This window comes from Bacillus rossius, chromosome 3 (assembly GCF_032445375.1).
Source record: "Bacillus rossius redtenbacheri isolate Brsri chromosome 3, Brsri_v3, whole genome shotgun sequence".
NCBI classification, from domain to species: domain Eukaryota; kingdom Metazoa; phylum Arthropoda; class Insecta; order Phasmatodea; family Bacillidae; genus Bacillus; species Bacillus rossius.
In genome coordinates, this window is record NC_086332.1 from 82854586 (window position 1) to 83983006 (window position 1128421).

Consider the following 1128421-nt stretch of genomic DNA (forward strand, 5'->3'; position numbering starts at 1 on the left):
AATTAATTAATTTAATTCTGATAGTGCTTATGGTAAGTATTTAACTTCAGTTTGTGCTTGACAAAATTATTTTTTTCTTGTCAAAAAAATTACCGTTAGTAAATGAAAAAAACTTTTATAGAGTACGAATGATTCACAATTAATAAAATTTGAAAAAATAAATAAATTTGGCAAAATGGTCAAAAAAAGTTTGCACCAATTTTCAAAGAAATTAGAAATTAATTTGTTTCGATAATTTAAGGGGCTAATCAGGAGTATAGATAAGTATGTTACATGTAATTAAATTTAAGGGGAAATTCACAAGTCACTCCAGACTATGTTTTTAGCTGCTCTGTTTGTTGCTCAAAATGAAACAATATTTTCAAATTTAAAGCCTAAACACACCGTCACAATATTTTTTTTATTTAATTACGAAAACGTGATGTTAAAAAATTTCCTCATATGACATAATGTTGTAACCCCTCTTTGCCAGAGATGACAGGAGTGAGACACAAGGGGGTAAAATCTGGCAGAGATTACATTCGAGTGTTAAGTGATAATGAACACATGTTTATTACAAATTCCGCACAACCCTTTTAAAAACTGGCAGATCCTTGAAATATGCACACTATGATCTTGATGGTTCAGTTATTATAAGAAGTTCTTCCAACATCATAACTCCTATTTTTTTCTGCGAACATAACAATTTGCAATTAACTACCAGCCTTAATACATATGAGTAATTCGCAGAGCAAAGTGTCGTTTTAGCACGCAACTACAAGAATCAACATCGTTGTGCAGTTAGCCTGTTAACACTGTCGAAAATTATCAAGTATTAAGTGATTCCCTGAAACTCGTTATGAAAACCTTACAGCCTCCAATAAACTGAGAACTACACACAGATAATCAATACACATTCGTACGTACTTAAATCCTCCGTATAATCTAGGGACTAGAAAATGTACTATGATACGTATAAAAATATTCTGATATAAACTCTAAAACATGTCTGCAACCAACATTATAATATATTGTAGACCTCCTTAAAATAGGAATTTACAACTGAGACCGTCACGTAAATGAATGTTCATAGTTCTTAATGGCAAAATTATAATAGCAAGGTTAAATAAGCTTATGATAATATTGACTACAATTTCTTATAATTTGTAAGTACACATCTGAAGCGTGCAATAAATCCCAGCATATGTATACCAGTCTCTTGTTCCGGGACACACCGGACTTCACCACGAAGCAGCGGTGTGTGATAGTCGCCTGCTCTACGAGGCGAGATGTCCGCTGGTCGCGGGGCGCTGCCAGGCCTCAGGAGACTGGCGGCGCGCACTCGCCAGACCGGACACCGCAACTCCGAGAGGCAGAAGGCAACTGGACGCCACGCACACTCCGACCGGTGACCACTGCGGCAATCTTGTCACAGTTTCAGACCAGACAGTTATTCCTCAGTTCAATGTCACAACCACCAACTGTCGCGTCAGTACATGTCGCCAGTATGTTTGCCTCGCCAACTTATTGCTCGCACCAAATTTTGAACGCTCCCAAGTTGCGCCGGTACGACAACAGGCTATGTTCTTATAATTGCAACTCAATTCTCAGCCCGTACTACTACAGCACTTCATGTAAAATAAGGTCTGCAATCAGGTGCTCATTCGCCCAACACACTCGTTTGCTCACAACCTCGCTGTCGCCACTCGACAACCTCTGTGAGCCCTTACTCGTAACTAAGTCCAAAACGATCAATTACCACTCGCTTAGTATTCTAAGTCATCAGCACGAAGGACAAGTCCCACAGTTAATGTCGGCTACCAATGACGGAGAGGGCACCGCAGTCCAAGTCCTAGAGGCGACAGCGGACGAGCTTGTTGACTGTAGGCTGACTGCAGTTGGTGTCTCGTGCGGTCTCTCTCTCTCTCTCTCTCTCTCTCTCTCTCTCTCTCTCTCTCTCTCTCTCTCTCTCTCCACACAGCTGCTATCGAGGAGGCCAAGTATAAGTAAATGATGTCGCTCGTATGTGGTGCAAGAAAAGTGGGGAGAGGGTACGGTAGCTACGTAGCAGGCCCAGGAGGTGGCGCTATAGGTGGAGAACTGAGACACTAAAATAGCCTAAACTTGGTTACCAAAAGGTACGAGAGATGGCACACAGAGCGCTGAAGTAGACATAGGCGTGGGCAAGTAGATAATATTTCCAGCAGGTGGCGCATGGTAGCCGCGCGAGGCAGCGCGCGCAACAGTCGGGCATTTTCTTGAGGAATTTGTGGCGGAGAGGGGTGGAAAGAGCGAGAATAAGTGCCCGCTGTCGTAGTGAAAAAAAAATGGTTGATAAAAAGTGGGGAAACCAGAAACTACTGGCGCGTGGCGTGCGAGACGTAATGCCATCAGCGGGACACGGCACCGCAAAGCAAGGAAGATAAAGAAATTACTTGGCAAAATATTCTGACGGATGGTAGAAGTCATGTTTTAAATCGCTTGGCTGGATGCGTTGCGCGGACGGACAAAAAAGTGACGGACGGATAGATGACGGACGGAGGTGACGGGCTATTGTAATTCCGCCTTTAATATTTCATGAAGTTTAAATAAACAACAGTCAGTAGCAATTTCATCCGCCGAGGCATGATATGTTTCTCTCAGAAATATCTCGAGAACATAAATATTTTTAAGATTTAATGATGGAAATGGTCTTAATGGATTCATCAATGACAAATGTTGGAACAAATAATCAAGGACCAAATTACGTTGCAGAAAATTCTACTTGTCATTCGGACACGAAACACATCGGAACTAGATACTATTTCGTACTACAATCGGGTAAAAAAATAAAGAAGTAAATTTAAAATATGTACCGACGGAAATAATGCCTGCTGATGTCCTTACAAAGCCATTACCAGGACCTACAAGTCACCAAAGATATGAGAAAGGAACAGTTAAACGAATTTAAAAAAACTTTGTGATTTCTTGCTCCTTCATGTTTTGTTCTCTTTTAATTTTCTAGTGATATTTGATTTGGTATTTCACGTTGTTAGTTTGTTGTATAAAACTCGTCTCTTATTACTCGTGTATAGTTAAAATAAACTCACATTAAATTTAATCGTAATTGTATTCAGTAACTAAAATTAACTGTATGATTTCAATTGTGAACCGCTTACGCACAGTCGTGTGCACTCGCTTATGTTTTTTGATTGTGAAACCAGCCCAGTTCATTCCGGTTTCCCCTGTGGCTTATGGGCAGACTCCAATTGGGTTTTTTTTCTCAATTATTTTTCTTTACATACTTCTGTCCATTATTTCAATAATGCATTATGCAATTGTTTTAAGTGTTTATCAACAGTTTCATGTTTTTAAATAGTGTGCATTTGATGTTTTTTTTAAAAAAAACATTTTAGACTAGCTAGTTTGCTGTCCAATCATAGCATTAACGGACAACATTCAATAATTTAATATATAGTTTTGGATTAACTTTTATTTTGTATGCGTATTCTTTTCCTTACTCTTTAGTTTTAACATATGATTAATTAATCGTGGAAACCTGAGTACTTCAAGGTTCTGATAAAATCAAATTTCTAGCTATACCAACGTAATTAAAGTGTGTTGGTTCGTTCTAGGTTACAAATACATATTGGCATTTAAGTTTCTAAAAACATTTAATATGCACATTTATAAATTATTAAACTACTATAAGTAGTTAACAATAGTTATATTGTGAATTAACTCATAATTATCAAAGCAAAATAACCTCAAGGAACTTCCGTCTTAATGGCTTAGGCCTATACTTGGCGTAGCTAAGTGTTAAAATTCAGTGGCGGTTACAGATTGTTTTAGGGGGTATTTTATAAAAATATATAAATAATTAAAGTCAGAATCTGTGTAATGAAATAACTTACGTTAAAACAAGGAGCGTAGACTGTAACATTATCAGTCTCAACATGAGTCACTTCCTGTGTGAATCACACAAATAACATACCACCTTCATCGAAATACCGCAATTTTTTCATAACTTCGGGGAGGGGGAGATATACCATCCCATAACCACCCTTCTCCCTCCTTATAACAACGTTGGGATGCACGAACCAGCGTGTAGCAGCCCAGGCTCACACACTTGGCAACATGGGGTCCCGATCTGGTGTGCTCTCACGTCGCTCCGCAACAGCGACTCGCTCTCGAGAGGCACCGAGTTCAGATCCCCGATCAGCCGTCCTGAAACCCACTGCCCTTCCCCCTACCAACCCAGATGTGGCTCCAGGTGAATGCTGCGATGGCGTCTCGCTATCAGATCACGAGAGAATCGTTCGACAATCTGCCCCGTGTGTCACTGTCTCTGATGAGGTCTCTTTCGAAGCGCCTAGCTCAAAAACATCCAACCTATTAATAATGTTGCCGTCTGGTACCAGGAGAGCACACGCAGAAGAACACATCTTGGTAAACTCTCCTAACGACTCCCAAACATTAGAAGAAACAATAGCCAAACTCTGTGAAAATTGTCAATTACTGTAAGGTAAATTAAAACCGGTCTTATTGTGCCGCAAATTAGTGATTTTCTCGGCACCATCTCTTGTTTTTATTTATTTGTACTTTTGATAAGTTTTAAAAGGCTCACATATTATTTTATTTATTTTTTTAATCCAATAGGGCTCTTATTATTTAAGCATTAGTCAATCGGTCCACCCGCTGCTAGTGCTACTGTGATACGCGGCCGTTAGCGTCACGTTAGCAGCGTGTTGGATTTTATCCGCCTGTCTTCACGTACAACTTCAAGCGTCGGCGCAGGCGCTGCCTCTTTCGTTGCAGTGGCATTTCCCACCTCCCTCACCCCATGAATAATCTTTTCTCGACACGACGTCGGCATAATTTCCCTGTTCTTTCCCATCCTAGTGTCACCCAGCATTTTGTCACCAGCAAACAACCCCCCCCCCCCCCTTCTTCTTCTTTCCACAATGCCAGCGCAAGTCATGATGACCTGTGCGACACCTGTCGGACTATTCACGAACTAAATTATGGCCTCTGGTAGTGCTGGTTGATACCACCAGGGAGCACCACCTCTTGGAACCTCCTCCAACTCAACCATCCCCCCCCCCCCTAAATTATACCATCTGTATACCGTTTTGCGCCGTTCAAAAGTCCAATGCCCTCTCTATAGGCCAAAGTTGAAACTATTAAGCCCCACCCTCTTCTTGGGTCTGGGACCATATTTAACTATGCGAGCCACCATCTCCCTCCAAGGAGTCTCTCCGTAACCTCACGGAAGGTTGGACTCGCTTTTCTTGTTTGCAATTTTTTTTTTGTCAGAAGTCTCTCTGAAGAAAACCAGGGATTCAAGACGAGTGAAAAAGAGAGCTAATTTTCCTATTTATTTTATTCCATATCAACATGTAGTGTTTCAGAGTGATTTTCTGTGGTTGTGTCTTTGAACTTGTTGCCTACGATACAGTGCTTCCTCGGCCTACCTGGGATGTAGCTTCTGGATTTACCCTACAGTGGTAATTTGAACTTTACTCTTAAAGAAAAACCCTGAATTTCTCGCTTGTTCTACTCCTTTTGCCACTCCTGTTTATTCGTTAATTTCCTTGTTTTCTACCAATGCTCGGTTTGGATTTTGGAAGTGGCAACCTCCCGTTATGGGTGATGGCAGCACGTTTTCGCCTCAGCTATCTCCCCTTCTGGGCTACCTTTCCTTTGTCACCTTCGCGGTCTCCTGAGATGTGCCCCTTCTCTACTGGCCGCGATTGCCAGTACTGCCTTGAGGCACCGGCCGGCGAGCAGCAGCTAATTTCGAAAGGATTGTGATTTCCGTATAGTCTATAAAAACATTTTAATATCAATTCCGGACTCTCTTGCTTATCCAAATTTTAGGCTGAGAACATTTAGTTAGGACGTTGTTTAGTCCAATTTGAAATTTAATTTTTACTGTAACTGGTCACCGAAATACACTGTCTTTTTATGGTAATTACTTTAAAAATTGACCAAACTACAATGTGATTGTTATCCCTCAAATAAACTTGCAAAAAAATGTTTTAAAACCTTACTTATTAAAAAGTAACAGACATACCATGAGATACCGGTTTGTTATTTACTGTTGGTTCATTCCTTCTTCTAGTTTTACGATTCGCAAGTTGCTGACCTGATTAACAGTCGGTAGCTTTAAATTTTACTTTTTTTCTTTACTTCCACCTCTGAGGTGTTCTAGATAATTTATAGTTTTATTTACGGATTATAACCAGCACGTATTACCTGCGATTTTATAAAAATCATATAAATATATTTATATGGAAGTAGTGTGACATTATTAAAAGGTTTTCGTGTGCCGTTGCGAGTGTGTGGATTAGCACCGTCAGCTCTGAGTTCATCGCTCCGAAGTTTGTCTGCCGTCGTCGGGAAGTGCTGACTTGCAGCGCGCTCGAGTGTTGGGTCACTGCAGGAGTGGTTGAAGAGAGCGTCATTAACCGAGGACGGGAACAGAGGGTGATTAAGCTAGAGTAGAGTATTTACATCGGCACTGATGTATGTCTGTGACGAGACTCGTTTCAAGACTGGCTTTAGTAGAACTTTGGTAGAGTTTAACATGTAGAGAAGGTTGAATACCTAATAGTCAGGCCGTACTGCACTGAGAGGTCTCCGGTTCAGAGCTATAGAGAGTAGGAGCACCCAACAACAACAGCTGTTAAGTGCAGATCAGTGTGATAGGAACAAATAGAGGGATTAATGAAATGAACAAGCATGCAGTAGTATTTGAGTGCCCTTCACGACTTTCCTTCGCAGTTATAACTGTGCATGGCGTCCACACACACTCAGGAATTAGTACGAGACAGTCATAGAGGAATTGTTACTTTGGTCAGTTTTTGCGAAATTCATGAAAAAAAAAAAAGCAGTCTAAACATGTCAGGAAACTATTTTTCAAGTTTATACTGGCACTGACCTCTGAAAATAAACCAATTTTTCTATGTAAAATTACTTCGTATAATGCACGGTGAGTCTATAGACAGGCGCAATGACTTACTTATGGACGTCGGTACAAACAATCATTTACTACAGATAGTGAATCCGCACTATCGAACAGCAAAGTCACAGGTAGGAGAAAGTAAACTTCTGGCCATGACATGCTGACTTCAATATTAAGGTTCCTTGCAACTGGCATGAGCTTACAAGGACTGCGATTCTGTCTAAACCATAATATATTGATTCCCGAAACATGTGCAGCTATCTACAGGGTTCTACGCAAGGATTACTTGGAGTTTTCCGCACGATCTACATCCTTGTATTTCTCTAGCAATGCTTCGTACGTTTGCCATTTCATATCCCTATTACGATAATCTTCACTTCTAACTCTCCACAAACCAGGTTAAATTTTAAATAATTAGTTCAATAAATCTAACAAAAACACCTTAAAGCACTGGCGAAAGTCATATATCTTCACCATCTTCAAAAACAAAACAATTAAAAATTTGTTTATCTGGGATGAAAACTGCTGTCTAGGCGGAAGGAAGGCGGAAAGAGCGTCCACGCGCACCTACTTATCGGTGGGACGTATCGAATTTCCTGCGCAGTTATCTGAGGTTTCAATTATTTTGCTCAATTTTTCGCCTCCATGATCCTTCTTTTCACAGGACTGTGCAGTTCACGCGGTTTTCCTGTCCACGAGCTACGTCTTGCCTGCAACCACTTGATTGCGCGGGTAGAACGTTGTTCAAAACGTTGCGTGTAGACCGGTCTTAAGGCAAAGCCTAATCTATCAATTCGAAGATACATAATCCCACCCAAAACGATCCCAACCTTCCCCGTATACCTTATTCCCACTCCTCCTTCACACCCTTCCTTGCCCGTATAGGAACATATTTATTCATTTATTATTACATACAGAAAGCAGGTACGTTTTTAAGGGTCGTTGCCCAGAAGGACGAATAACAAAGCAGTGGGGGAGGCTACACTGAAACTCGTCTCCCGTGAGGGAGACAGCAGAGTGCAGCACGGGAAGGAAAATTAATCTCACTCCTCCTTATCCCCCTTCCAACCAGAGTTAAGTCTGGTGGTGCCAGAAACAAAGATCACACTCACCCAGCCAAAAGATGACCTTCACAATTCAGTTCATTACCTTGTGAAATTACTGTGTGTATCTTAATAAACAAGAGTGGGCTATACAATTATTTAAAATTTACATTTTATACTTATCGTGCCATAATACAGTTAATACAATTTGGTTTTTTAGGAGTAATGGATTCACTATAAAATAGTCTATAGAAGAACTTCTGAAAACCCCGAGAAAAAAAAGTTCCCAGGGTGTCAGTGACTAGCACTAATTTATTTTTAGTGTGACTTTGCGCTTCCATACTTAATTTAAAATGCTATTGGCCATTGAGTTATATTCGTAAAACTCACGGCTAAAACCCTATCGCTGGACTTGTGGTGGCCCTCAAGGTTTACTGTTATTAGTCTACATGACGCAACTATTTGCATCTCATACACTCTTCATTATACGAATTTGAAGGAGACTGACGAGTGCGTTCCAAGCTACATTTTCAGGTGGCGGTACTGGCTCGTCATGTATAATAACGATGAGACTTTGATATTCTGCGCTTAGGCCCATCATTTTCTTACAGATTGTTAGTATAAACGCTAATATCAGATGACACAAACTATAACATAGTCTACGTATTTGTTAACGTTAGGCAATATTCATGAAAAAATATAAAGGTTTTCTTTTCTGTGACACATACAATGCTCAGAGAGGTTCAAAATGTGTAGCGGAGGAAAGTTCTTTAACAAATAATAATTGTTTTATTACGAACAAAGTTCCAGTAATTGATATTCATAGTGCAATTTTCTAAGTTCTCGTAAATATGAACATATTTCAAAACTTCACAGCTATCTTTGAATAAAGTTTAAAAACCTTGATAAATGAGGTAGGCTATAAACATACTGTCTAAATAATTTTGAGTTCATTAGCAGGAAGGCAGAAAACTAGTAAAAGAGTTTTACTACAACTCTGATTCGTATAAATGATCATGATATTCATGTTAATGATTAATTTCGCGGTTTTGTAAGGTAAGGTAGGCTTAATTCAATTAAATGTGTAACTATAAGAATTAATTTTTTTCATCGCGTAACCAAGAAAATGCATGCAGGATATCAGATGTTATATATTTAAAAAAAATGTTTTAAATTATTATTTGATTACTTAAGAGTATTTTATTGTATTTCCGGTTGATATTTAATGTTTTTTTTAGCCATAGATATGAAAATTTTCACCATCGAATAATCCTAAAACTACAGTAGATTTCAGTCGCCATAGGAGGAATAGATGCTGCTGGGAGAAATGAAAAAATACATTTTCCAGGCGTCATTAGTACCTACTCGACGATTCAATAAGAGCCTCAGATATTTTTGAAGCATGGCAGTGAAAACAGCAAGGCAAGGGAGGTGAATGTTGGGCCTAGTCGAGGAAGCCCCTGGCATCGAAGACCCGCAGGAGCTTCTGGATCTCGGCGACGTACTCGCGGGAGTAGAAGGCCCGCGGGTCGATGTCGGGCGAATCCCCGATGACGTCCTGCATGGCTGGCGCGCGGCCCGGCCCGCTCAGCACGAAGGGCATGATGCTGCAGGCGGCGAACAGGCCGTAGAACTCCCTGCGGCGCACCTCGTGGCGGAGCTGCTGCAGCGCGGGGAGCAGCTCGGGGTGCCCCAGCACACGGAGGGTGCCCGTCAGCGAGGCGTGGTACCAGGCCAGCAGGTCGTCCCGGTGACCCGCCCGCACCTCGGGCGAGGGGCTCGTGTACAGGAAGTACAGCAGGTCGACGGCCGGTGACGTCACGTACGGCATCTGGAAGTCGACGAACCGCGCGGCCACGGGGCGCTCCTCGGTGTGCGCGAACATGACGTTGTTGACCCACAGGTCGAGGTGGTTGACGGTGTTGAAGGACGACTCGTCTCGCGACATGGCCCGGACGACCTTGTGGAAGTAGCCCGGGGAGAGCTGGCGCAGCTTGCGGCCGCACGCCTCGTGCCCGGGCCAGCCCTCGGCCGCGACGCCCAGAGCGGAGAGGGTGTTGGTGAGCAGCCGGCGCACCCCGCAGTCCGCGGCGGCCGCGAAGGGGTTGTCCCTGAAGGGCGCGACGACGTCCGGCCGGCGCGCGGCCAGCACCGCCGCCGCGCCGTGGAACCTGCCCAGGGTCTCCAGCACGAGCCGGCAGTGCGCGAGGTCCAGCCCCAGTCGCCGGGGCGCCGTCGCGAACCCCAGCGCCGCCAGGTCCTCCATGGCGAGCCGGGGCGCGGGGGCCAGCTCCCAGCACAGCCCCTGGGCGGCGACCCTGGGGCAGCCGGCGCCCAGCAGGCGGTGCAGCTCGGGCAGCAGCGACGAGTAGGCGGCCACCTCGCGCGCGAAGATCCCGCAGTCCAGCACCATCTGCCGCACCGGCCCCTCCGCCGGCAGCGCCTTCACGATGAAGGACGCGCTCTCCGGCGCCCCGCCGGCCCTCGAGAACTGCGCGCGCACGCGGTACATGAGGCTGAAGTAGTTGTCGCCGGGCGACGTGGCCATGCAGACGGTCGCGCGCCGCACCGCGATGTCCTGGTCCCGCGACCCGCTGCTCGCCGCCTGCAGCGCCTTCTTCAGGAAGCCCTCGTCCAGCCAGGACACGTCTCCCACCACGTCCTCCGCCAGGGTCACCGCGCTGTCCATCTGCAGGCTGGTGGGCACACAAGTGTCCTTCAGGCCGCCGGGTCCTGGGCCATCGTGTTTGGCAGGACCTAAGTTCGTCCTCATTTCGGCTCTCTTTTGCTTTCCGCAATCTCTCCAGGCAAAAACTAACACAGTTCCCCCTCTGTTTCTGTCTTTAACGTGTAATGGCATTGCTTTCAACCATTTTCAATTTATAATTCTTTGTTAGTTAGTATTATTAACATCTTGTAACACAAGGCACAAAACATTCATTAAAATCATTTTCTGATACTGCAAGAGAGTTAACGTCAATAGTAATATTACATTTGAAAGTTAGTCTTAAAAGCGCACGCGTCAATGATTCTTGTTGATTGCGCAGGAGAAACGATTTCTCACAGACAATCCCTAGCAGCCTAAATCCTAATAATTAATGCGCATGAAAGTATGTCCGAATGAAGAAAACTAATTATTACTATATAATAAAAATAATCTTTTTCCAAAAACCGTCAGTTTGTATCCCCATTTAATAACTTACCTGAAGAAAATTCTTGTAATTGTCTAAGAATTATGAAGCGTTCTCTTGACTCTGAGCTGTCTTATAAACGACTAAGGAAATGTGTCAGCATGATAATAAAAAACTCGTTTTACATCAGAACTGCCACTCATTCCTTTACGCCCGACATGGCTGACAGCTCGCCGACAGAATCCTATCTCCCTAAGGGCAAACAGAAATACTACACTTACTACTTATCTATTTCGCTGATAAGATACAATTATCGCCTGACCAGTAATTTCAGAGCCGATTATAATTAAAATATCTTGGTTCATTCCAACAGTTATAACTTGCAGTTACAAAATTCTTTAACTTAAACAGCAAAAGCATGAAACAAATCGTGATTTTAGCCCTGATAAATAAAAACATTTTAATTTATTATGCAAGAAACCAAATTGCCTAATTTTCGTTCTCATTATTAATTTACTACTTAAGCCAGCTTTAATTACAAATGCTACTATAAAATTTCAACAGCATCACTTTTAATAACCTTGTCTAAATTTCACACTCCAAGTCCCTTTTACAGCCGAAAGTTTTGACTTCACATCAATTTTAGATCATTCTATCTATTTTAGGTAGAAACTGTATGGTTGTTAGTTAGCCGCAGAATTAGTCCGAAGTCCGGTTTTCATTTGGTCTGGTATGTAATCCGTACATTCCAGGCTAAAGCATGGACGAGTCCAGTAGCGGGGCGGGCGTAAAGTGTGTGTGTAAGCAATGCAACAAACCATAATTATTTAAACTTCTAACGATTACATACATACATTTAAGCAAACTAATATGCATACAAAAATAGATGAATTTTAATACGAATTGTATTACCTATAACTAGAGACCTGCAAAATTCGCGGATTCATTGACCTCCAGGATATACTCTACTACACTCTACACACTCGGGCAAATGCCAACTGTTCATTGGCTGCTGACTTGTGAGACGTCTCGACCGAGTGTCTGTGATTCGACACTTCTTTGAGCGAGGGTCTCTAATTGGTCCTCATTACTCCAGATCAACAGTGAACCAATTGCAGAAGCAGCGCTAAGGTATAATAATTTGAATTGTAGCATATCACGAAATGAATCCGCGAATTTTGCAGGTCTCTACCTATAACGAAACACTTATTTACTAATTTATCACTAATGTCACTGCTGTTGTGGATGTAAACTCACCCTCAGATTTGATGAGCTGGTGGTGACTTGCTCAACCATGACGGACGCCGCTCAACAAAATAATCCGCTGCGTCTTAAAAGCTGTGTATTAATGTTTTCAGTTCTTACAATAACAAACTTTCTCAAAGTTTTTAAATCACTTACTTATACTTAAGCACAATTCGACGGTTTTTCTTCGTAAAAACGTTGGTCACATAATCGTAAAACCAAATTTTTTTTGTTAGGTCTTGCAACAATATTTTTTTCCCAATTGATAATAAAGACCATGCTAAGACCTGCGATTGCCCTTGGGAGTTACGGAAGTGTGTTTTTATTCTCTTTAGGGCAGAGAAAGATCATTCTGCAGAAGAACTAATGGTCGGAATCGTCAATACTAAACAAATAAGTTTCCATGCTCGAAAAGTGTTTCGTAAAAATCATTCAAATACATAGCCTATATTTAACTTGGCCACGCTGTTCTTTTGAAATTATGTTGAATAATACATCACGGAAAGTTTGCTTCTCAGTCTGGTAAATTCGAATAAATATCCATAAGAGCATTTCAAGGATTATTAAAGTCATTCAGGAAATAATTGTGAATAAAGCCAAAACTCTTTGAAATCGAGTAGACCAATGAAGTAGAGACTGCCAATATCACCAAATATTTAAAGTTTTTTCTCTTTAATTGCGCCCAAGATTTCAAAATATAAACGTCTGTAAAAATTCTTCTTGTCATCCTAAATGTTATCTATCCATTGTCTTTTTTCGGCTGACCAGCTTCGGTCAAGCTACCAAAACGTTCCTGAATTTGGCACCAGAAATCATCGAAACTCTCATGTAGTTTCTCAATATGTTGCTGAAATTGTTCTATCCTTTAGATGTAGTAACCAATATCAAATTATTTATTTTGTAATGTCTCAAAAAGAGAGTCAGATAATGAAAAAATCTTAGAAAAAACGTGAGCAGGAAGTTGAAATCTAAATCGTGGAATGTTGTGTGAAAGCCACGGGCACTTGAATAAGTTTGCGGGTCCCATTTTTCTAATTTTTCAATTATAATTTCCTGGGAAACTATGGCAAATAAAATTTCGCCATCCTAATTTTATTCTGCTTCCATGACTGCTGGAGCTGCATCTAATGACTCAAGCAGGGTGTCTTCTTCAAAAACTCCATCGTTGAAAGGATAAATTTTGCAAAACCAGGAACAGCTTAACTGATGCCTGCTAATTTCTCATAGGTAGTCTTTAACAATCTAGGGACGTCTTCTTTGGTAATTCTCTGAAACGTGTTTTTTTTTTTTTTTTTTAAATAAAGCACATACTCTATTGTATGCAATTGTTAGGGAGTCAAAAAATGTTAGGCTGCATTCGGTGACCAGTGTGAGGCGAGAAGGAAATAACTACTATGCCATTGTCTCTACAAAAGTGATAAGCTGAAGGTGAGGTATAGGTTGAGTGATTGTCCATAAGAAGTAGTATAGGATATTCGTTTTTTAAGACAAAGTATTGGCTATAAAGTGCTTCAATCATTCTAAAAACAGGTCTTCATTCATTTATCCTGACTCTGACATTTTGTAAATGCTTCCAACCGGACCCCCATGTTTTATTCCCGATGAAACCTGTTTACCAGGAAATATAAACATCCGTGGTACAAAAGTACCATTAGCACTCGTTGCACAACAAAGATTTACGTTTTTCCCAAGCTCTAAGCTAGTAGCACTTCCTACCTGCTTCTGACCCTTTGGACCTATGATAGAAGGTGGTTTATGAACGGTTTTTATGCCCGTCTCGTCAACGTTAAATATTCGCGATGGTGTGAAGCTGTGCTTTTCCATTACAGTCCTTAGATTGGTAAATAAATGATTTACTTCAGTCTTGTTAAAAGCCAATATTTTATTTATTTATGTTGCTTCAGGTATACTTAGACTAAGCTGAGGACTCCGTTTAAAGAAACCGAGTCCCCAGTCCATTCCAGCAAGTTTGGTTGTTCTATTATAGTTATGATTTATGTTGTTCCTGTCAGCATACTCATAAGCCAATCTTCGTAGTTTAATCAATGTGACGCCATAAAAATAAGATTTGCAAGAAGGAGTAGGTTTGAACTTATTTCCGCTACATGAATTTGGTTGAAAACTGTTTTCCTTCCCATGCATGGTCCTCTAGGTAAACATATTTTTAGTCTTTTCCTTAGAGTGTCTTCGTGAATTACGCACTTACGACTAATAGCTCTGATCTTTTCTCCATTCTGAATGCAATTAATAGCTGCTTTCAGTCATTCCTCTTTCCACGAAGCTTTCGCAGTGATTCGTTTTGGGTGTCGTCCCATCTGTAATACAAGAGGGGTAAAATGGTTAACGAACATAAAATAATTTTTCAATAAAAAAAAGCCTAACAATTTCTAAAGAAAATTACCTACAGTTTTAAATTTTGATATACTGAACTTTCAAATTTTACATAAAAATGTCACTTTAATTTGCCTTTACTGAGCTTTAAAGGGCCTACCTTATAATTATTGAATCATTCTTGAATAAAATAAATAGTATGAATTTTAATTTTAAGAAAATTTAATCCAGACAAATTTAAGTTTTATTGGAACGTTTCGTATATTTAATGAGTATACATATTTGTTCTTGTTATTTATACAATGTACAAAACCATATATATGATCTTTTTAAAAAATAACAATAAAGTACCAAATTTCTCACGGGTGAATGAAACGCAGATGGGGAACTAGTACGCATGCCTGCGTACGAATACCCCAAACGACGCCATGTCAGTTTACTGACAGTCACAGTTGAAACGATCGCAAAATACAAGTCCTTAACGCGTTACGTTATAACAAAAACACCACTTATTATTTACAAACATCTAAAATTCTACAAAAGTATACAGTTTTTTTTTCCTTACCTCGAATGCAATGAATGTAGGAACTTATTGGAAAAATCTCCGATTAAAAAAAACACGAATATCCGATACAACTTGAGCCGCACGCCATCGCTACTCGACTAGATCGAAGTTACTCCTTTCGCCGCATTGTAGCACCGGCGCTCCCGCGTGTGTCTCCTCTTCTTTAGCCAGATACTGACGTGCGTACCATTACCCACTGCGTCCTGTTACCCCGCCTTCCCTTTTTGTAAACGAAGATTTATGTGATATTTCCGTCCATGATAGCTTAGATTTCGAAAAGAATTAAATTGTCCATCACAACTTTTGCACTTAAATTTTCAACTTTTTTACCTGTATTTGAAGAAGATACGTCAACTTTCCCGGGATGTTTTGTCAGCACGTGTTGGCGAAGATTTTTCTTATGATCAAACCCTTGTTCAAATTCATCACATACAAATTTCTTACAGTTACTCATAGCTTATCACTCTCTGTAACTGAAAACAAACTAACATGATGAAACATTTAGTAAAAAGCACGCGCACTTATTCAAGAAGCAGTGAGTTTGCCTTTTTTTTTATATGGGAGAGAATACAACGTAAATATTTTTAAAAAAAAAATCCAGGGGGAAGGCGCTCACGATCGACCAACTTCGGGAAGGCTCGGAATTTTCAGCCAGTTACAGCAAGTAGCATTCCTGTCACTAGACTCTTGTGATGGTAACCGGATACCAGCTGAACGCATCTCCGCCCTCCCTCTGGCACGCGCGCTCGAAAGTGGAGGTAGGTAGCGGTCTGGCCAATAAGAGTCTACTTCTCCCTATATTCAATAGGGCAAGTGCTTGCAAAGGGGTGTCCACGACGGAGAAACTATCCTTTTTTCGCACTGTCATGCAGGGGAAAAAGGCGAGTAGGCAGCTCGGCCGGCTGCAGCCAGCCTGTAGTGATGACTTTGGTTAGAGAGGGGTGTGCACCGTCCAGAAATTCAAACAGCGCAGAGCCTGAATGGGAGGGACTATGTGCTCGCCATTCAAGCGTGTATTATTTAAACATGCCACTTAATAATGCATTAGGTTCAGCACACATGTATGAAATTTTCAAACGTTCAATGCTTACACAGAATATTCACCCCTGGTCGAGACAGATATAATAAGAGTAGTGTAATAGTATTACTCAGCCAATCAAATTTTCCTTTTTAATAAACTTTAAAGTAAATCTAAAATAGTCCATCTTTATGGGTCATGTACTTATAAAGCCTATGTAGTTGCAAGAGTACAACATGTCCTAGCAACACTAACTAGTGATACTGGCATGAATATGTGACATCAGTTGCACCATCAAGGTCAGTACTATCTCATGCGCCCATGCTTCGCTATGGGAGTCTGCAGGCAGTGGCGGCGCTATACTTTGAGAGGCGTTGGGCAACCAGGCCTGCTTTCTAGCATGTGACGTCATCAAGAGTATACCTATATCACAGAGCTGCCAAAACGTTTAGCTTTGTCTTACAATTAGCTTCATAATCGTTCTGTCTCACTAAAAAGGTATAGCACATATCACATTGCAGCAGTTTGGCAATTATAATTTAGCTAGTTAGGTAAAGAGATTTAGCAGCTTGATGACAAATGCAGTAATTTATCGAAGAGGAAATCGACACACATAATCTTATCTTGTCTGGAACAGTTTCAGATACATATCATATTATGTTTAAAATGTTTAAACAGTTTTGAAACCAGATATTTTAAGAGTTTAAAAAAAAATTTCATTAAGATAGGAAACATGAAAAATGCATGGTAGCTTTTGCTACAATGAAAGGAAATAAGGTTTTATTACCATATATCCTAAATTAATGCTTAACTTCCTATCTACTGCTCTAGTAGATTTGTAGATATGATTTTTCACTTCATTAAACTAAAATTACCCTGCTCACACCCCTTAAAGGTGGAATTACAAATAATGGTAAAATGAAGTTGGTATTTATTGTATACGGTTTTAATATTTGTAACCAATAAGTTAACATTTCTTGATTAGATTCAGGATTATAATTAACTACTGTAACAACATAATACCATTTTTCGTCATTTAAGGAGTGGAATTTCATAATCATAATATCTACTGTATGAGAAAGTGAAAGTTATTAATAACGAATAAAGTTTCTTAGAAATCCATTTACTACTCCTTAAGTAACGCTAAAAACAGATAACTTGACCAAAAAAAATTAAAATCTAATTTTTAATATATTAATACATACCCAATGTGAAATAAAAGTATTTTCCCAATTTTTTTATTCATAATTCTTATGTAATATACATACTTATTTCTCTAAACAGTTTTACTATCAGTATAGATGAGTAAAATGAAAAGCTTATTTAGAATGTAATGCCACCTCTCAGAATCTTATAATCTCCTGATATAACACTGATACAAACAGCAAGGCTTTGCTGGCAAGTTATCACTCCCAAGCATTACGGGATACTTATAAAAGCAAATACAGTTGTTTACCTGTTATTGTTCCATTGATTGATTAATAAATGTTCTCAGTGCTTAACAGTAGCGAAATTCGCTCGCTGTAAAGACATTTTTTAAGCCAGCCGTATCATATGTAAGACTAGAGAGAAAGTATTAGAATTAGAAAATTTGTCAACCAAATATTACAAGTGTCCATAAAAAATGCTTCCACTCCTTAACAGAGTAGTACCCTAAATTATTTTGCTTCTGATATTTAGGGTTTTTTCACGTGATTATATATGTAATCTTTATGTCATTACATTTCCTTATTTATAAGATTTTTTTTAATAAACAACTTAATTAATGTATTTTATGAACTAATTTAATGTCAATCTTAGTATCTACTGAGCAATTTAGATATGGTGGCACACAGTTTTAGATTAACCGTTCATGTATACACTAATTCTTAAAATTCTTTATTTTTAGTATAAAATATATTCATCAATAAAAATAATATGTTTTCCCAAAACCATAGAAACATGAATTATTCACAGTTTTGGAAAAACCTATTGTGTATGGATTTATAAATAATATTCTAAGAATAAAGAATTTTAAGTCGAAGACTACATGATTAAGTTTACGGCTACAGTTAGCCAAAACTGTATACCCCATGATTTCATGCTTGCAGTACATGCTAGGACAGACAGAAAATGTTGCCTTTATTTCTTAAAAACTATCAAAAGAGTACTGGTTCATTAGAAAGAAACCTTTTATAAATAATTAAATATTGTTATATTATGAATTTATTTTAAATTATGTACAAAAACACGAAATATTATCTGATTATTCCTGCATCATGGAAAAACTACTGAGCAAGTTTCAGCCAAAAACATTTTCAGTAAGAATTCTGGCTAACTTACACTAGGCTTTAATATGTATAAAATTAAATTCCACTCCTAAAATAGGTTGTAAAAATAAGGAAAATAGGTTTTATGAAAAAAATCATAATACAAATGTATTTTAATGAAAGTTAAGATATTAAATATAAAGAAAACCTCCAACTACCTTCTTTAATAATTCATGTAATGAGAAAAACGTTATTTCAAATATTTTTGTGTATATATGCCATTGCTGCTATACACTGTAGGTCATAGAGAAACCTCAAGAATGGACAACAAAATCAATACACACACAAAGAAAACAAGCCAAAATCAGGTGATATTAAATGTTAAATGTACATACAGAACAAAACTCCATAGGATTAACTAACTTTCTGAAATTTAACCCCTAAGAGGGGTAAAGAGAGAAATCTCAGTTTTATTAAAAATAGTTAATTTCTTTTAATCCATCCTATCTCTGAAACAAATAAAGTGGTTTGCTAGAAACTTAAGAAAAATAAGTCATATGTGTAATATAGTGAATTATTTTATTATTATCAAAGTTATGTTCATAAGAGGTTAAAAATGGGGTGAGCTTAGCAACATAAAATACATATGTGTATTTTAACGAAGCTGATGTTAAGAAATTGGGTTTATATAATAAACATACTAGATCTGCAAACATCTCCACACCATTTACTAAAATTGCACCCCTAAGAGGGTGAACATGGGATAAGTTATTTTTATAACAAAAAATCACAACTCTGCAGATAATAAAGTGAGAGGTAAGAAACTAAAGAAAAAAATAATACGAGTAACACAGTGTAATTTTATCAATTTTTAGAAATTAAATATCTAAGGAATTAAAAGGAATAAGTTTTGTTTTATAATAAAAATAATTACATTTTTCTGAAGATAATCATGTAATTTTGAATAATGGACATAGTAAAAAAATACAAAAACTAAAATTCTCTTGACCATTTTCTGAAATTCCACTTCCAAGAGAGTTAAGAAACTTGGGATGATTAACACACGCAAAATATTATCCACTAGCTATGGTACCCATTGTTGAAGTGTTTGAATTCAATTTTGTCACGAAGTTCTGAAGCTATCACCTCTGTATATATATATATCTATATAGCTACAAAAATATATAGTATTTAATGTGTCATCACTACATAACGGTATGGAAAGATTAAATAGTTAAATATATGTAGGCTATATTATCACTAACATAATAAAATGGAAACTGAATGATTATTGAAACCTTAAACATAGGCAGTAGGCTTATCCCTACTGCTATCACTTTTGTTGTCCATTTCGCCATTAGTTATCATTATAAATGGACTTTAATAATTATTCCATATGAAACTACAATAAATTTTAAACGGATAAATATACTGAGTTTTTTTATTCCAATATTGAGCTACCTCTGTCCCAGAATTCACTAAAATCACCGTAAAGAAGTAATTGAGTACCAAACATCTAGTTATTCAAACCTTCACATTTATATTGTCGTACTAGGGACTTAAGAGAACGTAACGACTGAAATGTTGGAGTGGGCACCACCACGTGATATGGGCACGTGGACCCGGCGGAGACTCCCTTCAGGGTGTGACGTGACCCGTGTAGGGCTAGGCCCGGTTCCCTTAGCAAACAATATCATACCAGTGGGCTTTCAGGAGCAGGAACACGTGGTCACCCGACTAAATACTCACAGGCTCGACGCACTCCTTTTATTCCGGCAACGTTACAAACAAGTCTCCAGTCGCGCTACATCTACATTACCACATTAAAACTGTTAATAACGCCAACGGCGGGAAAGAATCGGTTTACAGGCTGACCAGATCGCCTCGTGGCCTGGCCTCGTGAGTCTAAGACGCGGTTCGTGTTTAAACGTTCGAAATGAACTTAAATAATTATTGAAACGAGTCGGCCACCGGGAGTAGGCCTCGCAGATACGAAAAGGTTTTAGAAATTATAAAAAGTCCGGTGGATACTAAGAGATCAGTTGAATGTAAAAAGCGAAGTTGCGAGGTGCTCACCAAGCGTCCTACCCCGGGTGACGACGGAAGCGACTGAAGAGGCCAGGGCAGCATGGCGGCAGGAAAGCACTGGATTTACCATTAGTCTCTCCTGTTATTCATTACTACATATTTAACTAAAACAAACACACTAAAATTTTTATAATTAAATTATACCAAGGCTTCCTTTAATTATTTATGTTAAGTAATAATTATTTTAATTAGGATTATGGTTCAAACTGGGTTACGGGTAGTTCCATTGCCTGCCGCGTGGGGCGCTGCGTCGTCCTTACCAACTAGCACTGCAAACATAATCCTTGGGGAATATTACTTAAAGAAAAGACATGTAGCAATTACGTAAACATTAAGATTAAATAAGAAAACAAAAGGGGTCGTGGCACAGACTCTACTCTCGCCTCTTGTTGGCAGCCTCACACGCACACACACACACACACACACACACCTGCACACGGGGCGGGAGGTTTGAAATAGAGGGTTGTGGTGGGAGGAGAGGGGTGGCGACGGCGTGAGTCACATCGGGCTTAGGAAGGGCGTAGCCCCGGTCGACGTCAATATATAAGTAGGACTGCACAGATAATGTTTCTGCTCAAAAAAAATGTGAATTACATGCATGCAGTACTACTGAAAATAATAAATGATCATCACCGGTATTTTGAATTACCTTAAATATTTTACGTAGGTACTTTAACAGATTTTAAGAAGGCTTGTCCTACCCATATTGACATGATTGCAAAAGTTTTTAAATTTTTTATGTTTCTTTTTAAATCACAACCTTACTACCAAATTGATTTGTATAAAAATTAAAACAGAAATAGTCTATGTACTCGATTAATCCATAAGCTATCCATAATTATGAAAGCGGAAGAAAATGGAGTAGGTTAGTAACTATAATGTGAATTTCATAAGACCGAATATTCTAAGATTTACTTCTTATTTTTATAATGTTCTCAAAATTTGATGGTAATTTAGGTAAAACGGTTGTAATATTGTTTTTATTATCTCAAAATTATCTCTCAGAGGATAATAATTTGGTATTTAAAATTATTTGGGCATGAAAAAATATGTAAAACTACTACCAAATGTTTGTTACCACTTTCTGAAGTTCAAGTTGATTTGAAAACATATGTTATGAATGATCAACACATAAAATTAATAAATCTCCCTAACGGTTTTCTGAAATTACATTCCTAAGGATGTAAAAATGGGGAACATTTGTTTTATACAAAATTATTTTTATTGAGAAGATAATAAATTTAGCATGAATGGCATGAACAGACAGTTACTATGTATAAATCTTTACATTTTGAAAAATTCAACCATTAAGGTGGTGAAATCGTGGTAGATTAAGGCATATTATAAAATATCATACATCCAAATCTAATTAAATAGTGTACCGTAGTGTGTAATGAATTGATTTTCTTTTTTTTTTTTTACTTAATTATTTACAAACAAACCAATTTTCATATATTTATTGAATTTATGAGAAGATTCTTGGATTAAGACATAAATTGATTTTCTTTTTGTAAATAAACATTTAATTAAGAAATTGCCATTAATTCAATTTATAGATATATATTACAATGACATGGGCAGCAGTCACCAGGGTGTATGTAACCGAGAAAACTGTAAGTTTAAATGCTATTCATCTAATTTCATATAAAATTTTAGCGTTAACAAGCAAATAAAAAAAAACTAGGTCTCTTGCACCATGCATCAGTATGTTCGTGTATACTCACAGAAAGGCCGTTAGATTACCTATGTACAGTTTAAAATGTCTTCATATAATGATTGTCAATGGCATCAGGTATTTTAATAATTGTTTAATTTCTCTCAATTTCTTCTGAAATTAAATATAAAATGTTATTTTTTCAAGAAAAATATTATTTATAGTATTGAATGAGTTTATTTTTTGTTCACAAGAAGTACTGCAATCATTTTGACAGGCCATGATTAATTTTTAACACCTGTTCCAATATATATATAGTAGAATAAAATATCATTAGCATTAGTCTTAGAAAACTGTGAATAAAGACACAACTTGATTTTAAAATATATATATTTTTGGTACTTATTGCTGTATAATTTAGTGTATTTCTAATATAGTTAAAAACTAATTGGGAATCAATAAGCAGTGACGGATTTAGAGGGGGCAACAGGGTCACGTGCCCCCACCCCAAAGGGTAAAATTTGCACTGGATAATACGACTTCTGACTTAATAAACAGGTAATATACTAGATCCAGACTACCGGTGCCCGACCCAGAAACCAATCATTGATCGCCCCTTGAATCAAGCGTATTTTTCGTATATGACATAATTAACGAAACTAGTGCAAAAACTAATGCATTGGTGAAAAATCTGTAGTTTGATGTGTAAAACATAAAACAGTTTTAAATAATTGGTAAAAAAAAAGTTTTATACTGAGAACGACTGCAAATTTATTTACTGCATATCACGATAACTTGAGAAATACTGGTTTGGATTATGATTCCACTAAATTGGTAAGCTATTAATACTTTTCATAAAACAATAACTTATCCTGGAAAAATCTGATCATTCGAAAAAGGCATGAAAGATTTTGCGAAAGGATAGTCGTCCTGACTTCGTTTTTTGAAAAACCAAATAGTACCATCACTCGAGGCCCATTACCACAACTTCCGTTACATCCTGCAACTTAACCTTCCATTCAGTACGGTATATCACGAGAAAACTGACATCTGACAAGCTGCAGAAGGGAAGACACATGTGCGCGCTCCCAGCACAACATCTTACCAGCGACGGAGGCTAGGACCACACCTGCTGACGTCACATGCTTCATTTTGTTTAGAAAGCAGGCCTTGAGTCCAGAGGGTGTTGCTTCAGGTCATTTACCTTTGCGGCCATGGGCGTAGATCCCTGAGGGTCACCCTGGAATTAAGTAGCCCCTCACTGAGGGGGCCCGCTTGCGCTTGCATAAGTGTGACTGTGGAACGGGTTTGATGAATGTAAACGTCAATAATTGGTTTATTGAAAACATTCAGTATATTTTCAAGTTTTCTGTTTATTGAATGCTTGCGAATCCTACAGATTTGCACCCCTGCTTGTGGGCCCAAATAGTTTGGGAAGAAGGGCCTAACTGGTAGAGGGGGGAGGGAATGGTTATGAAAAAGAAAATGAGGGTTGAAAGATAACATCTTTAAAACAATTTGTTAAGCCAACCTCTAACAAACTTTCACGATGGTTTTGTTACTTAATATTTAGAAATATTTTTTTCTTATATAATCTGACGAAATTAAGTTCACATTGCTTAATAAACTAGGATATTTATTTGAATGACAAACATTTAACATTACAAGAGCATCAGTACTACTGTAGGGCCGCGACGTCTTGGCGTGTCGTTTTGCGGGGAAGCGGGGAAGAGTAAATGAGAGGGGAAGCAGCTGCGCGCGCACATCAGCCGCTATGCGGTTCATAGCAAAAACATCAGGCGCCACGCTCTCAGTCTGAAGTGAACAATGGAGCCCGACGCAGGACGTTCAAGATACAATAAAGTAATACATAGTGGGGAGAGGGAAATTAGAAGTAGTGTAATCCAGTGTTGTGATGAAGAAGCTGCCAACATATGTCTGCTAGTACCTCTAACAAATGCAACCGAAAGAGCTGCGCGATACACAGGTATAAGCCAAAGATCAGTTTCGCGTATCCGAAAACACAACAGAGAGACGCCAAATAAAAAACAAACAACAACATTATAAGTTTTTCAACGCATTCCCCGTAATTTCACCCGCGGTTTGTTTGTTTTGCATTTGGCAATTTTCCAAACTTTCTGCACCGCTTGTTAGAATATTTTTTATCTACAAGTGTAGCCGATATTGCTACACATTATATTGCATTATATTACATAATATTATATTACATTATATACATTATATATTGCATTATATATTGTATGATATATATGATTTTATGATATATATTAATGTATATTATATTAATACATTATTTATTTACAATTTATATGTTTATATTTACATATATATATCACTCCTTTATTTGACCGTTAAACAGCCTCTCATGTTTAATTATTCATTTCAAGCAAAAAAAAAAACTGGGAAACGTTTGTTGTCAGTTGATGACTTTGATAGAAGAGTGATCAGAGACACTAGCCACGAATTTTATGCAGTAAAAAAACGACAAGGAAACTACTGCCAGTTTTGAAAGAAAAAATTCGGATGGAGTTAGGGAAAGACATCGCTGCGTAAAATACTCAAAGAAATGGGTTTTGTGTGGAGAAGAAGCCAAAATAAGCGAATGCTTCTTCTCGAAAGATCTGACGTTGTTGCTTGGCGATAACGGTAGCTGACTCAGATGAAACAGTGCAGGGAGACTGGGAAGAATATATTTGACATGGATGAATCCTGGGTTGACACTAATTTAACCTTTCAGAAATGTTGGCAAAAGAAAGGTGACGTTGTAGGTGTAGGTAATGGCAACAGGAAATGCAGCGCACAGGCTGATAGTTTTAAGCGTTGGTTCTAGGCAGGGTTTCCTTCCTGGAGCCTCTCTTGTTTATAAAGCAAGCACAACAACAGGAGACTATAAAATACGCGAGGATGGTTTGTTATAAATATGGTTTTCGGACCCCTCGAAATTACTAAAATGGTTCTTTCAGAGTGCTGTTATGGAAAAAATACCAACCCGTGTTAAGGTTCTTGAAGTGCGTGAAAGTGTCATGTCGATCGTCTTCACATTTCAGCCAAACCAAATGGAAAAGTAAGCATCAGCGAGGGAGTTACATGCAAGTCTTAATTAATTGTGTTTCCTACAGCAACCCACAGTTACAAATTTAGTTCTTAACTTTAAAGAATTGTATAGCTATGTTTAACTATGTTTAACTAAGCTGCCCAGTCGAGCAAATGGTGCACTACCTTTAAATAATAAATTACCGTAAAGCATTATCGCATCTCTGTATCATTAAGATCTGCGCTGTGTTGCACCGTACGTGAGATTGTTCTCGACCAATGTTTTCGGAACGGCATGGAGACTTCCAGGCCGTGTCTATCAGCGGAGCAGACAAGGCGGGACGTGTCGATTACAAGGTCGCTGAGCTCTAGGGAGGCGACCCGCCAAGACGTCGCGGCCCTACTTTTTTTTTTTTATAACAGGGCCGAGGCAGGGCTCTGTTAGGCGTGGAGCTGCAATCGGTTGCCCGGCCCAGGAGCCACCCGTCTACAGGCAGAACACTCTCTCGCTGCTCATCATGCATGCCCCTCCACCAGGTACACCACTGCCATGCCTCACACAAAAAGAAAAAATTAAAGAAAATAAATCTTGAAAATCAAATCATGAAAAGAAAAATAAAAGTTTTAAGATAACCGGAAGAAATGTTAGATTCTAAGGGCCTTCAAATTACCGCTTATTTAACCAACAATACCTATCTGCAAAACCTACATTTCCTGGGTAAAAATATATTATAATCTTGAGCAGCAAAATGATCGGCAAGCCAACTTTCAGTTTGAGGCAGTGCAACGGCATTCTTGGCACATTTAATGGAATCAAAAATTTGCTAGGAGGCATCAAAAATGCAATGGCTATAAGTTTTACAGGGTTTTGAAAAAATTAATGTTTATTAATTTAATGCATGATATAACAAAAATAAAGAATCCTAACATAAAGGCTATCCATCTACAGTTTATCCTAAACTGTATGCCACACAATTTCTTGTTTTCAGTATTTTCAAAATGTCATAAAAACTTTTCTTTAAATAAAAACTATTGAATAAGGACTTGTTGAGTAAAAAAGATTTTACAAACAATTGAAAATAGTTTAATGATGAATTTATTTAAACACAAGGGTCAAAACACGAAATAATAAAAGGAAAATATTTATCTTTAAGAGCTAGCTCTGAGCCTAACACCAGAACCCACCTGTCCGTGTGAGCCACAAACGAATGAAAAACAAACCTTAATGCACTACCAGAACGAGAGCTCAACTATGTCGGTAGCCCTGTTCCAAGTTGCCCCCAAATCGAGCTAAAGAAAGTTATCAAGGGTCAAAGTGCGGTACTACATTCTTGCTTGGCCATTACAAACAACACTTTAATGAAACATATTCCCTTATGATATGCTTACTTTAATTTTGGTCAATAAATCCTATTTTTTCCAATCAGCAAATTTTTATACATCGTTATCTGAATCGAGCTTAAAGACTTATTCTGTGTGCGTTGCTACCAATACAATAAAGTTTATTTTTTTAAGTGAAACTTCTTTGGATGTGATGGGAGTAAAATTTCAAGGCCGAATTTTAATGCAACCTTTTTGTGAAACGTTGTTGTGAAATGACTTCTGATGTTAAAAGGTTGCAGAGAGTGCAGAGAACTTGTCGAGCCCCAATGCCTTGAGCTGGCTTCACGTGGTGGCGTGCGGCTCAGGTTGAACCCTGCCATGCTACAGGAATAGATGAGTCGCGGCGTTAGGGATCCGCCTGCACCTGTCGCCATCCGACGTGCTAGCATATAGTAAGGGAGTATTTGGACAGAGGGAAACACAACAGTGGAAGAGAGTGAGAAAGGGGTAGAGGGATGGAGAGGAGGAAAGGAAGGGAGAGAGATATATAGAGAGATAAAGTTAGGTATAGAGAGAGCTACACAGATAGAGATAGATAGAGATATATAGAGAGTTTAGGAGAGGTATAGAGATCGAGCAGGATAGATACACACACACTCTGTTTATGTATAGGTACCTACTTTTAAAAATTTGGAAAAAAAAATTAAAGAGACATTGCAACGCTTGCCGGGCATTAGTTAGTCTCTATGTATAAAAATCAATTGCAGTGTGTTAGTCTCGCAAAAACTTTAAAATGGATCAACCGGTTTGAATATTTTTTTTCTCGCCTCAATACGGGGATGGTTTAGGAAAAAATAACATTAGGAAAAACCCAAACGAACAGCCGAAATAATGAAAAAAATTGAAATTGGTAATTTTGTATGGGAATTGCAACTTCCTATTACATTCAATAGATGGCGTACGTGGCGGAACTTTCATTTGACCGCTGTGCAATGCATAACTGTTTTTCCTCTATGTGTTTATCATTCTGGTTTTGCGAACATTCATTTTAATCAGCCATTCTATTAAGGCAAATTGACTTTGCAGGCTTAGACATAACCAAAAATTAATTCAAATGTGTTTTAGCAAAACTCAAGGAATACGTATGAATGAGTATGAGTTTCATTTAATAACCAAACAAAACCCAAACCGTACACGTTGCGGCTAAAATTCTTGATCTCAATGAATAAGTGTTGGAAGGTTGATAAGGATTGATAAGTCGTTTATGAAGAGTTACAATCAAATTAATTTTAGGTGGTACGAAGTTCATCGGGTCATCTTGTCTTACAATAAAAATTTTTTCATATCCAAGTGTGATTCAGATTCTAAGTTACCTTGTAATTCATATAAATCTTTTTTTTTTTACATGTCTGCCTTACATTTTAATATGTTGTCTATGTTTAAGGATGACATACATTGGAGGTCCTAAAATCAAGGTCACCTTATAAAAGAGATTGTATTATGTTCATGGTTGTCTTTATGTTAGAGTTTTCTTCAATTCAACATCAATAGCTGTAAATTCCGTTTTTTATTTGAAAAAAATAATGAACTCAAAACGCTTTAGTTTATATTTGATAGACTTTGTCGACGTTAGGGCCGTTCCCGTGGTTCGGAGTCGCTGCCCAGCTGCTCCGGTAGAGAGGGTACGTGACACGTGGCAAGGGAACTACCCTAACTTGGGTGAAATAAAAGAGTTTATGACGTTAAGCTGGGTTTAATGCACACGTCACACACTGTACATGGGCTGTCACGGCTCCCCTCTGTGACAGTCCATCAGGGCGAGGCCCGGCTCCACGCACTTTGAGCGCGACACGACACTACCAGTGACCTGACTGGCGGTGACACGACAGTGACGCGACTGACAGTGGCGTGAATGACGGTGACGTGACTGGCAGTGACGCGAATGACGATGACACGAAAGACTGACGTAACTGCCGACGCGAACGACGGTGACGTGATTGACGGTGACGTGAAAGACAGTAACGTGACTGACAGTGACGCGAATGACGATGACACGAACGACTGTGACGTGACTGACGGTGACGTGACTGACAGTGACGCGTATGACGATGACACGAAAGACTATGACGTAACTGCCGACGCGAATGACGGTGACGTGACTGACAACGCAAATGACGGTGACGTGACAACTGTGACACGACTGACAGTGTCCGTTCGACTCTCACTCACAACTTCGCGACCGCACTCTCTCATGCCACTCAGGCGACTGACTCGACCCACGCTCCGCGACGTCTCAGCGGCCTCCCCCCTTGCCGCGCGCACATGAATCCCCCCTTTTCCTTTCGTGTGCGAGTGCGTGGAGCCACATGGTCACAGGCGGGGAGACGCGACTCAGTCTCCCGGGAAACACATCTACAGGTACACAACAAGACAAATAGATATTTACACCCTCATATAATTACATAAACAAAACCTTTGTTACACTTTTGCGCACGGGCGCCGGCGCACACGCAAGCCTGAAGCAGCAACGGGCAATAATGGCCTCAGCGAGCCGGAGGAGCACTTGGGACGACGTCAACTTTTTCTAAGAGAATTTCTTATCGAGACTGATAATTAATATTCTAAATGTTCTGATATAGTTTTCACTACCAACTATAAACACAATCCTAAATTTACAAATTTAAAATTCTAGTAGGTTACTATACTTTTGGATGATGTATAAATGAATGCTTTATTTCACAACAAAGAAAATCAGTACCTATATTATGTGTTTGTTTGCTTTGTGCTCGGTAACCTTACAAGTAATAACATTAAACTATTTGTGCTCTCAATGAACTCAGAATTACAGCTGGATCACATATGCATAGACATAAAAATTGTAAATATGTTGAGTAAAATTCCATACCTGGCCTGAAAACAAATTTCGTTCCTTATAACCACAAATTAGGCTATTTGGACATTGGACAAAACAATGGGACTAAACTATATTTCTATGCAAATATATCTACGGTACTTCTAGTCAAATTATTTATTTCAAAATCATGGAATGACAAAGATTATCCGCACATTGCCATCGTAGAATATTTATGAAGAGCATAAAAAGGGTTATTAAAAAGAGTTTCAAATAATATGTAGTAATGTGAGCAAGTAAGCAATGTACATTAGAAGTAACACATGAGAGATAAAAGTTGCCGGTCCTTTTACAGTACATTAAATAAATAGTCCTAGAGCTTTTCCAACATTTGTAAAGTACATAAAAATGTCTGACACATTTTAGGCTCACCCCACATTTGACAACAGTCTATGTTGGCAGTTAGTGTTTGGTGTACAATGTGTGTCATTTGCACAATGGTATGTAGGTGCAGGAAAATAATAACTGAATAGGGCAATTCATTTCACAAATCCTAGATTTGTGAATGGCCTGATTTAATCCCAAAGTGAGATTCTTAAGACAAAACCTTTAAATCACAAAACAGTTAAATAATTTATAGGTAATATTGTTTGGTTCAGTTGGTATACCAGGTAATAAAATATTCAATATTTCAACTCACAGTAACACCAGCTGCTAACCAACACAAACAGCTAGGTAAGCATTTCAATATGAGTTATCTTTAATTCAACCATTACAATCATCAACCTTCAAACATATCATAGATTTTTATCATAATAGAGTTATATTATACATGCTACAAAATATTGCATAATAAATTGGGGATAAAAATTTATGATGTTACCTACTAAAATTATGCCAAAACTATTTCTTAGAGGTCATCTAAAAAATAACACATTACTGCCAAAAAAATATATCTTTTGTTTCAAAATACAACCACTATTGCTACCCTAAAGGGTAACATAAAAAAGATGTATGCAAGGGCCATGCATGATGCCAGACTTACAGAAGAAATAAAACATTACTGTAACTAGCCTGAGCATAAACATAAGAAATTGCAACTCATTTATCAATGAGAAGCAAAATCAGACTGATGTAACACAATGGAGAAGAATGTACACACAAATGACAAAGTTTAATTTCACTGCTTGTGGACCTTTGGGAGACTGGAAACATCACTATCATGGATAAGTTGGGTTTCCTAGGTTGGCGAGGGTGAACTCGCGCAATAATGGACGACGGACACGAGGCAGTAGTGTATAATGTTTTATCTGTAACTAAGCAGTGTTTCTGATTATCCGTCTATGTAGTCGTGTATTGTTGACAACCACCTTAGTAGTTATTAAATGACTTTATGTGAAACTACATGGTGCCGAAACCCGGGACATGTGCGAACTAATTTGTGAATAAATAGCAAACAATGGCAGAATCGGTAGTCAGCTTGAAACCGCCAAAATATTTATCGGTATCAGAAGATGGAATGCCAGCACTCTGTAAATCGTGGCTGCAACAATTTAACTGGTACGCAACAGCAACCAATCTCGAGAAAAAGGCTCCTGAAATCCAAGTCGCGACATTCATGACCACGATTGGACCTGATGCAGCGAACATTTTCAACACATTTACACTAACTCAAAAGGAAAGTACGGACATTAGCGTCATCAAAACCAAATTTGATGCACACTTCACACCAAAAACGAACATTACATACGAAAGATACATCTTCAACAAAATGAAGCAAGAAGAAAGCCAACCATTTGACGAGTTCCTAACCTCAATTATCAACTAAGGAAAATGTGCGAATTTGGAGAATTATATGATAGCTTACTTCGTGACAAGTTGGTGGTAGGAATTGCCAGTGACAAAGTTCGGGAAAAACTGTTAGCAGAAGAAGATCTCACATTTAACAAAAAAGTGAAAATATGCAGGGTGTGGGAAGTAACTAAACATCAAGTATGGCTATGCAAGCTGATGCACCTTTACCAGCATTACATACTCTAAGTCGTAAAAACCCCACCCTTGCAACTAGCGATCAACAAACACACATAAAAACTAACTGTCACAGATGTGGTTATATCCATCAACAACGCCCATGCCCAGCTCTGGGAAAAGAATGCAAAAAGTGCAGGAAATTAAATAATTTTGCTCAGGTATGTAGGTCAAAACAAGTGCACACAATTACTAGCAGACCCCAGGACCAATACTTACAAAAGGAAGACGCTGCCACATTCTATTTGTCAACAATAAACATACACCAGGGTGAACTGGATTGGACAGAAAAACTGATGCTGTCCAACAACCAGAAGGTTACCATCAAGCTGGACACAGGCGCACAGTGTAAGGTTTTAAATAGTAGCGTCGCCAGTAAAAGCTCGCTATATGTGACCCCTTCCAGAACAAGAGGACTCCTGTCTTTCACCCAACACAGTGTTCCAGTATTAGGGGAGACAACAGTCAGTATGTCAACAAACAAGAAAACCAGCTCACGTTCCATGTGGTGAACGAGGGTCTACTGTGCATCTTAGGGAGGCAGGCCTATGAATCATTGGGGTTTATCAAACGAGTGGAAACAGCGGTTGCAGATGGTGAGCTCTTCGAAGGGATAGGATGTTTAAAACGGTTTGCATATGACATCGACCTGGTAGAAGAACCAAAATTCACCATCTACCCACGAAGGAAAGTACCTTACGCCATTCGAGATCAAGTTAAAGAATAATTGGATTACATGGTCACAAATGGAATCATCGAATGCGTGAACGAACCTACGCCGGCAGTATCTCCCATGGTAGAGGTGAGAAAAAATGGCAAATTTAGAATCTGTATGGATCCATCCGATGTAAACAAAAACCTAAAGAGACGATACTATCCCTTACCGACTGTAGAGGAAATAAGAGCTCGATTAAAGGGATTCAAATATTTCACACTCCTCGATTACAAAAAGGGATTCTGGTAGCTTAAAGTGACCGATAGAATGTCCCAGTACCTGACATTTGCCACACCATGGGGCAGGTACAAATGCAAAAGGATGCTGTTTGGACTAGCTTCTGCACCCGAAGTTTTTCAGCAGGTAATGAGTCACACACTGCGAGATGTACCACGTGCAGAATGTTCGATGGACGACATCCTTATATATGCAGAAAGCAAGGAATAATTAGAGGAAATGACAAACGTGGCAATCAACAAACTCAAAGAAGCAGGGCTAACGCTTAACCCAAGGAAGTGCGTGTTTTCGCAAAAACAAATAAAATTCTTAGGACACATACTGTCTGACACGGGAATCCTTTCAGATCCGGCGAAAACAGAAGCAGTTGAAAGATTGAAGGAACCATCAGCGGTCATAGAACTTCAACGATTTCTGGGATAGTGAATAACTTGTCCCAATTCATTCCTAGAGTTGCAGAACTATCAGCGCCACTTAGAAAACTACTGGGAAAAAATGTCGCATGACACTGGGACACAGAACAAAAAAACTGCATTTGCAGCACTTATGGAATCATTAAAATCTCCACCTCTTCTGAGATACTATGACTACACTACGCCGCTAACACTCTCAGTAGATGCCAGCAGCCACTCTGTAGCTTCAGTGCTCATTCAAGAGGGACAGCCTATTATTTACGTGTCTAAGGCACTCTTTAAGTCCCAACAGAACTATAGCCAAATAGAAAAAGAAGCCTATGCCATATTGTCAGCTTGCAAAAAATTTCATGAATACATCTGGGGAAACCAGCAATTGACCACAGAAACGGACCACAAGCCGTTAGAGGCAATTTTCAAGAAACCCCTCCAATACAGCCCAGCAAGACTCCACAGAATACAGTTTTAAATACTACCATACAACCTAACCATCATCTACAGGAAAGGAACGGAACTGCACATAGCAGATACATTGAGCCGAGACTGTAATAACGTGCCAGAGCCAGACCCACAGCCCATGTTTGAAGTACACGTGACCATACCGTTGTCACCAGCACGGGTACTACAACTGAAGGAATGCATCCAGGAAAGTGCAAAACTGTCGGATCTTTGTCAGATGATACTGCAAGGTTGGCCAGACACAATATGTCAAGCACCGGCCAACCTATAAAAATACTGGACTTTCTGCGAAGAATTAGCAGTGTATGAAGACATCATCTTCAAGGGCAACAAAATAGTAATACCCCCAGTTTGGAAGTCATTAGTTTTGTCACAACTCCACCTATCCAACAAAGGAACTCAAGGCTAACTGGCATTGGCACGAGAACATGTGTTCTGGCCAGGTATGCCGCAAGACATCACCAGGTACGTTCAACAATGTGCTACATGCCAAAAAATCCAAAATGATTCACCACAGGAGCTTCTTAGCAGTGAGCAAGTTCCATCCCGACCCTGGCAATATGTCGCCTCAGGCATGTTCCAGTATATAGGAAAAGAATATCTCCTTGTTGTTGACTCGTACTCTGGCTATTTTGACTTTGTGATACTGAGTTCAACCACTAGTGACGTAATCATCACGAAGTTAAAAATTTGGTTTTCTCAACATGGAATCCCAGATGAGCTTCGCACTGACGGAGGCCCGCAGAATACGTCCTATCAGTTCCAAAAATCCAAAAATTAAGCAAAGACTGGAACTTTAAACACAGACTATCAAGCCCTCACTTTCCACGCTCTAATGGACTAGCAGAAAGGCATGTGCAGGAAGCAAAAAATATTCTTGCAAAATGAGCTGAGGATGCATCAGACATATGGCTAGCATTATTGTTACATCATCGAAATACACTGACGTCGACCGGGCCTACGCCCTCCCTAAGCCCGATGTGCCTCACGCCGTCGCCACCCCTCTCCTCCCTCCCCAACCCTCTGTTTCAAAACTCCCGCCCCGTGTGCAGGTGTGTGTGTGTGTGTGCGTGTGAGGCTGCAAACAAGAAGCGAGAGTAGAGTCTGTGCCACGACCCCTTTTATTTTATTATTCAATTTTCATGTTTACGTAATTCCTACCTGTCTTTTTCTTTAAATAATATTCCCTAAGGATTATGTTTGCAGTGCTAGTTGGTAAGGACTATGCAGCGCCCCACGCGGCAGGCAATGGAACTACCCGCAACCAGTTTGAACCATATACCTAATTAAAATAATCAATACTCAACTTAAATAATTAAGGAAACCTTGGTATAATTTTATTATAGAATTTTTAGTGTATTTGTTTTAGTTAAATATGTGGTACTAGATAACAGGAGAGACTAACGGTAAATCCTGCGCTTTCCAGCCGCCATGCTGCCCTGGCCTCTTCAGTCGCTTCCGTTCATCACCCGGGGTAGGATGATTGGAGAGCACTGCGCAAATTCATATTTTTCTTAATCAACTGATCTCTTAACATCCACCAGACTTTTCATAATTCTTAAAACCTGTTAGTATCCGCGAGGCCTACTCCCGGTGGCCGACTCGTTTTAATAAACATTTAAGTTCATTTCGAACATTTAATCACGAACCGCGTCCTAAAATCACAAGGCCAGGCCACGAGGTGACCTGGTCAGCCAATAAACTGATTCTTTCCCGCCATGGCGTTATTAACAGTTTCATTGAGTGTATGTAGATGTAGCGCAATTGGAGACGTGTTGTAATGTTGCTGGAATAAAAGGAGTACGTCGAAACTTTGGTTTTTTAGTCGTGTGACCACGTGTCCCTGCTCCCGAACCTCGAGGCATGTGGGACACCTTAAGAGCCCACTGGAGCAGTATCGCGTGTTAAGGGATCCTGTCCTAGCCTTATATGGGTCACGTCACGCTCTGAAGTGAGTTTCCGCCGGGTCCACGTGCCCACATCACATGGTGGCGCCCACTCCAACATTTCATTTATTCGTTCCCTTAAATCCCTAGTACGACAAGTGGTGCCCAACGTGGGGCTAGGACACGATCTGGGAAAAACGGAATGTGTGAGTTGTGCGGTTGTGCTACAGAACGCGCGGAATAACAACCATTGTGCGCGCGGACTTCCGAACGGTATTCCGGCCGGCCGAACACGTAAATAACACGTGCATACACGGAATTCCAGACCACGCGATCGACGAGGTTCATCACAGAGGTGAGTGTGACTGTTAGAGAGTGCCTGGACATGTACGAGGACGAGTGTGTTGGATGCTATTATCCGCGACCTGAGTGGGACTCGGGCTGCAGGATATCCAAGGGGTACGAATGTGGTTGGTGCTGTGAATATCGCATGCACGGTGTGACATTCTGCGATGCAAGAGGAATATGTCCTGGACGAGATGTAACGGGTATCGCTGCCAAGAATGTGCCGGCCTATGGCATCGGGGCTCCATCGGCGACCAAGAACAAGCCATCTTGCGATGGTACCTACTTCACGTTCACGTGCCCGTCATGTGCCACCTACAGAGACGCCCGAAAGCAGCACACTACCTCGACGCCGACCACTCACTCCCTGAGCTATCCTCAGACGCTCCCCGACTCGAGAATGCATGTCTTCGCAAGACCCATCATTCCATGTCCGGAACTTCCTGTTCCCAGACCACCATCTGCACAAATCCCTCCGCCACTCATCTATGTAAGTGTTCCCGACCAGATCACCGAACAAGACCCTTCGCCACATGGCTCCCTGCCATTTGTCGACAACACTCACTGGTCCCGACGCCGCTGGTCAAGCCGATCACGTCCCCACTCGTCGACTTGACCACACACTCCCACGGCTCCCTGCGATTCGTCGACAAGACGCAATTCGTCCCGACGCCTGCGCCACCGACGCCGACCAAGAGACGCACGCCACCGACCTGCTCGGCGCAGTCAACACTGCTCCCAGCGACTCGTCGCTTGTCCACGACATCCCCCGATGGAACTACCTCGCCCCCGCCCGCCGCCACCACTCGCCGCCCGACCCAGCCCCACAAAGGTACGTTCTGACACCACCCGACTCGTCACAGACACTCGAACCGCAGCTTGCACGGCCTGACTCATCACCGACACCTTGTGACTCGTCGCCAACTTCATGCATCACAACGCTGCAGCCTCCTGATATCGACATCATCCTGCCGTTGAATCACCCTGCCACGCCCGGCATCCCGACGCCGACGCGACGCCTGATTGAAGCACCGCCACCGGGATTTGATGCCATCATGTCGCCGGACTGCCCGGCCACATCACCGCGAACCGCACCCGTAGTCGAGAAAGTGCCATGCAACGAGACACCCGGTGCTCCGACTCGGATGCGATGCCTCAGTGACGCACCGCCGCCCGGATTTGCTCCACTGTGTCCACCTGGCTGTGAGACACAGCTGGTCTGGCCTGCGAGCTTCCATCCGATGCCGACTGCGCCAATATCAGTCCATCGCGCCAAGACACCCAACACACCGAACGAGACGCCCTCCAAAACAGACCAAGCTGCCTCAGGCCTGTCCGAGGTGAACGTTGCGAGGAGACGCCGGCCTACGACCCCAATCGTACAACGGAAATTCCACCGCCTTGTCTGGCTGCCCGAAACATTTTGTGTGTGTCGCAAGACGTCTGGATCGTGACGCCCAGCAAAGAAGCCACTGCAGTCGCCGTCTCAGATAGTGTCACTGTGCCTGCTTGATGCGGTGCAGGTTGACGCCGCGACGCCCCAACAGCACACTCCACAAACCACGAGCGAGACCAAGACCCGGGCCGCACAGCCTTCGGCCCACCCAACACCGGCCGCTAAGCACCAGCCTGTCAGCGAGGCCAAGCCGGGCCGTGCCGAACACCGCCCTCGCCTGCTGTCCGCCCACAATGAGCCGCCAGACCGCAGTCACCCGACCAGGCGGCCGGCACCTTGGCCGCCGCCGATCCAGAGCCGCTACCGCCGCCCGCTGCAAGGGACAGCTGGTGGGTCGCCACCTCCAGGTTAATGTACCAACACCCTGTGTTTGTGTTCTTCGACCACAAACATAAACATTGCCACGTAAAGAGTGCGGCGGGGGAAGCGGAGGCTCCCACCCCCGCGCCATGCTACTTCCTACGACCGCGGAGAGCCGCGGCGCTGCCCCGATGCTGCAACATGTCGGACGCCGTACAATCGTCACATCGTGGTCCTTCAGGGGGGGGGGGGGGAATTGACGTCGACCGGGGCTACGCCCTCCCTAAGCCCGATGTGCCTCACGCTGTCCGCTGTCGCCACCCCTCTACTCCCACCCCAAACCATCTATTTCAAACCTCCCGCCTTCGGAGCAGGTGAGGGTGTGTGTGCGTGTGAGGCTGCCAACAAGAGGCGAGAGTAGAGTCTGTGCCACGACCCCTTTTATTTTATTATTCAATTTTCATGTTTACGTAATTACTACCTGTCTTTTCAATAATAATATTCCCTAAGGATTATGTTTGCAGTGCTAGTTGGTAAGGACGGTGCAGCGCCCCACGCGGCAAGCAATGGAACTACCCGCAACCAGTTTTAACCATATTCCTAATTAAAATAATCAATACTGAACTTAAATAATTAAGGAAACCTTGGTATAGTTTTATTATAGAATTTTTAGTGTATTTGTTTTAGTTAAATATGCGGTAATAAATAACAGGCCAGATTTACGGTAAATCCTAGGCTTTCCGGCCGCCATTCTGCCCTGGCCTCTTCAGTCGCTTCCATTCGTCACCCGGGGTAGGATGATTGGTGAGCACCGTGCAACTTCATATTTTTCTTAATCAACTGATCTTTTAACATCCACCGGACATATCATCATAATTCTTAAAACCTTTTTGTATCTGCAAGGCCTACTCCGGGTGGCCGACTCGTTTTAATAAACATTTAAGTTCATTTCGAACATTTAATCACGAACCGCGTCCTGAACTCACGAGGCCAGGCCACGAGGTGACCTGGTCAGCCTGTAAACTGATTCTTTCCCGTCATGGCGTTATTAACAGTTTCATTGAGTGTATGTAGATGTAGCGCAATTGGAGATGTGTTGTAATGTTGCTGGAATAAAAGGAGTACGTCGAACCTTTGGTTTTTTAGTCGTGTGACCACGTGTCCCTGCTCCCGAACCTCGAGGCATGTGGGACACCTTAAGAGCCCACTGGAGCAGTATCGCGTGTTAAGGGATCCTGTCCTTGCCTTATACGGGTCACGTCACGCTCTGAAGGGAGTTTCCGCCGGGTCCACGTGCCCACATCACATGGTGGCGCCCACTCCAACATTTCATTTGTTCGTTCCCTTAAATCCCTAGTACGAAAAGTGGCGCCCAACGTGGGGCTAGGACACGATCTGGGAAAAACGGAATGTGTGAGTTGTGCGGTTGTGCTACAGAACGCGCGGAATAACAACCATTGTGCGCGCGGACTTCCGAACGGTATTCCGGCCGGCCGAACACGTAAATAACACGTGCGTACATGGAATTCCAGACCATGCGATCGACGAGGTTCATCACAGAGGTGAGTGTGACTGTTAGAGAGTGCCTGGACATGTACGAGGACGAGTGTGTTGGATGCTAATATCCGCGACCTGAGTGGGACTCGGGCTGCGGGATATCCAAGGGGTACGAATGTGGTTGGTGCTGTGAATATCGCATGCACGGTGTGACATTCTGCGATGCAAGAGGAATATGTCCTGGATGAGATGTAACGGGTATCGCTGCCAAGAATGTGCCGGCCTATGGCATCGGGGCTCCATCGGCGACCAAGAACAAGCCATCTTGCGATGGTACTTCACGTTCACGTGCCCGTCATGTGCCACCTACAGAGACGCCCGAAAGCAGCACACTACCTCGACGCCGACCACTCACTCCCTGAGCTATCCTCAGACGCTCCCCGACTCGAGAATGCATGTCTTCGCAAGACCCATCATTCCATGTCCGGAACTTCCTGTTCCCAGACCACCATCTGCACAAATCCCTCCGCCACTCATCGATGTAAGTGTTCCCGACCAGATCACCGAACAAGACCCTTCGCCACATGGCTCCCTGCCATTTGTCAACAACACTCACTGGTCCCGACGCCACTGGTCAAGCCGATCACGTCCCCACTCTTCGTCTTGACCACACACTCCCACGGCTCCCTGCGATTCGTCGACAAGACGCCATTCGTCCCGACGCCTGCGCCACCGACGCCGACCAAGAGACGCACGCCACCGACCGGCTCGGCGCAGTCAGCACTGCTCCCAGCGACTCGTCGCTTGTCCACGACATCCCCCGATGGCACTACCTCGCCCCCGCCTGCCGCCACCACTCGCCGCCCGACCCTGCCCCACAAAGGTACGTTCTGACACCACCCGACTCGTCACAGACACTCGAACCGCAGCTTGCACGGCCTGACTCATCACCGACACCTTGTGACTCGTCTCCAACTTCATGCATCACGACGCTGCAGCCTCCTGGTTTCGACATCATCCTGCCGTTGAATCACCCTGCCACACCCGGCGTCCCGACGCCGACGCGACGCCTGATTGAAGCACCGCCACCGGGATTTGATGCCATCATGTCGCCGGACTGCCCGGCCACATCACCGCGAACCGCACCCGTAGTCGAGAAAGTGCCATGCAACGAGACACCCGGTGCTCCGACGCGGATGCGATGCCTCAGTGACGCACCGCCGCCCGGATTTGCTCCACTGTGTCCACCTGGCTGTGAGACACAGCTGGTCTGGCCTGCGAGCTTCCATCCGATGCCGACTGCGCCAATATCAGTCCATCGCGCCAAGACGCCCAACACACCGAACGAGACGCCCTCCAAAACAGACCAAGATACCTCAGGCCAGTCCAAGGTGAACGTTGCGAGGAGATGCCGGCCTACGACCCCAATCGTACAACGGAAATTCCACCGCCTTGTCTGGCTGCCCGAAACATTTTGTGTGTGTCGCAAGACGTCTGGATCGCGACGCCCAGCAAAGAAGCCACTGCAGTCGCCGTCTCAGATAGTGTCACTGTGCCTGCTTGATGCGGTGCAGGTTGACGCCGCGACGCCCCACTAGCACACTCCACAAACCACGAGCGAGACCAAGACCAGGGCCGCACAGCCTTCGGCCCACCCAACACCGGCCGCTAAGCACCAGCCTGTCAGCGAGGCCAAGCCGGGCCGTGCCGAACAGCGCCCGCGCCTGCTGCCCGCCCACAATGAGCCGCCAGACCGCAGTCACCCCACCAGGCGGCCGGCACCTTGGCCGCCGCCGATCCAGAGCCGCTACCGCCGCCCGCTGCAAGGGACAGATGGTGGGTCGCCACCTCCAGGTTAATGTACTGACGTCGTCCGGCCGACGACCACCCCAGAGCCCGACCTGCACCCGCCAGTATACGCTCCCGCTAACGGAACACACCCTTGGCCATGGCCCACCCGAGTCAGGCGAGCCGAACAGCGATTAACGGCAAAACCGCGAAAACCTGAGTAGACAAGAGAAGAACCATATCCATTCCTCCTGGAACATTAAATTAGGATTTTAGCGACAATAAAGTCTCTTCCAGACACACCCGTTTGGAGTCTAGAGTAATGAGGTCAAGCCTGGCGCGAGAGAGGCCGAGCCTCCCTCGGACGCCATGCCAGTTCGGCAGTTCAGCGCAGCTCACGGACCGGGGCGGACCTACGTCCCACGGAGAGGCAACATCCTTTGATTTCATCGAAAGTAACGTCCGGTAAATATAGTCACTAATTAACAGAACCCCTTTTTTTACTTAACCTCTCCGTGAGTACCCGGTCCCTCTTTTCGGTCCAGGACATAATCCGACCGCATCAAATTTAAAGACACCCCACACCACAATTGGTCAGCGGGGCTAATCTTCAGTATACGGCACGGGCCATCTCCCGCAACTTACAGAACTTTACTTAAGGTAACGCGCACGGCGCTGACCACAAACCCGCAAGGGAACTTGGACAAACTTAATTGTGGTGCGTGTTTCACCTCAGTGGGCACAACACCCGCGCAGAGACATTCGCATACGGGATTAGCCGTCTCCAAATGTCCGCCCCCTTAATTCAGTATATTTTTGTGTCCCGTATTTAGTATTACTGTAATACCTCAAGTGTCTTAAAGAATAATTAAATAATAAGGTTAAAAGATTTGGAAGCTTTGATTACTGAGGCCCTCAATTAATAACTATAAAAGTCAACAACAGAGGCGACACTAGGAGTAAACAAAGAAAATTTAGGGACTCCCTACAAATACTTGGGAGTAAAAGGATCGTTATTATATATTAAATAAATAAAAACAACTGTTACGTCTATAGACTTCCTTATTTTATTAATCATTGTTCTTTTTTTTATAGATTAAATTTTCCTTAGTAAAGACTGTTTTTCATTGATAAGTGATCTTATTTACATAACTCACAATTACACTTATTATATGATATTCCTTAACGTTATTTACGATAGGGCCGGCCCTGAATGTATAACAAAAATTAAAATATTTAAAAACAAGAATGAAATTAACATTGGTAACTTTAAAGATTGTACATTTAGTCCTTCCAAAACATAATATAACTTTCTTCTCCTCGAACTGCTTTTTACTGTCCGCTGTCTTAACTGGGTTACACTAATCTTGGGTTCGTGAATAAAAAGATAGAATTATGCGGGTATCACCCGGGGCTGTAGGTAGACGGTGATCAAGGTAGTAGGCCTAATGATGTTGGATTCTGCGCAGGAACCGACTCCAGAGGTTCTGGCAGAGGATTTTGGTTGCCCCAAACTTGGAACCCTGTCTGAAACAAAAGTCCAAATTCCAAAGAATTAGACCTGTTTCCAGACAGTATACTTAAATGGCGCAAAAGGCCAATAGAGGGAAATTAAAGGGGGGGGGGGATGACGTCAAGACTTACCAAAACAGGGTGTTGGTCCTGGCGCTCAGGAGAGGGCGTCTCGTCTCCGCAAACTCGATCCACGATTCGCGGTAGCCACGGAAGTCATCATGATTAATTTAAAAAAAAATTTATATAAAAATACTAAGTTTCTCTACTTTCAACTAAACTACTGACTGGTTAATAATTTTAGCTAGGGACTCCATCCCTTTAGTCTGAGAAGACTACATAATATACGATGTCGATGATTCGCAGAAGATCGCAGATACAAACGGTACCAGTCAGTCAGGAGGCGCGCACCGAAGTAAGTTCAGAGCGGGATATCACCAGAATATCATAAGCGCGGGGTCTCTAGAGAATGGGAGGGGGGTTAGGCTCTGAGCCGAAAATTACCGAGTCCACCCGAAGGTATCCGGCATAAAAAAAATTAGATCTTACTGGAGTGACTGCGCGACTGAGGCGCTATCTTTTGGTGGCGAGAGGAAGTACTAATAAATCGACTTGTGACCAACGAGAGTGTCAAGCTAGGGGGTTAATGGAGTAACCAGTGTTGCCACCTAGCGGCCTGAGACATAAGGAGGGGAGAGAGGTTGTCGTTACCTCCGCGCGAGCGCGGTAGTGTCGGCGCTGCCGACGCCTCACAAGTGGCATTAGTTACCACAGCCGTCGCTAGGTGTCGTTAATGTGCAGAATCGTAACTGCGGCTGTCAAGCCTGAGATGGCCTTGACTTCGGTTAACGTACCCGAGCGGTCGTCGCTCCTAGCCACTTCTGAGAAGAGAGTGTGGGTGAGCAGGCGGGGGGTGGCTTCAAAAAACGCATGGTCTGTTGGACACAAGGCCCACGGGATCCTCCTGTCATGTCTTGCTGCTAGTGAACTTTATACCGATTCATGACAGAGTTAGCAGGGCTCAGCACTGCTTCACAAGCTGCTCTTAGCAAAAGGTAGTCACGCGAAGAAATAAAGTTACCGGCTCCGACATGCCTGGAGGCGGGAGAAATATTAGCCAGAATGCTAGCCTAGCATGAGGCTGGGAAAGAAAATCAGCTCGCCTCTGAGAACAGAGGCTGAGGACCTGGCCGTAAAGAAAATAAGATGAGAGAAAAAAAAATTATATTTCCAAAATATTTCAGGTTACAAAATTTTAAATAAACGTGCCTAAATCCCTAATACACGGCACATACTCCCCCGCGTTAAAGCGGAGCTTAGGGGAAAGCAAAAACAAGAAACCAAAAACTTCAGTAGGACGAGTTACCAGGTTCGCCTGTATCCTACTACTTACATGCTAACACACAAAAAACAGATTAAACACTCTTATGAACTAATGTGCACATTCTTAATGACTAACATGATTAAATTCATTAACTTAAATAAAATTATTAACTTAAGTGGCCACTTAAACTAACACCTTATATTAAGTTTTCTTACAAACTAGTACCATGGATTTTTATTGTTACTTAATGTTACTACCTAGGTTTTTTATTCTTCAGTTAAACTCCTTATTGAGTCTTAAATATATATATCTGGCATGCCAAGGCTTAGAGAAAGTAATCGCTCCTATTTTAAATTCGGATGCGCTTTCTTAAGGTGGGAGATGTGCGCTCGTGTCACATACTCTCCGGAACTGGGGTCGGCTAGACTCACAGTCACTGGGGTTAGAAATCGTTGGATCTGTAATGGTCCAGTCCAGCGATACGATAACTTTGCCGATCGCTTATCGATGGCCTTACTCTGCGGGTGTGCTTTGCACATTACCGTGTCACCTACCCTGTAGGGGTTAGGGGAGCGGTACTTATTGTACCTTCTCTGACTTGTTTGGTGAGCCAAATTTAAATTCCTACGCGCCTTTCTCCAAATCTCCGCGATGTCCTTGGGATCATCCGGCAGTTGTTCTTCGAGAGACCAAAGATTGGAAAGGGGTGTGTTGGGCTTATAAGTAAACATTATCTCAAATGGGGTGGATTTGTGTCCTTCATGTCGGGCATAATTAAATGCCATCTGTAACCACACCAAATTACTGTCCCATTTCTCCTGCGCATTCGCGTGGAACGCTATGAGCGCCGAACGAAGATTTCTATTAAATCTCTCCGCGTGCGAGGGTTTAGGGTAGTATGGCGATGTCGTCACATGCTGTATACCATGCGAGAAACACATGTTCTTGAAAGTTCTGGATGTAAACTGTGTTCCGTTGTCGGATACAATAATGTTCGGTAATCCTGAAGTTTTAAAAATGTGATTTTGTAATGCACGCACAGTGGTGTCAGCTGTAGCCTTACGGAGTGGAATAAGCCAAACGAACTTAGAAAAGGCATCTATGCCCACAAGAAGCATAGAGTGTCCGGATTTGGATCGAGGAAATGGCCCTACAAAATCAATAAAAAGTTTTTGCATAGGTCTTTCGGCTACTTCTGAGGCAAGATAAACCGTACTGTGTATTTTGTGCAGGTTTACTTAGTGCACATAGCTTACATAACTTAACTCGCTGTGTAATGTCCCGGTGCATTCCTTCCCAAATAAAATGGCGTCGGATACCTTGAATGGTTTTATAAATACCTAAATGGGCACCGAGAGGTGAACTATGGTAATATGTGAAAATCATATCACGCAGATTTTGTGGAAGAACAATTTTAAAGTGCCTTGACTGTTGTGTACGTTTTTGTAGGAGACCTTTAGCTAACGTATAAAATTTCGGAGCTGTACCCGCTTTAACTTGTTCAATTATTTTTGCCAAATATGGGTCGGCTTGTTGATGTGTTTGTATGTCCTGAAAAGCTAAGGGGAAATCGGTTAGGAGTGCCTGACACGAAATCTGAGGTTCCTCCTGAGATATTGTTTCGGAGGGGTTCTCGAACATTCGAGAAAGTGTGTCAGCCACAATGTTTTGAGTACCGCGAATATGTTGAATATTAAATTTGAGAGAAGAAATTTTGGTGATCCACCTTCCAAGTTTTCCTAATTGTTTAGGGTGAGCTAACAGCCAAGCGAGCGCCTGATTATCAGTTTCCAATAGAAATTCCCTATGTTCCAGAAACTGTCGGAATTTATCAATACCAAAAACTACTGCTAAACATTCCAATTCATACACTGAAGATGCTTTCCTTTCCTGAAAAGTTAATGTACGTGAGGCGAAGGCAATGGGTTGCCTGGCACCATCTATTTCCTGAGACAATACCGCCCCTATAGCAACACTTGAGGCGTCTGTTTGTAAAATAAAGGGTTTACTAAAATCTGCCATGCGCAGAACAGGTGGATTCGCTATGGCTTCTTTCAAGAAATTAAATGCCTTGTCTTGTTCAGGACCCCAAATATGTTGTGTATTTTTCTTACGTAATGCATTCAAAGGTGCCGCATGCTCGGCAAAATTTGGTATGTATTTGGCATAAAAATTAGCCATGCCAATAAAACGAGCTATGCCCTTTGTGTCTGTAGGTGGTTTGAATTCCCTGATCGCCTGTGTTCGTTCTGGATCAATTGTAACACCTTTGTGTGATACCCAATGTCCAAGAAAAGATATTTCGGAAGCAGCAAATTTTACCTTTTTTGTATTTACAGTGAGGCCTGCCTTGCGCAGTCTTTCAAGGACAAGAGTCAGATGCTGGATGTGTTCCTCAAAACTTTCTGAATAAATTACAAGATCATCCAAATAATTGTAAACAAATTTAAATTTAAAATCTCCTACTACTTGTTCAAGAAGTCGTGTGAGTACTTGAGCACCTGTGGCCAAGCCAAAAGGTACCACATTATACTGGTAAAGATTCCAAGGTACGCAAAATGCGGTAATAGGTTTTGAGTCTTGCGTGAGTGGGATCTGATGGTACGCCGAATTGAGATCGAACACACTGAAATACCTGGCCTTACTAAACCAATGAAAGGCTGAGTTCAAATCTGGGAGGGGTGTTTGCGGTATTTTAATCTGTTTGTTCAGTTTTCGATAATCAGTGACGAAACGTTGTTCCGTGCCCTTGGGTACTAGAAATGCAGGTGAACTGAAAGGAGAATTAGAAGGTTCTATTACCTTATTATCTAACATTTTCTGTACGTGTTTTCTCATAATTTCCATTTTAGGACCTAAAAGTTGATAAGGGTGACTTTTGACTGGCGTGGTATCAGTCAATTCAATTTGATATTCAATTAGGTTAGTTCGACCTAATTTCTTAGTTAGCACATCTGAAAATTCATTACACAAATCTCGAATAGCAACTTGTTTACTGGGCTCGAGATGATCCAGGGACAAAGAATTTCTCTCGTCAGTGTTGGTAGAAACATTAGTAACTTGTCCTGACATTTTATTTTCAGGTTCCACGAATGATATGACAAAATTTTTATTAAATTTAAATACAAAACTTCCTGCTTGTAGATCAATTAAAATACCTGTTTTAGCGATGAAGTCGGAGCCTAGAATAAGCTGCGTGGCTAAGTTTTCTGCCACAAGAAAAGGGAAATTCCAAGTGAATAATTCTATCCTGATTTTCACTATAGCCACTTTGGATATACTAATTGGTTCGTCCGCTGCAGTAAACAGCGCACATCCGTGACTTCTTTTTTCAGAACCTGCTTGTTCTTCTGTAATTCCCTAAACAAATCGCCTGAAATAAAACTACGAGTAGCTCCTGTATCAATCAGACCAATAATTTGATTTTTGCCAAACATTGCTTTAGTGTATGGTAATACAGTTCGGACGTGACCGAAAATGTTGTGACACTTACGTTTTCCCTTGTTAGTCAGGCTAACACATGTTTTGCAAATTCTTGTGAATTTCTCAGAATTTTCTTTATGATTAATTTGCTGTGTTATAATCTTCTGTTTGTGTTTTCTGTCTTTTTCTGTGTATTTCTTTCGTTTATTTTTCTTGTGTTTTTGTTTTCCTGTGTTATGCCTTTGTTGAATTTGGTTTTGTTGTTGTGATTCGTTAGTATGCACATTATGCACTGAAAAATTCCTCTCGGATGAAGTTTTAGGTGGACCAGGTAGAAATTTGCCTGGCCACCGCCTTACGCGTTTTTTGCCTTGTTGAAATTTTTGTGGTTACATTGCTCAATGTAATGTCCTGTTTGCTTGCAATAATTACAGAAAGGTGTTTGTTGTTGTATGTTCTTGTTTGAATTATACTTATTATTTCTGTAGTAGTTTGTTTTCTGTTGTGGGTGGCTATTTTGTTGTTTCGTGTATGGAAAACTATTTGCAGTTTCTGCCTGAAAATCATGCTTATCCACGGACTTCGCTGACCTGTTTCTCTGAGTGTCTGCATATTCGTAACTCATGGCCTGTATACAGAGTTGATCTAGTTCTACAAAACTCCGTGGCCTAGCCTGGAAAACAGCGCGTGAGCGCTCTGCCTGATTTAGTCCGTCTACTATGCAACTAACTATTTCCCTCTCTGATACGCCCAATCTGAGAACCGCCGCGGCTTCTCTGATTGATGCTACATAGTGCGGCAATGCTTCATTACTTCGCTGTAGCCTGTTGTACCATTCCAAACGGTAATTTGTCAAAAGTCTGGCAGGTATAAAAAAATTCAAAATTTCTTCGTGGTATTTGTCAAAAGAGTAACTATTTTCTATTGCTTGACTCGTTCTTTCACTCAGTGGTGGTTGGGTGTAGGGAAAAACTATCTCCAACAACTGTTTGTCAGGAATGCCCCCTTTCTGTCTGATTTTAAGTAAGTGCCTTATGAATTCGATTAATTTATCTGGGTCAAGACCACTTGTTTCGGGAAAACCAACAAGTAATCTCTCGACTGGATGGGCAATTTTCCCATAACAGCTATACTCAGCCGCCCTTGGCGTAACTGGTAATGTTGTTTCTGGTTGATTCTGCGTTGATGGCGGAGGTGGGGGTGAAGGATGTGCAATTTGCGCGGTGGGGATGGTAGGGATTGGAGTTCCTTGCCCGGATGTCAATAAAGAATGAAACTGGGAATATGGATTAAAATATGGCTGGTTTGTGGCGAATGGAAAAAACAAATTTTGTTGTGTTAAAGGATGTGGATTTGCAGGCAAGTTACCGGAAAATGTGACACTGGTGATGGGAGCTGTAGAAGCATGCATGCCTGAGGGAATTTGAATGGTGGCTGCTGGGATGGGAGGGGTTGAAACCGTGATGAGTGATTGAGATGTTGATGTTGATGAAATGGGCGGAACCTGCCTTGTTTGACACAAAGATACTTGTGTGTCGGGTAGCCTTATTTCCTGAGGAAATTCCAGACTTTCACTCTCTACATTTCCTAGTGTTTCCATTCCTAGGTTTTCTGCCTGGGCATTGTTGGCCCGGAGGTCCTTTTGAGTTTCTAATTGGGCTGCCCTAGCTTTCAATTTAATTTGGAAGGCGTTTGTCTGTTGCAGACAACGATCTAGCTCTGTTCGATGAACACCATTGAGCACATCTGCGGAAAGTACCACAAGATTTTCCAGTCGTCTGGTGACATGCTCTAATCGCATAATGTGTCGCTTTACATTGGGCAAATTCTCTTCCACATCTGAATAACTTACGAAAGCAGCTATGTCGTAAAATTTGGAGCAAGCTATGTTGAATTCCTCGAGTATTTCTAAATTTAGATTATGTACTGAGGTAGGTAACTTATCACGTACTGCGGCTCGAAGCCTTTTTCGCAGCTCTTGCGCATTTCCAGAAGTTGGTAAATTACGCAACTGCAATTCGTAACTTAATTCATCTACTAGTAATAGCTCCGGAGTAATCATCCTGTCCGGATTCATAGTATTACACAAAACAAAACAATACCCTCTTAAAATTATCTCTTAAACTTTAAACTTAGGTATATACTTAAATCTAGCTTATGATTAAAACAATTGCTTTATTGCGTGGGAAGTATGTGCCTTCATAATTTATTATTATTATTACTATGCGCGTCGGGAAATGAACAAAGTACTCGGGTGTAACAAGCTGTCAGGTTAGCTTGCACAACAGGGTACCTACAAGGAACGTCACGTCAGCCGGCAGGACTGACCTTGGCGCGCAGCGCCTTTAACTAGGGGTGTGGGGGGGGGGGGAGTATCTTGTCCAGCGGACACGTCTCTGTTGATAAGCCACGCGCGCGGCCCGAGTTGCGTGGGCGGGCAGCCAGGCAGCTGCTCACAGTGCGCGCTCAAAAGTAAACACACAAAACTTATGATAATTTTAAAATTCAAGGGTCAATTTAGCTACTACATGTATCAGCGGACAGTTCACAAATTACTTACTACAAAAAAATTCTAAGTGACAAAAAAATATAAAAAAAAAAATTTTATTCAATTTTGTTTTTTTTTAAATTTTAATTTTAGGTATGACCTTTCAAATTAGGTATGCCTATAGACATAACCACGCTCTGCTACCATTTTGTAATACCCCAAGTGTCTTAAAGAATAATTAAATAATAAGGTTAAAAGATTTGGAAGCTTTGATTACTGAGGCCCTCAATTAATAACTATAAAAGTCAACAACAGAGGCGACACTAGGAGTAAACAAAGAAAATTTAGGGACTCCCTACAAATACTTGGGAGTAAAAGGATCGTTATTATATATTAAATAAATAAAAACAACTGTTACGTCTATAGACTTCCTTATTTTATTAATCATTGTTCTTTTTTTTATAGATTAAATTTTCCTTAGTAAAGACTGTTTTTCATTGATAAGTGATCTTATTTACATAACTCACAATTACACTTATTATATGATATTCCTTAACGTTATTTACGATAGGGCCGGCCCTGAATGTATAACAAAAATTAAAATATTTAAAAACAAGAATGAAATTAACATTGGTAACTTTAAAGATTGTACATATAGTCCTTCCAAAACATAATATAACTTTCTTCTCCTCGAACTGCTTTTTACTGTCCGCTGTCTTAACTGGGTTACACTAATCTTGGGTTCGTGAATAAAAAGATAGAATTATGCGGGTATCACCCGGGGCTGTAGGTAGACGGTGATCAAGGTAGTAGGCTTAATGATGTTGGATTCTGCGCAGGAACCGACTCCAGAGGTTCTGGCAGAGGATTTTGGTTGCCCCAAACTTGGAACCCTGTCTGAAACAAAACAGTATACTTAAATAGCGCAAATGGCCAATAGAGGGAAATTAAAGGGGGGGGGGGGATGACGTCAAGACTTACCAAAACAGGGTGTTGGTCCTGGCGCTCAGGAGAGGGCGTCTCGTCTCTGCAAACTCGAACCACGATTCGCGGTAGCCACGGAAGTCATCATGATTAATTAAAAAAAAAAATTTATATAAAAATACTAAGTTTCTCTACTTTCAACTAAACTACTGACTGGTTAATAATTTTAGCTAGGGACTCCATCCCTTTAGTCTGAGAAGACTACATAATATACGATGTCGATGATTCGCAGAAGATCGCAGATACAAACGGTACCAGTCAGTCAGGAGGCGCGCACCGAAGTAAGTTCAGAGCGGGATATCACCAGAATATCATAAGCGCGGGGTCTCTAGAGAATGGGAGGGGGGTTAGGCTCTGAGCCGAAAATTACCGAGTCCACCCGAAGGTGTCCGGCATAAAAAAAATTAGATCTTACTGGAGTGACTGCGCGACTGAGGCGCTATCTTTTGGTGGCGAGAGGAAGTACTAATAAATCGACTTGTGACCGACGAGAGTGTCAAGCTAGGGGGTTAATGGAGTAACCAGTGTTGCCACCTAGCGGCCTGAGACATAAGGAGGGGAGAGAGGTTGTCGTTACCTCCGCGCGAGCGCGGTAGTGTCGGCGCTGCCGACGCCTCACAAGTGGCATTAGTTACCACAGTTGTCGCTAGGTGTCGTTAAGGTGCAGAATCGTAACTGCGGCTGTCAAGCCTGAGATGGCCTTGACTTCGGTTAACGTACCCGAGCGGTCGTCGCTCCTACCCACTTCTGAGAAGAGAGTGTGGGTGAGCAGGCGGGGGGTGGCTTCAAAAAACGCATGGTCTGTGGGACACAAGGCCCACGGGATCCTCCTGTCATGTCTTGCTGCTAGTGAACTTTATACCGATTCATGACAGAGTTAGCAGGGCTCAGCACTGCTTCACAATCTGCTCTTAGCAAAAGGTAGTCACGCGAAGAAATAAAGTTACCGGCTCCGACGTGCCTGGAGGCGGGAGAAATATTAGCCAGAATGCTAGCCTAGCATGAGGCTGGGAAAGAAAATCAGCTCGCCTCTGAGAACAGAGGCTGAGGGCCTGGCCGTAAAGAAAATAAGATGAGAGAAAAAAAAAATAATATTTCCAAAATATTTCAGGTTACAAAATTTTAAATAAACGTGCCTAAATCCCTAATACACAGCACATTACTAACTTACATTACCCGAGTAACGAGTGCCATGTAACTTGTGCGCGCCCCCTTAATTCAGTGTATTTTTGTGTTTCGTATTTTGTATTACTAACTTACGTTACCCGAGTAACGAGTGCCACGTAACTTGTGCGCACCCCCTTAATTCAGTGTATTTTTGTGTCCCGTATTTTGTATTACTAACTTACGTTACCCGAGTAATGAGTGCCACGTAACTTGTGCGCGCCCCCTTAATTCAGTGTATTTTGTGTCCCGCCTTTGTGTTACGAAATTACGTTACCCGTGTAACTAGTGAGACGTATGAGACATAACAGCGTCCGAGGCCCACGTAATGTGGAACACAAACAATACGGCGCTACGGAATAACGAATTAAACCCCCCCCCCCCCCCGGGGACCTCTGTAGAGTGTTGTATTGTGTACGACTCGATCCTATGAATAAAAGGTACGACACCGCCACCTCAACTCCACGTCTCTTATTTAAACGCCGTCTCACGCAACACCGCCGCCGGCCCTTGTGGGCCACACAGGGGCACATACACCCACGACCCCAAATTCACGACTAGAACCGAGCTAGTCTGGCGCCCACCTGGACAATACATATCAAGAGCCGCCTTTTCCCACTAGGAGCCACACCGGGACTCGAGCCCGAGACCCCGGACGACGGCATTTGGCGCCCGCTGCGTGGGGCAGAAAATAACGTGAAAAATTTTTTTTCCCCCTTCTGGACATTTTCGAGATAAATTCACCAACAGGCGACAGCGGAGACACGAAACGGCCATTTTGGACACAGGAAGGGTCGAAGGCCAGACAGACCGGCGCGACGAGGCGAGCGGACAAAGGACACTCCAACCACCCCCACCCCCGCACGTCATCGCGGCGAGGCGAGCAACGGAGCGACGTCACCACCCCCCCCCCCCCCCGCGCGTACCGTTTTCGCGCCTCCTCTTTGTGCGGCTGTCCGGGCGCCTGCCCCCACCTCGTCACCCCTCTTCACGCTCTCTGCTTCGGGCAACCATCCTTATACCCCCACTCGGCACGGACTCTTCGCGCTCCCTTTTGTGCGGCTGTCCAGGCACCTGCCCGCCGCCGATATCAAACCCGCGCGCTACAACACGCACCCAGACTACAAACAGCCCGTCACAAACAGCGAACTTGAACATACAACATACGGCTCAATATGCAGGTACCACCTACAGACCTCGTGTGCCCGCGTTGCCTATTACCAAGGGAAATAGACCTATTGACGGGATCACTGCCGTGGTATAGGACATGCCAATGCGCGAACACCCGGGACAATGTCACCGACCATACCAGGGCAAGCCCTGGAGCGAGACGTTACTCGGCGAGCAGCACACCCAAGTACCGTGGTCATGGGCACCGCTCAAGACGGAGGCACCAGCTAACGTCACACTAGGAGGCATACTACCGACTACGGGCCTCACGAGTGCCCGGACCAATCTGGCACCCAAATACATCCAACCACCAATCGCAATCACCGGACCAAACACGGGGATGCATACACGCAACCCGTACTACACAGGGAAGTTAGCACTACCCGAGTTCAGCGGAATAGGGCACGAAGTACCCAGTGACTTCCTAACGCACTGCGAGGTCAGACTGGCGCGGTCCGGAATACCGACCGACGAATGGTCGGGGCGAGCGAGCGAACAGCTGAAGGGGACCGCCCGCCAATGGTGGAGCATCTGGGGATGCTTCGGCATGCCCTGGGAAGAGTTTGCAACGTCATTCAACCGCCGATTTGACACAGTCCACGGACTGGTCCAATGCACTACGCAGTTCTATGGCGAACGCCAACGTGACGGCGAACCCGTTGAACAGTTTCTGGCCAAGAAAATGCAGCTGTTCAACCGAGTAACACCCGGCGCCGCACCAACCGCCGCGCTCGCAACCATAACCACCCTCCTACACAATGAACTGCAACCGTTCATGCGGTGTTACCGCGCAGAGGAAGTCGAGGACTACGTCCGACAAGCCATAGACATGGAACGGAACATCCGGGGACTGCGGCACTACGACCCCCCGAACACCGACCAAGGCCTGGTCAGACGCCCAATGGGTCAGAGAATAGCCAGTGTCCAGAACCGGGAAGCAGGGGGCTACCCACCCGACTACCCGCGACGAGCCATCGAGGACGCACCACCACCCGGTAGGCCCGATGGGACATCGACACAACAGGAACCCCCACTACCGCGATGCCAGTTGGGCTACCCCGCAGGTACCTGCCACTGGCATGCCGACTGCCCTTCACGTCGGCAAACACCACCCGTCGCCAACACGTCGGGAAACGCCCACCCGGGGGCATGGCGGTAAAACCCGCGCCTCCGAGCAACCCGAGCCAACCCACACCCGCCGCGGAGACAGCCACACCGCAGCTAAACCAGCTAGTCCGCCCACGCGACGGCATACTCCGCATCCCAGTAAAAGTCAACGGACGACCCACGGCGGCCCTGGTAGACACGGGCGCGAGCCACGTCTTCGTGGCCCCCCACCTGGTACCTCCCGGCGCGCTGCAGCCCCACCAAGCCGAATTGCGGTTGGCAACCAGCACACAACCGGGAAAGACAGTGGGGCAAGCCGAACTCGAGGTACGCATTCGGGACGACGTCACCACAGTAACCGCCCTGGTGGTAGAGGACTTACACGAAGGGATAGTACTAGGCCAACCATGTTTAGCGAGACAAGATGCGGTGATCGAAATGAAACCCAGACGAGTTTACATTGTCACCCGCGAGCGACTCACGGTGTACGCCATAGGCACTACCCCCGAGAGTCAGGGGGAGAAGGTAACCTTAGACCAGTTCCGCCACAACGTCCCCCACGAGTACCGAACAGCAGTGGAACGCGTGTTGGCAGAAAGACAGGACGTCTTCGCGGTAGCCGACCCACTGAAGCGCACCACCATCACCGAACACCACATCCCGACCACCCACGACAACCCAGTACACGAGGCCCCGAGAGGCTACGGGTTCCGGGAGCAGAGGGCCATCCGGGAGCAGGTGGCGGACATGCTTCGCGACGGGGTAGTCGAGCCGTCCAACAGTCATTACAATGCTTGCGTCGTGTTAGCCCCAAAGAAAGACGGTTCGCTACGCTTCTGCGTCGATTTTCGGCCGTTAAACGCGATCACAATTAGCTCACCCCCACCTCAAATTAGCGTCGACGCCGCCGTAGCCGGACTCGGCCGCGCGAAAGTCTTCAGTACGCTCGACCTGAAAGCTGGGTATTGGCAAGTGCCCATACGAGCGGAAGACAGGGGAAAAACCGCGTTCACGATACCAGACGGGCAGAAGTTTCAATTTCGCGCCATGCCTTTTGGGCTAAAGTGCGCACCGGCCACGTTCCAGGGAATGATGACCCGAGTGTTGGAGGGGTACCTGGGCCGGTTCGCGATCGCGTACCTCGACGACGTGATCGTCTTCTCCGAGACGTGGGAGGACCACGCCAGACACCTGGCGCTGGTCCTAGAACGCTTGGCCACACACCATCTAACGGCCGCACACCACAAGTGTCATATAGTGACCCAGGAGGTCGAATTCCTGGGCTACCTAGTAAGCGCGGCTGGCAACCGACCCCAACCCGTTCACTTGCGCAAGATCGCTGAAGCGGCACCACCGCGGACAAGGAAGCAACTCCAACGGTTTATCGGCCTAGTGAACTGGCTCAGGGGGTACATTCCCGACTTCTCCCGTACCATCGCACCGCTGATTGACCTCCTGTCACCACGGGAACGGTACCACTGGGGCGAACACGCGCAACGCGCCTTTGAAGAAATAAAAGCCGCCTTCACTCGCTGTCACACCCTCACACGAGTAGACCCCGGACGCCGCCTCTACCTCCAGACCGACGCCAGCGCACTCGGTGTGGGCGCGGTGCTTTTCCACACGGACCCGAACGGGGACCGCGAGGTCGTCGACTACGCTAGCGCAAAGCTCGGACCGGCCGAACGCCGGTATCACAGCAACGAGCAAGAGTGCCTAGCCGTAGTCTGGGCCATGAAAAAGTACCAGCCCCACCTGGAGGGGAAGTGCTTCACACTGAGGACGGACAACAGCTGCCTCACCTGGCTGCATACGATGCAGGGGCGGAAAGGCAAACTCATACGATGGGCGCTATTCCTCCAGTCGTTCGACTTCGACGTCGAGCACGTTCCCGGCACAGAGAACCAGTTCCCCGACTTAATGTCGCGGGAACCCGACGCCCGAACAGAGCTGACGGACGAGGACGACTGGTAGAAGATTCTACCCCCGGACACACCACACGGACACGCATCGCACGACTCGGCATGCGCGCGCATCACGGCCGACGCGGACGGGGACGAAGACCCACCCAACACCGTGGCCGACGTCCAGGACCGGGTACGTCGAGCACAGGAAACGTCAATAGACGCGGCAAGACGCCGCCAGCAAGCGACCGCCGGACATGAGGCGTGGCGCGTGCGAGACGGCCTGATTCAGACTCACACGCCCGGACACCAGGAGGACTGGAGGACCTACGTCCCGACGGAAGCCCGAGAAGCGGTCCTTCGGTTCTTCCACGACCACGACCTCGCTGGACACCCGGGGACCGATCAGACACTACGAGAAGTCACCCGACACTACCACTGGCCCCGCCTCACGTACGACGTACGTACGTACGTGCGCGAATGCGAGATCTGTCAGGCAAAGAAAGCGAGGCGGCGTGACGGCGAGGAGCAACAACGACCCAGGGAACCCACCACCGCCTTCCAAACGATAGTCTTGGACGTGATGGGCCCCTATCCCCGCACACCGCGCGGCAAACGCTTCCTCCTCGTCGTGACGGACCTCTTCACGCGGTGGACGGAGGCGTATCCATGCGGGAACGTGCGCACACCTACCATCATCAGCCTGCTGACCAGGGAATTCCTGTCACGTTGGGGATACCCCCAGTCGGTGTTGACGGACAACGCCAGTCAGTTCCTGGGGCGACTTTGGAAGGGCTGGTGCGACGAACACCAGATCGAGCACCACACGACGCCCGCCTACCATCCGAGAGCGAACCCGACAGAGCGCCGGAACCAGGAACTGAAGGCACAGCTCCGGAATCGGCTGGGGGCGGACCACACGCAGTGGGACCTACACGTGGCTGACGCCCTCTTCTGTGTACGGCGCCGCAGCAACGCCGCAACCGGCCGCACACCGGCCGAAATGATACAGGGCCACAACCTGCCCTTACCGGGAGAATGGGCCACACACGGCACTCCGCACCCCGACGAGACGACGGAGGAACGCGACCAACGACGGGTGACTCTGCAAGACGAGGCAAGACGCAGACAGGAGAGATACGCCAACCGGATCACCCCAACCACAGATCATCCTCCACCCGCCGTGCAGGTCGGCGATCAGGTGTTCGCGCGACTACACCCACTTTCAGCCGCACCCCGCAACTATTGCGCGGGACTGGCCCCGCGCTGGGGCGGGCCATACACGGTACGGCGACGACTAGGCAGGACGACGTACTTAGTCCGCACGGAGGGACGGCGCCTGAAGAAAGTACACAGTGACGACATCCGACTCACCGCCATACCTGGGGAGAGGAACCCAGACGGAGACGCAGGACCCCCAACTCCAGACGAAAACAGACGTTGTACGCCGGAGAGCGACGCCGTCCAGGAAGAATACGACTTGCCAGAAGCGACCCCCGCAAGAAGCCGACCCGAACCACGCCCATACCGCACCCTGGTGTTCACGAACACCACGTCCAACAGGCCCCGAGACGAACCCGCGGACACGCCCGGGACATCACCCGCAGAGACAGCATCAGACGACGAGGCGAGGCCACGACCACGGCGGTGGCGGCGCCCACCCACGTACCTCGACGATTACGCCCTTAGCATGACCACGGGGGACACCGGGGGCGACCCCGCCCACGACGTGCCAGACGAACCGGAAGAGGTCCACGTGGATGCACCGGAGACGGCAGTGGTACCCTGGGAGGGGAGCGGGGTGTACAAGAACCCCCCACCGCAATACTACCCACGGGGCGATGAAGCAGAGGCCGTGGAGATCGCCGAGCTGTCGCACAGCATAGGTCAATCCGACGCGGGCAACGACGACGGGCCAACGCCGATCGTCACGCAACCCGGAGAGACCGACCCGGAGATCGCCGCCTCAGCATCAGCCGCCATACCCGAACGGGAACGGATCCGTACCAGTCCACGAACTGTCAACCGCCGCCGAAGGAGGACCTCCGCGGACCGGGACATCGACTGGGGACAAGCGAACCCGCCAGCGAGCCCGCAGAACGACCCCGACGGGCCCACAGACCTCCAGTTCACCTAGCCGACTTCAACCTGGGACCAGGGCGCAGAGCCTGTCAGCCGCAAGGCCACCTCGATGAGTCGACCCCCGGATGTTCGGCGTGGGACGACCCGGGACAGGTGCTCGGGCCCTACCAACTGCGGCCATCGCGAGCACCACCCGGGTGGAGCTGTTGCCGGAGCTAGGAGGCGCCACAACGCCGCCCCCGGCACGCCTGCCACGACGGCAACCGGGGCGGCGCGCACGCTGGCCCAGTCAGCCACGATCACCAGGTCCAGTGCGCTGGCCCTACCAGCCGCTGACCCCACACAGGCCCCACGACGCCGCCCCCAGCACGCCTGCCACGACGGCAACCGGGGCGGCGCGCACGCTGGCCCAGTCGGCCACGATCACCAGGTCCAGTGTGCTGGCCCTACCAGCCGCTGACCCCACACAGGCGCCACGACGCCGCCCCCGGCACGCCTGCCACGACGGCAACCGAGGCGGCGCGCCCGCTGGCCCAGTCGGCCACGATCACCAGGTCCAGTGCGCTGGCCCTACCAGCCGCTGACCCCACACAGGCGCCACGACGCCGCCCCCGGCACGCCTGCCACGACGGCAACCGGGGCGGCGCGCACGCTGGCCCAGTCGGCCACGATCACCAGGTCCAGTACGCGGAGCCGACCAGCTGCTGAGCCGCGAACCACGCCGGGATGGAGCGGCGGGAGCTAGGGGTGGCCACATGTTAGCGAGACCATAAGCGGCGCAAGGTCGGGCTTCGCAGGGGGGGGGCGTTTGACGTCGTCCGGCCGACGACCACCCCAGAGCCCGACCTGCACCCGCCAGTATACGCTCCCGCTAACGGAACACACCCCTGGCCATGGCCCACCCGAGTCAGGCGAGCCGAACAGCGATTAACGGCAAAACCGCGAAAACCTGAGTAGACAAGAGAAGAACCATACCCATTCCTCCTGGAACATTAAATTAGGATTTTAGCGACAATAAAGTCTCTTCCAGACACACCCGTTTGGAGTCTAGCGTAATGAGGTCAAGCCTGGCGCGAGAGAGGCCGAGCCTCCCTCGGACGCCATGCCAGTTCGGCAGTTCAGCGCAGCTCACGGACCGGGGCGGACCTACGTCCCACAGAGAGGCAACATCCTTTGTCTTCATCGAAAGTAACGTCCGGTAAATATAGTCACTAATTAACAGAACCCCTTTTTTTACTTAACCTCTCCGTGAGTACCCGGTCCCTCTTTTCGGTCCAGGACCTAATCCGACCGCATCAATTTAAAGACACCCCGCACCACACTTGGTCAGCGGGGCTGATCTTCAGTATACGGCACGGGCCGTCTCCCGCAACTTACAGAACTTTACTTAAGGTCACGCGCACGGCGCTGACCACAAACCCGCAAGGGAACTTGGACAAACTTAATTGCGGTGCGTGTTTCACCTCAGTAGGCACAACACCCGCGCAGAGACATTCGCATACGGGATTGGCCGTCTCCAACCGTCCGCCCCCTTAATTCAGTGTATTTTCGTGTCCCGTATTTTGTATTACTAACTTACGTTACCCGAGTAACGAGTGCCACGTAACTTGTGCGCACCCCCTTAATTCAGTGTATTTTTGTGTCCCGTATTTTGTATTACTAACTTACGTTACCCGAGTAATGAGTGCCACGTAACTTGTGCGCGCCCCCTTAATTCAGTGTATTTTGTGTCCCGCCTTTGTGTTACGAAATTACGTTACCCGTGTAACTAGTGAGACGTATGAGACGTAACAGCGTCCAAGGCCCACGTAACGCGGAACACAAACAATACGGCGCCACTGAATAACGAATAAACCCCCCCCCCCCCCCCCCGGGGACCTCTGTAGAGTGTTGTATTGTGTACGACTCGATCCTATGAATAAAAGGTACGACACCGCCACCTCAACTCCACGTCTCTTATTTAAACGCCTTCTCACGCAACACCGCCGCCGGCCCTAGTGGGCCACGCAGAGGCACATACACCGACGACCCCAAATTCACGACTAGAACCGAGCTACTCTGGTGCCCACCCGGACAATACATATCAAGAGCCGCCTTTTCCCACTAGGAGCCACACCGGGACTCGAGCCCGAGACTCCGGACGACGGCATTACCAACACCCTGTGTTTGTGTTCTTCGACCACAAACATAAACATTGCCACGTAAAGAGTGCGGCGGGGGAAGCGGAGGCTCCCACCCCCGCGCCATGCTACTTCCTACGACCGCGGAGAGCCGCGGCGCTGCCCCGATGCTGCAACATGCCGGACGCCGTACAATCGTCACATCGTGGTCCTTTGGGGGGGGGGGGGGGGGGGAATTGACGTCGACCGGGGCTACGCCCTCCCTAAGCCCGATGTGCCTCACGCTGTCCGCTGTCGCCACCCCTCTACTCCCAACCCAACCCTCTATTTCAAACCTCCCGCCTTTGGAGCAGGTGGGGGTGTGTGTGTGTGTGAGGCTGCCAACAAGATGCGAGAGTAGAGTCTGTGCCACGACCCCTTTTATTTTATTATTCAATTTTCATGTTTACGTAATTACTACCTGTCTTTTCAATAATAATATTCCCTAAGGATTATGTTTGCAGTGCTAGTTGGTAAGGACGGTGCAGCGCCCCACGCGGTAAGCAATGGAACTACCTGCAACCAGTTTTAACCATATTCCTAATTAAAATAATCAATACTGAACTTAAATAATTAAGGAAACCTTGGTATAGTTTTATTATAGAATTTTTTGTGTATTTGTTTTAGTTTTAATATGCGGTAATAAATAACAGGCCAGACTAACGGTAAATCCTAGACTTTCCGGCCGCCATGCTGCCCTGGCCTCTTCAGTCGCTTCCGTTCGTCACCCGGGGTAGGATGATTGGTGAGCACCGTGCAACTTCATATTTTTCTTAATCAACTGATCTTTTAACATCCACCGGACATATCATCATAATTCTTAAAACCTTTTTGTATCTGCGAGGCCTACTCCGGGTGGCCGACTCGTTTTAATAAACATTTAAGTTCATTTCGAACATTGAATCACGAACCGCATCCTAAACTCACAAGGCCAGGCCACGAGGTCACCTGGTCAGCCTGTTAACTGATTCTTTCCCGCCGTTGGCGTTATTAACTGTTTCATTGAGTGTATGTAGATGTAGCGCAATTGGAGACGTGTTGTAACGTTGCTGGAATAAAAGGAGTACGTCGAACGTGTGATTTTTAGGCGAGTGACCACGTGTCCCTGCTCCCGAACTTCGAGGCGTGTGTGACGCCTTAAGAGCCCACTGGAGCGGTATCGCGTGTTAAGGGAACCGGGCCTAGCCTTTCACGGGTCACATCACGCCCTGAAGGGAGTCTCCGCCGGGTCCACGTGCCCACATCACGTGGTGAGGCCCACTCCGACATTTCGTTTGTTCGTTCCCTTAAATCCCTAGTACGACAACACCAAGAGGAAAACTCGGCTCCCCTGTGCAAAGACTAATGGGAAGCAGGACAAAAACGACCTTCCCATTCTCCGAAGAACTTTTGCAGCCGGAATTAGTGGAAAAAGTTCAAGAGCATCTGACGGCGATAAGAAAAGCCCAAACGGATCAATTCAATAAAAACAAATGGTTGCCGCACCAATTCAAGGCAACAGATGAGGTCCTTTACCGTGAGGCACACAAACATTGGGTACCCGCAAAAGTATTGACACCCGTACCCAATGCGAGATCATATATAATTGATACGCCCAGGGGACAATATCGCAGGAATACTTGGTTCCTCAAGCCCAAGAAGCCTCCGATAACACAGCCCGAGCAGCCCCACACCCCGCACCAGCCAGAGCCTGTCTCGCCAACAGCTAAGCACCAAGAGGACCTACAATCAATACTTTCTACACCAGCGTCGGCGACCACTCATCACAGCGACGAATCTCCAGAGTTTCGGTGATTTGACGAGGACTTTCCAACAATGATAGAAAAACACCCAGCAACACCAGTGACAACCAAAACACGCTGTGGGATAAGAGTACTCCCACCGGAGAAACTTAATTTGTGAATTAGTTAAGTCAGGTCAGGTTAAACTCCTGATCATTATATTCGAAACCTAGGCCCAAGAAGCAGAGAGAGGGAGATGTCGTTGATAAGTTGGGTTTCCTAGGTTGGCAAGGGTGAATTCCCGCCATAATGGACGACGGACACGAGGCAGTAGCGTATAATGTTTTATCTGTAACTAAGCAGTGATTCTAATTATCCGTCTATGTAGTCGTGTATTGTTGACAACCACCTTAGTAGTTATTAAAGGACTTTATGTGAAACTACAATCACGACACCAACAATCACAAACTGTAAGAACAAATACCTTGTTTCACACGCCTGACACCACATGCGACACTATGGTGCGAGGCAGTGCAGAGTACAGAGAACCTGAGTTTGAAACCCAGTCAGGGGTCCCTGAATTTAGATTCCCAAATTCTTCACAAATCACTCCAGGAAAATTCAGTGATGAACCCTTACAAAAGGTTATGGCCAATGCATTCGTTAAGGGAAATCAGGCATTGCATTCTTGCAATTTAAAATACTTTGATACTCCTTGCAATAAAGCTCCAGTGCTAAATTTTTTGGTTTGACATGTCGTAGGACTTATCTTTAGCAACTTGTTGAAGTCAACACACTTGAACTGGTGTGATTATCATGACAGTAGTAGTCACCCGCATAACGTTATTTCCTCACAGCACTTATAGACTAGAGCCTGTTAGCACATGTGTGGTTGCAACAAGGTATAGAAGGTCTGGGAGATATGATTTAAGCCTTGATATGCCAAAAATTGAGATAAATATTTAAAGATTAGAATTATAGAAAAACAATGGAAAAATCCAAGATGGCAGGGCCTAGAGTCCTTTAAGGACCCCGCCTACCTAGGCACACATACAGTGTAAAGGGAATACGCTGACAACGAATGAGTAGTTCATTTTTGTATTTAATTTTTTAACTGTAATTTTAGTAGATTGAAAATGGTTAAAACCTAGGTTTTCAAAATAATATTTACGCATTGAAAACCTGGTACAGTTTTTTGAAAGAACTTGAGACATAATACACCTTTAGCTCCATTTCTCTACCATGAATATATAAGAGCTGTCCTATGCACGAGAGAAGACTGCGCACCAGTCCACAACCTTGAGTTTAAGAGGCGATACTAAACCAGAAGTACCAGCAAGCGTCTCATTTATCATCCCCCCTCACTTTCACACAAGGGGAAGCCCCTCTATGTGGTTGCCATCTCGAATGGCCTCAATGTCAACGAGACATTAAGATAAAAAAAACCAACATAGTTTTTATTTTCCTGTTATGTGCATTTGAAGTCAACCGTTTTTTTTTCTCCTCTGCTGTACAAAATGTCATGCCCAATTTTACACCAATGTGCGTAACAAAAAATTGTGTTTTACATAAATAAGAACATTACAAGGTGTTTTAACACTAGTATATGGTTTACAAGGGCCGATTTTCTGTAGTTATCCACACAAATTTGACATTAAGCTTAGTTTTTTTTAACATAATTTTCTCTACACTGTTATATAATTATTGTACAACTATCAATGAAAATAATTAAATTTTTAAAGCGAAATCATTTTGTATCTGCTTATTATTTCATTAACTCAAAAAAATAATTGTAAGGCAAAAACTGATAAAATTATTTTCATAAATTTTTCAAACAGCTGCCCTACAAACAGGAATCTGGAAATTTAAGAAATATTTTATTTTAGATAGTTTATTATTGATATTTTAAAATCTATCTCACACATTTGAATAACTCTTCTGAATAACACATTTTAATACCTATCACAGCATTAATTTCATAGCATGCAACAATAATCAATGGAAAAAATATAGTTTTATATTTTTTAATACTATAACATAAGCAAAAACCAGTTTAAAAAATAAGTTAAATTAAAAATCTGCATTAAATAAATTTTATAATATTTTTTTTTATATTTCATAGTAGGAACTTGGAACTAGTTTTATTTCCGCAAATTAAGATACAACAGCTGAAACATAAGAGATATGTGGAAGTTCAGACATTAGTGGCACTGTAGGTGTTGAATTACTTTCCCATTGCATTTGGGAGGAAAGAAAATAACTAAAAGAACAGGTGCGACAATACAAAAGTAATGTGTAACAATTATTCCGGACCGAAAATTGAAACCATCAGAAGTTTACAGCCCTCTGATGGTATTTCACAAGTATGAGATTTAGACTTACAAATGAACGGTGTAATACTCCAGAAACACTGTGCTCAAACCTACACATAACACAAAAATAATTTGCCCTCGTGTTATAAGCACACAAACTACTTAAGAGTGAAGCAATGGTACATAAATTGGTATAGCCAAGTGTTTAAAGAAAATAAATCTATGTAAATGAAATCAACAAATACCTTTTATGGCAGTAACAAAGCTGATGCAAACTGGACACACAAGGAAAAACATGCGTTATGATAGATAGTGCACTGTTGGTTTTCTGTAAAGATGGCATTAAAATAATGTATCTGACAACTTTCCACGAGTAAATTACTTTTCTGTGAGATTAACAAATACATTTATTTTAGGGGAAAAAATCAACCAAAAGCCAACCTTTGTGTAATTTTCACACTGGGTTATCTGGAAAATATGCTGAAATTAATATCTAAAAAAAAAATGTTAACTTTCTAATGGTTCTTCATTTTGAAACTATGAACAGTCTGTTGAACCCACTTTAAAGTTATTGATGTAGGAACATGCAATTCAATTATATCCAGCTTACAGGAGGCTTTGTGTGCATCTAGAAAATATTTGTGTATGATAAAGAGGAAAAGCTTGATATGGGGGTCGTAGTCTCTGATATTTAATAGCTGAATTTTAATGCGTGCTCGGGTTTTATGGGCGCCACCGTGCCACGTGCACGGACCGATGTGAGACTCTTTCCCAGGGTTTTGACGTCGCCCATGTGAGGCGTGATTTTAATTTCCCCCTGAATACACCTAGCACGAATCCCTGCCCGCTCTCAGCGTCGGGCACGCTATAACCTACGCAGTGGGCTCTCAGGCGTCCCAAACGCCGTCACACTCCACGTGGTCAAACAGATTTAAATAATAACATAATACATTGAAGTTACACACCTGATTTATTCAGTTACTGCAGCTTACACACGTACATGGTTGAAACTGATTAAAACGCCCGCGGCACGAATTGGTTTAGGGGTTAAAACCCACCTCGTGGTCACATCTCGAATTATGTAGTAAATAGAAGAAAAGACCGTTACTGGTCGTAATACAATTAATTATGCAGTCCCCCGACCGAGAGGAGCTCCGAAGACAAAAGAAAGCGATTTAGAAAGAATTAATTTAAACAGAATTACGTGACGGTGAAACAAGCGGTGATGTCCCCAGAGTGCTGGCGCGTCTAAGACTGGGCTGAGATCATGACTCGGCTCGACTAACATGGCGTCCTCCCGCCGAAACAATTGCCGTTAAAGATATTTGTTAATTCGTGTCACGGGAAACTAAAGTAACATGACAAGAATTATTTAATAATTACGTAACATTTTCTGAATACTGCAAAAGAATACTACCACTTACAATTATTTAAATGAACATTTTATTATTGTCTGGCTTCGGGTTTCCTCGGGAATGTTCGGAAACGCTATTATATTTTGTTACCTTATTTTAATTAAAAGTACATAAAACCCTTCCGGCCGATCTGCCGTCACATTGCACTTAGGGGACATAATAACAATTAACGCAATTTATATTTAATTACGTTTTTAGGGGTACGGCGCACTGACTCGACAGCACCCTCTTGCCGGGCGAACACACATGCACGCAAACGTACGTGCGGGTAGGCGGGAGGTTTAAATGGAGGGTGGGTGGTGTTTGGGCGGTGGCATATCGGACTTAAAAGGGGCCGCAGGCCCGGACGAAGTCAAGGTACTATAAAAAAAATAACTAATGACAATATCATGATCCACTTTGTGTAACAAATGAAACATACTGTTTGGATACCCAGTTTAATTAACAGCTTTGACTTCCAAGTGTGTTTCTTTTTACATAAAGTCTTCCCAATAGTGAAGTCATTAGAGATGGTAACACACAACGATACGCACCACAAATATAAGACACAAATCGGCCATGACCTACAGTTTGAGGAAAAATTATACAGTGAATAACGATAAAACCTAAACAACAGTGGGAATTGAAGTTAAACCAAACTGCAAGACTTAACACAAAATGCAGGAAAATTCACATCAAATTACCTCATTTATTCTATTAAAATAAATAAAGAACATATCAACTAATTTTAATAACTAATATTCGCTATTTTACAACACCATAATATCGTGGCTCTACCTTTAGTAAAAACCTTTCCTTTCTCTGGTGTGATTTCAGGATACCATGAAAAACTGAAACCAGCATAGCCAGACAGGGATTCGAACTTGGTCGCCCGGAATAATAGTCCAACGTCTTATCACTCCGTCACCTCGCTTCATTTGAAAAAAGTGTCAAAAAACCTTCAAACATGCTTACACCTACCCTAACAGGGTACTCTGAATAAACATTACTCCACTGTACTTTTAGTGGAACAACCCCTTCCTGGTGCAAGAGAATTGGAAACCTGCTTCACAAGTTTCTGAATGATTCCTGACTGCTGTTGCTGGGAAATCCGAACGTCAAGACCCATCACATGCTATCATTAGACACAAGATTTAATGGTTTTATTTTCAGGGCAAATTCATTTTTTAAAAAAAAGAGATTTTGGTGTTATTAGATTTATTTATTTTTTCAATCCGTTTATATTACACGAGATAGCAAATTACAGAAATAAAAGGTATGACACTTAAATTTTCCATGAAACTAATTTCTCCAAAACAGTGTCATTTTGACTGATACATGATGCACTTTTACAATATAATGATTTGTAATAAGCATGTCTAAATATTCGGAACAAAAAAAAATTAATCAGTTAAATAGTTTTGTGTTTGAAAAATTTACTAATGTCGTAATGTAAAAATGAGTAACTATCAACAGTGGCAAGATTAAAAAGAAGTAAACTTTTTCCAAGTTTTTTTTTTTGCATAAAATTTGGTACAAAATTTTATGCTAAATAAATTCATTTCATTGATGCAACATTTAAAAGATTACATATTTTTCATTACAGTTATGTATTGAATTAAAATACTGTTTAGTTTCATGATTGTGATTGCATTTCCATGCCATAAGGTGTACAGTAGAACCCTGTTATAATGTTTTTCAAGGGAGCACAAGAAAAAAACATTATAGGCAGGAAAACGTTATAAACAGGAAATCTCAATTTAGCACTTAACAATGTTCGAGCTTTGTACCAATGGACTCACCAAGCTATGTAAATAACTTTAATGTTAAAACCAAAGATAGTATACTTGATACATGAATTTTCTGAAACAAGCCAACAATTTTTCAACTTCGTCTTGTTCCCTGGTTAAATTTTGTTTGTCTTTAAAGATACACTGCCACATTTTTTGTAAAATTGTCTCACGATTCATGATGACGACAATAAGAGTGAGAACGTCTACAACTTCGCCACCTGAAAATGTTTAATTTTGGGATTCCTACGTATGAATGAAAAAAAAATATTTGTAAGCAATAGAAAACACTTTTAGCTATGCCCTCGCTCAATGGTTGGCAACTTAAATATTGTAGGACTATGTACGTGCATCTGAATACCCTCTGGAATGGCAAGGAACAGAAGAGTTGACTAAGGGTGCCAACTGACACGTAACTATGAACATTGTGTACCTTCAGTATATTGCATAAATTGTATTTTAACAAACTTCATGTATTGTATGGCAGTGATTGTAAACATAAACATACATAAAGGAAACTTTTTATCGTAAGTGTTGGAATAATTTGGTTTTAAAACATTTTTTCCCTATTTATTGAATGTTAAAAAACAAACATTATAAGCAGGAAATTACACTATTTATGAACGTTATATGCAGTAAATGAATACATTGTCCTTATGGGGGAAATATTGGGACTTTAAAAATATGACATTATAAGCAGGAACATTATAACAGGGTTCTACTGTATTAATTTGAATTTCTGTGTTATATGGTGTATTGACATGCTTTTCATTGTTATTTCATTTCAGCTTTATCGCAATTCACCATATAATCTTGTCTCTAGCTACCATTCATCTTCAGAGCAAATTATGAGATAATTTAAACATGCTTTTATATTATAGCAAAAATGTTAGATATAATTGCAAATTTTAGTTACAAATTGTTTATTGGTGGAATATATCCAAACACATACAATAAAATACAATTTGCATCACCATTGAACAAAGTGGCAGTAAAGTTCTCTTGATGCAGCATGTGTTGGACACAGACAACAGTATTACATACTTAGTCCAATATAAATTCATTGGAAAACCCATCAAAATTGACAAAGGCCAAGTAATTAATATAGAGGTATATATAATATAAACACATTTTAAGATTTTAAGATTTTCACACAACAAATTTATTGAGAACATTTTAGTTAGTGATGTACATACAGCTATAATAACACAAACCAATAAAAAAAAATCATTTCAAAATAAGAATTTCAGAAGAGAAATTTTTAATCTGGGTATGTCTGGCTAGAAAAACCAAACTGATCTACACTAAATAGTAGTATGCATTGAATTCTGTATGGTACAGTACCAGTAGTGTGTAGCAAATTCTATATGAACATTTTGATTGTTTCTGTTGAATAAAATTGTTCATGTGACGCCCCCGCAAGCCCCTAGGGAGCGTCGTGAACCGCGTAAAATTGCCGGGAATTACCTGGTATAGTGTATCGCCATCCGACATATCAGCAAAATAAGTTACAGCACACCATTCACCCAAACCTCTCGGCATTCAACACTGGTATAAAAAATATCAGGGCTTAATTTAAACAACAAAAGAAAGGAATTTGCTTGAGAAAGCACAACTTTTGCGGCAAGAACGACAAAACAATATTTATTAATCTGAACGTCTGACATCAAACTATTACAAGCATTAAAAGAATATAAACATTCGCCGGTACCTATTAATTAAATCGGGCCCGATGCTATAAACTATATATATATATATATATATATTCATACCCAGCACATGATAAGGAAATATAAAAATACCCTAATCTTAACATCAGTTACAAATACAACTTATACTTATTTAAAACCTCAAATAAACCAAGTTCGAGCTAGTAAACGCCTTCCTGGTTACGCGACGTGCTCAAGTGTTCGGGGGACAGGTACCCTTAAAACGTTCAACGCGAGTCTCTACCATTTGAATTTTATCAATTATTTACTTCACGTGTCCATATCCGAAAATTGTTACATGTAACTGGGGGAACCAGACCTCTGATGTAAAATGACACTCTCAGGCTTGATGTAATTATTTCTGCCACCAATCTCTTGCAGTATAACTCCGTGGCACAAGGGGAATCACAAGGGAAGTCACTCACGTATCGGCTCGGCGTCTCCGTATGATTAGCGAATCCTCGCTAAACCCCACTGGTCCTCAGGCCAGTCGGTGCTGACGGCTATACCAGCCGGAAGGAGCCTCGTTCCGCCGCGATAGAACAGCGGCTATCATCTTCACCAACTATACAGCTACTCTTCCACACACATATCAACGAGTTATTTGCTGCCCAAGCCGGCCCCACACTCGCAAAAATCATTTTTAGCGAGGCCCCTGGCGCGAACCGAATCACACTCGCCGGCCCGTCGTACATAACAGCTGATCGCCTGCCATTCCCCTCTCCTCCTTCAACCAAGGGAGGGGAAAAAGTCTGTCCCTCGCGCGCATGCGCGCCGTGCTCGTGAATTGTTTCATTTTACCCCGATCACAATTTGTCCAACTTTGCTCTGTCGCATTACTAATTAAAATACTTTTATACAAATGCAAATATATAACTACATTATAAATATAACCAATAAACACAATTATTTAATGATATTCTCACTAACTGTTACCAGGTGCTCCCAGGCGACACTAGCGCTGAAAAACGTTACCAACATTTCAAAAATACCGCCGTACGGATAACACCAATACTCAAATAAACTATACTAAAGGAAAACTATACTATAAACTTCCTTTTAATTTTCTAGTAAAACAGTACCCCGAGAAAAGGGGTACAATATCCCCCCCAAAAAAAAAACTTTCAAAGTAAAACTAAGGTAATAACAATTTCTTTGGGTAGGTACCAATAAAAACATAGAATAAAACATTTAAACACATATAGAAGGAAATAAATCACAGCCTTAGAATCACAAACAGATTGCGGAAAATTTCTCAAAAGCACGAGTCAAGAGACATGATAGAACACACACTGAATAGAGTGGTACCTCACTCCGAAAGCTAAACTAAACCTACCCCAAAATTAACGCACCAAAAAAAAAAATACAAAAAACTTATAAATAACAAAAACGTACGACGCGTACAATACAACTATTTGAGCTCTCTTTACAATCTCTAATATATAATTACTAGCAAGACTAAACCCTAATAACTTACCAAACTACTAGTTAATGACAAAAACGTACGGTAAGTACCTTACGCCTTACATTCCCGCCCCTTTTTTTCTTCCTCATCACGGGCTTTGAAACAAGACCTTTTTTCATGACCTCTCCTCCCACAGTAATCGCATACTAACCCCCTTCCCTTTTCCGGGCATTCTGCTTTAAAGTGACCCGGTTTTCCACACCTAAAACAGCTCCTAGGCCCTTTCTGCCCCTCTTCCTCCGAGCTCTTAACATATTGGTTTGGAAACCTACTACCACCCATGCGTTCAAAATCTCTCTTAGCACACCATAAATTATCAATTTCAACTGCCCACGTAAATAATTTCCCAGTGCCCTTTGGTTTTCCTACAAACGCACACTCCCTCCTCACCTCGGGGCGCATGTTTTCTACTACTATTTGCACCATATCTCCCTCGCTCAACCCGAGACCAAAAACTTTACTCATGCTACTCACATTCTGCACAAATTCTACCATGCTCTCGTGAGCTTTTTGGAACCGGTACACATGCTCTTTTTCAAGACGTAGTTTAACTCGTCGGGGGCACATATTTTCCCACAATAATTTCTTCGTTCGTTCCCAACTGCTATTTTCCACTGCACACTGACTCAAAACGTTTCGGGCCACTCCCGAGCACCTCCCTGCTAGGCGTTTTATCAAATAGCTTTGGTCTTCAAAAAGTTCGACGTCAACCATTTTATCAACCTCACTACAAAAGGGTATTAACTTACTGGGGTCCCCCTCATGTAACACTGGCAAACCTTTAATGCTGTCCAAAATCACCTTTTTTTCTATTTGACCTAACAGGTCTATTTTCCCGTGAATCCCAGCTGTAGACCTCGATATCCCTTCCGCTGAAATGACTCCTACCTCTCTTTCCTTCAAGAATTCGGAAAAAGTTTTTCGTAACTCGTCAATACCCACCTCGGCGTTTACGGCTAAGCCCGCAGCTTGAACATTGCTTAATAACTCGGGCTTAGTCAGCTTGTAGATCCAGCTAACAGGCATCATTGAAATTACGCCAATACCAACCACAACCGCTATGCTTAGCCACAAGCAAATCCCAGTAGCAGAGTTGCGCATTTGACGCCCCCGCAAGCCCCTAGGGAGCGTCGTGAACCGCGTAAAATTGCCGGGAATTACCTGGTATAGTGTATCGCCATCCGACATATCAGCAAAATAAGTTACGGCACACCATTCACCCAAACCTCTCTGCATTCAACACTGGTATAAAAAATATCAGGGCTTAATTTAAACAACAAAAGAAAGGAATTTGCTTGAGAAAGCACAACTTTTGCGGCAAGAACGACAAAACAATATTTATTAATCTGAACGTCTGACATCAAACTATTACAAGCATTAAAAGAATATAAACATTCGCCGGTACCTATTAATTAAATCGGGCCCGATGCTATAAACTATATATATATATATATTCATACCCAGCACATGATAAGGAAATATAAAAATACCCTAATCTTAACATCAGTTACAAATACAACTTATACTTATTTAAAACCTCAAATAAACCAAGTTCGAGCTAGTAAACGCCTTCCTGGTTACGCGACGTGCTCAAGTGTTCGGGGGACAGGTACCCTTAAAACGTTCAACGCGAGTCTCTACCATTTGAATTTTATCAATTATTTACTTCACGTGTCCATATCCAAAAATTGTTACATGTAACTGGGGGAACCAGACCTCCGATGTAAAATGACACTCTCAGGCTTGATGTAATTATTTCTGCCACCAATCTCTTGCAGTATAACTCCGTGGCACAAGGGGAATCACAAGGGAAGTCACTCACGTATCGGCTCGGCGTCTCCGTATGATTAGCGAATCCTCGCTAAACCCCACTGGTCCTCAGGCCAGTCGGTGCTGACGGCTATACCAGCCGGAAGGAGCCTCGTTCCGCCGCGATAGAACAGCGGCTATCATCTTCACCAGCTATACAGCTACTCTTCCACACACATATCAACGAGTTATTTGCTGCCCAAGCCGGCCCCACACTCGCAAAAATCATTTTTAGCGAGGCCCCTGGCGCGAACCGAATCACACTCGCCGGCCCGTCGTACATAACAGCTGATCGCCTGCCATTCCCCTCTCCTCCTTCAACCAAGGGAGGGGAAAAAGTCTGTCCCTCGCGCGCATGCGCGCCGTGCTCGTGAATTGTTTCATTTTACCCCGATCACAATTTGTCCAACTTTGCTCTGTCGCATTACTAATTAAAATACTTTTATACAAATGCAAATATATAACTACATTATAAATATAACCAATGAACACAATTATTTAATGATATTCTCACTAAATGTTACCAGGTGCTCCCAGGCGACACTAGCGCTGAAAAACGTTACCAACATTTCAAAAATACCGCCGTACGGATAACACCAATACTCAAATAAACTATACTAAAGGAAAACTATACTATAAACTTCCTTTTAATTTTCTAGTAAAACAGTACCCCGAGAAAAGGGGTACACATGTAACCTATATGTGTTTATAAAACAGTAGACCTTCTACTACGGTATTGCTTTCCAACTTGCTTCCATAAATACATTATTGATTAAGTATACTGATGAGTAATACTAATGAATAAACATTCTAAAAAATAGTATCTGACTAATAACTTCGTTTAGTACCCAACAATTTTAATTAACTAGTATTCTTCATTTTCCTAAAACTAACCTCTGAGCCTATATTTATAATTTTATCCCAAAGATTATTGTCAACAGTTTAAAAAATTGTTAAGGTTCCAACCATTGACCTAGAGTTTACATACTACGTATTAACATACATGTTTTGAAGCTGTATACTGCTGTCAAAGGCAACAAGATAACTGCAGTCTCTTGGGGTGAAAGAGACAGGAAGTTGAATAGTTTGGTTATTATTAGATAACTGTGATAAAAAATTTGTATATCATTACTCCATCACAATATTTATGTGATAACACCGAGTCACACATAACAGGCTCAAGTTATAGTTCACTTAGTTATAATTCTCAGCATTGGCCTATTCAGGGTGAGGGGGGGGGGGGGGAGAGAAGAGCAGCAGAAGTTGGGGGGGGGGGGGGGGGAAACTGCCTCCCTTCTTAATTGTAAAAAAATTAGATAAAACAAAGATAAAACAAGGAGTATGGTCCTGTAATTAGAGAAATTTTTTAACCAATTCCCACAAACTACTCATTAATTTTTTTTAATAAGTTTTTCCTTTTATTATTGTTTACTACTCCTCCTGAGCCTGTGAACTATCAATCTGTTTGTATAAAAAAATTTTGTCTAATATTCATATTGTAACAACCCAGATTACAGCCTTCATCATGCAATCCAGTAATAATCATTTGTTATAAATTTTGGTCATAGTTCAGGTTAGACGTAAAGTATTTCACCGGGTTTATTGTTTTTATTTTTAAAATTCATAAGTTTTTTTTTTTAAGTTTTTTTTTTTTGTTGGCTTCTTTGTGTGGGAAGGCGTGCTGACATGATTCTCCTTCTTTTTTCCACGACCGAGGCTTTGTTTCACATGCTAGGGGTGTGAGTCACAGTCACTTGAGTGCCAGAAAGAGACAAAATTGCTGCGTCATGGGAACAGAAGTAAGAATTTCGTGGAAGGTTCTGTCGCCATGCGTCGCGATTGGCTGAGAATTACGTCAGCGAGTCCAGGTTACTGCCCGCACAAAGGGAAGGAAGGCTGTAAAGTTAGTCATTGTCCGAGCACAGCCGGACGGTCATTGTTCGGGTATCGGGCCGAGCAGGCCGTGGTCGGACGATGGCTCAGTGTTTTATATATATTTTTAGGTACAGTACACTCTCGATTATCTGCAAAATTAAGTGGCAGGACCACCGCGGATAGTGAAAATCACGGATTATCCGCCATATATGCCATTCTGCAGGGATAGGCGGGTCACAGTGGTAGGGACCAGCCTGCGCCTGATGCCGCCCCGACTTGGGCTGACGACAACACAACATGGTTTGAGGTTATTGTGCAACGTGCCACTGGTCATCTTCACAAGAAAATGTTGTTCTATTAAGTACCTATTATTTTAATTACTGGTGTAACTCAGCATTGTTAAACAGTGTTATATGAGTATTGTTTTAGCTGTGTGACAATTCTTTTTTTTTACCGGTATTATGCTTTTCATGCTTTAGTTTGACAGGGTAATTATTTGTCAAATATTATTATTTGATTAACTAAATCACACACTATATTATAATTATGAGCCCATGAGTGTGTAAATATATTGAATTCAACGAAGAATAAGCTAGTTTAAAAACAGTTAAAAGAAATCCTGATTGTAGAATATTGTTTTTATTTTCACTTTGTGGCAATATGGTTATAATGTAAAAAATTACTGTAAGGTCTGTGCTGTTTAGTTTTTGCGCCACAGAGCGGTGGACATGTTACTCATTGTTCATTCTTTCAACTGCAGAACATTATCAATGCCCATGAATACATTGCATTATGTCTAAGTAGCCCATTGGCAAAATCTGTCGCACTATAAACTATAACTCAATGATAAGAACTACAAAATCAGTCTCGAAAATTGCTTTATAATATCTACTCTGTACATAATATAATATTAAATTAAAAACAAATTTACTATAATAAATTATGGCTGATATTTACTAAAAAAATTATCTTTATTGTTTCAGTATTTGAACAGTGAGTAATACGTATTTATTGTTAATTAATCAATATTGATTGAACAATAATTATTGATATCCTGACCTGTTTTTTGAGTAATAATTTTGTTAATTCATGTTTATTTATTTATTTCTATTTGAAACAAATTAATAATAATTACAAAAAGTTTGTATTCTTCAATACTTGAAAAATAAATGAAAGCCAAAATTCCTGCAATGCTGTATCTTGTTATTAAATTGTATAAGTGGTTTGTCAACTAATACTAAGTAATATTATATATGTAGTTGAAAACAAAATTGATCGAAATTGAGAAACTTTTTAGGATGTGTATAAATTGCAGTTAGAATTGTTTTCGTGCAATTGTAGGGGCCCTGAAAATCTTAATATAGAATTATATGGTGAGATTATTTCAACAGTAAGTAATTAATCATTATTGATTGATCAATAATTATTGGTATCCTGAGCAGTTATTTTGAAATTAGTAATAATTCTTTTAATTTATGTTTATTTATAAAAATGGTCTTCTTTCAATCTCTTTTTCTTCTGCTGCCATTTTCCCTCTTACATTTTACTTAAATAGTTGAGGTTTGAATTGCCAAAGAAGTTTCACTTCTATTACATGTAATTAGTTACATGCACTCTTTTTTTCCCCTTCATCGTTAAATTTTATACACAATTACATCACACTGTTTAAAAGCTTTTTAAAATTTAAAAACCCACCAAATTATTAGTCACTATCATATGGGATAAGGCTTAAAAAGAATGAAATCAACTAATGCTGTCAAGTAACAATAAAGACATTTCAACAGTCACAAGACACTGTGGACAATTACAAAATTTCATCATAAAAGTCATAGTAGTGTTGGGGAATATAGCAGTTCACCTTCTTTTTGGTATTTTACCAGATGGGTCAGCTAGCTTTTCTGGTACAGTCAGTGTTGACATTCATAGAAATTCTGGTTGTCGACTGCTTCTGGCACTTTTATAACACCTTTGAACTCGCTACACTAATAAAAAAAATGGATCTTCAATAAGCTCAAACATTGTTTTTCTGCAAGAGATTGTTTTTAGAAGTGCTTAGCATTTCTTCCTTAAGTTCCCACCTACCTGGGCACACATATGGTGTACAGAGCTTCAGAAGAAACCACACCATTTGAAAACTGCTCAAGATATCCAAATGTTTATAAAAAGCATTTAAGAATGCACTGAGGGCAGATGGGTGATTCTGTTTCCGTACTTCATTTTTAAACTGCATTTTTGGGAGCGTCAAAAGGCTTAAAATATGTTTTTTCTTAATAGTTTTTAGACATTCAACACCCGGTAAAGGTTCCTGAAAGCACCAAAGGGCCTTGCATTACACCTTTATCATCATTTTTCCAACATCTAATGTTATGGTTGCTTATCAAATTTAATAGGTAGTTATCCTATGCACGACAAGAAGATTGTGCGCCAGTTCAGAGCCTTGTGCTTAGAGGCAGTACCGCACTAGAAACACCAACGGGCATTGCACTTATCATCCTGCCACACTAACACAGATACAGCCCTGACTAAAGCAGGCCTTTTAAGTGTGTAATGTACCTAATCTTACAAATAGTAAATAAAAATAAAGGATCATAATCTTGTTAATGTTAAAAGACTTTGGTACCATCATCTTAATCTCTCTGATAATACCATGGTAACCTTTAAACATACTGAAGATAATAATTATTTTAAGCTACGCCATACATAAGCAAAAGAATGGGTTCAACCTTTAAGAATTTTTTTTTATATAATATAATGATAAATTTTAACTATAGATTGTTTTCAAGATAGTTTAAAAATTTTTTTTCTAATTATACAGTAAATAATGATAAGAATATTTTTCACTATATTAACTCATTTTATTGCTCCATCACATTACTAACATTACTAAAAATGTTTACAGTTTTGTATTAAGAAAAATGTTTACCTCCAAACATACCAGTGCCATACAACAAATTGATATGTGGTTAATATTTTTTATTTTAAGAAACGCATAATCCTGAAAAACACTGTTAAATACATACCCATCAAAACAAAATGCTGAGATGTACATTTCATTATTAATTTTCTTCTGTTACTATAAAACTACAATTATTCTATAGCATAAATACTACATTTTATTGTCTGATATTTGTTAATATTTTTAGTGGCAAAGATAATGAAATGTGTTTTATAGGACTTCATTTTTCTTAATTTTGTTTTATTCCAGTAAAACATAACAAACAAATTTAGAGGTGATTGTCAAATCACACAGTCTTGAATTATGTTAAGTTTGAAATAAAATCTCCATTCCCAATATTTCATCTCTCCAAATGCAACAATAAACTTCCAGTAATGTCAACATCTATACTAGAATAGTGGACATCTACAAATAATACAATGAACATTTTTTGCTAAATGCATTACAACTGATTGTATTTCAAATCTTGCCTTACACGTAACCTCTATGCATTAGAACAGCGGCCGCCAAACTGCAGCGCTCCTCGCCATTTTTGGCCCGCCAAGGCTTTAGGCAGTAGCCCGTCAGATTATATAAACTGGAATCAAACAACGGAACACATTCTTGCCAATATGCAATAATTTTATTAATTACTTATACTTCTTCAGTGTTAAAGATTGAAGCTAGTGACAAAATTGCATAAAATTGGGATAAAAGAGCGAGGTTTTTTTTTAATGTAGGTAGGTATGTTTAGAGGTTGGCAATCACTATATCAAAGCATAAAAAATGAGAAAACAAGTAAACCAGAAAGAGCTGTTAAGAAATGTTTATAACAGACAAATAATGCATGCTTATTTCACAGAAAACTTTTTACAAGTGAAATTAACAATATAATTATATACTTAGTGTATAATAAAGTTATCTACAGAAGATAATGTATTCATGGAATATATATTTTTTTAATTGTTCTCTTAAAAAAGGATGAACATAAAATATTTGTGTGATACAATATTAAAAAGCAGTGAAAACTTTCAAATATTTACTGTAATGCTACTTAAAATAACTATGCATAGGTACCCATGTTCCTTCATGACTTTGCAGTTGCCATTCTTGAACGCACAAGAAAACCACATCCCTTAAGTAAGCACTATCTAAACAAATGGTTAATCAGAAAAGTTATAGCTAGTGTAGTTCTTTATATGAATATGTGGATAACACAAAAAAAATATTTACAGTGGCACACAAAGCATAAGTTTATAAAGTACCAACTGTTTTTTGATAACCAGCAATGTAAATGACTGTTTTGGATAGACAAATCGCATTCTACAAAAATTAACTATCCAGCTTTTAAAATGACTAAGGACAGCAATCAGCAGACATACTATGCTTTTACAGTGAGATGGGGGGGGGGGGGGGGGGGAGAGTGTAACACAATTTTTTTTAATAAACTTCGATAGATCTACAATTATTACAAGATGTTTTCTTGGGTGAAAATTCTAGGTGTGGAGAATGTATCATTGCAAGAAACATACTTGGCTAACTTGAAACAGTCTATACATCGCTACAATCTTTCATGTCATTTTGCAGACAAACAAGAGACACCAGCCGGCAAGACGTCCGTCTCGGACAACACACATCATCAAAAACTGGTTCACACATGTAGGTACAGTAAGTCCTCTATTTACATCGTACCGATTTATGTCGTTTCAGATTAACGTCGCTAATGTTTGAGTACTCATGTTTCAATTTAAGTTGTCGCCGATTCACAAAAACGTCGTTTACAATTACCGTAAATCTTTATTTTAACCAAAACACCGTATATAATTCGTTTATAATTCTTTGCTTCCTTCGGTAGTTAATTTATGCTATGTAGCGTAAGCTACACGTTCACCGCCTTATCTTATCTTACATCATGAGGGACGCTTCCTGCTCTCCGCTGCTTTATATTTCAATCAATAAAGGTAATAAAGCAGCTGGTTAAATAACCATTCTATAAAGCTGAAAAGTACTAGTTGGACTTGTTTCCCACGCTGTCGGTTGTCATTTGCTGATAAAATTGCCCGTTGTCACGTCTGTATGCCAGCGCTTCCGGCCGACCTTGGGCCGTGGCCGGCCGGTGGCATGAAACATGGCTCATTTTGCGTCGTTTCTATTTACGTCGCGGTTTTCAGGAACGTAACCCCGACGTAAACCGAGGACTTACTGTAGTTTTCAAATAAGTATTTACTCTATTTGGGAGAAAGAAGTGAAAAATAGTCAGATGTTTCAAAGAAATGGTTGAAAACAATACAAACTTAATATAACTTCATAAAAAACTTAAAAATAAACTGTCAGATGGACAAACAATAATTCAGCATTCCAAGGACACACTTAGCTTCTCTTTCAAACTGCAGTCATTCCATATTTTCATAAAATGGTTACAATTAAACTGGTACCTAGCTAGTGCAATTCTACAATGCTAATAAACAAATTGTTTTACTTCCTAACACCACTCTATTTTGTTTCCACAACCAACCGACAATACCTATTCTAAACCAGCCAATTTTGAAATTTGCTATGACATCACTAACCTGGACGGAAACACAGTATAGGCCTCAACCGCAGGTCAGTGTGTACCTACACCACCCATCAAACGTTTTTGTGAGGTATAATACAACATTATAGTAGGGGAGCCCAATAGGAGATTTTGGGATTTACTCGAGCGCGGCAGATGAACATGAACATGAACATTTTGTTGAGTACCTCTACCATATATAAGCCCTTTATATAGGAACGTACATCTAGGGCAACCCATCAGAATAGTAAAAAAAAAATTTGGCTGTCAGAAATACTCAAGTGCATCAGATTAAGGTAAGGTGGCTTAGTTACTAGCTGAAAAGTACGCATTTCAATAATCTGATGATTTGAGCATAACGTAAGGAAGTGTGAGGGTCACAAACTTGCAAAAAAAAAGTATTGACATTCTTGAGCGTGGTTGAATTTTATTTTTATTTTGAAGAAAATAATGCAAAAATAACAAGAAAAATATAATCTGCCGATTTCCACATGCCGAAGTAACCAAAATCATCTAAAAAATTTAATGCGTGCAGCTGGGGTAAAGCATGTTTTCCCCACTCCACACCTCACTTTCACTTTCTCCCTATCTCTGACTCTCTTGCACCTGGTTCGTTGGTAATCACCTACCAGAAGCCTGTGAAGATGTCATAACACCAGTTATTCTAGGAGATACTTCTGATTTACGTATATTTCTTTTCAATACTTTAATAACACACTTATCATGGAATAAATAGAATATTGTTAAGTGTTATAACGATTTCTTGTTACAAATATGGAAACCGCAGTTAATATGGACGACCCACTTGAATCAGTAGATTTGCAGTACGATAATTCCTCGGATAAAGATGAACATTGGAAAAAATATATATATTTTTTGTTCAACAATTATATACTTTTTTTCTGAATGATATATATTTCTAAATATCTACTTAATTTTTCATGCTTTTATTTGTTACATTTCATGGCTATTTAAAAAAAAAAAATTCATTAAAAAAAAATTGTATGGCCGTCAGATTAACAATTCCCCTCCAAATAATCGTCAGAATTTAGGCTAGCACGACTGGGACCTCAAGCTGAACCATCTGTATATGAATCTGACATGCTCAAGTATTTTAATATGGCTTTAATTGTCAGTCTTTTGAATGGGAGCATTTGAAGGGTTTACTTAACATCCCCTCTCTGAATATCTGACTTGCTCGAATAATTCCACACCCCACCCATGTTTTACTCTTCTGGATGGCCACCCCCACCACGCAAGCCGGCAGATTAATATATTTTTGATATCAGAGATACGTTGGGGCACCTAAACTATCAATATCTGACACGCTCAAGTATTTCTATGTGATGGTTTATTTTTACATTTTTGAAAACCTGTAGACACTTACCCCACTGCTGAAAGAGAAAACATAATATGCCTATAAACTTTTATTCTTCCTATCACCTAATTTTCAAAATCCAAGAGGTCCCCATGACGCTTGAGCAAATCCCCTATTAGCCTCATGGGCTCCTCTACTATTACTCACTGTACCAAAAAGACAGACAAATTATTAAAAAATTTTGTGGTGTTTATACATGGCAAAAATATTAACGAAATAAGAACATGGAAATAAATGAGGTGAGTTTGAAGGAAATAGTTTACACAACTATGGGGTTTTAAACCTATAACACTATATTTATGCACAAAATAAATTTTATTTTCAAAATTACTCAATTAAAACGTAGAATCTGGGATTTATTCTACATACTTTAGTAACTTTCACTTGCAATTATTTAGGTTTAAAATAGGGTCTTTATGGAATGTTTTAAATTATTTATTCTATATATGTCTAAATCTTCTATGTTAAGTTTAATATTATCAACAACTGTTCTTTCAGTAATCATTGATGGTGCACTGTAGGTACCACATATTAATTTAAACTGTATGATGAAATAATTAATAAGAAATTGAATGATTTTAATTTTTACAATAATGGATGTAGAGTGGATTTTATAGCATATAAAAATTAAAAGAAAGTTGTGTTAGTAAACATATATGTATGTCTCATTCTGCCTGTCTCTGTGAGAGTGTATATTTGTATAAATAAAGTATATGAACAGCAATATGAATGCTACTCAATTTTATAGTGAGGTTTCATGCAACTTCATACACAGTCACAGGCAACAAGGATTAAAAATTGTTGCACCGTTAAGATTACATTGGGCTCTGAACCACTTGGTTATCAAATTGGTACTAATTAAGTAATAAGTTAAAAAATTATAGTGATCAGGTTCAAACATGTAACCCAAGCTACTTCAGAACAATGCCCCAGCAAACACAGCCCCCTGCTGTCAGATCGAAAGCTCCACTACAGGAAGTTCCCATCTCACCAAGATAAAAATAATAACAACAATAATAATAATACAGAATGGAAAAGTTAGCAGCATAAAAGCTCTGAACCTAAACCATCTGTTATCATTGGTGATTAGACAGTAGCAACTCATCTTACTTTTTATTTTCATATAAGTATGTTTGCAGTGGTTGAATAAAGGTTCAGTTCAACCAACTGCTGATTGAATCAATTAATTTCAATAAATGATGGTGATCCATGTCCTAATCTTAAGAATTCAGTCTGGCTGCATGATATTTAAACATTAGCATCTTAATACAATGCTTAATGTAATCAAATGTTCACTACAATGCCTTTAAACATTACTTGGAACTGGAACATTCACTCCGGAACTCTGCAGTGTTGTGGCCAGTCACGGACACGCAATGGTTGTTCAATCGACAGCGTCACTGCTAGCATTACACTGACTTTCGTCATTGAGTCCACAATCAGACACATCTGGCAGACACTTTGACTGTAAAAGAGAAAAGATATATTCTATTTTTTTTTAACCAAGTAGTTTGCTTGTCATGGTCAAGATTTTTTAAAGTATGGTAAAAACAAAAATACAGGAACAAATGAGATGCAATACTTGTGGGAAACAACATTTGGGATATGTATAAAAATAAAACTGACTTTCTTGTCCTACTGAAAAGCTCTAATACATCACTATGAGGTAAGTACACACACCTTGAGTTGACAATGCTACCAATATCATACATTGGCAAGTAGATATTTCTCTAGTAATTAATTCAAACCACACTGAGCCATTGGTGGTAGTGTCCCAATATGAAACAGTCAAAGGATACTAAACTTTTCATGTTTTAAGAAACACTTTGCAAAGCAAGGCTTATCTAATGCACAATAAATAAATGTTGAAACTGACATCTCAAACCTTTTTGAGAAACATTAACAAAAAAATTCAGCCATAGATGTAGTTATCATGTTACATTATACTGGCATGAAGATGAGAGACATTTAAATTTTGATTGAATGACATTAAGAAATATTACAGTCATTTGGGATAACTTTGTAACCCTCAGGGTAACATTGTACCAGTCTCTCATTTCACTTAAATTTTTTATTTTTTTTTTTTTCAAAATTACCCTTGCTGCTGATAGTAAAGGTTGCAGGAAAGTTTAATTTTGTCATGTTTTGTGCGGAAGCATTACAAGATATCCATCTTGTGTGCACAGTCTTTGGAAAGCAGTAGTAGTTATTCTATGGTGGTATAAAGTGCACCTTTTTGTAGACCGATTGCAAGTTGCAACAGTAAGTAAAATTTGTTACTATTAAGTGTAGTGATTATCCTTAAATGCTTTAGTTAGGTTATTAATTATGGTATCTGTTTATTTGAATGGTATAATGGCATATTTCATTAAAGCGGAACCATATAAAAATATCACTGCATTTTCAAACATGTTTTGGGGTAACATTGTACCGGTAAAATGTTGCCCCAAATGTGGTACAAAGTTATCTTGATATACATCACTTGTAATATAATTACATGTTTAGGAATATAATTGTTGTATATTACGATATTAAATTGAAATGACATTGTTTTTCAATACCTTTTACTGAAATCACCACAGGTTGTAAATATATACATACATGTTTAAATATTAGTAGTGAACTTGTTACATATTGAATTACATTAAAATATTTGTTTACACACAGCATTATTTGCAGATTTTAATACTATATATGTACCTAAATATTAAAAATAATATTATTACATACTCAATTGTTAACAGTTTTTTTTTGTTCATCTCAGATATGGTGCGGAAACGAGCAGTTCAGCCAGGAACGAGACAGTATGGGACAAAAACAAGGTATTCAGCAGATCTGTTAGCCAAAATTATTGAAGATGTAACTGAAGGTCGTATTATTCAGCGAGAAGCAGCTAGAGTGTATGGAGTTCCAAGATAGACAATTGTTAACAAAATTAAAAATAGACATAGGTACTCGTAAAGTCGGACGCCCTATTATATTTTCTCCAGAAGAAGAAAATATTTTTGTGTGGCACTGCATCACTGTTAGTGATATGGGTATTCCCATTTCACAATTTGATTACCAATTGATTGTTAAATCATACATAGATTCTGCAAAAAGGAAAGTACGTTGCTTTCCTGGAAATATGCCAGGATGGGAATGGGGTAAGTCATTCATTGAAAGACACAAATTTGAAATTGGTGAAAGGTTTGCCACTAACATTTCAAGAAAAAGAGCTCTCGTGAATGAGGCAACAAAAAAGAAGTTCTTTGAGCAGTTTTAAACGGAAACTGTAAATGTCCTGCCAGAAAACATGTACAATTATGATGAGTCTGGATTCCATGGCACCCCTTCAAAAGGAAAAGTATTGATCCATCGGGCGTGCAGACATCCAGAGAAAATTCTCAACACATCAAAGTCTTGTTACATTGTAATGTTCTGTGGCAATGCAGTAGGCGAATTCATACCCCCTCATATTATATTTAAGGGAAAACAGAAGTGGACAGACTGGCTGTATAATGCACCTCATGGAACAAAAATTAATTCATCTGAAAGTGGTTGGATGGATCAAAATGTGTTTGATGATTGGTTTGAGTTTCACTTTCTTCCAGTTGCCATAAGAAAAGAGGGAAAGAAAATACTGATTGGGAACAATTTGTCCTCCCATATTTCAATTAAAATTTTGAATTTATGTGAAGAAAACAATATAAGCTTCATATGCCTTCCGCCAAACTCGACACATCTCCTGCAACCACTAGACATTGCCTACTTCTCATCTTTGAAGACAAACTGGAGACAAGTCCTAGCTGAGTGGAAAAAAACACCAGAAGGAAAGAAGAAAGTGTGTCTACCCAAAGGTGTTTTAATGAACTGTTAGCCAAAGCTTTGCTTTGCGGTCAAAGCACAACATCATCAAACTTGGTTAAAGGTTTTGAGAAGAGTGGCCTTTACCCAGTGGACTGTAACAGAGTGCTTGAAGCTCTTCCAGGATATGCAAAACCAGTATCACTCATAACAGAATGTGTGGGCACTAAGTTCAAGAAATATCTTGAAGATATTAGGGAGTCAGACCTAACTGTTAAAAAGGTAAAGAAATACAGACTACCCATTGAACCAGGAAGAAGTATTTCTGTGGAGGAGGTCAAAGAATACTACATTAACAAAGAATGTGGCAACACACGTGGACAGAAAAGAACACTTGAAGTGAACAGCAGTTCTGAATAACTAGACCGGAACTGTTATACTGAAATATCAGAGAATGCATCACGACCAATATCAAGTGCCAGAACAAGAGGAGGGAGAAGATGTAAAGCTAGGTTATGGATTAGAATAATAGTGCCTACTCCAAAAGAAAACAATGATGAAGAAAGTGCTCCTATTCAACACCTCTTAGCCGAGATAGTTGTTAACAACTGTGATGTGGCCGAAACCAGTGAGCCTGCATTACTGATTGCAGATCGAGACACTGATATCTGTGAATCAGCTTTGGAATATATGCCAAAAGTTCCAAATTTTAACTTCGTGACAAATCAACTTGCTAAACCGACGTATGAATATAATATAGAGGACTTTGTGATAGTTTCATACCAAGGCGCTCATTACCCTGGAAAAGTGATCACAGTAGAACAACAAGATCAAGTGAATACTACTTTATATGAAATAAGCTGTATTACAAAAAAAGGGAAAACATGGGTGTGGCCTGAGAAGAAAGATGCCATATGGTACTAGGAAGAAGATATAATTAAAAAACTTGACGAATCTTGCATGAAACTTGTGAACAAAAGAGGAATTATACGCATAAATGATCCAATTCTGTGCTCTGATGATGATGAGTGAATTAGAAACTATGTTTTAGTGAAAAAGAAAACGAAGTAAGTGTAATGAATATTGGTGTATATAGTAAATACCTTTCTTTATATTTTGAAATACTTGTGAGGTCTAACTGAAGCATGAATGGTTGAAATTGTACATGTTTGTTTTACATTTCACTGTAGATGATCACATGTGTTTGGGTACCAAGATGTGCAGCAAGATCGAATGAAAAGAAAATATTTAACTTGCATTTGTAGTTGCACTGTTAATAACATGTCTTCGTATTATATACTGTAAAATATTGTTTTAACTCTCTGTTTGTTATATAAAATTTTTATATAAAATGGTACAAAGTTATCCAAAACATAAGTGTAACTTTGGCCCACTATTCAATCATGATTATTATTTAAATATGAAAATTTTATGAATTTTATTTGTTGGCTATATTGTAGTCTGATATCATCTTTAAATAGTTTTGGTCTTAAGAAATATGTGAATATGATTTGGTAGTGATAAATGCACATTATGTTCATTGTGTGGAACAAAGTTACCCCAAATGACTGTATGATATTATTTTTGAGTGTCTAATTTAAATTATAAAATGGCTTTGATAATTTCACCTCTAAGGAGAAGCGAGGTTAAATAATGTCACTTCCTACATAGCAACATCACATTCTAATAAAATAACCTGCACATTTCAACCAAAATACGTCAGAATTAGAACAAAAATGTACACTTCGTATTTTTTTACAAATTTTACCAGTTAATTTTGCTCTTGTTTCCAATTAAACATGTTTTGACATTCAGTAAATGTCTTCAAATTCCTAAAAGTTTCTGTGTCATCAAAATACTTATATTATTTTCAGTATAGTTACAATATACACATTTTAGATGTGTTTTCAGTTTATTTTAGTAAACTGTGTATACAAGCCATCCACTCAATCTCTTGAGAAAATTCATTACATACTGGTACATTTGTGAAATAATTTTTGAAGTAATTATTGGTGCATAACTACAAACAATATATAGGTAATAATCTAACAACTATAAATTAAGTTAATGACATTAGTTTTTTTGTTACATATAAAGTTCTAGTTTCAAATAAGAAGATCACTGTAACAATATAATTTTGAAAACAACCCTTAACAAAACCATTTCACTTTAATGCTAAGAAAATGTTCACTATCATGATATAATATGAGACATATAGTTAGTTCTCCTTAAATCAAACAAATTTCCAAAGCCATTCTTAAATCTAAATTCATTCTCTCTTCATCAGATGACAATTTCAAATAAAGTAGGCTTACAGAATTGAAGGCAAGTGTCAATTACATGAAAATGTAGAAAGTCACAAACATAGGTGTGTTACTTTCTCAACAAATATTACTTACCTACTGTTATTTTCGTAAACAAAAACAAACTTATTATTGGCAAATCATCTTTAATTTCACATATTCCATAAGATGCTAACACATAGATATAGGTAGCCTACCTTGTTTTTTATTTGCTGCTGAATTGACAAGGTTTAAAACAAAATTAATTTTTTGTTGAATTATATGCAGTTATAGGCAGTAAACCTTTCATTTTTATTTTATTTTTGCAAAATAAGACTGGGCTGTAGGAACAAACAGCATATTCACAAATCAGTGTTGTCAGTCGCTCCCAGTGCAAATAACTAATTACTGCAGCTTTGTCTACAAACGAACATAGGCCCTACCTAAAGAGTAATTTTTGATACCTAACTGCAATGTAGTATTTTAGTGTAGGAATCAAATAAGGTCATTCCATATTCCCTTCGTTTGATGGTGTGGTGCACATAGATTTTCTGAGCTTAACACTTGACTTACCCATTAAAACTAAATTACAATTTTCTCCTGTGAAAATTATGCAAAGATGCACTCAAAATGCCAGTAAGATGGTAGTCAAAGATGACTACTTTGTAAAGCTCACAACTGATTTGGTTGGTAAAGTAAACTATTATTGAAATTATTAATAGCTCCTTGACTTTATAACTCAAGATTTCCAGTCACAAAAACACTACAGCATGCTTGCCACATTTCATGTATTTTTTTACATTTGGGATGATATTACCTTATGTCTAAAATTTTAAGTATATTAATGTATAATATAGAATAATGTATATTTTATCAGTGGTATAAATAAATAAATTTAATCGCTCAAAAACATTAGTTTGCTAACTAACAGTTGTTTAGTTTAACACAAAACTTGGAATGTTGTTTATTTCTTACTGTACTTATTTCTTATTTTATTTATTATTTCTTCCTAGGGGAAGAAAGCATACTCTTCAGAGGTCCCATCCAGCTAACTGCAATGGCAATGCTGCCTTTCAAGTTCCCAATGCAAGAGGCCGTGTCGGAAGTACAAAAAGGAAAGTTGCTGACAAAGTGCCTTCTCGCTCACTCTTATAACCCACTCTTGACTCCAAAGTGAGCTATCTCGTAGTTCGAACTCGGACGAGAAAGCAAAATAAAGAGTGAGCCACTATATGTCATAAAGCATAAATGGTGCAAGGGTTGTTGTTACAGCATTGCAATGTGTTATTTCAGTCACAGTTTTGTGAAATACATTGCATAAATGCAGCATGCAATGCTGCAATTGTGACCTTAATAGTGGTGACACACAGCACTTGAATTAAATGTTAAATGGGATGTTCCAGATGGTGACACCCTGCATGTTGCATGCATGTGCATGGAAAGTTGCATCTGTGATATTTCTAGATATGTCACTTAGCACAGTAAATGAATGTTCTTCTGATATTTCAGAAATGATTTTCATGTTGGTGTCACAAAGAAAAATGATTGCACATACATTTTATGTTACAGTTGACCACTTTATCGTCATCATCTTGGCTTTGAGCAGTTATGTTTTGTTGGTTCTAAGGCTGTCTTGTTTTCATTGTAGGTAAAAAAATATTGTTTACCGAATCATATGACCAAATAATTATAAAATTTATAAAGTTACGTTTAAAAAAACACTTCTTTGATTAGGTACCTTTCTAATTTCTCCAATCAGAATACAATTTATTAGTGTGTTTGTGAGTAATCATTTCTCCTTCAACTTTACCTTCTCTCCCATAAGAATGCACTTAAGTATACGTAGGACGTAGGTACTTGACACCAAAAGAGAAATCACAAAAGCATTTAAACTTGAAGTAAAGTTTGCATGTATACATAAAAAATTAATCTGTGTAATTATCTCTTACAGGTAAAGAAACATTGCCACTTTGAAAAATGTTTCCTTGGTTGCACTAGTAATTTAAAGACTCATAGGCACCATATTAAATATGTATTTAATATATTAATTATTTAAAGTAGGTACATAGGCTACTTTAAAAAGTTTATAAATTTTTTTAAATTAATATATGCACCTATTAAATGATCACACATAAGTAATAAAGGTCATCTATCTTCGAGAGAATTGCCAAAATATTGCAGAAACATAAAAATTTTCCGTGTAAATTTTTTTGCTATGATCACATCTTTATAATTTTAAAAAATATACTTAAGTTAACAACCTGTCAAATAGGCTTACCGCATGTGTAAAGTCAAAAGTTATATGCGTCCGAACTGCTCTATTACATCGGGCAAGTGAAGTGTGCAGATCGCAAGTACATAATCTGAGTAGTTTAACTCCAACACTGCCCAAGTCGAATAAGAGATGTTTTGAAGTGTGACCAATGACTCATGAACATGAGTAGATCTTTAAAAAAATATATTTTAAAACCAATGGGCTGACAAAACTCATTTACTTGTATAGACATTGACTTAAGATTCTCTACGGAAGAATGAGATGTTAACTTAAACTAATAAATAGAACTTATTTAAAATCTATAAGGAACTAAATCAAATACCAAAGATGGACTCAGTAAATATAAATAATCAGCTGGCAAGCCTACCTGGATGTAAAAAATATATAAAGAACTACCCAAAAGCAATAGGTATTTTTATGACTTTCATACAATGGCTGGTTCAGCAAATATCAATAACATATTCTGCACAATCAGATTTAAAAGGTCTTTTTTTTTTCTTTTAACTTTCACAAAGTTTTTAACTTTACTACTACACTGATTCATGAGTCCATAAAACATGTTACACACCTTAAAACTAATGAGGCTGAATTAAGTAACAATATTAAAATGGAAAAGATATAAAAATAATTGTTATATAAACATGAACAAGTCTATTATTTTCTGGTGAAATTTCTTACCAGAAACATTTATCTTATATTGCCTTCAAATTATAAAATGCCTAATAAAGTTTTTTACCATGTCAACACTAGAATGCAGCTGGGCACATCTAACAAAACTGAACCACGTTAAAAAAAGTCTTGCCACAGCTTGGAGACCAGCCGCGCGTTACCTTACACCAGCGTCTCTCGCTCCTACCTCCCGGTCGAGCACGCTGCCTTGAGGCTCGTCCACGAGCCCCCGGCGACGTGGAACGCCAGGACGCCCGTCGCCGCGGTCACCGAGTACAGAGGCACGAGCGATGCTGCGTACAGCTGGTCCCTGTTGAACAAGGTGAAGCAGGACGCCATCATATGGCCCCCGACAACGCACGCAATCTGCACGTAGTTCCTGCGGTCGGCTGCGCTGAAGAATATCACGCCCCAGAAGGTGTGCAACAGGATGAAGCACAGCGAGGTGGCCGCCGACGTGACGAAGAAGAACTGCGAGCCCGCCTTCAGCCCCATGGTGGCAGGTCCCACCGCGTCCGCCAGCACGTTCACCAGGGAGAACGCCCCGCTGATGACGCCGAAACCCAGCCCCGCCACGTACGCGAGGATGTGCTTGTTGCTCGTGATGCGCTCCGTGTTCTCGGCCACCTTCTGCAGCCCCGTCTCCGCCCTCCGCAGCAGCTTGTAGATGAAGAAGCGGAACAGCTCTTGGAACAACACCGAGAAAACCAGTCCGAACGCCAGTTCGTGCTGTAGCGGGACGACGGCGAACCAGAACAGCGCGGACAGCAGCAACGACAGGAGCCAAAAAAACGAGCTCGCTATGAGAATTATTATCCTAATTGGATCGTTGGCGATGGTGAATGCAAACATGGCAAGGGGAGGACCGAACGCTAAAAATGCGCATCCAAAAAATTCCATCACGGTCATCTTCAAATTTTCAGTTACCAGAAGAAACTTTAGAGTTTTATGTTCACGACACCACAGCTCGCAATTACACAAAGCTTGTATTCACGATTTTTAAACCTTAGTAAGGCATTCTTTCATAACCACATCCGCAGACGACAGGTAAACACAAAACACGATACTTGATTGGGACAAAGTGTAAGCCGTCGGTTGTTTATAAGAACGAGATAGAGAAGATAGATAAATAATCAAAAATTATTATTTAGAAATAAAATCAATATCAAAAACAGATAATACTAATAGAAATCAGAAAACCCTTTCAAAAAATTAGCCAAAATCGTATTCAGACATTTTTTTGTTTTCAAAAGTTGTAACGACGTATAAAAATTACGGCAGTAAAAATAAATATAAAACTAAATGAAAATTAAGGGCCGTATTCCAAGACACAAAAATAACGGTTTAGGTGTTGAATATGTGATACCTGTACCCTAACCATATTCCAAGTGAACGATAGGAAACGGCCAGTACGTTATTTTTAGGGCACTGATTTTTGGTGTCCTATTTGTTGCCGTTTCGTTGCCAAAATCACGCGCATGCGCAGAGCTTACTTTTTCGTTGATTTCTCCCAGATGGCTGAATCGCATCTGGCGCCATTAACTCATATATAGTCATTTTAATTATAATTGGGGGATGTATAATGTGTTTTAGTGTGTCAATAAAACTTTATAATAACAAAAACTATTCTGAAATATATTTGATCACTTTAATGGTCATAAAAACAAATAATCAACAACTTTAAAATTACCTAGTGTGTCAAATAAAACTTTATAATGGCAAAAACTATTCTGGAATATATTTTAATAGTTTAATGGTCATAAAAACAAATAATCAACAACTTTAAAATTACCTGAGAAAATTAAAATTACGCCAATTAATTCGGACGATAGTGCTGCTATCTGTAGGATTTTGGCGTAGCAAATCCATCGATGGTTGCCAAACATCCGCTAGAATGCATTGAAATCAGTTTCTAGCCTCGTACATGGCACGGTTTATTAAAACAGTTGTTTTTTCGTTTCCTAAAAGGAATTGGATTGGGACGCGTTCTGGAATACAGTCTGCGAGATAGGTTACAGTTGTATCCCAACAAGGTAGTGCTTATTCGCTACCTTACCTGAATGTTTTGGAATACCGACCTAAATTGAATTTAGGCTAGCAGCTACAATTATTTACACCCATGAAATAATTTACTTTTCACTGTAATTAATAAAAAAAAAAACACAAGTATTAAATTACTCTAACTTAGTTATGTTTAATAGTCTCAAAATATTTTTAAGAGATGTTTGTGCTTCGAATCGTATGCAGAATAACGTAAAATTTAACTCTTAATACCATGGAGACCTCCATGCTTAATACGATGTATGTATGTATAAAGAGATTTATTTAAGTAAAACTTAAGAATTGAAATCTTTATATGTATAAACTCGATGTCTCTAAGTATGTTCCCTATGGACTCCAAAATGGCTGAACCGATTTTGATGAAATTTTCAAGCAATCTTCAAATAAGCGAAGCGGGTTATCCTGTGAAGTTTGGTAGCGATCGGCCCAACATATTTTTTTTTGTGTCATATTTTCAATACATGTTAGTACCAAAATATATTTTTTCAATTTTTAAAAAAAATATAATTAAAAGCGATATTAGTGTCGCTAATTTTGAATAAAAGTATAACAAGGTCGAACTTTAATCAATAGCTTCAATAGCACTCTGTCTATACCTATCTTAGAAAACATAAATGGTGCAAGGGACTTTGTTACAACCATTAAGATAGGAACTGTCTGGACACGGCATGGTGTGAATTAGTGACTTTATAACAAAAAAACTATGTTCAAAAACGGAATTTCTAATTCATAATTATTTACCACCATTATATATGTTAATTCATGGACATTTGTTTTCAAATAAATAGGCCTATAGTTAATTTAATGTTATTTTGACATAGCCACGGATATCACCCCCCGTAATTTAGCTGGTTATGTCCTGACGTCGTACCGACCATGGCCATTAAGCCCGTGCTCCGCACCGCCAGTACAGTATCCCGTTTTTGGAACGCGCCCATTGCCCAGCCGAATTGAGTCAGGCGAGCGCCTCGGGCATGAACCCAATAGACATAATATAATTTAAAGGTACGGAACCCCGGAGGCTCGAACCCATAATTCAATTAAGGGAAAAGCCATTAGTACGAAATTACTAATTACCCGACATGTAATAAGTGTATCGTAGCCACTCTGGGCGAGTACACCACGCACGGAGCAGACAAAAAACCTCATTAACAGTCACCGCGGCCACTGGCCTTAATTAAAATGCCCGTGACTATGATCAAGTCAGAATAGGAGAAATCCCTCTAAAACAATTCACAGTAGGACAATATGTTAGTAAATTTACAGTCACCAACTTGATGTCACAATTTAAATAATTAAATACAATAAAACCATTGTTAAGCCTTAAGAACCCAATTACCAGGTGCTACATTTTAATTGGGCACCTGGAACATGTTTTAACTGGTAATAGAGTAAATTCAATTAATATAAGTTTTTTGACGCCGACTCACAAAGAAGAGAAAGTTTCTCTTCCTTGCGAGGCCGCTATGTTCGGCAGTCTCCAACCACTCCGCACCGGGAACAGACGTGTGTCCGTGGGTAGCATCCAAGTTTTCTTTTTTTGATTATTTTTTTCTGTACTAAATCCTTAAATTTAAAAGCTTTTATTAATTCACCGCTGCCCACGTCGACTCGACGAGTATTTTGCGGAGCCGGGCCTATCCCGACCGTCTTCAGTGTGATACCGTGTTACGTATCGTATCACAGAACGTACGGTACTGGCCGACTCCAGCGAAAGTGTTTATACTTAAGGACACTGTGCATATGCCTGCCGGCTACACACACGTAAGTGTTTCGCCGAATTTAGGAGCCCGCTCATAGAGCCCCCCCTGCACCCGTTAACTTTCGTCGCTGGCCGTCTCCAGCGAGCATCGACCCACGTCCTTCGAGACTGCCGCGGTAACCATTGTCACGTAGTGTTGTGTTTAGTGTTGGTGAGAAATTTTGTAGCGGGACTGAACCGCGGAGCAGACTTGAAGAGTGTACCGTGTACCCACATGGACCCCCGGTGATACTCCCAAATTAAATGTATTCTCGCCAACTCGTATATCATATTCCGAAATCTCCCGTCCTCCACACGGCCGAGCGGCCTTCACAGTCAAGGTAGAACCATTCAGGTTACGTTCAAGCTGTGTACCTGGCGGGGCACGCGGGGGCAGAGTACCCACGACCCCACACCAACGGCCCAGCAGCCCGCTAGCCTGGCGCCCCTCCTGACAACAAGAGCATCGCGACGCCCGTAGTGCTCGTCAGGTCAACACCTACTAGACTTCAGGCCTGCGCGCACCCGTGTGACGTCATCAACAGTAGGCCATCCTTCCCCTGCCGAGGCCACCTTCAGACGGCAGTGCCGGCCGTTACAAGAGCTCGGCAAAGTTACACAGAAGGATTTTAGGTTTTTGTATTAAGTGTTTGCTTTTTGCAGAGTAAGAAATTAACAAAATGTTTCATCTAGAAAGTCTCACAGTTCCTATGAAAACAGTTACAGCATGAAACACCGTACAAGAAGTTTATTTTCTTTTAACACATTAACTTACTTTTGAAATACGTTTTTTGTTAATAACTTCAATTTAAACAAGGTATAAAGAATTTATTTACACAAAGAGTTTTCTTTTATGAAAGTAAATTTTATGAAATTAAAATAACAGTATCGCTCTCATACCTATACAACGTAAATACAAGTTAGAATTTTTACGTACCTATATATTCGTAAATCTAAGTATCAACACATAAATAATTACATTTATTGGCACTATGAATAAAAAGATCTTTAATTACAGTTCTTTGATGATTTAGTAATTTAATAAAAACAATGCTATTTTTAAAAATCAATCTCTATTTAATACACATTTAAACTAGTGGAACGTTCAAATAAATTTACAAAAATAATATTGCATGCCACGAAGTTAAAAAAATCTTACATTGTAATCATTTATTTTTGTTTATTAACGATCTGAAAACATATTCTTTGAACTGTTTAAGGTAATCCACAATTATTCTGACAATCTTATCCAAGTATGACATATCAAAGTAGCTAGGAATGTCCAGAAAAAAGTTATTATTAACATTAAAGTGATCTGCATTCTAATTCACCATTGAAAATGATAATTTATTCTTCTTAAGTATTTATTTAAATTTTTTAAAGAAATTTCAATATTACATTTTGCCACTTTTTGCACCATAATTTACATCAAAATTACATGATATAAACAACAAAAGCCATCTTTTAAAATAAAATCAGATTATTTTTTGACCACAATGCTTTAAGTATATGGTAGATAAGGTAAGACATCATGTCTTTTAAAATACGTAACTTTAAACTTTGACAGTTGCAACATAATCATCTGACAGTGCTAATGTGGCAAAACAAAAAGGGTTGTTAGCGACAAAAAAATACTTTGCGAAATACGTAGAGGGGTGTGAAAATACTTTAAATAGATACAACAATGCAATTGCAATTAAAACATGTTTATGGGATTACGCCATTGCTGGTTTGGCGTATGTCCATAAAAATGTTTTTAATCCATCTTCCCCATTGCAAGAATAATTCAAAGAACGAATGCAATTGCAAACTTACAAAAAATACGTTACTTTGGGTCCTTAAAATGTAATAAAATAATAAAAATATTAAATCTTGAGTTCAAATCCCTGTAACATCTAAGTATGATTTTAATAGCTTCCATTGAACTAGTATAAAACAAAATGTAGACACTAATATATCAACTGTATGGCAAGTGCGTTTATTATATTAACAATATCAATGATGATTTGACATGAAAGTCCAACTAGTGTCATGGTTATTTTTCATGTATTCATAACACAAGGAAAACATAATGCAAACACAATTTCTAAATTATCGTATGTCCTGACCAAATTTAAACCAGTGTATGTACCTGTGCCCAATTAATTTGATTTTGTTAAAATAATTTGGATGACGTTTCATATTAAAAAAAAATGTCTAGTTTGGATTATTTTATACTTTCTAAATAGTTTTAATAAACAAAATAATATTTTATAAGTTTTAAATGAGGTAAGCAATAACGCACAAAATGTGTACGTCTTCAAGAAGGTATAGGTTAGTGAAAAAAATATTGTATCTTTAATTGTTGTTGACAAACACAGCAACTTAATTCCGCATTAAATGTCTTAGTTCGCAAATATTATGGAACTAACCGTAGGCTAACATATATTTTTTCTTCTAAAAAACTTAAATTGATATTTCCCCAAATGACAGTAAACACATTTCAAACTTATATTTCTGTATTCGTATGATTATCTAAATTGAATTATTGATAACATCATTCTTTCAATGTTTGTGAATTAAAATATTTCATACTATTGCAACTATATGTCTCAGCTTTTTTTTTTAACTCGTATGAAAATGTAATTTTAGTCACCAAATTTTAACAATGAACAGTTTATATGATGTAATGCATTTCATAGCAAAAAAAAAAAAAATTTAAATATCAATTTAGTTTTAAACACAAAAGCATCCAATTGGAGAAGCAGAGACTTGAATATATTAATTTTACTTTCAATAAATTTTATCTAAATGTACATATTAATAAATGCAGACTGATTACATCTGGATTAACGGCAGTGCCTTTTCGCCATTGAAAAAAAAATACTTATTATCCTGTAGGTAGTGTAATAGTACTAGTAATTTTTAACATTATTATTATTATCAGTGCCTAACCTTAACATTTAGCAGCAAATATTTTTTAGCGCAATGTAAAATTTTTTATTACAGGTTTTCCAGGAAATATCAACATTTTAAAACTTAAAAACATGTGTGAGCTTAAAGAATTCAAAAACGAATTATTATGTTTCGGAATGCTTGTTTATGTGAATGATACGCCTTGTGTTTCTATAATATACTCGAATGTTAACGCATGATTACAGTGTATAGTAAAACTATAAATGAGAGGTACTGAAACAAACATTGGAATATTCCGCATTATACTTATATGTAGTTAGAGCTAATACTGAAAAAAAGGGAAGGGGGAAATTGAATTCTGTTATATATCTTATTTTGCACGGGCTTAAAAGTTTAAAGAACTATGTATCTACAGAATAATCAGTTATCTTTTAAAATAAAAATGGACGTTTACATAAAAGTAGTGCTTCTTTCGAAAATAAAGATAAATTCTTACTCGTGACCGTAGACTTGGTTCTAAATTTTCCCTTGGAATAGCTAAAAGCCATTTCTTGTTAGTGTCTTCATCTTGAGGAAATTTAAAAACGCGCACTGTTGGCCCGTTAGTATAATTTTCTCTGCAATTCGGAACACAGCACTTGTACATTTAAAAATATTATATCATTGCAACGTGTACGTGAAACCACCAACACTATACGCAAACTGCCGACTGCCACAGAAATCACAACACGACAATGCGTCAAGGCAGGTACAAGATGACTGACTGCCTCGCTCGTTCAGGTAGCAGGGCAAGGGACGGCCTACTGTGCGTGACGTCACGCCTTCAACATTCCCCAGCGCTCAGGCCTTGTATTCTAGTAGGTGTTGGTCAGGTGCCCCCCGGGCCTTTCACAGAGGTCGGGTGACGGCAAATGGCGCCCTTGCGTTGGGCATAACTACAGACAAACATCACGAAAAACACAGCAAGATCAGACAAAGGGGACAGAAGACGGCCATTTTGGACGGGCGCAGTGGAATTTGGCGCACAGAGGAGCAGCGACAAAGGGACCACCCGGAAGAGCGCGTCACAGCCCGCGCCGACCCTCGCCAACTTTAACTTTCACCCCCACCCCTCCTTTTTGGGCCTTCAGCGAACATCTTCACCCGCACCCCCCCCCCCACCATCAACCTTCACATCCTCGCGCTCTCCGCTTTGTGCGGCTGTCCGGGCGCTCTTGGTCGCCGCTACACACGGCTATCCGCATCCCCCCTTCGCAGTGTCCAGTCTCGGCTCTCCCTTTTGTGCGACTGTCCGGGCGCCTCTCGGCCAGCGGCCCGAATCAACGCGTGCGCCAACCCCCCTCACCCCTCTTTATTCGCCGGGAGTCTGTTTGTAAACAGAGCCACGTGCGCGCACGAAGCAACTGTCAACACCGACGCACCGCACGACGCAATGGCAGACAGACTCAAGATGAACACCTGTCGAGTCTGCTACTGGCCACAGGGCAGGGACCTGGTAATGAGCAAAGCGAACCCTCTACAGACATGTAAATGTGCACCGGATTACAACTTGCCGGAAATCAAGGTCGAAGCAATCATAGAACCGTGGCACGACAGCACGGAGACGGAATTACAGGTGCGAACACCACCAGTTGGACTACACACCTCTACCGAGCCGTACCACCCCGGCCATCACCGCCCCCCATCCAACCACGCCAGCGACTGGAGCTCGCACCCTGGCCACGCGACTCACGCGCTGGACATCACCGAGGCAAAGTGCGTGTGGTCCGGCCTGAAAGACCTGGCACGAGCCCTCCTGCCCTGCAGAGCGACTTTGCCAGAGTTCGCCGGAGCCCCGCACGAGGACCCAGGGGAATTCCTGACGCAGTGCGAGGCGCGTCTGACCGGGTGCCGGACGCACCAATCGTAGTGGACAGAGCGAGTCAGCGAGCAGCTGCGAGGGACCGCTCAGAGCTGGTGGAGCATGTGAGGCCGGTTTGCCATGCCATGGGGCGAGTTTACGGACACGTTCCGACACCGGTTCGACACAGGATCGCCCCTCGTCGAGTGTTCCGCCTCGTTCTATGGGGCTCGGCAGAAGGACAGCAAGGCAGTGGAGGCGTTCATCGCCACTAAACTCCAATTGTTTCGCCGCTTCTCGCCTGGCACCCCCCTGTCCGGGGCACTGCCCATCATCACGGGCTTAGTGAGGGATGAGCTGCAGCCCTTTTTGCATCGCTGCCACACCGGCGGTGTAGCGGAGTACGTGCAGGAAGCACGCGAGACAGAACGCAACTTCCAGAGAGCCTGCAAAGCGGCCCGACCACGAGCACCCGAGGGGGTGACAGCCCACCAGTAGCTCGGCAGAACACCGCACTACGGGACTCACCCTCACACCAACACCGAGGACTACGAGCCATCGAGGCGCCGCCAACTTGGCGAGCGGAGCGACCGCGGGACGCTGGAGCACGGGAGCAAGTCCCCCTGTGTTGCTTGGGATGCCCGCGTGGTGAACACCACTGGCACAGCGAGTGCCCGTGGGGATTCTGTGCGGCGCGACCCGCCACATCGCAGCGCCAGGAGACGCACGTGGTACCACCTCCGCCACAGTGCACCAGCCCGGCTCAGTCGGGAAACGGCCCCCGGGGGTACCAGGATTAAAGCTCCCTCCCCCCGCACAGACCATCAACGCCGCACCTGGCGGGGTGCGCGCCCTCCAGATCTTGGGACAGCTGGGCCGCCCGCGGGAAAACCTGTTCCGCATCTCCGTGGAGGTCAACGGCTGGCCAGCTGCCGCGCTCGTCGACACGGGAGCGAGCAACGTGTTCGTACGCCCCGCGTTCATGCCCGCAGGCGCGTTGCGTCTGGGCAGCGGCGAGCTGTGCCTGGCTACCACCACACACACCAGGCGGATGGATGGGCATGCTGAGATTGTGGTGAGTATGCAGGAATTAAAAAGTAGAGTGTCCGCAGTGGTCGTGCAAGACTTGTGTGAGGAGGTGGTGCTAGGACTCCCCTGGTTGGTCCAGCAAGATGCGGTCTTGGAGCTAGGACCCCCCTGCCTCAACCTGGGAAGAGCCGAGAGGTACGTGGTGTACGCACTAGGACAGACGCCCCCCGACAGGACGCGGTGCTGACCCTGGCGGACGTGCGCCACGACGTCCCCCCTCCTACCAGGCTGATGAAAACAAGGTCCTCGCCACCCAACCCAAAGTGTTTGCCGTGGACGGAACCTTGAGGCGGACTACCGTCACCGAACATTGCATCCCCACCCTGACTGATGACCCAGTGTTCGACTCGCCTCGCGGCTATGGGTTTTGCGAGCAGCGAATCATCCGGGAGCAGGTGGACGAGATGCTACACGACGGAGTCATCGAGCCATCCCACAGCCGGTACAATGCGTGCATTGTGCTGGCCAACAAGAAAGACGGGACAAGCTGATTCTGTGTGGACTTCCGGCCGTTAAATGCCGTGACCGTCAGCGCCCCGCCCCCCCCAAGATTAGCGTCGAGGCCGCCATAGCCGGCTTGGGAAGGGCCCAGATCTTCAGCACCTTGAATCTGAAGTCCGGGTACTGGCAAGTGCCCATATGACGCGGGGACCAGGAGGAGACGGCGTTCACGGTGCCAGACGGACGGAGGTTCCAGTTCAGAGCCATGCTGTTCGGCCTAAAGTGCGCCCCGTCCATTTTCCAGTGCATGATGACCCGTGTGCTGGAGGGCTACATCGGGCAGTTCGCCCTAGCATACCCGGACGACGTCATATTATACTCAGAAACCTGGGAGGACCACTGCCGCCATCTGGCCTTGGTGATGGAGCGATTGGCCACAAACCACCTGAAGGCCAACCCAGCCAAATGCCATCTCGGAGCCGCCGAGGTCGACTTCCTGGGCCACGTGGTCAACGCGGAGGGGGACGGCCCCCAACTAGTTCACCTCCAGCAGATCGCGATGGCAGAAGTCCCACGCACCCGCAAGCAACTGCAGCAATTCATCGGGATGCTGAACTGGCTCCGTAACTATATTCCGAATTTTTCACAAGTCATCGCGCCTCTGACGGACCTGTTGTCACCCCAAGTCTGCTACCACTGGGGCTCACCCACCCAGAAAGCATTCGAGGCCGTCAAGAGCGCGTTCACCCGGTGCCACACACTGGCCCGCATCGACCCCGAGCGCCCACTCGTCCTCCAGACGGACACAAGCGCCCTGGGAACCGGAGCCGTACTGTACCAGGTAAACTACCACGGAGAACGGCAGGTGGTGGACTATGCCAGCGCGAAGTTCGGCGCGGCGGAGAGGCGGTACCACAGAAACGAACAGGAGTGCTTGGCGGTGGTGTGGGTCGTGAAGAAATACCGTCCACACCTGGAGGGCAGGCATTTCACCCTCCGCACCGACAACCGCTGCCTCACCTGGCTCCACACCATGCAGGGGAGGAAGGGAAGCTGATCCACTGGGCGCTGCTCCTACAGTCGTTCGACTTTAAAGTCGAGCACGATCCAGGCGTGGAAAATCAGCTCCCCGACCTGCTATCGTGTGAGCCAGACGGCAGACGGGAGGTGCTGGACGAGGAGTGGGACGAAATCCTGCCCCCCACCCACACCAGCAAAACTGCCGATGGGCTCCCTACCTGCACCCGCCTCATGCTCGGCGTAGAAGGGACCGAAGACCCTCCCAGTACAGAGGCCGACCTGGAGTGGCGCGTCCTCATGCCCCAGCGCTGCTCGCCGGACGCCGACCGGCGCCGCGAGACAGTGTGCGGAGGAGACCACCCTGCCTTGCTGCTCCAGGATGACCGACTCATGAACAGACCGCCGGGGGAAGAGGACGAGTGGAAGACCTACGTCCCACCCGAAGCGCGCGAGGCAACACTGCGGTTCTACCACGATCATGACCTCGCTGGACACCCAGGCTCGGACCATACCCGGAAAGCCGTCTGCCGGTACTACCACTGGCCGGGGGTGAACTGGGATGTCCGGGTCTATTTCCAGGAGTGTGAGATCTGCCAGCACCGTAAGGCCCACAGAGGCGATGGCACGCAGCAACAGCAGCCTCGTAGGCCTTCAACATCGTTCCAGACGCATGCGCTGGACGTGATGGGGCTGTACCCCCGTTCGCCGCGGGATAAGCGCTTCCTAGTGGTTGTGACCGACATGTTCACCCGTTGGACAGAAGCCTACCCCTGCGGCAATGCACGGGCGGCCACCATCATCGAAGTCCTGACGCGCGAGTTCCTCACTCGGTTCGGCTACCCTGAGTCCATCTTGACGGAAAATGGCAGCCAGTTCCTAGGGGCCCGGTGGAGAGGGTGGTGCCAAGAGGCACACATCATCCACCACACCACACCCTCATACCACCCCAGGGCCAATCCGACCGAGTGCAGGAATCAGGATCTGAAAACTCAACTGCGGCTGCACCTAGGGGAGGACCACACCCAGTGGGACCGCGACGTCACCGACGCACTGTTCTGCGTCCGGCGGCGTGTGAACGTGGCCACTGGGATGACCCCCGCCGAGATGATCCAGGGGCGTAACCTGCCGCTGCCCAGCGAGCTGGCAACACACGGCGTACCACACCCAGGAGAGCAACCGGAGGAGCGTGACGAGCGATCAACTCAGGAGCACGACGCGGCACGTGCAAGACAAGCCCACTACAGTCAGGGAATCACGCCCCAGACATTACGCCCCCCGGCACAACTGTGGGCCGGCGATCGGATGTAAGCCAGAGCGTACCCCCTGTCGGCAGCGCCGCGCAATTACTGCACCGGACTCGCTCCCCGCTGGGAGGGGCCCTACACCGTGATGCGGCGCCTGGGGGCGACGTCCTACATGGTGGACTTGGGTGGCCGCCGAATGCTGAAGATCCACCGGGACCACCTGCGAGTGGCGGCGACCCCCGGGGAACCACTCCCAACCGAACCCAAACATGGGGACACGGCAGACGGACCAGACATCCCCCTTGATGCACTCCCTCCTGGAGGACTCGAGCAACAGCGAGAAGAAGCCGAGGACACCGCTCCAGACGAGCCCGAGTACCTCACCGACAGGGAACTGGACGCGGACGCACCCCACGACCACGGCGAGGCACCCTGTCCCACAGAAACCGCGTTACGAGGGGAGGCCCCCGAGAGCGAGCCGCCCCCGCGGCATGAGGAACCTACGGAGACTCACACCACGCCGCGCCGGCGGAGAAGGGGCCGGCCCCCGCCACGCTCGGTGCCGGGTGACAGAAGTTGTGGAGGACGACTCCTAAGACACCGCCAGAGTGACCCCTGACCCCGAACCCATCATATCCGACCCAGACGAGGACGAAGAGGAATCGCCCCCGAGCCCGACCAGAGGTGGTTGGAGGCACGCGGCCTCCCTTGCCGACGCAACTTTCCACGTCACCGTCACACAACCGCGCGAGGAGGGGGCTGGACGTCCCCGTCAGACACGACGCAGACCAGCGAGGCTGCAGGAGTTTGTCCTGAACACCACCTCGGGGCGGAGCTCACACAGCCCGGCGCTGATACCCGAGCGGGAACGCCAGCCCTACGGACAGCATCACCCAATGAGCCCGGAGGAAGGTGGCCCACCAGAGCGCCCCCGACGGGAGCGTCAATAACCGGCCCGCCTGGCCGAGTACGTCTTGGGCGGGCTCGTGACACCGCCTCCCCTGTCATGCGCCACGGCGCCGCCTCCCGGCCCAGCTTCCCATGCAGCGACCGAGGCGGCGTCCGCTAGCGCCGACACTTCATGCGCCGCGGCGCCGCCTCCCGGCCCAGTTACCCAGGCAGCGACCGAGGCGGCGTCCGCCTGCGCCAGCACCACATGCGCCACGGCGCCGCCTCCCGGCCCAGCTGCCCACGCAGCGACCGAGGCGGGGTCTGCCTGCGCCAGCACCTCATGTGCCACGATGCCGCCTCCCGGCCCAGCTGCCCACGCAGGGACAGAGGAGGTGTCCGCCTGCGCCAGCACCTCATGCGCTGCGGCGCCGCCTCCCAGCCCAGCTGCCCACGCAGCGACCGAGGCGGCGTCCGCCTGCGCCAGCACCACATGCGCCACTGGCGCTAAGGCACCACGCGCCATGGGATCACGTGTCGAAGGGTACCGGCTGTGCTAGGGGGTCGTCATACCGCGGGAGCGGGAACAAGGGGCAGAGACGGGCTTCCACTGGGGGGGGAGGGGGGGGCATTTGACGTCGTACCGACCATAACCGTTAAGCCCGTGCTCCGCACCGCCAGTACAGTATCCTTTTTCGGAGCGCACCCCTTGCCTAGCCGAATTGAGTCAGGCGAGCGCCTCGGGTGTGACCCCAATAGACATAATGAAATTTAAAGGTACGGAACCCCGGAGGCTCGAACCCATAATTCAATTAAGGGAAAAGCCATTAGTACGAAATTACTAATTACCCGACATGTAATAAGTGCATCGTAGCCACTCTGGGCGAGTACACCACGCACGGAGCAGACAAAAAACCTCATTAACAGTCACCGCGGCCACTGGCCTTAATTAAAATGCCCGTGACTATGATCAAGTCAGAAATGGAGAAATCCCTCTAAAACAATTCACAGTAGGACAATATGTTAGTAAATTTACAGTCACCAACTTGATGTCACAATTTAAATAATTAAATACAATAAAACCATTGTTAAGCCTTAAGAACCCAATTACCAGGTGCTACATTTTAATTGGGCACCTGGAACATTTTTTAACTGGTAATAGAGTAAATTCAATTAATATAAGTTTTTTGACGCCGACTCACAAAGAAGAGAAAGTTTCTCTTCCTTGCGAGGCCGCTATGTTCGGCAGTCTCCAACCACTCCGCGCCGGGAACAGACGTGTGTCCGTGGGTAGCATCCAAGTTTTCTTTTTTTGATTATTTTTTTCTGTACTATATCCTTAAATTTAAAAGCTTTTATTAATTCACCGCTGCCCACGTCGACTCGACGAGTATTTTGCGGAGCCGGGCCTATCCCGACCGTCTTCAGTGTGATACCGTGTTACGTATCGTATCACAGAACGTACGGTACTGGCCGACTCCAGCGAAAGTGTTTATACTTAAGGACGCTGTGCATATGCCTGCCGGCTACACACACGTAAGTGTTTCGCCGAATTTAGGAGCCCGCTCATAGAGCCCCCCTGCACCCGTTAACTTTCGTCGCTGGCCGTCTCCAGCGAGCATCGACCCACGTCCTTCGAGACTGCCGCGGTAACTATTGTCACATAGTGTTGTGTTTAGTGTTGGTGAGAATTTTTGTAGAGGGACTGAACCGCGGAGCAGACTTGAAGAGTGTACCGTGTACCCACATGGACCCCCGGTGATTCTTCCAAATTAAATGTATTCTTGCCAACTCGTATATCATTTTCCGTAATCTCCCGTCCTCCACACGGCCGAGCGGCCTTCACAGTCAAGGTAGAACAATTCAGGTTACATTCAAGCCGTGTACCTGGCGGGGCACGCGGGGGCAGAGTACCCACGACCCCACACCAACGGCCTAGCAGCCCGCTAGCCTGGCGCCCCTCCTGACAACAAGAGCATCGCGACGCCCGTAGCGCCCGTCAGGTACCCCCGGGCCTTTCACAGAGATCGGGTGACGTCAGTGTTACTCTCTGGTCGGGGTTCAGGCCTTGTCGCAGGGGGAAATTGTCACTACCCATGCTACAATGAAAGTGGGTCAGTTTGTGATAAAACATTTTACTTAGTCTTTCACACACTCCCATTACATGGGCTGCGCGCGGCTCAACACCCGTTCTCTCCGCGGAGTGAAGCTCGGCTACACATGTTTCGGTGGGCAGGCGCCGAGTTAGGGCTGCCCCCGTGGTCTCGCGATATGTGCTTTTGAAGAACTTATTATGCCCCTCTTGAATGATAGCGTAAAACTAAATCAGTCTGATTGCCAGCTCCGGAGACGAGAAGTCTGTCTCGTTGCGGTACGCCCGTGTCTGCCGATACGTGCATTGTCTGATTTCACGAAAACACGAAGAACCCTTAGATACAATTTAACTATTTACAATAACGATAAGCTGCGTAACCCGCGTGGTCGTGAAGTCTCAATCCCCCTTGACACGATCTCACCCGTCGGTGCTCTTGGCTCTGCGTCTCACCGTGCGACCACCTCGTCCAGCCGCCAGATGCCAATTGCCCCCTCCTGCATGTAGTGTATAACAGTTGGCAGCAAGGGCGGACGAAAAAGGTGGTGTATGACGGGCCAAGATGGTGGTTTTGTGATGTGTAGACGAGTGTGTGATTTCCTTTGGGAATAGTAATAAAGAACCTAACAATTGGCGACGAGGATGGGATCGGCGATGTGCGGTAATTTATGGGAGTGCATTACAACAACAGTGGGGTTTATTGTGAGTAAGGCGGGCCACATTTTGTTCACGTTCACGTACCGCACATGAAAATGTAAACATGGGGTTGCTGGGACATATTGGGGAATATAATGCGCAGACAGAGGACTTTGATTCGTACGTGGAAAGGCTAAAACAGTTTTTTGTAGTGAATGAAATCAAAGAAGATGCCAAGGTGCCACTATTTATTACCCTTATGGGGGCCAAAACGTACGCTACCCTCAAAAGCATACTGATACCAGACAATCCTACATCAAAGAAATTTGAAGAATTGTTGGAGGTGCTTTCTACACATTTTTCGCCTGCCAAGAACATCATAGTCGAAAGGTTCAGATTTCATAAATGTGATCAGCAAAGCAATGTATCGGTATCTGAATACATAATAGAACTAAAAAACCTGGCAAAATCATGTAACTTTGGTAAATTTCTACAAGAAGCATTACGGGATCGTTTGGTATGTGGCTTGCGGTCCGAAATCATACAACGTAGTCTGATCTGTGAACCTAACCTAGACTTTGACAAGGCTTGCCTTATCGCCAGCAGCATGGAACAGGCCGCACAGCAGACAAAGTTGTTCCAGCCAACATTGCCAACTTCGCCAATGGACGTAACAGAAACTGTCAACAAAGTAACAGATAAGCAACAAGGTGCAGTCCAGGAAACATACTCGCGAGGCGGGCAGCAGAGAAATAATGACTACAAGTCCACATACAGGTCTACATCCAAACACCCTAGTAGAGCAGCGGCAAGCGGAGCAGCATCATCTTGCTTCCGATGTGGACGGAGGCATGTTCATGAGACATGTCCAGCAAGGCAGTGGACCTGTTACTCATGTGGGAAGAAAGGTCACGCAGCTCGAGTATGTCGCTCTCGTATGGTGAAAGAACTGGGGGCAGAGTCTAGTGACGAGCTTCTGGAACTTAATGCATTGCATCTTAATCAAGTTAACTCTTCCGTGAACACAACAGTATATATCAATAGTGTAAATAAACCCTTGACTGCAGTGGTTTCCGTAGAAGGTCAAAGGATAAAAATGGAGATAGATAGTGGAGCTTGTGTATCTGTCATACCAGTTTCTGCTTACAAGGACCATTTTCCACGGGTAGTACTTAAACATTGTGCCTTAGAATTAAAGTCAGTCACTGGTAACCAGGTCAAAGTGTTGGGGCAAATCAGTGTAAATGTAAGAGGGCAGTCTGGGAGAGAGCATCAACTGCCCCTCGTGGTAATAGGAGGGAGAGCAAACATGTTGCCTCTGTTGGGAAGAGAATGGCTTGATTCTATTCTACCTGATTGGAGAAATAACTTGGAGGCAGTAAGTAACGTAGGTAAATTGATTGGTTGTGGTCAGGGTCCCAATGAGGTATCAAGCACATGTGTTGAAGTGGGGACACTAGGACTAAGTGAAATGAGTACAAGATTTCCTAGAGTATTTAATGCAGACACTACTGGATGCATACGTAATTTTAAGGCCCATCTGAATGTCAAAGAGGAGGCAATACCAGTGTTTCACAAAGCTTATGATGTGCCTTACGCACTTAAAGAGCAGGTAGAAAAGCAGCTACATGATTTGCAGAATGTAGGTAAAATTATTCCTGTAAGACATAGTGAGTGGGCTAGTCCCATTGTGGTGGTACCAAAAAAACAGGGGGGTGTAAGAGTATGTGTAGATTTTAAGGTGGCCTTAAACAAAGTCCTAAATGTTGATTGTTACCCGCTACCAAAATTGGAAGATATTTTTGCTGGGTTAACAGGGGGGTAAGATTTTCACTGTATTAGATTTGAGCAATGCGTATCAGCAGTTAGAAGTGGGGGAGGAATCTAGGCCTTACCTCACAATGAATACTCACCTAGGCTTGTTTCAGTGGACAAGTTTACCCTATGGCGTAGCTAGTGCTCCAGCCATATTTCAGTCCGTTATGGATAGAGTGCTGCAAGGATTACCTGGGGTGGTATGTTACATAGATGATGTTTTGATTGTGGGAACATCAATAGATGATTGCAAGCAAAAAGTATTTGCTGTACTAGAGCGGTTAAATGATCATAATATTAGAGTTAACCTGTCGAAATGCCGCTTCTATGGTGAGTCAGTAGAATATTTAGGGCATAAGATAGATGAGTATGGAGTTCATCCTACCGATGAAAAGACTGAAGCCATTACACAAGCAGCCAGACCTTTAAATGTAACACAGTTAAAATCCTTTCTGGGTCTGCTGCAGTTCTACCATAAGTTTTTACCTATGCTGTCCAGTAAGATGAAACCCCTGTATGACTTGACTAAATGTGGCAGCAAGTGGATTTGGAATGCAGAGTGCCAAACAGCCTTTGAGGCAGCGAAGCAAATGTTAACATCCAATCAGGTATTAACGCACTTTAACCCAACAGCTCAAATTGTGGTGGCATGTGATGCATCCCCATATGGAGTTGGTGCTGTGTTAAGCCATAGGATAGAGGGGAATGACAAACCTGTGCTTTTTGCATCGAGCACACTTTCAAAGGCAGAGCAAAACTATTCACAAATCGACAGGGAAGCGTTAGCCATAATGTTTGCGGTAAAACGTTTCCACAAGTACATTTATGGTCATCAGTTTGTACTGGTGACAGATCATCAACCTTTAAAGAGACTGTTGGGCCATGATCAGGCCATTCCTACCTTAGCACATGCACGGCTTCAGAGATGGGCAGTTATCTTAGCAGCTTATAATTATAAACTTGAGTACAGACAAGGATCATTAATGGCTAATGCAGACGCCTTATCTAGGTTGCCCCTGCCGGGGAGCATAGATAACTGCATTTTTGCTTTCACAAACATTCCTGATTTACCCCTCAATACAGATGATGTTTGTGAAGCTCAACGTCAGGATGTAGGAGTAGCAAAGGTAATAGAACTCACAAAACATGGATGGACAGATAGGTTATCAGATCCAAACTTGAAGCCATTCTTCATGAGGAGGCATGAACTGTCGTTACAACAAGGATGCCTTATGTGGGGAAATAGAATAATTATACCAAAACAGCTACAAGAGAAAGTCATTGAAATGCTACATGATCAACATCCAGGAATTGTGAGAATGAAACTGTTAGCACGTGGTATGGTTTGGTGGCCTGGTGTTGACCAGGACATTCAAAATAGAGTGCAGACTTGTGAAGCCTGCCAATGTACACAGAATATGCGCAAGGAGATTCCAACAATGACCTGGCCTCAAACTTATTCAGTATGGGAGCGAATTCATTTGGATTTCTTGGACCAAGGAGGAGAAAAAATACTCATTCTATGTGATCACTTTTCTAAGTGGGTGAGTGCCTGGGTCATGAGTACTACATCAGCGGGGAAGGTCATTGAAAGGTTACGTTCATGTTTTGCCATTTTTGGAATTCCAGGTGCTATTGTCTCTGACAATGGGCCTCCCTTTAACTCTGAAGACTTCATATCCTTTTGTAAAGGAAATGGCATACAGGTGTTGAAAAGCCCACCGTATCATCCCAAATCGAATGCACTAGCAGAACGGGGGGTTCAAACATTAAAACAGGCATTGAAGAAACAGGTCATTGATGGAACACTCAAAAATAAGCATGTAAACATCCACCATAGGTTAGAAGAGTTCTTGTTTGTTTACTGAAATACTCCTTGTACAGTAACGGGACAGACCCCGGCGGAAGTGATCTTTAAAACAAAACCCAGAACCAAGCTGAGCATGTTAAAACCTGATAAAAATAAAACCAAAAAGTGTGAACGAAGGCAACCAATAAAGGATGGTGTTCCTTTATATGAAGTAGGGGAAAAGGTCCTGGTGAAAACAATAGGAGATAAAGTATGGAAATGGGTTCCAAGTAGAATTGTAAAAGTCTTAAGTTCATTGACATATTTGGTGTTATGGGGAAGTAACCAAAGAAATAGGATAGTGCATGTGGATCAAATCCGGAAATCACAGTTACCAGATTGTAGACATCCAGTAGTGTCAAACAATGTGGTTAGTGACACACTGGCATGGGGGCCTAAGTTAGGAAACTGGGCAACATCAAAGCATGGTAGTGGGGAAGGAATTGATGACGAAGTGAGGGGGAGGGTTGCCACAAAGGTGGTGCCTAAGGAAGGAATACCGAAAGAGCTGTCTTCCTCAGGACTACTTAGAGAAGATAGCCATAGTCCACCCTTCAAAGGCTTTGTATCCCCCACTTCAGTGCAAGGGGAAAGCAGACCTCGATCAGACAGACGGTCAACACGATTAGTGAAACCTCCAGTAAGGTTAGATTTGTAACATTATTTGTGATTGTTGAGAAATGCAACTTGTCATGTAATATGTATTTTTAGTAGGGTAATATACAACTGTACTATGTATTTTGGAGATCATTTGATCTCAAGCTCATAAGGAAGGATGGGATTGTAGTGTATAACAGTTGGCAGCAAGGGCGGACGAAAAAGGTGGTGTATGACGGGCCAAGATGGTGGTTTTGTGATGTGTAGACGAGTGTGTGATTTCCTTTGGGAATAGTAATAAAGAACCTAACACTGCAGAGTCTCTGCCTCTCCGCCCATTCTCCTCCCCACTCCGCGACACGTGCAGCGCTCGGAGAGATTCCGGATGTTGGCCTCGGCTTCGACGCCCGGTGGCAGTTAACGTAAAATATTTACATATATTTTAGAAACACCTATAAAAATAATTACAAAAGTTTACAGAAAAAATAATACAAAAAAATAATATAAATGACACATTATTAAATATAAAATTATGTTCCTTTACACACAATCACTGCACGGGGCAGGGGAGTATCAGGGTTTGGCGCAGCATAACAGACTTTATGAGCAGGGGAGACACTTGCATCGACATCAAATGCCCCCCCTCCCTCAATGAGGCCACTATGTGCACCAATGCCCCTCTACACTGAACATATTTACAACAAATTATAATCGGGTACGTGCTGTGTGCCAGCTGGCCGCCTTAGGGACATCCTGTCCGTGTCACTCCTCTGCGCGAACCAGGGCAGCAGGTTCATCACGCTGACGCATGGCGTCTCATCACAGGTGGTTGTCTGAGTCGGTAGTGGGTGGTACTCGTAGTCCTTCAGGTAGGCCGGCGCCCTCCTCATCCGGGAAGGTCTCCCTGTCTCGTCCCCTTGTACTGCGGGTCCCAGCCCCTCCCCTGATGTCGTGGACCCCTGTACAGCTTCGTCCAATTCGTCGCACGATGTGTCTACCAAGATTCCCACCGGTACCTCCGTGTGGTCGTTAGCTTCCTCATCAGGACTCGCCGGACAACACGTCTACACAGACTCCTGTCGTTGGCGTGACGGGTTCTTCTTCCTCTGGACTGACCCACTCACGCCTGACACCTCCCCTTCCGACTCCGGCTCCGTAACGGAAACCGTAAAACTGGAGGTAGCCAGGCTGACGTCCACTGGCCAGATAGGGCTGTACCAGTCCCCTAACGACTCCTTGTCTTCGCTGTCCACTTATGGCTCCGTGGTGGTCCCCTCTTGCTCATTCCCAGCCAGCTCGTGGCGCGACGGCCACACTATTATGTCCCTCTCCACCACTTCCGTAATGTCAATCTCCTCACTTTCCTCACCTGTCAGTTTCAGTGCCCGCCCTATGTCGTGTTCCCCTTCCTGACCCTTAAGACACTACCTGCTCTGCTTTACCGTGACGCTGGGATGCCTGCCTTTGACCCCGCCCCTTTTCACACGCTACCCCTTCCCCGCTAGTCAGCGGGCTCCTGTCCGGTTCCCTCCTGGGGCTCGTGTCATCTGTCCGCACGGCAAAAGCTCGCTCTGGGCTCTCGTGTGACTCAATGTCCACATATATCTGCACCCCGCGTCTGCCCTGGCCAAAACTTCCCCGCTCATTCCTACGGGGCGTTTCCAACTCCCAGTCCATAGACCGTGTCTGCCTCCTGTTCCCCGGTGACCCCCCTTGCACCTCTGTCATCTCTGACTCTGCCTGGTACCCTCCTGCCCACCGAAGGTCGTCCCTGTGTATCTTTGCAGGTCGTCCACTTGGTGTCCGTACCAGGTACGACATGGGCCCGAACTTGCGGATGACCTGCCTTGTCTCTGACCACTTAGGAGCCAGCCCTGCATTGAAGTTCTTAGTCTTGGACGACAGGTGGTGCTCCCGCACATGCACCAAGTCAACAGGTTCCAGCGGCGGAGAAGGACGTCCCGCTACCGGCATCGTCTTTTGGACGTACGCCTCTTGGTAATGACGTGCCTGTTCCCGCATGACGGGCAAATCTGTCCTGAGGGCCTCTCCCAGCACATCCAGCTCCCCCTACATCGCCGTGGCAGCCACCCGGCACTCACCCAGCAGGGCCAGGTACTGGCCCTGGACCAGCTCCGCAGGCGAGTACCCGGTAGTGGCGTTTGTCCGATGTCTCAGACAATAAAGCAAGTTAGGGATATGCACGTCCCACTTCGGGTGATTGTTCCCCAACCGGATACGGAGTTGAGCCTTGACCTCCTGCTTCCATCTCTCGGTTGGGTAGGCATGGGGATGGTACTTGGGGGTCGTGTGGAACTTGACCCCCCACTTTCTGCATGCCTCCCACCAGCGGGTACCACTGAACTGTCCGGTTGTCACTCAACAGCACAGCCAGATAGCCAAACTAGGGGAACACCTTCCCCTCCAACAGCACCACCAGTGTACCCGATCTCATGTTGGACACTGGGTACACCTCCAAACCAGTACGTGAACAGATCGGTCACGACAACCAGGAACCGTTTCCCCTTGGCTGTCTGGGAATACGGCCCCATGATGTCCAGTGCTACTGTCTGGAACAGCTGCTGTGGGCGGCGGGGTCGCTATTGCTCCTCTTCGTCTGACCTGTGTGCTTTCCGTTGTTGACACGTCTGGGACCGGCGGACGTAATCACGGTCATCACGCGTCACCCCCGGCCAATGGAATGGCCTACGTACCCCCTCTATTGTCTGGTCAGCCCCAGGGTGTCCAGCTAAACTGTGATCGTGAAAAAACGTGAGCACAGCTGCTCGTGCCCCCTTTGGTACGTACGTGCACCAGGTCCCCATGGCCCCTGGACTCCAGGTCTGCACGACTCTGTCCATGCACCGCTGAAATGGCGAGAACTCCTCCTCACATGAATCCCTCATCATCAGTGTGTCTGCGTCCCCCACCTGGGTCTGTTTTACGGCCTGCACCAGGTCATGCAGAGTGTCCACCGGCTCTGGATTCGCCTCCAGCATGGGCAGTGCTGTAGCGTACACCACTGCAGGTGCATTGACGTCCGTGGCTGCGTGTCTCCTGCCATCTGGTGGTACAAGGTCGTCCCAACTGCCCTCGTCCTCGTATTCTACTGTTGTGTCCGGGTGTCGGGATAGCTCGTCGGCCAGCTGGTTCGCTTTTCCCGGGACATGCTCTACCTGGAAGTCGTAATTCTGCAGTGTTATGGCCCAACTCGCAAACTTGGACTTCCGCCGTTGCATGGTATTGAGCCATTTCAAGCACTGGTTGTCAGTGCGCAGGGTGAATTTACGTCCTTCCAGATGGTGCCGGTAGCGGCCAACCGCCCACACGATGGCCGAGCATTCCTGCTCATTGACATCGTACCTCTGCGCGGCCGGGCAGAACTTCGCGCTCGCGTACTCAATCACGCGCTGCTCGTTGTCGGGCTCGACTTGGTACAGTTCGGCTCCCATACCTACTTGACTTGCGTCAGTCTGCAGGTACAGGGGCTCGTCCGGGGTCAGGGTCCGCATCTGCAAACACCTGCGGCTGCTGCTCCAACACCTCCTCGGACAGGTACACGTACTCGGGCGGCACCTCGTTGCGGATCCCTGCCAGACCTATGGATGGGGGCTTCGGGGGTGGTCGTGGTTGTCCGACAGTGTACAGAGTACGTCGCCATTGCCAGCCCATTTGCAGCTTACCATCGACGATGTCGATCGCTGTGTCCTCCTGGATCAACCAGGGCAGCCCCAGGATCAGGTCCTCGCGCAATGCGGTGGTCTGGCTGAGCTTGTCTCATACGGCGATGGTTACCTGCACGCGCCCAGACGTGAGCGTGTCTACTCCCTCTGTGGCCAGCTGGATGACGTCCACCCCGGGCAGCATCTGGGCTTCTGGCACCAGACGGCCGGCGACGAACGTGTGGCTCGCCACAGTGTCCACCACCGCCCATCCAGGCAGACAGGTACCCGCAGCAGATGTGCCACGCCGTCCCCCAGCTGTCCCAGCTGGGCGGGTGCGGCGTCTGGCTCCGCGTCGGTGGTCGCGCCTCCCGTGGCGTCTGGACGTGCGATGTCTGGGGAAGCCGTCTCGATGTGGATGTGGGTTGCAGCCAGTGTTCCCCTTGGATTCGATGTTGCCGCGGGACACCTCGTGCCCCAGGTGGTGGGCGTTGCCGGTGTCCGCATCCGACATCCGTCATGGCTCCGCATCGGCCGTGGTTCCCGCCGTGCTGGTGTTGATCCGCTCGTTCTTGCTTTTGCGGCTGAGCTGGGTGGCATTGCTGCGACGTCCCTCTTTGGCGATGGTGTTCTGATTGTGTCGGAAGGTCCGGTCTCTAGGGGGCAGTGTCCGACTGAGTCACTGTCCCCTACTGTCTGTTTCCCGGCTGACGTCCTTCTCTCGCCATCTTTTCCCATAGTCTGGCCTTGGTAGGACACTCGGCGTGCCAATGATACTCTACATTGCAGCAGTTAAGGCAATGTGGTGGTATCCTGCCGTCTCCCCCTCTGTCCTGACGCCTCTACTCCTGCCTCTCCGGGATGGGCGGTGCTGGTCTGTTTTGTCGCAGCATGTCCGTTGTTGTCGGCGCGGATACATATGGCACCACTGCCAGTGCCTCTTCGGTCTCCGACCGCTCCTGTATTGTACCCCGCTGCCCCGTTCCTGCAACGCGTGCACACTTCTGAGTCTACACAGATCTTGCTCTACTCCCCAAGCTATTTCCACAAAGTCTATTAGATCCTGGTCCGTCACTCTCCTCAAAAACGGTCTCAGTTCTGGTAGCACTAATTCGCCGATGACATATATGATTTGCTTCATGGGTATCTTTGGGTTCAGTCGGCGATGCAACCGTACTTTCTTGTGTCGCGGGCCTTTCGGCGCAATGTACTGCACACGTCCTTCTTGTTGGCGCACAGTATTCTCGTCGTGGTAGGCTGACTATGAGATTTGAGTGTGGTAACTATAACTAGGGGTCGACACCACAGCAATGGGCAGTAATGGCCGAAGTGACTGGAGGGAGCCGCAACAGGTTACGTCACACTCATGTCAAGTTTATATGAAAGAAATGCTTAAAATACACGTGGACATTCCGTAATCAAATATAGACTACTTTGAAACACAATTCCTGCAGCTTTTATGTATGTGTGAGTCATGTCAGGCTATTATAGAGAGGATATACACTATTGTAGCCCACTAAAGATAAAAAAATCCTTCAAACATAATATATCTGTAACCTTGTGTAGCTAGATTATCATAATTGTGTTAATCTGCATTAGCTTTTTTTCCTGGAAGGGAGGTTTCCAGACCCCAGGAATCTCTCGGCCCCCTCCTCCAGGCTACATCTTTATCTCGATGTGTATAAGATGCTAAGTGCAGCGAACTGCGGGCTGAGACTGTAGTTTGCTGCACGCACAATGGAACATAACAGTGTCAGATGTCTGAAGGGATGAAAATGCAGCTTTTATACTGTTGTTCATTCCCAGCTAGAATTGAAGACTTCAAGTGGATTAACATTAAACCGACTGGTCATAGTTTGGGGAATTTGGGGAAACTGAGGGTCTGGACAGCTCCCCCCACCCTGGCAAATGAAAGTTAACAGTTGACGACTCCGTAAATAGAAGACGAAGACTGAGCAATGTCAGGCTGCATGGATCGTCGTACACCAGCAATTCAAGCCGTTTTACTGGTTTGGTTTCCAACCGCCAAAAGATCTTGTGATCTCGGCTCTTCTGCTGCTTTATTTATTGCTAGAGCCTAGATGAAGGTAATATCTGCAGCAGCACATTTTAATTTTACAAGCAGCTGAATGGCAGCTGGGCGGTTGACGAGTACAGTCGCCCGCCCCCAGGGGCGCATTGATTCTTGGTACTACAATCCAGGATTAACAAATTTAATGAAGACCGAAATTCCTAATTTTCCAACTTCATCCTAACAGCTTTTTCTCCCCTACCCAACTCTTCTCAAATGGACTTTACACACTTCTCCTGGAGTGAATTTGCTTGCTTAATGAATGTTAACTGATCTTTGCATGACTTTACCCAGGGGTTTCCTTGTGTCTATACATGTTTTACCTGGGCTATAGTAGCTACCTTCGGCTAGGGCGAACAAAGTGGCCTCAGCCATGGCATCACTTGCTGCCATGCCTGGCCAAATACCCCAGTAGCACAAGGTCCCAACATGATATGGCATATAGGATTAAGCTTGAGACAGGCCTACGTACTCACCTGGACTCTTCACACAAACTTTTAGATTAACTTAGGCTAAAAAAACTAATTGCATTTCACCAACAAGTTACTCGAGTTTAACATATATACCCAGAGTTTATCTATACTCGTTCAATTTTAAGCATTTAATTTTAACCAAAAGTTTTGCAGACATTTAAATGGCTACACAATTGTGTAAGCTGATATTTAATGATGAAAATAATAGATATAAATAAAATCAAAATTTTAAGCAAGAGAAACTGATATAAATATGATACTCATAATACCGATATATTTACATCAAGAGGTGCTAAAGGAAATTAAATGTCAGCTTTTCCCTACTATAATATTATAAATGCGATTGTGAGTTTGTTTGTTTGTTTGTTTGTTACTCAATCACTCAAAAATGGCTTAACGGATTTGAATGAACTTTGGCCTACAACTAGCTCATAACCTGGATTAACACATAAACCACATATTAATATGTAATAATCCCTAAGGGAGTGAAAAAGTGATGATTTCATTTTATAACAGAAACAATCATAGGTCATAGACATACAAATAGTGAGTTTCATTTCTCTGTCTGTCATGCTATCATTCACAAAGTAAGATCTGCAAATTCAAATTCTTCTCCTTGGTGAGACCAGTCCGCTTAGTGGAACTCGTAGTGGGTAGCAAAATAAAGGCGCTAATAACAGTTTAAAAGCTCTAAAGCTCCATCAGCTCCAAATGCACAACAGCTCCAAATGCTCCAAAGCTCCAACAGCTCCAAATGCTCCAACAGCTCCAAATGCTCCAAAGCTCCAACAGCTCCAAAGTTACATCAGCTACAAATGCTCCAACTGTCTATGGCTCCAACAATCAATGATGTCAAAAGTATTTGATTCCAAATAGTCTTAGGCCTTGCGCTATTTGACTACAAGACCAAGAGGCTACGAAGCTACGATACTACAGAACTGCATGTATACATGAGTACTTGACTACGAAGCCACAAGTCTACAAGGCTCCAATTGCCGAATCTGTCTACGACGGAATTTTCTCTTTGGCTCCAACTGAGCATTTGGAGCGGATGGAGCATGTGACTATTGGAGCCAATGACTTATGGAACTAAAAACTGGTGGATTCATAGACTGATGGAGACATTATATCCTAACTTATCATTGACGATCGCATCCTACCGAGTTGAATGTATGTGAGAATATACCTCCTTTTCGTTAAATGAGCTTTTGTTTTGTAGAATGTGCTTCCTTTTGATTGATGGTGCTTCCAAAATGTGCTGCCTTATTGTTGATGGTGCTTCCAAGTTGTGCTGCCTTTTTCGTTAAATGGGCTTCTATTTTTAATGCTGTTTTGACTCTTGTATTATAGTAAATGGTTCTTGATTTGACTAGCGTATTATTCCATTCGGTGCATGTATATAAGCGAGTCCTAGACAGCAGGTGGTTCAGTTTGTTACTGACGTCGACGGTGTAAGGATCACCTAGTTTGTTTCTTCTGGTGCATAAGTCGCGTAATTACCTGTTCTTGTGAACTCGATGGCATCTTTACCGTCTTGAACGACGAACTCGATGGATGTTGAACCATCATCTACGGGAACCCTGACGTCAGCGGTGATGGTTATGGAGCAGGTCCCATTGGCAACGTCAGCATTGGAGGAGACTTCAACAGTCGTGGTACTGCCAGCAGAAGAGACTTTAATGCCGGTAGTGCTGGCTGCACAGGAAAACTCGAGGAACTTCGTTTCGTCCACGATGGAGACTTCAATTGGTGATGATTCGTCAACAAACAACGAACATCGGTGCTGTTACTGCGACAAGATTTTCTCAAACAACAGCAATGCTCGACGACACGAGAAGAAATAATGTGCTTAGAACCTTTATTGCAAAATGTTTGGCTGCGAGAAATGTCACAAGCAATTTGCAAGACAAGATAATATGAAAACGCACATGAAGATATGCAAAGGTCCTGCTTTTCGGCAGAAAGTAAAGGTTTCTATTCAACAACGATGCATTGATGTTCATAAGAGTATGCCTGGATATGGTGAAACTGCTGCAACGTCAGTGTCTGGATCGGGTCTGAAAGGCTCGTCTTCATCACCCCGATATCCTTGCAGCTACTGCGATATGACGTTCGCATTTGCTCATGATTTACGGAGACATGAGAGGAGTAAATGTACAAAGAATCCATCTCGCATGAAGTTTCGCTGTGATGAGGGTCATGAATGGTTTACTCGAATTGATAATTTGCGACGACATGCGAAACACTGTAAAGGTGAAGTCCATGCGCCTACTGCTGAACTACCTGCATAAATTTCGACTCCTCGCTTTAGATTGGAGACACGAAAGTGTACAAGCAAATAAACAGATGTGCAGCAACCGATTGCTATGGCATCTGGACATGGAACTAAACCTAAGACTGTGGTCGGTGCTCTACAGGTGAAAGATAATGGCTTCTACTTGGCGCAGTCTGCATTTCGTTGAACATTGAAAGACTAGTATTATCTAAATATGCTTAGTGAGTAGAAAGACATTTGTAATTTTCTTGACGATATCAGACAGAACATAATCAATCAGCTTACTGTTGACGTAGCAACAAACGGACCTTTGAAATATAACTTGTGGTTCTATGACAAAGTGAAGAAATGTGCATTCAAGACATCGGCTGCAGTAATTTACAGTTCTGACGATGTGAAGCAAACTGTTAAACACAGTATCCATAAACTCTGTCAAGAAGAGGAGGACTATGTCAGCAAGGTTCGGGTTGGTCTCTGTCTAGTATAGACCGATTGGAGCTAAGAATTAGTCATTTCACGCCTATGCAGGGCTAAATGTTTATAAGATTAATAACTTTCGCAAGTGATCCTGTAGTAGAATATAAATTATGTAATAAATGTTACATTTGTAAAAGAACTTGCGGTGTTTATTTCCTCAAACCTGACACTTTTCTGGTCTTTTAATTACATTTATTTATAGCTTCGTTCAGAGATCGAACCAAGTATCGATTCAATATGTAAAGTATTGTGTGAATTTTTCGGTGAATTTTGGAATTTTCCTGAATTTCTAGGTCAATAAATAAATATTTCAAAGATGGTGGACATAACGGTTTTACTGGAGGCTGGTAGTAGATGATTTTAAGTCTATTTTAGGACTATGGTCATGATTTATTGAAATTATTATTTTACACATAAAATTAATTTTTTTGCATCGCCCAGGGATCTAACCAAGATAAGGAATCGATCTAATCAAACTATATTCTAATAAGTAAATTTTTTGATGAATTTTGAAAATTTTCCCGAATTTCTAGCATTGAAGTTATAGATTTTCAAGATGGCGACTGTAACAAAAAGTGCAACAGTGTTTTTAAAAATTTATATTATTTAATTCAATTGATTAATTTATTAATGATTTTTTAAAATTTTCCCTAATTTCTAACATAAAAATTACGGATTTTCAAGATGGCGGACATGATGTCATACTGTCTGATGATATATATGTGATGAAACAAGTGGTGGGGGTCAGTCTGCCCGAAGCCACTGTGAGGGAAGGACCGGTCACCATTTTTTGTTGCCCTCACCAGGTTTGAACTGAGGAATCCAAGCTCCATGACGTAAGTGTACAGTTTTAAAAATATTGTTTTATTAAATATTTATTAATTGATATCTTTTATAACTTTTTAAAAATTTTCATTAAAATCGGATAATAAATAAAGATTTTCAAGATGGCGGCCGAAACGAATATTGCAACGGTGACGTTATAATCCTAGATGACGTCAGAGGCTTATCGGAGTCTGTAGACATGGATGCTTAAGCCTCTTTTAGGATTTTGAGTTCTTTCTAAAGCAAAACGACTTTTGAGGTTTTTCGAAATCCTAATTTTTGAATTAACAAATTTTTTGAGATTTTTTGGCGGGATTTTTTTTTTCAAAAAAAATGAAAATTTTGGCGAATTTTGGGCCAATGTTGGCTAAATTTGGGAAAATTTTGGCTAATTTGAAGGTCTAAGGTTAAGGTCAAGATCAAATTCAAGGTCACGGTCATCCAAGATGGCCACCGCGACGTCACAATCCAAGATGGCGGTTGGCACCACAGGCATCACAGCCTGAAGCCTGGCGCAGTAGCTCCATTTACATATTACTACCTCTATTCCAAACATTGCAACAGCAAAAGTACCAGCGCCTGACCAAGATTGTACGATCGGTGGAAGGCCTGAAGAATTTTCCGTTTACTGATAATGCAAATGTAGGGTCTCCAAGCGAAGGAATACCCAATTCCGTGTTTGTTTACGACAATGTGTGCGAGAAGCAAGGCATAATAGAATAAAACTTTTCTACCACGAAAATGAAGCCTAAAGACATTAAGGGTGATCACTTTCTTCTAACAGTGTTTTACAACACAAAGAAGAAAGATCCACGAAAGCGTAAAGCTAACATCGGTGACATTGTGCGAATATCCAAGCAGAAAGGTGTCTTCGAGAAAGGTTTCACTGCGAATTGGAGTCCGAAGTTTTCAGTGTGACATATGTTCGTGAATCGGAGCCTAAGACCTAATACCTCGAAGATTATGACCACAATTTTATTTGTGGCGGCTTAAGTTAATTTTTTGCATTAGTAAAGGATCAAACTTATTTGATCGAATCAATTATTACGTATATTAACAAGAAAATTTTTAAATTTTGGAATATTTCCAAATTTCTTGGTCAAATATTACTAATTTACAATATGGCGGGCAATATTTCATCATTGTCTTACTGGAGGCTGATGGACTACGAATTTAAGTCACTTTTAGGATTTTGAACTATTTTTTTAATAAGTTATTTTTCTAAAATTACCTTTCTGCATCGTTCAAGGATAAAACCATGGACAGGAATCGAAAGATTATCTTAATGAGTGATTTTATTGATCAATTTCAGCATCTTTTGCGAATTTATAACTTTATAATTAAAGATTTTCAAGATGGCAGCCAAGATAATTGACAAGATGGCGGGCGCCTTGTCAATAAATAATTACTTCACTCTAGTGGGTAAAAAATAAGTTTATGCACACTGCGGAAGACGAAATCCTTCTCCTAACCAGGATCATGCCCTAACAGGATAAAATGCCTGGGGGAGTATCGATGTTAATTAGAGGTGTGAACCTATATACATGTGGAAGACGAAAACAATATGTAGGATCGAAGATGGTGGCCCCTTCATACAAAACAAGATGGTGGTCGTGAAGTCATACTACCTGCCATAATATATATTGGAATTAGTTATGGGAAGTCAGTCTGTTGGTGGCCATAGTGAAGGGAGGATCTGTCACCATTTTTATTTTGTCCTTCATGAGGTAATCTTGTTTTTAAATAAAATATTGTTAAAATTTGATTAACAATTTTTTTATAAATTTAAATTTTTTCTGTTAAAATCGGATAATAATTACTGATTTTCAAAATGGTGGCCATAACAAAAATTGCAACGATGTCATAATTCAAATTGGTGGAAAGTTCTAGAAAACAAAATGGCGGATGTGACATCATAATATAAAAATGGAGGGATCCAAGATGGCGGATTCAATATGGCGGATCCAATATGGCCACTGGGGTCAAGGTAAAGGTCAAATTCAAGGTCAATAGTCAAGGTAAAGGTCTTCCAAAATGGCTGCCGTGACAATAGAATCCCAAATGGCGGACATGCTCCTCGCTTTTCATCCAGAACCCAGGCGCAGGACCGGCTATCATATACTACTACTAATCCTTTTGTTTCTAAGCCTAATTTGCTGTACGTTTCCGTTACTGTTTCGTCAGCATGCAGATTCATTTTCTATATCTGCTTGCATTACCCTACAACCATTAAAAAAAAATAGAATCCATGAAACATTAATTTGATGACGGAAGACAATCGGTTTTAAAGTTAAACTCACTTTATACCTACTGCTGTGTAACCGTAAACTTTCACGTTTGTAAACATGGGATTTAAGTAAATTTTTAGGCAAATATTTTGGTAAATAATTTGTAACTGCCAATTTTAATGGACAAGATAACAGCTGTATTTTACAAATTAATTCCTGACTGAAACATAAAATAAAGAGATGAAAAATCTCGTTAGAGGTCGTTAATGGATAAAATCAGACCAATGAGGTAAAAATGGAGAAGGGTTTTTTGAAAAAGTATTTAAGTAATTATAATTATTCATATGAAAAAATTGCATCCATTTAGAGTTATTATACATTTGAGAGAAGTACAAAAACATTTGTTTGAATAAATTTTTTTAACACCAAAAAATAGTTCCATAGGTGGAAAAAAAGGGTTAGTTTAGTAAAATAAAATCCATAACTATCGTAGCAAAGTATCAAATCCCTCCGAAGCTATTGTTAGCCATCTTAATTAATATTTAACTAATTTTTGTGACAACCAACCCATAAAGAAAGAAGTGAAAAAAAAAGAAATATGAAGAATAAACTCCGCTAGTAGGCACCGTATAGAGATTTTTCAGAATAGTTGTAAAAATTCTAAATATTTCCAAAATCTTATGTCAGTAGCTTAATTTGATGACTGAGAATAAATTTCTTTAATGTTTCACTTTTGGGATTAAAGGTTAGTTATAATATTTTCATAGGAATTTTCACTAGTGGCATCGCACTTAGGATAACCTACGTACCTACCTGTGCCGGCCCAGTGACAAGCTGATGAAAATGCCATTCTTATCGACATTTTAGAAATTTTACCAAAACGCTGAATGCATTGAATAGAAAATATTTTTAAAAAATTATAAAAATGCAGTGTACAAAAATGTTAGATCGATCCTTTTACAATACTTTTACAATATTTAAAAACTAAGAGGATGTTTACACACCCAAAATCTTCCAGATGATTCTGGAATGTTCCAAAGAAATGTGAACTTCGAAATCTATGGACCCGCCGTGTACTGGCTGGCAACAAAAACATGCAACTTTTTTTTTCACGTGTTTACAGGGTTTTACTTTCGACCACCGTGTACTTGTCAGTGATATCAAACAGCATCATGGACCTTACCCACCATCAATACTGATTTTGTTTATAATTATTCTGGACGTGCTGTACTTACGTGCTCACATAAAAACCGAGTCTACCACTACCACTACAGATCTCACACATTGAAGTACACTGCAAGCTCAACTTTCGGCATTCACAGTAATTTTAACATTCAACTGCACACGAGTATGATACAAGCTAGAGGTTAAATGTCTTTCGTGGCTAAAATGTTTGGATCTGATGACTGGTTTTAGGGTTTATTTGAATCCTCCAATTATTTTAACAGTTTCTGCTTTCCATTTTTAATCTGTAGCTGAGTGGTCATTTCCTAGCCATCTACATGAACTTAAAGGTAAAACTTTGAAATATGTTTTTGTGAGGTTGGAAGCAAATTTGCTTAGTCAAAATTTGATCTCAGAGTAAAATATTTAGTTAAAGTTTCAAACATAAGTACTTAGATTAATTTAAATTTAGTATTTACCAAATCTGTACAATGATATTACAAATTTTTTTTGCCACTGACTAATAATTCTCCTTTAGATTGTTTTTTCATAATGGTTCGACTTAGTTCTTATAAACGCACTTCTCAATCAAATTTTCAATTCTATAAAATGCTTAATTTTATTGCATAAATAATATAGGCCTATTGATTGTTTTCATGTACGGAAACATCAATAATACAAGGTATGCGCCTATTAGACCTAAATGCAACTTTTTTGTAGAAACTAATTTGTGTCTCAAAAGCGATTCTTAAGTTTATACCATATTCTTCTGCTTCAGATGAGACCATTTCTTTCAATTCCTGTTGCAACTGATAACAATATTTTCTTGTTAATTTTATTTCCTAAAAATTCATCTGTTGCCAACAGGTATAAGTGTTAAATCCAAAAGTTATATCACATGAAGTTTTCTTTACGGACGACACATTCCTTTAGCTGCAGATTTTTGAGAGTAGCCATAAAATATATAATTGGCAGCATCAACGAAATAAAAATAACCTATACAGTAAGTTTTTGAGTTTTTTTTCCTGTTGTTCTTGCGCAGGATGTCTATGATATTTAACTGAAATTTTTGTTAAGGTTTTATTAACGAATATTTCGGTGGTTATTTTTAAGCATATAACTAACCGAAAACTACCTGCTTCATGAAACTGTTTGGAAAACACTGTATTTCTGTTTAGAATAGTAAAAACTCTAGAGACAAGTCACTATTCACTTACTGCATACCATGTGTTGTCGAGTTCTATGTCCACTGCGCGTAGAGAGCATAGTTGTGTCGTAACGAGGACAAACATAATAATTGTTCATTTCTCACGCCCCCCTTTTTGACACCTGAAAAATGAGTATTTGGTTGAAGATAATTTAATAGTTACGTTTTCAAAGCTTTTACAAGAATTCCAACTTTTATCTTAAATATATTTCTAAATCATGACGTTTCTTAAAAATACAGTAAACAAATATTACCTCTGATATAAACGGATTTTTAAAATTGTAACTAAAACTTATAGAATATTAAAAATCTTTATATAATCATTATTAAAGATAATTAAGTAAACAAGGTACAAAAATGTTTATCTTTGTAGGAAAATAATTTGTGGAGATACAGCTGAATATGAGTGGCAGTAATTCTCAAGTTTGTGGAGGTGTAGTCTTGAAGAGGGGGGGGGGGGTTACGTTTGACATAATACACAAATGTTAGTGATATAATATCTGGCCTCATAAGGTTTTTACATTATTTAATTTTACCTACATGCTCATATTAAAAACGAGTCTACGTCCTCGTTTATAAAATTTAAGTGAGTTGTTGTGTGATGTATTATATATATATATATATATATATATATATATATATATATATAAAATTGCGCCAACCAATGGTGACTAGTTACTATCCAGAATTTTCTCATTCCTTCTTGTTTAAGTATAAGTAATAGCATATAATCTTTAGCGACAAAGGATTTGTGTATTTGATTAAAAAATATCACACATTCCCATTGTTCCTACTTCATTAGGAAAACGTGTTTACTCTGTGAAAAAATATGTCAAGGCAATGGTTTCAAATCTCATATACTATTATTTTTTAAATGTTTTACCAATTTTTTTTTGTGATACACAATAAAATGCCAACATTCCTGTAATTAGCTAGAACAAAAAGTACCAGGTATCATTTCAGTCGGATAAACTTAGCGTTTTTAATTAAATTTGAAAAATATTAAAATAAATAATCGACTATCACTTACTTATTGAGGCTCTTACTGAAAAATCCAATTCGAGTATTAACTTTCTGTAAATGTTAGACAGTCTCATTGATTGCATATAGGTAGAGTTTCAAGCCATAAAAACAAATAAATATTAAAAAAATCGTTCTATTAATTCTCAAAGTGGTTGAAAAGTTTTGAGAACTATGCCTATTATATACTCTTGTAAAAAAATCATACACGTAATCTAAAGCTACGGGATATAAGTAAACTAGTATGTATAGGTTTGTCTGAATATTTAAATTGTGTGTGAATTTTCTAGGTTTAGTGATTCTAGATGCATACTCAATATTAAATACAACTGCGATTTTGAGTTGCCTTATAGGTAAGTCATTTAGCCAAAAAATCAGACATAATAAAGCTCGATGTTTCTGGAAGAACATGCATTATGTTAATATATTTTTTTTTTCAGAAAAAGGTAGCAGGAATGTATTAATTTCTTTTACAAATGTACTTAACATTGTCTCTTTTAATTTTCACATACCTACTTACGAAACACTTTTCTACAAATGTAACTCACAAACTAAATCCTAACCACAAAAACATAACATAAAAAAAAACACTTGAAACACATTCATTCATGATGTCTTATATTACACATTTTATTCATTCACATTTTACTAAAATGCATATGGATAAAATTACTGGCATTACAAGTATGGCATAATGTTTTATAAACTTTTTTAAAGACAAAATAAACATTGATATAATAAAGTACCGTTACCTATGATCACTCAACGTTATGTTTTGATTGTTTTTATTTATTTAATTTCTTAAGCATTACTAACTATTATAAAAAATAAAAATTATCAATTATTTTACAAAAGATAAACATATTTCATTACAAGCATTGAATATATATAATATATATTCAAGGATACAAGGCACATTAATGGTTTTACAACCGTTTAAAAAGAAAATTTCTCAGCACCTTAGCGGTAAAAGAAAAAAATTTAAAAATTATGAAAAAAATAAAAATGCAAAAATCAGTGAGAATAGTTACGAATCAATATATTGTCAACGCTTAAGTTTATATTGCATCGTTTAAATATCCTTTTTCTATGTTTATATTAATTCGTACTTGGGTTCCTTCGTAAATTTATCATGTTTACTTATGGTACATTCTTTCAGACAACTAACATGCCAATTGCTCAATATAATGCAAAAGAAGTTAGAAAATACTGTGGCATAAAAGTATAAAATATATGTTTTTAAACTATATATCATACATTGACTAATAACTGATCTCTTAAAATTATTTTTTACACATGACTTTACTGTTCATAGCAACAAAATTATTCACTCTAAAAAGCATCACAATTAAAACAATACATTTACTGGCTTTATTAAGTAATCTGTATTTACTAAAGACAGGCAATGAGTGTCGATTTTACAAAATAATACATTTATAGGCTACGGTTAGTATTATACAGACTAGTAACGATATGATTATTAAATGTTGGACACAGTGAGCTGAATGAACTCCACTGCATAAGATTGTATTCAACAAATTGGTTATTAAGCATTCTTTTCTTTCTTATGACACATTGTTAATGGCATTCTGTTAAATGTAAATGATATATCTACTCTGTTGTGCAGTATATTCGTAGGTTTATAAAATGGCAGTACCTACTACTTATTATCATGTAGGATATTTATATTTTAAAATCTTGAGTTTTCGATGACGGTTAGTAAGTACATACTACAGTTTGTTATTAATTACAATGGGTACAAATATTTAAATTTTAAAAATAACGCATGAATGAGTGTTAATAAAATGTATCTGGTCTGGACAAATATTAGTTTCATACATTTATAACCTACTTAACTAAACAATTCTTAATCCAAAGAATGCAAAAGTATAATGCGAATGGCGAGCCTTAACATAAATACACATAATGATTGGCACCAGAAATTAAAAAAAAAAAAAGCCACCCACGTCTTGCTGAAAAAAAAAAACAAGTTCGATGCAGCAGTTGGCAGCACCATCACGGATGTGCGGCCTAAGTTCGTGCCGCGCGCACTAGTTCCTCGAGTACTCCACAGAGCGCGGGTGCAAACGCGTTGCGCGCGCTCTCTCGTGTCCGCCGCGTCAGTTGCCTCTCTGGCGCTGGAAGTAGCGCGCCCACGCGTCTAGCTTCTCCTGTCGCTTGGGGCAGCGACCCGCGTGCAGCATGTACGAGCCGTACTCACACGACGGGGACGCGCACTCCGAGCTGCGGATGCACCTGCAACGAACGGAGCGCCCGTCAAACACTTGTCGCATCAGAAATTAAATGAAGTGTGTTGATAGGAACCGAAATACGCCATCTTAGTTTCAACTGTTTTTAGTCCATCCACGGTCATATAGATAGGTCTGGAAAAAATACTTTGATTCTCCATCCACTCAGTGAAGCTCGTGGCGGCCTGCGAATTAACGTCGCTAGTATGAGTATGCTACTGTAGTAGCAGTGCTGGATGAAGATGAAATAAGGGCACGTGATCGTTTTACAACATAATGGATTACTCACTGATGTACCTTCTATGCGACAGTATCATCGCTGGAGAGATGGGATGTGCGTGTATTACCAGGTCATGGGAGCACTCTCAGATGTATCTACTCTAACTGTAGTAGCATTGTTGTGGTAAGATGGAATAATGGCGCGTGCGTGTGTCGCTACGCAACGGGGCAGTCACAGATACATCTTCTATACGACAGTAGCAATGCTGGAGGGAAGTTGGAGGATTACCGTGTATGTGTGTAACTGTGCCGTGGGTGCACTCACTGATGTATCTACTCTTCTGTAGTAACACTGGAATAAGGGTAAGTGCGTGTGATACTACACAATGGGGCCCCTACACGGCGGCAGCAGTGCTGGATGACTGGTGGGAGATGGGCACTCGGATGTACCTGCTGTACGGCAGTAGCAGAGCCGGCGGGCGAAAGCGAGCACTCACATGCGGTCCTGGTGCGAGAAGTAGGTCTTGCCGCGCTTGGCCCGCAGGCAGTCCTTCTGCTTGTCGAAGCACTCGCAGGAGCACTTGCCGCCGCCGGCCAGGTGGCGCGCCGTGTACGCGCTGGGGCACCGGCAGCTTCCGGTCCAGCACGGCGAACACAACAGACAAACACACGCTGCAGCACCTGCGCCTTCATTTCGACGGGAACGCTAAGACGCTCACGCATCCTCGGTTGAACGCACGAATAACACCGCGTTCTTGCAGATACTTTATTTCGCTTCTGGGAGCGGTGTTGTTTTTTATTGTTCGAATATTCTTTACCAAATCCTATGAATTTGACGAAGATAGTTTTTGGTTTAGTTTCTTACAGTGTTGTTTCTTTTTTTAAATTGAAATTGAAGAGTACTTATCAAAATTTGTATGTTTATATTGTCACGTGATTAAAAATTGTTATCATGAATTTATTAATTATTTATGTAGGAAACAAAATTTAAATCTTTTCTTTTGTTCGGGACTTGGTTTCCCTCAAGCTCAGATTTTGTAACACCTTTGTTGTAATTTGGGTCTCCGCGGGGCTGGGAGAGTGCGAGCCTTGCACGTATGTATTTGTCTGGAGGCGCAGGCGTGACCGCGTTTCAGCCAGGCCAGCTGACGCGTTGTTGTGCTGCGAGTCTGGAGAAGTTCGGCGCAGACTTGTTTACCGTTCTTTCGAGGCCAGCTGAGAGCGCAGATTGTGCGCAGTCGCCGTGCGCAGGCGAGTGTCGCCATCTAGCGGCCAGTTTTCTGACTACGTGGACATCACAGGGCGTGGCCGGGCGGCCGGCTTTTTTAAATAACTTTACGTGTTATTAAAACACCGCCCATCGTGTTAAAATTCTCTAAACAGTTAATAATTGAAAGTTTCCCTTTATCGTTGTGAACTTTTGTTCCAGCCATCCGCCACAGATGACAGCACCGTGGTTACACATTTCCGTTCTATGCCAATTCCGTCCCATTCAAATGTATACCGAGAGCTACTATGTTACACATAAATTAACCACAATATGAATGTAAAAATAAATATATAATTTAATTTAAGTGTTTCACTTTATTTATGAATTATAGGAATACAAATTTCAAGAATAAAAAAACTATTCCAAATTTTCACATTTTGAGCGTGTCTCCTAAGGATGCGTGTGTATCTTAGGTAACACCTATATGGTGGGGAGGGGTGCTTTGTCCCCACCAAGAGGGCTCTGGTGGTAAATTTTTCGGGGTAAGTTTTTGGCGTACATTTTCATTGTTAATAAATGATACCATGCTGTGTCTTGTGACTTGTCTCGAATTTCACATAACTCAACTCTAGTATCAATGACACACGTATCCTTCCGTAACTACTGTTCTGTAAACAGTGTTTGTAATTAACATTGTGTTGTTGTCAATGCTGGTAAACAAATAAAACATGTGGCTTCGCGAGTATCACTGGTCTACCTGGTATAACTTCCAAGAATTTTCAAATTTGGGACAAGTCTCGTGACACAGATTATAAATAATATAAAGAACCCAAAACAAATGATAAACTATTAAATAGCTGTATGCACAAAGAGAATATTTAAAAAATATACCTTTAAATTAGTAAGCCTGGATATTATGTTTTCCAGTGGCGGACGTTGCCGTGAGCCGATGAGGTTTCCTGTGGTATTCACTTTTACCTTCTCCCTCGAACTCGTTCCGTCAACGCTTCACTCCCACCTCCACACACATTTTTACGGTATAATATTATTTAAAATGTTGTAAACTTTAACTTCTCATTTTATGTACGATCACCTAAACACGCACAACATTTCCTTATGAAATAAAAATAAACAAAAAAATATTTTTCTGAGAGCTTACATATTTAACAATAGCAAAATATATCCCAAGATGTATAAACGCTTATCATTGGGGAGTCAGTGAATAGTATGTTTCCAATAAACATATCAGTGCCATATTTATTATCATCATACTAATCCTCATCATGTCAACCATCATTATTATATTATTGATCATTATCATCATAGTCCCAGCCATCTGAGCTACGTTTTCAGGTAGGTGAGGCCAATATTGTATTTGACCACGTGTAGTAATCAGACATTTTTTATTTAGGGGCTAAGGACTGACACCTGTTAGTAAATATCAGATTGAAGAATGATGGAGGCTTTCGCAGCCATAGTCATGTACATTATCTCCCACCGTAGAATGTCTACTACTGTAGACTATCTATCACTTTGACTGGGCTCAAACTTGAAAGCCAAGATATTTTAGATATAAGATTGTTGACGTGTGTAAAATTTTTAGAGAATACATTCATTTTTTATAACCTGTTATGAAAAAAATTGCATTAATAAACCAAAATAAAATTTTCAGACTATACAAAAATTGAGAAACGAAATCAAGATGGCGAAGACTAATTCCCTTTTGAGGCTTAACAAGTGACCATAAAAATTTTCTTATTAATTTTATTTTAATCTTAGTTTTCATCTACAGGATGCAGTTAACAAGTATTAAGAATGCAGTGGAGAAATAATCGAGGACAAAATTATAAAATCATAATCATTTGTATTTCAAATAACTGAAATTTATTTTAATTTGTGTGCATTTTCAGATCATACGTAATACAAGTTTTAAATGCCTAATATTACTTAATACCCCGAGAATAAATTAAAGAACCCTTCATAAATTTCTGATGTAGGTTGTACTGTATGTCCTTATATTTTAAACAGCCAAGCGTTGTGATGATAATATCTGCTTTATAATAGCTTGATAAACATCATACTTGGAGTTAAATCTAATTAATACATTTATTTTTATGTTTATGGAAACCTAATATGTCATAATTTTTAAATATTTTCAACTAAAAAAAAGCAAGAAAAAGTTATACGTTCTAGAGTTTTAAATACTCTGAATTTAACGTAATGTAACTTAAATAAAACATTTTCTGAAATTAGTAAAAACAATCTTGCACATTATTAAAAATATCGAATTTTATTAAGCTGCACATCAGTTTTAAAAAAAGGCATCCTTAAGAAATAATTATTTTACTTTTCTGCTTAACTTCTGTACTTGCTACAAGGCTCCAGTTTCTTTACGTGTATATAAATTAAAGCCTTGCCCAAGATAGAATGCTGAGCTTTCTCGTGTATGAATTTGTTGACTTTAGACGGTGAACTCACAAGTAGAAAAATGCAGTGTTTTTTAAAACTACAAATAGGATTAAAACTTCCACATAAAAGCTAATAAAAATGAAACTAAAAATTAAAAAGAAATAAATCTAAAAAATGCTAGCGAATTCAGTAGGTAAATACTAGCGTCCCATCCTGGCTTAGCACAGTTGCGATCTACTAATGTGGCGTCATTTATATTTAACAAATACGTACTTATAAGTATAAAGTTCTCGTTAGTGTTTCGCGTTTTCAAAAATTATATACCTACTAACACGTACTGCCCACAACAAAATAATTTATTTGTACACAATGTTGATAGAGACAATACAAACCGATTTTGTTTACAAGTCGTACGAGAAAGAGCTGAATATAGCTGTAGGTACATGTGAAAAGTACTCAACGCTTAAATGTATACATTTCTAAAATTCTGTATTGGATGCATTTATTTGATGAATCAGTCATGTATAAGTCAGCGTAAGCCACGCAATCGCTTCACACGAGTTTTTTTTTACTTGATTACTAAAAATCTAGCGTTTTCTATTATATTTAAATTTAATATGAATGTATTTTACTAATAAATCTTTCGGAAGAAATTATTTAAATGATGGTGAAAACCACATCCAAATACCGGCATTTAAGAAGTAAGCGAACAAACAGACAAACGTGGATAGCGACTTCGTTTTAAACTATTTAGAGAAAATCAATAAACGTTATAAATAGGTATGGGTAATTTTGTAGTCCATAACCGACTTATGTCCCCATATTGTTGTATCAGTCTACCCTCGTCACATTTTAAACACTACGGAATATTATTGCCTTTGCTTTTTATAAAATTTTACACTTGCTAAATAAAAAAAAATAAAAAATATTATAATTTTTTGTATTTTTAATCTCATTAAGTGTGTTTTGTTATTTAATATTATTGCTTTGGATATTTAATAACCTAAGATACTTTTTACGGCCAGTAAACTTGACTTTATAAACTGTTATAATAGTTGGCAGGGATTTGTTTGGTTTCAATTAAAATCTCCCTTTTTATACTTTTAAGTGGAATGTCCTCCATATTTGAAACCATAATAGACAATATAAACTTAAACATTTCTAACTATGTATGTGATATATAAATATGATTTACATGATAATACCTTAACTGCACTCTTATAAAGATGGTTAGTGTATTAATTTGTTAGCGGTCACCCTCTGAGCATAACGGCGTAAGGCAGATAAGTTTTCATTGCAACAGGGGTGATTGCAGCTTCGTCTTCGGAGACGCCTTTCCCTGACATCATGAGCGTCTGTGCGCCTCCGGCTGAGCGGATTCGGGGACCCGCCACACAGTTTAGTGCTGCGGGTTGCGCACGGCTGGAACTCTCAGGGGCACACGTAAATTCGCGAGGGCCTGCTTTTTAGTCCAGATCACGTTATACGCCATGTTTGCGTGAAACCAAAAATATTGGTCATAATGTTTGTGTTTGCTACGCGGAAACAAATTTAAATAACTGAATTTTATTGAAGTGACAATGTTCAACGACGGAAATTCTAAGAGACAGAAGAGGAAGAGCTTGGTGGTCGCCGGGAGAGTAATGAATCACTCTACTGTTGAGAGTACTCTATGGAAAATGAGCGTGAAGTGTGAGAAGACAGAAGAAGAAGGGCCTGGTGGTCGCAGGGATGGTAACCTACAGTTCACAAATCCTTTCGCACAGGCCCAAATACTTGCTTTCGTTTAACATCGGAAAAAATTTGAACCACACATGTAATTAACCTTTTTAACGTTTGCATGTGCCGCCATGTTTAACTAATGAGAGGAAGCTATCAGTGACACGTAACAAAGAAACTCGCTGCCAGGAAAGTATGCAGAATTTCTTTCGGTTTCCTCCTGTTGTTTGCTTTCAAATACTTTTTGTTTGTTGATGGAAATTATTATATACTTATTTTAAGATTTCGGGGCGGGAAAGGAGGGATATATTCCCCATATCCCCCTATGGAGCATGTCCTTACTTGCTGCAGTATAAATATTTTTTCTCAATTTTAATGTCCTAAGACCGGGTGTAGATTTCCCATATAATTAAGAAACCACTCAATTTGGGGGCTTCTTGCGTTTGTAAATTGTGACTATGAAAAGGGTTTAAAACAATAATTTTAAAACTATATTTTACGGTCGACATTTTGTATATCATACATTATTTTTGTGGATACTGAAGGCCTATAGGTCAAAATAAGGGCAGCATGAAAAATACAAGCACCGTATCCCAAGATTACGAGTCGGTTACCTGCAGAACTCTCGGGCCGAGCGGGCTCATACCCCCGTAAATTTCCGCTGCCCCCTCCACCATTAAGATTCAAAATGCCGCGATAGGCCGGACACGCTCAGTAGCCAATGCAATACAAGGTTGCGTGACGTCATCCCGACAAAATACTCGCCCCGATGGCCCACAAGAAATATATTGTATTTATAATTTTGTCGTGTCGTGATACCCGACAGAAAGCAAAACGGAAACTGAAAGGAAAACTTACAGAACTAAACTCCAAAAAATATTTACATACTTGGTAAAACTATATGCTGAAAAATGAAATTTCGTTTTATGTGTGGGCACACTTTAACAATTGTAGTTTGCCTTCATTTATTTATATAATCGGATATCAACGTGTTTGTGGTCAAAATTGTTATTGTAGATTAGTAAAGATTTAATTTAAAAATGGACCAGATCGTGAATAACTTGTAATTAATAAAGTTCAGGCTTTTCTGTATTAAATTGGGTTGAAAAACTACAGAAATCAGCCATTAAAGAATAAGCATGGGCTGAGATAGCATATATTTTTATCTTCTACACTGTTTATAGCGCATTATATTTTCCATTTATGGAAAAAATTGGCTTGGAACGATTTGCCGACAGCCAAATCAGAAATCGTCAGTTTAATCTTGTCGTGGTATTGGGACCATACGCTATTATATCTGTCATCCTGGAGCTGCACGACAGTTTTTCGTGTCTGTCGTGTCGTATTCGTCGTGGCATTGTGACTCCAGTTTTAAACATTTTTCGCCCCCGGTCATAAGTTATCTTTATTACGTCACTGGAAATGTTTATGTCACGTTCCTAACCCGCGCGTTTCCTCAACTTTCCGAGCGTGTGCCAAAGGACTTGTGGGTCGCAGCCCGGTGAGTACCTGGGCGCGGCACATCGCCCAGGCACGGACAATAGGGTCGCTCACTTCCTGGACTTGGGCTCCGGCCTGGGCGGCTCCAGCCGCTGCCACCGGCTGGACGCGTAGGCCGCGTCCTGCGGCATCACGTTCAGGAACCTGTCCACGCAGTGGCACTCCGTGTGGTTGTAGAAGGACAGCTTCTCCACCAGGTTGCGCTGCCCGCCGTCGGGGACCAGCACCGTCGTCTGCAACACACAAGCGTGCCGTGAGCATGGCGCATGGATCATGCTGGTGTTAGTCTGTGCAGTTTGGAGGTCTGGTTAGCTATTGGCACCAGGACCCAAGCTTTGGGAAAGGGAAATGGGTGGTTGATGATGTGGGGGATATCTGCCTCCCACTTCCTCCCCGAAATCATTTCCGACAACAAATGGCTATATGGACGTTGGTATATATATATATATATATATATATATATATATATATATGTGTGTGTGTGTGTGTGTGTGTGTGTGTATATGTATATATATATATATCTGAAATCGATGAACTCCGCCACCGTTTAACTATTCATCATGAAATCTGGCACATCGAAGTGTTTTTTTTTCATGGATAAGAATGTAATGCTATCCATTTATTTATAACTCCCCACTAGATAACACTGCAGAGCATCAACCTCTATACCGTTCAACCGATCGCCATGAGTAAATTCTTTTTTTATAACAGAAAATCATAGGTCATAGACATTAAAACAGTGAGTGTGTGTCATTTATCTGTATCCGCCACACGGTCATAAAGTAAGGTCTGGCAACTTACTATTCTTCTACTTGGCGAAACTCATCCGTTTAGTAGAGCTCGTGGCTGCTAGCGAGCTAAAGGCTCTAATAACTGTTTAGTTTAGAATTTCATCAATAGAAGGCTTTGTCTTTACTTTGTAAGGCACTATCATTTGGTACGTCCGTCACGTCTTGCCTAGAGGTCACCCGGCTTCCCGCAAAATGAAGCTGAATATTTGCGTCCCGGTTTTGCTGATGCGTAGCCTTGATGCACCGAAATTTTGCAATAAATGGTACCTTAAAACATAATTTCCCGCTTTTCAAGTGTAGGTCCTAAAGACTTGAAATTCGGTAGTAATGTTCCTTATATTATGATGTGTTTATCCCGGGAAACGTCGGGTATATTTCCTCCCACCCTGACTGACACTTCTGAGCAAAACAAACCGCAACTGTAAAAAGTCTAATGCTATAAGTTTGTTTCAGATAATGAAAATAACTATCTAGAAAGAACCCCAAAAAGAATTCCTGTATGATGTTAATATGGTGTAAACAATGATATCAACATCACTTCAGCGTACAAAATTATTTGAAGAAAAGTTAACATTGGTTAACAGGGTATGTCATGCTGTGACCATATTTAAGTCACTCTTTATCTTGTTACGCGTACCCGAGTACCCTAACATAAATGGCGCTCATCGAAGGCGGCTATCAAGGCTTGTTTGGACTTTTCGACGAAGGTATCAAAATCGTCTGAAGGGATATATAAACCCCATCATCAGACGGTTTCGACGAAGGTATCTAAATCGTCTGAAGGGGTATATAAACCACGCATCAGCTCTTTCAGCGGACGACGCCGAATTTGCCACGCTGCCGGAACACCTCGCGAGCTACACCGTCAACAAGCTGTCCGCTGCCACCACCCCGCCGATGACGTCAGGAGAACTCTCTGGCGTGCCTCGTCGACTACAATTTACTTGAGTTAAAGAAATAGACTGGTCGCGGGTAGTTGCAGAAGCGACCCATGGATCTGGAGACCTTGGCAGTAAGGAGAAGCGAGTGGTAATTATTACTCGTTTACTAAATTTGAGCGCTCGAGCAACGTAGCTGAATTCACGAGGGCAGGCGGCGGTGGTGAGGTTCGCAAGGTGCAGGCAAACAAACCCTTGCAGATATTACCGGACTTAACATTATTCCCAGTGGAGTCACTGACCAACCGAAAATGCGTATTTCGTATTCAGTTACATTAACGCCTTTGTGTAGAGTCGCAGACAGCGAGTTGAAGTTGCAAGAGGTCATATCTTTTGAAGTTTTAAGACTGGTGGGCATAGCGAGTCTTGCGAAACCAAAGGGAGGTGCAGTCCTAAGGAACGAAAGTAGCAACTTGTGTGGATGGTCACCAAGCTGCTGTGTTTGCGAGTGGCGTGCAGATTCCGCTACTCGCTGGGAGCACCGCCGCGCGGCCGGGAGACGAGTTCCTGTCGCGGAAGACTTGCTGCAGAAGTGATGTCCTGCAACCGGCGAGACGTTGGACTGTGTGTGGTGCCCCGGAATAAGACGTCGACAACCCGGAGGAGCAACTCGTTGAGACTTTGCTGCAATATTTCGAGGCGAGTACGAGTGGGAGTGCATTAGCAAGCGGTGTATTACGTTGGCCACCTCGTAAAATCCTAACACGGCGGAGTTTGCGGGCGGCATTCAGTCAAACGACGTTTTGTGTTTTAAGTAACTAAATTTTTGTATGTAAATGTAAATAAACGTCTAAATTCTTAAGTAATAAGTAATGAATAATCTTTTGTATAACATGTTAAATAGTACTGTTAACTACCTAGTTTGCCAAGCTCTTAGGTTGGAGTACAATTTAATGTAAACTTTTTATTAGCCCTATGTTTTCTCAAGTAGGTTCTTTAGTGCTATAAAATAATATTTTTGGTTTATACAACTTTACATGAACATCGTTTTACTTGGGGATTTTAATTATACATGTGTTAAAGAATCATTCACTCATTAAGATTTTAAGTCATTAGTAGGACATAATAAAACGTGGAGTTTTGTTTTATGAAAAGATCGGCCACGCATTTATACAGTTTAATAGTTTTATTACAGCGTGATCGTTTATCTGTTGAGTAGAGACAGTACCATAAGGCATTTTTTATGTTTACATATCAGGTGCCGTAAGGCAGGCAAGCATATACGGAAGCCTGGAATTTCAGATTCAAATGGTGTTTGTGATGATGTTTTATTGGAATGAAAATTTTAAAATGAATTAATTATGTTTTAACGTACGTATGGATTTACTCATGCCCCTTAGTTTATGTAGTCGTGCGTCCCTCTCCTTTTAAGGGAAAAGAAACAACCTCTTCTTCATATTGCGATACCCGAAACATTGCTAAATTGTTGCTTGACTACGCTATATAATGGTTTATATGTATAAATAAAAATTTCCCTCGCTTTATAAAATCACTTCCATAAAATAAGTTTCGAAAATGGAAACACAACACTTCATATGGTGTTTTGGGTGACCCGCAAAACTGGCACCCACCACCAGAGGAACTAAACTTAACTTGGCATGGATGTCTACTATTAGTACCGTCTCCCACAGTAAACGTTTTCTACTATTGAGATTTTTGTTCTATGTCAGTTTAAGGGTCCCGCCTTATCATGTGTGTATTGGTGTTGGTGAGGTGGAATTATAAGTGCGACGCTCGATGGTGTTTCCAGCGTGGTATCGCCTCTAAGCGCATTGCTCTAACTTGGCACGCAAGTCATTTCGTCATGCATAGGGCAACTGTGAAATTTGAGCGTAAACATAACATTATATGGCGGTGAAATCAAGATAAAGTTGTAATGCAAGTTCACTGAGTGTTTTCAAGAATCTGTTAGGATGTTTCAAGCCTGAAAATTATTCTGAAAACATGCGTTAAGCAATTTTCACTGGTCTAAAAAAATCTTTAATACGAGTTTCCAGAACATAGATACTCTTACGGCCTCAGCTTATTCTTAAATGCTGTTAAAAAAACACCACTAGGATATCTTCAGCAGTTTTCAAATCACGTGGTTTTTTTCTGAAGTTCTGCACACTATATTTGTGTACGGGTAGGCGGCCCCCTCGTTAGGTCGCCACGTTAAAGCGCCATTTTTACAAAACGCTCAAGATTTATTGGAAGAGTATGATTATCGAACAGCACTCGTATACACAAGTTTCGTTTCATGGTTTCGTCTGTAACACATACTTATTTTTGGACATGGTATACGGAAGACAACGGAGACTTGATGTTTAATATTCCACCATTGATATCTTATGGCTACCCCACTTAAGTCCCATAGAGGCGGGTCACCGAAGAGAAGTCTGCACTGAAGTTCGCTGCATGGCGCGAGCAAGGGTCGCCCTTAGCGCCCCTGCGCTTTTGGAGCTCCTGCACCCGCCAGGCAAGCCCCGTTGTACATTATCGTGCCACGATGTTTATGGCACGCAAGCTTGAACAATGGCGCACGCTGGCACCACGACTGTGGCTCAGCGGCGGGCAAGTACACGCGCTCGATCGACGCGCCGATTGTGCCGTGATGGGGTGGGGGAGGGGGAGCGGTTGATTGGCGGGGGCGGGGTGAAGGAGGGAGGAGGGGGTGGGGTCGCGGCCGTGTCAAGGTCGCGCGACCAGGCCACAGCTGCGCCAGATCGCCGCGCGATGTCGGCGGAGTGACACGGCGGGAGTGGCCCTAGGAGCACTGGAGAGGAGGAGGGGCCGAGCTCCACGTGGCGGGCAGCTCGTCCCGCGCGCAAACAACAACCTTTTGTAACTATCGCCCTCACCCCTCTTCCCAACCGTTTTATTGTTTTGCTAACTATAGATTGTTTTGGAAGACATATTACGACATTCGGACTACACAACTATTTTATTTTTTCCTAATTGCCCAGCCGTGAAATTGCACAAAAGCTATTTACTAACTAGTGAACATTTTAAAACTAGTCAAACCAACAATATTTGATAATTAAAGAAAAAAAATCACCTTCTGATTATTAACACGGAGACACACACTAGTATGTGTGTATGTATGTATGTATGTATGTATGTATCTACATATATATATATATATATATATATATATATATATAAAACAAAGTTTGACAAAAAACGTGAATTCGAATGTTAATGTAAATGGATACCCGGGGAAACAGGCCCAGTGAAAGTGCAATGGCGGCCGAGGTCGTGCCCTTAGTAGCTGGTTCCTGCCAGAGCTAGGCTGGGTCGCGACAGGGTCGCGGCTTCGACCCGACCGAGCAGTCGAGTCGGGCGGCAACGCGGTTCCAATCCCGCAGTCATCCCGGAGGTCTGGACGCCTTCGTTCAGCCTCCGCCGGGTTGTATTCGCCTTACCCTCAGGGCGGGGCTGACCGCTGTGGTCTCAGCCAGTGCTGACCAGTGTGTTGAAGGTTTCGAAGTCAATTACTGGTTACCAGTACAGTGGAATTAATTGCAAATTGTTTATTGGGCTGTCCTCTTCCACAGTATACAATTTTTGTTATTTAACGTTAATATTATACTTCTTCAGGCGCCATATGGAAAAAATAAATAAATGAGAGTGAATTTTGACGATGCGCGCTCATCATGCAACAAAAAATTGACACGATGACGAAAGGCTGCATATAAATAAAAAAATTATAAATGTGCTTTTAAACCATATACTTTAGCGACTGATAATGAATAGTAATCTGTAGGATTAAAATATTTATTAATTGTGAATATTAGTAATATACATTGGGTTTATAAACTTTTTTAAGTGTATTTATATGAGTGAGCTTATGTTCCTGTGTGTATAATTAATTTTCTTTATAAATTATAAATTATTACATTAATTTTTGAATAAATAATTTAAATTATTAAATAAGAATAAATATTCAGCAAATTTATTGACAGTCAATATAAATATAAATTAATGTCCTATTTTTCTTAGTTAAATAATTAATTTTATACACATGTTAACATTAATATTGAATACGGAATATTAATTGATTTTCAATTAATTATTTTTTGTTACAGTACATTTCAAAAGACTTCATTGTCTTAAAACAAAAAGTATTACTTCTAACGCATGTACATTAAGTACACAAATCTTTTTTTCCTCCCTAAAACACTACACTGAAAAAAAAACATGTTTACTGCACTGAAAAATCAGACACCCAATATTAGAGGATCGGAAAATACGTGTTTTCATCAGCAATCTGAGCTAAAAGCAGCGTCTATCGACAGCACGCCGCGCCGGAGCAGGATGCAGAATGAGACGCTACTGCGACGTGCCTTGCAAACAACCACAGAACGCAGGGTGCCATCTTTAAACTGTCCGTAATTGTCTTCATGCAGGTGCCCTTTATGCAGGTAGGCCCATTGTGTCTCTCCCATTTACAAGGGCTATTCGTAAAGAAAAGTCCGTTTGGTCAATAAAACAAATAAAATCGCGATAAAAAGTTTTAATTGACAGTTTTAACTTACTTCATATCTACTTCACATTTTCACACAATCACCATTCACTTTCAAGTACTTTTCGCAACGTTGCACCATTTTCTTTAACAACTCTGCATAGAAGTTGGTCGCCTGGGAATGGAACAAACCCCTTGGTCATAGGCATCATGGACTTCGAATACGCAATGTGCGTAGCCTACGTACAGGTGCTTAGTAAACATCTCCGGAAAACGTTTAAGCAATAGCCGTACTCAAGTCGAAAAATGATGTCTATCTTTTTTTGACGTAAAGAGCGTCATTTTGGTTGATTCAATGAAACGTGGGTAAACAAAAATTACAACAAAAATTTCAAAAGCACGACTATCAACTGGTTTAGTTTCCAGTCAGCGAACTTTTATGCAGAGGAGTTAAAGAAACTGGTGCAGTGTTTTTCTCGCGAGTTTATTTAATTTTAATGACACAACGGAGGTTACTTTACGAATAGTCATCGTGCAAGAGACCATCGAACAGTCCGTAGAAACTTGGAGCGTAATAATCAATACGTTATCACCTGAAAGAAACGTGTAACACGAAGCAACCCAGCAATGATTTGATACTAAGCTTCTAATTATTTTTGCCTCTTCCCGTGATAGTGTAGATATTGTTTATCGCGTTATAATAACCAACATATCTTAAGTACAAGCGTTGCCCGGGATAAACACAGGGTGATATATTGTCCACGAGTTAAAGCAAAATGGAAGCGCAACATTGAGAAATGATACAAAATTATTACTGTTTGTTGTCTATGGCCTATGATTTCTGTTTCCCCATGGCAATCGGTTTAGAATTTGATGCGCTGCAGCGCCATCAAGTGAAGAGTTATAACAAAATGAATATCGCGAAAGTATTCTCCGTGATCAAATATTTATGAGGACAGATTAATTTTCTTGCTACCGAGGTTAGATTATACATTTCTGACGAGTACTGAAAGACTCGTGTACGTGTATTTTATTTGTTATGCTTTACTATTTTATTTCCTAATATGCAAATATGTTAACTACGACAGATGTAATTGTTAAAGGTGGTTAGTTGTACGAAAAGTGCGTATCGCCTTAACTCCGCCACCAATAGAGGTTGTAAATGAATAAATAAAATGTATGACGAGTTGTCGCTGATGTTGAACCAATGGTCTCGCACGTCAAGGCAGTCCAGGAGAACTGTGAGTACGGCTCATCGACACTGCCGCGACCTCGTGTTCGTCGTGCGAGTCCGCCTCGCTCGTCTTCGCTCCCGGGAATTATAGACATTAATGAAATAATTAGCTAATTCAAAATGGTCCGAAGCACGCAGGTGTAGGTTCGGCTCCCGGGAGTTCACTGCCTGTTGTGTTAGGGCTGACTCCCTATGTCCGATGGGCATGGCCCGCCTGGCAGGCTTCACCTCCAGTGCCGGTTGTGTTTCTGAAAGACATGGGATTTTGAATTGCAAGCTTGCAACAAATACCAAAATGCGAATAGGTTTTGACTTAATTCACCTGTAACTTTATACCCCGACAGTTCCTCTATATTTAACTAGTAGTATAGTAGTAGATATTAGAGATTTGTAAATTAGTAATAAGTCCTAGATACTAAGCAATAGTCATCAAAAATTTATATTTCTAAAATAATAATAAAAAACTAAAAATAAAAAATAATATTTATAATTATTATTTTAGTTTTATCTTAAGCACTGCACGTCCATCCCTGAGGTGGGTGTTTGCATATTTCGTAACGAAATGCCTAGTTTGTAAGTCATTTATCTGTTTTCTGTCTTAGTTTCTTAGTTTTTTAGGTGCTGACTGGCGGCGGAGTAAGTGGTCAGTGCAACCACTCACCACCAGGGGCGCTTGCGTCCCTGGTCACTAAATCCAGTACTGGACAAATAGCAAAGCGGACCACGAGTCCAAGTGTCCAACCCCCGCATGGTAGATTCTTTTCTACTCTGTCCAACACTTCATCCAGACCATCCTCTGTCTCCTGTAAATTCCTACACGTAATGCATGCCAATTTGCATCCCGCATGAATGTACCCAGGGTTTTCCCTGTGTCTATGCAGGTTTTACCTGGGCCCAACCTATCTCTAGTTATAGTCTAGATTTAAGAGTGAGGGGAGTTAGTCATGGCGCCAATCGCTGCCATGGCTGGCCAATCCCCTCCTAGCACATGATGCATGCGACCCTCTCCCTGCATGGCTAATCCCAGCATGACTAGGCGAATAGACTTCGGCCTGAGACGCACCTAGGTCCCTCCCTAACCCGGACCCCTCCAAAATACACTTAGTTTTAGTTGGGTTAGGGGGAAAAAAATAAAAATATCCCGGGGAGACGCGGAGAGCAGTTGGCAATAGAGGGAGGAGCCACCGAGGACTTGTCAGGACAGGTCGGCCGAGGCTGTCGCAGCTGCTGTGCGGCCCGTTCAGGAGGAAGGCCCGCGCGAGAGGCCAACGTCAACACGACCGCACACGAGGAGCTTAAAGGGCCCCGTCACACTGTCAAACATCAGTCTCCCGCCGTGTTATAGTCACACGCGGCTTCCAATTTCTATATCAAATAGAGTTGGACAGACAACCGCAAACACGTCTCAAATGCCGCTTCTTATTGGACTGGCCTAGCTGAAACTTTCCAATGAAATTTTTTTTTAAATTTTAAATATTATATCACAGTACTGGATTTGAACTTGCTATATCTTAGCATTTCCTAACCTTAGACACGCATGTACAGGTAATTTTAAATCACATTTAAACTTTTTTTGCACGATATTTAAAAGTTATAAATACGATACAACTTTTGCAGATATTATTTTACGCGAGTCATTGACATTAAAAATATTTTAATTTTTTTTTTAGCATTTATAAACTTTTTGGACACTCGTGTAATCTTTGGAACCGATGCGCAAGCACGATTATGGTTACATCCAAAATCAGAATCATTTTAAAACCAGCCACATCTTGAAAGTTGCTAATGGGAACAAACACGGCTGCGCCAGTGACACCGGTGACATCATCACGTCATTCGACCAGCATCCCTGCAGCGTGCTGCAAGCAAGTGCTTGACGGCGTGGCGGGAGTGATGTCATCGCCGGGGCATTCCCCGCCTCTTCCGGCACTTGTCGGCCGAACCATTCCCCAGTCTACCCTCCTAACCACTCTCCGCTATCCCATCATGCAGTCACCACGGCTCCGTGGACTAGACATGACAGACTGTTTCTCGCGTTCAGCGCGTGCCGCCTTGATTGCCTCGCGCTCTGCCAATAGAACATTTAGATTCAGTAAACAATGACAAGTGCTTTTTCTTAATCCCTACTTAACACAATACTATGAATACGAATGTGTATTTGTCTGTTTGCCCTTCGTTCACACAGCAACGGAACAACTGCTAGACATGATTTCTATCCATCCCTAAGGAAATGAAAGAGATGTAAATTCAGTTTATAATATAAAATCACAGGCGGTAAGTCATAGACACAAAAACAGTGAGTTTGTATCATTTCTCTATGTCCACCACATGGTCGTATAGTAAGGACTGGCAACTTCCTATCCTTCTCTTTGGTGAAACCCATATGCTTAGTGGAGCTCCTGTATGTTCTATGGTGGAGCTCGCGGCTACTAGTGAACTAACGGCGCTAATAACAGTTTAGTTTAAAACGTCATCAATTGGTGGCGTTGCCTTGAATCTGCAACGCGCTACCGTTTGGTGCGACCGTCACGTCTTGCCTAGGAGTTACCTGCCTTCCCACAAAATGAAGCTGAAGATGGTCGTCCCAGTTTTGCTTGTGCATAGCTTTGATGCACCTGAGATTGTCTAATCAATGGGACTTTAAAATCAAAATTTCCCGTTTTTAAAGTGTATGTCCTACAGACTTGAAACTCGGTACTGATGTTCCTTATATTATGATGTATTTAGCCCAAGCAACGTGGGGTACTTCAGCTAGTATACTCATAATTCAACATGCAACCGCTTTCGTTAAAATTATTGAACGTAAATCTGTACATATATTAATTAACTAGTCAGAACCGTTTTGGGGAACGGAGGGGGAGGAGGTAAAAACAAAATCTCTGGAGCTGAGCAAAATAAGGCCATTTGGGAAGGGGGGAGGAGGAATGGTAATAAAACCCCTTTTCTCACTTTTTGCTTTTAAGTTCTTTCCCTTTGTTGGTGTGAATGATTTTTATTATGTGTTTGGTGTGATCTCTCTCTCTCTTTCTCACACTGTCCTCCCTCCTTGTGTGTGCATTTGGACTTGGCACGTCCTTCGAGAGGAACAAAGGTCCCGAAGGAAAATAGTACGATTTTTCAAACCCCACAATTTAAAAATCTAAAGAATGAAAACGTTATACTGGCCATAACCGTAAACGCGACCTGTGCGTATTGTATTAACTTGCGATGGGTGTAAAAGGTAACGTTTGGAGTAAAAAAAATGCATATTTTCGAGTTTACTAGATCTAAAGGTTATAAATTGAGAATGTACAACATTCAAAAGAGTTATGAATAGTATGTTTTTCAGTTATTCCAGATTTTGCCTTTTAAGGATGGGAAAAAGGAGGAAGTAATGTTTTATCATAACAATTTCATTGCTTCATAACAAATAAAGATTGATGTAATAAACTTAGTATAATCAACGTTAACAATTATTATCGAGAGTTAATTCACCTCTTACTGATATTCGACCGTAAAGTCACGTTAGTTTTTATAGTTTTATATCCGAGCAAATTAAGACGAAGGTAAAAAAAACTGAGCAATAATATGGTAACAATTATGATTTAATATTATTTTTAACCTTTACTATTTTTCTATATTCGACGTAAAAGGGGTGAAAAGGAAGTTGATTTATTTTATTGAAAAAGTCGTATCTCTGAAGCTAATCAAGCGGGATGTCAGTTATGTGGTATTTTTTACAGACATGCCACATCTACCAATTATTTCTTACAACATGTTGAAGATCTAATTTTTAAAGGTGAAATTTTTAAAATAGTGTTTTAACATTAAAACTAATATATTATTATCAAATTAAACTTAATTTGAGAATAGGAAATGTATAATAAACATTCCTTAACCTATCTTCTCTTATATAACATTTTCCAAAATATACCCTCTTAAGTTGTAACAGGGGTTAATACTATTTTTAAAAAAGTAAAAAATATATATGCATATAATCATTTTTGGCAAAATTAATATAAACACAAAATAAAAAAAAGTTTATTATAATTATTTTAGAGTTCACATCTGTGGTTAAAAGAAAGAAAAGGACTGAGTTTGGTTTTTGTTTTGTTAATAGATATTGCCATATTTACTTAGTCCTTAATTTTTACTTTGGCATCCCTGAGGGAAAAGAGGTGAGGGGTGAAAAAAAACTGGGGATTTTGTTTAAGTAATACTTAGTAACCTAAAAGTCAACTAATATGTCGTCTAATAATTTTGATATCTTTATTTTATATTTCAAATAAAGATGTAAGTGTATTAAATATCCTTAAATAATGTGTGATAGGCTATTTGTAATAAGGGGAAATTATTGAAAAATTCTAAGAATATCTTTAACCACACTAAATGAAAGTTTCAGTGTAAGTGATGACGTAAACTTTGTTAAAATAATTTAGGTGCAAGTTTAGATATTTTTTTTTTTTTAAATTGTCCACCTCATGAAATGAAAAGGAGGTAAGTGTGATTTCATCAAGGTAAAACATATCTTCGAAAATTCTGAAACAAGTTTTAAAATGAGATACTTAAAATATACTTATAAAAAGAGCCTACAAACTACTCCAAAAATATAATTCTTAAACAGTTATGTTATGGTATAAATATGTTATGCATCTGACAATTTATTTTGTCTATTTATTCAGTAAACATGTTTGAAATATATTACATAATTTTTGTTAATGGTAAGAATTTAGCAATATTCAAAAATTGTGCGAGAGAAACCACAGGTTATTAGCTAGTACTTATATAAATAAAAGAAGCTATCCGAATCCTTACAAGTTATTTCATACATGCAGCTCTCGTTTCATATGTAATGTCTTTAAAGTTTACAGTTTTTTTAATTGTGGAGAGCTTAAAAGTTTTCACTATAGGTAATGAGAGGAGCAATTCAATAATTATTTGCCCCGGGCTCTTAGTTTCTTTCGACAGCCTTGGAACTAGTCACATATTACTAAACAGTTACTGGATTGAATCCTCAGCCGTAGATAGTGTTACGTGTTTTTATCACTACAATAATGTGTCACATGCGTCCTCCATGAGATATTTTTTGGCCGTTACAGTGGTGAACAAGCAGTTTATCGTTGGGAACAATATGCACAGTAAATTTGATGTGGTATCTATATAGCTATTGCTCTATGTCCAGCTTAATGCGAGTTGCAGCCAGATACCACTTGGTAAAAATGACAGTTGGATCTATACCAACAAATACGATAAGAACTTGAAAATAAAATGAATAAAATAATTTTAAAAATTAACTTTTAAATTGTGTATTGAATTATCTGGAAAAATTTCAGTTCCGGTTCCTCTTGACGTACTTAGAGTTAGTTTTCATCAATGTTATTTTGGAAAACATTAAAAATTTTTCAAAAGAAAAGCATATAATGTATTTACAGCTATAATAACGGTATATTATTTTTAACATAACATGGATGCTATTATTAGAATAGGCATATGAGTGACCACAGTCTCCATGTTTTTGTAGAGTCTAATTGGAGCGTCTGAGAATTGTTTATACGCAGTGTATTTCGCACAGCTCTTGAGCACAAATTTGACAGCAAGATCATTTGGAGATTAAAAGCGGAAAATCACAAAACCGAAAGACTGAGGAATGTGAGGGTAGAAATCGGAGTAGTATAGGTTAGCCGGAACTGGCACAGGCGCCAGGCGCTGGATTGAAGATTGTCGGTCCGCCATATTGGATTGTGACGTCACGGCGGCCATCTTGGAGGAGTGTAACTGGACATAGCGTAACGGGACAAGTTTGACCTTGAATTTGATCCTCAAAATTTTCCAAAATTGGGCAAAAATTGCCCAAAATTCCTCAAAAATCGCCAAAATTTCAAATTTTTTTGAAAAAAATTTCCGCCAAAAAATCTCAAATAATTCCACAATTCATAAATTCGGATTTCGAAAATCCTCAAAAGTCGCTTTGCCCTAGAAAAAACGAAAACTCCTAAAAGCGGCTTAAAACTCCTAAGAGCTAGCCGCTTATAAGCCGCCGACCTTGAAAATAAGGATGTCATGGCAGCCATATTGGATGATGACGTCACCGTTGCAATTTCCGTTACGGCCGCCATCTTTAACTTTTTTATTTATTATCTGATTTTAATGATTTTTTTTTAAAAATTATAAAAAAATTCAAGTAATAAAATTTTAATAAAAAATATTTAAAAATTGTACTTTTACGACACGGAGTTCGGAGGCCTCGGTTCGAACCCGACGAGAGCAAAAATTAAAAATAGCGACCGATCCTTCCCCTGTGGTGGATGTAGGCAGACTGACTCCCACCACATGTTTCATAGCATATATATAATCCGGCAGTATGACATCATGTCCGCCATCTTGAAATTTGGACGCCACCTTGAAAATCTTTATTTATTATCCAATTTTAATGAAAAAAAATTCCAAAATTCATCAAAAAATTAACATATTTGAATTCTGTTTGATTATATCGATGTACGTCCTTGGTTCGATTCCCGACGAGAGTAAACGGTCGATCCTTCCTCCATGAAAGCTACCTAGACTGATCTACCACCACCAGTACCAAGGTATATATCATCAACTGATATGACATCATGTCCGCCATCTTGTCTCCATCCGCTGGAGACCACCATCTTGTTTTCGTCTGCTAGAGTGTGCCGATACCATGTAGTATAATTATCTGGTCACCACACCTTTGACCTTGACCTTGAAATTTGACTTTGACCTTGAAATTTGACCTTGACCTTGAAATTTGACTTTGACCTTGCAATTTGACTTTGACCTTGAACTTTTACCTTGACCTTCAAAATTTGACTTTGTCCTTGAAATTTGACTTTTTCCTTGTCGACCATCATGGATCCAACATTTTATGTTCAGTACATGCTACCAGGAGCTACCACATGCTGGAGTACGCCATATTGTGTGTGTACCTGTATTATAGAGTAAATTTCCATCTGGATAATTTTATTCTAACCCGCTACAGCGCAGTAATCATTTATTATGGAGGTGCCCCCCGCCATCTTGAAATTCGGCCACCATCTTGAAATCATGTAATAATGTAGCTAGAAAAGCGGGAAAAAATCCAAAATTCATTAAATAAATTAGTAATCCATATAATGATTGATTGGATCGACTAAGGTCCTTGGTTCGATCCCTGGCCGATACAAAACAACTTTAATTTAAAAACAAATACTAAAAACGTGTTAGGTTTGAGAAAATAAAAACACCACAAGTCCTTTTAAAAAAAATTTATTACATAAATTCAATACACTACTACAAGTACAAAAAAACACTGACAAATTACCAAAGCCTTTTGGATTCCTCGATTCAAACAGTCTTCTTATTGTACGGACTAAGCCTTTTACATGACTTTAAATGTCTATCCGATCCGTTCATCACCACAGCCAGAGACGGACTGAAGTTCATAGCACTTATATATAGTCTCATTAGCCGGTACAACACATGAGTCAAATCAATAACCATGTTCATTATACGTCTCGGAGCATTTTATATAATGACGATGTAAGCTGTCGAGGCGTGAAATTAGTTTATTACACTTATTGCACTGAAATTGTATTGGTTTCAGTAAATTATTCGGACAACTGCTTCTTTCATGTCTGCGAGCATTTGAGGTGATAGTAAATGATGCGCCACAGTATTTGCACTGATGCGAAGTACGCTATTCATTAATTGAAGTATTCAATGCTGATGAAACTTCAGCTGATGGTGGAACAGCACATATCGAAGTCTCCTCCAGTGTTGTCAGAGGCGTTGCCAACGGGATCTGCTCCAACATCGTCGGCGTCGACGTCATGATTCCCGTAGTCGATGGTACATCCTCCTTCGAGTACGACGTTAAAGTCGGTAAAGATGCCATCGAAGTCTCAAGAACAGGCAATTACGCGACTTATGCACCAGAAGAAACAAACTAGGTGATCCGTACACCGTCGACGGCAGTAACAAACTGAGCGTCCTGCTGTCTAGGACTCGTTTATATACATTAACCGGTTTGAATAATACGCTAGTCAAATCAAGAACAATTTACTAAAATACTAGAGTCAAAACAACATTAAAAAAATAGAAGCACCATCAAAAAAAAAAGGAAGCACATTTGGAAGCACCTTCAAAAAAGGAAAAACAATAGGAAGCACCGACTACGAAAAAACAGCACATTTGGAAGCATCGTCATCGAAAAGGCAGCACATTTGGAAGCACCGACTACGAAAAGGCAGCACATTTGGCAGCACCGACAACGAAAAGACAGCACATTTGGAAGCACCGACTACGAAAAGGCAGCACATTTGGCAGCACCTTCAAAAAAGGATAAAACAATAGGAAGCACCGACTACGAAAAAACAGCACATTTGGAAGCATCGTCATCGAAAAGGCAGCACATTTGGAAGCTCCGACTACGAAAAGGCAGCACATTTGGCAGCACCGACAACGAAAAGACAGCACATTTGGAAGCACCGACTACGAAAAGGCAGCACATTTGGCAGCACCGACAACGAAAAGGCAGCACATTTGGCAGCACCGACAACGAAAAGGCAGCACATTTGGAAGCACCGACTACAAAAAGACAGCACATTTGACAGCACCGACAACGAAAAGGCAGCACATTTGGAAGCACCGACAACGAAAAGGCAGCACATTTGGAAGCACCGACTACGAAAAGGCAGCACATTTGGAAGCACCGGCAACGAAAAGGCAGCACATTTGGAAGCACCGACTACGAAAAGGCAGCACATTTGGTAGCACCGGCAACGAAAAGGCAGCACATTTGGAAGCACCGACAACGAAAAAGCAGCACATTTGGAAGCACCGATAACGAAAAGGCAGCACATTTGGAAGCACCACCATCGAAAAGGCAGCACATTTGGAAGCTCCATCAACAAAAAAAAAAAGGCAAAAAGGAAGCACAAGTTAGAAATCAGAATACACGAAATAAAAACATTAAATTCTTATAATTTAAATTATTTAATTTATTGCTTTACATTATACAAATGCAAGTAAAACAAGCCATTATTGTATGTAGCCAGCATTCCTCAGTTCCTTGAGTATGAAGGATATTTCTTTGATGCACGAATAGTTTCCTGCACAAAGCGAACCATGTAGAAGTCTTAGCCGGTCAACCAATATGTTTGGATCTTTCCATGATGTGTAATCATTATTTTCTACCACAATCTTCCTTGCACCTTTATAATAAATATTATGATCTCTGGTGTCTTCCGTTTTACCACCAACCTCAGGGTAACTTTCATGTTTGAGACGGTGATCATCACAAGCTTGATCAGATTTATTTAATATATCACGTCGTTTCCATCGTTTCGGTCTCAGGACACCGCCACATTCTTCGATCTTGGCAGCTTTAGGTGCTTCATCATAGTCTATGTCTTTGTCAACAGCCTCAGAGTCACTGTAACAATAACCGTAGAAGGAATCGTCTTCACCCAATTTACCGTAATAATTCGATGTTGATGATGTTGAAGTGTCTTCATCGTCTTCATGCTTCCTTTTTAGGAGTCCATCATTTTTACAAAGTAGGAAAGATCTACTTGAATTCGGCTGGAATATATTCTCACTTTTCACGTTAAGGATTCTTCCATTGTCTTCATTCTTCCGTAAATCATCAACCTCCTTCAATTTAAGTTCTTTGTCGAGATCGGAAGAGCCAAGAAAATTATTGTCGTAATGCAGATCACTCTTCCTTAGGCTAGTAGATTCATCGTTGTCCTCTAGCTTGTACGCAGGCTTGGCGTTACAAGTTCTGCCATGACTTTTTAGGCTCTCTCTCCGCGTAAACGACTTGCTACATCGAACACAACTTATCATATTGCGCAGTGGATTTTTAACACAGTCATTCTTCTCGTGTTGTCTTCTATTTTTTCTCAAGATAAACTCTTTACTGCAAAACTTACACCTATGTTCTTTCGATACAGCGTCAGATCCCGAATCGGAATTCATATTAGTTACTGAGACTAATGCCAGATACCAATTGAGTGTTTTAAATTAGATCCAATACTTAAATAGAAATTTTTTCATATTTCATCAGCGAGAATTAATATATCTCATGCAAAAGTACTTTATGCATGTAGTTCTGCTTTTCAACAACAGATGTCGCCACATGTTGCTTGCAGGTAAATAATATTTAGTTCTTTTATGCGGGATGCGGGATGCTCACTAACGATCGCAAAAAAAAAAAGGATGGCTTCGCTAGACTCCAAGGAAAAGGAAGTTCGTCTTGCATGTTGGTGCTCCACAGATGTCTCATGACGTAATATTAATTTGACTGAGTAATGATATTTTTTAATTCCACCTGATGAAATATGAAAAAATTTTTATTTAAGTATTGGATCTAATTTAAAACACTCAATTGGTATCTGGCATTAGTCTCAGTAACTAATATGAATTCCGATTCGGGATCTGACGCTGTATCGAAAGAACATAGGTGTAAGTTTTGCAGTAAAGAGTTTATCTTGAGAAAAAATAGAAGACAACACGAGAAGAATGACTGTGTTAAAAATCCACTGCGCAATATGATAAGTTGTGTTCGATGTAGCAAGTCGTTTACGCGGAGAGAGAGCCTAAAAAGACATGGCAGAACTTGTAACGCCAAGCCTGCGTACAAGCTAGAGGACAACGATGAATCTACTAGCCTAAGGAAGAGTGATCTGCATTACGACAATAATTTTCTTGGCTCTTCCGATCTCGACAAAGAACTTAAATTGAAGGAGGTTGATGATTTACGGAAGAATGAAGACAATGGAAGAATCCTTAACGTGAAAAGTGAGAATATATTCCAGCCGAATTCAAGTAGATCTTTCCTACTTTGTAAAAATGATGGACTCCTAAAAAGGAAGCATGAAGACGATGAAGACACTTCAACATCATCAACATCGAATTATTACGGTAAATTGGGTGAAGACGATTCCTTCTACGGTTATTGTTACAGTGACTCTGAGGCTGTTGACAAAGACATAGACTATGATGAAGCACCTAAAGCTGCCAAGATCGAAGAATGTGGCGGTGTCCTGAGACCGAAACGATGGAAACGACGTGATATATTAAATAAATCTGATCAAGCTTGTGATGATCACCGTCTCAAACATGAAAGTTACCCTGAGGTTGGTGGTAAAACGGAAGACACCAGAGATCATAATATTTATTATAAAGGTGCAAGGAAGATTGTGGTAGAAAATAATGATTACACATCATGGAAAGATCCAAACATATTGGTTGACCGGCTAAGACTTCTACATGGTTCGCTTTGTGCAGGAAACTATTCGTGCATCAAAGAAATATCCTTCATACTCAAGGAACTGAGGAATGCTGGCTACATACAATAATGGCTTGTTTTACTTGCATTTGTATAATGTAAAGCAATAAATTAAATAATTTAAATTATAAGAATTTAATGTTTTTATTTCGTGTATTCTGATTTCTAACTTGTGCTTCCTTTTTGCCTTTTTTTTTTTGTTGATGGAGCTTCCAAATGTGCTGCCTTTTCGATGGTGGTGCTTCCAAATGTGCTGCCTTTTCGTTATCGGTGCTTCCAAATGTGCTGCTTTTTCGTTGTCGGTGCTTCCAAATGTGCTGCCTTTTCGTTGCCGGTGCTACCAAATGTGCTGCCTTTTCGTAGTCGGTGCTTCCAAATGTGCTGCCTTTTCGTTGCCGGTGCTTCCAAATGTGCTGCCTTTTCGTAGTCGGTGCTTCCAAATGTGCTGCCTTTTCGTTGTCGGTGCTTCCAAATGTGCTGCCTTTTCGTTGTCGGTGCTGTCAAATGTGCTGTCTTTTTGTAGTCGGTGCTTCCAAATGTGCTGCCTTTTCGTTGTCGGTGCTGCCAAATGTGCTGCCTTTTCGTTGTCGGTGCTGCCAAATGTGCTGCCTTTTCGTAGTCGGTGCTTCCAAATGTGCTGTCTTTTCGTTGTCGGTGCTGCCAAATGTGCTGCCTTTTCGTAGTCGGAGCTTCCAAATGTGCTGCCTTTTCGATGACGATGCTTCCAAATGTGCTGTTTTTTCGTAGTCGGTGCTTCCTATTGTTTTATCCTTTTTTGAAGGTGCTGCCAAATGTGCTGCCTTTTCGTAGTCGGTGCTTCCAAATGTGCTGTCTTTTCGTTGTCGGTGCTGCCAAATGTGCTGCCTTTTCGTAGTCGGTGCTTCCAAATGTGCTGCCTTTTCGATGACGATGCTTCCAAATGTGCTGTTTTTTCGTAGTCGGTGCTTCCTATTGTTTTTCCTTTTTTGAAGGTGCTTCCAAATGTGCTTCCTTTTTTTTTGATGGTGCTTCTATTTTTTTAATGTTGTTTTGACTCTAGTATTTTAGTAAATTGTTCTTGATTTGACTAGCGTATTATTCAAACCGGTTAATGTATATAAACGAGTCCTAGACAGCAGGACGCTCAGTTTGTTACTGCCGTCGACGGTGTACGGATCACCTAGGTTGTTTCTTCTGGTGCATAAGTCGCGTAATTGCCTGTTCTTGAGACTTCGATGGCATCTTTACCGACTTTAACGTCGTACTCGAAGAAGGATGTACCATCGACTACGGGAATCATGACGTCGACGCCGACGATGTTGGAGCAGATCCCGTTGGCAACGCCTCTGACAACACTGGAGGAGACTTCGATATGTGCTGTTCCACCATCAGCTGAAGTTTCATCAGCATTGAATACTTCAATTAATGAAGAGCGTACTTCGCATCAGTGCAAATACTGTGGCGCATCATTTACTATCACCTCAAATGCTCGCAGACATGAAAGAAGCAGTTGTCCGAATAATTTACTGAAACCAATACAATTTCAGTGCAATAAGTGTAATAAACTAATTTCACGCCTCGGCAGCTTACATCGTCATTATATAAAATGCTCCGAGACATATAATGAACATGGTTATTGATTTGACTCATGTGTTGTACCGGCTAATGAGACTATATATAAGTGCTATGAACTTCAGTCCGTCTCTGGCTGTGGTGATGAACGGATCGGATAGACATTTAAAGTCATGTAAAAGGCTTAGTCCGTACAATAAGAAGACTGTTTGAATCGAGGAATCCAAAAGGCTTTGGTAATTTGTCAGTGTTTTTTTGTACTTGTAGTAGTGTATTGAATTTATGTAATAAATTTTTTTAAAAGGACTTGTGGTGTTTTTATTTTCTCAAACCTAACACGTTTTTAGTATTTTTTTTTAAATTAAAGTTGTTTTGTATCGGCCAGGGATCGAACCAAGGACCTTAGTCGATCCAATCAATCATTATATGGATTACTAATTTATTTAATGAATTTTGGATTTTTTCCCGCTTTTCTAGCTACATTATTACATGATTTCAAGATGGTGGCCGAATTTCAAGATGGCGGGGGGCACCTCCATAATAAATGATTACTGCGCTGTAGCGGGTTAGAATAAAATTATCCAGATGGAAATTTACTCTATAATACAGGTACACACACAATATGGCGTACTCCAGCATGTGGTAGCTCCTGGTAGCATGTACTGAACATAAAATGTCGGATCCATGATGGTCGACAAGGAAAAAGTCAAATTTCAAGGAAAAAGTCAAATTTTGAAGGTCAAGGTAAAAGTTCAAGGTCAAAGTCAAATTTCAAGGTCAAAGTCAAATTTCAAGGTCAAGGTCAAATTTCAAGGTCAAAGTCAAATTTCAAGGTCAAGGTCAAAGGTGTGGTGACCAGATAATTATACTACATGGTATCGGCACACTCTAGCAGACGAAAACAAGATGGTGGTCTCCAGCGGATGGAGACAAGATGGCGGACATGATGTCATATCAGTTGATGATATATACCTTGGTACTGGTGGTGGTAGATCAGTCTAGGTAGCTTTCATGGAGGAAGGATCGACCGTTTACTCTCGTCGGGAATCGAACCAAGGACGTACATCGATATAATCAAACAGAATTCAAATATGTTAATTTTTTGATGAATTTTGGAATTTTTTTTCATTAAAATCGGATAATAAATAAAGATTTTCAAGGTGGCGTCCAAATTTCAAGATGGCGGACATGATGTCATACTGCCGGATTATATATATGCTATGAAACATGTGGTGGGAGTCAGTCTGCCTACATCCACCACAGGGGAAGGATCGGTCGCTATTTTTAATTTTTTTGCTCTCGTCGGGTTCGAACCGAGGCCTCCGAACTCCGTGTCGTAAAAGTACAATTTTTAAATATTTTTTATTAAAATTTTATTACTTGAATTTTTTTATAATTTTTAAAAAAAATCATTAAAATCAGATAATAAATAAAAAAGTTAAAGATGGCGGCCGTAACGGAAATTGCAACGGTGACGTCATCATCCAATATGGCTGCCATGACATCCTTATTTTCAAGGTCGGCGGCTTATAAGCGGCTAGCTCTTAGGAGTTTTAAGCCGCTTTTAGGAGTTTTCGTTTTTTCTAGGGCAAAGCGACTTTTGAGGATTTTCGAAATCCGAATTTATGAATTGTGGAATTATTTGAGATTTTTTGGCGGAAATTTTTTTCAAAAAAATTTGAAATTTTGGCGATTTTTGAGGAATTTTGGGCAATTTTTGCCCAATTTTGGAAAATTTTGAGGATCAAATTCAAGGTCAAACTTGTCCCGTTACGCTATGTCCAGTTACACTCCTCCAAGATGGCCGCCGTGACGTCACAATCCAATATGGCGGACCGACAATCTTCAATCCAGCGCCTGGCGCCTGTGCCAGTTCCGGCTAACCTATACTACTAATCGGCAGTGGCTTGCCGGGTAAGGAACTATCCTAGCGTAAGCTAGGAGTTATTTCGGAAAATTGGAATCAGGAAAGCCGGACCAGGATTTGAGGCAGAGTCCTCTCGAAGGCGAGTCTAGTGTCGCACAACTGCACCACATCACTCTGTAGCCCACAGTCAGCGTTCTGAATGCACGTTTGACAACCCTTTTTTTAAATTTGTTGCTAGGTATATGCTGAAAAAAATCATTCTTGAGACTCAAAGTAAAACTACCTGGATTCTTACCAAATAAATATGATTTTCTTTGAAGTTATACATCTTTAGGCGCATTACGATAAAAAAAAATGAAAATGGATTTTTACGATGCGCGCGCAGCGTGTAGCAAAAATGTACATAAGAAAAAGGCTGCATACAAATATAAATTATGCAATTGCTTTTAAATTATATTCTTTAGTGATTGATATTGAATAATTGTCCAATCTATTTATTTGGAATATTCGTGATATTATTTTTTTATAAACTTTATTAAGTTGATTTTCAAGTGACTTGATGTGAGTTTTTTGACACGCCATTGCTAAGCAATGGCGTATGTCCAAAAACTCACATCAAGTCATGCACTCCCATTGCACAAATCTTTAAAAGATGATTTTCAAGTGGATTTATAAAATTGAATTTATGTTCCCGTATGTATAATATAGTTTATTATAAATAAAAATTATTACAATATTAATTAATAAATAATTAAAATTCACAAAGTAAAATAAAATAAATCATATTTTGTGATTTTCATTAATAACTAAAATTCATCTTTATTATTTAGCTAACTTAAATTATTTATTTTATATAAGTGTTTTATTAACATTTAACACTGATTATTTATTTAAATTTTTAATTTATTGAATTAATATTTTACCAAATTTATATATAATATCTACTACCCCAGACCTTTTATATTTTATTTCTATTAATTATTTTCATGCAAAATCAATGTTAGTTGTGCTAAAGTACTTTCAATTAACTCCAGTGTGATGAGTTAGTTGTTTAAAAATAATTAAAATTTACAGTGTAAAAATATTCATCTCTATTTTGAAGTATGTAAATGAGTCACCTTTAATGCATGAAAATGTCAGTTTGTACTTCCAGGAATAAAGTTATTTTCGTAAATTAAAAATAAAACGGACGGAATCTGCAAAAATTCACGTTGCGTCAATGGTGGATAAGTAACAGGAAGTCTAGTTCAATTATGCTTATCTTAATATTTATGAATTCAAACGTTGTAAAAAAAATTCAAGAGTCTACGAACTGGGAATGAATGAATGGCTTCATTGCCTGGGGAATCCTCGATAGCTCGGCAGCAATGGGTTTCCCCGGATTCAGTGTCTCATAAAAAATTCTTTTTTATATCGAGGTCCTCCGCGCATCAACTCGTCACCAGCATGGCAAAGTTGTTTATTTTTCACCAGCGGAATTGATTCTGAAAGACGATCTTTCAACAGGGCATATGAAAACACCAGTCTAAAAGCGAACTAATATAATTTTATTCCCACCGACCCTGTTTAGTGGTTGACTGCGTTTTGGGAACTCCTTGTAGAGTGCGCAAGCCATCTGCGAAGAAAAGAATCCAATTCGTGACCAAAGAGTGAACAGATTTTTTTATCATTAGAGCCGTCAAGAAAGTTTCGTGGAACTCTCAGCATCACACAAACACACAAATATGTTTTTCATGTTTAAAATATTTAGTGCACTTTATACCGCTAACTAAAGAAATGTTTTAGCAATTCATCTATTCGGATGTGAACATAAAATGTGATCAATAGAACAAGTTAATTTATGAATATATACTTTAAAACCTAAACAAAAAGCTCAGGTATTTTGTATGTAAATATAAAAATGACCAAAAAGGAATTTTTAAAAAATTTTGAGTATAATTTAATAATGAAAAAAATTCCAGAAGACCCAAATTAGTGTTTCTTATATATAAACTATCGTCATTCAACAGTGTCAATTTGAGCAGAATATGCCAGGAAACGTTCAGGTGAAACAGTTTGGTGAGAAGAATATGTACGACGAATCGCAGCTTTTATCTTCGATGTTCCCCAAGTATATATACCACTGCATCAGAGGTCACTTCATAAGCAAGGGGGTGAAATTCCCGGCCATTTAGAGGGAATGTTGAAATGCAAATAATGGATTCGATTTTGATGAAGATTGTAAGATTTATTTCAAGTTTTTAATGAATTATTAATAATTTTAAACTAGAAATTTAGTTTATTATTAAATGGTTTTGCCTTCATTTGTGTGGATAGAATCTCACATAGCTTTTTTTTTTTAAGGTGAACAATCTATAAGTTAATGTTTTTTTATTTTAAAAATTAACTTAATTAAATTATATAAAGTTTTTTATTTTGTAAGATGATTATACATCAAGTTAAAAAGGTTGCGTTTATTAGTGTACATTATGTATTGCTATGTATAATAATTCGATTAAAATTGCAACGCAAAATGTAAATACATGTTTGGGATAAAATATCATAATTTATTTGGAACCATTACAGATATTCAAAATAAAAATATTAATATTAATCTCAGAGCTACAATTAAAAATTCTTTGAATTTCAAGTTAGTAGCATTAAAGGATTTCATGTTAAATAATTTCGTTCAGACGAACAAAAAATAATTTACGGTAAATTTAATTTGTATAAAATTTTATAACAAAGATAAAATTTAGTACGTGCCAATTAAACAATTCAGACACTTCGATGTTATTAATTGTCTCAATAGAAATGCAGTCTACATTTGATAATATCTCAATTGAGCTCGAAATGATTTCACCCAGAGAGTTGCAAAAAGCACACAGTCACTCAGGACCACCAGCAGGGCACAGTTCACTTAGTTTTAAGCAACCAGGGGGAACGTTTGGATATCGCGAGAGTTTAGGGGCAGACCTATACCGCATCCAATGGAGGTAAGAAGTTCGGCGTCACATGTAGTTAAGAAGTTGGGCGTACCAATAATGTATGAAGTTCGGCTCCCCATGAAAGTAAGAAGTTCGTTGTTCTATGGACGTAAGAAATTCGTCGTCTTATGGAAGTAATAAGTTCGGCGTACCATTGATGTACGGAGTTCGGCGCCCCATGGAAGTAAGAAGTTCGTCGTTCTATGGAATTAAGAAGTTCGTCGCCCCATGGAAGTAAAAAGTTCGGCGTCATATGGAGGTCAGAATTTCGGTAGTTTTTTGCAATCTTTGCTATTTTATTTATAAAATAACTTCCCATCTGGATAGGAAATTTTTTTTGGTTATAATGAGGTATAAAAATAATTAAATTATTACATATGTGTTGTTTACGTCTTTGTTAAACATCAATCAAATCATGAGGTAATTCTGACGATTCTTCCTAGCGCGTTCCTTTCAAGCAATCGAGCATGCGTCAAGCAATTAGCCTTCATACAGCTAACCAGGGTGTCTAACTGCAGAACAGGCACTCCGCGTGTGCCGACTGAGGCGCGGGTCAGAGGTCGAAGGTCACGGCCCTCAGGAACCTGACTCCCTCCAACGTCACGTCTTCGCACGTACGCGCGTCCGCCTTGCATGCTCGCGCGCCGTTTAGGTCTCGACGCGCGTTGCTCAACTTCCTGCAGCAACGCGTCTTCCCTTTTTTTTCCCCTCTTTACCCCTTTTTTTCATTTTGATACTATGTAGTTGTTTGGCTCGTTCGTAGCTTTCATCGCCCACGAGAAGTGAAACTTCCATACAGCCGGTAGGACAAGTCATCAAAGCGTAATAAACTGTAGAGTAACAATAAAAAAAAGTAACGCTCAGAGCGTTGCTGAAAGTTTAGCGAACAGGAATCGAGCGGGGTGAATGCATTTTGTTCTCGGCGCCATGTTTGTTGCACTTGCACTTCTATGGCGACACCGAGAAAATGGCGGGCGGCGGGGCATTGCAACTGCAGATACGTCAATTGCACAATACACACATCGTCTGAAATCTCTTTACACTACTAGAAAACAAATTTTAATTTTTGTATACATTAAAAATTACATACCTAATTACACATAAACCTGTAACTGTACTATACAAGCAACAACGCCAGAGACCATCGAATCGCAAATCTATGTATCATATCTAAGATAACAAGTTAGTTGCAGAAAACAGCAGATGGCGACAGCATCGCTGCTTGTAGCACCGTTTGCGGTGTAACACACAATTACAACCAGTCTGTAAAGTTTCATTTCTAGCGCACGTGGTGGCCCAGCCACCATGAGTTTTATTATTGTCATTCATTTGTTTCATTTAACCATTTAATCAACATTGACATACCTATTTTTGAGGAGAGGTTAATTTAATTATAAAAATTTACAATTACGCCTTACATTGAAATATTTTTTTTTGTAAATTGAACAGGAATATTCATGTAAAATGACATATTTGTAAATTGGTACATATATATGAAAACAACTGTATCAGAAAAAAATTGTGTTCGCAGTAATACTGGGTTCAGGTTATTTCCCGGAAATTTATGCCTTGTTTTCCCAGTTCCTTAAAAGCTATTTGTAAACCGTTCCCTGAATAGCTTTCCAGTATTAAGTGCGCACATTAATAAGCGTAATAAAACAAAATAAATTCAAATTATTTAACATTTGTTTATTTTTTCGTGGTTTTAAAAAAATTCTTGAATAAAACATCAATTAAGCAATAAAATTATACGCTAATTTTCGTAAGAAATACTGAGTATTTTATTCTAAAAACTATTTCATGTATGCAAAAATAGCAGTAGTGTGCGATACAATATATTTCTTACAGTAATGCTTACTATTCTTGGCAACTGATATCCTAAGGAATCCTTTTTAAAAGTCCAGAAAACTTGTTTCTTTGTAATAGGGACTCCAACCCAGAACCCCTCGCAACGAAAGCCGTTTAACATCAAACTGCGATACGAAAGTTGCCACTCTGGGAGCTACACGCGAAAAGAAAAGGGTGTGTCAATAAATTAATGCATGAGTATATTGGGGATTCTCTCCGCCAAGTGTTATGCAGTGAAGGAATGATTTTTCTTTAATGTTGTTATGTATCTTGGCTCGAAGTCTCGCTGACAGCGGGGCCTCTTGAGACATGGCAACTTCTAACAACACAAGTTGGTGGAAACTGGGGAACGGCATTGGCCATGGCCTTCAGTGGAGAACCTCCCCAGCGCTGTCTCTGTCTAGGGGGGGGGGGGGGGAGGAAACGTGAAAAAAATTATAAATATTATTTCCGGCCACGGTAATTGAATCCTGGTAGTCTGGCATGCAAGTCCCAGCGCCCCTTCGCATCGCATCGAAATTTAGCAAGATATTTTCCCCAGGCCCCACATTGCCGTTTACCGGTGAAATGAGATTTCGAACTTCACCAACACACAGTTTACGAATAAGTTTCGTTGCAAGCAGGAAACATTTCACGGTAGTCCTGAAAATATGATTTTTTTTATATAGGCCTACAACGTACTATTTAGATCGTAGTCACGGAAAGAAAATTTTTAAGACTGTAGGGCTATTTATAGTAGTTTATAATTACAGATTGATTGGTAAGATTTAAATTGACGAGGGAAAGGTTAACGAACCTGAATGTTAAGCAAAAAAAAAAACACCAAGGGAAAGATTTCAGAACCGGGGGCAAGTAGCCACTCAGGCACTCAATATTTACCGAGAAAATGGCGCGGAATGCTTAGGCTGACAAAACAAGAGAACCCCGAAAAAGCCCACAGGCCATAGGAGACGTCCGTCACGTTTCCCAATCCATAAGGTACCGATCCTCGATAACAGCCGTTCTGCATTCAACCATCCACTTATTTCGAACATTTTCCATTTTTTTTCATGTCCATCTGGTGAGGGTGTCACAAGTTCGATCCCAGCTCCCCCTGTAGCTATGACTAAAATTTCTGATCACCGGGCCGGCTCCCAAGTGGTTCGAAGCCCATCGATAATCTCAGAGGTCCCGTCGCCCTAAGCCCCCGTGCCTTATAAACCGCCACCTTTCACCTTTTTTTTTAAATGGGAACCATTTATTGAGCTACTGCCGCAGTTTAAACACCAGCCTGCGTGGACTCGAAGACGTCTACATGAGCGAGCAGTGATTTACGGAAAACATTTCGAAACCAAGTGACTCCAAGTCTCCTCCCCCCCCTCTTTTTTTTTTTTTTTTTTTTTTTTTTCCCCCACCATCCAACCCTGCAATCAACTTGTCTGCTACTCTGCCCCCTCGCGGCACTCGCTCGGGCGAGTTACGTAATTTATGGACGGCCGTCGAGGAGTTTAGGTTTCCCAACGACGTACGGCGGGGCTGTTAGGTTTGTTGCTTGTGTTGTGTTGCATGCGCGGATAATGAAGTTCCTCGCCGTATGAGAGTCGTACTTGCCGTCCACCCTAACAGATGGACCCACGGTCATTTCGCGGATTCGTAAGTAGACTTGAAGAAACACATCCACCTGCTCCACGCCGCGTCGATGACCGACCGCACTGCAGAACTTTTGACAAGCCCTTAACGATCTTGAGCGAGTTATAAACAAAATGACCAAGTGGGTACCCAATCACGTGTACCGCGACGAAGGATCTAACCTTTTTATCGACCAAGGAGCATTCTAAACAGGCTTCATTATTCACAAGCAAGTTGAATCTAGCCTGGTGTGAAATGCATCCGCGAAATATTTGGCTTTACTAGTAGTGGTTTTATGTCATGAATCACGCACCTCTCAAACTGTGCCATTTTTAGGTAATTTATGACCCTTTATATTTAATTTAAAGTATTTAAGTTATTATTTTATATTTATGTAAGGGACTTTATTTTAAGTAATTTATATATTTTTCTCAAGCATTTCGGCTCGGTATCTTCAGCATCCTGTCGCCAAGCGGAAGTTTTCTTGTTTGGGTTTTTAGTGCTGTTCACAGAATTTCCTGTATCCCGTGCAAAAGCGCCTCACGCCACGCTAACACACTCTACCCACCTTCCTTCCAGCGCGGTGCTTCACTCGCGCAAAAATCTTTCCCCGTGCCCCACGCCCGAAATCCTTTTCGCAATTCGGCAGCGTCCTGGCCTGCCCACTTTTACCCTTCCGCGGACTACTTTTTGTGAAGTTGTATGTCTTCCCCCCTCTGGCCCTAATACTTCCATGTCTGACCTGCCTCGACCTCTCGCACTACTTTCGGCTCCCTGCGCTCTGTACGCCCGGCCCGACTGGAATTAGAAGCCCCTCTCTGAGGAGATCTACTTGCGCTTGCAAAATCGTGACTGTGAAACAGGGCTGATAAACGTGACCGTCAAAACTATGTTTAATGGAAAACCTTTTGTATATTTAAAATTTTTCCACCTATTGCATGCATAAAGCCATAAATATGGGCAGTATAAACATACAAGCACCTTATCCAGTGATTGTCTTGTGTTGTTTAAAAACCACGCGCAAAACTCTCGGGCTGCGCTGGACTTCCTGATAATTTCCGCGGGCCCCCCTGGAGAATCCTACAGATTTGCGTCCCCTGGTGACCATGAAAACTTTCCGTTTCTAATAAGACATTTCAAGGGCATTACAAGATAATTGTTGAGCACAAAAAATATTGTGGTATCCACATTGACAAACATATCTATTTATTTCTTGATGGTCATAAAAACTGTTTACCTATTCGTTGTAAAGGAAATGCTGCTTGTTCGCTGTAAACTCTGCACACCTTCTCCAGGCTCCAGCGCGCTTAGAACGCTTAGCTACCGACTCGGCGATGCAGGTCCATTCAAGCGTTTTTAAGCACGTGCGAATAGTGGCTGTCGTTTCTCGAGGACTTATCTCCTTTCTGGGCACTTCGCTACTGAGACGATATAACAACGTATTTTTTTAATGGAAAAGAAATATCCATGTAAACGTGCAGATATTCGTAAATTTGTACATTTACATTAAAACAAATGTACCACACAAAAAAATTACTGGGTTCGGATTCTTACCCGAGAATTTATGCCTTGTGTTATCCCAGTACCTCCAATAGTAACACCGTTCCCTGAATAGCTTTCCAGTATTAATAAGCACATAAAACGAAATGAAGTCAAAATTTTGGAATATTCGATTATATTTTCTATGGTTTGAAAAAATTATGCTTAAATAAAACATTATTTAAAAATAAAATAAAGCGCACTTTTTCTTAAGAAATACTCCGTTTTATTTCGATAAATGTATTTCACGTATGAAAAAATAACCGTAGCCAAGTGTTGTACCTTTCTTGTGGTATTGCTAACTATTTCTTGGCAACTGGTCTCCAAAGATATCTTCTGTAGAAGTACATAATGTTATTTTTCTTCTTTTTTGCGAAGGTCTCATTCTTCGTGACTCTCCGGATGACTGCCGACTGCTGCTTGGCTGGCGAAGTATCTTCCACATCCCACTCACCGCCGATGTCGCCGTTACCGTGACTGGCGAATCAGTGGCGTGCAGAACAGACCGCTGCACGTTCCTACGTGAGGTCAGGTGAACTGCATCACACCATGTATCTGCTCTCGGAGAAGATGATTCCACTAGAGCGGTTTCCAGCGGTCAGGTTTGTTGAGTTCAAATGCATTATCGTGGTCTTGAAAAAAATCTGCTGCATACATGCCTTCACATTGTGGCACGTCTTCACAATGATATTTTTCTTCACTTATAAAAACTTGTTTCTTATTTTATTTTTATTTTGAAGTGGAACTTCTCTGCTGAAGAGACTACAATTTTCGAGCGTTACAAAAATTCCGATCGCATGAGGGGAATAGTTAGGTATATAATGGGGGAACCGGTAGAGAAGCAGACGGCAGCATACTTGCACACGTGCATGCTTGCGCAATAGCATAATTTAGAGCTCGCATACTTGCATATATATAGCATATATATGCGACCTCAGCCAAAAACTCCACGCACGCCTTTTTAAATATTGTTATTCATATCATTTCTTGTACTGAGGGTTGTTGTATGTAAAGGGTTCCTCTTTTAATTTTATAATTCTTCTTGTTCCTGGGGTTGTTTGCGGGGTTTTGGTTGGCAACACTGCTTGTGGAATGTGGACTCTTGGCGACCATTACTTTTTGTTATAATGTGTTCATACGTGCCGTCGTCGTCGTGTTGTCCAGATTATCTGTTCAGTTTCATCGCTGGTTTCGTCCGTGCGCCGCTGTGTTTTCCAAACTTGATCTTTGTCTGTGTTTTATGTTATTGCTGCAACTACTTCGTAGTTTTTAGCCCACTGTGTTCGTACGTGTAGTTTTTTCATTACTTAATTCATTTCACGGAATTTCCTGTGTTGTCTAGGCACGAAACATCTCACATAAGCTAATATAGACTTCTTGCTCTCCATGTGTTTACATATTCATTCTTGTTGTACATTCTGAGGTTTTTCTATGACAAATCATGTAAACCAAGATGGCGCGAATCTGAAATTATATTAGTCGTACATTACATAACTGAGGATAACGTTAAAGAAACTAATGAACGATTTTTTTTTACTAAATATTAATGTTGCGCGGGAGAAAAAATCAAAATAACATTTAAATAATAAATGTTTCGTAGTATTAAAGGTCGCAAATTTAGGCGAATAACTTTCGGACAAGGCCTCGAATCGAAAGTCTCGCACAAAACCTATTGTTACGATTTTAATCATCGTTGAGTGGGAAGAACTGGACTCGTATAAGGATCACCCACTTATTATTTATTGCACAGTTTTATTGACTGCTAATAATTACAACACCAATACATAATCTTTCTTAAAATACCTACTAATCAATTACTCGCACTCAGTATCTCAAGTCCTTACACACCGCACACCTCGCGCAACTCTCGCCACAGCACTCCTCGTGGACCTCCGTCGCCAAACTCTCGTCGTACTCCGTCGCCACCGCCGCACTTCCCTTCGCCGAGCCAGCACCGCGGAGGCCGGCGTCCAGGCTTATATAGACCCTGGCGCCCTTCTAGAAGTGACGAGCGCGGCTGGGGCCAGTCGCATCATCCCACGCCGTCCCGACGCCCGAAGCGTCGTGAATGACATCGGCAGATCGCGTGATGGCCAGCGGAATTCCCACAGGATGTCCGGCGCCGGGCAGGGCGCCGCGCGGGGAGTGGTGGGGAGGAGGGGGGATAACGACGACCCTTGCAATCCGGGCAGGCACGCGTGGCATGTCTTACGTCAATGGGTGGCGCATGACGTCAGTGACCGTGCGGGGTCGCCAGCCAGCACCGAACCCGGCGCGCGTCACGGCCCTGCTTGCGCTTGTAGCAGTATTATAATTTATTCATAAATAGACTCAACGGTTTTGCGTTATTCAGTTTAATCATTGTTTTCATAAGAAAACAATGGTTTTTATTATATAATTTAAAAAGCATTCGTAAAATTTGTTTATATGAAAACATACATAAATAAATATTTATATAACATTATTGTAAAACAAATTATCGACAGACATAAGACCGATAGGTTTTACTTCAGGGATAAAATAATTCTCATATTTACTAACCCAGTATTCAAGAACTGAGACACGTAGAAGAATGCACCCACCAACTTGTTACCTACATGGTCTGGAATGGCAAGTGTAGGTATATATAAGAAAAAAATGTCCGAAGCACAGTTTGCCGTTTCCGAGACAGTCTAGAGGCGACTGTTGGCGACTGCACGAACTAAGTCACTTCGACAAGGGCGATGCTCGTTGTTTTGCACTCAGGCCACATGCGAGCTCCGAAATGGGCGCGTGGAAGGAAGTGGCGAGGGTTGGGGGTGGCGGTGTTGCGTCAGAGGGAACGATGATTAATCACAGCCGATCCCACGCGAGTGGGCGATGACGTTGATGCGCCGCGAAACGACAATGGCCGACGAACAATGACGCGCGGGTTCGAGTCCCCCACTCCCCCTTTTCCCACATCGCAGAGGATGGGTTCGCGCCAAGTGACGCGGCGTTATTTGTCCCGGCTAATCGGGACCGGGCCAGATCAACTGCGATAGGTCAAAACTCGGACGACCGGGAGAGCCCGGCTTTGTCATGGGCCGCCCTGGGGCAAGAGGCCGTGTGGAGGGGGGATTGCTTCGAGCGTCTTTTGTTTTTTGTTTTCGAATGTTTATACCTCGAGCTGCGCGCCGCCACGTGTCCGGCGCACACGTGGCGAAGCGAACTAACCGAGTGGGAGGAGGAGGTGGAGGGGGAGGCGGAATGTGAAAATCATCAAGACGGCTGTCTACGCAAAAATAAAAGTGCGTGTACTTATGTACGCGCATTAGAAGTTATACTTACTCGGCGTAGTAAATACAAACAAACTTTAATTTTGTATGAAAATAATAAAATGAAATAAAATAATATAGTAACTGGAGTGATATTATTGATACGGTTCGTAAAGAAGAAATTAAATCAATTTTAAAAATTTTACGAAAATACTCAGTATTGAATATTAATACAAACACGTGCACACACTTTAATTATTTAATTACTACAATAAGCGAGCTAAATTTTAATTAATAATTACAAATTAAAAATAACCTAAATGTTTACTCTTATTTATTGATTTTATTAATTTATTAAATAGTAAATTACTTAAAATATATAATGTGAATAAATTATACATTTATTCAATAACTATCACATAAAGCACATATAAAGTTTTTATTTTTCTGTAGCCTTTTTTTGGTATGTACTATTGTTTTTCATCCTGGGAAAATTTTGTTGCATGCTGGACGCGCATCGTAAGAATTCACTCTCATAATTTTTTTTATAACGCGCCTAAAGAAGTATAACTTCAAAAATAAGATTTTGCGTGAAAAAAAAAGTGAAAAGTTACAACACGGAACAGTAACGTATATGCTTGCTCCAATTCAACATAATCGTACACTCGCAAAGCATAGTGACATAAAAGATGATGACAGTGGTAGTGATGTTCATACACTGTACCAACGATACGTGTGAATAGTTTTTTTTGCACATTACGTTTCTTTATCTTGCTGCTTTTGTTGATGCAAAACCAGATTGATGCAAAAAACGTTGTGTGGAAACTTTGAAAAGTTTTCGTATTTTTTTTTTTTTTAGTTTAGATTTATTTTAAAAACTTGTGTTATGAAAATCATTCAGTTCAGTATCACGAAATAGCAAAAAAAAAAAAAAAAAAAAAAAAAAAGCCAGGTTTTTTTTTCTCGAGATAAAATTATTTTTGTTACTGTAGAATACCTATTAGGCTTACAAACAGTAAGATGCCGCTTAGCACGATGCACACTCTAACCAATTTTCACTTGAAATTTACGGAGAAACTCTGGTAAGCTTACGGATAACTTTGTAAATTCAAGCCCACTGAGAATACTTTCATTGAATACGAACTGAATAGAATCATATTTGAGTATTAACAAATCATACAGCATAAACATAAACATGTTTATCCTGTTTACAACTAACTAAACAGAGAACTCTGGAGTCTGGATATTGCTTAGTTCATCCAAAGATCCAGTTATATAAAACTACAAAGAACACTTTGTTTATTTGAGGTTCATTCTTTGTTGGTACTTCCTTAAATTCACTGTAATTGCTTACAATGTAGAGAACCTTAAAAAATAGTTATTGGTTTTGTCAAGGTCTGTGTTTCTATCAAAACTTTTTGCCGCTCTTTTGAAACTGGAAAGTTTAATGTGTACATAAAAAGATAAGTAAATAAAAGAGTCCAGTGTCATAAAACATTGTTTGGAAACCAAGTATCACATGTCTACAAGGTTTTTCTTACAGATATCTAGGTTTGATTTCGACTTTTTAAAAATTTATTACGAAATCTTGTGGCTAAAAAATATATATCCTGGCCACAAATCATTTCGTTTACTGTTATAGGGTCGTAAACTTATTGCCGGATTGTTAAACTTGTCCTCTTGTCTGAAGGAGCCGCCTAGCAGAGATCGTTTTTTCAGCTGTGCACGAACGTAATGTTAAAGTCCTTGCAAACGTGGGGAAAAAAAATTATTGATATTCATATCCATTATCACACTTCTTGAGAAGATTATTAAAAATAAGAAATACATTTTTATACCAAGAAAATGTTGACTTACTTAAGTGAATCGAGCGTAACGGAATCTAAAAATATAAACCATAGACTTTCGTGGTCATTCACTATCTAGTTCTTGGTTTCTGAAGTGATGGTGGTAGAAGATGTCTGCAACAAGGCATGCCGAAATGAAGTGTCCCTTTTTAAATATCGACCTTAATATGATTGGAAAGGTCATATTATGCAAGAATGACGAAAATATAAAAACAATAATAGAATCTGAATAACTTGACAGAATTCGATTTGATTTTTTCATCGGCTAGATATTTTCATTACAGAGACCTGAATGCACAGAAATAGTCAATACAATGTAGTGTTTGAAAATCAAACAGTTTTTTTAAATAAAATAAGGGCTTGAAATCAAAACTTAAACAAACATAACAATATTCTGGCCATGAAATTATTAAAATCACTAAATAAAAACCTTTATAGTAATCAAATCTTAGAACGGGAAATATATTAGAATTTTAAGCTATTTTAACTTATTAAAACATTATATTGTGCAATTGTAAGAGACAATCATCGAAATATATTTCGTTTAAGATTTGGTTACTAAAGGAATTTTTTTATGTGATTTCAGGAATTTTATAGCCAAATTTTTATTCCATATTTAATTATTTTTTATTTCATGCCCTTATTTTATGAACAACAGCTTGAACTTAAAAAAAAGTACACTATATTGGCGATTTCTGTACATTAGGTTCTCCGTAATGAAAATAGCTGGCCGACAAAAGTAAGCCCATCGAATTCCATCAAGTAGTTCAGATTATATTATTGATTCTTATATTCTCGTAATCCATGCACAATGCGACCGTTCCAATCCTCTTAATAGATATTATCTAATGCAGAGAACTAGATGCTCATGTAACACAAAGAAGCATTCCAGTGGTTAGAAGAAGTGAGTTTCGTCTTGCCTAGTGGACATTACTGGTACTACCGAGGTGAAGTATAAAGAGATGTGATACTTTTCTGTTATTGAAAGTTCGTTTTCAATATAATTATTTTTTTCCAGATCCAACAGGAATATAAAAACATTAGTCTCATTTTTTTCTTAAGTAGGGAGATAGGAACAGAAAGGTGCCATCTTGGTCAAGTTTAGAAGCCATTACAAAGTTCTGTCATTTAATTTTCGTTTCGTTAAAGTTTTGTTTAACTGAAATTTAGAAAATAATTAAGTGGAATGCCTGATACCAACTGAATATGATAACCCATGTGCTAAACAACCCCCCAATGCAGAAGGTCTACCAGCTATACCTGCTCTAATCCAGCTGTTCTGAATGGCAACTCATCAGGCCTACCAAATGAAGATGTTATGCCTTCAGAAAGTTACAATGAAAACAAAATAACTATAAGCATTCATTCAATTGTTCCGTTTTCACGAATAAGAGAAAAAGACACTGCAAATCATAAAAGGAAAAGACCACCACAGAAGTCCGAAATAATAACCAATTCACCTTTCAAAAATGCCTTGGAAGAAAAAGATAGACAGAAAAAGGAATTAGAGAGGGCAAAGGCAGAAATAGCACTCAAAAAGGCAGAAAAGGCAAGTGAGAAGAATATGAATCCCACAAAGAACAAATCGAATGTAAGTAGGCCTAAAGAAATGCAATTTGAAAATGATTACCGATGCGCATCTAAGAGTTCGGCGCATGCGATCCTTTCCAAAGAAGATAATGAAGATTCCGTTAATTGCCCAGGATGTGGAAATTCTTATTCTGAGAACTGGATTCAATGTGGTATCTGCAATGACTGGTGGCACGGGGACTGCTCCGCTTACGAAGGTTGTGGGCCATTTGTTTGCGATTACTGCTAGTGCGTACTCTTAACCCCCTACTCGCGTACTCTTGCCCTCCCAGTAGGCTAAGAGTACGCGATTGATATGTTTTTAATTTTTATTTTTAATTCGTATATAATGATTAACAAATAACTAATACTTTCTACAATGATTTGCAAAGAAATAAAGAATATTGTGTAAAATTTTTGAAACCTGTATCTTCTCTCCTTCCGCCGATGTAACTGAAAATCCACTAGGTGCGTACTCTTACCAACCATTACCCTATAGACCCTATACACACTGTCGTATGCATGGTTACCCTGTTTCAAACGAAACACATAAAGCTACAAATTTTTAATATGGTTTAATTTTTACAAAGATCAAATACCTGGTACCGCGAAGAATTATTCCTTGTTGAAAATTCTATTAATTTACTGTTATATTCAACACTGCATAGCATAATACAATGAATTTGTTTACATACCTATCGCCTATACAGTAAAATTTCCTACAGCTGATTGCAAAAATAATACGCTTCCAGGTAAGTGTCTCATATAGTCTGTGTCATATAACATGTCTTAAATTGGATTCTCGAAATTATAACTAGTGCTACCAAACACCCAACTATGACTTGCAAAGGAACACATGGTGTTTGTTAACGAATAACACGAAGTTGCTTACAAATTCTGTTGACAGAACAACAGTGGCAGAAAAACCTGTAAACCATTGGGTATATGTTGAGTACTGTCCCAATGTCAAAGGATTTTTTATTTGCTTCGTTACTTTTGTGTTTCAAACACGTAAGATAGCACCTGAGATACAAACATCTTTAAAGTGAAACTTCTTTGGGTGCGAGGAGAGTCAATTTTTAAGGCAGAATTTTAATGAAATGTTTTCGTGAAACATTTTTTGAAAACGTTTCTAACATGAAAAGTACAGAGAATAGGTACTTGGCCTAATATATATAAATAGAGCACTATGCTATATACGTTGCTGGGCTCGTCTTTGTTCTCCTCTTTGTACAATGATTCGTCCCCCGTCAAAAAAAAATTATAACTGAGAGAGATAGATGAATGAAAGAATTAGACAGAGAGTGTGCGCATGCGCTTCTTTCAGGAAATAAATATAGGTATTCTATACAATCAGCTGTGAATATCTTGAATATTATATTTGCTACAAGCGCTCACGTTTCTCCTTGTTGAACCAGCAGCGCAGAAAGTTCTTTTGAGACAGGCCCTGAATTTCTCACATAGATAGCGCTACCTGTTATGAATTTCATATTTTGTTTAGAGAATTGGCGTGTTCTGAATGGCAGAGTTGTTTGAAGAAACAGTAATACGTGCAGTTTTTCTTTGCGGTGATTAATATTTATTGTTAATTAATATTATTTATTGATCAATAATGATACTTGATAGTTGATATTTGATAATTGATATCTTTAGCAGTTATTTTGACGTGAGTAATATTGATTTCATTCATGTTCCTCAATTAGTTTTTATTTGAATCAATAATTTTAATAAATACAAAAAAGCTAGAGTTCTTAACTACTTGATAAAGAAATGAAACCCTAATTTAACACAGCCTTGCTTACGAGTCGATGTTTGAAATGCCAAAGAAGTTTCACTTCTATGACATTAGATATTGAGTTTAAGTTTTTATCCACAATGTATCCCGTTAGGTGGGATGAGAAACAAAGAACTGCACGATTTCATTAGAGCTCTTATATTTTAATTCGTCGTGTGTAAATAATCATCCCGCTCACGTAATCCCTGACGGACTGACGGACGGACGGACTGACGGACTGACGGACGGACGGACGGACGGACGGACGGACGGACGGATGCGCTGTGAGATGGCATCTCGCGTGCTGGGCGCGTCGTAACCACGCGTGAAATGCGATAACGGCCGGGCGCGCTCTCTCTCGGACCTGACATTGCTACTCATAACGTACCAACAAAATAAAACTATCGTACATTGTACACAGGAATTATGGTGCAATGCGATATGACCACCAAGCCAAGTTCTATATTTGTAAAACAAATTACAAGTTAAGTTTAAACTACAGGACGTAACTTTATTGTTTAGGTTTAATCGTGAATTTCAATTCTCTCATTTTACTGACAGAAAAAAAAAAACTGAAAATAATTGGTTGTTTGTTCAGAGGCGCAATTCTACAAATATAAGCATGAGCACGAGGAGACGTGATTTAGTCCCTGCAGATAAACTGACACGTGGGGTACCTAAACTAGCAAAGAGCCTGGTGTGTGCATTTAAACGAGTAGCTTGCGTGTCTGGCTGGCAAGCCAAGGGGACCGGGTTCGATTCCCGGCCGGGGAGCGAGATTTTTTCCAGTCCTTCTCCCTGGGTTCAAGACTGGTTGTTGGTGTCCCTTTCACCTTCGTCCCGCGGGAGGCAATGACAGACCCCCGCAGAACCTGCACTGGGACGTCACGGCGGTCTTCATCTTCTGCTCAACTTTGTGCTCACAACACCCAGCAATGGGTAAAAGACTCATTATATGTATATAGATACAACACATAATAAATATAGTTTAAAAAACTAAAGAAACATGCTTTTAAAGATTATCAAACTAAAAAGTAAAAAATAATTTTAAAATTTAATTTATGACACTAGTATATAAGCAATACTAGTATAAATGAGAAAAAAACTTGAGGCGCTTTGTGCCATATTTTTTGTATATTAAGCGCCCCATGCTTTTTTCTCATTTATACTAGTATTGCTTATATACTATTGTCATAAATTAAATTTTAAAATTATTTTTTACTTTTTAGTTTGATAATCTTTAAAAGCATGTTTCTTTAGTTTTTTAAACTATATTTATTTTTAACTTTTTAGTTTGATATTCTTTAAAAGCATGTTTTTTTAGTTTTTTAAACTATATTTATGTATAATTATCATAGGGAAATGAGTTACCGACACTACCTATTACCATCTGTGATAACTATTTGGAGTTGCAACATCACAAAGAAATGGTAAAGTCTCTCCGAATCATTTACAGTTAGATGTATGGATATAATCTTAGAATTTACCGGGGAAAAAAAACATTTTTTTTTTGGCGTGGCCGGGAGTAGAACCCACGATCGCTGAATCCGAAAGCTGACGTCACAGAAGTCGCGCGCCATAGACCACTCGGGTAACGAACGTAATGAAATTGGTGGGACATTTTACAGTGATGAGCCACTCACTCTTAGTCGAAAGAGTTACAGACGGACAGACAAACATACAGGTGAAGCTAATATAAAGCATGTAAAAAGTAGCATTAATGTCAGACCAAAGTTTAAGTATAAACGAGTTCAGCAACTGGTTTTCATCGTATAAAAATTCATCCTGTTGTTCGAAAATTATAGAACGTTCAACGACTATAATAATTAAAGAATTTCTTAAAGCTGGGTGCTAAGATGTGATCATTTCGGAGTAAAAAATATATTTATGACTACATTTACTTTTTAACAAAATAAAATGCATTTGATAACACTTAAATATAAGACATATAAATATATTTAGAACTAGAAAGGGTTATTTCACATATTTTTATTTGATTTGATAATGACCAGATGTAAAGCCCCAACAAGCTGATAGCCGATCAAGGTACTGAAAATCCTTGGCACGCCACAATAAACAACGAATCAAAGTCCGGCGTGGTTAATTATACGCCGGTCAAAACAAGGAAAGTGGGCGGTTGTAATGATCAGTGTTATTCAAGCGACTGGAAACCTTATTGGGCCACTAAAATCTCAGGCTCAAAAAAATGGCAAACGTGTGAATATGACAAAAATTTCTGATTGAAAATTGGTCATAATTAATTATAAAAATGTATTTCACAATTCAAAAGTTATTCTTGAATATATATATATATATACTTATACTATATATTTACTTTTATTTTTAACCCAGCGTAGTTGTTTACGTCTGAATAACGGATGTTACATAACTAGAGCCCTTAAAATTTCGCGGATTCATTTCGCGATAGACTAGAATCCAAATACGTTTGCCTTTTTTGCAGCTTCAGTGATTGGGTCACAGTTTATCTGAAGATCTCTGGGCCAATGAAAATCCTTCAAACAAAAGAAGTATTGAATCACGAACCTGCAGTTAACAGGCGTCATGAGTCAGTAAGTAGCCATTAAGCATATGTAATCTGCCCTAGTGCAAAGATGATTATGGAGTCTACCATATATGACATTGAAATCGCGAAATTTTCCGTTCTCTATACATAACGATGTAGCAGCTACGTTTTTATCGATACAGTAAAAAGTCGGTTAAGCTACTTCGAATGCTCGACTCACAAGAAACTAACATCAGGATAACAACATTAATAACACCAAAAATTTTTCGAGTCAGCACAAAAGGAAGACTGCGGGAAAAGCCACTGCGCATAGGCCACTGGCTAATTTATGCTCAAGTGCGTGGTGTCCAGTATGATGCCGGAATTCACGCTAACGTTGTACGTTCACAGATCGTCAACCTTGTTCACGAACGCACAGATTCTAACTTAAACATTGTCTGACATATAAACAGTATTAAGACAAGAATTTTTTACATTATTATTATCCTACCAAAAATTACCTCACCTCATAAAAATAATCATAATATAGCTTGTATTGTAACATTGCAAACATAAGTATTATACAAATTCCAAACATCCCTGATTCAAGCAATAGATATGCGCAGTAAAATGTAATATCATTCAGGGTTGGAATTTCAAAGGGAGAAAGTGTTATAAGTATGTTCAATTTTACTCAAGATTACGCTTGCCCATTTCTTATGTCCCTTTTGATCCTATTCGGATATATTAACCTTGATATAATCAAGGTGCAAATTTAAAAAAAAGTTGGTTGTCTGTAAAGTCGGTATACGGACGATAGTTTAACGTGACGTCATAACAAAACATTCATGAAATTTTTGCATACTTTTATGAATAAAATTGAATCGTTTTTATTTTAAAAATAAAAGAATAAATACTTGAAATTATACCAGTAATCAGATTTTTAAAATGCAAGAATAATTAACCTTTATTGCCGAAATTGTTGTTGTAATAAGCAATGAAAACCACATTAACTTTTCACTTCACCTTAGGTATAAACAGTCGACGAAACAGTTCACGTGTAGAGGACTTGTAATTAATTTTAAAAACTGGCGTTTAGCTATAAAGTTAAAATATAATTTATAATATAATATTTATAATGTGTTACAATATTTTTTAAAACATTGTGCAAAAGATCCCGGGTGTAATTTGAATTATTATGTGTAACTGTAAAACACTATTGTTCGTTAAAAACGAAATTGAAAATTCAACATTACTTTTAAATAACCTTACCGATTGTGCTGAAAAACGGTGGACGATCGTTAAATTACATAATATTAATAATTCAAACGACGAAAACATGATTGAAAAGTCAAATCGATGGTTGTTCCAATCGAGTGGAAGAGTAATGCCGCGCATGTGTACAATGAGCGTAACAGGACACATCCGTAGTGGGACAATGTGCGTTACGGGACACTTTTTTGTGCGTGCAGCCGGCGTTCATCGGTTTATTAGACGTTGTCACGTCAAAAAACATTTGAACAACGGTAATGTTTTTAATTAAAAGGGTGTAATGTATAAACAGATATGTGAAACACTTGCAAACTTACTTTAAATGTAGGTTACAGAATTCAAATTTCTTATATTCTATATTTATGGTTTCATAGACATGCTCACACTCAATGAAAACAAACTCCATGAAATTTCTCTTCTTCTCTGATTATTTTTGGGCAGATATTTAGAAAAAAATTCAAAGTATTCAAATTTATTGCAAAATGTGTATGAGAAAATTCACACCTCCAGTGTTTGTAGATGCGGTGATACCAGGTGCTCTAATAAAACCAAACTGTTCCCGTTTTTATTTCTTCTAGGGTAAAAATGTATATATATAATATTTTTATTTTATATAAATCAATTTATTCATATAGTTTTTAAGTCGAAAATGAAATAAAAGTCTTAGCCTTTTGTACAAGTGAATATACATATGCACACCGAGGACCCAGAACTGATGGCGACTGTAAGTGGAAATGTCGTGTGGATCTGTATCATTACCGGTTCATGACGGGTGGTAGAACCTAATCCTGTGTTCGTTTTTCCCTCCATCGTTTCCGGAAACCACTCCACGCACGCGCTGTGACGGTTTCCCGGCGCAGCTCACGCAGGCCTCTCGGTTATGAATTGCGCCGTACCTACGTGTCCCGTTGTCGGCGAGACTTAGTGCCAGCGCGCGAGACGTTAGAATTGAAGCGTGCGTTCCTATGGGTGTGTGGCCACTTGCCTCGGTAATCTGACACGCCTGGCCCGCCGGCGGGTGTCGATGCCGGGGTCCGCCGAGGCGGGCAGCTCAGTAACTCAGGGTGTTGGAGCCGTTAGCCCTCCACCACGACCCTGACCCGCCCAGGACTGTTGTCTGCCGGGGTCGGCGCGCCTCGGGACCGCTCGTTCCGGGGGATTACGACCGCGCCCAAGTCGCTCGTCACCCAGGTGCTACCCGCCTGGGAGATCCCCCTCCATGATCCTCCGCTGACCACCGGCACACCTCCACCAAGCAGTCTCAGTCTCACCAACTGAACGCCTCTCTCTCTTTAATGTTGACCCTGATATCATTTTTACTGACATATTATCACTCAGCACACGGCTTTTGGCGGAGGTGGTTTCGTGAATGTGACGGAAACGTGCAACGGTAAGCAACGAGAAGCGCGCGCCATTTAATGTTCAGTTGGCGCTTGTTCTGTAGGGTGTCAGCGAGCGCAAACATTTCCATGGCGTGTGATGAGAGAGAAAGAAAGGAAGAAAGAGAAAGAAGACGCAGCTGTTTACCGGTCGTTCTGCTAACAGTAGTCTTGAACAGCTCTGAGTCCATACTTCGGCTGCAATTCTCCTTGACCTCGGATTTTCTAATAACGTTTTTACCTCTCAATGACCAACACCTCTATAAACAAATATGTGCTCCACATGCCAAGTTTTGTCTTAAGTATCTTGCCTTCTACTTTTATTTTAGTAAAACGTCGACACAAACTTATGCAGTAGTTTGTTCAGCTGTTTCCATTAATTTTTCAAACGCCTCATGTTTCATCACATTTGATAACTCTAATAAGCTATTTATATACCTGATACCTATAGTGAAAACTACCGCAATCCCGTAGATGAAAACTGATACCAACCGCATGGAAACGTCTTCACTGCTATCGTTAAAATTTCAGTGGACATATTAAAGTAATTTTCAATGATAAATCTGTGATATGTATGGATTAAAAATGACTTAGTTGTTTGATCTGCTAATTACTAGTGTGTATGATTGATCCATTAATCAGAATGTATAGTTTAAAGAGTTCTTACGAAGAGAAATTATAAACTGATTAAATTAATTCGTACAGTTTTAGGCTGTTAATGAACGTAGGAAGGCTATACTATTGTGGAATATACAAAGTTTGTGCTCTATTTTTTTCCTCAAGACTGTAGAGATGCCAAGGCTTTCTTGTGCAGATAAAGCCATCCTTTTCTTTTTTTTTCCATTTAAATTGTTTTACTTGTAGAAGGCTACATCCCACCTGTTGTTCCAGAGGTTGAAGGTCCTTGCTGGTCAGCTAGAGGTCCTGAGATCTATCAGCGGGTCCTCAACGGTGTGTTATGTTATCCATTAATCTACATACAGCGGAAGGCGATCACGGCCTACTGCAGAATCACCCAAGCTGCATCCGAATACTAGTTTAATTGATCCCTTAACTAAGGGATCCACTAGAAGTCTATCGTAGTGGACGCGGCCATCTTTTCGTTGCTTCCGAAATCTTACAAGGGATGCATCGACATCCCTACATGCGTCCACTAAAATCGACTATCGCTTCCACTAATGCGTCCCTACACCCATTAGCTTAAGAATCGTGTTTTATTTTGTTTGTATATAATATTACTTTATATTTTTGGTATGACATTTGTTTAAAACGTTATAAGCATACAAAAAACTTAATAAATAAATAAGTGTGTGCGTGGAGTTATCGCGGAACAGAAGTGAAACTTCTTGCTTATTAGGTATAGACGAAGATAAATTATTAGTATGTTTTAATTTAGCAAGAGATAAAATAGTTAGGATGTGGGTATGATCGCAAATAAAAAAAATTAAAAATTAATGTTTTTAAATATATTTTACAAGAAATTCGTTATATAATTTGAATAAACACGAATCAATTAAGGTTTATTATTAGTTTCGAATTTTTTATGAATCATTATTCGCAGAATTATCAGTGTCTATCACAGGGAAAATTGGCTCATGATAGCTAATATAATATAGGACACAAACGTTTGGGATTTAATAAGTTCAAAATTCCTTCAAAATAGAGCATTATTTCTTGTACCCGCCTGGTAGTTGGGGTATTAAGTTAATAGTACAAATTAAAAAACTCTTTTCCACATGAATAAATAAATTGTAGATACTTGAAATAAGATAAAAGAAATATGGTAGCATCAGTCGTTAGCCGTTACGAAAACTGTGGAGTAGAAAAACACAATCATCGTTATGAGAATTTCGTAGCATCACTGCTACGTCGTTTCTACCTCTCCCCTGCCGTCTTCCGTTCCAGCCGTTACAACTAGCATATAGCATGCTACGCTACCTACCTTTCCCTTCCTTTGCCGTCTTCCCATTCAACCGCTAGGCCCCTTTTATGCACGCGTTTTATGTCGCGCGACTTTTGTCGCGCGTCTTGTAACTGCATGGGAGGTAATGGGCCCGTTTATACAGTGTCGCGCGTTTTGACGACCGCAGTTGTGCGGTCGCGTTCTGAAAAACATGCCGTCGTGATCTAGAGAACGCCGCCGCAAAAAGCTGCTGGCAAAACGTTTGACGATTTCTAAATGTATTGCTCCTAGTAGACGTATTTATGCAGACGCGCGACATTGTTGCCGACTGAGATCTAGGCATTGCTGCCAATCGCTCTGACATAAACATTCAGTTCGCAGTTGTGCATGAGTGACGTTTTAGTTCAGTAGTATAAAATGGAGTTCAATACGGAGTGTTTAATAGATGAAGTGAAGAAACGAAGAGCCATTTGGAAACAAATTCGGAAGAGTATAAATATATTACACACGGATCCATCTTTCACTCGCAAATGGTTGTTAGTGGCAGCATTGATCACAACCACTTCGCGCAAACCTGCCGTCGGATGAAAGCGCGACACGAAACGCGTGCATAAAAAAGGCCCTAGTTCATGCGTTGCAGTGGCGTCGCCGCTGACGTACTCTCCTCCCCTACCAGTTCCTCCATCACGTACCTAACTATTCCCCTCCTGCGATCGGAATTTCCGCAACGCTTAAAAATTGTAGCCCCCTCAGTAAAAAACTTTCACTTCAAAATTACCGTAAAAAGCTAACTTTAATTTACAGGAGTATTTAATTCTCATTACAATTATTTTTAATATTTTGAGATTCATAAGCAAATTTTTATTTTGATCGCTGACATTTATAACAGTCACGCTACATTAAGTTTTTTTTTTTAAATTGGTCGTTGTTATTTACATTTTGCTGAATATTTGTAGGTATCATGACTCAAAATGGCTACAAGCGCAATAGCACGACCAACTGTCAACAGGTGGTGCTAGAAGCAAAAGTATTAGGATACTATCCATCCATTAGAAAAGCATCCACTACATTGTGTCTGCAATTGATAAGGGATGTAGGGATGTGTGTGCTATGGACACATCCCTATGTATTCGGACACAGCTTTTGTTTAATACTTCCCAGATAGAGTGGCCCTCTCACAGTGGCGATGATTGGGGGATCTCAACCAACTCGTCATCATTACCACTTTTTTTTTGTGTCGTAGCTATACGATTATTTTAGGGTTCATTTTGAAAAAAAAAATTATTATTACAAAACAACGGTGCACTTAATAACTCACGAATGTTTCAAATCACCAATTTTTAATAATTCACGTGTCCACAGTACTGTGCCCATGGAATAAGAAACTGCCAGGAGATGACATGCTGTGACGTTGTTGAAGTCACTTGCCAATCCACGATGCCAACCGCACGTGCTCCTTAAGAGCCGCTTGGTCAGAGGTGTAGCTGTGTAGGTAAAATTACACTCTGTATTAAGGAAGAAAAAAAATATTTAATCAACTTTCCATGTTAATGTGCCATAGTGGCCAAAAACTCAACCCACTGCCACAATACTGGTCAACCTGTGTTCGACTTGAGCTCGGTTCCAAATAACGCCGTCCAACTGTGTTACGCGGCACTCGCTCTGCCCACGCCACGCCCCGCGGCTCAATTAACGTCCTGGCGTAACGAGCGCATCACCGGCTGGTCAGCGGCCAATGAGAGAGAGAGAGAGAGAGAGGCGGCGGTGTGGGTAATTGGCTCCGACTATCCACCGACAATCAACCAGTTTGTAATTACTGCGACCCAAAGTGTCGGGGCGTGGCACCGTGTCATTACCAGGTCCGGCAGGGATGCAGTGGCTCTGTTAGCAACAAACAACACTTACTGCGTATCACAGAAGCATGTGTCGTGAGGACAGCCATGATTCCTATCTCTCAACTGTCCTCATTGGCCGATTCCGATTATTGTGTTAACACATCTTCTCCCTATTTGTTACTGGCTGTTTGAGAATTTTAGTTGTAAAGGATGAATAAAAAAAGGCAGCAGTCCTATTATAAAAGGAAAATCAATGAAATTTTTGTGCCTATTGAATCCACAAAATCTCTATCAAGCCTTTAATAAAGAGATAATTTTGCGCTGAAATCTACATTTGACGTTTATTAGTGCTAAGTACTGCCTAAAAACCGTACAAACTCTTCAGTCATTACTTAGTGGACTAGGCGAAATAATAAAGTTGCCAATAATTATATTTTTATTTATTTAGCTTATATTTAGGTAATAATAGTATAAGTTCACTTATGCCGGTAAGTTATCAGAGACGGCTTATAATGCGCAAATATTTACTTATATTAAAAAAAACAGGTGTGATTCATATCCAGAACCACTAACACCAAAATTAACTGACGCTACAAACAATGTATCCACTGATGTCAGTGTGAAATCACTGACCTCACGTTTGATGTTATCCCAGTGATCCTGAAGTTTGTGTATGTACGTTCAGGTCTTAAATATACGTAAATTAATGACGAAATAGTTCTTTATCATGTTGTTGACGTATCAATTTTCTGCTAGAACATCAAACATGACTTTATTGTACTTATTAACCTTAAAACAAAAGTTAAGCTTAAATTGACTGCGTGTTTGTCCTTCTACAGAAATAAACTCACATTTCAACAAATAAATATATTGAAAAAACGCACATCTTTATGTGATTTCTGTTGGATAACAGGCGTGGAAAATCTGAAAATGGTACGTAATGTTGAAAACAAGTATATGTGGAAACAGAGAAAGAGTTGAAATGTGGAATGGAATTAAAGAACAAGCAACCTGGAAATAAACCTACCAAGACAGGAGTTGAGGTGTTTAGCCCAGGCCATAAGTCTTGTGAACTGTCAGTGCAGGTTGAAAATCTGAATTGGAGGGAAAGCAGGGAAGGAGGGGAAAGGAATGCGTATCAGCGAGGAGCGGAACATGTACAGCATATTTTCAAAACGATCTCCCGGTCAGTACGTAATATCAAGCGTAAAAAAGGAACAAAACGATTCGCAATAAAGAATGGAGTGAAATCAACAATGAAGCAAGGAAAAAAATATTAATAAGTGCACAAAAAATTGTACTGCAAGTACACAATTAGGATCATTAACATAAAGATCTGGTACTACCGTACGAAGGAAATGAATTTCACTTACTTTAAATGTAACTCTCATTTGGCTATTCCTGGTACTCATTAAAATAAAAAAAAATCAGCAATACTGGATTATTTGATACCTTAATAACATATTTGTGCACATAAGAATAAGCATTTGGAATAAATTTTAATAATGAGTTTGAGAGAGACAGTAGAAGTGTGTGCGTTTGTGTGTGGGTTTGAATCAACGAGCATACAACATTTTAAAATGACGTTATAAACCAATTAAATATACAACCCAGGATTCAAAGTCGAAATTTTCCAAGAAGAAGCGTGGAGAAACAAAATGAATAATAGTATGAAAATGACACAAGAATAAATAAAATTTTCTTTAAAAAAAAAGGAGTTTTGGTTGCGAATAGACGATGCGTATATTTCTGTTAGTGGAGCTCACTGAAACTCAGTGACTGAAAAAAATAGTCTCACATTCTCACGGATTTTCTAAATTACTTACTAGCGTAAAGATGGCGGTAACCGTTTTTAGTCCAGTTGATCAACCATATACAGGAAGGGTCTGAATTCGACGTACAAACTTTGACTGTAGGTTCATCTCGACAAAATAAGTTGAACAAATCGTTACGACTTATAGGCTAAAGTGCTTTCAAAGTCTTTGAATTTTAGGCTGAATTTTTTTCTTTAATATTACGGAAAGTACTTGAGATAAAGTACTGAGCGTCTGAATTATGTATCACTGAACGAAATTCTACCGCTGCTGCGTTTTTATTGCAGAAGCAAAATTATTTGTTAGAAATATTTAAGGGTATTAACAAGCAAAAAAAAGTGGACATTAAAGTTGTTACCCTCAATTATTTTGCCACCGCAAGAAAATTCAAGTAGTTTGTAGTACTTCATTGAATTAAACATAACCCACACGCTCAGTGTTCTATCTTAAATACTTTCTCCATTATTCGCAATAAAAATGTTATTCAGCCCCAACTTCAAAGACGTATACCAGCAATGGGACGCAAGTTAGACCATAAGTCGTAAATGTGTTTTCAGCGTATTTTTTCGTGATGAACCTGCAGCCGAATTTCTTTGGTCGAATTCAGACTCACCCTGTATTGCTCCGCCCACTGCTTGGTTATAGAACTCGCGTGCATGGAAATAGGGGACCCCGCTCACAAGACCTCTGGTCCGCACTATGTAGACAGCGAAGACCTAAGATTCGTTGACCTCGAATTAATAATTGTCTCCACATTCGTGATTCTTCATTTCATTTTTTGTTGATGTAGATGTAATAACGAAGGTTAGGTATGTTACATAATTAAAATTCTCGCAAAAAACTTTTTTTTAAATGGTAATTTTTATAATTTCTAAAATGATCGTAACTAAATGAAATTTTAGTTAATTTAGTTTAGCAATATTTGAAATACTCTAATATCATGAAAATAATTAATATAGAGTTTTCATTTTTTTTTAAATCTGACTAAAACTAAGGAGTCCGTGATACGGAGGGACATAGGTGCGTCTCAGGCTTAAGTATATGCGCCTATAGCCTGTCTCACGCTTAGATTACGGTACAAAGTAAATGGCGAACACTGGTGCCAGCAGGTACCCATCTGGTTATAATTACAAATTTAATTTTGTATACAATATTTTATTATAATAAGTTTATACATTTTTTTAAATCGTTCTGTTTGTTGATTTTCTTTTATGATTAATTAGTGTTTATTGACAGTATTTCTTCAGTTCTAGTCATTCTGACAAAACCAAATCAAAGCTCAACACCAATATTAAATTAACTCACATGAAAAACTATTTTTATAAGTCGGTCACTATTTAACATAATGCGTTTCATAAAATTTAGTTCCATGCTCCTAAAGAGCAAAAAAAAAAATTTAATGATATGAAAAAATAGTTGATAGTAGACTAACTGTCGAAACCTAGGAAAAACATAGAAAAAAATTAATATTATCACACGATAATTTTCATTTATTACAAAAGAATAATAATGTATTTCCAAAATTCTCATCCCAAATTTTACTTTACAAAATACAATGTTTCAGATACACTTAGAAAAATTTCATTACGCTGCAAAGTAGTGTTTACAACTTTTGTGCTCTGCGGTGTATATCTGGCAACAGAGCACACCGGAAAAAGGACAGTTCTGATGAAAGAAATCGTGCATTTAAATCGTATGTATCGCGATTTAAAAGCACACTGCAAACTTAGAATGAGACGCGCTGTAGTAATGCTGGCGATTAGCCATGCAGGGAGAGAACCACATACAATTTTTTTTGAAGTAATATATGTACATCTTTAGGCGCATTATAAAAAATGATGAAAGCTAATTTTTACGATGCGCGCGCAGCATGCAATGAAATTTTCACAGGATACAAAAGGACAACATACAAAAAAGGCTACATTCAAATAAAAATTTTATATGTGTCTTTAAATCTTAAAATTTAGTGATTCATATTGAGTATTGGTCCATGAAATTAAAAACATATTTTTTGTGAGAATATCACTGATAGAAATTGTGTTTACAATATTTTTCAAGTGTATTTTGAATTATATTTATAAGAGAGATTATGTTCCCGTATGTATAACGAAGTAAGATTGCTTGAAAGCTTCCATTGTCGCTGGCAGGAAGTGTCTATGAAAGGTTTAGTAGTCTCCTTATGGTTTTGAGTGTGTTTGAGGTTTTGTTTCCATCAGTAGTCTAGATTTAAGAGTGAGGGGAGTTAGTCATGGCGCCAATCGCTGCCATGGCTGGCCAATCCCCTCCTAGCACATGATGCATGCGACCCTCTCCCTGCATGGCTAATCCTAGCATGACTAGGCGTATAGGCTTCGGCCTGAGACGCACCTAGGTCCCTCCCTAACCCGGACCCCTCCAAAATACACTTAGTTTTAGTTAGGTTAGAAAAAAAAATCCGCGTGTCGCGCTAGCGCTACCCTCGTACGCAGAGCCAGATTTGTTGTGGCGATGTAGTCCGAACACTTCCTTGTAAAGATTTAATTAATTCGTTGTTACCATCATTACTGTAATGAATGGCGTACATGCCACTAATATTGTAAAAAAAAAATAAAATTACCTTAATTTAATCTTATATCTCACTTTAAGCATGAAAACAAGAACACATTGCTATTGAATACTCTATACTAAAGTTTTGTAACATTCTTAACAGTGGCCCTGTAAATTTTTTTTATATAGTATTGATTTTATTTATTTATTATTAATATCCACATAGTTTCAAACCAATTCTGGGTTATTATTCCAATAATAATTTTGGGAGACAAATTTATTTATGATTTGCCATGTGATGTAAGAGATATTTAATGCTTTTATTCACCTAACTTTTAAATTTGTGTTTTTTGCTTTATATTAAGTTTATATTTTTTTCAATAAATTAAGAAAACTTCTTGCCCAAAACTAAATTAATTTCTATCAAGTGACCCAACTGTTAAAATTGTCGAAATAACGGTCCAAACTAAAGGTTTATGAAATAAATTTCTAATGCCAATAAGAAAAACAGATGAGTTTCGTTGTATTTACAGTTTTTCCTTCGTTTCAGTATTATTTCGGTTTAATATATATTAACTATATAATACTACATTTATTTATAAACTATTGAACATTTTTACAGCAAATATACGAAAGGTAAAAACTATACGGAGATCGTACTTACGAATACTGTGATTACTCTGAACTAAAACTCACAAGACTCACAAGAATCATCTTTGTTTACTAACGGAACCCTGATCAAAATAATTGCCACGTCCTCCGTAAACACACTCTCATGCCTGCCTCGTGCATGTTTTCCCTGTTTACAATGTAGCACAGAACCCAGTGGTCGGAAACTAGCGCAGTTATATACGAAGATCCAGGTATGTGGAACATTGATGCATTCTTCTTCGAAAAGTTACTGTTATTTCCAACAGTTTAGTTACTCCATTCACACGAACACCCGAAAAAATATTTTCCTTTCTTAACCAAACGATTTTCCAACATCTCCTCCTTACCAACTTCGAGATTCTGCAGGCAACTTAACAGTTGCTAATGACTTCAGATGACTTCAACGAGTGCAGTGTCTTCTGCAGTGAAGACCACGATTCCTACAATGACATAAACTTTGGTGGATTCATCGTCAATGACCACTCAAGTTTCATCGACATCTTCTGATCATCGATGTCATCACTGCGGTAAGATGTTCACCAGCAGCAGTGAAGCCCATCGACATGAGAAGAGAGACAATTCTAAGCAACCTCCTCGCAAGAAGTTTAGCTGTGAGAAATGTCGTAAGTAGTTTGCAAAATAATAACGTATGAAAATAAGACGTGCAAGGGCCGTGCTGGGCGACAGAAAGCGAAGGTTACGCAGCGACAGTGATGAATCGATGCGCTTAAGTTTGCGCCGAGCGTAAGTGCAATAGCGGCAGCATCTACATCGAATAGACATCCTTGCAGCTACGGCGATATAACGTTCGCATTTGCACATGATGCAAGAAGTCACGAGGGAGCAAATGCAAAGGAGAAGTACGCTTGCCTACTGTAGAATTACCTGATGACATTTGGAGTCCACAGTTTAGGTGGGAGACTTGCATGCGTACAATTTCTAGTAGTAAAGGATATATGTTCAGTAATCGATCGAGATTGCACCTGGACATGAATCCAAACCTAAATTTGTACTCGGTGCATTACAGGTAATGATAATTGGTTTTCCTAGGTGGAATCTGCTTCTCGTGTAATGTTGAAACACTACTATTATTTTAATATTTTATGTCAGTCATGATAATGTACATAATCAAACAGCTCACTGATGAAGTATCAATACACGTATCTTATAATATAACTTACTAGATGAACTACGTGGCTTTCCCGGGCTGAATACAGGGAGAAAGACTACTGGTAGATGGAGAATGGAAGATGGGAGTATTTGTTTTTCTCAGAAAATCGGAGTAGAGAGTAAGTTTCGTCTTATTTTAATGTCAAGTGTATAAAATTTCAACAAGAAATACCTATACATTTTTTAAGAGTTGATTATGTACAACAAGGGTTTTTGAAAAATCTCATGTAGACAGTAAGTAATCCTAGTCTCTTAGGTAGATCAGATTTAGATTCTTCTTATTCTAAATATTTATGTTCGAAGTTTCACCAAGAAGTCCCAACATTCCGCTCTAAGGGGTGGGAAAGAAGTATTGAGGGGGAGAGGGTGTGGTTTATAAATCTTGTGAACTCTTGTTTTTAAGGTAAAGTTTGCAACATTTGATCCATGTCGGAATAACACTGTAGATTTGTATAAAAAACAAACAAACAGGTATTCAAACAAACATTAATTCTTCATTATATCTATCTATCATTATTGAAGAACGAAAGTTTCGCTCGTAATAGTAACTCTTCCCAGGGATATGCGAAGCCCCCCTCATTCGAAACCGTCCATGGAATAGATTGTATGAAAGCTATGTGGAACCCCCCTGCAATTAGGCGAAATTTTGACTTATATTAATTTTGAAGCCTATTTGGACTGTGGATTGTGCTTAGTTGTGATATTCTTCTTCTATGGCCCAGCAAGTATATGTAAGATTTATTATGTAGATTTCAAAGAAAGATTATTTATTGTAGTCGTTACCGTGGTGGGACTTCCGGAGAATTTTTATATAGTTTTTCCTTTTATGGTCTATAGACCCAAAAACCATCAACTCAAAAGTTTATGTATATATATAATTTTTACGATATTAATTTTAATTTGAGCAAATCGCTTCCAAAAGGTTCATAAAATAATTTTATGGAAAATCTTGGTCGAGTTCGTTAATGAGCAAAATCCGATTAAATGATAAAAATGGGGAATAATTTAAAAAAAAACAACAGAATAATCGTTATAGCTACGATAATATATCGAATATCGTTTCCGTTTGAACGTATTATAACTATTAGGCATAGTATCAAAATATATCAAAATATATTTCAGATAATATCAACCACAACAGCAAGGAGTAGAAATAGCAAGGGTTGGAGGGCATAAAAAACACTCCCTTAGTAGGCACACAATCTAATCCGTTCAAATTGTTTGTAAATCTTATAATTTTTTATCTGAAACTTTTGTCTAAAACATTTTTTAACAAAAGGAAACATTTTTGCAAGGGGGTTAATAAACAGGGGTAGAATTAAAAAAAAACATATTTTACGCACCATGTACAGTATTAAATCCGTTCAAATAGTTTGTAAATTGTATTAATATTATGTAAAACTTATGCCAGAACATTTTTAGATACAATCAACCTTAACTGCAAGGGGTGTAATAAAACACGAGATGAAGAACAAAAAAAAATCACTAATCCCTTAATATGCACACTACTGAATCCGTTAAAATGGTTTGTAAACAATTAAGTTACTATCTAAAACTTTTGTCTGAAACAATTTTTGATACGGCTAACCATTGCTGCTTAGGGAAAAATAAACGGGGTTTAAAGGACAAAAATATTCCTAACTTCCTTCTTATGTAACTAAAAATATTAATACATATTAATTATAAATCTTTTAAAAAATATCTAAAACTTTGTTTGAAACAATTTTTTGATAAGACTAACTGTTACTACAAGGGTTGAAAAAAAAAAGATTTTTAATAAATAAAATAAAACTTCCATACAATTTACACTATCAAATACGTTTTTACATATTTAAAAATTTTTAAATACTGCTTTAATGTTTGTTTTAAGTAAATTATTATGTAACCAACCATTACTGCAAGGAGTGGACATAACAACGGTTGAAAGAAAAATATCTTATCTTGTTTGGTAGGTATACTATCAAATCCGTTATAATTTATTGTAAAAATTCTAAACATTATCTTAAAACCTTCAGCTGAAACAATTTTTGAAAAAACATACTACTATCGTAAAAACTGGAGTTTAAATTTAAAAAATCATTAATTATTTATTATCAAATTCGTTCAAATATATTCCAAACAATTTTAATATAATTTTAATATTGGTCCAAAGTTAATTTTTATACATAATGTACATAAAGTTCTTGAAAGTGTTCCTGAAGTTTATAGAAGTTTCCAGAAGGAATAGATACTTCAAAATCTGCTTACGCCTGTAGGCTTTGCCAAAAGGGATTTTTAATTTTCATTTTAAGTAAAAAATAAGTTTTGTATGCCTACCTAATTAAAAATAATCAAACCAACAGACTGAGCAAGTATTAGATTGCATTAATAACATGTAATATATTTTTTTTAAAGTTTTAATAACTGGTCATAGTTTAGTGCGCTGTCAATCATCTCCAGGCTGATGAAAGCAATGGTGAGCCACGGAAATTATCACAAAAACCTCGGGAGCTTCTACAATGCGTCGGTACAAAACGTCAACACGCTTGGAACTGAGCGCAAAGGAACCACCATCATCGTCATCGTAACATTTGTCACGTACACTGTGTCACGGAACTTGTCTCAATAGATGTACCAGTCAGTTGAGTAGTCCTAGGTGCACAAGGGTAATCACCGAAATCAAATTTATTTAAGTTACTATTCGAACTTGGATAATTCGAAGTTACCCCGGGTGGAATTAAGTTTACTTCTTCTTCTAGCATTACTTTATCTTAATATATATAAATCTCGTGTCACAATGTTTGTCCTCAATGGACTCCTAAACTACTTAACCGATTTCGATGAAAATTTGCATTTAGGTGTAATATTTTCCAACTTGAGAGATAGGATAGTTTTTATTTCGATTAATGGTCTTAATCTTATAATTTTAGAGTTTTCTAATGTGATGTATGTATGAGTTGGCAGAAAATCACCACGGCAACGGCTGTAGCATTGTTGATGCTTCATTCGTCTCCATGGCAACGACTATTTCATTGTTAGTGTAGTCCTCATCACCGTTGAAATTTTGCGGGTACTTTAAATATAAAAAATTGCCCTTTTTTCAAGTATATATATTTTACAGACTTGAAACTTCACAGTAATGTTCCTTATGTTACGCACGATGACATTTTCCGAAAATTGGATCCCATGGGTGGTTAAAACCAGTCAACAGTGGGTACTTTGTCTGTATGAGAACAGGATTTTGCATTTTTCATGCCTTCTGCGTCTACATGGCAACGGGCATCGCGCGGCAGTGGCGTACCCACAAGGAGGGGCATGTATAATGAGCGGCGCAAGAGTGATCTGCCTGTAGACTGCCGTAGCGAAGTACGGGTACATCAGTTGTACGTTGCTTTGTTCACTTTCATGATGTGATAAATATAATAGTCTAAAACCCCTTTTTAGGTGAAGAAAATAATTATTATAATTTTTGGTGATGGCATATATTCAGAAGATTCTGAAGAAAGAAGAAAACTTGTGTTTAATATTATTTATTTTGTTTACTTTAACATTTATTTGGATAGAGGAAATTAATCTTACATGAAGATATATAATATGCATATAACATTAACTATGGGGACAAGTCAATATAATCTCTCACTAACCCCGATAAACCTTTTGAAAATAAGTTAATATAAAGATTATATGATTTGAAGATAAAACTATTACTAGATTGATAAATCTCCTATTATACCCTAACAGGGATTACATATAGGAACGAAGCAATAGAAATATGCCTTTATTATTTATTGGAGAAATCTGTACGTTGCGTGCACGAGTCGGGAAACCATCGGTGCTATTAATTTTCTCTTCCGGTACATTATACAGCATTGTAATACATTTTCACTGAATTTTTTTTATTTACCATTACTGTAAATGGGAGATGTGGCTTAATTTTTTTCCATTAGTATAGCCGTGCGAAGCCGGGTCGGGTAGCTAGTACTATTATATAATACTGTGATAAATAAAAGACTATCAAAATAACGAAACCAAACCCACATGAGCGGCCGAACCGCCGCGAGAGGAGGTAAGGGCGCGTGTTCCGAATCTCGCCCCGGGTGCCGCCGCGGTAATGGCGGGCTAATGGGACACGCTTCGCCCCCGCAGCGCCTGCTCCACCCGGCAGCCGGCAGCGACGGCGGTCCGGCCGCTTCTCGGAACGCGCGCGCCCCCTGCAGTGACCAGCGCCGCGTGATTGGCGCGATAGGCATCCGGCCCGGCCCGATCGCGTTCCGGCCGCGTCACCGCCACTGGGGCCCGCCTTCCCGGAACCCTCCGCGCTACACTAGGTCCCTTAGGGCTTTGAATATATATACTGTATAGAAGTCGCGAGTGGATAGGATTTACTCTACGTTTTTCAGAAGCGTAATGATGAGCAGCTTGGGAACTTCACCGCTGCAGTGCGCTGCCGTAACGCCCTGTATCGTCTTAGTTGTTATTTACACGTTAGAGCGCAGCACTGTCGCCCGCTGTCATTCCCGCACCCCCCACCTATCATTCACTGCAGCTCATGGTCGTTCAACAGGAAGGGGAAGGGGTGTTTGAAGAGTTCGACACTTGTCCGCTAGGGACCACCACAAGTCGATGCCCTAGAGATGGTGGCGATTGCGGCGGTGAATTAACCAACTACCTCAAAACCGTATTAGAAATTTTAACCTGGGCTGGCGACTTCTATACAGTATATATATATTCAAAGCTTAGGGCGCGGTTACACGTGACGCCCAATTACTTCAGGTGAACACGTGTTTACAAATTCAACAGTATTCAACCCCCAAACCCACTGTCTACTGTCATCGAATGATTGTGTTGTGGATACTAATAATTTGAGCAAGTGTACCTCTGTTGGACAGAATGACATCTATTTAAAAACAATAAGATATTCATTTACCTGTTAATTTTTTTTGTTGCAGTCGGTACAACATTACATGACTGGTACGAGGAACATTCTCCATCACGCGTTTTTCGCAAAGGAATGTTTACACTCTTAACAATCAACAGCCAATCAGAGGCTTATATATATACATAGAGGAGATGTAGTTCTGAACTACTGTTCCAACATGTTCAGATTGAATGAGAAATGGCCTCGAACGAAACATATTCAGATTGGGTGTAACCGCACGCAAAAGTTGAACATGTTCACCTGAAGTAGTTCAGAGTCACGTGTAACCGCGCCCTTATGCACCTACAGCACCGAGGTTACTGGGCCGCAGGGGCTGCTTGATGACGTCACACATGGAGACCCATAAGTATGCAGATTCTTTGATTCGACGACTAGTTAAGCAGGTAGTATCCTCAATTTGTTTTCTTCTAATACTTCGTGGTTTTTTCATGAGATTTTTAATAAATCCATAATGTAACAATATTTAATTATTTATAAAAGGTTTTATCGTCTTCAAAATAAGTAAAATTTAATGTTTTTTATTAACGTTAAGGAAAATTTTTATGTCAATTGAAACATGATTTTATAAGGATGTAACAAAATGTTATACTGTTATGTTTATACAGTTCTAATGCACCCTTCGTCTTCAAAAACTTTAGTTTTAAGTAAATCATTCACATATAAATTACAATTTAATTTTCCTGAACCCTGGAAAAATTTGGTCTCTATGGTTTTTAGAAAATACGGTTTCTTTATTAAATGAATTATATGATTAAAATAAATAGTTTGAAGACGAGGTAACATAAGAACGGTCCATCCAAAACTGTTTACCACATGATTCCATGGTTTCAGTACATGCTAGGAGTGACATAATTTTTTTTTCTTCTGAAATTCAAAGAAACAATAAAATAAGGACTTGTTTGGGGGAAAGAAAATTTTAAAAAAATATTGAATTAAACTAGACTATGAATTTATAAAAAAATATATCCAAAACACCGGAATATTTGAAGCATAATAAGTTAGGTTACTATCCCCTTGAACTTCGAATACTTGCATGCTCTCAGGGTCTTTTCATTTAGGCCACTTTTTTTTTTCGCGCCCTAATGTAGCCTAACATAGGCTACACGCATTGCGTATTAAAAGTCCGCGATTCTTATTGCTTATGGCCAAGGCGTCCACTCCATTCCCAGGCGGAGGGGTTAAAGAACCTGGTGCAGCGTTACGAAAAGTGCTTGGAGCTGGCTGGCGGCCCTGCCAGGCCACTGGTGCCCCAGAGTGGCGCGACGTGGAGTGACGGGATCGCGAGAGTGCGGTGACTGAGTGGTGCGACTGTGTGTGTGGACAGGCGCGAGGTAAGGGGCGAACCACGACTGTCGAGCCCAGCTTCAGTGAGGAGAGTGAACTGTGGAACCTAACAGACATTGATTGACTGGAGGATACGTATTTTTAAGTGCCCGTGATTTGTAATCCGACATTTTTAAGTACAATTATTTATCAGTCATGATGTAAATATTAGTAATCAATCAAACTGTAATAAAACTTAGTTGTGCTAACCCTTACGAACCCAATTCTCCCTCCATTATAAATCGTAAAAAATTATTCCTCCTCTCCTCCTTGGTATTTAAATGATATAAAACTTATGCTGTTTTAATCAACATTAATATGAAAATATAGTTAAACAGTTAAGTTAGAAACTTTCTTGTTTCAGGAATAAATTTTTTTTTGCCAAAACAAATTCTTCAGGATGTACAAAAATTGATTTATTATTGATACTAGGAAAACAGTTGAAAACCAACAAGTTAACCACGTTAATGTAAATAAAAACGGTTGACAATATGTCTATAAAATTTTTACTTATACTAAAGACAATGTTTTTTTGTGCTTAAAATACTGTGTAAAATAGTTATTTTTTCTTAAAATGGTTATTTTTTCTTAAAATATGTGGACAATGATTATTTTTACCGAAAATAAGTTGACAATCTTTTGTTTTAGCTGAACGCACCATATTGCATAGCCTAATTTCGAACAGTTTTTTTTAAGTTAACGATTGGTTTAATGCATGCCTACAAGGTATCACAACAGGATGGACGAAAAAACGCAAAAATTTAATTTTTGGGACTATGGTTGTTTTTTTGTAAAAATCTCTTCAATTGTTATCATGAAAACCTTGCACATACCCACTCCCTAATTCTTTACCTCAAAGGTTTGAAGGTAATTTCGCAATTCTTAATTGGAAGTCCCAATAGGAGAATTAAATTGAAATAAAGAATTGAAACTTTCCATGTTAAAAGTTATTGGTACTGCAGGCATGTCTTTATTTCGATGAATTTTTTTTAAAAATGGTTGAAATATGAAACAGATCATCAAAGTTAAATAAATAGATCTGTCAGAAATAAATTACATATTTAATGAATTGTCTTAAAATATTTACTTTTTATCTGGGATGTTTCATTCTGTAATCTAGTTTTCTTTGGTGCGTGAGGCGTAAAAAGGTTAATAATGGGACTTTGCATAACATATGCTAAGAAATTGTTCTATGTACATAGTATCACTTTAAAAATTTGAAGTACAGCAATAGTCCCCATTAATATTAAATAATAAGCTAATAAGTGCCAAGCTTTTTAAATCATCTGCGTATGGCAGCGTGATTTGAAGCTCTAACCTGTACCTCCATACATACGATGAATATTTGTAACAAAAGCTCCATTTAAACGTAAAATAGTTAACTATTTAATTATTTACAGTATCAATTTACTACGGACCTACTTTACATTTTTACATTACCACCATAACATTTCAGTACTTTTCGCAAACTCCACCAGTTTCTTTAACCCCACTGCAAAGAAGTTCGCCTCCTGGAAATAAAACAAATTGACAATCGTGTTTTTGTAATTTTTGCTGTAATTGTTGACCCACGTTTCATAAAATCATCCCAAAATAACTGTAGCTATCATTTTTCGACTCGCGTACGGTGATTAAAAAAAAAGTTTCCCGGAAATGTTTACTAAGCGCCTGTACTTAGGCTACAAGCATTGCGTATTAGAAGTCGACGATGCTTATTGATTATGGCCAAGGCGTCCGTTCCATTCCAGGGTGGCGAATTTCTATGCAGAGGAGTTAAAGAAACTAGTGCAGCGTTACGAAATATGTTTGGAACTGAATGGCCATTATGTAAAAATTATGAAACAGATCTGTTAATAAATGCTTTTTCACACGAGTTTATTTTTTTAATGATAAAACTATCGTATGAATGGGTCACACATGTCTATTGAAGCCGCATATTTGGTCTCTTACTATTGGCTTAAGTCCCAACAATATACTAAACGTTAAAATTATAACTACACGACAATTTTTAAATGCATGCAGTTCGCCCTCAATTATCACATAGTTCCACAATCATAATTATTATAATAGCTTACGATGCCATAATGAACAGGTTCCCTAAATATTAGAAATCGTAATTGTAACTGACTTTCAATTTAAAACTGTAAAAAAAAGGCTAGGCAGCACACTGCTTGGAATCGGACCCATTGATTAATCTAAATAATAAAGTCAACATATAAAGTCGTCCCGAATCATACAAAAAAACCTTCAACAGGAGTGAGAGGCCACCCTAATTTCATGTCACTAGCTACATATTTCAGCTCCTTTTGCCAAGTAAATTCCAGGTTTAAAAGTGCAGTCGAACTCAAACCCGAAGAACAAGGACGTTTCACTACACCAAAAACTTGTAGTGTTTTAAGCTGAAAAATCAAGTACGCAGTTGAAAAGTACTGTACCTACTTTATGAGTAATTCACCTAAAATAACGCAGATTTAAACTTCCAGCCAAGGAAAAAAAACTGTCATAAGGACCACGGAACGTTAGTTAAGATACATGACAAATGACAGACACTCGGATTGTGAAGCAGGAAATGCAAAAGTATAGAATTTGTCACCAAGCATCCACACTAAGATAAGGTTTTGTTTGCTTACGAGCACTGGCTAGCGACCACCGTGAAAACGTTTACTAACACCTTTGACAGAACAGGATACTTGATCATAGGTACACTGAAACTAGGGCTGGTTTTTTTTCTTCAAACTCTGATGGACTATAAAAAAAGACAAATTTACGTAACATTATAATTTTACCACAAGACGTCCATTAGGGTCATTCTTATTTTTATACATAATTAAAAAAACAATCAAGGCATTTGAAGCATCGTAACATAAGCTTTTTGATGACTTCTTCGAAAACGTTAGCCGCCAGTGAATATAAATAACAGGGCGGGTGCACTGGCTCCCGCGTCAAGACTTATCGCAAGAAATGCAAATAGTAGGTCAGGATATTTTGTAAAGGCACAAACAATATTTTTATGTGTACCTATGACAATGAAAATCGGCTGTTACAATAAACTCCGAACAACAAAAGAAAAAAAAAAAAAAAGGTTGCGGTGCAAAATTCTAAATGCAAGCGGCTAGATTGCTGCCGGGTCACAGGATGTGCCTAGCCATAGAATGCCGTATGAAGGACCTTGCACTGCAATTCTCTTGAGATCTGACGGATTAGAGACGAACTGCCTGATGCAGACTACAATTGCACGCAAACGAAGAGGTGTGATGGTCAACGACGGCGGCTCCATCAGGGGCCAAGTAGCCGCCGCCGACTCCTCGTGCTATATTCCCGGGGCGGGGCCAGGGGTGGGTGCGAAGAATCGACGACTGTGTCTAGTGGAGGGTCGATACATCTCGATGGATCGATGGCTCGATGGCTCGAGAGGCTGGTGTTTCGCGACGACGTGATGGACCCTACATCGGGGGCCCCTTCCACCCCTTATCGGCGAGTCTCCCCGGAGGCGGCAAAGTGTCGCGAGCACGACTCGTCAGACGGTGCGAGCGCAACAACCGCCTAAGAGACCCTCTCCCGTTCACGTCCATAACCAACACGTTTCACGTCGGACCATCCAGATCCAGCCCCGTCTTCATTTTGAAAAACATATGATTCAAGCAATCCTCCTGCTTTCTTTACAAACTGTTGCTAAAAGGGGCGAAATTATATATTTCCTAACAAATCATTTCATTACACTCAGTCGCATACCAAATTTTTCATTGTCATTTTCTCATTTATACATATTTGGAAAATAAACTAAAACAGTTGTTGTTTATTAAACTACAGTAAACACACTAATATAAATTTTGTAAAAATAATAATAATAAATGTCGGAAAGAGCGTAAATAATCGCGATGTGTGCGGGGAAGTATAATAAACACATTTTACAAGTAATAACGGCATACACTGTACGTTATCTGTTAACGTAGGTTTTTAGTCAAATATTTAAAAAATTTCGTCAAAATGTCTACTGTTTTCCAGAGTTTTAAATATTCAAACCTTGTGGACAGAAAATCCTTTTCCCGATTCGATTTTCTATCTTGGTTCCAAATATCTAAAGTATCAGTCAATAATTTGGCAAAATTGAAAAACTAGAAATAAAAGAAAAATCTTTTGAATTTATTGAACGTTTTTACTAAACACATATTGTTTTTAAATATATATCGTAACGTATGATGCATCCAAAGATTTTTGGCCTTTGAAGAGATTAATGACTAAATGAATCAAATTAATTTGTTAAAATCAAGAATAAACTTTTACTTCATAAAATTTGAGACCAAAAATAATAACATGTGAATAATATCTGAAAAATCTAGGCTGTATTCCGATACACTTTAAGCAGAATCATTGTTGGAGATTGTTTGTCTGTACCATAATGCCAAAGAATTATTTATAACAGGCACTCTACGATTTTTCTCAGCAAGTAAAGTTTCCGTGAATACTACAATAAAATGAAGTAAAACCTCATAATTTTGTGAAAAAATATCTCTTTTAGTTTACTGGGAAGTTAGGTAATAACCAGAACAGTAAGAAAACACCTATGAATATGTTTTCAAATTTGACACTCTTATGTATAATATTGCATTGTTATGTGTTTCTGTTCAAATTATTACCCTCTTTGAGGTTCATAACAAAATAAATAATATGTGTTGGTTCAGTGTCGGGAGAGGGTGGGGTTGTCACTTAGTACACTGTTGCTTTGCCGACAGGTGTTATCAGCATAGCTCCAGTAGGCAGGCTCCGAAACCTTTGTAACAAAGGGTTGTAAGCACACCACTTCGATCTCCGCCCCCCTTCCTCCTCCTAACCAGACCCACTTGAAGAGTGAAGGACTAGTTGATTGGCGGGAAGTCAAGTCACGTGGGCGACCTTAATCGCGGACGCCGCCGTCTTCAATAAGCGATATGGTTCTTTGCTTCTCGTGGGGTCGTGCTGGTGGGAGATTAGGGACCGTCCCAAAAATTCTTTGCTTCCATTCCCCATCCCCGATACAAACCACTCACAGTACATTCCAAACAACCTGAAAACTATTAAATCCCCGCTATGTATTTTATTTCACAAATTATTAAGGAGGAAATACAACCATCATCTGTCCAACGGTCACGTGACATACAGCCAATCCGGTGGCACTAAAAATTATATCCGTCTGACTTGGCAAGCTCTAACTTCTTACGGGTGGACGGATGGATAATATTTATGGTATTGGCAGTGGTAGTCAAATTGTTACCAGAATTCATACCTATGGTGTTTGTAAAGGTCGTTCAGATTTTTGAATAATAGCATTTCACTTCTTAAAACTCATGTCTAAAAGTTTAATCGTGACTGAATTTTTCCGAGGAAATGCTAATACAATATGTATATAAACATAAGGTAAACAGCAAACATCTATATAAATATCGGAGAGAAAAACATGGATTGTTTGCAGTACTTATTTCGGAAAATATTCTGACGGACGTACGAAGTCAAGTTGTAAATTGCCTGGCTAGATTCGTGGTGTTTACGGACGAAAGAGTGACGGACGGATGAATGACGGACAGAGGCGACGAGCAATTTTAAATCCGCCTAAGAAATCAGAGTTATTCCAAGGCCATGTTCAGACACATTCAAAACTTGCGTTGTAAATAGTTTGGAGAGAAGCAGGACTGTATACAGTTATACAACTGAATTGCGTTCTCACTGTGTTGCGGTTGGTCTTTCACCCGCAACGTATTACGTACATATTGTATGTACGAAGTTTTGTGAGCTTTGCCGTGTAAGTGACACCACCAGCAATGCAATGAAAGACATCCCAGGTAGCCTATCCCTCAGGCACCTTCATTCATCACAGCGGCTTCAAGTGCGTCTCTGGTACGGGCTGGTGTAGGGGGGGGGGGGGAACCACGTTAATGGTCACCTGACCTCACAACCCCTCCACCCTCCCCTGGAGATAGGTCTGTAACTCCATGTTTCTGGAGGCTTCTCCGACGGAGTAGATACCAGCCGAGCGACTATATAAGGGCCAGGTCTGGCCTACAGCAAGCAGAGAGTCTTCGTTGAGCTGAGGAGGAAGCTGTCCACACCAGATACGTCACCCTACCGTTACGCTGCCCATCTACACGTCATCACCAGAACGAACGTCACTCTACCCGACACCGCAACGACCTGGATATTGGACTTAGCCTGAAAAAGGTGTAAGTTGGACTTAAAATTTTCACGCAAGTTTGGACTTAGCCCAGTCTGCGCCGAGATATAAAGATGACATTGCCGCAGAAGAGGTAACTCGTCAAAGCCACGCACGGAGCGAGTGACTACTCGCTGAACGAGTTAAGTGTGAATAACCACTCCGCAGATTTACGACCTTTGGGTAAGGGCAACCTGCCACCGAAATTGATAAAATACTCGCCGACGATTTTTTTCTGTTTACCCGTCGGGCGAGTGCGAGTGGGTGAGTCGAAGAGTATCGGTGTAAGAAGAACATATGTGGTCAGAGGCAGCGGTGACATACAAGGCAGAGCAACTCAACCCAACTTCGACCTACCAACAATGGACTTTACTGTTTGAATTACTCAAGTGGGACGAAGCAAGCTTACTGACAGAGGTTAACAAGGGAACGTCGTGGGGAACTTGGTTTGTTAGTAGTTCCGTTCTAAGAGTCACGAGAGCCGACGAGTTGGAAGAGCGAGGTGTGGCTGCTCTTCCACCCAGGTACTGGAGTCATCGGAGCCTGGTGTTCTACACCCGGTGGTTGCCAGCGAAGCCTTTGTGGAGCGTCGTTGGGCAGCAGAGCGCCACGCGGCAGGCAACACGTCGCACCGGGCCCTGGAGTGGGCCCTCGCTACCGACCATCTCTGAGGCGAGAGTGGCATAGGTACTCACCTGAATACTCGAGGAGATTAAATTAAGTTTCGCTTCGTTTACTACACAGTGACACCTAATTAGACCGTTAGATAAACAGTTTCATAAGTTTGATGAAGTTTGATGAAGTTTGATGAAGTTTGATGAAGTTTGATGAAGATTGATGAAGTTTGATGAAGTTTGATGAAGTTTGATGAAGTTTGATGAAGTTTGATGAAGTTTGATGAAGTTCGATGAAGTTCGATAAAGATTTTGGGAAAAATTTGTCACGAGCTGCAATGATTTTCAGGATTGTTAATGTTTCATAAAGTTTGTTTTAGAGTCAGTGTAAATATAATTCTTTTGTGATTTGTAAAATAGGAGGCAGTTACACTCGGGTTCAAGTAAGAACATCAGCGGTCATTTTTAGTTTGTGTATAGAATTGTAATTTATTAATTTTCTTACTGTTGTCATTTAATAATAGTTCTTGTTCCTAGGGATATACTTTATGATAATGTTTGACATTAATATGGTCTTTTGTTAAATTAGCAATTTCTTTGTTTTAGTTACGATTCGAGGAGTACTCTAAGTAGAATCGCGCAGCTATAAATGTCCTCAAGTCTTTATGTGTGTTGTTTGTTCAAGTTTGTAATATTCTCATCATATATTTGGTGTGCTTCTCACAACACTGTTTCAGTGTTCGATCTAATCAACCCTTCCTCTTGCTTCACTTCTCGAGGACACCTCCCAAAAGGAAGGTAACCAATAACGAAATTTCAAAATTAAAATTGCCGAATTACATGAAATCCGGCTGGACGGTAAAATAAAGCAGCAGCCAATGGAAAATGGACACGGTTTCATTTTTTTTTACAAGGGGTTGGAGTTCATGCTGGTACCAGAAAATAAAGCGAATTTTGCATGTCTCTAGTTTCGTTAAATGTTATTTGTTTTGGCCAAAGATTATTGGCAGAAGCTGATTACAAGTGCAAGAAATAAAGTTAAAAACAAATTATGGACCCAGCAAACATGGCAAAATGCCAAACACTTGTATTCCACAAGACTTAGGCGTACGAATCGATTCATGTCTGAGTTGCACGCTCTAGTGGGTTTTTGATCAAACCAAAGAACTTTCATTTCGCTGTAATCACTGTGTCGTTCTGTTCGGTTACGCTACAAAAAAACACCAAATGTTTACTGCTGCTTTACTGCTTATTCGTAAAACAGGGCTGAATAGCATGCAACCACTTCAAGATTCCTCACAGTGACCGTCCTATGGGAGGAGAACTCATTTGAAAAAATCCCTTTCGGCACAGCTTACAGGCGCAAGTAGAATTAGAAGAACATATTTCTTACTGAAATTTTCTGGAAACTTTGATTAACTTCTGAAATATTTTCAGAACTTACTGTACATAGCATCCAATATGTTCTACAATATTCCAAAATTAGCGATTTCATTTTCTCATATTCCATGCAGTGAAAATGTTTCGAATGTTTTTAACTCAATGCATCCAGCATTGAATAGCTTTAAACTTCAAACACTATTTTCATCCCTTGCACCATTACGTGGTCGTATGAAAATTTTTTTTGCACCAAGTTTTAAGATAATATTCAGATAGTTTACAATAAAATCTAAATAATTTGATAGTGAGGAATGATTGAATTTTTATTCAAAACCAAATTTTAAGTAATAGTTGGCCTCATCAAAAATTTTTTCAATAAAGGTTTTAGACAATGTTTCGAATTATGGTAATAAAATATAACGAAATTTACAGTAATTTTATTAAAAAGGTGTTTCTTTTTGTCTTTCCACCCTTGTTTTTTTCACCCCTTGCAGTAAGTTAATGGTTGGTTACATAAAAATTTACTTATGACAAATGTTTTAGACAATATTTAGAAATTTTATAGTAAATAAGAACCGAATTGATACTTTACATGGTAGGGAAGTATTATTTATTTACATTTATTCCAAACCCTGGTTTTTTCATCTTCTTGCAGTAATGGTTTAGTCTTATCAAAACGTGTTTTATACCAAAGTTTAGATAATTTTTAGAAGATTTACACTTTATTGTTATTGATTTTATAACATATAATACAGGGAGATGTTATTTTTTTTATCCATTAACCCCTATTTTTTTCACCCTTAGCAGCAATGGTTGGTTGCATCAAAAGTTGTTTCTGACCAAATTTTTTAGTTAATATTTATTATGTTAGCGAAAAAAGTAAACAGATTTAATATTTTAATGACTAAGGGAGTTTAAATTTTTTGTCAATCAACCCCTGTTATTTTTCACCCCCTGCATTAATGGTTTATCGCATAAAAAAATATTTCTGAGGAAAGTTGTATATAATATCATTAGGTTTTACAGTAATTATGAGCGGATTTCAGTTTAAATGGTGCAGAAGTTATATATATATATATATATATATATATATATGTTTCATCAACCTTTTGCAGCAATGGTTCATCTTATCAAAAATTGTTCCATACAAAAATTTTGGACAAAAATCATAAGATTTGCAGACAAATTGAACGGATTATAAAGTGTGCCTACTAAGGGAGTTGAATATTAGGTATTAATTGTCCTCCAGCCCTTGTTGAAATCACCATAATCAATAAAAACTTTCCGTTATAGTTCCCCCTCCACAAAATTCGAGCTACTGATGTCTCGAGCTGAGCACACGATGAAAAAAAAAAAAAACTTTAAAGTTCAGCCAAGAGCTCTTTGAACCGGCGAGTTTTTTCCCCGTCTATTTGGAGGACAAGTTGTTAAGTTGTTGAGGTTTCTTGGAACGCACTATACATAGTTCCAGAGTCTCTCGCGTGGCTTATCGAACCTTCTTCGCCCCACTCCCTCGCGGCAGATACTCCACATGTCTGGAGGCAGATGGAAGGATGCGCTCTGGTCGCCCACACAGCCAGTTCCCAGTAGTGTTCCAGGCGTGCGGAATGCGCTGCGCGTCCCGCTCTCTGGAGACCATGGTTGTTGGCGCGGTGATGGACCGAGGGGAATCGGGTGAGGGGAGGAAGCGGTGACGGGGCAGCAGACACACGACCACAGTTCAAGGCCAGGCTTGTTCCTGAACATGCACGGTTTGCCAGTTCATGCTCGGTAATTTATTCTGGGTCGATTTGTTCACAGGTTCCATTTTGATGGATTTACTAACTGCATTCTTAAAAAAGACCTGCACTATGTACTCTAAGAAAGAATGTTAAGACAATAAAGGCTGCAGAACTTTTAGCCGCAGCGCAAGCGCGTAGGATCCAGGAGGGGGGGGGGGGGGGGAGACCCAGGCGACTGCCCGGCCATAACATTTCATGGCCGGGCAAAGTGATGGTTTTGCCCGGCCATTGCATCAGATGAACAAGAGGCATTGTTTTCATTGCAATGCTAAGTTGTTTTGTGGGATTTTCTTGTCAGTGCGTTACTTTATTCTTAAAATAAATTAAGACTTTTCGATAAGTGTACAGGCACAATAAATACGGCAACTGTTCTTGTTTTCTTCTAAATATTCACGTTTCACAGTGCTGATAGTGGAAATATTATTGTGGGATATAGGACCAGTAAATGTTTCCGCTCGTTGCAGTAGCTTACGCTCCGTTTTTGTCCACCCTTGTCTACCTGACCTTCATACCCTTGCATTCACCCCGCCTCGTTTCTACCTAACGGTAACGACCTGACATGCAGAGCGCTTTCCACATCAGTCATCATTCAACAGCTGTACGTAATGTTTTTAAGTCCAAGATACTTTGTGAGCCGTACTACAGTACTGTTTAAAATAAACTATTTTATCTGTAGTATCGTGAGTGAGTAGTGTGGAATGACAGTGATGAAAAACATTTAGGGTGTAAGGAGAAAATTTAAAACAGTATTTTAATTTTTGCGGCGTACAATGACTCAGAAAAGCATCAACTTTTTCTTCAACAACCGTTCTGCACAGTCCTGCCGTTCATCACAACCACCGCCTAAAAAGCAGTGCACATTAGGCTGTAATGCCTGTGAAGACAAAGATCCTAAAGAAGAGTTGGATTCCTTTAACTCAGGTATTACTTTCGAGCAGTTTAGACTGAGACGAATTTTTACATGATCCCGAAAACCATACGTAATATACCTATTTAACATTAAAGTTTAGTATGTCGGTACATTATTTTTTTCCGCTCGTCGCTCGTGATTATTCCATCGAGTAATAAATAATTTCTTTGAATCTACAAATCATTGAACAAGAATTTATCAAGCAGATTTGCAGTTAATTTTAAGCATCTTAACTCGCCTATTCTGTGGGGTTCGCATTTTAAACTTATTCTTAAGGAAAGTCTGACAGTAAAAAAATTAAAACATTGACTTTTTTAATTATTAATACCAAAATAAAATTTCGACTTTCCTGAATAAAATGATACGAGTGTTATTGCGAAAAGCCTTTTTCCATCTTTAATTTTTTATTTTCATTTCAAGTAGCTGTGTAGTTGTCAATGAAAAAATACGGATTGTTCGTACAAATAATTCTGAGAATTTTGAGAATGTTTTTATGTATTGTAAATTAAATTATGAGGAACATAAAAATGCTATGATAGTAATATGTCAAACGGCTCACTATTCCGAGTTTTGTTATATTGTGATTTGACTTTATCAATTTGAATGTGTTATTTTGTCATATAACTTATCATAAGATATTTAGATTTTCAGATTTATTAATGGTAAAACAGTTTTTCTGTCATGTTTTAAATTAATATTCAGTGTACGCAAGGTACACCATATACTTGTGTCAATACATTCTGAATATTGGCATCATCTAAAAATATTTAATTAAAAGTGTGTAACATTAAGAGTTCTCCTGTCCTGATATTCAAATGAATTTTCTTCAGAGTGGGCAATGAGTGGGATAATGACGTCTTCGTTAAATTGTTTACTCAAGGCTCAGCCTCACTTAAATATTTTATTATAGCTTGTTTTGATAATTGCAGTTGTTTGTTAGCACATATTAAGAAAATGTATCTATAGCTATAGATATTTGACAAAATATATTATCTCATACTACAAATATTAATCTTCAACCACCGTCATGTAATTATGTTGCAATTAGTCAAACATATTTTTAATTATAAATACATCTTTGCCTTTTCTACAGCTCTAGATAACTTGATGATATATGGGGACTAAATTTGAAGGTGCTTGTAATTTATGTACTCTGTGCAGTGGGAAAATTCAACAAATTGCATTTAAAATGAATTCTACGAGGTGAAAACTGTAAAATGAACAATGTTTTGTGATGCCGAGCCTTCAGTAAATTTGTTATAAAATTAGTTAAAATTTCTGTTTGTAGTACCTACATTCTATTTTTATGTACGAAAGATGCTTAAATAGCACCATTTTGCTCCTTAGAATACAATTTTTTTTTATACCGGGGGAGAGCCCCGGACACCCCCTTTGTTAAATCCACCACTTATAATAATACTCTCCTTTGCCCCCCCATTAAATATTTGCTTCCTACGCACCTGCCGCAGCGGCAGTAGCGCATAATGTGACATCAGGCTTTGTGTGACGGGACCTCTAATATTACAGTGGGCTCCGAACCACTCATGAAATTTCTCCATCCCGGGTTGATGGGATCCAGACTCGCGACCCTCGCCACATGAGCGTGACAAGTCAACCATCAGGCCCGCACCGGAAGTAATACAGTTTGTCCATAAAATAATGTCCCAGTTATACATTTTAATAGCATGAACTGTAAGCGTTGTAGAGTTTAGGTTCAAAGTTACAATTAAAGAGTAACTCACACAGTTTTGGATAAAATCATGCGCCAGTACTGCTTAGAGGTTTCCACGCTTTCAGCGCAACCTACGCAAAATGGCGACTCCTGAGCGTAAAGCTTTTTGTGTTGCGCAATTTGCTAAGAGTGAATCTGTAATTTTTGGAATCTCTTTGTACGAGGGTGGTTGAACGTCGAAGTCCCTGACAGTCTGATTAGTCGTAATAGTCGAGCAAAAATAGCTATTGTTTTCTATCCTCCACGTTCACCTGACATAACGCCATGTGATTTTTTTTTTGGGGCTTTATAAAAGATCGCGTCTACGTTCAGCTGCTATCTAATGATTTGGTAGAGTTGAGACACGAGCGTGGGAAGAATATTGGACTTTAGATTGGATGTGTGCCGTATAACTAAAGGTACACAGTCATATTAAACATTTTTAAGAAAAACTAGGTACGTTTACATTCAATTAACTGAATTTTTTTTTGTAAATAGAGTGAATAAACTGTCATAATAAACCATTGAAACGGGTTTATTAATTTATTGATAGACTGTAGAACGAATATGGTCGATGTACCAAAGCCTTTCGCCAATAACGGAACAACTTTCTCACCGCACAGTGCACTCCAGACAGCCTTCAGCTGTACCCAAAAGGAACATCACGAGGACTGCTCGAGTACGACATGAAGTATGCAAGTAAAATGTATCTGCCTTTTACTCGCGCGAGCCAGGTAAAGGAACGTCGTCATTTTGAACAAAATTCTTTATGTTGCGTTTTATTGAACATGTTATAAATTTAAAAAAAATTGTAAAAAATGTTATGTTTATATTTTATCAGAACTAACGTACCAAATGAACAAATAGATATTCTTAACAAGTTTAAAAGGAAAATTTTCTTCTAATTTTTTTTGCTAGCATGACATTTATTCGTAGAATATAAATAAAAACAAATTATTTAACTGGTACAAATTACTTGTAAAGGCCCAAAATTATTCTAGTCCCACCTGCTATAGTACGCTCCAAGGGCACGTGGAGTGTGTATCGGTATACGTTCTTGGAATGATTCTTGGAATAAGGAAGGGTGATTTTGCACAATATTTTGGCCACACGTCATTGATGGCTTACGCTGGTTGTCACGGATAAAACAACAGGGAAGTTTTCCTTTGTACTAAACATTATAAATATGATTTAATTTTCCGAAGTATCTAAGTCATTTTCATGGTACCAAAGGGGCAGTGAGTTCGAATAGTGAAGTATTGCCTCTCACTTTTCATTTTCCACTTGGCTCAACACAGCCTGTTCCATTTTATACACAATAATTGAATAAAAGTTAGCATTTGAAGGATTACAGAAACATAAAAATAAATTCCCCATATTAAATTAATATGGTTAATTGTTTTTATAAAAAAATAATTGTTAAAAAAAACCATAAGTGAAATAATGATGAAGCCTAGTAATAATTTATAATGAATATTAGTTAAAATAAATGTTTGAAAAGGATAAAAAAAAACACAATATCAAGTTAAAACTTTTAATTTTAGGAATTTAATGCATTTAATTTGGACAAAGATAATTGAGGAAACATATATGAATATATAAACACACGGTAAGTAAGCCAGTATTAGCTGATGTCGTATGACATACGATTATACAACACACTGATAAACATTTTCACCTCTAATTTACAAAGAATGCTAGTTAAAAATTATCCAAGGATCTTCGTGAATTTCCGGACATTGAATTCAATTACTTATAACGTAGATATTGTTGGTATGTAAAAAAATAATAATTCAAAAACCGGTTAATTCTACAGTAAGAACGCTCCTATTTTGTCCACGTGTGTGTTTGTTTACCTTTCTTTAGAACGAAACATACAACTCTAAAGTCAAAAAACGGCATTATAAGAACGAAGATTCAGTTATTTAAAATTACGAAGAAATCTTAGTTTCAGTTTTATTTTTAGCATAAAATTCCGTAAATTTACTGTAATTTCTAACAGTGCACAGATAATACCTCGAAAGAAATTTTATCTAAAAAAAAAAGGCAGCTCAGATGAGCACAGTTGGTTGAAAATCATGGTGGTATATCCCTGTGAACGTTGGGGGGGGGGGGGGGGGGGTAAATGTCCCCTAAATTAAATAGCCCCTCACTGAGACTTGCAAAATAAAATCGTGACTGTGAATCGGGGTTGATAAACGTAAATGTCAAAAATATTTTTAATGAAAACGTTCTCTACATTTTTAAAGTAATATGCTTATTGCATGCACATAACCCAAAATACGGGCAGTGTACAACATACGAGAACTGTAACCAGAGATGACTTGTGTCAGTAAAAATCCACGTGCTAAACTCTCGGCCCTACTTACCCCCCCCCCCCCCCCCCCCCCCCCACCAACTTAAAAGATTCCTACAGATTTTCTCCACTGCTGACAACGATGAGACAGTCGCAACCAGAACAGTAAATAAATAAAATTAAGCAACAACCGCGGATGAGAACATGGATTCCTGTATTGGGAGGGACACGCGGTCACCTTGACCCCTTCTCGGTGCTGGTCCGGCGATGACGTCATGGCCCTCGCTCCTTTGTTCCCGGGAGGGTTTCCTCCCTGGTCCCGGGCGACCTCTGACCTCGACCCTCTCTTACAGTAGAACAGTTCCCCGACGTCTCCGTCACAGTCATGCAGGTCCGGTTATTGAAGTGAAGCTCCTTCGCTGAGGGGGCTGCAGTTTTCGAGCGTTACGAAAATTCCTATCGCATGAGGGGACCACTTAGGTACGTGGTGGGGGAACCGGGCGAGGAAAAACGGCAGGGGAGAGGTAGAAATGAAGCAGCATGCTTGCACACTTGCAAACTTTCGAAATAGCATAGTTTAGCACTCACATACCTGCATATATATTTTTTTTTCTGCGACCTCAGCCAAAGAGAATTATGTTACCGATACCTAAAATGACATAATAAACAAGAAGTTACCATTATTGTAGAGCATTTCCGCGCGCTTTAGATTTTCGAACTGTACACTCTTAAACTAAATTACAGTAAATTTAGGGACTTTTCAGCGAAGAGCTAACTTAAAAATAAACCAAGATTTTTTTTCGTAATATCTTTGTGAAAAATAGCCTAGTTCTGTCTTAAGAGTTAGCTGTTTTGTTGTAAACGAGATAAACACAAGCATGGATGGAACATATATATATAGGATATATATATATATATATATATTACTGTTGATTCACTAGTTTTTGAATGTTTTATTAAATTATTTTGACTGATTCATGTTCAAAATATGTGCACTCAATACCCGTATATTCCACGGAGATTCATATATAAATAATAACCAAATTTAGTTGAAAATCTAAGATGAAAACTACGAACAGTGCGAGTGCTTGGGTGGTCGGAGCAGAAACTATTTAATAGTCATTTTAACGCCTTCATCTCTAACATACAAGTTCTTGAGGTGAAACAACTCTGTAGCCGGTGGGAAAGTAGATGAGATGACGTCATCAGAGCGTAACGAAAGTGTAACACTCAGAGGGGAAAAAAAAATTGTTATCGTGATACTTGATGGTAATTATGCAAGGGGGTGGGCTCAGAATCGGAATGCTAGATGGAATACTCGCATACTTGCCCACTTGCATACTTGTGCACGTGTATACTATAACCCTTCTATACGATTACACTCATGTAATTGTTCTCTCGCATACATGCTCATTCGCTAAACTACATACATAATGATACACTGTTATTCCTCTATCTGTGAAGTTTCATTTCTAAGGCGCGTGCTGGCCACGCACCTATGGTTTTTTTTTCAGTCTCAGAATATTGGCCTTGTTGAACCATTAAAATAGAAAACAAGTAATTGGGTTTGTCTTGTGTTTGTAGAAATCGTAGTAGGTGAATCAAGGTGTTATCTTTAAAAGATTTGTGCAATGGGAGTGCATGACTTGATGTAAGTTTTTGGACATACGCCATTGCTAAGAACTTTTTCTGTTGAAGAAAAACTAATAAATAAAATAAATAAATAAAAATAAAAATAAAAATACTCAAAAAAAAGATACAAAAAACACACAAAATTAAGCAAACAATTGCTGTTGTCAACAAGGATATGAACACCACAAAATATTCCGAAACAGGAATATGGTCAGCAAACAAAGAAAAAAACAAAGAAAAATGTACTAAGAGAACGAAAAAATCCCCACAAATGATGACAACACAAAAATATTGAAACCCAAAATAATTCAGCACAACAGTTGAAGCGAGACAAAAAAACATGTCAAAACGAAAAAACAAACAAATACAATAGTTTTAGTTTAGGTAAAACTATTGTATTTGTTTGTTTTTTCGTTTTGACATGTTTTTTTGTCTCGCTTCAACTGTTGTGCTGAATTATTTTGGGTTTCAATATTTTTGTGTTGTCATCATTTGTGGGGATTTTTTCGTTCTCTTAGTACATTTTTCTTTGTTTTTTTCTTTGTTTGCTGACCATATTCCTGTTTCGGAATATTTTGTGGTGTTCATATCCTTGTTGACAACAGCAATTATTTGCTTAATTTTGTGTGTTTTTTGTATCTTTTTTTTTGAGTATTTTTATTTTTATTTTTATTTATTTATTTTATTTATTAGTTTTTCTTCAACAGAAAAAGTTCTTAGCAATGGCGTATGTCCAAAAACTTACATCAAATGAATCAAGGTGTCATATCATTGTGGCGTACTTACCTAGCATACATATATTGTCAAGAATTTGTTACCATACAATTTTTTTTTAATTGATACATCTCATGAGGCATACGTCTAAACATAATAACTCTGAATTCGTCCAATAAACTTGGGCTACAATTTCGTCCCCACAAAATAAGTTGAAAACATCTTTACTACCTATGGTCTAAAGTTCTATCCAAGGCTGAGATAGTTGGGACTGAACTATATTTTTATTGTTAATAACAGATACTGAACCTCTGAATTATATCTAATTAAACGAAGCCATACAACTACCGCAATTTTTTTTTTCTGCTGTAGCAAAATAATTAGTCGTTAAAATAATTGGGGGTAGTAACACGTTACAAAAATATATGAAAAATAAAGGCGTCACCCTCAATTATTTCAATAAAATAATTTTGCTACAGTAACAAAATTCGCAGTGGTTGAAGAACTTAATTCAATTTAACTCAATTAAGACGCTCAATTATTTAATTTTAAATAATTTCTCTGTTATTTACAATAAAAATGTAGATCAGCTCCAACTTCAAAGACGTTGTCAGCCACGGGAAGCACCTAAGTACATAAGTCGTAGACATGTGTTTAAGTTATTATGACGATGTGAACGTGCAGCCGAAGTTTTAAAGTCGAATTCAGACTCTCATGTATAATATACAGCTATAAGATGGCTGTAATTTTACAACGATCCTTATTTTTAATTTTGCATGCCTATATCAAATAGATGACATCCTCCATCTACAGAACTTTTCATAAGCCATATGAATGACTTACGTTTATTTTACGGATTATTTGATTCTTATAGATAACTAAATAATTCTTTTTCAGTTCAACAACGTGATAATACAACCAAATTTCACGAGAAAATATCTTTAATTATAACAAAATTAATACTTTATCGTGAAATTTTCATTGGAACTAACATTTTAAGTATGATTTCACATTACGAAGTATAAGGTAGTTTTCTTGGTACCGAATGGGTCGTGAATTCGAATAGCGAAGTCTTGCCTTGAACTTTCCATTGTCCACTCCGCTCAACACAACCTATTTTCATTACATACACAATCTTATGTATAAAAATTAATGTTTGTGTGTTCGTCTTCTATACGCTCACGCATCGTTCATCCGATTGAGTTGAAACATTGCTTACTTGACCTTCAAAACAAGACTAAGGTCACTGGTCAGGTGAGATTTCGCTTATACTAACCCTTCAAGCAAAAATTAATGTGGCACGCGAGTATTATCGGATCATTACCAGTAAGTACTTTGTCAGTTCCTATTTTCTATGGTCCGAATAATAATGGTTGCGTGCGAGTATATATATATATATATATATATATATATATATATATATATAGAGAGAGAGAGAGAGAGAGAGAGAGAAAAAAAACGCGAGAAAGAGAGGCAGTGAGTAACATTGTGTGAGAGAGAGAGGGATAGAGATATAGAGATAGAGAAATACAGTGTGATGGATATATATGTATAGAGCTAGAGAGATGTATAGAGAGTGATATATAAAGCTTTACAGATTAAAAGAAAAAAATAGAACAGATAGATATATAAAAATATAAATTAAACGGTAACAGATATAGACAATTATATAGCTATATTTATAAAGACGGATATGAAGATACGTATAGACATAAAGACATATAGAAAGACTAGCTGCAGTACCCGGCTTTGCCCGGTCTGAACACCGGGTGATATATTGTCCGCGAGTTACAGCAAAATGGATAGCGATATGTCCAGTGTGGTGGACATTAAGAAATGACACATAATTACAGTTTGTGTATCTGTTACCTATGGTTTTCTGTTTACCCATGGCGATCGGTTGAAAGGTTTAGAAGTTGATGCGCTACAGCGCCATCTAGCGGCGGGTTACAAAAAAATTGTTAGCATTAAAACCTTCTCCATGATAAAAACACTTCGATGTGCCAACTTTCATGGCGATCGGTCAAACGGTGTAAGAGTTAATCGACGACATACATGCCAACATCCAATTTATATATATTCTTATATTTCGAAATTTTGGGGCTTTCACTTTTGCGGAAAGTGGATGTTCAGGACCTCGAATGGTTTGGAACACTCCATCTCGAAAGAATAGATATTTGAAATTCCTGAAATTGTCGAAATTTTGGGGCCTTGTTCCCAGAGGGGGGCGGGGGTTTCGAGGACCCTGAATGGCTCGAAAACACTTAAAATCGAAAGAGATAGATTTTTCAAAATTTTTTAAACTTTTGAAATTTTGGGGCTTTAACCACCTGGGGGGGGGGGGGGGGGTTGACGTTGAGGACCCCGAATGGCTCGGAACACTCCAAATCGAAAGAGATATAAAGGAATATAAGAATGTAGGCATTTACTGTACTCCTATCTACCATAATAACAATATTGACAAATATAAAGCTTATTACCTACCTATTAATAATTATCTAAATAAATTAATAAATAACTCTATGTTTAAGAATTTACGTACATACATAATATTAAACTTCAAACTATACACACCAAAAAAAAAACTAAGGATGTTTGTGAAACTATATTTATTTGTCATAATGTTTAAAACATTTGTAGGATTTGTTTATATGTAAAACTGTGGTGGCAATATTCCGCTTATCCAAAGGAGTATAGAAATTAATAGAGACATCACTCCCTGTACACACCACAAATCTTTGAATTAAGTATAAAAAAAACATAGTCCAAAATGAAACAAAAAGTATAAATAACAACTAATTTGACAAAAAAAATATACAACTGGAATGACAATGTTAACATCCGCCTGAAATTTAATAGAAGTAGGTAGGTAAGAATATATATATATTTATATGTATATATATAATAAATTAAATGAAATTAAAACATACATAAATAAAATTATCTCACACTGAACCAAACATAATGTTTAATATGAAATAAAGGAAGATGGCAATTACACGTAACTATTCTAATTAATAAAAAAAATCAACTTTCCTGAAATAGTTAAATTCAAATTTTTCAAGAATATATTATATAATTGATAAATATTTCTGGTCTTCGGTCTCAGCAGCCCTAAGACTCTTGACGCTCAGCAGATAAATTATAAACACTAAACCAAACTCCTTGCAAATAAGCAGGTAATGTAAAAAAAATAACAATATTGACAAATAGAAAATATTAGTAGGCCCTACCTAACTATGAATAAATTTCGAAGAAATTTATAAGTTTAAGAATTTATGTACCTACATAATATTAAACTTGAAACTATCCACACAATAAAAACCTAAGAATGTTAGTGAAACTAATTTTTTCTATTTGTCATAATACCTAAAATACGTATGTTTCCAAAATGAAACGAAGTATAAATAATGACCAATTTGACAAAAAAAATTGAACAACTCGAATGACATTGAAAACATACACGTGAAATTTAAAAGAATTATGAGTGTCCTAGGTAGGGAGGAAAAATATATATAGAAGAAATTAAATTTAAAAAAAATGGGTGCGTGTACTTAGGTACGCGCATGTGAAGTTATACTTCTTTGGCATCATTAAAAAATAGTTTTTAATTGCATGCAAAAATATTGCGTGGAGTCCCTCCGCGTGGAAGAAGTGAAACTTCGTAATGTGGAAATGAAAATAGGAAGGGGTAGAAATTGATTTTTAGTGAAATCATATTGTATCAAATAAAACTAAAAAAATAAAGGAAATAAATTGGTAACGATTCATAGATTGATCTTCAGATAGAGAGAGAGAGGACACCTATTTAATGTCTATAAAACTAACTTTTTTATGAGAGCAGAGTTTCATGAAATATATCATTAAATCATTCAACGATAAAACCTGTTTATTTAATCAAGCGGACGGGTTCGCCCCAAGGAGAAAATAACGCGGCGAGACCTCGTGGACATAGAGAAATGACACACTCACTATTTATGTGTCTATGAAACATGATTTTTTTCTGAAATTTAAATTGTAATATACAAAAACGGTGTGGAAAATTGAAACAAATATGGCGACACTACAAACTGTCAGGGGCTTTTTTTTTCTTACTCTCTACTTAGTTCCTTACAATAGCAAAACGTAACGTAATGGCTTGAAAGCTATTGCTCGGCAGACATAGAGGAATGACACTAACAGTTTCTATATCTATGACACACATTACATTTTTTAGTTTTTTCTTAACTCAGAATCGAGATAAAATATACAATTGTGAATCTAAACCATCCTCGAATCCCCGTGAACTCACACAAAAAATTTCATCAAAATCGGTCCAGCCGTCTAGGAGGAGTTCAGTGACATACACACGCACACAAGAAATATATATATAAAGATAAAGATATGGATATTTAGTGAGATATAGAGATATATAGATATATATAGGGAGATTGAGAGATATGGTGTAATATGGATATGAATATAAAGAGATATTAAGAGATTTATAGAGTTACAGAGAGATAAAGAGAGAGACATAGATAGAGAGATGTGCTTTTCATGTGTGTACAAACTTAAAAAAATGACAAAAAATTATCAAGAGTCATTGCAACGCATGCCGGGCATTAGCTAATTATTGAATAAAAATGTGGCATTTAAAGGATTAAAGAATAACAGAAAAAAATATCTTGTATTAAACAAATATTTTAATTGTATATTTTAAGGCAGCTTAAAGTATAAATCTAAGTTTAAATAACTGTTTGTAAAAGGGGTCTATAAACAAATTATATACAGATATATAGTTATTTATTTATTTTTGAGGCATTTGGTGCATTAATTTTGCACAATGAAATTTAAGATGCATTCGATTTGTACAAAGATATTAGAGATAATTGTAGCTCAAAATTTAGTGTTTGTGAAAACTCAGAGCATTAACTTGTTTTTAATTGTTATAAAATACAAAGGGAAGGAAACGCATCAAGTGCACCGAACTGAGATCGATTCCAAGAATTATATTTTACGCATGTCAAGAATACTGCCGTAGAACGTAAAAATCACAGTTTATTAGTTTACAGTAAAAGGGTAATTAATATCAATTTATTAGGTTGAGCAAATAGCATTATCTTTGGCATAGAATGCAATTATCTCGTAAACTGATTATGAAAGCCTTTACTGGTAAAGCCAAATATTCCAAAAAATGAACGAACACGAGTTCAAATATGTGGCTAGAAGTTATCTTTAAGTTGCACCTATCTACATTCTATCTCCATTACCGACCCACTTTTCAATCGATATTAATTACAGACTACTAAAAGTTCGCAAATTGTTAATTAGTTGTAGTAAATATTGATAATAAGGTAAGCGAGGAAAGTAGAAACAATAGCCTACATGAATTAGACATTATAACACAAAACTAAACAGCCAAGTCCAAACCTAATGTGACTTGAAGGTTAGGTTTAGCTTTAGTTGCGGTAGCAGCACAGCACCGAGAGGGCAGCCTATGCCTGCAAGAACTTCATAAAGTGAGTTTGTTCCATGGTGCCCTCCCGATAGTTTTTTTTCGGACAAAACTTTTAGGTGTAAACTTCTGTCGTTTGAGACTTAGTTTTATTTTATTTACCTGGCATTTGAACTGTGATGAGTGTCTACGAGTAGACTGGCGTGCAGGACGAGGAAATAGTTTTGTGGGTGCAGCCTCAATAATCCGTGTGCACGCATTTTGTAGCCACCGCGCACTGTTGTTTGGTTTGGAGTCGCGGAAATTATCTTTGCTACTCTATTGTGGTACAGCCCTAAGTTGTGACTGTGCGTATTTCATTCGAACCAGAGAGCCCCGCTGATTGTTGTAAGATACGCGGCACATCTAGGCGCGCCAGTACACTCGGTGAAATAAATTGTGAGATTTGTGGCGAACTGGTATTACGGTGGCGACCGAGGCAACAGCGCGGTTAATTGTCTATACTCGCTGTTATATTGATGCAAGAATCACGGTAGGACTAGTAGGGCCGCGCTCTGTAGTGTATAAGTACTGCGGGAGTGACTGTATGCTTCGCGGTCAAAACTACAGGCCGCGCAGTGTACGCCCCTGGAGCTAATCGCCGGCGATATCCAGGGAGTTAATGCTGCCTCATCGCATCGCACCCGCGCATGAGCTGTGGGCGGACTAGGAGTCATCTTTGCAAGTCGTATGGGTTGGTTATGCTGCGGGTGTACTGTTGATTGCGTCCACGAACTTAATTTTTTTCTTTTTTTGAACTTAAAGTTCGAAGTACTTTCATTTAGTTTAGTATATGTGTTAAGATATGGAGACTTTAATTTTCTTTTATTGGTCTTATAAATACTAAGGCAGATATTTGTAAGAATGAATTTAAGTAATAACTGGTAGGCATAGTTTTATATCTTCGATGTTAATGTTTGTGAGCCATGGCAGAAATATGATGAGTATTTATAAATATAACTTTATCAGTAAACTTTGAATGTCTGCAGAAAGCTCGGAAAATAAAACACCACTAATTTATTTACTGGCTGAATATATTTTTTGGTAGCATCTTAGTAAGCCTGTTCCTTGAAACTTCGTAACAGTTTAGTTTTGACTCTACTAATTTAGATTTGAGGCAGAGCACAACTCGCTACAGCCAGCTAAGGACAGAAGAATAGGTAGTCAACGAGTCAGGGGCTGAGTGTTTGGTTTGCCGCGCCTCCCCATAAAATAAAATCATCAAAGTGAAGGTAAACTAACTCAAATTTTTTACGAATTTTAAATATGTGCACCTTTAGTTATACGGCACACATCCAACCTAAAGACGAATTCTTCCCAGACTTAGGTTAACACGTCCGGAGTGATGGAAGCAATAGCCTCTTCCATTCTGTGTCTCAACTCTAGTCAATCATTAGGTAGCAGCGGAACGTAGACAAATCTTTCATAAAGTCATAAAGGAAAAAATCGCATTGCGTTATGTCAAGTGAACGTGGAAAAGAGCTCTGTCGTCTCGACTATTACGACCAATCCAACGATCAGGGACTTCGACGTTCAACCACCCTCGTATAAAGAGATTCCAATGGGGAAGGCTTCCAGTCCTGTTTTCCAATAAGGTTACAGTTTCATCATCTACTAAGTGGGAAAGACCAATTCTTTCGCGCTCCAAGCGAGAAAACAACAAACCAGTATTCGCGCATGCCCTTATCTAAAACTGTTTGAGTTTCACTTTAATTGTACCTTGAATCAACACTCTACAACGCCTTCAGTTGGTATTATTAAATTTTATAACTGGGAAATTATTTTATGAACAAACTGTATTACTTGCCTCTTTCACTTGCTAAAAATTCCAACCCCTCCCCCCCCTTGCTTAAAACATATCTTCCTACGGATTGTTAAACGTCTGTTTCACAGGCGTTAACAGGTGTGCAGAGGGGAGGGTCGGAGGGGGTCCGCTAAAGGACTTTTCAACTCGAGAGTCGCGGATGTTACGCTGTAGAGGCGGCACGCCTCGTCTAGCCCGAGACAAACTGCTGCTCGCTCGACTGGGCGCTAATGTGGCGCGGCGCTCCTGCGTGCCGACAGGCAGCGCGCGCACTGAGTCTCAAACGAGGCAGAGTCCTGCTATTTCACGGACATTCGGTATTATGGTACAGTGGCACGAAATCATGGTACAACTCCAATCATCTTACAGAATATTCATTTAAAGAGAAATTTCATACCACTGTTTAGAATTTTAAAATAATTTAACAAAGTTTCTATTTTGATAATTTTTAAAGTGAATTTACTTTGGACGCGAAGATAGTAAAATTTCAAGGTAGAATTTTAATGTAAATTTTTCGTGAAACATTGTTATCTGACGCTAAAAGGAAGGAGAATAGGTTGCGGACGGTGCAGAGACCTAGTCGGGCTGCGATGCCTTGAGCGGGGTTCACGTGGTGGCGTGCGGCTCAGGTTGAACCCTGCCATGGGGTTAGGGACTCACCTATGCCTGACGCCACCACGACTTGCTGGCAGCTGGCATCTAACAAGGGTGTACTTGCGCAGAGGGCAATACAGCGAGGTTTGAGCTTATTTTTAAACGAGTAATGATTTTGTTAATTCATTTGTTTTTAAACATTGCCTTAAGTAGTACATAATAGTTCCTCAGAGCTCTGGTGCTGGTACGTGGTGCGTGGTGCCTGACCGCCATTTTGGATTCTGATATCACGGCGGTTATCTTGTATTAACTTGATGTTAAATATTGTCATTAACCTTGATCTCGACCTTCAAAATTTACCAAAAATTACTCAAAATTCCTCCAAATCAGCCAAAAAGTAGCAAAACTCCGAAATTTTTTACAGTTTTTAGGAATATAATTCCACCAAAACTCACAAAAATTGGAAAAAATAACAATTTACTTATTTCGAGGAAAAAATTCCCGTTTTAAAGGGAAATTTCCATTATAGCCCTCAAAAATGCCAGTTGCTAGAAAAGTCCGCCAAGCGGCTTAAAGTCCGCATCTACAAGCCGCCCTCAGCCACCGAGGTTATGACTTCGACCATTAGGATGTCATGGCCGCCATTTTTAACTGTTACTTAAAGTTGCAATTTTCGTTATGGCCGCAATCATGAAAAAACAGTATTTTTTTGCTAGAAAATTGCGAAAAATTTTAAACTTAATAAAAAATTAATTAAATTATATTAAAAACATTAGGCCATTATGAAAATCGTTTATATATTAAAAATACGTAATAATTATAATGACTATTCGGAGAAAAAATATAATTTTAAAAAATATTTAAATATAATCTAAAAAAATTAATTTAAAAAAAGCTATTAGAGCATGTAGTTTTCAATTCAAACCTGGTGAGAGAAAAAAAAAATATGGCTACTGATCCTTCCTCCATAGAGATCACCGACAGACTGACCCCCCACCACTAATGCCAATGTATATATAAACGTCAGCCAGTATGACAGCACATCCGCCATTTTTGTTTCGTCTTTTGAGGCAGCCATTTTGGATCCGACATATTGTTTTTGTCTGTTAGAATGCGCTACCACCATGTTAGTTTAATTTCTAACCGCTAGAGTGGAGTATTTATTTATTTCCAGGGCATCCGCCATAATGTTGCCATATTGGCAACCATCTTGGAAATATGTATTTAATATGCTAAAAATTCGGAAAGAATTCCTAAATTCATCAAAAAACCCTTGTTAAAATGATATTTTATTGAAACGATTAAAGTCCTATGGTTAGATCCATGATAATTATAAAAACTATAATTATAATTAAAAATTTGGCCAACCTTTCGCAAATTTTAAGGAATTTCTAGTCATTTATGGAAAATTTTGAAGGTTTAGGTTAAGGTAAAGTTCATTCAAGGTGGTCGCCGTGAAGTCAGAATCAAAGAAGGGTCTCCGGCACCACGCACCACGCACCTGGACCAGAGCTCGGACGAACTATTATATACTATAGTCTTAGTTCTCTCTTTTCCTTTTTCTCGGCCGTTTTACTCCTCACGATACTTACAAGACGTGGTTAATTCCCAAAGAAGTTTTCCACTTTTATATCGTGTACTGAATAACACTCGCTATTTTTTTTATACTCTACAAGACGTAGGGCCTAGCTTCAAGCATATTTTGAAGTCAACATTTGTTGACTGGGATAACTACATTGTATAAGTAGTTGGCTGTGTAAGAATAAACTATTTATTTCTGGCATCCACTAATTAGAACCTGAATAAATATCAAAAATTCAACAAGGAAGATAGGATTAATGCTTTTTCATTCCAAAAAATTGGAGTAAAAATGAGATAAATATAAATTAAAGCAAAAAAAAATATTAAGAAGTCCACGATAGCAAAGACTTATCCTTCTTAAGTTAATTCGCATAAACATTACATTTTACATCCTCGTCGTGATAACACTATATGACTTTGAATAATAAATTTCACGTAGAAGTTTTTTGATAGTCCTGAATACATGAAACCATGATTATTGCAAATGACATGGTACACGATGACTATTATTGGCATGAGTGTCACTGTCATGGTACGCCTAACTCGGCCCATCATGGCAGACCTTTATATTTACAACGAAGCACACGACATAAAATAAAAAAAAGAGCGCGTGTAGCTCAGTACACGTGATAGAAGTGAAACTTCTTTGGCGATTCAAACCTCGACTCGTAAGTGCTCTCTATATCTCTTTGGCATCAGGAACGTCCAAAACAATGTTTCACGAACACGATACTGTTGCGCTGAAATGCGTTAGAAGTGAATTTGCATGTCGATGGTTGCGCTATTTAAATTTGATTATATTCGGTTTTACTTTGATATTCTGTTTATCATGATTTAAAATATAAACAATTACTTAATCTTTTATTTTGTGCTTTATTCGCAAAAGTGTGAAATTTGTGAATGATTTAAATAACAATTATGTGTAGTATTAAGTGATTCGCACAACGTGTTAGCAATTAGGAATATTTGTGATGTACAAAACTACTTAAAAATGCCATAAACCAACGTTACGGATAAGAACAACTTTTAAAATCCTAATATGTACTTTAGTTAGGAGCCTGGGTGCTGGTGGAGTTTGTCCTTTCTCTGTCCTGCGGCAAAAGACATTGCGTCTCGGAGATTCGAAACTGTGTGCGGTAACGAATTCTCGGTCCCGAGAGCGAAACGACATCATTGCTTCATTTCCCGTGAGTGGCGGTTATTTATTTCTCATTTCTTTGTGTCAGTTCTAGAAAAAGAAAGCAAAAAATATTTTTATTGGAATTCCAGGCTCTGTCTGCGTGATTAACGTGATTTCTAAAGGACCTAAGAAAATATCCGTGACGACGAACAGCCGCGAGTTTTTCCCCCGCAACAACTCGCTTATCAGGGCGATTATTATATACTTGTCATGGTCCGGAAAAAAAAGAAAAGCAAGTGTGGGGCCGGGTTCAACATAAACTCGTCAGCACAGACCTTAATTATGAGAGGGAATCCGCGCGCGAGGGTTTCAGACCGACGCCATCAATCAAGCCCGTTTGTGATCTTGGGAGGCGGTTAGTGACAGCCGGGGAAATTCCTCCCCTTTTCCCTTGCCGCGCCTCTAAATCCACTTTCCCTTTCGCCACCTGTCAAAACAAACCGAGGAACAGTCCGTGGGTGGGGCGAGGGTGGACCAGAGAGAAGGGGTGTAACTGGGGGTGGCCACTTCTTCATGATCACATGGCGAGGGAGTGAAGACGTTGTTTTTCTTTAGCTAATTGTTGCGCCATATTGGTAAGACGCCCAGCATATTGGCTGAAGTGTTTTGGAAACAGTGGAAACAGCTGAAAATGTTTTTTTTTTTTTTATGAAAGTGACTGTTTTTAACGATGGAGATTCTAATTCACAGTTATTAACCATATTCAGACGTTATCAAGCAACATTTCCACAATGTTTTGGGCGGAAAAAAATAGCGATGGCGAGGTTAAAAATGTGACTTCAACAATGCCTCAGCCTGACGTCTCCTGACTATTCCGACTCCATGGGGTATAATGAATGGCTTGAGTCCACCGTGAAAGTTGAAGTCTTGGACGATTCTTGTCTTCTGAACGTCTAACAAATATTCGTTTGCAATTCGCCGAATGGAAAATATCACAATCGAGGGGTGTAGGTAATCAATGGCATGTCATTTTGTTAACTGCAGGTACATGATTTTGTTTTAATTATTTAATGTAATGTAGAAGATGATTTGACACAGTGAATTTAACAACAAATAATCGAACACTTTCTGTATTGCTATTTAATAAATACAAAATTCAATGGTAATTTATAACTCTTCAATGTACCAGCTGCGTAAACAATTTCTGAGAGTCTGTTGGTAAATAAGCTGTTTGTTGTTAAGATTCCCGCCTACCTGGGCACACATACTGTTTGCAGAGCTTTGCAAAAATAAAACACTCCTTTAAAACTGCTCAAGATAACCGAGATGTGTGTATTTATGAAAAATATGTAAGAATACGCTAACGTCGGATGAGTAGTTTTGTTTCCGGATTCCATTATTAAACATTATTTATTTTTTAAAGGAGAGAAAATGGCTGAAACGCGCATTTTCAGAATAATTTTTAGCGATTGAACACCCAGAACAAATTTTTGAGAGTATTCAAGGTATTTTTATTACACGTTTATCATAATTTATCCGTAATATATTATGATTACTTATAATATTTCATTGTTGCTCTACGCACGACGAGAAGACTGCATGCCAGTCCACAGCCTTGCGCTTGAAGGCGATACTGCGCTAGAAGCACAAGAGTGCATCGCACTTACCATTCCGCCTCATTAACACAAATATACCTGACTAGGTGGGCCTCTTAAGGTAAACACTTTTTGACATGAATTTCCGACAGGAATATATTTTAATCTCGGTTTGGGCGTCACTTCGGCTGAGGATTCGACACCACTTAAAACTCGTAAAACTATTAGAGCTACAGAGTATCTTAGTAGAGCAGTCTTTGCTCGTAATCGTCACGTATGACTTATGTGGTTATCATTAGCAGTGATGACATAATGAGCGTTGTTAGGGAGCGTTGAGTTGAAATCAGTGAGAGATGTTAACTGCGAAGGTAAGGAACCGATTTGCGTGATTTATACTTTACGTTTCTCATGAGTGAGCATTGAGTGATGCTAGTTGAGTGTATGTAATAACTATAAAGTAACTAACTTTGGTTTTGTAGCCATTAATCGCAGAATGCCTAAGCGAAATCGGGTTATGTTTAAGAAAAGAAAGAAAACAAGCAAAATCCCCGAGCAGAAGCAATAAAAATGTATAGAAGTGTCGTAGGGATCGAATGAAGTAAAAAGTAGCCGATAGAAATGAGTCAGTGGGGCAAAACGAGCCCCGAACGAGGCGCGAAATTTGCGCTCGAGCGAGCCTCAGCCGTCTGCCTCGCGAGAAGCGACAGGGAATACATGAAATTTTTTGGAAATGGACGTGGACATGCTCTCCGATGATCCTGATGTTGATATGGAGTCAGTTGAGCCAGTAGTTGAGAAAAATGGGTTGAGCTTGTATCAATTTGGTGTCCCAATTTTTGGTGACGCAAATTTTCTGGCGTGGCCACCCGACCGTCAAGTAAGACGTTTATTGAATTCACGACAAAAAAATCAACATAATGTAAATTTTGTTACATTATTTTTTTTTTTTTTCATATACTGTACAAAATTTCCGTTCAGAGCGATGGAAATTCATGGAACAAACCCCTGGCGGCTGTAGTCCAAAATGCAGCCTACCCAGATTTTTTTTTCCAGCTTGCGCATGCTATCGTTATGTCCGTGTGATGTAACTCGTCTCATATTTGACAGTTCCCAAGGAAGTGCCAGTGGTACCCAGTTCCCATGAGACAGAGAAATACAAGTGAAGTTATTGACAGAACAACAAGGACTGAAGGATATTCAGACCACTTTTTAGAGATGTCAAATTTCAGCCAAATTACATGATACATATTTTATCTTTAATTGTTTCCGTAAAACAGCGCAAGTTGTTAGGTAACTTAATGCGAATCATGTTCGTCAATTAACGGAATGGCTGACGTTGTGGAGCATGGACACACTTAAGTTATTTAATAACTATTTAATTTTTTTTTCTTCAGAATCTTCGAACGCCATATTTACTTCCGAATCATTCCAGTGCACACTTGCTATTTGCATTCCAGGCTGTCTATATTTGGTCGCTAGTTCCAAAACGATAACGTTCCCACCAGTGGTCACGTGACGTCAACGCACGGTTTTGTCGAGCCTCAGAGCACTTGCAGTTGACACGCAACATAATTCAACCTTAGATGACCAAAGCGACAAAGTACATTGGGAAGATACCAGAGCATTAGCTGGAACAAGTGAAAACAAACAAATCGGACCGTCGCCAGGCAACGACTGGACATTTTGTCTTTTTAATATGGTGGCCATAAAATCCACTTAATGCTTTCTCATGGACCATAAAAGTAGCGAAGTATTTTAATGTGGCGCAAAACTTTTAACAACTTGTCACAAAAATGTATGGGAAATGTAGATGTTACTACGAAATAAATCAATAAATTTACTTTACAAAAGCGAAAGATTTTGCGGTGATTTTAGGACATTCTTTGATAAAACATTAATAAGAAGCTTAAATATATACTTAATATATTTTTTACAATAAATCATTCATTGAGCTCCAACTTCAAAAAAGGTGTTCAAAAGCATGGGAAGCACTTAAAAAAATATAATTGTATAATTACATGTGTTTAGTTTATTTGTTCGTGATAAGCCTGCAGCAGACGAAGTTTGTGATCGAATTCAGACTTAGCCAGGATAGTTTTTTTGGTGCGCACTTCAGTTTCGGTTTGGATACAGTTTGTGTCGTATTTGTATGTGTTTGTGAGAGACAGAACGCAGATACACCTCAGTTTATGCAGGGCCCCGCATAGTAACGGGTGTTTTGGAGGTGGACGTAGGTGCTTCTGGCGCAGTATCGCCTCTAACCGAAAGGCTGTGGACTAGCACGCAGTCTTCTCGTCGTGCATGCATACAAATACATATAAAGTTTCCCTGCCAACAAATACATAGAACATGATTTAAGACGTTTTGTTAGCCGTACAGCCTTTACCGTTGGCATGGATTCGCGTCTTTATTTAAATTAACTGTAAAAAAAAATTGAGCTAGCTACAGCTCAATGTTACTGTGCTAACGATGTTGGCAACACTGTTTGTGGTTGGTGAACGAGGCTTGGCTTGGCCCGCAGGCAAAGGCTGCAAGAAAGGTAATTTTGTGTGTGGGTTAGAGGTGCGTGAGAGGGGAGGGGATTGAAGTAGCACAAAGTCCAGTTGTGTGCTGAATCATCGCCGGGAAGTATTTACGGCGCGGTCTCTCACAGCGTGTGTAAACTCGCGCGCTCTCTTCCAGAGCGCATGAATAACCAAATTAATGCGGACCGCAGGAACAGTTCCAAGAGGACCAAGCTCGTTAGCTGAGAGAGACGGAGAGAAGCTCGTAAACTGCAAGGTTCCCGAGTCGAGGGAGGTCAGAAGTAAGAGAGTGGGTGTTCGCAATCTTTACCACTTTAATGGCGAAAGTGGCATTAATTACACTAAAATAAAATTGCATTATACGTGAAAACTAAGCTAATTACGATCGCCAACAACCTATAATATTGAATTACGTGCCAAGAAAATGATAGTAGTGCATTCAAGGCCTCCCAGATGAAGTGAGAGGTATGTGCCAGGCCATTGATGATCCTATAACGGGCTAAGTGCCTCCGAGCTTTACTGCTGATTCTGATCGTTATCTATGACAAAAACAATACTGCGAATACTAACCTAGTTATTGTGATAAAATAATGTTGCGAGTTTTATTTTTTTAATAATGTACTATGTTATGTTTGTGAATTTTGTGGGGACATCAACCCTTTTCATTCTTTATTGAATGATAACTTATAAAGAACGATCAATGAAGGACGTCTAAATGCACATCACTTTTATTAACACGTACGCTATTCCCAATTTTGTTACAATCACATATGAACCCAGCATAACAAGATATTTCGTTCTGAGAGCCAGCCTGCAGTGGTTAGCGGGGCTGTACAACTGCCTGGCGAATGTGTTCCGAGCCTGTCTCACATGGGTAGCTGAAATTAAAGAAAATGGCTTGAAGCAAGTTATTTTTTAAGATCACACAACATATCTGAGTAAATATACTTAAATATCAAGGTGCTGATGCCCTGCACTGTTTGAGCGAAAATAAATTTAACAAATTTACTTTTCAAGAATATGTAATGTTAGCTCAAAAACTTAAAATCAGTTTGTTACTGTCTTTAAAAAGCCCAACTAACTTTAAGAGTAATAATATATATTTGCTATGTGGTGGTGCCAATTATTAACGAAAACTATTATCGTCTGATCTCTATACAAGTGAGGAATCTATGTGTTGGATGGGTCATGAACAAGTTTTGTCACTGCCTTTTTTAAGAACCCTTAGTCAGATGTTCTATTCACGTCAGCTTTCATGCTACAATCTGTGTGTCCATGTCGGTGGCAACAAAGGGCTCATATTTTTGTGGCACGACGATATGAATGACCGAGATGGTAATCAAATTGCTTTATGCCTCTTTAACGCACTCAGTAGTCCTGAACTTATATGGAAATGAAAACTTACCGTCTGGTATAACTGCATTGGCCAGAACAAGAATAAAAGAATGGTATGTCCTTGGATTTATTTGATGACTACGGGCATATATGATGAGATAAACCATACATATTTTTCTTTGGTCATTCTTTTTTTTTTATGTGACAAAGATTTGGGCCAGATCGAGAAAAGTAAAAGGGTTGAAAAATGTCAAGTTCTTAAGGACCTTCTAAAAATTATTGTGAATGAAACTTCGAACAATCCCTTCGGGGTTAATACAACCTAACAATTTCTTCGATTTTGAACAAGCAGGATATTCATACATCAATACGACAAAACTATATATTTGTTTGTAGCTGAAAAAGCCGAACACAGAGTAGTCAAAACGCGAAAAATGTTTAATGAACTTGAGGAATAGAGTACCTGCAAGGTTTTCAAGACAGGGGTTACCTCTAATATTACCAAGAACTTGGTTTTACCTTCACAAAAATGTCAACACAACTTGTCAGCTAAGAAGGAGGGGAATCTACAACAGATGCTGCCCGGGATCCAGCATCATTTCAAGGTCAGTGGAATCTTTAATTAAAATTGCTTTGTATTTTTTAAAAGTTAAAAATTACAGAAACGCGCAGTTCAGGTCCGTGCCATAGATTCACATAAAAATGAATGATACTTATATAAGTTAATTGCAAAAATAAATAACTATTTTCCTTTCGAATAAATACATTGTAGATAATTTAAATTAAATAAAGGAATTGTGGTAGCGTCAATAATTAGCCCTTACGAAAACTGAGTATTAGACAAAAACAAGCAGCGTTACGAGAATGCCGTAGCATCATTGCAGCGTCATTTCTACCTCTCCCCTGCCGTCTCCCGTTCCAGCCGTTACAACTAGCACATAGCATGCTACGCTACCTACCTTTCCCCTCCTTTGCCGTCTTCCCATTCAACGGCCAGTGCATGCGTTGGAGTGGCGTCGCCGCGGACTCACTCTTCTCCTCTACTGGTTCCCCCACCACGTACCTTACTATTCCCCTCATGCGATAGGAATTTTCGTAACGCTCGAATATTGTATTCTCCCTCAGCAAAGAAGTTTCACTTAAAAATGTTGTGTCCCTACTTAGATGGCTTCTCTCTGTGGTAATCTCCAATACCTTCGTGGTTTTTAGTGTCAATATATCTCGATTTGTGTGCTAGTGATCTCCCCGCTGTGCGCACGAGCGCTGAAAGCTCAACATTGGCTCGCGAGTCACACGAATTTCACGCCTCTTGTAAGTAATTCGACTATCCACTCCATTGCCCTTCTTCGACCCAAACTCCTTCTTCATCAACGGAGATGTGGAGAACTTCGTCACACATTCATCGCCATTAGGCGTTTTAAAAGAAAAAAATTAATGAAATTGATGCTATATGTTCAATAAAAATCTTGTCCTATTTTTGAGAGGTATGTCTGCCTGTTGTTAGTTATAAATACACTCTACGCATCACAAACTTTAATCCATCGCCTGCCCAGATACGTGTCTGACAGACAACTAAGGTAAGATAGACACAGATTGAGGCACGATAAGAAGCGACATTTTATCTGATGGTAGTTTACGTGCATGATTTTATATAAAAGCAATGCGCACAAAATCAGAGGCGGCACAACGCCACCAAACTGTCGTGATCAGACACGAGGCGACAACATCGAATGACTGCTACAACTTCGTCGCTACCAGACTGTCTGTTGGCTGCAGTGTTTTGCGCATACGCGAGCACAAAAAATAACGTGTAAACAAGGGCTGACTAGTTACATACTGTGTTTCATTATTACTTTCATTTGAGTAAATATTAGCTAGTAAAATATTTTCATTAATTTACCCTCTGCATGAAGCCGGTTGCATATAGATTAGGATATTTAGTACCTATTTTATATAATTCGTCTTTGAAGGGGTTCACGACAACAATTTTATATCAAGAATGGGGGAAGAAATAACTTAACGGGAACACGGTGATAGGATGTCGCGAGACATCGTGTGGTGTCTCGTTGCGTCTTTTCTGAGTCGGTGTGCGCACAGCCTAAGCCTTTATAGGTCGGACAAGCACACACAAAAAAAAATCAGACGAATTTGAGGGTGTAACCAGCTGTGGGCGCAAGAAGAAAAACAATCTAACTTAGTATTTTTTGTTCAACCAGCCTCCTGTCTGATGACCGACCACACATAGATATTGTTGCCATGTACAATTATATTATGAACGATATTTTTTAGGAGACAAAGACCACGGTGGCTGAGTGTGGTCTCACAACAAGACAATATGCATTCGAGACATAGCGGACGTTGCCGTGAGCCCGATGTTTCCATTTTGGAAGTTATACTTCTTTAAGCGTGTTATGGAAAAACGATGAGAGTGGAGCTTTTCGATGTGCGCGCACCACGCAACGAAATTTTTACAGGAAGATGACGACCCACATGTATGAACATACCAAACGTATTGATGTGCCGAATGAAACTTTATGACAGTGAAAGTACCCTGAAATATATTTTTGGTAAAATAAAATAGTAACAGTAAACAGTAATATCAAGTTTGAAAAAAAAAACGTAAGGAGACTGGTATTATAATACTTATAATACGTACGTTTCTTGCAGACTTCGGAGCACAATGGTTATAGTGCGCAGCTACTCAGCATAACGAACGTGGTTGAATACTTTGCTGTGGAATTTTTGTTTAATTTTTTAATTACAAATTACTGAATTATGCAAAGTGTGAACAAGTGATCAAGTGTTTCCAAGTGTATTTATGAAATTTATGATACGATTTATTTGCATTATAAATTAGCACATTATTATTTAATAAAAAATAAAATTAATAAATTTAAATAAAATTGTATCACATTTTATGATTTTATTTATTAATCAAAATTCTTCTCGATTATTTACAAAATTAAACAATTGATTTTATACAAATGTTTGTATTAACATTTAATACTGAATATTTATTTATTAATTTATTTAATTGTTTGTTACAGTCAATTTCAAAATAATTCAGTGTCCTAAATCAGAAAAAAGTAGGTATACCTTCTAACTCACGTCCATAAGGACACGAAATCATTTTTTTTTTTTATCTCGCTGGCCAGGAGAGCGGGTGTGGTCCGACTACTCAAGCGAAGGCCCAGTGCTTCTCCCGATTTTGTGGTCGGACATGTGGAAGGAGGAGGAGGGGGTCGACCACACGCCGATCAGACGCGTGATTTCTTAATTACCTGCGCCTGCTCTTGTTCCCCCCTCCACCCCCTTCCTTTTGAGGGGCTTGCCGCGGAACAAAGGAGCAGCGATAAATCGCCGTGTCCGCCCGGCGAATGGAGCGCCGCGCCACGGCAGGACGGCGAAGCACCGCCGCGCGCAGCGGGTAATGACTGGCCGCGGAGTGAATACGCACGATGTCTCAGTCCCTAACTGCCCAACTACGGGAATCGATTCTACATCAAGTTCAAAACTAACAAAAACAAACCATGTTATTTTTCTATCTTTCGAAAAATCCTTTGTTGAAGTTATATATTTCTTTAGTTAAGTTATTAAAAAATGATGAGAGTGAATTTTTAATTTGCACGCGAACTATGCAGCGAAATTTTCACAGAATAAAAAAGGATAAAAATAAATAAAAAAAATTTCTTTGCTTTTAAATTTTATAATTAAAAATAAATATATATTGTTATTATTAGTGAGAAAAATTGTGGCTATAAACTTTTTCAAGTGTATTTATATAAGTCAGGTAATGTTCCCGTATGTATACTATATTTGTATTATAAATTATAAAGTATCTCATTATTATTTAATAAATATTTAAAATCAATAAATTAAAAAAATACATTCGGCATATTTATTGATTTTCATTTCTTATTAAAATTTATCTCATTTAAATAATTAATTTATACATGTGTTTATATTAGTATTGAATACTGATTATTTAATATAAAAATTATTTTCATTGAATTTAAACTTTACCAACCGTATTTATAATCACTACCCACCTTTATTATATTATTTGTATTAATTATTTGCACACAAAATTAACGTAAATTTTTTATTATGGCGAGTAAGAAAAATTTCTATCGTGCGACCATTAGTTGACGCGCTCCTTTTTTTAAAGAGACATTTCAAATCTTGTGTTTTTAAAACTTTTCATACCTTACGTAATAAATACGCTCATGATTACAGATGATACAAAGGCTAGAAGAAAGCGTTAGATTGCCTGTCATACAATTTAGTTATCAATATTCAGTGTCAGGTAAAAAAAAAAGCCAATATCAGTTCAAACATTTAACAGATTCTAAAATAAATATTGTTTTTACTAGTTTTACTAAAAAAAAATTACAGTTAGCTAAGTTACACAAAAGTTTCTTCGTCTAATTTAATTCACATTATCTGACATATATGAAAATTACGTTGAAGTAGAGTTGGAAAATGATGATTTTACGTATACAATGTAGAAAACCTGTAAACCTGTAACCGCGCTAGTGACAGGCGTGACGTACATTATACGAAGTAAAGGGAATAAATAACAACGCATTTGGAAATGAAATAAGGAATTTTTATTATTAATAGAAATCAGAAATATTCTTACACAAATATAAAATAGTTTTTCTTGATTCAATTAAACAATTAATAGTTCCTGAATGGATATTTTTTTAATTAAAAATAATATTTTTATCGCTTTTGAGTGTGACTGTTAAGATCTGAGACGCTTTCAAGATACATGACGAGTTTATACTCTTGTCTACCGAGACAAAGTGAGAGCGTTAGTTTAGGAAAAGAATTTATTTTGACGTGACTACGTCTTACAAATAATCCCTTTTTGTTTGGAGAAGTGGGCGTCACGAAAACTTGCTGTCCGGTCCGTGGCCATTTCTCTTCGAGAACAAAAAATACGTTTGCATATGCAGGGCTTAGGCTTCGTGTTTCACACAATAAAACAGCACTGACGTCATCAGGTCACAACGGGAGCCAAGCCCCAAAAAGCCTGTTTTTTTTTGTTAAACATTCTTTGATATAGATTTAAATAAACTCTAAAATTTTATTATTTTAAAATGAGATTAAATTTTAAACTTATATAAACACAAGTAATTTGGCAGATGATGAAAAGCACTGTGTAAGTCAACTGAAATATAAAGTTGATTCCAATTGTCTACATTGAAAACAGTTTCACTTTATTTTCAGAGGAAGAAGTGTTTGCGAAGGAAAGGGGATGGCAGGTAAGTGGGCGGACTTTTTCTCTTAAGTTTTTCGAAAGAAAACGAAGACCACCCAAAATTTGGATAGCCTCTCTCTCCCCCCCCCCCCCCTTGCCCCCAACACACACACACACCAACACTTAGAGAAGTTTCCCTTGTCCAAACGCTTGCTCTCTGAACCCATCTCAGGTAGCAAAAGCATCCATAAACACCAGGAAGATTGTAGGTGGAAAGAGAAGAACATTTTTACAGTCTCTTGTCAGAAAGGGTAGGGCTGATAATGTAGCCTGTAAGGAGGAGGGGCCTGATTTGCGACTGCGCGGAGGTCTGTATTAGGAACAATTATTTTAGAGCTAATTAATTTTTCCTTAACGTCAAATTCACTTATCACGGCCTGGTACAATTTTTTTTAAAATATGTTGTCGGAAATAACTGAATAATTATCAAATATTTTTAAGGCCACAAGTGAAATTTCGAAAAGTTTACAAGTTGTAACTTTATTTACAAAGTTAACATTAAAAACCCGTTATTCATTTACATTAAATGCGAATATCGTTTTAAACTTCTTTTTCTTTAAGCTTAGCCACTGTGATCCCACTGAATTTAAATCAGTGTGCAATTCGGTAAGTGGGAAGGAAAATGTGTGGCATTAATTTTAAATAGATGAAAACGCTGTACAGTTATGTGATATCATTCTCATTAATGTGTTGGCTTCAAAGATATTAGCAAAGAAAAAAGCCAAATGCCTTTCCTTCTACAATAATTTTCGTGTATTTTGGAAAACTGATATCGTTTTAAGTACATAACTTTATTGTAGAAAAATAACTGTCTACCATTTTGGTAACCTTTCAGTTGAAGCGTGGCATTTTGTTGCAAATCGTGAAGAAAAATTAGAAGTAATGATTTTAAACTAAATTCCATTTAGTGATATAATTAACAAACTAGCTTAAAACCCGTTGCTTCTCTGCGCAATTTCAGAGTATCGCTAAAATCTTACATTTTGAATTAAAGTTTGTGATTAATTCCAAACATTTTTACAAAATAAATAGACCCAATAAATTTGTCAGGTGCGTAAAAGATTTCTTTATTAACGAAACCGTTTAAGAAATATATTTTTAAAAGTGAATATGCTAAGACCTTTCTAATTTTTAGTACATCTCAAGTATCTGATTTTAAAACTTCTGTTTTAGAGTGTTCAAGTAGCCTATATATTTTACCTTGATAAAATCACACTTAGCACCTTTTCATTTCATGAGGTAGCAATTATAAATAATTGTTTAACACGCACCTATTTCATTATAACTAGGTATGTTTATGCCAATGTTTTTACTAAAACTTTCATTTACTTTAGTTTGAAGTTATGTTTAGAATAATTAAATAATTTCACCTTGTTACAAAACCTCCCATTATTTGAGGATATTTGATACACTCAGATCTTTATTTGTAATAAAGAGTACAGATTTAAAATTTCTTATGGAACGTTTCAGTTATTTCTTAGCTTGCTTAGTATTAATTAAATAAAATCTCCAAATTGTTTAAATTAATTTATATTTGATGAGACGATATTAATTTTTAATGTGAAAACTATATTTACAATATCTCATCTTTTAAATCCAAGAACTTCAGCAAATTGTAAAAAAGAGTTGGTAGAAATTTGCATGTTTATAAATCATACCACATAACTTACAGCGCCTGCTTGATTAGCTTCACATATACCACTTTTATAATAAAAAAAACTAATTTTATGCGTGGAATCCACGCGCGACAGAAAGGAAACTTTTTGTTTATTAGATATAGATAGAGATACATTATTCGTATTTTTTTTTGCACATGATTCAATAATTGAGAATAGTAAATGTGCAGGTATGTTCTCAAATGAAAAAAAAAAGCCTTCTCGGCATCCTATTCACTGGCACTTATGGCGCCTCTTTTGGTGGTTCATTCCCACATTGCCTTTGATAATGACTGTTAATACTCCTACGTTTTTATTATTTTCAGATGTGTTGTTAAAACACGATCTCCAGCTGAATAAAATTAAAGCACAAAAAATACTCCAATCAAACATATAAATTACACTTATAAAGACTATCTCACAAGTCTATTAGCCAGTCTGACATTTCAATACAGTGTTGACACACAAAAAATAATTATTACAATTATAAAACTAACCTCTTAAGTCCATAAGTCTTATTTACATTTTAAAGCACACATATCAACAACTCTGTTCCACACGAATAACTAAATTGTAGATACTAAAATATAATAAAAGAAATATGTTAGCATCAATTGTTAACCGTTACGAAAACTGAGGAGTAAACAAACACAAGTAGCGTTACGAGAATTCCGTAGCATCACTGCTGCGTCATTTCTACCTCTCCCCTGCCGTCTCCCCCTCTGGCTGTTACAATTAGCATAGGTATAGCATGATACGCTACATACCTATTCCTCCCCTCCTTTACCATATTCCCATTAGACCGCTAGTTCATGCGTTGGAGTGGAGTCGCCGCTGACGCACTCTCCTCCTCTACCGGTTCCCCCACCACGTACCTAACTATTCCCCTTATGATATCGGAATTTGCGTACTGTTTAAAAATTATAGCCCCCTCAGAAAAGAAGTTTTACTTCGAAAATCGACTGCCTTTTCACCCTTTTTGAGATCGAATATGGACAAATAATTTTGTACGTCATTCTTGCTCAGTTTATTGCTACCTTCATCTTAATTTGCTCCGATATAAGTATGATTTATTACTTTTACCGTTTCACTGTTTTTGGATTAGAATATAAAAAAATGGTAAAAGGACTCTACGTTATTAATTATTTACGTTACTTAGGCTGATATTCTTACATTCAGCTTTGTTTGCTACGCAGTTATAAATTTTTTATGCTAAAACATAATTTACTCCTTTTTCACACACTTAAAAAGCGAAATACCGGAAAACTTCAAAAATAAAATAAAATTTGTAACTATATATGCTTAATGGTCATTCTTAATTTTTAACCCATAGATCTAGCACATTCGGAAATATTCATTACTTTCTTTAAAACCTAACGTCTTACTTAAATATTTATAGAGATATGATTTTTTAAAATAAATGAAGACTTATTCCGTTTTTACCCCCATAAAAAGCCGATTTTTAATAAACGCATAAAATAAGCAATACGCAACTCTGGATGCAAATTTTTTTAGTATCTAACTATTATTCTCAATGAATTTGAAGTGTTCGCTTTTTTTGTTTTAAAAACATACATAAACATTTTACTAATCTTAGGGTTTTAATTTCGCAAACTGGTAAAATTGTGGTTGGTAATTTTCGTATGTTTATTATTGGAATTCAAAATAATTAATTTTTCTAAATTTATTTCGTAAATACAATTATTAACCTTAAATCCATACTATACTTTCACTCCCTAGGGGTTGCATATTGCAAAATGTTAAAATTGTGGTTGGTAGATTTTGTACATTTATTATTGGTCCTGTGTATCTTTTGTGATGCTTGGTTTGCTGAGGAAATACAATTAAGTAATTATCTTTAATCTATATTCACCACTTTTTCACCTCTCAGGGGTTGAATAACACGAAATGAAGAAAAATATGTTTTGAAGTTTTCTTATGTTTACTATTAGTGTTTAAAATTATATATTTTGCTTAATTTTAATTGGAGGTATAATTATTAATCTTTAAACCATATCTATCTTTTTCAATTCTTAGGGGTTTCGTATTGAAAAATATAAACCTGTGTTTGGTGATTTCCGTATGTTTATTGTTGGTAACCAATTTAATTTAGTATATTTATTAAATTCAGTAATATAACTATTAATTTTAAAAAATCTTACTTAAAAGTGTTTCACCCCTTAGGATTAGAATTTCGGAAAATATAAAAATTGTTATTGATATTTGAAGATATAATTATTAATCTTAAAAGCCTACTTACCTCCATTCCCCCCTAGGGAACTAATTTCGCAAAATATAAAAAGTGTGGTTGGTAGTTTTTATATTTTTTATTATTGGTACCCAATACCATTTTTTACGCGTAATTAAATTCTGAGATATGATTAATATTCTTAAAACATACTTACACCTTTTTTGCCCTTTAGGGATTTAATTTCCCAAAATATAAAAATTTTGGTTGTTTGTATTAGTATGTTTATTATTGGTACCCAATAAAATTTATTACGCTTAACTAATTTCGGAGATAATATTATTAATTTCTTTAATACTTACCCCTTTTTCACCAATAAGGAGTAGTTTTTTGGCCAAATATATATATTTTTTCGTTTAGATTTTTTTTATATTTATTATTAGTACCGAATTCTTTTCTTAAGTAAGATTAGGATCAGAGATATAATTAATTATCTTAAAACCATATTTACCAATTTTTTCATCCCTTTAGGGAGGGATTCTTTTATTATATATAGCCTGGTTTGTAAGTTAGCCAAAGACGTTTAAAATAAAATAAAAATTTCATTAAAATCCGTCTAGTAGTTTTAGACTGATGCTCGAACAAACAGACGAGCAGACAAACAGACGGACAAACAGACAAACAGACAAAAATTTAAAAAATATATTTTTTGAGTTCTAAATAATATAAATAGCAATTTTAAGTATTTTTTCTTCATTTCATCCAATGTACAGACTTTTTGCCTCGAACAGTTTTATTATTAGTTTAGATTATTTTCATTAGTGTAATTTTAAATGTCGAAGAGTACTAAGTAGTATATAATAGGGGCTCCGGAAACTGGCGCTGGCGCGTGGTGTGTGGCCGGTGGTGTTATCCGCCATCTTGGATTGTGACGTCACTACCGCCATATTGGATTGTGACGTCACGGCGGCCATCTTGGATGGTTGTGACCTTGACCTTTGACCTTGACCTTGACCCCGGCGGCCATTTTGTATCCGCCATCTTGGATCCGCCATTTTGGATGACGTCATTGTGTTCTCGAAAATTCCGGCGATGTGTTTTCCGCCATTTTGGATGACGTCACCATTGCAATTTGGACGCCATCTTTAACTTTTTTATTTATTATCCGATTTTAATGAATTTTTTTTTAAAAAATATAAAAAAATTAATTCAATAAAATTTTAATAAAATATTTATAAAAATTATACTTTTACGACACGGAGTTTGGAGTCCTCGGTTCGAACTCGGTGAGGGCAAAAAAAAATTAAAAATGGCGACAGGCTCCTTCCTCAATGGTGGGTGCTAGCAGACTGACTCCCACCACTTTTTTTAAAGCATATATATCGTCACCTAGTATGACGTCATGTCCGCCATCTTGTCTTCGATGCTGGAGACCACCATCTTGTTTTCGGCCGCTAGAGTACGCTGACGCCATGTTAGTTTAACTCTTACCCGCTAGAGTGCAGTAATCATTTATTACTAAGGTGCCCGCCATCTTGAAATTTGGCCGCCATCTTGAAAATCCGTAATTGTTTAGCTAGAAATTCGGGAAAAGTTCCAAAATTCATTAAATAAATCACTCATTAACTTACATATTGATTCGATGGATTCCTGTCCTCGGTTCGATACCCGATCGATGCAATAATGTTTAATTTTATGTAAAAAATAATAATTTCAATAAACCATGTTCAAAATTCATTAAATAAATTTGTAATCTATATACTGATTGATTAGATCGACTAAGGTCCTTGGTTTGATCCCAGGATGATACCAAACAACTTTAATACTTTAAAAAAGTACCACTAAAGTGACAGGTTTGAGAAAATAAAAACACCGCAAGTTCTATTAAAAAAAAAATTTATTACATACATACTACACTAATACAAGTACAAAAAAAAATACACAGACAAATTACTAAAGCCTTGTGGATTTCTCGACGTCTGCATCTGCCACCCACGAATTGAAGCGAGGTGGAAAGCCCCACCACTTGACGTAGGACAGTCCATTTCTTCGTTTTATAATCTTCTCCACCAAGTACGTATCGGGATACAACGTAGGCTGAATCTCTTCGGCATAGAAGCCGCCATGGATAGGTTTGTGGTCCAAATCTTCGAGGTAGTAGGTCCTAGGCTCTGATTCACGAACATGTGTCACACGGAAAAGTTCGGGACTCCAGTTCGCAGTGAAACCTTTCTCGAAGATACCTTTCTGCTTGGAGATTCGCACAATGTCGCCGACGTTAGCTTTACGCTTTCGTGGATCTTTCTTCTTCGTGTTGGGAAAAACTGTTTGAAGCAGGCGATTATCCTTTACGTCCTTTGGCTTCATTTTCGTGGTAGAATGCACAGTGGAATTATACTCGCTTATTAGTTTCGGCAAGATGTCAAGCCACTTGTAATTTCCGTTAGCCGTGAACTGCCGCCACATCTTGGAACGCAAAGTTCTGTTAAACCTTTCGACAACGGAGGCTTTGACGTTACTAAATGTAGAGTAGTGTTTGATGCCATACTTCTTCATCAAAGCCTTGAAGGTCGCATTGTAGAATTCTTTCCCGAGGTCCGTTTGCAGGTGCGACGGTACACGTCCATCACGCAAAATATTGTTCATGGCCTTGGCTACGTCAGTTGCAGTCTTTGATTTGACAGGTCTAGCCCAAGCGAACTTGCTATAAACATCGATGACTGTCAACATGTACTTGAAACCTTTATTCAATCGGGAATACGGTATCATCTCAACAAGGTCCGCCTGGAATAAATCATCAATTCCACGAACTATGACTTTGCGACGAAGGTATTTCCGTCTAGCAGGAGCATGAAGTTCGCGAGCGATTCCGGTTCGACTCATTGTATGTAGCCGGCTTCCTTCAGTTCTTCAAGTATGGAGACTATCTCGTTGATGTGCGAATAGTTTCCTACACTAAGCGATGCATGTAGAATTCTAAGGCGATCAACTAATTCATTAGGGTCGTCCCAATATACATAGTCAAATGTCTGACCACTTTCTAGCTTTTTTAAACCTTCGCCATGTATTGTTAGTTCACTGAAGAGATTAGCGAGAATGTCGATTTTTTCATGATCTACGTCTTTATATACACCACTATCTGGATCGTTATCGCGAAAATGTGCATTGGTTAGCTCTAGCAGTTTTTTGTACTCTTGTAAGTCGTTGTGAGAATATCCTTTAGGCTCCCTGCGAAACAGCAATTCGTACAGACCCGGAGTCCCGCGCGTTTTGAACTCTGCTACGCGCACGATATTTCCTGGTAGAAAGTCTATTTCTTTAGCACCGAGGAACCATTTATTATGTTTTCTGTACACTCCGTAGGTCGTGTCATTATTCCGGCTCGTAAACGATATCAGGTATGGTCGGACCATTGCATTAACTTGATGTCCCTTTTTCGGTATTTTTTTCTTGTGCATGGACTCTGTAATTGTTAACTCCTCTTCTTCTTGATCTGGTTCATACTTTCTCTTCTTTACAGTCGGCATTTCATCTTCAACTTCTGTCTTCACAATGAAGGCTGGTTCTTCCTTGTTTTTAAGTTCGTCGAGGCGACTAGTGATTGGTTTAAATATCTCCTCATTTTCCATCTCACGTGCAAGTCTGGTTCGTCTAGCAAGTAAATATTTTTCGCGAACAGACTGTATAGCTCGATGAAGGTCACTGGCCAGGTCCGACATTGTACTGGCTGAAAACTTATTGCAAGACCTTCTTTTATACTTTTCTATTCGTTCGCAGAAACTTCTTTCTTGTGTTTGGCCAAATCTGAATTTGTTGACGATTGAGATAGTGATGCTTTCAGACTACTTTGAAAGGTCCTCAGATCGTCCCGTCTTTGTGCATTCGAAACTTCGATCATGTCGCGAATGCGAGAATCCGAAGCTTCCACGCGCTGGTCTATGGCTACGAGGTACTCAAGTAATTCCTTTTTCACCCCGTCTATTTTTTGAGCCAGTAGCGAAATGTATTTGCGGATAACGTCGTCATGAGACTTGAGAGCAGTACGTAAGTCTCGACTGCTACGACCGAATTTCGAAATGCTATGACTCATGTTTGGTGATAAACTGATCGAAACCTCGTCTGTACCTGCCCTTATATAGAGGCCAGTCTTTGACTATAACTAGGAATCCGTGTTCTTCTTTCCAACACAAGGAACACATGTCTTTAAATTCCTGAAACGACATGTCGGTGTTTACGTGATCGTCGTAAGCGTGGCGTAAATTAAGTTCGTCCATGCGAAACAAAACTATGACATTTGCGTTGTCTCGTAGGAGATGTTTTGGAATACGACTGTACGTCTGACACAGGTAAACGCAGTCTACCTTGGCGTGTCTGCCCATGGAAAAGTACTCTTGTATTATGCCTTGTTTCTCGCACATTACATCGTCGAAAACAAACACGGAATTGGCTTTTGCTTCGCTTGGAGGTACAACATCGGTATTATCGCTAAACGGAAAATACTCCAGACCATCCACAGATCGTAGAACAGTTGCTAGGCGCTGGTACTTTGGCTGTTGCAACGACTTGGAATACAAGTAAACGTTCTCGAACCGAAGACCATTTGGTTCCTCCAGTAAACTCAGTAAAACACACGTTTTACCGCAGTTGGACGGACCCGCCATTATGCAACGTACGGCAGAAGGCAACAGTAAGCCATGTCGTGATTCACGCGCACTAAATACATCGTCTTGCGTAATGCGCACGGGCAAACACACGTCTTGCTTGACGACCTGCATTGTACTAAAGTAATTGTATAAAATCAAACACATTTATACTTTCTGGTCAGTTGTGCGTAATGACTCGAAGAGGTAAGAACAAAAAACACATCGGCGCAGGACTCGTGAACTCTCTGATAAACAATCTACCATTCGAGCTACACATTCCCGGCTACAGATTTTGCGGCCCCGGCACGAAACTAGCGAAAAGGTTAGCTCGTGGTGACGTGGGCATTAATTCTCTCGACGAAAAGTGCAAGCAGCACGATATCGCATATTCATTAAGCAAGGATCTGGAATCCAGGCACCGGGCCGACGAGATATTGGCACAGGAAGCCGAAGATATAAGTAAATCGTCGAACGCGGGACTAGGAGAGAAAATCGCAGCGTGGGGCGTATCTAAGATCATGAAGGCAAAGACGAAATTAGGACTGGGTGCTCGTCGAACCAGCTACATCAAGTCAAAGACTAACTCACGCAAGACCAAGAAGCGCAAGATCGGTGCAGGCGTGCAAAAAGCCAAGCAAAAACTACAGACTCTCGACAAGAAGATTATAGGAGGATTTCTTCCTTTGCTTTTGCCTGCATTGGGTGCTCTCGGAGGCCTTATCGGTGCAACGAGCGGTATAGTGCGGGCAGTCAACACTTCGAAGAATGAACACAAGCAGTTAAAAGAAGCACAGCGACACAATGCCAGCATGGAAGCCATTGCCATCGGTAAAAAAAACGGCGCAGGACTGTACTTGCATCCTCACAAGACAGGACGAGGCATGAGAAAGAAACGTGTAAAGAGAAAATCCTAAGTTCCCTACCGAAACGACCGCTCACCAACGTAGATTTAATAAAGTACGCACGCAAACTGAAAATACCAAATTTCCGCGGCGTGTTTATGCGAGACACTTTGCCCAGCAAGCCAAAGACACGTGAGTGCGCCATAATTAACTTAGACACGTCGGCGGGTCGCGGCACGCACTGGGTGGCGTACATAAAGTCTGGAAAAAAAGCTACTTACTACGACAGTTTTGGAAATTTACGCCCTCCGCCCGAACTGCGACAGTACCTGGGCCGGTCCACTACGTTGTTTTACAATTACGAAACGGAACAGAAGCCTAATCAAACAAACTGCGGACACTTGTGTCTTCGCTTTTTAACAAACAAAAATTAGCTGACAAATAAAAATTGCTACTTAAAGGGTGTGCAGTGATGTTAATTTATTAGTCATGTCGATAACACTTACCCTGACAGGTCACGCATCTGAGCTGCGGGCGGTTCATTTCCCGCCTCTGGATTTAGACGGAGAATGGTGTATCGGACTCGTAGATTTTCAAACGTATAATGCCATACCTAATATCGACGAAGAAAATTGCAAGATCTGCTTCCTGAAAAGTGATGGGACCGCTCATGAAATACGGTTACCTGTTGGCTCTTACGAAATTGACGACATTGCAAATTACATCAGGGATATGTTACCACAGGATGTAGACTTTCAACTGCGTGGAAATCCAAACACTCAAAAAAGCATTCTAACATGCAGTGAAAATGTCGACTTTACGAAACCTGGCACCATAGGTACGATGCTCGGATTCGAATCAAAGGTTTATGATACGGGAAGAACGTACGAATCTACACGCGCAGTAAACATTTTGCCTGTGAATGTCATAAGAATAAACTGTAATTTGGCAAGTGGAACGTATCTCAACGGAAGACTAAGCAACATGCTGCACGAGTTTTCGCCGATGGTCCCGCCAGGATATAAACTGGTCGAAGTACCGCAAAGTATCATTTACGTTCCAGTCGTCGTGAAGTGCGCACACGAAGTCGTCGTCCGAATCGTTGACCAGCGAGGACGATTGGTGAATTTTCAAGACGAAGAAATTACATTACGTCTGCACTTGAAGCGATGGGCATAAAGTTCGTAACACCGAACAGTTATAAAAGAAATCGTATTGCCGTGAATAAGAACAGTTCTCTACCAGACATCGGTGCATTAACACCTGACAACATAAAGTATCTTCTCAGTATTGGACAAGTGCCGAATAAATATGGAAGACGAAATCCTCAACGTGGAAGATCCAGTCATTTTTGATGACAGCATTACGAAAATGGAATTGCACGAGTACCAGCCTTTCCTGCTCGGGCCGTACGCACTACCATCGGAAGTACGCATTGCAGTACAGCACCAAGATATTTGTACTTTACCTTCGCAGTCATTTCTACGTATAAGAGGCACGCTTACAAAAGCGGATGGTACACATCCGACAACGACGTCAATATCCTGCAATGGTATTCTTCACCTAATCGAGCGCATTACTTATGTACTCAATGGCGTCGAGGTAGACCAGACGAGAGATGTAGGCATAACATCTGCTATGAAAAATTACCTTTCGCTCACGCCAAATGAACTGTCTGCTGCAAAGATGGCCGGTTGGGCTCTCGAGGATGAATATAAGCTTTCGGTTTATGCCGAAGGGAAGTTCGAAGTTTGTGTTCCTCTGTCCATGCTTCTTGAATTCGCTGAGGACTACAAGCATATAATCATTAATTCGAAACAAGAGCTCGTACTGCTTCTAGCCAACACGCACATTAATGCAATTGTCGCCGCTGCAGAAAACCCTCAAGATGTCTCGCTAACACTACAGTCTATCGAGTGGATGCTGCCCCACATCCAAGTGAGCACCGTTGAACGAGTCAAGATGTTGAAGAACATAGAAAATGGCAAGAACTTCGATGTACCATTCCGATCCTGGAGTCTGGAAACTTATCCTGGCTTGCCTCATAGTCAGCGTATCAATTGGATAGTAAAGTCCAGCTTCGCTACGGAAAAACCAAGATACATCATCGTCGGGCTTCAGACCGGAAGACAGCTCAATGCAGGAGTAAGTCGCTCCGTATTCGATAACTGTCAAATACGCAATGTAAAAATATTTTTAAACAGCGAAAGTTATCCGTACGTTGACATGAACATGGACTTTGAAAGTGGAAGATTTCTTCTAGCATATCAAATGTATGCCAAGTTTCAGCAAGCTTACTATGGGCGGAGACAGTCACCGATACTGAGTCCTGACAGTTTCAAGAACAAGGCACCGTTAATGGTGTTTGACGTTTCCAAACAGGATGATCGAATAAATTCAAACATCATCGACTGTAGGATCGAGATAACGACTAGCGGAAATATTCCACCAAACACCTATGCTTTTTGTCTGATACTTCACGATCGGCTTGCATCGTACAATTGTCGAGACAAACTTGTGAAAATCCTGACATAAATACTGTTTCGTTTTCGATAATAATTTAGTTACGACCGAGCATTGCTAGCGACAAGATGTACTGCAACCTGCAAGGTTTCCAGAGTCAAAATGGATTCGTGCTCAAGGAAATTAGCGTCACCTCTGGAGACAAGACTCGAACCCGCAGCTTCCGACCTCCGTATCCGTGGAAACTACTAGGCGAAAAAAGTAAACGGTCGAACGAATGGCTATGTAAATATTATCACGGACTAGAGTGGGACGAAGGAAAAATTCCGTACCACCAAGTGAAAAACACACTTCAAGATTTACTAGTTCAAAACGAAATAATCTACGTTGCCGGACCTGAACAGAAGAAATGGCTACGAGAACTGTGCGACGTTGGAGCAGCTGAAATCGTAGATTTACAGACCGACTACGGCTGTCCTTCCCTGCGCAAGCTTAGTGCAATATACGACATGCAGCCATGTGACAAGTTTGAACGTGTCTCTGCCTGTACAAACTCGCAGCTAATGCAGAAATGGCACACACAATGTTAGTAGGAGCCTGCATATATAAATGGCGTACATACGTACGTGTCTTCAGTTGACGTTCGACCTGCAAGAAGATGTTTACGTTTCATCCTGCTAACGTGTATGTGAGCGCAAGACCTAGCTTCAGCAGTGTCGAGTACAGCTACTGGGATTCCGGATATCTACGTACATATACAGAAACCTGTGATGGAGGTGCTCAGCATTGGCGGTTTGCGCACTTTCCTGTGTCCTACGAACCGACTCAGCAGCTGGTAGCTTGTTGCGAACCTGGAAACTGTGCCGTCTATCACATGAGACCACACACAATCCTTCCTGCTAGCATCGCTGAGGTAGTCGCCTCGTCTGCATGTGCAACACCAAACATGAGTGTGTTGCAACCTGTTGCGACCTGTGATGCTTCTACGCAGACGCCCAAACGGTGTGTGTCTCGTCGTCGCAGTTCAGGCAGTGAATCTGTCCCAACTAGCACTGAGCCAAATCCTAGGCGTAGACGTGGTCACAGACGTCATCGACCATGTCTTGTCGGAGTTGTCAACGTCACAGAAGATGACCAGCTGGAAACCTGTGTAACTGATCCTGTGGCCTGCGAACCAGTTGGAACCGGAGTCAACGAACCAGTTGGAACCGGAGTCAACGAACCAGTTGGGACCGGAGTCGACGTGTCAGTTCGTGCGGCATTAAAGACTTTGCTTGTGAAAATGCTTGATTCCTTAACCTAATATGTATTTGTGTAATTTTTATAAATAAATGTGTAAAACTTGAACTCGTATGCTTTTTATTTCTACAATTTTTAGGTACCTAATAGGAAAAAAAAATAATTTTAAATACAGATATTATTTTGACTCATGAGGTATACCAGTAGACCACGGGTATATAAGCGAGGTTCAGACGACTGGACCCGCAGTTCACCTCTGGTCGCGGTGCAGTACGGACGTGCTCTCTCCATTAAGTTTCGTGAGATTTAGTTATGTCGACCGGAATAGAATGTTTACCGACAGCAGCTGGGACCTCGATGGCAGCAACGATGATGGAGTCGGAGATCCTGATACCGACTGCAGAGGAGACCACGGCGGCGGTGGAGATCCCGATACTTGCTGCAGAGGAGACAACGATACGTGCTGTTCCATCATCAGCTGAAGTTTCACCATCTGCATTCCAGACTTCAATTCATGAAGAGCATACATCGCATCAATGCAAATATTGTGACGCATCATTTACTTTCACTTCAAATGCGCGCAGACATAAAAGAAGCAGCTGTCAGAATAATGCTCAAAGAATACTGTTTCAGTGCAAAAAGTGCAATAAACTAATTTCACGTCTCGATAGCTTACATCGTCATTATAAAAAATGCTCCGAGACGTATAATGAACATGGTTATTGATTTGACTCATGTGTTGTACCGGCTAATGAGACTATATAAGTGAGACCCCAGGTGATATGGACTTCAGTCCGTCTCTGGCTGCGGTGATGAACGGCTCGGATAGTTAGACTTGTATAACATAATGGACCAGTATCTATCTATTCTTGAGAACTCGATGGCATCATTACCAGTATCAATACCAACCTGGATCGAAGGTCTACCATCATCAGTGCAGAGTCCGATGACAACGATGTCTACAGCTACACCTGCTCTCTCAGCACAGCGGGAGATTTCGACGCGTGCAACATCTTCTGCAGAGCAGACCTCAACGGCTTCAGAAGTTAACATGTCAGCAGTGTTACAATGGTTGTCAACAGTTCCAGTGGCATTGATGAAGGAAGGTGCATCCAACGGTGTTCCATCATCCGGCTGCACGTACTGCGAGAAGATCAAAAACTTGAAATTACGTGATTATGTAATACACAATTGTAGTGATAACTCTGAACGCATTAAATATCAGTGCAACAGATGTTTAAGCAAGTTTGTACAATATGGAAGATTAAAACGGCACCTCAGGAATTGTGATAGACTGGCTGTACATTCATCGGAATCAAGCTGTATATTTTGTAACAAAACATTGGCAAATATTCAAAGTGCACAACGACACGAATTATATCACTGTCCTTTTAATGAAGTCGATAATTCTGCTTTGTGTGCAAATTGTGGTGTACCAATATGTCGACCTGATAAACTGAATAGACATTAAAAGTCATGTAAAGGACTTAGTCTGTATAGTAAGAAGACTGTTTGAATCGAGAAATCCACAAGGCTTTAGTAATTTGTCTGTGTAATTTTTTTGTACTTGTAGTAGTGTAGTATGTATGTAATAAAAGTATTTTTTAATAGAACTTGCGGTGTTTTTATTTTCTCAAACCTTACACATTAGTGGTACTTTTTTAAAATTTAAGTTGTTTTGTATCATCCAGGGATCGAACCAAGGAGCTTAGTCGATCTAATCAGTCAGTATATAGATTACAAATTTATTTAATGAATTTTGAACATGGTTTATTGAAATTATTATTTTTTTTTCATAAAATTAAACATTATTGTAACGATCGAGGGTCGAACCGAGGACTGGAATCCATCGAATCAATACGTAAATTAATGAGTGATTTATTTAATGAATTTTGGAACTTTTCCCGAATTTCTAGCTAAATAATTACGGATTTTCAAGATGGCGGCCAAATGACAAGATGGCGGGTGTCACAGCAATAATAAATGATTACTGCACTCTAGCGGGTAAGAGTTAAACTAACATGGCGTCAGCGTACTCTAGCGGCCGAAAACAAGATGGTGGTCTCCAGCATCGAAGACAAGATGGCGGACATGACGTCATACTACCTGATGGTATATGTACATTGGTAAAAGTGGTGGGGGTCAGTCTGCCGGCAGCCACCTAGGGGGAAGGAGCCTGTCGCCATTTTTAATTTTTTTTGCACTCGTCAGGTTCGAACCGTGGACTCCGAGCTCCGTGTCGTTAATGTATGATTTTTAAATATTTTTTATTAAAATTTTATTATTTAATTTTTTTTTATAATTTTTAAAAAAAAATTCATTAAAATCGGATAATAAATAAAAAAGTTAAAGATGGCGGCCGTAACGGAAAATGCAACGGTGACGTCATCTTCCAATATGGCGGAAAACACATCACCGGAATTTTCGAGAACACACAATTACGTCATCCAAAATGGCGGATCCAAGATGGCGGATCCAAAATGGCCGCCGGGGTCAAGGTCAAAGGTCAAGGTCACAACCATCCAAGATGGCCGTCGTGACGTCACAATCCAAGATGGCGGTCGTGACGTCACAATCCAAGATGGCGGATAACACCACCGGCCACACACCACGCGCCAGCGCCAGTTTCCGGAGCCCCTATTATATACTACTGTACTAAAAAGCCAATAAACTTTGTTATAAGAAAAAAATAAACAACCACCACGAACGTTCATAATAACCAAGTTTAATTTTTTTTTTTTTTCATTTTGACGCATGATTTACTTGGGTGAAGTTCTAATTTTATTGACGTTAATACGCAGGTGCCTTCATGAATGTACTTCGCCCAAGGCGCTAGAGGAACAATGTTGAAACTCCTTTTTAAAAATACATTTTTTTCGGTAAAAAAAAGAAACATGCTCTACATCTGTAAGGAGTCTGTGCAGAGCCGGAGAGTTACTAGACGATGACTAGAAAACAGTGCTCTGGGGGTCACGTAATTAATTTCCGACGGTAATGAGTTGCTTAATGAGGCCATAAATCGTTCCGCGTGGCCGGCCGGCACATAGCCTCGGACAATCGGCGGGATCTGGGCAATGATTTAGCGGCGGCTGTTATTCAAAGGAGTTATTGTATCGCGGGAAACACAGCAGCCTCTCTGCCTGGAACAGAACTGGAGTACAGCACGCGCTCTCAGATGCAGTGAGTACTCCTTTCGAGGTCATTGTTCCTGAAAAACGTCATCAAAACTTTCAGTACTAGTTAATCCACTTCCATCTTCGTCGTCACTAATAAAATCATTAACTAAAGTTCATTGTGTAAATAAACTTAACTAATTTTCTTACATTACGTTAAAAAGGGTAAATGAAGTGATTTGCTTAAAATACAAATACTTTGTCACAGGTTTAAAATCAATATAATATTACGACAAACAAACACCTGGCCTAATTTAGGGTGTTATAATTTAAAGAAAGCAACAAAACTTATAATTACGTTTCCTTAGGATCTGAGTGTGTTTTTAAATTTTGCAAAATTATTATTTGGTCACAACAATTAGTTTTCTGTAACAAAAAAAAATAGTAGAACGACGGAGTTCAGCACCAGATAAGAACCACACGTGAACTCTCTTATTTAATTCTTCTCCAAATGTAAGTTTTCATTGACATCAATTTCTTTGTTATTTGCTTGCAGACGCAGGCGGATCGCACCACTGCAGTATTACAGTGGGACGGCCGCGACAACACAACAATCACAACCAGGCGTGCCAGTCCAGGAAAATATAAACTTAAATGACAAATGACAAGCGCTCGCGTCGAGTGTAAAACGCGGGAAAAATCTAATTTATATAATTCGTATTGTAGGCCATCATAACTGTCAAACGGAGATCATGAACGGAAAAATAACGCCAAAACGATGTTTTAAGGAAAACGTTTTTAATATTATAAGCCTATAAGGTTATCGTTTTATTGCATACACACAGGTCCAGAAACGCTACTAATTTGTTTGTTTTTGCACTTGCAGAATTTACATGGTAAATTTTTATTTGTAAAAAATTGTGTTTTTTTTTTATTTCTTAAACCTGTCACTTTGATGTCAAAATGTTAAATTGAGAAGATATTTAGTTCAATTTACTTCTTTGCACCATCAAAGAATCGAACCAACGACTGAAATGACTCGTGAGATGACTCGTGTCGGTTACCATGACGAGGAAATCCTCCGAGTCAGAATACGCCTTCCCAATTGCTCCCCCGCCCCCTTTCCACACAAACCACAATAATTTGCGACGTTGGGTCTATTTAACGTCAGCCGGGTTGAGGATCCCTATTATTCTATTCACTGACAGTGGTAAAATAATGGACTCGCATTTGGCAGCGTTCGCGTTCTAATCAAGATTACAGGTTTCCTGAATTACACAAAAATAGAAAAAAAGCAGCACGATGACAAGGAATTGCTGGGTGGGGGGGGGGGGGGGGGGTACTAGTACCCACGGCATCGTTCTGACGGTCTTTACGCTGACAGGTGCGCAGCACCGTCTCAACATATTGCGTGATGCCATGAAAATGCAAATAAATCGATAAATTACATTTAAGGGTTTTAATTTTCAACACTTTAAAATAGGTGTGGTGCAGGTAAGGAAATACACCATAATACACCTTAATAAAAATAAAATTAAACAATATTCTTTGACGAATGTTTACACAATTTTTCCGTCTATAATTCTATGTCTTATATGTAGGGACAAGATTATATGGTGCATTGTGATAAAACCAAAATAACACCGCAAAGCATAACACAAAATAACACCGCGTAACACCAAGGTGCAAGTGAATACACCATAGAGCCCCGACATGCAAGTTATATCGTGGAATTAAAAAGTATTTAACCAAACCATAAATCTAATCATAAAAAAATAATCTTTTAAACCATAAATTTCAAGAAATATCATTTCCGTACATAAGAAAATGGTATCAAAGTGCATGGAACAGATATATTTTATTTATTTATTTTGCGTATGTTTTTAAATCAATTCTAATCCACAAAAGTTCGCTTATTTATTATTTATTGTTCTGGATGTATCTTTTTTAGAACAATTCATTACAAATAATTTTATTGCTATAATGCAGCAGTATAAGGGAAAAGGGGAACGCTGGGACAATGTTATTTCTTTTGGGACTACGGCTTGATGGTTTGATGGCTTCATGGCTTGCCATGTTCAGACCTGTCCGCCGCTCGCTGACTATGATCAGGACCTCGTTGGCCATATTGGATGACTCCGCATCGCCATCTTGGAATCGTATCATAATGAGTTAAATTTTTGTCTAAAACTGCGTCCTTTTCACTAAATGCGGTTCCTTTATAATGTGCTTCATTTTTGACGAAATAGTATCGGCAAGTCTGTACTCAGGACATGATTAGCCTCGTGGTTTGGAGACGCTTGGTTTATAGGCCTGACATTGAACATGACCTGTTTAAAATGTTCGCTGAGTATCGACGAACAAATACCTCTCGGCTACTGACTGGATGTTTATGACCACCAAATGGATACGCCTTGCTACCAACTGTATGTGGTCTGGCCACCTACTAGACATGCGTTCCTGGCTACTGCATTAAAGTGTCTGGCTACCGACTGGGTGTACCTTGCCACCGACTGGGCGGGTTAGCCTGATTAACCGACTGGACGTGCGAGCCTGGTCAACCGACTGACATGACAAGTTTTCATCAAGATTACGTTCCTGGCCACTGAATCGACATGCCTAAACAACAACAACAACAACAACAACAACAACTAGATGTGGCTTGCTACCAACTGGACATACGTTCCTTGAATCTGAATATACGTATGTAGCCACCGACTGAACGTACCTTGCCACCAACTTGAGGTATTTGCCTGACCGATTGGATGTGTCTGACCACTGATTGGACTTGTTAAACTGATTAATAAACTGATATGTCTGGCCACAGTCTGGAGGTGACTAGCCAACAACTGGATGTACCTTGCCACCCACTGGATGCGTCTGGCCACCAACTGATCGTGTCAGCCTGACCACAAACTGGAATTTCCTAACCACCAACTGGTCTTTTCTAGCCAACAAACGGAATGTGTCTGTCTGCTAAATACATGCCTGACCGCTGAATAGACATTCCTGGCCACCGAATGTACGCGCATTGCCACTTACTGGACGGCCTGACCATCGAATGTGTGCCTAGCTACCAACTGGATGCGTCTTGCCACTTACTGGACGTGCGTTCCTCTTCAGTTAATATATGTGCCTGGCCACCAAATGGATGTATCTTGCCACCGACTTGATGTGTATAGCCAACAACAGAACATGCCTGGTCGCTGATTGAGCATGCCTAGCTGACAACTGGTCATTTCGGACACAAACTGAATGAACCTTGCCGCCGATTACGTGCGATGCCTAGCTACTAACTGACTGCACCTTACCACCTACTGGATGTACGTTCCTGGCCACTACCTTGTCACCGACTGGGCGTACTTTGCCAGCAACTGGTCGTGATAGCTTGACCAACCGACTAATTTATCTGTCCAAACTATCTGACGTTCCTAGACAGCCAACTGTACCTATGTGCCTGGCAAGTGTTTGGACGTGCCTGGTTTATCGACTTACATGTAGATCTGTCCTAAAAACACATGTCAAGGCATGCAATGAGACTTGCTTTGTCTAAGAAGATTGCATAAATCGAGAAACGGTATAAATTTGCTTATTTTTGATTTTGTAGAAATTACATATTTTTTTTTGTTTTTTATTGTTTTATTGCTCAAAACTATAATTGTTTGGTAAATTTAATTAAATTATCTATTTTACAATCAGTTATAAACAAACCAAGGGCGGAAATCGGTCGAGTTAATCATTATTTCAACAAGAGATTTTTTTTGATGAATTTTGGAATTTTTCCCAAATTTCTAGGAAAACAATTACAAATTTCCAAGTTGGCAGCCAATTTGGCATCGGTAGCTTACTGGCGGCTGGTGGATGAGAAATTTAAGCACTTTTTAGGATTTTTTTACAATGTTTTGTTAAATTTGTTTTTTTTACCTGAAATTATAAAATTTGCATTGAACAAGGATCGACCTGAGGACATGAATACATCGAATCAATTGGAGGTTTCTAGATGAGGAATGTAGACTTTTTTTAAGGATTTTTTCACCATATTTTATTAAATATATTTTTTAACTTAAATTAAAATTTTCATCTAACAAGGATCGAACCAAGAACAAAAATAATCAAATTAATATTTCTTTTTAATAGGCGATTTTTTGATTATTATTTGTATTTTTTCCGAATTTCTAGCTTAATATTTACAGATTAAAAAAAATGGTTGATTCCAAGATGGCGGATGTGGAGTTATCCAGATTGGCCGACGAGGTCCTGATCATAGTCAACAAGCGGTGGACACGCCAGAACATGGCCGATTCCTCACGTTTGGTAAGCCAACAAGCCATCAAACCATCAATCCGTAATCCCATAAGAAATAAAATTGTCCCTGCTTTCCTGTTTTACATCAACTTGCAGCATATCAATTGTACTTTATTTAGGTGGAGCAAGTATTAAAAAAAGCTTAAAAAATAAAACACTGAAAACCTTCTTTTTTAAAAACGAAATTAGATTAAAAATATAACCAAAAATCTTTTCTTACTTATGTGAATACCTAACAGTTTTTCAAAAAACTAATGAACAAACAAAGTTTATTAGGAAACAAATATACATATATTCTAATAAAGCTACCATATAATTTATTTTCATAGTGATGTAGATATAAACGGAGCTTGTCGCATTAGAAAAATTTGCGATGAAATATAAATCTAATCTTTCAACGACTGGTTCCACAGCTAGTGAAATATTTGACGCTGAATACAGCAGAGTGCAATGACATGTCAACAAACAACTATAAGCTTGGATTTTGTCTGGAAATTTATTTTTTTTCTATGTTCTCGTTCAATTCTTTGTGCGTATGCAAGCGGAGGAATCAATGAGTTAGGCCGATTTGATAAACTACGTGAAAACGTTCAAGACGCAAAAAGTTGAATAATGACGTTTTCAAATACCCGTTTGTAAAGTATGCAAGACGCAAAAAAAAAAAAAAAAAAGCTAGGCCACATCCCAACTTCTTGCGTTTTGAGTGGCGTTTCCGCTGTCCATATTTGAAGTGAAGATGAAATCTTTTAAAAATGCAATGGATTTTCCAAAACATCGAACAGTGAAATCAAATTGCTTTTTTTTAAAATAAAGCAATTTAGAATTTTACACGTTTTCACAAACAGTATTACTAACGAAAAGAAACCCGATAAAGTTTTTATTTTCTACAGTTTGACAATTTAAAGGGAGTATACCAACAATTATTTTGCTGTAATATTTCGTGTTTATGCACAATATTTTAGGTAAATTCATAATGTTACCATATTTATTTGTTTATATAAAGCTTTTTCTTCTAAAAAATTTTGTATTCAATTAAATTAAAGGCATAATTAACGTGTCTATCCTTACATGTACTGAATGCATGAATCATGTGGTATGCAGTTTTGAATTAACTGTACGTATGAAGCCTTCGTCTTAAAATCTATATAATTTATAAATCAATGAAAATCAGGTTTTCCCAAAACGTTGAAAAATTATGTTTCATTGACTTTGGGAAAACATAATTTTAATGTTTTGTGGTTGACAAAGAATAAAAAGATGAATTTTAAAACGAAGGTTACATACGAAAAGTTAATCCAAAACTGTATATTATAGCCTATTATTTCATGCTTTCAGTATGTGCTACGACTGACACAAAGAATTGCCTGCAGGATCATAGAAATTAATAACTAAGCGATACATTTTTGGTTAAAAGTCGTTTATGAATCAATAGTATGTGGTTTTACTATGCATTTATTTAGAATCATGTGCCATAAACACTAAATATCAGAGGCAAAATTGTTTAGGATATTACCGCCTTAAAGTTGTAGGTTTGGTGTTGTCTTGACACTTGCATGCTTATAAACTATCACAGTTTTGTTGCGTATATTGCGTGTTGCTTCTTCTGGAATATCATAATTATGTGTAGTCTATGTCACTCTCCAGTCTATAAACTATCTATATGCAAAAAATCATGTCATTCCGTTTCTCCGTTGCTGCGTGGAAGGACAAACACACACACACACTTTCTCATTTATAATATTAGTAGAGATTGTTATTAAGATTATAATTAGGGATGTAAATTCTGCCCATGCTATGATTTGAAAGTATTTTTTTTTTGTAAAATAAAAAAATATATTTCGTAACCTTGAAACGCAATCTCGCTGGTTGCGGTTCCGAGCACTGTGGACGCAGCAGACGCGATGGTGAAATGTCCCGGTTCCTGCGCCCTCGTGGATCGCACCGCGGAGCGGCGGGCGGCGACCCGGGTCGCTTCTGGCAGTCGACGAGCGATCAATCCCCGCTCGCCACTTTGCATGGCACACTGTTGTCCCGCGTGTCCGTCCGTTAACGACCCTGCGCGGCGACGAGACGCTCACGGCCCAAATAACATATTCCCGGGTGTGCGCCGCGCGTCCGGTCCGCGCAGACGGGCAGCGAACCTTGGGCGGCCTCCAAAAACACACTTTGGGACCAACACGAGAATTACAAGATTCACTTACTTGGAGTCAGGGGCCCGAATAGGTGTGTAAAGTATATATAAAATTAACGCTAAATTTTTTTCATTGTTTATTTCTGGAAGGATAGGTTTACTCACGTATAGGTTATCTGAACTAAAATCTCTCATGTTTCGACCAAGAGGTTTCCCGAACGAGCGGCGAATGTATGTTATCACGAAATTACTGGTGACATTTGAATACTAACAGATGTATGCGCAAGTATTTTGCTGCCAACACCAAGAATAAATAGGTCCTTGCCAAATTCTTTAATGTCTAAAACAGCCATAAGAAATATGCTCGGCAAATTCTGATTTTTCCCCGAGACACAGAATATTTTTTCTTTAACATGGTCTTTTTTTCTTTCTTTCAAGGAACTGGACTCGGGAACTTTTCCCAACAACCCCACGGCGTGTTCGTAGCTGGCGGGGAAACTGACTCAGTCCCGGTGAATCACAGTCTCCCCGGCCCGCCCCGCCGATCAGCGGCAGGCGGCGCCCCTGGCGGACAGGATCCATAACTCAGCGGGCGACTGCGAGGCGGCTGCGACGAGCCTGCGACTCGACACGTCTCCTCGCGCGAATAGCAGCCGCGCGGGAGGCGCGCCGGCCGGCCGAATACTGATGACGGGCCGCCGGGGCGGACAATGGTCGAAAAACTACAGTAGGGGAGGCAGGAGGCTTCTGGGAAGTAGCGCTCCCCCTCGCCCCCCCGCGCCCATTTGCATGCCGACACCTTGGCGCGAGGCGACCTGCCGGCCACCGCTACGACTCTCCCGGCGAACAGGGGTCGACTCCCGTAGGGAGCAATAACTGGCCATCCTCGTGCGTGCAGGTACGTGAGCCATCCCGACTTCCAGTCCCGTAGACGTCAAGGCTCCGTCCCACACGCAGAGTATGTGGTTCTGTGTTTGGTAAGATGTTTACTAAGAGTTATTTCTAACATGGAGTTAGTAATAGTCATGTGACGACATGCTGTGACGTAGTTGAAGGCACTTTTTAACCTCGCCGTCTCCATGTTGTTCCGCCCAAAACATTGCGGTGATGGTGCTTGATAATGTCTGGTGATGGTAAGCAAGTATAAGCTAGAATCTCCATCGTAAAACACAGTCACTTTCACAAAAAAAAAAAAAAAAAAACTTTTAAAACTGTTCGCACAATGCAAAACTGCACTTCAGCCAATGCTTTGGGCGTCTAACTTCGATGGGGAAACAATTAACTGAATGTAAAAAAAAGCTTCACTTAGTTACCATGTTGTCATGCAGACTTAGCCACCTCTTGATTTCCAAGCTGCAACTCCCATCTACAACTCCAACGAAGTGAAGCAGTCTGTTAAACACAGTATCAAGAAACTCTTTCGGGAATAAAAAGACTATGTGGGGGAAATAATCTGGCTGGTCACTGTCTTTGGTAAACCGATTGGAGCTATACTTACTCAGTAAAGCTAATGATTATTAGATTGCTAACTTTTGCACATGTTCTGTAGTACAGTAGAATTTACACTAAAAATAATAACTACTGTAAATTTGTGGTTTTATTTCTTGCACTTGAATGTTAGACGTTCATAGTGAAATATTTAATTGAAGAAATTTTATATAAATAAAGTTTTTTCAGCCTAGATAACTTTTTTTGTGCATCGACAAGGATTATATTGAGGGCATGAATCGATCAAATCAATCATTTAATGGAAAGATAACTTTTTAAATTATTTAATTTTAATTTTAGGTAAATAATTTCTCATATTTAATATGGCAGCCAAAATGACCGACAAGTTGGCTGATGATAAGACAGCTGACGATCCGGTAATTGTACGACTGTACTAGAGCATGAAAATATTAAACCAATATGATTGCAGTGAACTCAAACTGACGAAAAAATGGCGAATACAAAATGACCTTAATTACATATGTCATACTTGTTTGCGTTAGTTATCTAATATTATATGATTTTACCGTAGCGGAAAATTCCGGGTCTGGACCCTCAATGAAACGAACCCAGATCGACTATGTGAGAGGCACTTGGACGAATAAAACGTAAATTCGCCTGCAGTAGATAAAAACCTCAACGTCTCTGTGATGCAGATTGCCGTTTCTCCGAGGGGCTATATTTTAATAATTGCTGAAATGAAAGCAATCGCCCCTTTATTTTGGCCCCCAGAACACACCGAAAGAATCTTAAAACTAAATTTTGCGACAAGCTAGAAATTTCAATTTAAATTCGCAAAAAAAGCTTCGGGTTTCAGTTGTCTGATATCGTCTTTGTACAACTTCACTTTCGTTTCGTTAGCGTTTGAAAGAAAATTTAATTACAGAATTACTATAGATGCATTTTAATTGATCGCTTTACACGTCAAACGCGTTGAAAGTTTTAAAAGTAAAAATTCTAAAAAGATAATGGCAATTATTTCCAACCGAAAAGAACAAATTTCACACTAGTCCGGAAGACACCATTCAAAAGTTTTATAACTGTAATGCAAAAATTTATCTTTCGTCAAAAGGCGATAGAGTATTTATTGCGCTAGACCGATTTTCCTTTTCACACTTTTGTTATTATGCCTGTATATAGATTAAGGGGTAAGCTAACGAACCAGAAAAAGTTAATATTATATATATATATATATATATATATATATATACACACACACAGACATATACACAGAAAAATCAATTATTACAAGTTTAATATAGTGATACATTTTCCATGATTTTTATTATTGAACTTGTATGAACTTGTTTATGTATGGACGTCAATTATTTATTTCGTTAATATGAGAAAATATAGCGAAAACAAAACTGTTTAGGTTGATCCTGAGGTGACTTGCAAAGTTTATGTCTGCAAAAATGTCTCCTAAGAACGAAATTGTTTAAATAGTTTTTATCACCAAATAAAATTTCATATAAAAAATTTCAAATGTTATTCTCATTAATACGCAACAAAATCCACGTAATTTGAGTTACAAGATCAATCAGTTCTCAGTTATTTAGTTACCAAGCAAACACAATTCACTGAATTATACATGCAAGCATACGACCTCGACAATAGTTTTCAATGCCAGGTAAACCAAGCATGTTTTGCTTGCTGTTCATGAATTTGTTTTAACCATAAAACAGATCTACTGACATAATAGCGTTTGGATGTTTAAGGAACAAACCAACACGTATATCATTCATTTATGAAAATTGCATGAACGTGCTATTAAACCTTTACGACGTAGAGACACACCAAATCTCTGCATCTGTATAATTTTTGCAGTTTTAATAAATGTGAAAACATTGGTTTTAGGAGATCGTCATTTTTTAAATTAAAATTACGTGAATCTTACGAAAGGCTGGGGAAAACGTTGTTCAAGTGGAAGTCTCACGCCCTAAGCTGCAAATTCACCTAAGTGGGAAATAGAAGCCCAATAATTATCTCAGAACAAGATAAACAAAAAGAAAAGGGGAGTGAAACAAAACATACATTACTTGCACGCTCACCTTTTTTAAATCCATACTGACGGCAGACTGACTGTGACTTCCTGCTGTTAGACTGGAGATAAATTGTATCCTGTGGCGGATATGCAGGAAAAAAAATTCACCGCGTAATTGCAATTCGGGCGCAAGAGCGACTCAACGGTTGCGAAGCAATTATGTTGCAGTGACGCAGGATAACATCTTCCAATCCGCTTTTTTTTAAACTTGCAATATAGAGGCCAAGTGAGCGTTGCTGACTAACTTCATGGTGCAGTTTCGCTGCGGAAAAAAGGTCTCCTTACATGGTCATGGAAAAAAAAATACAGCTTTTCCGGTCCTTGAATAGGCCTTACTACTCAGTGCACTATCATTAGGAGTCCTACTGAGCCACGGTGGTAGAGGCATCAGATAACTTCCCCCTCGCCAAGGCAATTGGCTGGGTCGGTTCTTATACGATATCCTACACCGTTAAAGATGTTCATATTAAAATTACGAAATATGTGGCTTAAAAAAAAGTCATCAAGCTTTTTTCATAAATCTACAAATATCTACATACACTGGCTTGTACTAGGCCTACCTTCCTGAACAAGAATTCACAAGAGTATTATCAAAATATTCTAAAAATTTGTTTAGTCTACATAAAAAAAAAACAGTACCTGTTTACTCAGAAATCGGAAGACGGTATTCGATGAAGTGTCTACGAAGAACCAATTAACTGGAGATACGAAAAAACATTTCGTTTATTTCATGTTCTTCATTGTTTCAATAGTCCGTTCAAGTAGGTTCCTTAGTTTATAACAGTGCAGTATACGTGGCGGACGTCAAAATTTCTCCCTTCTGTCTCTGCTCCATTCAAACATATTCGATCCTCGTCGACCCTTAAGATCTCAGTCTTCTAAACAGGATGAGTCTCAATTAATCAATTTAGTAATTTCTTAATTAAGTATTAAGAGTCCTGCGTAACAAATTATATTTTGTAATTTCCAGATCTGCCGTAACGAGGGTAACAGCGGACATTCTTATGTTCCAACTTCAACAAGAAGTCGCTCGTTCGGTGGGCGATGTCCGTTCCTTTTGGAAGTTATACTTCTTTAGACGCGTTACGAAAAAATAATTGGAGTGAATTTTTACGATGCGTGCGCAGCATGCAACAAAATCTGACAGGATGAAAAAAAAGGTTACATGCAAATAAAATTTTTTTTTTAAAATTATATAGGCTACACTAGTGAATGATATTTAATACTGCTCCATATAATTAAAAACATTTATTTAAAGTAAATATTAATGATAGGAATTGTGTTTATAATTTTTTCAAGTGAATTTGCAAGTGTATTTAACTAAGTGAGGTTATATACCCATGTATAAATTTTATTATCGTTTTAAATTAAAAATTATTTTATTTTTACTTATTAATTAAATAAATCCAATAATCATTCAGCATATTTATTGATTTTCACTATTTATAATATCATCTCAATTATTTTACTAAATTAAATAATAACAATATATGCGTGTTTATGTTAATATTTAATACTAAGAAATTGTTCATTTTTTACCACGCTTATATTAGCTTGACCTGTATTAATGAATGAATGGATTATGTAATAAAATCTTTACATTCAATTTTTACCCACTTTTCAACGTCCGAATGTGTTCAAATTTTGCATACATATAAAAAAAATCTGAGAAAATAATATTAAGATAACTTAGGGAAGTGGGGGTCAGAGGGTAAAAAAAAACTTAATTTCGAGCTATGTGTAAAAATAATGCTTTTTGTGTAACCATGAGTTCGGGGCATGATGGGAATTGGCCCCCGGGGCCAACTGTGCCCCTTAGGACGGGGAGGGGGTTAAAAACTAAAATTGTGAAAATTTAAAAAAAAAATATGTTTTTTTTTTCTCCAATTCGGAGGTTTTCCGATACCAAAGGTCGGGTCATGGTGGAAAATGTTCCGGGGGAGGTGTTACAGCCCTAAAATTTTTAACGCTCCTGTAACCCGCCTTGGAGGCAGATTTTAGAACAACTCCGTGCTCAGTTAATGTGTATGTATTATAAGGAATATTCCTGCAGAGTTTCTAGCCTGTAGACATGTACTTAAAAGACGGCGAAGAGCTTTCATTTTACCTAGATCTCACAAATTATATCAGTCTTCCTTTAAATTAGTTTTTCAAAACCATAAACGATTGATATTTAATTTCATAATAAATTAAATGTCAAGCTAAAAACCATTGTTGTCTTAATTTTTATCAATTAATTAATGTTTGCAGTTCTGTAGTAGTGCTGTAGTTCATGAGAGCGAATATGTACCGGTTAATGCCGCCACACGCGGTCGGCTATCTGGCTATATGGTCGGAATTCGGCAGTAATGCTCATGCGCGTTATATTTCAGCCTGTTTAGTTGCGTGCCCACTTGCGCGGAGCGTGGCGAAGAGAAGAGGCGCTGTGAATTACGCGGGGATTAGTTCCGTGTAGTCAAATGCGTGTACGCCCGCTCCAGTCGAAGCGTGGCGTGGGAGGAGAGGTGCGTGCCTCGCGAGTAGTCTGGAGGGCGAGCGAGCGGCCTCATCGGCACCCTTCGGACACTTCCGGGTCTGTTCAGCCCTTGAATGCGACACAACGAACCCCAATATTTCGTAACGAAATGCCTAGTTTGTAAGTCATTTATCTTTTTTCTGTCTTAGTTTCTTAGTTTTTTAGGTGCTGACTGGCGGCGGAGTGAGTGGTCAGTGTAACCACTCACCACCAGGGGCGCTTGCGTCCCTGGTCACTAAATCCAGTCCTGGATAAAAAGCAAGTCCAAGTGCCCAACCCCCGCATGGTAGATTCTTTTCTACTCTGTCCAACACTTCATCCAGACCATCCTCTGTCTCCTGCAAATTCCTACACATTGTTGCGTGTGCTCCGCATACGCACATCAAGATGTGTCGCGCGGCGCCTAAGCGCGCGCCGATGCAACCAGCACAAGCCAAGTATTCGCGCGCTGCGCGCATGACGTTCGGAGCAGCTCGGGAGCCCTCGTGAGGCTCGTTTTGGCGGGCTGCCAACCGGACATCGCCGAAGGCGCCTGTTCCGGTTGCCCCGACCGAGAACAATCTGCCATGTTCGATACTAGCAGTTCACAGAGTATAAAAGGGGCCTCATTTTCCGCTGAGGGAGGAGACACGTCGCGACCACCAGCGACACCAGCCGGAGGCCCTGCTGGCCTTCCCTGCTGAAGGAAGCTACACTGTCAACACGTCTCGCCGGTCTGCCGTCACGCTGCCCGTCGGAAGAAACTACCTCTTGGTAAAGTACTGTTTCGTCGTAGACACCTATAGACCGAGTGGGTAGAAAACTTAGAGTGAGAAGAGGGGCAGTGGTGACGGAGGCTAGGCTTGGAGACGGCGGTGTGAGCTTGTGAGTCCCGATGAAAGACTTAACATCTGAATGGACACACAACACTTAGGTGCGAATCCCGGCAGCGACACGTGACGAATAATGCCAGTCCCCACACCGACGAGCATTTCTCCCGCTATGATAGTTTGGGGAGATAGTCAATGGTAACCCCTGCATCGACGAATAAGAACTTGCCCGCAGAAATACGTGTCGACAAGAGTAATCTAAGTTGACGACTAGTTATATTAATAATTAGTGGTCTGCGGTCCCTCGTGAAAACATGTATAGTGTTCCTTTTTGTATTAGTCATGTTGTGTATAAATAGCTTTTAATTAAATGATATTAATGATTATGGTGATGTTTGCTAACTTGCGCATTGACAGAGGTGTGCCGCATAATATTCAATAAGTCGACGGGTCTTGTTATATACTTTCATTTGCACTCTGGAAATTTATGTACGTTAATTGCTTGTAACTTAGCTTTTGTTTTGACGGTGTACCCAGCGCCAAGCGCGGTGCCAAGTATGAGAGCACTGGCAATTTTGAAGTGAAGTTGTTAAGCTGCATTCACGTGTCTCATGTTGCAATAATTCCTAAACGTTTCTGTTCGCAGACTTTTGCATCAGAGCCTCGCCGCAAATATCAACTGTGTACATTTTTGTCATTAATGAAGTTGTAATGAATAATTTAATGTATAAGCGATAATAAATGTGTTGTTACCATAGAGTTGTAATACTATTAGATGACATTTCGCCACACTCTGTTCCATTCCTACTCCTTGTTCCCCTCGAGTGTTTAACACGAGAGGCTACATTGTAATGCATGCCAAATTGCATTCCGCATGAATGTGCCCAGGGTTTTCCCTGTGTATATGCAGGTTTTACCTGGGCCCACCCTATCTCTAGTTATAGTCTAGATTTAAGAGTGAGGGGAGTTAGTCATGGCACCAATCGCTGCCATGGCTGGCCAATCCCCTCCTAGCACATTATGCATGCGACCCTCTCCCTGCATGTCTAATCCCAACATGACTAGGCGTATAGGCTTCGGTCTGAGACGCACCTAGGTCCCTCCCTAACCCGGACCCCTCCAAAATACACTTATTTTTAGTTAGGTTAGGAAAAAAGAAATGCACCCCACATGTTCCATGATTAGGTACATGGAAAACTTAGGTAGTTGCCATAAGAAATGAACTGTGTTCCGGAAAATATCACCAGGAGTTAAAAGGAAATGGTAAAACAAAGTGAGGATAATAGATATTTGAGAAAAAATACTAATCTCCATGAAGTAAAAAAAAAAAATTTAGAGCAGTGGAATTTTTTTTATTTTATCAGGGGACTATTTAGTTGCTTCAGGAATAAATTTCACTGTTCTCACCTATTGCAGATTTTTGTAGATGACAGTGACAGTTCAGAAGTACAAATGCATCCGAATATATAACGAAAACTTCAAGGTCACCCAGCTTTTTCCGATATCATTTTTATTAAATTGCTTTAAAAAGTAATTATATATTTCACCAGCGATAAAATATGAAATTCTTACTACACAATATTCTAAAAGAAAAATATATAAATCTCAGATTCTAAATGCAATATTAAACAAAGCGAGGAACCCAAAAAACCTGTCAGCAAAAGGGCTCAGAGTCAGAAAAAACGTCGAAAAAAAATTTAAGTGCAGAAACTTTGTACAAAAAACACATCCCTTATAAAGGTCCTATTTTTTATATATCTAAAACTAATCGAATATTTGCTATTTATTAAAACCATAATCCAAAATCTAAAGCAAAATTTACCAATATGTAGTATATGTATATACAAGGGTAAATGGAATATTTGGCATTAGAGGTTGGTTTAGGATTTTAAAAAAAAAGTGTGTACTTTATGTACAAGCGTTAGAAGTTATTCTTCTTTGGCATTATTCAGAAATTGAGAGTTAACATACGTGCTACAAGTTTATTCGAAGTTTATTAAAGTTAAACGATAAAAGGGGTGAAGTGAGATAAAAAAATTAATAATAGGCTACATGCTTAGGCAAAATACACGGGCGTTTATAGGGACGTCAGCCCGCGGGAGGAGATAATTGCCAGGCCTGTCAAATATCACCTGTGGCAATACATATTACTAAAGGGGGATCACGGCAGTTGTGCACCTGGTCGTATGCTGTGTATTAGCTACCCAAAAACATGTCTTAACATAACAGGGTAACCGAGACGTTTTTCCTTATGTTTGTGGCGAAATGTTATCTACCTGATCTATAGAAGGATCTTTCACCAAGTTTTTAACGAGCCTTAGAACCGGCCGGGCATTGCGTTGTGCGTGTGCTGTTTTACAGACACGTATTATGTAAATATTCGACAGGTTTTATTCCTGGTAACCCACGGCTATCTAATATCGAGGGTGTTGGTTCATAGAACAAACACCTAAATAACATTTCTTGCTTTTTGTTTTCCCTAGTTATGTTGTTGAATGTAGTGAAAATAAGAACCTTTTTTCCCCCCAAAATTAACGATTAAAATCCTAGAGATTTTGGGAATTTTTTATTGACCCGAAAGAAAAAAAAATGTTATACAAATAAATTATTCATACGGGAACATAAACTCACTTATATAAATACACTTGAAAATGTTTATTAACAAAATTTCTATCACTTATCTTCACAATAAATAAAGTTTTTTTATTCTATGGACCAGTATTCAATATCAGTCAATAAAGTATATGATTTAAAAGCACATATATAATTTTTACTTGCGTGTAGCCTTTTTCATTATGTAAAATTTCGTTGAATGTTGTGCATCCATCGAAAAAAATTCACTCATTATTTTTTCATAACGTCCCAAAGAGTATAACTTCAAAAATTTCTTATCAGTGAACTATTATTAAACTGCAGGTAATTTCATTTTACAGTAAATTTTTTAATGTTATGCTCTAGAAAAGTTCTATTTAAAATTCATTTTTATAATGTTTTAGTGTGTAATAGCTATCAAATAATTTTCTCTTACCAATAAATTATATATTTATGATGCAATAATGTAATGATATTTGGTTTTATTCCTGAATAAAATTTGTTTTCATTGTAAATATATGCAATATGATGTATATTTGTTACGTATGAGCAATTTTTAATTGTGACACATAATATTTAATGACAATCGACATGTAATAAATTTTTTGAAATCGATGCCAAAATTTACATTTAATAAACGGGTGCAAAACTTTCCTACTACATTGAAGGTTTTTTATATTATTAAAAATTCATAACTTTACTAATTATTTTGATTTTTAATCTCATATAATTTTACTTTACTAAGTTAATATTATTTAAATATGTTAAATATAATTTACCCTTAATTCAATTTAAAGCCTTTCTCACAAGTTTTTGTTGTTTGTCATATTGCCCGAAATTCGTCATTTTACCAGAAGTTTCTGGTAAAAAGAGGCATTGTAATGAGTCTAGATTCTGTTCATAAAATGCAGTACTAACGGTAAAATCCGTACAAGTTTTATATACTGGAATAATATTACTTAAGTGGATTTGCCACAACTGCAATTACAGCTCATTATGTCTTTATTTAACCAAATTTGTAGGCCTATTTAAGGTGCACCCTTGTCTTGCACTTTCCTTTAAGCAGTAGTGCAAAAAATAGATCCCAGGTGTATTGCTGGCCACCTCGCACCTCTTCGCATCGCGCCAGTGGGCGCCAACATGGGCGCGGCGATTCTCTTCTACGCTCTTCGCTTCGCTTCGCGCCAGTGGGCGCGCGCCTTCCCGGAATCGTGCGCGCGCAGTTCGCTACGTTCCGTCACATAGTATAACTTCACCCTCGACGATCATAAAGAATCACAAATTAAAAAGAAAATTGGTTGTAGCTGGGGAAGGCAAGTCTTCTTCTGGATATGAAAACATGATTGCAATAAATTAATGACTCTGATTAAAAAAAAGAAAAGAAAATACACTGTAATGCCCCAGGTGCTTCGTTTTATCAGCTGCTGTAAATATTTCAAAGCTGCAGCAAAGGCCAGTTGTTTAACTTCACCAGAGCAGTGCATAATAGTTTCCTGTTGCTTTTGCACCGTAGTGGACAGCGTTCTGGACGGCCGAGATCTGTTGAGAACTTTTCGACGTGTTTAACCTTATATTTACCATTGCAGTATTTGACCGCAAACAGGCGTTAGTGCCAAAATAGAACTTCAGTTTCTTCTCTCGTCATCTGTCAAGTTAATGCCTACCTTTAACACGCGCGATGTTTACCCGCCAGAATGCCGAAAACACCAAACAGCTCTCGCCGCAACAACTTGAAACTTTGAAGGGTGAAAAAAAAGAACAAAAAAGAAGTGACTCGTGAAAAGGTAACTTCCTTTTATTTCACTTTCCATCTCTGCATGTTTGTACCTCTCCCTCCACCGTCGTGCTTCGCCCAAGGTCGCCTGTCGTGGCCCCCTGACAGGGAACAAAACGCTAAACGCGATGACTGGTTTGGCTAATCAGATGCCGCGCCCGACTCATCTCCATACTCGGCGCATGCACGGTCGCTCGACCCGCGGGCGAGCTGAAGGCGGGGTTCGCCTCGCGCCATCACTACCGACCACGTGATTTCCGGCTCGGGGCTCGCACATGCAATAATGCCGATGGAGAATGGAAGCGAGCGTCACTCTTCGGTGATTTTGGCCACCGAGAAACTTATTCGTGTGCGAAAAGAATTAAAGCTACGGTCTGTAGGGCTGTAGAACGAGTGGATTCACTCGTCAAATTTAAGACTTCCAGCACGAGCAGAATTTCATCACTTTTTATTTATTTTAGTTCATAGATCCAAAAATCAACTCGCATCAACAGAAACAACCTAATATGCTCACAGCCAAGAAAAAGAAAAAAAAACTACTATTTTTTTAGGCGACAAATTATATCAGCAAAATTTCGGAAAGTGTTTTTAAATTCAGACCATCAGCTATTCCTGAAGAGCAACTTTTGAAGTGTGATATTGAACCCCGGTGGGTTTAGATAGGCAAATTTATAAGAACAAGTGGGTGGATACAGGCGTTTTCTGTGGCGGAAAAAAGAGAAAGATGCCAGTTCAGTGCTGGTGCATAGAGTCAAAGGGATATTCGATGTACGCGCTGGTGTCGTTCTTAAAACTCCCTGGCTCCTGGGCTTTCGGAACGCGGAAAATAACTCCACGTAGGCTCTAGGCTGATTAAAAAAAAAAACACCTTTTCACCATTTCCTTTCCCGATATGTTTCAACATTGGTGAGAAGTTGCGTGCCACTTCGTTTTTTGTCGGAATGTAAAAGGGAGATAAACTTTAAAGGCGGGCATAAATACGTTGTGCCTAGGCCTGAACTGCGTCCTGGTCTTATCTCCAGAGACCTCATTTCGGCCCCATCAGGGACCTTTGGCCGTCTAACAACGATAGCCATTTTTTGCGATTATTTTTCCTCTTTTAGTTTGGTATCCCTGGAGGCCATGACGGATGATCCGCGCGCAGGAGGGAGCTCCGCTGCGTTCCGCGCCTAATGGGTTTGTCGTGTCGCCCGGCCATGCATTCGTACACCACCGCGCTGAGCCACGCTGCCCGGGCGTACGACAGTTGTCGCGCGCGTATTTCTCGTGCTCGCGCTCTCCGGTACGATACTCGAGGGACGCTGCGCACGGATAACGGCCGGTCTTACCAACAGACTTAGGGTAGTTAATCTAGTTGGTAAAGTAAGGAAATCGTAACACACTAATTAGTTCATTTTAGTTTTCCATTTTTCAATTTGCTACAAATCCAAGAGTTTCTCAGTTTATCAAGTCGAAACATTTGAATCTAAAAGTTTGTGCGATGAGGATTGTGTTTTGCGGTAAGTTTGTGACACACAAGAACATTTCTCAGATATCACACAATTTGATGTCATGAAAAAAATACATATCGAAAACATACACACGTTTATTTATTTAATCATTGGTCGACCGAAGTAGTAAAAAAGTTGAGTTTTTATTAGTATATGAAAATATGAATTAACATTTTTTAAATTAATTAGAATATAGCTAAAAGGCTAAAATTTACTAAGAAAATAATACAGTAAATGTTTCCAACCTATTCAATAATCCATTTTTCACTTTTTTTCTAAGTAGGTGAAACTAGACCTAAATTTTACAAACAATTCAACCAACACGCAAATATTCGGGCTCTTTATCAGCCATTAAGACCCATATCAGTCACTTTCAACTGGTGGATAGAATGAACTGTAGTGCAGCGCTGGATTGTTATCCAATAAACTAAATGTACTCTGCTATTAGAGTCATAGAAAATTTTTAAGTTCGTTTAAATCTTTTTTTTTATTTCTGGCTTACTATAAATATCTTCCGCTAAGTTGTGTAGAAAAATAATCTGAAACATGAATCAGCGATAAAATCATGCTATGTGAATAACGTATGATGTAAAAATTAACTATTGAAGACATAAGGAAAAACTTATTATTGGATTGTATAGAACTGATTGATTCTTGTTTGTTGATTTTTTTTTCAAATGCCTAAGTCTCTGCTTACAATGAGTCTGGTGCACAGTGTCTCTCTCCCCCCCCCCCCCCCCCCCACCCCCCGATCTGGCGTGAGTGTTTCGATTGAAGGTGTTGTCAACACTGCCGCGCGCCGCAGGTCGCAAACACACGCGCGAGCGGCGACGAGACCTAACCTCTCGCCGGCCTGAGTTACGAGTAAACAAGCCTGGCAACAGAGCGGGCTGACTCTCCTTCCTCTTCGCCCACTCTGCCCTCCGCCCTCACACTCCGGCGGCGGCGGCACTCGGCGCTATCGGGATATTTCTTTTTCCGTGAGTGGCTGCAACTCATCCTTCGCCACCCGCTTCCCCCCTCTTCACCACCCCCTCCAGGACCAAACTCACTTTAAACCGGTTGCGAAATCTGGACGCTTCGTTGAAAGCCTCTCACGGTGGACTACGATCACCCTTCTCGCAATATAAAAAAACAATTACAAAAAACTTATGTACGCGCGCTAGAAGTTATACTTACTTTGCGTAACATAAACCTATCTTTAAATGTCATGCAAATAATTTATAGAAAATAAATGATTAAAGGACAGTGTAATATTATAAATAAGTTTGATACAGTAAAAATTCAATTAAAATTAAAAATTAAAATAAATACTCAATATTCAATATTAATATAAACATGGGTATAAAATTAATTATTTAATTTACTAAAATAATCGAGGTATTTAAAAATTATTAATGAAAAACAGTAACTAAGCTCTACGTTTATTTATTTATTTTTTCATTATTAAGATATAATGTGATAAGTTTTAACGCAAATAAAATTTACAAATTAGATCATAACCTAACTTATATAAATACTCTTGAAAATACACTCACAATATTTATAAACACAATTTCAATCACTTATATTCACAATAAATAAATGTTTTTAATTATATGGCTAAGTTTTAAATATAAATCACTTAAGTATATGATTTAAAAGCACGTATATAAATTTTTATTTGTGTGTAGCTTTTTTTCATCCTGTCATTTTTTGTCGCACGCTGCAACTAAACGTGCCTAAAGATCTACATTTAATATCGCGTTATAATTTTTTAAAATATATATTTAAGTCCTACGTTTTTTTGAACATGAAAGGTCACTTAGAGACTAACACACTCACACATACACACACACACCACTAACAAAATGAAATGGGAAATGAGGAAATGGAGATGGTCTGTGGTACGGAGGTATCCAACTTTTTGCCTGGCGGGATTTCGATGAACCACGGAAAACCGAGAAAACGGGGTGGTTGGAATTGGACTCGAAAGCGGTACCTCTCAAATGCAAGTACAAAGATTTACACTCTGAACCCGAAATATTCATAACTGCTGGAAATCATTCCAAGGCGTATCGAATACACCGTTGCCAAATTAAAAAAACACTGTTGCGTTGATGCCATGCCCGTTAGAAGCAAAACTTCGCAGAGGGATGGGAAAAATTTAATGGTATTCTAATATTTGATACACGCGTAATATTGTGTTGAAAATATACTTTTATTTACAAGTGTCTGTTCGTGTCTTCAATGGAACCTAATAATCAATCAATGATACATAACCCTATTGGAAATGTCTATATACATTGCCACAATAATTCTAATGCTAACAGCAGATAAAATTAAAGAGATGAGAGGTTAGAGTTGCGAATTACAAGATGCGAAAGTATGAAAAGTAGGCAAAAGTATGAAAAAAGTGTAAAAACGTATGTGATAGTATGCAAAAGTATTGTAAAGTATACGAAATCGAAAGTTGCTGCCATCTGTAAACGGATGTGTATATGTTTTAGTTCGAAACCCATTTTTTAAACCCCGCTCCATCAAAAAATATTCATTACATAGGTACGTAACATTCGTTAAATACGTTACCTCCTTCACCTACTCTCTTCCGTTACCCTCTTATACTTATATTACTATACTGGCTGTACAAAGGTTTCACTTCAAACACATAAGCTTCTATTTTAAGGCTATATTACATGCCGAGACATACCTCCAAACACCACAGCACAATGTAACTCCTTTGTAACATATAATCATTGTCTACATAGGTCAGTTATTTCCTTGCGAATCACTGATGGTCTGTGGCATAGAAACGGTATTATCAGTGGCCGAGGAAAGCGAGGAAAATTTTTCTCGCTGAACATAACATGCGAAATTGGCATTATAATTTGATGAGGGAATAGAATGTACACCATTATCAAATTGATCGGCATTTTCATTGGTTCGTGTAATTTTACAAAAGATTCCCATGTAAACCAGTGGCTAAGAAATGGTTTTAAATGCTACAAAAATATATCGTACCTTTGTACAACACATATCTATGGTTATTTTTGCATATATGAATAAAGTTTTTCGAGATTATTGTATTTATCACGAAAATTGGAGCACAATTTTACATTTTGTTTGGTGTTTCATTCAATCATAATTGTAGTAAAACATTGAAAAGATAATAGAAAACTCAACAAATCTAGTTTATTTTATTGTATAATGCTTATTATGCGCGCAGTTAATATTGGAAACCTATTCAGGAATCGGTTTACAAATAACTTTAACTACTGGAGGTACTGGGATGAGAATATATTAATGCACGGGTAAGAATCCGAACCCAGTATTACTGCGAACAATTTTGTAACGAAAAAATTGTTTTCTTGTAAATGTACGAATATCAAATATCTGTAATTTTACACGAATATTTCTGTCCATTCAAAAAAAAATATATATATACGATTTACAAGAAAAAAAATGCGAATTTAGGAGTCTTTAGGAGTCTAACAAACAATCCAAATTTCCGCGAAAAACAACTATATCCAATAACTAACAGAGACTCGGTAACTTCTCAAAATCATTTTGCACCAGGCAAAACAGCACGGTTACTACTTACGAGTTAGTTATTCTTCGTCGCTGGCTGATACCTCGGGTTAAAACCTCTCTTCTTTCAACTAGTTCGGGCATGACTCTGGCACTTCAGTGCCAACTTGGATAGATGGCGTGTTCAGAAGAGCCGTAGTCTAAAGACTTGAGAAGCATAACAGTTACAATTGGCGGAAATACTATTTCAATACAGATTAGTTCGTGAAAAATCAGTGTCTTTACAAAAGCGCTTTACACTATTAAGTTATAGAAGGTAACAAGATAAAATTTTGGGATTCTTAGTGATCTGTACCTACATTGGTCATAGTTTATTTTAAACTATGAAATATAAAAAAAATAACGTTTATGAAAATCTGATCGATGGAAATGAATAAGGGTTTTAAGCGAACCTGTTGAGCGGTGGTAAATTCTGAAATTACTTTCAAAATAAGACTCAAATTTTCAAACCTTGAAACAACGATGTGCAAAAAATATAAACAGTTTCGGTAAAAAAAAAACTTTTTTTTAAAAGCCAAAGCCACAATTTCACTCAGTGATCCCCCGAAAAAGCATTTATTTCGAATATTTAAAGGTTTTCTTCTTTAGGCGCGTTAATAAATGATCACAATTTATTTTTACGATGCGCTTGAGCATGCAACAAATATTCATTTGATAAAAATAAGTTATATACAGATAAAAGTAATATGTGCTTTAAAATAATATAATTAAAAACATATATTTATTGTGAACATTTGAAATATAAATGGTGTTTATAAACCCGTCTTAAGTGTATTTTCAAGAGTATCTATATGAGAAAGTTTATGCTCTCGTATTTAAAATTTATTTACATTAAAAATTATTACATTATTATTAAATAATAAAAGTAATTATTAATTAAAATTAATCTCAATAAATTCATAAAATTAAATAATTAATTTCCTACACATGTTTATACTAATATTTTATCCTGAGTATTTATTAAACATTTTTTTTTATTTGACAGAATTAATACATTAGCAACCGTATTTATAATAGCACTCCAGTCCTTTTTATTATTTTTTCTCTTAGTTATTTGTATGAAAAATTAAAGTTATTGTTTTATTACGCCAAGTGAGTAAAACTTCTAACGCAATGTACCAAAGTACACGCACACATATTTTATTTATTTTTTGTTATTTTGTAGAGGACCCTGGGAGCGAGACAGGTCTGCCACCCGCCTCGCAGAGCGAGTCACTTGTTGCCTACCGACGAGGGGTCAGCAGTCTCGCCGCGGACAAGGCAGCCTCGAGCTTCCAAGGACGCGCCTCCCCTGTCGATGGGAGGGGGGGGTGGGGGCAGGGGAGTGGGCCGTCACGAACCTAATTGTTACCTTGTGCCTGGTCGCCTGGCGAGCTTGTCGCTCTGCTCCCAGCTGAGCGCGCCGCCCGCGTCCACAACTCGCTCTTCACGTCTTCTTACAAGTGCTTTATTTATCCTCTCTGTCGGTTCACCCCCCAACATGCTTTTAAGGAAAACAACTCAGGATTCATGCAGCCCGGGAAAGATTTTGCCTTTTAAATCAAATTAAGTGCCTCGGGCATCCCTAGTCAACAAAATGAAGCAGGGGAAGTATTGATTAGATCTGGATAAACGATTGTTGAACGAGAAGATTATTTTGGACCCATTTAACCCTTTTCTTACACTTAAACCACACAAAAAAAATTCTACACGGAGCATGCCAATTAAAACAAGAAATAAATTATAATAAAAATATACTTGATGATACCTATGATAGAAAACAATTTTGAATATTAACCAAATGTTCAAAGACAAAAGATAAACAGAAATTCGAAATCAGCTTACACCTGCCGGAATGTAATTAAAGTCATTCGTCGCCGATATAAGATAATATGATATAGTATTACATTAATACCATTCACACACTCATTACCACACACCCATTCTTACGGTAGGTATGCCGTGGAGAAATCATCCCAAGCCGGCATTCATTTTATTAACATATAGCACAAGGGAAAAAATATGCGTAAACTCTAGGACAGAAAATTTCACACATTTACACGATAAGACATAGACATCACGTGACATGAAATCTAATTAAACAAATAAACGTATAAAGGTGTATGTATTCATATAACACATTATTATTTTAAAAATGATTTCATTAGTTTTAAACTGCTTGTTAAGTAGTTATCAATACGTTGTATTGTAGAATTATTTAAATTTATTTTTTTATTAATTTCAAAACCTCAAAATTTCCAAGATTATGTTATGTGACACGATTTTAATGACGTATATTTTCCTGTTTCTAAAATCCAGTTTAATGTTTTTGATACCTAGTACACAAATTTTGTTACATAAGTACTTCACAATGTTCCGTCAGCCGTGGCTCGTATTGTCCTGCCCAGCGCTTGGCAGGTATGTCATAAGAATAAGTTTCCAACAAGCTTGCGAGCTTGTATTCGGCTATTCAGCTCGCTGAAAGCTTGCCAAGACGCGTATTGCGCCGAGCTTGCCATTTCAAGCTTTAGATCACCAAAAATTATTGTATCAGGCTTTCATCGTGGTTGTAACGACGATCTCAGTTGGGAATCCTTACTTCAGTGCTGTGGAAAGCTTTCGAGTGCGATGTGAGTGGCATTATCATACAAATAAATACTGAAACCAAGCATTTGTCAGGTTTGATATGCAAGATTGCACTTATCAGTCCGAATCAGGCCACTGAGAGAGACTGAGCTAATTTGTAATGCCAAGTGGATCTCAAATTTATTAATTTTTTCATCATAATTTTTTTAATTTTTTTATGTTATATTTCTTTAGGCACGTTGTGAAAAATTATGAGTGAATTTTTAGGATGCGCATGCACCATGCTATGAAATTTTCACAATACTTAAAAGCTTCATGAATATAAAAATTATCAATGTGCTTTTAAATCTTATACTTCACTGATTGATATTGAATACTTATCTATGAAATATAAAACATTTAATAATTGTGAATAAGAGTGATAAAACATTGTTTTTATAAACTTTTTCTAGTGTATTTTCAAGTGTATTTATTTATGTGAGGTTATGTTCCATTAAATCTAATTTATTTTTATTGTAAATTATTGCATTATTTCTTCATAAATAAGTCAAATTAATAATTTGGAATAAACTCTCATATTTATTTATTTCTATTATTAATTACAAATTTTTGCGATTAATTTTTAAGTAAATAATTAATTTTATATTAATGCTTATAAGTTTATATTTTTTACTGAATCCTGAGTATGTATTTACATTTTCAATTTTATGGAAACAATACCTTACCAACTGTTATCATAATATCACTCCAGTTTCTTATATTTTATTTCTATTAATTATTTTAGGCAAAATTAAACTTGGTTTATACTGCGCCAAGTAAGTATAACTTCCAACTTAGACTTGAAATTCCACAACATTTATGTATGATCTGGCCTTTCTAACATTGTTATAGAATAATAATAGTTATTAACTATCTTAAGATTGTACCTTCTGGAAGGAAAAAAAATAACAAATTCACACTGCGACTACAAACATCAACTTAGTTTCTCAAGACCTTAAACAGCTACTTTAATAAATATATATAACTCGATCCTATTCTTTGTCGAGTCATGAAAAACGTCTTCAGACATCTGTATGAATTCAAGTTTAAATCGATAAATCCTTATTTCGATCATTTACATGACGTTATAAAATTTTGTGTTTGCTTTTAAGGAACTTTTAACTTTAAGGAAGTGCAATCAATACGCTAGCCCAGCTATTTACTCCATTCGATGTTGAAATTATGTTTTTTTTTGCCAAAATATTTAAGGATTTAAATAAATTTTCTGTTCAACCTTATTTTGAAAAATCTCACAAGGTACAACTATCGGTCAAATGATTTTTAAACCGTAAGAATGCTGTTGATATATTATTAAAATACTCGCCTTGCACTCTACAGTATCAGCTTTTATTTAAGCAACATTAAAATTTAATTCCACAGAAAACTCAAAAAGTTTCCAAGTTTCCCGTATCATGTATGGAATAAAATAACTTTTTTTGGCACTTGGTATTCCAGGGACAGTGTGATATTTTGTATTTCAACCGGAAACGTGATATACGTAAATGTGCAGACTGAAAATTAGCGTACTCATAAATTAATACCCCCGTCTCATTTTTTTAAGTCTCCACTGGCACCGTAGTTGGACGCAAGCCACGTGCTGTCTCGTGGGAAACTCGCAAGCGGACTCCAGACGCATATATCTTGATTACGGGCGCGAAAATAGCCTCGGCGGACCGTGGGAACACATTCTATTTGGGACCGGCGGGATGCATGTGATTCGTCGATGGCTGCTTTGCTGGGAGGAAAGAAGAAGCCTAGGCGATTCACTGTGGGACTATGATGCCTTAACAAACTAAAATTAAAGTCAATAAAAAGGCTGTACAATGAATATACCAACTGCAATAAACGAAGATTCTAAATTTCCGTTAAAAAGTTACACTGTATTTCTGTCTTCCGAGTTCTGCGGTCTGTTTTGAACTGAGCAAACATGAAAATGGAAATAATGAGAGATTTCGGATGATAATTTAAATTATTTTTAAAGCAGATCATTATTGTGAGGCCATGATCAAATTAAAGTAAGCTGAAGCAAACGTGTACTTACGAAGATATTCTAAACTACACGAGGATCCCCGGACATTTTGATACCAGAGTTCTTCGTAAATTTAAGATGAGAGATTTTTTTTAACAGTGTGGCTGGGCTCACTATAGACACGGCCGAATTCTTCGTAAATATACGGGTATCAATGTACATTGACAAGTACTAAGTTTACGTATTATGAAACTAAACAAACCATAATATTCTTAGAGTCTTAAAAATAAACTTTCTTTGAAAGTTCCGTAAATACACAGCGTAGCTATATGTCATTCCCCCTGACTCCCCTCCAACTCTCCGTCTCACCTTCGATACGTCTATGAATGACCTTGAACATCAACTAGACGTTCGACAAAAACGTTGGTCGTCCACACGACGCTCAGGTCCAGTCGCACGCGCGCAACTCGGAGAGTCCGTCGCAAGAAACACCCGCTTCTCGAATCTCTTTCAGTGAGGCAACGTTTTCAGGATTGCATACTAACTGTTCATATTTACTTCATAGTAACCCCCCATCCCCTCACTCATACAGATCCAATTTTACAAGACTTGCAATATTCCCGGAAACACTAAAGTACAAGATCAAAACTATCTTGTATCTTAACCATTATATCTTTAATTCAAACGCATATTCAAAAACATGATTGGCCAGCAGTCCCAAACCAGTCACAGAGGTCCAGCTCCGACTGGCCAAAACAACCAGCCAATCAGAAGAAAAGAAGACTCTGATTGGCCCACCGCTGTAGCAATTCCGCTAATACTCCCCTCTCAGACAAAAGTATTTAAAGGCAGGAGAATTTACATGAACCTTGGTAGGTAACTACTTTCTTGAAGGTGGTGACTGCGATAAACGTCAGGTGAAATCTTCGCCTTCGGGCCAGCTGGAACTCAGAAGCCTAGAAATTTGAATCAAAAACCAACAATATAGTTTGGCCTTTTTGAAAATACAAATTTCAATGGTACGATACGTACCTAAGGATTGAAACCTTACTGAAATTTATTCTTTCATAGTCAGTTGTAACATCACATTTACGCTGTATCATTGTGTAAGAACGTAAGTGCTTACTTTCGTGTAGAATTGTGGCTAAGGGAGCCGGGGGCCATCTTGCTGGACGCAGACGCACGAGTTCAAAAAGCCCAGGGGCGCTAAGGGCGACACTGACTCGCGCAACACACGCCTCTTCGCCTCTACGCGCCAGGCACAGAACTGACTTGCAGTATTCGCGTCGGTAACGCTCCTCTATGTGATTTCAAGCGGATTACCCTGTAATTTTAAGCTTAGACATTCAAAGATAAAGTCCATACATTACTTACAATGCTGTCTATGTTCTAACTAACAACCTCCGTAAAAAAAATCTTCTCTTAGAATTTTTAAATATTCATGTTTAAAATGGAACCATGTGACAAAACTTGTGCAGGCATTGGTTTTTCAATTCTGTCCGTGAACTGTTGCGAGATTTCTAAACGGCGCGTCAACAATTATTGGAGCTCTACAAGACATTCGGTAGCCTCGCAGTACAGGACTACGGAATATTTCTGAAATCAGTTCACGTAGCATCAGCAACCAAACGTCACAATTAATAACATAATTATTGGTAGTTTTTATTAGCTATGTAGCTAGTGTATCGGTTTTTCAGAGTGCGTTGGAGAAAACGAGTCGAAACTGCATGAAAATATGTGCGACGCGTAGAATAAGCATAGGTATGATCATTGCGAGAATTGGGCCAAAATGCATATGATTATTTATGGGCCTTTGTCATGTATAATGAGGACCACTGGGTATTTTTGACGCGGAGAGCCATATCTAGGATCGTGTACGCGGTACACAACATACCAAATGACCACCTTAAGAACGGCGTTGTTGCCGTCAGCCCCGGCACCACGTGGCTCTCTCAGTGAGGTTTGGATGGGGGAGGATTTGGAGTGGGGGGGGGGGGGGGAGGCAACAGAGGCAGCATCCCAAGGTTCCGCGGAGCACGCAAGCTCGCTTCGCCAACGATGCTCCCAGTGATAATATCCGTCTGTCTGGTCGGGAGAGTGAGAGAGAGAAAAAAACAATGGAACAACAGGCGCTTGCGCCATGACGCGGCTCCAGAGACCAGCACTTTGGGAAGTAGACGTGGAGATTGCGTCGTCCGTTAGTGCGTTCTCGTACCGAGAGCATTATAACTATGTACCCCTATCCCCGCGAGACTGTTTGTATATGGACACTAATAAGCTGGGTTGGAGGTACGTGGCCCGTTGTGCAATTGAAGTTCAAGTCAATACATACTGTGGGTGCTATATGCACAACATGTAAATAGAAGAACTGACAGAAAACATGGTTCCGTAATCGCTTCTTTTTTTTCGCTAGACCTGTAACCGTGTACAATTGTTTTGTACTGAACTGGATCCTGGTGGTGTGGAATTAAATATCGCCAAGATACACAACCAACTAGACGTTGTTTGGTATGACTTTCTGCATTAAAAAATCCATTGATTCTCATTATACAATATAACGGCTGCTCCAATAAACATAAGCATTCTGGGCCCTATACTCAGTGTCATTTATGCCTCTTTTACGCGTAGTACATATATATGTACCTAATGTTTTGACTCGTTTTCTACAACACACTCTGGAAAACTGTTTTCACTAGCCACATAACCTATAAAAATTATCAATAATTATGTTATTAGTAGTGACGTTTGGTTGTTACTCTATGTGAACTGATTGCAGGAATATTCTGTAGTCCTGTAAGGGCCCATTTATCTCCAAGATCATAGAGGACTAGAAACCTCTTGATTGTTCATTCCGAGATCACAAATTATTAATCCGAATAAATTTCAGTAATTTTTTTAGGCATACTATCCTCCCTGCATTTATTACAGGTTGATTAAGGTTGATTCACAAGCCAAATTATATAAAACCTTACACTTAGAAACACTTCACAAGTTTACTCCTTAGCTAGGATCGAACCCAGAATCCCCTGCAAAGAAATCACAACCTTCCCGCGATCAGTCCACCAGAAATATAAACTCTCAACCAAGTGTTTTATTTTACATGTAAGCATTATAGTTAAATGACAAACCACAGTGACTATAACGTGCCATACTAAACTGACTTTTAAAATAAGCACAGCAGTAATTTTTATTTGGAATGTTATCAGCTTCAAAAGAAGGATAATCCCTCACTGTTTCATTGCTTGTTTCTTGGAATGAGTATTTTCTTCGACTGGAATCGAACTATCGACTCCAGCATCGCAACGAGGCCCAGTGATCACGGCGGAAAAACCTAAGATTCATTGACATGGAGTCAGATTGCACTATCAGTCCTGAACATAAAGCCCGAGCCAGTGATAATGATATTTTTTTATTGTTTACTCGAAATAACTTAAAGTAATTTCGATCGCCGCTTAGTTTCCCAGTATCCCTGGTCTGTGTTTCTGTGTTTCAGCGTCTTGAAAGACCTCGCTCTTGACGAGACGTTATGGCCTAGTGCACATGGAGCGTTGTAACGCGCGTTAGTGGAATACCTAGGTTATATGCAAGCGTACACGTGCAAACGCGCGTTATCGCTCAACGCCGGTTCCAACACACGTGTCGAGAGTCCCCTTCCTAACGTGTCATGGCACCCGGTGTCCAGCAGGACTGTTCAGTTCAACGCGCGCGTTCGTAAAGGACATACCTACTACCACGGATGAGGCTGGTGATAATGGTGCTGATCAACTCGATGATGAAGTTGAAAAGAGACCTATACTGTGGGATTTGGAATGCTCGGAGCACAGGAATAAAAGTCGTGTTGGGAAAAGCTGGTTGAGATGTTAGGAAATGAACACTCGATGGAATTAAAACGGGTAAGTCATATGAATTTAATTTATTAATACGTGTTTCAGTAAATCATTTTAAAATTTTAATTTAACATTTATTTTTAACACAGTTGAACAACTAAATACTTATGTAAGTGTAACCAGGTATCTCGCACTGTCTTAGCAGACATACTCCCCTGAGGTTCATTTATATATTTAGTGCTTCTCAATGGTGTTCTGTCTTTTTAATTGATAGCCACGATAGAGATACCAAAGACACGCGACCTCTTAGACTTCCATCGTGAGACCGCTGCGCTGGGGTGAACGCGAGACAGTCTTGAACGCGCGTCACGTGTCCGCCTTCATCACGCGTTATAACGCTCCATGCACCAGGCCTGAGGGGCCCACCTGGCTAGGCATCTAGACCTACTCAGCTTAGGCGGAATGAAAGTGTAAAGTTCGCTGGTGCGTCTACTGCGGTATGGCCTCTAAGCGCAAGGTTCTGAACTGACGCGCAGTCATCTCTTCATGAATGGGACAACTTAAAAATTTTAGCAGTACCCATAGTTTTATATGGTAAAAAAATAAAGAAAAATGTGTAATGTATTTTTTTTGTCTCCATAATCTGAACCGGTTGTTTCACGCCTCAAAATTACTCTTGAGAACACGCGTTTTAATCATTTACACCACTATTCTAAAAAAACTACAGTCTAAAAACAAAATACTAGTGATCCGCCGTCAGCGTAACCTTAAAAGATTTAAGTACACTGACCCCACTTGGATATCATCACCAGTTTTCAAATCGCGTGGTTTCTTTTGAAGATCTGCACACCATACGTGTGCCTGGATATGCAGGACCCTTAAGTCCAAACGAAACCAGGAAACCAACAAATGACTCTACGTTTCGTGACATGCGGTGTTGGTTGTAAGCTACACACACTAATAGTATACATGCGAAAATGTGTTTGTCTGTTGGTCCTTCTTTCACGCAGCAACGGAACAACGGATCGACAAGGGTTTTGCATACAGATAGTTTATGGGCCGGAGAGTGACATGGACTACATATAATTATGAAATTCCATTTCTAATGGAGTGAAAAAGGGGTAAAGTCAGTTTCATAATTGGAAATCATAGGAGGTAGATCATATTCTTACAAACAGTGAGTTTGTGTCATTTCTCTATGTTTGCCACACATTCATATATTAATGTCTGGCCACTTCCTATCCTTATCCTTGGCGAAACTCATCCGCTTAGTGAAGCTCATGGCTGCTACCAAACTAAAGGAGCTAATAACAGTTTAGTTTAAAACTTCGTGGATATATGGCTTTGCCTTTCATTTGTAAAGCGCTATCGTTTGGTGCATCCGTCACATCTTGCCTAGGGTTTACCTACTTTCCCAAAAATGAAGCTGAATATTGGCGTCCCGGTTTTGCTGATGTGTAGCCTTGATGCACCGAGATTGTGCAATTAATTGAACTTTAAAATCAAATTTCCCGTTTTTCAAGTGTATATCTTCCAGACTTGAAATCCGGTAGTGATGTTTCTTATATTATGATGTGTTTATCCCGGGCAACACCAGGTAGGTACTTTAGTTAGTACAGAATAAGAACGAAATTTCTATTACTGCCAGTTGCAGACCTAATGACCATTTTCTTTAATACATTCTACTTTTAATACTATGCAGGTATTATTCTATGATCTTATTAAGTTGAAGTCACTCTTGTTGGCAATCGGTTAGCAAAATAAAACGAGCTCATAAATAATAAGGCTAGAAGTGTGTCTACGTACATTGAAAAAGACTTACTGTAAAGAATTGTTAAACTTACATCATAAAGAAAATAATGTTTGACATATATTTTGATAAAAAATTACCTTACAACTTTATTATAGCCAAAAATTGGCAAAGGGGTACGAAAATCGTAGTAATTTATTGTTTACATATAAAGATAGCAAAAACTGCAAACAACTACTAACTTCTTAACTCCATTTTAAACACATATGTGATAAAACAAATGATACAGACACCAAATTGTGTAAAAATTCTAAAATAAAATAAAATATTTAGTAATTTAAGTTATATATTATTTATAATTTATTTTAAAGTATACCGAAACAATTATATACATTGCGAACGGGGTTGTGAAAAACATTACGTATCCGTAGAAATAACCTCAGAAAAATTATATGAACCATAATTCAATGAGTACACGGCAGAAGCATGCGCTGGTTTTCAATAATGTTATGAAGTATATGGAGCGTGTGGGCACAGCAAACTTGAATTGAAAGTATATAAAGTATATAAAGTACGACTTTCACCAGCCAGTGGCGTGCTGGCTCTGACCGCTCAGAGATGAGCCTCGGGGAAACATTCGTCCAACAGCGGGACGCTGTTTGGGACGCGCGGTTAGAAGGGGCAGGGAACACACTTAATTTCGGCAATGAAAAACATGTTTTACAAGACACCAGCCACACGTTTTTAACGACCCCCCTCTGCTCGGACAGGCCAACACATTCCTGGCTATCATACGGAGACGAGATTTCAAGAGTTAACACGATTACGTCGTTTCCCCGCAGCCGCCCGAATTTATGAACCTACGTACGTTCACGCAAGCCCTATTAAAACCATGCTTTCCGTACATTATTCTTCTTGCACTAGTCGAGTTAACCAAGAAGTAAAATAGAAATCCTCCATTTTGGTTTACTTCAAATCCAACCATAACTCATTGTGATGATTTTAGGTAGATTTTGAATAAAGCATACCTATTATAGCCGTGGCAGTTTATATATATTTATATATCAAATTTTTATGGACATGCTACTCGTCATAATTTAGCACAAATCACTTCCAAACCGTTACATAAAATAGGGTAATAGCAAATCTCAATCGCATTCGATAATGAGCTAAATCCGGACAAAGGGGTAGAAATGGGAAAGGTTTAAAAAAAGTCACTATAACTCCCATAATATGAAAAATATCATACCCGTTTGAACGTAAAATAACTCGTAGGAGTAATAATATATGTTTCGTTTGAATAAATTTTTGATACGACCAACCATAGCTTCATCGGGCGCAAATGCAGGGGCTGAAGGATAAAATAATTCATAACACCTTAGTAAGCACATCATCAAATCCATTTAAGTTTTTTTTGTAAATAAAATTATTTTTTTATACTTCTTTCTGAAACAATCTTTGATAAACGAACAATTGCTTCAAGGGGATAGAAAAACAGGGGTAGAATTAAAAATAATCATTTCCGTACCATATTTAGTATTAAATACACTCTTATTTATTTCAAAACTTAAAAATATTGTCAACAACTTTCGGCCAAAATAATATTTTATACGATCAACAATTACTGCAAGGGGTTAAAAATAACAGGGGTTAAAGTATAAAAAATTTAATAGCTTCTTTAGTAGGTACAATATTAAATTCTTTTAAATTAGTTGTAAACCTTACAAATACTAACTAACACTTTTGAATAGAGGAATATTTGATACAGCCAACAATTACTGCAAAGGGCGAAACATGGTTTAAAGGAAAATAAACATTCATAACTCTCTCAGTAAGCACACTATCAAATCCGTTCACATTGTTTGTAAATCTTATAATATTTATCTGAAAAGTTTTCCCAACTGAAACGTTTTGATAAGACAAAATATTTCTGCAATAGGTTAAAAATAACAGCGGTTAAAATAAAAAAATAATAGCATTTCGTACCACGTACACTATCTAATAGATTATTATTTATTTAATACTTTCTTAATATTGTTTAAAATATTTGTCTTAAGTAAATTTTTATGTAACCAAAAAATTACGTCAAGGGGTAGAAATAACGTGGGTTGACAGACAAAAATAATAACCTGATTAGCATGATATAAATTCCGTTATAATTTATTGTAAAAATTCTAAACATTCTCTTCAACTTTTAACTGAAACAATTTTCGATGAAACAAACTATAACTATAAAAAAGTGGTTGTAATTATATAAAAAACTTTCCAGGCTATAGAATTCATTTGAATATATTACAAACCTTCATAATATTATCTTAAATTTTGGTCGAAGACAAATTTTTATTCAACCACGTATAGTGCAAGGGATGAAAAATAGTATTTGAAGGTAAAAAAATGCGTAACTACCTTTGTAGGCATAACATGAAAATCGTTATAAGCTATTCAATGCTGAATGCATTGAGTTAAAAACATTCAAATAATTCTCGGTGCAATATGAGAAAATGTTTAATCAATCTTTTGGAACATTGCAGAACATAGAGTCCTTAAAATATTCCAGAAGTTAAACAAAGTTTCAAGAACATTTCTATAAGAAAAAAGTACTTCAAAATATACCTACAACTGAAGGCTGTGTCGAAATGGTTATTATTTGTAAATTTAGTAGCTCCACAAATAAAAAAAATTTTCGGGCCTTCTTGTGCATTAAATTTTTCGTAATTCTTATTTTTTTTTCTTATACTTGGTAATTATTCAATGAGTTAGAAAATATTTAGAGGGTAGCGTAAAAAATTACTATAATTTATATTCTAAAATTTATCTTTATAAAATAAACACGAAAAATTAATAAATAACACAAATAAAATTTTACCGATCCCTGAATGAGCGCAAAAAGCTAGTCATGTAGTAGAATTGTGGGGTGCTATTTCATTTCTACGACCTAGGCAGCTCACAACCGTTTTTTTCTCTCTCCCCACTCTGGTAGTGAGCTGTGGGGGCTGTGAGATTGTGGTATAGTTCAAAAGAGAAAGGTTCTGGGGGGGGGGGGGCACCTGCGTTCCCCTGATTCAGGGACGGATAACCACTCTGGAGTAAAACATCCCCGGGGTATTGAGATAGATATAATTGCGGTATGTTCAAACATAATTGGACAACGATAACAATTTGCCGACTAATTTGGGGATAAAAATTATAATACTCTTTAACGTATCCTTGATTTTAACATTACTTGATCATTACTAATTAAAACATGGCGTGGAAGATCCTTCGCATTCAAAGACTAGCTTACAGTTAAAGGCAATTGCGGGTTTTTCTCGTTCGTTCTCAGTAATCACACGTGGTTATTTTTGATTATCTATTTATTGTATTTGACTTGATTTTTTGTATGTTTAATTTAACATTTAGCAACATTCGAGAAACAAAAAATTTACGATAATAATTATTATTGTTAACTGTGTTAGCAGCTATCATGAATTTAACTTGTGAGTTTTTTTATAATGCGTCAATAAACACTGTTTAAACAACCTTACACGTTAAAATTACACGAACAAAATCTTTCTAGACGACCAGTCATGAGACTCTGTCATTGACGTAGAGTGAATAAATAAGTAGAGTACTTGCTGCGTTGTACATATATTATTTTGTTAGCATACTAGGACATGACAGAAGCGCTTGAACCATAAGCATCAATGATATGCACCCATATATATTTTTACTTAAGCGTTACCACAATGATACAAGCTCTAAGCTGTTTCAAAACTCATTTATTCACACAGAAAATATATGTATAAATTAAAAATATACATACGCTCATCAATGGCTCACTGACTGACTCTTTAACGCTGTATGAATTATGTTTCCATGCGCTTACAGTGAAATTGTTTTATTTTCTTTGCTAACCGGTTTTCCTTATCATTTTTAAGAGTCTTTGATGCGATAGATAATATGCATAGCATCAAATTTTGACGAGGCCGATTATTTCAGCATTTTTTAAGTGATAAAGTAGCGAGCTTTTGCTTAGAATTATAAGAGGTCTTAATTAAAAACATTTTTGTCACATGTTTTGGTTACCATTTCGTATATACAAAACAAAATTCATTTTCACAATATTAAAATTAATGGAACTTTTAATAAAAATTTGGGTTTATATTCAAATAAAGTCTTAAGTTTTATTTTGTGCAGTTATTTATTGACTGCAATGACGATAAGAAGCCGATTACAAAATTCTCAGATTACCACAAATGCACTAAACCTGAAATTAAACTCTCAAGATTTTCCTGTAATCGCAAGCCCGTCGAAGCGATAGCTGTTCTGAAAACCTTCTTAAAAAAACCTTTAGCCTAAATAGTCTCTGAAAACAATATCGATAAGAATACCAGATATTTTTCTTGACCTCCCAACTAAATGGAATGCTCCTTATGCAGTTTTTCTTGAAAGGATGAGTCACTTGCATCCTTGTATAAATCCCTGTGACTTTTCATGGACTTATTTTTATCTCAAGATTTTCCTGTAATCGCAAGCCCGTCGAAACGATAGCTGTTCTGAAAACCTTCTTAAAAAAAACCTTTAGCCTAAATAGTCTCTGAAAACAATATCGATAAGAATACCAGATATTTTTCTTGACCTCCCAACTAAATGGAATGCTCCTTATGCAGTTTTTCTTGAAAGGATGAGTCACTTGCATCCTTGTATAAATCCCTGTGACTTTTCATGGACTTATTTTTATCGTCGGTAGTTAAATGCGTTGAAATTAAATATTTCTTTGTAATAAAGTGCAAAGAATTTGTAAACATTGAAAAATGACCGTGAAGAAGTATTTATTTGTAGATACAACGGGTTGTACTACCGTCGAAACAATTCAGATATCGACTTGATGTAAGTTTTTGGACATACGCCATTGCTTAGCAATGGCGTATGTCCAAAAACTTACATCAAGTCATGCACTCCCATTGCACAAATCTTTTAAAGATAACAATTCAGATATCCTTTCACGGCTGGTTTCTCAATGAATTTATCCTTGGAATGAAAGGATCATTTTATTAGAACTGCTCACTTTACAGAAAAAAACTGAAGAGTAAATCTGAAAGCACATGCATTAATTTAACGTTTTTCAGGACTCTGTATTACTGATTGGCCAGAAAATTTTGGCGGCCGCATCAAAACGCGTTTGCACGTTCAATTAACTGCAGGGAAGCTTTAAAATTTAACTGCATATTAATAACTGCTACCATTAGTTCTTTGGCTGCTGTCCAACAATTTGGAATGGGATTTAGGCTATTTTATTTCCACTTTTTACAGGTCAAAGTATACATTTGGCCCAGAAACATGCAAAGCGCGCCAAATGAAAATGTATGCCAATTAGTAAGAAAAAATAAAAGGGAAAATAAAATTTGTCTCACATTTTAGCTATATCACAATTTCTGGCTTCCGCTGACGTTAAATTAAACAAAGATTTAACGCATGCTGGTTTTAAAATTAAACCTTGCGCTAGAATCTTAGTAGTTTTATGTGCCTTCGAGCATTTATGGGTTTTAATCGAACTCGGGCTAGATCACGTGGAAATGTTTTTGCCAATAAGTGAATGATGATACGAAAGTGAATCAGTCAAATACACTTAGTAACTGATTTAAGTATTTTTATGTTGTCTTAATTCGTATGTCACTCATTAGCACTACATGCGATTAATTTGAAAACTACACATTTTGCCTATTTCGTTGTTTCACATATCACTCAGGCATTATATAAACTAAGTATAAACATTTTCGGTAGTAGGTGTAGAAAAATGAAGGTACAGTTATCATTATAAATCTTAATTTTAAAAAGTTTTCTCCTAATCTGGGTGGACCAAAAAGACAAAATACACGGGATCAGACGGCTGGGGGAGTTTGCGCGCGGTCAGCTACATGAATGAAGACCCTCAGTTCCGAAAACGTTCAAGGCCGCGAGTAGCGGACGCGTTGGAATCCGGAACATAAATCACATGGCATGCAAAGCGTTTGTCTGCGGGAATGAAATTGCTTTCACGCGATGACGACACATCCGCGGGGAAGTCGTACTGCAGCGTTGCAGGAGTTAACAGATTTACGACACGCGTTTTACGAGTGCGGGCCTATGATTTAGGACCCCGATACACCGGAGGCAGCCGCGCGTGCTTGGATTTGGCTCGGAATTTATAACGACGTAAAATAAAAAAAAATACTTCAAAGCTCCGTCAGGGGTTGTGGGAAAAAGAGGGGGAGGGGTAAGGAGGAATATTTCTGTTTTCAAAGGTCACGCTATCCCTTCTCCCGGGCCCTCGACCCCCGCCGGCGGAGATAAATGACTCATGAGCGCACTCGGACCTAAACTTGCGTCAAACGGCGTCTCTCGTTAATTTAATGCCCACGCGAGCGCGTGGCTCGTCTTTTGTTCAGAGGACCGGCTTCCAAAGTGCTGTTCAAAGAGAGGCGCGCGCCGCAACGCGCTGTTATCAACGGCTACTAACAAATTCCCTATCGCCCTTAAAGCGGGAAGTTAACGTCCGTGTCTGGGGATATTATTCCGATCTATTTACTGTATGTCTTAGCAAGCACGGTCACGAGATTAAACAAGAACATTACACTCTTACCAATTCGGTTACCCTTTACCATTATAAGAAATTCCACTGTCTCGGAAATATCCTACAAAGGCTTTTTTTTTTGTGCATATGTCTGAGTCCAGAGTTTCCTTCAACGGACAAAAAATAACACGAATCATAATGGAAAGAAATGATGAAACAAACACACCAGAACTAGGTTTCCTTCCGTAATACATTATACCAGTGTGGGTAACGGAGTTTTGGAATGAATGCCAAGACCGGTGCGCTAGTGCCAATGAAAGCTGTTCCTTGGCCTCAAAACAGTTCAAGTAAAGGGAAATAAGAATCTAGAAAAGATCAAAATAATCAAGCAAGAGGAGCAATATAAATGTTAAATGTTTTTTTTATGCAGTAAAGAAAATTATGACAGCTATTATTGAATATCCTTTAAGGTAAGGTAGAGGAAGTAATACATTAACTTGATGATAGGAACTAAGACCACATAAGGTATAGAGAGACCAACAAAGGAGAATTATACGTCATTTCGGACATTATAAAGTAAGGAAAAAGGAAATGGTTGTTTGACTGATTATTCAGCAGTAGGCAGATTGCAAAATGGAATACTAAAATTGCGACAATGTTAGTAAAAGAGCAAGTACAATGCAGTCGAAAATATAGACGCATAAATATGTGAGTGAAGCAAATCATGTGAGAAAATTTTGCCGATGAACTATGGTTTGACAGACTTGAATGTGTTGCCTGTGAGACGTCAAAGTTATCTACGATGATTGCTGAGGTTAAGATCATCCAATATGGCGACCGGCTCCTGCTCCCCATCCGCAATCCTGTGCCCACACATGCACTATATACACCTACTGTTGGCACACGTATCTTACTGTTGGTCACTCTATCGCTCCTTGTTATAAAGGTGTGTTTGTGATTAAATACTTAGGAATAAACAGTTATAATATTGGTCGTTGGCTTAAAATATGGTTTGAAGTATTCAAGAACAAATGTTTATTACTGTGTGCGCATCGTGTGTTTGAGGCCGTGACTAAGGAACTAACATCGACTACTTTATTTTACAACTTCAGTGAAGATTCATGGGAAATGATGGCCAATAAACTCTTTCCACAACGATAACAGCGGGAAGTGTGCCATAATCTGTTGTAGAGGGCGTATCAGTTAATAATAATTGTGATGAAAAATTCACTAGGAATATTTTAGTCATTAATTTAAATTATAAAGAGTTTTTTTCCGACATGAATATTGGTATTTTCTTGCCACACCTTTGCTGTCACATTTTTTTTAGTGTCCATTCTCAAAAGACTAGAATTAACGATGACTAGTAAAGTAGATATTGTAGCTCGATCTAAATCTTTGTCTTGTGCTTATCGTCTCGTATATAAATTTATAACTTTTAAGTGAATTATAAATAGAGTATTATGGCTATCTCAAAATATTTATTTCAAAATTTTCTTCTAAATTATTTTTTGGTGGCAAGATATTCATATATTTAAAAAAAAATTGGTTGTCTGTAAAGTCGGTTTACGGACGATAGTTTAACGTGACAACGTCATAACAAAACATTGATGAAATGATTGATCCAGATGGAAAGGAAATATCATATTCGGCCTGAGACTGAGCCGTAATAGGTTTTTGCAACCAAACCATTTAGGCATTAAAAATATTATATTCTTTGAGGAAGAATTTTTTTTTAATTTTTTGATCTTTTGCATGATAAAATCTACCTCTGCATACTTTTATGAATAAAATTGAATCATTTTTATTGAATCATCACTATTTTGTATGGATACAAAGGAGTGAAATGAAATGTACAATTAAATTAATAAATTTACTTTTATTTGCATTCACTAATTCAAATATATTTATTACTTTTGAAATGTTGCGTGCGCCATATTTATTTTTACAAGTACAAAAAAACTTCGCAGCTGCCGGGTTTCGAACCGACAACCTTTAATTTAAGAGTCAGGTACGCTAACCACACGTCCACGAGGCCATACTAAGGTAATATTGTTTCAAATTTTATACATATATATTTATAAAAACTTTGTTCACGTTAGGGGTATAATATTAACACGATTTTATAACAAATACGCATCCCAAATACACCAAACGTATTTATAATGTGTTACAATATTATTTAAAACATTGTGCAAAAGATCCCGGATGTAATTTGAATTATTATGTGTAACTGTTAAACACCATTATTGGTTCAAAACGTATTTGAATTTTCAACATTGCTTTTAAATAACCGTACCGATTGTGCTGAAAATCGGTGGACGATCGTTAAATTACATAATATTAATAATTCAAACAAAGAAAATATAATTGAAAAGTCAAATCGATGGTTGTTCCAATCGAGTGGAAGAGAGATGCCACGCATGCGTACAATGAGCATGAAGAGAGATGCCACGCATGCGTACAATGAGCAAACAGAACACATCCGTAGTGGGACATCCGTAGTGGGACACTTTTTCGTGCGTGCAGCCGCGTTCATCGATTTATTAGACGTTGTCACGTCAAAAACCATTTTTTTGGGCCCCTTCAAAGGTTTTTCCATGCCTCAATAAAATATTTCTTTCGGAGTGAATATCCACACATCATTTGAAAGCTGCCACCGCGACCGACCTCCAGCAACAAACACATTATCTGGTGCACCATCGCTGAGCGCTGGTGCTACCCGGAAGTGCTTCTGCGATCGTCGGACTTCTTCGTTTTGGCGCTAGTGTTCCCTTCTCCATGCTCATTCCCTCCCCTCCCCTCCCGTCTAGTGGTAGTGTTTTGCTGGTAATTGCCCCTTCCCATGCTAAGGATAGCCTCGCGCATGCGAATCATTATTAGGGCAGCTTCTACTTAATAGGGCGTAGCGCCCTTACTCATTCTTGTCCAAGTGCCCAACCTCAGCATGGAAAACTCTTTCTACTCTGTCCAACTCTTCTTCCCGAACCATCCCTCTGTTTTCCGTAACCAACCTGCTTGATATAATTTCATGAAATTTGGCACCGCGCATGTAAGTGCCCAGGGTTTTCCCTGCGTCTATGCATGTTTTATCTGGGCCCAACATAATTAATTTTTAATCTAGAGTTAATAAGTGAGGGGAGTTAGTCATGTCGCCAATTGCTGCCATGGCTGGCCAATCCCCTCCTAGTACATGATGCATGTTACCCTTCCTGCATGGCTTAAACCGAGAATGAGTAGAGCCTATATGCTTCGTCCTGAGACGCACTTAGAATCTCTCCCTAACCCAGACCCCTCCCAAACACACTTAGTTTTAAATTTTGGTAAGAAAAAGAATTACTCTTTCATGTATGTTGCTGGCAGCTTAAGGTGGTAAGTCCGGTTCCAGGTCATTATTTCATAATGGCGTTTAACACGGTTAAACGTGTAGAATTTTTGAGTGGCTTAAATTCAAAAAATTAAAAATTTATATGTACAGTGCATACCTTTTTGCATTATTAGATGGCATAATCGAATTTTTAACAATTTTCAGCAGCATGCATAAGGATAATATAATGGAATAAAAAAATGAAAATATTTAAGCTTTATGGAAATTCCGGGGATACTGCGTAGTGTAGTTTAAATATATTTATGAAAATATTTTTAAATTGTATTTGGCATTTTAAAATCATTCATATTCTGCGGATTTATAAAGGCTAGGTGAAAATAACTATTTCTTTATTTTAAAAAACTGTATCACACAGCCAACAAAATTGACTTTAAACCTAAAAATTTAGTGTTTAAAATTTCGGTCTGCCAATCAAATGATTCGATAGTCGATGTAGCTGCTGAGGTAGCGATTCTAGCGGCGGGTGCGAAAACTACGTGTGATGCGTGTCAAGAAATGCAGTTGAAAACAGAAGTTGTGTATATTTATCACGCTAAGCAAAATTTTGAAGATTTCTGGGTTGGATTTTGGGTCCGAGTAAAATATATTAAGTGTATTTACAACATCAGAACACAAACCTTGCTCTTTAACAAGGTCCGAACAGGGTTCTGCAAAATGATCCTGAGGTGCCAGTCGCCATTTTATATTGTAATAAAACTCCCAAAATTTGCATACAATCTGCCAAAATTTTCTAAAGATTTCAGTTTTTAGGGATAAAAATTCCAACAAAAAACCTCAAAAACATAAAATAAAACCTGACTTTATAGGAACAAATTTCCATTTTGAAGGAAAATTTCCCATTTTACTTCCTCAAAAAAATTCTATAGACTATAAAAGTCCTCATATAGGTTAAAATTTCTCATCTACAAGCCTCCAATGAACATCTGAGGACATATGACCTAGACCAATAAGATGTATATGGCCGCCATTTTTGAAAAATGATGTCATTGTTGCAATTTTCGTTACGACAGCCATTTTGCAAATCCATAATTATTAACGGGAAAAATTCCACCGTCTTGGATTATGATGTTACGGACGCCATACTGAAAATCTGTAAGTAATTTCTATCCAAAAAATTCGTAAAAATTTAATTTAGTAAAAAGAATTACTTTAATAAAATTTTAATAACATGTTAATTAATAAAAGGCTCTTTCCTCTTGGAGTATTCAGTTCTAAACCGATGATGACAAAATAAAAATGGCAACGAATCCTTCCTCCACGGAAGCCGAATGATTGACCTCCCACCACCAATAATAAGGTAGATAAATTACCTACTAGTATGATGTCAATTGCCCCTTCATGTTTTAGTCTTCTTGAGACCACCATATTGGATCCGACACATTTATTTCGTCTGCTAGATGACGCTACCGCAATGTTATTTAATTTTTACCCGCTAGAGTGCAGTAATTATTTATTGGCAGGGCGTCCGCCATCTTGGAATCCACTATTTTAAAAATATGTAAATTTTAAGTTATAAAATCGGAAAAAATCCCAAATCTATTATAAAAAAAAATTGTTGAATCACTTGATTACAGTGCTTGCTCCGATGTAAAAATATTTGTTTTAAGTAAAAATAACTTATTTAATAAATTATTTTCAAAATCCTAAAAGCAGCTTAAAATCCTAGAGTAGCAGCTTCTAGTAAGTCCATATGGCCGCCATATAGAAATTCGTATTTACTGATATAGAAAATCGGGAAAAATGTCCCAAAATCATCATAAATATGGCTTATTAAAATATTTATTAATTCCTGTCCGCTGTTTGATACAGGCAGTAGAAAGTCGATTAAATTTATTATTATATAGTAAACGGTCTAATGTACAGGATACATTTACTAAAAAAAACATCAATATCACATGAAACAAAAGGAAAGAGAAGGAGTTAGCACAAACCACGAGCCAGTTACTCATGTGGTAAGGACCATGTGATGGATACCCACCTACCAAATTTGAATTATTTTTTCTTGCCTAATGTAGAATATTAACTTCCAATACATATAAAGTTCTAAGTGTTCACATACGACTAGTCAAAGTACCTCAATCCAAGCTCGTTAACCACAAAGTTTTTAAAAAGTTCTCAGAGCCTGCCCAGGCGAGACCCACCTGTAGCTCCATGGCGCGCGTTGGGGAGATTTGCAGGCTAGCAGCAGTGTTGCGTGGCAGTCCACCAACAATTTCTGGCCTGTTCTAGAACTCTATCCTTGCTGAACAAAGGGAAAGTTCACATGCTAACGAAAGTTTTTTTTTGTATTATTAAATTTTTAATTTTTATATTATAAAAATTATTTTATTAGAATGAAATTTTTTGTTCACAATTTTATTTGAATAACATGGCTTGGTTCCCTCCGTATGCTCCTGATTATTCCTGTCAATATTTTGCTATTTTTCTCCATGTGCTCTTGATTATTGTTAGCGAGCCTTCTGTTGATATTCTCCGAGTGTTTCTGGCTATTTCTGGCTATACTTCTGTCGGTTTTCTCCTTATGCTCCTGATTTTTCTTGGCAAGACTTCTGGTGCTCTCCATGTAATTCAAGTTATCACCAAGAAAAAATTGCTGAATGTATTTTATTTTTGTAATTATACAAGCAATTTTATCAAAGTTCTGTATAAATTGCTGAATTTTTGTTACCAAATCAGCACTTCAAATATTTTATCTCGTGGAATTCAGACCAAAAATAATATTTATTACAAGACGATTGCTGTGTTTTAAAACAACTGAGAAACACTATGTGGTGGTCTTAAAAAAGCATGACTCAGATTTTTACGGTGTCTTGAAACAACTGAGAAATGATGAGAAGACATTTATTTCTCCTTGATGTCTAGCGAAGCCCTCCTTAAATTACAATCGTAAGTGAGCATCCCCGCATCCCACAAGAAAGAACGACTGCCTGAACCACAAAACATGTGGTGACAACTGTTGGCAGGGATAGGAACTACTTGCAACAAGTTTCTTGTATGAAATAAATTAACTCCCGCCGATGTAATGTTTAAATGCATACATATTAGAGAGCAAAAATACCGGTGAAAACTTTTCGAAATTGAGTGTGTTCGACACTGGTTGAATTATTTTCTGTTTGAACTATGGAATACAATTTTGATGACATACCAAGAACAGTCGGTTACAAAAGCAGTAGCGTCATCGTTGGCATAGCTATATGTGTCGGTAATGTGGAATTTCGTTCACTAAAACCAACAATGCTAGGCGTTATGAGAAAGGCAATCGGGAAAAGAGTCCTTTGCGGAAAATGTTACGTTGCGACAATTGTGGCTTTCAGTTTGGACGCAAAGAAAATAATAATAAAGAAACACATCAAAACCTGTATAGGGTAATTTTTTTTTGTCGTCTATCGAGAACATGTCCGTGTTTTGACCAATTGTGTGTGAGGTGGCATGAATCATCACACTTGGGCATCTGCATCGCCTGCATTGCAATGAGTTGAGATTTCAGCATAAAAGAAACCAAAACAATATGTCGTACTACAGGAATAAAATTATGACATTTCCTAAGATGAGTCACAAAGGATTTGATTTTCCCACAGAATTCTCTGATGGATTTTCTGTTACTCCGGCTAAGGATTAAATAAGATTCTTGGAAACCACGACAAAAACAGATTTTCAGAAAATGAAAACAATACAGAATAATTTGAAGCTCCCAAGACAGAAGATTGTGATGATGCACTGAGGCCAAAACGATGTAAACGATGCCTTAAACAAAATCAATCTGTACAAGCTTATGATGGTCACTGCGACGATGACGATAGTGATTTTGAGGCTGGTGTTAAAATGGAAGACTTCAGAAATTTAAAAAATAATAAACATGCATTGAATATGGAAGTAGCAGCAGATGATATTAATTACAAGTCATGGGAATATCCTAATATTCTGGTCGATCGTCTGAAACTGTTGGTGGCATCGGTTCCTGGAAGAAACTACTCACACATCAATGAAGTAGCCTCCATATCTAAATAACTGAGGGAAGCTGGCTACATACAATAATTCATTGTTTTACTTGCATTTATAAAAAAATTTAAAACAAATTATTTATACTTCAAAAAATATTATTTTGTTTATTGTAATCTGATTTATAACTAAGACTAAGTTCTCGTAGTATCCTATGGTATCCTACCAGTAATATCCCACCGACCATATCCTACTGTATTCCACCGATCATATCCTAATGTATCCTGCGACATATCGTATCACTGCGAATATATCGTGTCCCTACAATGATATATTCCTGCGATGATATCGCATACTACAAAGTTGAATTTTTGTACAAATGTGTGACGTTTTCATTAAATGTGCTTCCTCTTCTTAATATGCGTACTTAAGACTGTAGGCAGGACACGACTGCTCTCGTGGATGGGAGATGAGTGGTCTAAATGACTGGCATTGGACATGGCCTTTTAAAATATTTCGTCGAGTATCGTCGTAAAATACCTCTTTGTTCAGAGATGATTGTCCTGTATGAAGATTTGTTGTTTATATTATTTTGGATAACAATAACCAACGGATTTTCAATATGGCGGTGGTGGCGATATAACCCAAGATGGCAGACTATTTATTTTATTTTTATTTTAATTAATAAATTATTTTTACAGAATTTAAAGTTTTTCCCAATTTTTTTCCGAAAACAATTAAGGATTTGCAAGATTGCAACGATGTCGTAACTATTCAAAAGTTGGCCATAACATGTCCTCAGAGATTTATTGGAGGATTGTAGATGAGGAATTGAAGCCTCTTTGAAAACATTTCAAGCCTGTGGAAATATTTTTGAGAACTAAAAAAGGAATTTTCCCTCAACATAGGGAAATTTTAATTTTTACGATTTTTTGAGATATTTTGGCAGAATTTTTCCCCTTAAAACTGGAAATTTTGGGGTATTATGGCGAATTTATTTGGCAAATTTTGAAGGTCAAAGGTCAAGGTCATCCAAAATGGCGACTGGTACCTTTGGCTTCTCCTGAAGAACCCTCTACCCGGACCTACATCTCTGGCGAGTACAGAAGGGTACAGGAGGTTCGCGGGATGCCGCCCAGCCCAGCCCAGCCCGTGGCTGCGTGAGTCACCGGGTCCGCGGGAGCGCGTGGGCGTCGCGCTGCATTGTGGTCGCCCGCGGACATTCCCCGCGGCCGGTCGCCGGGCGCACCCTCTGCCCTCGCGCGACACAGGCACTCCCCTCGGCGAGCCTCCAGCCACCTACTGTCCAACCACATTTCCTATCTGTTGCAGTTGTTATTACAGTGTGACTTTCCGACTATACTCTCAGATTATACTCTCCTGTAGTTGTATTTTGAAAATATGATAGGAATGTTAGGATGCGCGTGCAGCAAGCCACAAAAGTTGACAGGATGGAAAAAGGCTACATACAAATAAAAATTCTGACTTGTTCTAAAACTCTATCCTTGCTCAACAACGGAGAAGTTCACAAGCTGGCAAAATCTGTTTTTTTGCAATTTTTTATACATTTTTAATTTTAATTTTTAGTATTTTTTTAATTTTTATTATTTTTTATTTGTTCTGTTATTTTAAAATATTAAGGAAAACTTGCGTTAGTTTTCTCCTTGTTCTCTATGATTATTTCTGCCAATATATTGTTGGTTTTCTCCGAGTGCTCCTGATTATTCCTGGGTAGACATCTGTTTATGATCTCCGAGTGCTCCAGATTATTCCTGGCTCGACATCTGTTGATGATCTTCGAGTGCTTCTGGTTATATGTAAAAAATCGATCTCTGCATGAAATATTTTTTACTTAATGATTTATGTAATTTTATTCAGTGTTACATATAATTAGTGAATTTATGCTACTAAAACAGCAATAACAATATTTTTATCAGGTGGAATTAAAAAAATAACAAAACTCAGTCCAATAATGTGTGATAAGACGGTTGGGAAACGTTATAATGCAGGATGAACTTCCTTCTCCTTGACGTCTAGCAAAGCCCTCCTTCTCTTGCCATCACGAGAGAGCATCCCGCATCCCACACAAAAGAGAATAATATTGACCAGTACGCAACACGTGACGTCTTCTGTTTTTGAAAAGCATAACTACTTGCTGCCAGTTCTTTGTATGAGATAAATAACTCTCACTGATGAAAAAGTAAAAAAGTTCTATTTAAGTAATTGTTCCAATTGAAAAATCTCATTTTGCATCTAATATTAGTCACAGAAGCTACCATGTATCCTGGTTTGTTGTCTGCGTCTGAATCGGAAGGACGCCGCTTTAGATACTACAGCGAGAATTTTGACATAAGAAGGAATGCTAGACGTCACGAGAAGAATAATTGTGTTAAAAACCCACTACGCAAAATGTTAAGCTGTAATCGATGAAGCAGGTTGTTAACACGAATTTGTTACGTATGCTCTCGCACTACGTAGGTACATGATACGTCTCCGTGGCGTCTAACCGCGCGCCCGATGCTACCCGTCCAACAGGAATTGTCGCGCGCAGCGCGCCAAGCCTCGGAGCCGCTCGGAAATGCTCGGCGGAGTTCGTGTGGAGGCGCTTTGAATCGAATATAGCCTTCATCCAGACCATCCTCTGTCTCCTGTAAATTCCTACACGTAATGCATGCCAATTTGCATCCCGCATGAATGTGCCCAGGGTATTCCCTGTGTCTATGCAGGTTTTACCTGGGCCCAACCTATCTCTAGTTATAGTCTAGATTTAAGAGTGAGGGGAGTTAGTCATGGCGCCAATCGCTGCCATGGCTGGCCAATCTCCTCCTAGCACATGATGCATGCGACCCTCTCCCTGCATGGCTAATCCCAGCATGACTAGGCGTATAGGCTTCGGCCTGAGACGCACCTAGGTCCCTCCCTAACCCGGACCCCTCCAAAATACACTTAGTTTTAATTAGGTTAGGAAAAAAAAATTAAAAAATCGAATGTAGCCTACGCGGCGTTTACGGTCCTGTCGGCCCAAAACAATCTCCGATGTTTTCTACCTCAAGTTCCAGGGTATAAAAGGTCCCCAATTTTGCCCTGGGACCGAGAGACAGCTCCGAGTCAACGACCGAGGCGGGGAGTAGCTGCCGCCCAGAAGCTACACCGTCAGAACCTCGCCTGCCTGCCGTCACGCTGCCCGACCAAACTCCACTCGAAATGGTAAGACACTTCATCGGTAAACTGTTTGCGTAGCTAACGACGACACCGTTAAGGCAGCGAGACCAGTTGGAGTAAAACTTGCTAAGGGGCTAGCGGTGACGGAGGCAGGGTTTCGAGATGACGGCGTGTGAGCATAAAAACCCACCGATAAGAGACATTTTTCTTTTGTTTCAACTGGGAACAGTAAATCCCGGAAGGAACGGTAACTACGTTTTGAAGAAATAACTGGATGTTCAATATTTGTGGGAAAACTGATTGAGTCGTTCCTGTTCTCAAACAAGGACTTGCATCATTTGCAGCAATAGTTATATCAGTACAGCATACATATTCGCCTTTGAACAACGCCTTTTGAACTTATAAATAAAGTAACTAGTAAATTGAAATAATTTGAACTGTAAGCATATTAATTGCTGTTTGATTTATCTGTCACTTGTTTACCTGTTCAGTAATGTGTAATAATAATGTTACTGGGAGTAATATCAGTCTTAAGTGTTTTAACGTAAATGATTAGAATTTTTATAGTTGTTTGTTAATCGAATTTCCAAGTCATAAAACTTGTTTACTATTCTTAGTTGCATAGGGAAACAACAGATTGCCTTGTAGAATATTTCATTAATGTGTGTAAATGTTCTAGCTGGATCAGTAAACAATGGTTTATTCTTGCTGTCATGAAATTTGTTTTGACAGTGTAAGCCGACGCTTCCCCCCGGGGTCGCATGGTAGTTGACGAGCCGCAAGCCCAGTGTTTTGTTAAGGCGGTCTCACTAAAATAAGGGCTCTGCTAATAATTTGTTCTGTTTGTTTGTTCGCAGTTAGATACTTTCGACTTCTGTTAGGTGCCAAAGCTCTGAAATCATATGTACTTCGTCATTATATTGTTATAATAATATCATTAAGGAAATGTGTTTCTGGATGAATAAATAGCTGACACACTGCACACCTCTGTTTTCCATTTCATCCCTTGTGCCCCTCGCGTTAGACACGAGAGGTTACAAGAATTGACAGCTTAAAAACACACAGTAGAACATGTAAAGCCAAGCTAACTTACGGGATTGAAAACATTTTTGAGAACGATTTTGTACCATGAAAAAATATAATCATTAAACTAGCACTCGGGGGGAACACGGGAGTGAGCCCCAGTCCTGTTGTCGGTCTTGCTAGGTTTCTCAAAATAACTCCACGCCAATTCTGGGATGTGTCTTACTATTACTGCAGATTTATCTAAATAGTGTCGTGTGTACGCTTTCCTAAGACTTCGTAACCAACAAGACATAGTGCCTTTTTTTTTTTTTTTTAGCACGAATGCAGTACATCGGATGTTTCGCTTTGTTGAATTGAGAGAGTTTACTGCAAAAACCAGTTTAGTCCACTTTTGGTCAAAACCAGAGTTAGAATGTTCTAATATGGAATATAACAGCGCGCCTCTTTGATGCAAGAACCAGATCTGTGCGGACTTATATTAATGAGATATATAGTCTTTTGCCAACTAACCATATTTTGTGTTTTTAAAAAGAATCATACTAATCAAACTTTGTTACTCAAAAGGTACAATTATGGACTTTACCGGTTCTTGCAGCAGACCTCCCGATTGTGGTATTGGAAAAGAAGGTGGTAGGCGAATGAGGTGCAGGGAAGGTGATTGGTGAAAGAGGTACAAGGACGGGGATTGGGAGAGCGGCCATCATCTCGGACAAGATCGGCCGGGTTTGACACCTCCGTGACCACGTGACCACGTGACCCGGTGTCGGATGTGTGTGTGTGTGTGTGTGATTGTGTTCCCAGCCGCATGCCGCGCCGACATTAGCGTCAATCCCTGGTCACCTGTCCCACACGGACCAGGCGTGAGGGTGAGGCATTCCCTGCTCTGAGATGCCTGTCTCGTGCCTCGATCGACCCCCGCTTCGTATTCCCCTCTCCCCATAAAGCTCTTCCTTGCTGCCCCTTCATCCAACAAAGGGTACAGTCCCAGCGCGGCCCAACTCGACAACTCTGGCCCCACCGGACGGACTCGAGCCATGTTGCCAACTTAAGGGTTTCCTCACTCGTCTCAGCTTATTCAAAATTTTATTACTAGCGACCAGCGAAATATATGCGGTGATATGTTTTATAAGAGATGCCAAAGGCAAATTTAATTATTTCTTTTAATGTAAGTCATTTCACTACCTTTTACTAGAGGCAGGCATTTTTCGCGAAATATTTTGAACGCTCATCAGACCGTTATATGGTATGCCCATGCCAGTGGTTTCTTCCTGAAAGAAAATCACCCAATTACGAAACACAGACGATTCTACAATGTTGCAACTCTCAGCTAGTCTGAAAATATTTTAGCGAAAAAAAAATGCATGCACCTACCTATCACTTAAGCGATAAGCAACAATTTATGTATAAAAGCTGACTGTTTGGACATAATTTTTATTTAATAGACATTAGCAAAATATAATTTCTTCTTCGTGTTTTATTTTTTAAGTAGTAACGCACTATTTTATCGGCTAGAACATTTTTGAGAAATTGAGGTGGTTTTTGAAAACCCATTTTTCGTAATTTTCAATCCAGAATCCGGCAAAAACTGCACAAGAGTCCTCCTCCGTACTACTCTGCGGCCGTAGTACCAATAATGAGGCACATTCCTGAGGCGAGGTTTGGGTTTTCATCCCGAACACCTTACTATGACTCTTGATAAGCGAATGCAGGAGTTTGTGTGCAGGTGATTTGGGGGCCACTTCAACCTTCCAGGTGTCAAGCAACTTCCCACATAGCGTAACATCGTGAAATACCACATTTACCTTTAACATTAAGATTCTGCTCGGTTGATCGGCAACACGCGTACGTATCACCGAGCTCCGTCCAACAAACACTTTGTACATCTCCAAAGTGATCCTCACATAGCATGCTAAACGATTACACACCTATATACGATCACACGTTTTGCTGAACGGTGTTAACCATGCTTGTAACTTCATTACTTCATTAACATTCGCTTTAAATAAGGCCAGGAAATTTTCGTGAAAAAATCTCAACCTGTTTTCGATGACACTGCGGGATATTTTTATTCTGAACGGTTGAATTGGGATTCTTACACATTTACTTTCAAATGCAGGTTTTTTTCTATAACCACGCCAAACAGCTTAGTTAGGACAGCACTATATAACTGTATATTTGGATGTGTATCATCAGCTCCACGTTATAAGTTATGATCACGATATTAATCTTATAAATACCGAGAGAAATAAGTAAGGAGAAAAAAATTAATAATCAATGGTAGTTACAAGAAAGCTTCACTACTTAACTGTTAAAAATTTTCACCTTCAATTTACGATGAGAACTGATAAAAGATTTGCCAGGGATCGTCGTAAATTGGCGGATACTAAGTTAACTTACTTTGAAAATAAATCCCACAGAACATTCTGGTATATTAACAAAAAACTAATAAAAAAACTTTTTAAACCTACAGTATACTCACGATTTAGATTCTTCGTTGAAAAGTCTGTAAATTAATGACATTTCCAACCACGATGCATCAGAATAGTCTGCTGTTTATTATATTGCAGGGACAGTCTAGATATATCTGGAAGTGTTTTTATATTGGATATTATATTTAATGTATTATAAAAAGAGATTTATGTATAGTTACAATAACAAAAAAAAAAGGACTTACTGCCAAATTTCATACTACTGTAAGTTCAAAAGGTATGTTAAGTTACAACAGTAAAAGATAATGTTACGAACGCAAGCAGGGCCGCGGCACGCGCAGGTTCGGAGCTGGCTGGCGGCCCCTCACGGCCACTGATGTCACGTGGCCACCGCAACGTGAGACGTGCCACGCGCGCCTGGCGGATTACAAGGGTCGTCGCTACCCCCGTCCTCCCCGCCGCACCTCGCGCGGTCCACTGCCTCGGCGCCGTTACCTGGCACCTGGCAGCAATTGGGAATCCCGCGGGGCATCGCGCGAGCTGCCGATGACTTTTTAGACACTTCGGGCGTCAGGTTGGCCCGGAATGACGCACCCTGTCACGTCAACCTTTCACGACGCTTCAGACATTGGGTCGGCGCGGGATGACGCGACTGGCCCCAGCCACACTCGTGACTTATGGAAGGGCGCGAGGCTCTATATAAGCCCGTGACGCCGGCCTCGGACAGTCTGGCTGAGAGAGTTCCTCGGCGATAGTTGGGTGGCGATAATGCCGCGGGTGCGGGGAAGAGTGGCTCGGGGAGTGAGGTTTCTCGGCGAGAGAGTGTTAGGGAGCGATAGTGCCGCTGGTGCGGCGAGAGTCCTGAGCGAAGCTCCGAGCGAAGCGTCGAGCGGTCCCTCGGCGAAGGGAAGTGCGACGGTGGCGGCGGAGTGCGGCGACGGAGGTCCACGAGGGTTGCTGCGGTGAGCCAGAGGTGCGGCCCAGCGAGGTGTGCGGTGTGTAAAAACCGAGGGACTGGCGAATGAACATTTTTAAGTGTAATTGATTATCAGGAATTTTAAGAAAGATTTGTTTGTGATGTAAATATCGGTAATCAATAAAACTGTGTAGTAAAAACTTTAATCAGGCTATCCATTTACAAACCCAGTAGTTTTCCCACAACGATTATATTTAATAATCGTAACAATATTTTCTTCTAGTAAAGAATAATATTTTCACCATACTGTACTACAGTCGGTTCCTGGCAGCACCACACTGTCGAGAAATGATAACGGAATGGTTGTTGGGCACAATAAAGCTAGGCCAGAGCCCTGTTGTCATGTATAGACCCACTACATAGTAAAGTATTGTATTATTAAATATCTATAACAATGCCTAAGAAGGCTGCCAGAGCGGAGGAAATAAATCGAATATTAACTAAGTGAAAGGTGAGTCATAAGTGAACTACATTAGTAAAATGTGAAATTAATGATGAGATTAATATTTTTACATTATTAACGTAGCTGACCTTATCCTAACCAACCTCACTTCAGTTACTTTAAGCCCTGATTTCCATAAGTCGTTACTGTACAACTTTTACAAGTAAAAATCTACTTGCAATATTTTAACGCTCTCTTCAACAATGAAAATAACCATTGCGTTGAATCAAACAATGTGTAATTATTATTGTTTAGCCCGGCAGTATGATAACAGAAATATAATACTGAGCTCTGTAACAACTTCAATAGATAATGTTAGCAAATAGTATGCATGGAAACGAGATAATATTTCATATTGTGTGATAGTATGATTACAGGACCGTAATAAAGCATCAAGAGCATTACTTCAAATCCGGGTGATTGCAACTTATTCAAATTTAAATAAATTTCCTGAAATAATAAAGAAATTGGTTTTCAAAATATTAACTACCTATATTTAATATTTTTACTTAGTTGCTAACAAGAAAAGCATTAATCTTATACTTGGGTATCTGGTATAGTAACTATATCAATGTTCAAATAATAGCTTCATATTTTTAATTGTACAGTAACTTTAAAGTTATGATTACAGTGAACAAATTCCATGTGTATTAAAAATAGCAACTATAGCATAGCTGTGGTAAGGACGAAGATGTTGTTCTAGCATTACAGTTTACACACACACTTTGAAAAGGAATTTACTGTCATTGGGTGTAGACGACAGCCGTAGTCTTAAGGACCTTTGGAGGATTCTCGCGGCGATATGGACAGCCGGGCTATAGCTGGATGGAAATACTATTACGGCGACCACAATTCAGGAACTGAAGCTGGGTGTCAGCGATCCTCCGGGTTGCTCGCTGCAAACTCCTGTGCATGGAAAGAGCTCACCAAATGTGTGTGCACAGGACAGCTCAGCTCCGACGGTTCTCCTTGCCCTGTATGTCGGCATCGGCCCACGCGGAAGGAATACAGGGTGGCTTCGACACCCTTCGTCTGGCGCAAGCTGTCTCGCACGTCCTGTCCATGGAACTGGGTATAAAACATAGCTACTCTCGCGGTTTTCGGGAATCTCCTCATCTCCAGTGCGTGGTCCCGCCCCACACACGTCAGCCGTCTTTACCGATTAAAGCTATTGACTCAACTCTCTCTCTCGTTGTTAACAGAAAAAAAAAATATATTTCAATTCAGCTGGCCTACCAAAAAGTAACACTGCTAAGGGACAAACAATGGTTGACACAATTGCTACCTGGCAGGCTTTGGAAAGGTGTCATTAATAAAAGAATGTATTTTTGGTGCAAACGCAGCTCATAAGGGAACAATAAATCATCTAGTCATGCACATGAAAACCAAACTAAATCAAATCAAAATGAAACTTCTGATGGATGAATAATATGGCTAGGGATTGTGTTGCTCACTAAACATCTGTACTTATCATAAATTATAATGTTTACAATTTTGATGATTTAAACTTTAATTATACATTTTAAATAATAATTATTAAAATATATTGAAAACATTATCAATGTTTAGAACATGTGTGAAATTATTTTAGTACTCGCCAATGATGTGTAACATCTAACCTCGGCGAAGAAAAAATTCATATGTTTTTATGTTGCAAAATACACTAATAATACGAAACTTGGGCGTCGGATAGGAAATTGAATAAAGAATTTATTAAAATAATGCCAAGCGTGATAAAAATACAATAATTTCGTTCAAAACTAGGCCTACATTTCTAGATGGATCTAAACCGAAGTTTCCACAACCACCGTTAACATTCGTTGCCGAAGCAGCTGCGGCGACTATCGAATCATACAATTTCCAGAGAAAAAATTTTAATCTGCATAATGAAACGGCTTCGATAAGGCTGTAAAAGGCTTGAAAATAATACTATGCCTCAGATTAAAACCTGATTTAAAAAAAAAGGATTTTTTTTTAATATTACTGCCCAGAAACTTGTTGTTGACTCTGGATGGCGATACATTTTATCGTTAATTTATTCCACTTATTTTAAATAAGCGTTGACTTTCAACATTACCATTAACACCATTCATGGGCGTAGATAATGGAGAATGAGGGGCAGGGGTTGCCCCCCCCCCCCTGGAATTAAGAAGCCCCTCTCTGACGGGGCCTACTTGCGCTTGCAGAATCGTGACTGTGAAACGGGGATGATAAATATATAAACGTCAAAACTATGTTTACTGGAAAGTTGTCTGCATATTTTAAAGTTTTCTGCTTATTGCATGCATATAGGCCAACATATGGGCAGTAATACAAGCACCCTATCCAGAGGTGAACTGTGTCGGTTAAAAATCCGCGCGAAAAACTTGGGATGCGTGTGCACATCCCCTCTCCCCCCCCCCCCCCCGGGGGGGGCCCTAGTTTCCGAAGGGTTCCCCTTGTGAACCCTCCATATTTGAGCTCGTGACACCATATTTCATTCTATGGATGTTTATCGAAGAAGGCCCTGATTGCAAGCACCTTGCTCTCGTGACGTCAGGACCGCGAATGGTTGCCGGCGGAGTCACTTGTCAGGCGGGCACTTTCGAGTGTGGTCCAAACTCTTTCCCGCGCCCCCTTCCCCCCTTCCTCAAGGGCCAGTAAACAACCCGCGCTCGGAACCTGATCAGGCGGCCAGCCGGATGTTTGGGTTCTGGAAGGACCCTCCGCGCAGATAACTGGGTCGCCCGTCGGCGGACTTCACTTGGCTGGCGGGTGGGCGAATCTTCCTCCCCGCACAGACAGCGTCTTTGTGCGATTATTATTATTTTTTTTTTTGCCTTTGCCAGAGGCCAAAAGAGGAATGCGTAAATTCTAGTGAGAATCCCGGCAGGGTTGGTTGAGGGGGGGGGGGGGGGGGGGTACTTTCGGTAGCCGCTCTTCGTGTGGCGTGCTTGCGAGTTTGTTTCTCTTCGCTGACTCCTTAATGCCGCCGGCTGTCCACCTCGACTTGAACAACGCCGCCACACCCTACCAAATAACATTCTTAATTCAGCCTTTCCAAGGCACTTTAAGTGTAGTTTGATCGTTCCTGAATATATATATATACACACACACACACACATATATATATATATATATATATATATATATATATATATTCTAGGTAGAGAATAACTCTGAAGATAAAATACTAATAAAATAGATAGGCCAGTTTTCCATTCTCAAAATAATGGTTTTCTTGGCTTCACTCATAGCAGCATAATTTATTTACCACCCTCTCTCCAAAATTTGCCAATTAATAAAAAAAAAAACTAAAATAACGCAGGTACAAAGGTTTGAAAAGAGAGAGAGAGAGGCATTTGTACAGAACCTTTCAAATACGTCGTCGGTCGATGACTTTGCTACTAAAACAATTAAAGACAAAGAAACAAAATTTAATAATTTATAGCTTGTGGCCATTGGTCAGCAAACGTGCGTATTTAAATCAAGAAAAGTCAATAAATAGACACGTTTCCTAGAATTCGACACAAGAAATACGAATTCGTATCCGGTACCCATATTCTACAAAATAATTTGCAAGCACTCGTTTCTCCTATATGACTTGGAAGCTATTAAATGATCTACCGAGAGAATTGAAAAAAAATATATATATATTTCATCTGTCTCGTCCAGGAAAAATTTAAGTCCATCCTACTGTCAAATAAGTGTAATTAAAGACAATTTTCAAATTATGTTCTGCAATTTTTTACGTTTTAATAACAGTTCATATTACATAGAGTGTAATCATTTACCTTAATTTTTATATTTAGAATAATATTAACATCGGGAATATTTGATAATTTTTCACGTGTCATTGGTAAAACAGTCAAGGGAAAAATTTGGTCCTGAATAAATGAATGAATGAATGAATAAATAAATGTAAGTAGAGCAAGCTTTCTGCGAAAGGGTGCAAAGAAAAGACTTGCGCGTTTGTGCTACTGAACCTTAGTTAAAAATAACTTTTGCTTTAGTGAGATCTGACCTTTCACGAAATTTTTAATATCAGTGTGAATGATACGCAGGAACCACATGGACTAAAAATGTGAAATGTAACTTATACTAACGCATTACACTCATGTAATTGTTTTTTTTTTTTTTTCAAACAGGGGATGGAAAAACGGTAACAGGAAAACACACACACGGCCGAGAAGACTATTCTAAATTCAAAGTGCCTGCGGATATTTCTCCAATTCTCATAGATTCAACAACACCTTGCCACTGCCAGTCTTCGGATCACACCTTTTAGTTATGATGTCTACAATCACTTGGCGTTTTCATGTTACGTTGTTCGAGATTACATTCTGGCTAATGGGACATGTGGCTACTGTGTTGTTATATAAACCCCCAAAGGGTACGCTCATTAAACTATTTTTGCAATGGGTAAGACTGATTTAAAACATTTTTATGGAATGATGCCATTTCTGGTTTTAAATGTATGTCACGGAGAAACCACAAGAATGGACAAGAAAGATGAATACCAAACACACAAAAAAAAAACCACAATGAGTTGATGTCAAATGTGTAAATGCGTAGACCGCACAGAGATTTTCAGAAAAGGATTCGGTCAGGAAAATAAAATCACTCCACAGGCGAACACAGTAGACTGACAATGACGAGACAGTTTTAACAAGAACAGAGAATACAGATAAACAAAAACAATAGACAACACAGCGACGCTCAGGTGAAGCCAACTAAACAGATCTTCTGGAACAGGGGCGCAAATTTCTGGGCTTCTCAAGGGGACCGGCATAAATTCTCTTGGGTCAAGGGGAGAAGAAAAAAAAAAGGGGGGGGGATGCAGCCTGAGAGTTTTGCGCGTGTGTTTTAGCCGACACAAGTCATCTCTCGATAGATTGCTGGTATGTTGTATACTGCCCATATTTTAACCTGTATGCTTACAATAAGCAGAAAACTTTCAAATATACAGAACGTTTTCCGTAAAAAATAGTTGATTTTTTTTTTTACGTTTACGTTTATAAACCCCGTTTCACAGACACGTATTTGCATGCATATGTGGGCTCCTTCAGAGAGGGGCTTTTTAATTCCACCCTCCCCTCCCCCATCTCCGGGATCTGCGCCCACGTTCCGGACAACACAAGAGACGACCAGCCCAGACGGACAGGAGTCTTCGGCGAAGGACACGGGCTCGTGTTGAGGGAGTGCTCTGTGGGACTGCGCTGCGAGCGAGGGTAATCACTGAGGGACAGGGACGGGGAAACATAATGACGCATGCACCGGGCAGGGCTCGGACCACCGGCAGAGACGACGGCTAATGGCCACTCTTCAGGCACACATGTGGTGAAGTGGGCGGGCGCTCGACCTCCCCCCTGTCCCCCCCCCCCCCTCGCCAACAATCGCTCGAGGATAATGTCCCGGGAGGAAGAGCAGGGAACCACGTGTCCCGGCATTCCCGCCGCGCTGCGTTCTTAGCCTTCCCCCCCCCCCCCCCCAACCTTATTTTTTACCAAAAGCCATGCGTGACGTCACCGGTGACGAATCCCTGGCCGGCACCGCAGCGCGCCACGCGGTCTGCCGCGCAATCACGGCCCGTGGGTAAGCGGTGCGGTGACAAGTAACTGCTGGGACTGAACACCGATCATGCCTCCCGTCGTTCAACCTCCCACGGCTAGCCGCTCCTTGGTCAGCCTCGTAAACAGTGTTACCAATCCTCCCTATACACAGTCAAAAATTACGAAGTATAAATATATATATTTTTTTTTGGAACAAAGACTTTGTATCACGAGTACTTACTTCTTTATTTCAAGACATTACTGCAAGAAATAATAATTAACCTTTAATATAATAAACGTAAATAATTAATTCCTTGGTAGTTGAAATACAGTGCAATATTCAAAATGTCATTGGTTTTAGTTCGATAATCAAGACGTGATTTAATAACAAACATCCATTATACCACATAACAGTCAACTAGCTTCAGAGAGAATAGTGATTATAATTCCTATAAAATGTATTTAATCTAGTATTACAGTGGTATAAAATATCGGCGAAGTTTTATTTGGTTTGGGGTATGACTGTAGACAAGGAAACCACAGCTTTTAAGTAAAGATACTGTTAATGTAGTCATACAACGTATAAAAAAAGAAAAATAGTATTTTAGCATGTAGCCATATGAAAATAAATTGCTTTGTACTTATTGTTACATTTTTATGTATGAAGCAATAACAGCAGGACTGATTTAATGCTTTAAATTTTATAGGGGAGTGGAGCATGGTAATATCTCGTTACTGTTTATACAGCAGGTAACAATTAGGAATTGTGTAGCTTCACTGGGTCTCGGTGTAGTGGCGGTGCAGTGTCTTGGGAGCATCGGTGCCGGTTCTCTTGTTTCTGCAAAATCTGGGGTTTATATATCCCTCCAGGGGCGATGGTCATAATGAACTAGAATATTTTTTTATGCCGCTCGCGAAAGCTGTGCAGAATGCATGAGCACAATGCAGAACTTCCGGTGTCACGTGACAGTCAAACGAACGACAATCTTATGTATAAAGCCTCACAAAAAACTTCGCGGGTTGCCTAACCCACAGTCGAGTTGAGTTGCCGTCGCACGGAGAAGTGCAGTTGGTTGCGTTGTTGAAGGTTGGTTACCGCTGCGTGTGAAACGTATGAAATAACTATCATGTTGTGTTTTCTCTGTTCATTGTTATAGAGGAGGTTTGGTCGGCCATCCAGCAGCACCGCACAGCAGTCACACGGTCCCGGAGCTTCCAGTCGGCCTGGAGCGAAGCCAACAAGACGCAGGCTCGCGAGAACGTGTGTGGGACGCTGTGCGGCGACCACCCTCGCGCGGCAGGCAGTTCGGCGACCGCGCGGGGTCGTGACGGACGAGCGTGCACGACGGCGTCGACTCCCGTCGGCGTCGCTTCCCTCCGGCACGACGTGCGTCTAGCGGCCGTCGCCCTCCGGCTGTCACGACGGCTGCTCGGCGCCTCGGCGCCTAGTCGTGGGGAGTCGCCCGCCTGTCACTGAGACCCCTCGCCCGCAGTCACCTTTACTTGGCGCAGTGGGAAACTAACTTTCATCTCGGCAAGCAAGTAACTAATATAAATAACAAAATGTAAGGACTGAAACTACATTATAAATTCGGTTGGTAAAATATAAATTTAATAAATTTATTTAAATACCAAATATTTTATATTTATCTAAACACGTGTATAAAATTAATTATTAAATTCAAGATGAATTTTAATTAATAACGAACTTCAATAAACGTGCTGAATTTTGATTCCAAATATAAATTTTATTTGTTAAAAAAAACAATAATCTATTAATTTTTAATGCAAATGAATTATACCAAAGGGAACATATAAACACTAAAAATAAAGTTGAAAAAGTTTATAAACACAATATATCTTAATAATATTCAAATTAAATAAATGTTTTTTTAATTATATGGACTATTATTCAATATCAATCATTAAACTATAATATGATCCAAAAAAAGTATTTTTCGATGCAGTTCCGAGACAGTAAGTCATCAGTATTTTCACTGGGCTCAGCGTGAAAAAACCTTTATAACTGCGATTTTTTATAGCTATGAAAAATATTTACTAACGTGCAATAACTCAGGTGAAGATACATTTCTCCTAACCGACTGTATAACTTTCGTGTGATACACGTTACGGTTTTTTTTTGTTGAGATTCTTGGTATGAAAACAAGCTTGGGCCTAGATCCCAGGGAGTCACTGAGGGGCCTGCCTGCACTTGCAAAAGCGTGACTGTGAAACGGGTTTGATGTAAATACTATGTCTTAAAACACTTTCTGTGTATTTTAAACTTTTACGCTTATTGCATGCATGTAGTCCAAAATTTATGAAGTCTACAACATGCAGGCACACTATCCAGAGAGGACGTGTCGGTTAACCCCACGTGCAAAACTCTCGCCCCCTCCAACATGAAAATTTCTGCGGGCCTTCCTTGCGCGTCCTACAGATATGCGCTCCTGAAAACAAGGCATAAATGAGTACAGAAATAATTTTAATAATCACAGAAAAAAGCATATTTCGCCACAATATTTACCGCAAATAAATTAAAAATATTTAGTAATTCCAGAGACTGTGTTCTTCCTAGAAACTGTCAGATTTTTGTTTTCAGTTTCTGAGCTCCGTTCAAAATAAAAAAGGCTAGGTACATGTATGTGGAAAGAAGGGAATTTTCTAACTGCAAAATGAAAAAAATTTTTATGTTTTTTTGATTGATACTCCAAAGTGACTCTGGCGAAGTAATGTTCAAAGGAAGTGATTTCAGAACACGTTAATTCACGGAGTTGTCTGTAAACAAATAAATCACTTTAATAAATTCATAGGGAAATTTTTTATATAGTTTACAAGAAATTACTTTATTTTTTATCATTCTTATCTAAGATGTATCAAATAAGCTGTTGTCTTATAAAGATAAGAAGTCAATAACTTTACAAAACTCATTTGATAAAAAAATAATTAAAGAATTTTCTTTGCAGGATGTCGTGCTTTGCGAGGTAATTTGACTTTGGACTTCAATACAATGTAAATCATATTTGTAACTTTTTTTCTTTATACGTCATAGATGAGATCTTAAAAATTGACTTTTTTTTTTCAGGCTGACTAGAAACTAAAACATTTTCATGGGTAATTTACTACTCTTAGAAAGGCAATAAACCAACAAATAAATAATTAATTTTATCCAACCAAATGCATTTCAGAAAAAAAGAAATGTAGGAGCAGCAAATGCAAAAATACACTGACTGGTCTGTGTGTTAGTGCGATCAGTCTATTCTGGTATCGGGAAATAACGCAACCTTTACAGTTATTGAGCCATTGCTGTTACAAAAAGCTCTTTTAGGATCTGACATAGCCAATTGGACAGCAGTTGCTGAACTACTCAAGGCTCATTGTTTGCCAGAAAATAACAACACGTTTCAAAACGACTCTACAAATCAAAGAAGAACAATAGCACGTGTTTGATATCTCGTATTTAATCAGGCAAGCAATAAGAGAGATCGTGTGCTCACGAAATCGCGCGTTTGAGCTTTTTGCTCGTCGGACACAGCGAAAATTTTTCGAGTCTTTAAAAAAACCAATATCTGATCCTTTTCTTAAAAGTGACATTAGAAAATCGATGAGTGCGTGTAGGATTTAGGCAACCAGATGATATCGCGAGTTCATCCATCCTTCAAAGAACATTGAACTTTATCAGGATTCGAGATGTTCTTTGGCTAACTGTCCGGGAGTTGAGCCCTGCTCTATATGCGCTAACAAGGGAGTATCTAGTATGGACCAACAAAATAAAGAACCACTTTTACTTTTGGAATTACTGCTTTTTCATCGTCGTTTTTTGTCTGCGACCTCCAACGTATAATTCACTTTGTGTGCTAGTTAATTCCCCCGTGAGAAGAGACCGCGGTTGGCTGGTGAGTGGAGAAGGCTGAAGGTTGTGTGTTACAGAAAACTCGTGGCGCCTGCTGGATCACAGGGGAGGGGGCAGGAGGGATGAGCAACTATCCAGAAATAGTTTTTCCCAGTAAGAAAACTAGTCTCGGCGTGATTGCCCGAAAGTCCCGCAGGACGCGCGTGTAATTACACGGCTCATAGGCGAGGCACCCCGAGACCTCAACGAAGCAGTTGTTAGAAGAGGGCCGGACAACAGCCACGTCATCAAGTACAGTAAACTGTGCTGCAAACTAGACCACACACCGTCCTTTTTTAAAAGTATTTTGCGTCTACAGCCCTCAACAACAAATTCAATTTTTCGTAAAGATAAGACAGTGTTTTATTTTTCACTTTAATTTTCAGTGCATATGTTATGATTTTCGGCCTTAAAGAGGCATGTCACGTGCACGGCATGATAAGACAGTAAATAAAATATATTATTTTAAGGTTCCCTCTGTCGTACATTAAAAAAAATTTACTTAAAATACAACAAAACAATATTTTGTTAACTTCGTAAAATTTGCAAATGAAAAACATTTAAATATTTACTTAAAAAATGAATTAACTGTACTATAAAATAGGACATTCTAGCCTAATGAATTTCTTATCGGGCTTACTGCTTGAAGTCTTGATGGATTGTTGGATTGCCAATCGTAATGATTCGGCTATGTTTAGGCGTGTCCAGTGCTCGTACACTTTGATCGGGAACTCGTCGACCATTTTCGGTAACATTCGTATTTTACATCCGTAATCCTTCCCAATGGTTCTCTAGTTGTGATAGTGTCGCCTGCGAGGCGCACTACTGTCGCCAGACGCCATATTATGTAAGGTTTTTTTTTCCGGCATTGGTCAATATTTTACAGTCAGCCCTTTTTAATACGGAATTAGTCGGTCCAACACATTCTGTAATCCAGCACCGTTCAAGCCACTCGTGTTAGGATCTGTCCAGCCTAAATTCCCGTTTTCTCTGGTACATTTAACCCGCACGAAGGATAACTAAACCTTTTTACAGGGCTGCAAATCAGTGCGGTAGCGCAGGGAACGAAAACGGACCAGGTCAGTTCTGGAACTGTGTCGCCATTGACGACCCCAATCCTTCGTCGGGAGGAGATAATTCATTCTGAAACAACTTCTCCACTTCTCTAGCAGGGAATATGAACGTATACAGATGGAGCAATAGCCGTCAGACGTGAAGCCGTACTTTCCCTCATTTCTTCTGATTTTCACATACCAATATGGCGGAAATTTGCTTATAATTGGATGAGCTGTTCTAGGCTGCATTTATTAACGACTGTAGTTAAGTTATAAGAAATTAGATCAAAAAATTACTGGTTACTATGTTTGTATATATTAAAAGTCAAAAACGAATCTTCATAATAAAATTATAATTATATGAGTTGACATTTTACTCCAATTTAACATCAAATATAGGTACAGCTGATAAATTTGTAAACAAACGGTCACCATATTTGAACGTGTAGAACACTGAAATCCCTAACCCCTTTTAACTTCATCACCTCATCAAGAATCAGACCTTATGCTACATCTTTATATTTTCCTAATCTCTGTTCTCTACTTGCCGTTCCCAAATAACACGGAACGGAGTACTAGCAAACAGGTAGTATTCTCTGGACCCGGAAGTTGCAAATGGGTTTGTAAATGAAAAAGTTAAGCAGTGATACATGTTATGATTTAATAATTTATTTGGCTTAATGTGACCCCGAAAGGAACCTATTAGTAGTATACAAATGTATGTCTGGCGGCAGTCTTTAGGCTGAGAAGCCGTGGAGCCGAACGTCATTATGTATTGTAACGTCACGGCAGCCATCTTGGATGACATTGACCTTTTACAATAACCTTGACTCCGGAGGCAATATTGTATCCTCAATTTTGTTTTCCCTCCATTTTTGTTCTAGAACATTTAACCATATTGTTTTCTAGAACTTTCAGCCATCTAACACCCCACTCCCTAATGTTGAAATTTCATTACGGCAACTATCTTTATTTATAATAAAATGTATGCCATCTTGGATCTGATGCCTCAGTCACTTTTTTTTTTAGAATTTGATGACTAAACCGCCATATTTTTAAGATATAAGTTCGGAAAAATTTCCGAAATTAATCAAAAATTCAATTGCTAAAATATTAATTGATTCCATCTATATCCGAGCCTGGTTCGATCCTTCGTCGATAGATAGAACAATTTTTATTCATTAAATGTAGCGAAAAATCCGAAAATCAGCTTAGATTTCTAGTCTACCTACCTACATTAAGCCAACTTGATGGCCATCTTGGAAATACGTAATTATTAAGGTAAAAGTTCAGGAAACGTTATAAAATTCTTCAAAAAATCAGCAATTTATTTACTGATTGATTCTATCCCCGGGTGTTCCAAAAATTTTAATTTTATTTTAAAAAAATATTTATTTAATAATAAATGGTAAAAAAAATCGTAAAAACAATATAGGCACTATTTTAGTAAAATTTAATGTAAAACATCAGCTCCAAAACCAGGGTTTATTATTTATTTTTAAGTATTTTGATTTTATTGGAGCCGTTTCGTTATATAGCTTAAAACTTCAGACCTGATCAGCATTTTCGGACGTCAACGGGTCACAGCTGTAACATGGCGGTTAAAAAACATAAAGTTTGGAAGCTGCAAGACGTCACTCCGGCAGCGAATTCTAGCGGCGGATGCGGAAACTACGTGTGATTCTCGTACATAATTGTAGTTGGAAACACAATTTGCGTGTATTTATCACGCTCAACATTATTTTAAAAAAATCTACGTTAAATTTTGGGTCCGAGTTTCGTATTATACGTGTATTTGCAACGTGAGAACACATGAATTTGCTCGTTACCGAGGCTAGATATAACACATCTCTGGCGAGTTTTGAAAGACTCGCTCACACATTTTCCTTTTTATATTTACCTTTTATTGCACATATTTTGTAGTCAACAAAACATTTGACCGCCCGTCCTGAGCCGCTGTAGATCCGTCCACGGTTACGCATTCAATGAGGAAACCTACACTGCAATATAGAACGTCTGTGGTTTTCCGTGATAAAACTACAATATGTAAACATTATTTCTTCCAATCACAAATTTAAGAAGAGTTTACAATGTATTGCCGTTCTGTATTGGGGTGAAAACATTTTCGCGAGAAATCAATATCCCTGACGAGGCGTCGTAGCTACATTCAGGAGAACCGTGGCCGTTCAGCGGCGAAGAAAACGCATTCTCATGAGGCCGATGAAGCGCGGGAAACCTCTTCCCACCAAACCGTGCACCAATAAAAAAAAATAAAAAAGAAACTGCTCCGAGCGAAACTCAGCCTGCGAAATCCAGGCATCCACACTCTTCTCAGCGATAAAGCTTCCATGGACCGATGTCTTCGAAGATCCCCCCCGCTGTACACAACCTGCAATTGCAGCCGTGTTTCTCGCCCTCAAGGTAAGCTTCTTATCGTAAAAAAAAAGTAGCCAAGACGCTCTGACTTCTGTCTGGAACCGGATCCAACAAGGTCGACGCCGTACTTCGCTCAGGAATGCGGGCGATGAGTCATATGACCGAAATGGTCTGCACTGGTGCGAAATCCACATCAGGGCTACTCTCATTGTACGTGGGAATTTTTTTCATAGTGCTTCTAGGTTCACTAGGTAAAATACATCGGTAGTGGAATAAAATTATACTTTAAACGTGCATATAGACTATTTGGAATATTATTATTTTAAAATATATAAGATTAACTTTATTTGTTTTTATCGTGTAAGCATCGTGTGGTTAGTTGTTAAATAAGGCTTTGTTCCTAAAAAACTGCTTGAAATAAATAATACTACTTAAAATCAGGAGAACTGGTTAAAACTGGAGAAAATTCTAGGCTGCCAGGAAAAAACCCCTTTCGGCACAGCCTACAGGCGTAGGTATATTTCTAAGTACCTATTTCTTCTGAAAATATTTTAGAAACTTCTATAAACTTCTGGAAAGTTTTAAGAATTTAATGTACATAATATTTTTAAGTTCTCTTGTTTTACAAACGATCTATTGAATATTTGTTCATTTTTCATGGAGCGAAAATATTACGAATGATTTTAACTCAGTACATCCAGCATTGAATAGCTTAGAACGAATTTCATATTATGCCAATTAAGGTAATTATTGATTTTTTTGGACCTTCAAACAGTATTATTCATTCCTTGTACTAATAAAGTTATTGTATAAAAATTTGCTTTCCACCAAAGATTAAGAAAATATTAAGATGGTTTAAAATGAATTCGAAGTTGATACTAAGAAAGTTTTGAATTTGTTTTGAATTTAAACCCCTGTTTTTACGGTAATAATTCGTTGCATCAACAATTGTTTCATCCAAAGTCTTAGATGAATTTTAGGATTAATGCAATTAATTATAACGGAATTTATAGTAAATTTATTAACAAAGTAGTGATTTCTTTACTTTCAAACCTTATTTCACCCCTTGAAGTAATGTTTTGATAAATAAAAATAGTTTTAACAAAAGTTTAAACAATGTTTAGAAAGTTAAACAAAAAATAATAAATTATAAAGTAAACATGTTAGGGAAGTTTTATTAATTTTCTTATTCCAACCCCAGTTTTTTTTCAACTCCTTACAATAATGGTTTGTATTATCAAAAATTGATTCAGACAAAAGTTCAGAATGATGCGGAATGTGGTGCATTACATATGCGCTCTGTGAATGTATGGGAACGACTCCTTAGGCGCATTATGCTTACATCTCTCCATCCAATATGGCGTCAATTTGAATTCATGATGGCAGGAAATGTAACGCATTGCTTGAGCACTCTACGAATTTAAAGGTACGAGTTCTAGCAGATGAAAAATACATCCAAGATGGCGCTTTCTTACACCACTAAAGATGGTGGCGTTCTCTGCCAACTATTTTTTGAATTTCGGATGTGGCGCCCTTGGAAACCTAATTTTGAACTTTGAATGTGGCGTGCTCTAGCAGACAACACGGCCATTCAAAATGGTCGACTGTTGCGCCATGTGGGACCATGGCTTGGAATTAAAGATGGCACCTCTGGGAAACTATTTTAAACATAGCACCCCTACCATACACCACTTATACTTTGGAATCATTCCTTGTTTATTTCCTTCTTCTGTGATAGATCTGATTGCCAAGTGGGTACGGTCTCTGCTTTCTAACCTAAATGTGTTTGCGTCCCTCGGTTCGGGACTCGGGCACGTAACTCCATATTTTTTTATGAAAAATAAGTGCCACTAGCACCACCTGCCTTCCAACTTCGGAAAAAAGATGGCCGCCGCCAGCAGACGATGTCAACAACTTAACGAGTTGTTATGAGTACCCACATGACACATTTTTGTCAAGAACTGGTTGACTTACGTCAATGGCGCTCAGTTTTCCATCCCTGATATTACCTCCCCCCCCCCCCCCAGTCCAAAAGCCTAAACCCCAGCGAATCCAACTGTCCAGGAAATCTGAGGGGTTCCACACTAACAGAACCCAACCAAACTCAGGTTAGGTTAGGCTAATTTTTCTTAATTTCCTACCATTTTTCTCAAAGTCAGTGAATATTATGCGCTTCGGGTTGTTTCGGAACAGTTATGATGCAGTTATGATGGTGTTATTTCATATACTTTATCGTAAACCCTTATAATGTCCACTTTTAAATCACACTCGCATTTAAATGGTTTAATTTTAATCATACATGATCACCACTGCAAAATCTTAAAAATTTGAGATAAATATTTGCAATAAAGTTGACGTCATTCGGTTTCTTTTTTAAAAATGGTTTTTGTATCGTTTCGGAAGTCACGCGTTTGGCAACAGTCATCATTGCTTCTTTCATGAAATTCGTTAATAAACATAACCTAAAAATACGGTAAGGATGTTTACGTTCGTCAAAACTAAAAATAAATTAATTTAAAATAGGTTTGATCTGCGTTTAGGAACGATTGTTGTATTTACGTTTCACATAAAGGTCTTATGTGTGTTTTATGTTATCTTTGTGCTTTGTCTGTCCAATACATGTAAAAATTTGTGGTTTGTTACGTGACGTAGATGGTGACACCATTAATGTTTCTACAATATAAAAATAAGTTTTCAGGAGGTTTATATTATTTATAAAAAATGTGTTTTTCCGAGGTGTTACAATGAGGAGAAAAATTATTTTTCCAAAGTTCGGGTATGGTTCTCTCCCGACGAATGAATTACGCGGGTCCACCACCATTTCGAGGTTTCTAAAAACGTCTGCGCAGGAGCACAATTGTTACGCATTTACGTTCCATTCCCGAAATTACTTCAACCGAATGCCGTTCGGCAAGAGCTGAGATGTCTGCACGTCAGAAAACAACGCGAATATCCGTGCGACTGTGGAGCAGTGAACTCCAGGCTTGCCCGCGGTGCAGCGACACGAACGAACGGGCTGCGGGTTATCGCGGGTGGGCCGTCACGTTGGTACCTGCACGCGCGCGCGCGCGCAGCAAGGCAACAATCGCCGGAACATTGCGTGCCTTGCGGCGCGTGTGGGCGGGGAAGAAGATTGTCGGGAGGGGGCGGGGGGCGGGCAGTCGTCACGTACTCACCACGCCGCGTGGGTGCAAGCAGCGAGACCGCCGCGTGTAACAGGTGCTACGAAGCCGCGCGCCGTTTCCGCCAGCAGGTGTGTGCCGTCGTCTGAGACACGTCCGATACTAGTTCCCTTCATTTCTTTGGATTTGCAACATCTTAGCTCTCGGTATACGGCATTTGGCAGGGGTGATTTCGTGAATGCGACGGAAATCAAGGAACGGAAATTTGTAACGACCACGGTGCTTCCATCTGTGGCGTAATGTGAGAAACCAAGTTCACCAAGCAAAACGGAATATTTATAGTATAAACTTTTTAGTTATGTTAACAATATGGGCAGTAATTTAATAAAACTCACTATCGAAATTCACGTTCAAAGCTTGGGTTTAGTGGGTTTTTTTTAAGTTTAATTGGAGCCGTTTCGTTATATATTTTAAAATTTTGTTCTGCAAATCGAATGATTCTATATTCGACGTATCAGCCCCAGCGGCGAATTATAGCAGTGGAACCGGAAACTACGTTTGATTGGGGTCCATAGTTGCAGTTGAAAGCACAATCTGCGTATTATTTTATTTTATCACGCTTGGGTATTATTTTTAAGAATTCTACGTTATATTTCGTGACCATGTTTCATATTATAAGTGTATTTGTCACATGACACGTGAGAATAAATGAATTTGCTTGGTACCGAGATACTGTGAATGACTAGCTCACATGCTTTATAAGAAACACTTCTTAAGATAGTGTAGGGTACGTAAGTCGAGAAGATTAAGTCATCAGAGAGAGTAACGGAAAATAGCGTTACGGAAAGTGGCGTAGCTTTATTTCTTTCAGCAGCAATTTTTTTACACACAGAAACTAGAGTGGCGAGGCATCGTGGCTGCGGATAAGTCAATTGTATATTACACGCATTATTCTCAAGCCTTTTAAAACTATTATAAACTAATTTTCAGGCATATATACATTTGAAAACTCAAATATCACACAAAACTTGTAATCGTACTGTTATAATAATGTAATAACACCAAAGTCTATTGTTTATTTATACACACATTCCAAAGCAGTGGCCGGTTGGTTTCTTAAATTATAGAAAGCTAACTCAGTTTAGCTATGGTTTTAAACCGGTATTTTGCTATTTCGCAGAGATTGTAAGTGAGGAAAATCCGTTTCTTATATGCATAATTTTTATGCCTTTAGTCGATTTTCATGCATTCTGTTTCAGTTCTTAACGGCCAAAGGCAGAAAATTAGTTTCAAAAAATATATATATATATAATTGCCATGTAAAGATTTTTAGAAACATTCTCTCTCACATTTGGTGTTTTTTTATTTTTATCTTTTCACTATCTTACCGTATGGAAAGGGAATTTTTACGGTTGAATAGAGGCTATAAGAATATGCTTGCATCATTCAAAATAACGTTTCATTTCGGCTACTTAATATTATTATCAGTTAAATGTTGGCCAATATCAGTTTATTGATTAGAAAAATGTAAAAACTTTAATGTGAAAACGTTTGGTAGGTATATACAATTCTGTTTAGTACTTAAAACTCGTCAATCCTCACCAAAATATCACGTGTTTCCTTAAAATATTTTGCAACTAAAACTATGTCTTTTCAGATTCAAATATCACTGTCTAACTTAAATGTAAAGTTTTGTTCATGTATGGGCGTACCAATGTTAAGTCCATTAGATGAAGTATTTGTGAAATTTTAGGTGTTATATGTATGTTCTAACGATTGAAGCTAGAATTATTATTATCAAAAACAAAATCTAATTTTAAGTTTGAATCGGATACCGTATACCAAATTACTAACCAAAGGAATGAATGATTGCTACTAACTCTCAAAGACGTAAAATTGTTTTGAAACTGTCAAAACCTTAACCTAGTAAATACAAATAGATCCCCAAATTACATTAGTTCTTTCAAATTAAGTTTAGTTCTAACAGAAGTTAGTTTAGTTTGGCCTGCGGTATTTTTTCCATTATTTACTGCCTTATTAAATATTTAATTTTAATTCGTAAAAATTTGTCATATTACTGGGCAACATTTTAAAACTTGTATTATTTTAAAAGGCTTTGCCAAGGACAGGTCTAACAAGCTGTGGGTTGATAAAATTAACATATATATATATATACACCTGTTTCTCGGAGGCATAAAACACTATGTCATATAACCATATTGTTCACTAATTTACTAAACTATTTTGTACCCAAAATGTATGTGAATTTTTGACATATATATCTTAATGTTTTACGCCACTAGAAATAACGTCAAACGATGGACAAGTTAATGGTTAAAGGTGCATCTTGTCCAAAAATGGACATACTGAGTTACCTTCGAGATATAGATATATTAAAAAATTAAATTATTTAAGTCAAACATATCACTAAGTAAATCCATAATTTCTTAATACATTTATATTTTTATTCAGTGAGCTACATTAGGGCACTGTTTTGTGACGACAATGTAAACAGTCATCATGCAAAAATATACATGTAGCCTATACTCCATTAAATAATTTATAGCAACATTTTTTTCTAATTTTATTAATTAATTGGTGTTGAAAATGAAGCTGGTGTGGTCAAACCGAAGGCTGGCTTAGACCATCAGCTATCACAATATGAACACGGCGGGACCAATATGAACAAGGCGAGGTGAAACTGCAATGGTTTACCAGTGCCTTCCGAAGGATAGTGGTGGTGAAGGGACAACATGAAATCAAGCCCTGGACATGGAAAGGAAATATTTCAGCTATATTAAAATCGCCGATTTATCTGAATATCAAAGCCGTCAACAGTCAGTACCTCCCATCACTCAAATTTAAATTTTTTATTTTATAAAATTTTGCTCGTTGGTAATTTTAACCTTCGAACCTTTTATTTTTTATTTTAAGTGTTTTATGGACATTTGACTTTTTTTTTGTGAGGAATTTTGACTATATATGTCTTACCCGGAACCAGAACCCAGAACCTTGGCCTCTAAAAGCCAGCGTGCGTCCAACTGCGTTACGAAGGTTGACATCACTGAGCAGATGGGTCTAGCAGTAACTTATCATCAATGTCTAGTGCGAGGCGCCTGATGGCTGCAACCCACCCAACGCTGCTTGGCGTGTTTCGTAGCTTCAGGCGCTCGAAGATCTCGCACCGTCCCTCTGTACCTAGTTTATGGTCCCAGCCATTTAACGAACACTTTACACTGTATCATATTCATTAGCAAAGAAGCGTCTTGATGGGAAAGAGGATAAGCTGTCCACTTTTCAGCCTGAGAGGGTGCGTGCCTACGCTAGTACCGTGGTTAGCTACAATTAAATGTGACCTTAATCCTAACTGAATATATAAGGAATATATATTTTTTAATTACATTAACATTGAGTCTTACAAAAGCTTAAAACTTTCTGTTAATATAACAAAGAAAGCTTATTTAGTCTTTAAATCTCCAGTTATATTGTGTGGTCCTGCAATAAAATATAAAATTTAACTTGATGGTGCCCACTCCTTGCAGCCCAAAATTGGCCAGCTGTCTGATGTATGCAGGTTTTTTTAAATCATTTTTGAATTGCAGTCATGAAAAATCCGGGCGTGTTACTGATGAATGTTGGCTACTGGTTTAGAGGTTTCCCAGCAGATTAAATCGTTAGAACATTGTAGCTTATCATAAAATTACAGTAATATTATATAACATCAAATATTAAAAAAATTAAATCCTCAAAAAGAGTAAATAATAAAAATAATATTTTTTTAATTGTAAGTATAAATAAATATACCCATGCAACACTGCCGGAGTAAAAAATTATAACACCAAAAACGCGATAAACGGATTATGTAAAAACAAAACTGTGTTCCGTTAAATAAAAGGTGTTGAAACATTCATGTGGCCCTTTATTGCATAAATATGTGGGATATGTCATACCAACAAGAGTTGTGTCATAAACATTAGTGTTAGTCAGAAAACAATTCAGCACAATAAATGTGCTAATTTTTAATAATAAAATTAAACACCACGGTTAAAATCAATAGCGTTCTTTCTCTGGGTAGGAATTATGTACACAGAATTAAACTGATTCATATAAATTGTGTTGTTCAGATACATAAAGTAAATTTACAGATGAAATGAATATATTTCTAGATTTAAAAAAAAAACCTTGCTAAAAGTTGTGAAACATACTTCATTAGACGAAATTGTCACTGCTTGCTAAAACTTCAAAGAAAATTCATGCTATCGTGGTGGTAAACAAAACTAAATTTAAGTAAGGAGAATGGTATTGAGTCACTAATACTCAAATATTTATAATTACTGAATTTTTTAAGTGTGAAAGTTTCTCATAATCAGAGCTTTCTTTGAACGATTCTTACAAAGGGGGAAGATTGATTTAAAATCACTATTTTGTACATACGCCATTACTAGTTTACATTGAAAGTCGTAGATAAAACCCGAAGAATGACAATTTAAGACACACACACACACAGAAACCAAGCCTTAATCAGCCATTATATGTAATCATAGCTCAGAATATTCCTTCCAAGTTTTAATAATCTATATATTGATAGAATGATTTATACAAAAATTATTTGAAAATTCCGAGCTGTTTCACAAACTGTTATCAGTCTAAATACAGCCCAAAGCGACACATGTCAAGACAAACTATCGTCTTTCAACGAGAACTGATTATGCCGCACGCAAGCGCGCGGATCTACCTTAAGTAAAAAAAAAATGGGTGCGTGTACTTATTTATGTTTACGCGTTAGAATTTATACTTACTTGGCGTAATTATAAAATTAATTTTAATTTTGTATGCTCTCAATTAATATACCTAAATAAAATTATTAAAGGATTGGAATGATATACATACGTACAATTGGTAAAGTATAAATTCAATGAAAATACAATTTTTGAATAAATACTCAGTATCAATCGTAAAGTAAACGCGTGTATATAATTCATTATTTAATATAGTAAAATAATCGCGATAAATTTATATAAATAATGAAAATCAATAAATAGGCCGACTGTTTCTTGTAATTATTAATCTTAACAATTTATTAATTAATAATGTACTCATTTATAATATAAATAATTAATTAATTATCATAACTTCACGTTTATAAATAAACTTGAAATGTTTATAAAAAACAATTTCTATCACTAATATTCACAATAAATAAATGTTATTAATTATACGGATCAGTATTCACTATCAATCACTAATGTATAAGATTTAAAGGCACATATGTAACGTATAATGATATCTAGACTTTTTTTTCATCCAGTGTAAATTTTGTTGCATGGTGTACGCGCATCGTAAAAATTCCCTCTCATAATTGACTCACAACGCGCCTCAAAACGCGCGCAGCAGAAGGCCCTGGACGGCTCGCGGGAAGGTTCGAACTCCTACGACACGGCACGGCGCGTGAACGCGTTGCACCGCGACGCGTTCCCATTGCCACGGCGCCTCCCGCGCACCCACGCGCGCGGCGCGCCTTCTCCCGCCAGCCGTCGCCGAGGCCTGATGGCTGTCGCACGCGTCACACGCGTCGCACACAATGTAGACGAACCCGCGCGCGCCCCTGCGTGCAGAACGAGACCTGACATGTCTCCGGCGCAGGTCGCCCCTCTGAGACATCACGTGCCTTCGGGCCGTTTCCTGTCCGCTTATGTGTGAAGGTGCAACACATGAGCGGACAGGAAACTTACATCATAATAAAATAATTTAATTTTTTTTATTGACGTGACAACGTCTAATAAATCGATGAACGCCGGCTGCACGCACGAAAAAGTGTCCCGTAACGCACATTGTCCCACTACGATGTGTCCCGTTACGCTCACTGTACGCTTGCGCCGCCTCTCTCTTCCACTCGATTGGAACAATCATCGATTTGACTTTTCAATCATGATTTCGTCGTTTGAATTATTAAGATTATGTAATTTAACGATTTAAGCACAATCGGTACGGTTATTTAAAAGTAATGTTGAATTTTCAAATACGTTTTTGTACGAACAATGGTGTTTTACAGTTACACATAATACTTAATTCAAATTACACCCGGGATCTTTTGCACAATGTTTTAAAAAATATTGTAACACATTATAAATATTTTTAATGTATTTGGGATGCGTATTTGTTATAATATCGTATTATAAAAACAAAATAATATTATTCCCCTACGGTGCTGCCATTTACGGTGACGGAAGCGAACCGATCGAATCATGCTATCTATCACATTTCGCGGCAACCAGGCACTCGTTAATACATATTTTCCTTTGTTTATCGCGAGGGGCGTTATTATTAATGAATTATAAATACAATTTCGTGTTCGAGGCCACAATTGCATATAATTTTGAGCACTGGAAGACATAATAACGTAAAATATTCTCGACGAATTTTAATCTCGGCCCCAGCGCACCACGACCGTCTGGGTTAGAGAATAAAGCCGAAATTCTTTTTTAAACTTACTAATACTTATTTTATTAATTGCAAGGGCATTATTATTAAGTTCTACGTTTAATTTCATGACGAACAAACTTCGTCCTTAAATGTGTAATTACGAAAAAGCGTAAAACATTCTCGACGATCTTGAAGTTAAATAGCAAACATGTATAAAAGTTATAGTTAAAATAATCTCTTCGTTAAAGTAATAAACATATTTGAATTAATGAGTGCAAACGAAAGTCAATTTATCAATTAAATTGTAGATTAAATTTCACTCCTTCTTTGTATCCATTCAAAATAGTGATAACTCAATAAAAATGATTCACTTTATTTCATAAAACAATGCAATCATTTCATCAATGTTTTGTTATGACGTTGTCACGTTTAACTATCGTCCGTTAACCGACTTTACAGACAACCATTTTTTTAAATTAGTATGTAATATGCAAAATAAAATCATATTATTAAGAACATTATTTTTTTATTTACAAATATAATTATTTAATAATATAATTTATTTTTATATATTAACATATAGAATAGAATATATATTAATCTAATTGTTACCAACTAGTCTAGCAACCCAATTTTTTAAGTGACTTTTAACAATTTATATGAAATTTTTCGTCAAATTCAAGGATGTTTAGAGAATTATTTGCAGGTATTTTCACAAGACAATTTCCACCCAGGCTTCACGCGGGACTCGAACCCGGAAAATCACGCACCGACTATCCTCATAGTTCGGAGAAGATGAGAAAAAACAACTTCACGGTCATCACATCTACAGTTATTCCAATAGGTGTAGTGAGAAAGTGGTTCACTACTTAAGATCTTTCAAGTTCTAGTATATCGGGCCGTTTCCTGTCCGCTCATGTGTTGCACCTTCGCAATTTGATGAATTTCATTGTAATTTTGAGGCCTCAAAATATTTTCTTTGCCCCGACTTCAACGTGGCTACAGTGCATAAATAATTTTTATCCTTGTGCAACTTATCACTACGATGATCGTTCGGGCCTGCAAATAGGAGAGAGGAACCGTCTGATATGTGACATATTAGTTCGGCTTTGGAAAGATACAGGGGTGCCCATTACCACCCGCCCTTAGAATGATGATGTCAAATTTCCCTCCTCCTAAACCAACAGTCGTTAACTTTTCCTACTCCAACCCCCCTCCCTTCCCCCCAGAAAATGAACTTTGAATTTGATAGTGTCTAATCAGGTAGTCCGGCGGTCTTTAAGTGAAAATACTAAGCGAAATATTACACCTTAGAGGCAATTAATGTCAACTCATAATTTTTTGGCATTATTTATATTTTTTCCCCACCACCAAAGGGTTTTTAATACCCCTCAGATGTTCTCAATAGCGCAACGCACGCCCTGTGGGCGGCCATGGATGGACACGGTGCCGTCTCGGTGCCCCTACTGGCCGCAGACAGAATGCCGCCAGCCACCGGACTGACTGCCGTGCGGACATGCCATAGAGTGAGTACTGGCGGAGAGCAGGCGCGGCAGCGCAGTGGCCAGCACCAGCCGTGCCTACATGCCCGAGACACGCTCGCTCGAACAGTCAGCTTCAAGGATACACACACAATATACATAAATAAAAATGTAAACGTACGTTCGTTCAAAATTTTAAATCTCCGAAAGTTCTCCACCAATTGCTTTGGAATTTTTACACACCGTTGCATTCGAAGACGCGCGTGTTTTTATATAACTTTTTCACTCTGTGATAGGCAAAAAGATATATAAAAATAAAGATATGTAAAAACATAGATTTTTAATATTTTCATTTTACTAGAGTGACATATACAGAGATATAAAAATTTATATATAGGTATACAGAGGAAAGAGCTAGAAAGAGATAAAAAATAGAGAGAGGTATATATAGAAATAGAGAGATATACGCAGCGATATAGGTAGATTGGTAATTAGGGAGATAGATAGATACTTTGTTTATTTGTACCTACATCAAACAAATTACAAAAAAAAATTGTGGCATAGCAACGCATGCTGGGCTTTAGGTAGTGGAAAATAAAATGGCAGGGATGAAAATTTCTTCCCATGTAAACGTTAACCATATTTGGTTCGAACTCCTTAAAAACTCGTAATTTAGTTTTCCTCCTCTCATTTCATAGCCCGTGTGTCACTAACATTGAATGTATCTAAATTTCTTATTCTAGAACTTGAAACCAACCATAGCCAGTTTAATAATAAAAGCTTTTTTATTTCCCGGTCAAGTATTATTGGTACTATGCACGTAATTCTAAACTCAACTATATCTATCTTATCTATATGATACATCTACACTTACGTAAGTCAGATTTAAATGGTGAAGTATAGAGACTTTTAGATAATTGGATTTTGAGGAATCACCGATGAAGTCCCTCCTTGATAAGCATGAAATAGAACACAAATAAGAGCTGGAAGAAGATAAAACACATTATGCGGGGTAAGGCTAGCAGGGATAGGCAACGCACCATCCATTTTCGTTCCTCTGATTGGTTACAGTCTATAGCTACCCACTTTGTGCCTTGAATATCGGTGACTGGTACATTGTCCCCGACTGTTACATGTAAATTCCGTCCGGTATCACGTCCATCATCATAGTCGACAACCATTCCTCGCCCATACCTCGCCTCGTACGCGGGACTCGGTGACTGCTGTGGTTTAACTGCCGGGTTACCGAGGCGAGGTGCAATTTCACCGGTCGCCCGGTGACGCGGATTTCATAACCAATCCGCAGTGTCTCTGAATCTTATGTCCAGGGAAGAAGCAAGTTAAATAGTGGTTTATGTGTAGGGGACCGGAAAAATTAGAGGGTTAAATGACCTCCAGGATGGACTACACAGTTCTATGTATACTTGGGCAGATATCACCCATTCATTTGCTGCTGTCTTGTGAGACATCCCGTCGTAGTAGCCTGTGATTGGAGACAGCTTTGGTTCAATCTTTATTATTGGCCCAGAATAATCCAGATTAGCAGAGGAAAATTATTCAAATTTAACTCCATCGCGAAATTAATCCACGAATTTTTACGGTCTCTATTTATGTGACCAATGTTTATAGTTCAATGTGAATGAACATCCGAAAGTGTCTAGCGATGATCTGAAGCCTGAGTATATTTAGCAGAGATGTGTTACGCTTTACATCCTTTTTTTATTTATATAACCCCCAAAATATGTTTTTAATTACTATAAAAATGTTTCATTTGTTCGTTTAATGTGTGATAAAGCAATTATAAAGCCTAAAGAATGCTCTTATCTGAGGCAAACGGCTTAGGTTTTTTATAACGAAGGATTGTGAAGGCGGCTATGAGATGTTCTTTATACTTGTTGTAGGGTGTCAACGACATGCGGACAGCTTTGTGCGGTATTGTTTTGGCTAAAGCATCCTCCAGAGAGGTCCTGCAAGTGTCCGTGAACAAGCTTGCAGTCCGTCGAGAGTCCCAGGGCACCAGCCGCCGCGGGCTCGCTCGGACACGGAGCCGGACTAGGCGTGGCTCCTCGCGGCGGGGGACCGCGACCTCGCGGGCAGTCGTCGGAGACGCGGGATGAGTAATGACTCCCCGGCACAACGGTGTTTTTAATTACTCCCGCGGAGCACAGCTTGATGTCCCTCGCGCCGTGGGCAGCTCGTTCCAGGGGCGTGTTCACCAGCTGGACAATCGCCTCACAGAAACATCCTCCGTAGGACCCTTCAACAGGTAGGGGGGTGGGGGAGGGAAGAGAAGACGGGAGGCTTCAATTAAAATTGTAGATCGGGCCGTGATGAAGTTGTACGGCGCGGACGGTAGTGTCCGCCGGTTGTCGAGTTTGTAGATGGCCCGGGAGAGATCGGTGCTGGACCGCGTCTTGATGGAGTCGTCAGAACAGTCGGTAGGCATCTTCCTCCCAACCCACCGCTTTTGGATTGTCTGTCACCACTCACCCGTGATAACGGTCATTTTTCTTCTTCGCCGCTCGAGCGTTTTGCCTGTTTAGCTTACCTGGCTTCAGGTTTGGATTCAAGTTGCCTTTTTTCCATAGCAAGCCAGCATGTGAAGAGAGAGCAATTTGCGTGTGGATCCTACCTAAGATCTGTGACAGAATCCCATGTGTGGTCTGAGTTGTATTGTCCACCCTAGTATCCTAAGGCTACTACTAGCGCAGTAAATAGGTAAAATGTAACCTCCAGTTTACATGCCGCGCATTTAGACGGTATCAGCATCAAGCCCTCTTGGCCTAAATTATAATTTCTTTCATTGTCTTATCTGCAAGTGAATATGGAACAATTGAAATAAAATTAAATCTTCAGAATAATAATTATTTGAAGTCCTAGTTTGAGTCTGTTTTGCAATAAGTATGTACTTCTGTAGTACAAGTGAAATCCCTCAGACTACCTGGAGTGAGAAGAATGTGAATACCTGAGGCAGGCGGAGTGTTGGCTTCCAACACATTCAGGTTTGTTAGAGCACAAATGGAAATTTCATATTGATGAAACTAACTGTTTGTACAAAATACCCATCATACTGGATGAATCAAGGATAGTTAAGTTTGTAAGGGGACAGTTCCATAAGTTATTGGGAAAATCCCAAATATGTCATCTAGTGCCTGTGTCTAGTCATGTGTATAGCGGTTTATGTGTGCCTGCAGAAATCTTATGCTTTAGATAAATTCCATTTTTTAGTATATTTACTAAAAAAAATACTGGTTATAATGCTAGAAACTATTAAAATCTAAAATATTATATTCACCACATTAACTTACTTGTACGGAGGCCAACCATAGGTTACAATCTACTCTTTCTTTATACTTTTCTTGGTAAATCATATTCATAAAAACATTTTTGTCTTAAGTTATATTATGGCCCATGCATTTTTGAATCCGTGACACGCACAAAGAAGCTGAAGTGAAAAATGTGGGGCCATCCTTCAAGATATTATCTATATAACTTATGTTTATACTCTAAGAGTAAATTCTTCAAACCCCCGATTGGTGCAAAATATTATTAGTAAAGATCTGGAAAAACCGCGGATTCATTTCGCCATAGGCTAGAATCCAAAAAAAAAAATACCGTTTTGCTGCTTCAATAATTAGGCCATAGTTTATCTGAAGGATTATGGGCCAATGAAAAACCTTAGACAAAATAAGAATCTTCACGAGCTCCTAATGGAATAGTGTCATGAGTCAGTAGTCAATGAGTAGACGTGATTTGCCCAAGGGCATAGAGGATCATGGGGTCTATCCTGTATGTCACTGAAACCGAAAATTTTTTCGGTCTCTAATTATTATTAAATATAGTGTTATTAGTCTGCTTTAAATTCAGTGGAATTGAGAGGCTTAATTGCATTACAAATAATCTGAGTGCTTAAAAACACATTCTTTGTGTTTCCTTTCAGTCGGTAAGAGAAGCTATGATTCTTTTGATAATATTTTTATGCTCCAAGCTAGACCCAACTTATCTATTAATAGCCAAACCATTTAAGAATGTCACTGGCTAATACAAAGATCATGTGCCAGGGGATTTTCATCGTTTAAACAATTTACACGTAAACAGGTTATAATTCTCTTCCTTGTTTATTACATGCTTGTAATCATCCAAAGTAGCTAAAGGGAAATTTTCCTGTTGTACAACCTTTAATGTAAAGCAGATGTATATGCAATTCAATTTTACTTTAATACCTAACATATACACGAAATTCTCGTGTCTATTGATACAAGAAGAGATAATGATCTAGAGTGTGATAAGTGGTATATTTGGTAGGCTTCCATATGCTTTGTTTTCATTTGCCATTTTTGTAATTTTTGGTAGGGGAATATATTTTCCGCTCATTAGACTGTAGTGGGGTTGGCCTGCGCTACCTTTTGTTACCTTGTAAATGACGCCGTATGCAAGAGAATCCATTTCGTTATTTGGCCGGACCATCCAGCGTTTGCTTTCGCACTGGATAGCTATTATATGATTGGTGTACACACAACTGGTCTGAAAATCTTTTCGCTTAACATACATGACACTGCTAATTGGCTTTTATCGATGTAATATGCTCATCCCACACTTTACTCAGAAATAAAGGAAGCATATATTTCAACACAGAACGTTCACGGTTCGCTCTAAATTAACAAAGACACATAAATTATATTTCTTCTAGTTTTAGATAATGTACGATATTACAGTTGATTGCAATCTACCTTGGCCAAATATATTCTATCTCAGTCCAGGCTGAGTTTGAGTAAAATTACTAGCGGTTGTGGATAAATTTAGCATCCACGAAAAATTTCCAGACTTTTTTTGAAGCTGACACAAAGTTCTTCAGGACGAGCAGTAAGCTGCAAGAAGTGCAAATAACGACTTTTATTTACAAAGCTGGTATCAGAAACAGTTGTATTGACAGGGTGGACTAGATTTCTGCCATGCATTCTCTGTTAGAAACCAACGACATTTGTTTTTTTCCCTTAAAAAAAATAAACTAAACTACCAGTGATAAAATTATGAAATTACTAAAGTTATGAAGCTGAAGAGGAAGCGGGAACTTAAATGTTCAACGTAACTCCTATATTTTACTACGTTATTGCGATATGTGTTGAATAATGGTTGTGATCATAACCTGGGCGAAAACATATTGTGATAAAGTAATTTTTAATATTTTTTTCTTTATTTTAAAATTCATTAATTAAAGTGAGCATATCTCCTTATTTAAAAAAAATCCCCTTTTCCATGAGCGAAGTGCTCGAGCACTTCCCTGCTTCAAAATCACATTTATACAAAAAAATATCTATGGATTTAAAATTGTGGTTTCTCAGTCTCCTCAATGATGAGATGATAAGAACAGTCCATAAAGTCAAAACACTCTAAAATTGATTTTTCCTGGTTTTCTTTCACGCTGAATGGCACGGAAATGAGGGAATCAGTTGCAGCTGGTTCGCAGGCCGATGTCGAGTGGACACGGCCAGACGGCTGTCCGGCAGGGACGCAAGGGACGCAAGGACGCAGGGACGCAGAGGTACTCACGTAGAAGAAGAGCTCGACGCGGTGGGTGGAGAGCGGCTTGCAGCTGAGCGCGTCGGAGCGGCAGCAGCCCGTGTCGTCGCCGCACTGGTGCAGGATGGTGCAGTGCGGGATGTACGCCTTGGCCGTGTGCGGGTACACGTCCTTCACGTTGATCACCTTGGGCCGCGGCAGCCGGCAGCTGCCCTCTTGGTTCACGCGCAGCGCGTGGGTCACGGCGGCGCGTATCTCCGCCTCTGCGACAACCAGCACACTGGTCAATCACGAAGAACGCTGGTCACAAATCATCCAAGTCAACTCTACAGTAAAAAAAACCCTCTTATTTTGTCCACCTTCGTTTAGAACGAAACATTAACTCGGAAGTCGAAACACGACGTAGTTTCTACAAAGAATCAGTTATTTTAAATTACGTAGAAGTATTCGTTTATTTCAGTTGAATTCTTAGTTGAAAAATCCGTAATTTTACTGTTATTTCTAACAGTGAACCGACAACTCACATCGTGGAATTGTCTGCGTCATGCAACGAGCCTCGGTGTCCTTATTTTTCGGATGTCTGTTCAATGTGTCTCATTTTTTATAGAATGTGTGTCTTTTTTTGTTGAATGTGCGAATTTTTTTTGTCGAATGTATGTCCAGTGGTCTTTTTATGTTGAATGTGTATCAAATGTGCGTTATTTTTGTCAAATGATTGTCCTAAATGATGAATGTGTGTACACGACCTGGCACCCACGTAGTGGAGGACTCATATGTCACTTTATGATGATTAAATGGCAATTTTTTTATTATATATTAATTATAAAGGTATTAATTTACATTTTAGTCATATTTTAATACAAAAATAAAATTATAATAATCTATTTTTTCAAGCCTCATGACAAGTGAGAGCTATTATCTTGAGATCTGCGTGATAGGCACACATTATCGTCGTCACACCACGCACTCCCTTTCAGTTGACTGGCTGTGCCGTGTAACTTTCAGCACCTACACCACTCAGGTACTAACCGGCGCCCGAGAGGCGTATCAGTCGTGATACAGCACCATTCCCAGCAAGCCGGGCATTTTATTCCCTCCTCTCCCTTCGCGTTGGACTTTTACTTGGTTCGCACACGCCTGCCGAAACAAGTCCCAACCGCAGGCCTGGGACTTGTATCATTCGGTAAGTAAGGATCCAAACTTCCTCTCCCCGACCCGGGCAAACCTTTAGGCCCTGATACTACAAGGTAGTGAGTGCCCTGCGCACACTCTTTCGGGAACCATTGGAATTACGTTTTTTTTTACTTTTACCCGCCTCCGCTACTCAGGCATAACTACACGCTGCCCACATCCGTCGAGAGCATTTCGTCGCTGGTAGGCAATTTATAAGCACCGTCAGTGAAACTTCGCCAAGGCAGACTGAATTTTTTGGGAGCAAGATGAAGTCGAATCGTTATGGGATAGTTTCCCACTAATCCTTCACGTAACTTTCCCCAAGTTGTAATGTATTGTAGTGATACTATATTTCATTGTAAATTTTCTCCAAATATCAGAAATTTTGCTGCAAAAATTTCATCATCACGATCATCATGTTCTGACGCAAAATTTCACCTATTAGTACTGGTAAGTGGATGCCAAATCCACATAATTTTTTCACAAGGTTATTGTTAACCCGAACATTATTTTGGTTAAGTAGGTCCAACTACTTGTTCCAACTGTGTACTTCCAGTACAAAATTTTTTAACAAGTTTAACTTCGCCTTATGGGACCGTGTGATTACTTCTGGACAGATTTTATATTATCTGAGACTCTTAATATTACTGTCTGCAGTTAAGTATAAAGCCATCTCAAGAAATTTGTCCCCCATGAAATTCTCTGGCCACAGCTGGTGACAAATAACATCAAGCAGAAAACTGTTGATATAAAATAATTAAAGTATGGCAAGGAAATAAAATACTTTTTATCAATATTATGGAAAATTTAAATAAATTTATCTTAAGTGTAAATGCTGGCCATTTTTTAGTTTAGTAATAGTTATTACATAAAATTATCAAATAATAACATTACAAAGATTACAGATTGGATTGTGAAAATCAATCTTTGTCGCCAGTTTTATCATTTAGAGTAAACGAATTTATAAGGTATAAAGGTTTACATTAAACGAAAACTCTATCAATTTAAGTTTCTACCATAATTAATAATTAAAGTTATTAACTTTGAAATGAAAGTCTTTCTCAGGCAGCATACAGTATACAGAAAATAAATAAAACAGAAATTATATAAATGTATTAAATTTAAATACAGGACATAGCCAAGCCATGTCAGTCACGGCTATTATTATGATGCTGATTTTCATTACTAATAAATTTATTTTATATTTTAAAAGTGTGGAAATGTAAGTAAATGATTTCAATATTTTTTCTTAATAGGGGTAATATTAATGGTATTACGAATTTATAAATTTAATAGATCTACTTAAATTTCTGAATTTGTTTTGTTATATTACAAGATGCAAACTAACACTCATCTCACAAAATAATTTTTCAGTGTAAATTTTATCACATTAATTTAAGCAAAAAAAAATTTTCCCTGGCCAAACAAGCATTTTATTAGTTGTTCAAAATTGACAGTCCAAACGAATGGAACTACTTAGCAAAATATGCGTCCATAAAATAACTTATGACATTTTTTTTGTAAGCGTACCTCATGTAGTTACATTAAACAGCAATAAGACATCAGGAATGTAACTTGTTAAGCGATTAACGACGTGGAAAATGCTGGTGTGGTTGAACAAAGACACTTGCGTCGCCCATTGTCATGTTCCGTTACGTAATGTTCTTGACGAACAATTCCGCCTCCCCGGCATTCCTCGAAGAGGGAAAGTTGAGAGGGAGGAGTCACATAGGTGTGTCTGAGGCGCACCTTACACTATACCTGCATTCTTTAAGGTACTTTGGCTGTGATGAAGGACGTCTGAAAGCATTACATTGCCTACCTTTATCCGAAATGTATGGCGGCAAATTACCCTTTAGATTCTGTTTAGAATTTCAATGGAAGTTTTCCATTACAAAAAGAAAATTTTGTTACAATTCCTTTAAATACACATTCGTTTTTAGCATTCCAAAATTTAAAATATAGAATTTTATTAAAATTATATAATGGTACTAGTTATTTGGTGGAAATATTTTGCAAAAATCTTGAAATAAATTTTGTTAAAATATTTTGCAGCTATATTTTATCAAAAATAAAGGAAACAACAACTTTAAAATTTAGAGATATAAAAAAATATATCTTTTTATATTTTTTAGGTTGTTTAAATGCAATATTATTCTTGTAAATTACAGATAAATCAAAGAAACAACCAAGTTGTTAATGGTTTTTTAACTTAAACAAAGTGTAACGTGGTTATTAAACAGTTAAATTACTTGAATAGGGTGTTAAGGACTTTCCAATAGATATTTTCAATTTCCATTGAACCCAAATGTTGAAATGCATTCGCATGTTTTCCTAATTGGACTGATTGAAATCAATCGATCAGTCAGTCACCCAATCCCGTGAAGAGTCATTGACACCCGGTTTTCAGTGGCGTCACTCGTCGCTCGATCCCGACTGGATCCCGACTTAAACGACGCCACAGGAAGGAAAGGAATTGTCCCCAAGCGCGCGCGCCCATCAGAAACTTGGCGTCGTGTAAGCTGGGCTCGGGCGTCGAGAGCTGGTTCGCCTCTACGCCCTTAACGAAACGACGCGCTGCCGAGCAATTAAGTGTCGCGTCTTTCGGGCAGGATTATCCTCGCCCGCGTGGAGTGGCTTTTGTGTGTAGAACAGGTCGCCGGTGGAGTTAGGGCTTGTTCACGGTGGAACACCAAAGGCACAAAACGTTCACTCTCGCTGTGTCAGGTTGTAAATCTGTTTCTACGTACAAAACCAGTATTAGTGAATATTGGAAAAAAAACAGGAGAAGGTAAAAAAAAACACTGCTATTTTAGGGGGATTAGACCCCGTCATCTTGGCTTTTTTTCTCCATATTTTGGTTATAATTCTAATTTTGAACTATTTATCCCAATTCAGTGTCAGGGCATTCATAATATCTCCCATACCTTCTGTACCTTGTTGCAACTACATATGTATTCACTAACAGTCCAAAGTTTGTATTCTCTGCGAGGAAGTATCTTATTATCTCACGCGGGCGACTGTAACTATCGTGCTAATCTCACCAGTCTACAAGTGTTGACTTCAATAAGTAACAAAAGCTAAGTCATTTGCCATGTCAAAAAGAAATAGTGCAAAAAATTTATTGCAAACGGTATCAAATGATTTGAAAATGCAAGATGGAGAAGCCTAATGCCCCATAATGATACGGTGTTTTTAGACAATCTCCATTACCCTGTGGTACGTAATCAAGAATAAACTTATGATTTTTTTTTCCAAACCAAACATAACATTTTAACTGGACTTAATGTTGTATGGCCCAACTTTGGACTTACACTCATAACTTTTGATAAATATTACATAAAATGTTGAATGAGCCTCAATGATATCGTTCCATAGAAAACGAACTTTTGAGGTGCCCGCATTGTCAGAGGTGTATTTGTGTTAGTGAGGTGGGATGATAAGTTTGACGCGTGCTTCTAGCGCGCAATCGCCTCTGAACTGGCGCGCAGTCTTCTCGTCGTGCATAGAGCGACTATAAGATTTGAGTGGTAACCATTACAATATGTAACGTGGCGAGATGAAGAAAAAGTTGTATTGCAAGTCCCTTGAGTGCTTTTAACAATCTGTACAGTTTGTTTCATGTCTAAAAATACTTATGAATACATTCATCTTAGCTATTTTCAATATTCGTACGTAAACATACACCGCTATGGTATCTTCAGCAGTTTTAGGATCACGTGTTTCACGTTTGATCAGGTAGGCGAGGGCCTGAAGTCATTACGTGCAATAAAACAAAAACCGCACTAATGGTATTAAGGATCTTTTTTCGTGAGGCGTTGAGCAACGATGCCACGAGATCGTTCATCGAGGGAATGCTTGGGCCGGAAGGGTTCGGGGGGTTCCACGTGAAAACCCACTGACTCACGGGGAAGTTTGAAACGGTTCTCACTCACGGAAAATTCGGGTTTGAGCCTGTTCGAAATCTAAATGTAATTACGTTGGTAGAGGGAACTGATCCAAGCACACGTTTTGACGTGTTGGCGGTACGTCGATGAATGGCAAAATTTTACTCAACTAAGTGTGGGCAGAGCGACAAGCCAACAGGAATCCACTTAATTATCAGATGAAGTTTACTTTATAAGTTTTGTATAAACGCGATGGTGAAGCCATAAAAAATGTACATAAATATCGTTAAGATTCACTGCGGGTTCTTAAAGGATAGTCCAATTAAAGATTTTTATCACACACAGTTTTATTTATTGCCACTATTTACATTACTAGCTAATAATATAAAAAAATGCCAATTAATCAATTGTACTTAAAAATAATGTTGCTTCCTCCAGTTACTCGTTTCTCACAATCCACATGCCTCGCTGGGCCGCACCTCTGGCTCAACTCTCGCCGCAGCACCCCTCGTGGTCCTCCGTCGCAGGACTCCGTCGCCGCACTCCACCGCTGCCGTCGCACTTCCCCTTCACCGAGATCCCACTCGACGCCTCGCTTGGAACTTCACTCGGAACTCCGCCGCGCCTGCGACACTATCGCCCGGAACTGAACTATTCGCCCTGGAACCTTTGTCCAGGGACTTCGCCACTTTATCGCCCGGGAACTCTGCCGCTGGAAAACTTCCGACTTCACTCTGAACTCGCTCACTCACTCACTGCCCTGGAACCTTCGTCCAAGGACTTCGCCACTCTGCCACACCTGCGGCACTATCGCCCCGGAAACTCCGCCGCCGGAGAACTCCCGACTGAACTCTTACTGCTCACTGACTCCAGGCCGGCGTCCCGGGCATGTATAAATAGGCCCAGACACCTTCCAGAACTCCCGGGTACGGCTGGGGCCAGTCGCGTCATTCCGCGCCATCAAGACGGCAGAAATCTCTCGAAACACGTGTCGGCGGCTCGCGTAACTCCTCAGCTGTCCGGTGTCAGTTACGTGTCAAAGGTAGGGCGCCGCGCGGGGAGTGTTGGGAAGGAGGGGGGGAAAGCGACAATCCTTGTTATCTTCCAGGCGCGCGCGGAGCATCTCATGTTGCGGCAGCCGCCAGCCAGCGCTGCACCTGCACGTCTCCCGGCCTTGCTCACGTTCATAACATTATTTAACGGATATGTGCCAAGACTTGTATATGTAATGACGAAACACAGTTATTTTCCTTAATTTTGGGCGTTATTTGTTAAACAAAAAAAAAAGGGCAGTCATGTGGACTGTCGGCAGAAGTGAAAACTTAAAACTTTGGTTTTAAATGTGTAACATGACATCATTTCAACGTCAAATGAACGTAAGAAAATTATTTTGGTATTATATTAGTATGATGTCAGCATGATATATGTTATCCTTACATCATTTTTTTTAGTCAAACAAATGTCAGTGGTGTGTCAAAATTACGTAAAAATTCATTACCTAGCTATGACTTACCAGTGATGTCAGACCTAGGTCATGTGTTCACTGGGCAATGCACAGTATACACAAATTAAACTTTCAACGTGGTCAATTTAACTTCACTTACTGACGCGAACTCACAAGATTTTACCCATACAAAAATATTCCAACACGCACATGATACAGTCGAGTATATACAATATATAAGTGCATATTTCCTTATACGTGTACACGGGCCGCTGCGCGTCGCCAGTCTAGCGCAACATGTCATTAGCATGTTGGTGACGCAAACCCATAAGTTTTGCCCCTACCAATAATCGCTCAACGCGACTAAAGAAGTTTTCACTTCAAAAACTCTCGTACTTTCAGTAGAATCTCTATTTTTGGCCAGTAAAAAGTAATTTTTAACCGTGAAAATGTTTAACCAAACTAGAAGTTTAATCCTGTAGCCAACCTGGTGACGAAAAAAAACCCAAATTTCTTACACTTGTCTATCTCCTCTACCGAGCGTTCCATTCCAGAGAGTCGCATTTTTCGTTACGCTATGATTCATCGCACTGACTTATCCTACAGTCTGTAAAGAAGTTTATTAAAATATTCTTTAATTTTTTTTATAAAAGAGACCAAATTGAAGTGCCATAGTTAGTTACATCAAACATGCGGTTTACACGCAAGGACTTCGAAGGTTGGCAATGGAAGAGAAGGGAGGGAAGGGGTAGAACCTCCTTGCTTGCGGTTTGCTTTCAAACGGCAAGCAAGGAGGTTTTCCCCTCCCTTTTTGTTGGTGTATTAATATATTCCTTTAGGATTGATAAGATTTTTGTTGGAAGGGCATCATATTGGAACAAAAGTTAAAAGTGTATTGTTAATATAATTCATAGGAAACCTTAAAAGTAGAGACTGGAAAAATGCGCGGGTTAAATTACCTACAATATATAATCCACGATCCAATGCAAACTCGGACAAACGTCACTTGTTCATTGACTGCTGACTTGTGAGGCGTCGCAACTGGGTAACTGGTGATAAGATACTTTTTTTGATTGAGGGTCTCTAATTGACCAACAGACCTTCAGATAAATAGCGAACCAATAGCAGAAGCAGTACAAAGGTATAATTATTTGAATGTTAGCATATCAAGAAAAGAATGCTTGAATTTTTCCGGTCTCAACTTATAAGTTATGCGACACGCGCAGATCAAATACACAGTTATAGCCAAACCAACATGTAGTCGTTAGATTTTTTTCAGTTTTAAAATTACCAATAAGCATTGAGGATGGGCCCCGACAAGTACAGTATGTATGTCATAGAAGAATGTCCCAGTTGAAAAATTGTAATAGCGTTGCAGTGTGTTGGTTCAAGGTCACAATTAAAGAGTAACTCAGTTTAAGTTAAGCGCATGTGCGAGTACTGCTTTGTGGTTTTTATCGCCTGCAGCACCCCTATGCAAAATGGCGACTCCTGAGCGTTACCAGTAGAGGGTGAACCCGTAATCTTTATTTGGCAACAGGTCTGGAGCCCCTCCCCATTGTAATCTCTTTGTACGAGGGTGGTTGAACGTCGAAGTCCCTGACAGCTTGGTCGTTATGGTCGAGACGACAGAGCTCTTTTCAGCTGGCTTCCCCATTCACCTGACATAACGCCATATGAATTTTTTATTTTGGGGCTTTATAAAATATTGCGCCTACGATCCGCCGCGACCTAATGATTTGCCAGATTCAAGACATAGAATTGAAGAGGCTATACTTTCCATTACTCCGGATAGTTAACCAAAGTGTGAGAAGAATTTGGACTTCAGATGGGATGTGTGCCGTATAGATAAAGGTGTACATACTGAGCATTTTAAAGAAAAATATCTAGGTTAGTTTACCTTCAATTTGATGTATGATTTGTTGTAAAGTGTCTTAATTAAACTGGGACATTCTTTTATGGATAACCTTTCCTTGGTGACTACGTCCGTCGGGTGAAGTTCTTTCCAACACCTGAGACTGTGCTTGAAGAATAAGACCTATGAGTTGTTAGGGTTTTACCATCCTCCGGGATGCCAGTTCCTCTGTAACCGCGCGCGAACCGGCGTGAACCCACCTTGAGGGGTCGGCGGGTTCGACTAGCGGGGCGCACTTTGCATGTGGTTTGGGAGCGCACCGCGCGTCTCCCGTGTCCGGGCCTTATTGGGCGCCCCGTGGCGCGGCAAGGGGCGTCCATAAACTACGAGTGGCTATTAGGGGGGTTCGAGCCAAATCTCACCCGATCTCACGTGGGGGTGGGGGGAAGCGGTCTCGGCAAATATCACGTTTTCCCTACGCAAGAAACAGTGTAAAATTGCTAGAAAACTGGATTAAATTATGTAAAACATGATCCTCCACTAAAATATGGCTGAATCCTACACAATAATATTTATTGTGGTTATGAGAATGCCACAAAGTCTCGCTTCAAACCACACAAGAGTCCCCATCAACTGAATTAGAATGAATGTTCTTTTACGAATTTTAGTAGTTCCGATTTAAGTATTCTATGTTATAATTTCTCACTGTTATTCTAGACTATATTCTGTCTTAAATACTAGTCTGAAATAAAATTTTAAGAAAAAAAAATTTTTTAATAATAAATCCAACGCAATCAAGCACAGATTAACGTATTTACACTAAAAATACACATTTCGAAAAATTTCACGTGGGATTAGTGGGAGAGGGGGTCGAGCCGAAACTCACGACATCTCACTGAGGGGGTGGGGGGTGGAGAGGTGGAAAAAATAGCCAAAATCGCCTCACGTAATTAATGGACACCCCCTATTCGTGTCCGCCTGGCCACCGCCGCAGCAGTTCCACAAGCGTCGCTCCCCACCCGCCTGGAGACAGAGGCCCGCTTGTAGCCAAGGATAGGTCAAGTTCAAGCCAAAAAAACCTGAAGGTTTATTAAATGGAGAAATCCTCAGTCCTCCGTAGCTATTTAGCTTCGTTGCTGGATACTTGTGGGTGGTGCTGAGAATTCCCACCCATTGTGAGACTTCCATGTGCGGTATTCTGTGTTATTTTTAACACTCCTTTATTTGGTGACTACGTCGAGAGAAGTTCTTTCCAACACCTGAGACTGTGCCAGAAGAATAAGACCAATGAGCTCCTGAAATATAAAAGTATTTTACGTAAAATATAAATTTTTGTACCGAACAAAAGAGCAACAGGATTTTTAACAGTCTTACATGACACGCAGTTATTGTCTCCACTTATTGTAAGAGATGACACTCAAACATTTCGCGGCGTATTTTACCAACATGATGCGCTAAAACATATCTGCCTTTCTACGGCTTCTGCGATCGAACAGTCACGATCGGACGCGTGCTAGGATACGTCTAGCTAATTGTTATCACTTAACCATCGACCATGCAAATGACATGTTAAAGGTCCAGCCGATTTACAATGTACAGTGTTAGCAGAGACCCAGAAGTTTCCCGGGTTTGGTAACGTGCAGGCTAGACTTGATGTTCCTGTATTTTCTCGAGTCTTAATCACTCGTTCAGAGGCTGCCATTCTTAAGAGAAGACATTTTTGGTTCGAATGACCTATATGTGTTTCGACCATTTGGTTGCTGGTGGTTTGGTATTGTTATGGATGGGGCCATTTATTTTTCGCGAGAAGATTTCGAGAATACCTACGTGTTGAAACACTGAAGCATCATTTGTTTTCGTGACTAGATAAGTTTCTTTCAGGCACGTGTCTACTGTCGACACATAAATAACAGCAACTCTGTTAGGAAGCAAACGCGTCCTGAATGGCCCGGCAAAATAGGGCAATGGTTTCTCTTTAAGACGGCCGCCAATCACATGGAAGAAACCGCTGGCGTGGGCATAACTTGTTACAGTTAGTGAACGTTTAGCTTTATACGCGAAAAATTTTTGCTCCTAGTTATGGACTGCCTTGAAGCATGTCAAAACTACTGTGACCCGATTGAAGACGTCGCATGAACATAACCTATAGCTGTTTGGAGTTTAACTTGTAAGAAAATTAACCGAAATTTATAGGTCTGTGGGAGTTGGTAAAAATTTTGATTTAGCCTGGCGGTTGGATATACCGTGAACTAGTAAGGTTTTTACTAATAAATTAATGGAAATGGGTAAATATTGCATTTTTTCGACAGGATGTTCATTGGCGACGGGAACACAGAAAAAATACAGTGCAGGTAAATCGCATAAATAATCAGCTAATCACAATATTTACGGAATCATCGTACCAGTATTTTTCTGGAAGAAATTCGAGAAACCACAAGACACCGAAACTGAATGGCTGGACTAGGATTTAGAACCCGGATACTCTAGAATTAGTCTGCTTTTTTACCACAGCACCTACGACTAAGAATATTTTGGTACCAGGTGAACAGCCTAATGTAAACAGGTGGAGTACGACATTTCACTGACTGATTCTATTGTTTTATATATTTAAAAAAAAAAATGCTTGCGTAAAGTCCACGCGCAAAAAAAGTGAAACTTATTGCTTATTATATTATTAGGTACAGGAAACATAACTCTCTTTGGCTGAGGTCACAGAACAAAAAAATTTATGCAAGGATGTGAGTGCTTAATTATGCTATAGCGCAACTATGCTCGTTTGAAAGTAAACAAGTATACAAAAGTGCAAGTGTACAAGTATGCAAGTTTGTAAGTATGTGAATGTACAAGTATGCAAGTGCGCAAGTATGAAAGTGTGCAAGTATGCTAGCGTTAAAGTATACAAATGTGCAAGTTAAAGTATGCAAGTGTTCAAGTATGCAAGTATGCAAGTGTGCAAGTACGCTGCATAATTTCTACCTCTCCCCTGCCGTCTCCTCCTCAACCGGATCCCCACCACCTACTTAAATATTCCTCCCATGCGATCGGACTTTTCGTAACACTCGAAAATTGTAGCTCCCTTATCAAATAATTTTTACTTAATAAAAACCGAGGAAGACCAGTTAGGGTCCGTGCCGTAGATTTTTCTTGTAGAAGTCGGAATATAATTTTTTTTCATTTCATTTTCGACCCTGCTGTAGTTCTCGCATACGCTTGGTAATGGACATAATAGACTTTTAGATTCCATTCAGCGTGAGCTTTCCTCTGACATGCGTTTATGGAAAATCCCGAGCATATTTACGAGTCATAAGAGACGACATAATTAATTATTTTGTAATTTTCAATTCAATACTAATTTTCATTTATGTTCCGGAGAATATTTTCATTGTCACACTTCGGGTCCTAGCAGTGATCCTCAAGCTGTTCACAACACCCGACTCAGTTTCCTCTCTGAATGCGTGTCCACGCTACAACAATTTATAACTTCACACAAAGCACTTCGTAACAATCACGTGCATGTGCCTACAACGGTACGATGACGTTGCAGGCAACGATAATACTGCACGATAAACACGCACAGACATGATCTGTCCGTCGTGGCTGTTCGAAAGATAATGTGAATGTTGTAAGAAATTTTGTTAGCTAACCAGGAAGTATCTGCATAAAGGATCATGCTGAAAGTTGTTGAAATATATTTTTAAAAAAATTCGCTAGAAAGAATATTAAATATTCATCATTTAGTGAGTATTGCATAACAAAAATGTTAGCAACACATCAGCAAGAAATTAGCGTTTAATTTCATAATAAATATAATTTCTTACCAATAATTATAGAGAAAACGTATTCATTCGTAAAACTGACCGAGGTAACTTTCTTCCGATCAAATTATTTTTTTTGTGTTGATAGCAGCTCGATGATGCTTAGGGACGAGACACAATTTTCAGATTATTTTTGCTTTTTAATACTTTATAGTAATGACCTACAGTTTATCTGAAGGGCTCTGAGCCAGTGAGTGACCCTCGCTCAAAGAAGTATCAGATCTTGGGCAACTCGGTCAGGGGATCGATCCCACGCCAAACACATGAGCACTGGGTCGGAATCCGAGTCGTCCGGAGACCCCTGCAGGTAATCGTGTTCGTGGTGTCGCCTTAAGAAGACGTGTGACCCGAAACCCTGCTAAACAAACACAAAAAGACATCGTGAATTTTTCCAGTCCCTGATCTGACTCCTTCACAAACAACCCTAATCAGGAGCATATTAAAGATTCATTGAAAGAGGTGACACGCAACTTTGTAGTACACATTTACTTCTCAGAATTTATTAGTGTGATATTTATAAAATTACTTGCCTAGTTATAATTAAAAAGAGGAATTTAAGGAAAATTAAAAATGTCGCAAATTATAATCATTGTATATCTAAATTGTTGATAGCTAAAAATAACCAACATTACTGATATTGTTACGATTTACCGCGGGGGTTCGTAAAGGATAGCCCAATTAAAGATTTTTATCACTACACACAGTTTTATTTATTACTACTACTTGCCACTTACAAATAATCTTCTAAATTGGCAGATAATTAATTACACGTAAAGAAATGTCAATTCCCCAGTCACTCGTTTCACACACCTCGCTGGGCCGCACTTCCGGCGCAACTCTCGCCGCAGCACCCCTCGTGGGTCTCCGCCGCGGGACTCCGTCGCCGCACTCCGCCGCCGCCGTCACACCCTTCGCCGAGATCCCACTCGACGACTCGCTCGCCACTTCACTCGGGACTCCGCCGCGCCCGCGACTCTATCGCCCGGAAACTCCCGACTCCACTGAACTCACTCACTCCCTGCCCTGGAACCTTCGTCCAAGGACTTCGCCACTCTGCCGCACCTGCGGCACTATCGCCCGGAAACTCCGCCGCGGGAGAACTCCCCACTCAGACTCTCTCTCTCACTGACTCGAAGGTCGGCCCAACCTCCTTAAATAGCCCTTGGGTTCCCATCCAGAACAATCGGGCATGTCTCCGAGATATCGCGCGACCTTCGCCGTCGAAATGCCCAGAAACGCATCGTGAGTCCTCGAAGGACGCGGTGGCTGCTCTAAGAACGCCGATAAAGGCGTCTGAGTCATTTTATTCCGCAGTGCGGCCTCGTTTAAGTAACCCGATCTGAGGCAGGTGCGCGCTGCGACGGTCAGGATGTAGCGAGATAGTATGACACGAGATACCAGGGAGAGGATGCGGGTGGAAGGGGCGCAGACAGGCCGAACGAGTGCGGCGATGCCATGCACTGCAGCCAAGCGCGATCGTAACAATATGATAGAATTGTAAAGATAAATTTTTCCTGTCGCTAGTTTTAGTCTTATGTGGATTTAGATGAAATTTATGATATTTTAGAAGGGATATCCACCTGCATGCAGCACAGGCACAAATCTGAAGGATTCGCAAGGGGCGACCAGCGGATATTTCCTTGGTTGTGAAGGGGTTTGGGGGGGGGGAAGCGAGAGTGGGATTAACCGACACGTCATCTCTGGATGCGGTGCTCGTACGTATGTTGTATACTGCCCGTATTTCGGCGTCCGTGCATGCAATAAGCAGAAAACTTATAAGTACATATACGGAAAGTTTTCAATAAGACATAGTTTAGACATAAAAACCCATTTCACAGTCACGTTTTTGCAAGCGCATAGGCAGGCCTTCCCCGGTGAAGGGCTTCTTAACTCAAATGGCCGGGGGGGGGGGGGGGGCAGTCAGTCCCCCGTTTCTCTCGCGAAACACCATCCCCTCCTCCCCCCGGACTGGCGCAGGCAGCCTGCTTGAGGCACTAACCGCCTCTCAAGGCGGTCGCCTTCATGACTCGGGCGAGCGCCGTATATGGCCCGGCGGCGTCGAGTGCAGGTGCTCGCGCGCATGCGCAGACGGCACTTCGCCTCCTCGGGCCGTCGCCTCTCGCAGGTGACGCGCGCAGACACAGACAGTCCTGCAATACCTGTACTCATATGAAGAAAAAAATAAAGTGTGAGTCTAGTCCACACGCGACCAAAATGAAAATTCTTGCTTATTAGTTATAGATAGACATAGATTATTAGTATTTTTTTTATTGAACGTGAGAAAATAATTGAGAATTCTAGGGATGCGCGTACAAATAAAACGAAAGAGAAAAAAAACTGAGGTGTAGACACACACAAGCAGCGATACGAGGATTCCGTAGCATCACTGCCGCGTCATTTCTACCTCTCCCCTGCGGCTTTCCCCTTCGACCGCTAGTGCATGCGTTTGAGTGGCGTCGCCGCTGGGGCACTCTCCTCCTCTACCGGTTCCCCCACCACGTACCTAACTATTCCCCTCTTGCGATCGGAACTCTCGCAATCACTTCGCACTATTTTATTTTTTATGTGTAACATCTTAGCTCTTGGTAAACAGCATTTTGTGGGAGTAATTTCGTGAATGCGATAGAGGTCAAGAAACGTAATTGTGTAACATCCACGGTGCTGCCATCTGTGGGGGATGGCGTGAACCTAAATTCACAAAAACAAATGGAAACTATATAGTTGTAGTTGTTTATTGAATTTTAACAATATGGGAAGTATTTTAATAAAACTCCTTTCGCTTTTATCGGACCCATTTTATTATATGCTTTAATATTTTGATCTATCAATCAAATTTTTTAATAGTCTACGTAGCTGCTCCGGCAGATAGATCTAGCGGCGGATGCGGAAACTGCGAGAGATGCTTGTCCAGGAATTTAGTTGAAACCCCAATTTGCGTATTTTTGTTACGCTCGGCAATATTTTAAAGAATCCTAAGTTAAATTCCATTTCCGAGTTTCGTATTGTATGTGTATTTGCTACATGAGAACATATGAATTTGCTCGTTACAGAGATTATAAGTTACACATCTCCTGCTAAGTACTGATATACTTGCTCAAAAAATATATATATATAATTTTAATCCTAGAAACGAGAAATTTGATCACCCTGCCTTTTTCCCTCAGTGACGTATTTTACTAGAGCGGTAGTTCACTTCAGTAACTGTCCATACCTATTTGTAATATGCAGCGTTTAAACATAAAAAGATTTGATTTATTTTATTGAGTTAATTAACATCCACATTGTTGTGACGTTAGGCTAATATGGGGAAGGAGGAGGATTTTACAACCTAAAGAAGCTTATATTAATATTTTAATTATATTTAATAATATTTAATCTTCCAGCCACTCCACTAATGTGGAGGTTGGCTCATGTATGCAGTTGCAGACATTGCTAACGTCCAATATTTTGGCAGGAGCAAATACTTAACAGCCTAGGTCTTGGCCCGTGCGGTCACACTGCAGATTAGTAACAACATTATGCAGAGGAATATCATTTTTGATACGGTATACACTTATCATAAAATGTGTTAAAACTTTTATAATTTTAATTCAAATTTGCTTGAAGCCAGAATATAATCTAAACCATTATTAATGTTTTTCCTAACAGCACTTATAAAGCGCAGCGAAAGATTCTTCCCAATAAAATCAGACAAAAACATTTTTCACAAAAATTTCTCCAAATTATTTTTAAAGCATTTATGTTCCATAAATTTAATTTAAAAGTTATTAAAATAAATATCACAAACTACTTACCAATAATCAAATGTTATTCGAATATTTTTTTTAACGAAGATCTTTTAACTAGAAAAAAAGGCTGGTAATATAATTTAACTTCAATGATAAACTAATAGTGACCTCACTTTTTAAAATATAATTATTTAAATTATAAACTGCCATTCATATTTAATTCTGTACTTTGAACTATGAAATCTTAATCATAAAAACGATCGTATCGTCTGAACACTCCTAGAAAAGCCTTTTCCCAAAATACATGCGATTAGCGTCAAAAGTAGGCAAAACACACTACACAACATGCACTAAACTTCGCACCCTTGCGATTTGTTTGCAAGAACCACAATGCATCATTTGAAGTGAAACAAGGGAATGTGTGAGGTCAAAACTTCATAATTGTCCAGCAGATATTTAATTTTTAGTAATTATACTTATTTTAAAGTCATACAATATGGATTATTTGAGCTTGAAGTCTATTTGACGTCCAATCATTGGAGATAATGAAATTTAGTGAGATAAAAATGGAGTGATTATGGAATTGGGGAATGGGAGTGCGCCGGAAAAATACGCTACCCAGGGCAACGTCAGCCACGTTTCCCACTTACGAAAAATAGAGGCTCTAGATCCCACCGGGTGGGAGACGAGTGATTTTATCACTCAGTCACCGCTGCCCGCAATGTGATGGAAATTTAATTTCGTCACATGTATGTCTATGGCTCAGACTAATTTGCAAACGTATGAAAAAATGCACACAGAAAAGACGTACTTATAATTATTTTCAATACATTCGACAACTGGGTGTGCATTTCACTAGCAAGTTTCCTAACGAACTGGCAAATACATGGATTCATCCTCAGTAACCATGTTGGTTTATTCTTTTTGAAGAGTCTCTTTCGATGTACATGATGTTATAGTCTCTGATCGTGAATTTTTATCAGGTTCTAAAGTTCTCAATATCAGTACTGCCACTGCCACTGATATTGTGTAAAAATGATCTGTAGACATTTGGGTGGGGTTTCTGAGTGTTCGTAAACATAACATCATGCGACATTTGGTAAATGTGTGGCGCTGGTACTTGTTCTGAGGAGATTGTGAGAATCGGGACAAGTTAACTCGACGGTTCGCAGTCCTGCTGCTGGGAAGCGGGCCCATGGCCCCGGGCCACCAGCAGGGGGGGGGGGGGGCGGTGGGGTTGAATGAATCAGCTGACGTCAGAGCTGGTCTCGGCGCCGGACGCGACAGGGCTCTGGGAGAGGCTACACCGCAGCCGTCAAGCGCTATCGCGCCGGTGTATCGGGACCACGCCTGATGAATATTCATCGGCGCGGGGATATCTGACGATCCTCCAGGGGAGGTGTGGCAGAATGGGAATGGGCACTGACGACAGTATTTATATTCCCAGTCATTGCTTCGGTCGGGAGGGGAATAAAGGGGAGGAAGGTTGGCACCTACTGAAATGAGCGACAAAGAAGGCGAGGACTGTTGGTGCCTAAACTATGACGTAAGGTTCTCAAAAGTAGCAGTGACGAAAAGTAAAAAAAAAAAAAAAAAAAAAAAAAAAATGTGAAGGAAGTAACCAAGGAAGCGCATGCCCAATACTCAGTAACTAATGTGTGACGCCACTTCCAAATGTCTGATCCGCAAATAAAATTGCTATAAACATGTGTAATTTATATCTTAACTAGTAAATCGTCGGGGTAACAGATAAACTTCCATAGAACTTTGAACGTTCAAGTACCACTGCAAAGCAATGTTTGTTAGTTAGCGAATGGAACATTGAAACCTACACTGCAGCAAATTGCATTTTTATATTATTATTTGTATTTTTCTAATATCACGTTTAAAAATTTTGGTTTGCTAGAACATAAATAAGTGTCGCAGTTTACATAAATATTCCAATAAAAATAGTAGAATTGTAAAACTTAGTGCCATCTAGGTAATCGTAGGGGCAGGAATTAATCTTAATTATTAACTGGTTTGTTCGCAGATGACGTACACGAGAAAAAATCATGACTCGGGTGTTGACATATGTATTGCTTGGCTTGTAACTAAAAGTGGGCAAAAAAACTATTTAAAACAATTTTATGGACAGTCAATCTTAATTAAATCTTTCACGTTCCATGAATCATCAAATAACACAAAGAAACAATAATGTTTGTTACAGGTGGAATTATCGCAGTTGGATCAAAACTTGGTCTCTTTTTTACTCCTAAGTGAATATTCGTTTGATTTTGACCACATTGTTTTTGCCGACATTGGCAATATGTATGGTAAGGTTTGTCCATGCTTTTGCTCTTATCCTATAGAACTGCTACCTTGTCTCGACTGTGAACTAAGTATACGCAGTAGATAATTTATTGCCCCAAACTTAAACGGCTTGTTTTTCAATAGGAATGTTAAAAACTTGAGTCTCAATAGAGGTAGTTGATGTATTACTGAGGTTATAAAACGTTTCAGCTCATCGCCTGTCCCATTTGGGTCCTTCCACGCCAGATCAACCAATGGTCAAAACATGAAGTCTTCAGATCGTTATGATCTTTTATATGAGAAAGTATTTGCTTAGCAGATAAAAAAATAAAAATTTGAACTTTTATCACCTTTGATTTTTGAGTTAAAATTTTTTTAAAAACGTTAATAACTCCAGTAATAACGTTTTGATATATTTAAAAGTATTTTAACTCTAAAACAGTTTTCCTAGAAAGCTCAAATTTGTACCATTCTCTTTAGAATTACAAGGGATTTAATTAAACACATATCTTGAGTGTATCACATCACTTTATATTTTTTTTAGAAAAATCTCAAAAAACCTTTTTTTATAAAAAGAAATCGGAATTTTTAATTTTGATGGAAAAAATATATTTATACCAAACCTCTTTAGTAAGTTGTTTATTAAGTTTCTTTATGGTATTCTAATGGTATATTGAAATGATATTTATGTAAATTAATGCTCTATGGAAATTCAGTTAATTCGTTACTTGTTATTCTAAATAAAAATTAACCGTCTAAACAACACCCGATTTTATTAAAATGTAAATTTCATTTTACCTATATTATTTAAACAAAAAATTAACCTTCTTTACACTGAAGGTACAGTTTTTTCCTTCTTCTTTTAGCACTTAAAATTAATAAAGGTGAGTTCTCTTCTTTGCCAAAATTTGTGCTGCTTCGGCCATCTCACCTGCTGGAACTTGGTTGGTTCTACCTATTTATGTGGTTGGTTGAAATTTGCACAAAATACTGTTTATTGGCAGTGCTAAGGTATCTGCACTCCTAGGATATGTGAATGATGGCGATGGTCCTTTTGGGTGAAGAAAGGAAACCAGTACTTCTTTTTTCAAAATCTTATTTTGAGTCATCATGTGATAACCAGCACTCCTTATCGTAAGCACAATCGACAAAACTCACAATTTCTTCAAATAGAAAGTCTTAATCACCAGAGCTAACTATAGGCTACCCTATGTCTTTCTGCATCATCACAAAATGAGTAAATTTTGGTTTTGACCCTATTTAGATCTAGAGGGATGAAGGCATGGAATTTACGGGTCTTAGAGACTAACACGGGTTTTCAAATCTTGGTTTAAGAATCCTTTATTCATTCATATACTCTTCATTTTTTACATAAAAACGCAATAAATGGAAAAAAATTTCACATCCCACTGAAAAATCTGAAAAGTTTTTAGAATTTGGTTTTCTAATGGATTTTGGAGGCTGGCTTTGGCAGCAAGCCTTTTTACCGTAACCCGAACTCCATCACAAACTCCCTTGTCATGCGATGTAGCATAAAAGAGCCGCACAACCTCAAGTACATCAAATTGCTCTTTGTGGTAGCGAAGGTTCAGAAGATTCTTACAATTTTTGTACTGTGCAGATGAACCATCTTTATAATTTTGGCAAATAATTTCTGAGAAATAAGATTAACCTTTTCTGGAAAGTATTAACATTGAAAGTATTGTGTGTTAGACAGTCTGTTATAAATACAAAACTCTGTTGAACTAGCTCTTGTTTTCCTGATTCTTGATTTCTTTTCTTGAAATATTCTACAAAAGGGTGCACTGTAGCCATATATTTGTTCCAATGAAACCTCTGAGCATCATATTGTTGAACAAACGAATAATTTCCAGCAAAATCCAATGTTACTGCAACTTCACTTTCTTCCAACAATGATAGTAGTCACATTCATTTAGGAAGCATGCCTGTAACGGTGGTTTGCACATAACTTTATCCATACATTCCTTGTAACTCGAAAGAGGACTTTTAGAGCAAGGAAGTGTCAATTTATTTAACATACCTCTTGAAAAAATAAATTTTATACTTTGGTGTGCAGTGCAAACTCAGGCAGAATGAGTGCCACTGGTACCAGCAATAATGCAGTTCTTGGGCCTCAGTTCTGCAAACATTGAAAAACCAATTTTTAAATAAGAGAAAAATAGTGCGTGGAGTCCCTCCGCGCGGAATAAGTGAAACTTCGTAATGTAGAAATGAAAATAGGAAGGGGTGGAAATTTATTATTAGTGAAATCATATTGTTTCTTTAAGACAAACTTACAATTCACAATTGATTGCATCTTTTAATTATCATTTTCGAGTGGAGAAATATCCAAATCTATAACATTTACAATGGGATTATGATAGCTAAAGTAAGATACGCTGGCCTGTAACAGGTATACTACGCACATGCGTTCGAGTGCCACGCATTCACTCTCGCTCTGTCTCTTTCTATTCCCCCTCCCCAGGAGCTTTGAACTTTTAACGCAACAGTGCTTTCATACCCCCTCCATGGTAGCGTTAAACGTTTAATGCAACCTTGTTCGAAGTCGCATTAGAAGTTTCACTTCAATAATGATTTGAAAATACTGTCAAAACTTACGCAAATTTCCCAAAATAACCTTTTTTGAACAGGGTTGCCTTATTTTCAATGTCCTTACCCATGGTGACACATTTTTTTCCCAGGAATTTGCCTACTTACTTCATCGTCATTATAAAATTTCGTTACCAACACACCTGTTTCGCGAGGTAGAGTTTTTCCAGGTGTTGGACAAGGTGTCGATAGAACTCCCTTTTCTTCAACGAGAAATTTTTTGAAGTTATACTTCTAATCCGACTTCCAACAAGGTTGCGTTAAACGTTTAACGCTCCTGGGGAGGGGGAATAGAAAGAGAGATCGAGAGTGAATGCTATTGTAAGGAACTAAGTAGAGAGTAAGAAAAAAATAAAGATCCTGACAGTTTGTAGTGTCGCCATATTTGTTTCAATTTTCAATACCCTTTTTGTATATTACAATTTAAATTGCAGAAAAAAAATCATGTTTCATAAACACACAAATAGTGAGTGTGTGTTATTTCTCTATATCCACGATGTCTCGCCGCGTCAATTTTCTCCTTGGGGCGAACCCTTCCGCTTGATTAAATAAACAGCTTTTATCGTTGAATGATTTCATGATTTATTTCATGGAAATCTGCTCTCATAAAAAAATTATTTTTATAGACATTCAATAGGTCTCTCTCTCTCTCTCTCTCTCTCCTTCTCTGAAAATCAATCTATGAATCGTTACAAATTTATTTCCTTTATTTTTTTTAGTTTGATTTGATACAATATGATTTCACTAAAAATCAATTTCTACCCCTTCCTATTTTCATTTCCACATTACGAAGTTTCACTTCTTCCGCGCGGAGGGACTCCACGCACTATTTTTGCATGCAATTAAAAACTATTTTTTAATGATGGCAAAGAAGTATAACTTCTCACTACACACACCCATTTTTGTTTTTTTGCTTTCCTCACCATATAGTTACTTATACCAAATTCGAGTTCCATTCTTGCATAAGACCAACTGGTTGATAAAATTGTTAGAAGGTCATATAAATGGTGTGATAGCGAGGTGCTTAAGTTATTTTAAGTATAAGCGCAAGGCAGAAACTAGACGGGGGACGACTTCGGCGCATGTAATTAATGAATCAAAATCCGACAGTGAAGTTAATGTTGAGCCTCTAGTTAACGGTGTTTGATTCCCCTGGAGACCCCAGTGGGAAGAGCGGGCAATACCAACAAGAGCGAGGCAGCGACTAACACCCAAGCTGTGAAGAAAGTTTTTTGTCTCAGATTGACAATACTTGTATGAATTAGTTGCCAAAAAATGAGGACAGGTATTTGAAAAAGAATTTTTTTTTCTGTTAGGAAAATTTTATTGGAACAGTTATGCACTCAATTATCAATATTTTGTAGGTACTATACATGCATGAGGTTAATTTTTATACACGTTAAAACGCTTCTATTGCCAGTAAAGTATTTTTTACAGGGAATATTTGAAGATTTTTAGTGTTTGTCAGGAATCATTATATGATTTGTTCAAGATCTACGAAAATATTGTTATAAAAATGGTCAGAATGATGCCTTCGAATATATCGCTGATTTTGTGTGGTTACATTTTTCCGCCAATTTGTGTTGACGAGACGATAGATGAATGTAAAAAATGTTAATAATGTTTCCTTGTCGTCACAAATTTTTAAAATTAAAATTACATATAATTTATCATCCCAACGAAGATTAAAAGAATTCAAAATATCCATATGCATTTGTAAATTTAAACGCAGTTTTACACATTTATGACGTGTTGTAAAAAGCTTGACTTTATAACCACTTACTATAGCATACGTCTAAAAAAGAAAATTGCATTAAATTTCTTCAGTAGTTGCGGTGGCTCATCTAATCTAATGTGCTGCGTTTAACATTAAACATCTTCGTAAACAAACAACACCTGGGCATACGCGCTCATTTTCTCTCCGTGTGCCTACTTACCCTGTTTACAAACGAACATAAGCATTTGAAAACACCGAAGCTTGTAAACAATTACCTGGAACTACGACTATAGACGTCGAGGTTCATAAATTATCTGTAGCGAACTACTAACGGTGCGCGGCACGCCTTTTTGTGCTGAAAGTAGACGGCTTCTTAGTGGATGCTCAACACCGATGTTTAACACTGGTTATATTTTATGAAATGTCTGTGTTTAAAATATTGCAGATACAGTCGCTCTGGCTGTATGAGTATTTACTGCACATCGGCTCATGCTCAAGTAATAAATAGCCTCTATATGGACAAAACGTTTATCCATATGTTAATATACATTACTAATGAACCCTCTTATTTGTACCCTTCACTGCAGCTTCTGCACAATTGATGCATGGCGCAACAGTAATTTTTTACGACCGTAAAACAAGCTAAGTCACCGACGCATTAAATTTCCCGAGGCACGGGTGCGCGTTGCCAACCCAAGGATGAGGAAATAAGTTAATCGTTTTCGCAGCCTGCGTAGGTGCGGCCGGCGCTGTAAACCCCTTAACGGTCAAGCTGGCACGACTGATTTCCGCGTAGCTGCGCACACGCGCACACACCAACACACACACACAATAGTCGGCCTTCCGTTCTTCGCAGTAACGCCAGGTTTAACTTTTATAGTCTGCGGCGTATAAACTTGTCTCCATTTTGACAGTTGTCGAAAGGAATGCCATTGGCACTCATGACCTGTCACTTGCAAAGAATCATGTAACATTTGTTTACATAAAGTTGTTTACAAATTTCATTGACAGAACCACGGAAGCGGAACGATACATAGAACTGTCATTTAGGTCATTTGAAATGGCACAGACTTTTACATTGTTTATGATTTTCTATATTTTGACTCTCATTTACAATTTTTAAATATAGGGCCTTTAAGTCTATTGTAGTCCAAAGTACTCAGTAAATACAAAAAACGTGTCACCACAAGGATAGTAAAAAATTCATTACCGTTTCTATCCCGAAAGGTACAAGATATTTTTGTGTTTTGCATTCACTCTGCAAATTTTAAGTAGAATGGACAAATTTTTTGAGCCACTAAAGTGAATTTTCAGCGTTTTTTTTTTTTTTTTAGTTTGACTGTAGCCTATATTTGTGTTATATATATATTTTTTTCTTCAGACATTGGCTGAAGCCAAAAAAAAAATACGCCAATGCATAAATTGTAAAACAATTCATTAAACTCATTTTCAAATTTATACATGTGTTTCATTATTTTTAAAATTAAGTATTTATAACTTTGTCTTAAAACACAATTAAGTAGCTTTATTTGTTTCATTAGCGTCTGACTTATATCAAACACAATTCCTGGCCGATTGAAAACTTTGAGTAAATGAAATTTAATTTATAAATTAATCATACTATTCATTACATAAAATTCATATTTAACAAATCTTTTAATTGAAAAGGAAAATACCATAAACAAACAGGATTAGACGCGGAAATTATATATATATTTTAAAACCACAAGGATGGCTGGACGCTCTTGCACGAGAGTCCATAGTTTTGCCATCGCGACATTTCGCTCAGTGATGATCGAGATGAGAGATATGGTGGCTATTTTCTAATATGTAGGTATAAAGTACTCAAAGCAAATAAATAGCAATAATGGAACTTCGTCCTATTAAAGACATCCACGCTCGATGTTTGACATTACAATACGAAAAAAAATTTATATTATGAAAATTATATGCAGCTCTATTGTCACGCAGAATCCATGACGAAGTTAAGAACGAAGCTGGTCGCTGCCACGACAGTGGTAATCATGGGTCAGGTTCAAGATTGTGTTAGAAGCGTAATCAATTGTGGAGGATATCAGGATATGTTATCAACCCCCCCCCCCCCTGGGGAAAGTGTAATTCTGCACATAGGATACGTCATTTGCTTTTGTAATAACACTTTAAAAATTAAAACAAAAAATATTTTATGTTGTTATTCTTGTTGTTTAATCACCTATATAGATTAAACGTTTAAAAAAAACGTTTAGGGTACCAATAAAAATCCAATTGGTAATTTAATGATATGGATTTAGTGACTGGAAGAATTCCTGGTTTCGATCACCTTCATGGTAGACTACACAGTCCTCTGCATACAAGGGAAAATATGGCCAGTTAATTGGCTGCGGACTTGTGACTCTCAACTGGTTTGCTTGTGAATCGATACTTCTTTGGTTTAAGGTTTCTCATTGGCCCAGAGTCGTCCAGTTGAACAGTAGACTCATAGCAAAAGTAGTATAAAGTTATGCGTATTTGAATTTCAGCCTGTCGCGAAATAAATCCGCGGATTATTTCCAGGTATCTAGACATATAATCTATAGGAATCCCTGGTGAAGAGGGGCAGAAAATTCAGGAGGGGGGATGGCACGTTGCCCGAGAATTTTGAGCGTGTGTTTGAACCGAAAAAAGTAACCTCTGGATAGGGTATGTTGTACACTGCCCATTATTTTGTCATATGCATGCAATAATCAGAAAACTTTAAAATGTACAGGAAGTTGTCCATGTAACATAGTTTTGACGTTTACGTTTATAACCTCGTTTCACAGTTATGATTTTGCAAGCGTAAGCTGCCACCCTGCCTTCCCTCCCTCCCAACCGTGTTCTACGCCCATGGTCTGTACTACAAATGTTTTGTAGTCAACTCCACAAAATATTCTCCGACTCAAACCAACCCCTCCCTCGGGAGATTAAAGCCCGGCTACGTCACTGATACGAGGAGAGAACACCAGGGGATAACCGGCTGGCACGGCGCACATGGAGCAGACAGCGAGCGAGGGAGGCCGCACTCCACAGGTGTCGGGCGGCCTCGTAGGCTGCGAAGGCCCTGCGACCACACCCCCCCCCCCCCCCCCTTCCTCTACCCAACACACGGCTGGCGACTACGGGTCAAGGGCGTCTTCAGGCGGACTACTGGCTGTCCCAAGTGAAGCGCTACGTTTCATGAGCACCAACATGGCAGTCGTTTATTTACGTTCGCGCCCTGCGTGTTCACGTGCAGTTAGTAAAGTGCAACTGCTACGTTATCCACGCACCAGGATCTCTTACAAAATAATATCTTGCTTCCGAAAAATATATTTAAAGAATTTTGGTGTTAAGGAAAACGTATTAATCTTATGTTTGGAGATCAATGGTTTGCAATCTTACTAATCGTAGATACTCATTTTCCTGAGGAGAAATTTCTATGACATCAGTGTCAGAATTGATGTTAGATGAAACTCATGAAGTAAAAAAAAATATGTTTTATGTTTCTCAAAACTAGTATAGATTTTAATAAACGAAACCACATTTATAAAAAATTATATTTTTATAATTGCTAATCTTTTTTTTGCAATTTTTTTTTCTGAGCATGGAGACATTGTACCTCAATTAAGTAAACTGCTTTTTTCTGACTCTGTAGACAATTTTTTTGCTATAAACATATTGGATAACTGTTTAATAATCATAATTATAGCAATTTATTTAACAGTTAATTGCGCGTAGTTAAAACGAGGCCGGTTTCATTGGTATTCAGTCAAGCGTACCTAAATTACATACACCGTAACATATATTTTTTTAATGAATCTAAAATAATCGTGAAAAATTACAGATATCTGTAAATTTTCACATGGTCATGAAATCAACTGCATCGCTAAAAAAATGTTCTCAGCAATACTGTGTTCGGATTCCTACCCGGGCATTTATACTTTGTATTAGCCCATTATCTACATTAGTTAAAATATTCGTAAATAGATTTCCAGTATGTACTGCGCACATTCATAAGAATAGTAAAAAAAAATAAGTCCAATTAAATTGAAGAATTTCTGATTATCTTTTCCATGGTGCAAAAAAAATTAATGCTTGTATAAAACACCAATCAAAATTAAAAATTATAAACCAATTTTCATAAGCGTGATATGAAATACAACATCAATATGTTATAAAAATTTAGAATGATCTTACTGTAGTATTGCAAACAATGCCTTGGCAACTGGTTTCCAAAGAAATCTTTCGTAAAACTAAAAAAAAAAAAATCTATGTAATTAGTAATCAAGTTTATTCGACGTCAGCTAATGTTTTTCTGGCTATATAAGGGTGAAAATAAAGTCAAAGTTCTCCACACAAGCTACAAACTACTTCATACAAGCCAAAGAAGCCAGCTTGCAAGAGAAAGTGCGCTGGCGCCATTAACCCTCTTGTAGATACCGTGTTGTAACTATCATTTTGTAGCGTAACTTTATGCGCACCCAACCGCGTCAACCAATTAATATATTCACAAAGATATTAATATCTGTAAAATATATGGGCAAAGTTGAAGAACATTTATAGCTTGAATTTAAACTAATGTGTTTTCCTGCTGTACAGGATATAAATGGCATGACAACATAAATCACAGATGTGTGTAAATTAAGAGCAAGAACAAAAAATTTACAAATTCTTGAGTTTTCAATGCACTGTGTGTCCATTTTCTGACAGGCTTAACGACTGCTAGGTTTTCTGTTGATTCCTAGATTGTTGTTTTAACGGTTTTTGCTGTAATGTGGTTATATTTTTATTTATTTTATCTGCTTTAAATTAAAAACGTCTACCTAGATTCGAGCAATTATGCGATAATTTTTTTTTAAAATTCGAAATATTTCTGACATATACATTCTTCGTAAAAATAAATTATTCCGTCCATAGTGAATTTACGGACATATCTAATATAAATTTAAATCTAATTTTCCAATTATAAGAATGTTTTGCACAGAAATAGCTAATAAAATATGGTCAATTAATAACTGGGCACATATTACAACTGCAACCTTGTTTTGAGTATTTGCCATTGATGTATACTGACTGAATAGATTAGATTCTCCCAAAGTTATTTTTTATTAATTTTAATTTTGGAGTTAGAAGATTGATTTTCTTTGATTATCTTTGGCAGTACTCATAAAAACCACATTTAAAGAGCGTGGCATGCAATTATAAACCACTCTTTAATCATTTTAACAATTTTTAAACGAATAAATTAATTCTTGTAATTTTTAGACGTCCGTGACAAATTTTATTATTATTATTATTTAATGGATACTTATTGGACACTCATTTACAAAGTGACTTTTTACAATTTGCCTTGGCCTGCAATTCCGCTCAGACCTTAAAGGGTTAAGGCCCCCGCCTACCTGGACACACACACTGTGTGCAGAGCTTCAGAAAAACTACGCGATTTTAAAACAGTTTTTAAACTGCATTTTTAGATGAGTTAAAAATGGCTAAAGGGCGTGCTTTCATAGTAATTTTTAGGCATAAAAAACCGGGAAAGAATCTTGAAAGTACTTAAGGGGCTTGCATCACACCTTTACCCTGATTTCTATGACATATAATGTTACGGTCACCGCTCAAATTCCACAGTTGTCGTGTGCACGACGAGAAGACTGCGCGCCAGTTCAGAGGAGTCACCGCGCTGGAAGCACCAGCGAGCGTAGCGCTTATCGTCCCGCCTCACTAACACACATACAACCCTGGCGAGGCGGGCCTTTCCAGGTGACCATCTGGTCGGGCCCACGAGCTCCAACAACGCAAGGTAGCTAAGGGCGACAATGGTTCGCGCATCACACGCATCTTCGCCTCTACGCGCCATGCACAGAACTGGCGTGCATTCTTCGCGTCGGTTTTGAGATTTGTAGCTGTGACCTTTTCAGTTAATGATGAAATAAAATAGATAATGGCTCCATGCACGTCCCTATACACTATTATAAATTAAAATAAATGTCAGAACTTTACAATAAATAATTTAATTCAAATATACAAAGAAATCTTCGTAGTTTCAATAACTGAATCTTCGTAGAAACAACGCGGTATTTCGACTTTCAAGATGGATGTTTTGTTCTGAAAAAATGTGAACACACATATTCACAAAAAAATGAGTGTTATTGCTGTAGACTTAACCAGTTTTATAATAGTTTATTAACGTACCAAGAATATTCTTTTGGATTAATGTCCAAAGTAATGAATTCAGAGGGTCCATAAATTAACGAAAATAGCCGCAAATAAAGGAATATTCCTATACAGTTTGGAACCAGAGTTCTTAGAAGATTTAAGTAGAAAATTTCTAACAGTGTACCTCTTACAATACTGTGTGTTAAAATTTTCATATCTAAAAATATTCATTAAAACACATATTTTAGCTTCTTTTTACAGTCCAAAAATACACGTTATGGAAGTAAACATGGAACGAAAATAGTATAGAAACATGCAATGGCTCTTCAATGCTATTCGTAATCAGACACTTTTAATTAATCTTAAGTGGTTTGTTAATAGTGCCTTAACACTTGGAGCTCTTCAAGCCAATAGGTGACCCAGCCAGTCTCCACCTTAACGTCATTGCTCGCTGTTCCTTAGCGGTGTTTAAGTTGTAAAATAACTCTCCTGTACAGCATTCAGCTGTGGTTTTAACTACCGTAAACTGGTTTTAGTCTGTACACCTTTGAGTTGATATTTTCACCTAGAATCGAGCTTGCATTTCACTGGACGCTTGGAGTGCAGAGTAATTAAAAAAAATATATGTGGTGAGCTGCGTGAATGATCGTATTTACCTGTTCCGAGTAACTTTACCTCTCTCTCTCAATTTATAATAATTGCAGCTTCAGTATGTCAACTTGCTCAGCCCATGAAACCGCATGACTTGCTGGAAAACCTAACGTTATAAATAGACCTGTAACGCGCCATTAACGTGAATAGAACTTCTGCATAACCAAGATAAATACCTTAGCACGCATGCAAAAATTCAAGTGTCGGCGTGTTTCGCGACAGCTTGGAACATAATAAATAAAACTGTTTTAAAACCTGTCTCTGTAATAACCGTGATATGGTTCGAACACTTAATCGGTTGTGATATAAAACGTTTGGGCCGGGAGGGGGGGGGGGGGTAAGTGAAACTTATTAGCTATCTATTTAAGGCTGCTTTTACCAATTTAGCACGCGTGAAATCCACCGAAAATTGATGCAATCAGTGTGACCTTTCCACACCGGCAACCATAAACCTATCATTCCGTTCTGCTTGAAATTCTGCGATGATTGATCCTCGATGGCTTCATTACAGCCATTGGTTTCTCTTAGAGTACTAGGGTAAACACGTTCGCGCGACGTAACCCTCTCGCGAACCAGTCAAGGTCCTCCAACTGGTTTCCCTCCGCGATCTTGGCCATAATTAAGTTTGGGCGCGACCACTTGAACTTAGCATGCTTTAAGTCGACGGTTAAACTGTCGTCGCTGCTTATAAGCTGAGGAATGTTTACCAGATTTCCCTCTGAGGGATGCAGATTTATTTTATTGCTGGCGTCGCGCTGTGAAAGCTCATTACATGAACACACTATCGTGCGTATGTAAATTAACGGAGTACGTACATGTGAAAATACGAGTCACAATAAACTGCTGATTAAGCACATACTTTTTTTTTCTAGGACAGTTGCGAAAGTTAGTCATGTAATGTAAATTTAGTCCTTTTATAATTTAAACAACAAAAGCGCCGTGTTACAAAACTACAAAAAAGCGTGCTAGATATAATCAGCTTATGTGAAAAGAGAATAACTATTTTAGCCGTGCAACTGACCGACTCAGTAAATAACGTTAATATTTATTTCAGCAGGCAAAGAATATTTTTACATCTGCATTTTGTAGGGTTTTTACATTTTATTTAGATGTGCTTTGTATTGATTAATTAAAAAATATAACAATCCGATTGTGAAAGTTTACATACTAAAATCTTTATGCTTAAATTGCTTCTTAGATTATTACCATTATATTACAAGAATTAAAAATTCCAATGATAGATGCAGAAAAGTAATTTTATCAATTGTTATTAAATTTCTTAGCAAGTAGTTTATACAATCGTATTTTGAAAGGAAAATATCACTCTGACTGCAAGTCTGTTTATTAACAACTCTGGAATTACCACAGCTATTTCTACAAAGAGTCAAAATACTAACTAGGACATATATTTTAAAAGCGATGATGCCCTTCGGTACCTTAATTCATCTAGAAAAGGGGGAGGGGTAAAATTTACTCGTGCTCATTGCAAGCTTCTTCCAATTTTTCAGACTTTAGTTTTTCAGCGTATTCAACGCCCTATTTACTAAACCGCCAACTATTTTGAAAACCAAAATAAATAAAAGGCAGTCTGTTATTTAACTTAAATTGATGTCTTTAAAAGTGAGGTCACAAGAGAGGAAGACATAAAGGAACACTAATCAGGTAAGAAATGAAAGGACTTGAGATTCATCTTTCACCAATAACCGTTTTAGCATTTCCCTGAAGCAATTGCAGGAAACAGATGATTCTAAATTGAAGATGGTTAGACTGGGTTTCAATCTCGGGCCCTTTTGCTAGCGAGTGAAGAGATTTTTTTAATAATGTTCCACACGAAATATTTTTCAAAATTATAAATTTGAGAATGTGTCGTTCATAATGTTTTTTTTAATAATCGTGTTCCATCGTTCTAACTATGGATACAGCTTCACTGTTTGAAATTACTGTAAATTTACGGTATTTTTAACGAAGAATTTAACTCAACTAAACCAAGAGTTGTTCGTAATTTCAAATAACTGAATCTTCGTAGAAAACGACGCCCATTTCAACTTCCGAGTGTTATTTTTCATTATAAATAAAGGCAACACGCGCGTGGACCAAAGGAGTGTTCTTACTTTAGACTTTCATAGTTTTTTTAAAATGTTTTGTTATATACAAAGAATGTTATTTGGTTTCAAGTTCCAAGTAAGCGAAACAAGTGTCAGTAAATCTGAGAAGATTCTTGTAGCCAGCCTTCTTAGTAAATGTAACGTGAAAAAATTTAACAGTGCACTATTGGGACAGTATAAAATACAGACCTTCAGCAGAAATCGTTTCAGTTTTTTTTAATGTTTTAATTATTTTAGGGATTTGACTCGCCGTTGACAGAGAGGTCGTTAGTGGCGGATACGCAGCGCAACTAAAGCAAAGTCAGAAACAAGTCAGTTACAGCGGTCCATAAAGTCACGCGCACATCAGGCTCGTGCACATGAAATATAATTGAAAAGTGAAGAAATTAAATCCTTTAATTATTTTATAAGTAGGCTGCAACGTTCAGAACCACCTTGAAGTCGAAATATCTTCCTCGAACCAAGATGCAATTACCAGCCGTTACTTTCCAACGAATGTAAATTATTTCAGCTGAATTTTCTTACATAGTGACTGAGGATTTGTTGTATCTTTGTGTTATGGTTTATGGGGTTCTTTAAACTATTTATTGCATTTTTATTACTGTGTTGTTAATATTTTTTTGTGATAAGTTACGAAAATACGTTACTTTGCGCATGGTTTTCAGTTAATTTAAAATAATAATTTACTATAAAAATAGCATTCTAGGTTAAAGTAATACAAACAAAACCCTATTGATAATGGGCATGGATAAAACATTGATTCAAATCAATTTGCATAAAACCATCAGTAAATTTAGCACGAGACTCCGCAAAAATATAGGGTTATTTTGCGAGTTTCTAGCTGAATAAAGTGACTTTGAACTCTTAAAACAATTTTAAGGCACAGCTTATTTAACAATTTTGATTTACGTTTATTATTTTTATCCACAGCTATTTTTTTCGGCTGTTCTACTATATAATTATTGAATTTTGTATCTAGCAGAAAATTGTTTTTGCTAGGTGTGTTGCCGTATATTTACGATATTTTATATTTAAAACAAAAATTAAACTGAAATATATGTGGAAATATAACTTTTGCCTAACTAATTTCTTTGTGATCGTTAAATAGAAGTACATATTTTGTCGTCACACAGCTGGGTTTCGCGTTCAAAATTGCCCTTTTGATCCTTTTTCCGATATATTTTTTCAAGTTACTCTTGCAGTCGAGGAGTTCTAGGGAATAGTGGCATACCGTGATATTGTCCCTGTTGTACAAAAATGTTAGAACATTAAACAAAATGTGTACGTGGAGACCACATGCGACACAAGTGAAACTTCTTGCTTATTATATCATTAGGTATAGGAAAAATAATTGTCTTTGGCTGAGGTCGCACATTAAAAATTATATCTAAATATGTGAGCGCTAAATTATGCTATTGCGCAAGTATGCAAGAGTGAAAGTATACAGGTATGTATGTATACATGTATGCATTTGTGCCAGTATGCAGGTATAGAAGTATAAGCAAGAATTAAATATGCAATATACAAGTGTGCAAGTATGTATGTACGGTGTGCAAGTATGCGAGTGTAAGAGTATAAAAGAATGCAAATATGCAGGTGTGCAAGTATGCGAGTATGAATGTGTGCAAGAATGCAAATATGCACGTGTGCAATTATGCTGCGTCTCCTCCTCTACCGATTCCCCCACCACGTACCATACTATTCCCCTCGTGCGATCTAAATATTCGTAACGTTCGAAAATTGTATGTAGCCCTCTCAGCAAAGAAGTTTGACTTAAAAAAAATTAAAATTTGTATCCATATAGCACGGTGTTTACAATTCTAACAAAATGTTAATTTTTACTCTTAAAAGAAAATGTATTTACAAAAATATTAGAAAAAAATGAAATAATTATTCATCGTTGCAAAACTGGAATATAAAAACAGGACTTCATAAAAAAAAAAAAAACACCGGAAAAATAAGACACCGATCTAGGAGGCAACCAAAAACCGGGCAGTCACTAATATAATCGTGAATCATCGGAAAAGCAGAATCGCCAAGTGGAACTGGGCCTAAGGCCTCTGTCAGACGAGCGACCTGGGTGGCGCCACCCGGGTAGCGCCACCCAGTCGACAACAATATTTGAACGGACCTGCTAGACGGGGTCGTGCCACCTATCAAATGGCTCGCGATGGTCGACCATCCGCTACCCGGACGCCACCTGTAAGTGGCGGCCATCCAGTCAGTCACTTGTTGTAGTGCAGCCTGTCACACGACACCACTGAGAAGCGACCACTTCACTATGGACCTCGACGTTAAGGCATTTATTCACGAAGTACAACTCCGCCCAGCTATTTTGGGATGCTAGTACATCGGAATATTCGAATAGGGACAAAAAGAAGAAAGCATGGGAAGAGTTAATTAACATGTTTATGATTAACAATGAAGCGGCGTCGAATGAAGGGAAAAACGAATTTGGTAAGTAATACTAATTATCATTGGATGTACCCAATATCGCCTTTTTTCTTTTTCTTGCTAGCCAAATGCATATGTACAACTAATCCTCGGTGTCCATTCTTCAACTGGCCAGCCACTCGGGTCGCACAGCGAGTGGCGAGAATGTAGGTGGTGCCACCTGGGTGGCGCCACCCAGGTCGCTCGTCTGACAGAGGCCTTAAGAGACGCGGTGTCGGGACGGAGTGGCCGTGCGTTGCGCCGCAGAGTGCGGCTGGCTCACCGCGGCCGACCCAATCAGATCGCAGGAGCTGACTCTCAGCCTAGGGCGAGGCGGGCGGTCCACGGACAGCTTTAAGGCCCGCATACCCTCCTTTAACCTTAACGTAATCCCAGTGAATGCTTGTACAGCTATTGCGATGCAGTTATGGCACGGAATGAAAATTTTTCCCAGCCGTGATTTGTCTTCTAATAATCAAAATTTCAGGATCTGAGGTCGTTTTTGTTGGGAAAAAAAATTGTCTCAAATGTTCACAGAATGGTGCATATTTCTGCTTTTTCCTCAAAAATGCTAGGTATATTTAGCTGCCGTAAATAGTCAAAAATGCTTAAGTTTGCAAAATGTACAGAATCGGAAAACACGATGGCAGAAAACATATTTGACTTCCAGGAAGAAAATAATTGCCAATTTAAAACAGTTGTGTGTGTTATCGAACATTTAAATCTAATCTTTAGTCCAGTTTTCGTTGCCCTCATATATGTTGGAAGTTTGTGGAGAGTACGGCCCTTTTGGCCTTTACTAAGAAATAGTTAATTTTTGCACCAATTGTAAATATTTTACCTTTTATCTTCGGCGTAAAAATATGATAACAGAGACATGACTTGCAGAGTTTTAGAGGAAACCACGTGATTTGAAAACTGCCCCAGATATCCGAGTGGTATCTGTTAACGAAAAAATTTTAAGAATGCTATGAGGGCAGTGTTTCGTTTAAAAACAGTATTATTTGGAGAGTCAAAATAACTCAATCATGTGTTTTTTAAAAAATATTTAGGCTTGAAACGTCCGGTACAGTTTCTTGAAAGCACTCAAATTAATTGTATTACTCCTTTTTCTTCATTTAACAGCCACACAATTTTATGGTTATCGCTGAAATCTCAAAGTTGCCCTATGCACTGCGAGAAGACTGTGCGCCAGTTCACAGCCTTGCGCCTAGAGGTGATACGATAAGACGTCAACCTTATAATTCCGTCTCACTGCACAAATACACTCCTAGCTAGGCGTGTTATTAACCATGTTTGTGCTGATAAATTATTTTTAGTAGTGCAGCAGCAGAGAAAAAATATCGTTACAAAGAAAACAAAAAAAAAAATAAGCTGACAAGAAGTAATCTGTCGGTAACGTCATACATTTATTTAAATATTGCGTGCTTTGATAGCAGATGAACCATCAGTACTTACAACTCCCTCCGCGTATAGGTATAGTCTTTTGCTAAATGTGATGTAAGGTAAGCTGTGTTCTAACTTGTATTACAAAGAATATTTTTTTATGGGTTTGGTATTTCCAAGAGTGTTTATGTTGTTACAAAAGACCAGTTTAAAGATTTTTTTAACGAATATCATACTATCAGTCAAATATTTTTGTGGTATTAAAATGTGCATGTTAGTTGGACAATTTAGTTTTGGATATAAAATTTTTTTAAGTAAAGAACAAATTTTAAAGATAAAATATTTCTGCAAAAAAGTAATACTGATGCAGTAGCATTAGGGGAAAAAAGGAATCTGTGAAAATGTATTAAAAATCAGTAAATTTACCAGACTGAGAATATATATTTTTTTAACTCGCTGTTTACCCTAGTCCAAAATATAAATAATATAAATACGCTCATCACTGGCTTACTGACTGACTCTGTAATGCTGTATTAATTCTATTTTAATGCGCTTACTAACCTGTTCCTCTTAGCATTGCTGCCGAGTCCGTGGTGCAGATATAATACGCATGGGGGGCATAGCGTCATATTTTGACGAGGCCGATAGTTTCAAAATTTTTCAGTGATGAAGTAGCGAGCCGTGGTTTGGTTTGCCACGTTTTTGCCGCGTATATCGGTTTGATGTCATTCAAGTTGTTGGCCTCCACTTGCATATATGAATATGCCAACCACTATAGCGTCAATTTTCGAGCGATAATGATAGGATTAACTTGATCGCAAATATATGTAAAGGCACATTTGAATTGTAGCATGCTAATGTTCTATAGAACTGTATTCAATTGAGGAACTTCGTACGAATCGCACTGCATTTTTGTCATCCTGGTGTTTCGAATCCACAGCAAGGAAATTATTGAATGACCAGACACAATTAACACGAAATGTAGTTTTTCAAGAGGTACTTCATTAAAAACAAATTTTCGTTAATTTATTTATGATACATCAGAAATTATTATTATTTAAACGATATTAAAAGAAAATGAATTTTTAATAAATATTTCGTGTACATTAAATACAAGTGTTTGTTAAAGTCATAATTTTTCAACGGGTGCTTTTATGCACTTTGCAACTAAAAGGCCTCTTATATAGGCAGACCACTTGGTCCCATTCGTGGCTGAGGTAAATGGTTAATTTGAGCTTGCTCAGATACGTTGAACGCATCAACCACCCTAGAGACTGTAAAAGATGGGCCTGAAGCATACAGACTCTCTGTGTGCGAAGCTGGCTCGTAGGAAAGAGTGTCCACCACGAGGCGGATGAATGTATTTTCCGAGTCATTCAGTTGGAGAGAAAATAAAATCAAAGTTTTCCGATTTTCCAAAGTGAAGATCAACCAGCCACTTTGTTATAATAACAACTGTTGTAAACTCAGCGCCTCAAGTTCTAAACACGTTGAAGGAAATAGCCAACGTGCAGCTTCAGATATAAAATAAAAAATTAAAACACTAGAACATGTGCTAAACGCCATTGAAAACTGATACTATCAAACATTTCAGCTGTTTTTCGTAAACTCTTATATAATTTTACAGGGGGAAAATTTTAAAAATGGTTTCAAGACCATTTATATCTATAACTTAATGCGTGTCATAATTTCACATTTTTTTCTCGTAGTCATCTTACTATGATACAAAATAGTACAGCTTGAGTGAGTTTTGCGTCACGTTATTACGCTCAGGAATATTGAGGTGTCTGGGCCTCCAAGGTTATGTTAGCCCTTGGGATACTTGGACAACAACTCGGTGGTTTTAAATTAACGTGAGACATGTACTCATACGTCAAACCAAGGCTACGCTCAAAGTGTAACCTTGCCACAAAAATAAAGTTGAACGCATTTTCAAGAACACGGCCACTGAGTACATGGCCATTCTCTGTGTGATTGAGTATGGTTTTAGTTTAACACAAGGGAATATATATATGGATTCTAAAAGGTGAATGGTAATGAAGTTTAATAACTGAAAGAGCTTGTGACTGACGTTATTTAAACGTGCAACAGCCGGGTTAAACACGTACAAATACGACGCATTCAACCAGCAATGCATACCCCCGGCCGCATGTAAACTGCGGGAGACACAAGTAACACCAACCAACTGTTGCCCTGCACATCCGTGTGTGTTCTGTGGTGACTTCAACAGGTAAACGCGCGCTTCACAATGGTGCGTTTTGCGCATCACCATTACTTCATACTAGAGACCTGCAAAATTCGCGGATTCAATGACCTCCAGGATAGACTCTACTACACTCTACACACTCGGGCAAATGCCACCTGTTCATTGGCTGCTGACTTGTGAGACGTCTCGACCGAGTGTCTGTGATTCGACACTTCTTTGAGCGAGGGTCTCTAATTGGCCCTCATTACTCCAGATCAACAGTGAACCAATTGCAGAAGCAGCGCTAAGGTATAATAATTTGAATTGTAGCATATCACGAAATGAATCCGCGAATTTGGCAGGTCTCTACTTCATACATATGGTGCCAAAATCACCCCCAACACCCTTTTTAACAAAACCCACCCACAACACACCGGTAAATTTTTATTTTCCATTATTTTACTCCAACTAACGTCATTCATCAGCTCCTTTGCTTATTGCACTTGGTTGCCAATCAATTTCCATACTTATTGCGAAAGTAACAACTGGTGATTACATAACGGAGCACAATTTATTCTACTTTCTGATATATAAATACACATGAATATGCTTTTTTCTTGCAATCCACTGTAACTTTGTCTAACTCTGATAATTGACGGAGTTTTTGTTTTTACGTAGCGCAATTATTCGGGTGAATCACGAACGTTTTGTATTCCAGAATGTGTGTTCTCATTGGTTGAGATAAGTGTGAGAGAATCTTTCTCTGATCAGAACCAAAAATAAAATAAAGATTGCAAATATGGACAAAATGTATGTGAATATATCAAAAAGTATAATTTTACTACTAACTTAAGATAATTTTCACTTAATTATCCCCCAATATTTTAATAATTCAAAGGGTTTATGTCACACAGAAATAATAATGTTGCAAGGGCTCTAGTGACGAGGCTGGCAAGCCAGCCTACGTGTTTGCCTGCTGTTTGGGTGCAATACAGGAAGCGCCCATCCCTCTATTATCGGAACAAGCCTAATCCAACTAGGAAGCCATTGTTCTCGGAGATTCGATTGTTAAGTCGGGGATTCGGATGAAGGGCTACGAGACCTTTCCAGGGCAGGACTTGGCAGGCATGTGGATGGATGGAGAGAAGTGAAGAGGGCGAGTGACCCCTTGGTGAGTGAAGGTGGATGACGAGAGATGGGCTTCTTGTATCAGGAATCGAAGCATCCGGAACTGTAGTGTATGTGTGGCGGAAGAGTGAGTAGTCTAGGCAGTGAGTTGGGCCTTAGATGCCAGGTAAGAAACGAGCAATAGAGAGAGCCACTGTCGAAACGGTCTCCAATGGAGAGAGTAAATAGTGAACTCAATGAAAGAGTGATTAAAGTGTGAACATAAATTTAAAATATTATATTTTATCTAATAATGAAAATATTTGGTAATAAATAATTCCACAACTATGTAATTGATTGGGCTATCCTTTACAGGTCTGCTTAAAAGTTTACTCAAGTATCTACAAAATATAGTTGTGATTTTTATCATTGTACTTTTTAACAAACTCGTGGCTCAAGACACGACTCGTTTAGCAAACCGCACGCTTATACGAACCATACGTACACAAAACACACATGTGGCAGCCATTCAAAGACTCCCACACACAACTACTGACTGAGCGTTTTCTCAACAACCCAAAATGTTATAAAAATTTCTTGTTTTCGCAAAAAAAAAAAAAAAAAAAAAAGCACGAATCGGGAGCGAGCTGAAACTCACAGTCCAACATGGCGTTGTGAGCTTCGCGTCGGAAGGAAAATCACGTCTTCTTCTATCGCTGAGACCGGTGTTCCTAACACGGCGAGTGAAAATACTTCACGAGTTATCTCCAAATCTATACTAATGATAAAACTTTCGAGGTAAAAAGTATCTAAATTGAATGGAATGAAAAATATATATTGTAAATGCTTATTTACGTTACTTTATGTAGGCTTTTGGACATACGCCATTGCTTAGCACATGTATGTCTGCAGAAGAAAACTACAAAAAAAAAACACAAATGACAAAAAACACAAATTAAGCAAAAATTGCTGCTGTCAGGATTTAACGCCACACAATATTCCACAACAGGAATATGGTCAACAAACAAGAAAAAAACAAAGAAAAATGGACTAACAGAACGAAAAAAAAAAACGAAAAAAAAAACCCACAAATGAAGACAGCACAAAAATTCCGAACCCAAAAAAATTCAACACAACAGTTGAAACGAGACAAAAAACACAGCAAAACGAAAAGATGAAACAAACACAATAATTTTCAAAAAAAAAAAAAAAAGAGAAACGAAAAAACCCCCACAAATGATGACAGCACAAAAAATATTGAACCCAAAAAATTCAGCACAACAGTCAAAACGAGACAAAAACACGACCAACCGAAAAGACGAAACAAACACAACAGTTTTCTAAAACAGAAACAAGCCACGTTTCGGGAACTGCTATCTGCTCCCGTACTCAGGCAAAGACGCACATGGTACGGAAACACAGGTGCGACTGAGCAATGGCGTATGTCCAAAAGCCTACATCAAGTCATGCACTCCCATTGCACAAATCTTTAAAAGATAATACTTATTTACGTTATTGAGAACTCAAAAATTCTGTTTTATTTTTTTATTTTTGTCTGTTTTACTGTTTGTTCAAAATCAATAAAAAATTACTTGACGGATTTTTATGATTTTTTATTAGAAAAATCTTTGGCTAACTTAAAATCTAGGCTATATGCCTATATAATTACAGAATTCCATCCCTAAGGGAGTGAAAAGGGGTAAATAACGTTGGAAGATAATTAAATCATTCTCCAAAACAAATCAAGCATAAGAAAATATATAGGCCACCAATAGTAAACGTACGAATACTACCAACCATAAATTTACGATTTTGCGAAATTAAGCCCCTAAGAAGTGAAAAAGGGTTAAATAAGTTTTCAAAATAAATAATAAATTCTTTGAATCTAATCAATTATAAAAAATATATTGGGTACCAACAATAAACTTACGAATACTACTAATCAAAGTTCACTACTTTGCGAAATTTATTCCCTATAGGTTGTAAAAGGAATTAATATGGTTTTAGGAATAACACTCATAACTCCCAATATATTAAATCATATGAAAATATATTAAGTACAAATAAAAAAAAACTGCCAACCTCAATTCAAACACTTTGTGAAACAACCCCTAGAATAAGAAAAAAAGGGTGAATACTATTTTAAGATTAGTAATTATATTATGGACTTTAATAAAGCGTAATAAAATTAATTGGGTTCCCATATAAACTAAATATATAATAAAATAAATAATATACTACAAATTTTTATTTAACTACTTTGCAAGATTTGCCCCTAAAGATTGTAAAAGTTTTAAATTTGGTAAGGAAAAAATACATATATCCGAATATACTAGATATAAGTGTAAGGCATTATTTACACTAAAAACATATCACTGACACTTAAAAAATAAAATTTATCAAGTAACTCAATGTTTGCAAGCTCCGCAGATCGCACTCCTCACAGAACTCACTGTCGCGAGAATCGGTCACCAAAACTCCCTCACCGAACTCTCGTGGAACTCTCGCCGCACTCCTCGCCGAACTCTGTCGCCACAGCTCTCACCGTCGCGGGACTCTGTCGCCCAGTCAAACTCCGCGGCGCACCACTCTCAGGGGGGTCTCTCGTCCTCTTCACCGCTGTCGCACTTCCCTTCGCTCGGAACTCTCGCCACTCTGTCGCGGTACCCTCGCCGCCCCAAGAACTCACGCGCCGGCGTCCCAGCTTGAAGTACCTAGGGGCGTCCTTCTCGAAGGGACGAGAGGGGCTGATGGCGAACCGCGTCATTCCGCGCCGACCCGACGCCCCAACAGTCGAGAAGGGCGTCGTCAGCTCGAGCGACTGCCCGCGGAATTCCCAAGGCCGCTCAGCGATGGCTACGGCGCCGGGGCAGGACGACGTGCGGTGGGCGGAGGGGGGGGGGGAGGGTGGTAGCGACGACCCTTGTAATCCGGCCAGGAACGTGTGGCATGTCTTACGTCAGTGGAGGCCACGTGACACGCGCCTGACGCTTGCCAGCTCCGAACCCAGCATCGTGGTCTGGTCTCTCGCGTTCGTAACAATTTTGTCAACTGTCTTTAAAACATGCCATGCAGGTACACACCTATCCTGAACGACGATCTAATATGTCTCTAAAACCTCAGCTGTAGTTTGGAGTGAACACATGGAAATAACACAGTGTAGGTGAACGAGGTAACTAACGACGAGTTTTACTCACCTTGCAATATAGGCCTATAAATCGAACAAAGAAAAACAATTCTGTACTTTCAAAACTCTTGCTTTGGAAATCATTTGCCAAGAAATATTTTGTAATACTACAAGAAAGATATTTTAATATTTTACACCACCTGTCAATGGTTAATTTTGCACATATGAAATACGTTTTTCAAAATAATACTGAGCTTTACTTACGAAAAGTGGAGCATAATTTAATATTTTAGTTGATGTTTCATCGACGCAATTTATTTTTAAACAATGTAAATTATAATCGAATATTCTACAATTGGACTTTATTTTGTGCTATTATGCTTATTATTTATGTGCGCAGTTATTCCTGTAAAGCTATTCAGGGAACAGTTTACAAAACTATTGGAAGTATCGGGAAAGCTATATGCTCGGGCAAAAATCCAAACCCAGTATTTCTGCGAACACTGATTTGTATTGATAAAGTTTTTTTTGTAAATGTAAAAATTTACAAATAAATGTAATTTAACTTTAATTTATTTGTTCCATTTACAAAATAGATAAACGTTACGACTAACCGTGGATTTATCTTGGGAATGTGGAGTCATTGTGCAGAAACTGTTGAAGCCACGCGGCGAACAAACACGACGGGCCTTAAAAACCAGGAGCAGCGACTGAATGACGAACGAGCTTGGCAATTGCAAAACAGGCAATAACTTATCCAAACCCGCACACAACCAAGTTTGTAATTACAGGCCACGTGGTTCCTATTCCATCTGCGATAAGAGACCGTACGTGAGCGCGGTCGGAGTCCTGTTAAGCAGAAAGAATTTAATAACTTTGAACTAGCGTTTTCAAACGAAAATTATAAATCATATCTTTAAAAACGGTGCACGCAAATCAATTCTCTTACGGTAAAAGAAAAACAATTTAATTAACAACAGCCAATGCATATTTTCTAATCGAAAGAGATTTAATCTCTTCGCGCTCAAGTAAGTCGCTTTCGCTGGGTGAGATAATGCGAGTTATTTGTCTTGACGGAAGAATATTCTTGACAGGATATAATCGCACTAGTATGGTGCCGGAGCACTTAAAAAGAAATGGCTTGGAGACTAACTAAATAAATTCTTCAGGCGGGACTTTTAAGTCCGCGAACTTATATTCAGGTGTTTGATGGCCTGACAATTATAAAACCGATACCAGCAATGAATGACTCTGGCTGCTCAGACCTTCGGATTGGTTCCTTTAGAAGCAAGAGTGGTTCACTTGTGAAGACGCAGAATGTTGATCGGAACAATATCGGAAGAAAAAATACGATCCGAAGAGTATGAATAAATAGAAGGGAGACTGCCACTTAAACACGGACTGCAATATATGTAATCTATGTTCGTCATTTTCATGTAACGGAGTTGTTTTGTGCCAGCATGAAGTCGGATTATGGAAGCTTCAGATTTTGAAGGTTATACTGCCAAGCAAGGTGTAATTTATTTAAATGGTTGAGATGTCAGAGTTAAGAAAAATGAGTGTGTGTACTGTGTAGTTATGTTCGCGAGTTAGAAGTTATACCTACTTACTTGGCTTAAAAAAACTAACTTTAATTTTTTATGAAATAATTAAAAGAAATAAAATTATAAAAGGACTAGAGTAATATAATAAATTCAATAAAAACAAAAAAATTAAATAAAGACTCAGTATTCAATATTAATATAATAACACGTGTATAAAATTAAATATTTAATTTAATGAATTAATAATTTCTTTACTAAAAATCAATAAATATGGTGAATGTTTATTATAATTTATACATTTGTATTATTTATTAAATAATAATGTAATAATTTATAATTTATAATGTAAATAAATTATAAACACGGGATAAAACATCACATACATAAATACACTTGAAAATACACTTGAGATAGTTTGAAAATACCATTTCTGTCATTAAAATTCACAATAATTTTTTTTTAAATTTATATGTAGTACCAGTAATCTATATCAACCACTTAATTATATCATTTAAAAGCCCGCATATAACACAGGCCAACAAGAAAAAAAAACATTTTGGTGCCTAGGATTTTGGAATTAATTTTAGCTATAATTTGGGCATTCTCAAGGCGAGGGGGGGTGGGATTTCTCACCCCCTCTTTGCCGATGTTTCGCACTTCCCTTCGCTCGGAATCCGCTCGGAACTCCGTAACTGACGCGGGACTCGCTCGGAACTCGGCACTCACGCAGCACCCCGCCGAAACTCTCGCCATACTCCTCGCGGAACTCTCACCACACTCCTTTCGGAACTCTGTCACAAACTGTCGCGGAACTCTGTCGCCAAAATGTCGCGGAGGCTGGTGTCGCTGCTTAAGTACCTCAGGGTCGCCCTTCTAGGACCGACGAGAGCGGATTTGACGAGTCGCGTCATCCCGGGCCGACCCGACACCCGAAACATCAAGAAAGACGGTGTTTATCCTCGCTACTTCGCGCGGCGGCCCACGGAATTCCCTAGATCGCGCAGCGATAGATAACGGCGGCTGGGCAGGACTTTGCGTGTCAAGCGGGGAGTGGGGTTAGCGACGACCCTTGTAATCTGGCCAGGTGCGCGTGGCATGTCTTATGTCAGTGGACCGCATGTGACACGGCGCGTGACTCCAGTGGTCATGCAGGGCCTTCAACCAGTTCCGAACCCAGCATAGTTGTCTGGTCGCTCGTATTCGTAACAATATTGAATATAAATAGTGTTGGTTTCAAATGTTGTTTATCGCTAAATTGCCGGGTTGCACGGACTTTCAAACCGTCTACCAAGTATAAGGAATGAGAACATTCGGAGTACGGCACTCCCCATTCCTTCACACCCATTTATCCCAGGATAGTAAGGATCAATGGACGACGAAAACAGAGCAGTAATAGGATTAGCAATAAAACGAGCCTCTGTCGCACTTACTCGTCTTAAGCACCGCCTCTAGAGCAAATAAAAGGGAACATTAGGATTCAAACGACACTTTGCTTAATGTTCTAGAAAGCTTTCAGAATGAAATAACCAAACGGAGTTTATGTAGCCATCACCAGTACAAACGTAAATTAGTTTAACAGTTCAGGCCTGCGGTAGATAATCGCCACCACCCTGTAAACTCCAGTCCTGAAATCAAAAAATGGAGAGAGCCGCCTAACGTCAGCAGCTAAACTTTCGCTGCTAAATTTATTCTTAAATTAGCAGTTATATTTCACGGAAGAGTTTGCGAAGTCAGGTATGGTATCAGAAGTCTTTATTTATTTATTAATTTTTATAAAAAAATTTAACTTAGAGAGCTCCTGTATTTGCTCGTTTTCCGGTATTAAGTGGAGAATACGAAGCATTATATTTAGATATGGTCCAAAATGCTTATTGTTTATAGTCCATACATTTTTATGGAAACAATCATGAATTTTATTGTAAAGTAAAATATTTAAAAATATTTCAACGAATTTTTTTGATCTGAAATGTTCCTTAAAACTAAATATTAGTTTCAGAGTGAAATATATTTGTAGCTTACGTCATATAAAAAAATTGGAAAAATGACACAATATTTTTTAGTTTGTCAGTATATTATTATAAATATACATATTTATAAGTATATTTAAATACTGTAGTCAATCTGTTAAACAAATTTTAGGTGGGTTACATGTTGCATTTCGAAGTACCCCCTTGCGTCCAGTTGTTGCCATTTCAAATAAATAAAAATGTTTCTAATTAGAATCAAAACATTCTTCCTTAAATAAACAGACTCACATAAATATGATTTATGTTTGATGTGAATGGAAATAAACAGACCAGATTTATTCCAGACATTATATTAGAGTTACGTCTTTGCTGGGTACTCTGCATGTAATAAAAAACCCTCAATAAAAATATGAAAATACAAAAATATGAAAACGCAAACACACAGAAAACAATCCAAAACCAGCCGATGACCAAAAAATAAAAACATTAACAGCACAGAAAATTCCACGGAAAGAATTAATAAAAATATATAACAGCACGGACAGACACAGTAGGCTTCCTAACACAAAAGTTTCCGAAACATCGCAACTGTTGACTTAGGTATTCGTTTGTGCTGTCGTCGTTGTTGTGTCCAGATATCTGTTCTGTCACATCGCTGGGTTCCATCTAGGTGTGTTTGTGTTGTTGTGTTCTCCACATTATTTAACTAGTGTCATCTTTGGATTCATTTGTTTGTCACCGTATTTTCCAAAGTTGTGTTTGGTCTTTAATTACTGTTCTTTTTGCTACTGTCTCGTCTTTTCAGCTCACTGCGTCCATTTGTGCTGTTATAATTTTTTGTATAGTTACTTCCTTGGAATTTTCTCTGCCGTTTATTATCTTTTTTTACATCGGCTGATTTTTGCTTGTTTTCTTTGTGTTTGCATGTTCATAATTTTTTTTAGATAACCTTTTTTTCCGTTACTTAGGTTTCTTATAACATACAATGTAACCAATAATGGCGTATGACTAAAATAACATTTTGCATCAATCTTCCCAATAGCAAGAAACGTTCCATTTCCTCACATTTTTTTCAGTGGTTTAAAATTTTAATTTTTTTCATCAGCAGATACTTATTACTACTATGAATGTTTAGACTGACTGCATTAACTGCCAAAACTGAGTTACAGGATTTACAAACCACGTGTCACATACTTGATTCCTAAAGCTCTGTGACACTGTGTACTGTAATCTCGTGACTGTTGTTCTGCATTTGGTTATTCATATTTAAATACACATAATACTTGTTTATTTATTACATTCTAAAATTTATTTATGATCTTGTTAAGGTTTTTATACATTAAAATTTAAGTTAATATTCCCTATTTTCACTTGTAACTATTTTTGGTCAGCATCTTTGTATGTTCACATATTAGTGCCCGTTTATATAGAATTTATAAAATCCACCTATGATTTTTACTGCATTACCAATGATACAAGTAAAATATGCGGGGAGCCATTTTGTGTTGACAAATATATTGAGCAAGAAATTTAATTTACAGCTAATTATTGCAAAGTTCTTTGTTCAGTAATATAAATTGTTTCAATATAATGAAAATTTAATCATTGGAAATCAATGTCGTATACAAATGATCAGTACCAAATTAGCAAATATTTGCTGGAACTTTATTTGTGTCAGTCAATGGTCTCCTTAAAGGAATACCTATCTAAACAGGTAAACGGTCAAGTAAGGTAATATTTAGTTACACTTTTGAACGTCAGGCTGCAACCACACATGTGTTTCATTTGAACTATCAACTGGTAATACGATAAAAATGCAGTAAAACATCTCGTAGATACGTTCAGCAAACTTGTGATTACAATAGATAATTCTTTTCACAATTTCACAATACGCCTACCGCGTAATCTGTAAGTAAATGCCGAACTTCAGGAACTGCTTTGATTTTTAATGTTTCAAGTAAAGAATAATATCAAAAAGAACACAAGCACATCCGAGAAGAACGGGATCTAGTACCAACGATTCTTCATACCAATTCAGTGCTCACATTCCGACCCTTTCCCGTTTACATTCACGTGACGCGCAACGCCCGGCGAACACAACCACTGAACATGCAACAAATTGTCAGCCAGGAGATGTCTTCTGAAGAGCCCCGAGTTTGTCCAGCCAGACCAAAGCTTCGAACGTCGTAAACGTATTATACACACCGTAGAAAAAAAATGTCCAGCAGTGGACCCAAACAATTCACGGTGAAATACACCCAGTGAAAATAAAAATAAAAGAAACTGAAGTTTTATGAGGAAGTAGTGTCCTGGAGCTGTTCGGACGCGAAGGAGTTCCGGACTCTGGGGCATAGTTATGGTTTACTGACGTCCCCGAAATCATTTACAGCCCACCCGCTCGTAAAATGCGACCATTCGAGCCTGAGAGAGATGTGGCAACGCAGCGTCCGTGTCGCGCATGGATCCAGTCGCCGTCCTATCGGGGGACTGTCGCGCCGATGAGGACATCCACGGGTTTTCGCCCCGTCGGCGTGTAGCGCAGCTCGTAACTTGGACGCCTTTCGAAAGATGACACAGTCGGCTACGTCTGCTGCAGTAGAACACACGTCGGCCTGGTGTGAAATAACGTGTCTCGCATAAGCATCCCGACATTTTGGCACGGTTTTCAGGAAGCCGTAAGATTTGCTGGTTTGATTTTATTGAACAGGACAAACATTCCAATGAGAAATGTTTCTGTGCTGGTTTAGAAATAATTTTACGTGATTTTTTTTTTCTTACTGAAGGAGGAGGCAATTATGATCGCCAAATTTCGAAATGAACATTTTTTTTTAAGCAAAGTCGTGCTACAGAACCATAAAAATAAAGTTGAGTTTTGTGCCTTTGTTTTGTGTTTGGAACAAATAAACATAATTGAAAACTGTATAATTTGTTCATCCTGTTTTTAAAAGTTCTGAATCTGGGAGTTATAATAGTATTTGAAATAATTAATTATAAATTGTGTTGTGAATGTATCAACTTCAAAATACAGACAATGATAATTTTTGAAGTCTTCCAAACACTTTAAATCTTAAAATGCCTAATGATGAATTGCTGAGATAATTTATTTAAAAAAAAAATTAATGTGACAGATTTTATTTAATATGCTAATATTCTAAATTTTTTATCTGTTAAAATAAAAAAAATGGCTTAAGTTGCCCTAACAAATCATTATGTGTTTAAAAGAAAAGACACTAATTTTAAATGATAGCAAACAAAAACTTCGAACATAATAAAAATCTGCTATTAACAAATATGGATGATCATCAGAACCGAAATAAGCTACAACTAACGTAGTTTTAGTGGGAACGTTTTACGAAGGATGTTTTTTAAAGTACATTTTAATAGTGCTAATACAATGTGTAGCGAAATTGTCATCTGTACACGCCCTATATCTATGCATAATTAACCGATTACATCGAATTCATCTATGTAACAGCAAGTTAAAAAATGCTACGTTCTTCTTAAAAACAAATACTACCGTATGTACATATTCGCAAAAATTTGTCCATCTTACATGCACTATACAAACAAGTAATTAAACTTTCAAGTTACTAACATGCACAACCGTAAGTTATAGTAAATATGTCCTTCAACATTAAAGAAAACTATTTACTTCAGACACTTTATTTAAAATATAACAAGACAATTACAAACATAGCCACTAGAAAGTAATTTTCTAAGGACTTATTGCTCTTGAAATCCAAATGTTACCGCTCATAAGATCTCAAAGTTGCACTCTGCATAGCTAAGAAAGTTCACATTATTTCAGAGTCGTCTAGGTAGGGATAAAACATGAAAAAAGCGACGCACTTAAAATGCTTAAATTATTATGTGCCTAACAGAAACACATATGGTGTTAGTTAATACAAATTGTGCAGAACAAATTTATAAATACTACATTAACTGCCTATAGGGTCTCAAAAAACAAAATTTTACTTCAAATATGAAATAGAAATGCATATGAATAAATGATTAATATAAGGTACTTAATATAATTATAAATTTAAATTAAATTAAATATTATCTTACTTTACGAATTTAGGTGTTGCTACATTCTTATTATTACGAATATAAAACGCTATAAAATTTATAAAGTATGATTGATTGCAAAATAGTATGTATAAGGATGTAAAACAGGCCTTAAACCGATTATTTATTTCAATGATAGTAAAATTGTTTTCTTAATTATAATGAAAATATTCTTTAAATAAGTTCATGTATATACCGTGTGTTTTATTGAAAACACATAGTGATATGTGACCAAATAAAATCCATATAAACTCATTTTTACTACTCTAAACGATATATTTAAAGATCACCTGTATCCGAAATAATAAATTGTAGTGATCCAAGTGTAAAGAATAAAAATGATTATTTTTTTCTTTAGAGGTAAACACCTAATTGACCAGATATTGCCAAGTGTAGTTAAAACTAAGGCAATCTTTTCTGATATACAGATTCTATGTTATATGTTGAGACTATTCTAGTAGTTATGGTCCAATAAGTTTCATCATCCTCCTACAGGGACAGAATTAGTGCTTACCCTTTCAGTGTATTCGTACACTCCGATGGTCAATTTTTATCTCAATTATACATGGAGGTTATCAAACGTTAAATGTGTGAATCATATTTTACATTCTAGTCGACATCTACTTTATGGCTATAACAATACGTTTTTATAATAATTTTCATATTGTTGTCTTAATAATAAATTATATACAAATATTGTTACTACATTAAATATATAAAAATATTGTTCTTAAAATGAAATAAACACAAATTCTATCTTACGAATTGACGAACTCTACCTGAAAGAGTTAAGTCTCGCCGACATTACACAGAATTTTTTTTCCGTCCTTTTAAAAACGAATTGTTTGGAGACCAGTTGCCAAAATATAGTTTTTAATATTACAAGAAAAATATTATAACTTTGTACAAAATATGGCCATGGTTATTTTTGCTCAAATAAAATACGTTTTTTTGTGATAGTACTGCATATTTCTTAATATTGGCGCAGTATTTCATATTTTAATTGATGTTTCACTAACGAATTATTTTTTAAACCATGGCAAGGTTAATTGAATATTTTATTTTAATTGAGCATTGTTTGATTTGTTATCTTTAAAAGATTTGTGCAATGGGAGTGCATGACTTGATGTAAGTTTTTGGACATACGCCATTGCTAAGAACTTTTTCTGTTGAAGAAAAACTAATAAAATAAAATAAATAAATAAAAATAAAAATAAAAATACTCAGAAAAAAAAAGATACAAAAAACACACAAAATTAAGCAAACAATTGCTGTTGTCAACAAGGATATGAACACCACAAAATATTCCGAAACAGGAATATGGTCAGCAAACAAAGAAAAAACAAAGAAAAATGTACTAAGAGAACGAAAAAATCCCCACAAATGATGACAACACAAAAATATAGAAACCCAAAATAATTCAGCACAACAGTTGAAGCGAGACAAAAAACATGACAAAACGAAAAAACAAACAAATACAATAGTTTTACCTAAACAGAACAGAATTGCTGTTTAGGTAAAACTATTGTATTCGTTTGTTTTTTCGTTTTGTCATGTTTTTTGTCTCGCTTCAACTGTTGTGCTGAATTATTTTGGGTTTCTATATTTTTGTGTTGTCATCATTTGTGGGGATTTTTTCGTTCTCTTAGTACATTTTTCTTTGTTTTTTCTTTGTTTGCTGACCATATTCCTGTTTCGGAATATTTTGTGGTGTTCATATCCTTGTTGACAACAGCAATTGTTTGCTTAATTTTGTGTGTTTTTTGTATCTTTTTTTTTTTTTTGAGTATTTTTATTTTTATTTTTATTTATTTATTTTATTTTATTAGTTTTTCTTCAACAGAAAAAGTTCTTAGCAATGGCGTATGTCCAAAAACTTACATCAAGTCACGCTTTGTTTGATTTACTATGATTTTTAGTCCACAGTTAATACTGGAAAGGTATTCAGGGAACGGCTTACAAATAATTATAACCATTCGTGGTAGTGGGACAACACAAAGCAAAAAACTCCGGGAAGGAATCTGAACCCAGTATCACTGAGAACACTATTTTTTTAGTGGTACAGTTATTTTCATGTAAATGCACAAATCAACAAATGTATGTAATTTTATATGGATATTTCTGTTCCATTTACAAAAATTAATTTGCAGTGTGTGGTAGAAGATGACGAGAGGTGAACGGAGCGTTGCCGGAATGACTGGGCTAGGCGAGAGGCAGGAGCACCGTGAGGAAACCCACAGTTCCCCGCTTCCCCGCCGGAGAGAATTCGGGGGACGGGGCCCGGATTGCTATCGGCGGGAGTCAAGCCCTCCAAGGCGGCCGTGTTTTATGAACATGTCGACATTTTTTTTCTTTTTCTCGTCATTGCAATTGGCTAAGAATTGTTCATCTCCAACGTTAACATAACATTACTCTCACAAGTAATTTCAACGGCCTTTTATTACGTGCAATATAACGGGTGCAAATAGTCACACAAGTGATTATGATAACTGTCACTAACGCAACATTTTACACCCTTGATGCTACACGAAGTGAATATATATGTTTAAAGTTTGTGACGGAACAACAAACGCACGAAAAGTATTGTGTTCAAATTGTGCAGGAATAGCTGTTAGAGCAAAGTGAGGCCAGGTAAATAATATCATCAACAATGAGTGCAGAGAGCTCCGGTTGTTAACGCGTCATTTGAAAACCGTTCAAGATTTAATAAAAGCGTCTGATTACGTATAGCATTTAAGTGCCACTGCTTTTGTTTATGCAAATTTAGTTCCATGGTTTCGTCTTAAATGTGTATTTTTCGGACAGTGAAAAACGCTTAAAGGGTGTTTTTTTGCATTATTTTTTGTATGGAAAATTCTACACTCAGAATTGTAAATGGTAATAAATGACAGGGGCGCCACTTACAGTCTCACAGAGACTCGAATAATGCGCGCTAGTTCTGTGCCTGGGGCTTAGAGGTGAATAGGCATGTGATGCGCGAGACAGTGTCGCCCTTAGCACCCCCGCGCTTTTGGGGCTCGTGCGCTCGGCCATGCAGCCACCTCAGGCCGTTGACAGCTGCAGCGGCGTTATATACAACGCAGGTTTACCAACCACTGTTGCTTCTTAAATTACCTGGTTTTTCAGTCCTTCGAAACGGAGTTCCAAATGCACGGTCTCAGTTTTTTTTCTCGTACATAAAACATTCATTATCATATTTACTTATTTTTTCGCAGACTTACTTTCTGCACGAGTCCACAACAAACATAATTAAGTATAAAAACGTTAAAGTGACCTTGGAGGGAGTGACAGTTGGCAACTCCATGAATAATAGTTACCGTACAACACAACGGTATTAGGCCCGTTCTATAATGACAAGTAAACGGAGACGGATTTCACGGAACAGGGTTCCTACGATAGAATGGATTAGCTCGGAAATGTTGAGCTGTTCCGTTTTATGTTTCGCCGTGCGACCAATGGAAGCCACGTTTATTTATGTCTTAAATGCGTTAAAAATTGACTTAATTCCAAGAATATTTAGCGTTATATCATTACTTTGCGTTTCATTCTAAGAATAATATTATTTATTTTATTAATTTATTATTTAGTAACCTTGAAATGCAATCTCATTGGCAGCCATTCGTTACGTTTCCGTGCGTTGTGGAAGCAGCAGACGCGACAGTGAAGAGTTCCGGAAGACCCGTAGAACGAGCCTTAGGCAAAGTAAATGTGTCTACTGAACGCAGTGTTTGCAGACACGCCTCCGCCGCTGGTGAATAACGAATGCAGTCGGGGAAACGCGTGGTTCGAGGCAGAGCCGCCAGAAGGGGTACGGGCCGTGTAATTGGCGCTGGTATCGCGCCGCGGGGATCACCGCCGGCAGTCCTCATCAGCTGCCGGCATTGTCCCGGGCTTCCCCTCGGCTTCCGCCCGCGGCCGCTTCTCGGAACACGTCCACCCTCTTCGCTGGCTGGTAGCTCACATACACTGCTGTCATAGCTGCACTGCATTAGCTATTATCAGGCAAACAAACCAGTGGAAATTAGTTCACTTTTCTTTGGTTGTGGTGTGGCATACCATTTTTTAAAATCTTATTCGTTGATTATTACAAAACATCATTAAGTGATGTTCCCTCACAGTTAAAATTACATTTACTAAGTAATTAGTCGTCAAGTAGATAAATAGACACTGTAAACCTAAAAATTTAGTTCTTGATTATTCCATCCTACACTATTTTTTTTTTGCTGGTAGTTATGGACCCACCCAACAGATAGCGTCGCATGTGGCGCGAAACAAGGTTTCTGTTCCTACTGTAAGAGTTGCACTTCAGTGTCTCCTTGTTCTGTGGACCCGCCCAGGAAGTCCGCACGGCGCGCGGCGCGAGGTGTGCAGCACTCGGGGCGGCAGCCCTGGCCTTCCAGGGGCTCTAAGTGGTAGTTTGTAGGGTGATAGGGGCCACACTTGGGGATATGGAGAATATTTAGTATTTCTGAAGAAGAATGCTGACTTGTAAGTAGCCATAAAAAAGTTCCAGTTCCGCTACATAAAAGATTTTTCAGTGTTGAACCACTTTTACGTAATACCGACTCTTAAATAATTTTCTTGAAAAAAAAAACACCTGACTACAATACATATATTTTTTTTTCCTTTCCCTGAGAGCTCGAGAAGGTGGCGAGGGGTCCTCTTTGCCAACGGGCATGGACACTATCTTTTAGGAAAAATGTGTGAGTGAGTCTCTCATTACTCGCCATGGATGTGTATCATCTAACCTCCGTAACGATAAAATTCATGTGTTCTAATTATTAAAATACATTTTCATACGAAACTTGGACACGAAATTTAACGCAGAATTCTTTAAAATAATGCCGAGCGTGATAAATACACGCAAATTGTGTTTTCAACTACATTTCTAGACTAAAATCACACGTCGTTTCCGTACTCACCGATATAATTCGCTGCAAGAAAAGCTACGTTGACTATCAAATAATTCTATTTGCAGAGCGAAATTTTATACTATATAATGAAATGGTTCCGAGATAAGCAAAAGAGCCTTTAAAAAAGAATAAACTTCGGCCTTGGACCTCGTTTTCAACAAAGGAATTTTATTAAAATACTAAACATGTTTTTAAAATTCACTAAACAGTTAATAATATAAAGTTTTCCGTTTATTTGTGAACTTCGGTTCGCACCATCCACCATAGATGGCAGTACCATGGTTCTTGCACATTTCGGTTCCGTAAAATCCGTTGCATTCACGAAATTACTCCTGCCAAATGCCGTGTACTAAGAGCTAGGATGTTATACATCAAAACTGAAACTATTATTTGTTGCATAGCCGGCCAACTGCCGTCCACACAATCACACACAACCATACACACATACACACGCATATATATATATATATATATATATATATATATATATATATACACAACACAAAGCATAAATGAGTGGGTAAAAATACGAACCTAGTATTACTGCGAACAATATTTTGTAGTGATACGGTTGTTAATTTACATATATCTGTCATATTACATGACTATTTCTGTTACATTTACAAAAATAATTGAAACTGTGGGTAAATTTAGTTTTTACCAGACCTTTAACTTAACTATGTATAGTCTAAAGTTGAGACAGGTGAGTTTGTCATGGCGACAATTGCTGTCATGGCTGGCCTTATCCCCACCTAGCACGTGATGGTTGCTAGCCTTCCTGAGTGGCTAATACACAGCATGACTAGGCGTACAGGCCTGGGCCCCTAGTTTTACTTGGTTTACGAACACATATTCTCCTTTTCTGACATTTGCTTGCCAAAAGGACGAGGTAGTTGAGTACTTTGTATACATAACAATTATATAAGCTGTTAACATAGCTTGGTTATTTTCTGAATACGAATTTCACGTGCCTTGTGTTGACGAATATGAAAAGTCGCTAAACATGTTTAGATTTTATTGGTAAGTTTCAGATTTTTAGACATTTTTCTTTGTAACATAAGTATGTAAAGCAGCGTAAGGATTAGTTATTTTCCCAATCAAAATGGCTTGAGCAGAAGCCACTCTTCTATCTCACGGGACACGATTGTAATAGCATACATACTATGCTGGCTTTGTTGTCATTTTATACGTGTTATGCAAAAAATACGGAATATTTTGTACTCCTCCGAATTAGTATTTGTTGCTGCTGAAGTGTCTTTTCAGAAATCTGTGAGAAATTGTACCATATTTTTTTTAGCCGTTACATTTTCTCTTAATGTACTTTTAGACTGCCAGGGTAAATTGTTGCATGGAAGTTACAAAAAGGTTTAAATGGGTTTAAATCAACCTTCTGCTATCAGATCCCACGCATGTGATCGTAGTAGTATGTCACCAGTCAACAATATTTTATTACATAACACTGGCTTTTAACAGAATAAAATAATAAGTTTTTAATCCTTATAGTAATTAATATAGCAGTCTATAAATGTCAATAGATATAAAAAAGGCAGACATTTTTCACGAAAAAAAAAGAACGCCCATTAGACTGCCAAATGGTATGTCTAAACTAGTGGTTTCTTCCTTGTGATAGGCGGTAGTCTGCAAGAGATATCACTAACCTTATTTTGGCACGGCCATTCAGGACGCGTTTGCTTCCGCGCTATAATAACAGTGCTAGATCTTCCAACAGTAGACGTGCACCTGAATGAAACACAGCCGAGCATGAAACATACAATGCTACAGTGTTGTAACTCCCAGCTAGTCTTGAAATCTTTATTCGCGGAAAATGCATGGCCATAGATAGAGACTTGAAAAATTCGCGGATTCATTTCGCGATTGGCTGAAAGTCAAATATTTGTGCCTTTGCGTTACTGTCGCTGTCGGCACACGGCTTATCTGAAAGACTGTAGGCCAATGAGAGAGAGACCCTGGGCCAAAGGAGTGTCGAATCACAGGCAACCCTGTCCAGACAACTTTCGAGTCAGCAGTCACTGAGCAGGGGATATTTGCCCGATCATGTAGAGGACAGAGGAGTCCGCCCAAGAGGTCACCGAAACCACGAATTGTTCCGGGTCCCTAGCCATCGATGATTTATAAATGGCGGAGGGTGAGAAAGAACGCTTCGCCTGGTTCGAAAACACCACCGACGCCAATCCAACGGGAAGGCGGACGCGCGCGGACGCAGTCGACCGTGTTACACGCTCCCCCCCCCCCCCTTCCGCACACGGAAGCCAGGTTTAAACGGTCCGATGCTCGGCGCGAAGGGGCGTGCCCGCGCTTGTTCCGGCCTATAAATCAGTCTGGCGACGGTGCCTCCCTAATGCGGTCAGCGCCGCATTGTCTGGGCGCCGAGCCCCGTAGGGTCTGGCTCGAGGCGCTGCGAGATCTCACCACGAGCGACGGTCCAGACACGTTCTTTAGCGATTCATGCAATTGGGGAATTTTTTTATTAATGCAGTTTTTTGGACATACGCCATTGCAGTTTTGTACTGTTTGTCTTGAAACAATTACGAAAAAAAAATATGAAGATTAAAAATTCACAGAAAACAAGACTGACTCAGCTGGTGTCGGACAAACGGAACCAACGAAGAAACTAAACAAGTATTATGGGCAACACAACGATGATAACACGGAAGGAAAAAAAAAACAGTTCAAACTCTAAATATCAGACAGCACAAGAATTTAGTTGAAGTAACTTACTCATATAAAATAATATAACAATACAGAAGAACACAGCGGGGTAACAACGACGAGACAGATTAAATACAGACAGACAAAAAACCTGGACAACGTGGCAAACATATAAACACAACGATGAAGATAAACAATTACAACGGACAACACAACGACGATAGCACTGACGAACACAGACGATTTCCAATGACAAGAGTTGCGACGTTTCGGGAACTGAGATCTTTCAACTTTTGCGTACAGTTACACACAGTCCGAACATGATTCATTTGAGGCCATTTCCCATTCAATCTGAACAGATTGGCCGAGTAGTTCCGAACTACATCTCTTCCACACAAGCCTCTGATTGACTGTTGAGTGTGGAGAGTATAAACAGTCCTTTACGAAAAAGGCAAGACGGGGAATGTCCCAGGCACAAGTTCGTGTAATATTTAATTGACTACAACAAAAATATCAAGTAAATATTTTATTGTTTTAAAAGTGTTGCTGACTGTAGTTCTCCAACAGACGTATACTTGCTCAAACAAATTCATTCGATGACAGTAGATAATCGGTTATGGAGTTAAAAACACATTTTATACTTACTAACGGTTTTGTAACCGTTTGTAAACATGTTCACTTAAACCTGTTCACCCGAAGTAGTTTGGCGTTCCGTGTAACCGCGCTCTTAGTCGCTCTTAGTCAACGGTCTGCCAGCAGAAAGAGCCTGTTCGTGTAGTCTTAGAAGAATGTCACCTGAAAACAGGTTTGACGACGTAAGATTAGTTTTCAGTAGTCATTCATACATTCACTAATCCTTCAGGAAAAAATCAAAACTTTTATCTTGTAGCCTATAATTATAGACTGTTAAAGCATAAAAGTATAAGTAAAAAAACTCCACATGTTTTATATTTATACACAAAAATTAAAAATAAAAAACCCTGGATCACATATAAAGAAAAGTTTTTCAAAGATAAATTGCATAAAATATTTAAAACATAATTGTGTCCCATTAAAGAAAACACTTTTCTGTCTTATCCTATTTGTTTGTCTAACAGTTTAAAATATGTAATCAAAATATTTGGATAAATTTATGATTTTTTGTAGACTTACAGACAAATGTCAACATGAAATATTTTTGTTCTTGTTGAGAAAGTTTTTTATCACCTTTAGTGAAAATATTTTTTGTTTGCGGCGTGCGATAAATTGTTTAACGTCGCGATTTTAAGCCACGGGTCTTATGAAAGCTTAAGGGAAAGTCTAATGATGAAAAGATATGAAAATCTGGTGCAAGTAAAGGCGATAGATCGACAGGTTACTTGTTACGCTGTGTTAACACTCCCTGCTCCTCAGTTTCTAAATTGGCATATATCTACCAAGGTAGGCTTCCTAACACGCGTATTTTAAAGTGAGTGACTACTTGTTTGGTAACACGAGGGGCACGTGTTACCTGATGGGTCACGGCGATGTAGAGGGTAGGCCACTCGGCTCCCACCGAAGTGATACGGGTTAGATTCTCGACAGTGTCAATCTTGTATCTTCGTGCCAAGAAGAAATGTAGAGCACGTTGTCTTTGACCAGCATGTTTTCTCGGAAGAGTCCCTAGGCCTCTCCCCCCATGTATCCCGATATTGCTTCATAGCAGGGCATCGTCCCTAGTCTGACTCTAGATGGTCGCTAAGATAAAACCGTCTGCCACTGCGCGCACACCTTTCCTTCCTTGAATTCCATCATTCTACCCCTGTTCGGTTTTAACTCATAAAGCCTAATTATATAAAACCTTATTGCAGGGTCAGTGAACCCATTATGTGAGTCAGGTGACCGCCGAGGGCGGCAACACTTTAGGGGCGGCTAAAATGGAGGGGGGAAAATACAAATGCTAGAAAAAATTAAAAAAAAAAAAATTCAATGCAAAGTTTTCCTCTTCAACATTGATTTTCAATTTATTAAATTAATTTGTTTCCTTTTCTTATTTCATTTTAAAGAGAATATAAATTGGTTTTATAATAAAGCGAAAGCTAACTTTACTTGAATAACGTTATTTGTGGAGGACATCTTGTTTGAGTGTAACTTTTTTTAAATCTTATCTACAGTGTCCGGTAATATTAATTCGCAAAGGTGATCACCTGAGTTATGGTAGGGTAGGTAAATGTGACTTTTGCTTAGGGTGGCAGATCTGGTTGCACGGGCACTGCCTTCTTGGCTTTTGGGGCGAGACGACGTACGCGGAAACAACGTTGTCTCAACCCAAAAGCCAAGGCGTAGTTAAAAAAAAAAACATTTCACGAAAACATACGATCAACTTATATTTATATGATTTTATCTTTTTAAACCCCACGACATCCATCACATGCTCTGGAATAAAACACAGAAACTACTGTGCTCCAAAAGCGAATCTGGCAAAAGAGGCCACCGTTTGAGAAAATGTCCAAGGCTTTCGTCCCATGGTTATGCTGAAGATGCTTACTAGGAACTCAGCACCACTGTATCAACAGAGAACTCGATAAACCACCAGCTTAGTAAACAGAATTTGATCTGAATTTCTTTGGGCCGGCCTTCCTGCCAAGGTTATTATTTTTTTATTTCATCGGCCAAGACATTTATGTTTTCAAACTAGAGTAAGCTGATGATGTATGAGACGTTTCCGGCTCTCAAATTTTTTTCTCAGGCGTTAAAGAGGCCACGGCGGCTCGTCGGTAGTTGACGTCCGTAGCGTAGTCGGATGCTCGCCGGCTTTTGAAGCGAGGAGTCACGGGTTCGTTTCCCAGGTAAGGTATGGGTGTGAATTTCTATCGTTTCAATTTATCACAAAATTTGGTCATTGCCAGTAAAACTGCCAAAAAATAATGTCAGACTACCAGTACCAAGTCAATAAAGATATACCTGTTGGCTCGGTGGTAATGGAAATTACCAATAAGCAAAACTTTTAATTCGTAAAATCACTCGTCTTTCATGAAGGAAATTAAAGTTCTATCTCTGCAGGAATATTCCCTTTTTTTTTGTCACCAGTGTTCAAAGCTTCATTTTCATCGTATTATTTTTCATTTGTCTCTACTTCATTGTCAACAACACTTTAACGTTATTTCAGACATTAATTCATTGAAAAGTCAAAATACAGGGCAATCTACTGTAACCCATTTTAATTCTATTCAAAGACATTTATATCAGAAAAACTATTATCATTAATATTCTTATTATAATTCATGGTTTAAATTTTTTACTGTTCGAGCTTTTATCTTGGACATGTTTGAGCAAAAATTGGTAGCAACGGGGTTCAGAGCCAACCCGAATCTTTGAAGTCCCGTCGCTTCAAAATAAAATGTGTACAACCGAGGAACATGCAATTCTATGTTTACAATTTCCTTTGATTTGTTTACTTCCCGTCACGCCATTTGCCGATTTAACGTTCTCAAAGTCGCAGTTCGCCGTGTAATGGTGACTGTTCTCTTTTGGACGTAAACTAATTACGAACTCCCATTATGATACGCCCAATGAGCTACCAGTGCCATCAGTTAACACCGCGTTTACATGTGTATGGCGTGTTCTCTTAACACATGGCACTATAGTTAACCTTGTCCGGTTTTCTGCTAACATAACTGTCTGTGTTACACGATACGAATATATTTATTTATTTGCAGTGACGGCCGGTGACTTTTTATTTCCAAGGCTTATTCCCAAAATCTTTGAGATGAATGAGACCAGTCCAACCGGTTCCTCTTCCACTCTGTCAACGGCCATACGTTTTCAACTTGTGACCTCTTGTACAGAATAGCGAACCATAGATCACATTTTCAAAGCGTTGTGATTTTTTTTTGTCTAGGGAAAACTCAGTTTGTCAAACGAGATTCTCAAGGTTAAAATAGCGTTGCATCTTCATGTGATGTAAATGTTTAGCGTAAATTTAAAACTCAAGGATTCCAGGAATTCTGCATTAGCATATGTGAAGGAGCGCGCTGTTATGTGTGACGAAGTGCCAGTCACTTCGTGATTACCATGCGCGCTCTGGAGCTTCAAGATAGAATGGAATGCTCAGGACACGATCAATCACTATCAGATACGTCGTTAATATGTCCCACGTAAACAAAGTTCTTATCCTTCTTGTTTACAAACTGTGCTGGTATGATTATTACATGTAATGTTGTATTTTGATATTTTACATGTTCTTATTTACTTTTCACTAATTACAAAATACCCCTCATTGCATTGAATCTGAAAGAAAATTAAATTATATGAGATTTTATTATTAAAATAGTGTACCTACTGCTACCACCATGAAATCTGATTTTGAAAGTTCAAGTTGTGAATGTGTTGTCTAGATTTAAGACCACTGCGCATATAGTGCGAGCGTCATACCTCGGATCACATTAATTAATGAAATAGGGATTAACGTCTCGTTTAAATCGAGGACATTACCTATAACGAGAAGCAAAGAGATTAGAATGGGACATTCACGGAATGATGAACTGGGGGTGGGGGGAGTACCCCGATAAAACACACTGTTCACGGCAACGTCCACTACATTTCCACTAGCGAGAACAATCCTGGTTTTACCCCTCTGGTAATTTAACTCGGATCACCTTCATGGAAGGATAGTGGTCCGACCACTCAACCATTACGTCATTATCATTTTCACCTACGTGAGCTCGCACAGTGGTTGATGTTGATCTGCGAACAACTGGTCTGATTCGACTGTAGCCAGAATATGAACCAGTTTATATTTCAATTTCACTATCTGACTTTCAGCATCTCCAAGTTGAGAGAGTTTAAATGGTTCATTTATGGTGCTCTATACATTGACTTGCGTGTCTCGTATTTGTTTGAATAAGAGTTTGGAGAGAAAACAGAGATCTTATTCTAATGACCAGTTACAACATTACAGTTCAGCGTCATGGTTCGACCACATTTTCCGTTGCACCACTGTATTTCGAGCGCTGAGCGAACATCATTGGGAGATACTGTGCTGAACTGACAGTCGTGGAAATGGCAATGACAATGATTTGTACTCGACACAATCCGATTAGATATGTCCGGAATTTGTACGGACTTTATTAAGGTTATTTTTGTGATCAGGCTTAAGAATTAAGGAATGATTACTGAAGTTCAGATGATATATTATCCATGTATAAAAAAATTATCCTGCTTTCTCTAGCGTTAAAATCACATTCCACGTGTAAAAAAATAATTTAATTGTTTGTCATACTTTAAAAGAGGCGTTTTTTTCCGTTATAATTACTTCTATACTGAATAGAGGTTTTATCTTAGCAATACCTATTTATAATTCAGACTGTTCTGTTTTGCAACACTTTGTAATACTGGTATGTGATTTCAGTCTAACTAAAAATAAAAAGAGACAGGCAGTGACAACATGAGATGCTATTTTGTCGCGACAACGTCTACCATTTTGTTGCCGTGGCACGAGCGACAGTAGCCACTTCATATCGTTCCAGCCCACCGATAGAAATTTACCTAACACTCCTTAGACACTGCTGCCGCCTATTTCCGCAGATTTAAAACGTGTGAACTTTGATTCGCGTGAGCGAAGATCATGTAGTCCCAGTATGTGTTGGCGCAACGTTTAGTGGAGTGATGGTTGGATCATTCTTGGGCCAGGATCACTGGATCTCGGATCAAAGACAAGAAAGGTGCAACTGGCCATAAGACATCACACTTACATATCGAGGGTCGCGGGTTGAAATATAACCTTTGGCATGACCCAAATTTACGAATATCACTTTAATTTTGGAGGCCCTGTTGCACAGGGGTTAAAACTAACAAAAAAAAACTGGCCAAAACTCTGAGGAATAAACATTTTTGCAAATGTGTTTTGACATATGACATAGGTAGAGGAATATTTGGTGCATCTATGGAACTGCAGGATGGCAAAGCCTTGCTCTATGACCTGCCTCATAATTTACAGTTCGAAGCAAATTTTACTCGGAGACAACCAACACACGCTTTAAAAGGGAGAAAATTGGTCCCAGTGTAAGCTGCAATGTTTTGTTTTTAATTTCAAATATAAAAATTACAATTCTTCTATGGTTGTATATAACTGTGTTTTTATTTCACTTTAAACATTGAATATATTGTTTGTATCTGAATGAAACCAACCAGAACTTGAAGTTCTACGAAAACTATATAATTATATATAATTATATATATATATATATATACTAGCTGTACCCTGCCACGCTTCGCTGTGGCACATTGTGATTGAATAGTTGAGAAATGAGAAACAAAACAAAGAATACATTTCATATAAGTTTAATTTTGCAATACTTGTGGATATACATTTTTTTTTTTTTCCCCACTGTATGTGTAGATATAAAGACTATCTGGTTTTCTGACTCGGGAACACGCAACATACAGTTGTCCATGTGAAAAGGAATCCGCATCTAAATCTAAACCACACAATTCTAAAGATTGACCTTGAGCTTTATTGATTGTGATTGCAAATGCCTATCGAATCTGGAATTGCAATCTTTTTAATTGAAATGTTGTATCGGTCGGGATCATGGGTATTCGAGGAATGAGGACATTTTCACCTTTGAAAGACCCCGTTAAAATCGTTGCTTCCACTGCGTTATTCATTAATTTCTTAACTGAAAGTCGCGTGCCGTTGCAGAGTTTTGGCTGATTAATATTTCGCAAGAGGATAATTGGCACACCTATTTTCAATTTAAGTATGTGTGGTGGTATCCCTGGCAGATCAAGTGAGTTTAAAAATTCCGTTGGATATTTAACTACTTCATCTGCTTCCACAACGGTGTCTATCGACTTATATGTAATTTCATCATTTTGAATACTGTATTGAATAACATTATTAAGTTGATAGACATCTTTATTTTTTGCGGCAAGGATAATTAGTCCCATACCGGTACGCTTAGTCTTTTTTTAACTATTGCACCTCACAATAAAAGCATTCTCATTGTATATAGCCATTTCCCGCTCGCTTCACTTGACGTAGTTTTTTCCATTGCTAAGAGAAATATTTTGGCATGGAGAAACGTTTCCATAACAGAAAATGTGTGTTTTTTGTTTTTATTGGTGAGAAAACACATTAATAAAATGGCGCAGTTACTTTTTCGCGGTCGCGGGTATGTTGCTGACGTGAAAAGTAGATAAAAACAATCCTTGATGCGGGTTGTATATAATGGTAAAATTTCAGCTCGATCGGTGCAGAACTTTTTGAGTTTTTGAAGCGTACACAAACCAACATAACATTTATATATATATATATATATATATATATATATATATATATATATATATATATATAACTTTTTTAAACCTACATTTACCACTACACAGCACATGAATTTCACAGGAAACCAAGGCCAACATACAGATATGTGTGTGTGCTTGTTAAAATAAGCGCACACGTATTTGTAAACATGAGGAACACCTTACTGAACTTCCAGATCTCTCGAAGCATGAGTGGATGGATGTGCACAGAGGCTTGATTCAGACAACGTGACCCTTGGGAGTATAGTCCACTCCGAACCACTTAGATACTGACTAGGTGCCCGCAAATTCAAGTCATGCCGGGCGGTTGGTATCGAAGCCACGACCCTCAGCCCATATGAGTGACGTGCTAGCATAATTTCCATTAACAACCCTTGCAGTGGAAATTCCGTGAATTGGCGGGGGGAGGGGGGGGGGGGAGGATAGGGAAGAGTAGAGAGAAAGACAGTGTATTTTGCGTTTTTCACCCAAACACAACACTACCGAGTAGGTATATCACCGTATGAACTTGCTACAGCGAGAAAATATCACTGAAAAATGTGTTAAAAGAATTGTTGTACAAATTTTAATTACTATTCACGAGTCTTGTATAGGAAACCTGTTTTATTTTGGTTGAAAAGAACAATTTTAGAGCTGTTCACCTAAGTACGAAAAAAAATTACATGTAGCGAACAACTTAAAATAATTTAATTCGGACGATGCGCAGGAATTTAAAATCGCCCAAATATTCAAGAAATGTTACTAACTTTGTTGTCTACAAACGGTATAAAGCTATCGCAGTGTCTAAGGTGACATAAACATTTGAAGCCGACCTCCGTAGCGTAGTTGTATGCGTGCTCTCGTTGGGTGCGATGGGTACCGGGTTCGTGTCCCGCATAAGGAATGGGTATTAAATTTTATTATGTAAAATTGTAAACTAATCAACAATATGTCAAATTATGTAGAATTATGAATATAATTGATAAGTACAGTGGCGAAATTTCTGTTTATTATTTATTATTTTACTTCATAATTAAATGAATAGTATTTTTGTACAAAGCAATTATATTTTCCTTTACATTTTTTCGAAAAATGATCTTATGTTCTAGATAACTTTCCCTTACCGGTCAAGTAAAAATACCTTAAAAATACATTGCAATTTCCTAAACTTAATATAGTTTGGTTTTGTTAAACCTACACAAATTTCAACTAAAATATATATTTTTTTAATTTAAAATAATTCGTAGGTGATAATTCATTTTTATTCACTATTAGGATAAACATGAGCGTAGAAACCAGCTGACCAGATCCACCCACCCCCCCTGAAATTAAGAAGCCCATCATCGAGGAAGGCCTCATCGAGGAAGGCGTGACTGTGAAATTGGTTTGAGTCAAAACTATGACTTACTTAAAACGCTCTGTATAATTTTAAGTTTAATGCTTATTGCACGCATGTAAGCCAAAATAAGGGCAGTATACAACATAGAAGCACCGTGTCCAGAGATGACGTGTCGGCTAACCCCGCGCGGGGCCCCCTGAACAGATTTGCGCCCCTGGGATAAAATAAATATCTGCATTAAATAAAGGCAATTAAAATGACGTTAGTCATTTGGTGGCAAATAAACACGGCACAATTTGAATTAAAACTCATTACAGTCTTAAAAATATAATCCTCAAAAAATGTTTCGTCAGCGTGCAATTGAAGCATGCTTATTAACACTTTCTCGAAACGAAGAGCTGAATGTTCTTTTTTTTTACAAACGTCTTTTAATTAAGTTTCTAGTTATCGCACCCCCTCTTCAGTAGTATCGCACAAAGCAACGGATCATATTACAGGTTTCCTTTTCCTTCTTTATTTAGACTAAGAGAAGTTAATTAACATTACGAGTGGTCCAGTCACGTACGCTGTACGGTTACTTAGATGGAAACGATAGTAAATTCTAATTTCAAATTCCCGGTGGTAGTGACGTTCCTTAAAAACATTTTTAAAAAGCTTCTGTTATCGGAACCGGTTGCGTAACGAACTGTACGTGAGGTAGCAGGAAAAGTCCACGATTTCGTCACGAAGAGAAGTTTCGAGGAACAGTTTATGTTCTCGTTTTAAAACTTCAGTCTATATTTTTTTTACACGGAAAAAAATTATCCTATTAATCAGTTGTTTATGATCTGTAACCAAATATATCTGTTTGGACTATAGAACCAGCGACCATCATTTGATTATCCATAGTGACGTAGAGGCAAAGAATATTTCGCGAAAAAGGTTTGCAAGATATTTCTCAAAACATCGTAGCATTAGTTATGGTTAGCAGAATTATTTTTAGAGCGTGGCTATTTTCAGGGTAATTTTTGATGTTTACTAAAAATGTAACCGTCTTTGTCATTGGTCCAATAGCTATAGTGTGGAAAACCACATCTTACCCAACACAGCCAATAATAAGAGACGCAAAATCTACGTAGTTGTTTGAAAACACACAAAAAAAATTCTATACTTTACAAATATTTCTTTGGTAACCAGTTGCCAAGAAATATTTTATAATAACAACATATATATTGTGACTTTGTTCAACTCATGATTATGGTTATTTTTGTATATATGTATTACGTTTTTCAACATAATACCGAGTATATCTAACGAAAATGGGCACATAATTAAACATTTAATTGATTTTTCATTCAAGCATAATTTTCGTAAACCATGAAAAATATTATCAAATATTCAATAGTTGGACTTTATATTGTTTTTTTATGGATAATAATGTGTGCAGTTAATATTGGAGAGCTATTCAGAGAAAAGTTTAAAAATAACTTTATTTATTGGCATTATTGAGACAACACAAAGCGTAAGTGCCCGGGTATTTGTCCAAACCCAGTATTACTGTGAAAACTATTTTTAGTGATAGGTATAGTTGTTTTCATGTAAATTCACAAATTTACAAATGTTTATAATTTCACATGAATATTTCTGTTCCATTTTTAAAAAAAATAATTACAGTGCAAACACGGATTGTTCTATGCATAAGACTATGAAAGATTCTTACCTTGATTTCCCTCATTTGTGATGTCCTTTCCCACCATTAATAAATTTTATTCTGACGAGACAACTAGCTAGATTAAGACAAAAAGGATGGTGCAAACATTTTTATTTTGAAATATTTAGTACGTAATATTTGCAAGGGCTACAATCAGGTTCAATGGACTTTAACGAGTAATATCCAACTGCCAAGATAATAATCGTTACTTTATAGTTACATTTAGATGCGCTTTTGACGAAAGACTACGCGCAAGTTCAATGCCTTGAGCGTAGAGGCGAAGAGGCAGGTACTGGGCGAGCAATATCACCCTTAGCGCTCCCTCGCATTTATACCAGGTAGACCAGATGTCCCTGTATTTCGCTTCTGATCAAACACATAACTTTCTGGTTGCGCACATAGAATAAACTAAATCATAAAACATAATTCGACGAATTCCCAGAGTTATTTCTCTTGGTGTGCTTTATTTAAAAACCTGACAACAATCACTACAGCGTTTCTCAATAGCCCAAAATCAAATAATTTTTCCTTAAGGCTGCTTTGGTACTTGGTTCACAGTTCACGTGGAAGATCCTGTCCCAGCAAGAAACCATCAAACAAAGAAGCGTCGAAACCTAGACAACTCATCTGAAACACCTTTCACGCGAGCAGCCAATGAAGATATGAGATATACGAATTTTTTTGGAGAAAGTTTGGTAAGTCAATTTTCTGAAATATATTTTGTTTATAACAAAAAACAAAGATAATGGTATCTGTGACTAGAAGAATTCCAGAAGTGCAGTGCATATTTCTTATGGAAGTTTCATGTATTAAAAATAAATTATATGGGTACAATAGTTGTGTCTCCAAGTTGGCAGAAAAACAAATGAATGCTACCTGTATTTTTTTGTAATATATATATATTTTAAACTCAACGAAATTTACTCCAGTACGTATAGGAAAGTGAACCTTAATCTTAGAAGCCATTCAACCGGCGAATGGTTACAGTCCCTATAGTCTGTGTCACTTAACTTGACTCAAATAGGATAGTTCTTAAAAATAGTACCAGGAGTGCGTGTTTCCCAACTGTCACTTGCAAAGCATCACAAGAGGTTTGTTTTAGAACACTGACAACCATATGAAGTGGTTTAGAAGCAGTGTTGATTGAACAACAGAGGCAGAAGGACACGCCGACCTGCACAGAAAAACATGTTCTGTACCTATTTTACAAAATACTATTTTGGAATGAGTTGCCAAGATTTAGTGTGTAATCCTACGAGCAAGATATTGTAATTTCGTACAACACATGACTATGGTTATTTTTGCATACATGAAATATATATTTTCAAGATAATAATGAGTATTTCTTACGAAAATTGGCGCATAGTTTTATGTTTAAATAGATGTTTCATTCAAGCATGCGTTTTTAAACCGTGGAAAAGATAATAGTATATTAAAATATTTGACTTTATTCTGTTTTATTATTTTTATTAATTTCCGCAGTTAATACTTAAAAGCAAGTCAGGAAAAGGTTTACAAATAACTTTAACTATTGGAGGTACTGGAAAAACCCAAAACGATAATGCCCGGGTAAGAATCCGAGCTCAGAATTATTGCGAGCACTTTTTTGAAGTTATAGATTTGTTTTTATGTAAATATACACATTTTACATGTATCTGTAATTTTACATGGATATTTTTGTTCCATTAGAAAAAAATGCAGTGTGAGGACATTTAGAGTTTTCCACAAGTTGCATGCCACATACTATATCTGTAATGGGAAGGCCCTTGGCGGGTTGTCCTTCTGGCCCCGCCAACACGCTGACAGAGTCCTTAGCGGCGGGCAGGCGTCTGCGGCGACAGGCTCGCTGATTGCTGTGATTGGTGCCGTGATTGGCACGTGACGTCACTCTGCGCTGCTCGTGGTGGAACCGGGAAGCCTATTCGTTTCACTTACCCCCGATTAGTCACAAAAAATATCCCAAATTCGTCGTTCGGTGGTGATTATTTTTCCTTCGGATTCGAAAAGTTTGAGGATATTTAATACATTTTCACGATTTAACATCCTTTAGAAATCATTGACCTAACCTAGTTAACAGTTTATTTCAGTTATGATCACCTAGACGAGCGAAATCCCCCCCCCTCCCCTAGAGTGAAGAAGAATGGCAACGCTTATAGCTTCCTGCTGTAGGACTTCCAAAGTGAAGTTCTTATGTAGTCGAGAAATTTAAGAAGGTAATGCAGGGTGAGTGGTCACAATGCCTGGAAAAACAATCAACACAGGAAGTGAATAATTTTGAGACCGGTGATGCAAAGGTCTTAATTAAACCCTTGTTGTTACAACAATTTTTAGAATGAATAAAATCAATACTTTATTATAATATTTATTTTCAAATATAAATAATTCCTTTATCCAATATTAAGGACGCTTCCCCCCTCCCAATTAGAAGTGGAAGAACTAAGAGCAAGCAGCTGTAGTTAAGAATTTTTTAACTAATCCACAAAATCATTATTAGTTCATAAATAATATTATTGGTAAAAAATATTTTTGCCTTTTGTTATTGTCATTGCATGTCTCCACGTACATTCATCCTCCATGAAAGAAGTTGGATTCTAAATAAAAATAATAATTTTCGGCACAACCTACAGGCGTGGGGTAAATTTCGAAGTACATATTTATTCTGGAAATATTTTGGAAACTTCTAAAAAATTTTGAAACATTTTAAGAAATTAATGTAGGGGAGGACGGGGCAAGTTGGCGATGTTAAGAGTTCACCATTTTTTATAATTTTAATTTTGGAAATACGATTTCCTTCTTTCCAGACACTATTAGAATAGTCTTTTGTCGTGGTGTAACTACATGAAAAAAATCTATATTTCTATATTATCTCAAAAATTCTGCCCTTTTAAAAATATAATGCAAATGTGCCATCTTGCCCCGTTACCGGGGCAAGATGACTTTGACTACGGGGTAAGATGACATTTTTGACACAAGTTTAAATATATTTATTCTTAGAATGCAAACTACTGTAAACTAACTAATTTAACATTGTTACATGCGTTTTTACATATAAGGCATGTTATTAAAGGCTTGGTTTGTTTGAAAATTACAATTAATAGTTAACTTACATAACTAATTCAGAGTTGGTGTTTTATAAACAATAATCGCACACAAATTTTCCTCCTTCAAAGTTCGAGCAGTCCTCGTGCCACCATGTGTGGCATTTGCAACACTCGATCCAGTCTTCTGATGGAGGATTGACATAAATCTCATCACACACTGGACACTGCACTTCGGATATTTGAGCTGAAGTCATGCCTGTCGAAAGTTGGAGCTTCTTGGATTTTTCTCGAGAATCGAGCTTCAGTTTCTTAGTAACAGTTCCTTTTTTGGCTTCTCTAGACTCTTGTCTTTGTTGCTTCAAACGTTCTTGTTCTATCCTCTGAGCTCTCCTCTGAACCAGAATCGCTTTCATGGGTGAGCTTGTGATGACACTTGCATTTTGCTTATGAGATTATAAAGCTCAGAAAATCAAACAAAAGTTATAAAAGAGTTGTATGTGGATACCACAAAAACCGTATAAAGCACTTGGGGCAAGATGACGAGTCGTCATCTTGCCCCAGTCAACTTGCCCCGATCAGCAATGTTATTAGTATTGGATTTTTTCGCTAGGAAAAAAAATAAAAGGTTAACAATATATAGTGGTTAAGAAAAGTATATAGTCTAAGGTAATAATGTGTGGCATTGAATATCCAAATATCTTACCTGTTTGTCCATGAGATATTACTTCGAAGTTCTTGAAAATTACAATACGTCAGACCAAATGTACGAACATCATCTAACAAACAACTAAATGGTGGCAGCGGCTTCACTGTGCGATTCTTTAGTGCCCACCAGTGTGGAGCGCTAGTAGTGTCTGTTAGGTGGTGCTATCTAGTGCCATGACGTGGAAATAAGTCATTCGTCATCTTGCCCCGCTCGTCAACTTGCCCCGTCCTCCCCTACGTAACTTATTTATTTACTCCAATAGTACAAAATGATCGATTAAAAATTTTCTCATTTTCCCCGCAAGCGAAAGTATTACGGATACTCAATATATCCAGCATAAAATAGTTTACAGTGCAGCATATAAAAAAGCTTATAACGTATTTCATATTACATGCCAAATGAGGTAATTCATTGATTACCCATTAAAAGTTATGGACCTTCAAATTCCTTGCATTCCTTACACTAATAACGTGGTCGTATAAAAATTTACTTTGCACCAAGATTTAAGATAATATTAAGATGGTTTCATTAAATTAAAACGAATTTGATACTAAAAAAGTTTGAATTTTTTTATTTCTACCCACGTTTTGACGGTAATAATTGTTTGAATCCATTTTGCAATGGTTTGTCTAGCCAAAAATTATTTCAGACAAAAGTTTTAGATAAAATTTATAACATTTACAAGCATTTCGAACGAATTTGTTAGTGTATCTACTAAGGAAGTTATTATTTATTTTTAATTCTACCCCCCCCCCCCCTTCCCATTTTTTTCAATCCCTAGCAGCGATGGTACGTATAATCTAAAATTGTATCAGACAAAGGTTTAACAAAAAATTATAATATTTACAAAATACCGGAACGACTTCGATGTTGTTTTGTCATCCAACCATATTTATTTGAACCACTTGCAGATATAGTTTATCGCAGCAAAAACTTATTCAGACAAAACTTCTGGTTATAATACGTTGAAACGGATGTGATATCTTATATATAATAGCAGTTATAGCGATTCATCTGTTTTTGAAAAAACCTTCCAATGGATCATGAAACGAAAAACTATATAAAAATTTTCCAAAAGTAACGGCTACAGTAGGTAGTATTTCTTTTAAATCTAACTAAAAGTTATGATTATTTTTTTACTTTCAAACCTTGATTTCTCCACCCCTTGCAGTAATGGTTGGGTAAACAAAAATTTATTTTTACAATAGTTTGTCAATACTTAGACAGTTAAACAAAAATAAGAATTGATTTAATAGTGTACCAGGTGGGGATGTTTAATTTTTTTCTCATTCCAACCCCAGATTTTTTCAACTCTTTGCATAAATAGTTTACATTATAAAAAATTGAAATTGTTTCAGACAAAAGTTTTTATAAAAGTTATATGATTTACCAAGAATTTTAACGGATGTGATAGTGTGCCAACTAAGGGATTTATGATTTTTTTTTTTTTTTTTTTTTTGCTATTCAACCCCTGTTTAGTCCACCTTTGGCAGTCATGGTAAGTAGTTAAAAAAATTATTTCAGACAAAAGTTGTATATAATAATTCAAGGTTTCACAATAAATTAGAAAGAATTTTATAGTGTACATTTTACGAAAATTATGACTTTTTTTTTTTGAAACTCAACCCTTGTTTTAACAAACCCTTTGCAGGAGTGGCTCATATTATCAAAAATTGTTTGCGAAAAAAATAAAAATAAAAATTATGATATTTACAAACAATTGAAATGGATTTGACTGAGTCCTTACAAAGGGAGTTAAATTTTTTTTACTTGCAACCATTGTTGTTTTCCACCCTTTGCGGTAATAGATAGTCATATAAAAATTATTTCGGATTAAAGTTGTACAAAAATTTTTAGGTTTTACAATAAAAAGGAATGGTTTTAATAGGTAGTGAAAATGTTATGTACTTTATGATTTTTTTTAATTCCAACCTTTTTTTAAGAAAACAATTGTATAAATTGATTGTCTTAGTAATAATGATTTAAAACAAATGATTTAGATAAAAATTATAACTTTTACAAGCTATTTGAACGGATTTGAAAGAGTATCTACTAAGTGAGTTAAGAATTTTTATTTTTTAAATTTTTCCCCTCATTTTTAAAACCCCTTGTGGCAATAGTTCGTCAAATCAAAAATTGTTTCTGACTTAAGTTTTGGATAAAAATTATAAGATTTTAAAAATATCCAAACGAATTCGATGTTGTGTCTACGAAGGGAGTTATGTTTTTTTATAGTCCAACCCTTGTTTATTATACCTCTTGCAGTAATGGTTGTTAGTATAAAAAATAATTTAAGAAGAAATTGGTAGATACAAATTTAAGTTTTTACAATCAAACAGAACGGATTTAACAGTTTATATGGTTACGTAACTTAATATTATTTCTAAATTCTCCTCCAATGTTTTCCAACAGCCTACAACAATGGTTTGTCATATCAATAATTATTTCACACACAAGTTTTTAATAAAAATTATAAGTTTTGCTAATAATTGGAAGGGATTTGATAGCGTACCTACCAAGAGATATATATTTTAAATTTTTCCGCTAATTTTTTCAACACACTGCAATAATGGTTTTTCTTATAAAGAATTTTTTCAGACCAAAGTTTTCGATAAAAATTTACAAACATTCTGAAAGTATTTGATAGTGTACCTACTAAAGGAGTTATGAATTTTGTTTTAATTCGACCCCTTATGTTTTCAACGCTTTGCAGGAATGGTTCGTCTAATCGAAAATTATAGGATTAATACAAAATTTGTACAAATTCAATGTTGTGCCTACTAAGGGAGTTATGATTTTTTTTGCCCTCCAACCCTTGTTTTTTTAACTACTTGCAGTTATGGTTGGTCGTATCAAAAACTTATTCAGCCTAAGATTTTGATATTACCCCTACGAGTTATAATACCATCAATGGAATATGTTTTTTGACGTGACAACGTCTAATAAATCGATGAACGCCGGCTGCACGCCCGAAAAAGGATGACTCATTGTCCCGTTACGCTCTTTGTCTCGTTACGCTTTGTCCCGTTACGCTAATTGTACGCTTACGCCGCATCTATCTCTCTTCCACTCGATTGGAATAACCATCGATTTGACTTTTTCGAGGCACATTAAACTTGAAACACCCCTATTCGTTTCCTACTTTTCCTATCATCGTCCTATCCTTAAGAGAATAACACATATTGGAAGAAGTTAAATAGCAAACATGTATAAAAGTTATAGTTAAAATAATCTGTTCGTTAAAGTAATAAACATATTTGAATTATTGAGTGCAAATAAAAGTAAATTTATCAATTAAATTGTAGATTTCATTTCACTCCTTTGTATCCATACAAAATAGTGATAATTCAATACAAATTATTCAATTTTATTCATAAAAGTATGCAATCATTTCATTAATGTTTTGTTATGACGTTGTCGCGTTAAACTATCGTCCGTAAACCGACTTTACAGATAACCAATTTTTTTTTATATTATGAGAGTAACAGTGATTTTTCTGTCGGAATTTACCTATTAACTAACTCTGCCAAGATTTTCCACTACTAGATTTTATGTATCAGTTTGGAAGTGATTTGTGTAAAATTGAGACAGTTATCCTGTCCAAAACATTGAGATATGTATATATTTGTACAATTTTTTGAGTTGATCGTTTTGGGGTCTATGTAACATGAAACAAAAAAAATATATAAATTTTTCCGGAAGTCGCATCATGGTAACGGCTATAATAGGTAGTATATTTTGAAATCTAACTTACAGTGTTTCTTTGAAATCTGCCTAAAATTTGAGTGACTCTTTCAGTACTCACTCGCAACAGACCTGTAACCTCGGTAACGAGCAAATTAATGATTTCTCATGTTGAAAATACATTTTTAATATGAAACTCGGACACGAAATTTAGCATAGCATTCTTTGAAATAATGCCGAGAGTGATAAATAATAAGAAAATTGTGTTTTCAACTACATTTATTGCCACGAATAAAACTTAGTTTTTCCACCCACGTCCATAATTCGCTGCCGAGGCAGCTACGTCGACTATCGAATCTTTCAATATGCTGAGTGAAATTTTTAACCATATAATAAAACTGCTCCGATTAAAAGCGAAAAATACTTCAAAATATAGTAAACCCAGGCTTCGGACCTGGTTTTCAACAACATATTTTTAATAACTTACTGCCCATAATGTTCCAAATTCATTTTAAGATTTTCTTTGGCTTTGTTGGTCTTAAGTTCGCGCCTTCCTCCACACATGGCAGCACCGTGGTTACACATTTTCGTTACATGCGACTTCCGTTCCATTCTACCAATCGCCGTATGCCGAGGGATAGGATGTTTCACACGAGAAATCGCTATTCCCCGATCCGTCATTTCCGTGTGTAACATGACCCACGGAATGTCCGGGTCCCCAGTCGTCCCCAGGGGTGGTTGTCTTACCTGAGGACGGGGGCGGCTTGTAGCGGCTCGGCGCGGCCGGCCGCGGCGGCGGCTGCTGGTGGCCGCGCTGCTGCTGCTGCTGCTGCTGCTGCTGGCGGAAGTACTCGTCGACGGCGGGCCGCGACCCCAGGCGCTCCCACTTCCACTGCGAGTGCTGCCCGGCCACCGCGCGCGCCGCCTCCGTCACCTGCCGCACACGGACCCCGCACACGGCGTCACCTTCACCGCTCCTCCAGTTCCAAGCCGCCGGTGTCATTTAGCTGGACGATACCTTGCGGTGGGTCTTGCAAACACCTTGGCCATTCGGCTAACAGATCAGCAAGGAAAAAATAAAATATAATGTGTATATGCTTACATATTATATCTTTGAGGCCATAAACCTTTATTTTATTTTAATTTATTTTATACAATTTATTAAAAAATGTTTTTCTTTTTGTTTTGTTTCCCTTGGACTTCGGAGGTACCGAAATCGTCCCCAAAGGGCAAATAATTAAGAGTTTAAGTCATTCCTAATTGGGTAAGGGCAGCATACTGAGGCCCGCCAGCGCGTCCAAGACCCCCAGGAATGCCCGATTATCGAACGATTAGGGACTCTCCTACTTATGCAGAGCTTCAGGTGAATCCCTGAAATTTGATAACTGCTCAAGATACCCGGGTGGTGTCTGTTTACGAAAAGAATTTAAGATTAATCCTAGGGCGTATAAGTAGTACGGTTTCAGTATTTCATTTGTAAACTGTAGTTTTAGGGAGGGGGGAAGGCGTGTTTTTTAAAAAAAAATTTTAGATTCCTGACAGCACTCAAGGGCTTGGATTACATCTTTATAATAATTTTTCCGCCATATAATTATGTGTTTACCGCTGAAATCTCACAGTTGCCCTGTGAACGACAAACGAGAATGCGCGCATGTTCAGAGCCTTGCGCTTAGAGACGATGCCGCGCTAAAATCACCGGCAAGCATCGCACTTATCATCCCGTCCCACTGACACATATGTAGGTCTACTACTGACCAGGCGGGTCTCCTAATATAATTTTAATGGTAAATGCGAAATGTAACTTGCTGTTAACATGAGATACGTTATTGAAATGAAAACCTACATTAACGAAAAACCTTAGGCGGACTTAAAAGACGTTGGCAGCGCGACAATGCAAACAAAGTTAACCTAGATGACCTAGGTTACCTAGGAGAACAGTAGGAATCCACTAGGAAATATCTGAACACGAGCGGCTCGATTGGACGACAGAATGTGCCGAACAATATAGTTGGTCCAGAAAAGAATGTTCCAGTTATAAATTTTAATAGCATCAACTGTAAGCGTTGTAGAGTGTTAGTTCAAGGTCACAATTAAAGATTAACTCAAACAGTTTCATAAAATTGCATTCGCAAGTACGTATTTGTTGTTTTCTCGCTTCCAGTGTCACCTACGCAAAAATTGCGATTCCTGAGCGTAAAGCGTTTTATGTCCTGCAGTTTGCAATGAGTTAATCTTTATTTTCAGTTCAACGTGCGTTTCGTTCGAAGTTTAATTGTGACCCCTCCTTGTGTCAAAACACATCCTTATGCATGGTATACGTAATTCGAGACGACAGAGTTATTTTTGCTGGCTTCTACGAACACCTGACATAACACCATACAATTTGTTTACTTTGGGGCTTTGTAAGAAAAACTTGGTTAGTTTATCTTCAATTTTATGTATCATTTGTTGTAAATAGTCTAATTGTAACTGTTTTTATATACAATTCATACTAGAACATTCCTTAAAGGTTTTTCTGTATAGTGCCGAATTAAATACTTCTCATGATGTCAATAATCCCGAGACCTTCATGAAGATACGCATATATTAGTTATTTTACATATACTCATTTTACTTGCACTAAAAATAATTACACTAAAAATAATTTTGGATTGTTAACAAATTTCTCAAAAACTTGTGAAGTATATGGAAATAAAACTCTTCTTACTTTCACGTACATTTTTACCCTTTTTACAATGAAACATTAAAGTAGGAATTCGAAATATTGCGTAATTTCTTTGAAGTTTCATTATATTTAAAACTACAAGGAACTCTTTCATAATTTGAAGAGGTTTTTTTGTGAAAAGTCCGTAAATTTGCAATAATTAATTACGGTTATTTCAGATTTATTGATTTTATTTGCTAATTCCATAACTTTATGAAAAACCTATTTATACAATGGCAATATGCAAGCATATTTATGTGTGATACCCAACTGCGAAAACATAGCAAAAATTATCTTCTAGTGATTGAATTTAACTTAATTATTCAGGTTAGTATTTTATTACAAATATTTGCCCACTTTTGTTTAGCAAATGGCAAATTCAAGCTCCATAATACGACCACAAAATTTTATACAGTGCACGAACTGCATTGTTTATAAGGTGGATCATCCTAAAATGCCAAAATCAAAAATGACAAGACGGCCGCCAATTACAAAGAAGAAACAGCTGGCACGGGTCCAATGGGCGTCCAGATTTTTTCGCGAAAAATGCTGCCCCTAGTGATTGGTGCCTCACATACTATCAACATTTTTTACGATTTTATTTTTAATGGAAAAATAAACTCTTCCAACATAAAACTCACATCTAATTCGGCTATATTTTTTTCTAAATAAAGCAATGCGAAAACTGGTAAGGTTAAATAATTGACTTTTATTTAATTTCAAATAAACGGTTCGTAAGTTTTTTTGTGATTCTTCACCCAGCCAATACAATATTTTGTACATTTCCTTCTGAAAGCACGTTGGCCCGGAACTTCATAAACACCGCCGAGCTCCCCTAGTGACGGTGATGCTAAGCAGGGGTATATTCATTCGTTAGCTGAGCAGCCTTGATGTCAGTTTGGGCCGGCCTCACTTCGATAATAGGTCCTCAGTTATCTTGACACGTCGCGAAAGAACCTGAGCCTGTAATTAAGGGAAGAACAAGAGTTCATCAAACGAAAATTAAAAAGCCTCTAAGCATTTAACCAGCCAATATATGTATATAATTAGAGGCATGTAATTTTCGCGAAAAGATAACAGACTTTAAATAAGAGTTAAAACACTTTGGCATCATCTGTGTACCGTCATTGGGCGAGTTTCTTCCAGGTAAATGTCTGCTGTCAGAACACTAATCACAGTGATTCAGAGTGAAGCAAATAGCGTCTAGAATGGCGCGGTCAAAAAAGGCAATGGCTTCCCTCGCAAACGGCCACCAGTTACGAGGAAGAAAACCGCTGGAACGGTCATAACTTATTACAATTTAATGGTTGTTCAGATTTATTTTCGTGAAAAATGCATATTCCTATGCACAAGCATTTGTGCACCTGTAGGACAGAAGAGTTCATAGCGAAAATACTTAGTGCTAAGGCAGCCTTCAGTCCATTGTAACTTCTTCCTTTACCATAAAATAAAATAAAAAAAAATATTTTTTTAAAAGAATAAGGGTTTTTAGGGCGAATCACTATCGTTCTGTACTGAAGCGTGTGTAAACTCATTGTAGAGGCAGGAATTTTTGGAGGAAAAAATTATGATCCCCAATAGACTGCAATATGGTATGCCTGCACCAACAATTTGTTGCTTGTGCATGATGGTCATCTGCAAGAGAAGCCATGCCCTTGTTTGACAGGGTCATTCAGGACATGTTTGCTTCCGCGCAGAATGACAGTGATTGGTCTGCCGACAGTAGAAACGTACCTGAAAGGAGCTCGACTATTAACAAAACACCAACTATGCTATAGGTAGAGTGAATTCACAACTAGTCTCGAAATCTTTTCGAGAAAATCCCCTAAACTTACTCATTGGATGAGTTAAGTTCAGAAAGTGCGTAGGTATTTTGGCCTGTGGGTTTATTCTCATCAAAAAAGAAGAGATCGCCATTATTTGTGTGACTCACAAACCACGGAACATCGGACAATGGCAGCGAAATATTGTGATCCTCGGAAGGAGTTTCTTCAGCCGATCGGAGCCAGTACGAAAATGAATACAGAAAAAACGGACCATGATTATATGAGCCAATACATAAATTATATGTTTCCATCTAAAATCTGTATATCTAATTACAATGACTCAAAATCAATTAATTAACACCTATTGGTTGTTAAAATCATGATCATACGTACGTCATTGTAGACTTTTATTTGAAGTAAAATGCAAAAAATGATAAATTAAGAAACAAATAAAAAGGCAAAAAATTTTAAGATAAGCTACTGTAGAAAAGAGTTAATTATTTACATATGAAATTCTGGTGAAAGAATTTAGTCCGTTAAACCATATGAAACAGGAAAAAACTAAACGTGTGATAAAACGGGCGAATCGAAAAGGACAAAATTACAGACGATGAACAGTTTTATGCCGCACAGAAGAGCGGAGAACTAAAAAATATGAGGACAATTAATTCATAGAAGAAAAAACTCGCAAACTCAGTAGCTTCATCCCACAAGAACTCATTTTTGACCATAGCTAATATTGATTTGTTTTCTGCGTTGTATAAGTTGGTAATGCTTTTTCAATTCTGTTTTGTTACGAAAGAAAATAATCTTCTACATAATTTATTATCTAATTACCCACCCTCCATTGTAACAGATTTACAAGATCACATTAACATGACAGTGTAATCGACGAAGAAAATATCGCACTTCACTTCTCTGGTGTTTGTAACCATAGCCTTCCATTGATCCCAACTTCCCAACAGTGTATTTTTCGCGCCAACGAGGTGTTGGAAGGCTGAAAAAGCCATCCAACCTGTTGCTCAATCTGTTATTTATGCCCTTTGCTAGGCAAAGTGTGCCGTGAACAATGTAGTTTCATGACACAGACTTTGCGTTCCACATCAGAAGTGTGTTAAAAATAAACTGAGGCTATCCTCAAATGACTTTCCATTTTTAAGAGCTTTTAATTTGCATTATAAAAGATTGCAAAGATCTTTCTTGGCAAAAAAAAATCAAAATTATTTGAACTTAAAAAATAATAATTTTTTATAGTGCGCGGAAGAGAAACTACAATAACGCATCGAACTCGGGACTTCTTGCCAGTCTCGAACATTTTTTTATTTTTTTTTATTTGACTTGTTGGTAATTTTCGACACCAAAAAGTAAACATTACCTTCTATGAGTTTTCAAATGAAAGTCATTTGTTTGAATGGAAAATTTTCGTGAGATGTTAAATATACTTTTTGTGAAGAAAATAGACGGTCAAATTTCCACCCATGCCTCACCCCTGGTCGAACCCCAAACCCTTCACAACTAAGCTACGGAGCTTGGACACGTGACCACGCCGTTCCGGCCCAGCCCAGCTGGCGGCGGTAAATGGGACGCCCGTCCCTTAAATCTGTCATGACAGATGCGTTCCCCCTCCTTTTCCCGTGTCGAGCTGGACTTGGGAGCAATTAGAACTGTTCGCGGCTAATTGTTTTATAGGCCGGCGCGCCGGTGGGGTGTGTCAGCCGGCCTAATTTAGACGTCCCTGGCGGCGGGGCGATGACGGACGTCTAACGCAATGCCAAGTGCCACGTCTCCCTCCCCGCCCGCTCCAACGACGGCCCTAATTTCTTCTGGGGTCTCCCGACCGGGACAGATCTCGGGAGAGAGATGGCCCACTTGCTCTGAGACGACCACGCCTCGGCTGCGCTGATCGGTTCGCGGCTTTGTTTCAGCACCGCCGACGTCAAAACAAACTCCACCATTGGCAGGACACGTTTGATTCCCACGCAGAATCGCCAACAGCAGACATGCACCTGAACGGAACTCGACCAATCACGTTAACACAGACTATGTTGCAGTGTTTCGACTCCCAGCTAGCCTCCGAACCTTTTTCCGCTAGTAATGCACGCCACTACTCATTGGCTGAGTCAAGTACAGAAAGAGCCTGTGGTTGTCATCCTCCTCAAAGGTGAAGCGGTCGCCAACTCCTCGGTTGACCCGCAAGCCGAGGAACGTCGCACAATGGCCGCGACAGCCTGCGATCCCCGGAAATAGAACCTTTTACCGATCACAGCGAACAAGAAGATGTGTACAGCAAATACGGACAATATGGTTCAAGCCAATAAATTAAATAATTCTTTCTCGCCACAGATATTTATAATTCATATAGTAAGTTTAAAAAAATGGTTTTCCATCAGTTTTTAACGAGTTTTTGACTTCAAAATTATTTTAAAGAATAAATGAATACAATTTAAAAAAATAATAATTTTACAAGTTTTCCGGTGAATGTAGAATGTCATTTTCAATGAAGCATCCTTCAGATGCTCAGTATTTCAAACTGTAAGTGCTTCATATTTTGCAATAAATGTGTTATTCAGGTTAAACTTCAAATGCAGCCTCGGGAAGCACTTTAGCATATTTGAAGATTTTTTTTTTATTTTGTGATAAATCTGAAGCCAAAGTATGTCAGTCGAGTTCTATATCACTTATACTGTCAAAACATTTTGCCTTAAATTTAGGAAGAACGCTAGTTACAAATTATCCAGGAATTTTTGTAAATTTATCATTTATTTTCGAACATTCACTAGTGCATATAACACGAAACCACAAGAGCAATCTTTAAATATTACCAAAAATAAAAATATATAACTTGTAAAGACTCTAACAAAAAACATAATTTATTTCACGTGTATGCTAACCTTAATAACAGTACTCGGAATTATAAATCGGCGTAGTTTCTACGAAGATCAAGCAGTCTGAAATTTTTTAAAAAAAAACTCTTATTTTAAGTAAATTTTTCCTACAAAAATACCTATATTTGCTGTAAATTTGTAACAGTGTTAGTTCCCACAAGTACCAACTAAAGTGCGCTCACGCTTAAGTAAAATTTAAAAAAAATATTGTACGTCTTAATTGCTATCGCAGGATCGTTGAGAGAAACTACTGGGGCAAGTAGTTCGTCGCCCACCCTCCCCGTTACTCACTATACAACTTTTCAAATTCCACAAATAAAGAAAGAAAGAATATAATTGTAAATTTACCATGGGTATTACTATAAACACAGTCTGTGCGTACAGCACAAGTTGTAAGTTTTCCAATGATTTCTATTAGTAAACAGACTTGTAATTTTTGTCGTATCAGGGTAATATCAGGCATTGAAAAAAGTCTCGAAACTCAACTGAAGGGCCCGAGCCCCAGTGCCATGTCCCCCCCCCCCCCCCCCCCCCCCCGCCCCAGACTATCCCACTAGATGGTCCTGTAGAATATGTAATGTCAAGTTTATTTCTTGTTTATTACTAGTTTAATTTTATTTGTTTGTAGCGCGAGAAAATTCGCATATTAACAATAAAACGGTATGTTGCCTTTGAATCGTATCTCGCTGTCATGAGTCACTCATAACTTCGTTTGACCATCCTGCCAAGTTTTTACAGGACAGTGAAAGCTGGTATTTACTTTTCATCCATTCATCAGTGAGCAAGCAGCGGACCAGCTGTGGACACGAGGTTAGCGCGCCAACTATGCCTTGCGAGTGCTCGAGAGAAACAGTCCTTGCCGACGGGGGATCATTGGGAGTTTTTCCGCGAGCTGCCGTCAAGTCGTCACTTACATCCCGACGAGTGGCGGCTGACGCCAAGCCTATGAATAGACGGCTGCATTGATGAGCGGCGACATTCGAGACACCAGCACCATTGTCGCATGCTCACCCATCGAGGGGATGGCTTAGTCCAGGAGTACAGGGGTTGGCAGGCCGCGGCTCTTTTCATGGGATCTCGCGGCTCTACAACTCACTGCGCTGCCACAGCACAAAAAAAAAAAAAGCCGAACAAAATCAAACGGCACAATCACCATGCATGTCCTCATCCTGCGCTCGCAACCCTGCGTGGAATAAGCATTCCTGATACTTATGACAAAAAAACAAACAAACTAGTATTTGCTATTCTAACAATCTTTGGCTCTACCTATTCATGTGAACAAAGATATCTGTAATGGATCAAATAAAAATAAATTAATGAGTATATTAACTGACGTCAACTTACAATAATGCCTAAAATTAAAAGTAAGTAGTTACATGCCAGACATAACTAGTCTTTCGAACGCGATGCAAGGTCACAGTTCCAACTAGGTAATTAATTTTACAAATACCATGTGTCTTTTAAAATTAAAAGATAGTTAAAATAATTCACGTTGTCTTGTTTAATCAGTACAGCTCAACTAATGACTACACCCCTTTTTTTACATTAACTTTTTTTCTTAAGTAGCTATATATTCTTAAGACTTTATATTGAATTTGCGAATAAAATATTTTTATTTTATTTCTTTTTTTATACGCTTAAAATTCCATGTAGATAGAGAGAAAACACATGCCGCGACTCTATAAAAACATTGGCAAATCTGTTAATTAATATTTGGTCCACCTCATTCGAATGTCTGCCTGCCCCTGACTTAGTCCATCTGAAGTGACGGCACAAGAAAAATGTTATAGTGAAAACATACATTAATTGGTCCTCTAAAGAGATCAGATCAAAATATAATAATTTTGGCTTTCCGTTAAAATATATTTTCTAGTTTATCACGCTTTGTCTTTAATCAGGTGCTTTTTTTTTTTTTCAAAGAATGGATAGGCCATAATCTCTCCCAGCTTTTGCTGGTAGTTATTTCGATGACGTATTCCTAACGGCGAGACCGGTATTTAGTTTGTGTATCCTCACAACTGTGTGATCAGTATAAAGTGTAAATGCGAGCTTCGTGAACTGAGAAATAAGTATGGTCTAGAACCCAAATTTATGTACCCCAAACTTATATAGGCGGTTCAGTACTGTAAATACAGTTAGTTGTATGATGGGTTGTTTATGCCATTTAAATATTTATAACATACGAGTCGAGGTTTGAATTGCTGAAGAAGTTTCACTTCTCTCATTTTTTGTACCGTTACACACATTTTAATTATTATTTTTTATCATAAAAATACGCCCGTATTCGAATGCAACATTGTGTCAACATTTCAAAGCAATCGCTGAAGAAATTTTGGATATTTAAGAATTTTAAATTTTTATTTTTTATTATATAAAAAAACGCTCATATAGGAATGCCACGTTGCGTCAAAATTTCAAAGCAATCAGTGAAGAAATTTCGGAAATTTAACATTTCGTAAAATTTTTATTTTTTTAATATAATATTACGATCGTATACAAATGCAACGAGGTGTCAAAATTTCAAGTTAATAGGTGAAGATCTTTCGAAGATAAGCTATTTTGTACAAACGAACATTTACATATTTATATAGATGTGGCATTTATGGCAAACAAAACTGAGTCGTATGGCGACTAAAAAACCATAGTGTTATGTTTTTTGACAATGTTGGCAGTGAAAAAATATTATTTGAAATAATTTTTTGGCTAAGTGTCCTAACTGTTAATCACTAGTTGTCACAGAAAAACCTCAAATGTCTTTTGTAATCAGATATCGTACCTGAATGAGCAATTGTGAAAGTTAACAGCAGAAATCATTTTAAAATCTTGGTATTCTGCAAATGGAAAAATCTACATTTTCTGCGGTTCACCAAAGAAGTTTTTGGGGCTTAAGGTAAAATGTAGTCTATTGCTGTTACAACCTTATGCCTGTTGTTGTATTTGTACAAATAATTATATCACATTCAGCAAGAAAATTCAGCTGAAAAGATAGTTCTTCGTTCATAAATACTCCTGCAACGACTGGAAATGTGAGAAAGAGATAAGCGAAAAATTAGCGTGATTTTACCACGATTGTCTACAATAAATTAACTCTCTCTATATATATTTATTAAGCTGCTGCCACATTTTAACCCTCTATCTGGAATGCATTTGATTGGAACATACGCATTTTGTAATGCTGTTAATGTTTTCTTTATGAGTTGTAAATCTACCCATGATTAGAGACTATCATTTCACGGTGTTTATGACTACTAAGCTAGACTATACACAGTAATTATCAAGCTCGATGGATGGAAAACTGTTGTTCGCTGCTGTTTTTGTAAGACACATTCTCAGTCTTTTACTGATCCCAATCCAAAGACGGGAAAAATCGCGCTTTCAGTGATCTTTAGGATCGACTCTACAGTCTTCTACATGCTTGAGCAAATATCCCCTGCTCATTTGCTGCTGACTCAAGAGTTGTCTAGACTTGGTTGCCTGTTATTCGATACTTCTTTGTCTGCGGGTATTCCAGTGGCCCAAAGTTCTCCAGATAAACCGTGAGCCAATAGAAGAAGAAGCGCAAAGGTGTAAATGTTTGAATTTTAGTCTATTGCGAAATGAATCCGCCAATTTTTCCTGTCTACCTTTAGATATGTGATCAACATAGGCTCACGGGATTTTATCTGAAGTAACAATAACGATGGCCCAATAAAGAAGACGTATATACAAGGAAAAGCCCAGATATTTGTAGGGCAGCGATCGTGGGCTCTCTCTTTCTATGCCTCAATGATATTAATTCTAGACTTGTAAGCCAATATTAATGAATCAAAGAGAATTGCGATGTCAAGAGTGGAGTTGGTTGCGGACTACCACTCAGAAGTTATCACGGAACGTTTCTGCGAATGTCCCATAGCGGGGTCCAGAAGGAAGGAGTGCGAGATGTGGATCTGGCCGACCCACGGAGCTCGAGATGAAATGGATCGAGCTTAATGTCTCGTCAACATCGAGGACACGAGAGGCGATGGAAGGTGATAAGTAGGAATGAATAGGTTTGGGTAAAAAGGGGGGGGGGGGTGAAACGAGAGTACGCCGAGAAAACCCAACGGCTCACAGACACGTCCGCCACGTTTCACATGCGAAAAATTTCTGTATCCTCTTGGTGGGAGGCAAGTGATCTAACCACTTCCGGATGTGAAAGTCTACTTAGCTTGCAGCGAGGTCTGCAAGCTCGAATCAAGCTTACCATAGTCCCCACATGTCCAGCTTTATGCAAGCTTGCTACGGGCAGATCGAATCGAGCTTGCACAAGCTTACGTGAAGATTGAATCAAGGTTAACATAAGTTAAATTGGCTACCCTCAATCAAGTTTTATGCAACACTGTTAAATATTTTCACCTTAAATTTATGAAGAACTCAACGCTGGTTACGAAGTATCCACGATCTTCGTAAATTTACGGCTATCTTAGTAAATATATGGACACTGAGTTAACTTACTTTGAACATGAATTCAAAAGAAACATTCAAAAATAGGGTTAGTTCTTCACAGAAAATTCCGTAAATTTACTGTAATTTCTAACAAAAAGTTGAACTTAAACAAGATTTAAATAAGCTTAATATGGCAAGCTAGCACAGTGAGTTTAACTCGAGACCCTCTGAAAGCTTACAGCAAGCTGAAATATTATGTGAGCCGTAACTAGGGACGTGAGAAGGGTTTCGATACGATTTTGTATTGAGAAGTTTTCTTTAGATACCGATACATTTTTAATCGATTCTATTTAATCGATACTAATGAGTTCATACGGGCAGGTATCGTATCGAATAATCGAAAACACGGTAAGTCTTCATAAGTCATAAGTTAGAACACATTTACAATCTATCTGCGTGGGTCATCTCCACGAAGTACCAGGTAATATATTTATTTACAATAACTGACCAAGTAATTGAGAAAGCGAAAATAACTAAAACATTTATTTATTCTCCTTCGTTTCATTCGCTTGTCTTGTTAAGTTCTTGTTTATTTGAATAAAAGCTTGAAAAACCAGTTTTATTATTCATTATTTAATGTAGAAAAATTAACCAAAAGTAACAAAACTTTTTCAACCTTATTTTTTGATTGTGACAAATTTTTTGCAACAGCTAATGATGAGAAAATTGATAATTTTAATTCGATACCGTGTCCCTGGCCGTGTTCCTTTAAGGACTTGAACAAATACATTAAAAACTATAAACAGAAAGCGCCAAGATTTTTGTAAAATACCTGATGCTGTTTTCACGTTGGTCCGGTATATGTCAGACGGTATACCCTGTATGAAAATTATCTGTTCAATACATATGGATTATAACATAATTAAAACAAAAAATAAAATGATTTGAACTTAGAAAAAACTAAAAAAAAATCTAACAGACTTATGGAAGAAAATAAAAATCAAGATCTTCAAATTTCTTTAAACGATTTTATCAATGTTTGACACTAGATAAACTAGTATTTAATTCAACATTTAATCTATAAATACTTGTTGGTTCTAAGATGCCTAAGGCTCACGCTGAAAATGACGAATATAAAAACAGTTTAATTTAATACACGCAAAATATTTATTAAAATATAAAATTTTTAAATCACGTAAAATGACATTTACTTCTGATATATAAATGAAATGATAAAAAATTGACAAAAATTGTTTTAAATGAAGAATCTCTTGAAATACTACATTGTTTGTTAATTGTATCTGGTCATTCAATAATATTCCTTTCTGTGGATTCGATTAAATAATACACCAGGATGGCAACAATATTGGCAGCGCGATTCGTATGAAGGTGATCAATTAAATTTGAATAGAGTTCCAACATACACATGCTACAATAAAAATATGCCTGAACATCTATTTGCGATGGCAAATTGACACAACAGTTGTCTGTATATTAATATTTGCAAGTGAAGGCCAACAACCTGAATTATATTAAACAGATATTGGCGGCCAAACCCTGGCAAACTAAGCCACGGGTCACTACTTTATCACTGAAAAATGCTGAAACTATCGGCCTTGTCAAAATATGACGCTATGTCCCATGCATATAATTTTTGCGCCACGGACTCGACAGCAATGCTAGGAGGGACATGTTAGCAAAGAGCAATGGAAATTTTACACTGTAAGCGCATAGAAACAGAATTCATACAGCGTTACAGATTCAGTCAGTGAATCAGTGAATAAGTAAGTAATAAACGTGTTTATTTTATATATATTTATATATTTAATACTATGTGTGTCGAGATTATGACAAGGAGGGAAAAAATGGGGGGGGGGGGGGATTTCCGAGTCTCCTTTATTTCGCTAGCAACCTCGAGCTTCACTAACTGGATAGGTTTCGCCAAGTAGAAGGACACGATGTTGCCAGACGTTACTGTATGACCGTGTGGCGGAATAAAGAAATGTCACAAACTCACTACTTGTCTTTCTATGATGTATCTCCTATGATTATTTTTATTATAAAACTGATTTTGACGCCTTTTTCACTCACTTGAGGACGAAATTTCATAATTATATGTAGTCCATGTCACTCTCCGGCTCATGAACTATCCATACGCAAAAAATAAATCATTACGGATCGTTGCTTTATGCGCAGACTATGAAGTCTTATACTTGATTATTTAAGTGTATTGTCACTTTGATGTATTTTTTAATATGAATTTAAATTCACGTTTTCTATTGCACAACGTAATTAAAATAATAAAGAACGACAGGATAACATGCATAAAGCCTACAAAAATTGGGCGCGTGAACTTATTTACGGGCGTTAGACTTTATACTTACTTGACTTAATATAAAAATTAACTTTAAATTTTCACGAAAATAAATCATATAAATGAAACAATAATAGGGATTGGAAAGATAATATAAACACGATTGGTAAAGTAAAACAAATTAAAATACTTATATAAACACTCAGTATTAAGCATTAATTACTAGTATAAAATTAATTATTTAATTTACTAAACTAATCGAGATAAATTTGAATTATAATGAAAATCAATCAAAATGCTGAATGTTTATACTTATTTAACAATATTAATCATTTATTAAATAATAATCAAATAATTTATAATGCAAAAAATATATATTCATACTTGAAAACAACTAAACTACAAAAAGATTATAAACATATTAAATATCACTAACAATCACAATATATGTGTAAATAAATATTTTCAATTATATGTAGCAGATTTCAATAACAATCTCTTAAGTATGTTCTTAAAATCCACATATATATTGTTACGATATTAAAACAGTTTTATTTATTGCCAATATTTCATCACTAACAAATAATCTTCTAAAAATGCCTAAAATCAATTACACTTAAAAATGTTTATTCCCCAGTCACTTGGTTTTTACACACCGCACACCTCGCTGGGCCGCACTCTGGCGCAACTCACCCTGCAGCACCCCTCGTGGATCTCCGACGCAGGACTCCGTCGCCGCACTCCGCTGCCGCCGTCGCACTTCCCATCGCCGAGGCTTTTGTTCGGGACTCACGCCGCACCCGTGGCACTATCGCCCGCACTATCACACCGGAACTGAACTCTCCGCCGAGGAACTCCGCCGCATCCGCGACACTATCGCGCAGACTCTCTCGCCCCGGAACTCTCACTCAGACACTCGCTCCAAAACTCCGCCGCACCCACGGCACTATCGCCCGCACTATCACACCGGAAATGAACTCTCCGCCGAGGAACTCCGCCGCATCCGCGACACTATCGCGCAGACTCTCTCGCCCCGGAACTCTCACTCAGACACTCGCTCCAAAACTCCGCCGCACCCGCGGCACTATCGCCCGCACTATCACACCGGAACTGAACTCTCCGCCGAGGAACTCCGCCGCATCCGCGACACTATCGCGCAGACTCTCTCGCCCCGGAACTCTCACTCAGACACTTGCTCCAAAACTCCGCCGCACCCGCGGCACTATCGCCCGCACTATCGCACCGGAACTGAACTCTCCGCCGAGGAACTCCGCCGCATCCGCGACACTATCGCGCAGACTCTCTCGCCCCGGAACTCTCACTCAGACACTCGCTCCAAAACTCCGCCGCACCCGCGGCACTATTGCCCGGACTATCGCACCGGAACTGAGCTTATATAGGCCCAGGCGCCACTTCTTGAATTTACGAGAGCGGCTGGGGCCAGTCGCGTCATCCCGCGCCGACCCGACGCCAGAAATATCGAGACAGGCGTCGGTGGCTCGCGCGACGGCTCGCGAAACTCCCCAGCTGCCAGGTGTCAGGTTAACTGCGTCGCTTGGGTAGCGGTGGGAAGGAGGGGGGAACCGGCGAACTTTGTAATCCATCAGGTGCGCGTGGCACGTCTCACGTTGCGGTGGCCACGTGACGTCAGTGGCCGTGCGGGAACGCCAGCCAGCTCCGAACCTACACGCGCCACAGTCCTGCTCATGTTCGAAACAATATCTTTTTAATTTTATTTAAATGTAGATATATTTTCATCCTATTATTTTTTTTTGAATGCTGCGCGTGCATCGTAAAAATTCATTCTCAATTAATTTTTTTTTTGTTTTCATAACGCGCGTTTAAAGAATTTAAACTTCAAATAAGTAGAATATATAGATTTATTTAATTGCGTAGTCTGCGTCGGTTTGTTTTGTTCTGTGGTTTCTTATTTTTACTCTGCTGTGCTGTCAAGTCGTTCGATTTTATTTTTTTGTTATTCGTGTTCAGCAATACAAATGCACATTAGAATACGTAAACGAGATGATAATAGTATGAACCCTAGCGGCAGCTGGACACGAGCGCAGCGGGGTGACTCCTCCCGGCGGTGCTGATTGCAATCTGTCACGGCGGCGCGCCGGCGCATCGCGGCTGTCGGTGACGTCAGCAGGCCCCGCGAGCGCGCACGCGCCGCCGAGCTGACGTAACGAGCGCAGGGGCTGCATTGCTTGGCACGGATACCTACTTACACTGTTACAGATAGAAGTACGTTACAAGAAACAATTAACCTGAAATGAACGAAGAGTCCTTCGTGCCCTCAATTAACTGGGATTTCGCAGCAACTACGCAGGATACCGACTTCCGAGTTATGTGTTTCGTTGTAAACATGGATAAAACACATGTTGAAGAACAAATAAGGTTTTCTCTGTAGACGCAGCACGTTTTGAATGTTTTGTATACATATAATTCTAGCTAAAATAGCCAGCGTTGCCCGGGCTACACATATCATAATATAAGGAACAACACTACCGAGTTCAAAGTCTGTAGGATTATACACTTAAAAACTGGAGATTTTAATTTTAAAGTCCCATTGATTGCACAATCTCAGTGCATCAAGACTACGCTTCAGCAAAACAGGGTCGCCAATCTTCAGCTTCATTTCATCTAAGCAAGACGTGAAAGACGCACCAAACTTTAGCGCGTTACTGATTCAATGCAATGCCATCTATTGATGAAGTTTTAAACTAAACTATTATTAGCGCCTTTAATTCGCTAGCAGCCGTGAGCTCCACTAAGTGGATGGGTTTCGCCAAGGAGAAGGATGGAAGTGGCCAGACCTTACTATGTGACGGTGTGACGGACATACAGAAATGACACAACCTCACTGTTTGTGTGACTATGACCTACCTTCTATGATTTTCTATTATGAAACTGAATGTACCCCGTTTCCACTCCCTTAGGTATGGAATTTCATTATTTTATGTAGTTTATGTCGCTCTCCGGCCCATAAACTATCTATATGCAAAAATACTCATGTCGATCCGTTGCTCCGTTGCTGCGTGAATTAAGGACAACAGAGGAACACACTTTACAATTTATAACATTAGTAGGAATGATAAGTATTGTTGATTCACGTAAAGGTAAAAGTATTTATAATCCGTAAACTTAAGAAGATAACCGTACATTTTCGAAGACCCCTGGATAATTTGTAACCAGGCGAACAATTTTTAACAGTGAACTATCCAGACTCCGAGTTCAATGCCTGTATAATTCGCACTCCTGCATCTTCCGTTTTTTTCTTGCTGAAATAAAAGTAAAAGGTAGGCTAGGTTATGTTAGGCGTGTTACGTAAATATTGTTGTCGAAAAAATCTGTCAGTTCACATTAGTTAATAAGCTGGACGAGTTTAAACAGTTTCACTGTCAATCGGGACTTTAACATTTGGCCAATCATATTTTGTTTTATAAAGTAAGTAGTTGTTAAGTAACTGCCGATAATAGTATAGGAATGTAATTACTGTGACAGGAGTAGGGTTGAGGTGTAAGTGGAGTCAATGACCAACCGACCTCTGAAGTCAAAGCGGCCATCTTGTATGACCTCGAACTTGACCTTGCCCTTCAAAATTGTCCAAAAATTGTCCAAAAATTACTTAACTTTCCAAAAATTGCTAAAATTCGTAATTTTTCCAGTTTTGAGGGGAAAATATTCCTCTAAAAAATAAAAATAAAAATTTCCTAAAGTTCAGAATTTTTCTACTTCGAGGAAAAAAAATTACTTTTTGATAAAAAAAAATATCCTGTTAAGCGCAAAAATTTCCTGTATTTACTTCAATAAAAATATATTCAAAATGGCGAACTTTCTTTCATCCTAATATCCCACAGTTTTTCGCCGCCTTCGCAGGATCTAGGGCGCAACGGACGCCTTGCCAACCCGCGCCGGATCTAGGGCGTTAGCGCGTGAGTTGGGGGCTCTCCTTTGATCGACAATCGCCGCCGCGGGCAATTAACCAATTACCGCGCCGCTCCGGGAGCAGAACTGCGCATGCGCGCCGGATGGCACGCCCGATAACCGGCGGAAGTTTTTAGTGGTTTGAAGGAGGAGGGGCGCGCGGCCCCCCGACAAGTGGGTAATGACAGGGTTTTGGGGAGGACGCGAAACCATCGCCCTCGAAACAAGTATAACGAGAGGAGCCCCAGATTCGCCCTACTTCTTCTCTCCTCGAAATATTCTATTTATTAGCTTTACGCAGGCTCAGTATTCACATTACGACAATTGGTTACACTCAGTAGCGGATCCAGAGGGGGGGGGGCTAAGGGGCTCAAGCCCCCTCCAAAAGCATATGCGTCCATTATTGTTTTAGTGTTTGCCTTGATAAAGCCTAGCCTCAGCTGGGTCAAGCCCCTCCCAAACCAAAATCCTGGATCCGCCACTGGTTACACTTGCACATAAATAATAAAAAATAATAAAAAACTCCTGATAAAATTTGCATGAATTTACGGCCATTACTTCAGAGGTTGGCTCCATTCGCAATGTTAAAGTTTTTTAAGTTATATTTATTTAGGCGTGTTTGTGTAAAAAATTATGAGAGTTAATTTTTTACGAAGAGCGCGCACCATGCAAAGAAACTTTCACAGGATGTAAAAAAAAATTACATACAAATAAAAATTATGTACGTGCTTTTAAATTTTATACTTTAGTGATTGGTATTGAATAATGGTCCACACAATTAAAAACAATTATTTATTACACATATTAGCGATACTACAATTTGTGTTAATAAAACTTTTCAGCTGTATTTTATAATGTATTTATAAAAGTGAGGTTATGTTTCCCATAAGTAAATTTAATTAACATTATGAATTATAAATTATTATATTATTTAATAATCAATAGAAGTTTATAAGTTATAATAAATGTTCAGCATATTTATTGATTTTCATTATTAACAAAAACTTATCAAATCTCAAGCACATACACAACTAAACGCACAATTTTTAGGAAAATTGAGAAGAAATACTACTTATTGTAGCCGTTACCATGGTGTCACTTCCGGAAAATGTTTATATAGTTTTTCGTTTCATGGTCCATAGACCCCAAAAGCATCGTAAATGAAAATTTTAGGAACACATAACTGCCGTAACTTTTCATAAATCACTTCCAAACTGATACATAAAATATAATCATGGAAAATCTCAGCCACGTTAGTTAATGGGCAACATTCGACTAAAGGGGTATAAATGGGGAAGGTTTTTTGAAAAACTGAAAAATCACTATAACTCCCATAATATAATAAATATCACATCCGTTTGAACGTATTATAACTTTTAGGGGTAATAAAAAAAACTTTTGTCTGAAATCATTTTTGATGCGACCAACCATAACTGCAAAGGTTGGAAAAACAAGGGTTGGAGGACAAAAAAATTCATAACTCCCTTAGTGGGCACACTATCGAATCGGTTCAGATTATTTGTAAATGGTATAATTTTTATCTAAAACATTTGACGAAAACCATTTTTTAAAAAACTAACCTTTGCAGAAACGGGATTAATAAACAGGGGTCAAATTTAAAATATCATAAATTCCGTACCATTTACTCTATTAAATAATGTTACGATTTACCGCGGGATCGTAAAGGATAGCCCAATTAAAGATTTTATTACACTACACAGTTTTATTTATTGCCACTACTTATGTCACTTACAAAAATCTTATAAAATTGCCAAATAATTAATAACACTGAAAGAAAGGTTTATTCCCCAGTCACTCGTTCCACACACCTCGCTGGGCCGCACCTCTGGCGCAACTCACGCCGCAGCACTCCTCGTGGTTCTCCGTGGCAGGACTCCGTCGCCGCACTCCGCCGCCGCCGTCACACTTCCCCTTCGCCGAGGATCCGCTCGACTGCTTGCTCTCAACTTCGCTCGGGACTCCGCTGCGCCCGCGACTCTATCGCCCGGAAACTCCGCCGCGGGAAAACTCCCGACTCCACTGAACTCACTCACTCCCTGCCCTGGAACCTTCGTCCAAGGACTTCGCCACTCTGCCGCACCTGCGGCACTATCGCCCGGAAACTCTGCCGCGGGAGAACTCCCGACTGAACACTCCGAACTCTGAACTCCCTGCCCTGACGTCATCGGGCATATATATAGGCCCCGGCGCAATTCCAGAACTCACGAGAGCGGCCGGGGCCAGTCGCGTCATCGCGAGCCGTCCCGACGGCAGAAATCTCTCGAAAACACGTGTCGGCGGCTCGCGTAACTCCGCAGCTGGCAGGTTTCGGATGTCAAACTAACAGTGTCGCGCGGGGGGAGCGGAGGACTGGAGGGAGATAAAGCGGCGACCCAGGTGCGCACGGCACATCTCATGTTACGACAGCCGCCAGCCAGCTCTGCACCTGCGCATGTCATGGCCTTGCTCACATTCGTAATAATACATTATATTTTATTGTAGAACAATAAACTTTTATTTAAACATTTTTCTGAAATAATTTTTATATGATCAACTATTACTGCAAGGGGTGGAAAATAATAGGGGTTATGGAAAAAAAATAACTCCCTTAGTAATTACATTATTAAATCCTCTCGGATTGTTTGTAAACCTCATAAATATTATCTTAAACTTTTATCAGGAACCATTTTTTATAATATGATCGATTACTGCAGGGGGTTGAAAATAACAATGGTAGAATTAAAAATAAATTCATGATTCCCGTACCATTAACACTATCAAATTCGTTCTAATTTATTGCAAAACCATGAATTATTATCTATAACTTTCGTCTGAAATAAATTATATACGACTTATAATTACTACATGGGTGGAATAAACAGGAGTTTAATGGCAAAAAAATTTCATTCATTCCGTAAGTAGGCACACTATCAAATACGTTCAATTTATTTGCAAACCCTAAAAATATTACCTAAACCATTAGTCTGAAACAATTTCTGATACAACCAACCACTGCAAAGTGTGGATAAAAAGGGGTTAAAAAACGAAAATAAATTCCTAACTCCCTTAGTAAACACACCTTCAAATCCGTTAAAATTTTTTGTACGTCTTATTATTTTTATCTAAAACTCTTGTTTGAAACAATTTTTAGTAATAGAAACAATTATTGCAAGGAATAAGAAAATTCTAAGGTTGGAATAAAAAAATTATCACCTAGTACGCTATCGATCTGTTCTTATTTTTAACCTTCTAAATGTTGTCTAAAACTTTTATTAAAATAAATTTTTATCCAACCAAACATAACTGCAAGGGGTAGAAATAATATTTTGAAAGTATACTATTAAATCCGTTGTTATTTTGTAATTTATTGCACGCATTCATCATGTACGGAAGTGCCAGTGCGTCAAAGTTATTTTATTTAATGTGTTGAGCCGGCAGCCCGACGTAATGACTTGGATTTTGAAGTGCCCGCCGCGGGACTGCTGATTTCCCCTCCTCTAGGTCCGATTTTTCCTTCCTTACCCCTCCTGAGTTGGACCTGTCCACGCTGCGCATGCGCCGACGTTATGTCGAGGCTATATAAAGACGTAAATTTTGTTAACTTGGTCTTCTTCGGCGTACTTTCGAATTGATATGTTTTAGATCAACCTGGTCGCTAGTACAGGCGGGTGCGTGGGCAGCACTCAGCGTAAGTAATGATCGTTAGGAATAGTTATACTTTTTCTATCTAGTCATTTTGTTTCGGCTCGCCCTTTGAAATTGACTTAATGAATTTTTAGTAGAGTTAATATGATATAATGAATTTGCAATTATATTGTAAGACATTATTTGTGCTGTAATCTGAGCTAGCGGGTTTGTGGACGGACCATATTTGGCAAACTGTGCAAGCATGTTCACGAATGAATACCGTTCGGGTTAAGCACATCATGAAGTTGTTGAAGTTGTTAAGCACGTTGCATGACTGACACGTTTGTAAAATTAATTGTAAGGTTAAACCGGTGCACATGTTGTTCGAGAAAGTAGCTAACTCTGTGTGGTGTACGTGGTTGTCTGCGACATACACGCTGTCTGCGTAACCTTGAACCTAAAGAGACAGCAAACGTGTTTAGTAACGTCTTATTGAAATTACATTTACAGAGCAGTATTAGGTATCACGCGAGCTGTGACTTTTGTATTAACATGTAACTTTGTTATTACTTTTTTGTGCAAAAATATGTAACCAAGTTCCTTTAGTAAATGTGAAAATGTCATTGAATGTGCTAAAGAGATAAAAACCACACAGGTGTAAAATAAACGATCATGTTTAGAAATATTTTGATTTTCTTTCAGAACATGCAGCGTTACACAGTTGCTTGCCTTGTATGAAACTATCGTCGTGAGGGCTTATTTTTAAGATCGCTGGTTTCAGTGTTATGGTTAAATTATTATAAGCCAAGAAAATAGCAATTTGATTGTTTTTCTTAAGTGTTGAATACGAATAGTGCTATATCTTACGAGAAAATAGCTACTGTCCATCTGATAAAAATGTAGTCTTCTAACAGTGAAAAAATTCTGGAATCAATCCAGAAACTTGCGATGTTACTTTTAACAAACGAACACGCACTCTTTCTGTGTGCCGGATGAGTCGGAATTTGACTTACAAAATTCAGCTGCATGTTTATCACGTAAAATAAAAATAAGTTGATAACATGTATACGACACCTGGTCTAAAGTTCTCCACAAGACTGGTATGCACCTTTGAATTTGCAGCTGAACCAGTCATCCTGTATAATATTAGTTTAAATAAACCTGACCATTCAGTCTCTTGCTAGAGTTCACGTGCATCCAAGCACTAGGTAAGGCGCACCGTTCTTTGAAAAGTCGACAAACGGAATTTTTTTCGGGCCCTCTAAACCAGTGCTTAAATTATGTTTCTCACAGCACGAATCGATCTAAAGATCGTCTGTTCGATGTAATCGGTGGGGCGTGACGCCTTTGACCTCTCAGCACAATGGCGTGACGGAGAACGCAGTTATTTTCAGTGGGTATGAATGCTTGCTAGGAGAGGGAGTGAGGGTGGTGGATTATTAGAGTTCTTGCGGCAGAAACGTCCGGTAGACGCTGCGCGTTCCACAGTTAAAAATGTTCACACGTTAAATTTACAAATAAATAAGTTACAAATCCAGAGTTCTTCTTAAATTCACAAATACTGACACCGAAAAATAATTTTGAAGCAAAACAAAACGTTTAAAAACTTTTTGAATCGGCATACAGCAAGAAGATTCTTGTTACTTATACGCGCATGTTTGTCCTATTTGCAACAGGAAACATAACTTGAAAGTTTAAGACTATAGGCTTATTTAAAATAAAATTACCCTAGATTTTTATTCTTTTAGTTATCAGTTCATGCATATTTTGTGAGTAGTGCAGATCATGATACATATATATGTAAAAAGAAAACAAAACACTGCGACATGACATTTAGTTTTCAAGTTATTTTTTTAATTTTCGATACTTTTTATAAAAACCTATCTTCATAAGAATAAAAAATTTCGTGACGACTCAACCATTTAGTCTAAAGAGTTTCAATTTTTTTTTACAGGGTTTTACAGTATTTTAAATGTGTAAAATCATTTTTAAAAATAAAAACTTTCAAAAAAATTTGATTATATAATAATATATTTTACATTTTGAAATATATTGGGAAAACACAAGAAGTGTATTTGCAGGTATAAAAAGAAATATAAATGTCATACAGTAAGTTAGCGAGAATTTATGGACACAATTTCATAGGATATTGTGCAAGTTATTGATTGGTGCCTATAGTAGGGCCGCGACGTCTTGGCGGGTCGCCTCCCTAGAGCTCAGCGACCTTGTAATCGACACGTCCCGCCTTGTCTGCTCCGCTGATAGACACGGCCTGGAAGTCTCCATGCCGTTCCGAAAACATTGGTCGAGAACAATCTCACGTACGGTGCAACACAGCGCAGATCTTAATGATACAGAGATGCGATAATGCTTTACGGTAATTTATTATTTAAAGGTAGTGCACCATTTGCTCGACTGGGCAGCTTAGTTAAACATAGTTAAACATAGCTATACAATTCTTTAAAGTTAAGAACTAAATTTGTAACTGTGGGTTGCTGTAGGAAACACAATTAATTAAGACTTGCATGTAACTCCCTCGCTGATGCTTACTTTTCCATTTGGTTTGGCTGAAATGTGAAGACGATCGACATGACACTTTCACGCACTTCAAGAACCTTAACACGGGTTGGTATTTTTTCCATAACAGCACTCTGAAAGAACCATTTTAGTAATTTCGAGGGGTCCGAAAACCATATTTATAACAAACCATCCTCGCGTATTTTATAGTCTCCTGTTGTTGTGCTTGCTTTATAAACAAGAGAGGCTCCAGGAAGGAAACCCTGCCTAGAACCAACGCTTAAAACTATCAGCCTGTGCGCTGCATTTCCTGTTGCCATTACCTACACCTACAACGTCACCTTTCTTTTGCCAACATTTCTGAAAGGTTAAATTAGTGTCAACCCAGGATTCATCCATGTCAAATATATTCTTCCCAGTCTCCCTGCACTGTTTCATCTGAGTCAGCTACCGTTATCGCCAAGCAACAACGTCAGATCTTTCGAGAAGAAGCATTCGCTTATTTTGGCTTCTTCTCCACACAAAACCCATTTCTTTGAGTATTTTACGCAGCGATGTCTTTCCCTAACTCCATCCGAATTTTTTCTTTCAAAACTGGCAGTAGTTTCCTTGTCGTTTTTTTACTGCATAAAATTCGTGGCTAGTGTCTCTGATCACTCTTCTATCAAAGTCATCAACTGACAACAAACGTTTCCCAGTTTTTTTTTTTTGCTTGAAATGAATAATTAAACATGAGAGGCTGTTTAACGGTCAAATAAAGGAGTGATATATATATGTAAATATAAACATATAAATTGTAAATAAATAATGTATTAATATAATATACATTAATATATATCATAAAATCATATATATCATACAATATATAATGCAATATATAATGTATATAATGTAATATAATATTATGTAATATAATGCAATATAATGTGTAGCAATATCGGCTACACTTGTAGATAAAAAATATTCTAACAAGCGGTGCAGAAAGTTTGGAAAATTGCCAAATGCAAAACAAACAAACCGCGGGTGAAATTACGGGGAATGCGTTGAAAAACTTATAATGTTGTTGTTTGTTTTTTATTTGGCGTCTCTCTGTTGTGTTTTCGGATACGCGAAACTGATCTTTGGCTTATACCTGTGTATCGCGCAGCTCTTTCGGTTGCATTTGTTAGAGGTACTAGCAGACATATGTTGGCAGCTTCTTCATCACAACACTGGATTACACTACTTCTAATTTCCCTCTCCCCACTATGTATTACTTTATTGTATCTTGAACGTCCTGCGTCGGGCTCCATTGTTCACTTCAGACTGAGAGCGTGGCGCCTGATGTTTTTGCTATGAACCGCATAGCGGCTGATGTGCGCGCGCAGCTGCTTCCCCTCTCATTTACTCTTCCCCGCTTCCCCGCAAAACGACACGCCAAGACGTCGCGGCCCTACAGTATACAGTCTCGCTAGCTCTATAGACAAATATTCTATCTACATTTAAACCGGTGGATACACTTCATTTTTTCTCCCTATATTTTTCAAAATGTGGGGGGGGGGAAATCATATGTAAAATCTTTTTAAACTTATTAATTTTTTCAATATTATTTTACACATCTTAAAATACTGGGGAAAAAATGATACTGAAATCAACCAAATAGTTTAGTATTTACAAAATTTTTGATACATAAATTGTAGATAGTTTTTGTAATAATTATCGAAAATTTGAAAGAAAAAAAATTGTATCTTGAAAACTAAATGTATCGCAATGTTTGTTGGATATATCGATATATCTCATGATCTGCGCTGTTCACAAAATATTCAGGAAATTTTTACTAAAAAAATTAATAAAAAACACTAGGGTAATTTCATTTTAAGTAAGCATGTGGTCCGAAACTTTTTTTAGGCACTGTAGGCGTTAATTATAGAAATATCCAGTCATCTGAAACTGCATAAAAAACTTAGTTAATTTTCAGTATATGCTTGGTTGTAGGATACGTAAATAAAACGTACCCAACCTCTAAACAGCGTATCTATACATTAAGATGAAATAATGTTACAGTTTTTTGTTGTTTTTTATAAATCATTATAATTTCATATATTTACAGGCACTGTAATTCAACGCAATTTCGTGATATTGCCATTGATATGTACAACATGTGCATGTTGGGCGCATCTTGAAATTTAGTCTTCTAGGTCCAGTCATCTTGAGCCTTTACGTGAAAGCCCGGATTAACGTAGTGTAACTCTACCATCTAGACGCGCATGAGTTTGGAAAGAAAAAAAAAAGAATTTTATGTCTGTTCCTGTCAAACACAATTCAACTGGTATTCCTTTACATCAAGCTCGCATTGCATTGTTGTCTGCCGCAGACAAGCGGCAATCCAACCACCAGCATTAAAGTGTCATGTTGCGTAGCATAAATACATTCGAAATTTTTTTTTTCTTCTAAGATTCGGCGGTTCTTCTTCCAACAAACCACGCCTCCCCCACCGCCTTCACAATGGTCGAAGGCATTAACATTGCGGTGCCTCGGCGAAGTTTGGCAAGGCTGCGGCCGAGCACACCCCCGGGTCGTCAAGGTGGCGGCAGCAGAGTGACGTCTCGCGCATGCGCGGCGACCTCAAAGGAGTGTCCCTCGCTGACCCCCGCGACCCGGCCGGCCGTCTGCAAGGCCCGCGACTGTGGGTGACGTGGACGCATCCCTCGAGCCGCGAACAGGGACGGTGGTCCCTCGATTGTGAGTTCGACTTGGAGGCGTCAGGATCGTATGCGTTTCAACTTTAACATTCCAACTCACAATACGTTCATCCTAAGTTTTCAAAACCCATAGGCTTTTTAAGTAGATTTCGAATAAAGACCACCTCTTGTAGCCGTTACCATGGAGCGAAATATGAAGGAAGAAAAAATTGTATATAGTTTTTCGTTTCATGTTCCATAGACCCCAAAACCATTGTAAAATCAAAAGTATATTTATGTTATATATATATAAATTTATGGACACGATAACTGACGTAAATTCGCACAAATAACTTAAAAAATGATGCATTAAATATAGTAATGAAAAATTACTGTCGAGTTCGTTAAAGGGCAAAATCCAACCAAAGGGATAGAAACGGAGTATTATTTTTTTAAACAGGAAAATCGCCATGACTCCCATAATATGAAGAATATTGCAACGTTTTCAAACGTCTTAAAACTCGTAGGAATAATACCAAAAATGTTTGTCTAAAATATTTTTTGCAAGAGATATAAAAAAACCAGGTGGGCTGAACTTAGGTCTCGTCACAATATTTACACACCCAAAAACTATAAAACAAAACAATTGAATGATGCAACGCTATGTGAATCGGTGAGAGAATAAAATGTGGTAGCAGCCAATTAAAATAAAAAAAATCTTTATGTCCAAGTTCATGGAGGTAAGGCTGGATTTCTTAAAGAATCACGAACGTGGCATGCCACAATCAAAAAAATCTCCTGTTACAGAACACAGTTGTGGTTCGCGGGATAGTTGTTATATTAAACGGTTTTGACAAATTGTTTTCGTGTCCACAATTCTTTTTCTATGTTTGCTAGGATCGGTGAGTGCAGTTCTCTCTGCTTTTGATGAAGCCGGTGATGGCCGTAGTGTTGATGACCTTGATTGCTTCAAAATATTTGCACTTTATAAAAATTATTCCCCCAACCAGAAGTGTAAGGAGCAGCTACAGTACTCGTATTCCTGAAGCCAAGACTTAGAACCATGGAGCTAATAATTAGTCTGTGGAGTGGTGTCTGTTCTTAAGCTGAAGTGTTTATGGTTAGTAAATTGGCTTGAGAGCTTGAAGGGAACTCTATACGATGAATTGCAAAAAAGTAACGCAATCATCCAATCATGAATGAATATTGATGAACAAATATGTAAACAACGCATCAGTAAGGAATTAGAGTTAAACTTAATTATAACCAAAAAAAAGACATCCATGTGGGAAATTTAGATAAGGAGTAGTCCTCAATTTAAATTAAATAAATAGTAACAAGGCAACACTTTCAGCTTCATTTTAAAAAGAATACTGTCTAACATTATACCGGGATTTTCGTAAACTTACGGCTATCTTCGTGAATTTAAGGACTCTTTTTTCCTTTTACTTCGAACATGAGCCCAAAAGAATATTATTGGTTATTAACGAAAAATTAAAAAACTGGTTAAGTCTGTAGTAAAACCTTCTTTTGTCCATGTGTGTGTTCACCTTTGTTTAGAACGAAAATCGCAACTCCGAAGTGGAAAAACGACGTAGATTTTACGAAGATTCAGTTATATGATATTACAAAGAACTCTTTGTTTATTTGAGTTAAATTATTAATTGAAAAATTCATTTATTTATTGTCATTTCTCACAGTGGAAGACTCCAAGCCAACTCCCTAATTCCTTACCCCCACGGGTGAATCGACGACTCTGTCCCGTGACGTAAAGCTACGGCTGCCGGGGCTAACGACGTCTTTCCTTCCTCTCCACTCCGCGTCACGTGACGGACGACTCGTCTCGCCCGCCAGTCATAAACGCGGAGAGAGCCGTCAAGTTTATGTTCCTTGCGTCGTCCTTTCCCCCCTCCATCGTCTTTTGGGTAAAAAAAAAAAAAAAAAAAATAATGGCCTGCGTACAAGGGGTAAGAGAGAAAAAAACGCATAGAGAAAGGGAAACACATAAATTATCGTCAATTACGCGTCAAGCTACGCACAATGGGAAGCGAAAGCGTGCTAGGGGGGAAGAAATACCTTGGTGGCAGCCAAAAAAAATTTTTTTCCCAAGATTATTTTTTTTTTGTTTTCCCAAGGTTGGTAAAAGACGCTGTCTTTGCAGGAGAAAACATATTTACGCCTGGAGGTAGCAGTAGGATTGGAGGGGGGGGGGGAGGGACGTAAAAAAACCCAAAACGCGCGTGGCCGGCGAGAGGAGAAGGCATCAGTATTCTCCGGAAACGCCCGCCCCAGGCGACACCCGCCCAGACACGGATTGGTCTTCCTGTCGATACTCATCATGTCGCGACTGACCAGCTAATTACTTGATGGCTGTGTCATCCGGCTACGCCGTGTGGTCAACGGCGGACGGCAGGTAATAGGGCCACGTCCTTTGATTGCACGGTGAAAATCGGCCAACAGGTCGCGTACTCCATGCTGATAGGCTAAAGTCCTCGACATAAAAGTGTAAATTTGAAGTATTTTTGAGTAATAAAAAAGGATAAGCCTTCGTTGTTTTAGCTACACCGTTAAAATATTCACCTTAAAGCTTACGAAGATCACTAATTTCAGATGATTCTGGGATCTTAGTTTATATAACTTGAACAATGATTCACAAAATTTATTACGGAACCTAAAAAAGTATAAAAAAAATTTTTAAATTTACACTACATCCTTTTCACAAGCCTGTTTACCTGGTTTACAACAGACCACCACTAGGACGCCGTAATCTGGCGTAGTTCCTACGGAGATCCAATTATCTAAAACTATGACGAAACCTTCGTTAATTGGAGGTGCATTCCTAATAAAATGTTCGTAAAATTACTGTAATTAACAAACATGTATATTGACGGGACTGCCACATAAAAAAAATGTTAGCATGGAGTCCACGTGCGACAAAAGTGAAACTCATTAGGTATAGATAGATATAAATTATAAATATTTTTGTATTGAACAAGAGATAATAGTTTAGAATAGTAAGGGTGCGGGTATGATCTCAAATAAAAATTGCCTTTATCAGCAGCCTGTACTCTCGCATCCGTACTCTTTGGCTCCTCTTTTAGTGGTTTATTCCCACGTTGCCTTTGACTATACCACTTATATGCTTCTGCCTTTTTATTATTTTAAGGCATAATGTTAAATCGCGATCTCCATCTGATCGCAATCTGAATAAAATGAAAGAACAAATGGGTTCCCACACCACGTTCCTAACTATTCGCCAGATGTGATCAGAATTTTCGTAACGTTGAAAATTGTAGCTCCCTTAGCAAAGAAGTTTCGCTTCTAAAAAAACTCCTTAAAAATATTTTTCTGGTAAAAGTTATCTTGATTTGGCGTTGTTTCTGAGAGCGCCCATTCTTTCCAAGTCTAGCGCATGGCTGAGTCTTCTTGCATGTCAGTTTTAGTGGTTTAGTGGTCAGATGACTGGCGCACAACCCATAGGACACGCCTTCTTCCACCGGTGGAGAAAAACACGATACATTTCGCAAGTGGAAATAGTGTATCTAGGCACTTCTGTTTCCCTCGCATTTTCATTCATACATTCATTCATTCATTCATTCCGTCGGTGCCCTTTTCTCATTTCTAATACATTTCTAATGAATTCGATGTTGACGAGACAATAATACTTACGTTAGGTAATTTTTTAATCCAGATATACTTCTTGATGTATGTTGTTGTGTGTTTCAGTCCCTAATGACTTTTCTGTCTAAACGTAAAGCTGAATCTGAAATAATATTATGTACGTACAGCGTTCATTTGTTTGTTTTAAGAGGTAACCTTAAAAACTACTGGACGTATTTAAAAATTATTTAAAAAGCTACATTCTTCCAGATTGACACAGTCTATGTTTTTGTTTTAAAATAATTTGGTTTCGGTAATATGTAGCAATATTATTAATCAAAACCTAAAAAAAAAAAAAAACTTCTAAACGGACTACGTCACTAAGTTCTTATAATTTTAACAAAATAACCACATCCTCTGGAGCCGACATGTTGTGCACTCGTGCGTTGTAAATATGCTACATTATACACATGTCCTTATATATCTCATTAGTGAACCTAAATTTCAAATACTAATACAATCGGTATCTTAGTTGTCATATAAAAAAAGTATTGGCTAAATAAATTTCAACACGAATAAAAGTAATTTTGGAACTAGACATCAAACAATAAATTAGTTCATTTAATTTAAATTTTAAAAATAAATCATGGTTTATTAAACATTTGTATTCCCCCGTGCGAAGCTGGATACCTACCACAGCAAGTCAGAAACTGTTCGTCCATCACAGTCCCATTTCATTCAAAATGGGGGCGAGGAAAAGACTACCATACTGCCAAACTACCATAGGTTAAAGTGACGAGGGTGAATTCTGCTATAATTTCTTATACATTCCATTGAATGAGTAGAACGTCATCGCTCTCAGAGTAGTGTATGGAATCCGTGAATAGGTAGCGCTGTCGAACCCAGCAGTTTCTTCGGTTGGCTTAAGAGACTACAGATGGCACTTCTGACGGTGACTTTCTGTAGTTCCAACGCATGAGAAAGACGCAAATGTTTCCAAAAAAATTGTTACAGAGAGCAGCAATGTACTCCTATAACCAAGACATAATAAAATAAAACTTATGGTAGCATTCCTCTCGTACTTCCCCCTTGTGGTAGTTTTCCAGTATGGTACTCTGACTGCTGCTGACCATGCCGGCTCCTCCCCCGCTGCGTCCAGCGCGCGGGGCCCTCGATGTGACGAGGTTCGTCTCCGGTGAGCTCGGTCCGGACGACATCCTCGCGGGCATGGCCGGCCGTAGCGGGGCATGCCGAGGCACTGCCTTCATTCCCCGCGGATACGCCACGCGCAGTGCTAGAAGAAGAAGCAAACCCAGGTCTTCCCGGGTCCACTTGGCAGCATCCAAGTCTGTTGGGCCAAGTCCGGATAGTCACTGCAATAAATTTTGAATTCGGCGTGGTACACCCAGGGTCTACCCAACGCCGACTGGGTAGTGTTAGATGTTGCGTCATGTCTGAGCACGCGGCACAACCAGCGTGGGCTCCGACATCCCCCATACCACTCAGTGACAGAGTGGCGGCCGAACAGAGTGCGCGTACGGCGTTCCGTGAGCGTTTACAAAAAAAAGTTCCAAGATATATTGTATTTACAGATAGGAAACGGACATGTAACTATCGAGTAAATGTTCTGAAGGAACCAGTTTACTGTTTGTCAGGATCAACTGATTGATATTGAAAATTTTTCACCCGAAAAAAAAAACCTTACAACATGCAAACGAACAATCACTTTCATGAGGTCAATGCAATGAAAGGTGTAAATGTAAAACAAAATGTGCTAAACACAAGTGTGAATGCAAGGCTGCAGGAAAATCTTCCAATTCGAAGTGTCACGGCAGTTTGTCTTGCTCAGATGAATTACTATTTCTTTGCTATTAGTATCGACATAAGTACAATTTGGTGAAAGTGCCTTTATAATTTTGATTACATTTCATTACGAATTTTATCATTCAAAATACTTTATATATATATATATGTTTAGTTAAGGTATGAAAGTTTTGTCGGTCGTTAAATCATTAAAAAAACTAAAGTTATCGATCATTTGGTGTTTCTAACAATACCCAGTCAGCGTTGGGTATACCTAGGTGTACATGGTTAAACACTGGATTCAAATCTATTTTACTTATTATTCGGACTTAACCCAACAAACATGGATAATGCCAAGTCAACCCGGGTAAACCTAGGTTTACTTCTTCTTCTGGCATTGCCAGTATCAGATACATCAGACACCAGACACTCATCAGTAGAGCTCTTGCCATTTTGCGGCGTATTTAATCACCACCACCGCCTTACAAACAACCACGCGTTTCCACGTCTTGTTTGACTGTACTCTGAAGTTAATCAGACACCTGCTGTAAAAACACGAGACACCGATAATCATTCAACCGTTGCTAAAGCTAATCCTTAATAGATAAGTAAAAGATGGAGATCAGTTAACAATTAATGGGTTAGCAAAACTGTGTAGTAAGAAATTATCAGGAGATATAATTATATATTCCAACAAAGTTAAATTATGCTAGACAACGCCTTAAATGGTTTATTATAATTAATTAGAATTCATTGTTTTCGATATAAATAAATCCCTTCGGCTCAGCCTACAGACACAGGTAGATTTCGAAGAACCTATTTATTCTGGAAATATTTTGGAAACTTCTGCATACATTTTAAGAACTTAATGTACATAACATATTTATGTACTCCAATATTACAAAATGGTGGATTAAATATTTGCCCATTTTATATGCAGTGAAAATATTACGAACATTTTTAACTCAATAGTTTAAAAACGCAATATTGAATAGCCTAGAACGAATTTCATGTTATATGTCAACTTAGATAATAATTTAATTTCTTTGATCTTTAAACACTATTTGTCATCCCTTGCATTAATAACGTGGTCGTATAAAAATTTATTTGCACCAAGGTTTAAAATAATATTATGATGGTTTAAAATAAATTCAAATGAAATTAATACTAGAACACTTCCATTTTATTAAATTTCACTAATGTTTTTTACGGTAATAATTCGTTTCATCAAAAAATGTTTCAGCCAATTTTTAGATGAAGTTTAGGAGGATTCATACAATACATTAAAACAGATATTATTTTAAAAAGGTAACTATTATTTTTACTTTCAAACCTTGTTACTTCCACAGCTTGCAATAATGGTTAGGTAAACAAAAATTATTTTAAGGAAAGTTTTAGTCAATATTTAGACAGTTAAACAAAAATAAGAATGGATTCGACAGTGTCCCAGGTAGAGAAGTTTTATAATTTTCTTATTCCAACCCCATGTTTTTCTAACCCTTGCAATAATGATTTGTGTTATCAGAAATAGTTTCAGATAAAAGTTTTAGATAAAAATTATGAGATTTACAAACAATGTGTATGGATTTGATAGTGTGCCTACTAAGGCAGTTATAAAATTTTTGTTATTCAACACCTGTTTGTTCCACCCCTTTTAGTCATGGTTAGTCGTATAAAAATTATTTAAGATGAAAATCGTAGATAATAATTTAAAGTTTTATAATAAAACAGGACGGATTTAACAGTGTACATGGTAAGTAAATTATGGCCTTTTTTAATTCTAATGCTTTATTTTTTCAACCTCCAGAAATGGTTCGTCTTATCAAAAATTGTTTCATAAAACGTTTTAGATAAAAATTATAAAAATTATAAAAATTACAAACATTTTGAACTAAATGTTTGTAGTGTATTTATTAGGGGAGTTATTATTTTACCATCCCCTTATTTTTTTTTAACCAAAATGTTAACACTATGCTAACACAACCATTGTTTTGGGTCTCCTTCAAACATGGCGAAAAGCATCAGGAAGGGTTCACGCAGTACTTATGTAGTAATTTATGCTCTTACACCCACTGAGTAGAGCAGCGGAGTTTAGACAAAGGCCTAAATCTTGAAATGCCTTAATTCCTATTAATCAAGAGCCTGCAGTTTATAATCTGAAACGAACGCTATAGACGTTCTGTATCTCAAATAATGGTACAGTAAAACGTATCAAACACTGACTTTATTTTAGCCATCCACAAAAAAAAAACAGTCGTTCGATCATATTAGAATCGTTCCATTACACTCGTTATATACTCTTTGAGTACCTCATTCACAATGACCTTTTTACCTCGAAATGTATCGAGTGAGAACGAAGGAATGCTAAAGTAAATGAATGCTCTTCTTAGTGCAATTCCATGAAACATTCGCCAACATTAAGCTAGCCTAGTTGTGCGGTATGAATTTCATTAAATTATAAAATAGAAAATCGCCGTAAATGTACGATAAAGGTATTCCATGTTACATTGAAACACAGTGTGGTTCATTTACATTCGTGTAAACTGTAAATATTGAAATGTTTTAATCCAGTAAAATATTATGTCAAACATATTGAAACTTCTTTAAAAAATTGTGAATTATTCCACTGTCTGTAGTTTGCTGATTTATGAAGTTTTTACAGCTTTTTCCCCCAGGGAATTCTCCAACTTCAAGCTGGGTTTTACCTTGGGTAATTACAATTTAATGTCATAAGTTTTATTTAGGAAGAATTTCTTTAAATTTTTCATTTTATGACAATTCATATTATATTTTGTTATAGGTATATTTTGTCGATATGATTATCCTCCATTTATTTCTTCTTTTTTTAAGGTGAGACAGTTTCTAATCTGACAGGGAAAAAATAGCACAAGTCAAGTTTTAAATTGCACTATATTTCCTGTCAGAGATTGGAAAATCATGACATGTCCTGTTAAAAGCCAATCTTATGTCGCACGAAAGTTTTACTCTTGACTTGTATCACTAACAAAGGGAGGTCGGCAACTCGTCATTACCGTCATCACAGTAAATGCAGAGCTGGACTAGAAATGAAAGTGACGCAAGTGGGAGTACGAGATGGCCAAGCGTTTAAGAAATAAAATATTTGTCGCGGAACGGTCATTGCATAAGTATTTAATGTGGGCTGCTGTAGGCGCAGCGAAGAGTTCGGATTCGTAATACGAGGGTCGCGGGTTCGAGTCCTTTGAGAGAAAAGCTTTTCATTTAGCTTATTTTTAATGTTTACTTTATTTAGCTACAGATATACCAAAATAATGCATAATATATTGTATTTGTTTTTATTTTCACAAAAGGCATAGGGGCGTCATTATTTTAACAGGCGCATACTCATGGTAAATTTGATATTGAGAATAACCATCCAAGAAAGAACTGTGATTAAAGCATACACGAGGACTTCGTTACGCGTGGTTCGATGCCAAACTGTGCGATGCAAGAGAATCTTTTATTTAATGTAAATAACATTTGTTTTTCTACGGATACTTTAAAACAGCCACGTAACTGTAAAAATGCGACGTTTATTGCGTGTGCAAGACGCTTAAACGAATACTGCTTCCTCTGTTTATACGGCGAATATCACACCAGAAAAAGCAATTCATCAACTGCCGGATTGTCTAACGTCAATATATTTTTAACGGGAATGCCAATTGTGAAAATTTGAAATGTGAAATAAAACGCGCTTGAAAACAAGAAGCACTGCATTGAAATGAAAACTGACGTTAACAATGAATCTCTGAAGGATCTAAAAAAAAAAAAAAAAAGTGAGCGAGTCTTTTAGTACTTGCCAGTGAGGTGTAAACATATAACCTCAGTAACGAGCAAATGTGTTCTCATGATGTTTATGGTGCAAATAAACTTATAATACGAAACTAGGGCACAAAATTTAAAGTGGAATGCTTTTAAATAATGCCGTGGGTGAATATTAACTAATAAATAAATTATTCGCTTTTTAAATACCCAAATTTCTGGGTGCTAACCGCACACAAACTTTATGCGCCACCTGCTAGTATTCACTTTCTGAATCGTAAACGTTGCTTGCCAAAATCATGCGAAGATAGCAGCACGAAACAGATGGAAATTTTAAACTAGTAAAAACGGCTCGGATAAAAGCGAGAAAGACTTGAAAAATTCCTAGATCCCGAATTTATGACCTGATTTTCGAAAAAGAATTTTATTAAAATACTGCACATCTTGTTAAATTTACTAAACAGTTAATACAATAAATTCTCCGCACACTTTAGAAATTACACTTCTAACGCATTACTAAAATATTAACCTGAAACATTTTAAAACAGCTATTATAACACTAAGTATATGTTTTGTATAATTATTTTTTTTGTTTAAACCTACAAACAAACCTTAAGCTTACTGAGCTGATGAAACCTCATTATTACAAAATATTATATCATTATATTTTTATAAAAATTTAAAAAATATCTAGTTACGATATTTGAACCACGTAGAAAATTCACCTTTGGGCTTTGTAAGCGCGCGCTCTACCGCTGTGTTACTGAACCTATTGGGATTATGTAAGGATAGTTTGTATTTTAATAATTGAAATGCCATTTTTCTTACGTAATTTAAAACTTGTTTTTTTTTTTTTTTACCAAGACGTTTTTAGTTTTACCAAATATATTTCACGGTAGTTTCACTATCATAGAGTTTCATTTGTCACACCAATAAGTTTGGTTTGTCCGCTAATGTTTACGAAAGTGACTATATACGGGTTTATGGTGCTACATGTAGAGTCCGCAATCTTGACGGCTTTAAACATAGTGGTAAAACATTTCCGTTCATTCACGAGATTACTCCTTCCGAATGTCGTATACCGAGAGCTACGGTGTTTGAAAATGTGGCCATCATCAGGAAACAGAAGGCGAGCGTGATTGTTGGGTGCCGGATGACGCAAGCCGGTTGGACCGCGCAACGCCCGCTCCGGAGGCCCCGGCTGGCGAGAAGCGTGGAGTGGCCTCGGCGCCGGCAGACACTGCGGCATTGTCTCCACGGCCAGGGTGGGGGGGAGGACTTGCCCGGGGCGAGGGGGGAGAGGTGCCAACCTGCAGTCGGGGGCTGGAGGCGTATAAATACACCGACGACTGGATAACTCGCCGGCCCCCTGCGGTCGGTATTTATAGTCGGGCCACGGGAGGTCAATAGTTGCAAATGGTTTAGCCCTGACTTTCATTTTAAACATGCAAAATATTTTTCACAGTAAATGTTTCCACTAATAAGAATTTAAAAAAAAAAATCCTATTTTACAACTTAAGTCCGTGGCCTTAGATCCCATTCCCCCTCGGTGGGGGGGGGGGGGGGGGAGTGGAATGGGTCTTGGCCTCCCTGGAATTAAGAAGCCCCTTACTGAGGGAGCCCAATTGCGCTTGCAATATCGTGACTGTGAAACGGGGTTGATAAATGTAAACGTCAAAACTATGTTTTACGGAAATCTTTATATATATACATTTCTTGTGTGCGTGTGTATGTCACTGAACTCCTCCTAGACGGCTGGACCGATTTTGATGAAATTTTTTGTGTGAGTTCACGGGGATTCGAGGATGGTTTAGATTCACAATTTGGTCCACTGGAAAATGTTTATTTAATTAATTTTTTATTTATAAATTGTTGTTGATCTTTGAATGGTTTAGGTTTACAGTATATATATGTGTGTGTCGTGTATTTATTTATGTGTTGTTGTTAATCTTTGGATGGATTTTATGAATTGTTGTTATTACATTAAAATTAAAATAGAATTGGTTATTGAGATTATTATATAATTATTTATTTAAATAAAATTTTAAAGTGTAATTAAAAATATAGGTGCAAATTTGTGAGGTGCAGTATTGAAGTGAGTATTTTACATGATTTTTCGTGATTTTAATTATGTATACACGTGAATTCAATACCAATCAACTTAACCTCCAAATTTAAATTGTCAGTTCTCATTTTATTCTACATATTAAAATGTAATAATAAATATACATTGTGCAAAATATGTAAGGTGCAGTATCAAAGTGAGTATTTAACACGATTTTTCATTACTTTTAATTATGTATACAATCAACTTAACCTACAATTTTAAATTGTTAGTTCTCATTTTATTCTATGCAACTTATGACGTATTGATGTCTCTTTGAAAATAAAAATATAAGTTTGTAAAATAAATTATAACATTATAACATTTATAGTATCTTATAGTAATTATAGTAATTTGAGTTTGACCCAGCAGATGACGCTGCGATTAGATTCAGGGAAATTTCCTGTAAATTTTCGAATTTAAAACGTTTGAACAGAACAACGTCGGTTGGGTCCGCTAGTTTGATATATATTTTTAAATTTTCTGCTTATAGTATGCATATGGGCCGACATATGGGCAGTATAACATACAAGGACTCTATAGAGAGATTACTTTTATAGGTTAAAACCCACGCACAAAATTCCTGGGCCACGAATTTCCCCTTGCGAATCTTATAGATTTGCGCTCGTGCATACTGACAAAGCCCCAATTTAATTTGCACTAGGTTACAAAAGTGGTATTCCCATTACTTTATGATTTATTAGTGTACAACATAATCCAGAGGTTTAGATGCTTGACTGTCGTAATAAGGACCTGGGTTCGAAACTTCGCATATTCACTCAGAGTAGTACATATATAAAAACAAGGTCCAGGTTGTGAATTGTGGATTGTCGGCAGCTTCTTGGATTGTGACGTCACGAAGGCCATCTTGGATGACCTTGACCTTTAAACTTTACTTGACCCCGGCGGCCATTATGTATCCTCCATTTGGTTTTCCCGCCATCTTTGTTTATAAAATATTCAGTCATTTTGATTTCTAGATCATTCCATGATATGAAATCTTACTCACTAGCGTTGCAATTTTCGTTACAGCCGCCATCTTGGAAATCTGTAAATATTTTCCATATTTTAATTTTTTAAAAAAAAATTAATAAAAATTATAATTATTAAAATTTTAATATAAAGAACTTACATTATTTAAAAAACTGTACGCCATATTAAAAAGCAATATTGTTACTGCTAGAAAGTCGTGAATATTTTGAAATTAATAAAAAATTTACTTAATTAAATTTTGATACTAAAATTAAGAAAAAATACTGTTTTAAAACCCGGTGAGGTCAATCGATTAAAAATAGCGACGGGACGTATCCTTCCTCCATAGAAGCAGCCGGCAGACTGACCTCCCATCGCTGGTCAACGATTCTGACGACGATTTCGTGTGCGCACACTTACGTCGACTGTAATGTAAATGATACTTTGCAGTACTTCAACCAGTTTATATCCTGATGGGACCATTGGAGAAAACTTGTGTACCATGTTGTTTAGTCTTCCGTTCAGATGTGTTCCACTTGCCAAATAACAGTTTATTCGTATGGCATTCACGGGCAATATGTTTACTACACGCGTAGAGTCGTAGGTTTTTTCTGCATCGTACATAATTATGGTTCCAAGTTAACATTTTCGTAAAATTGACATTTTTACTGCCTGTTAGAATGCTTCTTTATGTGTTTGAGTTTCCACGCAATTAAAAATGTATATCTGGTGGTAACTTTTCCTTGATATAATTTGCAATGTCGCCTATTTCATACGAGCCAACAGGTAACTATTTCTTGAGCCATTCCATCGCTTTACAGGAAGCAGATCGTGCAGTAATATTCATCTATATTCGGTATGGAATTATACGTTCGAAAATATACGAATCCGATACATCATTATCTTTCCAACCATAGATATGGGAAATGGACCGTACAGAGCTCCGAACTATGACCTGTCAACGTGTTATCGACATGACTCACTTATATCCATACCTGTACAGTTATTTTACAAGCTAAAAACATTTTTGTTAGCTAATTTTTTTAGCTAAAATTATTGTTAGTTAAAAAAAACCAAGGTACAAGTGGCCGCAGTTAGGTTAGGCGACTGTTCAGTATCGTAAATGTAGCACAGCGTTGTCCCATGCAGTTACCGTCTAAGTACTGGCGGAGATCTTAAATTGCTGAAAATGACGTAGTACTCGGCCGTTTTTCCAGAATTTACGTATGATACCCAGTGCTTGCCATGACCTGTAAATGCATCTAAACTAATAATGGTATACTGATGGGTCTTCGGCTTTCTTGATTAAGTGTCTCGTATGAAAACGCCTCGGAAATTATGTATTTTCAGTTTGCATGATTAAATCTGTATCGGTGAGCGGACGTTTCAGCAGAGAACTTAGGTTTTTTTTTACACGTTTATTTCTCATGCATCGGCCTAATTTGTAGGGTCGTGAGTAAAGTCCTGGGTCTTTTTTATTTTAACTATGGCAATGGCTTCCATGCTGGCATTGTGTCTTCGTGTTTCCTCCAACTGCTTGCGCTTTTTCTTGGAAGTGTTGACTGCCCGCGCTATACCACTCGTAGCACCGATGAGGCCGCCGAGACTTGGGCGCTTGCGGGCCCTGGATTGGCAAGCATCTATTCTTAATTTGGTCTTTGCCTTCATAACCTTGGAAAAGACCCACGCAGCGATTCTTTCTCCTAGCCCCGCGTCTGGTGACTTACTTATATATCCGGCTTCTTGTGCCAATATCTCGTCAGCTCGGTGCCTTCACTCCAGATCCTTGCTGAGGGAATAGGCAGTATCGTGATGCTTGCACTTTTCGTCAAAAGAATTAATGCCCACGTCACCTTGAGCTAGTCGTTTGGCTAGTTCCTGGACCACAGAGTATGTAGCCTTGAATGTGTAGTTCAAAAGGTAGATTATTTATCAGCGAGTTTACTAGACCTACGCTGGTGTATGTTTTTTCGTTCGTACCTCTTCGAGTCATTAAGCATAACTGAGCCGAAAGCATAAATTTATGTATGTATGTATACAATTTCGTCAGTATAATGCAAATCGTCAAGGTTTTCATACGGTTTTTACCATCATTTAGATAATTTTTTCAGGAATTTTTATTCATATTAAATGTAAAGGTAGTAAATAAATCTCGATGTTTTGTAATCAAGTCTTAAAATTACACTTTTAGGTCGCTAACATGGCTTACTCTAATTAACACATGACTGATAATATCACATTAATGTACTACAGAATTATCGGTCTTAAAAAGACCTAAAGAAAATTCCGCGATGTCTATCTTCTATAACAGTAATCATTTTATCTTTGAAAATTATTTGAAAAATTATGAGTTATTTGAGATTCACTTAATTACTAAATCTAAAATCTAAATGACGCCACATTAGTAGATCACATCCGTGCGAAGCAGGGGTGGGTCACTAGTTATTTCTATTTCATGGATCACATTTGCTATGAATTATTCTTTTTGACTGAAATTTTTTAATTTTTATTAGATTTTTTAAAATTATTTTTAAACTATTAATATTTATAGATCTTATTTCTGGTCAAAAGTTTTTATATCTTTTCTTACCCTTCGGAACCATTTTAACAATTAAAGCTTTTTATACTATGTTTTAATACAAAATAACAAAAGGAAGAACCGAAAGCTAAACTGCAATGAGTTTTTCTAAAAATTCGAATTAATACTTTTTTAGGCCCGTTATAAAACAAATGATGAGAGTGAAGTTTTACGATGCGCACGCACCATGCAACGAAATTCTCTTAGGATGAAAAAAGGCTCCATACAAAAAATGGCTACATTCAAATTAAAATTATATATGGGCTTTTTAAATCTTCTACTTATTTGATTAATATTAAATACCAGTCCATAGCGTTAAAAAATTAATTAATTGGTTCTATTAGTGATATAAATTATGTTTATAAACTTTGATAGGTTTATTTTTAAGTGTATTTACATAAGTGAGGTTAAGTTCCCGTATGTATAACGATGTCAGGCTGCTTGTAAGTCTCAATTTTTGTTGGTAGGGAATGTTTGTGGAAGGTTTAGTAATTTCTTGGACATTTTCATGGGAGTGTGTGTGAGGCTATGGCCCCGTGCGTTATTTTTTTTTTTTTGCATTATAATTGTTAAATTATTGCAATATGAAATTAATAAAAATAATTAATAGATTATAAGAAACGTTCAGCATATTTATTTATTTTCATTAGAATTAAAATTTATCTCGAATATTTTATAAAATAAGTATTTATTTTTATACACGTTTTTATATTAATATTTAATACTGATTATTTATAATTTTTTTTAAATTTGATTGAATCTATACTTTACTAAACATGTATGTACTATTACACCATTCTTTTTATTTTTTATTAATATCATTTGTTTACAAATTTATATTATTCTTTTAACGCAAAGTATGTATAACTTATTGTACATAACTGCACGCACGCATTTTATTGGTTAATTAATTTTTTTCTGTTCTATTTTCCTCACCACTACAGAAGTGAGAGGTCTGCTGCCCTACCCCCTTGCCACGTGGAAACGCCCTTGGGATTCACTGCTTGTTTTAGGGGAACCGCCTTCCCAAACCCGTGTGCATAGACGTGCGACTTGAAACCATAGCCTCCCTATGCATGATATCTCCAAGAATCGAATTCGTGTAACATTTGTTGGAAGGCGAGTGGTCTTACCTATCAACCACCGTCAGCCCTTGGGAAACACATCCGTGGCGTCAATGCATTTGAGTAGAGAACATTCCAACTGAACTGATTTTATATTTACCAATTTCCTACACCATTCTTGGCCATGAAAACAAAACATTGTGAAATGAACCCTAGTATTCCTTAGGCATATATTTCTTCTGAAGAATCATTCGGACGAGAAGTTTATTTTTAAAGTTAAACTTCACTAGGAGCGTTATGAAAATTTATGAGGATGAATTTTTATGATGTGCGCGCACTTTGCTGCGAAATTTTTACAGAATGAAAAAAAAAGGCTAAATGCAAAAAATGGCTACACACAAATATTATTTTTTATGTGCTTTTCAATCTTATACTTTAGAGATTGATATTGAATATTTTGAATGTTGGTGATAATAAATAATTTTATAAACTATTTAAAAGTATTTTTAAGTGAAACAGATATAATTGAGATACTAACTTAAGCACGTTATGAGAAAATGATGCAAATGAATTTTTACGAAGCGCGCGCAGCATCCAAAAAAATTTTCATGAAAAATAGGCTACATAGAATAAAAATATGTATGTGCTTTTAATCCATAAAATTTAGTGATTGGTACTGAATACAGGCTCATATAATTAAAATAATATTTTTATTTTATTTTGAATACTAGTGATATAAATTGTGTTTGTAACCTTTTTAATGTATATTTTCAAGTGTATTCGAATAAAAGAATTTGTTTCCGTATGTATAATTTATTTTCATATTAAATTATTACATTTTTATTTAACAAACGAACTTAATCAATTATAATAAACAATTAGCATATTTATTGATATTTATTACTAATAAACATTTATCTCGATTATTGTACTATATTAAATAATTAATATTATGAGTGTGTTTATATTAATATTTAAATCTAATAGTTGATTTAAATTTTCTAATTTGATTGAATTTTTACTCAACCAACTGTGTTTATAATATCACTTCAGTAATTAAGTTTTTTATTACGTCAAGTAAGTATAACTTCTAAAGTATGAACATAAGTACGTGCACCCACTTTTTCTTTAACCGCCGCACTGACTGAATGAAGATTACTTGGCAAGGATTTTAAAGTGTTCAGGTTAGCTGGAAAGCAGTATAGTTGGCGGACGAAAGGGTCTAAATACCCCAGCACCCAGATACTCTGTGTGCCGACCACGTACGTTTTCACAACTCGAGAGCTGAGTTTTACGTGTTTCTTCGTGCCGCCTGGAGATAATGGCTGGCCTTCTTCCCCTTCCCTCCCCAACAACCAAGTTCATCTTGGAGCCTGGTTGTGGAATTTGGGGGGGGGGGGGGGGACATTTTGTTCCAAATCGTTCGGGTTTGTGAGCCATTTCAACCTTCCTCCCTTCACACCTTCCGCCACCCATATATTGCCATCTCAGAAACACCTTTCTCCTCTTAAAAAAAACTCTCAGGGTGACTTAAAAATTTTAATAACACTTCAGCCGAAGATTGCCACAACATTGCCTCTTATCCAAGAAAGAATGTATGGGTAGTGTACATTTTTTTTTCTTATTTTTGTTTTATTTGAACACTCACCCAAGCTGATATAAAAATTATATATATATATATAAATTGTAATCCAATGGAACCATTCACCTTATACGCCCGAGCGACATACATTTGCAGCAATGACGTTTCAGAAATATTTGATCTTCAAACTAGCTTGTCATTTACAAAATAAAGGTCAAAATAACAAACAAAACTCAATCAAAACGTCCTTAAGTTATTTTATTCATTTTTTGTTTTATTTTTACATGTAGCGAATAGTAAAATTTTTTAAGTTTACTTATTTAGGTGCGTTATGAAAAAATGATGAGATTGAAATTTTAAGATGCGCGCGCATCACTGTTACACAAAATTAACAGGTTTACGCTGCCCGCTAAACCGCTCATTAAGTCTCGAAAAAAAGCTACCAACAAAATAGAAATAGAACCTCTATTAGTCGCGCATGTTGGCACGCTCGTCGCCTCTGATCACTGTTTTCATATTTATAATATTTATCCACATGTTTCTAGTTTCTACATTCACAACACGTGTTTTAGTTGCATACAAGTGCGAATTATATATGTGCTAATTAATTATATTTAGTAGTGTTTTAAATTGAATATTTTGATTAATTTTATTTACTATTCGTAAATACTAGTAAAAAAATTTATTGCTTATATACTTTTTCAAGTGCTCCAATATAATTGAGGTTAACTATCAGTATGTATTATTTATTAATATATATTAAAATAGTATTATTTAATATAATTAATACTAAATATTATTAAATTATAATGTTAAATATTTATTATTGGTTATTTAATATTTACAAAATAAAGAATTAATTTAATAAAACATTTAATAAAAAATTTGCGATAACAGTTAAAATCGAACATCAAAATAAAATGTTAATTTTTAATATTTATTATTAAATTGAATAAATAATAAATATTTATAAAAATAAATAAACAAATTTAATGATTTTTTTTGATAAAAATGAAAAGTGAATGTTAAATTATGAAAATAATAAATATTTAAAAAATGAATAAATTATATTAAATTTTTGAATTTATTATTTTATTTATTTATTTTCTTTTAAAACATTAAATAATCAATAATAAATATTTAAAATTAAGAATTTTATAATATTTAGTACAAATTATTTCATATACATTTATTATTCTCTAAATTTTATAGATTTAATTTTTCAAATTTAAACTGAACTTTATTGACTGTGTTGACTATCTTTTTCCAGTCATTTTATTATTTTATTGTATTTAATTATTTGCATACAATAAAAAAATAATTTTTAATGATGCCAAAACTTCTCACGCACGTACATAAAAACACGCACCCATTTTTTATAAAATATTACTTTAAGAAATAAAAATAATCATAAGATAGAAAATCAAAAAAGTGATAACTTAAAACATTTGAACTAAAAAAAATCCACTTAAACTACGGAAAAAAAGTATAATAAATAATTTTTTTTAATATGTTGTCTGATTTCTCACAGAGAAAATAAACATAATATAAATATAAAATTAAAAATGATAGCTGAAACAGGACCAAAACGGTTACTTACAAAAAAGTGATGTAAACTACACTGCATCACAATATATTGTTTAGTGAACAAACAAGGAACTAAATACTTATAGGCTTCTTAGTTGAGGCCAAGTCCTTGTAAATGATGATGTTCCCGATGCGACGTTCCTGCGTTTTTGTTACAACCTTTTTTTTGTACGATATCAAACGTACAGAAACACAATAAAAACCGCTCAGCCATGAAACACGAGACAATGAAACATGACACGCAATCCACTTCGACCAGCGCAACACATTGTACGTAAATTTTGCCGACAAAAACCATCACAGATTAATCAGAGGCGCCATAGAAATCTGTAAACACTCTTATAACACCAACAGAGAAGTGATATCTGGAATGATTTGTTTTTTACAATAATCATAAACGTCCACCAACAAAGAATTAGCCACAGTCAAGCATTCTGCACCTATACAAAGAATATATTTCCTGTTTGGCTAGACCATCCTTCAAACAGGGCTGGCCACAGGGACGAACTCATAGCTCAGCTGCGATCCGCCTCTATATAAATACGAACACCACGCCCTCAGACCAACCGCTGGTCCCCGCCCTGAAAAATAGCTAAAAACAAGGAGGAGAAGGGGGGCCGGCCCTTTTTACCTCCAAATGTCTAATGCTGACCAATGAGAGGACAAGAGCCCCCGTGCTGAGGGCTTCGCCCTATGATGACGATTGGCGACATTTGTTTATCTCCACTGATGATGGTGGCAACAAGGCATGATGGATCGTCGGGCACAGCAACAATTACAAGTACCAGGAGTGTTTAACTAAGTATTGGTTATGAATAAAAAAAATTGACCTTCATTAACAATTTTATTTTTACATGAAATAATGTACGTTAGTTTACTTTTCTACATAATTGCCACCAATATTAAGGCATATTATCGTACAACCAGCTTATAAATCCCATTCTCATAGCAATCTACTGCCTGATTTAACAACCATTGAGACTTGAGGAAACTTATCAGATAACGACGAAATCCTAGAAAACGTCTGTTCTCTTTAACTTTATTTGTCATCGTGAATATTCGTACGGCCATCTCTAAAAGTTCTTGCCCATTTCCGTACCATTCCATCAGTCGTAATGTTATCTCCATACACTGATCTGACGATGAATTCCAGCTGATTTCACGCCCTTAGCGTTTATAAAACGAATTACAGTCGTCGTGGTTCTCAAAAGGCGGAGGCATTTCGAATTCTCACGAACAAACGTAAACACGGTCGAATGTTTCTGTAACGGTGACTGTGGCTGGCCATCAGTTGTATGCACACAGCCCGCGTGCGCGGAATGCCGACTGCAGCGCTGCAACGGCCTAATTTATAAACGTAAATAATAAAAAAAAACTTCTCTGACGTGGCTTCGACCCAGAAGGCAAGAAAATTTATTGACTCTGGCCACGACAGCCTATGAACTAGAAAAAATTGTAAGCATTTGCGCTGCTTTAACTATGACAAACATTTTCAGTAACAAAAAAATATATTTCTTGAAAAATTCCAAGTCTAAAGGAATACAAGGTTTCAACTATATTATTTAGTCTCACACACACTAATACCCCAAGTAAGCCAGGATCCATAATGAATAATGTCAAACATTAAAAAATCCAGATGGTTGCCAACTTCTAGGCAAGCTACATGTACATCCGGGTTTGATGAGCGGTCAGAGATTTTTCACTAGAGTTAATTACTTCATATGATTCGGCAGCACGGGTGTCTTGTCGCCTCCGTAACACAGAAAGCAATATCAAGCGACCGATGATATGAAACCACGTTATCTCAGCACCCGGGCTGAAGAAAAGTGGCTGGAAGTCTTACAGCTTTGGAGCTCCTCTCGTCTGGAAAGTCACTAGTAATCGATGAATCTACTAGATGTATGCCTTTATAATTTTTGCAACAAAAACAGAGGTTTTCAAATAAAACATTTTCTTGGCAAAATCTCCCCATCCCTTTTTTTCTCCATCTCCACTTCCCACTAACACAGGAATACATTTCACAAGGATGGTTATATCCAATAAAATTATTGAAAACACGTTAATCTCTAATTACGAGTTAGATATTAATAATGTTCGCTGTGACGGAGTTATCGACGTACGGCGTTAACGTCCCTAAATGTTCGTGAAACCAGCCATACCTGTATCCTGGTACAAGGAGACTTCTCAACCTTATATTTCACGGTAAAGTTGTTCCCGCGCGCTGCCTTCATTTGCTGAAGTACGGAGCGATTAGTTCTCGCGCTCAACCACAACTTCGTAGTTACACGGGACGCTGATCTGCTACAAACAGTCGAATTCCTCACGGAAATTAACGCCGAATCACTCCATCTTCCCGGCGTCAGAATACACTTTTTTTTTCTTTATATTTAAATTTTGCATTGTCGGTACTAGCCAACCAATCCAAACTTCGACGCTAGGCGTCTTTATTACAAGCCACCAATTATAATGTTATTGTTTCGAACACGGCGGAACGTTGTTGATTTGATGCGTCGTCATGGCAATGTCCGAGGCCGCTGACGCTCGTGACCACGCCAAACAAAACACTGCCGGGAAACGAAACAAAAACAAAACAAATGAGCATCAAAACAGTTGCAATAAACCTGTAAATACCTTAGTAGGCTATTACAAGCTTTTGGCCTGTTTGAGAATTTATACGTGATAATATATTTGCATAATGAATGGATCACACATAAAACAATTATTACTTAAACAAAAAAATTGTTACATAATAGAATTTACTGATGCACATTGTGAATCGGTAGGTTGACAATATTATCCAACAATTTAAATTTATAATTCTTTTATTTTCTGCAAAGTTTCAATATATTTTAAGTTATTTGGGGGGGGGGGGGGAGAGAGCTAACTAAACATTAAAAAATGAACAAATGTTTAACCATTTTTTTAATGTTGGAATGATATGTAGAACAAATCAAATCTGATAACACGATGATTAAAAAAATTAACATACGATAGTTATTGCCTTTATTTTCATTTATGTATTGAAATTGGGTTGAAGGGGGGGGGGGGGGGGTTAAAATAACTTCTCGTATAAACTAACAATATTTTTTTCACAAGTTTTCACGCTTGAAGAAACGAAATTAACTATCGATCAAACCTGATCAAAAGATGATCTAACGAATTAAATTTAAAAAAACGTGAACAAGTCTTTCATTACTCGCCAGTGATGTGCAAACATTTAACCTCGGTAACCATGATATTTATGTGTTCTCATGTTGAGAATAAACTTAACACGAAATTTAACTTCCAAATTCTGTATTGTTATTTTTGAAACTGTTGCCCTGGCTTAAGACGCGCGTGCCCGTGAGGAATGTAGCCACCCTTCCCCGCGGGGCTCAGTTGACGCTTCTGTTCGAACCTGCGCTGCTTCCGCCTCTGTCGGCAACCTCCGTTCCCCCCCCCCCCCCCCCCCCCATCACCCGGCAACCGTCGCCGTCGACAACATCCTTCGCCGTCGACAACATCCTTCGCCTCGACGCCGTCTGCCACCCCCCCCCCCCTCCCACCATCGTAGTGCTCTCCCGCCGACAATCAGCCGTCTTTGGGCTCGGCGGCCTACTGAACGACAAGCAGAGCCTCGCTATCGAAGGCCTGCTCAAAGAACCCGACAGGCATCCGTTCGCGGAAACGCACTCGTGGCTCCGTCTCACACGCCATTATGATTTTTGAAGTGAAACTTCTTTGCTCGGGGGATTACACTTTACTAGTGTTATAAAAATTCCGATCGCATGAGGGGAATAGTTAGGTACGTGGTGGGGGAACCGGTAGAGGAGGAGAGTGCGTCAGCGGCGACGCCACTCCAACGCATGCACTAGCGGTCGAATGGGAAAACGGTAAGGAGGGGTAGCATGCTATACGCTAGTTGTAACGGCTGGAAGAGGTGACGGCAGGGGAGAGGTAAAAATGACGCAACAGTGATGCTACGGAATACTCGTAACGATGCTTGTGTTTGTCTACTCCTCGTTGATTAAATGAAATTTTATATTGATCAAATCTGATCAAGCGATGATCTAACGAATTAAATAAATACAAGGTGAGCAAGTATTTCATTACTCGCCAGTGATGTGCAAATATCTAACCTCGGTAACCAGCAATTTCGTGTGTTCTCATGTTGCAAATAAACTTAATAGGAAACTCGGAAACGAAAATTAACTTAGAATTATTTAAAATAATGCCAAGAGTGATAAATACATGAAAAGTATTCATTTTAGGAAAAAACGGTAAAAATTTTTCCTCTTTTTAGAACCCAACTATAATTCTGTTTAACAAGATGGGGTACTTTTGATTTCCAAGGGCTAGCCGAACAACAGGAGTACCGAGCGCATCACATGCGAATGCCTCAACTCTGAACCTATAGCCTGCTAACAGAAAATAGCCATGTAGAGTAGTAATGATCAGAATCAGTTAAAAACAACACACGCATCTGTTTCGCAATGTAATCGATGCAAACATTTTCTAGTAAGTTGATATACGGCCATACCTTTTTTTTAATCTTCTATCAGCCAAGCAAAATACAGGTATGATTAGTTTTTACTGTTAAGCGCAATTCATACTTATCTTGCGTGTGTCCAATGTTCAGTCATTAAATCAAGGATAGTGCTAGATACTTAAGATTACCTACACGGAGACAAAAATCTAATTAGGCATTTATTTAAATTTATGTGATTTTATTTAATATTTTTTTCTCATTTTTTTCCGAGCGAATTTACATGAAGGCAACAGAAAAGATTTATCGTGCTACAGGTGATATAATGAACTTGCTTCTTTAAAGGAAAATTCTGAATAAGGAAAATTCTGAATAAGAAAAATTGAGTTTTCTGTGTTTGAACACGAATCACAGAAGTGAAAGATAAGTTTCGAGATTACGAGAATGTTATTCGATTTCTAACACGTGAATCAATCGTAATAAATGAATATTCGAAACATACGATGTATTGAAGGATAACCTACAGTTCATAGCGATGAAAGCCACAACCATAACCCGAACAGTTATGAAGTTTACCGAAATAAAAGGTGTGGATAGGTTAGGTTCGGTCAAAGTAATAAATCATAGTTGTTTTTCGGGAGAGTAGTTCAATGGGTTATCGTAACTAAAATGAAAGGTGGGTTACGTTAGGTTAGCACTATTAAAAAAACTCTATGACTTTAAATGTATAAATCCTTGCAACATGGTGTATTTTCACGAGCGATCGACCACCTTCGGAGAACTTCGGATCTGTTCGGATGTAGCTCTTATCCCTGTAAACTGCATGGCCAGTGTAGCCACTCACCAACAGTAGTGTGAGCGCCCCTTTATTTATACCATCCATCCTCGGTATCCTGTATACTCCTACGCAATTAATGTATGCCCTTGTATTCTGCATGTATGTGCCCAAGGTTTCCCCTGTGTCTATGCAGGTTTCACCTGGGCCCAACTTGGCATAGTTTTAAGCTAGTTTAAAGATATAGGAGTTAGTCGTGGCATCGATCACTGCCATGGTTGGCCAATAAATCCCAATAAGCATATGATGCACGCGCTCTTGTTCCGCATGGTGGACACACTTAGGTCCTCCCCCTACCTGGACCCTCCCGCTAGCACACATTTAGATTAACTTAGTCGAGGAAAAAAATCGTTTGAAAACAATATTTCACAAAAACATTTCATTATGATTCGGCCTTGAAATTTTACTCCCATCAAACGAAAAGAAGTTTCACTTGAAAAACTTGCGAACGGCAGGCCTCCCGTGCAGCGATCCAGGAGCAGGGTGTCCACAAGGAAAAAATATTTCGTAACAATCTAGGCGAGAAAAAAGTACTAGATTTGAAAATAAAAGTACTAAATTATAATTTGTTATGGTTTTAACAATATTTAGGAAGTTATTATGACATTGGTATGCTCTAACTTAAATATCACACCACATACACCTACATTCCATAGTTTTTAAAAATAATTACGCTTACTAATAAAACATAATGGAGTTACTGTAATACCATAGGTATATTAAAGAAAAAAGTACCAGATCTGAGCGTAAATGTACTAGACCACTAACAAACTTATAGAAGTACCAGATCCAGTACGGAAGTACTAACTGTGGACACCCTGCCCAGGAGGGCTCACAGGCGCCGGATCTCCGGGCCGCTGCTGCGCCCAGGACATCAGCGGCGATGCGCGCGGCTGCAGGACATCGAGTCCTGCCCTCGCCGTCGTTCCGCGCTGTTGACGGGCTCCGCCCTCCATCCTTCATTTCAACACGGTCACTCGTCTCGGAGTAAAACCACATATATCTTAGAAAATAAGTTAGATCGACGACACAAAAAAAAACCGCTACTTTCATCCGCGTGAATACCTTATCATGTTAACAACCAAGGGCCTCGCCAGGGGGGGAGGGGGGGTAGGGGGGCAGTTACCCCCCCTAGAGCCCTAGAGATTAGAAAAAAATGTAGCCGAATGCAAAAAAAAATACATACTTTTCCCACAAATTTCCCCCCCCCCCCATAACCCCCCCCCCCCCCCCATTGCCTTCAGATGGCCATCGGCTGGCGACGCCCTTGTTAACAACCGAACAAGGAACTCGGTGGTCAGCATCCAGCGTTGCATACACGAATATCTGGTTATACCGACGGAAAAAACGAAAACCTAAAATTAAAAGAAGGACGCTCAGCATATGAAGGTTTTTAAAATTATTTCTTGTTCGTAGAATATTAAGTGAGCAAGTCTTTATGTACTCGCTAGTAAAGTGTAAAAATCTAATTTCGGTAGAGAGCAAATTCAAGTGTCCTCACGTTGCAAATAAACATATAAGAAAAAAAAATTCGGACATTAAATCGAACGTAAAATTCTTAAAAATAATGTTTAGCGTAATAAACATACGAAAACATATTCATTTTAGAGGTAAAAAAATATCTGTAAACATTTTTCCTGGTGTACGTTCAACAGCGTCAGAAATCAGTCTGCAAATACTTCCTACAAACAAGCCTTAACTTTATTGAGCTGATTAAAGATTTCAGATTCAACAGTAAAAAATTCACAATAAAATTGTTTTGCTTAACATGATGTTGAATATATTTAAGCTACAATTTCTTGTTCTATATAGTATAACTAACGCTGCTTTAACACTACATACATTTCCGTGTTAACTAATGATTGTCAAAATTGTATTGCGTATATTTTAAGTAACATTTATTTTTATGACTATAAATTATAACATAAAGTATTGAAGAATAGTTCTATGATAACTTTTCATTTTAAACACCAATACGTTTAGTATGTCCCTTAATGTTAAAGAAAGTGACTAAATACGGGTTTATATAGCTACACGTTTTTCTGCCATCTTGGTGTCACTTTTTCTTTCATCAACTTTAGTTCAATTTTTACGAAATTACTCCTACCAAATGTCGTACAGCCCTACTGAGTGCTAAGTTGTTACGCATGATAAAGTTTAACTAACTGAAATGATTTGTTTTTACTTATTAGAACTATATGTAGATAAATAGAGCAAAATATCAAACATCACAACTTAATAGATTTCAAACAAAAATTCTTCAAAATCTATGAGATAGATTTACATCTGATTATGAGGTGAGAAATGAAAAAAGCTTTGGAAATTTTGTTTGGTAAACATTCTTATAATGTATTATATTTCTAAGTACGCAAACAGTTGATAGTTGCTTACGTAAAAAAATTACATCGATTTTTTTTCTATTTAAATTGCAATGCAGCTCCTCCCTAAAGTCATTATTGGGTCTGCCGAAGACCGCCGACAAGATGGGACTCAAGCCGCCCGTCTTCAAGACAGCGCGGAGGTGAAATGACCTCGTGGCCTGGTTGGTAAAGCCTGAAAGTCAATATTGTAATATGACAGTGGTGAAACTCCGGCCAATTAGCATTGGCGAAGCGCGAGGAAATTTATGTAATGCATTACTTTCAAGCTGTTTTACACTCCACGCCGCTAGATGCCACTACTGTAAACGTAGGTACACTCCACACCACCAGGTTCGCTGGCATTACTTGTATCGCATATTTCTTACCAGTTTCCCATACCATCCCTATTGCAATATTTGCTGAAAGTCTGTGGTTGGAAGGGTGCATCGCTTGTGAGGATGAATGACGATGCTAAAGGGGAACTTACTGAGCAAGGAATCCAACACAGTCTCCGAACGGTATCCCGACTCAATGACCTATTTCGAAGATCGGGCACTTCTGGAGTCACCGCCTTAAACGCCTCCCGGCTACAGGAATAAGAAATAGCATATTTATGCAAAGAAGGATATCAGCATAGCAACAAAGGCCATTGCTTATTTCTATCCTGTATTTCTCTCCTCCTATCTTCCTATCTTTTTATTTTTTCCTAAACACCATCTGTTGGCCACTCGCGCCACTAGACTCTAAAGCTCAGTTCGCACCACGCAGCTTGTGAATAACTACCTCGCTCCTCCTCTGACGGCCGGATAAATTGAAACACCGCTATTTGCATTTCGTAAGCGAGTTATCCGACCCCGGGGCAACTCTCCGGCCCCGCGCATCTGGCCGGCGCGGAAGGTTCTTCTCGCCGAGGATAAGGAACTAGGCGCTTGCGCCAACGTGCCGCGTGCATTGTTGAATATACGCGTGGATACTGAGCAGCAAAACAACGGAGAACAACGCCTGTGCGAGGGAAATGAGCATTTCATTAAATCAATGATAAATATTTAAAATTATCCCACACATTTCTTCGTTTTGTTTCAACTTTAACATTCTCCAAAGAGTTCTTTAAATTAATCTTTCAATGGGGAATTTTGAATTTATTTAATTTCATGGATATACGCCATTGCAGTTTTGCACAGCTTGTCACGGAATAAACTTCAAGAACGTGAATCAAGAATTAAAAATGAAAACAATAAACCACAGAGAACAAGCCAAATTCGGCTGATGTCACACAGAACCTAAATTATGGACAACACAACGACGACAGCAAAGACGAAAACATTAAAAATTTATTATCACGCAGCACAAGAATTCGGCGGATGAAATTTGGTCATGAAAAAAAAATAACAGCACAGACGGAAACATCAGGCTAACAACGACGAGACCGTTTCAACAATAACAGCAAATGCAGGATGTCAGCTAAACCTGTACAACACAGCAAATATACGAACACAACGATAAAGATTAATAAATATTTTGGGCAACCTAACGATGGCAAAACCAAAGAAAACAGTAGGTTTCCTGTGACAAAACATTGCAACTCTTCAAAGCATTTAATTTTTACATAAAAATAAATGAAAATATATAGTTTTTTAAAGTATAGATACTCCACACTACGTGTACGTTATTCGTGTGTTTATGCACAGGAAAAGCTGAAACATTAGCATTATAAAATATGGCTTAGGAAATAATACTTCAAGAAAATATTACATTGATAGCATTCAGTTTGAACATACTTTACAAAGATTTTCATATGAAAGACTGCTGGAAGTTTGTTGTGTTGTAGCGGATATTTTTTATCAAAGCAAACTTACTTCTCGTGTTTTTTTTAGTAAGTCCATCTAATTAGTTAGTTAACCACTGATAATATTTTCAAACGTGTCCGTTTCGTAGCTACTTTCCGTATTTCTTTACCGCTGTAACTATTGAATGTAGTTGTGTAGTGAGCAGCTTTATCAGCACCTACACAATGTAGTCAGATTAACTATTAGAAAACTACCCTCCTCCTTAGTACTCTTATTTACTTTACAAATTTAGCAGAAACTACTTGACGTATAACTTCTTTCGAATTATATTTCAATGGAAAATTCCCAATTATGTATAAAAATATACATATAATTGTCTGTCCGTAATTCTTTAATTATTATATAATAATATAATTATTATATAATTATAATATAATAGCCGGATAAAAGCCAGCCAGCTCCTGTAAAACCGGAACCGTAAGACCCTTCTAAGATCCAGAACCTTCTGGAACATACTATAACATTATCGAAAATTCTAGAAAGTTCTTAAACATTCCATACCATCCTAGAACCTTCTGGAAGATTCTTTAATATTCTGAAACATTCTCCAACATTTTCTAACATTATGAAACACACTATAACATTCTGGAACATAATATAACATTCTGGAAGGTTACATAATTTTCTGGAACATGCTACAACATTCTTAAATATTCTTGCACATTATAAAACATTCTGGAGCCTTCTAGAACATTCAGGAACATTATAGCCAGTTTCGGCCACTTCGGCACTCTATTCGCAGCTGCTTCACCAATTTACCGTAAGAAGTCCATTGCTGCGAACCCAACCTCAGCAGTTGCAAACCGAAACCTTCTTCATGGATGGGGGTGGAGGGCTTCCATACCATATAACCCCCATGTGGCTGCAGGGGTTGGGTTGCGGAGTTATATCGGCACGCAAGGACAAACCACGCATACATTTGTTATACATGTATTGATTAACTGTTTTTAGTATATTAAACACCTAAAACAAATGTTTCTTTGTCTGTACGAAATGATTTAACTCAAAAACTCCTTATGCTATTGACATGAAATACAAACAAATTTTACATCATAAACAGGGTTTAATTTAGTTTCCGTTGTTTTGTGATGTTTCAAACGGTCCGTAGACATAGTGATAGTTATATACCAAGTAAAGCTACTTGAGTTTTCATTGAAAAGTTAAAAAAAAACAATAACATTTCATTTGGTAACTAATAAAAAAATCTTATTTAATTATTCAATAACTCAACAAAAAAAGATGGTTTATTTGTACAGTTAACTAGCAAAAAGAATGGCTTTGTGAGGGTTCGCGAGCTTTACTTAACGGCCGTCCAGTACAGTAACGAATTGAGGATGCTGTTTGCGTCGCCGTGCTTCTGTAGTGCTGCGGACATGTTTGCAGATGCTCATGTGGACGGCTTCTCTGCTACACAGCCCAGGGGGCGCTACAGCTCCCACACCACCCTAAACCTGATCACTCGCTGATTGATGACGCATTCAAGTGCATGTAACCAGATTGTTTACTATATTACATGGATATTAAATAAATACGGTATACAGTAATTTCATATAAGAATATGATTTTTTTTTAAATGTATGGATATGGACTTTGTCGCAAATAAATAATTTTATTTAATATTTATTTATTAAAAATAATAAGTAGGTACAAACTTATAAATCACTTTATTATTAAGCTAATTGTGAATATTTTAATTCCGGTATCTTGTTATTTGAAAAAAAAATTACACACGTTTTAAATTTTGGAAAATATTAATTTTTAATTTTACAAATATTATTTAGAAAAAAATTATAATATATTCATCTATATATACAAACTAACTAATGCTTCTAAAAATAATTTATTTAAAAATAATTTTCAGAAAAAAATTTTAAATAAAAAATCAATAAATTCCTCATACGAATTTCTTCTTATCGTCTGCATTTTAACATATATGAGCTTGTAATATTACTTACTGTATAATACGGAAATCTTTTAAATGCTAATCCTTCTAATTTTTTTTAATTTTGAAAACGCGATTTATGTTAAACCAATAAGAAGTCTCATTTTCTACAATATCTACAACAGCTTTGTCTAAAGTTAAACTTTGCGACTTATGAATTGTAATTACGAAAGATAATTGTAATGAGAATTGTTTCCTGGAACAATAAGTATTTCCAATTTAACATCGGTATGCCCTATAAATTCTGTATTTTCTAACAGATGACGTTAGTAACAGTCATGTTAATACAATATTACACATTGATATGCCCTTTTAATATTTTTAGTTAGTAGTATAAAACATTCTAGTTAATTAAGTACAAACAGATGGCATTAGTAGTATAATAAAATTCTAGTTATTAAAGTATTATACATCGCTGTTACATATATATTTTTTAAATATTTGTTTACAAAAATATTGATAGCTCACACATCTAGACATGACTTTAAATTATTATGTTAAATTTCAAATTTAGAGGTCTTATTGATTTTCGTAAATTGTACCACAAAAATATACGGGTTGTGGAACAGTATTAGGGCACGAAACAGCTTGAGTCATCACGTAATTTTAAAATTTGAATTAGTTTTAAGATGTTTTGAGATTAAGTTATGTGGTGTCGTCAATATGGGAGTAAGTGCTTGCTCCTAAACCAAAGTCCTGATTGTAGTTTACAGCGTAATTTTAATGTAACTTTAAAATTAAGAGTAAGTATAAATAAATTATAAAAGTTGATATTTTCTGTTCAAATAACCTGTGTGAATTGTTCTTTCTTCACGAATCGTGGGGACAGAAAATTGTAACATAGGTTTATGTAGACTCTTAATAGGGAATAACTTGTAGAACACGTTTGAGGTGTTTAAAAATGAAGTTTTATTCGCAATGAAAAAAATTAATGGTATGGTAATTCTGAGCAAGGGCATAGTTATTTGCCCTTGTTAATTGACGGAACGAGTGGCCACAAAGATGCAGTCGTAATCGCAACCCCCTCGTTAGCCGTCGTCGCCGGGCGACCCCGCCCGGGATGCGGTGTTTAGCCGGCTGCGGCGCGTGTCCGTCCGATTGTCACGTGGCGCGACTGCGAGTCCGTAATCGACTGCGATAGCATTACTGCTTCCTGGGCCGTGTGCGGCGGAGCCGTCCAATGAGCCCGCCTCTGTACACAAACGATACTTAAACCCGGCGCAATTCGTCCTGGTCTACCGTTCCCAATCTTTCCAACCCAACCCCCTTCCCAAATAATTTATCTCGACCTCCAAACGACTTTAACCACTAACGACCCCTGCCTAGCTCGATTTGCTACGGACAGTCAACTGTGTGCGTTTATGTCGCAAGCCGCAAAGAACGTGTTCTTTCATTTTAAAGCATTTCGAAACCGCTGCAATATGATGTAGAAATCAGTGGAAGGTGAAACAAACTGCTGACCACATGACATTTACTGACCCGCTACAACCTCGAATTAACATAACATAATGATTTCAAGTTCCCCTCACGCCTTCTGCCAATTAAATAGCAGTCTCTTTTGAGAATCCTACGGATCTATTCATCACGACCATAGATCCATAGGCAAGCTGGCCTTTGAAATTAATTATTCGATAGTGGTCATGAAATTTGGGGTTGAAAGTGAAATAAAATTGTTTGTGTGTGTAATAGTATGATGAAAGAAAGTTTTTGTACACCTTTGCGTTGTACATCAAAATAACAAACCCAGCTATGCTTGATAGAAACTAGAGGCGTGTGTAAGAAGTAAAAAATGTTTATTATTATGTTTCCTATGAAATTACATTCTTTTTGATAATATTAAAAATATTATATTTCGTATAAATCTTTTTATGTAGATAAATATAACTATTATTCCTCCAATAAATATTAGGAACAAAATGTATGCAAATCAAAATGATGTAAATATTATTCAATTAAATTACTGATAAATGAACTTATTCATTCAATATAAATTTTATAATCACATATTATAGTTTATTGTAATATTTGTATTGCAATCAAAAATTATTCTCAGATAACAAGAATATCATGAATTAAGTTTCGACCAAAAAAAACTTTATCAATTATATTAGCAGTACTTATTTACCTATCTTTTTTAAACGAATGATGCAATGAGGAATTTTAATTTAAGACACTTTCTTGGACATCCCCATTGCATTTGTGCACTGTTCGTCACGAAAAAATTCATAAACACAAAATAAGAATTAGAAAACAAAATATACACCTTCAGAGAACAGGCCAACGTCAGCGTATGTCAAACAGTTGAACCCATTGACGAACCTAAATTATGGACTACCCAACGACGACACCAAAGACGAACACATTCAAAATTAAATATCAGACAAGAATTCCGTGGATAGAATTTAGTTATGAAAAAATAACATTACAGACGAACACAGTAGGGCAACAACGACGAGACAGTTTTAAAAAACTAGTTAATGCAGGTAGAAAATAAACATATATTATGGACAAAAAAAAGATGACAACACCAACGAACGCAGTAGGTTTCCTATGACAAAATGTTTCGGGAACGTCCGTTTGTCCATGATGACGGGAACAGATGCCACTTCCCGAAAAGTTGCAAACGTTTAAATAAAATTTAAGTTAAAAATCATTATTACGTCACACCCACCATATTGTATTCTAGAATGTTACAATTATTTGGACCAATTTTAAGGTTTCTCTGTGACACGCATAAAACTAGCAATGGAGTCTTTCTACCGAAATTTATTTAACTAAGTATAATTTTAATTTACATTTTTTAAAACGGATAAGAATAAAATATAATTGACTAAATTCCTATTCAGGCGAGATTGCAGTAGGTTTTGCAGAAGCACCATTGTGTGTAAAAAAAAATGGATGTGTGTACTTATGTACGAGCGTTAGAAATTATAAATATAGTATATAATAGTATTTACTATATCAGGCCTCAGGATTGTGACGTCACGGCGGCCATCTTGGATGGTTGTGACCTTGACCTTTGACCTTGACCTTGAATTTGATCCTCAAAAATCGCCAAAATCCGCCAAAATTGGGCAAAATTTGCCCAAAATTCCTCAAAAATCGCCAAAATTTCCATTTCTGTGGAAAAAAGTTCCGCCAAAAAATCTCAAAAAATTCCACAAATTAAAAATTTCTCATTTCGAGGGAAAAATTTCCCGTTTCGAGGGAAAAATTCCCGTTTTTAGTCCTTAAAAATCCCAGCGGCTGAAAATTCCTAAAACTGGCTTAAGCATCCTTAACTCAAGCCTCAGTTAAGCCATTTCTAGGAATAAGGATACCATGACCGCCATCTTGGATTATGTCGTCACCGTTGCAATTTTCGTTACGGTCGCCATCTTTAACTTTTGAATTATCCGATTTTAATTAAAAAAATTTAAATTTATTAAAAAAATTCAAATAATAAAAATTTAATAAAAATATTTAAAAAGCATACTTTTTCGACACGGAGCTCGGAGTCCTCGGTTCGAACCCGACGAATGCAAAAAAATAAAAATGACGACCGATCCTTCCCTCGTGGTGGGTGCTGGCAGACTGACTCCCACCACTTTTTATCATCATCTAGTATGACGTCATGGCCGCCATCTTGTCTTCGATGCTGGAAGCCATCATCATTGTATCGTCGGCTAGAGTGCGCCGATGACATGTTAGTTTAATTCGTATCTGCTAGAGTGCAGTAATAATTTATTACTGTGACACCCGCCATCTTGTCATTTGGCCGCCATCTTGAAAATCCGTAATTATTTAGCTAGAAATTCGGGAAAAGTTCCAAAATTCATTAAATAAATCACTCATTAATTTACATATTGATTCGATCGATTCCCGTCCTCGGTTCGATACCCGATCGTTGCAATAATGTTTAATCTTATGTAAAAAAAATAATTTAAATAAACCATGTTCAACATTCGTAAAGAGACTCTAAATCATCTACGACCACCATCCTATCAGACATCAAGACCACCATATTGGAAATGTGTAATTTTAATGCTAGAGATCCGGGAAATAGTTCAAAATTCATTAAATAAATTGACAATAAATATACTGATTGAATAGATCGAATAAGGTCCTTGGTTCGATCCCTGACCGATACCAAAAAACAACTTTAATTTTAAAAAAGTATCACTAAAGTGTAAGGTTTGAGAAAATAAAAACTCCACAAGTTCTTTTAAAAAAACTTTTATTACATACATACTACACTACTACAAGTACAAAAAAAATACACAGACAAATTACTAAAGTCTTGGTTAAGATTTATTTCCGCATTTAATCTTGTGCTGTTCAAGACACTGTATAGCTGTGAGTCCTGATTTTCGAGGTCGATTAGCAAAATACTTAAAGCACATCTTACACATATAAATCTTATGTTGATGTTTTGTAACCTGGGGTCTCACAAGTCGGGAGAAGTTTTTGATGTAGCAGTAGTGTGCAGAACCGCCTTCACTTGTCACAAGCAACAAATCTAAATGATTTTTTCTTTCTTGTTTGGTTACCCGAATCGGACACACCTTATTATCCTCATTTAGCGCATACACATTAACTGAGACTTCAGGGTTATTTTTCTCAAAAACTTTTATCTGATTTAACGGTGGCGGATAGCACAGTCCATCGAAGTTGTACTTATTCTCCAAAGCATAATACCTCTTATCAACACGGTTTTGATGACTTCCCTCGACAAATCTTGCCAAAATACTCCATCTAAAACAAAACTGGTCCTTGAAGTTTTGGCAATTGACTACTGCTCTTTTGTTGACTATCGCCTCAGGTAAGGCAATAAATGATGATGTCTGATGGTATGGAAGCATACTATCACTTTATTCGTTTCCTATGCACATAATCTTGTGCCTGTCCAGACTGTTACAATGCGAAAAAACCTTATCGCATTTGTCGCACTTATATGTCTCTCGAGAGATTGTCAGAGACCTACTGCAGGTTATTGATGCACCACAATATTTGCATTAATGCGATGTACGCTCTTCATTAGTTGAAGAATCCATTGCTGATGATGAAACTTCAGCTGATGGTGGAACAGCACGTATCGTTGTCTCCTCTGCAGCAGGTATCGGGATCTTCACAGCTGTCGACACCTCAGCCATTGAGCCCTCCGCTGCCGTGGTCTCCTCTGCAAATGGTATCGGGATCTCCGACTCCATCATCGTTGCTGCCATCGAGGTCCCAGCTGCTGTCGGTAAACATTCTATTCCGGTCGACATAACTAAACCTCACGAAACTTAATGGAGAGAGCACGTCCGTACTGCACCGCGACCAGAGGTGAACTGCGGGTCCAGTCGTCTGAACCTCGCTTATATACCCGTGGTCTACTGGTATACTTCATGAGTCAAAATAATGTCTGTATTTAAAATTATTTTTTTTTCCTATTAGGTACCTAAAAATTGTAGAAATAAAAAACACACGAGTTCCAGTTTTACACATTTATTTATAAAAATTACACAAATACATATTAGGTTAAGGAATCAAGCATTTTCACAAGCACAGTCTTTAAAGCCGCACGAACTGACACGTCGTCTCCGGTCCCAACTGGTTCGTTGACTCCGGTCCCAACTGGTTCGTTGACTCCGGTTCCAACTGGTTCGTTGACTCCGGTTCCAACTGGTTCGCAGGCCACAGGATCAGGAACACAGGTTTCCAGCTGGTCATCTTCTGCGACGTTGACAACTCCGACAAGACATGGTCGATGACGTCTGTGACCACGTCTACGCCTGGGCTTTGGCTCAGTGCTAGTTGGGACAGATTCACTGCCTGAACTGCGACGACGAGACACACACCGTTTGGGCGTCTGCGTAGAAGCATCACAGGTCGCAACAGGTTGCAACACGCTCATGTTTGGTGTTGCACATGCAGACGAGGCGACTACCTCAACGATGCTAGCAGGAAGGATTGTGTGTGGTCTCATGTGATAGACGGCACAGTTGCCAGGTTCGCAACAAGCTACCAGCTGCTGAGTCGGTTCGTAGGACACAGGAAAGTGCGCAAACCGCCAATGCTGAGTATCTCCATCACAGGTTTCTGTATATGTACGTAGATATCCGGAATCCCAGTAGCTGTACTCGACACTGCTGAAGCTAGGTCTTGCGCTCACGTACACGTTAGCAGGATGAAACGTAAACATCTTCTTGCAGGTCGAACGTCAACTGAAGGCACGTACGTATGTACGCCATTTATATATACAGGCTCCTACTAACATTGTGTGTGCCATTTCTGCATTAGCTGCGAGTTTGTACAGGCAGAGACACGTTCAAACTTGTCACATGGCTGCATGTCGTATATTGCACTAAGCTTGCGCAGGGAAGGACAGCCGTAGTCGGTCTGTATATCTACGATTTCAGCTGCTCCAACGTCGCACAGTTCTCGTAGCCATTTCTTCTGTTCGGGTCCGGCAACGTAGATTATTTCGTTTTGAACTAGTAAATCTTCAATAGTGTTTTTCACTTGGTGGTACGGAATTTTTCCTTCGTCCCACTCTAGTCCGTGATAATATTTGCATAGCCATTCGTTCGACCGTTTACTTTTTTCGTCTAGTAGTTTCCACGGATACGGAGGTCGGAAGCTGCGGGTTCGAGTCTTGTCTCCAGAGGTGACGCTAATTTCCTTGAGCACGAATCCATTTTGACTCTGGAAACCTTGCAGGTTGCAGTACATCTTGTCGCTAGCAATGCTCGGTCGTAACTAAATTATTATCGAAAACGAAACAGTATTTATGTCAGAATTTTCACAAGTTTGTCTCGACAATTGTACGAAGCAAGCCGATCGTGAAGTATCAGACAAAAAGCATAGGTGTTTGGTGGAATATTTCCGCTAGTCGTTATCTCGATCCTACAGTCGATGATGTTTGAATTTATTCGATCATCCTGTTTGGAAACGTCAAACACCATTAACGGTGCCTTGTTCTTGAAACTGTCGGGACTCAGTATCGGTGACTGTCTCCGCCCATAGTAAGCTTGCTGAAACTCGGCATACATTTGATATGCTAGAAGGAATCTTCCACTTTCAAAGTCCATGTTCATGTCAACGTACGGATAACTTTCGCTGTTTAAAAATATTTTTACATTACGTATTTGACAGTTATCGAATACGGAGCGACTTACTCCTGCATTGAGCTGTCTTCCGGTCTGAAGCCCAACGATGATGTATCTTGGTTTTTCCGTAGCGAAGCTGGACTTTACTATCCAATTGATACGCTGACTATGAGGCAAGCCAGGATAAGTTTCCAGGCTCCAGGATCGGAATGGCACATCGAAATTCTTGCCATTTTCTGTGTTCTTCAACATCTTGACTCGTTCAACGGTGCTCACTTGGATGTGGGGCAGCATCCACTCGATAGACTGTAGTGTTAGCGAGACATCTTGAGGGTTTTCTGCAGCGGCGACAATTGCATTAATGTGCGTGTTGGCTATAAGCAGTACGAGCTCTTGTTTCGAATTAATGATTATATGCTTGTAGTCCTCAGCGAATCCAAGAAGCATGGACAGAGGTACACAAACTTCGAACTTCCCTTCGGCATAAACCGGAAGCTTATATTCATCCTCGAGAGCCCAACCGGCCATCTTTGCAGCAGACAGTTCATTTGGTGTGAGCGAAAGGTAATTTTTCATAGCAGATGTTATGCCTACATCTCTCGTCTGGTCTACCTCGACACCATTGAGTACATAAGTAATGCGCTCGATTAGGTGAAGAATACCATTGCAGGATATTGACGTCGTTGTCGGATGCGTACCATCCGCTTTTGTAAGCGTGCCTCTTATACGTAGAAATGACTGCGAAGGTAAAGTACAAATATCTTGGTGCTGTACTGCAATGCGTACTTCCGATGGTAGTGCGTACGGTCCGAGCAGGAAAGGCTGGTACTCGTGCAATTCCATTTTCGTAATGCTGTCATCAAAAATGACTGGATCTTCCACGTTGAGGATTTCGTCTTCCATATTTATTCGGCACTTGTCCAATACTGAGAAGATACTTTATGTTGTCAGGTGTTAATGCACCGATGTCTGGTAGAGAACTGTTCTTGTTCACGCCAATACGATTTCTTTTATAACTGTTCGGTGTTACGAACTTTATGCCCATCGCTTCAAGTGCAGACGTAATGTAATTTCTTCGTCTTGAAAATTCACCAATCGTCCTCGCTGGTCAACGATTCGGACGACGACTTCGTGTGCGCACTTCACGACGACTGGAACGTAAATGATACTTTGCGGTACTTCGACCAGTTTATATCCTGGCGGGACCATCGGCGAAAACTCGTGCAGCATGTTGCTTAGTCTTCCGTTGAGATACGTTCCACTTGCCAAATTACAGTTTATTCTTATGACATTCACAGGCAAAATGTTTACTGCGCGTGTAGATTCGTACGTTCTTCCCGTATCATAAACCTTTGATTCGAATCCGAGCATCGTACCTATGGTGCCAGGTTTCGTAAAGTCGACATTTTCACTGCATGTTAGAATGCTTTTTTGAGTGTTTGGATTTCCACGCAGTTGAAAGTCTACATCCTGTGGTAACATATCCCTGATGTAATTTGCAATGTCGTCAATTTCGTAAGAGCCAACAGGTAACCGTATTTCATGAGCGGTCCCATCACTTTTCAGGAAGCAGATCTTGCAATTTTCTTCGTCGATATTAGGTATGGCATTATACGTTTGAAAATCTACGAGTCCGATACACCATTCTCCGTCTAAATCCAGAGGCGGGAAATGAACCGCCCGCAGCTCAGATGCGTGACCTGTCAGGGTAAGTGTTATCGACATGACTAATAAATTAACATCACTGCACAACCTTTAAGTAGCAATTTTTATTTGTCAGCTAATTTTTGTTTGTTAAAAAGCGAAGACACAAGTGTCCGCAGTTTGTTTGATTAGGCTTCTGTTCCGTTTCGTAATTGTAAAACAACGTAGTGGACCGGCCCAGGTACTGTCGCAGTTCGGGCGGAGGGCGTAAATTTCCAAAACTGTCGTAGTAAGTAGCTTTTTTTCCAGACCTAATGTACGCCACCCAGTGCGTGCCGCGACCCGCCGACGTGTCTAAATTAATTATGGCGCACTCACGTGTCTTTGGCTTGCTGGGCAAAGTGTCTCGCATAAACACGCCGCGAAAATTTGGTATTTTCAGTTTGCGTGCGTACTTTATTAAATCTACGTTGGTGAGCGGTCGTTTCGGTAGGGAACTTAGGATTTTCTCTTTACACGTTTCTTTCTCATGCCTCGTCCTGTCTTGTGAGGATGCAAGTACAGTCCTGCGCCGTTTTTTTTTACCGATGGCAATGGCTTCCATGCTGGCATTGTGTCGCTGTGCTTCTTTTAACTGCTTGCGCTCATTCTTCGAAGTGTTGACTGCCCGCACTATACCGCTCGTTGCACCGATAAGGCCTCCGAGAGCACCCAATGCAGGCAAAAGCAAAGGAAGAAATCCTCCTATAATCTTCTTGTCGAGAGTCTGTAGTTTTTGCTTGGCTTTTTGCACGCCTGCACCGATCTTGCGCTTCTTGGTCTTGCGTGAGTTAGTCTTTGACTTGATGTAGCTGGCTCGACGAGCACCCAGTCCTAATTTCGTCTTTGCCTTCATGATCTTAGATACGCCCCACGCTGCGATTTTCTCTCCTAGTCCCGCGTTCGACGATTTGCTTATATCTTCGGCTTCCTGTGACAATATCTCGTCGGCCCGGTGCCTGGATACCAGATCCTTGCTTAATGAATATGCGATATCGTGCTGCTTGCACTTTTCGTCGAGAGAATTAATGCCCACGTCACCACGAGCTAACCTTTTCGCTAGTTTCGTGCCGGGGCCGCAAAATCTGTAGCCGGGAATGTGTAGCTCGAATGGTAGATTGTTTATCAGAGAGTTCACGAGTCCTGCGCCGATGTGTTTTTTGTTCTTACCTCTTCGAGACATTACATGCAACTGACCTAAAATCAATAAATTTGATTGCTCTTATACAATTACTTTAGTACAATGCAGGTCGTCAAGCAAGACGTGTGTTTGCCCGTGCGCATTACGCAAGACGATGTATTTAGTGCGCGTGAATCACGACATGGCTTACTGTTGCCTTCTGCTGTACGATGCATAATGGCGGGTCCGTCAAACTGTGGCAAGACGTGTGTTTTACTGAGTTTACTGGAGGAACCAAACGGTCTTCGGTTCGAGAACGTTTACTTGTATTCCAAGTCGTTGCAACAGCCAAAGTACCAGCGCTTGGCCGCTGTTCTTCGCTCGGTGGATGGTCTGGAGTATTTTCCGTTTAGCGATAATACCGATGTTGTACCTCCAAACGAAGCAAAGCCTAATTCCGTGTTTGTGTTCGACGATGTAATGTGCGAGAAACAAGGCATAATACAAGAGTACTTTTCCATGGGCAGACACGCCAAGGTAGACTGCGTTTACCTGTGTCAGACGTACGGTCGTATTCCAAAACATCTCCTACGAGACAATGCGAATGTCATAGTTTTGTTTCGCATGGACGAACTGAATTTACGCCACGCTTATGATGATCACGTAAACACCGACATGACATTCCAGGAATTCAAAGACATGTGCTCCTTGTGTTGGAAAGAAGAACACGGATTCCTAGTTATAGTCAAAGACTGGCCTCTATATAAGGGCAGGTACAGACGAGGTTTCGATCAGTTTATCGCCAAACATGAGTCATAGCATTTCGAAATTCGGCCGTAGCAGTCAAGACTTAGGTACTGCTCTCAAGTCTCATGACGACGTTATCCGCAAATACATTTCGCTACTGGCTCAAAAAGTAGACGGGGTGAAAAAGGAATTTCTTGAGTACCTCGTAGCCATAGACCAGCGCGTGGAAGCTTCGGATTCTCGCATTCGCGACATGATCGAAGTATCGAATGCACAAAGACGTGACGATCTGAGGACTTTTCAAAGTAGTCTGAAAGCATCACTATCTCAATCGTCAACAAATTCAGATTTGGCCAAACACAAGAAAGAAGTTTCTGCGAACGAATAAAAAAAGTATATAAGGAGGTCTTGCAATAAGTTTTCAGCCAGTACAATGTCGGACCTGGCCAGTGACCTTTATCGAGCTATACAGTCTGTTCGCGAAAAATATTTACTTGCTAGACGAACCAGACTTGCACGTGAGATGGAAAATGAGGAGATATTTAAACCAATCACTAGTCGCCTCGACGAACTTAAAAACAAGGAAGAACCAGCCTTCATTGTGAAGACAGAAGTTGAAGATGAAATGCCGACTGTAAAGAAGAGAAAGTATGAACCAGATCGAGAAGAAGAGGACTTAACAAGTACAGAGTCCATGCACAAGAAAAAAATACCGAAAAAGGGACATCAAGTTAATGCAATGGTCCGACCATACCTGACATCGTTTACGAGCCGGAATAATGACACGACCTACGGAGTGTACAGAAAACATAATAAGTGGTTCCTCGGTGCTAAAGAAATAGACTTTCTACCAGGAAACATCGTGCGCGTAGCAGAGTTCAAAACGCGCGGGACTCCGGGTCTGTACGAATTGCTGTTTCGCAGGGAACCTAAAGGATATTCTCACAACGACTTACAAGAGTACAAAAAACTGCTAGAGCTAACCAATGCACATTTTCGCGATAACGATCCAGATAGTGGTGTATATAAAGATGTAGATCATGAAAAAATGGACATTCTCGCTAATCTCTTCAGTGAACTAACAATACACGGAGAAGGTTTAAAAAGGCTAGAAAGTGGTCAGACATTTGACTATGTATATTGGGACGACCCTAATGAATTAGTTGATCGCCTTAGAATTCTACATGCTTCGCTTAGTGTAGGAAACTATTCGCACATCAACGAAATAGTCTCCATACTTGAAGAACTGAAGGAAGCCGGCTACATACAATGAGTCGAACCGGAATCGCTCGCGAACTTCATGCTCCTGCTAGACGAAAATACCTTCGTCGCAAAGTCATAGTTCGTGGAATTGATGATTTATTCCAGGCGGACCTTGTTGAGATGATACCGTATTCCCGATTGAATAAAGGTTTCAAGTACATGTTGACAGTCATCGATGTTTATAGCAAGTTCGCTTGGGCTAGACCTGTAAAATCAAAGACTGCAACTGACGTAACCAAGGCCATGAAGAATATTTTGCGTGATGGACGTGTACCGTCTCACCTGCAAACGGACCTCGGGAAAGAATTCTACAATGCAACCTTCAAGGCTTTGATGAAGAAGTATGGCATCAAACACTACTCTACATTTAGTAACGTCAAGGCCTCCGTTATCGAAAGGTTTAACAGAACTTTGCGTTCCAAGATGTGGCGACAGTTCACGGCTAACGGAAATTACAAGTGGCTTGACATCTTGTCGAAACTAATAAGCGAGTATAATTCCACGGTGCATTCTACCACGAAAATGAAGCCAAAGCACGTAACGGACAATCGCCTGCTTCAAACAGTGTTTTCCAACACGAAGAAGAAAGATCCACGAAAGCGTAAAGCTAACGTCGGTGACATTGTGCGAATCTCCAAGCAGAAAGGTATCTTCGAGAAAGGTTTCACTGCAAACTGGAGTCCCGAACTTTTCCGTGTGACACATGTTCGTGAATCAGAGCCTAGGACCTACTACCTCGAAGATTTGGACCACAAACCTATCCATGGAGGCTTCTATGCCGAAGAGATTCAGCCTACGTTGTATCCCGATACGTACTTGGTGGAGAAGATTATAAAACGAAGAAATGGACGGTCCTACGTCAAGTGGTGGGGCTTTCCACCTCGCTTTAATTCGTGGGTGGCAGATGCAGATGTCGAGAAATCCACAAAACTGTAGTAATTTGTCTGTGTATTTTTTTGTACTTGTAGTAGTGTATTGAATTTATGTAATAAATTTTTTTAAAAGAACTTGTGGTGTTTTTATTTTCTCAAACCTAACACTTTTTTAGTATTTTTTAAATTAAAGTTGTTTTGTATCGGCCAGGGATCGAACCAAGGACCTTAGTCGATCCAATTAATCAGTACATTGATTGGAAATTTATTTAATGATTTCTGAACTATTTCCCGGATCTCTAGCATTAAAATTACACATTTCCAATATGGTGGTCTTGATGTCTGATAGGATGGTGGTCGTAGATGATTTAGAGTCTCTTTACGAATGTTGAACATGGTTTATTTAAATTATTTTTTTACATAAGATTAAACATTATTGCAACGATCGGGTATCGAACCGAGGACGGGAATCGATCGAATCAATATGTAAATTAATGAGTGATTTATTTAATGAATTTTGGAACTTTTCCCGAATTTCTAGCTAAATAATTACGGATTTTCAAGATGGCGGCCAAATGACAAGATGGCGGGTGTCACAGTAATAAATTATTACTGCACTCTAGCGGATACGAATTAAACTAACATGTCATCGGCGCACTCTAGCCGACGATACAATGATGATGGCTTCCAGCATCGAAGACAAGATGGCGGCCATGACGTCATACTAGATGATGATAAAAAGTGGTGGGAGTCAGTCTGCCAGCACCCACCACGAGGGAAGGATCGGTCGTCATTTTTATTTTTTTGCATTCGTCGGGTTCGAACCGAGGACTCCGAGCTCCGTGTCGAAAAAGTATGCTTTTTAAATATTTTTATTAAATTTTTATTATTTGAATTTTTTTAATAAATTTAAATTTTTTTTATTAAAATCGGATAATTCAAAAGTTAAAGATGGCGACCGTAACGAAAATTGCAACGGTGACGACATAATCCAAGATGGCGGTCATGGTATCCTTATTCCTAGAAATGGCTTAACTGAGGCTTGAGTTAAGGATGCTTAAGCCAGTTTTAGGAATTTTCAGCCGCTGGGATTTTTAAGGACTAAAAACGGGAATTTTTTCCTCGAAACGGGAAATTTTTCCCTCGAAATGAGAAATTTTTAATTTGTGGAATTTTTTGAGATTTTTTGGCGGAACTTTTTTCCACAGAAATGGAAATTTTGGCGATTTTTGAGGAATTTTGGGCAAATTTTGCCCAATTTTGGCGGATTTTGGCGATTTTTGAGGATCAAATTCAAGGTCAAGGTCAAAGGTCAAGGTCACAACCATCCAAAATGGCCGCCGTGACGTCACAATCCAATATGGCGGAGCCGGCTCTCGGCTCCACCGCCTGAGGCCTGATCTAGTAAATACTATTATATACTACTGTTGGCGTAATAAAATACTAATTTTAATTTTGCATGCAATTGATAATTATAAATAAATAATAAAATGATTGGAGTGATATTACAATTACTGTTAATAACGTATAACGTTAATGAAAATATAAAAAAGTTTAGTATTTAAAGTAAATATACATTTGCGGTTTTAATTTAATTTTTTTAGTAAATTAATTGAGGTAAATTTATTTAATAATGAAAATAAATGAAACCGCTGATTTTTTATTTGTTAATTTTAATTATTTATAAAAAAATGTAATAATTTATAATGAAAATAAATTTAACATACGGGAACATAACTTAACCTTTATAAATATACTTCAAAAAGGTTATAAACACAATTTCCATCACTAATATTCAGAATAAAGAAATGTTTTTAATGATATCGACCAATATTAAATATCAATCACTAAAGTAAATGATTTAAAAGCACATATATAATCTTTATTTGTATGCAGCATTTTTGTTCTTCATGTGAAAATTTCGTTGCATGGTGCGCACGGATTGTAAAAATTTCCACTCTAAACAATTTTCCATAACGAACCTAAAGATGTATAGCTTAAAAAAATTTATATACATATTCGTGTCAGTTACGATTCGGCTGAACTCCAGCTGGAGTGCGTGGTAAACGAGATTGGTTTCGCTTCTGTGGGCCTGGGCATTCTGCGGCATGGCTGCGAGTATCGAGATATCGCGGAATCGGAGGGAAAGAGGGAAAGAGAGAGAGAGAGAGAGAGAGAGAGAGAGAGACCTCCGCGCCGCGAGAACGCAGAGTTTCGCGGCATGGTAAGGGGGTTGGAGAGGGGAGAGGTGGGGGTAAGCTGTCTGCCCGTGCGCGCCGTGATTAGATGATGGCCCGCCGAGGAGCTTGTAATCAAGCAGTCCCCGCCGGTCCAAGGCTGCAGAGAGTTCCCCGCTCGCGTGAGGACTTCTGAGAACGCTACTGAATCATGCCCGACCTGTTCCAGCGAACACTGACGTCACCCCACCTTCACTCCTCATCACTCTCTCTCTCTCAATCTAATCTTCTCCTGCTCTCCCCTTACTTATTTTATCCTCCTCCGAGAGAACCAACAATCCTTATGCTATCACCGAAACTAACCCAAAATTTCATAAATTGTATTTGCGCCGTTTAAAATTTATTTCTGAAAATAATTAGCTGAAAAATAAAATCACTTTCATTTTTACATGTTTATTTCTTTTTTCAATTTCACTTAGTTTCACTCTTGAAATAACCGACCTTAGATTTAGATTAAAATATTTATATTTTAGTGTATTATCCAATTTAAGAACGTCACTATAAGATCGAGGACTAGGATTCAGATCAATGTGTGGTTGATACCATCAAAAGATACTAGTATCTTGTTCAACCTACCACACATTACGTATTCAATACACGAGATCGAATGAAAAAAAAGTTTATTTACCCGCAATTGACGAGGCATACTTTTCAGAGAATAAGCAAGTGAACTTGTTTTCCTAATTTTCTTCCGACTTCTTAGTACCGTATTGCAAGTAAAATAAAATTTCAAAATTTCAAAAATTCTTTGACTTACAATATAAGTGTACTTGATAATCACAAAAATCTTTGTTATATATAGGTGTTTATATACATAGGCGTTTATACACAAACACACACGCACATATATATATATATATATATATATATATATATATATATCGTCATCGCTAAGCTCGGAAAGAGGGGGAATATGTAGGGGAAAGGAGACGTACAAAAAGTAAAGAAACAATTTTTTATTAAAACAAGTTAGTTGTAAGATGCCTAAGGTGCCCGTTGAAAATATAGTTTATAACAGACACTTTAATCTAATATACACAATATAGTTTTTCAAATTCAATTTCTTTTAATATTGTGCAAATGAAATTCTTTCTTATATATATTTATTTATTTAAAAAATTATTTGACAAACAAATTTTTAATGGAGAAACTCTTTAAAAAATACACTGTGTGTTAATTATATATCTTTGTTAATTCAATAATCTTCCTTGGTGTAGATACAATATACACCAGGACGGCAACCATATTCGAAGTACAATTCCCATGAAGATATTCCATTAAATAGAGTTCTCAACAACATTAGCATGTGACAACTGATCTATTCGCAAATAATTTAATCCTATCATCAGCGCTGGAATATCGACATAATAGTGGTTAGTAGATTCATATTTGCAAGTGGAGTCCAAAAACTTGAATTATATTAACAGACTAGATTTTACCCGCGGCTTCGCTCGCGTTGATGTCCTTAAATAATTATCAAAGATAATTACAAAGAAAATAAAATATTATGGTAATTGGTTTTTTTATTGCGTGGCTGGGATCATCAGTATTTAAAAATTACAACATACAATTTAGCTTAAAAAACTGAAATCATTCTTTATTGAAATGTGTTTCACTATTATAAAAAATAAATAATTTTAAGTAGTAACATTTTTAAAAGTTCAAAGTATTAACGTATAATATATATATTTTCTTTAAAAGAGCTTAAATCAGAGTATTATTCTAGGATGCTCCTGTATACTTTGTTATACGTTTTTCTGTCCGGTGCAAATATGTGTAGATTTCGGGCATTGTACACACGCGAAATGGTTACATATAGTTGACCATGGGAAAAGCATGGCTTTTCCAAATGCACCCCTGCTACCTGCAATGTATGCCCTTGCGCTTTGTTGATGGTAACAGCAATACTAAGCCTGATGACTAACTCAATTCTATTGGATTGGACGGTAGATCAGTGGGGATAATTGGATTTCGAGGTATGATAACACTTTCCTGTTTACCGACACCTGTTAAAATATTGGCATCAAATATATTCTGCCCCAATTGTGTGATCCGAAGCCTCTATCCATTACATAGTCGAGGAGCATCTAGATTTCACACAACCATAACTTTTACATTTAGTTTCATTTGAAGTTTATGTGAGTGTACACCCGAAAGTTCAAGTCAATTTAAAAACTCCGCAGGATATGAAGTGCGCATTTCTGGATCCATGATTGTATCTATTCACAAATACTCCTTCATTTCTCCTTGCACATCTTTTAAAATATGTGTTGATTTTATTAACGATATACTTTGTTGGCGCAAATATTGCTCTTGTGCACAACCACTGATCACAATAAAAATTTTGTTGCAAGTCCGGGAAAACTTGAGTTATAATATCCACAACATTTTATACTAAATTAGAAAATTCTCTTGAAAGTAAAATATAACCTTCAGCATCAACGTCCAAACAACCATCACCGAAGAAAATAAACAGACACGTAACCTCAAAAATTAAAAACGTTGAAGTATTGCTTGGCGGTGACAGAAAAATAAAACTGAATAGTGAATTGACCGCCGATATTACAGTATTAGATTGGCTAATTATTTGCATTACTTATTAAAACGCCAGATGGCGTTAAATTTCATTCAAATTACTCAAAATCTCATTCGGACGATCATACATACCAATATATATTTTTTGCCCTTCGGATATTTTTTTATAAAACGTGTCCTATGTCTTTAACTTAACCCTTGAAAATATGCGCAGAAAATTTAATGAATATCGGTTGAGTAGTTTCCGCGTGAAAACGTAACAAACAAACTCACATTCGCATTTATTATATTAGTAAGGATATTGTATCCCCCCTTAAAAAAAAATGTCATTTCATATTCTGAGTATTGGGATCAGAAAAATTATGGAGGGGGGTAGGGGGTAGTATCTCAAGAGGTTTCCTCCTTTACCACTCGCTTCGTATGTCCTTCGCTCCATGCAACTCTTGTTCCCCTCACCTCGGAGGCCGCAGGCAGCACGCGCGTCTCGTTCACTTGGCGGGGGTAGTGAGCTGTATTCCAATACCCTGCTGACGTGACTCGACTCTATGAGCTCTGATTCGGCACCAAGATGTTCAGAGCCACTGCCTCCACGTTGGCACCGCTGTTGGGGGAGGATTGTGGTGGCTATGTTGGGATGGGTTCCTCAACCTCTGGTCATAGCACCTCTCTAACTAAAGATGGCACTGCCGGGTCCAACTCTGCCTCAGTTGCATCCTCAATTGCATGTATGAGACCAGAAATGGTGAAAGGGCTGAATCTGCCGGCAACAGCAGATGCGATAGAAACCTTTATGGGGGGTTCGACTGCCGAGCCTCGGTACATCAGTCCCCAAAGGGCTCCATAGTGAATGGATTAGGCCCCATGGTAAAGGAAGGACTGGGTATGGTGGTTATGGTGTCGGGCGACCAGGCCTATAAAATGGCTGAAACTGCTCGACAAGGTGCCCCCTTGGCCCAGCAGTCGGTGGAGGTACTGAGGCAACCCCCAGGTCCCTCCAGCCTGGGCACTGTAGTTGCCATTTTCTAGCTGGGGCAGACGGCGGTCGTCGCCGGACGAGTGTAGTCACATCCGGGCCTTAATCAGCTGTAAACTCGTCGGGCCGAGGTACGGCGGGTCAGAGGGTGCTCCGAGGCGACGAGGACACCCCGTGGCTGCACTCTGAAGCGTGATGGTCTGGTCATGCTACCGGCGAACAGTCTGCCGAGTAGACCAAAAGTTGGTAGTAGTACGGGGAGAATCCACCATGTTTGAATGGTTCCCCGCTGAGGTTTTCTTATGGCCCAGGATTCTTGTTGGGAAGGACTCGTACTTGGGAGTGGTGCCCCGAGTGCTTCAGGGGCAGGTATCAGGGTTCCCTAGCCCATTGAAGTACTGACGTTGTGAGCGACGAGGACAGCTCCGGTAACCAGCCTGGACAGCTGGCAGAGGTTGGGTAGGCCTCCACCGGACCGCGGGTTCACTGGGTGATTGAGGAGTCCCAGTGTGAGGCGGGAGACTGGGGTAGGCGCCAGAAGTGATGACAACTCCAGAGGGCTAAGGGAGCATCCAACTTGCTGGTGAGCTGAGTGGAGTAGGGGGCCGGAGGTGGTACATAAGCTGGGATGGGTAGCCTCAGCCTCTTTGTATAGCGAAAAGCTCTAACGCTCTTCCTGGTTGCGTATGCGGCGTATCCGCATCCATGCCCGTGGGAGCCCCAGCCTGGACGTCCTTATAGGATATGAAGGCTAGGTTATCAAAAATGGAGGAGAGATCCTCAAAACTTGTAATATTGTAGCCTGTCACCTAAAGACTATGCGTTATCGTGAGATGTGAAATAAAAATACTACTTCCTACCCAACATCACAACTTAATCTTAATTTTTGTGTCACTGATAAATAAAAAGGTTGGCGAAATTTATTAGCTCATAAATCTACTAACATAGCAGTGAAAATTGTACACTACATGACTAGAATAAATACAACTATTGGTTTGTATAAAGAAGCAGATATTTTAGTCTACAAAATCATGATAAACGTGAAGTTACAATTTACATTTTGTCAATTTCTTACAAAAATATATGTTTGAAAAAAAATGGAACTGTTTCTTACATAAAGTAATGCAATAAAACATCTCTAGTTTATAAGATATACAAAGAAATTGTCTTTGAAAATCAAGCAAAAATTCTGAGATTGATCTGAGTCAGTAGGATTTTATTCGAAGCCCACAGAAAGAACGGACTACCGTTTCCACCTGCCGGCACCGACTGATATCCGCTCCACGCTAGACACAATCTTCTTCACCTTCACCTTTACCGGACAGACCGACACGCGAGATTGGGAATGGTAGCGCATTACGTGTTGCGACCTTGGCAGATCGGCAGAACCTCCTCCGAGAAACCAAATTGCTTGTAATAAGGTGCCTGTTAAGTGTTACTGTTTGGAACACACGTCCTTGGCTACAGCTTGCTTGTACTTGGACCTGCAGACTCGTCCAGTGGTCAGTGGGGAAGCCGAAAACCATTCGTCCTTCTCCGGACGTAGTTTCCCACTCGCTCGTGTAAACTCACGGTCAGAATTAAAAAAAAAACGGTAATATTTCGTGTATTTTTATACATATTTATGAGTATTTTAAATGTTGCTGATTTAACCGAGCCGAACTTTCATTTTGGGCTGTAACCCCTAGAAAAGTGAAAACCTACATTCCGTAACCTTCGGCTAGGCCTATAAACTCCTGAGTGCATCCCTGTTTCCAATTTATAAAGCAAAACGGTTTTGACACTTGTCTCATAAATTATTTTGCATTTAAAATTTTATAAATTAACTAATTTAATTTTTTTGATCGACTTATTTTATGTGACGATTTTAAGGCTAGCTGCCTTGTAGCTATACCACTTAACCACAGACATGTTATACAATTAAATGTAAAGTTACAACCAAAAAACATACATAACTAAGCTCACCTTAATAAAATACAATAAACAAAAACATGATAAACAACTTACAAAATAAAATACAAACTAAATAAACAAATCAATTACTAACAAGTGATTTAAATTAAATTTACAAACGAAACCATAAAAATATAAAGTATTTTTTTAATAAAGCTGCATACAAACAATAATAGTAGTATATAACAGTTCCACCTGCACCAGGGTCCAGGGTGTGGATGTGGATGAGTTCAATGACTGACCCCATATGACATCACGGCAGCCATCTTGGATGAAATTGAACTTAATATTGATCTTGACCTTCAAAAATGGTCGAAACTCGGCATTAAATTACTCAACATATGCCAGAATTGACACAAAATTAGTCAAATTTCGCCAAAACGTCCAGGTTTTAAGAAATAATCTCCAACAAAAAATCTTTGAAAAAATCTCAAAATACAAAAATTCTCCTTTTAAGGGAATAATTTCCGTTTTAAGGGGAAATTTCCAGTTTTATTCCCCAAAAAAATTCTAAAGGTTAAAATGTCACCAAAGAGGCTTAAATTCCCAATTTAACAGGCTCCGATAAGCCTCTGGAAGGGTTCTTTTACCTTTAACTTGACCCCGGCCGCCATATTGTACGACGTCATATCCAAAAATTTGAATTATGACGTCACATCCGACATCTTGAAAATTAACAATTATTAACGTAGAAAATAGAGAGAAAATTGTAAAGATAATTACAAAGTTATTTAAATGCTAAATTTAAAATAAAAGTTAATGAAAAAACGATTACAAATTTGAGTCCTCGATTTGTGTTCGGTGAGGACAAATAAAAAAAAAAGACACTGGATCCTTTCGTAACCGTGGCTACCAGCAGACTGACCTTGCACCACTTATATTAAGGAATATAATACGTCAGCCAGTATGATTCATGGCAGTTATCTTACAAACACCGCGTTGTTTTCGTCTGCTAAAGATCTCTCCCGCCGCCATATTAATTCAATATTTTATTCGCTAGAATGCAGTAGTATTTATTACCTATGCATTCGTCAACATATCGGCAATTTTGACCACCATGCCAAAAAACTGTAATTATATTCAAAAAGTAGGAAACTATTTCAATAGCATTAGAAAATTACTCATTACTGTAATTATTGAATCGATCGAGACCTACCCTTGGCTCGACCCCTAACTAATGCAAAAAAGTAAATTAAGGGTTAAAATATTTAATTATATATACCTCAATTTAATACTTCACATTAAGAAACAGGTTTCAGGATCACAGAACAATACTTTATTTAAATATATATATATTATGTAAATTAAACACTACTATAGGAAAACTTGCGAAAGTTAGCAAAATTTATCTCGCCAAATAAAATGATTCGATAATCGATGTAGCTGCTCCAACAGCGAATTCTAGTAGCGGCGGGTTGTAGAAACTACGTGTCATTTGCGTCCAGAAATTTAGTTTAAAAAAATTTTCCATATTTTTATCACGCTCAGCATTAATTTTAATAATTCTACGTTAAATTTTAGTGCCCGAGTTTCTTTGCAACATAACACACGGTTTTGCTCGTTATCGAGGTTGCATGTTATCACCTCGTTACCGAGGTTGGATGTTGGTGAATACTGAAAGATTAGCTCACATTTTTGAAGTGAAACTTCTTTGGGTACGATAAGAGTAAAATTTCGAAGCCGAATTTCAATGCAACGTTTTCGTGAAGCGTTGTTGTAAAACGTTTCTGACGCAAACGGAAGGAGAATAGGTTTCCGACGGTGCAGAGAACTCATCGGGCCTCGTTTCCTTTGGGCAGGCTCCACGTGGTGGCGTGCGGCTCAGGTTGAACCCTGCCATGCTCTAGAGATAGGCGGGTCGCGCCAGTAGGGACCCACCTATGACATACGCCACCCCGATTGCTGGCATCTAGTAAGGGAGTATTTGGGCAGAGAGCAACACAACGAGTGCACCGCGCCACAGGCCATATTCGCCAAAAATTGTGTTCTTTCAAGTACGTATTATTTTAATTACTTGTGCAAACACTATTGTTAAACATTGTTTTAGCTATGTAACTAAATATTTTTGAATTAAAAATTCTTTGGGTGCAATGAGAGTAAAATTTATAGGCCGAAAACGTTTCTCGCGCGAAAAGGACAAGAAATAGGACTTGGCAAAAGAGAGATAGATATATTCTCCTTACGATATACTTACGCCGATTACGTGCCTGGATACTCATAAGAAATGCCTAACAACCAAATGGATGTCTTGCCACCTATTAGACGTGTGTTCCAGTTCACTGAATAGACGTTCCTGGCCACCGTATGGACGTAAATTGCCACAAACTTGATGTGTCTAGCCAACAACTGGATATGCCTGGTCGTTGAATGGACATGCCCCGCTGATAACGAGACATATCGGCCACAAACTGGATGTACCTTGCCAACGATTACATTCCTGGCTACTGAATAGACATGCCTAGCTACCAACTGGATGTACCTTGCCAACGATTACATTCCTGGCTACTGAATATACATGCCTAGCTACCAACTGGATGTACCTTGCCACCAACCTTGATGTGTCCAATCAACAACTGGTAGTGACTAGTTGCTTACTGTACATGCTTAACTGATAACTGTACATGTCGGCTACAAACTCAATATACCTGGTCCCTGATTATTATTATGTCTACTGCATAGACATACCTTGCTACCAACTAAATGCTCCTTGCCACCTACTTGATGTGCTTTCCTGGCCACTGAATAGACGTGCCTGGACACCGAATGGATGTACCATTATACCAACTTGATGTGTCTAGCCAACAACTGGACGTGCCTGGTCGTTGAATGGACATTTCCAGCTGATAACTGGACATTTCAGCCACAAACTGAATGAACCGTTCCTCCAATTACGTGCCTGGCTACTGAATAGACATTTATAGCTACCAACTGAACGTTGCTGGTTATTCAACTGTCATGTGGAGATGTCCTGAAAACACTTTTCAAGTTATGCAAAATACTCGCTTCGCCTTCTAAGAAGCCTTTAGAAATTTAATTGTAGAAATTATGTAATTAATTGTTTAATATTATTTTTTTTGTTTTATTTCTGGAACCTGTTAATTTTTGTAATTTTTATTTAAAAAAATTTTTTGCATCGAGTAACGCTCGAAACAAGGACCGATATCGATCGAATCACTCATTATGTTAACAAACTATTTTGTTGATAATTTTTGAAACTTTTCTTGAATTTCTAAATTAATAATTACAAATTTTCAAGATGGCAGCCAATATGGATTCGGTAGCTTGTTAACGGTTGGTGGATGAGGCATTCAAGCTTTTTATAGGTTTTTTCACCATATTTTATTGAATTTTTTTTTTACCTGAATTAAATTTTTGAATCAGTCAAGGATCGAACCAAGGACATAATTCAATCGTATCAATAAATTATTTAATAAAGGATTTTTTTTATGAATTTTGGAATTTTTCCCGAATTTCTAGGTTAATAATTACGAATTTCCAAGATGACTCCCAAGCTGGCATCGGTAGATTACTGTCATCTTCTGGATGAGAAATTTATGCAGTTTTAAGGATTTTTCGTCATATTTTATTGAATAAATGTTTTTGTTTACCTCAAATTAACTTTTTTGAATTAGTACAGGATCGAACCAATGACAGAAATCAATCGAATCAATTATTTATTCTTTTAATAAGCGAATTTTTTGAGGATTTTATGTTTTCCGAATTTATAGCTAAGTAATTACAGAAAAAATTAAAAACTATGGATTCTAGGATCGTGGATGTGGAGTCATCTAAAATGGCCGCCGAGATGCGTTAATTGACATCGGTAGGCGAACACGCCCAAACATGACCGAATCCTACGATTGGCAAGCCACCACAAGAATCCATCACAAACTCGTCGTCCCATAAGTAGCACATTGTCGCCAAAGTCTCCAAATCATACTAATAATGAGGGTTAGAAATAAAAGAAAAATGCATAACTCCGTTAGTATCCAAACAAAAATGAGTTTGCATTGTTTGTTCATTTTATAATTTTTAATGCAAAACGTTTTCTGGAATTTTTTTTGATAAGACGGACCATTGTTTCAGGGGGTTGAAAAAATAAAGGGGTATAATTTAAAAAGGGCTTTATTTCCGTACCATGTACCCTATTAAATTCGTTCTGTTTTATTGTAAAACCTTAAATTATTGTATAAGTACAACTTTCGTATGTAACAATATTTTACGACCGATCATTAATGCAAGGAGTGAAATAAATAGAGGTTGAATGACAAAAAAATTATTACTCCCTTAGTACGCACACTATCGAAACCGTTGACATTGTTTGTAAATCTTATAATTTTTATCTAAAAATTTTGTCTGAAACAATTTTTGATAATATAAACCATTACTACAAGGGGTTAATAAAACTTGAGGTTGAAATAAGAAAATAAATAAAACTTCCCCACCGTGTACTCTATTAAATTAATTTTGGTTTTTACCTTTTGAGATATTGTTGAATTTTTTGTCATAAGTAAATTTTATGTAACAAATATTACTGCAAGGGGTGGAAATAACAAATATAGAAAGACAAATAAGTCTACCTTTTTAATAGATATAGTATCAAATTCGTTAAAATTTATTGTAAAAATCCTAACTTTATCTAAAACCATTGGCTGAAACAATTTTTAATGAAACTATTACCCATAAAAACAGGGGTTTAAATTTAAAAAAAACTTCCTTGGTATAAAATTTGTCGGAATTTTTTTTAATTATCTTAATTTTACGCTAAACCTTTCTCCAAAAAAGATTTTTATACGACCACGTATTAGTGAAAGGGGTCTAACATAATCTTTTGTAGGTAAAAAATAATTACATAACTATATTAATATGCATAATGTGAAATTCATTAAGACAGTCAATGGTAGAAGCGTTGAGTTAAAAACATTCCAAATATAATCGCCGCATGGAATAGCAATGAGAAATTGTTTAATCGATATTTTTTTTGACACTGGCCAACATATAGGATGATAAGTACATTAAGTTCTTAAAATTATCCAGAAGTTTATAGAAGTTTCAAAAACATTTCTAGAAGAAATATATATTTCGAAATCAACCTACGACTGTAGGCTGTGCCGAAAGGGACTTCTTTTTCTGAAGCTGTGCACGTGGAATGCGTGCCCGGGTAGGCGAGGGCCTCTATGTGGCCGCGTGTCGCAAACATGCCGTGCGAGCTGCTGTAGTGGTGGCAATCCTGCGGCCAGGGTCTCGTGTACAACCCTTATATCATGTTCTGGGTAAAGTTTTCTCTATAGTTGAATATTAAAATAATTTTTTTTTTTTACACACTTAAATCCCGAGGAACAGTATACTTTTAAAACTCCAACGTTCACGCATTGAAATTTAAATAACGATTTTACTCGCTAAAAGAAAACTGAACGTTTATATTTTGTCTTTTAAGTAATACTTTTTCATACAATTTTCTTATGACAATTATTTGATGATCACGCCAAAACATTTCAGAAGTGTATATGCACAGCAGCATTAAATATAGATTACTTGCAACACAATTCCTGCTGCTTCTGTGAATGAGGCCCATCCGGCCATAATGGGATGGAAACTTACTATTGCAGCCCACTAAGAATTACAATAATTCTTCTTAAATAATCTCTCTCTAAACTTATGTAGCTAATTTGTTTTTATTAATTATTTAATTTAATAAAATTTTCGTGGTGAAATTTAAGTAATAATGAAAATTATTAACTATGCGAAATATTTATTCTTATTTATATATCTTATTATTTGTAAAAATATATGGCAGTAATTTATAATTTAATGCAAAAAAATTCATACATACTCTAACATAACCTCACTCATATAAATACACTTGAAAATTATATAAACACGATTTTTACCACTAATATTCACATGAAATAAAGGTTTTAACAAAAAGGAACATTTTAATTATGAATCACTGAAGTGTATGATTTTAAAGCACATAGGTACATAATTTTTATTTGTATGTAGCCATTTTTTTTTGTGCTGTCAATAATATTTCGTTGCATGCTGCGCGCGCATCGAATAAATTCACTCTGATCATTTTTTTTTCATAACACGCCTAAAGAAGTAAAACCTAAAAAAAAAAAAAAAAAAAGTCTAACGCAGATTTGGAGGAAGAGAGATTTCAGAGGGATACAAATATCATACGAGACTGATGGAGCGGGATATTAAGTAGGCTACTTCTAATATTCTCATTGTGAGTGTTTTGTTTGGAGATCCTGGAAGGGCGGGGCTCGGCCCCTCTGGCAGGAGGAAGTTTTGCCGCGGGAGCGCAGGTCGGGTGGGCGTAACTCGATCACTCGGCGGAGTCCGCAAGCCGCCTCCTGTGCAGCCCGATACATCTCCGCGAAGCTGCACGAACCCGACACCGCTTCAACAAAGGCGGAGTTAACGTCTCTGAGACGTCCCTGAAACATTGCGCGCCTTGTTATTTGATTCTATCAACTTTAATTTCTTTTTTCCCTGCGTGCTGCAAGGTCCGTACCAAGCCCCACTGTAAAACATTTCCGGGTCCGCGTTCGAGTACCTAGTAGTCCAGCTTCTCTCATTTAGTTTTTTTTTTTGTCGTGAGTACGTTGGATTCAAACGTTTACTTCCCGCTACATCAGTCTCGTATGGTGTTTTTCTTCTTCTGAAATCTATCGTCCTCTAACCAGCGTTACCCAATTTTTTTTTCCGAATAGTACTTCAATCGTTATTGCTGGAATTGACGGCACACAACGTTTATTCCAAATTTATATATTTAAATTATGTTTACTGCGTTTAAGAATTTTTCAATATTTATAGTAAAAAATTATCCTTTATAGTGTTACCGAGTAAAGCCAGGGTGGACGAGGAACGGGTCAGTAACATCTCAGTGAACGTGAGATTTAAAATATTACAACAATGATAGAACTATCAAATTTGAGATTATATTCATGATACAAACTATAGTTACAGGTTCCACTTAAAACTACAAAAGTAATTTTGCAGTTCCATAAACGTTTATTCTTCTAATATATATCTATGTAATAATATTTATATTGATTTTTTAAATCTACATTTTTCTTTTCGTCCAAAATATTATTTTTACCAATGTTTTAGATGGAGTTATATAATTTTTCTCTCCAAATATGAGCTTCGCACTTTCAGTGAGCTCAGAGCTCAGTCACCCACAAATGTCACACATTCGCAACTATATGCCAGCTAATCCAGACATTTTTAATGTAGCCTACTGCTTACTTATATTCTTTCAAGCAAATGCTCAAAATTTAACTAAGTATGGTTCCGTTATACAACTTTTCCAATTACAACATAAATGTACTTATTATTTCATATTTTACGGTCGAGTACTTAAAAATTAACCGCAAGAGTAAGGCCTCTTCTTTTAATGTGATTCTGTATGTACGAGAGCAATGTTTTACGTCTATCGTTCACGGATCCTTAACATCATTCATAAACCATTACAGTCGTATCCATAGATTTGTATCTTGAAGAGAGGGTTAATTATAAGTGATAAATATTATGTATTCTCAATCGTAACGCCTTCTTGGATAAAAATTAAAGATATTTAGAGCTATAAGCTTCAGTATTTTTGGTTATTTGCCAAATGCAAATTATTAAATATTTAGAAGATGATATTAAGGAAGCAATGTTATATACGTTGGAATGTTGTGGAAACGGAAAAATAAATTTGCAGTGAAAGGGAGTGACACAACTAAGGAAGTTAAAATTACAATTACTAATACTTACAAATTAAAGGTAACCAGAAGCATATATCTGGGAACGAAAATTTTTTCTTCGTCTCCTGGTTTTTTTTAAACCTTGAGCTAATGTTAAGTGTAATCAAATATCATATTATAAAAAAGGTTATTGTTACTCTTCTTAGGAACTATAATCATCAAATAGATACAAATATTCCATGTTAAAGTAATTGTAATTTTTCATTTCATCACACCTTTACTATAGGCTATATACCCCTTACATAAGTCCGATAAAAGCCCGACCGAGATTTTTTATAGCTTAGTATTATATATCATTCTTTAAGTACATACATAGTTTGTGAAAAACAACGGCAGTAACCGTGTCCACATAAAAGTCATATATAGGTAAATAGATGTATAAACTTTTATAATTGGCGATGAGTTCGAGTTTCTAGGGACGATAAAACGAAAAAAAAAAAAATGTTTGGAAATATTCCGAAAGTCTCACCAGGTCAACGGTTGAAAAAAGTTGTCTTTCTTCGATTTCCGCCGAAGTATGACGACATAAAATGCAGCAAGTTAACGTTGCAGGCAACAAAAGGCGAGCCGAAATTCAAGAGTGTTCGGATCAGATGGAATGGAGTACATATATAGCCGGCGATTGTGAAGACAGTTAGAATTTTGGAGGGTGTGTGGAGGTTGGGTACCGGTAGAGGTCAGGACGTCCTAGAGAACGCAGTACTCACGTGGTAATGAAGCCTGGCGACGTAATGACAAGTCGGCCCGCGCGCCACAGATCCGGGAAAACACGGCGCATTGTCGCCCGACTCGTCACACCGAGGAGGGCGTTGCTATCGCTATCATCTTCTCCCACCTCTCAAAATTCTTTCTACGGCCACCCCTCATCCCTTTCTCGAATCCGTTGCCTGAATGAAATAGATGTCCTAAGAAAGAGGAGGGGAGGGGAACTGAATAATACCATCGCTTGTCTTGACTGAAACGTGGATTCATGACCTCCGGGTATAGGAGTTCGTGCGCGCGCACGTGAATTTCGTGGGAGCATTCGTGCAAGTCTGCAATCACGAAACAAAAAACACTTATAAAGCTGCGTAGAAGTGTATGAGTAAATAATGACATTAAAACAATAATCTTTATTACTTTTAGAAAACATAATCTTATGTTTTTCAAACACAAAATATACATTAATTTACAATAATATTATTTAAAAATCGAAGAAAAAAAATATTTATTTAACATTCTTAATATTTTGAAGATCGATGATTATATGAAGAAAACCTCCATGTAAAATATTTGTGGGAATGTTTAAAGTGAGAAATGAGCGTGAACACCCATGTAGCTAACCGACACGGGTATAAATGCCAGACCAGAACACCTCAGGCACACGTGCACTACGTGTGGGTTGTGAGTGCTCTTAAAGCACAGAATGCGCGTGCACGCAGAAGCGAAACTGCAGAAAGGATCGCGAGCCTCAACCACACACGCCACAGACCAGGCCGAGAAGGCCATCAAAAGATTAAGAAACACAATTCACTAGCTACCGGTAAGGAGTGGAGGGAAACGGTCATAACCTATAAACATACAACTCAGAAACGCACAATACAAATTTTTGAAGTGATGCTTGTTCTACATTAATGTGGTTTGAGGTTGTCAGAGATTTAGTATGTGTTTCTGACTTATGAATGTTCGAAATTGTGTGTTCAAAGTGACAGCTCTAGTTGTGATATTGTAAGTTATGGTCGTTAAAACTAATGACAGTACTAAGTTATGTAGGTTTTTCAAGAATTCTAAGCAATAAATTTTTAGTTAGGTTTTTTTAAAACGTTATGTGTGGATCCCAGGAGTGTAATCGTCAGATTACTGATCTGCCAAATGCGAGATTCTCTGCAACGTGAAGTAACCAATCAGACTATCTTTAAATATTATGCTTTAAAGAAGATATTTGGCTAATCCATACTTAAGGTCTTGTCCTCCCAACAATATGAACCTACCTTGCCCGGCACAGATATGTGCCCTTGCCTACTGTGGATCAGCGGCAGAGTACAATTTGCAGGTGGGGGTTACGGAAGCACATGCTGAGGAAAAGCAACACCAACATGTGGCAACGTCCACCCCACTCATGAGGAGGTGCGATAGGCGTAGTGGGAAGGCGGCATGCGCTAGCCGAACGGCCACCAAGGCTCGCCACAGTGGAAATGCTTATATCAACACTTGTTAAATGTCGATGATGATGTTGAGTATTTGGAGGAGTGGGGTGTGTTTGGGCGATCAGCCCGAAGGTGGCCCCGACGAGAGAAAGGTTTGTCGGGACCGCGCTAGCGACGAGCGCCTGTGATTGCACTCGGGCCCTGCAGTCTTCAACCCCAGAGGTCACCTCGTGTCTCCGGCGACCTCGCGCGCTGAAGGCCGAGAGCTCGGGCGGCGAGAGACCGCCTCACCTGCAAGGACGTGCCCGCCTGTGTGCTCGAAGGGCGAGCGGCGAAGCGAGTCTTCCGACCGCGTCGACAATGCGTCGCGAACATCCAACAATTGCAAATAAAATTAGTTCCGAAGAAAGTTGATGACCTAGTGAAATCGCCGTTTATTACTGTACAAGACATCTACATCCCTAGTTGCGTAGCCATCAGGTTGCCACTTAAATGGCGCACAGGATCAACTTGACTGACACCGCGTAAAATTTTTAAACAATTAGCTAAAATGCATCTTGGGCTCGTTAAGTCCCACTGTCACCGAAAATTGGCGAGAAAGAATGTCGGTCTTTGGGACGATGATTTAAATTTATATGGGGGTGTAATTGCTCAGTCAGTTGATTAGGCCTCTAAAAACAGTCGCAGTTTCTTACAAGTCCACCTTCAGTAGTCATTCGCACGTGGCCCCGCAACGAGCAGTTACACTCCGTCCATACCGAGTGTATCAGGGTGCTAGATGGTGGATGTCTGCTGTTGATTTTCACTGCGGGTCACAGAGAAACCACAATAACGGACAAGGAAGATAAATAGACGAACGAGCAGAAAAACAAGCCAAAATGAGCCGATGTGAAATGTTAAATGAATAGACTGTGCAGTCCCCAGACCTAGTCTCACCGCCACCACGGCCTCGCTCCTGCAGGGACGGCGCTGGTCCATCCAGTGTAGGGCGGAGAAGCGGGTCAAGAACAGGCTAGCCGGGCCACAGTCGCGGGGTCCTGCCTCACCTCAGTGGTTATTGTTCGGATTACTAATGGTCCAGTGGTGCTTGGGCCACAAGTTTAAGTGCGCCGCTATACGCTTTACACACCAAGGGTGACGAGTGAATTGGATTCTAAATAAAACAAACTGAATACTTTGTGTGTTCGAATAGTTTGATATAAGTAGGTACAGCTGAGGTACCCTTGTTCGATTTGCGTTTCGTCGCAAAGCTTCCTGGTACACCCAGCCTGTTTTTAAGTTTGTCTGAATATAACTGATACTCAGATTATTATTACTAAAGATATAGAGAAAAACAAACATATTTTAGATTTCCAATTTGTATTATAACATTTTAACTAACATTTGTTGTAAATTTAAGAAGGGGTATCAGGAATCGATTGAATTGAATTAATGGTCTTATTCTTAAGGAACAGGTTTTTTTACGGAATTAAAATATCTTATCTGTAGTGAAGTACATAAGTTACTTTTGTTCAATTTTTTTTTTTTGAGAATCAGCTCTTGCTATGATCAGCAGATGCTATTAAGTAACAAATTACCGGAAACATTCAACTTACAGAATGATAGAATAATGACTGTAGGTACTTTTAAAAAATGATTCAAAACTTAATTTCGGTGACACTCTCCGGAACAAATGTCAGGATACTGCTAATTGTGAACTTTAAGAAAAATATTGAAATAACTCTAAAACACTTTATGTGAATCTACAGACAATACAAATTGAGAGGCCTTTCTAATAATATTTTTAAATATTATCAACATCTTAACGTCTACTTGATTTGCTTTGAATATATTATTTTTTAATTAAGATATAATAAAACTTGCTCTTTTATAACGCCGTTTGCCGTCGATCTTAGAAAAATGGAAATAACACTATTTAACACATTCTTTTACGTCATTTTTACCCAGTATATTACCATCCTTCTTTTTACCATCAGGTATTTCATTTTTATAGTAAGAAAAATCTTCCCCTCCGGCACCCCAACAGGGATCGAATTTAGAAGAAAAAAAGAAAAGCACACACCAAAATTATCTCTAAGTATGTTGTTCGTACTCAATTACTAACCTCCTGCTATAGTTTATTTGGAGTAATGAATTTTTGAAGTTATACTTCTTTAGGCGCGTTATAAAAAAAAATGATGAGAGTGACATTTCAAGATGCGCGCGCATCACTGTAACACAAAATTAACAGGTTGAAGCTGCGCGCGCACCATGTGACGATATTTTCACGGGAAGATGGCGGACCCACGTGTATGAACACAAACCCACATTAGGGGACATACCAAACGTATCGGTGTGCCAAATGAAACTTTATGAAAATGAAATTACCATGGAATTTATTTTAGTAAACTAAAAAAGTCATAGTAAAGAGTAAATTTCAAGGTTTAAAAAAACACATTATTTTGGTACTGCATCAAATATGATACATATTTTCCTAGTAACCTTCTGTCAGAGCAGTGGTTATACTGCGCGGTCAATATACTGAAGGGCCGTGGTTCCAAACTCGGCGGTAGGTATTTTTTTTTTACTTTTTTTTGAAGTTATACTTCTTTAGGCGCGTTATGAAAAAAATCATGACAGTGAAATTTTAAGATGCGCGCGCATCACTGTAACACAAAATTAACAGGTTGAAGCTGCCCGCTAAATCGCTAACTAAGTCTCGCAAAAGAAGCTACCAACAAATTAGAAATAGAACCTCTATTAGTCGCGCAATGAGAAGTTTTGGAAGTTCAAAATGTCAAAGATTATAACGAAAGAGCTATATTTCTGCACTCCCGAGTCATAAAGGCGAAAATACACTTAGTGAATACGTGAAGTTCAACCGTGTAGACGTCCTCCTCAATAAAATGTCACTCAGAGCGTTCACCAGCTTTGAGAGACCCTAGCTTTATTAGGAGACCACGAACTAAAAATCGTAAACGTTAGATTTATTATTAAAGTTTAATTTTCCTTTAAAGAGATACATAAATACTGAGCCAAATCTTCTAATTTATAATTTAAGTAATCTCTCCTAAAGGTCTAGTGTAAGAGCGTTTTCCCTAACAAACTTTCGGTAATTTATTAAATTACAGTATAAACAAATATCATTGGAATTAACAAGAATCAATCGTCTTCGTTGAACATCAGCCACGTTGATAGCAAGAAACAGCAGACAGACTCTGATAAGTAACGCTTGCTTCACCAACACTGAAGCTAATCGTGCGGTGAGATGTGAATATTATTACACCACCACAAATTATGTGTTTATATTTGGTTGTAATAACTACACATGGCACAGGTTTGAAGTTTAAAAAATATGATCTGATGTATGTATGTATAATTACATGAAATAAAAATATATTTAGAAAAGGCGTGGAAGATGGCAGTTAATTTTAAAGAGAGTTTTTTTATTTCATGAGGCCCAGCAGTCGCTTTCGCAGTTAAATAAGCTTAGATGTAATGCGTTTTAAGATGTACCTTTACTCACCAATGAGTGCAAACGTTGTGAATACTACTTTGTGTGTATTCTCCTTTAAAAGTTGTAAATGGTCCTTAAAACCTTTTGCCGTGGTATTCTTCATTTTACCGTCCAGCCGGGCTGAGTGTGATTGGATCATTTTAATTTTATAATGTTGTCATTGGTTTGTTGTCCTCTAAGACGTGTCGAATGATATCGCAGTTTAGTTGCATAATGATATGCATTCCAGCCTCTCTCCAAATAAAAACTGAATTTTGAAAGTCTTTACTAATTATTTTAGGTAAAATGACTGCATGCTTATTGTGTGATGCAGTAGATCTCCTATCCGAAGAAATTAGATACTGGAGTTGACTCAGGTAGATTCCAGTTTTATTGCCGGTATCCAAACGGCCTTCAAGGTTATAACTTTTCCTATAACAAAATTTCACGATGTCCAACAAAGTGACTTACTATCTGCATTAGGAGAACATTACAAGATTGTAAAATATGTCATTGATAATGTTAACACTAAATTTTCTATAGCTATCGTAAATTGCCTGTTTATAACTTAATTTATGCTGACATGCTGATTGGTTGGATGGTGACTCACTAAGGTCATAAGACATGTGAATGTAAATGCTCAACCTTCATGGCTATGCAGAGAAAGTAGCTGTCTGCATCATTGTGGTGAGTTTCAGACCACCTCAGTGCCGACGGCGTGAAGTGAGCGACGAAGATTGAAGGCGAATAGCATCACTAGCATAGACTTTCTGTGTCATGGGCACAACGCCTTAGATACCAAAGACACAAAGGACCGTAAACACTAAATGATCCTATTTCATGAAAATATTAAACGTGCTTATCGTATACTCAGATTTCGCATGTGGACCTTGTCATTGAAGTAGGTAATATTGTGCGCTTGTGAACTTGGCCCTCCTAGGAAAATAAAACACAAATCTTTAATAATTTGTGCAACCAAGAAGTCAGTTTTTCAATTTCATTGATTCTTATTGGGTATATACAAAATATTACCTGTTACCTGTTATTTCACTGAATTAATTTATGGTAATTCATTATGTTTAATTGACCTAAAATAATTATTTCCAATTTATTTCACTAACACTAGTATTAAACTAATATAACTCTAGTAACTAAAGGTTAAAATCATGGACAGAGAACTACAAGAATAATTACCTTATTTGCATTGTCTTTCCAAACTGCAACGGATGGTAGCAAAAACCAAGAAAAGAAAATTATATATATATATATATATATATATATATATATATATATCGGGCTAGCTCTCTTGAAGCTTCATTAAAAATCACTGAATCGAACAAATTTTAAATAGCGTCTTTGTCTAAAAGTGTGATTTTTTTACCTTGCAGTAAACGTGTTTAAATACTCTAATCAAATAAACTGTACTAAAATTACAACGAAAATTCAATTTTCGTTGCAACCAAACAAGAACACGCCAACTCGATTACAAACCTGTTACTTGCCTCCATCCGCAGTGGTCGTGGTACAAATGGAAGCAGCTTTAATAAAACTTGGAAATTGCGTTATTTTTCTTGGGCTGTAAAAATATTATAATTGGTTGAGCGCTCTTATGTGTGTGTGTGTATGTCTCTCTCTCTCTCTCTCTTTCTCTCTCTCTCTATATATATATATAAATAGGTATATATAATATTAAAAAAATGTCCTTGGTTAAAGATATCGTTTGTTACTTTGTATCATTAAAATTTATTTTAAACAGTAAAAACATCTTCATTGGAATAACGTGGTGGACGTTATCGTGGGCCGATGGCTTTTGTCTGAGAACTCTCGACCTTATAATCAATACTTCATTCTTATATAATCACCTTAATGACTCCCATGTCGAACCGAATGATGAGCTATAGTTCACTCTTAATTTATTTATTCACAATTGCGACGATTCTCACCCGTTTTACCAGCGTGGTGGCTTCCCCAGACACGCGTGGCCGCATAGAGATAGAAATCATACAAATAAACAGTGCACTTCGTGACTGTAGGCCTACGCCTGTTTCGTGAAGGGCAGAAACCAGCCAAAACGAGTGGTCAATAAATCCAATCGATAAAACAAGTGTACCGATGTTTTAAGTGAACTACGAATTCTAAAAGACCATGAATGTCATCGCAAGGGCCTAGCTGGCATGCAACGTGGTATGCTCATTTTCTGCTGCGTTTGCAATTATACATAACTGGTCACAAATTGTTTAATTTCAACTATAAAAGGATGAGAAACAAGCTAATTTATTTCGTACCACTGTGCAAACATGGGAAAACGTCGATCTAGAAACTATCGAGGTTCACCAGAGAGCATATACGAAAAAAAGTAAACCTTTTTACCTTCGTGTTGTTTTTTTTTTCAATTGGGCCACAGCTGTGAGCCAATGAGAAACCTTCAAAGAAGTGATGACTCTCAAATCAACGATGAATTGACGTGTCGCGTATTACTTAGCACGTAGAACCTTTTGGAGATTATCCTTGTGGTAACTGAACTTGGGATTTTCCAGTCCCCTTGGGATCGCAACACGCCGTCATGTTAAAACTTTGGTTCCGTTGCATAAAACATAACCTTCATTAATTTTATGTTGTCCCAAGTGGTACGCGCACCTCACTGCACAATAAAGAGCGAACGCTGGCAGTTATGCAGGGCTAATGAAGGTGTGCGCTGTTCTTTAGCGCCTGTAATGACGGGCAGCAAGCGTGCGCTATTGGACCGGTCGCTGGCGGCAGCAGTAAAGCACTCGGTCGCTGTACTTGGAGGCTGGGTTCTCGCAAGGAGAAGGTGACGCGCTGAACCATGGAAGTAGCTGAATGCGATATTTTTCGATAAGTAGAAAAATAATTACGTTCATGTAAACCGTTACATTCCAGGACAAGGTAAGGAGAAGAGGGGGGAGAGGAAATATTTGCATCGTCATATACATGGTTCAATACAGCAATTTACCGCCTTGGAATTTGCAATTTAACACAAAGAAAATTACTCTTTTGTTTTACGAGAATACTTAAGCCGTTTAAAAAAAACCGTGAAATATCTTTCAACAGCGTAACTTGTGTATTTTTTTTTTATAAAAAAAGGTATCACGTAAGTGAATTAAAATTACGTTAATGTTTCCTCCAATGTGAAAAGTGTTTTTTTTTCTGACTAATGTTTTATTCAGCTAATACTTCATTTAGCTTTAAAAAAATCAGTTTGAAGATCATGTTGTGATTTTCTTTATTTACTATCATATACAGTAATTTTACGCGATCGATTGTAGACTGAATGTAACAAACAATTTAATAAAATATATAAACACATCAAATCTGAGATTAATTTAAACTACTAAATGAACTACGATAAATATTTCAATGAAGTTTCCAAAGTAATTTTAAGCAAGCGCGGACTCTTTGTATAAATTCTCAGCACTGGTTTACTTCGAGGCCCGTTGTGAACTGTATGCAAGCGGTACTCGACACCGTAGTGAGTGCTTTGTGTTCTCTGCTAGCAACTGGAGAGCATCTATCTATGAACAAGTGCGTGACTCAGCGAGCAGACTTGAGAAGACGTTCTGAAAAAATATTCTGTACTTTAAAAAAAAATTATTTTGGAAACCATTTACCAAAAATTATTTTGTAATACTACGAGAAAGGCGTTGCTATTGTCTATAACAAATGGCTATTGTTATTTTGGGATATATGCAATACGATTTCAAACATAACAACTAGCATTTCTTACGAAAATTGGCACATAAATTTAAATTTTATTTAATTTTTCGCTTAAACATAACTTGTTTTCCAAGCAAGGAAAAAAAAATCGATAATTTAATAATTCGTGCTTATTTTTTTATAATTTTTTGTGTACACAATAATTGCTAAATATATTCAGGGACGGTTTATTCGTAACTTTAACTATTAGAGATACTGTGACAACACAAACCATAAATTCCCGGGTACAAATCTGAGCCCAGTAGTACTGCGACCACCATTTTATAGTGACGTGGTTGTTTTCATGTAAATGGACAAATTTAATAATATTTTTTTACATAAATACTTCTGTTTAATTTACAAATAAAAAAAACAAAATGAATGATTCGTTAAAACGCCATACTAATTAATTTTTTTTTGGCGAGAGCGAAGCGATGGAAGCGACTCGAACAAAATAGCTGCCCATCCAATAAAGTTATTCACATCTGTGAAGTCACTGTGGCATTCCTATTAGAAAGATGTTTCCTATCCATCGCGTCACGGCGCGACGTTACTGAAATGTATGTCAAGAATAATATTTTTGAATATTTGTTAAACTTGTAGATTTGTTACGCATGTGAACAGGGCCGCGGCGCGCGTAGGTTCGGAGCTGGCTGGCGGCCCCGCACGGCAACTGACGTCACGTAGCCGCCGTAACGTGAGACGTTCCGCGCGTGCCAGGTGGATTTCGGGGGTTATCGATTCTCCCCCCCCCCCAATTCCCCACTCCGCTCTCCGCGCGGCGCTCTATTTAAGCGCCGTAACTGACACCTGGCAGCTGCCGAAGCCTTTCTCAATAGTTCTGATGTCGGATCTGCGCGGAATGGCGCAACTGGTCCCAGCCACGTTCGTTAATTCTAGAAGTGGCGCCTGGGCCTATATAAGCCCGGGACGCCGGCCTCAGGAGCAGTCGGGAATGGGGAGTTTTCCCGCGGCGGAGTTTACGGGGCGATAGTGCCGTGGGTGCGGCGGAGCGGCGAAGTCCCTGGACGAAGGTTCCAGGGCGGAGAGTTGATTTCCGGTGTGATAGTCCGTGCGATAGTGTCGCGGGTGCAGTGGAGTTCCGGGGCGAGAGAGTCTGCGTGATAGTGCCGCGTGATAGAGCGGCGATAGACCGCAGCGAAGTTCCGAGCGAAGGTCGAGCGGAACCTCGGCGAAGGGAAGTGCGACGGTGGCGACGGAGTCCCGCGACGGAGGTCCACGAGGGGTGCATCACATAGTGCTAAGCCATATTTGCAATATTTTTTTTATTCGTTCTGATCGATAGAATAATGTTCTTAAAATGATTAATCCAATGAAGATACACCTCGCACTCAAAATTAGAAATTCACCCTAAAAAAATTCCACCATATAAAATAAATATTTCTTCCAACCATAAGAGTAAGAAGCTAGAGTGGATTACAGACCGCCTTGGCTCATCATTTCTAATAGTTACATATTATAGTTAAGGGCAGGTATTTTAAGCGAAAAGTCTGAATGCCCATTATACTGCAATAAGGTATGTCCTCCGTGCCAGCCGTTTCTTTCTTGTAATTGGCGGCCGTCTGCAAGAGAAACCATTGTCTTATTTGACCTGTCCATTCAGGTCACGTTTGCTTCCACAATGAATTATATTGATTGGTCTGCCGACAATAGACATGCAGCTGAAAGAAACACGACCAATCATGAAACACAGACTATACTAAAATGTTTTATTTTCTAGCTAGTCTTGAAATATTTTCGCGAAAAATACAAGCACCTACTTATAGCATGTGTACACCAAGCCACACGGAGCCAGAATGCCCAACGATAGAGATTGTTTTGTCGTGATTGGCGGTCATCTGCGAGAGAAGTCATTCTCCTATTGGGCTGGGTCTTTCAGGACGTATTAGATGGCTATGATTGGTGTGCTGACAGAAGACATGTGCCTGAAATAACCCCGGCCAACCCCGTAATACAGACAATGCTACAAATTTTTAACAGACCGCTGGTTTTGAAAATCTTTTCGGACAAAAATAAACCCATGGGCCTACCAAAAAGAAATGAATGTTGCGGATATGGGATAACTTCACAGAATACTATATTTTTACAGACATATTTTACCGCGATGAACGATCGCGTGTAGAGGTGTCTAGTTATCGTTGGTACGGTGCCGAGATGCTGACTGCGATGCGCGGTTACGGACGGCGCGGCAGCCGTCGTGACAGCGGAGTCTCGGGACGCCACCGGAGATGAAAGACCTCGTCCCAGGGACGACAGCCCCCGCTGCGGGAGGGGAGCGACGAGGGACTGCCCCGTCAGAGGCGCCCCGGGTGCCACGCCCTGGACGCGGGCCAAAGTCTGCCTCGTTCTTCCTCTGTCGGGCAGGACTCGCACTGCAGGAAGCACCCGGGTACGACCACGCTGGTCTCAGTTGGCCTCGGAACATCACGCCAAGGAAACTTTGGAATAGATCCTGTTCGTTGGTAGGGACCAGAAGAATCCGCTAGTTCAGTAACCTTTAGGATTGCATATACCTAACGCTCTTCATACTGAGGAAAATGTGTCCCGTTCCGTTGGCTGACATCTTCACAACTATTCAAACTGGAGTCTCTTCAATTTTTATTTATTTTATTGAATGAGGGTCTCAATTTTGTTTACTTTACTCTATGTTTACCAGTGGTTAAGTTTTGTGAATAAAAATAAGGAGGGGGGGGGGGCGCAGAAGATGAACCATGGTAAAAATGTTTTAATTTTATCCCACCGCAAAATTAAATCGTGTATTTTTTAAATGTCTAACCAATCGGCCATGACATGCCTTCCATTTTCTCCTTCAGCTGCAATGTTTAGTTTACACGTTCCCGGATAACTCAATCGAGTAGACGTAACACAGAGAAATAAGTAAATAAATCAAGTTCCAGTTTTAAATTTTGTTTGGTTAGGTTAGATTTAGGCTACGTTAGGTTAGGTTTAATACAATTCTTTGGCAAGACAACAGTACAGTTTTGTTTAACAAACAGTGCAAAACTGCAATGGCGTACGTCCAAAGAAATGTATAATCAAATTTTACCATTGAATGAATCATTTAATTAAGGTAGGTTAGGTTTGGTTTAGTTAGGTAAGGTAAGTTTAAAGATTAAATTTATGGCTTCGGATGAGGGAAAATACGAGCGTGGGTGCTACGGACGATACTGCACAGAAAATTTGTTGGTACTTTTACAAACGATTCCTTCGGAAACTAGTTGGCAAAAAATAGGTTGTAATCATACAAGTCAGTATTGTAACTTTCTACAACTCATGGCTAGGGTTATTTTTACATTTGTGAAATACGTTTTTTGAGATAACACTAAGTATTTCTTACAAAAATAGCACATAATTTTTATATATTAATGAATGTTTCATTCAAAAGATTAATTTTTTTAACCAGGTAAATTATATTCTAATATAAAATAATTGGACTTTATTTTTCTATTGTGCGGATTTAATATTGGAAAAATATTTCAGGAACGGTTTACACACGTAACTATTAGAAGTACTGGGAAAACACAAAGAATGAATGCCCTGGTATGAATCCGAACGTAGTATTACTGCGAACGCTACTTTGTATTGATCAAGTTTTTTTATGCGACTGTAAAAATTTACAAATATATGTAACTTTACATGAAAATTTCTGTTCCATTTACATAAATATGCACAGTGTGGCTCACGCTTGTAGCCTATACGTGCCAAGCACCGAACTGGCGTGCGGTCTTGGCGTCGCTAAAGCGCCTCTTTGGGACTTACAATAGGGACCCTATAGTTTTGCTCTTTACACGTCCCTATTAAATTTATATTACTGTATATTGAATTTTTCATACCTTAAAAGTCTGTGAATACACCCGTTTTATTCTTATCTACTGTCCAAAATGTACTAGTTATATACCATGGAACTAAACTTGTATAGACAAGTGACATTTCTGGCCAAACTATGCGTTTGATGTCATTTTAACCAAGGGGAATTCTCGTCTAAGAATCGACCCCTCTTTCTTAAACGTTCAAAGATGATCTTTTCTTTATTTCTAAAAGAATAGAACGTTTACATAACCATGATTTCCTGCCAATTATGTGTTTAACGCACTTTTTAAGTAGAGGGATTTTCGTCTTAGAACAGTCAACTCTATTTAGAAACTTTGAAAGATGTTAATTGTTGAATTTTAAATCATAGAACGTTTTCATAAACTTTTTTGGCCAATAATGCGTATAATGCACTTTTTACCTAGAGGGATTTTCGTGTTAGTTCTTTATCTACTTCCTGTTCCGGTGCTGCCGAATCCCGTGAAGACCCTGTCTGGGAGATCCAGAGCAGCATCTCATGGCCTTCGGTCCCCTCTATTTAGAAACGTCAAAAGATGTTAATTTTTGAATTCTAAAAAAATAGAACGTTTTCATAAAAGTTATTTCCGGCCATTAATGCGTTTAACGCACTTATTACCACGAGGGTTTTTCGCCTTAAAATAGTTCTGTAATATCTAGTGGGCAGTCCCCACTCATATATATATATATATATATATATATTTTTTTTTTCTGGGCTAGGTACTTAACCTTATACTCCACTTCACCTTTACTCAGCTTACAGAAGTAATACTTAAGTACGGTGGGTGATGCCGCAGAGGTGAGGAAAATGTTTAATCTGTGGTGTTAATGACTCGTTGAAACATTTAAAACTAATTTATACAAAAACCCTTGAACACTAGATACATTAAAATAAATGAGCCAACAACAAATAACTCCTGTTGCAGATAAACTGTAGGGGATGTGTTCAGTATGCTATGGAACCCTAGACTATGGTATACTTGTAGGAATGCAGTTAGAAAAAGAAATAACAACAAAAGAATTATGATGAGAGAACCATAAGTATTTAATGATGGAAGGTTTATTATTTAAAATTAAGAGCAGTCTGAATGAAAATATAGTTGTGATGGTGGAAATGGTATATAAAATGAATATAAACAGGAGGCAAAACAAGCAAACACTTTCACTAACGACAAAACACTGACACATAAAACCAAACACTGATTACTGAAAACCTTGAAAATATTATTTAAACAGTATTAAGATTAATAAACATGAAAATCTTACAATAAAATTACAATTCTCTCTGGTGTATAACGTATTTAAGGATTAGTATAAAATTTATTATATTTTACAGGCTTTATTTCTGAACCAAATAATATTATAATTATTATGATTATTTAAAATTTACGTGTGATCAATCCCTTCTGGAGTCTAATTGTAGCTAAACTCGTCGGGAGATACGGAGGCACAGATAAATTACAAATGTATGTAGATACTTTAATCCAGTTTAACTTCAAAGAGATAGTTTTAACGAAAACAAAATCTCAAATTCATTGAAAATAATAGTTACTTAAGGCACACGGCATTACTCAGTAGAAGCAATTTTAACTGTATCGGATGGACCACTGAGTGTTCGGAAAACGTACTTCTCTTTCTTTAAAAATAGCCAACAATATTTTATTTTCGTTTCAAATAATGTTTATAGTTACAAAGTTTACGTGGCGGTACAGTTCAACAATTAATGCGGGCGTAAAATCACTTTTACTATAAGCCCCTTGCTTAGTACAATGGCGACGCTATTTGCTTATGGCGTACCTTTAATAGTGAAACTCAAGTCAATTTGCATCTAAAATAATCTGCTTAGTACCAGAACAACTTTACTCACAGTCGATGTCCGGGTCGAGATGCACAATTATATACTACACCATATAAGAAACAATACAAGAAAACAATATTTTACAAATCTTAATCACCAAGGCGTTAGGCCTCAGCCTATACATGGTAACGCCAGAAAAACGTCCTTTTCTTTATCTACTTCCTGTTCCGGTGCTGCCGAATCCCGTGAAGACCCTGTCTGGGAGATCCAGAGCAGCATCTCATGGCCTTCGGTCACAACAATAGTGTTAAAACACAGGTAAGTAATAGCTCGAAAAACAATAAGATTTCAAATAAAAATGTGAACAGGATGAAATATACATGAAAAATCAGTAGGACTTCCAACAATACATAAGAAAATAAGTTCATAATAATAAGGTTCAAAATATTATAAGTTCTTGTTCTCAGGTTAGACCTATAGTGTTTTTCAAGTTGAGGTAATACAACAATAGCGTGCACGTAAAAATACATTGACACGATAGGAGGTTAATTCAAACATTAGGAAAGTATATAAATAATACTGTAAATACATTTAAATAAGAATTAGATATCTGTACGGACACTTTGTGGTAGTACACTAGAAACATTGAAAAATGATCTCTTTTTTTTTCTCGTTTCGTAATCAAAAATATTTAAACAAATCTAGAGAGTTTTGTAAATAGCGCGTTAACACTGCGGCCCAGGAGGCTGCCTTAAGGGGTTGGATTAAGGGTTAATGTGTCTAGGGTGTCCACGACTCCAAACTCGCTCCGGCTTAGTGCCTACTCGTTGGCTGTTCTGCGTGCGCGAGCGAGGGTGCGGACAGCCACGAGGCGCGGCCGGAGAGGAGACAAAAAACAAAGAATGGGGCTTCGGGAAGCGTAAAGTAGCGCGGCGCGAGGCAGGCGACTCTGATCAATTAACGGCGTCGTTCGGACTCTCCGCTCTCGATGCGCCGCGGCTATTTCTCTCCGCCCGGTCGTAAACAAACCAGACCCCTGATCTGTTATCGGCGGAAACTGCGTCCGGCGCGATGCGGTGACAGGCGCCCGCCCGTTTAAACGACGTTAATATCAGTAAACACGCGCCGCGTTAATCCGAGCCGCGACAGTCAGCTCGAGCACGTCTTGGCGTCCCAGTGACATGTGGCAGGCCTTTCCCTTCCCCCGTCCCCGAGAACAGTTGCTGGCCCAACTATATGGTTGACACGATAGCGCAGTATCTGTCCTTTCAAAAGTTATACTCTGTTCAAACAACCTGTTTAAATTAAAATAAAAATACTTGACGCACAATTAATGTGAAAGAAAGTATGGATATATTTATTCAAGGAAATAAATTCTTTGAACTTTAGTAGACGAAAATATTTAATAAAAAAACACTCCAATGTTTTAAAATTAATGTCAGTAATTTATTTAACCACGTTATACACACTACTCGGCGAGGAATATGTACACACATAACGTGACAAGTCATTCAAAATAAAACATCACTTTGCACGTAACAATTTAAAAACAGTGAAAATAAAATTTTCTAGTGTTTTCAAGCAATATGACTTGTGGTGTCTACTAGGTGTTTTCTGACGAAAGCTGCACTAAAATAAACGTTCCGTGACCATCATAAAATAATTTTGATATGAATTTCCGACAGTAACATGAATGTCTTTAATCACGGGTAGGGTGTCACTTTGGCTGAGGATTCGACACCGCTTAAAATTCGTAAATTATGAAAGCTACAGAGTTGAAGTAAATATATCATAGTAGAGCATATTTTGCTCGTGGTCATTACGTATGACTCACCCGATCAAGCAGAAGCAACTTTAAAAGCAGAAAAGTGTCGTAGGTATCGATTAAGGCAAAAAGCATCCGATATAAATGAGCCAGTGTGGCAAAACGAGCACCCGAACGAGGCGCAAAATTTGCGCTCGAGTGATCTTCAGCATCCTTACGAGAAGCGACGGGGAATGCACAAAATAGTTTGGTAATGAACGTGGTTATTTATGCTCTCTGACGATTCTGATGTTCATATGGAGTCAATTGAGCTAATGGTTGTGAACGTTGGCTCGAGTTTGTCGCGGTTTGGTGCCGAAATTTTTCAGGCGTGGTCGTCCGCCCAATTGTCAAATAAGACGTTCATAGAATTAACGTCAAAAAATAAAGCAATATCAAATTTATTAAATTATTCTATTTATTTCATACACAAAATTCGCGTTTTGCGCTTTGAAATTCATGAAACAAACCCCTGGTTCCTGTAGTCCAAAATACAGCCTACCTTTCTTGGAGTGAAACTTCTTTGGTCTCGATGAGAGTAAAGTTCAAGGCCAAATTTAAATGCAAAGTTTTCGTAAAAACATTGTAATGAAACTTTTCTGACGCAAAAAGGACAGAGAATAGGTACTGGGTCAATGAGATATAAAGAGAGCACTATTTTGTATACGTTGCGGGAATAGTTTTCGTTCACCACGTTGTGCGATGATTCGTCCCAACCAAAAAAAAAAAAAAGAACAAAGAGAGATAGATGATCGAAAGAATAAGACAGAGTGTGCACATGAGCTTGTTTCATAAAATAGACATAGGTCTCCTATACAGTCAGCTGTGAATGCCTTGAATTTTAAATTTGCTACCAGCCCACTCGTGTTACTCTTTGTTCAACCAGCAACATGGAGAGCGCTGTTGAGACAGTCCCTGCATTTCCCTCGCAAATATGTTATGAATTTCATATTTCGTTCGGAGATTAGGCGTGTTCCAAATGGCAGAATTGTGTGAAGAAATAGTAACACGCACAGTTTTTTTGTTATGGTGGGAGTATTTTACAGCGAGTAATATTAATTTGTAGTTAATCATTATTGATTGATCAAAAAATTTGTTATACTGAGTAGTTATTTGAAGCGATTAATAATTTAGTTAATCCATATTTATTTAATTATTTAATTTTAATCAAACTTTTAATAAATACAAAAACGGTAATGCATATTAAATACTTTAAAAAGAAATGAAAGCCAAAAAATCCCGCGCAGTGTAATTTAGAGAAAATTGTCTTCTCTCTCTCTCTCTCTCTCTCTCTCTCTCTCTCTCTCTCTCTCTGCCGTTTAACCGCTTTCAAGTCGAGGTTTAGATTTCCAAAGAATTTTCACTATCACCTGTACTGAGTTACACGCGCAGTTTTTTTATTGTTAATACAAACTCTTAAAAATGGTTTTGTCAACAGAAAAATAATTTTAGGTCTAAATTAAACCCTTTCTTAGTGACAGAAACTTCTAGAGTAGGTGTTATTGTGTATACAAATGTATTTCACCTGTACCTGGGGCTAAGGTTGATTTTGAAATACCAAGCATTTTTCTTAATTTACATTATATTTTCATTTACAAAAAGAATAATTTCATTGTAAATCGATGGTTCACTTATGTTTTTTTATGATTTTTAAAAATTAACACATAATTCAACTGTAATGAATATATATTGTGTGTGGGTAATGTTGTCTCATGGTTTCAGTAATTGAACTTTAGATGTTGTTAACATCTATCAAATTGAACATTATAGGACGCTCGCTAAGCTATTTATAACATTAAATTTTTCAAAAAGACAAAAAAAAATTAAAAAACAAAATTGTGGTATTTTAAACATCTCGTTCTCGTCGGGCATTCTTTGGCAACAATTTTACAAACACCCTTCTTTGTTATAATCGAGAATTTTTCTTTGTAGTCCTGCCAGCTGCACACAAATTAATCGGTTGAGTAGCTTCCAAATTGTCCATCCGTTTGCCTCCTCTTGCCCATTGCTTTACTCTCTTTTTTTTTTACCCATACCCAGATGAAAGTAGTTGGTTTCAACAAATGATGAATGTTGAGTGGAAGTTTCCAAAATGTATAGTAGGTGAACCAATATAAAATTGCAATTCATATTGTTCCGCTTGTTAGTAATAACTTTTTTAATAAACAGTGCGCTCTAATCCATCATCGAATGAAAATTGTTCCATATATACAAATCACGTATCTTGAACATACTCCACTTTCTCACATTCTCAACACGGACGTAGGTTTTTCACTGCAAATTTTAAACGTTTAAAAAAATAAGTATTTAGGTCCATCACAGGAAATTGAACCTTAAATTAAGTAAATTTGATAAGTATAATTAAATAGTACACTGGCATATTTATTATTTCAGAAATATTTCAAGGTTATCGCCCTATGCACAATATACTTATGAATGTAATCAATTTTTATTGGCACGCAGTGATCCCTCGAGACCGCTGCGCTGGGCCGAAATCGGCGGACGACGGACACCCCCCCCCCCTTCTACCCACCGACAAATTAAGGGTATTCGCCTCACTGTGCGGCGGCAGCCTGGACGCAAGTCATGCAGCTCCTCTGCAGGCGAGATCGGCCCCGAACTCATCGAATCGTTCTCAAGTTGGTATGACGTAATGGACTCGTGAACACCCGGGTTAGGCCACTGGGGTCGGTACAGCATGAGTCTGTATTCGACCGACCAACTGCAGCTGAAGGTTCGTCTCGAAATAATAAGTTGAAAAAATGTGTCGACTTATGGTTTTAAGTGCTGCTTCCCAAGACTGGAATGCATCTTTCAAGTTGGATCTGATCAGCCTTTTTTTATTGTAAATTTATACATATGGTATTTAAGTTGAGACGCTTGCTGTCTTGTTGATGTTTAATTAAACAAATTTCTACAAACTTCAGCAAATTTTATCGCTCTATAAATAATTATTATATCATTAAAATAACTAAGAATAACATCTGGATTTTACACATGTATATTTGTAAAGTGTAACTACCTCCAATACTTTCAATGAAATAATTTCGGTATAGCGACAGAAATACACTAGGCCTGTGTGCCCAATCCGTCCCACACTATATGCACCCCGTCCTCCGATCCAAGTTATTCTACAAAAATGTGGAATGCAGAGGAATAAGTATGCGCAGACTGAGTTGCAAGTAACTTTGTTTTCTGCTCTCACGCACACTGAATGGCTGTAATATGGATAGGCAGCATCCCAATAGTGTTAGTGCTGTTGGTGAAAGATAGTTAGAAAGATAGAGTTTTTGAGAGTCTAGGAGAAAAATGTTCCAAAAGAGTCTTGGGGTCTGTGATTTTGCTGTATGTTGTACATGGTAACTTATTTTGTCAATTAAAAAGAAATATTAAAGTAAAATCACAGATATCTGCAAAATTTTTACATTTACATGAAAACAGCTGTATTATTAGAAAATAGTGTTCTGATTCTTATCTAGGCATTTTTGTGTTATGTTGTCCCAGTACCTCCAATTTGTAAACCGTTCCCGGAAGAGCTTTCCAGTATTAACTGGGCACATTACTTAGCATTATAAAACAAAATAAAGATTAATAATAAAAATTCGATAATCTTTTCCGTGATTTGAAAATTATTATTACTGAATGAAACATAAGTTAAAATATAAAAATTGTACGCCAATTTTCGTAACAAATGCTCAGTATAATATCCAAAAACGTATTTTATATATGCAAAAATAACCATAGCCATGTAAATGTCATAATTTCTTTTTTTCTATGCAAAGGAGTGACTGCGTGTCGGGTAGCTGTGATTGGTCTGTGACATGGAAGTATTGTATATGAATACCAGCAGTGAATAAGCGAGGCGACGACAGGTCGTTCCAGTATCGGCGAGTTTGTAAGCGAACAAGAGACGTCTGCGCCTATTCCATCGAACTGCTTAGAGACTTTTAATTAAATTATTTTTAGATTTAATAATTTGTGTAGAAGTCATTGTTTTTTAATTATTCTGGGTATCTATGGTTATTGATATATACCGAAAAAGGAAATTTTAGGTAATAAGAATCATCGGCTTTCTGGACTATTTTCTAGAGTTGCTTAGTTTCTGGGTTGTGGCTGCGTCAAAGGCCAAGATTTCACCATTTCACCGGCGTTGACATTTCGGTCGACCTTGTAGCCACCATCATGAGGTTAGGTACCAAGGATCTTGGAAATGCTCATGCCTTTAATTACTCTCGCCTGAAAGGGGAGTGTTCCCTGGTTGGCTGTTGTTGTGGGAAAATCAGAGATTTTCTTTATTCTGGTTGGCTGGTTGGTTTGGCCAGTCGGAGCTGGGCCTCCCTGATTGATTGGGGCTGCTGACCAATCAGTGGCAGTTTGTCTTTATTTGAATACAGAGCTAAGCGTTGAGGATTTATGTAGAGTGGTGCCCATATCCTGCTTAATTTGTATTAATTCTCCTAACTCATATTTGAAAAGTTTATTAATATTTCTACTGTTTACCGAATTTATTTTTTCTTGTATTGGGGCATGTTGGCTATGTCGTTTAATTTGTCGAATTCAATTCGGGGGCTGGATTCCATGGAGTGTTTTGCTATGACTGATAGTATTTTTCACGTTTATAACGTCTGATATGTTCTTTAATCCTCACTGTTATGAATTAAATTAAATTTACGAAATTTTGAAGGAAGGATTAAATTAAAAGAAAAGAAATTATATTTGTAATCTCAAATAACTGGTTATTTTTAGAAACTACACCAGGTCCAACTTCCGAGTTATGTGTTACGTTGTAAAGACATGCGGGAGAAAAAAAGATTTTTACTTCGACTCAAAAAGTTTTTGTCATATTAATCGATGCAAAAGTCTATTATATTTTTGATTTGGGATTTGACGGACTCTTTCTCCGATGCGTGTACATTTTGAAAGACTGAACTTGCGAGGTGAAGTCAAGTCTATTTCGTAACTAACTACTAAATTTTGAAGTACCCTTTCGTTTTAAAATAATAACTTCCAACCTCCCGCATTTTCACAAACTTCAGTAAACATTCAACTTAGAGAGAAGTGTCTGTTAATGAAGACCACCAAACTTAGCTACCGTGGTTTATTTTGTTGGTTCGTCAGTGCCGCGCGATGCCAGTCATCCTTAAGTGCAGCCTGAATACGCGCTGCGCATTCTGCCCAACTATTCGCCAATCTTGCGATAAGTCTTGACGCGGGAGCCAGTGCGCCGCTCGATTGGTCCATCCGCCTCACAGCGGCGTCATGAGGGAGAGGGAGACCCAGGCGCTGGCCCTGTATCCCTCACTGGCGGCTGACTTCTTCGGAGAAGGCATCGAGAAGCTTGTGTCACGACATGACAAATGCCTTGATGGTCTTGGCAATTATGTGTAAAAATAAGAAAGACCCAGCTGAACTTTCCATTGGTAAAATTATAATGTTATGTAAATTTGTCTTTTTTAATAGCCAATCGGAGGTTGAAAAATAACCCTCATATTTAAGGAGTCCCCAATTTTTTTTTTACTTTAAATCTCTGAGATCAACTCCAAATAACTTTTAAACAAATATTTTGCGGAACTTCTTATTATTAATAAAGATCGTTGGCTTTCGTGGCCATTGTCTAGTAGCCACTCCAGTTGCGTCGCTGTCGACAACCTCCGTGGTCCTGACCAACTGCCCTCTTGCACGCTGGTCGGGCGAGATCCGCACGGGAATAAACCCGCCGTGTGAAGCGTGCGTCACAGCTCCACGGGTCGCCAAGAGCACCCCCTCCCCGCCACCCCTCCCTACACTCCTGTTCTCCGGTGTTATTATTTTTACCGAGTCCGCGACCAGCGGCCAAGTCCAGCCGGCAGATGTGCGGGATACGCCCACGAGTCGCGTGATGTCACGCCACTATTTCTGAAACCGGCCGGCTTTCGAGGACCGCGGAAGTCGTTCCGTGAGATCGCTGTTCCCCTCCTCAACCCCCCTCCCCACAAAGAAAAAGAAACTTCTTTCCCCTGGACTCTTGCGTCATCTGGGTTGTTGATGGCGTGTGAAGGAGGCTGGTTGATACCGGCGACCGCCGAGCATCCCGGCCGTCTAACCGCTCCATACCTGGCGTCGATGAAGCGATAAGGACTGCGCCAGTGCGAATACCAACGGCTCTGTCGCCTCTGTCGTCTTGACGCGCAGCACTGGTAAGCATATTTTGTAAATAGAACTGAAATAATCACGTCAATTTGTGCATTTACATGAAAACAACGGTAATACTATAAAAAGATTATCGCAGTAATACTGGGTTCGGTTTCTTGCCGGTTTTTATGCTATGTGCGGTCCCAGTATCTTAATTAGTAAAATTTTTTTGCAAAACATTCCCCGAATAGCTTTATAGTTTTAACTGTGCACATTAATAAGCATAATAAAACAAATAGAGTAAAATTGTTGAATTTTAGATACTCTTTAGCATGGTTTTAAAAATGTCCGCTTGTATTAAATATCAATAAAACAAATATTATACGCCTATTTCCGTAAGCACGACAAGAAATAGTCAAGTGTTTCATACAATCATGCAGAAACAATCATATAATTTTTTGTAAAAATTTACAATATGTTTATTGTAGTATAACAAACTATTTTTTGGCAACTAATTTCCAAACGAATCTTTTGTAAAAGTACAATTTTTTTTTCTACGACAGCATTAAACTTCCTGGTCTCACCATCATGCTGCGTAAATCTATCGGCTTGTGCACCATATAACATCAAGTTAAATTTACGAAGAACGCTGACTGCAAATCTTCCAGAGATCTACGTAAATTTACGTGCATCTTTGTTAAGTGTAGTGTTACTTCGAACATGGACTGACAAGAACCATTTTGGATTACTAAAACTTCTCCAAAAACCTCTTCCTTCCACGTGCATATTTACCTTATGTTACATCGGAACGCAGAATTAGGAAATAGAAATCCAGTGCAACTTTGTTTCTGAAAGGACGAAGAGCCGTAGTCGCCCTTATCGCTTTAGGGCTTCCTGACCTCACGAGCCCTGCCAGCAAGGAAGTCCACCTGCAGTACTAAGAAGTGCGCTAAACGTTAGAAATCCGTCCGTTATTGTAAAGCACTGAGCAATTCGGCTGAAAAATCTGGCTTCGATCAGCATCGGGAGTGTTGCACGTCTATTGGTGGGCTGGAACGACATACAAACGATTGTGACTCGGCGGACAAATAGTTTATGCAATTATGACAAGATAGCAGCACATATAGTCGCGGCCCTATCTTCTGAATTTTAATAAAAACGGAAACCCCATACTGGTATTTAAAAGTTAATAAAATACGATAGTCGGAAATATGATTTGAAAAAGAAAACTAAGAAAAACTCTTTTATTTATTATAGAAAGTAATCATGACGACATAAAATATTTATATTTGAAATTAAAAAAAACAAGCATTTTATATATTTAAAATATTGGTCTTTCGCGTGAGAACAGATTGTACTATCCAAATAAGAAAAAATTCGGATAGGTGTTTTATATATGATCTGCAATTTTTTTTATAAAACTTATATATTTACGTATGATTAAATTTAGATGCATAAAGTCCGTGAAAAACCCGGCTTGTCTGCCTGCGTAGTGTTGATCCGAGATCATTGCTTAGAACCGACCCGAGAGTCGTTCCACACCGAAGTTCCCAGTGATCTTCTCTCAGTTCTCACAACGCAATGATGCAATTGAAATTGTGGTCAAACGATGATCAAACCAACTCATGACTTGAGATCACCCTTGAAATCTCATGATCAACTGGCCATTTTTATTATATTAATATCCAATAATTCACGAACATTTAGTATTCGCAAGAAAGCACGCGAGGCAAATTTTGTTTCACGCACGATCGCTCTTATGGTCCTCACCTACCTGAACTTACTTCTATATTTAATTTGCCATAAGCTAGAAAGCGTTAAGTGCATTAATGCATAAATGCATTAAGATTCCAGTCACATTTTCACTCAAGCCATTGAGTGCGATATTAATTCGTAATGCGTGTGCGGTGACCCCTACGTTGGAAAGTGCAAACCAAATTAAGTGTACGCTCATAGGGGGAGGAGGGTCTATTGATATTCAGTTACAAGGATTTATGTTACAGTGGTCACGTTGAGGGCTTCTATTTGTTTATTTTTTAACAACTGCCAAATCCCGTAAAATGTGACTTATTTAAAATTTTATTTTCGCGTGAAAACAGATAGCGAATCCTCAGAAACGTGTAATTTAAAAATATAAATATATAAATATTTCAGACACCACACAGTGCAATTTACCTTTAGGTATGCTGACGCCTTAAACGTTAAAAAATACTCTCATCTGATTACTCATTTTTCCGTCATACCAATGTGTGGCAAGTGTCAATGACCCAGTGGAAGCAAAGGAGTGGAGAAGCAAGGAGGTGAGTGTACCACCCGCTAACTGGAAATGGAAGAGGGCCTGAGTTATCTGCCGGTACGGTCAGAGATTTCTGTAGCTAGGTTGGTTTTGAAAACGTCCAGATTAGCGCTAATGCGTTGAGGGTTCCGCCGTGACGGGAGTCGCCCCTCAAACGGCCCCGACAGCTGGCTCCAGGCCAGAGACAGCCCCGCCCGCCGCGACAGCACGGCGACAGCTGTCTCTTGGCGCGGACACCAGGGACGCCTGTGCTGGTTCTGCCATAGAGCAGAGGTGACATAGATGCATCCTTGTCGTCTGCGCATGTTCCCTTCATTGTCTCGCTTTTTTAATCTCAACACAACTGTCTGACCAGATGCAAAACCACTTTGGTTAAAGGTTTAAATGTCTGTTCATAATATTTTTAAAAATAATCCTTCAACTGTATTGTTTAAACAATTTTATAAATATAATATTTATTATTTTTGTATTAATTATTATCTAATGAAGCCTTTTAGACGTATCAGTTTTAAAGAAGTCAAGAACTGAATTTAACAACCTACATTCCTATTTATTTATAAAACATTTTAATTTGCTGAAAATATATTTGATCTTGCCCAATACTGACAAAATATCAAAAACTCACGGTCAGTTATATGAGGTTTTATAACTTCAAAAATGTACCAGTTAGGCACGCGCTTATGGCACAGGTTTTTCACCGTTCTATTTGTAAACGAGCTGTTATGTAAATGTGCATATTGTGAGTGCGGTCTACCATATCTGTGGTCTACCGTCACCAACAACGAGCGCATTGTAGAGGTTTCTACCTTCTGGTGACACGGCCGGTGCAGACGTATGTCGCGGCGAAAGCAGTATTCAGTCTGTAAAACAGTTTGTGAACAAACTATCTAACCATGAAACACTAAAGAAAATGTGAGTGAAGTGAGTCTTTCAGTACTTCCCAGAGGCGTGTAACTTCTAACCACGGTAAAGAGCAAATTAATGTGTTCTAATATTTCAAATATACTCATAATACGAAACTCAATCACGAAAATAATGCCGAGCGTGATATATATATATATATATATATATATATATATATATATATATATACAAATTGTGTTTTCAACTGCATTTATAGACGCGAATCACACATGTTTCCGCACCCACCTCTAGAATTCGCTGCCGGAGCAGCTACGTCAACTTTCCGAATCAATCGATTCGCATATCCTAAATTTAAACGATATAATCAAACGACTCTGATAAAAGCAGAAAAAAGGCTAAAAAAAACTAAACCCTGCCTTTGAAACCTGATTTTTCACAAGGAATTTTATTAAAATACTACCCAACTTGTTAAAATTCAATTAACAGTAAATAATATAAAGTCCGATAAAAGCATAAAAAAGGCTAAAAAAAACTAAACCCCGGCTTTGGACTTGATTTTCCACAATAAATTTTATTAAAATACCGCCCAAATGGTTAAAATTAACTAAAAAGTTAATAATATAAAGTTTGTCTTTGTGTGGTTACATATTTCTATTCTATGTGGATTCCATTCCATTCTCTTAATTACTTCTACCAAATGCTGTATGCCGAGAGTAACACATCAATAAAATGATGTGTTCTAGATGAGTATCAGTGCAACTTATATACTTTCGCTACGCCTTTAGCTAAAACGTAATAAATAACTCCATAACCCGATATGTGAAAATTTAAATTTAAACAGACTTCCAGAGCATGAAAATGTGTCATGTTAAAGTTCTTAATAAGACGTTTCCTTAACTCGTTGGATCCCAATTTTATAATAACGTGAAATACTGGTTAAACGTCAACATTTTACGCGACTTAACTTTATCTAAAAAAAAACTTTCTTTTGTTATCACTTTTTTTTAACGGAATGCCACGGGCACATAAATGTATTGTTACATAAAACATTTAAGATAAATTATTATATGTAAGTAGCGAATTACTCAAACATTCCGTGAACTTTAACATTTAGTAAAAGAAGGAAAAAAATATTTTAAATGAGGTAGTATTTAACTGTTTCATTAAAACACCACTTTGTGTTTAATAATTTGCCAACACTTTTATTTTCTGAAAAAAGCTATTTAAGGAAGGATTATAGTAGGAATGAATGAACTAGCGCCTACTGCTTAGGCAAGACATAGAGCAACTGTGTTCATATGTGATGCGTTCACCGACCACAAGGCGTGGTAGCTAGCTATTTCCGTGGCGATTATCCGTCCTTTTATCGACGTGGCCGGCGGCTAGTTGGGAACTATTGGTGAAGGGGGAGAATTAAGGCTCTTCTACACCCTTGAAGATTGTTTGTTGCATTTTTATCTATTTTTCTCGATACAGTAATTTCCAATTTACTTTTAATAGTTGTCAATTTTTGGAACGACAAGTAGTATTATAAACTTCTATATGTGAATATAGTTATATGTATGTACAAATAAATGTATATATAAATTTTCATAAGGTCAGTAAAATAAACATTTGAACTTTTTAATACGTTTCTTTCTAATCAGCATCATGGTCAAATACAAGTTAATTGCCCTTTGTTTCCACTTGAGTACAAAATGCCTGCAATTTTAATTATTTAGGCCCAATCTTGAAACACAACTTTTTAAATTGAGCCAGGATGTAATATTATGAAAAAAAATTGTTGTGAAAATGTTATGGTATCGTGAGTGTTGCTTATATTTTTATGAATTTTGTACGCATGTCACAAATATCCTTCATAAATATAATAAAATAACTTTAACTTTGACATATTGGCATATATTATTTTGTATGTACTAATATTAAAAATCCTTACGTTTGCATACATTTTAGCCGTGAGAAAAAATATATGTTTATTACGTGGTTTTTATTTCTTTATTAAGCAGTCTAAGTTTCAAAATTAAATTTATATTTCGTCCAATGCAATGTTGAAAGCACATTTTTCTATCACCCTTAAAGATGGCTGCAACAAGGCGCCCTGAAACGTCACACAAACTATCAATTTATTTAGACATGGCCTCAACTCAGAAATTAAGACGTGGTTAGTGACTATTATCATGAAAACCTTAGATTTAGTTTGGTTTACTTACTGTTTAGTTTTTATATTTTACTTAGATTATTTAGACATATATTTATAAATACCCATACGCTATATAGCATGGAATTTTTGGAAATTAGTAAATAGTTATTTTTTATTTAAGTAATTATTGTTAATGTATAAATTTAATTTTATACTTTAATTTGTAAAGTAAGCAACTGTTGAAAGACAATAAATATAACACACACTTTAATATAATACATATGAAATGAAATATTTATTAAAATTATTTTTATATTAATATTGTGCAAATGAAAATTATTTCTGAACTATATATGAAATTAAAAAGTATTTGACAAAAATAAATTTTTAATGAAGAAACTCTTGAAAAAAACTACATTGCGTATTGGTTGTTTTTTCGTCAATCAATAATCTTCCTTACTATGAGTACAATATACACCAAGATAGCAACCATATTGGCAGTGCGATTCGTATGAAGATGTCCCATAAAATAGAGAGTTCGCAACAACATTAGAGTGCTACAATTAAAATGTGCCTTAACAAATATTCGCGATCAATTAAATAGTATCATTAGCGATGGAAAATTAACAAAACAGTGGTTGGTAGATTCATATTTGCAAGTGGAGGCCAACGGCTTGAATTATATCCAACAGATATACCTGCCAAAACGTGACGAACTAAGCCATGGCTCTTACTTTATCATTAAAAACTGCTGAAACTATCGGCCTCATCAAAATATGACGTTATGCCTCCATTCGTATTATCTTTGCGCCGTTGACTCTGCAGCAATGCTAGGAGGAACAGGTTAACAAGGAGCAATGAAAATGTTATACTGTAAGGGTATGAAAAAAGGAATTCATATAGCGTGTCAGTCAGTGGGCTAGTGATGAACGTATTTATATTATTTACTAGCTGAAAACTTCATAATATAAGGAACATCACATGCACATAAAAAACGGGATTTTTTGATTTTCAAGGCCCACTGATTGCTCAATCTCGGTGCAGCAAGGCTACTCATCAGCCAAATCGGGACGTTAATCTTCAGCATCATTTTGTGGGAAGGCACGTAACCACTAGGCAAGACGTGACGAATGCACCAAACGATAACGCTTTTCAAATTCAAGAAAACTCCATATTTTTACGAAGTTTCAAACTGAACAAATATTAGCACCTTTAGCTCGCTAGCAGCAGCAAGCTTCACCGGGAGGATATGCTTCGCTAAGGAAAAAGATAGGAAGTTGCCAGTTCTTACTGTATGACCGCGTGGCGGACACAAACTCACCGTTCGTGTGTGCTTGACCCACCTGCTATGATTTTCTATTATAAACCCGAAATTCCCCCTTTTTTTTTCACTCCCTTGGGGATGAAATTTCATATTTTTTTATGTAGTTTATGTCACACTCGGGGCCCATAAACTAATCTGTATGCAAAATCTCATGTCGATCCGTTGCTCCGTTGCAGCGTGAAAGAAGGACAAACAGACGAACACACTTTCGCATTTAATAATATTAGTAGGGATAGAAGGATGTATTGCAGGTGTCTGGCGCTAGCTAGAGAAGACGGATCCGCGGCGGCGGGCGAAGAGAGGTGGCGAGGACCGCGGCGCTAGCACCACGCACCGACGTGGCGAGGACGAGTCACGAAGACACTCGGAGAAGCCTGGGCACGCCCGCCTGACCCGGCGCCTCGCTCGTCGGCCGACTGAGAGACTCACAACTATTAGGGGCGGGGCGTCTCGTTGCGGGGTCGTTCCGGGAGAGTTATGATACCTGCTCCGGTGAAATTCACTCGTCGTGCACGAATACCGCCTGTTTCGTTGCCGGCAGATTGTAGTGATCGCTCCGAAGAGACTGGACAGACAAATGATGATGAAATTGAACAGTAAAGTGGAATACTTAACTTGACAACGAAATGGAGCAACAAGGGATGGAAAAAAAGCTTTATACATCGACACGGTGTTTCTTGTAGCCCAAAACACGAAGTATTCGAAAACAATTTAAAACCAATTAATGTACGTCCTTTTCAGTTCCGTTACGCTTTATTTTGAAACAAAACTGTAATTTTGTTGTAACGATGATGGCTTTATATCCGGAATCTTTCAAGCGTCCACGATCCTAATTGGTGATCAGTAATTGTTACGTTTGCTGTTTATAAACCGATGAGGTTCGAGCGTTTACATATCATAACGCTCACGTGAGTAGCATATAATAGTCTATCCGGAAACTAGATTCTGGCTGAGGAGCGAAGAGCCGACCGGTATTTTGAATTGTGACGTCACGGCGGCCATCTTGGAACACCTTAATCCGGCGGTCATTTTGGATCCACCATGTTGGATCCGTCATTTTGGATCCGCCATTTTGGTTTCTAGAATTTTCCGCAATTTTTGTTTCGGCTACCATATAAAAATTACGATTTAAATTTAATTTAATTAAATTTAAAAAAAAAAAACATTATGGAGTTCTCTTTTCGAACCCGGCGAGAGCAATCGATTAAAGATGACGGCTCCTTCCTCCGGACTGACCTCCCATCACTAATACGAAGGCAGATATTAAATCAGTCAGTAAGAACAACGATTAACGAATAAGAGGCGCATTATAGAGAGAATTGACTCTGTAACTGTGAGGGGCGCATTACACAGAGTAAGGTCGTCCTTAACAGTAGGGGCATTACAATGATATTCCCATTTCGTGTAATCGATCTCTTCTGCTGCTGTTAACTTCCTTGTATGTTTATTATAAATATTTAATATCACTATCGTCCCAGTGAACATCGTAAGCTTTATCAGAATAATGTATTTTATCATGACTCATCCATCTTTTGGTCTCAGTGGATCATCATTGGTAGCATCAAGTTCTTCTCTATTTCTCTTATTTTCAGTAAGTCGCTGTTGATGTCACGGTTTCCGCTTATATTATTTAGTTCTTCATCTTAAGTAACAGGAAACACATCAGAGAACTCGGTAGGAAGATCAAATCCTTCATGACTCATCTTAGGAAACTTGTTATAATTGTCTTCCTGTAGTACTGTACCTTGCTGTCGTTTCTTCGTTGCTGCTATCTCATTATATTTAAATCCAGGAGATGTAGATGCCCAAGTATGGTGATTTTTGCCAATTCCACAAACATTTGGTCCAAACATAAAATTTTTCTCATTAGACGAAAAAAGTGTACCTTCACGTAATTTTATGTGTTTTTTTTAATTTATCACTTCGTCCGAACTGAAAGCCGCATATATCGCAACATGGCACTTTCCGCAAAGGACTATTTGCACAATTGTCTTTTACATGATGTCAAGTATTGTTGGTTTTAGTGAACAAAATCCCACAGTATCGACACATATATTCCGACGATAACATTACTGCTTTTAGAACCACGCTGTTTTGTATATGCCATCAAAATCATCTTCCATATTTCAAACAAAAAATGATGCAACCAGTGTCGAATAATCTCACTTTCAAAGTAGCTTCTGTGACTAATACCAGATGCATACTGAAATTTTTAATAAAAAAATAATTAAATATAATTTTTAATATTTCATTAGCGAGTGTTCATTTGCAATTTTCAAGATTCGTGGCCAAGAAGTTTTACCAGTCAACAGTAGATGTCACCACGTGTTGCGCAGCGTTAAATATTATTAATTTTTTTATGTTGATTGCAGAATGCTTACTCACGATCGCAAGAGAAGGAGGACTTTGTTAAACATTCAAGGAAGTTTTTCTTGCATGATAGTGATTCTCAGCCATCTTAAGGCATATTATTTGACTTAGTAATTATTATTTTTTGTTTGAATTCCACCTGATAAATAAATATTTTAACTGCTGATTTATGAACATAAATTTACTGTTTAAATGAAACTCTGAATAAAATTGCATGTCTCATTAAGTAAAAAATATTTCACGCAGAGATTGAGTTCTCAGAAATAACCAGTAGCACTCGGAGAACAACAGCAGAAGTCTCGCCAGAAATAACCAGGAACAAAATGAGAAAACCAACAAGCATCGCTATGAATGTCCAGAAAAGCATGGAGAAATCAATAAAATATTGTCAGGAATAATCAATTTAAATACCATTTTATTTTTAAAAACGCACTTATGGCATGAAGTCTTCGGTTCGAACCCTGTGAGAGCAAAATAAAAATGGTGACGGATCCTTTCTCCATGGAAGCCACCAGCAGACTGATCACCCACCACTAATTCCAAAACAGTTTTTACGTCAGCCAGTATGACGTCATGACGGCCATATTGTTTTCGTCTGCTGGAGGGCGCCATACTGTTTTCGTCTGCTTGATGGCACCGCTGCCATATTAGTTCAACCTTTACCTGCTAGAGTGCAATATTCAATTTACCAGAACACCCCACCATCTTGAAATTTGGGTGCCATCTTGAATTTCTTTAATTATTATGGTAGGAATTGTAGAAAAAAATTTTTAAATGCATAAAAAAATCACTTTTAATGTTCTGATTGATGTATCAATTAAAATACATGGTTCTATTCTTGGCAGTGCAGAGTTAATTAAATTGATTTATTATATATTAAACAGTGTTAAGGTCCGGCATGCAATAACAAAATACATCAATATTACATGAAACAATGGTACAAAGTGTTAGCACACATGCCAAGTGCCAGCCACTACTGTAGTAAAGACCTCGCGTTCGTTACTTATCCGTCAACTCTGTACATTTTTTCTGGCCTCATGTAGAAAAATAAATTCCATTACATGCGAAGTTCAAAGTATTCATGTACGACTAGTCAAACAACCTAAATTCAAGCACGTTAACCACACAGTTTTTACAAACTTCTCACGAGGCAGAGGCCGCTCGGACGAGAATCGTCTGCCGGCGCGCGGGGAGAGATTCGCTAGCTTGCAGAAGTGTCAGGTGACCGACCTCCTGGCCTCAACACGCGGTGCACAGGCCCCGGTCCCCGGCCGTGTCGCTAACACGTATAAAACGTCGCTGAAATCATAACCCGGTACATTATACGTACTTGTTGGAATCGCCTCAAATTACGAAAAAACGGAATGAGAGTAGAGAACGAGCCTACCAAAGAAATATTTGCACCCCGAAAAATTTTGTAGTTTAGGCCTATAAACCAGAGTTGAACACAGGCCATGTGCCACAAACAAGACATCGACACGTATAATAAGAAACAACAAATCTTCGTGCAGGTAAAGCGTCTCTTTTTTCAACTATAATCACGAAATTTTTTAACATTTCATGTTCAATATCAGGCGTAAAAAACCATGCATCTCTGAAACGCGAGGCCAATCTTGACCTGACTGCAGTCTTAACTACACACATTTAACGAAACGACACACATTTAACAAAGAAAAAGAACACACAATTCATGCAATGAACACTCAATGAACACAATGAACACGCTATGCACACACAGAACACGTAATGAACACGCATTAACAGCATAAATTCTTGAAGTCCGAAAGCAATGATGTATGGGTAAAACCATTCTGGAGAAATACCGTTAAAACATAAAAACTATTGTATTTCTCATCATGGACGTTTCTGGAACGAGTTTAATCTGCATTTTTCCGAAATTCTGCAGAAATTTCCAGAACAGTGCCAAGTTTTCAGAGTTTTTATCGGTACCTGGTTCCGAGTTTACGTGCTCGGAAGAATTGAGGCAGCCTGGTGCGTCATTTCGCAAGTTGGACGCCCATTTCACAGAGTTATAAGATTGTTAATAACCAGAAAAACTGTTAGAATTTTTAGAATACATTCTGTTGCAAGTGTTATACAAAATCGCTTTTATAATATGGCAATGACAACGGAATTTTCACCAGTTTACAAGTAATTTAGGCTATAATTTAGGCTATAGCAAAACCTGGGTTGTTCACAATTGTAGCTTACGAACTTGTAGCAGACTCTTGTTATTTACTTATGAATTTCTACAGAGCTCACTTCTTAGGTAGGTTACATTAAAAAGTTTTATAACAATTCTTCTAAAATGCGTTGTGGACCAGTTTGTTCTTTAATAAGTTAGAAGAAAAAATACAGAAATGAACCAGAATAATAAACTCATTCATACTGCAAATAAACAGTTACAACAGTTACCGGTATATAAATTAAATGTGGTAATGTTATCAAATATAGTTGGTTACAGTATTTGTAGTTATATTGTCAAATATTGTTATTTACAAGTGTTCCAAATACACTTGTCACACACAGCTGAGACTGTTATTTGTCAGTGAGAACTTTTGATAATATACGTGAAATACCTGTTCGTAAAAACTTGAGGTAACAAGAATTTTTTTAAAAGAAATATCTTTACAGTCGGCAGCGTGACGAAAAGTGCAACGGTCAGGAAAGAGGCACTAGATGATTGAGAGGGGGAGTGGAATATCGAAAGCTCAATTATTATCTTTCTCTCTCTCTCTCTCGCTCTCTCTCTTTCTCTCTCGTGAAAGAGTTTGAGAAGCGAAGCTTCAGTGATCCATTTTATGTTACGCTGAAAACAAAAAAACAAAAATCTTTCAAAAATAATAAAATCCTATCAGAGCTTTGAACATTTCTAAAGACATTTCGGTGTGTTTGTTTTTTTATTTTTCTAATAAAAATAGTAGTTTTATAAAATAATTGTCAACTGTTTGGACAGCTCTGTTATAACATTCCCCACCTATGAGGCAATATGTTTTTAAAACTTCTCTGTGACTCAGTCGTCCTGCTACCACCGCTACTCGTGGGCACACAGCTGGGAACACGACTATCAACACACTTAGACCGTAACCGAGCTGCACACTTCTTAGTCATCACGATATTGGGTTTGCTAATTTGTACTTCGTGGTTTGTTTTTTCATTCAACTTAATCATAAAAAAACCTTTAATATCTTGAACTTACTCGATAGGTGGGACCAAGCTATAAACGTGTAAGTCGAATTCGCGTAAGTCGGAGTACAATTTTGCATAAAATACATACATGCGAATTATGTTTGGTTGGGACCAGAAACTAAAAAATAATAATAATTTACAAAAATGTCATAAAAATCTCAGATTATACAAAAAAATTATGTTATAATGAATTGTAAAAATGTGAACAGGCGTAATTTGGACGTAAAAGGCTTAATAAAATATAATAAAGTCGTCGGACGGATCGAAGATTTTTTTTTTCTTCTCACGCATGATTTCCTCACGGCACGCAGACAATAAATAGTGTGGACGGAGAGTGGATAATCGAGAGTCGCGAGGCGTTAAGATAAAAAGACGAAAGAATCGAGGAGAGAAGATTTAAAAGTCGCGTTAACTCCGGATTATCATTAAGACGGGGTGGTTGTAAGTCGAATGTGTTATTGCGTGTATTTTGGGATCGCTGAAGTGTGCGACGCGCGTGGAAACCAGTTGTGAGAGCTGTCAGCAAGAAGACAGGAACAGGCGCGTGAAGGACCGCGTGTGGCGGCGGCAGAGCAGGAGTGTCCGAGCAGATTGGCGCAGGGTCGAGGGTGCTCGCCGAAGAGCGCGGTGTCTTTGAATCCTCCCGCCCGCCGGATACGTGAAGATGTTCTCTCCCAAACGAAAGGAAAGATGCATCGAGCGACACCTTTAGTCGCTGCACCGCTCTCGCGTCGTCCGACGAGTCTATGTGACGCTACGAGGCAGACGGACTGGCATTCCGAGAGAGGAAGTCTCGCCAAAGGGATTTCTTGTCCTCAAAGTACGGTGCTTCGTTGTATTTTTAAGGAAAGTAATTATTTTATTTTGTTAAATTATTCTAATTAGTATTCTCCGTAGACCTAACAGTGATAAAACTACCATTTTCGGTAGAATAATAGCCGGGACTAACAGATACATTTCAATTTTATTTTATTAAAGTAATTTTAAATCTATATAGCTTTTATCATTAGTTTCCTGGGGTGTTCTTGTGAAGTGCGCCAAGGTAAAAAAAACACTGAAATGACTGTTATACAAAATATAAAACTTTTGTTGGAATAATTGCAAATATGGTGATATCAAAAGAGCATTACCATGCGATGTTAAACTTATCAACTCGAGCCGGTCTCCCCTCCCCCGCCCCTCCTCAAGCGACTGAAGGAATGAATAACGCGTTACCCAACTAAAAGGAATATTGTTTTCCCATGAAGGTAGCTGGGGTGTACACAGACATTTTTAATCTTGCATAATATGATAAATAGATTTATATTATTAAAAATAAAATTATTGAAGTTATATTCCTTTAGGGGCGTTGTTGGGAGTGAAATTTTATCTTTCAGCGGCTCGTGCACGGTTGGAAGTACTTGCGAACGGAGGTTATATTTCTTTAGGGACAGAAATATCTAAAATATGGTGGATAGACGTGATTCATCCGTATATATTGAACACAAGGCAAACTCAGTCGATACATTCTAAAAACCAAAACTTTATTAAAGTAAAACCATCCTGTGATAATTTGTAAACATTTAAAAAACATAATAATAAATAATTTTAACTTAAAAAACGTTAGAATGCTGGCAATCTAATTAAGAAAATACTCTAGTTAACATCTAAAGTTTAAGATAGCGCAGCAGACATTACACAGTAGAGACTCAAGAAATTGTTACATTTATTCAACATCACATTGAATGAAATTATTTCGTGATAACATTTTTCCCTTAACTATTAAATGTTGAATCAGCTCAAAGTTCAATAAGGTTGGCGTTGGTTTATAGGAAGTATTGACTGTCAGTTTTATGTCCTTTAAGCCAAACAAAAATATAAAAATATGAAATTAGTTTAATTGTATATGTTTTAAAATGTTTGAGGTTAAATTTTTATTCATGCCATAAAGTATTACTTCTAACGCGTGTACATAAGCATACACATACATTTCATATAATAGATAATGTATTGCTCTTATACAATTTTTCATTTCAAAAATTGCAATTAACAAATTGTAACATTTTTGCAGTGACATGGAAATTCCCTGAAAGTATGCATGAGCCATATTCGTTTCATTTTTACAAACTGCGTGACTGAAATAAACCCAGATACATCCTGGGAAAACAATCTGTTGAACAACTAAAATATTTTTAAGTTTTAAGTAGATGTTTCCAATTCTGTAACCACAAATATATCAACTCATCTGGAGAAAAACGTTTATGATTAGTTTGAGTTTGCATCGGATCGTCTAATTCGTTTAGGAGTAGAGAATCGTTTCGAACTCACCAATCGCTTGTTGGCTCTTTCCTTACAAAATTGTTTCCGGTAATAAGCAGAAGCCCAGGAATTCCAGCAATTCCGTCTTGGCAATCATTTCTCTTGACTCCGTGAGCGCCGTGACCACAGAGACCTCACTCAGCTTCTGGTTCCAGAAAGTTTACGTACCTGTTGACAAAAAAAAAAAGTCAATCACCAAAATGAAAGTTATACTTTGGAAATTTTGAACTAATGGCCGAACTGTATTTTAAACACACTAAGTTGCCATTTAACAAACAATAGTACAAATAACCACAAAGCATAATGAAGACTGCAGATGATATTTGAGCTGGCCGGAATTCTTTGTATTCACAATTAAGTGAAGCCATTTAAACGACAATCACAAGACACACAAATTTCAATATCGCACTACCCATGAATCGTGAAGCACAGAAAACAGTTTTTGAGATTGTATTGTCTAGGTTTGTATATTTATTTTTTTATTTTATGGAAAGATGTAATTAAGTTAAGTTTTATCAAGATATTGGAATCAATTATTCCTCTAAATTATCACGCAAGCTCTAATCGCCATGAAAAATAAGTATGACTTCACCTTTTATCCGTCCCACTCTTCTACACCTTCCCCTACCCCTACGATAGGTGGGACCAAGCGTCCACGTATAGTACAGGGCCCTTTATCTCGTGACTGTCAACATGTATAGCTGCCCGTAAAAACCACTTTCAAAGGCCTTTTTCAAATACTCTACATATTGCAGGTTCATTGCTGTGTGTTCCGTCCGACGAACTACCACAGCCGTGATGTCCTTCAGCTTGTTACGTGCTAAGAAAGAGACACTCTTCCTCGTTCGAACCCACCTCCCATTTTACTCTCCGCTTGACTCAGAATTAAAAACTCAAGGCCGTAAAGTTTCCCGGAAGACAATCGTAAAATATAATACTACAGGCAAATATCAAAATAAAACGCTCATTGGAATGCTATAAGGTACACCCATGCCAATGATTACATGTTTTGTAAAATAATCATTTTCCGTACGTGTTTCGGCCACTCAACACAGGTTTTCTTACTCACATAAAATCCTGGGATTCGTGTGCTGACAGTTAGCATGTACCTCAAAGAAACTCAAGTAATCACGAAAGTCAGACGAGGCTAAAGCGTTTTTACAATCAACTAGTCTATATGTTTTTCGCGAAAAAATATCTGCCACTGTGTGCTGTCAGTTTGTTTTAAACCCGTGGAACAACCTACAAGCTGTTATCTACGACCACTTCTGGATTTGCATTGCTCTGAGGTATCGAATAGCGCGCTCGCAGGTTTTTGAGGTGTGTTTGTCTGAACACGAAGGTGTAACTGGAAGGCAAAACGGAACGAGCCGAACTAAAAGGGTTTGCGTGAAGAGGTCCTTAGAGGCTCGACATTACTTGAAATAACGCGGAAGACATCAATAAATAATTCGCTTAAAAATTTACGAAAAATACGGCAGTATTACACTTATCCTCGTTAATTTATGGAAAACTGAGCTTGCGATCTTTGAACATTACCTACCCACGAGGACCATCTGGGGATATTATATGATCTTTCAAAATTATTAAGTCTGCAACGAAAACAGTTTTCCTCCCTTCCACGTGGAGCAATTTCAAAAGTTTTCCAGTGAAATTCCACTAATTTCCAATACTTTATACAGTAGTTTTATATTTAGATGGAAAGTCTTCGATTGAACGTTCCTATTTGTCAAGAACTGACCCCTCCAACTGTTATTATTTTCAGATTCTACAGCGATCCAAAGTGAAGTGGGCTGGAAATTTTTATTTTGTGTTTGAAGAAAATAAATACTTACATTTAATTTTTATTTTTTGCAAATTAAACTAAACGACGTTTCGGTAGGGCTATGCCCATATACTTCATACTCAAACAACTTAAATCATGAGAGACAATATCATAATTTAATGCGATTGCTATTAGCAACATTGTTGGGATGTACAAGGTATTCAAATTGTTTTCTCTGCGGGTGCTCAAACATGCTCACTCATTGGCTAGTAGAGTATAATTTAAGTAATAAATGCTATTAGTAAAAAAATGTGTTGTTTTTAATGTTTTCTCTTGTCACTTTTATGTTAAATTCATGCGATATTTAATTAAATTACACTTTTGTATTGACAAATGATCAAAAAATAAGCATTGTAATCGGTCGAGTCAATCAATAAAATAAAAGATGAGTTTTTTTTTAATTTTTGGAATTTTTCCCGCATTTATATCTTAATAATTACGAATTTTCAACATGACAGACGTAACATCACTATGGTGGAAGGTTCTAGAATCAAAGGTGGCAGGTGTGACCTAAGCAATATTTTTATAAAATTTTTATTTAATTTTATTTTGAGCAAGTTCTATTCCCAACCAATACGGGGATATCTCATTCAAGAAAATATTTACTTTTTAGGCTCGATATCGGTTGCTGATCCAGATTGGTCATCGTAGTGCGGAAGGCAACAGCGGACCACTGCAGAATCCCCTCGCCACGGGGATGCTGTGGGTGGAGAAGAGTGGCCTGCTCATCGCTCGATCCCAGAGACTGCAACCTCCCGTTAAGGCCTCCGCCCACCCGGACACATACACAGTGAGTGGAGCTTCCGGAAAAACAACGCGATTTGAAAGCTACCCCAAGATATCCGAGTGGGGTCTGTTTACGAATTACATTTAAAATTTCGCTGAGGGCTGGTTTGGTTTCCGGATTAAGTTTTCAAACTGTGTTTTTAAAAGAGTGAAAATTGCTAAAACGTGTGTTTTCAGAGTACTTTTTAGGCACAAAACCAACGGTACAGAATCTTTAAAGTATTTAAGGGACTTCTTTTAAACCTTTAAATTCATTTTCCCCCCATACAATGATTAAGGTCACCACTCAAATCTAATAGTTTCCATATGCATGATTAGAAGACAGTGCACCAGTTCTTAGCCTTGTGCTTAGAGGCGATACCGCGCTATAAATACCAGCGAGCGTCTCACATATCATCTCGCCTCATTAGAACAGATAAACCATTCACTAGGCGGGTCCCTAGCTTCGCCCGCCATTCTCTGATTTTTTTTTACTACTCGCGGATACTAAAGAAGAAATATTTCGAACACGAAACTGTAGAAGTGACTTTGCATGTATTAAACATGAATTACCCAGCCGCAAAGAAAATAAACAATCACGTCCGAGATTTACTATCGCATAACTTAATCACGTTTTTTTTACTGTTCCATTAGCAAACTATATTTCTATTGCTGGCATCGAGATATAGGTTGTTAGGCTGCCAGCATGGACTATTCATCACTTACGTTGTGGGAGAGAGGAAGAAATACTGTTTTTCAAAATATTTTTATATAGGTTTTGTACGAAAAGGTCAGTAAATACGGAAAATCGCAAGAAACAAAAGTCAGTAAAATTAGGGAAGCAATCGGTAGTGTCCTACCTGAAGTCTTTTTGAAAGCGAAGTCATTAAAGTCAACATCACAATCAAACAAAGTGGGTAAGCAACAGGTATTGGTCAGTGGTTAGGGACCCTCCGAGCATTTTCCTGGAGTTATTTTGGGAAAGCACGGAAGACTGAAATTCGGGGGACCGAATTAAAACATGCAATAGATAAAATACTTCTGAAGTAAATTTTGGCCCACTTTCGTGTTAGATACTCATCAGATACGGATATATGACAATAAATAACTTATATGGAATGGGATATCTAGCCTATCTCGTTCCAGCGAGTTTACAGGAGAGGGGGGTATGCGGACCCCCGGCGCCCCCTGACGGGCCCAGTTCGAGCCAGCGAAGCGCGGGCGTGGCGGGTCGTCACCTCCGCCAGGCCTGCCAGCGAAACAAACAGAGCTACCGGCCGGAGGACAGGTTGGCCAACCGCTCGCTAGGTGGTATCCCCCCCGGGCCCGCGGCCGCCCACGACTCCAGCCCGCGGGAATGCCGGCGAGGGGCTATGCTGCACACCTCCTCGCTCGAGGCGTCCCGCGGGCAGGGAAGGGAGTAAATGTTTCGGCTGCGACCAGACCATCGATCACAAAGGACCTGGCTCCTTGCAGCCTCCTGCCCGGCCCACTGCTCCCCTCGACGACACGCGCCCATCGAGGCTCCTTTGGCAGAAGCGTGTGTCCTGCGCCGCCACTCGCCTGTGCACGCTGCAGGTATTCGTACAACAGCACTGCCAATAATCTAAAAAAGGTAAAAAAAATAATATTAAAACTTCTGTTAAATTGTTTATCTCACTAAAACATTTTTTTTTTGCTTTCGAAACACAAAAAAAAAAAAAAAAAGAGGTCAGAGGTGGACGCGGCTGCGTAATCAAAGAAACACCACACAAATCACACCCCCCCCCCCCTTTTTAATGCTGTCTTGTGCACGTAACATTCTCGGTGGTTGATATGAATTTGGCGTCACGGTCTTGAAATGAAAAGACTAGTTTTACTTCAAAATTAAATTTTTTGGCACATATTGTCATAAAAACACGCTAGATTTCGCGAATTCATCAGGTTCGCGATTACGAAATTCCCCAAACCTTTGTATTTTTACTACTACTAGCACGTCGTCCAACGAACAAATTAAGACAGAGAGAGAACTTCCTAAGTTGAAGCTACTGAAAATTTTTTACAGATGATAAAATTTCGAGTATGATGTAGAAGACTGAGGGAGGTAACTAAAAATCATTGAATTTTACGAATTATATAATCGAAATTTAAAAAAAAAAATGTTAATATCAAAGGTATTCTGCTTCACATAGTAAATGTCTATAACGGCTTTTGAAATTTTTTTTCACAGTACCGTAATAATTATTCCACTCTAAGGAATAGTAAATTACAAGCAAAATAACTTTTGTTTATGTATTGTTTTATCCTGTAGCTTCTAAAACTATATAGAATTACTTATTTCTAACTAATGACTTTTGTGTGCTTATCAAGAGTTTACTATGACGAAACATCATAGGAATTGCGCATGTTTCTTCAAGACAATAGACACTTTAGGATTGGCACTTGATAAATATGCTTGCTGCAGCTTCTGAAAGTTCCATTGATGAGGGACGTTGAGATATTTGCAAAATTGTTTTTACTACCCTGCCTAAGAAAAATTAAAACTCTATTAAAGTTATTCCAATGATCAACAGCCTGGATAAACTATCTTATACCATTCATCCTTAACATTTCTGCTGTTGAGTATATAACTGACCCTTGAATGCAGGGGCACAAATCTGTAGGATTCACAAGAGGGGCCCATGGAAATTTCCAGGATTTGGAAATAGAGGAGGGGGGGTTGCGAGAGTTTTGCACACGGGGTTAACCGAGATGTCATCTTTGGACACGGTTCTTGTATGTTTATTGTCAATATGTTGGCCTATATGTATGCGATAAGCATGAACCTTTAAAATATACAGACAGTTTCCCAGGACATGGTTTTGACATCAACCTCGTTTTACAGTCACGCTTTTGCAAACGCAAGAGGGCACCCAGTGTGGATTCTTCTTAATTCCAGGGGGTGGCCCCCCTTCCCCCCAACACTCACCCATCGAGATTCATGTCCGTGCTTGAATGGTTCATTCTACAGACCTCGTGTTATTCTTCACACATGACGTAAGCAAATTTTGCTTGTCGCCGGTAATGCCATTCTTGTTGCACATTCTTAACTACGTTTCAAGACAGAGCATTCCTGCATGTACCTTTAAAAAACAAGCTTGCTTTGGCGTGATGTCACCTTTTTTACGTTGTGCCCTTCAGACACGAAACAGTGTCATGTAACTTGCAATCGGTTAAAACTGCCCCACTGATGGCAATCAATGACATAGTTTGCTTTAATATCGTGTATCAGTCATAGACTATTGTAGTGATTCACTAACAATATTATTTTTTTCCCCGTTTTAAAAATGCGTGTTTTAATCAGTTTTGCGTTCATTATTATGTAGCCAGGAAGTTTATAAACACAGTTTGTATCTCTAATATTAATAATAAATAAATGTTTATAATTACATGGATCAGTATTCAATATCAATCACTAAAGTAAATGATTTTAAAGCACATATTTAATTTTCATTTGTATTTAGCCTTTTTACATCCTGTCAATTTTTGTTTGCTTGGTGCGCGCGCATCATAAAAATTCACTTTCGTCGTTTTTTTTCTTCCATAACGCTTCCTGAAGAAGTGTGACTTGGAGAAGCGGGATCCACGGAGGAACTGGTGCGTGAGGCCGCTCCAGCCGCGCGCTGCTCCTTGGACGCGAGGAAGCTGCAAGTCAGCCTCGCGCTGGCCCGGGCGAGCGTGGCCGCGCCGGTGTAGGTGGCCTTCGCCACGCTCCGGCTGAGCGTGAAATCCAAGTTCTTTTTCGTCTACGTGATGTGCGTTATTCGTAGCAGCCACCTCCCCCCGTCCCCTCCTCGTAACGCACCATTCCAAAATCTCATGCTGACAGTAATAAACAAACGTAAAGAATTACTAGATGTGGCACTCTGCTTCGCCCGGATTGATGGAGATAAAAAAAAAATTGTGAGCGAGATTTTCAGCACTCGCCAGTGATGTGTAAACACCTAATCCGTTAACAAGCAAATTCATGTGTTTTCAAGTTGTTCATGTTGCAAATAAACTTATAATATGAAACTCGGATACCAGATATAACCGGAAAACTTAAAAATAATGCCGAGCCTAATAAATATACGAAAAGTAATCATTTTAATAAAAAATTATAAAAAATTTCCCCTTTTTAAAAACTAACTTTAATTTTGTTTAACAGGGTAATAATAACAGAACCAAACCAAACTCAAGTCAACCAAGGTTAGGTTAGGCTGATTTTTACTTTTTTTCTACAATTTTTCTCAAAGACGGTGCATCTGATGCGCTTCAGGTAATTTCGGAACAGTTAGAATGAAGTTTGTGTGCACAGTGTAGGGATTTTGGGTTAAAAATAAAGATGGTGCATTTTATGCGCTTCGACTTGTTTCAGAACAGCTACGATGCAATTCGTTCGCACGGTGTAAGCAATAGTGTAGGCAATATTGACTACATTATGGTATTAACATCTACTCAAACATAGCAACATGGTTGGGAGAAAAAATACCTAAAATTACTGAAAATATATAAAGGACAGAAGTTTTCGTACAAACAATTGACAAGTAAGTAAGAAATGAGTAATAAATACATGCAAATTAATGTCAGGCTTGAAAGAAAAAAAAGAAAAAAAATTGACTCCTGACAAAACAGAATAAACAAAGTGTATGTTTGAATGTAGGTTTCCTTGTAAATCTTGGTAATATACAAAATAAATCAAATTCGACACAACCTACATGCATAGGTAGATTACTAATTACCTATTTCTTTTGGAAATATTCTAAAAACTTAGGTAAACTCCTGGAATTTTTAAGTACTTAATGTTCTTTAATATTCAAAAAAGATCGATTTTTCATTTTCTCATATTCCATGCCGCGAAAATATTTTTAATGTTTTTAACTTAATGCATCCAGCATTGAATGTCTTAACGAAATTCATATTATGCCTACTAAGATAGTTATGCAATTATTTTTGACCTCCAAACACTATTTTTCATCCCTTGCACTAATACCTGGACGTATAAAATATTTTTTGGATAAAGGTTTAAGGTAATATTAAAATGGTTATTTATAAATTCCGACGAATTTGATACTAAATATTTTTTTTTTGTTTTAACCCCTGTTTTTAAGGTAGTTGATCGTTTCATCAAAAATTGTTTCAGCCAAAAGTTTCAGATAAAGTTTAGTAGTTTTACAATAATTTATAATGGATTTAAAAGTAAATATAAAAAAAGCAATGACATTTAGTTTTTCTTGTAATAACCCTTGCAGTAATGAATTGTGATATAAAATTTATTTTAAACAAAGGTTTCCAACAATATTTAAAAATTTAAACCAAAATAAACATTAATTCGTTAAAGTACGTAGAAGGTAAATTTTATTTATTTTATTATTTCAACTACAGGTTTTTTCAAACCCTTGCTGTAATGATTTGTATTATCCAAAATTTTCAGACAAATGTTTAAGGTAAAAATTATAAGATTTACAAACAATTTGAACGTATTTGATAGTGTACCTACTAAGAGAGTTATGTTTTTTTTAAATTCTATCCTTTATTTTTTCAACCCCTTGTAGCAGTGGTTCGTTTTTATTTCAGACATAAGTTTTGGATAATAATTATAAGTTTTACAAACAATCTTAAAGAATTTGATTGTGTGCCTACGAAGACAGATGTGTTTTTTGTCCTCCAACTCTTGTATATTCCACCCCTTACAGTTATGGTGGTCGTATAAAAAATAATTTTAGACGAATGTTGTAGATTATAATTTAAGGTATTACAATAAAACAGAATGAATTTTATAGTATACATGGTAAGGAATATATAATATTTTTTTTAAATTATACTATTTATTTTTTTAAACCGCATACAACAATGGCTCGTCTTATCAACAATTGTTTCAGACAAAAGTTAGAGATAAAAAAATAAGATTTACAAACAATTAAAACGTATTTTATAGTCATCGTACTATGGAAATTGTGATTTTTTAAAATTTTACCCTTCTTTTTTTAATCGCTTGCAGCAATGGTTTGTCTAATCAAAAATTGTTCCAGACAAATTTTTATATAAAAATGATAAAATTAACAAACAATCTGTACGAATTCGATGTTGTGCCTAAAAATATAGTTATTTTTTTGTGTCCTCCAACTTTTGTTTTTTCAACCCCTTGCCATTATCAAAAACAAATTTAGACAAAAGATTTTTGTATTACTCCTACGAGTTATAATATTTTCAAACATATGTGACTTTTTCAATATTGTGGTAGTTATAGAGTTTTTTTTATATATTTTTCAAATACCCTACCCCATTTCTACCTATTTGGTTGGATACTGCCCATTAACGAACTGGAACGAGATTTTTCACTACGATTTTCTATGTATCATTTTTGAAGTGATTTGTGTAAAAATTGTGTCAGTTATCATGTCCAAAAAAAATGTGATATGCATATATATATATAAACTTTTGAGTTGAAGATTGTTTTGGGGTCCATGGACCATGATATGAAAAACTATATAAATATTTTCCGGAAGTTGCACCATCGTAACAGGTAGAATAGGTATTATTTCTTTGAAATCCACGTAAAAGAGTGCGTGTAACTCACTACAAGTGATAGAAGTGAAGCTTCTATGGAAATTCAAACCTTGACTGGTAAGTATATCGTAAGAGATAGAAAGAGAGAAAAAAAAATACAATATTTAAAATAAACATGAATTAACAAAATTATAACTCACTCCAAAGTCACTGGATATCAATAATTATAGATAAATAGATAATGAAATATTAAGAATAAATATTACTCACTGTTGAAATAATTACACCATAAAATGTTATATTAAGAATTTCAGGACCCCAAGTATAGAACGACAAAATACTTACTACAATTTATACACGTCTTCAAAAGTAAATCTTCTTCGATAATATTTTTTTAACCAAATTTATAAAATTACTTAGTATTACTCAGCAAAACCATTTATATAATTTAATAATAAGATAACATAGCGCAAGGGTATTTGGCTTTAATTTCTTTTACATGTAATTAATATTATTAACTTAACTTTTTATTAGAAATTAGATTAAAATATAAATAAATTAATAAACATGAATTAAATTTTTTCAACTCACTTCAAATAACAGCTCAGGATATCAATAACTACTGATCTATCAATAATGATTCATTATCAATAAATTTTACTATCTGTTATAATACACCATTTAGAACTTTTTTTAAAATTTCAAGCATGGATTGATTAAAATAAATTAGTGTATAATTTAATTTCATATTATGTATAGGTTAGATGTGTTCAATCATTTTTCTAGAACATTTTTTGTTCTGCTAATATCACTTTATCACTGAATTATAGTGCAACAGATTCTGCAAAAAGGCTACATAGACATAATAAACAGCACGATATATATGTACGGATGAATCACGTGAGTCCACCATTTTTTTCGTGAGTTATGACGCAGCACTGTGGTTACGCGTTTCCTTTTATCGTCATCCGTCCCATATTCACGATATAATAATTATAAAAATGCCGTACACCGATAGCTAATATATTTACAAATCAAAAAAATATATTTATATCTTTGGAAAATCAGTGTAAAATTTTTTTATACATATCTAAATTTATGTCAAGTTCCAGTCATTATATTTTCATCCATGATTTTCAAAAAGAAATTGTATTAATGAATAGAGTGTCGGTATTATGACAAACATAATTGCGGGTGTATTTGATCATGATTCAAACCTTATGTTCACTTGTGATATATATATATATATATATATATATATATATATATATATATATATATATATTTATAAGTAGGATGTATAAGGTAAATAAGAGAGCATATTTCAAACTAAAGAACTCTCGTGTGGTAGTACCGGCGCTATGTGGTTAAATATGCAACGGTTTAAGAGGCAAAGGCCCGCCTAATCCTGAATGTATTTGTGTTAGTGAGGCGGGATGATAGGTGCGACACCCGCTGGTGCTTCTAGCGTGATATCGCCTCTAAGCGCATGGCTGTGGACTGGCGTGCAGGCTTCTCGTCGTGTGTAGGGCCATTGTGAGTTTTCAGGGGTAACCAACCATACCATTATGCGGCGTTAGAAATCAAGATAAACGTGTAAGGCAAATTCCTTGTTTGCTTTCAAGAATCTGTACCGGATGCTACATGCCTAACGATTATTGCGAAAACCCGCGTTTTAGTCGTTTCCACTCTTCCAAAAGTACAGTTTGAGAACAAAATACGGGAACATAACTACGTGTGCTCCCTCAGAGTGTTCTTAAAAGCTTTTCGTACGCATGCTCCACTCGGATATCTCGAGCAGTTTTCAAATGGCGTGGTTTTAACTGCATCTCTGCACATCGCGGGTGTGGCCAGGAAAGCGGGGGCCTTAATCAGCGCTAGCCAAGTAAGCAGTCTAAACGGTCTTTTTCTACAGTTTAAATTGCATTTGTTGTTTTATAATAAGGAAACCTAAATTGTTTAAAATAAAATACATTACTTATGTCAATTTAATTTGTTTTATTAGTTTTACGAGTTGACTAACCACAAACAATGAAAACTATCACACGCCCTCTTTAAAACATTATACGTACCTAATAGATTTAAACAAAGCGTATGGAAAAATCTTTAATGAAAATTTGAGTCACCCAAGTGGATTATTGTATTATTTACACAATACCCTGAGAAATTTGCAATTGTGGGTTATTTCTTTTAACCTACTCTTTTGTACTAATTCAGCGTTTAGCAAGAAATATTATTAAATGAGATCTGTGCAGCGTGAATGTTGCATAAATATTATTTTTTATTCCAAAATGAGATGCCAAAACTTTCTGTTGCTTTTAAAGTAACATATAAAATATTTTTGAAACATATTTCTGGAAAACAATAAAGTGCTTACTTGTTCGGTAAGAACGTTGTTACAAGATATTGTAGGTAAAAGTGCTTTAAAACTACCAATTTAATATTTTTCTGCTAAGCAATGACTGCGAAATAACTTACTTTTTTGAAATTATAGGTAAATTATCCTGGTAAACTAAAACTTACTTACATTTATTTCAAACCTAAACTTTTTTTGATTAAGGAAAAAAAAAACAATACTCTAGGAAGGTAAAATTTTGATTTATCCTTGATACTGAATGCGTTATGAGTAAAATATTATTTGTTAACGATGAATTTGCATCTATTTTAGTGTTGAAATGTAACTGCTTTAATTAAAACAAACATTTATTTTAATATTTGTCTGATTCCGTATTAAAAATAAATATACACATTAGCTTCCAAGATCGTTACATTTTTTACTGCGGAAGAGATTCTGTTAGTTGGAGGTTATGTATTTTCCCGCCCATTTCCTACCATAACCTCGCCTCGTGGCGAGGCAGCGATTGGCCCCCCTGGGGCTATGTGTTCGGGCCACCTTGCGGTTCAGACGAAGGCTGCCGCCCCTTCCCTCCAATCACGGAACAGTTAAGTGGAATCCATTGGAAACAAAGCCGCCACGCTGCCCCAAACACGGTAAATGGACGGAGCCTTCGGTGGCGTCGGGCTTCAGAGGGTTACCTGGAAGCTTGGAACTAGGACCGGAATGAAACGGCTAACGTGGGCTGAGACACGGCAGTGAAAAGAGTTTTTAGTTGGAAAATGTGGCTAACTTACCACTATTTCTGTGCAAGCTGAATCTATATCGTTCCTGTTAGCATGCATATTTTGGTAATATTTCATTACAATTTTGATTTTTAAACTAATACGTTTTGTGTGATTAAATCAGTTATTTATTTTTTATTAAAATAATAAAAATATATCTTCCATTAATATCAGACCTAGCATTTGAGTTATTAAACGGTTAATTCATCAGTAGAAAATTATTTATGTATGGGTCTTGGAAGCGTGTTAATGGAAGTTTCATTAATATCTTGAGAGCACAAATGGCGCTTTATAAATTATCGCAGATTTAAGTTCAACCTGTTATTAATTAAAAATTTACACAGTTTATTAGTTAATGATGTATTAATTGGTTTTGAAAATGTTTCAATTCAATACAATTATAATATAAAATTAAAATTTCAAAAATTTTTAAAATTGGAAAAAATTGTGAAATAGTTTATATTGGGCGTATAATATTAACTGTACAGTCACTCTGGTAAGGAACTGATTAGCAAATTTTGCAGAAGAGTAAAATCACTATGATAAGTAATTAGTTATCAAAAATTTTCTTAACTTCTTAACGGCTATTCCAAAATATTGTTTAATAGCTTGAAAGGAACTTGCTAAGAACTATCGTAAAAATGCCATCACGTAGTGAATATTGTCAAAACATACGGTAGTAACAAATTAGGAAAGTATTAATATTACATTCAAATACAACATTTAATTTATTTTATTTTGCTATCCATCAAGGTCAGAAAGTGGGAGTCGTTTTCATTTTGATTTTAAAATATTATCATGACAAATATTGCACACACACACTCCCTAATTTTTGATCTCCACGAGTCAAACAACTAATTTATTTTATTAAATTCTAATTTATATTAGTGCCTATTTTCCTACACTCACGTCACAATTAAACGCGATCCAGCCCAGTTTTCCTAATATCTAGTAGGTCCTACTGCGAACGTAACACTAAAGTACGCCTCTCCCAAAAGTGTTCAGGTATCCGATATCTTCAACACCAAACAAAGCACCTAGGACCAGACGTCAAGTACCCATTTAAAGTCTTTCTAACGTTGACTGTAGATTTAGTAAGTACACAATTATCAAAATTGTCTCAAGTGGTATGAAACTCTGTGAGCTGAAAGTTATATAGTTACGTTCTATCCAACCACGGAATTTTTGGATGTAAAAAAACAATATTTCTGGCTGTACACGCTGCCCAAGATAAAATACTCTATGGTTTCAGGAGTATTATTGTCTTCTCTGGCCAAACACTTCCACTCTTTATTTTTCGGAATAACTACTTTGAACTCAGTAAGGTGTGTTTCGTTTTGGATTCAAATTTTTAATTAAAAATATATTAAGTCCTTTAGCTTTAATGACTACACTCCAGTAGTATAGGGCAGAGGCCAATGGGGTACGGACCCTTCCATTCCAAGGTTTAAAACAAAACAAAAAACAAGCGAAGAAAGAGAGAAAATAACAACATAGCGACGTAAGTTCACAAAAGGATTATTTTAATCCTTAGTGGTCTACAATAATGTATACCTTACGACACGCCTCGTTCATAGAAGCGGCAGGATTTGTGTTTCCTAGTAGTCTACATGAGTGTCGGTTTGTATACGTTTTACTGCAAGCATACTTTTTTTTTTCCGTACAAACTTGACATGTTTGTTTCATGTATTAAATAACTTTATGGAATGTGTACTCATGACTTGTACTAACTAATTAATCAAAAAATTGATTTGTGAGCAAAGTATTAAAAACCATTAAATAAAAATGGTAAGTTTTACTTAAACTTCTATGTGTAAACGCCGGAGTTCTAAAAGCCTACTTTTTCCCTGAGATTTCAATGTAATAACCAATTTTCTTTTAGATTCCAGTTGCATTGAATACTTTCTCCTGAAACCTTGTGCAGTGGTTGCACTGGACACGAAGTGCTGGCCGCGGCCCTGCGCAATCTGCCCGCCGCCGGCTCTGCGTCCCGGAGGAGGGAGCCACCGGACCGACAGCTTTCTCCGCGGCGGGTCCTCCGGTGTCAACGAACCCGCGGCCTTCCGCGAACTGATAGCAGACATGCGCCGGCTGCGCGGCGCACTCGCCCCGATAGCGCCGAGGGGGCGGGCCAACACACAGAGAGTGGGAGGAAGAATAAAAAAAGGAATAGGAAAGAAAATAATCCCTCCGAGACAGAGCTGGCCCGAACAACACAGGCGACCACTCTCCTCGGACCGCCGTCCGGCTGCGCGTGTGCTGTTTTTTCTCTTCTGTTCCTCTGCGTGTTTCTTCTTCGCGCCGAGGAGTCTGGACATCGTTGTGACGTCTGCGCGGCTGTCCCCCGGCTGTTCGGGCCGCTCGTCCCTCGGTCGACCAGGCGGCCTCGCCTGCAAGACATCGCCGCCGGCCGCGGCATGTGCCCTCGAGGTCGCCACCAGGGCATAAATCGTCGCCGCGGTCTCGGCAAACCGTGGGATAGTTCTCGGAGGGACCGCAGTTCGGACCACTTGCTTCCCGCCTATTGGATCCGGGGTCCGATTCATGGACACATTTGGTTTTTTTTTACGAGCATGAAACGTGGTCGGACGTTTCCGTGAGGCATTGGGAATTTTTTTTTTTCGGGGTACTCCCGTTTCCCCGCAACCAATGAATTCCATCTATACTCAATTTCGCATCAATCTGTAATGAACTGGATTTTAAAATTTTGATACGTTATACACAGTTTTTTTTTTTTATCTTTCAGATAATCGTCTCCGCCATTAGGTTTGTTAGTCGGATGAAGGCTCCCAGTCAGTGCGACCGTGGAGTGGAATGAACTCGGCCCTGTACATTAACCAGCAAATCGCATTGCAAAACACATTTTTGAATACCTGTTTTGAGGAGAAAGCTACTAGATGTCCATCAGTCTGCGATGTGTTACGACATCACACGTGCACTACCGCAGCTATTAAGACAAGACTATTTCAAATTGCTTTCTTTAATGTGGGAAAACGAAGTTCAAATTTTAATATTGTTTGCGTGTTTTAATTTTATTACCATATCATCAGACCTGGTATTATTTTTTTATTACTGAAATATTTTAGCCGCAAGTTATTGTATATGTTATAAAAACAACAATGTATAACACGACGTTCCTTAAATTATAGTTACAAGACAAAAAAAATTAATCCTTCAGTGGCTAATATGCTGGTAATATATAGGGGCTGGAAACTTCTCAAGTAAATCATGTAGGATAGACTCCAAAATTTTTTAAATACTCGAGAAAATGTTGTCAGTTCATCAACTTTTACCTGTGAGACGTCACAACTGGGTAGTCTGTAATCAGAAACTTATTAAGGAGTGGGTTTCTCATTGAATAAAAGGCCAACAACAAAAGGAGGACAAAGGTAAGAATTTGAATTCTATTCTTTAGCGAAAAGAGTGCGCGAATTTTTTACAGTCTCTAGTAAGTAATTGCAAGTGGTCTACTTAATCTTATAAAACTTTTACTTGACTTATGCCAGAATACTATGAAAGGCAGAAGCCCAGAAAGCTTAACCAGAACTCGTTCCCAGGTATGTGTAATTTTTAACTATTTCTATATTCAAAAATATTTTGCCAGTCTTTCCACGACTGATACATACATTAGTAAGCCACTTTAGGCGCGTATTGGCCCTGGCTAGGAAAATTTACAGTTTCTTTGACCTCTATAGGATAGAATCCGCCATCCACTACATATCTAGCAAATACCATATTTTCATTGGCTGCTTGAACAAGATATGTTTCAAAAGCTTGGCGTGATTAGATTTTTTTTACCAAGATTTTCTCATTGACTCTTGAGTCCTTTACATAAACTGTGAGCCAGTGTGTGTAAATTTTGGACTCTCATTCACTTAAGTCACGAATATTTATTACTGGCGCAGTCAGATTTGTCAAGAACGTGCCGATAGGGCCATGTATTTTCCCTAAAAAAATTTCAAGACTAGCTGGAAGTTAAAACACTGAAGCATAGTCTATGTTTCATGATTGGCCGAGTTTATTTCAGGTTAATTTTTACTGTCAGAAGATCTATCATAGTAATTCTGCGCAGACGTAAAACGTCCTGAATGGCACTGTCAAAACAAGGCAAGTACTTCATCTTGAAGACTAACGCCAATTACAAAGAAGAAACCGCTGGCTTAGGCACACCATTTGGCAGTTCAGAATTTTTTCCCGAAAAATCCCGGCCCCTACGTATCAAAAGAACTGTAATCAAATCATTTAAGGAAATGAAGTGTATATCGTTATTTTTCGCGAAAACTTTTGAGCACTTATTAGACTACAAAAAGGTTTCTTCCTTGTAATTGCCAGCTGTCTGCAAGAGAAGCCATTGTCTTATTTGACAAGACCATTCAGGACGTGTTTGCTTCCGCACTGCTTTGCTGTTATTCGTGTGTCGACAGCAAGCAGGAATCTGAAAGAAACTCGACCAATCATGGAGCATAGTTGAAGTTACAGTGATTAAACACACCACTGGTTTCGAAATCTTTTCACAAAAAATTGCATGCCTATAGGTGGGGCCATTAAAAAAATGTGGCCAAATCGATTTTATGATATCTGGTCTTTTGTAATAACCATTGTTTATTTTGATTATTTTTCACTAAAAATAGGAATTGCTTGCTTACACTTCAAAATTATATTTGACGTTATTTTTGGACAAAAATTCAAGCTAATTGAATATTATTTCCTTTTTATTATTATTATTATCTTTTGGAAAATAGTGTTTTAGGCTTGTTTACAAAACAAAATGTGTGCATGGAGTCCACGTGAGACAAAAATGAAACTTCTTGCTATTAGTTATAGATAGAGATAAATTATTAGTACATTTTTTACTGCACAAGATATAATAATTGGAAATATAAAGAATGTGTGTATGATCTGAAATTAAAAAAAATTACGAGTAGAACACTGGCAGCGTTACAAGAACATCTCTACCTATCCCCTGCCGTCTCCACTTCCGGCCGTTACATACAGTATGCTACGCTACTTATATATCCTCCCTTCCTTGCCGCTTTCCCATTCGACCGCTAGTGCATGCGCTTGAGTGGCATCGCCGCTGACGCACTCTCCTCCTCTACCGGTTCCCCTCGTGCGATCGGAATTTTCGTAACGTTGAAAAATTGTAGACCCCTCAGCAAAGAAGTTCAAACTTGAACTTCTAATGTATAACGGTGTGAGTAATCTATACCAGTGCATTGAGAGCCAAATCATGGACTATATTTAATTTAGGAAAATTGGACATGGTAACTTATACCTCCGGAGTACAACTTGCGAGAATTCTGTTAGTCGTGAAGTTGTTGCAGTAGACGCGGGAGAGTGCTGTGCTGTGCTGTGCAACAGCACGGGAGCCAGGTGGCGCGGAGGGTCCCCCTGTCCCGCCGGCGCGCAACAGTTAGCCGGGGCCTCGTGTTGACTTTCTCGCCTGCGTGCGAAGCGCGGGCAGCACGCGCCGGGCCGACCGCGGCTCTAACGGCGCGGCAAACACTCCTCGTGGCAGCGCCTCCAAACAACTGCTACATACGCTCAACAGAGCTACCGTCATCCCGCGGAGTTATTTCACACTCTGGTGAACCCAAGTTTCTTATTGAGGCCCCGCCATCTCGGATGTTTCCATATTCTTTATCGATATACATATACTCTATACTATCTATGCACTAGTATGTCTTCTTGTTTGTTTAGGGTTGACGGAAAAATTATTGGATCGATTTTAAAAAAACCTTATTGAGTTTAAAATATTATGATCGACTTAACAACTTGTATATATTTTATTTCGCTGCTATGATGGAGGCCGGATACATATTTAACCGTAAATCCACATAAATGCGTCTGCTTGTCTGTTTGGTCGTTTGTTCGAAAATCACCAAAAAAATGCAAATACTGACCGATTTCGATGAATCATTTTGCGTTTAAAAGTTTATGATTACATGTAAGTACATGTGTATTTTTTAGCATCTTACGATGAAGGAAGCCAGATATTTATAAAAAATAATATCACGTATTTTTTAGCATCTTACGATGAAGGAAGCCAGATATTTATAAAAAATAATATCACAAATTTTCACAAGGCGTAACCAATATAAGGTGAGCTCCCATTCCAAATTCATTCACATTAAAAATGGTTAATTTTGAGTGGCCTTTGCACTAGATGCCACGCGGGCGGAGTTGTAATGTATCATATATGGATTAGCAATATTTGATGAAATTTCACCATTTAATTGATGACGACGTCTGAATATCCATTGCAAGGGCTTTTACAACGACAGTGGCGTACCCACGAGGAGGGGCATGTATAATGAGCAGTGCTAGTGTGTTCCGACCACAGGCTGCCGTAGCGAAGCGCGGGTACTCCACAGGTTTGCTATAAATTTAATTTTAAAAAATTTTATCGCCAGTTTTGGCATGCCAAGGCATAAATAATATCTCCCAGATATTCTATACCTTGTTGGAATCACATACTTACTAACAGGCTCTAGTCTGTAAGCGCCGCGAGGAAATAACTTATTGATTCACGCGGGCGACTACAACTATAAAGATAATCATACCAGTTCACCAGTTCACAAGTGTTAACTCCAAAAAGTATCCATTGATAAGTCATATGTAGAGACCTGCAAAATTCGCGGATTCATTCGGTGATAGGCTGGAATTCAAACACATATATACCTCTTAGATAATTTTGCTATTGGCTTACTGTTCATCTGGACGAATCTCAACCAGTTATAAACCCTCAACCAAAGAAGGATCGAATCACAGACAAACGAGCTGAGACGACTTACAAGTCGGCAGCCAATGAACTTGCGTTATTTGCCCGAGTGTACAGGGGTATGTGCTGTGTATCCTGAAGGCCATCGAAACCGCGAATTTTGCAGGTCTCTAGTTATTAGTTGAGTCGAACAAGAATCGCAGTTATTTTGTGCGGAAGTGAACTCGTCCTGATTGGCCTGGTCAAAGATGGCAATGGATTCTCTTGCAGACGGCCGCCAATTACAACGTAGAAACTTTTTGTGCAGACATACTTTATTGCAGTCTAACGACAGCTCATATGCATGCCCCTAGTTATAGGTGTGTTCACCCCCTGTTTGCTTTCCCATTGGTTTATATCTTAGGAAGAATCTTTTTATCCCTTTTAATTAGCACTACCTGATTCACTTATTTCTCTTCAAGCTGAGCATCGTTGTTCCAATTACGAACACAGTGTGAAAGTGTGAAGGTTTGCATTTTAACTTGCGACTTAATGATTGCGCGAAATTTCCGTATCTTTAATCATGTATTTCGAACAACGCTCTAACATTGTTTGTTTTTTTGCAAAACGGAGACCAGAAAAATTGGTCGTGTAAAAGGAAAACGTTCTGACACAATTCTCGACATTGAGAGGCTCACGATGGAGCAGCAGAAAGCCCTTCCGAAATAAGCCTTCGAGAGATGCTTCCAATAATATAATCACATTGGGATAAGTGCGCATCGCTAACAAGGCTAGTTTTTTAAAATATATTAGTTCAAATTTCATGTAAGCTTTTAACTTTGTACATCATAAAGTTATTCACCATATCTTTGGAACACACTTCATCTTGTTTCAGGATTCGTCTTTGACATGTATTTATTAGATCGTGAAACAGGCTAAAACGGATGTTTTGACGGGTGTTTTTTAGTAAGAAAAATTACAAATAAAATATTGTCAACGCATAAAATAATGGGGTCACCGCTGAAAGTCCCGCATAGGCCCATTACGAACGCGAAGACTACGCGCCAGTTCTGTGTGCGATTCACGAGCCAGAGTCGCGCTTAGCACCCACGTGCTTTCAAATCTCGTGCGCATAGTCAGACGGTCACCTTAAGGGCTCCGCCGACCCGGTCACATCCGCGGTTTGCAGAGCTTCAGAAAAACTCCACGTGCTTCGAAAACTGCTCAGCACATCCTAGTGGGGTTTGTTCACGACAAACACATATGAATAAGCCAAGGGCGAATGAGTAATACTGTGTCCGTAGTTCTGTTTTTTAACTGTATTTTTAGAAGAGTGATATGGCTAAAAACGCGTGTTTTCAGAATAATTTTTTTTTTCGGTACGAATCAACCAATACAGAATCTTGAAAGGAACAAAGGAACTTGCATTAAGCCTCTATCCTAATTTCTACCTCATATAGTGTTATGGTTACCACTCAAATATTATAGTTCACCTTTTTACAACGAGAGGAGTGCGTGTCAGTTCAGAGCCTTGCGCTTGGAGCTATACCGCGCTAGAAGCACCAGCGAGCGGCACACATCTGATCTCGCTTCACTAACACTAACACACCCCTGACTTGGGGCGCCCCCTAATGGTGACATGTATTTTTCGTTAGTAATCTGATCGCTCATTAGACTGCTATAAGGAATGCCCGTGCTAGCGATTGTTTGCAAGAAAACATTTTGCCCTATTTGACCAGGCCATTCAGGACGCATTTCCTTATTCACTGGACGGTTATGGTTGGTGTGCTGACGGTAGATATGTACCTGAAACAAACCCAACAATCTCGAAACACAGACAACGCTACAAAAAAATTTTAATACACTGCTGGTCTGGAAATCTTTACGCGTTAATACGTGGCCTTATTGCCATTAGTTTTAGCACTGTGTGAATACAGACCTAAAGAAACAAAAAAGATAAAAATACAAATAAACTCTTGCAGCTGGTTGTGGACGGGAATTCTGTCTGCAAACACGCCAACATAGTTTATGAGAACTGTATATTCGCCCGCCCGTCAAAAGTCAAAGCCTGCCAAGGTTCTGACGGGCGCTGTTATGAGTTCTGTTATAACAAGGCCTCTGATTAGTCGTTGTTCGGGTGATTGACGGACAGCTGATGAACCAGTCGGACGTGGTTGGTTATTATTAATTCAGGTTGTACGCTCGTGGACCAAAAAAAAAAAGTTAAAGAAATTTTGCCTGCTTAGTTTACAGAGGAAATACTTTTTTTTTATCAGTATTATTTTCTGGTTGTGTACAATGGGTTAGTTGTAGTACACTCTCCTCCTCGGTCGCTATTGTTGCAACTGCGAAGGGGCATCAGCAGACGTCCCGCACGAACTGCGTGATCACCTCTTCTCTTCCTCCCTCAGCCCCGCTCCGTGGAGTCGCGTGAACGGCGCCGCTGGCCCCCCATCAGTCAAATGTTTTTGGCGCGACCCGTCAAGTTATATTTAGCTGCGGCGCGGCCCCGATTTCGCAATCCCGTGGCGGGCCTTTGTTTCCGGCTGCAGTCAGCCCCAGGCGCCCCGGGTCCCAGACGCGCGCCGCTCCTGCAGCCTGTGCCGAGAGTCGCTTTGCCAACGGTCATTTGGACCGAGCGTGACTCGACCGGCAGCAGTGTCCCTGACTCTCATCTCACCCGAAAACCAGAATAACTGTACACTGTCAGAAATTACAGTAAACATGCGGACTTCTCCACGAAGAATTTAACTCGAATAAACGAAGTCATCTTCGTAATTTCATATAACCGAATCTTCCAAGACCCTACGCTGTACTTCAACTTTAGAGTTGTACGTTTCGTTCCCAATAAAGGTGTAGAAAAGGAGAGTGATCTTTCTGTATCCTTAAACAGTTTTACAATATTTTGCTAATTTAACAAATTAATATTATTTGGGATTCGGGTAAAAGTAAGTTTATCCAGTGTGCGTAAATTTACGAAGATACCCGTAAATTTACGAAGATCCCTAGATATTTTTTTACCCGTTTTATTCTTAGACTGAAGGTGAAAATTTTTAACTGTGTGTTTCTGGGGAAATGCGCCTGGCTGGGTGACGAGCTCTAAAAGGCGAGGCGCTAAGGTCGATATTGGCTCGCGCATCACGCGCCTCCTCGCCTCTACGCGCCAGGCATAGAACTGGCGCGCAGTATTCGCGTCGGTAACGCACATCTGCGGGACTTCCAAAAGTGACCCTGTTATTTTATGGTGGAATATTAAAAAGAAAGACTTCCAGTACTTCCCTATACCACTTATAATATTGTGTATCGTATTTTGTCACACATAAAAAATCCGTGAAAAAAAAACATTTTTGGCCCTGTTTACTGTCCAAAAATATAGCATAAATACTAAACATTGAAACGAAACTTGTACAGACAAGTGTAATGACTCAAACGATATCCGTAATAAGTAGCTTTGAATAAATGTCGAGTGATTTTTTAAATGGCGATTTTAACACCTCGAACCTCTGCACACTGTTTGGTAGCCTAGCCAGGTGGTCCCCTCTTTACCCTGGCAACAGGCAGTTCAACGAATAGGCGCTAGACCGGAAGATATATGGCCGAAAACAGTTTCTCAGACATCACGGACAAATGACTCTCGGTCTACTGATTGTCACTGGCGGCCACTCTTCCCCGCCACCAAATGTCTTCAGCAAGTTGGCGGGTCGCCTGCCAGCAAGGAGTAAAGAAGTCAACAGAGATTTCACTCCGAGGTCAAACCTAATTCCTTTTTTTTTCTGAAATAAAATACATTTATAATTTAGATAAAATAATGTCTAATTTATTTTTACGTGTTTTGATATTCAATTACATAAAAAATTAAGGATTTGTATAAGATTTTATTAGAGATGAAAGGTGGTGTTCGTTGGTGGTCTAAAACAATGTTAGGTTAACCTATTTGTTTCACAATACATAACCATCTTTGGCTCGTAAAATCATGATATCAATTTACATAAATGCCCATAGAATACAATACACACAAATGACCTTTATTTTAAGTTGTAGCTAGAATCACCGCAAATACGGATATACGAATATTTCATTAACAAGTGCCTTCAAGAATTAACTAATACATTCAAACACACATGATAACACAAAAATTAAAATAAATGTTGATCTTAAGACACTGAACTATTACGGAGGTCTCCTGATTTCTATACGTTAAAGTGCTACACATTATTTAGTAGCTATGCATACTATTTATTGTTTTAAATATATGTATTAGACAGGCACATCCAAAATACAACGACCTTTTAACGAACGCGATTAAAAAAAGACTCCTAACTGAAGGTGTAACATTTGTTGAATAGCACCTTTATTTAAAAAAAAAAAAAAAAACTTTTGTTAAGTGGTTTCCTCAACACTAAAATGTTGTCCGAGTCAAAATAAATATATTAAGGAAGTGAAATTACAGATCGTTCACAAGTTACATTATTAAAATTTATTTATAATTAGGCTCTGAATGTGAACGACATTCTGATGTTGGTATAGACGGACTCCTTAGTGTTCAATAAGCACATCGTAGGCCATATCTAGTGACATCCTGCCAGTAACCTATGACAAAGTCGTTCGTAGAGAGCTTCAAATAGTCATACACAAAGAATAAATCGGTGGGTTACTGGTCAAATCTGGCGGAAAATATAAATAGGCACCAGTGTTTAACTGTGAACATTGGTAGAGCCACAATTACTTTGATGATTCATTGCGTGGCAAAGCAGAATTGAAGCACATAAACATTTAATTTACGGTATTGTTTGGACTACGGTCAGGGGCACGCATTTTTCGGGAAAATATTTCGAGAGTAGCATCGTCTGTGCTCGTGATTGAGTTGTTTACTGTTAGTACACGAATCGCAGCCATTCAGTGTGGAAGCAAAAGCATCCTGAATGGCCCAGCCAAATAAGGCAAATGCTTCTCTTGTAGAAGATCGCCTATTACAAGGAATATAACGCTGGCGCAGACACGAATTGTTTCATTCTACTAGGTGTTAAGATTTGTTCAAGAAAATACGTGGCTCTTGACTCGCACTTGATGAGACAGAGGCAGTTATCAATAAGGAAAAGAAGTGGCTACCCATTCACCTGTAACCCACCAAATAATGTTTCCTAGTAAGCTACCAATCAATACTATAAAAAAAGCTAATTATGATGAGTCTAGCGTGGAGTAAATTGAATTCACAAAGTAATCGTTGCTCTAACACTGAGATAACTGTACTTGATATGAGAGTTCAGTAATTTTTCAAACGAATCACAAACATGCTGCAGCGCAACGAGCCCATTGTAAACAATGAAAGGGGATAAATTACGCAAATATGACCATGCACAGCCGATCAAGTCTAACATTAGGGTAAATTGTAGTGTTTAACAAGGACGCTTTCAACAAACCTAATGGAAGACTCTATTTTGTTGAGTTGATGGGGAAAATATGCAATACGAATTTATTGAAATCTTCTGTCTTGTAATATCTCAGGAAAATCGAATTGAATCAGGGATTTTCAAAAGGTACCAAGTCCAAGTAAGTAGATTATTGGGAAACAACAGAAAACATATTATTGTCGACCTTTTGCAAGTTCCACATATATTTACTAGTCCGTATATCGTATTTCTTATACAGGACTTGGTTCCTTTTCTTGCTGACAGCAAAGAGAACACTTTGGAGATTCGGAATCTCGTATAACATGAATTTGCTCAAAAAGTGGACTTGGTACCTTTTGCAAATTCCTAATTCAATTATTTCTCTGCCTGGAATAAGTCAGAAACGGCATAGAATATACCATATGGATGTTTGAGACATTGATTAACAGTATTATAGTATTATAGTATGGCTACAACAAACAAAGACTTAAAAATGAGCTACATCGTTCCAAGAAATTTCTAGGCACCTAACATTTTCCACTATTATAAATGCCCATATGCACCACTCGTAGCTGTTGACTAAAAGAGAACGAAGCTTTTTCATGATAGAATGCCACTGATTCGCTTTAAGATAACTATATATTGTTAAATTTATTTAAGATGAATACGAACTTTATTTGAGTAAAAATACTTCAATTTAAAAAAGCAAATGCATTAGTGAGCATCACTGAATATTTTGTAAACATTTTACTCTGCTTAGTATATATTGTGGTTTAAACTAAATAATTGAATTGACAAACAGGATACTTTGTAAAAAGAAAATATATTTATTGTACAAAAGGACATACAATTTTCAGGAAAAAGATTTCCAAACCTTATAAGATATAATATGTTTAAACACTCTAGCATAATTGCGCGATTGCCGAAGTTTATTTTAGAGACACATCCACTCTTAGCACATGAATCACAGTCATTCTGTTCGGGAGCGAACACGATCTAAATGGACCGGCCAAATAAAGCTATGGCTTCTTTGCGGAGAGACGATAATTACGAGGAAAAGCTGCTAGCGCGGGTACGCCATATTTGGGAACGGGAAAAATTCGTGGGTTTAGTGACCTCTAAGATACACATACTACTATGTCTTACACATAATTGGGAAAATATGATTCGTTAATTGACTGCTGACTTGCGAAGTTTCTCAACTATAGTACCAGTGTTTAGGTACGCCCTTGGGTGAGGAATTTTATCAGTCCCGAATTTCTCTAGATAAACTGTGACTTAATCGTAAAACCAACTAACACGAAGAAAAAAAGTTTAATTATAGCCAATCGCAACTTTTCTTGCCCATAAAAACACTGAAGTTTAGTGGTCGTTCAGATAGTGACGTGACAAATGACTAACCCTGCACAGTAGAAAAATACTTTCTTAAATTCGTGAAGGACATGCTGGTTGCAAATTCTCCAGAAATATTTACAAATTCGAAATTATGCAGGTATTTGTTAACTTATTTTGAATGTGTTATAAAACCATTATCTGAGAATATTAACAAAACCTTTAAAATTTGTTAAGTATACAGTAAAAACACTGATATTTCTTCCTCGTGCATTTTTAAACTATTGAAAATTGTTAACAATACTCAGGAGTCAAAGTCCGTCCTTATTCAATCTAAGATCCAGGTATCCAGTTACCATTTGTTTATCTAAAGTTCATACTTCGTTTAAAATTCCTTAACATTGCTCAGATTTCTAACCGTGAACCAATACATAGGTATTTGACGAGGAGAATGAATTATTTGAAATTCGTTGTTGATTGCAGGTTTGCGCAGCAGTTGCTGTTAATGGAATAGCTTTTGAGCTGCAGCCACTTCTTGTTGGTTGCTCATTTCGTGCCTTTTAAAAGTTTCTTCAAGGTGAACTCTCTCTAAAGATGCCTGCTGATAAGTAGGTGAAACTTTGACTAGTGCAACTGTGAGGTGTTGGAGGTCGCATCACACTCTCTGGTGGGACTACAACCTTTCCAGTGAGTTCCAACTTTCCTGGGCCTACGGCTACCCATGTCAGATGGTGGCCGGATCTCCTGATGCACCTCTACTGGGCATATGGACGTGGACTGTACTGCACACTCTCTAGTGGAAATTTCCTTAACGGAGGAACACCTATTAGCTGAGTGCATTAAATATCAATTTTGAATTGGGTTCATTAGATGTTACATAGCTTCTTAAGCAACCGTAAGCGAAATTTCCATGGGGGCTAATGCAGGCGTATGTTAAAAAGTTTCCCTTTCCAATTTTCATGCTTGCCTGACCATCACCATTCATAGAGAAAGTTTTTTTTTTAGGAAGTGCGAGAATTAGCTATGCTCAGGGTCATGTATTTTTCACGAAAAGATTTTTAAACTGGCTATGTGAAAAAAAAAAAAAAAAACAATTTAAACTTTGTTGCAGTCTAACAAGCGTTCTGTTTTTTTTTTAAATACTCGACCATTGGATTTTTTTTTTGGGATCGGTTAAGCGTTTGCTTGTAAGACGAACAACCACCGAATATTTTTTTTTAGAAATTAGTGTACGAACACTTGTACGATTGCCGACTCTTGGAGATTCACCCTCCGACATGATTTGTTGTTTCCCTTGGAGGGAAACGGCTCGCTGGAGGGCGTGCATGCAGATCTCATCAGTCCCGCCTTGTGACTCTCGTCGCAGCAGCTGTGGACCGAGGCCCATGGGAACCGTCTCCAGCTACCCTCGCCGTGAGACACTCGTATGCCTTTCCAGGGTGGAGGGAAATATCGCCATGAGGTGTACACCGTCAAAATTACTTTTCATCTACGGCCCTGTCAACAAAAAATTGCTACTATTTTGATTAAATCGATGTTGCTTTGTAGTTCCAGACAGCTGGATATTTGCCGGTGTCTCGCTTCTGAGCCATGTGTTCCGTCGTCAACTTGGCGAAAATACGAGCGGAACAAGAAGAGTTGGTCTTCATCGGGTTTGGAAAGTTTTGTCAAAGTCTTCTGATTATATCCTTAGATAACCCTCATGCTCACGCACGAAGTAAGTAATCTCTGTATTTGAAAATTTACGAAGATCTGCGGGGCGATAGTCTTTTTCATGCAAATTGTCTCGTACTGACAGTTTTCAAAAGTAAAGGCTCGCAGTGGAAACTATTTCTCAACTGTCACCAGTAGGGCTGGATGGTCCTGTGATGTATGTTTGGTGCACTGAAGGCATAGTCCCCACCCCCCTGCCTGGAATGGCCGGGGCGGGGAAAAGCATTACTGCCACTTGGAGGGATGGCTTCATTGTTGAACCGAGATGAAATGGATTATTTAAATTTTGAAGGTGTGTTCCCAGAACTACCCTACAGATGCACATACTGGGGTCCAGATCTGATGATTTGCACGAGCAGATAGCCCGAAAACCTGTCTCTTTGATAACATGAAATTATAGTTGTCGACGAACACTGACAAACACATGAAATAGTTTACAAACACGGTTGATAGAACAAAAGTGGCCGAAGAATTGGTTTTAGTATGTTAAACTCCAAACTTGAGATATGTTATATAACAGACATATAATCTGTAACCATTATTTCTGTCAATTTAGGTAGAATGTTTTTAACAGTGTAGTGGGAGGTGGGTGGAGCTTTGATATCTGTATTCCATACGCCATGATGGCGATATATTCACCCTGATTATAGGGTTGTCGCTCCAAAGGGTTGCTTGGCCGAAGGCGCTGGGACCGCTGTTATTGGAAGGTGTAATATTTCACGGGAGGATTTTATCCCTCCGCCGAATCTTCTGACGGGGGGCCAAATTGTGATGTATGTATGCATTTTTTAGACGATGGCCATCGTTTGATTTTGTTGAACCGGAGCAATTGTAAACAAACGCGTTGCTAAGTGTGTCTTCAGGCGGGTCAGGCATCCAGTCTCGGTCCTTTACTTCCAATGTGGACTTGGCTGATCGGAGTTGTGTTCACGCAACCTGCTGGACATGGGTAACATTCTTCATCACAGTAGGTATGTATAGTTCCAGAATGTTGGCCGACACACTCTATATTTCATGTGCGATTGTTAAACCCGCTATCTCGAATGATTCAAATACTCAGCCGCAATTTTAAATGCAGGTTTTGGATTACACTGTGTGGAAAGACTAGGCTCAGGAACTTACTGAAATGAACCTTTGGTGAATGTGTCAGGTCCTATCTGTTACAGTGTTAGTAGTCTCTTGAAACTATCAGTAATTTTCTTTCAGATATTACAGGTTGGAGCCAATCAATTAAATTCAGAATACAGCAGCATAGGAACACCAATATAAAGGAATAGTTTATGAAGCCACCATACTGTTAAAATTGTGCTCTCCAAATAACAAATGGCTGATTATTTAAATAAAAAATTTGGTTTAATATTAAAATTCTTTGCACCAATGCGAAAAAAAATATTTCGGCTCAAATATTTATTCAGTTTAAAAATTAAATTATATGTTTTGTTCGCCAGATTTAAATGAGTACCAAGCAATATTTTTAGTCAAATAGCACGCATATACATTTGTGATATAAGTGTTCATACACGCTACATAAATGAGACGTGGTTTATAAAATGATGATTAATTTTCCTAAAAAAAAAACAAAAAAATGGCGGTTGGCAATTTAAGTCCGAAGACAATTCGGATAACCTGTATGTCAAGGTCGATGAGTCTATAAGGTCGAATACGAATATGGTAGGCTAGCAACAGTTCATCTTTTCCCCTTTTGAAAATCTTTACCCATATAGCTAGACGATAAAGAGTTTCAATTATATTTTCACTGCAAGAGTATTAACAATTCAAGTAATATTTTTCAATATAAAACGACTCTCTTAATTTGATACTCTTTGGGTAGCTGTGTGAGTTGATTGAAATTAACGACGTTCTCGACACTTTCGTTGAATGAAATGGATGTCATAAAATCCATGTTAGGTCTTGCGTAAACTACGTTACTATCTTTACGACATAATTTAAACTACAGCTTCATTTTGGGGCCATTCCACAAGAATCACACTGTTCAACAAAAATTTTTCTCACGTATTTCCTTACCTTATGAACTTTATTGCCAGTTGTGGCTCTGGGCGGGCGCTGCGCAAATGGGGCAGGAGAGGGGGTGGAAATGAAATGACGTCAGACGTGATCCACCCTTTTCCCAGTCCGACCCTTCTCCTATGGGCGGCACGAGAGGGGAGTAATTAAACACGATGCGTGTCGTGCCACACACGGCGGGCAAAGGGTTGGTGCCCCAGGGCATCACAGCTCTCCCCCCACTCTTCCCCCAACCGCGCACCGACCCCTGCCACTCAAGGCGTCTTCATTATTGTTATTAATGACCCCCTGGACCTCTCGCCCGACTGACCAGAGGGTATGTGATGCCTTGCTCGCAGCCCAGCCCTGCACCAGGAGTCCGTCGTCGACATCTCTGTTCCAGAGAGACCTGCGCTCGGTGCCATCTTGGAACAGATGCGCTCCCTTCTAGGAAAAAATACCAGCAGCGGAATCCTACTAACATTTATTATCCCTTCCTAATATAAATTCGAAAGTGTGTTTGTCTGTTTGTCCTGTCACACATCAACGGAGCAACGGTCGACATGATGTTTTGCATATATATATATAGTTTATGGGCCGGAGAGCAACAAAAAATACATAAAATTATGAAATGCCTTCCCTAAGGGAGTGAGAAAGGGGTTAATTCAGTTTTTTTAATAGATATCATGGGAGGTAGGTCATATACACCCATTAAGGTTTGTCAATTTCCTATCTTTCTCCGTGGTGAAACCCATCCGTTTAGTTACGCTTACGACTGCTAGCAAAATAAATGCGCTAATAACAGTTTAGTTTAGAACTTCGTCAATAGATGGCGTTGCCTTGAAATTGCAACGAGTTTTTGTTTGGTGCGTCCGTCACGTCTTGCCTAGGGTTTACCTGCCTTCCCACAAAATGAAGCTGAATATTGGTGTCCCGGTTTTACTGATGCGTAGCCTTGATGCACCAAGCTAGTGCTATTAATGGGACTTTAAAATAAAAATTTCTTGTTTTAAATTGTATGCGCTACATACTTAAAATTTGGTAGTGATGTTCCTTATATTATAACGTGTTTAGCCCGGGCAACGCCGGGTACTTCAGCTATTACTCTATAGTCATAAGTTTATGGCTCTGCTTACAATACGCTCTTGAAAACGTTTTTTATTCACGCGCGTGACATGTTGAACTGATTTATGATTGCAACTACTTATAGTCACCCCTAGGAATGCTATATGTATTTTTTAAAGTTAACCAAGGAAACATCTGCGATTGACAGCGCTACCTACCGACGACGACGAATTCTAGACACTACTTTCTCAAGTTTTGAGAGCGGATTTATTGTACTAATTCTTTGGAGTGTATAAGAAATAGAAATGTTGGTAGAACAACGCTGGTATATTTTTCCTGTTAGTAGTTTTCCATCGTGTATAATTTTTCTCTCTGTTTCGAAGAAGCAAGGACTAAATGCCTACCTTCCCCCCTTACACTCCTCACTGCGTTGAAAGAAATTAGCGAAGAAAAGACAACAGAGCAGACCTGTGCAAGGATTGCAAGATGCAGTTACCAAAATTTAAGACCAGTAATAACATTCTAGACCCTATTTTATTACATTTCCATGTGTTGCAGGAGAAAGTATCTGAGACATATGTTTAATGAAGATCAATACTTAAGTAACATCCATGTGAACATGTTATGAAAACGACGTCATTGTGACCAAGAAGTTACAAAATAAAAATATATTTTCTGATTATTGTTTTATATTTCGTAACAAAATATTATTATAATGATGTAATTATTTTTGTATATTTGTGCCCTTTCTTTGACAGGTTGGAGCAGAGTGCATTACACTAAATTATATGTTTGCGATTATTTGTATTTGAATGTTGTTTCCATACCATAAATATAAATCTTTTGTCAAAGGTAAGTTTAGCAGACTTTATTTTTTCATTTGAAACAGCAATTTTTAACACTCATACTTTGCGGGTATGCAGTTTTCAATTTTTGAAACAAAAGAAAAAGCATTTTAACATCATGTTAGGGTTGTTCTGTATTGAAAAATAAATAATCTTAAACATTTTATGGTGAATATTCCCAACAACGAACAAACCCCAAAAAAAAAATTCAAAGTGACCAAAATTTATTTTTTAGGTTGTTAGTTTGCCGGTTCCCGCGTTAGTGATAGCATTGAGTGGCGACTCTTCATCTTCCCAGCTACGTGAGTGAGACACCGGCCACTGGAGTGGGAGGCCCAGTCGGGAACGGTGGCGCGCCTGGCGGCCGCTGCCACAACTAGCGGCCGCCGCGGTCCGCTGGGACACTCGTCCGACGCGACGGGGCCCACGTGACCCCCGGCGAGGCGAGGGTCGCCGGACTTGACCTCCGGTGCCTCATTTCGGAAGGTTGCCCCCGCTCGTCTCTTGTCTTTTTTATTATTGTTGTTATTGCGTCGCTACGTTCCGCCATTCGCACGAGCAGGGCTGTCCAAACGGCGTTGCCAGCCGTTTAAACTACTGCGATCTCATAACTGGGGTTTTATGAAATATCGTAACAGGACATTATGGCAAACTCTGGGCAATTAGCATTGGCGAAGCGCGAGACAGTTTACTGCATTGCTTCCAAGCTATTTTGGACTCCACGCCGCTAGATTCCACTGATGTAAAACGTAGATACACTCCACACCGCCAGGTTCGCTGGCATCACTTCTCTCGCGTATATCTTACCAGTTCCCCATATTGTCCCAATTGTAATATTTAGTTTAGTTACTCGGAATTGGAAATAATCGCAATTTCAATGACTAATTTGATCAAATACGACACGTTCATTGGTTGCTGACTTGTGAGACGTCACAACTGAAATATCTATGGTTTGCTTCTTCTTTGAATGAGGGTTTTTCTTTGGCTCACAGTCCTCGATACAAGCTGTGGGCTATTGGCAGAAGCAATACAAAGGTGAAAAGGTTTGAATTTTATACTTTCACAAAATAAATCATTGAATTTCACCGTCATCTGGTAATTGCAAATTTCAGTTAGAAGCACACCGTTATAAATTACATACTTTGCAACTAACAGTCCTTCATAGTTCCAGAAAACCGAATATCATAAAATCTATGCCAGGATTGCATCTTCCTAGTTATTTGAAGGCGGAAGAGTGTTTTTGCTGGAGACATTCCTAGTTTTTGCAGGTTTCACTAGTACTCTAAGATGATTCTAATGGTTTTATTTCTGTACAAAATTAAATTACTTAGAAATTTGCGTAGATCTCTGAATAAATCAAAACAGTTTTCTTGGTAAATAATAAAGGTGAAATTTTTTAAAACTGCATTTGTATGTTGGCAGGAAGCAGGTTCTTAGCAAGGAGGGGGAAATAAGAGGGTGTATGTGGTGTCCATACTTCCCCTAAAATATTATGAAAAAACTAGCATGTTTTAAATCAAACTTTGTTCAATAGTTTACCATGTATACCTACGTAGTTTTAAGAATTTAAAAAAATTGTGTTTTTAATTTTTAAAACCCTAAAATATTTAATGTAATTTGAAAGTATACCCAGGTAAGACTAGAACTCAATGTAATACACAGCTTCGAATAATTAACTCTTTATATTCCCTCAAAACCACATCCAAATAACACCGTGTCTGACTGCGGGCTGCATGAATTATTATGCAGTTCTCGTGTTGTGAGTACGATTGTGTGTCTCGAGATTCTGAACGTAAAATATTTATTCTCTATATTGCATTTTGACTTCAAAAATGTACACTTCTAGGAAATTTTGGAATAAGCATTAAGGGTTTGAGGGCCTTTTTTTTAGTTTTTGTTTTTAACCATCCTTATATTAGGTGCTCCAGGAAATAGTTATATAAGTAAATACAAACAATGTAGATTTTAATTTTTTAACTCCAAAATAATAATTTAAATGTTTCAGGGGTAACTGAAAGCTGACAATTTTTTTATTTATACCCTTATGTGACGGACCCCATTATTTGTAACCCCTTATTCCGATTTTGCTCATGAAAAAACTGAACCACATTTTCTATCCCTTTATTTTATGTATGAGCCTGGAAGAGCTTTGTGAAAAATTATGGCAGTTATTACTTCCATCAATAAAAGCGATACATAGATGGAAATATAAATATGTAGGTACATAAACTTTTTGAGTTAGGATGGTTTTGGTGCCTAAGGGCCACGAAACGGTCATGAAACTATAAACTAGGTTGTTACACCATGATAGCGACTATAAAAGTCTTTTTTAAAATTTACTCAAAATAAAATAAATGATATTACAATAAAAGTGAGGGGAAATCAAACTGAAGGGTTGGTACTTATGGACGCGATGCCCACTTTTCGTAACAACGTCTCATATTGGGGGTTGGTAATCATCACTCTTTGTCACTATAGTATTCATTGTGATTGCAAAACACTGCCTTGAATGTGCTATGTAGTAATGTTAATTTTATTTTCACATGCCACCAAACACTGCATATAAATTAATATATCTGAATTCACCAAAAATTTTCGTTGCCAAAAACCTATTGCTCTTTCTTATTTTTATGACAAATCATTGGATTTCAGAAGTACAGTTCATTGGACAAGTTAAGTGAAAGAGATTACTTTTCACCAAACACAGCCAATAATAAAAATATTTTACAAATTATTAACCCTTATTATAGCGAGCTGTAATAAAATATGGAAAATAGATATCTAATCAGGTCTACTTGCTTGCTAAATAAATAAGTGTATTTCCAAATCAGTATTTTTAAGTGGATTATGTGTTATTTAAATTGTTTTAACATTATGTGTTTTTAAAAATGTTATCCCTGATAAGAAACAAGTAACACTAATATTTGTTTTAAAATTTCAAAAGTTTTTAAATTTATTTCAATTTAACAATAAAGGCCTTATGAGCTAGGGGGAGAACGAACACGCAGGAAACTATAATAGCGTGGATTACAATTTATTGCAGTACTAGAAAGACCTGCAAAAACCTTTTTAAATTTCAAGCAGATAAACTCTCTTCTGCCTGGCACAGTTTATAAGATATGAGTTTTCTAGAACTACAAAATGTTCTTCGTTTAAAGGTAAGTAGTTTAGCTGTAATTTCTAATGGTATACTTCCAAACGATATTTGTAATAAACAGGAAAACCGGGTGAATTCGCTTATTTATTTCGTGACCGGATAAAACTGAAGAGAAAAAAAAAATCGTTTACCTTCGTGTTGCTACTGCGATTGAACCGCAGCTTGTCTCGAGGACAGCGAGCCAATGATAAACCATCAGTCAAAGAAGAAGTACCGAAGTCAGCAGCCAATGGACGTGTCGCATTTGCACAAGTATACGTGGAAGCCTTTTAGAGTCCATCACAATGGTCGTTGAACTCGCGTCAGTTTTTCCCAGTGCCTGGTAACTGCAGTGTAGGTGCACCCGGCTGAAAGAACTGAGGAAATCCTGGGCTCCAGTCGAGCCGAGGCTCGGACGCGCGCCGCTGAGCGGATCCCGCGGTAACAGGTGCGCCGGCGGTGTGGTACGTGGACAGAGGGGGGAGGTAGGGGGAGGAGGAGGCCCACAGGTAATCTACCTGTCGTGCCGGGCCGGGCCACGCCGCCCATGCAAATGAGTCCCGATCGCCTCCGATCAGATGTTCCTGACCACCACGGCGCGGGCAGGCGAGGAGAAGACGGGAGATCGTGTCGGAGAGACCTTCGGGTCAGGCGGGAGAAGAGGCACAAAGGGGAAGGAAGGGAGGGAGGAGAAACGTAAACAAAAGAGTCCACGGGTTCACGGCTGGGCGGGCGATTGCCGGGGACCGACGTTCCTTCGATGCCTCGACGGAGAGAGACTCCTGAGAAACTTGTCTCAAAATGAACAGTTCCAAAAAATAGTGGCAATTATTGCACCTTGGTTATGTAGACAATGGCAGACGCTGTCGTAGGCCGTTAGGATATCGCGGGTTTCCAAGACACCATTCGATGACGTCAATTTATTGCCACTGAATTTAAAATTTATGTAAAAAATATATTATTAAAAGAATATATTTATTCCCATTCAGTGCACAAACGTCTATGTAACTTTTCATAGTTGGTAATCTTATGTCAGGTAACTGTGAGGATCAGGGGTGAATTAACTAGATTTAGGCTAAATATATACGATGTGTACTTACAGAGGTGTCTCGAATTTTGTAGTAATCATAAGTAGGATCTTTGTTCTCTGGTGTACGTATCCTTCTGCCACTGCTGTTCTGCAAACAGGGTTGGTGATCAAACTACGTGTGTTGGTCTGAAAGTGATATCTTGGAAGCGGGCTGGACATCGCTGGCGCTCGTTTCAAGTTTCAAGCTCGTTTCATCGACTTTGAGACCGTAAATGGGGCGAACTTCGGAAAGGAGTAGGGGTAGACATATCGACTGGCATTTTACCAGCCGCTCGTGCCGCTTTGCGGTCCGGTCCAGATGCAAAATTCAAAAGAAAATTTGCCCTATTTGGGGGGAAGGGAGTGTAAAAAATGATTTGTGGGTCTTTATTGGGTAGTGAATATGATAATGTTCATTGTCCTCAATCCTAATGAAGGATGACGTCTCCTGTGAATAAACGGGAAGAGATTTTTTTTCCTTCTCCACCTTACCTCTACCCAAAAACGTCAAGGCTAATTGCAACGTCGGATCACCAAAGAGTCATCACACCCCGTGAACCGCAGTCTCTTGGCATTTTAAGTCCCCGTGAAGTTTATTGGAGATAAAGGGCTTTCACACCCGAGTAAATTAACAATAGCGCGAGCACCAACGTGCTGTTTCGAAATAGCCCAAACTGTATATTTTTTGTAAATGGTACAGAAATATTCATGTAAAACTACAAATATTTTGTAAATTTGAACATTTACATTAAAACAACAGTTTCACTTCAAAACAGTTTTCGCAGTAATCCTGGGTTCAGTTTCTTACCTGGGCATTTATTCTTTGTGCTGTCGCAGTACCTCCAATAGTTAAGAGTTATTTACAAACTGTTCCCTGAATAGCTTCCAGTATTAACAGCGAACATAACGAGCATGATACAACAAAAAAAGTCAAATTGTTAAATATACTATTACCTTTTACATGGTTTTATAAATATATGCTTGAATGAAACATCAATTAAAATATAAAATCATATGCCAATTTTCGTAAGAAATAATTAGTATTTTTCGAAAAACTTATTTCATATATGCAAAGTAACCATACTGTACAGAGACAATATCTTGCTTGTAGTATTACAATATTTTTCTTGACAACTGGTTTTTAAAGAAATCTTTTGTGAAAGTACATAAATTTATTTTCTGTGTAGCGCCCCTACAACTCGATGCTTGACATAATTAATTTGTATGCAATTTTTTTAGGAGGAAAGTAGACACTTTTAAGTTATTGTCATATTCAAGAAATTTAAGACAGTAGAAAGGAAGAAACTTTTAATTTTTCAATAATTAAAACAATTTGTGAAGGAAGCGTTAATTCTATAAGTATGGCATGGTCTGATCTCACACATATTCGAGTTTCAACACGATTCGAAACAACTGCACACTATATGTAAGTACTACATTTAGCTAGGCACGAGCATGTGGTAGCTCTTTGTTTACCTGTCTGACGATGCCTCGAATTAATTATTTGGCCACTATTGCGCTCACGGCTACAAAATATCTTAAACATTTATTTTAATTACAAACACGATTCGGTGTAAGTTTTCACGGTATTTTTATGCAAACTGAAATTTATGTGATTCATCGAATAGACGACCTATTTAAAATCCAACCCACAGATAAATTAGGTTTTAGTTCCGTTCGGAAGAAAGTATAACCCAAATATATTTTAGAGGTTCATGACTATATCTTTGGACATCAAATACACGATGACACTGCGTTAAAAAATAAAGTATAGCCTATATTTATTAAAAATTAATTCAGTGAGTAAACTATAAGAAGCCTTAATACACTGTAACGTTTTTAAGAGCGTTACTGGTATAGTCATGCTAATGTATTGACCGCGCATCCAAAAGGAAATAAAAAAAAACGTAAAGTCAACAAAGCATCCTGTAGTTGATTATTATGTAAATTAAATGACAGGCTTAATCTCCAATCTCGACCGATTTTCACTGCATTAATCGGCCGTGACAGAGTAGAAGAAGGCGGACACGGGAGAGCGCTCTGGCAAGGCCCGCGCTAGCGACGGGAAGGCGGTTCGTGTCTCACTGCTCAGTAATGGCTGGAATAATTAATATCTACACACAATGTGGCCGCCTCCCTCCGAGGCGCCTATGCAGTTAGCAATCAACGAGCTCATGGTGCTCGTTAATCGTGTGCACGTCTGCAGATAAATTATTATGCCCTTCATGAGGACGGGTGAGCCCGTAAGTGGCTTAGACGCACGTTCCAAAGAGGTTACAAATGTTCGCATACAGTTAAATGTTCGGAAATATCCATGGTTTCATTTCCTGGCGTCAAAGAATTACATTAACGCACCTAAATAACCGAATGCGCCTCTTTTATTTAAGAGTTCAAATGATATGTGTAAATTTATTTTTTCCGTAGAATGCAACATGGCAGCCATTAAAGACTTCAGGTGAGAATATTTTTATAATTTGTAACTCTCCCGTTTACCACAAACACTGCTCCACTACAAGGTTGGTTGCTATTCACATGACAAGCATAGGTATAGACAAGGGTTGCCTAACCCCTCGCGCCATCGAGCCGTCAACCCCACGACGAAAGATAACTTCAACCCCCTCCGTTTTCACCCCCATTTTAAGACTAATTTGCAAATAACAGGGCCTTTTTATTTAATGGAAAATACCTGATTCAGCCTAATATGAACTTCTGCAAGAAAGAACGATAATGTTTCGGCGTCAACCGATGAGATTTTAATGAAAACTTTGTCGGAAATGTTTTAACTTTTCTAAAATAATATAGAATATTCTGCATAATAAACATAAATTCGGCATAAAATAATTTGGAAAAAAATAATTACCTAATAGGCTACATATCTGACCATCTGTCATCCAACCAAAAATGGGAGGGACAATGTTGCCCAATAAAAATTAATCGTTCTACTTAACCGGTCCATTTGCTTCACAAAGCCATTTATTTTACTTTTACATAAGACTTCTTTGGAAAACTGATACCAAGGAATAGTTTGTAATACTACAAGTAAAATATATTTGTACAACATATTTATATTGTTATTTTTGCATATAAATTATACATTTTTTGTAAACAAAGACGAAAATATCTTGTGCTTACGAAAATTTGCGCATTATCATAAATTTTTTAGTAATGTTTTATTAAAGCAATTATTTTTAAACCATGGAAAGATAATCGAATAATTAACTATTGTATTTTATTTTGTTGGTTTAATGCTTATTAATGTGACTATTTATGACGGAAAACTATTCAGGGTACGGTTTACAATTAACTTTAAGTAATGTAGGTACTGGTACAGCACAAAGAATACATTTCCGAGAAATAATCTGAACCTAGTATTACTGCGAGCAGTAGCGATACAGTGACTATCATGTAAATATAAAAATTTACAAAAATCTGTAATTTTATATGATTATTTTAGTTCTATTTATAAAAACCACTTTACTGTGTATGGTCAGTCCGGATGAATAGTCCTTGTTCCGGCGACGTATCTTACCAATGTCTGCTTTATCAACTGTCCGTACTAAGATCTGTAACTTTCACATATAAATCTTGAGACCACAATAATTTTATTGTACAGTTTGTCTGTGTACTCTATCGCTAATATTCATTGTATGGCAATAATTCTCATGTGAGTTTATTTGAATAATGATTGTGTGATAATTTACAGATTTATTTGTCTAAATGTAATGACTTCTACTTAACATTTATATTAACTAGTTAAATTAATATGACATGTTGGCCATTAGTTTATTCAGAGCCTGTCATTCATAGTTAAATTAAACACTCATACGCTACTCGGTAGCAAATGAGCAGAATCAGTGCTTGAGCCAGAGTAGGTATAGCAAATCACAATAAATAACCAAATTGACGTAGAATTTATTTGTTAGAGTAAGTAAATATTCAAAGGTTTGCATAAGAATTCAGTACTTTTCAATGTGTATGCACTGCAATGGATGCACTTAAAGAAACAGTTTTGGAAAAATTCAACATATCAACCATATTTTGGAGGGGGATGGGGGATACAAAATAATTATAACCTTCTATGTATCACCATGGGCGTAGGTAGATCCTGTGACTGGGAAACCGGTTGGGTAAACATAAACGTGAAAATTATTTTTTTTGGGGGGGGGGGGGGGGGGGGACTTTCTGTATATTTTCAAGCTTTCTGCTTACTGCATTTACAAAAGTCAAAATATGGGCAGTGTATGACATACGAACACTGTATCCAGAGCTTCAAGCTTTCTGCTTACTGCATTTACAAAAGTCAAAATATGGGCTGTGTATGACATACGAACACTGTATCCAGAGATGACTTGTGTCGGTTAAAACCCACGCCCAAAACTCTCAGGTGATTCCCCACGAATACACGTCAGCCCCCTTGCGTATCCTTCAGATTTACGCCCCTGGAAGTCACTATGAATTCAATAATCATTCTTTGTGTTGAACTTCAGAAAAATATTAAGTGATCTATATTTACTTTTTAAGTGACCGTTTTGGTTAATAAAGACCGTCATTTTGGGGAGAAAAAAAAAGTTAATTTTTTATGTGCTTAGTTCTCCTCTCCACTAACTTCGGCGAATCACAAGTCACAGCCTCGCTGTTGACTTTTGAACGTTACAAAGAACTAATTAGGCCATGCTAGTGGGCGCTATTAGGGGATTCCACGAGGGATATTTCCCCGGTCTGGTTTCATCGACAGCGGTCGACGGCTAATCGGTTCGGCGAACCGCGGGGCGGGTGGAAGGATGGACGGCGTTGCGCCAGAGGGGGGGTGGCAAGGGGTGCGCACCCTCCAGTCCGCGCGGGCGCGCAATTTAAATAAACACGCCTGCCGCCGGCGGCGACACCCTCTCATTGAAGACGGCTCATTACAAGCAGCGCGCCCTGGGTGGCCCGCGCTGTTGCCACGTCTCCCGCACCAGCGAGCCGACGTGCCGGAAAACTCGTGCACGGCTTATTTTTGGTACAGTGTACAAAGAAAAACAAAATTATGTGTTCTTATGTGGGCGCGTTATACGGTGTACTTATTTGGCGTTACGTAAGTAAAAAAAAAAATTTAGCGGAATTTGTAATAGAAGATGCTAATAAAAGAATGTTCCATTTAAATGGTATGATAGAACAGTTTCATTTAGACTATTTACAACAGATCCTGCATCAATTTGAAGGTAAACTTAACTATTCTTTCTTTTAAATGTTCAGTATGTGCATATTCAGTTATACGGCACACATCCAACCTAAAGTCTCATTCATCCCACACTTCTTCAAGCCTCTTCAATTCTGTGCTTTAACTCTGGTAAACCAATAGGTAGTGGCGGAACGTAGACACGATATTTTATAAAACTCCAAAAGAAAAAAAATCTCATGGCGTTATGTCAGGTGAACGTGGAGGCCAGCGAAAAATAGCTCAGTCGTCTCGACCATTACGACCAATCCAACAGTAATCTAGCTTTAAAGCATGTAGCAACTGTAACCGGCATGGACTTTAAACGAAACGCACGTTGAACTGAAATTACAGATTCACTCTTAACAAATTGCAGAACACAAATCGCTTAAAGCTCAGGAGTCGCCATTATGCGTAGGTGGCGCTGCAAGCGAGAATACAACAAAGCAGTACTCCTGCACGCTAATTTCTTAAAATGTTTTGAGTTACTCTTTAACTGGATTTGAAAAACACTCTATAACGCTTACAGTTGATTTCATTAAAATCCATAACTGGGACATTATTTAATCGACATACTTCTTTAAAATAATAAATATTAAACCTTTTTCAAACAACAAGCTAGAAGTAGCATAATAGTATATGTGCTTTTTGGAACAGAATCGTTAGTTTGAAAATAAAATTAAAGAATGTACATAATATCAAAATGAATAGATAGCGCAACGTTCGTCATTTTAAATTGGACCAACAAAGTGGTAAATGACATCGAAGACACACATGTTAAAACAAAATTAATTAAAACTATATATCAAACAGTTAATAAATTATCAGTAAATCTAAAGATGGCCAAATTGCAGAATAAGTGTTTGTTGGTTTCAGTGTTAAAAAAATTATGATTTTTTTATAATTATAGCTATGAGTTCATTGTTTAAAAATATAAATGAGCATACTTTTTCATTTTGTTGGTTGCATGACATTTTTTTAATTCGTTTTAAAAATAAGCCACAAGCTTTTTTGTACATATTGCCATTTAACACAACTGGACGAAACACACATGCACGCTGTACTTAATCCTGTTAAGTTTCTGTTGCGTGTTGCGCACACGTTTCGTCAGATAGTAAAATTTTCCGCAACAAAATTGCGTAACGTAAAGAAGGCCACAATTGTAGTACTGTGGATTTGTCGTCTACAGCAAGGTGTAGTGTTTTTTGCTCCATTTAGTAGACGTTCACATTACACTAAAAAAAGCTAATTATGGCAGCATACACGAACAAATAAATTTAAATATAATTTGATTTTCCTTGCCTAGGCCTACTGTCGCATCTACAAAACTGCAGCTTAACTCGCCAAAGAAAGTGGGTACAGTCAGCCAATAAAACCGACCAAACGAGATGGCATTACGCTAAAAAAAATTTAAAACTTTTTTTTTCGTTCCGCGGGACCAGAGTTCGAACCCAGCACCATCCACCGCACGAATGCAGAGACTATCCATGACTACAGAGCACGGCTGATTTCTTCCATAGTCTCCCTTACCTTTATCTCATGTAGCAGTCTCTACAAGGAAAAAAAAACATTTCTGTACTTTTAAAAAAGATTACTTTAGAAAGCAGATGCCACGAAATAGTTTGTAATAAGTACAACGAGAAAGATATTTTAACTTTGTACAATACGTGGCTATGGATATTTTTACATATATGAAAGACGTTTTTCGAAATAATACTGAGTAATTCGTACAAAAATTTACACACATTTTTCATTCGAGCATTTTTTTAAATTATGGAAAATATTATAATAATCGGATCATATTTTGTTTTATTATACTTATTAATGGGGTAGTTGATACAAGAAAGATATTCATGGAACGGTTTACAAATAACTTTTAACTTTTGGAAGTACTGGGACAACACAAGACATAAATGCCCGGGTGAGAATACTAATCCAGTATTACTGCGAACACTATTTTGTAGTGATGCAGTTGTTTTCATGTAACTGTACAAATTTACAAGTAACGGTCTTTTGAAATGATCATTTCTGCTCCATTTACAAAAAAAATATAATTACCTAGTTGTATAAGATACGTAAAACTTAGTTTTTTAAAAAATAAATATTTATTGCATTCTGAGAAAGTGCGTGGGTGTTCAGTATCGCCTGAAAAATTACAATTTTACTGGCGTAAACTGTAGAAACTTGCTTATTAAATATGTGTAAACCTTCAGCAATTTCACATTACATCAATTTCACATTATTATTATTTTTTTGGTATAACTCAAAAGCAATTCATATTTGACGGTTTCAATTGCGATGTATAAACTGTGTAGCGGCCAGGGAAACCGCGCCGACGGTTGGCCTCGGACGGCCAAGCACCTACCTGTGCAGCGCGCGCAGTGCTGTGCAGAGCGAGACGCTCAGCAGTCGCCTGCCGAATCTCCAACACGGAAACGCGAACCGGATGCTGCTCAAAGTGCAGCTAATTTGGAGCGGTCTGCGTCATGCGGGTAACGGACAGCCTACTCGTTAACTGTCTAGTGAATTAGCCTTTGCCGGAATGGCAACCAACCACGTTTTGCACGCGCGGGAGAAAGTATTCGTGGAAGAGGGAAGCAGAAGAATCCCCTGTTAGATGCGTCAAAGACAACACTTGCGTACGAAGTTGAGTGAGATTTAAGTATGTGTATAACGTAAAAATTCACAAATGTCTTAGCTTTACTCGGACAGCATTAAGGCTGAAACATAATAGAACTACGGCAGTGTAAAAAACACGCAATTTGCAATATGTTACCAAAACCTACAACTTGAAACTGTAAACATTGTAGAAAAATTTTTAATCATCAAACTTCTTTTAAATTTGAAATATTTTCTTTCACTGTGTTTAGTCAGTAGAACGTGGTGCATAAAATTAAAAAAATATATATAAAAAACATTTTTATCATTTTTGAAAGTTTTCGGAACACTCCATTATAATGGCTATATATGTATATAGCCATTATATAGGATATATATATAAGAAGGTGATAACGTACGCTGAAACACATTATCTTTAATCTTGTGCAATGCTCGTGTTGGTTTTTTGCGTCTTGTGTAATTTATAAAAGGGTACCTATTTAAAAATAAATTTAGTGTTTTGCTCTTTTTGAGTAGGTACTTGTGTTTCTCACGTAGTTTATAGACCCGCTGTAAGTCCTGGAATATGCGGTAGAATTACACAAACCATTTATTCAAGCTATTTTCAGTATTTTAAATAAAACTAACTAAACCAAATAACCGTTCACATGATTAAACAGTATTTTCTTCAGTATTAAGGATAGTTTTAGATTGGGTTAATAGGAATAAGTAATAAGAATATGTCAAAAGTCTTAATCCTTTAAAACGAACTAGGGTTAGCTGAAAAATTTGTTGATGAGATTTTTAATTTCAAAACAAGGGTTGTACAGGATTCCGAAATTTGGTAAACGTTTCGGAGCCACTGTTAGATTACTTTCCTTCGGATGGTTAAAAAAAAAATGGTGTACGTGGTGTCTGTCCACACGCGACTGAAGTAAAAGTCTTGTTTATTAGGTATATATAGATACATTATTTACTTTTCAAATACATTATTCACTTAAACTTGAATGAAACTAATGAAGTTCATTGCACAAATCAATAAGTCTTTTCCTATAGAATAAATATTAGATTGTAGAAAATTTAAATAAAATAAAATAAAAATGGAATCATCAATTCTTAGCCGTTACGAAAACTGAGGCGCAGACAAACACAAGCAGCGTTACGACAATTCCGTACGACACTGCTGCGTCATTTATACCTCTTCCCTGCCGTCTCACCCCCCCCCCCCTCCTCACCCTCCCATTTAAACTAGCGTATAGCACTCCTTTCCCTTTTTCCATTGGCCCGCTAGTGCATGAGTGGCGTCGCCGCTGACGCACTCTCCTCCTCTACCGGTTCCCTCACCACGTGTAATCGGAATTTTCGTAACTCTAGAAAAATGCAGCCCCCTCAGCAAGGAAGTTTCATTTCAAAAATCCCGAATATAAGAGATTTTTAAGGTTTTTAATGTGTTTTTTTTCTTATTTTCATTACATTCAGCGACGTAATTTTACAGAAAACTAATACAGAGAAAGGCTGTTTACATAGTTGTTCATATACAAAACTAGTACCCAGGGATATTCAAGCATATTTTTTTTTTTGCCAGGAAGAGAACCAATCAAGAATCTGCAAAACAGCTTACGCGCAATGCAATGCCCGCCCGGTGCTAAGGTTCGTTAGAGACGCGGTGAAGGAAACATCTTCAGATCGGGTGGAAAACATTCCGTCGCAAAAACGAGGAAGAACGCCACGGTTACCCTGATAAGTTAAGATATTTTTTGGTGGTAGCTAGTACACAGCATACGAACAGGTGCACAACTACCGTGACAACTCCCCTCCCCCCTTTTTTTTCTCCTTTTATTAATACTGCCGCCGACGATCGTTGACTGAGTTGGCAGTTACCTCCTCCCGCAGGCTGACGTCGCTAGAAATGTTAGCCTCTTTTATCCAAGCATGAAGGCTATACACTGAACAAATATAAATATATATGTATATATAACTAGCTAATTACCGATGCTGATATTTTACCCATTTTAAGAAATTTATGTGATTTATTCCAAACACGCTTTTGTCCACAACTTCGTCTGCGTGATTTTAAGAATTGGATCCAGATTAAGAGAGAAAATGAATTACAAAAAAACATATAGATGAATCTGATTTGTTCTCCACTTTTGCGCTTCATTGACATTGCAAAGTCGCAGAACTAATAATGTTTCTTGTAATAATTTAATGCAATATATTTTTGCAGACATTACATGATTTGTTATTTTACGCCACTATGTATAAGATTAAGCACTCGAGACGCTTGAACAACAAACAAAAAAATAACTGACCACGCGAGAAGTATGAAGTGCCCAAATTAAATCCTGCCATTTTCAATGTTTGGCCTTGTCATTGTAAATGTTAACTTTAGCGGTAATTGCTGCTTCTTAAGTTGTAATGGCAAATTATTGCTCCGGTGAGAGTATGTTTCTCCCCAGCTCTGTGATGCGCAGCCTGGTACCGTTGCACAATCTCGGTGCATCAAGGTCATGCAGCAGCACAACCGGGACACCAACCTTCAACTCCAGTTTGTGGCAAGGCAGGTAACAATTAGGCAAGACATGACGAACGCACCAAACAACAGAGTGCTTCAAATTCAATGCAACGCCATCTATTGACAAAGTTTCAAAACTGAATTGTTAAAAGCCGTTAGTTCGCTAGCCGCAGCGGGTGGCCACGTCTGCATGGGTGTCGCCGTTATTTTTCTTCACCAAATTGTTGCGTCATATTGGTTAGAACACCTAAAACATTGGGTTAAGTGAAGTGTTGGCATTGTAGAAACAGTGATAAAGGACCTTTTTTTTTATGAAAGTGACTGTGTTTAACCACAGAGAGACTAATTAATACTTATTAACCATTATCAAAAGTTATCAAGCACAATTTTCGCAATATTTTGCTTGGGACAATAATAGGTTAAAAAAAATACTTCAACTGAGACACAGCATGACGTCTTCTGACCTAACTTCATGGTACATACAGTTTTATTTTATAATTTTGTTGATTGGAGTGTATAGCATACTAAACTTAATCTAATCTTACAGAAACAAACGCCTCGCCCATTTTGCCTTGCACGGGATTTTAACGCAAAATCCTTAATACGATGAGTGGAGTGTGGATGTTCGTTATTTGTTTATTTGTTTATTTATAGTCGATTTCATTGGCATGCAAGAAGTGAGTAATCGATCTTAATTGTATCATCTGTAATTTTGTCCACGTTCATAACATATTTGTGTACTTAAGGGTGGTGTTCCAAATATTCAACTGCAAAAGTGACACATGTGAGCAAATATTTTCACAGGGTTTTTGTTGTCGAGACAATCGGCGTAGTTTTCCCATATTCGATACAAGTTACATGACGCAGACTACAGCCACTTAGGTATTGCGGGGTGCTCCGTGTTAGTTTCTCGTGCGGGAGAGACGGAAACTCCGGCGCTTGTCCAAGTACTCGCGCGCGCTTGGCAACACTGTATGGGTCTTAACCAGCCCCCCCCCCCCCCCGTCCCTGGCTGGATAACACACGCCACCCTCAAAGCCAGCCACAGATATCACACCAACCCACCCTTCCATCACACCCCCCTTTCCCCTCCCCCTTTCCAAGAGTAACGACAATGCAGCTGCTGGTACCCACGGGTCGCGGGGGAGAAACTCCAATTGCCGAGAACGAGACCTAGTTTCGTGAAGTGTTTTTTTAAGCCCATCCGCTAGATAGTAGCTTCCATTAATATTTATATATATGACTATCATAGATATCTGATTGTGAGAAGTAATTCATAAGCTATTATCAGGCAAACAAACCAGTGAAAATTAATTCACTTAATATTGGCAGCCACATATTTTGTGGTGTGGCACATCAGAAATTTTGCACTTTCTTCTAATTTATGTAGTAAATTATTATTTTTTTACTAAAAAACATGAAGTGTTTCTCGCACAGTTAAAATTTCTGTTACCAAGCAAATAGTTGTCAAGCAGTTAAAATTACATTTTAAACTTAACACCCTTGCGAGATGTTTTTTTCTTGCTAGTAGTTGTGGGCTCACCCAACAGATAACATCACATGTCGCGCAAAACATGGTTTCAGTTTCAGCTGCCAGAGTCGCACTTCTAAATCTCCTTCCTTGTGCTGTGGTGTCTGCCGCGTCTGTCGGTCCCAGGGCGACGTGTGTCAGTTGTTTCGTGTGAGGCTAAAATTAAAAAAAAAAAATTAAAATAATAGTTATCAGAGGCTTAGATCCCCGTTGGTAGGAAGCTAGAAGGGTGACCAGCAACTCTTGGAATTAACAAGTTTTTTTTTTTTTGTAGGCGGGGATGCACAGAAAACCTGTTTCTGTACGTTTACAAAACATTCCTTTGGATTCAATTTGCCAAAAAATTGTTTGTATTACTACAAGAAGTATATTGTAACTTTTTACAACACATTGCCATTGGTTATTTCTACATGAATTAAATACGTTTTTCAAGATAATGCTGAGTATTTCTTTCGAAGTTAGCTTTTTTTTTTTCAAACCACAAGAAAAATAATCGAATATTTGAAAATTGGTTTTAATTTTCTTTTATAATACTTATTTAAGTACGCAGTAAATACTAAAAAGCTATTCAGGGAATGGTTAACAGATAACTTTAACTATTGAAGGTTCTCTGATAATAAAGGCCCGAGTAAGCATCCAAACACAGGATTACTGCAAACACCATTATGTAGTGATACAGTTGTTTTAATGTTTATGTACAAATTCACAAATATCTGTAATTTTATATGAATGTTTTGTTCCATTTACACAAAAAAATATTGATAAAGGTAATAATAACGCCTAAACAAAGTTTCAAAGAAAACTGTGAATTTTATAAAGTTTTCCGTTTATTTCTTGCACATTGGCAAACACCGCCTAGTGAAATTAATTACCTTCACATCTTGGGCCACAGATTCTACGATTATCAGTTAAAATTCCAGCAATCTCATTTCCTATTCAATCAGAGCATTATTTTAGAAAATTTGCGAATATGCTGTACCTTCCTTTCTTAGATAACTGTTAACCGAACGTTTGATCGTAGAACTGTCAACTCAACCTAAAGATCATGGCGAAGATATTTCCAGTTTGTTTACAGTCACATATGCTAATGATGGTCAAATCACAATCGGAAATAAGAATGCGACAGACATAATTGCTTGTGATGATCACACACACACACACATATATATAAATATATTTATATATATTTATATATATATATAAGTCATGCAGCAATAGAGCTCGCACTGTGTCTGGTAAGTGTAACTCTAATAATTTAAAATATTTACCATACGTAAATTCTCGGATTAGCTGTTACTATTAGTTTCTGTGAATCCTACACAGTTGCGCCCTTGATAGTCATTGCACTTCTTTCACCTCGGTAGAAATGGTTATACGAGCACTATTCTTATCATTACGGTAAAATGGTGTTAATTGATGGAAATAAATAAAAAAAAACTTTCTCTATAGCACCAGCAGATACTCAACTGCTGAAAATAAAAAATAAAAAAATTAATCAACCTTTGATTATGATCGATGGTCGTATATAGATAGTCTAGCCTAAAACGAACGGAAAGGGTTAGTGGGACGTTTGCCTGAATTCAGCCTCTTTCATGGTGGATGAGGGCTAATTGTGTGTTACACTTTTAAATAATAATAGGAAGAACATAGCTCATAAAAATTTTTGAACTAAAGTTTGCGAGAATGAATAACATAAATTTTGTATTATTCTTATTTTTCCAATACGATAAAGATGCAGCTGCTCCACCCCCCTTTTTTTGCAACGCCCCTTTACAAAACAAACCTTGAACCCTTCCCCCCCCCCCCCCCCCAAGATACACCCTTGCTGTGATTGCTGAGAACAAACAGTAATATAATATTCGGCCTCAAACGCCACAATGGTTACTTCATGTACTTTTATTAATGTAGATAATGTAAGAGGTCTTGGCCTAGATTCATCACAACAATGGTTTTGAATTTTATGTTTTTATCACAATTTTTTTACAGTGTATTTATTTCCAAATGGTATCTAACAGCGGCGATAATTCATAGTTGTGATCGCTTGCGTGACATTCGCATTTAATATTTTAGTCAACGTCTGGTGTGTAAATCTTTAATTAAGGAATAAAGTCAAGAGCATAATCGTATCAAATTTTAGAAATATCTTATAGATATTATTAAAGTAATAACTAACATGGCGAGAGATTCACAGAATACCAACCATTTTGCAAAGCGTCAGTTACCTCATTTCTCCGAGACCATGAATTTGTAATGATGAGTTGCGTAACGACAAAAACACTCCCCCCCCCCCCCCCCCCCATAATAATATTTTTGGGAAAATCAACAATTTCCTACTTTATAACTATTGTTATAAATGTCATATTAAGTTACTCTGCAGTTATTTTTAAATTAGTTTTAATTTGTAAAGTAAAATTAAATATACTGCGCCATTTTGTTGTGAATCCAACATCAGTTTTGAAAATAATGATAAATAAAGTGTTTTAGTTGGTTAAAAAAATTAATGTGTTAAATAATATCTCTAGTCAAGAAATGAATGAGATTTATTTGGTTAAGAAAAACCGAATACACACGCAGTCTACTATTTTATGAACTTCTTACATTTTTTACTGCTGGGAAGGTTTAATAAAACGTAAAACATAAAACGTAATCTTCGGCATAAAATAAAGTTTTACACAAAATCACGAAAAACCAAAATGGTTTTGCACACCAATAGTTAATTAAATTCCTGAATTTTATACATAATATTATATATTTATTGACCTTATTAGTACAAGTTGATACACAAGTCAAAAATTATAGATTATACCCCCATGTTTATCTCGATGAAATTGTTTATGTTATTGAAATACATTTCGGTATTAAAACAAAACGTTTACTTCTTTAGTAACAAATGAGGTCCATACGCTGTAATAAAATCTTGGTTATAAGTTTTTCCATAAAAAAAACGTCTTACTGCTCTGGTGTTGTGTCATTTGTTTGTATGCTACATCAGTATCCCAATAAAACGCATTTATCTGACAAGTACTGGTGTTTTGTTTCTAACTCTACAATTGGATAGTGACTTATTGTTAATTTCAGACGGTGAGACTGGTTTAAATGAAGTGAAACAGTCACTTTAAACATCAAAGTTGCACTAAAACTAAGTGTACTTGTGCATCCCAGACCGAAGCCGTTACGCCTCATCATGCAGGGTTTCAACCATTCAGAAAGGGTAGCATGCATCATGCGCACTGTTAGAAATGTTCACCTTCAATTTACGAAGAATGCTGGTCACAAACTATCCCGGAATCTTCGTAAAATTTCTTTTTTCTTCGTAAATTTACGGACGCTAAGTTCACTTACTTTGAACAAGAATACAAACTAGTATTCTCGGCACATTAACAAAAAATTCAAAAACTGGTTAAGTCTACAGCAATAACACTCTTATTTTGTCCACGCGTGTGTTTACCTATTTTTAGAACGAGACATACGACTCGGAAATCGAAGAACGGCGTCGTTTCTGCGATCATTAAGTAACTCTTCGTTTATTTGCGTTGAATACTTCGTTAATAATTCCGTCATTTTAATGCAATTTCCAACAGTGTGCTTTGTTCGGGGATCTAGACCAGTGTTAGATCTAGACTATGACCAGAGACAGGTCGGGCGGAGGTGAAACCCGCTCGGACACAGGGAGATCGCTGGACTCGTTCATGCGCGCATGCGAGGTTGGGTCGGGGGACTCACGGCGCGCTGCCGGCTGAAGGTGGCCCTCTGGCCGTGACTGACGGCGTCCACTCGGGCCTTCGCGCCGGAACTAAGGACCTCACGCAGTTGCACCCCCTGCCCCCTCCCCCTTCATCACCCTGCTCGACATGGGCGTAGCCAGGAGGCCGGAGCGAGTCATCAGAATACCTTTTGGTTAGACCTGTTTCTAAGCGTTCCGGGGGTTATGGAACACCCCCAACGGGGAACAGTAAGAAAGATGATGTTTGAATACATCATTTCTAGGCTTTATGATGAACCTTCAAAGCTTCTTCAAAGTTTGACATTATTAGATAAATTTTTTCACTTATAACAAGTATATCCTTACACCATGTAGCACTGCTTAAGAATTTATGTCCTAATACGTGTTCAAAGACATGGCTACTCCGTTTTCATATTCAGCGGCCAAAAAATTGAGTCATACTTCACTGTGTTTTTTTTTGTAAACGGAACGGAAATATTCTTGTCAAATTACAGATATTTGTAAACTTTCTTCATTTACATGAAAACAACTGTATCAATACAAAATAGCATTCGCATTAATATTGTGTTCGGTTTCTTACCCAGGCATTTATTGTGCTTTATGTTGTCCCAGTACCTCCAATAGTTAAAGTTATTTACAAACCGCTCCCTGAATAGCTTTCCAATATTAACGGCACACATTACTAAGGATATTCAAATAAAATTAAGTCCCATTATCGAATATTCGATTATCTTTCTTTGGTTTGAAAAAAAATATCATGCGCTAATTTTTATAAGAAATTCTCAATATTGTTATGTCGAAAAAAATTTATCATATATGTAACAATTACCACAGCCATCTATTTGTAAAAAAAATAAAGTATATATCTTGAAGTACTACAATCTATTTCTTAGCAACTGGTTTTCAAAAGAATATTTCGTATAAGTACTGAATATTGTCTTTTGTGTTGAGTTATTTTAGGCTGATTAATGATCGTTATTATTGTAGAAAAAAGTGTGCAAGTATGTTAGTGTGGAAGTATGCAAGTGTACAAATATGCAAGTTTTCAATCATGCAAGTGTGCAAGTATGCTGCGTCATTTATACCTCTTCCCTGACGTCTTTCCTTAAACCGGTTCCCCCACCGAGTATATAACTATTCCCCTTCTCTCCCAAATCCCCGAAAGCGTACCTATCCATTTCCCTCATGCCAGGAAAGCAGTTTCACTTAAAAAATTTTGTCTTCAGAAAGGGGGCAAAGCCCCACCCTGCCCCTCCTTGTCCACGCCCTAGCTGCTCGATCAGGCGCCGGCTGCCTTCTCTCGTGAGGTCGGGAGACCGTCAGGAGACGGTGGTCTGAGACATAGCTCAAGTCACTTTCACCTTCGCCACCACCACACTGCAACTCCCATAACACTGCCAACAAGGTACTCGACCACGCCTGGTGCCGGTCGATACGCATGAACAAGACATTTCCGTCGCTGCGCACAGTTACTTACATGAAATACAGTCCTTCATAACTGTTTCCACGATGCAAACCAAGTTTCGAGCGTCTCTCAAACGTCAGCTGGACAAAGAGCGGCTTCGTGCAGTATGGGGGAGATTGCGTTGTGTGAGGACACGATATGGTTGTGTAGAGACAGCCAATGTCAGTCCAGTGAAATATTGTGAGGCTACTGAGAGTATCTGAGAGCCGTAGAGTCCGTAAAGGTGTCCGAAACCTTGCCGCGGTACGCGGAGGGGGCTCGTGAGCGAGGTCTGGGGTAGACCCTCGGGTAGAGTAGAGCCTGCAGCGATTAGACTTCTTGCACAGGACTGAGCATGCAGAGACGACAAGTAAATAGGAAGGTCCTTCGAAGTACCTGTTGGTAAATAAATCGATGGACATTGTGACTAACTCCTGAGAGATGGTATAGGCAGGTGACAAGTTAAAAGATCACGAAACCAGCGCTCTTCCCATCCCATCGTCTCCTAACTCTTCCCAGCGTCTCTCTTCCCTCACCCATTTTTCGACCAGTTTAACACTGGTGGTGTCAGAACTTTCGCTACGTTGTATTAAATGCAGGAACATTTCGGCACTTTACAAATTGGTGACGGAAGTTCGGCCTATAACAAATACATCATTTTCTTTCTCAACCTCATTAAGAACGGGACAAGTTATTCTCGCTGATCAAAACTGTAACAAAACATACATGGACAAAGCTAAAGGAATTTTAACCAACCTGAAATTTTCCAGAAAGAAACAGAATTATCTAGGTAAACTCACCACCGTTGTATGCTTTGACATATTTCTTCAGGACATTGTGTTTTGGCTCTTTGAGTCTTGACTGTAGTCTACTTTGTTCAGTATTTATTTTTATATTCATTTTCATTTGTCTCAGGTCTCTACAACGTTAGTTGTGTTGAAATTTACCTGCATGTATTGCTGAGGTTACACGGACGAACACATGTTTGAATTTAAGAAACACGATAGTTCTAATCCGCGAGGAGTCTAAGAATTCAGCTTGAGCATGGTTTTATATCCACATACTCGGGCAAATACGCCGAAACACACACACACATATATATTTACGGTACTCGCTTCATTAAGGTGAAACACATAAACTTCTTGATGACAAAAATGGGCATTCTTTTCGGTTCGAGAACATGATAGTGCAATAATCGTTCAATAAATAAACTATGTTTTTAGCGGGCTCATAGATTTGTGTGATCAGCGAAAGGACGCAAGTAATTGAAGAAATTAAAATTTTGCAGAATAATACATTTGTGGGAAGAAAGGCAATTAAAATTCTTACAATTGAAATTCTTATTTAGTAACTGTTACCAACGCAGCATCCTTTAATCAAGCAAAATAAATTGCATCCAGAATTGCACTGGATCTATGATTACTTCGAGACCTTAAATCAGTAAGTATGTAACTATCCCCTTGGAGGAGACACGTGAGTTCGTAGAGATTATGACGTAGCCCTAATCACAGACCATTTCATCCTAACCTCCAACGTATACGTTTTCAATAAACGGTTGCAACAAAGGAAAACACGGGAAGAAAGATAGGGGCAGAGGCTCTATTATAAGGAAAATTTGTCTGAACAAGAGAGTATTAAGTAAATTATACTCCAATGGGCTCGTGACTCATCTCAGTTAACTCGCCAAGAAGACAGTGTGGGTAAGATAGTTGATTAATCTTCTCGATCGCACCTTCTTGTAACACCGTCGTACGTGCAGGAGGCGACACTAGCGCTCGCATCGGGTTCCTCATAACCACGTGGCTCGTCGTAATTAACTAAAGTTGACTTAAATATGAAAGATAAAAATCGTCTGACAATCACTGGAAACACGATAGTTCCAATCTGCTCCATTTTTAATGAGTTAAAACTTTTTCAAATATTATCAAGTAAAATATTTTTTGTTTCAATGTTTCATACTCATAGTTTCTGGAGTCTTGCAAACGTTACTAAATAAAACATGAACATTTTATGTATTAATTTGCCTGAAAGATCGTCTACGCTTACAAAATATTGTATGAGTTCCGATATTCCAGTTTGCATTGTAAATCTAAAAGTAAACCCAATTTAAAAAAATAATATTAGACAGTATTGTAGATATGTACTGTACTGTATATATATAGCCCCGACTCAGTGCGCGTACAACACAATAATTTACTTAGCTAAGAGTGGATTTATCACAGTTTTGAAGTTTTGTTCATATACGGATAGCGAAGGGTTGATAAATATCAACGATCACCAATAGTGTGGCTTTACGGGTTGCAAAAAATAAGACAGTACTGTACTTGGGATCAAATCATGAAAGAACAGTTTAAAGTACCAGCTTGGTGTTAGCTTGCTACGAAAATCTTAAATCAAACTGGGTTAAGCTAGAACTTATGATGGCACCAATCTTACAACAAGCTTGAATTAAATTAATAATACAAATCAGCCCCAGTAAACTCATTCAAAATTACTGCACGATTACAAATGAAAATCCAAGCCATACATAATTATAAACGCAAGCTTAAAGTAAGCTTGAAACAAGCTCGTTGTGGCAAAAATGCCAGCTCGTGTAGTTAAATATACTTTGCCAGATTAATGCTAGCTAAAATGCCAAATGCCATGCAGACATCGGTGTGCAGTCCGAGAGTTGGTGAGTTAAAATTATTAAAAAAATGTTTGTGGCTGTCATATAAATTTTAATGTGTAACCTCATTGCTCTCAGTATACGGCATTTGGTAGGAGTAATTTCGTGAATGGAACGGATGTCGTGTGAGACGGAAATGTGTAAAAACGGTGTTTCCATCTGTGGCGGATGGCGGGAACCAAAGTTTACAAAGCCAAAGGGAAACTTTAAAGTATTAACTATTACTGAATTTAACAAGATTTACATTATTTTAATAAAATTGTAAAATTGCTGGTCAAAAATCAGGTCCAAAGCTAGGGTTGAGTATTTTTTTCAAGTCTTTTTCGCTTCTATCGGAACCATTCCATTATATAGTTCCACATTTCGCTCTGCAAATCTAATTATTCTATAGTCGAAGTAGCTGCTCCTGCAACTAATTCTAGCGGCGGGTGCGGAAACTACGTGTGATTCGCGTCTGCCCACAACAGTTCCAGGAAAAAAAGGAAAAGTTTATATTATTAACTGTTTAGTTTATATTAACAAGATGGATAGTATTTAAATAAATTTCCTTTTTTAAAATCAGGTCAAAAGCCAGGGATTAGTTTATAAAGTTTCGTTTCTGTTGTATCGCAGCCGTTTCATTATAAAATTTCTGTCTGCAAATTGAATTATTTAATAGTCTACGTGGCTGCTCTGGGTGCGAAATTTAATGACGGGTGTGAATTTTGTCGAAACCACAAATTTCATATAATTATCACGCTTAGCTTATTTTAAAGAATTTTTGTCGGCGTTTCGTATTGCAGTTGTATTTGCAACATGACAACACTTAAATTTGCTCGTTACCGAGGTTAGGTGTAAACATCTCTGGCAAGTAATGAAATAATCGCTTAAATATATTTTTTTACAATACAGACCATTTAAAGTATTTTTAGTGAGAGCAAAGTTAATTTGTTGAATCAACAAAACATTTACTACTAAAAAAAAGCGTGATGTCGTTATTAAGCTGCTAGTATACATTACACATTTTTGTTGAAAAAAAAAACAACAATATATTTGGTGTTGTCTAATTGCCACACAACCTTTATTTTTTTCAGTTAATTTCGAGTAAGGAATGCACCATGGAAGTTTTTTTTTTCAAAGTCAGAATATTGATTTAAATTTAATGTAAAAGGCCAACAACGTACAGAATAAATTTTTTTGTAATTACTTGTCCCGAAAGTACTCATTTTCCCAGCTGGAAATTTTTGGTACAATATCCCGATGCCATCGTATTTGGAAATTATTTAATGTGGTATCTACGTGCACAAGTTTAGATATCGATAGACACTGACCTTCGTCAAAACAATTATGATCATTTCTGAGGGTTCAGGGAGAGTTATATTGTTCCACAGCCCACAACAATTATTTATTCCGACAGTTGAGATGTTCACGCTATCTATCTTATTCCCGAAACGTAAAAATAGGAAAAAACACCAACTACCTGCAACAGATGACCAAACTTTAAACATTTTATTGTAAAGAAGAACTGTATATTAAATGTATAACATGCTTTTAAAATCTTTGCTCTCAACGTATGAACATATTTGTTTTGTTACTATATGTTATTGGGGTATTACTTATTTATATCAATAGCGAAATTGCTAGAGATGGACTCAAAGATATAAAAAGTTTTTAAAACAATGTGTGCGTGTACTTATGTACGCGTGCTAGAAGTAATACTTAAGAATTTTGCGTGACAAAAGATAAAATTCAATTTTGGCATGCAAATAATTAATATAAATAAAATACTAAAAGGACTCCAGTTATTTTATAAATTTTGTTGGTAAAGCATAAAACCAATGAAATTAAATCAATTGAATAAATAATAAGGATTATATATTAATATTAACAAGTGAATAATATGTACGATTTAATTTATTAAAATATTTGAAATAAATTTTAATTAATAATGAAAATCAATTAACATGCTCAATGTTTATTCTTATTTATTGATTTTAATTATTAATTAAAATGTAATATTTTATCACTTATAAAGCAAATTATTTACACATTCGAGAACATAACCTAACTTTTATAAATTGTCTACACTTGAAAACGTCTATAAACAAAATTTCTATCACTAATATTAACAGTAAATAAATACTATTAATTATATGGACCAGTATTCAATATCAATCACTAAAGTATATAATTTAAATGCATATATAAAAATGTTATTTGTATGTAGCCTTTTTTTATCATGTGCGCATGGTAAAAATTCAATGTCATAATTGTTTTCATAACGCGCCTAAAAAAGTGTAACTTAAAAAAAATTAAAGGAAAGTGGCTAATCTGAAGAGAGCCAGGTTTCTCTCTATATATATATATCTCTCTCTCTGTCTGTGTGGCGCAGACAAAGGTGTGACAGAGTGCGTTGCTCCATTGTGCGGGAAGAAGGCGTCACGGGAACCGAGAGAGGCTGAGGAATGATCGGCAGGACAGGAGGAGCGGCCGCGGCGTGGTTCTGTACGTCAGGGCGTTGACTCTGCGGGCCACTTCTTCTCTTGACAGCAGCCTCGCGCGTACAGACAGCGATCCGTTTGTTAGGCTTCAATTCACTCTGTTCATCACTGAAACCATTCTCTCGTTACTTTCGTAGATCGGGGAAAAAAAGTCTCGTGCCGCACTTGATTCAGTCAATGTGAATTACGGCGCTGTGCTACTGGCAAGGTTTATAAATGTTCTCATGATAAAATACCCCATAGAAAAACTTCACAACCTTCTACTTATGTACACTGGCAAATGTTACTTGCTTATTGGCTACTCATTTGTAGAAACATGTTCACTATGATGCTGCGTGATTGTATTTAGATATGTAAACATCTTAGCTCTCTGTATACGGCAAATTTGTAGGAGTAATTTCGTGAAAATGCAACGGAAGATGATTAACGGAAATGTGACAGAAATATGGCGGACCCACGTGTAGTAACATAAACTTTCGTAAACATTAGGGTACGTACCAAACGTATTAATGTGTTAAATGAAATTTTATAATAGCGATATATTTAATAAATTAAAATATTTATTTTAAAAAATTATCTCAGGTTTAAAAAAACTTAAAAAAAAACTGGTTTTACATTGATATAATACATATTCTCCATCCAATCGTCAAAGGGCCTGGCAGAACAGCGGTAGAATGCGCACTTGTAAACAACAAAGGGAATGGTTCAATTCTCATCAGTGTAATTTAAAAAAAATTTAGTTGTTATTTTCTGAAGGGAGTTTGACATTATATTTTAATGACGTTATAATTGGATAATGTTTAGTTAAACACGATCTGAAGGAAGATAAAACCAGTACATAAATTATGACATTCTTAAAATACCACAATTAAATGCAATCCGTACATAAGCCATAATGTGGCAATAAACACAATACTAACCTATTGGAGTTCAAATGTGTATGATATCTTCCCTGGTATCAGAAAAACCTACGAATTTTCCATATCTCTGTCTACCACTTCTATGTGCAATTATAAATTCCACGCATAAGTGCAAAGGAGAAAATGGTAGGCCTACTTGATAGTGGTTATTCGCTTTGAAAGTATAAACTCAAATCATCTGAAACTAGATTCTTCTTATGAATATCGAAAATTCACTCCTGTTCTGAAAATTTTTCTAATGGTGTGTATTTCATTTGTTTTTGGAACATTTGTAACTTTGGCGTTGCGTTAAATCCTTAGTATTTTTGACAATTATTTTAATTAAATTCATGATACAGTTATAAATATATATCTGTAAATTATTTTACTCAGTTAATAACTCTAATGGGAATGTTTTGAAAGTGTTAAGGGCTGATTTATGTCCAGTATAGCAAAATCTTTAAGATTTTTAAGAGGAATTAATGAGGAGCAATGGCAATATTAATTCAAAAAAAAAGGCAAGACACGAAATCATAAATTAAAAATAGCTATGGAAACTACTCTTTTAAGTGACCAAATCCCTGGCTCATAGGTGTGATTCGGAGGGTTTGAAACAGTCGCTACTTTTCGGATAGCTGCAGGGCAATCTGTATGATTTCACGTGAAAATAAATGACTGAACGTTCACCTATCATATATTTTGGTTGGTATCAGTATCAAGCCTATCAACATGGCCAACGGTAGTCATGTTACACAGTTACATTGTTAAAACCTGACGAATAAACAACAACAAAACAACACGTGGAGGTCTGGATTGACCTAAAATACATGCATTAAAAAAATAATAATTGTTTGGTCCCCTTTTGAAGTCCCATTGTTACACGCAAAACTAGGAAAATACTGCACATAATCTCCCTGCCTTGATCTCGCATATGTCTGGGCACTTGCGCGCGCCGGTACTGCTCTTAGGGCTTAATGTTATTTAAGTTACAATAAAATAATAATAACTCAAGGTAGACAAGCTATCTAACTACCAACTCCAGCACCGACACGTATTTACCGAGGTTGAGTAAGGTTACGAATTATAGGTATTACTCGTAACTTAAGCTCCTAACATTCGTCAGTTAGGTGCTGCTGTGGAAAGTAGCCAATCGTATTCCAGAAGGAATGTTTTTGAATTAAACCCTTTTGCTGTGAGGATTCCATGAATTAGAGCCTCGTTAAAAAAAAATAACATGATGTTCATTGTTGACGATAAAACAAACCAGTGACATATAATATTTCCTGTCTCCTAGTTAGAAAATAATACTCTAATCCTGTACTTATAAGGTTAATTGTTCTCACTTTTTTTATCTGTTTTTGTCTTAGTTGTACCTGGATTTACCTCACATATCATGTTTGCATCACTTAAATTCTTTCACAACTTCCAAATTTGGATGCAGTTAATTCCCTTAGAAAGTCTGACGTGACTTAATTCGTCACGTAGGCACTCTGGACACGAAAGGAACAGTGTTTGTTTACAACTTCTCAGAGTGGTATTTATGTTTTCCATCGAGGCCAAATAACAGCCGGGGGAGGGGGGGGGGAATGTAGATATAAATAAAAAAATTAAAACTAGACAAAATTACTAGGGTACTTTGAAAGAACTGAGAGCTAAAAAAAAAACGATTTTACAACCAGTTTTTTTTTTCTACAGCTCGATGGCAGTTGGGTCACAGTTTCGTTGATTGGCGTGCGAATGACTGTAACACACCCCAAACCTTCCACTGCCATATATATGGTACAACCACAGGGTGGACTTGACTTGCGACTTCGTTTGACGCAAGTCCACGCAACTTCAGTTGTGTGGAATGCACGTGCCATGGCAAAGATTTTGCTATGAGTCTCAGTAATATAATATGTCTGCAAGTGCGCCCGAAGAGGAATCGTATCCCTATTAGAGCAACGTGAACTACTGCTTCTTCGAGTGAAACCATTTTTATCGGTCTTATTTAACCTTTTTCCAACACATGTGACTTTCGTCTTATTTATTTTTTGTCTTAAACTATTTAACACACATGCTTTATTAGTTTCAGGATTTTTTTTCCAAATATGTTTTATAGTAAAATTATTGGTCACTTGCTTGCCGTTTTTGACACTCTTTTCGTTTCATATAACCTTTAGACTTGACGTTCAAGAGTTGCGCGACGGTACTTATTCTACACGTCAGTTGCATGTGAAGTCCACAGCTGGTTCTGAATTTTTTTTTCTTTTTCGCTTAAGGTAAATACACAAGTAAAGTGAATACTACCTTATGTTCGTAAGATATATATTAAATCTTCAACAGTGTATGTCGAAGCGACGCTAGGGAGATATAAACGGTCGGGTAAGCAACCACCTCGTTAGAGAGTATCCCAGATGCGTATCGCGGGTCAGAAAACGGGCAGACGCGCTGTGTTCCGCAGCAGACTGGAAAATCGGTGGCGAGAGGGCGAACAAGGTGTTTGGTGCGGGGCGGTGGAGTGGGTTTTGGTGGGAGGGGGACGAGGGAGGTTTTGGAGGTTATAGGGCAGGATCGTTCGTTCACGAGAAGGAATCAATTTTTTTTCCCCCCGGCTCCACCCACAGCTCCCCGATCTGCCGGATCCGCGTGGAAACTGCTCCGGGGTCGGCGCGGCGTGTAATCTACGGGAAGCCGCGCGAAGGCGAACGAGCGGCAATCGCCGAGAACCAACATCCGCGGGCGACCCCCCTTCCCCCTTCCCACAGCCCACACTGCACAGTTCTGAAGTTATACTTCTTTAGGCGCGTTATGGGAACCATGATGACAGTGAATTTTCACGATGGGCGCGCAGCATGCAACTGAATTTACAGAATGAAAAAAAAGGCTAAACGAAAATAAAACTATATATATCCTTTTAAATTTTATTATTTAGCGACTGATGTTGAACACTGGTACATATCATCAAAAAAAATATTTATTTTGGAAATTAGAAGTAGCAATTGTGATCATAAACTTTTTCAAGTGTATGTATTTATATACCTAAGTGAGATTAAGTTCCCGTATGTATAACGATGTCAGGTTGCTTGTAAGCTTCCATTGTCGCTGGCAAAGAGTGTCTGTGAAAAGTTTAGTAGTCTCCTGGTCGTTTAAATGGGATGTGTTTGTGACGTTGTGTTCCCGTGTGTATAATTTATTAACGTTATTAATTATTACATTATTATTTGATTAATTGTAATAAGCAATCAGCATGTTTACTGATTTTCATAATTCCATCACTAATGAAAATTTGTTTCAAATATTGAACTAATAAAAAGATTTATTTATTATGTCTGTTTATATTGATATTGAATATTGAGTATTTATTTATTTTTTTAAATTTGATTGAAGTTATACTTTACCAAAGGTATTTATAATTTCAATGCAACCATTTTATTTCTATTAAACATTTTCATGCAAGATTAAAGTTAGCTTTTTATTACTACAAATAATTATTACATTTAACGCGAGCAAGTAAGTACAAGCACCCATTTTTTGTTGTTAATGGAACAGCAATGTACATGTAATATTACAGACAATTGTAAATTCGTACATTCAAATTAAAACAACGATGTCACTAAAAAATAGTGTTCGCAGTAATACTGGCTTCGGATTCTTACTCTTGCATTTATGCCTTGTGTTGTCGAAGTATCTCCAATAGTTAAACGGTCACTTAGTAGCTTTCCAGTAATTAATAAGCATATTAAAACAAAATAAAATGTCATAGTATTGAATATTCTATTTTCTTTTTCATAGTTTAAAAATATTATGCTTCAAGGAAAAATTAATTAATCTATAAAATTATGCTTCAATTTTCACATGAATTACTATGCATTATCTTGAAAAACGTATTTCATACATGCAAAAATAACCATAGCCATGTGTTGTACAAAGTAACAATTTATTTCTTGTAGTATTACAAATTAATCCTTGGCAACAGGTTTTCAAAGGAATATTGTGCAAACGTTACAGAATTTTTTTTCTCTTCAGTCCTCCTAGATCCTGGAGTCTGTGCCCAGAGGTTACCGGAAGTCACGTGAAAGCTGGGAAGCCCGTTCCTCCAGCTGCGAGAAACATAATTTCTCAACTCCGGAAGTATTAGTCGTATCCAGAGTCCTCTATACAGAGAAAAAAAAATTGTGCTTTTATAAAAGATTACTTTGGAAACCAGTTGCCAAGAAATAGTTTGTAAAACTACAAAAAATTGTAAATTTGTACAACGCACTACTATAGTTATTTTGCTTAAAATAATACGTTTTTGGAAACAATACTGAATACATTTTGTTTCTCTTACGAAAATTGGCGCATAATTTTAAGTTTTAAACATTGTTTTATACAAGTATAAATATTTTTAACCACAGAAGGGATAATCAAATATTAAATAATTGGACTGTATGCAGTTAATGCTGCAAAGCTAATCAAAGAATGATTTAAAAGTAACTTTTTCTAATTTAGGTACTGGGACAACACACAGCATAATCCCGGGCAAAGAAACCGAACTACTATTACTGCTAACATATTTTTTTTTGCAGCGATACATTTGCTTGCGTGTAAATTTGGAAATCAACCAATATCTGTTATTTTACATAATTGTTTCAGTTCCATTTACATAAAAAAATTTTCAGTGTACTCATTGGGCTTCTGGCTGCAAAAAAGCATGCCGAAACTTCGACAACATCAACATTTCTGTGGACATGGCCTAAACCCAAAAGCTCAAGAAATAGTTTTCGAAAGTATCTATATTAAAAACGTATCATGCTGGATTAAAAAAAATAGCGCTTAACTCTGCAACAGAAACAGTTAGACTACAGATTACTAAACTGTATGTAAAATAAAATAATAACCCAGTTAAAAATTTTAATGGTATCAACTGTCAATGTTGTATAGTTTTGATTCAAGGTCACAATTAAAGAGTAACTCAAACAGTTTTTGATAAGGGCATGTGCGAGTTCTGCTTTGTAGTTATTTCGCTTGCAGCGCCACCTACGCAAAATGGCGACTCCTGGGCATAAAGAGTTTTGTGTTCTGTAAAAGTGAAACAGTTAATCTATAATTTCAGCTTTCCCCATTGGAATATATTTGTAAGAGCGTTGTTGAACGCCGAAGTCCATGACTGCTGTATTGGTCGTAATTGACGAGACGACAGAGATTTTTTTTTCGCTGGCCTCCACGTTTACCTGACATAACGCCATTCAATATTTTTTTTTTCCTTTGGAGCTTCATAAAAGATCGTGTCTATGTTCCGCCGCTACCTTATCATTTGCCAGAGTTGAGACACAGAATTTAAGAGGCTAATTATTGCTTCCATTACTCCGGACGTGTTAACCTAAGTCTGGGAAAAATGAGCCTTTAGTGAGGATGTGTGCCGTATAAATAAAGAAGCACATATTAGACTTTTGTAAAAAAAAGCAGGTTAGTCTTCCTTAAAATTGATGCATGATTTGTTGTAAAAATTAAAAATAAATTGTTATATTATACCATTAAAACTAGAACATTATTTTATGGACACTGTATTTTGTGGTCTTGAGTTATGTTGCTTAAACCTCTGTAGATTTTATGTTACAGACTTGCGAAATCAACGCTATTTTCAAGTATCATAATTATCAATTTTTTTCTGTTATTAACAGGTCACTGCCATAATATAGCTCATTTTTAGGGGCAAGCATTAAGTTATGAGAACAATCAGCAATAATTTCATAAATAGATGATTTCATAAATGATTCATGCCGTGGAGAATTATGATTTCATACAATTTCTTGGACATAACCCATTGCAGTCTTGCACTGTCATGGGAAAAATTCAAGATCGATTATTAATAAATAAAAAAGGTAGTGTCTGATATTAGTCTGTTTATGTCTGATGACGGAAACAGATGCCAGTTCCCGAAACGTCGCAAGTGTTTTGTCATAGGAAACCTGTGTGCGTTGGTGTTGTCGTTGAGTTGTCTATAATATTTTTTTTTTCATGGTTGTGTTCGTATATTTACTACGTTGTACAGGTTTTTTTGTTTTCCTACACTTATTGTTATTGTTGAAACTGTCTTGTCGTTGTTAGCCCACTGTATTCGCCCGTGCTGTTATTATATTACTTCCATGACAAAATTTCTTTCACGGAATTCTTGTGCTGTCTGATATTTAAGTTTGAATGTGTTAGTCTGTACTGTCATCGTTGTGTTGTCAATAATACAAGTTATGGTTTATCTTTGAGATGATCTTTTTTTGACATTAGCCGATTAAGGTTTTCCTTATAATTTCTTAGAGTGCTTTCTTGAATTTTTTCCATGACAGAATGTGCAAAAATTGGAATGGAGTTTTAACCAAGAATTTGTATTAAATCAACAATCATCAACATTAGTGGCTGCCAGGAACAATGGCCTTCTGCTCTCGAAGCTAAGGCCGGTATTCAAAGAAACAAAAATAAGGGTTTAGGTGTTGAAAATTCCACACCTGTACCCAAACGATATTCCTAGTACACGATAGGACACGGCCAGTCCCTTAGTTTTAGAGAACGGGTTTCAAACCGTTAACTATCTGTTGCCTTAATTTCACGCATGCGCAGAGCTCACTTTTTGTTGATTTCGTCTAGATGGCGGACCCGCGTCTGGCGCCATTAAATATTATAATAATCGTAATATTGGTGTGCCAAATGAAACTTTATGATAGAGAAACGATCCTGGAATACATTTTCTAAACTTTAATGGTCATAAAGAGAAATAATTGCAACTTAAATAGTCTGGAGAAAACTACAATAACACTTTTTAATTCGTGCAACGCTGCTGCTATAACATCTAGGATCTTTCCTGCAAGTATTGTATCCACGGTTGCCTAACATTCACTATAATGAGTTGAAACCAGTTTTTCTATTCTCGCCGAGGGCACCGTTTATTAAATCGGTTGACGTTTTTTTTTAAATTTTATTTTTCCTTTTCTGGGATTAGGTTTGAACTCGTGCTGGAGTGCGGCTCGCGAGTTGGGTTACGGTCGTATCCCCAGGGAAACAGTGCTTGTTCGCTACCTCGCCCGGACGTCCTGGAGTGTGGGGTGCTGTCATAACTTAGAAACACACAACTTAGAAAGACATACCTTAGAATTTTCTAAGTTATGACGGTTCTAAGTAATGACTTTCTAAATTATGATGTTTCTAAGTTGTGTGGTTCTGCGTTGCGTGTTTCTAAGTTACGTGTTTCTAAGTTATGATGGTTCTACGGTGTGTGTTTCTAAGATATGATAGTTCTAAGTTATGACGTTTATAAGTTGTGCGGTTCTGCGTTGCGTGTTTCTAAGTTACGTGTTTCTTAGTTGTGACTTTCTACGTTATGACGTTTCTAAGTTGTGTGGTTCTGCGTTGTGTGTTTCTAAGTTGTGCGTTTATAATTTATGATCTTTCTAAGTTGTGTGTTTCTAAGTAACGTGGATTTTTCCAAGTTTTCTAAGTTATGACAGTTGTAAGTTATGTGTAGTTCCCCTGGAGTGTGGCCATCAGAGGCGCGGAGGAGCGCGACCTCTGAAGGACACCCGGGGTCGGGGGCTGTCGCCCGCGGCCCAGGCCTCGCCGATCTGCAGACTCACCGGCTGTAATGGTGCTCGCCGGACGTGTGCGCGACCCGTGGCGAAGATTCCCGCCAAATAAAGGTGGCTCGCTCACAAGGAGACTATTATTGGAACGAGTCCCGCCTTTCGGCCCTTATCGTGTTTGCGGATTCTGAGAAGCCAGCAAGCAGGCCTCACATTCTTCCCACAAATAAAAAAATTTACTGTGTTATTATTTAAAAAAAATAAAAATTCTTTGGAAACCGATTTCCGAGAAAGATATTGCAGCTTTAAACAACACATGTCTATGATTATTTTTTGCACGTATGAAAAACTTTTACGAAAATTGGCACATAATTTATATTCTTATTGACGTTTCATTCAAGCATAATTTATTTAAAATATGTAAAATATAGATAAATAATTTACTGTGAACAGTGAATACCGGAAAGCCATTCAGGGAATGGTTAACCAATAACTTTAATTATTGGAGGTATGGGACAGCACAAACATAAATGATTACCCGGGTAGTAATCTGAACCCAGTATTACTGCGGATACAATTTTTTTTAGTGAAACAGTTGTTTTTATGCAAATGTACAAAGTTACAGATGTCTGTATTCATAAATTAATATTTATGTTCCATTTACAAAAATAAAACGTTTACAATGCACTATAAATTAAGAGCCGTGGACGAATAACTTGAGATTTATAGAGACGATTTGCTGCATCATGTAACCTCAAACAAATGTACATAGGCTACATGTCCGCTCAAGATCTGCTTTAATATATAATTTTGTCACATTAAAAATGTAACTACTCTTTTTAGCTTCCGTGCAATGCGTTAGTAAAGATGAAGGAAAATTTAAATCGAGTGAAGCCATTAATTTGGTAGATAAATTTCCTGATATTCTGCCAACATAAATAGGTATAGCCTCTGGCAGACATTTGGAATTTTTATTAATTTCTAATTGATGCCTAGTTTGGTTTTCCGACAACTGGTTTTAAAACTTTTAGATGTACAAGCATGGATGAAATATTAAACACAATATTTACATGTTGAGACGACCTCAGCGACAGAAAAAAAAATTGTAACCAAAAATAATTGTTAAAATTATCTAATAACTCGCGGCTTCACTTGTACAATTTTAGGCTATTGGTGATATATTACCATTGAAATAAAAGTATATGATATTTTCAAACATTTACAGTGTCCCGGGACTACACAAGTTCTGACAGACTACAAGACAGCGAGGAAGTCAAAACACTATTTATAAACCAAGGTGGGTTCTAGTACCCACAGTGCAGAACACCAATAAAAGTGTTTTATAAAGTAATTAAGAATTAACTGTAATAGCAAGAACTCGTTAACTAAGTTCCGGTTATGTTTATTCAAAAACATATAAAACGTGATTCAATTTATACAAAAATTTAAACAGCTCAGGGAAAATTACAAGTTATGGTAATTAAATTGGCATGGCAAGATTAGGCCAATACAAACCCACCAAATGCAAATATTCAATGTTAATACAAAACAATGCAACTTTTAAACACATTAACATACGTCGTGGCAGTAGCTATTCATAACACACTAAATATACTAAACATTATGCCTCTAAGAAATATTTAAATAATTTACAACAATTTACATTTACGATGCACTCATGCATTTACAACTCTTAATTTACGTTTATCGCGTCGTGGCACATAAAAAGTTATAACTAAAGTACAGATACATCAAAAGGTTATACAAGCCTGTACCGCTCCAAGGTATTCAATTACGAAAAGCATGACGTGATGGCTTTGACAAATGCAGGTGTCATTAGAATCTTCCACTCATCAGCAAGCGTTTACACGTAGCACGCACAAGAGAATCGCGGCAGACACAAGGAAACATGTAGGTATGACGTTACAGTGAACGGAGAAAAAAATTAAAAGAAACAAAAATAAGGTAAACTTACCGAAAATCTGGCGTCCGGCACAAACACACTTCCTGCATGGCCTCTGGTCATTCGTCGACTTCAGTGCACAATAATTACATTAATTCCTCAAAACACAGAATTTATATAATTAAATTTAGGAGATGGTGATTCAAATAAAATAAATAAAAAAGCAAAAAAGCACATGAAGTAAATTTACGTTACTTTACTGCAGCCATCGTGCAACACACACTTATGACGACACATGGAAAATATTAAACTGAAAACTTTATGTTGAACTCGGCCGAGAAGGGGTGAGGTTTCCGTCGCAGAGTAACTACAAACGCAAAATTCAAAATTCAAGCCCGAAAGAAGGTGGAGGCCTCGCCGACACCCATACTTATGCCTTACGCAGGCACCACAGCGCATGCGCCAAGCATAAGAGGGTGGAGCACAAACAAAGTGACGTCACAGCACTGGGCGTGGAAGGAGCGTGAAAGGAGGGGAGGCCGGCGGTGCGCGTGAACACGTCTTCGTGGTGGCGTCCTCTACACATTTTTGCTGATAGTGATAGACGCAGTAAATTTTCATGTGTATAAAGGATTTAATACATAACAAAATCGTTTAAGAATTATATTTTTTATGGTTTATGTCAATGTTAATTATTATTATAATTATTAGAATAGATTAAATATCTGATTTTGTAACGCCGGTTTTAGTGTGATTGAGGATATATTTTAATTTTATTGAATCACACTTACCTCATTTCATAAGGTATCTCCTTTTCATAATGTAGACAATTAATAATATTGTTAAACATACACCTGTTTCAGTTAATTAATTTTAACTCATCTTGTAATTTAAAATTTTGTACACAATGGTTAAAAGCTTTACTTACAATAAACAAATAATTTCACATTATTACAAATGCGTCCAGTATTTTAAGATGTTTGATACACTCTAAAGAGGTGATATATCTGTAATCATTGAATAAGAGAAAGTATATTAAGTTAAGTTTATTAATCATTGTCAATAATTTTATTAAGTGCGTTTTGATCATAACATATTTTTTTAATGTTAAAAACATATTTATTAAGAAATAGAACTTCAGAAAGTAGTAAAGAAGAGTTGGTGGAGTTTTAATATTTATAAATCATTCCGCGTAACTTCCATCCCGCTTGAGTAGCTTCAACGATACAACATTCATGAAAATAAAAATGGACCGCCTTCTCACTTTTTTTTCGGTCAAATATAAAATAAAATATAAAGGTAAAAGTCATGCTATTAAATCATTTAACGAACTTTATACTGGCTCAGCTTCCTAACTCAATCTTAATTTTCTTGGATATGTGATTTTTTTAATATAAAAGCTAACGTACTCTCGTTTCACTACCTTTGGGGTCAAATGTCAAGGAAAGGCTTAAACATCATTAGGAATTAATTTTTTAAATGATTAACGCTCAGTTTCTAACACCCAGTTTTATTTGCTGTGAAGATACGAGTTTTTATTGTGAGAAAAAAACTTCCTACATTTTTACAACCTTAAACATTGAAATCCAGAAACGTAAAAAATATCATTCAACTCTTTATGCTTGTGTTAATTTTTAATTTCTTACCCTTAGATCTAATAGATTCTGAAATGTTCTTTTTTTTTTTTTTAATAAACTCAACCCTTTTACACCCCTTAGGGACAGAATCTACAACGAGGTAAAATAATACCTACTCTTATGTATTTTTATTTGTATTAACGTCTTAATTAATTTGTAACGAAAAAACTCTTTTTAAATAAATCAATACATACCCCCTTACCAAAATCTTAAAGGACAAATTTCAGACAGTTAAAAAAATGCAGTTTTTTTATTTTTAAACTTTTAACACTAATTGACTTGGAAGTGCTCATTTTATGTTTCAAAAAATACCTACGCCTTTTACCACCCTTAGAGGTTTAATATCGCAAAAAAAAGGAGTTGGTAGTTTTCGTATAGTAAGTATTGGTACCTACCCAAAATAATGTATTTGATTCAATTCGGAGATATATTCACACCGTTTTCATGCCTTAAAAGTTGAATTTCGCAAAGTAGTAAAATTAGGGTTGATAGTTTTCGTATGCTTATGATTGATACCCAATATATATTCTTATGCTGGAGTGGATTTTCAGTTTTATTTAGTTATCTTAAAACCGTATCTAACCTTTCTTCGATCCTGTGTTGAATTTCGGAAAAATTTGTAAAATTGTAGGCGGTAGATTTCATATGATTATTAATAGTACCCAATATATTAAATTAAGCTTATTTAAATTCGTAAATATAGTTACCAATCTTATAACTATATCTAACTTCTTTTTTACCGTTTAAGGATTTGGATTTGGGAGATAGTAAAATTTTTTGGGTTATTTTTCGTATGTTTATCATTGGTGTCCAATATCTTTTCTTGTGCTTGATTGGTTTCAGAGATAAAAATAACTATCTTAAAACGATATTTACCCCTTTTTCATTCCCTAAGTAGTGGAATTTTGTAATTATTCATAGTCTAGTTTTTTAGTTAGCGAAATACTTTTCTAATAATTAAAGGTTTCATCGAGATCCGTCTAGTAGTTTTCGATTAATGCGGGATAAAACAGACAACAAAACATACAAACAGACAAACATTTTAAAAAACTTAAATTTTGATCTCTGAATAATTTAAATAGCCATTTCCAAAAACGTTTTCACCATTTCATTCAGACATTTTACCTCAAACTCTTTTATTGTTATTATAGATCAATTCAACAGAAATGAAGATTTGTATTGATTTGGAGAGATGTAGCATCAATGAACAAAATCACTTGCTTGAGTATACATTTAGTTTGAATTCTAGCCTACTGGTCACGGAACCTGCCAATTTTTTTAGTCTACGTAGGAAATCATAAATGGTCGTAATTCCTGTGTGGACTGTTGACGTGTGCCAAAAAAAAATTCAATTTGAGAGCTCATAAGGTATCTTTATTTCATTAACATAACTGATCTCGGATTCATCTCGTAAACATTCACATTCATAATTTTTAACTTTCTGTATTATTTTAGAGTTTTACTAATTTAAGAACGAAACTTTATGTTTTATTTGCCGTAAGTTTTAAATAAAATTTCACACATTCCTTTCATTAATTTTTTCAAATGGCTTAATTTTTTTTTTAATTTCAAGTTCAATCATGCAAATAACAATTTATTACTATTAAGTAGTTTTAAAGTTATGTTTTTAATCAAAATAAAATGTAAAAATGACCCAGAGCTGCAAGTTTGTCACTCACACATCCAAAATCATTTGAACCAAAATGACGTCATATGCAAGAAATCATGAAACTTAACTTTGTTTCCAATACTATATACTACGCCAAAACCACAACTTAACCAAAACTAATTTCATTTGTTTATTACATTTTTTGCACGATTTAAAAATTATGTTAAATTCTCAGAATAAGTTAATGTTTGAATTGCTATACAAATACAAATCAAATAAATTTTAACAGTAAGAAACATATCTCAGCCACTGAAATTTAAGTGCTCAAAGAATATGAAAATAGTAAATTACACTTCCTAAAATTGAGACATTATAAAATATTTCAGTTAATTAAATTGTCATAGTAGGCATTTGACAGTGGCAGCTACTTCAAAGAAACCTTTGAAATTTTAAAACGGTGTTTTGTGTTGGATTTTTACTTGTTTAATTGTGATTTCTTGTTTATTTTGTATCAAAAAAAATTCCACAGTTAAAGCAGCGACTTCATATTCCTCGTGAATTCAAGTTAAAATGTGAACCACTCCCAGAAGGTTTACTGTATGACGATTTGACGTTTAACACGAGGTCACTCTCAACGTTGCTGCAAGATTGAGTGATCCAAGGCAAAGAGGTGAATAAAAGACGAAGAAAGAAAACAAAAACATAGAAAAAAACCAAGCCACGTCACAATCCCGTCCAGAAAAAAAGTCGTTGGCAAAGACACAACTGTTAATTAGAGATGTTGCTCCCAGAAGCAGTAATAAATATAGATTAAGAACGTCCAAAAAAAACTAGGCTGACCAGAAGTACGCATATAATTATAAGCAATGTTTCCATATCCAGCCGTGTGTAGTTGAAATATCAATCCGTTCATTCACCTTGCCCATAAATGTATAATTAGAGGACGCGTACATAACAATTTGTCATCGTCTATTTTCATTGCTTCTGGTAAGTTCGATTTGATTTATATTTTTTTGTATCCGATTTACAGGTATTTAATACAAGAACAGAATAGCTAGGTATGCCTACACAGAACTCGAGTGTACAGCCAATTAAATTTACTTTACATCATTTCTACTCTCTATAGGAACAAAGAAGCAAATAGATGTTATTCCTTCAGTGAGCACTTTGACAGATGTCAACTAAATCATTATAAATATTCAACAGAATCGCTTTGCCAAACAGTGTAAGGCCCGTTCTCAGTGAAACCAACAGTTTTTATGTCAGCTAATAATATCGAATTGAAAGCCATATATATGTATATATGTGTATATATGTGTGTGTTTTTGTATAATGTATTCTGTGATGCTACACTGTAATATTTTGTAACAGAAATATTCACGTAAAATTACAATTATTTGGAAATTAGAATATTTCATGAAAATGCCTGTATCATTACATAGTATTGTTCGCAGTAAAAATACTGGGTTAGTATTCTTACCCGGGCATTTATGCTTTGTGTTGTCCCTGTACCTCCAATAGTTAAACCGTTTACTGAATAGCATTCCAGCATTACTGCGCACATTAAAAGCATGTTAAACAAAATAAATTCAAATATTTGAATATTATATTATATTTTACATTGTTATGATAATTATACTTCATTAAATCCTAAATTATAATAAAAACATTTTGCCCCAAATTTCGTAGGAAATATTCAGTATTACCTTGAAAAATATATTTCATATATGCAAAAATAATCATAGCCATGTGTTGTACCTACAAAGTCTGGAAGTATTACAAACTATTTCTTGGCAACTGGTTTCCAAAGGAATATTTTATAATTTTTTTTTCTTCTGTGTAATACCGGCTAGACAGAACATTATCTGTGAATAGAGAACGTTCTTTAGGTATCAAACAACTTTGATTACAATTAATGTCAGTCCATACATCAAAACTTCAAAATTAATGTGAAGCTGAGTTTTTTTTTGTTATCACGTCTTCGTAAACATTTGTGATTTAGTAACTTACGCTCAGATTGACAGCAAAAAAAATAAAAAATTCAGGGGATGTCGGTAAAGACTGGTGACTTGTATTTTTAAATATCCACCAAGTTTAAATTAATCATACTGAAAGCTAGCGTTCGTAATAAAAAAGAAAGTAAGAAATCATTTTTTTAAAATTAGGTCAAAGGTGTTCCGGCAAGTAGATAAGGCGCTGATATAACTTGTTAACAATTGCCTTCTCAAAAATGTAAAAGGGCTTTAAACTGTTATAGCTATGTAGCTTTCTGTAAAATTAAAAACAAAAAAGGATCAACTCGTGTACCCAGTCGACTAAGACTGCAGGCGAAGTTCACTGAACCCTAGGTTGTGTTCCCTATAAGAACCGCTAGGAACGTGTTCATCCTCAGAAGTGAAGCGCAAGGGGCATCAATCGAGCACTCGGATTGGCAGGGCCACCCGTCAGCCGAGTCGACGGCCACTTCTCGCGTGGATGCTGCCCGAGTCCCTCGCCCGTTCGATCTGGAGAGCTGGAGGAACCAGTTGTCTGGCGGGGCCCGGCTCCATTAAAGAGAGGCTGCCGGAGTGAGCGAGGGAGACGGAGGCAGACACGGGCTCGCCTGCCTTGCGTAACCGCCACTAACTGAAGCTGTTACGAGTAAGCGCGCAGTCATCCATCTGCAACAGCGAGCTCCGAACGACAGCGATTTTCCTCTCCTTCCGAGCTGCGCCGTCCGACGCCAACCACGTCGACTTATGAACTGATCAACTCTGAAAGTTAATAATATAGTCATTTTTACCAGGGACTTCATGCCCATATTCACTTATGGAGCAGACAATTGGACTTTAGATAAGATAGATGCTGGGAAGAGCATAGGAGTAAGTTGGCAGTTACGAGGCGATACAGGATCAGGAATGAAAATATGCGAGCAAGAGTAGGAGTACAGGACTCTAATTAGATCACTGGAAAAGCAAGAATGAGATTGTGCGGCCATGTTCAGAGAATGGGAAAAGAGAGGCTGCCTAGGAAAATGAGGGGAGTTGACGTATACAGGAAGAAGACCCCAAGGAATACCAAGGTGAAGATGGGAATAGCAGATAGTTAAAGGAGTGTGGGAGATTAGGAGAAGACTGGAATAAAGTGAAGGATGAGGAATGTAAAGGGACAAAAGAATATGGAGGCATTTTACTTTTCCACAGGCTGGAAGCAGTTGATTATGATGATGATTAGGGATGAAAATATTTTTGGGGTATTTAAGCTCTATGATAAATGCTAAAGTCATTTTCAATCTCGAGGATAAACCTTTTATTTTAGTTGGCTACTGACTTGTGAGAGCTCTCATCTGGGTTTTATCGTGATCCAATTATCCCTTCATTGACCAGGTCAATGAAAATTTTCAGAGCAGGTGTGTTAAAACGTTGAGGCATTGCCTGTGTTTTATTTTGTTCACTGGGTTTATTTCAGGTACATGTCTAATGTCATCACACCAATCACAGCCAACCAGTGAGGAAGCCATACGTCCTGAATGGCCCGGCCAAATTGGGCAATGGCTTCTCTTGCAGACGACCGCCAATCACACAAGGAAATATCGCTAGCGTTTTTCTGCAGTCTAATGAACGATAATATTATTTCACAAAAAATCATTTCCCATAAGTATTTCTCATTGGTTGAGAGCCTTGCAGCTGAGCTGTTGACCGGTAGCAGAAGCATCTAAAAGGCAAACGTATTTGAATGTTCGCCTATCTCCGTGTGAAACTGAGAATTTACCTATCCTGTTATATTACTTACTATAAGCTCAGTGCCAGGCTCTTCCTGGAGTTTACGAGACTCATGAAATTATTTCCAAGGGAATAGGGTTAGGAAAAACCACTGCAAAGTCATAATTACGGCACAGCCTTAAGCTCTTCGCGGTTCTCCATCGCTACGGCGTCGCAAGAGACGTAGACTTGCCAGGAATTATTTAGCCCACACATAGCAAGTGCGCTCAAATGGCAATATCGAAACGCATTTTAAATGCTCCATCACGCGCAAGACAAACAAAAAAAAATTCGTCTGTGCTTTTACAAAAGATTATTTTGGAAACCAGTTGCCAAGAAATAGTTTGTAATACTACAAGAAAGATATTGCAACTTTGTACTTCATATAGCTATGGTTATTTTGGCATTTTATAATACGTCTTTTGAGGTAATACTGAGCATTTCTTAGGAAAATTGACACATACTTTTATATTTTAATTGATGTTTCATTTAAAAAAATATTTTTTTAAATCATAGAAAAGATGATAAAAAATTCTAAATTTTTACTTTATTTTGTTTTATCATACTTTGTAATGAACGCACATAAGACTGAAAAGCTATTCAAGATACGTTAAAAAAAATTAACTATTGGAGGTACTGGGACAATACAAAGCATAAATGCCCAGGTAAGATTCTGAACCCAGTAATACCACGAAAACTATTTTGTAGTGATACAGTAGTTTTAATGTAAATGTAAATGTTTACAAATATTTGTAATTTTACATGAATATTCCTGTTAAATAAACAAACAAAAAATCCCTTTCAGCACAGCCTACAGGCGTAAGTAGATTACGAAGTACCTATTTCTTCTGGAAATATTTTGGAAACTTCTATAAATTTCTGAAACATTTTATGAACTTAATGTACATAATATATTTATGTTCGCCAATATTAAAATGCTTGATTAAACATTTTCTCATATTTTACATATTTTATGTTGTAAACAACATTATGAATGTTTTTAACCTTATTCATCCAGCATTGAATAGCTTTCAACAAACTTCATATTATGCCAACTAAGGTAAATATTCAATATTTTTGACCTTCAAATGAAACTATTTTCTATCCCTCGCACTAATAACGTGATCGTATAAAAATTTGCTTTTCACCAAGGTTTATGATAATAATAAGATTATTTAAAACCAATTCTAACAGATTTGATACAAAGAAAGTTCTGAATTTGTTTTAATATCAAACCCTGTTTTTTCGGTGATAATTCATTAAACCAAAAGTTGTTTCAGCTAAAGTTTTAAATAAAGTTTAGGATTCATAAAATAAATTATAACGGATATGATAGTACACTTTCAAACCTTGTTATTTCTCCCCCTTTCAGTAATGTATGGTAAGATAAAAAAAATTTACAAAAAGGTAAACAAAAATTAAAATGGATTCGATAGCGTAAATGGTAGTGCAGTTTTTATTTTCTATTTGCAAACTCACGGCTTTTGATTGTTTGCATTATAAAAAATTGTTTCTGATAAAAGTTTTAGATAAAAATTATAATATTTACAAACAATTTGAACGGATTTTATGGTTTGCTTACTGAAGAAGTTAAAATTTTATTTTTGTGTTTTAACCCCTTTTCGTCCACTCTTTGCAGTGGTTGGTTGTATCAGAAATTGTTTCAGTCAAATGTTTTATGTAATATTTGTAGGGTTGGCAAACAATTTGAACGGATTTAATAGTGTGCCTACTAAGGGAGTTATGAATTTTTTCGTCATTTAGCCCCTGTTTATTTTACCCCTTGCAGTAATGGTAGGTCGTATAAAATTTATTTAAAACAAAAGTTGTAGATAATAATTCATGGTTTTGTAATAAATTATAACAAATTTGATAGTGTAAATGGTACGGAAGTCATGAATTTATTTTTTATTCAACCCCTGTTCTTTTCAACCCCCTGCAGCAATGTATTATCTAATTTAAATTTGTTTCAGAAAAACGTTATAATATTTATAAACGTTATAATATTTACAAGCAATTTGATGACTAAGGTAATTGTGATTAATTTTTTGCTTTCCAACCCATATTTATCCACCCTGTGCAGCAATGGTCAGTTGTATCAAAAATTGTTTCAGACAAAAGTTTTAGAGAAAATTTATAAGGTTTACAAACCATTTGAACGGATTAATATTGTTATTACTAAGAGAGTTATAATTTTCTTGTCTTTCAACCCCCTGCAGTAATAGATGGTAGTAAAAAAATATTTCAGACGAAAGTTGCAGATAATAATTTATGGTTTTACAATAAATTAGAATGAATTTAATAGTGTACGTGTTACGGCATTAATTTTTTTTTCATTCTGCCCCTTTTTAAATTCCGTTTCTGCAATGGTTCGTTTTACCAAAAATTGTTTTCGATAAATGGTTTAGTTAAAAAACTAAACTATTTACAAATAACGGATTCGATAGTGTGCTTACCAAGGAAGTTATGAAATTTGTTGTCCTCCAACCCTTGTTTTTTCCACCACTTGCAGTTATGTTTGGTAGTATCAAATAATTTATTTAGACTTTTTTTGGTATAACCCTTAGGAGTTTAAATTTGATAGTTATGATAACAGTATATTTATCATATTATGGGTTTGTAGCAGTTTTTCGGTTTTTCAAAAATGGTTTCCCATTTTACTCCTTTGGTCGGATATTGCCCATTAACGAACATGACCGAGATTTTCCATGATTATATTTAATGTATCAGTTAGGAAGTAATTTTTGAAAAATTATCGTGACCACAAAATTGTGATATATATATATATATATATATATATATATATATATATATATATATATATATATATATATAACTTTTGAGTTGACGATGGTTTTTGGGTCTATGGATCATAAAACGAAAAAATATTTAAGTATTTTCCGGAAGTCACACCATGGTAAAACTGCTATAATAGGTAGTATGTTTCTTCGAAATCCACCTAATTACAGTGTAGTGGAATGGAAGGCCATTCGTTCAAAGTTCCACTTGCAACTAACTATAGAGCTAATTGATTTAAACAGTTTTATTGACACACGCCATTACTGATTTTCACCGTATGTTATAGAGAAACCAACGTGAATTTGACATCGACTAATTTTGACTGGCTTTACTGTGTGAAGTAGTAGTAGTTAATTTTTGTTGTTTCTCTATGGCGTACAGTGAAAACCAGCACTGGCGTATGACCATAAAATGTTTTGAATCAATCTACCCCATTCACAAATCATTCTAAGAACGTAGAAACCTAAACGTCGAATATTGCTTAGCATTTAATGGCCTTAAAATAAAGATTAAAGCGTGAGGCTTGGCCCTATAGTGCATTTCAATATTTCTTAGTCATAAAAAATAGCGCATGTTCTTCTGAAGCTCTACACCATATTTGTCTTTACATTTAGATACTGGAAAATGCAAGACATTTATCGTTGAGTGACATTATTCACACAGTTAAAATCGATTTTTTTAATTATTTTTAAATCGATTTTTTAAATTAAATTTTGTGTTTGGTTTATTAACTATTCTCCTTATCGATACTGGGCAAAACGTTTAAAACAATTTTGAGAGCTAATTATGCTAAAATTATGCAATTGATGTAATTTTTGTGAAAGTTTAGCCACTCAAAAAAAAAACTAAAAGAATTACCGTTTTCCATGTAAAAAAAAAATCTTAAATGAGACATTCGCAAAATTGAAAGCTCACGCCATGTCTGTCGAGACGTGAAGACCTCGATAAGCTGTTTTCACGATGGCTTGCCGTTGGCTTTCGGCATGGAGACTAAAACATGAAACGTTGTCCAGTACGAAGATAATTCGGCCTCAATATTCACTTTTCCAGCAGGGGCATTTGTTCCGTGGCCTTTGGCTCACCGGTCAACAAACGGTCGGTCGCGGAACACCTGTACGCACATAGGAACGAAACATCTGCGTGCACTGAACAAACACAAACTGCAGAAATCAAGAAATGTAATATCTTGGATAGGCGAACCGCTTCGAAGAGGTCCAGAAGATAACCAGAAGATATTATATTGAAGTTGAAGAATTGGCATATACAAGGTGTTTGGATAGTGTCATCGTTAGGGAAGAATGCAAGAACAAGAAACAATATAAAGAAGACAAAGCTGAAGAGGAATAGTGAAAAAATGTTCGCTTGGTAACACTATCAAAATGCACATGAAATGAAGAAGAAGAGTGTTTTGTTGTAGAGTTAACATATTTTTAAAAATGTTATTTACACTCCCAGATGGTTTTTGTTTTTATAAGTCAAGCATAACTGCACTGTATGAAATCAGTAAATTTACGGACTTAATGGATCGAAGAAATTTAACTAAAAAAAAGACATCATGATTTAAAATAACTGGATATTCGAATAAACTATGCCATAATTATACTTTCTATTATTTATGATGCGTGCGCTCAAAATTTGACAGGGTGAAAAAAGGCTGGATAAAAAAATATATGTGTTTTGCATAAAATTCATTACAATAAATAACATTAGTAATTATACATTAGAAATTGTTTATAAACCTTTTCAAGCGTATTAATATAAGTAAGTTTATGATCCCGTAGACTATGTAAAAATTATTTACATTATAAATGATAAATTATTATTTATTAAATAATTAAAATATTTCAATTAGAGTAAACATTGCACTTCTTTATTTATTTTTATTAATAATTTAAGTTCATCTCGATTAATTTACTAAATTAAATAATTTTTTCATATACCTGTTTATATTAATATAGAATACTGAATATTTATTAAAAATATATTTTATTTAATTTGTACTCAACAGTCTTTTTATTAATTTATTTATATTAATTATTTGCATGGAAAATTAAAGTTATTTGTTAATAAGGTCGGGCAAGTAGGTATAACTTCAAACGCGCGTACGTAAGCACACATAGACCCATACCCATATTTTTCTTGGCGGGTCCCGCGCGTGGCAAGCGCTCGCGGATGGAGGGGTGTGGGACGAACAGGGCGAGACCTTCGACGCTCGTTAGACCGCGCGCGCCCAGAGACATGGGGAATGGCACCGCGCTGTCGGCGCCGCCCGCCTTCTAATGAGGCGTGTTTACGGAACACTCGCTTGCACCGCGCGCATCCTCCTCCTCGACAAACCTAGTCCACGCGTCGCTCTTCCTCCCACAAAGCTCCAGAAGTGTTTCAGCCAGTCGTGCATGACGTGACTGCTCAACACCCCCGCCCACGCCGTGCGCGGAGCTTCGGGAACAACAACGCCGATTTTAAAACTACCCAACATTTCCGAGTAGTGTCTGGTTACAGAAAAAACATTTTAGGAATTCGCTGAGAGCCGGTAGGTAATTCTGTTTCCGGATTAAGTATTTAAATTGTATTTTCAGAAGAGTTATTATGGCTAAATGGCGTGTTTTCGGAATAATGTTTAGGCACAAAACAATAGGTACAGATTCTTGAAAGCACTTAAGGGACGTGCATAATACATTGTTCCTTCATTTCTCTACCATATAATGGTATGGTTATCGCTCACATTTCATAGTTGTACTAAACACGACGAGAAAAATGTGTGCCAATTCAGATGCTTGCGTTTAGAGTCAATGCCGCGCTAGAAATACCAGCGAGCGTACCACTTATCACTCCGCCTCACTAACACACATCACCCCTGACCCGGGCACACACACAATGTGCGCAGAGCTTTAGAAGAACTCAAACTATTTCAAAAAGCTCAATATATCCGAGTAGTGGCTGCTTATGACAAACATTTACCAATAGGTTGAGAGCGGTTGAGTAATTATTTTTCCATGTTTTGTTTAAAAACTGTATCTTTAGAAGATGGAAAATGGCTGAAACACATTTTACCAGAATAATTTGTAGGTAAAAATTCTTAAAAGCTTTCAACAGACTTGCAATAAAACTTTATCTTCAGTTGTACGCCATTAAATGTTATGATAACAATTCAAACCTCATAGTTGTCCTTTGCACGACAGAAAAAACTACGCGTCAGTTCACAGCCTTGTTCTTAGAGGCGATTCAGCTATAGAAGCACCACCAAGTGTCGATCTTATCATATGTACCCGTGACTGGGTGATTTTACATACGTGAAGAATTTTTGCCTGCCTGAAGTCTAAAACCGCAGAATACTTGGAAAAACCTGACTGGCTAGTCTACACGTTAGATTCCTCGCCATTTTGGGGAGATTTCTAAGAAATACTACCTATTGTAGCCTTTACCATGGTGTGACTTCCGGAAAATTTTTATATAGTTTTTCGTTTCATGGTCCATACACCCCAAAACCATCGCCAACTTAAAAGTATGTATATAACAATTTTTTGGACACGATAACTCGAAATTTTTCACAAATAACTTCCAAACTGATACATAAAATATAATAGTGGTAAATCATGGTCGAGTTTGTTAATGGACGATATCCGACCAAAGGGATATAAATGGAAAATAATTTTTGTAAAACAAAAGAAAAAACGCTGTAACTCCCATAATATGGAAAATACCACATCCGTTTGATAGTATTATAACTCGTAGGAGTTATACCAAAATATTTTGTCTGAAAAGTTTTTGATACGACCAACCATAGCTGCAAGGGGTTGAAAAAACCAGGGTTGGAGGACAAAAACTTCTTTATTCCTTTCGGAGGCACAACATCGAATTAGTAAAAACTGTGTGTTCATTTTATAATTTTTATCTTAAACTTTTGTCTAAAACCATGTTTGAATAGACGAACCAATGATGCAAGGGGTTCAAAAAAAGAGGAGTAACAATTTTAAAAATCATAACTTCCTTAGTAGGAACACTACCAAATTCGTTCAAATTGTTTTTATATCTTATAATTTTTACCTAAAACTTTTGTCTGAAATTTTTTTGATAAAACAAGCCATTACTGCAAGGGTTTGGAAAAACCTTGGGTTGAAATAAGAAAATAAATAAAATTTCCCTTCCATTTACTTTATAGAATTTATTTTTATTTGTGTTTGATTTTTTAAATATTGTTTAAACTTTTGTCTAAAGTAAATTTTATATCACAATACATTACTGCAAGGGGTGGAATTAACAAGTGTAGAAAGACAAAATGTCATTACTAAATTTAATTCATAAACTATCAAACCTATTATAATTTATTGTAAAACTCTTAAACTTTATCTAAAACCTTTGGCTGAAACAATTTTTGCACCAGTTAAAACAGATGTTGAAATTTAAAAAAATTAAACTTTCTTAGTATATATTTCGTGGGAATTTATTAATAACCTTCTTAATATTACCTTAAACCTTTATTCGAAAAAAAATTACAACGTATAAGTTCAAGGGATAAAAATAGTGTTTGGAGGTAAAAATAATAATTTCATAACTACGTTAGTGGGCACATTATGAAATTCGTTGAGACATCAAATGCTGGATGCATTAAGTTTAAAACATTCAAAATATTTTCGCTGCATGGATTATGAGAAAATGTTAAATCGATCTTTTTTTTAATTTTGGCGAACATATAGGATGATATGTAGCTACATTAAGTTCTTAAATGTACCAGGAGTTTATAGAAGTTCACAAAATATTTTCCGAAGAAATAGGTACTTCGAAATCTATCTAAACCTGTAGACTGTACCAAAATATATTTTTTACATCCTAGTCTCAACGGGAGTAGAGTCTTTTCATCGGAAGGATGTCGCTATGATTGTTAGAGTTGAGAGCTTGCAATTTTCTGGAATTACATATTTATTTTTTTTTTCTTTTAAGGCAAGCCAACAGATATAATACAAAATAAGCTGGCACTATACAAATATAAAGACATATACATAGACAAAAATCGTAAATATAGAAGGAAATCATACATTAATTGCTTAAGCGGATAGCCAATCTCTCATTCAAAGCACATTGAAAAGTGAATGCAGTTAAAATTAAAATAAATAATAAAGAAATAAAACTACTACATAAATACAAAGTAATACACAAATTAAATTTACATTCATAGTACATTTATTTCTATGATATCGTGTGTAGATATTAATAAGTTATATTGTTAATAGTGAAAAAAATTGATATTATTAATGACAAGCAACTAAAGCTGCAATGAGGGCTGATGGAGCAGGGCTCTGCTAGGACGTCACAGCAACCTTGCTCGTCTTCCCTGGTCGAGAGCCCCCCTCCACCAACAAACCAGGCTGCCTCCGCATGTAATATAAAACAAGAAGTTCTTCTGCCGTCCCCCGTAACCAATGAACGCCCAAGAACGCATATGCCAAAAGCTATACGTAGCCATCTCTCTTGTATGATAATTTTAATCCTGGCATAACTTTACGCCAATGCGTTGCGAAGTAACTGATTTTACGGTGGTTTCAAGATCCATTCAAAGCAGTGTTTAAAATCAGAAGAAAGCGACGAATATCAAGTAATTAGGAGCCCATAAAAAACAGATCCATTACTATAATACAAAATGAGTTTGAATTCGATCAACAAAATTCAGCTGCATGTTTATCACAACAAAATAAGATGAAAACCATATAAATTATGGTCAAAATTCTAGACTGGTTTGGGAATGAAAAATTTTTTTTTGTAAATAATAGAGAAAGTATTACAGAGAGAACATTGTGCGTCAAAATTAATGTTTAATTTAAATAAGTTCTACAACCACCGCAAAAATTTTGTTGCTGTAGCTAAATTATTTCGTTGAAATAATTGGTGGTCAAAACTTTATTTTCCACAAGATTTTGTAGCGTATTACTACACCTCATTAATTCAATGAAATAATTTTCCTACAGCCATAATATTCACATAAGCTGTGCAAAATAGTTATATTAAACTTAATCCAGAGGCTCGGTGCTCCATCTTAATACTTTCTCTATTATTTAGGATAAAATTATTGTTTATCTCTAAATTCAAAGACGTATACCAGTCTTGGGAAGCACTGTAGACCAAGTCGTATCAGATGTTTTCAACTTAATTTTTCAAGATGAACCTGCAGCAGAATTTTTCGGTCGAATCAGACTCACCTGTATATTTATTTTACTGAGCATTTGTATAATGTTTCAAAATACGCGGTCCAAGGCAAGGGATTAAAATTTACTTCAAATTTCATCAAGCTAACAGCATAAATATACCATTTTTATCTGCTAGTCTTTAAATTTTATACTGACGTCTTTTTCAACACGTGGAGACACGAAAAATTTAAAATTATAATTTTTGGGTTCTCCTGCGATTGGCTCATAGTTTGTGTGTATTACTTTGAGCCAACGAAAAAATTCTTAACCAACAGAAAACCATGGCTGACCCGGTACAGAATATTCTCGAAAGAGAAGCCAACGAAAACGTGACTTATACTCGATCACGTAGAGGTCCGCGGAGTCCACCATGGAGGTCATTGAACTGCGATGACTAAAGGGTCTCATTGAAGGTCACGGCTAAGCATCCCGGCCACCCGAAAGAGGTCCCGCTTCTGATGCCCGTCAACTGGAGACTGTTGAAACGACGCGCGAGGAACCTTATTTGTTTTATCAGCAGAGCGACGATGAAGAGCGACGATGAAGTGCGTCCGTTCGCCGCATCCGTAAACTTCTTGTTAGTGATCCTCTCTTTGGGGCGGATGTCGGAATGTGGAGGGGGGAACGAGAGAGTCGGCCGGTTGCTCACTGCAGACCCGCGCGGATGGCTTTGTGCAATGTATTAAAAAAAATGATCTTTTTTTTTTCACTCAAAATTAGTGTGTCAGCAGTGTCTCCACATACGTCTGTGTAAATACACACCTACATCACCTTCGTGGGTTCGGTATTTTAACTCGTCCTCACGTAAAAATACCATGAAAAATCTAAAAGTGGAATGTGTCCATAGAAGAACATTCCAGATTTAAATTTTAATAGCATCAAATGTAAGTGTTGTAGAAATTTAGTTCAAAGTCAAAACTAAAGAGTAACTCAAACAGTTTCAAATAAGTGCAGGCGCGAGTACTCATTTGCTGTTTTCTCGCTTGCAGCGCCACCTACGAAAAATGGCGACTTCTGAGAGTAAAGCGTTTTGTGTTTTGCAATTTGCTAAAAGTGAATCTGTAATTTCAGTTCAACGTGCGTTCCCCATTGGAATATATTTGTAAGAGAGATATTGAAAGTCGAAGTCCATAACCGTTGGATTGGTCGTAATGGTCGATTCGACAGAGCTTTATTTCGCTGGCCTCCACGTTCACCTGACATAACGCCATGTGATTTTTTTTTTTCCTTTGGGGATTTATAAAAAATGGCGTATACGTTCCGCAGCTACCTCGTGATTTGCTATTGCTTCCATTACTCCAGACGTGTTAATTAAAGATTGGGAAGAACTCGACTTTAGGTTGGATGTGTGCTGTGTAAATAAAGGTGCACATATTATACATTTTTAATAAAAACTTAGTTAGTTTACCTTGAATTTGATGTGTATGTGGTGCTGTAAATAGTCTAAATTAAACTGTTATAGTATACCATTGAAACTGGGACACTCTTTTATGGATACCTTGTGCTATTGCTATGGTTTGGAAAAAATTACACATCGTTTGGTGTATTTATACTGTGTGATGTATACATTTGCAAATGTATGAATGTGTGTATTTTTCCATAACTTTCGATTAATTTTACTGTACCATTGAGTGAATTTACAATAACAACAAATGTGATTTTTAGTGCTTCATTCAAAATAATTTTATATTTTGTAGTTCATAGTGAACAATGTGTAATTTAGAAAAAAATGTTGTTGCAGTTATTTTTTCAAGTTAATACTTCTTATTATTTGAGTGAATTAGTGGAGTGTGCATTACGGCCTTATTTATCAATCTAGTGCCTTAACGTCTTTACCGCCGTTAACACTCATTACTCGTTCATTTTGCTAACCTAACGTAAATCAAATGTAGTTGTATCAGAAAAAATCCCAAAATACATTTTATTTTTTGCAGTTCCGAGGTACTAGTAAATTACCTTCGTCAAATATTTTCCTATTTTACAGTGACGTATGTGTGAACCTACAAGTGCAGTGTACTGACAAAAAAATACGTAGATTGATTTAACACTTGTTGTATGTGTAATTCATCTTTACGACCAATTGGGTAATTTAACACGTCAGTTCATAAAATAACGGATTTAAATTCGTGTTTTTTGTTGTTGTTTGGAAACAGTTGTGTAAAAGAATTCCTAAAGTACTTATTTTTATTTAACTATACGACGAAAATTTAAAATTACTAAACCTTTGTATATGTTAGTTTGCGATTTTTGAAGTTATACTTCTTAGGCGTCTTTGAAAAAAAAAAAGACAGTGAATATTTACAATTCACGCGAACCATGCAACGAAATGTTTACAAGATGAAAAAGTCTACTTACAAATAAAAATTATATATTTATAAAAAATCTTATACTTTTGTGATGTAACATATTAATATATTTTGAATATTAATGATATAAATTTTGTTTATAAACTTTTGCAAATGTATTTTCAAATGTATCTGCACAAGTGAGGTTACGTTCCTGTATGTTTAATTAGTTTTCAGTTTTAACTTTATATTATTAAATTATTACTTTGTAAATAATTTAAATAATAAATTATAATAAACATTCAGCGTATGCTTTTATTTTTTTGTTTTTAATTAAGATAAATCTATGTTATTTTCTAAAGTAAAAAGTAAGTACAATTTTAAAATCGCGTTCAATTTTTTTTAAATCACACGAAATAAAAAGACATTGCTGAACCTCTTTGTGTATGTTGGATTACGGCGGTGTGGGAAGGAACCGCCTGCACCGCCCTCCTCGGCGGCCCCTGGTCGGGTAAACTTCCCGCCAACAGCCGGAGGCGGTCCAGCTGCCGGCAGCCTCGCCTCAGGCCCCCGGCGCGACCATCACTTCCGCGCAGGGGGGGGGGGGAGTGCCCCGACCAAACAAACCCTCGACTTCTTCCGCGCACTGACCGGCGAGCTCGCGTCGCCAGCGCCTTTTTAAAGGGATGCAGTCGTTTGTGTGTTTCCGTCCGTGAGACACGCCAGCACGGCAGGCAAAGGTACCTTACCCCTATTTATTGTTATGTTTCACTTAACGTATTTACCTTTTCTGAAACAAAGAAATAGGCTGTAGCTGAGAGGAGGACTCTGCGGCTCACAAATTATGAAACCATCGCTTAGAGACACGAGAGACGCCCTAGACGACTCCTGGCCAGAATAACTGTTCACGGAATATAAAAAAAACTCTTTTCTTGCTTTTGGCCAATGAGCACACTAAATTAGCTTTACTATGTATAGTATAGTTGAGTCTAGCCTAACGTGAAAACAATCCGCGGGATGATTGTGACTCTACACGTTCTGCAAGACAACTAATGTGTAGGTGGCAGGTATTTTTCGTGGGAAAAAAAATTATCTGAAAGCCCATTCGACTGCAACATGGTATGCCCGCGCTACCGATTTATTCCTTGTAATTGACGGTTTTCTGCAAGAGGATGACATTGCCTTTTTTGACAGAGGCATTCAGGGCGCGTTTTCTTCCGCAGAGCCGGAAAAATTCGCGGGTTCAATGCTTTCTAGGATAGACTCCACAGTCATCTACATACTCGAGCAAATATACCCTGCTCACTGGGTGCTGACTCGAGAATTGTCTATATTGGTTTGCCCGTGATTTGAAACCTATTTGGCTGAGAGTCTCTCATTGGCCTAGAGTCTCCTAGATAAACTGTGTGCTAATAGTAGAAGTATCGCAAATGTATAAGTATTTGAATGTTAAGCTATCGCAAAATGAATCTGCGATTTTTTTGTCTCAAATAACAATGATTGGTCTGCCGATAGTACACATGCACATGAAGGAAACATGACCAATCACGAAGCACAGTTGATCTCAAAAATCTTTTCGTGAAAATTACATGCCCTTACTTATGGGTGTACGCAACTGAGTGAAGGGCAGGGACACAGAAATTTCGCTGATTTCTTTTAGTCGCAATTTCAAATACATACGAGTACACTTCGAGATACTTTCTCTAATCGCTCACTATTGATCTGGATAACTCTGAGTCAATGAGAGTATCGAAACAGAGGCAAAAGAGTTGCGACGACTTAGAAGTCAGCAGCCAATAAACTGGCGTTATTTGCGACAATTTAAAAGTCAGCAGCCAATAAACTGGCGTTATTTGACTCAGTATACAAAGGCCTTCGAAGTCTATCTTGAATGTCATCAAAACCACGAATTTTTCCAGTCACTAATGATTGGATTAAAATTGTTTGAACACACTTCTCTACGAATGTGGACCATTCAACTAGCAACTAGCGGTAAATTTACCAAATCACATCGATTCATTCAAAAGAATGGGAGGTTCTACAGCAAAACAATCAGCCAATAAGAAAGCAGATATGGGTAGAGTATAAATAGAACTCCGAATTTAAGACAGACATCAAGTGAATTCGCACAAATCCCAGCTCTCTAGTGGAGGGAAAGACTTTAGACCCGTACCACGGCCGATATTGGTTTTTTGACACCGTTAAACAACACAGGATGTCACATAATAAACACACTCATGAAACTCGCTAGGATTAACTTATGTCAAATGAGACTGCAGGTCAGTCACTAGCTAATCCATGAAGTGGGCTACTGTGTTCTGTGTGGTGTTTTCTCGAATAATGTTTTTTTTTTATTTGGCTTTTTATTAATCGCGCGAAAGAGAGAAAATTAATCCTTTTCTTATTACAAGAACCGAGACAAAAACATTATTTCTGATATATGGTTACAAAGGTCATATTCGTATAATTTTGTAGCATCCTGTAATTCTTTGTCCAGCAAAGTAAATTTTATCAATGACAATACTATAGTTAGGTTTTGTATATAGACTTGCATCTGTATGACCAAGCTTCCCTAGGAAGAATCACATCAAAATACCGTATGTACAAAAAAAATATGTCTAGCTGCATTTCAAATAAAAAATATTAATCTTTCAATAATAATTGACAAAAGAAAAGCTGATAAATATCTCAATTTTTTTAATAAAAATAAATTGAAAAGGTGCCGTCACCGGAATTGTTTTAGTACTGTGGTAAAGGACAGTTGGTTCGTGGCTGCGGGCGCGAGCGACGTGCGAGATGGAGGTCCCAGCGCGCGTCGCAGTTCACTGAACCCTGCACACAGAGAGTATGAAAATGATTCTTCACGAATAAACCCGCTCGTCGTGACTGCTCGCCTCCCCCGAGTCCCCCCTTCCGCGTCTTGCCCCTCCGGCCCCGCGAGCACCCGGCTGGAGTGTTCGCTTCGGCACTCCTCGCTGCCCGCGGCACCGGAGTGCCAGACCGGGTCGCCCAACCACACTACACTGTTAGGGATCACAGTGGATGTACGAACTTTTCCACCAAGAGCACACCTCAGGCAAGAGAAGAGTGCATCGTAATTTAAAATAAATGGTTCATTCGTAGAAACTACAGTCGATCACGACTTCCGATTTTCCGATTCAATTGCATTCAGGGTAAATAGACACGTGGAATGAAGAAAAAATGTGAGTAGAGACAGGGAAATTTCGCGGATTCGTCTGGCCTCAGGCTGGAATTCAAAGTCACGGGTGTGCTGACCCTATGTCTGCTTTCCCATTGGTTGAGATCTTAGCTAGAATATTTTTTATTTTCCCTTTTTAATTGGCACGATTCGTTTCGCTTACTTATCTCCTAGCTGGGCATCGTTCGTTCACGGTCGTAGAGGGGCGTGTCTAAATAACTGCGGTCTAATCATGAACACGGTGCGAGAGTATGAAGGTTTGCATTCTAACTTGCGCCTTAACGAATGCGTGAAATTTCCATACCTATAGTTATGAGTGTAGCCTTAGCAATTCTTTAATGTTTGGTTCATTTACCATGAAAATTCTTATGGATTCATGTTCAAAATAAGTAACTAAGTACCCGTAGATTTACGAAGATACCTGTAAATTCACAAAGGTCCATGGATAACTTGTAACCAGTATTCTTCGTAAATTTACAGCGAATTATTTTTTTACAGTGTAGTCGCTCCAGGTGACTCTTCGTTGAGGTTTGTGTTTACTGTTTTCAGCGACAAATTCCCCAAGTAGCGCCTCGGAATGGAGTCACGCGCGAAACTTACGCAGAAAATAATTTTCTGCGCTTTTACAAAAGATTCCTTAGGAAACTAGTTTCTAATAAATAAATTGCAATACTATACTAACGCTATTGTAACTTTGTAAACAAAAGGACATGGTTATCTTTGCATGTATGACATACTTTTTTTCAAGATGATACTGAATATTTCTTACGAAATTTGCAGCATATTTTTATATTTAATTTGATGTTTAACTGCAGCATACTTCTTTTGACGTGACAACATCTAATAAATCGATGAACGCCGGCTGCACGCACGAAATGTGTCCCGTTACGCAAATTGTCCCGTTACGCTGTGTCCCGTTACGCTGTGTCCCGTTACGCTCATTGTACGCTTGTGCCGCATTAATCTCTCTTCCACTCGATTGGAACAACCATCGATTTGACTTTTTGGAGGCACATTAAACTTGAAACACTCCCATTCGTTTCCTAATTTTCCTATCATCGTCCTATCCTTAACAGAAAAACTCAGATTGGATGAAGTTAAATAGCAAACGTGTATAAAAGTTATAGTTAAAATAATCTCTTCGTTTAAGTAATAAACATATTTGAATTAATGAGTGCAAATAAAAGTAAATTTATCAATTAAAATGTAGATTTCATTTCACCCCTTCTTTGTATCCATACAAAATAGAGATACTTCAATAAAAATTATTTAATTTTATTCATAATAGTATGCAATCATTACATCAATGTTTTGTTATGACGTTGTCACGTTTAACTATCGTCCGTAAACCGACTTTACAGACAACAATTTTTTTAAAACAAACAAATAAATAATCGTATATTCAACATTTTACTTTATTTTGTTGTGCGCAGAATTACCACTGTAAAGCTATTCAGGAAACGGTTTAACTACTGGTGGTAATGGGACAAAACAAAGCATAAATGTCCGGGTAGGAATCCGAACCCAGTTTTACAACGAACACTATTTTGTAGTGATACAGTTGTTTTCATGTAATTGTAAAAATGTATAAATAGTTGTAAGTTTACGTAAATATTGCTGTCCCATTTACAAAAAATATTCACAGTGTACAAAAAAGCTCTCTGTCAACTGAACAAAACTAAACGCTTTTACTATACCCGTTCTTTACGTAATTTTGTTGAGGAAATTATTGTCTAATCAGCCTCAGTATTATTGTCAAATAGTTTAATTTCAGGTAAGTAAAGATCTTGTAGAATTATGGGTGATTTCATCATTAAAACCATTCGGAATCACTCTAGCAAAAAAGTAATAATCTCAAAAAATATTTGTTATTTGTTTGTATAAAAGATTATTCCGTAATCATATTTACAGCAGTATTCAACTTATTACATAATAAAGAACTTATGGTTTTATTTTAGTCGAGATGGAACGGCAGAGCATTTATAATTTGTCTGCGACATCACAAGCAAACGAACAAGTGATGGTTGTCTGAGAGAACAGGACTACGAAGCCAAACTTATGTAGCTTATTGAACCGAAAATTCTTCTCTACTGTATAGATAGAGACCAAAATTAACACGCGATTTAATTTCGTGGTAGGCTTAAATTATAACACTTTCACTTGGGGACTAACCCAATGCGAAAGTCTCGACTAAGTACCTTCGTATAGAATCACAGACAACCGAGACATGAACAGGAGATATTTTCCATTAAAATGTAAAGGGTTTTAAACTATATCTTAGAGGTTATTGAAGTTAAGATTTATTATTTTTTTTCACTTTGTATAGAGATCTGGAAATTTCGTGGGTTAAATTACCTTCAGGCTAGACTTAATGTTACTCTAGTTTTTTTTCGAACAGTAATCATCTGTTCATTGACTGTTGTCCCCTACAGAAAGCTGTTCAGTCTTCGTTGACCTGATTGTAACCCGACCGTTTAGTTGTTGTTGGTTTGATATAGGTATAGACCTGCAAAATTCGCGGTTTCGATGGCCTTCAGGATAGACTGCACATATCCCTGTACAATCGGGAAAATAACGCAAGTTCATTGGCTGCCGACTTGTAAGTCGTCTCAGCTGATTTATCTGTGTTTCGATCCTTCTTTGGTTGAGGGTTTATAACTGGTTGAGATTCGTCCAGATGAATAGTAAGCCAATAGCAAAATTATCTAAGAGGTATATGTGTTTGAATTCTAGCCTATCACCGAATGAATCCGTGAATTTTACAGGTCTCTAGTTATAGGTTAAGAATACTTTATAGCGTCTTTAAAACAACTCTGGCACAATTGAAGACCCCACAAAAACCTACAAGTGTACGGGATTTTTTTTTGTCGTTAAGTAAATAATTTTATTTATTTATTTTTTAAGGTTTTCTACCTAGCCATAGATATCCAGGCTCTCCTGATCGCGAGACCACCCACAGGTATAGCCACGATTATTACACAGTTTCATTCGGTATCGAAATAGACTTGATGCAAATATGCACCTGCTTCACGTTGATAAGTGGCTACAGTGACCTCGACACCCCCTTGACTACCCCGAGCCAGTTGTAAACAAGGGGAATACGTGGTTACCCAATCACGTGCGACCCACCATTGGATGTGACCTTTTATCGACCAAACAGCAGTCCAAAGCAAGGAAAAACACATGCATTTTAATACAATTTCTTGGACACACGCCTTTACAGTTTTGCACTGTACATAAATGCTAAATAAAACATGAAAACATTATACCACAGAGAAAAGCCTAAAACTGCTCATGTTAAAAAAGATAAGTCCAATTATAAAACTAAACTGGCATTATCAACAACTGATGATGACAGCACAGACTAACACATTGAAACTTAAATATCAGTCAGGAGTTTTGTCATGAAATAATAATAATAACAGCACAGGCGAACACATTGGGCTACCAACGACGAAACAGTTACAACTATAACAGTAAGTGCAGGCAGACAATCAATCCTGGACAACGCAGCAAATATACGAAATCAACGATGAAGATAAACAGATATTATGGACAACACCAGTTTCCTATGAAATAAACTGTGTTTGTCCGTGCTATCGTCGTTGTGTTGTCCATAATATCTATTTACTGTTTGACATCAGCTGATTTTGGCTTGATATCTATGTGTTTATGTATTCATTTTTTTTTATTTCTTATTTGGCATTTATGATTTTTTCCCATGACAAACAGTGCAAAACTGCAATGGCGTATGTCCAAGAAATTGCATTAAACCAAAATTTCCCCATTGCATGAATCATTTACGGAAAATAGACATAAGTAATTAGAGTCTAACCTGGAGAGAAATCAATCCTTGAAAGAAGCGTGGCTCTAAGTATAGAACAGGAAAGTACAACTACGCACGATGCGGTTCTCTCGGGTTCCGTTAATCCGCGAACACTCCCGCCGCACGATGTTTTTGTTTTGTTTTATTGTTGTATCGTGTAGCGGACACCTGGCGCTGCCCTGCGGCGGGATCTTCAATTAAGCCGAGGCCCTTGCGGCTCCTTTGACAGGTGTTGCGGCCGCTGTTCCGGGAGCGCGATCGCTGGTCGCCGCGGGCCCGACCCCTGCGGTGCCAGCACGGTTCCTCGGCCGTGCGAGGGGGGCGGGCGCGAAATACGTTGCCCCGCGGGGACAGGCGGTAAAAGGCTTCGGCTCGGAGGTAGCGCGCGGACGCGAGAATAACTCCCAGGGTGAAAGAAAAAAAAAAGCAATCCTGGATTAACGGGAAAGTTTCACGGGAACGGGACATTGATGTACGGAAACGCAGGTCGTGACTTCCGCGTGACTAAGCCAGTAATTCCAAGACATAAAATTAAGGTTTAAGGCGTCGTGTTATATGCTACACCTGCAACCTAAACGTATTCCAAGTGTACATATTATAAACAGTTACGTAAGCCACGACCAGTACCTTAGTTTTAGGGACCGGTTTTTTTTTTGGTGTGGTCTGTGACAGACCTGTGCTAGAATTACTGCGCATACGCAAAACGTAATGAAATTGTATTGAGACATGCAGGTCAAAATACGTTTTCGTTTCTCTTTTTTCGCTTCTGAATACCTGTTTATTCTGGAGCCACAGCTTTCCGTTGATGTAGCAGTTTGTCGGTTGATTATAACCACCTTTTTATATCATAACTAAATCAGGGACACATAGGCTATAATTTCATTTCACGAGGGAATGGGGGTGATTTTTTTTTAGCATTGTCTGATAAGGCTCATGATACGTGGAAATGATTTAAATTTCAGTTTTCCTTTTGTTCCCACGACAAACAGCATGAATTCCAAAGATTATTGATTATTTGAATTGTGGCTACGAAAGCAAAACATATTTCTTCACGGAATGTGGAATAATGGTGAATCCCAATCTTTTCCAAAGTGACAACGCTCCTGCAAATAGTAGGATGACATCAAAATTGATTCGTGTATTCTAAAAATTTGAAGGGCTACATGTTAATAGGTGGTGGAAAAGCTTATAAGTTTGCGTTTGCCTAACGCTGCTTTCGTTGGTCTCGGTGAGCGTGGCACGTATATTGTGTCACTTCTTTTACCAATGTTACAGTGGTATTCTAATAATTGGCCAGTGACTAATATTAGACCATCACCGAAACGTGTCAAGCGACTGAACTGTGAGGTGTATCACCGGCCAAGAAACCGTCACACGGTGAAGGGCCTAGCCCTTGGCCTTCCGAGTGTCCTTCAAATGGTTGTGATCTTTTTTTTTACGAAAAAAACCACATTGTCACTCGCAAGTAAATACTAATGATATTGCAGGACTCTACGAGCTTCAGAACAGACACCACAGCCTTGTGTATAATCGGACCACTGACCTCAACTAATTGGCTACTGTCCCTGTACGATTGTTCGCTTGAATATCAAGTATACGGCATTGGACTTTTTTTTTTACCGAAAGATGAATACTGATGCAGAGAAAGCTGAATGAAAGATGAGCTAGTTGCAGATGCAATAAAAATGTAAACGTTTCGTCATTTAAAACTAACACTAAATTAATCCCTGAACCCGTCATATCTCTTTTAATAATAGGTTCAGCAGTCTTATTCGTAAGTCAATGGTGGGACTTTGCTCAGAATACGAAAAAAAATATTCAAATTTTCATATACTACCTGCGTTATAACTAGAGAAACCGTAAATTTCGCACATTCATTTGTGGTAACGCAAAAAATTCAGAGAGTTCTGGATTCTGTCAAAAAATTTGCTTTTCCTTTGATTTATTTTATTGTGACAAATTTTTAGTTCCTTTGATGGACTCTGCATATTTCTATGTTTATCGAAAACTGATCATTATTGTTTTACACGCATAGAGGTGCAAGTCAAACCAACTAACGCTCATACCTTATAGAAATTTATATTTTGCAAAAATGTTTTTCTCCTAAGCTATTCTCGAAACACGTTTTTGGTTGGTAGAGGCACATTTATATCATGGCTTTTTCAAGAAAATCACAATCATCTGGTATTATATAACCGTGATCTTATTGGCCGGCAAAGAGCCAAATTATCTAACCCTCATAGATCGCATTCAATAAAGAAATAATTATGTCAAAATGAACACATTGATTCGCTTTCCACTAACAATAAAATTTTCACAATTATTTTGCCAGTTCATTTCTCTCCAGGCTACACTCAACTAGTACATACATAATCAAGCCACTTTAGTGAGTTCATTATCATTCGAATATTGTAAAATGCACGTAATTGTATCAAAAAACATTGTATCCATGTTTATTGCTGGCTCGTGTTAGTCCGGGTGTCCCAAGGAAGCGTGGTCTTAACTTAAAAAAAAATAGTATTGACATCACTCCAGGTATACTTTGTTAGCAAATGTTTGTGCCTCTACCAATAATTAACAAAATGCCCAATGTAATGTTTCTGAGTCTAATCTGTGACCATGATATTAAGAGAAATTTTCGCATCTCTAACAGTCATTAGCCAAGAGGACACATGCACTCCTAAAGATTAAAAAAAAACTAATTATGAGCTGAGATCGCATCCAATACCAAAGAGGTCATGATTGTTTGTATAGCATGCAGATACCACAGAAAGGAGATGTCTGCAAAACTACGCTACTTATACTCTTGAAGCTCCAGATGGTGTTTGTTAGAATTAGACACATAGATCTTCATTATAGGAAGCAGGAAAAGGTAACAAGCCAGAAACGTTTTTTCAATATTTTTTTCTCCTTTTTTTCATGTTTAGATTTGTGGAATTGCATTTAATATGAAATTACTCTTTTTAGTGTTTGTAGAATATTTTTAGCTACACTTAAATAACAGAAACACTGTTCTCTTGACACGCCGCATTAGACAAGGATCCACATTCAAATAATAAAAAGCCTGTAGCCTTGGTAAAAGCCGATTAGCTCACAAAAGTGACTCGATGAATCGTAGAAGAGTTTTGGTCTATCCTGGAGAGAAAATAATTCGTAAAATAATGAGTTTCTAGTCATTCGTAAGGAATAGAGAATATACGCGGGTTCATTTACCTCGAGGAATGACAACACAGTTTTCGGCATACTTGGGCAGGTGTAATATGTTTATTGGCCTAGTAAATACTTGGGTGCTAATTACCAAGAAGATGTTGTAGTGTTTGGCTTTTTATTGAGCTATCGCAAAACGAATCTGTGAATTTTCCCGGGTCTATACTCATCGGTTAGGGACATTACCGAAACCAAAAACTTGATGGCTGTGTTACTGCTAATAGGTTTTAAGTAGTGGTAGCGCGTAACAAGGGAGTTTCCTGGGGGACAATGCCGAAGTGGAAAAATGAGGTGGCTGTGTCGGGCACAGCTGCAAGATTTTTTACATTAATACGTCGTGTACATGGAAAGTTAAAAAAAATGACAGTAGTTCCAATAAATTGTTAGTAATACCTGTACTCGTACTAGGTCAAGGCAGGACACTAAAGATGAAGCCTGCAATCGTACTAGACCACTGCTTGACACTATAGATGAAGCCTGCACTCATACTAGAGCACTGCTGGACACAATAGATGAAGCCTGCACTCGTAATAAGCAGGCGAGTTCCACTATTTTGGCTTTCTTCCTCTCCCCGCAGTCTGGTCAGTTTGGCACTGGAGAGAAGCTGCTTTTTTGGAATCCTTACAAGCTGTTCTTTCTTCTAATTGTTCTTTCCTGCAATTTAGATTGTATAAATTCGCCATATGCCTTGACATGGTAATATTGTTCCAATTTTCTTCGTACTTTCGTCTATAGTAATCTTTTTTTAAATCTGTTTAAAACGTTGTTTAAATAGACTACTATATGCTTCACATAATGAATATTTTTGAATCAAATTTGTCAAAACTTGTATGTAATATCTGCTGTCAAATTATATGAGACACCTAGAATTTAACGTTCGAGAAACTTGTCTATTATAAGTATTGATGTGTAAATATACAAAAACTGTTTTCACTGCAACATGCATAAACCCTTACTCTATATATAAAAAATATTAGAATATTCTAAACCTAGTTTAAATTTTATAATGTTTCTGAAACCATTGTTGTTTCCGTTACACTCCTTTTTGAAACTGACATCCCGATTTATAGAATGTATTTACGTCAAAAATAAATAAAGCAATAATAAAATATAATCAACAAAATTTCTGAAAAAAAAATAATGCGTTAACTTTGTTTTTGGTATTCCTACACATTGAAAGAAACTTATAGTGTAATCTGTGAGAAGTCGCAAGATCCTCCCCTATGACAGTGGTTAGATTCTGGAACACGCCACTCTCCCTCTTTATCCGTCCCGGCTGGAGCTGTAGATACATGTCGTTGGCGCCAGGGTTGTTAGATGTACCATTTTCATGGTACTTGTACCTAGTGTACCATGTACCATGGCGAGGTCATCATGGTACGCAAATGTACCATAATCTGACTATCCATCAGGTTTCTGGTGATTTTTGTTGTATATTATACTCGCCATATCGGCTTCCTTGTAGATAAAATGTGCCCAGTGTATATTCTAATTTCGTATTGTCGCCTGTTCACACGCCTGCTTACTTATCTGTAATTTAATACTCCAACTGGCTGCCGGGACTGTCAGATCATATGGCGGCAGTTCCCGCGTTGCTCAAATATTAAAGGGAAGGGGGAATGAAACCCGGGAAATCTTATCACACTGAACATGAAACGAATTAAAGTACATTTTTGATTGTTTTCAGTAGTCAGTTACCTCGCCTCGACGGTGGAGTGATATCTGTTTCGTAATAATATTTTATAAAGTCGGAAAATCGGAACTATACATCAAATTTTATATTGCTAGCTGCCTTTTTAGTGTTGGTTTTAGAGATTAGAGGTAGTGTGTGCTAACATAATGAGTTCATGCGTAGAAGATAGTGATGATCCTGGAGTACATTCTCCTGTTAAGAAAAAATGTGCTCTCAAAAGTGATAACAAAAACGTGTTCAGAATAATAGCCTATCGTCGGGAATGGGAAAAATTGGATGACATGAAACTGTGGGTGAGTCCAGTCCTGGGAGACTGTTTTAAGGCAAAATGTAAAATTTGTAATGTTGTAATGAAAGCTGACATATTTGTTTTAAAACTGCATGGAAACTCGGGAAAACATTAGAAATCTATGAAGGATGCGAACATGAAATCAGTAAACTGTATGAGTTTTTTCTTAAACCAGAATAAATCTTTTACACCTCATCAAAACCAGGTGAAAGAAGCAGAAATAAGGATTGCAGCATATTTTGCTGCTCACAATATTCATTTCTCTGCGATGGATCATTTAGTAGAAGTTTTGAAACTGAATTTCCCTGACTCTAAAATAGCACAAGGCATGGTCATAAAAAGAAATAAGGCTACTGTTGTTGAGAAAAATGTTATTGGTGCTACACATAAACACGAACTTTCAGAAAAGTTGAAGCTGGTAAAGTTTTCTATTTTGACAGACGAATCAACTGATATAGGTGCTACAAAAACTTAATGTGTTGTAGTGCGTTTTTATGATTCGTTTATTGGGCGAATGGTAAGCCATTTTTGGGATCTAGTGTTTCCATCTTGTGATGCAGCCTCTGCTGAGCAAGGAGCAGCAGGAGCACATCTGTATGAGATCATAATGAAATCGTTTTCTGATTATTGCATTCCAAATGAAAATATAATCTGTTATGGATCAGATTCTGCTTCAACAATGGTTGGCGAACATAATTCGGTGGCAAGTCGTTTGAAAAAATCTTGTCCAGGGATCATTGTAATGAAATGTGTTTGCCACTCTCTTCATCGGTGTGCAAGTGAAGCATGTGAATGTCTGCCACGCAGGTGTGAAGATCTCGCAAGCAATATATACAATTACATGAAATGCAGTGCAAAACTGCAATCTCAACTTTGAGTTCCAAAAATGTATGGAAATCAAGGTGCACAAGTTATTACACCCTGCACAAACTAGATGGCTGTCTTTGTTTGCTGTAGTGGAGAGGGTAATAGAACAATGGGAGGCATTGCTTTTATTCTTCTCAGATAAGTGGCAAGAATACTGTATCATCGTTGCCGAAGAAATATCCAATGCTCTCCGGGACCCATTCATGAAATTGTTTTATCTTTTCCTGAAGTGGGTACTTCCAAAGTTTGTTTCAGTGAATAAGTACTTCCAGTCTGAAAAAGTACTACTTACTGTTCTAAAAGAGAAGATGGCAAGTTCCTACCGGGAATTACTTTGCGCATATATGGAACACGACTATGTGGCACACACAACTCTGTGGTCTATCTGTCCGGAGTCTAAACAGCATTTTTTGCAACTTCAAAACATCTATCTTGTTGTAGGTGTGATGACAGAAATAAATAATCAAAGTGTTCAAGATAGGCCCGATCTGATCGAAAACTTACGGACGAAATGTCGAGACTTCCTCATAAAAGGGTGCCAAGGAATAAAACGACGATTTGATTTTGCAGATCCCATGTATGATTCCATTTCTGTAGTGCATCCAAAGAAAGCTTTGTCGCAGAAGGAATGCATTACAACTCCATCTCTTCTTGATCTTGCAAACCAAGTAAAAAGAGCAAAGCCTGTGGAGATGTGCGAAATGCAACAAATTGATTATGAATGGAGGCACCAACCATTCGAAACTTTAGCAGATATCGCTAAAGAGGAAGAACAGACAAGTTCTGGGATAAGTTGCTGAAATTCAAGAATGAAGATGAGAATGTTTTGTATACAGCATTGCCTGATTTTGCTCTCACGGTAATATCTCTTCCCCACTCGAATGCTGATTGTGAGCGCATATTTAGTAAGATAAATATTATCAAGACCAAGACCAGGAATCGACTTGTAACAGAGACTGTTAATGGAATTGTGCTAGCATCACAGTGTGTGAAAGAAAAAACTGGTGTTTGCTGCAGTAATTTCCAGCCATCTGACGAGATGTTGAAGAGGATGACAGAAACACCTGTATCCCGAATCTGATTCCAAGGAACATCCTACATACGATAACACACCAACTGCCACAGACATATTTTCTTTAAATTCTGATAGTGAATAATCATTGTGCCAGTGTTTCAGTGCCAAACGTTCGTAATTTTGTGATTTTAAAAGCATGAGCTCATTTATATAAATTTATACCATTTATAGGTTTTTTTATATCATTAGTGTAAAATTCAATCATGTGTTGAGCAATGAAAACTCAAAATTTTGATTTTAGACATTTATTTATGTACCATATATTTTACCACTGTACCATAATTTTGAATGCGCAGTACCATTACAGAAGCACTGTCTATCTAACATCACTGGTTGGCGCGTGATCCGAGCACTGGTCCGACGGCAGAGTCGCCAGGAGGCTGCACCGCAGCTCGGGGCCAGTGGGCCAGCGGGCGAAGGTCGACGCCGCGCCTTCCAGCAGCCGCCCAAGGTCACTGCGAGGGGGAGGGAGGGGGGAAGGCGAGGCGGTTTGCTCATGAAATGTATAACAACGTGCGCAACAGGTAACTGTGTCTGCGAAGGCAGTCGGTGAAGGCAAGGTGATAGGCCTCCACGAAGTGCCGTCACAACTTAACATAGTACACCAAATATAGAATTTTACAAGTTATGTCTGTTCTAATTTATGTGGTTCTAGCTTGAAAAGGTTCTTAGTTATCTATGTGGTTCGGCTATGCGTTTCTGAGTTATTACAGTTCTAAGTTGTGTGTTGCCAAGTTATATGTAAATCCCGACTTTCGAACCAATTTATTTTATTTTTATTTTTTATTTATAAGCAAATTCTTTGGAAAATTTTAGAAAAAAAAACATTTGCCATCTTACCCTCATTTTTCCACGCCAGGCTCATAACGAACGAATTAGGGCGTGTTGTCACCTCAACGCTGGGTCACGAGTCTGGCAAGATGAGGACGCAGAGTTGACGGAGATAGTGGGGGTGGTAACTGGGAGCACCCCGAGAAATACCACTACGTTCACCAAGCCTCGAAGGAGGCGAGTTAACCGACCACTCTAACCCACCGCGGTCTGCAGTCTTCATCATCATCCGAATTTCTGTGTGGGTATAAATATATTGTAATTTTTAATTACGTTAATAAAACACAGAACTTTCAACTATCAAGCAATTCGGACGGAAAAATATTCAGAGATTTTCTCCGAAATTGACAAGTTATTTACGCTGAACTATCTGCGGGAATGTATCAATACATAAACCAATGATTACAAACGATTTACAAATTATAGAACAGTTCCCTCAAAATTCACTAATTTAAACAATTCCGAACGTAAATATTATTCAATTAGTTTTCACTACTTAACCAATAGGTGTCAATTAAGTCATTGTTAAATACTAAAAGAGAGCAAATAAACTATGGTCACACAATTGGAAGATTATTTGTAAGCCATACAACTGAACAAAACATTTGCATTGAGCCAAATGCCAAGGATTGGAAACTTAGGGTAAGCAACTATTAAATACTATGGTCAGTAAACACTAACAAATTTACATGACTCTTTAGTAGGTACAGACCTCTACTTGCAAAAATCACTATTCCTTGATCGCAATTATGAGCCATTTTGCGAATTATCTTACCACCAGGCTTTCTACAATCATCTGTAGCAGGAAGTCCTGTAATGCAGGACGGCACCTAGCGTCGGACACTCGTACTATCTCGGCATGTCACAACGCATTCGATTCAAAAACGGTTGAAGGGGCGTGGGGGAGCTTAGTGATACAGGGTCGCGGAACGAGGTTTGCCAGTGACGCAAAAGGCCACACATGTTTTGACTGTTTATGGTAATTGTTAGTAAAGGTAGTGTTCCATTAATATCCGTAGACTATGAATGTTTCTGTTGATTTATAAAACAGTTTTAGTATAGAACACATAATTTTTCAATTCCCTGTCCCGTAGTATTGGACACAAAATTTGCAGTGAAAAAGTGGATTACTATCTTAAGTATTTATACTTATTATGATAATTGTTGTACGTGGTTTAAAGGATTAGATGAATGGAGATTGAGCGGAATGGAAGAGACGAAAAAGAAAGAAAAATGGGACCAAAAGTTAGAAAACTGCGATAGATAAGGTTTTGTAAAAAAGAAAGTGAGTTTGAGAGAAGCTTCATCGCGCTATAACATCTCAAAAAGCACTCTACATGATAATATATCGGCATTGAACCGTGGAGATGAAATGACGTTCCAACCAAAGATCGCTAGATTCACTAACTTTTTCTCACCAGTTGTACGAACATGTTTTAGTGCACCGTGTAAACGATTTGTCCAATATATGTCTGCCGCTGATTAAAAAGCAATAGAAGAGAAGGGGAAATAAATCAAAAGTGTTAAGGGTAAAGCAAAAGGTTTAGATAAAGCTAAGAAAAAGGAACAATTAACTCAAAAATCTGAGATAGGAAGAACTATTTGTGTAGTGTGCTCAGAGGACCACGATGAAGACTGGACACTGTGCTCAGCTGCCAGGGGTGGGCTCATGAAACATGTGCGGACATTTCTGAATGTGCAGATGTCTACATATGCGATCGATGCAGAATGTTCTGGAAATGTCCAGCGCTTGGGGTTCGAAGTTCAGTCCGCCCGATACTAGGTGCCACTTGCAATGATTGCTTTTTTTTTTTATCAAATTGTAATATAAGTTTATAAATTTGTTTATTTACATGTTGCATTTTTGTTAATTTATACTGATTTTAAACTTTATTGACATAATTTATTCATAAATAAATTTACATTTCTCTAATTAGTTTTTATTTTATTTTCTGAAAACCTTATTCGTCCACCACTAGAGGACTTCCCTCTACTTTTCATCTTCATTTGTGATGCAGTCGTTTATCTGACACGCCCTAGAACGCTTCCAGGCAATTTAAACGAAAAAAATTACTTTATTCTTAAAAATAACATGTTTAAATACATACAAAAATTATTCTAAATTTTGTTAGCAGTGCTAACAGTTTAAACAAGAAAAGAGTTCAATCTTTCAAGGATGATCTTGGGCCTAGTGGAACTGTAAAACTTTCGTTTAGAAAAAATAATAATTTTTTGGAAATGTTTGTTTAAAGATATCACATTTTTAGTAAAATATTTACCAGCCAAAGCATTTTTTACTTCCTCGCAGCTGACACTTCATAATCAGTTTAGATACAACAATTCTCTAGAGAAAATTATTGTGTTAATTGTGCAAAGAAGGGCAAAAATTATTTACAATTTTACTATTTGTAAAGGTACAATAGAAGGAAATAAAATTTTGCAATACTTTGTTAAGTAATTTATAAAACCAAGACTACATATGAATAAGCAAGTACCTACTTCAGTTTAAAAATTTATTCAAGCACATATTTTGTAGTACCGCGCCAATGCGATGAATAACACAAAATAACAGTTGTAACAAGTTGATACCTTACCTAGCAGCAGCGTGTGGTCGTACGAATGCAGGTCAGTAGCGATGTACGGGACCTCCGAGCAGAGGGCGATATGGGAGCATCAGTTGAGTTGAAGGAAGGCGGACAGGTCGATGGGACGGTATACTCCCGCTCGTGAGGTTGGCAGACCTGCGGGCGCTTCGGTAGCCGACCCCGTCGGCCATCCATTACCACGCTTCTACCCCCCCCCCCCCCCCCCCCCCGCGCACTGATGCGGCAATCGCTTCACGTCGCCTTCTTCACCGTCCTCGAACACGCTTGAACTGAAGATCACCCCACGCTAAAAGATAGCCAAATTGCCGTGATCTCAAGTGAAGGTAAACCATAAAAAGAGACCCGGAAATTTCACAAATGAGGCTGGTGACATGCTAACATTCAAAGCTTTATCTTTGTTCTACCAACCTTATTTTTTTCTATTTGATAAGCCCTTAATGATTCACTTCTCTCCTAACTATGCATCACTGAGTCACAGTCGTAGAGGGGCGTGTTTAAATAACTTTGGTCCAGTCATGGATACAGTGCAAGAGTATGGAGATTTTTATTCTAGCTTGCGACCAAATAAATCTGTGAACTATGTAAAAATTATGTAAAAATTTTGTTTAGAAATTTTTACCTTTCTGGTAATAATGGGCTCCAAATCTCTAGCTGTCGTGTAAGTAAATCCCGGAAAAAATTGCCGGTTCATTTCGTTATAGGATAAAATTCAAACCTATTTTTACCTCCGTGTTTCATCTGCGATTAAGTCATGGCGTATCTTAAGGACTGTGAGCCAATGAGAAACTCTCAGTCCAAGAAAATACCCAGTCACAAGCTCTCAATTTTTGACGTCACACAAGTCGGAAGCCAATGAAGTCTATGGAATCCATACTAGATGTTGAAATCGCGAATTTTTCCGGTCCTGTTAATAAGGCATTCATAAATTTAGTAATGGTTAATAATGGGATCGAACCCGTGTCTCTCCTTTGAAGTACACTGTACCGAAAACTCTTTCAGACTGTTAAAATATTGAGACGCCTAAGCCAAGCTTGGTTCATACTACAATGCAACTAAACCCTACAACGCATAGAAATATTGTAAACTATGGTATTGTTTGTACAGGAGCTCTTCAACTGAGTGCCTGAAAGCTTAAATAATTATATTAAAAATCTCAACTAAAGATTCGAAAATTGCATTGCTCATTAAAAAAATTATATGATTACTATTTTAATTTTTATTTGTCTTTACTTTAATTTTTTGTCCTCTTTTAAGCAATAATTTTAAAAATTGTACAATGCTAAGAGTTAAAACACTGTAGCAACGTCTGTGATTCGTGATTGGATGAGTTTTTTTCAGGTTCACGTCTGTTGCTATAACACCAATCACAGTACTTCAGTGCGAAAGCAAACACGTCCTAAATGACCCTGTCAAATAGACAAATGCTGATCTTGCAGTCGGCTGCCAATAACAGGGAAGAAAACGCTGGTTCATGCAAACCATATTGCAGTCAACAGCGTTTCAGATGTTTCGCGAAAAGTATCTGCCCTTTAGTTGTAGATATTATAGCTTTTGTTTGTTTTAACTTTAGATCTTTTATTTTTCTTAAATATTTTTAAGCAATTATAACTATAAAAACTTTACTTCAACTAAAGAATAAATATAATTTCAAACTGGTACCTCCATACTATTTGGAGAAATTCATCAATATTGGCCTATTATTAAAGTACTATTATCGAGTTCTTATAAATAGTAAACTCCTGTTCGAATATTTTGTATACAGATAAATTTTGTTAATTGTACTGGTATTTGTTTACTTTGACCTTCCACGTTTATTGCAGCAGATATCTGTTATTCTTTCTCCGTTGTTTTTATCGATGTATTGGGCGTTTCTGAGTAAATTAGTTAAAACAAGACATCGATAAAGTTTAAACAGCCTACTCATTATTGCCCCATCACCTTTATTAGAAATGGATTTTAATTGCCGCGCAGTGAAAGCCGGGAATATTTTACGTTTCATTTGGCGACGGTCAACTAATCAAACCTGTATAGCTTTTGGTTTCTTTTTAATTTAAGGCCCACGTATATGTAGAGTAATCTAAGTGAATGAGAAACTCTAAACCAATTAATTACCGTATTACGGCCAATCTGTAGTTGAAACAGCTCTGAATTTAGCAGCCAATGAAAAGGAGATATTTTTCTAATCGTATAGAGGACTTTCGATGCTATCTTAGTTATTGAAGTTGCGAATTCTTCCAGTCTAAAGACTTACCAATTTTAGTTTTTATTTGGTGATAATATAGAATACAAGTTTTTGACGTGACAACGTCTAATAAATCGATGAACGCCGGCTGCACGCACGAAAAAGTGTCCCACTACGGATGTCCCACTACGGATGTGTCCTGTTTGCTCATTGTACGCATGCGTGGCATCTCTCTTCCACTCGATTGGAACAACCATCAATTTGACTTTTCAATCATATTTTCGTCGTTTGAATTATTAATATTATGTAATTTAACGATCGTCCACCGATTTTCAGCACAATCGGTACAGTTATTTAAAAGTAATGTTGAATATTCAAATAAGTTTTGAACCAACAATGGTGTTTTACAGTTACACATAATAATTCAAAGTACACCCGGGATTATTGCACAATGTTTTAAAAAATATTGTAACACATTATAAATAAATTTGGTGTATTTGTGATGCGGAATTTGTTATAAAATCGTGTTATAAAAACAAAATAATATTATTCCGCCACTGTGAACAAAATATTTATAAATCTCTATATAGCATCTGAAACTATTATTATCTAATGTGGCCTCGTGGCCTTGCGGTCAGCGTCGCTAACTTACAAACCAAAGATTGTCGGTTGGAATCCCGGAAGCTACGAATTTTTTTTTGTACTTGTAAAAATAAATACGGCGCACGCATTATTTCAGAAGTAATAAATATATTTGAATTAATGAATGCAAATAAAAGTAAATTTATTAATCAAATTGTACATTTCATTTCACTCCTTTGTATTCATACAAAATAGTGATAATTCAATTAAAAATATTCCATTTTATTCATAAAAGTATGCAGAGGTAGATTTTATCATACAAAAGATAGAAAAATGAAAAAAAAAATTCTTCCTCAAATGCCTAAATGGTTTGGTTGCAAAAACCTATTATGGCTCAGTCTCAGGCCGAATATGATATTTCCTTTTCTTCTGGGTCAATAATTTCATGAATATTTTGTTATGACGTTGTCACGTTAAACTATCGTCCGTAAACCGAATTTACAGACAACCAAATTTTTACACTTGAATGACTCTTCTCATTGAATCAGGGTTGGTTTCACACACCCTGAAAGACCGGCAGGTCAAGCATGTTTTTTTTTTTACTCGCCATCTCATAGCTAGAGATCGGAAAAATTTGCGATTTCAATGTCACATAGGATAGACTCCATGATCCTCTATGCACTCGGCCAAATAGCATATGCCCAACGTCTACTTACTCGTGACACCTGCCAAGTGAGATGCTCGTGATTCGATATTTCTTTTGTTTAAAGGCTCTAATTATTTGGATGACAATTTATATTTATTTAACGGTTTGCTTGTCAAGTTTATTTAAATAGTTGTCTTCCCTAGAAAACATCGATTTTACACACACACACACACACACATATATATATATATATATATATAATCTATCGAGCAAAGCACACTTGCCCGGGTACTAGCATCTAATATGGAAATTAATGTTTTTAAAAAAATTTAAAATTTGGTAGTTTTTAATTTGATAGTATCATTTAGCCATCTTGTGATACTGGTTGTCCGTTTATATTAATTCGGTTTTCAGTGGTTAGTTGTTACTTATGACCGTATGATGAAAACAAAAAATATACAAACACTCTTGCTACTTGACGTGAAACATTGTTAGACTAAATGCTTTAATCATGACTGAGTTATCTCCATTACCCGATGTTGTTATATTGCCGATTTAATAGAACCGAGACTACCCGATGTGCTTTACGTCCCATAAAAACTGTTTAAAAATTGTGTTGTTTTATAAAATTATTATTTTTTATTTTAGTATTTTTTATTACACTGCAAGTTTTGTAAACACTACCGGTATTTTGCACCCCAGCATATGTATCGGGCAAATATGATGATGCCTATTATTAATTTTACATATCACAAGCTTGAAACCGTATAATTTGAAGTCGTTGTTGTTAATTAAATACCTGAATATAAATGAAGGAAACAGTAGTATACATTATTGGGACAGTATTGTGTAACAACCAGGAAAATTATAGGAACTGAGAACACCCTTCTGAATGTTATTACTTTCTATTCACAAAAGCCGCTAATCTCTAAACTACAATTTTTATATTAAATATAAATACGAAACTCATAAACCTACGTAAAAAACTATTCCTGAATTTTTACCATTTTTCATACTTGAAGCTATTTTAGGAAAGCCTATGTGTATAAAATACGTGACACTATTCGATACAGCATGATCAAACCTAGCCACTTACGAGGGTGGGGAGTAGGCTTAGCCTTAAGTCGCTACATCATGGAAAGAAATACCTTCTGTATAAAATGAGAGAAAACGATGGTGAAAAATAACCAGCAGACTGCTAGGTATTAAATCAGCAGTCATTTATGTATTTTCAACCTTATCAGTTGGAAAACGTAGTACTTTGTTTTCTTTTATTTTTACAAGTGGAAATTTATTATCGCGTAAGAAAAGATGAAAGGTAAAATTACCTGTTTTTATAAATTATTATTTAAACCACTAGTATGTATATGATTTAAATTTTAAATTTGACAAGAATAATTAACTAATTTGACGTTTTCTTGTTTAAATATTGCGTGATAATGAACTGTCCTTTATTTTATTATATATTTAATATTACAAACAAATATATAGCCTATATATATAGCTTATAGATTTTTTTAGTATGACATTAATTTTGGCCAAATATGTAGTACGTTTAAAAAAAGAGAAAATAAGAATCAATAAAGACTTTTTCACACGAAAAATATCTATATCTACGGCAAGTAAAATTTACCGGAGACGAGTAGTTTCGAAGTTCCAAAACCAACATTACCTTTTTAAAATACATAATATATCGTGTCTACATCATTTCTTATATAGGATCAGGGTTAAAATTGGGCACGTTCTAAAGAATAATTTCCAGTACTAAACGAAAGTAAGATTCACCGTCGGCCGTGTAACGGGGTCAGATGAACGTCACACGTACGATGGGTGTGCCATAGTGACGGCACCTTACGAAAGACGAACTTCCGATCCGTGCTCGCTTTCAGCGGCGAAGCGTCATACCCTGTGACGGGCGAAAAAGAGAACCACGCGTGACTTGGAAAAAAAGTGAAATGTGTCAACAGTCAGTAAACACTTGACGCTGACCCCTACGCACACGTTTGTGGAGCCCAACCTTATAACAAAGAATAACAAGAAATTTTTCAGGCCTTCTATTCCAGTCCCTGCCGCGGATGATTTCCGCTGAGTTGTTTTAATGTAGCAGTTAATTAGCCAGAGATTAGGGAAATATACAGATGGAGCTCAAGGTCCGATACTAGACTGGGGGTGAAGCGAAAATGGGAGGGGGATTTCAGTGTAGGTACTTCACGTACCAATTCGGCGGCCGTTTGTTTACAAATATATCAGCTGTACCTGTATTGGAGGTTAACTTTCAGACGAAAGTAGACTATTATCATTACATTTGTATTATTAAGATTCTTCTTGAACTATTTATATAAATAAACATACTAACCAGTTATATTTTTGATCTAATTTTTTCTTCCAAACACAAGTCGTTAATAAAATAAGGCTAGGATAAATGATACAAATATAAACGAACGTCCGCCATATTAGTACGTGAAAATTCGAATAAAATGGGGGGAAATACGGCTTCGCGTCTGACGGCTAACGATCCATTTGTATCCTTTCCTAATCTCAGGAGATATCTTGCAGAGAACTGTTAAGTAGCCAAAAGTCCAACAGACTATCTGTGGTGTAGAGCGTCGGCGACGTTGCCAAATGAACTACAGCCGTGGTTGGACTCGTAGCAGTCGCAACACGTTGGAAATGTGTCAGGCGGAGCGGAACCGGCGACCGACAGCCACGGGTGGCTAGCGGGACGAGCGAGGCTCTAAATCATCGCACTTAATTATCGGAAGGGAATCCAGGTAATCAACCACGTTCTAACTAGCTACTTTTCGCCCATCTTTCATCCTCCAGGCGTCTCTATTCTAGGCCTATAAATCCCAGACTATTTCCGGAACATCAACGTCAGAGCAGGGTGGACTACATTTTGCCGATTTATGGTTTATAGCATGAATATGAATATATTTTTTTATATTGAAGCTTTTAACTAGTATTATAAACAAATCAAGACTAAGATGATCTGACCATCTTTTAAGCATAATCACTAAGGTGACATGGTTACTATGTAGAGCCTTCACTGTTGGAGCAGTCACAAAGAAAGCTTGTAAGAAATTATTCCTTAAAACCCGAATAAGATAAAGCTTTTATTAATGTTTTATACAAGTGTAAAACACAAAAAAAATTAATCTTATATTTTGGCAAATAAGCAAAATACCTTTGATTTTTTCCTAAAAATCTGTTAGAAATAGAAAATAAAATTAATCGATACAATGTTTGAAATTTGTTCATTAGTATCTATAAGGTTAACCTCGGTTTTCATTTGTAATATAATTAATTTTTTTATTAACTAAGAGTAGGCTTTATAACCCATGATCAATATAACATTCAAATTTTGTATACATACAATTAATAAAAGAAAATATAATTAAAATTTTACTTTAAAAATCTGCATTATAGTTACATGCAAGATTGGAATTTTCTTCTACAGCAACTAAAATGACTTAAGTTGTAGTTTAAAGATTGTCACACCCCTCGTGCCTCAAAAATGAATTATTTTGAATTAATTAAAAGGATCCTTGGAAACAGCTGGGTAAGAAAAATAAGTTAAATAAATTGATTTACCAGAGGCGGCACGAGGCGGGGAACAAACAAAATTTAGGAGCTTCCTGTAACAAGCAAGGAGGAAGTTGGTGGAACGTTAAAATCAATAAATAAAAACTACACGATTAACTTGATCCATAGTTTCCCTGTTTTATTTGCCCTGATGAATTATCTTGTTTCCATTACTTTACATACAAAAGGTTTTAACAAGTTTCAAAGATTTAAGAAAAAACAAAAGAAAAACGATTATTTAAAACAATTTACATTCTTAGTTTGAAATATAAACATTTGCATTATGAGTTTCACACCCAAAATTGGATGGGTCCGATGATTACATTGATAATTAGTTCTATTCGTTCTACATGTTCTTGAGGCAAACACTGGTCGCTGGTGGGTTGGTCATCCGCTTAAGATAGTTCGTAGCTAGGTAAGGGGGAAATGTTGAATTTACATTACCACCCGGGGTCTTCAAACGATCACGTCGGGTAGTAGAAACGTTTCTTTTAATGTGACCCACGGAACAGGAGGGGGGGGTGGCCACGAGATGGGAGCAATCAGTCTCTCCCCGTCATCGACCCTGTCAAAACAGGGGAGTTGCCCAGCACGCTGCAGTCGTGGAGTCAGCCAGGGTCTGGAGCTCGCGAATTGCGCGGAAGGACGCGGATGATTTCTTCATGATAACACTTAAAAGGAAAAAAAATTTCGAAGGCAAATAATTAAACTATGCAGACAGACTAATCTACTAGGATTGACTTGAGGGATAGCATCCCTTATACAAAGCGACTACATAGTCGTTAGCGGTCGGATGAAGTCTTGCAGAGTCTGCCGATTCGCCGATACTCGCTGGAGATCTGTCTGCCGACGCGACGCGAGTTGATCTGTCTCGCGGCAAACCGCGTCTCGTAATTAAAAGTGGTCCCCGGCTCTTACAGGTGGAGGGAGGTCTGGGCCGCCGAAAGATTCCGAACTTGCCCGAATGCGGGCGGAAAAAAACTCTGGCAGTAGTTTTGAAGTTGGCATCACTGGGCGACAGTAGCGAAATCTGTCGGAGGGGTCTGGGTTGAAAACAATCGACTCGTCCACGGCGTCCATATAACTCAAGGGAGAGCAAGTGCTGCTCTCTGGCGCCCTAGTGGGTAGGCTAGCGGAGAAGTTCGCGACTTGGTCGCTAGGTAGCGCTTGCAATCAGTTTTGGCGCACACGTTTTTGCGAAGAGACCTTGGGGACGGTCACTGTTGTCCAGGGGGTTACGACCGGTCATTGGTCTTACTTGGAACTGGGAAGGGGGGGGGGGGGGTAATATGCAACGCTGCACATAGGGGTATTGGACTAATCTAGCGGGACAAAATTATTTATCGCTCTTAAACGTTTGGAAAATAATCTATAATTCATAAAAACTTCTATGCAAAAGTATCTTCACTTCTAATTTCCAGCAATGCAATGTAGCAAAGGGCAAAAGCGAAAACAAATGGCGAAAGAAAATGAAAAATTCTTGTCAATAAAATTTATATAGGCTAATCATTACAGTGGTCAAATATATACATATCTACTAACTAAATTAAATAAAACATTATAATAATAGTTTAAAACTATAAATATAAATATTAAATGGAAAAAGCCTTAACTTTCTTCACATATCAAGATTTCCAATGTTTCCTTCATAAAGGAAGAATTTCGTTTTTTTCTTGATCATTGTTCGCCTTGATGCAAGCAGGGGATCAGATGTTAACAACTACCTATTTAAAGTATCTGTATTACTATCTACTCTATTAAATTTCCTTGCGAAATTTCGTCTGTATGAACGGAAATGCTTATTTCTGGCTTCTGCTGTCTCTTCAGACAATAGGAAAAAGGGCATTCTCTATTATTATAGAACCATGTATCAATAGTTTATGCATGGTAGGCGTCATGTTATGCCTGCCGTACAGTTCAACATAAAGTTCTGCAGTCTCTCTAGTAAATTTTTTAAATTTTTTCACATCTATCTTGTACCCGCTTGAAATGCATTTAAGAATCACTTTTATTCTTTGAATTAAAGTAACATCCAGGCCTGTTATTTCAGCTGCCAACTTAGGGCCTTCAAAATATCGTTGACTTGTATTTCCATCATTAGTGTTCCCGGATCCAGCTTTGGGAAAATCTACGCGCACGAAGACCTAGCTTGCTTTTAAATTCGTCTTGAATTCTTTCTTTGTTCTTTTAAAAGTTTGTCTGCTTCAGATGTAGCGGGTAAATATTGCACGCCAAGTTAGTAAACAGTATGCAGTAAGCTTTCAAATAGCCGAATCCTGGCGTGTAAAATAGACAAACCGAATTTCAACGAATCTACATTAATCTCACTTGATTTATTCAAATCGTTGAAATCTTTAGATGTAGCTCCACATATATAACATCTAATTGCATATTTTGTGCCTGTTGCCGCATTGCACACTTTTGAGTCTATCATTGTTAGCATCATCTTGTTTTCTACAATATATGGTCTTCCACCAATTGTTACTGTTGGTTCCTATTTATTTGCCGCACTTTCCACATAACTGATTTCTTCCTTCGTTATGTAAACTGTCTCCTTTACAAAGCGTATACGGATAGGTCTACAGTAGCGCGGTGAAGATGGAGTTGCGTTCTGCCACAATATTTTATTTTCCGTTCAATTTACTATGCGCAGAGGCACAAAAGAACTTTGAAAAATGTGTGAGTCGCATCCGCTATCATTTTCAAACGTTTGTTTGAGCTGAGCCTGTTGTGAGCCATCACACCCCCATTTACAAATCATCCGGAAAGTATTTTCACTATCGTCAAGGGTTTTCAAAACTTCTTCTAAATGTAAAAGTAATCTTTCGGCTGTGTGGTTCACAACACCTTGTAAATTCACTTAGGCACAGGTTTCAGTTATGTTGAAAGATTCATCGGAAGGATAACAATGTCTTTTATATTGCTGAAAAACTGAGGAGCAGGGAAGATTTCCTGTTGTTTGTCTGATTCTGTCATATTGCGTCCCTGACATATCAGCATCTACAAACATTGCTAGTGCTTCCTCCGGAAAAACTTGCTTGGCATGTGCCTTGTCACACTCAATTGAATTCCTGTACTCCTTAGCACGATCCTTACTTTCTGAAATCTCTTTCAGTATATTTCACGCACATCTATTTCCTTGGGCTTTTAATTCCATTTCAGCTGCATAGATAATTTTCTCAGGGCTATCAGACAAACGTATACCCTCAGTATTGCATCTTTTTCTTCGCTCACTAATGTCTTGAAAGGATTTTGTTGGTCTACCCGGTCTTCTTCTTGCCACTAATACAGGTAATTTAAACACTCCACTCAACCACTTTTCATTGTTTTTCACTAATAAATCACTTCTGTATTTTGCTGTTACCCAGCGAGTTTTCATTTCTGATCTCAATCGTGATAATTTATGCTTTATTTCCATAACTTGTTCTTCATTATAAGTTTTATGTGAAACCAAGTAATCTTCGATGTATTCTAATTAACCATTAAAATTGAGATGATTTTGTGATCTCATCAAGTCAAATATTGCCTTACGAGTCATCAAACTTTTTCCAGAAGGTCCTGAAATAATAGAAATAAAATGTATCGGAAGTATGATTTTTTTCACATTTTCATATTATAAATTTGAAATCACTCTACATGGAGGAGTAGGAATTAGTTGGAACCAATAAATACATTTCTTAAAAGTATAACTACTATATTTTGAGAATATATAAACATCATAACCGGGAAATGCCCGGCAGTATAACAAAAAGGCTCCCAAAACTACTAATTTGTATAAAAATAACTGAATTTAAAAGCCTGTTTTAAAAGTCAAAAATAAAGAAAGTGGTGTATAAAATTATAATATTTGGACTACAAAAACAAAGTTACTTACCAGGAGTTTCAGAATCCATAACCAGAATTCATCTTTTCACAATAGAACATAAAATAATAAACACTTAAATATTGAGTTTTAAAGCACGAACATCGAGTATACACAACCACTGCGAGCAATGCCCGAGTTCCGACTGACACTACCATCTGTAAAATGGGGTGGGTGAAATGAAAACAATGTGGTTAGGTCGCCCAACTACTTAGCTTTTATAGGAAACGGTTTTTTTTACCGGAGTGCAATTCTGAGAATTCGACTTTTGGCCAGCTAAATTTAAGAAATACCCCTATGTGCGCTGCTGGGAAACTACGTCCCGTCGTGGCTGCAGAGGAGCGAACATAACACTAATACGTGATGAAAAAGGCCAATCTCAGCTCGTCTCTGAGAACTGGTCGCCTGCAAGCTACAGGCTTGTCTATGCAGTTAGGGTCACGAAGAGAAATGATATTACAGGCTTGAGGCGTGACTGAAGGCGGGGGAAATGGTAAACTGTCTGCCAGTCAGGGATTAGGCCAGAAAAATATCCGATACGCCGATGGGAAAGGGGCTTCAGAGCACTGAGACAAAGTTTAACTCAGAGGAGTACACCAGACTAACAAAGTAAAATCACACTATAGTAGAGCAAATAAAATTTCCACACAAAAAAAAATTTAAAATCATAATAAAAATTTAAAATATATCGTGTTGAAATGCCTAATTAACGGCACAAGACGAATTGTTAATGTGTATCCATAACAGAATTAAACCAGGTAAAAATGTTTAGTAATAATAGTTTACTTATTTTTACAAATATCACGTTACATGAATGTTACATCTGGCGCAAAAATTTACAACAAACTATAATTCGCTAAACTTATAATTTTAAAAATCCATAGAAATTATAATAGCACAAATTAAATGACGCTGCAATTCATCAAACCAACTTTTTCGTTGGAACCGAGCCTAAAACATGATGAAGCACTTACAGAAGTCCGTTTAAATTTAAGTTTGAAAATCCATGGGTCACAGTTACGTGCGTATGCTAGAAATATTGGTTATGTTCGCTCGAAGAGATATCTCTTTTTCACTGACTTTGATTCCACGAAGAATGCTGGTTACATTTAGTAAATTTTCAGATATCTTTGAAAAATTCCGGGCGCTTAGATCACTGACTTTAATCAAGGACTCAAAAGGTTCATCTTGGAGTATTAACTAAACCTTAAAAATTTGTGAATTCTACAGCAAATAAATTCTTCTTCATTCCAAGTGCAAGTTCACCATGTTTACAAGGAACAGAGACCTTGGGATTCTGGAATACGGCGTACCTTCCACAATTATCCATTTATCTGGATCTACAAATAACCCTTTGTTTATCTGAGAGGCATTCCTTGTTGGAAAGGCTGTAAATTTATCTGTGATTCCTGAAAGCGTGGCTAAGGCATTGAACATGAAACCAACCGCCATCTAAACAAAAAATAATAATTATATACTTTTACATAAAATTCCTTTTGAAAATTAAATGCCTAGAGATAGTTTTTAATATCACAAGACAAGTAGTATAACCTTTTTACATCACATGACTATTGTTATTTTTGCATATATGAATAACGTTTTTCGAGATAATACTGGGTATTTCTTGCAAAAATTATCGCTTTATTTAATATGTTAATTTATGTTTCATTCAAGCATATTTTTTTTAAACCTTCGAAAAAAATAATTGTGTATCCCACAATTGCATTTTATTTTATTATATGATGCTTATTAATGTGCGCAGTTACTACTGTAAAGCTATTCAGGGAACAGTTTATTAATAAGTTTATCTTTTGGGGGTACTAGGACCACACAAATCATAAATGTCTGGGCAAGAATCTGAACACAGTATTACTGTGAACACTATTTTGCGAACACTATTGTGTAGTAATACAGTTGTTTCCGTGTAAATGTATAATCTTACACATATCTGTAATTTTTAATGAATATTTCTTCTCTATTTTCAAAAAAAAAATGTACAGTGTAACGAGACGACGCGAGTAGGCGGACAAGAAACCGCCCGTAAAGCGGCGAGTAATTTGCGTGTAAGTGGCGAGGCCGACATGGGAGAAGCCGATTATGTTTTTTTACGCCATGCAACGAATGTTAGCCCAGCCGCCGCCTATCGCAACGGTAAGGCAGCGCGAATGTGTAGTCTCTGCGAAAATGACGAAACACACAATGATTCCAAAATTATAGCTATGTTAAATCGTTTAAAAATTTATATCTTTTGTTTTAAATAAATTTATATTTCCTTGCCGAATATTAAATGTTTTCAGTGCTTGGTTATTCGATAGCTAAATAAAAACTTTAAAATGACAAGCATTGAAAAACCTTTTTCCAAAACATTTAAACTTTAAACTTTGATTTAGGAATGTTCTGAATTAAATGTGGTTATTAGTTTCGTATACAGAATTTCTGCATAATAGAATGGGTTGCGATGTACTTCTAAATGATGTACTTGCACTCTAAAACTACATCCACGCGTTTCTACGAACCTGCACCCGAACCTAGGGACTCTTCACACAGTAAGCTGTGACCACCGCTTCCCTCAACAACGCTGAACATGTTTTCTGCTTGCGCCGTTTCAGGTTGCCAAATTTATATCTAAGGACTATATAATTATGCAGATATTCACTCCTCCATCCCTCACCCCTCTTTTCTCTTTCCAAACACTGACCGCCTGTGGTGATTAAACATAACATTACTGAAAACATGTTTGCAAATTTTTTTTTTTCCATGCGCAGAGATTATGAAATTCCTCATATGTAAGTGTTAAAGGTGGGCTCATAAACAAGGATAAAAGTTGTAAGTAGGCCTTTTAAAATTTTTTAATGAGTTTTCAGGTAAAATAACTTTTAGAATTCTAATAAGATAATTGTTTGTAATCGCTTGAAACGAAAATAAATACCTACATAGCTTTCTATTAAAAACATTATTTATTTCGACAATGTGGCTTAGCGGTTCTTTTTTTTTTTGTAAAATCTTTCAGCGTTGGTAGGAAACGTTTAATGTATAACACACAGATTATAGGCGAGAAACTTCTCTTAGGATTGAATAATTTCATTTCTAAAAAATATAAGAAAAATTACAAAACTCGAGTGATATGCGTCGTTTAGCCAAAAATGTCTAATTAGTACGCAATCATACACATTTCGTTTTGAGAAAATTGAATAACTGTCGACAGAATCCTCCACCGGGGGTTCAAGCGTGGGTCGCGGTCACCGATTTCCCATCCGAGAAATGGTGCCTGGCACGGCCCTGACAGCTTTTAGCTGAGTCTCTCCAATAGCGCAAACTCTTAGTCGCTGTCAGTGAAACAGGTGCCGTTGTGACCAAATATTTACAAATTAAAAAGGTGGGTTTATAAATTAGAAGTTGGTACTAGATTAGAGTCACTCACGAAAAAAAAAACATTGATTGTCCGCTGCCACAAACCAACTTTTTGACAATGTGGCATATGATTTAGTCGCTGATTTTATATATATCACCACGTATTAAACTATCCATGATCCAGTGATAATGTCAAATTCATGATGGTGTACATTCTACCCTGTCACCAAATAATAACCCAAATATTTGCAGGCCCCTTGTTGATCAGTGAATTGAGTGAATGAATCATGGTTCTGACATGTCGTCTCCATCGGAGTCATTAGTGAACATGAGAGGAGTGAAAGGTCCTGAACAGAGGAGCGACGGAATGTACCAGTGAGGGAAATGGGAGGATCCCGAGAAATTCTTCAAGATCACTCGCAATAACCTTTTTGAATAATTGTGATCACCGCAGTAGATTGAGTGGGAGGTGAATGATCTAAATTTTGTAACACCGTGGTAACTTACACATTATTTTAGTTGGACTCAACAGCAACAGATTACAGGATGTCCATAATAGAATTTCCTAGTTATAAAATTTAATACTATTAACTGTAAGCGTTTTATAGTGTAAGTTCAAGGTCACAATTAAAAATTAGTTTCAGATTAGCGCCTGCGCGAGTATTGCTTTGTTGTTTTCTCTCTTACAGCCCCACCTACCCAAATGGCGATTAGTAGAGGGTGAACCTGTAAAAATTATTTGGCAACAGGATGGAGTCCCTCCCTATTAGAATATCTTTGAACGAGAGTGGTTGAAGGAGGAATTCCCTGGCCGTTGGATTGGTCGTAATGGTCGAGACGACATAGTTCTTCTTCGCTGCATCCACGTTCACCTGCCATAGTGCCATTCAATTTTTTGTTTCCTTTTGGCCTTTATAAAAGATCGTATCTACGTTCGGCCGCTACCTAATGATTTGCCAGAGCTGAAACACAGAATTGAAGATGCTATTGTTTCCATTACTCCGGACGTGTTAATCAAAGTGTGGGAAGAATTTGACTTTAGGTTGGATGTGTGCCATATAATGAAAGTGTACACATTGTGAAAATTTATAAAAAAAATACTAGGTTATTACTTTAATTTGATTTATGATTTGTTATAAAAAGTCTAAATTAAACTGTTTTAATATACCATTGAAACTGGGACATTCATTAATGGACATCCTGTACTATGGCCAATGTCGTGTATTAGTTGGCTGACGACCGAAGTTATCGGGCTGCTTCTGGCTTCTTCATTAGTTGTAGGTCCGTCAGTGGCATGGAGCCCTTAATGACGTGTTGTAGAACATGTGGTTCATTGAAAGTAGGCATGAATATTCCGCGGATACAGTGGGTAGCAAAGTAGACTTCTCCACGGGAAACTCCTTGCGAATCCTACAGATTTGCGCCCCTGACTGCAAGTATAAGCCGAGTCCAGATGAAAAGTGTTGTTCGTCGGTGGTTTCAGGGACATCCTGTATCGCTTGGCCGCGCCGGACGAGGTACTACCTGCCGTGACCGCAGCAGTAGTCAGCGACGCCTGGCGCCTTGTGACCTGCAAGCGAGCGGCCCGCGTCCGCGAGAGTTAAGTCATTACACGTCGTTAAGCGGGCGGGCTGTCTCTCCAAAAGCCGCGCTTCGCTTGTCGCCACCGTGGTTAACGATGTCGCGCGAACCCTCTCCCCCCTTCCCACCCTTTCACAACTCTTCCAGCAAACCACTTTGCCCCGTCATTACAAACCAGTTGGTTCAGAGCACCGACACTTGCTGCAAACGCGACGAAATATGGCGAGAGTAAAAGTGCGCCGCTGTGGTGGCTTGCTGCGCATCAGTCCGGCGTGAAGTCACGAGTTTTTAACTGCGTTGTTTCAAACTCTTTTACGGACAGTAGGGTAATTCAAGCCGTTGATGTCAACAGAGCGTAACCAAAAAAAATATAACTTTTGGGTACCAAATCCTAAAAAGCTGGCTGATAGTAAAAACTAAGAAGTATGCGTGGAGTCCACGCACGACACAAGAGAAACTTCTTGCTTATTATATTATTGGGTATAGAAAAAATAGTCGCCCCATATCTCGCGCCTGTCCGGTCTCACTCTTTCGGTTTCGTCGCTCCGCATTGCACCACTCTCGAGGGTGTTTCTCACCCTCTTCGCCGATGTCGCACTTCCCTTCACTCGTGGAACTCTCCGAACTCTCGGAACTCGCCCGGGACTCACCGCGAGACTCGCGGGACTCGCGGAACTGTCACAGAACTCGTTGCGGGACTCGTCACGGAACTCACGCGGCACCCGACGTGGAACTCCGTCGTTTAAGTACCTTTTGCTTAAGTACCTTAGGCTCCCTTCTCGAACCGACGAGAGCGGCAGTGAAGAGTCGCGTCATTCCGGACCAACCCGACGCTCGATACATCGAGAAATGTGGTTCCCATTCATGCCACTCCGCGCGGCGGCCCGCGGAATTCCCAAGGCCACTCAGCAATAGATAACAACGTCGAGGAAGAACGATGCCCGAGGAGCGGAGGGGGTAGCGACGACCCTTGTCATCCGGCCAGGCGCGCGAGGCATGCCTTACGTCAGTAGACGGCACGTGACACGCTACATGACGCCAGTGGCCGTGCAGGGCCGCCAGCCAGCTCCGAGCCTGGCATCGCGGTCTGGTCTCTCGCGTTCGTAACAATATCAAAAAATCATCTGCAGATAGTTGTATATTCGACTTTTCTTAACGATATTTTTTCTATGTTGAGGAAGCGCGTCTAACCCAGCATTTTTATTTTCAGTTAAGCGTAATGTTTGCAGAACCTGCAAACGATACCAAATAAATTTCTCTCACAAGAAAGAAAATTTTCCTATTTGTGAAAACTGTATTAAATGAAAATATTAAACAGAGGTATCAAAAAAATTGAAGTATTTGTACCTTTTCTCACAAAATTTAAAGAATGTCATTGCTAAATTGGTATCAATGTTTAGAAAAATGTGGAAACATGTTAATAAAATAAAAAAAAAATCTATTTTTCGAAAAATTAAATTTTTGGTTAAACGTTGCTGTATATTTGAAATCAAAAATAAAGGTACGGATGCTTCAAACCCATTCTAAAGACACTGCACGTAAATTTGTCGGACTACATCCGTGGTATTTTGTGTCTACATCAGTACTTAAATTGCTATTAATGGTCACATTATTGTAGATTTTTAGTTACTCTTAGTTAATAAATGCCTAATGAATATCAGGAATAGTGCAAGTAGGTTCAAAGATTCTGAGAATATTTTTCGCAAAAATGTGATTGAATCAAAAAAATGGAACGTGTTTTTGCAGGCTTTCAGTAACGTCAGATCCACTGATCTCGAGTTTGCTAAAAAATATCTTCCTGAAAAAAACTGAAATCATTATCCCTACACGCGATTGAACTATTAGACCAGCCTTCAATTTGAGAATCTCTTCGAAGAATACAAGCGACGATGGTGAGGATAGTGTTGACAGTGAATCTCAAAAACTGTCGCCGGATAGCGACCAAGGAATGGTAAAATTTCATGGAAATATGATCACTACTATTGTATTAGTTATCAATTAATTTATTATAATAATCTCTTCCCCTAAGCTTAATGTGTGTAACAATTTGCATTCAAATTATTCATGATCATCATTTATATTATTTTTAAGTTCATATTCGTGATCAGTAACCTCTGAAACTCCTATAGGGTGAATTCCGTGATGGGACCAGTGTGCGATGACGTCATCGGAGCGTAATTGGGGGGGAAAAAGAAGAATGTAACGCTCAAAGCAGATATCACCATGCTCAGGAAGAGAGTTGGTGTAGCTGAGCCGCTGTCGGGCGCCATGTTTGTTCCACTCGCACTCGTGTGGCGGCACCGAGCATCTGGGTGTGGCGAGGCACTGTGGCTGCGGATACGTCAACTGCACACAGACCTGGACACGCGTGGCCGCGGCGTGACCCCCCGTGTGTTGGTAGTGGCGCAGCCGGGAAGCACCCAGGGCCGGTGCAAGGTAAATTGGCGCCCTAGGCGAAAAACCTTAATGCGGCCCCCCCCCCCCCCCCTCCCCCGGCCAGACACCCCAAAATTTTTTTTCCTTCCTCAAAATACATCACGTAAGCCTAAGATTTTGTCAACAATCAAATGTAAGCAGGCTTGTTTTTTTTTTTTTTTACTTTTTTACTTATTACAAATCGTAAACAGGTCACCGTGGAATTTTAAATAATTACTTATATCAATATAAACATTCCAAACTGTTACAAAAATCCATTTTCATCTAGTTTCAATAATCGTTAAACATATTATATGAGCTGTTGTGTGTCGTGCTGCGCCGCCCCCAGCTACTTGGCGCCCTAGGCGGTTGCCTAGTTCGCCTGTATGTACGCGCCGGCCCTGGAAGCACCGCCTTACCAGCAACACCTCATCGCCGTCTAGTCCGGTTTGCTTCTTGCCTGGCACGGGCACGTTGCGGTCTACGAGGTTTCAAGCTTTAAACAATTTCGCTTTCAATTTTATTTTAAATGTTAAATTAATATGATACTCGAACATAATTATAATAATTAATATAATTAATATTAATGGACGTAGAAAAAATAATCGAAGAGAGATAAGAAAGTGTCCGGAGCATCTTCTTCTTCTGAAGCAAGTGCTAATTCACAATTTGTAAACATTTTCAACAGTGTCTCTCCGCGAAACAAGATGCGTAAACTTCTGAAAGAGCACTGAACTGCAGTCGTGAGGCAGACCGCATGGATCAGGTCAAGGGCGGATCCAGAATGTTCGCCAGGGGAGGGCCGAATTAATTTTTCTAATACGATTTTGGTTTATTTAGAGTTAAAATATTTAGTACATTTTAATTTTTGGTTAAAAAACGTCCTGTTAACTATAGCACAGCAGGAAAATAAAACTTAAGTAAGTTTGGTAAACTATCATTAGGCATAAGGAGGAAGTTTAAAAATTATTCAGGGGGTCGAGGAGGAAGGGGAGGGGTCATGCCGCTACCTGAATTGACCAATGGATCAGGTGCGGACAAGTGTGATTTCGCGTCGTCGTCACCACCGTAGGCCGACTTGTGGTGCGTCCATTTGTGTCTCGGCCTTCGCGCGCATTCGTCTGAAGCATCTCAACACCCCTGAAAACTGAACTGTTGGTTTCATATCAGTTTGAAAATATAACTCACACACAACTTGTCATTATACCCAACTAGTATTAACACCAAAATCACTCGAATCGCGAATTTGTGTCATTTTATAGCTGTCGAGTCACTTGCAGGAAGGGAAGATGGCAGCAGCGCTGTTTGTAGTGCCGTTAGTGAGCTGGCCTGTATGTTTCAATTCTAACGTGTGTGGCGGCCACGCTCCGGGGTACATTGTTATTTCAGTACATTCTAAAGTAACTAGAGGTTGTGTTTAAAAACAAAATCAACTTGATTCTTTCTATTGTTTTTAATTTCCCGTGAAGTGCTGGAATCACAACAGAGCGACGAGTGCGACTTGATTGGACGTGAAGCGAATAAAATAATTTACTAGCCAATCACGTTCAACACACACGTGGCGTCAGTGCTACACATTTTAGTGAGTGCGACAGAATATCTTATTAAAAATAATTTCTATTTTCATCGCGTTGCGGTTGTAAAGATACTGAATTGCGTGTCAAAAAATTTTTATTTTATTTTCGAAATGGTTCTACTGGTATGTCGGTAATTTGATATTATTCATAGATTTTTTTAAAGTATTTGTTTAATTAATTTATTTATTTGTGAAATCTTTGGAAGTGTTTCTTACCTCCCAGTGATTTTTCAGAATTATCTAAAAAATTTAATAACACAGATTTTTCTTAAACATGTTGATTATGTATTAAAAAATTGCTGAATATGTATGGGTGAATATGAAAAAGCCAGAAAATTTTTTGTTATATCTATTTTGTGTTTATCGCGCAGGTGGAAACGGAATGTTCACAAAAACGCATTATTTTTCTGTCGCGTTGCGTCCGTCGAACTATTCTGACAGTAGCGTTCCTTTAATATACTATTCACAACTTAACATACACATATAATTACTCTTACAAAACAGCCATCTGAAATGTCTTTACAGTATCTTAATCTTCAAACGTATCCATCGTCAGCGTATTTCAGGGATGCCGGATTCAGCTCGCAACTTCGTTATTTACTGCCCACTTGGGCAAACTAAAAAAAAAATTATTTATTATCATGTTTACTGTCGTGCATTAGTATTTTTTTATTTCATGTGTAGAATAAGTTCAGAGCAGACACCGTTATGAAACTACGGTATTCTCACAGAATATTAATAACTATTTTTTGATATATATTTTTGTTCATTAGGTATTTTTTCATGATTGCTTTTCTTATGTTTTGAAAATTAATTTATATTTTTTGAAAATATTATTTTTAAGAGAATTATTTTTCGTTTCTGCATTACAAGCTACGTAATTGCATTAATTGGTTACTAAACAGAATAAAACGACATTCTAAACTGTTTTAATTCATTTACTACTAACTTATATGTGTCTGGCCCTTTAGAAATTATAAGAGTTAAGTTGGCTCTCACTGGTGAAGTTCACGCAAGTCCTTGCACAGGACTCACACGTCGAAAATGCCTTCGTGGGCGCATGCGTGCTGATTCAACACCACGTGATCATCGCTGCACCAATCCACGGACGCTCTGGGTATCACGTTATCTCGTAACCTGCACAGTGACAAAGGCACGTTGGCCGTGAAAATAAATTTACACATTCCATTTGGTCTCTGAAAAAACGTTTGGCCTATTTGGTGTTGAAATGACGGCATATAGTTGCTATCGTGTCATAATTTCAACGACAATTTATACTCGCCAAATTTAAAAGTGATTAATTTTTTAAGTCTCTACTTAAACAACAAGATAACAGGTACCTGCCAAACAGTATTCTTTTCAGTTTTGGCTTTTATGAAAATTATAGTTTGCTACGTATAATTCACTACCCGGGCATGTTTCAAAAATGACAGTGCATTATTTTGTTTCATTAATTATGTATAATGCGCATCTTTCCTTACGTTCAAAATTATTAGATCAAGTTCAAGGTTTTTTTTAATCATTTATTTAACTACGAAATGTGTTCTTCAGGGTCTGAGGAAATGGTTGAATTTTTTGAGAAATATAAAAAATAATTTAATACTTGTCTAATTTAATTTTAAGCTAAATATCATCTCATCAAAATGTCATATACGTCAAAAACGTCCAGGATCGTTTATAAATTTCTTACAGAGAATTGAAAAAATAATTCATGTGGTTTGAATTTTTATGTGCCGCATATTTTTTAATAGTACAGCAATAATAATTCAACATATGGGTGATGCGTTTCTGTTGGGAAAAAAATTATCATCACCAAAACTTTTATTTTAAACATTATTTATTTATTATATTTTAGAAAATATTTTTTAGTAAGCATTGTGCTTAACGGATCAAAGAATCAGTTTCACTACTTTAAATTTTTGTAAATATAATTTCGGTTAGACAATGTAGGGCTTCACTTAAGTCTTTGTATTTAAAAAATTATGAAATTAACGAAAGTTAAATAAACATTGGTACGGAAATCTCTTGAATTTAAAGTTTTACCATAACCATTAAAATCATAAACCAAAATTTATAGCGTACCACGCAATAAACTGAGAACTAACGACTGACGTTTGAATGTTGTTCGTATAAAAAAATATAAGGTTTGCCTAGACGCTAAATCAAGGTCCTTAGCTATCGTTGTTTTCAATTGAAAAAAAACATACATATGTTCTTAGAAATCGGATAATGCCAGCGTAGTTTGCTTCTATAGCGTTTTTGGTTCCTTGTTAAGGCGAGAACTAGACTGAACCACCCAGGTATGACCACGTGGCGCCGAGATTTCAGCACCTGTCATCCACCGGATCCATCAGCAGCAGGCACAACTCCCCGAAATAACCAAACACAACCAAACTCACGACATAATCGTACGCCCGGCCCAGCACAAGAAACGAGCCATCCATCATAACTGGACAAATTAATGAAATAATAATTTTCTGTGACTACCACTCTTAAGCCTCTCTCGCATACTGCGTGAATCACATTTGTCTTGCTTAATTAGTTCCTCCTCCTTACGTGCTATAATTGTGGGTCTCCCGTGTGTGCACACCCACCCAAAAACGTCACGAGACCAAGGTTCGTGCTGGTACAACCGGCCTGCAACGTACAATGTAAAACCACTTTCTTTACTTCTTTACATCAAAGACAGATAATTCTAAATATATGTTTACCTGATATACGGAATTAAATGTTTACTTCAATAAACAACATTACAGGCTCCACTTGTATGCGTTCCACAGCTAGTAAAATACTAATAAATTACGTCTATATCGATAAAGGATTTCTCATAAAACTAATTCTCCAGTGTCTCCTGTTCACCAAATGAAAATTGGTATTTGGAACAGAAAAATTAAAATTACCTCCAAGCTAGGCTGCTCAGTGTTCTGTGTATCTTAGCAAACGCCGTTTTATCATTGGCTGCTGACACTTAGGAATCTTGAAGAGTTCTGGCGTGATTTCGCCTTTTATTTCGCAATTTTTTTTACTGTTTGCTCGAAGCCTACAATGAATTGAGACCTGGAAACTTCGCATCTTTCAAACTAGAATTTTGGGAGCTGATTTTTTTTCGAGAACCTTTGTCATTCGGAGAGAAGATTTTTCAGTCTTGACCGGCATGAATGTGACTCGTAAAGAATACTTCAGGGAGTATCAAAACAACTGTAACCCAGTCAAAGAAGTCTCAAGAACATTTGGTCAGAGTTTAAACGAATTTTCTTAACTTCCGGATCCATAACTATGGCATTGTGAAGCAGGATTTTAGAACTCTTAGTGTTGCCGGATAAATCTGTATAATGTCCCTGTCTACAATAATAACAAGTAAACGATAACCATCAACGAAGTGACTTAAGCCAGTGTTCCAAGTCACAAAAATTATGGTTTAGGTGTTAATTATACTGCACTTGTACCCTAACCACATTCCTAGTGCACGATAGGACACGGCCAGTCTTTTACTTTTAGGGAACGGATTTTAGTGTCCTAGCCGTGACCTATCTGTTTCTCAAATTCCGCGCATGCGCAGAGCTCACGTTTTCGGTGATATCGTCCAGATGGCGGACCCGCGTCTGGCGCCATTAACTCTTATATAGTCACTGTCGTGAACATAGGGGGGCGTATCAAACGTATCGGTATGCGAAGTGAAACTTTAAACTAGCGAAAGTATCCTGGAATACATTTTCTACACTTTAAAGGTCACAACAAGAAATAATCATCACTTTAAAAAGAAGTGAGAAAATTAGAAAGGCAGTTCTCAATTTGTGCGATGGCGCTGCTATCTCTAAGATTTTTGCGTAGTAATCGTATGGATGTTTGCGAAACGTCCGCTAGAATGCGTTGGAACCAGTTTCTAGCCTTGCGCAGGGAAATGTTTGTAAAATAGTTTGCCTTTTTTTTTCTCTTAGTGGGATTCGGTTTGGACATGTTCTGGAATACTGCCCGCGAGTTAGGTTGCGGTTGTAACCCAACAAGTCAGTGCTTATTCGCTAACTTGCCCGAACGTCTTGGAATACTTACCACCCTTAAAGCTAAGTTATTATTCTATATGAGAATTGTTTGCTCGAAACACGAGCAGCTTCCAGGCAGTTTGGGAGGCTAGGAATGAGAAAGCTGTGGACTACATTCGGGAGCTGCGCCAACATCTTCCTGAAATGGGAATGTGGAACCAGTTCGCGGAGGAACCGGCCTCGGTGCAGGTGGTGGGGCTCGAACTCAGCCACCTGCAGAGGGCGACCCAGGTGCGTGACGCGCGACCTCACGTCGTGTCATCGAGACCAATGTTGCGCGACCAGGGCAGGCTTCGCGAACACACAGGCATGCACTCGAGAGCCGGTCGGCTGTCATTGATTGCCGCTGTTCTGTTATACTTCTTCAGGCGCGTTATGACAAATTATGAGAGTAAATTTTTACGTTGTGCGCGCAACATGTAACGAATTTTTCACAGGATGAAAAAAGACTACATAGAAATAAAATAATTAATGTTTGCTTTTAAAGCTTATATTTTAATTATTCTTATATTAAGAATTTTTTATTATTATTTAATTATTATTGAATACTGGCACATTTATTTAACAAACTTTTAATTATTGTGAATATTAGTATCATAAATCGTGTTTAAAAACTTTTTTATTTGTTTTTTCACGTGTACTTGTGTATGTGAGGTTATGTTCCCGTATGTATAACGATGCCAGGTTCCTTGTTAGCTTCCACTGTCACTTGCAGGGAGAGTCGGTGAAAGGTTTAGTAGTCTCCTGGCCGTTTTCGTGCGAGAGTTTGTGAGGTTATGTTTCCGTATGTATAATTTATTTACATTATAAATTATTGTATTATTATTTAATAAATAATTAAAATTTATAAAATATTATAAAAATTCAGCATATTTCTGGATTTTCATTATCAAACAAACTTTATCTCGCTTATTTTTATAAATTAAGTAATTAATTATTTACACATGTTTATATTAATATTGAATACTGAGTATTTATTTAATTTTTAAATTGTTTAAGTATATACCTTACAAACTGTGTGTACTATATCACTCCAATCCTTTAAATATTTTATTTTAATTAATTATTTGCATGCAAAATAAGTCAGTTACGCCAAAATAGTATAACTTCTAACGCCTATATATAAGTATACGCACCCACAATTGTTTTTTATTTAGAAGAACAGAATAATAGAAGAACCGAATTTCCAGAATAGTGACAAAAACTTTGAAATAATTAAACATACTAAAATAATTGCCCGTTAGTTTTTTCATAAATTTACGAAAGCCGTAGTTTGAGAAATGCGTGGGAATTTAAAAAACTATAATAAAATATATTAAATATATTTAAAACAATATTTAAAAATTATACTATAAAATTATTAATATTCTTTAAAAAAATTATTTTCCGTTAAATTTCCTAAAAATTCATCTGTTTCCTAAAAATATAGGCCTATATACATATAGACCAGAACATTTCCCATTTTAAATGAAATACAGGTAATATTTAATGGTTGTTTTAGTTAGATTTCAAATAAATACTACCTATTGTAGCCGTTACCATGGTGCGACTTTCAAAACAATTTTATATGGTTTTTCGTTTCGTGGTCCATAAATACTAAACCATCGTCAACTCAAAAATTTATATACATATAACAGTTTTGTGGACACGATAACTAACGCAATTGTTTCACAAATAACTTCCAAACTGATACATATTATCTAGTAATGGAAAATCTCAGTCGAGTTCGTTAATGGGCAATATTCGGATAAAGAGAAAGAAATGGGGAAGTTTTTTGTAAAACAGAAAAAGCACCGTAACTCCCATAATATTGAAAATATCACAACTATTTGAACGTATCATAACTCGTAGTAATAATACCAAAACCGTTTGTCTGAAAAATGTTTTAATACGACCAACCTTAACTGCGAGAGGTTGAAAAAACGATTGGTGGATAAAAAAATATAGACACATCTAATTCGTCCAAATTATGTATTAATTTTGTAATTTGTTTCTAAAAGGTTGGCTAAAACAATTTTTGATTAGAAGTACCATTTTACAAAGGGTTGAAAAAATAAGGGGTAGAATTTAAAAACAAGTCATAGCTCCATTAGTAGGTTCACTACCAAAGCCGTTCAGTTTGTTTGTAATTCTTATGATTTTTGTATATAACTATTGTCTGAAACAATTTTTGATAGACGAAACATTGCCTGCAGGGGGTTGAAAAAATAAAAGGGTAGAATTTAAAAACAAAATCTAATTTACGTACTATGTACACTGTTAAATCCGTTCGATTTAATTTTAAAACCTTAAATCATTGACTACAACTTTCGCCTTAAATATTTTTTATACGATCAACTATTACTGCAACGGGTAGAATAAACAAGGGTTGGAGGACAAAAAATTCTTAACTCCCTTCGTAGGCACAACATAGAATTCGTTCGAATATTTTATCAATCTTTTAATTTTTATCTAAAACTTTTGTCTGAAACTATATTTATTAGACGAACCATTGCTGCAAAGGATTGAAAATATTATGGGTAGAATAAAAAAAAATTAATTAACTTCCTTAGTATAAACACTATCAAAGCCATTCTAATATTTTTAAATCTTATAATTTTTGCCTAAAACCTTTGTCTGAATAATTTTTTTTGATATTACAAACCATTACTTCAAGGGGATGAGAAAACATGGGCTTGAAATTAGAATATAAATAAAAATTCCCTACCATGTACTCTATAGAATTAATGTTTATTTTTGTTTAAATTTTTTTAATATTATCTGCAGTAAGTTTTTATGTATCAAATCATTAATGCAATAAGTGGAAATAACAAGGGTAGAAAGACAGAGTATCATAATTTATATACATCTATATATATACTATCAAGTCCAATATTTTTATTGTAAAACGCCTAAACTTTAACTGAATCATTTGGCTCAAGCAATTTTTTATGAAACGAACTTTTACCGTAAAAACATGGGTTCAAATTAAAAACAATTAACTTCCTTAGTATCAAATTCATCAGAATTGATTAGTAACCATCTTAATATTATGTTAAACCTTTGTGCAAAAAAATAGTTTATACAACCATGTAATTAGTCCAAGGGATGAAAAATACTGTTTGGATGACAAAAATAATTTCATAACTACCTTAGTAAGACATTCGATGCTGGATGCATTAAAGTTTAAAACATTCGAAATATTTTCGTTGCATTGAATATAAGAAAATGTAAAATCGACAATTTTTTTTTAATGTTGACGAACTTGTAGATGTAGGTCGTTATGTACTGTGCCCGGCAGATAACTTTGCGTCTGAGCTCCCTAGTCCTGTCTGGGGTAAAGGGGAGGGCGAAGAGAAAGCGATACCCTATTGTCAAGGCCAGCGGCCAGGTTTGTACTAGCAGAACAGAAAACATTCGGCGCGTGACTTCCTACACTACGTAAGTCTGTATCCACGCCCGTGGGGGCACTAGGGCGGTAAGGCCTTTTGGCTAAGAGCGCTGGGTTGCCAAACCAAAAGTGAGAAATCCTATCAACTGTACTTGTACTACATTAGTGTAACATTGTGTAAATTGCAGTGGTTTTGCTCGAATATTTGTACTCATCGGTCAGGAAAAGTAACAAACTATTATCTAAACCTGCAACGTTTTACTTTGTCCCATCAAATATACTTACGGTGCCTGCTAATTATTATGCTAACCAAAATTAATTGAAATGTTGCGAAAACCAGTCACGATTTATTTTGGAAAACTATGTCACTTTGTATGTAAAATAAATTTAAAACTATGCTTCTCAATTCATTGTGTTCTCAAAGTTTTTTAAAAAAAAGTCTTACAAGAAAAAGCAAATGACCAAAACATTACTCAATTGTAGCTCTCCGCGCGAAAGCTATCTCACAGTTGATGACGTAGGAACCAGTCTAGCCCTTATCGTTCTCCGGTTTACGTACCTAAAACATGCCATTTAGCGCTGGATCTATATTTAACTAAACATGGAGCTTGTTATGTTATATTTGCTGCTTTAACTTTATGTCAGTCGTTTAGGAAACACCTGACTACCAACGTTAATGGCATTTAAAAAATGCTTGTGTATGTGTGGCTTTATATTTTAATACACATTTAATGGATCATTTATTATAAATGCAAATACAATTTGCATTGTACTTCCACTTTAGAATGCATATTATAACCTTCAAAACCTCATACATATTATAAGATTTGTTTAATGTATGTGTGAAGTTCTCTTTCCATGATAATTGATTGTATTAGGTGACGAAAAACAAAATTAAGTTAAAATTAATTACTATTATTACTATTCGATTGTCAGCATTCATAGTGTATAAACAATGCAGAACATATAACTTACAATTTTAAACTTTCCATTTGTCACTTTTGCGCTTTTTTTGGAGTAATAGAAACTTATACCATAGAATAAACGGTTTTTATTATTTCCCGCTCTCCGCTATGTATCACTTTACCGCGCCTCTGCGAGCTGCCACCTTCGCCTTCCATTTTCGGGTTTACACTGAAGGGCGATATTTTCTTAACAGACACTACACGGCTCTCGGCTACGTGTCGCCTGCTTACCCCCTCTTCTTTCTCCGGTCCCGCTGTCCCCGCACCCCCGCGCTGAGAGACGCTAAGATAACTGCCGGGCACAGTAAATTAAGTTCTTAAAATGTTCCAGGAGTTTATAAATTTTCTAGAACGTTTCCAAAAGAAAAATAGGTACTTTGAAATCTACCCACGCCTGTAGGCTGTGCCAAAAGGTATTTCTTTTTTTCTTCTTGAACGATAGTCATTTTTGATTTGGCTACTGCTCTCTAGTCTGCATTTTAGTGTTGAATGACCTGGACGTTACTGTTTAAGACTCCTATGGGCGTTATAAACCACTGTGTCCAGAATGACGACATCGTAATGAACTACAGTAGGTCAGAGGTCAACTTCCGAGTCTCTAACCATGGAGTCACAGAAACAGGGGAGGACGCCAAAACAGGAATCTATGAAAAAATTTGCAAAATATCAATGAAGATAGCATGTTGCCGTGTGAGAAGCCACGTCACCTCGGCTACTACTGTAGGCAAGCGGTTATGTGTGTTATTGTCAATTGTAATTTTCAGTTTTTTGAATACTCCTTTCCAATTTTAATTTTTGTTATGTTAATTTTTCTATATCCCCCTCCCCGAGAAAAAAAATTGTCCGCCACTTTATGGCAAGTATTCTTAAGGCAATATATAATTAACTAATTTTTATTTAGTGTTTAGGAACGTCCCCAATTTTGTAAACGTTGTTCGCGTATCCATGAACTAGGACCCACATGTTTCACAAAGTTCTAACTTAATGTATACGTTCTCGCAAAACGGCTATTTCATAAGATTGGTCCTCGTAAACCGTATTTCTTCGCAGGGTCTCCAGTCAAGAAGGTAAAAGGATTTTACTTCATTTTTAGTTTGGAAAAAATTAACCCATACACTTTTTAACAAATACTTGTAGGTTTCTCAAACCGTTAATATCAATGTGAGCTACAATTACAGGATGTCCATAAAAGAATATCCCACTTTAAATCGTATATTATAACAGTAAAATAAAAAATATTCGCAACAAATTATAAAATAAATTAAAGGTAAACTACCCTAGTTTATCTTTCAAATGTTCAATGTGTGCACCTTTAGTTATACAGTACACATCCAACCTAAAGTGAAATTCTTTCCACGCTTTGGTTAACAAGTCCGGAGTAATGGAGGCAACAGCCTCTTCCATTCTGTGTCTGATCTCTGGCAAATCATTAGGTAGCGGTGGAACGTCCCCAAAGGAAAAAAAAATCGCAAGGCGTTATGTCAGTTGAACGTGGAGTTCAACGAAAAAGAGCTCTGTCGTCTGGAATTGCCTATACCATCGGCAGATGTTTTTCCATGAGTGACGAAAAAGGGGGGGGGGGGGGGGGGTGGTCTCACTTAAACTTTAAACGAAACGCATCTTGAACTAAAATTACATATTTTTTATTAGAAAAATGACAGAACACAAAACGCTTTACGTTCAGGAGTCGCCATTTTGCGTAAGTGGCGCTGCAAGCGTGAAAACAACCAAAGCAGTGCTCGCGCATGCGCTTATCCAAAACCTTTTTGTGTTTACTCTTTCACTGAGACCTTGTACTAACACTCTGCAACGCTTACAGTCGATATTATTACAATTTATATATCTGGTACATTATTTCATGGACACCTCCTTCTACTCATTGAAGTAGATCTGTTATTTTCTGCAGCTCTGTCCGTCTGCCTCTCGGCCGTGAGGCTCGTGCGAGGGCCAGCTAGTGACGAGCACACCGCGGCGGGCCGACGACTGCATGCAGGTCGCTGCTAGTCCCCGGCCGTCGCAGGTGGCCAGCAGACACTGCAAGAGCAGCGACCACGCTGCACGTGTGCTGCTGTGCGCACCCGTCACCTGGCTGCATGCATGTTAGGCAAGAGTGTGTACACTCCGACTGTGGACCAGTTTTGAAAACATGTAGACGTAATCCACTCACTTCAGCATCTGCAGCACGCCGGTAAAACTACAATGTATATATATATATATATATATATATATATATATATATATATATATACAGTAAAAGTAAATGAAGTTTTCATGTAAAATTACAGCTATTTGTCAATTTGTTCATCATTTACATGATAACAACTTAGAAAATGTGTTCTCAGTAAAACTGGTTTCGGATTCTTGCCCGGACATTCATGCTGGGTGTTGTCCCAGTGCCTCAACTAGTTAAAGATATTTTTTGTAAACTGTTTCCTGAACTGCATACATGATAAGCATGATTCCGCAGAATAATGTCCATTTATTGAATATTCGATTATCTTTGCCATTAACAAAAAATTTATGCTTGAATTAAACATCAATTCAGAATAAATAAATTATGAGTATTTATCTTTACAAATAGTCAGTAATTTTTTAAAATACGTATTTCATAGATGTAAAAATAATCGTGGACATGTAAAAAGTTAAGAAATATTTTTTGTAGTGTAAAAACTATTTCTTGGCAACTGGTTTCCAAAGGAATCTTTAGTAAAAGTTCAAACTGTTTTTTATGTGCAAGAACTGCTGCTCCTTAAAGAATGGAAAGCTCAGTTTGTTATCTTTCCTGATAAACAACAAACTTGGCTGACAGTGTGTGTACACAAAACTTAAAAAAAAAAAAAAAAAACCTCGAGGAAGATAGATTCAAGGATTTTTTTCTCCTCAAATGACGGCCCATTACGGGTGACAGGGCCACGAACACATTTCAACCGTGTCTGCACTGAAACTTGCACGTAAACAGTGAGAGTGTGTTTACAAGATTGTGATCAGAAGTATTATTACGTACCGAGCCCCTGAGAAACTGACTCTTTCAACATTGTGGGAGGGAAGATGGTAAGCTTCATCGGTTGGTTAGAGGATGTCATTAGAGACGCAAACCCAAAATTTAACGCATAAATGTATTAGAAATGGAATAATCCACGGAATATTGTAACGAAATTTAGCTGAATTTGCCTGGATTTTTCTTCACAAATCCTCCAAACGTTAAACAAAAGTACAAGAGGAACATTTCGTATTTTTGAGCACAAGTATTAAGTGATGAAAAAGCCCTTAGGCCAACTTCGCCACAGCCTATTCACATCGCCGTTGGTGCTCACAACATGCGACCACGTGTCTTGTGTGGTTGGAACTCCTAGGGAAAGCCAAGTACGATATTAACAACTGCACACAAATGCTTCGTACTGGTTTTCCCGAATCCGCAGAGAACCGAAATCAGAACGGCCGTAACAGGAGTCAAACCCAGGTCCTAGTTCCGTTTCACAGTTGTGCTTCTTTCCGAAAGTCAGGTCGAGATGCCAACGCTTAAAAAAAAAGGAATAAGATTTACTCAATTACAAATTACAAATCGGGTTTCAACTGACCAACAGAAACTTCAAGGCAGACACACCCTTTTGCTGTACAAGCAGGGATTCAACCGCTGAATATTTATATTAAGAGGTATCAGGTTCGTATTCGTGGATAATCCGTTAACGTATTGTAATGTTGTATTTTTTTTTAAAGTTAGTTAGTAAATCACATAGCTTATACTTTGGACGAAAATATTTCGAAAATACCTGAGTTACGAAACACTTTGTGTTTCGTGATTAGATACATGTCTTCTGTCGACACACAAGTCACAGAAACTCAGGTGGGGAAGCAAACGCGTCCTGAATGGTCCGGCCAAATAGGGCAATGGCCTCTCTTGCAGATGGCCGCCACTCACATGGAAGAAAACGCTGGCGTGGGCATACCATGTTACAGTCTAGCGATCGTTTAAATTTCCACGCGAAAAATACATGCCCCTACGTATATCTTATTGTTTAGTGTGAATGCCCAGCGACACCAGTTTCGTACTTCAGATGATCATATTAATAACATGCTGTTTACATTTAAAAACGTTGAAAAAAAGATTAGCGTATTTTTACATATACTTTTCTTGATGCAATGGGGCAATTTAAAATAGTTCTTGACAACATAAAAACAAATTTGAAGAACTAATGTTTCATTGTTGATTTGAAATTTGTTTTTTGGAAGAACACTAGACATTCTTCTAGAAGATCAAAGGCCAAACTAATTCATTTAAAGTTTTTCTATTCTTGTCAAAAACGTATTTTAAAGATTATTATTTCCTATGAGTTACATTTCCGCAGTGTTTTTCAAGTTAATAAAACTTATAACGATACGCAACTCTAAACATACGCAAGATTTCGTAAAATGTTGGGCTGTCACACACAATGATTACGTGAACACTTGGAGCAAAATGGTAGCGCTCTGAACACCAGTCTTCTTGAGTGAACCATAAAGTGTAAGAGAAGGCGTACCGCCTTAACTTTGCCACAAATAAAGACGATAAATAAATAAAATAAAATAAATAAAGACTACGAGGCAATTGCCGCTTTTGTCGCTTTTGGCAATATCGTCCTTGCCTTTCCCTAGGAGTTCGAAACACACAAGACACGTGGTCGCATGTTGTAAGCACCAGAGGTGATGCAAACAGGTTGTGACGAGGTTCGCCTGAGGGTGTTGTGCTCAAGAATCGCAAATTATACGATATGTTCGTCTTTTTTTTTTTTTCTTTTTTTTTGGCGATTGAGGATTTTTTGGAGAGTTTAAATAGGTGGTAGAGGGAGAGGGAGGTAGAGAGATTTCTCGTATGAAAAGGTGATGTTGCCATCTCACGGCTCTAATGTCCAAAGCAACAAGGAAAATTAATTCCAATAACAAATGCCATTGCGAGAATTAATGCAGTTTCCCCTTGAGATTATGCTTTAGCAATCGCTACCAACGTGCAATTTCTACCCGGCCGACGTTGGGATGCAAGCTTCATTGCAAATCAACGACCGTAACCTCTCGCGTCCTGGCATCAGATTCCTCTCCAGCCAGCACGGCCTCGAATCCGTAAACAGCGACGTAAATTATCAACACGACAAACCTGTTTCCCCGCGAGCATGAGCAGCGAATTAAAAGATATGTGCGGCGGGGGAAAGAGTTTTTTTTTTTTTGAAAAGGAGGGGAGGGAAGTGCGCGTCATGATCTCAGGAAGACTGCGAGAAGTTTCCTGCTAGTCCCACGTCGCGGTGTGCGTGTGTGTGCGCGAGAGGTAAATTACACGCGGTGGAGGGTTGGCCTCGGGTGGTGCTGTCCGAGTTCCAAGGTCCCGCGCCTGGCGAAGCTGTTATCTTGGATCGTTCTGCAAGGAGAATGCGGCTGGGAGGGACCCGCGCGCAAGGCGTGGTCCCAGTGTCGTGTCGCCGTCCGACTGCTCGCTTGCGTCAGCTGCACGTCCACGATTTCAACTCGACAAGAAATAATGTTTCGACGATGACAAAGTGCCGCATCCAATCGCATTTTTTTTCTTAAACTTTATTATCCATATATAGGTACATTTAAGAAGTGCTAATACAGTACACATACCCATAATAGTTTAAAATGTAAGAGTTTCAGAGTGTTAGTTCAGAGTCTCCATTAAAGAGTTACCCAAACAGATTTAGATAAGCGCATGCATGAGTACTTCTTTGGGGATTTTTTTCTCGCTTGCAGCGCCACATATGTTGTCAGAACGACATTTTTTTCCAATTAGTAGAGTGTGAACGTGTACATTTTTTTTTTGGACAACAGGGTGGGATTCTTCCTCGTTTGAATCTCTTTGCACGAGAGTGGTTGAACGTCCAAGTCCCTGACCGTTGTATTGGTCGTAATGGTCAAAACGACAGAGCTCTTTTTTCGCTGGCCTCCACGTTCACCTGACATAATGCAATACGATTTTTTTTTCTATTGGGACTTTGTAAAAGATCGTGTCTACGTTCCGCCACTACCCAATGATTTGTCAGAGTTGAGACACATAATTGAAAAGACTTTTTTTACTTTGGACATGTTAACCAAAGTGTATGAAGAATTTGACTTTAGGTAGGATATGTGCTGTATAACTAAACGTGTACAAATCGAACATTGGTAAGAAAATTTAGAATACTTTACCTTCAAGTTTTTTTTTTTTTTTGGTAAATAGTCTACATTGAACTATAATAATATACCATTGAAATTGGGACATTCTTTTATGGACAAACTGTATAACCACGTAAGCAACTACATCAGAGTTTTGATAAAACCCAGATTCAATCGATTCCTTAGCTTGTAGCCAGGCCTTTGGCCAAAATGATTCCGTTGGTGGTTTAAGGCCGTTTATTTATAATACTTTTTCTTTTAAACAATTTTTTTATTAAAATTTTGGTTTTCGATATTTAATTTTTTTTGTACTTGCTCAGTTGTTATTTCTTTTTTTTTAATTTTGTATGATTTTTAAAAGTATTTAAAATTTTAAAGTAGGCTAAGTTTTATTTTAGTTTTTGTTTACTTTTCAAAAGCTAAGGTTTTATACGTTTCCGTTTACCTGTATTAAACTTATATAGTTGGTGAGTGGCGTACGAGTATATTAGCATAGCAAAAACGGTTTTTGTGAAAGTTGGCATCATTGAGTGGTCAGCGCTTCGGTGTAAGAGAGTAATACCTGCGTGTGTGCATGCCGACCTCCGTAGCGTACTCGTATGCACACCGGCTTACGGTGCGAGGGGTTCTGGGTTCGAGTCCCGGGTAAGGCATGGGTTTAACAAATACCTACTAATATTTGATTACGACTCGATAACAAAGTTTGAAAGACTCTTTGACTGTTGGCGACAAGCTGTAGGCTTCTTAGCAATAATAAAACTGCGTGTGTGCGGACGTGCCGCGGGCAGCGAGGGGAGTCTAGCGCACGCGGTCGCTCGTGAGCTGGCGAGAGTCGAACTGCAACACGGGTGCACAATGTGTGCTCACGAGCCGCTGGGGCTGGTGCGAACGTTTGTGACGTAATAGAATTGGTGTTTTTAGTAATGCCTTTTACAATGACTTCTTTTTCAAAAGTTCGTCATGGCTATTTCGCAAGGTGACAAAAGTAAACTAAATAAAATAACTTATGTTTGAATAAAAATTTTATGTTCATTACTTTAGACATAGAAATAAAATTTTTTAATGTTTATCAAGAATTTATGGTACAAAATTATATATAAACGTAATTAAGTAAAATTAATTATTTTAACATTTACATTACAACTCAATATTAAGGTTAAAAAAAACTTTTTTTAAGTTATAAATGTTGTCTTATATTTCAATTTACATTGCTGTTTTGTTGATTGAAACGAACTAGGGTAAATTTCTTGCATCAATTAGACAGTGACCAGTAACCAAAGAGCTTACAGACGTATTTGTTAAAGCTACGTATTCCGACTCGTACTTATGAAGGTTGTAAGGAAATAACGTATCGACTTCAAGGTCGTTAGAGACGATGAAGAGCATGAATGTGAACAGAGTTTTTACTACAGGTTTGTAGTAAACGGTAGAAGGCAGAGAACACCCCCGCAGGCTCACCGCAACGACCGTCAAGTTCCCACCCACACTCGACCTTGAACCAAACCCGGGTAGCCTTTGGAGTAGCCCCACTTCCTAGCGTACATCGGCTCGATGAGTAAGTTAGTCAGTACTGCAGCACAATTTTGCTTAAGAACAACTTGAAATATTACAACGCCTAGCAACTTGGATAGTTTATCTGTTTCGTGATTATTAGGCCTTTCACATAGAGTTTTTTTTTATTTTAGCATGGTATCCCTTTTGCATTTGTTGTTCTATCAAAAATCGTTGCACCATGTACTAAATAAGTTTAATACAGGATATCAAATGAAGAATTTCCAAGTTTCAATTATATATTTTAACAGTTTAATTTAGACTATTTGCAACAAATCAAACATTAAATTGAAGGTAAACTAACCTAGTTTTCCTTACAAATGTTCAATATTTGAACCTTTAGTTATACGGCACACATTTAACTAAAGTCCAATTCTTCCCACTCTTAAGTTAACAGTTCGGAGTTATGGAAGCAATAGCATCTTCAGTTCTGTGTCTCAACACTAGCAAATCATTAGGTAGCAGCGTAACGTAGATACGATCTTTTATACAGCTCCAACGGCGTTGTGTCAGATGAATGAGGTGGCTAGCGAAAAAAAAAAAAAAAAGCTCTGTTGTCTCGACCATTGCGACCAAGCTAATTGTCAGGGACTTTGACGTTCAACCACTCTCGTATAATGATATTCTATTAGGGAGGGGCTCCATCCCTTTGCCAAATAAAGTTTACAGATTCACTCTCTACTAATCGCTATTTTGCGTAGGTGGAACTGCAAGCGAGAAACCAAAATAGCTTCATTCGTGCATGCACTTATTTAAAACTCTTTGGGTTACTCTTTAATTTTGACCTTGAACCAACAACCTACAACGATTACAGTAAATTCAATTGAAATTTATATCTGGGAAATTCTTGTATGGACAGAAAGAATAATTGATGCAAATTTCGTGCAAGTGATAGTAATTAAAAATGATTTCACAACCTTTTACACTCATTATATTACACTAAGTGAGAATCTTTTAAAAAAATTTGTTACAAAACAATAAATTCAAGGATTATATAGGGCTGAAATTTTAAAATAGCCCTTAAATGAGAGTAATGATAAATAAAATAATGGAAACAACATGGCGTGTGGAACGAGTCTTAAGCGTGTTGGTAATTACCCTCGAGGGTGAATATAGCTTCGTCACAAGCACACATAAAGCAAGCCAACATAAGCCGATGTCAAATGTTAAGCAAAGAGCATGCCGTGGAAGGATTTAGTTGGAAAAAATATCACAGCAGAGACGAACATTGGACTGAAAACGACGAGACAGTTTTAACAAGAACAGAAAGTAAAGACAAATAACAACCTTGGACAATGCAGTGTCAAAATAACGAACCAAACGATGAGAAAATACACATATTTTGGACAACACAACGACAACACAGCGACCCACAGGAGAAACCGGGAAAAACCGGGGTTTACATGTGTTTTAGCCCTTCTTCTGGCACGGCCACAGACAGGCGAGCACTCGTTGTGAGAGTTGTTGAGTCACATTTTTTTTTTGGTAATAAATTAGTTTCTGACATAGAAAACAGTCCTTTGAACCTGTTTCTCCAATACAAATACAACACATGGTCCGCCAACACGGTGCGGACAATCGTTTAACGTAAACCAGCTTCAAGAGTTATCCATGTGGGGCCACCCCTTGGTACGGACACTACCCACCCCTTGGTACGGACACTACCCACCCCTTGGTACGGACACTACCCACCCCTTGGTACGGACACTACCCACGCTCGTGTTCCCTGAGCCTCAGCCATGTGCGAGTGACGTCATGCTGTGCAGTGATTCTTCTCTCGCCTCTCGCCCGCGTGTTTGATAAACGGTCTTCGCTGCATCCGCGGGCTGTTTCGACCTGACTTTCGCCCTCTCCTCACCAACCTCCTTTAGTCCTCAATCATCAGGGGTGAGGGGGGCTCTGGGGAGACGAGTGCTGCTCTGGTGCGGTGCGGCGAACAACCTCGCCGACACGTGCTTCCTGACGTCTACAGCAGTTCTGTGGCGAGTGTGCCTGATGACTGCAGATGAGGAATAACCACGTTCAGTCTTACTGTTCGGTGTTAGACTTGAATACGTTAATAGAAATTACAGTCAATTTGCAAAATTTTCAACGAACCATTTATGTACATTAAATAAAGGCAGAGTTCTTCGCAATTTCAAATAACTGTATTTTCGTATAAACTACGCCAATTCAAACTTCCTCGTTATTTGTTTCGTTGTAAACAAGGTAAACACACACGTTTGGTTAGCATAATAATTTGTAATAAAGTATTTGTGTATTCAGTTATATTTGAACTCAGCACTCGTAAATATACGAAGATATCGGTAAATTCACGAAGATTTTTGGAATATTTGTAACCAGCGTTCTTCCTAATTTAAAGGTGAGAATTTTTTTACAGCGTAAAAATTTGCAGATTTAATCTTCTTATTTGCTGTTATTGGCAAAATAATCTCGTATTGCGCTTGACTCGGCCAATAAGAAAATACATCCTTGAATGCACAAGTTCCTTGAATCGACATAAAATTACTACGCCGTTATAAAAAGAAATTCGTTTTCAGCCATAAGAGTTACGGTGATTTACAGATTAGCTTGGCACAAAATCTTTTCACAATAAATCATCATCCTTACTGATGCGGCAACAAATCTGTGTCCGTGACGTCGCAAACGTCTCGTCGTATGAAGCTTCCCGTGTTCCGTCTGCCGCTGTCTTCGTTGTGTCATCTGGCGCTGGCGGCCTGTTGTCGCTAGTTTCATTGCATTACTCGTTCAGTTTTTTCCATGTTTTTTTTTTTTTTGTTGCCAATAACAGTTTGCAGAATTCCATGTTTTGCAAAAAACCAATCTTAAATTGTTTCTCATGTGATACATTTTCCTCGTCAGCCATGGATTTCAGTGCAATGACGTATGTCATGTCTTAGTGGTAACGCTTCTATCAGATACCAGTGTGCAGGTGCTTATTGTTATGTGTATATTGTCTTTGCAATAATATATAAATTTCGTATGTGATAAATAGCGAGCTTGTATTATAAAGGACTTGGGTTCGAATCCCACCTCAGCCATCCCGATTTCATTTTCTCATTATTTACCCCCACCCCCCCCACCCCTTCCCACTACCCACAAAAAATCGCTTCAGGAGAATACAGAGATTGTTCTTTACTAGAGCCACTATTGATGTCTTCCCTTAATTCCCAGCATAGTGTTCGTGGCACGTGCTCTGTGTGTATATATATATATATATATATATATATATATATATATATATATATATATGCATTAAGAACTAAAATATTCGTGTAAATTACAGATATTAGACATTTTTCATTTGCATGAAAAATACAGTATTGCTGCTAAAATAATGTTCGCTGTAATACTGAGTTTGGATTCTTATCAATCAGAATTTATGCTTTGCGTTGTCCCAGTAACCAAACTGGTTAAAGTTTTTTACTAAACTGTACCCTGAATAGCTTTACAGTACTAACTACGCACATTAATAACCATAATAAAACGAAATAAGGCATACTGGTTGGATATTAGATTATCTTTTCGATGATTTGAAATATTTATACTCGTACAAAACATCGTTTCCAAAACATTTTTTCATATATGCGCGAAAACCACAATAATGGGTTTTAAAATTTACAATATTTTACTTGAAGTGATACAAACTATTTCTTTTCAACTGGTTTCTGAAGGAATATTTTGTAAAAGTACAAAAAAACATTTTCTGTCTTATATGACTTTGCAGTAGAAAAGACAAAAAGACCAATCAACAGTTTCGAATAAAATTAAAAATGGTAGAGGTCAATAATGAACAGTCTGTGGAAGAAGTGATGGTTCTTGACCGGGCTTGTACACCCCTGATCCGAGCGTCAGGCGCCAGATACACCCCTGCCTACGCTATGCCCACGGGCGTGGGTGTCGCAGCGGTGCGATGAATGAGACGTGTCTGGTTTGTTAGGAAGCGCGCAGGGGAGGTTGAGTAGTGTGTGTGACTGAACTGGAAAGTAACGACGGTGTTCATTCACAGAACACTCGTGGAGTACCGCCACAAACTTCCCTTAATTGTGTGCTGCGCGCAAGAAGAGGGACATAGCGGGGGTTAAGGACCCGCCTCACTTCTCCGTCAACATATTCCGACCAGCTGTTGTATGCTAGCTGCCTTCAGTGCCTTCCTGCTAACGTGAACATTTAAGGATCATCTTCTAAGTAAATCCAGTGAACATCTGCAATAAATTAAAACCAAAGAACCTATTTCGCTAATGTTCCGACTGAAAACGTTTCAACGTCGTTTGACGTCTGTTCGCCTGAAGGGGAAAAAATATTTCGGGAAACCAAAAATCACCAATTAAACTTCATGGATCGTGAAAATAATCACTCTCTTTCCCCAAATGTGGGTATTTCGGGCTTGACAACCAGATCTCGTTGGCATTGAAGACTATTAATGCAACCATTTAATCATCATAGTATTATTTCTTTTAATTTTACAAATTTTTATTTTCGAAATATTGTTCCACAAATACACCGTTAATGTTCTAGACCATATTTCTAGAGATATTTAATACTTGCTTGTTAAACTAAAGCATTAGACTACTACGATTCAATTTGAAACTTACGCTTGATTCTTGTAGTGTTGCAAACAAATATTTTGGCAACCAGTTTCCAGAAACTTGACAGTCAGATTTGTTTGACTGTGTGCAACGAAGTCCGTTTGAAATATGAACACATCTGAACCAGCCCGGGGAAGGTTTGGTGGTGGCCTCCCCCGAGCGAGCGGGTACGAGACTCGAACTCTTGATAAGGTTTTGGCAGCCGCTCACGTCCGGCATTCCTCGGCGAGTCGCCGCCCGCCGCTGCCATCCGTCACCGCCGCCTGACGAGCCGACACGGGAGCTGCTGACCGCCGACCCGCGGCCGGACACCTGGACACCCGGACACCCGGACAACCGGACACCCGGGCGCCATTCCGTGCGCACCATCACATCGGCGACAGTCATTTCGTGAGTGGGACGGAAGTCGAATGCACGCTGCTGCCATCCGTGGCAGATGGCACCAACCAAACTTTACAAATCCACAAGGAAACTTCACATTATTAACTGTTCAATTAATTTTTAACAAGATGGGCTGTGTTTAAATAAAATTACTTGTCGGAAATCAGGTCCAAAACTAGGTTTAGTATTTTTTTCAAGACGTTTTCGTTTTTATCGGAGCCATTTTTCACATACGTTTTTAATACTGTTACGAACGAGTGGCGGCACCGAACAGCCACTGACGTCACGTACGTATACCTTCTGGAATTAGAGAATCCTGGCCTAGCCACCCCCCTGCCCCTACGGCACCCCCCCCCCCCCTCCACCATGGCGCTTGTATCTATCCCTGAGTGGCCTGGGAATTCCGCGGGCTTACTGAGGCCACCACGTGGAGTGGCATGAATAAGCGCCGTATTTCTGGATGCTTAGAGCGACGGGTCAGACCGTAATGACGCGACACGTTACAACCACTCTAGCCGGTTCCAGAAAGACTGGCAAGGGTATAAAAGCGGTGATGCCGGCCTCCGAGGGAGATTAACAGGTGAGTGGAGTGAAGTGCTAGTCCAGCGAAGAGGGCGAGAGACACCCTTTCCGAGCGGAGACGCAGAACGACGGCACCGTGCGAGTGCGACCGAGTGGCGCGAGACTGTGTGTGGGGACAGGTGCGAGGTAAGGGGCGAACCACTGTTGAGCCTAGCTCCAGTGAGGAGGGTGAACTGTGGACTGGAAAAATATTTAGTGATTTGTGAACAGACAATTAAAGTGCAAGTAATTTGTGAACAGTAATTAAGTGTGGTGATTTAATTAGTGATGTAAATATCAGTAGTAAATAAAACTGAATAAAAGTTAATTGGGCTATTGTCAGGAACCCGCCACTCCCACTCGTAACAATACACTAAAAATTGGTGTAAATGTGTGAAATATCGCAAGACGGATTTGGGGGGGGGGGGGGGAAGGGGGGTTCTATCTCGACCGGGAAGTTTCACGAGCGAGCGGTTAACTTCGAATGTGTTCGGGGACTGGTCGGGGGTCGATGAGTCGTAGTCCTCGCCGCAGACACGCTGGCCGTGCCGTACCTGAACATGCTCGACTCTCCAACAGCTGCGGCCCCTGCAGCGCTCCGCGCGACACCACAGCAGCGCGTGCCACAAGCCGTACTGGCATCGTGGCAACGGCGGACCTCGAGGTCGAGAGGTTTTTGAAAAAAAATTTTGAACACCGAAACCCCAGTATCAGGCCCGCGCGGTCGTGGTCTTGCCTTAAGAAAGAATATATTATTTTAGAGTCGAAAAAGAATCTCGGTAAATCTGGTGGGAGTGGAGGCCTCGCCAGGGGGTCCGGGAATTTGAAAATTTTCTGTCCCTGATCCCCTCGTATCGGGACCCGGTGGTCGCCAAGAGTTCCATCCTGTAGAACCTCTTTCTTCGTGGCAAAGAAAAATAACATTATAATTATTTGTTGTTCAATTTAAATCGGTTTAAGATTAAATGAATCCACGGTAGTAATATTGCTAAGCAGAATTTTCTTCCCAGTCTGGTTTCCAAACAACAGGCCCGTTTCCCTTGCGTAAATCATTTTTTGAGGGTCTTCGGTGACCGTTATACGAGGCACGTTTCGACAATAAGTTTCGTCATTTTTTTTTTTCACAGGGAAGCTGTACAACAAAGTGAGGGAACACATTGATATAGGAAAAAAAAGTATTTACTGAATTAAAAGCGGGGCGAGCGAGAGCAGAGTAGGAATGACGGGGCGTGCGCAGTGCGCCGAAGAACAGAGATAAGCAGCAGACAGATGTTCCCGAGCTCAGTCGAGTGCAAACCAGTGCGGCAGAAACAAAGTGTGACGTGGTCGCAAATGTAGGTGCGTGTTGTCATGCGCTATGAACGGGACTAGTGTTCCAGAAGAAGTGCAACAGGTTGTGAAGAACTTCCTGAAAATCGCTGGGAAAGGATTTTTATAAGGAAGGTTTCTTGAAATTGATTTTACGGCCTGAAAAAGGTATCATTATCGGTACAGACTTCTTGAAAAGTAGACAAACGAATTTATTTCTATATGAAATTGAATTTGTATGTGTGTAATTAAGCTTTCCTGCGAAAAAATTTAATACACTTGTTTCCAGAACTCCCTTCGTAGCTGATTGTGGCACACCACTAACTTGCCGATGGATTACACACAATCGTATGCCATATTTAAACATAAACTTATATTGAAATAAACTTTAAAACTCACAGTTTTAGTTTTATTTAATAACTGAGCGTAAATAAATTACTCGTGTGACTTATGAAACAATCTCATCTCATTGTATTTATCCCCCCCCCCCCCCCCCAACCGTAAGCTTATCAGAGCAACCTCACGCAGCCTGCCTTGACCTTCTGACTCTATCAAATACCAAAGTGTTCGAAGTAAATACTTGCCACGACAAACCTTCGCAGCTAGCAACGCAAACTGCTTGTTGTGCAAGGTCCAAGTAACGCGAATAGTTTATAAAATAATTTAAGAAAAAATATGTCGTCGGGGGCGGTCTCCCACGATCTGCGGACACGACTGGACATCTTGTGAGCCCACCGGATTATTGAACACCGATACAGATTTGACTGTAAAACCGATAACATTCAACACACAGTTATGTTATAAAACTAGTTGTAATCATCTGTTCAGTGGCTTAAAAAAAAAAAGCTTCACTGTTAAATAAAAGTATCTGATTACACGTTGCGTTCGTGATTCATATCCCTTCCTTAAAGAAATGCACATAAATTAGTGAGCTGTCCCCACTTATAGCTAGAGACCGGGAAACTGGGGCTTCATTTAGTGGTAGGATATAATTTAAAAAAACTTATACCTTTAAACTGATTTTGCTATTGGCTCACCGTTCATCTGGACATCTCTGGACCAATAAGAAGCCTTCAACCAGAGAAGTATCGAATCACAGGCAAATAAGTTGAGATGACTCGCAAGCCACCAGCTAATGAATTGGCGCTCTTTGCCCGAGTATACAGACGACAGCCCAGTCCACCCCGAAGGTCATCCAAACCGCGAATCGTTACAGTCCTTAGTTATAGCTTCTATGTTTTTTTTTATATTTTGGACTCAGCAAATTTAAATAAACGCCCTAAAAATCCACGAGAAAGATAATCCGGACGCTAGCGGCTCGATCGGTGCCGGATTACAGATCGTGCCAAACCGAGGCATGCCCGATTGAATAGCGCCGTATTCCAATTCCTACGATCTCGGGAAAGTTTCGACACGTCTGTCGCGCCCTGGGGTCGCCTCTGGACCGGGACAGCATCACGATCTGGCGAGATGCCGAGACGTTGAGGCTGCACACAAACAGCATCTCGCAAAGGGGAATAGTTAGCGTTTTATTGCCATCATTCATTTTAGAATTTAAACTATACAGTTAAATAATTCCTACTTATTGGTTGATTGAAAGAAAGTTTCGTTTACCTCAACAAATTATTCGTTTGTATGTGGCCAAATAAAAATAAATGGCCGATTCAAACAAATATTTTGTTACATCAAGTAAATATTTGTTTCGCCATACAAAATTAATTGTTAGTTCATCTCAAAGAAAAATTTATCTTCCTGCAGATCACAAAAAAAAAAATTAAAAACAAACTTCAACGTACCAATTAAAAAAAAATGCTTCTTGTACTTATGTACGCACGTAAGAAGATGCTAACTTTAATTTAAGACGACTGGAGTAGTATTATAAATGCGGTTGGTAAATTATAAATTCAATAAAATTAGAAATTTTAAATTAATACTTAGTATTCAATATTAATATAATTTCAAGTATTAAATTGATTAATTAATGTAGTAAAATAATCTAAATAAGTTTTAATTAATAATTTTAATTAATATGCTGAATGTTTATTATAATTTATCAATCTTAATCGTTTATTAAATAATAATATGCAAATAAATTATACATAACCTCACTTATATATGCACACATGCAAATAATCTTGAAGGAGAGTATCACTAATATTCAAAATAACTAAATGTTTTTAATTATATCAACCAGTATTTAATATCAACCACTAAAGTATATGGTTTAAAAGCACATGTATAGGCCTAATAATTTTTTGTGTGCAGAATTTTTTCTACATGGTCTTTTTTTTCATCTTGTGAAAATTTCGTTGAATGGTGCGCGCGCGCGCATTGTAAAAATCCACTTACATTTTTTTTTCCATAACGCGGCTAAAGAAGTATTTTAATTTATATAAACAAAGTCACTACAAAAGTGTACGTGAATGATGGTATGACACGGGAATCTATAACTCTGAGCGGACAGGCGCAGAGCTGGCTCGCGGGTTACTGGTTTCCTGCTAAATCGAGCAGTACCTACCTCCTCCTCAACAACGTAAAGGTGTTTGTCATAGTGGTTCTGATTTGCCTCTTGGATGTTCCTGCACAAAATAACTTATCTGCACTTTTTTAAAGGATTATTTTGAAACCAGCTGCCAGAAATACTACAAGAAAGCTATTGTAACTTTGTATAACACATGGCTATGGTTAATAATTGCATAAGTAAAATACGTTTCTCGAGATAATTTTAAGAAAATTGGCGCATAATTTTATATTTTAATTAATATTTCATTCAGTGGAAAAGATAATAGGATATTCAACAATTAACATTATTTTGTTATTTCTTGCTTATTATATGGGCTGTTAATACTGTAAAGCTATTCAGGGGAACGGTTTATGAAAAAGCTAATGTAGGTTAATGGTACAACACAAAGCATAAATGAACGGGTGAGTATCAAAATCCCAGTATTACTGTAAGCGATACAGTTTTTTTCAGGTAAATGTACTGATTACCAAATATCTGTAATTTTACATGTTCCTTATACAAAAATAAATTACGGTGTAAGTAGCGTCACGGCGCACCGCTGTGCCCGCAGACACAGAAATAACGCAGCTTCGTTCTCAGCCTCGTGCCCTCCGCGCCCGTGATGGTCCATCACTCGCCACTGCCTGCTGGCCCCGCTGACAGACGGACATCCGGAATTCCTTTTCCCTCCTCAGTGTTTACGTGCGCTCTCGCTTGCCGGCGGGAGACTGGCTTGCTGGGTTCAAGAACCAGCCACGCAACACGAGGAGTCGTCGTCTTTGTTCTTCCCCCTCCCCCTTCCTTTTTTTTAAACTCTCCTCGCTGCCGAGCTCTCGACTGGAGAATCGATTTCTTCGCTTAACATTTCTGTCAAGCTTCGTCCGCCCGCGAGTGCGTCAGGTTCAGAATGGTCGGCAGGACACTGCGAGTTTTGTCAGCCACCTCTCCCCCTGCGAGAAAAAAAAAGTTCAAAGCATTGGCTGAAGAGGCTAACGAACTGTCGGCGATTATTCTTTCAGTCTGCACGAATGTGCTGGAACGCAGTGCTTCTGAACCAAGCAGATTTTGATTTTTTTTTTTTTTTTCACCTTTGAGCTTTAAAATTCTGCACATGCTCGCATAAAACTTTCTAGCACAAGCAGAGACACAGGATGGCCAATGTATATGTGAGCTATAAAGAATTATTTCTGATAATAGTGGTCTGAAACTTTTATTTGACGAGACAGTCAGTGGACTTTATTTTTGTCAATACCTACCTCACAAAAGTTGTTTTATAATGGTAGAAAGGTACTGTAAAACTCATTCTAATGGATCATCAGTAACCACGAAACAAGATATTTTTTTAATAAAAAAAAAATAATAAATTTTGTGTCACTATATTTACATGATGAATACACAAACACTCAGAAACCAAGTCAAAATAAGCCGAGGTAAAATGTAAAATGTAGAAAGACAACACAGAGAATTACGAGGAAGGACTTGGTTAAAACACTATCAAAGTACAGACGAATACAGCGGATTGCCAACTACAAGACAGTTGTAAAAAAAAACAGTAAATACAAACAAACCAAAAATTCGAACAACTCAGCTAGAGACAGAGGACCCCAACAATGATACTAAACAGATTTTCTGTGTGTCTGTGTATTCACCTTTAAATGTCCGTTCTTGGGTTTTCTCTACGACATATAGAAAAAACTAGCAATGGTAAAATTGTCGAAAATAATGATTTAAATCAACTCACCAATTGCCAGAATCATCAAAGAACGTAGTATTGTAATTATTTCTGTACTCGGTATCAAGCAGTCTATGAATATTGTAGTCTAGAGAAGAGCTACGTACATATTAAATATGTGTTTCCTGGTTTTAAGCCTGCAGTAAAACCGTAGCTTAAAAATGTTGTGTTTTCACCTGTTTAGAAGTTTTTTTAAATCTTAAGAAAAATTACGGAGATAATTAATAGTGATTCTATTTAACTTCACCTGCGATTTCTCCGTTGCTTATAACCTATTTCTTGCGACATTCAATTGTATTTACTTAGTTTCTTCAAAACTAAAGTTATGATTTTTGCGTAGCTGATCATGTCACAGGAAAAAACGGCTGGATAGCATTTCGCACGAGATTCAAGGTCAGTTAGTTTATGTAACTACGCTATAATGAAGATCGGTATTTTGATCATAGTTTCAATACCTAACTTTGTCTCCAAGCAAAGACTGTACCTAGAGACATGGAAATTTCGCGATTTCTTGTGGTGTTAAGCTAATTTTTTTTTCTCTACCAAAGTTTGATTTTACATTGGCTGATTTCTTAGCGAGAAACTCTTTGTTTATGTTAATTGGCCCTACCTGATTCGCTTACTTCCCTCCTATCCAGGAATCGGTGTCCCATGGTATTTGAGGGGCGTGTCCAATTAACTGTGGTCCAATCATGGACACGTAGAGTGAGTATCAAAGTTTGCATTCTAGCTTGCGATTAGATGAATCCGCTAAAATTTCCGTATCTCGAACATTTCCTTGACCTCGTTTCTGCCACAAGTTCAGAATAGTCTCTAGCGCATGACTGACGCTATTGCTGAACTTGCCCTCTTAATTCACTTGAATTACACTGAACATTGTAGATAACAACAAAAAAAAAGCCAAAAGCTTTTATCTCTTATTTTGCGGCATCTCTTTAACTCTTCTGGTAGACGGACTTCGGTTTGAAGCCGACGATAATGTATTTGACATCAATGGCTTTACACTGTCACTGTACTGATGAGTTGATTGATGGCTTGTTGACAAACCCAGTCACACGGCGGGAACTTTAAAGAACTCTTTAACAGAAAGTCATATGTCAAGTGTACTAATGAAGGGGGGAAAACATTTTGCAAATGTGCTTAAGAAATTCTGCTTACGAGAGATTCGTTGCTCTTCCAAATTACCTGACACTATTTGTAACAAATTATTGCAGTGAGAAAAATGCTACTTACACAAAGCTCTTTTGAAATATTAATTTCTTCCATTACACTAAGTCTCTTTAAGGGAAAATATAATAGGAATTTAAAGACGCTATATTGGTTCAAACAGCTTTTATGCCATAACAAATTTTGAGGTTTTATATTGAAAACGATTTCTTCGATATGGCAGAGATCACACACAAAAAAAATTTAAAGACCATAAATAATTTTTACTGACAGTGTCATCAAAGTTGTAGTCATCCCCAAAATGTTATTAATAGTAAACGTCAGTGACTTACCAGGAGAAACTGTATCACAGCCAGTAACTATATACTTCAGGCTTTAAACTAACATACACACTATTATTTAAAGAAGCCAACATTAAAAAAAATTGTATTGGACTCAAAACTGGTGAAACCTATATGGCGTTTCCGTTTCCTACATGCCCTGTAAGAGCTGGTGTTTAATTTATTTTATGATACGATTATTTATAGGAATACCATGTTGGTCGAAACGTTAAGTAGATTTATATTATTCATTTCATGCTTGTTACTTTATAATAACTTTATACCTGATACCAGAACATGTTTATTACGCTTTTATTTGCAAATGAAAGGGAAAGCATTTTCAATTCAACAGCTCCACATTATTTTCTCCCAAAATTAGAGATAAAAGAACTTTTTCACCTGAGTTATTCTACTTAAAATTAGTTACATGACAAACATCTTATACGTCCTCACTCCTCACTTTTTTTCCATGGCTTCCTTTTCTATAGCTTCCGTTCTTAAAGAAACAATACAAAATCACTATTGAGGACACACGCTGGAAGTTTTCAAACATGTCTGAAAAAAATTGTTTAAAAATGTGTAGAGGTTATTTCCATAAACTATCACCCGATACTTCATTCACAGATTCAGCAATATTCATTTACGCACCCGACTTATTTAATTGATAGTCAGAAATTTTAATTATGTAAGACGTTAATACTATAGCGACTTTGTTCGCATAATGACGTTATATTTCAAACGTATAACATTGTTAGGATTTTGAAATAACGCTAGTTATTTTAATGGACATTTTCAACCACTTTATAGCATCACTCACACAGTTAACACTTTAACCGGAAATTTACGAAGAACTCATGATAAACATTATCCAGGGATCTTCGCACGTTTACATGCATAATGTCGTAAATTTTCGGGTACTGTTCTTTGTCTTTGATTATGACGTCACAAGAGCAATCTTGGAGTGTTAACAAACCATCTAAAATCTTGTGAAATCTACAGCAAAAATATTTCTTCTTTCCAAGTGCAGGTTCAACTGTCTGCAACCGAACACAGGCTTCAGAAGTCAGAGCATAGCGTAGTTTCTATACAAAAGTTAAATTTCCTGGAACTACGAACATCCCTTTCGTTTTTTTGAGGCGCACTCCTCGTTGATTCACTGGAATTCCTAACATTGCAATGAACATCTATATACTTTTTTTAATGATTGTTACATTGGGAGAGATATATTCAAACATTTTTTTGGTCATAAACCATTGCTACTAGCAATGGCGTATGTCCAAAAGAATGTTTTCGATCGAAACATCTACATGACTAAATCTAGTACACTGAAAGAAGCAAGAACTTATTAATCTCAAAACAGAAAAAAAACGGGAGGAGGAGGGAATGTTTCGGAATTCAACCTCTCCCATGGTGTCAAACTATGATTAACAACAAATAACAAAAAAAAAAGATTTATTATTTGAAAAAATATGTGTGTGTACTTTTTTATGCGCGTTAGAAGTTATGCGTACCGGGCGTAATAAAACAATAACTTTAGTTTTGCATTTGAATAATTAATATATATATAAATAAGAAGAATACTGCAGTAAAAATGTTAATACTTTTGTTAATGCATTAATTTAATCAAATTTGAAACATTGAAATAAACACTCAGTATTCAATTATTATTATATTCAGTAAAATCATCAAAATACATTTTATTAGTAATTAAAATTTAAAAAAATATGCTGTATGTTTATTCCCTTTTTTATTTTAAGTATTCATTAAATAATATCGTAATAATTTATTATTCAAATAAATTATACATACGGGACACAATCTCGCTTAAATAAATGCACGAGAAAATAGACTTGGCATAGATTATAAACCCAATTACTATAAATAATATTCGCAATAAATAAATGTTTACATAGAATAATATGGACCAGTAGTCAATACCAATCACTAAAGTAGGTAGGTATATGATTTAAAAGCACCGATATAGTTTTTATTTGTATGTAGCCTTTTTTCATATTGTCAATTTTTGTTGCATGTTGCGCGCACATCGTAAAAATTCATCTTTTTTTTTTTCATAACGCACCTAAATGAGCGTAACTTATAAAAGAAGAATATTTTCATCAAACATATTTTTTAACCATATTTAATACAAACAATAAAAAGAAGAACACAATTTTTCAACTTCGAAATGGAGGAAAGCTGGCCTCCTCCCATCCTGACCATAACTGCTCCCCTATCCCCCTCCCCTTCCAAAAAATTCTTCTTTTAGCAGGAAACTTTCTCCAGAAATCTTCATACGGTCCAAAACTAAAACTTCTGACCAGAATGGCCAGCGGACTATTGAAGCCCCAATAGAGACTGCCATGCCAGCGGTGTTGGTAAGCTTGCGAGGACTGTGGTGGGTTCCCCCGTGGCGTAACCCTCTCTGACGTGACGCATCACGGTCCATGGGACTTCCCGGCCGGCAGTAACCCGGGTCGAGGGTCGCAGCAGCCTCGAACATCATCTGGCGAGTTGTTCGCATGCGCCGCCGGGAGATGATCTCCCTGGGTGCATCTCCAGGTCAGGCGCGGCGAACAGAACTGCACGCGGGCGCGAGTGCTTCGCAGTTCTCCGCGATCTTCCCTCCTCCCAGCCACAGCTCCGAAACCAAGCACTGCGCTGCGGAGTGCAACACGCCGGTAGGTCGTTAGGAGGCCCCTTAACAGTAGCAGTGGCGGATGCACGAGTTTTACCTGAGGAGGTATTTAAAATTAACTTTCATTCAAAACACGTGTAATTAAAAAAAACCTTCGTTATTATTGACACCAACACACTGTCATACGGCCTAAAGAAGTATTTCTATACGACGCGACTTATTACACATTGCAGTAACACACTGCTTTCACTGATATCTTGCAGTTTTTTTTTTTCCAACTACAGAAGGGACGGATGAAGTAATATATCTCCCTATTCCCCCTCCACACTGACTGGAAGCGAATCCCACAGATTTCGTGACACAGTTTCTTGAATTATTTCTTTTTCCAGAAAGCAGAGGTTCTCTTCGCGTGTGGACGTGAACTTCGCACTCTAGGAAAAGAAAGTCGCTCTGTGGACCATTGGGCAATGATCTCTGAAAGAGACTGGCGAAGTTCTATGTTCGGAGTGATGTACCTTTTATTCAGTATAGACCTGGAAGATTCGGAAAAACGAAATCATTTAAAATTCCTTTAAACATTAATTTGGAGCAGAATAGAATGAGTGAAGTGCAAATGTATATTGAGGAACGAGATGTTAAGTTATATACGTATACAGAAGAAGGACATTCATTAAACCAATAATTTATTTGATGGTCAGAGGATAAAAGAGGATACTATTTAGTGACAAACGCAGTAGAAGGAATGTTAGATGTAAGTAATGTGTAAATGAAGGAAACGATTTCAGTTGGTATAAAACCCAAATTCTAATTATCATAAAAAGTTACCAGAGATATGCTGAGGGCATTAGAGAAACATGGTAAAATACACCAAGAGAAGACATACCAACTCATAGAATAACACTAATAGTTCTACAGTAGCGCATGCACAAATATTTTACATCAACCAAAAAGTAAGAAATAGACCGTAATAACGACTCCAGTAAAATTATCATACTGTTAATGTTTAAAATATTTTTTCATTGTAACACGAAAATTCCCGTTTTCTGGGATTTCTTTGCATTGATATTACACGTTAAACCGAATTTATTTCGTCATGAAAGTAATAAAAAATTTCAATAAAATCACTTATGCTGATTCCTTGTCATCGCTAAAATTTGATTAATTTTTTTTATTTTCTCTAAGAAGATTTTTTTTTTTACATAGCGTGAAATGGATTGCATTTTCGGTGCGGGGAATTCCCTACTGTGCGCCAGAGAACGTAAGATAAAAGAGACCGGCAGAGTGCCCCTGTTTTGTTGGATGTCTGCAACATGGCATCCACTTAGGTACCGCCATTCAGCCGAAGCAGAGGTTTTTTTTTCCTTCCTCTTGTAGAGACAGTTATTAATACACGTTTATGGGAACCTGCACGCTAAAAACGCGTTTCACCACTTGGACTACGCTTCTACATACTCTTAGACTTTATCGCTAGAGACACGTAAATTTCGCGAGTTGAATGACTTGCAGGCTAGACTTGATCGTGGTATGTTTTCTGGAGCTTTAGCCACTTGTTCATTGGCTGCCTCTCTCGATAGACCACATGCTATAGCGTGTCTCATCTTTAGATTGCAGTGTGCAAATTAATAAGAATTAACTATCGCTTTCAAAGGCACGGAATTTGCTATTAGCGCTGTCCTTGTTTCAGTGCGCTCTGTTGCCACTTATACCCAAAAAGCACAAATGTTTTAGACCCAACTATTTAATGTAGTGACTTTTTTTTTTTTTTTTAATGAAAAATTTGTACTGAGAATTTTGGAAAGACACAATTTGGTTTTATTCTATCAACATCACGTGACAACATTCTATTCTTAAATCTAAGAAACGTAATTGAAAGACGCCATCCAGGTTTCATAAGTACTTTTCATCATATACCTACTTTTATATAATTGAATATTCAATTTTTTGGGTCTGTTATGCCATAGCCCATGAATATTAGGGTGTCTTGTTATTAATAGTGACTAACTGCTACAAATAGATTTTCGTGTGAAATAATATGTTGTTTAGAATAGATTTTTTTCTTTCAGAATATTTACAACTGTGATAATACTAACAAAAGACACCATTTTATGGTCTTGGTAAAATCAACTAATAGTTAACATAAAAAATTATAAAAAAATTAATTATTGATGGAAAACCAAATAATAATTTCAATGTTAACAAGCCAGGTAATATCAATCTGGCAACCATGGATGCTTCTTTCCACTGTACTGCATGAGTCAGACTATATTATTGAATTACTTGAATGTGATTGGACAGTCCAGTTACTCCTTTGTGGCTTTACATAACCATCGACCAATTAAAAACATCGCAAAAACTTGCAAGTGTTCAGGCGTTTCACTTGTTAAAGGAACTTATGAAATTCCTGTTTGTCTACTGATCATTTTTTTTTACTACAAGTTCTGTTTCAGACTTACTATACTTCATTTTAGCTAATCCGTAACCTTGTGATCTTGCAGACAAACGCACATAATACAACCTAAACATAGCCAGGCGTACACCAGTTACCTTCGACAGCACAAGAGTTTTCGTATTTTAAAGTCTGTCTCACAAAAGTTCGCAGGCCTTCGCACCCACTATCTGGATAGGCATGGATTGTGGGTCCTATAGCCGCGTCTATTTTAAAGAGATAATTTAAAAAGTATCGGTAGACTTTGAGGTCGCAATCTTCAAGGATACAGCTGCCTGCTTACTACCCTCATGACGACCTTGAAAGAAACGCTTAAGTCACGTTTCACTAACTTATTTAAGTAAAACACTCGACTGAAATAACAAGAAATATCATTTATAGGGACACGAAAACTACTCAAATTCGTTTGGCGTCAAGTTTAAATTCAAAGCCTTACGTTTGATCTACCAACGTTCGCTTTCACATTGGCTGATTTCTAGGGGCGGGAAATTTTCGCGAAACATCTGAACGCCCATTAGACTGCAACATGGTATGCCCGCGACCGCGGTTTCTCTCTTGTAATTGGCAGCCGTCTATAAGAGAAGTCATTGTCCTATTTGATAGGGCCATTAAGGACGATTTGGCTTCCGCTATGAATTATTGTGATTAGTATCCAGAAAGAAGATATGTAGCCTACCTGAAAGAAACTCTACCAAAAATTACACTCGCGAAAAATTCACGGCCCGGGTGATTTCTTAGCGAGAAATGTTTCTTTCTTGTTAGTCGGCACTACCTATTTCGCTGACTTCACTCCTAGCCGGGCATCGCTGGCTCACGGCCGTGGAGGGGCGTGTCCAAAAAATCTGTAGTCCAATCATGCGTGAGCACGAAGGTTGCAATTCCAGCTTGCAACCAAATGAATCCTCGGAATTTCCGCATCTCCAATAATCTCCTTTAACTCAATTACTTCACCAAACAAGATTCATATGCTCGAATCTATAAATTTGCCACCGACTCAACCTCAGTGACATGATATAGTTCACTTGGGTTGATGTTAAATGAAGAGTCGCATCTTACGTTGAAACATTTTGAAGTACATAAATTCAGTGGTACTGATACAGTGTCATTGCGAAGCATTAAGTTTGAGTACGACACCAGAAATTACATAGGCATGTTTCGTACCAACAGAGAATGAGTCGTAAGAAAGTAATGGGAAAAATTCGTGGGTTCCGTGACCTCAAGGAAGGACTCCGCAGTACTGTGCGTACTCGGGCAAGTGCTCTCTGCTTCTCTGGCGGCTCGCTTGAGGGCTTCTCATGGTGTCATAGTCATCCACATAAACTGTCAAAACATATTGGAAGCAAGGTAAAGGTAAATGGTTAGAGCTATAAATACGCATTTTCAATTAACTTTAGGATAGACTCCACAAACAATTGTACTCTCGGGCGATGTCAGGCCTGTTCATTAGTTGCAGAATGATAAGAAGTCTCACTTATGATTCGGTAATTCTTTTGTTGAGGTTATCTTATTGTACATGATTATTCCCTGTAAACTGTGTACCAATAGCGAAAGTAGCTTAGAGCTAAATATAATTAAATTTTATCCGATCACTTAATTAAACCATGAATTTTTCGAATCCCAAGTTATGACTCATCGCGAAATGGCATTGCTATTTTTTTTCCACGAGTTACAGTCATTGGTAGGTACCTGAAAAATAAGTTTTATGTTATTTGGAGAGAAGTTGGAACGCATAAAATTATACAATTGCAATAGTTAGTTTTTGAAAAGTCCCTAAGTAATGATACAATAGCAAAATTACAAAATAATAATAATAATAATAATGCACCAACCAAGAGCGTAGGCAGAATTTATTTTCAAAAGGATGGAGGGACAGAACCAATTTCTCGCTGTTTGCTTTCAATTTATTTCCTTTTTTTATGGGATTGATAAGTTACTGAATATTTTTTCTTTGTTATATAATTTCTGGGAGGGTAGGATGTATCACGGTCATGCGCCCCTGGATCCAACCACATGCAAACCAATTTATTTTTGTACAAGTTTGTGGGGTTTAGTCTGGGACTAGAAAACAATTCGAATCCCTAAAGTCTCCAAGTCATTTGGTATCAATTTGAATTCGAATCAACTCCGCAGGTGTGGTGGTCTCCTCAGCGTGCTGGTGATGCAGAGTGCTCGAATGGGTGGGAAGCTGATGAGGGTGGGAGGGGGGAAGAGAACTTCACAGAGCTAGGTTGTAACCGCGGAGGCCATGCGGCGAGCGAGGTCAGCAGCTCCAGGGTGCCAGTGTCTCGGGCCGTAATAAACCGCGATAGACGCTTGGCCGACGCTCAGAAGTGACTAGACGAAGGGGGGGGGGGGGGACTTGGCAGCTCAGGGCGGGGATGTACTCGACGTCTCCCGGGGGGCTTTACGCGCGACAGTGGCGCGTTGTTAACGGCGTAAACACCCCGGCGCCGCCGGAAACCTCTCGAGTCGGTCCCTGGATCTCCTTTGGGCCATTTGCCACGTCGCGCGCGGGCTTTGAAACCTTCGCCGCTCCCGATTCGCCACTCTGCAGAAATGACTACCGAGACTGCTGCATAACCCTCACCCCCTACACAACTCCTCCCGACAACCCTTCTCGCTCGCCTTCTCATCTTCACGTGGCCGGCAGCCAAGAAGCGCCGACCCACAGTGCCTCCTGTTCTCATCTCCTCCGAACGGCCACCCGACATCTTGTTCTTCTTTTCGCCTTGGCAGGAGGACAGGGGTCTAGTCGGCTCGCGAGGAAGAAGAAGCAAAACATTTGGCGCAACGACCGCGCGGGACGTGGGACTCATGTCGTGTCCTGGGCTCACATTTAGTCTTTGAGCGTCGCCGGTTGTGAACTACACTTCTCATGCTTGATGCTTGAAGAATACTTATTCCGTCGGCTGTTTTTAATTAAGTTTTCAATAAATTGCTTTCATGCGTGGACTTTGTGAATATGGGAGATTTCTTTACGGCAGGGCTAGAATTGTCCACTCTAACATATAATTTATTAAATTTTGTTCTAGTTACTAGTTACGTAGCTTTCAATAACGTTTCATCGTTTGTTTTCGATCCAGTATAGGCCCAATTGTGCCACATACACATAAGCAAGAAACTTTCATTGTGCTCAATGGCCGATACCAAGGTCAAAGGCGTTTTGTCCGTTGAACTGGGTTGCCCCTTATTGGGTACACTTTTCCCGTTATTAATGACTAGCCCAAGGTGTTTCAGAACATATCAATATAACTGTGTGCTTTCGTCAAAGAATATCAGTTAATGAACTTAAAAATTTTTCATTTTAATAACCAAAGAACGCTGATTACAAGTTAAACCAGGGATCTTCGTAAAATTCCTTGTAGAATACCAGGTTCACAACCAGGGTTTCGTGTTATTTCAAGCCTTATTTTCTCGCTATTATCGAAGCCGTTTCAATACAAAGTTTAAAATTGTAGTCTGCTAATTAAATGATTCAATAGTCGGTGTGCTGATCCGGTAGCGGTTTCTAACGGTGGGTACAGAAACTGTGTGTGATTGGCGTTCAGGAATGTAGTTGAATACTCAATTTTCGTATATTTATCACGCTCGGAAATATTTAAAAGAATTCTAAGTTGAATTTCGTGTCCGAGTGTCCTATTGGTAGAGACCCGGAAAATTCGCGGGTTCATTTCGTGTTGTACTAAAATTCAATTAATTATACCTTAGTGCTGCTTCTGTCATTGGTTCACTGTTAATCTGCAGGACTGAGGGCCAATTACAGATCCTCACTCATAGAAGTGTCGAATCACAGGCGGCCACCCAGTCGAGAAGACCTCACAAGTCAGCAGCCAATGAACAGTTCGCATTTTCCCGAGTGTGTAGAGGATATTGGAGTCTATCCTGGAGGTCATTGAACCCGCGAATTTTCCGGGTCTCTACCTATTGGCGAACATGTAAAAACACGGAGAAAGTAGCTCGCTAGCGAGGTTAGCCGTCGCACATCACCGGCGAGCACGGAAAGACTAGCTCGCATTGTGTGATCACGTGATCACGCTGCCCCACGCGTCAGGGAATACAGGGGGGGGGGGGGGGAAGAGGGAAGCACGCCCTCGCGGGGGCGAACGAACCCGGCGCGCAACGGCCGCCGGGTGTTTGTCGCCGGGCGGGAGACAAAGCCGGGTCGTCGTGCGTTACTCCGACGTCCTTCCCTCGCCCCCCCCCCCCCCCTTCCCCGTTGCGACAGCCTTGTCGCGCGACAATCGGGCCGAGCTGGCGACAGCGGCGGCTAAACACACCCGCCGTCTCTCTCTCTCCCTCCCTCTGCACAACCTCGCTCGCAGTTTACGTTACTTCCTTCGCGTGTTGTTAAAAGCCCTCATTGTACAGTATGCCCATGAAAGAATGTCCCGGTTATGAATTTTAATAGTGTGAACTGTAAGAGTTGTAGAGTGTTGGTACAAAATTCCAATTGAAGAGAAACCCAAAAAAAAAAAAAAAAAAATTATATAAGCGAATGCGAGAAAACTGCTTTGCTGATTTCTCGCTTGCAGCGCCACCTACGCAAAATGGCGACTCCTGAGCGTACAGCATTTTGTGTTCTGCAGATTTGCTAAGAGTGAATCTGTAATTTCAGGCTGGAGTCCCTCCCCATTGGAATCTCTTTGTACGAGAGTGGTTGAACGTCTAAGCACCTGACCGTTGGATTGGTCGTGATGGTTGAGACGACAGAGCTCATTCCGTTGGCCTCCACGTTCACCTGACATAAAGCAATACAATATTTTTCCTTCGGGGCTTTTTGAAATATCGTATCTACGTTCCAACACTACCTAATGATTTGTCACAGTTGAGTCACAGAATTGAAGAGGCTATTGCTTCCAGACTTCGGACATATTAACCAAAGTGTGGGAAGAATTTGACATTAGGTTTGATGTGTGTCGTATAACTAAAGGTGCACATATTAAACATGTGTAAGAAAATCTAGGTTAGTCTACCTTCAAGTTTATGTATGATTTTTTTGTAAATAGTCTTAATTAAACTAGTATAATATAACATTGAAACTGGTACATTCATTTATGGACACCCTATTCCACTGCCATTATTAAGAAACACGACTATTTTGCGTATTCGTATTAAAGCCCAATTCTTCCCACATTTTGGTTATCACGTTCTGTGTCCCAAATCTGTCAAATCAGTAAGTAGCGGCGGAACATATATACGATATTTTATAAAGCCCCAAAGGAAAAAACCGAATGGCGTTATGTCTGGTGAACTTGGAAGCCAGCGAAAAAAAAACTCTGTCGTTTCGACCATTACGACCAAACAAACGGTCTGGGTCTTCGGCGTTTAACCACTCTCATAAAAAGAGATTCCAATTATCTAAAACTTTTTGAGTTAGTCTTTAATTGTGAATTTGAAAGTAAACGGTACAAGCCTTACATTTAATAATTTTAAAATTTATAACTGGAACATTTGTTTTACGAACATACTATATTCTGAACAAATGCAAAGTAAAAAAAAAAAAAATCAAACATATGGGCCACTCAAACAAAAGGTCTTCAATAGTTAAGTTTTTTTCTCTCGAGGACAACAACCATTGAAGAAAGATTGAATCTTGAGTAACACACCGACGTTAAATCTGGACTATGGTTCATCTAACCCGCGACTGGCTCGGGCACCTACGACTTGATTCCGTAAACGTGAATCCACTAAACGTCCGTACGTAAGTGTATTGCAGGAATAATTATAAGCTAAATTGTACGTATCACGGTGGAAAGTAGCGAGGACTGCGATCTTGACGCACTCTTTGTCATTAGCTCCATGTCAGTTTCAGTATGAAATGATAAGCCAACAACAGCTTGTACGGGTTCCCCACTCATGAGTGCGAGTAGTGTGAGCGCGGTTGACTAGAGTCAACTAGACAGTGACTCTGCAATGGTTTTCCGGTGTATTCAGCGGCGTTGAAGCTAATGTACAGGACTGGAATAACTCCTGGACTCTTCCGAACGTGATTCGAACCCAAACTCTTTGACTGTCTTGCTTTTTAACCCCAAGACAATAAAGATGTATGTAATAATATTTGTTTTCATGATACTGAAATAAATAGTTTGTTGTAGGTAGGTTCAGAACTACGATGGCAATCATCGCAACGCATTCTGGCAAGCATGGGGCAGGCGGGTGTGAGTTACGAGTGGAAGGGAAGTACTATGATTTGTGCCAATAACTATGCCAAAACATTCCCTAAATTGTACCACAATTTTGTGGAATGCATTAGATAAAATTGGTAACAACGTAGGCCCTTGAGCGTACTATATTTTTCATTCTGCATACCGTAGTTGTGGCACGCCGTACCGTGCAGGTCTTTGTGTTTTTCTTCGACGTATACGCAAGTGTAAAATTCCGATCTAAAGTATGATTGCGTTCCAGGTACAGGATGAAGTGTGAAATTGCGACTTTTATCGAGGTAGTTGGGAATATGTGTATGTGGTCGGACTTGCAAAAATAAATTACTCTCGGGCAACAAAACCCCGCAAGCAAATGCGCTCGCCAGACGGGCAGGCATGCCAACTGGCGGGCAACACTGTACAGCGCATTAATCGCCTCATCGCCTTTACGCCCTCACCCCCTCCACCCCGCCCTGATGTAACTGCCCTTCCGTATGACTTCAATACTATACTTGGTGGTATTATTATTAAATTATTTTATGTTATGTGTCTTTACTAGCTGCAGTACCCAGCGTTGCCCGGGCTGAACACAGGGTGAAGGGGAACTGTTTAGAGATCAGATGTAGTTAGTAATTGCCTTCTTAATTTGAATGTCAAGTGTGCAAAATAATTTATATCACTTTCAGATCCCGACAGACGTTGTTCTGCCAGTGTATAGTTATTTACCTGGTCTGTATGTAATCTAGACTCTATAAAGCAATATAGAAAAAAATGAAAAATAAGGGATTACTAATATTGAAAAGATTCTAATATCTAGCTAATGCTCGGCGTGCATTGCAATGCCTCATTCAGTTTTGTTTTGTAATATGTTTGAAGTAGTTACACATATACAAATAATCAATCCATGTCTCTAAATATATATTTATCTCTATCTACATCTATAGTCCTATATATCTATGTATCTCTCTATCTGTATTTATCTCTATATCTACATATATACCTCACACTATCTCTATGTATTCTATATGAGGGTACTGATTGCTTCGTTGTTAATATCACACGGGTGTTTTTTACTTGTATGGGAAAATTAAGAATGATGAGGCATCTAGTGCGTGGCAACAATGTTAATAGGCAATAGGAAATAAACTTCTAGCGCCTGCGGCATTGTCAACACACACTTCGTACGTGTACTGCATGTTGTATCTAACCCCCTCCAACGCATTTGATTCTAAATTGGAATTTTAGTAAGGATCCCTAATTTTATTGATGATATAATATAGTCTATAGCCTTCCTCGATAAATGTACTATCCAACACTGAAAGAATTTTTCAAATCGGACCAGTGGTTCCTGAGATTAGCGCGTTCAAACAAACAACCAAACAAACAAACTCTTCAGCTTTAAAATATTAGTATAGATATAACATGTAATATTCTGCACAGATATGCTCACACCTTAAAAAAACACTTTATGATTTTCCCTCTAAAGACCTGCCTCGTGGAGTTATTGAGAAATTTTAGGAAATTTATTTTCTGAAATCAGGCTTTTTGTTGTAGCTAAGGAAACTATATCTGTTACTGTGTCTGTAGGAAGTCACGAAGAAAAACTTGTAATCCTTAACGGGTGTGATATATATTTACTATTTTAATAAGTACAGTTTCTGTATTATTGTTGACATCATAATACTGGTGCATATTTATGTGTGTTACCATTTTTTTGTCAACAAACTAATGAAATAAATTTTAAAATAAACGGTAACATGATAAATAAATGACGTAAAATATTTTTAAAATGGCTGTAAATATTACAGGGGCATAAATCTGTAAGATTCGCAAGGGCGGCCAGCGGAAGTTCGTGGGGTTTGGATAATAAACCAGGGAGGGGGGGGGGGGGAGACGGTCCGAGAGTTTTGCACGTGGATTTTAAGGTGCTCGAATGTTGTATACTGCCGTTATTTTGGCCTATGTGCGTGCAATAAGCAGAAAACTTTAAAATTTATGAAAAGTTTTCCATATAAAAATATAGTTTTAATGTTTACGTTCATCAACCCCATTTCACAGTGAACGATTTTGCAAGCGCAAACGGGCTCCCTTAGCGGGTGGCCATCTTTATTCCGGGGGAGGTGGGGAAAAACACCGGCAGCCCTAGGATCTACGCCCATGTAGCCCACACCAAGCCACCCGCTCGCTCCTGCTTCCCCCTCCCAGATGACGAAGCAGGGCCCGCTGATGCAGGATGGCGTGGACCGGTCCTCGGCGTGTTCGCTCCGCGCCGGCGGCCCTGGAGGAGGCGTCGCGTCTCGCGAGGTCGCCCGGGGGGGGGGGGGGGGGGCAGGGGGAGGGAGAGGCAGCCGCGACGGCGACACTCAGCGACACAGGCGAGGAATGTCGGGACAGGATCCGGTCACGGCTTCAGACGTGCGAGACTCGCCATTATCACACCGAGACAGAGACCACGATGTGACCCGTTTAAGCACACGACCGGCGTTCCCATTGGTTCACGGGAGATACTATTTTCACGACTCAACCTGTTGGCGGATAGGAAAATTTATCAGGGTTCAATAACCATTAGGATATTCTCCACAGTCCTATGTTTACTCGGTAAAATGTCCTCTGCTCATTGGTTCCTAATAGACCTCTCAACTGGAAAAAAACGCGAGTCAATACTTCTTTGGTGTATTGTCTCTCACTGATCGTAAGGGAGTGTGTTACAATTTAGGTAATTTTTTTTTTAGTCAAACGCTGGTAAATATGTTGACAATTTTTATGATTTTTTTTTCCCCACAAAATTAAAAATATTTACATAGCTTGTTCAGTCCGTGAGAGTCTACCACGTTTCTTTAAGATGACTTCGCCTCCTTCTTGTAGGTGCGCTCCTGTCCGTCCTCGTATGGTCACCACTGCCACGCTACGTTAGACCGCATCTGTCCTCCTTCGTGGCTACGCCACTGCTGTTCCACGTCTGCCCCTCTTCGTGGGTCCTTCAAGGTACTTCCTCGTTGGTACACCGTCCGTCCGTGTGAGTACGCTACTGCCCGTCTTTGTGCATGTGCATACGCCACTGAAGCGCTACATTACTTTGCATCTGCCACTTTTTCATGGGTACGCCATTGATTGTCCTTTCGGGATCACCACTACCCCTCCTCATGTGTACGCCACTGTCCTTTATCGTGGGTACGTTGCTGCTATGCTTCAGGAAACCGTCCCTTCCGCGCCCCGTATTAAAAGAAAACTTATCACATTAAGAATAACAAGAAGAATTACAAGTCAAAATATGCTATCTTGGTTTAAATAATATAAGGTTTAAAGAATATTTAACTACTAGCCATGTGCCCAATGGGATTTCCCATTCTAATTTTTGATAACTGCCAAAAAACGCTGATACATTTGACTTTAATGTATAAACTGATGCCTGAACACCAATTTCCATTTTTCTAACTTCAAAAATGACAAAATAGTTATCAAAATGTAATAAGTAGGCACACAAATCACAAAGAAAACTCAATAAATTCGTTTTCCATAGCCAAGAAGCCAAATATAAATAAAACCTATCGAAAGAAACAAAGCAATTTCGTTAAGTTTTAAATATCAAAAACAAAAAGTAATCTCAATAAATCCTTGTATCCTAGCCAAGTAAATTTAATATTAGTTTGTCTTATTCTGTCACTGACGTAGACTTACGAGAATACTCTGTCACTGAAGTAAAAAGAAAAAATTAATGTGCCATATTTTGGTTCTTTAGTGTACTACGTCGTGATGATCGTGTCACTGAGGTAAACATTTGAAAGATTCTGTGAGCGCCATTTTAAAAACAACTAATGAAACTCCATCGTTTGATTTTTCTACAAACTGTACTTATCTGAGCAGACTCCTAAAACTTTATATTAAGGAATATATTTTTCCGTGAGCCAATTTTGATAAAATTAACCCTACATGTTGCTCCAAGGTACGCTTAAGTTACCTGTAAAATTCGTATATTAGTTTTGGAGATTAGCGTGTTCAAGCAGAAAAAACAGACAAAATTTTTAAAAATAGTCTTATTGTATTCTGTTACACTACCTACATCACCCACAATTGTTTTTGCCAAATATTTTCAATGTACAGACACGTCGGTTAAACAGTTGTATGATAGTATAGATAAAAGAGAAGAAGAAAATTTATATTACATACTTACCTTTGGTAAGGCAGGAAGAACGTATTAATATTGTTAAAAAAATACCACAGAGAAAGTATTAAAATTTTGATTGTTTTATTCCGAAACTAATTCAAAACTGAAATGTTAATAGTCACACACAAATGCAGTAATACAATGTTAAAAATAAATATGCTGAGAATAAAATTTCACAGTTGGAACAAACATGGCGACAATGAACCGCAGTGTCTGACAGGTAGTTTTCTACTTGAAGACGCATTATTGATATGTAAAAAAATATTAAAATTAAAATAATTAAAAAGAATTAGGAAAAACTCGCTTTAAGATGAAAACGGAAGCCATATAAATAATTTATGTACCAAATTTCACGGCTGTACGCTACGCGAAAGACAGAAAAGACAGACAAACTCTGTATTTTATTATATAGATAAAAAAGTTGCTCAGCTCCAACTTAAAAGACGTACACCAGCCTTGCGAAGCACTTTAGACCATAAGTGGTATATACGTTAACAGTTGGTTGGGATCGAAGAAGCGACGCGCCGACCTCCAACGCTCTGGTGAGTCGGACCGTGTGAACCGGGCCTCGAGGCCGCCTGGTGGGCGGAGTGCGGCAGACGGCACCGCTTGCAGCGACGCGCATCTCGCGCGCATGCGCACCTGCAACCTGCAATCGCCGGCCTTGGACGGTGCCCGTCGCGCGTCTCGCTGACGGCAGCGAGATTACCCTCGCGCTCGCGCTACTCTCGCAGTCGACAACCGAGCGAGCGCGTGTCGCTCTCACGTGATGCCGTCGACCACTCGCGGGTAGTATTCCAACCGCGAACCAACTCGCGGGCCGTATTCCAGAACGTGTCCAAACCGAATCCCAGCAAGGAAACTAATCGGCAACCGTTTTAATAAATGCTGCCCTCAGCGAGGCTAGAAACCTTTTCAACGCATGCCAGCGGACATTTCGCAACCATCGTTAGAATTGTTATGGTAAAAATACTATACATAGCAGTACCATCACACAAAAAAAAGAACCGTGTTTTCTAATTTGTGTGAAATACATTTTAAGTTGCGATTATTTCTTGTTACGACCATTAAAGTGTACAACATGTTTTTCAGGTTTTTTTCGATATCATAAAGTTTCTTTTGGCACACCAAAACGGTTGGTGATCAAAAAAGTGACTTTTACGAGTTAATGGTGCCATACGTGGGTCTCCCATCTGGACGAAATCAACGAAAAAGAGAGCTCTGCGCATGTGCGAGATTTGGGAAACAGGTTACGTATAGAACAACAAAATCCATTCTCTAAAATCTAAGGGACTGGCCATGTCCTATCATGCACTAGGAATACGGTTAGGGTACAGGTGAAGCATATTCAACACATAAACCCTTATTTTTGTGTCTTGGAATAGTGGCCTCGGAGAGTAGAGGGTAGCTGTGAGAGGTTGCAGATTCATTAAGCCACGATTAGTTCGCGAATGACAAAGGAGACCTGAAGAACGTTTACATCTGTTTCACGTTAATGTTTGGGGGCATGTATGTTTCGCGAAAATATTTAGAAATCACGACGTGTGATCAAAATATACGGTGAATGAACTTTTATAGCAGCAACTGCTGACAATACATATATTTGAAGTAATAATCCCGATAGCTAATCATTTGAGATAGTCAGTGTCAAGTTGTAACAAGTTGTGCCTTTTCAGTCGGCTTCCAGACCCGGAAGAGTGAGGTCATGGTTACCGTGTCTGCCACGCATCATGGATAAAGACCCGGAAATTTCCCGGATTCAACTGCCTTCAGGGTAGAATTTGAAGTCATAAGAGTGCTCAAGAAATGTTTGCTTTCCCACTGGTTGATTTCTTTGAGGAACATTTTTTTCCCTCGTTAGTTGGCATACCTGGTTATTTTACTTATCTCCTAGCTGGGCATCGTTGACTCACGTTCGTAGAGGGGCGTGTCCAAATAACTGCGGGCCAATCATGAACAAAGTGTGAGATTGTGAAGGTTTGCATTCTAACTTGCGATTAAATGAATGCGCGAAATTTCCGTATCTTTGATCATGGATCTCAAACAACGCGTTAACATTAAGTTTGTTTTTTTGCAAAACGGAGACCAGAAAAATTGGTCGTGTTAAAGGAAAACGTTCTGACACCATTCCCGACATTGCGAGGCCCACGATGGAGCAGCTGAAAGCCCATCCGAATTAAGCATTCCAGAAATGTTTCCAGTCATGGTGCACATCGCTAGCCATTGAAAGTATTTTGTAGGCTAATAGTTCACAATTGATGTAAGCTTATTACACTGTTCATAATAAAATTATCACATTTTTGACCAAACCTCTTATCTGTGTATTAGAATACGGTAGAATTTTTTTTAATTTATTTATTTGACTTTATTCGGCACAGTTAAGGTGTGTACTGAACCATGAAAGATTTAAAACTCATAATACGTTATATCTAGGAATCAAACCCTAAAATCACAAACTAACATATTGCAAAGGACAGCAGTTACTGATGAATCATAGACCAATTTTACTTTCAAGTTAAGTAATAACATAAACCATTTAAAAATAATTTATTAAATACGAAAATATTAATATATAATTAAATACTGAGCTAAAACTTATTAAAAATGGTTTTAAATACAAAATATTAACTTTACATTAAATGCTAACCTAAAACATATTACCTAACTATGGTTTTTTAAAAATAACATTTAAAGAGAATTAAAATAATTTTTATTATGTCATTCTCTCACACTCACACACATACACACACACACATCCATTCTGAATTGCTTTGATCACGTCTCTTTGAATTTAGAGAGTCAAGTGTTTTAATAAGAGTTTTTTTTTAAATATCTTGGAAGACCGTTGCGTAGGTGTTAGGCTGTTCCAGAGGCGAGTTGTAGTAAATGTGAAGGATTTCGACATTGTTTTGGTTGTATGCATGCGCATTAAAAGTTCAATATTTGATTTGGATCGAGTCCCAAGTCTGTGATGCGGGCTTAAAAACGTAAATCGACGGGATAAATATTGAGGAGTGTCTGCTTTAAGTATTTTATATAGCATATGTAGAGCGTTTAGTGATTGTCTTTGGTAAAGTTTAAGCCAGCCTAGTTTTTTTATAGTAGGAGTGCAAGTGATCATGCAATTTATGATTATAAATAGAACGAATGCAAGTATTTTGAATTTTTTGCAGTCGTTTTCCCAGCTAGTCTGCCATGTCATTTTTATACTGTGTCACAGTAATCAAGATGAGGCAAAATTAATGACTGCACGAGTGTATCTTTCACACGCACTGACAGTAAATTCTTTAGATGATTAAGATAGTGAATCCCAGAATATGCTTTTTTACAAACATGAATAGCATTCGCCATCCAGGATAGACGTTCATGCATAATAATTCCCAAGTTCTTAGCAGAACTTGAAATCTCACTTTTTGTTCCTCCTAATGTGATGTCTAGAAAGAAAGATTTTTTTACACGTTGTGATGAGAGGTAAACAATTAATTAAAACACATTGCGTTTTTACTGGATTAATAATAAGGCCATTTTTATGAGACCACGTTATAATTGCAAGATCAGTATACAAGTTTTGAATCATAGATACAATGCAGTTTTTATCGGGATCAATGAGTAATTGTTAGTCATCTGCATAAAGTTGGTATTTGGTGTAGGTTATTTTGCTTGCTATGTCATAGATTAAGTTGGAAATAAACAAAGGACCTAGGATGGTCCCTTGAGAAACACCCAATTTAATAGTTTTCCACGTTAATCAGCGAACATCAATCGTGACACACTGGTTACGGTCAGCAAAACATCATTCAAGAATCCACTTGTGCGGAAGCAAACGCATCCTGAATGGCCTGGCCAACTGAAGAAGCGATGGCTTCTCTCGCAGATGTATAACAGAAACCGCTGGAGCGGGCATACGTTAGTGCAGTCTAATGAGCGATAAGACTTTCTCAAAAAAAAACACTGTCCTTAAAAATGATCTTGGCATGTTCTTGACGAGGAAAATAAGTGGTCAATTGATCACGTGCAACCCGCCAAAAGATGTGACCTTGCTTCCGACCTTTGAGCACACCGAAAAATAAAGACTTGATTATGCACCGGCAAATATTATTTAGCCCGGAGTGAAATGAATTCGCGATATAATCTTGGCACTACGGATTCATTTTGCGATAGCCCTAAATTTAAACGAATTTACCCTAGCTTATGCAATTGCCAGGGACATTAAAAAATAACGTTAAAATTTGGCAACAGTGTAGAAATCAACTGTTTCCCTACTAAAATCACTTGTCATCGTATCACGAGTTATTCTTAGAGACCTGACAAATTCGCGGATAAATGTGATTGGTGAGAATCCAAATACGTTTGCTTTTTTCTACTTCAGTGATTGGGCCACAGTTTATCGGAAGGACTCCGGGCCAATGAAAAACCTTCAACAAAAGAAGTATCCAATCACGAACATCTCAGTTAAGTGGTGTCACGAGTCAGTAGCCAATGAGCAGATGTAATTTTCCCGAGTGCATAGAAGATCATAGAGTCCAACCTATTGTGAATTTTTCCTGTCTCTAGTTAATCGCCACGCCCTGAAGGAAAGGAAGGCAACTATAAACAACTATATAACATCTAACTGAATCACGTGCGACCCGAAGCAAAAGTAAACTGTGGCACCAGCGAATGAACATACCACATAGACTTAATTATGCAATTGTGGAGTATAACTGGGAGCTTGAAAATTATGTCCGTTTTGAAGGTCTCTTACGATTGGTGCACAGTTTATCTGGGAAGTTCAGAGCCAATAGAAAACACCCAAATAAAATAGTTCCCAAGTCACAGTCGTCTCTTAAAGTGTAATGCAGGGATCCAAAACAGATATAGATTTTAAATTTTGGAATATTTTTTTTCTTTTCACTTGTTAACTAACCTATTGATTATCTTGAGTTTTGCAACGTGCCAAAATAAAATATTAGTGCGTAACATATCATCAGAGGTAAAAGAGAAAAAAAAATGCTTAAATTAAAACTTTTCTGAAAAAAACTGCCAGCCATATTTAAATCATACTCCCGCATTGTGTTCAGAAGATTTAGGCCGTTTTTTTAAATGGCACTTCAGCTAATTTAAATTTGCGATTGTAGGCAGCATTCTACCTCCGTCGCCTTTCTCTTGTCTTCTACTGTTGAACAATTCAGGTTCATTCATTTGGCTTCTAGGACTACGCCGCTTCGAATTAAAGTGTTTACACACACTTTCAGTAGATAATTGGCAATATTTCTCTTCAAGGTAGCCAAGGACATCAAAGGTTCGAGGTGGCAAGAACCTCTAAGATTACAAAAGTTCCGTTGTTCTTCCCTGATGACAAGGTTTTCGCAAATAGACCCAAACTTTTTTCAGGCTCGGTAACAAACAGTCTGTGTTTTCTGAGAAGGGTATATCAATAGGACCATGTATTTTTCACGAAAATATTTCCAGACCAGCTGTGTGTTAAATCTTTGTAGCATTGTCTGTGTTTAGTGGTTGGTTGGGTTTATTTTAGGAGCATGTCTACTGTTAGAACACCAATCACGGCCATTGCGGAAGCAAACGCGCCCAGAAGGGTCCGGCCAAACAGGTCAACGGCTTCTCTTGCAGACGGCCGCCAAGTACAAGGAAACAATCGCTCAATTTGATTTTTTCGTGAAAAATGCATGTCCCTTTAAATAACTTCTTCATTGGTAGGGACTGGAAATATTCGCGAGTTCGATAACCTCTGGGTTGAACTCCACAGTCACAAAATCGAAAAATGACTACATGTTTATTGGCTGCTGACTTGTGAGACTTAACCATTTGAGACTGTGAATGGGTAATTCTATATGTCTCAAGGTTTTTCATTGGCTCACAGTCCTCGATACAAGCTGTGGCCCAACTGCAGAAGCACACAAAATAATTGTATCCTCTCACTAAATAAATCCACGAATTTTTCCTTTTAGTAGTCGCTGGCTGACGCTGTCCTTAAGAAAATACATTTCGGTGTTGAGTGACCCGAAAGTGACTCGACTGTTCGACTGTTCAGTTAATGTTTGTTTGCTATTGATTAAGACCACCTCAAGGTGTGTTAAAATTAGGGACTGAAAAATTCGCTGTTTAAAATACCTTTAGGATAGACTTCATGATCCCCTATATACTCGGCCAAATGACACATGCTCATTGGCTACTGACTTGTGATGAGCTGTCAACTGGGATGCTTCCTATTCGATACTTCTTTGGTTGAAGGTTTTTCGTTGGCACAAAGTCCTTCAGATAAACTGTGAGCCAACCACAGAATCAATATGAATGTACGTGTATTTGGATTGTAGCGCAACGGGTAATGTATCCGCGAATTTTCCGGTCTCTAGTTAAAATTTATATGACCCTATTTAACGTAATGCCAATACTCATACTAGTGAGTGTAATAAATATATATATATATAATGATAACTATATAAGACACTTTAAGACATGCAAAGGCGGCGCCAGGTGGCAGAGAGGAAGATATCACCTCCACAGTGATGCATCAATGCCCTTAATAATACACCAAGCATTGATGCAATAGCAGCAGCATCCGCATCCGAATCGAGCTTGTATAGATTTTTATCATAATATACATCCTTGCATCTAACGTGATAAGTCGATCGCATTTGACTATTATGAGAAGAATCCTTCTCTTATGAAGTTTCGCTTTGGTAAGAGTCATCAACGGTTTACTCATATTGACAATTTTAGAAGACTTGCAAATAACTGTAAAGGTAAAGACTGTTTGTCTACAGTGACACTTTCTATATGCATTTCAACTCCTCAGCTTAGGTTGAAGACCCGCATGCATAGGTACACGTTCTAGTCTCTCTCTCTCTGTCTATATATTTATATACATATAAGCAGAATCCGGCAGACGTCCTCCCTATTTACCTCTATGTATCTAAAAATGGATGGTTTGTATGTCATCTAGAATCTATATAAGCGTTTTAAACGATATTCCATTTTAAACTCACTTACAAATTACTAATCACAGTCGCAATCATTATTTGTTGTTATTAAGGATTAAAGACATAAAACGTACAATAGGTAAACAAATTTTCATGGCGATCGGTTGAACGGAATACAAGTTGATGCGCTGCAGCGCCATCTAGCAGCTAGTTATAGCATAATGAATAGTATAAAAATCTTCTCTATGAAAAAACACTCAGAGGTTCCAACTTCCATGGTAATATGTCAAATGGTGTCGGAGTTTATCAACGTCATATATACCAATATCCATTTATATGTATATATATATATAATTGATATGTAAGACATCCAAAGATAGTTTAGTTGCGTGTGATACAAATGTAATTTGCCTACAAATAAAAAATATAAAAGTTATTCATAGCTGCAGTTGCCCGGGCTGAACACAGTGTTGTTGACTTAGAGAAATTACACAAATTAATTATTGTTTGTATGTGGATGACCTATCATTTTGTGTTTACCCATGGCGATCTGTTGAATGGTCTAGAAGTTGATGCACTGCAGCGCCATTTAGCGGCGACCTACAAAAAATGGATAGCATAAAACCTTCTCCGAGAAAAAAACACTTCAATATGCCAAATTTCATGGCGATTGGTCAAACGGTGTCGGATTTTATCAACGTCATACATACATACCAACATCCAATTTTATATGTATAGATATGTATAAAAAAGGATGTTGTAAAACCAGTTTAAACATTGTATCAGCTTACAGTCCATTCGAGAAACCGGTGTTTATTTAATAGCATCATTTCGTGTTGCAACGTGAAATATAACGTTATTATATATTAGCACGCAGAGCACGAAGCTAGGCTGTGGTCGGAGTAGGCTACTCTGTTCAGGAAGTCATTGCTTGTGTCAGACCCGTCAGGCAACGTCAAATTTATTACTCTACGTGTCGTAGGGGAAAAAATTAATAGACCAATTTTGATATCGAGCATCCACTTCTCTGATGTGAAGATCTTATCTTCGTCCAAGTTTTTGTAGAATGCGTCAGTTTTTTTTATTACCAGATAAGAGCTTTCTATTAAGAATCTTTCTCTGACAAGTGAAACACAAAATTTTACATATTTCATGACTAATGGATAAAGAATCGGAAATTTCGCAGATTTATTGAACAAGAAGTTAAACTCTAGACACATCGTATGTTTTTGGGACATCAATTGGACCGCAACAATTTTCACACACCTTTAAGTAGTATTGACCAATAAAAACTTACAGCAACTTAAAGTTCGAATCAAACTAAGAAATACAAGATTAAAATGTCTTCTTTCGAGCACAAGTCCAATGAACAATCCATTAAGGTTTGAGATAGCATTATTAAGTAAAAAAAAAAGACTCAAAATATAAAATTTATTGCTTTTGTACAGTTTATCCATCCAAGAAATATTTTTAATCAGCAGCCAATGAACAGGTTATATTTTTTCGAGTACATAGAAACGTCATTACACCCGTGATTTTTTTTTCCAGCCCCTAATAATGAAATATGTTTGTTATACAAACTTCTCAATTTCTTGTGTATCTAACAGAGATTATAGATAACTAGGTCTCAAATTCGCGTAGTCCATCTTGATGGTAAATTTAGGGTCTCTTCTTTTAACTATATATGTGTAAAATTCACGATACTTTCTAGTGTCAGGCTAGACTCCACAAATGTAATGTGTTCATTGGCAACCGATACAGTTCACCTTCTATCCGGATTTCGCATGTTCGTCAACCTAATATGTGTCAAATAATAAAAGGGTAATTCAAGTGGAGAAACAGTTGCGTTCTAGACTGTGGCCACTCTTAACTTAGCCCACTACACCGTCTTTTACAAATACCTCATGAAACACGTGCTTGAAAACTAACTCGTGGCTTTGCGATCACGCCAGTGATTCATCACACAAAGCCAGAGCTGACCGTGAGTGAAGAGCGTCTTCGAAAAGTAACTGGCCGCTCGGAGAATAACGTTGGCAAAGAAACCGACCAGATGCGATCGCGCCAGAGGAGGAAGCCCTGTCACGCAACAGCCGCGGGCTCGGGACAGGCTTCGATCGTCCCCTGAGATAGTCGATTGTCGTTGCGCACGAGCGCGGGTCGATTGTCCGGGACCGACTTCCATATGACGAGGCCAGACTGCCCGCGGGACACTAGCGTCACCAGTAGCCTGCGTCCGTTGTTGGACAACTACTGGACACTTTGCCGTCACGCCTGGCTTCGAATGGCTTTGAGAATACCTAAACCGCGACTAATGTCTTCAGTGCGCATTAATACGTATTTACTCCAATGTCAAAATGATTAAAACGTGTATTTTATATGAATTAAATATAGTGTATGGATAAAGATAATTATTTCTCGTAAAAATAGTCTGCAAAGCTCTGGTACTTCATCTTTCGTTTATATTTTTGGACTGTTTTTTTTACGTGGCGATATTATTTTATGGTTAATCAAGGACGTTCTGTTTCATAGTATGTGTTTTCACATTGGCTGAGTTAAGTGCCGAACGACTTATCTTGCAGATACAAACCAAAAAGAAAAGACTTGTTGCAAATATGGAAAAATTGTGTCGAAGCCTTTCAAAAAGTCAAATTTTCCCACGATAAATCACAATCGCTAAATGTACGAGTATGTACGTTAAACAAACCTATGTTATCACATTTAAAAAAAAAACACACATTAAATTTGTCATGCAGGTGGGCACCCTAATTTTTTAGATTAACTCAAACTAGGGTCCTGAATTTAAAAAAACCAAAAGTTTTATCATTAACACCTCAAGAAATTAATTTTGTCATCGTAATCTTTGTATTGTACAGTAAAACATTTCCTTTATAGCCATTATTAGTTTTTTTCACCATCGCAGATACATTTTGTCACGTCTGTTTTGATAATATGTTACGAATATTATACATATATAATACGTGAGGTGCAGAAGTTTGACTGCGCTAATATTTCCATTGCTAACTACATTGCAATTTCACAAAAGTTAAGATAGGATTTAAACCCATGGTGACGCAACGATTGGCTTTAAAGGACTGCTTATAGCTAGTAATATGTGAAGTTTTGAGGCGAATTGATAGGCTGATTTTCCAAGTAAAATCTGCGAAGACATTTACGATTTATATTAGTTTGAAAGAATAGTAAAAATTAAAAATAAAAAAAATAGGCTTTCTTTGATAACTTCGCAGTGACTATACTTTATAGTAAAGTGGTAAAAACTTCTGTGAACCAGTGAAATTTCACTGAAGAACTGTTAGAATGGCAGGATTGTGAATCAGTAGGGAGCAGATCTAAAAGTTTTTAGTAATATACTATCGCTTTATAGTGGTTTAGTTGTGAAAGTATCATATTTATAGTGTAAATGCAACAAAAGTAAGTACTATCTTTGATTGGTTTGTTTGTTTCATAGGGCAGTGGGTCTCTTGGTCACCCACGAAAGCTTAACGCCCCAAGAGTTCCAAGGTTGTAGGAAGCTGAACCTCTAGCCCAGAGCTACTGTCTCGGCGGTAAGAGATTTCAGCCAATTTCTAAAAGTTTGACTCGAACACATTACCTACTTAACACGAGCACGATACTCAATTCATCGCGGCTACATTGGACACTAATTACTTGATAAATTTTGTTGATTTAATTATTCTACTTTTAACCTGCAGAGTAGATGCATTTTTGCTTCACTATAGTGGAATTTCACCACTATTTATTTAATCATGTAAAATGCGTCAAAATAAGTCCGAAAAATAAATCTGCCGCAGGTTCTACACAAAAAAAATTATTTTGACGATTTGTGGTTTAAAGTGCTTTCAAAAAGGCTCGTATACGCCCTTCAAATTGTAGATAAAAACAATTTATTACTAATTATTAAGAAAGTTTTTAAATTGTAACACTAAACATCGACAGAATGTTATGTTTAGTTGAACTATCTTCTGCAACCAACGGAAAACGTGTCGTTGCCATCAAAATATTTCTTTAAAAAAATTGGCCTTAACAATACTTCAGAAAAGTTTATGGATATAAAGGTGTTATCCCATAATTTGTTTTTCATTGAAATAATTTTACGATGGCTAGTAGTATACGAATGGGGCTCCGGAAACAGGATGCAGGTAGTGGATTGATGATTGTCGTCCGCCATCTTGGAATGTGACGTCACGGCGGCCATCTTGGATTGTGACGTCACGGCGGCCATCTTGGATAAGCATAACGTGACACTTTTTCGTGCGTGCAGCCAGCGTAACGGGACACAGCGTAACGGGACACAGTGTAACGGGACACCGCGTAACGGGACATAACGAAACGGGACAAGTATATCACGGCGTCCATCTTGAATCCGCCATTTTGTATGACGTCATTGTGTGTTCTCGAAAATTCCGGTGATGTGTTTTCCGCCATTTTGAATTATGACGTCACCGTTGCAATTTTCGTTACGGCCGCCATCTTTAACTTTTTTATTTATTATCCGATTTTAAAGATTTTTTTTTAAATTTATAAAAAAATTCACTTAATATAAATTTAATAAATTATTTATAAAAAAATTACATAAACGACACGGAGTTCGGAGTCCTCGGTTCGAACCCGACAGAGGCAAAAATAAAAATAAAAATGGCGACCGATCCAACCCTCACAGTGGACGCAGGCAGACTGACCCCCACCACTTATGTCAATGCACATATACCATCAGGTAGTATGACATCATGTCCGCCATCTTGAAATTCGGACGCCATCTTGAAAATCTTTATTTATTATCCGATTTTAATGAAAAAAATTCCAAAATTCATCAAAAAATTAACGTATTTGAATTCTGTTTGATTATATCGATGCACGTCCTTGGTTCGATTCCCGACGAGAGTAAACAGTCGATCCTTCCTCCATGAAAGCTACCTAGACTGATCTACCACCACCAATACCAAAGTATATACCGTCAACTGGTATGACATCATGTCCGCCATCTTGTCTTCATCTGCTGGAGACCGCCATCTTGTTTTCGTATGCTAGAGTGTGCCGATACCATGTAGTATAATTATCTGGTCACCACACCTTTGACCTTGACCTTGACCTTGAAATTTGACCTTGACCTTGAAATTTGACCTTGACCTTGAAATTTGACCTTGACCTTGAAATTTGACCTTGACCTTGAAATTTGACCTTGACCTTGACCTTGAAATTTGACCTTGACCTTGAAATTTGACCTTGACCTTGAAATTTGACCTTGACCTTGAAATTTGACCTTGACCTTGAAATTTGACCTTGACCTTTAAATTTGACGACCTTGAAATTTGACCTTTACCTTGAAATTTGACCTTGACCTTGAAATTTGACCTTGACCTTGAAATTTGACCTTGACCTTGAAATTTGACCTTGACCTTTAAATTTGACTTTAACCTTGAAATTTTACTTTGTCCTTGTCGACCATCATGGACCCGGCATTTAATGTTCAGTACATGCTACCAGGAGCGACCAACTGCTGGAGTACGTCATCTTGTGTGTGTACTCATATTATAGAGTACATTTACATCTGGTTAATTTTATTTTAACCTGCTACAGTGCAGTAATCATTTATTACCGAGGTGCCCACCGCCATCTTGAAATTCGGACACCATCTTGAAATCATGTAATAATGTAGCTAGAAAAGCGGGAAAAAATCCAAAATTCATCAAAAAAATCACTCATTAACTTACAAATCGAATCGATGGATCCCTGTCCACGGTTCGATTCTTGACCAGAGACAGTTGTAACTAATTATTAAATAAATGTTAGGTTCTGTTTTCCATTACCTTTCGCGGAGTTTATTAATCATTCACTCTACGAAAATCAACTCAAGTCAATATACCGGACCAACGAATTAAATCAGTGCCGATTAGCCTATTATGAAAGTCTAATTTTTCATTAATCTGAATAAAATATAAGCCGTTCATGTACAAAGCCACACATATAGATCAATTGCCTTCAGTCCATGAGACCGAGTCATGTCATTATCAGACGTATAGGCTAGTCATTTCAGGACCACATGACCTTCGTAATCCATCGTGACATTTTTATACATTCTAAAGGACCAAGTAACCTTGTAAAATATTTTAGTAACACCAAGAGGTGATAAACTAGTAAATATTCAATCACTACATTTTGTACTACGCGCAATCAACAAAAAAGGAAGCACCAACAACGAAAAGACAGCACCACCAACGAAAAGGCAACACATTTGGAAGCACCGACAACGAAAAGGCAGCACATTTGGAAGCACCGACAACGAAAAGGCAGCACCGACAACGAAAAGGCAGCACCGACAACGAAAAGGCAGCACATTTGGAAGCACCGACAACGAAAAGGCAGCACCGACAACGAAAAGGCAGCACATTTGGAAGCACCGACAACGAAAAGGCAGCAGCGACAACGAAAAGGCAGCACATTTGGAAGCACCGACAACGAAAAGGCAGCACCGACAACGAAAAGGCAGCACATTTGGAAGCACCGACAACGAAAAGGCAGCACCGACAACGAAAAGGCAGCACATTTGGAAGCACCGCCAACGAAAAGGAAGCACATTTGGAAGCACCGACAAAGAAAAGGCAGCACCGCCAACGAAAAGGAAGCACATTTGGAAGCACCGACAACGAAAAGGCAGCACCGCCAAAGAAAAGACAGCACATTTGGAAGCACCGACAACGAAAAGGAAGCACCATCAACGAAAAGACCGCACCGCCAACGAAAAGGCAGCACATTCGGAAGCACCGACTACGAAAAGGCAGCACATTTGCAAGCACCGACAACGAAAAGGCAGCACATTTGCAAGCACCGACAACGAAAAGGCAGCACATTCGGAAGCACCGACAACGAAAAGGCAGCACTTTGGAAGCACCGACAACGAAAAGGCAGCACATTTGGAAGCACCGACAACGAAAAGGCAGCACATTTGGAAGCACCGACAACGAAAAGGCAGCACATTTGGAAGCACCGACAACGAAAAGGCAGCACCGACAACGAAAAGGCAGCACCGACAACGAAAAGGCAGCACCGACAACGAAAAGGCAGCACCGACAACGAAAAGGCAGCACATTTGGAAGCACCGACAACGAAAAGGCAGCACATTTGGAAGCACCGACAACGAAAAGGCAGCACATTTGGAAGCACCGACAAAGAAAAGGCAGCACCGACAACGAAAAGGCAGCACATTTGGAAGCACCGACAACGAAAAGGCAGCACCGACAACGAAAAGGCAGCACATTTGGAAGCACCGACAACGAAAAGGCAGCACCACCAACGAAAAGGCAACACATTTGGAAGCACCGACAACGAAAAGGCAGCACATTTGGAAGCACCGACAACGAAAAGGCAGCACCGACAACGAAAAGGCAGCACATTTGGAAGCACCGACAACGAAAAGGCAGCACCGACAACGAAAAGGCAGCACCACCAACGAAAAGGCAACACATTTGGAAGCACCGACAACGAAAAGGCAGCACATTTGGAAGCACTTACAACGAAAAGGCAGCACCGACAACGAAAAGGCAGCACCGACAACGAAAAGGCAGCACATTTGGAAGCACCGACAACGAAAAGGCAGCACCGACAACGAAAAGGCAGCACATTTGGAAGCACCGACAACGAAAAGGCAGCAGCGACAACGAAAAGGCAGCACCGACAACGAAAAGGCAGCACATTTGGAAGCACCGACAAAGAAAAGGCAGCACATTTGGAAGCACCGACAACGAAAAGGCAGCAGCGACAACGAAAAGGCAGCACATTTGGAAGCACCGACAACGAAAAGGCAGCACCGACAACGAAAAGGCAGCACATTTGGAAGCACCGACAACGAAAAGGCAGCACCGACAACGAAAAGGCAGCACATTTGGAAGCACCGACAAAGAAAAGGCAGCACCGCCAACGAAAAGGAAGCACATTTGGAAGCACCGACAAAGAAAAGGCAGCACCGCCAACGAAAAGGAAGCACATTTGGAAGCACCGACAACGAAAAGGCAGCACCGCCAAAGAAAAGACAGCACATTACCTTACTAAACAAATCAGTTACAGAAAAAAACCCAGTAATAATCCAATTATTCAATTGGAGCAATTTAAATTATTTTCAATTAATTTTTATTATGTAGGGCATTTTAAACTTATGCGAATTTATAGTATGAGCATTTAAATCTTCAATAACTCTACGTCTGGCACACGAAATAGGCATTGTGTTCATACGATGTTTCAGTCTCTCTTGAACATTAAATTTGTGTCTGCTCTTTCACGGTCTTTGTTTCGAAATAGGCTTTTATTCATTTAGGCCTTTTAGTAAATATATAATTATCACAAAAATTACCTTCACAGAAAAAAAATCTCGGACTTTTACAAAAGATTCCTTTGTTCACCAGTTTCCAAGAAATAGTTTGTATTAATACAAAAAATAATTGTAACTTTGTAAAACGCATGGCTATCGTTATTTTTGCATAATACAAAATACTTTTTTCGAGATAACACCAAGTATTTCTTGCGAAAATTGGCACAAAATTTTATATTTAAATTGATGTTTCATTGATGCATAATTTTTAAAACCATGTAAAAGATAATTGACTTTATTTGGAATATATAACGGCACTTTATTTTGTTGTATAATGCTTATAAATATGCGCAGTAAATACTGGAATGCTATTCAGGCAACGGTTTGCAATTTCAACCACTGAGAAACTGGGACAACAAAAAAAAAACATTAATGCTCGAGTAAGAATCCAAAACTACTATTACTGCAAACACTATCTTGTATTGATACGAGTTGTATGTATTTTCACATGAATATTTCTGTTTCATTTACAAAAAAAATACTGTTTGGAGGCTCAATGCCTTCTTCTAATTTCCCTACAGTGATCTCTGAGTGGAGACCATTTTCGGTTCGTTAAAGGCGCCAAATCAATTTTCAAGCGTCCATCTCATAGTTATTTCCGAAATCAAAGCCACCGCCACCGCCGCTAATTAGCAATAACTTGAAATGACTCCCTGAACGCGAAAACTGTTTATCGCCTGGGTGCAAGCAGTGAAACCAATAATCACAAAGCGCGAAGCTGTCAAGACGTTGGGTTCACGTTTGACATAACACAGAGGTCGCTCTTTTTACGAGTCTTCCTCCCACTGGCTGTGAAACGAAACTCTCCACTCCACTTCACACTTCTTATGACCCTATAAATTTTTGCTGGACATCTCAAGACTTCAGTAATTAGCTGATGATTAAGATAAAAAAAAGAGGAGTAGGAGGAATAATATTTAGCAAAAAATGTCTTACGGCGTGAAATTGATCCTCGAGCGAGAGATCACAGTGTCAGGTAAAAAAAAAGTTACTATAAATATTTGGCTGAAGTTTTTATAAATAACAATAACAATTTAGTGTATATCTTGCAACAGAATTTGCCACAAAACTCCAAATGCAGTGCTCGTATAGTGGGACATATGAGTAAATTGTTCTTTATAAAAAAAATTGGCTAGAAATTCCAAAACCACTATATAGACAGCGAAGCCAAGCTCATCTCTTTAACGAAGCGAGCAAACAAAACTTCAACGTGTTCAGAAATGCGTTCATGTATTTTATTGCAATGGGCCAATAATGTCCTCTTTTTTTTTACTGACCGACTATTGGGAGTATTTCGCAAAATAAAATGTAACCTCGCAATCGAATAATTCCACACACATAAAAGCCTCACCTGGTGCTAAATCCCAGAACTATTGGACGGAAATCGGCGTTTCAACTAACTGCACCAGATACGACGTCGAGAGCTGTTGGCGACCTGGGGCACAAGCCTCGACTTGTCGTGACTATCGCTCACGACAACCCGCCTACCGCCAGCATCGGTGTTCCCACATTACAATAACATGGGTAGGTAACTTAAAGGCTCTCGCCTGCTTGTCGTAGCCTTTGAGCACTGCGGACTACTAGTGTTGAATGCTGGGAAATTACGTTATATTTCCTGATACACCCAAGAGCCGTTTCTGTCAAGATGGCGGACTCGCGCGTGTGGCAACATGATCTAGATATGTTCGCGTTTATGTACATCGGGAAAAGTACCAAAAATATTGGTGTGTCAAATGAATATATTTTGTAAACTTAAATAATTTTAATATGAAATAATCACAACTTTCAAAATTTGCAATTCAACTAGCTTCATTACATTTATAATGATTTGGTTATGTGTGTCTGTAACACATCGGTATAAAGCATGATGATGTTGAATTAACCTTGAAATATTTTTAATAATTGTTGTTATTTCTCTAATAGCTGTAGTAAATTTAATACATATCTCTGCCCGTTTGTTATTTCAAACTCTTTAGGCCTACAACAATTTTTAAGCTTTAATTTATAATAAATTATAAAAAATAAGTAATTAAAGAAATATAAAATTATATAAAGTTGTAACTGAAAGAAATTTACATGTAAGTGAATTTTCATACATTATTGATGGTTAATTGAACGATTAATAAGAATGCGAGTTTACTTTCTCTCACTTAGGATTTTAGTTTATGATGAAGACTTCACTTATCTTTAACTTTGCTCGTTTCTAAGTTATTACTTCAAAAAGTAATTGTTTATTACAGTTACTCAAAATGTTTGATAACATAGTAATATAAAACACAAAATAAGCTATTAAAAATTCATGACTCGTTGACAATTTAAACTATTAAGATAAACACATTTATTACTGTGGACGTGGAATTTTCCTAAGAAATAAATGCTTGTTATATTACGATTAGGTATACATCACAAGTTGCCTACGTTAAATCAAAAGCAAATTATTTTAATGCTTCTTAAAATAATATTACGTGAATAAATACTATTACAGGCACAAGCAGGGCCGCGACGCGCGCCGGGTTCGGTGCTGGCTGGCGGCCCCGCACGGTCACTGACGTCATGCGCCACCCATTGACGTAAGACATGCCACGCTTGCCAGCCCGGATTGCAAGGGTCGTCTTTACCCCCTCTCCTCCCCTGCACACCCCGCGCGGCGCCCTGCCTCTCGCGAGCTGCCGATGCCATTCTCGACGCTTCGGGCGTCGGGTCGGCACAGGATGACGCGACTGGCCCCAGCCGCACTCTTCACTTCTAGAAGGGCGCCAGGGTCTATATAAGCCTGAACGCCGGCCTCCGCGGGGCGTGGTTCGACGAAGGGAAGTGCGGCGGCGGCGGCGGAGTGGCTCGGCGAGTTGGAGTGAGCTCCTCGGCGAAGGGAGTGTGACGGCGGCGACGGAGTGCGACGAGAGTTCGGCGACGGAGTGCGATGAGAGTGCAGTGACGGAGGTCCACGAGGAGTGCTGCGGCGAGAGTTGCGCGAGGGGTGTGGCCCACCGAGGTCTGCGGTGTGTAAGGACTTGAGACACGAGTGCGAGTAATTGATTAGTAGGCATTTTAAGTAAGATCATGTATTAGTGTTGTAAATATTAGCAGTCAATAAAACTGTGCAAAAAAAATTGGGGCTATCCCTATACGAACCCAGTTCTTCCCACTCATCAATTATTAAAATCGTAACAATGCTTTTCAGTTATAGCCCATCAAGAATGAATAATTCATCTCATTTATTCCATAGCTGGACCAAATTTTTTTCAATCGATGTAACTTATGTTCCATTATTTTATACAAGTGACGTGTACAAGAAAATTATAAATAATCAATTCCACGGGTAACATTATTCTATAATGGCTTACATTTTTTTTTGTATATTCAGTAAACGGTTAAATTTACAGCCATGACGACCCAGATATACAGCTACTATATAACATTAAATTTACTAAAGAAAATAACGTAACTAAATTAAAATAATAGTTACTTTTTTTCACTTTAGCTTTGTTTGCACAATAACTTGCTTGTGTAGGTAAAATAATTATGTCGTTCTTTAAATGTTTCATGCTTTAGGGGATTTTGATTTAATGCACTTTTTTTGCACATACGCCATTGCAATTATGCACTTTTTTCATGGAAAAATTTCGAAAAAAATTAATGAAGAAAAAAATTCACAGAAAACAAGACTGAAAAAGCTGTTGTCTGACAAACGGAACCAACGATGAAACTAAACCAGCATTATGGACAACACAACGACAACAGCACGGACAAAAAATTTTAACCTCTAAATATTAGACAGCACAAGAATTCCATTGAAAGAACTTAGTCATGAAAAATAATATAGCAACACAGACGAATACAGTGGGGTAACAACGACGAGACAGATAAAATTCTGTCAACGCAGCAAAAATAAAACATAACTATAAAGATAAACAAGTACTATGGAAAACACAACGACGATAGCACTGGCGAACACAGAAGGTTTGCAGTGACAATAGTTGCGACGTTTCGGGAACTGACATCTGTTCCCGTCATCAGGCACAAACAGACTGATATTGGACACTGGAAAAACATGGGTTTATGTATGTTAGAGCTTCTCTCCTTGCACAGCTAACGGCAGGCTAGGGCTATCCTGATTGGTCGCGCACAAAAGGGGGTGATATTATTGGCTGATGTATTGCTGTGAGGGTTGTTGGTTTGCAATTGAAATGTGTAGTAAATTGGTTTCTTTTTTAATTAAAGGTATCCATATATTTTTTTAACCCAATGGCTGATAATATTGCTATTTCTGAGAATAAATGCTGATTATTTAAGTTTCCTATTAATTGGGTGTTCTTGTATAAGTGGTACAGCATTGTCCCAGAGTATTCCATTGCTATTGTCCCAGGCTTGTTCGGCAAGTCTAGATTTTTGAGTTTCGCCCTTCTTTATGTTATTTTTGTGCTGCCTAATCCATATTGAAAGGGTCCTGCCAGTTTCTCCTATGTACATACAACCACATTCGCAGGGGATTTGATACACACAGTTCTGACATTGAAACGTATCTATGGCTGGTTTTACTTTGGTAATCATGCTTTTGATAGTGGAATTTAACTTGAAAACTGTTCTTGTTTCCCAAAGTCTTATTTTTTTTTCAAAAGACCATGAACAAAGGGAATAATTAATGTACCACTTGATTAATCTGTAGTTTTGTATTGAGTGATTTGGGATTCATACGAAATCAATAGCTGTTTTATGATATCAGGTGGGTAGCCATTTGCTAAACGTTCATACTTTAAGTGTTTTTTTCATCAGGAAATGGTCTCTTGTCAATTATCAGTCCCGAAAATTTCGTGGACAATTGACCACCCCTCCCCCCGCCTCCTCTAGGGGTCTGGTGGTGCGTCAAAATCAACGGACTTCAATTTTACTGGCAGAAAAATTGGTGACAAATGACCTTCCATCGACGATGGGCCGGGGGGGGGGGGGGGTGGTGGAGGTAAGGCAGTCAAACCTAGGGCATATTTTCCACCATACCCCGGCCTCTTTGATCGGAAACACTACAATTTGAAAAAGAATCGATTTTTTTTTTTAAATTTCCTAAAAATCTTTATTGATCTCCGAAGGGGAGGAGGAAGCATTTGACCCACGTGAAAATTTCCCACCATGCCCCGGCCTCATGGATAAAAAAATCATATTTATTGCCCATAGTTAGAAAATTTGGTTTTTTTTCAAAGTTTTAAATATATATTAATTAGAAGTAGATTAACATCGACTTTCAAGATTTGATGAAATAGTTACAAATGAAGCTAATAAAAGAGTGTTTAAAAGAGGACTAAATTAATCCTGAGGTTACTTTACACATATTTTAATTACAAGCTAATAGCATTAGAAGTTTTTTTTAGTTAAATAAATTCGTAAAAAATGATAAAAAATTATTTTTCATTAAATTTATGTTAGTTTTCTAATTTTCTAGCAGTAACAATTTATTATGTAACAGTAACATTACAGTAATATTATGTAACAGTAAAATTTTATTGTAATGATTTCATAATACCTAACGAATTTGGTGTTTCGCTTATTTGTATTCATAGTTGTAGACGTGGAATCACGTGTGGTCCGAAGCCTGTCCGTGGCCGCCGGCAATGTTTTGCTTTACATGCATGTCGAATAGCTCCTCGCATGCTGAGATGGTGAGTAATATAAGGATATCATGTAATGGTATTCCTTGTTTACATGACATAAACACTTTATGTTTATTGTAGCGTAGTTCTGAGCCCATTAACAAGTCGACTTCCCGCATTAGCACACGACGCCGTTACTCTGTTGACACAGCGCCGCTTTCTCCTAAAGGGAAAAGAAAAAAAAGTACACGGATTGGCTGAAGCCTGTTTTTAACGCATTACAAACGTGCCAAGGGGAAAAAGGGGATAGCTTAGTGTACACTTAGCACACCTTTAAGTTGTTTGTAGTAAAATGAGTAAATAAAAGTCGTTTCACAATGGAGAAATTTAAGTTATTATTTAGGCCGTAACTGTAATAACACAGCAATAAAACCCGTTTATTTAAGCAAATATACCTGGTTTTCCTTTAAAACTTTCGCTAACAGCGGGGGAGTTCCCAATTTAATCAAATTCATAGTAAAAATTTAACTCTACGTAACTAATAAAAACAATTACTTATAGCTGTAAAGCGTTTGCGGAAAACTCTTGTTTGTCGCGGTTTTTACAGTGAAGTCTCCTAAATAATTGTGCTCACCAGGTATTTAAAATTGTATTACATTCAATGAAAAATATATATCACATTCGTTACTGCAAAAATATTTTAAAACTTGTAAAATACCTGAATTTTCAGGTGAAAATTTTTTACGAACTGACGAAATTATAGCCATAAATACAATGAGAATGGCTGTGTAAAGCATAGGAACAGTAATAAACTTGGCTGGAGGTAACTTTTAACTGTTTCTGTTCCACAAGTAATTGTTTAATAATGTTTATAATGCACTGCATATAAATTCTAGGGGATGTATTTTTCGCGAAAAGATTTTTGGACTGGCTGGGAGTTAAAACACTGTACTTCGTGATTGGTCAAGTTTTTCTCATGGTCATGTCTACTGTCGGCCGACCAATAACTGTAATTCTCTGCGGAAGCAAACGCGTCCTGAATGGCCATTTCAATTAAGGCAATGGCTTCCTCATGCAGACGACCATTAATCTAATGGGCTTTCAGAATTTTTTTTTCGCGCAAAATGCCTGCCCCTACGGATTAGTCTGTTGCTGGTAGAGGAATTTGGTTTACTTTTTCACCTCAAAACCTGTTACTGTGATGTCCTGTTGCCACTTTCACTCTTCTCGTACGTGTAACCCAGTAATAAAGCTGTGATAAGTAGATACCGAAAAAAATTCGCAGGTTCATTGTGCTCTATGATAGACTCGGCTGTCCTTTACATGGAAAAATGACACCTGTTCATTGACTTCTGACTCATGGAACTTCTGAACTAGGTTGTCCGTAATTTGGCACTTTCTTGTTTTGGGGTTTCCCATTGTCTTACAGTTCCCCAGATAAAATGTAGGCCAATCGCACAAGCGGAACGAAGGTATGTATACTTGTTTGAATGCTAGCCTATCGCGATATGAATCCACGAATTTTCCCTGTCTCTAGTGATAAACAAAATTTTAAAAATGAACGCCAAATAGCTAATTGTTACAGGTGTTGATTTATCATAGGATAGTCAGTTTAAAATTCTTATACAACAGTTACAGTAGATAATGAAGTTACACGGAACCTCAAAAAAATGTTAACTAAGCACAATTTAAAATTATGCGAGTCATTTCATGCAATCTAAACAAACTTAATTCAAAATCAGTTCGGCCTCAACTAAACAGGCTGAGGAAATTTTTCAAAATGTCATATCTTCTCTTTTATTGTCTCGCTGGCTGGTTGTTACTAATTATCAAAACATAATTTTGAACACATGGAAAAAAAATGGTACTATTTGCAGCAACCACACTTTTTCCATGATCGCCACATGTTATCTCTTATTGGCACTTAATAATGTAAGAGGCTATACCCGCACTTACTCAGCCAATGATGAACGTTCGTAATTCGCCCTAAAATAACTACGCCCTGTCAAAATAAGTCTTCAAATTATTAGAGTAAAACGAAATTTCAGTGCTTTACAGACTATCTGTAACTAAAAAAATTTTCCGATAATAATCATACGATATAATAATTTCATTAAATAATATTTTTAAATATGTGGCTACAATTTTTTTAAAGTAAACTACGTGTTTCAAATATATTCAGGTTGAATAATGTTTTGACGTCAATAATTAATTATGAGCTGATAACAGAGAACAGGTCATATTGTTTTTATTTTTATTGGGTCTTTACGTCTCTTCGAAAACTAGGTCACCAGGTCACTAGAGATTGACGCGCACATGACGTGGGAATTGGGGTAAGATCCGGCCGTGACCCGGGAAACAATGGGGAACTGGAATCGGGATGATAGCTGGACCAAAATCATAACATGGCTTTCTCCAAACAAAAGTCCAATTTCGCAGTCGTTACCATGATGCGACTTCCAGAAAATTTCTACCTAGTATTCCCGTATCATGGTTCCTAGACCCCAAGAAAACCCTAAACTCTAAAGATTATGTGTGTGTGTGTGTGTGTGTGTGTGTGTGTGTGTGTGTGTGTGTGTGTGTGTCCTTTTCTTGGACAATATGCCTGTCGTAATTTCATATCAACTACTTCCTAGACTACAGTAAGTCCATAAAATAATGTCCCAGTTAAAATTGGTAATAATGTCAACTGTAAGCGTTGTAGTGTTGATTCAAGGTCACAATTTAAGAGTAACTCAAACAGTTACTGCTTTGTTGTTTTCTTTCTTGCAGCGCAACCTACGCAAAATTGTGACTCCTGGGCGTAATTTACCCAGTTAGTAGAGGGTGAACCTGTACACTTTCTTTGGCAACAGGACTGGAGCCCCTCCCCGTCGGAATATCTTTGTACGAGAGTCGTTTAACGTCGAAGTCCCTGGCCACTGGATTGGTTGTAATGGTCGAGGCGACCGAGCTCATTTTCGCTGGCCTCCAAGTTCACCTGACATAACACCATGCAATTGTTTCCTTTGGGGCTTTATAAAATATCTGCCACTATCTAATGATTTGCCAGTATTGAGACACAGAATAGAATATGCTATTTCTTCCATTACTCCGAAAGTGTTAACCAAAGTGTGGGAAGAATTGGATTTTAGGTTAGATATGTACCGTATAAATAACGGTATACATATTGAACGTTTCTAAGAAAAACTAGGTTAATTTACCTTCAATTTGATGTATGATTTGTTGTAAATACTCTAAATTAAACTGTTATATACCATTGAAACAGGTACATTATGTTATGAACATCCTTTATTAAATACAATAAAGAGTTTTAACGTCTCAGTTTTCAGTATTAAGGCTCGAACTCACAAGCTAAGTTGATTTTTTTTCCTTATAACTTTTTTTGAAAATTATTTTTATATAATTTTAACTCGATACCTCCCTTGATTTTTTTTTAACTTTCTCAAATATTTTCAATAGATATTTACTAGGTGTAATATAATGGGTGTATAAAGTCACGCAAGTGATGATAATTACGAACACTTACGCACTTTTCGCACCCAAAGTATTACACTAAGTGAATATCTTGTTGAAAATTCTTGTCGCAGAACAACAAAAATACCCGGAAGATATGAGTTAAAATTTTAGAAAGATACTTTAACATAAAAATCACAAAAAAAAACGAAAAATCAAACGGGGAAGTTTTTTTAAAGTGAAAGCTTACCATAACTCTAATGATATTTCGTTCGTTGGAAATTAGTTTACCACTGGGACTCCTCGCTCAATGGCGTACGTGTAAATCATGCCAACGCGTTGATCACGGTATTGAAGGTCATATTATTTGGGGAGTGGTGTGAGCACGCGGGAAAGAGAGGAGAAAAACGACTACTCGTCTGACAGCTATAATTCCTCCCACAGAGACTGTGTTGACAGAAGTTCCCTACTTACCGAAGGTCGACTTTCTTGCCTCTGGCCATTTTTTTGCTCTCGTCTCCTACGTAGTTTCTCGAAATCGCCGCTACACTTCAAACAACCAAATCAGTGTTCACGAGGAGTGGTTAGCGCGTCGGCATGAATAATCTGCAATTTCCTCTCGTACTGACGAAGTGTTTTTTTTTTTACAAATCGGCGAATAACCTTGAAGGGTGCGTTCTACTACGAAATATAATTCTATGAACCAATTACCAAAAATTAAATTGTTGCAGTTTGAATAATAGTTCCAACTCAAGTTAATTATTACGCCAACTATGTTGTAAACACTTTAATGAGGGGGGTGGAGGGGGGGGGCAGTTTCTTTGGTGGGAAAAAATATATTTGTTGATATAGACTTAAAAAAATTATTCTGTAGCAACATAAATATCATATTATAGCCAGAAAGAGACTATTTAATAGAATTGCTAATCTTGCTGTTACTAATAAGAAGACAAATGCAAAATTCGTGACATTTTCTGGTGCCCGGATAAAATTGTATCAATTCAATGTACACGTTTTCATTATCTGTTGCCACATTTTACATTCCCTCTAGGTCGCACATGATTGAGTTACTCATTATTACGTTGTTATCATTAACTTAAATGCATTCAGAGCTTGTCAAATAACATGTGATACAGTGATATAGCTTATCCAAGCGTACAAACATTTGCAATCTAGGTTGTCTTTTAGTAACGTTAATTTTGCATGTTTTAATATTTTTTTGTTGGTTAGATATATTTTGTCCATCAAATTGGTCTAACTTAGTGGGTAATGTGTCATGCTGGTAGCCCCCCGGGAGGGAGGGGTGTATATTTTTCAAACCTTCGTTCCGGATTCAGAGCTGAGTTTTTGTGATGACCCTTTCACCTTCATCCCGCATAAGGCAATGGTAAACCATTGCTGAACCACCCTGCTTTGGCAATCATAGGGACGTCACGGCTGCCATAACCATAGCGTTGCCTGTGATCACAACAACCAGTGATGGGTAAAAATACTCATCACCATTAGGAGAGTGATGCTACCACAATTTTATTTTAAATGAAATAGCCTATTGAAAAAATTTTCTACCTCTCTTATTATTTTTTATTTAATGTTTTATTTTTAGGAGTCAATCCTGGCCTGTTTATTTGGTTTGATGTGAATCGCTCCTTTTTTTCTTGAGATTTTGTTATTGGAAAAAGATATTGCAGGAACTTGAAGTTACGCCAATAATAAATAAATTCACGAATTCTCCCGATTTTATACACATGACATCGCGTTACAATGTGGCATAGCTTCCCTTATATGAATTGTGGTAGCCAATGAATGGTATTAATTAATTTTGGTTTTATTCCCCCTCCCCACTTTTATAACTCTAAGGCTTACGAGCTAATCTTTACATAATATTAATTACAGCCAAAAGAATTAATACGTCCTAGCCTTACCTTACCTCAGCGCTAAATAAAAAAACGAGCAGGGCATTGCCGCAGATATTACATATTTATTTTATATAAGCAGCAAGCTGAAGTACGGGGCGTTTACCCGGCTAAACACATCTTAATATAAGGAACATCACTACCTTGTTTAGAGACATACAATTGAAAAACGGGAAATTTTGATTTTAAAGTCATAGTGATTCCACAATCTCGGTGCATCAAGGCTACGCATCAGCTAAACCGGGACGCCAATCTTCAGCTTTATTTCGTGGGAAGGCAGGTAACCCCTAGGCAAGACGTGACGGTTGCAACAAACGATAGTGCGTTACAATTTTACGGTAACGCCATGTAGTGAGGAAATTCAAAACTAAACTATTATTATAGCCGTTAGTTCACTTGTCACTGCGAGATTCACTAAACGGATGGGTACAGCCTAAGGGAAGGATAGCAAGTGGCAGACCTTACTATATGACCATGTGACGGACATAGAGAAATGGCACAAACTCACTGTATGTGTGTATATGACATACCTCCTATTATTATCTGTTATAGAACTGAATTTACTACATTTGAACTCCATTAGGGATAAATATTTCATATTTATATGTAGTCTATGTCACTCACCGGCCCATAAACAATATATATATATATATGTAAAAAAAATCATTTAATTAGTTACGTGGCTGCGTGAAAGAATGACCAAAAGTCAAACACACTTCCGCATTTATAATATTAGTAGGGATAATGTTATTTTTCAATTTTTTCTGCAAGTTCTGTAAGGGTGGAAACACACATCACAAGATAAGGAATATTTGACAAGGAATCAGGCATAGTTTTTGGCAAGGAACCATCCCAGCATTTGCATGGAGTTGTTTTAGGGAAACCATTGAAAACCAAAATCGGGCTGGCTAATCAGGGATGCGAACCCAGATACTCCGGAACGCATGTTCTGCGCCTGTCCATGCACTCACTACCTTGCTCCGTGCCAACGTAGACCGTCAGGAAACGGGCCAAGATTACTTTATGAATCAAAGATAGAAGATCCAGGGCATATTTTTTTTTATTTCTTGGGATATATTTTTCATTCCTACCGCTGGACTTGCAGTCAATCGATTAATAAGCCAGACCAGGGATGTTTGTACGACAAAACAAAATGTAATGTAACCAACACGAACAGGAAAAAACAAACATGAGATTGATTTATCACAAACACACACATTAATACAGACGTTAATGATAAACATGGTTTGTACAAATTAAAATAAGATGCATGTTATAAAAAAAGATCGCGCAGTAATTTCGGACGCATAGCTTAGCACTTCGCCATATATCCTACCGACCACATCCCAGAGCACGGATTATTTTGTAGCTTTTCCCCTGCTGCCCCCCCCCCCCCCCCCAACACCCATCAAGCCTTTTTATTTCTCGACACAAACACACACACAAACTTGTAACTAATAATATGCCATCTCAACTCCTACGTTAATAGAGTAATCTGCTTTATCGAAGAAGAGTTAACGCACAGTTAAAGTTAAATTGTACCTAAAATCATTGAGTTTATATATTTATATATTTTGTTAATTAATTTTAAAGTTCTTGCAGACTGGGAACTTGAGACAGCAAATAACACTGTGACCATTATTGTGAGGCCTACTGAATTTAGCTGCAGTTAATTTTATCACATCAGTAACCATAGAAAAATAGTTATTAATTTTATTTTTGTGTCTACATCACTCGTAAAAAAATGGTTGTCACGTCCTTTGTACCAGATTCAAAAAATTATTGTTTTAACGTCTGATCGACAACGAGGTCATTTTAAACAGATATTCGTAATCTACTTAAGTTGGGAAAATCGGGACAGAAATATTCCATGGTCTACCGTATGGAGTATTTGCATGAGTGGCTTCCGGAAGCCATGCGGAGTCAGCATCAGGATGGCTGGGCAGTCATTCGAATCCAGGTCCTCTTTGACGCGAGTCCAAAGAGATAACCGTTGAACCTTCAAGTTTTGTAATAATATTCTGAATTTAGCCATTGTAAAATTCTACGTGTCAAGTAATATACGAAAGGTTAGCAATATAAAATCAAAATTGAAATCCCCCCACCGTGGCGCTACGGTTAAAACGTTGTACCAAACATTGCAATAGGGACAGTATATGAAACTGGTAAGAAAAACCCGGGACAAGTGATGCCAAAGAACCTGGAGGCGATGAATGTGCCTACGTTTACAGTAGTGGCATCTAGCGGCGTGAAGTGTAAAATAGCTTCAAATCAATGCAGTAAATTTTTACGCGCTTCGCCAGTGCTAATTGGCCAGAGATTCCAATATTGTCCTGTTATGATATTTGGTTCTACTCATTCAAATCCCGGTCCTTCTATTTTCCATTTTCCCCCGAAGTAGTTGCAAGCAGATTCTGGAATATTTGCTTACTCAACAAGTCTTGGGCGCTTCCTTCTCCATTTTCACTTATTCTTGTTTTTTTTGTCATCCTAGTTGTCAACGAGATGTTAAGCCAAAAAATAAAATCCTTCACCCAACCAAAACCTCGCCCTAAAATATATATTCCGGTAGTGTTTACTTTGTGTGCGCATCGTGTAACTTGTCTAAAATTTGACAGTTCTCGATGGTAGTACCAATGGTACCATTTGCCAACTGTCACTTACGAAGTATCACACGATGTTTGTTTACCAACACGGAAGTTATTCGCAAACACTGTTGTCAGAAAAGTGGCAGAAGGCCACATTGACAATTGGTAATACTTTAAGGAACGCTTAAATCGAAACTATTTCTTGACACAATATTTTTAACAAACATTCACTCGCATTCATACTTTTTGGGTGGATTCCGGCTGTTGATCTGCCAGACTTTTTTACTTCACTCGGAGTTGAGCTTTACATTCTGTTTTCATTTTAGTACAGTGTTTCCTGTTTTCTAGCAGGGTTACAGTTCACATTTACACAATTGGCATTGCCGTTAAAACTACTATACCTATTGATGCGGTGAACGTAAACGGGGTTCATGTGTAATTATGTTGTTTTGAGAAAAGTATAAAATAAATTAATGTACATATAAATTACGAAATAATAACCAAACAAAAGCACACAGGCATGTTGTAATAAATAAAAAGTAAGAATTCAATTGTTATGAACTGAATTTTTTTTTGCTATGAGATTTTTTTTTGGTTTTTGCCAAACTAAGGTCAGTTATTCAAATGCAACTACCTCATACAAAGTCAACGAACAGTTACTTAGGTTTTTGTTCTAAATCGGCCACATCGGTAATGTGGCACGGGTGTGGACCCGAAAGTGCGGGACCTTGCTGTGCTCATGCGCCAGTGCGGTCCGAGCTCGCCGACGCGGCGTCCCAGTGAAGGCACGTGCTGTCTCCCGACTTCCCCCGGAGACCTGTTCCCGCGTGGGCACGAGTCGCTCATGAATGGCACCTGCTGGCGCGGCGGGGTGGACCTTGCGGCGAGTGTCGCTCGCCCGCCGAGGGAACTGGTTGTGCTGGTCCCCGCAGGACACTGCGTCCCTCCCTCCCTCCCTCCCTCCCTCCGCGGCGTGGTCGCAGTCCCGTCGGCGGCCGTGACCCCCGGGGGACTGCTTTGCGGCCAAGAGCGGTCTCACTGCCCGCATTCAGTACACTCACACAACATGTGTATACATGTGTATACATCTGTAGAAGTGTATGCATGTATACCTATATATATGAATATGTTGAGTCGTTAGCAAGGCCGACGCAGGGCCGGATTTAGAGATCTGGAGGCCTCGGAGCAACAGAGGAGCGGAGGCCCCCTGGCCCCAAATTATTTTCAAAATAAAATGAACAATTTTTTTGTCGAGTTTTCCAATAAATAATTTATTGTGAAATCAAGTAGATTCTCTTATTATTTAAAAAACATACAAAAACATAATCGGTGATAAGAATTAATTGAAATTAAATTTTAGTGTTAATGAATATTTATGTTAATATTTAACAATAATATAATCATGTATGTACAAAGTACTGTAGGTAAAGGTAAAACAGTGAAAAAATAATATCAAAGCAAAAGATGTTTACTAGTGTTTACTTGTCGGAATTTGAAAGATTTTTTCCGAAGTCTCTATTGTGGGGGCCCTCCGTTTGTGGAGGCCCCGGGGCTTTCGCCCCGGTTGCCCTCCCATAAATCCGGCCCTGGGCCGTCGATACACGAAGTTTGAACTTCACGCCCTCTCTTCAGTGTGCACCTCGAACTGGATTGGTATGCTTCAGTACACTTTTTCCGCATTCCCAACGACGAAAGAGCTCGTTCTGAACACATGCTGCAATCCAGAGTGTCCGTCCTTGAAACAACTAAGTCACGCAAAAATATATAGGTATATCTTTCTAATTGGCCTTTGATAATTCTTTTAGCTTATTATCCCTGCTCTTTCTTTACTTAATAATTGTTTTCAATACTTTTATACGTTTTTTAATTAACCTTTACGTTAAAATGTTAATCTTTTAAACTGATTTATAATTGTTTTGGATTGTTACAGTCCACGCACTGTTTTTCTGTTCAGTGAGAGTTTATTTAAGGTTGTTGCACGGGGCGGCCGCTGGGAGCGCGACTGGTGGGCCTGTGACGTCACGGTGGTCGGGACTCGGCAGGCGGAGCTGTGTCTGAGCGCCGCGCGAGGAACACCAGGACGCAGCCTTGTGTAGTGGCCCGTGCGCGCAAGTCGACACCGCAACTCGAGGTAACATTTAACATTCCCCTCGGAGATTTACATGTCGTTTCATTAGCGACCGGGCAGAACTAGTGCTACGTAACTACGTACTGTGAACTGACTTTCTTTTTTTTACGAACTTTGTCGTTTGAGTTCGCAGTCTTGTTCCATCACGTAAATACAGTATGTTTATAAAAATAATGTCCCAAGTTAAAAATTGTAATAGTGTCAACTGTGAGCGTTGTAGAGTGTTGGTTCAAGGTCTCAAAGAGTAACTGAAACAGTTCTAGATAAGAGCGTGCGCGAGTACTGCTTTGTTGTTTTCTCGCTTGCAGCGCCACCTACGCAAATTGGTGACACCTGAGCTTAAAGCGTTTTGTATTCTGCAATTTTCTAAGAGTGATTCTGCAAATTTCAGTTTGACTTGAGTAGAGTTTAAAGTTTAATTATGATCCCCCTTGTGGCAAAAACTTCCGCCGAAGGTATAGGCAATTCTAGACGACAGAGCTATTTTTCGCTGGCCTCCACATTCACCTAACATAACGCGATGTGATTTTTTTTCTTTTGGAGCTTTATAATAGATGTCTTCGTTACACCGCTACGTAATTATTTCCCAGAGTTGAGACACAGAACTGAAGAAGCAATTACTTCCATTTCTCCGGACGTGTAAACCAAAGTGTGGGAATAATTGGACTTAAGGTTAAATGTGTACCGTCTAAATAAATATGCACATATTGAACATTTGTAAGAAAAACTAGAGTTTTTTACCTTCCATTTGATGTTTGATTTGATGTAAATAGTATAAATTAAACTGTTATATTATATCATTGAAACTGGGACATTCGCTTATGGATGCCCTGTATTAAGCGAGCCATCACACGTCAGTTAATTGATGGCGTGTTTGCATTTGAAACAGTTATTGCTTTTACGTGTCGTACGACAGTAACTAACTGATGCCAGATTTAGTTGTTTGTGAATCTACGTTTGGGCACACTTACGTTTCGTTTAAGGTACGGAAAGAGGACGTAAGGGATTCCACGTTAAAGTGTGACAGTCGTAAGGTAATGTATAAGTGTGGCAGCTGATTGCGTTTCGTCACAGCAAGCCTGTCTACATACGCATATTTGTTGGAAAATGCATATTTATTGTAGCAAACAAATAGCAGGTGTAATTTTTTTACAACATCTGAATTGGGCAGTTTTGTTGACAAGTTGAAATCCAATGTAGGCATCGCGTGCGAACAAGAAAACCCCATCTATAACAATCATTTGTCTACAATCTGCAAGCACGTAATGAATGTTATAAAAAATAAGTAAAAATTGTTACCATGAATGCATAGTATCCACTATATATGCTTACGGAAAAAGAATAATTTGTAGGAAATTTATTTATCAATTTATCTGGCAATATGTTTTTTTATCAACACAACTATTATTATACAGTATCGTGTGTGATTATATTTAGTTATTTTTTTCTGATTATACTCATTATCGTCAAGGTCAAACCAAACTAACTGATGTTCAGTCATCGAAGGAGTGTATTAATTCACGTTTTTAGCATTAATTTTGCCCTGTAAATTGTAGACTTATATTTTGGTTCCATTCCGCGAAACATTCGTTTTCGTTATATCGTGAAATTCAAACAACCGGGCTTTTTTTTACTATCTGATACATAATTCATACAACAATCGTTAATTTGACATTTAATATAATGCATTAAACGAGTGGCAGGTATTTAGAAGCTGACCGACCGACAGAACTAAAAATGGAGGAGCCAAGGAGGGAAATGGTTTATAACAAATATACCCGCAAAACAATAAAAAATATAATTTGACTGATTTAAAGTAGAGTATTTTTTAGAGGCAAATTTTAACCTTGTTTTAGGAATAACGTGAAAATATAGGCTTATTGTATTTTGCAACTAAGTGTGGAGAACCAATTCGCTCATTTTCGTATTATTTGTCATGAACTATATTGATCCTTACGTGAAAGTTATAATCCTTCTGAATATTTGTAATGTGAATAACAAATATAAGTTAATTTTCTGCCACATATCAAATTTAAATCCATCTAATTGGTATGTGTGAAAAAACCTACGTCTACATATTCGTATGTACGTGTAAAGTGCAACTACAAAGAGTTTAATCACTGCAACCTGATGATTATTTACACCCGTAATGTTAAGTCAAACGAACCCATTACTAGGAAATTTGCTATAGAAACTTAGCACAGTAATTTAATTTGCATGTTTGAATGATAATTCTGTTAACGAAATAATTCCTTTTAGGATTTTGACACGTTTATTCATTGCAAATTTTTTTTAAATCTATGATTTTGAAAGCATATTTTTCTCTTAAGGAATACTTAGCATAAATATGATCGCTAATTCACTGACTCTGTAACGCTGTATGAATGCTGTTTTCATGTGCTTACAGTGTAACATTTTCATTGCTCTTTGCTAACCTGTTCCTCCTAGCATTGCTGCCGAGTCCGTGGGGCAAAGATAATATGCATGGGGCATAGAGTCATATTTTGATGAGGCTAATTGTTTCAGCATTTTTCAGTGATAAAGTAGTGAGCCGTGGCTTTGTTTGCCACGTTTTTGCCACGTATATCTGTTTGATATAATTCAAGTTGTTGTCCTCCACTTGCAAATATGAATCTACCAACCACTGTTGTGTTAATTTCCCAGCGCTAATGATAGGATTAAATTGATCGCTAATAGATGCTAAAGCACATTTCAATTGTCGCATGCTAGCTTTGTTGCGAACAATTCAGCACCTTCGTTCGAAAGCCTCTATGGTTGCCATCCTTAATCTAATCCACAGCAAGGAAGATTACTGAATGACCACAGACAGTTAAAACAATGTAGGTTTTCCAGAGGTTCTTCATTAAAAAAAATTTTTGTGCATTAATTTTTTATCATTTCATACATATTGTTGCTGTTGTATTCATTATTTTTCAATGGGAGACTTTGGCACCTTACGAATAAATCTGCTTGTAATTACTAAAAAGGCTTATATCGCAGAAAGTTAAGCTCTGAACTGGAAATATTTTAATGATAGTTTGAATTTTGTAATTAGTATTCCCTTTAGAAAATATTTATGTATTTTTTTTAAAATATGCTTATATATTTGTAGTTTCTAATTTTATTAAAAACAGTTGGTATTTTCGTTTGTATCCCCGAAATGTTTTCGGCAGATTTTCTTTTTTGTAGTTACGTACTTTTGAAGTTTTATATTGTATTCTTATTTTGTGGTCACTTAATTTTTGCTGCTAAAATTATCTGTAAATAGCACAGATTCACTTTATATATATGTATACATATAGTCAAATATATTTTATTATTTCTTATACATCATAAATAATTTTCAATTGCACAATATTAAAATAAATTGAACTTTTAATAAAACATTTCATTAAATTAAAGTATCTGTTGTATTCATAATTGTTCAACTAACTAGTTTAGTACAGTAGGCCTACAGTACCGTATACCGTTACAGACAAACGCGGAGGCACATGTGTGTTCAGCCAGGGACAAGGTTCGACAGGAAGAACTTTAAGCTAGTGGAGAATAATGAATTTGGGAAAGGGGGGCGGGGGAGAGAGAAGGCTAGTTCCAGTCGTTAATATGAAGAGAGATTATAACATCCCGCCACTAATAACCCTATCGCATTCGGCCATCAGCCCTGTCCGTGGGAGGGAGCAGGCCGCTGATGGACAGCGTATTGAATTACCGCGGGCCGCCTCAGCCCGTCGGGCCGGGTTATTACGGCGCGCGCCTCGGGGTAACCGGTGCTGCGCTGATTCACATTCCTGGGTCGTCACGTCGCCGCTCTCTCCCGCGCGCCATGGCGACCAGTGCAGTTCCGAGTCGTTACTAGCGTGTCCGGGGCTCGCTGGTGCTTCTGGCGCGGAAGCTCCTCTGGACTGGCACGCAGTCTTCTCGTCGCGCACTGGGCTACTGCGATGACCGTAACATTGCATGGGCGGATAAATGATGATAAAGTTATAATGCACGTCTGTTTGAGTGCTTTCAAGAATCTGTACCATGAGTTTTATGCCTTAAAATTACTCTGAAACAACGCCTTTTTTTTTTTTTTAGCCATTTTAACTCTTCTAAATATACAGTTTATAAAAATTTATCCGGAAACCAAACCAGCCCTCAGCTAATTATTAAACGCTTTGTCGTAAAAGGACCGAACTCGGATATCTTGAGCTGTTTTGAAGCTCTGCTCACCGTGAGTGAGCCCGGGTGGGCAGGGGACTTAAAGTGCCGTGGTCGGGTTAGTAAGTTACGCAGAAAAGGCAACACGCAAAAAGTTGAATTAAAGAAGGTTTATAATTCCCGTTAATAAATCATGCAAGACGCGAACTTTCAACTTCTTAAACTGCATTTTTTTTTTTTTTTTTTGTAAATTGAACAGAAATTACCACGTAAAATTACAGATTTTTGTAAATTGTACAATTACTTGAACACAGCGATATCACTACAAAATAGTGCTGGCAGTAAGGTAGGTGGCCCAAAGTTTGCCCGCTGAAAATGTTTCATGTTTGCACTGCCACTAGTCGTCATATGAGAATATATCTACTGTTGGATGGTGTCGCGATCTATGTAAGGAAACCAGGAATAAAGTTTCTAGGTTTAAGGGCCGCCATGTTGTGAGCCATCATAAGAGTTGCGTTGTTCAGGCAGGCCACTCGTGTTATTTTCAAGGTGAGTTAGAAACTTAAATTAAACTAGTTATTCGTTAGACATTTATTTTTAATATATATTTTCTGAATACCAAAATACTTTTAAAAACGTTCTCATTGGGAACCTTGTTTGAAATTTGTTAAATTAATTGGAGTAATTATATTGCAGAGAGCTGTAAAGAGTAAATATGAATTTAGCAAGGTAGTTAAGTTCAGCATCTCTCTAAATCAAATTTAATTTTGAGGTTATAGAATACATTATTTTTAATAAATAATGATTTCAAGTATGTCTTACTACAGTTTGAAAATTTTAATTTTTTATGTCAAAATTTGGTGCCAGTATCCCATTTTGCAATATTTTTTTTTTTTTTTGCTTTTTTATTTAACATCATCATGGAAATAAAGTTGGAAAAATCTAAGGTTCTAGATAATCTGACGACAACTATGGTTAGTGTTTTAAAGGACTAAGTGTCGGTAAATGCGCTGTAATCACACACGGCATAACCAGGAGGAACTGGCGAAATCTTCTTTTGTCGGGTAGTCATCAGCAAAGCACAGCTAGAAAATATGTTCGTTCTATTGACCAGGTGCACATCCTGAAGATTCCTGTTATTGCCACTTTTACAAAACTGGCAAAGTTCTGTTAACAGAATGCACACGAAGCCTGTGAAGGTATTACTCGTACATTTTTTGTCAAGATTCAAATTGAATATGAGTTCTTTATACACTTATCGCATATTCATAATGTCAATGAATTTAATTATTATTGTTCTTGATGAATTATCTTTTAAGCAATGACTAATACTTTAAATACATATTTACCATACTTGATATGAATAAAGAACCGTTCATTTGGTGTTTTGTTGTCGTATAACTTTGTTGGTTTTCTTGCATTTGTTGCGTCCTTGCTTTCATATGTTTCTTGCGAAGTTTATAAACTATAAATTTATAAACTATAATTTTATAAATTATAATAACAAAGTACATTCATCGTCATTGCTCTTTTACATTCGATGTTTTAGACGCAAAATTGTGTGACCAAATGTTCAGTTGACGTTATTTGCGAGCTGTCTAATAGCACGCGAGTGATTTCAACTGGGAGAGCTTGCGTGACTGTGTGCCGCTATTAGGCAACACCAGGTAGCACCTTGTTCTGGCCGCTGGCCCGCGGTGGTACCCGGTTCGGAGCGGGCCGTCGCGGACAATGCAAACAGGTTTACCTGTGACTCGACCCAACAACCCCCCCCCCCCCCCCCCCCCGCTTTTCCGTTACATCGCCTCATGCTTCATTTACATGCTCCGGCCACGAGAACAACATCTAAAAACCTCGTCCGCCGCGAGGTTTAGGCCCTATTTACGGAAACTACGAACACGCGATTATCGTCGCTATCCAACGCTGCAAAGTGAATTTCTCCTCCTTTTTTTTTTTTTGTTTGTTTGCTTCAGGCGGCCGTTTTGGAACTCTTGTTGCGGCTTGTTATGATAATGTTTTGTAAATAACACGAATGCTTTGCGCTTAATTGCACGCTAGGCCGAGAGCGATCCATGCATTCTACGCTGTGGATTGCGCTGTTGGAAAGATTGACCTTGAATTTACAAAGAACGCTAGTTACAAACGATCAGGGTTGGAAAAATTGTTTTTAACCAATTAACCTGGGGTTTTTGGTTCAAACCAGAATTTTGTTTTAAAACAGCTTTTTTTTTATTACATTAGTTATTTTGATTCTAAGCATGTACAAATGAAGGTCATACAATATCCCGCTTTCTGCCACTCATGTTGAACCGGAAACGTTTAGCATCAAAGAACTGAAGACCACCACATCTGCACATTCAACTGGGAAGTAACCACAGAAAGGGTATTTCCCCACAGGAAGAGGATTCTCCATAGAATGGATGTTTTTCACGGAATGGTGATATACAGTTCAGTCGGGGATGTAATACATATATTTATTTTTTCTTTTTTACACTGACTACAATTCACTAATTACTGTAGTTTCAGCGGAGTATTTGGCTAGGTAAAATTTACGACTTAATCAAATAATTTAAAAGTTAAGATCTTGATTAGAATATCACATTTTGTTCCTGTGAATTACAAGAAACATTAAAGTGGAATTATACCTTTTATTAAAAATTTTAAGATATTCTGTTCAAAAACACATTATTTAAAAAAAAAACATTTGGTGTTTTTATAAAACCCACTTTGTTTAAACGTGGTTCAAACCATTGTGGTTTAAATTAGCCAACCCTGCAAATGATCCAGGGATATTTTCGGCTACCAAGTTAAGTCACTTTGAGCATGTACTCGCCAAAATCATCTTTGATTAATATCTATGGATTAATGAATACAATTCTGAAATCATTTGTATTCGAAGTATTTGACATTCGAGGGAAAAAATCGAGGAAAACCATTATCGGATATGAAATAAATTAAAGAATTCTACTCTGATAGCCTTTGAAGTTTACTAAGTCAATTTTTTGTTCATGCCTATTCTGTTACCATTCTCCAAGATACTGTACTTCTAACCTGTAATTATATTATTAAAATTACAGATTCGATCGATTCTGGAAACTTAGTTCATGAATACAATTTTAAAATGGTTAAAATTTTCAACATCATGGTTAATATTTTTAATTTTTTGTAATTTTATTAATTTTGGATTCTTGAGACATAGATTCGTATTTGAGGGTTATATTCGAAGTGTTATTTGGCAATTCTTCACTAGTAATAACATAAAATTAAAAAAAAACTATTAAGTCTACAACAATAACATTTTTCTCCCTCCCATGTACCTAATCGCCTTGTTTACAACAACGAGCTGGAGGGTCGTAATTGTGCTTATTATCTACGAAGAGTTATTATCTGGATCTATGAAGAAATATTCATTTATTCAAAACTCCATTCCTCGGTGAAAACTCCGTAAATTTAGTGTTCGTTTATTTGAAGACCAGTTGTTAGCAGATGTAAAAAATTCGCAAATTCTTTTGGTGACCTGGTTACACTTGCCGCACCAGTTCGTTTGTTTATTTTTTTTGGGTTGGGGAGGGGGGGATGACTTAAACGTATCGTTTCCGAAAGATCCTTGAAAAGGCTACAATTTTATGTAACCAACAAAAAGGAAAAGAACGAACAACCAAGAAATGAAACGGATTTGCGTGAATTTTAACTCAGTTTGTCTCGTTTTACTACGGAGTCTGTTCTCAAGGGTGTAGCGGAAAAACCTGAGTTCTTCCTTCGCGGGAAAGATACCTGTATACAAGAAAAAGTTTATAATATCCAACTCGCGCTCTGTGAGTTCATTAACTTACTGAGCAGTGAACGGCTCGTGTATTCAATGTCCCTCCTTTGTGGGGATTTTTGGGCCACTTTTCCCTATACAGGAACAGACAATGACCGACTGGAACTGCAGCGTGTGTAAAATGGCATTGGTTTGTATATATTGTTGTATTTCTTGGCTTCACCGCCATATGTAATCTCTTTCATTAATAAACGTATTTTTGAAAACAAAACAATGTCCCTCCTGTAGACGGTGAGCTGCTGTGGCCAAGTGGTCAGATAATGTGCCTCCCACGGACATACGGGTTTGATTCACAGCGAGGGCTATCCCTGTTTTTCTTTGCTATAATAAAAGTGGTGGACGTTGCTGGGTTTCCTCCGGGTACTCCCGTCTCCCCCACTCTAAACGTTCCACCGTTTCTCCATCTCATCGTTCCAACCATCGTCCCTGAAGACCTCTATCACAACGGGACATTGAATTTTAATTAGTTGATCCCGATAAAGAAATCGTGTTGCTGTGTAAACGTCCCTGACAATTGTAAAGCGATATGTTGCGTCGTTAGCTCATATATACATATATATATATACATATATATATACACATATATATATATATATAAAACATTCAGAATTTCACAACTGAATTATATATATTATACATTGTATAAATGAAAGATGGTATGTATGAGATTGATAAACTCCGACATTGTTTGACCGACCTCCATTTAAGTTGGCACATCGAAGTGTTTTTGTGTTTTTTTTTCATGTAGAATGTTTTATGCTATCCATTTTTTTTAACTAGCCGCTAGATGGCGCTGCAGCGCATCAACTTCTAAACTGTTTAACCGATCGCCATGGGTAAACAAAAAATCACGGGTCATAGACATACAAACAGTAATTTGAGACATGTCCACCACACTGTCATAAAGCGCTATCCATTTCGCTTTAAATCACCCTTTGTTCAGCCCGAGCAATGCCGGGACTGCAGCTGGTCTATAAATATATGTGTGTGTGTGTATGTGTGTGTATGTAGGCCTATGTATGTATGTTCCCTATGGTCTCCAAAACGGCTGGACAGATTTTGATGAAATTTTCAGGCAATCTTCAGATTAGCCCAGCGGGTGCTCCTGCGAGGTTTGGTAGCGATCGGATAAACATTTTTTTGCAATTTTGTGTCATATTTTCAATACAAGTTAATACAAAATTAAATTTTTTATTTTTTTTACATTTTTGAACATTCACGTTTAAAATCGATATTAGGGTTGCTAGTATTCTATAAAAAAATTAAAATTATTCCCTACTGCTGTAAAGAAATTAGATATTCATTTCGCTATTGACTAACATTTCAGCTGATTCTGTTATTGGCTCTCAGTTGGTCTTAAGGACGCTGGACCAATGAGAGACCTTCGCCAAAGAAGAATTGACACGTCTCACAGGTCAGCAGCCGATGAGCAGGGAACATTTCCCCGAGTGTGCAGAGGACTGTGGAGACTATCCTAGAGGTCAATGAACCACGAATGTTTGTGGTTCATACTGTTCCTACTAGCCGATTATTCGTTTCATTTTGTGGATGTGTAACATATTAGCTCTTGGTATACGGCATTTGGTAGGAGTAATTTCGTGAATGAAACGGAAGTCTCATGGAGCGGAAATTTGTAACCATGGTGCTGCTATCTGTGGCGGATGGCGTGAAACAAAGTTCACAAAGCCAATGGGCAACTTTATAGTATTAATTGTGTAACGAATTTTTATAATATGGGTAGTAGTTTAGTAAATTCCTTGTCGAAAACCAGATTTAGAATTTTTTCAAGTGTTTTTCAATTTTATCGGAACAGTTCCGGTTCATAGTTAACCTTTCACTCTGCAAACGAATGATTCGATAGCCGACGTAGCTGCTTCTGCGACAAATTCTAGCTGTGGGTGCGGAAACTACGTGTAATTCGCGTCCAAAAATTTATTTGAAAACACAATTTGCGTATATTTATAAGGATCGGCATTATTTTAAAAGATTCTGCATTAAATTTCGTGTGCGAGTTTCGTATTATAAGTGTATTTGAAAAATTAGGACACATTAATTTGCTCGTTACTGAGGTTACATGTTACACACCTTTGGCGAGCACTGATAGATCCGCTCGCATTTTTTTTCCCCACGTCGCATGATTTAGATCGAAATCACACATGTTCGTTGAACTCCTGCAAATAAAACTTCGCGTCATCTTGAAACGCGTGTGCTTATTTAGTAACCTTCACCTTAGATTTACGAAGAACGATGGTTACCTTTTATCAAGTGATCTGCGTAAATTCACGGACATCGAGTTTACTTAATTTAAACACGAATCCAAAAAATATATATATTCTTGGTATATAATCAAAACATTAAAAAAACTGGTTACGTTTAACGTATAAACACTCTTCAGTTGTCCAACATGTGTGTTCACCGTTGTTTAAAACGAAATATACAGTTCGGGAGTCGAAATACGTCGGCATTTTTCCACGAAAATTCAGTTAATTGAAATCACGAAGAACTCTTGGTTTTCTTCCGGTTAAATTATTCGTCGAAAAGTCCGTGCATTTACCTACTGTAATTTATTACAGTGCGGTTGTTAGTTGTAAATTTGCCGTCACGTGCAGGCCTGCGTGCCAGTTCGCCGCGGAAGTGGAAACAGCGGCCACGCCGTGCTTCTGCACTCGGACACTGAAGTGTTCGCGCGTCTCCGCCGCCCCGAATGCGCCAGGGTCGGGCGGGTCGCGGCCCGGGGTTCCTTATCAGCAGGACGTGCTGCCCCGCGCGCCCCGTCACACACACACACACAAATCTGTGTTCCTAGCAAAAGATTCCTTTGGAAATCACTTGCCAAGATATCGTTCGTAATACTACACGAAATGCTGTGGTTATTTTTTTTATAACTGAAATACTTTTTTCCACATAATACTGAGTATTTATCACGAAAATTGTTACCAATGTTTCTTTCGAATCTTGTTTTTTTTTTTTTTCAACCAACGAAAAAATAATTGAATATTCTACAATTTGAATATATTTTGTTTTAATCGTGCGTAATAATGTGCACAATAACACTGGAAAGCTATTCTGACAATGGTTTATAAATAACTTTAAATATCGGAAGTAGTGGGACAACAGAAAGCATAAATGCCCGGGTAAGAATCTGAACCCAGTATTACTTATATATATTTTGTTTTGATACAGTTTTTTTTTTCGTGTAAATGTACAAATTTAGAAATATCTTAACTTTTACATAAATTTTTCAGTTCCATTAACAAGAAAAAAATTGTAGAGCATAGCTCTGGTATGCTTAGGGCGGTATCGGCCATGGCGCACGACTAGAGATCAGGAAATTTTGCAAAATCAGGCAAAAATTCAAAGCCATACACTTTCTGTACTTTTTTTTTTTTTTTGCTTTCCATTGGCTGATTTATTTGTGAAAAACCTTTTGTTCTTGTTTATTGGCACTAGCTGACTCGCTTACTTCTCTTTCTTGTAGCAGGGCACGGTCGTAGACGGGCGTGTCCAAATAACTGCGGTCCAATCATGAACACAATGCAAGCGTGTGAAAGTTTGCTTTCTAACATGCGACTGAAAGAATCAACGATATTTCCGTACCTCTATCCATGAGTGTAAGTACCATAGTTTCGCTGCAGTCTTCTGGGAGGGAAAGAGACTTCTGGGAGGCATTAGAGTCTGGAATACCTACACCCCAATAAAGTCAGAGGATCGTTGAAGGTCCTAAAAAAATTATTTAAATGTTGAACAGATTAATACGCCCATTTCATCCATATGAATATTCCTTACAGCGTTATGAATAGTATCTTTAAAAAACTTAAAGTGATATGGACATAAATTAATTATGAAACAGAATAACATATTAGCGATTCCCCGATATTTAGCTTAATTTACTTAATATTAACAAGCCTACAACTAAGTCAAGAAATAAGATCCATACTTAATTATTAAGAACAATACATTAACCTTTGATAAAGATTTAAAATTAAAAAAATACAAGTGCCTAAAAATTTACTTCAGATGTCATTTTATCCAGTGCATCATTTACTACTCTTCTTGCCTCTTTCTGGATGCGCCTCTGTTTCGCGGCACATTCGACCACCGTGCCAGATGCCACAATCCCACACTCTTAGAATTTACAGTAGATTTACGGATTTTTTCGATAATTAATTCACCTCCAATAAACGAAGGGTTATTCGTGAAAACTATGCCGTGTTTGACTTACGAGTTCTGTTTATGGGGTAATAACACATGTAGAAGAAATAGTGTTTGTGTAGTATTTGGCTATCATACCAAGATTATTGTTTTGGATTCATGTTCAAAGTAAGTAAACACATCACCCGTAATTTAACGAAGATGCCTGTACATTTACGAAGATCCCTGGATAATTTGTAACCAGAGTTCTCCGTACATTAAAGGAGAAAATTTTCAACAGCGTACTCATGCTCGAGGAAGAGAACGAGCAATATGGCTGCTGCAACAACACGAACCTCGCACGGTCGGGAGATGGATGTTTCACAATGGCTTGAGCTCAGCGGCGGGTCAGAATAACGAAGGAACCCGTCAAATTCCGGTCGTTAGCTGGCGAGAGCGTATAACGCGACTGTTTCTGCACTGAATGACCGCTGTAATTGGATCAGGGGTTGTTTGACACGCCCTGGGGCAATTGCAGCCGATGACGAACACCTGTTAAAACATCCGACCGAATCATGCGTGACCCGGATAGAAGGTGGAATGTGACGACAGACAATGAACACATGACTATGCACACGTTTCTGTAGTATACAAAGGAAGAAAAATACATTGTCTTTACCTTTACAAAAATTTAATTTTTGAAATCAATTGTCAAGAAATATCTGTAATCCTAGAGGAAAGATATTTTTGCTTTTTGCAACACATGGCTATAGTTATTTTTGAATATATGTATATGAAATACATTTTTTGAGATAATACTGAGTATTTTTACGAACGCACAGAAGTAGATGGGTGGGGGAAGGGAAAGGTTGATGGCTAGTCCATAACGCCTGTGCGGAAGCAACCATCGCATCATGTCCGTGTGCCTCGTGTTGACCGACAGTAGGCGCGTGTTAGTCCAGAACTCTGGAAGGCCAGTTAACACCTATAGCGTCGACCACATGTGTTCACGTCACGAGGCATTGATATTATTGATACATTATATATTAGGTTTGATATTACCTTCTAGGGTTGTGGTTGGACCACGTTTATAATAACCTGAAGTTGTTATTAGCTAGCAAAAAGACTTAGGAAAACAGTAAAAACAAACTATAATCTCTGATCAAAGGGTCTCTCCTGAAAGGTCGTCTCTAGCCGCCAAGTACGGACATGTCGGAAGAGAGGTACAGAGGAGCAGGCTTCAAACAATGGTATGACCATCCAAACTTCAGTTTTCCACGGTTCCCTGAAACACTCCTGACAAATGTGGGGATAGTTCCGACAGCCACGATTATCTCCACTCACTCCAGGCTTAACTAAATTTCCCCATGCATAATCGAAATTTTTGAAGTATTCATTTGTGGATAATTGATTCACTTCCTTTGGAGAATTAAATATGACTTGGTAAAGCCTTCCTCTCCTTGTTTATACATAGAAAAAAATGTTCTGTACTTTTGCAAAAAATGATTTTGAAACCAGTTGCCAATAAGTAGTTTGAAATACTACTATAAAGATATGGTAGCTTTGTACAAGACATGGATACGGTTATTTTTACATATATGAAATACGTTTTTCGAGATAATACTGAGTACTTCTTAAGAAAAATATTTAAAAATTATTATAATTTATTTATTATATAATGTTTATTAAGTTGCGCAGATAAAACTGCAAAGATATTCAGGGAACTGTTTAAATAACTTATATTTTTGTAGGTACTGAGAACCCAGTATTACTGCGAACACTGTTTTGTAGTGATACAGTTGTTTTCATGTAAATGTAAAACTTGACAAATATCTGTAATCTTACATGAATATTTGGGTTCCATTTACAAAAAAAAATTAACAGTGTAACTGACTCAGGGTCGTCAAAAGTACTGTTGCCCAATAATCAATATGAAGTATATGATTTGTGGTCCAATGAATTCGTGAGATAATCGTGGCTCTTCCTATTGCCGATTCTTTCCTAAATATATCTGGACCGTGTTTTGTGTTATAGACTCTAATGACTTCGCTGCCACATTATGTCAAGTCCAAATTTAAAAAAAAAAAAAAAAAAACGTTGCGAGGTCACCACGCACGTTAGAAGTGAAACTTCACAGATAGAGAGATAAGAAATTTGCACGGCACACAAATGCCTATTTGAAACACTTGCAAGTGTTAAAGTATACAAGCGTATAGGCGAGAGGTACCGGTGAGTGTAGAAGTATGCGAGTGTACAATAATGTGTGGAGGTACTATAGTGCGGCAGTATGCTAGTGAGGAAGTATGAAAGTGTATAAGTATCCAATTGTGCTATAATTCAAAAAATTCTGTTGCCATTTGTGTTTTCGACAAGTAATTCTAAAGCTAATAAAGCATATAATATAGATTTACACTGGATGTTGAAAATTATAACAAACATGTCGGCTAAAAACCTGATGCAAAGAGTCTTACAATCATCTTAATCTTTGAGCATGCTTTTTTTTATTGTGTAGCATCTTAGCTCTCGAAATACGGCATTTGGTGGGAGAAATTTTGTAAATGCAATGGAAGTCAAGCAACAGAAATGTGTAAAAACCACAGTGCTGCCATTTTTTGCGGGTAGCACGAACCAAAGTTCACAAATACAAAGGTAAACTTTATAGTATTAACTGTTTAATAATTTTTCTTAACAATATGGCAGTATTTCAATAAAATTACGTGTCAAAAACTCAGGATTTGGATTATTTTTAAAGTCTTTTTCGCTTTTATCGGAGCAGTTTCATTATATACTTTTAAAATTTCGCTCTTCAAAAGTATGATTCGACAGTCGACGTAGCTGTTCCGGCAACAAATTCTAGCGGTGGGTGATTCGCGTCCAGAAATGTGGTTGAGAACATAATTTGCGTCACGCTCGGCACTATTTTAAAGAATTCTAGGTTTAATTCCGTTTTCGAGTTTCGTAAATGTATTTGCAACAATGTAGAACACGCGAACTTTCCCGAGGTTGGATGTTACTCACAACTCGCTCGCCGTGTCTCATTTCGTTACGCTTTTTTTTTTTCCTTCGTTTCGCTCAGATGACGTCATTGTCAGTTGGAGCTGTAAATAAAGTCTCGATTTAAATAAGGACGTTCCCCCGCACGTGTGTCACCGCACGAGGTGTCGTCCTCTGGCCGGAGGCCAGGCGGTGGCGAGGCCAGCCGCGCGAGACGGGTCGCCGGCGGCGCCGACGGCAATTAGCGGCCCACAGCGGTGAGCTTTGAATATATATACTGTATAGAAGTCGCCAGCCCAGGTTAAAATTTCTAATACGGTTTTGAGGTAGTTGGTTAATTCACCGCCGCAATCGCCACCATCTCTAGGGCATCGACTTGTGGTGGTCCCTAGCGGACAAGTGTCGAACTCTTCAAACACCCCTTCTCCCTCCCGTTGAACGACCTTCAGCTGCAGTGAATGATAGGTGGGGGGGGGGTGCGGGGAATGACAGCGGGCGACAGTGCTGCGCTCTAACGTGTACATAACAACTAAGACGATACACGGCGTTACGGCAGCGCACTGCAGCGGTGAAGTTCCCAAGCTGCTCTTCATACGCTTCTGAAAAACGTAGAGTAAATCCTATCCACTCGCGACTTCTATACAGTATATATATTCAAAGGCGGCGAGTCACTGCCGCTCGTGCGTCGGGAGCACATCGGCCCACTACCAGTGCCGAAATTTTCGGGACATAAATTTCCTAAACCCGGGATTTTGGAAATTGTCAAGAAATAAAAAATAACAGCTGGGCTTCTGGGATGTGACCGCGTCCTTGGCGAATAATTCACCGACGTTTCGGTCAACATTGCAGTCGCCATCATCAGGGAGCAGTTACCTACATCAGTAGGTGACTGCTCCCTGATGATGGCGTCTGCAATGTTGACCGAAACGTCGGTGAATTATTCGCCAAGGACGCGGCTACAACCCAGAAGCCAAGCTAGTTCAGACAATAGCCGTAAAAGCCTGCGAACATTATTAATAAAAAAAAACTAATAAAAATTGGTATTATACACACATCATAAAAGAAAATTTCCCGACCTAAACGCAATCATTTTATCTGCCACTGGCACTATATAAAAATCATTTAATCAAAAAAAGATTGCACCATGTCTGATTAATGACCAACAACAACAACCTTGAAGACACGTTCAAGAAGATGAAGACTCAATGAGTAATGAAGAAATCAACACTGCAAGACCACTCAAGGACTGCGTCGGGAGGATAACTACTGCGAAGATGATGTAATGACGATACGGCATTCTGCTATAAGACCAGCTCAGTACAGTATAGTAACAAAGGAAAAAGAACTATGAAGAAAAAGGACGCTTATATCATCCTGTCAGTGAAGGACGTCTAAGACAGCCCAATAAAATTGAAGTTTGGTTAATTCAAAAAAAAAAATTTGCAAGGAGAGTCCTTGGAAAACCTGTTGCCAACGATAACACTTGTAAAATTGCAAGGCATGGCCTTGTACTATTTAATAATGCTCTGCCTTGTAGTTTTACTAGTCATATCGTTACAACAGGGTTTCCAAGGATTTTCCTTTTAAAATGTACAAAAATATTTTACAGTGTTTAAAGCATATATTGCAACAATATACAAAACCGAAATGTAAATAGTGCGGCAGTTTGCAATATAAGCATATATTTGTGTTCTTTTGTTTTCTAATATACATATATATGTAAGCATAAATGAAAAAAAAAATTTGTTTTCTGTAAAGTCGGTTTACGGACGATAGATTAACGTGACGTCATAACAAAACATTGATGAAATGATTGATCCAGAAGAAAAGGAAATATCATATTTGGCCTGAGACTGAGCCGTAATAGGTTTTGCAACCAAACCATTTAGGCATTAAAAATATTATTTTCTTTGAGGAAGAATTTTTTTTTTAATTTTTCAATCTTTTGCATGATAAAATATACCTCTGCATGCTTTTATGAATAAAATTAAATCATTTTTATTGAATTATCACTATTTGTATGGATACAAAGGAGTGAAATGAAATGTGCAAATGAATTAATAAATTTACTTTTATTTGCATTCATTAATTCAAATATATTTATTACTTTTGAAATGTTGCGTGTGCCATATTTATTTTTACAAGTACAAAAAAAATTCGCAGCTGCCGGGCTTCGAACCGACAATCCTTTATTATAAGAGTTAAGTACGCTAACCACACGCCCATGAGGCCATACTAAGGTAACGTAGTTTCAAATGTTATATATTTATATATATTTATAAAAACTTTGTTCACGGTAGTGGTATAATATTAACATGACTTTATATCAAATACGCATCCCAAATACACCAAACTTATTTATAATGTGTTACAAAATGTTTTAAAACATTGTGCAAAAGATCCCGGGTGTAATTTGAATTATTATGTGTAACTGTAAAACACCATTGTTGGTCCAAAACGTATTTTAATTTTCAACATTACTTTTAAATAACCGTACCGATTGTGCTGAAAATCGGTGGACGATCGTTAAATTACATAATATTAATAATTCAAACGACGAAAATATGATTGAAAAGTCAAATCGATGGTTGTTCCAATCGAGTGGAAGAGAGATGCCACGCATGCGTACAATGAGCAAACAGAACACATCCGTAGTGGGACACTTTTTCGTGCGTGCAGCCGGCGTTCATCTATTTATTAGACGTTATCACGTCAAAAGGTATAAAAATAAACTATAGGTTTGAAACAATAACTTATGGTGGTAGAAAACCAAAGGCTCAATAGCGTCAGTTTTAGGCAAGTAAAGACTCAGAATTTAAGACCATAGTAAAGATAGAGCATTTTATTAGTACACCCTTAATATGATAGCATTTATCAACTAAGAAATTAGTCAAAGCCTTAAAAATAATCTTCACTTTGACTTTCTTGTCCTCCATCTTGTTTAAACAGCTGATTTCAGTCGCGTATTCTGCAGGCAAACAGAGAAGTTGTGTTGTGAGGGTTGTGACGTTGTAAGTGAAAAATGTGTTTAGTAAGCTGCGCTTTTCATTGCGTAAGTAGCATTATTTAATATTTTTGTTAATTAGCATAAATAACATAAAATAATGATTATGTATCAAATTGGGAAGTAATTTTAATATTGTTTACAAGTATCAATAGTTAACAGACAATTTATTCAAAAAAAAGGAGAAGGTTCTCATTTCATCTGTATATATGCTTTTCATGTATTTTCGGGCATAACTTCTTTGTTTATAAACCAATTTAAATGATTCTTTTTGCGTTCAGTTAAATATAGTGCCAAGGTGGTTCCATTTTAATTTAATTGTTATTGGACTTTGGAATTCGAAGATACAACAAAGAACACCCCAAAATCAAGTAGTAAAAAAGGGGGCACCTGCGCCAGGCTTAAGGCTGAGGTGCGTAAGGTGCTGACCACCATCTTGTATTTTGACGTCATGGTGGCCATCTTGGATGACCTTAACCTTGACCTTGACCCCGGTGGTCATTTTGGTACAACATTTTGTTTTCCACCATTTTGATTTCTAGAACTTTCCGCCTCTATATAAGGGCAGGTACAGACAAGGTTTCGCTTAGTTTATCATCAAACATGAGTCATAGCATTTCGAAATTCGGTCCTAGCAGTTACACTACCAAAATGCATACTGTTCTCGAGTCTCCCGATGCCGATATCCAGAAATAACATTTCGCTTTTGGCTTAAAAGCTATAAAGTGTAATAAACAAATTTCTAGAGTACATGCTAGCAATAGATCAGTACATGGAATCCTCTGATTCTCGAATTCGTGACATGATCGAAGTATCGAATTCGCAAATACGCGATAATTTGAGGACTTTTCAAAATAGCCTGCATGCATCACTAACTCGCTTGGCAACGAAAACAGATCTTGCTAACCACAGCGAAGAAGTTTCTGCGGACGAATAAAAAGTATGAAAGGAAGTCTTGCAATATGTTTTTGGCACCACAAGGTTGGACCTGGCCAGTGAGCTTTATCGTGCTATACAGTCTGGTCGTGAATAGTATATATTTGCTATAAGAGCCAAACTTGTATGTGAAAAAGAAAATGAGATATTTAAACAAATCACTAGTCGTCTCGACGAACTTAAAATAAGGAAGAACTGACCACCAATGTGAAGACAGAAGTTGATGACGAGATGCCTACTACAAAGAAGAGGAAATATGAATCAGCTCCAGAAAAAGAGAACTTTACGAGTACAGATTCTAAGCACAAGAAAAAATACGGAAACAAGGACCCCAAGTTAATGCAATGGTCGGGCCGTACTTCAGATCTTTCACGAATCGGAATAACGAAACAAGCTATGGAAAGTACAGAAAACATGATATGTATTTCTTCGGTGCTAAAGAAATATAAATTTTACAAGGAAATATCGCATGTGTAGAAGAGTACAAAACATATGGGACTCCAGGTCTGTACGAATTGCTGTTTCGCAGGGAACCTAACGGCTATTCCCACAAAAATTTGCAAAAGCACAATTAACTTATAGAACTGACACCATGAAAAATTCTACATTCTCACCAATCTCTGCAGTGAAACAACAGTACATGGTGAATGTTTAAAAAAGCTATAAAGTGGTCCGAAATTTAACTATGTGTATTGGGACGACCCAAACGAATTTATCAACAGGTTAAGACTTTTACATGCTTCGCTTAGTGCAGGAAACTATTCGCACATCAACGAAATATCCTTCATACATGGAAAACTGGAGGAATCAGGCTACATACAATGAGTCGAACCGGAATCGTTTGTGAACTTCATGCTCCTGCAAGACGAAAATATCTTAGGCGCAAAGGAATAGTGCATGGACTTGACGATTTATTCCAGGTGGACTTTGTTGGAATGGTACCATATTCTTGAATGAATAAAGGTTTCAAGTACATATTGATGGTCATCGATGTGTATAGCAAGCACGCTTGGGCCAGACCTGTAAAATCGAAGAATGTAACCGACATAGCCAAGTCCATGACAGACATTTTGCGTGATGGACGTGTACCGTCGTACCTGCAAACGGATGTCGGCAAAGAATTCTACAATGTCACCTTAAAGGCTTTGATGAAGAAGTTTGGCATGAGACACTACTCTACATTTAGTAATGTCAAAGCCTCTGTTGTCGAAAAGTTTAACAGATCTTTGCGCACCAAGATGTGACGACAGTAGTATAGGAATGGGCATACTGGGACTGGCGCCGGCGCGTGGTGTGTGGCCGGTGGTGTCGACCGCCATCTTGGATTGTGACGTCACGGCGGCCATCTTGGATGGTTGTGACCTTGACCTTGACCTTTGACCTTGAACTTGAATTTGATCCTCAAAATGTGTCAAAATCCGCCAAAATTGGGCAAAATTTGCCCAAAATTCCTCAAAAATCGCCAAAATTTCAATTTCTGTGAAAACAAATTCCGCCAAAAAATCTCAAAAAATTCCACAATTCAAAAATTCCCGTTTTCGAGAGAAAAATTCCCGTTTCGAGGGAAAATTTCCCGTTTTTAGTCCTTAAAAATCCCAGCGGCTAGAAATGTCCATATGTAGGCTTAAGCATCCATGTCTACAGCCTACGATAAGCCTCTGACGTCATCATGGATTATGACGTCACCGTTGTAATTTCCGTTACGGCCGCCATCTTTAACTTTTTTATTTATTATTTGATTTTAATGAATTTTTTTTTAAAATTATAAAAATATTCACTTAATAAAATTTCAATAAATTTTTTTTAAAAATCATACATTAACGACACGGAGCTCGGAGTCCTCGGTTCAAACCCGACGAGTGCAAAAAAAATAAAAATGACGACCGATCCTTCCCCCCGCGGTGGCTGCAGGCATACCGACTCCCACCACTTTTTTTCAAAGCATATATATCGTCAGGTAGTATGACGTCATGTCCGCCATCTTGTCCTCGTCTGCTGGAAGCCATCATCAGTGTATCGTCGGCGAGAGTGCGCTGACGCCATGTTAGTTTAATTCTTATCCGCTAGAGTGCAGTAATCATTTATTATTGCTGTGACACCCGACATCTTGTCATTTGGCCGCCATCTTGAAAATCCGTAATTATTTAGCTAGAAAAGCGGGAAAAATTCCAAAATTCATCAAAAAAATCACTCATTAATTTACATATTGATTCGATGGATTCCTGTCCTCGGTTCGATACCCGATCGATGCAATAATGTTTAATTTTATGAAAAAATAATAATTACAATAAACCATGTTAAACTTTCGTAAAGAGACTTTAAATCCTCTACTACCATCATCCTATAAGCCATCAAGACCAACATATTGGAAATTCGTAATTTTAATGCTAGAGATTCGGGAAAAAGTTCAAAATTCATTAAATAAATTTGTAATCTATATACAGATTGATTGGATCGACTAAGGTCCTTGGTTCGATCCCTTGTCGATACAAAACAACATTAATATTTTAAAAAAGTACCACTAAAGTGTAAGGTTTGAGAAAATAAAAAACACCGCAAGTTCTATTAAAAAAACTTTTATTACATACATACTACACTACTACAAGTACAAAAAAAATACACAGACAAATTACTAAAGTTTTTTGGATTTCTCGACGTCTGCATCTGCCACCCACGAATTGAAGCGAGGTGGAAAGCCCCACCACTTGACGTAGGACAGTCCATTTCTTCGTTTTATAATCTTCTCCACCAAGTACGTATCGGGATACAACGTAGGCTGAATCTCTTCGGCATAGAAGCCGCCATGGATAGGTTTGTGGTCCAAATCTTCGAGGTAGTAGGTCCTAGGCTCTGATTCACGAACATGTGTCACACGGAAAAGTTCGGGACTCCAGTTCGCAGTGAAACCTTTCTCGAAGATACCTTTCTGCTTGGAGATTCGCACAATGTTGCCGACGTTAGCTTTACGCTTTCGCGGATCTTTATTCTTCGTGTTGGGAAAAACTGTTTGAAGCAGGCGATTATCCTTTACGTCCTTTGGCTTCATTTTCGTGGTAGAATGCACAGTGGAATTATACTCGCTTATTAGTTTCGGCAAGATGTCAAGCCACTTGTAATTTCCGTTAGCCGTGAACTGCCGCCACATCTTGGAACGCAAAGTTCTGTTAAACCTTTCGACAACGGAGGCTTTGACGTTACTAAATGTAGAGTAGTGTTTGATGCCATACTTCTTCATCAAAGCCTTGAAGGTCGCATTGTAGAATTCTTTCCCGAGGTCCGTTTGCAGGTGCGACGGTACACGTCCATCACGCAAAATATTGTTCATGGCCTTGGCTACGTCAGTTGCAGTCTTTGATTTGACAGGTCTAGCCCAAGCGAACTTGCTATAAACATCGATGACTGTCAACATGTACTTGAAACCTTTATTCAATCGGGAATACGGTATCATCTCAACAAGGTCCGCCTGGAATAAATCATCAATTCCACGAACTATGACTTTGCGACGAAGGTATTTCCGTCTAGCAGGAGCATGAAGTTCGCGAGCGATTCCGGTTCGACTCATTGTATGTAGCCGGCTTCCTTCAGTTCTTCAAGTATGGAGACTATTTCGTTGATGTGCGAATAGTTTCCTACACTAAGCGATGCATGTAGAATTCTAAGGCGATCAACTAATTCATTAGGGTCGTCCCAATATACATAGTCAAATGTCTGACCACTTTCTAGCTTTTTTAAACCTTCGCCATGTATTGTTAGTTCACTGAAGAGATTAGCGAGAATGTCGATTTTTTCATGATCTACGTCTTTATATACACCACTATCTGGATCGTTATCGCGAAAATGTGCATTGGTTAGCTTTAGCAGTTTTTTGTACTCTTGTAAGTCGTTGTGAGAATATCCTTTAGGCTCCCTGCGAAACAGCAATTCGTACAGACCCGGAGTCCCGCGCGTTTTGAACTCTGCTACGCGCACGATATTTCCTGGTAGAAAGTCTATTTCTTTAGCACCGAGGAACCATTTATTATGTTTTCTGTACACTCCGTAGGTCGTGTCATTATTCCGGCTCGTAAACGATATCAGGTATGGTCGGACCATTGCATTAACTTGATGTCCCTTTTTCGGTATTTTTTTCTTGTGCATGGACTCTGTACTTGTTAAGTCCTCTTCTCGATCTGGTTCATACTTTCTCTTCTTTACAGTCAGCATTTCATCTTCAACTTCTGTCTTCACAATGAAGGCTGGTTCTTCCTTGTTTTTAAGTTCGTCGAGGCGACTAGTGATTGGTTTAAATATCTCCTCATTTTCCATCTCACGTGCAAGTCTGGTTCGTCTAGCAAGTAAATATTTTTCGCGAACAGACTGTATAGCTCGATGAAGGTCACTGGCCAGGTCCGACATTGTACTGGCTGAAAACTTATTGCAAGACCTCCTTTTATACTTTTCTATTCGTTCGCAGAAACTTCTTTCTTGTGTTTGGCCAAATCTGAATTTGTTGACGATTGAGATAGTGATGCTTTCAGACTACTTTGAAAAGTCCTCAGATCGTCCCGTCTTTGTGCATTCGAAACTTCGATCATGTCGCGAATGCGAGAATCCGAAGCTTCCACGCGCTGGTCTATGGCTACGAGGTACTCAAGTAATTCCTTTTTCACCCCGTCTATTTTTTGAGCCAGTAGCGAAATGTATTTGCGGATAACGTCGTCATGAGACTTGAGAGCAGTACGTAAGACTCGACTGCTACGACCGAATTTCGAAATGCTATGACTCATGTTTGGTGATAAACTGATCGAAACCGCGTCTGTACCTGCCCTTATATAGAGGCCAGTCTTTGACTATAACTAGGAATCCGTGTTCTTCTTTCCAACACAAGGAGCACATGTCTTTGAATTCCTGGAATGTCATGTCGGTGTTTACGTGATCATCATAAGCGTGGCGTAAATTAAGTTCGTCCATGCGAAACAAAACTATGACATTTGCGTTGTCTCGTAGGAGATGTTTTGGAATACGACTGTACGTCTGACACAGGTAAACGCAGTCTACCTTGGCGTGTCTGCCCATGGAAAAGTACTCTTGTATTATGCCTTGTTTCTCGCACATTACATCGTCGAAAACAAACACGGAATTAGGCTTTGCCTCGTCGGTAGACACCACATCGGTATTATCGCTAAACGGAAAATACTCCAGACCATCCACAGATCGTAGAACAGTTGCTAGGCGCTGGTACTTTGGCTGTTGCAACGACTTGGAATACAAGTAGACGTTCTCGAACCGAAGACCATTTGGTTCCTCCAGTAAACTCAGTAGAACGCACGTCTTGCCACAGTTGGACGGACCCGCCATTATGCAACGTACGGCAGAAGGCAACAGTAAGCCATGTCGTGATTCACGCGCACTAAATACATCGTCTTGCGTAATGCGCACGGGCAAACACACGTCTTGCTTGACGACCTGCATTGTACTAAAGTAATTGTATAAAATCAAACACATTTATACTTTCTGGTCAGTTGTGCGTAATGACTCGAAGAGGTAAGAACAAAAAACACATCGGCGCAGGACTCGTGAACTCTCTGATAAACAATCTACCATTCGAGCTACACATTCCTGGCTACAGATTTTGCGGCCCCGGCACGAAACTAGCGAAAAGGTTAGCTCGTGGTGACGTGGGCATTAATTCTCTCGACGAAAAGTGCAAGCAGCACGATATCGCATATTCATTAAGCAAGGATCTGGAATCCAGGCACCGGGCCGACGAGATATTGGCACAGGAAGCCGAAGATATAAGTAAATCGTCGAACGCGGGACTAGGAGAGAAAATCGCAGCGTGGGGCGTATCTAAGATCATGAAGGCAAAGACGAAATTAGGACTGGGTGCTCGTCGAACCAGCTACATCAAGTCAAAGACTAACTCACGCAAGACCAAGAAGCGCAAGATCGGTGCAGGCGTGCAAAAAGCCAAGCAAAAACTACAGACTCTCGACAAGAAGATTATAGGAGGATTTCTTCCTTTGCTTTTGCCTTCATTGGGTGCTCTCGGAGGCCTTATCGGTGCAACGAGCGGTATAGTGCGGGCAGTCAACACTTCGAAGAATCAGCGAAAGCAGTTAAAAGAAGCACAGCGACACAACGCCAGCATGGAAGCCATTGCCATCGGTAAAAAAAACGGCGCAGGACTGTACTTGCATCCTCACAAGACAGGACGAGGCATGAGAAAGAAACGTGTAAAGAGAAAATCCTAAGTTCCCTACCGAAACGACCGCTCACCAACGTAGATTTAATAAAGTACGCACGCAAACTGAAAATACCAAATTTTCGCGGCGTGTTTATGCGAGACACTTTGCCCAGTAAGCCAAAGACACGTGAGTGCGCCATAATTAATTTAGACACGTCGGCGGGTCGCGGCACGCACTGGGTGGCCTATGTAAAGTCTGGAAAAAAAGCTACTTACTACGACAGTTTCGGTAATTTACGCCCTCCGCCCGAACTGCGACAGTACCTGGGCTGGTCCACTACGTTGTTTTACAATTACGAAACGGAACAGAAGCCTAATCAAACAAACTGCGGACACTTGTGTCTTCGCTTTTTAACAAACAAAAATTAGCTGACAAATAAAAATTGCTACTTAAAGGTTGTGCAGTGATGTTAATTTATTAGTCATGTCGATAACACTTACCCTGACAGGTCACGCATCTGAGCTGCGGGCGGTTCATTTCCCGCCTCTGGATTTAGACGGAGAATGGAGCATCGGGCTCGTAGATTTTCAAACGTATAATGCCATACCTAATATCGACGAAGAAAATTGCAAGATCTGCTTCCTGAAAAGTGATGGGACCGCTCATGAAATACGGTTACCTGTTGGCTCTTACGAAATTGACGACATTGCAAATTACATCAGGGATATGTTACCACAGGATGTAGACTTTCAACTGCGTGGAAATCCAAACACTCAAAAAAGCATTCTAACATGCAGTGAAAATGTCGACTTTACGAAACCTGGCACCATAGGTACGATGCTCGGATTCGAATCAAAGGTTTATGATACGGGAAGAACGTACGAATCTACACGCGCAGTAAACATTTTGCCTGTGAATGTCATAAGAATAAACTGTAATTTGGCAAGTGGAACGTATGTCAACGGAAGACTAAGCAACATGCTGCACGAGTTTTCGCCGATGGTCCCGCCAGGATATAAACTGGTCGAAGTACCGCAAAGTATCATTTACGTTCCAGTCGTCGTGAAGTGCGCACACGAAGTCGTCGTCCGAATCGTTGACCAGCGAGGACGATTGGTGAATTTTCAAGACGAAGAAATTACATTACGTCTGCACTTGAAGCGATGGGCATTAAGTTCGTAACACCGAACAGTTATAAAAGAAATCGTATTGGCGTGAACAAGAACAGTTCTCTACCAGACATCGGTGCATTAACACCTGACAACATAAAGTATCTTCTCAGTATTGGACAAGTGCCGAATAAATATGGAAGACGAAATCCTCAATGTGGAAGATCCAGTCATTTTTGATGACAGCATTACGAAAATGGAATTGCACGAGTACCAGCCTTTCCTGCTCGGACCGTACGCACTACCATCGGAAGTACGCATTGCAGTACAGCACCAAGATATTTGTACTTTACCTTCGCAGTCATTTCTACGTATAAGAGGCACGCTTACAAAAGCGGATGGTACGCATCCGACAACGACGTCAATATCCTGCAATGGTATTCTTCACCTAATCGAGCGCATTACTTATGTACTCAATGGTGTCGAGGTAGACCAGACGAGAGATGTAGGCATAACATCTGCTATGAAAAATTACCTTTCGCTCACACCAAATGAGCTGTCTGCTGCAAAGATGGCCGGTTGGGCTCTCGAGGATGAATATAAGCTTCCGGTTTATGCCGAAGGGAAGTTCGAAGTTTGTGTTCCTCTGTCCATGCTTCTTGGATTCGCTGAGGACTACAAGCATATAATCATTAATTCGAAACAAGAGCTCGTACTGCTTCTAGCCAACACGCACATTAATGCAATTGTCGCCGCTGCAGAAAACCCTCAAGATGTCTCGCTAACACTACAGTCTATCGAGTGGATGTTGCCCCACATCCAAGTGAGCACCGTTGAACGAGTCAAGATGTTGAAGAACATAGAAAATGGCAAGAATTTCGATGTGCCATTCCGATCCTGGAGCCTGGAAACTTATCCTGGCTTGCCTCATAGTCAGCGTATCAATTGGATAGTAAAGTCCAGCTTCGCTACGGAAAAACCAAGATACATCATCGTCGGGCTTCAGACCGGAAGACAGCTCAATGCAGGAGTAAGTCGCTCCGTATTCGATAACTGTCAAATACGTAATGTAAAAATATTTTTAAACAGCGAAAGTTATCCGTACGTTGACATGAACATGGACTTTGAAAGTGGAAGATTCCTTCTAGCATATCAAATGTATGCCAAGTTTCAGCAAGCTTACTATGGGCAGAGACAGTCACCGATACTGAGCCCCGACAGTTTCAAGAACAAGGCACCGTTAATGGTGTTTGACGTTTCCAAACAGGATGATCGAATAAATTCAAACATCATCGACTGTAGGATCGAGATAACGACTAGCGGAAATATTCCACCAAACACCTATGCTTTTTGTCTGATACTTCACGATCGGCTTGCTTCGTACAATTGTCGAGACAAACTTGTAAAAATTCTGACATAAAATACTGTTTCGTTTTCGATAATAATTTAGTTACGACCGAGCATTGCTAGCGACAAGATGTACTGCAACCTGCAAGGTTTCCAGAGTCAAAATGGATTCGTGCTCAAGGAAATTAGCGTCACCTCCGGAGACAAGACTCGAACCCGCAGCTTCCGACCTCCGTATCCGTGGAAACTACTAGACGAAAAAAGTAAACGGTCGAACGAATGGCTATGTAAATATTATCACGGACTAGAGTGGGACGAAGGAAAAATTCCGTACCACCAAGTCAAAAACACACTTCAAGATTTACTAGTTCAAAACGAAATAATCTACGTTGCCGGACCTGAACAGAAGAAATGGCTGAGCAAGATGTGTGACGACGGAGCAGCTGAAATCATAGATATACAGACCGACTACGGCTGTCCTTCCCTGCGCAAGCTTAGTGCAATATACGACATGCAGCCATGTGACAAGTTTGATCGTGTCTGTGCCTGCACAAACTCGCAGCTAATGCAGAAATGGCACACACAATGTTAGTAGGAGCCTGCATATATAAATGGCGTACATACGTACGCGCCTTCAGTTGACGTTCGACCTGCAAGAAGATGTTTACGTTTCATCCTGCTAACGTGTACGTGAGCGCAAGACCTAGCTTCAGCAGTGTCGAGTACAGCTACTGGGATTCCGGGTATCTACGTACATATACAGAAACCTGTGATGGAGGTGCTCAGCATTGGCGGTTTGCGCACTTTCCTGTGTCCTACGAACCGACTCAGCAGCTGGTAGCTTGTTGCGAACCTGGAAACTGTGCCGTCTATCACATGAGACCACACACAATCCTTCCTGCTAGCATCGCTGAGGTAGTCGCCTCGTCTGCATGTGCAACACCAAACATGAGCGTGTTGCAACCTGTTGCGACCTGTGATGCTTCTACGCAGACGCCCAAACGGTGTGTGTCTCGTCGTCGCAGTTCAGGCAGTGAATCTGTCCCAACTAGCACTGAGCCAAAGCCAAGGCGTAGACGAGGTCACAGACGTCATCGACCATGTCTTGTTGGAGTTGTCAACGTCGCAGAAGATGACCAGCTGGAATCCAGTGTTCCTGATCCTGTGGCCTGCGAACCAGTTGGAACCGGAGTCAACGAACCAGTTGGAACCGGAGTCAACGAACCAGTTGGGACCGGAGTCGACGTGTCAGTTCGTGCGGCATTAAAGACTTTGCTTGTGAAAATGCTTGATTCCTTAACCTAATATGTATTTGTGTAATTTTTATAAATAAATGTGTAAAACTTGAACTCGTATGCTTTTTATTTCTACAATTTTTAGGTACCTAATAGGAAAAAAAAATAATTTTAAATACAGACATTATTTTGACTCATGAGGTATACCAGTAGACCACGGGTATATAAGCGAGGTTCAGACGACTGGACCCGCAGTTCACCTCTGGTCGCGGTGCAGTACGGACGTGCTCTCTCCATTAAGTTTCGTGAGATTTAGTTATGTCGACCGGAATAGAATGTTTACCGACAGCAGCTGGGACCTCGATGGCAGCAACGATGATGGAGTCGGAGATCCCGATACCGACTGCAGAGGAGACCACGGCGGCGGTGGAGATCCCGATACCTGCTGCAGAGGAGACAACGATACGTGCTGTTCCATCATCAGCTGAAGTTTCACCATCTGCATTCCAGACTTCAATTCATGAAGAGCATACATCGCATCAATGCAAATATTGTGACGCATCATTTACTAGAACTTCAAATGCACGCAGACATGAAAGAAGCAGCTGTCAGAATAATGCTCAAAGAATACTGTTTCAGTGCAAAAAGTGCAATAAACTAATTTCACGTCTCGACAGCTTACATCGTCATTATAAAAAATGCTCCGAGACGTATAATGAACATGGTTATTGATTTGACTCATGTGTTGTACCGGCTAATGAGACTATATAAGTGAGACCCCAGGTGATATGGACTTCAGTCCGTCTCTGGCTGCGGTGATGAACGGCTCGGATAGTTAAGACTTGTATAACATAATGGACCAGTATCTATCTATTCTTGAGAACTCGATGGCATCATTACCAGTATCAACACCAACCTGGATCGAAGGTCTACCATCATCAGTGCAGAGCCCGATGACAACGATGTCTACAGCTACACCTGCTCTCTCAGCACAGCGGGAGATTTCGACGCGTGCAACATCTTCTGCAGAGCAGACCTCAACGGCTTCAGAAGTTAACATGTCAGCAGTGTTACAATGGTTGTCAACAGTTCCAGTGGCATTGATGAAGGAAGGTGCATCCAACGGTGTTCCATCATCCGGCTGCATGTACTGTGAGAAGATCAAAAACTTGAAATTACGTGATTATGTAATACACAATTGTAGTGATGACTCTGAACGCATTGAATATCAGTGCAACAGATGTTTAAGCAAGTTTGTACAATATGGAAGATTAAAACGGCACCTCAGGAATTGTGATAGACTGGCTGTACATTCATCGGAATCAAGCTGTATATTTTGTAACAAAACATTGGCAAATATTCAAAGTGCACAACGACACGAAATATATCACTGTCCTTTTAATGAAGTCGATAATTCTGCTTTGTGTGCAAATTGTGGTGTACCAATATGTCGACCTGATAAACTGAATAGACATTTAAAGTCATGTAAAGGACTTAGTCCGTATAGTAAGAAGACTGTTTCAATCGAGAAATCCAAAAAACTTTAGTAATTTGTCTGTGTATTTTTTTTGTACTTGTAGTAGTGTAGTATGTATGTAATAAAAGTTTTTTTTAAAAGAACTTGTGGTGTTTTTTATTTTCTCAAATCTTACACTTTTTTAGTATTTTTTTAAATTAAAGTTTTTTTTTTTTTATCGGCCAGGGATTGAACCAAGGACCTTAGTCGATCCAATCAATCATTACTTTAATGAGTGAATTATTTATTGAATTTTGAACTTTTTCCCGAATTAATAAGTCAATTACGAATTTTCCAAGATGGCGGACATGATGTCTGATAGGATGATGGTAGTAGAGGATTTAAAGTCTCTTTAAGAATTTTGAACATGATTTATTGAAATTATTATTTTTTACATAAAATAAAAATATATTGCATCGATTGAGTATCGAAGCAAGGATAGGAACTGACCGGGCCAATCAGTATATTTAATTCAAATTTATTTAATAAATTTTGGAACTTTTCCCGAATTTCTAGCTAAATAATTACATGATTCCAAGATGGCGTCCAAATTTCAAGATGGCGAGTGTCATAGTAATAAATGATTACTGCACTCTAGCGGATAAGAACTAAACTAACATGACGTCAGCGCACTCTCGCCGACGAAAACAAGATGGTGGTCTCCAGCAACGAAGACAAGATGGCGGACATGACATCATACTAGGTGACGATATATATGCTTTAAAAAAAGTGGTGGGAGTCAGTCTGCCTGCAGTCGCCATTGAGGAAGGATCGGTCGCCATTTTTAATTTTTTTTTGACCTCGTCGGGTTCGAACCGAGGACTCCAAACTCCGTGTCGTTAATGTAGGTTTTTTATAAGTATTTTATTAAAATTTTATTATTTGAATTTTTTTATAAATTTTAAAAAAAATTTCATTAAAATCGGATAATAAATAAAAAGTTAAAGATGGCGGCCGTAACGAAAATTGCAACGGTGACGTCATCATCCAAAATGGCGGAAAACACAATGCCGGAATTTTCTAGAACACAATGACGTAATCCAAAATGGCGGATCCAAGATGGCGGATCCAAAATGACCGTCGGGGTCAAGGTCAAGGTCAAGGTCACAACCATCCAAGATGGCCGCCGTGACGTCACAATCCAAGATGGCGGTCGACACCACCGGCCACACACCACGCGCCGGCGCCAGTCCTCGGAAATACTTTCCTATACTACTGACGACAGTTCATGGCTAACGGAAATTACAAGTGGCTGGATATCTTGCCGAAACTAATAAGCGAATACAATTCTACGGTGCGTTCTACTACGAAAATGAAGCCGAAAGACGTAAAGGAGGATCACTTGCTTCAAACAGTGTTTTCCAAAACGAAGAAGACTTCTATGCCGAAAAGATTCAGCCTACGATGTATCCGATATGTACCTGGTGGATAAAATTCCCACTTAAAGAAATTGTCGATCCTACGTCATTTCGTAGGGCTTCCCACCTCGTTTTGATTCGTGGGTAGCCTATGCAGAACTCGAGAAACACTGGTACTTTCCTTGTGTGTTTCTTTCTTGTAGAAATTATGTAATAATGTTTTATTTGCAATTTTGTGGTGTTTATATTTCTCGGACTTGACTTTTCCATTAATTTTAATAAAAAAAATTATTTTTACAGGACATTAACTTTTTTTCATTTATCTGAAGTCAGTAAAGGAATTTCTGAATTTTTTAACGAATTTTAGATTTTTTTCCGAATTTATAGATTAAAAATAAATTATTTTCAATATGGCGGCCAAATTTCAGGATGGTGGACACCACAGTAATAAATGATTCCTACAATCTTGGGGGTAAAAATGAAACTATATGACAGCAGTGCCATCTAGGAGACGAAAACAATATGTCGGATCCCAGATGGTGACTCCCAGCAGACGAAAAGCACAAAATTAAATAGTAACAATAGAATAATATTTGAAATACAGCTACATAAGTGGAACACAACGTAGTTATTAAATTAAAGTGACGCTTTACGAATAATTATACTTATAATTACAAAAACGTTAAGCTCTAAACGATAAACATGAAAATGTTTCCCTTCCAGGAAATCCAAGTTTGCGAAACTGGGAATCTTTTGATGATATTTTGAATTTTTTAAATATACCATTTCGGAAATATTTGTTCTTATTTTTTTATTATGCTTATATATTTCAAGTTTATAATTGTATTAAAAATATGTTGGTATGTATGTGATAGGTATATATTTTGTCAATTTTTTTTTAATTTTATGCGTACATATAAGAAATAGTTTACATTTGTACAATAATAAAAGAAATTGAATTTTTAATAATTATTTTGTGTGTATTAAATTACGGTGTTTGTTATATTCATCATATTTGAACGGGCGCCTTAGGACCCTTACAACTTCCTAGTAATGAATATCCCTGAATAATTTGTAACCAGCGTTCTTCGTAAACTGAAGGTGACATTTTTTTCAACAGTGTATCCATAAGTCTGTGAATGTCCATTCTGGAGGTCACAGAACTCGCGAGCTATAATCGTAGCTTCTGCGCTAGACGTCAGTTTTAATTGCTCGCGCCCGGAGCAACAGGAAGCACAGGAAGGTTCTCGTATCATTTTAACGAGGGAATCAGCTGTCACGAACCGCAGCTTTTGACAGTTTGAGGAGGGGCGGGGGGGGGGAAGGGAGGAAAAAAAAATTGACAGCGTTGAGTGGCGCGGTTTTTTGGAGCCGCGCGAGAGCTGTGACCAACCAACGGGGGGTTATCTGCCGACGGGAAGACGCGCCCTGATAACCGGACGCCCGGCAGCGGCTTGACCTCGGCTCGCAGAAACCCGCCGAAACGAAAACACGTGTCGCCGCTCGACGACCACCCACGGCCGCCTAGCCCGAGACCCGCGCGTCCCTCCGGGTCGGGAGCCGGGTTAGCGTCGGTCACAGCCCGGCGCCACTCAGGGCGCTCCTGCAGTTCCATTTCCTTGGAATATATCTTCATACTACAAGAAAAATATTGTAAATTTGTACAACACATATCTATGGTTATTTTTTTTATATGTGAAATACGTTTTCGGAAACATTACTGAATATTTATTGTACGCTTACCAAAATTGGCGGATATTTCCACATTTTAATGTTTTTTTTTTTCATTCAAGAGTGAATTTTTTTTTAACGAGGTAATAGATAATCGAATATTCATGAATTTGACTTTAATATTTTTACTGTTTATATTAATATGCGCAGGTTAATTCTAAAAAAAAAAACTGTTGAGGGAATGGTTGACAAATAACTTTAACTATCGAAGGTACTGGGAATACCCAAAGCAAAATATTCCAGTGTAAAAATTCAATATAACTACGACACTATTCTGTAGTGATAAAATTGTTTCATTTAAATGTACAAATTTACAAAAAAAATGTTAGTTTACATGAATATTTCTGTTTCGTTAACAAAAATTTCTACATTTTACGTACCGAAATTTTGTTAGTGAAAAAAAAAAATACATTTTTTTCTCAGTGTACAAGAGACCAGAAGAATTTAACTCTTTTCGCTTTTGCTTCAGCTCTAGCTTGAAAAGGTGATTTTACGCGGATAATTTGAAATTTTTTATAGGTGTTCGATACACTTTGTCTATATTTGAAACTTTTTTTATTAACTGCGTTTGTAGAATAACCTTGTGCTGTAATTAACTCACCCAATGAGGAAACACGTACTAGTTCACAAAGTATGTGAATCAGGTAAAAAAGTGTCTTCCGGCCACAAGAGTAACAAGGCGCTACAATGTATTGCAGTCTGTCTTGGCGCAAAACATTTTTTGAGATAAATAACTATATGTAATTCTTTTATCACAGGGGTAGTAAGCGATAGTATAAACGACGACGCACTAAGACACAGTAAGCGGCGACCCTACACGTATGTCGGACGTGACGCTTCAGCTGGTTAAATAATTGTAAATTACTTTGGAAACGAATATGTTTACATTTTACGGCATAACACACAGTGGGAAGTTGGTATCCGATGTAAGCTCCTGCGAATATTCAGTAAAATCTAGAACTAGGTGCACCGTAATTTTTCTTTGTAAATTGAACATAAATATTCATGTAAAATCATAGATATTTATAAATTTGTACATTTACGTTAAACAACTGTATCACAACAACAAAAAATGTTCGCAGTAACACTGGGTTCAATTTCTTGCACGGGCATTTATTCTTTGTGTTGTCCCAGTACCTCCAATGGTTTTAGTTGTTTCTAAACCGTTAATTTCCAGCATTTACTTCGCAAATTAATAAGCGTTATAAATCAAATTAAAGTCCAACTTTTGAATGATTGATTAAGTTTTCCGTTGCTTAAATTAATTATTCTTGAATAAAAAATCAATTAAAATATAAAATTATGCGACAATCTTCGTAAGAAATAAAAAGTATTATCTCGAATAACATATTTGATACTTGCAAAAACAAACATAGCCATGTTTTTTACAAAGTAAAAATATCATTCTTGTAGTGTTACGTGCGAATCTTTTGTAAAAGTAGGGAGAAAATTTTTTTTTCTCTGTACGTTATTCGTTGTAAAAGCCTGCTACTTGACCACGACAGGAAGATAGGCGGCACTCGTAAATCACGAATAACAGTTCCCGCCACGTTAGTTCGGGCGATGCAGCAACAGACACTGTCGCGAAGTGTCGTTCACGCCTCCGCCGTGCGCCCTGCACGCGGGCACGCGGGCACGTGCGCACGTGGGCTGCAGCACTGGCGAGTTTCCGGCACCGCCTCTGCCCGCTATGCGAGACTCCTCCGCGGCTCTGGAGGAGATACCGGATCTCCGTAGTTTCACACGCTCGGGACTTTCTTTTTGTCAATGTTCTTGAGAACTTGGACTTGCAGCTCGTGTTGGTTACTTCATTTTTATGGCATTAGATACTTTGTTGTTATGGCTATTTGTGTGAAATTTAGCACTGTACGTACCTCTCTTGCATTTGTTGTTCCATCGCAAATAAACATGTCCACTAAGTGTCATACAGGTGGTCCAGAAAAGAACGTCCTAGTTTCAATGGTACATTATAATAATTTTATCTAGACTATTTACAACAAATCGCACTTAAAATTGAAAGTAAACTAACTTAGTTTTTCTTACACATGTTCAAAACGTGCAATATTTGTTATACGGCACACATCCAACCTAATGTCCAATTCTTCCCACACTTTGGTTAACACGTCCGGAGTAATGGAAGCAATAGCCTCTTCAGTTCTGTGTATCAACTCTTTATGTAGCGGCGGAACGTAAACACGATCTTCTATAAAGCCCCATAGGAATAACATCGTATTGCGTTATGTGAGGTGAACGTGGAGGCAAGCGAAAAAGGGCTCTGTCAGCGCGAACATCGGCGGATGTTTTTGCCACATGGGGAATCACAATTAAACTTTAAACAAAACGTATGTTGTACTGAAAATACAGATTCACTCTTAGCAAATCTGCAGAACACAAAATGCAAACGCTCTGGAGTAGCCATTTTGCGTAGGTGGCGCTGCGAGCGAGAAAACAACAAAGCAGTACTTCAGCATGCACTTATCTAAAACTGTTTGAGTTACTCTTTAATAGAGCCCTTGAAACAACACTCTATCACCACTTACAGTTGATACTATTAAAAATTATAGCTGGGGCATTATTTTGTGGACATACTTTTTAATAGGTGTAAAATTTCGTGGTAGTGTTCGCAATTTCTGTCACTTGCAGAAATATTAAAAATATTTGTGACGGTACAACAAACGCAAGGGAGGTATCGTGTTTAGTTTACATAAATAGTCATCAGAACAAACTAATGCCATAAAGATTAAATAACCAACGTGGCGTGTGATAAAAGTTGTTAACCTACACATAGTGTCCAAAATGTGTGGTACATACGTTAATGATTGAACAAAACTAGACAAACACAAGTCACCAATCGATGTATGCTCGTAACTCAACTGGTGAAGCTAGCTCCACATGTACGAGCTTGAGGAGAGGCCACACGAAATAAGTGCAAAGAAAATAGAGATGGTTTTTCCCAAAAAGACGCTAGTAAGATGAGAAAAACGGTCAGTGATGACACCAACACCTCTCCGAAATGCACAAAGCAAGGATAATAAACAGTCGCAACTCAATTCTATCACTAACGCTCTCATTTCCTTTGGAAGTCAGCCAATTGTGCGATGTTTTTAAGCAAAAACAACCCAAAAGTCTTAAATTTTTGAAAGTAAATGTTGGAAACCTTAATTTAATTTTTGTTTTCGTTCGTTCCTGGAAAAAATATTCACCGTATATGTTTAAGATTATCAATTTTGCAATACGGAACAACCAAAACACTATGTTAATTTTTTTTTTCAAAATTAAAATTGCATAGCAGCAAAGTATGAGTATTGAAAATCAAAACTCAGTTTCAATTGCAAATTCACACGCATGCACACGTCTTCACAGGTGCACGTGGCATCCATGTTTATTTCAATGCTACCAAGATAATAAAACATCGTCAAAAATTATTCCAAAGTATAATATTTTGCAATTATACTCAATACGCCACTCGGTGTATAGCCTACAGAATTCCATAGATTCTAATTTAAAGATGTTTGTAAAATTACTCTTTTATATAAATTATTATGTTTGAGAAAATTTTATGTTTCTTTATATTTATAGCTTAATTTTTAATCTTGACATTTCTCGACCACACAGCTTTTTTAATGATTTATATTCAGCTTATTCAGTTGCCCCCCCCCCTCCCCTCCCCCAACTACGGCAAAAAGGGAAACGTTATCGAATTGCAAGCGGAATGCCGGGCGTGCAATGAGTTTGTCCTCTTTCTGTATTTCTGTAATTTAGATTTCCGAGCATAGATTGAATTATGACTTGTGCTTGTCTAGTTGTGTTCTATCACCTACAACAGTTTGTACACAAATTTTGTAAAATAACGTACATTACTTGAGAAATTTGGCATTCTATAACATAAAATTTTGTATGGATTTAGTACGTTTCTTACGAATACAAGAGAGATACCATGATTTTATGGGAAATATCATTATCATCCGTAATTTCATAGTACGTTACATACTTTTCCGAACAATTTCTCAGAACCAAACTCTGGTTACAGTCTAGATATTCGTTATGCATCACATTTAAATTATTTTTGAGATAAGGGCACCGATAATTTAGCAGGCCTTTTAAGACCTTGGGCCATCAACGATGCGTCCTAAAACTCATGCGATCAAGAAAAGACGGGGGGGGGGGGGGAATTTACGAAAGCCACATACAGTGAAGAGTATTCACTACCCTTTTGCGTACCTAAGTATATATTTTCTTAAGGATATCGCAAGGTTATCGAATGCAAGCGTTCAGCAAAGAGCTCCCCAAAATGTGTGCATTTGCAGAAATATTTTTGATGTAATGACAAGCCAATTGCTACAAATCACAACATCAGGTTTCGTATAGTAATCACTCACGAAAATAGCCTGTGACCTACCTCCAGCCAAAAGGTTACATAATTTACTACTCCTAAGTTGTTACATTTGGTTTGCAGCACGGGCCGTGTTGCCGACAGAGTGGTCACTTTACACGCCGATCAAAACAGCTAACTGACCGAAGTTTTCATCAGCAACGTTTCGCTGTACCTACTTGTTCAACTGAGCGATGCAGGGAAAGTGCCTTGATAAAGACGAACAATAGTCTAACGGTGCCTTATCAACCACGTCATTTCCTCGTCACTTTATTGATGAATCGGATGCCAGCCTATTTGATATTCATTATTCCTCGCCGCCATGTAGGTATCCACACACAAGAGGCGTCATCTGTTGCGCGGTAGTTTCATTTCCAATCGCTGCGAGCGGTCACGTCTCTCTAAGCTAGCATATGGCTGCGCAGCTGTTAGTTTACAATGCATTCTTAATTGAATACTGACGCGAGCTCGACGTGCGTTTCATTGCGTCACACGCGTCTCTTCGTGTTTTCCTGAAAATATACACACACGCCTCCCTTTTTGGGCCCCTTTCCAACGAAAATGGTGAAAGTGAAAATTTGAGGTATCCTTAAAAAAAACAAGGTTAGCATAATACTATGGCTCACGTGTTCCACGAGCTCTAAGCATCGTGCCTGGGCGCCTGGGATCGCATGGCCTTCGACCGAGGAACAATGAGCCTCAAAGTGTCTGAAAAAGGGCGTGATTCTGGATGTAAGTATGGGTGACACGTTAAAACAACTGGCTTGGATCCACCAGTCTGAGTTTAGCCCCATCCCAACCATAATTTGGTATTTCATACGTTCGTGTAGAACTTTCTCAAAACAGAAATAAGAATTTATTTTTCTTCTTTATTTTCCTATGAAACATAAATTTTCGCTATAGTGTGTGACAGCAATAGACTTACACAAAGATAATAAATACTTCTTACGAACAATTACATTCGGACATGTTTACAGTAAGAAAATCAGCAACCTAAATTAAAAAAAAAAAAACATTCAATTACAAACATGTTTTGTTAAAAAAAAATTCAACTTCCTACAATAAGCACATTACCAACGTAATGATAAAATAAATTTATTTTTTACTTCAAGTTAAGGGTAATAGTTAACAGTCTAAATCATGTCTAATGTTGAGCTTTTCACATCAGCCAAAGGTAGGAGGATTAAAAATATGTTTTAACGTCTCACAGTAAAACGCCTAAAGATAAGACACTCTGAAATAGCTAAGTACAAACTCAGTGCCCTAATTTAATGCATCATGCCAGCGTCTGGTTTCAAATCACCGACCAGAACCTAAAGGTGACTTCAGTTACTTATAAGCCAAAAAGTCCAACAAATACACTATTATAAAGGTATTTATTTCTACTGTAACCAATCTTATGTATTTGAGTCTCTCTGGTAAAGACATTTTAAGTGAGCCTTGCTGGGCAGTGAAAAAGTAGGTTCATTCTGTGGAAAATCATCTTGCATCAAATTTTAATGTTAGTAAGAAAACCCAAGTAAATAATTGATTTAAATCATTATGTGCAAATGAGAAACAATCAGGCACAGAATTACGTGATCCAGCACTCCAGTGGTGAAAAAATCATTATTTGGGAAATATGCCACTGACAGTTTGCACTGGATGCCAAAGAGAAAACACGGAGAAAGGTCAAAAAGATATGAATACACAAACACTCAGAAACCAAGCAAAAATCAACCGATATCGAAATTTAAATGTGAAGACAGCACTAAGAATTAAACAGAACAATATCACAGCACATACGAACAGTAAATACAGACAAACAACAACTTTAGACAACACAGTGACAGAGAGAGGAACCCAACGATGATACTAAACAGATAAACTGTACAACAAACTAATTCCTTCCACGTAATTGTCTGTGCTGTATTTACATTTAACATTTGACATAGGCTAATTTTGGCTTATTTTCTGTGTGTTTGTGTATTTATCAACCTTTGTCCTTTTTTTTCGGTTTCCTCTGACACACAGCGCCAACTAGTAATGGCTTGCGTCCAAGATAATGATTTAAATACATTTTCCGCATTGCAAAAATCATTAAATAATTGCAGTGTATCATTTTATTGCTGACCAGAATCGCCATTATATTAACAGAATGGCATGCATATGATGATCAGTCCTGATTCTCATGTCCAAGCGGAGTGCCTTCAGACAAAGCTGTAGTGTGGAATCCGTGAAGAAGCTGAGGCTGTCATGGCAGGGTGATTCCATTAGGGTTGCACATTGCCTTCCGCTGTATAGAGGTGAAGGGATACAACAACACCCAAGTTTCCAAAAGTGAAATTCAGAGACCCGGCTAAGAATTCAACCAATAAACTCTGTCTTGCCAGCCAGACGCTCTGATCACTGTACCAACTGCAAGGTTTTACGTTTACCTTCAGTGGTATTTATCTAGAATGGATTTGAAATCCAGGTGGGTGAACCTAACCTCACCTTCAGCACGCAGACGGAATCGAACCACCGACCTCTCAAATGCGAATCACGACAAATAATTTCTCAGAACGCATTGAATTCTTTGGAAATAATTTGGCTTCCATCCATAGATCAGCTGACAGTGCTTAGAGCTACTGCGATCCGATCACTGGCCTTCCACCACGGTGATCCAGCTTCAGTTCCCAAAGGTTGGTTTTCGAAGTGGGAAACGTAGAAAACGTAAGACGTAAGTCCGTATGCTGGCCACTGGTGGTCGATGCTCCACCGTAGGGTTTGTACCCTCTCTATTTCTCCCTAATTATAACCTCTTTTCTCATGTCTCAATTCCAAGAGAGGACCTCCCCCCTCACCAAGGGATCTACGTTCATGAGCTAAGTTAGAGCAGGTTTAATTAAGTTTATCCCTAAATCCTCCAATTCTAGTTTAAGCTATGGAATCCCGCTGCTGGTATTCGCTCTCCCACCACTCCACTTTGACGTGCCGGGTGTTCCAGGACCGTGGTAGCAGAGGCAACACACATCCGTGGCGATGGCCCCACATCAACCTTCAACGTGGCGCATGTTTATTTATGAGCGCTGAGTCGGTTGTCTAGTCGCTCGGATCCTTCCTTCATTTCGGATATTCCGTCGTCATTCGGTGTGCGGCTGTAAAAACACCGTAACCTAACATCGTCAACACGTCATACTCAATTACCTTTCACCAACTTCAATCAATTTCATTCGAGTTTTATTTCGTTGTCAGCCTTGGATAATCTTTTTGAGCTGAGAAAAAGTACGTAAAGTCTTAAACCTTAAAGGTGGCCTCCTGGCCGGGCCCAAGAGCTCTCAAAACGTGGATGCGCTAAGGGTGATAGTGAATCGTTCACAACACGCCTCTTCGCCTCTACGCACTAGCACTGAACTGGCGTGCAGTCTTCGCGTTGATAACACGCCTCTAGCGGTGACCCTATAGTAAGATGCTGGAATATTAAATACAAAGGCTCCCTGCGCTTCCCTATACCTTTTAACATTACTAGGTTTAAAAAAATTTCATACCTAAAAACGTATATGGAAACACCCGTTTTAGTATTTTTCGGTGTCAAAAAAATACATGTTAAAGACGAAACCGTGAAACGAAACTTGTATAGACATGTGCAGGGGCGCATATCTTTGGTAATCTCAAAAAGGAGGGGGGGGGGGAGGGAGAGGTGGGTTTTAACCGACACAAGTCATTGATTGTATGTTGTACACTGCCCATATGTTGGCCTATATGCATGCAATAAGCAGAAAACTTTAAAATATACAGAAAGTTTTCCATTAAATACAGTTTGGAGGTTTACTTTTATCAACCCCGTTTCTCAATCACGATTTTACAAGAGTAAACGGGCCTCCTCAGTGAGGGACTTCGTAATTCCAGGGGGGGGGGGGGGGGGGCATCCGGACCTTCCTGCATCCTCCCCCCCCCCCCGCCGGAGGGGATATACGTCCATGGACATGTGAAATGGGTCTGAAATGCTAATCGTAATCACTATCAGAAGATCTTGAACGGTGTGTAAAATGGCGCGTTAACATTCGAAGCTCAGAATGCCGTTTGGCAGCCTAGCCAGACCGCCACCTAAACCGTTCACATTTTTGCATGTACTTTACCAGCATTCTCTTCGTCTTACCACGACCTTCTGTTATAATCGAGCCAGCTCTCTTCACTTAACTCTCTCTCTCTCTCTCTCTCTCTCTCTCTCTCTCTCTCTCTCTCTCTCTCTCTCTCTCTCTCTCCGCGTGCGGGCACCACAAAGCAAGGAAGATGAGTCGCAACTCAATGATGTAACTAACGATAATATTATTTTTTTTTTGTGCGATATTCATCGGCAACCTAACAACGTAAAGGTCGTTAACTTTTCAGAATATATTTTTTATGTCTTTCGTTGCTGGGAATATTCACAAAAATATTTTGGTATATATACCTATTTCTCAATACGGAACAACAAAAAACTATGTTAAAGTGCTTTATCTATTGTTTCAAAACTTAAAAACTTCATAGCCGCAAAGTACGTGTGTTGAAAATCATAACGTTATATTCAATTGCAAAAAAAAAACACATTCACACGTCTTAATATGTGCATGTGGCGGCCATGCTTATTTCATTGCTACCAAGATAATTCAACATCTTCAAAAAAAATTCCGAAGTATTAAATTTTTCAATTATACTGAATACGCAACTCCGTTAATACATCATTCCACAAATTCTGTTCTAAGAAAGTTTGTAAATTTACTTTTTTTATTTAAGTCTTTGTGTTTAAAATATTTATATGTTTTCTTTTTATTTAAAACTTAGTTTTTGACGTTTCACACTTCTAAACCTCACAGTTTTTTTAGTGACTATTTTCCACCTGTTCGGGTGCGCCGCTCCCCTGGTGGGGACGGCCTCCGTGGAGGTGTTCATTGTCCATCGGTGAGGCAGGTTCGGTCCTGATTACTCTTTCATTCCTTCCAGTTCACTCCCACTGTCTTGCTCATAAAGGAACAAGGCGCTGGCAACAACACACGCCCCGCCGGTCACACGGCTGTTCAGGATGGTGTGACCTGCCCCTTCGAACCAGGGATGCACAAACACACATGTTGCCGGTTCGTTCGAACCAGAGGTGGACACCCTATAAGGGTGTCGCGAGACGGTTTTCCCATTTTCTGTACGCTGAATTGAAATTGTGGCCATGCGGCCATTTTATGTACAATTTACTTTCGGCCGATGGAATTGTAAAAGCTTATTTCCTCTTTTAATTCTTTCGTTAACATTTTTTTATATATGTATATTTGTTTCCCGTATTTTTATTTGAATGCATCATTTAACATTTGGTTTTATTTGAAGCTTGATTCGAAGGCTTCAGCTCCTGTATTTGAGTATGTTACGTTCACGAGACCGTTGTTACGCGGAACTGCCGCTTGGGAGCGCGACCGCCGAGGCGAGTGACGTCACGTGCTGCTTGGTACGCCGCGCGGACTAGAGCGTCAGGGGAGAAGCGAGCTGTGCCGGCCGGCGCTCCGCGGGACATGACGTCACAAGCAGTCGAAGGTCCCGACAACGCAATACATAATGACACCTGCACTGCTCTTGGCAATATGGTGGCAGCAACTTTTACCAGCTGGTACCAAGTGCGTGAGCGTAGCTTTGCCAAGTCTACGAATTGTACTGACGATTACATTTTTAATACTTGACCGTAATGGCTAATTCACGTAATTTTTAAGCTGATTTGGTGTTCGGGTACCTGGCTGGTAATAACTGGTTAGATTTTTCAGACGGCCCCAGACGGTAAAAAAGTCAAGTTTTTAAGGGAACCATAATGGATTGTTTATTCGTCGGTATTAATAACACGTATTTTAGGAAAGCCTCGCTACGTGAATTTGTTAGGACATGGTTTCTTAAGCACGTTTATAGTGAAAAGCAATTCAGAAAAATATGTTGCGCCCAGTTCTACGCGCTGCTGAGACCATTTAACTGCTTAATGGAGTGTGTCAGTCCTGTACAGCAGACAGTCGTCTGTATGAGCATCGTCGAGGTTCCTGCTAATGAAGTATTGCGTGGCGATTGTCAGGAACTTTAGCTGTGATAATAAATCACTCACCTCCCATTTTGACAAAAAGTATGAACTTTATATAATTTTTATTATGATTATGTTTTGGTATCCACTGCGCAGTGAAAAACTTTATAATGGCCAATAATTTTTATAGAAGTATTTTAATGGTATTTTTTAGGTATATGTTTTTTTGATGGGATATTTATTTTTATATATCATATTTTTAATATTCAGGAAAATGATCAAGTCATTTATAAATGGGTGTATCAAGTTTAAAGTAGTTTAAAATATGTTTGCGTTAATTTGTAGTTTCTTTGGCCTGTTAGCATTGCCCCATTTAAGGTCTTGTGTGGTGAACGTAATTCGTTCACGTTTTTCTGTTTTTGGATTATTTGCTAATTTTTTTTTAATTGGCCTGGTACTTTGATCGTGGCTGGTGTTTGGGTTGGTATAAAATAAGTAAATACTGTTCTAATATTTGCCATTTTCCTATTACCGTCCACAGAGTGTTGGGGTCAACACTGTACGTGCTCTGTAAAGGCAAGAACGTTACAAACTATGAAAAATAACAAAAAAAATTTTTAGGCCGCAGTGAGTAAACTATATTTTTACGTTTAATATTTATATTATTTATTTCCAAATTTATGAAACTCCCAAATAACTGTTACTTTTAAATATGATGATAATAAAATTTTGTTTTCATTTCACCTAATTTGTTGCCCATGCTGAATCTTGGCAAAATGAAGAAGTGGCGATAGTGGCCAGCGGGCTTCCTGCACGGAATATGATTTTTTTGTGAACTATGCATGCATTTTAAATGTTCTGTGTGTCATACAACGAGGACAGAATATCATACATCACAGATACGCTTTCTTTGAATTATTTTAGCAATGAAAAATATTGATGAAAACATGTTATGAACACACGCCATTGCTGGTTTTCAGTGTGTAATATGTGGTTTCTCCATGACAATCTGTGAATGCAACAATGGCGTATGTCCATGAAAAGTGTTTTAAATCATTGATAATCTTTTATTCAATTTCCCATAGTTTAATTAGCGAAATAAAAAATTATAAATTTCTTAAAGGCAAATCCACATACTAACGGAAAAAAAAAATATTTTCTCATATAGATTTCCTACACATTTTAAGGGGCCCGCCTATTTAGGGCTGCATCTGTGTCAGTGAGGCGGGTGGACGATCGCTAAGCTCGCTGGTTGTTCTAGCGTGGTATAGCCTCTAAGCGCGCAGTCTTCTCGTCAAGCGCGCCAGTTCAGAGCCTTGCGCTTAGAGGCTATACCGTAACATTTTATGATGGAGAAATGAAGATAAAGGTGTAATACATGTCCATTAAGTGCTTTCAGAAATCTGTTCCTGTTGTTTTATGCCTAAAAATTACTCTGAAAACACGCCTTTTAGCCATTTGAACACTTCTAAAAATACACTTTAAAAACTTAATACGGAAACAAAACTACTTATCGGCCCACAGCGAATTCTTAAATGCTTTTCGTAAACAGACCATATTCGTATAACTTGAGTAGTTTTGAAATCGCTTGAATTTTCCCGAAGCTCTACACATCGTACGTGTGCCCAGGTAGGCGGGACCCTTATCTATTTATTGCATACCCGAACAGAACACTATAATTTAGTCTGAACAGTTATCAATAACCAAGGGCAGGCATTTTTCGCGGAAAAAAAAATTGAACGCCCATTAAGACTGCAATGTGGTATGCCTGCGCCGGCGTTTCCTTCCTTGTGATTGGCTGCCGCCTGCAATATCAGCAGTTGTCTTACTTGAGAGGGCCACTCAGAACGTGTTGGCTTCCGCGCTGAATTACTGTGATTGGTGTTTTAAAAGTTGACACGCACCTGAAAGAAACTCACCAAATCACGAAACACAGACTATGCTGCAATGTTTCAGCTCTCAGCTAGTGTCTAAATCTTTTTCCAAAAAAAAAAAAAAAAAAAAAAAAAAAACACCGCTATCAATAGCACATATCATTTAGTGACTTACGATGCGTTTATAGTATTTTAAAAGCACTACCAAACAGCTTTCATGTTTGCCATTTAGCGATACGTATAGCGACTACGAAGTAAAGGAAAAGTCAGAGATGCAATAGCTTGGAGAGTGTCCACTCTGCACTGGTTGTTTATTTACGGTAAGGTTGGAACAGTGGAGCCTGTTGTCGGACGGCACTCGAACGTGTGCGCAGGGCGACTTCAAGAGGCGGCTACACAGGGCAAGAGGATACTGTCCTTTTTAACAAACCGTGGCAGACTCCAGACTCGTGGAGCTGCCTGACAAACCTGCTAAATATAAACCAAATGGATAAAACTCTCAGCAAAGGTTTAGATACGCCGCATTATAAAGAAATAATTGGATCCATTCTAAAAAAAAAATGTCTGCAACACGGAAAAAAAACTATTTTGAGTGAGTTACAGGCGTTTTTTTCTTTTAACGTCTGAAATAAAGTCTGTTTGGCGTCTATTAATTATCATGTGGATGAAATACACATTACGAATGTGACTGTCTAATTTGTCGGTACACTGATATTTCTCTTAACATTTAGATAAAAACCTGGATTTTCAAGCAACTATACGAGTAGTCCGTAAATGAGATCATTAAAAATGAATTTTTATTTATACATACGTAGTTAAACATGATTTTCTACGTGTAGAAATTATTTCAAAGTTTGAATTGGCCAGTGATATATCTAATTCTTAAATACTTACAACAGGTAGGTAAACTGGAGAAAAAAAATTTAATTTCAAAGACAAAACATTTTTAGAACTTGTTTTCATGATATAGTTGTGCCCATTTATTAAATTTTAGATACAGTTAGTTTTATTATAATTATTTATTTCAGTGTAATGCGTTGTACTAAAATAAATTTGTATACAATGACAGTCATAAAATATTTTTATAATCAAAATCTCAGTTGAAATATAATTTACAAATCACTTTAACAAGTACATTTTCTGTTGTCAAATCTAGCGAATAAACCTGTAACTAAAGAAGGAGAAATTTTCAACTTTTCATGTGCAAATCAGTCCGAGGAATGAATTAGTTTCTGACCTTGGTACCGACCAATTAGCACAGTACATAATTGTGTTCACACACTTAGTTGAACATACTCCGCGAAAAAAACCGTGAATCTGTATAATGAATATTCGTATATAATATGTTTTTTTATAGACGTAAACGTAAGAGGTTATAAACTCTTCCAAAATAATTTTAAATTCCCATTGTTATTTGAATAGGTCTATAGTCAAAAGCCACATATCCACCTTGTTTGACCACTTTATTGCATTCATTTACTCCAATGACGTCGTACTATGTTCCTGTGAGAATACAGTTTCTTTAACGTTTCTATATCGCTCCAATATGCTGAAGCCATTTCAAACGGCTACATTCCCGGAGAAAAAGCCTTTCTCTATGTCATGACAAATTTCATTTAAAGGAGATATGGTCTTGTCGCGGGTTTTACTAAGGACATAGGAAAACCCTAACAAGGAGGAAAAAGGGACGTTTGCGGGTGGTTATGAAATTAGTTGCTAAGTTAAATTCGGTCCAATAACAATTTATTGACAAACGCAATAACACCAAAAGGAATTGCATGGATTCTCAAACTGACATAACACTTAAACAAGTCGGGTTCTCGTGGAGACGAACTGCTGTGGCAAGTTCCCACTAGAACACAATACGTACGAATTAACCCTACGTGCTCGATTCCTGAACAATTAAAACAAAACAAAACAATACTCTTAATTGTGGCGAGCCGAGCGCTCGTCACAGCTAACTATCAAAACGCCGTCTATTTCAACTACCAAGGCTATACCATTTACAAAGTTACAAGGAACATACCTAATCTTAATATTACTCAAGGTTACACGTAATGTAAATACAGATAGTTAATACCAGAGGTTACAAATATATACAAGCAACTAGTCGTGTAACGCTGTCAATGTTTATGGGTAGGTTTTCGTTACTCTTCCCCCGGTACCATGTGAAGCTCTCTACGCATTCCCGTAGTGACGCGTAAGTTCGTTATCTTGTTCACTGTCTCTTGGGGCTACGATTCTTCGTTACCGGCGGTAGAGTTAGAGTCCAAACTGTGTAGCGATTTGGTCGCGATAGTGTCTTGATAGTGTCGTGATTGTGTCAATACTTCCGCTCGCTCGGCCCTCACGGAGTTTGCTAATGCCCGCCCTCTTTGCCCTTGTGGCTGAACCGTCGTTTTTAGTCAATGTTCGTTCTGAAAGATTTTATGCTTACTCCAGCGACGCTTCCACTTTAACTGTCTATTTCCTCGGTTAAAACTCGGAGAGGTCTCACCCAGTCGTTGTCTTGTCGGTCCTCGGGCGGCAGCAACTCCGCGGCGATTGACGGTGTAGGCCGGCGAGAGGTGTCGGAGCAGCGAAGCAGCCTGCTGGCTGGATGTCCCAGTTGTTCTGCATATCGATAGTCTGGACGCATACCCTTTTATACTCGCAGGCTTCCCTGACGAGCTGGAAGAAGAATAGTCTCGTCTATTCGGGGGAAGCCTGCCCAGCTCACTGTGTTGCAGGTGGTATGCCGTGAAAAGTCAGGGGTACAATACTTTGCAAGTGTACGCAGGTACAAACGTTACAGTCTTTTCAGTTGAAGACAGAGTGTAGTGCCTACAATTATACGCTTAAATAGCCTTTTTTAATAGTTCATGTGTAGTTTCACACTCCAACAACAACAAAATACGCAAATTCATTTTATCCATCCAGAATTATGTGGTAGCAGCTAATACAAAAAATGATGTGCAAGCAGTCCACGCGTGACGCAAGTCAAAATCTATTTTATGAGGTATAGAACGAGATAACGTATTGGAATTTTTTATTGAACAATAGATAGTAATTGAGAATAGTAAGTATGCGGGTATGATCTCAAATTTAAAAACATTGCCATTGTCCGCATCCTGTACACTCGCATACGTTCACTGACACTTTTTGGCGCCTCTTTTGGAGGTTTATTCCTGCGCTGGCTTTGATAACACTTCTTATCTGCTTCTGCCTTCTTATTATTTTTATGAATGACGTTAAATCATGATCTCCAACCGAATATTAAGAAAGAAACAAAAATACTCCAATCGAACATAAATTATTCTTATAGAGTCTATCTCACAAGTCTGTAAGTCATTTTGATATATCAAATCACAGTGTTCACACGCCAAAAATAAATTATACTTATAAAGCTAACCTCTTAAGTTTATACGTATTTTTTAAATTTCCAGTCACACTATTTACATAGAAATTATTGAGACTTATAAAGTTAGTTGCACGAATAAATACCTATTATCTTTGAAAGATTTGTGCAATGGGAGTGCATGACTTGATGTAGTCTTTTGGACATACGCCATTGCTTAGCACATGTATGTCTGCAGAAGAAAACTACAAAAAAAACACAAATGACAAAAAACACAAATTAAGCAAAAATTGCTGTTGTCAGGATTTAACGCCACACAGTAGGAATATGGTCAACAAACAAGAAAAAAACAAAGAAAAATGGACTAACAGAACGAAAAAACGAAAAAAAAACCACAAATAATGACAGTACAAAAATTCCGAAACCAAAAAAATTCAACACAACAGTTGACTCGCACCTGTGTTTCCGTACCATGTGCGTCTCTGCCTGAGGACGGGAGCAGATAGCAGTTCCCGAAACGTCGCTTGTTTCTGTTTTAGAAAACTGTTGTGTTTGTTTCGTCTTTTCGTTTGGTCGTGTTTTTGTCTCGTTTTGACTGTTGTGCAGAATTTTTTGGGTTCAATATTTTTTATGCTGTCATCATTTGTGGTTGTTTTTTTCGTTTCTCTTTTTTTTTGTTTTTTTGGAAAACTATTGTGTTTGTTTCGTCTTTTCGTTTTGCTGTGTTTTTTGTCTCGTTTCAACTGTTGTGCTGAATTTTTTTGGGTTCGGAATTTTTGTGCTGTCATCATTTGTGGGTTTTTTTCGTTCTGTTAGTCCATTTTTCTTTGTTTTTTCCTTGTTTGTTGACCATATTCCTGTTGTGGAATATTGTGTGGCGTTAAATCCTGACAACAGCAATTTTTGCTTAATTTGTGTTTTTTTTTTTTTGTAGTTTTCTTCTGCAGACATACATGTACTAAGCAATGGCGTATGTCCAAAAGCCTACATCAAGAATCAATACCTGTTGTCCACGCGAATAATTAAATTGTATATATTTTAAATACAATGAAAGAAATATGGTAGCTTCAATCGTTAACCGTTACGAAAACTGAGGCGTAGACAAACACAAGCAGCGTTACGATGATTCCGTAGCATCACTGCTGCGTCATTTCTACCTCTCCCCTTCCGCCTCCTCTTCCGGCCATTACAACTAGCATATAGCATGCTAAACTACGAGCATATCCCCCCTTCTCCTTACCGTGTTCCCATTCGACCGCTAGTGCATGCACTGGAGTGGCGTCGCTGCTGACGCACTCTTCTCTACCGGTTTCCCCACCACGTACCTAATTATTACACTCATGCCATCGGAATTTCCGTAACGCTCGAAAATTGTAGCCCCTTCGGCAAAGAAGTTTCATTAAAAAAAATTTGTTGTCAGTAAAGACGGTTTACGGACGATAGTTTAACGTGACGTCATAACAAAACATTGATTAAATGATTGCATACTTTTATGAATAAAATTGAATCATTTTTATTGAATTATCACTATTTTCTATGGATACAAAGAAGGAGTGAAATGAAATCTACAATTTAATTGATAAATTTACTTTTATTTGCACTCATTAATTCAAATATGTTTATTACTTTAAGAAACAGATTATTTTAACTATAACTTTTATACATGTTTGCTATTTAACTTCTTCCAATCTGTGTTATTCTGTTAAGGATAGGACGATGATAGGAAAAGTAGGAAATGAATGGGAGTGTTTCAAGTTTAATGTGCCTCGAAAAAGTCAAATCGATGATTGTTCCAATCGAGTGTAAGAGAGATAGATGCGGCGCAAGCGTACAATGACTTTAACGGGACAACGCGTAACGGGACAATGTGCGTAACGGGACAATGAGTCATCCTTTTTCTGCGAGCAGCCGGCGTTCATCGATTTATTAAACGTTGTCACGTCAAAAAAAAAGACATGGACAGTTTTGTGTCGAGTGCGTGCAGTCTTGCCTAGTACTAGAAAATAACTTTAAATTTTGCAGATCTCCAGAGATCAGCTTCCATCCACGCACGTGTCCGCGACTGCTGTGTCTCGTTACGCAACGCGGTGGGATGCCGCTTGCGCCGCTCTTGCGCGCAGAAGTGCCCGCGCTCGCCGGAGACCGGCAGCGCGCCTGGCGGAGGAGCGCGGCGGCTCCGAGTCGCGCTGTTTGCCGAGCTCGTATACACAGCGGGGTCGGCGCTACCGGCTCCCGGAAACCGGCGGCGGGACGCACTCTGTGGCGCCCGGTCGCGTGTTTGACTCAACCCCTCCGCCACGATTCACATGAGGAGCAACGAGTAGGTACAGCCTGCCTCATGCTCCTGCTTGTGTTGTGGGCACTGTCACGGGGCATGTGCTAAACCACTGTGGTAAAGTTGAGAATATACGGGAACAACTCAAACTACGTGTGGGTCTGATTGGATGTGGATTTAAGCTGGCGGACATGGTGGCTCAGGGGGAAGTTGGGTTCTCTTTCGAGATTTCGCGAGGAAAGTCTTTAGCGGGTCAAGGTGATGGATGAGGTGGTCTATGGCTTTCTAAAAAATGAGGCTACAAATGGATATTGCAGACATACGGGTACTGGTGCTGTCTGGCCATTCTCTATGGAGTAATAATGCACGCCTCCAGAGAACCGTTGGCTGGCGTGTTGGTTCATTATGGGTGCACTGGCTGGGTGTTTGGGCCTCTCCTGGATTGACTGATGAGGGTGCCGGCTGCTTGAACCTGTGAGTGCCAGTGTGGATTGTTCTGACTGAGAGATCCCTACTCGCTGCTATAACCGGTAACATGGAAGGGACATGCAGTGCCAGACAGGATCGTGGGGGCATGCTGGTGCCCTGCCAGGATTTGGCTCAGTCTGGGGATTCCGGTCATCAAGACTGCGTAGCTGGTCTAGAACTGATCTCTGGAGCCAGGGGCAGCGCTCCTCCGGATAAACTCCGGTAGTACTGGGTTAGGTGGGCAGCCTGGCTGTCCTGTGAAGCCACGCTCTAGGCTCGCGGTGCTTGTTGTGGGTCGCGAGCTGAAGCCTGCTTGGTCCAGGAAGTGAAGCTCTGGAGGAAGCAGATCTGTGAGTTGACTCCCAATCTGCCCTACAATGGCGTACACTTGGTAGGGGCCGAAGGAGCGTGGGTCGGACTTCGGGCCGGAAAACATTTCTCATGCCGATGTAACCTCGCAGTCCTAACTGGGACAGTTACCCTGTTAGTTTGAGGCCGTAAGAGCCCTCAAGTGCCATGAATAATCGAATCAGTATTGCGGGAGTATCTGGGAGATTATCCCTGAGGTTTCCTCCAAGAGCTCATGCCACTTGCTGTGTGGTCTCTCGGGGCTTCAGGAGCTGGTCCCAGAGTTACCCTGCTCCGGTACTAGCCTGGAGAGCTAGCAGAGGTCGGATAGGTCCTCGTCCGGAACACGGGTTCTCCGGGTGATCTGAGGAGAGGCCCGGATACACGTCTTTACTGCCTGCCGGAGGGGCTTAGCCAGTGGGGAAGCTGCTGGTTGCTAAATTGGCTAGGGGTTGGGTGGTATCGATGATGGGATGGGTATCGTTTTGCCGGCCTGCAAGGGTTTAGGCAGCGCGTGAGATAAATTAGCGAAGCGCCAGCTTTGATTCAGTCTCCCTTATACTTAGATTGCAGTATGCAGTACAGAGTAAATGACAAACACTATTGCTACATTGATAATTGATAATTATTTTTCAAAATTATGTAGGTATAACTTGATGTAGGCTTTTGGACATACGCCATTGCTAAGCAATGGCGTATGTCCAAAAGCCTACATCAAGTCATGCACTCCCATTGCACAAATCTTTCAAAGATAGTATATAGGTATATATGTGTGTGTATGTATGTATGTATGTGTATGTATATATATATATATATATATATATATATATATATATATATATATATATATATATACGCACACACACACACGCCATAAAAACTAAGCCAAAGAGACGGGGTTTTCACTATTCGTTTTTTTTTTTTTTTTTTTTGCCAGCTCAATAAATCTTGTCACGTTTGGGTCACTAGTAACCTATCAAAAATACACGTTTTTTTTTTTTTTTTTTCAATTCTGGCAATGTTGAAGCTAATTTTTTATAAAAAGTTATTTCAAAATAATTAACAATACGTATGAAAGGGTATTTACTTCTTTGTTTTGATTTTATTTTAAAACAAATACGCCAGAAGATGATTGCGTGTATTTTTTTTAACATACGAAAACGTATCGAAATTATACTTTTCTAAAATCTGTGGATTGTATATTTTATGTACTAATAAACCGATTGCAATAATTTTATTTTAAATAAATGTGTGATGATGGCTACAGAAAACATTTTTGCTAAAGATTGCATTAAAGGTTTAGAGACAGAAAGATTTATTTTTACAAATTTTGTAATGACTATTGACGGGTACTGACTGTGCCAGGTTTCCGAGTGGCCCGGTAACACAATAGTAACAATATGTTGGGACAGGAATATTTCTGGAAGCAATCACCTATATAGACCAGACTCCAAACTCCTGTACATTTTGATAAATAAATTAAATTTTATATGTATATAAGGGTCATAATAACACTGGTAAGTAATGGAACATCGAACTTACGTGCATGAGACAGAGCGGTGCTGACACACTCTTGGAGCCAACAACGGAAACGAATATAGTGGTCATTACATCATCCAAGATGGTGACCTCCAGCAGACGAAAACAAGATGGCTGCTGTGGCGTCATAATCCAAGATGGTGGAAGGTCCTACCGTTACGAAAATGCTACGTTCGTGGAGTGGGACATTCGATTCCAATATGGTGGAATTCAAGATAGCGTATTTCAAAATGGCTTAAGTTACGTCATCCAAATTATCTGCAAGGTCAAGGTCATCCAATATGGTGGCCATGACGTCACAATCCTATATGGCGGATTGGCTCACGTCTTTACAGCCTACGGCCTGTGCCAGGACATACAATTATATTCTACAAGCCCCTTGTACAATTGGAGAGTGTTAGAAACTTCGTGCTGACGTATCAATTCGAGAAATTATCCTGTTTCTATTCAGGACCGTCAGGAGAAACTATGATCCCGGGGGGAGGGGGGCAATTGTTTTGTCGGGCCTCTCCCCATTACTTGATGCACGACATTTCAAACTCTACAATTTAAAACAAAAAAATATTAAAGACTGTAGGATATGTTACCCTGGCCGCAACTTTAAACGTAATATGTGCGCACCGCATAACTTGTAAGTTTTAGAATGAATTATATTATAAATAAACTTGAAATTTATGTTATATCATGGTAAACCAAAACATAAAAAATTATTTCGCAACTAAACATCCCTTCTCCCTTACCCACCACGATGACCCTGTTCCTATCCAAACGCTTTTTGAGGCTTCCCTGGCCACAGGTGTTGTTAGACAGCAGGAGAAATTCGCGCTATTTTCAGGCACCAGGGTAGACTCTGCATTAAAGGCGGCGTCTCTTGCTATTGGCTGCTGTTGACACCCAGTTGACAGGTCCCACAAGCCAGTAGCCAATGAGCCAGAGGCATTTTACCGATTATGTAAGCGATCTTGGAGTTTATTGTAACCACGAATTTTTTCAGTCTTCATTTATAAAAGGTTTAAAGCGTGTATGTTGCAGGGATTTTGTCTGGGCGAGTAGAGAGAGGAAAATAACGTCGGTTCAGACTTCTGAGATAGACTCCAAAGTATTATACACATTCTGGCTGATGCTACGTGAAACCTGTTTATTTATTGGCTTACAACGCTTGAAAATACTTTTTGTGGTTAGGTATCCTCACTGGTTTAGTATCCTCCTAAAATGTTTTTAGCTATCGTAGAAATAGTCTCATTAGGTAAACTTACTTTAAATATAGCCAATCGCGAAATATTTTCGTAAATATTTTTTGGTATTCGTCAAAAGAGACCCAGTAGTTTCGCAGACTAATTTAACCACAGGTAAAACAGTAAACATTATATTTTTGTTTTTATTACTTCTCTGATTGCTATGGATATATATTTTTCCTTGGTCCTGATTGGTCCTGCCAGATGGCTTCTCTTGAAGACGGCCGCCAAATTAAAGGAAACAATCACTAGCGCGCGCATAACTTATTGCAACCTCATGAGTAGAGAGACCCAGAAATTACTAGCCTTACGGTAGAATTAAAAGTCATGGGTGTGTTCAACCCTTGTTTGCTTTTCCATTGGTTGATTTCTTAGCAATAACTTTTTTTCCCCTTGTTAATTGGCACGACCTGGTTCGCTTTCTTCTCTCCCAGCAGGGCATCGTTGGTTCACGTTCGTAAAGGGGGGTGTCCAAATAACTGCACTCCAATCATGAATATAGTGCAAAGTATGGTTTTACATTCTAACTAGCGACTTAATGAATGCGCGAAATTTCCGTATCTATGCTCATGAGCATTAAGACTTTTGCATGAAAAATACCTGCCCCTAGTTATTGTGTTACAATCTTTTCACATGGCCCAAAGGCCATTGAGTAACAAATAGAAGATGATTGGTAGAATTACGTTTATTTTGCGGTTTCATTAGATTGTAAAGTAGACTTAAAGCACATATACACCTTCTTCACGTTGATGATTGTACTACAGTGCTCTTGACACGTCCTCAACGCCCCTTAGCCAGTTGTAAACAAAGAGAGGAAGTGGTCAACCAATCACGTGAACCCCGCCGAAGTATGACCTCGTTATCGACCAATGAGCGTTCCAAAAAGGCTTGACAACATATAGCAATTTGGGTTCAGCCAGAGGTGAAATGAATCCAAGAAAATATCTTCGCTCTAGTCATTAATGTAGATAATACTTTAATTCCTTCTAATACCTGTACATCAAGACTGGAAAAATTCATGGAGTTTTATTTAATTTGTTTCTTTTTTTTGCGATAGTCTAATATTGAAACCCATTTACCTTTTTTCTGATTTTGCAATTGGACCAGAATTTATCTGGAGGAATCTTAGCTAATGAAAAAAAAAATCATTAAAATAAATAATGAAATGCATTCCAATTAAGACCTCTCACACATGAACAATTGATATGTGCCTGAATACACAAATGATAGTGGAGTCCATCCTACATTTGTTGAATTCTTTGGCATTACCGTTAGCTATAGAACTTAATTCTCCTTCAGTCGTCCAATCACTTAAGCCGTTTCAACAACTTCATCTCCGCTCTCCCAGGCCAACATATTCCTCCACATACTAATTAACTTTCCGCAACGCATATTTCCTTCCGCCCCTCTTCATATGCCCCCCCTCCTTTTTTATTCAAAACCCACCCAGATTGACACAATTCAGTCAACGCGTGAATAAGTGTGAAAGTGAAATCTTGCCAATACAGCAGTAACACAGCGCTACTGTAATCTGCTGTGACTGGAAAATGTCGTGAATTCAATGTCCGTCCGGATAGACTCCACGATCCTCTTCGCACTTGAGTCACATGTTCATCGGCTGCTTGTGAGACGCCTGGACTAGGTAACTTGCATTTCGATACTACCTTGATTGAAGGTTACAAATTTTGCCCAGAGTCCTTCATATTACCAGTGTAGTAATAGCAGAAGCAGCAGACAGATTTCATCATTTATATATTAGGATATCACGAAATGAATAGGCGAATTTTTCCTGTTTTAAGTAATCAAAGTTGCATAATCCAATTTTCATGTCTTAATTGATTTCATTATAAAATTATGTCATCAATTATTAATAACTTCGAATACAAGGGTTTTTTATCTTATTTTTTCCTTTGGAGTTAATCATGTATGTAATACCCTGTAATAGTGTTAAGTAGGAACCAGAAAAATTCGCATTTTCAATGACCTCTAGGATGGACTCCTTTCTTGTGTATACTGGGGCAAATGTCACCTGTTTACAGGCTGCCGACTGGTGAGATGCCTCAACTTGGTAGCCTGTGATTCGGCAATTCTTTAGTTGAGGGTTTCCCATTTGCGAGTATTCCCTATGGACTGTGTGCCAATAGCGGAATTAACTTATAGGTACACATCTATCGTGAAATAGAACCACGAATTTTTCCGGTCTCTATTGTTAAGATTTTTGTTTCAGCAAAATAATATAATATCACATTCGAAGAGACAAAAAATTGACTTTTTATTGTGTGTAGTATTGTAACTTGTTTACCGTGTAGCCAACACAGGACTCGAACCCAGCACATCACTCCCCTCCGTCCCACTTCCCCCACTCCAACGGGCAGCCTTTCCTCACCTACCAGTGCCCCCTCCACCATTCCTCCTCCCTTCCCCTTTTTTAGGTCGACAGTAGCGCCTCTTGTGGCATAGATTTAGTGGGGTATAAATAGGGCCGCCCGACCGGTCTTCCTCGCAGTCCTCGCTCACTAGGAGTAAGGCTGTCCATCTGCGTAGGCACGCTCTTTGGGATCATTTAGCTAGGTATATCTAGGTCGTCATTATGCTCGTGGAAACCGCACATGCTTAACATGGGTCCCAGTTAAGAATTATTCTTCGGTGTGAAGCTTGCTTACTCTGGATGCACTCAGGCAGTGGCGTGAGCTCCGCCTCTGACTGCGTGTTGCGGGATTGTCAGCGTTTGAACTTTCTATCAGGCCGTGGGTGGTTGTAGGTCTTCCCTTCATTTGTTTAGATGCGTTTTCAGTCGCTTTGCACTGACTTAGTGTTGCTTCTAATTCAGTTAATCGGGTCCGTTTCATCCGTCATTGTGTGCCTACGTTCGATGTTAGATATTGATGGTTAATGATAGGTAGCATCCTTAGTAATGATGTAATGGTGTATGCGTACACTCAGTTTGAGTAAAATTTACGTATTTAAATGTTGCTATAATAACATTTATATCGCAAGGTTTAACGTATATTCTTTTGAGAGGTGTATTATGGGGTTCTGCTATACACGTCCTAGGGTTGATAATACTAATGTACCTGAGATTACGTAAGGGGGGATACGTAACATAGCTTTCTTATCCTGTGTTGTAATGAAGTTTTTGGTCGAGTTAATAAGACGTCCATTAACTTTGGATATGCACCTAAAGGCGAAACAATTCAAGTAAGACGATTCATTGTTACGTTTGTTGTTCAAAAATATCGTCATAACTATTCTTCATGTACCTAAGACTATATCTCTAAAAACTTAATAGATGTGGTCACTATAAGCGTGTATGATGATATAAATGTGAAGAACTAAGTGATAAGATAATTTGTAAATCATTGCTTATGTTACCTTTCTTTTTTTTAGATAATTGTAAAAATAATATTTATAAAAAAAATACATGATTAAAGTTACATATATATGTCACCGTTTCTAATCTTTCATTTCATAAAAAGATTACCTTAAATTCTTCAAAACAAACAGTGTACTGTATGCTAAACTAGCCTTCGCTAGTATTTTGCTCTGGTCACGTGTTATTTGTTCGCCCAGCTAATGTAATCAATCCGGGTGGTCAGGGGATTGGTTACAAGATCTGCGCCACTCTGCTGTCCGCAGCAGTTAATCTGTTTGTTTCTTCTTTTTCATGGCTACATCGGATCGTGGAGACGGTGTTGGATGGGTTTATAGGCTTCATAAGCCTGAACTCATCCAATACCTATCGGAGAACGACGTGAGTACTGACGGTGCGGAAACCGTTACGGAGTTGCGAGCCCGTCTGGTCGCGCATTTACGCGCGTCCATAGTTGAAACGTCTGGCAACCCAGTTGGTGCCTTCTCTCCCAAAGTTCCCGCAGTAAGTGAGTTTACAGATCCGTATGCTCCCAAACTGTTCTTTTCTACATTAAAATGTCTACCATTGCTGGATAGCAACCATCCTAAAAAGGTGTTAGATTTCTTTTTAGAGGCGGATCGCCTACACAAGTTGCAATTGATTTCACAAGATATCTTCCTAAAGGGATTATTAACGAAATGCGCAGGGGTTTACGTAAATACGTTAACGGAGGCGATAGTGCAGAGGCAATCATATGCTGAATTTAAACAATCAGTCCTTCAGGCTGTTTGTCCTCCTCTTGTCATGGAACAGTGTAAACGCGATTATGTATTACGTTTACAGTCACCAGTTGAAAGTGTGTCTCAGTTTATAGATAGTGTGATAGCTTACGCCTTGGTTCTGGGGTTTCATTTTAAGGAAAGTGAACTCGTGGAGTTGATAATGGGCAACGTTTCGCCGGTCGCCATTAGTTTGTCAAGTATGTTGTCTCTTCCTCATTCCTTTGAGGAGTTACGTAAATGGGCGATTGCTGTTGACACTCGCATTTATGCACAAAGCAGATTCACATGCGGTAACGAGTTCAATACATCATATAGTAAGGATGAGCATAAGAACGTTACACCAAAACGCCTTACATCCAATCTTAACACTAATGTTGTTGTCACCCAGAATGGGCCTCCACCTATGGCTAATGTAAGTCCTCCTGTAGCCCAGACTACGGCGCGCAGTCCGGCGGCAGACACACCGCGTCATCAGGTACAGTCGGGGACACAATATTCTCACCGCCGGTGCGCGAACTGCACTCAATTCGGCCATGCTGTAACCGATTGTCAAGCTCCTAGGGTAGACTTTCACAACAGAACTTGTTTTAAGTGTAAAAAGGAGGGACACTACCGGGCTGCGTGTCCGGAAAACCGGTTTTGACGGGGCGTAAAAGAGGTCGTCGCCGTCGGTTCCTTCGTAAAGCCTCTTGTCAAAATCCGTGTTTACATTATGTACAAGTTAAACTCAAAGACCTTTTTTTTCCCGCATTAATCGATACGGGCGCTACACGATCTGTGGTGAGTCAACAATTTGTGAATGCTCTCATGAAAATGAAATGCTTTTCGTCTACGTCTTTTATACAGCAACCTATAAATATGTGTGTGGCTAACGGTAACATTATTTCGTCAGACAAGTCTGTGATTTTACACATAAAATTGAAACACTTTTCCTGGTCATGGAGTTTTGCTGTGGTGGATGGCATATCTCCTGAATTCATTATCGGTCTGGATTTTTTAAGTCATGCCCGAGCTGTGATTGATTTGAGTCATCATGAATTATGTTTTGACTTCGCGCCCACTTACAAAATTCCGTTGCACGCCAGACAGCAAGATGACACCGTGTTTGTATGTCCAGATGTAGACAGTGAAATACCGAGATGTAAACTAGATGAAGTGATCGCCCAGTATCCCGACGTTATTACTAAAAGGATTGGGAAGTGCGATGTCCTTCCATACCGGTTTTACCTACGTGATGAAATACCAGTCCGCAGTAAGTGCTATCAAGCGTCTCCGCCAAAGTTACAGGCCATGCGTGAAATTATTGATAAACTTATTAAGGAGAATGTCATTGTGCCTTCAACTTCCGACTTCAGCACTCCTACTTTCCTTGTACGCAAAAAAGACGGTGTAAGTTGGCGCCTTGCTCATAATTATATTCCGCTCAATAAGAAAATAGTTTACCAGGATGTCTACCCTCTTCCGACAGTAGAGTGCGCTCTTCAGCATTTAGGTAAAGCAAAATATTTTTCTACAATAGATTTAAACAACAGCTTTCACCAGATTTTACTTCACCCTGCTTGTAGAAGATATACTGCCTTCTCCACTCCATTCGGGCACTTTGAATTTAATAGATTACCCATGGGAGTCACATTTGGAAGTCAAGCCATGAGTAGAGTCATTGATCACATCCTGGCAGATATAAAATACAAATTCGTATTCAACTATATTGATGATATTATTATTTATAGCAACTCCATGAAAGAGCATATCACCCATGTTACTGAAGTTTTAAATAGATTAAGAGCGGCCAACCTCACGATAAATCCAAAAAAGGTGGAATGGGGTAAAACTTCAGTTATGTTTTTGGGCTACGTTTTGCACCAGGGTGAATTGCATATGAATCCGGATAAAATAGCACCCATCATTCATTTTCCCAGACCAAATAATATTAAGGGTATTCAACGTTTTTTAGGGCTAATTGGTTATTATGCTAGGTTTATTCAAAATTATGCTACAGTGTGTGCTCCTTTAAACCATTTAAGAAAAAAGAATGTCAGCTTTACATGGGGTGACGAACAAGAGGAGGCCTTTCAAAAGTTAAAAAACCTAATAACGTCACCACCGGTCTTGATACTTCCTGACTTCAGTAAAACTTTCGCTGTCCAGGTGGATGCCTCTAGTGTAGCGGTAGGGGCAGTTCTGGGACATGTTGAGCAGGGTAATTTGAGACCGATAGCATTTGCCAGTAGGACACTGTCGGAGACTGAACGTCAGTTCGGTGTATATGAGAAAGAAGCCCTAGCCTGTCTTTTTGCCTTAGAAAAATTTGAGTCATATGTGGATAATCGAGAATTTGACCTATACACAGATAACCAAGCCCTAAGCTGGTTATTCAATCATCCCCATCAGTTAGGTAAACTAGGCAGATGGATCCTACGCCTATCCAAATTTCGGTTTAATATTCATCATATACCTGGTAAAGATAATATTGTTGCCGACACGCTTTCACGCATGTTCAACCCCGATGAATTTGAAATTAAAAAAGAAAATAATAGTTTTATGGCTCAGATACACGCCTTTCAGTTATTCCCAGAATCATATTTAAACATCCGTCAATATCAAGATGAAGATTCCCTATGTCTAGCGATTAGGAAGGATTTGCATAGTAAGAGAAATGTTCCATATATCATCGATCAAGGCTTAATATATTTTACGGGTAAGATAGGCAAGGCAAAAAAGGCAGTTGTTCCCAAGGCGTTACGTCCTATGATCATGTGTTATTTCCATGCTTCTGCCATAGGATGCCATCTAGGCATCGAGAAAACCATCCAACGTATTTCAAAACATTTTTTCTGGCCTGAAATGAAACAAGATATTAGAGATTATGTTAGAACTTGTGTTGATTGTCAAATGTCGAAGCCTCCCCGCAATGCCAAAAAAGGCCTGTATGTCGCCGACCCTCCCATTGCTCCTTGGCACTGTATTCACGTTGATATTTTCGGCCCGTTGTCTCGTTCAAAAAAAGGAAACATTTGTGTGCTAGTGGTTATTGATATATTCACAAAATTTGTAATATTACTGCCCCTTCGCAATATGAAAGCAGAAACCATAGTTAAGAGTTTGACAGATAATGTGTTTAAGTTATTCGGACCTCCAAACATAATAGTGTCTGATAATGCCCCATACTTTCAGTCCTCTGTGTACAAGAATTTTACCTTTCAGTGGTCGGTCAAACCTGTGTATAGTTCGCCATATTTCCCTCAGGGCAATATGGTGGAGCGTGTTAATAAGGTCTTGAAAGGAATCCTTACATCTTTTTACCGGTTTGATCAGACTCTGTGGGATTCCGATTTGGCATTTATAAACATTGGGCTTAATTCATCGATACATTCAGCGACAGGTTTCCCTCCCTGTGTACCTTTCTTAGGTAGAGACTTGTCCCATCCACTCCTAAACCAATGGGGTCTTCCTCCCATCGACTCCAGCTTAGATGCCAGTTCGCTTAATCGAGTGTTGGATACTGTTTCCTGTAACTTGGAAAAGGCGCGCCACGATGTGGCCATGTCATATAATAGAGACAGATCTGATCATACATATAAAGTAGGTGATTTGGTACTTGTAAGATGTTACAAACTTCCTAATCTTGCTTTTCAGATAAATTCTAAACTTATACCCCCCTATGAGGGACCGTTCATTGTGGAGCGATTCCTCGGGGTTAATACAGTCCTTTTAAAATGTGTTGATAATCCTAGGAAATTTCGTAAGGCCCATGTAGCTCAATTAAAATTCTTTTTTCAAAAGTAAGGTACGGTGTGAGTAGGCTGTTGAATTAGGTTGTTTAGTTTTTAAGGTTTTGTTATGTTGTGTGCCCAGTTGTTCTCTCTCCTCCCCCTTGTTTCAGTTGATCGCGATCGTCCTTGTCTGTTTCCTTCGTCCTTCCCTTGTGCTGCTACTCTGGAATCATGTCGCGTGGGACCTTGCGGTGGGTTCGAGCGGAGCCGTCTGCCCGGACTTGGGCTACATCCTCTCGGAGCGTACCTCGTCTGCCTGCAGTTGAAGATATTCGATCGTCGCCTGCTCAGTGTTGGTGTCGTGAGTAGACACCAGTGGAACCTCATCTCTGGACCTCGCCGTGCTTCGACTAAACGACGCATCTCGGGGGCATCTGCAAGAGTTGTGCCACCCGCTTATACTTATCCTTCGGCCTGAAGAGGGGTATTGTGGGACGGTTTGGGCGTTTTGGCACCCTCACCCCGGCCGGTCTTAGCCTTGGATAGTGTCTAGTGTCTCAGCCATCAACAACTATTAAACATTCTCTTCTACATTCTACTTTCAACCCTCTTTTAGAGACCTGTACGTGCTTTTTTGAGACTTAACATTTTCGCTGGCAAGAGGAACTTATGGAGGGGGAAGTTGTAGCCAACACAGGACTCGAACCCAGCACATCACTCCCCTCCGTCCCACTTCCCCCACTCCAACGGGCAGCCTTTCCTCACCTACCAGTGCCCCCTCCACCATTCCTCCTCCCTTCCCCTTTTTTAGGTCGACAGTAGCGCCTCTTGTGGCATAGATTTAGTGGGGTATAAATAGGGCCGCCCGACCGGTCTTCCTCGCAGTCCTCGCTCACTAGGAGTAAGGCTGTCCATCTGCGTAGGCACGCTCTTTGGGATCATTTAGCTAGGTATATCTAGGTCGTCATTATGCTCGTGGAAACCGCACATGCTTAACATGGGTCCCAGTTAAGAATTATTCTTCGGTGTGAAGCTTGCTTACTCTGGATGCACTCAGGCAGTGGCGTGAGCTCCGCCTCTGACTGCGTGTTGCGGGATTGTCAGCGTTTGAACTTTCTATCAGGCCGTGGGTGGTTGTAGGTCTTCCCTTCATTTGTTTAGATGCGTTTTCAGTCGCTTTGCACTGACTTAGTGTTGCTTCTAATTCAGTTAATCGGGTCCGTTTCATCCGTCATTGTGTGCCTACGTTCGATGTTAGATATTGATGGTTAATGATAGGTAGCATCCTTAGTAATGATGTAATGGTGTATGCGTACACTCAGTTTGAGTAAAATTTACGTATTTAAATGTTGCTATAATAACATTTATATCGCAAGGTTTAACGTATATTCTTTTGAGAGGTGTATTATGGGGTTCTGCTATACACGTCCTAGGGTTGATAATACTAATGTACCTGAGATTACGTAAGGGGGGATACGTAACATAGCTTTCTTATCCTGTGTTGTAATGAAGTTTTTGGTCGAGTTAATAAGACGTCCATTAACTTTGGATATGCACCTAAAGGCGAAACAATTCAAGTAAGACGATTCATTGTTACGTTTGTTGTTCAAAAATATCGTCATAACTATTCTTCATGTACCTAAGACTATATCTCTAAAAACTTAATAGATGTGGTCACTATAAGCGTGTATGATGATATAAATGTGAAGAACTAAGTGATAAGATAATTTGTAAATCATTGCTTATGTTACCTTTCTTTTTTTTAGATAATTGTAAAAATAATATTTATAAAAAAAATACATGATTAAAGTTACATATATATGTCACCGTTTCTAATCTTTCATTTCATAAAAAGATTACCTTAAATTCTTCAAAACAAACAGTGTACTGTATGCTAAACTAGCCTTCGCTAGTATTTTGCTCTGGTCACGTGTTATTTGTTCGCCCAGCTAATGTAATCAATCCGGGTGGTCAGGGGATTGGTTACAACCGAAATACCTATTTAAAAAATGTGTGCGTGAACTTATATACGCCTATTATAAGTTAAAACTTATTTGCCGTAATATAAAACGAAATTTAATTTAGCATGCAAATAATTAATAGAAATAAAATAATAAAAGGACTGAGGTGATATTTAAATAAGGTTGTTGAAGTATAAATTCAATCAAATTACAATTTTTAATAAACACTCAGTATTCACTATTAATACAAACACGTTTTAAAATTAATTATTAATTTAGAAAAAGAATCGAGATAAATTTTAATTAATAAGAAAATCAATAAATAAGCTGAATGTGTATTCTTATATTTAATTTTAATTATAGATAAAATAATAATGTAGTAAATAATAATTTATAATGCAAATCAATTATATATACGGGAACATAACCTCACTTATATAAATACACTTGAAAAAGATTATAAACACGATTTATATAAATAATGTTCACAATAAATCATTTGTTTAAGTATATGGACCAGTTTCTAATATCAATCACTAAAGTATAAGATTTAAAAGCACATATGTGATTTTTAGTTGTATGTAGCCTTTTTTTTTCATCCTATGAAAATCTCGTTTAATTGTGCGCGCGCATCTTAAAAATTCATCCGCGTCATTTATTCATAACGCGCATAAAGAAGTATAACTTCAATATCCTGGAAGCAAACCCCAACTCTCGCACGTGTGAAGAGTCTCTGGGACCTCACACATGAGTGTCTCTGTGAGCAAATGAGTGGCCCGGCTCACTACGGGCAGAGATTAGGGCAATATACAGCTGTAACTCCAGGTCCGATTCCTCTCGAGGGGAGGGGGGGGAGAAGCCAAAAAAAGGGATAGGGGGGATCTCAGTGTACTACACGTACCAATATGACGGCCGTTTGTTTACTTTTGTATCAGCTGTACTTGCACTGGAGGTAAATTTCAGAAACAATTTCAACTCACATCATTTATCATTTGTTATTACTGACCAGTAATATTTTGATCCAATTTTCTTTCGAACAAGCTTAACTACAGTCGTCTAATAAAACCAGGCTAGAACAGCTGATACAAATATAAACAATCGTCCGCCATATTGATACGTGATAATCGGGGAAAAGTGGAGGAAAAAAACGGCTTCACGTCTGACGACTAATGCTCCACCTGTATCCCGTCCTGACCTCTGACTGCGGGGCAGATTATTCCGACCTACGGGCGGCATTTTCACCTGTCCCCTCCCACATACGCGCCCTTTAGGGTAGGTTGGGAGAAACTTCCAGTTCGTTTTTAATACATTCCAGAGCTTATTTAAAACAGAACTTCTAGGGATCACTCCCTGTTGTTTGATCGGGACGGTATTAGAGCTTCGGCAATGACCAGCGGCTGGGGCTCACCGCCTCAGCCCCGTAACCTCACTCAGCTGACCAGACAGTTGGCTGTGTCCTGCTGGCTGCGGGTCAGCAGGAGCGCGACGCGGCTGAGGCAGCGGCCGCTTGACCAATGGCCGGTCGTGCTCCGGCGCTCTCAGCTGTTTCCCGCGCCAGCACCGCCGCCTGGCGGTAGTCACTCCAAGCACCCCGTGTCCAGAGCTCACCAGACGGAGAGGGGGCAACTTGCTACCAGAAAGATACTATAACTTTTTAAAAAAACTGGCTATGGTTATTTTTGCATACATGAAATACGTTCTTCGAGATAACACTGAGTACTTCTTACGAAAATTAACGCATAAATTTAATTTTTTAACCTGGTAAAATATGATAAAATTATCAATATTTTGACTTAATATGGTTTTATTATGCTTATTAAGTGCGCAGTTAACACTGCAATAACTATTCATGGATCGGTTTACAAATAACTTTTAACTAGAGACCTGAAAAATTCGCGTATGCATTCAGTGATAGGCTAGAATTCAAATACATATACCTTTTAGATGATTTTGCTATTGGCTTACTGTTCATCTTGACGAATCTCAACCAATTATAAACGTTCAACCAAAGAAGGATCGAATCACAAACAAACCAGATGTGGAGACTTACAAGTCGGCAGCCAATGAACTTGCGTTGTTTTCCCAAGTGTACAGGGGAATGTGCAGTCTATCCTGAAGGCCATCGAAACCGCGAATTTTTCTGGTCCCTACTTTTAACTATTAGAGATACTGGGGCAACACAAAGCCTAAATGCCCGGGTAAGAATCCCAACCCAGTATTACTGCGACCACTATTTGCAATGTAACTGCCAAGGCCACGTTATTTTCCCGAAAATATTCTCTCGGACGAACTGTGTGTTGAAACTGTATAGCATTGTCTGTGTTTCGTGGTTAGCTGGGGTTTCTCCCCATGTACACGTCTACTGTCAGCACACCAATCACGGCCATCCAGTGCGGAAGCAAACGCGTCCTGAATGGCCCGGCCAGACGACCGCCAATTACAAGGAAGCAATCGCTATCACGATCGTACATGATTGCAGTCTGATGAGCGATCAGATTATTTCGTAAAAAAAATACACGCCCCTAGCAATGGTCGATTCCTTTCGTGATTTCCCTGACCTCGTCGGTGAGACGTGTCCAAACCCCGACCCACATCTGTAATTTGGCCTGTCGGCAGTGACGCCACTTTCTGCGAATGCTGATCATTGTGGCTTTCTAGATCACTTGGAAGTTTCAGAGACAATCATTTGGTGATTACACACCCTCCGTATGCCAACCCTTCGCATCCTTATGCTAGATCCTATCCCTTTCTCAGCAGTGAATAGTCTCATGGTATACTTGACTTACGACTTTAAAGTCAATAGTTCAAGTACTCTCTAGTGCATGGGAATTTAGAATTAGTTTGTAAGCCGTTTTCCATTAAGCCTATGAAAACAACTTTTAAAAAAAAAAATCTCTCCTGGTCGAAAATGTCATTTTCCCATAACGGGTTTCTCTTTAATATACCTATAAAATTTAAAATTAACATCCAGTTTTCCACTATTAGAGGACTCCAACATTTCGAGACATATCTCAGCGCCAAGTTCGTCTTCTAATATTATCGCACTTCTTCTTGCGGTGTTTTGATCGCCGTTATTTTGATTCGTCTCAAGAGATATTGAGTCATCTCCCAACTCCTTTCGTTAGAGATAATGAGGGTCTACACAAGTGGAAGCCATTCATCATATAACGATTTCTCTAGAATGTGCAAGACTTTGGAGTCTGTCCGGGTAGTCTCCCTCTCCCCCCCCCCCCCACGCATTATTTCGATCTATCTAACCCCTTCGCTGCCAAAACCCTAGAAAAATTTCCCATGTTATAGATTATTGTCCTACTTTGTATTTTGCACATTTCACTTGTATTTTTATAGTTCTGTTCTAACCTCATTGCAGGCAAATCCAAGGGGAAAGTTTTATTTTTTTTTATTTACACTGCCCAGAGTATGTGGTTCGAACTGCAAGACCAACCCAGCTGGATTCATATTTATGAGTACTGAATTGGCACCTGGTACGAAAATCACTATGATTTTAAAGACTCTGTTGATTAAAGCCCCTGTAAAAATCCATAGAGAACAAACGTTTCAGGCACGTTATATTAAAGTTGAAGAAACATTACACTTTTTCAGCATGTTAACGTTACAGTTCTAAAATATTATATGAAACAGTGAGTGATGTGTAAGAAACTGTGTGCGGCGATGCATATGGACGGCAATATTTTCATTGGTTAAAATACGGCAACTGTCTAGACTGCAAACGAATTGTATCATTGGATCATGAGTTCATTAATACTCCTAAAGAAAAATACGGGACCTGGAAAAAAATACGTTTTACTCCAGGTATGTGCAACCTAGGTAGATGATAAAATCTGTTGCGACCGCCTATAAACAAAACACGTCATCGTTATTTTGTGCAAGAGTATGGATTCCTCCTTTGTAATGGAAAATATCAGAAACTGGGCAGGTCTTTGGTGATACCGATAGACGCGGATATCGTCGATTGATTAAAAAACCAATCAAACGCCAAACATTTGTATGTTTTTGCAATGTTTTAGATAGGATCAAAGTCGTTTCAACATGCCTCAAGCCAGTCCAAGCCAACTAATCGACAGCAACTGGACACGTTCTTTAATGGTTCCTGTAATGGGGGAGAATTATTTAGGATTTTTTTGGACAAACGCCATTTTCTGGTTACACTATGGGTCATGAGAAACCTCAATAACAAAAATGGTGGATGCAAACACATACACAGCAAGCCAAAATAAGCCGATGTAAAAAAGAAAAGACATAGACAGCACAGAAAATTCCGTGGGTGCAATGATTTAGAAAAATATTACAGCACACTGTTTTGTCTTAGGAAGCATAGCGTGTTGCCTATGCTGTCGTTGTGGTGTCCAGAATATATGTTTAGTATCATCGCTGTGTTCCTCTGTCTGTTACTGTGTTGTCCAAAGATGGGTTTTTGTCTTTATTTACTGTTTTCGTTGCAATTGTCTAGTCGTTGTCAGCAGCTGAAATAATTTTCCTACTAATTCCTTCCAAGGAATTTTCTGAGCTGACTTTTTTTTTTTTGACATCGACTTATTTTGGCTGTGTGTTTGTATTTAGATTTTTTATCGTTAATGAGGTTTTCTTATGAAATACAGTGTAACTAGCAACGGCTATGTACAAAAGAACATCGCATAGCAACTTAATAGTCAAATCACATTCTCTCAAGGTCAGCTGACAATGAGTGGGGAAAAAATGTGTTTATTTACAGGGAATAATTACGGTTCGATTCCATGACAGGCTAAAAATTTTAACATGATTTACTTTTGGACTTTCTTCCCAAAGCCTATGCGAAGAGGGACTCTCACCCAATGAGAAGCCCTCAAACAAACAAGCGTCGAATGACGGGTGACCCAGTTAAGGCATCTCTTAGTGAGCCGCGAATAAAATAAACAAACATTTACCCCAGTGTGTAGAAAGAAAGCGGAGACCATCCTAGAGGTTACTGAACCCTCGAGATTTTCCAATTACAGATTATTTCGTCCTTGGAGCTAATAAGTGTCTGATTTGCTTCATTTTTGAATGGACATGTAGAAGAAGTGTTGACCCAAACATTTATAGCCCAGCTTAAGGACGGAAAGCCAATGTGAGAACAATTGAGTCCCGCTGTGTACTGATACTGGTAACTAAGATACGAGAAAAGACCCCCACATCACGTCTTGCCTTGCAGGCCATTGAATCCAGCACTGCCGCTGCCCTACCTCTGCGGTTCTCTCGGTTTCGCGTCGCGCCTGTGCACAGCTATGTTTGATCAGCTGGCGGTACTCAGTGATACTACAGAAGCTGCGACTTGCGCCTCGAAAGCAAAATAAACAAACGTAAACGTAAATTTAAAAAAAAAGTGCTAAAATAGAGTATAAACCCACTGTAAATATTTTTTGCAATACAGTAGAGCCTCAATTTTACGTACCCGGGATTTACTAAATCTCACATTTAATGTATTTATTTTATTTGCAGCATCATTTTTGTTACAATATAAATTTAAATGCAAATCATTTCCCGCTACTTACGTTTCAACAGTGCTGCATTTAACAGCCAACTTTCAGAAGAAATGTTTGAACGGATCACTAGACGTTTAACGTGAATATTAATGTTTATTTATTGTTATTGCGTGTGGCCACGGCTCCTTTGTTTGCCATTGTAAACAACCGTGATTGTGTCACTCACCGGGGGTGCAGTCGCCGGCTCCTGGCCGTCCTCCGGGTCCAGCTGGTCGTCCTCCAGGTCCTCCTCCTCGGAATCCAGGTCCTCGTCGTAGTAGGCCTCGTCGTCCGGCGGCGCCTCCGTGGTGGTGGTCGTGGTGGTGGTGGTGGTGGTGGTCGGGTGGTGGTCCAGCCGCCTCAGCAGCGCGTCCAGGTTCGCGTACCGGCTGACGCGCGCCGCCGCCCCCGGGGGCCGGTACGGCCCGCCGGCGTAGCGGTGCTGGTGCCGCAGCTGGAGGCAGGACGCCGCCTGCGCGAGCACCAGCACCAGCGCCGCCGCCGCCGCCGCCGCCCCCATGCGTCGTCGTCGTCCGCCCGCGCTCATGAGGCGGGCCGGGGCCGCGTCCGCGCCATGTCCCGCACGCACGCACGCGCACGCACACGCACGCTCTGCTCCCGGGGGGGACCGGACCGGACAGGGAGGAGAGGTGTGGACGGCGCGCAGGCCCGCGCCAGACTGGCCGGCCGCGCGCTCTCCCGACGAGCGCCTGGCGGGGAGGGGGTGACGCCGGTGCCTCGCGGCGCACGCGCAGTCCGCTCGGCCGCGCTGCCGCCCCGCGTCGCGCGCTCTGCGGCCGACACCGACAACTGCGGCCGCGCGCTTTTCGCGCAGTCAGGGATGCAATCAGGGTCTGCACAGTTAATACTTTCGTACTAGATCTAGTACTTTTATAACTTTATTAATGGTTTAGTACAGTTCTAGTACATTTTCCTTTAATATAATAATATTATTGTAACTCCAATATGTTTTATTATTAAGCGTAATTATTTTTAAAAAAAACTATGGAATGTATGTGTGTGTGGTGTGATATTTAAGTTTGAGCATTGCAATGTCATAATAACTTCCTAAATTGTTAAAAACCATAACAATTTATAATTTAGTACTTTTTTTTCTAATCTAGTACTTTTTTCTCGCCTGAGTTGGTACGAAATATGTTTTCCTTGTGGAGACCCTGGATGCAATTGACTTTATTGGGCCGGGCCATTCAGGACGCGTTTCCTTCCACTCCGTTTGCCAACAGTAACCATGTACCTGGAAAAAAAATCTCAACCAGTCACGAGAACACAGACGGTGCTGCAGTATGTTAACTCGTCTAAATACGAAACAGTTATTACTACTGCGAAAAAAAAATGGAATGTTTACTGAATAATTGTTTAAACAGCTTCGTTGAGAATCTTTTTGGTGTGGTTTCAACCAATTTCTCTTAAAACTCCGCTCATTTTCAGTAGTTCCATTTTTCGTATTTATCGTTTGGGGATATTCTGATAAAGGATATTTTGTTAGGAAGAAATATGTTTCAATGAATTTCCTTGTAAATAAATTTTATAACTAGATAATTCAAAGTTTATGTGTTTCATAAATATTGTACCTGGTTATGTCTTAGAAAAACAAATTAATATCCTTATAACTAGGCTCAAGATTATACGGTTAATAACACCGAGAAGCATGTCAGAACAACTCATAATACCGAAATGCAAGTTAATAAACCATATGGCACCGAAATACAAGTAATATCATGGAATGTAGTAGAATTTAACTAAAACTTAATTAAAATCATAAAAAAGTGATCTTTTTATGTTTGAAAATCTAGGAATGGCATTATTTACTGGACGAAAAATTGTACTAAAGGCATGGATCACAATTTCTTTTTGTTGTTTTTCTGTACTTCTCTTATTAAATCACTTTTAAACCAAATATCTGGCAAATTTATTTATATTGTTTTGATTATATCGTTTTAGACCAAATTATTACAAATTATTTTATCGTAAAAATGCAGAATATAAATTTTATCACAATTTTGGTGGAGTAAGTTTAACAAAACAGCTTTCAGAAAAATAAAAACAAAACCGAAATCCTCTTTATTAAAAACAAAATTGGACTAAAAATAACACCATAAAATCTTGTCTCTACTTATAACAGTTTAATTTAATAAATAGCTACAAAGAAATTTTGTAATTTTGTTTTAGGGTTTTTCGCCTTAGGTTAAATGTTAGAACAATCTTAGTTCAGATACTTACTGGAGTGTCCCATTTCTATGAAATATCACCAGTGTCTTTGTTAAGCCTACGGCTTTGTTACATTTTCTAACTGGAACTAAATGACTATTTTTATATTTGTTTCAAAAATATTATTTTAGATAAATTCTTAAAAGATATGATAAAACAATATGTGAAAAGCGTATTTCAATTTGTATTCGTATTTTAAATACTGTTTTTTTTTTTGTACGTCAACTGTTCCAAATTTCACCAAGGGGAGCCAAATATCTGCTTTCAGGGGAAGTGAAGTGAAATGGAGATAGTCATTTCTAAACTTCATGTAGACAGGAAAAAAAGTGTAGTTTTTAACAGTTATTTTATTTTGATATTTTACATCAAGTGTAAAACAGTTATTCGTTGAGTGAAAAGGGTCATACAGGATGAAAAGGGGAAATGGTGTAGTTTTTTTTTAATATCACGTATTCAATAAACATTGTTTTGAATGTTAAATGTGCAGTATTTTATCAAAATCAACAAGCACTACGCTTCAAGTGGGGGGAAAGGAAACCGGGGGATGTTTTTCTAAATCTCTCTTAGTTTTTTTGATGATGGCAAATTTTTACTTAAGTGTAGACAGTAAAATTTATTTTAACTTGAAAGTTTATTTCCATAATTTCATCAAGAAGTACCATAATATTGCTTATTAGGGGTTGTAAGGGAATAAGGGGTTATTTTACGAAATCTCGTTTAAATAGGGGAATGAGAGAGATATTTTTTTTAATCGGACAGAGACAGTTATCCTCCTCTTAATTTTAACGCCAAGTGTGCAAAATTTCGTAAATACATACCAATTTTCGTTTTAAGGGATGAGAGGAAGTTTCTGAAACCTCGTGTGGGCTGGTGTATCTGTCTTGAAATCAGATAAAGTAGAAAATGTTCTCTTTTTGTTAACATTAAGTGTGCCTAATTTAAGTTATATATACCAAAAGTATGTTTTAAGGGATGAAAAAGGGGGATGGGGTGTTTTTCTCAAGCTCTATTTGGGCAGTACCTAACCTTACAGCGTTTTTCTAAATTGTATGTTTAACAATAATTTTATTGTGTGCGTCGTGCGTGCAAATATTTATCAATAATTGCCAAATTTCTACCTTAAAAGGTGGGAAAATGGATGACCTGAATTTTTGACATGCCCCTTTTTTCTAAATCAGTTGAAGACAATAATTTTCTCTTTAATTTAAACGTAAAGTGAGCTAAATTTCATCAAACTGTACAAAAATTCTGTTTTAGGGTTGGTAAAGGGAATTCGTGTCCTTTTTTTATTTCACATAGACAGTGATCCACTTCGTTTTTAGCAATAAATTATTCGCAGTAATTTTTTCCCTTATTTTGAATGCAAAGAGAACCAAATTTCAATAAGTAGTGTCAAAGTTATGTTTTAAGGGGATGGTAACGAGGATGTGAGTGCTTTTTTCGATATCTCATAGAGACTTTCTCGTGTTTTGAAGGCCATGTGTGCAAAGTTTCAACTCAGATTAACGATGCGCGAACGCATATAAGACCAACAAACAAACACTGATTTTTTTATATGAGTTAATATTGTCTCGTAAAGATATTTTTTTAATTTAATTTATTTAACTTGCCACGTGTCCGCAACATTTCATGATGTACTCGGTCTGGTCTGCGAAATGTGTGTTTTCCGTTCTTGTTTGCAGGAATGCCCTCGCTGTGTCACAAAACACCAGGAGACGCCTGCAAAATTCGCGTTATTGTGTAGAGAGAATGTAACGCATATCTCTATTGATTTTATAAATGCGAAAAATGTGATTGCCTGCTTGTCCTGATTTCACGCAGCAACGGAGCGACGGACGCCGCGTGGGCGAGTAGAGGGTTGATGAGGTCTCCAGAGGTGCCAGGCGCCCTCACAGCCGCGGGCCTGCCAGCCGGCACCTGGAGGAAGCACGCTGAATGCGTGACCTACCCCAACAGAACGGAGGGAGGGGACGACAATGGCAGCCGCGGCCTGCGCGCTGATTGCTGAGGGGGGCGAAGCCCCCGCGGCCGGGCACAAAAGGAGCGGCGGCAGCCCCCCCTCCCCCTCCTCGCTCATGAATGGGATGTGGTTTCCCGGAGCCCGGAAACCGCAAGGGAAGATGGGAGCCGCGGGCAAGCCCGAAAGCGCAGGCCAGGTCACGTTCTGGCGACACACCTCCGATCACCCTCTGCATTGCTGCGTCCAAGAGGGTTGGGGATTTTCAGGAGACTCGCCTTCTCCACGTTGCCAAACCCAACACATTGCGCAGGTGATGCTTGGTAATGTCTGACGATAGTCAATAAGTATGATCAGAACACGGTCGCTTAAGGGAGATCAGGCCCAGCCATCTTAGATTTTTTTTCATTTTTACTAACAGCCTCTAGTCTATAAACGCCGCGAGGAAATAACTTATTACCTCAAGCGGGTGACTACAGCTGTGATGATAATCACATCAGTTCACAAGTGCTGACTTCACCAAGTAGCCTAAGCTAGGTCCCATGCCATTTCAAACCAAATTATTTAGCATGGGAGCTTTTTTGCAAGAGGTATAAAAATATTTGAAATTCGGAAGATGGAGAGGCGTAACATACTTTCAATTAAATACAGTGTGCATAAATGGAAACTGTGTACACATTTCAAATACTCTGCACTTCACCCGATGTTTCTGACGTTTTGCAAACACGGCGCAGACCCTCAGTTGGAAAATTAGCCTCTTCACGCTTTCCATGTACCGCGGTGTTGATTAATCCTTCATATTATGGTTCGCCACATCCTGTAAACCTGCACACATACAGCCACTCGTGTTCCGACTGTTGAACTTGGCCGCCAGGCAGCAGTAGGCCTACTGCAGTGCCGAAGCTTTTAGTTGGCTGAGAGTTTACCGTAACTGTCGGTTTTACATTTCGGTACATTGTTTTCAGTTTTCTATTGGGTAAGATTTCACATTTTCACATTTGAAATTTCACTTAGAACTTTGTTGATGTTCGATTATATCCGTCCGTCATCGCCGTGGAACCTAAAATACAGGAATAAAGACATTTCACTGTAGTAATGGGTAACAGGCACTAGAAGGAAAGTCATTTGACCAAAATTACGGAGAAACGACGTTTGGTCTAGTGCCTTTTGGATTAGTGCCTTTTGGTTTAGTGCCGCTTGGGTTAGTGCCTTTCGGTCTAGTGCCTTTCAGTTAACTGCCTGTTGTCAGATTTAAGATATACCTACTTATTACCACGAGCTAAATTTTCAAATTTTTTTTCTAGTGACTTTCGACTGCCTTTCTGTCAAATTACGGTCTAGTACCTTTCGGCTAAATGACTTTCGGTCTAGTATCTTTCGGTCTAGTGATTTTCGGCTAAATGACTTTCGGTCTAGTGATTTTCGGCTAAATGACTTTCGGTCTAGTAGCTTTCGGTCTGGTGATTTTCGGCTTACTGCTGCATCCCCGTAGTAATGCCTGCGATACCAACCCCTGTAAGTTGAGTGGCCAGTGTAAGGAATTGACTCGTTGTTAAGTTCAGCAGTGTCCCTGGACCTTGCGGGGCCTTCGGTATTAACTTGTGTGAAGCTCCCCCCCCCCCCCCCCTAATTTGGAACGTTTACTCTTTCAAACATCTTTAACCCAACCCGGAACCTAAATTTCCAGGGTAGCTTTGCAAATTTTAATTTATCTTAGGATATTTCAATATTCTTTCCTGATAAATTATTCTCGAGTGAGTTTTACTAACGATCAAATTTCCAGTATAATCGCGTCATTATTGGTGGCAATAAGACATTTTAAAGATTTTTTCTAATACAGAATCATGACTTAAAATAGTTATTGGCTAGCACATATAGTTACAAAGTAGTCAAAATTTAGTTTTAATTTCCCCATTAAAGTCCAAATTTTTACAGAACACATGAAAATTAAAAGCACAGTCACGAGGCCCTGTGCTATTAATGGCCCAACTAGCCCTGCCCTGGAGCCGCGCCTGATTAAGATTACCAACAACTGCTTAACAAATTAAATTAATCGTGCAAGAAATTTTCAGATTTCGCTAGAGGATTTTTTTAGCAATAGGTCTGTGTAGGGGTCGAAGTGTGCGCAAATGTCGACGCAGCACCCAGGTCACTGTCATTTCACAACCCCTCCCTCTCCCCGTTCCCGCGCAGAAAACCCAGGGGGCGGAACTGAATAGACGGAATATGGCCACTAAAAAAGTGTGGTTGATAAATGCCAACATAAAAAATAAGTATTAAATATAAAGAAAACACAAGTAACTTTACAAAAAAACTAAGTTCAGAATTAATGGAATTGTGTGTTAACGAAATGATGTATTATGTATAATTGCAAAATATTATCCTCAGGAAAGGTTTTTTTCACAATGTTGAATTATCTTGGTAGCATTGAAATAAGCATGGCTGTGCAAACGTGTGTACGTGTGTATTTTTTGCAAATTGAAACTGTAATTATGATTACCAACACCCTTACTATGCGGCTATGAAGTTTTTAAGTTTTTAAACAAAAGATAAAGCACTTTCTAACACATTGTTTTGTTTGTTCCGTATTGAAAAAAAATATATAATTTTAAACTTTTATAGTGAATATAAAGTTAGACCATTACAATATTTTATAATTAAACATAATAATAACATATTGCTTAGTTTCAAGAACATTTATTTTATAAAAATATAAAAAGAAAATTCTATGTTCAGGCACACACCAACTTTTCAAAATTTAAGTACGTACATTTACGAATTTATTTTCTCATGTAAAATAGCGACACAAAATAAACGATCCATTTATCCTGACTTGATCTATAACGTGTAACACACTCGAGTTTAAGTAGAAGATTGTAGATGCTTTAATTTTTAATGTAGTGTTACGAACGCAGACAGGATCACGACGCACGCCAGGTCTGGAGCTGGCTGGCTGTCCCGCACGGACATGGAAGTCCGCGCCATCCACTGGTAAAAGGCATACCACGAGATGGCGATCGATCCACAATCTACGCCCTGAACCCTGCGCCCGATATAACTACGTTCCTATACTTCTCATGAGAGTAGTTATTTCAGGACAAATCACTGATGTTCTTTGTTTAAGCGTTTCCTCATTGGCTGAGTTAAGTGAGAAATGAGGTTCTATTGCCGATAATAGCCTTAATAAAATTAATATTGCAAACATGAACAAAAGGAATGAAGTCTTATCAGCAGCCAAATTTGCCCGCAATAAATATTACTTATGACTGTGGACGATTCCTTCCTCAACATTCCTGATTAAAATGTGTTTCTGCACGTATAATTTTACAAATTGTCTGTCACACCGTCAATCTTTAACTTCCAACTCGTTTCAAATAAATTTCAATGGGCATAACGAGACCGTAAATGTCGCTAACGTCATCATGTTTGCGCAAAAAATTAATATGGAAATGTTTTAGCGACCATCAAACTATTTGGGGTGCATAAAAGTTTTTATGTCTGTGGAATATTTGATGCGATCTTCCAATCGTTAACGTGCAGCTTAAACTGAAATGAAGGTCGTTTTCTTCACTAATATTATTGAAAAGGGCGTAGAACAATATCTAACTGAGAATTATGAATTGTTATGAAGGTAAAATATGTTTACATTAATATTGTTTGCAGAATAGTTTCGCGGGGAAAAAAGTGTATTTAGTTTCAGAATAACTTTAAACGGTGGAAAATAATTTAATTTATCATGCATGAATATTTATGTTATTTAAATTTATTTAATGTAAGGAAATCCAAAAAAACTAGAACAAGTTAAAATATTTCGCATGACACAGTATAAAGTAATAACTTGGTTCAACCATCAAGAACGGTGTCGAACACTAAATATCCACGGATGGTATGGTTACTATACGATCTCGCTTTGCCTTTGCTTTATGCAACCACGCGAGCATCACTGTGCGCAGGAAGGCTCGACTATGACAGCAGGCGTGTATCGCTGCAAGACTGTTGTGAAAGAAAACCTGATGGCTTCAAGAGTCAGGCCCGCCTCACACGAGCTCGTCAAAACGGATCCGTGTGCTGTCAGGCTGTCGGATGTGATGGACAGGCAAGCAGCGCTCATGTGCTGTCCGATACTACGAAAGCAACCGAAGGAATAACTCCCCGATTAGTATGTCAGTTTCTGCACTGTTAAAAATTTTCACCTTCAGTTTACGAAGAGCTATAGTAACAAATTATCCTGGGATAATCATAATTATGCGAATATATTCGTTTCTTTGCCAATCTTCAAATCAGGTATTTATTTTGAAAGTTAACTCACAAAATGATTGTTGAAGTTTTAATAAAAACTCCCAAAACTAGATACGGTCTACAGCAAGAACAGTCTTCAATCCTAAACGTGCATTTTTTTTCCTGTTAACAAACTAACACAGGTATCGTAAATCGGTATCCAACCAACGTAACTCATGAATCTTTTCCAGTCACCTGAAACTACGAATAACCATTCGTTAATTTCAGGTGCCATCTTCATTAAAATGTCTGTAACAGAAAACATTTTTCTGTAAATGTACAAAAGATTTCTTTGGAAACCTGTTGCCAAGAAAAAGTTTTTAATACTAAAAGAAAGATATTGTGATTTTGTTCAAAACGTCATGGCTATAGTTAAATCTTGCATATATGAAATACTTATTTCAAGTTATTACTGAGTATTCATTAGGAAAATTAGTGCATAATTTTTTTTATTTGATGTTTCATTCAAGCATGAGTTTTTAAAACAATGGAAAAGATAATCGAATATTGAACAATTGGACTTCATTTTATTTTATCGTATTTATTATGTAAGTAGTATGTACGTATAGGGGCATCCAAAGAGGGGGTTTAAGGAGAGGAGCCAGAGGAGCCACTTTCTTGGATTCTGACGTGAGGGTGGCCATCATGGATGGCCTTGACTTTGAACTTCAAAAATTGTAAAAAAAAATTACTCAAAGTTTTGACAAAAGTAACCAAAAATTCGTTAAAATCCGCCAAAATTTCCAGTTTTTTGAGAAAAAAAATCTCATATTACCAGAAAAATAAATATTTTCCTTACTTTGAGGAAAAATTCCCGTTTTTAGGTATACTTTACCGTTTTAGTCTTCAAAAATGTCAATGGCTTGAAAATTTATAAGCCTAGGCCATTAGAATGTCATCGCCGTTATTTTGAATTATGGCGTCTACGTTGGAATTTTGGTTACGGCCGCCATCTTTAATATCCGAAATTATTTTCAAAAAATTGAAAAAAAAATCAAATTAATCAAAATTTAAATTTAAAACTGTATTAAAAATCCCTCCTGAGATTTTTCAATTATGTAGTTATGTCCATTCATTATGGAAATTCGTAATTATTTAGCTAGAAAATCGGCAAATTTTTAAAATTAATAAAAAAATTAATTATTAAATATTAATAAATTTTAATTTAAAAACGCACTTAGGTCATGGAGATTGGAGTCCTCGGTTCGAACCTGGTGAGGGTAAAAACAAAAATGGCGACGGATCCTTCCTCCACCGAGACAACCAGCTGACTGACCTCTCACCAAGAAAGCGAAGGAAAATAATGCGTCAGCCAGTATAATGTCAGGTCTGCCATCTTGTTTTCGTCTGCTGGAGGCCGTCATCTTGGATCCGACATATTGTTATCGGGTGCTAGAGGGCGCTACCACCATGATAGTTTAAATTTTACCTGTTAGAGTACAGTTATTAATTATTTCAATGGCACCCGCCATCTTGATATTTGACTGCTATCTTGGAAAACTGTATTTATTTAGTTATAAAATCAAGAAAAATTCTAAAATTTTTAAAAAAATATCTTATTATTAAATGATTGATTCGATCGATATTCGTCCTCAGTTCGATCTCTAAACGATAAAAAAAGGTAATTTTAGGTAAAAAAATATTTATTCAATAACACATTACAAAAATCTTAAAAGTATCTTAGGTTCCTAGTCTACCAGCCTCTAGTAAGCCGATGATAACATATTGACCGGCATCTTGAAATTCTCTAATTATTTAGATAGATATTCGGGACCAATTCCAAAATTCAATAAAAATATTACTAATTAATTTACTGATTAATTCGATCCATTACTGCCCTTTCTTCTATTCTTGATCAATGCAAACAATACAAATTTACTTAAATATCACTCAAAATTACAAATAAATTGACAGGTTCAAAAAATAAAACAACAAAACCGTAAAAAAAAATATTTCATAAATCCTAAACTAATACAGGAAAACTTGCCAAAGTTCTACATTGGCTTGAACTGAATTATTCTTAACTCAAAACGGTTTACCGAAGACAGAGACCACCCAGATCATTTTCCTACGTAGTCTATTTTTTCGACAGTGTTTCTCGATACTGTGTTTAACAACAAGCTTCACATTGTAGAAATTGTAAATGGTAGTATTCACTGTCTTGAATTCGCACTTCTTCACTTGGTCCTCGAACAGATATGGTTTATCATACACGCAGTTCAGCCACAAGTTATATTTTAAAGGTTCGTGCGTTACTAATTCATCAGTAAGCTGATTTATAATCTTTTGATATCGTCGAGAAAAAAAAATGTCGTTCGACTAACTAAACGTATTTAGATAAAATTAGTCATTCTAAATTCCACAAAATGCAGATTGCACCGAGCACAGCCGTGTGTTTAGTGTCATATACAGAAGTCATCGCAGTCGGTTGCGCCACATCTGCATGTGTGCTTGTAAGCATACGAGTCTCCAACCTAAACCGAGGAGTCGAAATGTCTGCACGTAGTTCCACAGTAGCCACATGGACTTTACCTTTACAGTTTTTCACGTGTCGTCTCAAACTATAAATACGAGTAAACCACACATGACACTCATCACAGTGAAACTTCATAAGAGAAGAATTCTTCGTACATTTACTTGTCTCGTATCTTCGTGCAACATGGAAAAATGCGAATGACATATTGCAGTAGCCGCAAGAATGTCTAGTTGCTGAAGACGAACCTTTCAGCCCTAAACCAGATGCTGATGTTGCTGCTGTTGTACCAATTCCCGGTGTACTCTTATGCACAACGTAGCTTCGTTGTTGCAGCGAAACCTTTACTTTCTGCCGTGCAGCACGACCTCTGCATGCCTTCAATTATGTTTTCATATCATCTTTTCTGGTAAACTGATTATAACATTTCTCCTAGCCAAACAATTTGCGAGGAGGATTCTTAGCACATACTCTCTTCTCGTGTCGACGAGCATTACTGTATTTGAGAATATCTTGTCACAGTAACGGTATCGATGCTCGTTAGTTGTTTAATATACTACTGATTGGTAATTTGGTTTCCGGATTAAGTTTTTAAACTATATCTAAACAAGATATAAATGGCTACTAGCCGTGTTTTCAGAGTTTTTTATAGACTTAAAAAATCGGTACAACTACTTTAAAGCACTTAGCTAAGGGATTTGCATTACACCTTTTTCTTCATTTATCTGCTACATAATGTTACGTTAATCGCTCAAATTTCACAGTTGTCCTATGCACGATGTCAAGCCTGCGCGCCAATTCATGGCCTTGCGCTTAGAGAAGATATCGCGCTAGAAGCACCACACTTGCCATCCCGCCTCACTGACACAGATACACACGTGGTGGTCCCTTTAAGGCTTACCCAGGTATGCGTCCATTGAGACTGCTCACGCCCCAAGTGCCTTATCGCCGAGGAAGTGAACAGCAGCCATCGTCAGAGACAGTCGCCCCGCCATGCACTGTGCTAGGTAGAGCACAGTGTTCTAGCGCCTAGTGGGTTCGAATCATGTCTAGGTCAGTAGAGCATGCAGCGGCTCCTCACGGGCACAGTATGTGTCAGGAAAGTAATAAAGTTAGAGTCCCAGGTTCATAGCACTTCGTATGTTTTTATTTAAACCCACGACGTTCAGCCTAAGACAAACCAGGCGAAACTCATCCGTCAGCTCCAAGGCTACGGATACCAGCTGAATATACCAGTTTAATTGACAGTTGTTTTATTATTGCATTAACTCTTTTCTTTGGTTTAAGTAAAAACATCAGCTAAATTAACAGAATAATGCCGAAATTGACCAACACATTTTGTGCAGTAACAATTAACGAAAAAGTAATTTGTAAAATGTGTTTACACAATGTGAGCTTACTTAAATTATATTCCGTTTTGTAACATTTTATGGACCACGTGAATAATTTTCAGCACCAGCATTCAAACATATGAGAGCGTTGAGTCTTAATGAATTGGGAAAGTTATGTGATGTTTGGCCACGTGTGGATGTGGTGATTGTGTTGATCCTGTTAAAGTAAAGTGGATGTATTGCAGTATATATGATACAGACAATCCGATCATTAAAAACATTTGCATTTTTTCTCTTACTGGGCAACTAGTGCAGTGAGGACAGTGAGGAGAGAGGATTCCAGGATATTTCGTCCATGATATTCCGCGAAATAAAGATCATTGGTTGCTTTTATAGCCACATTTCAAAAATACATTTTTTAGGCTACCAAGTAAAACATTTAGTCCAAAAACCATAAATTTGGTACTATAAATCTTGGGAGACAATGTCAATGTACATCGCTACCCAAAATTAAATACTGGAAATGCCCCTGCCTTGGTTTAATAACTTGTCCGGGGGAATTAGGCCTAGCCTTCCATTATGTATAATTTATTTGTACTGGTGTTAAATATAGCCTGGATTTTCAATAAATTATTCTAGTTTATTTTTTTTAATGATAGCGAGAAAGTCGAATGTTAAAATGTAAATTCACAAGAAATAGAAGATTTGTCTTCAAGTTCACTCAAAGTGCCCTATGTACACCAAACTTGTTCAATTGGATGGGACCAGAACTTCCGTGGTTTTTCATGCACTTTCCCTTCCCAAGTAACAGAGGCAGAGTAGTAAAATATCCCACTAAGCAGAGAACACGCGTTTCTTTGATAAATGACAACCTCAGACTGAAGAGAAATCTGGACTTTTTGTTCCTATTTGTATCGTACGAGTCGGAGCGTGTGCGGTATCGTTCTATAAATGATTCATTCAATGGGTAATTTTGCTTTAATACTATTTATGGGACATAAACCATTGCAGTTTTAAACTGTTTGCCATGGAATAAATTCAAGAACTGAAATAAATAAATAAAAACATAAACCCTCAGAGAACAAACCTAAATCAGCGGATGTTAAACTGATGAACATAAAAAGGTATTATGGACAACACAGCGATGGCAGCAGAGATGAACACATTCAAACTTAAATATTAGACGGCACAAGTATTAAGTGGAAGGAATTTAGTCATGAAAAAATAATAACAACACAGACGAACACAGTGGGTTAACAACGACGAGACAGTTTCAACAATAACAGTAAATTCAGACGGACAAAAAAACCTGAACAACGCATCAAATATACGAAACCAGCGATGAAGATAAACAGATATTATGGACAGCACAACGATTAAAACACCAACGAACACAGTAGGTTTCCTATAAAAAAACAGTTCTTGAATTTTTTCCATGACAAAGAGTGCAAAATTGCAACGTCGTATGTCCAAAAATTGTGTGCAGTCTCGTCAGAGTTGAAATTATAAAAACAAAAATATAAAAGATAGACGCACCCCAGACTGACTTGATATGGCATACGTTTGTGGATTCTAGCCCTGGCACCAAAATGACGCGATTTTTACACGACTCTATAAATAAGGATACCTTTATAGTTCTACACATGATAGCGGGTGCTGTCAGTGGCTGTACATGCTTATGCACACTTTGGAGGCCCCGGTGACCACGCTATAGAACACCGACATCCTGCCTGGGTGATTCAGATCTCGCACAGAGAGCATGCAAACTGTACTTAAAGTTCGTGGCAAAATACGGTGGGTTCAATTGACGTTTATGTCTCTTGCAGTGAATTGAACAGCAGGGTCTCATTTGCGGGTATCCTGTAAACATTGACCAAGTTAAAAAGTGGCACCAATAAGATTAATTTACCACTTGCCTAATATAAGGAATGAATCATTTACTCAATCAGTACTAAAATATTGTTTAATAAACACTGACTGAGTCAACTTCATCAAGTTATGCAAATTTTTGACTTCATCACTTTTAAGCATGTACCCATTAACTGCCATAAAAATAGACAGTTTAAAATTTTCAAATTAAAAAATAACGAAGCACGCTGGTTACAAAATATCCAGGGAACTTCGTGAATTTACTGTCACCTTATTACACAATAACGAAGGACCTATGTGAATTTAATGCATTTTGGTTATAAATTCCCAAGATTTTGAGTGAATTTACTGCCATGTGGTTACAAAATATCCTAGGATCATCGTGAATTTACGACTATCTTCGTAAACGTACGGGCACTGAGATCACTTTCTTTGAACATGAACTAAATGCATATTCTTGGTATATTCACAAATCTTTTAAAAACTTGGTAAGAACATTTTCTCTTTTCCATGTGTAGGTTTATTTTTGGTTAGAACAAAATATACAGTTGGAAGATCAAAACACGGCATAGTTTCTAAGAAGATTCAGTTATTTGAAACTACGGTGAACTCTTCATTTATTTGCCGTTAATTCTTCGTTTAAAAGTCCTTATGTATTCTCTAAGTGTTGTTACACAATAACAAGTGATCTATGTGAATAAACAGCCATTTGATTATAAATTCCCAAGTATTTTAGTGAATTTACTGCCATATGGCTAAACAAAATCCCAGAATCATCGTAAATTTACTATCGTGTGGTTACTCACTTACCAAGGATCTTCGTGAATTTAATGCCATTTGGTTACAAACTACCAAGCATTTTAGTGAAATACCCAAGGATCTTAGTCAATTTTCTGCCATATAGCTACAAAATATCCAGGGGTCGTAATGAATATACTGCCATATTCGGAAATATTCTGGAACTGAGTTCATTTACTTTGAACATGGATCCACAAGATTCATCTTGTAGTACTAACGAAACCTTCAAAAACTTGTTGAGTCGACGGCAAAAAAAAAAAACACTTATTTCTTCCACGCGCATGCTCGATGTTTTACAATGCAACACAGAACTCGGAAGTTGCACTCCGGTGTAGTTCCTACGAAGATCCTGACTGGGGGAACTGCGAAGAACCGGTCTTTTACTTGGGGCGCATACTTCGTTTAAAAGTCTCTAGTGGAAAAGTGGTTCCTGAAAGCATATGAGTTACCGGCACCTGCCGTCTTCCTCTAGTAAGCAGCTTTTAATCTCACGCGTGGTGCGCTCGGGAGGAATGACCTAGGAGGACGACAGCCCTCTCTAATCGCTTGATTCCGGCGTTCTCTTCGGTCCGTTTGTGAGTGCTTCATGGGCGTCATCCATCCGCCAGCGCTCGCTCCCGGGAGCTGCACTCGCATTTCATTCCGGATTGTTTACGCTTGTAAACTAACATGTAAGCTCCTATGGAGGTCCACCTGCCGTGTACGTTACAAGCACCAACAGCCAAGGGACCGGCACACACCACAGTAGCACATCGCTGGCCCTGGAATCCGTTTTCCGACGTCCGGTTGTTACAGGATGAAAAAAAGTGTTTGTCTTTGCAACGTTGAAGCGTTTCATTCTAGTTGCAAATTGTGATAAATTTAATTCAATTTTGCGATTAAATAGACGTTTTTGGTTATAACGTACCTGTTTTATCAAAAAAAATCCGTAAAATAAATCATATTAAAGAACATCTAGATAACGGACTTGAATAAAGCATTTTAATGTATTTCGTATAGCTAAAAAATTAGATGTTACATTCTTTCTCAAACACTTGCTTCGATAATTTTTTTTTCACTCGTGTACTTATACTTTTGGATTATTATCAATAACAATAGCATGCATCTAAATTATTACTTGTAACAATTCATGTAACATTTTAAGAAAATGTAGATTTTTATTTTTTCTAACTAAGTCTTCCAAAAAGTCTTAAATTACTTTATAGCTGGTGAAAAAGTTTCATGATTCTCATATATGGTTGTCTTTTAAGTGAGCCTGCCACTTTGCCTAGCAAAATTTTAAACAGAAATAACGTCCAATTTTTAAAAATTGTAACAATATTGTTTATTTTGATTCTGCTCCCTTATTTGGCAATGTCAATAGGGGAAATGTTTAAGAGGAAAAAATAATTTTCTTATTATCTGTTGGCATTATTTTATGCAAATAATTATTGATATATTACGAAATAGATTTATTAGTAAACATAACATGATTAGCAACATTAATTACCTTTTGGATACCATACAAACACTTTTTCGTGTAAAGAAAATCTGGCTTTCATACAATAACTTATGAAGAAGGCACATAATTCAAACAATTTTGTTTATGATTCGAACAAAATGTTCAGTGCGCACCTGTAAGTGCACACTAGCCTAGTCATTTAGGGGAGGAATACCCCTGTTTAACGTGCAGTACAGCAGCAAGACGGCCAAACTGACCAGCAACATAGCGGAAAATAATCTGCAACCAGCGCCGATGACAGACCCAACCAGTAAGAGCTATTCCACGGCGAGGAGTGGCCACTGTCTCACACAGCCAATGAACGACCGAGTTCACCTACGTCAAATTAACCCGCTGCGTTATTTCGCTTGTGTGAAAGCTTCTGTTCTGTTCGAGTACCCCCCCCCCCCCCCCCCAAAAAAAAAAATCCGAATTTCAAATATGTAACGGGGTGGACGTTGCCGTTCACCAGTGGGTTTTCTCGAAGTACTCCCGTGATCTACCAATAAAACGTTTCGTCACGGCTTCATTCATACCACCACCACCCTTCATCGTTTCTAACAGCTACGATGTCTGTAGGTTATTTAATTTTCTTGTCATTGCTATTATCTGAGGGGGTTTCCAGTAAATTCATCACGATATCATTCTGTCTTCGTCTCAAATTTTCTCAACAGGTATTTATTTAGTAGTTATCATAGCGTTAAAATCCCATGCAAGAATAAATTTTAGAAAATATCTTTTGAGGATTTGTGACCCAAAAGAACACGAAAAATGAATTATTTACAGGAAAATTCCTTTGATTAAAAATAATGAAATAACCAACTTAGCGAGTGAGATTAAAACGCAAAGTTAATTAACTCGTCTATTCAGTTATTCGTTCTGCGTGGATCCAGGTGGCGCAGCGACAAGACAGTAGACGCGCATTCCAGAGGACTCGAGCTCGAATCTCGGTCCGGCTAGCCTCACGTACTTCGGTTTCCCGTGTTTTGCGGAAGTGACTCCATCCATGGGAATCGCTGCGATGATTCCCCGCTGCAGGCAATGGCCTACTCCTCTCCTGACACACAGTTAAAAAATTTCATTTTCAATTCACGCAGAAAGCTGGTTACAAATTATACACTAATCTTTGTAAATTTACGGTTACTGAATTTATTTATTGTGAACACGAATCCAAAACTTTCAAAAACTGGTTATGTCTACAATTATAACACACTTTTTTTTTGTCCACGTGTGTGTTTACCTTTGTTTAGAACGAAACAAACAATTATGAATTCGAAATACAATGTTGTTTCTACGAAGATTCAGTTATATTAAATCACGAATAACTCTTCGTTTATTTCAGTAAAATTTTCGTTGAAAAGTCCGTGAATTTGCTGTAATTTCTGACAGTGTATCCCTGTGTCTCTGATGACTGTCGTCGACGGGGCGTAAGCCAAGTCGAAACTAAAGTAAATTATGAGTTGGGTAAAACTCTGAGCTGCGGGCCGGCGCGGCGGGCCGGCGGGCCGGCGCAGACGAGGGTGGTCCGCTGTTGCGCCCCGAGGTCACGTGGTCGCCTGCCGCCCCTCCTGCGACACTCGCCCCAATTGCCGGCGCCACGGCCCGGCGAGACGCCACAAGTGGTGCAGCTTGTGGAGGAGGGGGGTCCTCGGGAGTCGAGGGAACATGCCACCGGGAGCAGCAGCCTTCATTTCACGTTATTCTGTTTGGACGTCACTTCTCGTCGACTTAAAGAGCTAGTTAGATGCGAGGCAAGTACAACCAACCCGATTACTGAACAATATTCTCGGAGTATGTTATAAATAGCTTTGACATGTTCCTCCTCAGAACCTTTTTTTTCTCTCTAACTGTTCAAACCTTATTTTTCACTCAGTGAAGTCATAAACATTTTGTTTTATTTCTCAAACGGTTACAAAATTATGTTCACGCAACGGGTTAAAACGGTTTGAATTCATCAAAACTAAACACAATATATTGCATTTATTTTTCATAAAATATCAATATGAATTATATATATAAATATAAATAATATCCCTCGTGAGTGTACAAGGAATTGGGGAAGTAAATGCGAGAGCATGTTGGAGAGTGAGTACGAGTGCTATTTATTATGAACACAGCCTAAATGGTACGAAAGACGTCCAAATGTGGCTTATGTCGTTTTGATAACATTCCTGAACTTGTATAGATGATATTACCATACGACTATGATAAGCTTCCTATGCATTTAACATTTCCTTTGCTAATGTACTAGAAATACCATGAATATATGAGAACGAGCTGTGCTGATATGTAAATTAATAACTTCCTTAATATGTTTAGTAAAGTTCCCAATTTATTCTTGTGTTGTGTTCATCCTGCTACTTGCGCTTAGACTTCACGAAAGTTCTGACGTCACACAGACTTACCTGCCATGCCGTTTTATGCGTTTTCAAAGAGTGATTGCGAATTTGTTTTTGCAATTTTTAAATACATTGAACTAATTATAACCATTATAAGCATCGAAGCATTATAAGCATTGAACCATTATAAGCATCGAAAGTGATGTTTTATTAAGAATTTAGCTATCTGCTTTTTTAAAATAAAAGCCTGCATGCGTTCATGATAAAAAAAAAAGGTTAACTATAACTGCAATATTGTCTCCCTGTTAGTTTGTTTTCTGTGTTTATACAGCTGAGTAACGCATGCAAAATAGCCTCTACGGTCTTACAAATAAATATTATTTATTCATTAAAACTTGTAACTAGCAAAAAGATGAAAAATTAAAAAAAATTTGGAATTTGTTATTTGCTTAATGTGCAATAATATGGGGGTTCACTATGCAATGAAGTAGGCGTCTAGTAAACTCTATGGTTTAATTTCTGAGTTTTCAATACTAATTTCTACAGATATATTCAATGGTCAGTAATAATATTTATACCAACTTCAAAAAAATGCATAAGTTTTACAATATAAATGGTTGAAGACTAGTTAGCCAAAATAAAATAGGAAACTCTGTATTGGAACAATATTCTAAATTCTTGAACACGTTCTGTGAAAAATACAAGGTTTCCGATCCATTGATCTTGTTACCACAAACATGGAAGCTATCGTATTTACAGGTCCTAATAAAGCTTCGGTTTTATGAAGTCTGTGCCATGCAACTCGTATCAAATTTGACAATTCTCAAAATTTGTACTAATTGTCTATGTAAGCTATGATCTTGTCGTTCTGTCACTGTTGTCTGTCAATATCGCGAACAACTTCGTATGATTGTTAATGTTTGTAAAAAAAAATCTCGTTTTTTTATTTCGAAAGTGGTATTTAGGTAATGGGTACCACTGGTACTATTTTTGAGAACAATCTACTGTGAGACAAGACACGTTATATTTACGAGGTGTACATTAACAACATTCTGTAAAATTGATACTGCTTTGATTGCAGTATTACATATAGTCTAAGATCCGAACTAGAAACGACCTTCACCCATCTGTTTAATGGATGAAAAGTATTTTATATCAAATTTAATATATTAGAAAATATATCTCGAGTGGGTTGTCTAAAAAATTCCTGGCCAGACCATGATTAATTACAAATTGAAAAATGACTTTTTTTTTATTAAATATTGTACTGATGAGTTTAACGAATAAATTGAATACCAACCGAAAGTATGAAGCCTATAGAATATACAAACGTTGGGTTATCTATTATTTTCTTGGCGTAACTACTGGGTTGGCAGGTATAAACAGGTAAATCAATAATAGTTATTTTCACCAATCTGTTCAATAAATAAGTCTTATATCAAAATGAGCGCTATTTAATTGCGAATACAATGATAAAGGATTGTCTGTAAAAAGTCTGGCCTGAATGACGGTTGTCTAATTTTGAAAGGTGAAAATTTTATGGGTGTGGAAACTTGTGACAAAGAGGTCCGAGCCAAATATCCCGTGCGGTAGAAGATGACACTACATTACAGCTGCGTGCGACGAGACCGCTGAATCAAAGAGAGCGCGTATGCTATTTATTCGTGCAACAGAGAAATAACGATACATAAGTAAATACTTAGCATTATTTTGGAGTAGTTAATAACCTTAAATATAACCTTAAATATTGTGAACACGTGTTACTACGTATCGTTGTTTATTGACAATATATTGTGTTAAAAAATGCCTAAAAAGTGTTTTTTTGTGTGACTCGGGCGATTCGTTGATTGAGTTTAGTGATGAAACTTTTAAAAATTGTTTATTGAAGTTAGCTTTTCGCAAAAAAAAATTATTTTAAATACAACGAAGTTGAGCTAACTGAAGTATCGCTCGATTTTGTTGGTCACCATACTACGGGTTATAAGAAAGTGACTGTTTTGGGAAATAAATATAATGAATAATTTAGAATTTTTAGCACGGAGAATATTTGAAACCAAAAGGATTTACTGGGAACCAAACGCCAATGAAAATATAAGCTACATTGTCGAAATTACAGAAAATGAAGACGATTGTACCGTGTTCGAGGATCAACATTTCACTTCTGATGAATCAGATACGGAATAATAATTATTGATTGTAACTTGTTTCAATATTAAAATTTTTGTATTCATTGTTCACAATATTTTAGGTTATATTTTAGGTTATTAACTAATCCAAAATAATTCTCAGTATTTACAAATGTATCGTTATCCTTTTCTGTTGCACGAATAAATAGCATACACGCTCTCTTGGATTCAGCGGTCTCGTCGCACGCAGCTGTAATGTAGTGTCCTCTTCTACCGCACGGGATATTTGGCTCGGACCTCTTTGTCACAAGTTTCCACACGCATAAAATTTTCTCCTTTAAAAACTCGACAACCGTCATTCAGGCCAGACTTTTTACAGACAACCCTATATTATTGTAATCGCAATTAAATAGCGCTCATTTTGATATAAGATTTGTTTATTAAACAGATTGGTGAAAATAAATATTATCAATTTACCTGTTTATACCTGCAAATCCAGTAGTTAGGTAGGTACTCCAGGAAAAATATAGACAACCCAACGTTTGCATATTCTATAGGCTTCATAATTTCGGTTAGTATTAAATTTATTCTTTAAACTCATCAGTGCAATATTTAATAAAAAGTAATTTTTCAATTTTTAATTAATCATGGTCTGGCCAGGAATTTTTTAGACTACCCACTCGAGATATTTTTTTTAATATATTAAATTTGATATAAAAAAACTTTTCATCCATTAAACAGATGGGTGAAGGTCGTTTCTAGTGCGGATCCTCTACTAATATTGATACTAACGCGAGAGACCAAACAGCGATGCAAGGTTTGGAGCTGGCTGACGGCCCTGCACAGCCACTGGCGTCACGCGCCGTGTCACGAGCCGTCCATTGGACGTAAGGCATGCCACGCGCGCCTGGCCGGATTAAAAGAGTCCTCGCTACCCCCCTCCCCCCTCCGATCATCACACAACGTCCTTCCTCGGCGGTGTTATCTATCTTTGAGAGGCCTTGGGAATTTCCTTGGGCCGCCACACCTAGTGGCGAGAATTAACACCGCCTTTCTTGATGTTTCGGGCGTCGGGGTGGCCCGGGATGACGCAACTCATCAAAGCCACTCTCGTTGGTTATAAAAAGGTGCTCCAGGTACTTAAGCAGTGACGCCAGCCTCTGCGGGAGTCCCGCGACGAGTTCCGCGAGTGAAGGGGAGTGCGACATCGGCGAAGAGGGTGAGAGACCCCCCTCGAGACTGACGCGACGCAGAGTGACCGGGTCGAGAGTGTACGACCGAGTGGCGCGAGACTGTGTGTTAGGACAGGCGCGAACTAGGGGGTGAACCATATTAAGCCTAGCTCCAGTGAGAAGTGCGAACTGCGTAACTTTACAGACACTGAGTGACTTGCGAATAAACATTTTTAAATGCTAGTGATTGCTGATCGGACATTTTAAGTACAATTATTTATTAGTAATGTAAATATTAGTAATTAACAAAACTGTAATAAATCTTAATTGGAAAACTCAATTGAACTATCCCTTACGAACCCATTTCTCCCCACATAGGTCGTAACAATATGAACAGTATGTCCATAAAAGAATGTCCCAAACTCAAACAATTTTAGATAAGCGCATGCGCGAATACTGCTTTGTTGTATTCTCGCTTGCAGCGCCATCTATGTTAAAAGATTGTCTCTTTCCCCAATTAGTAGAGGGTTATCATGTAAACTTTATTTGGCAACAGTATGGAGCCTCTCTCCATTGGAATCTCTTTGTACGAGAGTGGTTGAACGTCGAAGTCCGTGTTCGTTGAATTGGCCGTGATGGTCGAGATGACAGAGATCTTTTTCGCTGGCCTCCGCGTTCATCTGACGTAATGCCAAGCAATTTTTTGTTTCCTTTAGGGTTTTATTAAATACCGAGTCTATGTTCCACGGCTTCCTAATGATTTGCCAGAGTTTAGACATAAAGTGATTTGAAGAAGCTATTTATTGTTTCTATTACTCCGGACTTGTTAACCAAAGTGTGTGAAGAATTAGACTTTAGGTTGGATGTGTTCCGTATAACTAAAGGTGCACATATTGAAAATTTGTAAAATAAAAGTATGAGATGTTGTAAATATACTAAAACTGCTATAATATACTATTGAAACTAAGACATTCATAAATGGACACCCTGTTTTGTTACGAGGATGCTAGCAGCCGGCGCGCTACCTAGCGGGAGGGCCACGATGCAGGTAGTGACAATCCCTTCATTACCGCTACACAACAATCCGATTAGCAGCGACGCCTCTCTGCCTCTCTCGAGGGTTCGGCACGTTCTTGGATCCCCGTATGCGTGAAGTAGCGTGACTAGGACGCCATTTTTATAGCAGCTTCGAGTGTTAAGTCCGGGATTCTGATAACGCGTCTCTTCGGAGGGCTACGAGCCCTTCTAGTGAGCTGACTATGAACACACATTCTGCGACATCAGACACAGTAAACATCGAAGGTCGCGAAGATTCCAGCAGGAAGAAGCTACGTGATTACGAACACAACATTTTTCGTTAAACTTATAACTTGATGCCGTTCTGACGGTATATACCATAACCGTTGAGAATTAACACATATTTCGGACGGTATTTATCACACCGGTGCTACGTTATATATCACTTGTTATATAATCTGTGTGAAACTAATAAGAGGTTAGCGATGTAATTTAACTATAATAAGTACTATTAAATAATGTGGAAATTTTAGTGACAGTCTTTTAGTTTTATCGTAGCTGGAACTGTTAAGAAGTCAAAACTTCTTACAACGAAGTTTAAAGTAATTAATATTTGAGGTTAGGAACAGTTATGTTAGTATTTTTATGTATCGTTTGGAAATATACTGGTATTGCAACATTGAACACTCACATGTATTTTACTCAATCTTAAAATTAAATAATTATGAAACAAATCACCGATAGTTTAAATGCCCAAAATAAAATCAAAAAAATTATATTTAATTTATCAGCGGTACAAATGTTTCATATCTCACTGACACAATAGTTTAACGAACACGTTAATTACTCAATGGTTGCTGGTCCTTTGATATCACTGATTTAAACCGTGGCTCACAAGTCTCGCTGTTCATAACGCCACACACATCGCATGCACGTAATGCGGCACGTGTTTCGGTAGAGCGTGGAGAACACCGCCAGTCTCCGCGAGTGCTCGAGATCAGCCTGCTTGACGGAGTGCAAGTCGACGCCGATCTCTGGCAAGAGAGGAGTGACAGAATATGGTAGCGACACCGGCGAGAGTGCGTGAGTGCGCGCGCGAGGCTGATGGCGATAACGCTGAATCCTCGGGCAGTGAAGTGAAGAGTGTGAGTCCATTGGCGAGCGATAAAGGGCGACGAGTGACGGACTTCGTGTGCGAAGATTGATGCATCGGGAACGGTGGCTTGGTGTGAGTGAGTGAGTAGTGTCAAGAAGTGTGTTGGGACCCAGGTGTGTGGTAGAGAGCCACAGTCCAGCCGAGTTCCAGGGTGGGGAAAGTGAATAGCAGATTTAATAAAGTGTGATTAATTTGTGAACAGACATTTAAATTGTAATAATTAAGTTAATAGTGTAGAAATTAGTCAATAAAGAAAACAGCAATTAATTAATTAAGCTATCCTTTCCGGAATTGTATTTCCCACATGTAACACTATTTAGGCAGTTTTACTTTCCAAAGAATTTGTCTTTAATATATAGTAATACTGTAAAACAAGTGTTGTGAAGAGTAAACTCAAAATGTACTTCATAATTTAAAAAATTCTTACACATTTATAAAATATACATTATCTCATATGGAACTAGACTAAATATATATTTTTTAAATTATAGTTCGGCAACATAAAGCTAAATTAGTAACTGAAAATGAAGAAAAACGAGAAGGGAAAATGATACTAGACTCACAGTGAACAATAGAACAGTGTTATTTTTCATGGAGATAATTGTGCCATTAACTTTATACATAACATTCATTTTTATGTGAATAGTGTGATTGAAAATGTAAAAACGACGAATAGATTTAAGAGGTTACCTTTATAAATTCAATTTATTTTTAGTGTGTAAACACTGTGATTTGAAATGTCAAAAGGATATTTAGACTTTTGAGATACACTTTATAAGTGTAAATTATGTTCGATTGGAGAGTGTTTTTGTTCTTTTATTTTATTCAGCTGAATATAGTGATTTGCCATCATGCCTATAAATAATAAAAAGACAGAAGCAGATAAGAAGTAAAATCGGAGGCAAAGTGGGAATAAACCACCAAAAGAGGCGTCAATAAGTTCCAGTTATCGGATGCGAGAATACAGGACGCGGAAGAAGGTAATTCGTTTTTATTAGAGATCATACCCATATTATCACTATTCTCAATTATTATCTCTTGGTCAATTAAAATATACTAATAATTTATATCTATCTATACCTAATAAGCAAGAAGTTTCACTGCTGTCGCTCGTGGATTTTTATTTTTAATTGTTGAATCTAAGGTAGCTGTTCACTCCGGCGTGCTCAGCCCACGTGACCTCTGACACTCCCCTCGACGGCCGCGCAGGCGCCGGCTGCACGGCAGCTTCTCGGAGGATCCCATATCTGGAGGTTCGTTTGCCGCGACCGGGAAGCGGCCGCTTCGCGCGGTCCGGCCGCCAATTATCTCCACCTGTTTCCCTCACACAGGCACGTAATTAATCTCCGCACACACGGCCTCTGTGGTGTCGGTGCGTCCCTTCCACTTCCACGCTAGGGACGTCGTGGAAGACTCCCGGTGCGAGAGACCGCTCCTTCTTCCCGACGCCGGTGCCTGGGTTCATCCACGACCTGCCGCGCCGGTGATGCGGACATAGGGCGAGACAACGCAGTTGAGCTCCCCCTGTGGGTTAGATTCCCGTGTGTGGACTGGTGTCTTCTTAACTGGTTCCACATTTGGGAGAGCCCGTGGAAGCTGCCGAAATAAACTGGCAGGAATTGGGCCAAGTCTGTAACCGGGTGAAGCCATTTTATTTTTCTGCTCAGTGGTAGACGCCCAAAACATTGGCTGAATGGAAACAGTTTTAACGACTGTATTTTTTTGAAGAAGTGGTTGTGTTTAACGACATAAATTTTCATTTGTGCTTACTAAACCTCATCAGAAGTGGTCAAAAACCATTTCCACGATGTTTTGGGCGTGACAGTATGGCGATGGTGAGGCATGAAAAAAGACGGTTCAACTACGTCACCTGACAATTACTAACTCTGTGATAACAATTAAATAAATAGTTGCTGGTAAGCTCTTTGGTGATAAAATTAATCACCTAGGAAACAAACATATAAAAAAAGGACAAGATACTAGATTCGCATCCCAGAGAACCCGGTTTAGAGTCCTGGTCAGGCCCTCCTAACATCGGTTCCCATGTATTCCTGAAACCACTGCAGACAAAATGTTTCGACGGTTCCTTAAAATATGTCATGACTGATTTCTTCCCGAAAATTCCTTGGCTGTGTTGTTTGTCGATCGAGTCTGATGACTTTGCTGTCGACCAGGCTATATTTCTTGGGATGGGCAAATAAAATCATCAAGTCCTTAAATGCCATCAAATCCTTAGCATTCGAAGGGTTCGATATTTAAGGAAAAATACATAAGAAAAATATATAAGAGGAAATAAAGTAGTTTAAAAAGTTCAACACTATTCATTCTAAAGTTGACTAGGACATTTTAGATAGATTTCGAATAGAGGCTACCTGTTGTAGCAGCTACCATTATGCGAATTCCAAACAGTTCTTAAATAATTTTTGTTTTATGGTCCGTAGACACCAAAACCATCGCAAATTCATTATATATATATATATATCAAACTTTTATGGACAAGAACATTTCCGTCATTTTGTACAAATCACTTCTAAACTTATACATAAAATATAGTAATGGAAGATCTAGGTTTTTTGAAAAAACAAAAAAAAATCGCTTTAACTCCCACAGTATGAAGAATTTCACACCTGTTTGAACTTATTATAACTCTTAGGAGAAATACCAAAAACTCTTGTCCGAGAAAATTTTTTGTATCACCAAACATAACTGCAAGAGGTGAAAAAAAACAAGGGCTGGGGAAAAATTCGTAACCTCTTAGTAAGCACACCATCGAATCCGTTTAAAATGTTTATAAATCTTGTACTTTTAATCTAAAACTTTTGTCAGTAAAATTTTTTAATAAGACAAACAATCCTACAAGAAAATGAAAAACAGGTGATAGAAATAAAAAAAAATCATAATTTCCGTATCATGTACGCTATCAAATCCGTTCTTATTTACTGTAAAACCTTAAAATATTACTAACAACATTTGTCCTAAATATTTTTCATACTACGAAACATTACTGCAAGGGGTGGAATGTTAAAGGGGTTGAAAGATAAATTCTTTATAACTCCCCTAGTAAGTATTCTATCCAAACCATTCAAATTGTTTGTTAACCTTATAAATATTATCTCAACTTTTTTCAAAAACAATTTTTGATGCAACCAACCATTCCTGCTAAGGGTAAAATAAACAGGGGTTAAAGGTGAAAAAAATCATAATTACCATGTTAGGTAAACTATAAAATCTATAAAAATAAATTGTAAATTTTCTATAAATTATCTAAAACTTATGGCTGTGAGGCCACTTGTGGCGGCCTCAGTCGTCTTGGTTATTATTCTTATTTTTATTTTGCGTAAAGTTTATTCTAAGATGATTTAATTTTTTATAACACTATTTATGTCCTTATATTATTTAATGGTGTATTTTAATATTTATTTATTGTAACTTTTTTAATAGTATACTTGGTTTATTTTACGTTAAGTACTCTTACTCTGTAGTGGGACGTACTAGAATTAACGAGAACGATCTAGCGGAGTGAGGGGTGGTAGCAGAGGAGGGGGGTGACGTCAGCTGACGTGACGAGTGGGAGGCGGCTGCCAGCTGTTTGCGAGGAGAGTGTGTTTTTGACCGCCGGCCGCGGAACTGCTCGTGAATGTAGGAATCGCATCCCAGCCATGGGGAAGTTGTGTTACGTTACGTGAACATAAATTAACGGCAATATGACGGTAATGCCAGGGCACGTTTGGCGAAGCGAAAAACGTGGTGGTACACGAGCGCGCGATGGTGTGGGGCTAGTGCACGGGCCACAGAAGCATTGCGCTGCTAGAGGCGCAAATAGTGAGTGGGGTTTACGCCCGACCCCGGGAGTCTCCGGCTTCAGAGGTATGCTTCAGTAACAAGTAAGTGAGAGAACTGGATTTTAGTACTTTATTTTCCCGGCTGGTACGATTTACAGAAGATGTGTATTGAAAACAGAGTGCGGCGACGGGATTTAGTGGTTGGATTATATAAGCTGAAGAACGGCATAATTTCGGTTCCTCCCCCCTCCTCCGTAATAGACTTTTTTGGGACTTTGGATTAGAATTAATTATACTGCAAGAGTGTCTGTAAACCTATGTCGTTACACTGTGAATGTAATTATACCAATTTAAATGATACCTAGAATTTACCTTTTAAGTCCCTTTGCCTTTTTACGGTATTTAAGTTTAAGCATCTTTGGTTTGGTAATTGTTTATTATACGTATCACGATAGAGTTTCCAGGACTGTCGGTAAATTTATTATGCTAATATATTTTTTTGCGCACTTGCCAAATGTTAGACCATTCGATGCGCGTCTGTTAAACTTAATTTCTTTACACTCTCAGTATCAGTATGTCAGTGGTGACGCGTACACGGGACTGGCGTGGTGGGTGCGGACGTGTGCAACTACCCCGGTATAAGGGGAGTTGGCCACAGCTGAAATAATTTTTGTTAAAAAGAACTATTGCCACAAAAAAAGGGGTTGAAATTAAAAAAAAATTAAAAATCGTTACTATCAAATTTTTAGAATTTTTGTTTAACCATCTTAAAGTTATTTTTAAACTTCTTGCAAAGCAAATTTTTATACGACCGCGTTTTAGTGCAATGCTGGATGCGTTGAGTTAAATACGTTCGAAACATTTAGCTTCATTGAAAATGAGATAATGTTTTATCGAACATTTTGGAGTACTGAAGAAAATATAGGATGTCATGTACACATTAAGATATTAACATTGTCAAGATTTTTATAGAAGTTTCCAGAACATTTCCAGAATAAATGTGTACTTAGAAATCTACCTAAGCCTTTACTCTGTGCCCAAAGGGACTTTTTTCTTCATACTGTTGCTGTTGTAGTGCTTTACTGCCTCCATAGATGCTAGTCCAAGCAACAAGTCAGTGGTGGGTTCTATGACTGATATGACTAACCAGTCAACATTGAATTTAATGGTTGAGTACCAAAGAACAAACTTAAACTATGGTAGATGGCAGATAACCCTTTTAATATTCATGTGAGCCTTATTATGTAGGTTGTATCAGATGATAGATTCTACGTCTGCTTCCTTCTGGTTTCTGACCTCCACTCCATCCTTCCTCGCGTCTCGCTGACTAACCTGACCATTCAGCTCTCTCGATGACAAGTTCGAAACGTCACCATTTCTACCGTCGCCTGGTACCTGTACTTGCAGAACGTCCTGAACCTCCACCACCCCCCCCCCTCTTCTCAAAAGTGAAAGCCACAAAATTTCGAAAAATAGGAGGAAATTGTATTAAAATTAAGTCATTGCTAACTAAAGTGTCCGGGGGATGGCGGAACGTTTACCCAAAGACGTGTTCTCCAACAAATTTGTGGTAAGGGGATTGGGGGAATGCAAAACCCCAAAATTTCGAAAAATTTCTTAAATTTAAGAATACTTTTTTACTATTTGGAGTGTTTCCGAGCCATTCGGGGTCCTCAAACTACCCTCCCCCCACAAGGAGTCAAAGACCCAATAATTAAAAAATTTCCCAAAATTTCCAAAAACCTATTCTTTTTCGATTTGGAGTGTTTACAAGCCATTCGGGGTCCTCAACATCACCCCCCCTTCCTCATCAGGGGTCAAAACCCCAAAAATTAAAAAATTTCAAATATCATTCTTTCGATTTTTATTGTTTCCCAGCCATTCAGGGTCCTCAAAATCACCCCTCCCCCTCTGGGGACAAAGCCCCAAAATTTGGAAAATTTCAGGAATTTAAATATCATTTCTTTCGAGATGGAGTGTTCCAAACCATTCGAGGTCCTGAACATCCACTTTCCGCAAAAGTGAAAGCCCCAAAATTTCGAAATATAAGAATATATATAATTGGATTTTGGTATGTATGACGTCGATAAACTCTTACACCGTTTGACCGATCGCCATGAAAGTTGGCACATCGAAGTGTTTTTATCATGAAGAAGGTTTTTATGCTATCCATTTTTTTTGTAACTCGCCGCTAGATGGCGCTGTAGCGCATCAACTTCTAAACCTTTCAACCGATCGCCATGGGTAAACAGAAAATAATAGGTCACAGATACACAAACAGTAATTATGTGTCATTTCTTAATGTCCAACACACTGGACATATCGCTATCCTTTTTGCTGTAACTCGCGGACAATATATCACCAGGTGTTCAGCCCGGGCAAAGCCGGGTACTGCAGCTAGTAAACACATAAATAGTGAGTGTGTGTCATTTCTCTATGTCCACGAGGTCTTGCCGCGTCAATTTTCTCCTTCGGGCGAACCCGTCCGCTTAATTAAATAAACAGCTTTAATCGTTGAATGATTTCATGATTTATTTCATGAAAATCTGCTCTCATAAAAAAGTAAGTTTTATAGACATTCAATAGGTCTCTCTCTCTGAAGATCCATCTATGAATCGTTACAAATTTATTTCCTTTATTTTTTTTAGTTTGATTTGATACAATATGATTTCACTAAAAATCAATTTCTACCCCTTCCTATTTTCATTTCCACATTACGAAGTTTCACTTCTTCCGCGCGGAGGGACTCCACGCAATATTTTTGCATGCAATTAAAAAAATTTTAATGATGCCAAAGAAGTATAACTTCTCATGCGCGTACCTAAGTACACGCACCCATTTTTTAAATTTAATTTCTTCTATATATTTTTTTTCTCCCTACCTAGGGCACATATAATTCTTTTAAATTTCACGTGTATGTTTTCAATGTCATTCGAGTTGTACAATTTTTTTTGTCAAATTGGTCATTATTTATACTTTGTTTCATTTTGTAAACATACGTATTTTAGGTATTATGACAAATAAAAAAAATAGTTACACTAACATACTTAGGTTTTTATTGTGTGGATAGTTTTAAGTTTAATATTATGTAGGTATATAAATTCTTAAACTTATAAATTTCTTCGAAATTTATTCATAGGTTGGTAGGGCCTACTAATTTTTTATATTTGTATAGTTTGAAGTTTAATATTATGTATGTACGTAAATTCTTAAACATAGAGTTATTCATTAATTTATTTAGAAAATTATTCATAGGTAGGTAATAAGTTTTTCTATTTGTCAATATTGTTATTATGGTAGATAGGAGTATTTTTAAATGACTACATTCTTATCTTCCTTTATATCTCTTTCGATTTGGAGTGTTTCCGAGCCATTCGGGGTCCTCAACATCACCCCCCTCCCCCAGGTGGTTAAAGCCCCAACATTTCGAAAGTTTAAAAATTTTTAAAAATCTATCTCTTTCGATTTTAAGTGTTTTCGAGCCATTCTGGGTCTTCGAACCCCCCGCCCCCCCCCCCCCCCCCTGGGAACAAAGCCCCAAAATTTCGAAAATTTCAGGAACTTCAAATATCTATTCTTTCGAGATGGAGTGTTCCAAACCATTCGAGGTCCTGAACATCCACTTTCCGTAAAAGTGAAAGCCCCCAAATTTCGAAATATAAGAATATATATAATTGGACGTTGGCATGTATGACGTCGATAAACTCTTACACCGTTTGACCGATCGCCATTAAATTTGGCACATCGAAGTGTTTTTATCATGAAGAAGGTTTTTATGCTATCCATTTTTTTGTAACTGGCCGCTAGATGGCGCTGTAGCGCATCAACTTCTAAACCTTTCAACCGATCGCCATGGGTAAACAGAAAATAATAGGTCACAGATACACAAACAGTAATTATGTGTCATTTCTTAATGTCCAACACACTGGACATATCGCTATCCATTTTGCTGTAACTCGCGGACAATATATCACCCGGTGTTCAGCCCGGGCAAAGCCGGGTACTGCAGCTAGTTAATAATAAAGTCGTTTCGAAATAAATCAGTCGAAAACGAAGACCGTAATCTCTGAGAATACTTCAAATAATTACCAATAATAAGCCAAAAAGTAAGGAAGATATGTAAATTATGTACAGCCAATTTACTTCACACAAAATAAGTACTGACACAGAATTCAGAACGTGGAGGAAGCCAAATTCGAAAGACTGCGATCAAAGAAAATCAGTACACCTAAAAGTAAACTTATGAGATAAGTTGGTTCTAAAATTGTATTAAATGAACTAAAGGGAAAGTTCAAAGACGTTGTATGTGAGCACGAAAACAAATATAAACTAGAATTTAGAGAAGGCAATTGTTAGAGGAAGTAAAAGCTTTGATTTAAGACTACCGAAAGAACTGTTGTACTGCACTCACTATTGAAAAAGGCCAGTGTCAGAATGAATGATTGTAGAATGTGGTAAGTGTTCAAACTGATGTGTGTTGAGACTAATTATGGTGAGAGAAGGTCCATATTAATGTTGATCATGGTTTGTGTTGGAGCTGATGAGGTGTGTACCTGGTGAGCGTTGAAACTGGTGAGGAGTGTATCAGGACTAGAACTGGCAGGTGTTGCAGCAGGAGCGACGGCACTCTTATGAGTGTTGAACATGGTTTGTGTTGGAGCTGATAGGTGTGTACCTGGTGAGCGTTGAAACTGGTGAGGAGTGTATCAGGACTAGAACTGGCAGGTGTTGCAGCAGGAGCGACGGCACTCTTATGAGTGTTGAACATGGTTGGTGTTGGAGCTGGTGAGAGTTGAAGCTGGTGAGGAGTGTATCAGGTGAGGAATGGATCCTGTCAGGGGGGAAGAGAGGTGAGGTCAGGGCTATGTACGCGGATGGAGTAGGGCACGTCGCGCAGGGAGGAGTGGAGCGGCATGCGCCGGGCGGCGACAACCGGCTCCACGACGCTGCGGCGGTAGTCGAGCCAGCGGCGGTGCTGGAAGAAGGCGGCGTCCACGTCACGCTGCGACGGCAGGGTGTGCTGCAGCACCTGGCGCAGCTGCGTCCACACGTGGGGACGCCGCTCTAGGAGCCAGGGCCGCGGGACCAGCAGGCAGGATGTCTTCTCACCAACAGCGACCACCCGCCGCCGCTCCAGGCTCTCGCCCAGGTTGAACACCGCAGTCTTCCGCAGCGAGCACACCTGCGCAACCGCGTCAACACCTTCACTTACCTTTCGTTCTCTTATGCCAGGCTATATTCATCAATAATGGGCTCAATCAAGTCCACGTCATGTGCTGGTTGCCGCTGCCACATTTCACTTTCTCTCCGGGTCGCGCATGATTCAGTCAGGCCTGATTAATGTGTTTTTCATTTGCTTTTAGTCCTCTTGGACATGTCAAACAACCCTTGATAAAGGGAGCAAGTAGGGGGGAAATGGAAATAATTTGAAAGGTATCAAATTGGAAAAGTGGTTCTATACACTTTCTCAACGGCCCCGAGATGAAATTCTGCATACACTCCTGCCCGCGAGTCAATGACTATGGACGTTCAAGAATACAATCATTTTCATTATATAGTGTCGCCCAAAAATTACGCAAATTTTTAAGGTGTATATATATATAGATGCTGTTTTATCGCAAATAATCTTAACTTTTTGGTGGACAACGATAATATTTACCCACGCACTTAAACCAGGCAATAAGGAAACATTAAGTGCAATTCGGGATGTCCATATAGTTAGACCTCAAAAAACTACTCCATGTAAAATAAATATTTATCTAAACAAGCGCCAAAAAGTTACAGTGGATCTAATATTTGGCGTAAGACTTTTTCGCGGTAAATCACCATCTCAACTTGTGACTAGACACCCCGGTCAAGCCAACCAGATGTTTGTGTCTCGTGGTTTTCAAGAAATCACTTCGGGCGTATGCTGGGAGATGATGGCGGCCGATTCATCATCCTGTTTTCGTAAATTGTAAACATATCCGTCAATGATGTCATCCATAATGGCGAGGCATACTTGCTGAATTAAATAAAAGTATTTATATGCCTAATGTATTTATTCATTATCGAAGCATACTCAAGGATCAGTCTCACACGCAATGATGATTTTTTCATGTTGTCGTAATTATTTTAATGGTTATTTTAAAATTTTAACTTTATACCTATTTTCATTTATTATTCTGTCACAAATATTTTCATCTTGTGTGTGAAATGTTGCGCAAATGATCGCAATTACGAAGATTTGCGTGCTTTTATAATCCATGATAGTAAACTTAGTTAATGTCTGTTGAAAATATTTTTGGCTGAACAACGAATGCAAGTTTTAATTTTGGAAACTTCCCTTTAATAAACGTAATAATGACAAAACAAAAAAATCAATATGGCCTGTCAGACCGAGCCTTAAAGCATACATGCATCAACCTCATTTTGAAAGAGTTCTCGTGAAACGCCCTAAACGATCATAAGCCGATAAAAAGAATATGGAGAAGATTTTGCCCAACCATGGGCCACCCATTCAAAAGTATTGAAAGCCTCTAACCTTGGAATCAGTCAATGAGCATACTAAATGTGGTTTTAATGTGTAAAGATCAAAGTTGAGCCTAGCTTGGAACGAAAGGGATCGGCAAAGTAATCTTGTAACTCGTCTAATGCCTTAGTACTGTCCTATATCGCAGGCCAATTTCACTTATTGAGGGTCTTCGACTCACAGTTGACTGTGTATGTCTATTGTTATTGGTTAAGGGCTTCGCCTACCTGGGCACACATGCGGTGTAAGACACCACGCGATTTGAAAACTGCTCAAGATATCCTAGTTTTGTCTTTTTATGAAAAGCATTTTAGAATATGCTGAGGGTGAATTAGTAGTATTGTTTCCAGTTTGAAATTTTAAACTGTAGTTTTAGAAGAGTGAAAAAGGCTAAAAATTCGTGTTTTCAGAGTCTTGAAAGTAATAAAAGGAACTTTTATTCGATATTTACCTTCATTTCTTCGCTGTATAATGTTATGGTTACCGCTAAAATATCATAGTTGACTTATGCACGACGAAAAAAAATGTGCTCCAGAGGTGATGCCGCGCTAGAAGCACCAGTGAGAGTCGAACTTATGATTCAGTTTTACATGCACTCTGTCTATGAGGGTCACGTAATATCAGCGTGACTAGCTGATTCCGCACTTGACTGAACTAAGGATATTACGATCGCTGTGCTACTGAAGGCTTGTATAGGTACAAAAACAGCGCCATTTTAAAAGTGAGTCCATCAACTACACGAGCAAGAAGAAGCTACAGAATTTTGTGAAATATCTTGGCACGAAACATTTTTATCCATACAGGTATACTCAGTACTAGAACCTGACCTCATGGTTGTCTGTCAAAGCACGCCAGGGGTTGTAGTCTAACTGCAGAAGTTCTACATAATACAGGCGTTTGGAATTTAACATGTTCCCAAATCAATTCGCAATATTGTCTTGTCTTTAACAGAGACCCTACAATTTTGGCTTCTACGCTGCTATACAAACATATGAGAGTTTTTACATTCCTTACTATTTATCCCGCCAATAACTTGAATATCTCGAGCCAATTTTAATCATTTAGCTGTTGATCGTGTGAATTCCATATGGATTAGTGAATACAGAAATGGTTTGATCATTAACCATCTTCTAATAATATCGAAGTGCGGATTATTGATTAGTACTCATGTGAGTTATAGGGCATCTACTAATTCTACAGTTACAGGAAAACCTCAACTTTGCACATGAACTGTTTCTAGTTAAAGGTTCCGTTACTCTATTTATACCCACATCTTGCTGAATAAGTTTTTGTAATATAATATGTGGCTCACCAATACATCAGCACGACTTTTAACCTGTTCTTAAATCAGTGTTTAAAAACTAATATAACTTAAATAACATTTTTAGTCGCTACTATGTCACATACAGATATTTCATCCTGTACTTAACCACTGCAGGCTGTTCATTTTTATCGAAGGCAACAACGTAACAATGTCAGGAATTCGGTCAAGCTATCATTTGTGCCCTATTGTGCCGAAAATTCTAATAAATTATATCGAAAAAATAATATAGAAATAAAAACCACCATGACAATGATTACTCTACTAAAGTTAGTGTATCCTGTAGTGCTCGAACTTTTTTTCAAAGGTACATGAGAATAGAAATCAACTAAAAGTATTTTCTTCATAAAAAGTTTTTATTTTATTTTAAAGAATATTGTTGATCCAATAATCATATTTAAAGCGGTCATGGTAGCTAGAATAATAAGATAAATTAATTTAACTGACACAAATTTTTCCCAGAGTTGAAAATTATTTTATTTATAGAGAACGTGAAAATTATTGTGTTATATTTCCAAAAGGTCATTGTCATTTAAAACTAATTCCGCGTTCTACTGATAACTTGACCGGGCATGTTTATATTGCGTGTAACTGCACGAGCGCAAGAAAACAAGCCTACTTTGAAGTCCCGTGACCCAACAGTTTATTTCACCTTATTTCGTTTCCTGCAAGAAAGTTGGCTCGAGGTCGCTAGGGCTTCACCTACAGACGACTCAGTGTTCAATTCTTTTTAACTATGTGTCATTCATAAATAACAATTTTTATCTCTTATTTATTTTAAACTTTTATCCATATTAATTCTCCAACGTAAAGTGGGGCGTAAAATAATTCGATTACCCACTAACAATATTTTATAGTTAAAATGTTTTTACAGTAATTTATTTTCCAAGACTGCTAAAAATAAATGGAAACCCCAATTTTAAAATTTTTTAAATTATTTACATATTTGCTTTGTTTGTATGGGCATTAAGAAGAGGACTCTAGTAATATGCCTTGTTTGCATCGAAAGTTACATACATACATTACGTGGCCACACTTACAAGCTTTCATCTCGTGAACGACCCTCAACTTTACGTGCTGGCTAGTCGCCGGACAGGTTTATTGCGCTCTGCCTCACATAACTTTTAAAGACATTTGTCTCTCTCTCTCTCTCTCTCTCTCTCTCTCCTAGCACCTGGTACACACTAATCTTGATCCTCTACAAAGTTTATACTTCTAACTCCTATACGCAGCATTTTGGTCGCGTGAACTTGCCCATCGTTAGAGCTGCTATATTTTCCTACTGCATTCCGCAGTATGAAGGGACCTACGTCACACTTCTCGTAGCCAGTTCCGCACTTAACGCATGCGCAAAACACCAGTTTAGCTGCCGCATACACCGCGACAATAAAACTGTTCGTAGATCTTTCCCGCGGACAGTCAAACATGGCTGACGCCACAGTGCACAAGACCACATAAACGCCAACTGCAACAGTACCAAGCAGCTTTAATTATCAATTTCTCAGCAATATTATTTGTTGCAAAGTGCTCAAGGTTCCATCGTATGATTTTATTTTCATAATAACGACAGCCGACATAACAAACACAGTTTTCCCATTTCTGCTCTGAAACTCGTGTGATCACCATCACTTATTGAGTACAAGCAATCGTAGTTTTGCGATGACCTGCTTTCGTCGAATTTCGTCGCAGCTCACGAGCTCAGCTGAGAGTGGAATTCTGTAGGAAAACTTTGGTTGTGTGTACCGGGTGCACGTAACTATACTAGTCATACCGTAGGTATCTGAACATTTTATGGAGGAGGAATCTAATCCTGTAAAAATGAAAGCCACGGTGGTACTGTCACGTGCGTTATTAGTGGCGACGAGTCAAGAGCCTGTAAAAAAAAACAGGATTTTATTACTTGACCAGCTTTCCATGTGCTTAGCACGTGCGTGTAGATCTCGGGTTTCCTTTCCACAACAACAAACAATCTCCGTGACTGAAAAGTTAATGCCTGTGGTGAACGAGGTTACATTTTAATACGTTAAATACTACGTACGTCATGTATACTTGTGACATTTGGAAGGGACTTCCAGTTCGTTTACTGTGAACAGCTATTAATTACAGACGAAATGGGGCGTAGTTCCGTGAAATTTAAAAGGAAACAATGGATTTATTAATTTCTATAAGTCCTATAAAACGAAAAATAATATTATTTAAAATTTATTTCATGTTCTTCATGGAGTTACGTGCATATAACCACATTGTATGAAATACTTTATAGCAATACGAAATTCCACTCATATAATTTTGACTATGTTCCATGAAGCATCGAATAAACTGTTATACAAAAAGACTATAATCTACTAAGTGACCTATAACCTACGTAAAAGAGTTTTCTTCAAATAATTTGTTCAGCCTAATCACTCAATTTTATTTTCAAATATTAAGTGCTTTTCGTATTCGCTTTGTCTCGCTCAGTGAAAGATAATGTTTTACCACCGAAATGAGAACTTAACTGAGTGGGTAAAATTTCTAGCTTGCTTGTTTATTAGATAATGTAAAAATTTAAAAAAAAATTGGTCTATGTTTTCTATTTGCTCTATCAAAACATAGAAACAAAAGGTATCGCCCTTTAAAATTTGATTATTTCTGTATCCTCCCAGCTTCCAGTTTTACTTTTGAATTCACCTAGATTAATAATCTTGAACTAAGAGAACTTAATTTCTCACTTTGCAATCCATGAAAACTCATTTATTATACATCTTATAATGAGAAAAGTAGTGAAACGCACTTGCAGTGATAACTTCGATCATTAAAACATGCATCACGTAAACACTGAGATTCTATTTTTGTGTAAAACCAGGACATTAAGTCCAGAGTATGCCTATTAATTCAGTTAATACCTGGAACATTCAAATCTCTGAAAATTATAATGTTATTGGTACTTAAAGATAAATTGAATTTCAGAACGAGAAAAATGTTATTCAAGTTAACGCAGTTTATGTAATAAAGAAAATTCACATTATATGAGCATTGCTTGAAGACCAATTAATATCAACCCACATTTATTAAATTTATCAGTAGTTATATCATATCTCGATGTGGTCTGAGGAAAAAATGTAGTTTATAAACACAGTTTGGTGGTAAATAATAATAATTTAAGTTTCACTAAGCCATAAAATGTAATAGATGTGTATACGTAAATTAATTTAAAAACTAAGTATGTGATTTTATTCCTATACCGCGAACGTTCTGATAGTAAATATGATATGCCACTTGACCCTGCCCTGAGTCATATAATAGCCTTAGTGTTTGGGTTGCAGCCTCCTGCTTTCTAAAACCCCTCCCTCCTCCACCATACAAACACACACGCTCGTAACTATAGCAGAAAGTTTGTTGCTTGGTGCTAAGGTTGAAGGCGTTTTGTTCTTACTTGTTTCCATCGCCGGAACACACTTGTCAGTCTCTCTTTTAGCTGATTATAGATCTGGTCGGTGAATAGGGAATTCCCCTCCCTTCAATACAACACGTTTCCCCAGCCCCCATAAAATAATATTCTCAAGTCCAAGAGAACCATCCAACTAGCCAGAAGAGTGTGTAGTCAATACGTTCAAAAGTCCTGCTCGTATATTAAGAAAGGAATAAAAGTGATTCTTCGTACAGTAGAGAGAAAAGGAGCGTTTGAGGACAGGTGGCGAATCAGGAAGCCGGCAGTCATCTTGGATGACCTTGACATTGGACCCAGCAGCCATCTTTTATGGCCTTGACGTTTTATCCCGTCGTTATCTTAGATTCCGCCAATCTCTATAGTTTTATATATAAAGTTTAATATTGAGATAGGTGGAATCCAATATGGCGGTGGGGTCAAGAGTCAAGGTCAACCAAGATGATGGAACCCAAAATGGGGACGGTTTCAAGGGCCTAGGTCATCCAATATGGCGGCATGTTCCGCACTTCGCCACCTGTCCTCGAACTCTCCTTTTCTACTTACTTCGTACGCATCTTTGCATCCTGAAGTAGCTCCAGATTGAGTTCGTTGTTGTGCAATTTGTTATTTCATCTTATTTCACTTCAGGGGGACAACACGACACTGTTAGGACCTGTGTTCTTCTAAAAGACTTAGCAACAGTTTTTAAAGAGTCGCTATTCATCACACCGAGCTGAAAACGTTAATGAGAAAAATGTTCATTTTTAGTTTTTTTTCATCTCATTTGTGGTTATGTGAGACAGTGATTCTTCTTTTTGGTTCAGTCATGGATGGTCGCGAGCTCCGGTGACTGGCCTATCGCGTGTTGGAGGAGGAGGGGGGGGGGAGAGACTGAAGGTACGTGGCTGTCCGGATGACTGTGGCCCGACTGTACTTATATTTTCTGAGAAAGCCTGCTAGATTCGTTATCACGTTTGTGAGATCCAAAAAGTTCGCAAACACTCGCTTGAGAGACCACGATTTTTACACTTTCCATAATAGCGTTGTTCTCCGGCATAGCCCTCAAACAAGTTGATGATACGGCTGTACCAGGAAGAAGCAGAAGCTTCTCAAGGTAAAGATACATTTCGCCATCTCCAGGCACACTGTGCTCCGTGCCGAGGTACAGCCAAACAGCCCGAGTGAGACTGCACTCCAGCCGGGCATACCCGCATGAAGACCGCCTTGGTCGGGGACAGCTGCAGGTGCTGCACCACTTGGCACTCGCCGTCCAGCACGAAGTGCACGCTCTCCGGCTGGCCCACGCCGTCTCCCAGGACAGTCTCCTCGTCCCTGTAGCTGTTGGTCTGCGCCAGGAAGCAGCACTCGCGCGCCGACACGGCGTCCCAGCCGTCGAAGCAGCGGAACAGCCTGAGGGAGCGCTGGCACTCGTCCCAGGAGCGCTGCAGGGTGGCCCTCATGACGCGCGAGAAGTCCTCGCGCTCCAGGTACAGCACCTCGCAGGCGGTGTCCGTCGTGAAGGTGGCCTCGCGCCGCGCGCCGTGCAGGAGCGACGTCTCGCCGAAGGTATCGCCCGGCCCCAGAGGGTCATCCGCCGCCTCCTCCACCGTCGCCTTGCGGAACTCGTCCCAGTGGCTGGTCGTCACCCGCACCTGCGCCAGTGGTGTCCGCCTGTGTCGGAGCGCGTGCGGCTCTTTTCAAAGGACAACTCACTGCGCTGCCATAGCACAAAATAAAGTACTGCACAATCACCACGCATGTCCTCAACCGGCGCGCTCGCACCTATCATCGCACATCCCGCCAACGCAACAGTCCAGGTGCGTTTTTCATTATTTTAATAATCAAACAATTAATATTATTTAGGATTTCTTGTTTTATCGGTAGAGCTCTACTAATTACATCCATATTTTTTTAACATTTAGGTTTTTTTAAATTAAGAAGCCTTTATTTTTAAGACTCTATGTTGAATTTCTGAATAAAAATTTTCATTTTATCTCTTGTTATTTATCGTCTTAAAATTTTATGGAGATACAGAGAAAATACATGTTGCGGCTTTTTAAAATATTGAAGAATCTGTTTACTTAATTTTTGGCTCATCTCACTCGAAAGTCTGCCGACCCTGTGTTAGAGAAGAGGGATGGTAGCTGCGACGCTCGCTGGTGCGTACAGCGCGGTATCGCCTCTGAGCTGGCACGAAATATGGCATTTGAGAGGGAACCATAACATTATATGGCAGAGGAATGAAGATAAAGCTGTAATGCAAGGTTCTTGAGTGCTTTCAAGAATTTCTACTGGGAGATTCGTGTTTTAAGTTTATGCTTAAAACACGCATTTAGTCATTTTCACTCTTCTATCAATACTGTTTAAAAACGACATCCGGAAACAGGACTACACGTCGCCCTTCAGCGTATTCTCAAATGCTCTTCGTAAACAGACCCCACTCTGATATGCCTAGCAGTTTTCAAATTGCGTGGTTTCATCGAAAGCTCTGCACACCATGTGTGTGCCCGTGTAGGCGGCACATTAACGTCTCGTCAACATCGCGGTCACTGGAGACTATAGAGAGGTGTTGGGGGGGTGTGATGATATTAGAATGGAGCTCATGGCAACATCTCCCATGTTTTCTTATCACGAGAAATCTGGGTTATACTCCGCTGGGCATCGAACAAAGTTCTCCTTGGCGGGAAGCAAGTGATCTGGCCACTGACAACCGTGTCCGTGCCTTTGCCAGTGCCGGGGTGACACACAGGCGGAGCTGGAACATCCGGGGGCCACGCTTGGAAGTTAGCCTCACACTCACGTGCGGCATTTGGGGCCGTTTACTGGCGTGAATAGGGAGGTAATGTGGCTTTTAGGCTGTTTCCACAGGCATAAAGTACTGCAAATTTACATGATACGCAATAAGTGGCCATGTTAAAATTATAAATCCCTCTCAGATACCAAAAACTGGTTGGATTCAATCTAATTAATCTCAAAGAATAAAGTTTTCAGCAAGTCCGCAGAAATGTTGCAACTTCATCAAGGTCAAGAGAGCAAGCTGAATTCAAGCATTTGGCATGCTTTCAGAAAGCAAGTAAGTCTCAGCCTTAGTGTTCTAACCTAAGTTTGAATGAAGCTTGATGTGTCAACAAGCTAGCAGTAAGTTTCCGTAAGCTTCTACAAGTTCCCGATACGAGGACATCTGCTGTGGGGATCAATGCGAGAATAAAAAGGTGAAGAGCATGGTCGGGGGGTGTGCTGACCTGGCCGGACACCAGGTAGTAGAGAGCTCGCGCCTCGTCGCCCTGCCGCGCGATCCTCCGGCCCGGGCCGTAGTAGGCGTAGTAGCAGACCTCGGCCAGCAGGCGCCGCACGTGCTCCGGGTAGCGGCGGAAGCAGCTGAGCCTGCCGACGGCGCGCTGGATCTGCTCTCGCTCGGCGGGCGCGCGCGCTACGGCCGGCCGCCTCAGCAGGCACTTCACCTCGGGCGAGAGCGGGCCGGAGGGCTCCGCCCGCGGCACCAGGTCCTCGCCTTCCTGCTCCGCCCCCGCGGCGGCGGCGGCGGCGGCGGCCTCGCCCAGCCACGCCGCGTTGGCCAGCGCCAGGCGCACCAGCGCGCGGAAGCGGCTGACGGGCGTGAGGCGCCGCCACTCGTCCGGCGGCGCCAGCTCCGGCGCCACGCTGAAGCGGGGTCGCGACGCCCGCACGTCGTCCACCAGCTTCTGCCACTCGGGCGCCGCCATGGAGGCGCGCGGCGGCGCGATGATGCTCTCCCGCATCCTCTCGCGAGCGCTGCCACGACACGGCGCCTCTCTCGGAACCCGTCCCTCGACCCCTCGACCCCTCGACCCCTCGAGCCAGCAATCTTTCCTCTTTTTGAAGTTATTCTTCTTTATGCGCGTTATGAAAATAAAATATATGAGAGTGAATTTTTACGATGCGCGCGCACCTTGCAACGAAATTTTCACAGTATGAAAAATTACTGCATACAAAACAAAAGACTACATTTAAATAAAAATGTTATGTATCATTTTAAATCTTATATTTTAGTGATTGATACTGAATATTAAGTATTTAAAAAAATATATTTTTATTGCGTTTTATTAGTGATTTAAAGTATCTAAGTGAAGTTAGCTTATACTTCTTTGGGAACAATGTGATAAAATTATGAGAATGAATTTTTTAGATGCACGCTAAGTATACAGTAAAAATTGACAGTATGAAAAAAGGCTACATAGAAAAATAAAAAGTGTGTGCTCTTAAATTATATACTTTAATGATTGATATGAAATACTGGTCCTTTTAACAAAAAAAAACATTAATTTAATGTGATTTCAGTGATGGAAATTGTGTTTATAAATTTTTTAAGTTTATTTTAATAAGTGATTTTGTGTTTCCGTTTATATAATTTATTTCTATTATAAATTATTAAATTATTTTTTAATATATAAAATTAAAACATCAGAATAATTATTCACCATATTTATTTTTTCATTACTAATGAAAATTTATCTCTAGTGACTTCACTAATTTGAATAATAAATTTCTAACTCGTGTTTATATTAATACTAAATACTGAGTTTTTTTTATTTAATTGAATTTAAACTTCACCAGCCGTATTTATAACATCCTCCGGTCCTTTTATTTTCTCTATTAATTATTTGCATGTGAAAATCTGCCTCAAGTAATTTACGGAAACCATGGATCATTAAAATTATGGAGTCACTGAGCAAGACGGCTCAACGGTAAAAAGTTGGACTCGTATTTGGAAGGACATGGGTGCGGATCCCAAATCATCCATCATGATATAGGTTTACTGGTTTTCTCAATGTGTGTCCTATAGGTCAGTATCTAATTACTTAGGTGTTCAAGAGAAATAATACCAAAATTGATTTGATAATTTTGGGTTCTCAATTTCAACGATCACCAGAACATCAAGTTCATTTGAGGAGGAGGGAAGAATCGTTGTTGTTTCGATCCCAGCTCTCGGCGAAATTGAAATACTAATTACATTTAGTATTATGCTAAATTCGCGCTATTTACTGGTACCAAATGATACTGTTTTTTATTCGTTCTTTGGTTGCTGACACATTTTAACTTTTGTTCGAACTGCAAGTGATTCTGTGTTATGTTTCTCCAGTGCTCGTAACTGGCATTCAGATTTTCGGGGACTATCCAATTAACCCGATATCCAAAGATAAGTAACGGTTAGAACACGATACGTTCGCAGTCTAGTCTGCCGTTAAATAACTACGCGAAATTTTCAAGACCTTGCTTTTGATTTACCAATCGAGTGATCATGAATTGGCAATTCCTAATACTGGCTGCTTTCTGAGCACAAAGTCTTAACACGAGGTTAACTTCTTTTATCAGTTTATTTTATATATCAATTTATTCGCTAGAGGAAAACAGAGTTAATTGAGACATCCCGTTTTGTTTCTTTCCAAGGAAAAAGGAGCGTAAGCCGATAGAGTCGTACATTCTTTTTTAATTATTAATTAAAATTATTTTCATACAATATTCATTAGTGAATTTTAAAACTTTGTTAACGAGATAGGTGGAAAAAGGTTGATCACTGAACATGAAATTTAAAATATACACCTTATTGTGATTTGTTAATGAAAATTGCATAGAAAATCGCATTGTTACAAATAAACTTCACGATTTAGAATATTTCGTCTCAATGCTCGCGAGACACAAAGGTGCCAAAGTGCCAAAATATTCGAATGTACCGACACGAACCATTTATTTCAATCCAATTCTAAGTACACCCACCAGTAGTTCTGCAAGTTCTCTTAGCGTGAAAAATGTAGCAGCTATCCAAACCCTCCTTTATCCATGTGCAAAGTTTAACCTTTAGTCTGATCTCGCCCGGTTATTGTCAGACTGGACTCCAATTAAACTCTCAAGGCAGAGGGCTAGAGTGAAATAAGCCATTTGTAAAAAAAATTAACTTTTAGTTTAGATATGATTGAAAATTTTACTCATTTAAAAGCACGGGACCCACATTAATTAATATTCTTTGGCTTTTGAAAACAGTTTAATAATTCTGAAAAGTTAATAGTTATTTTTTAAAATATTTCATGAAGAAAATCACTATTAACTTCAGACATTAGGTACATACAATGTGTTCTGCGCCTATGCAAAAGGAAATTTTCTGTATTAAACAATGATGATCTTTGTGAATTAAGTATTTAGGATTTTATCTCGTAATTCTTGGCAAGCGATTACAAATCACACTGAGGCAATGTTTACATAACCATCTTTGCTGTAATATTATTTTTCACTTTATTTGGAGTTGAGTTTACTAACCTCCACGACGCAAAAGGTTGCGGAAACAATCAGCTATTCTGAGCTAAAATCAATAAAAAGGTATGGATATTTGTAATTTTTTAACTGTTTAGTTTTACTTTTAAACCAACTTACCCTTCACCACCCTCCCCCCCCCCCCTCATAAAAAAAATTATCTACTTAAAGAAGACAATTCTGTGAGCAAATGTCAGTTAGTCTAAGAAAAATATAGTGTTTGCTGGGGTAGGTACCAAAATAATTAAACGGAAAACGAAATTATATTATTCTGCATACAACAAACTAACTGTTATAGATTGACATCCATAAGTACCACACACATGTTGAAGCAAACTTACTACATGATGCTGCGTGCAACTAGTTGACGATTTTTTCCCCCCGACTGAGCAGACGCTTTGGTGCCAATTGTCCTTAGTTTGTTGTCTTAGAGAGACTATCTGTTACCCAAAAAGAAACCGCGACTTTTTTGTTATCTCTTACTCTATGAGATAATGCACTGTCAACAGTTTCGTTCGAAGTTCAGCCACGCTGGCGCTCGATGTCCCTTGTGATCACTGTCATATAGATAGGCCTGGCAACTTTCTGTTCTAGCCTCGGCGTGTCTCGTCCGCTTAGTGTAGCTCGTGGAGGCCTGCGAACTAACGGCGCGGCGCTAGTGGTAGTTCAGCCCATTATTAGCATTGTGTTAAATGAGCATTTCGTAAACAACATACTATTATTCCTAATTCTGTCTCAATTTTTGAATTTTTTTTCCAGATTACTATTTTTCCATTCGTTTGGGTGCTTGGTAAATTCTGCATCAGTAGAGCACCGTTGTTGTGTACTTGCCACCCGCCTGCTGCACTGCGCGGGCAAGTGGAGGGGAAAATCTTAAATACCAGTGGCTTAGATTTTTTTTCGAATATGTTAGTTAAGTTGGTGTCATGTTTCAGAAATATTTGTTATAGTATTAAGCTGGGTTTACGATTGATTTCCTTAAGAATTATAACTTAACATCGAGCACACGATTAAGTCAAAACTACATTTTCCAGTTTATGATTGACATAGAAGTCGTTAATTCTGACCAATCACAGCACAAAACACATGGTCGGCCATTGTTCGAAACGGAGAAGCAGGTATGAAATAGGTTATTGACAAATGGAATATCTATTTTTCGAAATGGATGATGATTACAAATGACAAATATACGAATTCTAACCCAAAATACTGCCTCGCTCGGTCCAATAATAATACATAAACTTCCGGTTGAAAGGTTCCAGTTTGTTGTGATTGGTTGCTTCCCTTAAGTCTTAACGAAAAATATAAAATATAACCATTTCTGTTAAGTCTTAAGTCATCATATGGTTCGCACACGACCCGTCAAAATTCACACACGACAATCATAAACCATTCCACTAGTTTACATAGAGTCATACGGTAAGTACACGACTAAGTCTTAAGTCTTAATTCTTAATTTTCAATCGTAAACCCACCTTTATTAAGAAAGTATTACCATGAAAGAAATTTTCTTGTAAAAAAACAGCATTTCCAGACGATTATAATGACAAAGATTGTAAATGTTATTTAAATTACATAAACACACAAACTAATTTACAATGTAAAAAGTACCCACTTTAAGATAAACTATTTTAACATAACTAATTAAAAAATTATACACCATTCAACAAACACATAAAAAAAAAGGTTTTTGAAGAACTTTCACCTAAAATTATGTTGGTTTCATATTGTAAACTCAAAAACATTACCTACATCCACGATTAATTACTATTCCTCCTTCACTGAATTCAAAAATAAATATTTTTAAGTCCTTAGGCCTACTGTAATAATCTGCACAAAACAAAATTACACCTACAGTATGTATACACTTCAAAGTCCAGTAAGTTTGTTAACTGATTCATTCTCGAGGTGCATCACCTTTCGGCATTGCCGCAACCCAGGCTAACTAATCCCGGGGTTCGATCTGTGGGCGATCCAAGTGCTTATAAGGTGTCTACGAACATGAGAACTACCATGGACGCTTCGATTTCAGCGCTCCCACCATGCGACGGAGTCGAAGACTGTCAAGGATGGCAAGATCAAGGAACGCATGACAAAAATCGAAAACACTACGACATGGCAGACAGGCCAACCACGAAACTCACCTCCCCTCCCCCAACAGCTGCAGGTAGCACCCAAGAAATTTGTGGTCAAACAACTTTTCGTGTTCCGGGAATCGGGCCACATCTATCCCATTGTCCACAAACACCGCGCTCAAACATTCCCTCGCTGAGAAGTGGTCCTGTCTGAACCGAGAGCCGCAACCAACTTCAAGTCAACGTCTCTAGTGTTACAGAAGGATGAAATTACCTATAAGTTCGTACTCCGCGGAGTACATCGCCACAAGCCCTTTTATTTCTTGCTGCAGGAATTCCCTGCAATCGCCCTATCTGTCAGAACTTCTCGTTCATGAACAACCGATAGACCCATGACAAGTATGACCAACTCGTCATCGATGTGCTACAGCCCTTCAATCCTGACTTCGTCTACACAATATGTAAACCTGCAGGCATGCAAATCCACATCGAGGACTACAAGCATACCCAGAGGTCCTAGCAATCCAGCAACTGTCAGAGGTTCAATCATGTGGGCAAGCGATGTCACACCCAAGTAGTGTGTCGCTGGTGCTCAGGAGCACACCAAGCCCTCGACTGCCCTCACTGTGACAACCATGATTACATAAAGTGCTGGAACTGCAATGGCTTACACTGCTCCAACTACCATGGGTGTCCTGCCTACAAAGCAGAACTATGCAAGCACCTTTCACCACATGTTAGGGAAGGCTCGTGAGCAACAGCCCCGCTGTGCTAAGTGGGACAACAAGAGGGCTGCAGCAGCACACAGGAACCACCTAGGCTTAACACATAGGGCCCACCTGGGTAGCCTGCCTAGCTACTTCTGCCAGAACCTGGCACAGGCGAGCCACAACAGGTATGCGCCTCTGCAGGACTAGCAGTACAATGAGCTGGACTTCCCCGACCTGGCAAACAATCCCAGACCATGTGGGCAGTACCAGCACGAGCCCAAACTGCATTCCAAGAAGCACCTAACTGGACATAAAAATTCCAAGGGTGCTTCCCACACAAAATAGCCAGCACAATATAAGCTGCTGACTATTAAATTTGTGCCAGACCCCACAACCCAGGAGCAACCAACAGCCCCCAGCAGCAGGCTGTACCCGCACCAGCTGAGAGCATAGCATTAGTTGTGGCCCTCATGCCAACTACTGTATGGCATACCCCACCCCATAGTAAACCTATGCCATATCCACAGCCAAAAATATCCGAAATATTGAAGGTCTTAGAGCAACCAGAGGCCTTCAGGGCCGACTCGAAACTGGCCATGATCATCCCGCCCATGAGCCAACTCATGGCTGTATATTGCAACCCTGACTCCGAGCTTCAAGCAAAAATACAAGCCACCATGGGCTTCGTTTAATTAAGTGCTGCCAGCCTCAATGGCAGGAACTATTGCTGGATATTGGAAAGCAATCCTGTTCAATAGCGATAGGTTCCATTCTATTCTCTAATGGAATGCACACGGAATTTAGACTAAAATGGTTAAATTTATCCATTACCAGGAACAATATAACACTAAAATGGTGGCTATTAATTAAATGCATCTGCAACTGACTGAAAGGCTCAAGCTCCTTAATTATGAAGGTTGTACGAGAATTAAAGACATTGTCATTTGTGGCGGTACAGACAAAATATTTCACTAGTTAGCAACACTAGCTTGTAACATGTACTTTCCTCTCCATATTGGGTCGCTTGACTTGGTAGTTTATCCAGTCTGGCTGTGGCTGCTGTTGGATTTAATGTAAAGGGCAAGTTCATAAATGCCAATGTACGCCAACGGAAATGATTCCATCCCCAGGGGCAAAATGAATTCCAGCTAGTTTACCTTTAGTGTTTATTTCTTTCATGTTTCTGTTGTTGGTAATATTGCAGCTTGTCCTATATCCGCTCATCCTACCTCCTGGTGGCCGCCATGCCCAGAATATTTCGTCGGGGTCATCGGCTCACCATGCACCAGCCTGCTGCTCATTTGCCCTGCTGCCCGCCAGCCTGTCAGCTCGCCACTTGCCGGCCCTGCTGCCCGCTAGCTTGTTATCCCACTGCCCATCTGCCCTGCTGCCCACCTGCCTGTTAGACTGCCACCTGCCTGCCCACCAGTTCGTCAGCTGAACTGCTAGGCACCTCGTCTGCTCGGTGGCCTGTCTGCCAGCCTGCCCTGCCTGCGGCATGCTTGCCTCTCCGACCACCAGTTTGCTCAGCCTGTCTGTTCGCCAGTCTTCCGGCCCGTCTGTCTGCTTCCGGGCGCACACCTGGGTGCACACCTGCCTCCAGTCAACTTCCTGTGAGCTGCCTGCCTGCTAAGCATCCTTGATGTTGCGAGGTCAGCGACCGATTCCCCAGGCAGAGCATGCCTGGGGGTGTTACTTCGGGGTCTGGCTAGCCTTGTCATCTGCCTGGATGCCTCTTCATCGACTCTTGCCTGCTGTACCATCCCTGGTTCAGCATTATCGTCTCAGCTGCGACTACACAGTGATCCTTCCACCATCTCTCACAGAAGGGTTGAGTAGAGCTGAGCTCGATGGACAGTCTGTCGTGCCGCGAAACAATATGTGGTGGGGTGTGTGCTCCTCTTTGACATTTCTTCTGGCCTTTGCTGGGGTGTTGTGTGGATGTCCTGAGCACAACTCTGTTGACTGCCTCGCCGAGTGGCACTGAACTTGGGATCAGCTCCTTCTTCGAGGAGCAGTTCTCTCTATGGTATTGGCTCTCTGCGGAATTCGTCCCCTTGTGTATCTTGAACTGTGTTTTGTGTTTACAAAAAAAAAAATATTTACTTTTCCAGTACTGAAAGTTCATTCTAATCTTTGTTTAATGTTATTGCTGTTTGTGACTGTGAGTATTCCGACATATGGAAACAGTTTCCGACTAGGTCTTGGACATGTCGGGGGAGGGAAGTTGAAATGAATTCACCGACTTCGCTTTAGGACGCCGCGGAGTAATCGTCACCTTCCTCCCTATCCGTCCTTTTTCTCATACATGTCATCATCATTCCCCCCCTAACTGACCTCCCTCTAGGATTCCTGCGCATGCGCAGCCTGCTCTGTGCTCGTGTATTTAAGCCTTAAAGAGCCTCACTTCCTTCTGCTTGAGGTCAGTGCATTTACTTCAGTCTTTGAGTTAGGACATCGTTTGATTCTTAAATGTATATTCACCTAATTGGGACTTAGTGTTGGTGCAACGTAGATGCCCGGCGAAACATGTCATGTAAGTTTGAACTCCTGCGATTTTATTTGGCGATAGGCGGTGGTTCTGTATGTAATGTAACGTAAATTGATTTAATTCCCATTTATTCAAAATTATTATTTTTGGCTGCCACCTCTTAGATTTATTTTTTGGATAACTAATTTTTCTTGGTGAATAACTTGCTGTTCTGTAGCACTGTCGTTTTGCCATGATCTGTCGAGGCGGGTCACATTCACAGGTATGGTTATAGCCATGCACCCTGATTTCTTGGCCTGGTCATTTATTTGTAAGAGAATTTAGTCTCTTAATTTGTGCCATGTATGAAGTGTGTGAAGGTTGCCATTCGACTCTACCACCTGCCGTGTTCGGACTCATAAGGCTGTATTGCCAGTTTAATCAAATCTTAGTAAATTTTTAAATCTCTGGGATTTTATATCCGTGTAATCATTTTGTATGATATTTTGATAATTTTTCTTGTATTTATATTTAAAGACATATTGTGGATACACATTCTTAAATTCGCAGTTGTTACATTATATTGGTACCTACTGTGCCCTGCTCTGTATTATAGTCATGTGTTGCTTCTTTCTGTTTAATGTAATATTTTGAAAATGGATATTAATGTTTGGGGTATGCCATCATTAATTTGTATGGAGCTATTATATGTCCCCCTGTTGTCACATCTAATTTGTAAATTAATTTAAATAATGCATTCTTGCTACCTTGTAATTATTTTCTGGCTAAAATGAAATTTAACCTGGGCTATTAAGATTAAATCATTGCCTTTTTGTGGCCCAGTTCGTTCATGTGGTTATTGTGTCGTAAAATACTCCCGCCTGTAAACTTATCATTTATGTACCTGTACCGTCGTCCGAGTTCCGTGTTCGAAACCGAGCGCGTATCCTAACGGGAAATTGGCACTTATTGAAATTATGTTCTGGGAGGGTGCCAGGATATTTCTGCGTCTAACCAAATTTGGGTTCTGTGGGTATGTTGCCCCTGCGTGGCCTGCTAGGACCGTCGGCGACATTTGCAGTTGGAGGTATCCCTGGCTGTTAACACTTCATAGGCCATGTGCAGCATAACACACTGATTCCTAGCTGGGGTAGGGAGACTCAACACAATAACATACACGGATTTGAACTTTATACTGTCGGCGACATGTCGCGCACAGAGTGTGCGGAGTGGACGTTTAATCAGCTCCAAAGTTATAATTACAGTTTACACTTACACGATGTACATTGAATTACCCTACGAAATTACATTGAATAAACACTGAGTGCTCTGATGCACTGTCACTAATTTAAGCCCTTACCCCAGTCGAGGTAAAGGGGGAGGTTGATTGGAGATGGCACCCAGGTCCACCTGTGTGGACCGCGGTCCGCAGTTAAATTAGATGCAAGTTCTATGCATAGCTGTCGTTGGTGCCTGTGCACTTGACATTTAACAAAAAGTCACTTGTAGCGGGAGTCGGCCCGTGCCGTATGGTGAACTACCCCGCGTAATTTCTAGTGCGGGGAGTTTATCGTTAAGCGGCTGGGTTATGCCCTACACCGTAAAAGGACCGAGGACGCACTGGGAGTTTATGCAACGAAAAAAGATTTGGTTTAAATGACTATAGTTACCAGCAATAATGTTCAGTGGTGACAAAGGGTGATGACTCCCCCTGTGGAACGCACATCCGCCCCGGTACGCGAGTCGCTCGGTACTGGCGTTTGCCCTTGGCGCGAGGGAAGGTCTTAGCGTTCTCTCGCGACAAAGTTGCTATAGTTCCATTATTCGGAAATTATTTTAATTAGAAGAAGCTGGGAGCAGCTCTAAATTTACACATTAATTATTAATAACTAATCTGATTTACAGATACTCTTCAATAATTAGGGTTAGTAAAATTACGTAAATTAAGTTTAAATATTATAAGTCACACCAGAGACTGTTCGTCACTTGCTGACTGTTCTAGTGGCTAGTCACACATAAAAACAGGTAGGTTAACACAACACTATAATTAATTCAGGCTGAAGGCTGCAACGGAGACACTCACAAACGTATTAATGTAATTTCACACGTGAGTGACTCTGGCACTCCTGCGTCGCACTTTCCTTGGGCGGGGTTTTTAATAATGTGGTATAACTATTAAATTAGGTCTGATTTTTAATGAATTGGGGTCTAGGTGTTTGATTAATTATGTATGGCCCTTGGTTCTACCTGGTCCTCAGGGGCTCGCCTGACTCGGGTGGGCATGGCTATATGGGTGCATTCCGTTAGCGGGGACGGATACTGGCGGTTGCAGGTCGGACTTTGGGGTGGCCTTTGGCTGGACGACGTCACCTGAATGTGAATGCATATAAAGGTTGTACTGACGTCGTCTGGCCGACGACCACCCCAGAGCCCGACCTGCACCCGCCAGTATACGCTCCCGCTAACGGAACACACCCCTGGCCATGGCCCACCCGAGTCAGGCGACCTGAACAGCAATCAAAGACAAAGCCGCGGAAACCTGAGTAGACAAGAGAAGAATCGTACCCATTCCTCCTAAAACATTAAATTAGGATTTTAGCGACAATAAAATCTCTTCCAGACACACCCGTTTGGAGTCTAGCGTAATGAGGTCACGCCTGGCGCGAGAGAGGCCGAGCCTCCCTCAGACGCCATGCCAGTTCGGCAGTTCAGCGCAGCTCATGGACCGGGGCGGACCTACGTCCCACGGAGAGGCAACATCCTTTGTCTACATTGAAAGTAACGTCCGGTAAATATAGTCACTAATTAACCAAACCCCTTTTATTACTTAACCTCTCCGTGAGTACCCGGTCCCTTTTTACGGTCCAGTACCTAATCCGGCCGCATCAACTTAAGGACACCCCGCACCACACTTGGTCAGTGGGGCTGCTCTTCAGCATATGGCACGGGCCGTCTCCCGCAACGTACAGAACTTTGTTTAAGGTCACGCGCACGGCGCTGACCACAAACCCGCAAGGGAACTTGGACAAACTTGATTGCGGTGCGTGTTTCACCACAGTGGGCACAACACCCGCGCCGAGACATTTGCATATGGGATTGGCCGTCTCCAATCGCCCGCCCCTTAATTCAGTGTATTTTTGTATCCCGTATTTTGTACTGCTAACTTACGTTACCCGAGTAACGAGTGCCACGTAACTTGTGCGCGCCCCCTTAATCCAGTGTATTTTTGTATCCCGTGTTTTGTATTGCTAACGTACGTTACCCGAATAACGAGTGCCACGTAACTTGTGCGCACCCCCTTAATTCAGTGTATTTTTGTATCCCGTATTTTGTATTGCTAACTTACGTTACCCGAGTAACGAGTGCCACGTAACCTGTACGCGCCCCCTTAATTCAGTGTATTTTGTGTCCCGCCTTTGTGTTACGAAATTACGTTACCTACGTACCCAGTGAGACGTCTGAGACATAACAGCATCCGAGGCCACGTAACGCGGAACACAAACAATAAGGCGCCACGGAATAACAAGTAAAAACCCCCCGGGGACCTCTGTAGAGTGTTGTATTGTGTACGACTCGCTCCTCTGAATAAAAGGTACGACACCACCACCTCAACTCCACGTCTCTTATTTAAAATCATCTCACGCAACACCGCCGCCGGCCCTAGTGGGCCACGCAGGGGCACATACATCCACGACCCCAAATTCACGACTAGAAACGAGCTAGTCTGGCGCCCACCCGGACAACACGGATCAAGAACCGCCTTTTCCCACTAGGAGCCACACCGGGACTCGAGCCCGAGACCCCGGACGACGGCAGTACATAATAAAAGAGTTGTAATATTGTTCCTGTTATCAAAATTTTCTTAATTCTTATGCTAATTATCAGGGCATTCACGAGTCTGTTAAATCTATTTCCCTCTTTTTTTTAAAACATGCCATAGAACTCCATCTCTACTATAGTAGGTATCGATGAAATTGCGCCTGCTTAAAAACTTTGTTTGAGTGCTGAGACACTGGAATGGAGGTTGCTTGGTGGAATTTTAACCCTGAACCCATCAAAATAAAAAGTTCAACTGAATCGGTGAGATTATAAAAGAAAAGATTCCACATTTTTGTCAAAATAAACTGAAATAACCATTTAGGTACCTCCTGAAGGGTAGATACAGCCAGTGAGGTTATAAAAGAAAACAATCATGGTACTCCTAATGCATTTGCGAGCGTGTGGGTTTGAAGAGTGAGTTTAAAAAAGAAAACATTCCGGGAATATTTTCCTTCTTGTAATCAGTATTCACATAATGCTCAGCTATCCTAACAGAGCGCTCTGCTATGTGTTATCTTTTTCACCTGCAGTGTTCATCTATTCCAACCTCTATGGTTGATGATATTGTAAGAAGATTAGTGATGTTTTGTTTTCAAACAACATGTTAGTGGCTGTGTTTTGTTGTGCATAGAAATGTCGTTATAATGTCCGAATCAGAATGTAAAAACCCTGCGAAGAAAAGAAGAGGAAGTGGAATTATTACACACAAAATGAAAGAGGCAAGGCGAAAAGGAGAAGAGTTTGTTACAACAACTGGCAGGTTAATAGAACGAAAGCAATGTGGACCTGATTGTGGATGTAAAAATCTGTGTACCGCGATGTTTACAGATGATCAAAAACAGGCCACCATTAACATACTTTATAGTGGAAGACCAAAGAACGAACAAGATACTTATTTAATAGGATTAATTGAATGTCACGATGTAAGTCGTCATCGACCTGCTACTCCTGAATCCAGGCAGTTTACCAACAGCTTTACATATTTTGCTATGCAGGGATCAGATCGTGTACAAGTATGTCGTAAGGCATTTTTAAGCCTCCATGCCATTTCGAGTAAAGCAGTTTTCCGGCTTACAAATCTCTTAGCCAAAGGATCTCATGCGTGGTAAACACAGCCACCGAAACCGAATTTCGAAAGAGGCAATATTAAAACTTGACACCCACATTGAATCATACCCAAAAAAAATTTCTCATATAAGTCCACTCCCATTATATATTTGGAAGCTGGATTGACCTGCAAACATATGTATAAAATGCTATTGGAAATCATCCAGAACTGTAAAATGAGATCAAATATGATTTTTTTTTTAACCACAACAAAGACAACTATGGGTATAGATTTGGAAGGCCTCAAGTAGATTTGTGCTCAACTTGTGAGGATTTAAATACAAAAATTAAATCTGATTCTTTAAATGACAATGCCAAACATGCTGCAATAGCAGAGTTAATGATACACAAAAGAAGGGTGTGCAAATTTTACAAAAAAATTCAAGAAGTGACAGAAATGTGCAGAAATAGAACAGATGTAGCAGGACTTGCATTCGATTTTATGCAAAACTTACCACTTCCTTGCATACCAGTGCAGGAAATATTTTACCTGCGAAAGTTATGGCATTTTGTATTTTGTGTACATAGTCTAGGAGACAAGGGTTATATCACTTGTCATGACTTTATTGATGGTCTTCTCAGTGACAACTTTAAACTGTACAAGGGTGGTGAGGTTACTTTCCCTTCTATCAGTGCGTACGACAATAAGGTCCCTATCAAAAGTAAAAAGCTAGAAGATCTTGCAAAAATCGTCCATTATGTTCCTGATGACTGCAAAGACTTCTACCTACATATGTTATTGTGGCCTACTTCTAATATAAACACATATGGGGAAAGTAACTAATATATCATCAGTATTCTTGAGTTATACTTGCTATGTTATTTGTAAAATAATTTGAACAAAGTTTGTGTAATCTAAGGACCAGTAACATAATCGTTATGTTCACTATAGACCTCCTGTTATAAACCTTGAGGAAACTTTATCATGATTCAGTAACAATACATTTTTTTCAATAAATTTATTCCAATGAGTTCAAAAAAGGAAAGATTCCAACATCATACCCTCTCTTTTCTACAGAGAATTTGAACAATATTTAAGTGACAATATACTATCATTGTTCCTTTGGTAATTTTGATTAACTTTGTAATGGTATGTTTTTGTTTAAGACTATTCGTTTAAAAGATAAACAGTTTTTTTCGCGTTTCCCAATAGTTACTCTGAATGGAATCTTAACCTTCTTCATCTCACCGATTCAATTAACCCTCGGTGCTGATGATGTGTCCCAAGAATTCCAGTTCATTGACATCGATGTGATACTTGTACAGCGCACACTTGAGCCCGTGTGTTGCGAGCCATTATAGGACCAGCGAAAGATAATGTGCGTGGTCCTACCACGTCCGAAACCATATAATCATGAGATCCAAGTAGGTTGGGGCAAATTTGCCGATATACCTGTCCAGGACATGGATCATCATGGTCTGGAATGTTGCAGGGGCATCCACCAACCTGTAGGTACAGCATCGAGCAAAACTGGAACCACTGCCAATCAGGTGCTGTGAATGCGGTCTTGGGGAGATCCTTAGGCTGTAATGGGACCTGCCAGTATCCCAACTTGAGGCGAGTGACATGAAAATGCGCATCCCCTAATCCTGTGAGTGCCTCAGTGATGTTAATAAGGGGTGTGCTGGAATGATGATGCTATTGATCGGTTTGAAATCAACATGCAATCTAAGGGAATAATTTTTATTGCATGCCATGATGATCCATTAGTTGTATGGAGACTCGCTCAGCTCGATGATAGGCGGATGATGTGGTGTTGTTAAGGCTGTCAACAGTCTGGCATTCCCGAGTACCCACATGGATCCACCCCTCTCAGACCTCGATGGATGGTTTCAACCTCGGTACCAAGTCAGCCTAGGGGATGAGGTGGGTTGCAATCTATGTGTGGGTTGCCGCAGTGTCCACTAGTGTGACCATGGGTTGTCCATTCAGCTCCACCGGGATATGGATCAGCACCCCAGCCTCTGGTCCTACTCAGCCCAGTTTGGGAAGTGCCCACTCAGGCCCAGCAGGCAGGGGTGGTGTTGATGCCTGGTGGGCGGCGCCATTCGCTGGTAACATGGGGCAGATCGCGAATGGGTGAGGCAGGCCATCCTCGCTGATCCCAGGTGGATGGGGCAGTGGCTGGTCGGTACCAGCAGCTGCGGGTGGGGATGTCACCGACACCTGGTGGGAGCTGGGCGAGGTCGTAAGGTGGTGTCCAGCAGTGTCACAGCTCCCTAGACAGTATTTCTCTAGGTGTGAATTAATTCCCTTATGATTTCCAGATGTTTCATGAGTTGAGCACACATTGTGCCAGTGGTGCTCTGTAATGGGACAGTAGTGATAACAGAGTGGGCGGCTGTCCTGTTCGCCTTGCGGTACACTGTGGCAGTCCTCAGTAAAAGGCTGCCAATGCCTGGCTGGACTGGCCTGTCTGGATGAGGCGAGGGGTATGTAGTTGCCCATTAGCAAAGGCAGCATTGCGTACAAGACAACTGTCCACATGTCCTCGGGTTGTACTGACTCCTGCGTTGGCAGGGCAGACAGGGCATCGCATCAACTTTGGTGGGTCGAGGCACTCTTAAGTCATGTTCCGAATCCCTAAAAATAATGAGCAAGGCCTCCAGTCAATATGCAGTTTTCCCGCACAAGAAAGGACATAACTCAGGTGATAACGTTTCTATGATGCACAGAAGTACATCGTCGGTGCGGCCATTACGTGTGTGACGGCGGTAAAGCTGGACCTAGCTTTACACAAACACTTCTAAATTTTCACCACTCATTTGTGCGCGATGAATTGTTCACTTGGACATTGATCTGGGCTCGCGTGTCGTAGAAGTGGGCGTATAACTGGTGGGCGAAACTCTCTCAGTCAGTGTTGTACTCCCTCACCTTAAGCCACCTAGTGCATGCCTCTCTTCACAGCTGTCTTCCAATGCACTGTCTACTCTTTGGGTGCTATGCTAAGTCATGCCAGCTTCTCCTCTTATGTGCATAAAAATAGACATTATTCCTTATGGGCATGGCCCGTGAATTCCGGGATGGTAATATTCCCACTAGTTTGGCGATGCACCAAGTCCACATGGTTTCTCGGTCGTTTGTGTGTTCTTCCTTTGCACTCAATGCATAAGAAAAGTCTTTCACAGAAGTTTAACTCTAGCATATCTGCACATGCATAGTGTTTGATCACACCACACTGTTGGCACTGCGCCACCTCGTTTCGTCTTCCTCGAAACCTGCTCACTGCGCACGGAGTGCCTGATGAGACTTTTATGTAACATTCAGTTTTTATGCATGAGACTTGACAGGTGCAGTAATATTATGGTACTCACCAGTGGTGTTACTGGTGGTTTGCAGCTTGCTGCAGCTGTTGGAGGAGTCCTCCATATCGCTGGTAAATTCAGCGCTCACATGCATTTCGCAGCTGTTGGCTTTTTGACCCAGGTGGTGGGTCGTGATGTCGGTGGTGGTTGCGGACAGGTTTGGGAGTTCGCTCCACTTTGCTACCAACCGAGTGACTGTCTGCTTTTACCTCGCCGATGTTTGCGCGGCTGTGGTCGATGATGGAATGCACTGGCTCAGCTGTCCTCGGAAATTTTCGGCTCGGCTTGGGTGCTGGCCAGCCGAGACTATCTTCTAGTGCTTGTGCGTGCTCGGCGTGTGGATGTTGTCCGGCTCAGCTCGTGCGCTGCTGAGGTGGGAATGACTTGACCTGATTTTGCTGGCATTTCCTGTTACCTGGCACCAGTCTATCTGGAATATATTTTGCTACGCATACCAACTACTGCCTTTGTTTCTATGTGAATTTCTGCATTTTTAATGGAGTTATTTTTCTAGTAACTTTGAAATTTCTGCCACACTAGTTGGGTGCCATGAGTCGCCCTGCTGCCTTCTACCATTGTTTATAATGATGCAAGTAATTTCCCGAGGCGCCAACTAGCATATTAAGCTGGTCCTGTGTACTAGTTCATAGGGTAGTTGATACTCTAATTACTTGGGGCATGATGTCACCATTTGGCTGGCAGACAGCAGGCAGTGATCAAGCAGAGGTACCCCGGCTGTTTTAGCCACCAGGGATGCTAAAGTGACAATGAATCTATGCTAATAAAAGATGGTATTTATTCTGGTAAGACTGTCTTTAATTACACTTATCCATCGTACATGGCAGTACTAGGAACATGGCTTGAATATGTCCATTGCCAAGGCTCGATTTGGCAGGTTGTAAGTGGTCATGAAGTTGTGGCCACTGTAACCCACAACTGTCGCGAGTAATTTTCTCATTACAATTAAGTCTTGACCATGTCATATTTTCCCAGCAAGAACGACGAAGTTAAATAATAGTGTTAACCCAATTCAAATTCTCCTGCAGTGCCGAGTTTACTTTTGACATGACGTCTAATAAATCGTTTAACGGCGGATGCACGCACGAAAAAGTGTCCCGTAATGCACATTGTCCCACTATGCTGTCCCATTACACTCATTGTACACTTGCGCCGCATCTATCTCTCTTACACTGGATTGGAACAACCATCGATTTGACTTTTCAATCATTTCGACGTTTGAATTATTAATAGGCCTATTATGTAATTTAACGATCGTCCACCAATTTTCAGCACAATCGGTACGGTTATTTAAAAGTAATGTTGAATTTTCAAATACGATTTTGTACGAACAATGGTGTTTTACAGTTACCCATGCCATCGTCCGGGTTCTCGTGTTCGAGACCGGGCGCGTATCCTAACGAGAAATTCGCTCTTATTGAAATTGCGTTCCGGGAGGGCGCCAGGCTATCTCTGCGTCTAACCAAATTTAGGATCTGTGGGTATGTTGCCCCTGCGTGGCCCACTAGGACCGTCGGCGACGTTTGCAGTTGGAGGTATCCCTGGCTGTTAACACGTCATAGGCCCTGTGCAGCATAACACACTGATTCCTAGCTGGGGTAGGGAGACTCAACACAATAACATACACGGATTTGAACTTTATACTGTCGGTGACACGTCGCGCACAGTGTGTGCGGAGTGGACGTTTAATCAGCTCAAAAGTTATAATTACAGTTTACACAGACACAATGTACATTGAATTACCCTACGAAATTACATTGAATTACACTGCATGCTCTGATGCACTGTCACTAATTTAAGCCCTCACATCAGCCGAGATAAAGGGGGAGGTTGATTGGAGATGGCCAATCCCGAAAATTGTTAGTGTGGTGGCAACCAGGTCCACCTGTGTGGACCACAGTCCGCAGTTAAATTAGATGCAAGTTCTATGCATAGCTGTCGTTGGTGCCTGTGCACTCGACGTTTAACAAAAAGTCACTTGTAGCGGGAGTCGGCCCAACCGTATGGTGAACTACCCCGTGTAATGTCTTGTGCGGGGAGTTTATCGTTAAGTGGCTGGGTTAGGCCCTACACCGTAAAAGGACCGAGGACGCACTGGGAGTTTACACAACGAAAAAAGATTTGGTTTAAATGACTATAGTTACCAGCAATAATGTTCAGTGGTGACAAAGAGTGATGACTCCCCGTGGAACGCACGTCCACCCCGGTCCGCGAGTCGCTCGGTACTGGCGTTTGCCCTTGGTGCGAGGGAATGTCTCAGCGTTCTCTCGCCCCAAAGTTTCTAATGTTCCGTTATTCGGAAATTATTTTAATAACAAGAAAATGTGGTTTGCTCTAAATTCGTAAATTAATTATTAATAATTAATCTAATTGGCAAATACTTTTTAAGAATTATGGTTAACCAATTTATTTAAATTAAGTTAAAATAATAAGAGTCACACCAGACACTGTTCGTCACTTGTTGACTGCTCCAGTGGCTATAGTTACACACAAAAAATGGGGAGGTAATATTTACGTTAACACAGCACTAATTAATTCAGGCTGAAGGCTGCAAAGGGGGCACGCACAAACTTGTTAATGTAAGTTCACACGTGAGTGACCTGGGCACTCTTGTGTCGCACTTTCCTTAGGCGGGGGTTTTAATTACTAATGTGGTTGTTATTAAATTATGTTTGATTATTTGTGAACAGGGGTTGTGGTGTTTAATTATTAGACACAGCCCTTGATTCTACCTCGGCATTGAAGGCTCGCCTTACTCGGGTGTCCTTCGGCCGGACGATGTCACATATAATAATTCAAATTACACCCGGGATCTTTTGCACAATGTTTTAAAAAAATAGTGTAACCCATTATAAATAAGTTTGGTGTATTTGGGTTGCATTTTGTTATAAAATCGTATTATAAAAATGAACTAATATTATTCCCCTACGGTGCTGTCTTCTACAGTGACAGATGCGAACCGAACGAATCTCGCTATCTATCATATTCTGCGGCAACCAGGCACTCGATAATTAATATTTTCCTTTGTTTATCACGAGGGGCATTATTTATGAATTATAAATAAAATTTTGTGCCTGGGGCCACAATTGCATATCATTATGAGCACTGGAAGACATAAAAACGTACAATTTTCTCGATGTATTTTAATCTAGGCCCCAGCGTACCAAGAGCGTCTGGGTTAAAGATTAAAGCCGAAATTAGTGATGCGACGAGTCGGTGTTTTAAAGAATCGAGTACTCCAAGTACTCGAGTACTAAACCATCAAAATAAGGATAATTTTATCGAATAAGAAGCGATGGCGAGAGTTCAGATTTTTTCGAATAGTTCCGGACCGTTCCATTTCCGAAAACTTTCCACTTTGCTAATATATTAAATTATAATAATTAGAATTTGAAATGTAAATGAAATGGAACGTAGAAAATTATCCTCGAGGACGTAAAACGTATCTGGCTCAAACACACACACCCCCCCTCAATACCTAACCCACCCCCCCCCCCCACCCGCGATGAAACATTGTCAGCCGGTTCGGTTACGTACGTCCTGCAGGCTGTGCTTGCTCTGTTGTGTTTTCATACTGGCTTTATTTTTGTTTGTCATTTCATACCAACCTATGAACTACTCTCACTCACAACATCTTCCTCTTTTACACTTAATACATTTTCAGGCATTCAAGTCCTCACCACAACACTTTGTCTATACTTATTTGTTTAGTAAACATCTTCCTCTTTTACACTTAACACATTTTCAGAAATTCAAGTCCCCACCAAAACACTTTGTCTACACTTATTTGTTTAGTCTTCCCTATACTTACATGGCAATTTAATTTCTCTGCCTGACCTTGTGTATTTTGCAGGCTGTAGCTGCGTTAGGTTGTGGAGTGTCTCTGATTTCCCACTGTCATCTGAAGAATCTTGTGTGGGAGAGGTCCTGACACTTTTGAGTTGACCTGGTGTTTCTTTTTGTTTCTCACAGTTCTCACTGGCAGACTGTCCACAAGCTTCTTCTGGAAATCCCTTAAAGTCTGGTTCCAGGCTAGACTTCCTCGCATGAACATCTGGGTTCAGATGCGACGTTCGCAAATGACTGGAATTCCTTCTAATCACACTACCATTTTCGTCTCTTACCCAATATGAACGAGGAGTAGATGCTGGCTGCAACACCTCTGCTGGTTGCCATTGCCCATCCTTGTGTAACAATACTCTATCCCTCGGGGAGAACTGAGGCTTTTCTTTTGCCTGTTGATCCTGATACTGTTTGCTTTTGTCCTGTTTGGCAGTGAGTGCTCTGGCCACATTTTTATTGACCTGTGGGGCCAGTAACTTCTGCTTCATAGGCAATTTCGTTCGAGTTCGGCGGCTCATCAATAGCTGGGCTGGTGTTAATTCAAGACCAGAAACTGGTGTGTTTCGGTGCTCCAGAAGCATGACTGGTAATTCCGCTCTTTGCTCCAAACACTTTTTAAGCATGTTCTTGGCTACTTGAACAGCTCTTTCTGCCTGACCATTTGACCTGGGATAACGAGGGCTGGCTGTGACGATTTCAAAATCCCAGGATTGTGAAAACTGTTTGTATAAGTACGAATTGAATGGTATATTATCCGATATGACTACTTTTGGCACCCCATGTGTCGCAAACAAAGTTTTCATTTGGAAATCACATCACTTGCTCGTTTACTTGAGAGCAGAAGGATTTCAATCCACTTATAATAATAATCAACAGCCACCAGATAACTCTTACCACCATAGTCACAAATATCCACCCCAACTTTCGCAAACGGCAAATCAGGAATCTCATGAGGGTTGAGGGGTTCTCGAGGACACTGATTGCATAATTTCTGACACAAAACACAACTATTCACCAGTCGTTCAATGTCATTTGCCATCTTCGGCCAGTATAGCACCTGCCGTGCTCGTGATTTGGTTCTTTCAATGCCCATGTGTCCTTCATGCAGTAATGACAACATAGCTTCACGTAATTTGGAAGGCACAACCACACGGTCACCAAGAAACAACAAACCCTTGTCTACATGCAGATCATGTCTTTGATTGAAAAATATCTGAGCATGTGTACTCACATTCTTTTTGTGCTCTGGCCACCCTTCTTTGCAGTACACCACCACTTCACTAAGTACTGCATCATCAACTGTGGCCTTTCTGAACTCTTCTTGTCTGGCAGGCGACACTTGCAGTGTGTCAGCCACACTCACCAAATGCACCATTTCAGTTGACAATTCCTGATCTGTAGGGTCACACTCCGGCAAGTATGATCTTGACAACAAATCTGCCAAGTACATTAATTTTCCTGGGAGATATTCCACCTTCAGCGAATACCGTAGCAACCGTATCTTCATTCGCTGCAGTCTCACCGAAAACACATCAGTTATCCTCTTCTGGGAAATAGGCACTAATGGCTTATGGTCTGTTTGCACAGTAACATCTCTGCCATACAGATAATGGTGGAATTTCTTCGCAGCAAAAACTATGCTGAGCATTTCTTTTTCCACCTGAGCATAGTTTTGCTCTGTTGGTGATAGGCTACGAGATGCAAAACTGACAGGTTGTCCATCACACATCAAGCAACATCCCAACCCATCCTTTGATGCATCACACTGAAGAGATATTTTCTTGGTGGGATCAAAAATTCCTAGCACTGGAGCTTTGGACACCAAATCTTTGACTTCCGACAACACTTGTGAGTGAACCGGAAACCACTGCCACTCACTGTTTTTCTTCAGTAATTCTCGAAGTGGTGCAGTGAGGGTGGCCAGATTCGGCAAGAACTTCCGTAAGTAACTCACAAATCCAAGGATTTTTTGTAGTTCCTCCTTATTCGTTGGTGTTTTGATCGCTTGTACTGCTTTAACTTGTTCAGGGTCTGCTTGGACACCCTGCTTCGAGAATAAATGTCCAAAGTACTTGACCTCTTTTTTTTTTAACTGAACTTTCTTTTCGTTAAACTAACATTCAATTTTCTGGCTCTCACTGCAACCAACTTTACTATTTCATCATGTTTTTGTTCATTCTCTGCATCAATTAGCAGGTCATCAAAATAAACAACCACCCCAGGAATATCTCCAAAGTTTGTCTCATTCACTCTTTGAAAAATTTCTGGAGCACATGACAAACCAAAGGGAAGTCTTAAAAACCGGTAACAGCCAAATGGAGTGCTGAATGTACAATAATGACTTGACTCTTCATCAAGTGGTAACTGGTAAAACCCATCTTTCAAGTCTAGCACCGTGAACACAGATTTATTTTGTAATTTACTACTCATCTCTTCCAGGGTTGGAATCATGTGAAATTCTCTGCAAATCGCTTTGTTTAATGCTGTCGGATCTAAGCATAATCGTAGTGTTTTGTCCCCCTTTTCCACTACTGTTAAGTTTCTCACCCACCCTGTAGGCTGATCAACTTTTGCTATTATTCCTAACGCCTCTAGTGCTCTCAATTTTTCCTGCAGTCTCTCCCTTAATGCTATAGGTACCCTTTTTGGAGGACTGGCTACTGGAGTCACAGAGTTGTTTACTTTTAACCGACATATAGTTGGCACACACCCCACGCCTCTAAATATGTCCTCATAATTGGTCCTGAAGGTCTCTTCTGTAAGGTCAGTCTTATTGACCACGTCCACGCGAGCATGGGACACAAGTCCTAGGTGAGTGCACCCAGGTAACCCTAAAATAGGCAGTTTGCACTGTGTGTTCTCAACAACAACAAAGTCTATATTTTGGGGCTGTTCTGTGATCCCATTTGCCAAGCACCCTAAATTGACGATCCCTAGTGGTCTCACCGTGGTTCCTCCAAACCCTTCCAGTGTCATGTCCACACTCTGTAGAGTAATTTCCTCGCCAACTGCTTGCATGACACTTTGAGGAATATTTACTTCGGATCCAGTGTCCAATTTAAAAGCTACACATTTGTTTTTCACTGTGATAACCTGAATCCACTCACGAGGAACATACTTAACCCTTTCTTTATGTGGTTGGGTTGCACACTCTTGCGCTGAGGTTATCTTCACTATTTTTACTATGTCCACAAAGTACTCCTCAAAGTCATTGTTTGGTAACCTAACCTCAGACACATTTTGTGTACAAGCTACCGCAAAATGATTCAATTTATGGCACTTGTGGCATACCTTCCCAAATGCTGGACACTCCCTTCTCTTATGTATCCTTTTACAACTTCGACACTGAAAGGTATCCTTATTCACACCATCGTCTCTCTCGCTCCTCTCAACTTCTCTTGAAATCACTTCTGGTTGTTTACCACACCCAAAGCTTCTTTTATTCACTATTTGCCGTTTTACTGGTGTCACGAAAACCTTGTTTTGCACCATATCCGCTCGTTGTTTCCCGAGTTCAGCCACACGACATTGTTCGATGGCTTTCGTTAGCGTAAGGTCTGGTTCTCTCAACAAACGCTCTTGGAGACTTTTATCACGTATACCTAACACAATTCTGTCCCGCACTATACTGTCTGCTTGATCCTTGAACTCGCAGCTCTTTATTAGCTTCTTCAGATCTGTCAGAAACGAGTCAAACGACTCTCCCTCCTCTTGACATCGGCTATGAAACTTAAATCGTTCCACCACAATATTCTTCACAGGATCACAATACGACGAGAATGCCAGCAAAACTTTATCAAAATCCTTTTTGTCTTCTTCTGACAAGTCAAAGGTGTTGTATAGTTCTACGGCCTCTTCGCCTATAACATTTAACAACATCGCTACTTTAACTTGAGGCTGCTTTGAGTCATAACCAGTAGCTAGCATGAAAATCTCAAAAATTTGTTTAAACCTCCGAAAATTTTCGCAGAGATTGCCATCCAGAACCAATGGCGATGGCGGCTTGAATGACTCCATCTTCACTAAATTGTCTTGTCTCTTCTGTACACTTTATCCCTAATCCTCAATCAGTTGTTTGTTTATATAGGTATTTAATTTTATATCATTTCCGTACTTAGTCCTACCGACTGCGCCATGTTGTGTTTTCATACTGGCTTTATTTTTGTTTGTCATTTCATACCAACCTATGAAATACTCTCACTCACAACATGCTCTCCATCATTTTCTTTGTCTTGCTATCTATCTCTCTTTATCTCTCTCGGTCGCGAACACCCAGATCTGTGTAATTTAATAGTTCTTTTTTATTTCGATCTTCGATGTGTCATTTACGAACTGCACAGTGCAGAACAACAAGCAGACATATCTCGTTCGCTCGCTAGTTATTTAGGAAATTCGTGAACTGCAGGACACGCAGGATACAGCGCGAAACAGTTCACACTTACATAGTTTGTTTCATTCTTTCTCGTGACAAACGTAGATAAATGTCCATGTCAATAAGGAAATGTGTTGTTTGTAGGCGTGCGGATAGTTTAAATTATGTCTGCCAAAATTTTGAAATTAGGAAGTACGAAATGGTATTACCTGTATTACAATAATATAATAATATGTACTTCAATTCATAAAATTACACCAAAACTTCAGTTATCGTTATATACATGTTATAAATAGCAGACAAAACTAATTTCATTAAAATTTTTAAGTGATAGCTGTTTGCTGAATTAGCTTTTTTTTACTCTGTTCATTGCTTCATTCTCAGTCGAGTCGTTTCGAGATTCGTGGGATGAAAGAGGTTTGAAATTACAATTTTTTAATATTTTAATTGTCGGCAGAATACTTTAGGAAAATCAAATGTTCGACAAAGTGGTCGAATAGCATTAGTGCCAAATAATTATTGAACATTTAAAAATCCAGCCAATGTTAATAATAATAATTTTCTAAACATAAAATTACATCAATGAGTTTATATAGGGACGAAGGGACCTACATGGAATCGTAGTATTGCCAACTAATACAGTTACTAAAATTTTATCACAGCCGGCTTACATATTTAGATTGTCGTAAATACATAGATAGTTATTTCTTGGACTAGGACTATTGTTGGCAGACGTACTGTAAAGTACGGAAAACGGAAACAATTGTATGTACGAAAATTCGTTTGACAGTTCACTGATCCTTTTTACACGACAGTAAAATATCGGATAATTATATTCTTTTCCATTAATCTAATTTCATGTTTTACACTGTCACAAAAATTGCTTGGTTGTATTCTAAGTATAATAATTTATATATAACATGTATAATTATATATATATGTAAATATATTTATCTATGATACTGCTTTTATTATGTTAATAATATATACACTTCGTTTGGAAATTATAGATAGTGTCTTAATGAGGATGAGTACACAGTTGCTGCTGGTCGGGTGAAACCTTCGTCGGTACTCGTAATCAAGTACTCGGATAATCGAGTACCTGTATCCTGCAGTCCCAGATAATGCGCGAGTCTAGGTGCGCAGTAGCTAGACAACTTCCCCGCGTGTACTCTTGGAACGAGTACCTGCAGAATCGAGTCCGCTGCCATCGCTATCCGAGTCACTCGAGTACTATAAAGAATCGAGTCTTCCACCGAGTCTATTCGACTCGTCGCATCACTAGCCGAAATTCTTTCTTAAACTTACTAATACTTATTTTATTAACTGCAAGGGCATTTTTATTAAATTCTACATTTAATTTCACGACGAACAAACTTCGTCGTTAAATGTGTAATTACGAAAAAGCGTAAAACATTGTCGACGATCTTGAAGTTAAATAGCAAACATGTATAAAAGTTATAGTTAAAATAATCTCTTCGTTTAAGTAATAAACATGTTTGAATTAATGAGTGAAAATAAAAGGAAATTTATCAATTAAATTGTAGAGTTCATTTCACTTCTTCTTTGTTTCCATACAAAACAGTGATAATTCAATAAAAATAATTCAATTTTATTTATAAAAGTATGCAATCATTTCATCAATGTTTTGTTATGACGTCACGTTAAACTATCGTCCGTAAACTGACTTTACAGACAACCAATTTTTTTATTACAATGTTTTTTCAAACATGTCTGTACATCACTAGGATGTAATACTTTATTTAACAAAGAGACAATTATCAGGGCGGTTCTAAAAATAAAACTCTCGTTAATCGCGCCTCACAAACTGAGTTTGGATAGGTTTATGAAATGGTTAATATGAAATCCGGGTCTGTTTACAAGGTTTAATTAATGTGGTAAGAAAAGCTGATTTTTAAGATTATTATCGATATTTTTGTGTGTTTAAAATTACGGCAAATTAATTTTTTTATTAATGTATATTTTTAGTTGATAAACCTGGAACTTGTAATATCTTGTAATCGTAATGAATATGGATTTTATCATCCTTTTTTTTTAGTATTTTCATATTGTAAAGCATTTATAAAGAGGTGACGTCGTCCCGACCATGGCCTCTAAGCCCGTGCTCCGCACCGCTAGTACCTGATCCCATTTTCAGAGCACATCCCCAGGCCAGCAGGAATGAGTCAGGCTAGCGCCTCGGGCGTGACCCCAATAGACGTAAAGAAACTTAAGGGCACGGAACCCCGGGGACTCAAACCCATAAAACAATTAAGGGAAAAGCCATTAGGACAAAATTACTAATTACCAGACATTAAACAAGTGCGTCGTAGCCACTCCTTGCGAGCACCGCGCGCATGGAGCAGACAACAAACCTCATTAACATTCACCGCGCCACTGGCTTTAATTAAAGTACCCGTGACAATGATCAAGTCGGATTAGGAGAAATTCCACTAAAACAATTCACAGTGAGACAATATGTTAATAAATTTACAGTCCCCAACTTGATGCCGCAATTCTAATAATTAAATACTCTAAAACAATGGTTAAGCCTTAAGCACCCAATTACCAAGTGCTACCTTTTAATTGGGCACCTGGAACGTGTTCTTAGCTTATAATAGAGCAAATTAAGTTAATATAAGTTTTTTGTGCCGTCTTACAAACGAGGCGAAACTTTCCCTCCCATGCGAGGCGGCCATGTTCGGCAGTCTCCAACCACTCCGCGCCGGGTCAAGACGTGTGTCCATGAGCAACCTTTCACTTTGTTTCACTGATCGGTCATTCTGCAGTCATCTAAATGCCTAAACCTTTTCTTTTCTTTCTTAGCTGCTCACGCCGACTCAGCGTGTATTTTGCGGGCCCAGGCTTATCCCGACCGCCTTTGTTAGAGGTTCCGCACCGCATCGCGAACCACGCCACGTACGGCACAGGCTGACTCCAGCCAACACGCTTTCGATAAACCGCCGCGCATACGCCTGCCGGCTGCAACCACAAGTAAGTGTAATTTAAGGTCCCGCTCACTGAGCCACCCTAAGACTTTCGGTACTGGCCGTCTCCAGAACACTCGTAACCGCGTCCCGCGAGACTGCCGCGGCGGAGCAAAACCATGGAACCATAAAACCCACCCTGGGTTCTATGCCACTGGGTCCAGCCCTTTAGCCTCAGCAATAAAAAAGGACAGCTAAGTGATTTTAAAATACATACTATAGTAAAAAAAAAAGTACTTGGGAGCATGAAATTAGGGCACTGGTGGCTGAATGTTGAATGATTAAGTGATTAGGTAAATTTATTCACACATCTACTTTTATAAGGTACTTTGTAATAATAAAGTCTGAAAGTTATTTTTAAAATTTCAATTTACATGTCAACAATTTAAACAAAACTGAAAATTTTTTAAAGTGCATGTGATAAGTAACAATATTTTGTTGCATAGTACAGATTTTGAAATGAGCCAAGTAATTTAATTACTAACATCATATGAATTGTATTTTATATGTATGAACTTTTTTTTATCCTCAAACCATTGTAAGGAACAACACATGTTTACTATTATTGTTGGTGTTAACGCAGCTTATATTTAATACAAACCTGCAGTGTGCTGATTGAGTTGATTGAATTTCATCACAAGGCCAGTCCTCTCAGCTTCCTCAATTACAACTGGTATTGGGGGCAATGTTATTAACACAACATTGCAGCCAATACTTTTAAAGAAATCCACCATATTCTTGAATTTCAACTACCTACATTTTTGTACTGATTCATGGTCTGCAAATAAACATGATTGATAATATTAATATTGAGGGAGCAAAGTAATGTAGCATAATAGTTGCATCAATCTAAATTTCAATGAAGTACATAAAATTCACATGTCTATTTTATCATTTATATTTTTATCATAAATGTAACTTCAACCAGGCTTGAAAGTGCACAGGACTATAAAAACTGTTAGAAAATATAAAATTTTCACTGTTAACAAGTATTTATTATTGATTCACATTCACTACTTAACATTACATAATTGGTTCCTGTAAGAAGGATGATCATTCCTCCCAACTTCTCCTTCCAATTTCTTAGTCTTCAATTAGATAAAAATCTTGCTGCCAGACATGCATAATCCCAGAACTCTTTTACCATTCCCTGAAAATAAAAATCTTAATATGTACAAATATGTAACTAAACTAGTTTTGTTATAAATAATACAAGCATGTTGTTTTAGCTCACCATTCCTGTCTCATATCAGATTAGTTCCGTATCTCGCTCGCGGTTTATAGTGACCTAAGCGCACTCCATGAATTCTCTAAATGCATGTGTGCGCTAAGAGAATGTGTTCTCTTATTTCCTGTAAACAATCATAAATATAACCGGAATGTTATCTTTATACATATACAATGCATTTACATACCGAGATTCTGCATTGACAGATCTATGCAATAGTACCTTATACTCGTTTTAGAGTACCATTCTTTGCTACAGTCACCTCTTATATAGTCACAATTATAACGTTCGCCATCCTTAAACATCTGCTTGAGGAACTGCAAGTGAACACTTGCAAAAGAAAAATTTTGTCAGAGTCCATCCTTCCTACATTCCGTTAGCATTTGGATGGTTGTACTCAGGGGTGTCCATTCTACCAATGATCATGGCATGTTATCCCCCCCCCCCTTTTTTTTTCTTTCAAACAAAAAGTTACTTACTTAAGAATTTGAATTCGATAGCGTCTAACTAATAGTCTTGGGGTCTTAACACAGGAAATTTTTTAAAATAGTTGATCAAATTTGTGTTTGAATGCATATAACACTAAAATACTAAGCAAACTATTGCCATTGAAGCACCATTAATGTCAACTAATAATTTTTTTTTATTTTATGCTTATTTAATTTTTACTATTTCCTCCTCCCCTCTAAGTGCTTGAAATTCACAATCAAAATTTTTCTCGGTGGCACGACTTGCACCATACATCCCCTCCCCCCATGTGGGAGGTGCTGCACTTTTATTTGTTATAAGTACCCATACTTCATGAATTGTTGGTAAAATACACTACAGAAACCCACTCTTACTGACAGCAAATTACCCTAGATAAAATTGGGTTCCAACAGAGGAAAACTAGACATTTGTTCCTAAACACATGTCTTCCCTCCTCAATCTATTACATCCACAACTGATGCATTACTATCATTTAATCATCTATTAACATTATTGAAACTTAACAGAGGTTTGTTGAGCCTTTAATGTCCTCTCCTGTTACAAAAAACTCTTCAAATGAATAAAATTAAAATTGTTATCTTAATTGCTACACCTATATTCATCTAATAATTCCAAAGAAGGTCATGTTATAAATTTATTTTATTAGGTAAACAGATAGCGCTTCCTGAGAAAAAAAATGATAGCAAAAAGTTGTCTATGCTACATTAATTTCTGAAAGCAGTGAAATCCTACTTTTAGCATGCAAATAATTTGATCATTTGTACAAATTTTAAAAAATAGCCTCCAATACGTAGCAACTGCCTCTAAATGTGAAATAAACAAGCTTCTCAAGCAGAGAACACAGAGGACTTCATACTTGCTAATTTTTCTATTATATCCAAAAATATCTTGTTTTTCACAAAATACAATTTATTTAGAAACTTTATGCTCAGCGACTCATCACATTTTCCCGGCCCTTTTACTTCATGTGGAACCAGTGTATTTTTGTTAATAGATAAAGAGAAAGCTAGAACAAATGATATTAACTAAAAGTAAATATTTGATAAAAACACAAAAAAAATACCTAAAATACCTAATTTGATTTTAGGGCCATTCCATACCAAAATGAGCCTAAGTGCAAAAAATTAAAAAAAATTATAAATAATGTTTATTCACATAATACTGTAAAAAAAAAGTCTCACAGTCCATTGTCCAAAAAATTATTATGATTCATTAATTATTTCTTTTGTTTTCTACAGTTTAACTTTGTCTATCTGTGTGGGGAATCAAGAGTAAAATTGTTAATTAAGTTGGCAATATTGTTTTTAATATTGATAATCAGCATATGCCTTTGTATTTAGTGCAGTGACCTTGTTGAAAGTTTATACTTTGCTCCAGCATTCTCAATAATAGTAAGTTAATTAAAATTGCTTCAATATAGCTCAAATTTATTTTGATATCATCTGTGTAACACCCGTTACCAAAAAATATAAAAGTTTACATAATAACTAAACCATAACACTTATAAAATTAATGCCTAACAAAAGTGAGGTTATGTCTCTCAGTAGCATTTTGATTACCAAAGAAAATATTAATATTGAAAATTAAGAAGTAAAAATATGGTAACGGGTGTTACGTAGCATTGGTAACGGGTGTTACAAGCGCTATTAACATGTTGATTTTGTGTACAAAAATTGTTCAGGTACCATATTACATATTGTACTGGAAAACAAAAACTTAACCAAAAATAATTTTGTAGATGTGTTATGAAACCAATTCATGTTTTAAATGGTTCACTGTCATGTTAAAAATATTCAAGAAAATTATTTTGAAACTTGCATGGAACATCTGAAAAAGAAGGATTCTTAGAGACATATGCCATTGTTCAAATTGATTTTGCTGAAAATTATTCACTGACGTATCAAGATGAAATACAAGCAGCTTACTGGAGCCATCAACAAGTAGCTATCTTTACAAGTTGTGTTTGGTTGTCTAACAATGAAAAAAAATCATATTTTGTTGTAAGCAATGATGTGACCCATAGTAAATATTATGTGTATACTTTCGTAAATAAAATTGTCCAAGACATCAAGAAGAACTTTCCTTTTGTTGACAAATTAAAAATATATTTAGTGACAACTGCACTGGTCAATTTAAAAGTAGGTAGGTACACAATGTCTGTTATGTGCAAAATGGAAGAAGAGTTACACATGACACTTGAATGGAACTTCTTTGCCAGCAGTCACAGAAAGGGAGCTGTTGATGGAGTAGGTGCAACAGTCAAACGACATGTGTGGATGACAGTAAAAGGAGACAGAAGAATTCACATTGAAACTGCTAGAGATTTCCATGATCACGTAAACAGGAAAGTTACTGGAATATAAAGTTTTTATGTTGACAAGACAGAGGTGTTACAGAATGAAACTGTACTAAATAATTAGGTACTGGAAAAGTGTTTTTCCAAGTCCACAAATACAAGCAAGTCATCACTTCAGGGTGTACGATTTTAATAACATTCTAGTTGGGAAGACATCATCAAGTTTGATGTCAAAAGTTACGATTAGAGCTGAAATTGATGAATCTGATTTTGTACCATCTGTATCTGTGTTGACAGAGGTTGAGTGTCATCTCCATTACAATGATGTGTACTCAGATTCAGGCAGTGAGAACAATCCTGAAAGTTGCCAGTTTATAGAAACTTTTCCTATTGCTAGCCCAGGAGATATACAGTCTGGTATGTTTTTTCTAATAAATGTTCCAAGTTTGCGAGGTCGCAATAATTCAGAAGGAACTGTATATAGATATGCTGCAATTTCTCAAGGAAGCGTAGAAGATGAAAAGTGTTTGTTAGTGATGTTTTTGAAATCTCGTGGACCAGACAAAACTGTCTTTATTGCCGATGATGGAGACATTACATATGTACATTTCGATCAAGTAATTAGTAAATTACCAAACCCAAACGTATAGCCAAAGGGTATTTTCACAATTCTGTACAAATTTGAAAAAAAAGTAGATGTGTTTGAAAGAGTTTAGGTAGACATTTACTAAGTCAGTTTATAATTCTGTTTTGCTATTGTGTAATTTTTAATGGCAACTTGAGCATGTCATCAGTGCTATTTCAGAAATCTTGTGAACTAGGCTAATGAAAATTGTCATTAGAAGGATATTATATGTGTTCATTTAATTTAAGTACTTAATTAGTAAAAAACCAAACCAACAAAATAGTATTGTTACGGGGGCACTCGTTGCAGCACCTCTTGATACGGGGGCCGTAGTCTCTGATATTTACTGACTGAATTTTAATGCGTGCTCGGGTTTTATGGGTGCCACCGTGCCACGTGCACGGACCGATGTGAGACTCTTTCCCAGGGTCGTGACGTCGCCCATGTGGGGCGTGATTTTAATTTCCCCCTGATCCCTGCCCGCTCTCAGCGTCGGGCACGCTATCACCTACGCAGTGGGCTCTCAGGCGTCCCACACGCCGTCACACTCCACGTGGTCGAACAGATATAAATAAGAAAATAATACATTTGATTTACACACCTGATTTATTCGGCGAATGCAATTTACACACGTACACGATTGAAACTGTTTAAAACGCCCGCGGCACGAATCAGTTTAGATGTGAATACCCCCACGTGGTCACATCTCACATTACGTAGTACAAAAGAGAAAAGACCGTTACTGGTCGTAAGGCAATTATTTATGCAGTCCCCCGACCGAGAAGAGCTCCGAGGACGAAAAGAAAACGATTTATATGGAATTAAATTGAAACGGAATTACTTGGCGGTGAAACAAGCGGTGAGGTCCCCGGAGTGCTGGCGCGTCTACTCTCGGTCGTTGATGGCGGCGAACTGGGCTGAGATCATGGCTCAACTCGACTAACATGGCGTCCTCCCGCCGAAACAATTGCCTTTAAAGATATTTATGAATTCGTGCCACGGGAAACTGAAGTAACATGACAATAATGATTTAAAAATTACGTGACATTTTTTGAATAAAGAGAAAGGATTGTACAAATTATAATTATTAAGATTTAAATTTAATTATTGTCTGGCTTCGGGTTTCCTCGGGAATGTCCGGAAACGCTATTATATTTTGTTACCTTATTTTAATTAAAAGTACATAAAACCCTCCCGGCCGATCTGCCGTCTCGTTGCACTTGGGAAACATTAAAACAAATTACACAATTACATTTAAATTATGTTTTAGGGGTGCGGCGCACTGACTCGACAGCGCCCTCTTGCCGGACGAACACACACGCACGCGTACGCACGGGTAGGCGGGAGGTTTGAATGGAGGGTGGGTGGTGTTTGGGCGGTGGCATATCGGACTTAAAAAGGGGCCGCAGGCCCGGACGATGTCAGTATACATACACAATGATGTTGAAATTTGGAAAATATTACATAAGTTATGTTTAAAAGAATGAGTACATGTATATAAATATATTTAGTTTAAGCTGTGAGAACTAAAAGTAAATATATATGCTTATTTTGAGATTAAACATACTTTTTAGCGAATAGACAAGTTACACCTAACTTTTATTTCATTATTTTGTCATCTTGGACCTATAACTTGGACAATATCCATGGGTACTTAGGATGTGTAATACCCGTTACTAACCTTGTAACACCAGTTACTTTAGTATTTTACTAATGGATTGGTTAATAGTTTGTCTACAAACAACTTCTTGACATCAGTGGGAAGCCTATAAGCTTGGCTTGGATTCATAATTTTTTTCCAATTTTTTTTTAATTTCAGTTCACAGAGTTTTGAGATTAATCACTCTGAACTAAAGTAAGATGTCCATTTGCTGTAACACCCGTTACCATTTTTTCCATACTTTATTTTGCATTTTATATGCTAATAAACTGCTTCTACAGCAATACTTATATTCATTTAGCAAAGTGTTATTAACAGGTATGTTAAATGATTTCTTAACATTTTTAGTTTTTTTAATATTGACTTTTTTTGTTGTCCGGACGTAACACCCGTTACTATGGAATGCCTGTTTACTCAAATAACTATAGAGGGTTATCATTTCCTGCCCAATAGCACATTGGCAGCATCACAGTCTCAAATTTCAAAAGTTTCAAATAAATTAATGAAAACATTTTCTAACATTATGACAAGCCTCTAGTTGAATTTATTTCTGCATGTTTTAATCACACCACAACCCTGCAACCAAAAATTTGACTCCAAATGCGCAATCATCAGTATTCATTTATTTACCAGTCCAGAGATATCAACATTACATTTGCCAGTCCTCTGTGTTACTCCAGACTTGGAACTGGTACCACAAGTGGTACAAAACAATATTCAATGCATGAGGTGACCACACTACTGGTGTTTCTTGAGATTTAAATGGCTGGGATGCTGTATATATGTTCAACACCCACACAAGACATTAAGAAACTATAGTATTTCAGTCACTTGAGTAAAGAAACAATAAGCATGTGCAATAGTACGAAGTAGGACAATGAAAAAATTTATAGGTTTCAATTAATAAATTGAAAGCAAAAATAACACATTCATTTTGGTATGTGTACCCTACCTTTTGTTTACTGACATCAGTGGCATACCCGGGGGGGGGGGGGGGGGTTAAGGGGTTCTAACCCCCCCCCCCTCCCTTAGCCACCATTTTTTTTCTTATCTGAAAGCAGGTTAGCTAAAAGCCTGGGTGTCTTACTGCTATCACCGGCCACTGCACTGGAGGGGAAGAGTAAGCGAGCCTTACCGATTCTCCTTCCCTTCCCTACCCATGTCGCGAGCAGACGCTATAAGGTTGTGACGCCGTGACTATTTCCAAGCTTCCAAATATCTTGCACTCACTGTATTTAACCAGCGCGGAAATTATAAGCAGGTGGTGACTGGGTAACTCTTCAAGCTAAAGCTAATTGTTTCCTGGAATTGGCCAGTTTTGCCGAAAACCAACCATTTTTATTCCTTTTTTTTTGTATTGTCGAGCTTCCAGCATGATTTATGATTTTGAGTGTACGTGAACACGGCACTTGGATTGATTAAAATATATTTAATTAATTTCTTACTTCATCACTCAAACAATTTTTTTTATTAAAAAATTAATAATATTTTTACCATTACAATATTTAAGTTAAGTACCGAAAACTGCTCAAATAGCACTATTTTACACCTTAAAATCATAATTTTTCCGGGGGAGGACCCCAGATCCCCCGCTTTAATAGGGAGGGTGGACTATGCTTCTGAACCCCCCCCCCCCCCCCCATACACATATCCTGGCTATGCTACTGACTGACATAATAGTGTGTTATATGTTGGTAGTAGGTTGGTTGACAGGCATCATGATGTGATTAGCTGTAGGTGATGGACATGGATTTTGATGAAAGTAAGCCACAGGACTAGAATGAACATTTATACATTTATAATTGTGATTAAGTCACCAAATCAAGTTGACATATAACACTACCATTCCATTATACTGTCAACCAGGTTATTAAGTTTGGGTGTGTGAGTGTGTGGAGAGATAAGAACATAATATTATCTATAACTTATCCTGAGCATATCGTATTACTTGGATCTGAGTACAAGTTGTATGTCTTGTAGGATAAGTGAGAATACGAACAATGCGTACTCTATAGTATGTTGTTTGTGCGGTAATCTAGAAACTAAATGGTGTCATGTAAGTGTCATGTTTGTGAGCCTTAGAAACTTGTAAGTGTGCTGTAATTTAAGCGGCTACTTAATCTCGGGTGTGGCACGTTGTGTATGGCAGTGCAAGCTGTTCCAAAAAAAAAAAAAAAAAACCAGTTGTCACAAACATGCATGGGTTATTAGCCCATGAGTGCACAACACCAGTGAAATATTCCTGATGTGGGCCTCCTAGAACGTAAATCTATACTAATATTAAGACTGTTCGAGGCAAAAAGGCTGTACATAGGATGAAATTATGAAAAAACTATTACAAATGACTGTTTACATTACTGAGAACTCAAAATATAGTTTATCAAATATTTGTGTGTATGTCTGTTTGTTCGTGCATCAATCAAAAACTACTCAAATGATTTTTTATTAGAAAGGTCTTCAGCTAACTTAAAAACTAGACTATATATAATTATAGATCCACCTCTAAGGATGTGAAAAAGAGGTACATATAGTTTTAAGATAATTAATTATATCTCTACACAAATAAAGCATAAAAAATATATTGGGTACCAATAATTACCATAGGAAAGCTAAGAACCAAATTGTTATATTTTGCGAAATTCAACCCCTAAGAGGTGAAAAAAGTTAAGTATATTATTAGGATTAATAATTATAACTCCAAATTTAATTAAGCATAGTAAATGATTTTGGGTACCAATAAAAAAAATACAAAAACTAATGACCAAAATTTTTTTTGAATTTTGAATATTTTAACCCCAAGAGATGAAAAAGAGATCAGCATGTTTTTAAGATTAATAATTATATATCAAAATTTAAGTAATTGTAATAAATAGAGAAAATATTTAATGGTTTTATTTTCAGGCCAATTTCATTTTTAAAATATATTTCAGTGTAACTGTTTTTATTTTTATAAAATCTGTATAGTAAAAAAGATAGCATTACTGAACAAATATGATACTTTTAAGTTCCATGATACTAATTTTTCCAAAACAGTGTAATTTTGTTGATACATGATGCAATTTTGTAACATAAAAATAAGCAGGCCTAACTTTTCAGAACAAATTAAATAAACCTGTCAAATATTGATGAAAAATTTTCCACGGTCCTAATGTAAGAGTAACTAATAACAGCTACAAGATTAAAAAAAGAAACGTTTACCAATTTTTTTTTATTCAATTGTGGTACCTATAAACCTCATTCTAAATAAATTACTTTCATTTAATTTAATACAGGGTAATTATAAAGTCCGTGAAATATTTCAAAAAATCGGTACAGTGAAATGGCTAAGAATTATGTAACAAATTATATACAACGTGAAAGAAAAACTCTCAAAGTTTTTTTTCCACTAGTTATAAATGTTCTATATGTCCACCTTGGGTCACACGACACACATTTAATTGATAGTCCAATTCTGCCCATACCCGACCCAGAATACCAGGAGTGATGGTAAGAGCAGCTGCTATGATGCGGTGTCTCGATTCGTCAAGGTTCTGTGGTAGAGGTGGAACATAAACACTATCCTTGATGTATCCCCACAAGAAAAAATTGCAAGGTGTCAAGTCCGGTGATCGTGGTGGCCACGGGAGTAGCACTTGGTCAGCAGCCGCCCCACGGCCCATCCAGCGATGTGGCAACATCTCATTCAGATAATCTCATACCACATTGTGGTAATGAGGTGGAGCACCATCTTGTTGGAAGATTAAGTCCCTGCTATCAGCTTCAAGTTGTGGCATAAGCCACAATTGCAGCATGTTGAGGTAGGTGATACCAGTGACAGTTCTCTCAGCGAAGAAGAAGGGGCCATAAACTGTCTTGTTTGACATGGCACAGAACACGTTAACTTTTGGCGAATCTCCGACATGTTCGAGAGTTGCATGTGGATTCTCTGTCCCCCATATGCGTGTGTTGTGTCGGTTGACTCTTCCTGAGAGATGAAAAGTGGCTTCGTCACTAAAGATTAATTTGTTTGCAAAGTCATCGTCTTCAAGATGGTTCTGCATGGCCATGCAGAACTGCAGTCGGAGCAATTGTCATCGTGGCTGATGGCTTGCAGAAGCTGCAATTTGTACGGCTTCACTCTAAATCGCTTACGAAGAATTTTCCATACTGTTGGCTGAGGGATGTTCAATTCTGCACTAGCCCGATAAGTTGATAAGTTGCGTTCGCACAAACAGCCGTCTTCCTTGAATTTCTTGTACCACTTCATTATGCTATTGTAAACTGGTGGTGTTTTGTTAAACTTGCCACGGAAAACTCTTTGGACACTCACTACCGATTCGCTACGGGCGTATTCAAGCACACAAAAGGCTTTCTCTGCCTGGTTTGCAGCCATTTTCAGCAACTACATGCTTTAGCGCCCCTGTCGGTTGTTTTTTAAAATAGCTTTTTGGCGCTACATTCAAAAAAACTTTGAGAGTTGTTCTTTCACGCAGTATATAATTTGTTACGTTATTTTTTTCCATTTCGCTGTACCGATTTTATGAAATGTTTCACGGACTTTATAATTACCCTGTATTTAAAAGATATGGTATCGGTCATTAGAGTAAAGTTTTAATTCGAAATGCTGATTGCTTTCATGATTTTGATTGCATTGCTGTGCTTTGTGATGTATTAACTTGAACTTCGGTGTGATATGGTGTATTGACATGCTTTTTGGTGTTATTGTGGTTTTATCACAATCTACCATATAATAATCTTGTCCCCAGCTATGTGGGAATCATAACAGCCTTTGGGCTGATAACCATATGTATATACTGGTAATATGTATGGATCTTACAATCTTACATTCACCTTTGTATTCCAGATTGAGGCGTTCGTTCTTCAAGTACGGGTGCTCCAGCAACTCGGACTATGACAATCTCTTGCTCGGATCTTTCTCCAGCAGTCCCTATGAACCAAAGAAAACTACTTTCACTTACTTCATTGTCACAAGAGTAAACTAAAATCCACCCTATGTCCAGCCATCAAAGATGCCAAAATTTAAGATGCCTCTCTAAATGGATGAATGCTTCATGCAGCAAAGTGTTTGGAATGGAGTGGTACTTCATTACTGGGGACAAGATTTTATGCTTTTAATTTTTTAAGTCAATTTTGTTCTTAAAACTGGAGATTTGTGCATTATTGTTTTAATTTTTTATGAATATACAGTAAGTCCTCTATTTACGTCGTACCGATTTACGTTGTTTCGGATTAACGTCGCTAATGTTTGAGTACTCATGTTTCAATTTAAGTTGTCGCCGATTCACAATAACGTCGTTTACAATGACCGTAAATCTTTATTTTAACCAAAACACCGTACATAATTCGTTTATAATTCTTTGTTTCCTTCGGTAGATAATTTATGCTATGTAGCGTAAGCTACATGTTCACCGCCTTATCTTATCATACATCATGAGGGACGCTTCCTGCTCTTACGTACAGTATGTACTATATATCTGTTTTTATATTTCAATCAATAAAGGTAATAAAGCAGCTGGTTAAATAACCATTCTATAAAGCTGAGAAGTACTAGTTGGACTTGTTTCCCACGCTGTCGGTTGTCATTTGCTGATAAAATTGCCCGTTGTCATGTCTGTATGCCAGCGCTTCCGGCCGACCGGTGGCATGAAACATGGCTCATTTTGCGTCGTTTCTATTTACGTCGCGGTTTTCAGGAACGTAACCCCGACGTAAACCGAGGACTTACTGTAGTTTATTCATAAAGATAGCATAATATTGAACCAATCTAACTCTTAATCATTTCATTACACTTATTTCACAAAAATGGTGTTATTTTGTCTGATGTATGATACACTTTTGCAATAATTACAATAAAATAATTTGTAATAAAGCTTGTCTAACTTGTCTAACTACTCAGAACAATAAAAATAAATATAGAAGGATATGCACAAGTCACTGAAAAGGAGTTTACAATTATGGAGCTTTTTTGTGAACTAGATAGTAAACTTCCACAGTTTAAAACTCATTGTTTTGTAAAACAAACTCAGAGCAAGTACATACTTTGAAGAATGCAAGCAGCGAAAAAATGAGAAAGAAGTACCTACTAGTGCAGATTGACTTTGCTGAGAAGTACACTCTCACAGCTCAAAACCAAATCCAGAGTGCTCATCGGAAGCAGCGGCAAGTTACAGTATTCACCTGTTGCATATGGTTCTGCGGTGAGATTGCCATTATAAGAGATGATCTTAGTCACTCAAAGTACTCAGTAAGGACTTTCTTAAAAGTTATTACCAATGATATCAAGTTGAACATGCCATCTGTGGAGCATGTAATTTTTTTTCAGACAATGCAGCCTCTCAATTTAAGAGTGAATTTACATTGGTAAACTTGTGCTGCATGGAAAAAGACTATGGCGTAACAGTTGAATGGAATACATTTTCAGCTTCGCATGGGAAAGGTGCAGTGGATGGTGTGGGTGGTTCACTTAAAAATGGGATATGGAGACTTGTGAAGGCAAAAGACTTAAGTATTAAGTCTGCAAAAGAGTTTTATGTACTTGCAGAAATGACATGCATAAAAACCGAAGTCTTCTGTGTACCAAAAGATGTTGAAGAAAACAAAGCTTGCCTGGTCAATCGATGTAACACGGTTTTGAATGTTCCTGGACTTCAATCATTACACCACTTCCTTCCACATGGCAGTAATAACCTTCTTGTGGGTGTCACTGCTAAGTCAAAACTGACAAATGTAAATATGTTTGGCAAGCAGCTTTCACACATTAAAAATACTGGAATTTGTAAGAATAAACGATTGAGATACAAAGATGTTTACAGCAGCACAGATGACGACAGTGATAATTCTGAGGACATCCAACAATTCAGTTCATCATCAAGAAGCATCCAATATTGTGGTATTAAAGTGAATGATATCAAACCTGGTGTTTATGTTTTGACTGAACTAAAGAGTGGAAATGAAAAAAACATGTGAAAAACATGTAGCAGTAACACAAAGTGGGGTTTCTGACAGGGAAGTTTTAGTAATGTTTATGAAACCATATGGTGAGGACCAAACAAAATACACAATACTCAAGATGAAAAATACATTGCTTTCAAACAAATAAATAAAAAATAAAAAATAAATTACCTCCACCTAACATAACAGCAAGTGGAGATCGTGTATTTTATATCTTCAAAAAACCAGTTTTTTAGTTGTAGTTTAGTGAAATTTAACATTTATGAAACATACTAAGTTATTAGTCTATTACTTTTTTGTACATTTTTAGTCTGTTTATTGCATAATTCTTCTTAATTACTTTGAAATATCACAACATGTTACATTATCAACAATCAATACTCATACTGGTCACTTCCATTACTTCACTGTGTCACATCCATTACCCAAATAAAAATTCATATTCTCTTTTCAGTTGTAGTTATGTTAATTTTAATTATATTTAATGATTGTTTGTTCTTTTATCAGAACAAATTAAAAAATATAGTTACAATCACTTGTACCAGATCAGACGAATTAGAAGTAGTTTGTGTACGTCTCATGACTCTTAGCCGTATGAGTCACATCCGTTACCAGCCGTAACAGACATTTCTTAGATCAGTATTTCCTTTTTTGTTTTAAAAGTTACAAGAGAGGCATAAAGTACTGAAATGTACGTGGTCCTCAAATTTAAAACCCAATAACATGATTACCTATTCTATATTTTTAGTTATAGTAAATATGTCTGTCACATCCGTTACTTTGGAATGTCTGTTTTACAATAGAATCTTATTAACCCAGACCTCTTTAACCACGACCAGTTTTGGAAAAAAAAATATGTTGTTAGTAAATGAAGGCTTGTTTTACAGACAATAAATCACTATTCCCACTAGGTACATTACTCGACTTCACTTGCCAGTGGGCCCATAGGCGTGCGCACAGTAGGTGCCACAGGTGCCTTGGCACCACCATTAGGGTTAACGTTATTTTGTTTTTTACAAGCAGAAATAATACATACTTACAAAAATCCGTATTGTTTCCAAAGAAATATGTTTTCCAATCGTGTCGAGTTACAGATATGTGCTCATAACACTATCAGTATATCAATTATCAATAGAACCAACTACACACTCGGAAACAAGCCAGGTGCAATAAATTACTTGTGTTGTACACGCGGGCCGCGGCTACGAAACTTTTGAAATGTAAATACTTCTCCTACTTCTCCTCGAATTACATAGAATGCACGCTCGGTGTCCACTGTTCATTCCACTCGGCAGGCGCACGGAATAATAGCCGCCGTCCGCCAGGTAGCACTACTGTGTAGTGTTTACTCTTACTGTTTTCTCATCTGTTTACTGTTCTAATGAGTACACGAGTACAGCCTGTGTTTGTTAAGTGGATCACTCATTAATTAATTATTTTATTTTCACTAGTTGACAGTTGTTATGGTTCGTTAATTGCTGTATATATCTGTCTGTATGATGTATAAATGGGTGATTAAAATTAAATAGTCGGGACCCGAAAAGGATTACTCAATGACTTATATGCAGTCGCCGACAAACATTTTTGTTGTATTCCAAAAGTTAAAACTTTTGCCCACTCTTATTTGTGTATTTTTATTATTTTAATATTTGACATATTTGAGGTATGTAACAAAAACTCCCTTGACTTGTTGATTTTAAAACTTAACATTTGAGAATGTTTTTTCTAGCATTTATTTGGCGTCTTCAGAAAACATGTAAGTACGGTTTTTCAAAGCCACCAGCATGAATTCCGTGCAAACAATTTGTGCAATTTACTTTATGGCTCAACAAAGCTTAAAACTGTAAATAGTTTAGTAGTTTTCCTGGCGATTAAAACGTTCAAAACCATAATTTGTCATAAAAAATGTTAAAATTTTTACATCTGTATATTTAATGTTTTTGTTCGGAAACACCTTAAATAGCACCATTTTGCGCTTTCAAATCCAAATTTTTCCGGGGGAGAACCCCCCCACACCCCGCTTTAGGCTCAGGTCCGTGAATGACAGGGCTGTTGTGTAATCTGGCACCACCACTACTGAAGTCCTGCGCACGCCTATGAGTGGGCCAGTTCATTGCACTCACTGCACCTGCTGTTGCTACGCAGCAATTTGGTGACTCAACCCTCTCCTTCCTTTCTCAGTTGCGCTGCAATCTAGATAGTGTTCACATGTTATCTTAGTGTCACTGTCGAGGTACATAACCTACTGTTGTATTGTTTCGTTAGTGTTTTGTTCATGATGGCGATGAAACATAAAAACATTGTTGTAACTATGGACAAAAAGACGGAAGCATTGACAAGAATTGATAACGGAGAACCGTTAAAGAACATTGCTGCTGAGTTTGGAGTAAGTACATTGACCTTATCTGACTGGAAAAAGAACAGGAAACGGATTGAAGACTTCCGTTTCAAAATTATTTCTAAGGACAGTTTGACTAATCAGTGTAAAGCAAAAACTGCTAATCTAGAAACTGATGAAGCATATTTATGGACCCATCATCCAAAAGAAAGCATTGTGTTTGAACCAAGAGTTGCCTTATGGAGACCCCAGTTTTACAGCTAGTCATGGGTAGTTAGACAGATGGAAAAAACAGCATGGAGTGCGTCAACTTACAATCACTGGAGAAAGCTTGTCAGGTGATGTTGAAGTGGCAGAAAAATTTTAAAAAGAGTTTGAAAACTTTATTGAAAAGGAAAATCTGACAGCAGTTCAAGTTCAGAATGCAGGAGAATCTGGTTTATTTTATCGGATGTTGCCGAGTAAAGAACTAGCCTCAAAATTAGGAGATCCAGTGAAATGGTATTAAAAAAAAAGGAAACACTGCCTCACTGTAATGGCTTGCAGTAATGTGCCAGGAAAGTAAAAAATATCTCTCCTTACAATCAGAAATTCTAAAACCCCCAATGCATTGGAAAATGTGAAACAGGACTCACTGCCTATCGTTTACAGCTCAAAAAAAAAAAAGTGCTTGGATGGTTAGTGACATTTTCAAACGATTGTTTTCAAGAATTTTGAACCATCAATAAAAAAAATATTTGAAGAACTGTGGCCTTTCCAACAAGGAAGTTTTGGTGATTTACAATGCGCTTTCGTATCAGTCTGTCAATAAACTAGTCAAAAATGACATTTCAGTGAAGATTTTGCCACCTAATGTAACTTCTCTCATTTAACCGATGGACCAAGACGTTCTAGAAAAAAAATATAAAAAGTTTTCAAAAGGCAAATGCTATGTCAACTGGTAGAGGACGAAGAAGAGCAAGGTGTGGTAGAGGTGCTAAAACCTTCTAATGTAAAGACTATGATTTACATAACTGCGGAAGCTTGGAACCAGGTTTGAAGAGAAACTTTGATAAAGTCATGGAAAAAGTAAAGTTGTGGTCTGATGAGTGTGACTTGCCCAAAACATTATTAAAGAAAAAGAAGAAGAAACAGTGTGAAAGCAGATTTTATAGTCATATTAAAAAATATTGATGGCTGTTCCAATTTTGATGAAGACGACATGACAATTGGTTGCAAATTGACACTGTCAGGGATTATAAAGCAATCACAGAGGAAGAAATTATTGCATCATACGGTATTTCAGAAAATAAAAATGAAGACGACTCAGACAGTGTTGTTGAACCAGCTGTGGTTGTGACCCACGCAGAAGCAGTAGCAAACATGCATAAATTGATAATTCATTCCGAAAGTCACGCAGAAACATCGCCAAATGAGCTTCTAATGCTAAAGCAGATGAAAGATTGTGCTGCTTGTAAGTGATTCACAAAACTGAGGCAGCAAAGGCTGACTGCCTTTTTTACGACTAACTAGTGAAAGTTGGCAGATAATTATTTTAAAACTCCATTGAAAATTTTTGGTTAGTACATAACTTATATGTTATTTTTATATTGTTTTTCCCTCATTCTCCAGATAACCCGGATTTTCGTTTACTTGGATCTGGGTTAACGAGGTTCTACTGAAAAAACCAAGAGAGTTAAGAAACCAGAATTCTTTGTACACAATATTAAATATGATTAGAGTCAAATAATGTCCATAAACATGGGCAGGTATTAACTGTTTAACACTGAGTTGAACTGTGTTAATGACTTGATGCATGGAGTTAGACTTGGTGAAATTCTGGGTAATATGCAAGGTGCTAGAATAAGTTATCTGGGAAAAAAATTGCATCTTATTTTGAATAATTTACAAGTTAAGCCGTACATGTAACAATAGATGCTGCAAACATTCTTTCTTTAAATTGCCCGTGCCCACTCCGGTGCTGAGAGTGATTGTGGAGAGACCTACCTTAGGGTTCAGTTATCATCCAGCTGGGCCAACTCCAACGCTTGTCCTACTGTGGACCCTGTCGCTTCCAGCCTGCCTTTATTCCTACACCGGGTGATATTTGGGCTCCACCCACGCCTTTACTACACAAACCAATGTCTTACATGTATATATATGTGTATATATATATTTATTGTCCATTTTTTCTATTCAGATTTAAGAGAATTTTTCAATATCTACTTTGTACCTCTCATCTCTCTCTAACGGTTTCTCCCAACCTATCACTTTGACCACCCGAAGCCAAGCTTCCACTCTAAAGCTGATGTCACACGGCCTAATGGGTACCGGGCTAAGCACCGACAAAACACTCAAATGTAAAAGTTTATTAAAATTTGATCTATTTAAATGATTACTACCAGACCACAGTACCTACTGTCAATTCTGGTTCTTTGTGGACACGTTCTCTTGTCTGAATCTTCGTTGCTTTCAGTGATTTTACTAAAAAATTTTTAAAAATTACATATTTAAGTACAATTGTTTGGTTCTGCACTCCTTTTCCAAACTTCTTCCACTGGTATGCCATCTGGGAACGTGAATCATCACTGCAGGACTGTTTACAATGTTTAACCTTGAATTGTTTCAATGTTTTGGTTAGTTATTTTCTGTTTCCTTTTTTGTTTCGTTAACTCTTTCGGAAGGTCATAAAATCAGGGTTTTACAAATGTTCTAAATACAATCATAAAGATAAGCCAATAAGGGACCAAGCTTATGGGGTCTGTTTAGGGAGAATACCATGTTTAACTCAGTAGAACCACTGCTCTACGCTTACATTACTAAACCTTGCCTTCCCACAGCTGGTAAGATGTTACTATATATTGGGTGCAAATGGCATAGCAATCTATGGACAATAAATTTCATTCACAATGCCATGTTTTCTTTATATAGCCTAGGTAGTTGGTGAAAAGGGCTAAAATAATCTTTCACGAGGTTCCCCAGATCCAAATCATTCTTCTTAGAAAGCAGTATAATAATCATTTTTAAAAGTTACATTTGACTGGTGTGCACAGTTCTCCGCTCTTTCTACTTTTGCAGTCATCGTTTTATAAATCAACACAGTTTTCAAATTTTCTAACCTATCAATCATTTTTAGTACCTATATCACACAAAGTCATTAAAACACACATAATTTTCATAATAAAAACTTTTGAGTTTGCCCATAATGTACGGTATCTTTAATTTAAGACCTATGAATTTCCCAGAAGGATGGCAGCAGATGCAATTCAAATGCAAACGAGTTTTACCAGAACAAAAATTGAAACAGAAATACATGTAAGCCAAAACAGTCGTAAAATTGAATGAGAGCAATGTGCTTTTAACTAAAGATAAACTAAAACATGTTACAATTCTGGAAACAACAAACAATATACAATTTTTACAAGTCTGTGGCGCTAAGGCAGAACCCAATATGTCACAAAAATTCTATTTTTAGGTTTTAATGCCAATATGTACATCATGTGGTGAATTTTACGATGGCAAAACCTGATACCTATTCAAAAAAAAAATCTGTAACGGTTTTTAAAGTAAAAAAGAATTCCAATATGTTAATTTATTTGTATTTGATCGTTGGTAAAACCCAACATGTTTGACATATTGGACTCTGGCATCCTTTCGCAACAAGCGTGTATATGTGAAATCCAATATGTCAGAGTTATTGGGATTTGGCTGTTTCTCAGCCCATCATTTTCCTGACTTATCTCGTGGCTGTTGACAGCTACATTACATTACCGGAAGACAGCATTCCTGACGTTGTAGAAATGGAGGTAGGTGACAGACCAACACAAAAGAGAACAGACAATGTAGACAATACAGCAAATACCATTGAAGAACAACGCACTTGTTCACGGAAGAAACGAAGGATTAACACGCGGAAAAAACAGAAGGAGCTGCGTGATCATGGACAGGAGGCAAAGACAAGAGAAGGCAAAGTCATTCCGAAGAAAAAATTCCAGCCAGCTGGTAACTGTTGCCGTAAAAAATGCTGTGTGAAAATAAATGAAGAAAAGCAAAAGGCTTTCTACGAAAATTTTTATAAGTGTTCAAAACAAGAACAAAACCAGATTTTGGCAGGAGTTATATCAATCTCCAAAAAAAGCGGTGAAAGGAAAGATCGAAGTAAAACAGGTATTAAGCACAACCGAAAAATCACTGCTCAATATTCCTTGAAAGTAGATACAATTAGAGAAATTGTCTGCAAAAAAAATGTACCAATCTGTTTATGGACTGACAATGTTCAAAGTAGATTATTTGGTGGAAAAAAAAAGGTTCTCCTGTTCCGGTTGTTTCTCTTGAGGATAAAAGAGGTCGGCATGAGCCCACAAACAAGAAGATCGAAGAGCGGAAAGCTATGTTGGAGCACATAGAGAGGTATCCCAAATATGAAAGTCATTATTCAAGAAGAGACTCAAAGAAGAAGTACCTACAAAGACATTCAAACATGAAAATTTTGTATAGTGAATACAAGGTGGAAAATAAAAATGCTGGATCATACTATTTGTTCAGGGAAGTGTTTAAATCAACAGGTTACACATTTAAACAACCACATGTTGATACATGTAAGACATGTGACTCGTACATATTGAAAATCAAGCAAACCAATGACCAAAATGTAAAGATAGGATTGATTCAGGAGCATAACAAACATAAGGACATGGCTGACTTAGGCTACAAATCGAAGGATATCGACAATAGCAAAGCAAATGAAGACGCAACCACGAGAGTCTTGGTATTCGACTTACAGCAGGTCTTGGACACACCTTCACTTACAGCCAATGTTTCTTTCTACAAACGCCTCCTTTCGACTTACAACCTAACAATCCGGGACTGCACTACAGGTGGAGGTACCACACACTGCTACATGTGGCATGAAGCAATGGGAAACAGGGGCTCTGAAGACATTGCGTCCTGTGTATTAAAAAAACTTGAAAGCTTGCCCAAAAATGTAAACCATGTGGTAACTTACTCAGATACATGTGGGGGGCAAAACAGAAATATTAACATGGCCTGCATGTTTATGTTGTTTGTCAGCAAGAGTAACCATGTTGATTGTGTTGATCAAAAGTTTTTAATGCCGGGACACACACACCTTGAATGTGACGTAGATCATGCCCGCATTGTAAGGGCAAAAAAGAATGCTGAAATTCCTAACATGGTACCCCGGGACTGGTTTCAGTTTGTTCGAACTGTAAGGGGCAAAACGCCATTTCAAGTGCATGAAATGAGCCAAGAGGACTTTATGTAATTTTCAAAAATTTTTCAAGAACACTTGACACGTAGGACTACTGACACAGAAGGCAGAAAAGTAAGTTGGCTTGAAATGAAATGGATCAGGTACGAAAAGACTTTCGGGCTAATATTGTTCAAAACCTCACTTGATGAAGAAAACTTTCGAGTGCTTGACTTGCGGCGATTGAAGAGGGGCAAGAAACCAACGCCGGTGTTAACGAAATGCTACAATGGTTCACTGCCCATCAATTCCCTCAAGAAGAAGGATATACTAAGCCTCCTTCCTCTGATTCACACCGAGTGTCACCAATTTTACATGAATCTAAAAACGAGTGGCAGAGTATCTGAGGCAATGGACAATCATAGTGAAGAAGAAGAGTGATTTGTTTACTTTATTTTCATGTTTCTAATATTACCGCTGAATGTCACAATTTACCTTGTAAATCTGGAAATGAGTGGCAAAGTAACTGTGGTAGTGGACAGTGAAATTGAAGAAGACTAGTGATGTTCCCTTTTTCTTACTTTTCCTAAAATTACCACTGAGTATTACAATAATTGTTTATGTAAATCTAGAAGTTAGTGTCAAAGTACCTGTGTTAATAGACAACGATATTGAAGTACATGAGTGATTTTCTTGCATGTGTTTTTTCAGTAAATAAACGCTTTTTACCTAAATTTTATTAAATTAATTTTTATATATTATATCTTCAAGGATTAGTGTAGCCTACTATAACCTTACTTTAAAGACTTACACAATCAGTCACTGAAAGATCCTAGTAAAAGCGCAGGCTCATTCGGTTGTAGGTATAATCAAGGTAGTTAAAAGAAGGAAGAAACCTGTATGTCGCTAACCATCACACAAATGTAAGCAATAAGTCAGTATTTGTATCAAACAAAAGAAGGCAGAGGACAATATGTCAAACTAACAGTAATTGTTCGCTTTAGTAAATTTCAGAATGATCTATATTTTCAACAATATAAAACCCTTTTGTTACTCATCTATGTTAATATGGTGCACATTGAAGTTACACCTTAATTACAGCAATGCTGCAAAGATTAAAACTCGCCTCCTATAAATTCAAGATTTTTGACATATTGGGTTCTGCCTTAGCACCACAGGGTAAATAATTAGTTGAGCGGTATTTGCGAAAAAAAATGTTAAAAATCCGATAATACCTTTATTAGACGCTCTTCAACTTCCTCTTTTCATTAAAAGCGGCGGAGGTAAGAAATTCCAAATACTTTAGGAGATATCAAATTTTTAAATTTCATATATGTAGTTGAGCGGTATTTGCGAAAAAAAATGTTAAAAGTCCGAAAATACCTTTATTAGATGCTCTTCAACTTCCTCTTTTCATTAAAAGTGGCGGAGATAAGAAATTCCAAATACTTTAGGAGATATCGCCGTTCTTATTTTGCATACAAGACCTGTGTTTATCATTCGAACGTCACCATTTTTTTATTTTGCCGTTGTTTGTGAATGCCTAATTAATGAAAATGGTCGATTAGGTCAGGTCAGTTACATTATAAATACTTTGAAACTAAGCGTACATTAAAAATAATATGAAATTATTTCAATGGTTCTTTAGTTTTAAAGTATTTATAATGTAACTGACCTGACCTAACAAACCGGGACAAAGGATGAACAGTAACAACTCACGTAAAAATTTTTTGTTACTTATTACTTGCGCAACAATAAAAAATAAGACTTTAAAATTAGAAACGTTAAAAACTCGCCTAATTTGGAGGCAGTAATTAAACACCGTTTTAAAACAATAAATGAACTAAATAATCACCTATTGGTTCATTTGAATTCTGGCCTATCACGATCAATCACGTGACATCATTATCCAATAAAAAAATAGATACTCGTAAACAAGAAACAATGTGGAATGCCACATGAATGCACTGGTATAATTGTGATGAAATTTAAAAATTCCATATCTCCTAAAGTATTTGGAATTTCTTACCTCCGCCGCTTTTAATGAAAAGAGGAAGTTAAAGAGCATAGAATAAAAGTATTTTCGGATTTTTAACATTTTTTTTCGCAAATACCGCCCAACTACATATTTACCCACCACAGAAGTAATGTCGCAACTAAAAAAAATATAAATACATAAATAATTCAAAGAAGCTGCATCTTGTCAGGAAAAGAATTTTTTTAAATAATAAATATTGTGTTGCTTAGGTACGTTAAGGACAGTAACAAATACAGCCAGATACATACAATGAACAGGTGCAATCGATACACAAATTACTAATATTTTGTTTGAATTTACAAAGTACTTTCAGCTGCTGTTCGGAAAACACAAAACATCCTAATGGCAAAGTATGAAGCGTAAATACTCATCCATTTCTTTTCGAATGGAAAACCTTTGATTAAAAAGTTTGACAATGTCATCACGATCAAAATCTTTTTTTCATATACGGTGTCAGCACAGATTTTTCGTCAAAACTTACACTTTTTACATCTTGTAAATCCATTTGCGCAGCAATGTCCCAACCCATTCTATTGTCTTTACCATACCGGAAAGCTATCGGATGGATAGCTGGTAAGTTATTTCTTAATTTTTTTTAACGAAAGGTTCTGATTTAGCATCTTCTGACTTCCAAATGGTGTTTACATTAAATATAGAAAACATACCCTCATTGCAATATAATTAGAGATGTTTTGAAAACATCGATGTATCGTTCATGAAACATCGATGTTAGCATCGATGTTTTGAAAAGCGATACATCGCCAATTCATCGACGAAAAAGTCCAAAAACATCGACATCGTTCATCAAAATTTCCCTTGTTTTTTATAATATTTTGGCTATCATTTCATGAATATTTATTGAATATTGACGCCGTCCCCGCTACCTCCGATTATATAGATGTGATTTTGTTAGGTTCGTGTTCTCAGGGAAGGTTCGGCCTTGTGGCTAGAGGTAGGGGTCAACGCAGTAGGGCCCCCCGAGCTGTTGAGGCCACTCGGGACGCCTGAATAATAACACAAAACCTCTTCAGATAGTTGGTGAATTTAATACAGCACAGCCCAATACATGGTGCTGCCCGTTCTGGCCGTAACGGTTTGCCCGACGCGACTAGTCACACGCGCAGCTCACTTCCTCAGTGGCGGCTCACGATTCTTATGCGCGTGAGGGGCAGACTCGTATACGTGACGCGAAAGTTACAAAAGACACTGACATGGCACACGATATTTTGAAGCACAATACACTACACTAATACCTAGCTCTGGATAAACTGGGCTAGCAACACGTAGGCCCGTGTCTCCGGCGACTCTACGTGGTGACTAGGTGTGTCCCAGGGACTGAATCGTTATTAAGTTTGGTGGCGCACTGCCGTACGACGGTGATACATAAGCCCTGACATGACGAATTACACTTAGGCGAACAACTATTCCACTAACACATTACACTTGATAAACTGGGCTAGCAACACGTAGGCCCGTGTCTCCGGCGACTCTACGTGGTGACTAGGTGTGTCCCAGGGACTGAATCGTTATTAAGTTGGATGGCACGTGTTGCCTGCTGGCTGCCCCGTGCGGGCCAAAACTAAGTAGCCTGTAGGCTAGGTTGGGCATGAAGCGCCGACGTACAAACACATACTCTCCCCACAGTACTTACGTATGACGTAAAACACTCATCTCGGAGCACTGATTGAATTAAGTTAAGTACCTCATGGTAAATTTAGGCCGACCGCGGAACTATACAAAAGGTTGAAAAGAAATTACACTATGGAAAACTACATGTCGGTGAATGCAAAGGTTGAAGGTTCCGCGTTGCGCGCAGGCTGCCGGCCTGGTTGAGCTCTCGAAGGACACTGCAGGTGTCGCCGCGCGCGACCCCCCTCCCCCGCCAGCCCTCCCGCGGAAACGTGTGAATTTCGCGGGAAACTGAACCGGCCAGGTTCGGGACAAATCGCACATTGAAACATGATTTTGCAAAGACTTAATTATTAATTAATAAAAAATAATGTTTAATAAAATCCTGTGGAAAAACATAATTATAACAATTTGTTGTAGTGCGGCGGAAGGATATGCCACACCCGGCCGGATCCTTGCGCCGGTGTAGCACTCGTTGTATGGCGTTCGCCTCGACGCACGCACTACACTAAGCTTTGCGCACGGGCGCGTTCGGTGCACACGCTTCTAGGAGACGTTGATGAGGCATAGCGGTCTATGCGACATAGAGGAGCATTGGCGGTCGGCGTCAAATGCCCCCCCTTCTCTGAGACCGCTATGTGCATCAACGCCTCACTACACACACACACACACTTAAAGATACGCCGGCACACTGACCTGGTACACCCGGGGCGGCGTCGGGTACCTGTGGGTCAGCGTCATCGGCGGCCGAGGTGGGCGGCGGCGGCGTCGCGGCGCCTTCAGCGGCAGGCGGCGGCGCTCCCATGGCGGCGCACGTGGCAGGCGGCGGCATCGCGGCGCCTTCAGCGGCAGGCGGCGGCGCTCCCATGGCGGCGCACGTGGCAGGCGGCGGCGTCGCGGCACCTTCAGCGGCAGGCGGCGGCGCTCCCATGGCGGCGCACGTGGCAGGCGGCGGCGGCGCGGCACCTTCAGCGGCAGGCGGCGGCGCTCCCATGGCGGCGCACGTGGCAGGCGACGACGGCGCGGCACCTTCAGCGGCGCGCATGACGTGCGGAGGCGGCGCGGTGCTTTCAGCGGCGCGCATGGCATGCGCCGGTGGCGCGCCCACAGTGGCGTGCGTGGCGGCAGCGCGCCCTCGGTGACATGCACGGCGGGCGGAGACACGCCCACTTTGACGTGCACGGCGGGCGGAAGTGACACGCCCCCTGTGACGTGCGCGGCGGGCGGAGGTGACACGCCCCCTGTGACGTGCGCGGCGGGCAGAGGTGACACGCCCACTGTGACGTGCGCGGCGGGCGGAAGTGACACGCCCTCTGTGACGTGCGTGGTGGGCGGAGGTGACACGCCCACTTTGACATGCGCGGTGGGCGGAGGTGACACGCCCACTTTGACGTGCGCGGCGGGCGGAGGTGACATGCCCCCAGTGCATTGTGGTATGTCGTCGGCAACCTGGTTGTCTCCCGGACTGGGTCGCGATGTGGCCGCTTTGAGACGTGCGGCCGTGCCAGTCACTCTCCCAGTGGCTGGAGGCGGCAGCGTCGGTGGTGCTGGTGGTGGCGTGGTGGATCCGCAGTGACGCTGCGTGTGATCGGCGACCTGGCTGCCTGCCAGGCTGCATCTCCCTATGGCTGTGTCTGTGTGCACAGCCGCGCCTGTCGCTTTCTCAGCGGCTGAGGGCAGCGTCGGTGGTGCTGGAGGTGGCGTGGTGGATCCGCAGTGACGCTGCGTGTGATCGGCGACCTGGCTGCCTGCCAGGCTGCATCTCCCTGTGGCTGTGTCGGTGTGCACGGCCGCGCCTGTCGCTTTCTCAGCGGCTGAGGGCGGCGTCGGTGGTGCTGGAGGTGGTGTGTTTGAGTCGGCCTGACGTGTCCACCCGGTCTCCGCGTGCCAATCGTACCACAGTGGTTGGACGGGTGTGACGTCTTCCATCTGCGGTGAGGTCGTCACCACCCCATATGGCGGGGGCGGCGTCGGAGGTGCTGGAGGTGGCGTGGTTGAGTCGGCCTGACGTGTCCACCCGGTCTCCGCGTGCCAATCGTACCACAGTGGTTGGACGGGTGTGACGTCTTCCATCTGCGGTGAGGTCGTCACCACCTCATATGGCGGGGGCGGCGTCGGAGGCGGCGTCCTGTTGAGGACGGACGTCTGGGTTGTCAGTGACGCGGGCGGCATCATGGCTGTTACCGCGGCGTGGTGGTTGGCCGCGTGTGGCAGTGGCGATGCGGGCTGCGTTATGTGCTGTCGTAGCGGTGTCCGGATTACGTCCGGCCCCTCGGTGTCCGCTGCGGTGTCGTCCTCCTTCCATTCGTCCTGTTCTTCGTACTCCCAGTTGTCCCCTGGGCATGGGTAGCCCTCGCTTGCCCATGCCTCGTAGGCCTCCTGGAAGTCGTTCATTTCTAGTGACTCGTGGTGACTTGTGTGTCCCAGGGACTGAATCGTTATTAAGTTGGATGGCACGTGTTGCCTGCTGGCTGCCCCGTGCGGGCCAAAACTAAGTAGCCTGTAGGCTAGGTTGGGCGTGAAGCGCCGACGTACAAACACATACTCTCCCCACAGTACTTACGTATGACGTAAAACACTCATCTCGGAGCACTGATTGAATTAAGTTAAGTACCTCATGGTAAATTTAGGCCGACCGCGGAACTATACAAAAGGTTGAAAAGAAATTACACTATGGAAAACTACATGTCGGTGAATGCAAAGGTTGAAGGTTCCGCGTTGCGCGCAGGCTGCCGGCCTGGTTGAGCTCTCGAAGGACACTGCAGGTGTCGCCGCGCGCAACCCCCCTCCCCCGCCAGCCCTCCCGCGGAAACGTGTGAATTTCGCGGGAAACTGAACCGGCCAGGTTCGGGACAAATCGCACATTGAAACATGATTTTGCAAAGACTTAATTATTAATTAATAAAAAATAATGTTTAATAAAATCCTGTGGAAAAACATAATTATAACAATTTGTTGTAGTGCGGCGGAAGGATATGCCACACCCGGCCGGATCCTTGCGCCGGTGTAGCACTCGTTGTATGGCGTTCGCCTCGACGCACGCACTGCACTTAGCTGCGCGCACGGGCGCGTACGGTGCACACGCTTCTAGGAGACGTTGATGAGGCATAGCGGTCTATGCGACATAGAGGAGCATTGGCGGTCGGCGTCAATATATAAAACACCATAACGATACGACATTTAGTTTTTAAGATACAATTTTTTTAAACTGTCTATACTTACTATAAAAACCTACATTTTTAAGTAGGTAGGTAGGTATCATAAATGTTGTAAATACTGAACTATTTGGGTGATTTCAGTATAAATTTTTTCCAGTACTTTAAGATGTGTAAAATCATTTGGAAAAAATTAATACCGTTAAAAAAAATTGTTTAGATAAGAATTTTCTTTAAAATTTTGAAAAAATATAAGGAAAAAGCAGCGAGACTTTATGGACAATTTCATAGCTTGTTGTACATACAAGCTATTGATTGGTACCGATACGCTCTCGCTAGCTCTATCGAGAAAATTAATGTTACATTTTAAACCTGCACATACACTTCATGCTTTTTCCCTATTTTTTTTTTCAATTAAAAATAAATTGTGTAAAAAATAGTTATTTTTTAAATGATTTTGGACATCGTAAAATACTGGAAAAAATTGATAAGGATATCAACCAAAATGGCTCAGCATTTACCTACTTTTATTTATACTTAAAAATGTAAGTTTTATAAGTATCGAAAATAAAAAGAACGTTTCTTGAAAACTAAATGTCGTATCGCAATGGTTTTTGGATAAATAGATCTCTCATGATCTGTACTATTTACAATATATTCATGAAATGATAACTAAAAACATAAAAACCAAGGGAAATTTTATTTTAAGTAAGCCTGTGTTTTAAGGCTGCAGTCTGCCCGGGCACACACACGGTGCTCAAGATATCCGAGTGGGGTCTGTTTACAAAAAGTATGTAAGTGTTCGCTGAATGCCGAAGGGTACTTTTGAATTCGGATTAAGTTTTTAAACTGTGTTTTTAGTAGAGTGAAAATTGCTAAAAGGCGTGTTTTCGGAGTAATTTTTAGGCATAAAACAACCGATACAGAATCTTGAAACCACTTAAGGGCAGTGCAGTACACCTTTAACTTCATTTCTCGGTCATATAATGTTACGGTCACCGGTCAGTTCTCTCAGTTATCCTGTGACGACGAGAAGACTGCGCGCCAGTCCAGAGGAGACACTGCGCTAGGAGCACCAGCGAGCGTCGCGCTTATCATCCCGCCTCACTGACACACATAAACCCCGATCAGACGGCCAACTTTACATACATTTGCCGTCACCCGACCGATGTGAAAGGTCCGGGGGGTACCTGACGGGCGCTACGGGCGTCGCGATGCTCTGGTTGTCTGGAGGGGCGCCAGGCTAGCGGGCTGCTAGGCCGTTGGTGTGGGGTCGTGGGTACTCTGCCCCCGCGTGCCCCGCCAGGTACACGGCTTGAATGTAACCTGAATGGTTCTACGCTTGACTGTGAAGGCCGCTCGGACGTGTGGAGGACGGGGAATTACGGAAAATTAGTGTACACGAGTTGGCGAGAATACGTTTAATTTGTGAGTTTCACCGGGGGTCCATGTGGGTACACGGTACACTCTACAAGTCCGCTCCGCGGTTTATTCTCGCTACAAAAATTCTCACCAACACTAACACAGAAAAACATACCACTACGCGACACTGATGGTTACCGCGGCAGTCTCGCGGGACGCGGGTCGATGCTCGCTGGAGACGGCCAGCGCCGAACATTAACGGGTGCAGGGGGGGCTCTATGAGCGGGCTCCTTAATTAGGCGAAACACTTACGTGGGTGATACGATCTGCCGCACGGTATCACTATGAAGACGGTCGGGATAGGCCCGGTTCCGTAAAATACGCGCCGAGTCGACGTGGGCCGCTATGAATTAATGAGGTTTAAATTTAAAGATTTAGTATAGAATAAAAATTAATAAAATGAAAGAAACTTGGATGCTGCCCACGGACACACGTCTGTTCCCGGCGCGGAGTGGTTCGAGACTGCCGGACATGGCCGCCTCGCAAGGAAGAGAAACTTTCTCTTCTTTGTGAGTCGGCGTCAAAAAACATATATTAATTTAATTTACTATATTACCAGTTAAAACATGTTCCAGGTGCCCAATTAAAATGTAGCACCTGGTAATTGGGTGCTTAAGGCTTAACAATAGTTTTAATGTATTTAATTATTTAAAATGTGACATCAAGTTGGCGACTGTATTTATCAACATATTGTCTCACTGTGAGCTGTAATAGTTGGATTTCTTCTAATCTGACATGATCCTAGTCACGGACATTTTAATTAAGGCCAGTGGCCGCGGTGACTTTTAATAAGGTTTGTTGTCTATTGGGGTCACGCCCGGGACGCTCGCCTGACTCAATCCGGCTGGGCAAGGGGCGCGCTCCGAAAACGGGATACGGTACTGGCGGTGCGGAGCACGGGCTTAAAGGCCATGGTCGGTACGACGTCACATTTAAATTACGGACATGCCCTTTTAATGTTTACCTTTACTTCTGCTAATATTGTAAAGTTGTAGTCATTTAAATTTGTCCACAACTCTTTGAAGTTTACTGAGAGCTGGTCAAGTAGTTCATGCAGATTTTTAAGTTTTTGGTAGCAGAATTTTCTTTTAATACATGTTTTTGTTCTGCACGCGACACGACTGTAAATAGGTTGTGGATATTGTGGTCAGGAATCTGTAGTAGGTATGGTTTTTGGCTACATACTATAGTTTAAATCATTTTGGCATGTTTTTCCTGATATTTAAAAACATTGGTTAAAACATCGATGTATCGGTTGTCAGAACGATGTTTTTTGACATCGATGCTTTTTCGTTGGAACATCGATGTTCGTGATATCGATGTTTTTAAGAGCGATGTTGCATCCCTAGATATAATCTCACCCTAAAAAAAATCAAAGATTATCCACCTACGGAAAGATGGGAAACTCAGTGCTATTTATTATGCTACTAGTTGTACCCTAGCGCTCCAAGTAATTACTCGTGGAACTAAAAAGAAAACCGGCTGCGGGAAATTTGGGAGAGCTGAATTGTTGCCCCTTGGATGGGCAGCCTTCAAGATTTTTCTGACAGCGGTTAGTTTAGGTTAGGTTAGGTTAGTTTAGGTTAGGTTAGGTTAAGTTAGGTTAGGATAGGTTAGGTTAGGTTAGGTCACATTACAAACTAACCACTGTCAGAAAAATCCTGAAGGGCTGCCCATCCAAGCAGCAACAATTCAGACAACCTTTCAAAAACACTACTGTTAGAAAAATCCTGATGGGCTGCCCATCCAAGAGGCAACAATTCAGATAACCTTTCAAAAACACCACTGTTAGAAAAATCATGATGGGCTGCCCATTCAAGGAGCAAGTTTTTAGGATTATTTAAACTCTTAAAGGAGCATGTTTTCAGAAATTGGATGTGCTGCCCTTCCAGTCTCTGTACAAATAAACCACTGTCAGAAAAATTATGAAGGGCTGCCCTTCCAATGGGCAACAATTCAGTCGCCCCAGAAATTTGAATGTGGACATATGTGTGTTCTATTTAAAATAAAAAATTGATGCCGTCCCCTCTACCTCCTTTGATTTGTATGTGAATTTTATATGGTTCGTGATCTCAGGGAGGGTTCGGCTTGTGGCTAGAGGTAGGGGTTAACGCAGTAGGGCCTCCCGAGCTGTTATGGCCACTCGTGACGCCTGAAGAAAAACACAAAGTTACTGGTTGATGCCTGATTAATTTATTACGACACAGCCCTATACATAGTGCTGCCCGTTCTGGCCGTATCGGTTGTCCCGAATCTAATAGTCACCAGCGCAGCCCACTTCCTCAGTGGCGGCTCACAATTTTACTGCGCGTGAAGGACGTACTCTTGCACACGATGCGGCGGTTACAAATAAACTCTAACATGACTTATTAAACCCTGACGACAAACAACACTTCACTACTACATATTATGTATTACGCTTGGCTAATGAAACGTAGGCCCGAAACTCCGTTGACTCTATGTGACTCTTAGACGTGTCCCAGAGACTGACTCGTTAATAAGTTTGGTGGCACGTGTCGTCTACTGGTTTCCCCGTGCGGGCTGAAACTAATTAGCCGGTAAGCTAGGTTGTTGCGTGAAGTGCCGACGTAACGTCTCGTAGACTTCCCACAGTACTTACTTTATATGCTGAACACTCATCTTGGAGCACTGATTTATTTAAGTGAAATACCTCATGGTAAATTGAGGCCGACCACGGAACTGTACGTAAAAGATTAAGAAAAGATTACAACTATTGAAGTTACATGTCGGTGAAAGCAAGAGTTGATGGTTCCGCATTGCGCGAAGGCTGCCGGCCTATCCAAGCTCCTGAAGGACACTGCCCTCTCGCCGCGCGCGACCCCCCTCATCCCACCAGCCCTCCCGCAGAAACGTGTGATTTTCGCGCGAAACTGAACCGGCCAGGTTCGGGACAAGGCGCACAGTGAAACATAATTTTGAAAGGACTGAAATATTAAATTATGAAAATAATGTCTAATAAAAACCTGTAGAAAAATATACATAATTGCATTTAAGTAGTTCGGCGGAGGGATATGCCACACCCGGCCGTATCCTTCCGCCGACGCAGCACTCGTTGCCTGGCGTTCGCCTCGCTGCCCGAACTACACTTTGTTGCGTGCACGAGCGCGTTCGGTGCACACGCCTTTGCGATACGTTGATGAGGCATAGCGGTCTATGCGACATAGAGGAGCATTGGCGGTCGGCATCAAATGCCCCCCCTTTTCTGAGACTGCTATGTGCATCAACGCCTCGCTCCACACGCTGAGCACTTGACTGACGTCTGCCGCACTGCGAGCCCTACACTAAGCGGTGGCGTGGTGGTGTGTTGTGATGTAATGATTCTGCCCTGAATGCCTCTCCCACTCGATGAATGACAAGGGGGTACACCCTGACCCATGTCCGTTACCCCCCTGGAACTGGGCGGGGACGTGCGCCTCTCCTAGCACAATATGGTGACGTGGGTGGAGGCGTCAGTGTGGTCGGGGTGTAGTGTGGTGGTGGAATGGATGACGTGGATGGGGGGAATGATATGGGTTCGGCCACGTGTGTTGGCACCACTGGAACGCCCCCTACAGGCAGCGCCCGGGTGGAGTAGCTCGACAGTGACCTGGACCACTCGTACTCCACCAGGTAGGCCGGGGGTCGACGGGCCCTCTGTGGTCGTGTAGTGGGGACGGTGTTGGTGTGTGTCTCTACTGGGCAAAGTGTGGTAGGCTCTCTCGTGTGTCTGGTTGCGTGGTCGGTAAACTCATCTCCACTGCAGGGACAGGGATGAACTCTACCGGCTCGCTGTCGTATGCGCAGCACGTCCTGACCGGGGCCCGACGTCTGCGTGTGGGGCGCCTACCCTTCCTGTCCGGTGTCTACTCACCGTCCTCGGGCTCGTCCACGGACACCCGGAACGTGGCGTCCGCCAGGCTCAGGTCCAGCGGCCAAAGTGACTCGTCGTCCTCCTCAGAAACCTCTCCCCCCTCCTCATCAGGGAACCAGACAAACGAACTCCCTACCTCCGCGGGGACATGCGGAACTGTGACCAGTGGCACCGGGGACCTGATCGGGGTGTCACCGGGGACCTGATCGGGGTGTCCCCGAGGTTGGGTTTGGTGCATTCGGGTGCCTGATCGTGTTTACCCCCGTCTAGGTCGCCCGTGTGCGTGTCCCCCCAGGTGGCGAGTTCGGGTTCTGCTCCTTCCTGCGGTGTCTCTGTGGCATCCTGTAGTGTGGGGGGTGGAGAAGAGGGGGTCGTTGGGCCAACTCTGACCCCGTGCGTGACTAAGCGCAGGTCGTCCCGATGTACTTTAGTGGGTTGCCCCCTTGGCGTCCGGACCGCATAGGATGAGGGGCCCGTCCTCCACAAGACCTCCCGCGGCTCAGACCATCTGAGTGCTAGCCCCGCACAAAAGTTCCGTGCCCCGGATGACAAGTGGTGCTGCCTGACATACACCAGCTGACCTGGCTGGATCGGGGGGTGGGGGGTGACTACTCAGGGTCGTGTGGGACGCCAGGAATTGGGCCTGTTGATGTATGGCGTCTCCCTCCCCTCCTCACGATTGGGGCGCACCACTGTGCCCATGGCGACGTCGGCCACCCTGGTCTCCCCGGGCAATGCCAAGATTTTCCCGTACTGTAGCTCGGCAGGGGAATGACCGGTGACGGCGTTGGTGCGGCACCGGAGACAATATAGCAGCTTTGGCAGGTGGACGTCCCACTTGGAGTGGTCGTTCCCCAACCTTAGCCGCAGCTGCGCCTTGACCTCCTGGTTTCTCCTTTCAGTGGGGTTGGCCTGGGAATGGTAGATGGGGGTGGTGTGGTGGTCGAGGACCCATCGGCAACCGTCAGCTCGCCAGCGCCTCCCGCTGAACTGACAGCCATTGTCCGTCAACAGCACGCGCACGAAACCATACCGCGGGAAGATTTCATGGTCAGCAGGGCGGCTATTGTTCCGGCGCGAACGTTGGACACCGGGAAGGCCTTGACCCACCGGGTGAAAATGTCGGTGATGACGACCAAGAACCTCTTTCCCCGGGTGGTCCGCGGGTAGGGCCCCATTATGTCCAGGGCAAGGGTGTGAAATGGGTCACGGGGTCGGCGGGGACGCTGCTGTTCCACTCCGTCAGACCGCCTCGTCTTCCCCTGCTGGCACTGCTGGCAGTGCCACACCAGGTACCGCACGTCCCGCATCACCCCTGGCCAATGGAAGGTCTTACGGATGTCTAGTTGTGTCTGGTGTGCACCCGGGTGGCCCGCCAGCTCGTGCGTGTGGTGGAAGCCCATGACCTGATTACAGGCACCGAGCGGCACATGAAGGCGCCAGGCGTCCATGTGTCCCGGTACCCGGGTCTCCAACACCCCGTCTATGCACCTTTGGTAGGGGTGAGCCTGCTCTCCACATTACCGCACCTCGGCTGTGTGGGGTCGTCTGTCCACTGGGCCTGTTTCACGAACTCGACTAAGTCGCTCAGGGTCCCCACAGGCAAGACGGCGAGATGGTCGGGGCCCCTTGGGATGTGAATCAAGGTTTCGGGAGCCTCCCCTGGAGTGACTGGCGGCGCGACTCTCTCTCTGGCGGCAACAGCTCTTCCTAGTCCTGGTCATCCTGAAAGGTGATGTGTGGGTCGGGATGGTGCGACAGTTCGTCGGCGAAATGGTTGTCCCGTCCAGGGATGTGCTCGACTGCGAAGTCGAAGTTCTGGTGCATCAGCACCCACCTCGTGAACTTCGACTTGCAGCCCTGAGCGGAGTCCAGCCAGCGGAGACACTGGCTGTCCGTCCGCAGCGTGAACCGGCGGCCCTCCAGGTGGTGGCAGTAGCGGCGCATAGCCCAAATGCCGGCCATGCACTCCTGCTCATTCACATGGTACCGCCGTTCGGGCTGGCCGCACTTGGCGCTGGCGTACTCCACCACCCGGCGCACGTCTTTGTCCCCCACCTGGTACAGGACGGCCCCCATCCCCTCCTGACTGGCATCTGTCTGAAGGTACAGGGGGAGGTCAGGCTGCAGACGGGCAAGCTGGTGGCACTCGCGGAACTGCTGCTTTTCCGCATCCAGTGCCGCGTCCGCTCCGCTAGTCCACTGAAACCGGAGCTTGAGTGACAGCAAGTACGTCATCGGGGCTGTGATATTGGCGAAATGAGGAATGAATGAGCGCAGGCAGTTGAGTAGGCCCATCAACTTCTGCAGCTGCTTGCGGGTTCGTGGGGCGGGTTTTGACTCAATCAGGTTCAGGTGCTTTGGCAGGGGCCGGCAACCCTCGGCATCCACTATGTGCCCCAAGTACTCCAGTTCGGCCGCGCCCACGTGGCATTTCTGTGGCGCGCACGTGAGGCTGTGTCTGGCCAGCCGCTTAAGGACCAGGCCGAGGTGCCGGGCGTGGTCCTCCCACGACCGTGACCAAATGATGATGTCGTCCAAGTACGCGGCGGAGAACTCGCCCGCGTACCCTTCTAACACACATACCATCATGGCCTGGAAGGTCGCAGGGGACGTCCATCAGCCCGAACGGCATGGCACAGAACTGGAAATGTCGGCTGTCAGGTGCAGTAAATGCGGTCTTCGGACGGTCCTCTGGACGTACGGGCACCTGCCAGTACCCGGACTTGAGGTCCAGGGACATGAAAATGCGGACGTCGCCCAGCCCTGCCAAAGTGTCCGTGATATTGATAAGCAGTGGTGGGGCAGGTATGGTTACAGAATTGACTGGTTTGAAATTAACGCAGAAGTGCATGGAGCCATATTTTTTGTTCGCCATGACTATCTGGCAGTTAGTTGTGCGGCGACTCACTGGGTTCGATGACTCCATCGCGTAGCATTTCTGTGATTTGGGTCTGGATGACGTGCCTCTCGGTTGGTCCGAATCCGTACGGCTTCACAAACTGGGGCTGGTGAGGACGGGTGGGTATAGTGTGTTCTGTGGTTGTGGTACAGCGAAGCATGTTCGTGGCTGCAAAAACCTGAGGTTGTTGGCACAGGACACTATTTATGAGCTCTACATGGGCAGCGGGTACATCGTTTCTCAGGTCTGCGAGCGTGCTAGGTTTCCCCTGCTCGGCGGGTTTGCAGATAGCCTAGTGCGCTGCTCGTGATGGCCAACGTGTAGACTCCCCTCCCTGACCTCCACAGTGGCGTCCTCCTGCGCCAGCCAAGGCAGTCGCAGGATTAGCATCTCCCGTAGCCCCTCTACGACTAGTGCTGCTGTGTGGCTGAAATGATCTCTGATGGAATGGTGATGTGCATGCGATCGACAATACGAGCTGTTGCCCCCTTAGTCGCTAAATGTACCTCCTCCGCACATGAGTCAATGTCTCGTAAGCTCGAGCACTGAGCTGACACATACGTGTGGCTGGCAGCAGTGTCGACAAGAGCATGCACTGGCTGTTCATTCATCCTGACGGGAATTCTGAATAACTGGCCCGCCCCAGGTCCCGACTGCCCTAATTGGAACGACTCACCGCATTGTTCCAGGGGCGCTGCTGCTGCCGTCAGGCGGTCCGCAGGTGCTGCCAGTGTCCCCGGGGCCCCCTGGTGTCTGGTGCGGCTCGCCGACGACCCGGTGCGGGCCGCTAACGGGCGGAGTGCGCCGCGCCCGTCCGTCATGACGGGGTACGCTGGTGCGTACTTGGGCACCGCAGGTGCTGCTGGTGTCGCCGGGGCCACCTGGTGTACGGTGGGGCTCGCCAACGTCCCGTTGTGGGCCGCTGACGGGCGGTGGGCGCCGCGCCCGTCCGTCCTGATGGAGCGCGCTGGTGCATCCATGGGGACCGCATATCAAGCCAGCCTGTCCCGGTATCTCTGTAAGAATTTTACGGGGTCTTAGTGCTCCGGCCCCGTCAACTCCGGTAGCTTGAGAGTGCCGCCGGGGCGGGGTGTGGTATTGGGTGGTGGTGCTACTGGCTGTCTGTCTAGCACGAGCTCGCATGCGCGGCACATAAATAGCCCATTTCTAAAGTTAAGTAGCTCGCATGCCTCGCGGTACCACATTGATGGCGCTCCAAGCTGTTACTCGCGGAACTAACAAAAAAACTGGCTGCGGGAAGTTTGGGGGAGCTGAATTGTTGCCCCTTGGATGGGCAGCCCTTCAGGACTTTTCTGACAGCGGTTAGTTTAGGTTAGGTTATGTTAGGTTAGGTTAGGTTAGGCTAGGATAGGTTAGGTTAGGTTAGAGTAGGTAAGGTTAGGAAAGGTTAGGTTAGGTTAGGTCACATTACAAACTAACCACTGTCAGAAAAATCCTGAAGGGCTGCCCATCCAAGGGGCAACAATTCAGACAACCTTTCAAAAACACCACTGTTAGAAAAATCCTGATGGGCTGCCCATCCAAGGGGCAAGTTTTTAGGATTATTTAAACTCTTAAAGGAGCGTGTTTTCAGAAATTGGATGTGCTGCCCTTCCAGTCTCTGTACAAATAAACCACTGTCAGAAAAATCCTGAAGGGCTCCCCTTCCAATGGGTAACAATACAGTTGCCCCAGAAATTTGAATGTGGACATATGTGTGTTCTATTTAAAATAAAAAATTGACGCCATCCCCTCTACCTCCTTTGATTTGTACATGAATTTTATATGGTTCGTGATCTCAGAGAGGGTTCGGCCTGTGGCTAGAGGTAGGGGTTAATGCAGTAGGACCCCCGAGTTGTTATGGCCACTCGGTATGACTGAAGAAGAACACAAAGTTACTGGTTGACGCCTGATTAATTTATTACGGCACAGCCCTATACATAGTGCTGCCCGTTCTGGCCATATCGGTTGTCCCGAATCGAATAGTCACACGCGCAGCCCACTTCCTCAGTGGCGGCTCACGATTTTACTGCGTGTGAAGGATGTACTCTTGCACACGATGCGGCGGTTACAAAATAAGCTCTAACATGAGAAATTATACCTTGACGAATAAAACACTTCACTATTACACAATATGTATTACACTGGGCTAATGACACGTAAGCCCGTATCTCCGGCGACTCTACGTGACTCTTAGACGTGTCCTAGAGACTGACTCGTTAGTAAGTTTGGTGGCATGATACCGTGCAGCGGTTACAAATAAACTCTAACATGACTTATTGAACCCTGACGACAAAAAACACTTCACTACTACATATTACGTATTACGCTGGGCTAATGACACGTAGGCCCGAAACTCCGGTGACTCTACATGACTCTTAGACGTGTCCCAGAGACTGACTCGGTAATAAGTTCGGTGGCACGTGTCGCCTACTGGCTGCCCCGTGCGGGCTGAAACTTTGCGAGACGTTGATGAGGCATAGCGGTCTATGCGACATAGAGGAGCATTGGCGGTCGGCGTCAAAATTTTTATGGAAATATTTCAACTAACATACTTAATTTGATAATTAAAATCTTTTACAAAGGAAACTAAATAGCAATTCTACAAGTAGAACTACTTGTATAGTTAATTATATGAATATTCATCTGTAAAAGACAAATAGTTAGTTTTATTTCCTCTAAAAGTATTGCTTTGTAACATTGTCTGTGTGGGATATAAAAATACGTATACACACATACATTTTATTAAATTTCTAAATTTATAATATATATTCTTTTTAATTACAGTAAATAAACCTAATGAAAAAATATCAAATAAAAAAATTGCCACCTACTATTAGCTTACCTCAAAAAAAAAATATGATTTTGAATTAAAGCTTCACATTAATTCCTTACCCCAGAGAAATCTGGGGAAATACAGCAGGAATCTAGAATTGGGTGTATTACTTTCTGCTCTCCTCTTCTCCCGTCATTCCCTCTCTCTCTCCTTCCTCCAGAGCGGTCTTCGGGATTACGCTCTGGAATCCTTCGCTGGAGCGGCCTTCGGGATTACGCTCTAGCATCCCTCCTCCCCTGGAGTGGCCTTTCGAGGATTATGCCCAAGGACCCCCCCTCCTCTGGAGTGGCCTCTTGAGAATCACGCTCTAGGACCTTTCCCCTCCCTTGTTTCCCTGCCCAGCAAGAGGGCAGGACGCAGGCATCTCAGACAAGCGCCAACATCGGATAGTCAAGGAGCAGCTGCCAGCATACCAGCAGGTCTTTCACCCTACCTCAAGCCACTCCAGCACTGGATGCTGTTGCCGGGACACGTCAATTTGGCGCCCAACGTGGGGCCTGTGTCAGTCTAGATAGGCTGAGGACCAATACCTACCACCGCTAGAGCTTCTCATCACAGCCGGAGCAACATCCACTTCCAGGAGTGCAGTAAACACCTGGTGGTACCCAACCCATATGAAAGATGTCATCTGGATCCTGTGCAGCACCTAACTGCAGTGCACCAGATGGAACTAGCATTCCTTGTGTATGCTGCAATGCACAGTTTCACCTACAATGCATTGGTTTCATGGATCAAGTCATTGAACAGGCATATATCCACATAAGCCAGCCCTGCAGACAACTTCTGGTGGAGAAGAAGCCAACAGTTCCAGCTCCCCGGCGCTGCTTTGCGCCGAACTGCCTTGGGACAGCACTAGTCCTCGTCACCTGCCAAGCCAGCGATCGCGACTACCATCTCGCCTGTCTAGGCTGGGAAGATACACCACTGAACCTTGCTGGTATGTCATTTACCTGCGCCCAGTGTAGAGTTAATCCCATTGCACCTTCAAGTACAAGATCTGCAAGTGCACCTCGGCCCTTTAGAGGTCTGGATCATGAGGACCCTGTGCAATCCGTCCACCAATGGGAGAAGTACAAGATCTGCAAGTGCACCTCGGCCCTTTAGAGGTCTGGATCATGAGGACCCTGTGCAATCCGTCCACCAATGGGAGCAAGCCCTACGGGCATATGCAATCCACCCCACCGAATGGGTGGACCGGATAGGTCCATTACTACTTGGGGTAGCCTCTAGATGGTGGAATAACCATGAAGGGCTCTATGATACCTGGGAAGAGTTCACAGGGGGCTTCCTGAACCATTTTGGAAACCAGCCAAGACTGGCAAACCTTGCCGCCCAATTATATGGTACCAAACAAAAGGAAGGAGAGGATGTCGAAAGTTTCTTACTACAAAAAAAAAACTTTATGAGAGGCTACACACAGGGAGAGACCCAAATGAATTTCTCCCTACCTTGTTGGAGCTGGTGCGGCCCAACCTACGGCCATTTCTGCGGCATCCACCTCCCGAGAATTTATCCGAACTTATGGTTCGAGCCACTGCCGTGCAGCGAGACTGTCTCGAAACTAGGGGCTCTGTAACAAGCAAACCATGGTCACCACCAACCCCGGTACAAGAATATGCTACCCCAAACAAAATATTGCCAAAGTGTTGGCACTGTCCTGAACATAACTTTCATCAAGACTGCCCAGAGCTCTGCTGCAAACAGTTTGAAAGGAACAGCCTCAACACAGTAGGCCCCTGGAGGGAAAAAGTGGTGCCAACGAGACCTACCCCTACACCCAAGGTAGAAGACCTCAACTCCCAAGCTCGACTCTAAAGTAGACCGACCCCGAGCATTATGTGCATACAGCACCACCCACAACAAGAACTGCCAAGAGTCAAGGTGCAACTGGACTCACAGCCCATTCAGGCCCTTATCGACTCGGCCACTACCACTATTTTGTGCGCGAGAGTGTTATGCAGATAACAGGCACCCCTATTAAGTCCCAACCCCAAATGGCCCAGCTTGCCACCCAGGTATCCACCATGACCTTACTGGGCAATGCTGTGGTGCAATGCTGCATAGCCGATGTGGAGATGGAGATCCCATGTCTAGTCGCAAAGGACCTTCGAGAAGAACTCGTGCTGGGCCAAGATTGGCTCACGCAGCTGCAGGCGACATTGGACTTCGAAGAAAAAACTATACTCTTCGGACGAATGTCCCGCCGAACTCTTAACTGGGGCACCACAGGAATGTGTGACCCGAACACCACTAATCAAAGTGGTGTTAACACTAATCGTGGAATCTGCATGGAACAACAAAGAGACCACCCTATGGTTGTGTTGGCGCAAGGTGACCAGCGACCCGAAGAAACTCCTTCCCCACACTCTGCCACAACCGAGCTGAGCCAAAATAACTCAGGCAGTGGTTTTCAGTGGTGCCAGAAAGGAGAAACTGTTATGTTTTTTGCTATCACTTTATTTAACATTACAAAGTTCATATACACTCATCATTCAAACATCTATAACTTTTAAAATGTCACTGCTGTATTCCAACTGCCATCTTCACTATATTGTTTTTTGTGCAGTCCTGCCAACCTATGCCCATGTTTGTGCAGTCCTGCTAACCTATGCCCATGACATCCCCCCTTCTTTATAGAACCTGAAAAGACGCTAGTCTTGTTTTTATACAGCAGCGTTACTCAAACAACTCAAGTTACTATAGAGATCAACATCATTAAGTCACATTATGAAGTCATCGGTTATGTTATAGTGTTATAGATCAAGTTTTTGAGGAGGTACTATGATTCTTCCACTTCGTGTCATTTTGAATGAGGATTCTTCCACAGGTTCTTGACAGAATCCAAGAAAATCAGGTGAGCTTGCCCTCGAATCGGAGTCTGTGCTGGCGGCTGCCTGGAACAAACGTTTAGGAATGACTCCTCCTGATGTCTCCGCTATTTGTTCCTTCTCTTCGTTTGTTATTGGAGGCGAGATGGCACCAATGGGTTTTAGAAACCAGGAATTTCTTCTGTATCGTCCACGGGGTGTGTCAATCACATATGATCGAGAATTTGGTATGGGTTCTACCACGGTTGCTGGTACCCAGTGTTTGTGTGCTTCTCGATACATGACACGATCACCACACTTTAGTTTACCTGGCATGGTTTTGTTTTTGTTAAATAAGTCATGATCCTGCTGTCGCAGATTTTTCAGGTTTTTGAAGACTCCTTTCACTACTGCCGGTAGTAAAAGCTTGTCACTTGTTGGTAGTAATGTTCTTGTCCGCCTTCCCATTAAGCATTGAGCAGGTGAACCAATCATACCCCTAGGCGTGTTCCTGTGATGCAGGAGAGCTAACATGATATCGGTGCCTTCCTCGTGGCATTTTGAAATGAGATTTTTCGCTTCTTGGACGTAACGTTCAGCCAAGCCATTGGAACGGGGAAAGTGGGGGCTGAATATGCGCAGCGTAAATTTCCATTCCATTCTAAAGGATTCGAATTCCTGAGAAGTGTATTGAGGGCCTCCATCTGTTCTCAGTTCATCGGGAATGCCATGCAGAGAAAACCAGCGCTTCAATTCCCTGATGACAGATTCACTTGTTGTTGATGTCATACATACAAAATCAAAAAATCCAGAGTAACTGTCTGCAATGACTAGGTAATTTGATCCTTTGAACTGGAATAGGTCAGAGCCAACATACATCCATGGGCGAGAGGGAATATCTACCTCAGTAAGACATTCTTGCGGAGAGTCTCTTTGTAGTTTCCGGCAAGTAAGACATTTATGCACATATTCTGTAATGTCTTGAGTCATTCCTGGCCAGAACACATGATCTCTTGCCAATTTCAGGGAGCCTTCGATTCCCTTGTGAGCACAGTGCAGGTGGGAAAGAACAAGTGCCTTCATGGTCTCTGGAATCAGTGTCCTTGTTCCTTTAAAGATAATGTCATTATAAACTGCTAGGTCTTCTCTGTAGGTCCAGTATTTTTGCAGACTCGATTTTAACAGTTTACGTTTCTCTGGCCATCCCTGTAGGATTGCGTTGCGCAAGTCTGACAGTTCTTCACCTGAGTCTATTGCTTTTTTAAGATCTGAAATTCTCTCTTTTGTCATGGGAACCACAACACTAATTTCGAAGGTTGGTTGTACTTCGGTTTCCACCACACTATTGCAGTCTCTGCTGAGGGTATCTGCAATATACAGCATTGAACCTTTTTTGTAGGTCACGGTAGGATTGTATGGCAGTACTTCAAACAGGATCCGTTGTAGTCTTGCAGGAGCATCCAGGAGTGGTTTTTTGAATATTGCTTCTAGTGGCTTGTGATCCGATTCTACTAGCAAGCAATGATTTCCCCAGATATACTCATGAAATTTCTTACAGGCTGTTAAAATGGCAAGGGCTTCTTTTTCAATCTGACTGTAGTTCAGTTGAGCTTTGGTCATTGCTTTGGAAGCATACGATATTGGCTGATTTTCTTGCAACAGCACTGATGCTACTGAGTGGCTGCTTGCATCTACGGACAGAGTCACTGGTTTTGTGTGATCATAATACCTTAACACTGGTGGGGACCTGAGACATTGCTTTAGTTTCTCAAACGCAGCGTCTTGTTCGTTGTCCCAATGCCATGCTACATGTTTTTCGAGATTCTGTCAAGTGGGGCTGACAATTCAGAGACGTTTGGAATGAATTTGGATAGATAGGTTACCATGCCAAGAAATCTCTGTAATTCTTGCACTGAGGTGGGCTTCTTGATTCGTTCAATGGTTTCTACTTTTTCCGGGTCTGGTGACATCCCTGCACTCGACAGGATGTGTCCAAGGAACTTTATTTGTTCTTGGTTGAATTTGCATTTACCAGGATTTAGTTTCAGGCCAGCGTGCTTCAGTTTGTCAATAACTTTCTTTGTACGAGCGTCTAACTCATTTTTGGTAGAAGCATGGATTAAAATATCGTCCATAGAACACTCTGTACCTTCAATGTCTGTCAATATGTGACTCATGATTTGCTGAAACACTTCAGGAGCTGAGGCCAGTCCAAACGGCATGCGTTTACATGCATATCTTCCCCAAGGTGTCGCAAATGTTAAGTATTTTGATGTCCTGCTTGAGACTTTTATTTGCCAAAAACCCTTTCTGCAGTCCAACAATGTGAAGTGTTTTGATCATTTTACACGTGTAGCAATTTCTTCGATTGTTTGAAGAGGAAAGTGTCGCCTCTTCAAGTTTTTGTTGATGTCGGAAGGGTCAATGCATATTCGTACCTTATCGTTTTGACGTACTACCACCATTGGTGAAACGGCTGGAGTGGGTTCTGTGATAGATTCAATTATACCATTGGCTACCATGTTATCTAATTCTTTTTTTACCTTATCTCGTATGGGATAAGGGACCCTTCTGGGTGGGTGCACTTTGAGGTTAGGTTGATCCACAAGATCTATGTCGTACACAAAACCCTTTAAACATCCAATTCCATCAAACAAGGGATCGTGTGTGTCAACTGTTTCAAGTCTTTTTATAAACTCTAGATTTTCACAAGTCCTCCTTCCCAGTACACACTGATGGCCATTTGCAACTACCAAAAATTTCACCATGACCACTTTATTTCTGTTAGTTACCACTCGTGACTTTGTTTCACCAAGTACTGGTACCGAGTCTTTGCTGAATGACACTAAATATTTAGTTTTGGACGGATTGACTTTTAGTTCACATTTGGCTACGGTTGAGGTTGTTAGGATGTTGCACTTGTTACCTAGTCGTTGGAAATTAGAATGGCAACAAGAGCTTAAGGAAACACAGAGCAATGTATAACACATATTTAGTACGGCATGTACAGAGATTTATTCACACATTATACAAACACATATAATCCTCATACATTAATATAAATTTTCTTATTATGTTGGCTGTTACACATTACTGCTACAATTCATGTTCCAGCGATTACCAACAAAACACCTGAAATAAACTTATACAAAATTACGTACCATTCACTACTTTTTAAACATTTTCTCATAACCACACGAATTATTCCTCAATAAATAATTCTAACTGGACCCTTTTCTTTTAGTTATAATTACAAATTCTTTTTAATACAAAATACTTAAACCTTCACTTACAGATCAAAATTAGACATTGTTTTAACAGTACCAGAGACTTAGGAACGAGATATTTCTAACACAATTTAAATTTCAACACTTCTCCCCAAATAAAATTGGCTAAAATCTTCAGTGTCGTTTAAGTGATAGCGGCGAGTGTTTTTTTATTTCCGTTGATCCTTGACCTGATCACCCCAGTCGGACCGGAACATCGACGGAGCGAATTTCTTTATTCTACCTCTGCCGCCGTGCTGATTCCCTGATACTTGCACATTTTCGCCGGCTCTTAATTCACACTATTTGGTAATAAAACGAACACTATACTAGTGTTGAGAATTGGAGACAAATCACCTAACATGCTGTTGCTTGAAATTATTTTAAAACAGTTTTTCATTAAAAATTTACCTCCTTGTTTATGTTCATAGGTAGTCTTAAACGCCACGACTGATAGTCCCGCTAATGCCACTGCACTACGCCCTTAACGTTTTAATCAAGTAGTAGCACCTTTTATTTTCACCGTATTAATAGAACGAGAAAATATATTTTTCTTTAAAGTATTGCTGAGCAGAACTCTGTTATGCTCCTAGTCGCAAACCACTTCATGACCCTCGGCGGAATTTTCTACGTTCCCCTTGGTCATTTTACTGCAAAGTCCGACACATACTTTTTACTTCCAAAGTCCCGTGCCAACTTGCAAATTGTTACTGGGCTACCACTGAATTATTACCAAGTCCGTAACTGACTTGTATAATTTGCGGCCTCTCTTACCGCCTTTTTCGGGATCCGTGCGCAGCTTGAAGACCTCAGCGGGCAGCCTTTCGGCGTCGATGATCGAAGGTGCGGGTCGTGGTCACCGCATTATTCACGCAGCCGGTTGAGAGAAGACTCTGTGGAACTCGTGCTAGCAGCCTGCTTATATACTCGCTGCGCTCCATACTAAAACAGCGAGGAATATTCTGGACATCCTGAATCGGAAACGCGGCTCGGAAACTTCCGACCACGTCCACGTGCTCCGATCAAAGGCGATTCGGCACGAGTGGACCCGAGGATCTGCTATCCAACGCGCATCAATTGAAATTCGCGCGCCGAGTCCGTGCAGTGTATGGCGGGTGGTATCCCACTAGCCCGCAGGGGCGAGTTTCCTCGTTACGCACTACCAACCTGCGTAACACACTGTGCACCAGTATCCAGTTTGAATCTAATTTTATGGTTTTTGGGTAATATTAGAGTTTCCATCCAATCGAGTTCATCATTATCTTTAGACAGGGTGGAAACCAGAAAGTGCTCACCAGGCTCCACGTTCCTTTCAGGTTGCTGTAGTTCGCCTGGAGCGAATGAACGAGTCATTGTGTTCACTTGCCTTGCCTTACACTTCTGTGCAAAATGTCCTTGTTTACCACACTTTCTGCATGATTTTCCGAATGCAGGACAAGATCTTGGTGGGTGTGTAAATCCACACCTGGAGCACTGGTATTCCTTAGGTGGTGACGATTTTTTCTTTACCGTTTGTGGCCCTATACCCACTTGTTCTAAGCGGACTGTGTCAATATTTGCTGAAACACCTGCTGTCATAGTACTCAGTTGTTGTTTTGTGAGTTCCGTAGCTCTACAAATTTTCACTGCTTGATCAAATGTCAGTTTCTCTTCTGCCAGTAGTCTTTCCCTCACTTTGTCACTAGCTACACCCACAACGATTTTGTCACACAGCAAACTTTCAGATAAGTCTCTGAAATCACATTTCTTTCCTTGGTTAATGATTGTTGTGAGAAAATCATCGAAAGGTTGGCTTTCCGCTTGCATGATTTTATTAAAGATGTACCTCTCATAGGTTATGTTGGCCTTGGGTGTGAAGTGTGCGTCAAATTTCCCTTTGATAACCTCAATGTCTTTTTCTTCATCACTGTTGAGTGAAAACGTGTTGTAAATATTTGCAGCATCCTGTCCAATGATCGTCATGAATGTGGCTACTTGTATTTCAGGACTTTTCTTCATCAGGTTAGTAGCTACTGCATACCATTCGAATTGCTGAATCCACGATTTCCAAGCGATAGCCATGCCCTGTTCAGTTATTACTAACTGTTTGGGTGGCTTCAGACTCACTCCCGATTCCGTGGCCATTACAACATCTGATAGCAATACTTGTTTAATAACTTGGTTCTAATATCCTCAGTTTATCCCGGGTTTCGGCACCATATTATGTTTTTTGCTATCACTTTATTTAACATTACAAAGTTCATATACACTCATCATTCAAACATCTATAACTTTTAAAATGTCACTGCTGTATTCCAACTGCCATCTTCACTATATTGTTTTTTGTGCAGTCCTGCCAACCTATGCCCATGTTTGTGCAGTCCTGCTAACCTATGCCCATGTCAGTCATGGAGACAGCCGCAGAGCAAGATGCAACCAGAATAAAGAGTCCTTTCCAGACCGAGGAATATGGATTCCCCAGAACAGGATTCACCTGCAGCCATGGAGACAGACAGCAGATCAAGGAAACACATTTAATGTTGATTTATTAGATTATATGTGTATAGTTATTTAGTGGTAGCAATTTAAATAATGAAAATAAACATAAAATGTGCACTACAAAGGATAATATTGAGAATCGGCTCAAAAAATTACTAGAAATTTCAGAGTATTCTTGCACAAAAACATGGGCTGAATTGTAATGATGTAACATCACAGGCACTGTTCACACAGACATTTATTAAGAAATCATTAGGATTTTCATGATAAATTGAAGTTTTCTTTTAAAACTTTGCTTAAAATGTGTTATAATACTATGTCATGGGCCTCTTTGCATTAACCAGACACCACTAAATTGATTATTAGGAATGTAAATAGCATGTTCAGAAATTCCCAGGGAAGAAGTATTCCTGCTTAATAAGTTTGAAAAAAAATGCATAGGTTGCAATACCAATTTGTCCTTTGTCCCTTTTAAGATGCTTTCAGTTTTTAAATTTATCATTGGCTTCAGAAACTTTTTTTTTCTGTTTGCATGTTAATTTAAAAATAAATAATGTAACAACTTAGTGTCTACATGTTTAAAAATCTCACATACATGTCATAATTCACATGAAACAAGTCAAAAATAATTGTTTTTTTTTCTTTCTTTTTTTTCAGAAAAAATCTCCAAGAACATCTGCATAGAGAGTCCGTTAAAAATATCATGTATTGTGTATATAATATATATATATAGTTTTTTTTATAAATGTCTACTTCTCAGACTACGTTGTTTTTTGTTATTGAAAATACCCGTTTGCATCTTTGCCTCTATCAAATGGAAAGAACCTGGTTTGACCTGATGTGGCTTTCTGATTATGGTTATACATGGTTCTTAACTTACTTCAGGTGCATTCTTGGCTGGTTTCATAACATAGATCATAGAAGTTACAATCCAAAACCCTATTGTCTGTTTGAATAAGTTTCTCTATCTCTAATGACTTAATTGTTGACGAGTTAGGCCAAACTAGCTACCTTCTATTTTGTACAAAGTATAACTCGCCATGCATGCATATTATTTTAAAATTTTGTACTGCATATTACAAAATCCAAATCACAAGCACCAGCCATATATACTATAGCATTAAATAAGGAGAAAAGTACATCACAATACAAGCACAGGTCAAGTCTCATGGCTGTTCATTATGTTAATACCGGTTTCCTGTGCAACATACAAGTAGGAATTTTCTATTATATAATGTTAGTGTATTGTATATAGGTAGGTATATTAGTTTTTTATTTCTATAACATTTGTTTGAGGTTGAATGCAATTTTTTTTCCTTGTGTGTATCAAGTATTTTAAGTTAATGTAATACCACATGATTATCTAGACCACTGATACGGTACACAATAACAGTGTCGTGATTTTTGAGAATGTCAAAATCTGGAATGCAATAGAAAACCACACCCAAATTCTCAAGACATTGTTCAAATACAGATAAAGACATCGATGGACAAGTGCTCATTTGTAATACTCAAAAACAAACTTGAAGTGGCCATACATTGGGTTGTAAAAATTATATTTTAAAATGCTAAGTAATCATGTCTCCTATGCAAGTGGGGTTTGGTTGTTATTGATTAAATAAATATTAGCATACTTTCTGTGCTGAGCATAAGGAGATCACATCCAGATAGCTTGGGGAGCCTCAATTTAATTTATTCATTACAAGATGACATTGTCATTGTATTTAATAATGGAACCTTTGTGCATTAGCTTGTCCCTTTTTCCCCATGTACTGATGTAGATGCATGCCTGCCTGCCACTATATCACATTCAAATTACCCATTAAAATAAAATGCAATGGACAGGAACCATGTTAGGCAAGTCTAGTACGCTGACCTGGGAAAACATCTGATGTCTAATTAGATTAATTAAATTATTTCTTTAACTTGGTTCACACACACATACACACACATTCACACACACACATACCGAGAGTATCATAAGGCGCTTAGCCAAAGCCATAACATCTTTGGGACCCTTAAGACAACCCAGAGAGCCTATGATTTGGCCGAGGTTTAACCAATCTCTGCTAGCTTTCCAGTTTAGTACTGGAGCTGTTTCACTGCTCACATCGCGCGTTCTTCACTGGAGTGGGGGCCCCTTTGGACGTGCTCTAAGCGATCAAAGCTACCATTTGTGAGTGTGAATTGTGCTGCCAATAGTATTTTTTTGGCACAATTATAAATTTGAATTTTGAACTCTACTCTTAACAGTAATTTGATATCTTCCTCACCAGCGGGGAATCCCACCATCAACAAGGGTCACCCCCCAGTGGCGTAGCGTGCCATCTCGGCGCCTGGGGCGGGAGACCCATTTTGCCGCCCCCATTCTATAGGTGCTTACTAAAAATTAAATTTCACATGCAATGAGGTACCTTTTATTGAAGTTAAAATAGGATGAGCGGTTTTACAAGCGGATTCTACGGGCCTTATGAGCAGCGAAGTCAGAAATAACTTTGTCAAAATCAATATTAGCAGCCAATTCTTGTTCAATCGACAATATAGCCAAGTTTGATAGTCTAGCGGAGCTCATAGTAGATCTGACGTAATTTTTTATTAGCTTCAACTTCGAAAAACTTCTCTCACAACTTGCAACACTAATCGCCAAAGTCAAATATATACGAATCAAGATGACTATATTTGGAACCGAAATTCCGAGATTCAGTTTTTGAATGAACTGGAGGAGCTCCAGTGGTCCATTACCACTTATATGTTCCTCTGATTCAGAACAGGCAACAACAACAAACTGCTAAAGACGCTTCCGCTCCATCTGAAACTCGTCCTTGTCGATGTCTTCTAATACATGGGAAAGATCACACTCGAACTTGCTGTCCAAAAGTTTTGCTGGCAGCAAAAATCCGAACTTGTCCGATATTTCTTGAATTTGCTGGAATTGAGTCGTCATTTCTTGAATGATCTTGTCGAATGATGCGGTAATCTCTCGACGGATTTCCTGTTCGTGAGACAAAGCTGCATCTTCAGAAGATTCATCGCCATGCATGCGTTTTTTCCTGCGAATTCTTCTCGTTTTCAGTTCGATTCCGAGTTTTTCGCAGAGAGTCTTAGCAAAGTCAATTGCTTCTTGCACGAAACGGTCTCTACTTTCCACTAAGAGGGTTTTCAAAGCGCAGAGTTTCTGAGCACACTTATCCACACTTAGTCCTCGTTGCTGCAGGTAAATCTGTGCGTCATCTACTTCAGGTAGCACTGCAGCCCAAAAGCCAAGAAAAGTTAGGAAGTTAAATGACTGCATGGCTGTCAGGAGAAGACTGGCTCCCGATCTTGTTTCGGAAGTTTGAGATGAATCTGTTAATTGTTCCAGTACCTCAAGAACTACCTCAAACTTATTTTTAAGCATCTTGACAGCTACATGTCTAGCGCTCCAGCGCGTTTCAGTGACTCGTTTTAATGCTTGACCTGTGACGGCAACCAAAGCGTTCCATCGAACAGTTGATGCGGAAAAGAAGGCAAACAGCTTCTCCAGAGTTCCAAAAAATGTCACGGAATCCACTGATTCAGAAGCAGCGTGTACCCCAGCCAAGTTTAGTGAGTGGTTTGTGCATGCAACGAATATAGCTTTCGGATTCGGTGCTTTAATCCGGGCTTGAACTCCATTGTGGATCCCTGACATTGTGGCAGCATTGTCATAAGCCTGTCCTCTCAGATTCTGTATGTCCAGTCCGTCTAATGTTATCTTCGCGATTATATCGTTGCTGAGATCTTCTGCATTTTTTCCTTTTGGTTCGAAGAAGTCAATGAAAGATTCTACCGCGGCGACTTTTTCTCCTTCGATATGTACGTATCGCAGAACTTGGCTCATTTGGTCATTGTGGGAAATGACTGGTGTGCTGTCGAAGATTACGCAATAATATTTAGCTTCTTGAATACGACGGATGATGGTGGATCGAACTTGCTGTCCCAGTAAGTTTATAAATTCATTCTGGGTTTCTGGAGATAGATACGAAACTGAGACTCTTGCTCCCAGCTTTATCTTTGTCAGGTGTTCCATTAGAAGAGGGTCGTATTTAGCTAGGAGGTGCACTAACTCCAGAAAGTTCCCGCGATTGCCACTATCATCTCCTCGAATGTCTTCTCGATGTCCTCTGAAGGCCAGATTCTGTTTGGCTAAGAACTGGATAATATTCAGCAACCTGTACAGTACATCCCTCCACTTCTTCTCCTCACTTTCGAAAACTTCTTGTTGTTTCTGATCGATGGTTGCTTTACAGTTCAGGCGAACTTCCAACTCCTTCCATTTCAAGAAGCTCTGTTCATGGCCCAGGCTATTTTCATGGTCTCCTATTCTTGGATTTAGCTTCCACCATTTGTTGAATCCTTCTTCAGATGCGAAGTTAGAGCCGGAATTGCCAAACAGCTTGCAAGAAAAACAATACAAGGATTGCTTTAAAGGCGAGTACACCATCCATGTTCGGAGAACCTTTTCGCCGTTAGATAATGGTTTGTAGAACCACTCTTTGGTTAGTTTTCGGGTACCGCCTTTCGTTGAAGTCCCTGAGCGAACAACATTGGCAAATTTGGAATCGGTGTGCTGTACTGAGTCAGATCCGCGACATACTAGAAGCGTTCTTACTTCGTCGGTCATAGGAGAAGGCCAGCAACCTACATCGTCGAGATTCACATCTTTGATTTCGGCAGGAGCAGAAGGCACGATTTCAATTATGTCTTCTTTGGCAACATTCACTTTTTCTGCAGGCTTATGACTAGATGCTTGAGGTACTTTTAATGAGTCGACTTCGTCTTGACCCTGCTCTGTGGTGGGACCAGAACTACTTCCAACTGCGACGGCAGGTACGTCTTCTTCTTGTACCTGTAAAATAAGTTATGTATTCCTATGAATATTGGCCGGAGGACACGTTCGAATTTCAAATAAGTATTTTATCTATCACAAAACAAAAGTGGTTTTGGTGACGGCGCGGTTTGCCGGGCTTATAGGAAAATTTACAAACAAAATTGATTTTGTATGGCAGCTACCTTTTTTAGAGTTTCCCGGTAAAAACTGACTGAGTAAGCCATGTTATAGATGTTATTAAAAGATAAAATGACGAAAAATTTGAGAAAAATCGTTGGCGCCATTTTTGAGCTAAATGAAAAATTATGTTTTCTTTGTATGACAGGTACCATAAATAATCAAGATATCCAAAAACAAAAAAAAAATATTCCTAGACTACTATTAGATTTACAAAACATCCCCTATTGAAGTTTTAAATTGAAGTAGCAGGACAAAATTCAGTCGTAAACTTAAAAAGATGTACCTTAACTCAATGTAATTTATGTTAATATACTCCATACTTTTTAAACAATAATCAATGTTCAAACAGCTATTAGAGCAATTTTAAGTGTATTATAAAATAAGATTTAATGTACGAGTGTGACTCCGTACTCGCAGACAAACCTAGGTGAATAGGTTTTGCGAGACTAATGTAAGAAATATTGTAACTTTTGTAAACAATAAATAAATAATAATAATAATATAGGAGTTTTACTGTGTCCCGGTTTGCGGAAGTTGTTTGGTTTGCCCTGGGTTAAGGTCAAACTTTACAGTACAATGCGTAGTACTAAATTCAATGAGTGCGAAAGAGAGCCATCGACACGGGTCGACGCGTGAAACAAAAGATTTTGTATGAGTAATTAACATAATAAGGAGTGCCGCTCAACTCGGCTCGCGCGCGCCGGGCGGCGCGGCGTGATGCGATGTTGCCGTTCGTATGTAAACAAACAAACGTTATAAAGAGCTCTGTCAGTGATTTCGCAGTTTTTCTTTTAAATAAATATTAAAAAATAGTTGGTGCGCAAAATTTTAGATAAAAATGGAACATTATAGTGTGTCTGACACATGTAATGGATGAATCATAGATCAGATCTCAACCCGCTTCACCGGCGACCCGCCCCCGCGGGTTGCCGCCCGGGGCGGGCCGCCCCCTCCGCCCCACCCGCGCTACGCCACTGTCACCCCCCACTACTGCCTGGATTTTTCATGGACTTGCAGGCCTATATGGTCTGTTAGCCCTTGAGGTAGTGCGGTGACTGTCCCAGTCCAAGACACAGGGGATGCCTGGTAAACTGGTCCCGTAGAACCAGCCCCTCGGATACCCCACTGGCTTCAGCGTCCCAGATTTAACATCAATATGTGCACAGACTAAAAATTGCGATTGGTTTTGCACATTGAGCCAAGTCTTTTGGGACCCAACAGCTTGAGGGCCCGGCAGTGAGGACCTACCCAGTTAAAGTTTTCGAACCTTTGGCCATTGTCTGTAGAGAGGCCCTTTACACCCCTCCAGATCTCTCTTTCCAACCTCTGAGGATGTCGGGGATCGAGGAATCCCCAGCAGAGCTCACTTTGGTAAACATTCTTGGTACCAAGCTGAGGTATTGAGTGAGTTGCCTTGGCGCGGAGATGCTATATGTTCGCACCCACGCATCCTTTCTGTGAGTCTGTTGGATTCTGCCACGGATACTGGTGCTAGCAAAGGATCCGAAACTGCAAGTGGCAAGCATCTTATGGCAATGATTCAGGCCCACTCCCAAATCACCCATTCACATGAGCATGTTATTCGGCTATCTCCGCTTGCCGAGATTAACATAACTGGACCCCAGTGTGTGCACCACCGGGTATAACTGGGCAACAACAGTTGTTTAACAGTCCAGCACTTTTTAACACACTCAGTACTGGCGCCACCAGTCAGGCACTGGGAACATCCTTCCTTAACATCAAGAGGACCCCCAATGGGGTGTTAAAATGAGGGGAGGGAGCTGAACCTTCGGCTAACAATCCTGCAGCCAGCACCAACCCATTGTACTATCCATTATACCCATCACAGGCTGGCCACACCTTCTCTGATCCAACCTCATCCAGAACAGAAGATAATGTGGGTGATAATTCAACCGCATACAGAAGGAGATAATCTTCTTATAATCACAATCGGGTAAGCTGTTAGAGCCCCGGATATAACGAGAGGCTGAGGCACCTCATTGCAACATCGTCATCACCAAGCAACACCTAGCTAACTCAGGTAACCAAAAAATCGATTTTGTCCTTGATCCTAGGGTCCCAATACTCATATGAGCAGATTATTCAACACAATGTTGCTATTGTTTTACATTCTGGATTTAACTGGCATGTACTCCTGTTAAGGCAGAATCCACCCAACATTAAAGCCTTCGGAAAATGGATACGCCATTTCGTCGTAACATGGAGATGTTTGAGAAGTTACATATCCCGAAGAATAACACCACCTAATGAGTATGACAAGTTTATTATCCAAGTCTATCACATCTTGAACCCCTCAAAAAACTCAGAGAGCCTGTAATCTGGCATTAGTCTATTTATACCTCTACTAGCTTGTAGCATTTGCACAATGAGGATTTGTTATATATATATATATATATATATATATATATATATATATTGGGTCATAAGAATATTGATTAAGAATAACTTTGATATTAAAGATAATAATTTTTGTATATGTAAATAAGGATAATGGTTCAGAGCTGTTAAGAATTGTTATTAATTACTTTGGTTAAATTTCATGGAAAGCCTTAAAATACTTATTCCTTAAGATACTTAATTATTAATTTGTGGGTTAACACCAGTTTATAATAATTAATTTTGATATTTAATAATGAATTTCAGTAATTGTTTTGTTTAAATCAGTGCAGACTATAATTTTACAGGACCTAAATTTTAAACAAAATTTACTAATATGGTATGAATTTCAACTTTGATTACTAAATTTTGAACATTGTATTTAAATTTTTTGGTTAACTTTAAAATTTATTGGATATTGCTAGTGTAATATTTCGAGAATAGTCTGGAAGGTACAGAAGGAAGAGCGTACAGGCGCGACACATTGGTGCCAGAAAGATATTTTTCACCTTGTAAATGCGTGTTTAGGATTTACGCGTCACATGGACGCACAGCTGTAGCGACCGTCGGGAAGGTTCTCTAGAGGCTACCACTAGCCAGCCAATCACAGCGAGCCCTGACGTGGAGTGATGCGGCCGTCAAAATTTCCTTATATGGTCATGTTCCTGAATTCTGTACTGTGATTGGTCAGTTGGCCCACGGGGTTGCCTCCCTTGCCTTCACCTTTACAAGGGAAGGTAGTCTTCTCGTCCAAGTCACTTGTCGCTCGATCGTCGCCGAATCCGGTGTGACGTGTGCGTCACGTCACATTTGGTGGCGTTTGTTTTTGTGTACTGGCGCGGTGTTATTTACCGTTAGCCGTGTGGCGGCGCGAGCCGTAACCTGAGATTTGGTGTTTCGGCCGGTGTGGATCTAGGAGCGAGGGCACGTTTCAGATTGTCAGGATCTAGAGCCGCTCGTGAACTTGTGAGGCTCTGATCGGCAATTTTCGGTACGCGGTGTTTGCGTTTGTCATTTGTTTTCCTTTTGGTGGGTTGAGGTTTGTACCTGTGGCGCGCTGGGTGACGAGTTTTCTTTGGGGAGTGTCTGTCTGCTACGAGCCATGGCCTGAGTGGGTTACATTTTTCCTGCCGATGGAGTGGCTGCGTAATAAAATCCATGGCTGTAACTTTGTGTGGAAGTTTGGTAAACCTTGGTGGAATATAAGAACTTAAGTTACGGGAGGTTTTGCTCCGTCGGTTACACAATGTTCGAGTGCAGCAGTGTTCTACACAGTTATTACCAATGAGGAGAAAAATTTTATTTTTAGTAAATTGAGAATTTTAAATTTTTGTCGAGTGAGCCTTGTCGCTAATGTCGTGGATGTCAAATGGTGCCGTGCGTGCTGCTGATCCTCCTTCAGCCCGGTTAAGGCTTGTCTGCGAGGAAGTGTAAATGCTTGGTTTTGAGGCTTCTTTATTTGATATCTCCGGAAGCAGAGGGCAACAGAAAAACTGTAAGTGTTGAAATTTAGTTTTCGTCTAGATTACGTCAGACGGACCTTCTGTGGACCTTCGCTGGGTAGACCTTGTGGGCTACGCTACGCCGGTATTTTCAACTTCGAGATAACGTTTGGATATAACTGTAATATTTTTGTAGGAAATTTTGTTTTGTTTTGGATTAGACACAGCAGCAAGTAACTACGTCGACAAGTCTGTAAATGAGTCGTTACCTATTTGGGAGGGAAATTGTTAATATTTTGTACCCTTCATGCGAGTTATTGCGCACTGGGTATTTTTCTAATGAGATTTTATTGTAATTTTTTTTGCAATTTTTATAACGTTATAAATTTTTCTGTAGCTATGTTTATCAAGTCAATTTAGAAAGGTGTCTAGTCAGGTGCTCGATAGGGTATTTTGTGAGGCAGAAAATTGGCTGTGAACTATTATAATAATTTATTGTAAATATATAATTTTTCTTTACTGCTTGATCATGAACTTTCGAATTGTACTGGAAGAGTTTGAGGCAACAAGTAATTAATTTGCCAAAAACATTGAATGAGTAGATTAACTGAACCGAGCACCTAATTTATTGTGTGAAAGGTGGTAATATTTTATATTTCTATATATATATTTTAAGTGCAGCTTTTAGTGTTATGTATCATTTAAGTTTTTCTTGTATTTTATATTTATTGTGGTGGTTTTGATGTTAACCAAGTCAGTAAGGGAACAGCATCTAGTTCATGTGCGACACCCGTGGTGCACCGGAGTGGTATAAGTATACTTGTTATTTTATTGTGTTATGTACTTCTAGTCAAGAGGGGCGAAGCCTGCTATACCCTGTTGTTAATTGTTTAATTTAATATACATATATATTGTTTGGCATGTTCTGCTTATATTTTTTCTATGTTCATATAAAGAACCAAAGAATACATAACTAACTCACTATTTCGCTGTCAATTCTTTGTATCCTGCATTCTGCAAGTTTTTGGTCAAAGGGGGTACACCAGTTACATTGTCGGCAACTCACACAATGGAAAGTCATTAAGGGACAACTTAACGCCTAGGGCCTGCGGACAGGGCGTATTTTTTTTAACATAAATTCTGTGTATTCGGACAATCTAATTGGACATTTAGGCCAGGGGCGACGGCATCGGCCCGATTTCGCGTGATTAAGGTCCGCGAACGACGGTACCTTGAGTTATGTAGTTAACAAAGGGACATTACTAAATTTTTTTCTGGCGAGTGAAAAAGACTCCTCGACCATCAACGGCAAGATGTCTGGTGCTGTGGTATGTATTTGGACCACATCATATCACAATTCAAAGACCTCGCAAAAATTTGTATAAGAAAAAAACCAAAAAACTTTGCAAGTAACAAAGCTTTCGAACTAAATTCATGTGTGAAATTGTGTACTGATGCCATGTAATGATGAGAAAAAAATTTTTTTTTGGAATGAAATAAACAAAGGTAAATTCAACAAACTCTTTTATTTCCAAATCAAAATTATAACTGAATAAAAAACGTATAAGCACCCATAGTAATGAAAACTTCCTAAGGAACATTGTTTATCATCTTTTACGTTTCTCTGTGTGCTTAGCCGGGCCACACATACAACGTAAAATCTTTCCAGGCTAGTACCAGAGCTGTTTCGCTGCTCACTGCGTCCGCCCTTCAACAGGGTAGGGATCCATCTGGACGTGCTCTAAGCGGTAAGAACCACCATCTGCTAGTGCATGTCCTCACCCTGTGACCTCGGCTGGTACAGAAAACCTCAACGGAGTTTCATAAATCAGGACAGACTACCTTGCACTACTGCCTAAACATTTTAAGTACCTGCGGGCTTGTATGGTCTGTTAGTCCGTAATCTAATACGGTAACTGCCATAGTCTACGATGCATGATATACCTCGGAAACTAGTCCCGTGTGGCCCGCCCCTCATACACTCCCTTAGCTCCGGTGCCTCAGAGCAAACAGCACGGGCACCTAGTTCAAAGCTTTCGCTTCACTTGATTTATAACGCGCGAGTTCCTGAACTCTTGAGGGCCGGCATGTACTCCCCGAGAGGGGATGAATGCGACGGAGCAAGGCGTGGCCCCAAATGGCGACGGATACAGATACGCCGTTTCATCGCAGCCCAGAGGCGTCGGTGGAGGCAATGCCGAGAGGCTGAGGTCACCTATTCCAACATCGGCACTAACACTCCGATGCCGTTCAGCAAACTAGTGGCTTCCTCACTGGCAAGTCCCCCAGCGAGGAACCACAGGTGCTTATCCGAGTATATAGGATTCTGTAAACCCCCTCCGGATATACCGAATGGTGCCCACAGAAAGCCCATGATCCGACCAGGTTCCTATGCAAACCTTTACTACACTCCAGGCTTGTGCCGGAGCAGATTAATGCTACTAACGAGTCCACCTGTTTCAGATTGGGTATCCTAGGGCTTGCTCGTAAAGCTATGAGAGACCACTTAACTTAACCGTAGCCGACCGCAGCCGACACAATATACTTGCCAACTTGGCAAGAACACCATCAGTAAGATTTGAAATTAAAACAAAATTTTTGCGAAAATCATAGGGCTACACGATGATTCATTCAATGTTAGTGAAACACGGACCATAAGTAAAGCAAAATCCTAAATACAACAATAGTTTAATGGATGCATACGTGTAAAAATATACTTAATAACTGAAGAACTATTTAAAGTATACTTTAAAATACAAAAACAAAGAAAACAAGGGCAAATCGATTCAAATTTAGGTGAATTTACCAACATATATGATCCTTTAATTTTGATTACAATTAATAATATTTAAAAACGTCACATACATGTACACAAGTTCAACCATAAAAAAGTATGTGGAGTCTAAATTGTTCAAATCTATATATATATTCTTACGTCACGGCTTTTCCGTAAATAAAATAACATTCAGAAAATACTTCTTTTGAACTCTAAAGATATTACTATATTTACCCTGCAAACAGTGTTTCTAAATTCTTACTGGTTTTTGAGAAATTGCCATTTATTGGTTCCCGATGCCATTTCTTTGAATATAACAGCCGTTTTTTTGGACCTGTTAACACTGGGTTGGATACGGCGTCACCCGGTTACCTATGTTTTGTTAACGGTATTTATTTGTTATGATTAATTAATTTAGATTTATTTATTTCTAGTAGCAGGTAATATTTTTTTTATTTTTTTCTTCCGAACTTTCCCGTGTTGGTGCGGTCTGGACGTACTGACAGTTTGTGAAATTGGTACCAGTGTGACTGACACCTTCGGGGTTTTTCGGTGGAGTCGAGGATTGCCGAGTGAGGTGCCGACGAGCAGTGTGCGGCTTGCGCGACTGAAGAGAGTGCTGGTCTGGACGCAGAAGTGGGCACTTCGGGGAGTGGCGGCGAGGCCTTGCAGATTTGCGGCCGAGCACGTATCGTCTTCGGGGCTAGTGCAAGTCCGAGGGTATGGCGAGAGGCATCACGCGACGCGAGCAGCGTCGGCGAGTTCCCGGGCCCGGGCGAGCGCCGAGGTAGCGGCATGACAGCACGACGCATCGCAAAGTAAGGCAAACAACTGCATTATTCTCCACTATGAGAGTTTCCCCGGCTACAAGACATATTGAGAGTTAAATCGGACCTGGTACTACGGTACTCGTGTGCATTCAGTCACGGCGAAGAAAATGTCGTCTTTGGTTAACTTTCATTTACTATTTATTAACTTCAAGATAATAATAATAACTTTTTCGTGGGACAGATGAGAGATAATTAATGGTACCATAAGTATAATCAAGTAGCGCGCTGCGGTAATGTTTCGTTGCTCAGATGGCCTCATTAGTGGACTGTTAGTTTCTTAATATATTATTATTTTTAAATGTATTACCTAGGGGTATGATGGTAATATGCTTGTTCATTGATAGAGCTCGTAACGAAAAAGGTGCTCAAAGTATTTACGCAAATTAGGTATGCAAGTAATTTTTTTTTAAAGTAAATGTTATTTTTTTTATTAAACACGAGTTTTTTTTTGTTAGATGTTGAGCCCCATAGTCTCCCATGCCACCTTATTACTTGTTGATGGTAACTGGATCCTACACCCACGCAACAGGGAAGGGCGACGTTGACTTTTTGGCTTTCCTGTAACAGTGGAGTGTGGAAGGTTTTTTGTAGGCCCCCGGTGCTTGAGCAATAGGCCCGGGGCTACAGACCTGCAAGTATACTTTTTTTGTGTCTGAAGTCAGAAATATTTTCGGGAACAAATTTTCATTGTGATCTGCTAAACTAAACGAACTGTTATGTTCTATTAAAAAACTGTTGAAATAGCATTCCACTTGAATCACAACCGTGGTACTGGTGTGGCTCGTAGAAAATAAACTGTTCATTTTTTCTCGGCTGATTTGACATTACTAACGTGTTTCAAACACTTCACGTTATAACATGTAAAACATTTAAATCACAACGGCGATATCAGCAATATCCTGATGAGCTAGTTAGCATATATTTTTGGTTGATCTTTCTTTTATGTTCTTTAGCAAATGGGTTTCCACGCTATTTATAATTCTAAATCAAATGCACGAATAATTCATAAAGAACTTTGATGTGACATAGTTTCGGACAAAAAACTTAGGTTCTTTTACAATGGTATTTTTTAATTAGATTTATTTCACGCTTGTAAAAGTAAAAGTGGACTATTAAAAAAACTGTTGAAAACAGCAAATTAGGTAAATTCATTTAATATAAATATTTCGAATTTCACTAATATTCAGTATTTTAAAACAGCTTCTTATTTGGAAATGATATTTTGAGAATGATCTCAAATTTTAATCTCCTGGTTTTAGCTACACATATGTGAGCACTGTATAATAAACAGAAATCTATCAAGCCAGAATATATTTTTAAATAATGCCTCTTTCAAGTAATTATCAGGCCAAGGATGTCTCTAACAATATGAATAGGTGGCGTAAAGATCCACTCTTTGGCTTTATCTGAATGTTAACCAGGATGCGAATGTTTTATGTTTGCTAAAGAAAATTAATGATTATTGTTTGTAAGATAAGTAGAACATTTAGAGTTGATATCACGAAGAAATTTTCCTTTTTGGCATGCCCTAGTCCCCTATTCGACTCTTAGATCACAGCGGCAATTTAGTTCTACGGAATCATTAGATCAATCGGTTTGGCATCGAAGCTGTCGTAATGTTCCTTTTGAATCGTTGTACATTGTACGTTGATGTTCTAAGGCTCACTGTAACCATTCAGTTGACAAATGACTACTGTGACCTCAAATTGCTTCTTGGGAAAGTATGCGTGTCAGTGGTACTATTACCACGCACCCATGGGAAACATGATTACATGTACATTTGGTCTAGGAAATGGTCTAAAAACATTTGTCCTAATGGGCTGATAGAAACACGGTCATTGGTTTATCGAAAAAATAACTCTTTATTCTGAAGGGGTAGTGACAATATCAGCTTTCAAAGAAGGAAACGTTTCATACAGCTCTTCTTTCAAAGGAACTTGTTGTGGAGGAAACGGTGGTAGTTGTAGCTTATAGTAGGGATAGGTACCAGAACTCTTGTTTTACCAGTGTGGTGATACCACTTGCAGCTGTTCGGAAGGATGAGTCTCATTCACATCTTCCCTCGGAAATGATGTTGATGATTGCAGCGGTTCAAGAGGATAAGTCTCAAAGACCTCTTTCTTCGCAGACAATGTCGATACATGTAGGTATTCAGAAGGATACTTCTCAAAGGCCTCTTCCTGCAAAGATGATGGTGACACATGCAGCTGCTCTGGAGGATATGTTTCATAGACCTCTTCCTTCAAAGGGAATGGAAACTCTTGCAGCTGCTCGGAAGGATAAGCATCAAAGGCCCCTTCCCTTGAAGATGATGTTGAGGCTTGCAGCTGTTCAAAAGGATAAGTCTCGTAGACCTCTTCCCTCAAAGGTGATCGCGAATCTTGTAGCACCTCGGGAGTATAAGCAACAAAAGTCTCTTCCCATGGAGATAATGGTGCTTCATGCGGCTTGGGAGGATATGTCTTATAGACCTCTTTCATCGAATATGATGGTGAATCTTGCAGCTGCTCGAGAGGATAAGCATCAACAGTCCTTTCTGTTGAAGATGATGTTGATGCTTGCAGCTGTTCATGAGAATAGGTCTCAAAGAGCTCTATTTTCGGAGACAATGTCGATACATGTAGGTATACAGAAGGATACTTCTCAAAGGCCTCTTCTTGCAGAGATGATGGTGACTCATGCAGCAGCTCTGGAGGATATGTTTCATAGACCTCTTCCTTCAAAGGGAATGGAAACTCTTGCAGCTGCTCGGGAGGATAAGCATCAAAGGCTTCTTCCCTTGAAGATGATGTTGAGGCTTGCAGCTGTTCAAAACGATAAGTCTCGTAGACCTCTTCCCTCAAAGGTGATCGCGAATCTGGCAGCACCTCGGGAGGATAAGCATCAAAAGTCTCTTCCCATGGAGATAATGGTGCTTCATGCAGCTCGGGAGGATATGTCTCATAGACCTCTTCTTTCGAAGATGATGGTGAGTCTTGTTGCTGCTCAGGAGGATAAGCATCAAGAGCCCTTTCCCTTGAAGATGATTTTGATGCTTGCAGCTGTTCAAGAGGATAAGTCTCGCAGACCTCTTCCCTCAAAGGTGATCGCGAATCTTGCAGCTGCTCGGTAGGATAAGTGCCAAAAGTTTCTTCCCATGGGGATAATGGTGCTTCATGCAGCTCGGGAGGATATGTCTCATAGACCTCTTCGCTCAAAGATGATGGTGAGTCTTGCAGCTGCTCGGGAGGATAAGTATCAACAGCCCTTTCCCTTGAAGATGATGTTGATTTTTGCAGCTGTACAAGAGACTCGTAAACCTCTTCCCTCAAAGGTGATCGCGAATCCTGCAGCTGCTCGGGAGGATAAGTGCCAAAAGTCTCTTCCCATGGAGATAATGGTGCTTCTTGCAGCTCGGTAGGATATGTCTCATAGACCTCTTCCCTCAAATATGATGGTGAGTCTTGCAGCTGCTCGGGAGAATAAGTATCAACAGACCTTTCCCTTGAAGATGATGTTGATGCTTGCAGCTGTTCAAGAGGATAAGTCTCGTAGACCTCTTCCCTCAAAGATGATGGTGTATCTTGCAGCTGCTTAGAAGGATAATTTTCAAAGGACTTTTCCCTTGACAATGATGGTGACTCATGCAGCTTCTCGGGGGGATTGGTCTCACATACCTCTTTCCTCGGAAACGATGTGTCGACTACCAGTTGTTCAGGAGGATAAATATCAAAGGCCTCTTCCCTTTGAGAAAATGGCGATTCTTGTCGGTGTTCGGGAGGGTAAGCTTTAAACACCTCCCCCACTTCTCTCAGATAGGTAAGCTTGATGTTTCGGCGTTGAGTGATGTCGTGGAGCCAATATGGCGTAATAGAAGCCAAAACGCACCACGTCCTTTGCAGTAACCTAAGGCCAGAGAGGCTGGCCGTCAGAACTGCTGAAAAGGTTGATTTCATTAAGCTGATTTTCTGAAACACACATACATTAATTGCACTATGAATACAAAACTTTTACTGTTAATAAATCATTATTATGAACTTTACTTAGCTCAGAAAACCGATAACTGATTCGTGAGTCACGAGAATGGTCCGGTGAGTGCTTCAAAAATGAATAAAACCTAGCAGTAAGTTAAAGCTGGAGATTTGTGATAATTTTAGTGTGAATCAACTAAAACGTTAATGAATTGATCCTGTTGGTGAAAATCACTATTTTCCTGTTAAATCTGTAATTTAATAACATTGATGTGTGTAATAACTAACTAAATAATGATATAATTTCACTTAACGCCTTAAACATTAATATTCTTCTAGTTATCACTTGTTTTATATTCTACCCGTCAAACCAAGCTATAGCACTGGACCCAGTAGTGTCTTGACTTGGTAAACAGAGCATATAAAAATGTTAAATAACATTCGAACCATTGTTTTTATAGTCATTTCATTTCAAGCATTATCACAAGAAAATAATAATAATTGGCTTAACATCCGGAAAATAAGCTGAGTGGAATTTACCTGATTAGAAATACTTCAGTGTGACAAGCATAATCAAAACAATGTCACCTGATACTGCTTGCAAGTGATGAGTTAGTATGATTTATCGCGAAAATGATTAAAGACAGCTTAATTTTATAGAAATCTTACGGGCCAAGTAATTTGACAACATTTATGTAGCTTCTTCTTAACCCCCGGGCTGGAATAAGTTTTAACAGAGTGCCTTTTTTTTTCAAATGCGTAACGTCCTATCAAAAGTAGTACCGAGGAAATTGAAACTTAGGTAAAACATTAAACTCGCTTTCTGGAGGAATCGTGTTTGAATACTAAAACATAAATACTGATTTAGGTTTTACAAGTTTTCCTGAAATCACTCGAAACAAATCCTCGAATTGTTTTTTTACTATAGGCCAATGCCGATTACTTTCCACTGCTTCCCTGACTTGCATTGTGTTTGTCTGTTTGCAATGACCTCTTTGTTGAAGAGGGAAGAACCAAAATAAACGAAATAATAAAGTAAATACAACTTTCGATTATACATTTACTGATTGTCATAGGCCCAGTCATTAGCAGGAAGACTATAAATACTAGTTAATTACAAAAGAAACTTTGTTAACGTGAACCAGTATTCTGAAATCAATCACGCAGTAAAACTAATATGTGGAATACCACTTTTTCTACTCACAAAAAAGAAATAACGCAATTCCGTTTAGCGCCTTGCGGCAGACTATAATTAATGGTCTTCGCATCCGTGCGCGGTTATCCGACTAACTTTGGATCTAAAACCAGGGTATGAAAGACTCAGGATAGTGAGACCTGGATGTCAACATAGTAGAGCTCCCAAATTTGATCCTCTGGAGATCTGACGTGGATTGCGTTAGTGATAAACTAGTGGTGCCATCATCTTCAGATCCCATGCTTTGCTAAAAATATTCCTGGTTGGTATATCTGGCTATGTTCCTCGTTACACCAAACTCACTTCGGGAATATAGAAGTGTAGCGATCAGATATTTCAAGTACTCTCACTGACAAAAAAAATTTGTTTGATATAAACAGTCGAGTTTACGAAACAGTTTGTTGGGTCAAGTATTAATTCCCTTCTAAAATTACAACAAAAAGTATAATTATTTCGTAGGCTTTGGCTACGTTAAAAGTGAATAGTTCACCAAAGTTTTGTTTGATATTTCAGCACTCATCATCAGGGTAAAAGTCTCCTGAGACTCGTCGCCACGAATATTTTATTTAAGCATTCAAAATTTTCATTCAGTTTAGAGGATTCGGATCTAGGTTCATCGAAAGTCAAATGTGGGGCACATTGTCGTTAGCCGACAATATATTCTTAATATTCTCCAACCACAGCGTCCCAAGGATATAAATCATTCCATTCTACATCCAGGGATGTCAGGCAACTGTTGGTTCTTTTTTGATAAGCTTTTATTAGCTTCATATGTATGTATGATAGTATGTAACGGAAACTTTGAACATGCTATTGTCCTCCTTCAAAACGTCGGATTTACTCGAAATTTGGCGTACCTATCAAGGACCGATGACAATTCTATATTTTGATTATCCTTACTAGGATAATCAGGATTAGTGATTTTTTTCTTAAACTGGTAGTATCTTTGCGCCAAGACCAAGAAGGGACACTACCAGGCGTGCCGATCACCTATTTCTCGGATAAGTTACCGACTTTGAATAAGATGAAATTTTCGGAGAGGGAACCTGAGAACCAGCTTTCTCATCCAAGAAAGGTAGCAGGCGCCCTAATTGCTCTTTTCTCGGATAAGTTACCGACTTAGAATTATACATGAATGACTTCCCTATTTTATTTAAAATCATTGATTTTCATATAAGAATATTGAAAATATTGTGTACTATAGTTCTTCAACACGCTATATCGAATAAATATTTTAAAAGCAGCTAATATTTACTCAAACTCACTTTAATAGTAAATTGATGTAATAAAGAAAAGCAACTAAAAATTTAAAAATATTTAACATTTAAAAAAAAAAACTGAAAGGGAAGATTTTATAGAAAATCCAACTAAAACATGAAAAATAATAATAGCATAAAAAATAAAATATACTCTTTGATAGAAAATCCCAACAAAAAATAGAAAATCGATTTTAATAAATTTGAGTTAAAAATAGTGTAAATAAGAAAAATAACTTATTTATTGCAAAAAAAAAGCGTAGGGTGCATTTTAAGATATTATCAAATGATAATTCTTCTACGCATATCTGTCAATAAAATATTTATAACTAATGACACCATGCACCCCATGATTTTTTTTGCAATAAAATACGTTTTTTTTATTTACATTATTCTTAACTCAAATTTATTAAAATTTATTTTCTATTTTTTTTGTTGATTTTATATGAAAGAGTATATTTTACTTTGTTAAAACATTAAGTACATTGAGAATGTTTACCTTGCCTTTGGTTTCATCCTCGTGATAATAATAGTTATTATTATACTCACCCGTAACTCCTGGGTATACTGTGTGTTGTCACTGTCGGCATCGGCAGGAGCGAAGGCATCAGGGATAGAAAATGGTTCCAAATCCTGCATCGGAGGTGAAAGCACCGCTTGATCCTGGTCGCATGTGGCCTCTACTTCCGTCTCTTCTATGTGACGGCTAGGAGACTGGTAATCAGCGAATAACAACTTAACGCATTCCACTTGAGGAGCCGTTGAATACAAGAGCATATGGTGGTGGCAGGTCACCATTTGTGTGTCACCAGGTGTTGATGCACTCTGAATATGTTCACGAGTCGACACAAGCAACATCTCTTCCTTCAGAGAAACAGGTGAAAACTGGTGTTGTTGTTGGGAAGATGCTAGAGCCCCATCACGCAGCAGGGCACTGCTAGAAGACGGCACGCCCTGAGGAACTGAGCAGTGCAACTGGCGGTCGGCGGGTATGATCACGACCTCCTCCAGGCCGTGGTCGGGCCGACTGGCGCAGCGCGCTGTGGCGGGACAGCCCCGGCCGGCGCAGGAGGCCAGCATGCGCCACAACTGGCGCAGCAGCCACAGCACGGTGACCAGCAGAGGGAGGCTGACCAAACCAACCAGCACGTACACCATCTGCAACACAAGACACGCTTCATCAACACTCAGGTCTTAATGACCTTGTTAACGTAGTGGTGTGCACAGCTCGTGTTGTTTCTCATTTTGGGCCACACCAATGTGTGAACTAAAGTAACTAAAGTACATAGGGAAAAAACTTTTCTGTCCTATTGCAAAATATTCTTTTGGAAACCAGTTGCCATGAAATAGTTTGTAATACTACAAATAATATATTGCAACCTTGTTCAACACATGACTATGGTTATTTTTGCATACATTTAATACATTTATTTCAAGATAATACTGAATATTTATACAAAAATTTACACATAATTTTATTTTTATTTGAGGTTTTATTCAAGCATTCATGATGGTTCTCATACTTTAAACCAATTCACAAAGCTGAATATTGTATAGGCCATACGATGTCAAATCGTCAAGCCCAAGGAAAAGTTCATACATTGTGTTTTTGTTTTTGTTTTGTAAATGGAACAGACATATTCATGTCAAATAGCAGATATTTGTACACTTGTACATTTAAACGAAAACAACTGTATCATTACAAAATGGGTTCGTAGTAACACTGGGTTTGTATTCTTACCCGGAAATTTATGCTTTGTGTTGTCCCAGTACCTTCAATAGATAAAGTATTTTGTAAACCATTCCCATTTAACTGCGCACATAAACAAGCGTAACAAAACAAAATAAAGTACAATTATTGAATAATCGATTGTCTGTACCATGGATTAAAAATTATGTTAGAATAAAACATCAAATAAATATAAAATTATGTGCCGATATTCGAGAGAAATATTTAGAATTATCTCAAAAACATATTTCATACATGAAAAAAATACCCATAGAAATATCCCATACAAAGTTACAATATATTTGTACTATTACAAAAAAACATTTATTGGAACTGGTTTCCAAAGGAATCTTGTGTAACAGTGCAGACATTTTTTTTATCTCTGTAGGTGAGAAATGGAGATCGTGAAGCAGCATCTGGCCTTGGTATGAAACTCCTCTAAGTTGTGAAAATTCCTTCTCCAAACTAGCCGGGTTTGGAACGAATAATATCTTAGCGAGAGGCGAGGCGTGCTTTTATCACGTGCAAATGTTTTGATTAAAATTTAAGTAATATTCACGTAAAAATGTCAGCTAAAATATTATTATTTTTCCATCCTAGTCATTACTTAGTTAATTTTTATCAACAGTTCGCAGCCCCATTCCAAGCCAATAAATAATCAACAAATGCAGGTTACTAGTTTTCGTACATAACACAATAATTCTGCTTCTAACCACGAAAGGATATAACATTTCTGTACTGAAAGTTCTATCAATTTAACAATTTGAATTCAGGAGCATATGGCGCAAAGATTCTTCATTGCTTGGAGCTGTCGTACAATCAGGAAATTTTGCTTTCTACAACTCATAGCTCTTTGTACATCTGAATTTTAATGCAGAATGTGTTTTTGTTATTTCATTACTAGTGGGTTTGGTTTTTCTGTGATTAAATGATATTTAACAAAAAAATTGTGAGCGAGTCTTTTAGTATCTACTCGCCAGAGATGTATAACATCTAATCTTTGTAACGAAAAAATTCACGTGTTCTTAAGTTGAAAATAAACTTATGATATGAAATTTGCAACACGAAGTTTTAGGTGGAAATCTTCTAAATATTGTTAAGCGGTATAAATATACGCATATTATTATTTTTTTAATACTGGTTACGAATCAAAACTAATTTCCTCACACGCCGCTAGATGTCGTTGCTAAAGCAGCTACGTCGACTACCGAATTATGCGATTTGCAGAGCGAAATGTTAACCTATATAAAGAAATGGCTCCGATAAATGTAAAACAAAATTGAAAAAATTACTAAACTCTGGCTGATTTTCGACAACGAATTTTATTACCCTAATAAAAGGCTAATTTTGTTAAAAATTCATTTAACAGTTAACACTATAAAGTTACTTTTTTGCTTTGTTTTATTTGGTTCCCGTTATTCGCCACAAATGTCAGCAACGTGGTTACACATATCCGTTCCATTCGACTTCCGATTCAATTAATTACTCCTACCAAATACAGTATACCGAGAGCTAGGATACACATGAAAAAGTGCGTGTTTGGTTCTCATCGGTCTACACTGACAGTGCTGTTGGCAAATGGCGAGTACGGGCGCAGGCGGGTCAGCTCAGTCTCTGTGACTCGCGGCTGGGAGGGAAACAGCACGCGGCTCTGACACGGAAACTGAGTGACAATTCTCGTTTGTGTAATTTCATTTAATTATCTGGTTGTGTTATTTGATTTATAGTTTACAAATCGTTTATTTGCTAACGCAAATTCCCCGTGAGATTCTCTAGCTTTTTTTCTTCACTTGCTATTTATTCAAATGCTTTACTGCAGACCATTTGATCCATGTAATATAACTTGGCATACGAATATGACTTGCACTGCACATTCTTTTTGTAAAAAGAAATATTAATAAAAAAATTACAGATATACGTAAATTTAAACATTTACACGGTTATAGCTGTATCACTGCCAAATAGTGTTCGCAGTAATACTGGGTTCGTATTCTTACCCGGGAATTTATGCTTTGTGTTGTCCCAGTACCTTCAATTGCTAGAGATATTATAATCCGATCTCTGAATAGCTTTCCAGTATTAACTGCGCGCATGAAAATATTCCAATTGTGGAACATTAGATAATCTTTTCCATGGATAGAAAAAAAAAACATTATTCCATCGACATTTACGACATCTACTTGTCAACTAGTTTCTTAAGGAATATTTTGTAAAAGTTCAGACTTTTTTCTAAATGTGCGCAGCGCTCAAAACCTAGGAGAACACGCCGGCCGCGATGTCGAGCACGGATGTTCCTTCGATGTTGATCCCACTGACAGAGCTGACACGACACGGGGCAGGATGTTCAGCTGCCTCACGGAACTGCTGTCCGGTGCACGTGGACGGTTGTGCGTGCCCTGCTCGACGACCCTGGCTCGAGGTCCGCGCTCGTCGCACCACCAGCCTGCCGCGGCGCGCTCACCAGTGCCCGGGCAGTCTCCACAGTCTCAGAGTCCCGGGACCCACGATCAGTACTCACCCCCGCTCCCCCGCTGTGCCGCGGGCTGGCTCGCCCGGCGATGGCAGCGCCAGGGAGCTCCACCACCGGACTCCCGCTGAAACAATGCTTCCGACCTCAGGGCGAGGCATTTCCGTCCTTCAGGCGCGGTGGGAAACCACACACAGAACAAAATATTTCCCTGTACTTTCACAAAAGATTCCTTTGGCAACCAGTTGTCAAGAAATAGCTCGTAATCCTGCAAGAAAGGTATTGTCACTTTTGTACGACACATTGCTTGATTATTTTTCGAGATAATACTAAGTAGGTATTCGATAATGGGGATAATTTGATTTTCATATGCTTATCAACATGCGCAGTTAATTCTGAAAAGCAATTAAAGTAAATTTACAATTAAATTTAACTAATGGAGGTACTGGGACAACACAAAGCTGGAGTGCCCGGGAAAGAAGCCGAACCCAAAATTACAGCGAACATTATATTGAAATGATACAGTTGTTTTCATGTAAATTTAAAAATAAATGTGATTTTACATGAATTTATCTGTTTCATTTACAAAAAAAAATACTTCGAATTGGCAAAAATCATACCGGGATACGCTATCACTTTATGGCGCCGTCTGCCCAGGCGCACATACCGTGTGCAGAGCTTCAGAAAAAAACACGCGGTTTCAAAACTGCTCAAGATGTCTGAGTGTGGTATGTTTACGAAAACCATTTAATAATTAGCTGAAGGCCGAAAAGTACTTTTTGATTTCGGATTAACTTTGTAAACTGTGTTTTTATAACAGTGAAAATGGCAAAAAGGCGTGTTTTCGGAATAATTTTTAGGCGTAAAACAACCGGCACAGATTCTTGAAAGCACTTAAAGGATTTGCAATACACCTTTATATTTATTTCTCCACCGTATAATGTTATGGTGACCGCTCAAATTTCCCTTTTTTCCTGTGACGACGAGGAGACTACACGCCAGTTCAGAGCCTTATGCTTAGAGGCTATACCGCACTAGAAATACCCGATAACGTCGCACTTATCATCCCGCCTCACTAATACACATACATTCCCCTTAATATTGAACCATTTCGGGGAATATTTGACCACTATGCTGCCCTATGAGGAAGGACCCGTAGGATAAAATTTATCAGGTGCAACAGTCTATACTATAACAGTTTCTACACTTGAATGGCCTTCGTAAATGCATCGCGCATTATTTGACAGGAATTCCCCGACAAACACCAAACCATGTGCGACCCGGAGATATGGTTGAAGACGATGAAGACAACAGTGACTTGATTAAGCACACGTTTGTGAAGTATAGCCTGACACGAGGAGATATCGATGAATTTGCAGGTCTCTACCTACAAAACTTCCGCGCGTTTCTAGGCTTGGCTTCACATTTCGTCGACGAATTAGTCGAAGGAGACACACAAACACTCCATGTAGACATATTTGGCAAGCAATCAGAATAGTCTCTGGTAAAAATAATTTCATGGGTTCGCTGAACTGCAGTCTGTACTCTAAATTCCAATTTTCTTTAGGTACTAAAGCCAATGCAATTTTTTTTTATCTGCTTCATTTTAGAAATTTTCGTTGGATTCTCTAACATTAGCAGCAATTCATTAACGTTACGAACAGTGAGAGAAAAACGAAATAAGAAACCAGTTATTTCATAAATGTTTAATCAATATATCTGTAATATGTTACATATGATGTCCGTTGTTTAAAAATTATATGCACGTTTTACAATAATTGAAACTTAATATTCCACACTTTTAGAACCTTGTATTGTAAGTAATGTAAAGTCAATTTATTAAGTAGAGGCATGAAGTATGTAATTTTTGAAGTTATACTTCTTTAGGCGAGTTATGTAAAAATGACGAGTGAATTTTTACGATGCGCGCGCACCATACAACGAAATGTTCACAGAACTAGAGTACCTACGTGTATGAACTTAATCCATTAATATTCCCTTTAATAGTAATTAGGGGACATACCAAACGTATTATGTGCCAAATGGAACTTAATGATAATGAAACTACCCCGGAATATATTAGGTAAACTATCATAGTCTTAGTAAAGAGTTATTTCATGTTAAAAAAGTATGGATACTACGATTATAACAATCATAATATACTCTCTCGTTGCAGGAGTCGTAGCACGGTAGTTATAGTGCAGCGTGGCTTAATAACAATAATTACGAGGTTCAAAACTCAGCTGGGAATTTTTTCTTATTTTCTTTTAAATTACACAATTACTAGATTATACAAATTGTACTTTAAGAAAATAGATAGTCTATAAATAAATGTTATTGTTCATTGTATTATTGCTATAATATTATTAAATGCATAGCTCAGTCCATTGTATTGATTATTGCATATTATGTAGACCTAAATCCTCTATTTTTTTTACTTAAAGTGATATTAAATCAATTACGTTTGTTAAGAAATGAATTTCCATGTATTCGCATAAGTAAAAAAAAAAAAATCTTTTTCAATTCCCGTAGCGAAACTATCTTTTAACACCTAATAATTCATAGTCACCTAACTTAAGCGAAAACCTTTAAGGTATTATCTTTAATGAATTTTAACAAGGGGTGAGGTATTTTAATAAGATTCCTGGTCAAATCCAGGTCTAAACCAGGGTTATAATTTTTTTCAAGTCTTTTAGTTTTTTATAGGAGAAGTTTCATTATAAATAGCTAATCTGGTAGCGAATTCTAGCGGCAGTTGTGGAACTACGTATGAGTCACGTTCAGAAATTTAGTGATATTGAATACAGGTCAATATAACTAAAAGCATTTATTCGTTGTTAATATTAGTAGTACAATTTATGTTCAGTAACTTTTTAACGGTAAGTTCAAATGTATTTATATAATTGAGTTTATGTTTCCGAATGTATAATTTATTTGCAATATATATTATAAATGTTTACATTACTTAATAAATAGTTAAAATTAATAAATTAAAACACATGATTAACACGTTTAAGGATTTTCATTATCAATTAAAATTTGTCTCGTTTATTACTATATTAAATCAAAATTTTATACTTATGTTTCTACTCATATTTGTTACAATAAATTTCAAAGTAGTTCAGTGTCATAAATAAAAAATTGGTTGTCTGTAAAGTCGATTTATGGACGATAGTTTAACGTGACAACGTCATAACAAAACATTGATGAAATGATTGCACACTTTATGAATAAAATTGAATCATTTTTATTTTAATAATTAAAGAATAAATAATTGAAATTATACTAATGATAATAATATTTTTAAAATAAAAGAATAATTAACATTTATTGCCGAAATTGTTGTTGTAATAAGCAATAAAAACCACGTTAACTTTTCACTTTACTTTATAAAAAGTCGAGTGGAAGAGAGACAAATGCGACGCAGGCGTACAATGAGCGTAACGGGACACAGCCTAACGGAACAATGTGCGTAACGGGACGCAGTGTAACGGAACAATGTGCGTAATGGGACAAATTTTCGTGCGTGCAGCCGGCGTTCATCGATTTATTAGACGTTGTCACGTCAAAAAAAAATGCAAAATATAATTGTAAAATTATGAATTCCTAATACTGTTAATAATAAATATCTGAGTAGCAGGCTTAGGCACAATTTAAGGAGAAAAATTAAAAAAAAATGCTATACTAGTTTTCTCGACTTGGTGACTTATTCGTCCTAGTAACATGCCAATATGGTAAGATAACAGCAAACAAACACGACCATTAAAACGCTAGCATTGCGGAACCCTTGTTTTTATTTTGTATTGAGTTTTAATCCTTGGTAACAGCGAGGTCATTTATATAATCGGGGACACAGTGTAACGCATTCCAAGAATACGGCAATAATATTTCTATGAAGATATACACCTTAACTATTAATTGTTGCAAGCGTTTTATTTCTTAGTATTATCTTAAACAGTGTGCGTATTTTATGTACTATATGAGCGTTATCAAAGTTGTTAAATGAATTACATGTATTTTGACAAGAAAAATTTCTGCCAAATTGTTTAGAAAATTTTGACGTGACAACGTCTAATAAATGATGAACGCCAGCTGCACGCACGAAAACGTGTCCCGTTACGTACATTGTTCCGTTACGCTGTGTCCCGTTACGCTCAATGTACGCTTGCGCCGCATCTATCTCTCTTACACTCGATGGGCCTATGCGTCCGAGGAGAAGAAAGACAGCGGCAGCACACAACTTACATCTACAAGTGAACTGTTTCGTCACCTGTTTATAAAGTGAAGTGAAAATTTAATGTGGTTTTCATTGCTTATTACAACAACAATTTCGGCAATAAAGGTTAATTATTCTTGCATTTTAAAAATCTGAATACTAGTATAATTTCAAGTATTTATTCTTTTATTATTATGATAAAAATGATTCAAATTTATTTATAAATTATGCAATCATTTCATCAATGTTTTGTTATGATGTTGTCACGTTAAACTATCTTCCGTAAACCGACTTTACAGACAACCAATTTTTTTAAAATTACATTTTGATGTAATCATTTTATTTATTTTTATATAAATGTATTAAACATACATATTATTAATACCGTATGTACGTCATAACTTAGGACTAATTTCCCTCCGATAAATAGAACGATAAGCATGTTTATATTATAATACATTTTTTTAATGAACTCATATTGTCGCATTCCAAAGAAGTATCTCATTTTCCCGCGAGTAACAGGCGTCTCTAATGGTAGGAAGCGTTTCCCTGAGACCGCCTGGTGATATGCAACACGCTGAACACTTTTGTGCACGTAATTGCGCACCCATAGTCGTTATTGAGTCTACCTGCAATTCATAAACACAAGATGCCGTTTCCCATGACTTTTATTTCGTTTTTTGCGACTTATAGATAATTTGATGTGTATATATGTATTCTATAAGAAGGTATTGTAAATATTATATAGTTGTATTTGTAAATCTACAACAAGATATTACTGATACTCTCCTCATTACTATGTTTTTAAAAGTGAAATTTTTATTGACTTTGTCCTCACAGCAGACTCTAGAATGGAGATAGATGAGAAACTAGAGACACTAGACGACTAACCTTAAGTTCCAGAGGAGGCGAGCTGACATCCTATCCTGGTCATCCTGATTTCTGTTTTTAGATTTTACCCTTAATTTCTCCAGACAAAAAGCTGGGATAGTTTCTTACAATATGCAATGTTGCTGTTCTGTTTGGGAGTGTTATGTATAGATATTATATTTATAGATATTTTTAGTTAGTACATTTATATTAAAACAGCAGTATCACTTCAAAATAGTGTTCGCAGTTATAATTTATTTGTCCGGATTATTACCCTTGCATTTATGCTTTGTGTTATCCACATAACTCCAATACTTAAAGTTATTTGTAAGTTGTACCCATAGTAACTTTCCAATATTAACAGCGTCATAATAAGCATAATAAAACAAAATAAGTCAATTCGGTTGATTATCTTTTCCTGGTTTAAAAAAATGCATGAACCAAACATCAATTAAATATAATATATGTACCAATTTTCGTAAGAAATACTCAGTATTATCTTGAAACATGTATTTCATACTATTTCTTGGCAGCTGGTTTCCAAAGGATTCTTTTGTAAAAATTAAAAATATATTTTTCTTCTGAAATGACTTCACTGTCGACAAGCTTTAAAAAAAACTTTAAAACTGACTGCGTAATTTCAGTTAATTTTCTGCTTAAGAGGTTCATATAATTGAAAAATCAGTGAATTTCTCTGAGAAACAATATTCGGTCTTGTGAAATTCACTGCAAGAAAAGTAGAAAACCTTGCAAGTCAGAAATAATTACAAGCAATCACTGATTATAATAAAAATATTAAATGGAGGATTTGCTGTTTTTTTTAATTTGAGTGAGTGCAATTGACACTCCGTGACTCAGAGAACGAAGCTTACGACTCATGTGAACTGAGCTAAAGGAAGTAGGTCCTAAAAAATTTGGATTCTAATATTTCGTGCTTTTTGCACGTGATTTTAAATAAATTCATGATATAATCATATATAATTGTTTATGAAAGGCTTTTCTTGCTAAAAAATTCATTGTTTAATGTTGTTCATGAACTTAATGGTAAACATTTGTGTTAGTCCTAACAGGTACTGAAAGCATAGAATCGTGTGGCATACAGTTATGTAGTGGTAGTCTTGAAGCACTTTACTTTTAGTTAATCATTTATATATCAATAAAAAGGTAATTTTTCCAAAACACTGAAAAAACTAAAGGTTTATTGGTTTTAGTAAAACTTTTATTTATTTATTAATGGTATACTAAAAATAAAGTGTTTTAAGATGAAATTTACATACGAACTGTTAAATCCAAAGCGCCATACCACATGATTCCATGGCTATTGAACCTTTAACGATTGATATAAATATTTGCCTTTGAGTTCATAAAAAACATTAAGTAGAGACATATTAACTTATATTTTTAATAAAAATATAAATGATTAAACTATGAATTTATTTAAAATAATGTGCAAAACACGAAATATTAGAAGCAAAATAATTAAGAATTAGGTGCTACGTGTTTGACTCACTTTGCTGCCAATTTCGAGAAAGCTTATGTTTTATGCCTGTCTCGGAAACAAGTCACTAACTAACTAACTAACTAACTAACCTGTAAAACTGCGACGTCGGCATGCACGTGCAGAGTTCAGCAAACAGTACATCGATTATTACAAACGCACAAACGCGCAATATTCTTCGCATTTTTTTATCCGCTTTCACTGCAACACGAATAAATCGCCTTTGCAAAATGACCAGAAATTGGTTGCCAATAGCTTTGTTTGGAACATTCCATTGTTAAAATATTTCGCCAGAGAGATTGTTGGTAGCAGCCCAGACTGCATTTAGTTAGCCGTTGCATAAAACGAAGCTTTCCAGAATAATAATTCTCAAAGAAATCGAAAAAAGTATCAGAATAGTTCCTCACGTCACTTCAGGTTAGAACAAACAACATACTTGGGCTTTTAAATTTAAATATGCCTCAATAGTAAGTCTCAATATTCGCTGTTTTACTAACAATATAAAATTTACAATTTCAGAAGGAATGATATTTTATGCGTATGGGAATGATACCGTAACTGGGTTAGGATATATAAAATATAAAAATTAATTAAAACAACATAAATGATTTAAACATTCCCATATTTATAATATTTTAGCAAATTTTTAACGTCTTCGATATTTATACTTTAATACACTTACGTAGAGTTCCCGTAATGATCAATGACACAGTAATTTAGTTTTGTTAGCGAATTTGTTATTGAACACCCATAGATTTTGTCCTAAAATCGAGTGAGATGTGATAAACACATATCTTAGTACATTCTTCTTTAGCTGAAATTCCTACTATTGTAAATTAGTTAAAATGCGTAAAAGAATTTGTAAGTTTCCCAAACATGTACCTAAAAGGAAGCTTACATTTAATACTTTTATTTAAAACCATGTTCGGTTACTTTACTGTCCAAAATAAAAAAAATTCTAGTATCAATGGAGTGGTGTCAAATAAAAAATTAAATTTGGTTGATGGTGGATACGATGGGGTCTAAATAAAATTTAAATACAGTAAGAAAACTCAAATCATTGTAATACATAAGCAGTACATAAATCAGAGCTCTCAATGATTTAATGTCGCCATGGCGTTGGAATGCAATTCAATCATGTGATATGTTGATATGTTGCATATAGCCTAGAGGACAATGTCTGCATTTTTTTTTTAAATCTTACGAATAAATACATTATAACTAACGACACTGAAATTTCCCGGATATTTTTGGTTGCAAGGTAGACTGCAAACATGCATGCCTTTGCATTTCTTTGATGAGTGAATCACAATTGTTTGTATACTCCCCTCTGCGACTAGATAGCAATTGAGAGACGGAACCACATTGCCCTACTACAAAAAAGAGGAGATTCTATAGTAGACGTTAGTCAATATGAAAGCATACGTGTGTATATCATACAGCAAACGCAACCGCGTAATTTCCGAGTATACGCGAGGAACGTTCCGAAAGTAAAATCGAAATTTTTTTGAAAGAGCAGTTGGTACTCCAGGTGAAACAATCGCCGTCAGCGGAGGAGTAATGACGCATGCGCAGAGCGCCGAAGAAGAGAGAGTAGCAGCAGACCACAGTACCCAAGGTTATTCGAGTACAGATCACGAGGCAGACAGACATGTACTGACAACGTGGTCGCCAATGGAAGTGTGTGCTGTTATCCCAGCGTTGATAACCGCACTCTCGGGATGTCACTTCCAAAACAATGCTCAGGTGGAGCAGGCTGGGCGACTATTCCTTGCATCGCAGGGCACCGAGTTTCACTAGAGTGGTGTCTTCAAACTGACTGTACGCTACGACAACTGTCTCAATGTTGGCGGAGATAATGTCGAAAAATAGTGCAAGGTGTATATATAGTTCATGATGCAATGGTGTATTTTTTTGGCAATAAAGTATCCGCGTGAAAAAAAAAAATTACGAAACTTACTTTCAGAACGTCCCTCGTATATTGTTGTGCCTCTGGTTGTAAATAATCACTTTATTTTCTCCTCTGAAACCCTCGCATTATTCAGTGCGGCAGGCTTAGGGCAGGAGTCACAGGAATAAAGGACGGTAAGAGACTTACAATTGTATTTGTACTTGTGTTTCCTGCTATCTACTGTGGGCTTCCTGCCAAACGTAGTTCTGTTTGCCGTCTTTGTTGTGGCTATTTTACAACCACGGGGTTTTAAAGGAAAACACGGTTGGGCCAACAATAGAAGCAAAATTTGATATTCATTTGTTTATTACAATCTATATAAAACAACATACACAATCAGCCGAGTTCTGTGCTCACTTTTTAAGGTGGGACTTCTAGACAAAATCGTCCATGGCTGTAAAACAGAAGCTTGGGTTTAAGTAAACTTGCACAAATAATATCCCTGGTCCCTTAAAAAGAGACTTAAACTCTGTATAGCACAGTTGGTTGCAATACTTGAAAAAAAAAATTATTTTCTGGATTAAAAGACGGCACTTCGCCGTAGTTACTGGACAAGTAGAGTTACATATCAAATAGTTCTTAAAAACCAAACTTATATTGATCATGCAATGTTTATCTTGGCTCGGTTTTGAAACATTCTGTACATAAAATGAATATTACTTTTAAAAGTCCAAGACGAGTGAGAGTCGGCTTAACGCCGACGATGGTACTGCCTAATATCTCTGAGTCACTGCGGGTGATCCGGGCTAGTGGTGAACTCTTATGAATGACATGTCCGTCTCGCTTGTTCAGCTAGTAGAGTATGCCTTCTTAGTGCTGACAGCCCATTGGCTTTTACTGAGTTCCTAGCGCAGGTTACACCTTCATTAACATTAACATTATATTGGAGTTTCCTGAGTACCTGGAACTAAGTATACTACCTTAGTGTTGACATGACCCAGACGTTCTCCTAGTAGCTTGTAAAAATAATACTTTCAACACCACCGACTGTCTCCTGATGTTCTCGGAGTACCTGGAGCAGAGTACACCTTTGTTAGCATTATCATTCTTTTGGAGTTTCCTGAGTATTGGAACACGGCATACTGTCTTAGTGTTGACGTTATTCTGGCGTTCTACGAGTAACTGGATAATACCAATATCGTTGAGGTCACCGTGGCCCATGAGGAAGGCAAGACGTCATGACGGTCTGTTAAAAGTGATAGTCATCTACCCTAGTCATCTCATTATTAAAAACAAGACAAGATTTTATCATTGAAATACAAGCAAAGAGTAGTTACATCACGATTTTCATCTGATATCAATCTTGTATGTGCACGAAGTTCCATACAAGCAACCGAGCAATACCGATCAAATATTTGAAAGTAATGCTAACAACCTTTATCAAAAAGATACATTCAAGCTTTTTAAAGGTTAAATGTAGAAAAACTGGTAGATTACACATGTTTTGTATAAACAGTTTGTTTATTTATTTAATATTTATGATACCAACATGTATGATTAGTTTTTTAATTTCTTTATCTAAGCATTTTTTTAACTATTGCACTCTAATAATAAAATACTACCGCAGTTGTCAAAGGTTTTCGAAGTGCCAATACTATTAGAATATATCTATTCTCTGGATGATTATTTCAGTGGGGAAATTGATTTAATTTATTTTTATAGACTTGGTTTTCACTGTATGTCACATGATAAGACAAAGAAGATGAATACACGTCACGCAGAAAAACAAGCCAAAATTACCTGATGTCCAATTTTAAAATAATTAGACACCACTTTGGAATTCTCTGTGCTGTCTTTCTGTGTTCTCGTTGTGTTGTCAAGATTATCTGTTTTGTATCATAGTTGGGTTCATTGTTTTTCGCTGTGTGGTCCAAGATTGAAGTTTGTGTTTTTTTCTGTTGTTACAATTGTCCCATCGTTTTCAGCTCACTGTGTGTATCTTGCTATGGTATTTTTGCTTCCACGCAGAAATAAATTCTGTACTTTGATATTGGTTGAAAATTTTTGTAAAAGAACGACAAATTGTCAACCAATCAGTAACGGCATATTACATAGATTTTCAGTAAGATTTATTCCACTAATAAAGATATCTTATACAGATTCAGTGTTTCCTGGACAACCCATTGCTAAAGTTTCCACTTCACTGTATGTGTTAGTTTATCGCAGTTATATATATATATATATTTGTTTTATTTATATTAATACGTATATTTAACTAAAGTACTTTTTGTTGTTAATTAATGTGCTAAATATATTCACACGTTATCTGCTTCTTGTAACAATCCAGGATAATATTATTAATTTAAATTTTATTCTGGCTAATAAGCATTGTGGTGACTTAATAGAAAGAAGTCCAACATCTGTGTTTCCGAAGCTAGACAATGCATGAAACTTTACTTCTATAGTTAATAAAATTTCTTGGACATACGTCATTGAAGTTTTGCACTGTTTTTCACGGGGGAAATAAATCAAGAACTCAAATTAAAACCACAGAGAACCCACAGAGAACGATCCTAAATCAGCTATGTCAAACAGATAATGAACCCAGCGGTGCACCTAAACAGGTATTATGTACAACACAACAAAGAGAGCCCAGATGAACACATTCAGACTTAAATACCAGACAGAGCAAGGATTCAGTGGAAGGAATTTAGTCTCTTTTTTTAAGTTTTTTTTTTCCTTCTTAATTTGCGTTCTTGAAAATTTTTTTCGATGACAAACATTGCAATACTACAATGGAGCGTATCCAAAACAAATTTATTACATCAAATTCCCCGCTTAACAGAACGATTTAAAGGACGTTTAGTTCTACAGTAACCTTTTATAAGTATTCCTTCGTACATATCTGCACTGAGAGCACGCACAGCATGGCGCATGGCGTGGCGGTCGACTCCGCTCACATGTCGCAGGTGGCCGAGAAAGTTGGAGGTGGAAGGTTGCCGCTCCCAGCCGTGCGTCCTCAAGGCCAGCGAGGAAGTTGTGGTGAACGTGTACTTCGCCGTGGGTGAGCGCTCAGCACCCACACTTACTTCTCGTTGGTTTTTACTTGGCGTCTCGTCGACAGCGCGCAAGGCCGTAGCCAGGGTGACCAGTACAACCATTATGTCATGTTTTACGAGTAAGCATTCTTTATTATAGAATTTTAAAACAATTATTTTGTCTAGGAATGAGTAGACAGTTAGTACTCTGACGTTTACACACAATCATTTTTGAGAAATGATTTTGCTTGGGAAAATAAAACTGGACTATATTATATTTTGTTTATCTTTCATTGTTTCTTTTTTTTTAAGTGTGTGTGTGAGTTCACGCGTGACAGAAGTGAAACTTCTTGCTTATTACGTGTAGAGAGAGATAAATTATCAGTATTTTTTTATTGAACAAGAGATTCAATAGTAAAGATACGGGTATGATCTCAAATGGAAAAAAAAAAATTCAAAGTTAATGTTTTCAAATATATTTTGCAAGCAATTCGTTATTTAATTTGACAAAACCATGAATAAATTATGGTAATTAGTTTATCTTTTATATAAAACATTATCCGCAGAATGATTAGAGTCTATCATAGTGACAATTGGCTTATGATATCTTAAATACGACAAACACGTTTGGGATTTAATACGATCTCCATTCCTAGAAAATACAGCATCAATTGTTGTACCCGACTTGATAGTTGGGGTATTAAGTTAATTTCTCAAATAAATAACTCTTTTCTACACGAATAAATAAATAGTACATTATTTAAATTAAATAAAAGAAGTATGGAATATAATTACTCTCGAGGAGAGGGAAGAGGCGGAATAGACAAACAGGATTACATATAAGATATATTCTCCTTTGTAAAGTTAAGTATATAAACTCCTAAACCATTCTCCGACCAAAAGATAAATGGCGAGTACCTACAAAATAACTAGCAAAAAACAAACATCAATAAACGCACTTGTATAAACACAGATGTATAACAGATGGTATATATGACGCAAAAACAAACACGAAACACCTATATAAGACATACAAGACAATATCAAGCGTCAGTATGTTCACGTATTGCCGCCTGCACAAACCGTGCGAACATCTACCTGCTAGATGTACGTGTAAAGAGTGCTATAAAGAACGTTGTGATTTACAATATAAAATAGAACTTTCATCAGACGAAGATTCGTGGGACGGAGGAAAATTCAACTTTGTTCCAGAAACCTACAAACTACCAGATAAAGGTAAGAAACAAATAACAATAACAGATACATTACCATTCCATAATGTGGTTGTGGAACGACCAAACCACGAAAGAATTGCTTCCAATTCTAACAAACTCAACAGGGAAAACATTCACATGTCCACCTCGTCGATATGTAATAAAATTAACGAAAAGACCACATCAACCGGAACCGAACATTGCCCAACAACTACAAGAAACGGTACCAGAGCTACACAAACACTTCCAAAACGAACCATTGAAGACGTTGACATCACTATTTCAAATTCTGAGAAACAACCTAGAAAGAAACACAATCTACATGTACCTAACAAACATGTCAGCGAGACAAGAACGGATCACGTTGATTCACGAAGCAATAGACCAACTAGCTCCATACAAACCTCAAGAACTATGGATTCAAATGCTGAACCAAAACGAACCATAAGCAACGTTACGAGATTTCCGTTGCATCACTTCTGCGTCATTTCTACCTCTCCCCTGCCGGCTCCTCTTACGGCCGTTACAACTAGCATATATACAGTATGCTACGCTAAGCACCTATCCCCCGCCGAGTACCCATTCGACCGCTAGTGCATGCACTGGAGTGGCGTCTCCGCGTCCTCTCCCGGTCCCCCCACCCCGCACCTAACTATTCCCCTCATGCGATCGGAATTTTTGTATCGCTCGAAAATTGTAGCCCCCTCGGCAAAGAAGTTACATTTAAGAATTAGTTCTTAAGTCCATTGTTTGACGAGTTCTTTAAGACAAGGCATAACATCATATATATTAACGTTAATAAATGCATGAAACCCACATTTTAAGTTCGTATGAAAGACATACTTACAGTAAAACATGTGCAAAATACTTGGTAACACAATTCCTGCCGCTTCTGTGTAGGAGGGCTGTAATATGGAGGAACTAAACTATTGTTGCCCACAATGGATTACAATAATATTTACAAAATTATATCTTTGTAACTTTATGTAACTTAATGGCTGTTATTTTTATATTCTGTTTCCAGTTGTTGTTCTTTTATATTCCGAAAGGGAGGGGTCTGGACCCCAGGACCTCCCTGGCTGCGTGTCTGCAGCGTGGCCAATTCTAAGGCCTCGGTGGAAGTGTTCGGTCCGCTTAGTTCTGAGAATGCGAATGCCGAGCGATAAAACTGTATAAATTTATTTATTGTTACTTTCCTGGTGTAACTAGCTGCAATACAATAACATGTATTCTTGTATTTTATGTCAATTATTGTTAATCTTCATCTGACTTATTGTCTATTTTCCCTTTCTCTGGGCGTTAGAGCTATTTTCGCTTAATATCGGTGAGCCATCGTTGCTTTACTGATCCACATAATGTCTATTTTGATAATCCCTTCGCAATAACTGAGCAATTTACGTAATGGTATACTGAAGCCTTCATATTTTCACGTCGTTGGACATTGTAGCATAATCAGGCTTGGTCAAGATGACTTAGATACTGAATCCTTACTCGTCATCGTTGTAACACAGTCGATTACCTTTTGATGGCGAATTCATAGCTTATAATTGGAAGACGGGCTGAGTGAATAAAAACACAACTTACTCTACCAGAGGTGAAAAATCGAGGTGCACAAACAAAATTAGCTAGACAGACAATCACTACATGTGTATAAAGGTGGATAAGTAAATAAATAATAAGCAAGGATATTCGGTTGACTTTTATGTATTTAAAAACGAGATAGTTTACTGCTGGAAACAAGGAAATACATAGGTATATTATGGTTATTTTGGCCCTCATATATAAATTCAATGGATAGATAAAAGTCACAAAGAAATCTTTATTTTTATTAAGTACAATCTGATTTAAATTTTTAATGGTTGGGCAGCGCAGAATTAACATATATTAATTGAGTCTTTAACTCCAAATGTTTTCTTTATAACAAACAACCTGATACGACTAAATAACTACAATTAAAATTTCAAGTATTTTATTCAGTTTTTTAATATCATGAATACTCTTCTTTTTATCTATTAAATGTACGAAACTAGTGTTTTAAGTTGTTCTGATCTGAACAGTAGATTTACTAATAGAAATAATTCAACAACATTCCTTTTGGCGAGGACTTACATGCCTGTGCGCAAAGGCGGATCCAGAATGTTTGTCAGGGGAGGGCCAAATTAAATTTTCTAATACAATTACAGTACATTTAGCATTGAAATATTTAGAACTTTCTATTTGTGGTTCAAAAACGTCATGTTATCTAAAGCACTGCAGTAAAATAACACTCAAGTAAGTTTGGTAAACTATGATAATGAATTAGGAGAATATCTCATTATGAGTGTCAGGGGGTGGAAGAGGGGGTGGGGGAGGGAGCATGCCGCTATGGCCAGTGCCTGCGCGCCTAGCCAGCGGAGATGAGCTCAGGTTAGTGGCCCCGCAAAGCCATCTACGAAGCGAGCTGGGCGGGACGCGAAGGCAAAGCCATCCAAAAGGATGACCACGATGAGAAAGTGACTGGTCAAGAAAGATGGGAAACACGGAACTTGGAAACTCTGGAGCCGGAGCTATGAACCCCTTCGGAAAGTGGGCCGGAAGGAGGCGCCCGAAGCGGCCAATGGATGAACTACCAGGAGCCCAAGTTAGTTGGCCAAGTGATGAACAGGTGGCGCACAGAGGTCGCGCCATGAGTAACAGTGTGCCGAGAGGGCTTTCTAGGAAGGGACGGGAGTACGTAAACAACAAGATGGCGGCTGCATTAGACCGCGGTAAAGGGAGGGGCTGGCTGCGCGGAAGCTCGTGTTGAAGGTTGCGTGTGAGCCGTGCTGCCATAAGCGGAACGTGGCGCCGCGCCGGGCCGACTCGAAACACAGCGCAGTTTTTGTTTTGTTTTCAAAAATTCAGTTATTAAATAGAGATTACATATGGTGGTGAAGATATATATATACATACCATAACCATTTACACATATTTGCTTCAATTCCAGACGCGCAGCGCAGTTATCGGCCATGCGAGCGCGGAGGAGCGGGAACAAGAGACGGTCACGTGACGAATAATGCACGGCGCAGCCGTGATACGGTGCGTGAATGCGGTTGAGAAAAACGTCAAGCTAAAGAGAAGGTGGCTGGTATCCAAATCCCATAAACTTAATGCTCAAATTGTGTAAACAACATGGTGCACATGAGTTATATTTGAAGTGAACACTTTTTGGCTCGATGATTGTGGGTGATGTGGAGGCCTTGCTACATTCTCGCAAGCAAAGGGCTCCTGATGGTTTGTTTTCCCACCCCAGATCACGAAGTGCCGAAGCTGTCGCCTGAGGTGGCGGCGGAGTCTAACGGCGTCCCCGTCGACTTCACGCTGCCGGACAAGGACGGCTGCAAGCACCTGCTCGGCTCCTGCTGCCCGGTGAAGGCCAACCAGACCGCCAGATACCACCTGCACGTCAGCACCCCGCCCGTGCTGGTGCAGCCCCGTAGCTGCATTCACTAGAAGTGCGTCGCAGTGGGCGCGGCCATCTCTGCGTTGCTTCCGAATTCTCACAAGGGATGCATCGGCATCCCTACATGCGCCCACAATAAAAATCGAGGTTCCTAGGGATGCGACACTAGTAGTATAGGAATGTATTTCCGGCGGCTGGCTTCTGGCTGTGGTGCTTGGTGCCGAGCCACATCTCTGACGTCACGTCTATCTGTGACGTCACGTCGGCCATCTTGGACGAGCGTAACGGGACACAGCGTAACGGGACACGGTGTAACGGGACATAACGTAACGGGACAAGTAGATCACGGCGGCCATTTTGGATCCGCCATCTTGGATCCGCCATCTTGGATGACGTCATTTTGTTTTCTCGAACTTTCCACCATTTTGTTTTCCGCCATCTTGGATTATGACGTCACCGTTGCAATTTCCGTTACGGCCGCCATCTTTAACTTTTTTATTTATTATCCGATTTTAATGAAATTTTTTTTAAATTTATAAAAAAAATTAAATTAATAAAATTTTAATAAAATATTTATAAATATTGAACTTTTTAGACACGGAGTTCGGAGTCCTCGGTTCGAACCCGACGAGGTCAAAAAATTAAAAATGGCGACCGATCCTTCCCCCTGTGGTAACTGCTGACAGACTGCCCCCCACCACTTTTTTCAAAGCATATATATCGACAGTGAGCATGGCGTCATGTCCGCCATCTTGTCTTCGATGTTGGAAACCATCATCATTGTATCGGAGGCGAGAGTGCGCTGACGCCTAGTTAGTTTGATTCTTACCCGCTAGAGTGCAGTAATCATTTATTACTGTGACACCCGCCATCTTGAAATTTGGCCGCCATCTTGAAAATCCGTAATTTTAATGCTAGAGATTCGGGAAAAAGTTCAAAATCCATTAAATAAATTTGTAATCTATATACTGATTGATTAGTTCGACTAAGGTCCTTGGTTTGATCCCTGGCCGATACAAAACAACTTTAATTTAAAAAAATACTAAAAAAGTGACAGGATTGAGAAAATAAAAAACACCGCAAGTACTTTTAAAAACTTTTATTACATAAATTCAATACACTACTACAAGCACAAAAAATAATACACAGACATAGAACTAAAGTCTTGTGGATTTCTCGATGTCTGCATCTGCCACCCACGAATTAAAGCGAGGTGGAAAGCCCCACCACTTGACGTAGGACAGTCCTTTTCTTCGTTTTATAATCTTCTCCACCAAGTACATATCAGGATACAACGTAGGCTGAATCTCTTCGGCATAGAAGCCGCCACGGATAGGTTTGTGGTCCAAATCTTCGAGGTAGTAGGTCCTAGGCTCTGATTCACGAACATGTGTCACACGGAAAAGTTCGGGACTCCAGTTCGCAGTGAAACCTTTCTCGAAGATACCTTTCTGCTTGGAGATTCGCACAATGTCACCGACGTTAGCTTTACGCTTTCGTGGATCTTTCTTCTTCATGTTGGAAAACACTGTTCGAAGCAGGCGATTGTCCCTTACATCCTTTGGCTTCATTTTCGTGGTAGAATGCACCGCGGAATTATACTCGTTTATTAGTTTCGGCAAGATGTCAAGCCACTTGTAATTTCCGTTAGCCGTGAACTGCCGCCACATCTTGGAACGCAAAGTTCTGTTAAACCTTTCGACAACGGAGGCTTTGACGTTACTAAATGTAGAGTAGTGTTTGATGCCATACTTCTTCATCAAAGCCTTGAAGGTTGCATTGTAGAATTCTTTCCCGAGGTCCGTTTGCAGGTGCGACGGTACACGTCCATCACGCAAAATATTGTTCATGGCCTTGGCTACTTCAGTTGCAGTCTTTGATTTGACAGGTCTAGCCCAAGCGAACTTGCTATAAACATCGATGACTGTCAACATGTACTTGAAACCTTTATTCATTCGGGAATACGGTATCATCTCAACAAGGTCCGCCTGGAATAAATCATCAATTCCACGAACTATGACTTTGCGACGAAGGTATTTTCGTCTAGCAGGAGCATGAAGTTCGTGAGCGATTCCGGTTCGACTCATTGTATGTAGCCGGCTTCCCTCAGTTCTTCAAGTATGGAGACTATTTCGTTGATGTGCGAATAGTTTCCTACGCTAAGCGAAGCATGTAGAATTCTAAGGCGATCAACTAATTCATTAGGATCGTCCCAATATACATAGTCAAATATCTGACCACTTTCTAGCTTTTTTAAACCTTCGCCATGTATTGTTAGTTCACTGAAGAGATTAGCGAGAATGTCGATTTTTTCATGATCTACGTCTTTATATACACCACTATCTGGATCGTTATCGCGAAAATGTGCATTGGTTAGCTCTAGCAGTTTTTTGTACTCTTGTAAGTCTTTGTGAGAATATCCTTTAGGCTCCCTGCGAAACAGCAATTCGTACAGACCAGGAGTCCCGCGCGTTTTGAACTCTTCTACGCGAACGATATTTCCTGGTAGAAAGTCTATTTCTTTAGCACCGAGGAACCACTTATTATGTTTTCTGTACACTCCATAGGTCGTGTCATTATTCCGACTCGTAAACGATATCAGGTATGGTCGGACCATTGCATTCACTTGATGTCCCTTTTTCGGTATTTTTTTCTTGTGCATGGTCTCTGTACTTGTTAAGTCTTCTTCTTCTCGATCTGGTTCATACTTTCTCTTCTTTACAGTTGGCATTTCATCTTCAACTTCTGTCTTCACAATGATAGCTGGTTCTTCCATGTTTTTAAGTTCGTCGAGGCGACTAGTGATTGGTTTAAATATCTCCTCATTTTCCATCTCACGTGCAAGTCTGGTTCGTCTAGCAAGTAAATATTTTTCACGAACAGACTGTATAGCTCGATGAAGGTCACTGGCCAGGTCTGACATTGTACTGGCTGAAAACGTATTGCAAGTCCTCTTTATATACTTTTTTATTCATTCGCAGAAACTTCTTTCTTGTGTGTGGCAAAATCTTAATTAGTTGACAAGTGAGATAGTGATGCTTTCAGACTACTTTGAAAAGTCCTCAAATCGTCACGTCTTTGTGCATTCGATACTTCGATCATGTCGCGAATGCGAGAATCCGAGGCTTCCACACGCAGGTCGATGGCAACGAGATACTCTATTATTTCGTTTTTCACACTTTCTACTTTTTGAGACAGTAGTATAATGTATTTGCGGATATCAGAGTCGGGGCATACAGTATGTCTGCTGCTACGACCGAATTTCGAAATGCTATGACTCATGTTTGACGATAAACTGATCGAAACCTCGTCTGTACCTGCCCTTATATAGAGGCCAGTCCTTTACGATGACTATGAATCCGTGCTCGTCTTTCCAACACAAGGAACACATGTCTTTGAATTCCTGAAACGACATGTCGGTGTTTACGTGGTCGTCGTAGGCGTGACATAAATTAAGTTCGTCCATGCGAAAAAGCACTATAACATTCGCATTATCTCGTAGGAGATGTTTGGGTATTCTACTGTACGTCTGACACAGGTATACGCAGTCTACCTTGACGTGCCTGCCCATGGAAAAGTACTCTTGTATAATACCCTGCTTCTCGCACATTATATCGTCGAACACAAACACGGAATTAGGCTTTGCTTCGTCGGTAGACACCACATCGATATTATCGCTAAACGGAAAATACTCCAGTCCTTCCACCGAGCGTAGAACAGTTGCTAGGCGCTGGTACTTTGGCTGTTGCAACGACTTGGAATACAAGTAAACGTTCTCGAACCGAAGACCGTTTGGCTCCTCCAGTAAACTCAGTAGAACGCACGTCTTGCCACAGTTTGACGGTCCCGCCATTATGCATCGTACAGCAGAAGGCAACAGCAAGCCATGTCGCGATTCGCGACCGCTAGTTTCATCGTTTTGCGTAATGCGCACGGGCAAACAAACATCTTGCTTGACGACCTGCATTGTACTAAATAAATTGTATATAATCAAACACATTTATACTTTCTGGTCAGTTGCGCGTAATGACTCGAAGAGGTAAGAACAATAAACACATCGGTGCAGGACTCGTAAACTCGCTGATAAACAATCTACCATTCGAGCTACACATTCCCGGCTACAGATTTTGCGGCCCCGGCACTAAACTATCGAAAAGGTTAGCTCGCGGTGACGTGGGCATTAATTCTCTCGACGAAAAGTGCAAGCAGCACGATATTGCGTATTCCCTCAGCAAGGATCTGGAATCCAGGCACCGGGCCGACGAGACATTGGCACAGGAAGCTGAAAATATTAGTAAATCGTCGCACGCGGGTCTAGGAGAAAAAATCGCGGCCTGGGGCGTATCTAAAATCATGAAGGCAAAGACCAAATTAGGACTGGGTGCTCGTCGAGCCAGCTCCATCAAGTCAAAGACTAACTCACGCAAGACCAAACGCAAGACTGGAGCAGGCATACAAAAAGCCAAGCAAAAATTACAGACTCTCGACAAGAAGATTATAGGAGGATTTCTTCCTTTGCTTTTGCCTGCATTGGGTGCTCTCGGCGGCCTCATCGGTGCAACGAGCGGTATAGTGCGGGCAGTCAACACTTCGAAGAATGAGCGAAAGCAGTTAAAAGAAGCACGTAGACATAATGCAAGCATGGAAGCCATTGCCATCGGTAAAAAAAACGGCGCAGGACTGTACTTACGTCCTCACAAATCAGGCCGAGGCATGAAAAAGAAACGAAAATCCTAAGTTCTCTGCCGAAACGACCGCTCACCAACGTAGATTTAATAAAGTACGCACGCAAATTGAAAATACCAAATTTCTGCGGCGTGTTTATGCGAGACACTTTACCCAGCAAACCAAAAACCAACGAACGCGCCATAATTAATTTAGACACGACTGCAGGTCGCGGCACGCACTGGGTAGCGTATATAAAGTCTGGAAAAAAAGCTACTTACTACGACAGTTTCGGTAATTTGAGACCTCCGCCTGAACTTAGGCGGTACCTGGGCCGGACCACTACACTGTTCTACAATTACGAAACGGAACAGAGGCCTAATCAAACAAACTGCGGACACTTGTGTCTTCGCTTTTTAACTAAAAAAATAATTTAGCTGACAAATAAAAATTGCTACTTAAAGGTTGTGCAGTGATGATAATTTATTAGTCATGTCGATAACACTTACCTTGACAGGTCACGCATCTGAGCTGCGGGCGGTTCATTTCCCGCCTCTGGATTTAGACGGAGAATGGTGTATCGGACTCGTAGATTTTCAAACGTATAATGCCATACCGAATATCGACGAAGGAAACTGCAAGATCTGCTTCCTGAAAAGCGATGGGACCGCTCATGAAATACAGTTACCTGTTGGATCTTACGAAATTGACGACATTGCAAATTACATCAGGGATATGTTACCACAGGATGTAGACTTTCAACTGCGTGGAAATCCAAACACTCAAAAAAGCATTCTAACATGCAGTGAAATTGTCGACTTTACGAAACCTGGGTCCATAGGTTCGATGTTAGGATTCGAATCAAAGGTGTATGATGCAGGAAGAACGTACGAATCTACGCGCGCAGTAAACATTTTGCCTGTGAATGTCATAAGAATAAACTGTAATTTGGCAAGTGGAACGTATCTCAACGGAAGACTAAGCAACATGCTGCACGAATTTTCGCCGATGGTCCCGCCAGGATATAAACTGGTCGAAGTACCGCAAAGTATCATTTACGTTCCAGTCGTCGTGAAGTGTGCACACGAAGTCGTCGTCAGAATCGTTGACCAGCGAGGACGATTGGTGAATTTTCAAGACGAAGAAATTACATTACGGCTGCACTTGAAGCGATGGGCATAAATTTCGTAACACCGAACAGTTATAAAAGAAGTCGTATTGACGTGAATAAGAACAGTTCTCTACCAGACATCGGTGCATTAACACCTGACAACATAAAGTATCTTCTTAGTATTGGACAAGTGCCGAATAAATATGGAAGACGAAATCCTCAACGTGGAAGATCCGGTAATTTTTGATGACAGCATTACGAAAATGGAATTGCACGAGTACCAGCCTTTCCTGCTCGGACCGTACGCACTTCCATCGGAAGTACGCATTGCTGTACAGCACCAAGATATTTGTACTTTACCTTCACAGTCATTTCTACGTATAAGAGGCATGCTTACAAAGGCGGATGGTACGCATCCGACAACGACGTCAATATCCTGCAATGGTATTCTTCACCTCATCGAGCGCATTACTTATGTACTCAATGGCGTCGAGGTAGACCAGACAAGAGATGTAGGCATAACATCTGCTATGAAAAATTACCTTTCGCTCACGCCAAATGAACTGACTGCTGCAAAGATGGCCGGTTGGGCTCTCGAGGATGAATATAAGCTTCCAATTTATGCCGAAGGAAAGTTCGAAGTTTGTGTTCCTCTGTCCATGCTTCTTGGATTCGCTGAGGACTACAGGCATATAATCATTAATTCGAAACAAGAGCTCGTACTGCTTCTAGCCAACACACACATTAATGCAATTGTCGTCGCTGCAGAAAACCCTCAAGATGTCTCGCTAACACTACAGTCTATCGAGTGGATGCTGCCCCACATCCAAGTGAGCACCGTTGAACGAGTCAAGATGTTGAAGAACATAGAAAATGGCAAGAACTTCGATGTGCCATTCCGATCCTGGAGCCTGGAAACTTATCCTGGCTTGCCTCATAGTCAGCGTATCAATTGGATAGTAAAGTCCAGCTTCGCTACGGAAAAACCAAGATACATCATCGTCGGGCTTCAGACCGGAAGACAGCTCAATGCAGGAGTAAGTCGTTCCTTATTCGATAACTGTCAATTACGTAATGTAAAAATATTTTTAAACAGCGAAAGTTATCCGTACGTTGATATGAACATGGACTTTGAAAGTGGAAGATTTCTTCTCGCATATCAAATGTATGCCAAGTTTCAGCAAGCTTACTATGGACGGAGACAGTCACCGATACTGAGTCCCGACAGTTTCAAGAACAAGGCTCCGTTAATGGTGTTTGACGTTTCCAAACAGGATGATCGATTAAATTCAAACATCATCGACTGTAGGATCGAGATAACGACTAGCGGAAATATTCCACCAAACACCTATGCTTTTTGTCTGATACTTCACGATCGGCTTGCATCGTACAATTGTCGAGACAAACTTGTGAAAATTCTGACTTAAATACTGTTTCGATTGCGATAATAATTCAGTTACGATCGAGCATTGCTAGCGACAAGATGTACTGCAACCTGCAAGGTTTTCAGAGCCAAAACGGCTTTGTTCTCAAAGAAATTGCAGTCACCTCTGGAGACAAGACTCGAACCCGCAGCTTCCGACCTCCGTATCCTTGGAAACTACTAGACGAAAAAAGTAAACGCTCGAACGAATGGCTATGCAAATATTATCACGGACTAGAGTGGGACGAAGGAAAAATCCCATACCACCAAGTGAAAAACACACTTAAAGATTTACTAGTTCAAAACGAAACAATATACGTTGCCGGACCTGAACAGAAAAAATGGCTACGAGATCTATGTGACGACGGAACAGTTGAAATTGTAGACTTACAGACCGAATATGGCTGTCCTTCCCTGCGCAAGCTTAGTGCAATATACGACGTGCAGCTACGTGACAAGTTTGAATGTGTCTGTGCCTGTACAAACTCGCAGTTAATGCAGAAATGGCACACACAGTGTTAGTAGGAGCCTGCATATATAAATGACGTACCTACGTACATGCCTTCAGTTGACGTTCAACCTGCAAGAAGATGTTTACGTTTCATCCTGCTAACGTGTACGTGAGCGCAAGACCTAGCTTCAGCAGTGTCGAGTACAGCTACTGGGATTCCGGGTATCTACGTACATATACAGAAACCTGTGATGGAGATGCTCAGCATTGGCGGTTTGCTCACTTTCCTGTGTCCTACGAACCGACTCAGCAGCTATTAGATTGTTGCGAACCTGGAAACTGTGCCGTCTATCACATGAGACCGCACACAATCCTTCCTGCTAGCATCGCTGAGGTAGTTGCCTCGTCTGCACGTGTAACACCAAACATGAGCGTGTTGCAACCTTTTGCTACCTGTGATGCTTCTACGCAGACTTCCAAACGGCGTGCGTCACGTCGTCGAAGTTCAGGCAGTGAATCTGTCCCAACAAGCACTGCAGTAGAGCCAAGGCGCAGACGTGGTCACAGACGCCATAGACCATGTCTTGCTCGAGATGACGACATCGCAGAAGATGACCAGCTGGAAACCTGTGTTCCTGATCCCGTGACCTGCGAACCAGTTGGAACCGGAGTCGAAGAGGCAGTTCGTGCGGCATTAAAGACTTTGCTTGCGAAAATGCTTAATTCCTTAACCTAACATGCATTTGTGTAATTTTTTTATAAATAAATGTGTAAAACCTGAACTTGAGTTTCTTTTTTTATTTCTACAATTTTTAGCTACCTAATAAAAATTAATTTTAATTACAGACAATATTTTGACTAATGTAGTATTCCAGTAGACCGCGGGTATATAAGCGAAGTTCAGACGAGTGGACCCTCAATATACCTCTGGCCGCGGTGCAGTACGGGCCTGCTCTCTTCAGTCAATTTCGTGAGATTTAGTTACTGCTCCAATGTCGACCGGGATAGACTGTTTACCGTCAGCAGCGGGGACCTCGATGACAGCAATGATGATGGAGTCGGAGATTCCGATACCGGATGCAGAGGAGACCACGACAGCGGAGAGCTCAGTGGCTGCGGTGTCGACAGTCGCGGAGATCCCGATACCGACTGCAGAGGAGACTTCAATTAATGAAGAGCGTACTTCGCATCAGTGCAAATACTGTGGCGCATCATTTACTAGCACTTCAAGCGCTCGCAGACATGAAAGAAGCAGTTGTCCGAATAATTTACTGAAACCAATACAATTTCAGTGCAATAAGTGTAATAAACTAATTTCACGCCTCGACAGCTTACATCGTCATTATATAAAATGCTCCGAGACAGTTAAGTGCAAGTATAATGAACATGGTTATTGTTTTGACTCATGTGTTGTACCAGCTGATGAGAACATATAAGTGAGACCCCAGGTGATATGAACTTTAGTCCGTCTCTGGCTGCGGTGATGAACGCATCGGGTAGTTAGACTTGAATAATAGACCAAAAACTAGCTGTTCTTGAGACCTCGATGGTGTCTTTACCAGTATCAACACCGACCTGGATCGAAGGTCTACCATCATCAGTGCAGACCACGATGACTACGTCGTCTACAGCTACACCTGCTCTCTCAGCACAGCAGGAGATTTCGTCGCGTGCAACATCTTCTGCAGAGCAGACCTCAAAGGCTTCCGAAGTTAACATGACAGCAGTGTTACAATGGTTGTCAACAGTTCCAGTGTCATTGATAAAGGAAGGAGCATCCAACGGTGTTCCATCGCCCAACTGTACGTACTGTGAGAAGATCAAAAACTTGAAATTACGTGATTATGTAATACACAATTGTAATAATAACTCTGAACGTATTAAATATCAGTGCAACAGGTGTTTAAGCAAGTTTATACACTATGGAAGATTAAAACGACACCTCAGGAATTGTAATAGACTGGCTGTACATTCATCAGAATCAAGCTGTATATTTTGTAACAAAACATTTACAACTATTCGAAGTGCTAAACAACATGAAATATATCACTGTCCTTTTAATGAAGTCGATAATTCGGTTTTGTGTGAAAATTGTAGTGTACCAATATGTCGACCTGATAGACTGAATAGACATTTACGAACATGTAAAGGACTTAGTCCATACAATAGGAAGACTGTTTGAATCGAGAAATCCACAAGACTTTAGTTCTATGTCTGTGTATTATTTTTTGTGCTTGTAGTAGTGTATTGAATTTATGTAATAAAAGTTTTTAAAAGTACTTGCGGTGTTTTTTATTTTCTCAATCCTGTCACTTTTTTAGTATTTTTTTAAATTAAAGTTGTTTTGTATCGGCCAGGGATCAAACCAAGGACCTTAGTCGAACTAATCAATCAGTATATAGATTACAAATTTATTTAATGGATTTTGAACTTTTTCCCGAATCTCTAGCATTAAAATTACGGATTTTCAAGATGGCGGCCAAATTTCAAGATGGCGGGTGTCACAGTAATAAATGATTACTGCACTCTAGCGGGTAAGAATCAAACTAACTAGGCGTCAGCGCACTCTCGCCTCCGATACAATGATGATGGTTTCCAACATCGAAGACAAGATGGCGGACATGACGCCATGCTCACTGTCGATATATATGCTTTGAAAAAAGTGGTGGGGGGCAGTCTGTCAGCAGTTACCACAGGGGGAAGGATCGGTCGCCATTTTTAATTTTTTGACCTCGTCGGGTTCGAACCGAGGACTCCGAACTCCGTGTCTAAAAAGTTCAATATTTATAAATATTTTATTAAAATTTTATTAATTTAATTTTTTTTATAAATTTAAAAAAAATTTCATTAAAATCGGATAATAAATAAAAAAGTTAAAGATGGCGGCCGTAACGGAAATTGCAACGGTGACGTCATAATCCAAGATGGCGGAAAACAAAATGGTGGAAAGTTCGAGAAAACAAAATGACGTCATCCAAGATGGCGGATCCAAGATGGCGGATCCAAAATGGCCGCCGTGATCTACTTGTCCCGTTACGTTATGTCCCGTTACACCGTGTCCCGTTACGCTGTGTCCCGTTACGCTCGTCCAAGATGGCCGACGTGACGTCACAGATAGACGTGACGTCAGAGATGTGGCTCGGCACCAAGCACCACAGCCAGAAGCCAGCCGCCGGAAATACATTCCTATACTACTGACACTCGCATCCGTTGATGCGTACCTACATCCATTAGCTTTGGAATCATGTTTTACTTTATTAGTATATAATATTACTTTAGATTTTTTGGCAGGAGATTTGTTTAAAACGTTGTAAGAATAAATGATAACTCAAATAAAGACAAAAAAGAACATTAATAAAAATAACGAAAAGCAAACTTAAGATTACAGGACTATTTAATTATCATTATAATTATTTTTCATAATATGAGCTTCATAACAAAATTTCTATTTTATGGCTAACATTTATAACAGTCACGATACATTAATAATTTCTTTTAATTGGTCGTTATTTTTTCACATTATTTGTATATATCATGACTTAAAATGGTTATGTGCACATTAGTTCGACCAATCTAAACAGGATGTGCTAGCAAAAAAATATATAGCCTATTATCCGTTATCAATGCGTCATCTTCATTGTGGCTGCATTTGCTAAGGGATGTAGGGATGTGTGTGCGTGTTACGGTCACATCCCTACGTATTCGGATACAGCGCAAGTGTTCATGTAATTCCTAACTACAATCCATGACCTGTCCCTTGCTCTTTTATTTTATTAATGAATGGTCAACAGCTTTTGCCAACAAGCAAACACGTTTTACAGTTACAGTACGAGCTTTATCTGGAGAATATGTCTAATCGGTATACATGTGGCATCCGGGCCTCTAACCCGGAGCACCGCGCGCCGGAGGCTACGAGCTCTGCAGGACTGCTCGCCAGGTAGTGCACGTGTCGCCCTCTGCGGGCTCTGCGGCGCCCTCGCTGCCCTCCAGAAGCAAAGCCTTCACTATTACAAATATCACATGCTAAAAAAATATATTTCTTTGAAATGGCGCTTTCTCAGACTTCAGCATCCGGAGAAGCCTACAAATAATAATAATAAAAAATAACGTGCATGAAATATTGAATTCACATTTCATTGAAATTAAAATAACGTCAACATTATATAAACACCAAGGAATAATTCAGCAGGCCGTTTGATCAATTTAACTTATATATAGTTAATTGAATCTGATAAGCCTATTATAAATTTTTTGATTCATATGCTTTGAAAATAGGAGCAAAAATGAATTTACTTTTACGCTGATATTTTATTTAAACTAATTACTTTCTCAAATATAATACATTACCTTAGACTACTTGAAGTCGAAGTGGGCAATGTTACTGTGTTACTTGGATTGATAAAAAATCTTGTACAATTTTAAATGTTAACTGGATTCGCTCAATACACGATTTTATTTTATATACTTTTCACTTTATTTAAAAATTGAGAAATATTTTAACCTAGTCTAACACTAATAAATATGTATTAATTTATATGTAGCTATATTGGTTGCTTATACAGATAGTCTTGAAAAACTGTTTCTTCGCTTGAAATATGTATTTACATAGATGAAAAGTTTTTTTTTATATTCCAGTTAAATTTATACAGGATCATCAAAATAGGTTTATTTTAATTTTTTTCACTCGGATATACTTATACACGCAAGCCACCGGCTTCATTAAAATTATTTTGTGATACATATGGTGGAAATATACCGGCTCTATCTCTTTTGCAAAGCTTCTAATAATGTTAATTAAATACAAACCAACCGTACTATATAAATACCCATACACTTCGAAGAATTATGCAGAATATGCACGAAAACTTCAACCGCAACTAGTGTATCAACACATTGGAATCTCCTGGAAGTAATAATCACATTTTCAGTAATAGAATTCATTCGCAATAATTATTAGGAAGTATTCTTAAATCTTAATGAGGTAGTTCATTAATTCAAAAGTTTAAAAAAGGCATCTACACTTTCGCACTAGCGATACGGATTATAGCACATCCGTCGATTCCACCCGCATAACCCGCCACTTCTCAGTTCTCAGATCGTTACCACTCATCGTCTCAACAACGCGACGCTAAGTTTAACTCATTCATTAATTCATATATTTCAAAACGTTTGATTTGCACTACTTCTTTTCCAATTTAGAACAGCGTCAACAGCGCCTATTATTCTAAAAATCTCTATCGAGTCAAGGTTTCTGTTAACGAAATTTAGAACACCGCAGTGGTTTGTCATTATTTAGAAGTGTGTGTGTGTGCGCGTGTGTGTAGGCCTACATACAATACATTTTAAGAGTTATTTAAGTAACAATTTTAAAACATAATTTTTACATAATTATCTGCTGATATAACTAGCAACCTTGTTTTACGAAATCTAGGAGCCTGCGTGATATCTTGTTTCAGAATGTGACGCTGACTTTTACAATGAAAGATCAGGACGCCAAACATTTGGTATGCTTCAAAGTCAAGGCTACTGAATAATCCTGTCAACATTTCGCCTGTTCGCACACATGTATTGCTTCATGAAAAATTAAAATATTCAAATAAATAATAAATGAAATGTTCAAATGCTGGGTAAAAGTAATTTTATTTTTGTTGTGAAACTGTAAGTCAAGCGGGATTTTCATGTTAACATACATAAGTCAGAGACAACTGGCAATCGTTTCATAGTTACCTATGTTTACTATAAAGTCTTTGTCAACTAATATCAAAATGTATGTATTCTTGCTAGTTGCTGTTATTGTAGTCTGATTATGATGAGTCGTTTGAGCCCATTGCTGGGTGTCGTGAGCACAAGCAACACCACGGTGGGCACGTCCCTGTGCTTGCCGAGGCAGGATGATTCTGCGATGGTTCACCATTGCCTTCTACGGAACTACGGTAAAAGGGACATCACAACACCCAGTCCTGATCCCAATGAGAAAGTTTTCAGGATACCCTCCCCAGCCGGGAATCAAACCGGGCCCCTTGGCCCACTAGCCAGACACGATAGACGCTAGACCAAGTGGATGGACTACTTTAGTCCGTAAGGTGTTCAAATGTGACATAAATAGTCCTAACATGTTGCCAGTTGTAACAGATGTAATGCAGTCTATGTTTAAGTTGAATTTCGTGCAGTTGCCGAGGTGTAAGACTGTCAGACATCGAGTACAAGGAGGTCATATAAGCTGGACTGCACTATAGTTACCTCTCTTCTGGCCTCAGAGTTATAAGGAGAAAGTTGCTGTCATTGGCGAGTCAGTGACTGAATGTGGCGGTATGAACTTCGATCGTTAGTTGTGACCTTGACTCTGACTGTAGCTTGATTGAAACAATCTCTATATTGTCCAATTTTATTTTTTTTAACGCACAGAAAATTCTACATCTAATAAGGATTTTCCTGCCTCGATGAAGATCATCTCAGATATATTTATATAAAATAAAATAAATTTAATATAATAAAATGTTTTCTTGTAATCTTGAAAAAATTAAGCTTATATTAAATAAATATACTTATATGTAATAATGAATAAAAATTTAACAGAATGATCTAACATTGATCTTCCATGTGAACAAACATTATTATAAATAAGCTAATAATATTATTTTATTCATTAATTTTTCCTTTCTCACAAATAAAATAAAAACGAAACATTTTGGCCCTTAATCATTCTGGACTTAAATTTCCCAGCACTATCCTCCACTATGTGCTCGGAGTTACATAACTATAATACTACTTACAAATAAAAACTTGCAAATGAAAAAAGTATTAAAAGTAAAGTTGTTATAAGTAATATTTTTTTTGGTACAATTTTGTTTGGAACACCTACACTGTTGGCAAAGTGCCCATTTGGCTATAGTGTTTTACATTAAACAGCAATACATTCTTTAAATGTTTCATGCAATGGGGAATTTTGAATTAAAACATTTTCTTTAACATACGCCATTGCATTTTTGCGCTATTTGTGATGATTAGTCTATTTGTGCTTGATGAAGGGAACACATGCCAGTTCTCAAAACGTCGCAACTGTTTTGTCATAGAAAACCTACTTTATTCGTCGGTTTTGTGGTCGTTTTACTATCCATAATACTTTTTTTTATATTTATCGTTGTGTTCGTATATTTGCTGCGTTGTCCAGGAATTGTCTGCATGCATTTACTGTTGTTGAAATTGTCTCGTCGTTGTTAGCTTACTGTATGTCTGTGCTGATATTATTTCTTTCATGACTGAATTCCTCCCAAGGAATTCTTGTGTCGTCGGATATTTAAGTATGAATGTGTTAGTCTGTGCTGTCGTAGTTGCGTTGTCCATTATAACGGTTCAGGTTTATTGTTGGGTTTATATGTTTTGACACCGGCAGATTTAGCTTAGTTTTCTGTGAGTTTATGTTTTCGATTTTATTTCTTATATTGCATTTATGATTTTTTTTTTCCAACACGAACAATGCAAAAAATACAATAGTGATGTCCAAGAAATTGTATTAAATCATTGAACAGCCACTACTCAAGTCGCCATCAGTCTTAACCATCAGGCCTTGAGGGGTGGGAAATCCTCTGTCGACGTTGTCACGAGGGCAAGGGACTTTCTCCGGGTGCTCCATATACCTCACCTAATTTCATTCCTCCCATTATGCTCTCTCAACCCAGTTCCCGGGCTGCCTCATGTTCAAAAAATGCTTAAATTTTATCTTATAAATTTTTATGGTTTTGTGAAGACCTTTCAAAAATTATTTCTCACGTAAAATGTTATTTTTTAAAAAAAAGCAAAAAAACCAATCCCATTAATTTACTCATATTAAATAGTTTAATTTTTCAGTAATTATTAAGCCGTGTTTAATTTGGCGGTAACCAAAAAACAAGAGGCAAATATTTCTGAGTGGTTTTTACGGCCCAACATTACGTAACTGGTACTTATGTTGGGCATAGCATTCATAAGCTCAGGAATAATGTTTGGAGTGTAGTGAATACCAGAACACCCAGGATGCTGTGGAAGTTTCAGTTTATGGTCTCGAAGACGTACAATGTTTTGAGGGCCATACGACTCTGGTGGTGGCTGCAATACGACTGCAAGTGTGGAGGGGATGGAGCATCCACCCTTCTGAATTTTCACTTCATCCAGCAGCAATGTGGCTAGTGAACTTGTTCTATAGTCTCTCTCATCCTTAGTTTGCTGTGTGAATTTCAATAGGAATGGTCTTTTTTTTCCCATGCACGATTCCTGCCATTAGCGACGTCCTGGTTTCAGCATGCTCGGTTGCAAGATGTACGTTACAGAGCACAAACGATGTTATATTTAATATTTTTACAGTGTATTCTAATGGCATATTTTTATTTGTAAGTCCAATTTTAATACTTTTAAGATTTTTCAATTTGTACTACCTAAATCTCTGTTTATAAATCTCTCAGCCACCAGAAGCGTTAGCCCGCGCTGCTTCTCTCACACGCTCGGTGAACCGGGGACACGCAGTACGGAGAAAATCACTAGCCTGAAGGCACTAGACCGAAAATCATCTAACCGAATGGCACTAGACCGACAGGCACTAGACAAAAAAATTGAATGTGTATCTCGCCTGGATTGTCTTAACTCTAGCTATATAGGCACTATACCGAAAGGCACTAAACCAAAAACTTGAATATCTATCTCGCCTTGAATATGTCTTAACTCTAGCTATAGGCAGTTGGCCGAAAGGCACTAGACCAAAAACTTGAATATGTATCTCACCTGGAATATGTCTTAACTCTAGCTATAGGCAGTTGGCCGAAAGACACTAGACCAAGAACTTGAATATGTATCTCACCTGGAATATGTCTTAACTCTAGCTATAGGCAGTTGGCCGAAAGGCACTAGACCAAAAACTTGAATATGTATCTCACCTGGAATATGTCTTAACTCTAGCTATAGGCAGTTGGCCGAAAGACACTAGACCAAGAACTTGAATATGTATCTCACCTGGAATATGTCTTAACTCTAGCTATAAGCAGTTGGCCAAAATGCACTAGATCGGAACTCGTTTTTCCGAGATATCAGTCAAATGACGTTCGATCTAGTGCCTGCTACCCGTTTGACTGCACGTTGTTTTTGTTTGGGGCAGGCACATTTTTTCTGTCCGACACCTCTCCACGTCGTCAGTGCACCGATTAAAATAAAATAGCGTGAAGTAATCTTACACGCATGACGTAGACGTGCGTATTAAGGAAATAGTATTCCCATTTTCGCCGGCAGATCTAATACGTAGTGAATAGTGTATTTAATTACACTGGATTTTTTTTAATACTTCATATCCTATCTGCTATTGCCACGACTTGGCATCATACAACCTACATTATATGGTAAGTGGACGCCATTTTCACACTATTTCATTTAAATTCTGTCCCTTTTTTGTTTTTAGTATTTACTTTTATTTTTTTTATACACTAATGGGTTTCTTTGCGCAGCGGGTCAAACTGCACCGCTACAGACGGTACCTGTCAAAATCATACTGCGGGCTTCAAAGCTCTTAGCACTGCTGCCTTTCTGGATTATACTCTCCCAGTTTGCAGCTTCCATACAAAGCTATGAGAATGGAAGTGGCCCCCAAACTTTTCACTTCGAGACCAGTTTATTTATTAACGGGTGCCGTGCCTTAGGAAGACCTAGATAAGAATTATTATTGAAGTTATAATTCTTTAGGCGCGTTATGGAAAAATTATGAGTAAATTTATACGATGCACGCGCACCATGCAACGTAATTTCAACAGGAAGATGGCGGACCCACGTGTATGAACATAAACCCATACATTGTCACTTTCATAAAAATTAGGTTACATAATAAACTTATTGGTATAACAAAACTTTCTGATAGTGAAACTACCCTGGAATATATTTGGTAAACTAACATAAACATAGTAAAGATTAAATTAAAGTTTTAAAAAGACCCAATTATACTGGTATTACAACAATTATAATACCTATTATGCTTAAAATTTTCGTAGCGCAGGGGATATAGTGCGCGGGTAGTCAGCTTAAGGAACATGTTTCAAAACTCGGCGGTGGATATATTTTTTTTTACTGTTCTTAAATTACAGATTTCTGGTTAATGCAAACTGTGCCTAAGCAAATATATAGGCCTATACATTGTTTTTATTTATCATATTTCTGTAACATTATTAAATACATAGCTCAGTCCATTGGATTTATTGTTTCATACTAGGCAAGTATCTATAATATATATTTTACTGGAAGCAATATTAAATTAATTACATTATTTAGGAAATAAAGTACCATAAATTCGCATATGTAATAAAATAATTTTATAATAGAACTATCCATTAATACTTAATCATTTATAGTCATTTAACGAGTGCGGAAAATACATAGTATTAATTTTCTAATCTTTTTTAACCTTGTGAGCAGTATTTTAATAAAATTCCTTGTAAAAAATCACGTTCAAGCCGGGGTTTAGTAATTTCAAGTTGTCTTCGTTTTTATCGGAAGCGTTTCATTATATAGTTTAAAATTTCGCTCTGCAAATCGAATTATTTGATAAGCGACGTAGCTGCTCTGGTAGCGAATTCTAGCGGCGGGGGCGGAACTACGTGTGATTTGCGTTCAGAAAATTAGTGATTGATATTTAATACTGGTCCATATATTTAAAAACATTTGTGAATATTAGTGATATAAATTGTGTTCATAAACTGTTTCAAGTGTATTTATATAAATAAGGTTATGTTCCCGTTTGCATAATTTGCTTTATAAATGTCAAATTATTACATTATGTAATAAATAATCAAAGTCAATAAATTGGAATAAAAATGCAACATATTTATTTTCATTATTAATTAAAATTTATATAGATTAAAAAAAATAATTAATTTCATACAACTGCTTATACTAATATAGAATACTGAGTATTTATTTAAATAATTTTAGTTACAATACATTTTAAAATAGATCAGAGTCTTAAATCAAAAAGTATATTTTATAACGTAGGTACCTACGTAATAAAGTAGATTTTTGGAAATGGCAACATAAAGAAATTACAAGTTTATCTTTAAAGCACAATATGAAATTAATTGTCTTTGTATTAATTTAAATTTATATTTAAACAAGTTAGTTGAAGGCCTCTGATTTAAAATAGTTATTTTTTCCCCTCAAAGATACTTGAGTGCACGAAGTTGTTTTATATTATAAATTCATTGCACCTAATTACGCATTTTCGTCAACATAATATTTAATGTAGTCTTAAGTCATAAAAGTAAAAACTAGGTCAAGGATTTTTTTTTTAATTCCTGGCAATGCATTGTTTTTTTACTGATAAGTAAAACGACTCAGTACTGATTGATAATTCAGTTAGATTGAAATGAAATATTTTTTCATGGAATTAAATGTGGCCTGCGTCACAAACCTCTGATGTATAATTTGTAAATCAATTTAAATGAGTATTAGAAGGACCAGTATAAATCCACATATCTAAAAACACGTAAATAAAGGGACAAAAAGTTTACACTTGTAAAGAAACATAGCTGAAAGACATCATCTTTTTAAAACCATTTTTGTGAAAAAGTTTTTTATTTTATTCGTAAATATTTTGGCTCAGTTTTAGCATAGCTCATAATTTAGTGGAACGCCTTACTAAGTGAACTATTGCTACAAGTAGTTTCTCCTGTAAGATAATTGGTGTTTAGAATTTAATTTTTCTTTCATTCAGAATGACCAATGATAATAGGTCAATAGATATAACATGTTCTTGAAAACTGACATATAGTAAAAATAAAAAAATGTAACTAACTAATGATGGTTTACAAATTTAAGAAATTTAATGTTAACAAGCCAAATAGTATCGATTTGGCAACAACGAGCGCCTTACCCTGTACTGCAAACTAAGCATGAGGCACAATACTGTTCAAAAGCGTGCTTGAAGCAAGGCCGTGGGGCGAGCCAGGTGCATGCTGGACAGTCCACCGACACAGTGGCTCCCGGCCACCTGGTGGCCCCACACGGTCACTGATATCACGCACGCATACCGTTGGTGATTAGGGCGGCCTGGCCTCGTCACCCCCTGCCCCCACGCCCTCCTTCCCCAGAGCTGTCATATCTGAGTGGCCTGGGAATTCCGTGAGACCAAGAGGTCGTCACGTGGAGTGGCGTGAATAACGCGCCGCTGTCCTGAATGCTTCAAGCGTCGGGTCGGCACGGGATGACGCGACACATCACAGACACTCCAGTCCGTTCCAGAAAGACTGCCAAGGGTATAAAAGCGGCGAAGCCGGGCTCCGCAGGAGTTCAAACAGGCGAGTTGAGTGAAGAGCGTGTTCTGTGAGCAGCCAGACCGTGCGAGTGCGACTGAGTGGCACGAGATTGTGTGTCCCGACAGGTGCGAGGTAAGGAGCGAACCACTGTCGAGCCTAGCTTCAGTGAGGAGTGTGAACTGTGGACTTTGACAGATACTTAGTGAACTGTGAACAGACACATATTGTGGTGGTTTAATTAGAAATGTAAATATTAGAGGCAAATAAATCTGTAAAAAACTAATGAGGCTATCCTTACGAGCCTGTTTCCCCCCACTCATAAAAATGTTTACTTGCAAGAATCTGGTGAGGTGTTTGGGATTGTGTTTCTATTCAGGTAATGAAGAACTATCTCTACTGACAGTGGCAGGTTGTAGTTCATGCCACGGGAGAGGGGTAAAAACCCCCACTTTGAAAAAAGTAGAGACAAGAAAGGAAGAAAAGTTGCTAAGGTCTGTGAGACAATGCCTGCGAAGATGAATTAGTAAATCCTTATACTCATGGAGACATTACTGAAAGCATCACTGAAAAGCCGGCGATGTCAAGGTATTCTACATATTAAAAAAAACAAAAATAATTAGTATAAAAATGCCTTTAATTTATTAAAACACATTAAATAGGTAGTTAGTACAGGTTGGTGCGGCGGGAAGCTGCGCAGGAGCGCTCAGTACTTGTAGCCGCTGATGTCGAGGTTGTTGTAGACGAGCTGCTCGTCGATCCAGTTGCGGAAGTGCGCCACGTTCACGTAGACTCCGGGGGTCTGGTCCTCGCCGCAGCCGATGCCCCAGGCCACGATGCCCGACTGCACGTACTGCAGGGGGTTCCCCCGCGTGGGGCACACCAGCGGGCTGCCGCCGTCTCCCTGCGGGCACGACGCGTCCGTCACTGGGGCTCGAGTGCCCTCCACAGGATGTCCATACAAGCATGTCCCAGGTTCAACTGTTTAAGTAAGACTTTCTACAAAAATCAAATGTTCAATTCTTGCAACTTAAGTTATAAAGCATACATCCAACCTTAAATACAATTCTTCCCACACTTTGACTAACACGTCCGGAGTGATGTAATCAACAGAGTCTTCACTTCTGTGCCTCAACTCTGGCAAATCATTTGGTAGCGGCGGAACGCGAAGCGCCAAACGAAAAAAATATATATCGCATGGCGTTATGTCAGGTTAACGTGGAGACCAACGAAGAAGAGCTCTGTCGTCTGGACCGTTACGACCAATCCAACGGTCAGGGACTTCAACGTTTAACCACTCTCGTACAAAGAGATTACAATGGGGAGGGGCCCCATCCTGTTGCCAAATAAAGATTACAGGTTCACCCTGTACTATTTGCGGAAAAGAGATAAATTTTCGCGCTGCAAATGAGAAAATAACAAAGAGGTATTCACGCTTGCGTTCATCTAATTTGTTTTAGTTCTCTTTAAATGTGACCTTGAACCAACACTACAATTTTTACAGTTGATACTATTAAATTTTATAACTGGGACAACTTTTTATGGACATACTGTAGTGAGAAATAGAGCGTTTCTCGTCGACAGAAAAGACTATACAATGAATGAATTAGGGTTTTCATCAGTCACCGAGATGCTTACTACTCTGCTCCCCCTGATTTCAGCATTAACAATGTTATTTGTTTCAATAGGCTTGATTGTAGTTCGGTTATTGTTGGTTGACTTGCTGAAACGGGGCAGAGTACAGTGAGACGTAAGAATAAAATCATAAAATATTCAAATTTCTTTTGCTAAAGGGTCATATTTCCTGTCGAATACGTGTGATCCAAGTCAGCCAAGAAGGATAAAGGGCGGACACAAAACCCTGCGGTGACAGCAGTGGACTTTATCTCCTACATTAATATTTTATATTAATTTAACTTACTTAATTGATGTAATGTTTATTATTTAGTTTCTGTAAAGTCACATGGTAATTTATGAAACGATTCCAAACTATTTCACGAGAAAATAATCAGATTTGGCGTAAAAGGCAGAACAAAAGGGGCAGAACAAAAGGGACAGAACAAATAGGCTAAGAAAACGTTTAGATGCGACGTTTAGAAGAGACGCCTAGAAATGCTTCGATGGCAAAGGTTTCCGAGTTTGATTCCCGGCCGGTTGGCTCAGTACTTTTTCGGTGCATCGAAACATGAAAACATTAATACATTTTATTTTGGATTTGGTAGTTTGGTGTGCTATTTCTGAGCGCTGGTGATCCAGTAACGGACGCAATTACGGGAAAAGGTTTACGAAATAGCAGGGTTAAGTAGCAGCTTTTAGCTGTCCATGCGAGTAGAAATAAAAACTACAATACAATTCCCATTTATTACTTTTCTTTTTACCGCTAAAAAAAATTCTTGTTACCTACTCCAAAATGTCCCCATTCAAGGGAAAAATTCCCTTTTCGAAGGGAAATTTCCCAGTTTTTCCCTGAAAAATATCCGGAGCTATACTCACACATACATATATACATTTACATAAGCACTATAAACAATAACACAGTTAGAAATACTAGTCAATGTCATCCAAGTAATAATGTTCATTTCTATAATATTTCAGTAAATCATAAAAATGGCATTTATCTTCATGCATGGAGGATGCGAATCCAGATACTCACAGGTGGGACGAGACACGTAGACATGGCCCTGTAGCCGATGGAGCTTTTCGGATGTTACTGACAGGAGGAATGGGCGAAGATAATGGGGGGGGGGGGGGGGGGAAATCCCTGTGCCCAGGCACCAGTAGTGTTTCCAGATTTTTTTAATGCTTGGGCTTACTCTATTGCTTACTCTATGGTGTAAAGTGCAAGTATATTGTCAATAGCATTTATAGGCAACCTTACATGAAATAATATACATAGATTACGTTTATAGTTATGGACACAGCACCGATTAGTCTATAAAGATTTTTTTTTTAATTTTTGGGGTTCGAAATGTAAATTAAATATAAGGTAGGGGCCCGACAAACTTATTTGCCCCAGGGTCCTTAGTTTCTCTCGGTGGCCCTGGACCTCGCACTTCCATTCATCATTGCAGTTCTTTGTCAGAGTCCGCCTAGACTATTATTTCAAACCTCATTTACGAATGCAGTGCACCTGCTGGTGCCACTTCACAGACCCAAGAGTCTGGAGGCAAGTATTCCATTATTAATGGTGCTACCCCTAGGCTCCATTTAATAAACCAGTGTAGCCGTAGACTGGAAGGTTACCTTGCAAGTGTCTTTCCCAACTTCGCCGCCAGCACAGATGAAACTTTCGTGGAGCTTGAAGTACGGGCCAAGACGAGTCTTGCGCAATGATTCTACGCACTTGTCAATGGGCACCACTGGCAGCTCTACTTTCTTCAGTATGACCTGGTACCGACCTTCTTTACCTGTAAAACACATCACTTCATTTCGGTGGAACTATGTTTTTGCAAAGAACTTTCCAAAGAGAAGATAACACGTTAAAAACCACATTATTGCCACAAATTATTAATAAGGAAACTTATTAAAATATGTGTAAATATACACTTAAGCACTGCAAAATTACATAATAAACACTCACACCTTAATTGGAGAAATAGTTTTGATAAAAATGCCATTTATACGGCATCTCCCAAGTTGTTGATTAAAAAACAAGTTTAAGGCTACTTAGATGATGGCCAGGATCCAAATTTTGCTGAGTGTATAATTAAATAAAAATGTTTGTTCTTTATTTTTTAATGTTTATTATTATAACCTATAGGAATTCGGGTATTCAGACAAACATTCATTAAGTCGTCAATGAGTTAAGGAGCAAAGTACTTTCAAAATACACTGTATAAGATTTTTGCTGGGAAAATGAGATGTGATGCACCAGACATTTCCTTGAAGTCAATTTCCGGGAGAATTATGACAGCTCGCAAAGTCAGATAAGTAAAATAAGGAACACATGGCTGATTAATCAAATTCTAGAAATACTTTTCTTTGAATAGAGCCAATGACTGTGCAAGCCGGCTTTAGCCTCTCATATCAAACACCCGGCTCTACTTCCTCAAGGTGTCCGACGACAACTTCCCGCTCCAGATGTAAATCGAGAGCCCAGCCCCGGTGGAAGTCTAGTAGATTGATGGGGTGGGAGAGTCCTCTCTGAAGGCTCGACATAGGGTTGACTACCATCCCCTTTTCTCCCATCACAGTTATAAACAAAATCAAGCCTAGGGACGAGTATATTATGAGAAAGGATGATGGAGGAAAGATGACAAAGAAGGCTGAAGAAAGGGGGAAAAAGGACGATAAATGAGTAAGAAGGACAGATGAGGAAGGAGGACAGAAGAGACTAGAGGACGAAGGCAGGAGGGTAGATGATGGAGGAATGAAGAGGCAGGATGAAGGAGCAAGGAAGAGCGAAAGAAGGCAAAGGAGAAATGAGGACGAAAGAGGAAGGGAAGATTGATGAAGGTGGACCACCAACAGCTTCGGATCGAAGCTGAGGTTCTGGACAGGAATGCGTGGCGAGGCTTGGTGGAGGAGCATCGAGCCCTCAAAAGGCAATCACGCCACTGGATGAAGTGGTTCAGTTTACTAGTACATGCTGAGTTCTACTGTGCCCAGCTTGCGTGCCAGACCGCTCACCGAACACGTCCTTGCCCCAGCCGCTGGCGAAGCAGCGCCTCCCGTCCATGGGCTCGTCCTGCTGCGGCAGGCAGACCACGTCCACGTTCTCGGCGATGTCCACGGGCTTCGACAGCAGCAAGAGCGCCACGTCGTTGTACAGCGCTCCGGGGTAGAACTTGTCGTGCACTATCACCTTTTCCACGTCGCGGTCCTGGTGCGGGAACAGCTCGTTCTTGGTCTGCGTGTCCCACTCGCCGGCGCGGATCTTCAGGTGCTTCGACTCCTTCCTGTGCCGAAAACTACCGTCAAGCCGTACTCTCAAAAATGTGCTGGAAACAGATTCTTTTTTTTTTTTTAACTTGCTACCACAAATGATATGGTCCAAATAAACCCTTCCAAAATATGTATGTTGAAAATTATTTTGTAGTGTTTAGAAAGTGGCTTATGAGATGCACAAACATTTTTCCGTCAATAATAAATAGTTTTGTTGAGAGTGCAACATTATTTTTCTGTCGCATTAAAATATTAGGTATGGTATTTATTTACAAACTATATTTTGGTGGCGGTCACAAAACTGTTGATTTTCCATGGCACAGAAGAATCCCCGAGTTTGTAACAAAACCAAACCCAAACCCAAAATTTTACGAAGTAGTGGAAATGCTTCTTAAATTATAATTTAGTGTCATCAAGTAATAGCGGATACATGAGCTTGTATAAGAGTAGGAAGTGGGGTGAAAGTAATTAGAAATAAAAGGAGAAAAAGGTGGATAAAAAAAGAAATAAATGAAGGTAAAAGAATAAAGCAAAGAGAAAGTAAGGAGGAAGGAATACGTAAAAAGGAAAAAAAATTGAAGAGAATAAAAAATTTTAAAAAGATAAGGTAAGAGGGAAGAAGAAAGGAGTAAGGATGAAATGAGTAAGAAGTAAAGATGAAAGAACTAAGGAGTAAGGAAAAGTAGGGACTCAGGAAGGAGGGACTAAAGAATTAGGGAGTAAGGAGGGAAGAAGTAGGAAGTAGGGAGGAGGAAGAAATGGAGGGAGGAGGAATAAATGGAGGGAGGAAGAAATGGAGGGAGGAGGAAGAAATGGAGGGAGGAGGAAGGAATGGAGGGAGGAGGAAGGAAAGGAGGGAGGAGGAAGGAAAGGAGGGAGGAGGAAGGAAAGGAGGGAGGAGGAAGGAGAGAGGAGGAAGAAAGGAGTGAAGAGGAAGGAAGGAAAGGAGGAAAAAGGAATGAAGGAAAGGAGAGGAGGAAAAAGGAATGAATGAGGATTAAGACAAGACAAAGGAAGATAAGAATAATAGGAATGGATGAAGAATAAGGAAGAGAATAATAGGAAAGTAAGAAGAATAAGGAAGATAAGAATAGGAAAGGAAGAAGAGTAAAGAAGGGTGGAATGGTGATAGAGGGAGGAATGGGGAAGGAGGGAGTATGATGGAGGGAGGATGATAGAGGAAAGATGATGGAAGGAGTAAGAATATAGGGGGACGAAAAGGCAAGGAGGACAAAGGACAGATGAGGCAGGAGGACGAAGAAATGAGGAGGGTAGGTAATGAAGGATGAGGAAGAAAGAGGTAGTGTTTTCGGTGTGGAAACTGTTTTAAGTTACCTCTTTGTTTTTTCAAGAAAGTGACTTTTTAACGACGAAGATTCTAATTCATACTTTCTAACCATCATCAGACGTGGTCAAGCACCACTTCCGCAATGTTTTGGGCGTATACAATATGGCGATGGCGAGTTTAAAATTGACTTCACGTACGTCACAGATATTTGTCTCCTGGCAATCCTTAACTCAATAATCCTAGCATTGCTGCCGAGTCCGTGGCGGAAAGGTAACATGCATGGGGGCATAGCGTCATTTTTGGACGTGCCCGATAGTTTCGCATTTTTCAGTGATAAAGTAGCAAGCCGTGGCTTGGTTTGCCACGTTTTAGCCGGTATATTTGTTTGATATAATTCAAGTTGTTTGCCTCCACTTGCAAATATTAATATACCAACCACTGTTGTGTAAATTTTCCAGCGGTAATGATAGGAGCAAATTGATTGTTAATAGATTTTAAGGCACATTTAAATTGTTGCATGATAGTTTTGTTACGAACAATTGAGCACCTTCTTACGAATCGCACTGCCAATAATGATTGCCATCCTGGTGTGTACTAAATCGTATCCACTGCAAGGAAGATTATTGAATGGCCAGAGGCTTTTAATACGCAATGTAGTTTTTCAAGAGGTTCTTTATTAAAAGCTACTTTTTATTAAAAAAATTTTTTTATATTATTATACATACATTATTTTCATTTGCCCAATATTAAAAGAAATTGAATTTTGAAGTGAAAATTCTTTGCTGAGGGGCTACGATTTTCGGGCGTTACGAAAATTTTCCAATCGCATGAGAGGAATAGTTACGTACGTGTCGGGAAACCGGTAGAGGAGAAGACGACAGGGTAAAGATAGAAATGACTCAGCACACTTGCGCACTTACACAACAGCATTATTTTAGCGCACGCATACTTGTTTTTTTTTTTATCTGCGACCTCAGCCAAAGATAATTATGTTTTCTATACCCAATGATATAATAAGCAAGAAGTTTCTCTTGTGTCGTGCGTGGACTCCACGCGCACACATTTATTAAATAGATATTTCGTGTGCATTAAATTAAAGTGTTGGTTTTTCAACGGGCGCCTTCCAAATAACTAGTTTGGTCCAAGGCCGCTCTGCCTGGATGTGGGCGGGGACTCGGGGGCTCGGGGGCTCGGGGACTCGGGGACTCGGGGGCTCGGGGGCTCGGGGACTCGGGGGCTCGGGGGCTCGGGGGCTCGGGGGCTCGGGGGCTCGGGGGCTCGGGGGCTCGGGGGCTCGGGGGCTCGGGGGCTCGGGGGCTCGGGGGCTCGGGGGCTCGGGGGCTCGGGGGCTCGGGGGCTCGGGGGCTCGGGGGCTCGGGGCTCGGGGCTCACCCGGCGACGCAGTGCGCGGCCGTGAGCACGACCTGCGGGTGCACGAGCGAGCCGCCGCACTGGTACACGTTGAGGTTGTGCGCGCCGCCGTCGCCGCCCACGGCCTCCTCTCGCAGCACGGCCACCATCCAGGGGAACTCGCCGAACTGCGCCTCGCCGTCGCCGTGGCCGGTGATGCGGAAGCCCACGCCGTCGGGGTTGCGCGCGCCGCAGCCGGCCCGCGCGTGCGGCCTGGGCGTGATGGGCGCCGTCAGCGTGTCGGGCTTCTGGCAGCACACGTCCAGGTAGTTGTCGCACGGGCCCTCCTTGATCCTGCGCCACAAGTCTCCGCGTCACGGACACCGCTGCCTGGGCAGCAGGGCCACAAGCACAAGGCACGGACGAGAGAGAGATTACTAACGCTGCCAACTGTGCGGTATTTATCAGCAAACTAACAACCTAAAACTTTTTGAAAGACCATGTTAGCTACTTATTTTGGTCCAAAAAAACTATATAGCCGTAAAGTATGAGTGTTGAAAATCATAACTTCAGTTTCAATTGCACATGTGCACTTGACTTTATTTCTTATTTCATTGCTACCAAGTTAATTTAAGATTTTCAAAAAAAATTCCAAAGTATAATATTTTTCAAGAATACTCAATACGCCATTCCGTTTATAACCCATTCCAAAAAATTCAGAACTAAGTATGTTTGTAAAATTACTATTTATTCTAGCCATTATGTTTCAGGAAATTATTATGTTTTCCTTTATATTTAAAACTTAAATTTTCATGTTGGCATTTTTCAGCCGCACAGTTCTTTTTAGTGGCCATATCCCGCCTACTCAGTTGCACCCCTCTGGGCAGGACATTCACACCATTGGGATAAGTTACAGACTATACTATATTTACGAGTCGTTTGTGGATACAGAAATGCCCTCACTTTCTCCAAGCAGACATTTCGTTTCTTTAAATTAACGTATTAACAATAGTTGAACGTCTACTAGATATCGGGATCATTAGAGACGATGAAGGTTATTGAACGAAAATGGAGCATTGGCGGAATGATTCTGTGGAGGAAACGGGAGTATTTAGAGAAAATCAAAATTCACGTCCACCACGTTTTAAATTTAAAAATAAACCTCTTAGATCCTACCGGTAATCAAACTTTGATCACCTAGTAAGCAGAGCATTAGTAGAGCTACTATATTTTCAAATAATGGTTCTGTGATTTTTGAATTTTATTCTGAAATGCTCTTAACCGCATCCCCTCAAAAAGTATTCAATTTTTTTAATAAATTGAAACCAATGTTATGCTAGGAGGCTTAGCAGGACATGTATTATAAAGTAAATAAATTCTACAAACCCTCTCTCCCCAAGTGAATTTGAACCTACCACCTCAAGGCTCCGGGTTAAGAATGTACCCTTAAAACCTCAAGGTTGGTATAGAGGTTGTTGGTAAGACTTTTTTTTACGTTTGAATTCTGTTGAAGGGATTGTCTACGCGCTAAATTCTTTGTTAATTCTGTGATTTTTTTTTACTAAAATAGTGAAATAGTTATTTTCTAGCGCAGTAATGTTATAATATTTAAAATGAATGATTTGTTAAGTTCTATACTTTGTGACTGTTATTAGAGCCACTCACAAACCATTACTGTTATCTGTTGATAACTTATAACAGTAGTTTATTGGTAATTGTACAGAGCAATGTAGATTTATCCTCAAGTGATTTGCAATAAAATTATAATTTTCAGTTAGAAAAACTGGCAACTAAAATTTTATCAAAATCTGTGTTAGTAAAGCTCGCAGAAAAGTTAATAGTGTAGAAAGGTATCTGGAAAAAAAATTAAATTTTAAGATAATATTATTCTTAAACAAGCTGAACATAGTTACATTATTACAGATATTATATGTTATTAAGACTATGATTTTTAAATTATCTTATCATGCACATGCATTTTCCATGAGCTGAAAGCAGCATAGAATATTTGGATTAACACTTTACTTACCAGCACCAAAAACTGTGTTGCAAACTGATAAAATTTTTGTCATGCAAGGTTAGTAGCATACACACTTAAATTTTTCAGAGATATTTAAATTCCAAGGGTAAATGATACATCTATAAGAACAGGTTAGATTAATAGTAACCAGTAATATAGCCGAGACGTGGCCATAATTTAGGAATATCGTCGATCATTTACAAATTGTATTCGTCACAAGATAGTTTTTAAAGATACTGTGATGGCGTTTTCTGATTTAGGTAATGTACAAATTCGTAAGAAAGGGTCCGGAGACTTGCCTCGATGTTACAAAAAATACATGAAAGAATTTTCAATTAAAATCTTTGTCTATGTATTGTGAAATCATTTTCATGGACATACATATAACAGCATCTAAAAATTCAGTAAAATGGTAAATTAATCTTTAGTCTCATTTTAGGTACTTACAAATATAAGCAATCAACTACCGAGTGGCGAATTTTAAGTAGGTACAATAGTAAGGCATCAGTTGGAAACATGCAGGTGCTGCAGTGACCAGTTTACAAAGTGATTTGACTGGACGTTGTATTTTCTATCAAATTGATTGACAACGCCACAAAAATAGCTGCCATTGTGATGATTATAAATTTAGTAACAAATGATGTTAAAACGTTTTCATTGGGGTGAAATTCCCCAGCCAGGCGAGAAGATGGTACGAACATGCGAGGGCATCACGACGCCCACACGAAGATGAGAGGGCATCACGACGCCCACACGAACATGCGAGGGCATCACGACGCCCACACGAAGATGAGAGGGCATCACGACGCCCACACGAACATGCGAGGGCATCACGACGCCCACACGAACATGCGAGGGCATCACGACGCCCACACGAACATGCGAGGGCATCACGACGCCCACACGAACATGCGAGGGCATCACGACGCCCACACGAACATGCGAGGGCATCACGACGCCCACACGAACATGCGAGGGCATCACGACGCCCACACGAACATGCGAGGGCATCACGACGCCCACACGAACATGCGAGGGCATCACGACGCCCACACGAACATGCGAGGGCATCACGACGCCCACACGAACATGCGAGGGCATCACGACGTCCACACGAACATGCGTGGGCATCACGACGCCCACACGAACATGCGAGGGCATCACGACGCCCACACGAACATGCGAGGGCATCACGACGCCCACACGAACATGCGAGGGCATCACGACGCCCACACGAACATGCGAGGGCATCACGACGCCCACACGAACATGCGAGGGCATCACGACGCCCACACGAACATGCGAGGGCATCACGACGCCCACACGAACATGCGAGGGCATCACGACGCCCACACGAACATGCGAGGGCATCACGACGCCCACACGAACATGCGAGGGCATCACGACGCCCACACGAACATGCGAGGGCATCACGACGCCCACACGAACATGCGAGGGCATCACGACGCCCACACGAACATGCGAGGATATCACGACGCCCACACGAACCAGAGAGGGAGCCGACGTGCAACTCACCCGGAAGCCGTGCGCACAGGGCAAAAGCAATGCTTGTTAGTGCCGCGGGACTGAAAGCGAGACCTGATGTCGATGAGGCCCACTCCGTCCGTGATGATGGAGTTGTTGAGGCACAGGTAGTAGGGCACGCACTCGCAGTCCAGCGGGTTGTAGGCGCCGGGGGCCGTGCTGCCCGCCTCCGTCCTGGGCGAGCTGTCCAGCGTGGCCTTGTAGTTGTCCAGCAGGGAGTCCAGGTCGCCGGTCTCCGGACGACAGGAGCCGCCGGCCAGCACCGCCAGCAACACCAGAGCGAGCATGTTCATGTCTGGAACAAACCAACCCACCTGGAGCTCCAGGGACGTGGCCTAGGGGTCCGGACCCCTCCCTCCCAGCACAAAAAAAGGCTGACAAAATACGACAATAATGGCAACTTAGCTACGTGAGGTGACAAGACAGAATAGTTTGGAAGGATTATTGTAATACAAAGTGGACTACAATAATGTGTTTCTTCCCCATTATAGCCCGATATGCATCATACACAGATGTTTATGTAGAGAAGTGAAGTAGAGATTCTAATGTGACAAATCATTTTTCTTTTTAAATGTTATTATAAACAAAAATTCCTCATAAAAATTATAAAATCGTTCCTTCAGAGAATCCTGGCTACGGCTCTGTTTAATCTTTCAGTGTGTTGTGTCTTTGGTATAGTTTCGATTATGAATAGTTTCCCCGAATCCAGCATAGTTCGATATTTACCTTAGACTACGAACACTTGAACCAAGTTGTACCCAATACTCAGAAACTGTGCCTTACCGAATTATAGGACAAAATTACTAAATATTTAAAAAATACACTGTGGCCTAGATAAATTTCCTTAAATTTTGTAAGTTTACAGGCGGGATTACTGGGCAGAGTGGGAATGGCCGTGGATTTTTACATATATTGTAAAATATACACTATTTTTTGCTTGAATCGATCGCTCTAAATAAACTCCATACACAAAACACGAATCTCCGCGCTATCAGGTCTGAGTCGCGAGTTGCACTGAGTAGAAAGGAGAGAGAGAGCGCCGGTTTTGACCCAACTGCGCGGTTCCCCTTCCCCGCCAACCAGCCCGCCCGCGTCACAAACTATAGATGGTATCTGCGAGCTGACTATATACGTTAAATGACACCACATTTACTTCTCTAAGACTATTAGTTAGGGAATTATTAAGGCTAGACGATGTAGACCTTTTCGTTACTGTACAAATTTCTGTTAAGGTACCCGGTGTGATTTTAAGACATTTCAAGTAAAAAAAAAAGTAAGCAAGTCTTCATAGTTAGAATTTGTGCGACTTTATACACCTATGTTATTATACTTAGTAAGCTTCATTTTTGTAAATAACTGTGATATTAAAAAAAATATTGTTACGACCTATGTGGGGAGAACTAGGTTTCGTAAGGGATATCCCAATGAAGTTTTATCACAGTTTTAATAATTACTAATATTTACATTAATAATAAATAATTCAAATCACTAGAACTTAAAAGTGTTTATTCTAAAGTCACTCAATGTCTGTCAAATTCCGCACTTTGCAATCCTCACTGGAGCTGGACTACGCAGTTGTTCGCCCCTTACCTCGCGCCACTCACTTGCCGCACTCTCGCCATTCAGTCGAACTCCGCGTCGCGCCACACTCGTGAAGGAGCGGGGGGTCTCACAACCTCTTCGCCGATGTCACACTTCCCTTCGCTCGCGGAACTCTCGGAACTCCGGAACTGACGCGGAATTAGCTCGGAACTCCTGCGAAGGCTTGCGTCACCCTTTTATACTAGTGGGTCGAATTTTCATAACAGACGAGAACGGCTGTGACGTGTCGCGTCATCCCGAGCCGACCCAAACGCCCGAACAGTCCAGAAAACCGGCGTCCATTCACGCCACTCCACGAGGTGGCCCACGGAATTCGCAAGGCCGCTCAGCGATAGATAACAGCGCAGAGAAAAGACGGATGCGCTGCTAGACGGGGGGAAGAGGGGTATCGACGGCCAGGGACGTGTGGCATACCTTACGTCAGTGGACGGCGCGTGACGCCAGTGACCGTGCAGGGCCGCCAGCCAGCTCCAAACCTGGCGCGTGTCGTGGTCATGTCTCCGTTCTTAACAATATCCATGTGTCTAGTAGAGCGTGTCCTCCAGCTAGTACCTGTTGCTGACCTCGCCCGACCACTCGCACGCCGGCCCGCGGGCCCGCGACGGTCAAGGCCGCCCGGCCGCGCGGTTCCCGAGGCCGCTCTGCCTCGCCGCAGGCTGCAGCTCGGGCTCTTCCCGCGAGTGGACAAGACAAGCGCGTTTACTCGGGCCGGCGGGTTTTGTAGCTCAATGCTCTCTACACGTCCCCACGCTCCTCTAGGACATAGGGACCTTCACTTTACATATTGAAAAAAAAAAAAAAAACTACGCCACATTATTCCACGAAGCTGTGACTTCCTTAAGAATTTGAGCAAAAAGACTGGAATAAGGGTGTATTATATTCATACAAATAAACATTTAGCATAAATAACCCAAATTATCACTATAAGGAAAGTGGCTTATGCAATGAACTATCCCAAACAAGTTGAACTGCCATTTAAAAAGCAATCTAAAATTCTTAACACTACTAGCATTCTCACAATAGTAGTGAGTTAAACGAAAGTAAAAAGCCTACAAGATAAAATACTGATACAATTCTCATAAGTATGCTATGCTTAAAAGATACTCTTTCAAAAAAATATGTTACCACCGTAACTATTACACTACTATCCAATTTACGTAAAATGATCTTATTTATTTGTTAAACCAGAAAAAAAATCAGTAAATACCCTAACTTTGTTAACTTACTAAAAATAAAATATTTTAGGCAAGGTATACAAAAATACATAATAAAACCAAATATTTTTTAAAATATTCCTATGAGCCTCTGTAAAGTTTATGCTCTACAGTTAAATACGCTAAATTTAATAATAATATTCTACGCAAGTTTGTTCACTATTTATATTTGTATCAACATATTTTTCCGGCCGAATTATGCCTCAGAGGGAGGTTCACATTTCCGGGTGCTATACGCGTATTCAATAGTTTATACGATGATTTATTTGCCACGTCTCGTAACGCAACACATTCGTGGAAATACGTAGTTGAACGCAACTGCCCCTCGAATGGGACTGGACAGACTAACTTTTTTTTCTGCAAATGGTTAATTCGGCGAATTTTCAGCGGTGTTCACTGCTCACCCGATGTGCCCCCACAAATCTTCCTAACTAGGACTCAGGCTAGCCGAATGCTTAATTCCAAATAGCCGTCAGCTACGGAAAACACCAGCAGTTTTCTGCCACAGATCCATCAGTTCCTCGTAGCTCGCAGAAGACACTGGAAACCATCCACACGCCTGTGATTCGCAACGTAATTTTTGAAACCGTTTTCGTTGTACAAATTACGCACCGCACGTAAAACTATTACTTCTAATAGTTTTCCTGTAAGTGGTGCTAAATTCAAAAGTTTCCGAGCACGTGGCGCCCACTCAGCTGGGTTGTTGTCTGGCTTGTCATGTTCCACCTCCCCTCGCTCGGCTGTCCCCTTCTTCCAAGGTGGTTACGTCACTCCTGACTCCGGGGGATAAATCAATTCATTAACTGTTGATTTTACATGCAGAATATATAACAGGCCAAAAATAAATATAAAAACTATCAAAGATTCCGAACTTTTCAAAACGGCTCTTCTTACACTAAAATTAATAATTTTATTATAGCTCGTTGCTACTGGGTTTTTCCAGATTGTTACTGCCAGTCCGTATCAACTGTCCCATAAATATACTAATGCAAACGCCCCCCCCCCCCCTTGCCCCATGAATGTTAATTAAAAAAACATATACATTATAATTAACATTAGATAATTATATATAAAATAAATATTAATTGAAAGCTTATTTAGGAGACTTTTAAACAAGTGACGTAGTCCACACAAAGTCCTTTTTTACGGTGTAGTCTTGTATCCTCCACCCGTTCGTTCCGTCCGTGCTTTACCCTCGTCGTCTCTCATGCGTTCGTATCAGGCCACACAGTTAACACTTTTCTACCACGCCATAGACTCAAGGAATTTATGTTCAAGTAGTTAGCGCCGAAGTGGTGAAAGGGCCTTGCATAGAAGGACTTCGAAAGCAATCCGCCAGCCGTGTCGAAGTGATTAAGTAAATAACGCTACAGTGGACAGGCAATCTCGTCTGTGCTGGATTGAAGGGGAGGAGGAATTCGAGACTTTCGGAAAAAGGTTAAGTTTGGTCTCGACGTCTGGTCAGTTCATCCTTTCGGCGGGCTTGATCACTGACACGTCACGGTTTTGTGTCCGCGTGTCCGCGTGTCCGACAACAACACCCGAGCGCGACCCCAAATCTGGCCCACGCTGTGGTGCGTCAAAATAGTGAATACTTGAGCTTCTTATTGGCCCCAAAATCTTCTGAGTTAATAATGTTCCACGTTTATGTACGCCAAAACATACGCGTGAAATATGACACAAAGCTATGGTACCACTAGAAGACATGTATGTGCTTTAGGATATTACTAATACCTTTAACTTGTTCGGATATAATTTCTGGAGTATTATATTGAACTTTCATTATTGAAAAAAAAAAATTTAAGTAAACATAAATTTAGAAATAAAATAACAACACATTTGTTTAATTAAAGATGTTGTTTTATGTTTTGGACAGAAAGTTAAATAATCAACTTCTCACTGATTGAAACGTGATTAGTATTTTAATAATATATGCAAGATTCACAGAGTTACAAACAGAGAGACTTGATTAAAATTCATTTCACCAGTAGACTTGTGTATCAAATGCATTTATAACATTATTTTTGCTGAATAAGTGAAGTTATACGTGGCATTAACAATTAAGTGTTGTATTAAACATGTAAAATTTGTCTTATGTGTTTGTGAATATTTTTTTTTATTGTTAAATGAGTTTTAATTTCATGTGTGTAAATTAGTGTGTATTTATTTAATTTTTGTGTTAAAGCAACATTAATTGGTAATTAGGTAGAATTGTGTGTCATATAGCATATGTATTAACCAGAACACCGTGCAGGCCACCAAGTGGTTGCTGAGCCCACAGCCTCTGAGGTCCCGCGGTCTTAAGCCGCGACGCACGACCAAGCGATGTTGCAACCCTGCCAACAAACAAATATTTTCCTAGATATTTTGTAATTCCCTGGCTCTCCCCAGTTGTTCTTTGACACCGCGCCGTCTCGTCGCCAGTCCGCGCGAGAGACCGGCTGGAGCGTTGCCCGAGCCGCTGATCCCATCTCGACACGTGACCCGGGTCGCCCAACACTCACAGGCCCCCGGTCAGTCACGAGCGTACACCCAACTTCTCCGCTCACTCGAGCATCTTCGCGGTCGGAATAGCAATCATAACTCAGTTGGTGCTGTCTGGCAGCGGAGTGAGTGGCCAGTGCAGCCACTCACCACCAGGTGCGAGCGACCCTGGTCATGAATCAGCCAATAGATACAAACATGAAAACGGTCTACGCGTCCCAGTTCCCAATCCCCTCCCCCCCCCCTTTTCCGTGCAGATTCTTTTCTACTCTGTTCAACTCTCAATCCGGACCATCTTCTGTATCTTGTAAACTCCTACACAATTAATGCATGCTTTTGCATCCCGCATGTCTGTGCCCAGGGTTTTTTTACCTGTGTACATGCAGGTTTTATCTGGGTCTAACTAGTTCTAAGTTAAAGGAGTTTGTCATGACGCCAATTACCACCATGGCTGGCCAATCCCCTCCTAGCACACGATGCATGGCTAATCCCAGCATGACCAGGTGTATAGGCTTCGGCCTGAGACACACCTAGGTCCTTTCCTAACCCGGACCCTCTACAATACACTTATATTTAGTTAGGTTAGTGAAAGAATAATTCAGTTATACTCTAAGTTTAATTATAGCAAATTAAGGTATGTCGTAAGATTTTAGTCAAATATCACTAAGTACTTTATACTTAGTAATAGTATTAATATAACAAAAAACTTCTTACAAATATATATATATATATATAATACAACATAATTAGCTTTAGCCTATTATGTTAATTTTAGGCTAAGCAATGTGCATCCATTCATAAATAATTTGCAGGGGGCACTGCACACTATATCTTTTAATCAATTGCCTAGTTGGTTTGTAACTTTGTTGTTTTTACTTCTTTCTCTGGTTTTCAGGTGCTGCTGGAAGCCGGATGGATTGTGAGTTCTGCCACCCAACACCACGGGCGCATCCGTCTCTGGTTGTCAAAATCCAGGTGCGACCTAATTATGAAGGCGGACCTCGCGTCCAAATGTACAACCCCCCGCCTGGTAGAATATTTTCTACTTCGACAAACTGTTCATCCGGACCATCTATCTCCTGAATTCCCACACACTATTAATGCGTGCCTATTGCAACCCGAGTGCCTGAACCGGGGGTTCTTCCTGCGTCTATGCAGATTTAACGCGGGTCCAATTTTTAATAGTTTTAGTCTAGAGTTAAGATTGGGAAGTTAGTCATGGCATAATCGCTGTCATGGCTAAGCGCTGTATGACTAGACGCATAGGCTTTGGCCTGAGACGCACTTAGCTCCCTCCCTAGCTCAAATCTATCCTAAATATACACGTAAGTTTTAGTTATGTTAGGAAATAAATGCTAGAGAATTAATAAATTGTCAATATTTTAAGGTAGGTATTTTAAAAGTTGGTGACATTACATAAATAACTTTTTAAGTATGTTATGACCCTTTAATCGGGCGGAAACATACAATAAATACAAAATCTTTAAAAAAATATATTCTTTAAAAATTATTTACTTATTCATGTACCCGACACAAAACATACGAACTTTCCATTTTATTTGTGATCACTAAGATTAAAATTTCCGAATAAATATTTGCAAACTTTTTTATATATAAAGTACCTAACAAAACCTACCTATTATATTAACAGGAAGAAAAAAAATGTGTGCGTGGAGTCAACGCGCGACAGAGGTGAAACTTCTTGCAAATTATATTAGGTATAGGAAACATAACTCTCTTTGGATGAGGTAGCACATAAAAAAATATATATATGAGTGCTATATTACGTTATTGCGCAAGTATGCAAGATTAAAAAATGCAAGTAAGTGAGTGTGCAAGAATGAAAGTATGTAAATGTGCAAGTTTGCAAGAATGCAAGTTTGCAAAAATGCAAAGTTTGCAAATATGCAAGAATGCCAGAATGTTGCGTCATTTCTACCTCTTCCCTGCCGTCTCCTCATCTACCGGTTCCCGCACCCAGAACCCAACTATTCCCCTCCTCTCCCGGTTCCCCTAACAAGTACCTGACTATTCGCCCCGTGCGATCAGAATTTCCGTAACGCTGGTAAATTATAGCGCGCCCCCCCCCCCCCCCCCCTCAGCAAAGAAGTTTCGCTTCAGAAGAGACAAAGATGCACGAACATGGCTTATCCGAGCGCTTGATGAATCCAGGGTCTCGGGGCGGGTCTCTCGTCTCTGGAGTCCAAGGCGAGCCACATCAAGGACTCTCTGGCGCCGCTTGCGTGGCCGAGAGTGTGTAACAAGCGCAAGCAAACACCGCTCGCATTTGGAGGATCGTCGGTTCGGTCCCGACGAATGCACTAGGTGGCAACTTTCCCATTGCACGAATTTACTTGAGCAGGGTATAGGTATATACTCTGCAGGCGAGAATGGCCCACGTCGTGGCGCGTCAAAATTTGCAAGTGAATACTTGATCTACTTATTGGCACCAAACTCTTATGATTTAATAATGTAATGGCCCACGTGATACTTTTTCCGACTAATTCCGTGCATGTAAACTATTTAAGTCAAAAGGAGATTAGATATATACAGTGTAAACGTGCATAGACTCTACAAAATACGTATTGGAAAAATAATGATACACAAATGGGAAATGTTATCGGCAACTTCCAGGGCAATGCCAGTTACAGAAGCATGAGTGGAATCTAAGAATTGCAATATGCAAACTTTTACTCATGTTCGCTGATCAGTCAGTTGGTTTGTGAAGAGGTCCGGTCCGAAACTCAGAAATAAAATAAACAATTTTTCCAAGTATGTAAGCTTTTCTTTTTATCTTTCGTCATAATTCATTACACATTCCTTGTTCTTTAATTATAATTAAACAATTTATCTGTAAAAATTTTTTTGTAGTTTCACGTCTCGCCGCTCGGTCGTGTTTTACACTCTCGTCTGTGTTAGTATAGAGCTGTCCGCTCGGGCGGAAAACTGCGCCAGGCTCGCAAGCGCGCTGCGACTGGTCACGTGTGCGCGGCCAGTTAGCGCCAGTCGCTTGTCCAGACAACACGCAGCAGGGTGTGCCGCAAACTGCGTCCCCATCAACCAGGCGACGAAAATGCCACCAGGGTCGTCGAGAGAGACCAAAGGCCCTGGGGCAAAGAATTTTATCGGGCCCCTTCCCCATTACTACGTGCTAAATTTTTCAAACCCTAAAATTCAAAACAATTCTAAGGACTGTAAACGTTACAGTGGCCATAACTGTAAACGTGACCTGAGCCTATTGCATAATTTGTAGGTTTTCAATTAATTATATTAGCAGAAGACGTAATTTCATCGTACTCTCAGGGTAGAATCATTAATTTTAAAAAAAAATCGAAACTCAACTGGGCCCCGAGTATTTTGCCCCCTCTTCCCCTCTCTCTTGACGGCCCTGAATGCCACTCATTACTTGTGTTAATAATGCGCAGAATGTGTGTTATCTATGGTAAAAAAAAAAAAAAGTGGTTTTAGCAGTGACAGAAGATTGCAAGTTAGGTATAGTTCTTGGGGTACTAATTTTTCAACTGTCAATTGCAAAGCATCTCACAATGTTTATTTGCGTACACATAACCATATGATGTTTACAGACAAGGGTAGGATATATGCAGACTATTAGAAACGCTTCTGAGAAAGTGTCAAATCTGTCAGGCCTACAAGCATAACTACGTGCGGAGACTATAATTGAGTGGTCTAGTAGGGACTCGAGAATCTAACCCGCGCCTGGTTAGTTATTAATTGATCCCTTCTAATCGTGGGTACATAGGTGGAAAGTAAATGTCTGGGATTCGGGAGTGCGAGTTGAATTGCCGGTGGACTGCGGCGCGTCGGGCGTCCTCATGCCCTCGACCAATCAGGGGCATCCAGGCTCCCCGCTCCCAGACAAGCAGCGCGCTTCTCGGCCTGCTTTTAGTTTCCTTGCGTTACGTGTTCACGTCTTATCGACGGCGAGTTTATTATCGGAGAAAACCACCCGATTTGAAAACTACTCGAGAATTCCGAGTGGGGTCTGTTTGCGAATAGCATTTAAAAATTCGCCGAGGTCCGATAAGTATTTTTGTTTCCGGACTAAGTTACTGTATTTTTAAAGAGCTAAAATGGCTAAAAGTCGGGTTTTCAGAGTAATTTTTAGGCATAAAACAGCCGGTAGAGATTCTTGAAAGTACTTAATATGAGACTTGCATTACACCTTTATCTTAATTTCTCAGCCATTTAATGTCACGGTCACCGCTCCAATCTCACTGTTATCCTAAGCACGACGAGAAGACTGCGTGCCAGTCCAGAGCCTTGCGCTTAGAGGCGATACCGCGCAAGAAGAACAAGCGATCGTCACGCTTATCATCCCGCCTCACTTACACAGATACACACCTGACCAGGCGGGACCCTTAAGGGCCGGTTTCACCAGTCGAGTTGAAAATCCCGATGATGTTATCGAGATAAAAAGTTAATCTTCCATTTCTATCTCGATAAAGTTATATGTGTTTCACCACATATTATCTTTCTCTGAGAAAATCGAGATAAGTTTAACTCGATCTTCTGAAATTATCGCGATTTTCTGTTTGTAAACACCTTTCGTTATCAAAGTTTGGCTAGAAATTTCGTAGGCTACTATGGCGAGCCAAGGCTGTAATTTGTCAAAGAAGCAGAGAAATAAAAATACATCGCAGCAGGAGAAATACATTCTTTTAGATTTAGTAACTGAACATTTCAATATCATTGAAAATAAAAAAACAGATGGTGTTTCACAGCAACAAAAAATGAAGCAGTGGCAAATACTTGCAGATACTTTCAATTGTATGTCTGGAGAACATCACAGGACTGCAGAAAATTTAAAAGCGGTGTGGGAGAATCTCAAAAAGCACACGCGAAAGACTTCTGCTGATCAACGAGTTCAAGTATTAACTGGAACAGGTAATATATTTTTTGTCTGTATATCCTGGTACATTATATTTAGGTACAGCAGGTATGCATTTTTATCCATAATGCAATTTTACGAATTGTTAACATGTGCAATAACAATTTTTTTAGTTACTTGAATTAATTGTAATATATTAAAGAGGTATCTTGGGTGGAGTTGGAATCAGAACTATAACCTTTGCACTGTCAAGAAGACACTTCGCACTATACCACCAGTGGATATGAAATATACACCACATAACTAAATTAATTCTGTATTTTTTCAGGTGGAGGTCCTTCAAAAACAGTTAGTAAGGATCCCATTTGTGAGAGAGTGCAGAGCCTAATCAAACCGACTATCGATGGTGCCAAGAATCCCTTCGATTCAGATTCAGATTCAGATGCAATAATATTACCATTTGATGCATCAAATAGGCCTACTGATGAGGATGACAGCATTCAACTGGATGTCGGAGCAGAAGTGGATGTTTCTTTCGTGGAGACGGCAGAGACAGTTAGTAGGCCTACACTTTATTTTGAGAAAACCTAATGGATGTGTCACTGTGCATAGTTATGCTTATTAATCATGTATAGCTATAGCCTATGCACTGTGTTAACTTTATTTCTCTCACATAATGTTCAAATTTAATTTTTCCACAGGTAACTCTTCCAAATGGCGACTGGACGCATTATACTCCAGCCATGCTCAGCAGTCCTGTGTGTTCTGCCCTTCGACACTCCAATAACAACTCGGCTATCACAAACACAGTGCAGACCAATACTACTGATTCATGCAGTGCAAGTAGTGGGAAGGCAATGCCTCCTAGCAGTAGGGGAAATGCTTCAGTGCAATCTCCCTTTACTAGCAAGCGGCGACCAACCCCGGCCACCAAAGTGAAAGAAGTAAGTGCTGTCAATGCAGCAAAAATCGAACTAATTGAACTTGCAAAAAAACATGCAATCGAGGAAAAAGAAGTTATGAAAGAAATCTGGGAACTGCGGTTACAACAAGAACGAGAAAAAGTAAAGCAGGAAAAGCTGCAAACTGAACTTTTATCTTTACAAATCTTGAAAATAAAGAAAGAACTAGAACATTTGCAGTAATTTAATTGTTCTTATGTATTAAACATTTGCTCAACTATCATGACATAATTGTTATATATTACATGTATATTTACAAAGTGATATTCATTGTGCCTATTAACAAACAGTTTCAAGTACAAATGTTAAGAATTATATAAAAGATAATACATGTTCGCTTATGTCACATTATTTTGTATGATCTAAGCAGTTGTACAATGCAAATGTATTAAAATATTCCATACATCTTGCTATATGTAGTTATTTTCACCAGCAAATCTTCAAGTTGATGGCATCTCTGTGTGACATATAGATCAGTATGACCTACAACAAACTGAAAATACACAGAGTGATAAATAATCGTATCTTAAATAAGTATTACAACACACACACATATATAGGTATTTAATTATAGGTATATGTAAATTTCATTTACCTCCTGAAATAGTTTTCAATCAGTAAATGCCTGACACTGTCATATCTGGGCCTTCTGTTTGCATTTTCGTTGTTCTGCTGTACATTTCCTTCCTCAAGCAACTGTTGCCAAGGGAGGTGGAGATTGAGGTTAGGGTCGTCTGGAGGGAGTTCTTCCCCAGTTTGTCGCAGGATATTATGCAGCACCGCAGTCGCTACAATGATGGCAAACGAATGTTCTAATGACACTCTCAATCCTAAAGATAAGACCGGGAAACGTCGCTTCCAGCAACCGAATGTTCGCTCTACAGGATTTCTTGACCTAATTTGCGACTCATTAAATAGGTGTTCCTGTGGACTTCTGGGATTATCTAATGGAGGCATTAGATATGACCTACAAGCATAGCCCGCATCAACAAGTAGTACAGAATCACCATACTCCCCTCTCTCAAAACATGCCCTTCTGTTGCTATTGTTGAATATGGTACTATCATGTGAGGAACCAGGCCATCGTGCAACAATATCTGTAATTTCCAATTTTGTATTACAAATTACTTGCACATTCACAGAGAAGTAACCTTTTCTGTTACGGTAGAATTCTGCATTGTTTCCACCTGCAACAAACATAAAACAAGCTTGTATGTGGATTGCAATGTTTAATAAAAAGGTAGCATAAAATCAGTGTTTAAACCAACCTGGTGACTGGATTTTTACATGAGTGCAATCCATAGCACCAATAGCCCTGGGAAATTTAGCAATTGCATAGAAATCCCTTTGTGCTAAATTCAGTTCTTCCATCGTCTCTGGGAATTTAATGAACTGCGGTCGAAGAGATGCAATTGCGGAGCTAACCCTATGTATTATTCGGTGAGCTGTGGGTTTACTAAAGCCAGCATAATCCCCAATGGTTAGCTGGTTACAGCCTGTAGCATAAAATCGAAGTGTAGCCAGCAGTTGGTTCATTGGCGACACTGACATATTCCTGTGAAAGACGAAAAAAGTATGTTGAAGGTTGTAATGTAATGTTCGTATAAATGAGTTTTATTTTACTTGTCTATGATTTCATATACATATTTATTATTCTACAGAAACAATTAACATTAGGAAATAATATTAATATAAACTTACTTTTCGGGAAACTGTAGTTGATTTTCTATAAGTTCCAAAACAAACATAGTCGACTGTTTTGAAAGGCGAAAATGTATTTTAAAGTCTTCTTCATCATACATTTCAAAATAATCGCTTCTATCTCGCATCCATCGTGGCCGACGAACAATGGCATCTTCTTCATCACTTTCATCTTCAAAAATCAAATTGTACATGCCTCGAGCCATTACAATTTTTAAAATCTCCTCTCGTCACTTCGTTTTACAATATTATCTCGATAATAAGACTTTAACCACGAAAATCGGTGGTTAAAATATTTTATCTCGATAACACTAAAAGATCGAGATATTCGGTGTGGTGAAACGGGATATTCAGTTAATCTGGATAATTCATTACTTTATCGAGATAATTTCGCTTGGTGAAACCAGCCCTAAGGGACACTGTTGAAGATCGAGATGAGAGTTATTGTACAAGGTTTTCACTCGTTTCTTCCCTAATAAGAGCCGTGTTTTCTTACCTCATACTCCCCCCCCCCCCCCCCCCCAAATACACACACACATTCACCCCCATCTCTTCTGAAACTCTGTTTACTCCCAGACACAGTTTCACCAAGGATATTTCATACGATTCTACCCAGATTTCCTTCAGATAGTGTGGTAAAAAAAAGTGAATTCTTCCGTGGCGAATTTGGCTTTCAACTTAAAAATCACAATGGCAAGGGGTAATTTTTACAAACGCGGCTCATCGGAAAGAAAACAAAAAAATCAACATTTCTTTGAGTTTCTCTAATTATCCCTGAGGGTCCCGTAAGTTAGCATTGCATTCAGGCAGTTTTCCAGTGGGTTATCTTTTAAATGGTTGCTGAGATTAGGCCAGTGACTTTTAAAATTCTGTAAAATAGTGTGGACGGTGGTTTGCGACATTAAAAATATTAAACGTTGTTTTGAGGGGCAACCAAGGAATATTAGCTGAAGATACAATTATTATTTTTTCTTTTACTGCAATCCCCGAAGTAATAAATGACCAGGGTGGACCGATGAAGGGTCTATTACATGGCGAGTAAGTCATTAACGACTACACGCCACTAACTGGGGAAGAGAGAGGGGGTGCCGCTTCAGGGGGTGGAGCCCCTCCATTTATATCGCAACTTACACTAAATAAAATGACTTTTTCGAAAAAGAACTGGAAAAACAATGAATTCGCAACTGAAGACGTAAAACGTGCCTACTCGACTAAGTACACGCCGTTTCTCCACAGTAGGTAACGTTTAAGCCTCAAAGAGATTTATCATTAATTGTTTAATTATTTCATTTATTTAATTTTCAATTGAAATTGACTGCCGAAATAATATTTCTTAAATCAATTTCAATAAATTCAGTTTAGTCCAGCATTTATTCGAGATAAGGTACACCGTTATATCCGTAAAAATTAAACTATCATTAGGTAGAAGTAACTTATCCAAAACTACTTAAGTTTTTAACAGTGATACATCCTACAAAAGCGTGTTATTTAAATTGCCGACAATATCTCTTTTTATCATTACAGTACACCATGCAGTTCCGAGAAGCTTCCACGCTGGATTAAGAGCGCGATTGCGTGTTTGATCGGCGATAAGCCTCAATCACACTGAGCGAATCCAGACCTTACGAATAAGTCCACTCGCTCAATGAAGATGATTACACTGATTAGCTAACTCGCTTCTCTCTATGCTTCAGCGAGTAAAGTTTAGTTATATAGTTTACTTATTTGTCTATATTTTACTTCTATTGCTACTCACTCGTCATTAATTTGTTTTCATTGGCCGTTGACAGCAACTGTTATGTTAATGTGCGAAATTGTAAAAATAAATGTATTCAAATAATACATAATCGTATCCTTTTCTTTGAATCTTAAACTATAATAAAAACAACATAAAAAGAAATAAACTTTTTTAGAGTTAATAGCGTAGGGTCACAATACCCCAACACAACATGACGAAACTCTAAAATGGATGTCGGCAAATCATTTCCAGGCATTAAATTAATATATTATAGCACGTGCTAAAAACAGTATAGGAATTATAGTACCTAATCTTTAATTTAAACTTTATAGCTGAAGTGCCTAACAATATAACATTTAGTTGTTTCTTGCACAAAGTGAAATAAGTTTTATTTTAAATACATGGAAGCAAGCTATAAAAAATAATTATGGAGTAAAATTCTTGCGTCTCGGCTTTTCCGTAAATAAAAGAATATAATTAGGAAAATGCCGTATTCGAACATTTAAGACGTTCCTCTATATACCTTGAAAACAGAATTTCTAAATTCCTATTGGTTACTGAGAAATCGCCGTTTATAGATTACATTACAATACCTCTGCATTGAAGCGGCTGTTTTAACATTTTTTGCTTTCCCATGTGGGTCCGTGTGTTTATATTTGGAGTACTTAAGTCAAATATTGAGAATGGTCGATTAGGTTAAGTTAGCTTCATTAAAAATACTTTAAAACATTGTAGCTAATTTAGAAATTCTAATAAATTATTTTAATGATTGCTTGGGAATTACTAATTAACATAGCTACCCTCACCTAGCCAACCGTTCACACGATTTCACAGTATAAAAATACTATACTAACCTAATCAAAAACCCACACTTGTTTAAATTATTTTTATTGTAGCTCGACTATTCTCTAAATTCTCCTTCACATAAGTCTATGAAAGATGAAAGACGACATGAACACCTTTCATGCGCGTATTTATCATGTAGTAGCCTATATACTAATGAAGTGTTTCGTGCACGTTGCGAACTTCGGTAATCTTCGATGAACTTCGGTATCATTCGGGCTTCAGAATGGACTTGTCTGAACTGGTTGCTACGCTATGTTGTAATTCCTAAACAACCATTGAAAATATTTTACACTATTTTGAATGTAGCTGCAGTAACCTGACTGACCATCCACAATACAATATAGTATTTTTAATGGAGTTAACCTAATCTAAACGACCATTCTTTGATGCAAAAAATATGTAATATGTGTACTGAATATGCACAATTGACTGTTGTGAATATTAGGTTTGCCGATTCTGTGATTCTCCACTTCTAAAAAGTTAAAAAAAAAAAAAAAGTAACATCAATTCATAGGTATTATAATGAAATATATAAACGGTGAGTTCTCAGAATATAAAGACGCTGTTTTCAAGGTAAACACAAGAACGTTTCTAGTTTTCGATAAAATTATTTTTTAAATTTTATTATTAATGTCCGGAAAATCCACAGTGTACCAAAACGTAAAACGATATATATATATATATATATATATATATATATATATATATATATATATATTTCCAGCATAAATATTTACCAATTAGGTAATAATTTTTTTAGGTTTAGTTTTGTAAGGTTTCCGTTTTGCATTCCGTTGCGCGGTAGGACACGACGAGACTAGAAGTAGAATCTTTTTGCGGGCCGTCGGGGTGCGTATTTCGTCGTGTTAACGTCACAGTAATCTTGTCTTTCATTGGCTACTGAGTGTGTTGGGCATGTCGTGTCGTATACGTCATGGTGTTGTAACTCCAGCTTTGAGCTCAGTTAGAAATCTGAACGGTCGTGGTAAAATTGGCTCTTGGGCCTATTCTAGAATGACACGGAAACGGAGACGGGATCACTTAAATTGAGACAAATCTCACGGAACAGTGTTTCTACAATAGCACGCAGACGAAGACGGTAATGCTCGCTCCGTGCAACCAATCAGGGCCGCTCACAGACATTTTGTGGCCCGAGGCAGAGTTGGGTTTGTGACTCCCTCCCCTAAAAAAATAGTTTTAGAACTCCATATGCCCAAATTTGCCATTTACACACTATTCACTTGAAACTGAAGAAGAGAGACCTGGGGTTGGTATGGTTTCTAACTCTCTCAAAAAAATATACCACCAGACCTGTATTTAGTTATTTTAGACAAATGTATTGGAATGATAATGGTTACTGTTTCAGGACAAATAAAGAAAACATGACAAAGTTAAAAAAAATTAATATCACTAACTTTAATATTTAAAAAAATATTTTAAAGCTAAACACTTATATTTAAATTTTTGTTTGATCGCTCTTAAAATTAAATTATAGCATAACACACAAAAGTGTTAGTTTCAGTTAATTCACAAAAGTGTTAGTTTCAGTTAATTAACAGTTTGTCATAGCCTTTTTTTTAAATTCGATTTAGATGTTTCCCCCTTTACAGTTGAGTATTTTATGGTGCGGGGCAACCTGCCCCTTTTACCCCCCCCCCCCCCCCCCTTTTTTTTTTGTAGGCAGCACTGCAACAAATATAAGTAGAGATTTGGCTGCGATGGTAGGCATGTTTATTTGCTAAATATGTTAAAAATTGTTTCAAGTATAATATCATATAGTGTTACAATATTACTTTGTCATTTATTTTATATTTTATGTATATGTAAATTCTGCCTGTGCTATAATCTCGAAGCTTAATATATATTTGTTTTAAATTAATATTTCGTAACCTTGAAACGAAATAACATTGGTTGCCATTCGTTACGTTTCCGTGCATCGTGGAAGCAGCGCACGCGATAGTGAACTGTTCCGGGAGATCCGTCTACGTGTCACTGTGTAACGGGTGTTAATAAGAGGCGTGAGATGTGCGAGCCAGCTCGCGGTTTCAGAGCTCGTGCGACTGGTCAGGCTGCAACGGTAAACGACACAAGCTTAGGCCAGCAGCCTGAAACACTGACCTGAGCGGGCGCGAGGATCCGGCAGTGCGCAGCTGACCGCCTCCAGTGGTCGACTGGGCGGCGACTGCGCGCTCCGCCGCAGGTACTGGCTCGGCGCTGGCCGCGGCGGTGACGTCACCTCGGCGCGCGGCGCGCATCCTTGATCCAAGGAGCTGGGGAGTCCCTGCTCGCCCAGGGCCGCTCTTGGGCAAGCACCATTCTCACTGGAGTCCGCGGCGGCTCACACACCGGCGAGCAGTTCCCGAAACACGCCACTCGCTCGTGCGAACTTGCCGCTGGATGAAGGAAACACCATTCTGTAATATCTCATACCTAACCCAGACAAACTTTCATTTTTGTTATGCTCACCTAGAAATGCTAAACTTCTACCTTTATTTGAAAAAGGAGGAGGGGTAATGAAATCGAACTTTGGCGGAAATTCTCATACTTTAACAACTATTTTATGTAGGTATGTATCATCTATGTATTATCTTTGAAAGATTTGTGCAATGGGAGTGAATGACTTGATGTAAGTTTTTGGACATACGCATTGCTTAGAAATTTTTCTGTTGAAGAAAACTAAAAAATAAAATAAATAAATAAATAAATAAAAATACCCAAAAGATAAAAAAACACAAATTAAGCAAAAAATTGCTGTTTTCAACAGGATATAAACACCACAAAATATTCCGTAAAAGGAATATGGTCAACAAACAAAGAAAAACAAAGAAAAATGTACTAAGAAAACCAAAAAAAAAAAAAAAACACAAATGATGACGACACAAAAATATTGAACCCCGTTGTGCTGAATGTTTTTGGGTTCAATATTTTTGTGTCGTCATCATTTGTGGGTTTTTTTTCGTTCTCTTAGTACATTTTTCTTTATTTTTCTTTGTTTTTCTTTGTTTGTTGACCATATCCTGTTACGGAATATTTTGTGGTGTTTATATCCTGTTGACAACAGCAATTTTTTTGCTTAATTTGTGTGTTTTGTCTTTTGGGTATTTTTATTATTTATTTATTTTTATTTTATTTTTTAGTTTTCTTCAACAGAAAAAGTTCTAAGCAATGGCGTATGTCCAAAAACTTACATCAAGTCATCATCTATGTAACTGGCCTAACATAAGCAAGTTTTCATCTAACAATAACCGAGATGTGCGAAAACCTACTCTCTCTCGAAAAAAAAAATGTAAAGAATTAATTTTTTGTGAGAGTTTTATTTAAGTAATACATTTAACACAATCTAACTTTAACAGAGACAAAAAAGAAGATAATATGCACGGTCGCTGATAGGTCGGGCGTCTGACTCGGGGTCGATGAATAGTAGTGTTTGTGTTCTGTTATCGCGAGGGCGATCAGAGTGGCGACGAGGCCACGCGGTGAGGAGGGAATCACAATTGTCCATCAAGCAAGGTCCTCGGAGCCCGCGGGGGCTGTCGCGTATTGGCGAGCGTCGTGGGTCACAAGTGCGTGACTCTACTCTTCAAGATCTCCGTCCTAGCTTTGTATATATATACTGTATAGAAGGATTTACTCTACGTTTCTCAGGAGCGTATATGATGAGCAGCTTGGGAACTTCACCGCTGCAGTGCGCTGCCGTAACGCCGTGTATCGTCTTAGTTGTTATGTACACGTTAGAGCGCAGCACTGTCGCCCGCTGTCATTCCCCGCACCCCCCCCCCACCTATCATTCACTGCAGCTGAAGGTCGTTCAACGGGAGGGAGAAGGGGTGTTTGAAGAGTTCGACACTTGTCCGCTAGGGACCACCACAAGTCGATGCCCTAGAGATGGTGGCGATTGCGGCGGTGAATTAACCAACTACCTCAAAACCGTATTAGACATTTTAACCTGGGCTGGCGACTTCTATACAGTATATATATTCAAAGGTCCTAGTATCGCACACGTACCTGCTATACCGGAGCCGGCGCCGGTACCGGATGACTCACGAGTAAACAATTACTTACAGTCCGGGACGGCAAGGAAGCCGGACCGGCTACCGGCATACCGGAGCGCAGCCGGAGCTGACCAAGGTATTCCGGCCACTGGGCAAGCTGGGGCCACTGCTTTCTTATCGGTGCTTGCAGGGGGCGGTCACTAGATAAGACCTATGATGCGTTTGCTTACTGTACACATGGGATTCCTTCTATACCAACATCAAAATGTCATTCACATTCAGAGCTGAATAATATCACTCGTGAACAAACTTTGATTTTACTTTCTAATAATTACAATTATTTTGACTCGTACAACGTTCTAGTGTTGATGAAACAACTTAATGTATTTTTTTTAAATAAACTTGCGCATCAACAAATGTTACACCTCAGGTGAAGGCCATGTTTTTTTTAAATCGCTCTCGTTGAAAAATAGTTTTGTTTTGCATATGCCTGTCTAATACGATTATTTTATACAATGAATAGAATAAATACAGTATATTTTAAATGAAAAGGAATCGGGAGACCTTGGTAAACTTTTAAGTTTAAATACCAACATTTATGTTAATATTTGTGTGATCATGTGTGTTTGAAAGTATCATTTGATTACTGAAGTAACTAGTTAATGGAACATTCTTATTTGCTATTTGCGGTGTTTGTTGCTACTACTTTAAATAAATCCGATTTGTGTGTATTGCATTAGAATAAGCATTTATGTAAATTAATAACGCCAAATATTTTTATTTATTGTGAAACATATAGGTTAAATTAACATTTTTTTAGTCCACAAACGAACAGTACCTTCCGTCGCTAATGAAATCTTATAAAAACCCTTTAATTTTTACGTCATGAATATCAAGACACGAAAAATAAACAATATTTTACTAAAACGTATGAATGTTTCAGACAGATCCCAGATCCTGAACCCTCAGAATTCTAAAATAACCTGGATCCTGATATAATTCGGACTCAACTAAATTTCTTTGGTATTGTGAGAATCACTGGTGACCGATTTCAGATTTAAAAAAAAGGAATTTTGTGTTTAACCTGGGAGTGAATTCTCTATTTACTCCTTGGGATCTTGCACATCATAACTGGGAATTCCATCACGGCATGTATTTATGTCGATCACACTACACAATACCCAGTGGCACAGTGCAGCGCAGACTGTGAGATGGATAGTTTTAGTTACATTGCTGTTACACTGATTGAGATGTAGAAACCAGATCGTGTTTACTGGACAAATCAAGCGATACTTGTATAGATCGTAGGCTACATAGAAGCAGAAAACAAGGCTGGAAGTGTGTGCCATTTTTAAAACTCAAATGTTACGAAATGAAAAGGAAAGAAAATATGGAAATAAGTATGTTTAGGTGATTCTATTTGGTTTAATAAATTTAAATAATATTTTCTTATCACTGTTTCGTTCTTGCCTCATAACTTTTATCACCTTCAAGTTTCCAGAAAAGAGTATAGAAATAGTTTTAAAGAACGATTACTATTGTTTTGAGAAATATGTCATATCTGTTGATGTATTTTTATTTTGTGGTATATAAATTTGCGTATGCATGCTTGTGTGTAGTTACTGTAACTGTAAGTTAATTTTACTGAATAGTTGAGTAAATTTACAATAACAATGAACATGTTGACTTGTACTTCTTCCAAAAATATATATATTATTTTATATATTATATTTTATATATTTATATATATTTTTTATATTTTATCACTTGTAACAATCTGAGTGATTTAGCGAAGTATAGAACCCACGATTTTGTGTAATGGAAATATTACTTTCGTTACATAATGTATATAAATTAAATGGAAATGTGTCACTATAGTTTTCAAAAACATTGTTTTTTTTTTTTTTTTCGCAGTTCTTTCGTGGTTGTAAATCTAATCTGACAAATATTTTGACACTTTTACATTGACATATGTTTGTGCTTACAAGTACAGTGTACTGACAAAATACTGAACAATTTCTTACTTGTTGTAAGTGTAATTTTATCTATAAATTAAAATATGATATATGTTAATTATTGTAATAACAAGTGTGCTTCCGTTTATTTATTTACCAAAACTTTTGTGTAAAAATAAAAAAAATTTAATTATTATTTTTAAATTACACGAGAATAATGTAAAATTACTAAACCTCTGTAAAAATGTAATTGACGAATCCTTTTTACAGTGTAGGATGTAGCCAATACGGTCTCTTCCAAACGTAACACGTGTTTTTACCACTACGCCTTGCCGGAACGGTACAGAAACAATCTTGACCTTGACCTACCAATTAAAAACCCATTAATCATAATAGGCCAGCCAACTCGTCCAGCCCTCCTACGCTATCAGTAAGTGTCAATTAAAGTCCCATAAATCTTAATTGTGGTCAATTTCAATCCCATTAATCCTGATTAGTGTCGATTACTTACTCTCACCACCCCCTCACGACTCTTAAACCACCCTCTCAATTAATTTCTATTTGTTAGTTATTGATTTTTGTCTCCTAAAGACATGTATTAATGGGTGTCTGGAGGGATATTATGTATCTTTGCTTTTCATTGTTTTTTTATTAATTAAATTTTAAAAAAAGTAAACTTTTTTTAAAAAATGCATAATTTGTATAGCTTCTGTGTGCATTTCACAGAACAGGAATGCGAAAAAATATACATGGGTATCCGTAGCTCACAACTTTAGCTTCCATTTGAACCCCCGCTCAATATGAGAAAAATGTTTCCAAAACTTTCTAGTAACATTGTTATCTAATGTGTTCATAGCTGAAAATGAAACGTCGTGGGAAATTAGAACGTTCAAAAATATGTTTCAAGTCAAAAACTTATATAATATGGGGTGCCACCTAGTAAAAATTCAGGAAGTGAAAAGGTGAGTGAGCACTCTTAAAGAGTCGGCTTATTTGGCATGGTGTGCAACAGATTTTGTCTTCAGTGAGAGATATGTCGTGACTTATTCAGTTTAATAGAAGACTCATCTAAAATAAATTTGTCTCTGCAAGAAAATATGTCAGGGACAAAAGTGCCTAGTCTGCACAACAAAAGAATACCCGCTCACAACCTAGGATGCAGCAATGATTGACATCAGCTAAGAATGCGGTCTGACTTAATAAATGAGACACCCCATTTAATGTTTTGTGCTTCCTGAGAAAAAATAGGGAGTAAAATCCGATTCTGCACTAGCAGAATATCTGGCTTATCTACTGCAGTAGTTTTAGACATCAGCAGGGGATTAGTGTGGTTGCTTCAGGAGAAGACACAGCTTATCTTAAATGTAGTACTACTTGTGAATAAGTCATTGAGCGAAGAGGTGAGTCGTCACTATAATAAGAGTCCTCTTATATACCTTGTTGTGCAGCAAATTTTGCTATGACTAAGAGGTGTGGCGTGATTTATTCAGTGGATGAGACGGCTCCTCTAACATAGTCTGCTGCCTGGCAAGAAGTCAGACACAAGTCTGATCTATTATATCAGTGGTCCCCAACTTTTTGTGGCCCATCTCCCCGTTCTGGAGGTTGACTAGCACCTATCGCCCCCTTTTCATTTTCATTGTGTGCCTAATTTTAATTTGAAGTAAAGTGTAAATAATAAATCATTTTTATTATTTTAAACAATTTTACTACCATATATAAAAACAACCAAAGCAGTGTTATCCGGTCATTCTCAAATAAAATAGAAAAAATGAAAATGTACATTTTTTACAGATTTATTTCTAGAACAAAGAAGTTAAATAATTAACTAAGATCATTGATGTACATTAAAAAAACAGTACATGTTTTCATTTTTAAATTGGAATCTGGAAAAATTAAGTAAGTTGACAGTTAAAATATGAAGAAAAAAAATTAAAGTTTGAAAACTTTGTAATTTTTTTATTTTACCTTTTCAATTGCTGCCTTGTACTTGGTGGATTTAAATTAAAGCTTGAGTATCTGCCTTTATGTTCGTCAAGTTCAGGCGCAAGTCTCCTTTCAGGCAAATGTTCAACTTATTTCTTTGTTTTGTGCGGAGCTGGACAACATAACTAAATCATTTTTCAACAAAATATGTTGCCGGGAACGAGATGAGCAGTGGTTCAGTTTTTCCCCACAGTTGTGAATAAGTGTCCATAAGCTTTACCCATGCTAACACGTAACCGCTCTGCTTGAAAATGATTTTCGCTTCACAGTCAAACCTCAGATATAGAAAATTCATCTGCCAAGAGTAATCAAGTTTATCCACAACTTCAAACGAGAATGGATCTATAATCCAATATAGAATTTGTAACATGGTCAAATCTTCAAATCTTGATTCCATGCCAGTTTTTAACTTGTCAAGGTGATCAGTAAAAATTAGGATTTTGTCTTCTGGGAGTTCAGGAGTCTCGTTATCTGACACTGAACACTTTTTAAGGTTTGGAAACTGAATAAGCTCTTTACGGCCAATATTTACCTTGTGAATATCAAACTTGGCGATGAATGATGAAATAATTCCTTTGGCCTTGATAAGGTTCAGCTTGTTTCCTTGAAGCCTTATATTGACTACGTTCATTTTTTTGTTTTAAATATCTGTAAGGTACGCAAGATCTAACTTGCGTTGCTTCAAATTCTCTCTTAAAACAGGATCAGGCTACGGCCACACGTGCGTGTTTTCACGCTGCTGTTACATCGTGTTTTCACGCAGCGTGAGATCCTGAGCGACCGATGGCCACACGTGCGTGTTTTCACGCTGAAGCCTAGCGCGTGATTTCACACAGAATGAATCCGCTACCCGGCCACATGAGCATTGCATTGTGAACTGGCACCCATCTATGCTGTGCAGGCTTGATTATGAATTCATTAAGCAAGAACACTGTTTTGGTTTTAAGTGTTGTGCTGTTGTTTCGTAGGCGTCGTCGTCGGCGGAAGCATTCAAGAAAATACTGTGTCCATACCATATTGAGTGAAAGTTCAACGAAAGGAAAATCTTTTGCTCATTCATAATAAACTAAAAGAAAATCCAGACAAGTTTTTTGAGTACTTCAGAATGTCCGTTAACTCATTTGAAATACTTTTGTCTATGGTGAAGGAAAATATATCAAAAAGTAACACAGCAATGAGAGAATGTGTTAGTGCTGAAGAAATACTCGCAGTGACATTAAGGTAAGTTTATTTTGCTCATGTTTTAATTTACTGTTTTTAAAAGTAATATGTTACGAAAATATAAGAAGGAGATATGAATACAAAGTCATTTAAGAAAATATTAATTGATTTGAAGTTATGTGACAAGGATCTTACATCTTACGTAAGGGTTAAATGTACTTATATCTGTGTGATTTTAAGTTGCATTCCTTTTAAAAAAATGCTTTTTAAAGTTTTTGATAATATAATTTTTCTAACTTATTTCATAAATTACTTCATAGTTATACTGAACTTTGTTGCAGGTACCTGGGCACTGGAAATTCCATACGTTCTCTTCACTTTGACTATCTTCTCGGACGTTCTACAATTGCTGACATTATTCAAGACACTTGCACTGCCATATGGGAAACATTGAATGAAATATACATGAAACCACCAACCGAAGAAGACTGGATGAACATCAGTGATCTATATGAAGGAAAAGCGAACTTCCCCCATTGCGTGGGTGCAATAGACGGTAAGCACGTAAGTATTATTAATCCGTGGAATTTATGTAGCGAATTTTTTAATTACAAGAAATATTTTTCTATTGTACTCATGGCTGTTGTTGACAGTAATTACTGTTTCACATTCATTGACGTAGGATCGTTTGGTAATGAAGGCGATTCAAATATATTGAAAAGGACTGAACTGGGGAAAAAAATTTACAACCAAACTTTGAATTTGCCACAACCTATGCCTTTGAAAAACGATCCTTCTGGAATAGCACTTCCTTATGTATTAGTAGGCGATGAAGCTTTTGCAATAAGTTAATGTTTATTGAGACCTTATCCTGCAAAAAACCTTACGCCTACAAAAAAGGTTTTTAACTACAGGTTATCAAGAGCACGGCGTTATGTGGAATGTGCATTTGGCATTCTAGAAAATAAATGGCGAATTTTCCATCGCCCAATGTACGTCAGTGTATATGTGGCAGATATCATTATTCAAGCATGTTGCGTACTTCATTACTTCGTAAGAAAGCAAGATGGCTATAATTTCGACGACACACTGTCTTGTACACTGGAAAGCATTCCTGCATACGGAACGAGAGGAAATAATAGTGGAAAAGCTATTAGAGATCTTTTTGCTGATTACTTCAATTCTGAGAAAGGGTCAGTGCCATGGCAAAATTTTGTGAATATTCCTGAGTAAAGACAATGCTCACTTACAGTATGACTGATTTTTTTTGTGTGTAGCATTTTCAGGGGCTCAGATTGTATTAAATAACTAAATTATCCGTGAGGCTCCCAGGTCATAAATGAAAACTATATTTTTACTAAAAATACAGTCGAATAAAAGATTAATATGTTTTTAGTTATTGTAATGTGGTTTATTATATTTTGAATTATGCACGCAATCAATATTCAACTATTTATTGTAAATAATCATGTACTTGTATAGTTTGTAGATACATAAACTGACAATGGATATGATGTAAGAACTTCTAAAAAAAGATTTAATAAAAAAAGTTGATTCTTTGAATTTTTTGAAATTTATTTTCTGTTAATCCATAAAACTGGCTTTACACTTCATACACAAATATTACAGTAAATTTAATGTCATACTAACCAATTTTTGCACCGAAAAATGTTCATGAAATAACTAAACAATATGTTATATATATATATATATATATATATATATATATATATATATATATATATATATCAGAACAGAACGCGGCGATAATTCCCGCACGTGTGACCGGGCATCGACTGAAACTTTGCGTGAAATCACGCCAACGAATGGACCGCGGTACATTTTCTTGCGGGCGACCTTGAAGACGCGCCTATCTGTCCTCTTCCCGGCGGGAATCCACGCTGCGTCTGGCCGGTCTCATTCTCCTTGCTGCGGTTCATATTTCTGGCGTGTTTTCACGCAGAATCTCTGCGTGAAAACACGCTCGTGTGGCCGTAGCCTCAGACGTATCGAGAAACTCAGTAACCGTGTCTATAATTCGAAGAAACGGCGCAAACAATTTCCTTTGAAAAGCCACCTCATGGCCGTATGTAGACAAGCGTTCGAATTCCTCATCATTTTCATGGTAAAGTTGTCGGAACAGAAGGTCACTGAGGGAATTAGCTTTGATCTTGTTGACACCAGCAATAATCAGTTATAGGGTTTCATGCAGGACACCACTCAGTTTGTTGTTGATGATGAATGACACAGTGAATAGTGATGAACTCTGGCGCTTATTTCTTAGGGTGGGCTAGAAACCCAGCATGACGACCTGACATGGCAGGAGCACCGTCTGTTGCGCAAGCGCTCACATTTGTTAGGGGAATCTCTTTTTCCTAAAAATAAACTTGAACCATTTTAAAAATCGACGATCCCTTCGTACCAGTGATCAAAGTTCTAGCAAACAACATTTCTTTGGTAGTTTCCTTATGTTCATTGATATACCTCACATAAGCTAACAAAAATTGCTTTATTATCAATCACAGTTGATTCATCAATCTGCAATGCAAATTTACTTTATATCAACAAATTGGTGAGTTTGGATTCAACGTCCTTGGCCATTTCGCCAATTTGCCTGGAAACAGTATTTTTGCTCAAAGGAAACGATTGATATATCTTATTACTAGGCCCCTCGCCTAGCATGATTTCAACAATATTTTTTGGTAGTCGATAAAACAAGTGTTTCGCCATTTGTGTGAGGTACGTATACTACATTTAGCGATCAATAAAGATACCTCGTAAGAAGCAAGTAGACCTTTGTCAAGATCGGCTGCTCGTTTTTTTTAAAATAATTCACTCACATTAGGCCGTTTATCTGCTTTATCTTTGAGGTGTTGAAAATAACTAAGTTCTTTACTCACTTTATCACTGTGTACTATTGATGAATGCTATTTCATTAGCGAAGGCTTCATGGCTTCATTACTAATAAATGTTTTATCGCACAAAAGACAATGTGGAAACTGCATGTTTTGCGTTGACGCGATAAAACAGAATTTTAAATACTCAGCTGAGTATTGACGATAACTTCTTTTTTTTTTTTAATCCATTGTGCAAGAACTTCTACGCACACACAGGCTAGTGAAGACTGAAGACGAATGTATGTCAATGGCAAGTGTGTTGTCATGGCAGGAGGGAGAGGGGGTTCGGTCACCAGTCGGCCGCGCTGAACAACAGGTGGGGACAGTGGAGGGGGGTGAGTGCAGTCAACTCGCCGGCTGAGAATAGCCAGTGACATGTGCTACCCGGCAACTTATACTGTTCACGTTCTACTGTACAGTACTATTTTAATTTTTTTCCCTTTAAATACCTACTCATCACCCCCAAATCGCCCCCCACTTATTTAATGCCCCCCCCCCCCACGGGGTTAGTCAGCTATAGTAAAATAGTTTTGCTTTACACTTCTAATGATATTTGTACATTTCATAATTTTTATGCTCCAAGCCAAGTGTCTTAGTTGGAATTTAAATCATTTAAATATATGAAAAAAATGTATATATTTTACAAGTTCTTTGGTTCAAAATTTTTTTTGCAACTGCAACATATTGTTACAAGCGCAAGCAGGGCCGCGACGCGCGCCGGGTTCGATGCTGGATGGCGGCCCCGCACGGTCACTGACGTCATGCGCCACCCATTGACGTGACATGCCACGCGTGCCTGCGCGGATTACAAGGGTCGTCGCTACCCCTCCTCCTCCTCCACCTGCACCGCACGCGGTGTCCTGCCCGGCGCCGGACAGCTTGTGGGAATTCCGCTGGCCATCACGCAATCTGCCCATCTCGTCGCTTCGTGCGTCGGGTCTGCGCGGGATAACGCGACTGGTCCCAGCCACGCTCGTCACTTCTAGAAGGGCGCCAGGGTCTATATAAGCCTGGACGCCGGCCTCCGCGCCAGTTGCTCGGTGAGTTGGAGTGAGTGGCTCGGCGAAGGGAAGTGACAAGTGAAACAATGACATCAGAGGGAGAGAGAGAGAGAGAGAGAGAGAGAGAGAGGCACCAGAGTATGGAGGTTATTGGGGAGCTAATTATAATTTTTGTATTTGTTATTTTCTTTAATGGCAAGTAATTTTTCTAATTTGATATGTTTGTTGTTGTACAGAGGTACTTATAAATATCACTAATGTTTTCTGACACATTTTTCCTTGGTCTTTTGTGTGTGGTACATATGGTAAAGTAAAGTAAATGTTAGTGTTTTTTTGTGCTCATAATAATCTGCGCTCTTTTGCACTTTCTGCACCTTCTGCATAAATTACATTTTCGCATAAACCAAGGATCGAACTAAGAACTAAAATCAATCGAATCAATCATTTAATTTAAAAACGATCTTTAGATGATTTTAGGAAAGTTTTTTTCCGCATTTCTAGGTTAATTATGACATTTTTTCAAATTGGCAGTCAGGATGGTATTAACAGCTACTGACGGCTGGTGAATAATGAACTTATGCCACTTTTAGGATTTTTTCCAAATTTTATTAAATAATTTAAGAGCAAGAATCAATCGTATTAATAAGTAAATAAATTTATAATTATTTTAATGATTATCAGAATTTTTCTTAAATTTTTAGCTTAATAATTACAGATTACGGATGATGGCGGCCAACATGGCCGAAAAGATTGCGTATATGTCAACAGTTGAATGTCTGGTAATACTGCGCTCAGATGGCAAAAAATTAAACTGATATGGTGGCAGCAAAATCTAACAGACTATACCAAGATAGTGGCCTTGACAACATCCAAGGTGGCGGCCTCCAGCATAATCGGAAAACGTGGCTGTGATGTCATCTAATATGATGGCCTCCTGCAGGCAGAAACAAATTGGCCACTAAAACGTAATACAATATGGTGACCTCCAGAAGAGGTTATGGACGTGATGTTTTAAATTAAAAAAAAATTTCTGTGACTCCGCAAAATATCGCGACCTCTAGTAGACGCAAACACGATGTTGGCGGTATCGTCAGAATCGAAAAAAGTGGCTGTGACATAATACATTATGTCGAACTTCAGCAGTTGAAAACAAGATGCCGCCCCTAGGTGGCTGCTATGACGTCATAATTGCTAACACGTATTATTATTCCTTGGAATTAGTGATAGGAGAACAGTAAGCCAGTTGCCACCACAGTAGAAGGATCTATCGCCATTTTTAATTCAATGAACTTGCCGTGTTCGAACTGAGAAATTCATGTTTTAAGTGTTTTTTTACTTAGATTTTGTTAACTCCATAATTAATTTTTTTTATAAATTTTTAATTCCCTCCCTGTTTCATAGTATAGATAATAATTACGGATTTTCAGAGTGCAGTAGTTACAAAAATCTCAACATGACGTCATAAATCAAAATGGATGATATTTCTTGAATCCAAGATGGGAGATGTGACTTAAGCAAGATTTTATAAAAAATTTAATAATAAAATTGCTATAAAGAATTTTTTTAATTTTTTTATCTCACCGGGAATCAAAACGAGGATTAAATGGCTTAAGTAATTCAAATTGTGAAAAAAAAAATCCATTATTTTACATATTTGGAGTTTTTTATATTGTTAAAAAATAAAGAATTTCAAGATTACATTCAAGGTCAAAGCATGGCCACTTGGGGGGGGGGGGGGGCGCTTCTCTGTGATAAAGAAGCTCTTGCCGAGGAATTTTGACGTCTCTAGATTTTTCAGGAATAAAACGGAAAATTTTTCTTCGAAAGGGGTACTTTTCCTTAAAATTTTCTAGAAATATTTTTTTTTGGGGGGGGGGGGCGTAATTTTAGTCTTTTTTGAGAAATGTTTAGGTAATTTGTCAAAAAGATTGCCGCCGTAACGTCACAATCCAAGATGGCGGTTGACTGAACCCTGTGCCAGAGGACCTACATTCATACACTACTTATGCAGCTGCTGAATATTTTAAGCATTGGGCTCAAATGTTTGTGTGTCTCAACTTTTGAATTCAATTATTTTAAACTTGTTCGAACAATTTTATTTGTTCTGTAAGGTTTACCTTGGGCGTTTTACTTCATCCTCCGATGTTCTTTGTCAGCCATCAATTTATCTTTTTCTAAAACTAAAAATTTATTTTAACAGTAACAGCCACCGGTTAAAAGTTTGATCATCTGGAGGTTTTTTCCTTGGTTGCAAACTTAGCAACTTCCGTTGCACTGCGACAACCAATTTCAGTTCGGCAAACCATAATACAAAAAAAAAGTGTTTTTTTTAAATGTTGAATGGTGTACATCCTGCCACGCGGAAGTGAAAATGTAGTCTCACGGTCCCACGCACGCTCTCTTCGCATGTCACGTTTTAAGTCTCACAGACACAAGGTCACACGTAACTTTACTTTTTTTTATAGATACGTACTTGAAAATATTGCGTACGCTGAGAAGATAACGAACATTCAGCACGTTAGTGGGCCCACCTATAGTAATGGGTGTATTTATGTCAGTGAAGCAGGATGGTAGTGCGACGCTCGCTGGTGCTTTTAGCGCGGTATCGCCTCTAAGAGAAATGTTGTGGACTGGCGCGAGTCTTCTCGTCGTACATAGGCAACTACGGAGTTCGAGCGATAAACATTACATTATATAGAAAATAAATGAAGATAAAGTTTTAATGTAAGTCCCCTAAGTGCTTTCAAGAAATTGTACCGGATGTTTCATGCCAAAAAAATTATTCTCAAAACACGCGTTTCAGCCATTTTCACTCTTCCTAAAATACTGTTAAAAAACGATATTCTAAAACATAACTATTCATCCACTATCAGCGTATTCTTAATACGTTTCGTTAACAAACACCACTCGAATATCTTGAGCAGTTTGTAAATCGCGTAGATTTTTTCTGAAGCTCTGCATACCGTATGTGTTCCCGGGTAGACGGAACCCTTAAATATAGGATTGCTGTATCGATTGCAACTGTAAGTGGGGATACGATTCAGAAGACGTGTCAGGAGAGTGAATACGATATAGACATCACCAGAGCTGCAAATGGCACCATATCGAAGTGTATTAATTAATGTGTCTAAAGCTTTAACTTTTCTGAACATTTTCAAATGCCACATGTGTAAATCGAAACAATAAGTATTTTAAAATAACATTTTAAATTACCGGTAATCATTCACGAAGAGCATATACGTGATACTGTTATTTACATACATTTATTTATGGTTGCCAAACATAAAATTATAGTTTTTCTGTTTATAATTGGAATTGTTCACTTATGTCTCATATTTTATTTAAAACGGGTTTTTATTCTTAATTTTACTATATTCAGTGTATTGAAATTCCAGATAAAAAATTGTTAATAAAATAAATGTAAACCTTATATTTTGGGTGATGCAAAATATGATTGCCATAATAAAGTACACATTAAACTGGAAATTATTTATAAAGTTCAAACATCATATTGCTAATTAGCCTATCAAATGGTGTTCATTAGTTTTCATATTAAAATTGGTTACCTTGTGAGAATTTAAACCACAAATATTATTTCAACTGAAATTTCCTCAATTATAAAATGTTTGGACAGCACAACAATAATTCTTCAACATAAGACAACCATTACCAGCATGGAAATGACAATGAAACTTTTCTTATAAATATGTTGTTTGAAAAGAGACTGATTTATTTTAAGAAAAAAAAAGTTTAGTTTACTGCTGAGACATATATGTTTTCTCGTTGCATGATTAAAAAAAAAATCATGGTTAAAATTGTGACAAACTCTCTCAGTTTTACATGTATAAATTCCTAAAGCAAGTACATTCTACACTATTACAGTATAGCCGAACTGAACACTGTTTAATTGTTACAGGCTTAATGATTACGATCAGAGACCAGGAAATTTTCGCAGATTCATTTGGTGTCAAAACTAAAACTCACAGTAAGTGCATACTATACCCTAATATTCTTCTTATTGGGTTATTTACTATGTAAAACCTCTCCCTTTTTTGAGTGGATGATGTGAGTTGGTCTTTCTACTGCCTGCTGGTAGCTGACTGGTCCATAGTCGTAGAGGGATGGTCCAAACAATTGTGATAGAATCATCAAAGCAAAACTAAATTATAGATATTTTCAGTCTAACTGTTCGTCAAAATCATCCGCAACATTTCTGATTCTCTAAATAAAATGTCTGAAATGAACCTGTTCGTCCTAACATTTTTAAAGTAAAAAAATAACAGTGTTTAGGTTTTCATTTGCGATGTTGATTGGACGAATAACTTTAGACGCGACTAATTCAAGGTTATTTTCACTCCAGGTTAGACTAGACTGTGCTAAACATAATGCAGGCATCACTTCATTGTGTTCGTTGGCCAAGGGTGACACGTGGCTGGGTCAGCACCAATCCGTGGTTAGAACTGGCTGAGACGCCTGCAACTAGCTGTGGAGATGGTGCACTTCTCCGCGCAGTGCCCACTCCTCTGGCAATGCCTGCCGAAGCAGCTGGAGCCGGAGTGACGGCGCCAGGACCTGCAGTGGCCACTCTGCCATGTCCTGCCACTCGTCCTGCGGACCGCCACTCCTCGCTGACACACGGCGACAAGCACTCTCGGGCCGTCTCCCGGCTGCACGTGTTGCAGACAGAATGGTTACATGAGCTGCGTTTGTTCACGAAAATATAGATCTAAATAAAAATAACCAAACCCCCAATTATTTTATTTTATTTTGAAAATTCGCAAAAGAAAACACGCGTGTCTGTGTGTGTTCTTGACTGACGTTGAACACAAAAACTAACGTTGTAATCAAAATTAACGCAATATATTGATATTTTCAATGATACTTGGTTATATAAATATTTATGAGTCCGAATTATGCGTTACGTGGGGAGAACTACCATATTAGTAAAGTTGGAAGAGTTATTAAATAACTTGGAAAAAAAAATTATTAAAACCTTTTTTATATAAATTTTATATGCTCCAACAGGCCTGCGCGGAAACCTCGAACTCGCAGCCTGCTCGCACTTGCTCGCATTGATAGCTACTTATAGCTTGACCCAAACATAAAGGCTGCTCCCACTTCTCTTTCGTACTGCATGTAATCGTCTGAACTAGCAAATAACTTCCCAGAAATTCACGAGACGTAAAGAAGATTTTCATTCATCTATCGGCATGGCATTCGTGCATTCTACAGCAATTATTTCACCAAAAATTAACCACTCTATCAGTCGTGACGAGGTTGAGTTACAACTGTTTGATAGAGTTCATCACCGTTACTACTTGGAAGACGCTTAAACAGGCTAAAAGCTGCTGTCTCGATACCAGAGAAAAGTTTCCATGCCAGTTTTCCTGCATTTAATTTCGTAATGCAATTCCTTTAGCATAATGTGTCGTTAAAGACAGCTCAGATAAAACTGAGTTTTGAAGTAATGACTGAGGCAGCGAAAAATTATCCAAGCAATTACCGTTCATGCCACTAAGTCCAACACCACTAGTCTTAATGCGGCATGCACTACGGAAATTACCAGCCCGATGTCTGGCTCACTATACCCATGCACCTCTCTCAATTTTGCTATCGACGCTGTAGTCTCTGCTGCCAGGGCGTGTAGAAGACACAGTCCGGGTGGAAACGACGAGTCCGGTGCACGATAGCGGTCAGCAGCTCCAATCCAGCAGCCTGCAACTCCTCGCGTCGCCGTCGATCGTCGCGCCGCGCAGTGGTCAGCTCGCGTACCAACACAAAACGACAAAAATTATGGTATGACCCGTCACACAAACATGGTGCGCAAAACGCAGAAGCTATGGCACGCGTACCATAAAATGTCTTTAATCGTGTCCTGCTTAAAGTCTAAATCATGGGTAACAAAAAAAATAAGATTAAGAATAAATACGAAAAGCGAATGACGCCCTTAATTAATTAATTAAAATTACAAAAATTATACACTTTATATGCAGGGCGTCTCAGTGTTACCACCCATTCGAATAGTTTTATGTGTGTTCACAGTAATGGTGATAATTAAGATACACTTAAATTAAATAACTTTATAACTATTAATATTTAATTAATAATATAACTTTCTTGGCTGTCGTAAAACAATTGTTGCCGCTCGAATACAAGGAATACTTTTAAATAATACGGTTTGTTGCATTATTTCGAGATTGGTAATAGTATAGGGACTAACTGGAGATAAGAGCTCCTTATCCCGAATCTAGTGTCAGCCTTTTATGGAAAACTGTTTACCAATTGATTGCAAAGACTAATTTCGTCACTAGCCATTTGAGAAAATAAATTATTTGTGTACCACTGCATAGACATGCTGTAAGATCTTCCTTTGCAAATGGTTTTTTAGTCAATGCAAAACTTTTTTTTTCAGTGTTAAAAGAGTGTTCTTGCTTGAGTTTTTAAGAGTGAAAATGCCAGAAAAATCCTGAAACAGCAAGAGAACGTGTAATACACTTTAATCTTTATTTGTACGTCGTACACAGACAGTTTGGCCGTCTGAGGTCCCATCGAGGCGAGCTATCTATCGAGAGACTGCCGTAAGTCGGTTCAGAATCTACGGCATGCATTAGATACCCAAGTGAACCTTGCCCTTAAGCTGGAGATGCAATGCCACGTCAGGACCTACATGCTCAGTAGCCAATGAAATACAAGGTTGCCGTGACGTCAACACGATGAAATGTGCGCCCCGACGGCCCGCAAGAAGTAGGTTCTGTTTCTAATTTCATCGTGTCGTGCCGCACGACTGAAAACAAGCCGGAAACCTGACAAAACTAAACTTCGAAAATATTTACCTATTCGGTAAATCTTTATCCCGAAAAACTAAATTTTGATTAATGTATAAGAACACTTTTGTACTTATAGTGTGTAAAAAGATATATCACCGTGTTTATGGTCATCGTTATTATTCCACATTAAAACAAAATTTAGTTTTTATTCTTCGCGTAGCTAACAGCAGAATTATTTTTTCTAACCCTTATTAACACATCTATATCTTGTTTCATTGTATCTCAAATAAACTTAAAATCACTTCATGCCAGAGACGAATAAATGTTATCTGTTTACGCTCATCAACTGTCAACAGGAAATAAAAGCTTTCTTTAGCACCCACACGGTTTTTAGCTCATTATATACTGCATTTTATGAACGCATTGAAAGATTTGCTGACAGCCATATTAGAGTTCGTCGTGTAAATGTCGTGGTATTGTGACCCTACGCTATTAACTCTGTTCTGCTGGAACGATGTATGACGTTTAATCGGATTTGTTGTGTCTTGTCTGGAATTGTGACTACAGCTTTAGCGTTGCGTCTATCTCTCACAATCAGACCTCCCGGTAGGTAAAGACTTTTACCGTCAAAAACTACCAATGATGTAGTATTGCTGATTATGTTTTATAATAGTCCCATTTAAGTTAGAAAGAAATTCCTGGGGAATTAAGACAATGATCTGGAATGGAATGGAAAAACCACGTTGGTACAACATTTTAGTTTATCATACTACACTAGAATAACAGTTACATGGATGTGTTTATCAGAATGTGGCAAAGAGAAAGGGTAGAACGTTTTGCTATCACGATTTTCCTCTAACGTATGCCCTCTCTTACTGACCACGTGCGCTCGACTATAGAAATAGGGCCAGATTGTTCGTGTTTATTATTATAGTGGCACCTGACTTGTGGCCGTGGATTCATGAGCTCAAGTCTAGGTATGAGACTGAACATGAAACATGGCATGGATGGAGTGAATTTAATATAGGGATTGTTTGTAAGCCGTTTGCTGCTAGGCTCTTTGGTATAAGACGAGGTCTTTACTATTAGCTAGAAACATTTAACGTCCTTTGATTTAATTAGTTTCTTTTGACTTGACAACGTCTAATAAATCGATGAACGCCGGCTGCACGCACGAAAAAGTGTCCCATTACGCACATTTTTTCGTTACGCTGTGTCCCGTTACGCTCATTGTTCCGTTACGCTGTCGGCGAGTGCAGTAATAATAGGTTATGTTACAATTGACTAAAAAATTATGGTGATTCATATAATTGTTGATAGATATTTGATTACAGTTTATTTATATGAAAACTTGTTCATAATTATATTTAAATTTTATAGCTAAACGCCAGTTTTTAAAACTAATTACAAGTCATCTACCTGAACTGTTTCGTCGACTGTTTATAAAGTGAAGTGAAAAGTTAATGTGGTTTTCATTGCTTATTACAACAACAATTTCGGCAATAAAGGTTAATTATTCTTGCATTTTAAAAATCTGATTACTAGTATAATTTCAAGTATTTATTATTTTATTATTAAAATAAAAATTATTCAATTTTATTCATATAAGTATGCAATCATTTAATCAATGCTTTGTTATGACGTCACGTTAAACTATCGTCCGTAACCCGACTTTACAGACAACCAATTTTTTTATGTTATTTTCAAATTTATTAGTGAATGTGGAGTTTTTCGTCGGACAGATAAGCCTCACGGTACCTCTAAGATTGTATTGGCTCTGAAGTCATTACAACATGTTACCGACCCACTGTTCACACACAAGTGAGTCACGCCGGGTGTCGGGAGAGAACCTTTGACCTTTGCGTTATTGAGGACGCGGAGGTTACTATTAGAAACGCTGTTTGTACTTAAACTTTCACTCTTTATGAATGGTTGTCGAGGTAAAGAGTTTAGTTGCAACTGCCTGTATGTTAGTTTCCAACTATATGAACATCTTCAACTCAAATTTTGGCCTAAAAATTTAATAATTAATTTGGGCCTGGTGCTTCACAGCAGTCTTGAATTGGAATAGGAAGAGTTTACGTTTAGTAAAAGTTGTTGCCCTCACATTATTTCTGAATCCTTCCTTCCCAACAACACCGCAAAAGACTGAGGGTACTAATTGAATGAAAACACAGGTCATGTGTTTGACATTTTTGGCACGTGTCGAATGGCTGAATGCATAATAAGAAGTGATCAATTGCTATGCACTGAAAGGCAAATCAGTTATAAAGGTTATACACCTCCAATATCTCTGCAGTGTTTGTCAATGGCAAACAGTGTTTCCATTACCGAGCCGGGGAGCAAGGTTAATGTCACGTAGTATTATATGTCAGTTCTTTGACGTTATATTAACTTGTAAATCTTTTTTAAAAAAAAGCGTCAATTACCTTGGGAGAGTTTACCAGCTAATCGTCGGTGTCGTTCACATGTCGGAAGTAAAACTCGTTTACCCACTCACAATATGTTTTCCGTGATTTTATACCAATATTTATTCTTAAATCACCTAGTTTTCGTATCGTATTTAATTATTTTTAATTAAAACTAAAGAAAAAATATTATGCATTTGTATTTTCATACTCCAATTGTTTATCGTGACTTGAACAAACAATCAAAACACGGCCTGGGTTAAGGGAATAGTGATAAAAGTAGACCACGCTTCAACTCTACTCGCGGGATGGGCAGAGTGCGTTGTCACATCGAGCGATTCTTCTTTCCTAATCAGATAGTACTATTTTTGGGTGTGTTGGGTGGGCAGTTGTCACTATTTTTTTTTCCCCCCAACGAGTGAATTTGACGGCGATAGCAGCCTGCGGAAATCTCCATCGTGTGCTTGAGGCTGCAGGGCGTTCCCGGGGTGATTTCGGTGGTCACTCGCCTCTAACAAGGCGATCCAAGTTCCATCTCCAACGGGTCGAGTCCAGATTGTTGCCAGTCCCCTCCGCCCAGTCGCTGCACCAGCACCTGACCACTGCACAGGTCCGCTCGCAGTGACGCGAGGTTGCGGGCAGTGCGCTGGAACAAGGCGCGGGAGTCCAGCTGTCGGCCGGACCCGGCGCGGCCCTGGGGAGACCCGCAGTCCAAGGCCAGACCGCGCTCTGCTGCGCGCCTGGGCTTCCCGCGCCCATGCGCGCACGCCTCGTCTCAGGACATCCTCCTGCGAGGATACCTTCAGCCTGAACAGTACTCCAGATACGGACTTCTTAAAGGATGTCAGACATTTTTTGTTGACATTCCAAATAGTTTCAAGCATCCTGTCATATCGTCGCTGCAGCCGTTCTTGAAACAAGTCGCGCGCGTCCTTTAGAAACTCACGCTAGTGTTCATAATGACCTCTCTTACACCTCGCAAATAACTTTTCTAGTAAATGTCTAGTGACACCTTTTGCGACCGAACAACAAGTTCATAACGGCTATAGTGATACATCAATACGACCAGCTCTAAAAACAAAGGTTATGCCATTAAAAAAAAGGGTCGTTAGCAACATGGCGTGAGAGAGCGTGTCTTGGTGTCATTTAGAATTAAAATAATAAAAGTCGTTCGTTTCATAGTCCGCATACCTGCTGACCCACCTACATGGTATCGAATGTCAGTCCAGTGCAATGCTGGCCGCTGGCTGGGCACAGCTGTGCGCCGCGCAGTTGTGGTGGGAGGGGTTGGGTTTTCACGGGCGGAAGCGGAAGACGCACTCGGTAAAATGCGTCCGTCAGGTGTCCGGGCTGTGACGCCGCGACCTCGCGCTTCGTGGAAGAACAGGGAAGGGTGTGCTTCCCGGCAGTGACGTCACAAGGCTGGCCGGAGGGAGGGCGGGAGGAGAGAGAGACAGATATACTGCGTCCACAGAAGCTGCGAAGACGCGCACCCACGAGGCGTGTCCTCATCTCCGTTTGTCAATCAAACGCCTCGTAAATGTCATTTCGCAGTAAAAAAAAAAAAAAAAAAAAAAACCTGCTAAGCACAAGACTACGTAAGATGCGTGCAGTAGCGGATCCAGAGGGGGTGCTAAGGCGCTCAAGCCCCCTCCAAAAGCATCTGGGTCCACTATTGTTTTAGTGTTTGCCTTTATAAAGCCTAACCTCAGCTGGGTCAAGCCCCTCCCAAACCAAAATCCTGGATCCGCCACTGGATGTGTGTGAATAAAATATGGAAGAATGTTTTATGGTATTGTTGGTAATGATCATGGTTTAGCCGTTTTGACGTGTACTTATACGTATTTACGTGCATACATGTGATGGTAAATTAAGGAATTTCTTTTTTCCGCCACGTTTCGAAGAGCCAATAGATATAATTTAGCTCTAGTTTAAGGGGGGGGGGGGGGGGGTAATATTATAGATCGGTAATGCTAAAAATGATTTTTATAATCAATCAGTTAAATAAAGTAAATTTTAAGACCGGCACTGAATTGTGTGTGATCGGTTAACAGATGTGTGGGAACTTTATTTTTTTTTTTGGAGACTGTGACCTCGTTCTTATACTTTAGGGTTAATGTACCTTGCTATCTTTGATGCATTCATATACACACGTGACCATGTATTCTGTAGGATATAATATATTTTAACAAACAAAAAGGGTTTTAGAATAAGTTTAGTTAATGTACTGTAATGATGTGTATTGAATTCTCATGCAGGGTGTCAATAAAATAATATCCTCGTTTCAATGATATTGCGTCACAGTACTAACTACAAGCTCAATTACTATGCATTAGCAGTTGGGAAAACGCCTTGCGCAGTGGCGTAGCCAGGATTTGTGTATGGGGGGTGTTAAGAAGCTGCCCCCCCCCCCCCCACCCCGCCGTATTAAAGCGGGGGGTCCGGGGGTCCTCCCCCGGAAAAATTTGGATTGTAAGGTGTAAAATAGTGCTATTTTAGCAGTTTTCGGTTCTTAAATTTAAATATTGTAATGGTAAAAATTTTATTAATTTTAATATGAACTTTGTTTGAGTGATGAATAGGAAATTAATTAAAGATTTGGTGCTAAGGGGGGGGGGGTTTGAACCCCTAAAACCCCCCCCCCCTGGCTACGCCCCTGCGCCTTGGTACCACTTAATTCTTCAGTTCTATTTCTGAAATAACCCTTAGCTAAAAAAATCTTGAAACAAAAATTGTTTGAAATGGCAGATAGCTATAAAATACAAAAACGAGTGCGATCACAATGTTAACTGCGTTTTTCAACAATAGGTATATGTAAAGCGGTAAGCTGAAATTCATCACACAATAAACACGCAACCACTTCTCCGCCTGGGCGCCCACATGGGTCGCCAATGGTAACCGGTACAGCCCATAACCCATTAACAATTAAACGATTTCACAGATTCATGTGAGGATTTAATGTGTCATTACACATTATGATGCACGTTACCGAAGAAAAAAAAAATGGTTTTAACAGTTTTTATACAAAAACAAATTACCATATTTTAATGGCACCGCCTATTTGGGCGCACATACCGTATGCAGATTCAGAAGAAATCAAGCGATTTGAAGACTGCTCAAAATATCCAAGTTATGTCTATTTACGTGTGCCGCTTATTAGTATTTTTGGCTCAATTCTAAATTTGAATTTTAAAACAATAATTTACCAGTCTTTTTGCTGCAAAAAAAATTAAACTGTTTCCACCTCCTGTACACTCCCATTTAATCTTTGGCGGGTCAGCCTCCCCAATCCGTGCCTAGAGGGAGAGATCTAATTTTTGCCAACTATCTAATGACCCAGTAAGTGCGCTCGTTTTATCTGCGCCTTGATGCACTCCGTCGCCTGTAATTATCCTCCGAGCCGTGACAAGAAGTGCAGCTATGTCCTGCAAGCTATTGTAGCAGCTAGGTTCTGAGAGCCAGTCTTACGCGAGCGATTTTAGGCACACCTGTGGGTCGTCTTTATCACCTCCCCAGCACGACCCGGGCCCCGGCCGAGAGTTTCCCACTGGCATCAGCACATTTCCCATCCCCCCTACAGCCTTTCCAGGTAACCATGCCCAGTTCACTGGCCGGTCACTAACCCCGGCCTGCCTCGAGGTCACGCCATCAGTCTGCGAAGGCACCGTCTCTGCCCTCTCGTGTCAGATTTGCGAGTTACTTTCCCTGGGTGTTTGGACGCCCGCTAAACGCCTGCCCCCTGGCGCATCACGCAACAAACAGTGCCCCGTAGTTCATTCCCAAGCCACCAGAGCGCTGCACTAGTCCTCTCCATAAGACCAATGCTTTAGCTGTCGCCTCGTGTGAGTCGATCTTTTCTTGTTGCGTACACCCCTCAGTAGGTCGCGCTAACATCGGCCTGTACCACCAACTTCGAGATATCGAAGTCAGTATTTCTCGACCACCCTCTCGGAAATCTTCGGAACCTTTCGGTCCGGAAGCCGAAGTATCCCTCCTTCCTTTAGATTGACTTCGTCCTTTTAATTGCGAGTCACTGCCGCCCCCAAGATACTTCGCGCCGCGAGTGCAGACGGACAACACCGCATCATCGGCGAGCCGCACATCAAAACTTCCCTCCGGTCGTTGTGAAATATTCAATCAGCTAGGCAAGGGATGTGATTCCTACAACGTTTTAGTAATTAGTAATTAGTTCGTCTGCGTATCTCGTAGGAATAGTCATGCTTCGTTAATAATACTTCATAATATTTTTATCTTTTTAGATTATGGAAACGTACGCGACAACCCCGTGTTCACGAGCTCCGCACCCTGGCTGACGCTAGAAGCTGTATGGTGAGTTTTTGACAAACTTTATTCCCCAACCATCATCGTTTTTAGTGGGTATTCTCTGCATATTTTGCTAACTATCTGTGAACCAGTTCTGAACATGTTTGATGCGGACTTGTTCGCAGACAGGGTCCAAGGGCCGGATGCAGACCTAACACCACCACCCTCGAGTCTTTCCTCCAGCAGACAGGACGACTAAGGCGCCCTGACGCCATGTTAGCAGCTCAACTTCGGCCAGCGAACCTCAAACCTCCAGTCCTCCAGAATTTTTTTTATGTTTTCTGTATAAACATTAAATCACGATTTGAAAAGATCGGAACACCAGAAATTTTTCTTTCAGGACTTCAATCGCTCTAAGTGCCAACTCTGGGATTGCTCAGTCTAACCTGTTTATTGCTTCTGATTCTGTTTTAATATGTCCAATGAAACTTAATAGTAATTTTCTAATTAGGGCCGGCCCATTCTTTAGGTAATGTAATTTTAAAACCATTTTAATATAATTTGATAATTTTAATATATTTGTTAATCAATTCATCAAATGTTATAATTTTCATATGAGAGTAATTTAGAGTTAAAAAAACATAGAGTGACTTATATCTAGGCGAAATCACCCCTTATTTTTTTTGTTCAGCCTTTTTAAACTAAAAGATCCACCAGTTACACAAGTCATCAAGAAAGAGTTGAAGTGTAACATACGGAAAACATTTAGGAATGCGCTGAGGGTGGTTGGGTGGTTTGGTTTCTGTATTTCGGTTTTAAATTGTATTTTTAGGAGAACGAAGATGGCTAAAACTCGTGTTTTTTTAGAGTTTTTTTTTAGACATGAAACGCCCGGTACAGAATCTAGAAAAGACCCAAGGGTATTACATTCCATTCCTTATCTTTATTTTTCCGCCATAAAATGTTATGGTTACCGCTTGAATTTCAAAATTGTCCTACGAACGACGAGAATACTTCGCGTCAGTACAGAGCATTTCACTTGAAGGATATACTGCGCTAGAAACACCTGCGACCGTAACACTTATCATCCCGCTTCACTAACTCAGATACACCCCTGACTATGCGGGACCATTAATGTTAAATATTAACTTTGTTAAAGTATAGATCATTCATTAGAAGATTTGCAAAAACTAACATAGTGTCTTTTAAAAGTAGATAATACAGCTGGAGTCATTTCTAAAAAGACTTAGATGCTTAACGCCAATAACTTCACAGGATAACTATTAGTAGCAGTCAGCAAAGACGTACGCAGAATTTCATTTCGCCTAAAAATTGCCGGGGGGGGGGGGGGGGGTGAGGTTGCGTGAGAGTGAGATTAGAACCTCTTTACCTGCTGTTTGCTTTCAATTTTTTTTTTTTTTTTTTGGTGGATGAAAGATTATTAGGATTTCTTAGGATTACACGGGAGGGGGGATATATTAACACACACAACCCCCCCCCCCCCCCAACCCAACTCAAATTGTGGTACACTTTTATCATTTAGTCAGATTATATACTATTCTTCACAAAACCAATTAATGATTAAAATAATTTGTATGGCCTAGAAACTGTTGAAATCACTCAGATCATTGCATTCAGTTCCTATCTATCTCCCTTAAACAACGTAACAGTACTTTTTTTTCCGACGAACTAGGTTGGCCAACCATTTACTGATAATTTTCTCTGAAATGAAGTAATAATATTCAGCTGTTTGGATGTTACGTTGCTGAGCACTCTTAGATCGTGCACTATAGTTCTGTTTCTCGGAGGCGGTCATGGACGACGCCATCTTGTTCGCGGAGTTCCCCCGACCGGCCGCGACGCTGCGCCCTTGTCACCAGTTGGCACTATCTCCGAGAGCGAGGCGCGTCTTGTCCTCGCCGGCCGCGAAGGTCAGGTGACGCCGGGGGACGCTGAGTTGCGAACGTGACGACAGTGATTTATTGACGTCTGTTCGTCTTCGAATGTCCCATCCAGCGTACGGCCGCCGCGCGCGATGTCGCGTGCTAGCGGGGACGTGCACAGCAGGAGGGCGTGTGCGACAGTTCGCCTGCTACCGAGTTTACTTACTTTTTAAAATGAAATCACAGGAACCATCTTAAAGGATACAAAAAAATGGGTGCGTGTACTTATGTACGCGCGTTAGAAGTTATACTTACTTGGCGTATTAGAAAACTAACATTAATTTTGCATGAAAAAATTTATTTAAATATATTAAAACCGGACTGGAGTGATATTATAATTACTGTTTGTAATTTGTAAAGTATAAATTCAGTTCAATTAAAAAATAAATGCTTTGTTATTAATATTATATATGCAAGTGCATAAAATTAATTATTTAATTTTGTAAAATAATAGATACGTTTTAATTAATAATCAATTAATTAAATATCTAAATATCCTGAATGTTTATTATAAATTAATAAATTTTTCTTTATTAAAAAATTCAACAATTCATGGTGCAAATAAATTATACATACTGGAACATAATCTCACGTATATAGATACGCTTGAAAAGTTTATAGACCCAATTTCTATCACCAATATTCACAATAAATAAAGTTCTTTAATTGTATGTACTAGTATATATTTATTATCAATCACTAAAGTATAAGATTTAAAAAACACACATATGTATGTAGCCTTTTCGTTTATGTGTATCCTTTATTTCATCCTGTGAAAATTTCTTTGTATGGTGCGCGCGCATCGTATATATTATTCACTATCACAATTTTTTTCATAACACGCCTAAAGAAGTAGGCCTATAACTTCAAAAATACCTTTATAATTTGGTGAACCCTTCAACAGAACCATTCTTCTTCCTTCTACGCGCCCGTTTATCCTGTTTGCAACGCAACACCGAAATGAAAAGTTGGAAAGCAGAGTAATTTCTAAGATCGAGCTATTTGGGACTACGAAGAGCCCTTCGCCTTTTTGAGGCAAATTCTTCTTTGCAAAGTCCGTAAATACACTGTCATTTACAAAGATGCGGAGAGGGCAGAGGTTTGACATGCATTGCCCACTTCAAATGATGGCTCAACCGAGGGGGGGGGGAGAAATAAAATTGCAATATTAATAATTGAAAGATGTAGCTATTACATACATGACAACTAGCATTTAATGCATATCCTCTCATCGATTTGTTTATTAACTGTCTATCTGCAAATATTCTTTGCATCTTTTCCTTTCTTTTCAGTAAAATTATGTTACAAAAGGGGATGTACGAATGTCTAAACGCAAATTATGTTAAGCTATCTGGGCTTTCGAGGTTTGAGCGGCATTGAAATGGTAGATTGTACAAACGTTTCGCTCTTCATTACAGCAGGCATAACGCCATGCGATTTTTTCTTTGGGGCTTTATAAAAGATCGTCTCTACGTTCCACCGTTACCTAATGATGTGACAGAGCTGAGGCCCAGAAATGAAGAGGCTGTGACTTCTATTACTCAGTAATTGTTAACCAAAGTTTTGTTAGAATAGGACTTCAGGTTGGATGTGTGCCGTATAACTAAAGGTGCACATATTAAACATTTGTAATATAAACTAGGTTAGTTAAGATTCAACCTTATGTATGATTTGTTGTAAATAGTATAAATTAAACTTTCATAGCAAACCATTGAATATGGAACATTCTTTTATGGACATCCTGTACATTGGCCGCCAAGTTTGCAATCCTCATCACATGTAAGTGGATCGCTCTGCTCTGATCATAGGCAACCATAAAGATTATTTCACATTTGTTAATAGCTTTCAATTAGCTTGCAGTCTTTAATGAGTTCAGTTTAAGTGTTTTTTTTCATTGACATTTCCAGAATGTTATTGTAAAATAAACGCTCGTACCTGAGCCAAGTCGACGATTCTGCGCGCCAATGACAGGATTTGACGTCGGCCACGAAGAACTCCGTGGGTGTTCTTCACACTGCCAAATATCTCGCGGTTAACAAAATAATCCTGCAGTGACCACAAAACGGTTTATTATTGGTTACAAAATTTTTGATTATTTTATTGCCTCTGAAATGTATTCGCCAAACATAAAAATTATTTCACCTAAACCTATTTTATACATACTTTAGTAATTAAGTCCAAAGGTATTATTTCTATATTATTTCTAACATAGTAATTTTCATTAATATTTTTAAAAAAGTTATTATTTGTTTCTGCCTCATATCTTTGCTAAGATAAATGCTTTAAGGGGCGGACCCAGGATGGACTTCTGCTACCACCCCTTTCCCCCGGTAGTCTGGACATAGTATGATGCCTGTTTATTACCTCAGAAGTCGTATTATCCAGTGAATATTTGATCCTTTGGTGGATGGGGGGGGGGGGGTTGCACGTGTCCCCGTGCCCCCTCTAAATCCACCACTGAATGCTTTGCTAGAGAAATAGCAATGCACAGTGTTATAAGGGTTCACGCTTTGTGCCTATCCGATGGCCCAAGCCCAAAAGAAAAATACTCTTTAAATATAATCACTTGCGTTCGCCATTTTTAAAAACCAGCGCCTCATGCTGGTGTCTATGATCGCTGAGTGGTCAGGCCCCACGCTGATGGAAAATCGCACTCGAGTTTGTGTGTAAGAAAGAAGGGAACTGGGACGCCATCCTGGTTTCAACTGTTGTTTTTGCCATAACAATTTATCATAGTTCTTTTTTTTTTCAAATATTGGCTTCGTTGTAGCATAGTTTATAATTCAATGAAATGCCTAAAGTTAAATGTAAAATGCTGCTACAAATAGTTTCCCCAGAGAAGTCACTATCGTTTAGTATTGAATTCGTTTTCGGGAATGACTGCAACTTTAACAGGTAATTATGGAAGAAAGCCACTTAACTGGGGAAAAAAGTCCAAAATAATTTTTATTTTTTTTTCTTATATGTTTTTTAATAATTCCTTAAGAATATGTGGTGATATTCCAAGTAGTTTACGTTTTAATGAGTGGTTAGTTTTAGGTTCGCTACATTACAACTACTGTAATAGTGTGAGAATGGTATTTTGGGTTAAGTTATATACATTAAAAATAGCTACTTTAAATATGTTTAATTGGTTGGTAATGTAAGTTTAATTAAATTTAAAAAATACCTTTAAATAATGCGAACGGTTTATTAGTTTAGGTAGGCTAAAAATACCGTGAAATCGTGTAAACGGTTGGTTTGGTTAGATCAATTACATGAAAAATACAGTGATATCGTGAAATCATGAAACTTTTAATTTAATGTGAACACTTGGTTAAGTTGGATTAACTACATTAAAAATACTATAAAAACGATAAGTGCAATTTGTTACATTAAAGATGCCACATTTAAATTGGTAATTCCTAACCAATCATTGAAATGATTATATAGCTTTTTTTAATGTAGCTAACCTAACTCTTTGAAAGTATTTTTAATGGACCTAACCTTTCATAACAAACCTCCACACTATTTTACAGCATATTAAATGTAGCTAACCTAACCCAACCGATGATTTTTGTGACATCACAAATTTGCAATATATAAACCTAACTTTACCACTCGTTAAAATAGTGGGCTACTGGAAAACGACCTGAAATATCACAACGTCATCTTAGAGAATGTAAACGATCATGGAAATCATTTTAAATATGGGAATTGTTTTTTTAATAAAAGTGAGTCTTTTTCAGAATTATCCTGTAGTAGTACTGTCCGCAGACACTATGCAATCTTGATAATGATCTTAATGTGTGAAATTTGCCATAATGAAGACAAAATATTGTATGGCACGATAAAATATTGTTTATGTTCAACCCAATACGCCGTGTTTCGTGATTCGGTTCCTATCCCTCCCCTCTTGTACCAACGCATGTCGACGGTGATTCGGTGAACGCCGAGTCACGCTTGAAGACAACAATAGACTTCCCGCCCGACACCATCGGCCGCCCCCCTCCAGCCGAGGCCGAAGGTCGGTGGCAGTTGAAAGCCTCGCCAGGCCGGCTGCTGGGCCACCGCGGGTGAAAGTGCGGCGCGGGAAAGCCCCGTGTGGTGACGGACCCCATGCGACTGCGAAGTGAGAGGGGGAAGTGGGGCATGCATGATTGGTCAGTTGAGCTGTCCAAGTATGTCATGGTGGATGTATTCGGAACATGGTCAAGGTTTCTCAGTAACACTTTGTATGTCTCCAAGTTTTAACGCAATATGGGTTTCATATTTAGTGGAAGTTTCTTTTTTCTCCTAACCTAACTAAAACTAAATGTATTGTTGGGAGGGGTCTGGGTTAGGGAATACTCTAGGTGCGTTACAGCCTTTTACGCCTAATCATGCTGATTTCAAGCCATGCAGGAAGGGTAGTGTGCATCATGTGCTTTGTTCCGGGATTGGTCAGCCATGGCAGCAATTTATGCCATGACTAACTCCCACATCTCTACTCTAGACTAAAACTAGATAAGTTGGGCCCAGGTGAAACCTACATGGACACAGGGAAAATCCTGGGCTCATTCATGCGGGGTTTAATTAATGTAAGAATTAAGCAGGCAGGTTCAATACAGGACAAGAATAATGGTCCAAAAAGAAGAGTTGGTCAGGGGCAGAAAGTTCCAACCGTGCTGGGGTCGGAAGCTGGGACCTTGCGGTCCGTATTGGTGATTGTGCGCGTCTGGATTTGTGTCAGTGGCACATGCGCCCCTGGCGGCTGGTGATAGATAGTACACGCCACCCTTCAAGCTGCCAGTCAGCACTATTAGTGGAGCATACATTAAAATATGTACTGAGTCAGAATAGCACTTTCAATTTTGATAGTTTTACAAGGGCGTGTGCCTGTTGGGGTACCGTTTGTCAACAAACATAGGTGTAGATGTTTACATCGGCTGTTTTTTACAGCTCTGTTTGCAAATGGCAAGCCATTGACAGAGACACGTTAAGAAGACGAAGCTAGGTCTACCGTATCACAACCGAGATGAACCGGGAATCATTCGGAAACTAAGTTTGGTTGACACTTTAGGAGCCAGGTCTTACTAAACTTATTTTTTTTAAAGTTAGGGCCTAATGCCTCGCCGACAGCCAGCCGACTGGAGACAACGGCCAACGATGCTAATCAGGGATGCTAAAAATGAAACAAGCATTTCCCTAGGGTCATTTCGGGAGACTATGGAGAATGGTTAGCCAATAATCGTACCTTGATCCTCTAAGGTACGTATTTCGCCCATTTTTGTTTCACCTTTGGAACGAAACTATAAATATTGTTTCTACACAGACACGAGAGTCTTTAGATGTCGTTTGCAACGAGATATCACCAGAAGACAAATCCTTATAAATGCGATCAACACTAATAGTATGTATACAAAAGTAATTCCTGCGGCTGGAGTCGGAGTGTGGTGTCGGTGTAGGTGTCACTATCTTGAATTATGAAGTCACGCCCGCCATGTTGGAATCGAATGCCTCACTCCCGAAAGTTGCACTTTCTATTAGAGTGACATAGCTATTTTGACCCCGGTCACAATCTTTGATTCCACCATTTTTTACTTTGAAGTCACATCTACCATCTTTAATTTAACATCACGTTCGCCATCTTGGATTCATATGTAACAGTCACTTTCTTCGATTCTGATGTTACAGCCGCCATATTGTTTTCGTCTGCTAGAGCCCGCCATCTTGGATGATGTCAAAGCCGCCATCTTGCTTTTTTCTGCATGTCACCATCTTGCATGATGTAATGTTCACCATCTTTGATTTTACTGTTTGTTTTTAGAGTGTTCTAGTGTCGTTCTGTCTCGCGCAAATAAAGACGATGTTTCGTTACCTATCAGTGTTGTTACGATCCTTGAAGAAATAAAATTTATTTTTGAAGTGAAACTTCTTTGTGCGCGATGGGAGTAAAATTTCAAGACAGAATTTTAATGCAAAATTTTCGTGAAACATTATTTTAAAACCATTTTTGACGCTAATAGGTTGCAGAAGGTGCAAAAAAACTGGTCTGGCTCCGTTCCCTTGGGCAGGCTCCACATGGTGGCGTGCGGTTCAGGTTAAACCCTGCCATGCTGTAGAGATAGGCAGGTCGCTACGGTAGGGACCCGCATTTTCCCGATGCCATCCGACTTGTTGGCATCTAGTAAGGGAGTATTTGGGCAGAGGGAAACTCAATGGGATTTGAGCTTATTGTTGTGCACTACGCCACGGGCCATATTCGCAATAAAAATTGTGTTCTTACAAGTAGGTATCATTTTCAAAGTTCAAGGTCAAGGTCAAAGTTCTAGGTCAAGGTCAAATTTCAAAGTTAAATTCAAGGTCAAATTCAAGGTCAAGGTCAAATTTCAATGCCAACGGTTGAAGTCAAAGGTATGGTGAACAGAAAAGTACACTAACATGGGCATCAGCACACTCTAGCAGACGAAAACAAGATGGTGGCCTCCAGCGGATGAAGACAAGATGGCGGACATGATGTCATACCAGCTGATGATATATTCCTTTTTATTAGTGGTGGTATGTCAGTCTGTGGAGGAAGAATATGTCGTTTTTTTATTTTTTGCTCTTACCGGTTTTGAACCAAGGACGGGAATCAGCCTAATCAATCAGTAAATTAATAAGTTATTTTTTTGATGAATTATGAAGTTTTTCATTAAAATCGGATAATAAATAAAGATTTTCAAGATTGCGCCTTTAACGATAATTGATACAAGTGGTGACATAATTCAAAATATCGGCTGTGTCGTAAGATGTTTTTATTACATTTTATTGAGAATTTTTTAAATATATTAATAAATTACTGGTTTACTCTCGCCGCGAATCGAACCGAGGAGCAAATCGTTTAAGTAACTAAACATTTGAAGTACGCAATTTTTAAAATGTATTTTTTTTGTAATTTTTTAGGAATTTCTAGCATTAAAATTGTGGATTTTCAAGATGGCGGACGTAAAGAAACATGCAACATTAATAGAATCCAATATGGCGGTCGTAACGAAAAGTGTAACGATGACATCGTACTCAACCAAGATGATGGGCATAACCAAACCTGCAACATTCATATAATCTAAGATGGCGACCATACCGATATGTGCAATGGTGGTTTTTAAGTAATATTTTATTAAATTTTAATTAAGATATTTTTTTTAATTTTTCCTGGTTTTCTAACATAATAATTATGGATTTTCAAGATGGCGGACATGACATCATACTAGATGACGATCTATATATCTTGACATAAGTGGTGGGAGGTCAGTCTGCCGGTGGCTTCCGTGGAGGAAGGAACTGACATTACTTTTTTTTAATTTTGACCTCGTTGGGTTCGAACCGAGGATTCCGAGCTCCATGGCATAAGTGTACATTAAATTTTTTTTTTAATATTTTTTTTATTAAATTTGTATTATTAAATTTTATTATTTAATTATTTTTATGAATTTTAAATTTTTTTTCGATTTTCTAACAATAATTACGGATTTTCAATATGGCGGCCGTAATGTAAATTGCAACGATGACGTCATAATTCAAAATGGCTTTCATGGTATCCTTATTCCTAGAGATGGCTTATGGGAGGCTTTAGACATGGATTCTTAAGCCGTTTTTAGGAATTTGTAATCTTTCTAAGGAAAATTGTCTTTTGAAGTTTTCGAAATCATAATTTTTGAATTGTGGAATGTTTTGAGAATTTTTGGTGGGATTTTTTTTCCAAAAAACATGGAAATTTTGGCTAATTTTGGGTAAATTGTGGCTAATTTTGATTAATTTTGGCTAATTTTGAAGGTCAAAGGTCAAGGTCAAAGCTCAAGGGCAAGGTCATCCAAGATGGCCGCCGTGACGTCAAAAATCCAAGATGGCGGACTAGTACTGGCACCACGCGCCAGCGCCAGTGCCCGGAGGAACCAAACTATACTACTGTTATAATGTAAAGAATTACTGTGGGAAAGGTTGTGTCGTGTAGTTTTCTCGTCACAGAGCGGCCGACATGTTACTAATTGTTCATTCATTCGACGGCAGAACATTAATCAATGCCTATGACTGCATTGCAGTATGTCTATGTATCCTATTGGCAGAATCTGTTGCACTATAACTCAATGATAATGCAGAACTTCAAATTCAGTCTACTAGAATGCTCGATCACATCAAAACATATATTTAATTAAAATAAATCTAACTTATTATAAACAACCCTAGCTTTGATATTTACTAGACAAATTTTCTTTATGATGTGAGTATTTCAACATTTAGTAAAATTTATTTTAAGAAATCAATATTTATTTTCAATAATTATTGATATCTTGAGCTGTTATTTAGAAGTGAGAAATAATTTTGTTAATTCATGTTTATTTAGAAAATGGTCTTCCTTCTCTCCTTTCCTCTCTCTCTCTCTCTCTCTCTCTCTCACTGCCGTTTTACCCCTTACAATGTACTAACGAGTCGAGGTTTGAATTGCCAAAGAAATTTAACTTCTATCACATGCACAGAGTTACATGCAGTAGTATAAGAATGGGGTTTCTGACACTGAAGCCTGGACGTGGTGTGTGGTGGCGGTTTATGCTGCCTTGGAACTTACATCTCCGATGATGTCACGGTTGGCCATCTTGGATGACCTTGACCTTTGATATTGAACTTTGTCCTTGTTATTTGCCCTTGAACTTTGACCTTAACCTTTGAAATTGACATCGAAATTTAAAAACTTGAAATTTGACCTAAATTATTATTTTATATCTCCTAATATAATTTTTAACTAAGACTGAGTTTTCGTAATACAAATTTCTAACCTAAAGTTGTAAAAAAAAAATAAAGTTTGACATTGACTAACAAAATGTAGAGTAGGCCTACTGAGAAAGCAATTCGTGTCATTGAAAAAAATAGACACATTACAATCAGATGAAGCCAAATGCAGTTACAGCAATTTTAGCCAGTTGGATACATTGCAATCAAGTCAATTTGAACCATTGATTGCAGCCAGAGGGAACCATTGGAGCCAAATGCAGTTGGAGCCATTGGAGCAGTTGGACCCATGGTAGCCAGATGGAGCCCTTGCACTTAGATGGAGTCATTTCAGTCAAATGAGTCACTGGAGCATTATACAGTTTGAGAAATGGTAGCCAGATGGAGCCATTGGAGATAAATTTAGTTGGAACCATTCGAGCCAAATACAACTGGTGCCACTGGAGCAGTTGGAGCCATTGTAGCCAGATGGAGCACGCGCAACCAGATAGCGCCCAAGATAGCATAAGCGTTATACTGGAGGCTGGCATATTAGGAATTTAATCCTTTTTCAGGAATTTTTACCATATTTAATGAAACACCTAATTGAAACCTAAAATTAACATTTTTTCATCGAGTATCAATTTAACCAAAGACTGGATTCGAATACCTGTAAATCAATCAATACATGAATAAGTGATTTTGTATTAATTTTTAATTTTTCTAGAATTTCAAGGTTAATAATTACATAATTCCAAGATGGCGCTCAAGAAGACCAACAAGATGGTGAACACAGTGATAATAAATACTTCTGCTTTATAGCGAGTGAAAATTAAAACCAATGTGGCGGCAGCGCACCCTGGCAGACTTTGCGTGTACTAGCACTCCTAGAAGCGATTATTGAAAACAAGATGGCGGCAGCGCCCTCTATCGGACGATGTGGCACTATGTGACACTAGCGCTCCTCGTAGCAAGTATTGTAAACAAATATGGTGGCAACTATCTCTAGTAGGTGACGCTATTATTCCTTCCAATTAAAAAACTTTACAACTCCCATTATGTGTGTTTTTTATATACTTTATTTAATTCTCGGTCCGGTAAGTGTCTCGAGGGCAATACGGTCAAAGGCGTATATTTTCAAACCCAGAGGTCCAAACTAGCATGGTTCGAATCACCTCAATACCAATGTATATTGTATAAAATATTAAATTTAATATCTTGATAAGGACCATAATAACATTGGTAGGTAATGGAACATCGACCTTGTATCCATGAGACAGAACGATCCTGGCGCACTCTAGAAATAAAAAGCTAAAATAAAAATGCAGTATCCGAGATGGCGACCTACAAAAAAAACAAAAAAAAAAACAAGATGGCAAGAGTGACATAATTCAAGGTGGCAACTCCCAGCAGATGAAAACAAGATTGCGGACGTGATGTCAGAATCGAAAAAATGGCTGTGACATCACCTATATGGCAGGCTCCCAGAGATAGAAATATGATTGCTGTCATGATGTCATCAACTAAAATGGCAGACGATTATACCATAACGAAAACTATAAGGATCATGATTGGGAAACTCGATTTCAAGATGGTATATTACAAGATGGCGGAAGAGTTCATGGCCAAAGTTAAATTTCAAGGTCAAAGGTAAAGTTCAAGGTCAAAGGTAAAGTTCAATGTCAAATGTCAAAGTTATAGGTCATATGTCAAGTTAAAAGTCATCCAAGTAGGCTGCCGTGATGTCCTACTGGTGGACATAATGTATTCCTTGATATTAATGGTTGGAGGTCAGTCTGATGGTAGTCTCTGTGTAGGAAGGAGCCCGTCATTTTTTTTTCCTCTCGTTGGGTTTAAAAGAAGACTGCGAGCTCCATGAAGTCAGTTTTTAAAAAAAATATATATTAAAATTTAAATTTCATAATTTTTTATAAATTATAATTTATCCCTATTTTTTCTTATAATATTTACGGATTTAAAAAATGGTGGATGTGACATCATTATTTTAAAATGGTGGCCATGGAATTATCCTAATGGTCAATATCATGACCTCAGTGGCTTAGGGTGGCTTTTTAATGTGGAATTTAAGCCGCTTGAGATCATTTCTAGCCACTGACATTTTTTGGAAAATAAATTGGAAACTTTTCCCTCAAAAAAATAATTTTTTTATTTATAAAAGGGAAATTGTTTTAATATTTTATTTTTTTACGGAAATGTTTTCCTAAAAACGGGTAATTTCTATCCATTTTTGGCCAATTTAGACAAATTTTTGGCATATTTTTGGCAAATTTTGGTGAATGTTTGACAATTATTTGGAGGTCAAGGTCATCTAAGATGGCCGCCGTTACGTCACGATCCAAGATAACGGACCGTATCCTCGGCTCCTGAACCGTGAACCAGCGTTCGGAGCTACCAATATATAGACTACTACTGCCGGGGTCAAGGGTAAGGTCAAAAGTCGTGGCCAAAGTCAAGATCCAAAGTCATAGCCAAGGTCAAGGTCAAAGGTGATGGCCTAGTTCATCCAATTTGGCCACCATATGACGTCACAATCCAAGACGGCGTACCCCAACACCAAGAGTCCTACTCGTGGGCCAGCTCTGGCCAAAACATGCTACTTATATCTGCGAGACAAACCTGGCTATTTATTTAACTATCGTAATGCTACTTGTGTATCAGATTTTATAGTTTCAGGCATTTATTTGTTTGTTTTTTAAATCTTAGATACGTATAATTAAATATTTATTACTGAGTAGCACTTAAATATATATATATATATATATATATATATATATATATATATATATATAGTGCATTAAATTTTTGGCAATGTAAAGTGTATTTTGTAATTATTTAACTAAATCGTTTTTAAGGGTCAGTATAGAAAATCTTTTCGTTTTGTTTTGGCTAGTGATAAACGATAGCTTAGGCTTTGCAAAGTTACTTAAGATACTTCACTGATGCACTTCGCTCTCGCGCGTGATGCGGAAGCTTCTACAGGCTGAAAGAAGACGAAGTAGTGGGTTAGACACTTTACCCTACATTCAGAATTTTTGAGAGAAAAATCTCCGTACTGGCTAGGAACAGCAGTTTATGTGCCACAGGCTTCGACGAGACCCTGCGCTATAGTCAGGTAAATAGTAATTGAAATATCTTGTATTCTGCAGTGTCAGATTTTATTGCCACTTCGATTAAAAAACGCCATTTCTGCCATAGCTTTTTCAACAGACTGTGAGACTCGAAGTCAAATTATTCCCAATCCTTGATTCCTGAACTATATTTAGTAGTATACGAATGTATGTCCTGCGGCAGGCTTCAGGCTGTGGAGCCTGTGGAGCCGACCGCCATCTTGGATTGTGACGTCACGGCGGTCATCTTGGATGACTGTGACCTTGACCTTTGACCTTGACCTTGACCCCGGCGGCCATTTTGGATCCGCCATCTTGGATCCGCCATTTTGGATCCGCCATATTGGATGCAGCGTAACGGGACATAACGTAACGGGACACAATGTAACGGGACACAATGTAACGGGACACAATATAACGGGACATAACGTAACGGGACAAGTAGATCACGGCGTCCATCTTGGATCCGCCATATTTAAATCGAGCGCCCCACTCATTATGATGAAATTTTCATCTCTGTCGCCATATTGGATACCGACGACTTTGTTTCTGTTGTTTGTTCCTAGATAGCGCCAGCGACGCTCATGTTTTTTTTCTGTTCCGCTGCAGGCCGCCATCTTGGATACCGTAGACTTTGTTTCTGTCGTTTGTTCCGAGAGAGCGCCAGCGTCGATGTTCCATTACCTACCATAGCTATTATGAACCTTATCGACCTTTTAAATTTAATTTTTTTTATGAAAACTATATTGGAAAAACTGTGATTCGAACCATCGCAGCTCTGATCTCTAGGTTGGAAAACATACGCCTTTAACCGCTCGGCTATCGAGACATTTACCAGACTGATAATTAAATAAGGTATATTTAAATAATAACATGCATATTTGGACTTGTAATTTTTTTAATTTAAAGTAATAATAGCACCACCTGTTCGAGACAGAACCATCATCTTGTATTAAGACGTAACTGATGCAATTATCGTTATGGTCGCCATCTTGAAAATCCGTAATTCTTATGTAAGAAAATCGGGAAAAATTTCAAAAATCATTAAAAAAAATTAATCAACCTAATTAAATAATAAAAAAATCCTTAAAACCACCGTTGCACTTTTCGTGACGACCGCCATCTTGAAATCACCCGCTAGAGATCATTATCTTGTTTTCGTCCGCAAGAGTGTGCCGATACCATGTTAGTATAAGTTTCTAGTCACCACACCTTTGTCCTTGACCTTAAACTTTGACCTTGACCTTGAACTTTGACCTTGACCTTGAACTTTGACCTTGACCTTGAACTTTGACCTTGAACTTTGACCTTGACCTTGAACTTAGACATTGACCTTAAAATTTGACCTTGACCTTGAACTTGAAATTTGACCTTGACCTAGAAATTTGACTTTGTCCTTTAAATTTGACTTTGTCCTTGTCGACCATCATGGATCCGTCATTTTATGTTTAGTACATGCTACCAGGAGCTACCACCTGCTGGAGTACTCCATCTTGTGTGTGTGTACTCGTCTTATTCTAACCCGCTAGAGTGTAGTAATCATTTATTACCGATGAGCCCCCCGCCATCTTGAAATTCGGCAGCCATCTTGAAATCGTGTAATAATGTAGCTAGAAAAGCGGGAAAAAATCCAAAATTAATCAAACAAATCACTCATTAACTTACATATTGATTCGATCCGCTCCAGTCCTTGGTTCGATACTCGAACGATGCAATAATGTTTAATTTTATGAAAAAAATAATAATTTCAAGAAACCATGTTCAACATTCTTAAGAGACTTTAAATCCTCTACTACCATCATCCTATCCGACATCAAGACCAAAATCTTGGAATTTTCGTAATAATTAAACTAAAAATTCAGGAAAAAGTTAAAAATTCATTAAATAAATTTGCAAACAATATACTGATTAATTAGTTCGTCTAAGGTCCTTGGCACGATCCTGGACGAAGCTAAAATAAATTTAATTTTAATACCAGAAAAGCGTAAGGTTCGAGAAAGAAAACACCACAAAGTCTTTTACAAACATAATATTTATTACACAATTTCTATCCTACTACAGAATCACTTGCGAAAGCCAGCAATCTTATAAACATTTAGCTTTGCATAGACGTGCAACGACTACTTCTTAGCTCTAAATGCTCCAGCAGCTCCAAATGCTCCAACAGCCTCCAAATGCTCCAACAACCTCCAAAGGGCTCCAACAGCTCTAAATGCTCCAACTACCTTTTCTTTCAACAGCTGCAGTGATATTGGGCTACAATGTCTAAGAGACTACGAGGCTACAAGGCTACAAGTCTAAAAGGATCTAGCTGGTTCCGAGTTATACATGGCTGAGAGACTGCATGACTAAAAGACCGCATGGCTACGAAACTACATGTCTATGAAGCTACATGGATACAAGTCTACTCGGCTCCAACACGCAATGTACACACAGTACACACAGGAAAACGCAATGTACACACAGGAAAATGGAATTTACACACAGGAAAACGAAAAGTACACACAGGAAAACGAAATGTACACACAGTACACACAGGAAACGGAACGTACACACAGGAAAATGGAACGTACACACAGTACACACAGGAAACGGGACGTACACACAGGAAAACGAAATGTACACACAGGAAAACGAAATGTACAAACAGGAAAACGAAATGTACAAACAGGAAAACGAAATATACAAACAGGAAAACGAAATGTACACACAGGAAAACGAAATGTACACACAGGAAAACGAAATGTACAAACAGGAAAACGAAATGTACAAACAGGAAAACGAAATGTACAAACAGTAAAACGAAATGTACACACAGGAAAACGGAATGTACACACAGGAAATCGGAACGTACACACAGTACACACAGGAAACGGAATGATCACACATACAGTAGCGGAAACACAGGCTTATTTGGAAATCAGGATACAAGAAATAAATCATACTTTTTTAAAATATAAATAATTCATTTTATTTTTCATTAGTACACACATGACAGTTAATCAAATGATTATTGTATGTAGCCAGCGTTCCGAAGTTCTTTAAGTATGGTCGATACTTCCACGATATGCGAGTAGTTTCCTCTACGAACAGATGCCACCATCAGTCTTAGCCGGTCATCCAATATTTTTGGATCTTTACATGATGTGGAATCAATCTCTTCTGCCACCATCTTCATTGCTTGTTTATTATAAATATTATGATCTCTGGTGTCTTCCGTTTTAACACCATCCTCAGGGTTACTTTCATCATCTAGCCAGCGATCATCACAAGCTTGATCAGATTTATTTATTATAACACGACGTTTCCATCGCTTCGGTCTCAGGACACCACCACATTCTTCGATCTTGTCAGCTTTAGGTTCTGCATCACAGTCTATGCCTTTGTAAACAGCCTCAGAGTCACTGTAGCAATCACCGTAGAAGACAACGTCTTCACCCAGATTACTGCAAGAACTCAATATCGTTGATGTCGAAGTGTCTTCATCGCCTGTATGCTTCCTTTTCAGGAGTCCACCATTTATACAAAGTATGGAGGATCTGCTAAATATAGGCTTGAATGTATTCTCACTTTTCACAGTGTTGATACCTTCATTAGTTTCAGTCTTCCCGATACCATCAACATCCTTCAATATTTGTTTCTCTTCACGATCGGCGTGCTAAGGCTTCCATCTTTTCTATATTAATAATATTATTTGTCTTAAAATCTCCGCGTCCGTGTCACTATCACAGATGTAAATCATCATCATAGCTGTCATCAATATTATCATGAGTTGCATCAATATCACTCATTTTATGATATCGTTTCCTCATTTCAGGTGTCAGAGATGTACCACAATCTATGATCTTGTGAGCTCCATTCTCATTTTCTTTAAAAGCCTATGTGTACAGTTTTATTATTTAATCCTTCAACCCATCATCCCAAACTCAATTAAATAATCTTAGTATATAGAAAAAAAAATCATCAAAGTTCCTTTCATTTAATCTTAGGAACCGCATCATCCTTTCCACATATAGTTTAGTTTCTTGAGCCCAAGAGTCTTTCATTATATATACCATGCAGTGTTCTTCAAGAGATGTGGTATACTGCCAGAACTACATACAAATCCATCCTATCAATGATTTATTTACACATAAAAAAACCTTAACATTATTTTTACGTGTTTTATTAAATTATCTCTTCGACTAAAATAATTACCACACATAGTAATTTCTACAAAGGACACTTTGTCCAAGTCATTTTAACCATCATCTGTCTGAAAACAACCATGTCCCATCTATATCACAAAGTAAACGAGGGTTAGTGGAGATAGGTCAAACAAGTGCTAGTCACTCATAGGGTAAGAACCATGTGTTCGATACCTATCTCAGTCATTGTAGAATCTATGTATTTTTCTTACCTCATGTAGAAAAATATGCTCCAATGCATACGAATTTAAACTTATTCACGTGCGACTAGTCAAAAGTACATAAATTCAAGCACGTCAACCTCAAAAAAAATTCTCAAGGATAGAGGCAGAGACTTCTCGATCGTGACACGCCTACCATCACCTGCAAATGAACATTGTACCCCTCGCGCGGGAATTGCAAGCATGCAGAATGCTGCGACACTCATATGTTTTGCTCAAGACATGCATACATCACATCGCTAGCCTTCCAACTCAGTACACGTAAAACTCCTGTGAAATCGTAATCCAGCATACGTAAAGTACTTGCTGGAACCACTTCAAAGTATACATCACTGAACCAGAGCAGAAAATCAGCCTACGAATGTATATCTTGCTACCTACAAAAATAAATGTATAGCACATATACGAGAGGAGTTGATTCCTACATACCATACTCAATACTCTGAAAATTATAAGCAGCAAAATATTTTAAATCAAGACCTTAGCCAGTATACATTCATTTTCCCATGTTGTAAAAATTCATGTTAGTAATCAGCAACGAAGGAGTGAGTAACTTGGACGAAGAACCGCTTTCCAAGTATCCAGAATCTTACTGATACAGCCCATCCAGTGCACCAGCATACCCCGAAGTGTGGTCAATTGATAAACATTCTTTAATTTTTTAATATCACCTCCGTAGTGTACACCAATATATGACAGGTTACGATTTAAGACAATAAATTTCCCACATGTCTGTTAGTTTTATTTCGGGGAGTAATAAATTATTTCTCAAAAATAATAAATCAAGTTTCTATCAGATTTGCTCTAATGTTACGGCATTACCTGTACCAGCACATTACCAAAACATCTCCCATAAAAATCTTAAGAATGCAGATGGCATACTCAGACAAAAATAATTTTAGCAAAAAAAAACTGTCTTCAGCATTATTGATGAAAAAATAATACACACAAACAAGACAAAACGGACATTTCAAATCCAACCTAAATTACGTGTCACATGTAGTTTATTGCATTAAGATAAACGATGTAGGTTAGGGAAAAATATATAAACAATTCTTTAATTCTATAATTTATTTAAAATTTTACATTTATACACATTAAAATCTGACACTGTATATATTTTTTACATTTCTCAGTCCATGCGACATTCAATATTATTAAAATAAATTATTATAGTTCGTATTAAGAGTGAAAAAATACAAATAATTCATACAGATCACGATACATCAGATCAGGAGTGTAACACCTTAGAGGGCCAGAAATTATGCTAGAAACCCGTCTTTACAAAATTGATAATTTTTTTTCAAGTAAAATTTTCGTGTAACCTGTACACCGCACTTCTCACACAGAAATTTTACACGGTCAAGATTTCTTCTGCAGCCATGCCTTTCATGGATGTGTGTACTTCGTACTCGTTCAAAACGTTTACCACAGTAGCGGCACTGATAGAGATACTAATCGCAATTACCATCGCTTCCCCGATGTACAACTTGCAAATGAACTTTGCTTTTACAATGCCTAATCAAATTACTTTTGTTTGTGAAATGTACACCACATGGCTCACACGGAAATGTCAAACGATTAACGTTTCTTCTACAGACATGATTTTCTTGTCTTCTTGCATGTTGTCGGTATTTAAAACTTTTGCTACAGTACGTACACATATGTCTCGTCGTTAGACCGTTAGTCACCGACGGCTCGGAAAGTATATTACTTTCAATGTGCACTGCTGTTGTAGGCGACGAAGTCCCGTATGTTGCATGCGCTGTAGATTTCCCAGTCGACATTGACAGATCATCTGTACTGGATGCCAAAGAATCTGAAGTATACACGACTGATGCAGAAGCTGGGAATTGCTCACAAAATGTTTTATTTACGAAATGCGGTGTATTTGCAGGTATCGGAGTCTCCTCTGCGTTCGATAATGAACACTTTGAAGTCTCTTGGAGTGAAGAGACAGTAGATACAGCCATACATCGGGATCTCTGGAGATGGTAGCTTCGTTACCATCGGAATCTCTGGAGCTTCCCTCATCGTTGTCATAGGGATCTGCTTCGTCATCATCGCCTCCGTCGTCAGGGACCCCGGTGAAGACGTGAGACCCTCCGTCAAGATCTCTGCAGTCGTTGACCCCGCCACCATTGGGATTTGTACCGATTTCAACGTTGCTACCATTGAGTTCGGATACACATCAATATTCATATACCAGACTTATATGCAGCCAAAGACTCGCTTAAATAACAGTGTCCGCTTGTATAATACACAAGGCAATACATCATTTATTGTTATTACTTTAAAAAAATTTGGAATTTCAAGGAATAAGAATTTAAATTATATATTCAATCAACTAATCACACATCATACATACAAGGTTCATTTAGACCTACAAGAGGAGCAAGAGTCTGTAATCAATGGAACTTTCAGAATCCAAACCAAATTTAAACTACTCAAATGTAAATTTTATTATGTACAGCTACACATAACCTCCAACTGACTACAAATTTCTACAACACATGACTAAATTATTTTATCCGATACCAGGCTAGGACCAAAGTCAATTTTTTTTGTACCTCTCATCTACAGTTCAGGGGAGCTTCAGTGCTGATATAGCTACACCCAAGACATGCTCAGTACCACACATCTTCAAAATCCTAATCCTTCAAAGTCGATCCTTGTTAAGCCTTACGACAAAAGTCTCCGAAACAAGAGACCTACTCTATAATTTTACTAGACATTTTTAAGCTTTTCATAGCACACATCGATAAATATCTTCGTAAATAACCCAAAATATTATCAGACCACAAGCATTTGATTTATGCACATACTGTGGGTCACCAGCGTATTCATCAACACATGACCATTCTACATTAAGCTCCCCACTTACTTCCATCAGTCTACTAGGCTCCACGCAGCACACATAAACTAAAAGAAGTCAATTAACAACCTATTATTTATTTAAATTCGAATATTTAACAGCATACCGTCGACTATAAAATAATCCTGTCAGTGAACATGTCAGCAAAGTCTACATTTATATAGAACCAGGAATCCATTGAACATTCAGAACCTAGCTACACATACACAGTGCTGGATGAAAGTTAATTCTTCACTTATTTATCATCACTGACAATCATATTACATCATAGGCACTTGAGTCAACACTCATTTTCCACCATTAACATGCACACAAATGCAAATTAACCACCATCGACACTCAATGCAACCAACCACTTTCCATAATCTAATCTCAATTCGGCACTCATTTTCCAACATCGACACTCAATTCAACACTCACTTTCCATCATCGACACTCAATTCAACACTCACTTTCCATCATCAGCACTCAGTTTCCATCATCGACACTCAATTCAACACTCATTTTCCATAGTCGACACTCAATTCGACACTCATTTTCCATAATCCACACTCAATTCGACACTCATTTTCCTTAATTGACACTCAATTCGACACTCAATTTCCATCATCGTCACCCAATTCGACACTCATTTTCCATCATCGACACTCAATTCAACACTCATTTTCCAACAACTTCACTCAATTCAACACTCATTTTCCATCATAGACACTCAATTACCATCATCGACACTCAATTTGACACTCAATTTCCATCATCGACACTCATTTTCCATCGATGACACTCAATTCAACACTCATTTTCCGTCATCGATACTTAATTCTACATACTCCTTCCTTCTTCGACACTCTTTTTCCATCATCTACATACAGTAAAATGGAAACTTTCCACACACACACACAGATATATATAAATATATTCATACTCAACTCAATTCTTTAAAGTAGCATACACATGAACTTTATTATGGCATGAATAACGACACATTTAAATAACAATTTTTAAAATTATATTTATATCAAAAATACAAAAGTATAAAAATTCATCAGTCAATAAACATTACTAACTTATTATATATATATATCCTGAAATTCTAAGTTCATCAAGAATAGTCCACGTTTCTTTGATAACTGATACAATTTCGTCATCTTGCCAAACAAGTAAAAGTCGCAACCTGTTCACCAACACGTTCGGGTCTTTCAACGATATATAATCAATTTCACTTGATGAAACCATCTTCTTCGAATGTTTGCTGAACATATTCTGAAAATCGTTGTAATAATGATTATGATAATTTGTATCATCATCATCATCGATGCTGTCCACATCTTTATCAAACACACTGACATCTTCATCTTGCATATCCCAGTATTTCGAATTTTTTTACATTGGAGTACTATCATTGGCAACAAGCTTACTTGCTAATTTTCCAAAAAAATATTCCAAAGTCCGTGAAAGTCTACTATAAGACGCCTTGTCACTTTTTCTGGAGATGTTAATTTCATTATCTTCTACCTTACTTATATCTCCAACACCATTTAAGCTATATCCTTTCTCAAGACCTGGAGAGATTTTAACACAATCGCTTTTAAGACTAGGTCGATCAATTTCATTGTAAGACATACTGTCCCCGAGTATATCGTCTCCATCTTCGTACTTTATCTCCTGAACGAGCTTGGCTTTACAAGTTTTATAGTGTCTTTTTAAATTCTCTCTTCGTGTCATCCGCCTACCACACTTGTCACAACTTAGTATTTGACGGAATGGACTTTTAACACAATCGGTATTTTCATGTCTACGAGCATTATAGCTTTTATCAAAGTATTTGCTACAGCATGTACAATGTCCTTCAGATCGAGATCGATATTTGAGTATCGTACCTTCACTAGACTGTATGTACTCCATAATGGTTGAATAGCCACTAAAAGTATTATTTAGGTACTTCGTATTTTTATGTATGAACATTCATCAATTATTTACGAAAAAAGATTCTGAATAGAAATAACATGACTCAGTAAGTAAAAAATTCTTAATGCAGAGTTACATTTAATCAGTGAAATTCTGTCAATAAATCAGCACTTACAATATTGTTATCAGGTGGATTTAAAAAAATAATAACTTTACTCAGACAAATAATATGCTTTGAGACATCTGAGAAGCATTAACATGAAAGACAAACTGTATTGTCCTTGGTGTCTAAGACAGGTAATTTTATTCAGAGTTTCGTATAAATTTCCGAAGTCATATTATCAAATCAACACTTAAAAAATAATTTTAACAGGTGGAAATCACACAAAAACCAAAGATCATTAATCAGACGATTACTATGCCTTGAAACAAATGGAAAAAGCTATCACACACGAAGATTTCCCTTCCCCTTGAGTTCTAGCGAAGCCCTCCTTCTGTTGCGATCGTTAGGGAGCATCCCGCATCCCACACAAAACATTGTCTACTTATACAGACAACAGAGACTGCATATACAGACAACTGATACATGATGGTTGCTAATATGTGAATAGATTATCTTGTGATTCTTGCTAGGCCATGATATTATTCACTAATTTTTAAATAAGGTCAATGTTCTTCCTCTTGAGATCTAGGGAGGCACACCTTTTTCAAGAGATCGTGGGTGAGCATTCCGTAACCTACAACCAACTTTGGATGCTTTTACAACATAACATATGAGGAAATATGAAGGTGGGTAGTAAAACTACGTGGAACATGAGTTTTTTAGTCAAAATGAGAAAAAAAATCTTTTTTCGTAAATAATTGATGAATGTTCATACATAAAAATACGAAGTACCTAAATAATACTTTTAGTGGCTATTCAACCATTATGGAGTACATACAGTCTAGTGAAGGTACGATACTCAAATATCGATCTCGATCTGAAGGACATTGTACATACTGTAGCAAATACTTTGATAAAAGCTATAATGCTCGTAGACATGAAAATACCGATTGTGTTAAAAGTCCATTCCGTCAAATACTAAGTTGTGACAAGTGTGGTAGGCGGATGACACGAAGAGAGAATTTAAAAAGACACTATAAAACTTGTAAAGCCAAGCTCGTTCAGGAGATAAAGTACGAAGATGGAGACGATATACTCGGGGACAGTATGTCTTACAATGAAATTGATCGACCTAGTCTTAAAAGCGATTGTGTTAAAATCTCTCCAGGTCTTGAGAAAGGATATAGCTTAAATGGTGTTGGAGATATAAGTAAGGTAGAAGATAATGAAATTAACATCTCCAGAAAAAGTGACAAGGCGTCTTATAGTAGACTTTCACGGACTTTGGAATATTTTTTTGGAAAATTAGCAAGTAAGCTTGTTGCCAATAATAGTACTCCAATGTAAAAAAATTCGAAATACTGGGATATGCAAGATGAAGATGTCAGTGTGTTTGATAAAGATGTGGACAGCATCGATGATGATGATGATACAAATTATCATAATCATTATTACAACGATTTTCAAAATATGTTCAGCAAACATTTGAAGAAGATGGTGTCATCAAGTGAAATTGATTATATATCGTTGAAAGACCCGAACGTGTTGGTGAACAGGTTGCGACTTTTACTTGTTTGGCAAGATGACGAAATTGTATCAGTTATCAAAGAAACGTGGACTATTCTTGATGAACTTAGAATTTCAGGATATATATATATATATAATAAGTTAGTAATGTTTATTGACTGATGAATTTTTATACTTTTGTATTTTTGATATAAATATAATTTTAAAAATTGTTATTTAAATGTGTCGTTATTCATGCCATAATAAAGTTCATGTGTATGCTACTTTAAAGAATTGAGTTGAGTATGAATATATTTATATATATCTGTGTGTGTGTGTGGAAAGTTTCCATTTTACTGTATGTAGATGATGGAAAATCAGTGTCGAAGAAGGAAGGAGTATGTAGAATTAAGTATCGATGACGGAAAATGAGTGTTGAATTGAGTGTCATCGATGGAAAATGAGTGTCGAATTGAGTGTCGATGATGGAAATTGAGTGTCAAATTGAGTGTCGATGATGGTAATTGAGTGTCTATGATGGAAAATGAGTGTTGAATTGAGTGAAGTTGTTGGAAAATGAGTGTTGAATTGAGTGTCGATGATGGAAAATGAGTGTCGAATTGAGTGTCGATTATGGAAAATGAGTGTCGAATTGAGTGTCGACTATGGAAAATGAGTGTTGAATTGAGTGTCGATGATGGAAACTGAGTGCTGATGATGGAAAGTGAGTGTTGAATTGAGTGTCGATGATGGAAAGTGAGTGTTGAATTGAGTGTCGATGTTGGAAAATGAGTGCCGAATTGAGATTAGATTATGGAAAGTGGTTGGTTGCATTGAGTGTCGATGGTGGTTAATTTGCATTTGTGTGCATGTTAATGGTGGAAAATGAGTGTTGACTCAAGTGCCTATGATGTAATATGAGTGTCAGTGATGATAAATAAGTGTAGAATTAACTTTCATCCAGCACTGTGTATGTGTAGCTAGGTTCTGAATGTTCAATGGATTCCTGGTTCTATATAAATGTAGACTTTGCTGACATGTTCACTGACAGGATTATTTTACTAGTCGACGGTATGCTGTTAAATATTCGAATTTAAATAAATAATAGGTTGTTAATTGACTTCTTTTAGTTTATGTGTGCTGCGTGGAGCCTAGTAGACTGATGGAAGTAAGTGGGGAGCTTAATGTAGAATGGTCATGTGTTGATGAATACGCTGGTGACCCACAGTATGTGCATAAATCAAATGCTTGTGGTCTGATAATATTTTGGGTTATTTACGAAGATATTTATCGATGTGTGCTATGAAAAGCTTAAAAATGTCTAGTAAAATTATAGAGTAGGTCTCTTGTTTCGGAGACTTTTGTCGTAAGGCTTAACAAGGATCGACTTTGAAGGATTAGGATTTTGAAGATGTGTGGTACTGAGCATGTCTTGGCTGTAGCTATATCAGCACTGAAGCTCCCCTGAACTGTAGATGAGAGGTACAAAAAATAATTGACTTTGGACCTAGCCTGGTATCGGATAAAATAATTTAGTCATGTGTTGTAGAAATTTGTAGTCAGTTGGAGGTTATGTGTAGCTGTACATAATAAAATTTACATTTGAGTAGTTTAAATTTGGTTTGGATTCTGAAAGTTCCATTGATTACAGACTCTTGCTCCTCTTGTAGGTCTAAATGAACCTTGTATGTATGATGTGTGATTAGTTGATTGAATATATAATTTAAATTCTTATTCCTTGAAATTCCAAATTTTTTTAAAGTAATAACAATAAATGATGTATTGCCTTGTGTATTATACAAGCGGACACTGTTATTTAAGCGAGTCTTTGGCTGCATATAAGTCTGGTATATGAATATTGATGTGTATCCGAACTCAATGGTAGCAACGTTGAAATCGGTACAAATCCCAATGGTGGCGGGGTCAACGACTGCAGAGATCTTGACGGAGGGTCTCACGTCTTCACCGGGGTCCCTGACGACGGAGGCGATGATGACGAAGCAGATCCCTATGACAACGATGAGGGAAGCTCCAGAGATTCCGATGGTAACGAAGCTACCATCTCCAGAGATCCCGATGTATGGCTGTATCTACTGTCTCTTCACTCCAAGAGACTTCAAAGTGTTCATTATCGAACGCAGAGGAGACTCCGATACCTGCAAATACACCGCATTTCGTAAATAAAACATTTTGTGAGCAATTCCCAGCTTCTGCATCAGTCGTGTATACTTCAGATTCTTTGGCATCCAGTACAGATGATCTGTCAATGTCGACTGGGAAATCTACAGCGCATGCAACATACGGGACTTCGTCGCCTACAACAGCAGTGCACATTGAAAGTAATATACTTTCCGAGCCGTCGGTGACTAACGGTCTAACGACGAGACATATGTGTACGTACTGTAGCAAAAGTTTTAAATACCGACAACATGCAAGAAGACAAGAAAATCATGTCTGTAGAAGAAACGTTAATCGTTTGACATTTACGTGTGAGCCATGTGGTGTACATTTCACAAACAAAAGTAATTTGATTAGGCATTGTAAAAGCAAAGTTCATTTGCAAGTTATACATCGGGGAAGCGATGGTAATTGCGATGAGTATCTCTATCAGTGCCGCTACTGTGGTAAACGTTTTGAACGAGTACGAAGTACACGCATCCATGAAAGGCATGGCTGCAGAAGAAATCTTGACCGTGTAAAATTTCTGTGTGAGAAGTGCGGTGTACAGGTTACACGAAAATTTTACTTGAAAAAACATTATCAATTTTGTAAAGACGGGTTTCTAGCATAATTTCTGGCCCTCTAAGGTGTTACACTCCTGATCTGATGTATCGTGATCTGTATGAATTATTTGTATTTTTTCACTCTTAATACGAACTATAATAATTTATTTTAATAATATTGAATGTCGCATGGACTGAGAAATGTAAAAAATATATACAGTGTCAGATTTTAATGTGTATAAATGTTAAATTTTAAATAAATTATAGAATTAAAGAATTGTTTATATATTTTTCCCTAACCTACATCGTTTATCTTAATGCAATAAACTACATGTGACACGTAATTTAGGTTGGATTTGAAATGTCCGTTTTGTCTTGTTTGTGTGTATTATTTTTTTATCAATAATACTGAAGACAGTTTTTTTTTGCTAAAATTATTTTTGTCTGAGTATGCCATCTGCATTCTTAAGATTTTTATGGGAGATGTTTTGGTAATGTGCTGGTACAGGTAATGCCGTAACATTAGAGCAAATCTGATAGAAACTTGATTTATTATTTTTGAGAAATAATTTATTACTCCCCGAAATAAAACTAACAGACTTGTGGGAAATTTATTGTCTTAAATCGTAACCTGTCATATATTGGTGTACACTACGGAAGTGATATTAAAAAATTAAAGAATGTTTATCAATTGACCACACTTCGGGGTATGCTGGTGCACTGGATGGGCTGTATCAGTAAGATTCTGGATACTTGGAAAGCGGTTCTTCGTCCAAGTTACTCACTCCTTCGTTGCTGATTACTAACATGAATTTTTACAACATGGGAAAATGAATGTATACTGGCTAAGGTCTTGATTTAAAATATTTTGCTGCTTATAATTTTCAGAGTATTGAGTATGGTATGTAGGAATCAACTCCTCTCGTATATGTGCTATACATTTATTTTTGTAGGTAGCAAGATATACATTCGTAGGCTGATTTTCTGCTCTGGTTCAGTGATGTATACTTTGAAGTGGTTCCAGCAAGTACTTTACGTATGCTGGATTACGATTTCACAGGAGTTTTACGTGTACTGAGTTGGAAGGCTAGCGATGTGATGTATGCATGTCTTGAGCAAAACATATGAGTGTCGCAGCATTCTGCATGCTTGCAATTCCCGCGCGAGGGGTACAATGTTCATTTGCAGGTGATGGTAGGCGTGTCACGATCGAGAAGTCTCTGCCTCTATCCTTGAGAATTTTTTTTGAGGTTGACGTGCTTGAATTTATGTACTTTTGACTAGTCGCACGTGAATAAGTTTAAATTCGTATGCATTGGAGCATATTTTTCTACATGAGGTAAGAAAAATACATAGATTCTACAATGACTGAGATAGGTATCGAACACATGGTTCTTACCCTATGAGTGACTAGCACTTGTTTGACCTATCTCCACTAACCCTCGTTTACTTTGTGATATAGATGGGACATGGTTGTTTTCAGACAGATGATGGTTAAAATGACTTGGACAAAGTGTCCTTTGTAGAAATTACTATGTGTGGTAATTATTTTAGTCGAAGAGATAATTTAATAAAACACGTAAAAATAATGTTAAGGTTTTTTTATGTGTAAATAAATCATTGATAGGATGGATTTGTATGTAGTTCTGGCAGTATACCACATCTCTTGAAGAACACTGCATGGTATATATAATGAAAGACTCTTGGGCTCAAGAAACTAAACTATATGTGGAAAGGATGATGCGGTTCCTAAGATTAAATGAAAGGAACTTTGATGATTTTTTTTTCTATATACTAAGATTATTTAATTGAGTTTGGGATGATGGGTTGAAGGATTAAATAATAAAACTGTACACATAGGCTTTTAAAGAAAATGAGAATGGAGCTCACAAGATCATAGATTGTGGTACATCTCTGACACCTGAAATGAGGAAACGATATCATAAAATGAGTGATATTGATGCAACTCATGATAATATTGATGACAGCTATGATGATGATTTACATCTGTGATAGTGACACGGACGCGGAGATTTTAAGACAAATAATATTATTAATATAGAAAAGATGGAAGCCTTAGCACGCCGATCGTGACGAGAAACAAATATTGAAGGATGTTGATGGTATCGGGAAGACTGAAACTAATGAAGGTATCAACACTGTGAAAAGTGAGAATACATTCAAGCCTATATTTAGCAGATCCTCCATACTTTGTATAAATGGTGGACTCCTGAAAAGGAAGCATACAGGCGATGAAGACACTTCGACATCAACGATATTGAGTTCTTGCAGTAATCTGGGTGAAGACGTTGTCTTCTACGGTGATTGCTACAGTGACTCTGAGGCTGTTTACAAAGGCATAGACTGTGATGCAGAACCTAAAGCTGACAAGATCGAAGAATGTGGTGGTGTCCTGAGACCGAAGCGATGGAAACGTCGTGTTATAATAAATAAATCTGATCAAGCTTGTGATGATCGCTGGCTAGATGATGAAAGTAACCCTGAGGATGGTGTTAAAACGGAAGACACCAGAGATCATAATATTTATAATAAACAAGCAATGAAGATGGTGGCAGAAGAGATTGATTCCACATCATGTAAAGATCCAAAAATATTGGATGACCGGCTAAGACTGATGGTGGCATCTGTTCGTAGAGGGAACTACTTGCATATCGTGGAAGTATCGACCATACTTAAAGAACTTCGGAACGCTGGCTACATACAATAATCATTTGATTAACTGTCATGTGTGTACTAATGAAAAATAAAATGAATTATTTATATTTTAAAAAAGTATGATTTATTTCTTGTATCCTGATTTCCAAATAAGCCTGTGTTTCCGCTACTGTATGTGTGATCATTCCGTTTCCTGTGTGTACTGTGTGTACGTTCCGATTTCCTGTGTGTACATTCCGTTTTCCTGTGTGTTTATTTCGTTTTCTGTTTGTACATTTCGTTTTCCTGTTTGTACATTTCGTTTTCCTGTGTGTACATTTCGTTTTCCTGTGTGTACATTTCGTTTTCCTGTGTGTACATTTCGTTTTCCTGTTTGTATATTTCGTTTTCCTGTTTGTACATTTCGTTTTCCTGTTTGTATATTTCGTTTTCCTGTGTGTACATTTCGTTTTCCTGTGTGTACGTCCCGTTTCCTGTGTGTACTGTGTGTACGTTCCGTTTTCCTGTGTGTACGTTCCGTTTCCTGTGTGTATTGTGTGTACGTTCCGTTTTCCTGTGTGTACATTTTGTTTTCCTGTGTGTAAATTCCGTTTTCCTGTGTGTAAATTCCGTTTTCCTGTGTGTACATTGCGTTTTCCTGTGTGTACTGTGTGTACATTGCGTGTTGGAGCCGAGTAGACTTGTATCCATGTAGCTTCATAGACATGTAGTTTCGTAGCCATGCGGTCTTTTAGTCATGCAGTCTCTCAGCCATGTATAACTCGGAACCAGCTAGATCCTTTTAGACTCGTAGCCTTGTAGCCTCGTCGTCTCTTAGACTCGTAGCATTGTAGCCCAATATCATTGGAGCTGTTGAAAGAAAAGGTAGTTGGAGCATTTAGAGCTGTTGGAGCCCTTTGGAGGCTGTTGGAGCATTTGGAGGCTGTTGGAGCATTTGGAGCTGCTGGAGCATTTGGAGCTAAGAAGTAGTCGTTGCACGTCTATGCAAAGCTAAATGTTTATAAGATTGCTGGCTTTCGCAAGTGATTCTGTAGTAGGATAGAAATTGTGTAATAAATATTATGTTTGTAAAAGACTTTGTGGTGTTTTATTTCTCGAACCTTACGCTTTTCTGGTATTTAAATTAAATTTATTTTAGCTTCGTCCAGGATCGTGCCAAGGACCTTAGACGACCTAATTAATCAGTATATTGTTTGCAAATTTATTTAATGAATTTTTAACTTTTTCCTGAATTTTTAGTTTAATTATTACGAAAATTCCAAGATTTTGGTCTTGATGTCGGATAGGATGATGGTAGTAGAGGATTTAAAGTCTCTTAAGAATGTTGAACATGGTTTCTTGAAATTATTATTTTTTTTTTATAAAATTAAACATTATTGCATCGTTTGAGTATCGAACCAAGGACTGGAGCGGATCGAATCAATATGTAAGTTAATGAGTGATTTTTTTGATGAATTTTGGATTTTTTCCCGCTTTTCTAGCTATATTATTACACGATTTCAAGATGGCTGCCGAATTTCAAGATGGCGGGGGGCTCCTCGGTAATAAATGATTACTGCACTCTAGCGGATTAGAATAAGACGAGTACACACACACAAGATGGAGTACTCCAGCAGGTGGTAGCTCCTGGTAGCATGTACTAAACATAAAATGACGGATCCATGATGGTCGACAAGGACAAAGTCAAATTTAAAGGACAAAGTCAAATTTCAAGGTAAAGGTCAAATTTCAAGGTCAAGGTCAAATTTCAATGTCAAGGTCAAAGTTCAAAGTCATGGTCAAAGTCCAAGGTCAAGGTCAAAGTTCAAAGTCAAGGTCAAGGTCAATGTCAAAGTTCAAGGTCAAGGACAAAGGTGTGGTGACTAGATACTTATACTAACATGGTATCGGCACACTCTAGCGGACGAAAACAAGATGATGTTCTCCAGCGGGCGATTTCAAGATGGCGGTCGTCACGAAAAGTGCAACGGTGGTTTTAAGGATTTTTTTATTATTTAATTAGGTTGATTAATTTTTTTAATGATTTTTGAAATTTTTCCCGATTTTTTAACATAAGAATTACGGATTTTCAAGATGGCGACCATAACGATAATTGCATCAGTTACGTCTTTATACAAGAAGATGGTTCTGTCTCGAACAGGTGGTGCTATTATTACTTTAAATTAAAAAAATTACAAGTCCAAATATGCATGTTATTTTTTTATATACCTTATTTAATTATCATTCTGGTAAATGTCTCGATAGCCGAGCGGTTAAAGGCGTATGTTTTCCAACCTAGAGATCAGAGCTGCGATGGTTCGAATCACAGCGTTTCCAATATATTTTTCATAAAAAAAAATTAAATTTAAAAGGTCGATATGGTTCATAATAGCTATGGTAGGTAATGGAACATCGACCTTATGTGATGTGACAGAGCGACGCTGGCGCTCTCTCGGAACAAACGACAGAAACAAAGCCTACGGTATCCAAGATGGCGGCCTGCAGCGGAACAGAAAAAAAACATGAGCGTCGCTGGCGCTATCTAGGAACAAACAACAGAAACAAAGTCGACGGTATCCAAGATGGCGGCCTCCAGTGGAACAGAAAAAAAAAATCATAAGCGACGCTGGTGCTATCTAGGAACAAACAGCTGAAACAGAGTCGTCAGTATCCAAGATGGCGACAGAGATGAAAATTTCATCATAATGAGTGGGGCGCTCGATTTAAATATGGCGGATCCAAGATGGCCTCCGTGATCTACTTGTCCCGTTGCGTTATGTCCCGTTACATTGTGTCCCGTTAGATTGTGTCCCGTTACGCTGCATCCATGATGGCGGATCCAAGATGGCGGATCCAAAATGGCCGCCGGGGTCAAGGTCACAGTCATCCAAGATGACCGCCGTGACGTCACAATCCAAGATGGCGGTCGGCTCCACAGGCTCCACAGCCTGAAGCCTGCCGCAGGACATACATTCGTATACTACTATGTTTTGAAACCATATTCACGAGATATCTAAAAAAAATATTTTTGCAATAAACTACTGGCTTTTATTAAGTCACCCAGTGATGTGTAACCCATAGTTGCTAAGATAAATACGTAATTTGTTTAATTATTTTACTCTCCTGACATTGTTGGTTCTTATAGAGTCACATTTTGCACTTTTGTAGTTGCAATTATTTTACAGTTGTATTGTGAATTACAATTTGTTTCAACACTTTTACTAGTTTAAAACGTGGTTTGGTGACCCTTGTCAAAAACATTATTAAACACATTTATATCTTGAAATTTATTTGAACGCAGTTAAAGAATAGTAACCGAATTCTCATTAGTAAATTTTATATATTTAATAAAAAATATTTTTAATGTTAGTAAATTACTTTGAAAATAAATAAATATGAAAAATAATTCATCTCAAATTAAGCGGCACTGACGTAAGTGTAAAAGATTATTCGCAGCCTTTGTGGAAATGGCTAAAAGACAAGAAAAACGATTTGTAGTAGTTTCTTCACTGCACATCTGAGTTTATTTGTGACACGCTATAAAGTATAATTAAACACACAGCATAGATTTACTTCTAAAGCTATCTCAGCATGGCAATATCACTGAGTTTTAATATCTGGTTATAATCACGCCAAAAATGGTTGCCTATCCAACACCCATATTTCATTCTTAAAACCATTTCCTAATCATCATTTATTTTTGTTTAGTTCCTGTGATACGCACAATTTACTGTATTTATACGAAAATACAATTTTTTTTCAATGATTTTCTGGACATTATCATAAAATTGTTAATGTAACTTAGCAAAATGCGTTGAAGTGTGTTTAAAATCACTATCCATCTCACAAACAGTTTTACAGATATATATTTACAAACTTTTTTGTGGTGTTTTATTTACATATACTCACAATTAATAATAAGATAAACAGCAAGCAAAAAAAAGATAGTGAACCCATTATATACATATTATATATATACATATAATTATATACCCATTATGCATAATTTTTTTTAAGTTTGAAACTATAGTTATTATGTCTCAGTTATCAAACTTTCTGTAACTCGTTACTGTAGTACTGAAGCCCTTCAACCTAGAACTAAATAAATAATACATTAAATTAAAGGAGTTCATTATTCCTATGTATTGAACCCTTTCAACTGAAAACCTATAAAAATCCCAAAAGGGAAAATTTTTCAGCTTAACTAACAATAAATGTATCAACCGTTAAATAATAGGATCAGTGCCTTAAGTTTGATAGTCGCATGCATAACTACGATGCACCGATGTCGATCTCTGCCCGCTGTGGCGCAAAGGAAGCCTGAAGATACGCAATCTGCCTGTCCTAGATATGCTGTGGGTCGCTTGCTTTCAAGGAGTTTTTAGCGTTTGGCTCATGAGCCACCGTCTGTATTGAGGGAGGATGATAGTTTACAATGAAGAAGAGAGGTGGGACATTGAATTGGATCAAGATTTTTAGCTTGCTGAAATTTTCTATTTGAATTATTTAAAAAATTTTAAATTGGCATATTTACTGCCGAATTGAAGTTTTCAAGATAGACACATGAACATGTAAAAATTATAAACATTATGAAATAGTTTAAAAAATTTGTTACCAAGTAAATAAATGAATGTGGTATAAAACAGCAATGGTAATTTAATAATATCAATGTAACATGCTTCTATGCCTCCTCCATAATTTCACTTTGGGTGGGCAATCTTCACTCCCTCCCCCCCCCCCCCCCTTTTTTTTGTTCAACACTCCCTTACTCCTTGGTGACGACACCCATGGAAGAAAGTGCTGAGGAACAGTTTGTGTGTTTTGTTTAGCCTGTGTATAAATAAATATATTTATATACTAGATAATGCCCGGCATGCGTTGCAATGCCTCAATCAATTTTTTTTTGTAATTTTTTAAACGTATTCTAAGCATCTCTATTTATCTCTCTAATTCTCTATCTCTCTATGTATATCTCTATAACTCTCTCTATCTTTCTATTTATATCTCTATCTCTCTATATCTTTCTACATATATATCTCTATATATCTTTCTAGCGGACCCGACAGACATTGTCCTGCCCAAATGTACATATGGCGGTAAGTATTTCTACGCTGGACATTTTGTATCTTCTCATTATACATACCCCTCCTCTTGGGCACGCCACTGCCGTTACCAAAAACCTTTCCCATGTTTACGCAGAAGGCAACAACAATGCAAAAGCCCGTTGCCATGGAGGCTAATTATCAACAATGCTTAGTTTTTTTTAGTTTTTCTTAACTCAGAATCGAGATAAAATATCCAATTGTGAATCTAAACCATCCTCGAATCCCCGTGAACTCACACAAAACATTTCATCAAAATCGGTCCAGCCGTCTAGGAGGAGTTCAGTGACATACACACGCACACAAGAAATATATATATAAAGATATATTCATTGTTTTTTAACACCTGTACATATTTTCATGACAAAAAAAGGTTGGCCATCTTTGCAACTCAACACTAACAGGAAAGATTATTTGGTAAGGTTTGAGGTTCAAATTTCGACAAATATATTAAGGACCCTTGAAATAACTTTAAAGTTCTTTATACATATGTATCTGCCACAGCATTTATGTAGCAATTTGCCATTTAACAAACTTTACTATTTTAACTTGAAACAGTCACACGCCTGTATATTTTATACATGTTTCATGTTTTGTCGAAGTAGTATTTTAATGTGTTATATAAATATATATAATTCATTAACATACAGAAAAAATTAACTACATGAGATCTAAAATTAATTGCTGTAATTGTTGCTCATTGAGATATACTAACAATGTTACATTGTATTAAAAGTAAGAAGGTAGGTCTATAGGTTTTGCGTAGTTTGCTGTAGTTTGATAGGGAATAAATATATTTTATGCTTAAAAACTGAACCTAAAAAAATACTGTGTTCAAGCAAAATATATTACCTAGTCAAGTAAATATTTATATGAAAAATGTGATTTTTTTCCATAGCTGTAATATTTTCTCAAAACTTTAAAGGAAATAAAATTTTGTAAGTTCATTATTCAATAAATTTTTTCACAATAATTTCATTTGTTTCGTTAAAGGTATTCTAAGGGTCACCACCACAAATTCAGCTGTTTCTACTTGGTGCAAATGTAGGGAGGGTGTTGTACTTTGAACAATTTATCATAAAAATCGGAATCCTCGAGTTATAAATACGATATCTGCTGTTTTCTTGGACGCAATTATATCTTCAATGTGTTTTTGTTGTATCTGCATCGGTATAAACCCAAGATCTATGCACAAAATATTTCCAGAAACAAAACAATAATATTTTGCATAGTGGACATGCTCGTGTACCTTGGGACAACCATCCTGTACCTTGGGCCACATTAATAAAGTAATAAATAGTCGAGTCTATATAATGCAATATATTAGAACTATAACTAATAATCATTATTTCATATACTGTAGCAAAAAAAAACAATACAAAAAGACAAATAAAACATTTTACAAACATAGTGTAGGCGTACCTTAAAAGTAAAACAAAATGCATTCAAAGCAAAGTATTGCTTTCACTGTTAGTTAATTCAATGGCACACATCCATGGAAGTAATGTAAATAATGTCACAAAATATACAAAGAAAAATTTTGACAAGTATCCTCTAGGTTACTTTAAACAATTGTAAAAAAATTGGCTTTAAAAATTTGTTTGAAAAGCTCTTATTTATATGACTAGGCCCTACTGTTAATCAAACAATGATATACCTACAAGAAATAGCCTATAAATAGGTAATTAGGTTTTAACATGAAACACAATAATCAAAACTGTATGTTTTCCAGTCGTTGCCTTCTACCCCAGCGCACAGGAAATGAGTCCAGCGACCACATTTAATGCCTCTGCACCACTTTTCGCCACTACAGTCTGTCTTCTGTGAATTCCTACAGTATAGACATTCTTCGTCAGCATGTTTACAGTTGCTTTATTGGTAGATTGGCCTACGTGAAGCACAGTGTCTTCATCTTCACTTTCAAATGACAATGGATCCAGTAGTTTCAGCTTCTTCGCCATGTTTGGAGGTATCAATACCTTTTCAGAATGTTCGCTTTTAATGGCTGGCTTTGATTAAAGCACTTCACTTAAATCCATGGAAACTTTAAAAGGACTTCTGTATTTTTCCTTTGAATTTTTTTCCCCTTGCTGTTTACCTTTATTTTGCTTTATAGTTTTTTTTTTATTTTTTTGTTTTTTTTAGAGTGTCCGTAACTATCATCGTCTTTCTATATCTTCTTCCTCTGTTTGAGATTTTCCTTGGTGTAGCCTTCGGATATGGCTGGATGTCTTCAGGGGTGACCATTTTCTTTTCTTCTCTTTTCGTGTCAGGTGTAACACAGTGAACAGCATTATTATGAGAGTCACATGATCTGCTGGATGTTGCTTCATTGAAAGCTTTCTGCCCCCCTGATTCCGTAATTTGTTTCTCTGATGCAGTCGTGAGCTTTTCTGATGACGGGTTTCCTATGGCCCGATCAGTAACGTATGCACTCAAAAAGTCGTAATCGGAGAAGATTCCTGAGTTTAATGTAAATATTCATGATTTTCTAAACCCAGCCAAAATGTTATTTGATGTAAATGCTCTTGGATTAGCCACCCCCAACATTACCACAGAAACAAAGGATTTAATTTATATCTTGTATTATAAAATTGCTTTTACATTATTTTCTTGCCCGTATTTTAGTAATTTAATAACGTTGTGAGCTTTATATCTTCAAAAGTCATTTCGAAATTTATTTTTCTGATATTATTAATTAAAGGATCTCAGTGCCAACTGTTGGGATGCTGCAACCCCACACACGAGCATTTATTCGCCATTGATAGTAATCTCTTGTACCATAGACCACTGGCCCAAGGCACAAGATGTATTTGTGGCCCAAGGTACATGATGATGTATTTTTTAACACGAATGGCTACTGATAGTCTAAAACACGACCGAAAGATAAATTCTCATCATTTTTCACTCAACAAATAACGAGCTATCCAGTAGTGGTACACAACACAATGTTTATATCGGTAGTTTAAATTAAAAAAACACATTCAACGGGAAACGAAAAAATTTACTTCACACAACTTAAAACAACTTTTTACTACTGTACACGCGATTCTTGTGCTAGCGCTTCTCTACTCAACCTGGCGGGTGAAATCGTCACTAAGAACGACAAACTTCATCCAGACATCGCTAGGTCGCAGCACAAGCACAATAATCAAACTGGCCCAAGGTACACCATCGTCAAGGTACAACACTCTCCCCTACTCCCAAGCATGGAAACAATTGGCTTGATACATACAACTGTAATCTTAAAATATTGTTTAAAATGGAAGAACTTAATTTGAAACATGTTTTTCAACCATGTCAGCATGGATATGAATTTTGAGAAATTTAAATCATTTGCGGCCACTGTTAGAACAGTGACAATGAGTACCAATGGCTTCATAGTGATTGCTAAAAGGGTTTCATTTACATAAGCCAGTAACATATATATGTTGTTTGTATCAGTTTATCGCATTACGTTCATGAGTCATGATGTCCAAGTTTGGTAGCAGAGGTCTAAAATGATCGGAACTCATGCTTGGCTTTTACTTGTGAAGGGAACTGTGATTTATGCTCAATCCTTTTAAAGACATTGTGCGCTCCTAAAGAAGTTGGCGATGCTATAAATAAAACGTTTGTTGATGCTCTGAGTGAAGCAGTCACACACGCTTTGCGTTAGTTGACTGTTTAAGAAGCAAAAAAAAAACCTTGCTTATTGAGACTAGGGACATGCAGATGGGGATAGTTGAGATTTTGTGGAACTTGGAGGTCAATGAGCAACGTTTTATGTTACAATTAAATGAGTGTATCTCTGTATTGTACAAAAAAACTCCGGGAAATATGTACTGCATTTCTTGAAAATAAACTCTTTATTTGAATATGTTTTGTCTGGTAAAATATAGAGAGGAAACAATGATGGATTAGTTGAGACTCTGAAGTAAATAAATTCATGTAACGAAAACTAACATCATTTACTCAAATGGCTTCCCAGTCGACAGCGTTAAGAACGGAGTTGAACAAATAATTTCCTCCAACTTGATAAGTGCCAGACATAGCATAAATGCTGTGGCTCCAAAACATGCCTCTTCTCGAGGTGAACTCTGCCTGCCGGCCTGCAAAGTCGGGGCCTTAAGGCGGGATATAAAATAATGCAGTTATCGCATTGACAGTTCAGTTATGGTTTACGAGGCAAGTAGGCTGGCTCAGGTGATTGAGAATGTCCGTGGTAAATATTTACTCGTGAAAAAGGAGCGTTTGGAACGAGACTCGGTGAATGAAACGATTTTGAAATGGATGACATCACGAATTGAGAAGATAAAAAAGCCTGCTGTGAACACAGAATCAGTCAAAAGTGAAGAAACTTACCCTGTGTTTGTGAAAACATCTTTAAAACGCTCTGTATCTGAAGATGTGCCTAGTTATAGCGAATATGGCATGCCCGCTCTTGCAAATGTCTTGATGGTGTGCCGGTTGCTTCCCAAGAAGCCCTATGAGAAGTATAAATGTATTTAACGACCTAAAACACCAGGACTAGTGAACTACGTACAGAGTTTATAAGCGAAATGAACTTTAGTTTTTAAGGAGCACACAAATGTGTTCATCCTTATAATATCACATGCGTGTCTAATAGATTAATGCAGCGCGCTGAAGGCTTGTTAGAACTTTTCGTAGGGAACAACATATTTACACCGACTCTACCTTGAAAAGTACAAACATCGAATTCAGATTAAGAACTCGTATTTCAAAAGAATCAATTCCTACAACTAATCGATATAAGAACACGTCACATGCAAATTTTGATATGGTTAAGGAACTGTTTTCTAATGCTGTGCTGTCTGTGGGCCGTGGATAAGTTAAAATATTGGATTTTAAGTGCTGGTTTGCCTCGTAGTCTGATGGCCATACAAGACACATTTATAAAATTCTTTCTATAATTTAAGAGTAGCGTTAGTCTGGTAACATTTCAAAATTAACTATCGCCAAGACATTGAAAAATTACCTTCATCGTGGGCATCGTAAAATATTTCCGCGACAATGAGTGGCTATATATACGGCCTTAACGAACTTTGACAGGTGGTCTTGGTCGAAATTATTCCACTTGCATCTGTAAAAAAAGGTTTTAGGGAAATTTTAATGGTCATTGATGTATACACGAATAGGGCATGGTCTGAACCTGTTAAACGCAAGATGTTGGGGCTTGTATAAGGTGCAACGAAACACATTTTAAAAGCCTCGGGTCATTTTCGAAATGTTCAGAGTGATGCAACTGTAAAGTTTTGTGCCTTTTTAAAAAAGCAAAATATTAATCAATATTCTACTATCATCAATATTATGGTGGGATTTCTTGAACGTTTCAATCAAACTATAAAAAGTATTAGGAAATTTACTCCCCATAACAGCCACAAATGACTTGCTTTATTACCCAGCATTTTGTGGGAATATAATAATAAGTTTCACAGGACGATCAAGATGTCACCTAATGAAGTTATGATAATTCCCTGTTGCACAGTATTTATAAACACATGAGAGAAATCGATACCATTTGTATTGAGGCCCATTTTAATGATTACATTCGTCTCTCTCGAGGAATATGGATGTGTTGACGAAAGAATACACGCATAATTGGTCGTTTGAGATTTTCAAAGTGAAAAAAATTTTTGCAGGTGTGCCTCGTGTGTACTACTCGGTGGACCTTGATTGGAATGAGATCCCAGGCGGCTTCTATGGATCTGAAATACAAGTTATCATTTATCCAGATATGTGTTAGGTAAGCAAAATTCACAAACAACAGGGCGGGCATTTATTTATTGTTCTCTGTTTGGAGTTTCCATAAAAGCTACGAGAGTGGGTTGATCAGTCGTCAGTGACTTTAGACTGAAGCATCACGCTGGGGTTCGAAGGGTTGGAATAGCGTAAGTTGAAAAGCGCTCACTGTGGTCTCTTTGGGGGTATGAGGGTTTGCGTCGCAGCAGACCGCATCGCGGGGGAGCCCTCATCACGGTTGGAGTGAAGTGGCTGTGCTAGAGAATGTTGGGGTTTATGTTAAGTTATAAAGGTTGTTACATGGGGGATGTCAAAAAGCGCAAACGGTGGTATCTCTGGGAGGGGGGGGGGGGGGGTTGTTTCGTGGCGGGCCGCATCGCGGACAAGTCCTCGTCGCGGTTGGGGTGAAGTGGCTGTCTTAGGAACTGGTGAATTTTGGGGTTTATGTTAAGTTATGAGGGTTGTTAAATGGGGGGAAGGGAAGACAATAAGTGCTCACGATGGTCTCTGAGGAGCCCTACATCGCGATCATGGGAAGTGATTAGGTTTGTGTTAGGGTATTGGGGAAGGGGTTAAAAATGTGCCGTGCACCACATGAAGATGTTGCGGTAGCATTTGATGTTGAGGGGGAGAGGACTGACTCCGAGGAGGAGTGGTCTGACACCGAGGAGTGGTCTGACACCGAGGAGGAGTGGTCTGACACCGAGGAGGAGTGGTCTGACACCGAGGAGAAGTGGTCTGACACCGAGGAGGAGTGGTCTGACACCGAGGAGGAGTGGTCTGACACCGAGGAGGAGTGGTCTGACACCGAGGAGGAGTGGTCTGACACCGAGGAGGAGTGGTCTGACACCGAGGAGGAGTGGTCTGACACCGAGGAGGAGTGGTCTGACACCGAGGAGGAGTGGTCTGACACCGAGGAGGAGTGGTCTGACACCGAGGAGGAGTGGTCTGACACCGAGGAGGAGTTGTCTGACACCGAGGAGGAGTGGTCTGACACCGAGGAGGAGTGGTCTGACACCGAGGAGGAGTGGTCTGACACCGAGGAGGAGTGGTCTGACACCGAGGAGGAGTGGTCTGACACCGAGGAGGAGTGGTCTGACACCGAGGAGGAGTGGTCTGACACCGAGGAGGAGTGGTCTGACACCGAGGAGGAGTGGTCTGACACCGAGGAGGAGTGGTCTGACACCGAGGAGGAGTGGTCTGACACCGAAGAGGAGTGGTCTGACACCGAGGAGGAGTGGTCTGACACCGAAGAGGAGTGGTCTGACACCGAAGAGGAGTGGTCTGACACCGAGGAGGAGTGGTCTGACACCGAAGAGGAGTGGTCTGACACCGAGGAGGAGTGGTCTGACACCGAGGATGTGTGGTCTGACACCGAGGAGGAGTGGTCTGACACCGAGGAGGAGTGGTCTGACACCGAGGAGGAGTGGTCTGACACCGAGGAGGAGTGGTCTGACACCGAGGAGGAGTGGTCTGACACCGAGGAGGAGTGGTCTGACACCGAAGAGGAGTGGTCTGACACCGAGGAGGAGTGGTCTGACACCGAGGAGGAGTGGTCTGACACCGAGGAGGAGTGGTCTGACACCGAGGAGGAGTGGTCTGACACCGAGGAGGAGTGGTCTGACACCGAAGAGGAGTGGTCTGACACCGAGGAGGAGTGGTCTGACACCGAGGAGGAGTGGTCTGACACCGAGGAGGAGTGGTCTGACACCGAGGAGGAGTGGTCTGACACCGAGAAGGAGTGGTCTGACACCGAGGAGGAGTGGTCTGACACCGAAGAGGAGTGGTCTGACACCGAGGAGGAGTGGTCTGACACCGAGGAGGAGTGGTCAGACACCGAGGAGGAGTGGTCTGACACCGAGGAGGAGTGGTCAGACACCGAGGAGGAGTGGTCTGACACCGAGGAGGAGTGGTCTGACACCGAGGAGGAGTGGTCTGACACCGAGGAGGAGTGGTCTGACACCGAGGAGGAGTGGTCTGACACCGAGGAGGAGTGGTCTGACACCGAGGAGGAGTGGTCTGACACCGAGGAGGAGTGGTCTGACACCGAGGAGGAGTGGTCTGACACCGAGGAGGAGTGGTCTGACACCGAGGAGGAGTGGTCTGACACCGAGGAGGAGTGGTCTGACACCGAGGAGGAGTGGTCTGACACCGAGGAGGAGTGGTCTGACACCGAGGAGGAGTGGTCTGACACCGAGGAGGAGTGGTCTGACACCGAGGAGGAGTGGTCTGACACCGAGGAGGAGTGGTCTGACACCGAGGAGGAGTGGTCTGACACCGAGAAGGAGTGGTCTGACACCGAGGAGGAGTGGTCTGACACCGAAGAGGAGTGGTCTGACACCGAGGAGGAGTGGTCTGACACCGAAGAGGAGTGGTCAGACACCGAGGAGGAGTGGTCTGACACCGAGGAGGAGTGGTCTGACACCGAGGAGTGGTCAGACACCGAGGAGGAGTGGTCTGACACCGAAGAGGAGTGGTCTGACGCCGAGGAGTGGTCTGACACCGAGGAGGAGTGGTCTGACACCGAGGAGTGGTCAGACACCGAGGAGGAGTGGTCTGACACCGAAGAGGAGTGGTCTGACGCCGAGGAGTGGTCTGACACCGAGGAGGAGTATTCTGACACCGAAGAGGAGTTCTGACACCGAGGAGGAGTGGTCTGACACCGAGGAGGAGTGGTCTGACACCGAGAAGGAGTGGTCTGACACCGAGGAGGAGTGGTCTGACACCGAAGAGGAGTGGTCTGACACCGAGGAGGAGTGGTCTGACACCGAGGAGTGGTCAGACACCGAGGAGGAGTGGTCTGACACCGAGGATGTGTGGTCTGACATCGAGTAAGATGGAGATCTCGTGATGGATGAGCAAGCAGAGGAAGATGCTGAGGAGGGAAGCTATGAGGTGATGTCTGTTGTCGGGACATATAGGGATGAATCGGACGTCGAGCAGCTATAAGACGAGGAGGGGAGCTACGAGGTGGTGACCACAGTGGACATCTCGGTTGATGAAGATGTGGCCTCATTAGTGGGGACTATCTTGTCTCAGAATCCTGAAGTTAGAACTGTGGTTTTGTGTCTTCACCTTTTCGAGATTATAAAAACTCTATTGGTTACTTTGAACAGTGCGGCGAAGCAGTCGTTCGCGAGTGCGATTGGCAAAGCCATCTTGATCAGCATTGTAATGGGCGATTTGAGGATGGAGTGTAGATGAATTAATGTGTTATTTTTAATTAACATATTTGTATATATTACTTGTTATATATTTTATTTATTTAAATACTATCTCAAATGTTTCCATATTTTATTATAAGCTTTGTGAGTGTGGATTGGAGGGACGAAAGAGTTCTTGGTGATTTATTCTACTGTCACCTACACATATATTGCATGCATCACATCCAATATTAGGCAAAAATACGCATTATATAAACTGTTTGTTATTATTTAATAATACTCTCTGATTTTCAGATTGTAAGAATACTTTCTTAAGATATGGTTCATGTTTAGATTCACAATATATGTTCAGGAATGTTTTAAGACACATACTTAGATTAACATGACTACATGTACTGTAATGAGATCCATACATAAAACATATCACTGGATATCAAGATGGCAGGGTACTGAAGCCGATATTTTGGGTACATGCTTGCTGCACCCTATGCACATATAAAGGAACAAGTCCTAGCAGACGACAAACACATCAGGTGGCACTTACTGTCGAATATATATATATATATTTATTTATATATATATATATATGGAATTTAATCTCTGGTGTTTTGAATTCGCTGCTACCAGCCTGTATTATAAAAAATTGGTCGCCTTCCTGTCATAGGGCTTCCTTTCAGAATACATTATTGTTATGTGGCACCCTCTGGCAACTAATTAATGAAGTTTAAATGTGGCATCATCTGCCAGCATTGCCTTGAATTAAAGATTGCGCCTTCTTGAAGCCTCAGTGGAAAATAAAGATAGCGCACTCTGATAATTGAAATATAAACATTGCCCTCCCTACCATACTTCACTACTACTATTTACAGCTGTTTATAAGTTCGTAAATATATCAATATTTTTTTTTAAATTTTATTATTTTATGATACTAGATAGGTTTTATAAATGTCTCTGTGATTGGTATTGTTTCCATGCGTTTTATTATTATATATTATTCATTGGTACTACACTCTATTTCGACAATTGGATTGCCTAAATTTGATTAATGTTATGCTTTGATTGCTGACTTAGCTCATGGCAATGACATGTATGAGGTTTTTTGATGATGTGTGTGTATGTATACACATTATAATTTCATTATTTATTGCAAGTTTGTTGGCTGACCTCTGACCAGCAAGGATTCGGGGACAGATGGTTATGTGAAAGCCGCAGTCAGTACCCAGAGTCCACTATGATCCTTATTATTTTGAAACAAAAACATTTGTAATTGCGTACACATAATTTCTGTGATTGGAATGTGATGAAATTAAAGTTATTAATTTGTGAAGTATTATTAAATTAATTTTTTTTTTACTTTTCAAAAAACGTAGTCATCGAATCTACAATAAGGTGATAATATTTTATATACTATTAAATATGCATTTAAAAATAATGATTTTTTTAAAACAGTTGTGGTCACAACCACCACCACCACCACCACCACCATAAACAAAATGGCGTATTTCTTTAAATATTTTTAGAGTTACGAAACATTAGTGGATTTTGAAAATTTTGTATATGTATGTGGTCTATAAGGTTCATAACAACACTAGTAGGAAATAAAACATCGACCTTACATGCATTAGGAAGATCGTCACCAGTGCACTAGAGAAACCAACGCCAAAAACAAAAATGGTGACATCCATCAGATGTAATAAGATGGCTATCTCCACCATGATGTTACAAATCCAAGATGGCTACCTCTAACAGATATGATTATGCCACCACAATGAAAAGCACAAAATTCAATGGCAATGCCAGCCATCATATCGAAAAGTACAACTTTTGGGAGTATGGTGCTCGATTCCAAGAAGGTTTACGGAAATATTGTTATCCAAAATTTCCGCTGGAAATGACATAACCCAAAGTGGCTGCCGAAAATGATGTAATCTAAATGGCTGCTGGAATTGAAATAATCTAAGATGGTCTCCACAGATCCTTGGTTCCTTAGTAATTAGCCGTTTCCCTTGTAAATAATATACCTACCTATTATAAGACTTTACTAAATGTTTCAACTTTTTTATTTCTCATTATTGTTAACTCCCTTTAGGACTCAATTATTTTATTCTTGTAAATTACCTAGCATTTCTTTATAATGTAAAACTATTTAGTTTAGCTACAGTACATATGACCATTTTTAGCTTTGGTATTGCAGTAAATGCATACTTGGCCTTGGATAGTTGGCGAGATACAAAAGACTTTTGGATATGCGGGTTTAGCGAAGCTCCTTCATTGCCCTGTCACTTTTTGAGAATTTAGTAAAATTTAGATGGCCAAGATAAATATTGTGGTAACAAGTTAAATTTGTTTATTACTTATCTAATTACACCCCACAAATAAATACTGCTCGATTCTAGTAATCCTTTTGTTTTTCTGGCATTGAGATACAGGAAGTTTTTTTTAGTAAGTTCATGTACATTTTTAATGAGTTTTTTTATTTTTAATTTTTTTTACAAATTTTTGTTTTTGAAACACGTAGCGACTCCCAGTCGGGTGCTTGGATTGTGATACCTAACTCGCAGGGCGAATAGATACCACAACCTGCGCCACTCTGCTAGGAACTATAATATTATAATAGTTACAATGTTTTTATCAGCATAATCATGGCAGTAATCTGGCTATATAATTTACATATGGATAAGCATATGAGCAGTGAGCTGGAGTTTCAGACAGTCAAAAAAAGTATGGTCCTGCTAGTCGATGGACATTTTATAGAACGTTTACAGTTTTTTGTACATAAGTCCACAAGTTTACTTTTATGTGTATTTTTTTTCATTTTTTATATGATGTGGTAATACGAGTCTCGTTTGGGTGTTGGTACATACTTTTTATGAGCTCCGTTTGGTAGTTTTGGGTTTTTTGAGAGTTTTTTTGGAAGATTGGTTTAGTATGGCTGTGTTGCGGTACCCAGAAGAAGTTCATTCTCGTCTCGTTAAAATTTTTAATTTGTTTTAGTAATTGTGTTGGGGAATTGAGCTATTTTAGATTGGGGACTGGCAATGTAGTGGGTTTGGTTGGTTTGTGGTTGATGCGCCGTTTTAAATGCCACGTTACTCAATTCAGGATTGATTCACTATACTTATGAAAGAGCAACTATGGAGTATACGAAATTTCAATTTTTTTTTTAAGAAAAGAGTTATGTGACCAAGGTTACTAGTTAAGCGCTTATAATTTAACTCTATGGTTGTTTATTTGCAATAGTTATGTTTAGTAATGTTTAAGTTTAAGTTTTAGTATAACCTTTTTTGTATTTATTTACCTGATTTTAGGATAAAAGAAAAAAAGTGGTTTTAATTAATTACATAATGGTAAACTTGAGCAGGGTTTTAAATGGTTGTAAATTTTAAAATGCTTTCAAATGATTATTTATTAGGTAGCAAAATAATTCTTTGAAATGTCCACCTAATGTAGGCAAAGTTATAATAATTTGTGTTTTCTGGTAGGAAGTTAATTTTTACATCAGCAGCTGTGTTGTTATCTTCCGAGGTGCAGCGCGCATGCCCGCATGATGTCATCGTGGTCAGCTGTTTGCGGCTGAAAAAGGTTGCCATTTATTACATCTTACATTTTAGGTACATTTATAATTGTATAGTATTGTTTAAAGTTTTTCTTTGTCCGTATAAAATGAAAGCGTAATATATTTTCAAACGTAAATGAAATTACCAAGAGCAATTAACAAATGCATGTCGTGAGCGCATATTGGAATGATAAAAAAAAGGGTTTGAGAACCAGTAATCCAGCGTATTATTGCTGGAACCTAAGAGATGGAGGACAGTGAGGTTTAACTGTAAACAAATATCTTCAAACAATAACTCCGACTTTGTTAGCTTGTAACTGTAGATTAATTTATCAATTTATATAAATCATCAGTATGCGGAAAGGGTTTTATACAATTATCCAGCTCTCAAATTTTCAGCACTTATAATTTTAACCACAAATAAAAAGTATATATTTATGTCCACTTTAACGCTTATATTTTCTCGTCTTTGTCTATTATTTGTAAAGTTGCAACTTTCATCGTTTCCTCAACTTTAAAGTTCACCAGGTGTAGATTCATTAATATGATCTCTTTAAGCAAATCCCTGAGCTTTTGTCGTCGCTCACCCGTTTTTCAGAATATTTTCGTCCGTACTGTCCCACCAGCCCACCAAACCTTCAGAATTTTAGTGTAAAATCGTGACTGTATAGTAAAATAATATTCATGTCGATGGCTTTGAATAACAAACAAGCCAAGCATTAAAAGAAACATATTTACAAATATTTTATTTTCTGTAGATGACAATGTTACACTCGTAACTAATAATAATATTAACAGCAAGCAAAAAAAGTTTGTATATAATGTATGTTGACATAAATTTGAAGTTTAAATTCTCATAGTATTTTGTGTGTCTCAGTTACAATGAATTAAAGGTTTGATATGTCTTGACTAGTAAATTGTAGTATTATTGCAGCAGGGTAAAAATTTACATTTAAATTTCAACAAAATTATGACTACCATTTGTAAACCAATGCGGTTATTGGTTTTGAAAGTTCTGCAGGCAAACTGCAGGCCGATGTTGGAACCATGCGCGAACTATATCCATCACTAGCCGCTCTCGAGCCAGGCAGGCGGTGAGGAACACGCTGCAGTCAGGAGTGTGCAGAGAGCACTGCAGGCAGGGTGTGTGGTAGGAACTGCAGGCATGCTGCAGGTAGGTGAGTGTGAAGGGTGCTTCAGTTAGGAGGGTGTGGAGCACATTCCAGGAAGTGGTGTGTGGAATATGCTGAAGGCAGGCAGATGTGAAGCATACTGCAAGCAGGGGGGCTTGGTGGGCGGTGCAGGCAAGCAGGTAGACGGGTGTAAAGGGAACTGCAGGTAGGCGTGTGTGGATGGTGCTGCAGGTGGGCGACGGGAACCAGGCCAGAGGAAAGTGTATGGTTCGTGGACGCTCGCTACTGGTCGAAGGCCTGGAGGTTGAGCCCCAGCTCACGCAGCTGCCCAGAGATCCAGTCGGTGTGCGCGGCGACGTCGGCGTACACGGCGGGCACGTCGGGTTCGCCGCAGCCGATGCCCCAGGAGACGACGCCCACCTGCACGTAGCGCGGCGGCTCCGAGGCCTTGAGCGGGCACACCAGCGGGCCCCCGCCGTCGCCCTGCCGCCGCGACAACCACGCCATTACTCCTCATCCTGCACTCGCTCCAACAGGTCACATTTCACTGCAGCTGTCTCACAGCAAAACATTTCACCAACGACCTGCAACAATCTTCTTCATAGATATTAGTCATAATATCCACCTTAACTATATAGATATAACTAAACCATTCAACAACCTTAGCCTCCTTCTCCATCTTCCAGTGAACTCCTATGGTTTATTTTAGTAACTGATTTCCCTGGTATATCATTGAACATCATTAACTTTCCCCGTCAATTATACTGCCGTTTGCACGTATTACCAGTCAGTAACATAATTTTTAGTAGCTATACACCGTTATTTCACTGATTGAAATCAATCTCTGACATTCTGGAGCACCGCGTGTAGGAACAGCAGTACTCCGTGGGTGCGTCTTAAGGACAAATTACATTAGGATAAAGACTTCAGGGCATACAACATGTGGACCTTTAGGACAAACGACTGTAAGTATGAATTAAATTTTCCACTTGACGATAAGCAATTTTATAAAAAAAAAAAGTAAATTGGAATAAACGGCTTCAAGTCAAACGAAGTGTACCCGTTTTCATCACAATGGGTTCGCTGACAACCAGCACACGCGCTCATACATCCTCACCCGCACTAGAGTATATAACGTTCAAGTAATTAGGAGAAATATTTCCTGTATTTAAGGCTGGAAAGTACTTTTGTCCTTCCGACTCCAGACTGAATTCAACTCTCTGAATAAGCAGATAGTTTATATATTTAAGATACAAACGATAAGTCCAGTAAGAGATAAGTTTACATCATATTGAACCGTGTTCAAATTATTTTTAAAAATTTGTTTCATTTCCCGGAATTGTCCGTTACAGTTCAACAGAACACTCACACAAAATCAGAACTTACATTACCAACCATAAGCGTGCTCTACCAGAATTAAGTGGCATTAAATTTAGTTACGTGTGATGCAATTTTTTTCAGCCTCATATCCTTTAGTACTAACTTCAAATGATATTTTATGATTGGTGGTCATGGCCAATTTAATCAAATAAAAATACACGAATACTACTTATGCACTATTTACATGGTACAACGTTTGGCGAAATAGAACATGGAATAGTCAAAGCTATCTCATATAAATTTATTTTATTTTATCAATGAATGAAAATCTTCCAAAAGTTTGGAAATGTTGAAGTAGCCATCAGCATTAAATTTTTACCTGGAATTTTAGATTTAGCAATCATGCAAGTTCCTATTTAAGGGAAAGTCACAAAAATGTTGAAAATATAATAATGCAAGAACAAAAAGCATATACAGAGTGAGTCAGAATTTGACCAATAAACTTCTGCTGCAGATTCATTTCGACAAAATAAGATATTTCATTAAAATAATTGGGTGTATTATTAACACCTCACAAAAAATATGTAGAAAATAAAGGTGTACTACCAATTATTTCAATGAAATAATTTTTCTCCAACGATAAAACTCACTGTGATTATACAACCTCAATTAAACAAACCCACATGCTTAGAGTTGCATCTTTAATATTTATTATTTGCATTAAAATGCTGTTCAACTCTAACTTCAAAGACATATACCGGCTTTGAAAGCAATTTAGTTCATAATTTGTTATGGGTTTTTAAATTATTTTGTCGTGATAAACCTGTCGATCGAATTTTGACCAACAATGTGTGTGTGTGTGTAGGTGTGTGTGTATGTTTTGTGAGAGTAACTTCATATTATAAAGTCTACAAGTAAAACAAATTTCGTGCAAAATTTGAAGGGAGGGAAAAAAGAACTGATGGATGCCAAACACTCTTATTTTTCGTGGTTTGGTTCACATATGAAAAGTCCGAAAATTTGTGAGCAGTTATAATATAACATTTTAATGGCAACAAGCAGAGAAAATAAAACTAACGCGCCTGGTGGTTATACAACCCTAGCAGTAAAACGGTTGAACATGTGTTGGTCAGACAGGCGGAGTGCCTGCTTCCGAGAAACAGAACGTCGGATATTCGAACCTCTATTTCAGGGCCTAAGCCCACCCCACGTGAGGCCCAATTTCTGCTGTACATTCATTTAAAACCATGGGTATAAAAGTGGGCATCAAATTTTGTCTAGCAGAAGAGAAGAAAGAATTTTGTTACTCCATACACACAATACCTAGAACGCTAACAGAAAAACAGTCAACGCAGTTGCGGGCCAAATAAAGCATATCGGGGTAGAATAAACATGTTGCTGTCCATTTAACCAAATACTTAAAATATATTAAAAAGGCAGCTTTTTTTTAAATCTTCTACACTTGAATTGCAAAAAAATATAACAAAGTTAGTTTAGATTTTTTTAAATACAGAGAAATTTAGGAATTTACGAAATTGAAATTTAATTGGTAGGTACTTTAAAATCTAGTAATATGAAATTTAAAGGATACAACAGATTTTGGGTTTGCTTTAATGTCGTTTATTTATGATATATTTGTAATATTACATTTATCAGACAAATCATCTCGATAATGCACAGTATAATTTTGCTAATTTCATTTTAATAGTTCAAAATGCTACAGATTCGCATGTTGTATATATTTTTCTTGATTACTAGCTTCTTATAACTAATAATTATTTTAACCAACAATTTTTATAACCATGTGAGACAAAGAAACACTCATAGTTTACGAGAGTTGTGGTTCCCATAATGAATATAAATCTAAATTGAAGGAAAATCATTTCACAATTGAATTTAGGCTAACAGGTATAGCGTTTCTATCGTGTTAGTTTATTCATTAATATTGTATGGACATTCATTTCCTAATAAAAGTGGGTGTTTTAATTTTTTTAAATAATTTTTGTTAAAAATACTTGTGAACATTTAATTAAATTTTATTTTAAGAAAAAATATAGGAAAGAGACCTGCCTATAATGAAAAATAATCAAATCAAAGTATAGCTATGTACCGGTATTTAATAATATTATAACAATTATATAATTGAATTAAATGTATTAATACATATTTGGTTAAAGCACGATATGTATAATCCAGTAATCTGTTGTTAAAATAAAGTTTTTTTTTTTGTTTTTTGCCAGAGACGAGGTTTGACCCACGTCCCTCCAGCTTCTCAACCACGCCCCCTGCCGCCGCGCTATCAAGCCCGTTGGAGGTTGTAATGAGACTATGCATTATCAAAAGTGTAATGCCAGATTTCTTATGTATTTTCAAACTGGTGATTAATTCTTTGTATGACTATTTTAATTTACTATATATATTCCAGGGTAGTTTTACTATCACAAAGTTTCACTTGGTACACCAATACGTCAGCTGACATGTTACCTACACGGAAGCAGGCGCGCTAACAGAGAAAAAAAAGGTATGAAAACTGCTAAGAAAATGGGTATCGTGTGGGACTTACCTTAGCTGATCGAGAACCCGGATTTTACCTCCTGAGCCAACTCGCATCCATTATTAACTATTTCTCTTCTGGCACACACAATAATGTAATAGTAATTGTGTGTGAAGTCTGCATCTTAGTGCTGTCTAAACATTCCCTTGAGTTTTCCCTCAAATCGTGCTATGCTTGAATCGCAATAAATACCCGTTAGTAATCATTTAAGAAAATTGCGTCCATGCGTAGGCTATAACATGTAACCTTTTCAATTTTATATTTGAAGCCAGGCTCGCTTGTGGGATTTTGTCAAGAATTTTTCCATTTGCAGGCGGATTTATAATGCTCTGCGTAGCCACGAGTGACTCAGGTAGGCAAGTGCAAGGTAGGTTAGTGGGAGTACGACAACGTCCGCCACGTTTACCTTCCACGGAACATTCGGGTTCGAATCCACTGGGATGAGGCCAGGGATGAGACCGTTGACTAGTGGTGACGGACTGCTTTACGTTCTTCTGTCCGTGGTATTGCCATTTAATCACTATCTACCACATAGAACTGTAAAAACTAACAGAACTAAATTATGCCCCTTTTTGCTTACAATTGGTAATTAATCATATATTTTTTTAACTAATTCAATGGAAAATAGTAATTTGACGTAGTGCAAGATAGAATTTATCTACTGTTCACGAACTATCAAACAATTTCTTAAGCGAAGCTCGCACTCTAAAAGTTACATGATATTTTATAACGTCAACAACTTGCCAAATGCTGGTGGCAGGACTTATATTTCTGAGATGTTTTTTTTTTTTTAAGTTATACTTCTTCAGGCGCGTTATGGAAAAAATTATACGAGTGAATTTTTACGATGCGCGCGCACAATGCAACGAAATTTTTACAGGAAGATGAAGGACCCACGTGCATGAACATAAACACATATATAGCCACTTTCATAAAAATTATGGGACATAAAATGCGTAGCGTAGTGGTTATATAGCGCGGATAATATGTTACAGTAATGTGGTGCAAAACTAGAGAGAGAAAGATTTTTTTTTACTTTTTTAAATGACAGATTATATAATTTTTGCTTTAAGCATATATATTAATACATTTTATTTGCCTATCGATTTGCTGTAGTATTATTAAATACATAGCTCAGTACATTGAATTGATTATTTTATGCAAAGTAGGCCTATTTCCTCTATTTTTACTAAAAGTAATGCTAAATTAATTACGTATGTTAGGAAAAGATTTTCCATGAATTCGCATAGGTAATAAAAAATAAAACTTTATAACAGTAGAACTGTCCTTTAATACTTAATAATATATAGTCATCTAACGTGTGCGGAAACTATATACTATTAACTTTTTAATGAATTTCAACAAGGTGGGCAGACTTTTAATACAATCACTTTTCGAAAATCAGGTTCAAGCAGGGGTTTAGTGTTTTTGAGTCTTTTTCGTTTTTATCGGAGACGTTTCATTAATTACTTTACGAATGATTCTATAGTCAACGTAGCTGCTCCAGTAGCGAATTCTAGCGGCGAGTGCAGAACTACGTGTGAGTCGCGTTCAGAAATTTATTGAATGATATTGAATACTAGTCCATATGAATAAAAACGTTTTTTATTATGAATATTATTGATATAAATTATGTTTATAGACATTTTCAAGTGTATTTTCAAATGTATTTATGTGAGTAAGTTTATGTTCCCGTATGTATACTATATTTGCATTATAAATTTTATATTTTTTCAACATTGTTTAATAAATAAATAAAATTATTCATTTAATATAAACATTCAGCATTTGTATTGATTTTCATTAGTAATCAAAATTTATCTGTTTTATTTTACTAAAATAAATCATTAATTTGATACATATGTTTATATTAATATTGAATACTGAGTATTTATTTAATTAATTTTGTTACAGGAAATGTCACAATAGTTCAGTGTCTAATCAAAAAGAAATATAACTTCTATAACTTCTAACGCGTGTACAAAAAAAGTACACTTTTTTTTTTTGTAAACGGATTGCTAAATGTTCGGCTTACAAATCGATCACAGCGCGGCTTGAGGATTCACTCACCCCGACATTCACTGTGCGGGCGAGACGCAGTTCTAATCCCGGTTCAACCATCCCAATTGCGTTGTCCCAAGTATTCCCGGAATCACTCCAGGCAAACACTGGAACTATTTTCCTCACCGCATTCCCGGAACTATTCCTTCCCTAATATCTCTGTTCAGTGTCGTGTGTTCTGACTCTCCTACAACCTAGCTGCCGAGACGTTAGAAGTTAGTGACAGCTCAAGTCACTCCCGCTGCAAACCTTTCAAATTTTTTAAGATTAAAGAAAGTTCATCGAAATAAAACCTGGATTTTGAAAAGTTTAAAAGCTTCGTGTGTACGCAAAATTTAAGTATTAATTGTGAAATCCAAATGGCAAAATTATTCTGTTCACTGTTTTGCAATAAAAAGCACGCTTAAACCCACTCTCACATATTTATTGGCATTGCAGTCACAGAGGCGATTTTGCGTTCAGTGACAACGTGCAAGTGAACCTTGTAAGCATCGACCCCGGTGTAAGATTATTCTGGAATTCCACCAACGCTTAAGCGGATACACTGCGACGGAAGAAGCCTTGAAAGCTTAGTTCTGATAGTTCTGATAGTCGGCTCATCGTTATAGTGAAATTTTATAATTTTTTACGTGCGCAGTTTTCTGTAGCAGCGAGGGGGAAGATTTAGCCAATCAGATAATCTTTTGGCGATGTTCAAAGTGATATCAGGTGACGCTAGAGTGATCACAGTGTTTCAAATACTGAAATATGTGATCTGGTTAAATTGTGACGTACTTTTGGAACACTTTTCGCAAGGTTTTATTTTTTGTATATCTTTTAACAATAACCGAGCTTGGCGAGTCTTAAAAACGAATATTGCAAAATTTGTTGGAGTAGAGTCGTGTGAAGAGAAATTTTGCTCTTTCAGTACATGCAACTCATGTCCTTTAATAACTTTATCTAGGCTTTTAAGTTTTCCCTACACAATCTGAAACGCGCTTACGGGTTGTTTGAGACAGTATGGAAAACCCAATTTGCAAGATTAGAGAACGAGAACTATCTATCACGGAATTCAGTGGCGTAGCCAGGATATGTGTATGGGGGGTGTTAAGAAGCATGCAGCCCCCCCCCCCCCCCCGTATTAAAGCGGGGGGGTCGGTAGGGTCCTCCCCCGGGAAAATTTGGATTTTAAGGTGTAAAATAGCGCTATTTTAGCAGTTTTCGGTACTTAAATTTAAATATTGTAATGGTAAAAATTTTATTAATTTTAATATGAAATTTGTTTGAGTGATGAATAACAAATTAATTAAAGATTTGGTGCTAAGGGGGGGGGGGGGGTTGAACCCCTAACCCCCCCCCCCCTGGCTACGCCCCTGACGGAATCTAGTTTGCCTTTGTTATTGACATGATGTGTGGTTGAAAAGCAGCTGAACAGGCGCACGTGGACGGGCCGCGGTACCTTGCAGGTGTCCTTGCCCGCGCGGCCGCCGGAGCACAGGAAGCTGCGGTGCAGGATGAAGTACTTGCTGAGGCGCGTGAGCCGCAGCTTGCTCTGGCACTCCTCGCGAGGCACGACGGGCAGCTCCACCCGCCTCAGCGTCGCGCGGAACGCCTCGGGCTTCGTGCCTGACACGCACACAACCACACGTCACTTCCCGATCCGCGGATCAGCATTTAGCGGCCACGGACACCTCGCACCTGGGCTGAGGACTCGTGCGTCAACATGGGCGCAACAACAGGGGCGCAACAACAGGAGGGGGGGGGGGGGCAAGGGTATTTTGCCCCCCCTCCCTTCTGAAATCTTGAAGTGGGGGCAAACAGGGGCAAAGAAAGTGACGTGTAATCAATTTTTAGATGATAAAACTGCTTAAATAGCACCATTTTCCACCTTGAAATACAAATTTTCCCGGGGGAGGACCCCCGGCCACCCCTCTTCAATAGGGTGGATCGATGATTCTTTATAAAAAGGTATATTGCCCCCCTTTTGGAAAATTAGTTGTTGCGCCCCTGCATGAGGGTATGCCCAAACGTTCCAACCTGCCTTTTATCAGCTATATTCGCGGTTGGTTGATAATTGAAATACTTGTCATCATTTTTTCCTTCCTTTTTTTTTTCCCTTCCAAAACTTAACTTACATTTCAAGTGTAAAGGTGTTTAGTGATTAGGAAATGACTTAACTGCGTCTCAGGCCGAAGCCTTCCTCTTCTAATTAAGCTAATAACTAAGTGTTCTGGTGCATGGCCATTCACAGAAAGCCCTAGTTGCTAACAGCAGCACTTCAACGAGGCTGGAACAAAGCATGCCGAAAAATTCGCACACCTCCTCATTTTTACGCAAGTGGCTTCAAACCAGGAGCCAGGAGTCAATCTTTTATTTTTTTTTTTAAATATTTTATTTAGTTTGTCACTTGCTTATTTAAGTAGCGCCCAGCGGATGCTTGTGTTGTTGGCATCATCGGACCTATTCTTATCCGAATAACTCGCGATAAAAAAACAAAACTTATTTTACATTCTAAATAAACAGAGATTACTACTAGCTCGCTGTAGGAGAGGTTTTGATGGAGATTAAAAACTGACGAAAACTAGCTTCTACTGCGCAGCTTAGGTTTCCCCCTCCCTTCTTATGCGACAGAGAATTTCCGTCACTCCCCTCTCTGTCGCAAAGAAGGGAGGGGGGAACCTAAGCTGCGCAGTAGAAGCTAGTTTTCGTCAGTTTTTAATCTCCATCAAAACCTTTCCTACAGCGAGCCAGTAGTATAAACATTTATAGTTGTGTTTTATAACTAAACACATTTTACCATTTCACAATATGTATCTTTAATTGAACTTAACATATTTGTGATAAATACTAGCAGAATTACTTTTTATAAATGTATAGGGGAGATACTCAAATTTAAATGGGAAAAATTAAAAATTTTTGTTATAAATTCAGTGTTATATATACATATTATAGAAAAAAATGGCTTTCGCTTAAATTATTATATTTTGGATAAAATAGAATTATATTTCTAAAATGTATGTATCCTGTTTTAGCAGATTAATCGTGTGAAACGGGATACTGATTTATATGAAGATTGTAGGCTATTTAAGCTTAATTAAACAAATTAATGTTAAAACACATAATAAGTATCTATATATTATAAACAAATTGAATGCAGTTCCTGAGGTTGAAAAAAAAAAACCTCTGTTTAATTGCTATCAGCCAGACAACTCGTCTATTAATATCTTCAAAAACCACCCGAAATTGTTTGCTTCACAACTGCAGTCTTACACATTCAGGCACGTATATGTTGTATTTATGTATATATTATATATTTATATTTATATATTATATGTTATTGTCACAACTGTAATCACAGAAAAATACTTGAGAGAAGTTGAATTCTTCACCACACATGCTTCTGGGGCCGATTCTTTACACAACCTTTTTCAGACTTTGAATATGAGAACAAGTCGTTAAAATAAATTCATTCTTTTTCATGAACTTCATTCTCTTCTTCTAAACTGTTATTATCATCTGGTTTTCTTCGCTGTATAATTAGTCGTTTGTGGTTGGTAGGAGTGCTTTACTTTGATGCATCGCTCGCATCACGACTCTTAGATGCTATTTTTCTTTTCTCAACGCTTTTAACAATTAACCTCTAGCCTGAACAATTGCCATCAGATCATTCTTTTATAACGACGAAGTCTGTCATTGATATTGAATCTCCATTGGCCTTGGTGATTTCGAAAATTTCCTGCGGGAATACTTTGTTCAGAAGGAAGCCGTTTAAAATTCTAACGCCTGTGTTTGTTTTTTGTGTGTGCAAAAGATATCACGACTAAATTTTCGGGCTATGTTAAAAAGACGAAACTGTCACTACGAAATAGAATATCTCAAGTCGAGAAAATAGAAGTAAGAGAGAGTCGATGATGACGGCAGCTGAAAAATAGACCTTATGGGTGTGGGAAACAAATAATTGCCAGACTGATAAACGAAGACTATTTAGTTGCAGTGGATGCATGATACCATTTATTATGTCAGAGAAAGCTGCTCCAAGACACCACCTTCTGGCAAAATGAGGCGCCCGGCGCGATTCGTGATGAGACTATACTAAACAAGTCGGTTAGTCCAGCCAAGCTGAGACTCAGCTTGGGGTCGGAAGAAAGCTGAATTTTGCAGTAAAAGTGTGTGTCGGCAATTTAAGTAATGTTATTGTCGAAGTATTAAAGTGGACATTCTATGTGTGATCAAAGAATGATCTGGCGACGCAGCATTTCCAGTTATACCATCTTTGTTGGCCATTATCACACATTTTGGTGACGTCATCGCTGTTAAAAGATATTATCCCTTACTAAGTGACGTGGAAAGTATTTCAAACTCTGAACTAAGCCCAAAGCATTATTTCCTTTTTATTTTGTCTGAAAATAACGTCTTATTTGTTTATGATTTGACATTCAACTTTAGGTCCAGAAGTCCTTTGACGCATTTTTAAGTGTTCTGTCAAACTGAAGTTGTCGGAAAATAAAATATATCCCTGAGAATATTTAAATGAAATTAGAGTATTTATTATTAAACGTGATAATTATCTAAAAATAAATACATTTGGTAAAGACGATTCCACCATGTTGGCAGCGCTATTTACGCTTGTTAATACTATTTTATCATAGACCTATACGGAGTAGCTTAAAGTTATGTGTTTTCTGATTATGTGTGCCGCCAGTACATTGCAGGGTGCACCCGAATAGTTTTAACATTCGTAGTGTGAATTAAATTTTACAAGTTTAAAGAGATTTTGCAGAGCATAGATTTTTAGTGCTCCCGAACATACGGTAAACTGAACTAAAAACGTTTCGTAAAGGTGCGCCACGTTTTTCGGAAGTACCTACTCAGTTTTGCAGATATCCATTTAGAATAGATAAACCCAGAATTTTTTTTAATGATTTTAATAAATTTAGATAAAGCTTGTTTAGAGTACAGTCATTTATTAAACTATGGTGTTCATGTAATGGGTAATGGGTAATGGGTTTTCGCATTTTATTACATTTTTATTGCTCAAACTATTAGGTATATTTAGTTTTAAGTCTTTATTAGTGGCTCGGCGATGCTATTTGATCATTTTAAGGTCACTGAATATAACTCTATGAAAGACAGTTCTGATATTTAACAGAAAATTTATGTTGGTAAAAAATTAACTATGCCTTGGTATAGCCCATTTAACTTCCCTCGTGTTTGTTTAAATTTTCATATTCAATTGGTTTCCTTAATATCTGATCTTGGGGCATTTTATAATTCAAATATTTAAGGCAATTTTAAAATTTGTTTTTATTTCTATTTCTCCGTTTAAAGTTTGTAAAATTCCCATCTGGGTTTTAAACGTGTGGTCTCTAGTCCGCAAGTCGAGGAGAGCCAACGGCAGCACTTACAAACAAATAAAAGGCTTTTAACATACCATAATAATTTAGCCAAACAACCCCCACCACCCTAGGTACAGTTCTAGGTGCTACTTATTCATCAAATAAATATTTTTAAGGGTAAGAGTTTAAACTTTCGTTGACAGCGAACTCATTAGAGAATAAAGCATATTACAACACAGACCAGGTATATTGATAAATGAATCGGCCATTTTGCTGTAAGGAATTGCCTTACTGTGAACCATGGGTGATTTCAACAAACCATAGAGAATATAAACCAGGATGGCCGGGTCCCCTGGACTAGGAGGCCAGTGTCTTGCCAATCATACCAGAGGGGAGAGAATTCACCTTGCTCGTCGGTGCCCCAGCCCGAGGCGAGGCAGTGGCTGGCATCGTACTCGGCGGGGCGACTCGCCAGGCACACGAGCCCCACGGCGCGCGCCTCGCGCAAGGGCCGCCGCAGCTGCAGCAGCGCCACGTCGTGGTAGAGGCTGTGCTCGGCGAAGCGCGGGTGAGGCAGCACGCGCGCCACGCCCTCCTCCTGGTGCGGCTCCGGCTCGTCCAGCGAGGAGGGGTCCCACTCGCCCGCTCGCACCGTCAGCGAGCCCGCCTCCACGCTGCGCACAAGCACACTTGCATCTTCAACATCACTCTGCCATATTGCAGCGGATTCCAAAACTCGCTCGCTCTATCTGTCAGAGAACTCTCCTCTACAATGCGCACAAGTGCTCTCCTGCTCTCACCATACCGCCGCCAGACAAGCGTGTGGTCCCACTCTCCGCATGTGCCATGAGTGAGCCATTCTTAAAGCTTCGTAAAGAGCACGCTTGCTCTTTCAACATCCTTCTGCCAGACTGCGGTGGGGTTTAAACAGCCAGTGGGCACCGCCATAAACGTTCCTCCATGCTACGCACAAGAACACTAGTATTTTCAAGATCCCTCAATCTGATTGTGGAGGATCACTCACTGTCGCTCGCGCACACCATCAGTGAACTCACCTGCATGTTTCGCACAAGACAAAGGGGGAGGGGGTGGAGGAGTGTTGGCGAGTGAGAAGAGGGAAAGGGAAGACGTATACACCACCTGGGATTGATGAGTCATACACTTAATTAATATTAATGGGATTCTTAATTGATACCAAGTGACAGTGGGGGGTAGAGGTGTAGTGTAGTTGGTGACGAGTCATAAAGCGGTTCGGGGAGGGGGATGCACACATACTCTCAATAATTGTACTCAGTGGATTTTTATTTGACAAGTAACAGGTGGAGATGATCATTAATTATGATTAATGGGTTTTCAATTGTCCCATTGTGGTCCAAAACCGCCCTGCTCTCCCAACTGCCCTCTGATGCTCACTTTGCTACCCGCGGACACGGTGCTCTATCTGTCAGCCAAAATTTTAAATACTAGCTCCATTGCTATGTATAACTCTGTGCTCTGGAGGTCATCTTCCTGCATCTTTTTCCAACTAAGAAGGCAATTTAGTATCTCTGTTTCCCCACTACGAGCGCCACATTTCGATCCTGCTTCTATGCAACCTCCATCTTCTACCCCGATCCCCCTTATTTTCTCTTCTGCCCCCCTCCCCCCTTCAAGAGCATCTTTAACTACATTTGTCTCCAGCCCCTTTGAGGCAGCCTCTGTGTTACTTCATCCAAGTACATTTCGACGGATCTGTGATAATTAAATCGGGAGTGCAACTTCGGGAATGAACCACTATGTAATTCCCGTAAACTATGGATTTAGTCCCTCTTTGTCTTTTACTTTTTCCGTTGATCATGTAGTTTTCTAGTTTGTTTGTTTTTGTTTTGTTTTGGCCTAATTCGCTGAATTTTGTGTTTATCTCTCTCTACAATGGAACAACCTCTGGATAGCCCCGAGATAGCATCGTGGGTTTTCCAGTCTGGGATATTCCAGTTTCGGATTCCGGTTTTATATCTCCGTTTCCCCACCAGACAACCTGTTGGTGCTTCTCTCCGAGTTCTCGGGGGATTCGCAACAGCCAGAAGCCTGCGTGTCCAGCTCCCTGGACCAGCCCCCACCAGACATCTGGCGCACAGTATCAGCTAAGTTCAACAGAACGTGATTTAGCTTGTTATGATTTTACAGCATGTTAGTTTCAGTCAAAGTATCACAGATTTGGACAATGAAATTGACTATAAACAAAAAAAAATCTCAAATGTACTCACCTACAAATAATAATAAAATGTTCTTGATTTTAATCGTCAAAATTATGTAAATTCCTAACTAAGATAAATATTTATCACTTGCCTGTTTTTTTAGTACCTGGCTAATTCTTTGTTTCTTTTTCTGCCTTTAAAAGTTTACTAAACAAACCATTAAAAATGATTAAATATCATTAAATATAAGTAATAAACCAGACTTACTCTTATCTTTTTTATTTCTCTCAGAAATCCTGTAGTACTTATGTTTAACTTAACGATAAACTAAAATGCAGGTAGCAAATAAGTGTCTGCAGTCCTTTTTTTTTAATTTTAATTTTTTAATGATGGTTTTTGTCCCTAGCACACCTTACATACATGGACTGTGTCCTTCTTAACGCTGGGCAAACAGCATATTTAATTAACCACTATGGATGATAAAGTTATAAAAGTGCTAGCCATTGAGTGTGGCTGGTTTTTAATAGTGTCTAAGTATGTAGCTTTCTGGTAGTTACAAGAATCACTGTGCGCTAACGTTAAATAGTTAACAAACATTAGCTATGTTTCATTAATGTTGCATAAGTAAAGTCAGTTGTGAGCTTGTTGTTTATCTAAACTTGTTATTCGTCAACTTGTTGTTCATCAAACTGGTTGTTTATTAACTTGATTACCTAACGACCGCATAAGAAAAGCGATCGCGTCTATAACTGTTTGTTTTGTGTAAGCTGTACCGCACGAGACGTTCGAGCTTTTAAATCTTCTGTGGACCACTTACCGCAATTTTGGCGTTTTTATTTGCAAATATATGACCCGTTTCGTGTGCTAATGCATGCGAATATAGTTTACCTTGTTTCATGCATGGTGTCCCAAGTAATTTGTATTCTCGTGTGCATCCGCATCCTAGAAACATGAAAATTTCTGTCCACAAGCTATCTCCTTTTAAAGGTAAAATTTATGCTATTTTGACACAGGCCCGAATAAACGTTCTAGTTAACTGTTAATGCTATGACGATTTCCGGATGTTAATTTTATTTATTGTTGCTGTGGCTTGGTAGATGAGTTTATACATAAGTTTATACAAACATAAGTTATACATTGCATAAGTTCACTTTTTAACTCGTGGCTGTTAACGGAAATCTAGCGTATGCTAGATTGTATAACGCACGATATTTGTATTCCATTCCATTTGCGCAAACATTTGCCATTGCTACTGTCAAAACGCTGGCCATTACACTTGGATGGTTTTCCACAGTTACTGAGTTTGTAGCGAAGGCAAGTCATGGTAGGCCTCCTTACAATAGTCTGTGGCCTGTTTAGATATGGGTAGATAGTGAACTCTGGTGATTTGGGCTATCTGGAACAATTTTATTTCTTCGGGGGCTACGACTGTTATGACGAAATGTTTTTATTTTTATGTCCTACACCGTGCAAATCCTCGGTACTCCTGCCGTGTTTTCGCTTGTCGGGGCTTAAACCGAATAAGTAAGTTTGCCTTCAATTAGATGTATGATTTGTTAAAAAATAGTCTTAATTAAATTGGTACATTCTTTTATTAACAAGCTGTATTTTCATTTTTAACTTCAACGGGCCGGTTGATCAAACGTATTGCCCTGAGGTTGTCTAGGGTAACTGCAATGTCGACCAATGAGGACTTCCCGATGATGTTAGAATCTTGGATGCTACCGGCATTTTTCACATGATCCTCTCTCAGTGTGTCAGATAAGTCAACATGATAAATCGTTGGCCACCGTCCATTTGGACAACCACCAGTTCGTCTTCGTGTATGTGGAGTGTCTCGTCCATCCAGTTGTGTAAATGCATGGCCAATGGCATTGTTTAACACTTCACACAAAGCGTGTTGACGTGTAGTATGAAGTGTATAACAATTTGTAGGTGTATACACATATATATTAACAGGATAATATTTCGATGTTTGTTATGTAGGTATAGGTATGTGTGGAGGCAGCGTCTAGCTGAAACAGATTATAACCACGCGGTGCGAAATGTACTCACGTACGTCGAACCCACTCACATGTACACACGTCCGCGCGTATCGGATTAGCTACGGGTTAGTCCGAAAAGGGAATAAAGTTCAGAATACTTAACGTCACTTCAAATTTAAAAAAAAAAGTGTCTTCCTCGGATATGCTTCGTTATCTAGGCCAACGGCTATGGTGACCTTTCCCTATGCCAAGTCTGGCGATATTCTGAGACCCGGCTACCCTGCCATCTCCTTGTTAGTAGAATTAGCTCAGAAAAACCATGAATTACAGAACATGAAAAGCCTGTAAATGGAAATGAAATAAATAACAACTATAGCAGAACCACTTAAAAATAAGGTTAAAACCAACAAGTAGGAATAAATTTGAAAAAAAAAAAAACTTTGGAAATAATGACAATACCCACGAAGGAAGTTCAAGGCACCAAAGAGGTAAAAGCAAATAAAAGTTTTGGCCAAGATTGCTTTCATCACAAAAATTCTAATTCTAAATCCAAATTGATACACAAATACAAAAAAAAGCATCCACAAATCTAGCATCTTTTAATTTGGTTCTTGGGAAAAATAGAAAAGATTATGTAACTAATCAAGTGACAAAAACAAGAACCGTGGGAAGTTTGAATGAGCATATAAAATTATAAGGGTTAGTTTATGAAGAACCCAAACTGGGTAGGACATGTATTACATGGAGGCAATGAATACAGCTAAGTGATAATTTCAGACAAGAAATATTCTACTAAAGTTTGCAAGATTTAAAACAAGTCGTTAAATAACGAAAATCTGGCAAGCTCGTTTTGGAAAAAACAACTGAAGTGCATTTGGACATAACTCCTAACAGTAAAGGTTTTTGTAGCATACCAAGAGTCAGGAAGACAGGGTGTGTTCACGCACTTGAGACACACCAAGAGTCAGGAAGACAGGGTGTGTTAACATACTTGTGGCACACCAAGAGTCAAGGAGACAGGGTGTGTTCACGGACCTGAGGCACACCAAGAGTCAAGGAGACAGGGTGTGTTCACGGACTTGAGGCACACCAAGAGTCAAGGAGACAGGGTGTGTTCACGGACCTGAGGCACACCAAGAGTCAAGGAGACAGGGTGTGTTCACGGACTTGAGGCACACCAAGAGTCAAGGAGACAGGGTGTGTTCACGTACCTGAGGCACACCAAGAGTCAAGGAGACAGGGTGTGTTCACGGACCTGAGGCACACCAAGAGTCAAGGAGACAGGGTGTGTTCACGTACCTGAGGCACACCAAGAGTCAAGGAGACAGGGTGTGTTCACGGACCTGAGGCACACCAAGAGTCAAGGAGACAGGGTGTGTTCACGGACCTGAGGCACACCAAGAGTCAAGGAGACAGGGTGTGTTCACGTACCTGAGGCACACCAAGAGTCAAGGAGACAGGGTGTGTTCACGGACTTGAGGCACACCAAGAGTCAAGGAGACAGGGTGTGTTCACGGACTTGAGGCACACCAAGAGTCAAGGAGACAGGGTGTGTTCACGGACTTGAGGCACACCAAGAGTCAAGGAGACAGGGTGTGTTCACGGACCTGAGGCACACCAAGAGTCAAGGAGACAGGGTGTGTTCACGGACTTGAGGCACACCAAGAGTCAAGGAGACAGGGTGTGTTCACGGACCTGAGGCACACCAAGAGTCAAGGAGACAGGGTGTGTTCACGGACTTGAGGCACACCAAGAGTCAAGGAGACAGGGTGTGTTCACGGACCTGAGGCACACCAAGAGTCAAGGAGACAGGGTGTGTTCACGTACTTGTGCACGCAGTGCGCGGCCGTGAGCACGGCCTGCGGGTGGACGAGCGAGCCGCCGCACACGAACCGGCCGTCCACCAGCACGGCCACCATCCAGGGGAACTCGCCGTAGTAGGCCTCTCGGTCGTCCACGTCGTGGATCCGCGAGTAGAGGCCGTCCACGGCGTTGGCGTCGCGGCGCTGCAGGCCACAGCCTTGCGGCTGTGGCTGTGGCTGTGGCTGTGGAGAGTCGGGCCCCGCCTCCGGGGGGCGGCAGCACACCTGCAGCGCCGGGCACATCGGCTCGCCCAACCTGCGCAGCAATGCACATTTTAACTCTAACTTAACTCAAATTAAGTGTATTTGTTTGCCCTCACGCCTAATCGTGCTTGGTTTCAGCCATGTCATGACTAACTCCCCTATCTTAAACTATAAATTATATAACGTGTTAAGTTGGGCCCAGGTAAAACATACGTGGGCACAGGGAAATCCTGGGCTTATTCATGCGGTGCTAAACAGTGCAAGCATTAGGCAGGTATATTCAATACAGGACGAGAAGGAAGTCCAGGAAGAACAGTTAGTCAGGGCAGAAAACTTTCAACCATGCTGGGGTCGGGAGTTTGGACTTTGCGGCCCGCAAAGTGCGCGTTTGGATTGGGACCAGAGACATGCGCCCCTGGCGGCGGACGACAGTCTCGTCACCCATCAGGCTGTCAATCAGCGCTTATACAGCCCGACCCACAGAGCCGTCTGGTCTCCATCGGGGTTGACAAGGTCTTTGAGGTGTCGAGAAGATTTTGGAGGTAATTATTGTTAGATAAGGTATGGTTTCATGGCCCCCCCTTTTTTTTTGTGTAAACAGCCTCTCACTATAAATACAATAGTAATTGTGAAACGGGGATGATAAATGTAAGAAAAAATACAATACTAAGTTTTAAACTTTGTGAAAATTAATTTTTTACGCACTTATGTGTATATGTAGGCCTAAAAGGCTAATTGAGATAACTTGTCTCGGTTAAACAAAAACCCCTCCCCTCATCACACTCTGAAAACACTATTGATTTGCACCCTTGTTGGTCAGCTAAGGTATGGCCAGGTCAGGTAAAGTAATATAAGTTGTTTGGTTTTACATCTCACCCACAATGTTAAGATATCAGCCATGCTTTGTTGTAAGATACTAGTATTTCCCGGAGTGATTCGGGAAACCACCTGGAAAGTTGGGAAGAGGGGAAGAGGTGCGATGATGAAAAGTAGCGACGTCTTCAACGAAGGTTGAACAGTTCAACTTCACTTGTATATAATATTTATGCTTCTGTGTATTGAACCTGTAGCTTTGTTACTAATGATAATAGTTTACAAGTTCCCAAGTTATTGTTTTTCCTTATGTAAATAAAAAGTTCTTTTAAAGACTATTAATCAAAAAATTATACATAATTGTTACAAAAAATTCTACTTTTACAAACTGCTCTGAAAACTTTCCACTTACAAAATATTTCGATACCTCTTAGATGAAAAACGAAAATTTAATTGTATGAAAATCATTACCGTTTCTGCTCTTGGGCCTTAAAATATCTTGACTGCTCTTGTGTAAACGAGTTTGCATTAATTTTAATAACATACAACATTTGATTGTTCACTTGAAGCAAAGATGATGCTGTTTATGAAAGTTTCAGAGAGAGAGAGACAAATTTTTATTTAAATGTGTAACTCACAGTTTAAAAAATATTTTTTTTGTAATGAAATCGGTGAACAGAAAGTGTACGAGAGCACAGCGACCACCAGCGAGAAGGATACATACATAACTTAGAAACACACCACTTATAACAGACATAACTTAGAATTTCTCGAGAGAAAAAAACTACATAAATTAGAACTGTCATAAATTAAAACGACCAGAACTTAGAAATACATAACGCCGAAACACGCCACTTAGAAACGTCGTAACTTAGAAAATTATAACATAAAACTATCATAACTTAGAAATACATAACTTAGAAACACACAGCGTAGAAACTTCGCAATTGAAAAACACACAACTTAGAAACACACATCGTCGAAACACATGACTTAAAATTTGGTATCAGTAGGCATAAATATTTTGAAATGAATGTTGTGAGAAATTTATTTTTTACCTGTTACCACAGTATGTGGCTCCCCTCTTGAGAATGCATTATAACTTTCATGTTCAGTTCAAATCGCATACATGTTATGCATATGCGTATTTGAAAAAAAAAAGATAGGTATAAATGTATAAATGCTAAGCATTATTACATTAAATATACAAGAATTTGTCTATATGTATTCTTTGAGCTGGAGTTTGCAAGAATTCTGTTGTATTTCTCCGTGTGCTCCTGATTGCACCTGAAAATGTTTTGTTGGTGTTCACTGTGTGCTTCTATTTTTTTCCTGAGAAAACATTCGCTCCCTGCCTTTTGTTTACATAAGATATGCAATTGTATTCAGAGTTCCGTTTAACTAGTGAATTCCTGTTACCAAATTAAATTTAATAATATTTTAATCAGGTGTAATTCAAACAAAAATATTCATTATTCAGTCAATTACTATGCCTTAAACCAGCTGAGAAACACTATCTTGCAAAAGGATTTCCCTTACCCTTGAGCTCTAGCGATTTCACATAAAACAGTGACTGATTTTACAACACAATGAATTATGAATGTGTAATACTCGTATTATTATTCAAGGTAACTGACAAGGCGGATTCAGATATTACACAGGAACACTCTCTTAGTCATTACACTATGTGACATCTGTTGGTGAAAATTAGAACTACTTGGACATGAATCTTACAAAATAGAGATTAATGATAAGGTCATTTCCGCAATCGGGACCCGTTCCAGTAAGATGCAATTGAAATCAGTTGGAGCCAATTATAATTGGAGCAGCTGGAGCCAAATTTATATGGAGGCATTGTAGACAGATGGAGGGCGAACGTAGATGGAGCCGAACGAAGATGGAGCCAAACATAGATGGAGCCAAATGCTGATGGAGAAAACGGCAGATGGAGGTGTGTAGACAGATGGAGCCAAACGTAGATGGAGCAAATGCACATGGAGCTGGATCCTATCACATACTTTCGTATTTTAACGAACGTATCCTAGCAATCGTATTCTACCGATTGGAATGTTCGTTCGAATAAGTGTCACCATGTCTGTGCCAATACAATTTTCTGGATGATAAAATATATATTTTTTTAAGTAGTGATTATATCTTGTTATGACTATTCAAGACAAAAAAAAATTTATTCCAGGATAATTTTACTACCATAAAGTTTACTTCGGCACACCAATATTCTTAGTACATCCCCCAGTATTCACAAAACATGCTCGAGCGCATGTTGCCTCACATGGATCCGCTATCTTTATGCCTTCAGTTCGTGGCTCTAGCAGTTTCTGCATACATGCGCATTGGACTACTGACCAATTCAATTTCCGTTTGTGTAATGCGCACTTATTTCATTGCATTTCTGGTGCAGTCTTAAATTTCACCTTCAATTCACCTAGAGAAATATAACCTCAAAAACTCAGATGATAGTAATTCTGGTCTACAGGGGAAATGTCCTTATATGTTCAGTGTTAAGGCGACGTGTTTGGTACACTTGCTGTTGGGCTAGCACTGAGAAATCAACAGTGAGTAGTATAGGAAAGTATTTCATTGTACTGGCTTCTGGCTGGGTGACAGTGGTACCGAACGCCATATTGGACTCTGACGTCTCGGCGTTTGGCCCAAATTTGCCCAAATTTGCACAAAATTTGCACAGAATTTGCCATAATTTCCAGTTTTTAGGAAACAAATTCCGCCAAAAAAGTCTCATAAAAATTGATAAATATAACATTTCTTTATTTCGAGGGAAAAATTCCCACTTTAAGAGAAAATTTCCCGTTTTATTCCTCAAAAATTCAAAAATTCTAAATTCGAAAACCTCAAAAAACTTTTACATTAAAATAAACTAAAAATTCTCCAAACAGGCTTCAATTACCCAACGACAAGCTGCCCCTGAACCTCTGGCGGCAATCTTGTATGATCTCAACCGTAATCATAAAATTCAATAACCTTAATTTTTTATCAAAAAATTCCGAAAAAAAATCCTAAAAAATTTAAAAATTTGCTTACTTCAAATGTATACCTAGTTACTTAATCATTTCGGTATTCGGTTCAATTCCCGGAGATAGTAAATAAGTAATTTATTACTAATACATTAAACAATTCTAAATACAATTTAAAAAAAATTATAAAAAAGTTCTTATGTTACACCCGCCATTTCGAATTATGATGTAACAGTACCAATTTTCGTAACGGCTGCGATACTGAAAATCCGTAATTATTATCAAAAAATTAGGAAAACGTTATTAAAATTTATATAAAAACACTCCGCCATCTTGGATTATAACATCACGAAAATCCGTAATTTATATCAAAAAAATTAGAAAAACCTTTTTAATCAAAAAAATAATAATAAAAATTTTAATAAAACCATTGTGCCATCTTGGATTATGACGTCACAGCTGCCATCTTGAAAATTTCGTAATTTTTATGCTAGAAAATCTAGAAAAAATTAAAATTTATAACATATTTAATTAATAAAATTTTAATAAATTATCATTTAAAAACGCACTTATGTCCTTGGTTCAAACCCGGTGAGGGCATAAATTAAAAAATGGCGACGAATCCTTGCTCCACTGAAGCCGCCGACAGACTGACATCCCACCACTAATGCTAGGATATATATCGTCAGCTAATATGTCGTCATGTCCGCCATCTTGTTCCAATTCCTTAATAATTCATCAAAAAAATAACACTTATTAAAATAATGATAGACGCGATAGATATCTGTTTTTGGTTTGATTCTTGATAGGTGATAAGGATAACTAAAGTTTAAAATAAATTTAAATTCTGTTTTCCCGTTACCTTTCGTGGAGTTTATTAATCATTCACTCTACAAAAAAAAAACACTAGACAGGATACCTGTCCGACGAAATAACTACGTTGTCACGCTGCCTAACATGGAAGTCTATTTTTTTTTTCAATAAAGGTAACGGGAAAACAGAATTAAAAATTTATTTTAAGCTTTAGTTATCCTTATCACTGATGGAGAATCAAACCAAAGACGGAAATATATCACGGAAATCATTATTTTAATAAGAGATATTTTGGATGAATTTTGGATTTTTTTCCCTCATTTCTATGTCAATAAATACAAATTTCCAAGATAGAGTGTAAATGTCAAGATGGTGGGCGCCACAGAAATAATAAATGCTCACTGCACTCTAGTGGGTAAAAATTAAACTAATATGGCGACAGCATACTTAAGCAGGATAGTGGCCTCCAGCAGACGAAACAATATGGCGGACATGAAGACATACTAGTTGGCGATATAATTATTCCTGGCATTAGTGGTGGGAGGTCAGTCTGTCGGCGGCTTCAGTGGAGGAAGGATCCGTCGCAGTTTTTTTTGCCCTCACCGTGTTTGAACCAAGGACTTTAATGCGTTTTTAAATGATAATTTATATTTTTTTAATTACATTTTTTATTAATTTTAAATATTTTCCCAATATTCTAGCATAAAATTTACGAATTTTCAAGATGCAGCCGTGACATCATAATCCAAGAATGCGTAGTGTTTTATTTTAAAAAAATATTTTTTAGAAATTGTAAATATTTTAAAGAATTTTTCTGATAATAATTACGAGTTTTCAATATGGCAGCCGTAACGAAAATTGCAATGGTTATATCATAATTCAAAATAGCGGGTGTGACGTAAGAAATTTTATTAATTTTTTAAATATTGAATTAAGAATTTTTTATGTATTATTAATTAATTACTTGTTTACCATCGCCGGGATTCAAACTGAGGGCCGAAATCGATTAAGTAACTAAACATTTGAAGTAAGCCTTTTTTTTTTAATTTTATGGTAAAAAATAAAGGAATGGTAATTTTATGGTTAAGGTCAAGATAATATAAGATGGCCGCCAGAGGCTTGGGGGAGGCTTTTCGTTGGGGGATTTAAGCCGTTTTGGGGAATTTTGGTTCTTTCTAAGGCAAAAGTCTTTTGAGGTGTTTCGAAGTCCGAATTTTTGAATTTTTAAGGAATAAAACGAAAATTTTTATCTCAAAATGGAAATTTTTCACTCTAAATAGGGGACATTTTTATTTAAAATCTTTTTATTATTTTTTGGCGGAATTGTTTTATTAAAAACTATAACTTTTGTTAGATTTTGGCGAATTTTTGGCAAATTTTGGGTTAATTTTGGCCAAATTTGGTCACATTTTAAGGTCAAGGTCATCCAAGATGGTCGCCGTACGTCATAATCCTAGATGGCGGTCGGCACCACTGTCACCATAGCCAGAAGCCAGTCCCAGGATATACTTTCCTATACTACTACAGTGTCATCTTGTTCAACAGAATTTTAGTTAGGTTTTGAAATGTGGAAACATTGTTACAGTTTTTCCCATCCGCTATTATTATATTTATTCTAGTATTCGGTGTCAAAATACATGTGTGCGAAAATACCATCTGCAGAGAAACAAATGAGTCTCCAAAATGTAGTTTTTAACTAAACACATATAAGGTGCTCGTGATCAAGGTGATCACACATATCCCATTAACTATAAAAGTGATAAACTTTGTAGGGGGCTGTATTTAAGACCGTATAAAAACTTCCACCACAAAACCACAACGAAATACTTTCCATTCAATATCCACACATCAAACATCGTAACTTAGAAACACGCAACTTAGAACTATCATAACTTAGAAACGCACAACTTTGAACTATCATGACTTAGAAACGCACAACTTATGACGGTCATAACTTAGAAACATGTAACTTAGAAACACATAAAGCAGAACAAAATAACTTAAAATCGTAACTCAGAAACAACTTAAGTAAATTCTAAGTCGTGTGTTTCTAAGTTATGCCAGCAACCCCCCGCGGGTAGACCGCCGCACTGCATAAGGCCGAGTGGCCGGCTCTGTGTCCGGGTGACATTCCTGTGCGCTGACCTCATCTTCGGAACTGCCTTTGGCGACGCCTTCTGTCTCCGCCACGGCAGAGTCTTCGGGGGTAAACAAACTACCACCCGCACTCCTCCACAGACTTTGGCGCGCAACTTCTCTCACGTTTGATAGTTATCAAAAAAACAGTACCAGTGTCACCCATTTCCCGAGTGTCACTTGCGAAGAAACACGTGATCTGTATCCGAATATTAGTCTAATGGATCATTTAGCTAAGGGATTCACTAGAAGTGAATCGCAGTGGACGCGGCCATCTTTGCGTTGCTTCCGAAATCTCACAAGGGATGCATCAGCATCCCTACATGTGTCCACTAACTCTCGAGATTTCTAGGGATGCGACACTCGCTTCCATTGATGAGTCCCTACATCCATTAGCTTCGGAATCGTGTTTTATTTTGTTTGTATATAATATTGTTTTAGATTTTTGGCATAAGATTTGTTTGAAACGTTATAAGCATAAGTGATCAAATAGGGACAAATAAAACCGTGAATAAAAATTACCGAAAGGAAAACTTAAACTATAAGTACTTTAAATATTTGTGAATCATAACAAAAATTTTATTTTGTTCACTAACATTAATAACATCAAGTCTACATTAATTTTTTTTTAATAAGTGGTTGTCATTTACGTTTTTCTGAATATTCGTAGATATAACAAGCCAAAATACTGTGGCCGGCAGTTATCTTGGCGTGTCTCAGCGCGGGGGTGCGGGGACAGCGGGACCGGAGAAAGAAGAGGGGGTAAGCAGGCGATACGAAGCCGAGAGCCGTGTAGTGGCTGTTAGGAAAATATCGCCCTTCAGTGTATACCCGAAAATGGAAGGCGAAGGTGGCAGCTCGCAGAGGCGCGGTAAAGTGATACAGAGCGGAGACCGGGAAATAATAAAAACCGTGATGCAGTTTATTGATGAAGAAGCGAAAAATAAATGTCTGCTCGAGCCTTTACAGAGACAGACGGCAAGAGCAGCGAAGTACACGGGTGTGAGCGAACGGTCCATAGTCAGGATTCGTAAAGTCAGCAAAGAACGACCACATGACCCACAGACTACGCCAGAAAAAAATAAGTATTTTAAGTATTTAATAAACAATGGAAATATATAGTTACTACGTTACTGTTACGTAGTGTATAGTGGAGTAAAATATTTGGGCAGTTAGGGTGTGTGTGAGTTGGGCGGCTATTAACAAGTAAGGTCTTGATAGCCTATTGTGGAGAAATGATGAGTATGAAGCGTTGACAAAATGACAGAACGGGGAAAACGGGAGTACCTAGAGAAAGTAATAAGAATAGTAATATTAGTAATTAATTTTAACTTAATTTTGTTTTTCGTCACCTAATACAATCAATTATCATGGAAAGAGAACTTCACACTTACATTAAACAAATCATATAATATATATGAGGTTTTGAAGGTTATAATATGCATTCTAAAGTGGAAGTACAATGCAAATTGTATTTACATTTATAATAAATAATCGATTATAGGTGCATTAAAATATAAAGCCACACATACACAAGCATTTTTTTAAAATGTCATTAATGTTGGTAGTCAGGTGTTTCCTAAACGACTGACATGAAGTTAAAGCAGCAAATATAACATAACAAGCTCCATGTTTACTTAAATGTACATCCAGCGCTAAATGGAACGTTTTAGGTACGGAAACCGGAGAACGATGAGGGCTAGACTGGCTCCTGCGTCATCAACTGTGAGGTAGCTTTCGCGCGGAGAGCTACAATTGCGTAATGTTTTGGTCGTTTGCTTTTTCTTGTAAGACTTTTGTTTTAATTAACTTTGAGAACACAATGAATTGAGAAGCATAGTTTTAAATTTATTTTAAATACTAAGTGACCTAGTTTTCCAAAATAAATAGTGTCTGGTTTTCGCTAGTTACTGAGTTAACATTTCAATTAATTTTGGTTAGCATAATGATTAGCAGACACCGTAAGTATATTTAATGGGACAAAGTAAAACTTTACAGGTTTAGATAATAGTTCGTTACTTTTCCTGACAGATGAGTACAAATATTCGAGCACAACCACTGCAATTTACACAATGTTACACTTATGTAATACAAGTACAATTCATAGGATTTCTCACTTTTGGTTTGGTAACCCAGCGCTCTTAGCCAAAAGGCCTTACCGCCCTGGGGCCCCCACGGACGTGGATACAGACTTACGTAGTGTAGGAAGTCACGTGCCGAATGTTTTATGTTCTGCTAGTACAAACCTGGCCGCTGACCTTGACAATAGGGTATCGCTTTCTCTTCGCCCTCCCCTCCCCTACAAACAGGACTAGGGAGCTCAGACGCCAAGATAACTGCCGGGCATAGTAGCTACGTGCACATTAGTAATACCAACTGTCAACAGGTGGTGCTAGAAGTAAAAGTATTCGGATACTAACCATCCGTTAGAAACGCGTATTTTAATTTGTGTTTGCGTTTGCTAAGGAATGTAGGGATGTGTGTGTTATGGACGCATCCCTGTGTATTCGAACCCAGCTGTGATGCTTGTTTGCGGGCACAGCCAACCAGCTACTCAGAGCATGAAGAAATTGAAATATAGCTTTCTGGCTGAGTGAGCTGGTCCGGCCAGTGACACTCGTGTAGCAGAAACTTGGGTCCTGCTTGCAGACTGGCAATATTAACATTAGCGAATTGTCAGAATGTAGACACTTTAAAATTTAACTATTTGGCCTATAAACTTGAGACAACACAGTTAAAAAAAAAATCTGCACACTTTTTTTTGCAATGAAAAAAAGTAAGTGTTCTGCTTGACAAGCTTAAAGAAGTTGGTAATTTGAGAAATTATTTTCTGAAATATTTAAAATGCAAAAAATCGTCCATGTTTTCAGAAACTTTCTAGCGTTTTAATTTTATTTTAGGCACGAAAAAAAGCACATCGTAAGGAAATATGTTATTTAATGAAAACAAATTAAGTAAATTATATCAAAATTTAAGATGTACCTTCATGACTGTTATGGAAATTGCTGTATGCTGCAATTTTTTTAATAGCTTCTGAATGCTTGTGGGAAGCATCCATGTCGCATTTGGCTGAATCACCAGGGGTAAATGGCCCTGTTTTCGAACCTCGGGTAATGCATGGCTATGTTTGTATGTGTGACTGATTTCTCCAAATGTGAGCTAGACTGGTTTTACAATGTCTGATTATGTTTCTGTTAACTTCCGATTAAAATTTAACAATTAAAAAAATTTACCGTTTCTCAACCCTATGAACATTTAGTGATTAACCACCATCGCACTCATAGTTATTTCAAACAGAAGATTAAGTTTCGGTTAAAGTGTAACTAAGAATTTGTAAACACTACAGTTAAAAGAATAATAATCGGAATTTCGCTAATACGGAATGATAAGATCAATATATTATAGATGAACGGTGCGGATTAAAAAAATGTTAAATATAGTCACAGCCAATGAAAATTCAGAGAACCATGATAAAATGATTAGCACCTTGCTAAAACTAAGCCAAGGAGCCAATCTGCTAATTATTAAAGTTAAAATATCGACTTAACAGCTACCCAAAACGACTAAAGACCACTAATAAGAATAAAATGTAACATTATCAAAGAAAAAATTCCCGTTTTTGAGGGAAATTTACCCACAAAATTGCTGTTAATCCACCTACACGATATTAGTAGGCAGCTGTCACCAACTTTGTCACCAAATTGAATAAAAAATATAAAAAATTTAAATAAAATAATTAAGAAATTTTAATAATACTGTAATAACAGCATAATGAAACCGTGTTTTAAGTCATCACGTTCGTTGTCTACTGTAGGAACCCCACCGATGAAAATTAAATAAAAATTTTCCAAAAAATTCAGAAATATTGTTTAAAAAAATCTCTTTAAAAATTATATCACATAGATAACAAAAAGGTAGGCCTACTTGCTCCATTGAATTAGTAGTCTTCTGTTAAGAACCGTAAGGATTAATGTATAAAAATATTAATTTGTAATTTTTTAAATATATATTAAAAATATTGAGTAAATATTTACTTGCACGAATGAGTTCTGAGTCCCCAATTAAAACTCGTCGAGGCCAATGTAATAAAAATTTATAAAGAATATAACAGAATTCAAACCAATTAAATATAAAAAGTACAAGTAGAGTCCTTCATTCGATTCCTGGTTCCCGGTGTATGCACTTAAAAAATATCAGCCAACTATCCTTCCTCCAGTGTGACTAACAGCAGATAGACCCCAACTTTTAACACCAAGACATATATTACTCCTACTGTGTGATGTAATTACAACCATATTGGCTGCCTTCCTAGATTATTTTGATTGCTAGTGTGTTATTGCGATAATTTTTCACCAAGATTAAATTTATACGATATGTCCAAGCCATGCGCATTGAAAATTTTGACCTGCATTTATCAGAGTTATAAATTCTTTGTACATTTAATATATTTATAGTTTCCCGCAACATTTTAATTTTTGAAAAAGTATACGTTATATTAAAAATTTATGATTTTATGCTTTATCTAAAAAAATTTTTTAAGACATAGCTCACTCAAATTAAATGAAGTAAAATTCAAACGCTGCATTGTTTGTCGTCAAATAAAGGTAACTTTTGGTTTTACCATTGTAGGAATAATTATAGTTCCAAGCAGCCATTAAGTATGCTTTTCATTACTAAAAACAAGAAAGTCAGTTTCCAAACAACGTGTGTGGCAGAACTCAGTTATAATATTATTGTTTAAAAAAAACTTAGGTAAATATCGATACTCCTCATGTTTGAACATTTTATGCATACTATTATGAAGAATTTTAACTTCAGGTGCGAGGCGTGAGCACAATCAATTGGCTAGTAAAGTAAAATGCAAGGTGCTTAGCGTACCACAGACGTAACAGTAGTAGGAAAAGGAGATTTCAAAGCCAGGCGCAGGATCCAGGATCCACTATGTTAATGAGTAGGGAGTGGTTGGGGAGGGAGGGAGTCAGGGATTCTTCCGCAGCCAGCACATTCAAGTACTTCTGAACTTTGCTCTTTCCAAGACGGCCATTACCATTGAGAGCTCTACTTCCGACTACCATCTTAGATCGTGAATTTATCTTGCTTCCTCATCCCACCTACATCATGAACTTATAGGATGGCGGGCTACTAAGTGCCTTAGTTTCGTTTTTTTTTTTGTTTTTTTACTTACATTTTAATCATCTCGATTGTGGTTGGTCGGTATCGAACAGCCGGACCCGGTTGATAACAAAACTTAAAGTTGTAAAAAAAACATACATCTTTACTCACTTTTTTTTTTTTTTAATTTTCAAAAAGATGGGTGGCACACAGGCAAGTCTTGACAGTCACCTGTGTGCCAATCTTCTCCCCCCCCCCCCCCCTAATCTAAAATTTATAAAAAAATAAAATTGATATAAAAACACCGTTTACGTTTCGTTATGACCACCATTTTGAATTCTAGAAATGTTGCAAATTCCGTTACACCCCGCCATCTTTGTCGTGTATGATATAATCGTTGCACGTTTCGTTACGGACACCATCTTGGATTCTAGATCGTTGCACTTTTAGTTACGCACACCACCTTGAAAATCGGTAATAATTATCCGATTTTAAAGAAAAAATTTCTCAAATTTAGAAAAAAAATAATTAATCAAATTTTATTTAAATATAATTTAAAACACGCGCTTACGTCCTCGGTTCGTACCCGGTGAGGTCAAAAAAATACGTTATATTCTTCCTCCACGGAAGCAACTGACCGGCTGACCTCCCACCACTAACCATCAGGGATAATGTCGGCTTCTAATGAAAAAATAAATTTGTTAATCGGTCCAGTAGTTTCGGAGCCTATTCAATACAAACAAACAGACAAATATTTCCTCTTTATAATATTAATATAGACTATAACATTACATGCAATTAATCACTTCATCGAGATGATTCACAGCAATAATTTGCTCATTTAACTTTACGAGTTTAAAATTCTACCGAAATTATTTATTTTTTCAATTTGATTAGTTATTAAATTTATTTAACTATTTGAAAAATTGTAAAAAGAATTATATTACTAGCTGAGACGAAGGATCAAGCACATTTTAACGTAATAGTAAAGCCCATCTTTCTTAAATTCGTGGTGATATAAAACCAGCTCTCTTTTTCACTTAACAGGAGTGTAGTACCTATAAATAATTCGTTTATACATAAGTAATATATAGAAACTTATTTACTTACAAACATAGGTGTGTTAACTTTTTTGTTCAAAGTTGTTCATATAGTATTTATTTTTAATATAAGTAGCAAATAAAGGATAAGTTGTATGAAATAACTGAACCAACAGACTTAGTTATATATTAAAAGTTATTACAGCAATTAGATACAGAAAAAAATAAAATATATGTTTGTTTGCTTGAAGAACAAGTTGTATAATGTAGTAGGCCTATTCATATTTATAATAAAAATTATTTCCAGTAATGGGATTTGCACCCAATTTAAATAATGTAATGATTCCGTGGCAAACAATTTGCGAATGCGCTATCACTACACAACACAATTTATAAAAAATGGTTGATAATAAAGAAATGCCAAATTTCTAATTTGTTTTTAAGTTGCGATTACTACTTTCTATGACATTTGAAGATTGGTGGCGCCCCCCCCCCCCCCCCCCTAATGTTTACGATATAGGTTTATGCTGCAACCCGTGGGTCCGCCATGTTGACGACTTCGGTTCGGCGGCAGCGATGACAGGTTCTCCCTGTGGGCCTCATTGCGGTATTCTCAAATACTAACGACAAGCCACCGGCGGGAGTCGACCGCAGCTCGTCAGTTTCCAAGCTCCTGTGCACGAGGCTACAATCACTGGCGACATGAATGAACTAGTCAGACCGCAGACACTGTTATTAATGGATATAGCCTCGCATCTGGGGAGCTTGTAAAATGACGCTCTGGCTGTAGAGAGCGCCCGTGGCTTGTTAGTATTAGAGAATGCCACGACACGCAACAATCATGACAACAATCACGCCTACCGCCTATTCGCAGTGTGCATTTAAGAATCGAGTCCGTGTTTACTCCAGAGCCATTCAGGAAAAACCAGCAAACGTAATTTCTAAGAAAAGAAAAAAGAACACGACGGAACTATGAATGATTAATTGCTTTCCCTGCTCGCCGCACAAAAGCTCCACCAGCTTAAAGATACAATTACAATGGCATCTTGTACGAGCAGTCCTGCTAGCGTTCTAAAATGCAATGAAAAGTTCCAACGGCTTGGTGACTTCTACAAGTATTATTTATATTCAATGCTGTAAGTAACCATGGAGGCAGGTTAGACTGACGTTTTTTTAAACGTGTTCACGTGTTCACGTGTTTTTTATTTCAATGGTATTAAATAAATTTTTATTGTTCATTATTATTTTAATGCATTTTACTCAACGGGTTTGAACTCGTGACTCTGAACTCATTGTGCAAGTAAATTTTTACAAACTATTTTCTATTTTTTTTAATTACTGACAATTATTAATATTTTTATACATTGACTCGGCGGGATTGAAGTGCGGACTACTAACTCAATGGCGTAATAAAGTTTTTATTAGATATTTTATAATTTTTGAAGAGACTTTTTAACACTCTTTTTTAATTTTTTGGATAAGTTTTATTCAATTGCCATCTGTGGAGTTTAAAATGTAGAATACGTAAAACATGTTTTAGGTAGATTTCGAAGAAATACTACCTATTGTAGCCGTCCCCATAATGTGACTTCCAGAATATATATATATATATATAATTTCGTTTCATGGTCCATAGACCGCAAAACCACTGTAAACTCAAAAGTTTATATATATACATATATATAGGTATATGTAACATTTTATGGACACAATTACTGCCGTAATTTTTCACAAATGACTTCTAAACCGATACTTAAAATATCGCAATAGAAAATTTCGGTCGAGTTCGTTATTGGACAATATCCGACCAAATTGGGGAGGTATTTAGAAAAACAGAAAAATCGATATAAGTCCCATAATATTGTTACGACATATATGGGGAGAACTGGATTCGTAAGGGATAGCCCAATTAGGTTTTATTACCGTTTAGCAAATAACTAATATTTACATTACTAATAAACGATTGTGCTTAAAGATTTCTTATCACCAATCACTCTCACATAAAAATGTTTATTCGCAAGTCACTCAATGTCGGTCAAGTTCCACAGTTCGCACTCCTCACTGGAGCTAGGCTCAATATGGTTCACTCCTTTCCACGCACCGGCCTAAAACACAGTCTCGCGCCACTCAGTCGCACTCTCTCGATCCCGTCGCTCCGCGTCGCGCCACTCTCGAGGGGGTCTCTCACTCTCTTCGCCCATGTCGCACTTCCCTACACTCGCGGAACTCTCCGAACTCGCGGAACTCGCTCGGGAACTGTCGTGGAACTCCCCGCGGAGGCCGGAGTCACCCTTCTATACTAGTGGGTCGTCTGTCCGGAATGTACGGGAGCGACTGCAACTTGTCGCGTCATCACGGGCCGACCCGACGCCCGAACAGTCCAGAAAGGCGGTGTTTATTCACGCCACTCGACGCGGCGGCCCGCGGAACTCCCAAGGCCGCTCAGCGCCGAGGAAGGGGGGAGGGGTGGTGGGGTCGAGCTGCGCTAATGCGCGCATGACGTCAGTGGCCGTGTGAGACGCCCCGGGCCAGACCACCGCTGGAGGCCCACTCAGGTGTGTGGCACGCGTCGCGGCTCTGCTTCCCAGTTCGTGACACTATGACGAATACCACATTCCTTTGAACATATTATAACTAGAGACCCGGAAAATTCGCGGGTTCAATGACCTCCAGGATAGACTCCAATATCCTCTACACACTCGGGCAAATGCCAACTACTGACTTGTGAGTCGTGTCGACTGGGTGGCCTGTGATTCGACACTTCTATGAGTGAGGGTCTCTAATTGGCCCTCAGTCCTCCAGATTAACAGTGAACCAATGACAGAAGCAGCACTAAGGTATAATTATTTGAATTTTAGCATAACACCAAATGAACCCGCGAATTTTCCGGGTCTCTAATTATAACTCGTAGGAGAAATACCAAAAACTTTTGTCTAAATACTTTTTCGTACGACCAACCATAACTGCAATGGGTGGAAAAAACAAGGGTTGGAGGACAAAAAAAGATTTTAACTCCCTTAGTAGGCACACTAGCAAAACTGTTCAAAATGTTTTGTAAACCCTACATATATTACCTAAAACTTTTGTCTGAAACCATTCCTGATAACAACCAACCATTGCAATGAGTGGGAAAAAAATTTGTTAAAATACAAAAATTAATTCATAACTCCCTTACTAGGTTTACCATCAAATCAGTTCAAAATGTTTGTAAATCTTATAATTTTTCACTAAAACTTTTGTCTGAAACTATTTTTGATAATATAAACCATTATTCAATGGGTTGAAAAAACATGAGACTGGAATAAGAAAATAAATTCAACTTCCCTACCATGTACGCTAACTATCGAAACCGTTCTTATTTTTGTTTAGCTTTCTAAATTTTTTCTAAAACTTTTGTTAAAATAAATTTTTATTTGACTAACCATTACTGCTAGGGGTGGTAATAACAAGGTTTGAAAGTAAAAATTAAATCATTACTTTTTAAAATAGATGTACCATCAAATCATTTATAGTTTGTTGTATTTATCCCAAAATTTATTTAAAACTTTGGCTGAAACAATATTTGATGAAAAGAATTATTACCTTAAAAAGAGGAGTTAAAATACAAAAAAATATTCAAAAGTTTCTTTATATCATATTTGTTCGAATTGATTCTAAACAATTTTATATTATCTTAAACCTTGGTGCATAGCATAATTTTACGTGACCACGTTATTAATGCAAAGGATAAAAAAATAGTGTTTGTAGGTCAAAAAATTGAATAATTACCTTAGCTGGCATAATATGAAACTGGTTCTAAGCTATTCAATGTTGGATGCATTGAGTTAAAAACATTCATATAATTTTCGCTGCATTGAAAATGAGAAAATGTTTAATCTATCCTTTGTAACATTGGATAACATTAATATGGTATGCACATTACGTTCATAAAATGTTCCAGAATTTTATAGACGTTTCCAAAATATTTCCAGAATAAATATGTACTTAGAAATCTACCTAGCCTACGCCTGTACGCTGTACTGAAAGGGATTTTTTTAAATGCTGTTATTACAATGTCATTAAATTTCATGAAAATGTTTGGATTTTTATTCAATTGGGTGACCAAGATATTGTCAGCTGCCTACTGGTAACGTGTAGGTGTTTTTTTTTTTTTCAGCTATTTTGTGACTTATTTAATTTTTTATATATTTTTTTATTTTTTTAATTTGTTGTTTAGCCTTTATGAGGACTATTTAGTGGTTTTGGGGACTTTTTAAGATCAATTTCATCCAAATGACTGACTCCTCACTCGAACGCATAACTTTTCAAGCCCTTATATCTCTTTGCGGAGTTTTGTTGCTTTTAAGTGGATTTTGGGGAATAGTGGGTAGAATATTAAGCACAATATTCTGTGCTTTCAGTGACTTTGTTGCTTCTTGCTTCAATACTGTGGAAAGACGTGCGACTCTTATCTATGGCTTAAGGGGCTCGACTTATTTGTGGTCCAGCGGAAGACATTCAGAAGGGTCGATGGGGCTGTTTACGCGTAGGTGGGCGTGTAGGGGCTCCATCCACCTGTGGTCCAGCGGAAGACATTCAAAGGGTCGAAGGGGCTGTTTACGCGTAGGTGGGCGTGTAGGGGCTCCATCCACCTGTGGTCCAGCGGAAGACATTCAAAGGGTCGAAGGGGCTGTTTACGCGTAGGTGGGCGTGTAGGGGCTCCATCCACCTGTGGTCCAGCGGAAGACATTCAAAGGGTCGAAGGGGCTGTTTACGCGTAGGTGGGCGTGTAGGGGCTCCATCCACCTGTGGTCCAGCGGAAGACTTTCAGAAGGGTCGCAACTGTAATAATGCCACTCACCTGTGGTCCAGCGCGAACCCTCCGGACGGGTCGATGGTGCCGTTCACGCACAGGTAGTACTCGATGCACTCGCAGTCGGGCGCGGCCTGGCGCCTGGCGAGGCGGCGCACGACGATGGGCTGATGGTCCGAGGGGGCGGGGCCTGCGGGGGGCCGGGGGCGGGCCGAGGACCGCACGCGCAGGCGCACGAGGCCTCCGGGCAGCGAGGCGTAGTCGCTCGCGAGCCGCGCAGCCAGGCTGCAGCACGCCGCGGACAGCAGCAGCGCGGGCAGCAGCATCGTCGGCCGGGGACTGACCGCAGCTTCTCCGGCCTTTGGCTGCGGCACGTTCTTGCCATATTATGGTACACTACCATTCAATAATGGTACACTTGCACTCTATCTTGGTACAGTACCATTATGCAGAATGGTTTTTTTTTAATGACTCCTCCGACATTTTATTAGGTAGTGAGACAATCACAAACGTATTTGCAACTTATTTTTCTAAAGCGATTATTTAGGTAGAATTGCGCCTTTAGAACCCAAACTTCATAAACTTATTTTTAAAAGATATCTCAGAAACCACTCTTAGCTAAACAACAAGTCGGTAAAGGATGATTCTCACAACAGAGATTTAAATGGACAAAAGATTAGTTTCCTTGGGAAAAATTCCGAACGATAATTTGACTGCAATAAAGTATGCTCTTGCCAGATGATTCCTTCTTGTAACTGGCGGCCGTTGCAAGAGCAGTCATTGCATATTTCGGTTAGGTCATTCAGGACGCGTTTTCTTCCGCAATGAATTGCTGTGATACATATGCTGGCAGTAGGATGTATCTGAAATAAACTTAACTGATCACGAAACACAGATGACACTACAGCGGTATAGATAGACTACAATTTTTTTTTTTTTTTGGAAAAAAAAATACATGTTCCTAATTATAAACAAGCGAATACCTGGTACCTTGAGTAACAAATGGGTGGCCTACTTTATTTACCATGGAAGCTATGCGTTATGCAGTTTATTAAAAAGAATCTCAAAATCAAATTCAATAAAAAATTGGCGTCCTGCCGACAACCTGACAAGCAGGCAACACGCACTACACATTATAAGCTAGAGTGGTAGTACACCAAGGATCGCCACAGTAGATAAGCAGATTATAAGACGTTGTAAAACAAATCCTGAAGCCACTTCAGATATATATGAAGGTATTTGCAATGTTCGTATCAAGCATTTCTGGACCGATGAAAATCAACTAACCGCATATATTCCTGTTCAAATGTTAAGTGCGGTGTGATGTGGTTGGCGAAAGGTTACTTGGACCACACTTCCTACCACAACGACAAGAGACATGTACGAAGCATATCTCAACCAGACTACGCGAATGAATGTAATGGTCTATGGCTGCATCATAACGCACGCATTGCAAGTAAAGTGAGACGCCGCTGAACACACATGCGAACGATGCCTGGAGCGTACGATTGCAGATCAGTGTTATAAAATAACACACGCACAAAAAATACCACAAAAGCCCTTGAATGATCCATTGCGAACAAGTTGCATTGACGTTTAAAAACAAAATAAATATTAATACCCACTTGAAACGAAATAATACCGTCTTATATTATTCATAGAGTAGCCAGGGCCAATTCAATAAATATTTGGGATTTTTGTAATATTTAGTACAAAAATATTATTCTATGTTATTTTGCACAAGAAAAGCATACGAAAATATGTCTTTGCAGCTCTCCTTTCATTTGAAAACATTTTGAGCTTATTATGACAATATGTTACGTCAAAGCATGAAAAATTGTGAAGTAAGGTTAATTGTAGACCTTAAAGACTTCAAGGGGCTAAAAATCAAGGACACGAACACGATGAATCCTAGCATTTTATGACATTGTTCTCCAAGTCCAACATATCACTGTTGCAAAATTTAGGTTGACGTAATTTTCTCAAAGCGAAAGCTTCATATTACCGGGCTATGGTTCTTTGGGCTGACATTAAGTACATAAGAACAAGCAGTAGTGAGCAATCATCACTCAGGAATGAGATTATTTATTTTGGCTCGTGAACACTGTCGTTCAACATCGCTCTATAGCGAGTGATTGCTCATAAACTTCTGTTGTTTTAAATAGTTTTTTTCGTAGCTAGCGATCGCTTTATCGCTCTACTAGCTGAAGTACCCGGCGTTGCGCAGGCTAAATACATTATAAGGAAAATTACTACCGAGTGTCAAGTATGTAGGACTTACACTTTAAAAACAGGAAATTTTTATTTTAAAGTCCCATTGATTGCACAATCTCGGTGCATCAAGGCTACGCCTCAGCATAACCAGGACGCAAATATTCAGCTTCATTTTGCGGGAAGGCACGTAACCACTAGGCAAAACGGGACGAACGCGCCAAACGATAGCCGTTATAAATTTAAGGCAACGCCATCTATTTAAGAAGTTCTAAACGAAAATTATTAGCGCCTTTACTGGCTAGCAGCCGCGAGCTCCACTAAGTGGATGGGTTTCGCCAAGGAGAAGGATAAAATGTTGCCAGACCTTACTATATGACCATGTGCCGGATATAGAAAAATGACACAAACTCACTGTTTGTGTATATGACATACATCCTATGATTTTCTATTTTTAAAAAATTACTTCCTTTTCACTCCCTTAGGGATGGAATTTCATGATTATATGTAGCCTATGTCACACACCGGCCCATAAACTATCTATAAGCAAAAAATAATAATGTCGATCCGTTTCTCCATTGCTGCGTGAAAGAAGAACAAACAAACACAATTTCGCATTTATAATATAATTTAGTAGGGACACACGTCCCTAGCCGCGGTAAGGCAGCGGAACTTCCAAGACGGCAGTGGCCTACGAAGCACTCGAGCGCCGCCCTATGCCGGTAACTTGGGTCTCGAACCCACGACCCTTGTCACAAGAGCGTGGCGCCTCGGCCGTGCCTGCTTCGCGTGCTTCACGGCGTTCCAGCGATCAGAGTAGTTCGCGTTGCGTGAACATGTCTCGCCTACTTCCCACGCCCGCGCTAGGCTCCGCTGTGTATTGTCCAAGACGCCGCGACTGTACCCGGCACACAAGCCACTCTTACGGCACAGGCACCGTGATTATGGCACGCCCAACGCTGCGGCCTCCTGCAGGAGGAAGTGGTGGAGGTAATACACTCGTGGTGGGGGCAAACCCCCGCCTCTGACCGTCATGGCACCGTCACCTCGGCGACCCCGGACAACACACGCGCCAGGACAACTGGAGAAGCACTCGGCCGTGGCCTGAAGAGTGACCAGAGACCTTTCCAGCTGTTGTCTCCAGTGCTTCCGGATAGCCGCGTGGAATTTAAATCAGATTGCATGGACCAGGGATTGAACCCGGATCCCTACGAATGCTAGTCCTACTTTTTACTGTTTCATCACCTCGCAAGGTGCCTGACGTTTGGTAATCATTAATTCGAAGGCGTTCAAATTCACCTAAAAGGGAATTTCCACAATTCTCTGTCATAAAACATTCCAAATGAATATCCATACAATCACCCAAGACTGGTACATTCAACCACGTCATCCCACTTTCCGGTGATAAAATTATAGTGTCGCGACCGAGAAGAAAACTCGTACTTGTGTGGCTCTGACGAGCCGGGCTCGGTGTCCGGGCGAGCCGAACCTGGCTTGTTTATACAGAGCAGTCGGCGTAGCTCAGCTCGCAAATGGCTTGTGCGTGTTGGAGAGAGTTCGAGCCAGGCTTGGGTTTCAAATTGAATTTATTCCACTCGTTTTCGCGGTAATAAAGATCATGCTGTAAAAAATTATGTAGAAACACCCAAATCATTAAAATATTGTTACTAGTGGGGGATCAGATTCGTAATGATAACCCATTATATTAACTACAATTTGGTACATAAGTTAATATTTATACTATTTATTAAATTACAACAATTAAAATATCTGTCTACGAATTAATCACATTTTCATTAAGTTCATGATTTAATCCCCCCAATGGATCTCGGCTCGACAGTGGCTCACTCTAATGATCGTCTTTTACTGCGCATATCTGTCTCAACTCACTGACTCGCACCACTCACTCGTTCGCCGCGCGTACAACACCCAGATGCTTCTGTCCCCGATGCACCAATCTTCGCACACGAAGCCTTTCTCTCGTCGCCCGCCATCGCTCACCAAGTGGCCACTCATCCTCTTCACTTTGCTGCCTCGCCATTATGTACCTCTCAGCCCCGATCTGGAAAGGTCTCGTAGTTCTTCGAAGTCTCGCGCCATTAGGGTCGACTTCACACTCGAAACTTCGAGAACTGCGACTTCACTCAATGTTTGGCCTCTGGAAACATGCCGAATCCTTGAGGGGGGCAGACAGGCGCCGCGATAATCGGGTTACCAAGTAGCGGTGCGAAAGGCGCTACCCCTCCAAGAGGTGGGGTCTCCTGTTCTGCTGTCCCCACCCACCCCTTCATTACTGACCGGCGCGTCAATCCAACTAACCTGCTTCGTTTCCTAGCCTCTAGTATCCTCGTAACACTTTGACGGTTAGAGATTTCTTGCAGTACGAAAAATACGACAACGCACTTGAACTACTCCAAACGCGTTTTACACCACTTTGTCTTGCACGGGATGACTTATAATTGATTTCTCATGTATCATGTATTTACGGGAGAAGGTTTCAACATGTTTAGTTCCAGCTCAAAAGCCTCTTCTGCAATGAATACAAAGTTATTTTTTCTAAAGTGTCTTTATTTTCCAGAAGATTAAGTTAATCATTTCTCAACTTCTGGTAACATAGCTTTGTATGGAAAATATTTTACTTGGAGATTTTTCCTTATTAAATAAAACAAAATTTGTTGATTAATATTTGCTTGTTGGTATCAATTTTAAAATAAAATTAAACACAATGTATCTAATATTTTTTGTCATCTTTCATAACCTGATGTAATTGCGTGTTTTTTCAAGTATGAGCATAAATATTTATGTGCAATACTGCAAACACTTTCAAAAAATTATAGCAATCCCCTACGTGAACTGTTGGCTACGGTTATAAACAATGAATGCATTTAATGCTAATTAAATGAAATCAAAATGCAAAATACGTTGATACCAACGCGCAAAGATTGAAGTATTTTATGCATTAGATATGGTCAGAAATTAACCAAGTCTAGTCCAACACGTGGGTGTTTGGGAAGCTGTTGGTAAAATAAATGTTTCTTGGCTCGGCTCTAAAGAGAAACTGATATTATTTGTCCACCTAAAAGATTGGAAGTTAGAGGTAAAGCATCACTTTTGAAATCTACCGTTGAACAAAATAACTGTATTTTAACTGGTAATGAAAGATCGTGTTCACGGTCTATCACACGCTCAATTAGGTTAGCAGCATACCAAAATAAAAGTGTCTCCTCAACTTAGAATTCCTTTCATTATTTATGTGTTTGATATTTTTTACTGATATAGTTGTTTTATTTTAGTTTAATTTGTACCTTAGAGTAATATATATATATATATATATATATATATATATATATATTTATAGCAACATTTGCGTATGCATTTTCAACAATGTAACAATTTCGCCTTGCTTGACTCATGCCTGCAAGTCACTAGGCTCGTGAATATTTTATTTAGGCTTACGGCGAAAGAATACTGAAAGCAGATTTCAAGCAGAAAAGTTCGTTTGAGTGTGAATAATCTGTAGTTGCAGTTGTAGCTATACGAGCAGCCCTGGTTCTCTGATGTGCGTCACACATGCAGTGGCACGTCTTCGCGCAGTACGGGAAAAACTGCCGAGTGAAACATTACAGTCGTGAGCACTAAAGACTTGGAAAAATACAAGTGCACATAATGCTGTATGGATCAGATTCATCCCATACATTCACGCAAAGCATTGCCATACAGCAGACTTTCTTCGAAACACATGGTGTTTTCAATTTAAGGCCTTCTCACACCATCGAATTGATACTACATTGAATTCAAATCATTTACACATGTGAATGCATTTTAAATATTGGATTCATTGAAAAATGAAAATAAAAAAAGTTTATGAAAGGATTTTACAAACTGTAACTAATATTTAATATAAAACATTATATAGAATATACCCTGTACTTTCTTTTAAACGTTTGTTTAGTTTTGTTTAGTTTGAATTATGATCGTAACAACTCATTTGATGAAAAAGTATAAAATTTATTTAAAGGTAGATATTTTTGCCACAGTTATCTTTTATTTAACAAAGTATGGGTTGAAGTCACTTATAAAAATCAATTATATGGTTTTGTGGACACACAATTGTCTAGGAAGCTCTAAAGGAAATATAATCAGCTAAAGAAAAATCCTATTCAAGAAAATTTAGGACAAATGCGAAAAAAAAAAAAAAACAAGTTTAATGGAATAGGAGATTTCACTTCCTTGTTGAACGACTCTATGGCTTCGTTTATTGCGTTATAGTGAAGTCATGTAACTTTCAAAATTCAATGGATTTGATTCCAATATAAATTGAATGATAACTGCAGCAAAATTTGATGGAGTGGAAGAATCTATGGATTGGCGAGTTGTCCGTGCCCACAAATGACCAGACACAAGTATTCGAGAATACGACGGTCAGTCCAAACCGGTTTCACGAGACACAAAGGTCACTATGCTGCCGGAAAGGAATGGGAGTGGGGAATGGAAAGGAAGGGGGGTGGTAGGGAGAAGCTGATTTCTCGAAGTAGTTATTCATCCGTGTTCGGCGAACAGCGACCACCCACCCTGCCTGCCCCGGGCTGCGACAGAGGCGCTGTGGAGGCGGCTTCCGGAAACTCGTTCGAGAGCGTGTGCTTCTTCGAAGGTAGCTCCTTCAATAAATACTTCATTGACTTTGACATACCCGGAACTTCGAGGATAAATTAAAAGCACTGTTGGAGATTACAGTATAATCGTGGTCATTTAAACAAAGAATGCGCCCCAAATAAACGAAGGTTCTTCATTGATCCAGATTGTTAGAACTTCGGAGGAACTACACGCCTGACTCCGATATCCTAGTTCTGTGTTCCGTTGTGCAACATAACAATGTGAACACGGGCGTGGAGGTAAAAGAGTTGTCTGCCGTAGACTTAACAAGTTCTTGGGGATTTTTTAATGCTCCAAGATAATTCTTGTGGGTTTTTGTTAAGAGATTAACTTCATTACCCGTGTAAGTTTACGAAGAAACCATGCATTTACGAAGATAACCTGGATAATTTGTAACCAGTGCTCTTCGTAAATTTAATGTGAAAATTTTCAACAGTATGTAGGGTTAAAATATGTTTTATACTGCACCGATATTTTATCTTCTGTTGGCAAATATCAAAAATAAAATTAAAATGTAAGCGATTATTTCCGTACTCGCCAGTGATGTGTAAACATCTTACCTCGGTAACGAGCCAAATTAATATGTTCTCATATTGCAAATAAACTTATAATACGAAACTCGGACACCAAATTATCGCAGAATCCTTCAAAATAACGCCGAGGGTGATAAATATACGAAAATTATTCGTTTTAGGGAATGACGGTAAACCTTTTATAAAATTATCTATAATTCTGTTTTACAAGATGGTACTATTGATTTCTAAAGGCTACCCGAACAACATGATTACTGAACGCGTCGCATTTAAATGCCTCAACGCTGAACATATGACATTTCCCCTAGACCGGAATTATCAGCACCTGCGTTTATTGAGGTTATACTTCTTTAGGCACGTTGAGGGTGAAATTTTAGTATGAATTTATGTCAAATGGCTGTAAGCCAAATCTGTTTAGGCCAAACAAATGTATGTCAAATGGCTTTAGGCCAAATCTGTTTAGGCCAAACGTATTTAGGCCAAATAATTTTAGGTCAAATAAGTTTCCGAAAATTATTTTAGGTGAAATGATTTTAGGCCAAACAATTTTTGGTCATTTGGTAGAAAGTAACTTTATTTCTGGCAATAGGAAGTGCTTGCACATTTAGCTCTTTCTATCTCTATCTATTTATTTCCAATATGCTATCACTTACATTGTTTTTTTTTCTTTTACAAACGCAAGACAAGTTTTATATTAGTGAGCAAATTTGCTATTTACAGCTATAATAATCTTGTAAACTGCAATTCTGTGTGCAATTTAGAAATTTTTGTATGTCTAAATAAAGGGTTGTAAATTATTGCTCTATAAACGCTACAGCTCAACATACAGCATAGCTGGAAGTAACTAAAACATTCTACTATTTGTTAGAACAACCTGTTAAAAGATCAGAGTTAATTATTCTAAAAACAGTTTTAGGCCAAATACCTTCAAGCTAAATTATTTATGCCAAACGACTTTAGAGGAAATAATTTAAGGTCAAATGACTTAAGGCCAAATACGTTTAGGTCAAATGACTTTAGGCCCAATAGGTTTAGGCCAAACATCTTTAGGCCAAATAATTGTAGGTCAAATAAGTGTCAAAAAATTGTTTTAGGCCAAGTGACTTTATGTCAAACAATTTTAGGTCAAATGACTTTAGGCCAAATAACTTTATGCCAAACGAATTTAGGTAAAACTATTTTAGGTCAAATGACTTTAGGCCAAACAAATTTATGTCAAATGGTTTTAGGCCAAATATGTTTAGGCCAAATAATTTTAGGCCTATTGACTTTAAATAAAAAAAGTTTAGGCCAAGTGAATGTTCTGAAACAGTTTTAGACCAAATATTTTAGGCAAAACGACACGCTCCCATGGTCTTCAGTTTCTCCCAGGGCTGGTATACGCCTCTGGATTTACAGCTGAACAACTAGTTTCATGCTAATGATAGGAATAATATTTAAAATGGAACATTAAGCTTCTTGGCAATGTGTAACTGAACAAAGTCGCGTTAATTGCTTTGTATGAAAATTGAAAATCTATATTTTAAATTATGTAGACTAGGAAAATTCCACAACACATTATCAAAATATTTCTGAGTGTTAATTTAGTGAGTTCAGGGAACTACTGTGCTCGGTGAACAATAGTAGGTTACAATGTTAGTGGGTACTCTGGCCGCTTGGTTGCCAGGAGAAGGAAAGATGCGCAGCAGGCTGTTATGATGCCCGTCGGCGTCCCACGCCTTGATGAGGTGAAAGTACCGCTATCTGCTGGGCGCTTTCCGCCCCAGCCATCAACACACGAGATGTGTCATTAGCGAGTCGGTTACCTCCCAGGCATTCCCGACCTCCCGTTCGGCGGTCAAGGACACGCCCCATGCGTTATGTACGTGCAGGTCACATTGAGTCGGGTCACTAGAGATGGGGAGGAGTGTGAGACGAGAACGAGAGCACCCTGATGAAACCCACCGGCTCACGGCAGCATCCGCCGGGGATCGAACCTGGGTCGCCCTGATGGAGCGCGTGCTCTGACCACTCGGCCATTGTGGCCTCCTTACAACATCCATGAATACTAGCTCAGTAGTATTCATATATCTTCGGAAGGAGAGGGATGCATTATATGATATATAGGATGCCCTCTCAAGGATTACAAGTATCCCAAGTGTAAAAATAGTGACTGTTAGCACTCTACATATATATAAATAATTGATTTAATTTTAACTCCTCAAAATTAGAAGTCATTGGTACACAAGATGGTCTCACCTTTCTTCTATGGCGTATATCTCGTGGTCACGTGCGCTAAAAAAAAATCTCGTTTGGCGAGAAAGTCAGCTCGATTTTGGTTCACGTCAGACCTCCGCGTGATTAATTATTTAAGAATCATGATTTATTTGCATCTCGAGTTCCGGAGTGTTGAGTTTCCCGTAGCCATTAGCCTTACTGAGTATGTGCCGCAAAAACTAAACAATGTTAACTTGGAAAACTGCTATAGTCTGTGTCATGTAACTTGTTCCAAAAGCAAAACTTTTCAAAAGGAGTACCAGTGGTACCCATTTCTCAACTGTCACTCGCAAAGCATCACGTGATGTATGCTAAAGAACACAGACCACCACATTGAAGTCTATTACAATCACTGCTGACACAATAACGGTGGTAGAAGAGGCGGTTGGGAAATGGATACCACTGGCACTATTTTTAATACCTGTCAAATTCATTATGTCCATAAAAGAATGTTCCAGTTATAAATCTTAATAGTATCAAATGTAATTATTGTACAGTGTTGGATCAGGGTAATAATTAAAGAGTAACTCAAGCAGTTTTATATAAGCGCATGCGCGAGTACTGCTTTGATGTTTTCTGGCTTGCAGAGCCACCTACGCAAAATGGTGACTCCTGAGCGTAAAGCGTTTTGTGTTCTGCAGTTTGCTAAGAGTGAACCTGTGTGTGAATCCCCATGTGACAAAAACATCCGCCGATGGAACAGGCAAGTCGAGACGACGGAGTTATTTTTCGTTTGCCTCCACGTTCACCTGACATAACGCCAAACGCCATACGATTTTTTGACGTGACAACGTCTAATAAATCGATGAACGCCGGCTGCACGCACGAAAAAGTGTCCCGTTGCGCACATTGTTCCGTTACGCTGTGTCCCGTTACGCACATTGTCCCGTTACGCTGTATTTATTCTTTTATTATTAAAAAGTAACATCTGTCGGCGAGTGCAGTAATAATAGGTTATGTTAGATATTTTATTACAGGTTATTTATATGAAAACTTGTTCATAATTATATTTAAAAGAAAAGTTAATGTGGTTTTCATTGCTTATTACAACAACAATTTCGGCAATAAAGGTTAATTATTATGCATTTTAAAAATCTGATTACTAGTATAATTTCAAGTATTTAATCTTTTATTATAAAAAAAAAGTAGCATCTGTCGGCGAGTGCAATAATAATAGGTTATGTTTCAATTGACTAACCAATTATGGTGATTCATATAATTTATGATAGATATTTGATTATAGTTATTTATATGAAAACTTGTTCATAATTATATTTAAACTTTATAGCTAAATGCCAGTTTTAAAATTAATTACAAGTCATCTACATGTGAACTGTTTCGTCGACTGTTTATAAAGTTAAGTGATAAGTTAATGTGGTTTTCATTGCTTATTACAACAATTTTGGCAATAAAGGTTAATTATTCTTGCATTTTAAAAATCTGATTACTAGTATAATTTCAAGTATTTATTCTTTTATTATTAAAATAAGAATGATTCAATTTTATTCATAAAAGTATGCAATCGTTTCATCAATGTTTTGTTATGACGTTGTCACTTTAAACTATTGTCCGTAAACCGACTTTACAGACAACCATTTTTTTCTTTGGGACTTTATACAAGATCGTCTCTACGTTCCGCCACTACCTAATGACTTGCCAGAGTTGAGACACAGATTTGAAAAGGCTATTGCGTCCATTACTCCGGACTTATTAACCAAAGTGTGGGAAGAATTGGACTTTAGGTTGGATGTGTTCCATATAACTAAAGATGCACAAATTTTAACATTTGTAAGAAAAACTAGGATAGTTTACCTTCAATTAGATCTATGATTTGTTGTAATTAATCTAAATTAAACTGTTATAATAAAACATTGAAACTGGGACATCTTGTATCATACCAATTACATCATACATACAGCCCGTATATGGTTAGAAAGCTCGAAATTTGTTCTTTCTACTCACATATTTAAAAATAAATCTCAGAGTAATCGATAATCGTATGCAATGTGGGTAGTTGCTGCCCGTGTAGCAACGGACTGAAACACTGCGCTCGAATCACGCACGAGAATCATCCCAAAAGTCTTGACCTTATACGTTACACGATCACCCGCTGTCCCCCGCCAAGAGAGGTCAGGCCACGCCCCAGCTCTACGTGCGGCCACGTGGCATGACTTGCGAGCACCTCGCGTGCAGACTGCTGCGCGGCTGAACTGGAAGACTGGCGGCTACAAGTCAAGGTGAACACCCGAGCATCTTCCGTCATCTTCGTTCATGTGCCTGGGGGAGGGCGGCAGGGAGGGGGAGCTCACTCAAGTTTTACAAGCCTGTCGTGAGGTGACTTGTCTTTACTGACAACAAAACACATGAAACAATAAAAAAAAAAAAAAAGGCGGATAAGAAGTGTTTGCCTTGGCGAAGAGGAAAACATTGCATCGCCTCGTCGAAAATACCCCGCCCAGTACTGGCTTTTATTCTGCTGCGTTGTTTCGGAAGAGAGTATTAGGACTGCCATTTCGCTGCCTACATTTCGTGTCGGGAAAGCATAATTTAGTTCGTAACGGCGGTTCGATCAGCATTCTGATATACTCAAACGAAATGATAACCCTCTGTTCTTACAGACATCTTATTTAGTTTAACGGCTTAATAGTTCCGTGCTGATATGATACAGTTTTCGCATCACAGGATGTTTAAGCATGTATAGTCATGTTTGTTGAGTGGACGTTGTCTGGCCGTAAGAGGAAACCTTTTTTAAATGAGCTAGAGCCACGCGAAGGGTCAAGGAATGATACGACGGTTTCTGTCTACACTGGCAATGCCAGAGCTGTTGCTACATATTGATGGTTTTAAATTAATTACAGAAAATCAAACTGCATTTATAAGTATTGACTTTACAACGTATTCACCGCTGAATGAACACATTGTTCTTAAACGAACTTTATGATTTGAAGATATTATCTTAATATCGTTCAAAATAGACGACACCACATTCCCTCTGGCTTCCTTGGTTCAATTCTTGACGTACTGCCCATAAACTACAGGGTTCAGTCTAATTAAATCGGAGGATTTAATTTTCATTTGAACATCTGAATAACATCGTATGATTATTTTACTTAAAATATTGGATCATCAGAAATAGTTTTAAGTATTGTAAAAAAACATACAATAAATGAATATTGTACCTACCATCTTAACAAAGCCAAGGTACACGTACAGTTATTTTAAACAAATAGTGTTGCCTTCTTTTCCCTACTATTTATAATCCTAGTTTTATTACATGAGACATGAGTTGTTGAACCAACAAAATGCTTGTTTTATAATTACGTCAAAGAAACTTATTGTTAAATTAAAGAAAAAATCTCGAACAAAAAAAAGTTATTATTATGTGAGCCAAGTAATAGTTATGTGCAATTATACAGTTTACTTAAACAGCTTTGACACAACGCCAATCAGTCAGGCAATTCTTTGTATCAGCGTGTAAGTACCAGTGAATAAAGGGCCAACTAGAAGCAAGACTACGAGGATTACCAACATTACAAAGAACCGTGTTGCGCGTGTTCACAACTAGTTTCACTTCTCCGCGCTGATGTTGGTAGAATGGCCTGACCGCAGAGCGCTGACAGCTGGTTAGTCGCGAAAACCAGAAAAAAGCGAAGAGTAGTAAAACTCGGCAAACTCAGCGCTCGTTTGACATTAGCCATGTACAGTGGCGGGTACAGAGACCCCCGTACAGACAGAGAGAGATATATATATATATATTTTCCTTCAAAGAGTGTATTCTTTAGGAATTCCCAGAACTCGTTATGTTATTCTGTGTAATTTGTACCAAAAAAGGGGAGATACTAAATGTCTCCACCCCCCACAGACCCACAGCTAAACCGCCAGACCACAGCTAAAGGAAAACACGCACAGTTTTTTTTTTTTTTTTTTTAGATCTACTAGTGAATAGTCAAATATCCGCCTGTAATAGTATTTGTAACATGTCAACATACCTGTAAAACTTTGGGATACATCTGAAACGTGGGGAGTAGACGGCTACCAAACCACGAGAAACCTGGCTAACACCACAGTTCGTTTGCAACATGAGCCAGTCACACTGAGATGACCCCGGTGTGCTTAAAGGCCTGCTATCCTCTACTTCATTTGATCATAGTCGCACGAATGTCGTAGAAAGCTACCCAACCACAAGAAACCTTTCCATTTATACAGTGTAGTAAAGATATACCAAAAATCATTTCTGTTTGCCCAATGAAGTAAGTTTTGCATTTTATAAACTGAAAAAAATAGAACTGTACTCTATGCAGTTGGATAAAATTTGGTAAGTTAGGTGAAGAAAGATTTTTAACCATTGTTTATTTCACCTTGAAACATGTTTTTTTTTTTTAATGTTATGGTGTATAACAATTATAATTGAACACGGTTTATGCAATTGAATAAAACTTGATCAATGAGTAAAGATAAAACTTAAACCATGATTCTTCCCCCCTTCAATTATGTCTTGTATTGTAACAGTCAATAGTAACTGAAACACTACATTGTCTATGAAATTGGATTTCACTTGAACAGTAGCTAATGAAAGAAATATGTTGAACCATTGTTGCTTGCCTATTAGAACTGAACACTGTCTATGCAGATGAATAATTATGGCTAATGTCGTAAAGAGAAATCTTAAATTATCGCTGCTTACCTATTGATCATGTTATTCGTTGTTTGTTCTATAACAATTGTAAATTAACATAGTCCATGCAATTGGTTCAAACTTAGCCAATGAGGCAAAGAAAAATATTATCCATTTTTAAATTCTCTCTTAAGTATGTCTTGCATTTTTATGGTTTATAACAATTTGAGACTAGCATTATCTTTTCAATGGGACTAAACATAGAAAAAAGTGGGAAAGAGAGATATTAAAAAATTGTTGTTTGCCTCTTGAAGCTTTCTTAAATTGTTAAAGTCACTAAAAATTGGAACTAAACACAGTCTCTGCCATTGTATATAACTAGGCCAATGAGGCAAGAAATAAACATTAACCAATTTTGATTGCCCCTTGAGAATATTTTGTATCGTAATGGTTTAAAACAATTGGAACCTAACACTGTCTATTGAAATTGATAACACTTAACAAATGTGGCAAAGTGAAATCTAAAACATTTAATTTTTGCCCCTTGAAGCAAGTTTTGCATTGTTAGTGACTATATCAAATGGAATTAATTTCTGTCTATGCAATTAGTTTTAACTTGGCTAATGGGGTAAAAAGAAATTCTTTAAAATTGTTTATTGCCACTTGTAGGAAGTCTTGCCTTGTTTTGGTCCATCAAAATTGTAACTGAACACTCTCTATGCAATTAGATAAATGTTGGTCGATGAATTAATAAAAAATCTTAAACCTTTTATGCTTCCTCCTTAAAACATATCTTGAATATTGTTACTGTCTATAAGAATTTTAACAATGCATTATCTATGCAATTGGATAAATCTTGACCAATGGGGTGAAGAGAAATTTAAACATATTCTGTTTGTTCCTTGATGCATGTATTATATTCGTATAAACTATAAAAAATTTAACTGAGCACTGTCTATGCAATTGAATAAAACTTAGTCAATGAGGTAAAGAAAAATCTCATATCATTGTTACTTACCCATTGAAACATGTTTTGCATTGAAATTGTCTATAACAATTGGAACTGTATACGACCTATGCAATTGGATAAAAATTGGACGATAATGTAAGAAGAAATATTAAACTATTGTTTCTTGCTACTTGAATAGAGTCTTGTATTGTAACGGTCTATAATAATTTTAACAGAACACTATGCAATTGGATAAAACTTGGCCAATGAAGAATACAGAAATCTTAAATT

At 38.8% G+C, this 1128421-nt stretch overlaps 9 protein-coding genes and 2 long non-coding RNA genes across 13 annotated transcripts; 3 read left to right on the plus strand and 8 right to left on the minus strand.

Moving 5' to 3' along the window:
- Positions 1-9412: 9412 nt before the first annotated feature.
- LOC134531331 (uncharacterized) lies at positions 9413-10741 on the minus strand. Its single transcript, XM_063367026.1, has one exon. It carries the CDS (start codon positions 10739-10741, stop codon positions 9413-9415), a length of 1329 nt encoding a protein of 442 aa, XP_063223096.1.
- Positions 10742-33774: 23033 nt separating this feature from the next.
- Positions 33775-40672, plus strand: LOC134531332 (cell surface glycoprotein 1-like). Its single transcript, XM_063367028.1, has 7 exons — positions 33775-33794; positions 35446-35570; positions 36215-36657; positions 37084-37345; positions 39519-39696; positions 40024-40204; positions 40412-40672. The coding sequence occupies exons 1-7, from the start codon at positions 33775-33777 to the stop codon at positions 40670-40672; spliced, it is 1470 nt and encodes a 489-aa protein (XP_063223098.1).
- A 36154-nt stretch (positions 40673-76826) lies between these two features.
- LOC134530973 (gamma-secretase subunit Aph-1) lies at positions 76827-91032 on the minus strand. Of its 2 annotated transcripts, XR_010074903.1 has the most exons (2): positions 82178-91032; positions 76827-77526 (listed from the first exon to the last, which is right to left on the minus strand). XR_010074903.1 is itself a non-coding variant. In XM_063366364.1 (1 exon), exon 1 carries the CDS (start codon positions 90779-90781, stop codon positions 90056-90058), a length of 726 nt encoding a protein of 241 aa, XP_063222434.1. In that variant the 5' UTR covers positions 90782-91032; the 3' UTR covers positions 77739-90055. The 2 variants fall into 2 exon arrangements, 1 of the variants encoding a protein (XP_063222434.1); XM_063366364.1 differs by lacking the exon at positions 76827-77526 and having other exon boundaries at positions 77739-91032.
- A 34262-nt stretch (positions 91033-125294) lies between these two features.
- Positions 125295-800173, minus strand: LOC134530976 (vascular endothelial growth factor C-like). 2 transcript variants are annotated; one of them, XM_063366365.1, is made up of 6 exons: positions 799817-800173; positions 408684-408870; positions 333417-333649; positions 134842-135021; positions 128448-128590; positions 125295-127738 (listed from the first exon to the last, which is right to left on the minus strand). In XM_063366365.1, the coding sequence occupies exons 1-6, from the start codon at positions 800147-800149 to the stop codon at positions 127603-127605; spliced, it is 1212 nt and encodes a 403-aa protein (XP_063222435.1). In that variant the 5' UTR covers positions 800150-800173; the 3' UTR covers positions 125295-127602. The 2 variants fall into 2 exon arrangements, with proteins under 2 accessions (XP_063222435.1, XP_063222436.1); XM_063366366.1 differs by having other exon boundaries at positions 125296-127738; positions 128448-128582; positions 134843-135021.
- A 31578-nt stretch (positions 800174-831751) lies between these two features.
- LOC134531333 (uncharacterized) lies at positions 831752-862240 on the minus strand. Its single transcript, XM_063367029.1, has 5 exons — positions 862205-862240; positions 849227-849528; positions 842120-842648; positions 840086-840529; positions 831752-832818 (listed from the first exon to the last, which is right to left on the minus strand). The coding sequence occupies exons 1-5, from the start codon at positions 862238-862240 to the stop codon at positions 832471-832473; spliced, it is 1659 nt and encodes a 552-aa protein (XP_063223099.1). The 3' UTR covers positions 831752-832470.
- Positions 862241-868464: 6224 nt separating this feature from the next.
- On the minus strand, positions 868465-893371 carry LOC134530978 (uncharacterized). Its single transcript, XR_010074905.1, has 4 exons — positions 887443-893371; positions 880998-881094; positions 871104-871221; positions 868465-871019 (listed from the first exon to the last, which is right to left on the minus strand). It is a non-coding gene; the product is annotated as an uncharacterized LOC134530978 (long non-coding RNA).
- LOC134530977 (uncharacterized) lies at positions 872891-917809 on the plus strand. The gene is made up of 3 exons (XR_010074904.1): positions 872891-872977; positions 906351-906679; positions 917706-917809. It is a non-coding gene; the product is annotated as an uncharacterized LOC134530977 (long non-coding RNA).
- Positions 917810-931360: 13551 nt separating this feature from the next.
- On the minus strand, positions 931361-946944 carry LOC134531474 (adhesive plaque matrix protein-like). Its single transcript, XM_063367186.1, has 4 exons — positions 946796-946944; positions 940171-940246; positions 936473-937081; positions 931361-933469 (listed from the first exon to the last, which is right to left on the minus strand). Exons 1-4 carry the CDS (start codon positions 946885-946887, stop codon positions 931523-931525), a joined length of 2724 nt encoding a protein of 907 aa, XP_063223256.1. The 5' UTR covers positions 946888-946944; the 3' UTR covers positions 931361-931522.
- A 5743-nt stretch (positions 946945-952687) lies between these two features.
- Positions 952688-969478, plus strand: LOC134531334 (uncharacterized). Its single transcript, XM_063367030.1, has 3 exons — positions 952688-952868; positions 956118-956319; positions 969374-969478. The coding sequence occupies exons 1-2, from the start codon at positions 952688-952690 to the stop codon at positions 956315-956317; spliced, it is 381 nt and encodes a 126-aa protein (XP_063223100.1). The 3' UTR covers positions 956318-956319; positions 969374-969478.
- A 7315-nt stretch (positions 969479-976793) lies between these two features.
- On the minus strand, positions 976794-1004993 carry LOC134530979 (phenoloxidase-activating factor 2). Its single transcript, XM_063366368.1, has 6 exons — positions 1004776-1004993; positions 987316-987556; positions 983739-984050; positions 980804-981072; positions 979418-979581; positions 976794-977078 (listed from the first exon to the last, which is right to left on the minus strand). The coding sequence occupies exons 2-6, from the start codon at positions 987552-987554 to the stop codon at positions 976881-976883; spliced, it is 1182 nt and encodes a 393-aa protein (XP_063222438.1). The 5' UTR covers positions 987555-987556; positions 1004776-1004993; the 3' UTR covers positions 976794-976880.
- Positions 1004994-1075503: 70510 nt separating this feature from the next.
- On the minus strand, positions 1075504-1124718 carry LOC134530980 (phenoloxidase-activating factor 2-like). Its single transcript, XM_063366369.1, has 6 exons — positions 1124654-1124718; positions 1112962-1113278; positions 1094979-1095269; positions 1089395-1089663; positions 1085113-1085279; positions 1075504-1078222 (listed from the first exon to the last, which is right to left on the minus strand). Exons 2-6 carry the CDS (start codon positions 1113237-1113239, stop codon positions 1078022-1078024), a joined length of 1206 nt encoding a protein of 401 aa, XP_063222439.1. The 5' UTR covers positions 1113240-1113278; positions 1124654-1124718; the 3' UTR covers positions 1075504-1078021.
- Positions 1124719-1128421: the final 3703 nt, after the last annotated feature.

Bases quoted from the DNA above. Each gene is read 5' to 3' on its own strand.
- LOC134531331 (XM_063367026.1), bottom strand. From the start codon at position 10,741: ATGAGGACGAACTTAGGTCCTGCCAAACACGATGGCCCAGGACCCGGC.
- LOC134531332 (XM_063367028.1), top strand. From the start codon at position 33,775: ATGCCGCAAGACATCACCAG. The intron at 33,795-35,445 runs GTACGTTCAACA...GTTGTGCTACAG, and splicing joins ATGCCGCAAGACATCACCAG to AACGCGCGGAATAACAACCA. The intron at 35,571-36,214 runs GTGAGTGTGACT...TTCGTCGACAAG, and splicing joins CGACGAGGTTCATCACAGAG to ACGCAATTCGTCCCGACGCC.
- LOC134530973 (XM_063366364.1), bottom strand. From the start codon at position 90,781: ATGACCGTGATGGAATTTTTTGGATGCGCATTTTTAGCGTTCGGTCCT.
- LOC134530976 (XM_063366365.1), bottom strand. From the start codon at position 800,149: ATGGGGGCGGCGGCGGCGGCGGCGGCGCTGGTGCTGGTGCTCGCGCAG. The intron at 135,022-333,416 runs GTGAGTACCTCT...TGTGTGTTGCAG, and splicing joins GCGTCGAGCTCTTCTTCTAC to ACGACGGTGCTGGTCCCCGA. The intron at 127,739-128,447 runs GTGAGTGCTCGC...CGTTCGTTGCAG, and splicing joins TTCTCGCACCAGGACCGCAT to GTGCATCCGCAGCTCGGAGT.
- LOC134531333 (XM_063367029.1), bottom strand. From the start codon at position 862,240: ATGAAAACACAACAGAGCAAGCACAGCCTGCAGGAC. The intron at 849,529-862,204 runs GTACGTAACCGA...GTGTGCACCCAG, and splicing joins GCAAGCACAGCCTGCAGGAC to GTGTGCGCCCGGAAGCAGAC. The intron at 840,530-842,119 runs GTCAGCACACCC...CCACTGGCGCAG, and splicing joins ACTACCTGGTGTCCGGCCAG to GTGCGGGTGACGACCAGCCA.
- LOC134531474 (XM_063367186.1), bottom strand. From the start codon at position 946,887: ATGCGAAGAATATTGCGCGTTTGTGCGTTTGTAATAATCGATGTACTG. The intron at 937,082-940,170 runs GTGAGTACTGAT...CTTGTGTTGCAG, and splicing joins GGCACAGCGGGGGAGCGGGG to ATGGTGTACGTGCTGGTTGG. The intron at 933,470-936,472 runs GTGAGTATAATA...TGTGTGTTTCAG, and splicing joins AGTATACCCAGGAGTTACGG to AAAATCAGCTTAATGAAATC.
- LOC134531334 (XM_063367030.1), top strand. From the start codon at position 952,688: ATGTTCACGTATTGCCGCCTGCACAAACCGTGCGAACATCTACCTGCT. The intron at 952,869-956,117 runs GTAAGAAACAAA...TTCCCACCCCAG, and splicing joins CTACAAACTACCAGATAAAG to ATCACGAAGTGCCGAAGCTG.
- LOC134530979 (XM_063366368.1), bottom strand. From the start codon at position 987,554: ATGAACATGCTCGCTCTGGTGTTGCTGGCGGTGCTGGCCGGCGGCTCC. The intron at 984,051-987,315 runs GTCTCGCTTTCA...CTTGTGGCGCAG, and splicing joins GTGGGCCTCATCGACATCAG to GATCAAGGAGGGCCCGTGCG. The intron at 979,582-980,803 runs GTGAGCGGTCTG...TGTGTTTTACAG, and splicing joins CTGGGGCAAGGACGTGTTCG to GTAAAGAAGGTCGGTACCAG.
- LOC134530980 (XM_063366369.1), bottom strand. From the start codon at position 1,113,239: ATGCTGCTGCCCGCGCTGCTGCTGTCCGCGGCGTGCTGCAGCCTGGCT. The intron at 1,085,280-1,089,394 runs GTGAATTCTCTC...TGTGCGTGTCAG, and splicing joins CTGGGGCACCGACGAGCAAG to GCACGAAGCCCGAGGCGTTC. The intron at 1,078,223-1,085,112 runs GTACCGCGGCCC...TCGCGGCGGCAG, and splicing joins CGGGCAAGGACACCTGCAAG to GGCGACGGCGGGGGCCCGCT.